Source organism: Maniola jurtina, chromosome 25, assembly GCF_905333055.1.
Source record: "Maniola jurtina chromosome 25, ilManJurt1.1, whole genome shotgun sequence".
Lineage (NCBI taxonomy): Eukaryota > Metazoa > Arthropoda > Insecta > Lepidoptera > Nymphalidae > Maniola > Maniola jurtina.
In genome coordinates this window covers 843862-1997294 of record NC_060053.1, presented here as the reverse complement: position 1 = coordinate 1997294, position 1153433 = coordinate 843862, and the positions used below count along the sequence as shown (strand labels likewise).

The 1153433-nt window shown below is 36.9% G+C and overlaps 29 protein-coding genes, 12 long non-coding RNA genes and 4 other non-coding genes across 99 annotated transcripts in view; 26 read left to right on the top strand and 19 right to left on the bottom strand.

The window, feature by feature from the left end:
* Nucleotides 1-29138, top strand: part of LOC123877973 — an 87989-nt gene extending 58851 nt beyond the window's left edge. Inside the window, exons 2-15 of the mRNA XM_045924922.1 lie at nt 10813-11678; nt 12078-12284; nt 15518-15622; nt 16912-17080; nt 17320-17430; nt 19203-19304; nt 20007-20168; nt 20937-21078; nt 24798-24961; nt 25678-25791; nt 26233-26322; nt 26710-26820; nt 27686-27873; nt 28836-29138. Of these exons, the coding sequence (XP_045780878.1) occupies nt 10813-11678; nt 12078-12284; nt 15518-15622; nt 16912-17080; nt 17320-17430; nt 19203-19304; nt 20007-20168; nt 20937-21078; nt 24798-24961; nt 25678-25791; nt 26233-26322; nt 26710-26820; nt 27686-27873; nt 28836-29018 (2714 nt within the window). The 3' untranslated portion in view covers nt 29019-29138. The remainder of the gene's footprint in view (nt 1-10812; nt 11679-12077; nt 12285-15517; nt 15623-16911; nt 17081-17319; nt 17431-19202; nt 19305-20006; nt 20169-20936; nt 21079-24797; nt 24962-25677; nt 25792-26232; nt 26323-26709; nt 26821-27685; nt 27874-28835) is intronic.
* Nucleotides 29139-109727: 80589 nt separating this feature from the next.
* LOC123877964 lies at nt 109728-120496 on the top strand. Its single transcript, XR_006798711.1, has 3 exons — nt 109728-109891; nt 118370-118376; nt 120481-120496. It is a non-coding gene; the product is annotated as an uncharacterized LOC123877964 (long non-coding RNA).
* A 52725-nt stretch (nt 120497-173221) lies between these two features.
* On the bottom strand, nt 173222-175598 carry LOC123878212 (23 kDa integral membrane protein-like). Its single transcript, XM_045925335.1, has one exon. It carries the CDS (start codon nt 175134-175136, stop codon nt 174372-174374), a length of 765 nt encoding a protein of 254 aa, XP_045781291.1. The 5' UTR covers nt 175137-175598; the 3' UTR covers nt 173222-174371.
* A 35-nt stretch (nt 175599-175633) lies between these two features.
* LOC123878214 lies at nt 175634-178533 on the top strand. Its single transcript, XR_006798795.1, has 2 exons — nt 175634-178162; nt 178213-178533. It is a non-coding gene; the product is annotated as an uncharacterized LOC123878214 (long non-coding RNA).
* Nucleotides 178534-178890: 357 nt separating this feature from the next.
* Nucleotides 178891-183847, bottom strand: LOC123878211 (23 kDa integral membrane protein-like). Its single transcript, XM_045925334.1, has 2 exons — nt 181585-183847; nt 178891-179209 (listed from the first exon to the last, which is right to left on the bottom strand). Exon 1 carries the CDS (start codon nt 183597-183599, stop codon nt 182811-182813), a length of 789 nt encoding a protein of 262 aa, XP_045781290.1. The 5' UTR covers nt 183600-183847; the 3' UTR covers nt 178891-179209; nt 181585-182810.
* Nucleotides 183848-205908: 22061 nt separating this feature from the next.
* LOC123878208 (putative serine protease K12H4.7) lies at nt 205909-225083 on the top strand. The gene is made up of 11 exons (XM_045925333.1): nt 205909-205929; nt 206858-207009; nt 209566-209744; nt 218963-219073; nt 219914-220047; nt 220763-220901; nt 221135-221283; nt 221762-221893; nt 222980-223112; nt 224108-224305; nt 224919-225083. The coding sequence occupies exons 1-11, from the start codon at nt 205926-205928 to the stop codon at nt 225076-225078; spliced, it is 1491 nt and encodes a 496-aa protein (XP_045781289.1). The 5' UTR covers nt 205909-205925; the 3' UTR covers nt 225079-225083.
* An 828-nt stretch (nt 225084-225911) lies between these two features.
* Nucleotides 225912-433330, bottom strand: LOC123878207 (rho guanine nucleotide exchange factor 11). 4 transcript variants are annotated; one of them, XM_045925328.1, is made up of 40 exons: nt 433050-433330; nt 396163-396265; nt 395559-395702; nt 394885-394964; nt 394178-394268; nt 392941-393047; nt 388652-389200; nt 387217-387298; nt 386388-386518; nt 385269-385328; nt 384652-384752; nt 383565-383688; nt 382826-382889; nt 382117-382289; nt 381309-381457; nt 378840-378948; nt 377653-377764; nt 377091-377216; nt 374377-374436; nt 373797-373868; nt 259624-259723; nt 258631-258759; nt 239111-239214; nt 238400-238528; nt 237483-237724; nt 236679-236863; nt 235948-236127; nt 235284-235446; nt 234499-234611; nt 233798-233911; nt 233483-233583; nt 232813-233041; nt 232248-232384; nt 231758-231898; nt 231260-231340; nt 230834-230947; nt 230134-230289; nt 229528-229713; nt 229068-229120; nt 225912-228650 (listed from the first exon to the last, which is right to left on the bottom strand). In XM_045925328.1, exons 2-40 carry the CDS (start codon nt 396260-396262, stop codon nt 228627-228629), a joined length of 5115 nt encoding a protein of 1704 aa, XP_045781284.1. In that variant the 5' UTR covers nt 396263-396265; nt 433050-433330; the 3' UTR covers nt 225912-228626. The 4 variants fall into 4 exon arrangements, with proteins under 4 accessions (XP_045781284.1, XP_045781286.1, XP_045781287.1 ...); XM_045925330.1 differs by having other exon boundaries at nt 386388-386503; XM_045925331.1 differs by lacking the exon at nt 388652-389200.
* On the bottom strand, nt 300242-334396 carry LOC123878209. Its single transcript, XR_006798793.1, has 2 exons — nt 333674-334396; nt 300242-300384 (listed from the first exon to the last, which is right to left on the bottom strand). It is a non-coding gene; the product is annotated as an uncharacterized LOC123878209 (long non-coding RNA).
* On the bottom strand, nt 301906-307218 carry LOC123878210. Its single transcript, XR_006798794.1, has 3 exons — nt 307207-307218; nt 304973-304974; nt 301906-301979 (listed from the first exon to the last, which is right to left on the bottom strand). It is a non-coding gene; the product is annotated as an uncharacterized LOC123878210 (long non-coding RNA).
* Nucleotides 433331-433541: 211 nt separating the features above from the next.
* Nucleotides 433542-434525, top strand: LOC123878063. Its single transcript, XR_006798739.1, has 2 exons — nt 433542-433783; nt 434242-434525. It is a non-coding gene; the product is annotated as an uncharacterized LOC123878063 (long non-coding RNA).
* LOC123878062 (zinc finger protein 845-like) lies at nt 434505-437159 on the bottom strand. Of its 6 annotated transcripts, XM_045925087.1 has the most exons (4): nt 436893-437159; nt 435770-436124; nt 435683-435727; nt 434505-435622 (listed from the first exon to the last, which is right to left on the bottom strand). In XM_045925087.1, the coding sequence occupies exons 1-4, from the start codon at nt 437073-437075 to the stop codon at nt 434517-434519; spliced, it is 1689 nt and encodes a 562-aa protein (XP_045781043.1). In that variant the 5' UTR covers nt 437076-437159; the 3' UTR covers nt 434505-434516. The 6 variants fall into 6 exon arrangements, with proteins under 6 accessions (XP_045781043.1, XP_045781042.1, XP_045781041.1 ...); XM_045925086.1 differs by having other exon boundaries at nt 435683-436124; XM_045925085.1 differs by having other exon boundaries at nt 434505-435697; nt 435740-436124.
* Nucleotides 437160-437757: 598 nt separating this feature from the next.
* On the top strand, nt 437758-440457 carry LOC123878118 (zinc finger protein 664-like). The gene is made up of 2 exons (XM_045925196.1): nt 437758-438243; nt 438812-440457. Exons 1-2 carry the CDS (start codon nt 438052-438054, stop codon nt 440015-440017), a joined length of 1398 nt encoding a protein of 465 aa, XP_045781152.1. The 5' UTR covers nt 437758-438051; the 3' UTR covers nt 440018-440457.
* A 969-nt stretch (nt 440458-441426) lies between these two features.
* On the top strand, nt 441427-446228 carry LOC123878113. The gene is made up of 3 exons (XM_045925185.1): nt 441427-441439; nt 441470-441500; nt 441848-446228. The coding sequence occupies exon 3, from the start codon at nt 441848-441850 to the stop codon at nt 445370-445372; it is 3525 nt and encodes a 1174-aa protein (XP_045781141.1). The 5' UTR covers nt 441427-441439; nt 441470-441500; the 3' UTR covers nt 445373-446228.
* A 4091-nt stretch (nt 446229-450319) lies between these two features.
* LOC123877932 lies at nt 450320-454378 on the top strand. The gene is made up of 2 exons (XM_045924866.1): nt 450320-450542; nt 451202-454378. Exon 2 carries the CDS (start codon nt 451202-451204, stop codon nt 454376-454378), a length of 3177 nt encoding a protein of 1058 aa, XP_045780822.1. The 5' UTR covers nt 450320-450542.
* A 6114-nt stretch (nt 454379-460492) lies between these two features.
* On the bottom strand, nt 460493-484807 carry LOC123878116 (dynamin-like 120 kDa protein, mitochondrial). Of its 2 annotated transcripts, none has more exons than XM_045925192.1 (22): nt 484489-484807; nt 484047-484263; nt 483335-483470; nt 482499-482645; nt 481122-481214; nt 480486-480637; nt 479291-479472; nt 478444-478554; nt 477418-477547; nt 476579-476677; nt 475441-475572; nt 474410-474555; nt 473494-473655; nt 467755-467948; nt 466482-466696; nt 465717-465858; nt 464852-464976; nt 464009-464097; nt 463289-463370; nt 462738-462872; nt 461383-461452; nt 460493-460607 (listed from the first exon to the last, which is right to left on the bottom strand). In XM_045925192.1, the coding sequence occupies exons 1-22, from the start codon at nt 484515-484517 to the stop codon at nt 460543-460545; spliced, it is 2853 nt and encodes a 950-aa protein (XP_045781148.1). In that variant the 5' UTR covers nt 484518-484807; the 3' UTR covers nt 460493-460542. The 2 variants fall into 2 exon arrangements, with proteins under 2 accessions (XP_045781148.1, XP_045781149.1); XM_045925193.1 differs by having other exon boundaries at nt 482499-482615.
* A 235-nt stretch (nt 484808-485042) lies between these two features.
* Nucleotides 485043-514225, top strand: LOC123878115 (EH domain-binding protein 1). Of its 5 annotated transcripts, XM_045925186.1 has the most exons (24): nt 485043-485255; nt 491528-491642; nt 493581-493676; nt 494236-494347; nt 494921-495102; nt 496001-496118; nt 496552-497127; nt 497723-497856; nt 498544-498679; nt 499908-499974; nt 500774-500903; nt 501872-502058; nt 502793-502925; nt 503599-503735; nt 505172-505345; nt 506272-506354; nt 507395-507480; nt 508519-508617; nt 509417-509526; nt 510544-510675; nt 511974-512059; nt 512185-512308; nt 512832-512896; nt 513887-514224. In XM_045925186.1, the coding sequence occupies exons 2-24, from the start codon at nt 491539-491541 to the stop codon at nt 513963-513965; spliced, it is 3150 nt and encodes a 1049-aa protein (XP_045781142.1). In that variant the 5' UTR covers nt 485043-485255; nt 491528-491538; the 3' UTR covers nt 513966-514224. The 5 variants fall into 5 exon arrangements, with proteins under 5 accessions (XP_045781142.1, XP_045781143.1, XP_045781144.1 ...); XM_045925187.1 differs by lacking the exon at nt 505172-505345 and having other exon boundaries at nt 513887-514225; XM_045925188.1 differs by lacking the exons at nt 485043-485255; nt 491528-491642; nt 493581-493676; nt 494236-494347; nt 494921-495102 and adding an exon at nt 495153-495304.
* Nucleotides 514226-515993: 1768 nt separating this feature from the next.
* On the top strand, nt 515994-518443 carry LOC123878121. Its single transcript, XR_006798754.1, has 2 exons — nt 515994-516783; nt 516953-518443. It is a non-coding gene; the product is annotated as an uncharacterized LOC123878121 (long non-coding RNA).
* A 6806-nt stretch (nt 518444-525249) lies between these two features.
* Nucleotides 525250-595480, bottom strand: LOC123878112 (protein stum). The gene is made up of 11 exons (XM_045925184.1): nt 594907-595480; nt 573315-573969; nt 551386-551516; nt 548648-550883; nt 537629-537947; nt 536254-536483; nt 535453-535585; nt 528288-528414; nt 527275-527355; nt 526142-526255; nt 525250-525474 (listed from the first exon to the last, which is right to left on the bottom strand). The coding sequence occupies exons 2-11, from the start codon at nt 573941-573943 to the stop codon at nt 525389-525391; spliced, it is 4086 nt and encodes a 1361-aa protein (XP_045781140.1). The 5' UTR covers nt 573944-573969; nt 594907-595480; the 3' UTR covers nt 525250-525388.
* A 4132-nt stretch (nt 595481-599612) lies between these two features.
* LOC123878111 (thyroid receptor-interacting protein 11-like) lies at nt 599613-679371 on the bottom strand. 4 transcript variants are annotated; one of them, XR_006798752.1, is made up of 10 exons: nt 679059-679371; nt 672011-672064; nt 612382-615615; nt 611349-611533; nt 610666-610829; nt 610078-610281; nt 603477-603621; nt 602155-602375; nt 600929-601257; nt 599613-600743 (listed from the first exon to the last, which is right to left on the bottom strand). XR_006798752.1 is itself a non-coding variant. In XM_045925180.1 (9 exons), exons 1-9 carry the CDS (start codon nt 679227-679229, stop codon nt 601043-601045), a joined length of 4593 nt encoding a protein of 1530 aa, XP_045781136.1. In that variant the 5' UTR covers nt 679230-679371; the 3' UTR covers nt 599613-601042. The 4 variants fall into 4 exon arrangements, 3 of the variants coding, with proteins under 3 accessions (XP_045781136.1, XP_045781139.1, XP_045781138.1); XM_045925180.1 differs by having other exon boundaries at nt 599613-601257; XM_045925182.1 differs by lacking the exon at nt 599613-600743 and having other exon boundaries at nt 601126-601257; nt 602063-602375.
* A 5067-nt stretch (nt 679372-684438) lies between these two features.
* On the bottom strand, nt 684439-686451 carry LOC123877930 (E3 SUMO-protein ligase ZBED1-like). The gene has a single exon (XM_045924865.1). It carries the CDS (start codon nt 686449-686451, stop codon nt 684439-684441), a length of 2013 nt encoding a protein of 670 aa, XP_045780821.1.
* A 7447-nt stretch (nt 686452-693898) lies between these two features.
* LOC123878117 (zinc finger protein 26-like) lies at nt 693899-700019 on the top strand. Of its 2 annotated transcripts, XM_045925194.1 has the most exons (4): nt 693899-694318; nt 695361-696125; nt 696524-698010; nt 698482-698621. In XM_045925194.1, exons 1-3 carry the CDS (start codon nt 694022-694024, stop codon nt 697994-697996), a joined length of 2535 nt encoding a protein of 844 aa, XP_045781150.1. In that variant the 5' UTR covers nt 693899-694021; the 3' UTR covers nt 697997-698010; nt 698482-698621. The 2 variants fall into 2 exon arrangements, with proteins under 2 accessions (XP_045781150.1, XP_045781151.1); XM_045925195.1 differs by lacking the exon at nt 696524-698010 and having other exon boundaries at nt 698482-700019.
* A 2427-nt stretch (nt 700020-702446) lies between these two features.
* Nucleotides 702447-705290, top strand: LOC123878119 (telomere zinc finger-associated protein-like). The gene is made up of 2 exons (XM_045925197.1): nt 702447-702704; nt 703558-705290. Exons 1-2 carry the CDS (start codon nt 702534-702536, stop codon nt 704374-704376), a joined length of 990 nt encoding a protein of 329 aa, XP_045781153.1. The 5' UTR covers nt 702447-702533; the 3' UTR covers nt 704377-705290.
* A 1218-nt stretch (nt 705291-706508) lies between these two features.
* On the bottom strand, nt 706509-752323 carry LOC123878120. The gene is made up of 6 exons (XM_045925199.1): nt 752243-752323; nt 744257-744292; nt 718350-718469; nt 716288-716371; nt 708065-708283; nt 706509-707559 (listed from the first exon to the last, which is right to left on the bottom strand). Exons 2-6 carry the CDS (start codon nt 744275-744277, stop codon nt 707440-707442), a joined length of 564 nt encoding a protein of 187 aa, XP_045781155.1. The 5' UTR covers nt 744278-744292; nt 752243-752323; the 3' UTR covers nt 706509-707439.
* A 33334-nt stretch (nt 752324-785657) lies between these two features.
* Nucleotides 785658-809870, bottom strand: LOC123878077 (neural/ectodermal development factor IMP-L2-like). 3 transcript variants are annotated; one of them, XM_045925138.1, is made up of 7 exons: nt 809702-809870; nt 791461-791623; nt 788805-788986; nt 788157-788319; nt 787453-787643; nt 786871-787008; nt 785658-786039 (listed from the first exon to the last, which is right to left on the bottom strand). In XM_045925138.1, exons 2-6 carry the CDS (start codon nt 791576-791578, stop codon nt 786877-786879), a joined length of 786 nt encoding a protein of 261 aa, XP_045781094.1. In that variant the 5' UTR covers nt 791579-791623; nt 809702-809870; the 3' UTR covers nt 785658-786039; nt 786871-786876. The 3 variants fall into 3 exon arrangements, with proteins under 3 accessions (XP_045781094.1, XP_045781095.1, XP_045781096.1); XM_045925139.1 differs by lacking the exon at nt 809702-809870 and adding an exon at nt 794901-795050; XM_045925140.1 differs by lacking the exon at nt 809702-809870 and adding an exon at nt 794902-795050 and having other exon boundaries at nt 791461-791628.
* A 63-nt stretch (nt 809871-809933) lies between these two features.
* On the top strand, nt 809934-892896 carry LOC123878078 (neural/ectodermal development factor IMP-L2-like). 4 transcript variants are annotated; one of them, XM_045925142.1, is made up of 7 exons: nt 809934-810312; nt 885719-885865; nt 887204-887368; nt 887826-887988; nt 889914-890107; nt 891731-891853; nt 892562-892896. In XM_045925142.1, the coding sequence occupies exons 2-7, from the start codon at nt 885749-885751 to the stop codon at nt 892580-892582; spliced, it is 783 nt and encodes a 260-aa protein (XP_045781098.1). In that variant the 5' UTR covers nt 809934-810312; nt 885719-885748; the 3' UTR covers nt 892583-892896. The 4 variants fall into 4 exon arrangements, with proteins under 4 accessions (XP_045781098.1, XP_045781100.1, XP_045781097.1 ...); XM_045925144.1 differs by lacking the exon at nt 809934-810312 and adding an exon at nt 883362-883640 and having other exon boundaries at nt 885719-885857; nt 887211-887368; XM_045925141.1 differs by lacking the exon at nt 809934-810312 and adding an exon at nt 883362-883640.
* Nucleotides 815780-835907, bottom strand: LOC123878089. Its single transcript, XR_006798745.1, has 4 exons — nt 835813-835907; nt 835705-835736; nt 829672-829678; nt 815780-815790 (listed from the first exon to the last, which is right to left on the bottom strand). It is a non-coding gene; the product is annotated as an uncharacterized LOC123878089 (long non-coding RNA).
* A 7677-nt stretch (nt 892897-900573) lies between the features above and the next one.
* Nucleotides 900574-908911, top strand: LOC123878074 (pro-resilin-like). The gene is made up of 7 exons (XM_045925134.1): nt 900574-900690; nt 901692-901753; nt 903182-903274; nt 904132-904466; nt 905308-905405; nt 906031-906165; nt 908227-908911. Exons 1-7 carry the CDS (start codon nt 900685-900687, stop codon nt 908362-908364), a joined length of 867 nt encoding a protein of 288 aa, XP_045781090.1. The 5' UTR covers nt 900574-900684; the 3' UTR covers nt 908365-908911.
* Nucleotides 908912-911638: 2727 nt separating this feature from the next.
* Nucleotides 911639-930660, bottom strand: LOC123878068. Of its 7 annotated transcripts, none has more exons than XM_045925099.1 (16): nt 930403-930660; nt 926162-926301; nt 923335-923424; nt 921966-921980; nt 920213-920366; nt 919471-919664; nt 918739-918933; nt 918055-918207; nt 917274-917481; nt 916145-916320; nt 915415-915667; nt 914786-914937; nt 913957-914116; nt 913420-913523; nt 912450-912560; nt 911639-912315 (listed from the first exon to the last, which is right to left on the bottom strand). In XM_045925099.1, the coding sequence occupies exons 1-15, from the start codon at nt 930406-930408 to the stop codon at nt 912488-912490; spliced, it is 2073 nt and encodes a 690-aa protein (XP_045781055.1). In that variant the 5' UTR covers nt 930409-930660; the 3' UTR covers nt 911639-912315; nt 912450-912487. The 7 variants fall into 7 exon arrangements, with proteins under 7 accessions (XP_045781055.1, XP_045781054.1, XP_045781053.1 ...); XM_045925098.1 differs by having other exon boundaries at nt 911639-912329; nt 912464-912560; XM_045925097.1 differs by having other exon boundaries at nt 911639-912560.
* A 2872-nt stretch (nt 930661-933532) lies between these two features.
* On the top strand, nt 933533-935823 carry LOC123878076. The gene is made up of 3 exons (XM_045925137.1): nt 933533-933645; nt 934545-934739; nt 934962-935823. The coding sequence occupies exons 2-3, from the start codon at nt 934551-934553 to the stop codon at nt 935589-935591; spliced, it is 819 nt and encodes a 272-aa protein (XP_045781093.1). The 5' UTR covers nt 933533-933645; nt 934545-934550; the 3' UTR covers nt 935592-935823.
* Nucleotides 935824-935945: 122 nt separating this feature from the next.
* LOC123878070 lies at nt 935946-961690 on the top strand. 2 transcript variants are annotated; one of them, XM_045925104.1, is made up of 14 exons: nt 935946-936114; nt 936926-937074; nt 937989-938136; nt 939752-939945; nt 941539-941742; nt 942443-942598; nt 943815-943910; nt 944840-944954; nt 945377-945552; nt 946209-946461; nt 957760-957917; nt 959115-959235; nt 960026-960129; nt 961526-961690. In XM_045925104.1, exons 1-14 carry the CDS (start codon nt 936067-936069, stop codon nt 961629-961631), a joined length of 2028 nt encoding a protein of 675 aa, XP_045781060.1. In that variant the 5' UTR covers nt 935946-936066; the 3' UTR covers nt 961632-961690. The 2 variants fall into 2 exon arrangements, with proteins under 2 accessions (XP_045781060.1, XP_045781062.1); XM_045925106.1 differs by lacking the exons at nt 959115-959235; nt 961526-961690 and having other exon boundaries at nt 960026-960086.
* On the bottom strand, nt 960777-960849 carry Trnak-uuu. Its single transcript has one exon. It is a non-coding gene; the product is annotated as a tRNA-Lys (tRNA).
* Trnak-uuu lies at nt 960977-961049 on the top strand. Its single transcript has one exon. It is a non-coding gene; the product is annotated as a tRNA-Lys (tRNA).
* A 3886-nt stretch (nt 961691-965576) lies between the features above and the next one.
* On the bottom strand, nt 965577-976814 carry LOC123878080 (pro-resilin-like). The gene is made up of 7 exons (XM_045925145.1): nt 976677-976814; nt 975005-975050; nt 971207-971348; nt 970575-970693; nt 967368-967503; nt 966221-966307; nt 965577-965793 (listed from the first exon to the last, which is right to left on the bottom strand). The coding sequence occupies exons 2-7, from the start codon at nt 975017-975019 to the stop codon at nt 965687-965689; spliced, it is 606 nt and encodes a 201-aa protein (XP_045781101.1). The 5' UTR covers nt 975020-975050; nt 976677-976814; the 3' UTR covers nt 965577-965686.
* Nucleotides 968779-969790, top strand: LOC123878075 (ommochrome-binding protein-like). Its single transcript, XM_045925136.1, has one exon. The coding sequence runs from the start codon at nt 968837-968839 to the stop codon at nt 969698-969700; it is 864 nt and encodes a 287-aa protein (XP_045781092.1). The 5' UTR covers nt 968779-968836; the 3' UTR covers nt 969701-969790.
* A 10142-nt stretch (nt 976815-986956) lies between the features above and the next one.
* On the top strand, nt 986957-992014 carry LOC123877929. Its single transcript, XM_045924864.1, has 4 exons — nt 986957-987016; nt 988382-988454; nt 989603-990761; nt 991710-992014. Exons 1-4 carry the CDS (start codon nt 986981-986983, stop codon nt 991816-991818), a joined length of 1377 nt encoding a protein of 458 aa, XP_045780820.1. The 5' UTR covers nt 986957-986980; the 3' UTR covers nt 991819-992014.
* Nucleotides 992015-995979: 3965 nt separating this feature from the next.
* LOC123878071 (damage-control phosphatase ARMT1-like) lies at nt 995980-1015176 on the top strand. Of its 6 annotated transcripts, none has more exons than XM_045925109.1 (16): nt 997366-997725; nt 1000349-1000454; nt 1001175-1001392; nt 1002299-1002455; nt 1004753-1004854; nt 1005193-1005270; nt 1005779-1005853; nt 1006996-1007098; nt 1007616-1007701; nt 1007892-1007953; nt 1008050-1008114; nt 1009216-1009334; nt 1009690-1009867; nt 1011492-1011618; nt 1012191-1012278; nt 1013485-1013645. In XM_045925109.1, exons 1-15 carry the CDS (start codon nt 997541-997543, stop codon nt 1012270-1012272), a joined length of 1743 nt encoding a protein of 580 aa, XP_045781065.1. In that variant the 5' UTR covers nt 997366-997540; the 3' UTR covers nt 1012273-1012278; nt 1013485-1013645. The 6 variants fall into 6 exon arrangements, with proteins under 6 accessions (XP_045781067.1, XP_045781065.1, XP_045781064.1 ...); XM_045925108.1 differs by having other exon boundaries at nt 1012191-1012292; nt 1013492-1013645; XM_045925111.1 differs by lacking the exons at nt 997366-997725; nt 1011492-1011618; nt 1012191-1012278; nt 1013485-1013645 and adding exons at nt 995980-996211; nt 1014158-1014284; nt 1014977-1015176.
* Nucleotides 998261-1016236, bottom strand: LOC123878084. Its single transcript, XR_006798740.1, has 3 exons — nt 1016224-1016236; nt 1011773-1011778; nt 998261-998414 (listed from the first exon to the last, which is right to left on the bottom strand). It is a non-coding gene; the product is annotated as an uncharacterized LOC123878084 (long non-coding RNA).
* Nucleotides 999733-999805, top strand: Trnak-uuu. The gene has a single exon. It is a non-coding gene; the product is annotated as a tRNA-Lys (tRNA).
* Trnak-uuu lies at nt 1010392-1010464 on the top strand. Its single transcript has one exon. It is a non-coding gene; the product is annotated as a tRNA-Lys (tRNA).
* On the top strand, nt 1012809-1013261 carry LOC123878092. The gene is made up of 2 exons (XR_006798748.1): nt 1012809-1012890; nt 1013134-1013261. It is a non-coding gene; the product is annotated as an uncharacterized LOC123878092 (long non-coding RNA).
* On the top strand, nt 1015472-1043944 carry LOC123878067 (zinc finger protein 26-like). Of its 4 annotated transcripts, XM_045925094.1 has the most exons (26): nt 1015476-1015630; nt 1016168-1016331; nt 1020037-1020100; nt 1020174-1020316; nt 1020674-1020974; nt 1021089-1021440; nt 1021533-1021603; nt 1021852-1021984; nt 1022861-1022983; nt 1023292-1023378; nt 1024138-1024241; nt 1032346-1032409; nt 1032753-1032884; nt 1033762-1033849; nt 1034483-1034606; nt 1035200-1035317; nt 1035807-1035944; nt 1036639-1036777; nt 1037315-1037456; nt 1038226-1038366; nt 1039516-1039575; nt 1040286-1040321; nt 1040801-1040852; nt 1042352-1042408; nt 1043160-1043215; nt 1043620-1043944. In XM_045925094.1, the coding sequence occupies exons 3-26, from the start codon at nt 1020038-1020040 to the stop codon at nt 1043692-1043694; spliced, it is 2799 nt and encodes a 932-aa protein (XP_045781050.1). In that variant the 5' UTR covers nt 1015476-1015630; nt 1016168-1016331; nt 1020037; the 3' UTR covers nt 1043695-1043944. The 4 variants fall into 4 exon arrangements, with proteins under 4 accessions (XP_045781048.1, XP_045781050.1, XP_045781051.1 ...); XM_045925092.1 differs by lacking the exon at nt 1016168-1016331 and having other exon boundaries at nt 1015472-1015630; XM_045925095.1 differs by lacking the exons at nt 1015476-1015630; nt 1016168-1016331 and adding an exon at nt 1015669-1015831.
* Nucleotides 1027805-1034921, bottom strand: LOC123878093. The gene is made up of 3 exons (XR_006798749.1): nt 1034794-1034921; nt 1029549-1029550; nt 1027805-1027815 (listed from the first exon to the last, which is right to left on the bottom strand). It is a non-coding gene; the product is annotated as an uncharacterized LOC123878093 (long non-coding RNA).
* Nucleotides 1043945-1046686: 2742 nt separating the features above from the next.
* Nucleotides 1046687-1050683, top strand: LOC123878085. Its single transcript, XR_006798741.1, has 2 exons — nt 1046687-1048797; nt 1048885-1050683. It is a non-coding gene; the product is annotated as an uncharacterized LOC123878085 (long non-coding RNA).
* Nucleotides 1050684-1051610: 927 nt separating this feature from the next.
* Nucleotides 1051611-1153433, bottom strand: part of LOC123878072 (heterogeneous nuclear ribonucleoprotein L) — a 366077-nt gene continuing 264254 nt past the window's right edge. The window contains exons 3-17 of one of the 18 annotated variants that reach the window (XM_045925113.1): nt 1124106-1124191; nt 1113401-1113497; nt 1105592-1105643; nt 1080229-1080312; nt 1068896-1068910; nt 1065536-1065628; nt 1061433-1061512; nt 1060326-1060460; nt 1059508-1059618; nt 1058621-1058742; nt 1058232-1058382; nt 1057312-1057430; nt 1056812-1056900; nt 1056354-1056507; nt 1051611-1051734 (exon numbers count right to left, since the gene is read on the bottom strand). In XM_045925113.1, coding sequence (XP_045781069.1) covers nt 1051731-1051734; nt 1056354-1056507; nt 1056812-1056900; nt 1057312-1057430; nt 1058232-1058382; nt 1058621-1058742; nt 1059508-1059618; nt 1060326-1060460; nt 1061433-1061512; nt 1065536-1065628; nt 1068896-1068910; nt 1080229-1080312; nt 1105592-1105643; nt 1113401-1113497; nt 1124106-1124191 — 1392 coding nt within the window. In that variant the 3' untranslated portion in view covers nt 1051611-1051730. Of the gene's footprint in view, nt 1051735-1056353; nt 1056508-1056811; nt 1056901-1057311; nt 1057431-1058231; nt 1058383-1058620; nt 1058743-1059507; nt 1059619-1060325; nt 1060461-1061432; nt 1061530-1065535; nt 1065629-1068895; nt 1068911-1080228; nt 1080313-1105591; nt 1105644-1113400; nt 1113498-1124105; nt 1124192-1153433 lie in introns of all 18 variants that reach the window. The other 17 variants (XM_045925116.1, XM_045925118.1, XM_045925119.1 and 14 more) reach the window with 17 other exon arrangements.
* On the top strand, nt 1062353-1077874 carry LOC123878090. Its single transcript, XR_006798746.1, has 3 exons — nt 1062353-1062363; nt 1069391-1069394; nt 1077657-1077874. It is a non-coding gene; the product is annotated as an uncharacterized LOC123878090 (long non-coding RNA).

The following is a 1153433-nucleotide window of genomic DNA, read 5'->3' as shown; positions in this document are numbered from 1 at the left end:
GAAGGAGTAACAAACATACACACACGCACACACACACACATACAAACTTTCACCTTTATAATATTAGTGTGATAGTTTTTTTATCTATCGTGAAAAATGTCGGAGAAAATACACTCTGACTTACACTTGGCCGGTTTTTGAAACTATCTACGTTTTGCATGCAAAAACGGTAGGCAAGGAACCAAAAGCTTAATTTGCTAAAATCCGCCAACCAACGAAATCTGTATGGTGCAACATGCAGCATGCGACATGCACCGCCCGCCCTCCCACTGATAAACATGCAGGAAAAGCCAGCCACCAAGCAAGCCACACGTACCACCACCACGCAGCACCACACAAATCCCAACACCACTCGACGCGCGTTTCGCCCCGACACCGGAGCATCCTCAGGAGATGTAGACCTTACAATTGTAAGGTCAACATCTCCTGAGTCGTGTATATCATGGACTTCCGTAAAATAACGCCTGCTTCTATAATACATTTAACAAGTGTAAATTAACAACACATTTTCAACACCCCCGACAAGTGAAGGTTAGTAACTAGAAAAGAGCTGATAACTTTCAAACGGCTGAACCGATTTTCTTGGATTATTCCCCGCCTACGATCCAAAGTATCTTTTCCAAAACATCATTTTCAAATAAATAATTATGTATCTAGGCAACGTCCATCTTGACAGCTTGACATTTGTCAATTGACACTTGAATATTATGAACCTAAGGGTTATCTAACCTTCTTTTCTACAAGAAAACTAGAAAAGAGCTGATAACTCTTAAACGGCTGAACCAATTTTTTTGGATTATAGCTAAGAACACTCTCGATCAAGCCACCTTTCAAACAAAAAAAAAGTAAATTAAAATCGGTTCATTCGTTTAGGCGCTACGATGCCACAGACAGATACACAGATACACAGACACACAGATACACACGTCAAACTTATAACACCCCTCTTTTTGGGTCGGGGGTTAAAAACGGTAGGTATTGATTCTAGAACAATACGCTCTTGATAAGAGCTCTTGACGGGATCTCTCGTGAAATCCTGAATGCAAACTTAAACAATGTCCTAAGCATTGAATAACCTTTTAAAAGTATCCAAGGTACCATCAACTTTATCCTATCATCAAACAAAAAGCAAGCAATAATGATCTCTATTACTAACATAATAAAAGTCGTTAGCGACATAAGCGAATGTAGACTAAAATGAGCTCTATCACGAAGGCAATAAAGGAGCTGTAATGATCAGGTTGGACCGCAAATTGTTGGAACGTGGCACGCTGATACTAATGTCCGGCGATTATCGAAGTCCATGGAATTCCCAGTGCAAGTTACTGGGGCGGACATTTGACTTTCAAAAGCTATGGAGCGGATGGAAACAGATTCTTTGTACAAAATCCTCCAAGAATAGGTAGCTCTTAAGATTAAATGATTTTTTAATGACATCGTGGTTGTGCACTAATGCACACGTTTTTAGGGTTCCGTTCCTTAAAAGAAAAAAAGGAACCCTTATAGAATTACTTTGTTGTCTGTCTGTCTGTCCGTCTGATGTGTCTTTTAAGAAAACCTATACGGTACTTCCCGTTGACCTAGAATCATGTTTAGCAGGTAGGTAGGTCTTATAGCACAAGTAAAGGAAAAATCCGAAAACCGTGAATTTGTGGTTACATCAATTTCTAAAGTTAGGTCATGTCTGTGTACGTATGTGTGTGTGCTCGCGTGCGTATTTGTGTGTGTGTGTGTGTGTTTATGTGTGTGTACATGTGTGTGTATAAGAAGAAGAAATTAGAATACAAAAGGCAGCATTATCGCTTAGTAGAGGTAGTACAATAAATTCTACAGTGATCAAAACCTCAGCAATAAATCCTAACGAATACCAAACAAGAAGGAAGCAATAACTACCCCAATTAGAAGCAATAATAAAGACCGTTAGCTGAATAATTCAAGCTAAAATGAACTCTATCACAAAGGCAATAAAGGCGCTCGAAATGATTAGGTCGTACCGCAAATCGACGCGGGGTGAACGAGATGCTAATACGAGGTGGTTAGTTGAAGTGGGGTTGTACTTTAATGCAACTTATTGAAGCAGTTTGGTTTAATTTTACTTCAAACTAGCTGGTGCCCGCAGCTTCGCCCGCGTGGATTGGTCAGATCCCCTGCAGCATCAGGATTGAGGAGTTGGAATCCAAATTTTTTATGAAACAATGTATCGCAAAGTTCCTCTATCGATTAAAAAAGAAATGACGCAAATCGGTTCAGAAATCTCGGAGATTTCGGTGTACATAGGTAGAAAAACACAACTCCCTTCTTGAAAGTCGGTTAAAAAAGTAGCCTATGTTACACCCTGGTCAATCCTCTACTTGTATGTGAAAATCCCGTTAAAATCGGTTCAGCCGTTCCGAAGATTAGCCTTTTCAAACAGACAGACAGACAGACAAAAATTTTAAAAACGTGTGATTCAGTCATGGTATCGTTCAAATAACCATATGACCTTAATATGTGGTAGTTATTTCGAAATTACAGACAGACACTCCAATTTTATTTATTAGTATATAGATAGCCTCGATAGCTCAACTTAACTGGAGGGGAAAGGGGAGTATTAGTCATGATTAATGGCTAATATTCTGTAAAAAAAATTGATTATTGATTAATTTTAATTAAACAACAAAACCATACTAATATTCTAAATTTGAAAGTGTGTCTGCCTGTCTGTCTTTCTGTTTGTCTGCTAGCTGCTAGCTTTTCACGGCTCAGCAGTTGAACCGATTTTGATGAAATTTGGTACACACTTAACAGCAGGAAATTGGAACTACGTTTGTATGGAGCGAGTGACGGAGAGACCCCTCTTCCCGGGGACGGACATAGGCTACTTTTTATCCCGTAAAGTTCCAGAGTTCCCACGGGATTCTCAAAGACCCATCCGTTTAACCGATTTATATGCACAGAGGTAGCTGGCGTCCCAGAAATTGATGTATGCAACTTTTTATTCCGGAAAAGCAAAGACTTCTCACAGATATTTAAAAAAACCTAAATCCACGCGGCATGATCTAGTTTTAATAATAAATGCGAAAGATTCAGATTAAGAAACGATGTTCTTGTACTAGTAGTGTTTGATCTGTAGGTATGTTATTTCTGTAACAACAGAAGATAAGAAATAAAACGCAAAACTAGTTCACAAATAAAAAAACCACAAAAGCGAAAATGTCGACATTAAATTCAGTTTCCCACCGACGGAGATCTTTCCGAGGAAAAATATAAGTTCCAAAGTTGTATTCCGAGACATTTTAAAGCCAAAACCGCAAAGTTTCGCGAAAACTACTTGATTTGCACTTCTCTTTCACACTACAAACTAACAGCAACTTTGTAGTTTGAGCGAAGTTTTCTTACTTTGCAAGAAACGTGATATATTTTTATTGAGTTAAGCTATTTTTTTAATCAGATACATTTTAAAGTTTATACTTTTTTAACATTCATTTTGTTTTCTTTGTTTGCCGCCCATCTTCTAAATCTACAGAAGTTTGCTCTTGCATCAATTAACTCTTTTTTTTTTAATATAAAGTTGATTGAACGTAAAGCAATTCCAATTTCGGATAAAGGTCGCCATCTGATGCCCTCGACTTCGTTCGCGTGGATATAGATTTTCCAAAAAATCCCGTAAGAACTCTTTAATTTTACGGGCCAAAAAGTAGCCTATGTGCTAATCCATGGTATCCATCCTAAATTTTAATCTCCATTCTAAATTTCAGTCAAATCCGTCGTTTCTTTACGTGAAGGTGTAACAAACATACAGACACACACATATACATGATTATCATATTATTTACTCCTTATCTTAAAGTACAATAGGCTTTTTAACAACTTTCTAGCTATTTATTCTACAATCCTTACCTTTACTTTACGTTAGTTTTGTTAGTAGGTAAGTATAATTGTGGTTCTTACTTAGGTACATACATACATACATACACACAAACTTTACTTTAGCCTTCATAATAATATTAATGAGATAGTATCGATTTATTTTATTGTAATTTTTATTTGGTCAGCAACTTACACTTAATTAAAATTGTAAATGCTGCATCAAAAAAGTCATCATATTTAAAGAGAGCCCTTATTTACTGAGAGTCGCTCAAGACGTAACGAGGGTCCTTTGAGTCCTCCACTTAAATATTAATGATCGTCTAGTTGGCTGGAGTTTGTACTGGATGACCTTTTTTTGAAATGGTTTTTTGTTTCTATTTGAGTTAAGAACTCATTTAGGTATACCTTGTAAACACATACACCACAAATTTTTAGAGTTCCGTACCCGATGGGTGTAAACGGAACCATATTACTAAGCATCCACTGTCCGTCCGTCCGTTCGTGGCAGAAAAGGCCGAAAAGTCGTTACAGTGGGATGATAGTAAGATAGCAATTCGCAGTCAAGGCTGAACTTGGAATAGAATAGAAATTACTAAATTGACCAATCAGTTACTTTAAAGAACCAAAACTAACTATAGGCCGACTAAAAAAGCCAAAAAGTTGTTACAGTCGGATGATTATAAGATCGCAATTCGTAGTCAAGGCTGAACTTGGAATAGAATAGAAATAACTAAATTGACCGATCAGTTACTTTAAAGAACCAAAACTAACTATAGGCCGACAAAAAAGCCAAAAAGTTGTCACAGTCGGATGATTATAAGATAGCAATTCGCAGTCAAGTCTGAACTTGAAATAGAATAGAAAATAACTAAATTGACCAATCAGTTACTATAAAAAACCAAAACTAACTATAGGCCGACAAAAAAAGCCAAAAAGTTGTCACAGTCGGATGATTATAAGATAGTAATTCGCAGTCAAGGCTGAACTTAGATTAGAACAGAAATAACTAAATTGACCGATCAATTACTTTAAAGAACCAAAACTAACTATAGGCCGACAAAAAAAGCCAAAAAGTTGTTACAGTCGGATTATAAGATCGCAATTCACAGTCAAGGCTAAACTTGTAAGGAATAGAAATAACTAAATTGACCAACCAGTTACTATAAAAAACCAAAACTAACTATAGGCCGACAAAAAAAGCCAAAAAGTTGTTACAGTCGGATTATAAGATCGCAATTCACAGTCAAGGCTAAACTTGTAAGGAATAGAAATAACTAAATTGACCAATCAGTTACTATAAAAAACCAAAACTAACTATAGGCCGACAAAAAAGCCAAAAGGTTGTCATAGTCGGATGATTATAATTATATAATATACTAATTATTATTATTATATATATAATAAATAATTTATCGCTATCTTTTTAATTTTTCGCTATCTTAATAATAAATAATTATATATATATTATTAAGATAGCGATTCACAGTCAAGGCTGAACTTGTAAGGAATAGAAATAACTAAATTGACCGATCAGTTACTTTAAAGAACCAAAATTGTATAGGCCGACAGAAAAGGCCGAAAAGTCGATACTACGGACGTTGGAGGAATTTTAAGAGAGCAAACATACCCGGATAATCCTCTGCATTTCTCCAAAACGGATACGTAGAACTTTCTGGAAATACGCTAAGAATGTTGGAAAATCTTGGCACGATTCTTGTAAATGTCGTCTTCTCTTGTTGAGAAAGTGGACTTTTGCTGCCAGTTCGTCTTTGTTGTGTACTATACTAGTGTTCCTCTATATTCTACATATACAGGTAATTCAGACAGAAGAGTTGGCTCATTTTTTGCGCAACGGATCAGCCGGGCTGTCCAACGCGGAAATGCAGCCAGTATTCTTGGCACCATTCCACGCGGGCATGATTTGTATAGTAATTAGATAAGGCTAGCTTTAAGTTTTTTGGTAATCTAATTAGGCACTATTTTTATTTTTAGGATTCCGTACCTCAAAAGGAAAAAAAAAGAACCCTTATAGGATCACTTCGTTGTCTATTTGTCTGTCGTGTATTTTCCCGTACTTCCCGTTGACCTAGAATCATGAAAATTGGCAGGTAGCTAGGTCACGCTAGGTCTTATAGCACATGTAAAGATAAAGCCGGAAACCGTGAATTTGTCGTTACATCACAAAAAAAGTTAAAATGTGTTAATGAACAAATCCTAACGACTATTATAAATGCGAAAGTAGTATAGGCTAATTTATCCCGGAAAATCAAAGACTTCCTATGGGATTTTAAAAAACCGAAATCCACGCGGGCGAAGCCGCGGGCATCCTCTAGTAATTAATAAATTAATATTAATATTTTCAAAATAAGATAACTATACCAAGTGGGGTAGGTAACCTAGGAAAGGGCTTTACCGGTGCATTCTAAAAAAGATTTTTATTTATTTTTACGCAGAATAGTTTTTGATTTATCATGCAAAATGTCGGAAAAAATACCCGAGTACGGAACCCTCGGTGCGCGAGCCTGACTCGCACGTGGCTCGTTTTCTGAATCCCGTGGGAACTCTGATTTTCCGGGATAAACCCAGGATACAAACTATCTTTGTACTAAATAGATAAAGCCCGCGACTTTATCAGATCAAAAAGAGGATCCTATTTTCAAGCAGTGTGATGTAATTCTACAAAGTGTAACAAGAATCAAGGGATTTGTAAGGAAATAGTGTCATTTCAAAAAGCAGGTTAATACCTTAAGCCTGTTAAGCCAAAGCGTCACGTCGACGCCTCATAGCTGGTACACCTTAGATCCTTTAACATTATCACACGAACGTGCCGAACTTTTTAAAATTTTTGTATTTGGGATACTTTTATCTTCCCGAATATTTCTAAAGTTTTTGCTTAATTTATTTTTAACCCCCACACCAAAAAGTGGGTGTTATAAGTGTGACGTGTGTATCTGTGTATGTCTGTAGCATCGTAGCTCCTAAACTAATTAACCGATTTTAATTTAGTTTTTTTTTGTTTAAAAGGTGGCTTAATCGAGATTGTTCTTAGCTATAATCCAAGGAAATCGGTTCAGCCGTTTGAAAGTTATCAGCTCTTTTCTAGTTACTGTAACCTTTACTTGTCGGGGGTGTTATAAATTTTTAATTTACACTTGTATTATTTCTGTGGTCGTAAGGAAAAGGGGCATAAGTCAGATACGCGGCTACAGCTCGTTTCGCCAGTACGGACCAAAGAAAGAAATTAATATCCAATGAATTTTGTCGAAGAAGCTTCAAAATCGAACAACTCGACTCAAACTCTAAAAGGTCGATTAAAAATGCATCACGTATTTGCCCGAAGAACAACATTGCATCAAACTGGCTGTTAGTTGTTAGTTATACGTCTTCGCTTGCCAACTTGCGGTTTAGTTTCAAAAGCTCTTGCATTGGTGCAACTCGAGAACGAACTAAATCCAAGGTTTTCTCTGTAAACATTTTAGTTTGCGGGTATTTGACCCTATTGGTATAATATTAGTCTGTCTGGTGAAAGCTGAGAATGAGAGAAGTGTATCTGTGTATCTGTCTGTGGCATCGTAGCTCCTAAACTAATGAACCGATTTTAATTTAGTTTTTTTTTGTTTGAAAGGTGGCTTGATCGAGAGTGTTCTTAGCTATTATCCAAGAAAATTGGTTCAGCCGTTTGAAAGTTATCAGCTCTTTTCTAGTACTGTAACCTTCGCTTGTCGGGGGTGTTGTAAATTTTTAATTTACACTTGTGCCATTTGAATTGGGTACACATTCTTAGATCAGAATTTCGGGGCCAACATTTTGTCCATTTTAGCTCTTTGAGACAGGAAGTCAGCATAAGGAGCTTCCATGGAATTTTGGCGGCAATTCGACGAAGAAACTGAATTCCAATTTTCAATTTAACACTTTGAACTTTCAAAGGACGGGGTTGGGAATTGAATTTGATACACAACAAGCGAATCCTGAATAGCGTGGTAATTACTGATGAGAGTTATCTAGGAAATGCTTCAGGGTACACATCAGAAACGGGGTTGCTGATTCGTTTTTAGGGTTCCGTACCTCAAAAGGAAAAACGGAACCATTATAGGATCACTTTGTTGTCTGTCCGTCCGTCTGTCCGTCGTGTCTGTCAAGAAAACCTATAGGGTACTTCCCGTTGACCTAGAATCATGAAATTTTGCAGGTAGGTAGGTCTTATAGCACAAGTAAACGAATAAATCCGAAAACCGTGAATTTATGGTTACATCATTAAAAAAAATTCAAAGTAAGATAACTATACTAAGTGAGGTATCATAATATGAAAGGGCTTTATCTGTTTATTCTAAAACAGATTTTTATTTATTTTTATGCATAGTAGTTTTTGATTTATCGTGCAAAATGTCGGAAAAAAACCCCTAGTACGGAACCCTCGGTGCGCGAGTCTGACTCGCACTTGGTCGGTTTTTCAGGGTTCCGTACCTCAAAAGAAAACCTTTCGTATTTTGACCTTTAAGTGCAAAAAAATATCTCACGAGTTATCGCCAAAAAATGTACGAATTTTGAAAAACTAATGATTCTAAAACATATGTTACATGCTATATAGGGTTTTTGTTACTTTTCAGTTTGATCCAACGTAACATTTCTTTTCAGAAACATTAATTTTTGTTCACGATTTTCGGCGATAACTCTAATTTTTTTTTGCTCTTAACAGCTTTTTAGTTAACAGCTTTTTAGTTATGTACTTTTGAATTTGAAGGTTCATAAATTTCTGGTAAGTAACCCTAGTAAGGGGTCACAATGTAAGCGTTAATTTCGCGCAGGATTTCACAAATTAGTTTAAGTCATCAAACAAGGGGTCGCTATAAAGAGGCCTCGCTCAGTCGAGTCTATGGTTGAAGACGGCCATAAAATAGAACCATGATTTTATGTTTAAAGCTATAACAAAAGAGTCCCTTGTCTTAATTAATGAGTTTCGGCTTAATCCCCTTCCCTTCATCGTTCCATCTCTGCCTCCTTGGTCTAGGAGATAGCATACCAGTATCTTTTGTATTAGGTACATACTAGCTGATGCCCGCGACTTCGTCCGCGTGGATTTAAGTTTTTTAAAATCCCGTGGGAACTCTTTGATTTTCCGGAATAAAAAGTAGTCTGTGTGCTAATCCAGAATATTATCTATCTCCATTCCAAATTTTAGCCAAATCCGTTCAGTAGTTTCTGCGTGAAAGAGTAACAAACATACACACACACACATATAAACTTTCTCCTTTATAATATTAGTGTGAAGTGTGATACTACTTTTTAGGGTTCCGTACCTCTGAAGGAAAAACGGAACCCTTAAAGGATCACTTTGTTGTCTGTCTGTCTGTCGGTCGTGTCTGTCAAGAAACCTAAAGGGTATTTTTTTTTGATTTTTGGCTCTGTCATAAGTAAGGGGATTACGTAATAGATAGAGCACTATTCTAACTTCTTTCCGTGGATAGAGTATTTACAGGTTCTAGAACACGATTTTTGCTTGAAACTAAGATTTGAAATAGCTCTTCCATAGGTGTTGATTCCGATCAATATTAGCATGTAAGAGACGAGGGCTTTAAAAATTCAAAATGTTTTTATTCAATTAAACTTTTACAAGTACTTTTGAATCGTCAAAAACATCTACCACTGCTTCGGAATGCCTTTCCTACCGAGAAGAACCAGCAAGAAACTCGGCGGTTGCTCTTTTCAAAGATTTGATATGTAATGCCATGTATACAAGTAATTGAAGTCCCGCGCATTGCTGGAGCGAGCTGCAGGTCAAATCCACGCTCTTTCATCATTTACATAATCTTCGATTATATGCTTTATTAGACGGAACAATCGGTTAATTAAAATTAAAAACAATCGCATGCAAAGGCGGCCTGCTGTTGCATATACAATTGTTTTTAGTTTTTTTTCTGTTTTTTCCTTTTGTGCTGATTTTTTCATGTTTTGTGTGCAGTAAAGTTTTTATCTATCTATCTATTTATCTGTCTATCTAAAACTCTGAGGCTTATGGCAGCCTGCAGCCCTAAAGCTACGGCAAATGAGGTCCCGGTGATCGCTTTTAAACCCCCGGTCCCTTGCCCCGCAGCGCTGTAACTTATAAAAGTCTCTTTGAGACCTCTTAATCTTGAGGACGTGGAATTATTTATAAGAGGGATTTACCCTCTTTGTGCGAAACAGACCGGGTTAAGGCTTTGGCGTACTGATGACAAATTTCTTTATTTATTAAAGTTACTCACCATACATGCATCTCAATACAAAATTATTACTATTTTTTATTATTCTATATCTTAAACTAAGTCAAATCTCTTCATTATTAGTGCGATAGCAAACATCGCAAAAATTTTGTATCATTGACCTACAAAATCTCTAAATATGTAGAAAAAATATATACTTATTCTAAACTAGCTGTGCCCGCGACTTCGTTCGCGTGGAATAGTGACTTTTCGGGCAACATATTTTGAATTACATATACCGTCGCTTGGGTAGTACGTTAAAAATGTGACATATGACTAACATAACTTTTTTATTTATGAACCGATTGACATGAAATAAACACTAAATGTTAAGTGAAGCTTATTACAATATATTAGTGAAAACCGTATCTAAATCGAATAAGCCGTTTCTGATATTAGCGTGCACAAACCCACAGACAAACAGACAAAAAAAAATTAATTACAATTTCGGGTTCGGCATCGATATAATAACAACCCCTGCTACTTTTTTTTATATATTTCCATTGTACAGACACCACTTTTCTACAATTTTATTATATGTATAGATCTATCGAATATGAAGCCTACACACCTACTACTGAGCTTCTTTTCAACTGATGTTTGATGCTTATACATTTTACAATTCCGCCCAATCACAGAAACTATTTCCCCGTTTTCGATTAATTATTCCACTCAGCAATAAAACTTAATAAAACTAAAAAGTAATTAACTTGTTTGTCGCCAGGCTTCCTCCCTGTTCGCTCCGAGAGAAGTAGCTCTGAACGCACCCCCCTCGACGCGGCAGAGCTCCTCAGAGACGCACCCCTCTACCCTCCTCTACGTGACACCCCTGGAACTCTTGTTGACAACCCTGAAACTTTCAACGAAGGAAACAACGACAAAACAAGCAATTTAAGCCCTCCAAACCCTAATTCCAAAGACTTCCAGCCATTCTTCGATACGAACGATTTCGATGAAGATTCAATTGATAATACAGATGTAAACGAAGTCACTGGTGTCAATTATGATGAAACTGAAACCAGTATTGAAGATAGTAGTATACTAGTTACTCCAGATGAAACTGTTCTTGAAAACCTAAACGATTCCAAAGATAAAACCCTAGAATCTGACCCTAGTTTGAGTAAAAATAAACTCCCTGGAGCAGAAACATTAGACGACGCTAGTATCAAAATAATAGATTTTAATAAAGACAATATATTTGAAACGGATGTAATAAGTAAAAGCAATATCACCCCAGATGATTACAACGATTTACAAAATGTTCCTCAAGTTTTAGAATCTAGTCAAACGGAACAAAATGAAGAATCTGTAGGCAGTGAAACTACTAATGGAATATTGGAAAATGAAGATTTTAATTCAGAAAGTGCTTTTATAGTCGCTCCAGGGTCGAATGTGGATGAATTGAACAGAATTTTGATGGCTGAAGAAGCAAGAGTGGAATTCGAGAATAATAAGTTTTCTGATAAATCTAATAAAGATAAGCTAGCTAAATCATCTGTGAATGAAGATTATTCAAGCGAGGCACATGTTACTGAAGATAGTTTTGATCGAAAGAAAAGGAGCAGTACGGATTGGGAGAAATCTTCGAAGGTAAGATTTAAGATTTATTACTTCAATCAACTTAATAGAATGTTTATAAAACATAACATTAGTTATAGTAAGTTTTATGACATCGCCTATACGACAGGCATGGCTTGCCCATTGCCACTTCAGCTTGCTTGTTAATAAATGTATCGATGACTAGCTGATGCCCGCGACTTCGTTCGCGTGGATGTAGGTTTTTTAAAATTCCCGTGGGAACTCTTTGATATTCCGGGATAAAAAGTAGCCTATGTGCTAATCCAGGGTATAATCTATCTCCATTTTAAATTTCAGCCCAATCCGTCCAGTAGTTTTTGCGTGAAGGAGTAACAAACATACACACACACACACATACAAACTTTCTCCATTATAATATTAGTGTGATAGTGTGATGATGATTATTTGCAGTCACGTCGAGTCAAAACCGGCGATACAATCCTGAACATCCGTGGAGCGGTGCGTGATGCCATCGGCGATGCTGGGGCAGCCCCTGGCATGAGGGCATCGTCCAGGGTCGACGCTTTCGTCATCAGACCAGCTCCTGTCATGAGGGACGAGCCTAGAGAGCAGATGAGGGAATCTCGGAGGGACAGAGTGCCTGCTCCACCCCCTCAGGTAAATATGGGTTACTCAGCACTGTTTGGGTCAAATATCCTACAAAGTTTCTTCTCATATACCGAAGTATCCTATTTCAATTTTACTGACTTCAAAAAAGGAGGTTCTCTATTCGAGTGTGTTTTTAACCTCCGCCCCAAAAAGAGGGGTGTTATAAGTTTGACGTGTGTATCTGTGTATCTCTCTGTGGCATCGTTGCTCCTAAACTAATGAACCGATTTTAATTAAGTTTTTTTTTTGTAGGAAAGGAATCCAAGAAAATCGGTTCAACGTTTGAAAGTTATCAGCTCTTTTCTAGTTACTGTAACCTTCACTTGTCGGGGGTGTTATAAATTTTTAATATAATTTTTTTGTATAATATGTTTGTTACGCTCCGCCAAATATGAGCCGATTTTGATAATTTTTTTTATTTATGAACAAAAAATGGATGAACATACATATCTTCAATTTTGCCATTGGCAGCAAGGCAAACTGTGGCCTAATTCCGCAACTTTTGATAAGTATTTATAAATTAAAACTAAATACATTTAGAAACCTTGTAAAAAGCTACAGGATGTATCTAAAGTAGAAATGCTCAAAATCTGTACATTTGAACAACAAAACAATTTGTTTCGCCAAACAATCAAACGTCTCTGATCCGCGTAGACCGCAGAAGCGACAAGACGAGGCATAATTAAATCCGCCGTGTCTATACATTTGTAGACCACGAGAATATTATATTGCAGTTTAGCAAATATTCAGTTAGTTATAAGCGGTAATAGCCTAGTCACTAAGCTTCGCCGTAATTACTAGGCTCAGATTGAAATCTATAGAGTGCACTTTGACTTTGCTTAGATGTTTCAGTTAAAACGAGACAGATTTATGCCAGCGATATAACGCTGTCTCGTTTTAACAATGTCTGCACTGCATGATTTTATACCTTGAATTAACACATAGGCTTTTATCCATTAAAAATCCATAGTTCCCGCAGGATTTTTTAAACACAAATTCAAATTCAAATTCAAATTATTTCAATTAAACTTTTACAAGTGCTTTTGAATCGTCAAAATAATCTACCACTGGTTCGGAATGCTGTTCCTACCGAGAAGAACCAGCAAGAAACTCGGCGGTTGCTCTTTTCAAATCCGCTCCAACTTCGGACCCGGTTTTAGCCTGCCGGTTGGACCTCGGAAAAGACTGTAGAAGAGGCTCCGGCTCGATAAACCCTTCACTAGGGTTCCGCGCTCGGTATAATCCAAGTATCAAAATCGACTGTGTAACAAGACGATAAATAAACAGGGTGTTCATCAGACTTCGTGTTTGTTTCTCTGCCGCCGAGACACCCCGTCATAACACATATCCATGCGAACGAAGTCGCAGGCATCATCTAGTTAATATTATAAATGCAAAAATGTGTCTGTATCCATCTATCCTCTCCATCCATCCATCCATCTATCCATCCCTTACCTTCCATCTCTTACCTTTTCATGGTCCATCGTTTAACCGATTTTAATGCAGTGCTGTGAAAAAGTACCTATGGAAATGGCCTATTATGGGATGTCCGGGATACTCGGCGTCGTCGTACCAAAATAAGTTGATATAATGATTTTGCTTGGTCTAACTGTATGATTACTAAACAGTGTAAAGTATTTACCAACGAGAATACGATATAATTTCGCCGCGTAAGAAAAAGAGGCCCTGAATTAAAATATTACAACGTTCCGTAACAGGCCTTCGTTTGAAGCGCTCTTTTAGGTGGTTGGCCAGGGTTGTCACTTCGTTACATGAGTTGATTTTTAACCCCCGACCCAAAAAGAGGGGCGTTATAAGTTTGACGTGTGTATCTGTGTATCTGTCTGTGGCATCGTAGCTCCTAAACTAGTGAACCGATTTTAATTTAGTTTTTTTTTTGTTTGAAATGTGGCTTGATCGAGAGTGTTCTTAGCTATAATCCAAGAAAATCGGTCCAGCCGTTTGAAAGTTATCAGCTCTTTTCTAGTTACTCTAACCTTCACTTGTCGGGAGTGTTATTTTTTAAGTCAAATCAGTTTTCTTCTCATACTTATTATTATGTAGGTATACTTTCTAAGAGCCGTATTGAATCCGTAGGTATTATTATAGCTAGTCTTTGCGCGACTTATCGCCGCATAGTTTCATGCTTTTTAACCGACTTTAAAAAGGGAGGAGGTTCACAATTCGATGGAATATTTTTAATTTTTATGTATGTTCCCCGAATACTCGAAGACGCATGAACCGATTTGGATTTTTTTTATTTGAAAGATATACTTTCCAGATGACCCCATATAAAGTTGGTGAAGATCTGATGAATATCTGCGGAGATGGAGAACAGAACTCCTCCATGGATAAAAGTAAATTACTCGCGATCAGTGTAATAGCTTAGTAAATAGTAGGGTTTTAACTAGACATAGCATATTTTAATACAGTGGGGCCACTAAAAATTGTGAAATAAAAGAAAATCAAAAATAATAAAACCGACTCCAATAACCACAAACACGAAAAAGTACATCTTATAGGATAATAAAATCAATCTGTTTCCCTGTCAGTTTTTTGGTTACTTATATCCATTCGTATGAATATACGTGAATATACTTCTTCTTTAGTTAGGCAAGTAACTTATTTGGAAGTTGGCAACCCTACCAGAAGAGCAGAGGAGCTCATAATGTAATTAATTGTGTTTGTTATAAAATGTTGACATCGCGACTGAGGCGAGGGCTGCCACAAGGGAGATGTTTAATTTGATTTGCTAATGTTTGATGGTCACGAATAATTAGATTCTAAGCAACACGAAACGATATTTTATAATCGAACTAGCTGACAGCCCTGGCTACGCTCTAGCTGTGATTTTGAAAATTATTATTACTTAACATGGTCTGTCTGCTTCAAAAATTCAAAATTCAAAATATTTTTATTCAATTAGACTTTTACAAGTTCTTTTGAATCGTCAAAAGCATCTACCACTGGTTCGGAATGCCTTTCCTACCGAGAAGAACCAGCAAGAAATTCGGCGGTTGCTCTTTTAAAAGATTTGATATACAATTTTATGCCATGTATAAAAGCAATTGAGGCCCCGCGCATTCCTGGAGCGAGCTGCATGTCAAATCCACGCTCTTTTATCATTTGCATAACCTTCGATTGTATATGCTTTTCTCAGGAGCATAGTTTTAATAGATTTTTTGAACCTGTGTAAAGGCAAGTCCAAAATTGATTTCCATTGATTGGTGGTTTCCATGCAGCCTCAGAAACTGGAGAAGGAGCTGCTGGTTGAGCCGCATGCGCGTGCGCGCATCGTGTGCGACCTGCTCAATGTCACCAACCTGCGCTGGTACAAGGACAGTGAGGTGAGGACCTTAGTAACAAAACTGGCCAAGTGCGAGTCAGATTCGGGCACTGAGGGTTCCGTACTCGGGTATTTTTCCAACATTTTGCACGATAAATCAAACTGTCAAATTTCATGATTCTCGGTCAACGGGAAGTACCCTATAGGTTTCTTGACAGACACGACGGACAGACAGACAGACAACGAAGTGATCCTATAAGGGTTCCGTTTTTCCTTTTGTCGTACAGAACCCTAACAAGCGGGGTCAATTTTTTTACATTTTTGAGTTGTGAATTTCTTTATCCCACATAGGTACATTATCAAATCTAACTTATACTCAGAGATAGAACAATCTGTTAGCATAGTAATAATAATATAGCTTTATTTAATTCCATACAAAAAATTGACATACACGATAAACGGACGGACAGACAGTCTGTCTGTTCTTTTTGTAGTATGTCTGTCTGAGACAGACATACAACAAAAAGATCCTATAAGGCTTTTGAGGTACGCAATTCTAATAAAAAAAACTTATTGTTAAGTTATTTATAGAATAACGCTGTACAAAATAATTAGCATTCCACCGGAGTAGTGTACACCGGTAAGAGGTAATTAATATGTAAAGCAAACCCTAGAGACGTAGCCACTTTCAATACATTTCGTGCGAACCTTGAGGCGGGTTGCCACGTTTCCTGCTTACGATATTGGAAACTTTTAAGGGATATTCAAAACTCCTTATTTTACTCATAATAAATGAATATTTAAAAAAAAGAATATTAGCCATTTTAATCATGACTAACATTCCCCCTTTCCCCTCCAACTAAGCGTAAAGCTTGTGCCAGGAGTGGGTACGACAATAGTGCAACGGCTGGGGTTTGAACCGCCGACCTTTCGGAATTCAGTCCACTACTATAAACCTACTACCTCTGAGCTATTGAGGCTTAATAAATGAATATTATAAGCGTGAAAGTGTTATTTATTTGTTAGTTTGTCCTTCAATCATGCCGGAGTATGACGTGATTTTAGGGTTCCATACCTCAAAAGGAAAACGGAACCCTTATAGGATGCTAAATTTCATGATTCTAGGTCAACGGCAAGTACCTTATAGGTTTTCTTGACAGACACGACAGACGGACATACGGCCAGACAGGTAGACAGACAGATAACAAAGTGATCCTATAAGGGTTCCGTTTTTCCTTTGAGATACAGAACCCTAAAAAGGTTCCAGCTAAACATATAGCTAATAATTAATCTTGTTGTTCCTTGTGTATCTTGGACTTCCGCATCTGTTTCTATCCAACATTCATCTAGCAAGTCAACCTCCCCTCGTCTCCGGGTGGAGGGGAGTCAGCCTGGCGGGAGGGGGATGCGGTGGAGATACCCCGAGCGTCACGTGGGCACGCCGCGAGGTGGCGCTGCGCCGGCCGCGACCGCTCTGGCCGCACTGTCACCGGTGAACCCACGCGCCTGCTTATATACGGTAAGTGTACCAAGTTTAGGATCCCAAGGATATACAGGGTGTAACCTCAGGGTGTAAGGTTGCCTCCTCGTTTTCGTGACTAAAAATGGTTTACGCCCACTGAGGTTTTTGTCTCTGTCATTTGTATGAGGTTACGTAACAGAGAGAGCGCTGAGCGCTGTATTAACTTCTCTCCGTGGATAGAGTATAGTCTCCTATAAATCCTATCGGGAGGAATATAATGAATATTTTGTCAACAGAACCGGTGCGTTCGGTGTATTTGGCGGTGGATGGAAGACGCCTCGATGCCGGTAACACGTGGGTTCCAGTCAGAGACAAGACCGTCCTTGAAGTGCGATGCGTTGCAGAGGGTAAGTATACGATGAATAGCCTGAAATAGTTCATATAAACCATGAATAGATTGAAGATACAACATGGCATAAGAGTCTAAGAGACAAATAAATAACAGTAAGTATTTTTGAATATTGTATTTTCTTCAATAAGCATAGTAAATCCTAGATTTTTTTATATATTTGCTGGTTAATATATTATGTGAAAAGCTTTGGTTAAGGCAATTTTTATAATCTTAAAAATTCATTGTTATCAACTGATAGTGCCGAGTTTCTTGCTGGTCCTTCTCGATAGGAACGCCATTCCGAACCAGTAGTAAATTATTTTGACGACTCAAAAGCACTTGTAAAAGTCTACTTGAATAAATATTCTATTCTATTCTATAGACGTCCACAGCTACTAACTACTAACAATAATAATAAATAATTAGGGATGATACATGCCGAAAAAAATCTTTTTGAGTGGAACTTTTCTTGCTTGAGTATCGTTTCTCCAAAAGATTTAGTTTGTTTGTCATACGTCTCAGACCTTGTTCGGGACTCTCGTAGTAATTAATTATCACCACTATATCATCTTACAAATCTAACAATTGGGACCATCAAATAGTGTACTTTGTATGAATGATTTTGAGTTTGAGTTTTTGAAAACGATTGGTAACCCCATTTTTAGCTTGAAAACGTTGCAATCTAGGTTGCATTTCCGAAAGCCAAAAGCTCTCGAACTTTCAAAAACCTTAATGGCTCGTAATGGTATGTTCTGAAAGCCCTTTAACGGAGGACTGTGGACTCTTTAGCTAGTATTCAGCTCAATCCAAGCTATTCAGCCACTGCATGATCGAAAAGAAATTAAGCGAAATATCGGTCAAACTGGGCCACGAAATTCAAAGCGGTTGAATGAGGTAAAGAATTTTGAGTTAGCACTTCTGCTTGCAATTCGGATTTCAGTATTGAATTTCGTAGACGATTTACGTTCAATAAACAAGTTCTAATAAGTATGTCAAAAACATTTTAAGGTTTATGTTTTTCATTGAAGAAATTAGTATCCATAGAAGAGCTATTTCAAACAAAAATCTTGTACTTTCGAGCTGTTAACAGGGCTCTCTCCGTCATTCGTTTCATACAATCGTAGTTCCAATTTCATTTGAATACTAAGCAACCAAAGTCCATGAAATTTTGCAGACATATTCTAGAAACTAATATCTGTGTCTGTGGTTTTCCAGATTTCTGTTAAAATATTCGATTTCAAAGTTACGCGGTCTTAAAAATTTTCATACAAATCTTTGAGCCCCTGTAATTTTAAAACTACATATTTTTAGAAAAATCTAAAACACCACAGACACAGATATTAGTTTCTAGAATATGTCTGCAAAATTTCATGGACTTTGGTTGTTTAATATTCAAATGAAATTGGAACTACGATTGAATGAAACGAGTGACGGAGAGAGCCCTGTTAAGGCTAACAGGATTTTGTTTACCGCTGCCCTAAATAGTGACCTTCTACTCATGTTGAACCACTGGCGAAGGTTCTGCCAGGTCTACGTTTGCCTTTTATCTTGCCCTGTATAAACCAAATTGAAGAACAGTAATTCGGTTTCGTTTACGATTTGGAAGCGTTTTTCCAATCAATATAAACAGCTGGCCAAATAACATTGAAATTATGTGATTGTGACTCTACATTATTAAACTAACAGGTGTGAAAATGTATTGCTATCCCTTTCACAATGCTTCTTATGGAAAAGGATAGCACTGTATTTAGTTTGAGACTTTAATTGACAGTTCCTGTTTTTACCCAGGTGGTGTACCACCCCCGGAACTGTCATGGCAGCTGCTGGCTTTGGAGCCTGCGCTGGACCACAGACCGTATCTGCGTATTCATCACACGAATTATTCTATTGGTAACAAAATTCAAGACATATTTATATAATATTTTAACTTTTTAGTAGGCATTCTGATTTCACTAGTTTTACGAAGTTTTCCCACTTACTTTTAAGAGGGATTACAAAAGAATTCTGTGCACATTTTTTCGGATATTACTATAGGTTAAAATAAAATAAATAAAATAGGGTGTAACCCGAACGCTAGCAAAAACTTAGCATAGGTTACTATTCTACAACGTTCGTTGACCTCTCGCGTCAGTGAGATGTTTCATTTGCAATATATGCTGAACTTTCAGGATATCAGAAAAAAAACAGGATTATTCACTTAATTTTTCGCGTTTTCTGTAACATTTATTTTATCTTATCAGTAATCATCCGTACTGTCGCCTGTCTTTGTTTTTGCTAGCGTTCTGGTACCCTCTATTCAGTGTTTAATAATTAATTTTTGCCTTAAAAAAAAACTAAACAAGCACTTTTGCCTGCCTTTTGGTTTTGGATTTTGGTTGCCTGCAAGAGACACCTAGGTAGCGATAAGGCCGCCTTTTACCTGCCTATATGTATTTTTCTTTTGCTTTGTCATTCATTCATTCATTTACTATCAACTGACTCTTTTTTTTTTTTAATCTTGATTTTTGGGAGTTTTTTCCATTTGGAAAATGCCACTCCGTAAGGCCACATTATATACCTAACCACTTATTAACTTTTTCTTTCTCTACGTAGAGGGAATGTGGTGGTCGCGAGTGGTGGTGACGGCGGCGCGCGAGCTGCACAACGCAACGCTACAGTGCGCGGCGCGACAGAGGAGGCCCGACGCACCCCCCGCGCCGCACCCCGCACCCCCGCCCGACGCGCTCACTGCCAAACTAGAGATACACGTCACTTGTGAGTAAACCTACACCTAGTAGTGTTAGAGCCTCGATAGCTCAACGGTTGAGGTGCGGGCTGAATTCCGAAAGGTCGGCGGTTCAAACTCCACCCGTTGCACTATTGTCGTACCCACTCCTGGCACAAGCTTACGCTCAATTGGAGGGGAAAGGGGAGTATTACTCATGATACTCTTTGTAAAAAAAAACAAATGAACAAAAAAAAACATCCCTGTTCTGTTGATGTCGTGCTATTAGTTCATCAGTCACCGTTCGCTTCGCTCGCTTTAGGAAAGTATACTCACTATTAGTACAGAATCGTAACTATTACCAGAGTGGGCTATGGGGAGGAAACGCTCGGTTTGATCCTGCAGCTCAATTGCGGTAAAGTGACAGCTACAATGTCACGATCGCAATCACCTCTGATTGGTTGACGCTCGCTCACTATTGGCTACAATGCATTGTCGCAATAAGAATATCATAAATTCAGCCAATCACAACAATTGCGATTGTAATAATGGTTGACGCAGGTTTTCGGGAATCGACGATCTGTCAATATTAAGTTATGGGTGACGTGAAATCAAAGAAATCTAGTCATTTCATAGGTTACCTAGCGTCAAATGTAGTTAACGTTTGACGCCTGTCAGTGACGTCGAAGCGTCGACGTTTTGTTAGAAGTTCCCTCTATTCTCACTTGAGTGAGTGATTCCCCTCCAGTAATTACGATCCGTACACGATAAATCGTTTGTTTATACTCTGTGGTTTATACTAATCCTTGTTTTGCTAGATCCGCCATCTTTCGTGATCTCCCGCTGGCCAGGGTTCGGAGTGTCTCTGTCGGCGGGAGGGGCGGCCGCGTTGCGCTGCGACGTGGACGCCAACCCGCCTGCACGCGCTACCTGGATGCGCGACACTGACCGACCTTCCAGGTGAGTCATCATCATCCACCCATCGCCGGCTCTGTACTGAGCACGAGTCACTCTTGTTTAACAGGGCTCTCTCCGTCACTTACTCCATACAATCGTAGTTCCAATTTCATTTGAATATTAAGCAACCAAAGTCCATGTGCAGACATATTCTAGAAACTAATATCTGTGCCTGTCGTGTTTTAGATTTTTCTAAAAATATGTAGTTTTAAAATTACAGGAGCTCAAAGATTTGTATGTGAATTTTTAAGACCGCGTAACTTTGAAACCGAATATTTTAACAGAAATCTGGAAAACCGCAGGCCTAGATATTAGTTCGCGGAACGTTTCTACAAAATTCCATTGAGTATGATTGGTTAGTATTCCAATGAGAGACGAACTACGTTTGTATGGAGCGAGTGACGGAGAGAACCCTCTTAAAAATGACAAGGATGTGGCCAAGGATGCAAAAATTTTGACGTCCGCGGATGCGGGTGCGGATTGCAGGATTTTTAAAGACATTTCAATTTTAAGTACATAAATAAATGAAAATTCATTTAATTCTAATATATTTTATTTAATCAAATATTGAGAACGAAACTAAAACAATTTTTAGTCGTACTATATACCTATAGTACGACTAAAAATTGTTTTAGTTTTTAAAACAATTTTTAGTCGTACTATTGGAGCAGAAACGTGGACACTGACAGTTGGCCTCGTCCACAAACTAAAGGTCGCTCAGCGCGCTATGGAGCGAGCTATGTTGGGTATTACTCTCAGGGATAAAATCCGGAACGAGGAAATTCGCAGAAGAACAAAAGCGACCGACATAGCTCAAAGGATTAGCAAGCTCAAGTGGCAATGGGCAGGTCATGTCTGTCGCAGAACTGACGGCTGATGGGGCAGACGTGTTCTGGAGTGGAGACCGCGTACCGGTAAGCGCAGTGTGGGACGACCTCCTGCCCGCTGGACCGATGACCTGAAGAAGGTGGCGGGGAGCGGGTGGATGAGGAAGGCGGAGGACCGTGTTTGGTGGCGCGCTCTTGGAAAGGCCTATGTCCAGCAGTGGACGCATACAGGCTGATGGAATGGAATGGAATTTTTATCTACTGCCCATATGCTAGCCGGGCAGGTCTAGATTTAAACACAACAGACTTTAAACAATATAGAAAACTCTCCGGCATGTAAGTTTCCTTACGATGATTTTCTTCATTCATTATCATCATCATCGGAGCGTGTCTAGTATTTTTTAACCCCCGACCCAAAAAGAGGGGTGTTATAAGTTTGACGTGTGTATCTGTGTATCTGTCTGTGGCATTGTAGCTCCTAAACTAATGAACTCATTTTAATTTAGTTTTTTTTGTTTGAAAGGTAGCTTGATCGAGAGTGTTCTTAGCTATAATCCAAGAAAATCGGTTCAACCGTTTGAAAGTTATCAGCTCTTTTCTAGTTACTGTAACTTTCACTTGTCCGGGGTGTTATAAATTTTTAATTTACACTTGTTATTAAATTAAAACAAATTTTAGAAGTTTAATAAAATATTAAACAAAATTACTTGACAAATAAAAAAAATCTTCTATAAGTAATGAATTATTTAGCAACAAATTTATTCCTCAAACAAAATTATTAATGCTAGTAAAAGTTGAATCTCAGAATTATCACAATCTACCTCGGACGGAGTCTCAACTTAAAGTTACAACTTTTGCTATGTTTCATTTTATTTCTTGTGAAAATTCGTGATTAAGGAATTAAGTTTAATTAGCTGGGAAGATGTAGACGAGCCGAAATTGCGGCGAAAATTGCAACTTTGGGAATAATAACTTGAATACTTAGGAGCTTGAGGTAAATATAGTTCTACCAGGAAATCTTGAGGCTTCATTGTGATTAGTACTAGTATTTTTTAACTTTTTTGACCTCGAGATAAATATAGTTCTGCCAGGAAATTTCGATACTTCGCACTGTATCTTACTAATACTATAAACGCGAAATTTTGTATGTATGTATGTAAAACTACTGAACGAATTTGGCTGAAATTTGGAATGAAGATAGATTATAGCCTGGATTAACACAAAGGGTACTTTTTATCCAGGAAAATTATTGGGTTCCCACGGGATTTTTGAAAATCTGTATCATGGAAACGAAGTCGCGGGCATCAGCTAGTATTTGATATTTGTTTGACAACTATTTTTGATAAGTTAGCCCTAAATGCGATGTCACTTGATAGTAAGTGATGATAAAGTGGACGCGAACTAACTTAGAAGGCCATCATTATCGTCATCTCAACCCATTACCGGCCCACTACTGAACACAAGCATAAAGTGGCATGGGTCTTCTCTTAGAATGAGATTTAGGGCCATAATCGCTGGCTAAGTGTGGATTAGCAAACTTCACACAACTTTGAGAATATTATGGAGAACTCTTTGACATGCTGGTTTTCTCAAGATGTCTACCTATTACTGTTAAAATAAAAGATAATTACATTAATTATACACTAAATCCCTTTTAGTAATTAAGTACTAACATAGTTTTTAAGTTTTTTATTGTACTAACTACTTAGTGTTTAAGTACTAACATAGTTTTTAAGTTTGTATTGTTACTAACTACTTAGTGTTTAAGTACTAACATAATTTTTAAGTTTTTTGTTACTAACACTAAATGGATTTTTGTTGTCCGATTAATAAATAAATTATTATTATTAAAGAAATTTATATTTCATCCCATGAAATCCAATCCTATGCTTAATAAATAAGGTTGAAGGGAAGTCCTCCTAAAATCGGATCATCGATAATTCCATTTAGGATTTTCGGTTTATCGGATATAATCGGTAGGCGCAGAATTTATTTAAAGAATTAAATTACAGGAAGGGATAAAGATTTTATTTTGAACCTTTGTATTTTATACCTTGGATGAACACATAAAGGTGCGAACGCTCACAGATTCTCGCTATTCTTTGTTAGAACGGTGAAAAAACTAGGTGGTGAAGTTATTTTTATTTTCTTTACTAGCTCACGCCCGCAACTTCGTCCGCGTGGATTTAGGTTTTTCGAAATCCCGTGGGAACTCTTTGATTTCCCGGGGATAAAAAGCAGCCTTTGTGCTAATCCAGGATATTATCTATCTCTATTCTGAATTTCAGCCAAATCCGTTCAGTGGTTTTTGCGTGAAGGAGTAACAAACAAACATACACACACACACACACATACACACACACTTTCGCCTTTATAATATTAGTGTGATGAAGTGTGATAAGGTTTACTGCTTAGAATATTTACATCAATCACAATAATAACGAAATAATGAACTAATTATGGGGAGACACTCAAGAGGGGTCCCTCCGTCACTCGCTCCATACAAACGTAGTTCGTCTCTCATTGAAATACTGACCAATCATACTCAATGGAATGTTGTAGAAACGTTCCGGGAACTAATATCTATGCCTGTGGTTTTCCAGATTTCTGTTAAAATATTCGGTTTCAAAATTACGCGGTCTTAAAAATTCGCATACAAATCTTTGAGTCCCTGTAATTTTAAAACTACATATTTTTCGAAAAGTCTAAAACACCACAGGCACAGATATTAGTTTCTAGAATATGTCTGCAAAATTTCATGGACTTTGGTTGCTTAATATTCAAATGAAATTGGGACTACAATTGTATGGAGTAAGTGACGGAGAGAGCCCTGTTAAGCACACTCTCTGAAGAATTCGTCTATGAAGAAGATACTGACTGTAACCCTTTTTCCAGTTCCCCAACCCCTCTAGAGGCGGGTGCAGAAGACGGGGCAACCCTGGGCTCAGCCACTCTGCGCTGGGCGCGGCTGAGGGAGTCGCACGGTGGCTGGTACAGATGCAGAGCGCGCTGGATGGACATCGAGTACTCTTCCATTGGATACTACCTCAATGTGCTGTGTACGTACTTGTACCTCTTACCTCCCACTCCTCCCCCCCCACCCCCCCCCCCACTTACCCCCTCCCACTTGCTTCTCTCCTCCTTGCCATCTTCCGCCTTCCTTCACTTCCTTGTCCTGTCAGGAGAAGTAATCCTCACGGATATCAGAATGGAATAATGCTGGACTCTTACCATACCAGGTAAAGCCCCTTCTTTCTCCAAGCGATAATGTTCTCGCCTTTTTGCCTACTACTACTGATGCAGTCTTGGCTCATTTTCTTCTCTTTCATTCTTTTCTTTTTTTTGATTCATTTTATTTATTTTATTTTGATTTATTTGATCTGTAGGTTACTTTGGTACCGCAGCGTTTCTTGCTGGTTCTTCTCGGTAGGAACGGCATTCCGAACCAGTGGTAGATTTTTTTGACGATTCAAAAGCACTTGTAAAAGTTTAATTGAATAAAAACATTTTGAATTTGAATTTGAATTTCTCCTACAGATTTCCTCATTTATAATTCATCCTTTTCCTTTCTTTCATTGGAAGTCTATGGGTTACTTTGGTTCTCCTATAGATCACCTCATTTCTAATTTATCCTTTTCCTTTCTTTCATTAGAGGTATGTTGAGGTATGAGGGGTTACTTTAGTTCTCCTCATTTCGGACATGTCTCCATCACCCGCTGACTCTGACTCTGAGCCTGAGTCATTGTTATGTTTGATTTTTATATTTTATCAACAGCATCCGATGAAAATCCACAAACGGCAACGGAACCTGATGGAAAAGAGGAAGAGCCTGATCATCAGAAAGTAGAAGTGCCACTCGGGGGAAATGTGCAGCTTCACTGCCCTAAAGGTAGGTCAAAGTGATAGCTTCAAGGCTTAAATAGCTTATAGGGTTACTCTGGTTCTACGGATTTCCTTGTTTAAAATTAAATAAATAAAAGTTTATTCAGCTCAACAAAATCACAAAAAAAAAGAATAAAAATGAAAATACAATTCATAAAAATTATCAACTAAACTTTAAACTAGAAAATAATAAAACTAATATTGTGTCTGTGAGCTAAAAGCATTTCTGATTTGATCACATAGAGAAACTTGTAGAGAATTCTGACCTCTTATGACGCTCAAATCTGGAAGGGTTAAAGTATTTTGTGTTAATGCCTTGTTTGTGTTGATGGCTTGGAATCCTATACACACCACTTCCCATACACACACTTTCTATACACACTCCTATACAAACCATGGCGTTTATCGGGAGTTTGTGGTGGTTTTAACCATTGTGAGTGGTGTGCAGGTAGCGTGGGGTGCTGGTGGCGTCGCGTGGTGGGCAACGCCACGGACGCGTGGGCACCCGCTGGCTCGCACCACGCGCACGGCGTGCTTGGTAAGTGTTGTCTTTACCTAAATATATAAAAGGAAACGCTGACTGACTGACTGATTTACTAACGCACAGCTCAAACCACAAGTGTAAATTAAAAATTTATAACACCCCCGACAAGCGAAGGTTACAGTAACTAGAAAAGAGCCGATAACTTTCAAACGGCTGAACCGATTTTCTTGGATTATTGCTAAGAATACTCTTGATCAAGCCACCTTTCAAACAAATAAAACTAAATTAAAATCGGTTCATTCTTTTAAAAGCTACGATGCCACAGATAGATACACAGATATACACGTCAAACTTATAACACCCCTCTTTTTGGGTCGGGGGCTAAAAACCTAAATCCACGCGAATGAAGTCGCAGGCATCATCTAGTAATTTATAAAACAGGTATAAAAGAAGCCTTGTACGAGGAAGGGGGCGAGTATCGCTGCGTGGGCGCTCGAGCGCCTGACCTCAAGCGACTACGGGAGCTCAAACGAGTCACTCTGAGGGTCACAGGTAACACTTACTCTCCTTTTACCCGACTGCGGCAAAGCCAAAAGGAAGGGTTATGATTTTAGCAGTCTATGTATGTATGTGTGTGTGTGCGTATGTTCGTATCCAGATCCTGTGTGTGCCACCGTAGCGCCTAAACTACTGGGCCGATTTTGATGAATGAGGTGTCAATCGATTCGTCGTAGAGGTCCGGGTGACATAGGCTATATTTTATTCCAAAAAATTAACCTAACGGATGTTACATGAAAAAAGTGGAGGTCTTCAAATTTTTTTTTTGCTATTGTATCGAGTGGGGTGTCAAATGAGAGAGAAAAAGAGTTCTTAAATATAAATGTCCTACAACATTAAAATATACCAACCGACAGAAAATCAATTTTACTATAACATTTCAGCGTTTATTAAGACGATCGCAGTCGGGTTTTAGTTTTCAACTTTATCTTGTTCTTTCTTCCTTAATGAACTCTTGATTATTTTAGGGCAAAATTTTAATAAGATTGGGAACAGCTTAGGGGTAATATCAAATTTCAGATGAAAATTCACTCTGAGGCTCACAGGATGTACATTTTGTTGGTAGTGCGACCTAGTTGTGCTACCATTGGTATCTTAATGAGATACTGCCTTAAATGCCAGTATGCTATCAGTATGACGGAATCACGGAAAGTCCTTGAGTGGAGACCGCGTTTAAGCAAGCGTAGTGTGGGACGCCCTCCAGCACGATGGACCGACGATATAAAGCAGCTGGCGGGAAGTGGCTGGATGAGAAAGGCTGAGGACCGGGTGTGATGGCGCTCTTTAGGGAAGGCCTATGTCCAACAGTGGATGTCCACAGGCTGGTGATGATGATGATGAATGACGATTAACCTCCTAGGTGGTGCAACAGCAACGGCCGTAAGTGCAGATCCCACGCCCAATGGCTGGCGGCTCGAATGCGGCGCATGCGGCCGAAACCTGCGTGTTCTCTGGCTGCGCGGGGGACGCTCTACCCCCGCCATATTAACGCCAGACCTGGCACAACATTGCTGGAAGGCGATACTGCTGGTGCCAGAACCTGATGAGGTAAGTAGAACAATTTTTAGGGTTCCGTACTTCAAAAATAGAAACGGAACCCTTATAGGATCGATACTTATGTTTCTTCTTATTATATATTTAATGTACAGAAATTGTCCAGTTAAAGTCCAATTTATGTCACCCATCCAATCACTGGCTGCCTCACTGGTTTCTCTCCTGTCCAGTTTGGTGACGGGGGAGGGAGATGTTGAGGATGGGGAACGAGGAAAGAGAATTGCCCTCCCCATGAACCTTAGCCCTCAAGAGGACCTGTGGATGATGATCCTCGGGTTGGTTAGCGTGCTGTAGTTCCGACATGCCTCTTAGTATTTGGGGGTACGTAGTGTCCCAGTGGTGAGTCTATGCGGCCGACATTCGCTGACGGAGTAACGAGGCGTTGTCGGTCCCTTGTGCTCCGTCGTCAGCGGTGGGATGGAACTTCGTGAGGTTTTTAGTCGGTAGGAGTCCGACATAACCACTGTTCTCCCCCGTGGCCGGTGGTATCCATGACGGATTAAAAAAAATGGTTCTACGAGAGTTCCAAACGTGCCCAGACCTGAAAAGATCCCACAACTAACTCAGCTTACAGTTTTATGATCATACTAGAGGATGCCTGCGACTTCGTCCGCGTGGATTTAGGTTTTTAAAGATCCCGTGGGAACTGTTTGATTTTCCGGGCTAAAATGCCTACGTCAATTACAGGGACGCAACCTACCTCGGTACCAAACATACAAATCGGTTAAGCGGATGGGTTTTTAGGAATCCCGTGGGAACTCTTTGATTTTCCGGGATAAAAAGTAGCCTATGTCCGTCCCCGGGATATAAGCTACCCTGTACCAAATTTCGTCAAAATCGGTAAAACTGTTGGGTCATGAAAATGTAGCAGACAGACAGACACAATTTCGCATTAATTATGATATCAGTATGGATGTTATTTGCATTATAATAATGTTTCAAATTGTTATACATAGGTTTGGTGTGTAGCCGTATCCTCAAACGGAGGTGCTGTGGCGGTTTTTCCGCGTCGCAACGTACAAGCCTCTCCCTCACCCGCGAGGCACGCAGTACGAGCTCTACAGGCCGGTACGAACAAGCCACGCGTTGCACATGTGACGGTATTTATTGCTGTTGCAACATTATTGACTTTGGTTTAAAATTTAAATGTTTTCATACAATTTTGAACCTTGTTCATATTGGGGTAAGGTTGGTTTTCTGCTGCGAGTGGTTGTCCAAAATTTGATGGAGTTGAGTCGTTATTGGCTTTGGTTTAAATGTTTTTAAATTATTTCTAATCTTGTTTATATTATGTCGTTAACAGGGCTCTCTCCGTCACTCGTTTCATACAATCGTAGTTCCAATTTCATTTGAATATTAAGCAACCAAAGTCCATGAAATTTTGCAGACATATTCTAGAAACTAATATCTGTGTCTGTGGTGTTTTAGATTTTTCTAAAAATATGTAGTTTTAAAATTACAGGGGCTCAAAGATTTATATGAAAATTTTTAAGACCGCGTAACTTTGAAACCGAATATTTTAACAGAAATCTGGAAAACCACAGACATAGATATTCGTTTCTAGAATATGTCTGCAAAATTTCATGGACTTTGGTTGCTTAATATTCAAATGAAATTGGAACTACGATTGTATGAAACGAGTGGCAGAGAGAGCCCTCTTAAGGTTGGTTTCCACTGCGAGAGGTTGTTTATTTGATTTAAATTAAGTATTTACACTTTACCTCGTCTCAACAATAAAAGTATGGTCAAAAAATCTCCATTAAATATTGATTTTGAAATTGATTTTACTAATTTTTATTGGGTGAGGTTAGTCAGTATTTTTATTCGAATCTTTTACGTTTTGCTCAACTTGTGTAAAACTAGTTAACTAGCAATAAATACTATATTTTTTGTATGGAAAGGAAATTTTAACTCGCAGGGGATTTTTTATAGACGCTCAAATATCAACCTCTCCTAATACAAGCCCAGCAATCGACTCCTCTTGTAGAAAAATTGACATAAAAATGACTGAACAAAACATAACATTAAGGGCAGTGTTATGTTTTTATTTATTTTTGTAATTTACTAAAAATGATATGAAACTAATTATAAGTTATCTTTATATGTTTAGACTACACTTCAAAGTATTATACGAAAGTGTGTGTATATTTGTTAGATTATTAAATTGATTTTAAGATCGGTTCCTTTGATTACATATGAAGAGAAACCCTTTTTGAGTATTCATTGCTACATATAAAAAAATCACAAAATTTGATGAAATTAATGTGCAATATAACTCAAAACGACATAACACCAAATCGCATAACTCAAAATAACTGTGTAATCAGAAGAAATCGGTCATAAAACAGTTGTATTTCTATTAAACATACCAAAGATTTATTTTAAGCCTATTCTAACTATACTAAGTTAAGGCCCTTATGCTCTTAGTGAAACACCATGATATTATGATATTTACTAAGCTATTCGTCCTGTATAGAATTGTAATAGTAGTTCCGTACTATAATAATAGCCTTTTGTGTGGTTAAGTCCTCGAAGATACAATAAACAGTACCTGCTTCGTTGAATCCATTTATTATCATATACTTTGTTTAATAAAACATATTTATGAAGTTGCTCTGATATTTTGGACTTAATTATTGTATGGTTGTAATAGCCGATTCACACCAATTGCGTATACAGCACGTACACGTGACACGTGCGTAGTGACGCGCGTAAACCCCTATAACACCAGGTTACGCATACGTCCACGCTTTACGCAAGCGGTGTGCCATGTTTCATACAGTTCCATAAATTACAACGCAATGGTACGCGCTACGTCTACGCTTACGCAGCCTATGTGAACGAGCTATAAATACGGTTAAGACGATAAAAATAAAGTAGGTACTGTTTCGAGAACAAAACCTGCATGCACTATCTCTAGTAGATGAAATGTACGTGTTGTATTCAGTGACGGATTAAGACTACTTGATGCCCTAAGCAATACATGCCTGTGGGCCCCCCTAGAATCGGTCTTTAAACCTTTACCACCTAAAAACATTAGGTTTTTGTAAAATAAGATGATGAGATGTAACGTGCTTTAGAAGTGGAGTATAGGTGCAACAACAATAAAAACCAAAGCATAATTTATTTATTTATTAAAATGCGCCTGGCGGCTTTTCCGAGCATTGTATTCATGCAACACGCGTGAATTTTCAAATTAGTCCAAGAAACTTTTTTTGGTGTGGTTTTTGGTGAGAGTGAGACGTGATGCCCTAAGGACGGATTTTTTTTTGTGCTTCTTCTGGTGCCCCCTCAGACGTGATGCCCTAGGCAATTGCTTAATTTGATTAAGGGTTAATCCGTCACTGGTTGTATTCTAGTATTTCTAGGTACTGTAGCGATCCTATGAATATAATTTGTTACGTATTAGCGTCCTAACTCTGAACTCTCGCCATCTTGGATTCTTGGCACGTTCGTTGCAATGACATTCAGTTGGCGCTGCGTTTCGGGAAAATTAAATAAAGCTTCGGGCGTTATCCGTTTGTCAAAACAATTTTGAGTTTTAAATCTAAAGAGACACATTGCTTTTGTGCCATTATAATTCTAAGGTATTATCTGTTCATTTTATGTTGAGAAGCTGACGAACAAAACGGTAGACGAAAAAATGAAGTAAAATTTTACACGAGGAGCAAAAAACTGAGTGAAATTTGTTGAAACTTCTATCGTTTTGGTCGAAATAACGAATTTTAGAATCAGTTTTACTTTTAACACAGTTTTATGCCGATTTGCATGGAAATGAGTTCAAATTTCGAAAATAAGTAAATAAAGTTTCGAGATAAATTTCGAATGTTTTTTGAAAACTTGTTTGCGATTGGTTGGTAGCTCAAAATGGTTAACGCCCACTGAGATTTTTGTCTCTATCTAATGTATGGGATTACGTAACAGAGAGAGCGCTATACTAACTTCTTTCCGCGAATAGAGTCCTAAGTAATATATTTTTCCTCGGTGTTCGGGTAAATTCAAAGAAATCTTTAATCTGTTGAAAACATCTGTGAAATTAATGAAAAAGTTTTGATTTCAATGCGCTCGACTTAGTTTTTTAAGTAGGTTCTTTATTTGACTAGAATTTAGCATATTATAACAATGTAAGTTCATTTGTTTTTAATTTTTATTAAATCGGATTCTTAAGAGGGCTCTCTCCGTCACTCGTTTCATACAATCGTAGTTCCAATTTCAGTTGAATATTAAGCAACCAAAGTCCATGAAATTTTGCAGACATATTCTAGAAACGAATATCTATGTCTGTGGTTTTCCAGATTTCTGTTAAAATATTCGGTTTCAAAGTTACGCGGTCTTAAAAATTATCATACAAATCTTTGAGCCCCTGTAATTTTAAAACTACATATTTTTAGAAAAATCTAAAACACCACAGACACAGACATTAGTTTCTAGAATATGTCTGCAAAATTTCATGGACTTTGGTTGCTTAATAGTCAAATGAAATTGGAACTACGATTGTATGAAACGAGTGACGGAGAGAGCCCTGTTAATATAGATTCTTGGTATCGTTGATGTTACGTAGGGTTTTTTTAAATACAAAATATGCATTGCAACGTACGTCCTATCTATTCTAATACTATCTACCCTATGAATAGTTTTCCTTTTCATATTAGTTTCTCTTGCATTGTTACTTTAGTTTTAGTGACTGTTCGAAACAGGAAAGTAATGTGCCAAATTGTTGATATTTGTAATAAATAAATAGATTTTTCTTATATTGATGACGGGCTAAATTGTGAATTTAATATATTTTTTCGTGTCTTTTATTTAAATAAAGTGAGTCGACACAGTATGAAATAATTATGCTTATATTATTAGTTATCTTCAAAAATGGGTTAATATTGCATCAGATGATTAGACGATAATTCTTTCATTCCTTCGCTAGGAGTTAAAATTACTGACTTCTAGTTGACAGTTTTTGTAAAAAAGTGTTAAATTTGACAGTTTCTGTATAGAGAGATATCAAACTTGACAGTTACTGTATATAGAAGTGTCAAATCTGACAATTTTGTTATATAAAAGGTGTCAAATTTGACGTCATAAATGCATGTCGCGTATCATCATTAATGTCATAGAATATCAGGATTTTGTATGGAAATTGTAAATTGAGTTTGAATTTTGTCATACTGTGTCAATTTACTTTGTAAATGTTTGGATTAACTAAATATCTGAATGTTTAGAGAAAATGTGAACACCAATACAAATTGAAATTAGAATTTATAAGTGTAATATGTATTTATATGTATTTCGTAGGACTTAAGGTATAATCTCTAGAAATTTCCAGTTAAATTGAGGTTAAAGTGAGAAATTTCTAGAAGCATTGACGCCGTACCGGCATATATCTACATTATATTTTATATAGATGTCAAATTCATAATTATAACTAAACGTATACACATTGCAGTATAAATGTACTAATCTATTAGAATAGTCATGAAAAAAAAAATTCTATTTATCTACTAATAACCATGTAAAATATTGTTCATTGTTCTGCCGAAATAAATATTTTTGAATTATTTTAAATTTTTTTTTTTAAAGAAGAAACGTTTTAATATTCAAAGAATGATTAAAGGCTATGTCGCTAAAATTATATGATTTCATTATAAGTTGAACAAAAGTTGAAATCTGTACATTTTATTTTTATCAATGTGTACAAAGATATGTAGTATGAGCGATTTAAATATTTAAGGCCTTTCAAAAAAAAAAACTATTAAAAAAAACGTGTTCATTTTAAATCTGACAGATTTTCCTAAAAAAACTGTCAAAACATCAATTTAAGCATCAGTATCATATTACACTGATTTTACTTTTTTTATGGGAAGATGGATTACTTTTATCAAATCCTACACTATTTTCTACGGATTTTACACTATCATTTTGAATGCCGCCTTTAGTAGATTAGTACATCGTGCTCAATGCTTAATAAATTGTGTATCATAGCTTAAAAATGAAAATCATGTAAATTTCGATGTCAATTTTAGATGCCCGCATAGAACGGGCGCGTTTTGTATGGAGTAACATTTGCTACCACAATTTTTGCAACAATCTTAATATAGCGTAAAGCTTTCGTCCTGTGAAAGCGATTTGAAGCGATCAGATGTGAAGCGATGCGAATTGTTATGAAAATACTAAGAAAAAGCTACCATTAGGTAAAGATAAGCATTACCTTAATAAAAAAAAACTAGTAGTTAAAAAAAAGTAGTCGTATTTGAAACTTTCTTGTATGTCAACAAAATTAATATCAAAATTTCGTAGCTCGTAGTCTAAATTCTGAAAACGATTTTTATTTAACAAATCAATTTAAAGTTTTGCCAACAAAAATCGTAGCGTTTCGCACCTTATCGAAACAAATCGCTCGCACAAAACGTAAATATAAGTGTAAGAAAGAAAAAAAAAACGTTTTTATCAGATGTTCGATGTTGAATTGTTGTTCGATGGTTAGTTTGATTAGATTGTGTTCTGTCTCTCTCTGTATCTGTCTGTCTCTCTTCAACACTTCTTAGCTCAACTGTGCCGCTCGGTAGAGGGCGTTTTGTCTTTTCTTTCTGATACGGTTTTGCGGCTACTGGGGCATAGTATGGATGAAAAAAAAAAGATTCCGACCAATTGAGAATCTCTCCCTTTTTTTGAAGTCGGTTAATGAAAGGGTCGGTTACCTTTTTAAAAGTTGTAACTTTCGTAATTGGTTATTAACCTTTCTTCTATCTTTTATCTTCTTGTATCTACCTTCTCATTCTGAGAGGAGGTCTGTGCTCCGTAGTGGGCCGACGATGGGTTGATTATAACGATGAATATTAATATGCTTAGTCGGGTTTCTTCAAAATTATTTGTATTTGAGTTAATTACATAGAATTACTTCAAAACTACCTACAATGAGTATAACAGTACAGTAAAAAATAAAATCAAACGTTCAAGTTTTTAAGATTTTGAGCGAATTTCCATTATTTCTGCGGATTTCTCAACCACGATCAAGGTTTTTAGTTTATTAGCCAATTTATTAAACAATTTTTTTAAATATTTTCGGCGATAACTCAAAAACTACTTTTTCTCTTCTAAAAAAAAATGAATTTTACTACTACTTGATTTTTTAAGCGCAGCCTAGTCATTCTCCAGTAGTCGCTTGATCTCAAGAGTATAATCATCGTTAATGTTGTAAAGAATTGTGATATTTCCGAGAGGCGCGGGCGCAGCGCGGGCTCACAGTACAGTGTACGATGTTATCAAAAAGAGATATTTAACTAATCTGGTTAGTTTAGTTAAGTTAGATTGTAGTGAGATGTATTTTTGTACCGTCTCGATGATGTTGGGGTCAATTGACGTTGATTTAAAAATCACGGTTATTAAGAAATACGGACATGTTTCTGTGTCAAGTTTCAAGTTTCATCTTTTTGTTTTACATCTTTTGATATTTTTTCTCTAAATATTTTCTGGCATGTCTAAATATTTATTAGGTTTATAACCTGATATTGTTTTTCTTATAGTCCAGGCCATCGATATCTATGTAGTACGACACACTAGACGTGTCATTCCGACTATTATTTTTTTGCGGAATGCAACTCGCTTTTGTTTAAATAAATTGATAGGTCACTGTCATATAATTTAGACAACTTCATAGAAGTATCATAGACTGATCTAGTGCGTTTGACATGGAGATCATTAAATCTGTGCTTTTATTGTTTTTTTTTTTCAAACCAGCTGTTTGGTATCTTCAAAAATCTTGGTTTGGGACTTATTCAAAAATAAAAGCTTGAGAAAAATTATCATTGATATTTAGTACCTTCCTTCTGTATTAAAAGACAAAAAAAATATGAAAACTTAATGGTGTTTTTTGAAAAGTTGTAGCACAATTTTTTTCGCTTGTCCGTATTTTTCAAATAACTCTTGTATGATGGGAGAAACAAACATACAAATTTGTTTTATCAAAGTACCTGGATATGGATTATCCGTCCATTGCGAAGTTGGAAGTTAATAGTTAGGTAGTAAGGAGCTACGTAGGTCCCTTCCTGTTCACTTAAACTTGTCTATACTGTGATGCCTTTATTTAATGGCCGATTCACACCAATTGCGTATGCAGCACGTACACGTGACATTACGTCTACGCGAACGTTCACGCCACGCCAGCGGTATGCCATGTTTCATACAGTTCCATACATTACAACGCAATAGTACGCGCTACGTCTACGCTTACGCAGCCCGTGTGAACGAGCCTTAACGTTCATCATCATCATCGCGTGCCTTCTACGAAACGAAGTTTGGCGGTCATCATACGACAAACTTCTATATTTAAAGCCGCCTCTTTTAACTTTGGTTTTATATCGTCGAATCATTTGCGTCTTTGGCGACCTGTACAATTTTGCCATCAATTCTTCCTTCCAGAGTTTTATAGGGAATAGCCTATCCTACATCCCGGGCACGCACCTCTAACTTTTTCGGAGTCTTGTGCGTTTTAAGCAATAAAATATCATTTTAAATATCAAATATCGTGAGGAAACTTGCATGCCTGAGAGTTCTCCATAATGTTCTCAAAGGTGTGTGAAGTCTGCCAAACTGCACTGGGCTAGTCGCAGACTATGGCCTAAACCCTCATTCTGGGAGGAGTCGTTCAGTAGTGGGCCGGCGCGGCGATGGATTTATGATGATGATTATGATGACGTCACAGTTTTTCAGCGCTCAAATACAGGTTATTACAGTAATACACAAATACTTCTAATAGACCGAGATAGATAGATGAAATCTATAGATAGATTTTGAAATTGGCTTAAAATTGTGAACTTTTCGGCACCTGGGAAATAGAACCGTATACAGGCGCATACGCCGATCGCAACGCGTTTTTCAGTTAAAACATTACCACCCTCTCTATCGCACAATAGGGAGAAGAGAGCAAAGCCGCGTGAAACTGATGGCGTCCCGTTAGGTAAGGCGCTAACGCGCCGGGCGAATCGCGTAGCTTACGCGTTTCTCCGAGAAAGTTTATGCGATTTTTAGGCAAACTGAGAAAACTGAAGTATAGAACAGCCAGTACCACCGTTAATTTTAACTGGGTTGCGTTCGAGGTCTGCTCCTTTTTCGGCTCTTGCTGCAATCAGCTTAAGGTCCCAGACCCTGTTAGAATCTTCCCCTTCCCACACTTAGTCGCTACGCCTCGCCCCCCGCGCCTCTATAAAAATTGTGTATACTTATAAACATATAGACGGTATTTGTATCAATTACTCTCGGCCAATGTAGTGCAAAAGACGGCCGTTGGATTACCTTTGTGACAAATACATAGAACAAAATACTTATGTCACTTTTCGCTTGCATTTTTACTGGCCTAAAATATACCTAATTCTGCATTTTATTCATTCGTACGGCGATATTATATTGAATTAAAATCAGATTATAAATGAAATTGTTTTTCAGTGTAAGCATTCAAACTCTACGAAACTTTGACGATGAAGATCAAAATATAACAGAATATATATTATGATCGGTTTGAAATGGAACTAATTTTATGCAATTACTAGATAGATACTTAACGCTAATATAGTATAACACGTCTTTTTTTGCAGTTGGTTAATTGATGATGACATTGACCGTAATGTAAAACAGTAAAACGTTCTTAATTACGTGAAACATTCTTAAATTTTTCATCTCTATCAATATTTGTAAATGAAAATTTAAGAATCGGGCCATGCAATTTTAATTTCGTATATCTGCTCGTGACATGTATGTATCATAAAGGAAATCTCAGGGTGATCTCTTGGATTATAAAGATAATATTGTTTTGTTGGTAGCTAAGTTAGGGATCGAATAGCCTCAGGCAGTTCTTTAACTAGGTCAGGAGCTATTGGTCGGTCCATGATTAAATCACGAGGCAAAGTTACGGATGATTCACCTTTCTCAAACACGTGCGAATATCCAATAGGAATTTTCACAATGCGTTATTTCTATCATCTGTTTAAGACAGCTACAACTACATATTTTTAGAAAAATCTAAAACACCACAGGCACAGATATTAGTTTCTAGAATATGTCTGCAAAATTTAACGGACTTTGGTTGCTTAATATTCAAATGAAATTGGAACTACGTTTTAATGGAGTGAGTGACGGAGAGACCCCTCTTAAGTAGTTACTAAAAGTTGCACCTTTCTGAAATGTTGCCAGTAAATATAACCTAGAACAAATAAAAACATTGATCTCTGAATAACGCAATACAGATTGCCGGCAATTGCGCGATCGGAATATTCGCACTGGATTGAGCCAGGTGTTATTGTAAATCGTGCCGTGTGCGAACCATGGCTACGTTCGAAGGGCAATATTTTTCTCGTCTTTTCTCTCTCATATTATCTCGTACACGATATTTTATCGGATAGAGCAATGGCAGCGGAAAAAATATTTTAATCGCTCACACGGAGTCTTTGCGGGAAAATGCCGTATTCGAAAAATATTTTTTCCCGTATACCGTCCGAAGGAGGCCGCGGCTTAAAACGATTTTATCGAATACGACACGCAGTTATATTAATTTTGTATCGTTCACTCACACTAAACAACTGGCGGCTTTTTAACGTAGTTACCTACCTTAAAATCGAAACGTCGTCGTGTGAACGAGTTTCGTATTCGGTAAAACCTTATACGTGAAAAAATCGAATCGAATGATCGAATCGAATCGTATATGTGAGCACACGGCACGGTTAAGCACGAATCATCCCTTATCGTACTAGCGTCCATTATTCGATACATACAAGTGTCGTTTCGGTGCCAATACATTATAGATCATAATTAATATTAATCATAATGATATATATTTACATTTTATTATTAATTATATACATTTTATCGTTTACTTTGTATATCCATGTATTCATTGCAACGTGTTTACGGAGGACTCCTATACCAGATAAAATAAATGATACAAGAATATTATGTCTTTTAATTTTTTTACTACCTATATCCCTGCCTAATCTATACTAAATAATGAATGCGAAAGTGTGTCTGTCTGTCTGTATGTCTGTCTGTCTGCTAGCTTTTCACGGCTCAACAGTTTATCCGATTTTGAGCCACAGAGTTAGCATTCATTTTCTCTTTTAATCCCGGAAAATTAAAGAGTTCCCATGGGATTCTTAAAGGTGCATCCGTTTAACCGATTTATATGAAAAGTTCTGAGGTAACTTGTACCCCGAAAATTGACATAGGCAGTTTTTCTCCGGAAAATCAAAGAGTTTCCACAGGATTTTTGAAAAACCTAAATTCACGAGGACGAGGTCGCGGGCATCATCTGCTATTACATATTTTATTTAATAATACCACCAAAAAAGGCATTTTGCGTTGCACAAGTTAGAATTATTTAACTTTTACCAAAATATAACGTGTAACCTTAATAAATAAATATCGAGGTAAAAATGCTGACTTTTACAACCCACTTTGTTTATTTTTGGTTGGTTGGTTTTACTTTAAGGCCGATTCACAATTGCGTACACGTGACACGTGCGTAGTGACGCGCGTAAACTCCTAACACACCGGGTTACGCATACGTCCAAGCTTTACGCAAACGGTGTGCCATGTTTCATACAGTTCCATACATCACAACGCAATGGTACGCGCTACGTTTATGCTTGCGCAACGCTCACGCAGCCTGTGTGAACGATCTATTAAAGGGAAATTTAACAACCTGTGGTGTAACTGACCAATAAGTTAGCTTTCTACGGCGCATAGAACCGCGGACCAACACTAAACCGTCATATAAGTGAAAAACCAAACTTTATCCATATATTTCCATACTTCCATACTATAAATTCGAAAGTATGTCTGTCTGTCTGATAGCTTTGATACGTTAAAGAAGCTTAGAGAAAATGCATACTATTTTTGTCTAACAAAAATAGAACCCTAGAGAGCGAGTGATAATATTCTGAGTTATGGCGCCACAGCAATCGGTTAGCAATTTGATTACAGTTCAATTTAGCAAGTCACTCTAAAGTTAGCTAACTTATGATAAGTTGATAACGTACAATATTCCCATGCTATGATCAATATTGACTGAATAACTTAGTTTCGGGGCTTTGGCTTAGACATCAAATAACTTTGTAATCACCTTCTGCTTTGCAATTTGTGATGTCAATGTTGAAAGTATGGAGGGGTCTTTTGCTTAAAAGCCAATCATTACTTAAAGCAAAACTAATATTAGCCATGCTAATCATGACTAATACTCCCCTTTCCCCTCCAATTAAGCGTAAAGCTTGTACCAGGAGTGGGTACAACAATAAGTACGACAATAAATAGTGCAACGGGTGGGGTTTGAACCGCCGACCTTTCGGAATTCAGTCCGCTCTTCAACCGTTAAGCTATCGAGGCTCTATTTTGACGTCACGAAATGCATTTCACGCGTAGAATGTAGATATCCAGTTTAAAAGGGAAAGCGCCAATTAACATCGCTGGATAGCGAGCTTCCCTGCGCTTTCCATACAAACGTAGTTTCGTTTTCAATTTTTATAATGAAGAAATCTAGACTCGATCTAGAAACATATTATATGTGTCTGTAAGTCAGATTTACGTACAAATGTGAAGCTTGAAAGTTACGCCGGCTCAAAGATTTGTATGTACCCAAATTTTTGAGTCCATCTCAAAATAATCCGCCCTATCATTGACCAAGGTATAGATGGAATGGTCATTGAACTCTACGCAGACGAAGCCCCAGACAAAAGCTAGCATATTTCATCATCATCATCATCATCATCAGCCTGTGGATGTCCACTGTTGGACATGGGCCTTCCCTATAGAGCGCCACCACACCCTTAGCCTTCCTCATCCAGCCACTTCCCGCCAGCCGTTTTATATCGTCGGTCCATCGTGCTGGAGGGCGTCCCACACTACGCTTGCTTAAACGCGGTCTCCACTCGAGGACTTTCCGGCTCCAACGGCCATTGCTTCTACGACAGGCATGGCCTACTGCCACTCCTGCGGATCTCCTCATTTCGGATCTTATCCTTATCACACTAATATTATAAAGGTGAAAGTTTGTATGTGTGTGTGTATGTTTGTTACTCCTTCACCCAAAAACTACTGGACGGATTGGGCTGAAATTTAGAACGGAGATAGCTTATACCCTGGATTAGCACATAGGCTACTTTTTATCCCGGAAAATCAAAGAGTTCCCACGGGAATTTAAAAAAAAACCTAAATCCACGCGAACGAAGTCGCGGGTATCAGCTAGTTTTATATAATTGTCAATTATTAATAGATAGTTATAGTAAACTAATAGTTAATGATGATGAACACATAGACGAAATCCCAGACAAAAGCTAGTGTATTTACTCCCAGCTAATATAACAAAAGCTTTGGACAGTGGAAATTAAACAAAAGTTAAATAGATTGTGACTCTTTCTGGATCGCAGCCAGATCGTATGTTTCCGTGTTCCTACCTAGGGGGGTGATACAGGGTGATAGGGGGGGTGATATGGTGTGATAGGGGGTGATACAGGGGGGTCACAAAACAAAGTTATAAATTGCGGAAAGCGAAATTAAAGACCATGCCAAAATAGTTGAGTCACAAAATACGAGTGTGTCCATTGTCCACTATGTAAGTGTATTTTGTTAAAGTTTAATTTCATTGATATAATAGTTGGTACATAGTCAACAGGGTAATCTAATTTATTTTTTACTAGAGGATGCCCGCGACTTCGTCCGCGTGGGTTTAGATTTTTAAAGATCCTGTGGGAACTATTTGATTTTCCAGGATAAAAAGTCTATGTCAATTACAGGGACGCAAGCTACCTCGGTACCCATACAAATCGGTTAAGCGGATGGGTCTTTGGGAATCTCCTGGGAACTCTTTGATTTTCCGGGATAAAAAGTAGCCTATGTCCATCACCGGGATATAAGCTAACCCTGTACCTTTCGTCAAAATCGGTTAAACTGTTGGACCGTGAAAAGGTAGCAGACAGACAGACAGATAGACAGACAGGCAGACAGACACACTTTCATATTTATAATATTAATAAAATAGTATGGATTTAATTCAGATACAAGTTAGCCCTTGATTGCAATCTCACCTGGTGGTTAGTGATGATACAGTCTGATGGAAGCGGGCTGGCATACCCCTTCCAGGTATGGCAGTATTTTTAGGGTTCCGTACCTCAAAAGGAGAAACGGAACCCTTTTAGGATCACTTTGTTTGTTGTCGGTCTGTCTGTTTGTCTGTCTGTCGTGTCTGTCAAGAAACCTATGGGGTACTTCCCGTTGACCTAGAATCATGAAAGGCAGGTAGGTAGCACAAGTACAGGAATAAATCTGAAAACCCCCAATTTTTAGTTACATCATTTAAAAAAAAAATTGTATTTTAATCTTCAAAGTAAGATAACTATACCAAGTGGCGTCTCATATGAAAGGGCTTTATCTGTACATTCTAAAACAGATTTTTATTTATCTTTATGCATAATAGTTCTTGATTTATCGTGCAAAATGACGAAAAAAATACCCGAGTACGGAACTCTCGGTGCGCGAGTCTGACTCGCACTTGGCCGGTTTATTTATTAAACTCATACCCCTTTGGTTTCTACACGTCATCGTATCGGAACGCAAAATCGCTTGGCGGCACGGCTTTGCCGGTAGTGTGGTAACTAGCCTCGGTTAAAGCCTCCCACCAGACCAGATCAGAAACAATTTAGAAATTATAAATTCCCAAGTTGGGAATCGAACCCGGGACTTCCCACTAACCACAGCGCTCACCACTGCACATTGGTGGTTTTCAAACGTCAGGCGTTATATAAACAGTGTAATCTAATTTCGCGGCCCAGTGGGAAAGAAAGTCCTTTTGATGAACGGTGGTCCACAATCTCTCCGGTACATTAATTTTCACAACCATTATCGTCGGCTTCGGTCGTCGCTAATTGTGGTTCTTTATGCTAATTTGATTGGCTCCCACTGCTTTGGATTTATGAGCTTTATTTTTTCATTAGTTTTTTTAGGGTTCCGTACCTCAAAAGGAAAAACGGAACCCTTATAGGATCACTTTGTTGTCTGTCTGTCTGTCTGTCAAGAAACCTATAGGGTACTTCCCGTTGACCTAGAATCGTGAAATTGGACAGGTAGGTAGGTTTTATAGCACAAGTACAGGAATAAATCTGAAAACCGCGAATTTGTGGTTTCATCATTTAAAAAATAATAATATGTATATCTTATACCAAGTGGGGTATCATATGAAAGGGCTTTCTTTACCTGTACGTACAGTGTACATTCTAAAACAGATTTTTATTTATTTTTATGCATAATAGTTTTTGATTTATCGTGCAAAATGTTGGAAAAAATACCCGAGTACGGAACCCTCAGTGCGCGAGTCTGACTCGCACCTGGCCGGTTTTTTAGGGTTCCGTACCTCAAAAGGAAAAATGGCCCGTGCGTCCGTCCGCCTGTCCGCCCGATGCGTAGTGGTTTATCGAGAGATAATTTAATTAAATAAAACTTATGAGAAAATAAATTTACTTTTCCTGCATGTTTAGCATTGGGGGGCATATCACGTGATGTACGTTGCACCATACAGGTTTGCTTGTTTTAGCGGATTATAGCAAACTAGCGGATACCTGGCGTGAGCTAAAACATCTTCGCATTATTGCCTTTCTAATGAAACTGGTTTGGGACACATCGGTTACATGGTTTCAAAGTCTATAATGGACATGGACATACTCGTAGGAATAAGCAATTAAGTATTAATTAAAAAAAAAATAGTTTGGCCATCCAAAGGGGTAATGCTGCCAGTATCTTGGGTACAACGCCTCGCTGCGGTGGTCTCGATGAGGTTTTAGATTTGATTTAGTTCATTTTAGTTTTTAATTTAATTTAATTATTTTTATTTGTTTTTAGTTTTAATTTAGATGTAAGTTTATTTTATAAAAAAAAACTGATATATGTTGATGTCAATTTCAAATAAATATCTACCATGGTAGAAGCATATTTTGTGTTTTATTTACTACTAGGGGATGCCCGCGGCTTCGCCCACGTGGATTTAGATTTTTTTCGATCCCATGGGAACTCTTTGATTTTCCGGGATAAAAAGTAGCCTATGTCCTTCCCCGGAATGTATTCCAAGTCTGTACCAAACATTAAAATCGGTTCAGCGGTTGGGCCGTGAAAACGTAGCAGACAGACAGACAGACAGACAGACAGACAGACAGACAGACAGACACACTTTCGCATTTATAATATTAGTATGGATCAAGAGTAAGTTCCTTGTAAACCATGCCATTTTCATAATTTCCAGCCCACTTTTTCTCGTGAAAAGCTTGAAATTGAGGGAACAGTAACTCAAATTAATCTGTGTGTTCATCTCCTTATCACTAAAGCGTGATATATTGCACGCAACGCTTTACACCTATCACTATCACGAAAAACAACCTTATTTCTAAAACTTTAAAGTTCAATTTTCTATAACAATAATTTACTAAATCGATACATATCCTAGAAATATGGCAATGGAAATTAAACTTTATGAGCTAGAAAACAAAGTTAAAAATACAATGTGTTGAAATTAAACTAATAAGTGCTTAGACAGCAGTGTCCTTCTGGTACAAAACTCATTTTTCTAGAACTATTTGTGGTAATGAAAAGATTATCTTTTATTAACCGACTTTGGAAGGTTTCATATTAAGTAATTATGACTTTAGAAGTCCATTTTTGTCTGTTCGTTTGTTACAAGCCGAATCTTTCATTACAAAGTGCGTTTAATAGCCTCATGGGGTGACGGAAGGGCTGGCTCATTTTTGCGCAACGGATCAGCCTGGCTGTCCAGCGCGGAAATGCAGCCGGTATTCTTGGCACCATTCCACGCGGGCATGATTTGTATAAAAATTAGATAAGGCTAGCTTTAAGGTTTTTTGTAATATTTTCTATGTACAAAGTACCTAGGTACTCTGTGATCTTTCACCCTCGATCATTGAGAGCCACCCCTAGAGTTTTCGAATTATTTGAATTTCGAAGTCTGGTAAATTAGTTCTAGATTATCATGCATACATACAGGTTTCAAGAAAAATATGCTATCCCTAATATTTTCCGATATGAAAGATAAAAAACAGCCAAGTGCGAGTCGGACTCGCGCATCGAGGGTTCCGTACTTTGAAAGGATAGTGTAATTATTATTTTGTGACTGAAACTATCAAATGTAAGTTTTTAAAATATTTTTGTAACATTTAGTAGGTACGACATATTAAAGATTTTTAGATTTTTCGCTTATTCGTGTTTTTGTTTTTCATGATTCTAGGTCAACGGCAAACTTATCCTATAGATTTTGATTTATTTGCGAGTATACGCGACATAAATGACCGTATGTTTTGAGTGGGTTTGTATCGAGTCAATAATGAAAAAAATCAATCTTCAGAAGTACTCCTTCAACAACAACCGACAAACCAATAGTTTGTCGGTTTGTTTGTTTATTTTATTGGTTTGTTGGTTTGTCCTTTAATTACAACACAGCGAAGCAACGAATTGACATGATGTTTTGCATGGATATACTGTGGATATAGTTAACAGGGCTCTCTCCGTCACTCGTTTCCACTCGTTTCATACAATCGTAGTTCCATTTTCATTTGAATACTAAGCAACCAAAGTCCATGAAATTTTGCAGACATATTCTAGAAACTAATATCTGTGTCTGTGGTGTTTTAGATTTTTCTAAAAATATGTAGTTTTAAAATTACAGGGGCTCAAAGATTTGTATGAAAATTACTATGACCGCGTAACTATGAAACCGAATATTTTAACAGAAATCTGGAAAACCACAGACATAGATATTAGTTTCTAGAATATGTCTGCAAAATTTCATGGACTTTGGTTGCTTAATATTCAAATGAAATTGGAACTACGATTGTATGAAACGAGTGGAAACGTGTGACGGAGAGAGCCCTCTTAAAGACGTAGCATAGCCTACTTTCATCCCAGAAAAAAAGCTCCCACGGGATTTTCAAAGATCGAAATCCACGCGGATGAAGCCGCGGGCGTCATATACTACTAAATAAATTGATATTTGTGACCAAATACAGGTCCCACCCAGCATCATGAGCTGCAGCCCTGGTTTTCAGTGGAAGCCTTAAATGGGTGGGATGGGTTTTTGCTTTTGGAATACGGGACCCTAAAAACCCGTTCTGATAAGCGTATGAAAATGATATTCGCTCCCTTTTCCCGAGCGGGCAAATTTGTAACTTCGTTCCGTGTAAAAATGTGCTCATATCAAACGATATAGAGCTACTTGTTAATATTTTTTATCTTTGACAAGTTTGGAATTGAATAAGATTTTTTTATGGGTCCTGTCCCCCTGGAATCCAGAAACAAGATTGTGATATAAGCCTCAATAATAGCTCAACGGTTATAGGAGCGAACTGAAATCTGAAAGGTCGGCGGTTCAAACCCCACCCGTTGCACTATTGTCGTACCCACTCCTGGCACAAGCTTTACGCTTAGTTGGAGGGGAAAGGGCAACATTAGTTATCATTAAAATGGCTCATATTCTTTAAAAAAATACGTATTCCTACTTTATTACGTAGATAGATATATCTCAGTGGGCGTGAAGCCGCCATTTTGAGCCACCAATCAATCTATCTATGCTTTTATTAGCGACTAGCTGATGCCCGCAGCTTCGCCCGCGTGGATTGGTCAAATCCCCTGCAGCATCAGGATTGAGGAGTTGGAATCCAAATTTTTTATAAAACAATGTTGCAAAGTTCCTCTATCGATTAAAAAAGAAACGACGCAAATCGGTTCAGAAATCTTGGAGATTTCGGTGTACATAGGTAGAAAAACACAACTCCCTTTTTGAAAGTCGGTTAAAAAAGTAGCCTATGTTACACCCTGGTCAATCCTCTACTTGTCTGTAAAAATCCCGTCAAAATCGGTTCAGCCGTTCCAAAGATTAGCCTTTTCAAACAGACAGACAGACAGACAGACAGACAAAAATTTTAAAAACGTGTGATTCAGTGTTGGTATCGTTCAAATAATCATATGAGCTTAATATGAGGTAGTTATTTCGAAATTACAGACAGACACTCCAATTTTATTTATTAGTAATATAGATCAGTGGTTAAGCGATGTTGATTTAAGTCAGTAACTGGATGGGTGACCGATTTTTTGCATTTGCTAGCCGTACGTGCCTTCGAGAGTACGAGAATTCTATTGTATACAATAGCGACAGGAATATTTAGTGCTCTCCTTTTCCGCAGGGAGCATCGCGAAAGAGATAGTAATGTACTTAGGTATTATTTTAGGTTAAAGATTGTGTATAAAACAGAATTAGCGCCATTTGTCGCTAATAAATCGTTCAAATGACAAGTGTAAATTAAAAATTTATAACACCCCCGACGATCCAAAGTATTTGAGTTTTCCAAAACATCATTTTCAAATAAATAATGATGTATGTAGGCAACGTCCATCTCGACAGCTTGACATTTGTCAATTGACATAATATTATGAACCTAACGGGTATCTAACCTTCTTTTATACAAGAAAACTAGAAAAGAGCTGATAACTCTTAAACGGCTGAACCAATTTTTTTAGATTATAGCTAAGAACACTCTCGATCAAGCCACCTTTCAAACAAAAAAAACTAAATTAAAATCGGTTCATTCGTTTAGGCGCTACGATGCCACAGACAGATACACAGATACACAGACACACAGATACACAGATACACACGTTAAACTTATAACACCCCTCTTTTTGGGTCGGGGGTTAAAAAAGATGCGTATTCCAAATTTAGATTAGAGAAAAACGTTAGAATTTTCGCTATTGGATTTCGAAAACATGCGAAAAATACAGAAAAATACGAGTAAAAGTGAAATGATAAGAAACGTAAGAGGCTTCTACGTAAAATATGACGTAAATAACGACCCGCGTTACTGAACGTACGTAATCCTATAAGTTATTTCCGGAAAAATTTATCCCGAAATTTTCTTTTCCGATATCTCCGTATTTCTTTTAGGAGTTCGAGTGAAATAAGTTTTGACGTCTCTAACTTTAGGTAGTAGCCTTGGCTTCGTTTGGAATCTCAAAAAACCATTTTTTGTCGGGTCTACACTTTCCTACTGTTTTTTAGGGTTTCGTACCTCAAAAGGGAAATCGGAACCCTTATAGCACAAGTCCAAAAAGTAAGAAGTAAGGAAAAATCCAAAAACCGCGAATTTGTGGTAACATCACAAAAAAAAAGTATTTTCAATTATCAAAGTAAGATAACTATTATACCAAGTGGGGTATCATATGAAAAGACTTTACCATGACTTTACCTGTACATTATAAAACAGATTTCTATTTATTTTTATGCATAATAGTTTTTGATTTATCGTGCAAAATGTTGGAAAAAATACCCGAGTACGGAACCCTCAGTGCGCGAGTCTGACTCGCACTTGGCCGGTTGTCTTGGCACTTATTTAAATGATGTGACCACAAATTCACGGTTTTCAGATTTATTCCTGTACTAGTGCTATAAGACCTACCTACCTGCCAAACATGATTCTAGGTCAACGGGAAGTACCCTATAGGTTTCTTGATAGACAGACAGACAACAAAGTGATCCTATAAGGGTTCTGTTTTTCCTTTTGAGGTACGGAACCCTAAAAACGTCAGGAACTTGAATAAAACTGTACTTAATTGCATCAAGTCTTATTTTAATAAAGTATTGATAATATTTTTTTCCTTAAATAAGGCAACATTGTATTCTTAACTGGTTAAATATAATATAACGTAACTCAATCCTGAACATATATTTTCTTCGAAGATAGATAAAAAATTGCTCTACAAAATTGCTTGTCTTACAATAACCGTCATAAAACTGTAAAAACGCCGTGGAACCGATAAATGCCTCGTAAAATATCACATAAAATAATAACTTTACGGTCTCATATCATAAAAAAGATGACAAAGTAATTTATGGAATTAATTTTCCCTTTTTTGCTCGAATTTTTCTAGAAATATTATTGTGTTGCCTTAGGAAAAACACAAATCTACAAGTCTGATAATAATTTACGAGTGTAAATTAAAAATTTATAACACCCCCGCCAAGTGAAGGTTACAGTAACAAGAAAAGAGCTGATAACTTTCAAACGGCTGAACCGATTTTTTTGGATTATAGCTAAGAACACTCTCGATCAAGCCACTTTTCAAACAAAAACACTAAATTAAAATCGGTTCATCAGTTTAGGAGCTACGATGACACAGACAGATACATAGACACACAGGTACACACGTCAAACTTATAACACCCCTCTTTTTGGGTCGGGTGTTAAAAAAAATTAAAAACACTACTTACTAATCTGTAACATTGAATTTTTTCGAAAAAAATATAGCCAGTGTAACTCGGGATGGTCCTACGGATTCAAACGGTATCCCATGCCATCCAAATTTGTCCAGGCATTTAGAATGGTGGAATAAAGAAACACATACATACATACATACATACATACATATCTCTACATGAACCCTGAACATTACACATAATATTTTTGAGTAGTCGAGTACTCTATTATTAAAATCTTTATATTTATTATAGTTATGTTAAAATCCGATCATTTAGTTTACGAGCTAAAGACCTGTGACACGTGGACAGACAGACAGACGGAAAGACAGACAGAAGAGTGATAGGGCTCCGTTTTTATCCTTTGGGTCAACCCTAAAACCATCAGACTTTGGAGTCCCAAGGCGCTAGAAAAGAAAAAAAATAGATGTAATTAAAAAACTACCGGCCACTTCGTCAAAATCACTTAGAAATAAATTAGCATAAAGAACAAAAGTTAGCCAAACTTTTATTATAGCTAATGATAATGGCCGGAAATTAATGTACCGAAGAGATTGCTGAGAGGGAGGGCTTTATTATCACACGACAGAGGGAAAAGAGGGTATATGGTTAAAACAGCTAAGAATATGTAAGTGTAATAATGTGGCTAATTTTTAACCCCCGACCCAAAAAGAGGGGTGTTATAAGTTTGACGTGTGTATCTGTGTATCTGTCTGTGGCATCGTAGCTCCCAAACCAATAAACTGATTTTAATTTAGTTTTGTTTGAAAGGTGGCTTGATCGAGAGTGTTTTTAGCTATAATGCAAGAAAATCGGTTCAGCCGTTTGAAATTTATCAGCTCTTTTCTAGTTACTGTAACTTTCACTTGTCGGGGGTGTTATAAATTTTTAATTTACACTTGTTAAAAATATAAGTAGCGAGTAAATAGCAGGATTACCGCTGCCAGTACACTCTTTTTATCTTATACTTTGACTTTGACAATTGATAATGACTCTACTTTTTTGGGGCAAAAAAAAATCAGTTTTTGGTAACCGCTGTGGTCTCATTAGTGGGAGCTCCTGGCAGGAGTTTGGAGTTTTATAATATCTTTTCTGGTCTGGTCTAGTAGGAGGCTCCGGCCGTGGCTAGCTACCACCCTACCGACAAAGCCGTGCCGCCAAGCGATTTAGCGTTCCGGTACAATGCCGTGTAGAAACCAAAGGAAAGGGTTTAATGAAAATTGGAATACCCCTTCCAGGTTAGCCCGCTTCCATCTTAGACTGTATCGTCACTTACCACCAGGTGAGATTTCGGTCAAGGACTAATTTGTATCTGAATTTGAAAAAAACCGCTGTGTGTCGGGTCAAAAGTTTTCAGGCTTAACTTAATAGCACGCAGCACGTACTTATGTAGTACTAGCTGATGCCCACGACTTCGTCCGCGTGGATTTAGGTTTTTTGAAATCCCGTGGGAACTCTTTGATTTTCCAGGATAAAAGTAGCCTATGTGCTAATCCAGGATATTATCTATCTCCATTCCAAATTTTAGCCAAATTCACAATATACACACACACAAACTTTCTCCTTTATAATATTAGTGTGATGTACTATGCTATGTCACATGGAAACAAGAGAAACGGCAAGCAAGATGAATTGTTGCAGCTTACAAAGTGCTTCAGACTTGTGACTCGAGACGGTATACATTTTTCATGAGCCAAATTCGGGAACTTTTGGAAAATATACATATAAATATAAACGTTAACAAATTATTGATGTACATAACAAAGATATACACAGTACACACACATAATGTAAGATTAATTGAATAAGTGCGTGCGTGCGTGCTTGCGAGCGTGCGTGCGTGTATGCGTGCGCGTGAGTGTGTATTAAACTGTTTTTCTGTTGCTCCGTATATTTTAACATTGTATTATATTTATATATATGAACTCAGAATTTTTTCCTCTTCCATTTGATATCCCACTCAATACAATAGTAAAAAGAATATTTGGAGATCCCCACTTTTATTTGGATGTTACATCCATCAGGTCGATTTTTTTCGTATAAAATTTAGCCTATGGCACCCGGACCATAAACCAATCGATTGACACCTCAATTAAAATCTGCTCAGTAGTTTAGACGCTACGGAGGAACACATATAAATACAAACCTACATACATACATTCGCACATACATACATAGATACATATCTACATACATACATACATAGACTGGCAAAATCATAACCCTTCCTTTTGGCTTTGACGTAGTCGGATAAAAAAAGCTTATCGTCAAAGTGCAGATATTTCTCAAATAATAAGTTGTAACAGGAAAATTCTACGGAATGTTTTTCAGTACGGTGTAGTGTAGTTTCAGGTTTTTCTTATATCAACGAGAAATAAAAGTAAAATTCATCAACAAAGTTTCAGCACGAGGGACGCTGTAACTTCTCCTGTACTCTTGTAAATCATATCACAGATCATATTGGGGAGAAAATCGAAGGGGAATAAAGGAGAAAGGGGAAAGACACTGAAATTGATTTTCATGAACCAGAAAGGAAAGGCGTTACGTTTATATGACGTACTAGCCGATGCCCGCGACTTCGCCCGCGTGGATTTAGGTTTTTCGAAATCCCGTGGGAACTTTTTGATTTTCCGGGATAAAAAGTAGCCTATGTGCTAATCCAGAATATTATCTATGTCCATTCCAAATTTCAGCCAAATCCGTGTAGTAGTTTTTGCGCGAAGGAGTTACAAACATACACACACACACACACACACACACACTCACACACACACGCAAACTTTCGCCTTTATAATATTAGTGTGATAGTCGAAGAGATAGCGCAGTTGGTTAGGTCAAAGTCTACATTTATTCTATTTTTTATAAAGAAAAACTAGCAAGCAAACGGACAGACAGAACGCATTTAATAATAATAGTATGGATAATTAGGTATGTATGAAAAATTAAACATAATCGGTGCTGAGACTAAACGAATAATTTTAGTTTTAAACAAAAAGTTTACCTAGGTTGTATCAAGAAAAAGCGGGCTATACTTCAGTTTTTATTAGTTCATTTTAAAGATAAATAAATCGCACAAACGCGTAAGCGACGTGGTTTGCCCGGCGCTTTAGACCTTCTGGAGTTAGGTTTTTTCACTTTTATCATTGAATTGTACTTCCCGGTAACCAGGTTTCAAGGCCGCGTACAGTTACGCATTTAAGTGAGAAGCTACTTGTTACCTTTTTCTTTAAAACAAGTGTAAATTAAAAATTTATAACACCCCCGACAAGTGAAGGTTACAGTAACTAGAAAAGAGCTGATAACTTTTAAACGGCTGAACCAATTTTTTTGGATTATAGCTAAGAACACTCTCGATCAAGCCATCTTTCAAACAAAAAAAAGTAAATTAAAATCGGTACATTCGTTTAGGCGCTACGATGCCACAGACAGATACACAGATACACAGATACACAGATACACAGATACACAGACACACAGATACACAGATACACACGTCAAACTTATAACACCCCTCTTTTTGGGTCGGGGGTTAAAAAGGAAAAACGGTCTTCGATCGATCGTTGGGTACGACACGGCGCGACGACATGCTAACGACATTTCAACAGCCCGCTCTGAAACTTGTACCGACATTGGGCTCATGAAAAATGGATTATGTCGGGACGCACTTTGTAAGTTTTCGTGGTAATCTATCTCGCGCTTGACATTCGCCTGTATTTATTAGAATCACACTAATATTATAAAGGCGAAAGTTTGTATGTGTGTGTGTGTGTATGTTTGTTACTCCTTCACGCAAAAACTACTAGACGGATTTGGCTGAAATTTGGAATGAAGATAGATAATATCCTGGATTAGCACATAGGCTACTTTTTATCCCGGAAAATCAAAGAGTTCCCACGGGATTTCTAAAAACCTAAATCCACGCGGGCGAAGCTGCGGGCATCAGCTAGTTCCGTAATATGAAAGAGAAATCTCTGCTGTTTCGCCACTTGTCACTTGTTGTATTTTGATTTTGGTGCTGTAAAATTGAATAAAACATTTAAAGAACTACCACTTACAAATCACGAAGACTTATAGATGTGACTCGAACTTGACTAGTTATTTTTTTTCTCGATAATGTGTCACTAATTTTCTATTCTAAGATGTCAAAATGGCCTAGTAGCATGCCGCAGGTTTATAAAGTCGAATCACAGTCGAGTCCTTATCGTTAGACACGGCGCGACGACATGCTAACGACATTTCAACAGCCCGCTCTGAAACTTGTACCGACATTGGGCTCATGAAAAATGGATTATGTCGGGACGCACTTTGTAAGTTTTCGTGGTAATCTATCTCGCGCTTGACATTCGCCTGTATTTATTGGGGTTCCGTATACGGTATAAGGGGGAAGAGGTTTGTGGTTCATTTTCGGAGTTATAGCTAAGCAATTAAATATCACTTTGCTTCAAGTACAACAATACTTCAAGTATACTTCTTCACTTGCTTCAAGTATATCGCACAAGTATAACAATTCCGACCATCAAAAGGTGTACAATAGTACCTACTTTGAATAAATGATTTTGACTTTGACTTCAACAGTGCACGAAAAGTGTAAGCATCCTGAGGAAACTTGCATCCCTGAGAGTTCTGTATAATGTTCTCAAAGGTGTCTGAAGTTTGCCAATCTGCACTTGGCCAGCGTTGCAGAATCCCAACCCTTCTCATTTTGATAGGACAGCCGTGCTCAGTAGTGAATCGCCTATAAGTTGATTACAACCTATCAGACAGATAAAAAATTCAAAAAAATTTTTTTGGGGTTTATCATCGATACTTATGTTTCCTCCGATTAAAATTATCAAAATATATTTAACTAGAGGATGCCCACGACTTCGCTTGTGTGGATTTCGGGTTTTCAAATCCCATAGGAACTCTTTGATTTTCCGAGATAAAAAGTAGCTATTAATGTCCTTCCCCGGGATGTATCCCAAGTCTGTAACAAACATTTAAATCGGTTCAGTGGTTGGGCCGTAAAAACGTAGCAGACAGACAAACAGATAGACAGACATACAGACAAACTTTCGCATTTATAGTATGGATGTACAGAAATTGTCTAGTTACAGTTTTATTTTAAGTATCGATATGTGTCTATAACATAGACCTCTGATATTATTTCCAGAAATTCCACCTGAGTGAAGCCGGGGCGGGTCAGCTAGTTTAAAAATAAGCTACGAATTTAGACGGAACCCTTGGGTTTGGACGAAACTCGCACTTGACCGGATTTGATGACAAATGTTCTATATGACAAGGAACTATTTGCAGACCGTTTCAAACATAAATATGAGCACTGTAGTTTTTCTCTAGATCATTAGTTTTTAACCCCCGACCCAAAAAGAGGGGTGTTATAAGTTTGACGTGTGTATCTGTGTGTCTGTGTATCTGTGTATCTGTCTGTGGCATCGTAGCGCCTAAACGAATGAACCGATTTTAATTTACTTTTTTTTGTTTGAAAGGTGGCTTAATCGAGAGTGTTCTTAGCTATAATCCAAAAAAATTGGTTCAGCCGTTTAAGAGTTATCAGCTCTTTTCTAGTTTTCTTGTAGAAAAGAAGGTTAGATAACCGTTAGGTTCATAATATTATGTCAATTGGCAAATGTCAAGCTGTCGAGATGGACGTTGCCTAAATACATAATTATTTATTTGAAAATGATGTTTTGAAAACTCAGATACTTTGGATCGTCGGGGGTGTTATAAATTTTTAATTTACACTTGTTCTCTAGATCATTAGTTTTAGTAAACTTTGATTCAGAAAACCGGCCAAGTACGAGTCGGACTCGCAGACGAAGGATTCCGTACCGTCGTATAAGAAAAAACAGTTTATTTTATTTTATTTGCATGGCGGCCATTATGATTTTTTTTATTATTTATTGTAATAGCGACAATGGAAATACACATTCTGTAAAAATTTACTTTAAAAGTTACTTTTATTAAAGGTATTTTTAACCCCCGACCCGAAAAGAGGGGTGTTATAAGTTTGACGTGTGTATCTGTGTATCTGTCTGTGGCATCGTAGCTCCTTAACTAATAAACCTATTTTAATTATTATTTTTTTTGTTTAAAAGGTAGCTTGATCGAGAGTGATCTTAGCTATAATCCAAGAAAATCGGTTCAGCCGTTTGAAAGTTATCAGCTCTTTTCTAGTTACTGTAATCTTCATTCGTCGGGGGTGTTATAAATTTTTAATTTACACTTGTTACACAATTTAATTTTAATAGTACAAACGGTATCGGATTGGTGTCTATGTAATGTGCGAAGACCATAATTTAATCTAAAAAAATTCAAAGAAAGACTGCACTGCATCTGTGGTTCGGACCGCAAAAACGCATCTTTCTCTGTAATTTGTAACAGACTTCCAATTCGCTCAATATGTAGGTACGATTTCCCGCCAGATCGATACCGGATAAAAGATATAGGATAAAAGATAAAAGTAATAAAGCGACCCGTTGTCAGCAAGTACCGACGGACAACTTTGACCACTACATGTCTGTGGTACAAGTTATAAGCGGAGCGTTAAGCGTTTTTCCCAGGCGATAACAAAGTGCGACCCTTTGTCAGTGCCGGTTAGGGAACTTTTAACAAAACTACATGTTACGTACATTATTTTGACGCTAGGTAGCCTATTAAACGACTATTTTTCTTTGAATTCACATCACCCATAGCCAATCCCATAGCCTAATATTTGACATATTGTTGATTCAGGGTCAAACCGGGAGTTCCCTCACTCTAGTTTATACTATGGCAGTGCTGGGTAACGACGTATATTTTTAAATTTTAATCAAAATGTGTTGCAATGGATTGACGTGATTTTTTGCATATTGTAGGTACAGGTATAATAAAAAACGACATAGATCACTTTTTATCCCTGAAAATCTAATAGTTTGAGGTGATTTTTAAAAAAAATCTAAATCTACGAGGACGAAGTCATGAATATCATCTAAGTGATCTTCTTTTTTTCTTTTTATATACTAGTATAAAAATAAAATCATGTATAAAAATAGCGTATAATTGAAATGTGCGTTTATATGAATGTGAAATGGAAATCTCTGAAGGGAAACAAAACAAAATGTACCACAGAATTGTTCTGAAACTGGTAAAGACGTATCAAAGAGGGACACATCCTCAGTTCCCACATTATTGTGTTGCATACGGGAACTGGGAGGCAGGTAGCTTGTCAGCGCGCTCTTATGAACGGCTAAGTTTAACAATAGTTTGTCGATGGTGCAAAACATAAGCGGAGCGATTTTGGTAAAGACGTATTACAGAGGGAAACATCCTCAGTTCCCACATTATTGTGTTGCATACGGGAAGTAGGAGGCAGGTAGCTTGTCAGCGCGCTCTTATGAACGGCTAACTTTAACAATAGTTTGTCGATGGTGCAAAACATAAGCGGAGCGATTTTGGTAAAGACGTATTACAGAGGGAAACATCCTCAGTTCCCACATTATTGTGTTGCATACGGGAAGTAGGAGGCAGGTAGCTTGTCAGCGCGCTCTTATGAACGGCTAACTTTAACAATAGTTTGTCGATGGTGCAAAACATAAGCGGAGCGATTTTGGTAAAGACGTATTACAGAGGGAAACATCCTCAGTTCCCACATTATTGTGTTGCATACGGGAACTGGGAGGCAGGTAGCTTGTCAGCGCGCTCTTATGAACGGCTAACTTTAGCAATAGTTTGTCGATGGTGCAAAACATAAGCGGAGCGGTTTTGGTAAAAACGTTTATAAACACGTTTGGTAAACAAGTTTATAATTATTATTTATGATTATGAAAAGGGAAACATCACCAGATCCCACATTATTGTGTTGCATACGGGAACTGGCAAGCAGATTGTCAGCATGGTCTTATGAACGGCTAACTTTAACAATAGTTTGCCGATGATTCAAAACATATGCGGGGTGATTTTCTTAAAGTAGGTTCGAATTTTGGTAAGGATGTATCAAAGAGGGAAACATCCTCAGTTCCCACATTGCCACCCTGTGTGTAAGTCCTTACAAGATACTTATATCCAACATACGATCGGCCTCAGAATTCGAGTAGCAATTCCGCGAAACTATTAAAACGCAATAAAAACCTGCCGCACTCACCTTTTTCTATAAACAACGCCACACACACCTAACGCATGTGCATATTGTGCCACGCGAATATGATCATTAAGGTGCTAAACGACTTACGGCCTTTGACTGTACCTTTTTGCGTGTGTAAGTTAGTGGCTTGCACCACACTGTCCGTATAAGTTCCGTACAACAAAAGAAGTCGGTTTATTTCATTCGGACATTCGCAATGCTGCTTAGCGGGCTCTAGCGTTCAGCGCCACCTAATGCTGTTAGCAGTATTAAAGCCAATAACACTTCTAAACTCAAACAGAAGTGGTAAAGGGCAGAACACATAGTTTGAAAAACCGGTACACTTTGGGGTCCCAAGGTGCTAGAAGACCTTAAACCGAAAAGCGCTGCGTTGGACAGACGACATCAAACGAGGCGTAGGGAGCCGCTGGATTCAGGCGGCGCAAGATCATGGCGTGCAGAAGTCCATACAAGATACTTATGTCCCACGTACGATCGGCCTCAGAATTCGAGTAGCAATTCCGCCAAACTATTGCATCAAAAACCTGCCGCACTCACCTTTTTCTATAAACACGCCACCACACGGCTAACACATGTGCATAATTGTGCCACGCAAATATGATCATTAACGTGCTAAACGATTTACGGCCTTTGACTGTACTTTTTTGCGTGTGTAAGTTAGTGGCTTGCACCACACTGTCCGTATAAGTTCCGTACAACAAAAGAAGTTGGTTTATTTCATTCGGACAGTCGCAATGCTGCTTAGCGGGCTCTAGCGTTCAGCGCAACCTAATGCTGTTAGCAGTATCTCAAGCCAATACACCTACTAAACTCAAACAGAAGTGGTAAAGGGCAGAACACATAGTTTGAAAAACCGGTATACTTGGGGGGCCCAAGGTGCTAGAAGACCTTAAACAGAAAAGCGCTGCGTTGGACAGACGACATCAAACGAGGCGTAGGGAGCCGCTGGATTCAGGCGGCGCAAGATCATGGCGTGCAGAAGTCCCTACAAGATACTTATGTCCCATGTACGATCGGCCTCAGAATTCGAGTAGCAATTCCGCCAAACTATTGTACTAAAAACCTACCGCACTCACCTTTTTCTATAAACACGCCACACACAGCTCACACATGTGCATAATTGTGCCACGCGAATATGATCACTAAAGTGCTAAACGACTTACGGCTTTTGACTGTATTTTTTCTGCGTGTGTAAGTTTATGACTTGCACTGTTCGTATAAGTTCCGTACAACAAAAGAAGTCGGTTTATTTCATTCGGACATTCGCAATGCTGCTTAGCGGGCTCTAGCGTTCAGCGCCACCTAATGCTGTTAGCAGTTTCTCAATCCAATACTACTACTACTACTACAGAAGTATAGTGAAGTACGTTGTCTTGTTAAAAACTTTAACTTGGGCCATTTAAACTTTGGAAGTTACATCTTCTAGTAGTTTTAATACAAACAGGACACGGGATTATGTGGCGATGGTTTAGGAACGATACGAATCGGTAGCTTTTGCGTCAGATGGTTAACTAGTAAATTAACATAAGTCTTTTTTGAGTTACCAGTCGGTTTAATTTAAACTACAAGCTTTTTGATTCAAAGCTTTTTCATTTTTTTTATAAGTTTCGATACCTCAATGGTTGAGGTGCGGACTGAATTCCGAAAGGTCGGCGGTTCAAACCCCACCCGTTGCACTATTGTCGTACCCACTCCTGGCACAAGCTTTACGCTTAATTGGAGGGGAAAGTCATGATTAGCATGGCTAATACGAAATACACGGCAAAAAAAAACTGTTGAACACTGCAAATCATGATTTGACTAATTACCTACCAATTCTGAACAATTTTTTCTATTTTGACAAGGATGAGGTATGTTCACGGCTCTGTATGAGGTTTGGAAATATATTTTTTTATTCAGATACAAGTTAGCCCTTGACTGCAAGCTCACTTGGTGATAAGTGATAATGCAGTCTTAGACGGAAGCCGGCTAACCTGGAAGAGGTATGACAGTTTTCATTAAACCTATACTCCTTTTGGTTTCTACACGGCACCGTACCAACGCTAAATCGCTTGACGGCACGGCTTTGCCGGTAGAGAGGTAGCTAGCCACGGCCGAAGCCTCCCACAGGACCAGACTAGAGAATTTAATGCTGCTGGGTTTTTTGCTGCTATCCAGTCCGTAATAACTCGGAAATGTTTAATTTTAATGAGAAAAGTTTATCATCTGCTCTTGAATGTTCACATTCAGTGTTCTAGTCGCGCTTTAGTCTTTGTTGTTAATGTTTGTCAGTTTAAAATTAAATACAGTTAGTTATACGAAGAAGCCATTGTGAAAAACTCCTTTAATTTATAACTCCCTGTTACTTATTCTATAGATATACAATTGTTATCCCCTTTGTCTTAACTACTATCCCGGTTGAAAAGGAGATTGGCGAATTCAGTTTCAGACCCAAACTAACAGAACCGTGAGCCTCAAGCCCACGTTCACGAATCAAACTTCTCATACTTGTTCTAGTATAGGTAGGTAAACCAGTCTAACAAAAAACTTCATCAAAGTCTATCAAATAAAGTTGGGAGAAAAAAGATATTCACTTGTATTGCCATGTAACGGTTATTTATAATGTGTGCTTGTGAATAATTACATTTTGGATCCCCATCTTCTAAAAGTATCAGGCTGACATAGAAAAATACTCTGAAAAATATTATTAAAATTAAATGATTTCTCAATCTGAACGGTTTTTAAAAATACTGGGTCCAAACTTGCCAACCTCCTTTGAAGATACTTATTTCAATCGTCAGATAACTTTTATCTGAGGAATTATTGCTCAGATAAAAGTTATTTGAAGATTGAAAAACTGGCCCTAAGAAGAGAAGTTTTTAATCTGAACTGCTAGGATATAGAACACCCTTCCAGCATCAGTTTTCCCCTCAGTTTTAACCCCCGACCCAAAAGAGGGGTGTTATGAGTATGACGTGTGAATCTGTCTGTGGCTTCGTAGCTCCTAAACGAATGAACCGATTTTAATTAAGTTTTTTTTTTGTTTGAATGGTGGCTTGATCGAGAGTGTTCTTAGCTATAATCGAAGAAAATTGGTCCAGCCGTTTGAAAGTTATCAGCTCTTTTCTAGTTACTTGTAACCTTCACTTGTCGGGGTGTTATAAATTTTTAATATACACTTGTTCTACTTATATGAAAGTTGTGACAAATTAAGATAAGCTGCTTACAAGAGTGTTTAAACTAGTAATTTATACTTGTCTTACAGGTGTAATTGCGGCCTTTTATAAAACTACCTATTTCGACATGAAAATCACTAACGTCTTTGCTCTATATGAAATGCTTGTCGAGCATGTTGGGAACTCAGCTGCAGTAGAATTGATCGCTTTATAACAAAGTTACACAAGAATAAACTTTTTCCGATAGTATAATGAATCCAATTCGGAAACTCCTTTATAAGCGCACAAAAGTTACTAAAAATACATTTATGGAAAATTCTCTCTCTATAAAACGAATAATTTATAAAATACAGAGACAGTCGGTTAAAATTTTCAGTTAGCACATTTGCGACATTTCTGTCGACAAAAAGTCGCAGCATGGAACAAGATAAAGTTAAAATCTAACATATTTTGATCGTACTATTGTTATGTTAAAGGGTATTTTCTCTTTATAGAGTTAAGGGGCACAAATTTATTTGGCTTGAAAATATGTTTACACAAACTTAACAATCTATGGACAGAAAAAAAAATTCTATTACATTTCAATAAAATATAATACAGAACTTAGTCAATGACGCCTTTCAATTTTGATTAATTATGACTTGTTTTATGATTTTCATACATTTATTGTTTGTTTCCAATGTCTACCTATGAATCCTACCTAATCTATGAATTTGTCATAACGTCATATATAGCCATGACAAGGAGAAGGCTACGAGTCTCTATCTGCATCGTATTTGTCATTACCGAGGGTTAACCTCTGACCTCTTTCTAATATTAATGAAGGAGTTTTTTCGAGATAGTAATGCATTTAGTGGGCAACGGAACGCAACCGTCAAGCTGACATGTCGCAAAATCAGCTGTTCCTTATATTTAATTAAATTTTAAGTAAATTTATATAGAAACATGTGAAAAACTAGTGTGAAACTGTTATTAATAATTAAATATTGTAATAAATCGTGACATGTCACTGTAAATAAGCGATACAACCAGAACAAGGACTCGAGAACGGAGGGCGGCTGCGGAGTGTTTGAAAACTAACTTCTTTAACCCGGGGAGTATTGCTTTTAGTGCCTAATTTATTCTATGTTTTATGTATTTGAATGTTGTTTTACATAATTAGGTTAGGTACTACACTCACAACTCTCTCATTTACTCGACAACATCGAGCTACGCCCCTTCTCACATTAGGCAAAACCTTCTCCACTTACTTGACAAATAGTGGAAGTATAGTGAGAGAATAACGAATACTGCCTCAGACAACACTAACATTACACAATACTTACACGCAACTCTTCATTTTCTCGATAATATCGAGTCTCGTCCCTCCTCACACTAGGCAACAACCTTTCTCCACTTACTTGACAAACAGTGGAAGTATAGTTGGAGAATAACGAATACTGCCTCAGACAATACTAACATTACACAACACATAATAAATACTAAGTCCATAGCTAAATAATAACCTTTAAAAATAAATAGGTACAAAGTGCACACCTTATTATGGTATAATCTTTTGGTGCAGCTAGTGTTGGTATAGACACACCAAATTATTCATATAATGTTATCTCTCTAAGTCTGTGAATCTTTGTCCTTTTTTCTCTGTTTTCTAAGACCTTTTTGTCTCATATCTGTAAACTTTTATTTCTGTTTTCCTTCACTCACACATATTATTTGGTGTGTTTCAGGAATTTACATACACAATGGCACCCACAACCAGGAGAGCCGCAGTAATAGAGGAGCAAGAGAAACTAAGAAATGCCCTCCGGGAACTAAAGTCACTCAAACAGCTAAATGAACAGTTGTTGAAGGAACAAGAGGACAGTGAAGTTGAGTTAAGAGCCATTATTGCCAAGAACACTCAATTAAAGGCTGAACTAGCTGACTTGAACAAAGTTCATACTCTAGTACTCGACGAACGGGACCAACTTCAGAATGCTGTTGGCTCTTTCAATGAGTGCATTCAAACATATGAGGACGCTCTTAAAAAGATTTCTACATTGGAGGATGAATTGAGCAGAGCTCAAATAACAATTGAGGACCTTCAGTCTCAAATACAAACTTATGAAACTCGAGCTACCTACAGTTTGTATGATGAACTGCTTGCTTCATCCTCTACACCACCGGTGTTGACTATTGATTTGACTTGTGACAGCCCTTCCCCAAGCAGTAATAAGCCACTTAAAAATTCTAATTTAGATCTATATAGCCATAAAAAATTGAAAAAATATATTAAAATTAGCAGAATAATTAAAAAAACCAAAAATTTGATAAAATTGCAAAACGCCCATACTAAAAACATAGCATTGCGTAAGGAACGTTCACATCTGTTAAACAAACTTAAATCTTATTGTTCAACTATAAGAGACATTCAAGAAACATATGACTTGAATGTTCAATGCCTAAATGAGAAAATTTCAAATTTGAATGATTCTTTAAAATATATTTCTGATAAGTATGAGCAGTCACAAAAACAGATCCATGATCAAATACTGGTGGCTGACGAGTTGTTGGCCCTAGGTGCACACAACATGGCTCGTTTTGAGTCATTAACAAGTAAATGTCAATGTACTCAAGGTGTGGCTATGGTTGACAATCATAGTAATAGTATATTGCTTACGGAAAATTTGGATACTAGTCCGGGGCAATGTACACCAAGTAATGTAGAAATGCCTTCATCTTTGGATGCAAATCTTTCTTTGAAACCTAAGAGACAAACTATAATCATATCGGATAAGTTAGGTAGTGAGTTTGGATCCCTTTTGAGCTACCATGTTCAACACTCAGTGATTAATAGATGTTCACCGGGGGCTAGTTTGGACTACTTAATTGATAGTTTAAAGGAAGAAAATTTGGACAGCAACACAAACATTATTATATTGTTTGGGGACGGTTTAAGGGTCAAAAATTATGACATATCAAAATGTTTTGGAAAATTACTGGAATTACATTCCAAGACGAACTGTAAATTTATTATGTGTGCTTTTCCTTACTCTAGCACACTAAGTAAAAAACAAAACAATTATATATACAGATTGAACTTAAAACTGTATAACTTGACAAACTGTCATAGTGACACTTTATTTTACTTTGATACAAATAAGTTTACTTCTAAGTTTCAATTGATCGGTGATAGTATGTATCTTCCGAGAAAATGTAAGACAAGGATAGCGTCACTATTAGCATATAATTTAAAGGAGCCAGTTACAAGTGTTGTAACTAAGTCTTTTGACACTTTTACAAACTGTACTTCTAGTACTAATATTCTTTGTATTGACTCGAGTACTTCTAGTACTAATATTTCTATTATTGACTCAAGCAATAGTTTATGTACTATTAGGGACCCTATTGCTTGTTTAAACTAGATAGTAAGACAACGGAGGAGCTCTGTAAAATGAATACTGTGCATCAAAACATACAGAGCCTCACCGGCAAAGATAGCCAAAATTTAAAACTAAGTAGTGATACAACAGACAAGCACTGTATTATTAATCTTGTACACCAAAATATACAGGGCTTGTCTGGAAAAGAATATGAAATTGAACTTTTTATAAAAAAATTAGATATTGATATTCTATGCCTTACTGAGCATTGGCTCAATAGTTATCAATTAATTGTCAATCTTGGAAATTATTCATTGTCAAGTGCGTTCACAAGAAAGAAGGCTATTCGCGGAGGATCTATGATAATAACCCGCAACAACATTAATTACAAGGAACGAAAAGACATTCTTAATCTTTCGGTCGAACGCACTATTGAGCTGTCCTGTGTTGAGCTGGAGCGATATATTATAGTTTGCGCATACCGACCTCCTTCAGGTGACTTTTCTCTGTTTGAGGACGTCATGGAGGAGGCACTGAGGCGGATATGTAGGTCATCAAAAAAATTATTGATTTGTGGAGACTTTAATATTGATATTTTACTTCACACCTCCTTTACAGATAGATTACTTAACTTATTTAAAAGTTTTAATTTAGAAAACATTTTTGTTGAGCCCACACGTGTAACTGCAACTTCAGCTACTTGTATTGATAACATTTTTGGTGATTGTAAAATTATTAAAAAATCCATTATCACCAATCTTAGATCCGACCACTGTGGACAAATGATATCTGTTCCCAGCTGTCAACTAAATACAATAAAAGTAGTAAAGTATAGGCCAGTCACTACTAAAAAAGTAAAGCAATTCAAACATAATATTTTATTCACCTTACCTTCACTTGACCTTACACAGGGTGGTCCGGATGAACTGTATAATGCTTTTTTTAACTTAATAAATTCCCAATTTAATTCTATTTTTAAAATCATAGAAAAAAGATTGTTTAAAAATCTTAAATTTAGTCTGTGGGCTACTGTTGGCATTTATAAAAGTAGGAATAAGCTGTTTGACTTGTATGCAGAAAAGCAATATAATTTTACTCCAGCCTTTGTTCAATATGTAAGAAATTATTCAAAATTATTTAGAAATGTTTGCATACAAGCTAAGTCAATTCACATAAAACGAAAAATTATTAATTCAGATAATAAAATAAAAGCAGCTTGGGAAATCATCACAGATGAAACTGGGAAACATAAAATGGAAAATAATAATAAATTGGAACTTAAAATTAACAATCACATTACTGACTCTGACATAGAAATTGCAAAGACATTTGAGGACTTTTTCCGAAACATCCCAGTTACCACTACTAGTTCCCTTAACTCGTCGCCAACAGAAGCCTATAATCTTCTTAGGGGCAATGTTTCTGAGTGCAGTGTACTATTTAAGTTTGAACAAATTACCCCACATGATATTATTAAGGTATTCAAATCTTTACAGTACAAAAAAACAGGAGACTTATGGGGGATATCAGTAAAAGTAATCAGCAATATTATTGATATTGTTGCTCCATATCTTGCTCTAATTTTTAATAAGTCCGTAGAGTCAGGATCCTTTCCAGATCTTATGAAATACAGTAAATTGATTCCTCTTTTCAAATCGGGCAGTAAAAGTGACCCAAATAATTACAGGCCAATTTCGATTTTGCCGACTTTTAGCAAGATATTTGAAAAAATTATGCTCAACCAACTGCTCTTGCACTTTAACTTGAATAAATTACTTCACTCGGAGCAGTATGGTTTTACTAAAGGACGATCAACAATCGATGCGGGCGCAATGCTTTTAAAGCATATATTCGATGCGTGGGAGAACTCACAGAATGCCGTTGGAATTTTCTGTGATTTGTCTAAAGCATTCGACTGCGTTGAGCACGAGACTCTCTTAGCTAAATTGAGCTATTATGGAGTCAAAGACACTGCGCTTAGTCTTATTGCGTCTTATCTCAGTGATCGTATACAAACAGTATGTGTAAATGATGTGAAGTCATCCGGATCAGCCTCATTAATGGGTGTTCCTCAAGGCTCTATCCTAGGTCCCTTCATGTTCTTGGTATATATAAACGATCTACCATATTTTGTCCAAAATACTTGCGATATTGTACTATTTGCTGATGATACGTCTTTGATTTTTAAATTAGATAGAAATGAGAATAATTATGACGATGTAAATAGAGCCATATCGCAGGTCACTCACTGGTTTACTGTTAACAATTTGCTTTTAAATGCAAAGAAAACCAAGTGTGTCGAATTCGCACTGCCCAATACCAAGATGACAAATAACATAAAATTAATGATAAATAATGATATGTTGAAAGTAGAGGAGACCACCGTGTTCCTGGGGATAACTTTAGATGCAAAGCTTCAATGGAACGCCCATATATCAACACTTGCTGGCAAACTCAGCTCTGCTGCTTACGCTGTTAGAAAGATTCGACAGATAACTGACGTGGAAACTGCAAAAATTGTATATTTTGCCTATTTTCACAGTATTATGTCTTACGGAATCTTGCTATGGGGTAAAGCGGCAGATATTGGAAAAATTTTCGTTTTACAAAAAAGGGCAATACGCGCAATTTATAATTTAAAACCGCGCGATTCCCTACGAGAGAAATTTAAGGAAATAGGTATTCTTACAGTAGCTTCTCAATACATTTACAATAATATAATTTTTGTACGACAAAACATCCTCAGCTACAAAAAAATCGGTGATTTCCATGACAGGCCAACTAGAAATCGTAATAAGCTCGCAACTCCTACGCTCCGCCTCAGAAAAGTGGGAAAGTCATTTGTGGGAATGAGTGTAATATTTTATAATAAAATTCCACAGTCAATATTAGACTTGCCTTTACCAAAGTTTAAAAAATCCATTAAAAGTATGCTCCTGGCAAAAGCATATTACACAATCGAAGATTATGTAAATGATAAAAAAGCATGGATTTGACTCGCTCCAGCAATGCGCGGGTCTGCAATTGCTTGTATAGTATAGAATATTATTGTAAATTGCACAATTGAAAAGAGCAACCGCCGAGTTTCTTGCTGGTTCTTCTCGGTAGGAACGGCATTCCGAACCAGTGGTAAATTATTTGACGATTCAAAAGCACTTGTAAAAGTTTATTTGAATAAAAATCTATTCTATTCTATTCTATTCTATTCATTGGATTTCGATTTCAGAACGAGATTTCAGCTCTTAGATGGCATGGATACATTTTATTCTATTATATTCTATTGAAATCTAAATAATTTGGGAGATACGAGGTAATAAACTAATGAAATATTTAGGAAATAGAAGAGAATAAGCACACAATATATAGATTGCCACGAAATCCTATCCCGTAGGTAGTCACAATCATAATTATCACAATCGTTTACGTTGTTTCAGAAATCACAGCTGGCACATAGTGACAAATGCGTAGAGACTTATAATATGACAAAAAGTTTCGAAACAAAAGATCGCTAGTGTGTTCAATACCTATGCTTGTACTGAATGCAAAAAATACTGAATAGCATTGCAATGCAATCAAATTTTATCCCTTTCACAGCTCTGTTCTGACCCAAAATAGCTTGAAACTATTATAATATACGTACGGGAATGTTAAAAGAGGTTTATAGCTCGTTCACACAGGCTGCGTAAGCGTTGCGTAAGCGTCTAGACGTAGCGCGTACCATTGCGTTGTAACTTGTAATGTATGGAACTGTATGAAACATGGTACGCCGCTTGCGTAAAGCGTGGACGTATGCGTAACCGTATATTCATACCAAAAGCAAAACTCATCATCATTCAAGGTCTCATTTTTAAAATTGTGGAACAGCTATTGGAAGGCTTTTTTTGAAAACTATAAATAAAAAAACTTTAATATTTCAATAGGTGTGCTTTTGGGGTCTATAATCTAAATTCGTCCTGAAATACACGATTGGATACAATTTCTTCGAAAAAAACATTTTGCAAGCTGCCCTGGACGGTGGTAAGTTATATGGAAGCGGGCTAACTTGGAAGGGGTATACTCCATACATGCAGTTTTCATTAAACCCATACTCCTTTGGTTTCTACACGGCATCGTTCTGGAACACTAAATCGCTTGGCGGCACAGCTTTGCGGTAGGGTTGTCTAACTAGCCACGGGTAACGCCTCCCACTAGACCCAGACCAGAGAAAATTTAGAAATTCTAAAGTCCAAATTTCCCCTGTTGGGAACTAAACTCGGGACCTCAAAGTAATAACACCACAGCGCATCATCACTGCGCCACGGAGGTCGATGCGGCTGCGGTTGATTGCGTGGACATAACAAAGGCTGATTGCACAAAGAGCTGAATATACACAAAAACATAATGTCGGACAAATCAGACATTTAGCGGAAGTCAATGATACAACAAGATAAAGTTGAAAACTAAAACCCGACTGTGATCGTCTTAAGAGGGCTCTCTCCGTCACTCGTTTCATACAATCGTAGTTCTAATTTCATTTGAATATTAAGCAACCAAAGTCCATGAAATTTTGCAGACATATTCTAGAAACTAATATCTATGTCTGTGGATTTCCAGATTTCTGTTAAAATATTCGGTTTCAAAGTTACGCGGTCTTAAAAATTTTCATACAAATCTTTGAGCCCCTGTAATTTTAAACACCACAGACACAGATATTAGTTTCTAGAATATGTCTGCATTTCAAGGACTTTGGTTGCTTAATATTCAAAAAGAAATTGGAACTACGATTGTATGAAACGAGTGACGGAGAGAGCCCTGTTAATAAACGCTGAAATATTAGAGTGAAATTGTTTTTCTGTCGCTTGGTATATTGTGTACATTCATATACATGAGCTCAAAATTTTCTCCTCTTTCATTTGACATCCCACTCGATACAATAGCAAAAAAATTTACCCCACTTGGTATACTTTTTTTTGAAATTACTTAATTTACTTTGAAAATTGAAAAACATTTTAATTTTTTTAAATGAACTAACCACAAATTCAAGGTTTTCGGATTTATTCCTGTACTTGTGCTATGAGACCTACCTAGCTGCCTGATTCTAGGTCAACGGGAAGTATCCTATACATGACGGACGCGACGGACGGAGATAGACAGACAGACAGACATACAGACAGGCAGACAGACAACAAACTATAATAAGGGTTCCGTTTTTCCTTTTGAGGTACGGAATCCTAAAAAAGAATAAGTATCTACCTACTCAATATCTCGAGCCTTCTCTACCTAGTTCTTTTTCTTAGCTGTCACAGAAACTATGAAATAGACAAGTTGAAATTAACTTCCAGTCCAATAAATTTTTTTTTTTTTTTTTTCTTTATTTATTTAAGGGCTTTGATACATTTAAAAGTACATGTCAGCCCTATTATAATCTAATTAAATACAACAATATAAAATAAAGAAGTAATTCATTCATTTCATTCAAATTGCAGCGTCGTTACATAATTCGTTCGTTCGCAATTCGTTCCGTCCCCGTTCCAGCAGTTCCAGCACACAGGATTTGCATTTCGTTACTATAATAAATTGCATAATTTCTGTAGGAAACTGTCACTTTAATTCCTTAAATCTTTTTTTTTTCTCTTTCTCTTCTGGCTTTACAAAGATTAGCCAATGTCAAGTTTGTAGTTATTTGTAACAAGTTAGTTAAAATATACAAGTATGGACCCCGTCTGTGCCGGCGCTCGCCGACATACGCACGGCACCCCTTTAGAGCGCTTTCCAGTCAGTTTTAACAAAAAAAAAAAACACTCCAAAAAGACAGAGCACGCCCGCCAGCTAACACCAACACAGACGAAGTCCTCCTTAAATCTTATACTAATAGCAATAATTAAACTATTACATACAGTTTAATTATCAATATTAATAATAACTCAAAATTTAAAAACCCCCGACACAAAAACCTCTATAAGAAAAGTAGAAAAGAGCTGATAACTTCCAAACGGCTGAACCGATTTTTTTCGTTTCAAACAAAAAAAACTAAATCAAAATTGGTTCATTCGTTTAGGAACTCCGATGGCACAGACAGATACAAAGAGACACAGATACACACGTCAAACTTATAACACCCCTCGTTTTGGGTCGGGGGTTAGTAATAAATAAAATTGAAGTGTCTGTCTCTAATTTCGAAATAACTACCACAAATTAAGCTCATAAATGAATTACATGTTTTTAAAATTTTTGTCTCTCTGTCTGTCTGTTTCACAGACAAATATGGAATTAGTCAAGGAGTAACATAGGCCACTTTTTTAACCGACTTTCAAAAATGGAGGAGTTGTGTTTTTTACCTATGTACACCGATATCTCCGAGATTTCTGAACTGATTTTGTGTAATTTTTTTTTAATCGATAGAGGAACTTTGCGACATTTTTCCATAAAAAATTTGGATTCCAACACCTCAACCCTTATGCTGCAGGGGACCTGACCACCAAAGCTGATGGGATTTTGAAACTGTTGGTTATACCTCGAGGACCCAACTCTTTAACCCCGAATAAGGAATTGCATTCCGAAATCCTGGTGATCAAAATCAAAGGTTCCCACGAGATCTTTATAAACCTAAATCCACGCGGGCGAAGCTGCGGGCATAAGATAAAAACTACCCTAACCCTGAGTACCAGCTACAACTGTACCAAATTTAATTTAAATCCGTTGCGTAGTTTTCGCATAATGCGCGCACATAAAGACAGACAGACAGACAAAAATTCCAAAAATATATTGTTTTAGTGTCTACATCGATAATAATATTTTCTCCCACTAAAATTTTCAAATGAGACGTACAGAAATCGTCCAGTTATAGTTTTATTATAAGTATAGATATGGAAAAGAAAAAAAAAACAACCGCTTTGGCTGTAAAACAAGAGTAACTTATTACATAAACTTACTTTATTTTTCAAACTATGCTCAACTCATAAACACTTTTCCAAATCAGTAGAACTTTTTAAGCTTCAAATTGTACGCAACAAAGGAAAATCTCAAAAAACACCACGCATAAGCTATAGCCCTTAATACCTATAAAATAGAGCCTATAATAAAGTAGCTTGATCTAAACAATTGATCAAAATTTTCAAGCTAAATTAAACTTTATGCTTTTGAAGTTTTGATGCAAATTCGAATGGACTCACACTATGTTGTTTATGTAAGTTGTTATTTAAATATAAGCTTTAATCCATGAGTTATAAGGTGTAAATTCCAATGAATAATAGGTTGTATAAGCCAGGGTTGGCGATAAAGCTAGGGATACTGTGGTCGGACGAACAATAGTGTATTGTTCGAGAATAGGGTTCCCACTAAACGGGTTTTTATGAAAATGCGTAAAATGAACTTGGTGGTATTAAATTGGATTTTCTTCAGGACTTTAGGGCTTCAGCAATGTATGAATACATTCATGAATTCTTGGATGCTATTAACTAGGCAACCCCAGTTCGTAGTTTTATTATTAAAAAATTCTCTACAAAAGATAGCCGAATTTGAATCATACTGTAAATCCTTACTTTAATTAATTAAATTATAATATACTGAGTACTGAACATTAGTTGGTACACAGGCAAGCGGTTACATTATATTAATGTAAACTAACAATAATTTTACAGGCTTTTTCTGTGGCAGTCGTTAGTTAACTAATAAAATAATTGTATTACAATATACAGCGTGTTTGATAAATCATAATAACATGACAAATTAATAATACCTACCAAATAAGTAGTTAGTGGCATAGATTCTTTCGATGTCAACGGTCCTCCGAATTCACAGAAGTTTTTTATTGTTCATTCCCGCGATCAGCTGTTTGCATGGTTATCACATTGGAGTTTTAAACAATTTCTTTGTCGCCAAGTGATTTAAGGCCGATTCACACCAAGCACGTACACGTGACACGTGCGTAGTGACGCGCGTAAACCCCTAACACACCGGGTTACGCATACGTCCACGCTTTACGCAAGCGGTGTGCCATGTTTAGTACAGTTCCATACATTACAACGCAATGGTACGCGCTACGTCTATGCTTACGCAGCCTGTGTGAACGAACTATTAGCGTTCCGATACAATATTTTGTAGAAACCAAATATGGGTATGAGTATATTGTTAAACTAACTAAAACTTCCAGGTTAGTACGCTTCCATCTTAGACTGCATCGACACTTACCACTAGGTGAGTTCAGTCAAGCTTGTCAAATATATAAAAAACCTAAAAATATGAAATGTTCTTTAATTGTCAGGGGTATCCGTTAAAGGATAATCCAGTTTTTCCTGTTTTTTTATAAGGGACAATTTTTTTTGTCATAGTATTGTCAACCCTAACAACCCCGAATGAACGGACTCACTTATTCGCGATACTTTTGTTGCTGTTTTTGTATCTACCGTTAATCGCTTGACGTCTTTATATCCCCTTCTCTCCAACAGACAATTATCACTTTTATTTCTAACAGCAATAAGTCTTAAATTCCTTTGAAAAAATGACACCTGAAGGCTTTATGTTGTTAAGTCTCCTTCAAGGAATTATACACTTTATTACATTCCTAAAATAAGGTTTAAAATTGTATGTAGAAATGTCAAGGGTTGAAAATTTTGATTAAGTGAAAACTGGAGTGGTGCGTAACAATGTTTTTTTGTGAATTAAGCGACGAATAATTTTTGTTTGGAATTTTTGTGAAAGTTAACGAGGGTATAGTCCGTCCTTTTGGAAAATTTGAACTATGAACAATAATACACATTTTTGTGAAAAAATTGAGTTAGTACAGAAGGGTTAAGAGAGGTCTCTCCGTCACTCGCTCCATACAAACGTAGTTCGTCTCTTATTGGAATACTAACCAATCATACTCAATGGAATTTTGTAGAAACGTTCCGGGAACCAATATCTATGTCTGTGGTTTTCCAGATTTCTGTTAAAATATTCGGTTTCAAAGATACGCGGTCTTAAAAATTCACATACAAATCTTTGAGCCCCTGTAATTTTAAAACTACATATTATTAGAAAAATCAAAAACAACACAGGCACAGATATTAGTTTCTAGAATATGTTTGCAAAATTTCAAGGACTTTGGTTGCTTAATATTCAAATGAAATTGGGTCTACGATTGTATGGAGTAAGTGACGGAGAGAGCCCTGTTAAAATACGGAAAACGGGATTAACTGTAATAATTTTCAAACTTTGTGAGATTTTGCTTCGGGATTTTTTCACAGGCTACTTTAAGTAAGATAGCAAGTGTTATATTTAAAAGGATTTTCACGTGATTTTTCACATGCTATCTGTGAAATGGTCCATCTCTACTGCTCTGTGTGCGCTGAGCCTAATACGTGACGTATTCTATTCTATACAGTGGGCATGTCACGTAAGCAATATTGTCGCGTAAATCACGCTGTCACGCGCGGCTGTAGGCTTAGGGTCGATGCCTACCCACAGAGTGGAGTGGAGACGAGTCTTTTTTCATTCAACTTTAAGTCAGCTTTATGTGTGTTGACAACGGTTACAGCAATGTCGCGTAAATGACGCTGTCACGGATGGTACATGGTTAAGGTCAACGTCTACCCACGGAGTGGAGTGGAGACGTGTAGTTTTTGAAACAAATTTAAGTCATCTTTAAGTTTGTTGGCATACGGTTACAATAATGTCGCGTAAATCACGCTGTCACGGACAGTATATGGTTAAGGTCAACGCCTACCCACGGAACGGAGTGGAGTAGTCTTTTTTGATAACAACTTAATCTCATTTGGCATACGGTTACAATAATGTTGGGTAAATCATGCTGCCAGTTGCCACACACGGTATATGGTTAAGGTCAACGCCTACCCACTGAATGAGTTGGAGTAGAGTACCTATTTCTTGATAACAACTTACACTCAGCATTAAGTGATTTGACATAGGGTTTAAAATTGGTATAATCAAAACACAGAGGAAACATAAAATTGTTTTTATTTATTTTATTTTTTACAAATTACTTAGTCAACTCGCTTTAAATAGAAGCTATCATGATTCATCATGATCAACCCATTTCCGCCCCACTACTGAGTACGGGTCTCCTCTCAGAATGAGAAGGGTTTAGGCCATAGTCTGCCACGCTGGCCCAATGCGGATTGGCAGACTTCATACACCTTTGATAACATGGAGAACTCTCAGGCATTCAGATTTCCTCACGATGTTTTCCTTCACCGTTAAAGCAAGTGATATTTAATTGCTTAAAACGCACATAACTGAAAAGTTAGTGGTGCGTGCCCGGGATCGAACCCCCGACCTCCGATTAGGAGACGGACGTTCTAACCACTAGGCTATCACAGCTTCTATAGAAAACATAGAAGCGAGCGATAACCCAATGTGTCCGGGATTGAACCTCGACCCTCCTATAAAAAAACTCTAAATACTACGGTAGTTTTTGAAGTTAATGAAAAAGTTAATCCAAAATAGAAAGTTCAACATTTATCTAACCTTTAACAGCATTTCAGAGAAAATCCTTTTCAAAAATAATTTCCAAATAAACTTTAGCGAGCGTAATTTTAGTCAAATTTACTTTAGGTTTGGTTCGAATTGAAAAGGCTGCTTTTTAGTTACTAGGTAGGTATTATGTAATTTGCTTTGCTCATTTTTCAGACTAGATTTGGCATTTCTGTTTTCTAACAGAATATCATAAGGTCTTCTAAAGTTTAGTCTTTTTCCTTGTTTGGTTTACATGTTACTTTTACTACACAATACAATAACTATAATATTCAATTTTTTTTCTCTCTCGTCTGGCTTTGCAAAGATTAGCCAATGTCAAGTTTGTAGTTGTTTGTAACAAGTTAGTTAAACTATACAAGTATGGACCCCGTCTGTGCCGGCGCTCGCCGACACACGCACGGCACCCCCTTAGAGCGCTTGCCAGTCAGTTTTAACAAAAAAAACACTCCAAAGCGGCAGAGCACGCCCGCCAGGTAACACCAACACAGACGAAATCTCTATTCAATTTTACTACATTAATAGTTTCAAATCATAGAAAATGGAGAGATAAATCGATATGCGGCTTAGTTATAGATCTAGATTCTAGATCAACAAAGAATAGAATAATAGGCATAATACATTTATACAGGGTGTTTGGTAATAATCTATACTAATAAATAAAATTGGAGTGTCTGTCTGTAATTTCGAAATAACTACCGCATATTAAGGTCATATGGTTATTTGAACGATACTATAACTGAATCACACGTTTTTAAAATTTTTGTCTGTCTGTCTGTCTGTCTGTCTGTCTGTCTGTCTGTCTGTCTGTCTGTTTGAAAAGGCTAATCTTGGGAACGGCTGAACCGATTTTGACGGGATTTTCACAGACAAGTAGAGAATTGACCAGGGAGTAACATAGGCTACTTTTTTAACCGACTTTCAAAAAGGGAGTTGTGTTTTTCTACCTATGTACACCGAAATCTCCGAGATTTCTGAACCGATTTGGGTCATTTCTTTTTTAATCGATAGAGGAACTTTGCGACATTGTTTCATAAAAAATTTGGAGTCCAACTCCTCAATCCTGATGCTGCAGGGGATCTGACCAATCCACGCGGGCGAAGCTGCGGGCATCAGCTAGTTAGTATATAAAGACGACACGTACCCATGCTACTTTGATCTGATAAATTCAATGCTGAAGTTATGTAGGTAGGAACATACATAGAAGTTTAAAATTCTCATTATTCCATTTCGTGAAAACCTTACGCAAACGGAGTACCTATTACGGCAAAATCTAGTGTAAAATAAGGTTGAAGTCCCGTAGTTTATTTAGTTATTCATAAAAATGTGTCATGAAGAGCGCTATACACAGCTTGGCAGGTGAGAGGCACGTTTTAGATTAAGCCACGCGCGCACTCTGACACCATGAAGTTTTAATATCGTGGACTAATGTAAGGAAATATAATACACTAGCTGTGCCCGCGACTTCGTTCGCGTGGAATAGTGACTTTTCGGGCAGCATGTACGTTAAAAATGTTCGCCGTGATTCTTTAGACATAACTTTTTTATTTATGAACCGATTGACATGAAATAAACACTAAATGTTAAGTGAAGCTTACTACAATATATTAGTGAAAACCGTATCTAAATCGAATGAGCCGTTTCTGATATTAGCGTGCACAAACACACAGACAAACAGACAAAAAAAAATTAATTACAATTTCGGGTTCGGCATCGATATGTTATTGTATCGATGCCGATATCGATTATGAAAAAAATAGCAGGGGTTGTTATTAACCCCTGCTATTTTTTTTTTATATATTTCCATTGTACAGACACCACTTTTCTACAATTTTATTATATGTAATAGATAAAGAGAAAGGATGCCATACATACACTTATATACTACTCGATTGACGCTATATTTCGTTGTATTATAGAAGCAGGCGTTATTTTGCGGAAGTCCATGATATACAAGGAACCAATAAGCTTAATTTGCCTTGCAATACCAATTGCTTTGCAATTAAGCATTGTAAGGTCTACATCTCCTGAGGATGCTCCGGTGTCGGGGTGAAACGCGCGTCGAGTGGTGTTGGGATTTGTGTGGTGCTGCGTGGTGGTGGTACGTGTGGCTTGCTTGGTGGCTGGCTTTTCCTGCATGTTTATCAGTGGGAGGGCGGGCGGTGCATATCGCATGTTGCATGTTGCACCATACAGATTTCGTTGGTTGGCGGATTATAGCAAATTAAGCTTTTGGTTCCTTATATTTAACGATAACTATATGTGACGACATTGTTACAAAAGGCTCAATTTTCAAGAGGAGCATTTTTGTATTTTATTTTAATATACCAATGAATATGTATGCAATCTTATTGTTCACAATGATGGTAGATGGTAGGGTTATTATAAAGGGGTTTCTTGGGCTTTCCTTCAATTGCATTAAAATTGTCCCATAGTACTTTATATGAACCGAATCGTTTCTATTGAGTCATAAATGCGGTTGTGTCCCTTTTTGTTCGGATAATGCGATCGTAAAAGTATTAAAGCTTTTATGAAAACAGCCACAAATATCATAGTGGGTGTATTTTACAGAGTTCTGTAAACCTATAATTCCTAGATTAATTACAACTGAATTAAATACCTAAATATTAACCTACTTAGTTATAATGAGTATTTCAAGCGTTTTATATGACTCCCACGCTAATCTGACGATAAGTGACAGAGCGGCGCTTGTGACATGACTATTTATTGTACTATTTGTACGTTTTATTGTAGCATTTAAAAAAAATAGTTTTTCGCGTTTTCTCTCTGGATATCGCGGAAAAGCGGTCACGGGTTCTGTATACAAGCCAGGAAGAACCGGGTTTCGTACATCAAAAGGAAAAACGGAACCCTTACAGGATCACTTTGTTGTCTGTTTGTCTGTCTGTCTGTCCGTCTGTCCGTCGTGTCTGTCAAGAAAACGTATAGGGTACTTCCCGATGATCTAGAATCATAAAATTATGGTATGGTATGTATGGTATGGCAGGTATGTAAGTTTTATAGTACAAGTAAAGGAATACATCCGGAAACCGTGAATTTGTGGTTAGATCATTTAAAAAAATTAAAATGTGTTTCAATTTTCAATGTAAGATAATTTAACCAAGTAGAAGTTCATATGAAAAGGTTTTACCGAAAATAGATTTTTATTTATTTTTATGTAGGTTTTTGATTTATCGTGCAAAATGTTGGAAAAAATACCCGAATACGGAACCCTCAGTGAGCGAGTCTGATTGCACTTGGCCGGTTTTTTCTATAATATTATGTATCGGTAACATGGACCCCCTACTGGCCGGTAGGCGGTAGGTAAACAGTAATCTATAATGTGACGAGACGCGCAGTACGTGTCCCATACAGAGCGCACGATGTTGCCAACAACGGAGACCGGAGATCCTGTAATACCTGCTTATTTACTACTCTTACTCTGAGAACTTTTATTCTGAGTAGGTGTTTGTTATTTTTTTCTCTCTCGTATGGCTCTACAAAGATTAGCCAATGTCAAGTTTGTAGTTATTTACAAGTTAGGGAAACTATATAAGTATGGACTTCGTCTGTGCCGGCGCTCGCCGACACACGCACGGCACCCCCTTAGAGCGCTTCCCAGTCAGTTCCACCACCAAAAATACCAGTAAAACACAAATCCCGGCCACTTTTGACAAAAAAAAAACACTCCTAAAAGGCAGAGCACGCGCGCCAGCAAACGCCAATACAGACGAAGTCCAGGTGTTTGTTTATTTTGAAAGTTCAAAAAATCGGCCAAGCGCGAGTCGGACTCGCGCACCGAGGGTTCTGTACTTGGGTATTTTTTTTTGCACGATAAATCAAAAATTATTATGCATAGAAATAAATGAAAATCTGTTTTAGAATGTACAGGTAAAGCCCATTCATATGACACCCCACTTGGTATACTTAGTTATCTTCTTTGAAATTTTAAACACATTTTTTTTAAATGATCCACAAATCCATGGTTTTCAGATTTATTTCTTTACTTGTGCTATAAGACCTACCTACCTTCCAAATTTCATGATTCTAGGTCAACGGGAAGTACCCTATAGGTTTTCTTGACAGACCCGACGGACTGACGGACGGACGGACAGACAGACAGACAGACAACAAAATGAGTCCTATAAGGGTTTCGTTTTTCCTTTTGAGGTACGGACCCCTAAAAAGTAGTCTATGTGACTTAGGGGGGTTTAGAAGAACCTAAATCCACGCGGACGAAGTCGCGGGCATCACCTAGTACGTACATAATAGGGAAATAATCCATATTGTGCATACAGATGATTAAATCCGGATTACCGTCCGTACGTCACGGATATTTGTTCGCTTATTAAAATCTGTGTGTGTCGAAAATTGGACGGATTCATTGTGAATTGATTGCAATAACCGGTAATGTTCGATAATTCTGTTACGGAATCAGTCGTTTCTTTGAAAAGTGTGACGTTATGTATGATCCTATTCACTTTTTAGGGATCCGTAATCAAAGGATACCAAAAGGACAATATTACCACAGTTTTAAAAACTGTGCTATTACTAAACCCCGCTATTCGTCCGTCAGAGGGTTGGGTGTATCTCGTGAACCACAAAGGTGCCCACGCACTTGAACTACACTGCAGCGGAACTGCGCGTCGCGTCAGCGCCCCGCACGATATTCTCTCCAGCCGCGACGCGCGGCAGTGACGTACGCGCGTCGCGGCTGGAGAGAATATCGTGCGGGGCACCTTTATAGGTAGAGACCTGAAATTTTCACAGAATGTTTATTTCTATTGCCGTATTAGATGCTCTTATACCTACTCGAACGATGGCTTTAAATACATGGCTGGATGAGGAAGGCTGAGAACCAGGTGTGGTGGCACTCTTTAGAAAAGGCCTATGTCCAACAGTGGACGTCCACAGGCTGATGATGATACTCGAACGAAGCTGGGGCGGGTGTACCTAATGTATACAAAGGCGGCTTTATAATATATCCAAGGCGCTTAAAAAAGCAGGGTAAGCAGTGTCCGTGCGCCACTATGGAGTGCTATAATCAGAATCAATACAGAAAGCCTGTATAATGTTAGTTATTCGCGTCACATTATCAAAGCAGAATTTACAGTCGCCCGGGGAGCCAATGGCAAATTATATTTTACAATGAAAGCTAAATTTACTGCTGATTGCAATCCCGATTAGATAACTCTGCATTTGTATTTACTTGATTACGAAAGGGTTATCAATTTTAGCAGCTTATTATGTAGTATACCTATTACCTAATCACACTAATATTATAAAGGAGAAAGTTTGTATGTGTGTGTGTGTGTGTGTGTGTGTGTATGTTTGTTACTCCTTCACGCAAAAACAACTGGACGGATTGGGCTGAAATTTAGAATGGAGATAGATTATACCCTGGATTAGCACATAGGCTACTTTTTATCCCGGAAAATTAAAGAGTTCCCACGGGAATTTTAAAAAACCTACATCCACGCGAACGAAGTCGCGGGTATCAGCTAGTACGCAATATTTTTATTCAATTAAACTTTAACAAGTACTTTTGCATCGTCAAAAGCGTCTACCTACCACTGGTTCGGAATGCCTTTCCTACCGAGAAGAACCAGCAAGACACTCAGTGCTTGCTCTTTTTAACCCCCGACCCAAAAAAAGGGGTGTTATAAGTTTGACGTGTGTATCTGTGTGTCTGTGTATCTCTGTATCTGTGTGTGGCACCGTAGCGCCTAAACTAATGAACCGATTTTAATTTAGTTTTTTTTGTTTGAAAGGTGGCTTGATCGAGAGTGATCTCAGCTATAATCCAAGAAAATCGGTTCAGCCGTTTGAAAGTTATCAGCTCTTTTCTAGTTACTGTAACCTTCACTTGTCGGGGGTGTTATAAATTTTTAATTTACACTTTTCAAAGATTTGATACACAATAATATTATGCCATGTATTAAAGTAATTGAAGTCCCGCGCATTGCTGGAGCGAGCTGCAGGTCAAATCCACGCCCTCTTATCATTTTATACAATAACTAGCTGTGCCCGCGACTTCGTTCGCGTGGAATCAGCGCGCTTCATATAGCCACGGACGCTCAGGCGCGAGGCGTGTAGTACGTACACTGTACGTTAAAAATGTTCGCCGTGATTCTTTAAATTGACATAACTTTTTTATTTATGAACCGATTGACATGAAATAAACACTAAATGTTAAGCGAAGCTTACTACAATATATTAATGAAAACCGTATCTAAATCGAATAAGCCGTTTCTGATATTAGCGTGCACAAACACACAGACAAACAGACAAACAGACAAAAAAAATTAATTACAATTTCGGGTTTGGCATCGATATAATAACAACCCCTGCTACTTTTTTTTATATATTTCCATTGTACAGACACCACTTTTCTACAATTTTATTATATGTATAGATAATAATCTTCGATTGTACGAGTATAATATGCTTTTTTGAGGAGCATAATTTTAATTTTTTAAGCTTGTGCAAAGGCATGTCCAAAATTGATTGCGGAATTTTGTTATAAAAGATTATAGGTACGCATTCTCACAAATGACTTTTGGACCTTCTTGAGGCGGAGCGTAGGAGTCGCAAGCCTGCTACGGTATCCAGTTAGCCTATTATGTAGATCGCCAATGTTCTTGAAACTAAGAAAGAATATTTTATCTTAACGAAATCAAAGTTTCTCTTCCCAAACAATCCAAACATCGAGCTGTTTACTTTTTAAAAGATAGAACACGCTTTATTTTACTTTCTAATCATGGAAGTGGGGGTTGTAGGTACCTACTTTAACTATGTAGTTAACGTCCGAAATAGCCAGAACTAAGCTAGCGTGTGAAATTAGTTTATTAGAATCACCATGATTAGTGTAAGTTATAGGACATTTTGAGATAGATAAAAGTATAACTTTATTTATTTACTAGCCGATGCCCGCGACTTCGCCCGCGTGGATTTAGGTTATTCGAAATCCCGTGGGAACTCTTTGATTTTTCGGTATAAAAAGTAGCCTATGTGCTAATCCAGGATATTATTTATCTCCATTCCAAATTTCAGCCAAATCCGTCAAGTAGTTTTAGCGTGAAGGAGTAACAAACACACACACACACACACACATACACACTTTCGCCTTTATAATATTAGTGTGATTTTATTTTATTTGTTACGGAACCTTTACTTACATTATTAACATAACATTACATTATTAACAGAACATTAGGCTTATTCTGAGAAGAGACCCGTGTTCAGTAGTGAGCCGTTGATGATGATGATGATGGTTGGTGATGATTTTGAGATGTCTTGACAGGATCTTAGATCTAAGGTAAGGTAGTAGTAATTTTACTTACTTTATACTTCTGTACAGTTGTTGTTGACACTTGCGGGAAACCTTGCATGCCGAGCATCAGCTAGTTTAATGAAAATGTCTGGCCATCCTACAGAGGGTCAGCGAAATCAGGAAAATTAGCATAGGCCCAGAGTTCGGGAATTTTCCCAAATCCAATACACGCGTGAATAAATAAAAACTCCGCGCAACTTTTCACCCTTTGTTATGCTAGGCCATGAGTTGTCGCTTACGCGGAATGTATCTGAAAGTGCAAAGCGTTGATTAGTCTTTCTAGCCCGATCCACGCGACGCACCTCTAAATGGCCTTAGGTGCGTTTTACTTCCATACCGCAAAAGGAAAAACGGAACCCTTATAGGGTCACTATGTTGTCTGTCTGTCTGTATGTCCGTCTGTCCGTCTGTTTGTCTGTACGTCTGTCGTGTGAGAAAACCTATAGGGTAGGTACTTCCCGTTGATCGAGAATCATGGGCAGGTAGGTAGGTCTTAAAGCACAAGTAAAGGAAAAAATCCAAAAACCGTGAATTTGCGGTTACATCGCAAAAATTTAAAAGGAAAACATCGGGAGGAAACCTGTATGTCTGAGAGTTCGCCATAATGTTCTATAAAGGGTGTGATGTCTACCAATCCGCACTTGACCAGCGTGGTGGACTACAAACCCTTTTCATTCTGCGAGGAGACAAGTGTTCAGCTGTAGGGAGCCGGTGATGTGTTGATAAAAACAAGATTATTTATTTATTTATTTATTTAAACATCTTTATTGCACAAAATTACAAAGAAAATAATAAATGATACAGATAAAAATACAAAGGGCGACCTTATCACTAAAGTGATCTCTCCCAGGTAACCCGTATGTTCGAACCTAAAGGATAAGACGAGGAGTCATCATGTATATATACAATTACGTATACATAGACATACACTCTAATAGGTACATACTATACAATAAATATATAAATAAATAAATAAATATATATATATATAATTAAATAAATAATACATAGTAGCACAAAAAAAAACAAGTAGATTAGGACAAAAGCTAACAAGTCCGTTTATCTTTTTTGTCGCTTTTAGCGATTTACCAGTCGCTTATGAAACAACGTAGTGGCCCTCTGCTTATGCCTAGGTATTTCTATAGAACGACTGTGAAAGGTATTCTAATCAGATTTCTCCTGGTTCACAGAATTTTCGTATACGACTTTTTGTTTGATTGATTTCTCGGAAGTTCAATTTTCGTATGTAGTATGAAAAGAACCGTGTTTGTGCTTCAGCATAAGACTAACTTTTCGGAGTGAAGTGCTTTTTAAGCAATTAAAAATTACTTGTTTTTAACCCCCGACCCAAAAAGAGGGGTGTTATAAGTTTGACGTGTGTATCTGTGTATCTGTCTGTGGCATCGTAGCTCCTAAACTAATGAACCGATTTTAACTAATTTTTTTTGCATGAAAGGTGGCTTGATCGAGAGTGTTCTTAGCTATAATCGAAGAAGGTTCAGCCGTTTAAAAGTTATCAGCTCTTTTCTAGTTTTCTTATAGAGGTCTTTGTGTCGGGGTTTTTTTAATTTTAAGTTATACACCTTGGGACCTCAACGTTTATCGGTTTTTCGGACTATGTGCCTTGCCTATTGCCACTTCAGTTTCGCAACCCGTTGAGCTGTGTCGGTTACTCCAGATCTCTTCTTTTGGTAACTAAAAAGTATGAGACTTTTTTAATTGTTTTTTTATTAAAGAATATTAGCCATGCTAATCACACTAATATTATAAAGGCGAAAGTTTGTATGTGTGTGTGTGTGTGTGTGTGTGTGTGTGTGTGTGTGTGTGTGTGTGTGTGTGTGTGTGTGTGTGTGTGTGTGTGTGTGTGTGTGTGTGTGTGTGTGTGTATGTGTGTATGTTTGTTACTCCTTCACGCAAAAACCACTGGACGGATTTTGCTGAAATTCGGAATGGAGATAGATATTATCCTGGATTAGCACATAGGCTACTTTTTATCCCGGAAAATCAAAGAGTTCCCACGGGATTTCGAGAAACCTAAATCCAGGCGGACCAAGTCGCGGGCGTCAGCTAGTCATGACTAATACTCCCCTTTCTCCTCCAATTAAGCGCAAAGCTTGTGCCAGGAGTGGATACAACAACAGTGCAACGGGTGGGGTTTGAACCGCCGACCTTTCGGAGTTCAGTCCGCTCCTCAACCGTTGAGCTATCGAGGCAAGAGATGGAAGCAGGCATCCTAGAATCTAGATACTAAACAATAAAATACCTATCTACCTATGAATAGTGACATGAAATAATGAATAGCATGTGATTTGTCTCATCAAAATCTAATTCATCTTACGAAGGGACGTCGGTTTTGGGCACGTAGATCGATGAATCTTCGTGACCTAGATCCATTCAGAAACACGCCTAAGCGAAGACTTGTGCCTATCGCAGACCACGAACACAAGTCAAGACATACCAATTCTACTTTAACGAAGACATATTGTAAATTATATAAATATTATAAAGAAGAAAGTTTTGCTTGTATGTAATCGATAAACTCTGAAATTACTGAACCGATTTTAATAATTCTTCTTATAAAATTATATGTAGGTATTTAAATTTAATGTAAATTGTAGCCTATAAATGCTTTCTAATGGTGACAGCATTAGAAAGCATTTATTCACTATAAATTACATATTATGTATTGAGGGTTTGTAGTAAAATTTAATACAAGTTGATTTTGTAACTACTGTGACTTGATTTTTTTTAATTTACAGACTAGCGCTTGACTGCAATCAGACCTGCTAGCATGTGATGATGCAGCTTAAGATGGAGCGCGCTGGCTTAGAACTTGCCTATTTACTCTTGAATTGAAGGTACCCATATTAAAAGAAACTGATGCTGGAAGGGATGCTATATCCTAGCGGTTCGAATTAGAAACGAGGAAGCGAATCGCTTCGTACGTGTCCGAGAAATTTCAGCTACGCCACCTTTAGTGACAATAAAATATTTAGCTGTAATATTTAATTTGTGTATGCCTATTCCGTGTTGAAATTTCTTGCCTATAGTGAGAGGTGTCAGCCAAGTCTTGAGCTCGATTTAATGTAATTGTACCTATTTGTCACATCGTAGCTCTATTACGCTTTGGTTGTTCAAACTTTAGGCCTCCTGGTCTGGTAGATGCAAAAGAGAAAAGACTATACCTTCTCCTTATAGCAAGATATCGTAGTTCTCTAAGGATAGATCCTCCATCAGACCGGCCGGCTGCTTAGAACAGGTTGCCTAGGCTTAGATTGATAGAAAAGCCCGTGTGATTGATTAAATGGATGTAGATTTGTTGATCCTTGTAAAGTGCTTGCCGTGCCTTGGAGAGCACGTTAATATACGATAGAGCACGCTTCTATCCTGAATTATAGTTGTCCGTGATCACCAACTACCGAAATTAACTATCAATGTATCTAGCTGATATACCTGTAAGTTTTACTCACGTAAGTAACTTACATGATTACCTTTTTTTATTCAGATACAAGTTAGTCCTTGACTGCAATCTCATCCAGTGGTAAGTGATGTATAGGATAATCCTAATAAATGAAGAGAAATTAACTTAACAAAAATTGATGATATCCCATCAAAAACATATATGTGAAAAAAGTGCCAAGTTCGATAGAGGAAATGAGAGATTGTAAGTGCCTCAGTTTTATTGAGCACTAGCTTATTCTCGCGACTTCGTCCGCGTGGTCTAAATAACCCCCTTAGGACTTGAATTTTCGAAAATTCTTTCTTAGCGGATGTCTACGTCATAATAGCTATCTGCATGCCCGATCCGTCCAGTAGTTTGAGCTGTGCGTTGATAGATCAGTCAGTCAGTCAGTCGGCTTTTCAAGTCAGTCTAAGATGGAAGCGGGCTGGAAAGGATATGGAAGTTTTGGAACCACTTCGCACTTGACCGATTTTTATTATTTAAGTATATTAAACTCCTTGTAATACTAGATGCCTGAACACACAGAACGTTGGAGTTGCGAACTCAGAAAATGCAATTACACTGATAAGTAAAAATACCTACTGTCAACATCACTCGCGACGGCGAACGTGTTCAGGGGCTGACAGTTTTATTTTTAACCGACTTCAAAAAAAATCGACTTCGACTGTATCTTTTGTTGATTTTTCGATGGGAAGCTATTTGTAGCTTCGATGGACATGTGACATGATTGTTAAGCAACTTGGATTCAAGTCAGTAACTGGATGGGAGACCGACTTTGGATGTCCGAATTTGTCCTTTTCGTATCCTCCAGTTTCGTGCCTCGGAGAGTAGGTACGTGATCCCACTTATTATCACTAACATAAAAATATCTTTCGAGTCTAAATAGCGTTCTCTTTAGATGAGTTTTTTTTTTTCTTTACATGTCAGCCCTATTATAATCTAATTAGATGAGTTGTATGCAGAAGGATCTGGGAGCCCACCGCATAGTGACTCCAAGAGAATTCTTACCATTAGATATGTTAATGCAAGAGTGCCGATTTTGATGAATGAGGTGTCAATCGATTCGTCCTAAAGGTTCGGGTGACATAGGCTACACTTTATAAGAAAAAAATTGATCTAACGCATGTTACATGAAAAAAAGTGGGGACTCCAATTTTTTTTTGCTATTGTATCGATTGGGGTGTCAAATGAAAGAGGTGAAAATTCTGAGTTCATAAATATAAATGTACTACAACATTAAAATATACCAAGCGATAGAAAAACAATCACACTAATATTATAAAGGCGAAAGTTTGTATGTGCGTGTGTGTGTGTGTGTGTGTGTGTGTGTGTGTGTGTGTGTGTGTGTGTGTGTGTGTGTGTGTGTGTGTGTGTGTGTTACTCCTTCACGCAAAAAACACTGGACAGATTTGGCTGAAATTTGGAATGGAGATAGATAATATCCTGGATTAGCACATAGGCTACTTTTTATCCCGGAAAATTAAAGAGTTCCCACGGGATTTCGAAAAACCTAAATCCACGCGGGCGAATTCGCGGGTCTCGGCTAGTTTTAATATTATATTTCAGCGTTTATTAAGACGATCGCAGATGGATTTTAGTTTTCAACTTTTTGATATTTTGTTTTGATTGTGACAGCCCTGTGACAGGTCCGCGAAGTGCGTACTAAGTATAAACGTACTTGTGTGTGACAGGCTGGAAGTTTGGTAATTGCTGAGCAGTAAATAGGGGTAAAGCTGTGATAGCCTAGTGGTTAGAACGTCCGCCTCCTAATCGGAGGTCGGGGGTTCGATCCCGAGCACGTACCACTAACTTTTCAGTTATGTGCGTTTTACGCAAATAAATATCACTTGCTTTAACGGTGAAGGAAAACATCGTGAGGAAACCTGCATGCCTGAGAGTTCTCCATGTCCTCAAAGGTGTGTGAAGTCTGCCAATCCGCATTGGGCCAGCGTGGCAGACTATGGCCTAAACCTTTCTCATTCTGAGAGGAGACCCGTACTCAGTAGTGGGGCGGAAATGGGCTGATCAGGTAAATAGGGGTACCTCTATTTCTACATAATATATACAAGGTATAACCAGAACGCTAGAAACCAATGTATAGCGTACAAAACTCGGGTCAATGCCCCATCCACGACGCGGCATTGACCCTGAGTGGTCCATTTACGTAACGTTTGTTGACCCTTAACGTCAGTCAGATGTTTTTTGTGCAATATATTGTGAACTTTTAAAAATACAGGATTTTTAATTTTTTTAATAAGAAAAAATAATACAAAACGACAATCTTATACGTACAGTATAGTGAGTTCCCCGTTAGACTTGGCCTCTTTTTAGCCAAATATATTTATTTAATTAGTAGATACAAATTAAATTAAATGTAACTTTTCAAGCCTATTAAAACCTGGCCTATTTTTATTTAAAATGTAATTTGAATTGAATTTAAACATCATGTTTAATTTCACAGACGTAAAAAAGTGTAGGAAAGAAATGGTGTCAGGCGAGTGGAATATTTTTTCAATAAGGCTCTAATTACATGCGGGTGTGTTTAATGCTTTGAAAAAATATATTACGAATTATATGATATTTTTCTGCTACATCAAATAATAATATTTTTTTCGAGTACCTTACTTAAGGTGGATGCGACGGGTCTGTCCGCGAAATACAAACATTTGGTTTTTCGCAATTTGTAAACTAATACGACAAAATAAACTTATGGCACTTTAATTGCGCCAATGGTAGTATTATCTCCACAAGTTTATATAAAAATCTTTAGGTACTTGAAAGGATCCAGGTAAAGAAATTAGCTCTAATATCGACTATAATTACTCACAAATTAGTTTTAAACCAAATTAAATTTGAATTTCGCGAGCAGACCTGTCTCATGCCCCTTATTTATATATATCTTTACTTTACTGAGCGATTGATCAACGCACAGCTCTAATAGGCTGGGCATGCAGATAGCTATTATGACGTAGACATCCGCTAAGAAAGGATTTTTGAAAATTCAACCCCTAGGGGATAAAACAGGGGTTTGAAATTTGTGTAGTCCTCAGCCTAGCCTAGTGGTTAAGAAGTCCGCCTCATATTCGAGAGGTTGGGAGTTCGATTCCGGGCACGCACCTCAAACTTTTCGGTGTTAGGTATGTTGCGTTTGGAAACCTGAGTTCATAATGTTCTCAAAGGTGCGTGAAGTCTGCCAATCCGCACTGGCCAAGCGTGACGGACTATAGCCTAAACAATGGCTACGGAACCCTATCTTACACGTGTTTTGATACGCACTTGAACAGATTTTAACGACTTTTCTGTGACAGTGGTAAGCTGTGTGGTCTTGTGTATGTGAAGTTCCAGATTCGATGCGTGGCAGGGGCAATTTCGAAATTTTAGTGAATTTACAGTCAAAGGCCGTAAGTCGTTTAGCACCTTAATGATCATATTCGCGTGGCACGGTTCTGCACATGCATTAGGTGGGTACTATGTGGCGTGTTTATAGAAAAAGGTCATAAGTACGACAGGTTTTTGATTTTTTTAATTATCATTTGACTCGATAATACCGACGACATTCGGAATTACTAAAGAAACCTGAAATAAAGAAATATTCTGCTGAAAACCTCTTTGGCACAGCTGTGGAAAAAAACCAGTTTTTTTATCGATACAAATTAGCTCTTGACTTCAATCTCACCTGGTGGTAAGTGATGATGCAGTCTAAGATGGAAGCGGGCTAACCAGGAAGGGGTATGACAGTTTTCATGAAACCCATACTCCTTTCGCATCTACACGGCATCGTACCGGAACACTGAATCGCTTGGCGGCAGGGCTTTGCCAGTAGGGTGGTAACTAGCCAAGCCTCCCACCAGACCAGATAAGTTATAAAATTCCAAACCCCTGCCGGGAATCGAACCCGGGCCCTCCCACTAATAAGACCACAGCACTTACACGCGCCAGGGAGGCCATCAATTAGTTTCGCGGAATTGCTACTCGAATTCTGAAGCCGACCGTACATAAAGCAAGCCAATATAATGTGTTTAACAAGCATGAATGTTATCAAATCAGATTAGTCAAAACAGAGAGAGGCGGGCTAGTGTTTACTCTACAGATCTAGGTCATGTAGACGCATTGATCTGTTGAAATGGGCACTGGATTTGCTGAATTTCATTACACTAGCATGATTGCCTGAATTATCTAGTATTAGATGATACCCGTAATAAAATTCGTCTGGATTTAGGTTTGTGGAAAATCCCATGGGAATTTTTAGGGTTCCGTACCTCAAAAGGAAAAACGGAACCCTTGGATAGGATCACTTTGTTGTCTGTCTGTCTGTCTGTCTGTCCACGACGGACAGACAGACAGACAAACAGACAGACAGTCTGTCAAGAAACCATGATATGATTAGAATCATGAAATTTGGCAGGTAGGTAGGTCTTATAGTACAAATACAGGAATAAATCTGAAAAGCGCAATTTGTGGTTATATCATTTAAAAAAATAATTAAAATATGTTTCAATTTTCAAAGTAAGATAACTACACCAAGTGGGGTATCATATGAAAGGGCTTTACCTGTACATTCTAAAACAGATTTTTATTTATTTTTATGTATAATAGTTTTTGATTTAACGTGCAAAATGTTGGAAAAAATACCCGAGTACGGAACCCTCAGTGCGCGAGTCTGACTCGTACTTGGCCGGATTTTGTTGGTTTGTCCTTCAATCACGTCGCAAGGGGGCAACGGATCGACGTGGTTTTTTTTGCATAAGTATAGTTAAAGACCTAGGGAGTGTCAAAGGCTACTTTTTTCCGGAAAATCAAAGAGTTTCCACGGAATTTTGAAAAAATCTAAATCCAAGCGGAGTCGCGGATATTAGCTAGTAATTTGTATTCACATCTAGGTAGTTATCCTCCCATAATACCCCACTGCCCCTCCCCTTATTCCCCCTCTTATATTCGGCTGTAATCAAATCATTCGTTCGACTTAATCATTGGGATTAGATTTCATTCCATTAGCCAGTGTAGAGTTGCGAAATTACGAGCAATTATTTTAAATTACGCATATTGGAATATGACTTGCTTTTAATCCAATAGTTCTTTGAGCACGTTTTATCATATTAAGTAATTTTATGAATGTAAATACATATATGTATATAATTTAAAATTTAAAAAAACCCTGACACAAAAACCTCTAAGTATAAGAAAACTAGAAAAGAGCTGATAACTTTCAAACGGCTGAACCGATTTTCTTGGATTATAGCTAAGAACACTCTCGATCAAGCCACCTTTCAAACAAAAAAAAAACTAAATTAAAATCGGTCCATTCGTTTAGGAGCTACGATGCCAGAAACAGATACACAGATACACACGTCAAACTTATAACACCCCTCTTTTTGGGTCGGGGGTTAAAAAAAGAAAAACTGACTGATCTATCAACGCACAGCTCAAAGCCTCGATAGCTCAACGGTTGAGGAGCGGCTTGAATTTCGAAAGGTCGGCGGTTCAAACCCCACCCGTTGCATTATTGTCGTACCCACTCCTGGCACAAGCTTTACGCTTAATTGGAGGGGAAAGGGGAGTATTAGTCATGATTATAGCATGGCTAATATTATATATATTTAAAATAATAAAATAAAAAGTACTGGACGGATCAGGCTTAAAAGGTATAAAGATAAGTAGCTATCACATAGGCAACCGCTAAGAAAGTATTTTTGAAAATTCAACCCCCATGAGGGTAAAATAGGGGGTCAAAGTGTAGTCTACGCGGAACACGAATAGGCTTTGGAAGTATATTTATAAAATATATGTTTTAATTAGCCATAGTTATAATAAAACCGTTAATTAAACATTGTTAAGTATACGAAGTTATATAGTAAAGAATAAAGTAATAAGAGCCAGCAGTTTATATTATTTATCTCAGCCTTCATCAGTATTAATTTCAGCTCTCTCCGTCACTCGTTTCATACAAACGTAGTTCTTTGAGCCCCTGTAATTTTAAAACTAAATATTTTTAGAAAAATCTAAAACACCACAGACACAGATATTAGTTTCTAGAATATGTCTGCAAAATTTCATGGACTTTGGTTGCTTAATATTCAAATGAAATTGGAACTACGATTGTATGAAACGAGTGACGGAGAGAGCCCTGTTAAGTCCGACAAACAGCATCCGATTTTCTAGATCAGTATTCTCAGGATTGGATCATATGCAGTGCGTAAAGAACCGGGTACCTGAGATTCTGAACTAGGCCGTCCTATCATAGATAAATCACCAGTATATCATAGCTAGTATGTCAACATAAAACCAATCACTGCGTTCGGTCGGTAGAGACAAAAGCCTCGTATAAATTGTCAAATGACGTCGACAAGAGATTTTTTATCTGCGAATTTCGGACGGGTAATTTGTTTTCCATTCCAATGAATGAATGAGTGGAAACCAATTCACTATAACAATCAATTGGATTGATACTTATGTAACAAATAAATTATTTCTTAGGCATTATTAAATAGAGGAAATCCGTAGGAGAACCAGAGTGACCGACATAGCTCAACGAATTAGTCAGCTGAAGTGGCACTGGGTAGGCCACGTCTGCCGCAGAACTGATGGCCGCTGGGGCAGATGTGTTCTGGAAAGTGCAGAATGCTCATACGAGTAAGTGCTGCTGCTCATGCAGTTCCATATAAATTTGGTGAAGATGACAGAGTGAAAAGAACAGAACTCCTCAATGGATAAGAGTAAATTGCTCGCGATTAGTGTAATTGCTTAATAAATAGTAGGTTTTCAACTAGGCATCACACTAATATTATAAAGGAGAAAGTTTGTATGTGTGTGTGTGTGTGTGTGTGTGTGTGTGTATATGTTTGTTACTCCTTCACGCAAAAACTACTGGACGGATTGGGCTGAAATTTAGAATAGAGGTAGATTATACAATGGATTAGCACATAGGCTACTTCTTATTCCGGAAAATCAAAGAGTTCCCACGGGAATTTTAAAAAACCTACATCCACGTGAACGAAGTCGCGGGTATCAGCTAGTAACATATAACAGTATACTCTAGTGTGTAGTATAGTGGGGACACTAAAAATTGTGAAATTAAAAAAAAAAAAACAAAAAAAAACCTAAACACTAAAAAGTAAGAAATATTTTTTGTTTCTCTACGTGTAATGTACCTAGGCATAAAGTCGGGCGAGCTTCAATATGATCGCTCGACTTTATACCTAGGTACATTACACGTGTAGCTAAACAAAAATTATTTATTACTTTTTAGTGTTTGTGGTTTTTGAAGTCCGTTTTATTTTCTTTTGATTTTTTTTTATTACTTTCACCACTTCATAATATCACTTAACTTATCAGAACTATCAAAGCTGTTAAGCAACTCATTCCCAAGCTTTCTTAATATTTAAATAATCCTTTTTTATCATAGTACTATGATTTTCCAATAAGTTTACTAATAATAACCTTGAACTTGTTGGAAGAGAGAAAATCCGTACCATTCTTAGTAGGGGTCTCGACTTGCAGCAATGATGCACAGAAAGTGTGATCTTTCCATTGACTTTGTCACATAACTAAAATCAAATTGCAGTAGGTTATAATTAAACCAGAATAGTCCGAAATCAGAGGGTACAAGAACGGAGGGTGTGAGGTGGGTGCGAAGGGTGTAACTGTAAAGGGTGGAAAGGGTGCACGAGATACGAATGCGAATGACGTTTATTGGACGACTACGGGTTTGGTATAACAATTAGGGCTTACACTTGCACCCTTTCTTTAGCTTGGTCGATGGAAATAACAAGGTACTGATGAAGTTCCAGAGTCCAGACCTATAATCTGACTAGTCTTTTTTTTATCTCGTCTGGCTTTACAAAGATTAGCCAATGATAAATTTGTAGTTATATTTGTAACAAGTTAGAGAAACTATACAAGTATGGACCCCGTCTGTGCCGGCGCTCGCCGATACACGCGCGGCACCCCCTTAGAGCGCTTTCTAGTCAGTTTTAACAAAAACAAAAAAAAACACTCCAAAAAGGCAGAGCACGCCCGCCAGCTAACACCAACACAGACGAAGTCCTGACTAGTCTTTCTTCTCTAATAAAATCAGTCAAGTGCCAGTCGGACTCGCACATGAAAGGTTCCGTACTATCTTACAAGAAATAACACTTTCATTTTTTTTTTTAATTTTCATGCCGAACATTTTTTAATTTTTAGCTATTAAGTATTTAAATCGGTTCATTCGTTTAGGAGCTACGATGCCACAGACAGATATAGATACACACGTCAAACTTATACTTAGGGGTACCTATATATAATCTGACAAGTCATTCTTATCTAATAAAATCAGCCAAGTGCGAGTCGGACTCGCACATGAAAGGTTCCGTACTACAACTTTCTACTTATTAATAACTACTTACAAGAAATAACACTTTCATTTTTTTTTTTAATTTTTATGCCGGCCATTTTTTAATATTTACTTACTTATTAAAGGGCGTGAGACGAGATGATCTTATTATGGAACTAGCTGATGCCCGCAGCTTCGCCCGCGTGGATTGGTCAGATCCCCTGCAGCATCAGGATTGAGGAGTTGGACTCCAAATTTTTTATGAAACAATGTCGCAAAGTTCCTCTATCGATTAAAAAAGAAATGACGCAAATCGGTTCAGAAATCTCGGAGATTTCGGTGTACATAGGTAGAAAACACAACTTCCTTTTTGAAAGTCGGTTAAAAAAGTAGCCTATGTTACTCCCTGGTCAATTCTCTACTTGTCTGTGAAAATCCCGTCAAAATCGGTTCAGCCGTTCCGAAGATTAGCCTTTTCAAACAGACAGACAGACAGACAGAAAAAAAATTTTAAAAACGTGTGATTCAGTGTTGGTATCGTTCAAATAACCATATGAGCTTAATATGAGGTAGTTATTTCGAAATTACAGACAGACACTCCAATTTTATTTATTAGTATAGATTATGGATATTATGGCTGATGATGATTGACTAGATTAAAAAAATCTCTTCAATTTAGTCAGTTAGCATGTCGCAGCGATGGTCCGGCCACAATCCGTCAGTCAGTCAACTTAATTGATGTTAATCGCTTTAGGAGCCGGCGCCATTTGCATTTAGCATGATGGCGACTCGCTCCCGTAATCGCATTACAAGCGCGCTTACTGAATTCGCTTATTACGCTTATTATATTATTTAACTACGTGATCAAATCAGCTAAACAAGGAGATTATTTATTTATTTATTCTACTAGCTGACGCCCGCGACTTCGGTCGCGTGGATTTAGGGCTTTCGAAATCCCGTGGGAACTGTTTGATTTTCCAGGGTAAAAAGTAGCCTATGTGCTAATCCAGGATATTATCTATGTCTTTCCGAATTTCAGCCAAATCTGTCCAGTGGTTTTTGCGTGAAGGAGTAAAAAACATACACACACACACACGCGCGCATACACACAAACTTTCGCCTTTATAATATTAGTGTGATTTCGGTACACCAATAGCAGCGCACAAAGCGCTTAAATTGCTTAAAAAAAACTACTTCAATAAACACAAACGCTGAAAAGTAAAAAATTATTTAATTTATCACTGAATATAATATTATGTAAACAAGAGTTAATGTAGTTTTATAATAATATATTTTGGAGCCGGTGCCAGTTAGCCGCACGAACCATTGTTTGTGACTCTACATTGGCACCTCATTGGCACCGACTCCGAAAAATGTTACAGAAAGCACCGAGCTGTGAGGTTGTGGTTAAAATATTATGCTGGTACAAAAAAGAATTTTTATACGAAAAAAACCGGCCAAGTGCGAGTCAGACTCGCGCACTGAGGGTTCCGTACTCGGGTATTTTTTCCAACATTTTGCACGATAAATCAAAAACTATTATACACTAGCTGATGCCCGCGACTTCGTTCGCGTGGATGTAGGTTTTTTAAAAATCCCGTGGGAACTCTTTGATTTTCCGGGATAAAAAGTAGCCTATGTGCTAATCCAGGGTATAATCTATCTCCATTATAAATTTCAGCCCAATCCCTCCAGTAGTTTTTGCGTGAAGGAGTAACAAACATACATACACACACACACACACACACACACACACACACACACACACATACACACATACAAACTTTCGCCTTTATAATATTAGTGTGATAAAAATAAATAAAAATCTGTTTTAGAATGTACAAGTAAAGCCGTTTCATATGATACCCCACTTGGTATAGTTATCTTACTTTGAAAATTGAAACATACTTTAATTTTTTTTAAATGATGATGTGACCACAAATTCGCAATTTTCAGATTTATTCCTGTACTTATGCTAAAAGACCTATATACCCGCCTTTATTTAATTAAGTACTCTATAGGTTTTCTTGACAGACACGACGGACGGACGGACGGACAGACAGACAGAAAGACAGACAGACAAACAGACAGCAAAGTGATCCTATAAGGGTTCCGTTTTTCCTTTTGAGGTACAGAGCCCTAAAAATAAAAAGTTCCACACAAAACACATCGTTACAGTGTCAAGTGACTCTCACTAGGTCAAGTTACTCGCGCGAGTTTTAGGGTGGGTGAGTACGAGTGATTTTGAGTGCTTTTATGCTGAAGCCATGTTTATAGGCGTAGTTTTTTTTCAAGATTCATATAGCATAGCAATTTCAACGCATTTTTTTATGGATCGTTCGTTGGTTCGATTTTATGGTTATGCATGTTTTAGGACTGATTCAAATGGGCATTGGTACACTGGTTATTGTATGCTAACAAAAAGACAAAGTATTTCAAATCCATACTTCCATTCTGTAATATTATATGTATATGCGAAAGTCTGTCTGTCTGTCTGTCTGTCTGCTAGCTTTTCACGGCCCAACAGATTAACCGGTTTTGATAAAATTTGGTAGAGAGTTAGTTTACATCCCTGGGAAGTTTATATCCCGGAAAATCAAAGAGTTACCACGGGATTCTTCAAGGCCCATCCGTTTAACCGATTTACTTATTATAATATGTTTGGTAGAGAGGTGGCTTGCATCCCGCGAACTGACATAGGCAACTTTTTCCCGGAAAATCTAAGAGTTCCCTTAGGATTTTTAAAAAACCGTAAACCACCCAGATGAAGTCGCGGGATCATCTAGTTTTTAGTTATTAGCACAGATCAATATTTCTGATAGATAACATGACTAGAGTCTATCAGAATAAAAAAAAACATGTTTGAATTTCTTGCCTGTGTTCGACACTGACTTAAAATATGATGGAAACCACGAATTCAGTGTCATACCAAATACGACCCCAGGCCATTTCACCCAAAAAACATCAGCAGTGTTTGGTATTCAACCATCAAAACACACATTTAAGGGTGCCCTTCAAAATAAACCATCTACCCCCATCGCAATAAAAGTAAAAAATAACGAACGCCGCGTCCAAAACGAAAGATACAGCTTACTCTCAAAAATACCATATTTGACAAATTATCCACAGGTAAAAATGAATCTTATCTTTTAAATTTCAAAGTTGATATTTGTTTGAAGTGAAAATATGATATGTAACATTTCGTTTTGCAAAATTTTGTATCTCCTTAAATCCGATATACGAAGCTTTTGATACCCGAAGGCGTCTATTGCCTTTCGAGCGATTAACACCTAACTTGAATCAAATACAATCAAACTTCCGCCTTAACACAATTATCATAGAGTTCAATTTTAAAGTGCTATAAGTTATGAGTTATGGTTTTCTGGGTTTAAAAACGCCTATATGAAATCCTTCGTGTAACAATGTGAGATGAGGATATTCGAAATTGGACTTTAGTGGTTTGTGTTAGGGTTGCTTTTAGTGTGTTTTAGTGCATTTTAGTTTTTAGTTTCATCGTAAAAGTGGGATAAATCAATGATAGTTATTGCAATTGGAAATTGCTCGCCGGTATCGATGATAATCGACGGAAAAGTTTAGTTAAGTTGAAACATTGTTATCATCTCGTTTTATGAGAAAAGTCGGTCAATTAAGAGGGGTCTCTCCGTCACTCGCTCCATACAATCGTAGTTCCAATTTCATTTGAATATTAAGCAACCAAAGTCCATGAAATTTTGCAGACATATTCTAGAAACTAATATCTATGCCTGTGGTTTTTCAGATTTCCGGTGTGAGTCGGACGAATTCTAAATTAGTAACTAGCAATTCATTTATTAGCAGATGTGTATGTGTGTTCTAGTATGTTTTATTGTGATATCGTTCGTAATTTCGTAGTACATCGTAGCATATGCGTAGCGCTACGTATGTGTAGCGAAAATTGTAGCCGACTGCTACGGACTACATTTTTTTTTTTACAAGTTAGCCCTTGACTGTATTTCATCTGGTGGTAAGTGATGACGCGGTCTAAGATGGAAGTGGGCTAACCTGGACGGGGTATGGCAGTTTTTATTAAACCCATACCTACCCATTTGGTTTCTACATAGCATCGTACCGGAACGCTAACACACTTGGCGGCACGGCTTTATCGGTAGGGTGGTAACTAGCCACGCCCGAAGCTTCCCACCAGACCAGACCAGTGATATAGAAATTATAAAATTCCCTGCCGGGAATCGAACCCGGGACCTCCCACTCATTAGGTACTAATAAGACCACAGCACTTACCACTGCGCCAAAGGGAGTAATAATATTGAAAAAAATTGGTTGTCTGTAAAGTCGGTTTACTGACGATAGTTGAACGTGACAACAAAGGCCGATTGTGCTTCTTTGTCGCTCGTTCCGCGCTCTCGCTTGCACTTCAAGCCTTACATGGAACGCCTCAGAGCGAGGTAACGCCGCATGAGTCATGTTTTTCGTTCGTGCAGCCGGCTCTATCGAATTATAAGACGTTGTCACGTCAAAATCTAAATTCATATTGTGATGAAATTCCAGCATCTGGTATTGTCCCCTCGCGACAACATTCCAATAAAAGTCACTTGGAAATTCATTAAAAATCTCACCCAAATCTGAATTTCATTAACATTATTACTTAAATATTAACTTATGCGTAACATCTGTTGCCGCGGGGCCACGACTTACTCTCAGAAGCGGTAGCGAGAAGCAATCCGGAGCGACAAAAATGTTGACGGCCTCCCTAGCGCAGTGAAGTTGTCTTATAAGGTTCCGGAATGTCTCGGGTTCGATTCCCGGCAGGGGCAATTTGGATTTTTCTTGTTTGATATGTTGAGAGGCTTCGGGCGTGGCTAGTTACCGCCCTACCGGCAAAGCCGTGCCACCAAGCTATTTTGCGTATCTAAACTGAATGATAACCACCGAAATCATTTGACATTGGTTGCTTCTACATTACTGTTTCACTGAGTGATTATCAAAATAATATTTCGTAGAAAACCTTCAATGGATTATAAATGAATGTCAAGAGAGCTCGGTGGCTATCATTCAGCGACACTAAGGGTGAGATCTATAAACCGCACTCAGACTTTGCTTAGACTTAAGCCAGAGTTAAAACGAGACAGATGTATATCTCTCACATAAATCTGTCTCGTTTTAACTCAATCTTAAGTCTGAGCAAAGTCAAAGTGCGCTTTATAAATCTCACCCTAAGTTAGCGAATCACTAGGCAAGTGGTAAGGCGTTCTAAAGGTTTACTGGCACAGTGGTTAAGTACTGTGGTCTTATTAGTGGGAGGACCCGGGTTCGATTCCCGGCAGGGGTTTGGAATTTCACCATTTCTAAATTTCTGATCTGGTCTGGTGGGGGGCTTCAGCCGTGGCTAGTTACCGCCCTAACGGCAAAGGCGTGCCGCCAAGCGATTTAGCGTTCCGGTACGATGCCGTGTAGAAACCAAAGGAGTAAGGGTTTCACAAAAACTGCCATATCCTGTTCAGATTACCCCGCTTCCATCTTAGACTACACCATCACTTATCACCAGGTGAGATTGTAGTCAAGGGGTAAATTTTATCTGAAAAAAAAAAATTGATTGAGCTACCGTTAGCGGTAGCTCAATCAATTTTTTACGCGACGAATATTTTTTTTTTGGGTATGGCTAGTAGTTTCATTAAACGCATACCCCTGATCGGTTTCTACGTGGCGCTAAACCTTAAATCGCTTGGCGGCTTAAAGCCATGGCCCCGTCGCAACATCTGTTATACAGAAAAAGATGTCAGAGGCGAGCCCGCCCGGGATCGAACCCGCGACCAGAGCGGAATAATAACGACCAACTATCTGAAATTCTGATTTGCATTCACTAAGCTGGGCTGAGTTTAGGTTGCTGTTTGAGTATTTTAGTTGTGTTTTATGTACATTGCTGTTTTATTTAACCTACTTTTTAGAGTTTCGTACCTCAAAAGGAAAAAAGAACCCTTATAGGATTAATGTACATTTTAGTATCAACTGTAAGGTAAAGTATAAACTGAGTCAGACGAAGAAAAAAAAAAAAAACTAAGTGAGAGATGTGGAGAGGGGCATTCTGTCGTTACGTCACACCTCGACGCAGTTTCTTAGGCTGAAATCTATAAAGCGCACTTTGACTTTGCTCAGACTTAAGACACTGTTAAAACGAGACAGCGTTATACTGCTCGCATAAATCCGTCTCGTTTTAACTGAAACTGAAATCTAAGCAAAGTCAAAGTGCACTCTATAAATTTCAACCTTAGTTAGGTTAGATTAGATTAGCTTTAGGTCATCATAATAGAAATGTTTGCATATAATATTAATACAGACGTTAGGTTAGGTTAAAATGTAACTTTTGAATTTTAGTAAAAATCCATTTTCGTTTCCTACAAAAATCCTTCTGGACAAAAATCCGCTTACGTAACTAGTACGTAAACTTAAGTAAATGTTTTTTCCATACATTTTGTAGGTAAGTAGCCGTGGTAGGCACTAACACTAATGTTTCTATAAATATTCAACCAATATTCAATATGCAACAAGCTGGTACCTGCGTAATATAGCAAGGTGAGATCCATATTGTTATACAATAATATTGTACTTATATAAAATCTTTGAAAAGAGCAACCGCCGAGTTTCTTGCTGGTTCTTCTCGGTAGGAACGGCATTCCGAACCAGTACTTTTGGCGATTCAAAAGAATTTGTAAAAGTCTAATAGAATAAAATTATTGCGAATTTGAATATAACACACAGTTATCAGTACGTTTCAGAACAAATTCATTGGCTTAAAAAAATATTATGTGGTGTTGTTTGAATTATTTTGTTTTTGTTTTAACTTTGGAGTGCCACATAAATGTATTTCATTTCATAGAACAAGCAATGTACTAGTAGCTAAATGTTTTGAACACTATTTGTCAACAGTTTCAGTTGCGGGCGCTAGTTTTGGATTCAGTGGCAACAGGAGTTTGGAATTTGTGTAAAGTTTTTCAGAATATCACTAGTTTCGGAATTAGCTTGGGTCTGCACTGGCATTGGTGACAAGTTTGGACGTTGTTACGTTTGTTTGTTCAAATGTTTGTGACAAGTTAATTGGAAGCTAGGATTTCCTAGTAAAGCAGTGCCGTAATGTGGCGCCATTATAAGCTTAGTAGTCAAGTGGTTAAGACTACCTATTCTGGAGGTCAGGGGAGTTCGATTCCGGGCACGCACTTTTAAATTTTCATAGCTAAGGGGCATGAGACGGGTTTGCCCGCGATGTCCAGTTTAAGATATGAGCTCTAGTATCGACTGATTTGTGAGACTTAGTCGATACTTTAATTAATTTCTTAAACTGGACCCTTTCAAGTAAAGATTTTTATATAAACCTGCGAGGATGATACTGCCATTGGCGCAATTAAAATGCCATAAGCCTACTTTGTCCTATTAGTTTACAAATTGCGAAAAACCAAATGAAATTTGAATTTCGCGGGTCGACCGCGTTTAAGCAAGCGTAGTGTGGGACGCCCTCCAGCACGATGGACCGACGATATAAAGCGGCTGGCGGGAAGTGGCTGGATGAGGAAGGCTGAGGACCGGGTGTGGTGGCGCTCTATAGGGAAGGCCTATGTCCAACAGTGGACGTCCACAGGCTGATGATGATGATGATGATCTCCACATTGAAACCCCACAAAAATTGGTAGAGAAAAGAAGATTCGTCCGTAGTTAGAATCAATCCGGGCACACTATCGCGTCAAATGAACATAATTTATGTGAATCCCTCAAATAAATCACAAGCAACTACCATTCGTTCACGCATTCGCTACCAACGTCTTACTGTACTTATTCTGATTAACCGCCGACCCAAAAATAGGGGTGTTACAAGTTTGACGTGTGTATCTGTATATCTGTCTGTGGCATCGTAGCTCCTAAACTAATGAACCGATTTTATTAGTTTTTTTTTTGTTTGAAAGGTGGCTTGATCGAGAGTGTTCTTAGCTATAATCCAAGAAAATTAGTTCAGCTGTTTGAAAGTTATCAGCGCTTTTCTAGTTACTGTATGTAACCTTCACTGTCGGGGGTGTTATAAATTTTTAATTTACACTTGTTAACAGTATGATACCACAAAAACATAGCGTCTGTGAAGTTCTAACAGTGCGTAAATCAAAAAAGAATACTTTACTGGAAAGTAATAAAACATTAGTCTATGAATAAAACTGTATAAAATATTCGTTGGCAACTCTTGGTGTATAATGTTTTTTTGTATTTGATGTACCTATAAAACGAAATAAAAGCCGAATGAGTCTGATTGGCCAAATGAAAGCAGGTGAAATATCTTCGTCAAATGATAAGAATGTTGTAATGCACTTTTAGAACTCCACTGACGATAGCTCATTACAGTATGATATACCTATGTACAAACACTAGCTCAACAAGTTGCGATACTGAAGTACCAATGGGCAGGGCACATATTCAAAAACAATGCCAAGTGCGAGTCGGATTCGTACACGTAGGGTTACGTACATACATTACGTATCGTACAAGAGATAACATTTTTTATTTATTTTTGTGATTTAACCACAAATTCATTGTTTCAGATTTTTACCTTGACCTACTTGTGCTATACCTGTCTACCTGTCATTTTTTATATTTATGATTCCAGGTCAACGAGAACCTTACAGGTTTTGATTTCTTTGACAGGACAGATACGACAGACAGACTGTAAGGGTTCCTTTTTTTCTCTGGAGATGCTGCAGCCTAAAAGCCGACAGACGTCGGGGTCCTGAGATGCTATAATTAGCGACCTCGCACTGAAAAGTGCAGCGTTAGAATAGACGACATCAGACGAGTCAGAGTCGTGTGGAAGTCCGTACCAGAGACCTACTCGTATAACAATATAATAATAATAGTTTATTTTCAGGCAATTTTTTTTTTTACACCCATTTCTTAAATATAAAATAAAATAAAATAAAATAGAATACAAGAGTAAAATAAAAATTATTTACGGTTGTTGCCACGATGTACGGCAAGCCAGTACTTCGGTATGCGATTTTCAGGACACTCAGAGCATACCCTGAGGATCTCGATCTGAGAATAATAGTATAGTCCAGTTTATCGCAATGATCTCGATACGATATCGTTATTCGTGTCCAGATGTATCCAGAGTAGCCCCTCGCGTTATAACAAAGGGGCGCAAGACACGGGTCGGTCAGATAAACGAGATTTACGCACACAAGTTTTTCCGCCAAACTTTGCAAATTTCAAGTTTCTGCCTTATCCTTAGGGGATCTTCGCTAGAGGCGGCTTTGCTGTGGTCAACTTACGAGTTTCTATAACAAAGCCCTTTTCTACAAAAATCACAAGAAATAACACACTCGTAATATGCAAACTACAGTGGACCCCCGGTAATCCGGCCCCTGTCTAGGCCGGCACCCCCTGTAATCCGACATGTCTAATTATTGAATTTACTAAATTTGACATACATAGTGAAGTATAATTTGTACTTCAGAGTATGCATAACATATAGAATCTTATCATTGGATCTGTAATTTGTCGGATTACAAGGTACTCTCTTGTAAAAAATTCCGGACTATAGGGGGTCTTAGGCAGTACTCTATAATCCGACAAATTCGATAGTTCGACAATGCCCTGCAAAACGTTTGTCGGATTTCCGGGGGTCCAGTGTATTGGGTAAAGCCGACATAGCTCAACGAATAAGCCAGCTGAAGTGACAGTGGGCAGGCCACGTCTGCCGCAGAACTGATGGCCGCTGGGCCAGATGTGTTCTGGAGTGGAGACCGCGTATCAGCAAGCGCAGTGTGGGACGACCTCCAACCCGCTGGACTGACGACCTTAAGAAGATAGCGGGAAGTGGGTGAATGAGGAAGGCGGAGGATCGTGTGTGGTAGCGCATTCTTGGGAAGGCCTATATCCAGCATTGGACGCAAACAGCCTGATTGATTGAATAGTTAAAGAGCCGTGATGACCTAGTGGTTAAGACGCCCACCTATTCAATAAGTTGGTGGTTCGGAGTTATGTGCGTGTTTAAGCAATTAAAATAAATATCACTTGCTTTAGTGAAGGAAAACACCATGAGGAAACCTGCAGACTGGATATTCTTCATAATGTCTTCAAAGGTGTGTGAAGTCTGCCAATCCGTATTTGGCTGGTGGACTATGACTTTTATATAAATTCTCACATGAACTGCTTGGACTCGGATTTCCAAGATAAAACGTAGTCTATGCCACTAACTAGGTCTTTAACTATATCCATGTTAAAAATCACCCTTGCAACGTGATTGAAGGACAAATCAATAGACGAAACTTCGCATTTATACCTAATATTAACAGGGCTCTCTCCGTCACTTACTCCATACAATCGTAATTCGTAGTTTCAATTTTATTTGAATATTAAGCAACCAAAGTCCATGAAATTTTGCAGACATATTCTAGAAACTAATATCTGTGCCTGTGGTGTTTTAGATTTTTCTAAAAATATCTAGTTTTAAAATTACAGGGGCTCAAAGATTTGTATGTAAATTTTTAAGACCGAGTAACTTTGAACCCCAATATTTTAACAGAAATCTGGAAAACCACAGGCATAGATATTAGTTTCTAGAATATGTCTGCAAAATTTCATGGACTTTGGTTGCTTCATATTAAAACGAAATTGGAACTACTTTTGTATGGAGCGAGTGACGGAGAGATCCCTCTTAATAGGGATCGTGCAAGTATGGATATAGTTGTTACACTAATTATATTTACTTTCATAAATAATTAACTGGGTTCTTACAAGTGAATCTTCCCTATTACTTAGGTGATCAATGGAAAAGGTGTCGACCCTCAGCAATGGGGATAACGACGCAGAAAGAGAGAAAATAAATCAGGTATCGGTATAAGAATGGGACAGGGTTCGGGTATTTGGCAGCGAGTGTAACCGATAGCAGTGATTTAACACCTAGTTTTAGGGCACCTAGCCGGCTGTGGTGACATACGGGCAAATATTATGTCTCTACTACATTTTTAACCCCCGACCCAAAAAGAGAGGTGTTATAAGTTTGACGTGTGTATTGTGTATCTGTCTGTGGCATCGTAGCTCCTAAACTAATGAACCGATTTTAATTTAGTTTTTTTTATTTATTTGAAAGGTGGCTTGGCTTGATCGAGACTGTTCTTAGCTATAATCCAAGAAAATTGGTTCAGCCGTTTGAAAGTTATCAGCTCTTTTCTAGTTACTGTAACCTTCACTTGTCGGGGGTTTTATAAATTTTTAACTTAACTTGTATTCGAGTGGAAAAAGCCGAGAAGTCCGTGTGTCCCGACCCAAGCCAACCCGGGTTAGTCACGTATTCCTGTTTGATAAGGCAACTTTATTAGGAAGCTAGTTTATACGTTCTCCGTGCTCCGTGTTTACGCGCCCACAGCGCCCATGACGCCCACGGCGCCCGTGACTCCAAGCTGACTGGTTGCCTGATGGAGTTTACCTTTTCTATTTATGCTACTGACATGTTTGATAGATTAGATTATTATGAAAACTCTAAGCTTGCTGCTTCATCTATCACACTAATATTATAAAGGCGAAAGTTTGTATGTGTGTGTGTGTATGTTTGTTACTCCTTCACGCAAAAACTACTGGACGGATTTGGCGGAAAGGAATGAAGAAATTTGGAATAATATCCTGGATTAGCACATAGGCTACTTTTTATCCCGGAAAATCAAAGAGTTCCCACGGGATTTCGAAAAACCTAAATCCATGCGGGCGAAGTCGCGGGCATCGGCTAGTATGAAAATAAAAATCTTTTATAGTTATCTTCACATGACAAGATTTTCCTATAGAGACCCGAGCCATGATCACTTACCACTATTAAAGCTAGTAAGTAACAATATTTTTAATTACTTAAAATGCACATAACTCCGAAAAGTTAGAGGTGCCTGCCAGGGATCGAACCCTCTGAAAGACCAATTTCTCAATCACTAGTCCCGTGTATTAGCTGTGGCGGTCGTCACATTCTCAAGCAGATGGCGCTTCTCACTCATACGAAGAAACCAATCAACAATCACTGGATACTCGTAACCCAGGCCTGACTACTTACGACGCTCTCACTAGATGGCAGCACGAGTACCTTAAAGCTGAAGTAAAGGAAGAACACCCAAATCTAAATCACACTAACAGAGTTTTCGGAAATCTACACTATACATGGTTATTGCTTAACCGCTCGGTGGGAGATCTCCCTTTGGTAAGGTCAAGTCTGCACACCGCTCAAGGCAAGGCAAGCAAAGCTTTCTAATATAGGTACTATTGATAAAAATATTTGAAAATTCCAGCTTCGCTAACACAAAAAGTCTTTTTAAACTCAAAAAATCTCTACCAGAAAATCTGGCACCGCTTTAACAGAAAACAATACACGACCGATGCCAAGTTTTTCTCCAACCTTATGTTTTGCGAGAGCAAAAACTTGAATCGCTGCTTTTGTGATACTCATTCACAGATCGCGTGCCAAATGCTACGAATACGGTGCTTAGGCTACTTAGCGAAGCCTAAAGGAGATCATTATTTTTGGGCCTTTTCTGAAAGTGCCGGCCAACGAAAAAAAATGGTACGGATCGTTAGAACTAGCCATTTGGAGTAATAGTTATTATGGCAGAAAAGTTGTAGGATTGTTCTGAACCAAGTTATACAAGGTCGAAGATTCGTCATTTTCATACATTTTATTGATTTCTAAAAGTACTGGGAAACATAAAATAATGTTAGATATTGCTAGAACTAATGATTTGAAGCAATTATCATTATGACCCAAAGGCTGTGGGGCCATTATATGTCGTGTTATACAAGTTATACAAAAAATTAATATACTTTGTATAATTAATTGCAACCGATTTTATGATTTTGTTACTGTTCTGATTGTTTTATACGAATTTGAATACACGTACAATTATTTTGACCCCCACGAAGTGCTGGATCAGCTGCAATGTGGACAAAATTCATTTATACATACCTGGATTGTATGCGGCCTTGTAATACTAGGTGATCTCATTCAGCCATCTTCCAAACTTCTGCCACTGGGAATTGGGATATCTCCAGCGAGCTCTGTGATGAATGCACCATTTGGTTATAAGTACTGTTCACTATAGTAACTTTGGGCTTGCTTCAGTCGATAGCTGCCCAAATCAACCTGCGTCAATTCTTCTGTGAATCTAGGAAAGTTATTGAACGGAGGATGTCGGCTTCCATAGCCTGGAAATGAGCTCTTCTTCTATTATAATTACATATTGTTTGTGATAACAAGTTCTGCTGAACTGTTTTACTCATTGACCAGTTCATGGATTTTGTCAAGGAAATCACGTCTGTAGTACACGTTATTGTCTATCAGAACATGATAGCTGTTTAGCGATGTTACCGCGATCCTGAAATAATCGATCACGTTACTTAATGCCCGGTCACTCTGATCAATCCTGAGCAAACGAAAATCTCTTTTAAAGCAATTGTTCATCACTTCCACCATCCAGCGGCAAATGGTAACAAGCTTAGATTTATTGGTTTGGTCAGTAATTAGCTGGGTTTCATTTAAATGTTTTGTTTCTAGCATTTATGTCACATAACCGCATGCCTCAAGAAAAAAAGGCTATCTATAAAGGGCATGTACAGATAGATACAGGCATGTACATATATCTTCAGAAAAGCACTATTTACTTTTTTCAGTGAAAATCATACCCTAACCACAAGTTCCGAAACCACTAAAAGCCTTTATATTTGTTGCGATGGAACAATAATCTACACGCTGCAGCAACTTCCAATGCCCAGATTTTAAACGATACCTTAAATGATATAGAAGATTTTTACTGGATTTTTATCTTAGTCCATGGTTTTAGAGATACCATAAACAATCTTGAGGTAATCTTTCTTTTTTGAGGTGTGCGGTTATATGGCACAAATGCCAGTAACAAAACATCAGTATAAAACCCAGCTAACTACTGACCAAGCCAATAAATCTAGACTTTTTACCATTTGCTGCTGGATAATGTAAATGATTAACGACCGCTTTGGAAGAGATTTTTGTTTACTCAGGGTTATTCAGGATTTGTAACCGGACATTAAGTAATATCTCCGATTATTTCAGGATTTTGTCAGCATTGCTGAAAGGCTATCATGTTCTGATAGACAATAACATGCATGCACGTGATTTTCTTGACGTAATCCATGAACGGTCAATGAGCAAAACAGTTCAACAGAACTTGTTATCACAAACAATATGTAATTATAATAGAAGAATAGCTCATTTCCAGGCTATGGAAGCCAACATCCTCCGTTCAATGACTTTCCTAGATTCACAAAAGAATTGACGCAGGTTGCTTTGGGCAGCTATCGACTGAAGCAAGCCCGTAGTTACTATGGTGAACAGTACGTATAACCAAATGATGCATTCATCACAATTCCCAGTGGCAGAAGTTTGGGAGATGGCTGGATGAGATCACCTAGTATTAACAAGGCCGCATACAATCCAGGTATGTATAAACGAATTTTGTCCACATTGCGGCTGATCCAGCACTTCGTGGGAGTCAAAATATTTGTACGTATATTCAAATTCATATAAAACAATCAGAACAGTAACAAAATCATAAAATCGGTTGCAGTTAATTATACCAAGTATATTAATTTTTTGTATAACTTGTATAGCACGACATATAATGGCCCCACAGCCTTTGGGTCATAATGATAATTGCTTCAAATCATTAGTTCTAGCAATATCTAACTTTATTTTATGTTTCCCAGTACTTTTAGAAATCAATAAAATGTATGAAAATGACGAATCTTCGACCTTGTATAACTTGGTTCAGAACAATCCTACAACTTTTCTGCCATAATAACTATTACTCCAAATGGCTAGTTCTAACGATCCGTACCATTTTTTTTCGTTGGCCGGCACTTTCAGAAAAGGCCCAAAAATGTATGGAGGTAGAATGATCTCCTAATTTAAACCTAAATCGCTTAAACCTAGCATATATTGTGACCTAAGTACTTTATTTTTTAACCCCCGACCCAAAAAGAGGGGTGTTATAAGTTTGACGTGTGTATCTGTCTGTGGCACCGTAGCGCCTAAATTAATGAACCGATTTTAACTTAGTTTTTTTTGTTTGAAAGGTGGCTTGATCGAGAGTGTTCTTAGCTATAATCCAAGAAAATCGGTTCAGCCGTTTGAAAGTTATCAGCTCTTTTCTAGTGACTGTAACCTTCACTTGTCGGGGGTGTTATAAATTTTTAATTTACACTTGTTACTAGATGATGCCCGCTTCGTTCGCTTGAAAATCCCGTGGAAACTGATTTTTCGGGATAAAAAGTTTGATTTATCGTGCAAAATAACGGAAAAAAAACCCAAGTAGGTACGGATCCTTGGTGCGCGAGTCTGAATCGTACTTGGCCGGTTTTTTAACATACAATATGGGTAACAGCAAAACAATCGCGATCAGTGTAATAAAATAACCAAGTAAAAAGTAGACTTACCAGTTACCCTTATAATCCCGCTTACTTCCGCTACTTTGTTCGCGTTGTTGTTGTACGTTGTTCGCGTGGACTACACAATTTTAACCCACTATTTTATCCTCTTAGGAGATAAATTTTCAAAAATCCTTTCTTAGCGGATGTCTACGTCATAATAAATAGTTATCTGCCGAACATCCAGATCCATCCAGTAGTTTAAGCTGTGCGTTGATAGACCAGTCAGTCATCTTTCCCTCTTATAATATACTAGCTGACTCCCGCGACTTCGTCCGCGTGGATTTAGGTTTTTCAAAATTCCATGGGAACTCTTTAATTTTCCGGGATAAAAAGTAGGCTATGTGCTAATCCAGGATATTATCTATCTCCATTCTGAATTTCAGCTAAATCCGTCCAGTGGTTTTTGCGTGAAGGAACATTTTTGCGTGTAACAAACATACACACACACACACATACAAACTTTCGCCTTTATAATATTAGTGGGATATGTATATAGAATATAGATTCATTTTCATTTCAAGTCTGTGGCTGGAATCAAAACCCCAGATCCTCCGAATAGGCCGACGTCTGAACCATTAGGACCTTGGTCATCAACGTTTTTCAGCTAAAGTTGGACCTTAAAATGTTTTCAAAGGCATTTTTGCGCTTTAATTTCACCCAACGCAAACAACTAATTGCTAATTACTTGGCCCCGGAAATTTCGCTAATTATGAGAAAAAAAATATCCTCACTTAAGTGGCCCTGAGCCTGACTCATGAATCATGAAATTATTATGGCCCTTAATTGTGATAAAAACGATCTCCCTTTTATTGAGACTGATAGCTTTACTAAAATATGTTTTCAGATTATTACTTTTTGATGACTTAAGATAAGAACAAAATTTAATTAGCTTTTTTTTTAATTACGCAAATCGGTTCAGAAATCTCGGAGATATCAGTGCATAGATAGAAAAACACAACTCCATTTTTAAAGTCGGTTAAAAAAGTAGCCTATGTTACTCCTTGGTTAATACTCTAGGTACTTGTCTATGAAAGTCCCATCAAAATAGGTTTAGTCATTCCGAAGATTAGCCGTTCAAACAGACAGTCACTTTAATTTTATTTATTAGTTCAGATACAAGTTAGCCCTCCACTGCAATCTCACCTGGTGGTAAGTGATGATTCAGTCTAATATGCGGGCTAAACTGGAAGGGGTATGGCAGTTTTCATTAAACTCATACTCCTTTGGTTTCTACACGCCATCGTACCGGTACGCTAAATCGCTTTGTGGCACGACTTTGCCGGTAGGGTGGTAACTAGCCACGTATATATTTAATCCATTGTCCTGTACATCGTGTTACTTACTTAGAATTGAGTGACTTGCGACGCACACTATATCAAATAAAAATCGGTCAAGTGCGAGTCTCATTCGCACACGAAGGGTTCTGTACGAGAAATTGAATTTTCAATTTTTTTTTAATTTCCATGGCGGTTATTTTGAAATTTTTATTACCTATTTGTTGTTATAGTGGCAATAGCGATACACATTCTGTGACAAGTCTCTACCTTTTACGGTTCATGAGATAAAACCTTCTGACTGACAGATGGACAGACAGCGGAGTTAGTAATAGAGTCACATTGGCACCTTTCAGGTACGGAACATTAAAAAACACGTTGCTCTATAGGTACTAATAGGTAGAGTCAAGCCATCTAGCTTTGAAAGATAAATTATCTCTGACACTCTCGCCCCACCCTCACCTGTCTATAAACTTTTACAAGTGCTGCTTGAATCATCAAGTGAAGCGACCACTGGTTCGGAATGAAAAAATGAAAAATGAAAAATCTTTATTTAGAACTACTTTGGAATGACCTACTTAATGGAATCGGTAAGAAACTCGGCGGTTGCTCTCTTTTAAAATTCGAAGTATTATGTCATGTATAAAAGTGATTGCAGTTCCGCGTATTGCTGGAGCGAAGAACGGGTCAAATCCAACCTTGTACCTTCACTTGTCGAGGGGTGTTATAAATTTTTGATTTACACTTGTGTCGTTTAAAATAATCTTCGACTGTGTAATACGCTAAAAACACCGTAGGTAGGTAGGTACTCTACATCTTTGATAGATAATAAGTTATCGCTGACACCCCCACCCCACCCTCACCTGTCACCAGCAGTCAGGGTCCTCGTGAAATATCGAGCGCGATGACAGGACGGGATGACAGCCGCGAAGAAATCTGCGTTTGATGACTCTATTGGACCCCGAAATTAATTTCCAATTTATTATTCTCAAATCTGGATTGTCGATTTAGCTTTGTAAGAAATTCAAGCCTTCAAGAGTTTGAATTTCGATTAGAGAAGTTATATCATTATTTTTTTTCTATTCAGATACAAGTTAGACCTTGACTGCAATCTCACCTGGTGGTAAGTGATGATGCAGAATAAGATGGAAGCGGGCTAACGTGGAAGGGCTATGGCAGTTTTCATTAAACCCATAAGTTCTGGTTTCTAACGGTATCGTACCGAAATGTTAAACCGTTTGGCGACACGGCTTCGCCGGGTGGATGGTAACTAGCCACGGCCGAAGCCTTCCACCAGACCAGACCACAAATTTGGAAATTATGAAATTTTAAACCCCTGGCGGGAATCGAACCCGGGACCTCCCACTAATAAGACCCGCTAACCACAGCGCCAGGGAGTCCGTTAAAATAATATAAGTATACGTAAATTCGTATAGATTTCATCATCATCGTCATCCTCATAATCAACCGGCCCACTACTGAGAACACAGGTCTCTTCTCAGAGTGAGAAGGGCTTAAAAGCCATAGGTTTCACTTCTCATAATAAGTATTAGATAGGTACAGAAATAAATGCGAAAGTGAGTTTGTTTGTTGATTTGATGGTCACTCCACAACGGAGCAAAGGATCGACATGATTTTATGCACGGGTATAGTTAAAGACCTGGATAGTGACATAGACTACATTTTGTCCCGGAAAATCAAAGAGTTCCCACGTGATTCTTAAAAACCTAAATCCACGTGAACGAAGTCGCGGGCATCAGCTAGTAAATAATTATATTATTATCCCCGTAACTTAACTAAGTTAACATTAAAATAGCTCTGCTAATATTTAATTTGAACACGTACGTAACTTAATTTGATATCTCACGTCGGGCATGTCTCGGCTTAAAACTTAAACATTTGAAACTGAATTGTTTCACAAGTTTCGCCAGGTTTCTGTGTGCTTTGTACTTGCCTTTGACAGCTTAATAACTAAGTAGAGCCGTGATAGCCCAGTGGTTAAGAGGTCCACCTTCCATTCAAGAGGTCGGGGGTTCGATTCCGGAAACGCATCTCAAACTTTTGAGTGAGTGCGTTTTAATCAATTAAATAATGAAACGAAATGAAGCGAAACGTGAGTGGTTTTGCGATTTGTGTGGTGGTGCGTATGGCTTGCTTGGTGGCTGTCTTTTTCTGCATGTTTATCAGTGGGAGGGCGGGCGGTGCATGTCGCATGCTGCATGTTGCACCATACAGATTTGTTTGGTTTAGCGGATTATAGCAAATTAAGCTTTTGGTCCCTTGAATATCATGGACTTCCGCAAAATAACGCCAACTTCTATACTACATATTAAGAAATATTAAACTTAATGCTATCTGCTTTGTAAAATGAACTAAGTAGGTAGGTACTACGTACAATAAACTAAAAATCAATGGAGAGGAGACCCTGGGCCCATGGAGTCATAGTGCTAAATAAAAATTACGAGACATTTCACCTCGTTTAATAGCCTCATCGGGTGACAGAAGGGCTGGCTCATTTTTTGCGCAACGGATCAGCCTAGCTGTCCAGCGTGGAAATGCAGCCAGTATTCTTGGCACCATTCCACGCGGGCATGATTTGTATAGTAAGTAATTAGATTTAAGTTTTCTTGTAATATTTTCATTAACAAGTATTAACTAGTGTAAACTAAAAATAACACCCCCGACAAACGAAGGTTACAGAAATAATTAGAAAAAGCTGATAATTTTCAAACGGCTGAACCGATTTTGATAGCTAAGAACACTCTCGATCAAGCCACTTTTCAAACAAAAAAAACTAAATTAAAATCGGTTCAATAGTTTAGGAGCTACGAGGCCACAGACAGATACACAGGCACACAGATACACACGTCAAACTTATAACACCCCTCTTTTTTGGTCGGGGGTTAAAAAAACATCAATTAGGTATGATTATAATCTAATACTTTATATCGTATCAGGGATGCTTGCGCTCGCAATTAAAGTAAAGACTGGCAGCTTGCCGCAGCATCTCGACGATAAGAAGAGTAAATTCGAGTTTTATAGCTCACCGCCGCGCCACGCTAATGAATTCAGTGAAAATCCCTAATTATATCTACTTGCTATGGTATTACTACTACAGTATACTATACCTGCCTACTGATGTGTAGAATTCCTAGGAAATGTGTTTAGTACAAGTGTAAGTTAAAAATTTATAACACCCCCGACAAGTGAAGGTTACAGTAACTAGAAAAGAGCTGATAACATTCAAACGGCTGAGCCGATTTTCTTGGATTATAGCTAAGAACACTCTCGATCAAGCCACCTTTCAAACAAAAGAAACTAAATTAAAATCGGTTCATTAGTTTAGGAGCTACGATGCCACAGACAGATACACAGATACATAGATACACACGTCAAACTTATAACACCCCTCTTTTTGGGTCGGGGGTTTAAAAATGATCGAAATCACGAACTTTGGACTCAATTTTTGGTAAATTCCAAAGGAATCTTTAAAAAATCTAAATCCATGCAGATCGTAGTCGCGGTAAAAAGGTAGTCGTGTAAAAAATAACTAAATTTTTAGGGTTCCGTACCTCAAAAGGAAAAACGGAACCCTTGTAGGATCAATTTGTTGTCTGTTTGTCTGTCCATCTGTCCGTCTATCCGTCTATCCGTCTGTCCGTCTGTCCGTCTGCCCCTGGCGGTAATCGATTCTATGACCTCTCATACATAAGACCATAATACCCACCACTGTGCCGGGTAGGTTATCAGATGTATTTTACAGAAGATGTAGGCATTTCTAAACAAGAAATCTCAGAAGCACAGAAGTATCCACACTATTCGCGTGGATATATACTTCCATGTCAAATATCCACTTATCTGTACAAATACTACAAGTGACAGAAATGCTAACTTGAGAACTATTTTCCTTTTCCTCGCTAGTCCCAGCCGGAGCATATACCTACTGGTAAGCCGACGGATTTATACCCAACGATAAATAATTGTATCTCGCTTGTCGATTTCATTTTACGAATACCCTTTGTACTTACTGTAACCCTTTAGTATTTATTGTACCTCGTCGAGCATTCTTGCGAACATACTGCGAAAATAGTAAATAAATTAGTAAATAAATAAATAAATTTTATTATTATACGTTAGTTTTTACTCGATTACGGCGAAGCCAAAAGGAAGGGTTATCTATGTATGTATGTTTGTATTTGTGTGTTCCAACGTAGCGCGTACATTACTGAGCCGATTTTGATGAATGAGGTGTCAATCGATTCGTCGTAAGGGTCCAGGTGACATAATCTACATTTTATACGAAAAAAAAAACCACCTGACGGATGTTATGTCCAAAAAGTGGGGGTCTCCAAAAATATTTTTTTGCAATTGTATTGAGTAAGTATGTACCTATCCCACTCGACTATCAAATGAAAGAGGAAAAACTTCTGAGTTCATAAATATAAAATTGGTACAATGTTAAAATATACCAAGCGACAGAAAAACAATTTTACTATAATATTTCAGCGTTTATTAAGACGATCGCAGTCGGGTTTTAGTTTTCAACCATAACTCCGAAAAGAAAGAGGTGCGTGCATGGGATGGAACTCCATAGAGTAAACATTCTTGAGTTATCTAGATGGTGATCAACCCATTTCCGCCCCACTACTGAGTACGGGTCTCCTCTCAGAAAGAGAAGGCTTTAGGCCATAGTCTGCCACGCTGGCCCAATGCGGATTGGCAGACTTCACACACCTTTGAGTACATGAAGAACTCTCAGGCATGCAGGTTTCCTTCACCGTTGAAGCAAGTGATATTTATTTGCGTAAAACGCACATAACTGAAAAGTTAGTGGTGCGTGCCCGGGATCGAACCCCCGAACTCCGATTAGGAGGCGGACGTTCTAACCACTAGACTATCACAGCTAGCCATACATTCCATGGGATCAAGAAATTATAATATACATTCCATAGGATAATCCACATTAGCATATTATTGACCGGTGGGGAATCAGCTTTATAACCATCAATATGCTATGACATGGGTCTTTTTGGGGAATTTAGGGTGATGCCCAAGGAAAGGGACGCGCATAAAAGATCTTGAGGGGAAGAAATATACCTATTTCAAAATAGCCTGTCCTTTGGTGATTGGACTTGGTAAGAAATGATAAGAAAGTTTGAGAATGACTTGCTTTAACACTTTTAATAGTTTTAATAAGTATTAACAGGGCTCTCTCCGTCACTTACTCCAAACAATCGTAGTCCCAATTTCATTTGAATATTAAGCAACCAAAGTCCATGAAGTTTTGCAGACATATTCTAGAAACTAATTCTATGCCTGTGGTGTTTTAGATTTTCTAAAAATATGTAGTTTCAAAATTACAGGGGCTCAAAGATTTGTACGTGAATTTTTAAGACCGCGTAACTTTCAAACCAAATATTTTAACGGAAATCTGGAAAACCACAGACATAGATATTAGTTCCCGGAACGTTTCTACAAAATTCCATTGAGTATGATTGGTTAGTATTCCAATGAGAGACGAACTACGTTTGTATGGAGCGAGTGACGGAGAGACCCCTCAGGGAACATCATAATATACATATGTAGATATAGAGCTTGTCACAATAGAACTTCACGATGACCAGCACCTTCATTCATTGATTAATTTAATTTCACTTGTATGCTTCTAGTTTTCATACAGTTAACATAATTGTTACCTGTATCATATTCCAGAATTATTAAATTGAAACAAATTACTTTTAAATAGAATAATTAGTGTGCATTATGTACGGATTTAATTTAATTTTGTTGGACATTGTAGGGCTGTTCATCACTCAGTTTGAGAAAGGTAGTTTTCTTTGTTATTTCAGTATGAAGTTCAAGGTAGCTTCATTTATAACATCGGTCAAGTGCAACTCATACTCACACACGATTGGTTCCGTACCACGGTACAAGAAAAAGCAATTTTTAATTTTTATAAATCATCATGATTTTCATGGATCACCTACCTCTAATATCTATTGCTATGTCCTTTGCACCATTTTGGTTGTTTGAAAGAGATCGCTAGGTAGCGATAAGGCCGCCAAATTGTACCTGCCTATAAAAACTCATACAAAGCACAACAAAATATAGGCAGGTAGGTACAATTTGGCGGCCTTATCGCTAGCGATCTCTTCCAGGTAACCAAAATGGTGCACGTCCATAGCTATAGATATACCTACATTTATGTATAATATTAGAATACATAAATATATAATTATATTTAAATATTTAAATAATGTAATACTATAAATAATAAAATAATAATGTTTAAAAAAATAAAATACAGTGGACCCCCGGTAATCCGGCCCCTGTCTAATCCGGCACCCCCTGTAAACCGATATGACTATTTTTATTGAATTTACGAAATTTGACATACATAGTGAAGTATATGATTTTGTTTCTCAGAGTTGTGAATAACATAGAATCTTATCATTGGATCTGTAATTTGTCGGATTACAAGGTACCCTTTTGTAAAAAAATCCGGACTATAGGGGGTCTTAGGCAGTACTCTATAATCCGACAAATTCGATAGTTCGACAAGGTCCTGCAAAACGTTTGTCGGATTACCAGAGGTCCACTTTATTTAATATATTTTTGTTTTGTTTTACGTGTTTTTTCAGTATTAATTTTGTGGTGTACAGTAAAAGTATATTCTATTGGCGTCACTCAGAAAAGCAGGTATTATTTAAATATTTTTATCGAATTATTGGAATGTCCTCTCCAAAACCAACACAAAAAAAACACAAGTTTAATGTGTAAGGTTATCCGAGAGTTTTAATCTAAACAAACTAATGCCAAAATAAATAATTTAATTAGAGCGTGATTGCTATCACAACATCTAATTATTCAGTTCACAATCCAAATACCGAAAATATGCGATATCGCTCCGAATCTCAGAAGGAGACTAAACTAAAACCTTCGAAACACCCGTATTTATGCAAGTTCAAACTTGTTGGCCTCCTAGCAACAGATTGTATGACATCGAATGAGCGAAATATCGATTTTATCAAACTACCTGCATTAGATAAATTAATAATTTTATATTATTTTTGACAACTCAAATCAATTTTTAAAAATAACCTTACAGTTCGGCCGTCCTGAATGTAACACGTCCTCGTGTTTCTAATCAATCTTGTCATGTCAGTCGCGGGCTTCCTTGCCCTACGTCAAATCCAAATTATGGGCTATCCTGCCCTCCGTCAAATCGTTAAAACCTATCCTTGAACTGCCGAACTCTCAGTTTTAATATCCAGTCAACAATAAATCCAAACGACTAACTTCTCATTCGATGTAAGTATACAAAATCTGAACCACTTATTGCAAATTACTTTCCACTACACAAAAGACTAAATTCTTTAAAAAAACTAAAAATTTTAATCACCAAATCAAACTCAATAAAAAAATTTAATCAAATGTGGGTTGTTTACAAAAAGATACCAAAGCGAAATTAAGGCAACGTGAGACACGTCCCGCTTCTGAATTATTGGCGTCACTCAGAAAAGCAGGTATTATTTAAATATTTTTATCGAATTATTGGAATGTCCTCTCCAAAACCAACACAAAAAAAACACAAGTTTAATGTGTAAGGTTATCCGAGAGTTTTAATCTAAACAAACTAATGCCAAAATAAATAATTTAATTAGAGCGTGATTGCTATCACAACATCTAATTATTCAGTTCACAATCCAAATACCGAAAATATGCGATATCGCTCCGAATCTCAGAAGGAGACTAAACTAAAACCTTCGAAACACCCGTATTTATGCAAGTTCAAACTTGTTGGCCTCCTAGCAACAGATTGTATGACATCGAATGAGCGAAATATCGATTTTATCAAACTACCTGCATTAGATAAATTAATAATTTTATATTATTTTTGACAACTCAAATCAATTTTTAAAAATAACCTTACAATTCATTCATTAATTCATTCATAGTGCCTGTAAAACTATGCGATCGTCAACCCTAGCTACATGAATTCATACAATTGCACGTCATTTAATTTTTAATGTACGCAACCAGCGTGTAATTAGTCCGACGCTTTTCGCGAATATTTCATGACAATTAATCATTTTGTTCCATTGTAATTGTGCGCGGCGATTCTGTACAATCTCGCCTGTATACAGCATCCAAGGGAGGCAGGTTCGATTTCTCACTATATCAAATCAATTATCATTATCATGATCATTGCTGGTACACGGATTTCCTCTCAGCCTACCACCCTACCGGCAAAGCCGTACCGCTAAGCGATTAAGCGTTCCAGTACGATGCCGTGCAGAAACCAAAGCGGTATGGGCTAGTAAAACCTGCCAGGTTAACCCGCTTCCATTTTAGACTGCATCATCACTTACCACCAGGTGAGATTGCAGTCAAGGGCTAATTTGTATCTGAAGAAAAAAATTGATAGGCGTTAGGATCCCAACTCCTAAGGTATTGGAATGATATTATAGCTGACTAGAGGATGCCCGTGACTTCGTCCGCGTGGATTTAGGTTTTTGAAGATCCCGTGGGAACTGTTCGGTTTTCCGGGATAAAAAATTGTCTATGTCAATAACATGGACGCAAGCTACCTTGGTACCCATATAAATCGGTTGACCGGATAGGTCTTTAGGAATCCCGTGGGAACTCTTCGATTTTCCGGGATAAAAAGTAGCCTATGTCCGTCCCCGGGAAATAAGCTTACTCTGTACCAAAGTTAGTATCAGAATCGGTTAAACTGTTATCGGACCGTGAAAAGGTAGCAGACAGATAGACAGGCAGACAGACACATTTTCGCATTTATAATTAGTATGGATTTTTCACCCTGAATTATTTTAATTCATTACTAGTTTTTACATATAAAATGGAGTTTTTTTGGTCCTATCTTGGAATGAACGCTTTCGCCCCCACAGTTAAGGGGAAATGGAGTAATGTCAATACCAGGTCCCTTCCGCTCCTGTTGGTATTTCATTTTAAACCGATTTGAACATCAAAAAGAGGGTCCCTTTGCGATCGAATTTGATTATTTTCCTGTTTTTTTTTTCCACATTTCAAGTATCTTTGTAAAACCATAAAGGAAATGGTTCCATCGCTTTTTAAGGTTCCGTACCTCAAAAGGAAAAACGGAACCCTTATAGGGTCACGTTGTTGTCTGTTTGTCTGTTTGTCTAGAAACCTAAAGGGCACTTCCCGTTGACTTAGAATCATGAAATTTGGTAGGTAGGTTAGTCTTATAGCACAAGTACAGGAATAAATTTGAAAACCGCGAATTTGTTGTTACATCATTTAAAAAAAAAATTAAATGTGTTTCAATTTTCAAAGTAAGATAACTATACGGCTGAACCGATTTTCTTGAATTATAGCTAAGAACACTCTCGATCAAGCCACCTTTCAAACAAAAAAACTAAATTGAAATCGCTTCATTAGTTTAAGAGCTACGATGCCACAGACAGATACACAGATACACACGTCAAACTTATAACACCCCTCTTTTTGGGTCGGGGGTTAAAAATAAGACAGATAGGCAGATCGTCAGTTTTTCATTTGTAGGTATGTACCTAGTATATAGGTACCTACTCGTCGACAGTGTAACGCCCTAGGGACCCTTCGTCGCGCACCATCTGCGCCTAACGTCCTGTTTACGACGACTTGATAATACCGACGACATTCCAAATCGGTTTTTTATTGCGCCCAAACATAATACAAGCGTCGGAATTACTGAACAAACCTGAAATAAAGAAATATAAAGAAAACATCGTTGGCACAGCTGTGGAAAAAATCCAGATTCGATTTTTACTGATTCAAATAAAGATATTATAAAACCCCAGAAAAGAAAAGCTCATTGCCTATGTAAAAGTGAAGACAAATTCTCGGTTATCATAAACTCAAGTGCCGACACTAATTTACTAAAATTCTTTTGTACTTAGGCACAATTCTCACTTTCACATCTAATTTACTCGAATCACTCATGATTCCGTTGAACTTAACGAACTACGTATAGAATATTATCGTTGGATCTTTATTTTGTCGGATTACAAGGTACTCTTTAATAAAAAACGCCGGACTATAGGGGGCAGTACTCTATAATCCGACAAATTCGATAGTCCGACACTGCCCAACAAAACGTTTGTCGGATTACCGGGGGTCCACTGTATTCCGTTATTCATTATTCCGTTTATTATTCCGTTGAACTTGGTCTTTTGGCGGATTCGATTTTTTGCTAGCCATACCGTATAGCCTGCATACAGCTATGGATACCAACTAAATTAATTACTAGACTGATTACCTAACTTGATCTAGAAAATGAGCTGATTTTATAGGAATCGATTGCTGATCAACGCATTTTCTATTTCTTTAGATCAATTGAAAAAAACAGACAGACAGATAGACAGATAGACAGACAACAAAGTGATCCTATAATTCCGTTTTTCCTTTTGAAGTACGGAACCCTAGAAAGGGAATTTAATCTAGAACTTTGAAATCTGTTAGAGCCGTTGAAATACTCGAGAGTGTCAACAACACAAAAGCTATCATCAAAAGTCAGAGTAAGCAGAAAACGTCATAATAAGGAAAATATACGGAAACTCCTCTTCCCGGTGCTAACTTGACGGAGCCATAAAAACTCGCATGTCCACTCATATGGGGTGATAAACGACACGTCAGGAACACGCGGCGAGTAGAATATGTAAGGTAGATGCGAAAAAGTTGTAAACTTAATGCCTACATCTTTAATGCCTCTCCAAGTCATAACAACTGTGGAATCAATTTCCATCGGCGGTGTTCCCACTAGATTACAACATGGGGTTATTCAAGAGGCGGACCAACATATTATTCCTGAAAGCCCGCAACGCATCAATGGTTCCTCTGGTGCTGCAAGTGTTCATGGGCGCTGGTAATCACTTAATATCAGGTGACCCGTTTGTTAGTTTGCTCGCTATTTTTGTAAAAAAATAATAATAATTAACTGTGAAAAGGGCAAGGCTACCTATTTGAATAAAATGGCTTTGACTTTGAATTTGTCCTGGGCAAGATTTTTTAGACAGTTCCGCCAATTACTGACGTTGCTTACGCAGAGCGTTGTCCTTGTCCCGCTCCATTGGCTTCCCAGACCTCACAGCCCTAATCTTTATCATCATGATCAACCTATCACCAGCCCACTACTGAAAAGAGGTCTCCTCTCAGAATTAGAAAGGTTTATTGTTTAAGTGCGGATTGACAGACATCACACACATTTGAGAACATTAAAGAGAACTTTCAGTCATGCAGGTTTCCTCACAATGTTTTCCTTCACAGTTAAAGCAAGTGATATTTAATTGCTTAAAACGCACATAACTGAAAAGTTAGAGGTGCGTGCCCGGGATTGAACCCCCGACCACCGATTAGGAGGCGGACGTCCTAATCTTGTCAAAATTGTCAAAGTTATCAAAATATATACTGTTAGTTAAATAAATAAAAGGACTTCGTTTGTGTTGGCGTTTGCTGGCGCGCGTGCTGTGCTTTTTTGAAGTGTTTTTTTTTTTTTTGTTAAAAGTGGCCAATTTTTGTGTTTTTTGGGGGTGGCCGCCGGGGGCGCCGCGCGTGTGTCGGCGAGCGCCGGCACAGACGAAGTCCATACTTATATAGTTTCCCTAACTTGAAAATAACTACTAACTTGACATTGGCTAATCTGTGTAAAGCCAGACGAGAGAGAAAAAAAAACTGGAGTCAAAGTTTTGAGCAAGAGAGAATACCTCAGTAGGTACGCTCTACTGCTCAAAACTTGGACCTCTGCTACGCCTGATTATTCTGTGGCGATAGGTCATGTTATGCGCCTCATAAATCTATAAATATAATAAAGCACGTCCCTCGTCCGCGCTTCATAAAACTATATCGTCGCATATATTCCCATTTTCAAATAATATCCTTTGCCTGAACCTTTATTTTGTCAAGGGTCCGGGTAAACAATTTTGAGTTTTACTAAACTCGATATTGAGTCAAAAGTTAAAGAAGAAGCAAAAGAATTTTAGTATTTGACGCCCGCGACAGCGCCCTTTTTACCCGACTGCGGCAAAGCCAAAAGGAAGGGTTATGATTTTAGCAGTCTATGTATGTAATGTATGTGTGTACCTATTTGTATCCAGATTCTATGTGTTCCACCGTAGCGCCTAAACTACTGGGCCGATTTTGATGGATGAGGTGTCAATCGATTCGTCGTAAAGGTCCGGGTGATGACCTATAACGGATGTTACATCAAAAAAAGGGCGGGGTCTCCAAATTTTTTTTTCTATTGTATTGAGTGGGATGTAAAATGAAAGAGGAAAAAATTTTGAGTTCATAAACATAAATATACTACAACATTAAAATATACCAAGCTTTTAGTTTTCAACTTTATCTTGTTACAGTGGAAAAATTAAAAAGTTCTCACGAGATTTTGAAAAACCTAAATCCATGCAGACGAAGTCGCGGGCATCATTCTGTATTTTTCTATTGCTGATTTAATTTAATTTTCCGCTCTATTGGGAGGCTAGGAAGAGATTTCTTACAGCAATAAGGCCGCCTTTCCATGACACCTGTTTTATGCGTATAAGTGCGTTTGCGGGTGTAGCGACACTATGTTAGCGAACAGACTTTACTTCAAGTTTTCCATAGTACCTACAAAGTTAAAAGGAAATACGTATTGTAAGTAATTTCACGTTTTTCTTTTGCCCCCGCACAGAGGCCAAATCAACCCTCGTGTTCCTCCCTTTCTTTTCAAATCGTTTAGCATTTTCAACAACTTTCCTGGCTCAGTGGAAAGCGCTGTGACCTTATAAGTAGGAGGTCACTGGTTCGATTCTTGACAGAGGCAATTTAGGAATTTATATTTTCTAAATTGTCACTGGGCTGATCTGGTGGAAACTTTGGTCGTGGCTAGTTACCACTCTACCGGCAAAACCGTGCCGCCAAGTGATTTAGCGTTCAGGTACGATGCCGTGTAGAAACCAAAGAGGTACGGGTTTAATAAAACCTTCCATACCCCTTCTAGGTTAGCCCGTTTCCATCTACTGCATCATCACTTACCACCAGGTGAGATTGCAGTCAAGGGCTAACTTGTATCTGAATTTTTAAAAACAGGAACAGGAAATAAGTAAGTACTTAAGTAATATTATCACGTTTTTCTTTTGCTCCGCACAGAGGGTAATCAACCCTCCGCGTTCCTCCCTTTCTTTCCGATCGTTTAGCATTTTTAAAACGATTCAAACTATTAGTTCACCAAATAAGATAAAAAATACTTTTGTCTGTGTGTACCTACTCGTACATACTGGGTACTCAATAGTCTGAAAATATTTTTTATTCGCAATTTCCTTCAAGTGTAGATAAAATTATAAAATACTAGGGGATGCCCGCGGCTTCGCCCGCGTGGATTTCGATTTTTTTAGATCCCATGGGAACTCTTTGATTTTCCGGGATAAAAAGTAGCCTATGTCCTTCCCCGGAATGTATTCCAAGTCTGTACCAAATTTCATTAAAATCGGTTCAGCGGTTGGGCCGTGAAAACGTAGCAGACAGACAGACAGACAGACAGACAGACACACTTTCGCATTTATAATATTAGTATGGATGGATTAATACTTAGTCATTTTCCCATACATACTTAGTATGTATAACCTACTAACAAATTGCATTTCTAGGCCGAGGTGGTATCTTAATTATTCGAAATCCGGTCCTGAATACGATTAGCTTGATCAACTTGAATGGTTACTTAAAGTGAATAAATCCTTCATCCTATCATCTATAGAAGAAGTAGGGATACCTCAATGAAGTCCAGGGAAAAAGCTAGTATAAAATGTATACTTATAAAAGGAAAAGACTGACTGATCTATCAACGTAAAATTAAACTACTGGACGAATCGGGCAGAAATAAAATTACGTACCTATATAGCTATTATGAGTTATGACGTAGACATCCTCTAAGAAAGAATTTTTGAAAATTCAACCCCAAAGAGCAAATTAGAGGTTTGAAGTTGTCGACGAATTCGCGGGCATAAGCTAGTGGTAATATAAGCAAACCCATAAATACAAACTAGTCTAAAACTCAAAGCCCAACAATTGATGACGCGTGAAATGAGGCAAATCACCCCCCACCCTTAACACAAGGGCGTAGAGTCGTTAATCGCTTGCCAATCGCTCCCCAAGGTAGAGGGATCTATAATTCAATCCCCATGAGTGAATGGAATTACCTACAGCAGATTCGGTGGATTCAGCGGAACCCTGTCTGCACTGATCACTGAGGATAATTGACTTGAGATACGCCCTTACTTTAACTGTTTTAAGAGGGGTCTCTCCATCACTCGCTCCATACAAACGTAGTTCGTCTCTCATTGGAATACTAACCAATCATACTCAATGGAATTTTGTAGAAACGTTCCGGGAACTAATATCTATGCTTGTAGTTTTCCAGATTTCCGTTAAAATATTCGGTTTCAAAGTTACGCGGTCTTAAAAATCACATACAAATCTTTCAGCCCCTGTAATTTTAAAACTACATATTTTAAGAAAAATCTAAAACACCACAGGCACAGATATTAGTTTCTGGAATATGTCTGCAAAATTTCATGGACTTTGGTTGCTTCATATTCAAATGAAATTGGAACTACGATTGTATGGAGTTAGTGACAGAGAGAGCCCTGTTATCTGCTTTAACGACAAATCTATATCTACATATTATACTCATCTATCACAGTGCGAGTCAGACTCGCGCACCGAGGGTTCCGTACTCGAGTAATTTTTCCGACATTTTTCACGATAAATCAAAAACTGTTAAGCATAAAAATAAATAGACATCTTTTTTAGAATGTGCAGTTAAAGCCCTTTCATATGATACCCCACTTGGTATAGTTATCTTTGAAAATTGTAACACATTTTAAGTTTTTTTTTTTTAATGATGTAACCACAAATTCAAGATTTTCAGATTTATTCCTGTATTTGTACTATAAGACCTACCTATCTGCCAAATTTCATGATTCTAGGTCAACGGGAAGTGCCCTATAGGTTTCTTGACAGACACGACGGACTGACGGACGGACGGACGGACAGACAGACAACAAAGTGATCCTATAAGGGTTCTGTTTTTCCTTTTGAGGTTCGGAACCCTACGGCGACTGGCTATATCATCTCCGTGCAGATCCCATATTCTAGAAGACTCCACGGGGACGCGACCTGCAAATGCAAATAAACATTTTCCCATGCGTACTGTTCTACATGGTTCTCATAAGCAGTAAAGCGTTTATGTAAATCGCTTTATGGTGAAAACGCTTATTTCTATGGGAATACTTGGAACTGTTCATTTTAAAAAGGTTTATATATTTTACAAGTCAACCTTGACTGCGGTCTCACCTGCCGATGCAGGAGCACAGTCAAAATGCGCTCAAAGTGATTTCAGAATATGGAAGTTGGCTAACGTTAACAGTGAAACCCATTTTTAGGGTTCCGTGTAATCAACCCATTGCTGATCCACTACTGAGTACAGTACAGTACTGAGTACATTACAGTACTGAGTACAGGTCTCCTCGAATGAGAAGGATTTAGTTAAACCATAGTCTACCACGCTGGTCCAGTGCGGATCGACAAACCTCACACACCTTTGAGAACATTATGGAGAACTCTCAGGCATGCAGATTTCCTCACTTATAATCCTTCATCGTTAAAGCAAGTGATATTTATAAGTCTAGAAAGTTACTGCGTACCCGGAATCGAATCCCTGGCCTCGCAATTAGAAGGTCGACGTCTTAAACATCATTTCTAGGGTTCCGCACTCCAAGGTAAGGTTTTTAGGGTTCCGTACCTCAAAAAGAAAAACGGAACCCTTATAGGATCACTTTGTTGTCTGTTTGTCCGTCCTGTCTGTCAAGAAATCTATAGGGTACTTCCCGTTGACCTAGAATCATGAAATTTGGCAGATAGGTAGGTCTTATAGTACAAATACAGGAATAAATCTGAAAAGCGTGAATTTGTGGTTGTATCATGTAAAAAAATTAAAATGTGTTTCAATTTTCAAAGTAAGATACCAAGTGGAGTATCATTAAGAAAGGGCTTTACCTGTACATTCTAAAACGGATTTCCATCTATTTTTATGCATAATAGTTTTTGATTTATCGTGCAAAATGTTAGAAAAAATGCCCGAGTACGGAACTCTCAGTGTGCGAGTCTGACTCGCACTTGGCCGGTTTTTTAAAATGCTTAAAATACCATAAAACGACGTGTTTCACAAAATGCAAAATAATTAAACTGAAATAAAGTCTAACTTAAACCGCCCCTCTTTATGAGGCCGAGATCAATTAAACAAAACCTTTGATGCTCAGAACATAATAAAAACATCTCTGCTCATAATTTGAGTGGGACTTACTTTTAAACTCTCTGCTCTTGACTTTGATGGCGTTAGGAAAGCGAGGGTAGGCGAATAAAATGAGAAATTAATAAATCCTCTTTTTCCTTTCATTGTAACTGCCTTACTTATCTTATTTTGGAATCATTTTAACCGACTTCAAGAAAGAAGGAGGTTCTCAATTCGTCGGATTTTTTTAAATTATGATAACCAGCTTTTTAGGGTTTCATACCCAAAAGGTACCAAGGGACCCTATTCCTAGGCCTCCACTCTCCATCCGTCCGTCTGTCTGTCAGCGGACTGTATCTCGTGAACCATAAGAGTTGAAATCACAGAATGTGTATCTCAGTTGCAGCTATAACAAAAAATAATATTTTAAAACTTCGGATACGGGAACCATATATATTTTAAGTGCGGAAACCAGCCCAGAGAGAAGAAGAAGAAGAAGAAGACGGGAACCATAAAAAGAAAAATATTATAGATATGATCTACGTGCAACTCCAGTTTCTAGACAAATAAATAGATACAATACAATGTATAATTTAATAATAATATGAAATAGGCAAGTACCTAAGTCATTTAATATTTTGGCAGCACAGCAAATCGTTATTATAAATTATTTTCACTTCGTACATAAAGATAACGATTATAGTTATGCTCACATTAAAATTAACGAACGTTTAACTAAATACAACTATAACTTTGTTTACTTAAACAATTTATCACGTTGTGTTTAACCAGCCGTTTAATAAATTGAACCAAAAATAACATTAAATAACGCCTGCTGTTTTATTCAGAGCAAATATTTAAAACTGCAAAATTGATTTCAAATAAATTCAGGATTCACGCGGTGGATGACCGTGGTGCATGGAACTAATGGCAAAAGAAATTAAAAAGGCGAAAGTTTGTGTGTATGTGTGTATGTATGTTTGTTACTCTTTCACGCAAAAACTACTAGACAGATTTGGCTGAAATTTGGAATGGAGATAGATAATATCCTGGATTAGCATATTGGCTACTTTTATCCCGGAAAATCAAAGAGTTCCCTCGGGATTTGGAAGAACCTAAATCCACGCGGGCGAAGTCGCGGGCATCGGCTAGTAAGTACTACGTACAACTAGTACTTATTAGTTCCATGCCGTGGTGTATGGAAGACTCTACTAAAGACCATTATAATTTTTTAATTGTCTTTGGTCTGGGCTAGTTAGTGGCTTCGGCTATGGCTAGTTACCACCCTACCAAGAAAGCCGTGCCGCGTAGAAACCGATCAGGGGTTTGGATTTAATGAAACTACCTTACTAGAATGGAAAGGTTTGGCCATAGTCTGCCACGCTATCCAAGTAGAAATAAGCAGACTTTCTAGTTCGTACCTTTATAGCGTGAAAACATTATGAAGAACTCTCAGACATGCAGGTTTCTTTACGAGGTTTTCCTGTACCGTTAAAGCAAGTTATATTTAATTATAATTACCTAAAACGCACTATGACTCTGAAAAGTTAGAGATGTGTACCCAGGATTAAATCTCGGACCCCGAAGAGTAGCTTTTTATAGGCTAATTAACAAGTACCAAACTAGTGAATAATGTGAAAATTCCCATTTATGGTAAAGTGTGGCAAAATAATGTAGATTACTTTAATCTATATGCATAAACTAACACAAATTGTAGCAAATATTCAAACAACTCCGTAGCAACATTAATATAGACAAACTTTTAGGCAAAAGCAATTATGAATTCCCACGAACATAACCAAATCCAAATTAACAACGTAATAATAGAACCCAACTGAAAATAACATTAAATAACGCCTGGCATTTGTACAGAGCAATAATTTGTAACCGCAAAATTTAACTCGAATTAAAGGACAGGCGCAGTGATTCGTCCCTGTTTTTAGGGTTCCGTAGTCAACAAAGTACTCTTAGAGTTCCACCATATTCGTCTGTCTGTCCGTCCTTCCGCGGTTTAGCTTAGATACTTTTAGTACTAGAAAGCTGTAATTTGGTATGGGTACGTACATATTAATCACGTTGAAAAAGTGGTAAAATAAAAACTTAAAAAAAATAGGGTTAAATCTCTTACACGTTAAGTAGATAGTGAGTAATTTTATATTTTCTCGTCTATCTCATGGTGTGTGGTGTCGTTGGATAGATCTTTCAAAAGTATTGGGTCTGTGTGAAACCTATTTTTCGATTTACAGATCCGTTTGCAAAATACTACCTAAAGTTTTTTCAGAGAGTAGAGTGGAGTCAAGTGTGAGCTACACTTGACAAGCTATCAAGTGTAGCTCACACTTGACTCCACTCCAGGCCAGCCAAATGATTATTTTTGGATATAGGTACTTAATATTATAACGAAATTAATAGGAATACTATCTATCAAAGCCCATCACCAAGTAGGTAGGATTTACAAGTTAACGAGTATAATATCTACTAATAGTCGACCAACTTATAAATTGTACTTAGAGTCGTATAAAATTTCATTGAAATTCACTTAGATGAAGTTGTTAGTTGTGTAAAACAGCTATCTATATAGCAGTCTGCATATTGTAATAGGTAACTACGGAACCCTACATTGCGCGTGGCCCAACGCGCACTTGGCCAGTTTTTTTATGTCCTACGTCCCAACCTATTATTAGGCTTTAGGGAGCAGAGATGGATTTTATTGCTACTTTTAAATCATTTTTATTGAGTGAAATTATTTTTATTCACAGTGATTTCACTGATGATATTAATTTTTCGCGGAAAGTACTTTATCAATTTTCGCAGTTACAATGTTTAGTTACTACACTAATTGGTCAGGAAATAAGTATGATCAAAATCAATATTTTCATAGGTGGTTTTTCACAGAAAGTGAATTTTTGCAATTTGCGAAGCGATTTGAGCGAAAATTCATGAAAATTAATGAACTTAAATAAATTCTTTGTATTTTTATCATGCACAAAGTAATGCGAATGTACTTGCACGTACAATCTTTAGCATATGTTTGGGCGAAATTCAAAAATAAAGCGGGATTGATGAATGAAATGAAATGAAAACTGATCCTTTAAAAAAAATTTAAAATGTTTCAATTTTCAAAGTAAGGTTACTATACTAAGTGTGGTATCATATGAAAGGGCTTTAGTACATTTTAAAACAGATTTTTATTTATTTTTATGCATGATAGTTTTTGATTTATCGTGCAAAATGTTGGAAAAAATGCCCGAGTACGGAACCCTCAGTGCGCGAGTCTGACTCGCACTTGACCGGTTTTTTTTAATTAGAGATCCCTACAAAAATTGTAAAAAGCCGGGACGAGGAGGCCGTACGAGGCCGGGACGGATCGCTAGTGTTATATTTTATGGAAAAGCTTTTGACGTGATATTTGACATGCTACCTGTGAAATGGTCCATCTCTATTAGGGAGACCATAATGGTAATCAATAACGTTTTATATGTGACCTTTTGTATTTATTAGACCTTTACTTTCCCTTTTAATTATGTAGAATGACTTTTTATGTTTCTAATCAGATAATTCCCGGGATTTCGTCCGCGTGGATACGAAAAACGTACGAAACGATTTGCTTCCTCTTTCCTAATTCGAACCGCTAGGATATATGGAACACCCTTCCGGCATCAGTTTTCCCTCCCACCTATAATAAGGGTACCTTCAAGTCAAGAGTGAATAGGCAACTTTAGGCAAGCGCGCTCTATCTTAGGCTGCATCACTAGCAGGTCTGATTGTAGCCAAACGCTAGTCTATACATATAATTTAAAAAAAAAATTAGATTTTTGAAAATCCTATTGGAACTCTTTGACTTTCCGGGATAAAAAGTTGCTGTATTACTAGTAGCAGACTATAAATTACCCCTATTTCCAGCCAAATCAGAATTTTCTTTATTAAGGCAATAGGAACCCATAATTTTTCGCAGGCAGAATACAAAACTTATGGAACTTGGTATGTTAGTTAGTACGTACTACGTAGGTATATTATTCTAGTTCGTTGATGTTCTAATATTAAACTTCGGTCTACTTAACACGTTATTAATCTAATAGATCACAGAATAAATTACAGATTGACGCATTAATTAATGAAATGCTGCAGATTCGCGATACCAACTTGCCCGCTATTATATTCAGGATACTGTTGGGGCTTGAAAGCAGCCTTGCCAGGATGAAGAAGAAGAAGAAAAACCGGCCAAGTGCGAGTCAGACTCGCGTACTGAGGGTTCCGTACTCGGGTATTTTTTCCAACAATTTGCACAATAAATCAAAAACTCTTATGCATAAAAATAAATAAAAATTTATTTTAGAATGTACTAGTAAAACCCTTTCATATGATACCCCACTTGGTATAGTTATCTTACTTTGAAAATTGAAACACATTTTAATTTTGTTTTAAATGATGTAACCACAAATTCGCAGTTTTCAGATTTATTCCTGTATTTGTGCTATAAGACCTTCCTATCTGCCCAATTTCATGATTCTAAGACAACGGGAAGTACCCTATAGGTTTCTTGACAGACAGACAGATAGGCAACAAAGTGATCCTATAAGGGTTCCATTTTTCCTTTTGAGGTACGGAACCCTAAAAAAGAAGAAATCTTTTTTATCTGATCACTGGATGGACCACATCTTTTTCCTTATATAAACTTACATTGTCACAATCGGGCACCAACACAAAATCCACAATCGTAATAACAGATCTGGGAAAGAGAAATAAAGTTTAATAAACGCCTGGCATTTTGTTCAGAGCAATATTTTGTTACCACAGAATTGTGCTCTAATTAAAGCCCAGGCGTTTCACTGATTAAACACCGGTTTTTATGTTGCCCCACTAAATTAAGGCACGTCGGGAGGTTTTTTTTATGTGCAATTTGTAGAATTACAAGCTTTTATTTTTATATTTATTTATACTAACTTACTCTTTGTTTACAATGGACCGGAACGGTTTTGTCAGCGAAATCCGAGCGATCGAGTTGGTAGATAAGTAAAGAACGACGTAGCTTGGTAGTCTATAACTGATGTAGCCTTTTTAAGTGCGAGTTAGACTCGAACAGTGTGAGTGAATAAAAAAAAAAAAGAACACGAAGGGTTCCGTAGCATCACACAAGGACAAACTTTTTACTTACTTAATTATTTTTAATTTTGTACAAATCTCTGTAATCGGTGCAAATAATTACTTCAACTCTTTAACCAACTATGGTTCATGAGATACAGCCCGCTGACAGACAGACAGACAGATAGATGGGCGGATAGAGGATGGACAGCGGAGGCTTAGTAACAGGGCTCCGTTGGCACCCTACTGCACTACACCCACCTTACGGAACTCTAAAAACGCAGGAAACCACTGGACTCAAGCGGCCAAGACCGTGCCGTTTAGAAGTCCCTAGTATGGCACGTCTATCAGTTGATAATGCTGATGATACTGATTAACAGGGCTCTCTCCGTCACTCGTTTCATACAATCGTAGTTCCAATTTCATTTGAATATTAAGCAACCAAAGTCCATGAAATTTTGCAGACATATTCTAGAAACTAATATCTGTGTCTGTGGTGTTTTACAATTTTCTAAAAATATGTAGTTTTAAAATTACAGGGGCTCTAAAGATTTGTATAAAGAATTTTAAGACCGCGTAACTTTAAAACCGAATATTTTAACAGGAATCTGGAAAACCACAGACATAGATATTAGTTTCTAGAATATGTCTGCAAAATTTCATGGACTTTGGTGAAATTGGAACTACGATTGTATGAAACGAGTGACGGAGAGAGCCCTCTAAAAGCTGTGCAAATAAATATACCGAGATACCTATACCAGCAAAAAGCTCGGCAGTTTTTCTTTAGAAAAATTCTGTTCGAAAAAAAAAACTTTTTGTTTGAAATGGCCTCATATAGGTAGGTACATCGATTTGAGATCGATCGAGCATTATGGTTTTTAGGGTTCCGTACCTCAAAAGGAAAAAGGAACCCTTATTGGTATGTCTGTCTGACCGTCTGTCCGTCTGTCGTGTCTGTCAAGAAAACCTAAAGGATACTTCCCGTTGACCTAGAATCATGTTTGGTAGACAGATAGGTATTATAGCACAACTAAAGGGAAAAATCCGAAAACCGGTGATTTTGTGCTTACATGATAAAAAATTAAATACAATATTCATGAACAAATAATTCGTATTTTCAATTTCCAAAGTAAGATAACTGTACCAAGTGTGGTATATGAAAGGGCTTTACCTGTACATTCTAAAACAAATTATTTATTTTTATGCCTAACTAGCTGTGCCCGCGACTTCGTTCACGTGGAATAGTGACTTTTCGCGCTTTATATAGCCACGGACGCTCAGGCGCGAGGCGCCGTGATTCTTTAAATTGACATAACTTTTATATTTATGAACCGAGTGACATGAAATAAACACTAAATGCTAAGTAAAGCTTACTACAATATATTAGTGAAAACCGTATCTAAATCGAATAAGCCGTTTCTGATATTAGCGTGCACAAACACACAGACAAACAGACAAACAGACAAAAAAAAATTAATTACAATTTCGGGTTCGGCATCGATATAATAACAACCCCTGCTACTTTTTTTATATATATTTCCATTGTACAGACACCACTTTTCTACAATTTTATTATATGTATATATAGATAGTTTAACGTGCAAAATGTCGGAAAGATGAAACCTCGGTGCGCCAGTCTAATCGCACTTGGCCGATTTTTTAAAATGGCCTCATAGGTACATCGATTTGAGATCGATCGAACACTATGGTGATGGTTTTTATAGATCTCTGACCTTTTGATGGCGTAATGTAGGTAAACACATCACGTCATAGCCAAATATAAAAAAAAACCAAGAATGTGAACAAACTACGATGATATTGATGTTGGTTTAATGTTTGAAGATATGTTGATTATTCATTAAAATTCAACATAGCTGCTAGGTACCTAATCTACCTTGATCATCGACTGACATTATTAAAATTGTTTCCTCTCAGAATGAAGAGTTTAGGCCACAATTCGCCACACTGGCCAAACTCTCAACTGGTTTTTTTTTTTAAATAAAAATAGAGAGCAAACGACCATGCGGATCACCTGATGTTAAATGATTACCGCCGCCCAGAACATTTGCAGTGTACCAAAGGAACCGCCGATGCGTTGCCGGCCTTTCATTATAATCTAATGGAAACATCGCAGAAGGGAGTTTATTCCACAGTTTGCATGTGCGTGGAAAAAATTGCTTGCGGTGGCGTGCGGTGCGGTTGTAGAAAAAGGAGGGTGGAATGAGGTCAAACAACTCTTCAGAGCACTCCCCATTATAATGGGTTGATCATGATGAATGCCTACCTTGGCTTCAAACTCTGTGCTCGCCACTGCCGGTGTGCTCTGACCCTAAGTCTCCAGTGTGGCCTCTGCCTACGTCACAGTTCGCACATACCTCCCTCTTTAATTGCATTCCATCCCCCTTCCCCCCACGTCACTCCAATCGGACGGGACACTCAAAAACACTCGAATTAAACGCTATGTGTCTCCACTGTCTTTTTGGAATGTATTGGTTTGGATTATCGTGTGACTAGTTGATGCCCGCGACCTCGTCCGCGTGGATGTAGGTTTTTTAAATGTCCTGTGTGAACTCTTTGCTTTACCAGGATAAAAAGTAGCCAATCCCTCCCCAATAAAGCCTTCCCCGGGATGTAAGCTAACTCTGTACCGAATTTCATCAAAATCGGTTAAACTGCAGTTGGGCCGTGAAAAGCTAGCAGACAGGCAGACACACTTTCGCATTTATAATATTAAGTATGGATATACTATATCTATGTTGCCATGGTGTACTCTAGCTTAAAATGAGAGGTTCTAGGTTCGATTCCCGATTTAAGAATTAAGTCACACGAAAAAATCAGAAAAATATCTCTACTCTCATTATAATACCGCTTACTTTGTCCTGATAAATTGGAAAGTTTGATTAAAAGAATTTCACGTTAGCAGAACCATATGCAAAGTAACCTACTTTACCTAACTGAAACTTAAGAAAATAATTACTTTTCACCCTATACTATGGCAATTATTGTGGGGCCACCTACTTCGACCACCCGTTGGGCCAGATCTTTTTTGCACTCACATGTAAATTGTAGAACCCATTCTTGGGCGATGTTCCCACTAGATATCAACATGGGGTATCAAGGGGTGGATCAACAAATTCCTTAATATATATTGGCTCTAGAATGTACAATTGGGAAATCTAGTGCAAATTGCAATCTCTGTTTGCTTGCTTTTCCTGCATGTGTAGTAGCGGAAGGGCGGGCGGGGAAAATCGCATGTTGTGCGTTCTAGAAAAGAGCTTTAGAACTGTGCACTGAGTCATAATAGTTGCAACACGCCAAATGTAAAGTCAAAAACTATAACCCGACTACGGAAAAATGAAACAACTTGAACCCAATTTGGTACAAGTAAAATAAACTAACAAGTGTAAATTAAAAATTTATAACACCCCCGACAAGTGAAGGTTACAGTAACTAGAAAATAGCTGATAACTTTCAAACGGCTGAACCGATTTTCTTGGATTATAGCTAAAAACACTCTCGATCAAGCCGCCTTTCAAACAAAAAAAACTAAATTGGTTTATTAGTTTAGGCGCTACGGTGCCACAGACAGATACACAGATACACACGTCAAACTTATAACACCCCTCTTTTTGGGTCGGGGGTTAAAAACAGTAAAAATCGCCTATTTCAACCACAAAGCTACAAAGCAAAAATTTCTGTGAAAAACAAAAATACCTACATCAAACGCTGGATCCCGATCACTACGGGGTGAAAAACAGAAAAACAAAAAAAAAATGCGAAAACGAAACTTAGAAACAAAGCGGTCGTTTTGTCAAAACTAACCCAAAAATGTAATCCGCTGTGAAACTGGGAAAGGTTTTTGTAACATACTGAGATGTTTATACGCGAAGACAAGACTCCGATACGATATCCATACTAATTTATAAAATGCGAAAGTGTGTCTGTCTGTCTGTCTGCTACGTTTTCAATGCCCAACCACTGGACCGATTGTGATATTTGGTACGGACTTGGGATACATCCCGGGAAAGGACATAGGCTACTTTTTATCCCGGATAATTGAAGAGTTCCTACGGGATTTAAAAAAACCGAAATCCACGGGGGTGAAGACGCGGGCATCCTCTAGTGAGACATAAGTATGCTTGTAAAACTCAACTCAAAATCATTTCAAAGTAGATACTTATTGTACCACACCTTTTGATGGTCAGAATTGTTAGATTTGGAATGATATAGTTGTGATAAATTAATTACGTAAACTTAAAACTAAAGCTACGAGGGTTCCAAACGCACCCTGGTCTGAGAGGTAGAGGCGGTAGGTATTATATCATCCGGCTAGCAGTGATAATCAATGGTTTGGCCTTTGCCTCTTATTAATTGTCTTGGTTGTTAGGTTTCTCTCTTGAAAATGAAATCCAGAATGATGAAAGAAGCAGTGGGCGGATCATGTCTGTCGCAGAATCAACGGCGCATAGAACAGACGTAATCTATAGTCGAGATCGCGTCCTACCCAACTGCAGAGTAGGATGACGTCCAGTCAGTTGATGAATTCCATTAGATTGCAATATGCTTACGCATCGAATTAGAGAAAAGGTGATGCATAATTATGTAGGTCAGATTAAGATCATTTTAACAATAGCATGTAAGATTTCATTGTAATTACTGGTAGCCTAAAAGAAGTCGATCATAAACCTTCGACTGATAATAAAATAACAGATCAGGCTTCTGTAACTCGTAGCTGTAGAATGTCAAAGGCTTCCAGCATCTTCCATTTACCCATCAGTCTCCATTTTAGCGAATTTCACTGAACTGAACTTTTTTTTGTCACTGGTTGTGAAGATGAAGTGGTAATATGCGGGGTACATGGTTCGAACTTCAAACATAGACATTGGGGTCCCGAGTTGACCTCTGACCTCACACCGGTGGCGTTGGCAAACCCCCCACTAGTGGACAAATGATACCAAACGAGTCTCAGGGAGTCGCTGAATCCAGGTGGAAGTCCCTATAAGAGATCTTTGCCCAGCAGTGAACTTCTAACAGTAGTCAAAAAAGAGTTTTGTCTTGAAAGAGCATAGCCCTCAAAACTTCAATTATTATTTGAATTCTATACCTAACTTGACCGTCCATGTTTAGATGAGATCACATTCAAACAATTACTTGCTCTAGATACAAAAAATATACTTAGGTACATAAGATATCAAAATCGTATCGTACAGTGAAAAAGTCTCTTATAGTTCAAAGAGACAATTTATGGCACAATAGCCTTTATTGCCTGCGGGGTAAGAGTCAAAAACGCATAAATCTGTGAGCGACTAGCCACTGCATGTGACAAACGTGTCCGGATGAAGTAACTTCCAACGGAACATAAGGGTAACGACACATATTACTGGAAAAAAAACAGGTGTAAATTAAAAATTTATAACCCCGACAAGTGAAGGTTACAGTAACTAGAAAAGAGGTGATAACTTTCAAACGGCTGAGCCGATTTTCATGGATTATAGCTAAGAACACTCTCGATCAAACCACCTTTTAAACAAAAAAAAAACTAAATTAAAATCTGTTCATTAGTTTAGAAGCTACGATGCCACAGACAGATTAACAGATACACACGTCAAACTTATACCACCCCTCTTTTTGGGTCGGGGGTTAATAAATAACTAGCTGATGCCCGCGACTTCGTTCCCATGGATATAGGTTTTTAAAAATCCCGTGGGAACTCATTGATTTTTCGGGATAAAAAGCTGGAGCCTATGGTCCAATTATGCCTATGGTATACATATATTCAGAGTGCAATCTTTTTTGGCGTGAAAGAGTAACAAACATACATACATACAAACTTTCCCGTTTGTAATATTAGTAGGATAAATTAACAGGACTATATAACAGAATCATATTATATTATAGTAAAAAATCTGGCCCATTTGTTAAGCCGATTCTGATGAAATTTTGTACAGAGAGAACGGACGTAGATTACCTACTTTTATGGCGGAAAATACCTTCAAGAGTTTCCAAAGGATTTTAAAACGTATAGGTACGATACGTTACGATACGATAAGTTGCGGGAATCTAATAGTACTTAAATAATATTTAAATGCGAAAGTTGAATAGGATAGAATATATTTTTATTCAAATAAACTTTTACAAGTGCTTTTGAATCGTCAAAATAATTTACCACTGGTCGCTCTATTTGTCTCTTTGTTATTTTTTTCGGCTTAGCTGCTAAACCGATTTAGACATTTGGCATTGGCACAGAGATAGTTTGCATCCTTAGCACTGACTGACTGATTGATTGAGCATCAACGCACAGCTCAAACTACTGGACAGAGCGGGCTGAAATTTGGCATGCAGATAGCTATTATGACGTAAATATCCGCTAAGAAAGGAAATTTGGAAATTCAACCCCTAAGGGGGTAAAATAGGGGTTTTAAAATTTGTATAGTCCCCGAGGACAACAGCGGGTACAAGATAGTTCGAATATAAAATTGTAAACGCTTAATCTAGTTTTCAAGACTTTTCATTACGCATTCACACTCAAAGCACTAAATGTACTCTCAAATCCATTACTAAGAAACTTTGATGCTTAAATTTTGTAATATACAATTTACGTCAATGAATCAAAGTAGGTTGATATTGACCACAAGTTTATGCATTGAACGATAGAGCTCGTTAAATAAAAGATTATTCATAATATTAGTAAATTATATCGGGTAAAATTCTCTTAAGTAATCGGTTTACATTAGTTACCTACGTATAATACTCAATAGAATTAGATACATAAAAAAATTACATTACTTAGTTAATTTGTACTTAGGTACTTAGTTAAATTACAAATCTATATTTTTTGTTCAAATAAACTTTTACAAATACTAACTTACTTATGAACTGTCAAAAGTATTCTACCATTGGTTTGGAAAGCCTTTCCTACCGAGAGAAACCAGCAAGAAACTCGGCGATTGAGTAGTTCTTTCATTTTTTTCTTTCTATCTCTCAAGGTACGGTACCAAATACAATAGATATAATACTGCATAGTATAACCAGAACGCTAGCAAAAACGAAGACAGGTGATAGTGCTAATGATTAGTGATTATTGATAAGATACCACAAAAAAACTACGAACAAAAAATTAGAAAAAATCCTGTAATTTTCAAAAATTCAAAATATATTGCAAATAAAACATTTGACTGACGCTAGAGGTCAACGAACGTTCCGTAAACAGGTTACTCGAAGCCAATGCCGCGTCGTAGGTGGAGTATTGACCCGAATTATGCACGCTATACAATGCGGGTTTGAAGAATACTAAATCACTAAAACTACAAGATAAGCAAATGGTTTTGGCATTGGATTGTGAAGTTTTAGCTAGCGTTCTGATTGCATCCTGTATACAGTCTCATAATTATATGTATTATTTACTAGCTGATGCCCGCGACTTCGTTCGCGTGGATGTAGTTTTTGACGTGACAAAGTCTTATAATTCGATAGAGCCGGCTGCGCGCACGAAAAAACATGACTCATGCGGCGTTGCCTCGCACTGAGGCGTTCCATGTAAGGCTTGAAGTGCAAGCGAGAGCGTGGAACGAGCGACAAAGAAGTACAATCGGCTTTTGTTGTCACGTTCAACTATCGTCAGTAAACCGACTTTACAGACAACCAATTTTTCCTTTTTAAAAATCCCGTGGGAACTCTTTGATTTTCCGAGATAAAAAGTAGCCTATGTGCTAATCCAGAATATAATCTATCTCCATTCTAAATTTCAACTCAATCCGTCCAGTAGTTTTTGCGTGAAGGAGTAACAAACATACACACACACACACACACATACAAACTTTCGCCTTTATAATATTAGTGTGATAGTGTGATTGACTAATTGTTTAGTAATAGTACCTAGCTATGTGGTTCATTAATATTTAGTTAGGTAGCTACCTAACTTGCGGTTTCAAATTACGTCCGTAGTGGCATTGCGGTGTCATTTTCTGGGAAACCGATATTTCCTTAGGTGCTTGGCTGTAATTAAACTTATTATTGACTAGATTTGAGTCATGCTTACAGCTTAGCGCATAATATTAGTAATATTAGGACATTTTTAGTGAAATTCAAGGGAATTTTCATTCACAAATAGACGATTTAGTAAGCAGGTAAGTTACGTAGGTATATTAAAGCATATAATATTAGTAAGTGTATTAATTATATTGTGTTCTGACTTGGTGTTTTTGTTTTGCAATATCAATATGTTTATCATGTCTTTGTTGCTTTTATTTTCTTTTCTTATTTTAATATACCTATTTACAGTTTTATTTTTACTATCTTGTACAACTTAAACATAAGTTATGCCTATTTATAATCCAACATCTTATATATATAGATAGATAAATTAGATAGGTCAAAACATGTAAACGAACAACACAGAAGGAAGAAAACAGTAAAAACAATTGTGTGGAAAGGCGGCCTTATTGCTTAGAGCAAGCTCTACCAGGCAACCTTTGCCGAAAGGAGAAGCTAGTGTTGGATAGTACCAAGTCGCAAAGAATTATTCGAAATTACTTATATATACATATATTAATTATTATATTAATAAACTTAATAATACATCTTGTTACTTATGTTGTTTACTTTGAACCTTTGAAATTAAAAATTTCACCGTTATCATCATCGCAACTTATGTTGCCACTGGCCAAGTGAGGATTGGCAGACTTCACACACCTTTGAGAAAACCTTTGATAAAGAACTCTCAAGCATTAGGTTTCCTTACAATATTTCCCTTCACCATCTAAGCAGTTTTTTTTTAAAAGTTAATGCCGACACTAGGCTATCACCGCTTCAAAAAATCAGTTTATGAATCATTTTGATTTTATTTTACTTTAACTTTAACTTGGATGAACTTTAATGACATAAATCGTAAGTGATTCACTCAAGCTAGCCTAGACACGTAGGTTTGGCTTTTGTGTAGTAATGTATACTCATTAAAGTAACCGTTAATGCTTGATTGTTAAAAATTAGATATTATGGGAACTTTTCCGTAATGGATTATTTTAATTTCAGAGAACTGTAGTCGAAAGTTGAATTTAACTTTTGTCAATGTAAAAAAATCGAAAAGACTATTAGGCTGATATTAAATGAAGTTGTGCGTCTCTAAATTAAACGAAACTAAATAATTGTTTACCACTAAAAGACCTCACAATTATTTAGCACTAAAAGACTTTTAGTGCTGTCCTTTTGCGTAGAAATAATTATAAAAGTGATGAATATCACATTTACAGACCTTTCGTTATTATTTTCTAGTTTATTTTTAAATTGGTGCTTGAACAAGCACCAAAAAACGCGGAAAAGTATAAAAACAGATGTTTCCTAAAAACTAACTAAAGACTTAAGTAGTCATAGTACGTAGCATTTTTCTTAAAACATCAGGTAAGTATTTGAAAAATCTCACATTTTTGACGATAACTCAAAAATTGTTTTTTGCAGTTACCCGCTTTTTGGAAAATAATATGGCGAATTAGTAGGATTGCCCCATAATGTGGTGTATCTGAGAAGTGTGAAGAGCCAAACCGCACTTGTCCAGTGTGGTGAATTATGGCTTTTTCAGTATTGGGGGTCATTTTTAACCTACTTCAAAAAAAAAAGGCCATGTGCGAGTTTGACTCGGGCCCTGGGGGTTCCGTACTCGGGTATTTTTTCCAACATTTTGCTCGATAAATTAAAAACTATTATGCACAAAAATAAATAAAAATCTGTTTTAGAATGTACAGGTAAAGCCCTTTCATATGATACCCCACTTGGTATAGTTATCTTACTTTGAAAATTAAAACACGTTTTGATTTGTTTTTAATTATGTAACCACAAATTCGCGGTTTTCAGATTTATTCCTGTATTTGTGCTATAAGACCTACCTTCCTGCTAAATTTCATGATTCTAGGTCAACGGGAAGTACCCTATAGGTTTCTTGACAGACAGACAGACAGATAGACAACGAAGTGATCCTATAAGGGTTCCGTTTTTTCTTTTGAGGTACGGAACCCTAAAAAGGATTGTGGTTATTGAAGTCGTTTTTTTTTTTTTGTTTTTTTTTTAGATAGAAGCCTCATAATGTGGAGTCGCCTCAACAGCGACTGCATGGCGACTCGGATGCGACGCGCGACGGCGCGTGCACGGAACGGACGCGGGCGACTAAAACCACGCTCCAACACATTCTCGCCTTACCCTAAACTGCTATACCCATAGCTATACCTAACTGTCATATTCCTCTTGCATTTGCATGAAAAGCTGTACTAAAGTTACAGTTAAGAGGGGTCTCTCCGTCACTCGCTCCATACAAACGTAGTTCGTCTCTCATCATTGGAATACTAACCAATCATACTCAATGGAATTTTGTAGAAACGTTCCGGGAACTAATATCTATGCCTGTGGTTTTCCAGATTTCCGTTAAAATATTCGGTTTCAAAGTTACGCGGTCTTAAAAATTCACATACAAAATTTTGAGCCCCTCTAATTTTAAAACTACATATTTTTAGAAAAATCTAAAACACCACAGGCACAGATATTAGTTTCTAGAATATGTTTGCAAAATTTCATGGACTTTGGTTGCTTAATATTCAAATGAAATTGGGACTACGATTGTATGGAGCAAGTGACGGAGAGAGCCCTGTTAAATGACTGTAACTATCACACTAATATTATAAAGGCGAAAGTTTGTGTGTATGTATGTGTGTATGTTTGTTCATCCTTAACAGAAAAACTACTGGATGGATTTGGCTGAAATTTAGAATGGAGATAGATTATACGAAGTCGCGGGCATCAGCTAGTATACTATGATACACAAACATTCGCCTTTATAATATTAGTGTGGTGTGATATCATTTTCATTCATTTATATTTTTAAGTAAGCCTTCAAAACTGTCTTCTAAAGGTGCCCACGCACTTGAACTGAACTGCAGCTGAACTGCGCGTCGCGTCAGCGCCCCGCATGATATTCTCTCCAGCCGCGACGCGCGTACGTCACTGCCGCGCGGCGTTCAGCTGCAGTTCAGTTCGAGTGTATGGGCACCTTTAGAAGGAGCAGAGAACTTCTACTCGTGGAAGGTACTTCTAGAACCTTCTAGAGACATTACGAACCGTTGGAAAAAAAATGTTTTTACCACTCAAAAAAGCTTGTGTTTTATTTGAATAAAATTTTTGTGTGTATTTATATTTGTGAAAACTGTCTTTCAGACAAAAAGTTATTCAAAAAGCGCAATTTTACAACCCCATTCATACACGACTATTCGAAAAATTGGTAAAAACTTCGCCGAATTTATGCTTTTAATACTCTTTTGCACAATCCGGATGAAGCAGGGCCAATTATACGAGTTACATTTATGCATATGCATGCAGAACCCTGCTATTGGACTTTGAGCTTTAAAATTGTACACTAAGGGTGGTTTTTGAATGTAAAACGCGGTTAAAGTTTTCAGACATTTTCCTATCTATTCTTGTTTCTTTCACCGAAAATCATGGGTATAAAAATACAAAGATAAACACATCAGATAAATGTTGTCTTCTAGTGAAAAATTACTCTGTTGTCTGTCTGTCTGTACGTCTGTCTATCGTGTCTGCCACGAAAACTTATAGGGTGCTTTCCGTTTAGCTAGAATCATGAAATTTGGTAGGCAGGTAGGTCTTATAGCACAAGTAAAATAAAAAATCAGAAAAGCGTGAATTTGTAGTTACATTACAAAAACAAAATTTAAAGATGTTCACGAAAAAAAATCATAAAAGTGCCAGATATATATTGTACGATGGTACGGAACCCTTCGTGTGTCTTCGAGTCTGACTCGCACTTGACCGGTTTTTCATTTCAGTGAGGAAATGATGATAGGTGTTATCACATCACACTAATATTATAAAGATGAAAGTTTGTATGTGTGTGTGTGTCAGTGTGTGTGTGTGTGTGTGTGTGTGTGTGTGTATGTTTGTTACTTCTTCACGCAAAATTACTGGACGGATTTGGCTGAAATTTAGAATGGAGATAGATAATATCCAGGATTAGCACATAGGCTACTTTTTATCCCGGAAAATCAAAGAGTTCCCACGGGATTTCAAAAAACTTAAATCCACGTGGACGAAGTCGCGGGCATCATCTAGTAAGTTATAACTATTTTAGTTAATTAAAATTCAACTGATGTGTTATTGGTATTTTTATTTCAGCCCGTTCAGCGTCCTCTGGAGAGGAATTACTTTATCTTCTTTCAACCTACCTACTCATAGTTATAACAGCTTCTGTTCAGACTTCAGACCCCCTTTTTGCGCACTGTATCTTGGGTGCTGTGATCAATGGTGCAAACTTTAGTGGAATTCTTTTAATGTTTTCATTGGAACAAATTGTTCTATCTTCGAGTTAGGGTGCATGTGCTATGCTGTCGGCTTTATTTCCAAAAATTGAGCCTTATTTTTATTAAAGAGAAAGAGAAACGGGTAAAATATGAGCTTTTTGAAAATTGGTTTGAAAATTAAGTACCTACCTAGTTAGAACATTATGGAGAACTTAGCGGTGTAGTTGATTACATATTTACTAATATTTTACGATAGATTTAAGTTATGGTTTTAGTATATAATATTATGTAATTGTTTATTGTCCCAAATAAATAAAATAAAATAAAAATAAAGATTTCCTTACTATGTTTTCCTTCACTTAGATTATTCCCTTCATCCGCGTAGATATAGACTTTTTATGTACCATAATATTGTCAACGAATATCAAATATTGTGTAACTGCGATTGATAATATTGAAAATTAAATATTTGAAGAGCAACCGCCTTGTTTCTTTGTGCTTCATCTCTGTAGGGAATGGCATTCCGATAGCCAAAGGACTTTTTTTTTTTTTGACGCTGGGGAATGCGTTTACGCATTCCCCCGGAAGCTAGCCAGCCAGCCGTGAGGCAGCCAGCCAGCTGAGGGAGGTTATGTGGGACTCGCCGGCCGAGAGGCGACCGGAATACCCACTAAACTCCAGCGGCGCTACTGCGCGTCGCCTGGCGACTGGGTCACGGGAACGGCCGAAGCAAACAACCGCGACCCAGCCAGCGACGTCTGCCGAGGCAGACCCTCCACCGGGGACCTGCTCGGTCCCCACAGCCAAAGGACTTATAAAAGTTAGCGTTTGACTGCATTCTCACCTGCCCGGCTCTAGCATGGGCAGTAGATAAAAATTATATCCCCCGATTATATCCACTGATGTCATAGAAATCAATTATAATATAATCGGGGGATATAATTTTTATCTACTGCCCGGGCTGGTGGTAAATGATGATACAATCTAAGGTGGAAGAGGGCTAACCTGGAAGGGGTGTGGCAGTTTTCATTAAGCCCATACTCCTTTGCTTTCTACACGGCATCGTACCGGAGCGCTAAATCGCTTAGCGACTCGGCTTTGACAGTAGGGTGGTAACTAGCCACGGCCGAAGCTTCCCACCAGACCCGACCAGAAATTTAGAAACTATAAAATTCTAAACATCTTCCGGGAATTGAATCCGTGACCTCCCACTAATAAGACCAAGCGCTTACCAATGCGCCAGAGGGGCCGTCGTTTATTTAAATAAAATATAATTATAAGTAGGTACCTAGTTCTATTCTCGAAGAACCTAATTTATCGTCCAGCCTAGCAAGTTAGAACGAAGTAGCTACCCCAAAAAGGATTCACAAGACATTTTCAGATAAATTCCTCCCAAAAGAGGGTATAATAAAATAAATCAGGTAACTCGATAGGGGCAGGCCCCGCCCCTTTGCCCTCAGGTCGTTAGGACTGCTAAATTAGGAACAGTAAGTTATCCCTTCGGAACAAGCCAGAAAAGTGTTAGGAAAAATGGAAAAATCGTGGTAGAAAAGGTTTTGCTGGGTAAGCAACTTCTACTTGAGTATGTATCTGGATTAGTTTTGGTTTCATCGTAGACTGGCAACCGCCGAAAATATCATCATCATCGGCCTCAACCCATCGCCGGCCCACTACTGAGCACCAGTCTCTTTTCGGAATGCGGAGGATTTTGGCCATAACCCACCACGCTATCCAACTGCGGATTGGCAGACTTCACACCTTTCAGAACATTACTATGATAGGATGTGTGCTCAAAGTGGCCACCAAAAAAACCTCAAACTATTGATTTTCCAAAAAAAAATAGTATTGCTGGAAAAGGACATTATTGAATTTATGATACTTACATTTAAATTCATTTATATTCTTGCAAATGGAAATATAAGCATAAAATATCTAAATTACGACTCAATTAAAGGGCTCAGATTAAAGGGCTCAGAATACATATGCCATGGGATAAAATAATTAATATGGGATGAAAATTTGTATGAAAGTCCATCATTTCTCAAGCTAAGTCTAGCGATAAAAATTTGTACTTATTTTGGGTTTTGGTATTTCAGGATTCTTAAGAACCTAACTCCACGCGGACGAAGTCGCGAACAAAAGCTAGTCGATACTTGATAAGTAGGTATAGGTAGTAAACTTTGACGCGCTTTTCGTATAAAGAAAAATATCTAAGAAAACTTTATTGCTTCCCACTGAATTACAACTATAAAATATCTATAAAATCGGATTCAAAGTCACCTATTCGGTGAAAAAACGATACTCCTCGTTCGCACCAAATTCTCGCCTTACGAAATGGCCGACAGTAAAAAGCAAATGGCGGATGACGAAGAGGCGCCATTTTATCTAACAAGGTTGAGAGATGGAGCTTGGAATCTTTAGACTAACAGAAAAAATAGAAAAGAAATTGCTTGGGTGATAGGTACCTTCTAGGCTTATTATTTGACCTACAATTCGCTCCAGCAATGCGCAGGACTTCAATTGCTTTTATACATCGCATAATATTGTATATCAAATCTTTGAAAAAAGCAACCGCCGAGTTTCTTGCTGGTTCTTCTCGGTAGGAAAGGCATTCCGAACCAGTGGTAGATGCTTTTGACGATTCAAAAGAACTTGTAAAAGTCTAATTGAATAAAAATATTTTGAATTTGAATTTATTTCGTGGTTTAACGACATATTACAGGTATTAGGTACAATCACCTACGGGGTATGTACCTAGGTACCACAATTCATACGATGGTTTAGATACTTATATTGATATTTCGACCCAGGTATATAGGCAGGCCATACCTGTCGTAGAGGTGATGGCCATTGCAGCCGGAAAGTCCTTGAGTGGAGACCGCGTTTAAGCAAGAGTTGTGTGTCCGCCCTCCAGCACGATGGACTGACGATAAAAAGCTGGTGGGAAGTGGCTGGATGAGGAAGGCTGAGGACCGGGTGTGGTGGCGCTCTATATGGAAGGCCTATGTCCACAGTGGACATCCACATGCTGATGATGATGATGACGACGGGACTGTAGTACTGCGAGAGGTGATTTGAGCTGTGAACATTGGATTGAACTCCACAAGGCCCGAGTTAACTCCACAGACCGCCAAGATACAGTGTGTTTTATTTATTTGCATTATAATAGCCCTAAGTGATACTTTGTTGCTAATTTCCATACGCCATACTTAGGGTTGTTAGTGAAAAACCTGACTGTCCCGTGGTAAGGCACTGGATAGGTACATGGTGGTATGTACGTAGTGCCTCAGTGCGTCCAGGCAAATATTTAAATTAGGGGTTTCTTTTATTTTAATTATATCTTTAATTTCAGTTACACTAACATAGTCTTTAAGTAAATTTAGTACTAACACCGTATGGACCAAGGTCTGAATTAAAGGAATTTCATTTCATTTTATTTTATTTTAATTTCGAAAACATAATAACATATACAGCAATACGAATTAATAAAACAACCCAAGTAAGTATATTACCCTCAAGACGAATAAAAAAATTACGGGCATACAACTTGATGGTCAGTGGCAAACTAATTTTAACAGCTTCGCAATTTCTGTTGGGAATAATCCATCTAGTCCATTAACACTGAGGTCGTTATTATCACAACTCAGGATGAGCGACACCCTAAAACAGGCTTCACTTCACGTTGCTTCATCACGAGAATAATTCCGTCCGGCTATTGCCTCTAGTCTGTGTAGGAATCATGAACTACCTTGTCAGCGTTACGAAGTTATTTATTTTCCTTCCCTGAAATTGGAAACAGATATCGGAAGTTGAACACTTTCAAAGTTACTCTAGTGAAGTTCCTTCGAAGCTTTATAAGAGATATTATACCGGTTGTATCTAACAACAGCAAATTGTTACGTATTATGAACTAGCTGATGCCCGCGATTTCGTTCGCGTGGATTTACGTTTCTCAAAATCCTGCGAGAACTCTTTGATATTCCGGGATAACAAGTAGCCTATGCGTTAATCTAGGGTAAAATGAATGAATGAATGAATGAATGAATGAATGAATGAATATACTTTTATTGTACACCACAAAATTAGTACAGAAAAACACATACAAAGCTCAACAAAATATAGGTACAATTTGGCGGCCTTATCGCTACCTAGCGATCTCTTCCAGGCAACCAAAATGGTCCAAAGGATATAGCTATAGATATTAGAGGTAGGTGGTGTAAGTATACATTTATATATAATATTAGAATAAATAAATATATAAATAAATAAAATCTATCTCCATTCCAAATTTCAGCCAAATCCGTCCAGTAGTTTTTGCGTGATTGAGTAACAAACATCCACACTTTTACATTTATAATAGGTTTAATAGGACTAGTTAACTCGCCCCGGCTTCGCACATTGAGTAATCTATACTTCCATACAAATCCATACTAATATTATAAATGCAAATGTGTCTGTATGTTTACCCGATTTTGGTGTTTGAAGAATTTACAGAGTTAGCTTACATCCCGGAGACGGACATAGGCTACTTTTTATCGCGGAAAATCGAAGAGTTCCCACGGGATTATCAAAGACCCATCCGTTTAACCGATTTATATGAATTTTGGTACAGAGGAGCTTACATCCCGAAAATTGCCATAGGCAACTTTCGGGATGAAAGGACTTTTATCTGGAAAACCAAAGAGTTCCCATGGGATTTTTAAACAACTAGATCCTTCTAATTGGCCATATTTTGACAAATATCAGTCAAAGTCTTAGAGACTTGCGGGAGAGCAAGAGAGAGAGAGAGAGAGATTAAAAATGCCTTAGAGAAATCCAGGGGGTTTTTAATGCTTACAGGTAGCTATGTCCTTGTAGGTAGGTACTTACCTATCTAGTTATTGAAAACGTGTTGAGGAAAATTAAAATGCCTGCAGCCTGAGTGGCGAGTGTCATGTATACGTGCTTAGGTAAATATCTAGGTATACCTATATACCTGGGGTAATACCCCAGTAGGTAAAAAAGCCTCCAAGTTCAGTCCTCCAGTAATTTTTTTTTTAGTCAGGTACAAGTTAGCTCTTGACTACAATCTCACCTGGTGGTAAGTGATGGTGCAGTCTTAGACAGCGGGCTAACCTGGAGGGAATATGGCAGTTTTTATAAATTAAACACATAGATACCCCTTTGGGTTCTAGTTTCTACACGGGATTGTAACGGAACCCTAAATCGTTTCGCGGCACGGCTTTGCCGGTAAGGTGGTAACTAGCGACGGCCGAAGCCTCCCACCAGACCAAACCAAAAGAAATTCTTTAAAATATCCCCTATTGGGAATGGAACCTGGGTTCTTCCACTGATAAGACCACAGTGCTCACCACTACGCCAGGGAGGTCATCAAACCGGAAGTAACGTGAAGTGAAAACCTGAGGTATTGGAACTTCATTACCACCCTATAGCATCGCCGGCTCACTACAGAGTACGGATCTGCTCTCAGAATGAGATGGGTTAGGCCATATTCCACCATGCTGGCCAAGTGCGGATTCGCAGACTTCACACACCTTTGAGAACAATATAGAAAACTCTCAGGCATGCAGGATTCCTCACGATATTTCCTTCACGGTTAAAGCAGTGATAGGTAGGTACTTAATTTCTAAAAATGCCGAAAAGTTCGAGGTGCGTGCCCGGGATCGAACCCCCGACTCCCGAATAGGAGGCCAACGACGATGCGACGTTCTAACTACTAGGCTATCGCCGCTTATTGAAACTTCAAGTTATTAATATCACCTTGAAATAATATAGTAGGTATTATTCTCAGGCAGTCACATAGATTCTAAGTTATTAAGTAAACTGAGTATAACTTAGAAAAACAATTATTTCTCACCGGCTAGCTATGAGTCACGGAGTAACTAACTTATTGGTGACTAAACTATAAACTAAATAGCTGCATATATTCGCGTACAACCTTTATTTATCATCGATGTAGGATGAATCATTATTACATACTTATATTGTTTTAGCATCTAACACTACCTATACCATGCCTAGTAGAAAAGCCATGACATTATATTTTGGCTATTATAACGTCTCTCTCTATAGTCTTATTCCTCATTACTGAGGGTCGTGACGCCTACATTAATCCTATAATGGTAGGAGTTCTCTTGGGATAATAATGCAGTGGGTTCCCAGATCCTTCCGCATACAACCCGACTAAGAGAACGAAATTTCGACTTTTAGGTGAATCTACAATACAGATGTTAGTGTCAATAATCGACGACGGCTTAACGTGCTCTCCGAGGCACGGACCTCTGAAGTCGGTCATCCATCCAGTTACCGACTTGGGTCAACGTTGCTTAACAATCACAATTGTTTGATGAGCATTGTCATAACTAGGCCACACGCCCATTAGTACGTAGACTAAAAATGTTTTTTTTAAAATCCAACCCCTAAGGGGGTAATACCCCCCTTAGAACATAACACCCCACCCTTAGAGGGGGGGGGGGTATTAATTGTCTAGTTCACGCGAACGAAGTCGGGGCATAGGCTAGTTAAAAATAAAACCCAGAAATATGTTCTCACGTTTAATTTCAGCAATTTCAACTCCTTAAGTACCTACCTACTTACTTTAAGTTTTAACAGGGCTCGCTCCGTCACTCGCTTCATGCAAACGTAGTTCCAATTTCATTTGAATATTAAGCAACCAAAGTCCATGAAATTTTGCAGACATATTCTAGAAACTTATATCCATGCTTGTGGTTTTCCAGATTTCTGTTAAAATATTCGGTTTCAAAGTTACGCGGTCATAAAAATTCACATACAAATTTTTGAGCCCCTATAATTTTAAAACTACATATTTTTAGAAAAATCTATAACACCACAGGCACAGATATTAGTTTCAAGAATATGTCTGCAAAATTTCATGGACTTTGGTTGCTTAATATTCAAATGAAATTGGAACTACGATTGTATGGAGTAAGTGACGGAGAGAGCCCAACCCGTAGCCACGTGCCGACATGGCGCGGCAGTTTTTTCAAAAAGAGTCCAGCTCCACATGTTAACAAGACAATTACAGTGGAGAGGACGTCGCAATTACTTGATTGCATTACACTCTCTTACTGATAATTGAATCTTCTCACTAACATACAGGGTGCGGGCATGTTCATGAGCAGAGCGGGTAGCGACTCTATGCCTTTTAACGTGACAACGTCTTATAATTCGATAGAGCCGGCTGCACGCACGAAAAAACATGACTCATGCGGCGTTACCTCGCTCTGAGGCGTTCCATGTAAGGCTTGAAGTGCAAGCGAGAGCGCGGAACGAGCGACAAAGAAGCACAATCGGCCTTTGTTGTCACGTTCAACTATCGTCAGTAAACCGACTTTTTTTACCCGACTGCGGCAAAAGGAAGGGTTATGATTTTAGCAGTCTATGTAACTTTTATCTGAATAAAAAAATGCGTCGTAGGTATTCCGCATTGCTGAAATAGAAAAAGAACCTCTTTCTTTTATTATGTAATCGATTGAAATGAATAGAAAGTTGTATTTTAAGTAAGTATCGATTTAAGTTTATTTGTAAGTATGTATTCGTGTAATTTTGTGGTGTGATTTCTGTGTTTTATTATGTGTTTCTGTGTTTGCGCTATGGTCCCAAATTAAAGAATTATATTAACAGGGCTCTCTCCGTCACTCGTTTCATACAATCGTAGTTCCAATTTCATTTGAATATTAAGCAACCAAAGTCCATGAAATGTTGCAGACATATTCTAGAAACTAATATCTGTGTCTGTGGTGTTTTAGATTTTTCTAAAAATATGTAGTTTTAAAATTACAGGTGCTCAAAGATTTGTATGAAAATTTCTAAGACCGCGTAACTTTGAAACCGAATATTTTAACAGAAATCTGGAAAACCACAGACATAGATATTAGTTTCTAGAATATGTCTGCATAATTTCATGGACTTTGGTTGCTTAATATTCAAATGAAATTGGAACTACGATTGTATGAAACGAGTGACGGAGAGAGCCCTCTTAATTATTTATTAATTAAAAACGGACTGCGACTCGTTTGAATTCGTCTGTCCACCTTATCAGGGGGTCTAAAAATCCAGAGCGGAATGGCCATCCAATACTTGAAATCACAATGTCCGCTGCCGCTTGTGTAATGTAGCCAACCCCAATAATTAAAACTTGCCAATTAAAATTGAATCCTATCATGAACAGAATAAGGACTTTTCATTGTCACCACCTGCCAGGCCAAGGTTCAATACCCGGTTCAAAATGAAGCTTGATTAGAGGTTTACAAGGGTCAAGTTATTTTAAAACAATTTTAGTTCATAATGCTAATGTAATAAGAGTTACAGTTGATTGAATTTGCAATTGTGTTGAATTTATGAGGCCCTAAATTAATGATATTAATCGCAGTTTAGCAATTATTCTAATAACTAGCTTCTGTCGTTGGGTTTTCTTGCGAGTAATTTGGGCCGAAAGCCGTGATAGCCTACTGGTTAAAACGCCAGTCTCCTAGTCGAGGTTCAGTCCCAGGGACACACTTCTAACTTCCAGAGTTAACAGGGCTCTCTCCGTCACTTACTCCATACAATCGTAGTTCAAATTTCATTTGAATACTAAGCAATTAAAGTCCGTGAAATTTTGCAGATATATTCTAGAAACTAATATCTGTGCCTGTGGTGTTTTAAATTTTTCTAAAAATATGTAGTTTTAAAATTACAGGGGCTCAAAGATTTGTATGTGTATTTTTAAGACCGCGTAACTTTGAAACCGAATATTTTAACAGAAATGTGGAAAACCACCGGCATAGATATTAGTTTCTAGAATATGTCTGCAAAATTTCATGGACTTTGGTTGCTTAATATTCAAATGAAATTGGAACTACGTTTGTATGGAGAGAGTGACGGAGAGACCCCTTTTAAGTGAAATTGAATATCACTTGCTTTATCAGTAAAAGAAAACATCGTGAGGAAAACCAGCCTGCAGAGTTCTCCATAATGTTCTCAAAGGTAAAAGTCTGCCAATCCGCACTTAGCCAGTGTAGTAGGCTATATATAGCCTAAACTCTTTTCATTTTGAGAGGAGACCCGTGCTGAGTATGATGGGCTTATAATGCATATATCAATTAGTATCAACGTACTTAACACTAAGAGTTAATTAAGTACTATTAAATATGACTTGGTCAGATTTAAATTTTTTAATTTTATTTTATTCCCACAGAATTTAAATGCAATTCAAATTACGGTGGTGTGGTCTCTCCGTCACCCGCTCCATACAAACGTAAACGTACATGTTTAGAGATTGGATACAATTATCTTAATATTATCAGGAGTTTCACTAGTCACTAATCTATGCTCAGAGTTCTTTGATATCACTAGATTTGTTTAGTGAAATGGTCTAATTGAGTGGTCGTTTAACATCTCCCGGCTTATGGCATTTCGCTGGAACATAATAGATCTCATATTGGAGAGAATCACAATCTTTCGACAGTTTACAATCTCACGAAATTGATTCTGTTAGATTATAATCTAAACACGGTATAATCTCTAAACGGTATAACTATAATCTAACAGTTACAATTTCACGGTGGCATATATATAAATTCTTGAGACCGCGTAACTTTAACTGCTCAGGTAGTAGTTTAATATTTTAAAGGAAATCTGGAAGAATCAAAATCAAGATCATTTATTCAAAATATAGACCGTGCTATTGTACCTACACCTTTTGTTTCTCCGATTTGTTACATTTGAAAGATGATACAGTGGTGATAATTAATTAAGTAAACTTGAAACTAAAGCTACGAGCGTTCCAAATGCGCCCAAGTCTGAGAAGAGCCCACAAACTCAGCCGGGTAAACCACTGCAGACATCTCTCTCTATTAATCCCTTCAGTTCTGAAAATCGTGGTCCTGGTGTTCTTGCAATGCCGTGCGGATAATTGCTTCCATTCCTCCTTGCCAATTCCTCCTCCTTTCTTTACATGAGTTACCAGTGACTATGGTGGACCAAATAAAAGAATGTAACAGAAAAAAGCAAAAAAAGTCTGATGGAGTTTCTGTTGAATGGTGGGTTGCGTCGGTGGTTTTATAAGTTGCCTCAAAATTTGCCCTAAAAAAGAGATTTTTCAAGAGCTATAACTTTAAAATGAATACAATTTTACTGCAAATTATTTAAGGTATAGACAATGCAGAGATAAATCAATAGGTATATGGCTTAGGTATAGATCTAGAACAATAGAGAACAGAATAATAGCCGTAATACGTTTGTATGGAGAGGCGCGTAAGAAGATCAAAAGCATTTCGCTATTGTAGCAAAATATCCGTATTATGAGTCATACATAATTTAAAATTAATAAAAATGCTTGGCAAAGTACCGGATTTTTTCAATAATTTAACGTTTTAACATACAATAATCGTTCGTCATGGCATACTTGGTTGCGTATGAACAATCATTCCCACAGTCATATCTTGTATCGTATGTTGCAGAGATTTTTGCATTATTACAGGTTATTTGTCTGTAAGTGTAGGTATACTGAGCGATGTATCAATCTCAAAAAGGCAGAGGTTTTAAAATTATTTTACTAGTTTCACCTACAGACCTTACCTTAGGTACCAAAATAAATGATCTGTACTAAATGCCTTATTAATCACTTTAGAATAATATCTTCTACACCTTTACCATAGTAAACTATTACCTAAACTTTTCATGTGCCCATAATGACGAATCGATTGACAACCTCTCATTCATCAAAATCGGCTCAGTAGTTCAGGCGCTACGGTGGAACACGTATACCACAAACCTATATACATACCTACATACATAAACTGCTAAAATCATTACCCTTCCTTTTGGTTTTGCCGTAGTCGGATAAAAAGCTCTTATCTTGATGTTATCCAGTGTTGTGTTCCATCTTATGTCCTGCCCGGCTAGCATGGGCAACCCGCCAACCACCCATGGCCCCACCAACCTCGCGGTTATATGGGCTGAAACGCGGGAGGGCGCCCGTTCGGTACTTGTCTTCTTCTCTGCCGTCCTAACAAAGAGTGCAATAAGTCGAGTTTTTGGGCAAATTGACTTAAGACCATATCCGTAATCAGGAAAATGAGCTCTATATTTTCGCCTTATACGTCTTTTTTGTATCTTCAGTAGTTTCGGTTCTGTTGGTTATCAAAACTGCAATTTGTAATATTACGATTTGTAAGTAGCTAATCATAACCGCGAATATCTCGAAAGTAGTCGAAACCTAGTTATTGCTCTCTTCGTTAGGGTAATCAGGAAAGTGAGCTCTATATTTTCGCCTTAGACGTCTTTTTGTATCTTCAGTAGTTTCGGTTCTGTTGGTTATCAAAACTGCAATTTGTAATATTACGATTTGTAAGTAGCTAATCATAACCGCGAATATCTCGAAAGTAGTCGAAACCTAGTTATTGCTCTCTTCGTTAGGACGGCAGTTCTTGACTCCCTGCAAAGTATTTTCTCTTTTACCTCCTTGTCCCTATCGGTCACTCTCTCCTTTCTGGGGCAGACGGCACAAACACAGCGGATTCCCGTCGCCGATCGTGGTGTCTCCTGTTTTCCACTTCCTCTCTAGTATACGCGAGTCCTCGATGCTGGTAGAGTCCTCCTCGTAGGCACGCTCCCCCTGGATTTCCTCCCCTCCGCGTCTCCCTCTCTGACCTTCCGCTGCACTTCCGAGCCGCTCCTTCGCTTGTGCCACGCGTGCGCGAACTCCCGCAGTCCTCGAAAGTTCACCTCCGAAATTCTGTCCACCACTGATTTGTATGACATCAGTGGATATAATCGGGGGATATAATTTTTATCTACTGCCCATGCTAGTCGCGCTGAGGTATATATAAATTCCACGCGGGTGGAGTAACGGTAACAGCTAGTAAACCGTAATTTGAATTTAAATATGTAGCCCATTGTACATTAATGTCAAGGCGCAATGACACATAGTACCTAGCACAATAACAAGACGAGTTGCTGTCATTATGTTTGATTGTTGACCGACTTCCAAATATGTGAGTTCTTTTGTTTGCCATCATCAAATATTGCGCTCAGGATAATCTGTGGTTGCATATAAGGATACAAGCAATTTTACAAACGATTTTTAAGTAGCCTGTATAAAAGTTTTAAAATTAGCAAGTTTATTCTGTCATAATTTATGTTTGTAACTATTTCGTAAATTCTATAAGTTCCCTACCACTTGGTATAGTTATCTTACTTTGAAAATTGAAACACATTTTTTTTTTCTTTATTGTGATGTAACCATAAATTCGCGGTTTTCGAATTTTTTCCTTTACTTGTGCTATAAGACCTACCTACCTGCCAAATTTCATGATTCTAGGTCAACGGGAAGTAAGTACCCTATAGGTTTCTTGACAGACAGACAGACAGACAACAAAGTGATCCAATAAGGGTTCCGTTTTTCCTTTTGAGGTACGGAACCCTAAAAAACCGGTCAAGTGCGAGTCGGTCTCACATACGAAGGTTATGTACCTAATATTGCAACCTCATAAATTGCTAATCATAATCATAATTTGCTATTGCTGCAAACGAGATAAAACTTAATTAGATAATTAATTATAATTATGAAATAGACTAGATACGGCTAAAAGTTTAAAACTGAAAACAACACTTAAACTGACGACCAAACTTGTCTCAGTTAAATTACGACTATGAGAACTGTAATTAAAATAATAACTAACTAACTAACTTTAATCACAGCACTCTAAAGTTGTATTATTAAAATATTTCACTCTAGTTTTAAAGCACCAAACAATAAGCTTTTTAATAAACTTATTTGTATTCAAAATTCTAAAGCAATCCGCATACCTATGCTTATAAATTTTTAATCTTATGAATGAGTAGGTAAGTATGGCATAGTTTAACGATCTATATTTCTAAGGATATGGTAAAGCAGAACAAATAGCTACAGTGAAATATTAAATTCTTCAAGTCAGTTCCCCGTTTTATAGATTAGTAATTAGATCCCGGAAAATCAAACAGTTCCCACGGGATCTTTAAAGCCTAAATCCACGCGGACGAAGTCGCGGGCATCCTCTAGTTAAGAATATTTTAAAAAGATTCATCAAGGTCTAGTTCAAACCGTTGCTCCTAGAAAGCTGAAAATACGTCTTTACCTAGGCTAACAGCATACATTAGTATATGTATGCTATTATAGTATATTTGCTAGTATATTCAGTAGTCATAATAACCGTAATATTAGTATCACACTAATATTATAAAGGCGAAAGCTTGTATGTGTGTGTGTGTGTGTATGTTTGTCACTCCTTCACGCAAAAACTACTGGACGGATTTGGCTGAAATTTGGAATGGAGATAGATAATATCTTGGATTAGCACATAGGCTACTTTTTATCCCGGAAAATCAAAGAGTTCCCGCGGGATTTCAAAAACCTAAATCCTCGCGGGAGAAGGTTCGGGCATCAGCTAGTCACACTAATATTATAAAGGCGAAAGTTTGTATGTATGTGTGTGTGTGTGTGTGTATGTATGTTTGTTACTCCTTCACGCAAAAACTACTGGACGGATTTGGCTGAAATTTGGAAAGGAGATAGATAATATCCTGGATTAGCACATAGGCTACTTTTTATCCCGGAAAATCAAAGAGTTCCCGCGGGATTTCAAAAAACCCAAATCCTCGCGGGCGAAGTCGCGGGCATCATCTAGTAATATTATAAAGGCGAAAGCTTGTGTGTGTGTGTGTATGTTTGTTACTCCTTCACGCAAAAACTACTAGACGGATTTGGTTGAAATTGAGAATGAAGATAGATAATATCCTGGATTAGCACATAGACTACTTTTTATCCCGGAAAATCACAGAGTTCCCGCGGGATTTTAAAAAACCTAAATCCTCGCGGGCGAAGTCGCGGGCATCCTATAGTTAAGAATATTTTAAACTAGCCGAATAGCCGTGAAGGAGTAACAAACATACACACACACACACACACACACACACACACACACACACACACACACACACACACACACACACACACACACACACATACAAACTTTCGCCTTTCTAATATTAGTGTGAAAACCCAGACTTAGTGATTATTTCATCAAGGTCTAGTTCAAACCGTTGCTCCTAGAAAGCTGAAAATTTTACGTCTTTACCTAGGATCTAGCATAAATTAGTATATGTATGCTATATTCAGTAGTCAATAACCGTAATATTAGTATTGACATGCATTATGCATTCTACGCACTCTGTTTGACTAATCCTTTACTCTGCATAGTACAAAATTGATGTGTGCAATCAACAGTGGACCTCCTTGACCGAGCGAGATCTGTGGTACTATGGCATTAGCGGTTTGAAGGTCCCTTCATACCTGTTGGTACCCTTCCAAATGTTTAGCGTACCAAACTTTTTCATTGGTCTCTTTCTGTTCCGTAATCCTCATTGCTGAGAGTTTTGACCCCTTTTCATTATTCAGATAATGTTAGGCGTGTTTCTTGGGATCACACTAATATTATAAAGGTGAAAGTTTGTATGTGTGTGTGTGTATGTTTTTTACTCTTTCAAAAACTACTAGCCGGATATGACTGAAACTTAGAATGGGGATAGATTATACCCTGGATTAGTACAGAGGCTGCTTTTTATACCGGAAAATCAAAGGGTTCCCACGGGATTTTATAAACCTATATCCACGCGAACGAAGTCGAGGGCATCAGCTAGTAATAGATAATTCGATATGTCGTCAGATCCACGTACAACTCGAAAAAAAAAACCGGTCAAGTCAAGGGTTCCGTAGAATCGTACAAGAAATAACAGTTTTTTAGGGTTCCATATTTCCGTAGTATAGTTTTTGATTTATCGTGCAAAATGTCGGAAAAAAAATCCCAGAACGGAACCCTCGGTGCACGAATCTGACTCGCACATGGCCGGTATTTTTCACCCACATGCAAACTGGCGGTGTTCCCACTAGATTACAATAACTTGCATCATGGGGTTACTCCAGGGGCGGTTCCTCTGGTGCTGCAAATGTTCGTGGGCGCAGTAATCACTTAACATTAGGTGACCCGCTTGCTCGTTTGCTCGCTATTTTTATTAAAAAAAAAAAGTTCGTGGATAACCTAATAAATGTCAAATGAGCTGGGTGGCTATCATTCGGTGTTAGACACTGAGTTAGCGAATCTAGGCTGGTCCTATAAGCATTAGCGGTTTGAAGGTTGCCTCATACTTGCTATTTGGTACAGCTCCTAATAGAGTATCGGAATGTTGTATGTGTTTCCTACATTTCGCAAAGTGATTTTGCTTAGCCCTACATTTCTATAACTAAATTGAATAAGTTGTACTGAAGTCACACTATCACACTAATCACACTATCACACTATTAATATTATAAAGGAGAAAGTTTGTATGTGTGTGTGTGTGTGTGTGTGTGTGTGTGTATGTTTGTTACTCCTTCACGCAAAAACTACTGGACGGATTGGGCTGAAATTTAGAATGGAGATAGATTATACCCTGGATTAGCACATAGGCTACTTTTTATCCCGGAAAATCAAAGAGTTCCCACGGGAATTTTAAAAAACCCACATCCACGCGAACGAAGTCGCGGGCATCAGCTAGTAGGTAATATAATGTACATACTTGCGTGCTATATCTTGTACGGAACCCTTGTTAGACGACTCTGACTCACATTTGACCGGTTTTTTTTAATACCTCGACTATGTAAATGACGAGACAGGCCCCGTAGGCCGACATTCGGCCAAGAGGACTATTATATTATTGAAATTTTGTATGTGTCCATATATAACTAATTAATATGTTGCTAAACTGTACATATAAGTACATACTTACTATAAATCTAAGCCGGAACTACTAATTAATATTATCTTTAACATAATAAACACATAGTACCTATTATAATGTTTATTTTCCTATTTGTTGTAATACATAAAAATTACGTATAAATTTTAATATTAAATCTATATTAATAAATAAAATTGAAGTGTCTGTCTGTATTTCGAAATAACTACCTCATAATATTAAGTTCATTATGGTTATGTGAATGGTACCATAACTGTATCACAGGCTATTAAAATTTTTGTCTGTCTGTCTGTTCGGAACGGCTGAACAGATTTTGACGGGATTTTCACAGTCAAGTAGAGGATTGACCAGGGAGTTACATAGGCTACTTTTTTAACCGACTTTCAAAAAAGGAGTTGTGTTTTTCTGCCTATGTACACCGATATCTCTGAGATTTGAGAACCGATTAGCATATTTTTTTTAATCGATAATCATAAAAAAATCTGGATTCCAACTCCTCAATCCTGATGCTGCAGGGGACCTGACCAGCAAAACTGATGGGATTTAGAAACTGTCTGATAGGCTACTTTTGTCCTGAGTTATCAAAAGTTCCCACGGGATTCTTAAAAACCTAAATCCACGCGGGCGAAACTGCGGGCATCAACTAGTTTACAATATACAGTAGACCCCCGGTAATCCGACATGTCTAATTATATATTGAATTTACTAAAGACCTACATAGTGAAGTATGATTTGTACTTCAGAGTATGTATAACATATAGAATCTTATCATTGGATCTATAATTTGTCGGATTACAAGGTACTCTTTTGAAAAACATTCCGGACTATAGGGGGTCTTAGGCAGTACTCTATAATCCGACAAATTCGATAGTTCGACAATGTCTTGCAAAACGTTTGTCGGATTACCGGGGGTCCACTGTATTATGACTTATAACCCACACAATGTGCCTATACTTTGTTATATAACGACATTTTACATAATATATGTCTTGCATCTAACTGTATGTACCTATAATAATGACTCGACTGCTAGATTTCAGGGTCACTGCATTATCTCAATGCTTAATGCACGATCGGCAAATACCTACTGTACGTAGGTAGGTATATTACTTACTAGCTGATGCCCGCAGCTTCGCCCGTGTGGATTGGCCAGATCCCCTGCAGCATCAGGATTGAGGAGTTGGAATCCAATTTTTTTATGAAACAATGTCACAAAGTTCCTCTATCGATTAAAAAAAAAAATTACGCAAATCGGTTCAGAAATCTCGGAGATTTCGGTGTACATATGTAGAAAAACACAACTCCCTTTTCGAAAGTCGGTTAAAAAAGTAGCCTATTTTACGCCCTGGTCAATCCTCTACTTGTCTGTGAAAATCCCGTCAAAATCGGTTCAGCCGTTCCAAAGATTAGCCTTTTCAAACAGACAGACAGACAGACAGACAGACAGACAGACAGACAGACAGACAGACAGACAGACAGACAAAAATTTTAAAAACGTGTGATTCAGTGTTGGTATCGTTCAAATAACCATATGAGCTTAATATGAGGTAGTTATTTCGAAATTACAGACAGACACTCCAATTTTATTTATTAGTATAGATTATAATCTTCTCAACAAAACATAAAATCAATGTAGGATTTAATCCATACTTAATATTATAAATGCGGAAGTGTGTCTGTCTGTCTGTCTGCCTGTCTGCTACGTTTTTACGACTCAACCGCTCAACCGATTTGTATGAAATTTGGTACCGAGGTAGCTTGCGTCCATGTTATTGATATAGACAACTTTTTATCCCGGAAAACCAAACAGTTCCCACGGGATCTTCAAAAACCTAAATCCACGCGGACGAAGTCGCGGGCATAAGTTTAGTAGTAAGTACTAGTAGAAATTGTTATATTAGATTAAATTATTGTTACGTGCACTACACATTGTCGACGACACCTAGGTGTGCGGAAAAACTGATTAAGTTTATGAATACACCTGTTTTGTAAAATTTGTAAAAATTTGTTCCTAAATAAATAAATATTATTATTATTATTATTATTATCCTCTCGTTTAATTTATTTTAGTTTTGCTTAAGTTAAGTTAGTATAAGTATTTAGTTTTTTTTTTATAATTTTCAGTTTATAATATAAGAGTAAAGTCTTCTATGTTTATTTATATTTTATATTAAATTCATGTAGAAATTTTCACGTTATTTTTAAAAATACAGTTTTTAGAACGTAATTTGTATAAAACTAGCAGACTTGGCTTCGCTCTAGTGAAATTTTTGGAAATCGGTGAGGGAGTGAAACCAGAAATCCTGAAACACGTACCTATTTCTTCATTTTTAACCGAAGCGCAATTAAAACCAATTTTCATGGATATACCTAACTTGAAAAATGACGAAATTTCGTTCAAACTTTCATTCCCTATTTAAGTACCTACCTTTCTCTTTGGGGGTGGAATTTCCAAAAATCTTGAAACACTTAGGTACCTATCAAGGACCTAAGAATCTACTGTCATATATATAGGCTGTGCGTTGATAGTCAGGAAATCTTTTTATAGTATAATCCAAGAAAATCGGTTCAGCCGTTTGAAAGTTATCATTTCTTTTCTAGTTACTGTAACCTTCACTTGTCGGGGGTGTTATAAATTTTTAATTTACACTTTATCTAAATTATTATTGGAATTTTGAGCCAGTTACATAACTAAGATGTTATTTTTCTAGACTAATAGGTATAAACAAGTATCCGGATGTAAGGTAAGAAAATAATCAGGTTTATGTTTCAACATAACTTTCTTTACCGTTTCTTACATGTTTAGAATGAATCATCGATTCATAGTTACCTACCTACTTTTTCAAATTGCAACTCGATGATTCATACTAGGCTAAAACTATACATCGATGGCTAAAACATACGGCTAGCGTTATTTTTAACCCCCGACCCAAAAAGAGGGGTGTTATAAGTTTGACGTGTGTATCTGTGTATGTGTGTATCTGTGTATCTGTCTGTGGCATCGTAGTTCCTGAACTAATGAACCGATTTTAATTAAGTTTTTTGTTTGAAAGGTGACTTGATCGAGAGTGTTCTTAGCTATAATCCAAGAAAATCGGTTCAGCCGTTTGAAAGTTATCAGCTCTTTTCTAGTTACTGTAACCTTCACTTGTCGGGGGTGTTATAAATTTTTAATTTACACTTGCTTGATAAATTGGATGTCTTACCCTATTTCATATGTACAATTTATATATGTCAAGCTGTTACAAGTATGTAACAGCTTTTTGAGAAACATTGACTTTCCTCCGGAACTAAGTGCATGTTGTGACGATATATGTACGGATGGAAGTCATAGGCTTGTGATTGATGAGTTGTACCGAAAAGTTGTCCGCGCACTGCAGGAGGCAGCGATCGCGAGCAACCAGCCGGGACGAGTTGGGAGGCGTAGACGTGTGGTTGGATGGAATAAGTACGTCAAGGACGCACACAGGGAGGCTCGTGAAAAATTTGAGACGTGGAAAATACATGGCATGCTCTTGTATGGTAAAGAATTTCAAGACATGAAATCTAGCAAGAAGAATTTTAAAAATAAACTTAAATTTTGTCAGAGAAATAAAGAGCAATTGCAGATGGATGTATTAGCAGAGCAGCATAGACAGAAAAAATTCCATAAATTTTGGAAGGAAACAAACAAATTAAACCCTAGAGCGAGCCTCCCTGTTAGCGTCGATGGGGAAACGGATGCAAAACGTGTAGCTAACATATTTAAGGAGCATTTTAGAGTCCAATCACCATTAACTCGGAATCAGTATGCGCAGAGAGTTGATTTGCCTGCGTCGGGCTCTTCTCTATCATTTAGCGCTAAAGAGGTAGAGAGTATTATAAAGAGCTTGGCGAGGGGAAAGGCTCCGGGACATGATGAACTGAGTGTAGAGCACCTGTTGAATGCGGGTTCTCATGTTTACCGGATCCTTGCTATGTTTTATACGTTTTGCATCCGACACTCATACCTTCCTGCAGACCTAATGGAGAGTGTAGTTGTGCCTGTAGTTAAAAATAAAACGGGTGATATTGCCGACAAATGTAACTACAGGCCAATTACATTAGCTACAATATTGGGAAAGGTGTTTGATGGTCTGCTTGACCGCCAGCTCAGTGGATATATAAAATTAAATGATGCACAGTTCGGCTTTAGAAGCAACGTATCCACGGAAAGTGCTATACTGGCGCTCAAGCAGACTGTTAAATACTATACTGACAGGAAGACACCTGTCTATGCCGCTTTTCTCGATCTTTCTAAGGCATTTGACCTTGTTTGTTACGAACAGCTGTGGACAAAGCTGAGGGACCTTAAAGTGCCACCAGAATTGGTTAATATATTAAGGTTTTGGTATAGCTCACAAACGAACAGGGTCAAATGGGCTGGTGCTTTTTCGGATCCATATCACCTTGAATGCGGAGTTCGACAGGGTGGATTAACATCTCCCTCCCTGTTTAACGTCTACATTGATCAGCTGATTGATGGACTCCGCCGAACCGGGATCGGCTGCTCTATTGATGGCACTATGGTGAATAACTTGAGTTATGCAGACGATATGGTTCTGCTGAGTCCATCAATTAGCGCACTGAGAAAGTTACTCAAGATGTGCGAGTCGTATGCTGAGTCACATGGACTCATGTATAATGTAAAAAAGAGTGAGCTATTAGTTTTTAAGAGCAAAGGTAACTCGCCGGATGATATCCCTCCTGTGACTCTTAACGGAGTTCCTCTTAAAAGAGTCGCAGAGTTTAAATATCTAGGGCATATTGTTACGGAAGACATGTCTGATATAAAAGATATAGAAAGGGAGCGCAGGGCATTGGCAGTCCGATGCAATATGGTAGCTCGCAGGTTTGCACGTTGCGACAAACAAGTAAAAATAACTCTCTTTAAGGCATATTGCCAAACTTTCTACACGTGCAGCCTGTGGGTGTCATATACGCAGAGGACCTACAATGACCTGCGCGTCCAATATAATAATGGATTCAGGGTGCTGATGGGGCTGCCGAGATTCTGCAGTGCGTCACTGATGTTTGCTGAGGCTCGTACCGATGATTTTTATGCAATTATGAGAAAAAGAGCAGCATCGGTGATGAGCAGAATCCGCGGTAGTTCCAACGACATTCTGAAGACATTGTCTGAAAAACTAGATAATCCATTTATGAGACACTGGATTGGTTTGCACATGCACTCTTAGTGTCTCATGGGTGGATATCTAGTCAAATAAAATTATATTATAATAAATAAACAAACTTACTTACTAACATAGGCATAAGCAGTTATTTGTATTACTAACAAAATGGATGTAATATCTGGAATAAAGATGATTATTATTATTATTATTATATATATATATATATATAAATCACACCAATCTAGGCTACATTTTCAAATTGCAACTCGATGAGTCATAGGATTCTAGGCTAAATCATACGGTAGCGCTCTTTTCCTATACACTGCATACATAATGCCTCTTTAATAGATTACAGGTAGTTATAAGTGTAGTTTATTTATGTCTTTTATTTGCCATAAACAATATATAAAGCGGAATTCACATTACGAAATTAGTGGGACATTAATTTTATTATCAGTTGCATGTGCAAACGTGTAATTTCGTAATGTATGCACTATGCATTGCGAAATTAAACGTTTAAGAGGGGCCTCTCCGTCACTCGCTCCATACAAACGTAGTTCCAATTTCATTTGAATATTAAGCAACCAAAGTTCATAAAATTTTGCAGACATATTCTAGAAACTAATATCTATGCCTGTGGTTTTCCAGGTTTCTGTTAAAATATTCCATTTCAAAGTTACGCGGTCTTAAAAATTCACATACAAATCTTGGAGCTCTTGTAATTTTAAAACTACATATTTTTAGAAAAATCTAAAACACCACAGGCACACATTAGTTTCTAGAATATGTCTGCGAAATTTCATGGACTATAGTTGCTTAATATTCAAATGAAATTGGAACTACGATTGTCTGGAGTAAGTGACGGAGAGAGCCCTGTTAATTTAATTAGCAATTGCATGCAATTGATACTGAAATTAATGTCGTGAAACTAATTTCGTGCCACTAATTTCTTATGTAAATTCCGCTTAAAACGCATTTTGCCACTTATTCCTTTTATCCACTCTAAAACATCCAACCTATAGTGACCCCTGGTGATGTATCTCTCGGAAACTTGGGTGGCATTTTGCGTTTTGTTAAGAATAACTGCAGTTTCTTGCTGACTCTTCTCAGTATAATTTTCTTTCCAAACTGTTACTAGAGTCTTTAGTTCTAGTCACTTGCCATAGTGCCGTTGGTTAATATGACATAAATATTTTTTATTGACATTTTCATTCAATTCAAGATAATTCATTCTAACCAAAGCCTTTGATTACATCCCAAGTCCCAGGTTCGACATATAGAATGATCGCAAGCAATTATAGTTCTAATTGCTTTCGATTAGAGACGTTAGTCGTGTGCGTGGTTCACCCCGAAGTCATCAACTAAATCGTTCAGTAAATTAATGTGGTTCGTATTGATTGTCGTTGTTCAAACTACGTAGCTATATTTAAAACAGTGTTATCACTGACTGACTGACAGATAACGCACAGCCTAAACCGTTGAGTACCCTAGAGGTGCATTGAGCAATTTCTAATGAGATTTTCAACAAGTGTAAATTAAAAATTTATAACACCCCCGACAAGTAAAGGTTACAGTAACTAGAAAAGAGCTGATAACTTTCAAACGGCTGAACCGATTTTCTTGGATTATATAGCTAAGAACACTCGATCAACAAGCCACCGTTCAAACAAAGAAAAACTAAATTAAAATCGGTTCATTAGTTCAGGAACTACGATGCCACAGACAGATACACAGATACACACGTCAAACTTATAACACCCCTCTTTTTGGGTCGGGGGTTAAAAAACACTGGAATATGCCTACGACTTAGTGGACTTCACGCGATCGCGTGGACTACACAAATTTCAAACCCTTATTTTACCCCCTTAGGGGCTGAATTTCCAAAAATTCTTTCTCAGCGGATGTCTACGTATTACATAGCTGTCTGCATGCCAAACGTCCAGTAGATTGAGTTGTGCGTTTATAGATCAGTCAGTCAGTCACCTTTTCCTTTTGTATCACACTAATATTATAAAGGCGAAAGTTTTTATGTGTGTGTGTTTGTTACTCCTTCACGCAAAAACTACAAGACGGATTTGGCTGAAATTTGGAATGGAGATAGATTATACCTTGGATTAACATATAGGCTAATTTTTATTCCGGAAAAACAATGAGTTTCCACGGGATTTCAATAAACCTGTAGCGGTTGCCACATTCGCAAGAAGATGTCGCTTCTAAAACTCAATGAATCAACAACGCTCGAAACACTAGATGGCAGCACGGGTAGCCTAATTGAAAAAACTCAAAATAGAACACGCAACTTTCAATCGCAATGACAGAGCGTTTACCAGATTGCACTATATATAGAAGTTTCAACGCATAACCGTCGGCCCAGCTGGCGCTACCGAGCACAACACCGCTCGGTTGGGAAATTTCCCTATTGCTACGGTCGAGCACAGCACAGCTCCCGTACAAACCTCAATCCACGCGGACGAAGTAGCGGGCTTCAACTAGTATTGCGATAAATTAACGCGGACGAAGTCTTAGGTATAAGATAGTCAAAAGATAAAAGGCTGACTAAAGAAAAGAAATCGTGTTTTGAATTTCCTTTTTCGTCGAGTTTTTCATAGTTATGTAAAGATAAATGCCAGGAGTACTTACAACCGTGTCATATATGTTAAGAGGGGTCTCTCCGTCACTCGCTCCATACAAACGTAGTTCGTCTCTCATTGGAATACTAACCAATCATACTCAATGCAATTTTGTAGAAAAGATCCGGGAACTAATATCTATATGCCTGTGGTTTTCCAGATTTCCGTTAAAATATTCGGTTTCAAAGTTACGCGGTCTTAAAAATTCACATAAAAATTGAGCCCCTGTTATTTTAAAACTACATATTTTTAGAAAAAAATCTAAAACACCACAGGCACAGATATTAGTTTCTAGAATATGTCTGCAAAATTTCATGGACTTTGGTTGCTTAATATTCAAATGAAATCGGGACTACGATTGTATGGAGTAAGTGACGGAGAGAGCCCTGTTAGAGGTACTCCCTTTGTGAGGCAACGCACGCAGAATGTGTGAAACACAATACACACTTACTTTGTTTATCTTTATTTACCCGCCTTTGGCTAAACGACATAACTCTATGGATGTGGGTCAACTCTCGGAATAAGAACTTTGCTGGATGTGACGTTTGACACCTCCCTGGCGCAGTGGTCTTATTTGGAATTTTATAATTTCTAAATCTCTGGTCTGGTCTGGTGGGAGGCTTCGGCCGTGGCTAGTTACCACCCTACCGGCAAAGCCGTGCCGCCAAGCGATTTAGCGTTTCCTGTGCGATGCCGTGTAGAAACCAGAGGAGTGTGCATCATCATTTACCATCAGGTGAGATTGTCATCAAGGGCTAACTTGCATATGGAAAAAAACTACCGATATGCCACACACAGTTGTGTAGAAAATAGAAATTAAGTTTTCCTGCCACTTCCAGTAACTATAAATCAACGTTATATCCATTTAAGATTCCGTAGTGACCCGCACAGTAAACCTCTCGGTTTTTACTCTTTTTACTAGTTTTTATGTGTTTATTTAGTCCTCCCTCTTGTGCACTAAACTAGTTGTACCCGCTTCTCTTTTTATATACCTACCCTCTTGCTCTTTGGCCGGGAAATTGGGTTTTCTTGCGGCGAAACGTTGTAGTTTTAATAAAATCTCGTTAGAGGATTACGTAACTTCTTATTTAAACAAGATTTTCTCTAGTGGGAGGCTTTCGCAACTTCAATGGGGCACCCATAATATCCACTCTTGCTGGCAAACTGAACTCTACCGCTTACACAGTTAGAAAGGTTCAACAGTTAATTACTTATAGTACAAAAAGACTAATAGCCTTATCGAGTGAGAGAAGGGCTGGCTCATTTTTTGCGCAACGGATCAGCCTGGCTGTCCAGTGCGGAAATGCAGGCAGTATTCTTGGCACCATTTCACGCGGGCATGATTTGTATATTAATTACTAATTAGATAAGGCTATAGTTTTAAGTTATATTAAATGACTTCTCACGCGCCATTTTTAACCCCTGGCCCAAAAAGGGGTGTTATAAGTTTGACGTGTGTATCTGTGTATCTGTGTGTCTGTGTATCTGTGTATCTGTCTGTGGCACCGTAGCGCCTAAACTAATGAACCAATTTGAATTTAGTTTTTTTTGTTTGAAAGGTGGTTTGATCGAGAGTGTTCTTAGCTATAATCCAAGAAAATCGGTTCAGCCGTTTGAAAGTTATCAGCTCTTTTCTAGTTACTGTAACCTTTACTTGTCGGGGGTGTTATAAATTTTTAATTTACACTTGTAATTCTATGGGTTAACTGTCAAATGTCAAAAGTACGGTTAACCTTTTTTTTTCTCGTCTGGCTTTACATACATTAATTAGCCTATGTCAGGTTTGTAGTTATTTACAAGTTACGGAAAGTCCGATATGTACGCAGTTTCCCCGGTCAACATTTAAAATGAGGACTAAAAGTACGTTTGACACGATATTTGACAAATAAGTTTAAAATGGCGCGTAAGAAGTCATTTTTTTTTACGCATTTGTCTGGCTTGGAAACTGCATAGTTAGTTTATTTTGTCGATATTCATAGTATTGTTATATCGCTTATGGAATCTTGGTAAAGCGCCTTTGTTGTTGTCATGTTTTCAATGAAAAATGCATTGTTTTTAACTGTTTTTTTCGAACTCTCCTTGAAAATAGCTCATATCTTTTAACGGATGGAAGTGACGCGAAGTGCGAATGTTACTTCTATCCGTATTTAAAATGACGGTCAAACAGAACATCTATTTTTAGGTGGTGTTTAAAGTAGGAAATATACATATCTATGGAAATAGCCCCTTGGGTACTTAGAGTCATAGGTTACAAGTGTAAATTAAAAATTTATAACACCCCCGACAAGTGAAGGGTTGATTTTCTTGGATTATAGCTAAGAACACTCTCGATCAAGCCACCTTTCAAACAAAAAAACTAAATTTAAATCGGTTCATTAGTTTAGGAGCTACGATGCCACAGACAGATACACAGATACACACGTCAAACTTATAACGCCCCTCTTTTTGGGTCGGGGGTTAAAAATATGCTCTATGTTTTTTTTACTACTTACTATTCAAAATCACTAAATCTTACATATTTATTTATTTGATCCTAATATTATTATCTACCACAACGTCAAAGAAGTTCTTCAACCGTGCGTGAAGGTTGCACGAACTACTGTTTTTTGCACCAAAAGGTCAGGAGTAGCCATAGGAGGTACCTACCTACTCCAAAAACAGCTCGGTAACTTACACAAACGGGAATCGAACCCAAGACCGAGTAACACTGGCTATAATTTTTTTGAAAAAAAAAAATCAGTAGGTAGGTATGGCAGGGCGATAAGTACTCTTTTGAACCCCCGACCCAAAAAGAGGGGTGTTACAAGTTTGACGTGTGTATCTGTGTATCTGTGTGTCTGTGTATCTGTGTATCTGTGTATCTGTCTGTGGCATCGTAGCGCCTAAACGAATGAAATTAAAATCGGTATTTTAATTTACTTTTTTTTGTTTGAAAGGTGGCTTGATCGAGAGTGTTCTTAGCTATAATCCAAAAAAATTGGTTCAGCCGTTTAAAAGTTATCAGCTATTTTCTAGTTTTCTTGTAGAAAAGAAGGTTAGATAACCCTTAGGTTCAAGTGTCAATTGACAAATGTCAAGCTGTCAAGATGGACGTTGCCTAGATATACATAATTATTTATTTGAAAATGATTTGTCGGGGGTGTTGAAAATTTTTAATTTACACTTGTTAATTTTTTGTTCATTATAGAACGTTTAGAAAGGACAATGACCTCTTGTATTTTGAACTAAAGGAAATACACATTTTTAAGGTTCTGTACCTCATAAGGAAAAACGGAACCCTTATAGGATCACTTTGTTGTCTGTCTGTCTGTCCGTCCGTCGTGTCTGTCAAGAAACCTATAGGGTATTCCCCGATGACCTAGAATCATGAAATTTGGCTGGTAAGTAGGTCTTATAGCACAAGTACAGGAATAAATCCGAAAACCGTGAATTTGTGGTTACATTATTTAAAAGTAAGATAACTATACCAAGTGGAGTCTCATATGAAAGGGTTTTATAGTGTATATTCTGAAACAGATTTTTATTTATTTTTATGCATGATAGTTTTTGATTTATCGTGCAAAATGTCGGAAAATCACCCGACTACGGAACCCTCAGTGCGCGAGTCTGACTCGCACTTGGCCGGCTTTTTTTATTTGACATAATTTAACTAAAAATATAGTGCAATAATTATAATTCAGCTTACTTATTCGAATTTAAATGCAATTAAAATTCTTTAATTAAGATTTCTGCCTAAATAATAAATCCTTGAATAAATAATAAGTGGATGGGTAAATAAATAAAAGAATTAATGAGATTCAATAAAATTTATTATTCTCTTACTAATAATAATAATAGTAATATGAACGACTTAAGACTAGTTCCGACTTACTATTTTATTTTTCATAATTAATATAAAATTATTATTATCGTATAAAAATAACTTATGAATATAATCTAAATCAGTGGTGTGATATAATATCCTAATCTATTCTATGGATAGATGATAATATTTTTTGCATGCAAAAAAAAGGTTTCATTTATTTTCATAATATATTTTTATTTAATTATTCAGGTAAATGAATGCGTTACATTTGTACACATTTCTTTGGCATGTGAATAACAGTAACATATACAGAATTCTATTTTTTAAATGTAAACAATATGGCGTAACAAAAAAGGACGGAAATCATTCTTCATTCATTCACTTATATAATACATTCAAATTATATAATAGACGGAGATATTGGGAATATAATATTGTACTTCTAATTTAATATGTATAATTAAAATACATAGTTTTATACTCTAAAATATTGTTTATAATATAATGTACCTAATACGTAAGGCAGTTTCGCTTATTTTATAAAAATGATTATAAACTCTTTCAATTATATATTATATGATCACTACACAGCTTTATTTTTATGTTTTTTAATTTTTTTTGCAATAAATTACTTACACGCAACATTTAATAGGCAATATTATTCGAAAGGCACCCAAAATACAACCTAATAAATTACATTGACATACAAAAACATATTAAACAGATGGCACGGTACACATTTTGTATAGTATTTCGCAAATCTATTAAAATTTTAAAACACCTGGCTGGCCTACATTTTTTAAAAATGTCGAAACGGTATGTCGTAAGCACCACCTATGCCATCGATAGTCCTCTTAGAAGGCTTTACGCAAACTATTGCGACACAAGATATAGTAAACAAACATGTCTCTACATTTTAAGTAAGCTACTACGTCTGTCCGTTCATTTTTGTGCCACTTAAGAGAAATCTAAAGTTTCATTTAGTTGTATAATAGTTACATAAAATAAATTTCATTTATATTATACTACATATTAGATTACAATAGGTTTATGAATAAATGTACTTATTTTTGATATTAGTACGTAGTGTAAAATAATAGAAAAAATAATATGAAAATACAAAATGTCATTAAAAAGGAGTATTATAAATATACTTATTGTTGATAAATAAAGTAACTAAAATTATAAACAATATAGTGTAAAATAATAGAAAAAAAATATGTAAATACAAAATGTTATTAAAAAAAGAGTATTAAAAATTGTTTACATAGCGAGATTAAAAGTGTACATGAACGAATGAGCGTATCTTTTTTAGGTAAAACAATGATATTACTATACTACAGATATGTTACGTTCATATTACATGGCGCTCAAAATACGTTCTCGTTTGTGAGTAAGACAGAAAATACAAAGCACACGAGATAAGGAGAGATAGCGCTCTACAAATGTGAACCAAATGCGGTAGTTCTAATTTGTAAGTCTTTTCTAACGTGTCTACTTCTTTTTTACATTGTTTGATAAAAATGTAAATAAAATATGACACACAAAAGCAAAAATTGAAGCTACCAATCTCAGACAAAGCCACGGTTCACGCATAGGTCAAATCTGTGAAGTGAAATCGAATTAGGGGCCTATATCTAATAGTGCCGAGGTCAAATTTTTCTCATAGTATTCAAGTACCTACTACAACCTTAAGGTTGTAAGTTGTAACCATTCAAAGTTACGCAATGATCCTCAACGAAACAACAAAACATGTGGTAGGGGAGGGGGGATCATTCGAGGTCATGAGACATTCTACAATTGAGTTACAAATGAGTCAGTCAGTTCAGGTAATGATTCACGGACAAAGGAGGAAATTAATGATTAAGACGATGCCTAGGCGTTAAATGATTAGATCTTTGACCCGGGTGTGGCGAATACTGTAGCTGCCAAAATTACATCGAAATCTGTCAAGTCAATATTATTGAGCTGTCATAACTCAGTCAGAATTTTTAGTCTGTGTTAAAAAATTTGTTAAATTGTTTACAATTTATATACTTAAATTAATATAAACTATATAAATACTGAATTCCGATCGTTATCCAACACTTATTATTAATAGCTAAAACATGAAAAATAAGATTCATCAAAACTTAAATGTAAATTGTAAATAAAGTATTTGAGATAATATACCACTTAATTAAAATATAATTATTATTAAAACAGCAAAATATACACGCATAAAATAAAATAATAATAAAATGACACGAATGGTAACGCGTTAATTAGTTTTATAGAAAAATGGAATATTTTGGAATGTTCTGAAACTAAACTTAATTATAAAAGAGAATAAAATTTTCCAAACTTCCTTCTTAAAAGGAAACGAATTTTATTCTCGAAATACAAAATGCTATGCCATGATAAAGTAAAAAACTTTCTAAGGACTATGAAAATTGTTCAGGCTTCGACTTCGTGTCGTGGCGGGAAAATCGGTATAACCTACTCATTAAGGCAATATAACTCTTATTGCTTTAAACTTAAAATCGATTCTTTAATGCTCACGTGTAGGCGTTTTAACGTACGAAAATCGGTGGTAAAATTTGGCTAAAGGTAACGAAAATAAAGCACCAAATTAATTGTAAGCTGACTCAAAATTAATCAAAAAGAACCTCTCCCCAGAAAAAAATAAAAGATGGAGAATTTAACTATTATTAATATTATTGTTGTTTAGCAATTATTATCTATTAATAATTGCGTGTGCAATTACGCAATGCTATGTTAAACGGCGCTTGTTGTCGGCCATATTGAATCGATAATGACGTCATTTAATAACAAGTATTATAATTGGAATTCCTTACTTAATGGAAAACAATTTTATAATGAACTTTAGACTTGACTTATGGTATGAAATAACCACAGAGTAGTTCCAAAAAAATATTAGGAAATGGGAGAGTTCGCACGCTAGGCAATTCAACTTACAATAGATTCAATGAGTCGAATATAAACCGTTCAACCGTTGAGTCGAGCATACAATCGATTGTTCAATAGTACTATACTAAACTATTGCAAAACACCACACATACGAGTATGCATCCAACATGATTTAAACAACCAAATTTTTTTATTCAACGACAATTTCGACTGCAACCTCGCCGATAACGAGGCAATCTAAGATGGGAACGCGCTAAATACGAAAACTATGGCAGTTTATGTTAAACCCATCAAATAAAATCTGTTTATCTTTTACCTTTATCGTCACCTTTATTTAACACTCAGTTTCACCCTCTTTTCTCTCCGTTATATAATGTTCCACTTCTCTCAAAGAATTGAAGAGTTTCCAAGCTATAATAACACCAGTTATCTCAACTAGAGATATAAGTAACGAAGCACCAGCAACAGAAGAACTGATAATCTTGGTGTAAACTGCTGCCACTTTAGCACATCCTAATCTTTCATTGGCTTCCTTGTCAGTAAAGTCACAGGTTGCTCTGTAATAACTATCCAAACAACAGGTCAAGGGAAGATCATTTCTCCAGCTTCTGTAATCTCGAGCGTCATTAGCACCACAGCATCTTAGTTTCCTTTCAATTTTCCCAAAAGCTTTGAAGACATCCGGGTTGGATTGAGAATTGTAGTATCCATCATAAACTGTGTCCTTTATGAATTTATCAGTGTCTTCTCCATCGACGAAAACGAAGATCAAAGTTGCCGCAAGCAGTTGTCCAATGACAATTAGAATCATGAAAAGTCCGTACATCCCCAAGAGTCCTCTGCTTTCTTTGTTAGCACCGCACCATCCACAGAAAGATACCATGATCACAAATAATCCGAGAAGGATAAACAGCCATGGTGCAACTTGAGGCCAGTAAACCCTATAATCCAGTAAATAGTGGTTACTGTTTCTCAATGCAACGAATTCGGAAAGTTGCACGAAAAACCAGATTCCTGTAGCCGCTGTCACTAATCCGAACACCGCGTATATTATGTTCATAACATACAGAACACCTTTTAGAAGGTCTTCTTTCGCCATTTTTATTTTTCGCGTTTCAAATTATCGACCGGCGTGAATGATCGTTAACGATAGAGTGAGAAACGTTGCATGTGCGCGAGTAGTTTTATAAACTCGCGAACGGACCTCAAGATCGAGTGGTTTTACACCTTACGACACGATAACACTTCACGATATATTTGCATAGAGAGTGGTGACTCAGATTTCTTGATTACAGTCAATTATTTATTCTGGGTTACAGTTATGACTTCCTGTCGTTTGATACACAGATATGACACATATTTTTGGTGCACAACGGAAATTCTTTATAGATTTTTCTTAGTAATAAATATTACTACAGATTTCTCATGTTTCATACAGTTCACGAGAAAGCAATGCATTTACTACACTCATAAAAGTGATTCAAAACGATTTGTGAACGGAATTTTATACTAACTTAAAACGCAAAAAAGCTGATAAAACAACACTTATCATTTAAAAAGTCTAATGAATGAAACCATCGTTATTTATACCATACGTAATTGGCAAAATTTTGGTAAATATCTCTAGCAGACTTTTAGACAATTTGTGGACGTAATTTTTATTTTTTGATCATGCTTATCATTTAGGAAGTCTTGTAAGTTAAAATAAAGGTCATAATAATGCACAATCTGGCTGAAACCTATAACAATATCTGTATATGTATGTCTCTACCAAACTGTCAACTAGACTAATTTTACAGTTTATATATTTCTTTATTCATTGACAGTCATAGCAACATAATTAACAAGCAGAAAGATAATAACATTACGCTTTAAAACCAAACTACTTGACAATTACGTTTTTACCATAATTATATTATCTTTGTGTGTATCTAAAATCAGTTCAGAGATTGATAGTAATACGTAATAATTGTCATATCGTCGCAGTCGAATTCAAGTCACGTCGTGTCGCATCCGTCACACAGAGTCCCAAAATCTCGCCTACGTGATTTAACTAACATAGTACAACCAAGCCAGTTTATATGACATACTTCGTCTACTGATGCCATCGCTGCGAAGGTAATATTACGTAAAAACACCAAACATTCTTGGAGGCACCTACCAACTTTTGCTTTCGGAGGCCTTGAAGACCAATCACTTTCCTCGATGCTCCATTGGCAGTATCAAAATGCGTAGCTTTACTACGCATAAAAGCTAGTTGTCGTTAAAGACAGGTTTTGGCCGCTATAATGGCACCTGATAGTAGGTAATCTGACATGGAATGCCCTAACCTAGATCAAAATATTGCGCGAATAGTACCATTTAGTTTCTAAACTAAAGAAAATATTTAGGTTTTCTTAACTTTAGAACTTACAAGCCTTATCTATTTTTGTTGGTAGATGGTTGTATATAAAAAGAAATTTATGTCTGATTTGGAAAAGAAATCCTAATTCAAAATCGATTTGAAACTAAAGAATTTAAAATTAGTTATTCTTATCAAAAATCAGAAAGCAAAAACCACTATTCAAAAACAATTAATCATCCAACAACAGTTAATTGATAGAGAGCGGTAATAGGAAATGTAATTATAACTCAATTAGAAACGTACGACATTGACAAGTAAAAGATGTTTGATAGATTTGTAAATTATAATTATTTTGAACTCAAAATGCATCATCAACAGAAAAATATAAATATACATATTTCTTACACAGATATAAAATTAAATTATCAGCAAACTATATAAAATAAAATTACTTAGGTACTTATATTCCTATTTTATCTTAAAGCTGATACCGTTTCGGCATTATTTGGTTTGAAATGGTAAAAAAAATAGTAAATATTCTAACTTGGATACAACATTAATTGAATTCTTAATAATGAAGATTGAAAAAATACTTAAGACATGCATACTATGCAAATTCCGTCCATTCAATTACTAAAACCCAGAACACCAAAGAATTCAAATAACAAAAACAGAATATGAAAAGTTAAAACAAACTAAGAATTTCTAACACGTTTTCAACATGTGGCACGTATTGCCAATATTATGTATCTACCGCTACTATTATGCAGTAAAAAGAAAATATAAATTCATATAGGTACCTTTTTATAAGTCTTATAGCGACATCTACTGATATTCATGACAATATAAATATATTATTATACAAAAATAATCTTAGAAGTACAGAAAAATATTCCCAATTTTCAACTCACAAACAGACACACAACAAAATACTAAAATTAATTAATTATATACAGTCTATACAAGTAACTTACAAACTAACTTAATCTAATTTTAGACTCCTAAAATAATTTAATTTTTTATAAAAATATTTCAATTGATTTTCAATAAAAAGTATTCTGAACTTATAAGTCCAGTTTCATTTGAAATGTAATTTCAAATTGAATTAGGTACAATTTCCACAGAATTTCTAATTTCAATTTCAAATACATTTAGAATTGAAAACCATTTTAATATTAGGAAGATAGCAACGAATATCTAGTATCTTTCTAATATTAAAGCTCAAATATTGGAAATTAATAAAGTCTTATCGACACAATACGGTGACAATAACTTTTTATTGTGCCTGGATATACGTATTAACTTTTCCGAAATAGAGGCTAAGAAAATACAAATTTAGACTCTTAAAAGTTATTTCTAAGAGCATAGAATATAAATGATACATGTTTATGTAAAAAAATTGTGACTTGAGTTGTGTAAAAACCTGATTTTGACGAAGTGCATTCTGCTTGCAAAGGCTCTATTAAATAAATATTTGGATATAAACATTTCACAAGGACGGATACTCTCAAACTCAAATGAGTTTATTTAGTTCAAACTTTGAACTAACTGAAGGCTTAGCTATTAATTTTATCACCTAACATTAAAAATTAACATAAAGTTAAAACGGCTGTACGCTTAAACCGCATGCCCTAGTTTTGATAATTCTTTACTTAGTCACAGACCACTGTGTTTCACGGTGGTTAACGATTACTTATCGAATAATATTGAGAACAGTTATTTATCCTTTCTGTAAATAGGTGTAAATCTCACAGCCAACACTCTAAAATATCGAGTTCAGAGTTCTGCGTTCCGCTTTCATTGTAATAAATGCGATGGTTTTGATCTAAAGGCACACAAAAGTAGTTGACGGTGTAATAAGCAACTAATAAGCACTTTTGATCAAATAAGAAGTAAAATTAAATTTGGAACGGCAGAACTCTTGAATTTAGATCGTTGGCGGTAATTTGAATGCCTAAATCTTACAAACAAAATACTACTTAGGTAGTCTATGTATACTAATTTACATTTAAATTATAGTAATGAATTATTTTATATTCAAGGTTCGGCATCATTATAAATGTTAAAAGTTGCTACAATTATGTACATTTATAATATTACTTTTTTATTATTTTATGTACCTAAGTGTAAACACACATTATTAAAATGCGACGCCACGTGTAAAAAAATCTCAATTGAAATGGCTATTGTCATGTTCTTGTAACTAAGAAAAAAACTGAGACAATCATATTATTATTAACGTCATGAAAAGTTATAACTTTTATCCTTAGCAATGTATTAGAGAATACCTACTTAAATATAAAATACTGATACCTACTTCAAACGACTAGAGTCATAAAAATTCCATTAATTGCTAAAACGTGATTCTTTGTTGATGTTTCTGATTCAGAAAACTCAATTTACTTATGTAACTCGATAAAATTTAATTGCTTTATCTTTCTCAGTAATATATCAACTTTCCAAACGTATGGTATTATCCACATTTTACCATCTTAATCGAATTAATTTCTCAAAAACTTATATGCAACCGGATTCTGAATTACATCGCAAATAATACAACTTATCAAAAAGAATACTAGTGCCTAGGTCTCCATAAAAAGCAAATAATCTTCAGTATAAAATTTGACATAAGTATTTTTTTATGTAACGTGGCAATAAAATAATGTGTATCCACACTTAACATTTCGCGTCATGTTAGCGACATGTAAGGTTTACTAAAAGCATTTTCTCGACGTATTTGCTTTGAAATATTGCGCAGTTACTCGTTTTCTTTGAACAAGAAAGGTAGAGAACTTCGCGCGTTCATATCATATCTCAAAAGTTGACCTCTAGTCAGAGGCGGTCTTAGCCATTGCGAGGCTCCGGGCGGCAGGTCTTGCGAGGCCCTAGTTTGTTCTTCGTGAAAAGTATGTGATGCGAAAGTAGGTCTGTTTGTTTGTTTAGGTATTTTTCATGTTTGAGGAGAAATGCTAAAGTTATACAAATAAATAGAGTTTTAAAATATTTTACATTAAAAGATTTACAAAATTAACAAATACAGAGATGATAAATTTTAAAATTGATATAAGTGGCTTTTCCTAAGACTAAAATCTTTAATTAAAGCGCAATAATCTAACGAATGATAAGACGAAAGATCCACGTAGATTTATCTGCTTTCTTTTGATACCTCGTTTCCTTTTTGAACTACCTGACTCAATTTTTCTGCCGGCATCACGATCACGCGAACTCATTTCGTGAATCTTGTTTTGTTTCGCACAAACAGTCAGAAATAATTTTTAAGTTTCACACAGTTTTTTTTACTTTTACCTTACTCAATACTTCAAATACTTTAATTTACACATTTCCAGCTCACTCAATACTAGAACGTAATCTTGAATACTTAGAATAAAACTGTAACTGGACGATTTCTGTACATTTCATATATTTTGAAAATTTTAATCGCAGAAAGTATTATTATCGATATAGATCCCAAAACAATTTTTTTTAGAATTTTTGTCTGTCTGTCTATCTGTCAGTCTGTCTGTACGCGCATCATGCGAAAACTACTGAACGGATTTAAATGAAAGGTGCACTGAAAGTGCTCCGAGTTAATATATAGGGTAGTTTTCATTCCAAAAAAATTAAGGATTCTTCGAGATACAGGATCAAACTTTTTATCGATTTTACTCAATAACTCCGTCAAATTTAAACCGATCTTCACAGTTCTTTTTTTTACAAAGGTATAGTACTGTCAGGTTGGTACCATGTAAGGTTGGTGAAGATCTGATGAACAGTTTCGGAAATAGAGGCTGGAACTCCTCAACGGGTAACAGCATAACGATCGCGATCAGTATAATAGCTTAGTAGAAAGTAGACTCTTAGTCATAACTAGTTGACCCGCCCCGGCTTCGCACGGGGAGTCTACCTGTTCCATAATACCACCCATATTTTGTCTATGGAATAGATAGGCTCCCTGTGCGAAGCTGGGGCCGGTCAACTAGTATTCAATAAAATTGAAAGATATGTAGCGAGCGCAACTTTTTTGTTTAATACAGATAAAAAAGAGAAATATAAACGAGCTCAGCCATAACAAAATTTTATGTTTCAAGGCACTTCACTCTACTTTTCTCATGTTTTTTTCCCGGAAAGACAAAGAGTTCCTAGGGGGATTTTCAAAAACTTACCATGTGGATTAATTTCCGGGTATCAAATAATATACAATAAAAGCGCGAGCGAAGCGAGCGCGAAATTTTTGATATATTATTTACAAAAAAAACCATATTAATATTAGCCAAAGTCCTTTTCAGGGCCCATCTTCTTAGCTAAAATTTGGTATAATTCAGAGATAGCTTGCGCACAGATACTTTATCCCGAGTTTCCACAACGTTTTTTAAAACCCGAATCGATGGGAACGAAGTTTCTGGCATCAACTAATACAATATAAAAGCGCGAGCGAAGCGAGCGCAAAATTTTCGATATATTTAAATAAGAGAATGGTAAATTCGAGCCTTCAGGTCCAAAATGTTGAATTCCTAAAATGTTGAATTCTTATAATGTTGAATTTGTTGTGTGAATGTTGAAATATTTGATTTATCGTGCAAAATGTCAGAAAAAAATACCCGAGTATGGAACCCTCGCCTCGGTGCGCGAGTCCGACTCACAATTGGCCGGTTTTTTTTTGTGAATGAATTACATATAAGCATATGCGAATTAAAAGCTTACTTTTAAGATTCAACATTTAATTTTGGGAATTCAAATTCAACATTTTGCGAATCCAACATTTTGGGATTTAACATTTAGCAACTCCGAAATTCAACATTTTGCAAATTCAACATTTTACGAATTCAACATTTTAAGCCTGAAGGAATTCGAGAATTAGTCTATTTTAAGCTTTCTTTGTCTGGGAGTTTGAACCCCCAAAACCTTACCAGTAACAATTTTGTAACTCATACTACAAGCAAAATAATTCTAAGGTGACAAGAACTGACGAACGAAATAAAATACGGGGATTGCCCGAGCGATGAATTAGTTAACTAACTTTATTTTAATTTACCGTTATTTAATAACCTTAATAAGTAATTAAAGATCAGAATCAAAAGTTTTAATTAAAAAATATGTTTAAAAAATGTATATTTTTTATAATTTGCTTGGGTTGTTGCGCGAGGCCCCTGCAAGAGCGAGGCCCCGGGCGATTGCCCCGTTCGCCACCCCCTAAGACCGCCACTGCCTCTAGTGTAGATTTCAGATGAGTTGTTGTCTATTTCAATTGTAGAACAAAGACAATTTATCATTCACGAAATCGAAAAGAAAATTAGGGAACTTAACAAAGTTTAATTTCCAGTCAAACTTGTTCCAAATGAGACTCATAAACTCTGACATGTAGAATTGTCGAATGACTGAATTTCATTCATAAAATAATATGATCTGTGATCTATATCTATTTCAATAATCTTAATACCGTTTAAAGTTACAACTTATAAATTAATCTTAAAACACTAACGTAAAAACAAAGTTTTACTCAAAGATTTGTTATGTTTAGTCAAACTTTTTGGTACTCATAAAAGTTGTTAACCTTTTCTAAGTAGGCCGTGACAGCCATAGCCTTAACTTATATAATCACAAAAGTTTCAACACATACGAGTGCGTTACTCAACTCAAGCTAAGCTATTAATAAATAAGTAGCACAAAGGAATACTAGTATTTAGCGAGTACGAAGTTTTCCTTACAATTTTCTTGTTAACCTAATTGATAAGGTTAATTCTTAGCATTGTGTCAAAAAGTAAAATAGCTAAATACTGATATTAATCAAATAATTGAATTAAGCAATATTAGAAAAATGTTAAATGTTTACTGTTGGATTAAAATAATGCGTTAGCTTGTATTTTGAAATAGGTGATAAGGATAACCTCTTTAATTGAAGTCGAGTCAAAAATCAACAGCTAATCTCTAAATATGGATTGATGCTAAGAACTGAACCTAAAGAAAACTATGACGTAATAACTAGGTATATACCTGCATGACGAATCACGTAGCAAATTAACTATATTCCGTCTCAGTCGTCAGAACAGGACAGAGCTATGTACGCTATTGCTCTGTCTCTTTTCCTCTACATAAATTAATAGCTTCCCCTCGGGTAGCTAATATGACAAAAGATATCATAAGTGAGTGCATTTTCAATCATAATAAATGATTTTATTATTGAAATTGAAATTACATTTCGAAATACAAAAAACTGAATTGAAATTATCAATTTTTAAATTTAATTTAAAAATTTAATTTCTTTATTATTTCAATGAATATATGAATGAAATTATTATTTAATTCAAATTCGAAATGAATTTCGAAATATAAAGCAAATTCGAAACAAAATGCAATCTCACCTCAAATCAATCTTGTTCTACGACCACAAAGTTAAAAAAATCACTTACAGAGAAAAAATGTCCTCAAAATTTACAACAGAACTTTTTTGCTTTCCGATTCGTGCGTGGGCGGTGGTCGATTCCTGATCTTCAGACTTTTATACATAGCTACGGCGAACACAACAGCTATTATACCAATCATAGCTGTAAAAATGGCGGCCCCAGACAAGACCTTGATGGCAATTCTCGCGTATTGAGCTGCTACTGTTGAACATCCATGTCTTTCATTCGCCAATTTATTTGTGAACGCGCAATCAATGGCATACGGGTCCAACCAGCCACGGTAAAAAACATCACAGCACGACATTGGGAATTCAGCTTTCCAATTTTTGTAGTCCCTAGGACTGTCAGCTCCACAGCAATGTAGTTTCCTCTCAATAACTCCAAAAGCGGTCGCGACTTCATTATCATTCTTCGCTTGGAAGTAAACATCCCAAACTGTGTCTTTAACGAAGTCATCCGTGGACTTGTTGTCGGCGAATACCAAAGCAATCACTGCAGCGGCGATAAGTAAAACAATTACTATAGACATCGCTGTTACATACATGGTCAGTAATCCTTTGCTCTTCTTTCTTGCACTGGTAAATCCGCATACAGACACTCCAATGATGAGAAGTGCCACTATGAAGAAGACCCATGGTATCGCTTGAGGCCAATACACGGTGTAATCCAGCAAGTAATGGTTGCTATTCCTTAATTTAGTGAAGTCGTGAACTTCACAGAAGAACCAGATGGACGCCGAAGCAATGGCAAGTCCGAGTATCAAGAAAACTGTGTTCAATACGTAGAGAACAGCTTTGGAAACACTGAGTGACGACATTTTGAATTGTTTGAAGGTTACAATCAATTTTACAACCACGCGCGCGTTTCGTTCAGCGGTATCCAATTGAATGGCGTTGAGGCGATGTGTTGTATTTATAAAACCTTACTAGCTTCCTAGGCTGATGATGAGTCATAAGGATCAATGGAATAGTTAAGATGACGTCTGGATCATGTACTTGTTTACGTTTGTGGTCATTTTTGATAATTTCAGATGGGATGCGTCGTTCCGGTAATATTTTCCGTTCAGAATCCATACTCTGTTTGATAAAATAAAGTAAACTCAACAAGATAGGTTAGCTTTAGTAATTCTGATTTTAAAAAGATAACCCATGCTCAAAAAAGTACTTAACTAATTAAAATTAAAAAATAACTTTTTCATTCATTGATTTAGTTAAAAAAATATTAGTTGTAGTAGGTATGGCTTGAAAATGACATTAATTCTGAGATTAAATGAAAAATAAATGTTTGATTTAATATCAGAATTCATTGATTTTATTTTTAAATCATTTAATTACGAAATAATAAAATTTTTACGTATTTAAATTGATTTAAGTACATGGAAACAAAATAAAATTATCAGTTCAAGATCTTTTCATTTTTACGTACTTTTCACACATCAGATGTCTTTGGAAAAGTTTTCAACATGACTGTAATTAAATAAAAATTAGTTAATTATAAGTTGTAATTAACTATTTTTTATTTAATTATTAATATACTTATATAAATATAATTAATTACTTAACTATAATTTGTAACTAACTTAAGGGACCAGGAAGGACTATGTATGTATGTATCTATTCTACTTAATTGCATCCAGTCCACTGCACTTATTAGGAACAAGACTTTATATAGCAATCGAGGTCGCAAGCAGTCTGCCTTTCAAGTGACTAACTTAGGCAAGTATCTAGCTAACTTATAGGTTTAACAGAAATGAGTCTTTGGTTTAACTATAGCTATAGGTAGGTTATCACTTTCCCCTTCTCTTACAACTCTTTGAGAGATAAATGCTTGCAAGCCTTGTTTTGTCACTTTATATTAAAAGAAAATCGGTCAAGTGCGTGTAGGAATCGTACAGGAAGAATTCCGTACCATACAAGAAGTAAGCACTTTTTAGTTTTTTTTTTAATTTTCATGGCAGCAATTTTGAATTTTTTTGTATTTTTTGTAATTGTGGCAATAGAAATACACATTCTGTCAAAATTTCAGGCCTCTACCTATTATGGTTCGCGAGATACAGTCCGCTGACAGACAGACGGACGGACGGACAGCGGAGTCTTAGTAAGTGGGCTTCTGTTGGTAACCTTCGGGTTTTGAATCCTAGAAAATATGCGAAGCGATGATAGTCTGCTGATCAATGCCGCGTCGTGGATGGGGCATTGACCCGAGTTTTGTACGCTATACATTGGTTTCTAGCGTTCTGGTTATACCTTGTACATAATATGTAGAAATAGAGGTACCCCTATTTACCTGATCAGCCCATTTCCGCCCCACTACTGAGTACGGGTCTCCTCTCAGAATGGGAAGGGTTTAAGGCCATAGTCCGCCACGCTGGCCCAATGCGGATTGGCAGACTTCACACACCTTTGAGAACATGGAGAACTCTCAGGCATGCATGATGATTGTCTAGTGGTCAAGAAGTCAGCCTCTTATTCGGAGGGTCTGGGATTCGATCCCGGGAACGCACCTCTAACTTTTCGGAGCTTTGTGCGTTTTAATCAATTAAATATCAGTTATAACGGCGAAAGAAAACACAGTGAGGAAACTTGTATATCTGAGATTTCTCCATAATGTTCTTAGAGGAGTATGAAGTCTGCCAATCCGCACTTGATAAACGTGGTGGACTAATCTGAAAAACACCGGCCAAGTGAGAGGGTTCCGTATTTTTCTCGACATTTTGCACGACAAATCAAAAGCTATTATGCATAAAAATAAATATTATGAATCTGTTTTAGAATGTACAGGTAAAGCCCTTTCATATGATACCCGCCACTTGGTAAAGTTATCTTACTTTGAAAATTGAAAATACTACCTAAATCATGAACACATTTTTTTGTGATATAACAAAATGGTTTTGGCTATTTTTCTTTACTTGTGCTACGAGTATAAGACCTACCTACCTGCCTTTCATGATTCCAGTTCAACGGGAAGTTCCCTATAGGTTTTCTTGGCAGACACGAAAGACAGACAACAAAGTGACCCTATAAGGGTTCCATTTTCCTTTTGGGTTACGGAACCCTAAAAATCTAACATATCATTCATGGAAAGGGGTCAATATCCTCAGCAATGAGGACTACTACACTAACAGGAGAAGGATACTGCGGAAGCTTCGGCCAAACTTTCGCACCTGCGCAGGCGCCGGTATTCTAGTAAACAATGGGACGCTGAACGATGACGTCATAATATGTTACTGCGAAGGATTACCAAAGTCAAGGACATAGTATGATTCGCAGTCTTCTTACAGCGTCAGATGTCTCACGTGTCAAATGATAAAAGGCATTAGTTGTCCTTAATTGAGTGTGACTCACCGAAACGGGTACCTCTATTTGATACCACAACGGAATATTCAAATTAGTATGTCTCAGAAGTACCTAATGGCCATGTTTAGTGTAGAATTTCTGGGTTTCTTGCCGGCTCCTCTCAGTGGAATCTTCTTTCTGAAACGTGGTAGAGTCCTAGATAAAGCATAAGTTTTACGTACTCTTATACTATTTAAAAACTATGCAACTACTACTATTTAAAATTCTATTAAAAAAAGCCCTTTCCAAGTTATCCCGCTTATCTCTTAGACTGCCACTTACCACCAGGTGAGATCCTTGTGATGGAATTTAGAAAAGACCGGCATAGATACATGAAATAAATAAATTTTGAGTTATAATTTTTGAAGCATTGATTAATTTAGGGGAATTAAGCCTTTTTTAATCGATCCTTTTTCTAATCAAAGAATTAGGGAGGATTGAAATACTTATTTAATTTTCAAAATCAAAATGTAATAATATATGTTAAGTATATGCAAAATATATTCAATGTACAAAATATTTTTTTCCTTGTTTTCCGAATTTATTTTACCCAAGAAGGTAGCTAGGCTACCTTCAAGATCAAGAATCACGTGCCATAAAACCACTAGGGTTCTAGATTTTGACCGCATTTTATATTACTAATAGTAATTTTACAAAGGCTTACTTTAAAAAACAATTTTTCCTTCCTGTTACACCTAACCTGGTGAAAATCCAAGAAAAACAAGTGTATGATGAAACTTTTAGATGATTTTTCAAAATTGTATGCTTCATATCACGTAAGTACTTATATCAACTTTAAATTCAAGAGTAAATTAAAAATTTATAACACCCCCGACAAGTGCAGGTTACAGTAACTAGAAAAGAGCTGATAACTTTCAAACGGCTGAACCGATTTGCTTGGATTATAGCTAAGAACACTCTCGATCAAGCCACCTTTCAAACAAAAAAACTAAATTAAAATCGGTTCATTCGTTTAGGCGCTACGATGCCACAGACAGATACACAGATACACACGTCAAACTTATAACACCCCTCTTTTTGGGTCGGGGGTTAAAAATAGGTACGCACTATGTAGTAGGTAGGTACCTACTAGGTATAAATAGGTATAGGTATTAGGTATCTTGATAAGTCCTGGCTAAAATCAGCGCTGTATGCTCTTGTGTATCAAGACATACAGCATTGCGGGTGTGCGGGCCGTCCCCACCCCGATCGCCATCTCGACCTGTCGCTACCAAGTTCATCTGCCAAACAGTATCACTAGGTGTCATTGAATAAAAATATCTATTAAAAATTGAAACCTAAAAGTGATCCAATTTTCCGTCTCGTTTCTTCGTAACACAAGATAAAGTTGAAAACTAAAACCCGACTGCGATCGTCTTAATAAACGCTGAAATATTATAGTAAAATAGTTTTTTGTCGCTTGGTATATTTTAATTAATTCAATTGTTATTTTATTTAAATTAATTCAATTCCTCAATGCCTGAAAACAAAAGTCTTCAACCAGTGTGTCCTTCCCGTCCTCACTTATGGTGCTGAAACGTGGACACTGACAAATGGCCTTGTTCACAAATTCAAAGTTGCTCAGCGAGCTATGGAGAGGGCTATGTTAGGAGTTTCCCTGAGGGATAAGATCCGAAATGAGGAGATCCGCAGGAGAACCAAGGTCACTGACATAGCCCAAACTATTAGCAAGCTGAAGTGGCAGTGGGCAGGCCATGCCTGTCGTAGAGGCGATGGCCGTTGGAGCCGGAAAGTCCTTGAGTGGAGACCGCGTTTGAGCAAACGTAGTGTGGGACGCCCTCCAGCACGATGGACCGACGATATAAAGCGGCTGGCGGGAAGTGGCTGGATGAGGAAGGCTGAGGACCGGGTGTGGTGGCGCTCTATAGGGAAGGCCTATGTCCAGCAGTGGACGTCCACAGGCTGATGATGATGATGATGATGATATTTTAATGTTGTAGTACATTTATATTTATGAACTCAGAATTTTCTCTTCTTTCTTTTGACACCCCACTCGATACAATAGCAAAAAAAAAACATTTTGGAGACCCCCACTTTTTTTGATGTAACATCCGTTAGGTCAATTTTTCGTATAAAATGTAGCCTATGTCACCCGGACCTTTACGACGAATCGATTGATACCTCATTCATCAAAATCGGCCCAGTAGTTTAGGCGCTACAGTGGAACACACAGAATCTGGATACAAACATACACACACACACACATACCTGCTTAAATCATAACACTTCCTTTTGGCTTTGCCGCAGTCGGGTAAAAAAGGAAGATAAAATCTCAACACGCCCGCTTCCTGCTTGTATGCATCATACCTACTTTATACCGACTACTACTTTGTTTACTATAAAAGCAAAAGTTGCAGTACTATAAAATAATTCCTAGTTCCTACATTCATTCAAAGAATTCGACTTTAATTATAACTCACGAAAATAAACTCTATAATTGAAGCAAAGAGTCTAATTTACCAAAAACGTTGTTTACAAATCTAGCCCATTCCTATAAATTCCAAACTAAACTCTAAATTGCATATTAACAAAGTCGAAATTACAATGCTTTACTTTTCAAAAGTAGTATAATAAAATTAAAATGTTTCATTTTTATAAGAACTTGAAGATACAAATTAATATGAGTCTTAACTAATTAACCAATTAAGTCTTAATTACCATAAGCAACCCAACTGTACACATTAAAAGAAAACAAGTTAAAATAGAATCTAAAGTAAGCGATATAAAGTCGAAATTTGATTACCACAGAACTGTACTATATAAAATGACGCATGTATGTTATTTTGTATGATAGTATGAGTCATGGCATTTCATGGTAAAGGATCAATTCTACGGGGAACGGGCTCGTAAGGTCGTTTAATTAATTAAATGTACCTAGTTACGTCATCGGATCACGCACCATGAGGTCCCTAGTTCGGTTTCCGGTACATTTCCGGTCTGATCTGGACCGGACAAGTTTTATAATACCTTGTAATACGCCAAGAAATGGTAAAATCACAATATTATGATATTTTTGGGGTTCCGCATATCCAGAGAAAAGTGTTTAAAGCTCATTGAGTAGAGTACGAATATATTTTTATTTTTTTAATCTAAAAAAACCGGCTAAGTGCGAGTCAGTTTCGCGTACCGAGGGTTCCGTACTCGGGTATTTTTGTCGACATTTTGCACGATAAATCAAAAACTATTATACATAAAAATAAATAAAAATCTGTTTTAGAATGTACAGGTAAAGCCTTTTCATATGATACCCCACTTGGTATCGTTATCTTACTTTAAAAATTGAAACACATTTTAATTGTTTTTAGTGATGTTACCACTTTCCTTTTTTTTTGCTATAAGATCTACCTACCTGCCAAATTTCATGATTCTAGGTCCACGGAAAGTACCTTATAGAATTTCTTGACAGACACGACACACGGACAGACAGACAAAAAATTATGAGGAAATGGAAGGGAGGCCATCAAAGTTGCCAGTTTTAAACTATTTTAGTGACGGGAGCTATCTCTAGCACTAAATTAGTTAGGAATATGAAATTTCGGTACAATAAGGACCATAATATAGTGTATTTAAACAACAAATTAATTTTAAAAATTAATTTGTTAATTAATTTTAAAAATGGTTTGTAAGCAAAACAAACGAACATTTTTTGGGTTTTTCTTTCACGGTTCGGAAAAGAAATATTTCATGATTTTCCTAATTATGTACGGAACCCTAAAACAGCGAAGCCCGACTCGCACTTGGCCAGTTTTTAAAGGTGACAAAATAACTGACAAAAGTATAAAACACTATACAACGTGTGGTAGTCTTTATTTAAACTTTAAACTAGGTATGTAGAGTACTATCTAGCTCGAATGCCTTCTACGAAAAGTCGTGAATTTCTTATCACGTCCACCATATTATTTTATGAATAATTTTAACCAAATAGGTACGTATATCTACATTCTACAAGTATTTTACCTGCCTACAATTAACAAGTTTTTGAGTTATTCGTCATCGATGATATCATTAGGTAATAATATTACATGACAATTCAAATTAGCATTTCGCGATGTTATGGGACTTATGGGACAAACAGGTTATTGCTGTACCTACTTCGCAAATCATCGTAAGATCGTAGAATCATTGTACTTATCGTATTCATTGGCTTCCTTCAACGCGCTCTCGGATGACAATGATCGATGGGATCCACTCAATGACCGGTGGGCATCGTTGGTTCAGGAGTTACTGAGGTACGCGGAGAGCATTGAATGAACAGCATCATTCAGTAGATACATTCAAAATTTAAAATCTTTTATCGTGTCATTTGTTCTGTCTTTACGTATTTTGTCTCTTTTGTGTTTGTATAATAATTCATCTACTTAGTTAGTGTAAGTGGCACTGCCGTTCAAATTAGATGTAAAAAAAAATATGTGCTACTTTGTGCTTGTGCACTTATGTATTTATTTTTTAGATAACAGAAGCACACCGAGGGAGGGGGCCGGTTATCCTTAACACAGATCTAAAAATCTAGCTAGGATAGCCAGTTCTTGATCTTGCAACATTTTTCAAATTGTATATAGTTATACATATACTTACGCCAATAAACGTGCAAATTGTTCGAGATCAAATACTATGTATGTATGTAACAAGATTATTGAAAATAAGCGAACTACTATCTACTGAACTAGAAATAGAACCGGCTATCCTAGCTAGATTTTTAGATCTGTGTTAAGAATAACCAGCCCTCTCCCTCGGTTATCTAAAAAATAAAGACATAAGTGCACAAGCACGAATGCTTAAAACGCATATAAAGGTGCGTGTCCAGGATCGAACCCCTGACCCCACGAGTAGGAGTCTCTCCGTCACTCGCTCCATACAAACGTAGTTCGTCTCTCATTCGAATACTAACCAATCATACTCAATGGAATTTTGTAGAAACGTTCCGCGAACTAATATGTATGCCTGTGGTTTTCCAGATTTCCGTTAAAATATTCGGTTTCAAAGTCACGCGGTCTTAAAAATTCACATAAAAATCTTTGAGGCCCTGTAATTTTCAAACTACTTATTTAAAAAAAATCTAAAACACCACAGGCACAGATATTAGTTTGTAGAATATGTCTGCAAAATTTCATAGACTTTGGTTGCTTAATATTCAAATGAAATTGGGACTACGATTGTATGGAGTAAGTGACGGAGAGAGCCCTGTTAACTACTAGGCTATCAGCTCTTGTCCATTCTCGGCCAAGTACCGTAATTACAAGCTAGGATGCGGAACCAATAAAACATTGGCGATTTAGTCGTTGTTTGTGGTTGTAGGTAGTAATTGCAAATTGGCGTAACAACTAGGCACAACCACCAACTGAGCAGTAATCAAGTCGGCCTTGAGAAGAATTGGAAGATGATCCGATTGCCTATTCTGCGACTCGTGCGCCTCCTACCTAAACGATCGCGAAACTAATCTATCCATACTAATATTACAAATGCGAAAGTGTGTCTGTCTGTCTGATAGCTTTTTACGGCACAACAGTTTAACCAATTTGATGAAATGTACAATATTAGCTTATATCCCGGGAAAGAGATTCAAAGATTATCATTTACATAATCTGTGATTGTATAATATGCTTTTTTTAGGAGCATACTTTTAATAGATTTTTCAAACTTGTGTAATGTACTCAGTACATTAAATCACATCACACTATCACACTAATATTATAAAGGCGAAAGTTTGTATGTGTGTGTGTGTATGTAGGTATGTGTGTATGTTTGTTACTCTTTCACGCAATAACTACTGAACGGATTTGGCTGAAATTTGGAAAGGTAATATCCTGGATTAGCACATAGGCTACTTTTTATCCCGGAAAATCAAAGAGTTCCTACGGGATTTTGAAAAACCTAAATCCACGCGGACCGGACGTAGTCGCGGGTGTCAGCTAGTCATCAATATACTCAGATGACAGGCAATTCTTTTTTATACAAAAAATAGCAGATACCTACTTCATTGAACGACATAAAATTAAAATCACTTGGGAGCATTAAGTATATTGATTAACAAAAAATTTTGCCAAAACATTTTTCGGTTTTCCCCTCGTGGGGTTTCCATTACCGTAATTGCGATTAAAAAGATACGAAACAAGGGGGTGGGGGGTAATAATAATAATATGAAGGGGTTGTTCTCATGGGGGTATGAGCACGCAAGCCTTAATATAACTAGGGTACGGTAATCGAACCATCAACTATGTCTAAGTAGTACTTATAGATAGATAGATAGAAAACATTATTGCACACTAAACATGAAATAACCAAGACAGAACAAAGAAACCAAAAACAATTGTATGCAAAGGCGGCCTTATTGCTCAGAGCAATCTCCGCCAGGTAGGTATATAGGACTGACATAGACATCTGCTTAGAAAAGATTTTTGAAAATTCAACCCCTAATTGGGTAAAATAGAGGTTGAATTTGGGTAGTCCACGATGACGAAGTCCGAAGACAGACAGACAGAGAAGACGAAGACGCGGGCACAAGCTAGTATATTATAATTAACTTAAAATATATACAGTGATATATTCAAATGGCATTCAATTCAATTTCATTGTTTACCCTGAGTAATCCACTTCCATAAGTGGAACAATTATGTGTCGCACGCGGCAGGAATTCAATCGTTTGTCTGTTACGGCATAGCTCCTCAACTCATGCACAGCAATGGCGGCGCAATGTGAATCGACGGTGTTCCTTATTCCCAAGGTGTCATATACCCATGTTTATAATTGCTATTATAATGTTATTTAACAGGGCTCTCTCCGTCATTCGTTTCATACAATCGTAGTTCCAATTTCATTTGATTATTAAGCAACCAAAGTCCATGAAATTTTGCAGGCATATTCTAGAAACTAATATCTGTGTCTGTGGTGTTTTAAATTTTTCTAAATATGTAGTTTTAAAATTACAGGGGCTCAAAGATTTGTATGAAAATTTTTAAGACCGCGTAACTTTGATACCGAATATTTTAACAGAAATCTGGAAAACCACAGACACAGATATTAGCTTCTAGAATATGTCTGTAAAATTTCATGGACTATTCAAATGAAATTGGAACTACGATTGTATGAAACGAGTAACGGAGAGAGCCCTCCTCCTAGCCTGTCGAGACTACAATACCTATCATCATCATCATTCAACTATCAACCCATAGTCTGCCTACTCCTGAATAAGAAAGGTTTAATATTATCCACCACGCTGACCAAGTGCGGATTGGCAGACTTCACACACCGGGAGCGGTGTTTCCAAAAATCCTGAGGTTCACCGAAAGTCCAAATACTAATTTGCATGGAGATAACTTGAAAAAAAAACCTGCCAAGTGCGAGTCGGACTCGCGCACCGATGGTTCCGTACTACATTCCGTATAGTACGGTATTTTTCGACATTTTTCACGATAAATCAAAAACTATTATGCATAAGTAAATAAAACTTTGTTTTAGAATGTACAGGTAAAGCCCTTTCATATGATACTCCACTTGCGATAGATATCCTTCATTGAAAATTGGAAATACTAATTATATTTTGTTCATGAACACATTTTATTTCATTAGGTTTTCTTCACAGATACGACAGACGAACAGACGGATAGACGGACAGACAGACAGTAAAGTGATCCTATATGGGTTCCGTTTTTCCTTTTGAGGTACGAAACCCTTAAAACGGCCTTTCATACATTTCATCTTCTATCCATTTCCAAAAATTCTCTTTTAGTGCTTACGTCATAAAAGGAACTTAGTGTCAAAATTTTAAGTTTCTAACCTATGAACAACGATAATATAATACTTATTCATAGTTTCTAACCTAGCTCCTAGCCCTAGGGGTTTAAGGCGGTGCGTTGTTTAGATCAGTCAGTCAGTCAGGAGTCAGGAAAAGTCTATTATGTATAGATAGATAGATATATCTAGATAGAAAATGTAGGTAGATGTCATATAGTATCACGGTTCAGTTTATGACCTAATCTTCGTCAGGGTCATATCACAAAGAGATCTCACACAATCAACCCAGCGAGGGTACCCATATAAATCATCATAAATCCTCGAGATTAACACTCCCCAGCCAGAGTGCTGCGACCCTCCAGTAGATTACACTGAGCCCCTGCTTTAATTGAGTTAAGTGCGGCCCTTAGGGTCTAAAAACTGTATGGCCCAAATTAAGCCAGAATTTACAATAGTACACTTCACTTTAACAATCCAATTATCCCTTCTTAGATTGAAACGGAGCTTGAATTTGTTTTGGAAATTAAGTATCCTTCTTGTTCTTAGGAAATACTTGGAATTTTATTTTAATTCAAATTCAAATTCAAAATATTTTTATTGAATGAGACTTTTACAAGTACTTTTGAATCTTCAAAGTATCTACCACTGGTTCGGAATGCCTTTTCTACCGAGAAGAACCAGCAAGAAACTCGGCGGCTGCTCTTTTCAAAGATTTAATATTATGTACACTATTATGGCATGTATAAATTGAACAGGATTAGATAAATAAACGAGGAAACTCTTCTTTTGGTGGTTTGGTGGCTCTTTGTAGTGCCAGATCAGCACAATGCACTTCGCCTGAGGAAACTCTTTGATTTTCCGGGACCAAACGTAATCTTTGTCCGTCTTGTCCGTCTTCAGTGCGCAAGATTTTTCAAGGGTAAGGGTTATTCAAGGGGCGCGCCAACAAATTCCTGAAAGGCCAGCAACGCATCGGCGGTACCTCTGGTGCTGCAAATGTTCATGGGCGGTGAGTAGTAAGGGATTCGCCGGTTCTGCCCCAGGCCCTGGTCCCCTCCCATGCCTTGCTGCCTCAGCCCCCTCCGTGCCTCGGTCAAAACCTAAAAAAAAAAAAAAAAAAAAAAAAAAAGGTTTTGGGGTACGCTGAATCGATTGCGCTCACTCCCAACCTCGTATCTCTCACGGTTGCAAAGTTAGCTTTTCGAAAAACTAATCCCTAGTTCGTTATCTAATTGCTTAATCACCTACTAATTACGCTCTATTGTTCGCTGGCTCGATGCTTTATTGTATGGGTTTTTAAGGTTTTAAAATGGGTTTTATTTGCCTTCGAATATTGATATACATAACTCACAAAAATATATTTTTTTCTACTGTATTTATATTGAATAAATCTACAAAATCTGAACTTGTATAGTAACCCGTAAACATGAAATACAAATACATTATACAATATTCTCCATAAAGAAAAGAAAAATCATAGTATTGTAGGTCCCCTCTATTTTACAAAATCTCGAAATAGTACTCATGTTAATTTATTATTAATCTCAAATAAAACAAACACGCACTATTGCTATATTAAAAATATGTCATGACTAGTTAGCAAGCAAATTTCAAACCAAGAACATGCCATTTATTTATGTGATGGGTGTCTTTTACATTTTCCTACACAGGAGAGATTAGAAACCCACCAACAAAATGTGTTCATATCATTACAGAATTACCAAATAGTGAACTATCTAAAAAAAAAAAATTGGTTTGGACAACCATCATCAAACAATAAAATAAAGTTTGATAAGCGTTTTTAAAACCAATAAATTCATGCTCAAACGATCCCTCTAAACCTTTTACTGAGAATATTCAGAAATACGAAGTGTATAGTTTCGGATATTATATTAAATGTTCATACGATGATAGCCTTTCAAAATATGAAACATACAGCGGTCCAGATTGCACTAAAGTATTAGAGGACATAAAACTAATATGTAGAAAAAATACTTTTCAAAAACGTCCAAAACCACTAACAAAAGATGATGAAATAACTATTGCAAATTCTTATAACTGTCACATATGCGAATCAAGACTGATTGTCATATTCCTGTAATTTTACATAATCTTAGTTATTATGATGCACATTTCATTGTTCATTCATTAAATTTTACGGAAGGTGAAATCGAAGTAATACCTCAAAATAAAGAAAGATATATTTCATTTTCAAAAATATTAAATGTTAATAACCAACAGATAAGTTTGAGATTCATAGATTCTTTCAAATTTTTGCCGTGCAGTCTTGATATATTAGCAAAAAATCTCAATGACGATCAATTTAGATCGTTAAAAAGAAACTTTCTTAACTTTTTTAAAAGGTATTTATCCTTATAAATACATGACTTCCATTGAATGCTTAAAATCATCATCACTCCCATCTCAACCTCAATTTTACAATTTGCTGTCTAATTCCCGTTTCCAAAGATAATCATGCAAAAGATATTTGGAATCATTTTTCTTGTCAAAACATGTTGGATTATTCGAATCTGTATTTGCAAACGGATGTTTTGTTATTAACGGATATATATGAAAATTTTCGTGATATTTGCATCAAAACATATGGATTAGATCCAACTCATTATTACACAGCTCCTGGTTTAAGTTGGGATGCCATGCTTAAATATACTCAAATTGAGCTAGAGTTATTGACCGACTATGATAAAATAGCTTTTATTAAAACTGGAATCAGAGGAGGCATATCTCAATGTAGCAATCGTTATGCAAAAGCAAAAAATCAGTTTATGGAAGGTTATGATAAGGAAAAACCCAAATCGTACCTAACATATTTAGATTTACCATGTCCCAGTATCTTCCAACAGGTGGGTTTGAATGGATAAACACTGAAACAAACTTTAAAGTATCAGACACATCGGATATTGGCTTTATTCTTGAAGTCGATTTGGAGTATCCTAATGAACTTCATGATTTGCATTCCGACTTACCTTTATGCCCTGAAAATCTTCGTATCGAGAATTCTAAAGATATCAAGTTAGTACCCAATCTTAATAATAAAACGAAATATAAAATTCATTATAGAAATCTAAAACAATGTCTTAGTATGGGTATAAAGTTAACTAAAATTCATAGAATATTATGATTTAACCAAAGTCCTTGGTTACAAAGATATATAGATTTAATAACGAATATGCGAACTTTGGCTACCTCAGATTTTGAGAAAGATTTTTATAAATTAATGAACAATTCCGTTTTCGGCAAGACTAGGGAAAATATTGAAAAAATAGTCAATGTTAAAATGTTAACACATTGGGAAAATCATGGTAAAGTCTTAGGGGCACAAGACTTTTAATTGCTAAACCTGAATTCCATAGCTTAGCCGTTTTCAACGATAACTTGGTAGCAATACAGTTGCGCAGAACCAAATTAACTTATAACAAACCAATTTATTTGGGTTTTTGTATTTTAGACATTTCTAAAACTTTAATGTATGAATTCCATTATAATTATATGACAAAAAAAATAACAAGAATATTAAGTTATTGTATACAGATACAGATAGTTTAATTTATCAAATTTATACAGACAATTTTTATGAAGATATAAAATGTGATCAAATTAATTATTTCGATACATCCGATTATAAACAAGTTAATATTTACGGCTATCCAAAAATAAATAAATAAAAGTTGGGGTTCTTTAAAGATGAAAATAATGGGAAAATTTTAAGAGAATTCATAGGATTAAGATCAAATTGTATGCACTAGATGTGGACCATAAAACTTTTGCAAAAGCAAAAGGAGTTAATAAAAGTGTCACAAAAAATATGACCATGGAAAATTACAGATCGTGTCTACTTGACAAAAAAAAAATTCAGTATTGTAATATGCTAAGATTTCGATCCATCAAACATGCGATTTTCACACAAAACATTAATAAAACTTGTCTGTCGTATAATGACACCAAGCGGTATATTTTACAAAATGATATTGATACATTCGTCTTACGAAAGTTAAAATCAATTTCTTAAAACTATATAATATTTACAAGTAAAAAAATGAATAAAAGTCACATCAAATTACAATAAAATTTCCTTAAACTACATTTCTTAAAATTGATGGATCGAAATCTTAGCATATTACAATACTGAATTTTTTTTTTGTCAAGTAGACACGATCTGTAATTTTCCATGGTCATATTTTTTGTGACACTTTTATTAACTCCTTTTGCTTTTGCAAAAGTTTTATGGTCCACATCTAGTGCATACAATTTGATCTTAATCCTATGAATTCTCTTAAAATTTTCCCATTATTTTCATCTTTAAAGAACCCCAACTTTTATTTATTTATTTTTGGATAGCCGTAAATATTAACTTGTTTATAATCGGATGTATCGAAATAATTAATTTGATCACATTTTATATCTTCATAAAAATTGTCTGTATAAATTTGATAAATTAAACTATCTGTATCTGTATACAATAACTTAATATTCTTGTTATTTTTTTTGTCATATAATTATAATGGAATTCATACATTAAAGTTTTAGAAATGTCTAAAATACAAAAACCCAAATAAATTGGTTTGTTATAAGTTAATTTGGTTCTGCGCAACTGTATTGCTACCAAGTTATCGTTGAAAACGGCTAAGCTATGGAATTCAGGTTTAGCAATTAAAAGTCTTGTGCCCCTAAGACTTTACCATGATTTTCCCAATGTGTTAACATTTTAACATTGACTATTTTTTCAATATTTTCCCTAGTCTTGCCGAAAACGGAATTGTTCATTAATTTATAAAAATCTTTCTCAAAATCTGAGGTAGCCAAAGTTCGCATATTCGTTATTAAATCTATATATCTTTGTAACCAAGGACTTTGGTTAAATCATAATATTCTATGAATTTTAGTTAACTTTATACCCATACTAAGACATTGTTTTAGATTTCTATAATGAATTTTATATTTCGTTTTATTATTAAGATTGGGTACTAACTTGATATCTTTAGAATTCTCGATACGAAGATTTTCAGGGCATAAAGGTAAGTCGGAATGCAAATCATGAAGTTCATTAGGATACTCCAAATCGACTTCAAGAATAAAGCCAATATCCGATGTGTCTGATACTTTAAAGTTTGTTTCAGTGTTTATCCATTCAAACCCACCTGTTGGAAGATACTGGGACATGGTAAATCTAAATATGTTAGGTACGATTTGGGTTTTTCCTTATCATAACCTTCCATAAACTGATTTTTTGCTTTTGCATAACGATTGCTACATTGAGATATGCCTCCTCTGATTCCAGTTTTAATAAAAGCTATTTTATCATAGTCGGTCAATAACTCTAGCTCAATTTGAGTATATTTAAGCATGGCATCCCAACTTAAACCAGGAGCTGTGTAATAATGAGTTGGATCTAATCCATATGTTTTGATGCAAATATCACGAAAATTTTCATATATATCCGTTAATAACAAAACATCCGTTTGCAAATACAGATTCGAATAATCCAACATGTTTTGACAAGAAAAATGATTCCAAATATCTTTTGCATGATTATCTTTGGAAACGGGAATTAGACAGCAAATTGTAAAATTGAGGTTGAGATGGGAGTGATGATGATTTTAAGCATTCAATGGAAGTCATGTATTTATAAGGATAAATACCTTTTAAAAAAGTTAAGAAAGTTTCTTTTTAACGATCTAAATTGATCGTCATTGAGATTTTTTGCTAATATATCAAGACTGCACGGCAAAAATTTGAAAGAATCTATGAATCTCAAACTTATCTGTTGGTTATTAACATTTAATATTTTTGAAAATGAAATATATCTTTCTTTATTTTGAGGTATTACTTCGATTTCACCTTCCGTAAAATTTAATGAATGAACAATGAAATGTGCATCATAATAACTAAGATTATGTAAAATTACAGGAATATGACAATCAGTCTTGATTCGCATATGTGACAGTTATAAGAATTTGCAATAGTTATTTCATCATCTTTTGTTAGTGGTTTTGGACGTTTTTGAAAAGTATTTTTTCTACATATTAGTTTTATGTCCTCTAATACTTTAGTGCAATCTGGACCGCTGTATGTTTCATATTTTGAAAGGCTATCATCGTATGAACATTTAATATAATATCCGAAACTATACACTTCGTATTTCTGAATATTCTCAGTAAAAGGTTTAGAGGGATCGTTTGAGCATGAATTTATTGGTTTTAAAAACGCTTATCAAACTTTATTTTATTGTTTGATGATGGTTGTCCAAACCAATTTTTTTTTTTTAGATAGTTCACTATTTGGTAATTCTGTAATGATATGAACACATTTTGTTGGTGGGTTTCTAATCTCTCCTGTGTAGGAAAATGTAAAAGACACCCATCACATAAATAAATGGCATGTTCTTGGTTTGAAATTTGCTTGCTAACTAGTCATGACATATTTTTAATATAGCAATAGTGCGTGTTTGTTTTATTTGAGATTAATAATAAATTAACATGAGTACTATTTCGAGATTTTGTAAAATAGAGGGGACCTACAATACTATGATTTTTCTTTTCTTTATGGAGAATATTGTATAATGTATTTGTATTTCATGTTTACGGGTTACTATACAAGTTCAGATTTTGTAGATTTATTCAATATAAATACAGTAGAAAAAAATATATTTTTGTGAGTTATGTATATCAATATTCGAAGGCAAATAAAACCCATTTTAAAACCTTAAAAACCCATACAATAAAGCATCGAGCCAGCGAACAATAGAGCGTAATTAGTAGGTGATTAAGCAATTAGATAACGAACTAGGGATTAGTTTTTCGAAAAGCTAACTTTGCAACCGTGAGAGATACGAGGTTGGGAGTGAGCGCAATCGATTCAGCGTACCCCAAAACCTTTTTTTTTTTTTTTTTTTTTTTTTTTTGGTTTTGACCGAGGCACGGAGGGGGCTGAGGCAGCAAGGCATGGGAGGGGACCAGGGCCTGGGGCAGAACCGGCGAATCCCTTACTACTGCGGTGGTAATCACTTAACATCAGGTGACCCGCCTGCTCGTTTGCTCGCTATTTTTTTAAAGCTATCCAAGTAAGATTTAGGTTTTTCCCAAGTAAGATTTAGGTTCTTTAAAAATCCCGTGGGAACTTTGATTTTCCGGGATAAAAATTGGCTCATGTCTTTTCCCTGGATATAAGCTATATCTGTACCAAACTTTGTCAATATAGGTTAAATGAATGGATCGTGGAATGGTAGCAGGCAGACTGACACAATTTCGCATATTAATTAGGCACCTACCTCAAAATACACATTACTGCGCATGCAAAATCCGCTATGTACCTATTTTTTAGAATTTTCGTTCATGATGTTTATGATATTATTCGTTTTTACACAATGTTCTCAAAGGTGTGTGAAGTCTACCCATCCCCACTTGACCTTGGTAGATTATGGTCAAACCTTTCTTATTCCGAGGGACTAGTTCTCAGTAGTAAGCCGGCAACGGGTTGATCATAATGATGTATTAGTATGTAATTACACATCACACTTCACACTATATCACACTAATATTATAAAGGCGAAAGTTTGTATGTGTGTGTGTGTGTGTGTGTGTATGTTTGTTAGTCCTTCACGCAAAAACTACTGGACGGATTGGGCTGAAATTTAGAATGGAGATAGATTATACCCTGGATTAGCACATAGGCTACTTTTTATCCCGGAAAATCAAAGAATTCCCACGGGAATTTTAAAAAACCTACATCCACGTGAACGAAGTCGCGGGTATCAGCTAGTATTATATGAATTCAAGTCGCCCAAATCAGGAAGCACAAATCTGAGTCAAGCAGGTGTCAATGTAGTACCTACTGCTGGTAGTAGTTTCCCTTTATGCTGGCTGATTCATTGTTAATCATCGACTTGATATTTCGACCACGCAACTGGAGACTTTAACCGCTAGAACGTGGATATTGATTCGCTTACTAGATGAGGCACTTTATTGAAAGCTTCCTTTGGCAAACAAGGTATTGAAGAGATGGTGAACAAAATGATAAAATTGCATGAAATACTCGTAAATCTTTTACAGGAGGAGAACAAATTCAAATACACGCTGTTGAAATTTTTGTACCTACTTGGACTCTATTTTAGTACTAGCACTGACACTAGGCAATTTTGCTTGGAAATGGCTTAAGATTTGTATTCAGAGAACCAAATAGGTCCAGATTAATGAAAAAAAAAAGGATTTGATTAGAGTGTAATCACACCGTTTTGTTCGTTAGCTTACCTTTATTGGTTTGTCTGGTGGGAAGCTACGGCCGTGTCTAGTCACCACCCTACTGGCAAAGCCGTACCTGCCAAGTGATTTAGCGTTCCGGTACGATGCCGTGTAGAAACCAAAGGCATAATTAATAAAAACTGCCATACCCTTCCAGGTTAGCCCGCTTCCATCTTAGACTGCATCGTCTCTTACTATCAGGTGAGATTGAAGTTAAACTTGTATCTGAATATTTTACAAGTGTAAATTAAAAATTTATAACACCCCCGACAAGTGAAGGTTACAGTAACTAGAAAAGAGCTGATAACTTTCAAACGGCTCAACCGATTTTCTTGGATTAAATCTAAGAACACTCTCGATCAAGCCACCTTTCAAACAAAAAAAATTGAATTAAAATCGGTTCAGTATGTTAGGAGCTACGATGCCACAGACAGATACACAGATACACACGTCAAACTTATAACACCCCTCTTTTTGGGCCGGGGGTTAAAAATAAAATCTATGAAAGTACGCTCATGTCCTTTCCAGTGTCTCTACTTCGCGTTGACTTTGACACGTGCGCTGGCTGAGTCACAGACACACATGCCTTCCATACATAAAAACTATTCGCGTGAAATTATAAACATTATGCACTGCTGTTTATTTTTGTTAAGCTTACGCTTGCCCACAATCTCACTGAGGCTGAGTGAACTACCCGAAGGGCATGTTGCTTACAACGCGATCAAAGTAGGTACACATATCTATAGATCAAAGTAATAAGAATGGTCTCTCCGTCACTCGCTCCATACAAACGTAGTTCGCCCAACGCGATCAAAGTAGGTACATATCTATGGATCAAAGTAATAAGAGGGGTCTCTCCGTCACTCGCTCCATACAAGCGTAGTTCGTCCAAGTAAGTAAATATCCATAGAGTACATATCTATGGATCAAAGTTATAAAGTTGAAAACTAAAACCGGACTACGATCGAATATGATAGTAAAATGAGTTTTCTGTCGCTTGGTATATTTTAATGTTGTAGTACATTTATACTCATGGACTCAGAATTTTCTCCTCTTTCTTTTGACTCCAACTCGATACAATAGCAAAAAAGTTTTGGAGCCCCCCACTTTTTAAATTAACATCCGTTCCGTTTTTTCATATAAAATAATAGCCTATGTCACCCGAATCTTTACAACGAATCAAGATAAGTACCTCATTCATCTAAATCGGCCCAGTAATTTAGGCGTTACGGTGGAACACACAGAATCTGGATACAAACATACATACATAGACTGCTAAAATCATAACCCTTCCTTTTGGCTTTGCCGTAGTCGGGTATAAATGCACAGTACGCATATTATAGTATAGTTTGCGCACATATTTGCGCACCATCTCTTACGTATAAAATTATAGCCTCCGTTGGGTTGGCTTCCGTAACCGAGAGGTCAGGAAGATTGTATTATTTTGTCTATTTACCTGTTATTGTATTACGGGCTAGAGTAGTAGGCGTAATAGCTCTATGATAAAGAACCATGGTGTCGTCTCATAGAGGACATGAGTCAAAATTCTTATTAACATTGTATCAATAAAATGAGTCACCGTTCATAGAAATTAATGATTTTTTTCTACCGAGAGAAATCTGGTTTTTCTTAATACAGTTGATATATAAACGTAACATTTCTAAGGCTGCGATTTCGCGAGGCGATTCTAAAAAAAAGGAAAACTTTATAGCTCGTTCACACAGGCTGCGTAAGCGTAGACGTAGCGCGTACCATGTATGGAATGCGGGGTCGCCCGCCACAAGTACTAGTATAATATTAGTCACTTACTTGGGACGGTCCCAGTTTCTATGTTATATGTAAACTTGTTTTTTACCGAAATAAATATTTTTGTATTTGTATGGAACTGTATGAAACATGGCACACCGCTTGCGTAAAGCGTGGACGTATGCGTAACCCGGTGTGTTAGAGGTTTACGCGCGTCACTACGCACGTGTCACGTGTACGTGCTGCATACGCAATCGGTGTGAATCGGCCTTAAACATGCAGTCAGTCCTACTCTGTGGTACGGTTCTACACACGTACACTTACATACTGGTTATTCAGGAGGCGTGCTACTGTGTGCTACTGACTCTGTAACAATAGGGATTCACAAAATAGCGTTTCGAAAAATACAAACGCCAAACAATCGACGGAAATTGGCTTTCGACCACAAGAATCACAGATTTATTTATACGTGTATAATTTACCTACCTATTTATTGAATGATTTTAGGGTTCCGTCCAATCCTAACGGCACTAACGGGACCATATTACATACTAAGACTCCGCTGTCCGTCTGTTCGTCTGTCAGCGGGCTGTATCCCGTAAACCGTAAATACCGTTTTCGTTGGCACAACATATAGTATATTTTATATTTTAAGTTTTATTTATTTTTTAAGTTTTATATTTTAAGCGTAAGTGTTTTGTATTACCTGTATGTTGATTCAATGAATAAATTTAATTCTATTCTATTCTATTCTAAATATATAGAGAGTGGAAATTTTCACAGAATTTGTATTTGTATTGCCGCTATAACAACATATAATAGATATTTTAAAATGGTCGCCATGAAAATTAAAAAAAAACTCTTTTACGGAACCCTTCATGCGTGAGTCCAATTCAGACACCGTTTTTTTGTGAAATGTCATTAACATTAAAACAAAAGATAATGTAATTATGTTTTTAAATTGAAAATCTTACTTAAATGTACTTATCTTTATATTAAAACAAAGGTAGACCTTATTTAATTACCAACTTGCTGTACAAATCATGCCCGCGTGGAATGGTGCCAAGTAGTGGCTGCATTTTCACGCTCAACAGCCAGGCTGATCCTTTCCACAAAAATCCCGTTGGCACCCTTCGGGCACGGATCCCTAATAACCCACTAGGCTATCCCGTGTTATCTTCAAATGCATGCCAAACTCTGTTATCACAAAATATTTTCTAAGCTAGATAAGATTATTCAAATTATAAATCCCTTATCAGTATAATAGTTTTTAGTAATGTTTAGCCTAAATAACTTGAGCAAACTCGTCTTGGCCTCGCTCAGATAGAATCTTTTAACAAAATTCCGCAATCAATTTTGGACTTGCCTTTACACTTTAAAAAAATCTATTAAAATTATGCTCCTGAAAAAAACATAGGTAATATTTGATGTAACATCCATTAGGTCATATTTTTTTTTGTATTAAATATGCCACCCGGATCGAATCAATTGACACCTCATTCATCAACATCGGCCCAGTAGTTTAGGCGCTACGGTGGAACAGACAGAATTTGGATACAAACATACATAGACTGCTAAAATCATAACCCTTCCTTTTGGCTTTGTCGTAGTCGGGTAAAAAATCAAAATGTTGAACGTGATAACCTATCTAGTGGTAAAGACGTCCACATCCTATTCGGAGAGCGGGGGTTCGATTCTAGGCATGCGCCTCTAAAGGTGCCCACGCACTCGAACTGCACTGCAGCGGAACTGTAGTTCAGTTCAAGTGCGTGGGCACCTTCACCCTTCCTTTTGGCTTTGGCGTAGTCGGCTCCACATTTTTGTTTTCTGTTCACATAGGGAAACTCGAAGCATAGCTCTCTCCATCGTCCGCTAAGTGAAAGGTCATAAATTCGCTTAATTTGGAACAATATGTAGGTACCCAATTAGTTGTAGGTTGATATGATAACCCATATCAAATACTGATAATGATTTTCGTAATCGAATTATCATAATTATGTATTGATTGTAAATTCAGTTCATTTATTGTTGTGTTTTTGATTGGTGTAAAATATGTGTCAGTGAATATTTTAATAAACTTTTTAATCCCCGACCCAAAAAGAGGGGTGTTATAAGTTTGACGTGTGTATCTGTCTGTGGCATCGTAACTCCTAAACTAATGAACCGATTTTAATGTAGTTTTTTGTTTGAAAGGTGGCTTGATCGAGAGTGTTCTTAGCTATAATCCAAGAAAATCGGTTCAGCCGTTTGAAAGTTATCAGCTCTTTTCTAGTCACCGTAACCTTCACTTGTAGGGGGTGTTATAAATTTTGAATGTATACTGAAAATTTTCTGTGATTTTCCGGGATAAAACTAGCATATTTAATTCCCTAGATCGTCGACGTCGTAGCGTTGCTCTGTTGCAGCGTGATTGAAGGACAAACTAATAAAAAAACTAATAAAATAGAATAGAATTTGTTTTTTTACTTGATCCAGTCCATATTACCAGAAATTACTCAATATATTTTTTTATAGTTTTTTTAATTGAAAATCTATACTTTATATTAGAAATGCGAAAGTGTGTCTGTTTGTCTGTCTGTCTGCTACCTTTTCACGGCAATTTTGACACAATTTGGTACAGGGTTAGCTTATATACCGGAGGCGGACCTACGCTACTTTTTATTCCTAATAATCAAAGAGTTCCCACGTGAAATTTTGTAGCGATGTAGGTAGCTTACGTCCCTGTTGTTGACATAGGCAACTTTTATACCGGAATATCAAACAGTCCCCACGGGATTTTTGTAAACCTAAATCCACGCGGACGAAGTCGCGGGCATCCTCTAGTATTACAATAAAACTTAAAGCTAGCCGTATTTAATTACTATACAAATCAATATTTACTTAATCAGCGCCTACAATGTGTAAAATTTAACATGTCTAGAATAAGTATGGATGAAAATTCGTATTTCGGTCTTGTGCAAAAATCCGTTTGTTTTACTTTTCAGGGTGGTGTTTCTTCATTTTTCCAACAGTGTTGGCTCTCCGGGACATCGAACCTCCACCACCTACCCCCGTAACACGAAACACCCCTATTGAAAGTTGGTTAACAGTCAGACTAAACCACTTCGATGCCTCGAACACAGAGACTTTTCAGATGGTAAGTTATAGTAATAGTTATTTGTTATGCAAGGCTGCAAACTTGTTATTTTTAACCCCCGACCCAAAAAGAGGGGTGTAATAAGTTTGATGTGTATCTGTGTATCTGTCTGTGGCATCCTAGCTTCTAAACCAATGAACCGATTTTGATTTAGTTTTTTTTGTTTGAAAGGTGGCTTGATCGAAAGTGTTCTTAGCTATAATCCAAGAAAATTCGGTTCAGCCGATTGAAAGTTATCAGCTCTTTTCTAGTTACTGTAACCTTCACTTGTCGGGGGTGTTACAAATTTTAAATTTACACTTGTGTCGCGAGAGTATGCATTGAATTCCGAGTTAGCGAAGGATTCTAAGGTTGCCAGAAAATGTGTCGTGGCTACCCCCTGCCAGATGTCCTCAAAGTTTAAAAGTTTAAGGGTGTCTGGCAAGGAGTTGCCACGATATTAAGTGTCTGGCAATGCATGAAGTATAATAATTAAATGAATTAAATATTAAAAAAAATTAGACGTCATACTTTGAGGTAAGGCTTTTTTACACCTTTATTACCTTTTATCTCCCAACTAGTTGACGCCCGCGACTTCATCCGCGTGGATTTAGGTTTTTTGAAATCCCGTGGGAACTCTTTGATTTTCCGGGATAAAAAGTAGCCTATGTGCTAATCTATCTCCATTCCGAATTTTAGCCAAATCCGTCCAGTGGTTTTTGCGTGAAGAAGTAACAAACATACACACACACATACAAACTTTCGCTTTTATAATATTAGTGTGATGCCACCATGATCCAAACTTCATAGTCGCTGATCGTTCCTCCCTGTGTTGGGGACAATACGCAAAGAAAAGAAAATCATTTTTATTCTGCAAGCTAGGTGTTTCTTTGTAATATCAAGTTTTTATTCAATTACTCGCAGACCTTAGGTATTATAATGAGTCAATAATTATAAATAGTCTTAATTATACAATTAAACCCACATAATGGTGGCGTCTCAGCAGTAATTATTCTTAGTAATAATTATACACGCTATATCATTGTTATATCAAGCAAGTCATTCAGGTATCCTATTCTAAGTAAGTAGAGTTGGTGAGAAATAAGGAGGTAGGTGATATAACTTTATTAACCTTATCTTTTTTTAATTGAAAATATTACAATAAAACTTAAAGCTTGCCTTATGTAATTACTAGCCGATGCCTGCGGCTTCGCCCGCGTGGATTTAGGTTTTTCGAAATCCCGTGGAAACTCTTTGATTTTCCGGGATAAAAAGTAGCCTATGTGCTAATCCAGGATATTATCTATCTCCATTCCAAATTTCAGCTAAATCCGTGTGGTAGTTTTAGCGTGAAGGAGTAACAAACATACACACACACACACACACATACAAACTTTCGGCTTTATAATATTAGTGTGACTATACAAATCATGCCCGCGTGGAATGGTGCCAAGAATACTGACTGCATTTCCACGCTGGACAGCCAAGCTGATCCGTTGCGCAAAAAATGAGTCAGCCTTTTACAAATTGAAATGGAAATAGGTATTGTGCCTCGATAGGTAGGTAATAGGTATCTATATGAGATATTTCAATATTTTTATCTAGTTTCATTTTTAGGGTTCCATACCACAAAAGGAAAAACGGAACCCTTATAGGATCACTTTGTTGTCTGTCTGTCTGTCCGTCTGGCCGTCTGGCCGTCTGTCGTGTCTGTCAAGAAAACCTATAACTAGGATACTTCCCGTTGACCTAGAATCATGAAATTTGGTAGTTAAGGTTTAATAGCACATTTAATCACACTTAATATTATAAAGGCGAAAGTTTGTATGTGTGTGTGTGTGTGTAATGTTTGTTACTCCACGCAAAAACTACTGGACGGATTTGGCTGAAATTCGGAATGGAGATAGATAATATCCTGGATTAGCACATAGGCTACTTTTAATCCCGGAAAATCAAAGAGTTCCCACGGGATTTCTAAAAACCTAAATCCACGCGGGCGAAGCTGCGGGGATCAGCTAGTTTGCTATATTCCGCTAAACCAGACCGATAGAAACCGAGAGATGCGATATGCATCGCTCACTCTCCCACTGTTAAACATGCAGGATGCTAAAGTCTACATCTCCTGAAGATGTCGAAGTCGGGGCGAAACGTGCGTTAGTGGTTTTGGGATCTGTGTGGTGCTGGTGATGGTGCGTATTGCTTGGCTTGGTGGCTGGCTTTTCCTGCATGTTTACCAGTGGGCGGGTGGCGCATATCGTATGCTGCATGTTGCATACAGATTTGTCGGGTTTAGAAGATTATAGCTAACTAGCTGATACCCGTGACTTCGTCCGCCGAACTCTTTGATTTTCCGGGATAAAAAGTAGCCTATGTGTTAATCCAGGGTATAATCTATCTCCATTCCAAACTTCGTAGTTTTTTTGAGTAACAAGCATCCAAACATCCACACTTTTACATTTATAAAATTAGTAGGATTAGGATTAGGATCAAGCTTTTGGTTCCTTGTAGACTTCAACCTGTTGAGACACTACAAAAATTATTTTGTGTGCTTTGTTACACTTCAATATTTGTTCTTAGAGATACCTCTACAATGATGAGCTCGCGAATTCCACTAACATCGTGATATTCGTGGGGGGAGAGTGGGCCATCTCCCCTGGCTGGCTCACTGGCGGACTGGCGTTTGAACTGGCGGAGAGCGCTCAAGCTGCATTATTCTACACCGAGCACAGATACTACGGACTCACTAGGCCTACCAGGTAAGCCTTCTTAAAGCACTTCTATTTCCAATAAAAAAATCTATTAAAAGAATGCTCCTGGAAAAAGCATCGATCATTTTCATGATTTTCACAATTGAAGATTATGTAAATGGTAAAAAACAGGCCAAGTGCGAGTCAGACTCGCGCACTGAGGTTTCCGTACTCGGGTATTTTTTCCGACATTTTGCTCGATAAATCAAAAACTATTGTGCATAAAAATAAATAAAAATCTGTTTTAGAATGTACAGGTAAAGCCCTTTCATACGATACTCCACTTCTTACGTGTCGACAAGTGTAAATTAAAAATTTATAACACCCCCGACAAGTGAAGGTTACAGTAACTAGAAAAGAGCTGATAACTTTCAAACGGCTGAAGCGATTTTCTTGGATTATAGCTAAGAACACTCTCGATCAAGCCACCTTTCAAATAAAATAAAAAAACTAAATTAAAATCGGTTCATTAGTTTAGGCGCTACGGTGCCACAGACAGATACACAGATACACACGTCAAACTTATAACACCTTTCTTTTTGGGTTGGGGGTTAAAAATAGATAGCTGTTATGACGTACTCGTAGATATGAGTCTGACTAATCAACGCACAGCTCAAACTACTGAACGGGTCAAACTGAATATAGCAATGTATTACGACGTAGACATCCGCTAAGAAAGGATTTTTGAAAATTCAACCCCTAACGTGGTAAAATAGGGGGTAGAAATTTGAATAGTCTACGCGAATTCGCGGGCATAAGCTAGTAATGCTAGTATTTATTTATTTATTGAAAAGGTACACAAAACAGGTTGTTACTAAAAATGGTCCAAACATAAAAAAAAAAGATCCTTATCTAAGTGACAACCCCTAATAGGTGTACACAGCAATACTATACCTAAATAAAATATACATTACACAAGATATACACAGAATTTTTAAAATGAAGGCTTAATAGAAATTTACAATAATATTAGTAGGATGAAAACTTCATATCGCGTTCAAAACAAACCTATTTATTCCCACTGTGTGTAAAATTAAACACGAGTAGCAATACCATTAGATGGAGACTGTCGATAGCAATTCCCAACGCGTCGATATCGGTGCACGAGCAAAGTCGCGCGCATTACATAGCTGTATGTGTGTATTGGTTTGGATTCGATTGTTCTGCAAACTAAGTCCTGACCACCTATTACACCGAATGGAACCCATACACACGAGTACGATATTTAATATACTCGCATATATACGATATATACGATATATATTATACTAGCCGACGCCCGCGACTTCGTCCGCGTGGATTTAGGTTTTTCAAAATCCCGTGGGAACTCTTTAATTTTCCGGGATGAAAAGTAGCCTATGTGCTAATCCAGGATAATTTCTATCTCCATTCTGAATTTCAGCCAAATCCGTGCAGTGGTTTTTGCGTGAAGGAGTAACAAACATACACACACACACACACACACACACACATACAAACTTTCGCCTTTATAATATTAGTGTGATCGTAGGTTTTTGACAGCCTGGACGCATTGGTAAGCGTTGTGATCTTATTAGTTCTTATTAGTGAGAGGTCCCGGGTTCGACTCCCGGCATTTTATAATTTCTAAATTTCGAGTCTGGTCTGGTGGGAGGCTTCGGCCGTGGCTAGTTACCAACCTACCGGCAAAACCGTGCCGCCAAGCGAATTAGGGTTCGGGCACGATGCCGTGTAAAAACCAAAGAAGAAGGGGTTTAGTGAAAATTGCCATACTCCTTCCAGGTTAGTCCGCTTCCATCTTAGACTGCGTCATCACTTACCACCAGGTGAGGCAAATTTTAACCACCGCCAGTCTCTTCGGAGGCGTGGGTTCGGATCCTACCGCTACCACCATATTGTCTCAATGAAAGGCATGTAGGATGACAACTAACTTTTATTGCTAAATACCAACAACACCCCCTATTTGACCCCCGGTTGTTGAATTTAAAAAATTCAACCCCGGGATGAGAAATGGATGTCTACGTCATAATAGTTATCTGCATACCAAATATCAGCCCGATTAATCCAGAAATTTGAGCTGTGCGTTGATATATCAGTCAGTCAGACAGTAAGCTTTTCCTTTTATATTATTTTGATGTTTAGTACAAACCTCCCAAAGAATTACGCGAAAATAAGATCTAAAAAAGACAGGAAATAATAAATATCAAAAAGACATGACGGTGTCTTGTTTAAGTTGAAATTTATTGCGACCAAGCCTCGAGACAAGGAAGCGCTAATTCCCGGGAGGCACAGATTAAACAATGGTTGGGTTTCATCCCGCGAGAAATGTAACAAACGCTCTGACATATCCCAGAGGAGAGTAATCAGGAAGTATGAAGTAAGACGTTTATTTTTAGAGACCGCAATTTCTATGTTATGTGGGTTCCATACCTCAAAAGGAAAAACGGAACCCTTATAATTTATTTTATTTATTTATTTATAGGACCACTTCGTTGTCTGTCTGTCTGTCAGTCTGTCTGTCAGTCTGTCTGTCTGTCTGTCTGTCCAAACCCTATAGGGTACTTCCCGTTGACCTAGAATCATGAAATTTGGCAGGTAGGTAGATCTTATAGAACAAGTAAAGAAATAATCCGAACATCATGATTTTTCATTTGCATCACAAAAAAAAATTAAAATGTGCTCATGAACAAATAATTTTAGTATTTTCAATTTTCAAAGTAAGATAACTTTACCAAGTGGGATATCATATACAAGGGATTTACCTGTAAATTCTAAAACAGAGTTTTATTTATTTTTATGTATAATGATTTTGAGTTTATCGTGCAAAATGTCGGAAAAATTACCCGAGTGCGGAACTCTCGGTGCGTGAGTCTGACTCGCACTTGGCCGGGTTTTTTCCTACTTAATTCTCAATTTATCAACATAAAATCCCAAAATTTTCATAAATCGTAATGCGGTGGATTTCCTGATCCTTATGTAGATATTATATATCCCCTATGACTATTATTTCAACTCAATTTCCACAAGGTTTTCGATGATAATTCAGATAATTTCTTTGCAGGAATAAAAATATAGATTAAGTACTCCTAGTGCTACCTTGTTTAAAACATAATTAAATGTAGCGTGGGAATTTTGAATTACAACTTATCAAGACTGTTGAAATATTAACAAATTTTTTAACATTAAGTACATTAGTATTCATAACGATTCATACGATTCATTGTAGTAGGTACTTGCGTGTGAACTTGTATATTTCGGAGAAAATAGCAATTATGTGAAGAAATTATAGTGGCCCGAGATTTTTGTGAGATTAAGTATTGTTTCTTTTCACTATTTAGTAACAATGGGATGTACGATATGTATGTGAAGGTAGTGAATTACGAGAAATAGAATTTCATTTACCGTGGTGAAAGAGTCTCCGAATTAGGTCGTTCATTTCTTTACTTGTAGTTTCTAGCCGCAACGATTTGAGTGGTAAGTTGATTATGTTAGTTAGTAAGTTACTCGTACGAGTGTATAATATATTGAAGATAGGTACGCTTCGGTGTAACATATGGCCACATTTGTAATAGTCCCAAATAGTTAGTATCTAATACTTTATATAGAATCGACAGAAAGTATAGAATCTATACAAGGTATTAGATAATGTACATTGTCCGTAAAATCCCGGCAAGCTGAGGTTAGGATCGATGTACCAAAAAAATAATGCACCTCGTAGTGCGATACTCGTGGCAGATAGATAGATAGAACACTTTAGTGCACACAAAAACACATGTCTTTTACATGTGTTTTTGCACATGTAAAAGACATGTGTGTACAACACTGCACAGAAAAAACAATTGTGTGCAAAGGCGGCCTTATTGCTTGGAGCAATCTCTACCAGGCAACCTTTGCTGAAAGGATAAGCTAGTGTTGGATAGTACCAAGTCGCAAGGAATTTTTAAAGAATAGAATAGAATATAGAATAGAATTATTTATTTGCATAATGTGTGTATAAAAGATGAGTATATATGATTACAAGGTTCAACACATTAGCCATAGTGGCGTACAAATATTGTGTTAGTTATATCTACAGACTAAAAGACAGAAATCTACAGACTATACTTATATTAATAAACATACATACATACATAACTATTCTAAGTAATAGCACCTAGATTAGTGACCTAAAGAATTTGTCTTGAATTTTAATTTCTATCTGATAGAGATACGTTTCGGTGTAACAGGCAGCCACTCCTCTAGAGTATAGAGCGTTAAATACTCGGTTTTGATTCCGCGCCGCGCAATGTCATTTGATACGGAACCCACGAGCGCTGCAGAGCAAACGATCGTTGTATGCTAAATATAATATAGTAAATAATTTTTGTACAGCGTATTTTATAAATCATATTATTATAACATGACAAATGCGGTAGTATCAAATAACTAGTGCCATAGATTCTTTCGTTATCTTTGCTACTTGACAAACGTTCAAACAATCCTTGGAATTCACAGAAGTTTTTACGAATTCATTTCCCCAATCAGCTGTTTGCACGGTCGTCACATTGGAGTTTTGCACAAATTCTTCAAATCCTCATATCTCCCACGGGTATGACGCTATGAGGCTTATTATTTTTTTGGTACGTCTACACATCGGTCCTAACCTCAACTTACCGGGATGTTACGCACCTTGTATAGACAGAGATACGCTCCGGTGTAACAGACAGTCGCACCCCTAGAGTATAGAGCGTTAATTAGTCGGTTTTGATTCCGCGCCGCGCAATGTGATTTGATACGGAACCCACGAGCGCTGCAGAGCAAACGATCGTTTTATGCTAAACAACTTTTCATGCTAGTCTGATAGTAGTTACTGTAAATTAGAATTAGGGAAGGCGCTTATCTATATTACACACGAGCGAAGCTGGGGCGGGTCGGCTAGTCTATATTCTATCGATCTATCATCATTATCATCATCATCATCATCAAGCCATCAATACTGAGCTCACTGTCTCCCCTTAGAATAAAACGTTTTTTTTTCAACATCGATGATGCCCGCAGCTTCGCCCGCGTGGATTGGTCAGATGCCCTGCAGCGGAGTTATAATCCAATTTTTTTATGGAACAATGTCGCAAAGTTCCTCTATCGAATAAAAAAATATTTATGCAAATCAGTTCAAAAATCTCGGAGATAGGAGGTAGAAAATCACAACTCCTCTATTTTTTAAAGTAGGTTAAAAATTAGCCTATGTTACTCCTTGGTTAATTCTCTGCTTGTCTGTGAAAGTCCCGTCAAAATAGGTTCAGCCATTCCGAAGATTAGCCCGTTCAAACAGACAGACACTTCAATTTTATTTATTCCACATATATAACCATATAATCATCTTGTTACAAACATACATAGGTAATATTTGATTTCGAACAATTTGCGTGCTTATTGGCGTAAGTATACAACTACAATTTAAAGAAAAAATGTCGCAAGATCGAATGAGAAGGGTTTGGCCAAGTGCGGGTTGGCAAGCTTGACACACCTTTGAGAAATTTATGGAGAACTCTCACGCATGCAGGTTTCCTCACGATGTTTTCCTTCGCCATTGAAGCAAGTGATGTTTAATCGTTTAAAATGCACATAACTTCGAAAAATTAGAGATGCGTACCTGGGATCGAATTTGAATCCTCCGATAGAGGTCGACTTTTTAACTAGGCTTACCTAGTAATTTAAAAGATATACTTACCTAAGTATATACAGTAAAAATAAAGCTGAAAACTAAAACCCAACTGCGATCATCTTCATGAACGCTGAAATATTATAGTAAAATTGTTTTTCTGTCGCTTGGTATATTTTAATGTTCTAGTACACATATATTCATGAACTCAGAATTTTCTCCTCTTTCATTTGACATCCCACTCGATACAATAGCAAAAAAAAAATTTTTGGAGACCACCGCTTTTTTTCATGTTTCCCTTAGGCTAATTTTTTCGTACTTATAAAATGTAGCCTATATCACATGGACAATTGACAACTCATTCATCAAAATCAGCCCAGTATAGTTTAGGCGCTACGGTGGAACACACAGAATCTGGATACAAACTTACATACATAGACTGCTAAAAGCATAACCCTTCCTTATGGCTTTGTCGCAGTCGGGTAAAAAGTAATATAATTTTATTAATTATGTAAATTAACATACATTTTCGCGACCCCATGGAACGTTTCCAACACTGTGAAGGTGCCAATAACTTCCCATTACTGCCCCCTACATCATTACGGGTAATGGTCACCATAAACTATAAAGCTGTTTATACACGGACCACATTATTTAATTATATGAACAAAATTGCGTGGAAGTAACCGGTGGATATTTCAGTTGCCCTCAAGATGGTGAAGTGAATTTTTACAGCGATAATCTTGTAACATATACCTATAATTTGAAAAGAGCAACCGTTGAGTTTCTTGCTGACTCTTATCAGTACAATCTGTTTTCTGAACCAGGTGATAGAGTAACAATACAACAAGTAAATCAAAGAGTTCCCACGGGATTTTTAAAAAACTACATCCACGCGAACGAAGTCGCGGTCATCAGCTAGTAACTGAATAAGGAGAAGACTGCGTTGTAGCAATTCACTTCCAAGCGAATTTTCGTTCGAGGTTCTAAGCGATATTTAATGTGGCTCGTGTTAAAGGCACTTAACCTGGCGGCGCGCCAGCTATTTGACGTCATAAATCATAACCACTTTGCAGCCACTGATGTATGGTATGCCAATGCTCTGCCAGGCGTGGCATTCGTTTTCAGATATTATGGAGATAGGGAAATGCATGGAACCTATCTAAAACTTCATACTTAGAATTTAGACTTTTAAGAGCCGATTTTTCAATCGTCAAATAACTTTTATCTGAGGAGTTTTGACGTATTGACAGATTTCTTTTACAAAAATCGGCCAAGTGCGAGTCAGACTCGCGCACTGAGGGTTCCGTACTCGGGTATTTTTTCAAACATTTTCCACGATAAATCAAAAACTATTACGCATAAAAATAAATAAAAATCTGTTTTAGAATTTACAGGTAAAGCCCTTTCATATGATACCCCACTTGGTATAGTTATCTCACATTGAAAATTGAAACATATTTTAATTTTTTTTTAATGATGTAACCACAAATTCGTAGTTTTCAGATTTATTCCTGTAGGTACTTGTGCTATAAGATCTACCTACCTGCCAAATTTTATGATTCTAGGTCAACGGCAAGTACCCTATAGGTTTCTTGACAGGCACGACGGACAGACAGGCAACAAAGTGATCCTATACGGGTTCCGTTTTTCCTTTTGGGGTACGGAAACCTAAAAATGTTATTTCTTGTAGGATGGTACGGAACCCTTTGTGTTCAAGTCTGACTTGCACTTGACCAATTTTTTTTTAAATCTGCTTTTCAAATCTAAACCCCCGGTGAGGTCAGAGTGGACATTCCGCTAATATTGGACTTCCTAATCCGAGTGTCAGCGTCATTTCATCTCATCATCTCAATGACGCTTAACTAGATGTGATCTGCCCATTCGCGAGGCTGGGCATCCACACAATTGATACTAGGGTTGCACCACAAGAAATTACCACTTTCTAGATCCAAACATTGGTCAACATTATCGTTATTATCAACTTATAGACGCCCACTGCTTTTGTTTGCTGTCCAACAACTTTTTCGGGGCTCGTGTGTCGTCCATGCGCTGCATATGTCCTGCCCTTTGCATTCTTGACAGTAATGGTTTACACAATATCTGTCCGTCTGTCCATCGTGTCTGTCAAGAAAACCTATGGGGTACTTCCCGTTGACCTAGAATCATGAAATTTGGCAAGTAGGTCTTATAGCACAGGTAAAGGAATAAATCCGGAAACCGTGAATTCGTGTTTACATCATTAAAAAAAAATTAAAATGTGTTTCAATTTTCAACGTAAAATGTGACAAGTGGGGTATATGAAAGGGCTTTACTTGTATATTCTAAAACAGATTTTCATTCATTTTTATGCATAATAGTTTTCGATTTATCGCCAAAATGACGGAAAAATTATCCGTGTACGGAACCATCGGTGCAAGATTCTGACTCGCACTTGGCCAGTTACCTAGTTAGGATTGGCCAAGTTGGGTTTTATAGAGGAGTATTTTAAGATATCTTTGACAGGATATCGAAGGTAGCGTAGCAGACCAAAATGACATTTGTTTGCATAATATAACGGCTCTTACTAACACATTTTTTTCTGGTTTCCTGGAAGAAATCGCTAGGTAGCGATAAGGCCGCCAAATTGTACCTACCTGCCTATATTTTGTTGTGCTTTGTATGTGTTTTTAACCCCCGACCCAAAAAGAGGGGTGTTATAAGTTTGACGTGTGTATCTGTGTATCTGTGTATCTGTCTGTGGCATCGTAGCGCCTAAACGAACGAACCGATTTTAATTTAGTTTTTTTTGTTTGAAAGGTGACTTGATCGAAAGTGTTCTTAGCTATCATCCAAAAAAATCGGTTCAGCCGTTTAAAAGTTATCATCTCTTTTCTAGTTACAGTAACCTTCACTTATCGGGGGCGTTATAAATTTTTAATTTACACTTGTTCTGTACTAATTTTGTGCTGTACAATAAAAGTATATTCATCCATTCATTCATTATATATCTACTCTGTATTATTGAAGTAGCAGCTGCCAGCCCTGCTATGGTGCAGGTTAATTGACGATTGTCCGAATGACCTACACGGTCAAAGGATGATGACTGGACGTGGTGTTGTCATGGAAAACCCAAAACTGCTCCAATTCATATTTAATACCGGGGATGAGTCCTTTTTTAAGTAACCTGATCAACCCATTTCCGCCCCACTACTGAGTACGGGTCTCCTCTCCGAATGAGAAGGGTTTAGGCCACAGTCTGCCACGCTGGCTTATGCGGATTGGCACACCTTTGAAAACATGGAGAACTCCCAGGCATGCAGGTTTCCTCACGATGTTTTCCTTCACCGTTAAAGCAAGTGATATTTAATTGCTTAAGACGCACATAACTGAAAAGTTAGTGGTGCGTGCCCGGGATCGAACCCCCGACCTCAGATTAGGAGGCGGACGTTCTAACCACTAGGCTATTCACGAGCACCTTTTTTAAGTGAACACTCCAAACGTTCTTGAACCTTAGATATTTAAGGTAAAGAAAATACCTATAGGTATACTTTCTTTATATTTTTACTACTACTTATACATTAAATGCTAATAATTCATGGTAAAGCCTAGATTTTTCTGATTCCAGTGAGACCAGTGTACATGATCTTCGCTATTTGAACGTGGACCAGGCGCTTGGGGACCTGGCGCAGTTCATCCAACATGTCAGGAGTGACAGCTTCGAGAATGGGAGATACAGGTAATAGTTACTGACATAAACAGTTGTGATGGACGGACAGACGGACTGTCACACCATAAGAGTACATTTTTGGTGGATACAGATTAACCTAAAAACAGTCAGTTAAATCATTTGCCTATCTGAGGTAAAACCTCCCTCTTGACTGAGTTAATGGTAGAGGTAATTCGAAATTATAATGATCATCAGAACAGTTCAAACTTTTACCATAAACGATATCTTTTTTTCACTCTCTCAAGTTTATAGCTAGCTGGTAAACCGGAAGCCGGCAGGGCATTCTATAGTCTAGGAGTCATTAGAAACGAGGAAAAGAATCGCTTCGTAGGAGTCCGTGGAATTTTTATCATGTAGAGGTGCAGACTACAGCCATTTATGATGCCTCGCAGTTTGATAGTAAAATGGTGAGCGGGAAACTAGGGTTCCTTAGCATATACTCTCCAAAATAATAATTAAAGTATTACAGACAGATAGACAAGCTTGCGCTGGCGTTCTAAATCGTAGCTCCTAAACTAATGAACCGATTTTAGTTTAATTCTTTCTGTTTGAAAGGTGGCTTGATCGAGAGTATTCTTAGCTATAATCCAAGAAAATCGGTTCAGCCGTTTGAAAGTTATCAGCTCTTTTCTAGTTACTGTAACCTTCACTTTTCGGGAGTGTTATAAATTTTTAATTTACACTTGTTTTCCAAATTAATTTGTCGTAAATCGGATCCGTGTCTTATAAGACCACAGTCCACTGAAATCATCATTACCAACACCAGGGAGGTCTTAAAAGACTTAAAAGTCTGCCCAGTGGGTATTAGAACTCGTTACCATGAATAACATCAATTTATTTGGTTCCCAGGAACGGTAGCGTGGCTTTGGTGGGGTGCTCCTACGCAGGCAGCATGGCGACTTGGATGAGACTTGCGTACCCTCATCTCGTCACCGTGGCACTCTCTGACAGCGGGCCTTTGCATGCTCAGGAGAACTTCCCAGGTTATCTGATGTTAAAATACCCCTTTTGTCCTTTATTTACTTGACTAAGGAAAAAAAAAATTATATTTTAGGGTCAATTAATAAAGAACTGAATTAATTGTCGTTCGACTTCCAAAGAGAGGAGCCAATTCAGGCCATTTTTAACCCCCGACCCAAAAAGAGCGATGTTATAAGTTTGACGTGTGTATCTGTGTATCTGTCTGTGACATCGTAGCGCCTAAACGAATGAACCGATTTTAATTTAGTTTTTTTTGTTTGAAAGGCGGCTTGATGGAAAGTGTTCTTAGCTATAATCCAAGAAAATCGGTTCAACCGTTTGAAAGTTATCAGCTCTTTTCTAGTTACTGTTACCTTCACTTGTCGGGGGTGTTATAAATTTTTAATTTACACTTGTTTTTACGTATGTGCACCGATTTCCCTGAGTATTCTGGGCTGATTTACAATTTCTTTTAATCAATTGTTTGCGAGATGGTCCCATAAAACTCTTTGGATCCAATTCCTTAATCCCAACGCTACACGGTCACTGCTGGCCTAATAAGTTATGGATATTCAGGAACTGTTCATGGTGGATTAATATTGTAAGGTCCAAGTAACGACTTCATGATTGAATTCCAAGTCTCAACTCCTGAACCATGATGACGCATGATGACAGCAACAGTGGACATCCGCAGGCTGATATTTTAACGTTTATGAAAGTAATTGTTGTATTTTCCAGAATATCTAGAAGTGATAACAGAAGCACTTCGCTCGCAAGGCAGCGAAGCGTGCGTGACTAGTATTGAGGACGCTATGAGGAATATAACCGCCTTGCTGGCTACTCCTGCCGGGGTGCAGAGGGTTTCACAACTATTCAAGTAAGGATTTACTTCACAGATTTGTGAAACATCACACAAAAAAATAGTGTCCACGACCAAATCATTAGATTACTAAATTACATCAAGATGGCGCTGTCCGTTATTAACTTGCAGTGTTGTTAATTTAGCGCAGTAAATTTTTATTATACTGTTTTGAGATTTCTTATACCATGGCGCGGCACCCTTTCTGTGTGAATCCAACTCGCACTTGACCGGCTTTTTACCTCTTTCAGCACCTGTGGCCCTTTGGAAGCCTCCTCGCCCTTGGACCTGGCAACGTTCTACTGGTTCGGAATCACAGAAACGTTTGCCTACTTAGTTCAATACGCAACGCCGGGTGACATACCTAGTGCTTGTAACCGAATCACTAACAGCACTATAAGTAAGTTCTAAAATGTTTTTGACTTTTTACCATGATGAACTTTGATAGCTAGGCTTTGACGTAGACGGAACCCACTTATCTTTACTTATCTTACCGCCATATAGGTATTTTCACTCTGCTGAACATATTATTTTTTAGGGTTCCGTAACTAAAGGGTGCCCAACGGGACCCTATTACCACAGTTTTACGATCTATCACTAATCATCCGCGATCCGTCCGTCCGTTCGTCTGTCTGTCAGCGGGCTGTATATCGTGGACTATAATTATAGCTAAACAGTTAAAGTTTTCACAGGATGCGTATTTCTATTGCCGCTATAATAACAATACCTAATAAAAATTTCAAAATGACCGCCGTGAAAATTAAAAAATTAAAAAGTGTAATTTCTTGTACCTACGATGGTACGGAACCCTTCGTGCGCAAATCCAACTCAAACTTGACCGATTTTTTAATTCTCAGTCTTTTATGTACAACTTTCAGGCTCTGATCCAGTGGAGCGTTTGGCCTCCTGGATAACTTCGCAATCCACGACTCAACCGTGCATCGAATCTCGGTACTCCGTGCAAGTTGCCGCCCACACCAACACCAGCTATGATTCACCACAGGCTACCAGTAAGTTGCGATGTTTAGGGTTTCGTAAAACAAAAATCTTTAGTTTCGTCTGTTTATATGTCACAGCTATCTTAAAAATAACGTAATATCACTCAAGTAGGTACAGTTATGTATAAAAGCCTTAGCGGAATTTGCATTACGAAATTTGTGGCACGAAATTAGTTTCACGACATTAATTTCGCTAATATTTTTTTAAAGAATATTAGCCATGCCAATCATGACTAATCCTCCCCTTTCCCCTCCAATTAAGCGTAAAGCTTGTGCCAAGAGTGGGTACGACAATAATGCAACGGGTGGGGTTTGAACCACCGACCGTTTGGAATTCAGTCCGCTCCTCAATCGTTGAGCTATCGAAGCTCTATATTACGTAATGCAGCATTACAAAACTAAACGTTTACACGTGCAATCGATAATGAAATTAATGTTGTGAAACTAATTTCGTGCCACTAATTTCGTAATGTAAGTTCCGCTTTAAGGTTACTGCAAAATCCTTCTCATGAGGTTAAGGTTATCTCCTGAACATGAAAAGCGAGAGCCGAAAAAACATCGAAAGGAAAACATCGTTGGGAAACAAACCTGTATAACATAGAGTTCTCCTTAGTGTTCTCAAGGCTGTGTGAAGTCTACCAATCCGCACTTGGCCAGCGTGCTGGAGTTCGGCCAAAACCCTTCTAATTCTGAGGAAACCCATGTTCAGTAGTAGTAGTGGGCCAGTGATGACTGGCCCACTACCACGGTCGGACGTCATCATCACCACGGCTGGTGATGATGACGTCCTAACCTTGTATAGAAGCGTTACTTTTCAGAATTCCATGAAATACAAGGAACCAAAAGTTTAATTTGTTATAATCCGCTAAACCTCCTGAGGATGCTCCGGTGTCGGGGCGAAACGTGCGTCGAGTGATTTTGGGATTTGTGTGGTGGTTGTGCGTATTGTTTGCTTGATGGCTGGCTTTTCCTGCATGTTTAGCTGTGGGAGGGCGGGCGGCGCATATCGCATATTGCACCATACAGATTTGTCTAGTTTAGCGGATTATAGCAAATTAAGCTTTTGGTTCCTTAGACGTCTAACTCGTTGTGTTCCAGTGCGCCTGTGGACGTATCAGACGTGTGTGGAGTATGGCTGGTATCAAACCACCACCAGCTCGCGACAGCCATTCCTCTCCACTGTACCATTGGAGTACTTCCACCAGATGTGCACGGATTTCTTCCCTAATCTGTAAGTCTGTAGGTATTTTATTATAACAAAATTTATCAGTTACAGAAAGTTAGTTACCTGCCTAAGATTTTGACTTTCAATCCAAGTGAGCTTACTTATTAGATAGACATACCCAAAGTTACTGGTACTGGTAAGTGGTATAACTCTCAGGCAAAAATATTATAAAACTTCAGATAGGGAAAGCACATAAAGTGAAGACATATTCGTAGGCTTGTGTATATGATACGCACACGTCGCACGGGCCTGCATGGAGGTCGATGAAACACCGACGCACGTGCTCCAGCATTGCACGGGTGTGGCAGAACAACGAGAACACCATTTGGGATCCCCAACCTCACTTCATGAAGCCCCTCGGCAACCTGGGCGGTCTACTTGGCTTCTGGAGCGAGCTTGGATGACTGGAGTGAAGCCTTCGGCGGAGAGGGGCAACGCACACACAACAGACGGAAACGTTTAAGTGCGGAAACCAGCCCAGAGAGAAGAAAGAAAGAAGATGACACGCACACGTACACGTACCGACACAGACTGCATAGAACACAGATACTGGCGCAGGGTTTACCCACCTTTTGACACTATTTACAAAAATGGTGGCCCGAGCAAACATTGCATGCTTGGTACTCTTTAACAATCCATACTTCCATACTTTAATATTATAAATGCGAAAGTGTGTCTGTCTGTCAGCTACCTTTTCACGGCCAACAGTTTAACCGATTCTGACGAAATTTGGTACAGAGTTAGCTTATATCCCAGGGACGGACATAGGCTACTTTTTATCCCGGAATATCAAAGACTAAAGAGTTCCCACGGGATTCTTAAAGACCCATCCGCTCAACCGATTTGTATGAAATTTGGTACCGAGGTTGCGTCCATGTTATTGGTATAGACAATTTTTTATCCCGGAAAACCAAACAGTTCCCACGGGATCTTCTAAAACCTAAATCCACGCGGACGAAATCGCGGGCATCTTCTAGTAAATAATAATATTTATCTTTCAGTTTCGACACAGCGCTACTCCGCTCAGGCATAGCTCGCACCAACAAGCTGTTTGCGGGGTTGACCCACCTGCCCGACCACGTGATCTCAGTATCAGGGGGCCACGACCCTTGGGCCCCCATGGCGCCCAATACGACACACGCGACACACTTGGCCCCCGTGTTTGTGGTGCCTGATGTGTCACATTGTAGAGCTATCAGGTGAGGTTTTTTGAGAAAAAAAGGGTGAGGTTGGGTTACTTACGGTACGTTAGTTAGATTACTTTAGAGTAAGTTAGGTTACCTAAATCTGGTCTGTAAGTCGATTCCGAAAACCTACATCAATCATCAAAAGCCTCGATAACTCAACGGTTGAGAAGCGGACTGAATTCCGAAAGGTCGGCGGTTCAAACCCCAGTCGTTGCACTATTGTCGTACCCACTCCTGGCACAAACTTTACGCTTAAATGGATAGGAAAGGGGAGTATTAGTCATGATTAGCATGGCTAATATTCTTATTATCTAAAAAAAAAACATTATTACAATCGCAATCCCAATTTTTGTAATTGGCTGAATTTATGGTACTCTTGTTGCAACAATGCATTGTAGCCAATAGGCAGCGAGTGTCAACCAATCAGAGGTGATTGCGATCGTGACATTGTAGCTGTCATTGTATTGTAAGTGTAGGTGACAGGTCTAAATGCATAATATTGCTATCCCTTTCATAAAACTCCCTGTGGAGAAGGATAGCACTAGATTTAGACCCGTTAATTTAGTTTAGAGATTGTGTAGGTACAACAGAATTGTTATAGTTATCAAATTCTTTTTCTTCTCAGGGCGACAAATAACAGCGAAACAGAAGAACTGGAGAATACAAAACGGAGAATCCTGCAGCACATGGATCGCCTGATGACGGGCCGCACTGAGTCCGGCGCTAGCAATATAATATTGTCACCCATTTTACTTGTCTTTGGGATCCTTTATTTAGTACTGTGATAGATTTATGAAAACATGTTTGTTCTAGCTAACTTTGTAAATAAATGCCAGGCGGCAATACAAAATTGTTTTTTATTTCTAAGGCTGCGTGTCCACTAAAATGGACAGGAGCGCAGCGAAAGCGTGTGATTTGACCTTTAGGTCTTATTATACTTACCAATTCCGCTCAGTGCTAGCGAAAAGGATAGCATTATATTTATAGACTTTTTTTAGCTTAGATATTGCCCCTGAACTCGCATTAATTTGCTATTAAACACTTTTCTAGCGCGCTCTTCATAAATATTTGACCCCGTATAACTTAGTCCTGGGAAACCTTTTTTTTTTAATCTTTTAATTACAGGTTTCTACAATTGGAAACATGCTTCTATATTATAAGAAAAACGAATTCGTCGCAACTGGTAGCAAATTCTACTCCCTTGATTGGCTGTGAAAAAATTGAGCAGCGAACTTAACCAATCAAGAGGCAGAATTTGCTGTTGATTACTTTTTCCTACACAATTTGGGGGGCTGGTTTCAATATGGAAGCACCCTAATCTCGGGCCACATTACAGTTAACGTCACTGCCAAAAACGCCATAATTATCGTGATAATCAACGCGTTAAACTGAGTGGCCACACTGGAACAGTTAACGTCTAATGCAAATTGAATTGGGCTTTAAATCGTCTAACGCCAAACGGCTCTGTGAATGCCGTTGTACGTTAATCGTGGCTACATCTACGTTTAACGAGAAACGCCGTTGAACATCGCGGCGATGGTCGTTAGTATGGCCGGGATATAAGACATGTTATTTTTAGGTAAATAAAAGGTATATTCAAATAAAACAGTGAAAGATATCTTTGTAACGGTTTTTATTGATACAACTATCTATTTGTTACAGTAATCCTGTCGTACGGAAGCTAGGAAGCGACGGAGTAGGTATATCCAATACTTTATATAATAATTTTATAAAAAGTTTGGGGCATATGAAGATATAAGTATATAGAAAAAAACTACTTACATGAATTTAATAAAGTGTTTAAAAAATATAGGTGAATAGCTACTCAGTAACAAAAATAGTAATCCAGTTTTAATTTATTAATCGACCACATAAGGATTCTCCTAAGAATTAAAATCCAGATCAAATAAATATGTCAAACAAATATCTTCTAATGTAATTACTTCACCCACATACTGACATTCAAATTGGCCGTTTGATTTTTAGGGTTCAAAAGGAAAAAAGGAACCCTTATAGGATCACTTTGTTGTCAGTATGTCTGTCAAGAAATCCTATAGGGTACTTCCGGTTGACCGAGAATCATTTTTGGAAGGTAGTAGCCTATTGGCCTTGGTTCAAATGGTCTTCCCAGTTTTTGATTCCCATCATTTGTCTACGTCATCTGAGAGTTGTTGTGGGGTATAATTATCTTGTTGTAATTACAGTTAACCAATTAATTGAATAATTTATTAAACGCTTCATACACCCCGTTAAATACATACACGTACCATTATTAAATAACCGATTATACATATATAGCAATAATAATTTAAGGTTTCTGTTCTACATTCGAGCCGATAGGAGCTCCATCAAATCCTGTAAATACGTTTATTTACAATAAATCGCATCGCAAAAGTTCGTGCTATAACATCACATATTATATGTATACTTGGATGGGTTCTTTTGGTCTAAATTCTAGCCTACGATACAAAATATATAGACTACGTATTCTTTACGTTAAATGACATTCATTAGAGGTCCTCATGATATTTAACGGAAGTTAACCAATTAATGGGTTCACCAAATAAATCATGTTTATTAAAAATAGTTTCGAACGTCTATTTTTCAATTTAACGTGCAAAAATAAACTTAATTTCCTTATAACATCTCTTTTCAAATATTTCAAATTTGAATTTTATTAATAATCGCTTATTGTCCAATACGGAGTAATGTAACAGAGTTTATCTATATAATAATTTAACCAATTAATTGGTTTTAAATTGTATCTTGAAGTTTAATTAATAAGTTATGAAAAACAAAATATAATGATTCAAATAATGTAACCAATTAGTTGGTTAATTGTAAAATGTAATTGAAAGTAATTCAATTAGTAAATCAAAATTATTTTTTTTATGATGTTGTTTTTTGATAGCAAAAAGACCCCTATGGAAAGGTGGTTACAGTATATTTTTCAAAAACACAGTTACAATGGCAATGTTTATTAGTCTATATAATATAATGCTTAGGTATAATCATTTCTAATGTATACATTTTATATATACAAAGCTTTATAATATATTTATATAAATACAATAATATAAATGAACGTATTTTCAATACGTATCTACGGGGAATAATTCAATTCCTATTATAATTAAATATCACTACCCATATTTTAAATGCGAAAGTGTGTTTGATTGTTAGTTTGAGTTCCCACTGGATTTAACTTAAATCCACGCGGACAAAGTCGCGAGCATTACCTAGTTATATATAAAATGGTATACATTGGAAAAAGTGAGTTAAAAAATCGATCACCCATCCATTTCGTAGCAACAATCAATGTCGCTGGACCTGTCAAAACGTATATAAATTAAACAGCTTATGCAACTTACACACGTCAAATAATATGGCATTTGCAAGGTACTAGTTCTCTGGGCACTTGGTGTGGGGTGGTGATCTATTATACATCTCTAAATCTTAACTATAATAAACATATCGACATTTGTCTGTGTTTGTACAACGCGCGCGGAATTAAAGTAAGCCCATACATTAGTTTTGTTTTATCTTAGTAAAAGAAAAAAGTTAAATCAAAATAAATAAAATACCGATTCGAGGGAGAAAAATATGAAAATATATTCAGACTTAAAATAAAAATTCTGATTTTTGTAAGAAAAAAATACAAATTTTTATTATTATAAAAAAATATTTTTTTGACAAGAACTAATTTGTGTATTTTTTTTTGTAATATATGGGCCACTTGTTACAATGTAATTGATAGATACTTTAATATAACAATTTCAAGCAAACTTTTTGTGTATAAATATTGTCAAAATAATACTTTTTATTCCAAAAACCGATGCCACTATACCGACATAATATAATATAACGTACAATTATTTACAATTAAATTATGTAATATATATTTGTTATATAAACTGTTACGCAAAAAAAAAATATTTTATACACAAGCAATCACATGAAGTTTAATCTTATACATGGAATATTAAAATTAAAGAAGAAAAACTATTACTTTATTAATATTACTAACAATTGATTTTTACTTACAAACATAATGACAAGGTAACAGATAATGATTACAAATTACAAAATATACACAGCATTATATTAGTACGGTATCTTTACTCGATTGATTTTATGAAAACAAAAAAAAAATGCTAAATCGATTTTGATAAAACTTTCTACGAAAATATAGGTCGATTTTTTGGAAAAAAATGCGCGTTTTCGTCAAGTTTGATTAGTTGAGTGACGTCATATAGGTCGCGATGTCTCAGTGGTGGCGCGGCTCAGGCCCGGTGTCCTCAGTTCGATTTAAGACTAACGGCATGAAGTCACATCAACCCCCGTTACTTGGTTGGTCCTGTTGATGAAAAAAATTGTTTAATCAACTTAATACTAATAGGTTAATTCATATTATTAATATTATAAATGCGAAGGTATGTCCGTTGTTGTATGTTTAACCGATTTTGACGAAATTAGGGTCAGAGATAGCATGGATCCCAGGAAAGAGCATAGGCTACTCTTCGTCCCAAAAAATTAAGGAGTTCCCACGGGATATTTAAAAAACCTAACCAAAGGGGGTCATCTAGTAAGAAAGCCATGGTCTCGTCTCAGAACAAGCAGGGTTTAGGCCTTTGTCCTCCATTCTGGCCAATTGGGTGTTGGCAGATTTCACACATCTTTGAGAATAATATGGAGAAGGGTTCCTCACGATGCTTTCCTTCACCGATGTACCCAACAGTGGGGGCATCAATCAATGCTCCTAAATATAACGTACCTGTATCGACGGGTCCACGCCTTTGGGGAAAATCTCCTCCGTCATTTGGTAATCTGTAAGAATAATTGAATTCAGTTTTAGGATTCGGTACCTCAAAAGAAAAAATGAATCCTTGTTGTGTGTCTGTCGTGTTCGTCAATGCAGGGGAATCCAAACCTATAGGGTACTTCCCGTGGACCTAGAATCATGAAATTTGGCAAGTAGCAATGTCTTATAGCACAAGAAAAGAAAACATCCGAAAACTGTGATATGAATTTACATCACAAAAAAAAATTAATACGACTAAATAAGTTTACTAAATTACATCATAGATAGCGATGTCCGTTATTAACGTGCAGTGTTGCACGTTGCCCCTTCTAGGTTAGCCCGCTTCCATCTGAGACTGCATCCTCACTTACCACCAGGTGAGATTGCAGTCAAGGGCTAACCTGTATCTGAATTTAAAAAAAATATATCTCACCGTGCCGATGCCTTAACGCGTCGACTCGCTCCCTCAAAGCAGCGACTTCGGCTCGCAAGCCGCGCCTCTCCGTCTCCAGAGCAGGTAGGGCCGCGAGCATGGACGCGAGGGCCGCCTGAATGCCGCAAACGCCGCCCACTAGGCGACTCGCGAGCCGCGCGGCTCTAGCCTCGCCCGCCTCACCGTCTGAAAATAGACAATGGTACTGATTCTGAGCGCTACTAAGAGTATTCGCATCTTATTCTTACCAATGTAATAAGAAAAGGACGGACAAACCTAATGTTATTTAGAACTGTCAACCAGAGAGACTTTGGGTGTCAGTCTTGAGCCTATAGTTTAAATGTGTAGAGTGACCTAGAATCATGAAATTTGGCAGGTAGGTAGGTCTTACAGCACAAGTAAAAGGAAAAATCCGAAAACCGTGAATTTGTGGTTACATCACCAAAAAAAAATATTTAAACGTGTTCACGAACAAAATATAATAATTAGTATTTTCAATTTTCAAACTAAGGTAACTATACCAAGTGGGGTATCATATGAAAGGGCTTTACTTGATGAGCGAGTCTGACTCGCACTTGGCCGGTTTTTTTCTCAAGTCTGACTTACCTAACCCAGAGTCTATGTGTGGTTCGTTGGCCGACAGATCCGCCAACAAGTCGTAGGACGCGTCGGCCTCCGCGCCCTCCAGTTTATCTCTGACTCTTTCTTGTCTGTCTGTCTCTTCTATGGATTTGTTAACTTCGGTCGGTTGCTCGTTTGATTCTGTAAGAAAACATCCATAATATAATATAAATAACTATCTGATGCCCGCGTTTTCATTTGCGTGGACTGAGGTTCTTTAAAAATCCTGTAGGAACTCTTTGATTTTCCAGAATAAAAAGTAGTCTCCAGGATGCGAGCTATCTCTGTCAAGAAGATGAGGCCCATGAATTCACCCAAAGGGGAATTTTTTGAATCCCGTGGGAACTCTTTGATTTTTCGGGTCTAGAGAGAGAGTTAGCCTATGTCCGTCCCCGGGTAAGCTAACTCTATACCAAATTTCATCAAAATCGGTTAAGCTGTTAGGCCGTGAAAAGCTAGCAGACAGATAGATAGATACACACACTTTCGCATTATAATTTTAGTATGGTTTAGTATGGATTACGGAAGACATAAACTTGTGTATGTCTAGTATAAGACATAAAAATAGTGACACTTTTTAATAAGTTATATGTCAAATTAATGTGTGTGTGTATAATAATTTTTGTGTCTCCTAATAAATATAAATATAAAAGCAAAGTTAAAGTATAAGTATTAAGTGGAGTACCCTCAATCGTGTGTCGGGGCCTGCGGCAGGAGTCGCAGCGGCCGCTCCGCGCCGCCACCGCGCTCGCTTCGCTCAGCGCTAGGGCTCCGCTCAGGCTCTCCGTCAGCTGATTAGCTGGAAACACATCATATTATATATTTTTAATAAGGCTATAATACCACGTTTAGTCTATATTAAGGACTAAAAAGAACATATTTATGAAAATATTTTATTAAATTATTAGAATTTGGCTTTTTAAAAATCTATTAGGAACTCTTCGGTTTTTAAGGACAAAAGTAGTCTATGACTCTATAGGTTTTTAAACTTTTTAACTATAACTATGCATAAAATCACGTCGATCCGTTGCTCCGTTGCGACATTATTGTAGGACAAACCAACCAACAAACTTTCGCATTTATCCACTATAAATGAGCAGTAAGTACTCACCCTGCGCCTGCGCAGCTAACAGCAGTTGATGCAGGTCCGGCGCGCTCTCGGTCTCGCTCGGTAGTAGACCACCGCAAATGTCTGACGGAACAAGTAAACGATTTTTTTTGTTCTACCATAAAGCACCATTATACGAATGAAATTTTAATTATTATAGTGCATGAAGTGTTAATAAACCGTTAGTTCAAACTTCTACTACTTATGAATCAAGACCGTAGCCAGGTATTGGTTTCGGGGTTTGGGTTTAATCCGGGTCTTAACCGAATCCTTTCATGAGAAAAAAAACTTTTACTCAACTTGATGGGATGAATACCTGGTTGGTTAAATTCAATATCACAAGTTTATTATGCTTTTTAAAAACTTTTTTCTTGGTCTGGGAGCTCGAGGGGGTTTGAACCCCCGCTACGGCCATGTTATGAATTATTTGTAAATCTAAAACTATCCTTGGTTTATTCTAATAGTAACATACTTCAAGTACAATACTTTGGTGTTACTTACCGACTTGTCCCATAGTGTCGGCGATGGCCAACTCCGCAAGGTGAGTGAAGCTATTGGGAGGCACGCCCAACAGTTCCGCCACGACCGCGCTCTTCGCGCGCAATGCACGACTTATGGCCTCGTCCAAGCGGCGCAACCGTTCTGTCAAACAATAGTTATGTCACTTATATGTTATGCAAGGCTGGAAAGTTGTTATTTGACGCGAGTGTCAACCAATGAGCACCGAGCAAGAAAAGGTTTCTAAGGTTGAACTCGCTTCGTTCGTGATTCAGAAATAAATTCCTGAGCGTAGCGAGGAATTCAAAGGCACAACATGCAAGATGCGTAAATTCCCTAGCGATAAAAAAAAGATTTAAAAAAAGGGAGTAGGTACGACAATAGTGCAACGGGCGGGGTTTGAACCAGCGACCTTTCGCATTTCAGTCGGCTCTTTAACCTTTGAGCTATTGAGACTGAATATATGTTCCGTTTGAGAAGTCAGATACACTACCTTGGTGCGAAAACACTCGTTGCGCGGTGTGCACGGCACCGGTCGGGGGTGACACCACCACGGCTGCACTCGTCTCCAAAGCCGGCAAGGCGTCGCCGCCATGCGTTGAGATTCGCCCCACTGTCGCGCGGGATTGCCTGAAAACATACAAATTATTGTATTGTTGCCAGAGATGGTTACCATTGCGAACCATACTTCCATACTAACATAATAATTGCGAAAGTGTGTCTGTCTGTACGTTTGCCTGTCTGCTAGCTTTTCACGGCCTAACAGTTTAACTGATGAAATTTGGCACTGTATTAGCTTACATCCCAGAAAAGGACATAGGCTACTTTTTATCCCGACAAATCGAGTTCCTACGGGATTCTTAAAGGTCCATCCGTTTAATCGATTTATATGAAATTTGGTACAGAGGTAGCTTGCGTCCCGGAAATTGACATAGGCAACTTTTCATCCTGAAAAATCAAAGAGTTCCCACGGGATTAAAAAAAAACCTAAATCCACGCAGACGAAGGCACGGGCGTTATTTAGTATATTTCATGTAAAAAAAACTATTTAAACTCACTTGATCCTATCGTCGCCATTTTCCTCTTTATCGACAGACGCGGATCTTGCGTCCCTATCGTTCTCCTCCTCTCTTTCCAACGACTGCTTGTCGCGTTCACTGATGTTACTAGCGTCGTCTCGCTCTAGCGATGCTCTGTCCCGTTCACTCTCGCACGGTTCTTCGGGCGGAACACTCGAGGTGGTCGACTTTTCAGACGCGTCCGATGGATTTCGAGATACGTTAATACCTGGAATAAAATTGAATTAACACTTTGAATCGCATTATAAAAGCTGGCGGCCTCAAAACAGGTGTTCTGTTTGGCGACCATTTCACCAATGTGCTGGCGATGACGATGATGATGCAGTCTAAAATGTGCTAACCTATTAGAGGAAACAAGTTAGTATAGCGGAAAGCAGAAATACTTGTTTTGTACAAACAAAGTCATTTTATAGAAAATATAAATAGTTAAAACTGTTCAATGTTTTCTGGACTATATCCAAGTACACCGTACAAAGTCATAGCCCAGGCTTCATACAGTCTTGAAACATCTCCTTGCTTGCTCATACAGTCTTGAAACAATAAGCTAATAGCTTATTGTCTCTATCATTTGTATGGGATTACGTAACAGAGAGAGCGCTATGCTAACTTCTTTCCGCGGATAGAGTATAGAAAGGGTATTTGTACTCACCTGAATCATCAGTAGATCTTGTATGTTGGTGCGAGGGCGTGAGACTGGGCTTGGTTTCCGCGAGGCGCGCCAGTGGCGACTCTTGTATGTGCTTTACCCATCTGTTCGCAATATTAACAATAGTCAACATTTTCATAATTTCTATGATAGTGTTTTTACCTATACTTGAAGGAAATTTCTTAGTAATCATAATAATCATGGGCGGCGGTAATCACTTAACATCAGGTTTAACCGCTTGTTTAACCGCTATAATTATTTAAAAAAAATATTATATTTTAATTATATTATATTTATATTAAAAAAGATTATACTTACGTGAGGTATTCATTAGTGGTGTTAGCAGAGAGTTCATGCATCTGAATACCGTTGATGTTCATCAGGAAAAACGTGTTGCGTACCGCCGCGTTAGGCCGGAATAGAACCTTGTCCCTAAACAAAAAAATACGTTTCAAACCAAAAAAAACGAATGTATACTTGATTACATATGCTTCGCTCTGACCTCAACCCTGCTCAGCCCTAGTGGCTCTATAATAATTATTCATTAACACACACAAATCATGTGCGGACAGACCGGTGTTCCGATAATAGTAATAGGTGGTAATAGTAATCCGGCAACGCATCGACGACACCTTTGGTGCTGCAAATGTTCATGGGCGGCGGTAATCACTTCACACCAGGTCGTCTGATCGTTTGCTCGCTATTTTTTATGAAAAAAAAAAAACCAAAAAAAGGGTAATTAAATCATTTCGCTTGTATGGAGTATCGAGGGTGTGGTATTACTAGTGTCCAAGCAAACAACTATTTCTGGTCAATCCAATCACAAACGAATATTTTCGAATTGAATTTCGAATGTTTTTTGAAAACATGTTTGTGATTGGTTGGCCACTCAAAATGATTGTCGCCCACTGAATTTTTGTCTTTGTCATTTATATGGGATAACGTAACAAAGAGAGCTCTAAACTAACTTGTCTCCGTGGATAGACTCCGTGGACTGATGATCTGTAGTGTATGCTTACCACTTGATGAGCGGTGACAGCAGCGCCGCGTGCGAAGGTTGCGCGAGCGGTCGCAGCACGAACTTGTCCCCCTCCCGTTGTAACAGCACCAGGCTGTCTTCCAGCATCAGGGCCTGAGAAACATAGAATAGAACTTACTAGAATAGAAGAAACATAGAATAGAACTTACTAGAATAGAAGAAACATAGAATAGAACTTACTAGAAAACTAGAACTAAATATTTAAAAATCCGCTAGCTACAGTATTGGAACTTTCAAAAGAACAATCGATAGGCATCTTCTAGGTAGGTTTGCTCCACCCGTATGTCTCTTTATATTACCAAAACTTTTAAATGTCTGAACCGATTTTGATGTGTGGGGTAGGTATCATTAGAATACTTATTTGTTCTTCTGCTTGAGGTCTTTCAACTTTAATGTATTAGAGGCGCCTGTACTTCCCGTTGACCTAGAATCATGAAATTTGGCAGGTAGCTGGTCTTATAGCACAAGTAAAGGAATAAATCTGAAAACCGTGAATTTGTGGTTACATCACAGAAAAAATAATCAAAACATGTTTTAATTTTCAAAGTAAGATAACTATGCCAAGTGGGGTACCATATAAAAGGGCTTCACTTGTATATTTTAAAACTGATTTTTATTTATTTTTAAGCATAATAGTTTTTGATTTATCGTGCAAAATGACGGAAAAAAATATCCGAGTACGGAACCCTCGGTGCGCGAGTCTGACTCGCACTTGGCCGGTTTTTCTTTCTTTATAAAATAAGTATAGATAGTATCAATACTCACCAGCACGCTTATCTTCTTAGTATCAGTCCTCAGGGACAGTTCACCCTCGTGCCGCAGCGAATGCGACGTCAGATCCAGCCTCCGTAACTCGTCGAACTCCCCTCCACTCCCCCCTACTCCGCCTGGGATGCGGACTTCCAGCTTGTTCTGGATTGAGCGCAACCTGGAACAATAGTGATGACATCTTAATTGGGCATTCAAATCCTTATTCAGGTGAGTGACGTAGTCCACACAATAAAAATCTTTGAAAAGAGCAACCGCCGAGTTTCTTGCTGGTTCTTCTCGGTAGGAAAGGCATTCCGAACCAGTGGTAGATGCTTTTGAAGATTCAAAAGTACTTGTTAAAGTTTAATTGAATAAAAATATGTATTTTGAATAATGAATTTTATCGATTTTTCATTCTCACACAATATGTTCCCTGCGATCGTTTAGGGGTATTCTCTTCAATAAGTGCTAAATAAAAATGAAAAAGTCGTCTCCCAACCCAACGCAGTCAGTATGGCCGTGTCAACACTATGCAGCACATCCTTAGCTACATTCAAATCCTTTTTCAGCTGAGCGATGTCATCCACACTATCGATTTCTTCGTTGTCACACACGTCCTCTGCGAAGTCTTAAGTATACTCTCTAATAAAACTAGTATTAAAATGAAAAGGTCTCTTACCGATGCTCATTTTCTGCAGTCCGTATGGCCGTGTCAACACTATGCAGCACATCCTTAGCCACATTCAAAGCCTTTTTCAGCTGAGCGATGTCGTCTACACTGTCGACTTCTTCATTCTCACACACGTCTTCTGCGACTGTCTTGAGTATACTCTCTAATAAGAGCTGGTACTTTGTTAGCCTGGACAAAACATTCAAAATGATGTGAAGTGATGGAAGTTAATGTGGAAATTTCAAACACGCAATCAGTTTAATAATATGTTTCCATTTTCCACGTTTAGAACGAAGCTAAGAGGTCCTTGAGTAGAGACTGCGTACCGGTACGCTTAGCATAGAAACCTCCAGCTTACTAAAGAAGTAGCCTGAGGATTCTATGGTGAATCATTGCTACTAAAAAACTACGTATTAATTACTATACTCTATCCACAGAAAGAAGTTAGTATAACGCTCTCTCTGTTACATAATCCCATAAAAATGATAGAGACAGAGCCAAAAATCTCAGTAGGTGTTAACAATTTTGAGTCACCAACCAATCACAAATATATTTTCAAAAACATTCGAAATTCAATTCGAAAATATTTTCAAAAAACATTTGAAAACGTGAGTTTCGTTTGTGATTGTTTGAACGCCCACTAAGATTGTTGTCTCTGTCATTTGTATGGGATTACGCAACAGAGAAAGCGCTATACTAAGTTCTTCCCGAGTATAGAACGCATTAGTAAGTTCACGTACCTTTGCCACACGCAAGCGAGTAAATCTCGTAACTGCAATCGCCCACATCTGGGCAATTGTTCCCTTCCCGCTAGGAACTGGTGTAGTTCCTTGTTCTTCCTTCTTCTCTCTCGGAGGGAGTCCAATGCCATGCGCTGTCCTCGACAGAACTTGGATAGGCAAGTAGCGTAACCGGAGTCGCCGAGCTAAGAGTGCGAGTTTTTTGATTAAAGGCCGATTCACACCAAGCACGTCACGTGATACGTGCGTAGTGACGCGCGTAAACCCCTAACACACAGGGGTTACGCATACGTCCACGCGTCACGCAAGCGATGTGCCATGTTTCATACAGTTCCATACATTACAACGCAAATATACATATAATTCTAAATAATCTCTCTCTCTAATTTTAAAATAGTTTTCTATAAAAATTTTAGATACTCGTAGCTTTGGACATTTTAACATTGCACTAGAAATTCTGATAAGTGTTAAAACTAATTTGGTTACAAAATCTATAAGATACTTTTGATTTTCGTGGTGGCAATTTTTTTGGAATACTTTATAGCCACACACAAACATATATACAGAAAACATTAGAAGAAACTATACTAGATGGTGCAAAGGCGGCCTTATTGCTATAGCAATCTCTTACAAATCAGCGGCCACTTTGAAATTTTTACTATAGCTACAATAGAAATACACACTCTGAAAATTTCAAATACCACCTATTACGGTTCATGAGATACAGCCCGCTGACAGGCAGATATAAATGGGTCCCGTTGATATCCTTCGAGTACCTAACCCTAAAAAGATTTTCAAACTCACGGTATTCAACATGGCGTCAGCAACTGGTCGTATTTGCACCACGTGGTTGGGTGCTTCACTCCTCACACTCCTCAACTCCGCGTATAGCCTCGCGTGCCTCTCCCTCACTCCTGGGAGGTTAGGGAAGAGGGCGCGAAGCTCTTCAGCCGGCAAGAGGGAGGGCTGCCTCTCCAGAGGCTTGAGGAAGTCCACTCCGAGAACCTTGAGCCAACGGACGTGGGAGCCTTCGGAGACGATTAGCTCTGTAATAATAAATTAAAAGGTTTAAGGAAACAAATCTTGAATGAGATACGTGTGGCTTTGTTTTAACAACGCATATCAATCGATTGCGATTGTTAAGCGACGTTAATCCAAGTCGGTAACTGAATGGCTGGCCAAGTTTGGAGGTCCGAATTTGGCCTTTTGGTATTTGGCCTCCATGCATCGGAGAGCACTTTAAGCTGTCGGTCCTGGTATTATATTACTAACATCTGATAGTAACTTTAAATTAACCTAAGAGTTCTTTTAGTCAAATTGTATGCGAAAAGATCTGGGAACCCACCGCATTATTATCCCGGGAGAGCTCTTACCATTATTTAATGGAAAGGGGTCACGACCCTTAACAATGAGGATCATGTATTAAAGGATAATAAACAGCCTCAATAGCTCAATGGTCAAATGAGCGGATTGGACGGACAATATTTTAAAAAATGTTTCTGCAAATAAAGAATCTTGAAAATCTTGAATTCCAAAAGGTCGGCGTTTGAAACCCCATCTGTTGCACTATTCTCGTATCTACTCCTAGTACAAGCTTTACGCTTAGTTGGAGGGGAAGGATTAGTCATGATAAACATGGCTAATATTCTTTTTTAAAGCAAATCCTGAATAAATTTTACAGGCCACCTTATTTTTGGTTGTATTCTGGTATGTTATCTCACCGTGTATGACTTCTTGTCGTTTCCGGATCCTAGCCGATAGGACGATGGACTCGCGCACAAGCGTCGGCAAGCTGTCCGACCACTGCGCGGCCAGAGGTTCCTCCTCTTCCGACCAGTCGGACTGCGAGGCTGTAAACAAATACATATTAAGAGGACTAAATCGACCGGCAAAAAACATACAGACCTCATAAAGACTTTCCAAACCTCATACATAGATATAAGGTTCATGTCTCATCAGTAGACCGTGTCATATTGGCATTTTGTGACAAAAAGTAGGGTATAAGATGGCTAACCCTAGAATTTATGGTGTTTTTGAATAACGCAAAACTATTCTAGATTAACTGACTGATCTATAAACGCACAGCCTAAACCACTGGAGTTAGGAACTTGAAATATTGACAGCAGGTTCCTTTAAAACGTAGGCACTCGCTAAAAAAGGACTTTAGGAAATTTCAACCCTAAGAGAGTTAATTAAGGGATGAAACTTGGATACAGCTCCCACATTTTTTGTGTAATATCCATGAATATTGGGGCTTTCGGTGTAAAATGGTACGTGTTTCAGGATTTTTGGAAATTCCACCTCCATGCCGATTTTTTTTAAACTCAAGCGTAGTCGGGTAAGCTAGTAAATTGATATTCGACGTAGAACTTAGAACTAACATTTAAGCTAGAAAAAGAAGAGAAAAAGAAGGAACAATCTTCTCCGCTCACCTTGCTGGTCCGCGGCGACGGTGTTGCTCTCGTTACTTCTAGAAGACAAGCTCGAACTGCTCGAGCTGCCCGACGGGGCAGTCACCGCGCCCGGCTCCAGGTCACTGCAAACAACAAACAAGGCAACGGTCAACACATGGGTTTAAAATCCTCAACCGATAGATGCCCACCGCTGGACATTTTTTTTCATTATACACTAGAAGATGCCCGCGGCTTCGCCCGCGTGGATTTCGGTTTTTTAAAATCCCGTAGGAACTCTTTGATTTTCCGGGATATAAAGTAGCCTATGTGCTAATCCAGGATATTAACTATCTCCATTGCAAATTTCAGCCAAATCCATTCAGTAGTTATTGCGTAAAAGAGTAACAAACATACACACACACACACACACATACACATGCAAACTTTCGCCTTTATAATATTAATGTGATAGTGTGAAGTGTGATCTAAACTAGGGCTTGGCTGCAATCAGAGCTGCTAGCAAGTGATGATGCAGCCTAAGATGGAGCGCGCTTGCCTAGAAGATACCTATTCACTCTTGAATTGAAGGTACTTATATTATAGGTGGAAGGGAAAACTGGCATAGGTCTCTTATAGGGACTTCCTCATATCACGGTCTTACGTCACAACCATCTAGCGGCTCTTGCAATGGACTATTTGATGGTGTCTATACACCTAGAAGGATGTCCGCCAAAGCTTTGAGGTCGGTACCTATTCTAGCACCTTGGACCCCAACATGTATTGTTATTAGGAGATACTGTTCTTAATCCTTTCTTGAAGACCAAGGACTTCCAACAGTGCGATACTTGAAGACCAAAGAGTTGAAATAGTGCGTGTTGCCAGTGAAAACATAATAATAGACCGCTGTTATGGGCCCTATAAGAAAGCTCGGAGTCTCTCAGCGCGCGATGGAGAGAGCTATGCTTTGAGTTTACCTACGTGATCAAATCAGAAGTGTGGAGATCCGTTGGAGAACCAGAATTAGTCATAAGCCACATAGCTCAACGGGTTGCGAAGCTGAAGTGGCAATGGCTGGGCACATAATTCGAAAACACTATAGACATTGGGGTCCCAAGGGACTTTTCTATGTACGCCTGTAGGTTGACGGTGATGATGATGATGAATATCCAGAAGCGTTACTTCACAGGGCTCTCTCCGTCACTCGCTTCATACAATCGTAGTTCCAATTTCATTTGAATATTAAGCAACCAAAGACCATGAAATTTTGCAGACATATTCTAGAAACTAATACCTGTGTCTGTGGTGTTTTAGATTTTTCTAAAAATATGTAGTTTTAAAATTACAGGGACTCAAAGAATTGTATGTAAATTTTTAAGACCGCGTAACTTTGAAACCGAATATTTTAACAGAAATCTGGAAAACCACAGACAGACATAGATATTAGTTTTTAGAATATGTCTGTTAAATTTCATGGACTTTGGTTGCTTGATATTCAAATAAAATTGGAACTACGTTTGTATGAAGCGAGTGACGGAAAGACCCCTCTTAATGAAAACAGCTCGCTCAATGTTGCCAATAAAACAATAATAATGCGGATTGTTCAAAGGTCGGAGGAAACGCGATCCATAACATCTGAAGGAAGTTGTAAAAGTCTAAAACGGGACGCGGTGCACTATGGCATATGAAATTATATCAAAGTTCAGACTACGAGTACATAGCCTCATGTTCTTATGACAAATCCCATCAAAATTAAGCAGTAAGCTCTGCTCATTGAAATTATCGTACAGTATCAACAGGTACTCTACTATTTTTACAGTCTAGCCTATGATTGAATAGCTAATAAGAAAATATTAATATTAAACAAGTTGAAAACTAAAACCCGACTGCGATCGTCTTAACGCTGAAATATTAAAGTAAAATTGTTTTTCTGTCGCTTGGTATATTTTAATGTTGTTGTACATTTATATTCATGAGCTCAGAATTTTCTCCTCTTTCATATGTAATCCTACTCGATACAATCGCAAAAAAAAAATTTTGGAGACCTCCACTTTTTTTGATGTAACATCCGTTAGGTCAATTTTTTGACCTATGTCACCCGGACCTTTAAAACGAATCAATTGACACCTCAATCATCAAAATCAGCCCAGTAGTTTAGGCGCTACGGTGGAACCCACAGAATCTGTATACAAACATACATACATAGATTTCTAAAATCATAACCCTCCCTTTAGGCTTTGCCGCAGTCGGGTAAAAAAACCATTAGGATCGACTCTCCGACCTCCTGTATAGAAACCCTACTACTTATCCACTAGATTTTTAGTTTTACTAGGTACTAGGTATGCTATAGGTGGGTACTTTTATGGCCGCACTTGTCGTAGAAGCTCGGTTAAACAATTTGATAGGTATTTGGGTATAGAACTTGTTATGACATACTTCCATTTTCATTAGCCCATAAAGCTTTCCACGGAAAACTCTCCATTAGATTCGCGTGATTAGTAAACTGAACTAGTATTTACGTTTTCCGTCACTCGCTTCATACAATCGTAGTTCCAATTTCATTTGAATATTAAGCAACCAAAGTCCATGAAATTTTGCAGACATATTCTAGAAACTAATATCTATGTCTGTGGTTTTCCAGATTTCTGTTAAAATATTCGGTTTCAAAGTTACGCGGTCTTAAAAATTTTCATACAAATCTTTGAGCCGCTGTCATTGTAAAACTACATATTTTTAGAAAAATCTAAAACACCACAGACACAGATATTAGTTTCTAGAATATGTCTGCAAAATTTCATGGACTTTGGTTGCTTAATATTCAAATGAAATTGGAACTACGTTTGTATGAAGCAAGTGACGGAGAGAGCCCTCTTAATACCATGTTGTACGTGACACTTGAACTAATGGATTTCTGGGAAACTTCATAAATGTTACAATTAGATGGAAAGTGATGCTATTTCTGTTGTAAGTACTTGTACATCCTTATAGTCATTGTTGTAAGTACTTTTTAACCCTCGACTCAAAAAGAGGGGTGTTATAAGTTTGACGTGTGTATCTGTGTATCTGTCTGTGGCATCGTAGCTCCTAAACTAATGAACCGATTTTAATTTAGTTTTGCTTGTTTGAAAGGTGGCTTGATCGAGAGTGTCGGTTCAGCCGTTTGAAAGCTATCAACTCTTTTCGAGTCTCCCGTTGGCACCATTCGGGTACCTACCCTAAAAAGTTGACAAATCACGAGTGTTTCCCAAAAGCTAAAAGTGTGAACGTTTTATTGTAATTGTACTGTTATCACCCAAACATAACTGAGCAGGCAATTAGTTATGATAAGTAAATATTATCTTCTTCACAAATATTTCTACAATTGAGAGAAAATATGCTCTAACATGAATTCTATTACATAACCTGTGTTTGTTGTGGGCGCTTCTCAGACCTAGGTGCGTTTGCGGACCCACGTAGCTTTATTTTATCATAGCTATATATTATTATCACATCAGATCATGGGAATCAGAACATTCCACATATGAAAAATAAAACCTTTATGTAAATGATAACATTATATTCCGCAAAGTAGATACCTTTCCGACAAAGTCCGTCGCGCCAGAACGCCAACGGTCGGCGGCTGGCTGCCCGCCGGGAGCGACACATTCCTGGACACGCGGGGCGGCGCTTGCGCAGCCATTCTCACTTTTATCACTTCTGTTCACTTTACAAATTACATTCTTCGCACTTGTCACTTATGTGTTTATAATTTATTTCACTTCACTTTCATAGTCAATTTATTAGGTGAGTATAAGTTTTTTATTCAAAAAGTCTAGCATAAGAGTGTTTTTCAATCAAGGAAGTGGAAGCTAAGCGGATACCTACTACGAAAGATTTATACAAAACTAGAGGATGCCCGCGACTTCGTCCGCGTGGATTTAGGTTTTTAAAGATCCCGTGGGAACTGTTTGATTTTCCGGGATAAAAAGTTGCCTATGTCAATAACAGGGATGCAAGCTACCTCGGTACCAAATTTCATACAAATCGGTTAAGCGGATGGGTTTTTGGGAATCCCGTGGGAACTCTTTGATTTTCCGGGATAAAAAATAGCCTATGTCCGTCTCCGGGATATAAGCTAACCCTGTTCCATATTTCGTGAGAATCGGTTACACTGTTGGGCCGTGAAAAGGTAGCAGACAGACAGACACACTTTCGCATTTATAATATTAATAATAGTATGGAAGTGTAGATTGAGCTTAGCAAACTAGATCAAAAAAATCCGTGGATCGTTATTTAATCCTGGTTAAATAGAAAGAGGACGCAAAGATTTTATCAAAAATGGGGGTAAAGATAATGTGTTTGTCAGATTTTGATTTTATGAAGATGTTATGTTCATAAGTTGTAAGAGTATTTAGGTTATGTAGTATCCGTACGCAATAAGTACGTACTCTACGTAGGTACATACTCGTACATAATCCCGTGCAACGCGATTGGTACTAAAATACTTTTAATGACAGCAATAAATCGCGAATTAAATCTCCCGACCCGTGTTCCCGATTGTAAATTTCCCGTGTGTTTACTGAAAAATGCTAAAATTTTGCATCTGCATGAATCAAAATGGTCATAACTCAGTTGCAAAGCAGTGGGAATGGGCAGGGCAGTAAGTGAGGCAGTGGCAGAGCAGAGGGGTGTGGTGGCGCTCACTAGGGAAGGTCTTTGTTCTACACTAGCTGATGCCCGCGACTTCGTTCGCGTGGATGAAGGTTTTTTAAAAATCCCGTGGGAACTCTTTGATTTTCCGGGATAAAAAATAGCCTATACGGATTCGGAAGAATCCCTCTAAGTAATGGTAAAAGAAATTTTGAAATCGGTCCAGTAGTTTTTGAGCCTATTCAATACAAACATACAAAAATACAAAAATACAAAGGTTTCCTCTTTATATATTAGTATAGTATATATTGGTAGATGCTTTTGACGATTCGAAAGAACTTGTAAAGTCTAATTGAATAAAACATTTTGAACGTTGAACGTTTTGAACGTTGAACGCCTAAGGCCGCACACGACACGAGAGTTTTTTTTACGTCCGTTAAAAAAGCGCCCAAATGTAACAAACGTATTCCCAAGTATCTGTTCACACGTAAAAAAGGCGTTGACGTGTGAACATATACTTCGGAATACATTTGTTCCATTTGGACGCTTTTTTAACGGACGTTAAAAAGCTCTCGTTTAAATGAGGCCTTAAAGTGGGCATACACTATCCATCCTAATAGCAGGGATAACACAAAAAATACCTTTCACAATATGTCACTTCCACGCAATACAATACACATATAATTATAGTTAACAAATATAAATTAAAAATTTACAACACCCCCGACAAGTGAAATTTACAGTAATAACTAGAAAAGAGCTGATAACTTTCAAACTGCTGAACCGATTTTCTTGGATTATGGCTAAGAACACTCTCGATCAAGCCACCTTTCAAACAAAAAAAAAAAACTAAATTTAAATCGGTTCATTAGTTTAGAAGCTACGATGCCACAGACAGATACACAGATACACACGTCAAACTTATAACACCCCTCTTTTTGGGTCGGGGGTTAAAAATAGGATGCTCTCTTGGTAGAGCAAGTAATCACCAAGATCTCTAAAGTCTAATTATTATTTGACGAACCTAACAGTATATTATCAGATAGGTATAATTAGTAAGGTAATTATTTTTGTAATAATAACTGTTATAACAAGTAAATGCACGAAGAAAAATAATCGCTAATTATCTAATTAAAAGATGCTAGAAGAAATAATCCCGTAACAAGAAAAAAAAGTCTAAAACAGAGATAATAATTCACTACTATTTAGTAAATCACCATACATATAGTATAGCAAAAACTAACTGCATGTGCACAAAACTCATCACATTTTCAATTCGTTTGAACGCTATCATGCCACAGACACACAAACAAGCAGACAAAAGGGTCAAAAATATTATAACACAACTCTTTATGACTTATGGATTGAAATACCTACCAGTATTCCACAAAAGATACAGGAATCTATCAAAAATTATTCAATATAAACTATTCAAATAAAATTAGCCAAAATCAGACTAATATTATATAGGTGAAAGTATGTGTGTATGTATGTTACTTCTTCATGCGTATTATATCCTACTAGACGGATTTGGGGAAAATCAAAGAGGATAATCAATCAGGATTTCAAAAACCTAAATCTACGCGATCATAGGGCATCGGCTAGTTAATAATGAAATCAATCTGTTATCTGTCGATAAGTAATTTAGCAACGCGGTTATTTGTCAAAAGTTGAACGATTTTTTTGACAAATACCAACGTTGCTAACTAACTTATCGACAGATTACAGATAGATTGATTAATTATTATTATTAGATTAGATGTAATAATACTAAATATCGGCCGTATGTCAAAGACACTTTCACTCTATCACTTTAAACCTAATTATCTTATAAACAAACTCAAGAGTCAACACACGTCTACACTTCACGATATTTTCATGGCAACTGAGGGGGTAAGTGGTATGATGGTAAAACACAGTTTTGACGACCTCCCTGGCGGAGTGGTGAATGGGGTCTTACTAGAGGTCGCGGGTTCGATTCCTAGCAGGGGCAGTTTGGAAATTTATATTTTCTAAATGGTCTCTAGTCTGCTCTGGTCGGAAGCTATGGCCGAGACTAGTTACCACCCTACCGACAAAGCCGTGACGCCAAGCGATTTAGCGTTTCGGTACGATGCCGTGTAGAAACCAAAGGGGTATGGATTTACTGAAAACTCCCATACACCTTCCAGGTTAGCCCGCTGCCATCTAAGACTGCATCATCACTTACCACCAGGTGAGATTACAGTCAAGGGCTAACTTGTATCTGAATAAAAAACCGGTATGGGGTGTGGGTTTGATAAAATTGCCATACCCCTTCCAAGTTGCATCATCACTTACCACCAGGTGAGATTGCAGTTAAAGGCTAACTTGTAATCAAATTTTAAAAAAAATGGTAAGACGCAGTAAGTAAATACAAACAAACATACATTTCACAGGCTACGCTGTACAGTATACTGACACACCTAACTTGAAGTCCAACCCTCAATGGCTTATTAGGGTTATATGGGTGTCATTTCGGTCGTACCTACATTCCCATTGCACAGTTTTACGATTTGTTTGATATCTACGTGACTACTTCGAACTGGGTCGGTCGAAATGACCTTTACGATCAGCGGTACAAAGTGCCTTGCAAGCAAGAGATATAGGGTTCGATTTAAGATGATTTAGGAAAGAGACTTTTAGATAACTCAGATCTATACATTGTTTAAGAATTAGTACATATTTTAAAACATCAATTCTATGTGTTTTTAATACCTCGATAGCTCAACGGTTGAGGAGCGGACCGAATTCCGAACGGCGGTTCAAACCCCACTCGTTGCACTATTGTCTTGTCGCACCCACTCCTGCCACAAGCTTTACGCTTAATTGGAGGGGAATGGGGTGTATTAGTCATGATTAGCATGGCTAGTATTGTTTTTAAAAAAAATAACAACTATCCAACTCTTTCAAAAAGAAACCCGAAACTGATCAAGAAGCTCAAAATTCAAACTACTCAAAACTCTGCATCAACCACTGGTTCGGATGCCTCTCCTACCGAAAAGAACAAGCAAGAAACTCGGCGATTGCTCTTGATTGGTTGGTTAAAGGACGTCATATGCAACTCTTGAGTTTTGTGCTGGTTTCGAAAGTCTTTAGTAAAACCTTACGTAAATAGAAACAAGTGTAAATTAAAAATTTATAACACCTCCGACAAGTGAAGGTTACAGTAACTAGAAAAGAGCTGATAACTTTCAAACGGCTGAACCGATTTTCTTGGATTATAGCTAAGAACACTCTCGATTAAGCCACCTTTCAAACAAAAACAAAACTAAATTAAAATCGGTTCATTAGTTTAGGCGCTACGGTGCCACAGACAGATACACACGTCAAACTTATAACACCCCTCTTTTTAGGTCGGGGGTTAAAAATAGATTCAAGTCTATGGGTGTATGCCTGCACGCCACTCCCTGGAAGACATACATCATGCCATACCTACGTCTTGGTCACCGTTTCATATGTTTGCCGCAAACACATCAAACCGCACCGCACCTTGCAGTCGTAGCTCGTGGATATGACGTCAATGTCGGTCATACCAAAGATAAAGCATAGGTGATATTGCTCGCAACATTGCCCTGACCCGGCCCGGCTCCGTTTGGATAGAGTGAACTAGAGTGAGGTCTCGGTTTTGATGCTGAATAGACATCTGTCAAATATTAGGCTAGGGGTGACGTGAAATCAAAGAGATTCAGTCGTTTCGTCACCTACCCCTACCATCAAATGTAGGTAATATTCGAAGCCTAGAAGTTTTGTTGCAAGTTTCCAAACTATCGTGAAAGGAGGTTTGGACGTTTCTAACAATCATTTCTTAGTGGGAGTCTACATTATCAAGTTACTAAATTTTATAGCTTCGTCCGGGTGTGTTTAGATTTCGCAAAACTTCCGTGGAAATTTCCGTGGAGTTTTCTTTGATTTTTCGGGATAAAAAGTAGCCTACATTTATTTCTGGGATGCAAGCTGTCCCTATGCCACAAAAAAATGTGGCCATAACAAATATAATTAGTATTTTCAACTTTCCAAATAACATATAAGTATCTACTATACCAAATGGGGTATCATAATATGAAAGGGCTTTACTTGTACATTCTAAAACAGATTTACAGTTAGTTTTATCCACAATAGTTTTTGATTATCGTTCAATATGTCGAAAAAATACGACTGTAATGCGGAACCCTCGGTGCGCGACTCCGCTGACTCGCACTTCGGAGGATTTTTGAAAATATTTAAGTCGGCATAGGAATTAAAACTGTACGTAAATAGAATATTATGCACTTAAAAACAGTTTCAAAAGGATACCTTATAAAATATACGATGGGGTGTCTTATTCAGATACAGCCTTAATCTTCTACTTAGCGAATAAAAGGGTTAAAGAGCTTATTTATATAAATTACTGACCATGCAAGTTGAGTATTAAAAATATAATTGACTTATCTGCAGTGAGGAAATGCTATATAAGGATACTGACTGATCAATCAACGCACAGCTCAAACTATTGAACGGATCGGGCTGAAATTTGGCATACAAATAGCTATTAAGACCTATAGACATCCGCTATGAAAGGATTTTTCAAAATTCAACCCTAAAGGGGTAAAATTGAAATTTGAAATTTTAAATGAGGGGTTTGAAATTTGTTTCATCTAACATCACCACTAAGAAAGAATTTTTAGAAATCCCAATATACCTAGGTTTGACTGAACAGATTTTATCCCAGCTGTGGGACTTAAATAGCTTATTACTTTTTGTTTAGACATTTATTGAAAGCTATAGCAATGTCACGTCATTGGCAAGAAAAGTAATTTTAAATTATCCGATGACAGATCTTGCTAACGCGCGTAGTACTTCCGGTGAAGATGTTTGCGTAGACTGTAGAGGTGAAAAAATATCATATGAATGAATTATTTTTCTTTTTTTTCATTCAATGACAAATTACCCTTGACTGCGATCTAACCTATTAGTTAATGACGATCGGGAAATTAGGTTTTTCCGAATTTAATTCAGATATCCTTAATTTAGATAACAAACTTTGTGTTTTTTTTAAATATTCCTGTATTGCAATCCATCATACAGAAAAAAGAGTATTGGGATATTAAATATATAAATGAAAAAACTGACTGACTGAGATATACAAATTCAGAACAAAGCAGGGTCAGAACAATCAGGCGAAGGTTGTAAATTGTAGTTTAAACAACGGAACGTCCCACTAAGAAAGCTTTAAGAATTCCACTCAAGCAAAGCCGGGGCGGATCAGTTAGTGTAGTGATACACAAGGTAAGACCACACGAAATTTCGCTCATCATCGTCATCATCATCAGCCTGTGGGCGTCCACTGTTATATATAGGCCTTCCCCAAAGAGGGCCATCACACCCGGTCCTCAGCCTTCCCCATTTAGCCACTTCCCGCCAGCCGCTTTATATCGTCGGTATATCGTGCTGAAGGGCGTCCCACACTACGCTTGCTTATACACGGTCTCCACTCAAGGACTTTCCGGCTCCAACGACCATCGCCTCTACGACAGACATGGCCTGCACTGTCACTTCAGCTTGCTAATAGTTTTGGCTATGTCAGTGACCTTAATTCTCATTTCGCATTTTATCCCTCAGGAAAACTCCTAACATAGCTCTCTCCATAGCTCGCTGAGCAACATTGAATTTGTGGACAAGGCTGTTTGTTTCGCCCATGCATACAAATAAACCCAAGGAACTGTTGTCTGTATGAAAGCGGGCCTGTTTCGACACAGGGTCAGAAATAGGCCACCAGTCGGTCAAGGGCAACACGGAACACCGGCCACAATGAATCACGATGCTACAGACCAGCTGACTGTGGTTTACAGGCCGAAACGTATAAGAAAAACAGTAAAAAAATATATATAATTTAATGCCAAATGATTATATTTATAACTAGCGGTTGCTCGTGAGTCCCGAATGGATGGATGGATGCATGGATTTAGATATTTTTTTTAAACCCAGTGGGAACTGTTTGTTTTTTATGTCCATCCTCGGGATACAAGCTGTACTTTTCGTCAGAATCGGTTAAGTGCAGTAGGGCCCATTGCGTGCTAGACCTTCGTTATTTTATTAAAAAAAATTACACCTATATTACCTGTTTTCTCGCAAAGCTACTTTGATCTAAACTTCATAGTCACGTCATCGTTCCTCCATGTGTTGAGGACAATACGCAGATAAACTTTCAGCTTTTATAATATAACGAAGCTCTGGCAAGCGCTGGCTCTCCCTCTAAAACGGATGGGCCGTGAAAAGCTAGCAAATAGACAGACAGACACGCTTTCGCATTTATGATATTAGTTTGGATATATGTATTCACAAAATATGTGATTTATGTCTGTACTTACCTGTGTAACAGGTAGAACCTAGCAAGTAGCAACAATATTGGCTAATGGTCAGTACTCGAACCGGCAACACATCCAGAGATAAGGCCTATCATTGATTGAGTGAGCAGTGATGAAAACCAGCCCGAAATACTGTTCGGGAAATTCACGCGTAACCCTGACAAAATCTCCGTAAATCATACTTTTCATGTTCCCGACTCATGGTTAAAATGTTTTGATGCTACGTAGTTTCGGTTCTTGGTATGATAAAATGAAGACTCAGAATGAAATCAGAAATTGGAAACCAAAATCAGGAAGATTACTAAAATTATACCGAAATCATATTTTCTTTCAATCAAATAAGTTCCTAAATCATTACCAAATTCAACCAAAGGCTTTTGGGCTATCAGTTTGCTTTTGATATACTAATAGATTTATTAAAGCTACTTTAGTTTTTACTAGTGAAGAAAGAAAAGTGGACATTTAAAATAGAACTTTATTTAAGTTAGTCGATTTGAATAGAGTTTGATCGACACGCCTTATTAAATCTTTCAAAGCCGCTTGATCATGAATTTATTTATTTTTTTGCATCAAAGTCAAAAGCTTTTTTCACGAACTCTTGGTTAATGTAAACTCAAAAAAAAATTCCAGCAATATTTGCCATCTTACACAATCTATACTAATAAATAAAATTGGAGTGTCTGTCTGTAATTTCGAAATAACTACCTCATATTAAGCTCATATGGTTATTTGAACGATACCAACACTGAATCACACGTTTTTAAAATTTTTGTCTGTCTGTCTGTCTGTCTGTCTGTCTGTTTGAAAAGGCTAATCTCCGGAACGGCTGAACCGATTTTGACGGGATTTTTACAGACAAGTTGAGGATTGACCAGGGCGTAAAATAGGCTACTTTTTTAACCGACTTTCAAAAAGGGAGTTGTGTTTTTCTACCTATGTACACCGAAATCTCAGAGATTTCTGAACCGATTTGCGTAATTTTTTTTTTAATCGATAGAGGAACTATGTGACATTGTTTCATAAAAAAATTGGATTCCAACTCCTCAATCCTGATGCTGTAGGGGACCTCACCATCAATACTGATGGGATTTAGAAACTGTCGGTTATAAATTGATTGATATTGAAGGTATCTGTAATATGTAAAGACTTTGTCGTTGACCTCGAGGACCCAACTCCTCAACCCTGATGCTGTAAGGAATTGCATTCCTAAATCCTGGTGATCCCTCGGGATTTTTTAAGGATCATCCGTTTAAATGTTTTTACGTGATACAGAAACACGTTGCATCCCGGGGACAGGCTATTACGGATAGGCTACTTATGTCCTGGGAAATCAAAAGTTCCCACGGGATTTCAGACCCTAAATCCACGCGGGCGAAGCTGCGGGCATCAGCTAGTCGTACATAAATTCTCACAACTTACATAACTTCAGCGAATTCTAAAAATTTTCCGATCGCCCGGATATTTGCGAAATAACCTCCAAGCATAAATCCGCCATCAATAAAAAACCCCCGAAGCAGACCGAAATAAAAAGCAATACAAACAGGAATACATCGTTTAGATAAACGCGCGTACTGTGGAAAACATGATATTCACACATCGCCAAATAGTTTGCCGCCATGTAAAAATGAGTGATTCGCTAACTCAGTGATCTAAATTAAATCTCGTACCTAACTAATAGCTCGTTCACACAGGCCGCGTAAGCGTAGAAGTAGCGCGTACCATTGGGTTGTAAGATATGGAACTGTATAAAACATGGCACACCGCTTGCGTAACGCGTGGACGTATGCGTAACCCGGTGTGTTAGGAGTTTACGCGCGTCACTACGCACGTGTCACGTGTACGCAATTGGTGTGTTTGTTTCTACATTACTTCACTGAGTCATAATTAAATTAATTTTTGTTTGAAAACCTTCAATGGATTAAAAATGAATGTCAAACGAGCAGGCGGATCACCTGATATTAAGTGATTACCGCCGCCCATGAACATTTGCAGCACCAGAGGAACCGGTGATGCGTTCCTGTGCCGCCAAATTCATGAAATTACCAAGTGTGAATTAAAAATTTATAACACCTCCGACAAGTGAAGGTTACAGTAACTAGAAAAGAGCTGATAACTTTCAAACGGCTGAACCGATTTTCTTGGATTATAGCAAAGAACACTCTCGATCGAGCCACCTTTCAAACAAAAAAACTAAAATTAAAATCGGTTCATTGGTTTAGGAGCTACGATGCCACAGACAGATACACACGTCAAACTTATAACACCCCTCTTTTTGGCTCGGAGGTTAAAAATGAATCGGCAAAACCACATCCAACGTACGGCGGTGCTGAGAAGTCATCAGCACAATTTTCGGAATTCCGATCCGGGAGATCTATACTTGTATTTATTTTACAAGAAGACTTACGGCAAGTGGCGTTAATTCTGTAATAAATATAATTTTCTCGCGGCCCAAATCAAAGGAGTAAGAGGAGATAAGACCTAATAGGGCCCCATTTACACGAGAACTTCTTTTACAGTACGACCAAATTAATAATGCGCATAGAAATCTTCGTCACTGTTCGGCAACGGTCGTATGATACACATGATATTGACTCCTATTGGTTTATAACAAGGTGCAAAATGCAAGTGCATTGTTTAGGGCTCTTACGATTCAATGATTCGGAATACGACAATTAGCGAAGATTTGCATGCGCATTATTAATTTGGTTGTACTGTACGTCCGTTAAAAAAGCGCCCAAATAGAACAAATGTATTCCCAAGTATCTGTTCACATGTAAAAAAGCGTTGACCTGTGAACATATTATACTTCGGAATGCGTTTGGGTTATTTGGACGCTTTTTGAACGGACGTTAAAACAGCTCTCGTGTGAATGAGGCCTAAGGCTGCAGAGTAAGCCGAGGTGCAGTGCTTTATCACAGGACTGTCCAAAAAATGGAGTATAATAAGTACAGGGTTCGTGTGTGGTTGTATGTGCCTCTCTTATTCCACCATAACTTAAAAATAAATGTACCTATTTGATATAATATACATATCTGCGTAAAAGAGTTTTGTGAGCAAAGTTATTAAATGAATGCTATATCGACAAAATAACGTTTATCAAGATTATTTGAAAAAAAAAATACTACAACTACCGTGAATATTTCCTTCCTTGTAAATAAATAATTAAAAAATGATCAAAATAATATAAAACGCTACCTCTTATGACCTGTTCTATAACTAAAAACCCGAATGGCAGGCGTTTAGCCAGACATTTACGAGAATCACGGCAAAATGCAGTTAGATGAATAATAAGAAATGCAATTCAATCTCGTAATAATTTAGAAAATAATTGTCACCATCTTACGCTTATTCAGCTTTGAATAAGTGCAATAAAAAAATCTTCAAGATTGTTTTACAAATTCTTTGGTCCACGATTAAAAAGGCTATAAGTAATTCCAGTAATGCGCGTGCGCAAGTGTGTCTGCCTGTCTGCTGTCTGTTATCTTTTCACAGTCCAAACGTCCAAACGCTGAATCGATCTTTCTTGATAAAATTTGGAACAGATACAACTTACATTTTTGGATTCTTGTACTTTTTGTTTTAATCAAGAAAACTAAGAGTTCCTACTGGTATTTAAAAACTATTTCATTATTATCAACCAATAGATTCCCATGTAGACCCCCCAATGAGAAAGTATTATTAGAAACTAGAGGAAAGACGCGGGCAGTGTGGTTTTCCGGGATAAAAAGTAGCCTATGTCCTTCCCCGGGATGTATCCCAAGTCATCAAGTCCCAAGTCTCATTAAAATCAGTTCAGCGGTTGGGCCGTGCAAACGTAGCAGACAGACAGACAGAGACACTTTCGCATTTATCATATTAAAGTATGGAAGTATGGATTCGAGCCGAATGAAGTTGGGACGGGTTAGCTAAAAATGATCTATAAAGAGTCGCTCTATGATAGTCCATATATATCACTATTATTTTAACAACAAAACCCCCATTGTTCCCCCGTTTACTGCAACTATACAGATATACCATAACACACCATGGCGCATAATTCGCGCTGCAAACTGCAGTATCAGCACCCTTCCCCCACCTGTCTCCCCGGAAATCGGTAGTCTGGGGTGTTGGCGGAACAAACCGTTTTGTGTTTGTGGCCACATTGTGATATTGTTGCCTGTATACCAAGTTTCTAGACACGCATTGTTTGAGTATTGCATTTTGTACACAAGTCTATACCTACTAATATTATAATTTTACAAGTTTGTAAGTTTGGATATAGGAGGTAATCTCTGAAACTTCCAAAATTTATTTTATCATTTCAAAGTTACATCGAGGATCAGCAAATCTATACTAATATTATAAAGAGGAAACCTTTTTTATTTTTGTATGTTTGTATTGAATAGGCTCAAAAACTACTGGACCGATTTCAAAATTTCTTTTACCATTACTTAGAGGGATTCTTCCGAATCCGTATAGGCTATATTTTATCCCGGAACACCCGTGCGAAGCCGGGGCGGGTCGCTAGTTGTAAATAAAGCCGTTGATCTTTGTGGTTAGTTAGTAAGTATGGATCTACGATATTTACTTTGTAACGGATATTTATTTATCAAAAGTTCTATAAGCTCGGAGTTCATTCACTATACCTATGCGATCACGCAATTTCGCTTTTCATATTATGTAGAAAAGTATCACTAGTTTAGCACGAAATTAGTAATAATAACCTATCTAAAAATATGCGAAAGTGTGTCTGTTACCTTTTCACGGCTCTTATTTAGCTAATTTTGACAAAATTGGGTACAAAGGCGGCTTGCATCCCGAAGTCGGATATAAGCTACTTTAATCCTGGTGAATCAATGAGATCCCCGGGATTTTTAAAGGCCCATACGTTTCACCAAACTTTTAACGGGTACAGATATAGGTTGCATCCCGTAGACGGACATAGGCTACTTTCGATCCCTGAAAATCAAAGAATTCCCACGGGATTTAAAAAAAAGACTAGCAAGAACACTAGATTCATAGAATAACTATTATTTTACAATAGTTGTAGAATAATAAAGTTTTACACTACCTAGTATGTATCGACTTCTCGCCTTGTCTTGTACTAGTGCGCGGTTTTGTTTTGACGCGATGTCACGATCACCTATTGTGAAGCACTCATGAAGCACGCTCTTTGCAATACTATAGTGTGAGGGCAAGCGCACACAACGGACTATTCGCTAAATAAATAAATAAATAAGATTTTATTTCAGACCATGTTTGTATGTTATACAGATAAGTCCATATACAAAGAAGAATAGAAGAATTAGCTAGGAAGTATAGAAGTTATATGTACATACACGAATTCACAGACAGCGGAATGCTCTTAGTCTTAGGATAGTTCTTATTCATAACTAGCTGACGCCCGCGACTTCGTCCGCGTGGATTTAGGTTTTCCGAAATCCTGTGGGAATTCTTTGGTTTTCCGGAATAAAAAGTAGCCCATGTGCTAATCCAGGATATTACCTATCTACATTCCGAATTTCAGCCTAATCCGTCCAGTGGTTTTTGCGTGAAGGAGTAACAAACATACACACATACACATACACACAAACTTTCGCCTTTATAATATTAGTGTGATAGTGTGATATCGTTTTCAAAATTAACCCAATCGAGCACTGAACCCTCGACTCTTAGGTCCGCGACTTTTACATTCGAACCACTAAGCGAGCTAGCGACAACATCTAGGTATATACTATATAGGTATAGTTAGGAGAGAATCTAGGTATAGATATTGATTGATTGTTTGAGGTATAGGACCTGAGGTGAAGTATCATACCAAATCTCTGGATTAATCAACCACTTACTGCCATTTACCGGGATGGCTTTGACTTGGACATATAAATTATAATATCCAAAAAAAAATATAAGTAATACCAAAATAACTATTCAAAAACACTGCAACAACAATACTCAATATTATAAAAACACTGTTAAAGCGATAAACAAGTTATAATTTCTAGTCAAAAAGACGTTCGTAGGTACGTCCGTACGCGATCGCGTCTGAATCGAGACTGAAGTGAATTCTGAAACTAAATTACTGAAAACCGATGCCTGAAACTCGTTTCATATCCTGTGCGGCACTGAAACCCATTGAGGTAACCAAATACTAGAACGACTATTTATATTTTAAATCCATACTTCCATACTAATATTACAAATGCGAAAATGTGTTTGTCTGTCTGTTTGCTTTTCAGGCCCATCCACTGAAAAGAATTCGACGAAATCATAGAGATAACTTGGAAGGCCACAGGCTAATTTTTATCACGGAAATTCAAAGAATTTCAACTAGTCTCATATTATAATTTGAAATGTGATGCCTGAAACTCGCATTATATCCTGTGCCTAACTGAAAACCATTGAGATGCCTAAATTCTAGATCATTTAAGAATAAACATAAATAAAAATAAAGATAATTATTATGAGGTACCTATACGTATTTCGTACATTTAATTCTTACAACTATGTGGAATAATAAGTATTTCAAACATTTTATTACATAAGCAATATCTCATATCTCATGTAACTTCAAATTAAATTAGTTATTCACATCCAATGCCTGACATTAATAAATCCTGTACAATTACTGAAAACCAAAGACATTTGAATATTAGATTTTAGCATATTTTGTTAAAGATTTTGATTTCATGTTCCATTGTAACTTATAATTAATGAACTACTGAAAACCGTTGCCTGAAACTCGTACATAGTACTTTTGCTGAAAACCATTGAGATACCTTACTCCTAGAGCTGCTATTAAAACCTTTTCGTAGGACAATCTTGATCTCATGTTCATGTACCTAACTTCTAGGTAAACGCGTCCCATCTTAGACCACATCATCACTTTCCATCAGGTGTGATTGTGGTCAAGCGCTTACCTATAGTGAAAAAAAATATATATAGAATTTCAAAAAATCCGATTCTTAAATTTTTTAATCTGTAAACTGTAAGTCTTTTGTTGAAAACCATTGAGTTTAGTTAAATATAGAGACAAATCCTAGATATTTTCTAAGGGTTTAACTAAATAAGTTACATTATAGTCAACTTCGAACAAATCCCACAGGAATGCAAAGTGTATTCAAGAGAAGTTCGTTCAAGTTATCAACTTTATTCCTCTTCCAATGATATATAATTTCGGTTGTCATAAGAACGAACTAATTAACTTTAATGCACATAAAAATGGACTTTATTACAATAAATTTAGACTTAAATTTCAACGCTTTGTAAACAATAATTAGCTAAGATACCGCTATGAAACGATTTTGTAACGTATGACCTAGGCAATTCAGTTGAAATTAGGTTGTTTTATTAGTTTCAGTTAAGACGTTCAAATGTCTAGCTCAGTTAAGGTGGAAAATATCTAAGTCCCTGCCATACTCAGTGTGTCTATTTCTGTTGAAGGAATCTAAGGAATCCTACGGTTTATTTTGAAGCTAAACGTCAGTAGTTAGGTACCTACTTACCTACAATTTGAAAGTTGGTATTATAGTCGATTTATGAAAGCAGTTCCATTCAGGATTATTATACGGTTCCATACCTCAAAAGGAAAAAGGAATCCTTTTAGGATCACTTCGTTGTTGGTCTGTCTGTCAATTCGGAAGAATCAGAACCTTAAAAGTACTTCTCAAGTACTTCAAAGTGCTTCTATACAGCACAAGTAAAGGGGAAATCAGAAATCTGTGGATTTGTGACTATATATCACAAAAAAATTAGTGATTTGTGTTCCCGACCAGATAATATAATTAGTTATCACATCAAGATGGTGTCTGTCATTAACTTGCAAGTTTTTATTATACCGAATAGAGGTCATATACGGTCGGCCTCAGGAGTAGAGTAGCAAATCCGCGAAATGATCATTAAGGTGCTATACGACTTATGGCCTTTACTGTGCCTACGATGCTGCAAAACCATCAAGAGAACTAACTATACAAGTACAACTGTACCTTTCGTAAAAATGGGTTAACAGATGGGGAATATAATGGACAGACATTCGCTTCTATAATATTAGTATGGTTTTCTTTTGATATTACGAAAAATAAATTGTAGAATCTAATTTTTAAACAACAATCTATTAAGTCACTGGGCCATGCGATAAGATTGAAAAAGTAGGTAATTTGTAACTAGTACCTAAATGTGTTTCGGAAATGACGATAATAAATATGTAAATAGATTAACTAAACTAATATTAGGCGTAAAGTGTGGCGCATGAAGCGATGTTTATGCTGTGGACAGACTGGTTTAAAATGTGCGAGCAATAATGTTCAGATTTAAACCATAAAATGTACTTTATAACAGAAAGTATGTATGGAACGTTAGGAAAGAGATCATAAGGAAGCCTTTTCTGAGGATTGGGACGGATGTTATTCAATCATTCAATAGTATAAAATTCGAGTAGGTACATTTAACATTGATAAAAATTAGAGATGGGCCAATTAGTCCCCGACTAGTCGGGAAAACCGACTATTCGGCATCTTTTATAGTCGGCAACTAGTCGACGATAGACAGACACACTTTCGCATTTATGATATTATATTAATATGGATAACTTACTGGTTGTGGTGCGCGGTGAGGCGGTTGGGGTCGGAAGCGTTGCGGTGCTTGCCGCGGCGAGGCGCGTCGCGCTCGCGGCAGCTCTCGGCGCGGTTCACGCCGCGCGCGCCCGCGCTCGCGCCCTTCCAGCTGGTGGGGAAGCGGCATTATGTTATTTATGCTAATATAAATTATGTTAAAAATATAATATAAATACGAACTTCTCAAGTTTGAATTACATTTTGATAAATCGAATAACATTCAATGTATGTTGCCCGGTGGGAGGCTTCGGCCGTGGCAAGTTACCACCCTGTCGGCGAAGCCGTGCCGCCAAGCAAAGTACCATTTCGGTACTATGCCCCATAGAAACCAAAGGGGTGTGGGTGTTATCAAAATTGCCCTAGCCCTTTCAATCTGTCAAATCAATCCTGGTCAAGGACTAACTTGTGTCTAAATTTAATTCGATTGTGTTTGTTCCGTAGTGTTGAAAGACCCCCCGCGACACCAATTGAGTCCCAGGGAGCCGCTGGATTCAGGCGGCGCGGCCCAAGAGACCTATGTCCAGCAGTGGACGTCTATCGATTGATGATAATCCAATCACAATTGCACTCACGCACTTAGCAATGAAATAATCATTCGTTTAGAATGAGTTTGAATCTAGTATCTTCAGGATTTGATAGCCTCAAAAAAAAAAGGATTTATCACTAGAGGATGCCCGCGACTTCGTCCGCGTGGATTTAGGTTTTTGGAGATTCCGTGGAAACAGTTTGATTTTCCGGGATAAAAAGTAGCCTATGTCAATTACATGGACGCAATTTTTTTTATTTTTTTTATTTAAGTATTGAAAAGGTCACAGACAGACAGACAAACAGACAAGGGAAAAGTCCTTATTTTATTTAATATTATATGGATGGATAACGCCACCTAGCGTACGGTAGCATTATTAATTCGTGTTTCAGAAACACACCTTTTACATTCAACTAGCACCATCTATCGCAAACCTGGGGAACTTACTTAGTTTCCTTCTCTGGCTCCTTGGCGGTGGCGTCGCTAGTGTCGACGTCCACGTCCGGGGCAGAGGGCTCGTCGGTAGACCCTTCTCTCCTTGAATCTCCTGTGGAAAGGACAGAAACATTTTTATTATAACACTGTACTCAAAATCAAAAGCTCCATAATTCTTAAAATCAAATAAAAAAACATTTGTTTTTAATAAGGATAACATTACATATTAGGGCACTTAGCTAATGCTAATGTAGGTACGTAATGTACATAATTATCTGTTGTAGGTATACCATTCTTTAACCAAACTGATCCAAATCTAATGGTCTCCATCATCAGTGCTATATAGCATTTTGCATAGAAGCGCAAAAGAAATGTCTAAGGGCAATATTTAGATTAAAAATGACGGACAGTTGTGTACCCTATTTTAAGAAGTATAATATTTTGACTATGCCATGTATGTATATCTATGAGACTATCATTTTTATTAAACAAAACTTGGACTTGTATAAAAATCTCAAAAGTAAAAGACATGCGTATAAACTACAGCACCCCTCTTGTAGAACTGCTCATTTTTCTAAAAGTTTTTTCTCCACTGGGCCACTTTTGTATAATCACTTGCCCAGCTATATAATTGAGACCCGTGAACTTCCTTTATTTAAGAGAAAATTGAAAAAACTATTATTAGAAAAGACATATTACTCAATTAATGATTACCTCTCAGAAAAGTTATAACTGTATTTTAATTTTGGACATTTTGCTATTCTTATTTAATTATTATTTTTATTTATTTATTTTTTGTGTGACAAAAATGTATCTTAATTTAATGTAACATATTGCATGCTTATAAGCAGAATTTGGCTGTACTTTTTTATCTTTGTAACATCTCCACTGTTTACCCAAATTCGCAATAAAGAAATTTGATTTGATTTGATTATGAAAGCAATACATTTAGAGTTTAGACTTATCATTTTAGTTTAGTTAAGATATTGTGTACAACAGAATAAGCCACATTGGTTTACTAGGCTTTTTAATGAAACTAACTCTTCGGAGTTATGTGCGTTTGAAACAATTAAATATCACTTGCTTTATCGGTGGAGGAAAACATCGTGAGGAAACCTGCGTGCCTGAGTTTTCCATAATGAAAAACGATGTGTGAAGTCTGCCTATCCGCATTTGGCCAGTAGTCTATGGTCATAACCTTTTCGTTTTAAGAGGAGACACGAGACTGTGAGGAGTGGATGATTCATATTAGAAACTTAGCCAAACTGTCATATATCAGTCAGCTGTATAAATTGCAACAGCTAAAGGTATGCGCAGGTTTCAACACTTCAATTAAGTGTTCGCGTTTTGCATCATAATTTATTTTCTGCTAAACTATTACTGAATGAACTTTGAATTTGTTATGAGCTTCACGAGCAGACTTGGCGGTACATATTACCCATTGATGTAGGATAATTGGTATAGATGGTAGCTCACGAACATAATGTCATCACTCAAGTGGTCAGTGGTGGTGGTTATTACGAAATGCAGAAAAAAATCTTTTTAACCCTCGACCCAAAAAAAGGGGTGTTATAAATTTGACTTGTGTATCTGTTTGTGGCATCGTAGCTCCTAAACTAATGAACCGATTTTAATTTAGTTTGTTTTTGTTTGAAAGGTGGCTTGATCGAGTGTTCTTAGGTATAATCCAAGAAAATCGGTTCAGCGGTTTGAAAGTTATCAGCTCTTTTCTAGTTACTGTAACCTTCACTTGTCGGGGGTGTTATAAATTTTTAATTTACACTTGTATAATATATACAACTCCAGTTTCTAACTGCAGGTCGGGTGTCTGGTGGCTCTAATGAGCTATACCTATCTATAACCTTTAGAATGCATTGTGATTGTGTCAACTATACTATTCTATACAGCAGCCCGATGACTTAAGAGGGGTCTCTCCGTCACTCGCTTCATACAAACGTAGTTCCAATTTGATTTGAATATTAACAGAGCTCTCTCCGTCACTTACTCCATACAATCGTAGTTCCCATTTCATTTGAATATTAAGCAACCAAAGTCCATGAAATTTTGCAGACATAGTCTAGAAACTAATATCTGTGTCTGTGGTGTTTTAGATTTTTCTAAAAATATGTAGTTTTAAAATTACAGGGGCTCAAAGATTTGTATTTTTCTTTAAAAAAAGGCCCAACTTTGTGCTCGTTTTTCTAGACAACAAAGCAATTTAATGAAATTTGGAAAAACCACAGACCTAGAAAATTTAATGAATATTATGTAGTAAAAAAATTATCGTTATATATTTAATATTGTTATAATTATGTGGGAACTACGAAAACCAGAAATTACACCCAGAAATCTTGAAAATTTCGTGCTGTCTCGATTTGTGCAAGCGGGGTGGTGAAGTGCGGGGGACGACACGTGAAACTGACAGAAACTGACAGTCTAAACACACGGGCCACATTTAGACTGCACCCAACTCCAAACTTGTCGATAGGTCTAACTAAATACACTGGTACATTTCAACTTGCGTTAGACGTATGCGTTACCTACCGTTATGCGTAGACGTTGCCTGTAGATAAAAATATGTCTCATGTTTGCTGGCAATAGCGCATGCATCAAACCCTGCAAGTTGCAACTCTCTTGCAACCTATTCCTCACGCAATACGCACAGCTTTAATATTATAATTTTTGACAATGCCATAATATATGTAATGCCATATCACAGGTCACTCTCTGATTTATTGCTAACAATTTACTTCCAAATGCAAAGAAATCTAAGTGTGTTGAATTCACACTGCCCAATACCAGGACCTTAAATGACATAAATTCATTGATAAATCTATGATATGTTGAAAATAAAGGAGAACCCCGTGTTTCTCGGTATAATGTTAGATGCAAAGCTTCTATGGAACACCCACATATCAACACTTGATGGTAAACTCAGCTCTGCTGCTTACACTGTTAGAAAAATTCGACAGGTACTGACGTGGAAACTGCAAAAATTGTATATTTTGCTTATTTTCACTGTATTATGTCTTACGGACTTTTGCTATGAGATAAAGCGGTAGATATTGAGAAAAAAATGTATTACAGAAAAGGACAGGACGTGCATTTTATAATTTAAAACCGCGCGCTGCCATACAATAAAAATATAAGGAAATAAGTACCTTATCTATTATCTTATAGTAGCTTCTAAATATATTTACAACTAGCTAATGCCCGCAGCTTCGCTCGCGTGGATTTAGGTTTTTAAAAATCCCGATCCTTTCATTTCCCAGAACAAAAGTTGCCTCTCCGTAATAGCCCGTCCCCGGGATGCAACTTGTTTCTGTATCACGTAAGAATATTTAAACGGATGATCCTTTTCAAATCCCGAGGGATCACCAGGATTTAGGAATGCAATTTCTTAGAGCATCAGGGTTGAGGTCAACGACAAAGTGTTTACTTGGTATAGATACCTTCAATATCAATTAATAATCGACACTTTTTAAATCCCATTAGCTTTAGTAGTCAGGTCCCCTGCAACATCAGGGTTGAGGAGTTGGAATCCAAATTTTTTATTGAACAATGTCGCAAACTTTCTTTATCGATTAAAAAAACTACCCAAAATTACGCAGTTAGGTTACCTGCCAAATTTCATGGTTTTGAGTCAACGGGAAGTACCCTAGAGGTTTTCTTGACACACACGACAGACAGAGAGATAGACAACAAAGTGATCCTATAAGAGTTCCGTTTTTCATTTTGAGGTACGAAACCCTAGAAAACGTAGGATCGGCATTCCGAACCAGTGGTAAATTTTTCTGACCATCCAAAAACACTTTGAAGTTTACCTAAAAGTTTACAGGAATAAAAATTTATCATTGTATTCCATTCCATTTCATTCTATTCCATTCTGTTCAAAGATAAATAGATAATAAAAATATTTGTCACCGAAACAATAATTTACGATACATCGACCAATATCAATTTTACTGATGACAATCTGACTATTACCAAAGTGAACGACTACTATAATATCTATTATATACGACTAACATAATATGTATTATAAATTGTGTGCCGTTTGCATTCTCACTAGGTTCTCATTAAGTTTGTTTTATTTGGTTAAACTTTCTGGCATTTATATTGTTATGACGTTTAATTGGCAAACAGTCTGTTCATTGGCTGAAACTCAAAAATTCAGCCAATCACAACAAAGAAAATATTGTAATAATGATTGATGCAGCTTTCTGTAATTGAAAACAAAATATTTGACATTAACTTGAATGTGACAGTGTTTTCCGCATAGGGTTGCCAGAGGCCCCGTATTTTACTGGTTACCCCGTATTTCAGGATACAGAAACCTGTAATTATGAAAATAAAATACGGGGCAAATAAAACTAAATATTTTTAGGGTTCCGTAACTCAAAAGCAAAAAAGAACTCTTATAGGATCACTTCGTTGTCTGTCAGTCTATCAGTCTTTCCGTCTGTCCGTCTGTCCATCTGTCCTTCTATCCGTCTGTCATGTGTTCATGAACAAATATTAGTATTTTCAATTTTCAAAGTAAGATAACTACATATATCAAGTGGGTTATCATATGAAAGGGCTTTACCTGTTCATTCTAAAACAGATTTTTATTTATTTTTATGCATATTTTTTTAATGCATAACAGTTTTTGATGTCTCGAGTCGATGTCGGAAAAAATACCCGAATACGGAACCCTCGGTGCGTGGGTCTGACTCGCACTTGGCCGGTTTTTTACAAATTCAGCAGGAGCTGGCTGGCGAAATCAAACACTGACGTTATGTCCAGTAGAAAGAATATTTTCCTTTTGCGGCAATGCGTAGCCGAAACCCACTCGATATTGATCATGGTCGTAGCCAAGGCGGTGGGGCTTGGTTTGAGGATGTAAGCCTTTTTTTATACAAGTTAGCCCGTGACTTTAATCTTTTCTAGTGGTAAGTGTTGATGCAGTCTAATTTCTTGGCCGTTAGGGCCATACTAACCATATAACTAGCCATGACCGAAGCCTCCCACCAGACCAGAAATTTCGAAATGGCGACTGCGCCTGGGAAGCCGTCAAAAACCTAAGCCTAAAATAATACTTACACTATTTCTTGCATTTGCTTACCAATTTTTTTTTGGAAATATATCAAACATTTCGCGCTCACTTCACTCGCGCTTTGAATTTCTATTACTTGGTGTAAACCCCGCAATTTCGTTTGCATGAATTTAGATTTTTAAAAATTCCGTGGGGGATTTTCCGGGCTAAAAAGCCGCCTAAAAAAAATGTCTGGGATGCAAGTTACCTCTGAATAGTAAGTACCAAAATTTTGGTAAAGAAGATGGGCCGTGAAAGGGTAACAAATAGATAGGCAAATAGATATACTGTCGTATTCGTAATATTAGTATGGATAGGAAGCTTTAAAAATAAAATCTTGCTATGGCTACACTCGTTTCCCTTTCATTTTAATTTTTTCTGTATTGAACCAAAAACACTTACGCTCACTGCGCTCGCGCTTTTTTATTGTTGTATTTTATCTCACTGTCAAATTGAAAGGCGAAATTCCACTAACCAGGTAATTAGCCCATAAAGTTGAGCGAATGTTTTTTTCCTCATGACAGGATTCAGTTCCGGCCCTAATAAAACCTCTCCCGCAATCGATTCCTGGCTACGGCCATAGTATTGATACTGTGAAGGTGGAATTACAAATTAAATGTAATTTTAAGTTGAAATGAGAAGATTGTATGCATGAAATGTATAACATTTTGCTTTACAACACTAAGAGTTTTTAAAAGCTATTTAAATAAATAAATCTTTTATTTAAAACCACATTGCAAACACAGTTCACCAATCAAGATACGGCAACATACAGAGAAAAAATACAAAACTTATAAATAAACTGAAATATCTAAATAGGCTTTCCATGCATTTCAGAGAGAAACACCGCCTATATATATATTCTTCAAATACTTCAAAATTTCAAATTTCTTCAAATCTAAACCCCGTATTTTTGATGGTGGTAGCCTGTAAATCAAAAAGAGCCAGGTGGCAACCCTACTTCGACCTAGACAGAATGAAAAATTGTTTTCATTACTCGGTATGCCTACTGCCATAGTGTGACAGAAAGTGTGACGGTAGTTGTGACCTCTGATTGGCCGACTCTCTTTCACTATTTGCTAAAATTGATGATTGCAACAACAATTTTTTCTTTTTTGTAATCGAAATCAGAACACGGACGTCAAACAGGTTGACTAATTGCAATCATTTCTGACCGGCTAACATTGTTCCGCTAGTGGCTCAAACTCACTGTCGCAGCAAGAACATAGTAAATTCAGCCAATCACAGCAATTTGAAATTTGGTTATCACAAATGTACCGATCTAGGAACCGAGAATGCACGAACCAGGGCAGATAGAGATAAGAACAATAATATCATACGTAGGAAATCGACGGGGGATCGTTGGCAAGGATAGCCCCTAATTTTATTATTATTAATACCCGCACAGGATAATAGGATTAGGATTAGGTAGGATGCCAACAACCGTTGCTGTGAGCTGTGAACCTATAATAAAAATATAAGAGGTAAGTACATATTTATTAAGCGTTATTCAACGTTAAATAGGATGTTCAGTCCCAAAGCATAGGTAGAGACTAGAAACGAACTGCACAGTATCTATATAGAGGCAGAACAGCAAACATTACTAATAAATCCATAATCGTATGCAAACAGCATCGATGTGCAAACAGATACGCTTTCAAAGGAAACAATTAGTTTAGATTAATCCTTTTTAATAACGTGTTCCTGCGTTGTACAAACAATATTATTTATTATAGTATACCAGCTACCCAGTGAATTCCTTACTAATCGTTTCTTCTCGATCTCCCTACACTACTTTGAAACACTACCTATATAGCTTCAAGCTCTGACTCGTCAGCTTTTTACCCGATCCAATAGGAATGTGTTCGACTTATTTGTATGTATGTCCGCTCGTAGCTACTTAACAGCTAAACCGATTTTGATAAATGATACGTCTGTAGATTCGTCGATCAAAATGTCGGATTTTATTCGGTTTGATGTGGCTTAACAGAGCTCTCTCCGTCACTTACTCCATACAATCGTAGTTCCCATTTCATTTGAATATTAAGCAACCAAAGTCCATGAAATTTTGCAGACATAGTCTAGAAACTAATATCTGTGTCTGTGGTGTTTTAGATTTTTCTAAAAATATGTAGTTTTAAAATTACAGGGGCTCAAAGATTTGTATTTTTCTTTAAAAAAAGACCCAACTTTGTGCTCGTTTTTCTAGACAACGAAGCAATTTAATGAAATTTGGAAAAACCACAGACCTAGAAAATTTAATGAATATTATGTAGTAAAAAAATTATCGTTATATATTTTATATTGTTATAATTATGTGGGAACTACGAAAACCAGAAATTACACCCAGAAATCTTGAAAATTTCGTGCTGTCTCGATTTGTGCAAGCGGGGTGGTGAAGTGCGGGGGACGACACGTGAAACTGACAGAAACTAACAGTCTAAACACACGGGCCACATTTAGACCTGCACCCGACTCCAAACTTGTCGATAGGTCTAACTAAATACACTGGTACATTTCAACTTGCGTTAGACGTATGCCTGTAGGCAATAATATGTCTCATGTTCGCTGGCAATAGCGCATGCATAAAACCCTACAACTCTTTTGCATCCTCTTCCACGCTCGTCACGCACACACAACACGCATAACTTTAATATAATAATAACAACAAATAAGTGAAAATAGTATTATTATATGTCTGTTTTATTTTCATTTGAACATCAAGCAATCAAAAACAAAGAAATTTTGTAGGCATATTCGAGAAACTATCTAGATATCTGTAGTCATGATTTCCAGATTTCTCTAAAAATATACTTATATAATATACTGATATACTTATATAATATAAATATACTGATATAATACTTAGTTCGAAAGTCATATGGGCTCAAATATTTGTATTTTTCAATCCAAAAAGGTCAAACTTTGTGCTCATTTTCCGAGACAGTAAATTCATTAAAACCGTTACGGAAAAACCACAGACAGAAAATATAATGGATATCCTAGATATGTTAAAAAGTTTATTGACATAATGTTTAGACATTATGTCAATATATATAATCCTATCTCACTCTTTTTTCTCTTAGTTTTCGGAAATTGATGTAAAACCATTAAAACAGTAATATTGTGTTAGCACAATATTACTGTTTTAATTCCAATCAATTTCCGAAAACTAAGAGAAAAAAGAGTGAGATAGGATCAATTGTGTAAATTGACTCCAAAATTGTAGTTGGTAAACCGTTTTCTACTTGAACGTTTCCTATTAGCAGTGGTTTGTTGGTGTGGCTTGCATGCGCGTTTATAGAACACTTCAATTTGTGCTTTTACAAGCAAAATCTTACTAGTTATCAGCTAGTGCTACTTTTATTTACTTGACTCCATTGGATTAAAATATGAGTAAGTGTACAATACATAACAATTGTTTTGCTATGGTAACAATAGTAAGATATTTTATATACTTAGTATTTTATTAGATTCTTCCTCCATGATTCATTTTGTAATACATTTTCAGAAGTGAGGAAAGGTACAAAAAAGAGGTTGTGGTTGACTTCAAAAAGACATAAAACCGGTTTTAAAAAAAAAAACTTTCCGAAAACTGACCAGAAATCAAAGCAAGTACCTATATTTTATTTATTTAATCAAAAACTTAATGAAAAGTGAACATTTTACACCAAACTTTGTAGACCAAAACTAGATAAAAACTGAGACTGGTGTTTGCAATTTGCAGCCCAAATAGACTGTACTCTGTGCTAGGGCTGACAAAAATCATCGGCTTTAAAAGACTTATTTATTTTAAGACTTAAAAAATCAAAGGTTTATATAAAGGTTACTTTTCATACAAATCTATAGTTACATTTTTCTTTTTTCTTTTATTTAACGTACTTTTTAGGGTTCCGTACCTCAAAAGGAAAAACTGAACCCTTATAACATCACTTTGTTGTCTGTCTGTCTGTCTGTCTGTCTGTCCGTCCGTCCGTCGTGTCTGTCAAGAAAACCTATAGAGTACTTCCCGTTGACCTAGAATCATAAAACTTGGCAGATAGGTAGGTCTTATAGCACAAGTAAAGGAATAAATCCGAAAACTTTCTGGTCACATCTTAAAAAAAATTAAAATGTGTTTAAATTTTCAAAGTAAGATACCATCACCATCTTTGTTAATAAAATGAATATTATTAATTCGTGGTTGTATTTAAGATGTTCTGCGGTTCACCCAAGGGAAAAAGAAAATATGGAAAAAAGAAGTTGTGAGCCAAATTATGAGGATAATATAAGCGTTGATGCAATAAGTGTAGATACATCAGATTGTGAGCTTAGTGTTAAAATAGACAGCCCTGAAGAAGGTGCAAAGCAGTTAGAAGTAATTGAGATAGTCATACCTATTCATCATAGATTTTTTTATGGCCGTTACTTTAAGTTTTGCTTTTAGAAAGCAAACGGCTTGAGAGATAAATCACTCTAAATGTTAAAAGAATGGTAGAACAAAAAAATAAAGAAATGAAATAAATTAAATACTGAGAAATACGTCTTAAAACAAAATTTCTTTGAGCCTATCCATAAACAAACAATAAATTAGCTTAAGTTTTTAAAATTGCGTTAGGGTCGGTCATAAATTTGATAAAGTCGTCAATTTTAACTTAGAAATCTTTGTAAGTGTAATAAACAATGCCATATATTGCAACCAGATTGCGCGAAAGTAAAAAAACACCATGGGAACATGAGAAATAATTGTGAAGCCAAAATCGGACCATTCAGGAACACCGAGGTGTGTCAAAAGGCGGAACTTTGAAACACCATTTCTTCTGTCCACCAATAAAAATTCAGGGGTGCGCAGGAGACAATCAAAAGACGAATCAGATGCTCTCGTGTGTTTTTCTGTTACAGGAAGAGGGAGAAAGTCGAAAGGTAGAGAAGGGAGACGATATTAGCAAAAGGACAGTCGTCGAGAAGGATTCATTCGGGCCCTCAGCCTTCGAGACTCATCACTCTATTCGAGATTATTTCGACATTAATTTCGATATTTCAAAATTAAAGTTTTGAGAAAAGAAAAATTGTAAAATTGAAACAATAATTTTAGTATTGTTAAAATTAGTAACTAGTAAAATTTGATAGTGTAAAATCTTAATTAATCAGTGTGTGTTTTGAGCCGACAGAAGCTGATATTGGGTGACGTATTATATTTTGTATTATTTTGACTAGATTATTTTGAAATCAGCTCCACAACCCTAGTTAATTAAATTAATTGATTGATTTAATTAGAAATGAATCCAGATAATGTATTACACACTTTGTATTTTATATGACGTAAATCGGGGATCCACAACTTGGTTTTAGCAGAGGTGGGTTCTAGAAATTTTGTTTGTAATGATTTACATAATCCTTAAATTATGAATACGAGGCTATAAAAATCGTATCTATACTCTAGACCGCACAATGAGTTAACTCCACGTTTGAACATAAAATTAAACTTCTTAAACCAAAGTGGTTAAATGAGACGAAATAACTAACTGCGGAGCTGGGATCTGAATATATCTAGATTGATTGTATAAAACTGTGTATAATGTGTGTCCTTAAAATTTACTTTATTATAGAAATAAGAATTGTAGATAATATCTCTATTAAATATGTGGGCATGTGTGTATTTTTAGATAAAAATGATAATATCTAGAGCCGAAAGGGTTTTTTGTTCTGAATATTTGCTTTTCCCTTTCAATAATTAGTATGGCTTAGGAAGCAAGTATTCGGCCGGGAATTGATTAATGTAATAAAGTTACTTAATTCCCAGTCTAAATAATAAATTCAGTTTCTCTTCTTTTTTTCTAAATACTCAACTGTATGAGTAAATAAACAATTATTTACCAGAAATAAATGCACTTGGGTACAACTATCATCTTTTATTTGCTATATTTAGATACATTTTCCTAGACATTTAATAATGGAGATTCAATTTGTTTGGAGGCTAGACTATCGTATTGTAATATTAACAAAGCCAAAGATACAAAGAAACCATGTATCGAACTAACTTGAGCTCCAATATTAAGATTTTCTCATATGACCTATTTACCAATCACAATTTCCTATTATTAAGTAAAAATTAGGTTAGGTTTTTTTTCAGCAGTGCACCTATTTATAATACTAGCTCTTATTCAGCATTAAATAGGGATTAGAATTGAATTAGCAGTCTAATGCAGTCTGATGGAATGACTCTTGTCGTTACAATTATTGATTTGGTAGAAAAAATCACTCAATAGCTAAAATAAGGTGGTGTACTAATAAACTACTAGCTACCGCGGTATCAACATAGTCTTCATCAACATGGACAGCTTTCACCGGCTCACTACTGAGCGCGGACTTCATAGAGAACTCTCAGACCTGTAGTTTTCCTCACGATGTTATTCTCTGCACTAAACAAGTGATGTTTTAAATTAATTGTAATGTATACAACTACGAAAGATTTAGGAATAGTTGCCAAAGTTTCGAACCCTGACCTTCTAGTAGATAGAGAAATGACTTAACCACGGTGCCATCGCGGTTAATAATCATTTCAAGAAATGTACGAGAGGCAGCGAGCATCGATGGCTGCGAGCGGACAAAAAAAAAGGGCAGGTATAAACCTTTTTTTTTGTGTGTCATTGTTACGCCGAGGTTTTGGGAGATCGAGCGACGACACTGTATTCTGGTAAAACCTAGGGACATTCGAAAGCATAATTCGGGAGAATTATTAATTTGATATCCATGACTTATAAAGTCGGATTTAATTAAAAAAAAGGCACACGGTCGATTAGGTGGCTCCTGGCGGCAGAGTTCCGGCACACCAATACACGCCATGTCTTATAAGCAGCGACTTCCCGACCTCTAAATTGGCCAATTTAGACATAATATAACAAATGAATATATATACCAAAATATACCATGGTAAGGGGCGAGCCCAGAGCTCATTGAAAAGAACCTAGGTTTCCGTACCTAGGCAATTGAAAACGCTTCGCAGCGAAACAAGGGAAGTTGACTGCAGCCCCAATAAAAATGTTTAAATGCCGAATACCGGCGCAGGGATCCCCCCGTGCTAGAAGGAGCTCTGGTCAGTAGAAGATGGCCGAATCGGCATATACATGTATCAACCGACCTTTCATTCAAGCCAGAACGTATAAATTAAACTGTTTTTTTTTCCCTCCTCAGGTTTTTCTCTTGAGAGAGTAGAATGAGTCAAAATAATAATTCTATAAGATAAAGTTCTTCTTTTAAACCGCGAAAGTCTGGTAGTTTGATTGGGGACGTCTACATTGTCCACCCGACGTATTGTGCCTGCCATATACTTGGCATTACGTGTATTAACATATAACTCCAAATGCTAAAGGTGTCCCTGAGTTTAGCCGTTTTATTTATAATAATTTCCTCATTATAGCCAATCACCAAATATTAAACAGAGACGATTCACGTACCATCACAGAAATATGATGCCGAGTGACCAGGGATCTATGTACGTATTCGAAATAACGATATGACTAGATTTACATTAACATAAAAATAACACAACGTAGAAATTGTGATTGGGTATTTGAGGGAGAAAAATTTATAAACTTACATTACTATTTATAAATTATAAGTTTTAAGGACACACTGCATGTTGTTTTATATATATATGTTGTACATTTACATTTATTTATGTATAGGGGGAGCAGGAGCAGAAATAAGCTATGTGTCTTATAAATGTACAATTTACAGGTTTTCAGAGAGGATATTACAAAGACCGAGTTATTTATCCCGTGCTTATTTCTTAGACTTAACAAATTTTGCTTAAAGTCTGGGAATTCATATAATCAAAGCACTTCGCGCATGTGGTTGCAAATTATAGCAGTATTGCACTATTATTCTAATTACAACTTTGCATATTACTAAATTTTACACGGAAAGTAAAAAATTAAAAATATTTAAGATAGTACCAAAGTTGGTAAAAGAAATAGGGTCAAATTGAAAAAAAAAAAAGATGTCTTCAGGTAGGAAGGGACGTAGAGCAAAGCAAGTAGGTGCGGGGCAAAGCGATGTTAGTACCGTAGAATCGAGCGAGCAAACAACGACCTTAGGGAATGCTACATTAGAGTTGATTTTGAAAAAAATCACCGAGTTCGAAGCAAAATTACAACAGTTAAATTCAAATACCGGTTCAAATGAAATCGCGAGCGTTTCTTCACACGAGTCGAACGGGATTAATGAAAATGAAAAATCTGATAGGCAGGGGTCAAATCTTGAAACCGCGAGCACAAGTACATTATCTGAGACCCGGAATTTATATGTTGTACAGCCGTCAGTAACTAAACCAAATTTCGACGGAAAACCATTCACTAACCCCATCGTTTTTCTAAAACGATTAAAGAAATATATAAGGGCGGTAAATGGATTAGATCGCGAAATAGATATAGCGTTAGGTTGCATCTCGGGGCATGCTCGGAAGGTTATGGACTTGTATTCGAAGGGCTGGACTACGTTCGCTGACTTCGAGATTGATTTTAGACGAAATTATTGGACCGAACAAATTCAGGAATCTATAAGATATAAATTGATTAATGCGGTATATTCAAGCGATTCGGGAATGTCGATGTCCGAACATTTTGCTGAGCAAGCAGAATCAATGCAGTCATTAACTATTGCGTTTAGTGAGAGAGATTTGGTCAATTCTATTATGCGACATTATGCTATAGATATACAACGATTATGGTTTACTAGAACAGAGGAAGTTAACATCATGAACGGAGCGAAATTTCTTCGAAACATAGAGCAAAATATTGTTGAAAAACCCAGGCAATTTACGAGAGGTACTGTTAGTAATAATTACAGAGGTAGACGATACAATGAGTCACCATCGAGACGACCTATTGTAGCAACAATGTCAACAAGAAGTTGGAGAGCTAGGGGAAATTCGACGAGGGGACGCGGCTATCGTGGTCGATTAGGTTCTAGGGTTAACTTTAACAGGCCTACGGTATCCGAATCTAAACAAATTAGGCCGGCTATCACGTTCGTGAAAGAGGGCGAGAATCTTACTGTGTCTAAGAATGTGGGGGAGGGTTCATCAAAAAACTAGAATGCCCAACACAAACGAGGTCAAGTCAGTTAGTCTTGTGTGGCACGGGCGTCAGAAAGACCTCAGATCACGAAGGGACAGGTGTAGTCTATAGAATCTTAATTAATAGTGGATGGAAGCCAGGACAGAGTTTGGGGACCGGAGATAAGGGACTTAAACGGTTGTTAAGAGGCGGCGTTGATTATAACGAGTATAGTAGTCAATTTGAAATTAGGAGTATAGGAATCTTATTGGAAAACCAGTTTGAAAATGTAACAGAGTGTAATGAGTTAGGCGTGACTTGTGAAACTTGTATGAGGAGAGGTTTGAATGTGTACACAATGTATCATGAATTAGATGAACAAACCGATGTGAGTGTTGATTATTCTTTACCTAGGTTACCTGAAGTATGTGTTAGATTGTATGGAAGAAGTATGAGTGCACTCATAGATACGGGAAGTCAGATTAGTGGAATAACTAGGGAATTGTACGACTCTATTCTAAGAGAACATGGGACATTGCCAGAGATCGCTATTCCAGCAATTCAAATACAAGGCGCGTTTGGATCGCGAAGTGAAAGCACAAATCGGTTAGTGCTAATAGAGTTTCAGTTAGGTAGTACTTTAGTTGAAGCACCTGTACTAGTTATGCGACGTCTTCCTAGGTCATTGATACTAGGATACGATTGGTTAGAGCGGGTAAAAGGAATAGTGAACTGTAATGGTGAACACACTTTGACTATTGAACATATGGGCGTTAGGTCTTGTGTTAGGCTGAATTCGGACTGCAAAATCGAAAGGTTAGGGGGAGAGACAAACGCAGCCACGATTAATTTAATATTAAATCAAAACTCTAGGCCAGTGGAACAAAGTGTATTAGACATGAATTTAGATAATGAGAAATTTAAGGGATTTAAATTAGATGACGCGAACTTAAGTAATGAACAAAAGGAATTATTACTACCTGTGTTAAACAAACACTGTAAGGTATTTACGGAAGGTTTAGGTTTGACAAACAAGTACGTACACGTTATTGAGCTGTTAGACGAAACACCTTTTGTAAAACACAGTTATCCGGTACCTTTGGCATATAGAGAACAGGTAAAAACCGAATTAGAAGAGTTAGAAAAACTAGGCGTGATCAGACAGGAAGCGACTCCTTACTGTAGTCCTCTCACTTTCACTAAGAAGCGAGATGGGTCAATAAGACTCTTATTGGACGCACGAGAGTTGAATAAGAAAATGGTAGGTGACGCGGGCGCGCCTCCACTCACATCTGAGATTTTACAATCCTTTCATGGAGTAAATTATATCAGTTTAATTGATTTGAATAATGCCTATTTTCAAATACCTTTGCATAAAGATTCTAGGAAGTATACTGGGTTCTCGTTCATGGGGAAGACGTATACTTATAATGTTTTACCTCAAGGTTTAAAGACTTCTGTAGCAGGGTTCTCGAGAGCAATGGATTATATCCTAGTAGGAGTACGAGAGTTTTGCGTAAACTATTTAGACGACATAGTCATATTCACTACCGGGGACATAAGGTTACACTTAGAACATTTAGATCGAGTGTTAGATAAATTAGAAACCGCAGGTTTAACTGGAAGGTTAGAGAAGTGTCGGTTCTTATGTGTAGAGGTAAAGTTGTTAGGACACATAGTAAATACTAACGGGGTACGTATGGATCCTGAACGGGTTAAAGCCATATTAGACTTCCCTATACCTCGGACTATAAAACAATTACGAGGATTTCTGGGATTAATAAATTATTTCAGAAGATTTATTTCAAAATATAGCGAAGAGGTTAAACCACTGTGTGACCTATTAAAACAAAATACGAAATGGTCATGGACAGAGGAAATTAACGATTGTTTTGAAAGGGTCAAGAAATTGTTTATAGACACGATACTTCTTGTACACCCAGATCCTAAGGGAACTTATTATTTACAAACCGATAGCAGTAATTTGGGGGTTTCGGGTTATGTCTATCAATTGAATGAAGCTGGTGAAGAACAAATATTAGGGTTCTGTAGTAAAGCATTGACAGAGACAGAACGCAAATGGACAGTTACTGAACAAGAACTATGGGCCATCATTTTCAGTTTGTCAAAGTTTGAAACATATTTGAGAGGAGCGAATTTAGTCATTAGGACTGATCATAAAAGTCTGATTTTCTTGCAGACGTGCAAACTATTGAGTGCTAGGATGATACGTTGGGTACATTATATAGGGCGATTTAATTACACAGTCGAACATGTGAAAGGTAAACTAAACATTGTAGCAGACGTATTGTCTCGACACTTAAAGGGGACCACTGATGTATTAACTAACAAGGCCACGGGGCCTGAAATGAACCTATTTAAAACATCATTAGGACGATTAGTGCGGGAGCGATGGAGAGAGATAGGTAGTTATCAAAGTCGCGACAAGACTGTTAGTGAGATAATTAGACGCGTGCAAACAGCAGACACTTCTGAATCAAAGTACTACGTGCTTAAAGAAGGGATTCTTTATAGAAGAGACATAAAAGGGGATATCTTAAGGTTATATGTTCCCGAGAACATACTAAGGGATTTGATAGTTAGCATACATGAAGAAGTAGGTCATTTCGGGCGATACAAGGTTTATGCTCTGATGAAACGTCAATATTATTTCCCAAATATGTCTCGTATAATAGGTCGTGTTGTAAGAGCTTGCGAGGCATGTCAGAAGTCAAAACATGCTTTGGAAACGCACACGGGGCCGATAAAAACTGTAATAGCGAAGGAAATAGGAGAGAGAGTTTTTTGCGATATTTTTGGACCTTTACCGGCAGGACGATTTGGTTTTAAATACATATTCGTAATGCAAGATGCTTATAGTAAGTTAATCAGACTATACCCACTACGCCAGGCTAGTGGGAAGGCTACTTTAACTTGTGTAAAAAAGTTTCATAAGCAGGTCACAATTAAGACATTATGTTCAGACAGAGGCGCGAACTTTACTTCAAAAGTTTTCGAGTTAGGTATTCGCCAACTAGGTATCGAATTAACGCACACATCTGTTAGAAATCCGCGGCCAAATTCGACAGAGAGGGTTAATAAAGAGTTAGGTAGATTATTCAGGACGTATTGCGACAAATCACATCGATCATGGGTAGATCTATTATCGGATATAGAAGATTGTTACAATCAGGTAATACATACTACAACTGGATATTCGCCAAACGAGATTATATATGGAAAACGTACTCTGCTATCGACTGATTTCAACACTGACTCATCGGTGAGGGCAGACTTACAAGGTGAACCGTTAGAACAGATTCGACAACAGGCACGACAAAACATAGATAAGGCGGCCGAAAGTAGGCAATTACATTATAACAAAAATCATAAGTTAATACAATTCGAAATTGGAGATTTAGTGAAACTTAAGACTTTTACGAAGTCAGATGCGGATAAAAAGTTGACAAAAAAATTCATGCGCTTATATGAAGGACCGTACATAATAGGGGCAGTTCCATATAATAATGTATATACATTAATAGACGTTCATACTGATAAAGTTAAGGGTAACTACAATGCCATTCATTTGTTTAGGTACTATGTAGATAACTAGAAAGATAGGTAAAACCAGAGTATTGAAAGGAACAGAAAACAGGTAGTTTGGGGTACACTAAACAAAGAGATACCTGAGTTAAGTAGTTATGGTCATGCCCGAGGGGATAATAGATAGGCGTGGGAGGTTTAATACTAACGTTCTAATACAGATAAGGAGAAAAATAGATTTTGAAACAACTAGCACAGCTGCAGGGACAAAAGGGGGATTACTACGTGTATTAAAAATCTATTTTGGGGGAGTGTGAGATAGTCATACCTATTCATCATAGATTTTTTTATGGCCGTTACTTTAAGTTTTGCTTTTAGAAAGCAAACGGCTTGAGAGATAAATCACTCTAAATGTTAAAAGAATGGTAGAACAAAAAAATAAAGAAATGAAATAAATTAAATACTGAGAAATACGTCTTAAAACAAAATTTCTTTGAGCCTATCCATAAACAAACAATAAATTAGCTTAAGTTTTTAAAATTGCGTTAGGGTCGGTCATAAATTTGATAAAGTCGTCAATTTTAACTTAGAAATCTTTGTAAGTGTAATAAACAATGCCATATATTGCAACCAGATTGCGCGAAAGTAAAAAAACACCATGGGAACATGAGAAATAATTGTGAAGCCAAAATCGGACCATTCAGGAACACCGAGGTGTGTCAAAAGGCGGAACTTTGAAACACCATTTCTTCTGTCCACCAATAAAAATTCAGGGGTGCGCAGGAGACAATCAAAAGACGAATCAGATGCTCTCGTGTGTTTTTCTGTTACAGGAAGAGGGAGAAAGTCGAAAGGTAGAGAAGGGAGACGATATTAGCAAAAGGACAGTCGTCGAGAAGGATTCATTCGGGCCCTCAGCCTTCGAGACTCATCACTCTATTCGAGATTATTTCGACATTAATTTCGATATTTCAAAATTAAAGTTTTGAGAAAAGAAAAATTGTAAAATTGAAACAATAATTTTAGTATTGTTAAAATTAGTAACTAGTAAAATTTGATAGTGTAAAATCTTAATTAATCAGTGTGTGTTTTGAGCCGACAGAAGCTGATATTGGGTGACGTATTATATTTTGTATTATTTTGACTAGATTATTTTGAAATCAGCTCCACAACCCTAGTTAATTAAATTAATTGATTGATTTAATTAGAAATGAATCCAGATAATGTATTACACACTTTGTATTTTATATGACGTAAATCGGGGATCCACAACTTGGTTTTAGCAGAGGTGGGTTCTAGAAATTTTGTTTGTAATGATTTACATAATCCTTAAATTATGAATACGAGGCTATAAAAATCGTATCTATACTCTAGACCGCACAATGAGTTAACTCCACGTTTGAACATAAAATTAAACTTCTTAAACCAAAGTGGTTAAATGAGACGAAATAACTAACTGCGGAGCTGGGATCTGAATATATCTAGATTGATTGTATAAAACTGTGTATAATGTGTGTCCTTAAAATTTACTTTATTATAGAAATAAGAATTGTAGATAATATCTCTATTAAATATGTGGGCATGTGTGTATTTTTAGATAAAAATGATAATATCTAGAGCCGAAAGGGTTTTTTGTTCTGAATATTTGCTTTTCCCTTTCAATAATTAGTATGGCTTAGGAAGCAAGTATTCGGCCGGGAATTGATTAATGTAATAAAGTTACTTAATTCCCAGTCTAAATAATAAATTCAGTTTCTCTTCTTTTTTTCTAAATACTCAACTGTATGAGTAAATAAACAATTATTTACCAGAAATAAATGCACTTGGGTATAACTATCATCTTTTATTTGCTATATTTAGATACATTTTCCTAGACATTTAATAATGGAGATTCAATTTGTTTGGAGGCTAGACTATCGTATTGTAATATTAACAAAGCCAAAGATACAAAGAAACCATGTATCGAACTAACTTGAGCTCCAATATTAAGATTTTCTCATATGACCTATTTACCAATCACAATTTCCTATTATTAAGTAAAAATTAGGTTAGGTTTTTTTTCAGCAGTGCACCTATTTATAATACTAGCTCTTATTCAGCATTAAATAGGGATTAGAATTGAATTAGCAGTCTAATGCAGTCTGATGGAATGACTCTTGTCGTTACAATTATTGATTTGGTAGAAAAAATCACTCAATAGCTAAAATAAGGTGGTGTACTAATAAACTACTAGCTACCGCGGTATCAACATAGTCTTCATCAACATGGACAGCTTTCACCGGCTCACTACTGAGCGCGGACTTCATAGAGAACTCTCAGACCTGTAGTTTTCCTCACGATGTTATTCTCTGCACTAAACAAGTGATGTTTTAAATTAATTGTAATGTATACAACTACGAAAGATTTAGGAATAGTTGCCAAAGTTTCGAACCCTGACCTTCTAGTAGATAGAGAAATGACTTAACCACGGTGCCATCGCGGTTAATAATCATTTCAAGAAATGTACGAGAGGCAGCGAGCATCGATGGCTGCGAGCGGACAAAAAAAAAGGGCAGGTATAAACCTTTTTTTTTGTGTGTCATTGTTACGCCGAGGTTTTGGGAGATCGAGCGACGACACTGTATTCTGGTAAAACCTAGGGACATTCGAAAGCATAATTCGGGAGAATTATTAATTTGATATCCATGACTTATAAAGTCGGATTTAATTAAAAAAAAGGCACACGGTCGATTAGGTGGCTCCTGGCGGCAGAGTTCCGGCACACCAATACACGCCATGTCTTATAAGCAGCGACTTCCCGACCTCTAAATTGGCCAATTTAGACATAATATAACAAATGAATATATATACCAAAATATACCATGGTAAGGGGCGAGCCCAGAGCTCATTGAAAAGAACCTAGGTTTCCGTACCTAGGCAATTGAAAACGCTTCGCAGCGAAACAAGGGAAGTTGACTGCAGCCCCAATAAAAATGTTTAAATGCCGAATACCGGCGCAGGGATCCCCCCGTGCTAGAAGGAGCTCTGGTCAGTAGAAGATGGCCGAATCGGCATATACATGTATCAACCGACCTTTCATTCAAGCCAGAACGTATAAATTAAACTGTTTTTTTTTCCCTCCTCAGGTTTTTCTCTTGAGAGAGTAGAATGAGTCAAAATAATAATTCTATAAGATAAAGTTCTTCTTTTAAACCGCGAAAGTCTGGTAGTTTGATTGGGGACGTCTACATTGTCCACCCGACGTATTGTGCCTGCCATATACTTGGCATTACGTGTATTAACATATAACTCCAAATGCTAAAGGTGTCCCTGAGTTTAGCCGTTTTATTTATAATAATTTCCTCATTATAGCCAATCACCAAATATTAAACAGAGACGATTCACGTACCATCACATAATTGCGCAAACATATGCACCACGACCGACAGATTACAAGAACGATAATTATATGAGTCCGGTATCCTCGAGGTACATGAATTCAAACCAAACTTTCAGAAAACTATTTTATTATAATATTAACGTATTTTATTATACTATTAATTTATTTTTTATAAAATACGTTTATAAATAATACGTTAATAAAATTAAAATTATTAATTATTAGTTGTATTTCAGATATTCTGTGGTTCACTCAAAAGAAAAAGAAAATATGGATAGACGAAAGTGTGATCCTTACTATGAGGACAACATAAGTGTTGATGAATCGGTTTATGAACTTAATATTGAGAAAGACAATCCCCAAGAAAACGTTTTGGAATTAGGAGGAAGACGAATAATAGATATCCATTATTACACTCAAAGCCTACAAAATTTTCCACATGATTATGACTCATGCACTTCAAAATATTTAGTTTTTGTGAAAGAAAAGCGAAATGGTTTTAAAAGTAAATTTCTTTACAAATGCCAAGTTTGTTGTAAAGAAGAGTTTATACATTCAGAAGATCCAGATGTGACAATAGACGTAAACACAGCATTTGTGGAAGGTATTATTTGTACTGGTAATGGAAATAGTCAATTAGAAGAAATTTGTGCCTGCTTGAATATGCCTTGCGTAAGTTCCAATAAATTTCAAAAACTGCAGAATCATTTGTTCAGCAATATGGAAGAATTGGCTTATGAACAAATGATTGAGGCTGGAAAAGAAGAAAGGCGTCTGGCAATACAAGAGAATGATGTTGACGACGATGGAATTCCTCGTATTACAGTTGTGGCTGACGGAGCATGGGCCAAGAGGTCGTACAAAGGAAATCACTCATCTCTCTCAGGTGCAGCGGTTATAATAGGCTTCAGGACCAGAAAAGTTTTATTTCTTGGCGTGAGAAATAGCTACTGCTGTTTATGTCATCGAGCTTCAAAACAAGCTGAGGTGACCAAAACAGCAGATAGCAATTTTCCAGAGCATAAATGTTTCAAAAATTGGTTTGGCAATGCAACTGGCATGGAAACTGACATAATAGCTGAAGGCTTCAAAAATAGTGTCGCAATGCACGGGTTACGCTTCAAGACACTGATTGGTGACGGTGACAGTAGTGTCACCAAAAAACTAGCAACAACTCGACCGTACGGCAATGATCACCACATAAGAAAAATTGAATGTAAGAACCACCTCCTGCGAAATTTTTCGAATAAACTGCGCAGCTTGGGGAAAAAAATACACAACAAGAAAGGTTCTGTTCCTGTAAATATACGCAAACAAGTCGAAAGTAGTGAACCTCGCTTTAGGACGGCCATTAAAGGTGCAACAGAATTTAGAAAGAATCAAAACGACAGATCTTTCTCTGATAAGCTGAACTTGCTGCGTATTGATCTAAACAATATTTCGAATCATGTTTTCGGTAACCACAACAGCTGTGCGACTTATTTTTGTAAAAGAAAGTACCTACGGGAACAAAATTTTATCCCAGACTTACAAGCCTGTGGCATCTGGGATGACATACAATCGTTCATAAAAAATTTAATTGAAAACGCAGATAGTTTGCTGATGGATGTAACCAATAACAGCGCTGAACAGTTTAATGCTATAATTGCAAAATTCGTAGGTGGTAAACGAGTAAGTTTCGTAGCTAGAGGATCCTATCAAGCGAGATGTTTTGGAGCTGTTACCTCTTACAACACAAATAAAATTCACAGCAAACTGCAAAAAAAAATGTCGGGTCAAGATGCTGGCCAATACACAATCAAATTTGAAGAAAAAATATTAAAAAATAAAAATAGAAGAAGACAATTAGAAGTAAACAAACAGACCAGTAAACGATGTAAAACTACAAAAAGTTCAAGGCCAGACCAGGATTACGGATTGCAAGAGTTGGAAGAAGATATGGAGGACCATATTTTGAAGCAAAAATGTGATGAATTTATGAAGTCCTTATGGAAGAGCGCTACTGAAATTGATACTCTACAAAAATTAACTAAGGACCAAGGTGACTGCGACCTATGGGTTACTGAGAGGCGTAAACGAGTGACCGCTTCTGTATTTGGAAAAATCTGTAAAATGAGACGCTCTACATCGGCAACTGGAACCATTAAATATTTATTGTATAAGACGTTCAAAGGTAACGAAGCTACAAAGTACGGAAAAGAAAACGAAAAACGAGCCATTTTTGAATTTGAAAAGCTAAAAGGTATTAATGTCGATCAGTGTGGTTTATTTGTTGACCCTGTAGATGCATACCTAGCAGCTAGCCCTGATGGGCTTATCGGATCGGACGGCCTCGTTGAGGTCAAGTGTCCTTATTCGGCATCTCATTTAACACCCCAAGCTGCGGTGAAATTAGGACTCATTACTTATTGTAAATGTTCTGAAAGCGATGAAATATCTCTAAAAAGGGATCACAACTATTTTTTTCAAGTTCAGGGTCAACTTCACGTCACCCAAAGAGAATATTGCTATTTTATTTTGTGGACGCCTCACGGTCTAATATATGAAAAAATCGTGAGATGTGATACTTTTTGGGCAGAAAAAATGCAAAACCAGCTTAAAGATTTTTACGTCCAATGCATCTTACCCGAACTAATAGACCCACGAATTCCAAGAAATATGTCTGTAAGGGAACGACATATCATATCCTAAGGACGGAACGAATCTGTGGTACCAGCGCCGTTCGAGCAAGAAGAGCGGTAATATTCTTTGAACCAAACTGATTTTATCTCATACGTCATAGTTTTGAGTCAACGGGAAGTACCCTAGAGATTTTCTTGACACACACGACAGACAGAGAGATAGACAACAAAGTGATCCTATAAGAGTTCCGTTTTTCGTTTTGAGGTACGAAACCCTAGAAAACGTAGGAACGGCATTCCGAACCAGTGGTAAATTTTTCTGACCATTCAAAAACACTTTGAAGTTTACCTAAAAGTTTACAGGAATAAAAATTTGTCAATGTATTCCATTCCATTTCATTCTATTCCATTCTGTTCAAAGATAAATAGATTATAAAAATATTTGTCACCGAAACAATAATTTACGATACATCAACCAATATCAATTTTACTGATGACAATCTGACTATTACCAAAGTGAACGACTACTATAATATCTATTATATACGACTAACATAATTTGTATTATAAATTGTGTGCCGTTTGCATTCTCACTAAGTTCTCATTAAGTTTGTTTTATTTGGTTAAACTTTCTGGCATTTATATTGTTATGACGTTTAATTGGCAAACAGTCTGTTTATTGGCTGAAACTCAAAAATTCAGCCAATCACAACAAAGAAAATATTGTAATAATGATTGATGCAGCTTTCTGTAATTGAAAACAAAATATTTGACATTAACTTGAATGTGACAGTGTTTTCCGAATAGGGTTGCCAGAGGCCCCGTATTTTACTGGTTACCCCGTATTTCAGGATACAAAAACCTGTAATTATGAAAATAAAATACGGGGCAAATAAAACTAAATATTTTTAGGGTTCCGTAACTCAAAAGCAAAAAAGAACTCTCTTATAGGATCACTTCGTTGTCTGTCAGTCTGTCAGTCTTTCCGTCTGTCCGTCTGTCCATCTGTCCTTCTATCCGTCTGTCATGTGTTCATGAACAAATATTAGTATTTTCAATTTTCAAAGTAAGATAACTACATATATCAAGTGGGTTATCATATGAAAGCGCTTTACCTGTTCATTCTAAAACAGATTTTTATTTATTTTTATGCATATTTTTTTAATGCATAAGAGTTTTTGATTTCTCGAGTAAAATGTCGGAAAAAATACCCGAATACGGAACCCTCGGTGCGTGGGTCTGACTCGCACTTGGCCGGTAAATGATGATGCAGTCTAATTTATTGGCCGTTAGGGCCATACTAACCATATAACTAGCCATGACCGAAGCCTTCCACCAGACCAGAAATTTAGAAATGGGGACTGCGCCTGGGAAGCCATCAAAAACCTAAGCCTAAAATAATACTTACACTATTTCTTGCATTTGCTTACCAATTTTTTTTTTGGAAATATATCAAACATTTCGCGCTCACTTCACTCGCGCTTTGAATTTGTATTACTTGGTGTAAACCCCGCAATTTCGTTTGCATGAACTTAGATTTTTAAAAATTCCGTGGGGGATTTTTCGGGCTAAAAAGCCGCCTAAAAAAAAAATGTCTGGAATGCAAGTTACCTCTGAATAGTAAGTACCAAAATTTTGGTAAAGAAGATGGGCGGTGAAAGGGTAACAAATAGATAGGCAAATAGATATACTGTCGTATTCGTAATATAAGTATGGATAGGAAGCTTTAAAAATAAAATCTTGCTATGGCTAAACTCGTTTCCCTTTCACTTTGTTTTTTTCTGTATTGAACCAAAAACACTTACGCTCACTGCGCTCGCGCTTTTTTATTGTTGTATTTTATCTCACTGTCAAATTGAAAGGCGATATTCCACTAACCAGGTAATTAGCCCATAAAGTTGAACGAATGTTTTTTTCCTCATGACAGGATTCAGTTCCGGCCCTGATAAAACCTCTCCCGCAATCGATTCCTGGCTACGGCCATAGTATTGATACTGCTAAGGTGGAATTACAAATTAAATGTAATTTTAAGTTAAAATGAAAAGATTGTATGCATGAAATGTATAACATTTTGCTTTACAAAACTAAGAGTTTTTAAAAGCTATTTAAATAAATAAATCTTTTATTTAAAACCACATTACAAACACAGTTCACCACTCAAGACACGGCATCATACAGAGAAAAAATACAAAACATACAAATAAACTGAAATATCTAAATAGGCTTTCAGAGAGAACCACCGCCTATTTCTTCAAATACAATAATAAACAATACAATAATACAACAATAAATAAGAAACAATGTCTCCCGTAAACAAATCTAAACCCCGTATTTTTGATGGTGGTAGCCTGTAAATCAAAAAGAGCCAGGTGGCAACCCTACTTCGACCTAGACAGAATGAAAAATTGTTTTCATTACTCGGTATGCCTACTGCCATAGTGTGACAGAAAGTGTGACGGTAGTTGTGACCTCTGATTGGCCGACTCTCTTTCACTATTTGCTAAAATTGATGATTGCAACAACAATTTTTCTTTTTTGTAATCGAAAACAGAACACGGACGTCAAACAGGTTGACTAATTGCAATCATTTCTGACCGGCTAACATTGTTCCGCTAGTGGCTCAAACTCACTGTCGCAGCAAGAACATGGTAAATTCAGCCAATCACAGCAATTTGAAATTTGGTTATCACAAATGTACCGATCTAGGAACCGAGAATGCACGAACCAGGGCAGATAGAGATAAGAACAATAATATCATACGTAGGAAATCGACGGGGGATCGTTGACAACGATAGCCTTAAGCAACCAAAGTCCATGAAATTTTGCAGACATATTCTAGAAACTAATATCTATGTTTTTGGTTTTCAAGATTTCTTTTAGAATATTCAATCTTAAAAATTTACATACAAATCTTTGAGCGCCTGTAATTTTAAAACTACATATTTTTAGAAAAATCTAAAACACCACAGGCACAGATATTAGTTTCTAGAATATGTCTGCAAAATTTCATGGACTTTGGTTGCTTAATATTCAAATGAAATTGGAACTACGATTGTATGAAGCGAGTGACGGAGAGAGCCCTGTTAAGCGAGCTGCGCAGGAGTGAGATCATCAACGAATCCGCTACATTATACTATTTAAGTATGTATTATATGCGCCATCATAGCGCATTAGCGACACGATACACATGGTCAATGGACATTTCGCAAATGTTTGTTTTTGTGTTATCAGTTTAAGATTTGATGGTGCAGCAGGGTGATTAGATAAACAGTGAATGATAGCCAGAGCTATTTTGAGATTGGTTGGTTCTACATTGCTGCTTTACCGAGTGATTTTAAAGTAATTTTTCGTACAAGACGTTCAATGAATTAAAAATAAATGACAAATGAGATCGGTGGTTATCATTGAGTAAGCTGGAAAGTACCGGAATCTTAGGGGTTGAGTAGGTATATACTTTTACGTGTCGAGGGAAGGTATACAGTATTGTCCTGAATTTGAGGCGGATGTCATGTGATTACTATTATTATTAGTTAGTGATGTTGGTTTACGCTATATAAAATTTGTAATTATCTTAAGTCGTTGTATAACATGATTCAGAGTTCAAAGAGAATTCTCAGACTTGCCATTGCATTTTAAACTCTGTGTAAAACAACTTTAATTAAATCGAGGCTATTATACAATTATCGATGAATTTCTTAATGACAAATTGCACGGAAGCTATAGACTTAGCAATCAGCAAGCCACAAGATAAATGCAACAATTTGTAACATAGGTAGCTAAATACATAATATGTTACAAGTGTAAATCAAAATTTTATAACACCCCCGACAAGTGAAGGTTACAGTAACTAGAAAAGAGCTGATAACTGTCAAACGGCTGAACCGATTTTCTTGGATTACAGCTAAGAACAATCTCGATCAAGCCACCTTTCAAACAAAAAAAAACTAAATTAAAACCGGTTCATTAGTTTAGGAGCTACGATGCCACAGATAGATACACAGATACACACGTCAAACTTATAACACTCCTCTTTTTGGGTCGGGTGTTAATAACAACAAATTTTTGGAAAATCCAGGGGAAAAGACAGTTCCCACGGCACGCGGACGAAGTCACGGGCAACAGCTAGTATTTATCTAGATAACGAGCAAACGAACAAGCGAATTTGTGCATACAAAATTTACTTCGTTTTATGTGTTTATTTTGATTTTTCATTATAAGTGATAATAAAAAACCTAAAAATACAAGAAGATTCATCAGTTGTTTTCGGATTATTTCTAATGATTCTATTCATAGAAGATCTCAACGTATTTTAATGGTTCTCTAGTAAAATATATTTTAGGCAGAGCGTCGTATTCTAAAGAATCTGCTACAGAAAGCGTTTCTGCTAATCATCTCGCGTTCGACGTAAACAGCTATTAAATCGAGCTAATACCACAGCTAATACTAACCCATTGATCTTGTAGTGTAAATACACTATTAGTTCTATTCTAAAGTGTTTAGGTCGATTAATTCAGGTCACGTATGCCCTTATTTTTTTTTAGCAATCTATATAAATAAACACAGGGATGAAAGTCATTTGAAACTATGATAAAAACGTCCAAGTGTAAGTCAATATCACACACTGAAGATTCCTTATTAAGTACTAAGGTTCACTATCTTGAGCAATGAGGAATAACTACAACACAGAAACACTCATACGAGCATAAATAACTAGTTGATGCCCGCAACTTAGTTTGCGTAAGCTTTGGTTTTCTAAAAAATCCCGTGGGAAAGCTTTGATTTTACGGGATAAATAGTTTATTTAATTTTATTTTTTATTCTTATACAAGTTAGCCTACTGCAATCTCATTTGGTAAGTGATGATGCAGTCTAAGATCGAAGCGGGCTAATCTGGAACCTAGGTACCCCACCTATGGCACTATTCTACATGGATTTTAGTTTGTCAAAAATCCCATGGGACCTCTGTGATTTTCCGGGACCTAAAGTAGCAAAGTTCTTCCCGGGAATGCAGGCTATCTTTGTAACAAATTGGTTAAACGAAAAGAGCCATGAAAAACCAGCAGACACCCACTTTCGCATTTATATTATTAGTATGAAGTTATAGATGATTAGTTGCTGAATGATGGATGCCTACCTTATTATTCTTCCGAGAAACCCTCTACAATTATCGGGAGGGGTCACTATCCTCAGCAATGAGAATCACGAAGCAGAGAGGCTAATAAGTAAGGAATTCGTGTCACCAGAGCCTATTAAGGTCAAGTTAGCGTCAATCATATCGAAGCGGGCTTCTTCAAAAGTGTATTGAAGAGAGCGCTTGTCATGTTGTCAGTCTGTCAGTCTGTATATGAAGTATGAACCGGTTGCGGCCAGTTTTCCTTCTCAGAAGCGCTAAGTAATTAATACTTAAGCTGAGTATCCACTTTGTGTAAATATCACTTGCTTTAACGGTGAAGGAAAACATCGTGATGAGAGTTCTCCTTAATTTTCTCCAAAGATGTCTGTTGTGTTAAGTAAGTAAATCCGCACTTAGCTAGCGTGGTAGACTATGGTTAAATCCTTCAAATTTTGAGAGGGAACGATAGGTCAACGATAGGTTGATGACGACGGTGGTCTTTTCACGTAGTCCCCACTGACTGCAATTTTTTCCGATTATAGCAATGTGACAGTGTCAGTTCGCTATAATGGTGGATATTCATAATAGCAAACAGTATATCTGGCTTTCTCTCACTGTACTGGAAAAATTTACTGTTGCAGCAAGAATACCATCAATTCAGCCAATCACATCAATTGCGATTTTAGCAAAGACCAACCAACCAAAACCAGCATTGTATGTTTTTTGTAGTATGTGCAAGGCATACAGCATTTATGCTGGGTTGGGACCTTTTCGGGTTGTGCCACACGAGACACAGTTTATTCCGGTGCTTTTTCTGCTTGGGGTGTTTTGACTTTAATGCTTCAGTATTAGAGGCGCCAGGATAACCCATAGGGATAACTGGTAAATGTGTGGCATAGCTTTCAAAAGTTTTTTTCTTTTTTCAAATGATAGAGGTCAGTTCGATATCCCAGTGGATACCCAGCTTTACGGTCACATCACACTAGCGAACACCATATTGGTGTCTTATCAGTCATATATGGAATCAGACGGGACTGCTTTCTTTGATGGAAAGTGTGCAATGTGCGTACCGACGCCATGCTATTTTTAGACTTACCTTTAAAATGTCTGCTTTAACAGTTCAGTAGTATCAAGGCGGAATAAATGCTGAAGGTAGTATGATAGGAACTGAAGGTTCTTTGTTTTTCAACATGGGGTTATTCAAGGGGCTGATCAACCGAAAGGCCGGCAACGCATTAGCGCGGACGGTTTACTTTGGGACTTTATACCAGACCGCGTGGATCGATCTCGTTTTTTGCCAACAATGTCAAGTCTCGAGGTGAATCATGCGCCGGTGGGCTGTGACGTCATCCCCCAGCGGTCACTCAACCCGACCCCGACTTGTAGCCCGGGGCTTTGGGAATCCACCGATACCGAACATTTTTGCAGTGATGGCCTTGTGGTTAAGAGAATTTAAATGCAATTATCATCATCATGTTCAACTCATCACCTCCTCCTCTAGATCTCCTTTAGAATAAGAAGGGTTGTATCCATAGTCTGCCACGCTGGCCATGTGAGGATTTGCAGACTTCAGACACTTTTAAGAACATTATGGAGAACTCTTCAGGCATGCAGGTTTCCTCGCGTTGTTTTCCATCACCGTTAAATAAAGTGATATTTTATTACTTAAAACGCACACAACTTCGATAAGTTAGAAGTGCGTGCCCCGACCTCCGATAATGAGGCGGATGTCTTAACCACTAAGCTATCACAGCTTACGGAACCCTAAACCTGTGCATTTCCGGCAAGCGGGGTTTGTAAGTCGTAGTGTGGGACGCCCTCCAGCACGATGGACCGACGATATAAAGCAGCTGACGGAAAGTGGCTGGATGAGGAAGGCTGAGGACCGGGTGTGGTGGCGATCTATAGGGAAGGCCTATGTCCAGCAGTGGACGTCCACAGGCTGATGATGATGATGATGATGATGATGGGGTTTGTGAGAGTGGGAACATATGTGGAACGTATACACACACCCTTTTACTCATACATACCTCGGTACATACCTCTTTCAACCTTCGGTACGACTCAAGAGTTTTACCTACGTACCTAGTACTGCGGTAATGGCCTAGTGGTTAGTTTAGATATCGGCCTCCCATTCGGGGGTCCAAGGTTTAATCCCAGACCTGGTACCGTTAAAAATATAGCGCGTCAAAAGCACCCCAATCAGGCCATATCAGCAATAAATCCGCAAGCATATTGCGCGTTCCCATTGAACCGCCACCCGTTACCTTAAACGGCCGATTTATTATCACTTAATATGTACAAACAAACATCTTTACGAGTTGACTGGGTTCAGTGAACTTGCATTGTCGTGATTATATTGTGAGTTTTCTTAATGCAATTGACTTGAATACCTACTGGCTGTTGTCAGAGAGCTATGCCTAACAAGATAAATTTGAAAACTAAAACCCGACTGCGATCGTCTTAATAAACGCTCAAATATTATAGTAAAATAGTTTTTCTGTCTCTTGGTTTAATTTTATGTTGTAGTACATTTATACTTTATTTATACTCTTTCATTTGACACCCCACTCGATACAATAGAAAAAAAAAAAATTTGGAGACCCCACTTTTTTTCATGTAACATCCGTTAGGTTATTTTTTTTCGTATAAAATATAGCCTATGTCATCCGGATCTTTACGACGAATCGATTGAGATCTCATTCATCAAAATCGGCCCAGTAGTTTAGGCGCAACGATGGAACACACATAATCTGGCTACAAACATACTCACATACATACATACATAGACTGCTAAAATCATAACCCTTCCTTTTGGCTCTGCCGCAGTCGGGTAAAAGGAGGAGTTTTCTCAATCTAGTTCACAATGTATACCCTGTTCATCGAAACGAGCTAATAGCCAACCAAATTCAGCGAGCGGGAATCGAATGGAAACAATAGCGCACGGCTGGGTTGAGTCAACGCGCAAGGATACGGCTATTAATACGCGCTTCCCGTCGAGGTGCGCGCGCGCATACCAATGTGACCGGTAAGCCGGTGACCGAGTCAAGCGTTTACACCTTCCCTTCCGGCTTAGGTAAATGGATCACTTCTTTTATGGGATGGCTCTGCCAAGTACCAGCTTAAAGCATTAGATTCGGTGGTTCGCACGGCTAACACTCATTGGTGACGAACCACTGGTGAATTCTTAATTTCAAAGTTTGGAATATCTGCCAGTCTATCGGTATTAGAATATATTTCGGAGATTGTGCACAAGAGCTCTTTGAGCTGGTTCCTCCTTCACCTTTCTACCATCGTACTGCAAGGCATATAGGTCTGTATCTGTACGTGTCGTTGAAATTCCCCAGATAGGTACGAAGCGATTTGCTTCCGCGTTTCTAATCCGAACCGCTAGGATATGGAACGCCCTTCCGGCATCATTTTTCCCCTCCACTTTAAATATGGGTACCTTCAAGTCAAGAGTGAATAGGCAACTTCTAGGCAAGCGCGCTCCATCTTAGGCTGCATCATCACTTGCTAGCAGGTCTGATTGCAGCCAAACGCTATTAAAAAAAAAACTTCTATTTCTTGGACTTTGAAGGGGCTTGTGGTCTAGTTATTCATTGAACTTCAGACAAAATGTCAGAAACCACTCAATAAATATTTAGGTAGGTATAACTCGACCAGAACAACGGTGTCCGACTGTAAGTCAGCTAATATCATTTGCTATTCATATCCAGGGAACTGAGTAAGTGACCTAATAATGCTGGCCAATGTCCAGTTATCAAGCGTTCCTACATACACACTGATAAGGAATGAATGAACTTCACAATAATAACATTATGAAGAAGAGATACTGCTCATTCACATAACAAAACAAAACAAGATCATTTAGAATATTAATTATGTTTTTTTTTTAATTTTGAAGCGACTTCGTGCGAAAATAAAGTCATAAATTCATTGCAAAACTAAAAGAAAAGTTAATTATGTTGTCTATGATACTAATGCGATACGATATTTTAATGAATATTCAAATAGAGAATTAAGTATAATTATTCTGATTTTCTTAGTACAAAAACTAGAAATACTTATTGATCGTTTTAGTAGGAGTTACGATGAATGGATTATAAACTAGCTGATGCCCGCGATTTCGTTCCGGTGGATATAGGTTTCTAATAATCCCGTGGAAGTTCATTGATTTTCTGCGATAAAAGTAGCCTATGTGTCAATCCAGGGTATAATCTATCTCCTTTCCAAATTTCAGCCAAATCCGTACAGTAATTTCTGCGTGAAGGAGTAACAAACATCCATACATACAAACTTTCGCGTTAATAATATTAGTAACCTTTATTGAGGTCTGGATCCGCGCCTCCACAGAACAAGAAAAGAAGTAATAAAAACATAATTTCGTGCATTTATCGTCATTTTATCGATGTCTAGAGACGGCTCTTATTTATTGTCCGTAGCCCATGTGGTTTTCACGGCCGAAGAATTCAGAACGTTTAATTGCTGTATCGTTTTAAACATCGGTGCGGCTTTGCAGTACCAGGGTCGTGTGTGACGAACGACGACGGACAGATTATTATGTTATAGTTATGCCTAGGGCTGCCAGCTCTGTCTTCAAACATACTTATGTTTTTTTTTTTTTAATTTACAGACTAGCGCTTGGCTGCAATCAGACCTGCTTAGCAAGTGATGATGCAGCCTAAGATGGAGCGCGCTTGCCTAGAAGTTGCCGATTAACTCTTGACTTGAAGGTACCTTGAAGGTAAGGCAATGTTAAGTGTAAATAAAGGTACTTTTCATTTTCATTTTCATTTTCACCTACCCATATTAAAAGTACAAGGGAAAACAGATGCCGGAAGGGCAAGAGTGATTGATGATCTAGGATATCTTTCAAAATATTTTGAAATTCTGATACGTGATTAGGTACGTTGATTAGGTACGGTGATTCTTAACATTCGCTAGATCTTAAGAATCAACGTACCTAATCTTCAAACACAGTTGAAAACTATTTGAATAATATATTAAAAATTGGCAAGTGACAACCCTGGAGAAATCAATAAAATGCAAACGTTGCACGCTTGTACTTTTAGCATTAAATCGTAAACGTTATCTTTTAAACACTGTTATTTTTACGAGTTCGTAACATTTCCGTAATTTTTCACGCAAATCATGATATTTCCTCACTCAAAATTATTATTCATTTACAACTTATATGGATAAATAAGTGATCTACATAGGAATTTATTAACAGTAAATTAACAAGTAATTTTTTTTATCTGCATACTTGAGAGTTCTCCATAATGTTCTCGGCGATGTAATTACTAGCTGATACCCGCGACTTCGTTCGCGTGGATGTAGGTTTTTTAAAATTCCCGTGGGAACTCTTTGATTTTCCGGGATAAAAAGTAGCCTATGTGCTAATCCAGGGTATAATCTATCTACATTCTAAATTTCAGCCCAATCCGTCCAGTAGTTTTTGCGTGAAGGAGTAACAAACATACACACACACACACACATACAAACTTTCTCCTTTATAATATTAAGCGTGATGAGGTCTGCAAATCTGCACTTGGTCTATGTCTATAACTGACCTATCTATGGCCTAAAAAACCCGTGTCATTCTGAGAGGAGACATGTCGCAGAGTTGTAGTTCAGTGGTGAGTTGAGATGAATATGATGAGGTTTGTTAGCAAAGGAAATAACAAACTTTTATTTCGCAAATTTTTGAAACTACATATAAAAATCCGTGCCTATATTATATTACGACGCGGCATTGACTTCGAGTGACCTATTTACGGATCGTTCGTTGACCTGTAGTGTCAGTCAGATGTTTTATTTGCAATATATTGTGAACTTTTAAGAACACAGGATATTTTAATTATTTTTCGTAGTTTTTTTTATGGTATCTTATCAGCAATCATCAGTACTATCACCTGTCTTCGTGTTTGCTAGCGTTCTGGTTACACCCTGTAACGTGCTGGTAATTCCAGTAACTTGGGTTCATTGCTTCGTGACCACGTTCATAATGGATAGCTTGCCAAATATCAATAACGAAATAATTAATATACGCCCAGTGACGCGTATGTGACAGGCAACGGTATTTGATCGAGTTTTTGCTACTGATATGATCTTAACACCTATTTAGATTGTAGATATTGGGTTACCGATTGTATAGGAGAAAGTATTCACACACGATATTCTTATTTAACATTACCTTGGCTATATCTTTGACATCGTTTAACTACTACTTGAAAATCCAACGCAGAAGGAACTTCCTTCTGCGTTGAATTTCTCATTGCTGAAGGGCGTGACACCTTTTCAATAACCAAATAATGCCTTTTTGTACCTACAATTTTAAGTTGTCTCTTTTTGTATTTTATCGAAATGTGAATATAAATAACTGTCTACCAATAGCATACTGATCAGTATTTACTAAACCAAAGACAATTACTAAGATGTCAGGAGTCAGATATAGAAAACAGTTGAATATAACTATATAGAGAACTATCATAAAATAGTCATCTTTAACATGCTTCCAATAAATACCTGTAAAAAAACATACAATAAAGAATTGAACAAGAAACTTACCTCTGGATCCACTAAACAGCCAGGAATTCTGCTTGAAGGCATCTGAATGTTTCTTCTTAACTAACGGACTTGGTTCCGCTATGCTTGCTTGTCTACTCCTACTAACTAAAGGAGTTTTGACACTCTTCTTTTTCCCCTTCTTTAGCGTCCCACTATGTGATTTCCGTAATGTATTGACTTTTAAACTCTGACTCTTTCCTCTAACTTTACTCTTACTTCTAGAAGTCTGTCTGCTTAATCTTCTTCTATGCTCTCCTATAACTTTGGGAGCAGGCATGTCTTCATCCGAATCAGTTTCGACCGGAGGTTTAGGGAAGGTCGCAGACGCAAATCTCTTTTCCTCTTCCAAGAAGAATTTCGTATGGTTTAATATTTCACTGGTGTTTATTAATCCATCTACTACTTCGACCACCGCTTCAACGGCTTTCATTGAAGTTGGAGTTTTCTTCCTTCTCAAAAAATTTAAAGCACTAACTGAGGAACCTTTGCTACTTTTCCGTTTTGGATTATCAGTTGAACTGTTTTTTCTACTTCCACTAACTTTATCGTCCTTTTTACTATTCTTTCTCAACTGATCTAGTTTCATAGTTGAACCGTGAATAGAATCTCTATCTTCTTCACTCCATAGGCTTTCTCTTGACTTTTTCTTTTCACAGTTCTTTTCTTTGTGATCAAATAGTTCGTCGCCTAAACATTTCACTATTTCTAGTGGATAGGATAATGACATAGTCTTTCTATGACCTTTCTTTGCTCTCGTTAGGTCTCCTTCTTCGTCAGTGATAGCGAGTTTAAGAGATTCCTTGCTCATGGTGGGTGTTTTGATGAGTCTTGGTAGCGCGTCATCGCTAGCAGAAATGGCGTCGCTTTGACAGTCAGCCGATTCGTAGAGTGATTCGTCGCTTTCATCTCGCCGCTCTAGAGGATTATTTTACATTATAATAGCGTATCAAATGTTAAGGTTTTGTTGCGATATAATTTTGTATTGCAAAATATAAAGTATGATATAAGCACATATCGTTGGCAATTTTTAGAAAGTTTTATTGAGTATATAAACTATTCAATGGAGTTGTGTCAATTTGTTGATATTTATAGATCCTAGTTGATCAGCTCGTACAAAAAAACAGCCCATGTTCAAATAATCTAGCATATAAAGAATTTTAACAGTAACAATTTACTGTAACTACATAATCTGTAGAACAGATGATTAAAGAGAAGCCTTGTAGATAAGTGTGGCATTTAACAGCATGTAACAAGAAGTGGTACAATGGACGCCCGGATAATAACGATCTGAATGATTAATCGACATTCACAGGTTGTTATTGATGACGAATGTGCGAAGACAAGAAGCAAGAATTTAACAATGTACTTAATAGTTTCATATGTCTCAAGTGTAATTAATAAAATATTTGAGCGAGTGCGAAGAATAATAAGCAAATAGTTGTCAATTAAGTAATTCCTAATCATAGGAATCCAATGCCATTAGTAAAACTGAAACATAAGTGTGAATTATCACGATGATTTGACAAAGAGGTCAGGGAGTGGGCGGTAATGTAAGAAATAGCAAAAGCAGTTGTTTGAACTAAGACTCAAGTTATACCTTAGAATACATTGTATAGGTATACCTAACTTAGAACAGAACTATTTTATTATTCTCAGCCCTGCCAATATCGATTAAGAATTTCCTGATCGATAATTAATTGTTTATCTAACGCATACATATTGATCGGCTTTATTATCATTAATGAGTACTTATTCTAAGTACTAAAATATTTTCAACAATCAAGGTGAAAAGAAACTAAATTCTGGCACATCACAGAGAGTGATGTTAGAATCAGTATAATTTCCATACAATAAAGATTAACTGTAAAATGTAAGACAGATGTGAAAAATAGTTAAGAGGAACTTTTTAGATTTAACAATAGTAAACGGATTGGTAATGGGAAAATTCATGTGCTGTTTATGTAAATAACGTTCGTCATCAAAAAATACATTTAATAAATCGTTTTAACAATGACTCTATTTTTTTTATTTTTATGTTGTTAATTTATAAAAAAAGAAATTTAGCCTTTTCTGTAATAAGGTGACCTAATTTTACATAAAATCTGTCTTTCCAAAATTTAAAAATATTAAGTTTCAACTACCATTATCCCTATTATTTTCTTAATCAGTAAGAATAACAATAAGATAAAGTTGAAAACTAAAACCCGACTGCGATCTTCTTAATAAACGCTGTTACTCAGAATTTTCTCCTCTTTCATTTGACATCCCACTCAATACAATAGCAAAAAAAAATTTGGAGACCTCTACTTTTTTTTGATGTAACATCCCTAAGGTCAATTTTTTCCGTATAAAATGTGACCTTTAGGTACATCGAATCAATTGATATCCCATTCATCAAAATCGGCCCAGTAGTTTAGGCGCTATGATGGAACACACAGAATCTGGATAGATACATACATAGACTGCTAAAATCATAACCCTTCCTTTTGGCTTTGCCGCAGTCGGGTAAAAATAGATCTTACATTTTTGCCTTACTATAAATTAATCTTATACCTTTCATATAAAATCATTTTCTAGATTTCGTACATTCTAAGATAAACTCAATATAATAGCAAAAACATTGTATCAATGTCCTTATTATAAGAAAGGAATAACTATTTTATGACACAAAAAACAAGGAACCTCAATTTCAAGACAGCGGCATCCATTAATCTAATGAAACAGTCGTAAAAATGTTCCTTACAACACGTAAATAACATTTTATATCGGCTCTGGTTTTCAGGACACCGGCCACTAAGGACCTCACCCTAAGGGATGGTCAACAAAATTGGGTTAATGTCCTCTTTTTGCATTATTATTAGAACACGCGATATTAATATCACAAATGTTTCTCTTGAAACTTGCTTCTATTAATTTACTGTAATTCTTTAACTTGGTTTTCATTGATTGATTTGATCTCTAATTTAATTTAGTTAATAAAAAGATGTCAGAATTTTGTTTCTTCTATGTACCTACTTTATATATCTTTACTATTTAAAAGCGGAATACCACTCAACTGTATAATCACGAAATCTAAGACAATGACCTAAAACAACACGACACACGAAACACGAAGCTTAAAAACTTGGAATTTGACCGGTAGATTCCTTATCGAATGATTAGGATAGGATCTAAATAGACAGAATTCTACGATTTATCCTAGTAAGAAAGAATTTGACGAAAGATTACCCCTACTATTGGGTGAAAAATATTTGAGCTAAAGTTACGGGAATCTATAGAAGATTACAAAACTTTTATAACGTCGGATTAGTATAAGTAGGATTATTAGACTGCCGTAATACTCCTATGCAAACAATATACTGATAACACAATTTCTCAACCATTTTAATGCGTAATCTTATCGGTTATATCGGGATTACGTTTAACATAAACACTTGATAAGAGATAAAAATATATTTGAATGACAAGCGTCCAAATATAGACCAAAGCTAAAACAAAGGCTAACCAGTTGGGAGAAATTTTGATGAAGACTGTCTTTGTTAGTAGATAATGATGTTTATTATATTGTTATCAATAACTCTCTAAACTTAACTAGATTGATAGCTTTAAAAGTATTGGTATCCTTATTCGCATGGAACATTGTGAAAAGATTAACATAACATTTAAAGTTTAGACCGTCAACGTATAGCCAAATTACTTTACAATGTTGATGAGTAGTACAAAACCAGAAGGTATAAAATAATATTTACTAGGTAAGGAGTTGTTGCTCTTCTAATAAATAATAATTAAGTATGGGTATAGTATCAAAACGAAAATGATTCCTAAGGATAAAATGATAAAAGAAAAAAAACAGTGAAACAAAGTTTCATTTATAATAAAGTATCAAAATTATATTATATAAAAGTAAAAATGAACTATGCATTACAATTAGGAATTTTTGGTCCTTGAAAAATGTACAAAACAACCAAACTCGCATCCCCAAATACAAGGAAATAAAGTAGAGGAAAATAAATTATCAACACAAGACGGCAATGCTAAAAATAGTAGCTATCTGGACACGGCCTCTCGTGGCCACATTGACCTGTTGACATTCGCGGAGATTCGCAATACCTATACAATAACTATCATGAACAATACTTCAGAGGAAATGTTTATTTTTATTGTTTCCATGTGATCCAAAGGTAGAAGATTTAAATTGACTTGAAAGGTCTCAGACTTCAAGTCAGGGACCAAAAAGGCAATGACTTTGTAAGTCACTTTGGAAAAAATAGTAGATTAGAAAAAAAAACAGAAATATGATCGGATTACTTAAGTAGCTATGGCCATAAAATGGAAACCTTTAAATTTCAATCCCATAATATTGAATTAATTTTTGGGACAGTTAACAATAATAACACGATGCTTACGGGAAATTAAAATTAATACCTATCCAATTGAAGGTTAAAATCGTTTTGCTGGTATCACTCATTTATGTTTTAGAAATACCAACGATATGTGCTTTTCATTAATTTTATCAACAAATTAAAATACAGATAAAATTAAATTAAAATAAACTGCAACTTTGAGAATTGACCGTTTTCTCAACGTAAATGAATACAACATACAACGCAGACCTCCAAAATAGAGTGGAGCCGAGGATAGGTGCAACATATTTTATGACTTCACAAACTAACCTTTATTTACTTTAGCACAGCATTACGTATTTATATATTCTGTGGTTGTGCATAATGAAAACAAAACAACTCCGTGGTTTGTTTTCATTATACCGATTTCAAAAATATGTCACAGTGAAATAAAGCTGAGTTTATGTTGTTATCAAAAAGATGCTGCTCCTCGGCTCCACTCGACTCTGCAGATATGCGTCAAACCTTAGCATTAATATTTTCGTACATACCAAGCGACACTTTCATATCAAGTATATCGGAATATCTCCGTTTCTCCTTATCGCTATCAGCCGATGTTTCTCTCTCGCTCGACTCTCGCGTCGGTTTGAGAATGACCGGCTTTTTTCTTCTCAACTTGTTGACCACTCCGTCAACTTTGTCAACCTTTTCTGGGACCTTTGGGTCCCGTTTGAACCACATCATGCCTACCATAGACACCTTTGTCTCGTTAACTCAACAGTTGAGTTGAGTTGCCAACTCGAACGTCACAACACTTTTCATCGACCATCAATTGATCAACGGTTTAGCACTTTTTTGCAGTTTTTTCAACGATTTGGTTTCACAAATGTTTTTATTTTGAAAATCCGCATCACAATACACTTACGTCACTATTTTTTTAAATATTGCGTCACTTTTACACTAGTGCGCTGCATTTATAACAGATTTGTTTTTTGGCATCCAAACACAGTTTTTCGAGCTCTAAATTGATATTTTTACAATGACACTCTTGGCAGATACGTTATTTGACGGTATTAATAATGTCTGTAGAACAAAAGTTACGTATGTATTCTACGAGGATAAGCGTAAACATAACTTCACCACAAAATTGGACTGACAAAGAACCGCGGCGTGTGGAAGTTGTTACAAGGAACCTATGTCCAACAGTGAATCTCTATCAATTGACAACGACGACGATGATACGAATATGGGTTACCCAAGTGCTCCCACATTTATGCATAATACACAATATGAACATCTATTTCGATGTTGCCCGAGACTTCATCCGCGTAGATGTAGGTTTTTTTAAAAAAAAACCCATGGGAACTCTTTGCTTTTTCCGAGATAAAAAGTTGCCATGCCAATTTTGGGAGGCAACTTGCAAGCTACCACTGTACCAAATTTTATATAAACGGATGGGCCTTTGAAGGATGTAAGCTAACTCTGTACCAAAATTCATCATAATCGTTAAAACTGTTAAATTCAAATTTAAAATATTTTTATTCAATTAGGCTTTTACAAGTACTTTTGAATCGTCAAAAGCATCTACCACTGGTTCGGAATGCCTTTCCTATTGAGAAGAACCAGCAAGAAACTCGGCGGTTGCACTCTTCAAAGATTTGGTATACAATATTATTGTAGCTAGTTAAAAACCTAGCAGACAGACAGACAGACACACAGACTCACTTTTGCATTTATAATATTAGTATGGATGGATATAACAGAATTGCCAGGATAAAGGTGGGACACCCTGAAGGTCCCAGGCTCCAGCTCAGTATTACTCAGTATATCTCCAATAAATACAAGGAGAATCTAAGGCTGAGATTTATAGAGCGCACTTTGACTTAGCTTAGACTTAAGACACTGTTAAAACGAGACAGCGTTATATCAGTGGCATTCACTCTCGTTTTAACTGAAACTTAAGTCTGAGCAAAGTCAAAGCAGCTCTATAGATTTCAGCATAAGAGAACAACGCTGATTAAAGATAGACAATGTATGCATGTGAGGACGCATAAAGACAAACAATCTATTTATAACCTCGATTTGTCGCTCTATGAGTACTCGATCTAAATATAGGTTTCAGTTTATATTTATATGAAGACTTATCTCATTCAACGTGTGTCATTGCCAGCTACATTGTGATTACTACTGGTTCGGCTGCAGATAATGTTACTTCGAGTCCCGGATTGGACCAAAAAGTTATTAGGTTTTCCATTTAGTTTATGTAAATGAAAAAGAAAATCGGTCTACTGTGAGTCAGACTTGCACACAAAGGTACCATTGTACAAAAAAACCAGACTTTAATAATTTTTTTATTTTTCATGGTGGCCATTCTGAAATTTTTATTATTTATGGTTATGGTTATAGCGGTTATAGAAATACACATTCTGTGAAATTTTTGTATCTATTACGATTCACGAGTGCGCGTGTTTTTGTCCAAAAAAAAACATCATTTCAAATTGCAATAAGTAGCCACGCAATGCACAAAATAGTTTTTTTCAATTTGATACATTAAATGACAATACGAAAGATTGATTTATTTTAAACAGGTGTTCAATTATGTGGAAGTCTTTCCTATGATGGTTAATTTGGAGCTTGAAATCTTACATTTTTTGGTTTTAGTGTAAGCGGGCCCTTAACTAGAATCTGTTGAGATTGGACGCCGTGGCTAAAATTCGGTCAGGAGGGTATTAAGTGTAAAACCTGCATCGATATATGATCATTTGGAGTTCCGTTAACAACACGAAAGTTTAATTTTTCGGAAATGTTCAAATTATACGAAGCTTCTAGCTGGTTATAAATTCGTATTAACCTCATTTCGTTCAGTGTTATTTTATAAAAATTTATGACGGTTAAATGAGATTTTATGGTAGTTCAATAAAACCAATATTAGAAAGATAAAAAAAAAATAGGTAATTAGGTACCAACTAATATCGTTGTAAATTAATGGTAATAAGCTAACAAAACAAGCCCAACTGTTTTGAAGAGTTCAGAAGATTCTGGGAGTCCACTTAATGCCAAGAAAACACTTCCGATTACGTAAAGGGGACTATGACCCTCAACAATCACACCTAATGGTAAGTGAAGATGCGGTCTAATGTGTGTGCGCCTGCTTGATGATGCCTTTTCCTTCTTGTTTTAAAATTATCAATATTTTAAGATTGCGGATAAAACGGAAGCCGGAAGGGCATTCCATATTCTAGCAGTGCGTATTTATAACGAGTAAGCGAATTGCTTGGTGCATTCTAATTCTACTGAACTACAAGTGTAAATTAAAAATTTATAACACCCCCGACAAGTGAAGGTTACAGTAATAACTAGAAAAGAGCTAATAACTTCCAAACGGCTGAACCGATTTTCTTGGATTATAGCTAAGAACACTCTCGATCAAGCCACCTTTCAAACAAAAAGAAACTCAATTAAAATCGGTTCATTAGTTTAGGAGCTACGATGCCACAGACCGATACACAGATACACACGTCATACTTATAACACCCCTCTTTTTGGGTCGGGGGTTAAACATTGTTCTAATTCGTCAATCTTCTAAAAAAAAAAAAAACGATTCTACTAATTGGTTGACACTACAAGATTTATCTAAAGTTTCGCTGTACAGGGTCGGGGTCAAGTTCAAAATAATGAAATCACAATCATTATATGCCAAGGTGAAGACAGTAGTTAGGTAGACAAATGAACGGGCACAGACTAATATTAAGACGGTGACATAGATGTGCGTAAAGATAATTTTAAATAATTTGATTTAAGCTCGCTCTTGACGTTAATCATCACTATCCACCATATTATAAATGCGAAAAGGTTTTGTTTGTTGGTTTGTCCTCCAATCACGCCGCAATGGGACGAGTGACGACGTGATTTTTGGCAAGGATATCATTAAAAGACCTGGAGAGTGACATCGGCATTTTTACCTCGGGAAATCAAAGAGTTTAATCAAAATAATCTTTATTGAAGCAAAGATATCCGCATTGATCGATTCATTCTTAAATAGGTCAGTGGCTCCAATTCTCTTTTTTGGAATTGGTTAAGTGCTGATTTTTCAAATACCAAATAACTTCTAACTGAACAACAAGTTTCGTCCGTTTTTGTATAAGAAATCTGTAAATACATCAAAATTATATTCCTTAGTTATATATTATTTGGAGGTACGAAAATTTGTCCTAAATATAATAAGCCGGGAACTATTGGTCAAGTAGGTATAGATAGAGTCTAAAGAATAATCAGAACATGCGCGGGCGCACGCGGAAATATGGCGAGGATGCGGCCTCCGCACTTCCGTCCAACGCAACGCGGTATGGGGAAAAATGATAGGTATCATTTTATAATGTTATGATAACTAGCTACCCGACCCGGCTTCGCATGTTTACAATGTAGATACTAATGTAAGGCAGCATTTTCGATGAAAGCTCTCAACAACACAATATTAAATTATACGTATAAACTATAAACCTTCCTCTTGAATCATTATATCTATCTACAGGGGGATGTTGTTTAGTTCCTGTCAGCAGAAGTCCAGAAAGATTGGGAAGTATAAATTACGACCAAAAATATAGTGACCGAAATAATCAATACATTCAAAGAGAATTTAAATTCATTTGAGTGCAGAGTGTTTTAAGACACGCGCTAGTATGCGCAGCCAAGTTCTGATAAGACAAATTCAAATATGAACAGCGGTTCGCAGAACTATTTCAATCTGTTTTCGGTCCACCATAACTCAGAAACGAGTAGACCTACATACACACTTACAATTTTGAATATCTATTGAGACCCCTTTGAACACATGGAATCGTAAATTTCAGGATTAAAAGCTTTTATAATTCTTGAGTTATTAAGGTCTAAAAAGTGCCATTTTTATCAATCACTCACTCGTCTCATGGGTCATCCAATAGGATTTAAAATCTACTCGTTTGAAAACTTAACTAAATAAAAGAGAACGAAAAACAACATTCACAAACGCTGTAAAATTCAAAAGAATTTAAACCGAGACTGAAGAGTGAAGAGGTACTCTTCGCAAGGGGGTAGACTTTATGAAAAGGGAAATTATAATCAAGTTTACCAGACTGCGAGGGGGTGAAAACTAGGGGGTAGATAAGGTGAAAAGGGGTGGATATAGCTGTGTCATTGTACGGGTAGTGCGGAAAGCTTTTATGAGAAATTGTATAAGTATAAACTAGATTTATGGTGATGACAAAAACATTTCATTTTACCATATCCACTACAAAGTAATGATTTTATTTATTGCTACTTATGAATTGTTTATCACACTAATATTATAAAGGCGAAAGTTTGTGTGTATGTGTGTGTGTTCGTTACTCTTTCACGCAAACACTACAGAACGGATTTGGCTTAAATTTGAAACGGAAATAGATTATACCCCCGTATTAACACATATGCTACTTTTTATCCTGGAAAAACAAAGAGTGTCCACGGGATTTTAAAAAAACCTTCGGCCACAACGGTCAACAGAGAACAGTTAGCTAGAATTAACACATAGGCTACTTTTTGTACCGGAAAATCAAAGAGTTCCCACGGGATTATCAAAAAACCTCCGGCCAAAAGAGAATAGTTACGAGTAGCTACGAGTAGATCGGAGTCCGGAGAGATCAGGCGCAGGACGGACGGCTTTGCGTGCTCGTACGTCATTATATCGACCTATTATTATAGATCAATGGTGATTATAGAATAATGACGACTAATCAACCGCGTGTACAGTGCAGTGGTAGAATCATAACCACCAGACAGGCAGTACGATAGAGTTTATTTTATAAACTGTTCAAACGTTTGGATAGTGTGACGTGTCTGTCATAGAATAGAGCAATGAACTTTTGACGAGTTGATAGATTCGAGAAATTCTAAAAATCTCCGATAGTGCTTGTTTTTTAACCCCCGACCCAAAAAGAGGGGTGTTATAAGTTTGACGTGTGTATCTGTGTATCTGTGTATCTGTCTGTGGCATCGTAGCGCCTAAACGAATGAACCGATTTTAATTAACTTTTTTTTGTTTGAAAGGTGGCTTGATCGAGAGTGTTCTTAGCTATAATCCAAAAAAATTGGTTCAGCCATTTAAGAGTTATCAGCTCTTTTCTAGTTTTCTTGTAGAAAAGAAGGTTAGAAAAGATAACCGTTAGGTTCATAATATTATGTCAATTGACAAATGTCAAGCTGTCAAGATGGACGTTGCCTTGATACATAATTATTTATTTAAGAATGATGTTTTGGAAAACTCAGATACTTTGTCGGGGGTGTTATAAATTTTTAATCTACACTTGTGTAATAATTGGATTTTGTTTTCAATAATTGGATTTGGTTTCTACCTTCGTCAGGACCGATGACCTGAAGAAGGTAGCGGGGAGCGGTTGGATGAGGAAGGCGGAGGACCATGTTTGATGGCGTGCTCTTGGAAAGGCCTATGTCCAGCAGTGGACGCGTACAGGCTAATGGAATAGAATGGAATGGATGTGGTTTTCGATAACACAAAAAATATGTCCAATCGACCTTCAAGTAACCGAACATTGTACATTATCAAAAACAGCAACATAGAAACATAATTATGACAGGAATATCACACTAATATTATAAAGGCGATAGTATGTGTGTGTGTATGTTTGTTACTCCTTCACGCAAAAACTACTAGGTGGATTTGGCTGAAATTTAGTATGGGGATAGATAATATTCTTGATTAGCGCATAGGCTACTTTTTATCCAGGAAAATCAAAGAAATCCCATGGGATTTCAACAAACCTAAATTCACGCGCACGAAGTCGCAGACATCAGATAGTAAAGAATAAAATTCAGTAAACAAATTAAAAGAGATTTCGCCACACTTCACATTTTACACTTGAGAATGTACTTATACTATAAAAGTCCCCACTTAGTGTAAATTATGAATAATAACGATTTTAATTAACTTTAAGTGCACTAAAGTAACACTTATATGGTGAGAAGACCCTTAAGCCGAGCGTGACAATTAAAGAAATCATTTTTTTCAGCATCATTTCATACCATTTACAGTACAATAGGAAATTTTATCGTTTTAAGTAATTCTTTGTTGTTTTTCTTTAATGAAGGCGGCAACTCGATACTTGATGATAACCATCGCAACCTTTTGACTTGACTCATTAATTTTGTTGAGTTTAATTAATGAATCCTTTGAAGATCAGTTTTCCTAGGGATTATCCATTCCATTAAAGGTATTTCTAGATTTAAATGAAAATACAAACAAAGTGGTTTATAATTATTATTACTGTGCCTACATTTCAATAAAATCATCATTAGTTAATTCATTCTCCAGAAACTCATTAGGTATTTCATTATTGACTTCATGTCTATAATCTCTGTTTATGTTACAAAAATGTCCAACCAACCAATGTACTTAAAAAAAATCTTTATCTTTCTGATTTTTTTTTTTTTTTTTTGGTTTTTTTTTGCATTATAATAATTTCAATTTCATTTGTGTTTGATATAGCCCTCTATTTATTGATAACTTTTATTTTCATAGCTGGAAAACGATATCAAGCGAGTCGCCGAAAACTACTGGCCACAAGATATAAGACCGTTTGTGAGAATGCCTAGCTAGAGGATCTAAGCCCAGTAGTGGATATCCATCACTGAGACGACGAATAAGCATCCTTAGAACGTAAGCCACTTAACAACAACTTTTTGTCCCAATCATAAGCTAAGTGTGAGAAAACATGAAGTCATAATTTCGAAATCACCAACATGACATCACTTGTATATGCCCGTGTTTACATTAATACGGTAATTTATGTTACAATGGCGACGGTGGCAGGTACTGAGAAATCGCACTTGCGCGCTTAAAGGAAAATCAAAAACCTCATAAAAAGTCATAAAGACTCGTAAAAAGCATCCTCGAACGATCGAGTATGATGAGCAGGCTTATTAAACAGCATTTGTTGTTGTTTTTAACCCCCGACCCAAAAAGAGGGGTGTTATAAGTTTGACGTGTGTATCTGTGTATCTGTGTATCTGTGTATCTGTCTGTGGCCTCGTAGCGCCTAAACGAATGGACCGATTTTAATTTAGTTTTTTTTGTTTGAAAGGTGGCTTGATCGAGAGTGTTCTTAGCTATAATCCAAAAAAATTGGTTCAGCCGTTTGGAAGTTATTATAACCAACCTTATCTAATTTAATTCTTGTCTGAACCCTACCCATTGCCAGCCCACTACTGAGCACGGGACTCTTCTCAGAGTGAAAAAGAAGGGTTTAAGCCATAGTCTGCCACACTGGCCCCACGCGGACTGGCAGACTTCACACACCTTTGAGTACATGGAGAACTCTCAGGCATGCAAGATTCCTCACAATAATTTCCTTCACCGTTAAAGTAAGTGACATTTAACATTTAATTGCTTAAAACACACAACTCCGAAAAGATAGAGATGTGTTCCCGGGATTGAACCCCCGACCTCACGGAATACTAGGCCGGCCGACCTCTTAACCTCTATCTATCATCACTATTATCTGAGTACCTCCCTAAAATAATCAAAACTGACTGACTACCTACGGAAACACATCCTGCGTGGATCACCCCGCGGAAGCCGCAGATGACGTTGTTTTAATTTAGCCCAACTTTTGTCGTTGTTCGTGGACCAAAATAGGATTGAACGAAGGGTGAAACTTTGGTGCTGTTTTCAATTTTTAACCCCCGACCCAAAAAGAGGGGTGTTATAAGTTTGACGTGTGTATCTGTGTATCTGTGTATCTGTGTATCTGTGTATCTGTCTGTGGCCTCGTAGCGCCTAAACGAATGAACCGATTTTAATTTAGTTTTTTTTGTTTGAAAGGTGGCTTGATCGAGAGTGTTCTTAGCTATAATCCAAGAAAATCGGTTCAGCCGTTTGGAAGTTATCAGCTCATTTCTGGTTTTCTTATTACTTTTATCCCAGGACCACCAGAGGTTACGTATTTTCTGACACAGGAAATATGTACGATTGAGTAGTGTTAGTAAGTACTAAGAAAGCATGCCTAGCCTACGTGCTAGCTTGCTTAGACGGCCAATTTTCAGGTATCTGATAATCAAGGTACATAAAACCATTACTTACCTCACGTAAATTCTCCAAACTGATTTTTACGTATATTTTAGGCAATATCCTTAAAAATATGTCGCCAATACTCCCAGACACTTCCCGCGTCGGCCGTATTGCTTTGCAGACGCTTTAAAGCTCCCAAAATAAGTAATTACTTAACTGCACGTAAATTCTGATGCTCCATTTTTATATACATATGTCCACCAGACAACTATTTTAAAACCTTTTACAAGAAGACAGACCGATCCAGAGGGCCAATCATCCCCTAAATTCAATTTTAATGCCTCTGTGGGTTTGAGCGCGAGGGCATCATTATCTACGCGCATGAGACTGAGTAAGACATGTATTAGGATATATTGACTTCTCTCTCACTCTCTTATTGTTTACTTATGTGAATTAATTATTAATATTTTAAAAAAAAACAGCTAAAAATTAAAAAAATTGGAGAATTTACGTGAGGTAAGTAATGTATTTATGTACCTTGATTACCTGATACCTGAAAATTGGCCGTCTAAGCAAGCTAGCAGGTCTGTAGGCATGCGTTCTTAGTACATACTAACACTACTCAATCGTCCAAATTTCGTTCGTCAGAAAATACGTGACGGCTGGTGGCCCTGGGATCTTTCACTATTGTAACCATAGACATACAATTTTCGCTTTGTCAATTGGCAAATGTCAAGCTGTCAAGATGGACGTTGCTTAGATACATAATTATTTATTTGAAAATAAGATAATGTTTTGGAAAACTCCGATTCTTTGGATCGTAGGCGCGGAGTTTCTAATTTATAAAATATTATAATCACAGTTAAACGAGAAAACATCAATTCTATTATAATATCCAACAGTCAACCAAAGGCCACGAACAATCAACCCAAACCCAAACCATAGTCAAACTATTTTTAGGGTTCAGTAGGTATCTGTAGAAAAAAAAAAATGTTGTAGCCTCGACTGTTGTAGTCGCGTAGGTGTGCATGGCACCATTATATATCGTAAATATAGGCGATGACCCTCCGCGCGGCTGAGGTTCCCGCATCGTAGTCGCTTTGTCGCGCAGGTTTGGATGATGCATTAGGCGCACCTTCTTTATATTTTATCTGCTTGAACTCAGCTTATTTACTTTGACAAAATACGTTTAAAATTCATCATTATCAGGATCAACCCATCGCCGGCTCACTACTGAGCACAAGTCTCCTCTCAGAATGAGAAGCTACCACACTGGCCAAGCCCGTATTGGCACACCTCACGCACCTTTGAGGGAGCATTATGGCCAACTCTTAAGCATGCAGGTTTCCTGACGGTGTTTTCCTTCACCACTTCGTTGTCTGTCTGTGTGTCATCTTTCAAGAGAATCAAAACTTATAAATTGGGTACTTCCCGTTTACGTAGAATCATGAAAGGCAGGTAGCAATATCTTATAGCCCAAGTACTCTACTCCTGTGGCCCAAGTAAACAGAAAAATCCGACAACTGAATTGTCATTACATAAAAAAAAACTTGTACGGAACTCTTCATGTGTGAGGCAGACTCGCACTTGACCGGTTTTTGAAAGTTATGTCAAATAAAAATTTTACATGCAATAACAAACAAAATGAAATACAAGCCAATTTATTCCTTCTTTCATCGGGTGAAAGTCGATTTCAATTTAATCGTAGGTATATCTTGAAAAGCGAACTATTATACGACTACGTAAAATGGGTACATTTTTAAAGCAACGACATGTTAGAAACAGATATTTCGTTTTGGTCATGTTAAACTATGTGAGTCATTCAGATAATTCTTGATTTAGTGATGTTCGGTTAAAAATATTTCATGGAACGTATAATTAACATAACATTGATGTTACCTTTGAAGAGATATTAGCTGCCTTATTGGATTTATATTATTATAGAAATTGGGTTTTAGAATGGCACAAATAAACGGTAATTTATGAATAAAAGTTTAAAAAGCGTGAAATAAAAATTAAATTAAAAATTTAAAAAACCCCCGACACATAAACCTCTAAAAAGTAAAAAAATAATAGGTAAGTATGTATGGGCCCTTTAAGAATAGTATAAATAGTAAAGTTTTTATCCAAGCGTTCGTTGCGTCGGGGGACCGCTAAAGACTATTCTTTCTACAACAGATGACTTTCATAGTTTATGATAGGTAGCGGTCCCCTGGCGCAACGAGCGCTTGGATAAAAACTTTACTATTTATACTATTCTTAAAGGGCCCATACATACTTACCTATTATTTTTTTACTTTTTAGAGGTTTATGTGTCGGGGGTTTTTTAAATTTTTAATTTAATTTTTATTTTAAGTGTGTTGATTTAAACTTTCAACTTAATGATTTTCAGCTGGCAGAACCAGAACATGTCAAAAATATATTACAAAGAAAGCCTCTCAAGTTTTAAAGGACTACTTTAAAGGAAACATGGACAAGGACATAGAGAACAAAGTGTGCAACATTGTTGCTCTTTTTAACCCCCGACCCAAAAAGAGGGGTGTTATAAGTTTGACGTGTGTATCTGTGTATCTGTCTGTGGCATCGTAACTCCTAAACTAATGAACCGATTTTAATTTAGTTTTTTTTGTTTGAAAGGTGGCTTGATCGAGAGTGTTCTTAGCTATAATCCAAGAAAATCGGTTCAGCCGTTTGAAAGTTACCAGCTCTTTTCTAGTTACTGTAACCTTTACTTGTCGGGGGTGTTAAATTTTTAATTTACACATGTAAGTTTATGCAATGATTTATCATTCCAAATTATTGATTTACAGCTGACAGAACTAAAATGTATTTACTTCCTCAGGATGTTAGCTAACTCTGTACCAAATTTCATCAAAATCAGTTCAACTATTGGGCCGTGAAAAGCCAGACAAACGACAGACAGAAAAACAGACAGACACACTTTTGCATTTATTATATTAGTATGGACGATGATCATGGTGATGGTATCAAATCAAACGTGAATAAAGTCGCACCGAAGTTTTATTAAGCTGTGATAGCCTAGTGGTTAGAACATCCGCCTCCTAATCGGTCGGGGGTTCGATCCCGGGCACGCACCACTAACTTTTCAGTTATGTGCGTTTTAAGCAATTAAATTATCACTCGCTTTAACGGTGAAGGAAAACATCGTGAGGAAACCTGCACGCCTGAGAGTTCTCCATGTTCTCAAAGGTGTGTGAAGTCTGTCAATCCGCATTGGGCCAGTGTGGCAGACTAATGCCTAAACCCTTCTCATGAAGGAGACCCGTACTCAGTAGTGGGGCGGAAATGGGTTGATCACGATGATGATGAAGTTTTATTAATAAAATCGTCGTTTAATAACCGTCGAAACTTATATGGTTAGTAACACGTCGACAGGCATTACGTTTCGAGTACGTGACAATATGCGGGTTCACGAGCTATTTCTGTGAAACTGAGGACTGGGTGTCGATACGTTTGGTGATCGAATAGAACGGCCACCCAAAATACGAGATCTGTCATCTGAAAATATATGACAGAAATATACGAGTAGCCTTTAGTAGGCTTTAGTTTATTGACCCCCGACCCAAAAAGAGGGGTGTTATAAGTTTGACGTGTGTATCTGTGTGTCTGTGTGTCTGTGTATCTGTGTATCTGTGTATCTGTCTGTGGCATCGTAGCGCCTAAACGAATGAACCGATTTTAATTTACTTTTTTTTGTTTGAAAGGTGGCTTGATCGAGAGTGTTCTTAGCTATAATCCAAAAAAATTGGTTCAGCCGTTTAAGAGTTATCAGCTCTTTTCTAGTTTTCTTGTAGAAAAGAAGGTTAGATAACCGTTAGGTTCATAATATTATGTCAATTGACAAATGTCAAGCTATCAAGATGGACGTTGCCTAAATACATAATTATTTATTTGAAAATGATGTTTTGGAAAACTCAGATACTTTAGATCGTAGGCGCGGAATTTAGCCCAAGAAAATCAGTTCAGCCATTTGAAAGTTATCAGGTATTTTCGGTCTTTTCTAGTTACTGTAACCTTCACTTGTTGGGGGTGTTATAAATTTTTAATTTACACTTGTTGTATTCAAATCAAAATCATTTCAAAAACTTCACTTTCGCAACCTATTGAGCTACCTACGAGTATGTCGGTTACTCTGGTTCTTTTAGGATCATTTTTGATTTAATCACGTAGAGACTCCAAGCATAGCTCTCTCCATCGCCCGCTGACTCGGATCCTTAGGTATTAAGGTCATCAACTTTGGGGTTAATTTTCCACTAAAGAAAATTTACTTCTTGATTTCTAGCAATAATAATGATAATTTTATGGTTCTGCATATTGAACGGAGCTAGACACGCCTGCAACTAAGGAAAAACCTTGCATTACTCTTAAATTATGATGTCATCTCAAATGTTCGTAACAATTTATCATGGTTCGGCCCAGACCACCGCGAGGCCACCGCTTGTTTTGAATGATTTATACGATGTTATTGTTGAAAATATCAAGTCAGTAACGAAACATTAACAATATTGAAGTCGGCTTCAGGTCGGGATTTAAAAAGGCTTGAAAACCTTTAAACTAAAAACGAAAATCAATGATTATACCTAAAATACAAAAATCTAAATTAAATATATTCCGTGTTGACTTTCTTAATAAATGATACCTACTCGTTTTTAAGAACTTGACAAAGATTTCTTTAAAGAGTTTTCCTTTCCAACTAAGGTTGAAATCTTTAGAGCGCACTTTGACTTTGCTTAGACTTAAGAGGGGTCTCTCTGTCATTCGCTCCATACAAACGTAGTTCCAATTTCAATTGAATATTAAGCAAACCAAAGTCCATGAAATTTTACAGACATATTCTAGAAATTAATATCTTTGCCTGTGGTTTTCCAGATTTCTGTTAAGTTTCAGATAAAACGAGACAGATTTATTCCAGCGGTACGACGCTGTCTCGTTTTAACAGCAAAGTCAGAGTGCGTTCTATAGATCTCAGCCTACGAGTCGGTTCGACTATAGTCCAACGGACAGGACTATAAACGAAACAGTACAACGGATGGGATTATAAAATACGAAACACACTACTACCGGTGAATCAAACCCAAAACTGCAAATTCAATTTCATTCGATTGACCATACCCAAATAGTGGCAAACGAATTGGCATCAAACCAAAATCATGTCCATCAAAACAAAAAAAAGAGAAGTGTGCCAAATCCTAGCCATGATTTATTTTTTAACCCCCGACCCAAAAAGAGGGGTGTTATAAGTTTGACGTGTGTATCTGTGTATCTGTGTGTCTGTGTATCTGTGTATCTGTCTGTGGCATCGTAGCGCCTAAACGAATGAACCGATTTTAATTTAGTTTTTTTTGTTTGAAAGGTGGCTTGATCGAGAGTGTTCTTAGCTATAATCTAAAAAAATTGGTTCAGCCGTTTAAGAGTTATCAGCTCTTTTCTAGTTTTCTTGTAGAAAAGAAGGTTAGATAACCGTTAGGGTTCATAATATTATGTCAATAGACAAATGTCAAGCTGTCAAGATGGACGTTGCCTAAATACATAATTATTTATTTGAATTGAAAATGATGTTTTGGAAAACTCAAATACTTTGGATCGTCGGGGGTGTTATAAATTTTTAATTTACACTTGTTCATTACATTATTTATTGTTTGCTTAGAGCGCTAAAATTTTGTGATTTTTTGAGACGGACGGACAGACAAACAATAGTGATCCTATAAGGGTTCCATTTTTCCTTTTGATAAATGGGAATAAATATTCTGAGTCTGATTCTTTTGGAATAGCAGTACCTACCAAGAATTGCCATCGCCGATCCACGGCATGATACAAAGTAACAAACGGTATTTTACTATCAACACTAATAGCCAACACAGACCACATGGCTCACCCGTATACGTACGACCTTGCACGCACTCGAAATAATTGTAACTGCTGCGTACAGTGCACACCAGATACACCACCAAAGGAAAATTAATTGTATGCCTACAAAAATAAAGTCTAGAATCAAGTGACAGTTGCAGTCTTCCGTAATACACCATAACATACAAACTGAACAAAGAAATCAAAATCTTAAATACAACGCTGTAAAGAATATATTGGAATAAGATAATATTCACATTGTCGATAAGAATTCTGAAATAGAAACACTAGACTAATGTAATAGATATTGATTGTGTATTTACTTAAAATATTTTTTAATAATAATATTTGTATCATTATGAGGCGGATTATAAAATTGAACGGTCAAAATATTTCATCTCATAATCGTATACAAGTTGGAGAATGCGAAACTGCGCTATAAAATTTTATAAATTGGACGTTAATGTAGAAAAATAAAGCACCGATTCGTTTCTGAATACAACTGAAGCGTTCAGTAACGCGAAAGAATAAAAGGTACAAGGTATTTTAGGCAAAATATTGCAATATGATAATGGCGGAATTTATTGGCAGGAAAAGAAACCAAGAAAATTCATAGAGGAAACCTTTTTTAAGAACTAAGAAGGAATTTCAAATTATTGTTGACAACACTGTCTAGTGTCTACATAACTCAAAATTTAAAATCCCCCGACACAAAAACCTCTATAAGAAAAACTAGAAAAGAGCTGATAACTTTCAGACGGCTGAACCGATTTTCTTCGATTATTTATTAGCCAAGAACACTCTCGATCAAGCCACCTTTAAAACAAAAAAAAAAACTAAATTAAAATCGGTTCATTCGTTTAGGAGCTACGATGCCACAGACAGATACACACGTCAAACTTATAACACCCCTCTTTTTGGGTCGGGGGTTAAAAATAATGAAAACAACAACCTAACCACGTTTAATTTGACAAGTAACCTGTCAAATTAAAGTTAAATAATCTGGCCCTTATTAAATCGAGAATTTGTTAGAACAAACAAGATGAATTAGATTCAAATGATTGTATTGCCAAGGTTACGACATAAAACATAGACATCAAACATTCTGAACTCATAAAAACTGTATAATTATACAAAACCGGAAGCATTTTTAACAACCTGGTTGGGAACAAACAGGTGGGGAAGGGACCGCGACAGGTGATCGGTTTCATGATCATATGGCAATATAAATTGTTGTACGAAGGGCATTTTAAACCGTTTTAAGTAGGTTTCAATACCAAAGTTTATTCATTTGGAAAAATTTATTGCACACACAAACATATATCTCAGAAAACAAGAGAAGAAACTATACTAGATGGTGAAAAGACGGCCTTATTGCTATAGAAATCTCTTACAGGCAACCTTTGTATTTTCATCTTGATCATTGTAAACCATGCATCTCTACTGTTGAACATACCAACTCTTTTCGTAATGAGCGTCACCACTCAGCCTGTCTAATCCAGTTAATTTTCTAGCTACCCTCTTTATTGCTTCAGTTCATTAGCGTACCAAATTCTGCTTACTTTTATACGCGGTCTGTAGGACTATTATTTGATCACATCATTATCTTCTAAATTCTACAATTGACAACTAAAAAGTGTAAAATGCCAAAACCTACATATTTTCATATTTTTTACATAAATGCTTTGAATTTCGACTTAGAATCTTCACATTAAATACCTTTCTGATGGAAATAACATTATTTTTAACCCCCGACCCAAAAAGAGGGGTTATAAGTTTGACATGTGTATCTGTGTATCTGTCTGTGTCCGATTTTAATTTAATTTTTTTTTTTGAAAGGTGGCTTGATCGAGAGTGTTCTTAGCTATAATCCAAGAAAATCGGTTCAGCCGTTTGAAAGTTATCAGCTCTTTTCTAGTTACTGTAACCTTCACTTGGTGTTTAAAATTTTTAATTTACACTTGTTTTTATACAAAGATTAAAAAATAAAACCTGAAATCTAAACGCCCATCAAAACATAATAAAGTAGAGTTCATTCATTATTTATTTACAATATCAGATTTCATACACTATAGTTATAAGAGTGTAAACAATGATGAAAAAAACTGCAGTTTTAGATGGGAAGTACAAAACATTGTGGAGGATACGACAAATTAATGAGGTCAACCATTGTGGAGGGATTGCGAAACACGTGCACGAAGCGACATACGAGTACGAACATGGTAGGGAATTATTATTCATTAATAAGTTTGGTGGCAAAGGGTAGGCCATGTCTGTCGCAGAACCGACGACCGTTGGGGCAAACGTGTTCTGGAGTGGAGACCGCGTACCGGTACGCGCAGTGTGGGACGACCTCCAGCCCGCTGGACCGATGGCCTGAAGAAGGTGGCGGGGAGCGGGTGGATGAGGAAGGTGGAGGATCGTGTTTGGTGGCGCGCTCTTGGAAAGGCCTATGACGCGTACAGGCTGATGGAATGGAGTGGAAAATAAGTTTTGTTGATCAAAGATACAATAGTGAAGCCTATCTTTTTACTTCATATCGGTTTCACCACTTTGCTACATCTAAAACTAGAAAATAGTGCAAAGAATACAATCCGTTATCACAAGTGTATGGAGGAGGCAAGAGCGGTGCAATTTATCTCCAACAAGGAAGCTAGACATAAAACACACCGCGTGCAAGACATAGCGTCTAGACGGTGAATTAGTTAGGTACATCGTTTTACGGCAGAGCCCCTAGCTACCTCACTTTGTCTAATTGTTTTTAGAGAAAAGAGCAACAAGCGAGATGCTTGATGAAATAAAATCCTAAAACAAATAGCTTAAAGCGACGGGTGACCGGAGGTCTGGCAGTTACCTTGGTCAGCATATTAGTCTGGCCATTCAACGTGGTAACGCAGCCAGCGTCCTGGGCACACTGCCTCGTTATAGTGATTTGGATGACATTTTCGTTTTTTAAGTTTTATATTTAAGTATTTGTGAATATTGTTTTTTTTAATTATTATTTCATCAATAAATGTGCTTACAGCGACCAAGACAGACATTGACTTCTATGCCCTTTTTCCAATTATGATTTAGTTTCAGTCTTACGGCCAAAATCAATGTTGGATCTATCTGCAATCTGTGGATAATTTACTTAGCAACGTTGTTATTTGTCAAAGAAGACAATACAATTTTTGGAAAATAACACCGTTGCTAAAGTAACATATCGACAGATTACGGATAGGTTGATTTTATTCCGATTTCCGGCCTTAAGTGAACTACTTCAACTACTTTTACATAGGTTCTAATAAATAGGCTTGTCAGAATTACAATGGGAAGCCTATACTTAGCACTGACAGCCATTAATTAGGTATACCAATTCATACATTCCTGCAAATCATTAGCCACAGACAATCCCTATGACTCACTTAGCGCTGAGCGGAACTGTTATATCAAAATTACCTAAACTATTATAATTATTTACGAGTCGATACTTAAATGTAAAAATTGTTCTGCTCACTCGAGTTAGCATTCTTATTAGGTACATTTTATAGGTTCAAAGTTTTATTTTTACCCGACTGCGGCAAAGCCAAAAGGAAGGGTTATGATTTTAGCAGTCTATGCACGTTTGTATGTATATTTTTTATCCAATTAAACTTTTACAGGTAGAATATAAAAGGTTATACCCATTCCTACAAATGAATTCAGTAAGCGCCACCTCACCCGGTCCTCAGCCTTCATCTCCCAAATAATAATTAGCGGCAACGCACAATTTTATTTTATCCCACACCAAAGCGTAGTTATTTATAAGTCCGCCTGTTCATCGTGGTTTCGCATAAAATCTGCCTCCCATAGCGGCTGACTACATACTCGTATAGCCCGTAATTATAAAATTAGCACATTCGATGGCATGTGCTGCGTCGGCCGCGCACTGTGGGGTGACCTCATCTCAAAAGGAGCCTGTGACACATCAGGCTGAATTAGAATCTCGTCTTTAGAACATACTGGCGATGTTATTGGTCTAGACCCAGATTTAGACATATTTTTTTTTAATTACTAGCTCATATACATATCGGTATATGAGTTATAAGATTCACGACTTTTGGTGAAGCTTCAGTCTTGATCACCGCCGCGCCGCAAGGTAGCCGGCTTATCGGTGTTTTATCACAGGATATAGTATAATTATAAGCTATTTGATCTTGCCCCCCCCCCCCCCCTCTTCACCTTCGACGCGACTAGGGTTTGGATTTTGGAATACTCTTCCGAGATCAGTGTTTCCTACTAATTATAATCCGGGTATCTCTAAAAAAAGAGTGAATGCACCTTCTAGTCAAACGCGTCCATCTTAGGCCACATCATCACTTCCTATCCGGTCATCGTGGTCAAGCGTGCGCCACTTCCGATTTAGTGTGATCCTGGTCAAGCATACGCCTATGAAGGGAATAAAACATTTTCTTAAGTCAATCTTAGTTCTCTGCTAATGTCGCGATTGCACTCACACTTACGATTTAATGAAAATAAGAGCCATAATAAATCTCACAAAACATCTCATTTATTCCTGTGTTCGGTAATCAAAGAATTAATTAACATTTTAAGTATTTCCGCGTACGTCGTTTTACAAGTTAGTTACTTCGTTCAGAGACATTTTGTAAAGGATATGACTCAGTATCTGCTCTAACGGTTTTGTGGTTTAGGTCATATTTTGGATACGTCTCATTAATTTTACAAATATTTTGAGGTGATTTCTTAAGAGGGGTCTCTCCGTCACTCGTTTCTTACAAACGTAGTTCCAATTTCATTTGAATATTAAGCAACCAAAGTCCATGAAATTTTGCAGACATATTCTAGAAACTAATATCTGTGTCAGTGGTGTTTTAGATTTTTCTAGAAATATGTAGTTTTAAAATTACAGGGGCTCAAAGATTTGTATGTAAATTTTTAAGACCGCGTAACTTTGAAACCGAATATTTTAACAGAAATCTGGAAAAGTTTGTTGTTTAAAAGAAAAATCTGGAAGATTTCCAGCTTGGACATTTCAGCAGGAATTCAAATGTTATTTCTCTTCTTTTCTCAACTTTACAGACGCATGCTACTGAAAGAAGTATACTAATTTAGCGAAGAAGACAGAAGATCCTCTAAATCTTAAAGACAATGCAAATAGGGAACACAACTAACAATAAAGTAATTAAAAATTTAGCAATAAGCAAAGAAAACTATACTACCGAAGCAACCAACGTAAAACGATAGTCTAAAAACAAACAATAGCAACAGTTCAAACTACAAAGAACCAGGAGCAAAGAATCCCGTGGGAGTTAACGATGGCTCAATTCTATGAAACTGTTACTATTAGTAGGTGGGATAGTAATTCGTAATGCGCACCCAAAGGACAAACAGCCCAGCTGACAAAAACCAGCAACTGATTGTAGTTAGACTATAAAACAGTCTAATCATAAACTATTTAACAGCGTTAAAGAAAACAGTTTCCCAATCATCATCATCATCACGATCAACCCATTTCCGCCCCACTACTGAGTACGGGTCTCCTCTCAGAATGAGAAGGGTTTAGGCCATAGTCTGCCACGCTGGCCCAATGCGGATTGGCAGACTTCACACACCTTTGAGAATATGGACAACTCTCAGGCATGCAGGTTTCCTCACGATGTTTTCCTTCACCGTTAAAGCGAGTGATATTTAATTGCTTAAAACGCACATAACTGAAAAGTTAGTGGTGCGTGCCCGGGATCGAACTCCCAACTTCCGATTAAGAGGCAGATATTCTAACCACTAGGCTATCACAGCAGTTTCCCGATATAATATGGTTATTTTTATGACGATGTTACTGTATAGTCTACCATGATCGCAAAATAAAACTAGTTTCGATTATAAGTATTTAAACATGTAAGGATCAGCATACATGACAATATACCAATTTTAAATCGTTAGTTTTTTTTTTTTTTTAATTATATAGACTAGCGCTTGGCTGCAATCAGATCTGCTAGCAAGTGATAATGCAGGCTAAGATGGAGCGCGCTTGCCTAGAAGTTGCCTATTCACTCCTGACTTGAAGGTACCCATATTATAGGTGGAAGGGAAAACTGACGCCGTAGTCTTATAAATGGTGAAATCCAGATGAAGATTTTTGATTCAGCAAGACTCTTCACAGACAGAACTAAACAGTACATTTGCAAGTATTCAAACAAAAGCTCAAAGCAAAATTTAAAATAGTTACCATTAGGTATGCACTTTTTGATTGTCAATTGTTGAATTTATAAATAACCGACATACATAATTGTAAATGAAACCATGTCTGAATAAGGGCTTTATAATTTCATTACTTAGATTAGTACATCACACTAATATTACACTTTACACTATAATTATAGAGGAGAAAGTTTGTATGTATGTGTGTATGTTTGTTACTCCTTCACGCAAAAACTACTGGACGGATTGGGCTGAAATTTAGAATGGAGATAGATTATACCCTGGATTAGCACATAGGCTACTTTTTATACCGGAAAATCAAAGAGTTCCCACGGGGATTTTAAAAAACCTACATCCACGCGAACGCAGTCGCGGGCATCAGCTAGTAAAAATATATATATGGGTCAAGAAAAAAAATCCTGAAGTATGACAATACAGTACATCAATAATTTCTGATAAATAATAAACAATGCATCATCGCACCAAATGGAAAATCCTTTTGTTATTGTCTGAGGACTTAGTGATTTCTCTTTACTTATTGAAGGTAACGGGATTTTATCAGGGTGAGGGAACCCTGCTTAATGGAATACCCTCATTATCCTGACAGACTAATCTATCACTTACCATTGTTCATTGGATTCTTTCTATTGAACAATATCGTTTTAACGCGTCCAAAACACACTAACCAGAATAAGAAGTACGTTCACATTTTACATAAATAACGATACTATCAAACGACTTGTCCTGTGTTTTAACTTTTAACACAGTAAAGGTTAAAATGAAATAAACGTTTGAGATCCCACTAAAAACATTTCACGTAAAAAAGGTTGCCAAGACTCACAAGTTCATAATGTTAAAAAGTTATGAGATCTCTAGTAGAGCCAAGCCCCTAGCTGAGCTTAGATTTTTGCTGCCCATGGGACCTATCCGTTCACATTTTATATAAATAACGATACTATCAAACGACTTGTCCTGTGTTTTAACTTTTAACACAATAAAGGTTAAAATGAAATAAACGGATGAGATACCTTATTTTTATATTTTGATCGTAATTAGTAATTAAATTTGCTATGGAGGTTTATATAACAGAAAAAATAAGATTTTAAACTGGACTATAATAATAGTAGGTTCCTAATATAGATTTTTTTACAAAAATATGTAAACAGAATAATTTTAATCAATAAAAAATTTAATATTTGTATTACAATAAGATAATCTGATGTCTTATTTAATTTATACGTCCTTCAAAATTCTACTGAATAAATTTTTTTTAAAAACAAATCTTGCATCAAACCCAAGTAACACAAAACTGCATTAAAAGATGTCACATGAGGTCCACATCGGAACTTTAAGGCTATCGTTGTCAACGATCCCCCGTCGATTTCCTACGTATGATATTATTGTTCTTATCTCTATCTGCCCTGGTTCGTGCATTCTCGGTTCCTAGATCGGTACATTTGTGCTAACCAAATTTCAAATTGCTGTGATTGGCTGAATTTACCATGTTCTTGCTGCGACAGTGAGTTTGAGCCACTAGCGGAACAATGTTAGCCGGTCAGAAATGATTGCAATTAGTCAATCTGTTTGACGTCCGTGTTCTGTTTTCGATTACAAAAAAGAAAAAATTGCTGTTGCAATCATCAATTTTAGCAAATAGTGAAAGAGAGTCGGCCAATCAGAGGTCACAACTACCGTCACACTTTCTGTCACACTATGGCAGTAGGCATACCGAGTAATGAAAACAATTTTTCATTCTGTCTAGGTCGAAGTAGGGTTGCCACCTGGCTCTTTTTGATTTACAGGCTACCACCATCAAAAATACGGGGTTTAGATTTGAAGAAATTTGAAAATTTGAAGTATTTGAAGAAATAGGTGGTGGTTCTCTCTGAAATGCATGGAAAGCCTATTTAGATATTTCAGTTTATTTGTAAGTTTTGTATTTTTTCTCTGTATGTTGCCGTGTCTTGATTGGTGAACTGTGTTTGCAATGTGGTTTTAAATAAAAGATTTATTTATTTAAATAGCTTTTAAAAACTCTTAGTGTTGTAAAGCAAAATGTTATACATTTCATGCATACAATCTTTTCATTTCAACTTAAAATTACATTTAATTTGTAATTCCACCTTCACAGTATCAATACTATGGCCGTAGCCAGGAATTGATTGCGGGAGAGGTTTTATTAGGGCCGGAACTGAATCCTGTCATGAGGAAAAAAACATTCGCTCAACTTTATGGGCTAATTACCTGGTTAGTGGAATTTCGCCTTTCAATTTGACAGTGAGATAAAATACAACAATAAAAAAGCGCGAGCGCAGTGAGCGTAAGTGTTTTTGGTTCAATACAGAAAAAATTAAAGTGAAAGGGAAACGAGTGTAGCCATAGCAAGATTTTATTTTTAAAGCTTCCTATCCATACTAATATTACGAATACGACAGTATATCTATTTGCCTATCTATTTGTTACCCTTTCACGGCCCATCTTCTTTACCAAAATTTTGGTACTTACTATTCAGAGGTAACTTGCATCCCAGACATTTTTTTTTAGGCGGCTTTTTAGCCCGGAAAATCCTCCACGGAATTTTTAAAAATCTAAATTCATGCAAACGAAATTGCGGGGTTTACACCAAGTAATAGAAATTCAAAGCGCGAGTGAAGTGAGCGCGAAATGTTTGATATATTTTCAAAAAAAAATTGGTAAGCAAATGCAAGAAATAGTGTAAGTATTATTTTAGGCTTAGGTTTTTGACGGCTTCCCAGGCGCAGTCGCCATTTCAAAATTTCTGGTCTGGTGGGAGGCTTCGGTCATGGCTAGTTATATGGTTAGTATGGCCCTAACGGCCAAGAAATTAGACTGCATAATCACTTACCACTAGAAAAGATTAAAGTCACAGGCTAACTTGTATAAAAAAAGGCTTACATCCTCAAACCAAGCCCCGCCGCCTTGGCTACGACCATGATCAATATCGAGTGGGTTTCGGCTACGCATTGCCGCAAAAGGAAAATATTCTTTCTACTGGACATAACGTCAGTGTTTGATTTCGCCAGCCAGCTTCTGCTGAATTTGTAAAAAACCGGCCAAGTGCGAGTCAGACCCACGCACCGAGGGTTCCGTATTCGGGTATTTTTTCCGACATTTTACTCGAGAAATCAAAAACTGTTATGCATTAAAAAAATATGCATAAAAATAAAAAAAAATCTGTTTTAGAATGAACAGGTAAAGCCCTTTCATATGATAACCCACTTGATATATGTAGTTATCTTACTTTGAAAATTGAAAATACTAATATTTGTTCATGAACACATGACAGACGGATAGAAGGACAGATGGACAGACGGACAGACGGAAAGACTGACAGACTGACAGACAACGAAGTGATCCTATAAGAGTTCTTTTTTACTTTTGAGTTACGGAACCCTAAAAATATTTAGTTTTATTTGCCCCGTATTTTATTTTCACAATTACAGGTTTCTGTATCCTGAAATACGGGGTAACCAGTAAAATACGGGGCCTCTGGCAACCCTATTCGGAAAACACTGTCACATTCAAGTTAATGTCAAATATTTTGTTTTCAATTACAGAAAGCTGCATGAATCATTATTACAATATTTTCTTTGTTGTGATTGGCTGAATTTTTGAGTTTCAGCCAATAAACAGACTGTTTGCCAATTAAACGTCATAACAATATAAATGCCAGAAAGTTTAACCAAATAAAACAAACTTAATGAGAACCTAGTGAGAATGCAAACGGCACACAATTTATAATACATATTATGTTAGTCGTTTATAATAGATATTATAGTAGTCGTTCACTTTGGTAATAGTCAGATTGTCATCAGTAAAATTGATATTGGTTGATGTATCGTAAATTATTGTTTCGGTGACAAATATTTTTATTATCTATTTATCTTTGAACAGAATGGAATAGAATGAAATGGAATGGAATACAATAATAAATTTTTATTCCTGTAAACTTTTGGGTAAACTTCAAAGTGTTTTTGAATGGTCAGAAAAATTTACCACTGGTTCGGAATGCCGTTCCTACGTTTTCTAGGGTTTCGTACATCAAAATGAAAAAACGGAACTATTATAGGATCACTTTGTTGTCTATCTCTCTGTCTGTCGTGTGTGTCAAGAAAACCTCTAGGGTACTTCCCGTTGACTCAAAACCATGAAATTTGGCAGGTAACCTAATAGCGTAATTTTGGGTAGTTTTTTTAATCGATAAAGAAAGTTTGCGACATTGTTCAATAAAAAATTTGGATTCCAACTCCTCAATCCTGATGTTGCAGGGGACCTGACTACTAAAGCTAATGGGATTTAAAAAGTGTCGATTATTAATTGATATTGAAGGTATCTATACCAAGTAAACACTTTGTCGTTGACCTCAACCCTGATGCTGTAAGAAATTGCATTCCTAAATCCTGGTGATCCCTCGGGATTTGAAAAGGATCATCCGTTTAAATATTCTTACGTGATACAGAAACAAGTAGCATCCCGGGGACGGGCTATTACGGAGAGGCAACTTTTGTTCTGGGAAATGAAAGGATCGGGATTTTTAAAAACCTAAATCCACGCGAGTGAAGCTGCGGGCATTAGCTAGTTGTAAATATATTTAGAAGCTACTATAAGATAATAGATAAGGTACTTATTTCCTTATATTTTTATTGTATGGCAGCGCGCGGTTTTAAATTATAAATTGCACGTCCTGTCCTTTTCTGTAATACATTTTTTTCTCAATATCTACCGCTTTATCTCATAGCAAGAGTCCGTAAGACATAATACAGTGAAAATAGGCAAAATATACAATTTTTGCAGTTTCCACGTCAGTACCTGTTGAATTTTTCTAACAGTGTAAGCAGCAGAGCTGAGTTTACCATGAAGTGTTGATATGTGGGTGTTCCATAGAAGCTTTGCATCTAACATTATACCACGGGGAGAAACACGGGGTTCTCCTTTATTTTCAACATATGATTATTTATCAATGAATTTATGTCATTTAAGGTCCTGGTATTGGGCAGTGTGAATTCAACACACTTAGATTTCTTTGCATTTGGAAGTAAATTGTTAGCAATAAATCAGAGAGTGACCTGTGATATGGCATTACATATAGTATACATTGTCAAAAATTATAATATTAAAGCTGTGCGTATTGCGTGAGGAATAGGTTGCAAGAGAGTTGCAACTTGCAGGGTTTGATGCATGCGCTATTGCCAGCAAACATGAGACATATTTTTATCTACAGGCATCGTCTGAGTAGGTAACGCATACGTCTAACGCAAGTTGAAATGTACCAGTGTATTTAGTTAGACCTATAGACAAGTTTGGAGTTGGGTGCAGTCTAAATGTGGCCCGTGTGTTTAGACTGTCAGTTTCTGTCAGTTTCACGTGTCGTCCCCCGCACTTCACCACCCCGCTTGCACAAATCGAGACAGCACGAAATTTTCAAGATTTCTGGGTGTAATTTCTGGTTTTCGTAGTTCCCACATAATTATAACAATATAAAATATATAACGATAATTTTTTTACTACATAATATTCATTAAATTTTCTAGGTCTGTGGTTTTTCCAAATTTCATTAAATTGCTTCGTTGTCTAGAAAAACGAGCACAAAGTTGGGCCTTTTTTTAAAGAAAAATACAAATCTTTGAGCCCCTGTAATTTTAAAACTACATATTTTTAGAAAAATCTAAAACACCACAGACACAGATATTAGTTTCTAGACTATGTCTGCAAAATTTCATGGACTTTGGTTGCTTAATATTCAAATGAAATGGGAACTACGATTGTATGGAGTAAGTGACGGAGAGAGCTCTGTTAAGCATTTATGAAGACTTATTAGAGTCCACCGTTACTGTAAAAGCCTACTGTTACGCTTTCTCCTGTACATTGACTTTACTAAGTACCACGAAGACACCGCTGTAATGTTGCGAGCGTTACTATCAGGTGCGCAGGTCATGTTATTCAGCTTTTAGCAAGTTTCAGTACTTTCAGCTACAATAAAGTATTTTTATGGACTCAAACTAAGCTATTTTCTGAATAAAAGGTCACAAGTGTTTCTTTCAAATGTTTGCATTTTAACTGAGCATATGTGAATTATTATAAAGCTATCAGTTACTCTGTGAATTCTATTAACGCTTCATGCTGCATATAGTTGAACTTTCACAGTTTTAATCAGCTGTTATACGCACTCTTATATCTGCACTTATCTAGCCCACATGATCCCTTTGGGTGGACGTATATGGTGTTAAATTACAGCAAACAGGTATAAAGCTATTCACTTGTAACCCTTTGTCCTACTTGGGCTGAATAATTGTACTCCCGTAGTCATTTAATCTGCTAATGGAGTTATTTAAGATCCTGAAAAGTTCTTTTTCAGCGCCTCGCCGTACTTGTACCTATATCATTTATATTGTCAGCGTTATAAAAACCGGACAAGTGCGAGTCAGACTCGCGCTGAGGGTTCCGTACTCGGGTATATTTTCCTACATTTTGCACGGTAAATCAAAAACTATTATGCATAAAAATGAATATTAATCTGTTTCAGAATGTACAGGTAAACTCCTTTTATATGATACTCCATTTGGTAAAGTTATCTTACTTTGAAAATTTAAAATACCTACTAGGTAAGTAATTATTTGTTTTGAACACATTTTAATTTTTTTATGATGTAACCAAAAATTCAGTTTTCGGATTAATTCCTTTACTTGTGCTATAAGACCTTCCTACCTGCCAAACATGATTCTAGGTCAACGGAAAGTATCCTATAGGGTTTCTTGACAGGCACGACAGACAGACAGACAGACAGATGGACAAAGAGACAGACAACAAAGTGATCCTATAAGGGTTCCGTTTTTCCTTTTGAGGTACGGAACCCTAGTAAATTATAGGGTTGTTGTAGAAAATGTGGAAAAAAGAATAAGAACTAGTGAAATACGGTTTATCTTCTTCTTTAAGAGTTAAGAGTTCTTTTCTTTAAGAGTTCTAAAAACGAGTTTTGGCCTATACTTTTCAACGTTTTTAAGAATCCTTTTTTCAGACCTTTTGTCATTGGCATTTATTTCGAAATAGGCAAAATGAAAAGATTAGACGCTTATTTGGAAAATTTTATTATTGAAATGGAAAAATTGCTTAAAGATGGCATTTATTTAAAATTAAAGCTTGATTAGCCATCAGAGTCTTCATGGTTTTCGAGCTGATCACTTGTGCCAGGTGCTCTGTTGCTTGTTGCTCTTGCTGAGAGCAGAATACATTTGCACTTAAAGTGCAAATGTCTGTGAATGTGCAAGTGAACTTATTCGACATTTCCACTTAAAGTGCAAATGTCGAATAAGTTCACTTGTGAATTACCCTGAGAAATAAAGTTATAATAAGTATTATAAACTAAAGATAAAAGAACGAAAGAAAGAAAGAAATAAAATAAGTACTGACTTATTTACTCATGTAAAAACGTTCACCACGGACCCCTAAAAGCTAACCGTAATGCTAATAGCTTTGCGTAATGTTACCAACTATTCAGCTGTACATCAATCTATGGCTGACTTATTAGACACAAGAACTACTCGTATCAGCTTTTTGCTGATTAATATACCCCTAGCACCTCATTATAGCCCTTAAAGCATTTATTTGGCATTATTACGGATCACATTGCTTGCCCACCATTTTCTATGTTCTAAATTACAATATTTATTATTTATTTACTATTTATTTTTATTTTGTCTATCTATTGGACTTGAAAAAGATTTTTAGTTATTTATACGTAAAAGCTTATTAGCATAAGCGTAAAAATTCAAAGAAATTGCTGGCATTTTTGTAATATTACTATCCATTTTATAATAGGTTTTCCAAGTAAACAGTTATATTTCGAGGGCGCGTGAAAATTTTGGTCTAAAAGTATATGATATTTGACAATAAACTTGCTTTCCCCATCAAACAGGCACTAATAACAAATACAAGTTCTACTTACCAAAAATGAATTAACTTTTTACTTCCATTATAGAAATGTCACATTGTGATTATATGATGGTTTGCGCACAAGCAGAATATCAAGATAGTGTGATGTTAAGGAATATATGGAGTAATATTTATTCACAATTTCGCCGCTCGTGCTCTTTTACCTGCATAAAAGCGTAAAAAGGGTGCTTATTTATTGTTTGAGCTGCATAATAGGTAGCACACACTCTCTTTATCAGCCAATGTTCAGCTCTTGGGACGAATGTTACCTTTGTTAATGCTTATTAAATGCTTATATAATGCAGTTAATCAGCTAGTTGCTGCATAATTTGTGCCCAAATCAGAGTTATATCTTCTGAGGATGCTATTATTCAGATATTATTCAGCTCGTATATAGCATGTTTTGGAGCTAAAGTTTCCAACGTGGACAGTGATTCAGTTGATATGCAGCACTTTTGTGTTACTTGGGAAACCAGGAGAGGTGAGTTACTATGGGATTTTTAAAAAACCTAGATCCACGCGGACGAAGTCGCGGGCATAATTTAGTACTTAATAATTTTATGATTCAAAACACCTATTGACTAAGTAAAATGACGACTATGCTAAACTTAAGCTCCCGTAACCGCAAACGCACAAAAAAACAAATTCGCGTCACGCGGTGTTCAGTATAATCGGAAAGTTTAAACAAAGTATGAGATCATGCCAAGGCGACGTCATAACGTCATATTGTCCAATAAGCTGGCACATCTTCACTTGAGCCATTGTTATTACACCAGGCACATAATTAGATGGAAATGAGCGCCAAACTTCACAACAATATTTAATTTTATAGGACATTCCATTCCAATATGGCCTGAATTCAGAGCCAGTGGAAGATTTACTTGACGATTCGGAAGCACTTTGAAGTTTATTTGAATATAAAGAAATTTTCTGTTTCAATTTCAAGAATAGGTAATTTTATTATATGATAGTAAAATTTTAATCGGGTGCAAATCGGACCTGACAAACAAACATCTTCCAAACTAAACCCAGAGATAGGAATCGGTAGGTCTGTAATTACTTAATCTATTTACACACGTGCCAACTTCTCAGTAGACTCGTACTGTTATTGAATGGCTTCCTTTACCAATCGAAAAAATAATACATTTCAAAGTCACAGGTAGATATAGCCATCAATACCACTGCCAAACTCAAGGATTTCGAGTTAAAAGATGAAAATGACGATATGTTTATGATAGTTATGATAGTTTTGTATGTCATGGAATGATAAGGTCAGGTATTACAGAAACTACAAAGTAACTTCAGTAACAGATATCTCAACATCGCCGACCCTGGAGTTACATCAAGCTCATGTAAGAGTTGAGATGAACGCAGAGAGTAGAGCCAATAGACATAAAAAATAGGTTACTCAAAACTAAAGGAGGGAAAAGTGAGCAGGAGAGAAAACGCATGAAAGCGACCCCCAGATAAGACAATGTATGAAAAGTTGGACAGCGCTCACAAAGTTGCCACTACTTTTAGACCTCTTCATTTACTTTAAAATATGGAACCACTGAATAGTTAGAAACAATACTTAAAGGCTTCACTCTACTAACGAGTGGGAAATGATGAAAGACAAACACACAATAATTAAAGTTGCAACGAGATCTATCAATCTCAAATCGAGATCAAAATATAGGTATTTTTGCTGATACGATATTAAATATCCTGCACTTTCCTATTTTTTCATTTGAAACAGTAATATGTATGCCAGAGTTATAAGCTAACTGCTGTTTTAGTATTAATTATTATTGATTGATGGAGCGAGCTGGATACAAGCAGCACAATGCGGTGGCATTCGGAAGTTCCTACAAGAGAATTAAATCCATCAGTAGATGTCTATCGATTGATAACGTCGATTGGAAACTTTCTGTACATATTACCTAAACAACTTCGAAGCTATCATTTATTTGAATTCTTGTTACTTTCCCATTTTTAAATAAGTTACCAAAATATTGATATATATCGCTAAAAATATTCGATATTATCGATTATCAATAAATGTCAAAACATAATACTCATAGCATCAATGATCAAAGCGATCGCTATGAAAACATTGTGCTAGGTCCATAATCTACGCTTTGCAAAGGAGAATGACGCACTAGGTATGGGGGATATACCTATAGTGAGTTTGCACAACAATGCCTTTGATATTGTTAAACGTAAATACCAGCATAAGCAAGTAAATTTAATTTTTGTACTAAACACAATCAGGGACAAGACAGGGACTCACCAAATCACAAATCATTTGGGAACTGTAAAATATATAAGACTAGAAACCCCTTATTTAACCCCCTTAGGGTTGAATTTTCATAAATCTTTTCTTAGCGGATATCTACGTCATAATAACTGTCTGCCTTTCAGTCTCATGGAGGCACTAATTTTGAGCTTGCGTTAATACATCAGTCAATCAGTCGGTCATCTTTTCCTTGTATATCTTTAGATTTCAGGAATCCAGGCTTTACAGGATGTGCCTGTAAAGCCTGTATTCTGTGATTCTATACAATTCACCGATTTACAAATCCGAGAACCGTATACCTAATTCAGTTATTAGACTGGCAAAAGTACAAGATCCTAAAAACCAATTATAAGTATGCACCTACTTCTGAATCGTTCTACCTCTGGTTCGGAAATCAGGAATGCCTTTCCTAACGAGGAGAACCAGCAATAAACTCGGTGGTTGCTCTTTTCAAAGACTCAATTTCCAATATTATTATGTGTCATGTACAAAAGTAATTGCAGTCCCGCGCATTGCTGGAGCAAACGATTTACAAATACCTCTATTCTCAAATGACATTATCACAGAAGAGGTGAAACGCTTTTAAGTATCGTTAAATGATCACTATTCATGATCCGTTATCGAACAAAAGGTATTTACAACTGCACTCAGAACTACTTTGTATGCAATTCTCGTGATAATGGAGAAATACTGCATCTGCAATTTTAATGCAATCCTTTCAAAGCACCAAAGATATCGTAGTTTTTACTGTATATCCCCCTCATATTATTTTTTCTTTTGAATCTTTACTAAAATTGGATTATTATTTAATTTTTTCAAGTCTCGTTATTTTCGGAGGATAAAACTCAATGGGTGGGTTTTCGGACATGTTGAACTTTTACTTTTCCTTACTAGGACTACCTTGTACATTTTATTTTTTTACTTATTTTATTAATATTTCCTTCTTTACCTCCTGAAAGGAGAACAGAACTACGTAATGGATAACAGTAAATCACTCGTAACTTAGTTACGAGTTATTGCTCTTAGTAAACAGTATACTTTGTCTTTAACCAATTTTCAAAATCGATAGAAGATCTAATGCTTGGAGGTGGTCTACTTGATCTAATCAGAAATGAATCGCTAATAGAAGAATCAGAACTGACATAGAACAATGAATTGCGAAGCTACAGTGATAATAGGCGGGCACGTTAGAAGAACCATAGTGTATTATAGTGCTGGAATAGCAAATGTCATTGGGAGGCAGTGTTGGAAGATCCCCCACAACATCAAACTACAACAGAAAACATCAACGAGTCTCAGGGAGCCGCTAGACAGAAAACCATATTGTTATGTCTTGCCTAGGTCAAGACATACTGAGATGCTACTAGCTCATATCAATATTGTGGAAATCCAGACAAGAGACCTATGCCCAGCCATGGACAATGGACATCCATTAGTTCAAACGACGCCAATCTTTTGCGATTGCATTGTAAAGTCTATATCTCCTGAGGATGCTGTGGTGTCGGATTTAACTGTAAGTTGAATGTGTTTCAGAAGATTTTTGTGGTGTGTGGTGTTGCGTATTTCATGCTTGGCTGCTTGCTTTTCTTACAAGTTAAGTTTTAAGAAGACGGGCGGTGCATCGTATGCAGCATTTTGTCGTACAGTTTTTTTTTGTTTTAGCGGATTATAGCGATTTAAATTTGCAGTCCCATTTACGAGTGTTGCCTGCTTCTGTGTCCAGAGCGTGAAGCGTTGTTTTACATTGATGTAATTAGTTACTAATTACAATATGTAAATATTGCAACTCTGTTGAACATTTCACGTCATATTTTACATAACACTGGTCTAGTTTTACCAGAAAGGGTTACTAATGTCTTACTAGGTTGGAACACATAATTATGCAAATATGGGAGAAACAATGCAAGAATCGTATTTCTTTTATCGTATTGCAGTTTTATAATACCTTTAGCGCGTCAGGTAGACGGGCTAAGTTGTTAGACGAGAATTCCACGAGATTTTTTGCAGAGTTTTAAGAATTAAGGCCTGGACAGATAAAGCACTATCATAGTAGCTGTACGTCACATTGAAAGCAGTAGAATAAGGAAACTTTCGGTTTTGATCTTGAATCGACATCTGTCAGATATTAGGCAAGAGGTGACGTGAAATCAGAGAAACCTAGCCGTTTCAAAGCGTACCTAGCGTCAAATGTACGTAACATTTGACGCCTCGTATAGGTGAAGCCTCAACATTTTGTTACAAGTTTCCTAACTGTCGTGCACTGTGTTGAAATCATGTGCGATTTGTAAGTACAGAAATGTAAAAGCTTTCATACAGTTTCTTGTGTTTCTATTTAAAAGATTCGCTGCACTTTTTGTTTACCCAAGCCTTTAGAGCAAAACATGAGTCGTAAGTAGAGTATTGTTGATAGTAGTAAAACTAAGACAAAGAATTTTGAACATATTGAGATCTATTCTTTGATTTATGATATTTTGTTCAGCTGTAACAGAATTACAAAAGGTTTAATAACGTGGTTTTAAAACTATAGCACCTAATAGGTACAGTGAACAGTTGTAACCGGTCCTTAGTTTATAAATCTCCTTTGTAACTTTAGAAAAAAATAAAGACTTTAGCATAGAAGTTTTGTTAACAATGGAATTGACAAAACAGCTTAGGGTTCTGGAAACTTTCTTTTTCCTACATTTCTGGAAACGCAGAGAACGTCACGTGCATCTGTTCCTAAACATTTAAACATCGATTACACGAAAAAAAAAATCACATCCTCCAGAAAGGGACAGCAATACTTTCAGTCATGTCAACTTTAGTATACTTGTGTAAAACAAACTTTGAACTTTGAAGGTTTATAATGCGATAAACTTAATACTTAATTGTTTCCGTTAAAGATACGATAAGATAAGATTTATATAAAGAATATAATATTCATAAAATTGCAGTATTATAAGGCTATGACGAAATCGCGTCAAGAAACCTTTCCTATTGTATAAATAATAATAAAATCGAGTAAAACAGAGCGACAATATGAAGTTAATGCACTCGAAGCGAGCCTTTGACGTACGAACCGTACTGAATTCCGTGAACGAACCGTTTCCAAGGAACAAAAGGAGTAAAGGACATCCGATATCGTATCTGCCAAGTGTATCACTCAAAACACACTCACTTACACTTCACTTGACCACACAAACAACAAAAGAATCCAGGAAAACGATAAAAACAAAACTTTTATTTAAAAAACATGAAATTTTTCAACGCATTAAAAACACGTCCGTCATGCGCAAAGCTTAAAGCGGGACTGACCCAAAAGTGTCGGATATAAACAAGTGGGAAAGAGAAGGCGATTACGTGCACCTGTGCACTTAAAATTGAATGATGTGCTAGAACGGGAGGGCAATAAAACATAACAAACAATAGAGCGGGAGATGAATATTGAGGATACTAGCTGAAGTAAAATGACCGTATGATTGTATAAATGCTTCACGCTTATGTGAATTTCAACTATAATTGGATTGCCATAGAGTTGCTTTTTAATTGGTAAGTAAATAGTTCTACGTAAGCTTCACGGTTAAATGATTTTCAACTGTATTTTGTTGGAAATAAAGTTGGGTTTTAATTGGCGTGGGATCTGTTTTAAGCTTTTAAGGTTTTACGTGGTAAAGTTTATTGTCAGGGTCAACATATGGCGAAAAAGCACGTCTGTTGGCCAAATTCCATGCCGGTTAAACAATATGGCGGCTTCATTTTATTTCAATTCAACGGGAATGAAAATTCAAGTCAAGCGGCTTGACTGCAGTCACACTCATCACAGCTCGAGATCGAAGTTAGGAATTCTCTGAGCTAAAATGTAAACGTGGATTCCATACAGCCAGGTCACTAGTTGAACCAAACGAGTTTGTTTACTTAGGTCAAATGATAATTTTGTCTGTGAAATCTGGGTCTAGGAATTATAAATACTAATCAATTCAGACCTAGATTTTTGTATTTTCCTCAATTCATGGTAGATATTCTTAATACAAGCTAATATGCACTTACTAAGCTTGAGCTTGAAGGATTTTTCAATAAATAAAGTTAGAACAAATAGCGACAATGAAGTAGCAAAGGTCAGCCCCCCCCCCCCCCCCCCCCTTCCATATAACGTCCGTTAGGTAAATCTTCAAATCTGGATACAGACATACTTACATACATAGACTGCTATAATCATAACCCTTCCTTAGACTTTGCCGTAGTCGGGTAAAAAGAGAGGTGTACAGATTTCAAATAATCGCACGGTTTCAAAGAATCAAGCGCGTCGTGAACTTGTGAAGATCTCATCTCACTGCCGGCATTCTTTCCCAGCTTCTCAGTTTCGTTATTGTTTTGTAAACATTCAATTAAAACCATGAGAGCGGAATTTTCACTTGAACATACATGTTAGGCTGCCTGTCCACTTCCATCCTATATCCAAAAAAGCTGTAAACTGCAAAAAATGGTTTGAGAGTTATCGCCAAAATATGGGATTAGGTACCTACAAATAAATTTGCTACGTAGCACCAAACTAAAAACCTAGCATATAAAAAAATATGCTTCGTCATCACGATCAACCCATCACCGGCCCACTACTGAGTACGGGTCAACTAGAACATATAATAAAAAACCAAGATTGGGAATTTGAAAGTGAAAGAAATCACCATGCAAAAAAAATTACAAAGTGTCCTGTTCCTAATCCTGTGGATAATCCTGTGTTCGAGCCCGATTCACACTTGACCGGTTTTTCTCCGGCAGCAGAGTCCAAAAACGTCATAAAAAGCTAAAAATGCGGCTATGTCTAGAAATGAAAAAATTCTTCTCGGTAGGAACAGCATTCCGAACCAGTGGTAGATTATTTTGACGATTCAAAAGCACTTGTAAAAGTTTAATTGAATAAAAATAATTTGAATTTGAATTTGAATTTGAATGTCATCATTTTTAGAAGCGAAGCGATCACTGGGAAACAAAAAGATAACAGCAACTGCGAACTATGAAAACTTGTTCTCATTCATGACAAGTAGATTTTCGCGGGAACCCGTCACACGCGCTGAAAGGCGACGATACTTAAACATCTAGTTAGCATAGTTCAAGAGCTTAGACTATTTTGCAAGTTTTGCCTGCTGGATTAGTATATAGGCGGTACAAAGAGCATTATAGGAATACCGCCACCAAATACGACTCCTTGGCGACGGAGCCCAAACGTCCATGAATAAAAGAGCTAAAAATGTCGCTTGCTCCAAAAACGTCATCATTTTTAGAAGCGAAGCGATCACTGGGAAACAAAAAGATAACACGCCTTTGAAGTATTTGGCACTGAAACAAAACAAGCAACTCCAAACTATGAAAACTTGTTCTCATTCATGAGAAGTAGGTAAGGTTTGTTTGTCTGCTCGTCTATTCCCGTTACCCGTGGATTTTCACGGGAACCCGTCATACGCGCTGAGAGGCGACGACGCGTAAACATCGAGTTAGCAAGTTCAAGAGCTTTGGCTATTTGTAGATGGCACTGACGCCATGCCGACGTTTGTTCAATATACGTACTAGATGATGCCAGCGACTTCGTCCGCGTGGACTTAGGTCCTTAAAATATCCCGGAATACTTTGATTTATCGGGATAAAAAGTTGTCTATGTAAGTTTCCGGGATAGAAGCTACCTCTATACCAAATTTCATCAAAAGCGGTTGAACTGTTGGGCCGTAAAACGCTAGCAGACAGACAGACTGACAGACAGGCACACTTTCACATCTATACTCTACTAGCCGATGCCCGCGACTTCGCCCGCGTGGATTTAGGTTTTTCGAAATGCCGTGGGAACTCTTTAATTTTCCGGGATAAAAAGTAGCCTATGTGCCAATCCAGGATATTATCTATCTCCATTCCAAATTTCAGCCAAATCCGTTCAGTAGTTTTTGCGTGAAGGAGTAATAAACATACACACACACACACTACTTTTTAACCGCGACTTAAAAAAATGGAGGAGTTGTGTTTTTCTACCTGTGTAGATATCTCCGAGATTTCTGAACCGATTTGCGTATTTTTTTTAATCTTTGCGACATTGTTCCATAAAAAAAATTTGAATTCCAACTCCTCAATCCTGATGCTGCAGGAGATCTGACTAATCCACGCGGGCGAAGCTGCGGGCATCATCTGGATTCTAGTTCATAGTATTAAGTATGGATGTCAATAATAAACATACGTCACTTTGTCATTTAATTATTCATAATTAATTATTATGGGTAGTGATTTATATTTTGTTTCTCTTGATTTTCTTAAATAATATTCCCTATTTAGTTTAAAATCGGTTAAAAGCACACTGAAGGTATTTATTTATTCTGTTTCATAGCCAATAAGTCACAAGAGCATGATTTCTCAAAGCGAAGTCAATTCCCCGTACAAGTGATGACGTAAATCGATCTCAAAGTTAATTTCCCAATACCTAAATAAAGTGGCTATTGACTAAGCTAAAATTGAATTTAAACACCTTTTTCCTCTAACCTCATAATTTTTATATACCTAGGTACCTTTTTTTCCTAAATTCAGCTCATTTTTTACTTTCTATCCGGACAGTCAAAGTCTCCATAGGATTTCTGAAAAAAAAAAAACGGTCAAGTCTGAGATGGACTCACACCCGAAGTGTTAGTAAGACCTACCTACCTACCTTTCATGATTCTAGGTCAACGGGAAGTACCCTATAGGTTTCTTGACAGACACGACGGACGGACGGACGGACGGACAGACAGACAGACAACAAAGTGATCCTATAAGGGTTCCGTTTTTCCTTTTGAGGTACGGAACCCTAAAAATCAATGTTTCTCTCAACAAAGAAAATCCATGCCTATAGTCTATCACGCGTAGACCACGTGCCGACCTAGGTTTCCTAGTCTAAGCCTATTACAAGTAAGTATACTACATACATCATACCATATGTGAACATAATCGCATTTACGTAGAATCGCACGCAATTCTAGACGTTATGTGAAAAATGTCGCCTTCTTGCGTTGCTTCTTGTTGTATTTATCGTGTGATGCGATGAGATAATGTCTGTGTACCTATAGTTCGCGACAGGTCGAGATGGCAATCGGGGTGGGACGCCCCGCACTCCCGCACAGCTCCCGCGCTAACACGATGCGGGCGAGCGCGGAAGACGTGCGGGTGTGCGGGTCGTCCCATCGCCTCATATCCATCCCCGATCGCCGATTGCCATCTCAACCTGTCGCGGACTATGAATCACGTCAGAAAAACATCCTAGTTTCAATAGTAATCCAATGTAGTAAAATGCGAAAACATGAAGTCTTTTTCAAAAACCTATTTATGAGTACCTATCCATACTAATCCATATCAATACTTCAATACTAATATTAATAAATGCGAAAGTGTGTCTGTCTGTCTGCTACCTTCTCATGGCCCAACAGTTTAACCGATTCTGACGTTTATATCCCGGGGATGGACATAGGCTACTTTTTATCCCGGAAAATCAAACAGCTCCTACGGGATCTTTAAAATCTTAAATCCACGCGGACGTAGTCGCGAGCATCCTCTAGTAATAAATAATATTATTATATCCCTCGGAGCTGACATAATTCAAATGCAGAATTTATTTCATGTATAGGATGCGTCTTCTTGATATGATTAAGGTAACTAATTAATTATTATTTGATAAGGAACACAAATCATTAACATTTTATGAAGTTGTTTAGTTTCGGGGGCATCAGCAAGTCATTCTATTTACTTAAACAATACCAGTTTGCGTTAAATACTAAGTTCCTGTTGATATTCTATAATAAATAATCAACGGACTTCATATGCGATAAAAAAAATTAAATTCTAATGTCTGCCAAGTAGGGCCTCACCTTAGGTGCCTTAGGGCCGTATCAAAGCAATGCGCCTACAAAATGACATGACATCATCATTCAAAGCTGTTTTCCTGCCGTCATCCTTGCAAATGTATGACAGAGACACATTGTCCAATCAATTGTTGGTATTGTTGCTTGTTGTTTGTTTTAACACAATACATTCTAGATTCATCTGCACTCCATACATGGTTTAAAGCATACATACATGCAGCATACTAGGTACTTACGTGAAAAGCGTTTTTAGAGTTCCTTACGGAAAGTTAAGGGAGTTAAGGAAAAACGGAACCCTTATAGAATTACTTTGTTGTCCGTCTGTCGTGCGTGTCAAGAAAACTTATAGGGTACCTCCCGTTGACCTAGAATTATGAAATTTGGCAGGTAGGTAGCTCCTTTAGGACAAGTAGAGTAATAACTCTGAAAACCGCGAATTTATGGTTACATCAATTAAAAAAAATTAAAATGTGTTTCAATTTTCAAAGTAAGATAACTATGCCAAATGGGATATCATACGAAAGAGCTTTAGTTGTACATTCTATTGGCGTCACTCAGAAAAGCAGGTATTATTTAAATATTTTTATCGAATTATTGGAATGTCCTCTCAAACCAACACAAAAAACATCAGGTTCAATGTGTAGAGGTTATCCGAGAGTTTTAATCTAAAAAAAAACTAATGCCAAAATAAATAATTTAATTAGAGCGTGATTGCTATCACAACATCTAATTATCCAGTTCACAATACAAAAACCGAAAATATGCGATATCGCCCCGAATCTCGGAAGGAGACTAAACTAAAACCTTCGAAACACCCGTATTTATGCAAGTTCAATCTTGTTGACCTCCTAGCAACAGATTGTATGACATCGAATGAGCCAAATATCGATTTTATCAAACTACCTGCATTAGGTAAATTAATAATTTTTATATTATTTTTGACAACTCAAATCAATATTTTAAAAATAACCTTACAGTTCGGCCGTCCTGAATTTAACACGTCCTCGTGTTTCTAATCAATCTTGTCATGTCAGTCGCGGGCTTCCCTGCCCTAAGTCAAATCCAAATCATGGGCTATCCTGCCCTCCGTCAAATCATTAAAACCTATCCATGAACTGCCGAACTATCAGTTTTAATATCAAATCAATAATAAATCCAAACGACTAACCTCTCATTCGATGTACACGAAATCTGAATTACTTACTGCAAGTTACTTTCCACTTCACAAAAGACTAAATTCTTTAAAAAAAAAAACTAAAAATTTTAATCACCAAATCAAACTCAATAAAAATTTTAATCAAATGTGGGTTGTTTACAAAAAGATACCAAAGCGAAATTAAGACAACGTGAGACACATCCCACTTCTGAATTATTGGCGTCACTCAGAAAAGCAGGTATTATTTAAATATTTTTATCGAATTATTGGAATGTCCTCTCAAACCAACACAAAAAACATCAGGTTCAATGTGTAGAGGTTATCCGAGAGTTTTAATCTAAAAAAAAACTAATGCCAAAATAAATAATTTAATTAGAGCGTGATTGCTATCACAACATCTAATTATCCAGTTCACAATACAAAAACCGAAAATATGCGATATCGCCCCGAATCTCGGAAGGAGACTAAACTAAAACCTTCGAAACACCCGTATTTATGCAAGTTCAATCTTGTTGACCTCCTAGCAACAGATTGTATGACATCGAATGAGCCAAATATCGATTTTATCAAACTACCTGCATTAGGTAAATTAATAATTTTTATATTATTTTTGACAACTCAAATCAATATTTTAAAAATAACCTTACAATTCTAAAACAGATTTTTATTTATTTTTATGTACAATAGTTTTTGATTTATCGTTCAAAATGAAGAATACCCGAGTACGGAACACTCGGTGCGCGAGTCTGACTCTCACTTGGCCGGTTTTCTCCTATCCTCACATCCTTACACATTGGGCTCGATCAAATCAGTTTGTTTTAACTAGTTTTTTTTAAATTGGATTACAACCTGGCAAGTCCCAACTTCCTTAAAAGTAAAAAGTATACCTCTGTCTGTAAAGTAGGATATAAATCAGCTGTACCCACGTGACCCGGTTATCGGGCGAGTCCCGCCGAGTCGCCGGTTCGCATCCCGGTTAGATCATGATTTATTTATCGCGCGCATTCAATTTATTTACAGAATCTGGGACATGGGAAAAGATGGGTTTTTTCTCGTAAAGAAAGATGGCACCGTCTAGCCGGATGAGACGGTCTACCTACATTTTAGTTATAGTTTTACGATTACGGGCTTAGTGTTAGGGATAAAGCAAAATATTGGAGAAAAATTACGAATACATCTTATACAAGATGCATAATAATTGTTAAAAGTGCATTATAATATTAGTCATTTCAACATTATATAGACCGTATATATTCGTTGTACAATATTAATAATATTAAATTTATCAAAAACAATTCATTCAAAACAATTATACCTATTCTATGATAATAATTAATTCTAAGAAACAAATAATAATTGCATTATATGACTGTATCCGTCTTAATTTAACCTGTGTTAGTCATTTTCAATCCTATGGACTAGCAAGTAGCAAGTTTGTACAAAGAACCAATACAACAAGGAGTTCCTAGAGAAGCTCCTCGAGAGTCTCTGAGAATCTAAGCGTAGGTACAGAGGGAGAGGAATTAAGCGTAAAGCTTGTGCCAGGAGTGGGTACGACAATAGTGCAACGGGTGGGGTTTGAACCGCCGACCTTTCGGAATTCAGTCCGCTTCTCAACCGTTGAGCTATCGAGGCTAAAGATTTAAAACCCGAACAGCTGAAACACTTATCACAAATGTATCGCCGTTCTCATGACCACAACAGGTGGAAAACTTGTACCGAAATAAGTCCATACTAATGAGTATGAGTGCGTTGATGGCCTAGTGGTTATGACGTCGGCGAGAGGGCAGGGGTTCGATCCCGGGCACGCACCTCTAGCTTTTCGGAGTTATGTAAGTACTAAGCAATTAAGTAAGTAATTATCACTTGCTTTAAAGGTGAAGGAAAACATCGTGAGGAAACCTGCGTGCCTGAGAGTTCTCCATGTACTCAAAGGTGTGTGAAGTCTGCCAATCCGCATTGGACCAGAGCGTGGCGGACTATGACTAAACCCTTCTCAGAGAGGAGACCCGTACTCAGTAGTGGGGCGGAAATGGGTTGATCAGGTAAGTATCACACTAATATTATAAAGGCGAAAGTTTGTGTATATTATGTGTATGTGTTTATTACTCCTTCACGCAAAAACTACTACACGGATTTCGCTGTGGATTGAAAATAATTATTATCCTGGATTAGCACATATTCTACTTTTTATCCCTTTAAATCAATGAGTTCCCACGGGATTTAAAAAAGCTTATATCCACGGGAACGAAGTCGCGGGCATCAGCTAGTTAGTAATAAAGGTGATTCGAGTAAGAAAGGTTGTGTTTGTATTCTACCCCAAACCCCAGATGGCGACCCTGGAATTCGAACCTGGAATCTTCTGATCCATGAAACTGCCTCCCGCACGTGTCTCGCGTCGTGCGGAGTGTGCGGGGGGCGCGGAAACAGGTGCGATGGGATATCAAGCGGCAGATGTTGCACGGATTGTCAGCTGCACAGATAGCATACGCCCGAATGTTGAGTGCTTTTGGTTTAGCTTCTTTTACTTTTGTTTGTTTTTAAATTCATTACAATGTTGCCTTCGAAAAAGTTTTATTGAAAGTATTGGTAAAACGTATCTATCACAACAATTATCGCAACTTGGGTTCATATATTCGTATACTAGCTGATACCCGCGACTTCGTTCGCGTGGATATTCGTTTATAAAGTTCCGTGGGAACTCTTTGATTTTCCAAGATAATAAGTAGCTTATGTGTTAATTTAAGGTATATTCTATCTCTATTCCGAAATTCAGTCAAATCCGTCCAGTAGTTTTTGCGTGAAAGAGCAACAAACATACACCAAACATACACACATACACACAAACTTTCACCTTTGTAATATAAGTGTGATTCAAAAGCAAGCCAACTAAAAATTGATTCACCAACTCAAAATACACAACAGGTTCAACTCAAAATATTAAAAATACATTGTTATGCAATAGGGCAATAACTACGAAAATCCAATTTTCAGCCCCAAAACATGATTAAAAGTATTAAAACCCAAGATTCCTATATTATCTTTCATCTAGCTGCATATAAAAACCATAAATCAAACCATAGGGACACAGTAATCAGCTTTTCCATTTTCTGTAGATTTAGGTATGCGATATGTCAAAAGATGTCCAATGAATAGCGAGGATTGGATCCGAGATCGGATTAATGCTATTAATGCGTAAGCAATAATATATCCGAATTCAGTTCGAGTTTTTTATATCCGTATTTTTACGGACTCCGATCGGATGAGTCTGTAACCGCAAAGTAACCCTTCATTAGATTATGAGTTACTAGCTGATGCCCGCGACTTCGTCCGCGTGGATTTAGATGTTTTAAAATCCCGTGGGAACACTCTGATTTTTCGGGATAAATTGTAGTCTATGTGCTAATCCAGAATATTATCTATCTCCATTCCAAATTTCAGCCAAATCCGTCTAGTAGTTTTTGCGTGAAGGAGTAACAAACATACACACGCACATACACACATACACACAAAAGAAGGACACAGTTTTATTCCAATATAGGTTTTTTCCGTCACCATAATATAAGGACAAGACTTTAAAGGTCGAACAGTAGGTAATCTATAATATCTATAGAAACCATAACATAGATAAGTGCAGCGACCTCATAGCGTGCTAGACGAGGGGTTAATAGTGCTAACAAAGGTCGATACTTTCCCAAGCCAGTGACGTCAGGCCGCACAGGTGGCTACCATAACTATTGATTTACAAGTCTAATTGTGATATGTCCCATAAATACTAAATGGTAGTTGTAGCCTTGCCTAACTTACGATATCAATTTGATATCGTAAGTTAGGCAAGATCAATAGAATTGAGTACCTACTTACCTTCCCAGTTTTTAATTAAACAACACGTTTTGACATTAGCTAATGTCAAATCGTAAAATAATGATACCATATCCATACTAATATTATAAATGCGAAAGTGTGTCTGTCTGTCTCTCTGCTACCTTTTAACGGCCCAACAGTTTAACCGATTCTGACAAAATTCGGTATATAAAGTAAGCTTATATCCCGGGGATGGACATAGGGTACTTTTTATCCCGGAAAATCAAAGAATTCCCACGGGATTCCTAAAGACCCATCCGTTCAACCGATTTGTATGAAATTTGGTACCGAGGTAGCTTGCGTCCCTGTTATTGACATAGAAAACTTTTTATCCCAGAAAATCAAACAGTTCCCACGGGATCTATAAAAAACTAAATCCAGGCGGACGAAGTCGCGGGCATTATAATAGTGATGTTTGGTCATATGAATGAGTCAATTTTCTATTTTAGATTGAGCTCACACAGGCAAAGTAAAAAAGAAGCATTATAAAACTAGAAAATAATTACTAAAATAAAATAAGTAGGTACTTAGAGGTGCGTAAGATTGGTACAGTAGTGATTTGAAAAAGGATTCATTTATTCTGGAGTTATATAAATCAAATCCTGATTTATACATATATGTAACTCCAGAATTCTGGACTTGGAACGCTGAGCATCAAAACCCGACCCCGGAGCTGAAAAATAGTCCAATTTTCAAGCCATATTACCTAAATTATTTTATTTATTCAAAATAATAAAAATGCTTAAATACGAATAATGCTTTTTCCGAGCCTGTGATAATGACTATTACCTACCGTAATTTTTTGGTATAATTAATATCTATTATGAACTTGGCAAACACACGAATTGCGTAAAAATAAAGCTTTCTCCTAAGTGTAAAAAACTTTATGTAACGCCATCTATTGACGAGTAGCTGTACAACGTCCGCAAAAGCTCACAACACGTAACCTTCCAAAACGCGCACAGACGTCGCTGATCCAAAACATGCGATTTAATTTTGAGTCCTTTAGTTTCCATAGAGATCTGTTTTCGAAAGCCACCCATAATTATGTTTATATCTTACTTACCTTTTAACTTCCTTGTACGAGTGAGGAATCAGAATGCAAAAATGCTTACCTGAAACAAAACAAAATATTTCACTGACTGTTCTAAGGGTTTTAAAAATTTACGTGAGAACTCTGATTTTTCCGAGCTAAAAAGTGGCCTATCTATTTACATCTAATTGAAACGGCAGTGCCACTTACATTAACTAGATTATGAATAATAACTGATTATGATGAAACACAAAAGAGATAACAACAAATAAATACATTTTCTTTCTTTCTTTCTTTCTATATTATGATGCCATTTTCCAGTTGGCCTAACATTTAACGAGAAAATTTTGTCTACACATTTTCCCGTGTCATACAGATACCCGAGTAAATAAGTAAACAAACTTTTCTCGTGGGGCGCAAGTTAGGCATGCAAGGTGCAAGTCTTTAAAGTTATGTCCATGCAAAAATCACGTTGAGTTGAATTAGTCGAATTGTTCTGTTGCGGTGTGATTGAAGAACAAACCTACAAACACGGAACTTTCGGAATAATCACACTAATATTATATGGGCGAAATTTTGTGTGTATGTATGTGTGAATGTCTGTTACTCTTTCACGTAAAAAATACTGGACGGATTTGGCTGAAATTTCGAATGGAGATAGATTATACCCTGGATTAGCACATAGGCTATTTATTATCCCGAAAACTCCGAGGTCCTACGGGATTTTGAAAAACCTAAATTCAGCGAACGAAGTTGCGGGCGTCAGCTAGTTTTTTTTAAATTCTTTATTTTAGGAGTTTTTTCCTTGAGGAATATGACACTCCGTAAGACATCTGAATTTATGAGAACATCTATTTACGTAAGGCCTTTTTGGATAACTGTAACAGAGCCCTAGCCTCATCCGACAGAGGTTGGGATAGGGCACTGTTACAGCTGCCGACCTGGCGAAGAATGGGAAATTGAAAATGGAGAATATCTCCCATCTCTCCGCCTCGTTCTGAACACATTCCACCAATAAATGGTGTACGTCTTCAGCTAGTTAATAATAATAATATCGTCGTCTTAGAGTGAAAACCTCGGGAATGCATTTTTGCTCGAATTTATTTTATTGCGTTTCTAGGAAGAAAACCTCGCAACGCACATCCTGATCTGACTAATTTCTTCATTCGATACTCGTAACGCCATCTATGACATTAAATGAGAAACTCGTAAATACTCGCTTCTGTTAGTTACAGTTAGTGCCGCTGCTGTGTTAGTTACAGCACGCAGTTTTTCTTTCTCCTGAAAAGTTACTTCTTTTAACACTTACGAGGTTTTCACTCTAAGCCGTCGATATGGCTAAGCATGGCTAGTGAATAGTGATTGATACAATTTGTCAACGTACCTAAATTGACTGTACGTCGGAAACGGTTGCGAGCTCGCATACTCGCGGTCTTCGCTAGAAAAAATACCATCACTAACTCAGCAGCAACTCATCTTAAATACGTTTTTTTTTTGCTCTATCAAGTATCATATCAGAGTATCAGTAAGTATCTATACTAATAAATAAAATTGGAGTGTCTGTCTGTAATTTTGAAATAACTACCACATATTAAGGTCATATGGTTATTTGAACGATACCATAACTGAATCACACGTTTTTAAAATTTTTGTCTGTCTATCTGTCTGTCTGTCTGTCTGTTTGAAAAGGCTAATCTTTGGAACGGCTGAACCGATTTTAACGGGATTTTCACATACAAGTAGAGGATTGACCAGGGTGTAAAATAGGCTACTTTTTTAACCGACTTTCAAAAAGGGAGTTGTGTTTTTCTACCTATGTACACCAAAATCTCCGAGATTTCTGAACCGATTTGCGTCATTTCTTTTTTAATCGATAGAGGAACTTTGCGACATTGTTTCATAAAAAATTTGGATTCCAACTCCTCAATCCTGATGCTGCAGGGGATCTGACCAATCCACGCGGGCGAAGCTGCGGGCATCAGATATAAAAATATCAACACATTATATTATATGTACTTCTATTTTCATCACATTAATACTACACAATTAATATTTTTTGAGTTCCATGCCTCAAAAGGAAAAACGGAACCCTTATAGAATCACTTTGTTGTCTATCTGTCTGTCTGTCTGTCTGTCCGCCCGTCGTGTCTGTCAAGAAAACCTATAGGGCACTTCCCGTTGACCTAGAATCACGATTTGGTAGATAAAAACATAAGATGAATACATGCCAGCACTGGTCAAGTTACAGCCCATGTACGTCCAACTTCTGGGCAAAGGCTTCCCTCTCATTGGTCAGAGGGATACCGGAGCTCAAACCACCACTCTGCTTTAAGTATTACAATGTAAGCCCTATCATACACATTTACAGGTTAAAGTAACAGCATTACTGTCAGTTTAACTGCCCTTGTGCAAGTGTGCCTAAATTATTCCAATTAAAAATCACAGGTTTAAAAAACTAAGGTCGCAGATTAAAAATTTAGTTAAGAATTAAATAAATAAAAATAGTTCTTCTGGGTGAATGGATAATCTGAACCAGGATAGATTTACAATGAAAGCACTTTGTAAAGGTTTATTTGAGTTGACGCTTTTTAACCCCCGACCCAAAAAAGGGGTGTTATAAGTTTGACGTGTGTATCTGTCTGTGGCATCGTAGCTCCTAAACTAATGAACCGATTTTAATTTAGTTTTTTTTTTTGATCGAAAGGTGGCTTAATCGAGAGTGTTCTTAGCTATCATCCAAGAAAATCGGTTCAGCCGTTTGAAAGTTATCAGCTCTTTTCTAGTTGCTGTAACCTTCACTTGTCGGGGGTGTTAGGTATATTTTTTTTTTATTTACACTTGTCTTTTTCTTTAATAACTTTAGCACGTCATTAACAACGAGGCACAAGCAGAACACAATTCAGTCGAACCAAATGAGAAACGAAACTCAACTGTTGAGTTAAAAGTTCAGTAGCTTCCATCAGGTCAACTCAGTTGGCCATTGTTCCATCAACTGCTGGAGAAACAAAGGGCTTATAGAAAAACCTATCTCTATTCCCTTTGAATAGATACTTCAATAGTCCCTACAACCTTTTGTATCAGTTTAATTAACATGTATTTCAAAGAGATGCAAGAAGATAACAATAGAACAAAATCCAATATAACTTTTACGCGCTTGCCGACCCGAGAACCTTAAAACCCCTCAACGGTTAAGGGTTACTAAAATCCGAGATGTAAGTAGGTTTACAATTTAGATTAATAGGCGATCCTATATGTGATTTGTCGATAAGCTACTCAGCAACGTTGTTATTTGTCAAAAACTGTATGGTCTTTTTAACCCCCGCCCCAAAAAGAGGGGTGTTATAAGTTTGACGTGTGTATCTGTGTATCTGTCTGTGGCATCGTAGCTCCTAAATTAATGAATCGATTTTAATATATTTTTTTTTTGTTTGAAAGGTTGCTTGATCGAGAGTGTTCTTAGCTATAATTCAAGAAAATCGGTTCAGATGTTTGAAAGTTATAAGCTCTTTTCTAGTTTTCTCATTAGACCGGTTATTACTATCCGACCAATACAAATTAGTGTCCAGTCAAATTCTAATAAAAATGTGTCGGGCTTTTTTAAATTTTACTTGTTCTAACATAAAATCTATTTCATATACCTACTAGAATGGTACATATTAGAAGAGCCATTCGCTCGCCACTCGCCACAACAAAAGCTTTTAATTAAAGCGTCGGGCGTGAGCAGACATTCAGGCTACGCTCGACCGCCCCTAGTGCTTTGATTTCATATTGAATACACTAACAACCTACTGACCGGACACCACATACTAACTACCTTGTATGAACCTATCCTATACTGTATTGTATGTACTAACTTAGTACATACAATATAGTATAGGATAGGTTTAGTACTACTAAGCATATATGAACCTACTAGAAGATGCCCGCGACTTCGTCCGCGTGGAGTTAGATTTTTAAAGATCCCGTGGGAACTGTTTGATTTTCCGGGACAAAAAGTAGCCTATGTCAGGGACGCAAGCTACCTCGGTACCAAACATACAAATCGGTTAAGCGGATGGGTTTTTGGGAATCCCGTGGGAACTCTTTGATTTTCCAGGATAAAAAGTAGATTATGTTCGTCCCCGGGATATAAGCTAACCCTGTGCCTTTCGTCAGAATCGGTTAAACTGTTGGGCCGTGAAAAAGTAGCAGACAGACAGACACACTTTCGGTTTTATAATATTAGTATGGATATCCTTAGCACACTCTCCGGAATATATCCTGTAGAATACAGATTGAAAAGCAACCCTGCACCGATGATCTCTCTCTATCTCTTCTTTTCCGCATCACACTAATATTATAAAGGCGAAAGTTTGTATGTATGTGTGTGTGTGTGTGTGTGTGTGTGTGTGTGTGTGTGTGTGTGTGTGTGTGTGTGTGTGTGTGTGTGTGTGTGTGTGTGTGTGTGTGTGTGTGTGTGTGTGTGTGTGTGTGTGTGTGTGTGTGTGTGTGTGTGTGTGTGTGTGTGTGTGTATGTTTGTTACTCCTTCACGCAAAAACCACTGGACGGATTTGGCTGAAATTCAGAATGTAGATAGATAATATCCTGGATTAGCACATAGGCTACTTTTTATCCCGAAAAATCAAAGAGTTCCCACGGGATTTCGAAAAACCTAAATCCACGCGGACGAAGTCGCGGGCGTCAGCTAGTCAAAAATAAGTCTGTTTTTCTAATAGATGGAAATAACAAACAAACAAGATAATTAATTGCAAGAATGCGGAAAATATTACATTTTCTCTGTCTAAAACATCGTTGAGATCTGAGAGATTGAATTTTTTTGGCAAACGTAGTTTAAAAGCGACAGCTGTTGGTAGTTCGTAATTTATATTAGTAACTTTAAATACTAAATAACTAAAATAGTCGCAGTAAGTAGATAATTACTAGAAGGGATTTTAAAAACTCAGATGTTTCTTTTACGATTAATTTAGGATTATCCTGATCCATACTAATATTATAAATGCGAAAGTGTGTCTGTCTGTCCGTCTGTCTGCTACCTTTTCACGGCCCAACAATTTAACCGATTCTAACGAAAGGTACAGGGTTACCTTATATCCCGGGGACGGACATAAGCTACTTTTTATCCCGGAAAATCAAAGAGTTCCCACGGGATTCCCAAACACCCATCCGCTTAATTGATTTGTATGAAATTTGGTACCGAGGAAGCTTGCGTCCCTGTTATTGACATAAGCAACTTTTTATCCCGGAAAATCAAACAGTTCCCACGGGATCTTAAAAAACCTAAATCCACGCGGACGAAGTCGCGGACATCCTCTAGTTCAAGATAAAGAGAACGCATTAAATTACATGCGTAGAGCTTTTTTTTATCAAACTTAAAGCATTTATTCAAAACTAGGGGATGCCCGCAGCTTCGCCCGCGTGGATTTCGATTTTTTTAAATCCCGTGGGAACTCTATGATTTTCCGGGATAAAAAGTATCCTATGTCCTTCCCCGGGATGTATCCCAAGTCTGTACCAAATTTCATTAAAATCGGTTCAGCGGTTGGGCCGTGAAAACGTAGCAGACAGACAGACAGACACACTTTCGCATTTATAATATTAGTATAGATTTTGATCGTCACTAAAAATAAATTGTAGAATACGTAACAGAATGATGAATATATAATGGTAATACTGATTTATTTTATTTATTTTTATTTTATTTATAGAAGGAAAATCTACAGCGAAGTAATACTAATAAGAGTCTTAATACTAATTACATCGATAAATATGGCTAATTACAGATTTTCTCGAAAATAATAATTATAATAATTTGTCTGAGTGAGTGATACATAGTTAGATACTAAAAAAAAAACCAGAATTAATTAAGTAAATATATCAAAAGTGGGTTAAGAAAATAAATAAATAATTTTATACGTATAAAAAAAACAGTATCTCAGGTAGCCTAAATAAAAAATAACATAACATAATAATAATATTGAATATAATTATGAAGCATTTGATGCAGCATGATTGATGAAGCACTGATGATGAACTTAAAACTAAAGCTACGAGAATACCAAACGCGCCAAATTATTTGAATACCTGTCTGAAGTTTATCAGATGTGAGGCTGCGCAGAAGCCTTTTGATGCTCCGGCGCCGGCGCACGCCGCAGCCATCGTCCGGGGAACTCATACCACCATCATTACATACCACTACTTGTGATGCACTTCACTTACACTTTGTTCACGAGGTTTTTAATTCTTACACACTTTTTGGTGACACCGTCCTGTTCTTCATACTAAGTCCTATTCATATTTTCAATATTTATACTTAACTGAAAACGGGCATTCAATTTTTAATTTTTAACCCCCGACCCAAAAAGAGGGGTGTTATAAGTTTGGCGTGTGTATCTGTGTATCCGTCTATGACATCGTAGCTCCTAAGCTAATGAACCGATTATAATTTAGTTTTTTTGTTTTTGTTTGAAAGGTGGCTTGGCTTGATCGAGAGTTTTATTAGTTTTATAATCCAAGAAAATCGGTTGAGCCGTTTGAAAATCAGCTCTTTTCTAGTTAATGTAAACTTCACTTGTCGGGGGTGTTATAAATTTTTAATTCACACTTGTGTTATCTAAAATTAGAAACTATAAAATCTTTTTATAGCTCAGAAATTAGTAATGAATCTATTACTGATTTGGCTAAGGTTAACAGTTGATTCCCCATTCTCATGGCAGTTTAAGCAAATTACGCTGGTTTATGGGATTCGATAGATCAACGGTGTTTTGGAGAGATACCAAGCTTTTAGCGTTAAACAGCATTCAATTCCAGCTAACTGCACTATCGGGAGTTGGAGTGTTTATTGCAATATGTTTGCGTAAAGCTTACACGTTTTGGCGTGTAATGTGCATTATTTTGGTTATTCGCGGCAAACTACCTTTAAGAGCCCGCTTCATGGAAGCGAGAACTCGTTGCTTCCCGACACAGGCGCAGAAAAAACCGAGTGGAGTCCTTTTTCATACCACACACCACGCATCTCATCTTATTTCGAGCTTATTAACCCCCGACCCAAAAAGAGAGGTTATAAGTTTGACGTATCTGTGTATCTGTCTGTGGCATCGTAGCTCCTAAAATAATGAACCGATTTTAATTTAGTTTTTTTTTTGTTTGAAAGGTGGCTTGGTCGAGAGTGTTCTTAGCTATAATCAAAGAAAATCGGTTCAGCCGTTTGAAAGTTATCAGCTCTGTTCTAGTTACTGTAACCTTCACTTGTCGGGAGTGTAATAAATTTTTAATTTACACTTGTATATATTATGTTATTTCTGTGGCACCAAATAAACACTTTCTTTCTTTTTGCTGTGCTGTTTCCACAGAAGACGGAACCAACGGTATTTGTGCGTGTCATTATTTCCCTCTAACCGCACCTCACCCCGAGAGAGGCCGGGTGAATGAATTTTGCATGAGATTCAAGATTTTTTAGTCGAAAATGGTAAAGTGAAAATTGAAAAGTTTTGAATTACGTCTATTTTTGGCCAAAAAGAAACATTTTTTTACACAAACTAAAGACGTCTGAAATTATTATGAAGTAAAGCGTGACATGAAGTTGTTAATTTTTCAATTTTCTAGTTTTTTTGAAAATTTGTACTAAAAAAGAAATTTTTCTGACGCCATAACATTTAAAATTAATACAATTTTGTCTATATTAATTGTTTTAGGGCATAGATAATGGAGAGATAAATCGATATATGGCTTAGTTATAGATCTAGAACAACATATAATAGAATAATAGGCGTAATACGCGTGTATAGAGAAGCACGTAAGAAGTGTACCCTTAATAAGAGAGACGTTCGGACATATCCATTAGTCTATCGGTATTTATTAACTGACATCATGGTCAGAGATTTGGTGGAAAGTTTTGAAGAAGCATCTACATGGCAATAAGCGGGGTGGTTCTCTAACTCAGTGTCTAACACTGAATGTTTTTTTTCTCTCTCGTCTGTCTTTACAAAGATTAGCCAATGTCAAGTTTGTAGTTATTTGTAACAAGTTAGTTAAACTATACAAGTATGGACCTCGTCTGTACCGGCGCTCGCCGACACACGCACGGCACCCCCTTAGAGCGCTTTCCAGTCAGTTTTAACAAAAAAAAAAAAAAAACACTCCAAAAAAGATAGAGCACACCCGCCAGCTAACACCAACACAGACGAAGTCACACTGAATGATAGACATCGAGCTCATATGACATTGATTGGTTCTACATTGCTGCTTTATTGAGTGTATTAAAATATTATTTGTAGAAAACCTTCAATGGATTAAAAATAATAATGCTTGCTTGGTGGCTAGCTTTTCCTAAATGTAAAAGAAGTGGCAGGGCAGGCGGTGCATATCCCATGCTGCATGTTGCACCATACAGATTTATCTGTTTCAGCGATTTTTTTTTTATTCAGATACAAGTTAGCCCTTGACTGCAATCTCACCTGGTGGTAAGTGATAATGCAGTATAAGATGGAAGCGGGCTAATCTGGAAGGGGTATGGCAGTTTTTATTAAACCCATAGCTTAGATATTTCTTTGGTTTCTACACGGCATCGTACCGGAACGCTAAATTGCTTGGCGGCACGGCTTTGCCGGTAGGGGTGGTAAACAAATTAAGCAAAGCAAAATTATAGCAAATTAAGCTTCTGGTTTCCAGTATATCATGGACTTACGTAAAGTAACGCCAACTTCTATACCTACAACATTTTGGAACTGATGAAGTTATAACCAGAATACCAGATTAAAAGATGTAACATAAAAGATTACGGCCCGCGAATCGTTAATAAATCTTTTTTACTATCGCTATTCTCTCGTCATTAAGTCGGTATGTTTTCATATCGTAAAATTTGCTATTAATTTTACAGCTATTTAATGATTCCCTAGTCATTACATTCCAAGCAATCTCCAAAATATACCCTACTTCAAATAGATCGTTACAAGCTTTATTGAATCGTCTAATAAATCAATCCTATCTGAAATCTGTCGATAGGTTACTTAGCAACGTTGTCATTTGTCCGAAATTGTAGAATGCATAAAAAATGAGTTCTCACGTGCCATTTTAACTTTATTTGTCAAATGTCATGTCAAAAATATGATTTTAATCCTTATTTTAAAAGTGAACCATACTTTGACATGACAGTTGATCTTTAGAGTTAAAATGGCGCATGGGAAGTCATTTTGCACGGAATATATGGTATTTTTGAAAACTAACAACGTCGCGTCGCACGGATCTAGACTGATTTTATCAATTTCGGCCGAAAGGTAATGCCTTTGGTAATGGAATCAACATATATTACATCTTGGATTAACACATAAGTTTCTTTGTATCCCGTAAAAATCCATGGTTGGATTTCTTATACAGAGGGGGATTACGTGGGATTTCTTAAACAGATATCCACGTGGACGAAGTCGCGGGCATCGTATAGTACCTACCTAATAATTAACCCCCGACCCAAAAAGAGGGGTGTTATAAGTTTGACGTGTGTATCTGTGTATCTGTCTGTGGCATCGTAGCTCCTAAACTAATGAATCGATTTTAATTTAGTTTTTGTTTTGTTTGAAAGGTGGCTTGATCGAGAGTGTTCTTAGCTATGATGCATGAAAATCGGTTCAGCCGTTTGAAAGTTATCAGCTCTTTTCTAGTTACTGTAACCTTCACTTGTCGGGGGTGTTATAAATTTTTAATTTACACTTGTTCTATGCAATTTTAGAATTCTAAACTACCTGTGGAGGCCTTCAGCATTACCATCCGTGTCGCTGAATGTCAGGCGCATGTCAGGGCAATGACACGCAATGTCAAAGTCAAAGATACGGCAGATGTGAATATGCACGAAACACATAATATTATGTACGAGTACAAATATTTACGCCATGTTATAACGGGGACGCGATTATGAAATCCAGTCGTAAAGTAACCGAGTACTGTCGATGACGCATTTGTTTGATTTTTTCTAAAATACTTGACTTTTCATCCAAAAATCATGTCAATCCGTTGCTCTGCTGTGACGTGATTGAAGGACAAACCAACGAACAAATAAACCAGCAAACAAACATACCTCACCACGGGTAACGAAAGTGAAGTCTTTGATTTTGTAATCTAACGATTTCAATGAATTAACAAATAAATGTACCTTAAGAAACATACAAGGTGTATCCAGAACGCTAGCAAAAACTTAGGTTTAAGTACCTAAAAACACAATCCAATGCCAGTAACTATTTGCCTTATTTTGTAGTTCTAGTGATTTAGTTTTTTTAAACCTGCAATAGGTTTATAGCGTGAAAAACTCGGATCAATGCCCGGCCTACGACGCAGCATTGACCCCGAGTGGCCTATTTGCGTAACGTTAGTTTACCTCTAGCGCCAGTCAGATGTTTTATTTGTAATATATTATGAACTTTTAAACAATACAGTATTAAAAAAACGCGTTTTTTTGGTACCTTATCAGTACTATCACCTGTTTTCGTTTTTGGTAGCGTTCTGTTTACACCTTGTTTATGCAAAGCTTATTTCAAGGTACAACATTGAACTTTTCAGCGCGATCGAACGATCTCATTATTTATAGTGGAAAAGTCAGTAACGACGTGTAGGTAACGCATCAAACAGACGCTTGTAAACACGTGTAAGGAAAAGGCGTGTAAAGTTTACAAACGCTACGGGATATAGCATCGATCGGGAGTGATGTAACGCAAGCACAAAACACTCTACGACTAAATAAAATTATTCAAATTCGCTAACAGTTTGCTCCTCGACTGTACTCAGTAGGGTTGCCAGTTGCCATCTACTCTTCGCTTTAACTCTTTTTACGGTTCCGTACCCGAAGGGTGCCAAAACGGGGCCCTATTACTAAGTCTCCGCTGTCCATCCGTCTATCTATCTGTCAGCGGACTGTATCTCGTGAACCGTAAAAGGTAGAGTTTTTCTATTGCCGCTATAACAACAAATCATAAAAATTTCAAAATGGCCGTTATGAAAATTAAAAAAAATTAAACGTTCCAGTACTAATCGGCCCTAAATTACATAGCACATAAGGAGTTCGGACATTAGCACTTAGACCCTAAATTACATTTTTGGCAAATGTTTAGTTCTGTTTTCAAAAATTTTGGTTTTTGGTGTATAATTCGTTCTAAGACGACACGTCCATTATATTATTACTGTATCTGTAATCTGTACATACTTTTTTTGGCTTGCATTACTTGGTTATTATTGTCATAATCTGTAATGTGTATCTAATAAAAAAATTATAAAAAACATAGCCATTGAGGTACGGAGTAGGCATGCAGGCGACAACCCTAGCATACGCTAGCATATCGCCAGATGTCTGGCTGCGCGCCAAGCAATCAGAATGTTTTCTTCGCGATATTTTATTGTTGTGCTTCTATCAACAGCGACGCGACCAGCGCGCGAAAAGGCACACAAAGCTCGTAAAAGCTGGACTTCATACCGGTATGAACATAAAAATATAAAATATAGGTACCCCATGCCAAATATACTGTTGCTATCAAATAGATTGTAGGCCACGGGTTAACGATAATGGAGATCTGTTTAAACGTATTTTATAGTCAAAAATATTCAAATAAGAAAAAATTTAGCTTCAGTTCTGCTTCTTTAGCTTAGGTACCTACTTTTTCCAACATCCTACTTAATATTATAAATGCAAACGTGTTTATTTTGTTGGTTTTCCTTCAGCCACACCTCAACTGCAGAGCACAGGGTTGGACGTGATTTTTAACCCCCGACCCAAAAAGAGGGCTGTTATAAGTTTGACGTGTGTATCTGTGTATCTGCCTGTGGCATCGTAGCTCCAAATCTAATGAACCGATTTTAGCTACTGTAGTCATAGTGAAAGTATGATACTAGTGCAATTCAAAGAACACACGTTATACGTATAAGTAAAAGTATAGTGCTAGTGTAGTTTAAAGAACACACAAAAGTGTATTCCAATAAAAACTATAAACTAATATAAGTCAATGGACCGATTCTTAGGCATACGAAAGTTTATAAGTTTAGGTTAATATAAAATTGCTTATGAGCTTCACTCATACATAGGCTAGATTACAATGTTAGTAAATTAATGCTATCAGCCTTTGCGATAAAAAATAAATGAACAAGTGTAAAGAACAAGAATCGCTATTTAAGAGGGGTCTCTCCGTCACTCGCTCCATACAAACGTAGTTCGTCTCTCATTGGAATACTAACCAATCATACTCATTGGAATTTTGTAGAAACGTTTCGGGAACTAATATCTATGCCTCTGGTTTTTCAGATTTCCGTTAAAATATGCGGTTTCAAAGTTACGCGGTCTTAAAAATTCACGTACGAATCTTTGAGCCCCTGTAATTTTAAAACTACATATTTTTAGAAAAATCTAAAACACCACAGGCACAGATATTAGTTTCTAGAATATGTCTGCAAAATTTCATTAACTTTGGTTGGTTAATTTTCAAATGAAATTGGGACTACGATTGTATGGAGTAAGTGACGGAGAGAGCCCTGTTAATTAAACATCTTTTCGTAGTGAGCCTTCTGTACCTGTAAGGTTTTAGTAACTTTTCTGAGCTAGACAAGTGTAAATTAAAAATTTATAACACCCCCGACAAGTGAAGGTTACAGTAATAACTAGAAAAGAGCTGATAACTTTCAAACGGCTGAACCGATTTTCTTGGATTATAGCTACGAACACTCTCGATTAAGCCACCTTTCAAACAAAAAAAACTAAATTAAAATCGGTTCATTAGTTTAGGAGCTACGATGCCACAGACAGATACACAGATACACCGATACACAGATACACACGTCAAACTTATAACACCCCTCTTTTTGGGTCGGGGGTTAAAAACTCAATTTGAATACATTGCTCTCGAATACATCATACAGGAACATAAGAGTCGTAGTTGCATCATGAACAACCGGAGAACAGTAAGGCTGTGCCCGAAATAGTACTGTTTGTGGATCGATGTCCAACCGGAACCGCCTTCTATTACCGGCGCGGACGATTAGCCCTTTTAAGTAACGACACCAAAAAAGCAGCAGTTTTGCACAATTTTAGATCATTTTAGATAGATAGATAGAACTCTTTATTGCACACAAAAACACATGCAAAGGAACACAACACAGAAAGAAGAAAACAGAAAAAACAGTTGTGTGCAAAGGCGGCCTTATTGCTTAGAGCAATCTCTACCAGACAACCGTTTTACTTGGAAATGAGCTCAAATTTGTGTGCAGTGAGCGAAAACAGAAGTGTAATTGGTAATTACAACGTTTTATTCATCTTCAATGAACAAACTATAGGCAAACAACCGCTGAGTTTCTTGCTGGGTTTTCTTGGTATGCAGCAGTAGAATTCCGAAACAATTGTCGATTCAAAAGTACTTGTAAAAATTATTTGAATAAAAAATCTTTCCATTTCTATTTGCAATACAGAACCGAATTTAAAAGAGCGGCGTAAATCATATATCACCTTGATCAAATATAGGTAACATGTTGCACTATTTGTCTCACCTTGATCAAATATAGGAAACATTGCCGCACTATTTGTCTCACGTTGATCAAATATAGGAAACATTGTTACACTATTTGTCTCACCTTGATCAAATAAAGGAAACATTGTTGCACGATTTGTCTAACCTTGATCAAATATAGGAAACATTGCCTTTTACCTTAATTGGGAGGGGAAAGGGGAATAACAGTCATGTTTACAGATTAATATGGCTAATATTCTTCTTTTTTAACCCCCGACCCAAAAAGAGGGGTGTTATAAGTTTGACGTGTGTATCTGTGTATCTGTGTGTCTGTGTATCTGTGTATCTGTGTATCTGTCTGTGGCATCGTAGCGCCTAAACGAATGAACCGATTTTAATTTAGTTTTTTTTGTTTGAAAGGTGGCTTGATTGAGAGTGTTCTTAGCTATAATCCAAAAAAATTGGTTCAGCCGTTTAAGAGTTATCAGCTCTTTTCTAGTTTTCTTGTAGAAAAGAAGGTTAGATAACCGTTAGGTTCTTAATATTAAGTCAATAGACAAATGTCAAGCTGTCAAGATGGACGTTGCCTAGATATACATTATTATTTATTTGAAAATGATGTTTTGGAAAACTCCAAGTTTTTGAAAGTTATCAGCTCTTTTCTAGTTACTGTAACCTTCACTGGTCGGGGGTGTTGAAAATTTTTAATTTACACTTGTTTTATAAAAAAGAATGTCCAGCGGTATTTGCTGACGGTACTGTCTTAGCAGAGACACACGTGGGCATATTTATTTCCACTGCATCGCTTTGAGCGCTGTATCGGTCATCGACTAGCCATTTGTACACATACAGACATACATTTCGCCTATTACTGTACACATTATTGTATGAACTCAGTTATTTACTACCCCAAATGGGAGATTTAATGGTATTAAATTAAAACTGAATGGACGATCACCTATGAAGTAGTTTTATTAAAAACAACAAAAACTACCCTTTATTTAATTACAAGTGTAAATTAAAAATTTATAACACCCCCGACCAAGTGAAGGCATCTTGACAGCTTGACATAAATTTGTCAATTGACATAATATTAAGAACCTAACGGTTATCTAACCTTCTTTTCTACAAGAAAACTAGAAAAGAGCTGATAACTCTTAAACGGCTGAACCAATTTTTTTGGATTATAGCTAAGAACACTCTCGATCGAGCCACCTTTCAAACAAAAAAAAAGTAAATTAAAATCGGTTCATTCGTTTAGGCGCTACGATGCCACAGACAGATACACACGTCAAACTTATAACACCCCTCTTTTTGGGTCGGGGGTTAAAAAATATTGTTGAAATTGGTATAAAAAATAAAACACGAAGAGTAGTTCTATCAAAAATACGGTCAAGTGCGAATCGGACTCACATACGAAGGATTCCGTACCGTCGAACAAGAAATAACACTAACTTTTTAAATTTTCATAGCGGCCATTTTGTTTTTTTTTTATTATTTATTGTTATAGCAGCAATAGAAATACACATTCTGTAACAAGATAAAGTTGAAAACTAAAGCCCGACTGCGATCGTCTTAATAAACGACGAAATATTATAGTAAAATAGTTTTTCTGTCGCTTGGTATATTTTAATGTTGTAGTACATTTACATTTATGAACTCAGAATTTTTTCCTCTTTCATTTGACATCCCACTCAATACAATAGCAAAAAAAAAAATTTGGAGACCCCCACATTTTTTCATGTAACATCCGCTAGGACAATTTTCATCAAAATCGGCCCAGTAGTTTAGGCGGTACCGTGGAAAACACCGAATCTGGATACAAACATATACTCACATACATATAAACATACATACATACATACATAGACTGCTAAAATCATAACCCTTCCTTTTGGATTTGCCGCAGTCGGGTAAAAATTTCAACTCTCTGGCTATTACGGTTCGGACGGAAAGCGAAGGTAATAGGATCACGTTGGCATCCTTCGGGTACGGAGGAGGATGTAAAATCGAATTACATACTAACAACATTGTCTGTCCGCTTGTATTGAATCTGTCACTGGTTGTTAATTTTTAACCCCCGACCCAAAAAGAGGGGTGTTATAAGTTTGACGTGTGTATCTGTGTATCTGTGTGTCTGTGTATTTGTCTGTGGCATCGTAGCTCCTAAACTAATGACCCGATTTTCATTTAGTTTTTTTTTGTTTGAAAAGTGGCTTGATCAAGGGTGTTCTTAGCTACAATAAAATCGGTGCAGCCGTTTGAAAGTTATCAGCTCTTTTCTAGTTTAACTAGTTCTCGTTTAACTAGTTACTGTTACCTTCACTTGTCGCGGGGGTGTAATAAATTTTTAATTTACACTTTTAATTTGGAGCATCTCTACTTTTACTGGTGCTTGTATTGTGATCGCTTGACCAAATCTAATTCTCAATTCTTTGTTGGTCACAGTTAATTATTACATCATTGCTAAAGGAAATGCGTAGCTATTGTATTTCCATAAGGAACGGAAGATATACCTACTTTCGTTTAACTTTCGCAATGTTTGTGTTGTTTTAAATTAACATTGAAAAAAATGAAATGGGTTTAGTGGAAGTTCACAATATTGTATAGGTAACCAGGCAGTACAGTAAGTATCATAAGTATCATCGAAATATAAATAAGTATAATATTTCCTCGCCTCGGGAAGTCGAAGGTTCAATCCTAGATACGCATCTCAAACTTTCAGAGGTATGTTCTTTTGAAGCATCATTTACTTAGGTATATATCGTGAAGAAAACATCGTGAAGAAACCAGTATGTCTGAGTGTTCTTTACCATGTTGTAAAGAACTCTCAGACCATGTTATGAAGTAGAATATGAAGGTCGCTACTTAGTTATATTTTTGAACTCAACAACTGATATTCAGCAAATAAATAAATTTCATTTCATTTCATTAAAGGAATGTAAAGTCTGCTAATACGCACTTAGTCGGCATGGTGGACTATGAGCTAAATCCTTCCTATTCTGAGAGGAGACCAGTGCTCAGTAGTGGGCCATCAATGAGATCGGTTGAGATGATGATGAGTAGGTTCACCACTCGCATCGGAATTCGCAATTAATCAATGTATTTTTCAGCACTGAAAATGCGAAAGTGTATGACAGTCAATCTGTTCGTAACCTCAAAGGCCAAGGCTAACGCTAAAGCGATTGATTTTTGGCAGGGTTATGCATTCTGAAGAGACGGAAATAGGCTACTTTTTTTCTAGGGAAAAATGATGGGAATAAAGATAAAACAGGCCAAGTGCGAGTCAGACTTGCGCGCCGAAAGTTCCGTACCACAGAAGTAAAACGGTAACAATCACTATAGCTTCACCGCAAAACTAACTGTTTCTAGAGGATTGGTTTTGTTAATATAAAAAAAAACTAAGATAGTTAGAGCGTTAGTTTTATTTTTTAACCCCCGACCCAAAAAGAGGGGTGTTATAAGTTTGACGTGTGTATCTGTGTAACTGTCTGTGGCATCGTAGCTGCGAAACTAATGAACCGATTTTAATTTAGTTTTTTTTTTTTTGTTTGAAAGGGTGGCTTGATCGAGAGTGTTCCAACCAACCAAGGAAATCGGTTCTGCCGTTTGAAAGTTATCAGCTTTTTTCTAGTTATTGTAATCTTCACTTGTCGGTGGTGTTATAAATTTTTAATTTACACTTGTTCTGTAAAATATACATAAACTTCTATTGACCGCCACTGGTCGTCTTTGTCGGCATAACAACGTAATTCCAAAAATGTCAGGGGATATATTCTCAACTGACGCCTGACGCCAGTCCCCTGTCCCCCACAACCAATATTTATGGCTCCCACACCCAGGGGACTGTTTGCAAATAACATTTTGTGGGCAGCAATCACTGAAATACAAATACCTGCAAAAGTGCTAAGGCAAACAAAACCAATGCAGTACAAGTTCGAATCTAGCTATCAATTAGTCTAGTTATAATTGTCTAGTCTGCCACGCTGGCCCAATGCGGATTGGCAGACTTCACACACCTTTGAGTACATAGAGAACTCTCAGGCATGCAGGTTTCCTCACGATGTTTTCCTTCACCGTTAAAGCAAGTGATATTTAATTGCTTAAAACGCACATAACTGAAAAGTTAGAGGTGCGTGCCCGGGATCGAACCCCCGACTTTCGATTAGGAGCCGAAGGTTCTAACAACGAGGCTATCACAGCTGTAAAATTGAATAAAAAAATTTTGAATTAGAATTAATTCTTTAATCAAGTGAAACGCAAAACTGTGCCGATATCTTGATACTCGTAATAATAATAGTCTACGCGTATAGTCCAGTAACCCACTATCGCTGGGATGTGGCTATCGCATCCTGTCGATATGTCTGCGCGCTGACATTTCTCCTAAATGCCGCGCGAATGAGGGTGCAAGGACGCTCAAAGAGATGGATAAATATATCAGTTACTAGATGACACCCGCGACTTTGTTCGCGTGGATTTAGATTTTTTTTTTTAAATCCCGTGGGAACTCATTGATTTTCCGGGATAAAAAGTAGCCTATGTGTACTAACACACGGCGTATAAGCTATCTTCATTCCAAATAGCCAAATTCGTCCAATAGTCTGCGTGAAAGAGTAACAAACACACATATACACACAAACTTTCACCTTTATAATATTATACTAGTTGACTAGCTGATTCCCGCGACTTCGTTCGGACAGCCACCCTTAAACTTCAACAATTTATAGACAAGCGCTTGGCTGCAATCAGATCTTTTAGCAACTGATGAAGCAGCCTAAGATGGAGCGCGCTTGCCTAGACGGCACAGTGGTATGCAAACCGCGTTCCTGTGTCGTCTCGTTATGACGCAGACGGCCCCGCTGGGTTTTAGTGGGTATTCTGGTTGCCAGCGAGTCCCACATACCCCCCCGGAAGCAGCATGATCAGCTCTGCTTCCGGGAGGGATGCGTTAAAGCATTTCCCAGCGATAAAAAAAAAAGGGGTTTGCCACAAGTAACACAAAAAATACGGCCAAGACTTGCGCACTGAGGGTTCCGTACTCGGGTATTTTTTCCAACATTGTGCACGATAAATACATAAAAATAAATAAAAATCTGATTTAGGATGTACAGGTAAAGCCCTTTCATATGATACCCCACGTGATATAGTTATTTTATTTTCACGATCACGATTCTAGGTCAACGGGAAGTACCCTATAGGTTTCTTGACAGACACGACGGACAGACAGACGACAAAGTGATCCTATAAGGGCTCCGTTTTTCCTTTTGAGGTACGGAACCCGAAAAACAATATATGGTAGAATAACTTCTCTCAAACTATCCGTGTGAAGACGGAGTGGGTCTCTAGTACAAGATAAAAAGCTGTCAGGAAAGTTTTCAAGGCACTCTGTAAACTTGCAAGTCGGTTCAGTTTGTAATCCCCTAACACCTTGACGTATCTTGTCTGACGTAATGTGTACGGGGCAAACATCGCAATATAAGGAAAAACGTTCAGGTAAAAGTGCCTAGTGGGGTTAGGAAAGTAGCGGATTATTTAAAGGGCGATTTGCGGCCGAAATTAATAATAATCAATCTACCCGTAAATGAACTCGAGTCATCCAGCCCCAGATTGACTTGAATTTCTTGTAACTACACAAGTGTAAATTAAAAATTTATAACACCCCCGACAAGTGAAGGTTACAGTAACTAGAAAAGAGCTGATAACTTTCAAACGGCAGAACCGATTTTCTTGGATTATAGCTAAGAACACTGTCGATCAAGCCACCTTTCCAAACAAAAAAAAAACTAAATTAAAATCGGTTCATTAGTTTAGGAGCTACGATGCCACAGACAGATACACAGATACACACGTCAAACTTATAACACCCCTCTTTTTGGGTTGGGGGTTTAAAACCAAGCTTGCACTCTACTACTCGGTCAAGCTAAGTTTGCACCTCGCGTCGATTACGTCACACTGACGTTTTGGTACGGTATGCGAACCGTACTGGCGCGACAAGACGACCGCGGGGAGGTGAGCGGGGAAGTGGGAGACGCGCCGCATTCCAGCGAGGTGCAAACTTAGCTTGACCGAGTTATACCTATATCTCATTGAGGACGTTTAACATGTGCTGATTGAGTATGAGCGGAACGCGACTCAGCGTCGACGTCATCTTCCTCAAGCCTTGGATGTAGGGATGAGTAACAGCGTCCTAGCTTGCCATTTATCGGAGCAGGCGAGGAAGCTCTGCACATTACTTTAGATAGTGCCCCGGCCAAAAAAATTTTTTTTTCCAGATTTATCTGATGTATTTTGTTATTACGATACATACATAAAACAAAAATATAAACTTCTTTAAGCACTAAAAAATTATTAAAAGCGTTCTATACTATCTTACGAGAAATAGAGAATCGTACCTAGATTCTCCCACTTATACCTAAGAGCACAGCTCTCACCACTGCGGTAAGTGATTACCAGGTTAGCCCGCTTTCATCTTAAGACTGCATCATCACTTACCACCAGGTGAGATTGCCGTCAAGCGCTAACTTGTATATAGTAAAAAAGTCACGAGTCAGCAAGTTACATGGTAGTTTGTCCGATATGGATTAACTCGCATGTCTTCTAGCCCTAACCTCCGAAGGGTACGTCCTTGGGCGCTCCCAAACTGAAATCTCCCTTCACTCCCACGCGAACACGGACACCTCGCACGAGGGAGTTTAGACAACACTTCACTATACTAAATAGTGAAGACATGAAAAATTGTTCTGCAGTGACGTTGCAAAATTTCCTTCAGGTGAAAATCACTACGCATAATATAAATGGGAAAGTGTGTCTGTCCCATATTATCGTAGGAGAAATAGCACTTTATCATTTTTTTCACATAACATTCCGTACCTCAAAAGGAATCTCCACTTCTCATTTTATTGGATACAAAAAAAAAAATATCTTTTTGAATACTAAGCGTACTTGTAAGCGTATAGAATATTTCGATAGGCATTTCTGAACCATCTATTTCAAAAGAAATTAATATTCTTCGGCTCAATTCCTAAACTGCCATGTAAAGGTCGAGCCCTAATATTAGAATATGAAAGGCGACCTTCATTATACCTTTGCGATGTATTTCGGAAAATAGCTAGGTCCCAGGTGGATCAAAAAGATATTAAAATCTAAATTAGAGCATGGCCCTCTGATCCGTGTTACTAAGGTCCAATTTCATCAACATGAAATAAATAACTAAGCGTGCTTTAAACCCTGGTCATGTTGTGCGATCTAGGGTTACAATAAGATCAAAATGTGGTTAAATTATTTAAAAACAGGTTAGAATTATAAAATATTGTAATCTGTTTTGATTGCCTTATAAAATAAATAAAAATTATATACCCAGATAAAGTCGTAAGTTACTCTCAGATAACCAAATTTTCATTTCACCAAAAATTTAATCTATACTAATAAATAAAATTGGAGTGTCTGTCTGTAATTTCGAAATAACTACCTCATATTAAGCTCATAGGGTTATTTGAACGATATACCTTAACTGAATCACACGTTTTTAAAATTTTTGTCTGTCTGTCTGTCTGTTTGAAAAGGCTAATCTTTGGAACGGCTGAACCGATTTTGACGGGATTTTCACAGACAAGTAGAGGATTGACCAGGGTGTAACATAGGCTACTTTTTTAACCGACTTTCAAAAAGGAAGTTGTGTTTTTCTACCTATGTACACCGAAATCTCTGAGATTTCTGAACCGATTTGCGTAATTTTTTTTTTAATCGATAGAGGAACTTTGCGACATTGTTTCATAAAAAATTTGGAGTCCAACTCCTCAATCCTGATGCTGCAGGGGATCTGACCAATCCACGCGGGCGAAGCTGCGGGCATCAGCTAGTCTAAGAATAAGATATACGAGAGTAGTCCTATACCGCCGATTTGAAAGGGATAGCGAGATTATTCTTTGAATAAAATCAAAATAAAATCAAACACGTAACCATAGTAACGGTGGACAAGTAACATTACAATCAATGTCAGTTGACATTGACAGATAGGTACCTATTGAAACTTCAAACTGTCGTATAATCTCATTTGACCTAAGGGTTTAATGAAAACTGCCATACTTCTTCCAGGTCAGCCCACTTCCATCTTAGACTGCATCATCATTTACCACCAGGTGAGATAGCAGTCAGGGGCTAGCTTGTATTTGAATTAAAAAAAAACATTAATACCTGCCATATACAACTAAAAACACTATTTCGAAGAATATTATAGCTAATCTAAGGTATGAATAAACTGGTGAAACTTATTATTGTCCACGAGCAACTGTGGCGATTAATTTTATTCTTGGCATAGTTATTCTCCGGTAGCACCCTTGGTGAAATTGGGCCTAAATCGTTTAGCGTGGGACTAGAGCGAATTTAATACGTGACCCTATCAGTTCACATCTTGTACTTTGAATAATTCAACATGCAAGCGTCCTACCTCAATGTCCAAGGATGGACAATAGGCACATTTTTAACACAACTTGCTTATATTGTGTTTAAAATGAGTTTTAACGTTAACTTTATTGTTTTTTTTTTTTGCAAAAGTCAGATCCATGGGGACTTTTCACATTTCATTTATAATGGTGTTCCGAACAATTTTCAGATGCGAATTATTGCAACCTTACCCCTAATTTTTTTTAAGTACATAATTTGACCGAGCTTTGTTCCGTAGCGATGTAATTGAAGGACAAACTAACAAACGCTTTAACAATTATTGTAATACTAGAGGATGCCCGCGACTTCGTCCGCGTCGATTTAGGTTTTTAAAGATCCCATGGGAACTGTTTGATTTTCCGGGATAAAAACTTGCCTATGTCAATTAAAGGGACGCAAGCTACCTCGGTACCAAATTTTATACAAATCGGTTAAGCGGATGGGTTTTTAGGAATCCCGTGGGAACTCTTTGATTTTCCGGGATAAAAAGCCTATGTCCGTCCCCGGGATATAAGCTAACCCTGTACCAAATTTCGTCAGAATCGGTTAAACTGTTGGGCTGTGAAAAGGTAGCAGACAGACAGAGAGACAGACAGATAGACAGACAGACAGACAGACAGACACACTTGCTTTTATAATATTAGTAACGAAGTATGGATGGGTAGTGGTGGGTAGTGATAACCGTGCAACTATGACTGAGCTTAGCTTATTGCTATGATGATAGGTGATGAGATGATGACACAAAGCTCATAATTTCCATGCAAAAAGTCACGTCGATCAGGTGATTGAAGGACAAACCAACAAATATTTCCAAAATTATATTGGTAGTGGTTGGTATACTGATGGCCATGCAACATTGAATCAGCTTAGCCTATTATTATGGTGATAGGTGATGTAGTGATGACGCAAAGTTCATAATTCCCATATCGATAGCTAATATGATGACAGTGCGAGTTAAGACGGCAATTCAACTGGTATAAAAGCGACTGACTATTTGAGGCAATTGTGATGCAAATTCTGTTGTTACATAGCAATAGACGCCACAGAATATGAAAACAACTGCATGAATAAACTGACCTAAACTTTAAACCAAAGTTATTTGTATACCTACTAGATGAGGCCCACGACTTCATCCACGCCGATTTAGGTTTTTGGTATATTATTGTAAATTGAATATGTACTTGATAAGAGCAACCGCCGAGTTTCTTGCTGGTTCTTCTCGGTAGGAACGGCATTCCGAACCAGTGGTAGATTATTTTGACGATTCAAAAGCACTTGTAAAAGTTTAATTGAATAAAATCATTTTGAAGTTTGATTTTTTTTTTAATTATTTTCGAACTTTTCAATTTTCCGGGATATAAAGTAGCATGTATCTTACTTCTCTGAGATACAACCTATATCTGTACCAATTTCGTCAAAATCGGTTCAATGGTTGGGCCGTGAAAAGTTAGCAAACAGCAGATCGATGCACTAGCAGGAACTAGTGGATCGATTTATGATCAAAAATAGCAGCAAATATTCTGCCATCCATACTAATATTATAAATGCGAAAGTGTGTCTGTCTGTCTGCTACCTCCCAACAGTTTAACCGATTCTGACGAAATTTGGTACAGGGTTAGCTTATATCCCGGGGACGGACATATGCTATTTTTTTATCCCGGAAAATCAAAAAGTTCCCACGGGATTCCCAAAAACCCCTCTGCTTAACCGATTTGTATGAAAGGTGCTGAGGTGGCTTGCGACTCTGTAATCAGTTATAAACAGTTCCCACGGGATCTTTAAAAACTAAATCCACGCGGACGAAGTCGCGGGCATCCTCTAGTAATATGTAATAGAGAATTTGACCTGTGACCTACGATTGTTTGGTTTTATTTTTGGTATTCACTTCAAAAGAAAAGCGAGGAACCGAATGTCAACTCATATAAGAAATCTAAATAACCACATATCTTGTAAACGCTACTCGAAAGCACCCATTAGAGACTTCAATGTCACTGGCGAGTCAATAACGACACATCTAAAAACAGCGCTCCTTTCTTTACTAACAACCACCCACACGACTTCGGCTGAAATACTGACATATCTACAACTATCTAACTAGAAAGCTTTCTTTTTCCAATAAATAATGTGTTTTCGTACAAAAGTTTAGTAAGTCTCATTAGCGACTTCAATGTCACTAGCGGGTAAATATAACGACATATCTACAAACAGCGCTCCTTTCTTTACTAACAACCACCCACGCGACATAACAGTCTCCGGCTGAAATACTAACATATCTATAACTAGAAATCTTTCTTTTCTCAGTAAATAGTGTATTTTCGTACAAACGTTTAGTTGTGTCATTAGCGACTTCAACGTCACTGGCGAGTAAATATAATGACATATCTAAAACAACGCTCCTTTCTGTACTAACTACCGACGACGCGACATTTTTGTCTGCGGCTGAAACACTAACATATCTACAACCATATAACTAGAAAGCTTTCTTTTTTCAGTAAATAGTGTGTTTTCGTACAAACGTTTAGTTGTGTCATTAGCGACTTCAATGTCACTGGCAAGTAAATATAATGACGTATCTAAAAACAACGCTCTTTTCTTTACTAACAACCGCGTGTCAATTTTATCTATGGCTAAAATATCTACACTTCGCGACAGGTCGAGATGGCAATACATATTTAGATCATCTAACTAAAAAGCTTTTATAACCTTAGATTCGACCTTCAAAGTCGAGCACCTATCCTGTTACTAACTTCGATCAAGGTTTCTTACCCAGCGCTATTGACGGATATGCGCTTTTATAACTATTTACATATCTCCATGTAGGTCACACCATCTTACATTTTTTTTAAATATTAAAGTAATTTTTAAAGAAATACTGTTCAACCTCCTTATTAACTCAAGTCGGTTATAACACTCGGAATCCCTTAATCTTGTTTGCACTAACGTCATATTTTCTTTAGCATGCACCGTATACCTACTTGCCGTGTATTTAAAATCATATTTTCCCAAGTTAGATTACCTAGTTTGGGTACCATTGGACAAGGTAACAAGTGTAAATTAAAAATTTATAACACCCCCGACAAGTGAAGGTTACAGTAACTAGAAAAAAGCTGATAACTTTCAAACGGCTGAACCGATTTTCTTGGATTATAGCTAAGAACAATCTCGATCAAGCCACCTTTTAAACAAAAAAAAAAAAAACTAAATTAAAATCGGTTCATTAGTTTAGGAGCTACGATGCCACAGACAGATACACAGATACACACGTCAACCTTATAACACCCCTCTTTTTGGGTCGGGGGTTACAAAGAGACATTTCACCGCGACTAATAGACTCATCGGGTGGCAGACAGCTGGCTCAAATTTTGCGCAACGGATCAGCCTGGCTGTTCAGCACTATTCTCGGCACAATTCCACGTAGGCATGATTTGTATAGTACTTACCTAATTAGATAAAGCTAGCTTTAAGTTTCATTGTAATATTTTCAATTAAAAAAAATCCATATTTTGATTTTCATTCATATTACCAAAACTATGAAGAAAAACTTGTCAACAATAAAAAGCTCATTTTTTTAAACGTCACCTTTTATCCATTTCAAAGTTTTCCAAAGGACATTACTCTTTCATGATCTGTTTTAAACAAAATTCCTTTCATAGAAGTAAATTAATTGATACCGGCTATCTATCGTTATTTCCTTTAATGAAAAGGAAAGGTCCTCAATTAGTTTATCAGGAACTAATATCCTCATATCCTAACATGTGCTAATATTCCAAGCAACACACATTTTCAGGCTATACTGCAAACTTAAACTTATTTCACACGCAAAAAAGCTCATTTTCGGAAGAAACCATTTTTCGAGTTCGCGTCGAAGAGTTTAAAGTAATTAGACATCACTTTTTTCAGGAACTAATATCCTAATATCCACTAACATGTACTAATATTCCAAGCAACACACATTTTCAGGCTACACTGCAAACTTAAACTTATTTCACACGCAAAAAAGTTCATTTTCGGAAGAAAACATTTTCCGAGTTCGCGTAAAACGGTTCTTTCACCGCCCGCTATCGGTTATCCATCGTTATTTACAAACACGTCCGAGCGGCGAGGAACGCGGGAAGCAACTCTATGAGTTTCAGTAAACGCTGAAACTTTGCCGTCCTACGCGCCCCCTCTGTAAGGGAGGATTTGTTTATCGTTGCATCGTGATTTATTAATTCGTTTAGTTACGTAAATGTATGATTCTACATTAAATAAAGAGTTCTTTTTAACCCCGGACCCAAAAAAACGGGTGTTATAAGTTTGACGTGTGTATCTATGTATCTGTTTGTAGCTTCGTAGCTCCTAAACTAATGAAACGATTGTAATTTAGTTTTTTTTGTTTGAAAGGTGGTTTGATTGAGAGTGTTCTTAGCTATAGTCCAAGAAAATCGGTGCAGCCGCTTGAAAGTTATCAGCTCTTTTCTAGTTACTGTAACCTTCACTTGTCGGGGGTGTTATAAATTTTTAATTTACACGTGTTCAGGAAATTTTGATAACGGGAAAACTGGATTCGCCGATTCTGCATCATTTCATTCAAGTTCTTGTCTGGTGAACATGCCCACACAGGTGAGATTTACCCAAAAGTTGGTCAATTTTTACTTTACTTGTTCTATAAGGCCTACCTACCTGCCAAATTTCATGATCCTAGGTCAACGGGAAGTATCCTATAGGTTTTCTTGACATACACGAAACGATAGATAGACGGACAGACAGACAACAAAGTGATCCTAGGTTCCTTTTTTCCTTTTGAGGTACGGAACGATTAATGAACGAATGATTTTGATTTGATGTTCTACACTATAAGCTTAAGGCTCTAATATTTACTTTTCGGAATAGACAGTAAACTAAAACAAGTGTAAATTAAAAATTTATAACACCCCCGACGATCCAAAGTATCTGAGTTTTCCAAAACATCATTTTCAAATAAATAATTATGTATTTAGGCAACGTCCATCTTGACAGCTTGACATTTGTCTATTGACATAATATTATGAACCTAACGGTTATTTAACCTTCTTTTCTACAAGAAAACTAGAAAAGAGCTGATAACTCTTAAACGGCTGAACCAATTTTTTTAGATTATAGCTAAGAACACTCTCGATCAAGCCACCTTTCAAACAAAAAAAACTAAATTAAAATCGGTTCATTCGTTTAGGCGCTACGATGCCATAGACAGATACACAGATACACAGACACACAGATACACAGATACACACGTCAAACTTATAACACCCCTCTTTTTGGGTCGGGGGTTAATAAAACGGAATAATCACTCAACTGTAACTAACTAACTAACTATAAAACAAAGCAATGAGTGGACCGACATTCCTACTCTCAACTATTAAACGAACGCAAAATAACTTGCGAGGGCGCGTCATTCCCGCTTACAGAGCCAAATGTAGGGTTGACACCTCTCAAATGTTAACTCTATACAAGGAACCAAAATCTTAATTTGCTTATAATCCGCTCACTTGGCACTCGAGTGGTTTTGTGTGGTGCTTCGTGGTGGTGGTGCGTATTGCTTGCTTGGTGGCTGGCTTTTCCTGCATGTTTAGCAGTGGGGGTGGGCGGTGCATATCGCATGCTGTATGTTGCGCCATACAGATTTGTCTGGTATAGCGGATTATAGCAAATCAAGTAACGTCTGCTTCTATACAACATGTCATCTTAATCTATACTAATATTATAAAGAGGAAACCTTTGTATTTTTGTATTTTTGTATGTTTGTATTGAATAGGCTCAAAAACTACTGGACCGATTTCAAAATTTCTTTTACCATTACTTAGAGGGATTCTTCCGAATCCGTATAGGCTATATTTTATCCCGGAAAATAGAAAAAATAAATGTCCACCCCACCCGTGCGAAGCCGGGGCGGGTCGCTAGTGTTATTATAAATGCGAAAGTGTCTGTCTGTTAGCTATCAGCCACACAGCACAGCCCATCCGTTAAATCGATTTTGACGAAAGGTAGGCGCAAAGATAGCTTAACATCCCGGAGACAGACATTGCTTTTTTTTTAATTTACAGACTAGCGCTTGGCTGCAGTCAGACCAATAGACATAGGCTATTTTTATCCCGGAAAAATCAAAGATTTCCTACCGAATTTTTAAAAACCTAGGATTTGACCTGCAGCTCGTTCCAGCCTGCAGACTGCAATTACTTTTACATACGACATAAAATTGTATATCAAATCTTTGAAAAGAGCAACCAGAGAGTTTCAGTGGCAGATGCATTTGATGCTCCAAAAGTAGGTACTTGTAAAAGTTTAATATAATTCTCTTCTACTCTATTGTGAAAGAAGTTGACAACCCTAACGAACAATTAAAAACCTATTTATAAGCTTCGTATCGTAGTAATGAGAAAGCATTGGAAAATAAATCTCACAACGTAAACAATAAGGCTGATAATTCTGTAAGGAGAACTCAATTTAGATGTATTATGTAAGGAAAGCTGAATAGAGAGCAAAATATTGTACACTAGACGATGCCCGCGACTTCGTTTGCGTGGATCTGTGTTTGAAAAATCCCGCGGGAACTATATATTTTTACGGGACAAAAAGTAGCCTGTGTGTGAAATGGAAATCCAAAGTATAATTTAACTCTATTCCAAATTTCAGCCAAATCCGTCCAATAGTTTTGCGTGAAAGAGTAACAAACAAACAAACATGCATACACAATGCACACACATACATACACACAAACACAAATACACACACATACAAACTTTCGCCTTTATAATATTAGTTCGATAATGAGATCTTAGCAGGTGTCAAATAAGGTGCATTTCAAATTGGACCGAATTCGGGTCAAACAGGGTTTAGCGGGCATGTCAGCCAGTGTAAAGAATCTTTCGGGTTCCAAAAGTCAGGTAGTCTTTTTGGGTGCCCGAACATTAATGTATGGTGCGTTTAATGGGCGCCATTTTTTCAAAATTCGTTTTTATTACAATTCATCGCAGATATCACATCATTCCTACCTATAATGCAATGAAATGAAATGAATATTTACTAATCGAAACATGTAGATTATCAAATAAACATGTAGACTGATAAACACCCTCTGCGTTGCGCAATCGTTTTAAAAGTCATAAAACTCATAATATTTTTTTTAATACTATTAGCTGTGCATGCTTTCTGAAATGTATTTAAAAATTTGATGTTTTTTACAAAAAATTGCGTGCGAATAAGCAGGCGGGTCACCTGATGTTAAGTGATTACCGCCACCAAAGAACATTTGCAGTACCAGAGGAACCTTTCAGGAATTTCATTGGTCCGCCCCTTAAATAACACCATGTTGTAACTTTTCACCATCAATGTCTTTGTGAAATGTGATAACTTACCTTGGAATGCGGCAGGCGTCAACGTATGGTCCCACGGCGATTCATCTTCCATTTTACGAAAACTCCGTTCCACTGAAACAACGTTCATGGTTTAGGTCATAGTCCACCACGCTGTCTATGTCCGGACTACACATACCACTGACAGCATCATGGAGATCATCATTATGATATTTTTTACCCGACTGCGGCAAAGCCAAAAGGAAGGGTTATAATTTTAGCAGTCCATGTGTGTATGTATGTATGTCTATATGTATGTATATATGTATGTTCGTATCCAGATTCTGTGTGTTCCACCGTAGCGCCTAAAATACTGGGCCGATTTTGATGAATGATGTGTCAATCTATTCGTCATAAAGGCCCGGGTCACTCAGTCAGGGAACTTATAACCAAACGTAACACTTTCGACGTCACTGGCAGGCGTCAAATGTTCCAGCATTTGACGCTAGGTAGCCTATGAATCGCCTATTTTTTCTTGATTTCACGTCAACAATAGCCTAATATTTGATATATCGTCGATTCAGGATCAAACCGAGAGTTCCCCCACTCTAGTTCACTCTGTCATTGAGTAAAAAAAACTTACTGTTTAGAAAATTTGCGGTGCCCGATGACTTCCTCGATTTCTTGTCACTTGAGTCCAATCCTGCCAACAAAGAATCAATGCGATGAAGTAATTTACAACGAAACAACTAGCTGTCGCCACAGCCTTCTATTTCTCGACGCACATTCTCAATCGCGCTAGCATAGTTTTTTCTATAAAGCATTTTACATATTATACAAGTTACAATCATTAAATAACATGCTGTTAAGCAAGCTAAAATATTTTTCATTTCATTAGCTCGGAAAGGCTTTCTTTGCCCGTCGAAGTCTGCGTGAAAAAGTCCATATTAAGAAGCATGAGACGGGCCTGCCCGTGAAATTCAAATTTAATTTGGGTTTTCGCAATTTGTAAACTAATACGACAACGTAGGCTAATGGTATTTTAATTGCGACAATGCCAGTATCATACACACAGGTTTATATATAAATCTTTACTTGAAAAGGTCTATTTTAAGACATTAGCTCTAGTATCAACTAATTTGTGAGAATAGTCGACACTAGAGCAAATTTCTTAAACTGGACCCTTTCAAGTGAAGATTTTTATATAAACTTGTGAGAATGATACTGCCATTGTCGCAATTAAAATACCATAAGCCTACGTTGTCGTATTAGTTTACAAATTGCGAAAAACATTAAATTTGAATTTCGCGGGCAGACCCGTCGCTTCCACCTTAACCGCTAGCATAGAAGAGTCACTTAAAATTCGAACGTCATACACTGTCTAATTTTGTCTAGCAAAGGAGATCATTCTAGCTCCATACATTTTTGGGCCTTTTCTGAAAGTGCCGGCCAACGAAAAAAAATGGTACGGATCGTTAGAACTAGCCATTTGGAGTAATAGTTAATATGGCAGAAAAGTTGTAGGATTGCTCTGAACCAAGTTATACAAGGTCAAAGATTCGTCATTTTCATACATTTTATTGATTTCTAGAAGTGCTGGGAAACATAAAATAATGTTAGATATTGCTAGAACTACTGATTTGAAGCAATCGTCATTACGACCCGAAGGCTGTGGAGCCATTATATGTCGTGTTATACAAGTTATACAAAAAATGAATATACGTTGTATAATTAATTGCAACCGATTTTATGATTTTGTTACTGTTCTGATTGTTTTATTTGAATTTGAATACACGTACAATTATTTTGACTCCCACAAAGTGCTGGATCAGCTGCAATGTGGACAAGATTCGTTTATACATACCTGGATTGTATGCGGCCTTGTAATACTAGGTGATCTCATCCAGCCATCTCCCAAACTTCTACCACTGGGATATCTCCGGCGAGCTCTGTGATGATTGCACCATTTGGTTATAAGTACTGTTCACCATAGTAACTACGGGCTTGCTTCAGTCGATAGCTGCCCAAAGCAACCTGCGTCGATTCTTCTGTGAATCTAGGAAAGTCATTGAACGGAGGATGTTAGCTTCCATAGCCTGGAAATGAGCTCTCCTTCTATTATGATTACATATTGTTTGTGATAACAAGTTCTGCTGAACTGTTTTGCTCATTGACCGTTCATGGATTACGTCAAGAAAATCACGTGCATGCACGTTGTTGTCTATCAAAACATGATAGCCGTTCAGCAATGCTGACAAAATCCTGAAATAATCGATCATGTTACTTAATGTCCGGTTACAAATCTTCAATAACCCTGAGTAAACAAAAATCTCTTCCAAAGCGAATGGTAATACCAATAAATCTAAGCTTGTTACCATTTGCCGCTGGATGGTGGAAGTGATAAACAATTGCTTTAAAAGAGATTTTCGTTTGCTCTAGATTGATCAGAGTGACCGGGCATTAAGTAATGTGATCGATTATTTCAGGATCGCAGTAACATCGCTAAACAGCTATCATGTTCTGATAGACAATAACGTGTACTACAGAAGTGATTTCCTTGACAAAATCCATGAACTGGTCAATGCACAAAACAGTTTAGCAGAACTTGTTATCACACACAATAATTATAATAGAAGAAGAGCTCATTTCCAGGCTATGGAAGTCGACATCCTCCGTTCAATGACTTTCCTAGATTCACAGAAGAGTCGACGCAGGTTGCGTTGGGCAGCTATCGACTGAAGCAAGCCCGTAGTTACTATGGTGAACAGTACTTATAACCAAATGGTGCATTTATCACAGAGCTCGCCGGAGATATCCCAGTGGTAGAAGTTTGGGAGATGGCTGGATGAGATCACCTAGTATTACAAGGTCGCATACAATCCAGGTATGTATAAACGAATTTTGTCCACATTGCAGCTGATCCAGCACTTCGTGGGAGTCAAAATAATTGTACGTGTATTCAAATTCAAATAAAACAATCAGAACAGTAACAAAATCATAAAATCGGTTACAATTAATTATACAAAGTATATTCATTTTTTGTATAACTTGTATAACACGACATATAATGGTCCCACAGCCTTCGGGTCGTAATGACAATTGCTTCAAATCATTAGTTCTAGCAAATCTAACATTATTTTATGTTTCCCAGCACTTTTAGAAATCAATAAAATGTATGAAAATGACGAATCTTCGACCTTGTATAACTTGGTTCAGAGCAATCCTACAACTTTTCTGCCATATTAACTATTACTCCAAATGGCTAGTTCTAACGATCCGTACCATTTTTTTTCGTTGGCCGGCACTTTCAGAAAAGGCCCAAAAATAATGATCTCCTTTATCTAGATATGGACTCACCGATGGGCTGGTTAGGGTGTATCCTCTCCATGAACCTGGATATCCTGTTGTTGTGGTGCTCACCGTCCAAGCAGCAGCCCTCGTCCACTGCGCGGGCGCAGTGCCGGTGGACCCGTAGTTTACAGTCTGGCGAATAAAAAACCAATTAAGTTCGATCGTAGTATCGGACACGAAGGGTTCCGTACCATTTTGAAGACCTCCATGAGCAGTCACTACTTCGCTATGGTCTTATTAGTGGGAGGTCCCGGGTTCGATTCCCGGCAGGGGTTTGGAAATTTATAATTTCTAGTTACTACCCTACCAGCAAAGCCATGTCGCTGAGGGATGTAGAGAACCAAAAGGGTATGGGTTTAATAAAACCGGCCACACCCCTTCCAGGTTAGCCCGCTTCCATCTTAGACTGCATCATCACTTACCACCGGGTGAGATTGCAGTCAAGGGCTAACTTTTATCTGAATAAACAAAAACAATGTACAAGAAATAACACTTTTTAATTTTTTATCGCACGAAACAGATAGCATGTTTGTCACTAGACAATTAGTCTTAATGACGTGATAAATACCTGCGCAAACATATGCCTGCGGCGCTAAGCCTTCTATAACGAGGTCGCAGTGGTGGCAGTGGTTCACTGACGTCAGCGCTTGCAGCTGCAGGTGGTGGCCGCGAACCACGAACTGAAACAACAGACAAAATTATACCTTTTACCAACTGTTTTCTTACATCCACCGCCCACATCAAACTACGATCCATGCTAATCCATACTAAAATTATAATAATAGCTTCATTGTTTCATCATTAAAAATCCTTTTGGAATTTGCTTTTCCGAGATAAAAAGTTGCATATGTCAATTGTCGGGACGCAAGCCAGCTCTGTACCAAATCTATACTAATATTATAAAGAGGAAACCTTTGTATTTTTGTATGTTTGTAATGAATAGGTTCAAAAACTACTGGACCGATTTCAAAATTTCTTTTACCATTACTTAGAGGGATTCTTCCGAATCCGTATAGGCTATATTTTATCCCGGAAAATAGATAGGATTTTTCGTGGTAGTGAAAATTGTAGAGTAAGGCGTCGAAAAAACTGCCGTACGTTAACGATTCTCGCGAACGCTGCCTAAATGGTTAGAGATGTATGGTTGACTTCTATAGAAAAGTTTAGAACTCAATAATGCCTACAAAAAAGTCCGCGATAGTATAAACCAAACTTTTATATTTTAGCCATTATAACCACTTTTCCATAGAATAAAAGTAATTAAAATTATTAGCCTATGTTTATTGATCATATTATCGTCAAATACTAATCCTTATCCAAATAAACTATTTATTGAGCAAGATTGTTTCAATAGCTATAAATTACTTTTTATTTTATTCCAATCGGACAATCCATTCAAAAGATATTACGAATTTAAAATTGTAATTGGTATTAAAATGAATGATGGTGTCGCACGACTGCACGGGGAAACCGCAGGGGTTCAGAGAGCTTAAAAAATAAATGTCCATCCGTGCGAAGCCGGGGCGGGTCGCTAGTTTAATATAAATCGGTTTAACGGATGGGTCTTTGAGAATCCCATCTCAACTCTTCGATTTTCTGGGATAAAAAGTAGCCTATGTCCCCGGGATCTAAACTAACTCTGTAACCAACAAAGTCGGTTAAACGGTTGGGCCGTGAAAAGCTAGCAGACAGACAGACAGACACACTTTCGCATTTATAATACTAAGTATGGAAGTATGGATGCATGCTACTTACGGGTTGGGGGTTTTGCTTGGCGATCTGCTTGAGGCGTTGCTTGTACGGCTTGTCGCGTTGTAAAAAGGACGCGCGGGCGCCCCCCGCCGCCGCCGCTACCGAAGACGGTCTGGGAACAACATAATATAACTGTATTTTACATAATCTAAATATGTACAAGTGTAAATTAAAAATTTATAACACCCCCCGACAAGTGAAGGTTACAGTAACTAGAAAAGAGCTGATAACTTTCAAACGGCTGAACCGATTTTCTTGGATTATAGCTAAGAACACTCTCGATCAAGCCACCTTTCAAAGAAAAAACCGACATAGCTCAACGGGTTGCTAAGCTGAAGTGGCAATGGGCAAGGTCTACATAGATCAAAAAACCGATAAATGTTGGAGTCCCAACGTGCTAGACGTCGCACCAGACTTCTCAGAAACAGATTAATTGTTTGAAATGTTCTTACTTCTTTTTCTTCTTAGTACTGGGCGACTGCCACCATTTTTTTCTGATTTCCTTCGCGTCCAGTTCACTTATTTCATATAAATTAACGTTTACCATATTCATAGTGCGTCAATACACTACACTTTAAAAGTTTAATCCAAATGTATTCAATAGTTCAGAACATACGCGATACATGTATATATGATGTATGTTATTTCCTTAATTTTAGAAACTATATTAATAAATGACTCAATAGGAAAATCACTAACTTTAATAACCGAGATGAGTTATGAATAAAGTTTACTTAAACTGAAGTTTATTTAAATTTCTATAATAACAAAACAATGCCTAGACCAATTTAAAAAAAAAATACTTTGGACCACAGATATATTCTCTTTGGACTAAGAATTTAGCACCTTCGCGGATGGATTTTGTACAACTCGCTAGGCAGATGACGAAGTTTTGGATTTGGACTAAGTGCTGTCAACAGTCCTGAGGGTTGGTTATGCCAATCGCAATTTGCCAGCGTTTTGGTTTTGGACTCCATGCCATTTATTTATCCATATTATTATTATGAATGCGAACGTGCGTCTGTCTATCTGTTACTTTACGGCCTATGTGCTTAACCAATTTTGACGGATGGATATGGGACAAAGAGTTCCCACAGCCTTTTTAGAAATTTAAATCCACGCGGACGAAATCAAGGGCATTATATTATATTTTATATGAAATTTTGATAAGTAAGTGTAAAATAATCTCTTAACACAGAATTCTAAATCAAAATAAATTTTCTTAATAGGAATCACTGAACTTTGAAACACGTTCAATAAAACACTTATCAGGGTTACTTAAGTACACTAAAAGATCAGTCCAATACCGGTTGCTTTTAAGTTTAACACGACACGACAAAATCAAACGATCGATTGCTTTCGCCTAAAATCTACACTTTCGAACACTAAAAACGCGAAAAAAGAACACGATTCCTTATTTTTTGTCCTAAATAAGTATAGGTCTTTTGGTTTTTCAACCACCATCCACCAAACTGTCACACAATCGTCAACCGTTTTAACAAACTAACAAACAACGTTCAAGTTCTAACACGGTAAGCGTAATTTTATTTTTACCCACATTTACATTTTATATCAACTGTAACCAACTAACGCTTGTTAGTTATGATTCACGGAGAACTATTCGAGATAATGCAAACAATTATTGCATTGTATTATTAATTTATTATTAGTTTAACTGTTTCAAACTTCCGTACAAGTAAAGACTATATTATTGTTCTAATCTATGCAAATAATGTAATACTGAAGTGTAATATGTTTGTGATTTCGAAAAACTGCATTTTAACAGGGATCTCTCCGTCACTCGCTTCATACAATCGTAGTTCCAATTTCATTTGAATATTAAGCAACCAAAGTCCATGAAATGCAGACATATTCTAGAAACTAATATCTGTGTCTGTGGTGTTTTAGATTTTTCTAAAAATATGTAGTTTTAAAATTACAGGGGCTCAAAGATTTGTATGTAAATTTTTAAGACCGCGTAACTTTGAAACCGAATATTTTAACAGAAATCTGGAACCCACTTCATGAAGCCCTCGGCAACCTGGGTTCTGGGTAACTCGGCGTCTGGAGCGAGCATGGATGGCTGGAGTGAAGACTTCGGTGGGGAGGGACAACGCGCGCACAATAGATAAAAATGTTTATGTGCGGAAACCAGACCAGAGAGAAACAAGTGTAAATTAATAAAAATTTATAACACCCCCGACAAGTGAAGGTTACAGTAACTAGAAAAGAGCTGATAACTTTCAAACAGCTGAACCGATTTTCTTGGATTATAGCTAAGAACACTCTCGATCATGCCACCTTTCCAACAAAAAAAAACTAGCTACGATTCCACAGTCAGATACACACGTCAAACTTATAACACCCCTCTTTTTGGGTCGGGGGTTTAAAAAGAAAAAGAGTTATCGCTTTGATGAAGCGGGCTCTTAGATGGAAAACCTAACCTGGAAGGAGTTCGGTAGTTTCACTCACCGGCAATGCAAGCACAGCGCGGCGGCAACCAACGCAGCAACCAAAGCATTATGAGCCTCAGGCGACGAGGCGCCTCCGCATCCCCCGCATCCCGAGCTGGCCACGGCGCTGAGGCGCTGGCACATCAGACGCTCCACCACCACCAGTTCCTGAGGGAGAATAAGTTGCATGAGCTGTGAAGTCAATACAACATTTTAGGCAAGCGCGCTCCATATTAGGCTGCATCATCACTTATCAGCAGGTGTAATTGCAGCCAAGCGTTAGTCTATAATTTAAAAAAAGTTGATGTTAGGGAAAATGCCGATAGAAATGCGTGTACATTTACTTACTTATACACAAGATCATCACCCATAATACAAAAATGTGTTTGTTCAGTATGTCCTTCAATCACACCTTCAATGGCGCAACGCGCGGGTCGACGCTTTTTTTTTTGAATGAATATAGTTAAAAAATCGTGGATTGACATAAGCTTTTTTTTATCCCACAAAATGAAGAATTCCTACAGATTTTTAAAGAACTAAATCCATACGAAAGAAGTGGTCCGTAAAATCGTACAAGAAATAACGATTTTTAATTTTTTTTTAATTTTCATTGCAGCCATTTTGAATTTTCTATTATTTGTTGTTATAGCGATAATAGATTCTTTGAAAATCTCAACTCTTTACCAATTACGGTTCACAAGATACAGCCCGCTGACAGACAAACAGACGGACGGACGGCTTAGGGACCCTATTGGTCCCTATGGCACCGTTGGGTATGGTGCCCTAAAAAGGTGCAAGTGGGTGCAAAATTGAAAAAGATTATTTACCTGTGCTTTGTCCACATCGCATCTCTCCAGCACAGCATCCTCGGGTCCATATAACGTGCCAAGTCCCACTTGTCTCTTAACCTGGAACTCACTGAGTTGCCTCGCCAGCTCGTCTTTGGCCTGCCGTCGAGCTTTCCGAAACACGTTCCGTAATAGTTCTTCTTTATCGTATTCTGTGACAGACAAACAATATGACCAACTTTTAAGAGGGGTCTCTCCGTCACTCGCTTCATACAAACGTAGTTCCAATTTCATTTGAATATTAAGCAACCAAAGTCCATGAAATTTTGCAGACATATTCTAGAAACTAGTATCTATGCCTGTGGTTTTCCAGATTTCTGTGAAAATATTCGGTTTCAAAGTTACGCGGTCTTAAAAATTTACATACAAATCTTTGAGCCCCTGTAATTTTAAAACTACATATTTTTAGAAAAATCTAAAACACCCCAGATATGGATATTAGTTTCTAGAATATGTCTCGGAGAGCCCTGTTAAGGTGGATGCGACGAGTCTGCCCGCGAAATTCAAATTTAATTTGGTTTTTCGCTGTAAACTAATACGACAACGTAGGCTTATGGCATTTTAATTGCGCCTATGGCAGTATCATCCTCACAGGTTTATATAAAAAGGTCCAGTTTAAGAAATTAGCTATCATCATCATCATCAGCCTGTGGACATCTTATTTTTATGAATAAAATAATAGACTCACCATTAACTAAAACATGCTCGATTTCATTCGCCATGTTTTCATCCACGCCATTCAATTGTAATACCTAAAACAAAAGTACTTCCCATCACAAATTATAAATCAGCAATAAACAGTAGTGTTTCATAAATTAACTAAGGTAAATTCCTTTTAAAGAATATAATAAATATGTTAAAAATAACAAAATATTAAATTAACATCAAACAAGGCATCATGTCCATATGACTAAGCGAGACAAAGTAAAATAATGGACAGAAAATGCAATATACATTTTGAGCCCTTTCAAAACCACATAAAATTTCGTCAAAAAAGATGGTTAACCAACACAAAACACGAAATTCGTGACGTTTTACCTCGACTCACACTCATTCGAGGAACCTCATTATTTCCTTGCTAGCTCACGCCCGCGTCGTCGTCCGCCTGGATTTAGATTTTTCAAAATCCCGTAGGAACTCTAGGATTTTCCGGGATAAAAAGTATCTTATGTGTTAATCCAGTGTATAATAATCTATCTCCATTCCGGATTTCCGCTAAATCCGTTCAGTAGTTTTTGCGTGAAAACGTAACAAACATACATACATAAACATACATACAAACTTTCGCCTTCATAATATTAGTGTGATACAACTTCGAGGTTCATTTGAATCATTCCTTGAGGCTCCCTCGAGGAGCTATCGAAGTCCCTCAAATCAAGTTCTGGTCTTATGACGCAGTTAGACCCTGATCAGAGGAAGTAACTTACCGCATTGGGCATAAGGAAGGTGGATTGTATCTCGTATGCCCAGCGCCTTAGAGTGTGTGTGGTGACGCCCGCGGCGGACCGATACGAATCCGTTAGTACTAGCAGCAGACTTGCGCACGCGCATCTGTAAACAGGCAAACATGTAAACAAACATAGATATGTCATACAACATGACAAAAATGAGGTATGTAAGTATGAAGTACCAGAGTTAGTGCCATTTTTTTATTATTGTCATTTCAAATAGGTTTCAATCCCATATATTATATACTAGCGACCCGCGCTGGCTTCGCACGGGTGGACATTTATTTTTTCTATTTTCCGGGATAAAATATAGCCTATACGGATTCGGAAGAATCCCTCTAAGTAATGGTAAAAGAAATTTTGAAATTGGTCCAGTAGTTTTTGAGCCTATTCAAAAATACAAAGGTTTCCTCTTTATAATATTAGTATAGATGTAATCCTTACTTAATATTATAAATGCAAAAGTAATGCTGTCTGTCTGTGTGTTACGCAATCACGCCTAAACTACTAAACCGTTTAAATGAAATTTGGTACAGAGATAGTCTAACTGTAGAGCCTGAGAAAGGACAAGGTCTGTAAGGGATTCAAATAGGGGATGAAAGTTTGTATGGAAATTACGTCACTTTTAAAGCTAGAAGCTTGAAACTTATTTTTTAAGCTTTCTATTAGATATAAATAAATACAAAACTCAGTTTGTAAAAAATTTACCCTATAGGGCGTAAAAATACGGATGAAAGAGTGTGATGACGTCGGCAAAAAAGCTTACGACTAAATAAAAACATAGAAGAAATAAGCTATTTGCAGTGAAATACTGTAAAATAGCTTATTTTAATGTACGTAAGTGTTTTATTTTCAAAATAATTAGCCTAAAAATTAAAAATGCTGCCGCAAAAACTATTCTACGCGGACGAAGTCGCGGGCACCTCATTCATCAAAATCGGCCCAGTAGTTAAGGCGCTACGGTGGAACACACAGAATCTAGATACAAACATACATACATAAACTGCTAAAATCATAACCCTTCCTTTTGGCTTTGCCGCAGTCGGGTAAAAAAAAAACAAATTACCTTCGTTCTCCCAACAACCAGTTGATGAGCACAGCCGTTCTCGCTTTAGACTCTCGAACTGAACGAAGATTCGAGAATAAACCCGAGTATGTGGAGTTGTCCTGCAAACAATAACAATACATTATCATTTCAACCAATCACCGGCCCACTACTGAGCACATGTCTCCTTTCAGAATTAGAAGAGCTTTTATCAACTTGAGAATTTTGAATTTCACACTGGAATTCATAGTCAATATAGGAGCTTCTTTAGGGGGCCATTCAGAGGACGACGTGTCATATTCAACCTTTATGAAATGCATTAAGGTTGAATATATTAGTTAGAAATATCAAAGAGACCCCTACAGGATTCTTAAAGGCCCATCCGTTTAACTGATTTATATGAAATTTGGGTCAGTTCTAGGTCAAGTCTGGCATAGGCAACTTTTTCCCCAGCAAAATGTAAGAGTTCCCAACAGATGTTTAAAAACTTAAACCCACGCGGACGAAGTCGTGGGCATCATCTAGTTTTAAATACATATTAAAAACTGAATTGTAAGTTGATATGCCAGTCAGTCTATCGTTCAAACTAACTAACTAATTACGTACTAAATATTACTCATATTTTAAAACGTGCTTACCGACGCGGGCGAGTCATCTTCTTCCATTGATATTATGGCTCTCTGAGGGTCCGCGCACGGCTGAAAAAAATAAAAGCCGACTGCGGTTAACACGTATGATATTTAGCGACATTTGCAAATCATGAAAAGTGGTAGATTATTTTGACAAATTCAACGGCACTTGTAAAAAGTTTATTTGAATAAAAATCTATTCTATTCTATTCAAAAAAACCGGGCAAGCGTGAGTCAGACTCACACTAAAAGGGTTCTGTATTATCATACAAGATAATACAATGCACTTTTTAATTTTTTGGCATGCCAGCTATTTTGAAATTTTCATTTGTTGTTATTCGTGTTTCACACTTTGTAAAGATTTAAAAAGCTATTACATAGGTATACAAGGAGCAGAATTTGATGTCGATTACGAGATGATATGAGACGAGTTTTTCTTACACAATCAAGGGGCTCGCAGGAAATCGTCACGTACGTCTGTATGAATTCACCTAGTTTATTACCTATTTTTAAAACCCCCGACCCAAAAAGAGGGGTGTTATAAGTTTGACGTGTGTATCTGTGTATCTGTGTATCTGTGTATCTGTCTGTGGCATCGTAGCGCCTAAACGAATGAACCGATTTTAATTTAGTTTTTTTGTTTGAAAGGTGGCTTGATCGAGAGTGTTCTTAGCTATAATCTAAAAAAATTGGTTCAGCCGTTTAAGAGTTATCAGCTCTTTTCTAGTTTTCTTGTAGAAAAGAAGGTTAGATAAACGTTAGGTTCTTAATATTATGTCAATAGACAAATGTCAAGCTGTCAAGATGGACGTTGCCTAAATACATAATTATTTATTTGAAAATGATGTTTTGGTAAACTCAAATACTTTGGATCGTCGGGGGTGTTATAAATTTTTAATTTACACTTGTTCAAAGTAAGATTACCTACTATACAAAGTGGGGTATCAACTATTATATGAAAGGTATGTACCAACTTGTGCTTCTAAAACAGATTTTTATAGTTATTATATTATATTTTATAAAGTTTTTAGTTTTAGGTTCATTGGTCTAGTATTAATATTTTTGTTAATAAATATATACCTACTTTCGAGCTTAAAAAAAATACCTATACATGTGAATGTTACGTACCTGTGCCCTCATGGCGGGATGTGCGGGGTGCGGGTAGGGCGGCGGGGGCGTGCCGGGGGGCGGGGTTCCGCGGGACCACGCCTCCTTCTCTCCCGCGTGCGTCAAACAACTCTGATCTGCAAACACAAGCCCTATATTGTATAGAAGCAGGCGTCACTTTGCGGAATTCCATGATATACAAGGAACCAAAAGCTTTTTCCATAATGATATTATAAATGCGAAAGTGTTTCTATCTGTCTGTCTATCTTTCTGTCTGATAGCTTTTCACAGCCCAGCAATTTAACCGATTTCGATGAAAATGTTACTAATTTCCGATTAATAATACCGATTTCGATGTAAATGATGAAAACAGAGTTAGCTTGCATCCGGGGGACGGACATAGGCTACTTTTAATCCCGGAAAGTAGAGTTCCCACGGGATTTTTAAAAACCTAAATCCACGCGGACGAAGTCGCGTGTATCATCTAGTTTGCTATAATCCGCTAAACCAGACAAATCTGTATGGTGCAACATGCGGCATGGGAATGCACCGCCCTCCCACTGCTAAACATGCAGGAAAAGCCAGCCACCAAGCAAGCAATACGCACCACCACCACGCAGCACCACACAAATCCCAAAACGTACCGCGGATTATAGCAATTTAAACCTTTGACTCCTTATACAAGCCCTATACTTGAATGGAACGGAAAAGAAAACACAATCTGGGAAAAAACATATTCCATAAAAAATTAATGTTTTATAGTCAAAAATATACTTCATCATCATCAGCTTGTGGACGTCCACTGTTGGACATAGGCCTTCCCTACTATACACTAGTAAAATATTCTTACTCCTTGGTAACTCATGGTCCAAATGTTCAGGGGATGACTGACTCCGGACATGAAGCACTGGTACTCCGCTTCGATTGTCTGTCTGTACAAGAACAATATAACATAACATTAATTATTTTCTTTAATTTCACGTTACTCCACGTTTTTTTATCTATTTAAAAGAAAAATGTTGATGAGCTAATTTTATATTTTATTCACTATAGGCTCACACTTGACCACAATCACACCTGATGAGAAGTGATGATGTGGCCTACGCGCGTTTGCCTAGGTGCCTATTCATTCTTGTTCTAAAGATATCCATATTATAATTGGTAGGAAACACTGCAAAGTACACTGCAGTACATTTTTGCAAATTATCTTTCTTTATTTTCACTCTTTGCGTCGTAAAAGCGGTCAAACATATTTCTATAATGTTAAAGATTAGGTTGCGTAAAATGGGACAAAACAAACAAATTCGTACTTATAGTACGCGACAGGTCAAGATGGCAACCGGGGTGGGGACGCCCCGCACACCCCCCCGCATTAACCCGCTGTGGGTGAGCGCGGGTGAGCAGGGCGCCTCCCCCCGCCTCGTATCTCGATTGCCATCTAAATCTGTCCCGTACTAGTTATAGTTAGTTACTAACAAGGTCAGGATTATTTTTAGAAAAATTAAATCACATAGGCAGTCGAGACAAACAGAAATATGTTATACACACATTTTATTATTATATTATAAGATTTAAAAAAAAATATAGTACTTAAATAGTCAGGATAGTATTTTGGGATTTAAAATTACTTCTATTCTATGTTAGCAAATGGTGTAACTACTATCAATTCTAGTAAAGTTTTAGCTAAATTAAAATCAAGAAAAGCTGTAGCGGCGAAAAATTTAATGAAAAGTGATTCTAATGGCAGTGATTAGAAAAAAAATCTTTAAAAAAAATTATTTAAATAAAAATTTCTAGAAATATACAGGAAGATATTTCTAGAAACTTTTAATAACCAAACAAGTTTACTGATTGAGCCCAGAAGTAAGTTTTTACTGGTAGTAGTTTTATATTTCAAAAATATCCTCAAAGTGTCAAGCGTTTTTTCAACCCTATGTCAATGCACATAAAGCTGAATTTAAGTTGTGACCAAAAAGACTTAGCTGAAAAAAAATTTTACTCTTTTTGTATTTGGTGGCCCTAATAACGCTTTAAAATAAGATACTTCCAATGTTTTCTAATTTTATCAAGGCTCAATCATCAAACTTAAAGTCAGAGCATACGTAACGTACTTTCCTCGTGCCTGACGCAACAAGACGATTTCTTAAACTACTGGATAGCTAGAAAGCAGACGGGACGGGACATATCGTTCCGTACATTTTTATATGCAACTATGTCAAGCAATTGTCCCATTCCGTCCGGCACGAGAAATAACACGTTACGTATCCTATGACCTTTAAACTAACCTGCAATGGAGGCGGAGGTACGTTAACCAAGGGATAGTTCATTTGCAATGCGATTGAATTCGGTTGAGGCCCTTCCAACTCTCCATCCAAGGAATGTGATGACCTCCTGAATTTCTCCTCTCTATATGGTGGCATTGATTGGTGCATTGGGTATGGCTTCTTGTAGTATTGCTTATGTGGTGATGATGTACAAGGTTTCTGGATAGCTAGTGGGTTTATTGGTGGACTGTTCGGACTCAGAGGTATTCTCTTCGGTGGTCGTTCTATCGATCTCGGTGGTAATGGAGGTGGGCTGTTATCCAGACAAGTTGTGGGGACCATTGGCACTGTATTGTTGTGTACGTGGCGTCGTTTGTTATTGGTTTCGTCTGAATTCTGTCGGACTAATGGGGTGGTTTCTTGCTTCTGTCTCGCTTGACGGAGGTTTCTTAGGCTCTGTCCGGTTAGGTTGCTAAGGGAGCGTGGTAAACCGCTTAGGAACCCCGTGTTTTGAAGGCCGTCCTTTGCTCGCGCGAGTTTTGGCGTTGAAGGTGGTTGCACTGCTTCCGGCTAGAATGGGTGGGTTACTTTTTTGAACACATACTAAAGGTATGTTATTTAATGGGTTACCAATAAATTCAGAAGTTAGGTTGATTTCCTTTAGCATGTGTTTTCATATGAATGGAGATTTAATTCAAATCTTTTATGTATTTTTCAAGTAAAACAGATATTTTTCTATTAAAATGGACGCCAAACAGAACAGCAGTTTTGAAATTATCATCTTTTATCAAGGTGTTTTAGTTTCAAATATTTCGGTTAGTGTCATAGATTAACAGCTCAAATAAATTAATATTTTAGACAGCTTTTCTTGTTAAATCTCCATCCAAATAACATATAAAAAATTTAAACAAATCACTGTAAAATACCAATACCATATACAGCTAGGCGAAAATGAATTACCAAAAGCTAATATAAAACCATTACAATATATTGGTTTTTATCTGTTTCTATGCATTTTAAGGGTAATTTATGAAAAATTTTGAAATTTCTTCTTTTAGGAGAAATTGCTTTCAACAAAATCGCTATAAGTGTTTGTCTGTCTATCGACCTATTCATCTGTCTACCTGCACCTTTGCACGGCCTATCTGTTTAACCGACATCGACGCCACATTCGTATTAATAAACGCGAAAGTTTATCTGTCTGTCTGTTCCCCACAAATCACAACCAGATTTTGAAGTTCGGAATAGACATAATTTGCTTCCTGAAGGCTACTTTTTATCCAAACGAAGTCGCAGTTATACATCTAGTTCAATGATTTACATTTAAATAAGATTTAGAACCCTTTACATCTATGGCTTCATATCTTTTTATGAACTTTTTTAGTCATTTAAATCATGACTAACATTCCCCTTTCCCCTCCAACTAAGCGTAAAGCTTGTGCTAGGAGTGGGTACGACAATAGTGCAACGGGTGGGGTTTGAACCACCGAACTTTCGGATTTCAGTCCGCTCCTATAACCGTTGAGCTATTGAGGCTTTAACTGTACTAAACACAATAATGTTATAATAAGAAGTAGTGTAAATATTTATACAATTAACAATAAACGCGCAATTACCTCAAAATAACAAAACAACGCCACAATATATAGAAAACACGAAAATAGTAACAAATACAAACATGCATAGAAGCAGACAAAACGGAAACGCAAAGATATTATACCCAGTTATAGTCCCCAGCAATAGTTAGTGATAATTATTATTATTTAAGTCGTATTAATCATTTGCACTTTATTATAATTGGCACTGGTATGTAATATACGAATTTATTTTCGCCTTTGTTAGTGTCCGGCAAACAACTTGAACACTAAGGGTGAAGTCTATAGGGCGCACTTTAACATTGCTTAGACTTAAGAGGGGTCTCTCCGTCACTCGCTCCATACAAACCTAGTTCCAATTTCATTTGAATATTAAGCAACCAAAGTCCATGAAATTTTGCAGACATATTCTAGAAACTAATATCTATGCCTGTGGTTTTACAGATTTCTGTTAAAATATTCGGTTTCAAAGTTACGCGGTCTTAAAAATTCACATACAAATCTTTGAGCCCCTGTAATTTTAAAACTACATATTTTTAGAAAAATCTAAATCACCACAGGCACAGATATTAGTTTCTAGAATATGTCTACAAAATTTCATGGACTTTGGTTGCTTAATATTCAAGTGAAATTGGAACTAAGACTGTATGGAGTAAGTGGTGTAAGTGGAGAGTCCTGTCAAGTTTCAGTTAAAACGAGACAGATTTATGCCAGCCATATAACGCTGTCTCGTTTTAATAGTGTCTTAAGTCTGAGTAAAATCTTTGATGAACCAATCGCGTGCACGTTTTAATATTCAAGTTGTTTGCCGGGCATACATGTGTGGCTTAGAGGAACATATTATGAAACTGTTTTAGTTGTATGCAGTTAGTCAACAAGTGTAAATTAAAAATTTATAACACCCCCGACAAGTGAAGGTTACAGTAATAACTAGAAAAGAGCTGATAACTTTCAAACGGCTGGACCGATTTTCTTGGATTATAGCTAAGAACACTCTCGATCAAGCCACATTTCAAACAAAAAAAACTAAATTAAAATCGGTTCATTACTTTAGGAGCTACGGTGCCACAGACAGATACACAGATACACACGTCAAACTCATAACACCCCTCTTTTTGGGTCGGGGGTTAAAAAACATTCTATATCCCAAAACGGAGTTATTCAGCAGGTCATAAACTAATTTGACCAATACTCAAGAGTTTATTCGTAACACGTAGCGCAAACAATCTTTTTTTAATTTAAGAGCTGGACCCATATTAAAGCTTTGTATTACTATGTTTCTTGCTGATTTTCTTGCTGGTTCTTCTCGGTAGGAACGGCACTCCGAACCAGTGGTAAATTATTTAGAAAATTCAAAACTATTCTATTCTATGAGCGGACCGCCCCCCCTGACCCTGATTAGGACTACCTTTTCGAATGAACCTATATTACCTAAGTATTTTACTGTACTTACGTAATGAAGTGATCCAAGAACAATAAAGTTTCAAAATAAAAACGATCCACCAGTAATTTTTAATTGGTCCCAACTAAGGATCTTAATTACCATTTATATAAAACTACATAATATAGATATCTAAGCCACAGGCCACACTGACGCAATAAAAAACAATCAAATCACAAAATGATGAAAATATGAAGAAAAAAAAACTAAACAATTGCTGCAACACATTGACAACTGCGCTTTGCGAAAGTGACGAACTTAAAAGTGAGCAATTATATACTTGATTGATATAATATGATGATTTTATTTGAGCTAGTGAATATAACATGAACTATTTGAAGTGTGTCTACATTTTGAGATTGTATGTTGGTGGATTGATAACATGTATGTATTTTTTTTGTTGAGTTTAAAGGGTAACAGCAACAAGGGAAAATAAAAATTTATAACACCCCCGACAAGTGAAGGTTACAGTAACTAGAAAAGAGCTGATAACTTTCAAACGGCTGAACCGATTTTCTTGGATTATAGCTAAGAACACTCTCTATCAAGCCACCTCTCAAACAAAAAAAAACTAAATTAAAATCGGTTCATTCGTTTAGGCGCTACGATGCCACAGACAGATACACAGATACACGCGTCAAACTTATAAGATCCCTCTTTTTGGGTCGGGGGTTAAAAATGAATAATCAATCTATCCGTAATCTGTCGATGAAATAGGTAGCAAAGGTGTTATTTATCATAAATTGTATGGTACGAGTATTTTTTGACAAATAATAACGTTGCTAAGTAACTTATCGACACTTTACAGATAGATTGATATTAATATCGGCCGTTAAACAATAGCATATAAGAGACAAGAGTGAATAGGCAACTTCTAGGCAAGCGCGCTCCATCTTAGGCTGCATCATCACTTGCCAGCAGGTCTGATTGCAGCCAAGCGCTAGTCTATAAATTAAAAAAAAAGACATGCGTAAGTGACACGTATGGTGCACTGTTAAAGCAAGTGATATTTAATTGCTTAAAACGCACATTAGCTCCGAAAGTTAGAAGTGCATGCCTGGGTTCGAACCCCAGACCGCCTAACTGAAAGGCCGACGTTTTAACCACTAGGCTATCACCGTTTGGAGGTTCTTAGATTTAGAAAAATGAAAATTACTAGTTTATTATCAATCCGAACCAACATTACCAATCAATGTAAACTAAATGTAACAAGTAACAACAACTAGTCGAGTAAAACTAGTGCTTATATCATTCTAATTAAGGTACATATTCACCTGTGAAGCGATGATGGTGTCAATCTCATGTTGTAGGGTGGAACACCGTTGCTCTGCTGATTCTAGCTGCGCTTGCTTCCTGACATCTGGTACTTTTAGTAGTTCATCTGGAAAAGAAATGCGATTTTCTTAGTAATCGTTTTTACCACCACCCCGGTGCAATGGTGAGCTAGTCTGGTGGCTTTGGCCTTGGCTAGTTACCAGCCTACTGGCAAAGATTGGCCATCAAGAAATTTAGCGTTCCAATTCTGTACAATGCCATGTAGAAACGACAAGACACTAATCTATACTAATAAATAAAATTGGAGTGTCTGTCTGTAATTTCGAAATAACTACCGCATATTAAGGTCATATGGTTATTTGAACGATACTATAACTGAATCACACGTTTTTAAAATTTTTGTCTGTCTGTCTGTCTGTCTGTTTGAAAAGGCTAATCTTGGGAACGGCTGAACCGATTTTGACGGGATTTTCACAGACAAGTAGAGAATTGACCAGGGCAGACCAGGCAGTAACATAGGCTACTTTTTTAACCGACTTTCAAAAAGGAAGTTGTGTTTTTCTACCTATGTACACCGAAATCTCCGAGATTTCTGAACCGATTTGCGTCATTTCTTTTTTAATCGATAGAGGAACTTTGCGACATTGTTTCATAAAAAATTTGGAGTCCAACTCCTCAATCCTGATGCTGCAGGGGATCTGACCAGTCCACGCGGGCGAAGCTGCGGGCATCAGCTAGTATGAATGATAAAATCAGAAGATGAATTGCAAAGTGGCACATGTTTCAAAAAACCGATAGACGATTTGTTTTGTTTCCTTGATGGGTCTTGACTTATGACATAATGTCATTGATGACAGACAGAAAGGCAGACAGACAGACAAGGAAGTGATCCTATAAGGGTTCCTTTAAAAAAATGTATGTGCGACTAAAAAGGCATTCATGTAAAAACAGAATACAAAATCGTTCCATTACCATGATCAAAATCCATACTAATATTATAAATGCGAAAGTGTGTCTGTCTGTCTGTCTGTCTGCTACACTTTCACGGCCCAACCGCTGAACCGATTTTAATGAAATTTGGATGATTTGAATGGATTTGGACTTGGGATACATCCCGGGGAAGGACATAGGCTTCTTTTTATTACGGAAAATCAAAAAGTCCCTATGGGATTGAAAAAATTGAAATCCACGCGGGCGAAGCCGCGGGCATCCTCTAGTATAATATATTTAACTCACTTCTAAGATCCCTGATGTACTTCTGTTCCTGTTCCAGCATCAATCGGACAGTGTGCGCCTTTGAAACCTCCAATTGACGCTGCTTCTCTGACTGAAATGTAAAAATTGGTGGCGATCAGAATGGTTCAGAATGGAAGTGATACAGGGAATTCAAGGACATGCACAGCCCCAAAGAAGAAAACAAGTGTAAATTAAAAATTTATAACACCCCCGACGATCCAAAGTATTTGAGTTTTCCAAAACATCATTTTCAAATAAATAATTATGTATTTAGGCAACGTCCATCTTGACAGCTTGACATTTGTCTATTGACATAATATTATGAACCTAACGGTTATCTAACCTTCTTTCCTACAAGAAAACTAGAAAAGAGCTGATAACTCTTAAACGGCTGAACCAATTTTTTTAGATTATAGCTAAGAACACTCTCGATCAAGCCACCTTTCAAACAAAAAAAACTAAATTAAAATCGGTTCATTCGTTTAGGCGCTACGATGCCACAGACAGATACACAGATACACAGACACACAGATACACAGATACACACGTCAAACTTATAACACCCCTCTTTTTGGGTCGGGGGTTAATAACAAAAATAGCACCAATTTCATATATTAAATACAAATAATACGTAAATACATGTATTGAGCCGACGCCCTTCATGTTTGTGGCCGAGCCAACTTTACGGATATTCGGTTGATACTTACATTTACTGGGACAGGTCCTGTGATGGGCGTTTTGTGTCGCGAACTGTTCTGTTGTACTGTTAGCACGGTGCTGGGGTTGGCTGGAGAATGAAGAAATAAAACTTTCAGGCTGAGATCTATAAAGCGCACTTTGACTTTGCTCAGACTTAAGACACTGTTAAAACGAGACAGCGTTATACTGCTCGCATAAATCTGTCTCCTTTTAACTGAAACTTAAGTCTAAGAAAAATCAAAGTGCGTACTATAGATTTCAAGCTCAGTTATTATGTAGGATAGAAGCAGGTGATACTTTGAGAAAGTCAATAATTTACAAGAAACCTAAAGCTTAATCCATACGTATATAAGCGAAAGTCATCTGTCTGTCCTGTCTGTCTGCTAGCTTTTCACAGCCCAACACTTTAACATTTAAAGATACAGAGTTAACTTACATCCTAGGGACAGACATAGGCTACTTTTTTCCCGGAAAAGTAAAGAGTTCTCACGGGATTCTCAAAGAATCATCCGTTAAACCGAGTTATATGAAAGGTGCAGAGTTAGATCACATCCCGAGGATGGACATAGGCTACTTTTTATGCCGGAAACACAAAGAGTTCCAACAGGATTTAAAAAAAACCGAAATCCACGCGGGCGAAGCCGCGGGCATCCTCTAGTAAAGAATATTTAACTTTGCTCACCTCGTATCATATGCACGACTTGCTGATGCGTGTGTTGGTGCACTGGTATGGAATCCACCCTCAGGATCCTGTCACCGGATCGCAGGCCGGCGCGCCACGCGGCGCCATGCTCTTTTACCGATTGGACATACACCGGGTTGTCACCTGTAACGTTTTATTGTTATTATTTAATAAGGAACACTTACAAACTACAATCTACATATTCTACATTCACTACATACTTATGCACCACAACTGATGTATTTCTGTATGTGTTTTAGAACGCCCGGCTTCTTATTGGTAGTCGGGGGTTCGATCCCGGGCATGCACCTCTAACTTTTCAGTTATGTGCGATTCAAGCAATTAAATATCACTTGCTTTAACGGTGAAGGAAAACATCGTGAGGAAACCTGCATACCTGAGAGTTCTCCATGTACTCAAAGGTCTGTGAAGTCTGCCAATTTGCATTAGGCCAGCGTGGCAGACTATGGCCTAAACCCTTCTGACTTTGAGAAGAGACCCGTGTTCAGTAGTGGGCCGGCAATGGGTTGATCATGCAAGTCTAAGCGAAGTCAAAGTGCACTCTATAGAGATCAGCCTTAGGGTATCTTTGAATGAGCCTTACCTGAAACCTTCATCCCATATCCGTGTTCGTCCCTGACGACGGTGACGGTGAGCAGGTCCTCGCCCGCAGGCGACACCGCCCCGCCCGCCCCGCCCAGCATCACCTGTAAAATAGAACCATTCGTCAACTTTTTGTAAGCTTCTTTCTTTTAAGAACATGATGAATGACTTTTTTAAGATTCTGTACTCGAAGGGTGCCAACATAGAGAAAGGCATCACACTAATATTATAAAGGTGAACGATTGACATGCATGTGTGTGTGTATGTTTGTTCCCCTTTACGCAAAAACTACTGGAGGCGTTTGGCTATTTGAAATGGAGATTGGTTATGCCCTGCATTAACACATAGACTACTTTTTATCCCTGAAAAGGGATTTTTAAAAATCTAACTCCGCGCGAGCGAAGTCGCGGGCATCGTCTAGTTTATAATATGGAAGGTTACAAGTTAGCCCTTGTAATAGGGTCTTGGATTGTAGTAATAAAATGGTGTGATGTTTTGTATAGCGGTGGTTTATGGGACCAGAAAATTATATAAAAATCATAATTTTCTTTATTTTTAACCCCCGACCCAAAAAGAGGGATATTATAAGTTTGACGTATGTATCTGTGTATCTGTCTGTGGCATCGTAGCGCCTAAACGAATGAACCGATTTTAATTTAGTTTTTTTGTTTGAAAGGTGGCTTGATCGAGAGTGTTCTCATCTATAATCCAAGAAAATCGGTTCAGCCGTTTGAAAGATAACCAGCTATTTTCTAGTTACTGTAACCTTCACTTGTCGGGGGTGTTATAAATTTTTAATTTACACTTGTTAACGTAAGTAATTATTAACGTCAAGCTGTACGAAAGGCGATCAATGACGTCACAAAGCGAAAAATGACAAATATTTTTTTCAATTTTTAAAAGAATAGAGTAATTTCTAGAATGAAATATTTTTAGCAGCATTTTGGTTATGTAAACAATAGGCTAAGATACTTTTTATAAAACAGTCCAAGACCCTATTGGACCGTTTTTAACCCCCGACCCAAAAAGAGGGGTGTTATAAGTTTGACGTGTGTATCTGTGTATTTGTCTGTGGCATCGTAGCGCCTAAACGAATGAACCGATTTTAATTTACTTTTTTTTTGTTTGAAAGGTGGCTTGATCGAGAGTGTTCTTAGCTATAATCCAAAAATATTGGTTCAGCCGTTTAAGTGTTATCAGCTCTTTTCTAGTTTTCTTGTAGAAAAGAAGGTTAGATAACCGTTAGGTTCATAATATTATGTCAATTGACAAATGTCAAGCTGTCAAGATGGACGTTGCCTAAATACATAATTATTTATTTGAAAATGATGTTTTGGAAAACTCAGATACTAAAGATCGTAAGCGCGGAATAGTCCAAGAAAATCAGTTCAGCCGTTTGAAAGTTATCAGGTATTTTCGGTCTTTTCTAGTTACTGTAACCTTCACTTGTCGGGGGTGTTATAAATTTTTAATTTACACTTGTATGCTATGTTATCAACGTCAAACGAATTGCAGGGAGCCGCTGGATACCGGCGGCGCAAGACCGTGGCGTGTGGAAGTCCCTACAAGAGACCTCCAGTCCAGCTGTGGACGAGTATTTATTCGTCCAAGCTGTGGACGTATATCGGTTGATAACGATGATAAAGTTATTAGGCATTTATTGGGAAACAAAACGCACGTGATAAATTGTATTCAGTGAGTGCTTAATTGTTCCACAAATGCAGAAAATACTGCGAGTCACTCCACTGTACGTGACAATTTCCAAATTACGAAACATTTTTTATTGATACACATATTTAACCATTCATTAATTCATACTTAATCACTACCCATCCTTAATACCTATGCGATGCTTAAAATGCGAATGTGTTCAAAATTCAAAATATTTTTATTCAATTAGACTTTTAAAAGTACTTTTGAATCGTCAAAAGCATCTACCACTGGTTCGGAATGCCTTTCCTACCGAGAAGAACCAGCAAGAAACTCGGCGGTTGCTCTTTTCAAAGATTTGATATACAATATTATGCCATGTGTTTATAGGTTTTTTGGTTTGTTTTTCAATCACGCCGCAATGGAGCAAATAATATTATCCGTGCGTGTCACCCTTTCCCTCAAAAGTCTAAGCGCACCTTACACCCGGAGAGGCCGAGTGAATGAATTTTGCTTTAGATACAAGATTTTTTAGTCAAAAAAGGCAAAGGGAAAATTCAAATCAACGTTTGCAATTACGTCTATTTTTCCCAAAACATTTTATAATACAAACTAAAGACATTTGATATAATTATAAGCTAAAGTGAGACAAGGCATAGATAATGGACAGATAAATGGATATCTGGCTTAATTTTAAGTCTATTACAACAAATAATAGAGTAATAATAATAGTTTGTATGGAGGAGCGCGTAAGAAGCCGCCTAAAAAAGCAGTGATGAGGCCTAGGTTGAAAACGCCTATTCACTCCTGCTTTGAAGAACAGGAATAAACGGAAAAACGTAATAAACTTTTATAGCATAGGATGTCGCATACAACACATGTGTAAATTAAAAATTTATAACAACCCCGACAAGTGAAGGTTACAGTAACTAGAAAAGAGCTGATAACTTTTAAACGGTTGAACCGATTTTCTTGAATTATAGCTAAGAACACTCTCGATCAAGCCACCTTTCAAACAAAAAAAAACTAAATTAAAATCGGTTCATTTGTTTAGGAGCTACGATGCCACAGACAGATACGCAGATACACACGTCAAACTTACAACGCCCCTCTTTTTGGGTCGGGGGTTAAAAACATACAGTGCTTAGTGGCCGCAAGGCTCACACTCTCAAAGCTATTGTATATTTTTCTCACTCTGTCTAGACAGGAGCTGCGTCGTAATATCCGGGATAGGAAAACCGCAATGCGGACCTATTGTGCGACCACCTAAATAAAGCACATCGTCACTTATGCAATTGCAATTATATTTATTCTGTGACAAAAGTTCCATTATGTACAAGGAACTTAGGATTACCAGAAACCCCGTTTAAAAAAAAATAGCGAGCAAACGAGCAGACGGGTCACCTGATGTTTAGTGATAACCGCCGCTCATGAACATTTGCAGCACCAGAGGTACCGCCGGCCTTTCAGAAATTTGTTGGTCCGCCCCTTGAATAACCCCATGTTGTAATCTAGTGGGAACACCGCCGATGGGAGTTGATTCCACAGTTTACATGTGCGTGGAAAAAAGGATCTGGCACAACGGGTGGTTTTTTACGGGTTACCCCGTATTTCAAGGTATGATAATACAAATGTATGTAACCCGTAACTTCGAAAAAAAATAAGGGGTAAATAAAGCTCCCGTATTTTTTTTACAATTTCAGTCGGCGCTGGCTGGCTAAACCAAAACCTGAAGTTTTGTCCACGAATATTTTCCTTGTGCGGCCAATGCCCGGGTAGCCAAAATCGACTTAATAATAATACTGTGTATATTAATAATAAAATTGAAGGCGGAATTATAAGTTAAATGTTGTGTGTTAAGTCAACATGCGATGATTTCCATACAATGTTAAATGACGAAACGAAAACAAAATGAAGCTGAAAGATTGATTTGTAGATACGAAACCTACTAAAAACGTCCCAAATAAAATATTTTCGGAACTCTTTTGAAGTGCCGACAGGACAGTTCGACAGTTGAAATAGATGGAATTCTCCAAATTCCTCGTGCGAGTGTGCCAAAAGCGCCTTATTATCTCAGAATCTCGTGCGTCGTCGAATCAGTCGCCAAAATAGATCGCACCATAACTCACGCTGGAGGTGGACAGGGAAACGATGACAGCCGCTAGACTAAAGCGATATCCACACACACGTGCTAGCGCCACGTTTAGTTTTTAACCGACTTCGAAAAAAGGAGGAGGTTCTCAATTCGTCGGAATCTTTTTTTGAAGCGAAATTTCCTTACGAACGTTTGGAAAAGGGAACTAAACGAAAAAAACCGGTCAAATTCGAGTCGGATACGCAAACGTAGAGCTCCATAGCATCGTTACTTACAAGAAATACGAGTTTTTTTTTTTTCATTTTCATAGTGACCGTAAAATTAAAAAAATTATCATATGTTGTTGTAGCGGCAATAGAAATATTTATTCTGTAAAAATATCAACTCTCTACCTGTTAAGGTTCACGAGATACAGCCCGCTGACAGACGGACGGACAGCTAAAAAGAAATATTTCATGCACCTAAAAATATAATGTTCATAATAATTATGAACGGAACCCTCAAACGGTTTTTTGAATTTCCTTCTGAACCAAGCCGGGCGGATTAACTAGTCTATTATATTGCAGTAAAACGTTGTTTACTTGTCCTTCTAATAATTTATACCTATAGAAATAGTATTACGTGCAAGCAATCCATTATTATAACGATCTAAATCCGAAACGTCTAATCAGCTTAACGTCAATTAATTTGCCTTTGCTCCCGGAGCGAGGAATGCACTTTGAAATTTATACCTATCAATATCAATGGCTTCAATATCATATAAATTAACTATTCTAATAGTTATCGACAGTGGATGCCCACTTAAGATGAGATTGCTTAGAAGTTAATTACTGGAGTCTCTCCAGGCCCAAAGCACAAGCTACGAGTATCTAAAAGATCTTTAAAACAAGAGTGAATAGTCACCTTCTAGGTAAACGCGTCCCATCTTAGACTACTTCACCACTTTCCATCAGGTGTGATTGTGGTCAAGCGCTTGCCTATAGAGAATTTAAAAAAAAAGATATGCGTACGCTAATACTACACACTGACACTACTCTATCCCACACATTTTGTTTCTCGGAAAATAAGGAAGGTCAGACGGCAGTGGGATCTTGCTCTATTAGAATAAAAGTTGTGATTAGCAACAATAGCAATTATTTTGTTCTGACTTCAGTGCGACTTCGTCAACACAAATTTGGAACCCCTATTCTACCTCCTAAGCCTTAGGAGTTAAAGTGTGGAGGAAATGGATCCCTTAGGAACTAAGGAAGCCAATTTTCAAATATCATAATAGCTATCTGCATGGCTTTCAGATCAATCTGTCCAGTAGTTTGAGTTGTGCGTTGATAGACCAGTGTGCCTAGTGGGAGATTTTTAACCTATTCGATCGCGTAAAAGTTAACTGCGTTTTGTATGGAATTGAAACAGCGCCATCTAGTGACAAGAAGATGGCGCTGTTTCAATTCCATACAAAACGCAGTTAACTTTTACGCGATCGAATAGGTTAAAAATCTCCCACTAGGCACCCAGGCATACAATCAGTCGCCTTTACCTTTTATTACTTAGATACTTATTATAATCCATTTATTATTTTAAATTTTCGTGCCTTGGTGATAAAGATTTAGCACCGAATATACTCTATTGTTACTTCCGTAGCCCGAGACATTGGTCAGACCTGATAAATGAAGCGGTCGATACACCTATCTGCGATGCTGCAATAGAGAGCAATGGAGGAACATGGTAGCAAAGATTGTATCTAAGGGGAGCCACGATCCTCAAAATTGAGGGAACGACGCAGGAAGTGTGTATATGTTTGTTACTCGTTCACGCAAAAACTACTGGACGGATTTGGCTGAAATTCGGAATATAGATAGATAATATCCTGGATTAGCACATAGGCTACTTTTTATCCCGGAAAACCAAAGAGTTCCCACGGGATTTCGAAAAACCTAAATCCACGCGGACGAAGTCGCGGGCGTCAGCTAGTACTAGATGTATAAGACCAGCTCTACTTGATGTAATTTAGGTACAGAGCGAAGGAAGTTGCGCCAATAAAACACGTACCAAAGAGAATATTTATATTCATGTGTTTTTACTCTGCGATACTATTCGACGAGTATAAATAACCAGGTCGACGCCTGTAAAGGTCGAGACACATTAAACGTACCGAGTATAATAATTTTTATCGTTTTATTAATGGAATTGCTCTAGAAAGCATCTTCAATATCGCACCGAAAACTTTTAATAAAAAATTTCAAAAGAAAAATAAAACCGACTTCAAAAACCACAAACACTAAAAAGTAAAAAAATCTTTTGATTTTTTTTTATTTCACAATTTTTAATGGCCCCACTGTACTATAATATGCTATGCCCAGTTAAAACCCTACTGTTTACTAAGCTATTACACTGATCGCGAGCAATTTGCTCTTATCCATTGAGGAGTTCTGTTCTCCATCTCCGAAGATATTCATCAGATCTTCACCAAATTTATATGGGACCACATGCAAAGTATACCCTTTCAAACAAAAAAAAATTCAAATCGGCCTAGGCGTTTTAGAGAAATCAGGTAACATACATATAAAAAAAAAAACCGACGAATTGAGAACCTCCTCCTTTTTTCGAAGTCGGTTAAAAATATCGGAGTCATTAGCCGATAGGAACTTAAATATCAATTCATCTTTTTTAAATACTACAATACAAATTCTTTGTCGTGTCTGTCAAGACAGACAGACAGACATGCAAACAGACAGACATTTTACCTTTTGAGGTAAGGGACCCTAGAAATTAGAAATAGAATTTACAAAACACCCCTACTTCAATATTTCTTCTGTAAGCTACCGACTAATAATAAACTGGCATTTACGAAAGTAGTGGAGCAAAATAGGTTTTCCTTTACAAAGGGTGGAAGCTAAGTGTGTTATCTAGGCTGGGCTAAACTTAGCCACCCCTAGTTGCTGCTTTAATATCACGCAATATTACTTTGACCTGTCAAGATCGAATATTCACTTGCTTTGCTCTAACTTCTAAAATAGCTTTACCTATTTAAGATACTTGCATATAACATACACACACACACATGCACATATACCACACATACATCTATTGACAGCCAACTTAATATTAAGTAAATAAGTAGGTAAATATATTTTTTACTAGACTTCGTCCGCGTGGATATAGGTTTTTTAAAAATCTCATAGGAACTCTTTAAATTCCCAGGATAAAAAGTAGCCTATGTGAGTTAATCCATGGTATAATCTATATCTATTCTAGCCAAATCCATCCAGTAGTTTTCGCATGAAAGAGTAACAAACATACACACATACATAAACACAAACTTTCGCCTTTATAATATTAGTTTGACTTAGTTTACTTTTAAGTTATAAGTAACCCATAATATTTTTGAACGAATAAAATTTTTCTGTCTAAAGCCAATGCTGTCTTTTTCTGTAGGGAGCATTATGAAAGAGAAAACTTGTCAGTTTAGTTTAGAGATTGAGTGCAACATAATTAGTCACATTAACTGCGCTGTGTAAAGTCTAAATATACAAGAATTACAAAATCTTCCCTAACATTTTACGGCCGTCCCGGTAAAATAGTATCAAAAATAGAATTCACGTGCATTTAACATTACTCGTAGTTACGCGTTAACTTTTATACTAAGTATATTTTTTTTTCTCTCGTCTGGCTTTACACTGATTAGCCAATGTCAAGTTTGTAGATATTTACAAGTTAGGGAAACTATATGTATAAGTATGGACTTCGTCCGTTCCGGCGCCGGCCGACATAAACGCGGCGCCCCTTTAGAGCGCTTCCCAGTCAGTTCCACCACCAATAAACACCAGCAGAACACAAAAACCGGCCACTTCTAACATAAAAAAAAAAAACACTCCAAAAAGTCACAACACGCGCGCCAGCAAACGCCACCACAGACGAAGTCCAATGATACTTTATAATAATACTAGATTCACATGGGGTTATTCAACAAATTCCTGAAAGGCTACGTATCGGGCGGTACCTCTGGTTCCGCTGCAAATGTTTATAGGCGGCGGTAATCACTTAACATCAGGTGACCCGCCTGCTCGTTTGCTTGCTATTTTTTTTAGATATTAAAAAAACAGACTAGAAGGCTGATACACAGAGTTTCTCTTTATACTGAAGACAAGGATAGGACTGGATTTTTCAAAATTCTCCCGAAAGTGAAGCCGTGGGTGGCCACAAATATAAGTAAAATAATGACTAATAATATGGTCTACAATGATATTTGGATCCAATTTGCAGAGCATTATCTCTTGGACATTTGTGTTTTGTTTTTAACCCCGACCCAAAAAGAGGGGTGTTGTAAGTTTGACGTGTGTATCTGTGTGTCTGTGTATCTGTGTATATGTCTGTGGCATCGTAGCTCCTAAACTAATAAACCGATTTCAGTTTAGTTTTTTTTTTGTTTGAAAGGTGGCTTGATCGAGAGTGTTCTTAGCTATAATCCAAGAAAATCGGTTCAGCCATTTGAAAGTTATCAGCTCTTTTCTAGTTACTGTAACCTTCACTGGTCGGGGGTGTTGAAAGTTTTTAATTTACACTTGTGTTTTCATACGATTAAGTATAGGTATGTCATGGAATATGAACGTAACATGTCTATGGTCTAATATTGCGCTGGCCCAATGAGACTAGTGCAGGTCCCAGTTGCAACATTCTACAGCATGCCACAGATCAAGTATAGGCAATAGGCATCCGTTCAGAGCTGGAAGCTAACTACGTAATGTCTTGCGATAGGGTCACCATGTGTAAAATTCGAGAAACGGGACGTTGAATTCTTCGCAGACCCGGGCGCGTTTGGAACCCTCGTAGCTTTAAGTTTACGTAATTAATCATCACCATTATATCCACCATCATTATCTTGATAATAATGGATAACGAGATGACCCTAACAACCAGGACATGTCTAAAGAAAACCATAAAATTGGCAACCCTACCAAACGACCCTGTGAACAATCATTAAATCAATTATCCAACCAACTAGAAACGCAGTAACATTGGCAGTATCGGTAATAACTAATAAGTAAACAAACAAAATGTTTTCATAACCCGTAAGGTTACTACGATTGCATTGCCCAGTTTACATTAATATTATTTACACGTTGCGTCAAAAAATGAGTTGGCATAACGGCCTTGCGGCTGCGGTGGTATTAAAAAAAACCCAGTCAAGTGTGAGTCGGAATTCACATACGAAGGGTTCCGCACCACCGTACAAGAAATCTCAAACCAGTATACAAAAATTGCAAGTTAATGGCGAACAACGTCATCTTGGTGTGATTTAGTAAATTATTCAGGAATAAAAATCTCAGGCAGACGAAGTAGGGGGGAAAAGCTTGTAAGTGGCCATATTATAAATGTGAAACTGTGTTTGGTTATTGGTTTGTCCTTCAATCACGCCACAACGGACGGACCAATCGATTGATCTGATTTTTTAACCCCCGACCCAAAAAGAGGGGTGTTATAAGTTTGACGTGTGTATCTGTGTATCTGTGTATCTGTCTGTGGCATCGTAGCGCCTAAACGAATGAACCGATTTTAATTTAGTTTTTTTTTGTTTGAAAGGGGGCTTGATCGAGAGTGTTCTTAGCTATAATCTAAAAAAATTGGTTCAGCCGTTTAAGAGTTATCAGCTCTTTTCTAGTTTTCTTGTAGAAAAGAAGGTTGGATAATCGTTAGGTTCATAATATTATGTCAATAGACAAATGTCAAGCTGTCAAGATGGACGTTGCCTAAATACATAATTATTTAATGATGTTTTGGAAAGCTCAAATACTTTGGATCGTCGGGGGTGTTATAAATTTTTAATTTACACTTGTTACATGGATATATTTAAAGATCCGGATAGTGACATAGGCTACTTCTTATCTCGAAAAAGTAAGGGTTCCCTCAGGATTTTTGGAAATCTAAATACACGCGGACGAATTCGCGGTTTAAGCTAGTTGTCGCTAAAATGGCATACAGACGGACACCAACATAATTATTAGTTGAACCAATCAAAGGTGCTTTGATGACAGATTTGTCGCTTTTGCCTACGGGACCCTAAAAAAGGTAAAAAACCCTGTCAATCGCTCAACCCGTCGTCATTCCCATGCGGTGAGTCACGGCGGGCGGACGTCTCTGTTGTTACAGGTTTATCGGGTTATCGCGATGATAGCGTGCTATTATTTCCGTTTCTTTTGTGATCATTGTTTTTTTTTATTGTATTCAGAGCAAAATGGGTTGAGTACGATAACGTTGTCGCTTGTTAGTATATTTAGACATTCAAGTACTTAATTAACAAGTGTAAATTAAAAATTTATAACACCCCCGACAAGTGAAGGTTACAGTAACTAAAAAAGAACTGATAACTTTCAAACGGCTGAACCGATTTTCTTGGATTATAGCTAAAAACACTCTCGATCAAGCCACCTTTCAAACAAAAAAAACTAAATTAAAATCGGTTCATTAGTTTAGGCGCTACAGTGCCACAGACAGATACACAGATACACAGATACACACGTCAAACTTATAAAACCCCTCTTTTCGGGTCGGGGGTTAATTAGGCAAGTAATTATTTAAGGCCTTAAGTATTTCCAAACAACTCAAAAATCATCTCAACCCTCCGCCAGACCACCACGGCAGCTCGTTTGCGGTAGTATGATGAGACCTCATAGTTTGTGAATACGGGCGATAAACTAATGAGTATGACTATGAACTCTTGGCAAGCGTCAGCGAACTCTCCACTGGTAATGCATCTACCACACTCTATAATCATTTGACTGAATAAAGCACCAGTTTCATGTACTCGGGCTGATGTCATCGAAATCAACGTGTCTAGTTATAATACACAAGTGTAAATTAAAAAATTTCAACACCCCCGACAAATCATTTTCAAATAAATAATTATGTAGGTATATCTAGGCAACGTCCATCTTGACAGCTTGACATTTGTTAATTGATACTTGAATATTACGAACCTAAGGGTTATCTAACCTTCTTTTCTACAAGAAAACTAGAAAATAGCTGATAACTTTTAAACGGCTGAACCAATTTTTTTGGATTATTGCTAAGAACACTCTCGATCAAGCCACCTTTCAAACAAAAAAAGTAAATTAAAATCGGTTCATTCGTTTAGGCGCTACGATGCCACAGACAGATACACAGATACACACGTCAAACTTATAACACCCCTCTTTTTGGGTCGGGGGTTAAAAATATTCTAAGTACATGGCAGCGTAAATATATTTGCCAGCACGGTTGCGCCCTAATCTATTGACATAAAGAGCAAAATACAGCTCTTTTGATATATAATATAGTTACGTTGTAAATCATTTTAATGGGTGCTGTGGTAATATTTCAACAGTTTTAGTTTAGCCTTTAAACGTGCAGTTAATGCAAATTGAAATTCACTTGAGTGATTTACCTACGTGAACATAACTTTGCAAATTGCAAGCAATTCCTTGAGAGTAACGACAGAAATCAAAATATTATTTAGTACATAATATTAAGTACTTAATTTAAATAAGTGAAAGTTTATGTGTATGTTACTCTTGTTGTATGTTTGTTACTCTTTCACTGGTTTTAAAAAACCTATATCCATGCGAACGAAGTCGCGGGCATTAGCTGATTTTAAATATTAATATCACATAGGTAGGTATAATGCTGAAGGAATACTATGAGGAAACCTGCATGCCTGAGAGTTCTCCTTAGGTTCGCGAAGTCTGCCAATTCGCATTTAGCCAGCGTAGTGGACTATGGTCTTAAACTTTCTCATTCTGAGAGGTTTCAAATCGAGTTTCTTGCTGTTTCTTCTCAGTAGGAACGGCATTCTGAACCAGTGGTAGAAATAAATTGTAAAAATAAAAGTTTAATTGAATAAAAATATTTTGAATTGAAGAGGAGACCCATTGACTATCTCTTTCTCTAAACTTTGCTTTTAAAATCCTAATATAGGATCAGAGTACATCACAGTCCAGACCCAGGTCGAAATGGCAATCGAGGAGGGAACGCCCGCACACCTGCACAGCCCCCGTGCTAACCCGTTGCCGGCGAGCGCGGGTGTGCGGGGCGTCCCCCCGCCTCATATCCCGATGGCCATCTCAATCTGTCGTTTACGAATAAAAAATTTAAATTTAAAAATTTCGGTGCTCTACTAAAAAAAAGTAGAGCATCAAAAGCGAAACAACACTTCAAAATGAATGTTGATTTTTTAACCCCCGACCCGAAAGAGGGATGTTATAAGTTTGACGTGTGTATCTGTATGTGGCATCGTAGCTCCTAAACGAATGAACCGATTTTAATTTAGTCTCTTTTGTTGGCTTGATCGAGAGTCTTCTTAGGTACTCGTATAATCCAAGAAAATCGGTTCCGCCGTTTGAAAGTTATCAGCTCTTTTCTAGTTACTGTAACCTTCACTTGTCGGGGGTGTTATAAATTTTTAATTTACACTTGTTAGCCTCCAGAATTTACTTCGACGCCTATGAAAAACTTTACCAATTTACCAAAAAAGCACAAAGACATTCTCAAAACAGAATGGACACCTTTTTCCTCTTAAGCTCTTAAAAGAATTGGCTCAATCCTTAAACCAATTACCGTTTAACACAAATCAGATTCATTAATATCATGCATATAAGGCTACAATTAAATTTTAAACATGGGTAAGGCACGCGAAGTATCTCGCGCGTCCAGTTTTTTTGCAATGACCAAACCACCGTAGCCTCCACATTCCGTGATGATCAACGTTAAAGGAATCTCATGTAACCAGAATCCCGCGGGATGATGTATGACGTAAGGCATTTTATAATACCACCAGGTTCGTGTATTGATTCTTGATAGTTTCAGTTCATAAACGAGTTAGACGAGATTTTTAGGGTTCCGTACCTCAAAAGGAAAAACGGAACCCTTATAGGATCACTTTGTTGTCTGTCTGTCTATCAAGAAACCTATAGGGTACTTCCCGTTGACCTAGAATCATGAAATTTGGTAGGTAGGTAGGTGTTATAGCACAAGTACAGGAATAAATCTGAAATCCGCGAATTTGTGGTTACATCATTTAAAAAAAAATTAAAATGTGTTTTAATTTCCAAAATAAGATAACTATACCAAGTGGGGTATCACATGAAAGGGCTTTGTGTTCTTAGCTATAATCCAAGAAAATCAGTTCAGCCGTTTGAAAGTTATCAGCTCTTTTCTAGTTACTGTAATCTTCACTTTTCGGGGGTGTTATAAATTTTTAATTTACACTTGTAAGCAATAAATAAAACTATTTTATCTGTACTATCTGTGGCACCAAATAAACACTTTTCCTCTCTTTTCTTCAAATTCACACTACCCCTTTCTTATGATTAGTACCTAGTTGGTGTTTCTCATAATATTATGTCAAGCAGCTACCTACTTACCTATTACAACATAGTTGCAAAAGCCATAACCTTTATTAACATACGACCACGATAAACCTTTCAAACAGTTCTTCGAATTGTTTTCTATAAATATGTATAGGTACCTAGTCTACTCATAAAAAGTAACACGTAGACAAAACTATAACATTGATCCATAACTACCAACTGCTTATCGTACCAAGTAGTATTAAGTCCAAAAGTGTGTCTGGCATGTCTGTCTGTCAGCTTTTCACGGCCCATCCATTTAACCGATTTTGACGAAAGGTATAGAGATAGCTTGAATCCCGTAGAAGAACATAGGCTACTTTTGAACCCCCCACCCAAAAAGAGGGGTGTTATAAGTTTGACGTGTGTATCTGTGTGTGTCTATGGCATCGTAGCTCCTAAACGAATGAACCGATTTTAATTTAGTTTTTTTTTGTTTGAAAGGTGCCTTGATCGAGAGTGTTCTTAGCTATAATCTAAGAAAATCGATTCAGCCGTTTAATAGTTATCAGCTCTTTTCTAGTTACTGTAACCTTCACTTTTCGGGGATGTTATAAATTTTTTATTTACACTTGTAACCAGTTCCCACAATTTATATGCCAATGCGTTTTTAAAACGATTCTGACGTACAGCGATGGTTGTATGTAGGCCTAATATAGGCTACGTTTTATCAAGGAAAATCAGAGTTATCTACTACGGGATTTTTAAAAAGCCGAAAACTAAACAGACGAAGTCGCGGGAAACGTTCTGCGTCATCATTCCTCTACGCATGGCTAAGGTTTGGAATACTCCTTCGCGATCTGTGTTACCTACCAATTACAATCCAGGTATCTTAAAAACAAGAGTGATTAGGCATCGTCCCATCTTAGGCCACATCGTCACTTTCCATCAGGTGTGATTGTTGTCAAGCGCCTTGCCTGTATTGAATAAATAAATAAAAAAAATTATAAAAGTTAGCACTTACTTATTCATGACTTCCAAATATGTCGACAGTATATTAAGTGGGCTGGTGAGAAAGTACGTGAAAGGGAGCAATAAATCGATGCCCTACAAATTGTTCATATTGGTCAGTGGTACGTATTGGGGACGAAGGAAATATGTACGGCTTGCATACCCATTATGTTCGTTTATACATATTGCTGTTGCCATGTGCATTATCTAATATGCACGTAGATTAGAATTTCTTAATTACCAGCCGATGCACGCGACTTCGCCCGCGTGGATTTAGGTTTTTCGAAATCCCGTGGGAACTCTTTCATTTTCCGGGATAAAAATAAGCCTATGTGTTAATCCAGGATATTATCTATCTCCATTCCAAATTTCAGCCAAATCCGTCTAGGAGTCTCTGCGTGAAGGAGTAACAAACATACACACACACACACACAATCACATACACACAAACTTTCGCCTTTATAATATTAGTGTGAAGAAATCGCGCAGTGCGGTGCGTTTTAAAATCCGTAAATTTAAATCAATCAAAATTATTATGAAGAAAAGAGTTGCATTAAGTTGTTAATTTTTTGGTTTTTTATAGTTTATTTACATACGAAGTTGCCCCAAATTTTACAGTAAAATAGAGATTTTTCAAGGGCCATAACTTTTAAAATGAATGCAGCTTTACTATATTAATTGCTTCATGGCATAGATAATGGAGAGACAGATCGGTACATGGCTTAGTTATAGAGCTAGAACAACAAAGCATAGAATAATAGGTAAGCGCCTGACCACAATCACACCTGATGGAAAGTGATGATGTGGTCTAAGATGGGACGCGTTTACCTAGAAGGTACGTTTGTATGCAAGCACGTAAGAAATGAACACTGAAGTGGTCAAATCGTCGATCATCGATGTTTAAAGTATTGTGTGTGCTGACCCTTAGAAATGGCCTAATCTTTGCCGTGACGTGATGTAACTGCAAATATGGCACTAGATTCAGAAATGCATGTCGTATGAGTCATATGAGGAGTGTAGTGTCGTAGTGTGGATAGACATGACTTCCAAGCCAGTGATGACTGCATTGCTTTAATTATAATCACGATCTTCATTACGTTTGTTGAAGATAGTAAACTGTAGAAGAACTTCTCGGTTAAAGTAAACTAGCTGATACCCGCGACTTCGTTCGCGTGGATGTAGGTTTTTTAAAATTCCCGTGGGAACTCTTTGATTTTCCGGGATAAAAAGTAGCCTATGTGCTAATCCAGGGTATAATCTATGTCCATTCTAAATTTCAGCCTAATCCGTCCAGTAGTTTTTGCGTGAACGAGTATCAAACATACACACACACACACACACACACACACACACATACAAACTTTCTCCTTTATAATATTAGTGTGATGTGATTACATTTACGACTAGTAGCTAGGTAAACTGTTAGTACTTTAGACAGGCCGTCTACTTGCTACTTGTGCTACCGTAAATATGTCGCAGGTATATTGTAAAGGCCGTGATATTACAATCTTACTACACTAGTGATATTATAATTAAACGGTAGATTGTCAATCGACTTGATTTCTTTACAATTTAACGGTCCGGTTTTATTGACATTGTAATGTCACGGGGACACTACAGTGATATTGTAAGGCAATGATATTTTGACAATTTCACTGGTTGTTATATTATGAGGCCGCCTCTGATTGGTCTATTTCCGATGTTGAAAACGATGGTTGAAAAAGAATTGACCAATCAAAACGTTTGACGTCTCCCACTGCCAACTGCACTCATAATATACTCGTACCTAGATTTTTTATAATGTCAAGTGATGATGCAGCCTAAGGCTGAAATCTTATAGAGCGTACTTTGACTTTGCTCAAACTTAAGGTACTGTTAAAACGAGATAGTGTTATATCGCTGGCATAAATCTGTCTCGTTTTTAACCGAAACTTAAGTCTGAGAAAAGGTAAAGCATGCTCTATAGATCTCAGCCTTAGTTTGTTACGTTTTTAAATCAGGAAACTTTTCTGTGACAGATATATTGCATACTAAATACTAAATAGTCTTGCGCAACTCAAAATTATATTTAAATTACGTAAATTGTAGACTCGTTTCATAACTAATGTTATTATATTATGTGAATCATAATGTCTCATCATAAAGTAAATAGGTATCTTTAGTTGTGAAGATTTAAGCAGTTTCGCCGGAAGCGCTCGATTACTGGAGTAAAGAGTAAAGACCTGAATTAATAACTGCATGAATCCACGGACAATGTAAGGGTGCTTGTCCATTTAAATGAGAGGAGCAAGAAGATTTATAAACTACACAAAAGCAGATTATTGAGAGATAGTACTCTTAATTAGTCTGCTGAACACGTTTGCGCTTCGATCTACTTCAGTGGAGAGGCACCCTAAGGCCCGATCACCACCAGAGCGGAGATGGGTGGAGATGTGTTTATTCCAACCTGGGAACTATTTTGCACTATTTTTGTATCCACTCCTAGCCAGCTTTACGCTTAGTTGGAGGGGAAAGGGGAATGAATATTAATCATGACAAACATGGCTTACGAGTACATTCTTTTTTTTTAAAGGTAGCCGACTTAACATCTACGCTCTGATGGATACAGGGCCCTTAGTCTGGGGCCTTTTCAGGAGATCAAAGGCGTCGGTTACTGTGTCTCTTTTCACACTGTGGTAGAAGAGAGAGAAAGAGAGAGAGTATATTTATTACACGAATCGGATATAAAGAGGCGTCATGCCGTCTGCGACAATGGTAGCCAGTTTTTAATTACAGCCATTAAAGACCAGCCAAGTGCGAGTCAGGCCCGCGCTCCGAGGATTCCGTACTCGGGTGTTTTTGTCGGCATTTTGCACGATAAATCAAAAACTATCATGCGTAAAAATAAATAAAGATCTGTTTTAGAAAACAGATAAAGCCCTTCCATAATATCATACCCCACTTGGCATAGTTATCTTAGTTTGAAAATTGAAAATACTAATTATGTAATTATGTGTTAATGAACACATTTTAATTAAGTATTTTTTGTGATGTAACCACAAAAATTCACGGTTTTCAGATTTTTTCCTTTACTTGTACTATAAGACAATTCATGATGCTAGGTCAACGGAAAGTACCCTATAGGTTTTCTTGACATACACGACATACGAACAGACGGTCAGACAGACGGACGGATAGACAGACAGACAGAAAACGAAGTGATCCTATAAGGGTTCCTTTTTTCCTTTCGAGGTACGGAACCCTAATAACCTTCTAACGGCCTACCACTGGTTCCACTTCCAGCTGGTTACAAATTACAACAAACAGGTGTTACTCTTTATTTGGACAGATGCTTGACCGAAATTTGTACAGCGGAAGATGTTCATTAATTTGTTCAATTGGTTGTTTTGTTTCATTGTAGAACATTTTTTGGTAACTACACGTCCCTCCTCCTCCTCAGTCCTCCCTGCCGCAGTGGTGAGCGCTCTTTTTAACCCCCGACCAAAAAAGGGGGGGTGTTTTAAGTTTGACGTGTGTATCTGTGTATCTGTCTGTGGCATTGTAGCTCCTAAACTAATGAACTGATTTTAATTTAGTTTTTTTTGTTTGAAAGGTGGCTTGATCGAGAGTGTTCTTAGCTATAATTCAAGAAAATCGGTTCAGCCGTTTGAAAGTTAACAGCTCTTTTCTAGTTATTACTGTAACCTTCACTTGTCAGGGGTGTTATAAATTTTTAATTTACACTTGTTTATCTTTTCTTATAAATGGCCTCCCAGGTTCGATTCCCAGCAATGGCAATTTGGGAGTTTATAATTTAATAAAATAAAAATAAATAATAAATAAAAGTTTATTTAGCACAACAAAATCACAATAAAGTATAGAAAACTAAAAAAAAATACAATTGATGATTATATTACGAAATAACAACTAAACTTAAAACTAGAAAATACAAAGAACAATATTTTGTGTGAGAGCTAAAAGGGCTCAGCATAATGCTGCAGTATTTTTAGGCAGAGCCCTGATGTCTGACTACGAAACAGTGTACATCTATATAAAATAACTAAAATGATTTCTAAATTGTCTCTGGTCTGGTCTGATGGAAGGCTTCGACCGTGGCTAGTTACGTGCCAATTTAGCGTGCCGTTGAGCGTCCCGGTAGTAGGTAGTTCCTTGTAATTTCGACGCTGCGGTGTAACACACAGAATCTGGATACAAACATACCAGGACTGCTAAACTCATAACCCTTCCTTTTGGCTTTGCCGTAGTCGGGTAAAAAAACTGCTACACCCTCTCTAAGTTAACCCGCTACCATCTTAGACTCCATCATCTGGTACGGTCCTGATCTCGATATGTTTCAATGAAGCGCAAAGAACTGTTATTAATGAAACAAATAATAACACTACCAGTACAGTTATGACCTCGCGCGTCACACTGCGCCAGTAATAGGCATAAGACATATCCAGTATGAAATGAAACGTCGTGACCTGTTTGTCACGGCTCACTTGTTGTTACACGTTGTATAATGTGTTTGCGACGGTGTTACGTTCGAACACGTAAATTGAGTTAAGGTTTGTAACCTATATATCATCGTTATATGATATGTGCCGACATTACGTAGAGAAATGTGGAAAGATAGATAGATCAATTTTTTTTTTTTAAGAATATTAGCCATGTTAAATGACTAAAATTCCCCTTTCCTCTCCAACTAAGCGTCAGGCTTGTGCTAGGAGTAGGTACGACAACAGTGCAATGGGCGGGGTTTGAACCGTCGACTTTCGGTTTTCAGTCCACTCCTTTTACCGGTTGAGCTATTGAGGCTCAATTATTAATTATTGCACACAAAACATGAAAATAAACACAACACAAAAGGAAGAAACAGAAAAAACAATTGTATGCAAAGGCGGCCTTATTGCTTAGAGCAATGTGGACAATGTGGACATTGTGGTGGTGGAAAAGGCTCATGATAACCTGGGACAGCTTTACACCGATCACCAAGGTACTGGAACTAGTCTACAAAGAGAGAGAACATATGTCCACCATCATGCGAAGGAAGCTCTTTCTTTGGACATTTACAGCGAGGAGGACGATTCTCATTCCCAAGATTAGTGTTGGAAGGGAGAATGCTAGAATAAGAAAGGCAGGTAGGTAGGTCTAGCACAAGTAAAGGAAAAAATCCGAAAACCGTGAATTTGTGGTTGCATAATTTAAAAAAATTAAATATGTTTTAATATTCAAAGTAAGATTTGCATACCAAGTGGGTTACCATAATATGAAAGGGTACATTGGTACCTGTACATTCTAAAACAGATTTATTTTTATGCATAATAGTTTTTGATCATCGTGCAAAATGTCGGAAAAATTACCCGAGTATGGAATGCTCGGTGCGCGAGTCTGACTCGCACTTAATTGCTATCACACCAACGTAGATGGTAGGACCTTTGGTAGCCTCAGAGGCTAAGGTGGACCGTGCTTGTCTAGAAGGTGCCTATTCACTCTTCAAACTCAAATTCAAAAACTTAAATTCGGATAACAAATGTACGTTATACGATGCATTTCTTTATGACCCATTTTTGTCCTCCGCGGATAATAGTCCTTTATCCTTTTTTTTACCCACAGAAAAATCAGAAAGTCAATCTAGCAGAATTAATTATACAGGTTGGTTACTAGGGTCCAGTTGTATCACAAGCACTTAAACTTACGTCACGGTTACCGTTAAGCTTTGAAAATAAAAGCGAAATGGGTTCTCAAGGCACAAGTTGAGATACCCTGACAGGGTCAACTTTCCAACCAACAACCACGAAGATATGTACCTTCTTTCTTTCCGTGGAAAATGCTTTACGCAACCCTCCACCCCCAAAGTGGTAACAAAAGACTCAACACGTTGCTCCCGGGGATATTCCCTGGAACTCACTGTCAGACCAAAATAACCATTACAACCCAGCGGAGCCGTCTACATCATGATGCGGCACAGGAAATCTGTGTTTCCTACCAATCCAAACCGGGTATCATTAAAACAAGAGTAAATAGGCATTTTCTAGGTAAACGCGTCCCATCTTAGGCCACATCATCACTTTCCATCAGGTGTGATTGTGGTCAAGCGCTTGCCTATACTGAATAAAATAAAAATAAAAAAACTTGCATACGACTATGCCATCTCAACGGTACAGCAATCCTAACTTGACTTGTGTAACCCACTTTGATGTTTATTGACGATTAAAAGTTAACCGTAACACACTGAATCGTCTGTCATGCAACTAGACCTAAGTGGTAAATAGAAACACGTCGCAACAACCAGTCGGATTATGGACCTTCAAACGCACCCGCCGTCCTTGACTCAATAACTGAAATGTTGAAACTATGTTTTCCAACTAACTAACGATTATAATTCTTTATACCTACTTAACCGACAGACTGTAAGCCTTGTTAGGGCCATTATTATTAATAATAATTATTAAGTTTTTTGCCTTCATACTTAGGTTACCAGATGTTTAATTTCTTGTGATTGTGAAATCGTTTTAGCCTTGAGTGTTTCTTTTTAGTTGACATCACCAGGACTGGAGGGGAATGAAGCTATTTTCTAGGCAATGCCGTGCACTGGATTTTCAAAAACGCGAAAAAAATCACGGACATCAGCTAGTCCATACTAAGTAATATTAAAATTAAAATGCGAAAATGTATATTTATTTGTCTGTCTGACCCTAATCTTTTCATGATTTTGACGCCAGGCACAACTTGCGTCCTGAAGTCGAACATAACTCACTTTAATCCCGGAAAATGTTAAGTTCCCACAGGATTTTAAGAAACCTAAATCCACGCGAACAAAGTCACAGGCATAAACTATGTAGTATATTATAAATGCACACGGTATTTGCTTCGCACCTGGTAGGTACGTCATCAGTGAAACCTTATGAAGCATGCACTTCCATATATCTTACGGAAAGTCGCAAGGGTTTCGAAGAAGAATGTCAAGTTTCGATTACATTGGCGCTAATTAAATACACCTTCCAAGTTCCAACACTTACTCAATTAATAAAAACTGTAAAACGATGCATCATGCAATTAAACACATATCTACGTACTTACTCAATTTAATTAATTTAATTATGCGCAGTGTGCCTAGTGCCCGACCGAAGGTCGATTTCTGGCGAAGCCAAAGCCGATTCTCTCTCCAAAACCTTCGGCCAAAGCCAAACGTTTAATGACCCTAAGAAATTCAGATCAAGATCTATGTTGACTGTTGTCTATCTAATGACTTGTTGAACTTGTCATAAATAATAACACTTGGAAATTATGTCCTCTTCATTGTCCATTGCACTCTCGCGCATTCGTAACATTTGGTTCAATTTAAGCGCTTGCTTTGGCTTCAGTCAAAACTTCAGCCCATTTTAGCCGAAGTCAAAGCCGAAAGTTCAAAACAGAAACTGTTTCAACTCAATAACCTTGGTTTTTGATATAAAAACCTTATAGTTTCTGATTATATCTGTACGGGAGCTTTGTAGTTATTATTATTATGCTTTATATGATACTACTTACTAGCTGAGCCACCCAACTTCGCTTGGGTGTTTGATAACATAACTATCTATAGACTATGTTACTTCTGGATAAAGTAGCTTTCCAACACTAGCTTCTCTTTTCACCAAAGGTTGCCTAGTGGAGATTGATCTAAGCATTAAGGCCGCCTTTGCACACAATTGTTTTTTCTGTTTCTTCCTTTTGGGTTGTGTTCCTTTTTCATGTTTTGTGTGCAATAAAGATTTCATCTATGTATCTATCTTTTCAACAGCGAAAGAATGATTAAAATCAGTTCAGCCTTTTCAGAGTTTATAGATTACAAATAAACAAACAAAAATATTTCTCCTATAAGATTCGGAAAGGCGAAGAAGTAGCAGCTGCAATTACCACACGTCATTAAACACATTTCACGCGGCATTGTGTAAAAGAAACATCGAATTCGTGTCGCATATCAATGCGCCTGCGATTTGGCAAGAGGCGGAAACAAGGCCGCGCGGATATCTAACAGATACCTACTAGCGGATCCGTCACGATTCGTCTTAAAAGGTAGTATCGATAAAATCTTTAAGAGGAGTCTCTCCCTCACTCGCTCCATACAAACGTAGTTCGTCTCTCATTGGAATACTAAGTACTCTCATTGGAAGATGCTTTTGACGATTCAAAAGAACTTGTAAAAGTCTAATTGAATAAGAATATTTTGAATTTTGAATTAACCAATCATACTCAATGGAATTTTGTAGAAACGTTTCAGGGAACTAATATCTATGCCTGTGGTTTTCCAGATTTCCGTTAAAATATCCGGTTTCAAAGTTACGCGGTCTTAAAAATTCACATACAAATCTTTGAGCCCCTGTAACTTTAAAACTACATATTTTTAGAAAAATCTAAAATACCACAGGCACAGATATTAGTTTCTGGAATATGTCTGCAAAATTTCATGGACTTTGGTTGCTTAATCACACTAATATTATAAAGGAGAAAGTTTGTATGTGTGTGTGTGTGTGTGTGTGTGTGTGTGTGTGTATGTTTGTTACTTCTTCACGCAAAAACTACTGGACGGATTGGGCTGAAATTTAGAATGGAGATAGATTATACCCTGGATTAGCACATAGGCTACTTTTTATCCCGGAAAATCAAAGAGTTCCCACGGGAATTTTAAAAAACCTACATCCACGCGAACAAAGTCGCGGGTATCAGCTAGTATTCAAATAAAATTGGGACTACGTTTGTATGGAGTAAGTGACGGAGAGAGCCCTGTTAAAAGGTAGTATCGATAAAATCTTTAAGGCAATATACCTAGTTTTATCGATGGTCGGATTTGCATGAAAAACTTGAGAAATCAAGTTTTGAAATCTAGTTGAGGATAGTTTATTAGGGTTCCGTACCTGAAAAGGAAAAACGGAACCCTTATAGGATCACTTTGTTGTCTGTCTGTCTGTCAAGAAACCTATAGGGTACTTCCCGTTGACCTAGAATCATGAAATTTGGTGGGTAGGTAGGTCTTATAGCACAAGTACAGGAATAAATCTGAAAACTGCGAATTTGTGACTAGAAAAGAACTGATAACTTTCAAACGGGTGAACCGATCTTCTTGGATTATAGCTAAGAACACTCTCGATCAAGCCACCTTTCAAACAAAAAAAAACTAAATTTAAATCGGTTCATTAGTTTAGGAGCTTCGATGCCACAGACAGATAAATACACACGTCAAACTTATAACACCCCTCTTTTTGGGTCGGGGGTTAAAAACAAACTATTGTAGCATCCACTTTATCCACGCTTTTGTACCTAATGATGCTAATAGAATTGTCAATTATTCTGACCTTACGAACCGTTAAATACCTGTAATAGGTAACCCGTCGTAAAATTCACCATAATAGGGAAGCCGACACAGAAATTACGTAAATGGATGACCTAGGATTGTCAATTGAAGTAAATATTCTTTGGGCCCTTTTTTTTTTTTCAGATACAAGTTAGGCCTTGACTGCAATCTCACCTGGTGGTGAGTGACGATGCAGTCTAAAATGAAAGCGGGCTAACCTGGAAGGGCAGTTTTCAATAAACCTGTACTCCTTTAGTTTATACACGGCACCTTTCATGGCCATTCGTACTTTTGTTTTGTCCCGAATTACTTAGCACCAGCTTCTGATATACTTAAAAACCGGCCAAGTGCGAGTCGGACTCGCGTATCGAGGGTTCCGTACTCGGGTATTTTTTCGACATTTTGCACGATAAATCAAACACTATTATTCATAATAAAAATCTGTTCTAGAATGTACAGGTAAAGCCCTTTTATATGATACCTTACTTGATATAGTTATCTTACTTTGAATTAATTTAATTTTAACACATTTAAATATATTTTTTAATAATGTAACCTCAAATTCACGGTGCCAGGAGTGGGTACGACAATTATAGTGCAACGGGTGGGGTTTGAACCGCCGCCGACCTTTCGGAATTCAGTCCACTCTTCAACCGTTGAGCTATCGAGGCTCTAAATGGGTGTGAAATCTGCCAATCCGCATATAGCCAGCGTGGACTATGGAGTATGGACCTAAACCCTTCTCATTCTGTTGAGATCCCTGCTCAAAATAGCTTTTTTAATTTAGTTTCAGGGTTCTACAGTTAACTTATGAAACTGAAACTGAATCCATTCCCATTCGGGACACAAGAATTAATTTCCAAAGTCCTTACAGGACTGATATAATGTGAAATGGGTGTATTACCGAAGAGCACTAAAATTGTAGACACACCCAAATATAAACCAAAGAAGTAATATTACCTATTACTTCTTTGGTTCTCTAAATAATAACTAGGAATGTGACAGTATAAAAATCTAGTTCCACATAATATTATCACCCAGGGTCCACCAATAAATCGATCGTATGATAAAATGCGACTTGCGTAAGATCAGTGAGCTCGAGACCGGTTTGGCACGAGGGTAACAAAATATTCCATTGGATTGTAGCTCTTACGATTAAGGTGATAAGGGTCAAGGATTCTACTGATATGCGGTGTTATGTACCGTTTGGTGATATGAGATATTTATTTGCTGGAGATAAGTACCTACTTAATGCAGTTAATGTGAACAACGTAATATCGAGACCCGATACAGTACTGTTTCATTTAACCGAAGTCTCGGAATGAATTATAGGCATTGCACATAATTGAGAAGGCTCCTGCTTTGGTCTGGTGGGAGGCTTCGGCCGTGGCTAGTTACCACTCTACCGGCAAAGCCGTGCCGTCAAGCGATTTAGCGTTCCGGTACGATGCCGTGTAGAAACCAATGGGTTTAAAACTGCCATACCTCTTCCAGGTCAGCCCGCTTCTAAGACAGCATCATCACTTACCACCAGGGGAGATTGCAGTCAAGGACTTACTTGTATCTGAATAAAAAGCCGCTCTACTACCACAGGAAACTTCTCAGTTAAATGCGTTATGCCTGTAATTAATGGTTTTGCAAAATCTCTAGAGGGGCTTCGCTGGAAGTTGTGATCATCCGCTCCGCCTCAGGAAGGTTCAAAAGTCATTTGTGGGAATGAGTATAATCTTTTATAACAAAATGCCACAGTCAATTATTATGGACTTGCCTTTACACAAGTTTAACTGGCACTTCACATACCTTTGAGAACATGGAGAACTCTCAGGCATGCAGGTTTCCTCACGATGTTTTCCTTCACCGTTGAAGCAAGTACTAACGTCTGATTCTATACAATAGTTTAAGAGATTTAAAATATTTTTTATCACTATCTCGCTCGTATACTTTAACAGACGCGCAACAGGACGGACGTAGCGTTAACTCTTTACGACCTAACTATAGCTTGCTGCCTGCCAATATGATTTGTAAAGCTTTATTGTTCTAAAAACATAGCTTCGTTAATACCGAACCGCTAGGATATGGAACGCCCTTCCTTTTAATATGCGTACCTTCAAGTCAATAGTGAATAGGCAATTTCTGGATAAGCGGGCTCCATTTTAGCCTGCATCATCACTTGCTAGCAAGTATGATTGCAGCTAAGCGCTAGTCTGCAAATTAAAAAAAAAGTAAAGTATGTACACATCACACTAATATTATAAAGGTGAAAGTTTGTATGTGCGTGTGTGTGTATGTTTGTTACTCCTTCACGCAAAAACTACTGGACGGATTTGGCTGAAATTTAGAATTGAGATAGATAATATCCTGGATTAGCACATAGGCTACTTTTAATCCCGGAAAATCAAAGAGTTCCCACGGGATTTCAAAAACCTAAATCCACGCGGGCGAAGTCGCGGGCATCGGCTAGTATTTTATATTATAATATTATGTAATATGACATGCATAGTGCATGAGGCCAGGGGAGTGCATCCTTTAGGATAAGCCCTCTGGGCGACGTGCAAGAGAGGTACCGGCGCACGTTCGTAAGAGTTCCCGGAGACTTTTTATGTGAAAGTGAAAAATTTTCAGAACCTCATCATTACTTCCGGAGATTACTGCTTATTTTCAAGAAATCGTATTAGAAACTACGCCGCAAAGCGTGATCTTGCATATTTGCTCGAGTTCCGCATTATTTTAACACTTACTCCACACAGTTTACTCCGAGTCTGCAATTAGTTGCAGTTGATTCATTGCGAACGTGTTCATACTTGGTACATAATATTATAAATGCGAACGTTTGTCCGTCTGTATGTCTGCTAGCGTTTCTCGACCCATCTGTTTAACCGATTCTGATGAAAGGCAGAGTTAGCTTGTATTCCGGAGAAGTATAGGCTACTTTTTATCCCGGGAAATCAATGGGTTCAGGATTTTAAACAACCTATATCCACGCGAACGAAATCGCGGGCATCAGCTAGTATATAATACAATATAAATAATGCTCACCACATAGTTGCGGCCCGACCTGTCTCTAGTGGATGGCTATTTTTAATGTAAGCATAATGCACACTTGGGTGACTTTACTTTTCTTAGCTCTACTCGTAATAATAGTTAAGTTTTACGATCATCACGAACCGGAAAACTTGTAAATCAAACCGCGAATGAAGATAACAAAAGTAAAAATAAACACGCAACATGTCGTGATGAAACGGTTTGGTAAACTTGAAGTTACGACTTACGAAAGAGATGTATTAATTTTTTTTAGATACGCCTGACCAAAACTATCGTACCTATACGATTAGTTATAGATTACTTTTCTTTAAATTCAGATACAAGTTAGCCCTTGACTGCAATCTCACCCGGTGGTAAGTGATGATGCAGTCTAAGATGGAAGCGGGCTAACCTGGAAGGGGTATGGCAGTTTACATTAAACCCATACTCCTTTGGTTTCTACACGGCATGGTACCGGAACGCTAAACTACCACAGACAGGCAAACAGACGCTTTAGGCGAAGCCCTTATTAAATCTTTTTGCCATTTCACATTTCCTTGCAAAAAATCGGTTTCAGCAAAGCACCAAATGTTACATTTTGCATTTACTTCTTAAGTAATTTAGATAATCTCGATATAAAAATGCAAATTGTAATGCCTAAAACGTTTAGCACAGTTAATAAATCTAAATAATATACCTAGGTATTTATTATCTAAAAACCGGTTAAGTGCGAGTCGGACTCGCGCACTGAGGGTTCCGTACTCGGGTATTTTTTCCAACATTTTGCACAATAACTCAAAAACTATCTATACTCTATACTTACTAATAAATAAAATTGGAGTGTCTGTCTGTAATTTCGAAATAACTACCTCATATTAAGCTCATATGGTTATTTAAACGATACCATAACTGAATCACACGTTTTTAAAATTTTTGTCTGTCTGTCTGTTTGAAAAGGCTAATTAATCTTCGGAACGGCTAAACCGATTTTGACGGGATTTTCACAGACAAGTAGACGACTGGCCAGGGAGTAACATAGGCTACTTTTTAACCGACTTTCAAATAGGGAGTTGTGTTTTTCTACTTATGTACACCGAAATCTCCGAAATTTTTGAACCGATTTGCCTATTTTTTTTTTAATCGATAGAGGAACTTTGTGACATTGTTTCTTAAAAAAATTGGATTCCAACTCCTCAATCCTGATGCTGCAGGGGATCTCACCATCAATACTGATGAGATTTCGAAACTATCGGTTATAAATTGATTGATATTGAAGGTATCTGTACCAAGTAAATACTTTGTGGACCCAACTCCTCAATTCTGATGCTGTAAGGAATTGCATTCCTAAATCCTGGTGATCCCTCGGGATTTTTAAAGGATTATCCGTTTAAATGTTTTTACGTGGTACAGACACACGTTGCATCCCGGGGATGGGTTATTACGGATAGGCCACTTTTGTCCTGGGAAATGGCTTCCGTTTTTCTTTTTGAGGTACGGAACCCTAAAAATTAAGAGTACTAAATGCGTAGCGCTTCAAACAAGCGTAGTTTTGTTCTCATATGAATAATCACACTAATCACACTAATGTATTATAAATGCGAATGTTTGTGTGTATGTATACATGTGTATATGTGTATGTTTGTTACTCTTTCACGCTAAAACTACTGGACCGATTTGGCTGAAATTCAGAATGTTGGTATATTATACCATGGATTAACACATAGGCTACTTTTTATCCCGTAAAATGAAAGAGTTCCTACAGAAAACATAAATCCACGCGGACGAAGTCGCGGGCGTCAGCTAGTAAATAATAATTTGATGTCACAAAAGTTGACCCTGACTTCGCCAGGCACTGTCATGAGCCATGACAATAATATATTGGGAGCGATAGTTACATTTAATAATAATTTTCATATATACATTGGATTCTAGCCAAGGACATCCATATTAACGTTTTTCAACATACCGTCACCGCTATATCAAGTACGTAAAATAGTGAACGCATTGGCCACTTACAATTTTTAGGCTTCAAAAGAAAAAAAGGAACCCTTATAGCATCACTTTGTTGTCTGTCTGTCTGACCCTCCGTCTGTCAAAGAAAACCTATAGGGTACGTACTTCCCGTTGATCTAGAATCATGAAAATCAGGTGGGTAGGTCTAAATAGCACTAGTAAAGGAAAAAATCCGAAAACCGTGAATTTGTGGTTACATCACAGAAAAAAAAAAAATGCGGAAAACCAAATTTTTGAATTTCACGGGCAGACCCGTCTCTGCATATCTCAAACAAAATAAGATAATCAAACTACGTTTGTATGGAGCAGATGGCGAAGAGTCCCCTGTTAACCAATGCCATTCAAACATTTATGATTAGGTAGTAAAGTCAAATAGTGATTTATCTTGGTAGGCCAGAGAAAACAAGCATCTTTTGATCGCATCGCCAAAGCGCAGAAGTCAGAACGCAAATCGAATTGGAAAGCAATCCTGATGGCTGCAGTTAAATTTAATGCACTGGCCATCGTTTGTAGTTTGCGTCGTTAAACGTTTAAACACGTTTACAAACTCCAACCCATTCACGTTTACTATGACGCCAAAACAATGTTTTTGGATTATCGCCACAGTTTATGACAGCTAAGCGGAATTCACATTACGACGTTAAGTGGCACGACATTAATTTCACTATCAATTGCATGTGTAAACGTGTAATTTCGCAAATTGATAGTCAAATTAATATCGTGACATTATTTTCGTGCCACTAACGTCGTAATGTAAATTCCGCTTTAGGGAACTTGGGACAAAACGTCGAGGCTCCAACGTGACTACCCGGCGTCAAATGTTACCTACATGTAACGCTAGGTAGGCTATGAAACAACTATTTTTCTTTGGTTTCCCCGCCCATAGCCTAATATCATTATTATCGTTGATTCAGGATTAAACCGAGTTTCCTCACTCTAGTTCACTCTGGAATCGCATTCAACTCCGTGATTTCAGTAATTAGGTGACATAGTTAACACATGGGTCCATATCTCGGACCCATGTGTTAATTACTGAAATAGTATCAGCTCTTTTCTAGTCACCTACTGTGTGTAACCTTCACTTGTCGGGGGTGTTATTTTTTAAATTACGCTTGTTCATAATAATTTCCTTCAGCGACAAGCGTAGTCCACCACACTTGCCAAGTGCGGATTGCGGACTTTTCACACCTGTGAGTACATTATGGATAACTCTCTGGCATGCAGGTTTTCTCGAATTATTTCCTTCACCGATAAGCTTACTTAGTTAGCCATAACTATACCATGGTATCTCGGTGTGAACTCGGTAAAACCTATATAGGTACACAAAATGGCGGGCAAGTATTAGCACTAAAGCGCCCTACGCCATTGAACGGGTGTCAGATTTCATACATCGCGGCAACGCATTCATGAAACGAGACTGCGCGAATTACGGACCTGAGATTAGTTAATAACTACATCAGATATTTATTCTAAAAGGGTGAGGACCTAGTTCCAAAGCAGTGACAGCCTAATTGCAAAGGTAACAACAGTTAGAAAACTTTGACTTTGCTTAGATTTTTTTTTTTAAAGAATATTAGCCATGTTAAATGACTAATATTCCCCTTTCCTCTCCAACTAAGCGTCAGGCTTGTGCTAGGAGTAGGTACGAGAATAGTGCAACGGGCGGGGTTTGAACCGTCGACCTTTCGGTTTTCAGTCCACTCCTTTACACAACAGTTAAAGATCACAACCAATCATCCAAAATCGAACATCCGACCTCCCGAATAGGAGACACGTCTCACTAGGCTGTCATTGCTTTCACACAGGTGTACTAGCATCGATGCATATTGCCTAGCGAAGAAAGGGGAAAATTCAAGTTTGCTAAGTCCAAACTTTGTATAGTCCGCGCACGCGCATACATAATAATAGTAGTACATAGTGTGAACAAGGCGTGAAGGGCATTCGTACGGAAGCGCTGGTTTCTCTTAGGATAGAGACACACTACGCCCTAACACAATTAGTATATAGTTAGATAACACAGTAATAATAATTACTTTAACAGGGCTCTCTCCGTCACTCGTTTCATACAATCGTAGTTCCAATTTCATTTGAATATTAAGCAACCAAAGTCCATGAAATTTTGCAGACATATTCTAGAAACTAATATCTGTCTGTGGTGTTTTAGATTTTTTTCTAAAAATATGTAGTTTTAAAATAACAGGGGCTCAATTTTTATGTGAATTTTTAAGACCGCGTAAATATTTTAACGGAAATCTGGAAAACCACAGGCATAGATATTAGTTTCTAGAATATGTCTGCAAAATTTCATGTACTTTGGTTGCTTAATATTCAAATGAAATTGGAACTACGTTTGTATGAAGTGACTGACGGAGAGACCCCTCTTAATATGATATGGACCTACCTAAAACTATCCACTCTATCTATGTCCACATAGATTTAGGTATCACATAAAGAGGCTTTACTTGTACATTCTAAAACCGATTTCTATTTATTTTTATGCTTAACTAGATGATGCTCGCGACTACGTCCGCGTGGATTTAGGTTTTCGAAATCCCGTAGGAACTCTTTGATTTTCCGGGATAAAAAGTAGCCTATGTGCTAATCCAGGGTATTATCTATCTTCACTCCTTTCAGTCAAATCTGTCGTGTAGTTTTTGCGTGAAGGAGTAACAAACATACACACACACACACATACACACAAACTTTCGCCTTTATAATATTAGTGAGAAGTGTGATAGTTTTTGATTTATCTTGTAATATATCAGAAAAATACCCGAGTACCGGTGCGCGAGTCTGAATCGCACTTGGCCGGTTTTTCTCTTTATTTGTGCTTTAGGACATTGCTAGCCTGCCTTTCATGATAATAAGTCAATGGGCAGTATTCTATAGGTTTTGATTCCCTTGACCGAACTTGGCAGACAGCAAAGTGACTTTATAATAAGTTCTTTTTTTACCCGACTGCGGCAAAGCCAAAAGGAAGGCTTATGATTTTAGCAGTCTATTATGTATGTATGTGTGTATGTTTGTATCCAGATTCTGCGTGTTTCACCATAGCACCTAAACTACTGGGCGGATTTTGATGAATGAGGTGTCAACCGATTCGTCGTAAAGGTCCGGGTGACATATTACATGGATATTACATGAAACAAAGTGGGGGATCTCCAAAATTTTGTATAGAGTGGGGTGACAAATGAAAGAGAAGAAAATTCAGAGTTCATAAATATAAATGTACTACAACATTAAAATATACCAAGCGGCAGAAAAACAATTTTAGTATAGTACTAGCTGATGCCCGCAGCTTCGCCCGCGTGAATTTAGGTTTTTAGAAGTCCCGTGGGAACTCTTTGATTTTTCGGGATAAAAAGTAGCCTATGTGCTAATCCAGGATATTATCTATCTCCATTCCAAATTTCAGCCAAATCCGTCCAGTAGTTTTTGCGTGAAGGAGTAACAAACATACACACACACACACACACACACACACACACACACACACACACATACAAACTTTCGCCTTTATTATATTAGTGTGATTTCAGCGTTTATTAAGACAAGCACAGTCGGGTTTTAGTTTTCAACTTTATCTTGTTCTCTGGAGATATGGAACCCTTAAACTACAACATAGTATATTATTTAACTCAAAACATAATAGCAACATATTATAACTAGTTTTTGCTCGGTGCGCGAGCTGCTAAAGCAGCTCACGTGACGTGGTAAGGTTAACTTTATTATATAAAACCAAATTGATTTATTAAGATAATTCACCCCGAAAAACCCCATAAAATGACAGGCATTTCTATTTTTTGTAGAAAATGTAAGTCCGCCATCTTGGATTTGAAAATAAATGTCATTATCAAAATCAGCACCCTGGAAACCCTGAAAACGATATCCATATTATTTTTTGTAAATTAGGATAATAAGTTAGTAGGGTGCGTGGGTGCGCGGACCACTAAAGTGGTCCGCGAGCATGCAGCGTTTGTTCCACCGAGTAGACCTTCGGACTCTGATCATCTTTTGCCAAGAAACCACTCTTCCATCTTTTATAGCCTCCGAGATAGACACCGACGAAATTTGTACGGCGGCCATTTTGTTTTTCCAAAATTTTCCACTTTTTCTATTAATCGTTTAGTACATTCTTCAAAGATTGCGAGTTTCAACGAAATCGGTTGGAAAACAAAAGAGTTGCAAAAATCACGTCGGTCGCCATCTTGTTTTTCTGAAATGTCATAATTTTTCCCTACTCGCCTCCCCCACCCGAACACATCTCCCCTACATTATTGTATCGTTTTCCGTCTCTTTCTAGGAGAATGAGACATTCAATATTCGCCATACAAAATGTATGGGAAAATAAATTCCGCCATTTTGAATTTTTTTTCTATTCATCGAGTAGACCATTGGATCCTGATCCTCTTTTGCCAAGAAACCGCACCTCCATCTTTTATACCCTCCGAGCTGGACACCGGCGAAATTTGTATGGCGGCCATCTTTTCTTCGCCATTTTGAATTTTTTTTCAGCTTTTTGGCAATTGGATGATGTCATGAATGACATTTGGTCGAGCACCCCCCACCTATCTTCAATACCTTGAGCGGACCCTTCACCCGTCTCCGAAACCCTCAATCATCAGCTCTCTCCATAATTTTGGCTTACTAAGTTTTTGTTTTCTATACGACACCATCAGTGAAAAAAAAAATTTTCATACAAAATTTTACAGGAGTTTCTTAGTTGAAAATCTCGAAAATCTCCCCAAAAGTGGCAACACCGGTTGCATATCTCCATACTGCCAGCCTAGATACACAATCGATTCATACATACTGACTTTCCAAAATGTTGCCAACTGCCTCAAAAACGTGATCAAAATTTCGAAAAGTTAAAAAAAATACAAAATGGCCGCCAACTTGTTTCACAGAAAGATTTTACACGGTTTCATATTTTTCCCATTAACTACAGGATATACCGCTCCCGATGACGTTTCAATCTTTCCTCTCGCTCGCACCCACGCGAAAGGGGATACCGTGAAAAAGACCGTGTCGAAAATCACTTTTACTTTGATAAATTCCAGTGTTGCCAGTCTCCGGTGACAAAAATACCCAAATGTCATTTGTACGAGCAAAACACGTAATCACTCATACTCGGATTTTGCTAAAAGTGCGTATTTCGATTTTTTACAATTTCCCGAAAATCTTGAAATTTCCCTAAAAATGTGGTAATTTTTTCCCACCGATCTATACCTCGAGTCTATACGTACAACCGCTTCATAGAAGCCGAATCGCTCCGATGTTGCCAACTTTGAGATATTTAACTTTTAAAATTGCGTTTTTTTGTACCTCTAACAAAACGGCCGCCATGACAGCCGCCATCTTGAATTTTTAAAAGCCACTCCCGTTCTGTCAAAATACAGGATAATCGTGGGCGAAACCAGAAAAAATAATTATCCTCGATTACCCCGTTTCGGATCTGTGACGCCGCGGTTCGGGGTCGAAAAATTAAAAATTTTGAAACGCTACGGCTCGGCCGCCATCTTGTTTTTCCAATTTTTTCCACATTTTCTGGTAACCGTTTACTACATTCTTTAATAGTTGCGAGTTTGAACGGAGTCCCTTAAAAAACAAAGGAGCTGCAAAAATGACGACGGCCGCCATCTTGTTTTTCCGAAATGTCATAATTTTTCCCCAGTTGACTCCCCCACCTGAACACATCTCCCCTACATCATTATATCATTTTCCTTCTCTTTCTAGGAGAACAATTATGTCAATGAGTGAGTGAGTGGTAATCGAGCTATATATAGTATAATGTTAAACAAATCCTTACTGTATTATGAAAAACATAAGGTTTATAATCATACAATCGAAAGAAGGTAGTTTATAGTCATTATAAATTTTTCATATCATAACCAGCATCTTATTTAAGAAACACGATTTCACTAAAAGATTTGTATGTGATAGGGTTACGAAAATGTTCAATTATTTACATATAGGTACTGAATTAAGAGTTCAGCAAATCGGATTTAGAGTATGTAAAATAATTAAGTAGTTACATGGAGATGTGTACGTAAAAATAATTTGCTTGATCACAATAGTAAAGTAAAATAAAATTAATCAAAATAGATTTTTGTATTATTTAAGGATAATTTAGGCCTCATTCACAGGAGAGCTTTTTTAACGTCCATTAAAAAAGCGTTCAAAATAGAACAAATGCATTCCCAAGTATCAGTAGTGCACACTTCAATGCTTTTTTAACGCGCTTTGTATGCATGGATTTGACTAGCTCCAGCAATGCGCGGGGCTGCAATTGCTTGTATAGTATGGAATATTATTGTAAATTGAAGAATTGAAAAGAGCAACCGGCGAGTTTCTTGGTGGTTCTTCTCGGTAGGAACGGAATTCTGAAGCAGTGGTAAATTATTTGACGATTCAAAAGCACTTGTAAAAGTCTATTTGAATACAAATCTATTCTATTCTATTCAGCGCAACGCTTTTTTAACGCTCGTGCAAATTAGGGCTTATATATAATTCCTTTCTATTTCCTTTCTATTTTTTTTAGGTTTCCATAGTTAATAAAAAAAAACCTTATCTCTTCATCCCGTCCCTCTGGTCGGTTGTCACAGCTATATTATAAAAACTAAACCTAAAGATTGAGATTTTTCACGGCAGTCAGTTATAAAATTTAATAATTTGATATATCAGTGCAGGCTTCCTTCAGGTGGAATATGATACATAACTATAATAAGTATATACCCTATGTGATTTCTAGATAAAGTAGCTCTCTAATGGTGAAAGAATTATTAAAATTGGATCGGTAGTTTCAGTTTGATGATTGCAAACAAACAAATCTTTCCTCTTTATATTACTTAGAACCTACTCATACAGACTTAGTAGTAATCTAGATTTGCATGCATTTATTTTAAAAAAAAAAAAAACATTTTCTGCTACCAAACTCTGTAACAACACCTTTTTGGACTTTGTCTGTGGTGGCGTTTGTTGGCGCGCGTGTTGTGACTTTTTGGAGTGTTTTTTTGTTAGAAGTGGCCGGTTTTTGTGTCCCGCTGGTGTTTATTGGTGGTGGAACTGACCGAGGAATTGACTGAGAAGCGCTCTTAAGGGGCGCCGCGTGTATGTCGGCGGGCGCCAGCACAGACGAAGTCCATACTTATACATATAGTTTTCCTAACTTGTAAATAACTACACACTTGACATTGGCTAATCAGCGTAAAAAGTCAGACGAGAGAAAAAAAAAAAAAAAACACCTTATATGTTTCTGCAAAATAAGTGATATGATTTGATAATAATTTACGGCTTGTACAAGTGACTAGTCACATCTTTTATGACACACACTGACCTAATCTACTTCCTTTGATAAAACCAACAATAAATTACAATATTTGGTTGTCAGCCTTTACATTTACAGACCGAACGTCGCCTGTGGAAGTTTAGATTAGTCTATAAAAGTTGATAGCGGTGCTGATTCAGTTGTCTTTTTCTTTTTCATATTGCTAAAAAAGGATGGAACATGTATTTTACATTTAAAGACTAAATTTTTGTGCACTGGCAGCTAAAGTCACAAGGTTTAACAACTCTAGATTAAATTAGGTTTATCTGTCCTTTTCTTATAACATTGCTTAGAAAAGGATGCAAGTACTTACTCTAAATTTTAGTTGCACTCAGAATCAGTAATAATAGTAGATGATTCAGTATGGGGTCTTACGTTACGGGCTCAGGGATAAATCCCAAGCGTGATGGGGGATTTTAGAGTATCTAATTCCTAAGCATAGTGAGTGTGTTGCCACTAGTATTCTGAGTGAAACGCGGAATATAGGGGCGCCCAAGACGAAGACAGAATTACCTCCGCGTTCAATACACTACCTTTCACACCTCGCGAGACAGTAAAATCAAAATCTTCAGAATCAAAAATCAAAAAGTGATTTCAGTACTACAGTCAACATTTCAACCCAGCTAAGTTATAGGAATGTTATGACATACTTTACCTTTAGATAACAGTTCTGTAATAAGCAATTGCTGGACAATTGCTTATTACAGAACTGTGGAGTGGTGTGAATATAAAGTGTAAATATTCCTAAAATACACTAATGTGATGTCACTATTGTGATGCTGCGACGTCCTACGCGTCGTGTCATGCTTAATCTTAGAGGGGCGGTCTTTACTTAATTGCCTTCGGACTGACCCTCGACCTCCCAACCGCTCTATGATTCTAATATTTCGTAATAGGTCACCAGTCGCCACCAAAACAATAATACTCGACACACTTTCCATACCAAGGGAGTGACACAACTTCACGGACTAGCTAAAGTTATCTCCCTCGCACTTGAACAAAAACACAAAAACTTACGAGACAAAAACTATTGTCAAAACTTTTGAAAATTATTTACACGCATCACGACAACAAGTAGTAATTACTTAATTACTTTGAAACTTATCGTAACTTAATAATTGTAACTGATTATAGTCGTACTAACCGTGGCCAAGCAAACATAAATCCAAAACAGACGGCAAAGTGATGATCTCCGTGAAAACAAGACACAAAACACTGCACAAAAACTTCTCTATTTTTACCTTATCACAATGTTAACACATAGGTACACACGACATGCACAAGCCCGGGACACTGAGGGAAACACAACACTTGCACTTTAATGTTTATTTACAGTTATTACCGTACCACAAAAGGCATATTTCACGGGACGTCTGTCGCAGTCCAACGAGTTTCGGCCATTTTGTATTTTTGTAAGGTTGACATTTCAGGTTTTTTTTATGGCTTCAAGTCTTTGGATTCTAGGGCCAGTGCTTGTTGTTTATCGCAAGCATGTGGCACCGCCATAAATTTATACCACAGAGTTCTTATAGGCGAAACTTGAATGAATAGGGGAAACCATGGTCTGAGTTTTATTACTAGTAGGGTAGGGCCGTAAAATAAATTTAAATTTTTTTTTTATAATTAAATCAAAAATTGCGCGGTAACTTTAAATTTTAAAAGGTGATAATTCAGATGTTTTGGATATTCCCGGCAAAAATTTTTCCAACAAAATATTTTTTATATTTCTGCAGCTCCTAAATAAAGTATGACAAAGATTATTTACAAAGTAGTGGCCGCCACCTGCGGTTTCCCTTCCATGAGACCTGGTGGATCTGCCAACGCTATGAGGTTTGAGGTTGCCATTCAAGCACCTTGGACCCCAATTAAATATAAGAGGTACCTACCACAGTAATAATGAAATTGACTTATGGGAATGCTTAGTTTGTAAGCTGCGATTACACCTGTAAGTTTACTCATGTAAGTAGCTACGTAATTACAACTTTCTTTATGTTTATGACATTTATAAGATTTTAAGAGTGCTTACAATACTTTTGTCGTAAATTAACCATGTAAGCTTACATGAGTTAAACTTACAGGTGTAATTGCGGCCTTACATCATCTGAAATCCTGCAGTATTGGTTCACAGACCAATAGACTGACTTCATGTCTTTTGTGCTGGTATAGACCAGGCGCATTAATACAATAGTTGAATCTGGTTTTTAATAAGAGAAACAAAATATTATATTCTGTAGTAGTATTACTTTATTCTAGATAACTCAGACAAAATTTAATTAATATTAGTCATACAATCTTGAGTATTAGGAATTGTTTATTTAGATTGGATCTATTTACAGAAGACCCTTGGGTTCTTTGATCACATCACAAGAATGCCAGCAATATGGAAAAACTCATGGAAAGGTCGGAGGAAAGAGACACTGCGGACGTAGCTCAGGCCAAATAACAGAAGTGGTTGAGACACATCTACAAAGCAACCCACACAACAAAAAGTAAAAAAAGGACAAACAGTATAAAAGAGTTGTATCAAAATGGAGGAGTTGTATCAAATACCATGCTGTTTAGAATGGGATGTTGGTTTTCTAATAACATTGATATGTTTGCTTGAAACTTCCTAGCTACACTTCACAGTTTTTTTATGCTTCACCAAGCCCCTTTTATATTTAAATTTACCAAAACATAAATCACATTCAAACTGCAAATTTTGCTGCAATTGTCTGTGGTAATGCTGAACATGCATAGATCTCTGTGTTGAACAAAAAAAGCTAGCATCACAATCAGCACATTTATAAGGGTTAGTGTGGACAGTAAGACTCCTTTTTGTACTGAATTTACTATTACATGTTGTGCAAGAGAATTTTTTGTGTTCTGTGTGTATTACTGTGTGTGCATTCAAGTGACTTTGAGTACTATATTTTTTGTCACACCACCCACACACATAGGCCTTGCCATCTCCATGCATCAGCCCTATATGTCTTTTTAGGGAATTCTTATGACAATAGTTTTTATTACAAATATCACAAGTGAATATGGTATCTGCGAAAGTGAATAAGGCTTGAGTCTTTTTCTGTTTTTGGCCACATATTTGAAACTTTAGGTGTCGGTCATACGTTTCTTTGCTTTTATACACATACTTGCATTTCTCACAAGGGAAACTAATTTGGTGACTTTGTTTATGCTTTCTTAGATAACGATAGTTGTTAAACGCTTTACCACATTCAGTGCATATTGCTTCAGTGTGGTTTTCATATCTATGTTTATTTAGTATACTTGTTGATCCAAACAGTTTAGGACACTTTGGACATTTAATAGTTTTTGGAGCATGCTGTCTGTAATAATGACTTCTGAAATAATTTATGCTAGTGAAAACCTTACAAAGTTTACACTGTACCCTTTTCCCACCTCTTTCAAACATATTTTCTAAATCACTATGTTTAGTATTTGCCTTTCTATGTTGTAGCTGTTTTTTTTCTGCTCTACATTGTAGCTGTTCATTTTGTCCATCTCTATATTGTAGCTGTTCATTTTGTTCATTTCTACATTGTGGCTGTTCATTTTCTTTTTCTCTGTATTGTAGCTGTTCATTTTCTTTTTCTCTGTATTGTAGCTGTTCATTATCTTTTTCTCTATGTTGTAGCAATTCATCTTCCTCTTTTATGTGTTGTAGCTGTTCATTTTCTTCTTCTCTGTATTGTAGCTGTTCATTTTCTTCTTCTCTATGTTGTAGCTGTTCATCTTTGTCTTTTATGTGTTGTAGCTGTTCATTTTCTTCTTCTCTATGTTGTAGGAGTTCATCTTTGTCTTGTTCATTTACTTCTTCTCTATGTCGTAGTTCATCTTTGTCTTGTTCATTTTCTTCTTCTCTATATTGTAGCTGTTCATTTTCTTGTTGTTCAAACTCTATATCAATAGAAATTACATTTTCTTCATTATTTTCCTCCAATAAGATAGTGTCTAACCTCAGCTTTGCAGTTTCAATAGAATCAATTTCACATTGAGTATCATAACAACTTGAAAACTTGGAGTCTTCACTTAACAAATATACTGTCTTACAAAATTCTAAATTCTCCTCTAAATTGCTTTTCAGGATATTTGTTACATTTTTTATGGTTTTACTGAGGTATTCACTATTTTCTTTGGCCGTTTTTATGAATAAATAGCTTGATAATGCTGATTTAAAACATGGCATGCATATGTAGCTAGTTAGGAAATCTGTAGCAATCTGAAAAGTAAGCAAATTGGTTATTATACTTAGTAAATAATATATTCAAGTTAATGTGAAGGCCAGAGTGGTGATACCCCTGTGATTAATATGTCGATCCCCTGACCAGGGGTCCCATCCAGGGCATGCACCTCTAATTTTGTTATGTTATGTGCATTTTAAGCAATTAAAATGCTTTAACAGTGAAGTAAAACATTGTGAGGACCCCTGCATGCCTAAGAGTTCTCCATAATGTTCTCAATGTGCGTGAAGTCAGCTAACCCACACTTGACCAGCGTGGTGAACTATAGCCAACCCTTACTCTTTTCATTCTGAGAAAAGACCTGTGCTCAATAGTGAGCCGGCAAAGGGTTGATGATGATGAATGTGGTGGCTAATGGCAAGTGATTTGCGTTAAAGGAGAATATCTATCTTAATTCTATTTTTATTATATCCTCTACCCTAAGGTTGCCTGGAAGAGATCGCTATTTTAGCGATAAGGTTGCCTTATAGTACAATTTTTTTTTAAAGAATATTAGCCATGCTAATCATATCTAATACTACACCCCTTTCCCCTCTAATTAAGCGTAAAGCTTGTGAAAGGAATGGGTACGACAATAATGCAACGGGTGGGGTTTGAACCACCGACTTTTCGGAATTCAGTCCGCTCTTCAACCGTTGAGCTATCGAGGCTCTTACTTTACTCTTTCTTTGATGAGATGAGAGAGGACATCGCCTAGAAGTGGGACAGCAATGGGCTTAAAATGCTAAAAAGATTATTATACTTACGCCTGGAGCAAGTACAAAGTTTAAAATATCCACAATACTTTTCTCATATTCACTTTTTAGAATAACTATGTCGGTAACAATCAAATAACTTTCCAAGTCCTCAATGCTAGAAAAGCACAAAGTACAAAAACTCTTTTCCCCATTTATAAGACTTTGTAATATGTTTTTTCGTTTAAACTTCATTTACATTAATTTTGCAAACATGAAACAAAAAAAAATTGCAATAAAGCAATATTGTAGTTGTACAGTTGTAGAAGACTAGCTAGGCTAAAGGCTTTTCGAAAAATATCGATAATCAATATTATTTGTTTAGTACATCGATATTTTTAGCGGTACCTAAATAAAATTTTTCGGTGCGGTGTATAAAAATCGATTTTTTTCAGACATGTTTCAGACCGACAAACAAATTATTTAGGTAGACTTACGTTTTTACTTTTATTTTTATCATATTTTTTCTTACCTTAATTATGTATTTTAATTACTTACCTCGTAACGTAAGATGATAATGATAAGTAAGGTTGAAAATACCAATTTTTAGAGCGTGAACATTCTGTTAGAAATTGTACTGATAATTATCAATATTTTTAATATCCATATCGATTTTTATCGATATATATCGATATTTTGGCATGCCTAGTACACAGTTGGCTTTTTTTTTAAATTAATTTACAGCCCTGGATACCAGTCCCAGAAGGCTCCGCAGTTGGCAAAAATTATAGTAATTCGGAGAAACATATGCACTGGATATAGTTTTTTCCTTTTTTACGTTTTTTATAATATCTTTTTATCCTGAAAAAAAACAACGGACAAGAAGGAATGGAAGGAACAAGAAAATCTTGAAAATAAAGTTGTCTATGGTAACCAATAAAATCAGAAATCTTTCTTTAATAGGACAAATAATATGAATATACCTGATAAGATTAGGCTGAAGATTTTGCTAATGTGGTAAAATCATCGGTAAAATTGTAAAATTGGATTATGGAATCTGCCTCTATGGTTATCATTTTAAAATTCCGAATTTGTTACAAAATGGCGTCATTCTGAGCAAAAGATTTCATTGAAATTCTTGAACGAAAAGTTGTGAAAGCGCGCGTATTATTTGATTGAACGTCGGTGATAAAAGTTCGCGATATTAATTTACTATTATCGTTAACTTGAAATGTTGGACGAGCCTAATTTGAGTGTTATTGTTTCTAATATTATCAGTGAAAATAGCTACAGCCATTGCAGGTTATGTCTCAAAGTTATTCAAGACCATTACGTCCGTTTTGACGATGCGGTCTCCGTATATCCCGAAGAGGCCACTTCTCAATCTTTAGCGGAAGTTCTAACTAAACTTCTGGGTGAAAATGTAAGTACCAATTAATATTACACCGATAATATTATGGGCCAAGTCCCATGGCTTGATGGTAAAAGTGTTTTTTGCATTTCAATTACCTGTGTACTTTAATAAGTTACCAGCTGATCTTGTATCAGACTTGCACCATACTGATTTAGGATTTAGGATCCTGTTGGAATAAACCAAAATCCTCTCTTAGTGTGAAATGTGGATCTATGTTAAAGAGAGAATCTATGTTCAAAAGATCCACCAGTTTAGGTTGTCTGATGTTTCAGATTGTCAGTCAGTCACTACTGTTTAGTAAATTTAAAATAGATTAAACAACAATAACATAAAGAATTCGAAGCACAAATGCTATAGGTGAATCAACAAAATCTGATTATTCTATTAAATTAACATCATCAACCCATCACCGGCTCACTACTGAGCACAAGTCTCCTCTCAGAATGAAAAGGGTTTGGTTGTTGTTCACCATGCTGCTCAAGTGTGAATTATCTACTAATTAGCAAAAATAATAATAATAGATAACCCTTATAGACATGTGTGTTATCTGAGACTGCAAAAGTTCTTCTTTTTACAGATCTGTGATGAAATCACTGGAATTGAAGCTGTATGTCCTGACTGTGTCGACCATGCACTGTCTTCAGCACGTTTCATGGACAAATGTCAACAATCCCTATATCTCCTAAACCAAGTGTTTGAAAATCTAACAGAAACTCTCAATACTGATATTGATACAAGAGATAAAAACAAGACTTTATATTTATTAATTGAGAATGTAGAATCTAAAGCTCTTGTTGTAAAAAAGAAAAGAGGAAAACAAAATTTGAGTACCATAAAACATCCCTATGATTGCCATGCATGTGTGGAGTATTTTGATACTGTATCTGACCTCAAAGCTCATAATTTAACTAAACACGATATTTTTACTTGTACAATATGCTTGGAAAGGTTTGATAACGATTCTGACTTAATTAATCACGGTAGTCATAACCACAAATACAAATGTCCCGATTGCCCGCAGTACAGAAGCACGGAGGAAGAGCTGCGGGACCATCAGAAAATGATGCATTGTTTCTATGTATGCAAGGAATGTGGCAAATCCTGTCGAGGTTTAGACAAACTACAAGTACACGAAGAAAAACATAGAGTTAAAAATATTTGTCCAAAATGTGGAAAATTATATACAACCAGGGAATTTTATGAAAGACATGTTAAGCTATGTTTAGAAGATTTAATAGATCCTCACCCAATTAGGAGTTCTATGGAAAAGTCGTTTACGTGTGAAAAGTGTGATAAGGCCTACAGCACACCGGGTGGTTTAAGAGTTCATGAAAGATTTGCTCATGGCAATGCCAAGCCACATGTATGTAAAGTATGCGGTAAACAATTTACTGCACCGAGTTATTTGAAGGTCCATATGGTTAAACATACGGGGGAAAAGAATTTTAAATGTGACATTTGTGGTGGTAGGTTTGTTTCTAAAGAGGCATTGTTATACCATACAAGACGTCACACTGGCGAAAAACCCTACCATTGCAGAATATGCAATGAACGATTCGTGAACGCCTCCGCAAGAGCTGAGCATATAAAGTTCAAGCATGTGGGCCCTACATTAATGTGCGAGATTTGTTCACGGAAATTTGTAACGACACATTTCTTGAAGCAACATATAAGTAGGCATCACGACCCGACCAGCAAGCTGTACTATGGGAGGAATATGATACCCCCAAACTTGCCTGTAGAGCAAAACATGAGAAGATTTATTATTTCTACTGAGAACTAAGTTGAAGTAATTGAATTATGATTAACTTAAAAAGCCTTTGGATGGTGCTTTTCTGCAAGCTAAATTAACAAAAGCATATGTACAATGCTATCCTGCTAATATTATTAACGCGAAAATTTGTATGTAATATGTATGGATGTCTGTTGTTCTTTCACACAAAAACTACTAGAGGGATTTGGCTGTTTAGAATGGAGATAGATTATACCTTGGATTAATACATAGGTTATTTTTTATCCGGGGAATCAATGAGTTCCCATGGGATTTTTAAAAACCTGTATCGAAGTTATGGGCATTGGCGAGATGCAAAGGCTCTAGTTTTGCTTAAACTTGTATTTAACTATTAATATGAAGTTAAATGGAGGTTAAGTGATATATGTATTATATAACATAGTATTTAATAATTTGGTTTGTATTAATGAATTAAAAATGGTTGAAAATAATATTATTTTTGATATTTCTGGAGTCTAGTTTTACCTAGACCCTTAGACTTCCTTTAGCTTAAAGTGCACTCAACAGGTCTAACCATTGATTTTGAAAGAGCCACCCTTATATTCTGGAGGGTCTAGTTGCGGAATTTGCGCTATTAGAACATAGGTTTATATAAAAACCTTTACTTGAAAGGGTTAAGAAATTAGTTATATAGTATCGACTAATTTGTGTGTAACTAATTTACACTGAACACTTTCAAGTAAAGATTTTTATGTAATCCTGTGAAAATGATACTGCCATTGGCGGAATTAGAATGCCATAAGCTAAGTTTGTCGTATTAGTTTACAGATTGCGAAAAACCAAATTAAATTTGAATTTCGCGGTTAGACCCGCTAAGTGCATCGGACTATTATAAACTGTGTACCACAGATTAGGTACTACTACGTAAACGTTACGCTGTGTACTGCGGGCAGTACCGAAACGTTATAGGAGTCATATCCAGGGCCGTAAAATAAATTATAAAAAACTACGTCCATGTATCTCTTCTTCTTATTTTGTAATGGTCAATGCACTTCGCCAATGTCGCGTAGAATGGAAGAGCCACAAAGGGGATAGTTTAAAAATTGGCGAAACAAGATTCAAAATTACATTTTGCAATAAAAGGAATTGTAATATCTCTTGATCTCTAGAGAATAGAGATGGACCAAATCCCAGCCCAGCCCAGAGATTTGCTCCACAGACCATGATTTGCCCTGTCAAAGTCAGAATGACATGACTGTGATAATTGACCATAGACAATTACCTTGCCTGACGAGTGACGCCTGGTGACGCCTGTGTCAAAAACGTAACGTGTGACGTAAGATCCAAAAATAAATAAAAGTTCTCGCCGCACAAATTAGAAAACAAACAGTTCAATCAAGATTTATTAATACACATAATTAGTATAGAACAAGAATTTATCCTTTTAGCCACATAGAATTTTATACCAATTTCAGTCACAGAGAGTAGGTAGTATGCTCCTTGAGTGACCGTGTACTCCGTAATAAGTGGAAAGGTGAGTTAAGTATTTTTTTCTCTAAACTACCTTTAATTTTAAATATAAACTCCACGCAATTAAAAAAAACATGAAGTGCAGACGTCCGTTAATCGATTTAATCGTATTAATTAATTGGTCCCACAATTAAACCACCTAGAAGTCCTTATGTAGATTAGGTTACATGTTAAATGGCAACCAGGTAGCTGGTTTATTAACCATTAACCAGCCTTATCACAACCTAAGCACTAACCGCACTAACATAAGTAATGATATTACAAGGTATGTAGGAAATCTCTTTGGTTTAAATATTTGTATATTATATTACTTATATTATTAGTAAGTTGATAAACTACTTTTATTTTCAGATGGAAGTGCAATTGCCTATTTCGCTACCAGGATCAAACTTGAAAGAGAAACATCATCATTTGAACTCCTTGGTCAATGAGGCATATAAGAAAAATATCTCATTCCAGGACATATGTCTCCAACAAGAATCTTCACCTATCGATAGAATTTTTAAAATAGATCTCGCTTCCAAGTATAGAAATGTTGAATACATAATAGACAATCTCAAAAATGATGACATGTTGTATGTAAGCAGGGCACTAAAATGCCACTGGATATTAGAATCTCAATATGGTGACATAATAAACCCAGTACATCTAGAAAACACTTTATATCCAGCAATGATCCAACCAGCTGTAAATAAAATGAAGCATGCTATACAGCTACATCTTAAAGATAAAAAAAGATGTGAAGACTTCTACAATTACTACAAAGCTAACTGGGATGAGGCATTCAATTTTTTCTGGCACTGCTCCAATGAATTTATTACTAGTGAATTTCCCAATATAATTGATAAATTCTCTCACAAACAGTTAAAAATAGTTTTCGAAGTCTATCCTGCGATATGCAAACTATATTTTGAAATTTTACCAAACAACAAAACAGCACTCGAAAAATATGTAAACAATGCACAAAAATACTTCAATTGTATTAAAAGTGTATTAAAATACGATGGCAATCTGTTTTTGGACATCGTTGAAAAATATTATGATACAAGCTCATTTATAGCTTTCGGTCCATCTATAACTGAGTATATAATGAAAAATTATAGAAATAGATTTGAAGCTAAGAGTGAATTATATGCAAATTCTATTCTTCACATGAAAACTCTGGCAGCTAACATGACGAGTGACCAAGCTAAAGAATTTATACTGAAACTTGCAAGAGCAGAATATTTGAACTACTGGTTTACGTACAAAACAGTTGAACCGTTAATAAAGCGATTAAAAATAGAAGAAAGATCAGCTTTTAAAAAGAAAATCTTTGTTGATAAAACAATCGATTGTAAAGTCAAAGACTGGCCTTATCCAACACCTAAAGCTTTAGTACTAGAAGCTGAGGAGGTGGCATATGCCAATGCATTTACAGACATACAACATGAGCCATACGAATATGAGTATCACCCATATCAAGCCTGTGGGATGCGTAGTAGGATGAAGTGTGCTAGGTATCAAAGTTGCTATGCAGATGATTGTTGTGAAGTTTTACCTGGGGGAAAATCTCCTCTGGATCAGTTGTTCAACCGATATCGTTTCATAGGTTTTGAGCAAACTTTTTATGAGCTAAGCAAAAACTTGCTAGCAGAAAGTACAATCCAAGGTCGTCTCAATATGATGCTAGTCCTTATCAGCAAAAGTGGGGGTGTTCCAAGCCAAGTAGAAAAATTTATGAAGCTCATGGTGGAAAGACATAGAAATGAACCGACAACTCTTCGAGCGGCTGTTGTTAGGTCTCTTGTAAAACGCGGGTCTGCTTGGCGATTGCCTGAAAATGTCTGGTCATTAATACTACAATTTGGGGTAGACGTAGGTTTGGATGGAGCTGACACCGATCCAGTTTGCCGTGAAGGTCTTCACACAGTGATCTTACGCCACATTTTGGCTGATACGCCAGTATCACCTACTTTACTGTCAGGCTTTCTTCGCCAATTTTCAACATTGTCTGAATACAAACTTAATATTGAAGAGAAAAAACTAGTAGCCAAACGTCTACCCCAGCTTATATTATCTTCAGATGCAAATGCATTCTTGGACACGCTTGTCGAGTATAAGGTCAATATAAAAGATGTACCAAATGCTGAAGATGCTCTTCTTAAAGCAGCAAAAACAAATCCAGGATTAGTAGCTAGGCTATACGGAGCTAAAATATTACGTCGTGAACTCTTCCACAAAACTTTTGCTCTGAAACAGAATAATGCTGCGTATATTAACGCATTGCGACACGATTTAACTCCATTGCAAAATGGGAAGAGTTTTGCTGAATTGCTCAAAAAAGAATGTCCAAATCACGACCGATTTCTCAAAACTCTCCATATATATTTTGGTGAACCAGATGGTTTAGCAGAGAAACACAGGATTGCTTTAGAAGATGCATTTTTGTCAACCCCAAAACATGGGTTTGCGCGTTCTTTATCCACTCTTTTAACTAATAAAGAATTGTTACAACGTATTTTCGAATTCGAAGCAGAAAGACCTCAATCAAAGTCGCAACTTCTGATGTCTACAGGACTTAGAGCTAATGCTCATATGAGCAAACCAGCAGTAGATGTTGATGCCTTAGACTGGAAGTGGATTGGAGCAAAGCCGGTTGCCAATAAAACTTTGACTTGCAGAAAAAATGATCGGGAACGATATATAAGGAAGCTTTTAGAATGGCGTCGCACGGCAAGAATAGCAGTCCGTCTTTCTGATAAAACTCCTTCGTCTGTTGACACTTTTATTGCTTTCTGTACATTGCGACCTTTAGCAGCTGCAAAAGTAGGCTTCTCATTATATTTAGCAAAAGACAACATCGAACCTCGTATTTGGGATGCTATGAAATCTATAATTCTAAACAAAGACATATCTCAAAAGAAGAGATTTTTGAAGAAATTATCTGATCCCAATTCGATTTCCAAAAATGTTGAAGCCGATTACTGGGTACAAGTTTTTAACATATTCGCCAAAATCGATTATAAACAAGCTATGCCTATGCTTTGTCGATTGGAAAACCTTATGTACAATGTAGATCAAAATTTCGTTAGAGCTGTGGTCATAAAATTCATTGAAGCCGGCGAATTTGATTCAACCAATACAAAATGTTTGTATGTTAGAGTCATCGCCAAACACCTCCTTTTGTGTAAAACTGAAGACGAACAAAAAGAAGCAATCGAAAAAGTTTGCGAACCCTTTTTCGATGCCATAGAAGTTTTATTAAAAACTCCTGAAACGAAAAAACATTTGATCAAACTGCTACAGGATCTCGTATTCGCTTTGAAATACAGCAAAGTGTTTCTTTCTGATCAATACGTGAATTGTATGCCAGTGTTTGAAGTAATACTCAAAAGGATGCACAAACTTTTACCTATAGAAGAGTATTTTGCTAAATACGTAGAGATACATCTAACTATGCTCTATTATAAGACAATTAATCAAGCTAAGAAACACAAACCTGGTATTTTCGATGATGTCAAAAAACGAAAGGAAGCTATAGAGATAGTTGGTAGAATTTTCGGAAATTACATAGGTCACGAAATTAAGGAACTTGTTAACAAATACTTCAAGTCTGTGGTGGACTTGTATAAAGTTCCGTTAAAGGAATATCTGCGTGAATATTTCCATTTCGATGAAAGCAGGAATGTTTTAGTTACCTTTGTGGTGAAAGGCCTTCTGGAAGTTGGTACGACGGAAGCGTTTATTTTGGCGGAATATGTTTTCGAAAAGGAACAAGAATACAACATTTCTGAACCACATTGTGAAGAGATTTTGAAAATTTTGAAGGATTGCAAAGATGAGGAAGTTAAAGTATTTCTATATGCTGATGTTATTGCAGTGCCTTGCAATTAATATTAATGCAACCTTGCCTTAATGACTAGAAATATTATTTTAAAGTCGCATTTAACTGCATTTTAAGCTGGGTCTCCATGTGCTCCACATTTTTAATTAAGCTTATTCAAGTTAATTCATAGTGTAAACGTCAGCGATGCTGTAGGTGTTATACCTATTATCTATATATCTCTATATTATCTATATTATGATTTCACTTCTAGTGCCTATTTGGCATTCATAAAACAATTATTTTATTTTTATATTCGGCAATCGGAACATGTTCGTTTACGTGGAAACAGCTTTACAGTTATACCCGGCAGGAAATATTGCACATCAAACTTTAGAAAGAGATAGTGGTTTCGTAGAGCATTGTCTCTGTCGTAGATACCGACAAAACGTCACATATGCATAGACATAACTGACAGAGACGATGTTCCGCGATGCCGAAATCTCTTTCTAAGTTCAATATGCGTAATTTCCTGCCGGTTACTGTAGCCTGAGATGGTTTCCATTGAAGCGGTACAGTGCAAAAACATTTTTAATTGGCCCATATGATTCTGATTGGTCGAATAAACTCAGCTCAGTGGAAACGCACCTTAAAACAGTCTAGTTTTTTGAGTATTATTTTATTTTGTAATGATGTATTTTTATAAGGTTTTTTTTTAACGAAATAACTACCTATGAATATTTTTTTTATATTGTTATATCTAGTATTATAGCTTTATAACTAACTTATATAAATTACTTACTGAAGTCATTGTTATATGTATATCTACAAAGTGAACTAGAGTGAGGGAACTTCGGTTTGATCCTGATTCGACGGCTATTAGGCTATAGGTGAAATAGAAGAAAAGTAGGCTACCTAGCGTCAAAATATATATGTGATGTGAAATAAAAGAAAAAATGGCTACCTAGCGTCAAACTATGTAGGAACATTTGACGCCTGCCAATGTCGTCGAAGCCTTAAAGTTGCCTAACGGTCGTGAACTGTGCTATTAGACTACAGGCCCATGTTTAAAAATGGGTGGGTCATATGAACCACCAGGTGACGTATACAGGACGATATAAGAGCATAAAATAATAAGTTTCAGCACTATGCCGTCACTTGTAAGCTGTCCAACAGAGTGCTGGTGAGAATTGAAAAGTGCAGGCAGAGTGAGTACATTTTGGTCATATATTTTTGTACGGCATTTTTACCATCGATAGATCCATGAAAAATAATAAGAAAGCGCGCAGTGCCGTAAAAAAATGGTGCGCCACAAAGTCAGCAAATGTTTTGATTTTCTGACAATTTCCGGGGTAAATTTGGTCATTTAATTCTGTACGGCACTAGTTTCATACTGTTTCAATACAGCCTCTAATCCATTATTCCGCAACGCCGTACAAAAATCATGCGACAAGGGGAAAAAATTGAGGGTAGCAACCCCCTCTCTTTCCGTGGTCCGGGGGGTGATTTGAAACAACATAAAATTAATTTATTTTGAAAGTGTTTTATGCATAGATAATATTTTTTTACATGCCGTACATTTTCGTTGGTCCAAAGGTTTGTAGGGGATGTGGATATTATATACACACCCGTTCACTTCAGTTAGACGGCATAGTGATTTTATCATATTATCAATTGTTCTCTTCAAAAATATGTTAATGCCGTACAGTATCAGATGGCCATAAAGTACTACCCTTAAAATGGTAGCGTCATTTTCATCAGCCTAAAAGATATGGTCTGCATTAAAATGTACGGCATAATTTTTTCCTAATTTATTTATCTTAATACTATTTAAAACAAGGGAAAAGCGTAGAAAATTGCTATATTTTATTAATCTATGAATATTTAAACTTTTGCAATAATTTGAAAAATTTCAGTTTTTGTATTTATCTATAATTTTTTTTAGAACAGTTTCTTTTGAACGGCAATACTATATAACAATAGTATTTTACACTATCATGTTAAAAAAAAAGTTGCCGTACAGAGTCAAATGATTTTACAGCTTTAAAAATTAAGTATACCATGAAATTAAGATAATTATTGATACACATTCAAATGAACACTAATTTTTTTACGGCATTATTTTTAATAGTACTTTTGAGTGCTAGATAATGTTTTGGAACCAAAGCCGTACTTTCTCAAATCACCCCCCGGACCACGGAAAGAGAGGGGGTTGTTACCCTCAATTTTTTCCCCTTGTCGCATGATTTTTGTACGGCGTTGCGGAATAATGGATTAGAGGCTGTATTGAAACAGTATGAAACTAGTGCCGTACAGAATTAAATGACCAAATTTACCCCGGAAATTGTCAGAAAATCAAAACATTTGCTGACTTTGTGGCGCACCATTTTTTTACGGCACTGCGCGCTTTCTTATTATTTTTCATGGATCTATCGATGGTAAAAATGCCGTACAAAAATATATGACCAAAATGTACTCACTCTACCTGCACTTTTCAATTCTCACCAGCACTCTGTTGGACAGCTTACAAGTGACGGCATAGTGCTGAAACTTATTATTTTATGCTCTTATATCGTCCTGTATACGTCACCTGGTGGTTCATATGACCCATCCATTTTTAAACATGGGCCTGTAGTCTATATCTATCTCAGGGGCTAACCATTCTGTGGTGTACCTATCGAGCCTATTTATATGCTTTGTGATGTATGTAACTCGTTATAAGATAAAAAAAAATTAAGTTTTAAAATCTGATATTTTATAGAAATAATAAAAATATATTCTTACTAAACTAAAATCTTTGTTTTTCAACCTTTTTAGTTATTAGTTAATGTTAGTTCATATCCGGCTTGAAGAACTAAAAACTTGATTGTTTGTTCTGACTTCTGAATTTATTTTTGTGCCAGATCCTTTTTTCCACGTGCAAACTGGGGAATCAATTCCCATCGGCAGTGTTCCCACTAGATTACAACATGGGGTTATTCGAGGAGCGGACCAAAAAATTCCTGTAAAGCTGGCAACGCATCGGTGGTTCCTCTGGTGCTGCAAATGTTTATGGGCGACGGTAATCACTTAACATCAGGTGATCTGTTCGCTCGCTACTTTTTATTAAAAATTAACTACAATCCGGCACCGTATTGGGATTTTAGTCCTAAATGGTTCCTAGGTACCTAAATTGTTATTCCCTAGGGTGCAGTGTAGGTAGATACTCGGAAACGTGTATCCATCTATCCACTCCAAACGGCGATTATATATTTCATTTCAGGGTTTTATACCCGAAGGGTGCCAACGGGATCTTACTACCTAAGCCTCCGGCTGTGGGTCCGTCTGTCTGTCAGCGGGCTTGTATCTCATGAACCGTTATAGGTAGAGAGTTGTTTTCAAGTGCGGGTCCAACTCGCGCTTAACCGATTTTTTGTCCGAGATGGATAGACGGACATGTTTAAACACACCCTAAGATTGATGTTTTAGGGTAGATAAACGGAATAATCCGTTATATGGGCGGCGGTAATCAATTTATTTACAGTGACTTGGACAGGTTCCCGAGGTTTGATTTTATTCAGGGTCTACTGTAGGTACCTACCTATTCTGCGGGACGTGATACATAGCAAACGCCCCGGACGAACAAACGGGACTGAAGTAAAGACCATGAGAAGACGAAATACCTACGCTCTTGAAACTAGGACATACCTAGGAGTAGGTACAGCTCCAGAGCTTCGATCATATATTTATAGTACTTATATATACTTAAGACCTTTGGCTGTAATGTTGGTAAAACTGAATAATATGTTGCCATAAATTGGTATGGTTAGGAGTCTTTTTTTTCTTTTTAGGGTTCCGTACCTCAAAAGGAAAAACGGAACCCTTATAGGATCACTTTGTGATCTGTCAGTCCGTCTGTCGTGTCTGTCAAGAAATCCTATAGGCTACTTCCCCTTGACCTAGAATCATGAAATTTGGCAGGTAGGTAGGCTTATAACACAAGTATACAAGAATAAATCTGTAAATCGCGAATTTGTCGTAACATCATTTAAAAAAAATTGAAATGTGTCTCAATTTTCAAAGTAAGATAACTATACCAAGTGAGGTATCTGAAAGGGCTTTACCTTTACATTCTAAAACAGATTTCTATTTATTTTTATGTGACTAACTAGTTATAATACTTTTTGATTTATTGTGCAAAATGTTGTAAAAAACACCCGAGTACGGAACCCTCAGTGCGCGAGTCTGACTCGCACTTGGCCGCTTTTATTTTATTAATGTAGGAGTAAAATCCTCATGGACACCATCTGCATGCCCGACTTTATTGCAGGTAAGTACTGTGCAGTGACCTACGGACTAAACCCTCCACTCTACGATGTCTATGCTCACGGCTTCCCGGTACTGCACGACGCATTGCGTCAAGAAGGCAGCTGTTTTGTAAGGCGGCCTCCAAGTTGGAGACTCCGGGGTTCAAACTCGGGACATGCTCGGGACTCCTCAGAATGATAAGGGTTCGGGCCATAGTCTACCACGCTGGTCAACTGCGTATTCACAAACCTATGATAACATTATGGACAACTCTCAGGCAGGTTTCCTCACGATGTTTTCCTTCACCGTTAAAGCAAGTAGGTAATATTTGATTTCTATGCACATTACTCCGAAAAGTTAGAGGCACGTGCCATGGGAACGACCTGCCAACCTCCAGAATAAGTTAGTTCTTGATGTTCTCACTATTGCTTGTAAAACTTTTTTTTTTGTTTCCAATATATCTATCTGCCATCGGGTTTCTAGCCATAATAAGATTTAGGCTAAGTGTGAGTTTAAAATTAAATAGTTAATAGTTTAGAGGGCATTCCAGTAATAATTATCCTCCTCTTTCGTGTAGTAGATTATGGAGTATGTCCATCTCTCGTCGTAAAATGACATAAAATGCATTTACGTGTGGAAAACTTACATTATACGTATGGCAGCACAATTTTGGTGCCAACGTTAAAATAACAGTCTCTGAATTCGAACGGACGGTTTTAGATCTCAGTGTTTATAGAAGATGTCTCATCTAGATCTTAGAATTACTAACATGAGTAAGATCTAAAAATAAAAAAAATCGCAAAGATAAAATCAAACAAAAGTCGTAAAGCAAGTACCTACATAACGAGTACCTATATAGTTAAGTATAGTTATTATAGGTAGATTCCTAGAATATTATACTAATTTCAGTGAGCGTGCTGCGTATATCTACTCTTAAAATTAATAAGTGAAAAGGTGAGTTTGAAATAATTATTTATCTCATAGACATAATACACGACAGGTTGAGATGGCAATCCGGGTATGAAGAGGGGGACACCCCGCACAGCCGTACATCGCCCGCGTTATCTCACACCGGGTTAGCAAAGAGGCTGTGTACTCTGTAGGTATACAGGCGTCAACACCCCGATTGCCGTCTCGATCTGTCGCGTACTATAGGTAGGTAGTTACCTACTTTTTTAACTAACGACTTTTTCAATTTTTATAGGTTCCGTACCTCAAAAGGAAAAACGGAACCCTTATAGAATGACTTTGTTGTCTTTCTGTCTGTCCGTCCGCCCGTCCGTCCGTCCATCCGTCCGCCCGTCCGTCCGTCTATCTATCTGTATTCTGTGGCACACTTTCGTATTATTATAATGTAACTGTGCCCTCTGCTAGTCAGAGGGTTACGCGGGGAAACCTTACCCTCTGCCAGGTCAGGTCATTAGCCATGACCAACAATATCCACGAAGAGAAATTGTTAGCCGTGTTACCTGGGCGCACCGGCTCGAATACTGCTCTTCCTCTCGGATGACTCCAAAAGGACAGGCACAGTTGGGGTTACCTGCCTGGCACCCCAATGTAACCATACCTAGATTAAACTATTTACCTAAGCTACTACTTTTATTTTCAGACAGATGGAAGTGCACTTGCCTATTTCGCTACCAGGATCAAACTTGAAAGAGAAACATCATCATTTGAACTCCTTGGTCAATGAGGCATATAAGAAAAATATCTCATTCCAGGACATATGTCTCCAACAAGAATCTTCACCTATCGATAGAATTTTTAAAATAGATCTCGCTTCCAAGTATAGAAATGTTGAATACATAATAGACAATCTCAAAAATGATGACATGTTGTATGTAAGCAGGGCACTAAAATGCCACTGGATATTAGAATCTCAATATGGTGACATAATAAACCCCGTACATCTAGAAAACACTTTATATCCAGCAATGATCCAACCAGCTGTAAATAAAATGAAGCATGCTATACAGCTACATCTTAAAGATAAAAAAAGATGTGAAGACTTCTACAATTACTACAAAGCTAACTGGGATGAGGCATTCAATTTTTTCTGGCACTGCTCCAATGAATTTATTACTAGCGAATTTCCCAATATAATTGAAAAATTCTCTCACAAACAGTTAAAAATAGTTTTCGAAGTCTATCCTGCGATATGCAAACTATATTTTGAAATTTTACCAAACAACAAAACAGCACTCGAAAAATATGTAAACAATGCACAAAAATACTTCAATTGTATTAAAAGTGTATTAAAATATGATGGCAATGTATTTTTGGACATCGTTGAAAAATATTATGATACAAGATCATTTGTAGCTTTCGGTCCATCTATAACTGAGTATATAATGAAAAATTTTAGAAATAGATTTGAGACTAAGAGTGAATTATATGCAAATTCTATTCTTCACATGAAAACTTTGGCAGCTAACATGACGAGTGACCAAGCTAAAGAATTTATACTGAAACTTGCAAGAGCAGAATATTTGAACTACTGGTTTACGTACAAAACAGTTGAACCGTTAATAAAGCGGTTAAAAATAGAAGAACGATCAGCTTTTAAAAAGAAAGTCTTTGTTGATAAAACAATCGATTGTAAAGTCAAAGACTGGCCTTATCCAACACCTAAAGCTTTAGTACTACAAGACGATGAGGTGGAGCACGCGCATGTATTTACAGACATAGAACATGATTCATATGAATATGGGTATCGGCCGTATCACATTGACAAGCAAATGTTAAAAAAGCGCGCGTATCGTCATTATGCAAAAGATTGTTATGAAAATTCTCCTCTGGATCAGTTGTTCAACCGATATCGTTTCATCGGTTTTGAGCAAACTTTTTATGAGCTAAGCAAAAACTTGCTAGCAGAAAGTACAATCCAAGGTCGTCTCAATATGATGCTAGTCCTTATTAGCAAAAGTGGGGGTGTTCCAAGCCAAGTAGAAAAATTTATGAAGCTCATGGTGGAAAGACATAGAAATGAACCGACAACTCTTCGAGCGGCTGTTGTTAGGTCTCTTGTAAAACGCGGGTCTGCTTGGCGATTGCCTGAAAACGTCTGGTCATTAATACTACAATTTGGGGTAGACGTAGGTTTGGATGGAGCTGACACCGATCCAGTTTGCCGTGAAGGTCTTCACACAGTCATCTTACGCCACATTTTAGCTGATACGCCAGTATCACCTACTTTACTTTCAGGCTTTCTTCGCCAATTTTCAACATTGTCTGAATACAAACTTAATAACGAAGAGAGAAAACTAGTAGCCAAACGTCTGCCCCAGCTTATATTATCTTCAGATGCAAATGCATTTTTGGACACGCTTGTCGAGTATAAGGTCAATATAAAAGATGTACCAAATGCTGAAGATTCTCTTCTTAAAGCAGCAAAAACAAATCCAGGATTAGTAGCTAGGCTATACGGAGCTAAAATATTACGTCGTGAACTCTTCCATGAAACTTTTGCTCTGAAACAGAATAATGCTGCGTATATTAATGCATTGCGACACGATTTAACTCCATTGGAAAATGGGAAGAGTTTTGCTGAATTGCTCAAAAAAGATCGTCCAAATCACGACCGATTTCTCAAAACTCTCTATATATATTTCGGTGAACCAGATGGTTTAGTAGAGAAACATAGGATTGCTTTAAAAGATGCATTTTTGTCAACCCCAAAACATTGGTTTGCGCGTTCTTTATCCACTCTTTTAACTAATGAAGAGTTGTTACAACGTATTTTCGAATTTGAAGCGGAAAGACCTCAATCAAAGTCGCAACTTCTGATGTCTACAGGACTTAGAGGTAATGCTCATATGAGCAAACCAGCAGTAGATATTGATGCTTTAGATTGGAAGTGGATTGGAGCAAAGGCGGTTGCCAATAAAACTTTAACTTGTAGGAAAAATGATCGCGAACGATATATAAGGAAGCTTTTAGAATGGCGTCGCACGGCAAGAATGGCAGTCCGTCTTTCTGATAAGACACCTTTGTCTATTGACACTTTTATTGCTTTCTGTACATTGCGACCTTTAGCAGCTGCAAAAGTAGGCTTTACATTATATTTAGCAAAAAACTACATTGAACCTCGTATTTGGGATGCTATAAAATCTATAATTCAAAACAAAGACATATCTCAAAAGAAGAGGTTGTTGGATGAATTTTCTTACCCTAAATCGATTTCGAAAAACGTCAAAGCTGATTACTGGGTTCAAATTTTTAATATTATCTCAAAAATCGATGATAAGCAAGCTATGCCTATGCTTTGTCGTTTGGAAAACATTCTATCTGATGTAGATAAAAATTTCGTTAGAGCTGTGGCCGAAAAATTCATTAAAACCATTGTATTTGAATTTCCATCATCTATTGAATGTGAATTTAATTCATCTCATTGCATAGATGAAAAATGTTTGTATGTTAGAGTCATCGCCAAACATCTGCTTTTGTGTAAAACTGAAGACGAACAGAAAGAGGTAATCGAAAAAGTTTGCGAGCCCTTTTTTGATGCCCTAGAAGTTTTATCAAAAACACCGGACACAAAAAAACATTTGATCACACTGCTAGATGATCTCATGTTTTCTTTGAAATATAGTAAAGTGTTTCTTTCTGATCAGTACGTGAATTGTATACCAGTGTTTGAAGTTATACTCAAACGAATGCACAATCTTTTACCCATAGAAGAGTATTTTGCTAAATACGTAGAGATACATCTAACTATGCTCTTTTATAAGTCAATCAGTCAAGCTAAGAAACACAAACCTGGTATTTTTGATGATGTCAAAAAAAATTAAATTAAAAATTTAAAAAACCCCCGACACATAAACCTCTAAAAAGTAAAAAAATAATAGGTAAGTATGTATGGGCCCTTTAAGAATAGTATAAATAGTAAAGTTTTTATCCAAGCGCTCGTTGCGCCAGGGGACCGCTACCTATCATAAACTATGAAAGTCATCTGTTGTAGGCAGAATAGTTTTTGTTAACTTTAGCGGTCCCCCGACGCAACGAACGCTTGGATAAAAACTTTACTATTTATACTATTCTTAAAGGGCCCATACATACTTACCTATTATTTTTTTACTTTTTAGAGGTTTATGTGTCGGGGGTTTTTTAAATTTTTAATTTAATTTTTATTTCACGCTTTTTAAACTTTTATTCATAAATTACCGTTTATTTGTGCCATTCTAAAACCCAATTTCTATAATAATATAAATCCAATAAGGCAGCTAATATCTCTTCAAAAGTAACATCAATGTTATCTTAATTATACGTTCCATGAAATATTTTTGACCGAACATCACTAAATCAAGAATTATCTGAATGACTCACATAGTTTAACACGACCAAAACGAAATATCTGTTTCTAACATGTCGTTGCTTTAAAAATGTACCCATTTTACGTAGTCGTATAATAGTTCGCTTTTCAAGATATACCTACGATTAAATTGAAATCAACTTTCACCCGATGAAATAAGGAATAAAGTGGCTTGTATTTCATTTTGTTTGTTACTGCATGTCAAATTTTTATTTGACATAACTTTCAAAAACCAGTCAAGTGCGAGTCTGCCTCACACATGAAGAGTTCCGTACAAGTTTTTTTTTATGTAATGACAATTCAGTTGTCGGATTTTTCTGTTTACTTGGGCCACAGGAGCCTATAAGATATTGCTACCTGCTTTTCATGATTCTACGTAAACGGGAAGTACCCAATTTATAAGTTTTGATTCTCTTGAAAGATGACACACAGACAGACAACGAAGTGGTGAAGGAAAACACCGTCAGGAAACCTGCATGCTTAAGAGTTGTCCATAATGCTCCCTCAAAGGTGCGTGAGGTGTGCCAATACGTGCTTGGCCAGTGTGGTTGCTTCTCATTCTGAGAGGAGACTTGTGCTCAGTAGTAAGCCGGCGATGGGTTGATCCTGATGATGATGAATTTTTAACGTATTTTGTCAAAATAAATAAGCTGAGTTCAAGCAGATAAAATATAAAGAAGGTGTGCCTAATGCATCATCCAAACCTGCGCGACAAAGCGACTACGATGCGGGAACCTCAGCCGCGCGGAGGGTCATCGCCTCCTACGATATTTAATGGTGCCATGCACACCTACGCGACTAAAACAGTCGAGGCTACAACATCCTTTTTTTTTTCTATAGATACCTACTGAACCCTAAAAATACAAACTATGGTTTGGGTTTGGGTTGATTGTTCGTGGCCTTTGGTTGACTGTTGGATATTATAATTGAATTGATGATTTCTCGTTTAACTGTGATTATAATATTTTATAAATTAGAAACTCCGCGCCTACGATCCAAAGTATCGGAGTTTTCCAAAACATTATTTTCAAATAAATAATTAGTATCTAAGCAACGTCCATCTTGACAGCTTGACATTTGCCAATTGACATAATATTATGAACCTCCGTTACAATAGTGAAAGATCCCAGGGCCACCAGCCGTCACGTATTTTCTGACGAACGAAATGTGGACGATTGAGTAGTGTTAGTATGTACTAAGAACGCATGCCTACAGACCTGCTAGCTTGCTTAGACGGCCAATTTTCAGGTATCAGGTAATCAAGGTACATAAAAACATTACTTACCTCACGTGAATTCTCCAATTTTTTAAATTTTTAGCTGTTTTTTTTTTAATATTAATAATTAATTGACATAAGTAAACTATAAGAGAGTGAGAGAGAAGTCAATATATCCTAATACATGTCTTACTCAGTCTCATGCGCGTAGATTAATGATGCCCTCGCGCTCAAACCCACAGAGGCATTAAAATTGAATTTAGGGGATGATTGGCCCTCTGGATCGGTCTGTCTTCTTGTAAAAGGTTTTAAAATAGTTGTCTGGTGGACATATATAAAAATGGAGCATCAGAATTTACGTGCAGTTAAGTAATTACTTATTTTGGGAGCTTTAAAGCGTCTGCAAAGCAATACGGCCGACGCGGGAAGTGTCTGGGAGTATTGGCGACATATTTTTAAGGATATTGCCTAAAATATACGTAAAAATCAGTTTGGAGAATTTACGTGAGGTAAGTAATGGTTTTATGTACCTTGATTATCAGATACCTGAAAATTGGCCGTCTAAGCAAGCTAGCACGTAGGCTAGGCATGCTTTCTTAGTACTTACTAACACTACTCAATCGTAAAAATTCCTGTGTCAGAAAATACGTAACTTCTGGTGGTCCTGGGATAAAAGTAATAAGAAAACCAGAAAAGAGCTGATAACTTCCAAACGGCTGAACCAATTTTTTTGGATTATAGCTAAGAACACTCTCGATCAAGCCACCTTTCAAACAAAAAAAACTAAATTAAAATCGGTCCATTCGTTTAGGCGCTACGAGGCCACAGACAGATACACAGATACACAGATACACAGATACACAGATACACAGATACACACGTCAAACTTATAACACCCCTCTTTTTGGGTCGGGGGTTAAAAACTAAAAGAAGCTATAGAAATAGTTGGTAGAATTTTCGGAAATTACATAGGGCACGAAATGAAGGAACTTGTAAACAAATACTTCAAGTCTGTGGTGGACTTGTATAAAGTTCCTTTGAATGAATATTTTTGCCAATATTTCTATGGTAATCGAAGCCAAAATGTTTTAGTTACCTTTGTAGTCAAAGGTCTTCTAGAAGTCGGTACTACAGAAGCGTATATTTTGGCGGAATATGTCTTCCAGAAAAAACAAAGAAATCTTTCTGAACCTCATCTTAAAGAAATTGTGAACGTTTTGAAGGAATGTAAAAACAAAGAAGTGAAAGTATTTTTATATGCTGATATTATTGCAGACCCTTAAACTTAACTGATGCGTAGTAGGTAAGCAGTAAAATGCGACTAGGTACAAGCTAGGGTTTCACTTGTGCATAGGTAGGTATTGCTTGCAGCTCGATGTATTTAAATTTATTCAATTACTGATTGTATTTTATCTCTTATATATTTTAGATTGATTGAGCGTTCATACAAGGCATACTGTAGTTAGTAGGTACACCGTACATGAATTCCGTCGTTTCGCTTGCCGTCTCATGAGACAGGGTCTATAATTATAATTATTGTAGGTACCTAGTCTAATAAAACAACATTCGATAGGACAACTCAAGGTTTTTTGGATCTATCCAAAGCATTTGACTTAGTAGCTTACGATGTCTTGTAGGATAAACTCGAAAAGGAATCAACTTTGAGACTTGAACTGATTTCATTGTTTAAATACTGGTATGGTAACCAATCTAATGTGGTTAGGTGGGGAAATGAACTCAGTGACCCATATAAAATGGAATATGGAGTGAGACAGGGAGGGCTGTCGTCCCCTAGGATGTTTAATCTATATGTGAACCAGCTGATTGAGGCTCAGTGGAGCTGGTGTCGGGTGTTCAATGGACGGCGTACGCATGAATAATCTTAGCTACGCCGACGACATGGTTCTACTGAGCCCCTTAGGCCTCAGTTGGGGGTCTTAGAAGCCTGCTGCAACTCTGTGAGGAGTATGCCGAGATGAATGGACTCAGTTACAACTTACAACGCCAAAAAAAAGCGAGTTCCTTGTTTTCAGGGGAAAGAACAAACTATCCAGTTTTAAACCAAAGATACAACTATGTGGTAATCCCCTGAAGCAAGTAACTGAGTTCAAGTATCTCAGACATGTAGAAACGGACAGCCTGAGGGATGATAGTGACATGGAACGAGAGCGCCGGGCTCTGTCGGTCCGAGGCAATATGAACGCCCGCAGATTTGCGCGCTGTACTGGGCAAGTAAAGCTGACCTTATTCAGGGCTTACTGCCAGTCATTCTACACGTGCAGTATGTGGACGGACTACAGGCAGCGGACCTACAGTGCCTTGCGTGTTCAGTATAACAATGTGCTGAGGGCGGTGTTGAGGAAGCCTCGACACTGTCGGCAATGTTTGCGGATGCTCGCATGGATGATTTCTACCGCGTCCATGATGCGCAGGCTAATGAGTAGTACCAACACTCTTCTCAGCGCATTGGCCAGGAAACTGGATAGTCCTCTCTGCAGGTACTGGGAGGGTGCGCACATAGGCGCCAAGAGGCTCCCTCGGGCTTTCTAGTCATAGAATTAGTTGTTAAATAAGTATCTACTAAAATAGGTTAAGTAATGTTTGTCATACTAACACGATTATGGGTTTAAGACCTGAAATAAAAGTTTATTTATTTATTTATTTTATTTATTATTTAACAGTGTCAAAGTCAAAGTGCGCTCTTAGATTTCACCCTCTTGCTTGTAGGTTGGCAAAATAAAAGAAAGGATAGTTTTTGTGCAACATTTTATTATAAATATAACTTAACCGAGATTAATTTATTAAATACATCGAGCGAGTAAAAGTAAAGATTTTTACCTACAATAAAATGTACAAAACAGCACGCGTCACGAAAGTTGGAAAATCGTCAGGAAAATTAAGTTCATTGATTTACAGCCTATTAATAATAGATTTCTGATCTAACTTTTACAATATTCACATCTTTTTCTTCCTAATGTAGTAAGAAAAGGACAGATTTAATTTAGAACTGTCAAATCTCGTGACTTTAGGTGCCAGTCGTGGTTTAATTTGTTCAGTGCACTAAAAAGACTTCACATTTAATAATTCATTTTCCATACTTTTTTAGGATTTTAAAAAGAAAAAATTGCTGAATGAAAAGACCCTTATTAGTCTACGCTTAAAACTAAGGCTCACTACTGGCACTTAAAACTCAGTAGGTTTGACAGATTGTTTGCCTGTCCTTTTCTTATTACATAAGTAAGAAAAAGATGCAAGTATCTACTCTAAAATTTAGTTGCGCTCAGAATCAGCTTTTATTTATTTTTTGCTCTCTCGTCTGGCTTTACAAAGATTAGCCAATGTCAAGTTTGTAGTTATTTGTAACAAGTTAGGGAAACTATACAAGTATGGACTGTCTGTGCCGGCGCTCGCTGACACACGCACGGTACCCCCCCTTAGAGCGCTTTCCAGTCAGTTTTAACAAAAAAAAAAAACACTCCAAAAAGGCAGAGCACGCCCGCCAGCCAACACCAATACAGACGAAGTCCCTCAGAATCAGTACCAATATATAATCTGTAATCCTCATTTCTACGGGGTGATTCGTAACTCAGTGTTTAACACTGAATGATAGCCTAATATGGTGTATAATAAAGCAAATTTCATTCATTCATTCATAGCCACCGAGCTCACTTGAGACTCCATGGTTCTACATTGCTACTTCATTGAGTGATATTAAAATAATTTTTCGTGGAAAACCTTCAATGGATTAAAAATAAATGTCAAACGAGCTCGGTGGCTATTATTCATTATTAGACACTGAGTTACAGAATCAGTAGGCTGATTTGATAACGTAGAGGCTACTCTACTAGCCACCATGCCATAATCTTTACTAATGTTAAAAACAAGTAAGTTTGTTTGAACGAAGTAATCTCTGGAACTACAGAACCGATTTTGAAAATTCTTTCAACAGTAGAACGCTATATTATTTCTGAGTGACACAGGTTATGTTTTATTTTCAAAAAAACCTAATTTTATTGAAAATAAAAATTTATAACACCCCCGACAAGTGAAGGTTACAGTAACTAGAAAAGAGCTGATAACTTTCAAACGACTGAACCGATTTTCTTGGATTATAGCTAAGAACACTCTCGATCAAGCCACCTTTCAAACAAAAAAAACTACATTAAATTCGGTTCATTAGTTTAGGCGCTACGGTGCCACAGACAGATACACAGATACACGGACACACAGATACACGGATACACACGTCAAACTTATAACACCCCTCTTTTTGGGGTCGGGGGTTAAAAATAGTACCGCAAGTACTTTCTTATGGCATAAGTTTTAACACTGTAGGTGTATTGAACCAGGGTCCATACATTTTGCTCAAGGTCCTTAACAGAAGAGTTTCAAGTTTCGTGACGCGAGCTGCTGGTAACAATATTTGACTACTTCTCCTTGTTCAACGCTTCTATGAATTCTTCTAACTTCTCTTGCACTTGTCTTACGCGCTCTGAAAAGAAAGAAAAAATTATGTTTTTTAGGGCTCTGTACCTCAAAAGGAAAAAATGAAGAAAGGAATCCTTATAGGGTCACTTTGTTGTCTGTCTGTCCGTCGTGTCTGTCAAAAAACCTATAGGGTACTTTCCGTTGACCTAGAATCATGAGATTTGGCAGGTAGGTGGGTCTTATAGCACAAGAAATGTATGTGCGCTACCCATTACTACTTAAGCTTCGCAACCCGTTGAGCTGTCGGTTACTCTGGTTCTATTATGTACCTACTGGTTACATATAATTTTTAAATCAAAGCGGTCGTTTGCGGCTTTCTAAACACTGCCATATTGGATTTGTCAACATGTCATGATGTCATATCAATCTCCCAAATAGTTGAGTAGTTTGGAATTTATGATGGAATCAGAGGATGCCCGCGACTTCATCCGCGTGGATATAGGTTTTTAAAGATCCCGTGGGAACTCTTTGATTTTCCGGGATAAATAGTTGTCTATGTCAATTACAGGGACGCAAGCTACCTCAGTACCAAATTTCATACAAATCGGTCAAGCGGATGAGTATTTAGGAATCCCGCGGGAACTGTTTGTTTTTCCGGGATAAAAAGTAGCCTATGTCCTTCCCCGGAATGTATCCTAAGTCTGCACAAAATTTCATTAAAATCGGTTGAGTGGTTGAGCCGTGAAAGCGTAGCAGACAGACAGACAGACACACTTTCGCATTAATAACATTATATAGTATGGATATGGATGGATTAAAGTGGGTAGTTTATAACTTACTAAGTTCTTCAGCGAGTTCTACTCTTCTACCGGAAAGAAGTTTCTTCTTTAGTTCTGGATCGGCTGACATCTGTAACGACAGAAGAAATCATACACATCTATGTAGACAAGGATATTTGGTACTTCAATGACATAGACAGATGGGCGTAGTTGTAGAACAAAGGCTGTCAGTTATATACTAAATCTCTTCAATTTTAGAGAATACTAGCTGTTGCCCGCTACTTCGTTCGCGTGGATGTAGGTTTTTTAAAATTCCCGTGGGAACTCTTTGATTTTCCGGGATAAAAAGTAGCCTATGTGCTAATCCAGGGTATAATCTATCTCCATTCTAAATTTTAGCCCAATCCGTCCAGTAGTTTTTGCGTGAAGGTGTAACAACACACACACGCACGCACGCACGCACGCACGCACACACTTTCTCCTTTATAATATTAGTGTGATGTTGAGATTGCAATGTTGAAAACTGAGTTAGTTTTATCTAATTTTAAAAATAGCAAAGCCGTGCCACAACGACAAAGGCCTCATTCGGACGAGAGCTTTTTTAACGTCCGTTAAAAACGCGTTCAAATAGAACAAATGCATTCCCAAGTATCTGTTCACACGTCAACGCTTTTATAACGCGCACTTTGTATTTTCAGCGCAACACCGAGTTTTAACGCTCGTGCGAAGTAGGGCTTAGCGTTCCGTTACGATGCCGTGTAGAAACCAAAGAGGTTTAATAAAAACTGCCATACTTCATTCCAGGTTAGCCCGCTTCCATCTCATCACACATCTTCATTTTTATCTTTATTTCTGTAATCTTAGAATAGCTGTTATACTTAATACTTAATGTTATCACACTAATATTATAAAGGCGAAAGTTTGTGTGTGTGTGTGTGTGTGTGTGTGTGTGTGTGTGTGTGTGTGTGTGTGTGTGTATGTTTGTTACTCCTTCACGCAAAAACTACTGGACGGATTGGGGTGAAATTTAGAATGGAGATATATTATACCCTGGATTAGCACATAGGCTACTTTTTATCCCGGAAAATCAAAGAGTTCCCACGGGATTTCGAAAAACCTAAAACCACGCGGGCGAAGTCGCGGGCATCGGCTAGTACTTAATAATTGTTATACTGTTAGCTTTAATTTAACCGAGTGTCAAATAAAATTGTAAACAGGATATTGTCAACGCAAACTAGGTACCCACGACACAGGATTACCTAGTGTGGGTACCACCAGACACAGGGAAATTATTGTATAAGACTATATTTTGTTAATAAAACATTTTTCATTTTCATTTTCATCGTAAACTGCAGATTCCAGTCAATGGTTAACTTGTATCTGAATAAAAAAAAACAATGTTCAATAGATGTTACCTCATCGAGGACCTCTCGCAGGTCCCTGTCCAGCCTCGCAGCCTCCCTGTTAGCGATCTGTTGCCTGAGCGCGTTAGCGGTTGTACGGAGAGCTGCTTGCACTCGCCAGAACATAACTACCTCGCAGCACTCTTTCTGCAAAGTGGTCACAGCTAATTTGAGGTTATACTAAACATCAGGATATAGACAATGGTTACACGTCATTATGCATGTATGTATATACTTTATTGTACCACGAAACACAAATGACAGGTTACAAAAAAGATTCCAACGAATTGAGAACCTTTTCGTTTTTTGTAGTAGTCAGCTTATAGTAATATATAGGGCAGTTTTACCGGGTACTTAGTTAACATATTATAGGTAAAAAAAAGAAAAAAAAAATTACATTACTGCCCAGGCCAGAAATAAAGCAATTTACAGCCAAAGTATTGGAAACTGGTGGTGAAAATGAGGGCTTCAGAAGAGATTTTAAAAGAATGAGTTAGAGAGAGAGAGAGAGAAAGAGAATAAAGTAGCAAGTTCCGAACAAGTCAGAGAATAAACTATTATACCTCTTGTCCATTCTGTTGGCTGTACAAGTAGTAACTTTTCTTACAATCTCTAGCGCGCGCCTGCGCACGTTGTAAGAAGTTTCTGGAAACAACATTTATAAATATCTATTAATTTAAGTCAATAAGGCGATTTTGAAGTCTGAATAAGAGAAAAAGTTTTTCTCTAAAATTCGGAAAAAACTGGTCAAGTGCGAGTCGGTCACGCATACGAAGGGTTCCGTACAAGATCTTTTAATATTTTTATGTGCAACACAGCAAGTTAATGACAACAGAGCCATCTAGACATGTGATTTAGTAAATTAATTTTTTCGTGAACACATTTTTTTTTGACAAATCCGAAAAATCCGAAAACTGACAATTTGTGATGTTACCACAAATTCTCAGTTTTCGGATTTATACCTTTACTTGTGCTATAAGACCGACCTACCTACCAAATTTTGTGATTCAAGGTCAACGGGAAGTACCCAATAGGTTTTCTTGACAGACATGACGGACGGACGGACAGACAGACAGACAGACAGACAGACAACAAAGTGATCCTATGAGGTATCTGTTTTTCCTTTTGAGGTACGGAATTTTAGGGTTCCGTACCTCAAAAGGAAAAACGCATACCTTATAGGACCACTTTGTTGTCCGTCTGTCCGTCGGTCCGTCGTGTCTGTCAAATACGCCTCGTGTTCAGTTCGGACTGGTTGTTTAGCGCAGTTTAACACCCCTCACCTAAGGTAGACGGGTCTCCACGTCTCACGAATGTATTCATTGTCCACCTCCACTCCGCGGCGACGTAAGTTGTCTCTCACTGCTACTATCTAAAAAACAATGTTATACTTTTTATATTTTTTATGATAGTGTTTTTATCTAGACTACTAGATACTAGAAAAGCTTTAATTAAGAAACTAGTGCGAGGAAACCCCTATTTTACCCTCTTGAGGCTTGAATTTTCAAAAATTCTTTCATAGTGGATGTCTACGGCATAATAGCTATCCGTCAAGTCGTTTGGGGCTGTTCGTTGATAGATCAGTCAGTCAGTTTTTCCTTTTATATACAGGGTGTATCCAGAACGCTAGCAAAAACTTAGCGTTATTATTATACTACCTTAACACAATCCAGTGCCAATAACCCTTTGCATTATCTTGTAGTTTTAGTATCTTTCAAACCCGCATTGTATAGCGTGCAAAACTTGGGTCAATGCCCCACCTACGATACCGGATACGGCATTGTCTTCGAGTAGACTAGAATAGATTTTTATTCAAATAAACTTTTACAAGTGGTTTTGAGTCGCCAAATAATTTACAACCTGTGAGTGACCTATTTACGGAACGTCAGTAACCTTTAGCGTCAGTTAAGTTGTTTTATTTGCAATATATTGTAAACTTTAAAAAATATAGGATGTTTTAAGAACCATTTTCGTAGTTTTTTATGGTATCTTATCAGTAATCATCAGTACTATCACCTGTCTTCGTTTTGGCTAGCGTTTTGGTTACACCTGTATTTAGATTTCAAGTCAATTCAGGATCAAACCGAGAGCTTCTTCACTCTAGTTCACTCTGGTTTAGAGGTTACCTCGTCGTACGAGAGCGCAGGTCTGTTGGTGCCAAGCTTCTCCAGCTCCGCACGAACTTCGGCGCGCCTGCTCTGCTCCTCGCTGGTGTACTGCCAACGTAACCAACGATCTCGGAAGCTGGGACCTGACACAGAAAAACCGGTCAAATGCGGGTCGGACCTCGCTTTTTTACCTGACTGCGGCAAAGCCAAAGAAAGGGTTATGATTTTAGCAGTCTATGTATGTATGTAAGTATGTATGTATGTTTGTATCCAGATTCTGTGTGTTCCACCGAAATGCCTAAACCATTGGACCAATTTTGATGCATGAGGTGTCAATAGATCCGTTGTAAAGGTCCGGATGATATATTTATACGAAAAAATTGCCCTAACGGATGTTACATCAAAAGAGGTCTCCAAAAATTTTTTGCTATTGTATTGAGTGGGATGTCAAATGAAAGGGGAGAAAATTCTGGGCTCATGTATGTAAGTGTACAATAAAATTAAAATATACCAAGTGACAGAAAAACGATTTTATTCTAATATTTTCAGCGTTTATTAAGACGATCGCAATCAGGTTTTAGTTTTCAATTTTATCTTGTTAGGGTTCCGTAGATAATAATGAACATCATATTTTGGGTGTATGAAATATTTCTTTTCCGAGATAGATAGATAGATAGAACAAATTATTGCACACAAAAACACATGTAAAGGATCACAACACAGAAAGAAGAAAACAGAAAAAACTATTGTGTGCAAAGGCGGCCTTATTGCTTGGAGCAATCTCTACCAGGCAACCTTTAACCGAGCTAGAGTCCCAATAAACCGTGAAAGAAACCCCCAAAAATTGTTTGTTTTATCAGTGTACTTAAAATATGGATGTCACCTGTAAGCGTCTTCAGGTCATTCTCCACTGCCTGCAACCGCTCTCGGAGCGCCGTGTCCATCAGCGCGACCGCCGCGTCCCATTCAGCACGCGAGCGAACGCAACGGTCTTGTAACGCGTTCACTTGCAACACGCGTAGGACCTGTGAAGGACGAAATAGGCAGATTTTACTGAACCTGAGCACCATAGAGATGTACATTTGCGTGTTTTATCGCCTTTATAATGGGGAGTGCTCTGTAGAGCTGTTTGATCTCATTCCACCCTCCTTTTTCTACAACCGCACCGCACGCCACCGCAAGCAATTTCACTCTCACAAGCGTGGTGCCTGGTGCACTTGTAGCAGCCATGCAGCGTATGATAGATAACTGATAAATAAAAATACCACTACATATTATCCTTGTATTACTTGGGCTGTATTTACAATATGTGCCTCGGTTACAATTAAAACTGTGGTAGAAAAACGAGGTCCGGAGCTTGACGCTAGACCGAGGTGTTTCGGTCTTGATAATCTGAAGTGAATTGGTTGAATGCGCTGCCCGGGGTTCGTCCAGGCCAGCAAGATATTTTGAATCGCTCCGAATTCAAATTGTGTTCTCTAAGTGACAGCTGCAAAGTGTGTTGCTTTCTTCGCAGCTGCCGGTCTTAAAAGAGGCTGCATGCCTCTACACACTTACAATTATTGATATAAAGTATAAAGAGTGTGAGACCTCAAGGGCAGCCTTGTGGGACTCCAGAGATAAACTGGAGAAATTCTTATATACTCACATCCTGTGCCCTCTCCTCCCACTGGTGTCGAGACAAGGCCTCCTCAACAGCGGCTTTCTTCACCGGCTCATAAACTGGGTCGGTTTCCGTAGACCTTGCCAGTAGTTCAGCAAATTCTTCCCTCAAAGCCTCCCGCCCCGCTTCAATAGATTGACGAGCTAGCTCACTCTCCGCCCATTCGCGCAGTTTGATGTCCACTGCTGTGTTGAATTTATCTGTTTGGGAATATCGAAATTAACTGTTTTATTAGGGTTCTGTACCTCAAAAGGAAAAAAGGATCCCTTACCTATAAGATCACTTCGTTGTCTGTCTGTCTGTCAAGAAACCTAAAGTGTACTTGTCCTTTTATAGTTATAGAACATGAAAACTAATTAATGAGTGATTATAATTAAATCTTACAATATCCTTTCTTAGTAATTAATCCTTTGTTAGTTTTAAGCATAATAACCAATTTAAACTATCGATTAAACAAAAAAAATCAAATCATTGTGACGTCACACGCCAGTATTTCATAGAAGCTCGCATACTACGCGCAAGTTTTGACGTTTGACAAAACGATACTGATTTGAATAGTTGTCGAACAACGGATTAAACTAATGTTATCTAAAATTTCCATTTCTTCAATTTCTAAAAACGACGAACCTAGATTCGTTAAATCTGACGATTTGCTCATACTTAAGGCACTGTTAAAACGAGACAGCGTTATACCAATGGCATCAGCTTGTCTCATTTTAACTGAAACTTAAGTCTAAGCAAAGTCAAAGTATGTTCTATAGATTTAACCTAAAATGACATAACTACTGGTATAGTGCGCGCATAACCAGTAGTCCAATTAGAAATTGCAATGTGGCGGTTTGCACAGGTCCTCAACTTTTTTTTTATCCATTATAGGCAAGCGCTTGACCTCAATCACACCTGATGGAAAGTGATGATGTGGTCTAAGATGGGACGCGTTTACCTAGAAGGTGCCTATTCACTCCTGATTGCCTAAAAATGTTTTTGAACAATGCGCAGGTTCATATTGGACTACTTATTTTACACGTACAGTAGGAAATGTAAGAAATTCTTACTGAAATCAAAATCGTAAGGGTCAAGCCATATCGTCGTGGTGTGACCATCCCCTTGTTTGTATCTTACTTGCTGGAGAGGATACGCTGGAGAGGAAAAGGATAGAAAAGGATACGTTACTTAATAAAAGAAGTAAGAAAATAAGGAATAAAAATCTATGGAAGGTGTAACATTGGTCTGCTACGGTCTACTGTGGTCTACTCACCGACGTCATCATGCGCCTGCGCAGCTGAAGGGAGGTAAATTCCACTGAAGATCCTTTCGGCAGTGGACGCCCATAAAGCGTTATGTAGCCTCTGCTCCCACGCCGCGGCCGGTACGGCGGACAGCTCGGCCGACTGGTCGAGCAACTCTGCCCGAGCGCGCTCAAATAGCTCGTCGCGATCTAGCTCGCGTTGTCTGGAATACGGGAGAAACAATTTTTTAAAACGGGATATTGACTACAAGTCAAATCACAGGGTCCAGTTTAAGAAATTAGCTCTAGTACCGAATATAAATCACAAATTAGTCGACACTAGAGCTAATTTCTTAAACTGGACCCTTTCAAGTAAAGATTTTTGTATAAACCTTTGAGGATGATACTGCCATTGTCGCAATTAAAATGCCATAAGCCTACGTTGTCGTATTAGTATACAAATAGCGAAAAACCAAATTAAATTTGAATTTCGCGGGCAGACCCGTCGCATGCCCCTTAGTAAGCCACCCTGTATGAAATTCAAGTCACGTCATAGATATTTGACATAATTTGACGTACTTCTTGTAACAAAGTAAATTTTTCACCACCCAATAGGTGAAAAATTTAAAATAAAATTTATTTAAAATAAAAATAAACAATAGAATTAATTCCTTACTTTTACTTCCAGCTGACAAAATATATATATATAAAATGGATATAGGGAAAACCTTCGGGCGCCAGCCAGCTGGATAGAAATCTCCACAGATAGACTTGCCGAGGCCTGGACTTTTAATCGCAAGTCAGAGATTCGGTCCACCTAGCCGTGCTCTCTATTCCGGGACGCCAAATGTCCTCAAGAAATAAATATTGGTGAATAAAAATCAAAGAATTTAAAATTTATTATTAAAAATTAATTTATTAAATTTCTAAAGTTTTATACAAATTTTATTTATTAAAGAGGAAAAAAAAATATGACAATTTATAATAGGTATCGCCCCTTTGTTCTTGTCTTAATTTTATATGTCATATATATAGTTATCAAAAATAAACAAACTTATAGTACCTGGGCCACATGGCCACACACTAGGTTATAAAAAAATAAAGTCCAAATTATCACAAAATTTGTTAAAATAGAGAATAAGCTAGGCACATGTCGAATATCTAACTAATTCCACAGGCCGAAAACTGCATTCCATCACACCAATTCCGGGATGGAATCCGATATAAAACGTAACATGTACGATCCAAAATGAAATTTACGGGAAAATCCTCATGATAAATGCTCAAATGAGGCGTTAAATGATAACAATCTAGGATCAACGATCTAGAGACGAAAATCTAGGATCAACGATCTAGGATCAACGATCTAGGATCAACGGCGCTAAAAGCGCCGTGTCCTACCACTCTATAGCCCTCTGGCCCATAAATATGTATTATACTTATTTAGTTTAACTTTCACATTTTTAAAATTAATAATTGACGAGCAAATGTTTGCGTGTCTATGTAGGAAGAAAAGTGAAGCTTCAAAATGGCCACCGAAAGATGCCAACTTCATTCGGTAAACGAGCTGTCAAAAATGTTACTAGTTTTTTTCCAATATGAAAGAAGGTTTGACAGATCGTTGAATTACATTCCCAAACGTCACGCCTTAGAAACGTCATGGTGAAGTTTGGGACACTGACATATGACATATAAAAAGGTCTACAAACAGATTTCAGGTTATGTTAATAAAAATATGCGATCTAAATAAAGGATGTAACGGGACCGCTAAGGTACACGTTACAATTTCCCCTTTCTAGAGAAAAGAAAAAAAAACCTTTTTTTTTTCTTTACCCTAAACAATTCTATAAGACAAAACAAAGGGAACTACCAAACAAAAGGAAAGTTAAATATCTAAATTTATGTAAGCCAAAACAACCAAATAATCATTAATAAATACAGATTGAGAAGCAATCCATCAAAACAAAATTCCTAAACTAGATTTGCATAGTAGGTATTGGTATACTACTGTCCAAGACACTAGCATCAACGCTGTGAAATGGCAAACCAAACTAGCGAAGAAGGGAAGAAAACTTTCTAAAGAGTGTGTGATTAGGATTGGTATACTACTGACCAAGACACTAAGCATCAACGCCGTGAAATGGCAAACCAACCTAACACAACATAAGCCAAAATAAAAAGAGTCTAGAGTTAGTATGCAACTGATCAATCCACTGAGGCACCCTCGCCGCGTATTGACGAACTAACCTAGCTAAGGGGTTTTCGGAATGGTATGCAACCGAACAAAGCACTCAGGCACCCTCGCCGCGCATTGTCGAACCATCCAAAATAAAGATGCGCTACAAAAGAGCAACACCTAAAACATCGTCCTGCCTAAAGCAAGGACCTAGCGAACATGTCCACATGTGTGAGACAAGGCCAAGGATGAGTACTAAAGACCCACATAGAAAAAAATATATACATCTACTTGCCGATAAAACAGACACAAGCAGGAGGATAACATGGAGCATGTGCCAACCATGATCCCACAAAAGATCTGTACATATTTACAAAACTACCTGACTGACTATAGCAGAACAAGCAGGAGGATAATACGGGGCATGTGCTAAACCGTAATCCCATAAAAGAAAACTATACATATTTACAACAAAATTAGGTAATACGGTGCAAACAAAGGCAAAACCGCAACCAAAAATGAGTTCTTCAAGAGCCTGGTAAAACGAAGCAACTGCATAACCGCTACCAAAAGATCTCTTATAAACAGAACTATAAAATCAAAAATATACAATATATACAAAAAGGAGAGGTAATGCGGAGCAACTGCATAGCCGCAACCTATAAATCGGTAGGACTGACAAAGGAGCCAAAAAAATCCTACACAAAATAATAATGAGTCCTTATTGTGTTAGCTTCTGCTAGATTCTTTTCCTGTTAAAATTAATTTTAAGTTTTAATTTTGTCAAATTTTAAGAATATCTTTTATATGGTATCTACCTGTACTATTTTTTTCCAAATCTTTTAATAAATATACATTATCTGAAATTTTCTTTATTATTTTACATTTAACAAATTTAGGGGCTAATTTTGCGGAAAAGAAAGAAGCAGCATTGGATTGCACAAAGTTGCGCCTCCAAACTGTGTCTCCAACACAATAAGAAATGCTTTTTCTTCCTTCATTGTAGTATTTGGCATTTCGTCTATATGACTTGGCCAGATTACTAACAGTTTTATCAAAAATATTACTCAAAGTAAGAAGTGCGTCCGAATAATCTGAACGACTACCAATAGTTAACTCTGAAGGGTCAGAGATAGAATAAAATTTATGTAAGGATCCATCAAGGAAAACTTCCCTACCAAACATAAGAAAATTAGGTGTGTATCCTGTAACTAAATTAATAGTGCCATTAATAGCTGCCTGAACATGGGGTAAATATTTAGACCACGTTCTATGGTCACTTTCAACATAGCATGCTAAGCAAGTCTCAATAGTTTTGTTAAAGCGTTCTACTGGATTATTCTGAGGAGTATGTTATGAAATATTTTTGGAATATTATATTCTTTAGCAAAATTCAAATTTATTTAAGTTATTTGCAAGTCTAGAATCTTTTAATCTTTGATATTTATTTATCTAAAATGCTGAATGAATTTAAAATCTTTTGAAAGTAAAATAATAATATCATCTAGGTAACAGGACTTCGTTATCAAAATCTGGTCCAAACAAACGATCAGAAAGTCTGTGTAATTCGACGGTGCATTTGTCATACCAAATAACATCCTAACGAATACAAATAGACCACGACCTGGGACTACAAACGCTGTCTATTCTCTAGAAGATTCTTTTAACAAAATTTGGAAAAAGCCTAAAAAAAATAGATAAAATTAAATAAAATAGATTTTCCATCGTCGTGCACCTATCATTTTCAAGAGAAAACTGGCCACAGCGACACCTATCAAGTTTTTGGCTCCGTTTCTTACAAAGAAATGGCCTTTTTAGGTAAGTAGCATTTTCACTAGTAACACATAAATAATAGTAGTATAAAAAACCTCAAAATAAACTACGCTTATTAACTAGGCGAGCACACTTAAATTGCTATGCTAAGACAAACATCTTAGTATCTAGGCATACAATAAAAAAAATAAGTTACAAGAATACAATACACCTTAAAATATTACAAAAATACAAATTAAGACAAGAACGAGAACAATTAAAATATTTATTCACTAATACTATGAGAATCAACACAACTAGGTTCCCAAATAAAAATCAGTCCCTGTTCGGGCGCCAATTGTAACAAAGTAAATTTTTCACCACCCAATAGGTGAAAAATTTAAAATAAAATTTATTTAAAATAAAAATAAACAATAGAATTAATTCCTTACTTTTACTTCCAGCTGACAAAATATATATATATAAAATGGATATAGGGAAAACCTTCGGGCGCCAGCCAGCTGGATAGAAATCTCCACAGATAGACTTGCCGAGGCCTGGACTTTTAATCGCAAGTCAGAGATTCGGTCCACCTAGCCGTGCTCTCTATTCCGGGACGCCAAATGTCCTCAAGAAATAAATATTGGTGAATAAAAATCAAAGAATTTAAAATTTATTATTAAAAATTAATTTATTAAATTTCTAAAGTTTTATACAAATTTTATTTATTAAAGAGGAAAAAAAAATATGACAATTTATAATAGGTATCGCCCCTTTGTTCTTGTCTTAATTTTATATGTCATATATATAGTTATCAAAAATAAACAAACTTATAGTACCTGGGCCACATGGCCACACACTAGGTTATAAAAAAATAAAGTCCAAATTATCACAAAATTTGTTAAAATAGAGAATAAGCTAGGCACATGTCGAATATCTAACTAATTCCACAGGCCGAAAACTGCATTCCATCACACCAATTCCGGGATGGAATCCGATATAAAACGTAACATGTACGATCCAAAATGAAATTTACGGGAAAATCCTCATGATAAATGCTCAAATGAGGCGTTAAATGATAACAATCTAGGATCAACGATCTAGAGACGAAAATCTAGGATCAACGATCTAGGATCAACGATCTAGGATCAACGGCGCTAAAAGCGCCGTGTCCTACCACTCTATAGCCCTCTGGCCCATAAATATGTATTATACTTATTTAGTTTAACTTTCACATTTTTAAAATTAATAATTGACGAGCAAATGTTTGCGTGTCTATGTAGGAAGAAAAGTGAAGCTTCAAAATGGCCACCGAAAGATGCCAACTTCATTCGGTAAACGAGCTGTCAAAAATGTTACTAGTTTTTTTCCAATATGAAAGAAGGTTTGACAGATCGTTGAATTACATTCCCAAACGTCACGCCTTAGAAACGTCATGGTGAAGTTTGGGACACTGACATATGACATATAAAAAGGTCTACAAACAGATTTCAGGTTATGTTAATAAAAATATGCGATCTAAATAAAGGATGTAACGGGACCGCTAAGGTACACGTTACATTCTTTAGTTAAATCGATAATATAATTTATTATAGGCTTGCGCTTCATGACAATCAACTGTGTTTATGTAAATTCACTCAAGGTAACACCCTAGCAACAGATTGTATGACATTGAATGAGTGAAATATCGATTTTAATAAACTACCTTCAAAAGATAAATTAATAATTTTATATTATTTTTGACAATTCCAATCATTTTTTTAAAAATAACTTAACAGTTTTTTCAAGGATCAGATGAATGCGTAACCGCTCTTAAGGATAAGGTTTAAAAAAGGGCTTACCTCGGAAACGTATTCTTCCATTCGGTCTCAAGGTTGAATCTCATAGCTTTGAAAGCGTCGGCTTGTTGTTCCACGGAGTCCCGTACCATTCGCCAGAAGCAGTCCGCCACGCCCATAGCCAGGTTGCGGGTTGTCACCTGCGCCGCCGAAACCAGACCTTCCCTGAAACAGTACATTACTGCATAAGACCGGGAAGTAAGCGTTTTCTGGTCGAGTGTAAGTCTATAAACCTTACAACAAATAAATGCATTTTCTTTCTTTCTTTCTTTCTTTCTATAAAACGAGGCCAGAAAGGCACTCCCGGTCGAGGCATGCATAGTGCTTGTTTCAGGATATTCCATACAAATTCCATGGATAGACTGATTACTATTAACTAGATGATGCCCGCGACTTCGTCCGCGTGGTCTTTGTGGTTTTAAAAATCCCGTGGGAACTCTGCTATTGCGGCATAAAAGTTCCCTACATCAATTTCTGGGAAGCAATCTACCTTTGCACCAATTTTCATATAAATCAGTTAATCGGATGGGCCATTATGATTCCCGTGGGAACTCTTTGCTTTTCTGGGATAAAAGTAGCCTATGTCCTTCCCCAGGATGTAAGCTAACTCTGGACCTTTCATCAAAATCGGTCAAAAACAAGCAAAGAGACAGAGAGACAGAGAGATAGATAAATAGAGCGACACACTTTCGCATTTATTTTATACAAATATTAGTATGGATTTTGGCCCTATGTCTTTTGCTAGCTTGCATTTTCTAACTTCGAATAAGTTAGAAAACGCAAGCTTAAGAATCCAAATTAAATTCAAATTCATATTATTTTTATTCAATTAGACTTTTACAAGTACTTTTGAATCGTCAAGAGCATCTACCACTGGTTCGTCCACATCCACATCAAAGTACTTGTTTCTAGAACTTACTTGAACAGTTTAGAAGATCGGAAGAATCTCTCTTCATACTCCCGTATGCTCTGAATGGAGTCATCTTTCCTGCTTCGACCGGTTACCACGGCGTAGTAACCTAACGCTTTCATTGGGAACAGTTTTCCCTCTAAGATACGACGGATCTGAAATAGTTAAAATATAAGGTGTATTATGAACTTATTTGTAACAATATGGTCTGAAATAAAAAAAATTTTATTTATTCAGCTTGTTTTAAAGGATTTATTTGAATTTAAAGAAATGATCAAAATAATTAATTTATTGATGGTAGTTTATTAGGAGGGACGTTTAGCCTAGTAGTAACAACGCATTGTAATATGTAGGTTACTTAGTTGAATTTGAACAAAAGGTGATACAAAATTATTTTGGTTAGATTAAGAAATATCTTTAAGACAATAGCTTATAAGATTACTGCTGCTATAATTACTGTTAGTTCGTAAGAGGAGTCGATCATAAGCCTGCGCAGAATAAAGACGTCTACCACAACGCCGTCGTACAATCATTTAATACCAACCAACAAGTTTTAATATTTCAGCATATCAATCGACTGTGATTGTTAAGCAACATTGACCCAAGTCGGTAACTGGATGGATGACCGACTTCAGAGGTCCGAATTTATCCGGTTATTATCACTAACATCTGATAATAACTGTAAATTAACCTGAGTCGAAATCTCGTTATCTTAGTGAGTTGTACGCGGACGAATCTGGGAACCCACCACATTACTATCCCAAGAGAATTCCTACCATTATAGTATTAATGGGAAGGAGTCACGACCCTCAGTTATGGGGACTAAGACTATAAAGAGAGAGAGAGAGAGAGTTTAATGAATTTGACAATATTTGACTCATTCAAATATCCACACGATCTGTTGCAGGCAGCCATCTTGATTTGTACAAATACAAGTGCTTCAAAGCTTTTAAGCAACTCATCATATTTTAGAAAACCCCTAACATTATGTGAAAGGGTTAGAAATTAATATGATGTAGAAAAAGAGAAATGACACTTACTCGATTCGGATTAGCGAGGTTCTCTTCAGCGAGGTCAACTTTGGTGAGCACGAAGATGGTTCTTTTGCCTTGAGGGTCACATGATGCCACCAAATCTGTCACATTGCTTCGTTCTGCGTCCACCGAACCGTCCTAGAATATTATAATATATGACAAGTGTAAATTAAAAATTAATAACACCCCCGTCAAGTGAAGGTTGCAGTAACTAGAAAAGAGCTGATAACTTTCAAACGGCTGAATCGATTTTCTTGGATAATAGCTAAGAACACTCTCGATCAAGCCACTTCAAAACTAAATTAAACTCGGTTCATTAGTTTAGGAGCCACGATGCCATAGACAGATACACAGATACACACGTCAAACTTATAACACCCCTCTTTTTGGGTCGGGGGTTAAAAATATTACGTATAATTATATTCATCAAACTATTTCATTATAATATGATGTGTGTGATGCCTGCCAATCCGCGCTTGACCAGCGTAGGGGACTATGGCTTAACCCTTTCTCATTCTGAAAGGAAACCTGTGTTCAGTAGTGGGCCGGCGATGGATTGATCATGATGATGATTTTCACCACTTCGGTGCCTGTGTACTTTGCGCCAGATCCTTTTTCAATCATCAACTCCCATCGGCGGTGTTCCCACTAGATTACAACATGGGGTTATTCAAGGGGCGGACCAACGAATTCCTGAAAGGCCGGCAACTCATCGGCGGTTCCTCTGGTGCTGCAAATGTTTATGGGCGGCGATAATCACTTAGCATCAGGTGACCCACCTGTTCGTTTGCTCGCTTGTTTTTAAAAAACAATCCATTGTAACTAATAGTGAGCGAGCGTCAACCAATCAGAGGTGATTGCGATCGTGACATTATAGCCATCATTCTATCGCAATCGAGCCGCTGGCTCTTTATGCTAGCACCCTAAAGGCTGAAACTGTTTTTTTTTTTTAAATTATATAGACTAGCGCTTGGCTGCAATCAGACCTGCTAGCAAGTGATAATGCAGGCTAAGATGGAGCGCGCTTGTCTAGAAGTTGCCTATTCACTCTTGACTTAAAGGTACCTATATTATAGGTGGAAGGGAAAACTGATGTCGAAAGGGTGTTCCATATCCTAGCGGTTCGGATTAGAAATGAACTAACCTGAATACACAATATGATCGCGTTAGGGTTATCCATGTACTGTTTAGTCATCTGTTTGATCGCTTCCCTGGTGTCTGCGGCCATGTCCACGGTCTGGGTCTGTTGGACGATAATAATAACTATACAAAATATTTAAACTTTATTCTTATTATATTAATTTGTTAACGCAGTGTCTAGAAAACCACAAACGGCCATTTAATTTAAAAATATATAAGGTTATCACTTAATAGAAATTAAAAATAAATAAATACACACTTAGAATTTTATATCCCGGAAAATCAAAGAGTTCCCGCGGGATTCTCAAAGCCCCATCCGTTAAACCGATTTATATGAAATTTGGTACAGAGGTAGCTTGCATCCCGGTTTTTTTTTTTTATTCACTATAGGCAAGCGCTTGACCACAATCACACCTGATGGAAAGTGATGATGTGGTCTAAGATGGGACGCGCTTACCTAGAAGGTGCCTATTCACTCTTGTTTTAAAGATACCGGAAAATCAAAGAGTTCCTACGGGATTTTTAGAAAACCTAAATCCACGCGGACGAAGTCGCGAGCATCGTCTATAGTCACACTATCACAATAATCACACTAATATTATAAAGGCGAAAGTTTGTATGTGTATGTGTGTGTGTGTGTGTATGTTTGTTACTCCTTCACGCAAAAACTACTGGACGGATTTCGCTGAAATTTGGAGTGGAGATAGATAATACCCTGGATTAGCACATAGGCTACTTTTTATCCCGGAAAATCAAAGAGTTCCCACGGGAATTTTATATATTTTTTCTAGTAGATTATAATTTGACTAGTTGGCACCATCCCTATTGTAAAAGTAAACTCACCGATATAACTCCCGGCAAATCCACAAGGACCATCCTCGGCAAACCCGGCCCACGGACGGACATCGCTATCACTTCGGTGGACACGGTGCGCCCGCCGCGCACACTGTTGCGCATGCGCATCTCCACTTCCCTGTACACAGAATAGTTAAAGAATAGAGTACAAAACATTTTTATTCAAATAAACTTTTACAAGTGCTTTTGAATGGTCAAATTAATTTACCACTGGTTCGGAATGCCGTTTCTACCGAGAAGAACCAGCAAGAAGCTCGGCGGTTGCTCTTTTCAACTGTTTAATCACACTAATATTATAAAGGCGAAAGTTTGTATGTGTGTGTGTGTGTGTATGTGTGCGTGTGTGTGTGTATGTTTGTTACTCCTTCACGCAAAAACTACTTGACGGATTTGGCTGAAATTTGGAATGGAGATAGATAATATCCTGGATTAGCACATAGGCTACTTTTTATCCCGGAAAATCAAAGAGTTCCCACGGGATTTCAAAAAAACTAAATCCACGCGGGCGAAGTCGCGGGCATCGGCTAGTTTACAATAAGCCATACTATACAAGCTGGAGCGAGTCAAATGTATGCTTTTTTATTATTTACATAATCTTCGATAATATAATATGCTTTTTCCAGGAGCATACTTTTAATAGATTTTTTAAAGTTGTGTAAAGGCAAGTTCAAAATTGATTGCGGAATTTTGTTACACAAGATTACACTCATTCCCACAAATGACTTTTGGACCTTCCTGAGGCGGAGCGTAGGAGTTGCGAGCTTATTACGCTTTCTGATTTGCATTTTTTTTAATTTATAGACCAGCCAGCGCTTGTATACTTTGCTTTTATCTGTGACACTGACTACAAATAAATACATTTTCTTTCTTTCTTTCTTTCTTTCTTGAATGCAATCAGACCTGCTGGCAAAAGATGATGCAGCCTAAGATGGAACGCCTTTACCTAGATTGATGCCTATTCACTCTTGACTTACCCACTTCAAAATTGAAGGGAATAAACAAAATTCAACTTACTTTCTCAAATCTGCGAGGTCAGATTCCTTGTTAAGGTCAAACTCTCGTGAGGAATCCCTGAACTGAGCCACGTGGTATGGTCCTTCTGATAGTGTCACTTTTACTGGCGCTCTGAAAATAAATTTATACAAAATTTTTATGAATTATATTTATTTTTTACGGTCACTATTTCGTAAAAAAAACCGGCAAAGTGCGAGTCAGACTCGCGCACCAAGGGTTCTGTACTCGGGTATTTTTTCCGACATTTTGCACGATAAATCAAAAACTATTATGCATAAAAATAAATTAGAATCTGTTATAGAATATACAGGTAAAGCCCTTTCATATGATACCCCGCTTGGTATAATCTTACTTTGAAAATTGAAACACATTTTAATTTATTTTCTGTGATGTAACCATAAATTTACCGTTTTATGGTTATTGGAATAAAATAGCTAGGTATATTTTATCTTAAAAAAATTAGAGATCCGTATGAAAACGGATTTTAATTTATTTTTATGCATTATAGTTTTTGGTTCATCGTGCAAAATGTTGGAAAAAGTACCCGAGTACGGAACCCTCGGTGCGTCTGACTCGCACATGGCCGTATTTTTTATACAACACTAGCTGATGCCTTTGTTCTTTGTTCGCGTGGATGTAGGTTTTTAAAAATCCCGTGGGAACTCTTTGATTTTCCGGGATAAAAAGTAGCCTATGTGCTAATCCAGGGTATAATCTATCTCCATTCTATCAGCCCAATCCGTCCAGTAGTTTTTGCGTGAAGGAGTAGCAAACATACACACACACATACATACAAACTTTCGCCTTTATAATAGTAGTGTGAAGTGTGATTAAAAGTTTCAAATACCGTGTGCACATTTCCCCAGCACCTCGTGGGAAGATCCTGGCCTGTGCTATCATCTCCAACACAGATGTCTTTCCAGCTGATTGGTCCCCCACCACCACCACTCGTGGCAGCCTCCCGGCTTCGCCCGCCTCCCAGCCCGCTAACTCGTCGAGTACTGCTGAGTACATGTCGATTAAGGAGCGCTGGAAACCACCAAAACAAAATTTAGAGCATGTTATACACCAGAAACTGAAGAAATGGGAATTGGTATCGAAGTAGGCGTTATTTTGCGGAAGTCCATGACATACAAGGAACCAGAAGCTTAATTTGCTATAATCCGCCAAACCAAAGAAATCTGTATGATGCGAAATGCACCACCCGCCCTCCCACTGATAAACATGCAGGAAAAGCCAGCCACCAAGCAAGCCACACGCTCCACCACCACGCAGCACCACACAAATCCCAACACCATTCGACGCACGCTTCGCCCCGACACTGGAGCATCCTCAGGAGATGTAGACCTTACAATGCCTAATTGCAAAGCACTGCATGTTTATCAGTGGGAGGGCGGGCGCTGCATGTCGCATGCTGCATGTTGCATCATACAGATTTCTTTGGTTTGGCGGATTATAGCAAATTAAGCTTTTGGTTCCTTGCATGAAATGGGAATTTTTATGCTTTTGAACTGAATCTACCACTACTGGTTTGGGACTACTAACAGGAATTTTCATTTATTCAAATAATATTTTACCAGGGCTTTTGAATCGTCAACTGAATGTAGACTGGTTCGGAACGGAATATTTGCACTACCGAGAACGTAAATAAGTAATACCCGGCTAAGGTTGTTGTTCTTAGACTTGGGCGCGTTTGGAACCCTCGCAGCTTTTCTATTAAGCTAACGTAATTATTTATCACCACTAATATTATCATCTTTTAAATCTAACAAATCTGACAAAGAAAAGGTGTTAATAGTACCTACTTTGAATAAATGATTTTGACTTTGACTAAGTTTGGACGACCTCCTTGGCGCTGTGGTCTTATAAGTGGAAGGTCCCGGGTTCGATTCCCGGCCGAGATATAGAATTTTATAATTTCTAAGTTTCTGGTCTGGTCTGGCCCTATCGGCAAAGCCATGCCGCCAAGCGATTTAGCGTTCCTGTACGATGCTGTGCTACCACTGCGCCAGGGACGTCGTCAAAGGCATATATATACTAACCTTCATCTTCTTAGTGGGTGGTTGCCTACCCTGCCTGAGTAGCATGTTCTGTTGTCGCAACTCCCTGTTCTCTTGCTCAAGTCTCTGCAGCTCCCTTTGATATCTCGCTTGGAGAGATAACACTTCCTCTTGCAGGCTGTGGATTCTTTTCTCTATAAAATTGAATTAAAAACCAGTCAAGTGCGAGTCAGACTCGCGCACGACGGTTCCGTACTACATAAAAGAAATAAAACGGTTAGAATTTTTTTTGAGAAACCGCAAGAACAAAGAAGATGATGAAGAATACATAAAACAAGATGATGCCCGCGACTCCGTCGGCGTGGATTTAGGTTTTTTACAAATCCCGTGGGAACTCTTTGCTTTTCTGGGATAAAAAGTTGCCGAAGCCCATTTCCGAGGCGTAAGCTACCTCTGTACCAAATTTGATATAAATCGGTTAAACGGATAGACCCTTGAAAATCCCATTGGAACTCTTTGATTTTCCGGGATAAAAACCGTCCCCGGGACGTAAGCTAACTCTGTACCAAATTTTGGTAAAATCGGTTCAGCGGTTGAGCTGTGAAAACGTAGCAGAACGCCAGACAGACAGACAAACTTTCGCATTTATAATATTAGTATGGATGATGTACTTGTTACCGTATGCTGCAGCTTCTTCCCCGGGCGAGCGACTTGAAGCCGTGGCCGGCGCCGGCTTACTCTGCAGGTTATTGACGATCTTTGGCGCTGGCTCTGTGAGTGCAACCAAATGGCTTAACCAACTTGATCCCAAGTATTTTAACTTTTTTTTTAAAGAATTGTTAAAGTTGTGGTTTTTTTAAAGAGTTGTTGTTGTTGTAAATTTTCCCCTCCAATTAAGCGTAAAGTTTGTGCCAGGAGTGGGTACGACAATAGTGCAACGGGTGGGGTTTGAAGTTTGAACCGCCGGCCTTTCGGAAGTCAGTCCGCTCCTCAACCGATGCACCTATCGAGGCTCTAAAGTAAAACGTATAGACTTTTACGGCTATAGTCACGTATTTAGTTGTAGTTCTTTTTAAGTTTTAAAATGATTTTCAATAAGTACTTAGGATTATAAGTATAGATTTTTACGGCTATACTCAAGTATTTAGTCGATGTAAGCCCGACTAGTTTCGAACCCATCCCGGGTCCTTTTTCATAGGGACTCGGCTCGCTGCGCGTCGCGGTTTAGAAGTTCAGTCTCAACCGTCAACTAGTCGGGCTTACATCGACTAAATACGTGAATATAGCCGTAAAAATCTATACTTATAATCTTAAGTACTTACTGAAAATCATTTTAATACTTGAACTGGAACAGAAGAAATTGTGGGCAATATTTCAAAAAAATTATGCTAAATTAAGCATAATTAAAATATTATTTTGATGACAGACTAACAAAATAAATTGTGTAACAATATTTAACTTAATAAAACCATTTAAATAATATTAATAAACAAAGTACAGGTAAATAAAAACAACTATCAACTACAGAATTATCCTACTCGACTCCCTAAACTACAGAATCTTTAATGTTAGTAGCACCATGAAATGTTCAATGTTCAAATTGTTATAAATAAGCACACTAGTGTGTCGAGTGTCATGTATCGACTATCGATGTTGTCAGTGTCACTCACCCACATGTTGTCAACTATATCTTGAGAAGAATGTTGAAACTGTTGTAAATAAGGACACTAGCATGTAGAGTGTAATGTATCGATTGTATTATCAACTAGCTGATACCCGCGACTTCGTTCGCGTGGATGTAGGTTTTTTAAAATTCCCGTGGGAACTCTTTGATTTTCCGGGATAAAAAGTAGCCTATGTGCTAATCCAGGGTATAATCTATCTCCATTCTAAATTTCAGCCCAATCCGTCCAGTAGTTTTTACGTGAAGGAGTAACAAACATACACACACACACACACACAATCACACACACACACACACACACACACACACACACACACATACAAACTTTCTCCTTTATAATATTATAGTGTGATGTTGTCAGTACTACTCACCCATTTCATTGGTAGTGTTATTGACTGCGGCAGCCGCGACGGCATCCTCATATCGCTGCGCCAGCCATTCCCGCAACTCGGCAGCCCTCGCAAGCCCCGCGTCCCGGAGCCGAGGATCTGAGGTCACCGACAGCGTCAGTGGGACCCCTAGCGGTACACATTTGCTAGTACACTAGTCTTTGGTCCAACAAAGTCCACCAATTGGAAAGGGCTTTTCTTATGGAATTAGGTAGGCGCCTCAGACCATCAAATACGAGAAAGCTTGAACGAGCCAAGTAGAAAAGAGTTGAAACATTTAAAGGGCCCTCAGTTCATAAACGTTTAATGACCAGCTGGTCAAATAACTTACCTTGATTTATCATACAAATACACATATTATAATATTATGTTATGTGTGTAAACAAATTGGATGGCTATTATACCACTGGACATTTAACTGTCCGCGGGCATGCTGGCTAAGGCTAGATATGAACTGGCAAATTTAAAATTGCCAAGTGTCCAATGAAAAATAATAAACCTTAGCAACTTTGGGAGCAATGGAGGTCTTAAGGTGGTAAAAGTGTTTAATATATACAATTTTGGGCCATATTTTATGTATCTAGCAACTTTTGTTAGTATCACATAAATATGTGGCTAAGGCTTAGTTAAAATGAATTATTACTCTAACAATAATTTATTAAATGTAGTATAACATTAAAGAATACTCATAGTCTTTCAAACTACATTTATTATTAAACTACAAACATAATATGCACAATAAATAGAGACTACACAAATACACACAAACTATTAAACAATGCTTTGTAAAAGTTAAACTAACTTTCAAGCAAACTCACCAATTTGCAGCTGATCACCAATTTTATCCTTAGCAGAAATGAGGGTAGTTGTGAATTTGTCCCACTGATCGTTATCTGGCAACAGTTCGTTGAGCCAGCCCATGTCTGGCAAACCATCTTTCCATTCTGCATATTTCTGAAAAGATTAATTTAAATAAAAAAAAAATCAATGGTCTCTGTATAATAAGGAACCAGAGTGTTACATTATGAAAACATATAAAAAGGGAAGTCCTGGGTCAATTCACAGAATGTCAAGCCTAAACACTTAGATATTTGAAAAAATGAAATTTTGCCCTTATTTAACTCATAATGTAGAGAAGAAAATATAAGGCAGGATTCTTTGGAATTCCCACTGACTAAGGAGTAATCTCGCTGAGCGAAGCTGCAGGATATTGCTAGTATTTAGGATTGAAATTGAACCCAGGCAAAGCTGGTGTGGGCGAGTGAGTTAGCTATTCAAATATAATCATTGCTAATCTCTGCAATAATATTTATTTAACATCTTTATTGCCAACTAGCCAATGCCCGCGGCTTCACCCGCGTGGTTTTAGGTTTATCGAAATCCCGTGGGAACTCTTTGATTTTCTATCGTGTATTGTGTAGCCCCTGAAACTTAACTGTAGTGTGTTGGACTTCAAATCCCTCTTTTCTACAAGAAAGGTTTCTTTGCCTAGCACTGGTACATCAATAGATTGATTTTGCTGAAACATACCTTATTCAAAGTCATGCCCCCACCAACAGCACCACCCAGTATCAAGTAGCGTATCTTCAGCATCCCCCTCACAGCCCTTGCTACTAGCATGCCATATTTTCTTCTCGGGATATGATTGGGTGCAGGCTTGTGGAGTAGCAAGCTTCGACCAGTGTATATTGAGAATGCTACTGCTCTCTTGTCTATGGGTGACCATGATGGTTTCTTCAATGATGCTCTGAAAAATTTGATTTTATATGGGTTTAACTTTTTATATAAGTAGCTAAGTATGACCTGCCTTTATTAATTTGAACTAAGTAAATATTCATGAAATTTTAAAATATTCATGGTAAGTACTAAGCTAGAATCTATACAAATTGGATAAGGATTTTTGAACAATTTTGTTAAGCTAGTTTCAACTTTTGGAACTATTTTTGCATCATATCATTCATGGTCTGATTACCTCACACGGTGATTCAATATCCTTGACATTGTGCTCTCTCTTCCCTTCTTTACAAACTAGGGTTAAGGTTAAACAAGAAGTTTTTCTTAAAACATATTAGTTAACCAATAAAATATCTTGCTATTTGCGTTCATAACCTATACCGGTCACTTTTGTTGAATCAACATGTATAATCAATTCATTGCAGTTTAAGAAATAAAATAATTCATGTAGATATATTACACAATCAATATAAATTAAAAATCATTAGAGATCACTTCATAGATATTTAGAAAATTTGACAAATTAATGACTGATTGCAATTCCAAGGGCAGTTTTCATTTTCTTTTGCGTTCCGTTTCGCCGTTTGCGGTGCAAGATTTAAACCTCTTTGGTTTTACTTTTTATTTTCATACCAAGATTTTCATGGAAAGCCAATATATGGAATATTTGAATTTTTATTTATTATTAAACTTTATTTTTAATAAGATCTTAAATAATAAAAATAATATTTTCATTTTTTTCCATATTCCACACCAAAAAACTTGTACGACATGTGGCAACACCATATTAGGTAAAACGTCAAAAATGGTCTGAGAATTGCTTTTCGCTGCAGCATTTTGTAAAAATTTACGTAAAAATAAATCGTTTGAACAGTGACCTCGCTTCTAATGTGACACGAGAAATATAGATATTGTAATACTTTCGTGTTTTGTGCGAATAATACCAGTGAATTGTGACAAAATGACCTTTGCAGTTCAGTGATATCCCTTGGAAGAGCTTATTTTGTGAGTAAAAATTGTGCTAGCATAAACCAAGGTTGGGCGGTATTTTATCCATCATTAATTAATAGTGCGCTCGTATATCCGACAAGGAACCGATGATATCACGGTCGGTTCTTTGAACTTTTACCTAAATCGACGTATTGTATCATTTACTCCGCGTAGGGCTTCTTATGGTTTATTTTTAGCTCGTAAACTACGTAAATCTTGCACTGAGTGTGTTTGCTTGCTCACGCTTGTTTACAAAGATCCCTTTATACATAATGTTGTTTCAGTTTGTTAGCAAAGCCAACATTTGATGGGTAATTTAGGCCTGTATTGATTGATGTCCAGGGGGTTCTTACTTACTTATCTTTTTGGGACCACTAGTTAGAATGTTGTAATTTAAGTTTTAAGCTTCATGTTGGCATAGAAGAGGCTTTCAGTTAATTCCTGAAATACCTCTTAATAAGTACTTAAGTAAGAACTTCTTAAAGATTATATGATTGATTTTTAAATATACTGTTTGAGCAACATTTTTTACTAGTTACTAGGGTATACAAGTTAGGAATCAGATTCAGCTATAAAAATCCCTTTTTGAATCCTAGGCTGAGATCTATAGAGCAAACTTTGTCTTTGCTCAGACTTAACTAATAGACTAAAACAAGGCAATGTTATAATACTGACATAAATCTGTCTCATTTTAACTGTAACTTAAGTCTCAAAGTCAAAGCACCCTTTATACATCTCAGCCTTTGTCCTAATTTATGTCAGAACAAAAATTTAGGAGCCCTATATGTGAAAGTTCTATCCAAATTGTTCCACTAATTCTAAGATTATCCCAGACAAGTGGGTGTCTTAAGAAGTGGTTCTTAGGTGTTTGTGTAATAACATGCAAATAAACATTTGAGTTTTAGTTTAGAAAAGGCAGTTACTATTTCGAAATCACAGAAAAACACTTGATTTTGTATATTTGTATCTAGAAGGTATGTTTCATAATATAAGAAATATCCATACTTTGATTGTACTTAATATGCAAAAGTGTGACTGTCTGCCTGTTAGCTTTTCACAGCCTTTTTTTTTGATGAAATTTACACTTACAGAGATAGCTTACATCCCAGGGATAGGCATATGCTACTTTTTGTTCCAAAAAATCAAAAGAGTTCCCATAGGATTTTTAAAAACCTAAAACTTATGCAGACAAGGTTGAGGTCATCATCTAGTATGTAATAGGTGATTTGTGTAAAACAATGTTTATCTGAAACAGGAAACCACACTTGGTATAAGGTCAATTTACTTCAGAGGTCAAAACACTTATATATACAAGTGATTTAAGTGGTACAAAATTGACCATGTGTTATAAAAAAGTATCACAAAAATATTAAGTGCCTTATGCACATAGTTATACATATAAACAAGCGTTTTTTGTACATATTAAGTATAGCTTAGCTATATATTTTTTTAATGTTGAAACTAAACATAACTACTTTATACTATATTTTTAATTTATCTATGAATATTTATCCTTTGTGTGTTGTAGATGTCAAAGGGCAGGGTATTCCTACAATCGTTATAAGTACTTACATATTATCAAAGGCTGATGTCATGAAGTTATTTGCATACTTACAAGTATATTGGGTACATAATCACACTAATATTATAAAGGCCAAAGTTTGTATGTGTGTGTGTGTGTGTGTGTGTGTGTATGTTTGTTACTCCTTCACGCAAAAACTACTGGACGGATTTGGCTGAAATTCGGAATGGAGATAGATAATATCCTGGATTAGCACATAGGCTACTTTTTATCCCGGAAAACCAAAGAGTTCCCACGGGATTTTGAAAAACCTAAATCCACGCGGACGAAGTCGTGGGCGTCAGCTAGTCTATATATGTAATGTAAAGGACATTTTTTTAAATTCCATAAAAAGTTGATCTTTGATTGCAATTGATTGGTAGTAAGTGATAATGCAGTCTAAGATGGAAGTGGGCTAACTTGGAAGGGGTATGACATTTTAAACATTCATACCCCTTTTTTTCAGTTGCTTGTATGACTTAGATTTTATCCCTTTTGTGCCTATAGTCCCATACCTCAGTTTTTAAACAGCATTGTAGCTGTAAGCTAAATTGCTGGGTGGTACAGCTTTAGTGTTAAAGTGATAACTAGCTATGATTGTAGCCTCTGGTCAGACCAGCCCAAAGACTTATTTAGAAACTAGCTGTGCTCGCGACTTCGTTCGCGTGGAATAGTAACTTTTCGGGCAGCATGAACGTTAAAAATGTTCGCCGTGATTCTTTAAATTGACATAGTTTTTTTTATTTATGAACCATTGACATGAAATAAACACTAAATGTTAAGTGAAGCTTACTACAATATATTAGTGAAAACCGTATCTAAATCGAATAAGCCGTTTCTGATATTAGCGTGCACAGACAAACAGACAAAAAAAAATTAATTACAATTTCGGGTTCGGCATCGATATAATAACAACCCCTGCTACTTTTTTTTATATATTTCCATTGTACAGACACCACTTTTCTACAATTTTATTATATGTATAGATTATAATTTCCAAACTTCCCCTGCTGGTAATCAAATATGATACTTTTCACTCATAAGACCACAGAGCTTATACCACTGCTAATAACTGACTAACTGACATGTTGTTTTTTCAACATATAGCTCAAACAGCTAGGTCTAGAAACTAAAGATTGGACTGGATAAAAATCACAACCCTCTAAATTATCTATGTTGCATAGAGAGAGGTTTTTTATTTGACACACTCTGGCTAATTCTGTTGTATGCAATCTCTAAAGTAAAAATTGGCAGGTCTATGTGTAAATCTAGTGCTATCCTTTTCCACAGGGAGCATTACAATTATAAAAGGGATAGCAAATTCATGCAACAGAATTAGACACAATGTCAGTCTTTGTAAGGGTTAAGGTAACTTAAGTACATCATATACATATGTATATGTATAGTATGTAAATTCTATAAGTACCTAATATATTCAGACTTCTTTTTGTTATACAAAATAACAAAAACATTTTAAATTAAGGATTCCATGTGTAAAATTATAACAATAAACAAACTATCAAATATATATATAGTTATATACTATATATAAACTGTGTGCTTAAAAATAGACTCTTGATATGCATTGGTTCAAATTAGCAGATTCATAAAATATACCTTATGTCTCATATAAATAGCTTATAGATTTGATTGTAATAACTTGAGATGAGGTCATAAAGATGATAATGATATTAAAGTAGTGTTAGGTATTTCAAGTAGGTGTAAGAATGTTAAGGAACTGTTTTGATTTCTTGGTTGTTTTGTTTGTTGCATTTGTCGGGCCAGTGCAGTGGTAGATTTTTTTGATTCAAAAGCACTTGTAAAAGTTTAATTGAATAAAAACATTTTGAATTTGAATTTGATGATCACACTAATATTATAAAGGAGAAAGTTTGTATGTGTGTGTGTGTGTGTGTGTGTGTGTGTGTGTATGTTTGTTACTCCTTCGCGCAAAAACTACTGGACGGATTGGGCTGAAATTTAGAATGGAGATAGATTATACCCTGGATTAGCACATAGGCTACTTTTTATCCCGGAAAATCAAAGAGTTCCCGCGGGAATTTTAAAAAACCTACATCCACGCGAACGAAGTCGCGGGTATCAGCTAGTGATAAATATTTTCTTTTTTTCTGCAAAGCGTTAAGGAAAATCACTAAGTGTGTTATTTTGATATTGTTTATTAATAATAGTGTACTATTATTAGTTGTGTTATGTTATCTGTTCGCTTCCGTTTACAGGAGCTGGAGCGATAATGCGCCGGCGCAGATAATCGCGAACGAATAATTATGTATACATATTACATACCTAAATATACCTAGATATAGATGATGCCCGCTACTTCGTCCGCTTGGATTTAGGTTTTTTTTAATTGAATAGAATAGAATAAATTTTGCTGACTGTAGCTTCCTTTAATAAGAAATAGTATAAGTAAAAGTAATAGTAAAAGTAATAGTAAAAGTATTAATGCACTTACTTACAAGTGTAAATTAAAAATTTATAACACCCCCGACAAGTAAAGGTTACAGCACAGAATAATATAATAGTACTATGTTACAGTAACTAGAAAAGAGCTGATAACTTTCAAACGGCTGAACCGATGTTCTTGGATTATAGCTAAGAACACTCTCGATCAAGCCACCTTTCAAACAAAAAAAACTAAATTAGAATCGGTTCATTAGTTTAGGAGCTACGATGCACCAGACAGATACACACGTCAAACTTATAACACCCCTCATTTTGGGTCGGGGGTTAAAAAGTAGCAAAAATTGAAACAAAAAAATCCTATTTGACAATCTTTACTAGAGTTTTGAGTTACTCAGTGTGTTCCAGGTGTTACACTTTCTACTTTTCTATTTTCGTCTGAACCACTTCAGTCACTAGTATGCTTCCACCCCTTTGACTGTGGAAGCTTTAAACTCAAAGTTTAGTGTAGTTTATTGAAGCACCCTTTATATAACTCCAGGTTACAAAGCGCGTCCCTATCACGAAGGGGAGGCGCTATTCGTAACGTCTGTCGTTATACATGACTACTGGGTCTAAATCATAAATGTAGTTGTTTCCTAATGCCAAAATTTTTGAATCTTGGGGCCTACCGCCGTAGAATAACAGCTGTAGTGTGATAATCGCATTCACCTTTGATTGTCAATTGACTGACAATTCATTGTCGCAACAATAATACTATAAATTCAGCCAACTACAACAATTGAGATTGTAATAATGATTGATGAAGCTTTACATAATCGACATCTTGCCGTCTTTGCGACGAAATAATGACTGATTTAAGGGGAAATAACCTGCCCAGGATCCTTGTGGCGTTATAGCGTTTTGTATCTCTTGCGCATGATAAAATAAACACCTATTCTGGCATCAGCAAACATCCCTGATACAGAAACGAGGCAGCCCTATTAGAGTCCTATCATACTGTACGTGTAGGGCGCTCTATGTTTTTGCTTGAAACCTGCATGCCTGAGTGTTCTTCATAATTCTGCCAAAAAGTCTGCCAAACCGCACTCAGCCAGCATTGGGGCTATGACTTATACCACTCTCATTCTGAGAGGGAGACTCGTTCTCAGCAGTGGTAGAGTGAGGGAACTTTCGGATTGATGCTAAATCTACGAATTAAGTCCAATATTAGGCCATAGGTAACGTGAAATCATAGAAAAATAGGAAGACAAGGAGCGTCAAGCGTTTGTGAAATAGAGGAACATTTGACGTCTGCCGGTGACGTCAAAACCTCGACGTTTCCAAACTCCCAAATCAAGTTCCCAGACTGTCATGAACTGGCAATGGGTTGCGATGATGTCCTCTCCTAGGCGTGTTGCTCAATGCTAGAGGGTTATCGACCTACATCCAAGATATGTAAAGTTTACTAGATCTAGACGCTAGTGTAAATTAATTGAAGATAATTGAGTTTTTCGGTTAGAAGCGTGGTTATTTGCGTAATTTGAACCGATATAAAACTCTGTTTTATATCGGTTCAGCATCGCGTTCAAAGTTCTGTATTCTTGTACAGTTACGGCCGAAATTAAATCAATATATCTGTACAACAAGTATAAGTACTGTGTCTAACAAGTAGGTACCTTTTTTTTTTTTTTTTTTTTTTTTTCTTTAAATCTGGCTTTACTCTGATAAGCCAATGTCAAGTTTGTGATATTTTCAAGTTTTTGAATTTATACAAGTATGGACTCCGTCTGCGCCGGCGCCCGCTGACATACGCGCGGCGCCCCTTTAGAGCGCTTCCCAGTCAGTTCCACCACCAAAAACACCAACTAACACAAAAACCAGCCACTCTTAACAAAAAAAAACACTCCAAACAAGCACAGCACGCGCGCCAGCAAACGCCATCGCAGACGAAGTCCAAGTAGGTACCTATTGGTGTACTTTATAAAAAAAAAAAAAAAAAAAAAACCGACCAAGTGCGAATCAGACTCGCGCACCGAGTGTTCCGTACTCGGGTATTTTTTCCGACATTTTGCACGATAAATCAAAAACTATAATGCTTAAAAAAATGTAAAACAAATTCACGGTTTTCGGATTTATTCCTTCACTTGTGCTATAAGACCTACCTATCTGCCTTTCATGATTCTAGGTGAACGGGAAGTACCCTATAGGTTTTCTTGACAGACACGACGGACGGACGGACGGACATACAGACAGACAACAAAGTGATCCTATAAGGTTTTTCCTTCTGAGGTACGGAACCCTAAAAAATGCATTATTATTTCAGAGCTTGTAAAAATGGCGTCGGTCTGGAAGCGGCTGCAGCGCGTGAACAAGCGCGCCGCGAAGTTCCAGTACACGGCCTCCTACCACCGCATTGACGTCGAATTGACGCCCAAATGGTAAGGAGCTATTTTTTCGACGTTATACTACAGTATATCAAACTAATATTATAAAGGCGAAAGTTTGTGTGTATGTGTGTGTGTATGTTTGTTACTCCTTCACGCAAAACTACTGGTCGGATTTGGCTGCAAGAATCATGAGAATGGAGATAGATAATATCCTGGATTAGCACATAGGTTACTTTTTATTCCGTAAAATCAAAGAGTTCCCACGGGATTTCGTAAAACCTAAATCCACGCGGGCGAAGTCGCAGGCATCGGCTAGTTCAATAATACATTCCAGGTATAGAAGGACTCCCCAAAGATGTTAAAATAAATAGCGACTCTTATCTCTCCCTCTGACCCATACTATAATTAATCTATACTATGTATGTATGTGTGTATGTTTGTATCCAGATTCTGTGTGTTCCACCGTAGCGCCTAAACTACTGGACCAATTTTGATGAATGAGGTGTTAATCGATTCGTCGTAAAGGTCCGGGTGACATAGGCTACATTTTATACGAAAAAATTGACCTAACGGATATTACATGAAAATAGTGGGAGTCTCCAAATTTTTTTTTTGCTATTGTATCGAGTGGGGTGTCAAATGAATGAGAAAAAAAATTCCGAGTTCATAAATATAAATGTACTACAACATTAAAATATACCAAGCGACTGAAAAACAATTTTACTATAATATTTCGGCGACTATATAATATATAGGACAATTGCAGTCGGGTTTTAGTTTTCAACTTTATCTTGTTTCCATAAAACTTCTGATATCCACTAACAGGGCTCTCTCCGTCACTTACTCCATACAATCGTAGTTCCAATTTCATTTGAATATTAAGCAACCAAAGTCAATGAAATTTCGCAGTCATATTCTGGAAACTAATATCTGTGCCTGTGGTGTTTTAGATATTTCTAAAAATATGTAGTTTGAAAATTACAGGAGCTCAAAGATTTGTATGTGAATTTTTAAGACCGCATTACTTTGAAACCGAATATTTTAACAGACATCTGGAAAACCACAGGCATAGATATTAGTTTCTAGAATATGTCTGCAAAATTTCATGGACTTTGGTTGCTTAATATTCAAATGAAATTGGAACTACGTTTGTATGGAGCGAGTGACGAAGAGACCCCTCTTAAAAGCTATTTTACCGCAGCGCGACCGTATCATCAATATCAGTAGCTAGTTATCGAGGCAGACACGCCTCAGTCGATTCACTGGCGAATTAGATCACATATTGGTATTGGAAGCGACTATATCGCTATAATGTGCCTACTGCTCGTATGTACCTTGACTTTTATCGCACGCCGCGTTTCAGAAGGTTTTTAAATCTTATTACCAAGAGGTCTTTATTTACTTTAGTCTTTACAAGATTTACAACTTGGTAACATATTTTACCAGGTTGTAAATCTTGTTCAACTACCTACAAAATGATGCTTGCGCCTTCTTTCGCGTAGATGTAGGGTCTCGGAAATCCCGTGGGAACTCTTTAAGTTTTTGATGTTAAAAAGGCCTATCCTGTCATTGTCCGCTTCGAGGTTTTTAACTACTTACAGTGTAAAATCCATATAACGTCACTCGATTTAACGCCTTACTCTCTAATGCGTCGAAATCACACGGCTTTGGTTGGTTTAACTTGTCCTTCATACAATGAAACACTATACATATAAAGCATTACACCCACTCTCAATACTTATTACATTTTATAATAGCGAAAGTGTTTGTTGGTTTATTCATCAATCACGTCGCAACGGAGCATCGGATTGACGTGATCATTTGTAAGGGTATAGTTAAAGACCTGGAGAGTGACACAGGCTACTTTTACTTCTGGAAAACTGAAAAATTCCCTCGGGATTTAAAAAAATCTAAATCCACGCAAATGAAGTCGCGGCATCATCTAGTTCTGTGTATTGGATTTCATATGGTCTTATGTACTTGTTGCAGGAAACCCAATAAACTAAGCATTGTATGGACACGTCGGTCGCGGCGCGTCTTGACTGAGCCGTTAGAATGGGAACCCTCCCTCAAAGACCCATTGAAGTAAGTGTTGAAAATTACCCAGCATGAGTTGTGGGCTTCTTCGTCAAATCGTGCAAATTCCATGATTCTATATCTTGACAGACACGACGGACGAACGGGCAGGCAGACAGACAACAAAGTGATCCTATAAGGGTTCCGTTTTTCCTTTTGAGGTACGGATCCTTAATAAAAGGCTTTGGGTTTGAGTTTCGACTATGTAGGGGTGCAGACCTTTACGATACCTCGCTGTACCTCGCCTCCTTACTCATCTCCTCAACTCTAATTACGTCTTCTTTCAAGATTCAGGATTCTAGATTTTTTATTTGCAGAAACATTTTTTACAATGAGTTGTTATTAAGTACATATTATATTGTCCAGTAGAATGTTTCACCTTACATAATCAGGCATGCAAAATTTGTACAAACTATAAAGAATAGTTTAAACATGAATCATAGTCTATAATTCATGTTTAAACTATTCTTTGAATTTCAAAAATTCATCTATTGTGTAGAAGCACCTTTCTACTAGCCACCTTTTAAGCTTTAATTGAAATAAGTTTAATGTAAGTTCTCTTTGGCAGAGGGTCAGTAATATTCGCGGTGCCAGAGAACCAGACGGTGGCGGTGACGCTGTTTCGGGACTCCAGGACCAATGAACTTGAGGATAAAGACTGGACTTTTGTTTTAGAAGATGTAATTTTTTTTTAAATACCTAAAAAATCCCTAAAGTTACAGAAAAGTATGTGGCGTTATGTGCTCTCACTTGTATTTGATTCGCTTTTAATTCATATTCGTGTTGCGAATAGTCTACTCATTCGTATTAAATTCATATTCGTGTTTTTAAAACCAATTTCCCAAATGAAATAACACACCGAATTCAGAACCACTTTTTTGGAAGTCGGTTAAAAATGAAGCAGTGCACATACAACCATACTATTATGAAAGCTATTTTGAATCACTAAAACGAATCGAATACGAGTGCACAAACACCCTAAGTTGGATCTTTTTACAGGTGCTTAACATTTTCTTTGATATTATGTAATACAACTAGTATTTTTTGAGTGGTTGTTTAGTAAAATTTTTCGTTGTTATAACTTTTGGCAAACAAAGTGTTTAAGAATATGTCACCATCTCGGATTGGCTGAAAATCAGAATTGGGGACATAATATTTTGAGGCTAATTTAATCACTGAAAACATCTGTATAGTAAAAATCTATATAAAATTACTGGGGTAAACGTCGTGAGTTTTTATTTACTATCCAACAGGTGTCACAAACAGGTAAACGGCGTCGGTTAGCGGCGTGCGCAGTCAACTTGCGACGTCACGCGTCACTCACGCCGGCGCAGCGCACGTTACGACTCACGCTGGAGCCTGTGTCGCGCAAACTGAAGGCGGCGAGACTACATCTCACGCTGCACTGTGTGTTACTGCGAGAGGGGCAGGCGACGTGAGTTGGTTCTTACTTTCCCACAGCTGACAGGCAAACGGCGTCGGTTAATGGCGTGCGCAGTCAACTTGCGGCGTCACGCGTCACTCACGCCGGCGCAGCGCGCGTTACGACTCACGCTAGAGCCTGTGTCGCGCAAGCTGAAGGCGGCGAGACTACATCTCACGCTGCACTGTGTGTTACTGCGAGAGGGGCAAGCGACGTGAGTTGGTTATCACTATCCCACCGTTGACAGGCAAACGGCGTCGGTTAGCGGCGTGCGCAGTCAACTTACGTCGTCACGCGTCACTCACGCCGGCGCAGCGCGCGTTACGACTCACGCTGGAACCTGTGTCGCGCAAGCTGACGGCGGCGAGACTACATCTCACGCTGCACTGTGTGTTACTGCGAGAGGGGCAGGCGACGTGAGTTGGTTATTACCATTAACTATTCAACAGGTATCACAAACATGTAATGACATCAGTTAGCCTCACGCTTGCTAGAGCTCGTCTTGCTCAAACTGAAGGTGATAAAGCTACATCTCACGCTGCACTGTGAGCTATTGCGAGAGGGGCAGGCGACGTGAGTTGCTTATTACCAGTAACTATTCAATAGGTGTCACAAACAGGCAAACGATATCGGTTAGTCTCAAGCTCACTAGAGCCCGTGTCAGTCAAACCGACAAGACTATAACCCACACTACACACTACACAGTGTGTTGCGAGAAGGGCAGGTGACGTGAGTTGGTTCCTGAACGGCTTCAAAACTAGTCGGGCATACTCCGGTCTCGGGCTAATTACGTGAGTCAGTCATAAGAGCTTTATATTTATAAAAATTAAAAAAATTAAGCGCTAAAACAAAGCATCATCTTCTAGTTAATATAAGATAGACTTTACATTATTATTGCTTTGTATTTCAGAGATGAAGATATGCAGTCGCTTGCCTCGTTATTGTCAGTGAATAACAATTCAGATATCGCTGTGCTGGAAGATTTGGACGAAGACGACTATACTTTATCAGATAATTCCACAAGACAGGTATTTACACAGCAAACTTCACACCAAATAGTTTATTTAATAGCTTGCCTGAGAAATGCCTGTTCAAATACTACGGTTCATATACGGTTCTGCAAATGCAAAAAATCTTCCAAGTGATCATGATCATCAACTGTTTAAGCACCGGTCTCCTCTCAAAATGAGAAGGGTTCAGCCACATAGCCTACCACACTGGCCAAGCGTGGACTTCACACACCTTTGAAAATCCATAATTAGGCATGCAGGTTTTCATCACGATGTTTTCCTTCACTGTTAAAGCAAGTGATATGTGATGTGTGTGCTTAAAATTCACGAACGACGAAAAGTTTCTGAAAAGTTACAAGGTGCCCGGGATCGAACCCCTGGAATAGAAGGCCGATATTAATCACTAAGCTATCTCCGCTTTTGAAATAAAGAAATGGATGTTTCCTTTCAGATGTTCGATCTCCGTCAACAAATGGAAGAGATGACGCAAAGTTTAACCAATAGCGACATCGCAGCCACCCCTAACAGCGTTCAAAGCCTTAACTTCGACAATTCCCGAACCCCTACCGCCCCCATAACCCCTGAATCCACCACCCCTACTACCCCAACACCCAAAAAAGAACCCCAAACCGCCCAAAACGACTTAAACGACACAAAAGACTTAAACGACTTTAAGGACTTAAAAATTCATGAGACGTCCATAACACCAAAATCTAGACCTGAATATTTAAGCAACCTAACCAAACTAGCAATGAAAAGCGAACCAAATAATACCCCCAAATACACTTCAACCCCGAAAATAATCCCAACTACGGAAGAAAGTAAGGTAGATAACCTAAAATGGGGGGTGTTGAAGCCTAAAACGATAGCCAAAAGGAACCTTAAGCCATTGGAATTGAAGTCAAATTTGAATAACATCAGTTTGGACACGAATGATAATGAGAAGGGGGTTGATAATGATAAGACACCGGTTGCCGATGTGGAGAAGTTTCTGTCTGTTAAGGGATTGGATAAGGATAAAACTCCTGTAAGTAGTTTTGAATAATTATGCTTTTTTACCTACCTTCTAGCTTAAGTTTATTATGCACCTACTTATTTATCACTATACTAATTTTATCGTTTTATGATAATACATATTATTATAGCTTTTAATAGTAGTTTCAGTTTGTGGGACTGAATGTAACTAAAATAATCAACACTCTATAAGATTAAAACAATACAAATTATATTCAAATTAGCCAGGGTTCCATATTTAAATTATTCTTTATTCAAATAATTTTTTTAGGGTTCTGTTCCAAATCCTGATCCGAATCACAGAACTCTCAATCTAAAGTAGCCGTCGTAGGACAGTGAAAAGAAATGACTGAAAGTGAGAAGTCCTGATGGCTTTACGACTCTGAGTTCTAGCCCTTTTCAGCCGTACTACTATCCGATACGATGTTGACACAGACAACTCACTCTAGATTTACACCACAGACTCTTTACAAGTCTCGATTGAACCATAAATCTACCTACCTACCAAAAAAATACCTACTTAAGCAGATACCTACTTATCGTTATCCCACTTAGTGGTCCGACCTCTGGGTCGAGGTTTTTTTGAGAATTTCTGTTGCTTATTTTAGGTCCAAGATTTGCTAGAGTGGTGTAGCAGCGTGACGCGCGAGTACAGCTATTGTCGCGTCACCAACTTGACTACTAGTTTTAGAAACGGACTTGCCTTTTGTGCCATCATTCACCATTATCGTCCGGATCTCATGTAAGTTTGTGATTTTTAGGGTTCCGTACCAGAAAAGGAAAAAAGGAACCCTTATAGGGTCACTTCGTTGTCTGTCTATCTGTCCGTCCGTTTGACGTGTCTGTCAAGAAAACTCATAGGGTACTTCCCGTTGACCTAGAATCCTGAAATTATAGCACAAGTAAAGGAATAAATCCGAAATTTTTTCTAAATCACATAGATGACGCTGTTCTCAAAACTGCACATAAAAATGTTAAAATATCCTGTACGATGGTAAAGAACCCTTCATATGCGAGTCCAACTCGCACTTGACCGGTTTTTTACAGTATTATTCAGTAAACAAGTAGTCCAATCTGAACTTGCAGCAAGGCGGTTTGTGCAGGTCATAGACTCACCTTTTGGTTTTGGAACCTTTTTAGGGTTCCGTATCTCAAAAGTCTACGGACAAATAAAAAGTAGCCTATGTCCTTCCCCAGGATGGAAGCTAACTCTGTAGAGCTTGTCTATTTTGAAATGACGCATCCCATTACATAATTTTGTTTACTGATGTGTAAATTGCGGTGGTGGGCCGCGTAGTTTCAAAATAGACAAGGTCTACTAAATTTCATCAAAATCGGTTTAATTGTTAGGCCGTGAACAGCTAGCAGCCAGAAAGACACTTCTGCATTTATAATATTAGTATGGATAGTTAATTGGTGTTTGTTTCAGAGATTTTTCTGGTTTGCAAGCGGATGAAGCTGAAATAAATGTCCGAACTGCATTAGAAGCGAGTGCAAGATTAGGTATAGCCCAAGTGCTCACAGCCGCCGATGTTTGCAAACCACCCGTGCCGGACAAACTCGCGGTAAGGCTGGTTTTACAGTGACGCTTACCGTCCGCGCGGGTGGTAAGCGCGGTGGCCGAATAGGCGTCAGCGCGGGCCATCCGCGCGACTATGTAACGACCCAAGAGACGCAAAGCTCGTGGCCCGCGACGCTTACCAACCGCGCTGGCGAAAGCGTCACTGTAAAACCACACTAAGCAGTTAAAGCTTCGAAAATATAAAAAAAAACCCTGCTTACGATTCGTATAATGCCTCATAAGCTGTGTAAGCGCTCTGCTATAGATCGTTTCAAAGTATAGTTCCTATGGCGTTATGTTGGCTCCCCTGTCTGTCTAAGTCATTGGCACCATATTTGCTTAAGAAGACGCAGATTTTGTTTATTTTCATTTGATTTTCCTGAATAAATGAAATGAAAATAAACAAAATCTGCGTTGTCTCATGCCAATATGGTGCCAATGACCACCCAATTACTTAGTCAGACAGGGGAGCCAACATAACGCCATAGAAACTACTCGTTGAAACGATCTATAACAGAGTGCTTACACGGTTTATAAGGCATCGTTCGAATCGTAAGCAGGGTTTTTTTTTAATTCACATACAATTTAGCCCTGACTGCAATCTCACTTAGTGGTAAGTGATGCTGCAGTCTAAGATGGAAGCGGGCTAACCTGCAAGGGATATTGCAGTTTTCATTAAACCCACATTCCTTTGGTTTCGACAAGACATCATACGGGAACGATAAATCGCTTGGCGGCACGGCTTTAACGGCCCTAACTACATGGGTCAGTTCGGGTTGCTGTCAAGCTTTAAATAACTTCATCAAACCTCTGTAACTAATATTATAATCCTTACTCTGTGATATTATTAGAAATGATTTTTAACCCCCGACCCAAAAAGAGGGGTGTTATAAGTTTGACGTGTGTATCTGTGTGTCTGTGTGTCTGTGTATCTGTCTGCGGCATCGTAGCTCCTAAACTAATGAACCGATTTTAATTTAGTTTTTTTTGTTTGAAAGGTGGCTTGATCGAGAGTGTTTTTAGCTATAATTCAAGAAAATCGGTTCAGCCGTTTGAAAGTTATCAGTTCTTTTCTAGTTACTGTAACCTTCACTTCTCGGGGGTGTTATAAATTTTTAATTTACACTTGTAGATAATTTTCTTGTTTCATAAGCAATGGATTTATTTATTTTATTTGAAAAGCTTGTTTTATTAGTTTGCCCATTAATAACTGCTTGCCTGTTTGGTTTCAGATAATGACATATCTGTTCCAATTGCGAGCCTACTTCACGGGCAATGAACTTCAAGTGGAACAATTAGGTAAATTATACATTTTTAGGGGTCCGTACCTCAAAAGGAATAACGGAACCCTTATAGGATTACTTTGTTGTCGGTCTGTCTGTCCGTCGTATCTGTCAAGAAACCTATAGGGTACTTCCCATTGACCTAGAATCATGAAATTTGGCAGGTAGGTAGGTCTTATAGCACAAGTATAGGAATAAATCTGAAAACCCCGAATTTGTGGTTACATCATTTAAATAAAAAATTCAATGTGTTTTAATTTCCAAAGTAAGATAACTATACCAAGTGGGGTATCATATAAAAGGGCTTTAAATGTAAATTCTAAAACAGATTTTGATTTATTTTATCTATACTAATATTATAAAGAGGAAACCTTTGTATTTTTGTTTGTTTGTATTGAATATGCTCAAAAACTACTGGACCGATTTCAAAATTTCTTTTACCATTACTTAGAGGGATTCTTCCGAATCCGTATAGGCTATATTTTATCCCGGAAAATAGAAAAAATAAATGTCCACCCGTGCGAAGCCGGGGCGGGTCGCTAGTGTATAATAGTTTTGATTTATCGTGCAAAATGTTGGAAAAAATACCCAAGTACGGAACCCTCAGTGCGCGAGTCTGACTCGCACTTGACCGGTTTTTCAATGAAACTTTAACAAGTTTATCCTTCCGTGGCCCGTATCATCCATTTTCAAATCCAGACATTGCTAAGTATATTTACCCAAATTGAATTTTATTTTTTACCCAAAATGAAGGTATTTATCAAGTTCTCTTTCCACAAAACATGTCATAGGAATCCAGATTTTTTGTTTCTCAGGTAATGATGAAACGGAGTCGTCTTATATGGTGGGTCGTCACGACACGGACGCTTCAATGCCCGCCGAGTTGTTCAGTCGCGAAGTGAGCACCAGGCGATCCAGGAACATGGTCGATAGGCCGAGACCTGTGTGAGTTTGTATTTTTAACCCCCGACCCAAAAAGAGGGGTGCTATAAGTTTGACGTGTGTATCTGTGTATCTGTCTGTGGCATCGTAGCTCCTAAACTAATGAACCGATTTTAATTTTGTTTTTTTTTTTTGTTTGAAAGGTGGCTTGATCGAGAGTGTTCTTAGCTATAATCCAAGAAAATCGGTTCGGCCGTTTGAAAGTTATCAGCTCTTTTCTAGTTACTGTAACCTTCACTAGTCGGGGGTGTTATAAATTTTTAATTTACACTTGTGTCACTTTTAAACTGTCTTGCTGGTCTAACCCTAGTGCATTCGACTATACTATACTATAGTTCGACTGCGGATGGCGAGGGGCGATATGGGAATTTATAATTTTCAAATTGTCTCTGGTCAAAGTAAAAGTCAAAGTCATTTATTCAAAGTAGGTAGAGCTATTTCTATTTAGAAATGACGCGCCCCACTACATAATTTTGTGTAGTAGTGATGTGTAAATTGTGGTGGTGGGGCGCGTCTTTTCAAAATAGACAAGCTCTATTATTGTACTCCTTTTGACGGAATTGTTATATTTGTACGATATACTGGTGATAATTAATTGCGAACTTAAAACTATAGCTACGAGGGTTCCAAACGCGCCCAAGTCTGAGAAGAGCCCGCAACAAACTCAGCCGGGTATTCTTTACTGTTTATTGGGTGGTCTGTCTAGTCTGGTGGAAGGCTATGGCCGTCGCTATTTACCAGTCTGCCGTGCCGTCAACCAATTTATGCTTCCGGTATGATGCTGTGTAGAAACCGATAAGGGGTATAGATTTAATTTTTAGACTGCATTATCACTTACCACCAGGTGAGATCGCAATCTAGGGCTAACTTGTAATGGTATAAAAAAACGTAGTTTATAATCTTAACCCTTAACTTCATATTATAACTCTGTGTTCTAGTGATGTTTACTCAGTTTATCACTAATTTACTAGGTCTCAAGGATCCCAGGATTCCCGCCAGTCACAAGAGCGTTCCCCGGACAAATCCCCCACGGCTATCAAAGACGTCCGGGACATGTTGCTGCAGTCCAAAAGCATCCTGGGCAAAATGCTATCCCCGGCCAAGGAGAGGGACAAACCCTCCGCCAAGTGGTTCACTGACCCGGGCAAAGTTAGCGAGGTAACTGATATTATGGTTGAGATCTTGTAGTAAAACGACCAGCTGCTCGATAGTGACTGCTTTATTCAGAGAGTTTTCTAACTACTTACCTTGGATACAATATTTTAAGTAGTTACTTTCATACATATACAACAGATCTATAGAGCGTACGTTGACTTTCATCATCATCATCATCATCATCATCGCCAACCGATAGACGTCAAAAATTTTTTTTTTCGGTTATTGTCCATTTGAAGATGGACTTCATTTTTAAAAATGTCAGTCACATTTAATTTTGAGATCATTTTCGTAATCATAACCCCTCTCAAGAAACTTAAAAATACTACTTATATCATTTTTACCCGACTACGGCAAAGCCGAAAGGAAGGGTTATGATTTTAGCAGTCTATGTATGTATGTATGAATATATGAATATATGTATATATGTAAATATGTATGTGTGTTTGTATCCAGATTCTGTGTGTTCTACCGTAGCGCCTAAACTACTGGGCCGATTTTGATGAATGAGGTGTCAATCGATTCTTTGTAATGGCCCGGGTGACATAGGCTATACTTTATACGAAAACAAAAGGCCTGACGGAAGTAACATCAAAAAAAGTGAGGGTCTCAATACTACTTATATCATTTTCTTGTATGGTTTTGTTGACAAATAACATCGACGCTATTAATTTATCGACCGATTACACATAAAGTATTAATATCGATCGTAAAAGAGGGTTGTTTGTATTTTGCAGCCGATACCCGCTCGGCCGGAAAAGCTGATGACCCGAAAAGAATTCACGGATCCCTTCGCGTCTGATGATGAGGAGGAACCGCCTCCCCCACCCTCCAATACAAATACCAGTGCCAACGAAGTTTCGAATGGTGGTAAGTGGTTTTCACCGTCCTCTTTGATTTTCCGGAATAAAAAGATGCATATGTCAAGCAAGCCACCTGTGTACCTTTCATATAAATCGGTTAAACGGATGGGCTTTTAAGCATCCTGTGGGAACTCTTTGATTTTTCGGGACAAAAAGTAGCCGGACAAAAATCGGTTAAACTGTTAGGCCGTGAAAAGTTAGCAGACAAACAGACAGACACACTTTCGCATTTATAATATTAGTATGGATGCGAAAGTGTCTCACTGTCTGCTAGTTTTTCATGACTGATTCGTTATCCCGGAAAATCAAAGAGTGCCCACGGGATTTCAAAAAACCTAAATCCACGCGGACGAAGTCGTGGGCATCGGCTAGTTTTTGTATAAAAAAGTTTTTCTTTGAGGTAATCAACCTAAAAATATGTATAAATAGGTATATTTTAAGATAATATCTACTAAGCTTTTTTCATAATTACTGTCTATCTTTGCTGTACCTATTCTACTCCCTTTACAACCTCTCGCACTGCCAAGGGTCACTGGTAGAGATCTCTTATAGAGATAAGTGTTTCCCTGTTCATTTTTTCTTTCAATTTTCTGCTACAAATAAAAAAAAGAAAAAGTATAAACAATAAAACAATATAAATGTACATTGTATTTAAATGTGCCAAATTATACATTTCACAGTGAAACCAGACCACAAACCAACAATAGAACCAGCAACCACAGACCCGTTAAGTGTCCAGCAACCAGAAACCGTAATCAATGGACAGATACCTGAAAAACCAAAACCAACCACACCAGAACTACCGAAACCAACACCGGTAAGCTGGTTACTTTACTTTAGAGGGTGGCTTTTGTGATGTTATTTTAGTTTTTAGTTATATTTTAGTTGTTTAAAAGTTGATTTAGTTTTAAAAGTACTTGTAGAGTCTGACTAGTGAACGCTGATATCGATTTTTAGGGTTCCGTACCTCAAAAGGAAAAACGGAACCCTTATAGGATCACTTTGTTGTCTGTCTGTCTGTCTGTCGTGTCTATCAAGAAACCTATAGGGTACTTCCCGTTGACCTAGAATTATGAAATTTGGCAGGTAGGTAGGTCTTATAGTACAAAAACAGGAATAAATCTTAAAAGCGCGAATTTGTGGTTATGTCATGTAAAAATGTTGGAAAAAATACCCGAGTACGGAACCCTAAGTGCGCGAGTCTCACTCGCACTTGGTCGGTTTTTAACGTTTTTAGGGTTCCGTACCGGCAAAGGTAATAAGGAAGCCTTATAGGGTCACTTTGTTGTCAGTCTGTATCTCAAGACCTGGCAAGGGACGCAAAACCTATATGGTACTTTTCGTTGATCATGAAATATGGCAGATAAGTAGGTCTTATAGCACAAGTAAAGGGCAAAATCAGGAAACCGTGAATTTTTTACATCCCAAAAAAAAGTTAAAAAATGTTATTTCTTGTCCAATGGTACGGAATCCTTCGTGTACGAGTCTGACTCGCACTTGACCTTAAAATTGGCAAAACTACAACTGTTGGTTTTATAACTTCACCTGTTTTTGATACTAGATTTATTTCTGTCGAATACAGACGAATCTTTAACATTAGACAAATCCATACTAATATTGTAAAGAAAAAGATTTATTGGTTTGTAATTGATAAACTCGGTAACTACTGAAACGATTTTAATAATTCTCAATTTATCCAGAAGTATATCAAATTTCATCAGGCCGAAACTGATTAAATAGGCCTTTAAAATGCATGGATTTTATCTGAAGCCATTCATATTTTGCCATAGATAGCGCAATATAGATAAGTTGTCTTAGTAAATAAAAAAAATGATAAATTTTACATCTATTGAAGTGAAAACTTCTTTAGGCATGTTGTACGATTTTGGGATGGGTGCAAACTTGTTAATTTTATCAGCTTTTAAAATTTGTTCCTTAACTCAAAGAAATAAGGGTCAATTTTTAATGAAAGCGTCAAGTTTGTTTAAGTTTTCACTTTGTCGGCAGACCCGTCCCTGTCAATTTTTTCTGACGTTTGAATTTTTTAGAATTTCCGCAATAAACATATTTCATGTAACATTTTCATGAATTTTGAATAGAATCTCATAAACACTTCATTTCTTTCCATTCCCGATACGAATCATCGCTTTGAACGGTTTGTGTGTGCGCTTGATTGGTCGACGCGTAACGCTTGCTTCGATGTGATTGGTCGAATATCGCGCGCTTGCTGTGTGCTCGCCCCTGATTGGACAGCAATTGCTCTCGCGTCACGACGAACTCAAAGAGAGAGCGAGACAGCTGTTAGAGGCTACGAAACGCGAGGCGAGAGAAAAGGACAAAAGTAAAAGGCAGAGTAGTAAAGAGAGTGATGAGAAGAGTGAAATTTGTAATGGACTCAAAAATGGAGATATAGGAAGTCCTAAAAAGGTAATTCGTGAGTAATTTTTTTTCAGTAGAAATAAATATTATAGTTGACTATTATTTCTAGTTATTTAGAGACTGGGTTTGATGGTAGAAATCGTAGATTGAAGTTTTGTTTGTTGGATGTAGATTTGTGACATGTACCTATTGATTTTTATTTGTTCTATTAATATCTTCTTATTAGTCATTTTAATGTAATAATAATTTTAATGTCTATTTTATTAACATTTTAATTTTATCTATATTCATGATTTTTAAATCTATTGAAATGCAATTTGAAATCAAACATAATTCTTAACAAATAACGACACATATATGTATTTCTTCAATTGTCTAATAGGTTACATAATAGAATAGCATTTTTAAAAAAATCCTTAATTTCATACTTATTGATAAAAAAATAGCTATAAAAATAGCATTTATACATAGATGAAGCGATATGAGCATCTTCCATTTGTCTAATCGATTCGAAATTAAGGCTGAGATCTATAGATCGCACTTTGACTTTGCTCAGACTTAAAACGAGACAGCGCTATACAGCTGGCATAAATCTGTCTTGTTTTAACTGAAATTTAAGTCTAAGCAAATTGATTGATGAAAAAAGATTTGAACCTGTTTGCTGCTATTTCAATAATATCGCAAGTTTGAATTGTAACATGTATTTTTGTTTTATTAACCCCCAACCCAAGAGGGGTGTTATAAGTTTGACGTGTGTATCTGTGTATCTGTCTGTGGCATCGTAGCTCCTAAACTAATGAACCGATTTTAATTCAGTTTTTTTTGTTTGAAAGGTGGCTTAATCGAGAGTGTTCTTAGCTATAATCCAAGAAAATCGGTTCAGCCGTTTGAAAATGATCAGCTCTTTTCTAGTTACTGTAACCTTCACTTGTCGGGGGTGTTATAAATTTTTAATTTACACTTGTTTTGTAAAGCAAATGACAGAAGAGGAGAGGCAAACGATGCTTCGAGAGAGAGCGAGAAAACTGATAGCTGACGCAAGAGCAGGCATCGTCAGGTAAAGAACGACATATTTTTAGGCTTCCATATCTGCGACGACCTCCCTGACCCAGTGGTATGCGCTGTGGTCTTGGGTTGGATTCCTGGCAGGGGTTTGGAAATTTGTAATTTCTAAATTTCTGGTCTGGTCTGGTAGGTGGCTTCGGCCGTGGCTAGTTACCACCCTACCGGCAAAGCCGTGCCGCCAAGCGATTTAGCGTTCCGGTACGATGCCATTGAGAAACCAAAACGGTATGGGTTTAATAAAAACTGCCACACTCCTTCCAGGTTAACCCGCTTCCATCTTAGATTGTATCATCACTTACCACCAGGTGAAATTGCAGTCAAGGGCTAACTTGTAACTGAATAAAAAAAAAACAGAAAAAGGAACCCTTTAGGATAGGGTGACTTTGTTGTTTGTCTGTCTATCTGTCAATCGTATCTGTCAATGGAATCAAAACCTATAGGGTACATCCCGTTGATCTAGAATCATGAAATTTGTCAGATAGCAATGTCTTATAGCCCAAGTAAAGGGAGAAATCCAAAAACCGTGAACCTGTGGTTATATCACGAAATAAAATAAACAGTGTTCTTTCTGAAACGTGGCTTTTTTACGAGATAAAAAGTAGCCTATGTGTGAGAATCCAAGGTATAATCTACCTCTAACCAAGGCAATTCCGCGTCGTAGGTGGGGCAGTGATCATAGTTTTGCACGCTATACATTGCGGGTTTGAAAAATACTAAATCACTAAAACTATAAGGCTTATTGGCCTTGGATTGTATGTAAGGCTAAGTTTTTGCTAGCGTTCGGATTACACCCTGTATAATAAACCTAAAGACTAATAGCTAATAGAGTGATAATAATTAAGCCTCAATAGCTCAACGGTTATAGGAGCGGACTGAAATCCGAAAGGTCGCCGGTTCAAACCCCACCCGTTGCACTATTGTCGTACCCACTCCTAGCACAAGCTTTACGCTTAGTTGGAAGGGAAAGGGGAATGTTAGTCATGATTAAAATTGCTAATATTCTTTTAAAAAAATATATATTATTTTATTCAGTCCAACATCACCCTTATCGCCGTCGCGGGCGCGAGGCACCGTGGAAATCATCACAAAGCAATCCGTTATGGAGGAACTGGCCGCAGGTACATGCTTATATTTGTCATCGTAAAAGTTTTAACCTTAAGGGGCATGAGCCGGGCCTGCCCGCGAAATTAAAATTTAATTTGGTTTTTTTGCATTTTTTAAACTAACACGACAACGTAGGCTTATGGCATTTTCAATGACGACAATGGCAGCATCATCCTCACAGGTTTATATAAAAATCTTTACTTGAAAGGGTCCAGGTTAAGAAATTAGCTATAGTATCGACTAATTCTGACACATTAGTCGATTTCGCGGGCAGGCCTGTCGCTCCCACTTTAAGAGGACCGTCTCGTTGTAAATTTTCATACAAAAATCGATAACGAGCAAGCCCCAAATACCGCCACGCATCACCACACAAAACTTTACAAAACATACTTAAAAAAAAATTGTATTACTTTAAGTTAGTGCATAATAAATTATTTTCTTTCATAAGTGCACCTGTGATGGACAACCATTCTGCAGTGAATTTGTATATTCTATACTCATAATTGTATGGAAGTAGTTGACGTAATAATTAAAAAAAAAAACTTTACAATTCTGCATTGTAAGGCCTACATCTCCTGAGAATGCTCCGATGTTGGGGCGAAACGTGTCGAGTGTGTTTTGGTAGATTTGTGTGGTGTACAAAATTTCATCGAAATTGGTTAAATGGATGGCTCATGAAAAGCTCGTGAAAACAGACGGACACACTGCATTAATAATATTAGTAAGTAATAATTATGGATATGACCAATCATTGTTAATATTTGCAAATATGAATTATATAAAAAGAATTATAAGAAAAAAAGAATTATATAAAAATGATATTTTATGTACTTATTGAAAATGTATATTATAAGATAGTAAATTTTGCACGCCATGTCATGGCAGATTGTGATATGTACCTACTTAAAATTTATGTAACATCTTTTTTACTTACAATCTTGCAATAAATGAAAATGAAAATAGGTGACAGTGAAAGCTCTAAAAGTTAAATCCTTCACGTGTAATTTTACAGCAACTGTCAAATTTAGTGTCAAAATTGTTTTGTCTGTTAGCTGGCGGTATGGAGAGTTTGGAGGGCCTGGTGTCAAGGCCAGAGTCCGTTCCTTCCAGCCCTGGCTCCAGGAAGAGTGCAGCTAGTCCAGACAGATCTGGTAAGTGTGTTTACCAGAGTGAACTAGAGTGAGGTAGGACTCGGGCTGAGATCTGTAGAGCGCACTTTGACTTTGCTCAGACTTAAGACGCTGTTAAAACGAGACAGCGTTATACCGCTGGCATAAACCTGTCTCTGTCTATTGTTACTAACACTTTATGGATGAAAAATCTGAAAATAAATGTTTTATTATTATTAAGGTTGTACATGTACATGTGTCTGTTTAGTCGCATCATCACTCACCACCAGATGAGATTGCAGTCAAGGGCTAACTTGTATCTGAATAAAAATTACAATATTAGCTGATTGCCTATAAAACTGCCTATCTAAATATAATTACGAGGTAACAGAATAACTACTAAATACATACATTGCGCAAAATAAAATCTGATCTTAAAATATAGACATATACGCACACAAGCACACACACAACACAAACACTCACACACACCTACACACACACACCCACACACACACGCACACATCAACCTTTACATAACAATTTATGTATATTTGTATTTTTAATTTAGTATTAGTTTTTAATCAATTAATTATAAAAAATTGTATGGGAAAGCACTGGTCCCTATAATACGGGCTGTCCTTGTTTAGGGGCCAGGACTCCACGAAACCCGTGTACTTAAATTTGATAAATTTTTCATTTAATTTCATTTCACAGACAATATGAAATATTGAAATGTGACAGATGGACAAAGAGACAGACAACAAAGTGATCCTATAAGGGTTCCGTTTTTCCTTTTGAGGTACGGAACCCTAATTATAATCTTATTCTGATTTGTCAGAGCACGCGAGTGAAGACAGCCGCAGCGTGCGCAGCAACACGCCCCCCTCGCCGCAGCGTCTCGCCGCGCTCTCGGAGAGGCTGTCCCCCGAACACTTCAATATGGAACACGTGAGTACTTTTTTTTTTTTAAAGAATATTAGCCATGTTAAATGACTAATATTCCCCTTTCCTCTCCAACTAAGTGTCAGGCTTGTGCTAGGAGTAGGTACGACAATAGTGCAATGGGCGGGGTTTGAACCGTCGACCTTTCGGTTTTCAGTCCACTCCTTTACCGGTTGAGCTATTGAGGCTTCATTTATTTCACATTCATTTATTTGGAAGTACATTCCAAACCTCGTATTGCTCAACATCCATACTTTCAATCCATAACCATACTTCCATACTAATATTATAAATGCGAAAGTGTGTCTGTCTGTCTACTACCTTTTCACGGCCCAACAGTTTAACCGATTCTCACGAAATTTGGTACAGGGTTAGCTTATATCCCGGGGATGGACAACGACAAATCAAAGAGTTCCCACGGGATTTTAAAAGAAACCTGAATCCACGCGGACGAAGGCGCGGGCATCATCTAAATTCCATACAAAACGCTTTATTTCAGCTTCGCTTTCTGCGAATGAATCGTACATTGAAAGAACCGGCCAAGTGCGAGTCAGACTCGCGCACCGAGGGTCCCGTACTCGGGTAATTTTTCGACATTTTGTGCATTAAAATAAATAAAAATCTGTTTTATAATGTACAGATAAATCCCTTTCATATGATACCACACTTGGTATAGTTATCTTACTTTGAAAATTGAAAATACTAGTTATTTGTTCGTGAACACATTTTTTTTTGTGATGTAACCACAGATTAGCGGTTTTCCAATTTTTCCTTGTGCTATAAGACCTACCTACCTGCCAAATTTCATTATTCTAGGTCAACGGAAGTACTCTACAGGTTTTCTTGACAGACACGACAGACAGACAGACAACAAAGTAATTTTATAAGGGTTCCGTTTTTCCTTTTGAGGTACAGAACCCTAAAAAGATGACAAGATGTAAATCCTCTGTTGTGATCTAACATAGAGTTCTATCTGTTAAATCTTTGCAAAATCCGATCACTTATTCAATTACACTAATGCAGGGTCGTGAGACGGGGTCGTACATAGCGAGTGAATTGGAGGCGTTAGAGAAGGAACAGAGTGCAATAGACGAGAAAGCGGCTGCGTTAGAGAAACAGCTGCGAAGGGTGATGGACGCTGCCGACAATACTGAGGTACGTTGTTATTGATGATCAACCCATTGTCGGCCTACTACTGAGAACGGGTCTCTTCTCAGAGTGAGAGGGGTTTAACCCATAGTCTGCCACGCTGGCCCAATGCGGATAGCCAGACTACATACACCTTTGAGTACATGGAGAACTCTAAGGCATGCAGGTTTCCTCACGATGTTTTCCTTAACCGTTAAAGCAAGTGATATTTAATTGTTTAAAACGCACATAACTGAAGAGTTAGAGGTGAGTGCCCGGGATCGACCCCACGACTTCCGATTAGGAGCCGGACGTTCTAACCACTAGGCTATCACAGCTACGATATTATTTTTCATAGCTATTACTATATCTTAATAGGTTGGGGGTGTTATACTATGATATTACATAGGTAACATAGTGAATAATAAAATTATTTACTTATATTTTTAACCCTCGACCCAAAAAGAGGGGTGTTATAAGTTTGACACCAACAAGTAGCGCCTAAACTAATGAATCGATTTTAATTTAGTTTTTTTGTTTGAAAGGTGGCTTGATCGAGAGTGTTCTTAACTAGGTATAATCGAAGAAAATCGGTTCAGCCTTTTGAAAGTTATCAGCTCTTTTCTAGGTTTCTTATAGAGGATTTTGTGTCGGGGGTTTTTTAAATTTTGAGTTATCAATATCTTTATTCTTTCCCTTCTAATCTTTAGCGAATTTTGAACTTAAAATATGTTTTCAGATAAAATGGCGTAACATATTCCTTGCGTGTGTCTATATCCCTCACAATCCGGTACCAATCCTTGATTTTCCTTTTTTCCATCTTATATCTATTTCTATACTAATATTACAAGTTTGTTGGAGTGAAGTAATCTCTTAAACTACTGAGCCGATTTTGAAATTATTTCACCACCGACAAAGTGATCCTGTAAGGGTTCCGTTTTTCGTTATGAGGTACGGAAAAAAAATTAAAAACTGTTACGTTTTGTACGATTGCACGGAACCCTTCGCGTCCGAGTCCGACTCGCCATTGCCTATTTTTATTTGATTGTTGAAGTTATAACAATTGAAGTTTGGACTTCGTCTGTATTGGTGTTAGCTGGCGGGCGTGCTCTACCTTTTTGGAGTGTTTTTTTTTTTGTTAAAACTGACTGGAAAGCGCTCTAAGGTTGTGCCGTGCGTGTGTCGGCGAGCGCCGGCACAGATGGGGTCCATACTTGTATAGTTTAACTAACTTGTTACAAATAACTACAAACTTGACATTGGCTAATCTTTGTAAAGCCAGACGAGAAAGAGAAAAAAAAAACAATTGAAGTTTCTGTTCGCAGGAGGAAGATCGACTCATGTCGCAGTGGTTCAACCTCGTCAATAAGAAAAACGCGCTATTAAGGAGGCAGATGCAGCTTAATATTCTGTAAGTTTTATTGTTTTATTACCCGACTGCGGCAAAAAGAAAGGGTTATGATTTTAGCAGTCTATGTATCAATCAATCAGCCTGTCAATATCAATCAATCACTTCATTAAAATTAATGTTTCTAGGGAACAAGAAGAAGATCTCAGTAGAAGGTGTGAACTCTTGGATAGAGAGTTACGACTCTCTCTTGGAGTGGAAGAGTGGAGAAAGACTCCCGGGCAGAAGAGAAGAGAAAGACTGTTATTACAGGTGATCTATTGAAATAAAACTTCTTCAGGCGCGATTTGAGAATAACTCTAATTTTATTTCGGACGGAAGTGATGAAAATGGTCGCCAAACAGAATAGCCGCCATATTTTACCGTGTTTAAAGTATAATACGTTAGATAGTGGTATAGATTAAAAGTTTTCTTTTTCTTACTACGACTCATTTTCTAAAATTACTAAATTCGTTTACGACTTATTTATATTTAACTAAATGATGTCTGCGGTTTCGTCCGTGTTTATATCCATCCATATTTCACTTTTCAAATTGGTAAGAAAAAGATGCATTCAGATGGCAACTAAAAAGTTGCCATCGGAATGCATCTTTTTCTTACCAATTTGAATTTCTGATGGTAACTAAAAAGTTGCCATCAGAATCAGTACCGTGCTTAGTATCAGAATCAGTATCAGTACCTACATTTTAAATTTTCTTTTTTGTAACCTGTCAGTTATTTTGTGGTGCAATACATACCCACATACATACATACATACATACCATGATGTGTTTAGGAGTTGCTGGCCGCGGTGAATGAGAGAGATCGGCTGGTGCAAGAAATGGACGAGCAGGAGCGAGCGTACGTACCATTATATGCTCTAGTAGCGACCCGCCCGGCTCCGCACGGTTGCCATGTAGATACCAATATGGCGTCAGCGTGATTATTTTGTTATATTTCAAAACTCCTAATCACTAGGCTGACACCGCGTTTATTTATTTTATACTAGAGGATGCCCGCGACTTCGTCCGTGTGGATTTAGGTTTTTAAAGATCCCGTGGGAACTGTTTGATTTTCCGGGATAATAAGTTGCCTATGTCAATTACAGGGACGAAAGCTACCTCGGTACCAAATTTCATACAAATCGGTTAAGCGGATGGGTTTTTGGGAATCCCGTGGGAACTCTTTGATTTTTCGGGATAAAAAGTAGCCTATGTCCGTCCCCGGGATATAAGCTAACCCTATACCAAATTTCGTCAAAATCGGTTAAACTGTTGGGCCGTGAAAAGGTAGCAGACAGACAGACAGACACACTTTCGCATTTATAATATTAGTATGGATCTGTGCAAACTGTGGAATCAACTCCCATCGACAGTGTTCCCACTGGATTATAACATGGGGTTATTCAAGGGGCGGACCAACAAATTCCTGAAAGGCCGGCAACGCAACGGCGGTACCTCTGGTGCTGCAAATGTTCGTGGGCGGTGGTAATCACTTAACATCAGGCGAACCGCCTGCTCGTTTGCTCTCTATTTTGTATATAAAAAAAATTATTAAAACTTTTTATGGTTGAAATGTCTGAAATAGAAGTTTATTTAACTGTGTGATAAGTTAACATTCCCAAGTTTATGGAGTTTCTCTGAGTTCATGGGCGGTGGTAATCACTTAACATCAGGTGAACCGGCTGCTCGTTTGCTCTCTATTTTGTATATAAACAAATTTATTAACACTTTTTATGGGTGAAATGTCTGAAATAGAAGTTTATTTAACTGTCTGATAAGTTAACATTCCCAAGTTTATGGAGTTTCTCTGAGTTTTTATATAAATGTTAATTTTAACTTTTTCCCACAGGATAGCAGAAGACGATGAAATCCAACGTAACCTATCAAACGTTGAAATCCAAAGGAAAAACAACTGTATTTTACAGTAGATAAGGATTACAATCCCTCATCAACGCTTACTTAATAGCTTAAATATCTATAGGAACTAAACAAAGCATCGATTTTACATAACTCGCGATTCGATTATAATTACGATATGTATAATGTAATTTTTAGCGATGTAAAGAGGCATATTTTGAGATGGGACAGTATGAGAGTTAATTATTAAAAGAGAAAATTAATTTAAAAGAACTTTTTGATCTGGTTCCTCCTTCACTTTTCGACTATATTATACTATACAAGAGTGAATAGGCGTTCCATCTTAAGGTGATATTTATAGAGCGCACTTTGACTTTGCTCAGACTTGAGATTGAGTCAAAACGAGACAGATTTATGTGAGAGATATACCTCTGTCTCGTTTTTACTCTGTCTTAAGTCTAAGCAAAGTCAGAGTGCGCTCTATGGATCTCACCCTTAAGCTGCATCATCACTTGCCAGTAGGTCTCATTGCAGTTAAGCGCTAGTCTGTAAAAAAATTACGATAGGTACAGGAAGCAACCCATACGATAGGAACAGGAAGGAAGGAAGGAAGATGTTTTGAAATGGGTGAATACTGACCCATCTCAAAATAAGGCCCTATATTAGCGCTGCTATGGTCCATTAGGCATTAAAATGTGTAGGTATTTATTTAAATCTCGCCCATTTTTAAATTCATGATATAAAACCGAAATTAAATTCAAAACATGCTATGTATTTTGAAAAAAATCCTAAATTTTCGATAAACTGGTTTTGAATTTATTAGATTTACTAGCTGACGCCCGCGACTTCGTCCGCGTGGATATAGATTTTTCGAAATCCCGTGGGAACTCTTTAGTTTTCCGGGATAAAAAGTAGCCTATGTGCTAATCCAGGATATTACCTATCTCCATTCCGAATTTCAGCCAAATCCGTTCAGTAGTTTTTGCGTGAAGGAGTAACAAACATACACACGCACACACACACACACACACACACACACACACACACACACACACACACACACATACAAACTTTCGCCTTTATAATATTAGTGTGATTCATCAAAAATGCAGTACCAGATTATATTATATGTAGAGCTGCAATGTATATATTTCAATGATTTTGAAAAAACTAGGGTTTTGCATGAAAACGCAAACGATATTGTGTTTTTTTTTTTTTCAAAATTTCCTATAACTTATTTTATCATAAATTCACATTGCTAAATTTATTCATTAGTTTAATTTTTATTAGTTCCAATAAAATTATTTTTAACTTTTATTTTAACATTTAAATACAAACGTCGACATTGCTGTTGTAAGGCGAATGAAATACTCATAATATTTGTTTCCTATAAATAATAATATATAAATTAATAAAATAAAATAAGTATTTAAGAATAATTTAGGCCCTTGCAATTGCAAGTATATCACGAAATAAATTAACAAATATACTTAGTTTTTTTTTAATAAAAAGTGTAATTTTTTAAAAGCATACATATTGATTTAATGTCATTAGCGAAATTACAACTTAAATACTTAAATAATAAGCACGCCTTAAATATTATGTAATGATTTGGACAAAATTCCAAACATGCAATATTTTACTTAAAGTTTCGGTATCATATAAGTTATCGTTTTTATGAAAATTGACAGTAATTATAACTACACTTACTTATAAAAAACTTTTAAATTATTTGCCTATCAATAAAGTTAATATATTTTGCGATATTTTATAATTTACAACAAAAATGTTGTAGTACTTTTTTGTACCTGTGTTTAATACGTAATATTATATACTTCCGTCGCGTAGATTTAGGTTTTTAAAAATCCCCTGGGAGCTCTTTTTTTTTAATAAGAATATTAGCCAAGTTTATTGTACTGACTAGTATTCCCCTTTCCCCTCCAATCAAGCGTAAAGCTTGTGCTAGGAGTGGGTACGACAATAGTGCAACGGGTGGGGTTTGAACCGGTGACCTTTCGGTTTTCAGGCTCCTTTAACCGTTGAGCTATCGAGGCTATATTTTCCGGAATAAAAAGTAGCCTTTGGCCATCCCTGGGATGCAAGCTAAACCTCGTCAAAATCAGTTAAACTGTCGGGCTGTCAAAAGCTAGCAGAAAGACAGACAGACAGACACACTTTCGCATTTATAATATTCGTATGGATTTTGGAACGCGACGCGAATTTATTTTGTTGGAATTTTTCAATGTAATGAACGCAGGTATAAAGCTTGGCTTTATTTATAACTTGTATATTTCACCAAAGAAACTTTTCCTAAACATTTCATCCCTATGAAAACAGACGTATACTTTCTTTTATCGGATCCGATTGTTTCATGGTTACTTAAAACCTTACGGAATGATTATATAATAAAAACTATTTGCTGGGTCCGTCTTCGCAAAGAACATAATATATAAAAACTATCATTGTTACAAACTCAATTGTTCTGATTGGCTGGATTTATGGTATTTTTGCTACAACAGTGCGTTTCAGCCAATAGTGAAAGTGTCGGCCAATCAGAGATAATTGCGATGTCACCATGTTGACAAAAGATCGGATCCGATAATAAATATGTGCGGCTGCCTTTTTCCAATAACAATTTTAATATGAGTACAATGCCATAGATAATTTAATTTTTTTAATGTACAAATTAGTGACTGACTAAAGGTACGAACACATTACTGTGTTGTAACGTGTGGTAACGTTATATGGGTTCACGAACGGCCAATGAGGATCGACCACAAAATAAAAGGGGTATGCGGTATTTTGTGGGAATTTAACTTTTAAATGATTCAAATCCATGAAGACATTACCATTTTGGGCTTCATTAATATGTATGACTCCAATCACCTTGTAAAGTAAAAAGTAAAATATTCTTTATAGTACACCAAGATAAAATTATAAACATATGAAATTATAACAAAATGGATTCCTGTACAAAAGGCGGCCTTATCGCTAAAATAGCGATCTCTTCCAGACATCCTTAGGGTGAGGAGATAATAAAAATTAAAGAAGATGGAAGGGGTTGCGTTACAACACAACACACCACATCACAGTTATGTGTTTGCGCCATTATTTTTTTACGTTGACGCGCGGACTAAAAATAAAATGAATGAAATGTAAATATTAGTCATTTTTTTATTAGTTTTTAACTGAGTTTATATTTATTAATGGCTATGTTAGATTAATATTCTTGCCTTGAATGGCGGGCGTAAGTGAGCGCCGACGTATACCGACGGAGTGGAGTGGAGCCGAGCTTTCTTGATCTTAAACTCAGCTTCACGCACTTCAGCATACAGTAAAAATTGGTATAACAACAACAAAATACAAGAAATTCAAATGACTTCGTTATGTCTAAGTAAATAAGGTTTAGTTTGGGTTGTTTTCAAGAATGATGCAGCAAGCCTGCTCACTTGGTCACTTGACCTGAGATACATACCTACGAGTATGACTGCCGCGCTTTGACAGCTCTCTAACTCATCTCTTCTGAGAGAGATAAAAGATAAAAATAACGCGATAGAAAGAGAAGCGTTGATTAAATAGGTCACATAGCTGTGCGAGCTGCATTGTATTTTATTGTTATTTATTTAAACGTATTTACGCGTAGTTACCGTTCTTTACCTGGAAGGTACTGCTAACTATTCTATATCGTCTCGGCTCCACTCCACTCTGCGTGCGTGCGTTGCACCTAATGGTGTCAAGTTCACATCATTAAAACTAAACTAATCTTCGGTTTACTTGATTTTTTTATACATAACCTGAAGTAGAAATTGAACAGATTTTATTTTTAGTTTAATTTTAGACAGAATAGACACCAATATTTTTTTATTTAGTCAAAGTAATATTTTTTGTGAAATTATTTAAATTAATTAGGGCCTGTTTCATAACAGACGAATAAATAATCTTTATCTGCCAAAAAAAAAATAGTTTTGGCGGTTTTTTGTATCGATATGTAAAAATATTATCTCAGATAAAGTTGATTTGGCGGTTGTGAAAAAGGCCCTCAGTTACTAATACTTTTATTATTTTATTGCTTATAAAATGAAATTGAAATAATAAACTTTTTTAAAGTACTAAGCATGTAACTTATTCCAAATAAAAAACCGATCATGCATGAAATGTTTAAAAAAATATAATAATTTATTTTTAGCAAATTGTACTGTAAAATAATTAATTTATTTTTATCTGTGAATCTATACCTATTTTTTTTTATATTCTAAACTCTAAGCTATCTGATCGTAATAGTTTTACTACATTCTGTTCAATTGATTTTTATTTATGAAAGAAATAATTTGTAAAAGTGTCATTAAAATCGTTTTAGGAATTTGTGTATGAAATGTTGTCTAAAAGAATAAAAAGTGGGAGGTGCTAAGAGACGTAACCCTGTGTGTACGTATTTATTGTGCAATCTTTTTTTTTTAGTTTTTTTAATATATGAAATTAGTTTTTAGTTTTTTTATATATGTAAAATAGGTTGTCGGTGCAATGTCGTATACAAATATTCCTTTTTTTTTTTTTTTAAAAGAGAGAGACCAAACGGCCGTCAGGGCGACAGGTTGAGGTATACTATCTATCCTAGCCTATCCGAGTAGCCTATCCTAGACTATCCTAGCCGAGACTCGGTTAGGATAGTCTAGACATGGAAGCGATGTTTCTAGACTCGGCTAGGATAGTCGACTCGGAACCCGAGTTATTGTTACAATGTCGCTAAGTCATTTATCGACAAATTACGGATAGATTGATTTTATTAATTTCTGCTGTACGTATATTGTATTTCTATTATCATCGACAATCCATTTTCAACTGCATACTTGAGTACATACTTGTAAATAGTTTATTAGTTTAGTTACTAACTTTATATATATTGGTACCGATTCGTTTGTTCATAAAACTTAACTACCCTGCCGTCGAAGTCGTACCGCCTAGCGATTTGGCGTTCCGGTACGATGCCGTGTAGAAACCCGATTAGGGGTATGAAGTGTTTAATGAAACTGCCATACCCCTTCCAAAATAGCCCGCTTCCATCTTAGATTGAATCATTACTAACCAGCCCGGCTAGCATGGGCAGTAGATAAAAATTATATCCCCGAATATATCCACTGATGTCATACAAATCAGTGGATTTAATCGGGGGATATAATTTTTATCTACTGCCCATGCTAGCCGGGCAGTAACTTGTATCAGTTTTCTGTTCAATCGAATTGGTACTAAATATATTATAATTTTATCGTATCTCTGCCTAGATGCTAACAATATATAAAGAGCAAATCAGCTTAATAGTTTTTTTGGTACAAATCTACCCCCTTATTTATAAAACCCCAAAAACTTTATTTAAATAAACTTCTTGTACCTAGACAAGTGTTTTGTCTATTTTTGACTTCACATTTTTTAAGAGTATGAGTATGATAAAACACTAATATACTTAAATTATTTAATTTTGTATTTATTAAAATAAAATTGCACCACAAAATGCTTAGGCGCAACGCATATCTACGGAGCAGAGTGAAATTAAAATGGTAGGTATAATGAAAACAAAACGAGGAGACCTAAAGGACTTGCGCCGCTTTAGTCGCGACTCCAAAGCTGACTACTTAAACTAAGCTTTATTGGGTTTCCGTACCCTGAGGGTGCCTATTACTAGGACTCCTCTGTCAGTCCGTCTGTCAGCGGGCTGTATCTCATAAACCATAATAGGCAGACACCTGAAATTTTCAAAGAATGTGTATATTTTATATTGCCGTTACAACAACAAATACTAAAGATTTCAAAATTGCTGCCATGAAAATAATAAAAAGTGTTATTTCTTGTACGATGGTACGGAACCCTTCCCGTGTGAGTTTTCAAGTGCCACTTTTGAGTCTCCGCCATGTTTTGTTTTCATACCAATTTCAACTGTATGTAAAGTCAATAAAGTTGAGTTTCTTCTTCCTTTACTTAAATGAGTTTGAATTACTATCAAAAAAGCCGGAGCGCTTTTTCTGCACTCTACTCTGCAAGTGTGTGTTGCGCCTTACACATCCTTTTAGGTAAGAGTCGGGATCTCAGTTTATTTTAGAATATCACTATAACGAAATTGGCAGGTATAAAAGTGATGGTATTCAACAGAAAATTAAGGAAAGAATAACACTATTTTTAGCCTTGCTTAATCTTTGAAGTCGACTTATTTAGATATTTGTGTACAACCAAATAACTAATTTGTACTAACTATATCTTAAAGAAAGTTAAAGTTAGGTCCAGTGCGCGCAAAATGAGTATGCCAATCTGAAGTTGCAACATGGTCGTTTGCGCAGGCCATAGATTAAGCCTAATATCTATAAAGAGCGCTTTGACTTTGCTTAGACTTAAGCTTCAGTTAAAACGAGACAGATTTATGCCAGCGGTATAACGCTGTCTCGTTTTAACAGTGTCTTAAGTCTGAGCTAAGTCAAAGTGGGCTCTATAGATCGCAGCCATAGTTAAATACACAAATAAAGCTGCTGAGATCTGTTTGTGTTCAATGTGCACTCATATGCCTTTTTTTTCTTTATTGTTCACAACTAATTACTTACATTAATTATATACACAGATATGCCTTGTTTTCATATTGGACTACTGTTTTGCGCAAACTATAAAACTGTAGGTTGCAATGATTTGTTTGCATTTTATTTTGTAGGTAGGTAGATGATATAAACTGATATCATTCGAAAATAGTATAGCAAGTTTAATACTCTGGCAATTTTATGGTTATTTTGGTGAGATAAAACCGTAATTTTCTTGAACAAACTGTAACCTATACAAGATTTTTGGCCTATCTTTATTTTTTTTTTCAAACTTTTTTAAATTATCCACTACATTGCCAGATTGTTCGACTTTGTTACTAGCTTTTTTTGTATATAGCAAGCTCAATACTCTGGCAATTTTATGGTTATTTTGGTCTAAATCTTATGATATCCTTTTACGCAGAGAGAATTGTGAAAGGTTGTACAACAGAATTTTTGGCCTATTTATAATCTTTATTTGTTTCAAAGTCGATGGCTCAACGGTTGAGGAGCGGACTGAATTCCGAAAGGTCGGCGGTTCAAACCCCACCCGTTGCACTATTGTCGTACCCATTCCTGGCACAAGCTTTACGTTTAATTGGAGGGAAAAAGGGAGTATTACTCATGATTAGCATGGTTTCTTTCTTTAAAAAAAGTTTTTTTTTTTTTTAATATCCACTACATTGCCAGATTGTTTGACTTTGTTGCCAGCTTTTTTGGTAGTTGTATTCCTCACCGTAGACGTCAGTACTCAGTAAGTCGCAATGATTGTACAATTAATGGTCTATTTCACGAAGACCATTTGTCTGTTTGTGTGAGTGCACACGTACACATTGTTATACTGTGCGTGGCGCTCAGTTTTGAATGCGACGCGGTTTACGTTACGCACACAAATGCGAAACGCACTAAACGGGTCTAACCGCGAAACTCAAATTTAACTTGGTTTTTCGCAATTTGTAAATTAATACGACAAAGTAGGCTTTTGGCATTTTAATAGCACCAATGGCAGTATCCTCCTCACAGGTTTATATAAAAATCTTCACTTTCGAAATTAGTCAAAATAATGAGTTTGACATGAGTTACTCACAAATTAGTCGATGCTATAGCTAATTTCTTAAACTGGACCCTTTCAAGTAAAAATTTTTATATAAACCTGTGACAATTAAAATGCCATAAGCCTACGTAGTCGTATTAGTTTACAAATTGCGAAAAACCAAATTAAATTTGAATTTCGCGGGCAGACCCGTGTCATGCACCTTAACGCTTATTGGTACACTCACTACTATAACCAAAGCTCGGTCATCGTGAAATAGAACATAATTTGTTTGTATACACTGTGTATCCTATGATGATAACTATTGTAACTCCAATCATCGATAATGAATAAAATAAAGTGACATTTGGGAAACTGGTTTATTTTTATTTTCCACCTACGTTTTTACCCGACTGCGGCAAAGCCAAAAGGAAGGGGTTTTAGTCTATGTATGTATGTTACGTACATACATACATAGACTGCTGTGTGTATGTTTGTATCCAGATTCTGTGTGTTCCACCGTAGCGCCTAAACTACTAGGCCGATTTTGACGAATGAGGTGTCAATCGATTCGTCGTAAAGGTCCGGGTGACATAGGCTACATTTTATACGAAAAAATTGACCTAACGGATGTTACATGAAAAAAAAGTGGGGGTCTCCAAAATTTTTTTTGCTATTGTATCGAGTGGGGTGTCAAATGAAAGAGGAGAAAATTCTGAGTTCATAAATATAAATGTACCTAGGTACTACAACATTAAAATATACCAAGCGACAGAAAAACAATTTTAATATAATATTTCGAGTAAGAGAGACTCTGGTTTTACCCAACGATCGATGTATTTGTATGTTAATTACTTTCAGTATTGCCATTATAGGATTTTTTGGTCAAATAAAATTCAATTTTAAATGTAAATTTTTTATTGATTAGGTCGTTGTTATAAGCAACTGTTAAGTAGGTATCGAGTATACTTTTAACTTAAAAAATAATATACAATAAAATATAAGTTAAATAGTTAAAAACTAACAAATTGTACTGGAAGAATCCGGTTTTAGTTTTTTATCAATAAAATATTGCTTTTTAAAATACCAAAATTACACGTAGGTATATACCTACCTACTTTAAAGTTAACAAGTTCAGATAACTAAAATTGTTAAATAAATAAATATTTAATGAAGTTTATGATAATCACAGACTAAAGGAAACAAATAGACGAAAAACAAACTGTAAAAAAAATTACCATTCGGAAAATTTGATAGACATAATTCCGTTGGTTGTTCTAAATTCAAATTTCTGATCCATTTCTTTCCTTTACTTTCTCTTTTTTTTGTTTTAAATAGAATGTGAATCGAGGGAGCAATCAATGAATGTTTTTTTTATTTATTTCAGACGTAACTAACATCTGGCAAATAAATCTATTTATTATTTTGGTCATATATAAAATTGTTAAAATTATTAAATACTTATTAGTAAAATCTTAACAAAGAGTTGTGTCATATTGTGGCGATTCATTTTTTTTATCGTGGCCAGTAAGTGACCAAAAAAAGACAAAATATACATCTACAATATTTTTAAAATATACTTAAATACATTAAACTGCTAAATTATTACCTAATTTAGCAATAGAAAATAGGAAGCTATTTTTGTGCTTTTTTATGTATTTTATTTTGTAGATGTACATTTTATTGGATACTAATAATTTAATGTTATTCTTAATACCTATTTAATAATAGAAGAAGCACTTGGGGCTTAATTTTCACTGTGGCAACACTGTATATCTTCTTCGCTAATCGATTTTTATTATAGTTTTAGTAGAGGAATAGGTTCTTTCATGAAAATTTTATTTAATAGTTTAAAAAACTTGAGTCTTACAGATGATGACTGAAAAATAATAACGGTTGCGAATTGTTCTCTTTTATTGAATTTTTAATGATACTTACCTAATTATTTTTCTCAAATAAGTTTAAATTAACATTAATAATAATAAATTAAAATAACTTCCCCAAATCGATTTACCTAGATATTAGATAAATTTTAAATTGTAACCGTCATCGTCAATTTAAATTTAAATTTTATTAAACTAATTTGCATGTCAGTGTTGCCACTACTATACAAAAACTACAGATTAAAAAAGACCTTTAAATAGGTCGGAAAACTTCATATGGAAGTAAAAAAACCATGATTGGTCATGGCTGAAAATCTTCTGACCAGCAGAAATATATTACAGCTTTTTTTCATTTAGTAACTTCATGCAAATATTAATAGAATTTGCAAATTCTAGTAGTTAGGTAATTTTATTTAATACTTGAAAAATACTGTACAATAACAAGAATAAATTGTTCGTTCATTTATTTTAATGTAAAAAATCGTTACGTGTTAGGTAGGTATTTTTTAAATACTTAATGATTTACATATAATTTTATAATTTACGTAGTTACATCGTTAAATTGCTTTTTTTGAATTTACCAATTCTAAGATTACCTAATTATATAAATGTGTTTGTCCTCGTTTTCGATTTGGAGTATTCTGAGGTACATTTTATAAGAAAAAATCCATTACTCAAATTGAAATAGGAAAACTGAGTTTTTCAAGCGTTTAGTCGGTAGCGTTTGCGTTAAATATTACCTACCTACTTAAATTATTTGATACAGGGTTCAAACTTCAAACTAATTTATGGCTGAATGGCTACCACCTGGTTTATATAACTGCACAAAACTTTTCGCTTCTCTTCTCAGTGATCAAAAACATTGAATTTATTAACTTAGCATACAATAATTATACATATTGACGCAGACGCTAACGTCTAAACTTTTATCAGAAAATGTATATCAGAAAACTTTCTGGCGCACGCCGAAAGGTATTACACAAGGCTGTACATTTTGTACTAAGCTCATAATTGCCGGATCTTTTGTCTCCATCTGATTTTTTAGATTGAAAAATCGGTCGTTAATTACTAAGCATTGCATTTGCAATGTTAGGTTGAGATGGCAAACCCGCACAGCCCCTGGTGAGCGCGGTTGACGTGCGGTTGTGTGGGGAGTCCCCCATCTCATACCCCAATTGCCATCAGCATCCTGCATTTAATGCATATGATGCAGGACATAATGCTAGCTGTACACCCATTTGGGGTGGTGTCACAGATGAAAATGTATATATATATATATATTTTTTTTTTCCTGTTATTATCTGCAATTAGTCGGGGGACTATAAGCAGATTATTTGGGCTAAATTTGAGATTTAAAACGGAAGGGCCATTGCTCCATCGTCCATCAGATATCGAGCACGTCAGCTCGTTTTAATCTTTTAACTCTGGGGGCGGCTAGAAGTGAGTTGGCAAGTGGGATTGTCCTTAGTATATTGTTTTGAACCCTTTGAATCCGCATGATATTTGTCCTACAGCTTGTGCCCCACAATTGTATGCCATGAAAAAAAAAATGTATATTTGTATACTTTGTTTTTATCTGTGACACCAACAACAAATAAATGCATTTTCTTTCTTTGTTTCTTTCCATTTCAACCTGTCGCGCATTATACATATGTGTTATTCTTAGGTAATTAGATAGTTATTTACTCAGATATATTATACAAGGTGTAACCAAAACCCTACCAAATACTTAGGGTTATTAATAAAGACTAACTCAAATGCCAATAACTATTTGCCTTATCTTGCAGTTTTAGTGATTGCCCCATCTACGACGCGGCATTGACTCCGAGTGACCTATTTACGTAACGTTCGTTGACCTCTAGCGTCAGTCAGATGTTTTATTTGCAAAATATTGTGTACTTTTAAAAAATACAGGATTTTTTTATTTTTGCTCGTAGTTTTTCATGGTATCATGGTATTATCACCTGTGTTCGTTTTTGCGAGCGTTGTGGTTACACCGTGTATATTACGGCTTAGGTCCTCTGCTACGCGCGCGTGTGGTTGTTGTTCGTCACGGGAGGCGCTTCGGCCTCCTCCGCGGCCGCATCTGCTTTCAGTTTCTTGTATTTACCTAAAAGTTTAAAAATATTTAAAATACTGGTGATTTTAAGCTTATTTCGTGGTTTAACGACATTTTATATCGTAAATGACGATTACATACCAGGTTTAATTTGGTGTTTTTAATTGCCATTTCGACATCCTGGTATGGTACCTACTATGTACCCCGTTATTTACAATATAAAATATTAAAAATATTTGATTGACTTTTTCATAAGGCATTATCATCATCAATCGATCGCCGGCTGTGCTGTGCTCAGTAATGAGCACTGGTCTCCTCTCAAAATGAGAAAGGTTTAGTTATCATGCTGGCCAAGTGCGGATTGGCAGACTACCCACTGCCACCACCAGGTTGATGATGAAGGAACCTGGACAAGGAAGCCTATAGGTACTCACGGGAAGTGTTGACCATGATGTAGCCCCACCAGATGCTCCAGCCCCAGCCCACGAGGCAGAACAGCACCGTGAACAGCTGTCCCACTCCCACCACCAGGTTGATGATGAAGGAACCTGGACGAGGAAGCCCATAGGTACTCACGGGAAGTGTTGACCATGATGTAGCCCCACCAGATGCTCCAGCCCCAGCCCACGAGGCAGAACAGCACCGTGAACAGCTGTCCCACTCCCACCACCAGGTTGATGATGAAGGAACCTGGACGAGGAAGCCCATAGGTACTCACGGGAAGTGTTGACCATGATGTAGCCCCACCAGATGCTCCAGCCCCAGCCCACGAGGCAGAACAGCACCGTGAACAGCTGTCCCACTCCCACCACCAGGTTGATGATGAAGGAACCTGGAGGAGAAGCAATTTTTACCTAAAAATTTATCTCTTTACTTTTCCAATTTAGTACCTACATAATGAAGATAAATGAAATGGTGCTATTGTAAGAGCAGGGGCACACGATGATTTCATAAAAGAAATTTTTTAAGAGATTCAAACGAACTTTGTAAGAGATTCAGTTAAGATGACCTAAATACTTAGGACAAAGTTCATGTGCATATTAATTAGATTTACGCTGATCTTGAATAAATTACACATTTCATACTTACTTTATCTGATAAATAATTGAGTTTATTTCTGAGAAAAAGTAAGAATAAAGCTGGTTTGAAACAAGCCCTTAAAATTATGTACTAAAGAGATGCTGTCAAGATACAAGTGTAAATTAAAAATTTATAAAACCCCCGACAAGTGAAGGTTACAGTAACTAGAAAAGAGCTGATAACTTTCAAACGGCTGAACCGATTTTCTTGGATTATAGCTAAGAACACTCTCGATCAAGCCACCTTTCAAACAAAAAAAACTAAATCGGTTCATTAGTTTAGGAGCTACGATGCCACAGACAGATACACAGATACACACGTCAAACTTATAACACCCCTCTTTTTGTATCGGGGGTTAAAAAGCAACCTCCACATCTCCACGCACATGCAAACTGTGGAATCAACTCCCTTTTGCGGTGTTTCTATTAAATTACAACATGGGGTTATTCAAGGGGCGGACCAACAAATTCCTGAAAAGCCTGCAACCATCGATGTATATGGATGGGCCCTTCGAAAATAAAAAACGCGCTCAAAAAGTCAATAGAATTTGCAAAAGTCTCTTGACTTTGTCAATGACGATGACGTAAGATTCGCGTATTTTTGCGGACGGAATCGTATGGGAAAGGCTAATCCATATACGTCGATGCCTGCAACACATTGGTGGTTCCTCTAGTACTGCAAATGTTCATGGGTAATCACTTAACATCAGGTGACCCGCCTGCTCGTTTGCTCGCTATTTATTAAAAACCTAAATAATATAAATCCGCTTACCTATCCTGTGTTTGGCTCCGTCGTGCACACCGAATCGGGGAATCCCAAAACAGAGGCAAAACATACCGCTGAAGATTGTGCCTAAAAGTAATGAAGATTTTTATTGAAATAACAATTAAAGGTAAAGGTGTTTGGCATCAAGGATATCTTTTTCTCTCTTCGGGATGGTACAATCGCTGACTCGGCCATCTTTCCTCCCTGTGTTGGGGACAATGCGCAGAGAAATTTTCAGCTTTTATAAAAATGTAACGAAAGTTTGGACCTCACAGACTCTTTCTCTAATCCATACTAATTATAAATGCGAAAGTGTGTCTGTCTGTTTGTCTGCTAGCTTTTCACGGTCCCACAGTTTAACCGATTTTGTTGGGTACCAGAGTTAGCTTACTTCCCGGGATGGACATAGGCTACTTTTTATCCCGGAAATCAAAGGCCCATGCGTTTAAGCGATTTATATGGAGGTATCTTGCATTCCGGAAATTTACATAGCCAGCTTTTTGTCCCGGAAAATTAAAGAGTTCCCATGGGACTTTTTAAAGAACCGTAATATACGCGGACGAAGTCGCGGGCATCATCTAGTAATAAGTAATTTACTTCTATGTCTTTAGGTAAATATTTATCGAGAAAAAGGAACGTAGCGCCCCGGCCGCCGTTTGGCTCGTCTTGGCGGGGACACTGCCGTGCCTCCTGATCTACTTAAAACAGTAGGTAATTTTTTTTTTAAAAGAATTTTAGTCATGCTAATACTGACTAATACTCCCCTTTTCCCTCCAATTAAGCGTAAAGCTTGTGCCAGGAGTGGGTACGACAATTATAGTGCAACGGGTGGGGTTTGAAAAGCCGACCTTTCGGAGTTCAGTCCCCTCCTCAACCGTTGAGCTATTGAGGCTTAGTTTAGAGCTGGTGATAGCGGGGTGGATTAAAGACATGTAAATCTCATGCAGTTCCTTCCAGTTTCCATATAGCCTCGATAGCTTAACCGTTGAGCTATCGAGGCTATATGGAAGACTACTTACCCAAGCCAGGAACGACAATGTTGCAGAACAAACAGAAGTAGGCTAGCACGGTCGGTAGGACAGGGATAGCACCGCGCATCACGCTCGTGTGCTCGATGAGAGATGGATCTAACTTCTTGCGGGTATCCTGAAAAATATAATAAGAACTTAGATGATGGTTTTTTTTAAAAGAATATTAGCCATGCTAATCATGACTAATACTCCCCTTTCCCCTCCAATTAAGCGTAAAGCTTGTGCCAGGAGTGGGTACGACAATAGTGCTACGGGTGGGGTTTGAACCGCCGGCCTTTCGGAATTCAGTCCGCTCTTCAACCGTTGAGCTATCGAGGTCTAATTCAGATACAAGTTAGCCCTTGACTGCTATCTCACCTGGTGGTAAGTGATGATGCAGTCTAAGATGGAAGCGGCTAACCTGGAAGGGGTATGGCACTTGGCAGTTTTTATTAAACTTTACTAAGCAGTTGGCGGGCGGGCGGTTATTCGCATGCTGCATGTTACACCATACAGATTTGATTGGTTTAGCGGGTTATCTTAAACTAGAGGATGCCCGCGACTTCGTCCGCGTGGATTTCAGTTTAAAGATCCCATGGGAACTATTTGATTTTCCGGGATAAGAAGTTTCCCATGTCAATTGCTACCTCGGTTCCAAATTTCATGCAAATCGGTTAAGCGGACGGGTATCTAGAAATCCCGTGGGAACTCTTTGATTTTCCATCCCCGGGATATAAGCTAAGTCTGTACCAAATTTCGCCAAAATCGGTTAAACTATTTGGCCGTGAAAAGGTACCAGACAGACAGACAGACAGACAGATGGACAGACAGACAGACAGACATACCATCGCAGTTATAATAATAAAGTATGGATTAAAGTTTGGATCCTTGTATATCATGGACTTCCGCAAAGTAAAGCCTGCTTCTATACAACACTCAATTAGATATTAAGTAGGTATATTAGGTACCGCGTCATCATCGTCATCAAACAGTACGGTGGACCGTTTCCGGCCATTAGATACAATTATTTTGGGTTTCTTCATTGATGACGGGGCGTCGTCGTCCAAACTTGCGGAAATCGACATTATTTACGGCTTAAGTTTTCTGCTTTTGCTGTGTTATTTAATTTAAGATCATAGTTACGTCATGCATGCATATGCATGTGGAAAGAAAAAAGAGTGGACGAAGTACGTCTTTCTTTTTCTTTTTTTTAAAGAATATTAGCAAAGTTTATTACGCTGACTAATATTCCCCTTTCCCCTCCAACTAAGCGTAAAGCTTATACTAGGAGTGGGTACGACAATAGACAACGGGTGGGTGGTGACCTTTCGGTTTTCAGACCGCTACTAAAGCATTGAGCTATCGAGGCTATAACGACGTCGACGCTAAAGAGATTAACTGTCCATAATCGACACAGTTTCTTCAAATCGTTTAACCACTCTTCAAATTGTTGACACATTAGGTTGGTGCCTACATTTTCGCAATTTGAAAGTTTGCTAGCGGTCCCAACTCTCAGCGTATAAGTTTCCCAATTTTCGTAATGGGTTTTCATAATGATAACGCATACTTCTTTCGATTAGCGCTCCATTTTCATTAATCGGAACAATCATAGTTTCAGTTACAGCTGAAAATATTCAGAGTTGCCATTTGCACGGAAAAAAATTGACACAAAATTTAAATAATGCACTCTTATTGAGATACACTTTAACTCATAGGATGTACGAATACACATTCTGAATTAGCTGATCTTTTCGTTAAACATGAAATTAAAACTAAAAAAAAAATGCTTTTCTTCAACTTAAATTAACTTAATTTAAAAATTAACCTTAGTTAATTTCTAGTTCTTAGTTAGTTTCTTAAAACATTTTCGACGGGCTAGTGCCTATAACGCGAAACCCATACTGGGGAACTGTAAGGTCAAAGTAAAACTGCTTATCATTCCTGTATCGATTTTGATGAGGTTTAACCTACCTATTGTTAAAGTACAAAAGGTGTTATGACGTTCTATGACTCAGCTCCGACTAAATTTTAATGAATCTTTAAATAACAAAATAAATAGCACGGTCGGCTTCAGAATTCGAGTAGCAATTACGCGAAACTAATGCATCAAAAACCTGTCGCACTTGTGACCTTTTTCTATAAACACGCCACGCACACCTAACGCATATGCATAACCGTTCCACGCGAATATGATCATCAAAGCACACGACTTACGGCCTTTGACTATACCTACCTGCCTACTGTGTTTTTTTAACCCCCGACCCAAAAAGAGGGGTGTTATAAGTTTGACGTGTGTATCTGTGTATCTATCTGTGGCATCGTAGCTCCTAAACTAATGAACCGATTTTAATTTAGTTTTTTTTGTTTGAAAGGTGGCTTGATCGAGAGTGTTCTTAGCTATAATCCAAGAAAATCGGTTCAGCCGTTTGAAAGTTATAAGCTCTTTTCTAGTTACTGTAACCTTCACTTGTCGGGGGTGTTATAAATTTTTAATTTACACTTGTGTTTTGAAGCAGTTTGGAGTAGGTACCTAATACCTACGTCAAACTCAAAGTTACCTAACATTCCAAAATGGTTACTTTCGATAACTTGTTGATATTTTGCAGCCTATGTAAAACTCAAATTAAAAATCAGTAAGTCTCTGAACTTGACCTAAAACTTTCGGGGGTTCAAAGTTCAAAGGAAAGTTATGTAGGTAGCAATTTTGGGACCAAATTGTTATAAGTGATTAGTTCTCTGACCACGACGTATGAAAATGACGAATCTACGAACTGGTATAACTTGGCTCTAACTAAGTTTTTCCAAATCAAGTGTGCCTAGTGGGAGATTTTTAACCTATTCGATCGCGTAAAAGTTAACTGCGTTTTGTATGGAATTGAAACAGTGCCATCTAGTGACAAGAAGATGGCGCTGTTTCAATTCCATACAAAACGCAGTTAACTTTTACGCGATCGAATAGGTTAAAAATCTCCCGTTAGGCACATAGTTCTAACAAATCCATACCACTTATTTTTGTTGGCCGACACTTTCAAAAAAGGTTATATTATTTGTGTGACTAAAGATAGGAAAATCTGGTCCAGGGTTTGTAGGTAGGTAGTAAATGGGTACCTACCCGATGTATATTTTCATATCAAATTCAAAATATGATATTAACTTATAAAGGTCACTAACTTAAGATTTTATCACAAAACAAAGTAACGTTAACAGTTCACGCACGGCGGTATCACGAAGTCGTTCTATTTTTAATAACGTTACACTTTAGAATAAATCATTTACTACCCTTATACAGGGTGTAATCACAACGCTAGTAAAAACGAAGACAGGTGATAGTACTGATGATTACTGATAAGATACATACCACAGACTACGAAAAAAATTTAAAATATCCTGTATTTTTTTAAAGTTCACGATATATTGCAAATAAAACATCTGACTGACGCTAGAAGTCGGCGAACGTTCCGTAAATACGTCACTCGAAGTCAATGCCGCGTCATACGTGGGGCATTGACCCGAGTTTGGCACGATATACCACGCTATACAATTATACGGGTCTGAAAAATACTAAATCACTAAAACTACAAGGTAAGGCAAATGGTTATTGGCATTTGATTGTGTTAAGGTAGTATAATAATAATGGTATATTTTTGCTGACGTTCTGGTTACTCCTTAAGGGTGAGGCCAAACGAGCGTAATTTTGTGAGTTGTCAGTCGCGTAATTTCGGTCGCGTAATTTCTGCTGCATTCGGTTTCATACAAAAGTCCAGTTCGTGCCACACGGCGACGCAAAATGAGTTGAACTTTTGTATGAAACTGAATGCAGCAGAAATTACGCAACCGAAATTACGCGACTTACAACTCAAAAAATTACGTCCGTTTGGCCTCACCCTTAGTATACATAAAGTAACAAAGCCCCAGTGTACTCCGGCCCTGATTGAAAAAATCAAGAAAAAAATCACATTTCCTTTGAAAACTCACAAAATCGACGCAAGCGTGCCATCCTCCTGTCCTGAACATTATGCCATCGCCTAAACAAAACTATTTCTTGTTTTGTTAATTTTTTTTTGAATGGTCAATTATAAAACAAATTGGGTCGGGGGTTTTATTAACCCCCGACCCAAACAGAGTGGTGAATATAAGTTTGACGTGTGTATCTGTGTATCTGTCTGTGGCATCGTAGCTCCTAAACTAATTAACCGATTTTAATCTAGTTTTTTTGTTTGAAAGGTGGATTGATCGAGAGTGTTCTTAGCTATAATCCAAGAAAATCGGTTCAGCCGATTGAAAGCTAACAGCTCTTTTCTAGTTACTATAACCTTCATTTGTCGGGGGTGTTATAAATTTTTAATTTACACTTGTTTTGTGTTTGCGATTCGTCTTAGGGGGAGTGACATTAGTATCTCATTTACCTAGGGTGCTGAGTTTGCTTAGGCCTGCACTGCATTTGATTTTTCGGTATCAAAAACAGCGGTAGGTATGTCCTTCTGCGGGAATTTTATAGTTTCTAAATCTCTGAACTGTCTGGTGGGAGGCTTCGGCCGTGGCTACTTACCGCCCTACTGGCAAAGCTGTGCCCCCAAGCGATTCCGGTATGATGCCGTGTAGAAACCAAAGGGGTATGGGTTTAATAAAAACTACCATACCCCTTCTAGGTTAGCCCGCTTCCATCTTACACTGCATCATCACTTACCACCAGGTGAGATTGCAGTCAAGGGCTAGCTTATATCTGAGTTAAAAAAAAAATATCGCTGTACTTTTTGGCACTTTCGTATTTATCATACCTTCTAGTATGGCTAACAGTGGCCAGTATCCGCAATGACTTTCCTTGGTTAGTCATTGGGTTGGGTCACGCGAAACGTTCGTGTACAAAAACTACAAAAAGTATGATTCGACCAGTGATTACGGGTGTTGATGTTTAATGACTATGTCGCAATTTTGTTTGTCCTCTTGCTAAAGTAATTCTATTGTAGTATAGAAGCAGGCGTTATTTTGCGGAAGTCCATGATATACAAGGAACCAAAAGCTTAATTTGCTATAAACCGCCAAACCAACGAAATCGGTGCAATTAGTAATGACTTTACAATTAGATGTTGTAAGGTCTACATCTCCTGAGGATGCTCCGTTGTCGGGGCGAAACGCGCGTCGAGTGGTTTTGGAATTTGTGTGGTGCTGCGTACCATACAGATTTCGTTGGTTTGGCGGATTATAGCAAATTAAGCTTTTGGTTCCTTGTAATTCTATTGTTTCGTGAGGTTTAAATGAAGTATACATTTTTAGGTTTCCGTACCTGAAACGGAAAAACGGGACCCTCATAGGATCACTTTGTTATCAGTCCGTCCGTGGTGTCTGTCAAGAAAACCTACAGGGTACTTCCCGTTGACCTAGAATCATGAAATTTGGCAGGTAGGTAGGTCTTATAGCACAAGAAAAGAAATAAATCCAAAAACCACGAAGGTTACATCATTTAAAAAACATGTGTTTCAATTTTCTAAGTAAGATAATATTATACTAAGTGGCGTATCATATGAAAGGGCTTTAAAAAAATACCCAAGTACGGAACCCTCGGTGCGTGAGTCTGACTCGGACTTGGCCGGTTTTTTGAATGACGTATTTGCAATTGAGGTATATATGAATCCCATTTTGGGCGCCACTGGTTTTTTGAATATCTAAGTACTCGTAAATTCTATTTTGGTAAAATTATGTAATTATAAAAAAATGTCTTAGGTACTAAAATAAGCGAGAATAGTAATATATTGTGAAGTAAGTAAATATTTCTTATTTATTCTCTATTAATATGCCACCAGTACCTTTGACACGCAATAAGCTGTCGGTCACTTCAAGGTAACATTCTTCCGTGATACTTTTCTCCAACGATACAATGTTTTTTAAAGGGCAAAATAGTATATTGTATTTTTTCTACTTTTTGTTTGAAAAGGGACAGTTTAAAGTGCTTTAAGTAGTAAAAAAATCTTTCACTACTGCTTCTAAAACTTGTGAAACAACTGTATTAAAACACACAATACATCTATAATCAGAAAACATACAATCACTTAATTTATATATATGCTGAGTTGCGGGAATGGCTGGCGCAGCGATATGAGGATGCCGTCGCGGCCGCCGCGGTCAATAACACTACCAATGAAATGGGTGAGTAGTACTGACAACATCACACTAATATTATAAAGGAGAAAGTTTGTGTGTGTGTGTGTGTGTGTGTGTGTGTGTGTGTGTGTGTGTGTGTGTGTGTGTGTGTGTGTGTGTGTGTGTGTGTGTGTGTGTGTGTATGTTTGTTACTCCTTCACGCAAAAACTACTGGACGGATTTGGCTGAAATTCGGAATGGAGATAGATAATATCCTAGATTAGCACATAGGCTACTTTTTATCCCGGAAAACCAAAGAGTTCCCACGGGAATTTTAAAAAATCTACATCCACGCGAACGAAGTCGCGGGTATCAGCTAGTCACATATATAATAGATAAACATAGTTAATCGATATGAAAAGTCAAAAAAAAAAACCACAATCACTTATGGTTTTTTAAATTCAATATAGGCACAAACTTGGCCATAATCACACCTAATAGATAGGATAGATAAGGTGTGGCCTAAGATGGAACGCGCTTGCCTAGATCTGCCGACCTATTCATAGTTTTAAAGCTACCGGGTTGAAATTCGTAGGTACGAATACAGTGTGCCTAGTGGGAGATTTTTAACCTATTCGATCGCGTAAAAGTTAACTGCGTTTTGTATGGAATTGAAACAGCGCCATCTAGTGACAAGAAGATGGCGCTGTTTCAATTCCATACAAAACGCAGTTAACTTTTACGCGATCGAATAGGTTAAAAATCTCCCACTAGGCACACAGATCGCGGAATAGTATTCCAAAACTTAGCCAGGTTTTTTTTTAATTTTCAGACTAGCGCTTGGCTGCAATCAGACCTGCTAGCAAGTGATAATGCAGCCTAAGATGGAGCGCGCTTGCCTAGAAGTTGCCTATTCACTCTTGACTTGAAAATAGCCATATTAAAAGAGGAAGAGAAGGAATGAGTATGACGCAAAATATGCAGATGAAATGTTTTCGACATAAGGATGGAAACTCGCCCGACGCGCGACGATAGTAAAAAGGTGTAGAGGTTATTAAAGATTTTGGTTCTGTTTTGAAAAGTATTAATATCTGACCTCAGGAGGTAGAGTGGGAGAGAGACTCTTGTTCTTGGAGAAGAGACTGGTTCGTCTGCTGTCAGACTCCGCCACTGTGGACTGTCTTCTGCATGCGCCCATGATCCATCGACAAAGACGGTTGTTGCAGCATCTGAACATAAATTAATCCATATTAATATTATAAATGCGAAAGTGTGCCTGTCTGTCCGTCTATTTGTCTGTGTGTCTGTCTGCTACCTCTTCACGGCCCAACAGTTTAACCGATTCTGACGAAATTTGGTTTAGAGTATCTTATATCCCGGAGATAGACATAGGCTGCTTTTTATACCGGAAAATCAAAGAGTTCCCACGGGATTCCTAAAGACCCATCCGCTTAACCGATTTGTATGAAATTTGGTACCGAGGTAGCTTACGTCCCTATTATTAACATAGGCAACTTTTTATTCCAGAAAATCAAACAGTTCCCACAGGATCTTTGAAAACCTAAATCCACGCGGACGAACTCGCGGCATCCTATAGTTTATAGAGTGTATATAATTTATTATAACTTTATTATTCCTGATCGCTTCTCTTTTCTTCCTTCTTCATTCCACAGCAGCCCATCTCTTTCACACATATGACATAAATACTTACGGGGAGGGTGGCTGGTCGCTCAGTATGCTGTCCCGCCTCTGCGCCTCCTTCTTCCCACAGCAGCCCGTCTCTTTCATCACATCTGATGACATACACTTATGGAGAGGATACCTAATTGCTTCTCTTTTCTTCCTTCTTCTTTCCAAAGCAGCCCATCTCTTTCACACATGTAACATAAATACTTACGGGGAGGGTGGCTGGTCGCTCAGTATGCTGTCCCGCCTTTGCGCTTCCCTCTTCTTCCCACAGCAGCCCGTCTCTTGTACCACGTCTGATGACGTCACAGGTGGGGTTATTTCAGCATGCAGTGGCGGCTCCGACACGTCGGCGACGCGTTGGCGACGACAACACGCGCAGAAGACATCGCGTAGTTTACGTTTTCGTTTCGTTTCCGTTTCGAATTCTATTGTCGTGCCCTGCGGAGAATCTAATGAAAGTGAAGGGTCCCATTGGCTATACATAGGTATGTCCCACTGTTGGGAAAACACCAATCTGTCAACTGTCATAAATTAAGAGGGGTCTCTCCGTCACTCGCTCCATACAAACGTAGTTCCAATTTCATTTGAATATTACGCAACCAAAGTACATGAAATTTTGCAGACATATTCTAGAAACTAATATCTATGCCTGTGGTTTTCCAGATTTCTGTTAAAATATTCGGTTTCAAAGTTACGAAATTCACATACAAATCTTTGAGCTTCTGTAATTTTGAAACTTCATATTTTTAGAAAAATCTAAAACACCACAGGCACAGATATTAGTTTTTAGAATATGTCTGCAAAATTTCATGAACTTGGTTGCTTGATATTCAAATGAAATTGGAACTACGATTGTATGGAGTAAGTGACGGATAGAGCCCTGTTAAGTGCGAGTCGCACTCGCACACTAAGGGTTCCATACCAGCGTACAATAAGTAACACTTTTTAATTTTTTTAATTTTCATGGCGGCCATTTTCAAATCGTAATTTTTTGTTGTGTGAAAATTTCAACTCTCTACCTATTACGGTTCACGAGATACAGCCCGTTGATAGACAGACGGACAGATGGACAGCAATGGCTTAGTAATAGGGTCACGTTCTGGCACCCTTTGGGTACAGAAACCTAAAAATGGAATCTGATGGAATACACACTTTCGCATATTACCTACGATATTATTAACCCCCAACCCAAAAAGAGGGATGTTGTAAGTTTGACGTGTGTATCTGTCTGTGGCATCGTAGCTCCTAAACTAACGAATCGATTTTAATTTAGTTTTTTTGTTTGAAAGGTGAGATCGAGAGTGTTCTTAGCTATCCAAGAAAATCGGTTCAGCCGTTGAAAGTTATCAGCTCTTTTCTAGTTACTGTAACCTTCACTTGTCGGGGGTGTTATAAATTTTTAATTTACCTACACTTGTTATAATATGAATATTACCTAGTATGAATGGACTGGTATGGACTAAATTCAGTAGATATATCTACACAGCGATGGAATAATAGCAAAAAGCAATGGCTCTTCCTAGATTTTTTTTATTTTTTTGGTTCCACCAAATCTGTTAATGAAGTACCTAGATAAAACTTACTTTTCCCGCGGCAATTTCAACCTCCTCTTCTGGAACTTTCTTCTTAAAGCAATTCATTTTCTTCCAGAACTTTTTCTTCTCCCCATTTTCTCCCACCCCCTCTTCTCTTTCCGTATCTTCCCTTTCTTCTTCTAAATGTTGAGCCTGTTTCATGCAGCATGGACAACATTTAGCCTTGCATTTACCCATGAGCCGGACACAGATGTTGGGTTTGGGTTGGGTCTGGGTTGGGTCTTGGTCTGACCCTGTTGGGGGGGATTTGCTTGCTCTATGCGCACGCGGCGGCGGCTTCGGTGTATTCCCTGTGCTTTGAGGGAATCTAGAATAAAATAAGTACGTAATTAAAATACAGTAAAAACACCATGTTGAAAAATAAAAAGGTACTTAGATACCTATTCAATATTATGTGACAGTAAATAAATACTATTTCCATGAGAGTACGATCGAGTAGAAATAAAATACTAAGTTACAAATTATAATGAGACAAATAATATAAAAAGAAATATAAGATAAATTGATTATTATCATTAATTTTTATAATAGGTATTCAAAATCTAAAATTCAAAAAATTCAAACCTTAAAATAATAAGGGGTTGTACTGGGTTAATATAACTGCATGCGTAAAGTTAGTTAGTATATAAGTGAATGTTTGTCCCATTGTACAATTTGTCCCAACGAAAGTTAGTTCAGTTGTTGTTAGCACTTACGGGAAGGTTTCTGACACACCTAGTTCAATGTAGGTACAAAGTGGTACACTAATTTATAACGCATGTCGGACATTTGTGAATAATGAGTGTAACTATGTATGACGCTAGGAGAAACGAAGACAGGCAACAGAACTGAAGAAAAAATAAACGCGAAAAAATTATTTTAATAAAAACCCTGTACTTTAGAAAAGTTCGCAATGTATTGCAAATAAAACATCTGACTGACGCTAGAGTTCAACGAACGTTGTCTAGGTGCCGCGTACCAAGGGTCAATGCCGCGTCGTAGGCGGGGCATTGACCCCGATTTTAGCACGCTATACATTGCGGGTTTGAAAAATACAAAGTCACTAAAACTACAACTACATACTTGCCTTAGCAAATGGTTATTGGCATTGGATTGTGTTTAGGTAGTATTATAATAGACCTAAGTTTTTACTAGCTTTTTTTTTTAATTACACCCTGTAGGTATAAAAAAGCAGTGTAAGATTAAAAATGAAGTGTATAATGTGCGCGTAATGTGTTAACTGTTAAAGTAAAGGTAATTTAATTACTATTATTAAAATAATTTCAGTTAGCTAAATCATTTTTAAAAATCAGTTTTATTTATTTATTTAAATAAATTATATTTAAAAGTGTTAGTAATAAACTTTTTTGAAACAAACATGCGGTTTGGTTAACAATAATACATATTTATATAGTACGCGACAGGTTGAAATAGCAAACGGGGAGGCGATGCAATAAACCGACATGGGCGATCGCGGATGTCTTGCGGGTGTACGGGGCGTCCCCTGCCTCATATCCCGATTGCCATCTCAGTATGTCGCGGACTATAGATACACACACACAACGTAATAAACATTTTTGTAAAACCTTTCTTTTACCTTAACAATTTAGATGGAGCCTCGAATCTATAATAAATAATGAAAAATGGCTTTTTAATATCTGTGGAAATACGAAGCTTAATATAAATACCTAATGATGCGCTATTTATAAGTACAAAAATATATGAATTCGAAAATTCAGTTCTTTCCAAAGTTTTTGTTCTTCAGTTCGACTTATATTATGGTGTAGTGTAATTTTTTTTAAATCAATCTGTTAGTAGTGTCTATAGTCTCTATCACCGGTTTAAAATTACCTACCTTATTTTCATCTAAAAGAACTATAAAATAATTAAAAATTATGTTAATTCAATAATTCAGTGGTTCCCAAAGTTTTTGTCCCTCGGCTTGACTTATATTATGGTGTAAAGTTTAATTTTTTTTAAATCAATCTGTTAGTAGTGTCTATAGTCTCTATCACCGATTTAAAATTACCTACCTTATTTTCATCTAAAAGAACTATAAAATACGTTACTTTATTTTTTATTGGTAAAAAATTCGTAACCAAGTATAAAGTAAGTAAGTACCTATAGATGTATTAAGAAAGTATGGTAGTAAAAATACTATTCATAATTACGAGTTATCTTTTTTTTTTATTAAAGAAAATTCATAATCATACTAATCATATTTTATTGACACACTTTGTTAATTAACTATTCTCTTGTTTAACCTCCTTACAAAATCGTAACTTAAGAGGGCTCTCTCCGTCACTCGTTTCATACAATCGTAGTTCCAATTTCATTTGAATATTAAGCAACCAAAGTCCATGAAATTTTGCAGACATATTCTAGAAACTAATATCTATGTCTGTGGTGTTTTAGATTTTTCTAAAAATATGTAGTTTTAAAATCACAGGGGCTCAAAGATTTGTATGAAAATTTTTAAGACTGCGTAACTTTGAAACCGAATATTTTAACAGAAATCTGGAAAACTACAGACATAGATATTAGTTTCTAGAATATGTCTGCAAAAGTTCATGGACTTTGGTTGCTTGATATTCAAATGAAATTGGAACTACGATTGTATGAAACGAGTGACGGAGAGAGCCCTGTTAATACATACAACAAAAAAATGTGTTCTTTAAATTTCGCCTACTTACCTTGAATAGCAAACACCCTATAACACGCTATTGGTGAAAAGTAGGTAGACCTACCTACCACGGATTAAGAGTATCTAGACACCGCACCCGTCCGTCCAGGCGTGCCCGAAATTTGAGCCAAATGTGAACCAGGCATCCATTTTATTTTCATTCCGAATTTTCATAATCATAATAATTATAATTTATTTATTGCAAATACACGTTTTACAATAGGTGGTACAAAAGTTTCCAGGTATACAGTGTATTTACTTATTAATTATGTATATTGATTACATGAATGACAATAAACGGAAATTGGAAATTATTATTATAGCAAAGGAACTACATTTTTAGGGATAAATCTAAACTCAGCAAAAATATAATTATAAATTAATTCAGTAAAATTGCTTAAAATGAATTATGAAGAAAATAGAATGTCAATAGTTAATAGAAGTGTCAATATTGCAACAATTACTATAAATTAATCCATTAAATACGAAAAATCGATCGAACTCCTGGCGAACTATGTTGGCTTTTTGGCTCTGATGCGTGGCGATTGAAACTTGTAACTAACCATTGTGATCATCATTAAAGACTCGCGTGACGTCATCGTACGTAGAAAAAAATATGTCAGTACGGTTGGTTTTCATACTATACTCTAATCGCGGAATAAAGTTAATATAGCGCTCTCTTAGTTTGGCTGAAGGAGGTTTTTAGCCCGTTGGTCACTGCAAAACACCTGCAGTGGAGTCGGGCATGCCAGACGGTATCCATGAGGATTTTCCTCCTCCACACAAAAAAAAGTTTGACTCTATCATTTTTCATACCCAATGTAACAGAGAGAGCACTATATTAATTTCATTCCGTAGATATGGTACAGTTAATATACATGCGACATCTAGCTACTGCAAATCCGTGGTGCCTACCCACTCAAGTGGGTAAAACATTAGTAAACGGAACTTATGATTAAATCAGGGTCAAATATAATATGTAGGTTAAAACAATTAGTTCAAATGTTCGTTATTTTTTAAATTATTGATGGTTGGCCCTATTTTTTTGGAGACAACAAAGCTTACAAGCTAAAATAATGTTATTTTATATATTAGTAGAATACGAAAATGTGTCTTGAGACTCTAGAGTCTAGACAAACCCATTCGTTTAAACAGATGGGCCGTGAAGCGCTAGCACAACAATAAAATTAGACCTGTTAGTTTTTCAGTTTGACCAAATTTGGTATAGCGATAGTTAGCATACCGGGGAAGCACAAAGGTACTATTTGTTCCAAAAAATAAAAGAGTTCTCACGGGATGATTCACAATATGAAATCATCAAACATCTATTTGGCACATAGAGATAGCTTGCATCTCGAAGACAGATAAAGGCTTCTTTTTAACCCAGAAAATCAAAGAGTTCTCGTGTGATTTTCAAATACCTAAATCCATGCGGATGCGGGCATCATTTTAAATGAAATAATGCTTTCATTGTCCTGTGTACCAAATGTGGGTCACAAAATATGATCCATGTGGTCTATTTACATTAAATTGTGTGCCTCATGTGGTACACACAGGTGACACAGATGGCATACTAGTTACAACTTTTACTTATAACGAATATGATTACAGTAAATATTTACCCTTCATCCATGTATCGTTTTGGTAAAAGTTCATTTGGTAAAATATAAACTGTCCTATTTTGATTCATATTTTTATTTACACTATTACGTATAAGTATATAAGTATTTTGTTAGGCTGTATCTTTTTGGATCTTTGCCTAATTTATTAAGAATGATTAATTCAAAATAAAATATATATCTAAGCGATTTATTCATTAATTTCTTGATCGAATTTTAAGTTTTATTTTATACTATACTTAATATCACAGTTTTATTTATATTTTTGCAGAATCTTTCTTTAATCTGCAATTTGAATCACAGATAACGAATTCTTTTAAATGTCACTGTCAAAACAATATTTTGGCGCCATTTTCCAAGTGATTTGAATTTAAGTTCAGAACGACGCGCGCCGTCGGCGACCGAGGTCGAACTAGCTTGAACTAATTCTTCAAGGGTCGTTAGTACAGGGGTTGGAATCGAGTGCTATGCGATCTGTTAACGCGAAGAAATTGTTGGAAACGCGAGCGTTTCTTGAAAAGCCGTTTTAGGGTTCCGTTGTTCAATAGGTACCTAGGTACTTAAATAAACATAATTTTTAGATATTTCTTTTATTTAATTTTTATTCAGATACAAGTTAGCCCTTGACTGCAATCTCGCCTGGTGGTAAGTGAGACTGATGATGCAGTCCAAGATCAAAGCGGGCTAATTTGGAAGGGCTATGGCCGTTTTTTTTTAACCCACACCTCTTTGGTTTCTACACGGCATCGTACCGGAACGCTAAATCGTTTGGCGGCACGGCTTTGCCGGTAGGGTGGTAACTAGCCACGGCCGACGCTTCCCTCCAGACCTCCAGACCCGACCAGATTCTTTTTTTTCTTTCTGTGTACCCCTGATTGTGCATGCAATTTAACATTGTTTTTTACAACTAGCTAATTCCCGCGACTTCTTTCGCGTGGATTTGGATTTTTAAAATCCCGTGGAAGTTCTTTGATTTTCCGTGATTTTATGTAGCAAGTCACTATCCAGGTCTTCAATTATATCCATGTAAAAAACAGGTCAATCCTTTTCTCCACTGTGGCGTGATTGGAGGACAAACCAACAAACAAACAGACTTTCGTATATTTATAATATGGGTAGTTGGGTACTTAGTGATTTTTGAACTTTATTCTTCAAGAGAGAGCGAAAAGCCTGAGGAGCATAAAAACATTAAAAATAGATGACTTGTCAGCCTGAGTTCAGGTTTTTAATAATCTAATAAGATCACTTGAATTTTCCGGAATAAGAAGTTAAAATCGGTGCAACGGTGACAGACAGACACACTTCACATTTATAATGTTAGCATGGAGTATGGATATTAATATGGATATGGATAGAATAGAATAGATTTTTATTCAAATAAACTTTTACAAGTGTTTTTGAATCGTCAAATAATTTACCACTGCTTCGGAATGCCGTTCCTCCCGTGAAAACTGTTTGATTTTCCGGGATAAAAAAATTGCGTCAATTATAGGGACGTAAGCTACCTCGGTACCTTTCATACAAATCGGTTAAGCGGATAGGTCTTTAGGAATCCCGTGCGAACTTTTTGATTTTCCGGGATAAAAAGTCCTATGTCCGTTCTCGGGATATAAGCTGACCCTGTACCAAATTTCGTCTTAATCGGGTTAAATTGTTGGACCGTGAAAAGGTAGCAGACAGACAGACAGACACACTTACACATTTATAATGTTAGTATGGAAGTATGGATATGGATGGATATGGATTAGGATTCAACCCCTAAAAGGGTAAAATAGGGGTTTCTTTGTGTAGTCCACGCGGACGAAGTTGCGGGCACAAGCTAGTGATCGATATAGTATAAGTTGCCTAACAAGCTTTATAATTATTTAATTAAGCAAAGCTATTTTTCAGAAGCTGTATTAAACGCAACCACATAATATACTAGGGCTGTCCAACTAATCGCTTGAGTAAAATACGCAACGGAAATTAAAAGTAATTGGGGCCAAGTTATGCTAAAATGCCTTATCTTACTTATCGATAGTCGATAGAATGTTCCTGCGAAAATTCTATGTAAGTAAGTTGTCGATACAAAATAGTTGGGCAGATCCTTTGAAAGTATGTATAGTAGGCTAGAGAGTTGCAATTATTAAGAGCAGCAATGTATTGCAAAACGGTCTCAACTTTAAAGGTGTCGTACGCATTTTTTGTTTGTGAATTGGGGCTGGATCTGCATTTAATCATGTCAACAATTATTTAACCAAGCAAACCTATTTTTCAGAAACTGTGTTAAACTTGCTTAACTTGAATTGCTTGAGTAAAATACGCAACGGAAATTAAAAGTAATTGGGGCCAAGTTATGCTAAAATGCCTTATCTTACTTATTGATAGTCGATAGAATGTTGCTGCGAAAATTCTGTCTATGTATAGTGTATACATACATGTATGTTCTATATATTATGTAAGTTGTCGATACAACGTTGGGCAGATCCTTTGAAACAGGAACGTTACGGAAGTGGTTATATAGGAACCGAAGTTTTTTGGTTATATTGGAACCGAAACCGGAATCGGAGGTGGAGGCAGAAGAGAGCCCAGGCTTGCCCATTAACAGATGTTAATGGGCAAGCGACGGTTCTGCCCGCGAAATTCAAATTTTACTTGGTTTTTCGCAATTAGTCAACTAATAGGACAAAGTAGGCTTATGACACTTTAATTGCGGCAATGGCAGTATCATCCTCATAGGTTTATACAAAAATCTTTACTTGAAAGGGTCCAGTTTAAGAAATTAGCTCTAGTATCGACTATAACTCACAAATTAGTCGATACTAGAGCTAATTTCTAAAACTGGACCCCTTCAAGTAAAGATTTTTACACACATTAATTCATCAGCTATACCTATACTTATTATCAGTTCAAAAATAATATAGGTAGAGGTCTATACCTGGGTGTTGAAAATTAAAACAATCGATTCTAAAATCTTCAACAGTACCTACCTACTTTAGTGAAGTTAAGTAGCATCAGCATATTTGACCTCCGATATAACTTCCGATTAAAAATCGGAACCGAAGGTGCAAAATCAATCGGAAGTTTCGACCTTTGGGAATCGTATTCGAACCTCCGTACATCTCTACTTTGAAAGCATAATAATATAAGGCTAGAGAGTTGCAATTATTTAGAGCAGCCTTGTATCGCAAAATGGGCTTCACTTGAAAGGTATACAGTACGTTCGTATTTTTGTTATTTCGTTGATTGACGCTGGATCCGCATTAAATGCATGCAATTTCCGCAAGTTTCTAGAATATGTCGGCAAAATTTCATGAACTTTGGTTGCTTAATATTCAAATGAAATTGGTACTACGATTGTATGGAGTAAGTGACGGAGAGAGCCCCGTTAAGCATAATAAACGTGTGAGTGCATTTTTGATCCGAACTAAACCGAGGTTTGCTGCTCTATGATCTGAACTCAGTCAACGGCGTAGGTGAATGTTTTGTATAGAAATAATAGCGGTGTTTTTCTTTATTAGGTAATTTGATTAAAAACGAAGGATGTTCAACTTAAGTATATAAACATGCTTAAAAGGCATTGAGTCATGTTAGTAAACTATTGGACAGATCAGGCTGAAATTTTGCACGCAGACAGTTTAATATGACGTACACATCCGCTAAGAAAGGATTTTTGAATATTCAATCCCTAAGGGGGTAAAATAGAGGTTTGTAATTTGTGTAGTATTTTTATTTATTTTATTCAGATACAAGTGACTGCAATCTCACCTGGTGGTAAGTGATGATACATCTAAGATAGGAGTGGGCTAACCTGGAAGGGCTATGTTAGTATTTATTAAACCTACCCTTTTGGTTTCTACACGATATACATCGTACCGGAACGCTGAATCGCTTGGTGGCACAGCTTTGCCGGTAGGGTGGTAACTAGCCACGGCCGAAGCCTCCCACCAGACCAGACCAGTAGGAATTATAAAATTCCAAACCCCTGCCGGGAATCGAACCCGGGACCTCCCACTAATAAGACCACAGCGCTTACCACTGCGCTAGGGAGATCGTCCAGGCGGACGAATTCGCGTGCATAAGCTAGTATGTATATGTATAAAGTGACAACCCTGTTGGTATAGTATGGTAATAGGGAAGGTGGTCACGCCATTCTTCGCTCGATACGATGACCGGAGTCCAAAACCACGAGCTCGTTAGTTCTTATTGCTATTGATATAAGGACTATAATGCAATAGTACTATAACAATGGGCTAGACTTGCTAGAGTTCAATTCATAGATTCCCAAAGTTGTAAGCCCACAGCACACTCCAAAGCTCAAATTAAAAAATAAGTAACTTGTAAGTAAGAACAAATTTATTAACTGTCCTGTACTCATCTAAAGCCTGCTCATCATTTTTATTTGAAGATTTAAAATAGATGAAACCCCCATCTAGTTAAACAACATATTATCATATTGGTAAATGGTTTTAAAAATCATCGTAGGCTAGCATCTACAAAACGTAACATTGCTAAGACAAGATAATTTTTAAATAATAATTATACTAAATTGAATAGTTACTACTCTTATATATATGTATAGTTTTAACTCAAAAAAAAAAAGTAAAATCTGGAGAAAGTCAAAGTGTGCTTCTATTGATCTCAGCCTTAGACAGATCGCTGAGAAAGTTATCATTATACGTGAAACAGAACCCAGGACGTTGTAACACTTTGTAGGTGGGGATATACGAGTATTTTACAGTTTTTTGTACTTTTCTATAACTTTATTATTGAAGTTTATTAAATTTCGTTAAAATGTTATTGAAGTGATGTAATTTTTTACTATTACAATTAATATTCTATTCAATTTCCACGCGTGGAAAGTATGACACTTTGAGAACCTCTGTTTCAGACGTTAACGAAACAAGCAACATAGTAATTAAAACAAAAGAATAATTCCAAAAGCACGATGTCTCATTATTATACTGATACGGGTCACTGTACTTAGGAAGATTTAGATGGTTCTTGACCCCAGCAAGAGATTTAATTTTAGCTGGTTTTAACTTTAAAAAAATCCGGCCAAATGCGAGTCGGTCCTCGCTCTTTTAAAGTTCCGTACATAATAATAATTATGAACATCATATTTTGGGTTACTAGAGGATGCCCGCGACTTCGTCCGCGTGGATTTCGGTTTTTAAAGATCCCATGGGAACTTTTTGATTTTCCGGATCAAAAATTATCTATGTCAATTGCAGGGCCGCAAGGTACCTCGGTTCCAAATTTCACGCAAATCGGTTAAGCGGATGGGTATTTAGGAATCCCGTGGGAACTCAAGTAAAGATTTTTATGTAAACCTGTGAAGATGATACTGCCATTTGCGGAATTAGAATACCATAAGCCTACTCTTTGTCGTATTAGTTTACGAATTGCGAAAAACCAAATTAAATTTGAATTTCGCGGGCAGACCCGTGTCATGCCCCTTAACTAAACTTAGTTTAGAGATAGTGTATATCAGAATTAGTCACAATAAAATTATCATACTCGCACCTACATCAGTTAAGACTAGAGAGTTATAAAAACGCACTTTTACCAACACTTTCCCAGTTTAAAACGCATAGTTAATAGCAACGTTTATGCAAACCACAGCCCGACGCTATCAGAGAGTGAAAACCGATGGAAATCTACAGGGAAAACTTTCTTACACTTATTATAATGACCTGGGGGAATATATGCGTATTGTTTGTATGAAAGGAAAAATAAAATCTCATTCATTTAAATCTATATTTCATCTAAATACTATTTGTTATTAGATGATGCCCGCGACTTCATCCACATGGATTAAACAGGGCTCTCTCCGTCACAGTTTACTCCATACAATCGTAGTTCCAATTTAATTTGAAAGTCCATGAAATTTTGCAGACATATTCTAGAAACTAATATCTGTGTCTGTGGTGCTTTAGAGTTTTCTAAAAATATGTAGTTTTAAAATTACAGGAGCTGTGTATGTGAATTTTTAAGACCGCGTACCTTTGTAACCGAATATTTTAACGGAAATCTGAAACACCACAGGCATAGATATTATAGTTCCCGGAACGTTTCTACAAAATTCCATTGGGTATGATTGGTTAGTATTCCAATGAGAGACGAACTACGTTTGTATGGAGCAAGTGACGGAGAGACCCCTCTACTTTTTACATTTCTAGGATAAAAAGATCCAGGACGCAAGATAACTTTGTAACATCGATTTCGTAAAACCTATAATATCAATCATTATTACAATATCGCAATAGTTATTATTGGCTATGCTATTCTTCTTGTCTCTTCATATAACAATACATTGTAATGATCTCATATTCGCCAAAATAATTAGCCTAACCTGACTTATGCAAATCAATTTTCTTTATTTGGCATCAAAGTTTTTCACGATGGAAACTGCCTGAAAATACAGCATTGGAACTAGTACTGATTGCAGATGGTATTTTTTTTCTATTTTTAACCCCCGATCCAAAAAGAGGGGTGTTATAAGTTTGACGTGTGTATCTGTGTATCTTTCTGTGGCACCGTAGCTCCTAAACTAATGAACCGATTTTAATTTAGTTTTTTGTTTGAAAGGTGGCTTGATCGAGTGTTCTTAGCTATAATCCAAGAAGATCGGTTCAGCCGTTTGAAAGTTATCAGCTCTTTTCTAGTTACTGTAACCTTCACTAACTTGTCGGGGGCGTTATAAATTTTTAATTTACACTTGTTAAAAACAAATAAAAGACTTACCCGCCATTGCTGTGAGATTTTTCCGAAGCACTTCCGGTAGGCTTGAGCGCCATCTTCTCGCCGGGCGTTGACAGATGAAAACTCTGCACGTCTACTTCCGGTCCACCCTGCACCAAGGTCTCAGTCATTTTCTCAACTTCTGATTTTATTTCCTTCCTCTTTTCACTTACAACCTTTACTACTGGCTCTATAGCTTTTTTAGCCTCGTCTTTCGCTTTTTCGAGAACCTTTTCAGGTTCTTCGACAGGTGTTATGATGCTGTCGACAATTTTAGTCGCTTCAGAACGTATTTCGGATGTCATTTCTTCCCCTTGCTTGGTAATTTCATCTTTTTTTTCTGTTACTATTTTTTCAACATCTTGTTTAGCTTCTTTTATAGAAGATTTAGCTTTTTCAGCTATACTTCTAGCAGCGGTTTCTTTCGCTTCGGCAGCAACTAAAATATTTTCGGTAGAAATTTCAGGCTCCTTAAGTAAAGTATCTATTTTTTGCTTTACTCTCTCTACCTGAGGATTGTTGTAAGGAGGTTGTAGAGGTCTAAGTTTTAAGTTATCTTCAGCGAATATAGTCCTTTCTGTTTTTGGTTTAGGTTTTTTTTCTTCTTTTTCTTTCTCTTCTGCTGCTTCTTTATTAACCTTATCCTCTTCTTTTCCTACCAATGACTCTTTGGAGCTTAACCTCTCAAGCATATTTTTTTCTCTAGCTTTTTCTAGAACACTCGGTAGCTGATTGGTAACTGTAGCTACCACTTCCAATGGTTGTGAAGTAATGGCAGCAGTAGTCATAGACATGATATTTTTCTTTGTAAGTATCACCATATCATCGTTTTTAGTTTTATCATATTGAGTTCCGTTATCTTGAGTTGACAATTCGTCACCAAAGTTTGCGTCTGCTGTAGTGACTTCTTCTTTTCCTTTAACTTGAACTTCAGCATTTTTCTTAGTTTCACCAGTTTTAGTCCCAGTTTTAGCAGCTTTATCAGTTTTAGATACAATTTCGTTTAATTTAGTCGTAGATTTCGATTTGGCTGATAATTCTTTCTTACTAACTTGTCTGCTTAATGGAGGTTTATCATTTAAATTCTTTGTACTCGGGACTCTAGTTAAGTTTTTGACACTATTTGTTCGGCTTACTGGTTTTTTGGATTCTGTTTTGCTTGAAATAGGAGGTTTTTGTGCTGCCTTAGTAACTGGAGGTTTAGTAACACCTACAGCAGGCTTAGCTGTTTTAGTTGGAGGGTTACGTTTGTCAGGACTGGCTTCCCTACTGGTAGTTCTGCTAATCTGTCTAGAATTTAATCTAGACGCAGCAGGAGTACTGCCAGCTGTTTTTAATGACTTTCTCGCTGTTGTAGTAGGTTTTGAATTAGTTTTCGCAGAACCTGGTTTCAAATCATCGACTGGACTTTTGTTTGGCGTACCAACTATTGGTGACAGTCTTTTTGCATTTATCGACTTGTTAGAAGGAGGAGGTCCACTTCTGCCAGGTGAAATTGGAGGTTTACCTTTCACATTAGGTTGAGAAACGTTTAACTGTTGACTACTTTGAGTAGTTCTTTTATCGTGCATTTGACTACCTATTCTTATAGTTTCATTTATACTGCTTGTACTATTTGACATGTATTTTTGACTGCCATTTAAAGTTTTATTATCAGGTTGTTTAGAACTTCTCGTGGGAGAGACAGAATTTTGGCGTTTCGGTATTTTGGAATTTATGGGAGAACCGTTACTTGATTGCGGTTGGGATTTCGATAGCGATCGTACTCTTGATCGATGAATCACAGGTCTTGGTCCTGCTTCTTCTTTATTAAGAAATTCAGTGCTATTTCGTGAAATGTTCTCGAAGTGTAATATCGCTGATGGGGAATTAGATCGAGATCTTAAATTTAGTCTACCTGGGGAGTTACTCCGCGAGTTTGTCCTAGAATTAGTGACACTTTTCAACACACCCATTTCTTTTAATAACGCTATCTCTTCTTCTCTTCTTTGTTTCTCCGCTTCTGCTTCGTTCTTTTCTCTATTTAGTTCGCTTAGTTCTCGTATCTCTTCCATGTTCTCTTTCAGGAAGTCTCTGGGAGGCCTGTGGACCGGTCCGGGGGGAGGTAGTGTGGCGATCGGCGCCATGTTGTCAAGCCTTGTCAAAGAGTTGGTTCTTCTTGGAGGTGAGTTTGATCTGGAGTTGGCAGCTGAGGTTTTTGGTGTGTTGTGACGCGAGGTTTCTTCTCTGAAGCCTCGACCTAAAATCAAAAGAATTGCTGTTAGGAAGCTGTTTAGCACTACAAATTAAAACATGATATATTATGTTTTTTAAATAGCATAATATCACACATGATTACTGAAGAGGCATTGATTGGTATAGTCGTGATTTACGAAAGTAAGGAATCTTGTCTTTAGGAAAAGAAGAATCAAGCTTAAAAAACCTTTTAAGACTAGTAAATAGTCAATTTTATTTTTAAGGGTCGTAACTCATACCTGAATGGTGCTAACAAGAACGGGAACTTATTATTAAGTCTCCGGTGTTCGCCCGTCTGTCCGTCCGTCTGTCTGCGGGCTGCATCTCATGAACCGTAATAGGTGGAGCTTTGAAATTTTCGCCTGTGTATATTTCATTTCCATTGCTGCTATATCAAGAAATTATAAAAAACCAAGATGGCGATTTCAAAATGACCGCCATGCAAATTATATATTTATAAGTACTTAGTATCGACACCGCACTGCAAAGTATTTGAAAAGATTTACCTTTAAAGGGTGAAACTCTCCCGGGTCTTATCTCCACTGGCAGCGAGTGCGGGCTGGTGGGGCGGGAGGGGGAAGGCTCCGCGATGATCGCGAACGACGTCTCACGTTTCCGCTTCGACGTCGACACCGCACTGGAAAGACGACACATACACGTGTTTATTTCATTTTATCTGACAACTAGATGGCGTTAGTAGAAACTTGAATGGGGCTTATCGTTTGAAAGTATAAATATAAAAAGTTTTCATACATTTCAGCAATTTGTAGAAGCATTTCACGTCCTTATTATTGACTAACTGATGCCCGCGACTTCGTTTGCGTGAAAATAGGTTCTTAAAACTCATTATTTTCCAGAACGGATGGACGGACGGACAGACAGACAGACAGACAGATAACGAAGTGATCCTGTACGGGTTCCATTTTTCCTTTTGAGGTACGGAACCCTAAAAACCGCAGTGTTGGAAGACTTCCCACTAAGTGGACTGACGACATCAAACGAGACGAAGGTAGCCGCTGGATTCTAGCGATGCAGGACCCTGGCGTACGGACGTCCCAACAAGAGTCCTAGTCCAGCTATGGACGTCTATCGGATGACTCTTCACAGACTCGGGCACGTTTGGAACCTTTAAAGCTTTAGTTTTAAGTTCACGTAATTAATTATTATCTTACAAATTTAACAATTCTGACTATCAAAAGGTGTACAATAGCACCTATTTTGAATAAATGATTTTGAGTTTGAGTTTGATGATGATGATTGTGATTGCAATTCCGTAGCGTAACAATCCCCTGGTATGGGATGTGTTTTAGCTTGACGTCATAATTAACGCAATCGAAATATTCCCCCGTCTCCGTAACCTCATTTTTACGCCATGAAGTGCGTAAAACTACTGATGACCTTCATTAGCGAGGGGTTAGCCAAGAGGGTTCCAAAAAAGCTTTCGCTTTATTCGATAACCTGGCTACGACGTCCGGATGGATTTAGGTTTTTTAAAATCCCTTGAGAACCCTTTGATTTTTGGCGATAAAAAGTAGCATGCAACATGCCAAAAATCACTTCGATTTCTTGCTCTGTTGCGGCGCGATTGAAGGATAAACCAACAAAGAAATACACTGTCACGTTTTAATATGGGAAGTGTTGTTAAAAAAGTAGTATTTAGCTTTGTTGCAAGTAAACGTATATATCTAAACAAGAAGAAAAAAATTGCTTGGGTGCAAATGCGGCATTATCACCATTCACCACAGTGATTTTTAAAAACAATCCGAGTGTATTAAGCTATTATCTAATTATAAAATTCAAGATGTTGATGCACAAAAATAACTAGCTGACTTCCCCGACTTCGCTCGCGTAAAAATTCCAAAAACCTTCCTACGTTATAAAGAAAACCTTTAAATGAAAATGTTGAAGTTTTAAGACCCAGTGCAGTGGTTTGAGCTGCAGCCTGCAGGTTGATAATTATGTCAGTCAGTCCGTCTCTCTTTTTATCATAAAGAAAAGGTGATATTAAGTACGTAGAGTAATCTTTTGCAAACCAGTATTAAAGAATATTTTACGAGTTGCAAACTAAATATTAATATTTATTTCATTATTGCCAAAACATGTTAATTTTAGCGTTTAATAACGCTACAACAGTTTTATTTTTCGCAACGACAGAGTACACCGTCGCACCTGGGTGCGCAAACAGTGGCCACTATTCCCATAATTATATTATAATTAAAAATTATAGGTATTTGTTTCATATCATCTACTAAGTCATACGGGTTTCAGAGGAGACTAAGATAAATAAAATACAAGGAAATGACGGAAAGGAAATACTTAAGAAAGACATATCAACACTACCTCCGGGTCGGAGAGTCAACGTCAACAGAAAATATCTGCCTTTGGTGATTCTATCACTGTTCTCCATTTTTCGAATACTTCAAATTTTCGTTAGGTGCTACACGCATCGGCATTGGCTAAGCCTACTTTTTATAAAACACCCTAGAAATTAGAGCAGGCCGTTACAGCAAGGGCCGATTTTAGCCTTGAATGGCCAGAGCTAGTGTGCATAATGCTACAGCCACACTGTCGGGATTCGGCAAATGATTCGTGATATCGAGAATTGTGTGGCTGGAGGCCATAGTATCGCTCCGCACGTTCGCGCTAATCCGAATGATTGGCGGGAATATAGGTTTAAAAAAACCGGCCACGTTCGAGCCAGACTCGTTCCCTACTCGGGTATTTTTTCCGACATTATGCACGATAAATCAAAAACTAATAAGTATATAAATAAATAAAAATCTGTTTTAGAATGTACAGGTAAAGCCCTTTAATATGATACCCCATTTAATATAGTTATCTTACTTTGAAAATTGAAATATATTTTAATTTTTTTTTTTAAATGATGTAACCACAAATTCACGGTTTTCAGATTTGTTCCTTTACTTGTGCTATAAGACCTACCTACCTGCGTTTCATGATTTCAGGCCAACGGGAATTAACGGGTTTTCTTGACAGACACGATAGACGGACAGACAGACAGACAACAAAGTGATCCTATAAGGGTTCCGTTTTTCCTTTTGAGGTATGGAACCCTAAAAAGGGAGGTCGTCAAACCGTACTATCGTAAACTATCTACGTATTTATTAGCGTTAACTAACGGAACTATTTAGATAAGGGAAAACTTGGAGAAGGCTCGCCCAACACCGAGAAGAATGCCATGCACGTGAGGAGGCGATGTCCAACAATGGATTAATAAGGGCTAATCGCACTAGTATTATAAAGGCGAAAGTTTGTGTGTATGTGTGTGTGTATGTTTGTTACTTCTTCACGCAAAAACTGACGGACGGATTTTTCTTCACGGAAAAACGGACGGACGGATTTGGCTGGGAATGGAGATAGATAATATTTTGGACTAGATGATGCCCGCGACTTCATCAGCGTGGATTTAACCTTTTTGAAATCCCGTGGGAACTCTTTGATTTTCCGGGATAAAAAGTAGCCTATGTGCTAATCCTGGATATTATCTATCTCCATTCCAAATTTCAGCCAAATCCATCCAGTAGTTTTTGCGTGAAGGAGTAACAAACATACACACACACACACATACAAATTTTCACCTTTATAATATTAGTGTGATTAGCACATAGGCTACTTCTTTTCCCGGAAAATCAAAGAGTTCCCACGGGATATCGAAAACCCTAAATCCACGCGGGCGAGGCCGCGGGCATCCTCTAGTACAAAATAAGAAGAAGGACTATTTGCCGAATGCCGATAGTGTAGCCGTAGCACAAGAGCTGAAATAGGTTAATTTTCTATATGAATAATACGGCAGCGTCGCCTCGCAGCGATTTTTCACGTGGCCTCAATTTAAGTCAAGAACAGCGACCTTGCTGTTTGAATTGTAATTTGTTGTTGAAAAATTGAACCTCCGTTAAGTAATGTTTTGCATGAAAAACTACGGTAGGTTTTTTGTACTGATGCCAGAGTCATTACCAACCATCTGATCTGTGAAAAGAGCAACCGCCGAGTTTCTTGCTGGTTCATCTCGGTAGGAAAGGCATTCCGAACCGGTGGTAGATGCTTTTGAAGATTGTTAAATACTTGTAAAAGTTTAATTGAAATTAAAAAGAAAAATACAAAAGTAAAAGTTGGCCTGAAATCGAACTCCGGACCCCCTGACTAAGGCAATCACTGCACTATTGTTTACTTGAAGTTAAAATATTCCGGCCATCCATCTATTTCATAACAATTTTTTTTTCTTTTCATTTTTGTACCTACGCGCATTTTTATACCCGATTATTTGGTTTTGTACATGAATTGTTTAATGGGTGTGGACGTTTCTGTGGAGACAGTTGTGGTTTGTGTGTTTTGTGTGTGTGTATTATCTGTTATTTTACTTTAGTACTGCGTGTCTCCAAAAAAAAAAAAACAAAAAAAAAAACAATTCAACGTTACTTAACCAATCTAATTGGTTACATATTATTCACAGTATCAGTTTGAGGAACGGGTTACTGCCATATGGTACAATTTGTAGTTAGAAACCATAATAGTACGGTAATTATTGTACGCAGCTTTCGCCTTCTACGCACTGCTGCTTAAGCGTCAAGTCATAAGCGGTAGCGGAATCTAGTATTAACCAAAAAACTCTGATTTAACTTTCGATTCAAGATAAATATCATTAACTAGATGATATGCATGACTTCGTCCGCGTGGTTTTTTAAAAACCCCGTGGGAAGTCTGCTTTCCGGGATAAAACGTCGCCTATGTCAATTTCCGGGACGCAAGCTACCTCTGTACTCACATAAATCGGTTGAACGGATAGGTCTTTGAGAATCCCGAGGGAACTCTTCGATTTTCCGGGACAAAAGTACCTAGCCTATGTCCGTTCCCGGGACATAAGCTAACTCTGTACCTCATCAAAATCGGTTAAACTGTTGAACCGTGAAAAGGTAGCAGACAGACAGATAGACAGATAGACAGACAGTAGATAGATAGAATATTTTAAAGGAGAAAGTTTGTATGTGTGTGTGTGTATGTTTGTTACTCCTTCACGCAAAAACTACTGGACGGATTGGGCTGAAATTTAGAATGGAGATAGATTATACCCTGGATTAGCACATAGGCTATTTTTTATCCCGGAAAATCAAAGAGTTCCCACGGGAATTTTAAAAACCTACATCCACGCGAACGAAGTCGCGGGCATCAGCTAGTATTAGTATGGATTTGAATTTGAACAGTCTTTCACACGCTTCTTCTTGTATGTTAGATGTAATAGATTGCGTCCAAAACATGTACCTACCTAATTATTGTCCGTGGCCCTTAATTACTGGAACCTACCAGCGTGTAAACTGTAATGAGATATCTTCGCCATATCCAGCATATTACATTAGAGTACATGTCACATGACCACTCTTGTATGGTAAATAGGTGCAAACTTTACGTTCATTCATACATTGCTTGTATGGGGTTGTAAGAACCAGTTTTATGGGAAATTGCTTTTATGGGCTTTATCTCAGATGGAACAGATTGAAGGTTTTATGGATTCGAGTACCTACGTACCTATGTTTAATTTTTTTCCACAATCCGTTAAACCGATTTAAACATTTGAATCTGCTTTCTGAACCGCTGTGGTACTAAACAAGCTACCCTACATAAAACACCCAAAAAAATTATACTTACTAATTTAAGTTCAGAGGCTCTATCTCTGCTCTAGGTATAATTATGGTCTACTAGCTGATGCCCGCGACTTCGTCCGCGTGGATTTAGGTTTTTCGAAATCCCGTGGGAACTCTTTGATTTTCCGGGATAAAAAGTAGCCTATGTGTTAATCCAGGATATTATCTATCTCCATTCTGAATTTCAGCCGAATCCGTCCAGTGGTTTTCGCGTGAAGGAGTAACAAACATACATACACACACACACACACACACACATACAAACTTTCGCCTTTATAATATTAGTGTGATGTGCACCAGTAAGTAATTTATGATAAGTAGTACCTACCTATCGTTCGGTTGAAAGTTGAAACTAAAGAACAAATTCAACCACAACGACTTCATTTATTAAAAAGCCGGCCAAGTGCGAGTCAGACTCGCTCACCGAGTGTTCCGTACACGGGTATTTTTTCCGACAGTTTGCACGATAAATCAAAAACCATTATGCATAAAAATAAATAAAAATCTGTTTTAGAATGTACAGGTAAAGCCCCTTCATAATATGATACCCCACTTGGTATATACCTGCTTATCTTAATTTGAAAATTGAAAATACTTATAATAATTATTATTTCTTCATAAACACATTTAATTTTTTTTTTGTGATGACCATTGATTCACGGTTTTCGGATTTTTCCCTTTTTGTTCTATAAAACCTACCTATCTGCCTTTCATGATTCTAGGTCAACGAGAAGTACCCTTAGGTTTTCTTGACAGATACGACAGATGGACAGACAACAGACTGACAGTCAGATAGACAACAAAGTGATCCTAAAAGAGTTCCATTTTTCCATTCGAGGTACGGAACCCAAAAAAAAAATAAAGAATTTAATGCACTCACCAAAATTTAAGCATCATGAAGTAGACTAATTTTGTGCAAATCTTTTTAATTAAATTTTTAGCTAGAGTTAACAACCTCCGAAGACTTACTGGTAACTATTAACCGTGGGCTTAGGTAACTGAACGGGTACAAGGCGAAAAGATAATGCATGCCCGCCCATCTGCCCATCTCTCATCTTATCTACCTTCATCTTCGGAACCTGTGAGTAATTATTGCATCCCACACCAATCTATTGTTTACCAGTTGCATAACGAAGGCTTAATATGCATGCCATGGGTTTCTAACACCATTAACTACTTACGTCGCTGCAATCCCAATCCTAATCACTACCCATGATGATTAAATGCAAAAGTGTGTTGGTTTATTGATTTGTTGGTTTGTCCTTCCATCACGCCGCAACGGACTAACGGATCGGCGTGATTTTTTGAACGGATACAAAGATAAAAGATAAATTATTAGAAAAGTATGTATTTCCGCCGTGCTTGTCTGTCTGTAGAATATGAGTATTGAGTATAGATCAGAAACCATCTTAGGACTAACGGATCGGTGTGATTTTTTTGCATGTATAAAGATAAAAGATAAAGATAAAGTTATTAGAAAAGCGCATTTCCGCTGAGTTTGTCTGTTTGTAGAGTATGAGGATCCATCTTAGGGATTTTCATTCGGTTTTCATCACCAATGTATTCTAGTTATATTGGGTGTCTAGTGTCTATATCATAATAGCTCTATCTACATACCAAATTTCAGCCCGTGGGCGTTGATAGTCATCAGTCAGTCAGTCAGTCAATCAGTCAGTCAATCAGTCAGTCAGTCAGTCAATCAGTCAGTCAGTCAGTCAATCAGTCAGTCAGTCAATCAGGCAGTCAGTCAATCAGGCAGTCGCCTTTTCCTTTTATATATTTAGAAGTGTGGATGACCTGCACGTCACTACAAGTCATCTACGTTCACGTACGGCACCCCTGACTAATTGAGGTTCATCCCACACTTTCCCACACCTGCGCTCCATTGTTCTGCAGTTGCATAATCATGGCATAATGTGCATGACAATAATAGGCACGTGTTTTCGACACCATTATACTAAGGCTCAGCAGACATAGGTTGTAAAGCTGAAGTGATAATGGGAATAATTCGAATAAAAATCGGCCAAGTGCGAGTCAGACTCGCGCACCGAGGATTCCGTACCTACTCGAGTATTTTTCCGACATTTTGCAGGATAAACCAAAAACTATTATGCATAAAAGTAAATAAAAATCTGTTTTAGAATGTACATGTAAAGCCCTTTCATATGTTACCCCACTTGGTACAGTAATCCAGTTGGATGGCCAAACTAATTCGTTGTCCAAGGTAGCTGCCAGCTAAATAATAATAAATTCAGCATACCTACATACCGTAGGCAATAATCTCGTAGCGAGTATGTCTGTCTGTGCATTACAATTTAATAAAGCTGCATTCACAATAAAGTGTAGGCGTCAATCATAGTTGAAGGCCTTTAAATACCAATTACTTACTAACGGCATACTAGACATAAGAAACGGCGATAGCCTAGTGATTAGGACGTCGGCTTCGATAATAGTTTTTGATTTATCGTGAAAAATGTCGGAAAAATACCCGAGTACGGAACCCTCGGTGCGCGAGTCTAGCTCGCACCTGGCCGGTTTTTCCCTGTTTTGTGTGCTGAATAAAGTATTAAACTTATTGAACTAAATAGTTTCTATTAAATATCTAGGTGCTTAAAAACATCTATTCTTTTAAAGAAATCGTTCAAACACCATCTCACGGTTGGTGAACTCACAATACCTAAATATCACGGTCGCGCGCCTGTTCTTATTATTAGTATGACAATTAAAATGATATATACGCGGAGTTATAGTGATTTATGTCAGTCTGTTGATGAGATATAGATAGTAAAGTAAGGTACGAAGATTTGATTTTTATCTTCATGTAATACTACATTTGGATTTAGGTTTTTAGGACCTCAAAAGGAACTTTGTTGTCTGTCAGTCTGTCTGTAAAGAAAACCTATAGGGTACTTCCCGTTGACCTTGAATCATGAAATTTGGCAGGTAGGTAGGTCGTGTAGCACAAGTAAAGAAAAAATCCGAAAAAATTAATTTGTGAGTATTTTCAATTTTCAACCCAGTGGAGCATCATATGAAAGGGGTTTACCTGTGCATTCTAAAACAGATTTTCATGCATAATAGTTTTTGATTTATCGTGCAAAATATCGAAAAAAATACCCGAGTACGGAACCCTCAGTGCACAAGGCTGACTCGTACTTGGCCGGTTTTTTAGAATCCCCCTCTTTGATTTTTGGGTAAGCAAAAAGTAGTTATGTCCTTTCCTGGGGTGCAAGCTCTTTCTGTACCTTTCCTCAAAAATGGAGAGGTGCGCAATGCGTAGGTAACCGGAATCGAACCCCGAATAGGAAACCGACGTTTTAACCACTAGGCTATCGCCGAAGCCTGTCTAAATCCTGACATAATAATTGCACAACACAATGATGTAAAGTTTTGTAAAACAAAAATGCGATTAGCGAGCCTCAGTCATGTTATGTCTGAATTTCAACAGTTATTTTATGTTTAGAAAGCGTACAAGCTATATTGTGCGAGTTAAGTATGTAACGAATTCGGAAGAATTTTACTGATTTACAAAATTCTAGTTAATAATTAGAAATGACTTGTAGTTATGTTTGGATATTTTGCGTAACTAAGTAACGATTAACTTATGAGCACTTAAAAGACTCTTTAGTTCAATATTTTTTTAATTAGGTACTTAAATAGGTACCTTACCATTATTAATTATTTGTGCATAGGTACCGTTTACTTAGATAGTTAGTAGATAATTTAACAACATATTTTATTGCTAAGTGATTTATATCAGCACGGCTCGATTTCGGTAGAATGACAGCTATAATATCACACTCGCAATCACCTCTGATAGGTTGATGCTCGCTCACTATTGGCTAAAATATATTGTTGCAACAAGAATACCATAAATTCAGCCAATCACAACGATTGCGATTGTAATAATAATTGATGTAGTTCTCCCGCAATCTAGTAGTTAATTTGATTGCAACCAAGCGTAAGCCTATATATATATTATTACTAGTTCACTAGACCCGGCTTCGCGCGATGTGCCTAGGATACCTATACCACTGACAATAATATGTGGTATATACTTATCGCTTTTTAGTGTCGCTTATCGTTTCGTTCAAATCACAAAGGGACTAATAGAGCAAGATCCCCGTAGAGCCAGACGTGTCTTATTTTCAGAGGAACAAAATGTGTGGGATAGAGTAGTATTTGTATGTACCTTTAACGCATATTTGATAGCTTAGGCCAAGGGATAATTTAAAGATATCAGCTGCTAAAGGTACCTACGTAGAAACATTAATCACTTTTCTTAAATTCTGAGTGCTGAATGTATGTTTTACAGAATATTTTTAAAGAAAGAAGTTACTCACTTCGATTAAATAGGTATTGTCACTCGATAAAAACATTGAACCTTCGCCAGTGATTCAACATGAGTAGCTACTTATAGGTCTCTGTTTAAAAGGGGTCTCTCTGTCACTCGCTTCATACAAACGTAGTTCGTCTCTCATTGGAGCCTACTAACCAATCATACTAAATGAAATTTTGTAGAAACGTTCCGGGAACTAATATCTATGCCTGTGGCTTTCCAGATTTTCGTTCAAATATTCGGTTTCAAAGTTAAGCGGTCTTAAAAATTCACATACAAATCTTTGAGCCCCAGTAATTTTAAAACTACATATTTTTAGAAAAATCTAAAACACCACAGGCACAGATATTAGTGTCTAGGATAATGTCTGCAAAATTTCATGGACTTTGGTTGCTTAATATTCAAATGAAAACAGGCTACGAGTGTATGGAGTAAGTGACGGAGAGAGCCCTGTTAAGACAGCGGCGAACTTAATCCAGTTAGCCTTAATGATTGCCAACCTCCGATAGGAGATGGCACTAGAAGAAGAAGAAAAAAAAATTGTCAAAATCTTACCCCTTGAAAAGCTCCCACTTCAATGATTCGCAGATCAGCACGTGAACGCAAGAACATCCTCGGGTTAAGCACAACACACTGACCTTATTGACAAACATAGAATAACGCAACTATTGTTGTCTTAATCATTAACAGCTAACATCATAGTTTCTCCAAATATTCAGTGTCAGGACTCCTGACACACTCAGGACCCCTAATATAATTTGAAAAAAGATTTTTTTCTATAATTAAAACTATTCACGGTTTTAGATTTAATTTAATTCATTTCAGTTTTTAATTTTAATGGTTATTATTTTAAGTTTTAATTTAGATTTAAGTTTATTTTACAAATTGCCAATTTATTATTGCATTATTGAACATAATATTATGTATAATTTACCTGCGTAAACTTACATACAACTAAAATATTTGAAAAAAAAAAAGATTCCGACGAATTGAGAACCTCCTCCTTTTTTGGAAGTCGGTTAAAAATTACCTACCTAAACTAAAAGTCAAAGTAAATTGAACATAGGTACTTAATTATACTATAAAAAAAAAATTTGACAGATTTCCACTCCACAAACCCTTGCAAAAATTATAACCGTAGCTGGTTGAATTTACTACATCATTATTTATTTATTTTTACCTGTCCTATAATATAGGAAATATTAGTATATCCCAATAATTTCATACAAAACTCGATATATTTTTTGTTATACTTACTATTTTGATTTTAGGTATATATAAAAAGATTTAAAAAAAAAACTTGAGAGATCTTGTAAAAGTTGAAACTCGTGGAGGTTTGAAAAACGGACTATTAAATTATTAACGGAATTCCATATTATTGCAAATTATCACATTTTATTTCCCAAATTAGAATACAGCACGCCTATGTAGCGGTAATTCAATTTTCTAAATTATAATTTATTTATATTATTATCACTTTGTCCTATATTTCACACTTCTCAACTTGTAAGCACCTTTAATATTTTTGTTTATATGAACCACTGCACTTAGTGAAAGGTTAAGATGTAATGAATAACAATGAATACTTCATTGACGCTTATTACAAGTATGTACTACCATACCACCTACGACTACAATCAACATGCCTGAACAATTAGTTATTACATTTAAACCTTCATGTAATTTTATACCCTTGTGGTTTTTCGCTTTGCTACAAAGCAAAACTGTTTCCATTCCTATATAGATAATTAAAAACTATGTAAATAAATATTATCGATCTATGTACTAGATGTACCTACGGCTAACTCAAATTCAAAGTATTTTTATTCAATTAGACTTTTACAAGCGCTTTTGAATCGTCAAGAGCATTTTTCCGAGTAAAGTCGGGATGGAGCAGCTAGTCTCTGATAGGTTCAGTTTTCGCCTCTGTAACCGCTCCTTTTATATCTGTTATCAATGACTTTCTGTTATGCTAAAGGGGCGATAGCCTAGTGGTTAACCCGTCGGCTTCCTTTTCGAAGGGCTCGGGGTTCAATTTCGGGTACGCATCTCTAAATTTTCGAAGTTATATACGTTTTCAGCAATTAAATATCACTTGTTCTACCTAGTGGTGAAATGAAACATCGATCGTGAAGAAACCTGTATAACTAACAGTTCTCCAATTTTATTTGGTGTTCTCAAAGGTTTATGAAGTCTACCAATCCGTACTTAGCCAGCAAGGTGTTCTCACTCTAAGAGGAGACTCGTTCTCAGTAGTGGACCAGCGAGCGGTCAAATGATGAACTGGCTATAATCTGGTAAACCAGATAAATCTGTATGTAGGTAGTAGATATAGGATTAAATGCCGTATGCGTTATGTTATGGGAGGTGAAAGGTTTTCCGTGTAATAAAAAAACTCCAGGAAAATTTGGAGCAGTTTTCGGATTATTTTTCTATTTAAGAAATTGTGGGTTATAAATTATAATCGTGTTTTTATGTTATGAAGAATTTAGATTAAACCCCCAAAAAGTACCTACTTATCTATGTATTGACAATCGAGCTTTTTATCTACAGTTCAAATAAAAAGCTTCCAGAAGTCGGAAAATTTTCATATGGGCACCTTGAGTGGAGAGTTACGAGGGAATTAATGAAAATAGGAATAAAACAATTATATGTTTCAGTCGTACAGTAATTGCACATTTGGCGAGCGTCGATGTTTCCGTTGATTGGTATTGTCGAGTGAGACTTGCATTCAGTCTTGTACCGCAGGAATCGTTTAACTGCATGCGAATTCATAGTAAACTCCGTTTAACTGGAATTCATAGTAAAGACATAGGCTTTTTTAGGGAACTATTCTTCCTCCACCTTTCTACCATCGTACTACCAAGCATCGTCAAGGTCTGCATCCGTACGTAGTCGAAATTCCTCGAACACGTACGAAACGATTTGCTTCCTCTATCCTAATTCGAACCGCTAGGATATGGAACGCCCTTCAGGCGTCAGTTTTCCCTTCCACCTTAATATGGGTACCTTCAAGTCAAGAGTGAATAGGCAAACTTCTAGGTAAGCGCACTCCATCTTAGGCTGCATCATCACTTGCTAGCAGGTCTGATTGCAGCCAAGCGCTAGTCTATATAATTAAAAAAAAAAAAAAAACAGTTGACATGTGTCATCAACCTTTATTCAATGAAGAAGAAGCCCCTATCTTGACTATGAGTTCCAGTGTTACGAAGTGTTAGTAGTGGTCGATTACGAAAAACCTGCATCAATCATTATTACAATCGCAATGGTTGTGATTGGCTGAATTTATGGTATTCTTGTTGCAACAATGCATTGTAGGCAATAGTGGGCGAGCGTCAACCAATCAGAGGTGATTGCGATTGTGACATTGTAGCTGTCATTCTACCGCAATCGAACCACAGTTTTGAATTAAGTCACACTACTTTAACTTTGACTTTTTATTGTAATTAAAAATGTGGTGTTTCCGTTGATTGATATTGTCGAGTGAGACTCGCATTCAGTCTTGTACCGCAGGAATCGTTTAACTGCATGCGATTTACACGTCTTCCTTCTATCCACCCCGCTATCACCAGCTATAAACTAAGCCTAATAGCTCAACGGTTGAGGAGGGGACTGAATTCCGAAAGGTCGGCGGTTCAAACCCCACCCGTTGCACTATTGTCGTACCCATTGGCACAAGCTTTACGCTTAATTGGAGGGGAATGGGGGGTTATTAGTCATGATTAGCATGGCTAATATTCTTTATAAAAAAATTAAGTCACACTCTTTTATTGTAATTAAATTAAATGCTATTTTTCATATTCATAAGAACCCTAAGGTGTGAGTCAGTCATGTAACCTTTTAAAGTTAGGTAGTGGGCAGATGTGGGCAGTGATAGAAGATTTAACACGGTGCATCTCTGTATTATGGCCTTAACCTGTGATTAATTAACACAATTAATATGTTTTGTTAATTTGAGTAGGTACAATCAGCAACAATGTACAATCAGGCACAATAGAATAGAATGGAATATATTGTTATTCAAATAAACTTTTACAAGTGCTTTTGAATAGTCAAAATAGTCAACAAAAAATAATTACCCTAATGTGTACCCTATTTTAAGAAGTATAATATTTTGACTATGCCATGTATGTATATCTATGAGACTATCATTTTTATTAAACAAAACTTGGACTTGTATAAAAATCTCAAAAGTAAAAGACATGCGTATAAACTACAGCACCCCTCTTGTAGAACTGCTCATTTTTCTAAAAGTTTTTTCTCCACTGGGCCACTTTTGTATAATCACTTGCCCAGCTATATAATTGAGACCCGTGAACTTCCTTTATTTAAGAGAAAATTGAAAAAACTATTATTAGAAAAGACGTATTACTCAATTAATGATTACCTCTCAGAAAAGTTATAACTGTATTTTAGTTTTGGACATTTTGCTATTATTATTTAATTATTATTTTTATTTATTTATTTTTTGTGTGACAAAAATGTATCTTAATTTAATGTAACATATTGCATGCTTATAAGCAGAATTTGGCTGTACTTTTTTATCTTTGTAACATCTCCACTGTTTACCCAAATTCGCAATAAAGAAATTTGATTTGATTTGAATTGACCCACCCCATCATCAGATCTTCAAAAATTGTCTAAATCAATTACCACGTCTAAATAAATAAACCACGTAGAGAAACTCCGAACTCTATCGCTCGCTGAGAACTTTGAACTTTTTTCTGAGGCCTATAGTTAGCAATTAACAGTTAAAGGTTAAATACCTAGTGCTTGGGTGTTTGTACAGATTTAATAACTTTCAATTAATATTAAAGAGTTGTTAAACCCAATTAGAATCGATATAAGGCATACCTTGTAAGGCTGTGAAAAGGAGGTCGTTGACCTTGTGCCCACGCGTTGTAAGAACTTTTACATAAAAGGGCAAAGAATTATGTCTAGAATTTAGATTTTAAAACCTACGTTGGTTCGCTCAATGAATGGCAAGAGACGTTTTGGGTGCCTACATAAAGGGTGCCAACAGACATGTACAGACGGGTGACAGGGAATGTACAGGTAAGGCCCTTCCACATGATACCCCACTTGATATAGTTATCTTACTTTGAAAATTTAATCACATTTAACTATTTTTTTCATGATGTAACCACAAATTCACAGTTTTCGGATTTATTCCTTTACTTGTGCTATAAGACCTACCTACCTGCCTTTCATGATTCTAGGTCAACGGGACCTTGAAAGGTTTTCTTGATAGACACGACGGACGGAGGGACGGACGGACGGACAGACGAACGGACAGACAGACAGACAGTAAAGTGATCCTATAAGGGTTCTCTAAAACACACACACACTGTATACTTACCTAGAGTTAAAACAAATATAACACTGACATTGAAATTTGATACATAAGTATCAATTTAAAATATACGGTAACGTTATAACAATATTCTATCAGATCTCTTAAGCTAGGGAGCAAGTTTGATTCTGGGTTAATTTATTAAATACTAGAGGATGCCCGCGACTTCGTCCGCGTGGATTTAGATTTTTATAGATCCCGTGGGAACTGTTTGATTTTCCGGGATAAAAAGATGCCTATTTCAGTTACAGGGACGCAAGATATTTCGGTACCAAATTTCATACAAATCTGTTAAGTGGATGAGTCTTTAGGAATCCCGCGGGAACTCTTTGATTTTCCGGGATAAAAAGTAGCCTATGTCCGTCCCCGGGATGTAAGCTAACTGTGTACCAAATTTCATTAAAATCGGTTCAGCGGTTGAGCCGTGAAAACGTAGCAGACAGACAGTCAGACAGACAGACAGACACACTTTCGCATTTAAAATATTAGTATATGGATTTCTACATAATATTAGCTCCTGGGTAACTTTTAGCTGTGGCTAGGCATCGCCCTGCCTGTCACCACCTGCTGTCATAGCGGCAATGCTGGAGGACAGTGAAGCATGGAGGGCAGTGGTCTCCTTCTGTGAAGTAGTAATGTGTAAGAAGGAGGCCGCAGAGCGGGACCGCGAGCGAGCCGATCCTTCTCGGAGGCGGAGACATCAGGGCGGCGCTGATCAACGCCCTGATCGTCCCATTCAGTAGTCCCAGGCGCTGGGACCGGGCCGCTAGTGGCTGGAGCGGAGCTCTGGCTGGCGACCCTGGAAGGACGACCGCTTGCTATGGCGCAAGCTGTCGTGGCTACATGCAAAGTGCACAAGGCCAGGGGAGTGCATCTTTCAGGATGAGCCCACTGGGCGTCGCGCAGGGGAGGCACCGGCGCACGTTCGTAAGAGTTCCCGGAGCCTCTTAATATGCGCTGAGGATGGCCATCGAGGGGGTTTTAGTGGGTACAAATCCCACATAACCCGATCTCTCCTCAAAGAGGTCGGGTATCTTGTGAAGATTTCCCCCCCGTCAACAAAAAAAAAAAAAAGGCATCGCCCTGCCAGCAGTCTTTATAAAACTACTTTATTCAGATTCCAGAAGTAGGTATCTAACATAGACTGTATATGTAATTATAATATAGTTAAGTAAGTATATCAAATTTCACTCGAGTGAAGCCGGGTGGCTAAACTGGTTTACAATTTTATCAGTCCAAATAAAACACCTCTAAGAAACCTTGCAAAGGTCAAAACTTAACGACATTGATTTTTTTAAAGAATAAGAGGTTTTTTTGCGTGATGTTGTTTTCTGGTTTGTTAAACTGCGCTTATTGTTTGGTGTTTCCGATTTTTTTACTGTAGTCTCATGGGAAAACCGAAAAATGCTGCCTCCTTAATAATACGATAGAAGAGGCACCTTTCAGGCCGCGCGTTTCATCTTAGGCTGCATCATCACCTACTATACCTATTTGGTGCGATTACAGGCAAGCGCATGCCTATTTATTTAGTAAAAAAAAAACTAAGAAACTTCTTGAGGGGTCCGGGCTTCGATTCTGGGTACGCACCTCTGACTTTTATGTTATACTAGAATTTGCCCACGACTTCGTCCGCGTGGATTTAGGTTTTTAAAGATCCCGTGGGAACAGTTTGATTTTCCGGGATAAAAAATAGCCTATGTCCGTCCCCGGGATATAAGCTAACCGTGTACCAAATTTCGTCAGAATCGGTTAAACTGTTGAGCCGTGAAAAGGTAGCAGACAGACAGACAGACAGACACTTTCGTATTTATGTATAAATAAAATAATATATTAAGTATGGATCAGTTGCTTTATTATTGAAGGAACAACATCATGAGGAAACCTGTATGTCCATTATATTCTTAAAGGTGTGTAGTCTGGCAATCCGTACTTGGCCAGCCTTCTCCCTTGGCAAACCCTTCTCAATCGATCAATCAATCAATTTGAAAAGGAACCCCATCGTCAGTAGTGGTAAGAAGTAGGGTTGATGATGTTGATAAGATTACGTCATTCATGGTTTTTATGGTAATGTCTATGGTTTCTATGATTGAGTAATGCAGGACGTTACTCGAACTAAACAATGGTTCGGTATTCCAGCTTATTGTGTTATAATTTACTTTTCGCTACATTTTCACGCTCTGATAGTAAGACGTGGTGTAATGATGTTTCTTACTTCACTGCGTTAACAGATTAGTTTTTAGAGTTCCGTAGTCGAAGGATGCTAACGGGACCCACTGTCCGTCTTCCTGTCTGTCTGTTTGTTAGCAAGGTGTATCTCATGAAACAGGGACAACTCTCCACCTCCCACCAACCTCTCAGTTATATGGGCCAAATTGCAGGAGGGTGTCATTTCGGTAGGTAAGTAGGTACTTGGTAGGTACTTGGCGTTATGCCAGATGAACTCGCGGGCATCGTAGGTATTTTTTACCCGACTACGGCAAAGCCAAAAGGAAGGGTTATGATTTTAGCAGTCTATGTATGTACGGAGGTTTGTATTTATGTGTGTTCCACCGTAGCGCCTAAACTACTGAGCCGATTTTGATGAATGAGGTATCAATCGATTCGTTACTATAGTCCGGGTGACACAGGCTACATTTTATACGAAAAAAAAAATCGACCTTAAAAAGTTATATCCTAAAAAGTGGGGGTCCGAACCAGTGGTAGATGCTTTTGACGATTCAAAAGAACTTGTAAAAGTGTAATTGAATAAAAATATTTTGAATGTTGAATTTATTTTTTTTGAATTTTAGTGGAATATCAAATGAAAGAGGAAAAATTCTGAGTTACCGAAATATAAATATACAACGCTACAAGATAAAGTTGAAAACTAAAATCCGACTGCGATCGTCTTAATAAACACTAAAATATTATAGTAAAATTGTTTTTCTGTGCTTTTTAACTTTACCTTGTCTAGTTTAATAATAATTTATCATTTACATACTTATTTGAAACACGGTGTTATATTATTTAACTGAAGCGCGAAATACAAAAAACGTCCTTAAAGAAGATCATTTCCGACCGTTTTTATTATGTTTTATCTTTTTATTATAAATTATAATACTTATTATAACTTACGTTGATACCTACCTGTACACTTCCTTAGACTTATTACCTTGAAATTTGAGACTAGATCTTGTGCGGTCGAGTTATTTTAAGTTTTATGTTATCCATACTAATCACTACCTTTAAATACTTTTTTTTTTTACTCAGATATAAGTTAGCCCTGGACTGCAATCTCACCTGGTGGTAAGTGATGATGAAGTCTAAGATGGAATCGGGCTAACCTGGAAAGGGTATGGCAGTTTTTATTAAACCCATACCCCTTTGGGTTTGCTTTGCCGGTAGGGTGGTAACTAGCGACGACCGAAGCCTCCCACCAAACAAAATACGAAAGTGTCTACAAAATACGGTCTCTTTGTCTTTTTGCTATTCAGGGATCTTCCTTTTCATCGGTTCCAGGTTTCAGAGAATCCCTTTAATCGATTTTGATGAAATTTGATACTTACAGAAAATCTACCTGGAAGAAAAAGACCATAACTTGTTTAACATGGAATAATAATTATATAGATAATTATACCAAGTGGGGTATCATATTATGAAAGGGCTTTCTTTACCTGTACATTCTAAAAAAGTTTTTTTCACATATTAATAGTGTTTGATTTATTCTGCAAAATGTAGAAATAAATACCGGAGTACGGAACCCTCGGTGCGCGAGCCTGACTCGCACTTGGCAGGTTTTTAAATACCTAAATCCACGCGAGCGAAATCGCGGACATCAGCTAACTTATAATATAAGTAAGAATGACGTAATATTTTAAAAGTAAAATAACGTAAATAGGTATTGTTACTCTTTAAACAGCAAAAGGTGAGTGGTGACTGGTCTTAGTGGGCGTGGGACCTTATTTAGGTGGTGTGGTGCGCAACCTTTACAGTTTTATTATTATCATAATAATAATATAAGTTTTCATATTTACGATAGCGCGATTAGTTTTTTACCCGACTGCGGCAAAGCCAAAAGGAAGGGTTATGATTTATGCAGTCTATGCATGTATGTACTATGTATCCAAATTGTGTATGTTCCACCGTAGTGCCTCAACTACTGAGCTGATTTTGATGAATGAGGTGTTAATTGATTCCTTGTAAAGGCCCAGGTGACATTAGCTATATTTTATACGAAAAAATTTACCTAACGGATGTTACATCAAAAAAAGTGGAGGTCTCCAAAATTTTATTTTTACTATTGTATCGAGTGGGATGTCAAATGAAAGAGGAGAAAATTCTGAGCTCAATTTTTTTCGTATTAAATATAGCCTATGTCACCTGAACCTTTAGAAGGAATCAATTGACACCTCGCACACCTCATTCATCAAAATCGGCCCACTAGTTTAGGCGCTACGATGGAACACGCAGAATCTGGATACAAACATAATCTGGATAGAAACATACTTACATACATAGACTGCTGAAATCATAACCCTTCCTTTTGGCTTTGCCGCAGTCGGGTAAAAATTTGAAAAATAAGAGTACTCTGCCAAATAACGAACTAAAGAGAAAAAAACGATGTTGTCCCTCACCGTTAAAGCAAGTGATGTTTAATTGCTGAAAACGCACATAACTCCTAAAAGTTAGAGGTGCGTGCCCGGGATCGAACCCCCGACCTCCAGAATAGGGCGGTGAAGCGGACGTCTTAACCACTTATCTTATCACGGCTCTAAGAGGTCATTGCATTACAAAAAATTACAAAACTACGTGGTAAGTACTTACCTAATTATTTCAGATTTTAATCTTTATATCCGAACTTATAGTCATTAATTACAAAAAAAAAATGCAATTTGTAACACACACGAACCCAGTTTATTTGTAAATAATATTAGAATTTACATAAAACCTTGCGATTTGTGTAAAAATTGTGTAAATTAACGTGAGTTTGGCAAGAGTCATTGTAACTATTACTCGTAGCGCTTTAGTGGTTTTTATCAATTGTACTTTATTTAGTTACTTATTCAAAACTTTGGTAATTTGGTTTACTTATGAGGGGTCTCTCCGTCACTCGCTCCATACAAACGTAGTTCCAATTTCATTTGAATATTAAGCAACCAAAGTCCATGAAATTTTGCAGACATATTCTAGAAACTAATATCTATGTCTGTGGTTTTCCAGATTTCTGTTAAAATATTCGGTTTCAAAGTTACGCGGTCTTAAAAATTCACATACAAATCTTTGAGCCCCTGTAATTTTAAAACTACATATTTTTAGAAAAATCTTAAACACCACAGACACAGATATTAGTTTCTAGAATATGTCTGCAAAATTTCATGGACTTTGGTTGTTTAATATTCAAATGAAATTGGAACTACGATTGTATGGAGTAAGTGACGGAGAGAGCCCTGTTATGCTTTACTTATATTAAGTTAAATTAGAACTGCTGTTTTGAATAAGATTACAAAATTACGTACCTACTTTGCTTACCGTAAACCGTTTCACTTTCATTCGACAAAAGAAATCTAAACTAGATGATTCCTGCGACTTCGTCCCCGTGGATTTTGGTTTTTAAAATTGTCGTAAAAACTTTTTATTTCCGAGATAAAAAAACCGGTCAAGAGCGAGTCGGACTCATACACGAAGGGTTCCGTACCATAGTACAAAAAAAAATTTTTTTTAGGGTTCCGTACCTCAAAAGGAAAAACGAAACTCTTATAACTCCGTCCGTCCGTCCGTCTGTCGTGTCTGTCAAGAAACCTATAGGGTACTTCCCGTTGACCTACAGACAGACAGAAAACAAAGTGATCCTATAAAGGTTCCCTTTTTAACCCTAAAATTAATAAACAAGTCCGTCTTCACAATGAGAACTATCTCAGTGCCAAATTTCGTTGAAAGTGTTCGAACTTTTTAGTGGTTGAGCTGTGAAAAGGTTACAAACAGACAGACACACTTTCGCATTTATAATATCAATATATAAGTATGTAATCTGTCTTCATCCGGATATGGATTATTTACAAACTTTACACCGCGTATTTTATTTCAATAAACTTTTGAATTTACAAAAGCCGTAATGGTGTTGTGATGACAATTACGTAGATCCATACCAAAGGCCGCAAGTTCGAATCCTGGGTTATCACATAGTACCTACCAATGAAAATTCGAAAGTGTGTGTCCGTCTGTTACCTTTTCAATGCTTGGTACACTAAAGTCAAAGTCAAAATCATTTATTCAAAGTAGGTACAATTGTACTCCTTTTGATGGTCGAAATTGTTTTTGTACGATATAGTGGTGATAATTAATTACGTAACCTAAAACTAAAGCTACGAGGGTTCCAAACGCGCCCAAGTCTGAGACTAAGCTTGGATCCCGGAGATGGACCTACACTGGGTACTTTTTGCCGCGGAAAATCAAACTTGAGAACTATTCCAAGGAATTTTTAAAAAACCGGATGAATGGCCTTCCAGCATCAGTTTTCCTCTCCACTGTTATATGTAGAGGTCAAGTCAATGTGAATAGGCATCTTCTAAATGGAGGCTCTATTTAAGGCTGCATCATCACTGCTTGATTGCAGACAAGCCCACATCTAAGAATTTAAAGAACCAACAAGGGATGAATCCACAAATTCCTGACAGGCCGACAACGCACTGGCGGTTCCTCTGGTGCTGCAAATGTTCATTGGCAGCGGTAATCACTTAACATCAGGTGGTGCCTGCTCGTTTGCTCGCTATTTATAAAAAACTGGAGGATGCTCGGTTTAGGTTTTTAAAGATCCCGTGGGAACTGTTTGATTTTCCGGGATAAAAAGTTGCCTATGTCAATTACAGGGACGCGAACTACCTTGGTACCAAATTTCATACAAATGGGTCTTTAGGAATCCCGTGGGAACTGTTTGGTTTTCCGGGATAAAAACTAGCCTATGTCCGTCCCCGGGATATAAGCTAAGCCTGTACCAAATTTCGTCACAATCGGTTAAACTGTTGAGCCGTGAAAAGGCAGCAGACAGACAGACAGACACACTTTCGCATTTATAATAGAATATTAGTATGGATAAGTATTGATACTTACGGCACTTTGGCTTCAGTCCCTCGGAATCCCTTCACACTGTCCGCCGACAACACTTTGAAGGCTTCCCCATCACTAGTCTTAACACTTTTGATCCGTCTCGCGGAACTCGGCGCACTTTTCACTTCAAAACTATCCGCTATAGTCCTAACAACACCCTTTTCCCCAACCCTAGTCGAAAGATCGAAATATCGATCCTGCGCGTGAATCAAATGGGTCACAGTGAACGCATCACTAGTTTTCAAATCGATTTTCGGTCCGAATAAATCGGATCGGTCGAAGAATCGGTTGTTTTCAATGTCTTTGGAAGGAGACACGTCTGCGCGCGAGTCGATTGTGATATCTAATAGCGGTTTGTGAGTACGGTCTGTCGCGAACGCGTATGGCGTATTCGCGAACTCCGCTTCGAAGCTGTTGTATCTACTTCGGAATAAGGACTGTGTTTCTTCAGTATCGTCGTATTGTTCTTTGTCGTCATATTTCCCGCCAAAAAGGTCGTAGCTTCCGAACCGATTGTTGATAGTGTCGAACTTCGGGTCGGTCGGTTGGTCGGAGCCGACCGGGCTGCTGGAAGGACTCATATCGATGTGTAGTATTCCGTGTTCGTCTGTATATTTCAGTTTCAGCGCCATTTTTCACATTTTTTCTGGTTTTGTACCTGTAACGAGAAATTATGCGGTCAGATTGATTTTAATATAGTAAACATTTCCATAAAACTTAAAGCTAGCCTTATCTAATTGTACAAATAATGCCCGCTTGGTATGGTGCTAAGAATACTGGCTGCATTCCCACGTTGGACAGCCACGCTGATCCTTTGCGCAAAAATGAGTCTATCACCAGATAAAGCTATTTACTGTGGTGAAATGTCTCGTAATATTTTTTTAAATGAAATTAAATGAAAAAAATTAAATTATAAACTAACACAAATTAAATTAAATCTAAAACCTCATCGAGACCCCCGCAGCGAGGCATTGTACCCACGATGAGAGCAGCATTACCCCTTTGGATGGCCAAACTAATTCTTTGCCCAAGGTAGCCGCCAGCTCTCGGGTCCCCGGTTGACTCGATAACCTTTTTCGAATTTTCCTCAAAAAGAGCTCGAGCCCCCGGGCCCCACGGCCCCAAGGTCTCCACGCCAAAAGGCACAAATATGAAGTTCCCATCGAGGTTTTAACATTAGCTGCACCCGCCACAGAGGAGGTCGCCTGAATGTGGGATGCAGCTAAAGTAGCATCCCAAACAAGCGACCTGCCCGTTCATTAACCCTCGACCCAAAAAGAGGGGTGTTATAAATTTGACGTGTGTATCTGTGTATTTGTGTGGCATCGTAGCTCCTAAACGAATGAACCGATTTTAATTTAGTTTTTTTTGTTTTAAAGGTGGCTTGATCGAGAGTGTTCTTAGCTATACCTACTTAATCAAAGAAAATCGGTTCAGCCGTTTGAAAGTTATCAGCTCTTTTCTAGTTTTCTTATAGAGGTTTTTGTGTCGGGGGTTTTTTAAATTTTGAGTTATTTTAATTTATTATTTATTATTAATATTAAAATATCGCTCCACTGGTAGTCGTCACCTTGACGGTCACGCGTTTGATTCCCTCGCACGCACCATTGGTTTTGGAGTAAAAAAAGTTAAGGACAATGTTATTGTAGAAATCTTACTTTGTAGTTTTATTATTCTTAAGGATAAGATTTTTTTTTATCTTTCTAGTGCGCTACCTATTTCTAGTTTTGTCTAACATAGTCATGAAAACACCCTTATATGAGTAAAAACGTTTTTAGAGTTCCGTACCTCAAACGGAACCCTTATAAGATCACTTTGTTGTCTGTCTATCCGTCCGTCTGTGTGTCTGTCCGTCTGTCGTGTCTGTCGTTACGTATGGTACGGAACCCTTCATGTGCGTCTCCGATTCGCACTTGGCTGGTTTTTAGGCTTCCGAATTAAAACGTGAGGAATGCTAGTTTCGTGTGATCACATTATCGTACTAAAGGGGCTGGTGCCGTATTAGTTTGTTTGTCTAAATAGGCCGTATGCAAAACCGTCGCGTTACGAATATAATTTATTCTATTAGAAGCAGAAAAAATTCCCGCATTTTGTACTACGTAGGAATACTCAAGCAGCCTCGTAATAATTTGTGTACGAATTCCTATATTATTGTTGTGGATTCTTGGCGCCACAGTTTAAGCGGCATATCATATTAAAAAGAAAAACTGGCCAAGTGCGAGTCAGACTCGCCCACCGCCCTCGGTGGGCGAGTATTTTTTGTGCTATAAGAGCTCCCTACCTGCCAAATTTCATAATTCTAGGTCAACGGGAAGCACCCTATAGGTTTTCTGGACAGACACGACAGACGGACAGATGGACGGACGGACAGACAACAAAGTGATCCTATAAGGGTTCCGTTTTTCCTTTTGAGGCACGGAAGCCTAAAAATCGGTCAAAAGCGAGTCAGTCTCGAACTCGAAGGGTTCCGTGCCATCGTACAAGAAATAGATAACACTTTTATTTTATTTTTAGGTTTTATGGTAGCTATTTTGAATTTTTTATTATTTTTTGTTATAACGGCAATAGAAATACACATACTGTGAAAATTTCAACTCTCTACCTGTTACGGTTCAAGAGATACAGTCTGCTGACAGTCAGACAGACGGACGGGCGAATGATGGACGAATGGACAGAGGAGGCTTAGTAATAGGGTCCGGAAGGGTACTGTCCCTAAAAATTGGTTACTCCACCACATTATTACCTATATTGATTTTCTAGTTGTTAAATCTCAGTATTTTCAACTTTCTGACTTAAAGTATCATGCATATTTGTTTATTTAGTTTAATTTCACTCGCCCGTAATAGCACCCCACCTCAACCCCTGGGTTCCTTGTCCTACAAACTCTTGCCATTTGTGTCGCAGGTAATTAGCGGCCTTATTACAAAATATAGAACATGCTCGCAAAACCTTACCTGTCAACTACACTCACATTCGCCATAGTTTTAGGTTAAAAATTTGAAAATAGAAATTTAAGTAACTTGGTTTGAATATTTTAGTATGGACTACTAGGTAAGCCAGGCTTACTTAGTAGTCCGCCATTTTTCTTTTTTCCCATAAAAGCAGCTCCTGTAGAACCTGTAATACGTATTAATCAACAAGCAGAAGGCCGCGATTTCGTTCGCGTGGATATAGGTTTATAAAATCCCGTGGGAACGCTTTGATTTTTTATATAAAAATAGCCCATGCGTTAATCCAGGGTATAATCTATTTCCTTTCCAAATTTCAGCCAACAAAGATTAAGAAACATACACACAAACTTTCACCTTTACAATTATATTATGAGTGTGATAGTTGGCATCAATACAAAAAAATATTGTTTATGACAAAATCTTCCAAAGCGTCCGTTTGCGAGATTAAGCTATCAAAGTACTGGTGGAGTCATCAGTGCAACAGTCTAACCACCAGTACAACTTTGATAGCTCATAGCAAGGTTTAATAGCTTGAAAGTTATAAAAAAAAAATCCATTAAACTGCTACAGATCTGTTTTCATTATAGGCTAGAAAACTAACTTTAGTTAGGTACCTAGATACTTAACACAAATAAAGTATTAAAAAATAATAGTACTTATATTTAAGTATAATATGTATGTTTGCTTGAGATATACCTAGTGGCTGAAAAGAATGTGTGTATGAATAATGACCTGTCGAGTGCTGCTTTAGCAGCGCTGATTAAAGCAAACTATAAATTATTCCACCATTTACTGAAAGCCAAGGTCGAGAAGACTATAACCTAATATCAAAATCTTATTATGTATGTCATACTAGACATTGTAATTACAATAGGGACTAGATCCATACTTTCATACTTAATATTATAAATGCGAAAGTGTGCCTGTCTGTGGCATCGTACCGGAACGCTAAATCACTTGGCTTGGTCTACAGACGTACGGAACCCTAGAAACACTGCTGTAGACTAATTTGTATACAAAACAGACATAATAATGGAGTTTTGGCTAAAGACTCGTGTAAAAGCTAGCCGCGCAGTACAAGGTCGCCTGGCGTCCTTGCGGCGTATCGCAGGTTCGATCCCTGGCCTGGCCCAAGGCTGGCTATTGGTCAGTGCTACTGCAAAATACTTGACTGCTTATAATCAAAGAAAACAGGTTATTGTGGAAATACTTTAAAAATACCGGCCAAGTGCGAATCAATACAACTTCTTCTATTATTTTAATATTAACCCTTTAATACAAATTATTTCAGATTCACACTTTCCAGACTTATTTTTCACTAGGATGCCCGCGACTTCGTCCACACCCCCGACAAGTGAAGGCTAAAGTAATTAGAAAAGAGCTGATAACTTTCAAACGGCTGAATCGATTTTCTTGGATTAGGTATAGCTTTTTTTTAGCTAAGAACACTCTCGATCAAGCCACCTTTCAAACAAAAAACTAAATTAAAATTGGTTCATTAGTTTAGGAGCTACGATGCCACAGACAGATACACAGATACACACGTCAAACTTATAACACCCCTTTTTGGGTCGGGGGTTAAAAATAAACACCCTGGTATGATTCCCCTACCAAGTACCTTGACCCCTTCTTGATCTATAGTAACCCATTGTTAAAAAATTTCAGGAAACCTTATAAGATGTTGTAAATAAGTGGCGGAAACTCTTTGATTTTCCGGGACCAAAAGTAATGCCCTTCCCCGGGATGAAAGCTATCTCTGTACTAAACGTCAATTTGAATGATTTAAACAGAGGGCTGTGAAAACCCTTCAGACAGACATACTTTGAACTTTCGCATTAATATTAGTATGGATTGTATAGATTAGATGGCATATTTGGTCTCGTGTGGGCAGTGACGGATTAAGACTACTTGGTGCCCTAAGCAATCCATGCCTATGGGCCCCATATCCGTATGTCAACTAGAATCGGTCTTTAAACCTTTACCGCCTAAAAACATTCGTTTTTTGTAAAATAAGATGATGAGATGTAACATACTTTAGAAGTGGAGTAGTTAGGTGCGACAACAATAAAAACCAAAGCATAATTTATTTATTTATTGAAATGCGCCTTGCGGCTTTCGGGGGCATTCGAATTGTCGAATGCACAAGCGGGCAGCGAGTGGGCAAGCGGGAGTGGGGTTATGACTCTAGATCGGACTCTATGTCAACTTAAAACGCGCGAATTTTCAAATTAGTCCTAGAAACTCTTTTTGGTGTGGTTTTTGGTGACGTGAGTGAGACGTGATGCCCTAAAGGCGGATTTTTTTTGTGCTTCTTCTGGTGCCCCCTCAGACGTGATGCCCTAGGCAATTGCTTAATTTGATTAAGGGTTAATCCGTCACTGCGTGTGGGTAAAAAGCTCAGTTAAAGCTTAATGTTTGGAACAGTGAAGAGCACTCCAATCAATGGAATAATGGCAGTGATTATCCCATTGTCTGAATTACTCCGCCATTGCGCCTTCAATGCCAATTGACAAAAGATACGATTGAGTTAACCTCCAAATGTTCTTTTTATGGTATGACCAGCAAAGTACCAGTATAATGTTTCAGTGTTTCTTCATCTCAACCCATTGCGGGCCCACTAATAAGGCGCCTTTTTAGGGGTCCGTACCTTAAAAGGAAAAACGGAACCCTGATAGGATCACTTTGTTGTCTGTCTGTCTGTCTGTCTGTCCGTATGTCCGTCTGTCCGTCTGTCGTGTCTGTCAAAAAACCTATACTTAGGTTACTTCCCGCTGACCTGGAATCATGAAAGGTAGGTCTTATAACACAAATAAAGAAAAAAAATCCGAGAACCGTGAATTTGTGCATCACAAAAAAAAATTAAATGTGTTTCAATTTGCAAATTAAGATAACTATACCAAGTGGGGTATCATATGAAAGGGCTTATGCGTGTACATTCTAAAACAGATTTTGTTTATTTTTATGCATAATAGTTTTTGATTTATTGTGCAAAATGTTGAAAAAATACCCGAGTACAGAATACTCGTTGCGTGAGTCTGACTCGCATTTGGTCAGTTTTTTATTTATACGGATTTACAAAGCAGCGTAGGAGGACTTAGTCTGTGTTGGTGTTAGCTGGCGGGCGTGCTCTGCCTTTTTGGAGTGTTTTTTTTTTGTTAAAACTGACTGGAAAGCGCTCTAAGGGGGTGCCGTGTGTGTGTCGGCGAGCGCCGGCACAGACGGGGTCCATACTTGTAATAGTTTCCCTAACTTGTTACAAATGACTACAAACTTGACATTGGCTAATCTTTGTAAAGCCAGACGAAAGAGAAAAAAAAAGTAGCGCAGCCGCGCTGTCTCCGCGCGGCGCTTATTGCCAAAGAAGGCGCCCTTTAAAGAAGTAAAGCCCTTTACCTTAGAAGAAGAAAAGATTAAAGCATTTATTGGTTTTATTATTGAGGAGATTATGAAGTACTAGCCGATGCCCGCGACTTCGCCCGCGTGGATTTAGATTTTTTGAAATCCCGTGGGAACTCTTTGATTTTGATGTGCTAATCCAGGATATTATCTATCTCCATTCCAAATTTCAACCAAATCCGTCCAGTAGTTTTTGCGTGAAGGAGTAACAAACATACACACACACACACACACACACACACACACATACAAACTTTCGCCTTTATAATATTAGTGTGATATTTCGGTTTGGTTTCGGGATAATGACGTCTATGGCTGCTTTCTAAATCAAATTATGGATAGTGAGAAAGACTTATTTTGTTAGGTTAAGAATTTTGTTGTATTGTTGTATTTAATTAGATTATAATAGGGCTGACATGTACTTTTAAATGTATCAAAGCCCTTAAATAAATAAAGAAAAAAAAAAGGCGCCCTAAAGCCTACGCGTGGCCTGGAGCGGATTGGCAGACTTCACATACCTTTGAGAGCTTTATGGGGACCACTCAGGCATGCAGGTTTCCTCAGGATGTTTGTTTCATTGATTAAAAAATTACTAAAAGTATTTTAGTTGACTCGCAACTGACCGTAGAAGTTACCAAAATATGAGTTTATCATTGAAATTGATCAAACAGTAGGTAATTAGTTTTCGCAACTCTTATGACATTTAGTAAGTAGAGCGTTACAAAGAAACAAACAAAATTATTCTTACAATGTTCATCACACACGTAATTTTGAAAACCAACCTGTTACAATCATCATCATATAGAACCTCGATAGCTCAACGCTTGAGGAGCGGACTGAATTCCGAAAGGTCGGCGGTTCAAATCCCACCCGTTGCACTATTGTCGTACCCACTCCTGGCACAAGCTTTACGCTTAATTGGAGGGGAAAGGGGAGTATTAGTCATAATTAGCATGACTAATATTCTTAAGCAAGTGTAAATTAAAAATTTATAACACCCCCGACAAGTGAAGGTCACAGTAATTACAAAAGAGCTAATAACTTTCAAACGGCTGAACCGATTTTCTTCGATTATAGCTAAGAACACTCTTGATCAAGCCACCTTTCAAACAAAAAAAAACTAAATTAAAATCGGTCCATTCGTTTAGGAGCTACGAGGCCACAGACAGATACACAGATACACACGTCAAACTTATAACACCCCTCTTTTTGGGTCGGGGGCTTAAAACGGTATACCGGAAGAGCATTCCATATACTAGCAGTGTGTATTAGAAAGAGGAAGCAAATCGCTTTGTACGAGTCCGTGGGATTTCGACTATATAGGGCTGCAGATCTTGGCGATGCCTAGAGTTGAGAAACTCCGAAAAGTTCGGGATGCGTACTTAGGATTGAACCCTGGAACCCCGGAATAGAAGACCGAAGTTACCACTAAGCTGTCATGTCACCAACGTCATTGTCCACTCACTGAAATATTTTCCCACCCTTTTTCATTTCGGTTACAAGTGTAAATTAAAAATTTATAACACCCTCGACAAGTGAAGGTTACAGTAACTAGAAAAGAGCTGATAACTTTCAAACAGCTGAACCGATTTTCCTGGATTATAGCTAAGAACACTCTCGATCAAGCCACTTTTCAAACAAAAAAAAACTAAATTAAAATCGGTTCATTAGTTTAGCAGCTACGATACTACAGACAGATACACAGATACACACGTCAAACTTATAACACCCCTCTTTTTGGGTCGGGGGTTAAAAAGTGCAAAAGGCTAGACTTTCCCGGTTTCATGCCCCGACGCCATTACCACTTTTTCATTGAAAGTAAAACACAACTTTATGTTGGTACCTGTATTTTATAGGTATTAATATATTTCTAATTTCCCCATAATATTAACCAAGGCTAGACCACGGCCGTTGGTTCTTATATTAAGTTGTAGACAAGTTGGAATTTGTTATAAATAGTTGGAGCCACCATTTGGGAGTATAATTAGTTCGAATTCCGTTTTGACTATGGAATTCAGAGTAGGTATGGTTAATGCCCACAAAAACGGTGATATCCCAGTGGTTAAGGCGTCGGTCTCATATTCCGGAGGTCCAGGGTTCGATTTCACGCACGCACATCTAACTTTTCGGAGTTATGTATAGTCAGATCTCGGTTCCTCCAACTATGGCCGATACAAAAATAGAATTAAGAACGGAAACTGAGCATTTGCTTTTTAAAGCATTTTCAGAAAAAAAAGCCGAAAATGAGAAACTTCAAGTTATAATTAAAAAAATGGAGCAGCAAATTTTGGAGCTTCAGAAACAAATAAAGCTCTTATCTAATAAGAATAACGACACGATGGATACTACCGAAAATAAGGAAAGTTCTGATCCATCCGTTCAATATCATACGGACGAAGAAGAACTTGCGCAAGAAACAGAATGGATAAGAGTAAAGAGTAGGAAAAAGAGGAAACTAAGCACGTCACCCATTCTGTCGCAGAGTAGAGAATTCGAAACATCAAATACAGAAACGCGTAAAAATGAAAAGAAGAAAACTAAGAAAGTACCACTACCCCCACCTATAATGGTGTCCGGCGTGGAAAACTATCAAACCTTTTTTGACTTACTCTCTGGAAATCTTCCCGAAGCCTCATCAGATTTTACATTAAAAATGATGAACGCAAAGAATGTCAAAATAAACGCTAAAAATGAGGATGCCTACCGAAACTTGACAAAAGTTTTATCCCAAAATCAGTTTTTGTGGCATTCCTATGAGAATAAACAAGAAAGACCTATTCGTGTCATGGCTAAAAAATTGCCTGCCTCATGCCAGCCTAAAAGAATAATTGAAGACCTCCAAAGCAAAGGGTACAAAATAGAAAATGCAGTTAACAAACTAAGATGGCAGAATAAAGAGCCGCTTAATATGTTTACTCTAACATTTAATAATGTAGAAGATATAAATAAAATTTACGACATCAAATACATCCTAGGGTGTAAAGTTGAAATTCATCCTATAAAAACATCAAAACTGGTACCACAGTGCAAAAAATGTCAAGCCTATGGCCACACGCAGAAATACTGCGCCAGGGAGGCTAGGTGTGTAAAATGTACAGGAAAACATCTGACACGAGACTGCTCCAAGCCAGCAGAAGAAAAACCAAAATGCTTACACTGCGGTGAAGCGCACCCCGCTAACTATCGAGGTTGTATGGTTGCCAAAGAAATGCAGATTCTAAAAAATAAGAATCTTAAAAAATCATCTACATCTTATCCTCAGCGTTCATCGAAACCTGAGAAATCTACTGATCCTCATGTAAATAAGACTAAGGAAGACACGAACAAAAGTGAACACCAAACTTATGCCCAAAAAGTTTCTAAAAATTTGCCAAGCACTCAACTGCCCCAAATAAAAGTGGAAAGCAAACTGGATGAAATCCTTAAATACATGTCCTCGTTCGACGAGCGATTGAAAAAACTTGAAGGTGGTGCTAATAAGGCTACCAATAAGCTGAAAAAATGAATAATATGCTTAAAATATTTGCATGGAACTCAAACGGACTACTACAACATCAACAAGAGCTACAAGTAGTCCTAGATACACAAAAGATTGATATTTGTCTAATATCTGAGACACATTTTACCAAGCAATCATTTATTAAATTTAACGGTTATAAAGTGTACCATGCCATACACCCAAATAACACAGCAAGAGGCGGCAGTGCCGTCATAATTAAAGAAAATTTGTTTCATTATCAAGAATACAAATTTGAGGAACAAGAAATTCAGGCAGTAACTGTAAAGGTCAAAACTACAAGATACGAATTTTCCGTAGTAGCCATATATAGCCCTCCAAGGCATTCAATATCAAAAGAATATTATGTCAACTTCCTCGAGAAAATTGGAAATAGATTTATTATTGGAGGCGACTTTAATGCGAAAAATACTTATTGGGGTTCTAGATTGACTACTACAAAAGGTAGAGAACTCTTAAGTGCTATTAAAGATCAAAAATGCGATGTAATAAGTACAGGTAAGCCTACCTACTGGCCAACAGATGCGGTGAAAATTCCAGACCTAATTGATTTCTTTATTTATAAAAACATATCATCAAAATACCTAGACATTGATGAAATGTTCGACATGAATTCAGACCATTCTCCTATCCTCTTAACGCTAAGTGATATAATCATATATAAAGAACCTTATCCTGTACTTGTAAACAAAAATACAGACTGGGACAGCTTCAAAATGGATCTGACTAATAATATTAACTTAAATGTGCCGCTTAAAAGCTCGGAACAACTAAACGAAGAAGTAAGAAAGTTTGTGTTAGATATTCAGCTGGCTGCTTGGAATAATACACCAAAGCTTAGAAAAAAGCCCCAAGGACTGGTTGCTTATCCTAAAAATATCCTTGAACTCATCATTGAAAAGAGAAAACAGAGAAAAAAGTGGCATCATTCGAGATCTCCCCTTGATAAAAGGGTGTTGAATAATTTGACTAAGGCTCTAAAGAAACAAATAAAAAACTTTAACAATTCGTCAACCTACAGTTATCTTCAAAGCCTTACAAGCGAACGGAGCACCGACTATTCACTTTGGAAAGCCACTAGGAATTTAAAAAGACCATGTTTGCATATTCCTCCAATCAAGGAAGAAAATGGAATGTGGGCAAGAAATAGTGAGCAAAAAGCTAAAAGATTTGCAGAATATCTAGAAAAAATATTTCAACCAAACGAAGGAGAACACACTGACTTTACTACAATCGAAACAAGTCAAGAAAACACTCCCATTAAACTAGTCACACCTATAGAAATACTTAATATAATTAATAAATTGAACCTGAAAAAAGCTCCAGGATATGATCTAATTACTACAGAAATCTTGCGAAACCTTCCAAAAAAAGGAATCGTTAAATTAACGACGCTGATTAATGCAGCATTTAGAATGAAGCACGTCCCTGACTTGTGGAAAGTTGCAGAAGTAATAATGATCGCCAAACCAGGAAAACCACCAAATGAGGTTACATCATACAGACCAATTTCTCTGCTACCAATTATCTCAAAACTTTTTGAAAAGCTACTACTCAGCAGATTAAAACCTATATTGGATGAAAAAAATCTGATTCCCGACCATCAGTTCGGATTCAGGGAAAAGCACTCGACAATCGATCAAGTTCACAGAATAACGAATATAATTGAAAGAACACTAGAAGAAAAGAAAGTTTGTTCATCCGTATTTCTCGATGTAGCACAAGCCTTTGATAAAGTCTGGCATGAAGGTCTTGTTCATAAACTTAAAGTATTACTCCCTCAACCATTCGCAAACATACTTGAATCTTATATATCCGATAGAGTATTTAGAGTGAGGCAAGAGGAAGCCTACTCCAAACTCAAGGAGATCAAAGCTGGAGTACCTCAAGGAAGCGTTCTAGGACCTGTCCTGTATCTCCTGTATACCTGTGATCTTCCACAACCTGATCATAATACCATCGCTACTTTTGCCGATGACACTGCCATCATAGCTGTGGGTAATACTCACCAGGAGGCGGCGGGAAAAGTACAATCAGCATTAAATGAACTCCACAAATGGACGAAAAAATGGCGAATAAAATTGAACGATTCCAAGTCTACCCATATTGATTTTACAAATAAAAAACCGAACTATCACCCTATCTATATTGACCAACAAAAGATACCTTATGCTAATACGGCAAAATATCTTGGATTGACTCTTGACAGCAAGCTACGCTGGAAAGCTCATGTCAAGAAGAAAAAAGAAGACCTAGAGATAAGGTACAAAAAATTGTACTGGCTCATAGGTAGAAACTCTTCACTATCAACACAAAATAAGAAACTCTTGTATAAACAGGTCCTAATGCCAGTGTGGACTTACGGTATCCAGTTGTGGGGTTGTACCAGAAAAAGCAACATTCAAATAATACAGCGATTCCAAAATAAAGTACTCAGGGGTATCATCAATGCACCCTGGTACGTCAGAAATGAAGACATTCATCGCGATCTTCAAATGGACTTCGTGGACTCGGTTATTAGCAAACATGCTAAATCCCACGAACGCAGGCTCCATCAACATGTGAACGTCGAGGCTATCCAGCTCCTCGACAACACAGACCTAAAACGTAGACTTAAAAGGACTAAGCCTTTTGAGCTAGTGTAGTTATAGTGTTAGTGCAGTGTAAAGAACACAAGAAAGAACAAAGTGAAAATTTAGTGCTAGTGCAATATAATGAACACAAGAACAAAGTGTCATAAAATAATAACTAACGATAAACTAAGAAATATGTCAATGGACGGACTCTTAGATATAAGTACTTTTATAAGTTTAGGTTAACATAATATTACTTATTAGCTTTACTCGTAGGCTAGATTGTAATTCTAATAAAGTACTGCTGTCAGTACTTTATGGTTATTAAAAAAAAAAAAAAAAAAATGTATAGTCAGAGTTACGTATACGGAGTTATTTATAGTTAGTTTCAATATCACTTGCTTTAACGGTGAAGGAAAACTTGAAGTCGGAGAGTTCTTCATAATCTGCTCAAAGGTGAATGAAGTCTGCCAACGCGCACTTAGTAGCGTGATGTTGATATAGATACTTTTTATAGTTGATAGAAGAGTTTTTAAGAGTAGTGACTTTTGTATTACTTTGACGTTTTTAATTTTATTGTTGTCGTAAAAAATGGAATAAATAAAAATTCGTAATCCACTGCACTCTATTCTGCTCAGTATTATACTAGAGGTTATTGGCCCGAACGTAAGAAAAGCGAAAATATGAGTCATCACGTGCACATTGAGCCATTGAAACGAGAAAATTATGATACATGGAGAATCCATGCAAAAGCTCTGTTGATGAAACTTGGCCTTTGGAGCTATGTTTCAAATATAATTACGAAGCCAACAAAAGAAGGTGATGAGCTGAATAAATACATAGAAAAAGATGGGTTAGCATTAGCTGAATTATTACTTATTATATCGCCAGGGGAGTTAAAACAAGTTAAAAACTGTACAACAAGCAAAGATGTCTGGGATACGCTGGAAAGCATATATTACAGTAAAGGTCCCGCAAAAAAGGCTAGTCTATTGAAAGATTTAATATTACGGAAGATGAAAAATGATGAAAACATTGTCGATCACTTAAATAAGTTCATGGACATTGTTGACAAGCTCGCAGACATGGATATACTAATTAACAAAGAATTACTTAGTATAATGATGTTATATAGTTTACCTCAATCTTTCGAAAATTTTAGAATTGCAATAGAATCTAGAGATGACCTACCAGATCCAGACAACTTAAAAATAAAAATTATTGAAGAAGCTGAAGCTAGAAAAAATATAGCTAGTACAAGTGAACAGAACTCTGACCAAGAGGCGTTATATAGTAGACAACGTGGAAAAAATAAGAAATACATTGTTAAATGTCTTAAATGTAAGAAAAAAGGACATAAAGCTAATGAGTGCTGGTCAAAAGTGGACCAAGGTAATAAAAATAATGCGAATCTATGTTACTCAGGAGATACATGTCTAAATACGAATGACAGTAAAGAAAAAATGAAGAAGTGGTGTCTTGACAGCGGCTGCACTTCACATATGACACATGAATTGGAAAGATTCGTTAATGTAGAAAAACATGACAATAAAACTTTAAGGTTAGCTTCAGAGAACTGTTCAGCACAAATTGAAGGACGTGGTCTGGCTAAACTTTACATAAAGAAAAGACCAGATCTGAAACTGACTGAAGCCTTGTATGTACCGTCACTGACTACGAACCTAATGTCAGTAGGAAAAATGACAGACAAAGGTGCAACAGTTTTATTTAAACAGAAAAATGCAACCGTGATGCGAAATGGTGAAATACTGTTAAGAGCTGAAAGAAATGAAGACGGTTTATACTATGTTAGAGAAAATTTAGCAGAAAAAGCTAATCATTGCGAAGCAAGCAAGATGCAGCAATGGCATAGAAAGTTAGCACATCTTAATGAAGGGCAAATGAGAATAGCACTTAATAAGAAAATTATGGAAGGTTTAGATTTTAATAAAAATGACACAGTTAAAGACTGTGAAGTCTGTGCTAAAGGCAAAGCAACAAAACTGCCGTTTAATGTCGTTAAAGATGAGCAAAGAACAAATGAAAGATTGCAAATTGTGCATACTGATGTATGTGGTCCCATGAGACAGCTATCAAAAGGGGGTTCCAAATACTTCATCACATTTATAGATGATTATTCAAGATATACAAGAGTATATACAATGAAAACTAAGGATGAAGCCCTATCAAAATTTAAGGAATTCAAAAACGAAGCTGAAAGATTTACTAAACAGAAGATAGTATGTTTACAAAGCGACAATGGGACGGAATATATAAATAATCAGTTTGATAAATATTTAAAAGATAATGGCATCAAAAGGAGACTTTCCGCACCATATACGCCAGAGCAGAATGGCTTAGCAGAAAGAAAAAATAGAACATTGCTTGATAAAGCTAGATGTATGCTGATAGACGCTAATATGAAAGAAGTTTTTTGGGCTGAAGCTATTAATACAGCTAACTACTTGGCAAACCGTAGTCCTTGCACAAGTATTGATAATGCGACTCCATTTGAAAAGTGGGTAAAGAAAATCCCGTCTGTAAGACATTTTCACATATTTGGAAGTAAGGCATTTGTACTTAAGAAAGGAAGGAAAAATGGAAAATTTGAAGCCAGAGCGACAGCTGGAATTTTTGTAGGATATTCGGAAAACCACAAGGCGTACCGGATTTTCAACCCAAAAACAGACAATGTGATGATCAGCAGAGATGTCAAAGTACTGGACAAAATGTTTTATGAAAACGAGATCAAAGAAGAACAAAAACAAGATGTAGTTGATAAAAATGAAATAGAAATTATACTTTTTCCTGAAAAAGAAAATGAAGAAAATAATGAAGGTTTGAATGAACATGAAACTGATGAATCAGAACAGGAATTGAATGATGAAATATTCGTAGATGCAACTACAGAAAATGATGAAATAAATAATGAAATGTGTACAGATAATGAAGTCGAAGCGACTAGTTCTTTTGACAAAAGACAGAGAAAACCACCAGCATGGCATCAAGATTATGAAATGGATGCTGAACAATCATTCCTCTGTGAAATAGACGAGAACAGTGATGAATGGGAAGATGCGATAATAAGCGAGATTGAATCTCATCTTAAAAACAATACTTGGAAAGTTGTACACAGGAATGAAAGCAAAAATTTGATAGATAGCAAAATGATTTTAAAATATAAATACAATGCAACGGGAGAAATAGATAGACGAAAAGCACGACTTGTAGCTCGTGGGTTTAATCAGAAAGAAGGTATTGATTATACAGAAACATTTGCACCTGTTGCGAAAATGAGTACGATTAGATTACTCATTGCACATGCGATTGAAAATAAAATGAAGTTATCCCAACTAGATGTGTGTACTGCATTTTTAAACGGCGATATAGATGAACAAATTTACATGAAAAAGCCGAAAAATCTAGACAAATATTTGAAAATTATAATTACACACGGAAAAGAAAAAGAGTTGATTAGGAAAGCAAAAGAAATGCTATTAGATATAAATAAATATAAAAATAATGGAATATGTCAATTGAATAAAGCCATATACGGTTTGAAACAAGCAGGAAGACAATGGTTCTTGAAGTTACATAAAAATTGTTGGAAATTGGATTTAGGAACTCGTCAGCGGATCCTTGCTTGTATATATTAGACAAAGGAGGAGAAAAGCTATTTGCGAACATTTATGTAGATGATTTAATACTGGCATATAAATCAGAAAACTTATTGAAAGAAGTTAAAACAAAATTGCAAAAAGCTTTTGAACTAAGAGATATGGGTTCACTACATCATTGCCTGGGCATACAATTCACCCATGTAGGGGGAGAAATGATGTTGTCACAGGAGAATTATATTGATAATTTGATTAAAAAGTTTAACATGGCTGATTGTAAGCCAGTGTCAACGCCAATGGAGACTGGTCTGAAATTGGAGAAAGGAACAGGAGAAAAAGAAATGGAGAATATACCATACCAAATGTTAATTGGATCTCTAATGTACCTAGCTGTAGCCACAAGACCAGATATAATGTTTGCAGTAAGTTATTTGAGCCAATACAATACATGTTTTGATAGTACACATTGGCAAGCTGCGAAAAGGGTGCTTCGTTATTTAAAAGGAACGAAGAGTGCAAGCATCAAATATAAAAAGACAGGAATGGCATTAACAGGCATGGCTGACGCGGACTGGGCGGCATGTACCCTTGACCGTCGTTCTTATACGGGTTATGTTTTTAAATATGGCGGTGGCCTAATCAGCTATGCGACAAAGAAGCAAAGAGTGGTGGCTTTGTCGACAGCAGAAGCCGAATATATGGCGATGACAGAAGCCACGAAGGAAGCTCTACACTTAAAGTATTTGTTGGAAGATCTTGGAGTATGTCAACAAATCGTTCCAATATATAATGATAATTTGGCTGCACAGATGTTAGCCAACAATTTGATGACTGGCAAAAGGTCAAAACACATAAGCATTAAGGAACATTTTATAAGAGACTGTGTTCAGAAGAAATTGATTACCTTACGCTACAAGGACACTGAAAATATGGAGGCAGACCTTTTTACAAAAGCGTTACCGCAGCCAAGGTTGACGAAACTCTTAAAAATGATTGGAGTCACTCAGACCCCAAAGTCATCGTGAGGGGGAGTGATATAGATACTTTTTATAGTTGATAGAAGAGTTTTTAAGAGTAGTGACTTTTGTATTACTTTGACGTTTTTAATTTTATTGTTGTCGTAAAAAATGGAATAAATAAAAATTCGTAATCCACTGCACTCTATTCTGCTCAGTATTATACTAGAGATGTACTATGGCCCAAACCTTTTTCATTCTGAGATCCGTACTCTGTAGTGAGCCGGCGAAGGGTTGATCACGATGATGATGATACTTTATCCACGGAGAGAAGTTAGTATTCCCATACAAATGATAAAGACAAAAACTCAGTGGGCGTTAAACATTTTGAGGCATTAACCAATCACAAACAAAATTATGTTTTCTATACTACTTTATCAGAGAAATTATGCCATCAAAAACATTCGTAATTCAATTCGAAAACATAATGGCTTAAAACCTTCTGATTATATTTTTAACTCTAAACTAACTAAAGATAGAGGTGCGTACCTGGGATCGAATCTCGGACCCTCGTATTAATCAATATCTCGATTACTATTTCTCATAGTTAATTTTTCTCATAGTTTAATAAATTTCATTTGAATATTAAGCAACCAAAGTCCATGAAAGTTTTCGGGCATATTCTAGAAACTAATATCTGTGTCTGTGGGTGTGGTCGTAAAAAAATGTATAGTTGCATTCATGACATCGTAACAAACGTTACATACCTGACTCAATGATACATTCATGATCAACATAAAGCTTAGTTCAGAATCATGCAATATTATGATTAGAATATTATATTATTTTTACAATATTATATTATTATTGAGACCGCATAACGATTTCGCGACCCTGGGGTCCCGGTCCTTTAGTAGGCGTACGAGGGGCCAAAGCCAACTCGCAGAGACCCCATCAGACATTATATACACTAGTTTTTTTTTTACATTAGGTGATACCGCTAAGAATGGTGACACTTATTTTTTTGATTTTGATTTTGAGTTCGCAACTTTTCCCGATATTTCTTTTGCCTTTCGGCATTGGTCATTGGTGCCATCTGAAATATAAATTGCACTCTTCGCACTTTTGTGGTCAAAACGACGATAAAAGTTGGAGGAACTGAATTAATACAAGAGCTATTCTATATAATTAATAATTCAAAAATTATTTTTTTAAAGGAAAATTTTAATTTAATATTTTTTAACTTTCCCAGCCAATCACAGACCAGCAAACCAGAAACTTTTGATGGACACCAAACACGATAAATATAAATAACTGTATGTACTAAGTAGTTCAGGCATAAGGAATCTTACGGTTATCATTAACAGGGCTCACTCCGTCACTTGCTCCATACAATCGTAGTTCAAATTTCATTTGAATATTAAGCAACCAAAGTCCATGAAATTTTGCAGGCATATTCTAGAAACTAATATCTGTGTCTGTGGTGTTTTAGATTTTTCTAAAAATATGTAGTTTTAAAATTACAGGGGCTCAAAGATTTGTATGTGAATTTTTAAGACCGTGTAACTTTGAAACCGAATACATTAACAGAAATCTGGAAAACCACAGACGTTACATTAGTTTCTAGAATATGTCTGTATGTCATGGACTTTGGTTGCTTAATATTTTCAAATGAAATTGGAACTACATTTGTGTGAAGTGAGTGACGGAGAGACCCTTCTTAAGAAATTAAATTAAGTCAAAATCGAATTTCTAAAAAAGTGTACTCTCCGCCTTACAATCGGTCATGACCGTAACGTTACACATTTCGTTACATATGTTACAATCATGACAGAAAAAAGCGAACGACATAAGCTCAAATCAAAATATCACTGTACAGCGAATAATTACGGACAGAGAAGTAGTTTCATTGTTTTACGCGATAACAAAGCTTTATTAACCTTTATTTATGAGTTCGAAAGAATGTCCAATACTCATCCTGCAATTCAGCACAAGAAAGACAATTTTTGGCGACAATTCTCGCGTCAACACACACTTACAATTTTCCTCCTAACAAACATGGCCGTTTTTATTTTCTGAATGTTGGCGCCTTGTTCAATAGTGTTGCCAATAAATGAAATGCAAAAGCAACCAAATTATTTATATAGTATGGCAAAAATAGGCGTTCTAATGTCGTTACATTCAGGACGTTACACACGCACAAAAAATTGGACACATTTTAGAAGTTGAAGAAAATTATGGTTATTGATAAAAGAATGGTAACCTTTTGTAAATACGTTGAAAAAGTAATCAGAACTCGAACCCAACTTACAAACGCAATATTAGGACAAAAGTTTTGTTAAAATGACATGTTTTCGATAATAGTGTAGTAGTTGGACAAACTGTTTTTGTATGGAGCAAAAATTTTGCCAATCGGAAAAAAACTAAAATAAATTCAAATTTGTAAGGATAGCTGAGATTTCATGGTATTATCTAAACTACAGAGAGGTTATATTTAGATCAATATGGAACATATATTCGTAACTAAAACAGCACTGATTCTATGACAAAAATAAGACCAGGAAAACAAAAAAAAAACTAATGTACATTTTTTTGCGACCGAACCCCTGTGGTGTTTTAGATTTTTCTAAAAATATGTAGTTTTAAAATTACAGGGGCTCAAATATTTGGATGTGAATTTTTAAGACCGTGTAACTTTGAAACCGAATATTTTAACAGAAATCTGGAAAACTACAGACATAGATATTTGTATATAGCCCTCTTAAGAGGGCTCTCTCCGTCACTCGTTTCATACCATTTCATACAATCGTAGTTCCAATTTCATTTCAATATTAAGCAACCAAAGTCCATGAAATTTAGCAGACATATTCTAGAAACTAATATCTATTCTATGTCTGTGGTTTTCCAGATTTCTGTTAAAATATTCGGTTTCAAAGTTACGCGGTCTTAAAATTTTCATACAAATCTTTGAGCCCCTGTAATTTTAAAACTACATATTTTTAGAAAAATCTAAAACACCACAGACACAGTTATTAGTTTCTAGAATATGTCTGCAAAATTTCATGGACTTTAGTTGCTTAATATTCAAATGAAATTGGAACTACGATTGTATGAAATGGTATGAAACGAGTGACGGAGAGACCCCTTTTAAAGAGCATAGTATATAGTAGGTAAATTCTATCAGGCGTTTCGACCTGTCAGTAGATACGAGTACAAGTAGACAGACAAATGAATTGCACTCTACAGTATTACACGGACACCATTAATCATGGTACATGATACCATAAGCGGTTTTCAGCATATCATGGTAGATACGTTCAATATGGGACACGAAAATTAATAGCAATTTGATGGGGTATGGCAGTTTTCATTTATATTTATTTTTTATTTTTAAAAAAGAATATTAGCCATGTTAAATGACAAATATTCCCCTTTCCTCTCCAACTAAGCGTCTGGCTTGGGCTAGGGGTAGGTACGACAATAGTGCAACGGGCGGGGTTTGAACCGTCGACCTTTCGGTTTTCAGTCCACTCCTTTACCGGTTGAGCTATTGAGGCTATAAAACCAATACCACGGTTTTGGTTTCTATACTACATCGTACCGAAACGCTAAATCGCTTGGCGGCACGGCTTTGCCGGTAGGGTAACTAGCCACGGCCGAAGCCTCCCACCAGGTCAGACCAGATATTATAAAATTCCAAACCCTGCTGGGAATTGAACCCGGGACCTCCCACTAATAAGATCACAGCACTTTCCACTGCGCCAGAGGCCATCAATACCTACCTACTAAGTTATGCGTTGTGCCTGTAGTACGATTATAAAGAAATAGAGAAAGAAGGTCATATTAGCGGAAACTAGTACATATTGCCTGTATTATGTCCTATAGGTCATTAGTTCATTGGACCTCCTTACAACAGTAGTACCGACTACTCATCATGATTCATAGGTCATGAATGAATCAAACTTATCATCATGACAACAATTGACATGAATATTTGACCTTGACTAGAATCTTTTGGCGTTACAGAAAATATTCTGTTTAGGGTTACTTACCCGAAGAGTGTCAACGGGACCCTTTCGCGGTCCGTCCGTCTGTTTGTCTGTCTGTTAGCGGGCTGTGTCTCATGAACCGTATTAAAGGTAGAGTTCCGTATTCGTACAAGATATTATAATAGTTTGTACTTATTAACTTATTTTAATTTGCATGACGCCATTATGAATTTTTTATTAAATAGAAATACAATAGAAAACGCCAATAGAAAAACAAACTGTGAACAACTAACTCTCTACCTTTACGGTTATTGAGATACAGTCCTCTGACACAGACAGACAGACGGACAGTGGAGGCTTAGTAATAGGTTCCTGTTCCCTTCGGGCACGGAACCCTAAAAAGGCTAAGCCAATTTTGATGAAATTGAATTCTAACCATTTAGTGATCTTTAAACAGTCTGATCAATGACTGTTCAGCTGATCTAAGCACCATGTACGAATTCTAGAAGGGCTATATAGATTTGGTCAAGATCTCTGAAAATAACAAATCTAATACGCACAAGTACTTAGTTTAAAAAAATATCAGTGGTACCAACCTTCAAGGACAGAATACACCGCGATTTTATAAAAAACACACAAACACACAGTTTTGTTCAGAAACACAGTACAGAAACACTATTCAGTTTACATTTTCGCTAACTCCAAGATACCTTTTCCTCCGACGTCATTTCAATTTGATTTTGAAAATGTAGAAGACCACCGGCAAATTCGCGACCATGATTGATTTTTTGGCGCGAAAACAAATAACGGAAGCCATTTTTAATTGAAAACGTCAATCGAGGCAACGTAACAACTTATTTTCATGAAAAAACGGACCACATTTTCCGACACGGAAAATTTTTCAGCGGGCATTTTCGACACTTTGATTAACACTACACAATTTAATTTAATTGTTATTAAAAATCGTCATTTTTAAACACAAAAATGTTAATTTTCTTTAAAATGAGTAGCTTTTTTTACGTTTCTGCCATAGTCAAAACTTTTTAGAACTTTGCACACGCTTTATAAGGTCTCAGTAATCGCCATTATTTACACGAATTTTTTGGGGTTATTTTTCGAAATGGGTTGGCAATTTGTTTATTTTTGTTTTGCACTTAGTTACTAAGGCGACACGGTTAGCAAGACAGCCTGTACTCTACTGACCGTTATACGAAGAAAGGGGGTGGTAATGGGTGGTAACAGGGTGTAAGTTAATGAAGGTGGTGGAATAAATTTGCCCCTTTTTTAATTATGGCGAAGTGCGTTCGATTTTTGCGCCGAATTGGCGATTATGGGTGTTATCTAGTTTTTTTGGGATTACCTTTTAGGGAAATTGTTAGGCGTGGTTTATACAGAAAAGTGTGATAGCCTAGTGGTTAGAACGTTCGGCTAACAATCGGAAGTCGGGGGTTCGATCCTGGGCAACCTCTAACTTTTCAGTTGCGTACGTTTGTAGCACAAATTAATAAATTAGCAAAATTGTACAATTAAATATCACTTGCTTTAACGGTGAAGGAAAACATGTTGAGGAAGCATGCCTGAAAGTTCTCCATGTTCTCAAATGTGTGTGAAGTCGCCAATCCGCATTGGGCCAGCGTGACAGACTATAGCCTAAGCCCTTCTCACTCTGAGAAGAGACCCGTTCTCAGTAGTGGGCCGGCAATGGGTTGATCATATACAGAAGTGGAGACTGGTAGAGACGAAGCCCGGACTCTTACTACACATTCTCTCATATAGCTATCTCAGCACATTTTCCTTCTCTCTTACTACTGATATTCTCATAGCTATCTCATTGGTGTCATGGTTAGCATGTTCGATTGCGGATGACGAGGTCCTGGGTTGATTGCCGGTCTAGACAATAAAATAGTTATGTATTGGGGGTTTCTGTTAAGATATTCCTCAGTACTAGCCCGGAGTCAGAAATCGCGGTGTATCATCGTCATGCCTCGGACAGCACGTAAAAGAAAGAAAAAAAAAAGAAAAAAACTATATTAGAGTGAGGGAATAGAGAGTGCCTGTGTTTGCGCGCACACTTGTGCGCTATAATATCTACTAATTGGCTAATCTCAATCGAGACAGACAGACAGACAGACAGACGGACAGACGGACGGACGGACGGACAGACGGACAACAAAGTGATCCTATAAGAGTTCCGTTTTTCCTTTTGAGGTACGGAACCCTAAAAGGGATACCCGGCTGAGTTTGTTGTGGGCTCTTCTTAGACTTGGGCGCGTTGGGAACCCTCGTAGCTTTAGTTTTTAGTTTACCACTACATTATCATCTTTCAAATCACAAATCGGACAAACAAAAGGTGTACAATAGGAACTTCTTAGAATAAATGATTTTGAATTTGATTTAATTTAGGAAGGTTCGGTAGTTTAATGTATGACGTCAAATAATTATGCCTATATCTGGGTCATAGTTATAAAAGAAGTGATTTATTCGTCGAAGGTTATTTACCTGTACTTTTACCCAAAAAGCGTGAGCTTTACCAAGGTTCAAGACTTTAATCCAGCAGGAAGCTGGTTTCAGTAATTAAGTAACTTACATGTGTACTACCAAGGGCTTCTATATACAGGGTGAGACCAGAGCGCTAGTGAAATCTTAGCGTTGTTATTTTACTACCTAAACACAGTCCAATGCTAATAACCCCAATAAATAAATTGCCTTATTTTGTAGTTTTAGTGATTTAGTATTTTTCAAACCCGCAATGTATAGCCTGCAAAATTCGAGTCAATGCTCCACCTACGATGCGACATTTACTCCGAGTGGCCTATTTACGGAAGTTCGTTGACCTTAGCGTCAGTCAAATGTTGTATTTGCAATATAGTGTGAACTTTTAAAAAAAAACAGGATTTTTGAATTTATTCGTAGTTTTTTATGATATCTTATCAGTAACCATCAGTATTATCACCTTTGTTAGTTTTTGCTAGTGTTCTGCCGGGCGATTCAGAACACTCGATTCGGTAAGTTACCGTTCGATAAGACGTACTCTTCATTGAAAAATACGTCTTATCGAACGATAACTTACCGAATCGAGTGTTCTGAATCGCCCGGCTGGTTACACTCTGTATAACTAGTACTTACCTACTATGCACTAGACGTCGATCAGAATAAAGAATTCGTGACGAAACCTATAGGTATTCCTGAAAGAAAAGCCTCAATAGCTCAACGGTTGAGGAGCGGACTGAATTCCAAAAGGTCGGCGGTTCAAACCACACCCGTTGCACTATTGTCGTACCCACTCCTGGCACAAGCTTTACGCTTAATTGGAGAGGAAAGGGGAGTATTAGTCATGATTAGCATGGCTAATATTCTTTTTAAAAAAAATAGTTCTCCATAAAGTTTTCAAAGATGTAAGAAGTCTTCCAATCCGAACTTGGGCAGTGTTGGATTAAATGGCCTCAATCCTTCTCATTCTAAGTGGACACCCCTGCTCAGTTGTGGCGATAGGTTGATGAAGTCTTCTCATCGTGAATTCCTCTATGCCTGAAGATGAAAGTCTTTAACCAGTGTGTCCTTCCCGTCCTCACGTATGGTGCTGAAACGTGGACGCTAACAAACGGCCTATTCCACAAATTCAAAGTCACTCAGCGAGCTATGAAGAGGGCTATGTTAGGAGTTTCTCTGAGGGATAAGATCAGAAATGGGAAAAAACCAAGGTCACTGAGATAGCCCAAACTATTAGCAAGCTGCAAAGTGGCAGTGGGCAGGCCAAGCCTGTCGTAGCTAGGCGAGCCGGAAAGTCCTTGAGTGGAGACCGCGTATAAGCAAGCGTAGTGTGGGACGCCCTCCAGCACGATAGACAGACGATATATAATCCGGTTGGCGGGAAGTGGCTGGATGAGGAAGGCTGAGGACCGGGTGTGGTGGCGCTCTATAGGGAAGGCCTATGTCCAACAGTGAACGTCCACATGCTGATGATGATGACATGTCCAGGGCATGAATTTTCTCGACTAGTCGCAAGGTCTCTATAGTGTATAAAATATGGGGAAAAAAGTGTTTGAATGTTTGAGGTAGATATGTTTGATTTAATATTCGTACTGCCCCAAATTAATATCACCCGTATTGTGTAGGGCACTGACCTCTACTAATACAAGTAGGTACACTGGACTTGCGATTGTCAACCTGTTTATTAAATAACTTGATTTTCACCAATTGGGTGCTAAAAGCAGCAGTGTCATGTGAGCGTACTCTCAGAAGAGAAAGAAGAGAGAGAAGTTCTAACAGTGCGTGAGTCATTTTATAACATTTTAATGCTATTCGATGAAGATAGTTCAAAAACTCTATTATTGTCTAAGATATTTTGATAAAACGTCTTTTACTTCGTCAATAACTCCATTTTAAACCTTTTTTCAAAATATTCTACTTACATTAAGGGTTGCTAACGGGTTGCTCCTGTAAATTAGGTAGAGTTTTTTGACTTACGCACTGTTAGAACTTCAATGACGAAATTTTAGTAATAATGAGACATCCTGTCAACGTAGTGTCAACTGGTGTCAACACCAAGACCATATTTTGCCATTACCGGTTCGCTCGGTGATTAAAAATTCTGGTTTGCACCTCTTCTAGCGTACCTATTTGTATTATTTCCATTTCAGTGGTAGAGGGGGATATTATTCAAGTGACATCAAAACCTTTATAGATAAGAAATCTCTGTAACCGAATACCTACCTTTGATGGAATGGAACAACGTATATAGGTAGACATATTATGTAAGGTACCTATGGTCTGATAATTTAGGAATCTATTCATTTCGAAAACATTATTGCACACACAAACAATGCACAGAAAACATTAGAAGAAACTATACTATATGGTGCAAAGGCGGCCTTATTGGTATAGCAATCTCTTACAGGCAATGTGTAAAGTGTACACATTTAAGGTGCCCACGCACTCGAACTGAACTGCAGCTGAACTGCGCGTCGCGGCAGCGCCCGGCACGATATTCTCTCCAGCCGCGACGCGCGTACGTGCGTACGCGCGGCAGTGACGTAACACTCTACCAAATTTTGTCAGAATCGGTTAAACTGTTGGACCGTGAAAAGGTAGCAGACAGACAGACAGACACACTTTCGCATTTATAATATAAATTTAGATTACGTAATAGGGTATAGTGATTGTCTAATTTTATTAGTCACTTCATTCATTTTGAGTTCAGATGTTTCATTTCGAGTGAAAGATGCCGAATGAAAAACAGCACAAAACAAAAAATGAACCATCTGATATTAAACATTGTGATTATTATTAAATAAAAACGAAATTTACTTTTCTAAATAAAAACTTTATTTTAAAGCAAGTACTTATTACATTCTTAGTTAGTAATAATTATACAATACTAATAATAACAATTATTTATTTCATTATTAATATAATTAATCACAATAAATTTGAACATGTTACATTGATAATATGATACAATAAGCGGACGAGATAAGTCAGTAATTTACAAATTTACAAAGAAAATATTTTTATTTAATAAAAGCTGCAGAAGTCAAACAAAAATAACATTAAAACGTAATAATTAAGTCTAAAATATCGACTTTGATTTATGGGGTGGGGGTATGGATTTGATTGATGGGGGTAGAACAATTTTTTTTTAAATAATTACATGCATTATTTCATAAAATTGTCTCTAGTGAATGGTAGAGCTTTGAATGGTAATTCTCTGTTAATTTTTCTTCCGAAGATGTATGGATATAATATTATATTACAATAATCGTCAACTACTTTCGTTTTAGAAAACTTTAATGACTTGTGCTAGGGGTATAAGAAAGGAAAAAATCTCAAAAAATCCTTAAAAATTAATTTTCATTATATTTCATTAAAAATCACACATAACATCAAAATTATTCTCTAGTGAAAATAAATTTAAAATAATATCTAGAAATGCAATAAAAATTATTTATCTAAATAATTGTAATATTATTGTAAAGATTAGGTATATTATTTTATTTGCAATACATTATACACTTGGATTATTATCAAGAAAAATATATACAGCATTTTTTTTTTTTGGTGAATACCTAGCGCTTTGCGCATTATGGCTCATTTACCATATAATCATTTGGCTTTGATTGATTCGGTTGTAGCCAGTATTGTATATCAAATCTTTGAAAAGAGCAACCGCCGAGTTTCTTGCTGGCTCTTCTCGGTAGGAAAGGCACTCCGAACCAGTAGTAGATGCTCGATGCTCTTGGCGACTCAAAAGTGCTTGTAAAAGTCTAATTGAATATTTTGAATTCGAATTTATTCCGTCACCGGTATTCGGCTGGCCATCCCGTATTCGGTCATCGACTAATGTAACCAGGTTTTCAAATTTCAAGTCATTCGTTCATATGTGTAATAAATAAATAAAAAGTTTCAAAATGGCGCCCTCATTATTCCTGATCTGGCGCTCGATTGCGGTAGAATGACAGCTACAATATCACGATCGCAATCACCTCTGATTGGTTGACGCTCGCTCACTATTGGCTACAATGCATTGTCGCAACAAGAATAGCATAAATTCAGCCAATTACAGCAATTGCGATTGTAATAATGATTGATGCAGGTTTTTAGGAATCGACTCGCTGGTTTATTCCAGTGGTTAGTCTTTAAATCGGAATTCATTTCCAGAAACTAAATTCTATGAAAACGTTACGTTATAAGGTTTTCATGGAAGTCAGTTTCTGGAATATGATACTAATAATATCACATATCCTTCAAAACATGTTTCAAAATGGCCCCCTCATTATTTCTGGTCTGGTTTATTCCAGTGTCTAAAGTGTTTAATGGAATTACTCTGGATTCGGACTCTATGGAAACTTGGGATGAGGTTTCCATGGAATCCAGATTCTGGAATAATAGATTACTTGAACTTGTTGAGGGATTTCTTTTGTGGCTGACTTCGAAGACTGGGTTTGGACCTGTAACAACGAAAAATACATAATATTATATCTCGACTTTTTAATGTTTCATATCTGAAGGGTACCAACGGTACTTTATTTTTGGACCCGGTGGTATCCATGACGGATTTTCCTCACAAAAAAAAGGAGTTAAGTACGACAATAGTGCAACGCGTTTGGGTTTGAACCGCCAACTTTTTGGAATTCAGTCCACTTTTTAACCATTGAGCTATTAATTGAAGATGAAAAATTTGGTACAGGGATAGCCTACATACATCCCGGAGATGCCGCTGCAACAAATCGACGCATTTTTTTGCAGATATACAGGGTGTACCAGAACGCTAGCAAAACCTCAGCGTTACCATCCTTATTCTGTTTTTTTAGTATTTTTCAAACCAGCATTGTATAGCATGCAAAACTCGGATCAATGCCCCACCTACGACTCGGCATTGATTTCGAGTGGCCTATTTACGGAACGTTCGTTGATTTCTAGCGTCAGTCAGGTGTTTCATTTACAATATATTGTGAACTTAAAAAATACAGGATATATGTTTAATTCTTTTTCGTAGTTATTTTATGGTATCTTATCAGAAATCATCAGTACTATCACCTGTCTTCGTTTTTGGTAGCGTTCGCGTTACCCCTGTATAGTTAAAGACCTGGACATAGACTATTTTTTTATCCCGTAAAATCTGAATCTACGCGAACGAAGTCGCGCGTATCATCTAGCAAACTCTAATTTGCACACAAATTCATTTGTTATCACATTTGTCAGGAAAAATTAGGCACAAGACCAAATATTTGCAACTCATTTTTAATCGCTTACCAATTGCTATAATTCTTGCGCCAGATCAAATACCATCTTGCATTTGATAATGGAACCCCATGCGAGGGAGCAAATAACGATCTTTCTCTTACCAATGGTGGAACTTTTTCTTGAGCTAGCAGGGGTTGACCTCCCACCTTGCAGCCCCATCATGTCGGGTAAAGCGGCTCGGGGTCTGGATTCGTTTTGGAGGAATTTCACGAACTCTGCAGCTAGACTGTCCCCTGAATTGGCAGATCTGACTAGACCTAGCTTTTCACATTCTGTCTGGTTAAAGTCTAGGACGGTTGAGAGGATGCGTAGGATTTGTGTCCTGTAAATAGAAATAGATTTTTTTTTAATTTAAATAAACTTTCATGTGGAAAACAATAGGAATAGTAGAAAGTTCGGGCGGCTAATTGGCACCGGCTCCAAAAAATGTTAGTATTCAACTATATAAACTGCAGCACCGCCCCTTGTAGAACCGCTCATTTTTCCAAGAGTTTTTTCTCCACTTTTGTGTAATCACTTGCCAAGCTATAATAATTGAGACGCGAGAACTTCTTTTATTTAAGGGAAAATTGAAAAACTATTGCTAGAAAAGACATATTACTCAATTAATGATTACCTCTCAGAAATATTATAGTATTATAGTATTTTAATTTTGGACATTTTGCTAGTAGTAGTTTTTTGTGACAAAAATGTATTGTCATTTAATGTAACGTATTGCATGCTTATAGGCAGAATTTGGCTGTACCCTTTTTGTCTTTGTAACATCTCCACCGTTTTACCCATATTCGCAATAAAGAAATTTGATTTGATATGATTTAACTCTGTTATACCTTATTTATATTCGGTAATAAATTAAATTATTATTTACTTTTTAGTGTTTATGTTTATTGAAGTCGGTTTTTATTTTTTTATAGCTGTGTCCGCGACTTCGTTCGCGTGGAATAGTGACTTTGAATCCTTATGGCAGCGGCGCGGCTCTCCGCGCGCTTTATCTAGCCACGGACGCTCAGTCGCGAGGCGTGTAGTACGTACTCTGTACGTGAAAAATGTTCGCCGTGATTCTTTAAATTGACATAACTTTTTTATTTATGAACCGATTGACATGAAATAAACACTAAATGTTAAGTGAAGCTTACTACAATATATTAGTGAAAACCGTATCTAAATCGAATAAGCCGTTTCTGATATTAGCGTGCACAAACACACAGACAAACAGACAAACAGACAAAAAAAAATTAATTACAATTTCGGGTTCGGCATCGATATAATAACAACCCCTGCTACTTTTTTTTATATATTTCCATTGTACAGACACCACTTTTCTACAATTTTATTATATGTATAGATTTTTCATTTGGTCACCTCTTTCTTCAACGTCTTAAAACTAAAGATACATGTGGAAATATGAATATTTTCACCATACCTGTTAAGATCACTCCGGTTAGCGGTCAGAACGTAGTTGACGACAAGGTTCTTGACTAGATTCTTGTCGACTTTGTCTTGCTGGTTGGATATCGCGTTGTAGTACCTCTCTTCCGCCGCGGTTATGGTTGCTTGGAGAGCTCGCACTGATTTGGTAGGAAAAAAGCAAGTTGGTATATATTACACTAATATTATAAAGACGGCAGTTTGTGTGTGTGTGTTTGTGTGAAAAAATGCGATAGTTAGAAACTGTGTTACAGTTGTTAAAGTACACCTCCAGATTGAGAAGTTATGTACGAGTACAAATAGAAAAAAAAAGATCAATTTAAAAAATCAATGAATGTGTTAAGGCGTGTGTTTGTGTGTGTGTGTGTGTGTGTGTGCGTGTGTGTGTGTGTGTGTGTGTGTGTGTGTGTGTGTGTGTGTGTGTGTGTGTGTGAGTGTGTGTGTGTGTGTTTGTGACTGAATTATTTCAAAGTTACGATATCTTCCGTGTCACTATAAGAAAGTGTCTTAAGTATGGCATGTGTTTTGTGTATGTGTCCTGTACATGAATTACATCATAATTTTTTTCAAGAAAAATATCATTGAACGAAACTTAAAAATATACCTATAAGTATTTTTAATGAAAAAATCTTTATTTTACTTCCTACAAATAAAAATGTTTACAAACTACAAAAATACAGTACAATCATACAGGATACATTAAATAAAAAAATCATATCCAAAGATCTATAACTACTCTCACCATGCAGCCGACGGATGACGTAAAATCTCGATGGCATTGCGCACACGATCTCAAAGTATTATTCAGCCACTGGGCAGGGAACCAACGACACTGACACTCGTAACGGTAAGTGACAATCGCCACTGTCAAACATTACCCAAAACACCACAAGGAAAAACTTATTCGGTTCGACATATTGGTCAAGATTAATACTGGAATTCGGTTGAAATCTATAGAGCTCACTTTGACTTTGCTTAGACTTAAGTTTCAGTTAGAACGAGACAGATTTATGCCAGCGGTATAACGCTGTCTCGTTTTAACAGTGTCTTAAGTCTGAGCAAAGTCAAAGTGCGTTCTGTAGATCTCAGCCATAGTCATAATAGGGGATTTTTAGATGCCAAGTCAAGTTAGCCAAGTTTTAATACATGGCCAAGTCAATCAAGTCTGATCAATGGAAACCAAGGTGTAAGCATGGGTAAGTCGATATATGGCCAAAACCTTGGCCAAGCCAAGTTGGTATAAACAAGCGAAAGTGCAATCAGTTCCCATTTCTATATCATTCCACCAGTACCTGAAGTAATACTCAGAAACAATGCGGCTTTCGTTTCTTCTGTCTACTTCTTCTACTGGATGGGGGAAAAAGGGTAAAATGCTGCTTCAAAAACATGCCGATTTTCTCAAATAGATTAATTATTATTAGACCCATATCTATACCATCAAACTAATAATAATCTCATCTCATAGATAATACTATGATTATATAGGAATAGTATATATAATCTCATAGGTAATCTAATAATAGGTAATGCTAATAATACTAATATTTTTCTACAAAGGAATAAACTGACTGACTAACATATCAAAGTACAGCTTAAATCGTGGGGTTTTGAAATATATGATTTTGCGGTATAAACTAGACCCACCACTAAGAGATACTTTACTGAGGGGAGGGAGGGGTTTTACGAGATAAGTTCGGGAAAGAAACTTGGACCTCACAGTTTTTTGACATGTTTTTGAAGCAGAAAACATAAACAACAAAACATTTAAAACCACATCGGTGCTACGAATCTTGCATGTGCAAATGATAACTCGTAATTACAACAGATAAAGACAACGTACGACATAAAAAACAAAATCAAAAGCCGAGTCCTCGCGCACATACATGCTCGACGAGCAAGCTCGAGCATGGCAGTATTTGTCCAGGTTTCATACTTGCCTCATCCTTTGTTTGAAAGTATTTTTTAAAACGTCTAACATGTATGCACGCTAAGATTCAGCTATAAGCTAAAAATCTGGTTTTTTTAGAAACTGCCAATATGACTAATTCTCTTGTACGCAATTTCTAAACCAAATTGACAGGTTTCGTCAAAAAACATGGAAATTTAGTTTAGAGAAAAACTGAAGTTTCTAAAAATTTTCCTGCGTAGGACCAAATAAAAACCTTGGTACTACGAACCATCCCCTTCTAGTAACATCGGTTTTCGAAAAATCCCACGAGTTTTAGCGATAACTCAAAATTATTTTTTTACAGTTGGCGGCTTTTTAGTGCTATCCTTTTCGGCAGGGAGCATTATGAAAGGATTAGCAAAATATTGAACTGTCATTTTAATTTAGTTAAGAAATTGTCTACAACTTAGACACAGTTAACGCTACAATAATAAACAAAACTAATTGGTAAAATCTGGCCAGTTAATAAAAAAATATCTAGGAGTCGCCATATTTGTTCACATAGGCAATTTCTAAAAAAAAAAACAGATCTTAATGCCCCTTGTACACATTACCCTAAAATTCGGCAAATGAACTTGGCGACATGTACCACTCGATGTATTAGTTTTTATGCATTCATGCATCTCAAGATTTTAGTGTAATTAGCAAGCCTTTCCTTTACACTCTTAGGCCGACATTCGCTGAGTGCTTTGGGTCAATGTGTACTAGAGGTTTAAGATTGTGAAAAACAAAAAAAAACAACAAAACAGACGTCACGATGGTGATACCAGATTCTTCGATCAAACCCCACAAGGTAATCTGAGTTGAGCGCGACGACAGCTGTCATGACAGGTCATGCCAGTGACAGCGACAGGTCACGCCAGTGCCGGTGACAGGCCATGTCAGTGACTGTGACATGTCATGCCAGTGACAATGACGGGTCTTGTTTGTGACAGTGCATGCCAGTGACGGTGACAGGCCAAGTCAGGTCGTAACAGTGACAGAGCGTGACAGTGACAGTTCAGGCTGTCAGTGACAGCTGCGCCGCGACGTCACAAAGCCTCACAGTTACCAAATGAGATTAGACCGAAGTAGGTTTGAAGCTTGCTTCTTGAATGCTGCTTAAGCTTAATAAAACAATTATGTAAATACTGTCATAGTTTAGCTATCATACAGTCAATACAGTAATTCGAGGATATCCGTGATAAAACCACCTTATTACGAAATATCTATATTGGTTTTACGTGTTTTCAGATTTCCTATGCTGTCGTTGTTACTAGGACCAAGTAGTTATTGCCAAGTATAGTACGCGACAGGTTGAAATGGCAATCGGGGAGGGAACGCCCCACACACCCGCACATCCCCCGCGCTACCCGATGCGGGCAAGCGAGGTTGACGTACGGGTGTGTGGGGCATCCCCCCGCCTCATACCCTGCTTGACATCTGAACCTGTCAGGGACCATAGTATGATTTCTTGACTTTGATTATAAACCATAGTAAGTTAAAGTAAGGTATAAAAAAAATGTTCTCAAAAAGTTAAAATAGCAGTTAGCTCATCACTCTGGACATATAATTTTTACAACAACAAAAAACAACGAAATTGTTGCAAGCAACACTAAGGCCTCATACGCACGAGAGCTTTTTTAACGTCCGTTAAAAAAGCGTTCAAATAGAACAAATGCATTCCCAAGTATCTGTCAACGCTTTTTTTTAACGCGCACTTTGTATTTTCAGCGCAACGCCTGGTTTTAACGCAACGCTTTTTCAACGCTCGTGCGAATGAGGGCTAACGGCCGAGTACTGAAACGTCACGAACGGGTATTTTAAGAAACGTTTCAATAATCAGGACAAGACATAGGTAGAGATTTATAGAGAGTACTTTGACTCTGCTCAGACTTAAGGCATTGTTAAACGAGACAGCGTTATAGTCCAGGCACAAATCTGTCTCATTTTAACTGGAACTTAAGCCTGAGCAAAGTCAGCTCTATAGATCTCAGCCAAGGTGATGTTACGTTGAGTTTTGAGGCCGTACTTTGACTTTGCTCAGTTAAAGCGAGACAAATGCACAGACATAAGAGGAACTTATTCGTGGAGTGCTTCAATAAACGTAGTTTGGTAAACTAATCAAACTCAATCAAATGTAGAAATGTTCTAGAAATTGTGACCGCCCGTGTCACTCAAAACTACTCATTTTACGGAAATCTAGCACACCACAGACAAAGATAATTAGTTCCTAGAACATATTCACAAAATTTAATTGAGTTCGCACACTTGCTTCTCGTTGCTCGCCAACTCGTTTACTAGTTCGCTAACTCTAGTTTCCAGCTCTCGCTAATCGTCGGCGATCGGACAAGTGCCCAAGTCTGAGCAAAGTTAAAATATACCTCAACCTAAGACACACGTACAAAGCAAGACTACACAACGTCAAAAACTACATGACATACAAAACTTACTCGTTTGAGCACGTGTGTCTGCTAACTCTACGGAGCAGTGCCGAGCCAGGCTTGATACCAACTGATAGCCTGGGGGCCACTTATCCCAGAATTACCAGCTGATATTTAGCCAGATTTCGTACATTACGCTACTTTGTAGAAACATCGCACTTGGAACTACTATACTACCTACAATCTACATAATAACAAAAAGGCGAACCTAACCTTGGTCAAATATACATTATAACTTACATAATATAGGTAAAAATTCACATAGCTAGCTAACGAAACACGAAAACAATGTTAGTAAACTGATTCCTCTCCCTACCGGGGCGCGTTACTGGTACAATCCATACTTAATATTATAAGTGCGAAAGTGGGTCTGGCTGGCTGTCTGTCTGTCTGTCTGTCTGCTATTTTTTCACGGCCCAACGGTTTACAGGTTTAGCTTATATCCCGGGGTAGAACATAGGCTACTTTTTATCCCGGAAAATCAAACAGTTCCCACGGGATCTTTAAAAACCTAAATCCACGCGGACGAAGTCGCGAGCATCCTCTAGAGTCTAGTACAATAATAATAATTTTATTATTATGAAGACCGGCTTCTATCAAGTTATCTCAAGATTAACATTTCTGAACGTTCTATGGTCCAATTTTTTTCACTCCATCACAAAATCCTTTGAGCTACAAGCGACAAAAAAGACATTGGGTGCCGTTAGCGGTTAGTTATATTTGACCAAGGTTTTAAATACATTGTGATAGTGCATTAAAATATAAGGAGAAAACAAAAACATTCCCTCAAAAATGCGTTTAGACCAATTTGATCGTGCTCAATCTCAAAACTAAATTGATAAAGGCAGGAGTGAATACTATATGGGTCTTGCAATCAAGCGTGCTCCAACCTAGACCTTTTTATTAGGGTTCCGTACCTCAAAAGGAAAAACGGAACCCTTATAGGATCACTTCGTTGTCTGTCTGTCCGTCCGTCCGTCGTGTCTGTCAAGAAACCTATAGGGTACTTCCCGTTGACCTAGAATAATGAAAGGCAGGTAGGTAGGTCTTATAGCACAAGTACAGGAATAAATCTGAAAACTGCGAATTTGTGGTTTCATCAATTAAAAAAATAATTAAAACGTGTTTCAATTTTCAAAGTAACATAACTATCCCAAGTGGGGTATCATATGAAAGGGCTTTACCTGTACATTCTAAAACAGATTTTTATTTATTTTTACGTATAATAGTTTTTGATTTATCGTGCAAAATGTTGGAAAAATACCCGAGTACGGAACCCTCAGTGCGCGAGTCTGACTTGCACTTGGCCGGTATTTAAGCATCATTATTGTCGTTAAGCACAAGCCTATCTTGTACATTACAATAAAAAATAGTTTAGTTTAGAGATTGAGTTCAACCGATTGGGGACCAATAAGTATGTACAGTACCCGGCAGTAAATATCGACCTTAAGAAAGATTTCGGATTCGTAGAGCGAAGTCTCTGACACTCATATACCTCATATACTGACCTATATTGTGACGTTTTGTCTGTCTCAACGACAGAGACAGCGCTATACGGAACCGCTATCTCTTTCATTGGTTGATGTACAATATTTCCTGACGGGTACTGTACTTCTGCGTATTAAAATTATTATTTTATTTATATTTTTGTCTCAAATGGTACAGTGTTACCACTCTTGTAAGTTACACCGATATACCTGCGCAGAAATCTTATTTTTGAATGGCGTAAAAATATCTAAGCCAATCATAGCGCGCGACCGTCGCGCAAATTATGAGCGAGACAGCAAGAGACTCTGTTGTTCTTGTGTTTCTTTGGTATAAATTCGGTTTTAGTCAGTGTGAAGTTGGAAAGGTATTCTGAACCAGTGGCAGATGCTTTTGTAAAAGTTTAATTGAGCAAAAATATTTTGATTTTGAGTTCTATTTTGTTGCAATTTTCTGCGCAAAGGAATTTTGCCGATGCAACTTATCAAAGTGGTAGTATTGTACAGTGGTTGAGATTTATAACTACATACTTTGAAACACAAAAATATAAGTCGGATTGAATTTTAATAATTAAAAAAAAAAGATTCCGACGAATTGAGAACCTCCTCCATTTTTGGAAGTCGGTTAAAAATGACTCAATTAAATTTTGATATCCGATTTGTTTCCGGCTTAAGAAAAATGAAGTCCAGAAGGCCAGTTTTACTTGATTTTGGCGGCTCTAAAGCCAGGTTCACACCTACCTTGTTCCTTCAAATCGTTGATTTGCGCAGTCTTAGTCTCAACCTGGTCGCCTAGTCTGGTGGCAGCTTGCAGCCCGGCTATTGACTCTTCCAACTTGCCGTTCAGTCGGGCTATTTCATGCTGTAACATCTCGTTTTGACGTTTGACGTCCTCCATTTTGTTTCTTATTTTCTCCGTTGCATTGTGGATGTCCCTTTCTTTGTCTGTAATGCGTGAAAACACATTGTTATTGTTACAGCATCATTCCGTGGAAATTTCGATTCTCTTCCTATTGCGGTTCACGAGATACAGCCCACTCACAGACAGACGGACGGACGGACGGACAGCGGAGGCTTAGTAATAGGGTCCAGTTGGCATCCTTCGAGTATGGAACCCTAAAATGCTCGTCATTATCGTAATATTATTGTAAATTGAAGAAATGAAAAGAGCAACCGCCGAGTTTCTTGCTGGTTCTTCTCGGTAGGAACGGCATTCCGAACCAGTGGTAAATTATTTGACGATTCAAAAGCAGTTGTAAAAGTTTGAATAAAAATGTATTCTATTCTATTCTAATAAGAATCTCTTTAAAATCTCAAAGGGAAACTTACCTAACTGGAATTGCTCCAATACAACTTGTAAGTTGGTAAGGGCAGCTTCGCTTCTGCTTCTGGCATCGTCCGCTTCACTCAGCTTCGCTTGCACTTCTTCGCGTTGCTTCTCCAGTAGCTTGATTTGGTTCCGCAGCGTTTCCACTTCTTGGTTGGCTCGGATGCTGTTGAATTATAAAGAATCGGTCAAGTGCTAGTTGGACTCACGAAGGATTCCTTACATTAATATTTTTTTACGACAGCCATTTTGATTTTTTATCATATGTTGTTAAAAATAAAAACCAGTCAAGTGCGAGTCGGATTCGCACATGCACCATACGAGATCTTTATTGAATTTTTTATGGAATAATCGTGGTATGTACCCGATATCTCCAATATTATTAGTACCTATTGCTGGTATACACAGTGCTGGTTTGTTCGGACCAGATGCTGATACTCGGTCAGCATCTGTTCCGAAAACATCAGCTCCTATGTGTAGTTTTTCTCCCATTTGTAGGGAGTCAAGAAGGCGCCCCGGGAACACGCCAAAGAGCAAATACCGAACCTCCCGCATTTCGGCCCACATGACCGCGAGGTTGGTAGGGCATGGGAGGTGGTGGGTTGCTCCATGAGATGTTGACACAGTCGTCCTAACTCCCATGATGTTCCTGTTCTGACAACTGGAATCCATAAAGATAACATACCTATTGCTGGTATACACAGTGCTGGTCTGCTTGGCGCGTTCCTCAACCTGGTGCAACCTAGCCTGACACTCGGTCAGCTTCTGTTCCGAAGACATCAGCTCCTGTGTGAAGTTCTCCTCCAACTCCACGAGATGGTGACGCAGTCGTTCTAGCTCCCGTGTCGAGTTTTGTTCTTGTTCTGACAACTGGAAATCAAAGGGCCAGTTTCTCAATGGCATCCCATTTAGTTAAAACTGCTTACCAAAACATTAATTTGAAGAAATTAAGATTTTTCTGACAAAAATCAATTAACTTCAAGCGAAAAAGTTTCTATATCTCAGAATGAATCATCACCACTAACCCATCGCCAGCTTACTACTGAGCACGGGTCACCTCTTATAATAAGAAGAGTTGAGCTAATAGTCCACCACGCTGGCCAAGCGCTGATTGGAGACTTCCATAGATAACAGAAACAGTAGACTTCACCACACCTTTAAGAACATTATGGAGAACTCCTAAGTATGCATGTTTCCTCATTTACTCCTTCTATTATTTTCTCATTCCTATACTCTCATTTATTATAATTACTAGAGGATGCCCGCGACTTCGTCCGCGTGGATTTAGATTTTTATATTGTATAGCTTCCTGTGGGAACTGTTTGTTTTTCCGGGATAAAACGTTGCCTATTTCGATAACAGGGACGCCAGCTACTTCAGCACCAAATCTTATACAAATCGGTTAAGAGGATGGGTCTTTAGGAATCCCGTGGGAACTCTTTAATTTTCCGGGATAAAAAGTAGCCTATGACCGTCCCCGGGATATAAGCTAACCCTGTACCAAATTTCGTCAGAATCGGTTACACTGTCTGTCTGTCTGCTACCTTGAAAAGGTAGCAGACAGACAGACAGACACACTTTCGCATTTATAATATTAGTATGGATTTATTTATCATTATTATTTAATTAGAACGGAGATCGTTCAATTACACTAGTAAAATTAATTGGCTAAACAAAACCACGCCTACGACAAATAAAAAAAAAGGTTGAATACATACCTGTGCATTTTCCGCTGTCAATTTCTTCACAGTTTCCAACTGTATCGTTAAACTCTTGTCTAGATCTTCACATCTCTTCGTTAGATTTTTTACTGATTCACTTGCATTACCTAATTCCGATTTTAACCTTTCATGTTCACTAACATTTTGATTTAAAGCCATAATCATTTCATCTTTTTCTTTAAGACTCAAACGTATAGTTTCACAGTTGGCACAACTTTCAGAATTATTCTTGATTAATAGATCTTTTTCTTCAATAATCCTCTTAAATTCATTATTTTGTTCAATCATCACTTGATTTAATCTCTGTATTTCATTGTGGTATTGAATACTTTCATTATGTTTTAAATTCACCAAATTAATTAATTCATTTTTTTCTAAAGTAGCATTGTCTATCACAGTTTTGAATTCTTTGCATGTATTCTCTAATAACACTACTCTATTTTGAGTTTCTAATAATTCTTTATCTTTTGTATTTAAGACGTTCTGTAGTTCTGTCGTTATCTTTTCTATGGCTTGTTTCTCTTCTAACAATTTCGCGTACTCATCGTTTGGTTGTGTTGTGTTCTCTGACGCCTTAATTTTATCTCTCAGTTCCACTATTGATTGATTTAATTCTTTTATTTCTTTATCTTTATTATCTATTAGTGATTTACTTTCTTCATAAGATTTTTCTAATTCCTGCAAAAGACACGTCATTTTCGATATCTCTGTGTTTTTGATATTAATTTCGTCATTAAGGCCATATATTTGTTTGTTAATTTCTTCCTTTTCTGTGAGTAATTTTCTTAATTCTTCGTGACTTTGGTTGGAACTAAGACTAGTATTGTTAAGTTTTTGTGTCAATTCGTCAACCGTTTTAACCAACCTTTCAATTTCTTGACTTTTTATTTGGACACTATTTTCAAGATCAGTTACATTTTGATGCAGGTTCTCCAGTTCGATATTATTTTTAGTTACTGTAACGTTCAGATTATCGATAATTGAATCTTTTTCATTGAGTTCAGTGAGTAGTTTCTCAAATTCTTCTTCTAACTGTATAATTTTATTATCTGTGGAAGATAGTTCAACTTCTAGTTGTAATTTTTTTTCTACAAGTTTTTTGTTTTCTTCTTTAAGGGCTAAGAGTTCGTTAATAATGGCATCGTATTGATCAGCTTTTAGTTTTAATTTATTAATGGTTTCATGAAGTTCATGGGTATTATGAGCGTCAGTCAGATTTTTTTGCCTCAGCAAATTCGTTTCGATAGTTAACTCTTGTTGTTGGTGCTGAAGGCTTAAAATGTCATTTGTTAATGATGCAATTTTTTCTTTAAGCGTTGAATTTTCCTGCAGGACTTTATCGAGTTCATTAGCTATTTGCATTTTTTCATTCGAAATTTTGTCGATGTCAGTCACAGACGAAATAACTGATTCTTTCATTTCTTTCAATGAGTTGTTTTCAAATTCAATTTCACGACTTCTGTTAGTGACTTGATCTAGTTTATTCTCAAGATCTTTTAATTTGACATCTAAATCTTGTTTATTTTTAATAGAATCATCTAATTTGTTTTCAAGATCATGTATCTTGCTGTCTAAAGTTTTGTTTGTTGATTCTAATTCTTTATACTCACCACAAATTGTTTGCTTTTCCTGTTTTAAGTCTTCTATTTGTTTAGTAAGTAATACTTTATCGTTTTCTATGATATGTATATCTATTAAAAGTTGCTCATTTTTGGAGTTAGCGGAATGTAGGCGTTTTTGTAAATTGTCTATTTTATCTACTGCTTCCTGCAATTTAGCGTTATGTGTAACACTCGAATTGCTTTCCAGCTCATGCACTGCTTGTGTCTGAACTTTACACATCTTTAACTCACTAAGCATTGTAGTATATTTATTTTTCATATCATTAAGGCTATCTTGCAATATTTTTTTCTCGTTTTGAACGTCTTTCAGTTCGTTTTCTATCCTTTTAATTTCTGATTCAAACGTTTTATTCATTCTATTGGAGTCAGCTAGTTCCGTTTCTAATTTTGCAAGATTATCTTCATGAGTTTCTATTATTGGCTCCAATTTTGACAAATTTTTAAGAACGGCGATTTCAGAAATAAGGAAGTCGTTGTTTTTCTTCATTTCTTCTAACTCTCTTTCAAGGTGTTGTATATCAGATGTTAAATATTCATTTTCTGTAGTTACATCGTCAACTTGTGCTTGTAAATTATTTACGGTTTGCTTTTTTTCTGAAAGTTTGTGTTCGAGAGCATCAACATCTTTTTTAAATGAGTTCAAAGTTTTAAATACACCTTCTAGTTTTTGCATAATAACATTTTCCGTTCCCGTTGGTATTTCGCCAACGTAATCTACAGGTAATTCAAAGTTTACGTATCTGTTGTATAACTGCATTATTTTATCTGGTTTTATTAATTTATTTTCAGTAGTTTCTTGATGTTCGCTATCACGTTGAGCTAATTTTCGTTTTAGATCATTGATATCTCTTTTTAGAGTTTCTATTACACTTTTAGCATTATCATCTATATTGATTTCATCTAAATGTACTTGACTGGAGTTACGTCTGTGTTTTAAATCATTTAATTCTTTTAACAACCGCTCATATTTGTCTACTGGGACCATGTGTGTCACTTCGTTGTGTTTATTAGCAACTTCTATATCGTGTTCTAATTTAGTAACTTGTTCTTGGAGTTTGAATACCTCTTCGTGCAATTCCTGGTTTTCTTCCTGGAATTTTTCAGCATTTTCTCTTAACAGACTATGTATCCTTTCTAAATTTTGGTACTTATGTAGTAAAGTATCATAATCAGGGTGGGCTACCTTGAGACTCTCTATTTCTTGATCTCTTTCACTCATCTTTTGTAGTAATGCTTTTATTTGTCCCGCGTATTCGTCATTATTACTTTTTAAATCTTGGTGTTCTTGTTTGAGGACTTCGAAGTTTTTTTGTAGTTCTTTCTTTAGTGCTAGTAGTCTTTCCATGGCTACTTGATGTTGGTTGTCCAGGTCTTCTAAGCTGCATGTTAGGTTTTTGTTTTCTTGTCTTAGCCTGTTTATTTCTTCTTCGTTGTCAACTGCATGATCTGTAATATCCCTATCTTTTAAGGCGGATAGTTCGCTTTGTAAAGCTTGTATTTGTAACTTGTATTGCTGTTCGATTTCGTGATCACTTCTAGAGGGTTGTGAAGGCGGGTCCCAGTACCAGCTTGACTCTTCTTCTTTGAGGCCATTTTTTCGTGAGACTCTCTGTAAAGAAGAAAATGGTAAATTAATTCACAGGCAAACATTACAATTGGGATAACCTAAGGTTTAAATCTATAGAACTCACTTTGACATGACTTAGGCTTAAGACACTGTTACAGCGAGACAGCGCTATATCGTTAACATAAATCTGTCTCGTTTTTACTGAAACTTAAGTCGAGCAAAGTAAAAGTACGCTCTATACATCTTAGTCTAAAGAGTTAGTTTGACATGAATCTTTGACGATTCAATATACACGCACGTGAAGTCGCGGAAAATAGCTATATACAATCATAAATGTAAAGAGCACATATTGTCTTTGTAGATAGTAAGTACTTAGTACTTACCTGTTTTTAAAGTAACGTGAAATAATTGGTGTTAAAACCACTGATAATATTTAAATAACTGATAAGAAGGGTCGGTGTGAAAAAAACCGGCCAAGTGTGAGTCAGTCTCGCGCACCGAGGGTTTTGTACTCGGGTATTTTTCCTACACAATAAATGAAAAACTTATTATACATAAAAATAAATACAAAACTGTTTTAGAATGTAATGGTAAAGTTCTTTCATATAATACCCCAATTGGTATAGTTATCTTACTTTGAAAATTGAAAATAATAATTATTTATTCATAAAACATTTTTTTTTGTGATGTAACCACAAATTCACGGTTTTCCGATTTTTTTCTTTACTTGTGCTATAAGAGCTACCTACCCGTAAAATTTCATGATTCTAGGTCAACCGGAAGTACCCTATAAGTTTTCTTGACAGACAAGAACGACGGACAGATGGATAGACGGACAGACAGACAACAAAGTGATCCTATAAGGGTTCCTTTTCTCCTTTTGAGATACGAAACCTTAAAAAGCCAATACCTAACAATTTTTTGGCCTGACTCGGAAAACAAACTGGGGACCTCGCCAATGCCAGTGTTACATTCTAACCACTAGACCAATGAGGCGTATCCATAATAATCACATGCTGTCTGTACTTAGAACAAAACCTACACATATCACCCGATATAACTAGCTAGTACTTATTTCATGAATTAATTCACTTTCAATGGAAAACAGCTTCTATTTTTTGTATCTTATGGTTGTAAATAGTATGAATGGCTGCAAAATGTCCGTCTGTTTGTACGCGATACGTTATCTACGTTTTATAGCCTGACTCACGTTTGTAGCACATTGTTGAAGCGTTAGAGGCGAACATAGATACATACATATCATACAGGTTTTCCCCTGCCAACTGATCGATTAGGAATCGTACTGAAACATATCTATACTAATAAATAAAATTGGAGTGTCTGTCTGTAATTTCGAAATAACTACCTCATATTAAGCTCATATGGTTATTTGAACGATACCAACACTGAATCACACGTTTTTAAAATTTTTGTCTGTCTGTCTGTTTGAAAAGGCTAATCTTTGGAACGGCTGAACCGATTTTGACGAGATTTTCACAGACAAGTAGAGGATTGACCAGGGTGTAACATAGGCTACTTTTTTAACCGACTTTCAAAAAGGGAGTTGTGTTTTTCTACATATGTACACCGAAATCTCCGAGATTTCTGAACCGATTTGCGTCATTTCTTTTTTAATCGATAGAGGAACTTTGCGACATTGTTTCATAAAAAATTTGGAGTCCAACTCTTCAATCCTGATGCTGCAGGGGATCTGACCAATCCACGCGGGCGAAGCTGCGGGCATCAGCTAGTATATTGCAATAAAATAGAAATGTCTGTATCATGTATTGAATAACCAGGATTAGGTTTGCCAGCCGTGTTTAAAGCTATGGCGGGCAGCGATGGGTCTTGGAAAGCGACAGAGCTCTTCTGCGAAGAGGTAATTTCGCTGGAGTCGGCGGAGCGCATGAGAGAAGAGGATTTGAGTTCTCATGCCATTCGTCGAAGGAGGGCTACCCCCTTCAGAAGGGCTCTCGGGCAATAGACACGGGGAGTCTATCGTCCAAAAAGAAACCAGTCTTGAGGACTGGTCGGGAGGCGCACTTTTGGGTTCGTGGCCCGGATCTATACATATAAGGGCTTTTTGAGTTACAGCCCAGGGTCCCGTGGGTATAAAGCTCCCTCGGCCCCCATTGAAGACAAAATGGACTCTATTGTAAATTGTAAATTTAAACAAAATTCTATTATAAGGTTGGACAACAATGTCAAACTATATCGACTCAATCATTTATCAGTTCTTTCCATAAATTGTGATTTAAGAGGATCATTGTCAACGATCCCCCGTCGATTTCCTACGTATGATATTATTGTTCTCATCTCTATCTGCCCTGGTTCGTGTATTCTCGGTTCCTAGATCGGTGCATTTGTGATAACCAATTCTAATTGCTGTGATTGGCTGAATTTACCATGTTCTTGCTGCGACAGTGAGTTTGAGCCACTAGCGGAACAATGTTAGCCGGTCAGAAATGATTGCAATTAGTCAACCTGTATGACGTCCGTGTTCTGTTTTTGATTACAAAAAAGAAAAAATTGTTGTTGCAATCATCAATTTTAGCAAATAGTGAAAGAGAGTCGACCAATCAGAGGTCACAACTACCGTCACACTTTCTGTGAAACTATGGCAGTAGGCTTACCGAGTAATGAAAACAATTTTTCATTCTGTAATGTCATGTGGCAAGTAGGGTTGCCACCTGCCTCTTTTTGATTTACAGGCTACCACCATCAAAAATACGGGGTTTAGATTTGAAGAAATTTAAAAATTTGAAGTATTTGAAGAAATAGGCGGTGGTTCTCTCTGAAATGCATGGAAAACCTATTTAGATATTTCAGTTTATTTGTAAGTTTTGTATTTTTTCTCTGTATGTTGCCGTGTCTTGATTGGTGAACTGTGTTTGCAATGTGATTTTAAATAAAAGATTTATTTATTTAAATAGCTTTTAAAAACTCTAGTTTTGTAAAGCAAAATGTTATACATTTCATGCATACAATCTTTGCATTTTAACTTAAATTTACATTTAACTTGTAATTCCACCTTCACAGTATCAATACTATGGCCGTAGCCAGGAATCGATTTCGGGAGAGGTTTTATCAGGGCCGGAACTGAATCCTGTCATGAGGAAAATAACATTCGCTCAACTTTATGGGCTAATTACCTGGTTAGTGGAATTTCGCCTTTCAATTTGACAGTGAGATAAAATACAACAATAAAAAAGCGCGAGTGCAGTGAGCGTAAGTGTTTTTGGTTCAATTACAGAAAGAATTAAAGTGAAAGGGAAACGAGTTTAGCCATAGCAAGATTTTATTTTTAAAGCTAACTATCCATACTAATATTACAAATACGACAGTATATCTATTTGCCTATCTATTTGTTACCCTTTCACGGCCCATCTTCTTTACCAAAATTTTGGTACTTACTATTCAGAGGTAACTTGCATCCCAGACATAAACTTTTTAGCCCGGAAAATCCCCCACGGAATTTTTAAAACTCTAAATTCATGCAAACGAAATTGCGGGGCTTACACCAAGTAATACAAATTCAAAGCGCGAGTGAAGTGAGCGCGAAATGTTTGATATATTTCCAAAAAAAAATTGGTAAGCAAATGCAAGAAATAGTGTAAGTATTATTTACGGCTTATGTTTTTGACGGCTTCCCAGGCGCAGTCGCCATTTCTAAATTTCTGGTCTGGTGGGAGGCTTCGGTCATGGCTAGTTATATGGTTAGTATGGCCCTAACGGCCAAGAAATTAGACTGCATCATCACTTACCACTAGAAAAGATTAAAGTCACGGGCTAACTTGTATAAAAAAAGGCTAACATCCTCAAACCAAGCCCCGCCGCCTTGGCTACGACCATGATCAATATCGAGTGGGTTTCGGCTACGCATTGCCGCAAAAGGAAAATATTCTTTCTACTGGACATAACGTCAGTGTTCGGTTTCGCCAGCCAAGTGCGAGTCAGACTCACGCACCGAGGGTTCCGATTCGGGTATTTTTTTCGACATTTTACACGAGAAATCAAAAACTGTTATGCATTAAAAAAAATATGCATAAAAATAAATAAAAATCTGTTTTAGAATGAACAGGTAAAGCCCTTTCATATGATAACCCACTTGATATATGTAGTTATCTTACTTTGAAAATTGAAAATACTAATATTTGTTCATGAACACATGACAGACGGATAGAAGGACAGATGGACAGACGGACAGACGGAAAGACAGACAGACTGATAGACAACGAAGTGATCCTATAAGAGTTCTTTTTGCTTTTGAGTTACGGAACCCTAAAAATATTTAGTTTTATTTGCCCCGTATTTTATTTTCATAATTACCGGTTTCTCTATCCTGACATACGGGGTAACCAGTAAAATACGGGGCCTCTGGCAACCCTATTCGGAAAACACTGTCACATTCAAGTTAATGTCAAATATTTTGTTTTCAATTACAGAAAGCTGCATCAATCATTATTACAATATTTTCTTTGTTGTGATTGGCTGAATTTTTGAGTTTCAGCCAATAAACAGACTGTTTGCCAATTAAACGTCATAACAATATAAATGCCAGAAAGTTTAACCAAATAAAACAAACTTAATGAGAACCTAGTGAGAATGCAAACGGCACACAATTTATAATACATATTATGTTAGTCGTATATAATAGATATTATAGTAGTCGTTCACTTTGGTAATAGTCAGATTGTCATCAGTAAAATTGATATTGGTCGATGTATCGTAAATTATTGTTTCGGTGACAAATATTTTTATTATCTATTTATCTTTGAACAGAATGGAATAGAATGAAATGGAATGGAATACAATGATAAATTTTTATTCCTGTAAACTTTTAGGTAAACTTCAAAGTGTTTTTGGATGGTCAGAAAAATTTACCACTGGTTCGGAATGCCGTTCCTACGTTTTCTAGGGTTTCGTACCACCGTTTGTCGTCGTCGTTTGTCGTACACTTTGTTGTCTATCTCTCTGTCTGTCGTGTGTGTCAAGAAAACCTCTAGGGTACTTCCCGTTGACTCAAAACCATGAAATTTGGCAGGTAACCTAACTGCGTAATTTTGGGTAGTTTTTTTAATCGATAAAGAAAGTTTGCGACATTGTTCAATAAAAAATTTGGATTCCAACTCCTCAATCCTGATGTTGCAGGGGACCTGACTACTAAAGCTAATGGGATTTAAAAAGTGTCGATTATTAATTGATATTGAAGGTATCTATACCAAGTAAACACTTTGTCGTTGACCTCAACCCTGATGCTGTAAGAAATTGCATTCCTAAATCCTGGTGATCCCTCGGGATTTGAAAAGGATAATCCGTTTAAATATTCTTACGTGATACAGAAACAAGTTGCATCCCGGGGACGGGCTATTACGGAGAGGCAACTTTTGTTCTGGGAAATGAAAGGATCGGGATTTTTAAAAACCTAAATCCACGCGAGCGAAGCTGCGGGCATTAGCTAGTTGTAAATATATTTAGAAGCTACTATAAGATAATAGATAAGGTACTTATTTCCTTATATTTTTATTGTATGGCAGCGCGCGGTTTTAAATTATAAATTGCACGTCCTGTCCTTTTCTGTAATACATTTTTTTCTCAATATCTACCGCTTTATCTCATAGAAAGAGTCCGTAAGACATAATACAGTGAAAATAGGCAAAATATACAATTTTTGCAGTTTCCACGTCAGTACCTGTCGAATTTTTCTAACAGTGTAAGCAGCAGAGCTGAGTTTACCATCAAGTGTTGATATGTGGGTGTTCCATAGAAGCTTTGCATCTAACATTATACCGAGAAACACGGGGTTCTCCTTTATTTTCAACATATGATTATTTATCAATGAATTTATGTCATTTAAGGTCCTGGTATTGGGCAGTGTGAATTCAACACACTTAGATTTCTTTGCATTTGGAAGTAAATTGTTAGCAATAAATCAGAGAGTGACCTGTGATATGGCATTACATATAGTATACATTGTCAAAAATTATAATATTAAAGCTGTGCGTATTGCGTGAGGAATAGGTTGCAAGAGAGTTGCAACTTGCAGGGTTTGATGCATACGCTATTGCCAGCAAACATGAGACATATTTTTATCTACAGGCAACGTCTGAGTAGGTAACGCATACGTCTAACGCAAGTTGAAATGTATTTAGTTAGACCTATCGACAAGTTTGGAGTCGGGTGCAGTCTAAATGTGGCCCGTGTGTTTAGACTGTCCGTTTCTGTCAGTTTCACGTGTCGTCCCCCGCACTTCACCACCCCGCTTGCACAAATCGAGACAGCACGAAATTTTCAAGATTTCTGGGTGTAATTTCTGGTTTTCGTAGTTCCCACATAATTATAACAATATAAAATATATAACGATAATTTTTTTACTACATAATATTCATTAAATTTTCTAGGTCTGTGGTTTTTCCAAATTTCATTAAATTGCTTCGTTGTCTAGAAAAACGAGCACAAAGTTGGGCCTTTTTTTAAAGAAAAATACAAATCTTTGAGCCCCTGTAATTTTAAAACTACATATTTTTAGAAAAATCTAAAACACCACAGACACAGATATTAGTTTCTAGACTATGTCTGCAAAATTTCATGGACTTTGGTTGCTTAATATTCAAATGAAATGGGAACTACGATTGTATGGAGTAAGTGACGGAGAGAGCTCTGTTAAGTTTTAATAAAGAATTAGCAAATAAAGGAATTTGCATAACAAAAATTAAGTATGTACTTTATAATTTCTTTCCTATAACGTGTAGTACCGTGTACCTCCTAGTACATACAAGTGTAAATTAAAAACTTATAACACCCCCAACAAGTGAAGGTTACAGTAACTACAAGTGTAAATTAAAAATTTATAACACCCCCGACAATTGAAGGTTACCGTAACTAGAAAAGAGCTGCTAACTTTCAAACGGCTGAACCGATTTTCTAGGATTATAGCTATCCAAAGTATCTGAGTTTTCCAAAACATCATTTTCAAATAAATAATTATGTATCCAGGCAACGTCCATCTCGACAGCTTGACATTTGTCAATTGACATAATATTATGAACCTAACGGTTAGTTAACCTTCTTTTTTACAAGAAAACTAGAAAAGAGCTGATAACTTTTAAATGGCTGAACCAATTTTTTTGGATTATAGCTAAGAACACTCTCGATCAAGCCACCTTTCAAACAAAAAAAACTAAATTAAAATCGGTTCATTCGTTTAGGCGCTACGATGCCACAGACAGATACACAGATACACAGATACACAGATACACAGATACACAGACACACAGATACACAGATACACACGTCAAACTTATAACACCCCTCTTTTTGGGTCGGGGGTTAAAAAAGCTGATAACTTTCAAACGGCTGAACCGATTTTCTTGGATGATAGCTAAGAACACTCTCGATCAAGCCACCTTTCAAACAAAAAAACACCCCTCTTTTTGGGTCGGGGGTTAAAAATGGCAATTAGTTGATTATCTAACTAGGCAGGGTCCAACAAACCCACCTCCTCAGCCTCGAGGAATACGACGCGATAACTGATACATCTACCTACTCTGAAATTGGATGCCAAAAAATTAACAAATAGAGAATGCCAGAAAGCGGAACCTTTATCGTATCTTACCCAACCCGGAATCCAACCCAGGACCCAGAACGTTGTTTTTGAGGCAAGCAATAGGTACCGTTGTGAATGTTCAAGAACGTAGTATAGGAAGTCACGTTAATATTAAAACTTTAACCATCTTTTATTTATGAAGTCGGTTAAACAATAAAATGCCAGTATTAAAAGTCTTGGCATTGATTACAATAATGTTAATATTTGCTAATTACTTGCTGATGCAAATTATACGCGTACAGTCGGCGATAATAATATAAATAACTTTGCATAATGTCTGGGAAAACATGTGAAAAGTCAAAAAATAGTCATATTGCATACGAGATATAAAATGTATGCGGCCATATTGCAGGACCAGCTGATGCCCGCTACTACAGGTATGGGTCTTAAAAAGACTCATGGGCACTCATTGATTTTTCGGGATAAAAAGTAGCCTGTGTTGATAGATTAGAACCCTGGATTAACACATAGATCTCCCACAAGATAAATCTTCATTCCAAATTCGTTTTGCTTGAAAGAGTAATAAACATGCAAACACACATACAAACTTTCGCTTATATAATATAGTCTACAGGAACAGTTCACGACAGTTAGGCAACTTCTAAGAAAACGTCGAGGCTTTGACGTCACTGGCAAGCGTCAAATGTACTAACATTTGACGCTATTTTTTCTGTAATTTTACGTCACCATATTTGAAATATCTTCGATTCAGAATCAAACCGAAAGTTCCCTTACTCTAGTTCACTCTGATATTAGTGTGATAGTGTGATATTTGGTCCGTCCGTCTGTTAGCGGGCTGTATCTCGCGAACTGTAATAGGTAGAGTTGAAATTTTCACAGTAGGTTAAAAAACAAAATGGCGTCATAAAAAAATTAACACAAAGAGTGTTTTTTCTTTTACGATGGTAGGTAATCTTTTTTTCTTTTTAAATGTTAACTGAAAAAAGTAAAAATTAAGACTAATACGTGGCCGAGTGTACACCGTAGTACAAATTACATTTGTCCTTGCCGATAGTCGTTCACTCTTTGGAACCGATGTTACCTGTTACCTTCGTACTTCGCTATGTTGCTAAGCTAAGCTTAATGCTAACATACTAGCATATTATTTCTTTTAATATGTTAGAAGTATAGATTGTTACCGCTACACTCACGTATTTACCCGGCTGAGTTTGTTGTGGGCTCTTCTCAGACTTGGACGCTTTTGGAACCCTAGCAGCTTTAGTTTTAAGTTGACGAAATTAACAAGTGTAAATTAAAAAATTATAACACCTCCGACAAGTAAAGGTTACAGTATCTAGAAAAGAGCTGATAACTTTCAAATGGCTGAACCGATTTTCTTGGATTATAGCTAAGAACACTCTCGATCAAGCCACCTTTTAAATAAAAAAGACTAAATTAAAATCGGTTCATTAGTTTAGGAGCTACGATGCCACAGACAGATACACAATACACATGTCAAACTTATAACACCCCTCTTTTTGGGTCGGGGGTTAATTATCACTATTTTATCATCTTTCAAATCTAACAAATCGGACAAACAAAAAGTGTACAATAGTACCTATTTTGAATAAATGATTTTGACTTTGATTTTGATTTCGATTTTAGTCGACGTAAGCCCGACTATAGTTTTAAGAGCCCGCTTCATCGAAGCGAGAACTCGTTGACGAATGGAACCTAAAATAGTGCTATTTGCACAGATTAGGAAACTTCACTCTTGATTTGAAGATACCTATAATGAGTGGAGGAGAAAATTGATGGTGGAAAGGCGTTCCATATTGTAAGTATACAAGGCGATTTTTATAAAGATAAAATTGATACAACTTGGACCAATAATTAGACCTTGGACTTGGCTAACTGCGTGGCCTGCCAACACATTGGTTCAAACATTAGTAACATTATTTTATGGAGATTTTCTTTTAATTGAAAATGGCTGCAATGTGCGCACGACAACAAAGTTAAAACTTTCCAAAAATAAACTAATAAAGTTAAATTAATTAGTAATGATAAATAAATTACAAACGTAATGACATACCTAATATAAAACAATTTGGTGAAATTTTTGTTAAGGCGAATGACATCATTTCAACCCACTACTAAGTACAGGTCTTGGACTGCGGGTGTCAAATGATGATGAAGTCTACGATAGAAACGGGCTAACTTGGAAGAGACATGGCAGTTTTAAGGGTTACGTACCTGATCATATAACGGAACCCTAATATGATCACTTTGTTGTCCGTCTGTCAATCTGTCTGTCCGTCTGTCGTGTCTGTCAAGAAAACCTTTAGGGTACGTTCCGATGACCTAGAATCATGAAACTTGACAGGTAAAGGTCTTATAGCACTAGTAAAGGAAAAAAATTCGAAAACCGTGAATTTGTGGTTACATCACAAAAAAAATGTGATCATGAACAAATAATAAAATTAGTACTTTCAACTTTCAAAGTAAGATTACTATATCAAGGGGGTATCATATGAAAGGGCTTTACTTGTACATTCTAAGACATATTCTAATTTATTTTATGCATAAGTTTTGATTTGACCGAGTACGGAACCCTCGGTGCGTGAGTCTGACTCGCACTTGGCCGGTTTTTATTAAACCCACACCCTTCTTTCCCAACTCCCATCCCATAATTCTGAAAGGAGATCCGCTGTCAGTAGTGGGTTTTGATGATGAAAGTATTGGGACATTCGCCTTAAATGATAATGTGTTAGGTATAGTTAGTTTTTTTTTTGGTTACTAATTAGACGAGGTGACACTTTTTTTATGGAAACGAGTTTTTTTAATTCTTACTTAAGCTACCGATGCGTGAAACGGTGATAAACCCGTTGGCAACGACTTGCTTAGAGGTTAAATTTAACTCGAGTTTTTTAGACTTAATTGAAAATAATGCTTTGGCATAATTAATCGAGCATGTGTTTTTAAAACAAGTGCGACTCAGACTCGCGCACTGAGGGTTCCGTACTCGGGTAATTTTTCCGACATTTTGTACGATAAACTAAAAACGATCATGCATAAAAATAAATAAAAATCTGTTTTAGAATGTACAGGTAAACCCTTTCATATGATAGCTCACTTGGTATAGTTATTAGGTACTTACTTTGAAAATTGAAACATATTTTAATTTTTTTTTAATGATGTAACTACAAATTCGCGGTTTTCGGATTTATTCCTTTACTTGTGCTATAAGACCTACCTACCTGTCGAATTTCAGATTCTAGGTCACCGGGAAGTACCCAATAGGTTTTCTTGACAGACACGACGGACGGACGGACGGACAGACACGACGGACGGACGGACAGACAGACAGACAACAAAGTGATCCTATAAGGGTTCCGTTTTTCCTTTTGAGGTACGGAACCCTAAAACCGGCCAAGTGCAAGTGAGACTCGCGCACCGAGGGTTCCGTACTCGGGTACCATTTGTCGAACCCACCATGAACCAAACATAGGACGCCGATCGTTCCTCCCTGTGTTGGGGACAATACGCAGACGAACTTTCAGCTTTTATAAAATAACGAAGGCCAGGCACTCGCTGGCTCTCTAGGAAGTAGGTATTTGTTTAGTTCGAACAATAACTTGAACTAAATGTGTGGATTAGTTTTCATCTAGTTGGTATGTACTAGAAGTGCAATAAAGCAGTTCGTGCGTCAACAATGGCCTATAAAACGGTCTATAGCGACTACGGATCAGGGTTCACTTCCTGGTTTAGGCATTTACGTGGAAGCTGACCTCTAGGTCATAAAGGGTTATTTTCATTAAAAACTTCATTTACGAAGACCTTCCGGGTGCAGGAGTCTTCTGAGCGGAAGGTCTAGGCTTTGACTTTTGGCAGGGGTAATTTAGGAATTTGTTATTTCTATGAATTCTAAAATAATGTGTTCTAATGTAAACATTATCCTTTGACTGCAATCTCCCCTGGTGGTAAGTGATGATGCAGTCTAAGATGGAAGCGGGCTAACCTGGAAGGGGTATGGCAGTTTTTTATCTAAAGTGATGATGAGATAACTCTAAGATGGAAGCGGGTTAACCTGGAAGGGTATGGCAGTTTTTTATCTAGCCCATACCCCTTTGGTTTCTACACGGCATCGAACCGGAACGCTAAATCGCTTGGCGGCACGGCTTTGCCAGTAGGGTGCCACGGCCGAAGCCTCCCACCAGACCAGACCAGACATTGTAAAATTCCAAACCCCTGCCGGGGATCGAATCCAGGACTCCCAATAGAGACCACAGCGCTTACCACTGCGCCAGGAGCTTTTAAAAAAAAAAAACAAAAAAAAAAAACAAGGGAGGTCGCTGAAACGGCTCAAGTCGGCTTAAACGGTGAAGGAAAACATTGTGAGAAAACCTGAAAGAATGTGTGAATTCAACTAATCCGCACTTGGCCAGCGTGATAAACTAAGGCCAAACCTTTCTCACTCCGAGATTAAACCCGTGCTCAGTAGTGAGTCGGCGATGGGTTGATGATAAGTGATGACAATGATGAACTGACATGACAGAAACTTGCTTGCGTCAGAGAGGTCGTTAAAACTAAACTAAAAGCATACAAGCTGTGTTTACGGGTATTGCTTCACCCAGGCCTGAGCTAAGCCAGTTAAGCCGTTTGCCAGCGGTCACCGATAACAGATAAGATAACCTCAGTTCAAATAATAGGTACTTCTTACTTACGAGCGTTATGAATACGCTATGTCGAATTAAAAAACCGGTGAAATGCGAATCGAACTCGTACACGGAGGGTTCCGTACCTTCATACAAGATTATGAACTTTTTTTCAGATACAAGTTAGCCCTAGACTACAATCTCACCTGGTGGTAAATGATGATGCAGTCTAAAATAGAAGCGGGCTAACCTTGAAGGGGTATGGCAGTTTTTTATTAAACCCATACGCCTTTGGTTTCTACATGGCATCATACCGTAACGATAAATCGATTGGCGGCACAGCTTTGCCGGTGGTAACTAGCCTCGGCCGAACCCTCCCACCAGACCAATATCATCATGAGGTATGAGGTATACTTGCAATTTTGTTGTTATCTCTTGAAATATTAGTGAAAGTATTTAACTGTCGTAAAACTTAAAGACGCATTTGTACAACCGTTTTGAACAGTAACAATTTGACACACGGTCGCGTCGCGGACAATGCGCTTGCGCAACGCAAAACGGTGGCTGTCAATTATGGAGATCTGAAGAAACGACGGGAACCCGGTCAAGGTACTACAGATCAACCTGAACTGAAGTTAGGTTGGGTCGACATTTGTATCACGACATCACTACCTAATCCATACTAATATTATGCGAAAGTGCGTTATCTGTCCGTCTGTTAGCTTTTCACGGCCCAACAGTTTAAGCGATTTTGATGTTTGGTACAGAGTTAGCTTACATCCCGGGGAAGGACATAGGCTATCTTTTATCCCGGAAAATCAAACAGTTCCCACGGGACTCTTAAACGCCCATCCGTTTAACCCATTTATATGAAAGGTACAGAGGTAGCTTGCATCCCGGAAACTGACATGGACAGCTCTTTATCCCGGAAAATCAAAGAGTTCTTATGGGATTTTAGGAAAAAAACCTATATCTACGCGGACGAAGTCACGGGCAGTAGTTAATTGAATAAAAATATTTTGAATGTATTGTCCTTTTATTGTATAACATCATTTATTTCAAACAAACGAAAATTTTACTTTTAATTTAATTTGTTTATTCACTATTTTGAATTAATGTATTTGCATGCCAGCTTGGCGTGATACAGCTGGACTATTTTTATAATTACACCTGTAATACCTGTATCAGCAAATAAATAAATTGATTGATTGATTGATTGATTGAATTTTTTTTTAATTATAAATAGGTAGATATACTCAATGCGAAAAAATTAGTTCTCATGCGCCATTTTAACTTTACATGTCAAATATCATGTCAAAAGTACGATTTTAGTCCTTATTTCTAAGGTGAACTGACAGTTGACCCATAGAGTTACAAAAGTAATTATACAGTAACTAGAGCCTCAATAGCTCAACCGGTAAAGGAGTGGACTGAAAACCGAAAGGTCGACGGTTCGAACCCCACCCGTTGCACTATTGTCGTACCTACTTCTAGCACAAGCCTGACGTTTAGTTGGAGAGGAAATGGGAATATTAGTCATTTAACATGGCTAATATTCTTTAAAAAAAAAAAAAAACTAGAAAAGAGTTCACAACTCTCAAACGGCTGAACCGATTTTCTTGGATTATAGCTAAGAACACTCTCGATCAAGCCACCTTTCAAACCTATAACACCCCTCTTTTTGGGTCGGGGGTTAAAAATAGCTCGGGAGAAGTCATTTTCTACGCACTATAAGTACCTCAAGATCTACGTAGTGCCAAGCCGTGACAGCTGATATCTGCAGCATCTGGTACAGTCCAAGAATCACTTGTACTTCACAAGACTTCATCTTGAGATAATTTTCAGTCCAAACAATTCATCTTCGTCTCATTTTCAACATTACTTTTCACAACTTGTTGTTAATATTTTTGTTCACAAAATATCTATACTAATAAATAAAATTGGAGTGTCTGTCTGTAATTTCGAAATAACTACCTCATATTAAGCTCACATGGTTATTTAAACGATACCATAACTGAATCACACGTTTTTAAAATTTTTGTCTGTCTGTCTGTCTGTCTGTCTGTCTGTCTGTCTGTCTGTCTGTCTGTTTGAAAAGGCTAATCTTTGGAACGGCTGAACCGATTTTGACGGGACTTTCACAGGCAAGTAGAGGATTGACCAGGGCGTAAAATAGGCTACTTTTTTAACCGACTTTCAAAAAGGGAGTTGTGTTTTTCTACCTATGTACACCGAAATCTCCGAGATTTCTGAACCGATTTGCGTCATTTCTTTTTTAATCGATAGAGGAACTTTGCGACATTGTTTCATAAAAAATTTGGAGTCCAACTCCTCAATCCTGATGCTGCAGGGGATCTGACCAATCCACGCGGGCGAAGCTGCGGGCATCAGCTAGTTATTACATATATTATGAGTAAATATATATTTTTAAACCGTTTAAAACTATGCGAAATTTTATTTACATAGATTTCAAACGTTTTATTTTATATCAAATACCAACTAAGTACATTTTTAACCGACTTCCAAAAAAGGAGGAGGTTCTCAATTCGTCGGGATCTTTTTTTTTTTTTTTTTTTTTTTTTATTATATTTTTTATGTATGTTCCCCGATTACTCAAAGACCCCTGGACCGATTTGGAAATTTTTTTTTTGTTTGAAAGGGTATACTGTGCAGGTGGTCCCATATAAATTTGGTGAAGATCTGATGAATATCTTTGGAGATGGAGAACAGAACTCCTCAATGGATAAGAGCAAATTGCTCGCGATCAGTGTAATAGCTTAGTAAACAGTAGGGTTTTAACTGGGCATAGCATATTATAGTACAGTGGGGCCACTAAAAATTGTGAAATAAAAAATTTTCAAAAGAAAAATAAAACCGACTTCAAAAACCAAAAACACTAAAAAGTAGAAAATAATTTTTGTTTAGCTACACATGTAATGTACCTAGGTATGAAGTCGGGCGAGCTTCACTCTTGGATTTCTAATTTTGTTTTAATATGCTCGCTCGACTTCATACCTAGGTACATTACATGTGTAGCTAAACAAAAATTATTTTCTACTTTTTAGTGTTTTTGGTTTTTGAAGTCGGTTTTATTTTTCTTTTGAAAATTTTTTATATATCAGTTTTCTATTATATCCATTATCACGCTCTATAAACTATAGGTACCTACTTTATTTTTATGTAACGTACGGTCATTGCACGGGTTTCGATTTCAAATGGCACATTTTATCTGGACGATATCGATTGATTCCAAAACATCATTAAACAAGTGTAAATTAAAAATTTATAACACCCCCGACAAGTGAAGGTTACAGTAACTAGAAAAGACCGAAAAGACCTGATAACTTTCAAACAGCTGAACCGATTTTCTGGGACTATTCCGCGCCTACGATCCAAAGTATCTGAGTTTTCCAAAACATCATTTTCAAATAAATAATTATGTATCTAGGCAACGTCCATCTTGACCTTTAAACTATCTCTATGATCTTTACAGCTTGAAATTTGTCAATTGACATAATATTATGAACCTAACGGTTATGTAACCTTCTTTTCTACAAGAAAACTAGAAAAGAGCTGATAACTCTTAAACGGCTGCACCAATTTTTTTGGATTATAGCTAAGAACACTCTCGATCAAGCCACCTTTCAAACAAAAAAAAGTAAATTAAAATCGGTTCATTCGTTTAGGCGCTACGATGCCACAGACAGATACACAGATACACAGACACACAGATACACAGATACACACGTCAAACTTATAACACCCCTCTTTTTGGGTCGGGGGTTAAAAAATATTATGCGATAGTTTCATTGGCCAGTCTTTCATCATTCCCTCATCATGGTTCCCTCCCTCGTCATTCGTTTTAAAAATTTATAATATACTTTTGTTAAAAAATTTAATGACATATTTTACAAGGCATCGCCTGATACCAAAAAAAAAAAACATTAAAATTATCATTCGATTGTCTGATCATTCGTTTTAACTAAGTTTTAACCTAAATTATAATTAATTGTATTCAATGCTGTAACAAATTCTTCAATCACACGATTATTTAGTAAATCTTAATTAATTATTGTAATTATAATCACAGTTTCTTGTACAATTGTAGTTATAATTATTATTCAATTTGTTAGGTAGGTATTTCATTTATCTTTTTGTGAGGAGTACAATGAATGATAAAGAGTTAATTTATAGTAGATTCTTTATAATTGCAAGTTCTCATTATTTATGAGGTGCTGCTGATTTCATTCTAACACATATTAATTGACAGACCATTGAACTTAGAAAATTCTATGAAAGTGACGTTTTCACTGAATGAAACTTATAATTTTTGATACTTTCATATTTTATTCAGTTCTTTAACCCTCAGTTATTTAACAATTTGTAGGCAACCAATTACAAGGAATTTTGATCAAATGGACATACTGATACTGTAATAATATTTTTACTTCTTTTTAACCGACTTCAAAAAAAGGAGGAATTTCTGAATTCGTCGGAATCTTTTTTTTTTGGGTTTTAGTTTCAACACTTGCACTTCACTTTTTGAAACATCAAACACTGAACAATAACACAGTCTTTCGACGCACACACCGCAGCTGTTCCCTTAGTACAAGTTTTCACATTGCAACAACGTTAATAGATTTCGAGTACCGAAACATAACGTCAGAGTACTGCACTATGTAGATTTACATTTAACCCCCGTTCTTAGATTCCGAGTATCGAAACATTATAATAATAATGCCTGGCTTTTCCTGCATGCTTAGCAGTGGGAGGGCGGGTGATGCACATCGTATCCGCATGCTGCATGTTGTACCATACAGATTTGCCTTTTTTAGCGGATTATAGCAAAATAGCTGACGCCCGCGACTTCATCCGCGTGGATTTAGGTTTTTGAAATCCCGTGGGAACTCTTTGATTTTCCGGGATAAAAAGTAGCGTATGTGCTAATCCAGGATATTATCTATCTCCATTCCGAATTTAAGCTAAATCCACACACACACATAGACACAAACTTTCGCCTTTATAATATTAGTGTACTTTGTATTTCGAAATCTATCAACGTCATCGAGTCGTTTCAACTCGTATTAATACTACTGGTAGCAGCGGGTTTAGTTTTCATAACACTAGCCTTTGTAAACCCGATCGTATGTTGTGACTGGACTAAGATGGAACTATTTAATGCACGAATAATAACTATTGTCTTAGCGATGTCGTTATTGATATGCCATAATAATATATTACACTAGCTGAGGTCTGCGATTTCGTCTGCGTGGATTTAGGTTTTTCAAAATCCCGTGGGAACTCTTTGATTTTCCGGGATATAAAGTAGCCTATGTGCTAATCCAGGGTATAATCTATCTCCATTCCGAATTTCAGCCAAATCCGTTCAGTAGTTTCTGCGTGGCAGAGTAACAAACATCCATACATAACTACATACAAACTTTCGCGTTTATAATATCAAAAGGTTTTTTAACCCCCGACCCAAAAAGAGGGGTGTTATAAGTTTGACGTGTGTATCTGTGCATCTGTGTATCTGTCCGTGGCATCGTAGCTCCTAAACTAATGAACCGATTTTAATTTAGGTTTTTTTTGTATGAAAGGTGAAAGCTTGATCGAGAGTGTTCTTAGCTATAATTCAAGAAAATCGGTTCAGCCGTTTGAAAGTTATCTGCTCTTTTCTAGTTACTGTAACCTTCACTTGTCGGGGGTGTTTTTTAATTTACACCTGTGAATGTTAATAATTGACAAAACATATTGGATATTTGACAATATTATAATAACAGCGTATAACACCTATTAATTTGTACAATGTTTCTTGCAAATAAATAATTTCTAATTCTAATTCCTAAATCCTTTTTAAAAATTCAAACGATATTTCTAAGACCTTGTAAACCTTGAGGAATTCCACAGGGAGGTATCTTTGCACCCGGAATATTAATATAACTACAACTATACACACAATTATTATACAAGTAGATAATCAAATAGATTCAATTTCACATGACTTCGCGTCCTTCGCGACTGCAAAAGCGTAACGAGTCGCGTGCTAAGTAACCAACAATCTAAATACGACCTTAACATCAGATATGTAAAGTTTAAATTCCAATAATGAAAAGGTGATGATGAATCTAATTGTCAATCGCATTTAAGCTCAATCACTTTAAACATAGAGTGCAATTTTGATTATCAATAACCATAAGCAGATTGGTGTAAAATTAGATAACAAAGATTGTATGAATGCAGTTGTAATAAAGGTTATTCTTATACGAGGTGTTCGCTCAATGTACATTGAAGAAACAGTAAAAACCTCTAATGACACGTTTGAAGGATTTGTCGACGCGAAACGTCTGAAGTCCATTACAGGTGTTAATGATTCTAAATCTTAAAGAGATGAAGATAAAGTTGATAATGAAAATCTTTGGTTTAACGATATGACGTATGCAGATGATTTAAAGCCCGGTCCATTCACAGTGCATGGGCCAATGTCACTTTGTCGGTGGATGATTGACGCGCCGTTGTTTGAAGGAGGAATGTATGAAACTTAGGCAATTTTTAGAAGATATTTTAACTAACTTCAAAAAAAGAGGAGGTTCTCAATTCGTTGAAATCTTTTTATTATTATTTTTAAGGTTCCGTACCTCAAAAGGAAAAACGGAACCCTTATAGGATCACTTTGTTGTCTGTCTGTCTGTCCGTCGTGTCTGTCAAGAAACCTATAGGGTAGGTACTTCCCGTTGACCTACAATCATGAAATTTGGCAGGTAGGTAGGTCTTATAGTACAAGTACAGGAATAAATCTAAAAACCGCGAATTTTCGGTTACATCATTTAAAAAAAAATTAAAATGTATTTCAATTTTCACAATACGATAACTATACCAAGTGGTATGGTACCAATATGAAAGGGTTTTACCTGTACATTCTAAAACACATTTTTATTTATTTTTGTGCGTGATAGTTAATTTATCGTGCAAAATGTTGGAAAAAATACCCGAGTTCGGAACCCTCAGTGCGCAACTCTGACTCGCACTTGGCCGGTTTTTTATGTATGTTCCCCGATTACTCGAAGTTGCCTGGACCGATTGGTAAACTATATTTTGGTGAAGATCTGATAAATATCTTTAAAGATAGATAATGGAACTCTTCAACGGATAAGAGTAAATTGCTCGCCGACCCCATGCAGTCTTATCTATCCTACCCTTAGAGTATTTTCGTGAAGAAGATAGTCAGTTAGTTCGCTCCGTCGCGTTCATACACTATACTCAGTGTGCCTAGTGGGAGATTTTTAACCTATTCGATCGCGTAAAAGTTAACTGCGTTTTGTATGGAATTGAAACAGCGCCATCTAGTGACAAGAAGATGGCGCTGTTTCAATTCCATACAAAATGCAGTTAACTTTTACGCGATCGAATAGGTTAAAAATCTCCCACTAGGCACACAGTATTCTATGATATCACTAGATTTGTTTAATGAAATGGTCAGATTGAGTTGTCGTTTTAACATCTCCCGGAAGTTAGCAATATCCCTAAGGGATATTGCCATTTGCCAACTCCTCTGTGCCTTTTCGTTGCGACAGATACACCTGGCTAAAATACCTACCACCTAAAGTTTTTTTTCTTTGCCGTTTGTCTTCTCAACTGAAACGTATCACACTATCACACTTCACACTAGGCGAAAGTTTGTGTGTATGTGTGTGTGTGTGTATGTTTCAGAAAATCAAAGAGTTCCCATGGGACTAAAATCCACCCAGACGAAGTCGCGGGCGTCAGCTAGTCACACTAATATTATAAAGGCGAAAGTTTGTATGTGTGTGTGTGTGTGTGTGTGTGTGTGTGTGTATGTTTGTTACTCCTTCACGCAAAAACTACTGAACGGATTTGGCTGAAATTTAGAATGGAGATAGATAATATCCTGAATTAGCACGTAGGCTACTTTTTATCCCGGAAAATCAAAGAGTTCCCACGGGATTTCGAGAAACCTAAATCCACGCGGGCGAAGTCGCGGGCATCGGCTAGTAGTAGATAATTCACAGCCCTACACCCATAGCGTGCGTAGCGGAAAATTGACAAGTCGGTCATGGCAACGTGTTTTATGTTCACCACGAATTATCATCGACAACCTTGGCGCTCGCCATCGAAACCCATGGATGCATAATGCACGCCTGCAATTTGCGAATGCACGATAGATAGTTTTTATGGCTTTTATGCCACATGAAAATTGTAATGCGTTGTTCGTGTATTGGCTGATGGTAATAATTTTTTTTTCAAGTATAAATAAAACACTTAAACTGAACGATAATATTTACATAGTAGGTACTAGCGGTAGCTAGTAGTTCGTCTGCGGATTTAGGTTTTTAAAAATCCCGTGGGAACTCTTTGATTTTCCAGGATGAAAAGTAGCCTATGTCCGGCCCCGGGAAGTAAACTAAATCTGTACCAAACATCAAAATTGGTTAAAATGTTGGGCCGTGAAAAGCTAGCAGACAGACTATTTGAACCTGTGTCCTTCGGGTATGTTTATTGAAGACATTCCGATATTTCGTTCAAATTATTAAATAATACCTGTGTTTACTCACTTAAAATTGTGTTTTTCACTAGGTTTGGATTATATATACATATAATCCAAGAAAATCGGTTCAGCCGTTTGAAAGTTATTGTCTATTTAGAATTTTGTGTCAGGGGTTTTTAAATTTTGACTTTATTTATAGTTGTGTCAACAACCTGCTTTCGTGAGTGAAGCTTATAATAGGTAGTGATATGGTGTACCGAAGGGACGTCAATTCAACTGTATCAAGTCATCACCAACATGTGGTCACACTGTCCCTATCTGGTATCTAACTAAAGGGACAGTTCAGACCTCAAACGCTAATGTTACAGACCAACTGACCTGATCACTAACCGCATGCTTAAAAATGCAGGGGCGAATGGTTTTTTAGGGTTCCCTACTGATTACTGACTCGATAAAAACCACAATCTGCATACCTGAAAATGTGAGCAGTGAGCCTATATATCCCCGTGATGCAAGCTATTTCTATATCAAAATCAGTTCAACGGATAGCAGTGAAAAGCTAGCAGATGGACAGACACACATTTGCATTTATATTATTAGTCATGGATTAATGGGAGGCTTCCGCCGTGGCTAGTTACCTCCCTACGGGCAAAGCCGTGCCGCCAAGCGATTTAGCATTCCGATACAATGCCGTGTAGAAACCAAAGGAGTATGGGTTTAATGAAAACTGCCATACCCCTTCCAGGTTAGCCCGCTTCCATCTTAGACTGCATCATCACTTACCACCAGGTGAGATTACAGTCAAGGGCTAACTTGTATCTGAATTTTAAAATAGTAGGGATTTACTGTTTGGAACGCGTCGGTAGTCGATTTGCTATAAGTGCTCGTAAGATGCTGTTATGTAAGGTCTTCATAACTTTGAAGGTGAAACATAACTATGCCACGTAACTATAATTTATATTATGATGTCCTACCTACCTGTTTGCGGTACTGACAATGTACCTAATATTGTAAGATTGTGGTATTGAACAATGTCCCTTTTAACCAGACTAAAACACCAGTTAAGTGCGAGTCTGACTCGCACACAAAGAGTTCCGTAGCATTGTACAATATAATATTATAACATTATGTACTTTTGAAATTTGCATTTGTATAAATGAGCCAGCTCGATTTTTTCATTATTTGTACTTATAGCGGCAATAGAAAAACACCAGCTCTCTAGCTATTACGGTTCATGAGATGGTTTCAGCCCGCTGACAGACAGACGGATGGATGGATAGACGAACGGACAGTGGACGTTTAGTAATAATGCACCGTTGGCACTAGGGTTTGTTCCCGGGAATTCTCGTCCCGGGAATTCCCGGGAAATCGGTCGGTCTCGTACCCGGGAAATTCAGCTCGAGAAAAGTCGAGACATCGAGAAGTTTAAATAAACATTTTTACGCTTAGCTTTCTTTGTAAATGCGAGGCGGCAGCGGCATCCTTTGACAGCACGGCTCGTGTCTGTCGGTATCCTTTGTTTTTGCCTTAATCTCTTATTTAATTACATTAAAACTGCCAAAAATTGTGATACCATACCACACACATAGTGAGATTAGTGAGTGATCTTTAGTTATGATGAGAAAAATTATGATTGTTTTTAGTTAAGATGTTTGTTTTAAGCTGATTGTTAACAGAGATTTTGTTTTTTATTAAAGATTAGTGAGATTAGTTATAATGAGAAGAAGTATGATTGTTTTTAGTTAAGATGTTTGTTTTAAGCTGATTGTTAACAGAGATTTTGTTTTTTATTAAAGATTAGTGAGATTAGTTATAATAAGAAGAAGTATGATTGTTTTTAGTTAAGATGTTTGTTTTAAGCTGATTGTTAACAGAGATTTTGTTTTTTATTAAAGATTAGTGAGATTAGTTATAATAAGAAGAAGTATGATTGTTTTTAGTTAAGATGTTTGTTTTAAGCTGATTGTTAACAGAGATTTTGTTTTTTATTACAGATTAGTGAGATGAGATTAGTTATGATAAGGAGAAGAAGTATGATTGTTTTTAGTTAGCAATTTTGTTTTGAGCTGATTTTTTATTGAGAACTTGTTTTTTCTGTTAAAAATTATGTTGATTTTTTTCATGTAAAATAAACACAGTTAAATTAAAGACTCTTTTTATTAATTAAACAAAAATTTAGACGTATTTTATTTTTTCTCGACAACCCGAGAAGACCCGAGAAATCAGGCTCGAGAAGTCTCGACACCCGAGAACTAAAAAACCTCGAGAAATCGGAAACCCTAGTTGGCACCCTTCGGGTACGGAATCCTAAATTAACAATTGCTGAGTTTCATGCCGGCTCTTCTTGGTAAAACATCATTTCATGATTCTGGGTAAACGGGAAGTAGCCTATAGGTTTTCTTGACAACACGAGACACAGACAGACAGACAAAGAGCCGTGAGTGGCATATCATGAGTGGCTAGCTGTCCTACATGGGACATATAAATTCATTTCATTACATAAGCTTTCACAATTCCATTGAAAACCTTCATATTAATTTCCCATACAAGCAAGTACCTACCTATGCCTATCGTAATGGCAAATGGGTTAAGGAAGTAATAATTCCCTCCAATAAAAACCTAACACCAAATAAACCGTGAACTATGCGCCCGCGCAGCCTTTATCGTTCAATAAACTCTACCCTCTCTCTCACTCACGCTCAAGCTATACAGGCTGTTTCTTAAACCAACTTCTAAGTTTTTAATTGTATTTTTTTAGGGTTCGAACCCGAAGTGTGCCAATGGGACCCTATTATTAAGCCGATGTTGTCCGTTCACCTGTCTGTTTGTCAGCGGGCTATATCTCATGAACCGTAATAGGTAGAGAGTTGAAATTTTCACAGAACGTATAACAGCAAATAATAAAAATTTCAACTATCCGACTCGCATTGACCGGTATTTTTGAGAGTTCCACAGAATTGAACTTCCAAACATGTTAAACAATATAATGTTACATTTCTACCATCCATATTTGTTTTATTGTTCATACGATCTTCTTTTTAATTTTACCGGAAAATCTCGAGAGGCGTTAAGGCCTTCAACATCTCGTCAATGACAACTCAGGACAGCGACTCTCTTTCTCTTGCCCTTGCTCCAAATGAAATGGGACAAAGGTAAGAGAAAGAAAGAAGAGCAGAGACCGAAAAGAGCTCCCATGGGATTTCTAAAAAAATTAAACCCACGCGAAGGTAACGAGGGTATCAGCAATTTCGAACTATAAAAACTAAGGATAAAAACGGCTTTTCGGTTTTATACCTGAAAACCGTTTTTTATCCTTTATTGTTGAATTGAAGTTTTAAGAATTCGCCATAGTATCCTACGCACCCTGTATAACATCGAGCTCTTTCGCAGCGGCCATGTTGGGTCGGTTGCCAGGCAACGCGTTTGTTTACACGGTGCGCCGGAGTTGAATGATCGATGGTGTATGCAAAAGTGGAGTATAAAATATTGTTATTGTTTTCGCTTTAAGGATTATTTAAAAAAATCTTTAATAGCAAGCTAACTGACTGACATTCCTATCAACATAAAGTCCAAAGTACCTACTAATTAGATCAAAAAATTTTTACATACAATTTTTCTCCCAGAAGCATGCGAGAAAAACTGCGCGGTGAAATTTTGTAGTGCGGACTTACCCTTAAAACGTATTAATTCTATGAACTTTAACACTAAAACGTAGAATTTGTATGGACCAAGTATGGAGTTATGGACAAATCACTTGACAAATTGCCGTCAACAAATGTCAAATCAACATTTATATGTCCAATTTTCTAGTCAATTGAATTAATCATTGTCTTGTCAGTTCCATACAAATGCATGTAATTCTACTGGTGTTAACTTTAATCGAAAGTTATTTTATACTATCCCAGTATAAAATAACTTATCTAATAACTCGGGATATATATTTTCCAGGATGAAAAGTAGCCTATCCGTAATAGCCCGTCCCCAGGACACAAAGTATCCTTGGATCACACATCAGGCTTGAGGAGTTGGGTCCTCGAGTTCAACGATAAAGACTTTACTAGGTAGGTACTTCCAATATTTTATAACCGAAAGTTTCCAAGTCCCATCAGGGGTTGGAAGGAGGAGGAGGAGTTTGAGTCCAAAGGAGGAGTTGGAATCCAAATTTTTTATGGGATAGAGTCGCGAAGTCTCTATCGATTAAAAAATCTACACAAATCGGTTCAGAAATAACAGTAATGACAGTAAAGCGGTAGATAACCTGCCATCGAAAAAAAAAATTGGCATGCGTTTGTTTAACACAACGTCGCGTCGTGAGATGAGTTCGGAAGTGCGAACCATGCGGGTGGGTGGGCCTGTACCTCTTTTTGCTTTTATACCTTTTTGACTGGCCGTGTTTACTCTTCGAACGTGTTTGCGAATGATAAGCCTTTGTCGGTGCTCGGATATTTCGATATTGGTCTTATTTTTGAAGTCCAATTCAAAATGGCTATTTTTAGGGTTCCGGACTCGGTTTAGGGTTCCGTACCCGAAGGGTGCCAACGGGACCCTATTACTTCTAAGTCTTCGCTGTCTGTCCGTCTGTCCGTCCATAACACAAACCCATATGGGTTTCTACAACGCATTGTACCGGAATGCTAAATCGCTGGGCGGCACGGCTTTGCTTGTAGGGTGGTAAGTGGTAACTAGCCATAGCCAAAACCAGACCAGACCAGAGCAGGATTTAGACATTATAAAATTTCAAATTTACCCCGCCGGGAATTGAACCCGGGACCTCCCACTAATAAGACCACAACACTTACCACTATACGACAGGGAGTTACGCGATACGTTGTTGGATGGCGATCAACTTATCAACAGAAAGTACGTTAAAACCTTGGACATAGTAAAGGAGTAGGTGGACTTCGTCTGTGTTGGCGTTTGCTGGCGCGCGTGCGGTGCCTTTTTGGAGTGTTTTTTTTTTTTTTGTTAAAAGTGGCTGGTTTTTGTATTTCACTGGTGTTTTTTGGTGGTGGAACTGACTGGGAGGCGGTTGAAAGGGGCGGAGGTACGGAAACCCAAAAAAAATAAGCTTTTACCAGTACTTTTGAATCGTCAAATGCATCTACCACTAGTTCGGAATGCCTTTCCTACCGAGAAGACCTTTCAGAAACCTATTCCATTCTAAACCAAAGTGCCATATGTCTTAACCCTACGTAACCCGAAGCATATTACCAAGTTAATACCGTGTTATTGTAATTTAAATGAATTCAAATCGCCCGTAACTGTCGCAAGTAACACGCTCTAGAATATTCTGTACAATGTGATGTAATCTTTCACTTTTGTTGTTTATCTCTCCGTCATCGGTTTCTCATCTTTTGAGACAGTTACATAATTGCGGTAGGTCCGTATTTATTGAGGACTAGCTGATGCCCGCAGCTTCGCCCGCGTGGATTGGATCCCCTGCAGCATCAGGATTGAGGAGTTGGACTCCAAATTTTTTATGAAATAATGTCGCAAAGTTCCTCTATCGATTAAAAAAGAAATGACGCAAATCGGTTCAGAAATCTCGGAGATTTCGGTGTACATAGGTAGAAAAACACAACTCCCTTTTTGAAAGTCGGTTAAAAAAGTAGCCTATTATACGCCCTGGTCAATCCTCTACTTGCCTGTGAAAGTCCCGTCAAAATCGGTTCAGCCGTTCCAAAGATTAGCCTTTTCAAACAGACAGACAGACAGACAGACAGACAGACAGACAGACAGACAGACAGACAGACAAAAATTTTAAAAACGTGTGATTCAGTTATGGTATCGTTCAAATAACCATATGAGCTTAATATGAGGTAGTTATTTCGAAATTACAGACAGACACTCCAATTTTATTTATTAGTATAGATGTGAACAGATGCAAGGACCATGGGCATTTTCTTAAGAACTCTGGCCTGATAACCAATAGAGTCGTACGTTTGTTTATTGCTTGCCAGCTGATGCCCGCGACTTAATTCCCATGGATATAGGTTTTTAAACATCCCGTGGGAACTCATAGATTTTCCGGGATAAAAAATAGCCTATGTGTTAATCCAGGGTATAATCTATCTCAATTCCAAATTTAAGCAAAATCCGTCCAGTAGTTTTTGCGTGAAAGGGTGACAAACATACATCCATCCATACATACAAACGTTTAGGATAACCAAAGTTACTGTATGTAACTACTGTTTGTAGTGTAATAGTTTATCTCATGAAACCACCGGGTATGTACAGTCGAAGACACAAAAAGTTATATTTTTTTTGTGATGATTTTCTTGTGAAAATTCAATCAACAATCGTTCGACTAATGGGACACCTATTTATATAAAAATATTTACTTGAAAATGTCCAGTTTAAGAAATTAGCTCTAGTATAGGCCTGCCATAAATGCTGAAAGGACGACCGGGACATCCATCCATACGCACCCGTAGCCAGGAATTGGTAGTAAGGTACAACAGGAAATAGGAAACTAGCTCAGCCATAACACAATTTTATATTTTAAAACACCTCACTCTACTTTTTTCATGTTTTTCATCTTGGAAAATCATCATCTCGTTGATCGTGGCGGTAGACAAACGCCTTTACACCAAACCGGGACAACTAACTTACTGACCAAGGACACCGGGACACAACGCTTCAGACCGGGACACAATGCTTCAGACCGGGACACAATGCTTCCGACCGGGACATGTCCCGGTGTACCGGGACGTATGGCAGCCCTACTCTAGTATCGGCTGTTACTCACAAATTAGTCGATACTAGAGCTAATTTCTTAAACTGGACCTCATCAAGTAAAGATTTTTATAACACGTGGAAATGATACTGCCATTGTCGCAACTAGAATACCATAAGCCTACGTTGTCGTATTAGTTTACAAATTGCGAAAAACCAAATAAAATTTGAATTTCGCGGGCAGACCCGTCGCTTGCCCCTTAACTATCCAATTTCCAGTTAGTAAATCTATCAAATGGCAGCATTGAGTCACGTACATACATTCGTTGTCCTATTTCACTTCCTCCACATTCCTAAGTAGTTCGTTCTACGCTTTCCGTATTTTGTTTGTGTCATCTTGTCTATTGTACTTTTTCGGTGGCTTTTTGTTCTGTCTCTTGGTTATGATAATTTCATGTACCATACGCTCATAACCTGTACATCTATTCTAAAGTTTCTTCGGATATATTTGTCTTCTTAACACTATTTCATCGTGATTTGTACCCGAAGGCAAAGTCTAATTAATAAATTGTCTGTATTTTTATTTAATGTTTAGGACCAAATTATAGGACATTTTTCAGTTTTTAACCTCCGACCCAAAAAGAGGGGTGTTATAAGTTTGACGAGTGTATCTGTCTGTGGAATCGTAGCGCCTAAACGAATGAACCGATTTTAATTTAGTTTTTTTTTTTGTTTGAAAGGTGGCTTGATCGAAAGCGTTCTTACGCGACGCAGCATCGAATGTGGATTTTAGGAATTTCGGAAGACACTTTTTAATAATTAATAATCCCCATCCCCATTTTTGTAAAGAAATAGGAATGGTCAAAATTGATTCTTTAAGAGATTTTACGAATTTTGGAAGACCCTCTAATACAAAGAAATAATTTTTTGACATACTAGGTAGTAGGTACCATCCAAATTCTTTACCTCCGTCTTTCCGGACCACAGCTTCTGTTTTTTAGGCACTGTCTAATACTTGCTAGTTTTATCAGTGGAAAAGAAGTCTATTTGCTTTGAAATGCTCCTATTTTTTGTTTCACTTTTAATGGATGTTTCTCGCTTTACGTGATCTGCATACAACGCCATTGATGGTTTGAGATGCGGGCTGTTCTAACCTGTCAAGTGTGAAGCGGTGGCTGTTTTTTTACACGACCAAAAAAATCGGTCAAGAGCGATTCGAATTCCCACACGAAAGGTTCCGTCGTACAAGAAAAAACACTTTTTTTTTTTTAAATTTAATGGCAGCCATTTTGTAATTTTTATTATTTGCTGCCAAAGCGGCAATAGAAATACAGTCTGTGGAAATTTCCTACTTATTACGGGTTCACGAGATACAGCCCGCTGACGGACAGACGGACGGACGGACAGAGAGCGGAGGCGGCCTTCGGGTGTGGAAACCTGAAGAATATAATATAATAGTAATGTTTTCAAGGCTCATGTATGCATGAATACGAGTTTTTTATTGAACCATGACTTCAAATGCCTGAAAAGATTTGGATATATGGGATAACATTATAATATACTCCTAAGTGATACAGGCTATAAATTATATGAAAAAATTCAATATGGCGGGTATGTGACGCCATTTTCAAATGTTTTTTTTTTCACTTTTTAATTAATTTTTAAATTACGACTTGTTATATGAAAAAAAAAGAAATTGCTGATCATTTGAAACTGGTTCGTACAAGTGAAACCGTGTGGTTTACTTCAACAACAAATTAACCATATGCGGGCGAACTAGCAGCCTTAACAATGGCTTCTAGTATATTTAGAGGAAAAATTGTAAATCTTTACATACGAGAATTGAATTTTAACGAGTGTTTTTTTTTTAAATAACTCGTTCGATCTTTATCGTTGACGAGGAATGAAAAGGTGAAATTATGTTAGTTTGTTATGTTCATGTTTGACATGTTAAACTAGCGGCACGCTATGATGGCCGGTTTGACGTTTGTCCGCTCATGAAGTTCCGTATTAATTGATAACGACTTTGAAGGAAATAATTGTATTACTTTATTGACGATAGTGATGTGCAGAGATTCATAAATTTTATCGAATGTAGTTTTAGGTTTAGGACTCAAAATTTATTTATTAAATTGATTTCTTAAATGTATACAAGTGTAGAAAAATCAGTTTGCACCATTTAAGGGGTGAATGTACTTGTGAATATGAACAATTTTCACTATGTGGACAAACCTCTGAAATCGCAAAAAAATATCAATAAATTTTTAAAAATGGAATCTAATACGATCGTCACATAGGATCGCTGGCTAGCACAACTACTACCTCCGGCAAACTCGCGTCAATGCTCAATGCAAAACAAAGCAGTTTCGAATTGACGTTGCTTCGAAAAGTATAAACTGTCAGTGCAATGCGATTGTGATATAGTTTTGGCCTGGCTTTGGATTTCAAATATTGATACTGCATTACTGTTGACCCTTGCTCGTTAATTTGGACTCTGTTCAAGCCCTTTGTTGTGGATTTCGTCGATATGACCGAACGTACGCAGAGAACTGTTCTAAATAGTCAGACACGTGAGTTCGTAATACGCCTTCGTAACTATTTCGATCGTGAAGCTCAAAATGGAGGGCCAATTTTACCTATAACGTCAGTGGTTGAACGCGTAGCTGATGCGCTTAATATTGGACAACGAACTGTTAGACGGATAACTAAAAAAAAATATGGCGAGACTGGCACAGAAGAAAATAAACTTCACACACCAAAAAAGAGAAAACGAGCAAAACCAGTCGTAGGCATCGATAGCTTTGATGCCGATGCTATCCGAAGACATGTTTACGGCTACTATTTACAGAAGGAGTATCCAACAAGAAAAAAGTTGGTGCATTCACTGAAGGAAGCTGGATTATTCTTCGGTGGGGAAAGTTCTTTAACGAAGATTTTGAAGACCATTGGATTTCGATACAAAAAATGTAACAAACGCAAAATATTGATGGAAAGATTTGATATAGCGATGGCAAGGTATACTTTTTTACGGCAAGTGAAAGAAATCAAAAATTGGCAAAATGTTGTGTTCTTGGATGAAACATGGCTTAATGCTAACCATACTGTAGGCCGTTCTTGGAACGATGACACAGCAGCATCTACTTCCAAAGTTCCTGTAGGAAAAAGATCGCGACTTATAATTTGTCACGCCGGAACCATCAACGGGTTTGTCGAAGGTTCTCTCATGGCTTTTGCGTCAAAAACCACTGGAGACTATCATGAAGACATGAATGGAGAAAAGTTTACTGAATGGTTTACCTCAATGTTGTGTAGCCTCCCTGAACCATCTATTATAATTATGGACAACGCCCCATACCACTCGATGCAAATTGACAAGCCACCTGCCCAATCCCAAAAGAAAGCTGATATCGTCGCATGGCTTCGTAAAAATGGCGTAGATGCAAACATGAATATGTTAAAAGCGGAATTAGTACGTCTTTTAAAAGAAAACAAACCAACCAAGATCCGATACGTCATTGACGAAATAGCATTAGAACATGGGCACAGAGTTATACGGTTACCGCCTTACCATTGTGAGTATAATGCGATTGAGTTGGTGTGGGCTCAAATTAAGGGATATGCTGCAAGACACAATACAGAACCCCCATTTACCACAAAAAAAATGCTAAAATTATTAGAAGAAGCTTGTGAACATGTGACTAAAGGAGACTGGGAAAAGGTTGTGAATAGAACTGTTAAATTAATAAGGGAAGATTATGAAAGAGATGTGAAAATAGATAATATTATAGAAAACGAACATATAATTATTAATGTATGTGATGATAGCAGTGACGACAGTGAAAATAGTAGTATGGACGAATCTGATTAATTATGGCCTTTTGTGGCACCTTTTTTGGTATCTTTTGTATTCATATGTTTCTTGTGTGCATATAAAGTATGTATATTCATTTTCGTTCAAATATTCAGTTCGTTCAAATAAATTAAATAAACATATACATTTTTGTTTTATTAAACCTATTTAATCAGGTACAAAAACAAAACTTAATTGTTTTTTGTTCGAGAATAAATTGACATTCCACATCACTATTGTAATGTGTCAAACCGGCCATCATAGCGTGCCGCTAGTGTAGTATGAGGTAAGAATAATAAGTGGATCTTCGGTAGGGTAACAAAAAAAAAACCGGCCAAGTGCGAGTCAGACTCGCGCACTGAGGGTTCATTACTCGGGTATTTTTTCCAAAATTTTGCACGATAAATCAAAAACTATCATATATAAAAATAAATAAAAATCTGTTTTAGAATGTACCTATAGGTATCTACGTAAAGCCCATTCATATGATAGCCCACTCGGTAGTCATCTTACTTTGAAAATTGAAACACATTTTTTTTTAATGATGTAACCCCATATTCGCGGTTTTCAGATTTATTCCTGTACTTGTGGTATAAAACCTACCAATCTGTCAAGTTTCATGATTCTAGGTCAACGGGAAGTACCCTATAGGTTTCTTGGCAGACATGACGGACGGACGGACAGACAGACAGACAGACAACAAAGTGATCCTATAAGGGTTCCGTTTTTCCTTTTGAGGTACGGAACCCTAAAAATCTTGAATCTGAAGCAAAATTCATTTACCTGACCTCTCTCGTGTTGAGATGCAGTTAGAGGGAAAGGGTGACACGCACAAATAACGTTGTTTCCGTCATCTGTGGAAACAGCACTATTTTAGGTTCCACCCGCCAACGAGTTCTCGCTTCGATGGAACGGGCTCTTCTAAAGGGATCTTTAAAAACTTAAATCCACGCGGAGGCCGTATTCACAATCATTACTATGAGGTCTCATAGTGCGCTCGAACGCATAGTGTAGGTTCCACCAATCAGATCATTGTAAATTGACGTGATACAGTATTCTGATTGGTGGAACCTACACTGTGCGTTCGAGCGCACTATGAGACCTCATAGTAACGTTTGTGAATGCGGGTATATAAATCCACGCGGAAGCCGTGGGATAAAATTATAAGCCACTGCATAAATAGCTAAACAAACATTTCACGAGATTTCGCAAACCCAACACAGAAGCAGTTCAAAAAATCATAATAACAAATCGGGATGATTTGCAAATAGCAATTTATCAACAAAGATTTCGTAACAATGAAAATGCAAAGAAAAAAAATGGTCAGAAAGATCTTGGTCAATGTATCTGTAAACAGTTTTGTATTTGAATTTGGTGATACCATTTTTTAACACAATGATATATCAAGTTAATGCTAGAAGCTTTGTCTAGATTCTCTTCAGGGTTTATTTACATTTTTTGAAGATGGTGTTCCGAATCCTAACTTTCTTAGTTTTTCCTTTATAACCTTCAGAATTTTTTTTTCGTAAAAACGTTGACTCTTTTAATAGGCCAGGTATAAATTAAATGTAAAAATTATTTCTTAAAGTCAAAACTTTTTAATTTACCAATCATCAAGTGAGACTAAGGTATGAGACCTTATGTCTCACTATGTATAATGCCTCATATCATCACTAGGTGGGCAGAGGACATCAAACGAGTCGAAGGAAACTGCTGAATTCAGGCGGCGCAAGAAGTATGGAAGTCCCTATACCAAGTGGTTACCAACCTTTTGTTTCTACACGGCATCGTACCGGAACGCTTAATCGCTTGGCGGCACGGCTTTGCTAATAGGGTGGTAACTAGCCGCGGCCGAAGCTTTCCACCAGACCAGACCAGAAATTTAGAAATTATAAAATTCCAAACACCGGCCGGGAATTGAACCTGGCGCCAGGCAGGCCGTCTCTAATAATATACAACTTATCATTTATCTGCTACAATTGCCATGATGGCAATATAAACACAGGTTTTTCTTTCCTAGATGATAAATCGTGGTTAACAGAAACTGTAGAAAAAATGGTCTGAAAAAATCTTGGTCAACGTATCGTAAAACTGTTCTGAGTTTTGAATATAAAATGGACACTTTGAAATTGTAATCGCATTTTCAAAGTGGATGCATTAGCATATAATACGGGTCAGACCGATGTTTTTTGACCCCTGTATTTGCGTCTGTGGTTATATTAAACTTTTAGGTATAGGTATGCTTAAGGTGTTATTACAGTCGTCGTCTATAGTCTCGTCGTCAATCAAAATTTAAAAAAAAAAACAGACTTCAATAACCACAAACACTAATAAGTAAAAAATATTTTTTTTTTCTACACGAGTGAGTGGTTATTGAAGTCGGTTTTTTTTTTAATTTTTTTTATTTCACAATTTTTAGTAGCCCCACTGTATATGCCTTGTTAATTAAAAACCTACTTTTTAATAAGCTATTACGCTCATCACGAACAATAATTTACTCTTATTTATTGAGGAGTTCTGTTCTCCATCTGTTCATCATCAGAGATAACCATCTCTGAAGATATTCATCAGATCTTCACGAAATTTATAAAAAATCCAAATCGGCTCAGGCGTCTTCGAATAATCGAGGAACATACCTACATAAAAAAAAATCCGACGAATTGAGAACCTCCTCCTTTTTGAAGTCGGTTAAAAATCATTTATGCAAAGAAGGTACTATTCTAAACCTTTTAAGGGTCAAAATTGTTAGATTTGTAAGATGATATTATAGTTACAGAAATTGACAGACGTCCACCGCTTGCTCAGTGTGGAGTCCAGTAGATTTTAAGCAAACCAGAACAGCATCGTACGACATCCATAATTAATAGTGAATGACGTTGTAAGTGTATTTTGCCAGACAGTTCCTGAAGTTACAGCGATTAGAACAAGAAAGCGGGTAGATCGATACTGCCTATGACTATTGGGCAGCATCTACTCGGTTATAACGCACTTGGAATTCTAGGAACTTCATGAAATGATTGAAGTTCACACTTCAAATGCTAATGCATTTCAACTTTCACACTTATCTACTACTACACTTGAACTTTGATTTCAATGAAACAAAACAGCGTCATAAACAGAAAAGCGGTTATATCACTTCTAACTATTCAGAGTTATGTTTTTTTAAATAGCGAGCAAATAAGCAGGCATGGGCAAATCTGTTGTTAAGAGGGCTCTCTCCGTCACTCATTTCATACAAACGTAGTTCCAATTTCATTTGAATATTAAGCAACCAAAGTCCATGAAATTTTGCAGACATATTCTAGAAACTAATATCTATGTCTGTGGTTTTCCAGATTTCTGTTAAAATATTCGGTTTCAAAGTTACGCGGTCTTAAAAATTTACATACAAATCTTTGAGCCCCTGTAGTTTTAAAACTACATATTTTTAGAAAAATCTAAAACACCACAGACACAGATATTAGTTTCTAGAATATGTCTGCAAAATTTCATGGACTTAGGTTGCTTAATATTCAAATGAAATTGGAACTACGATTGTATGAAACGAGTGACGGAGAGAGCCCTGTTAAGTGATTAGTGATTACTAATCGGTGAAGACGGCATAGTAGCCTATGGTCAAGGCGAAGTACTCCTGTATGGACGTACAGATTTTGAGCACCCTAAGGAAGTATTTGAGAAATTCTATAAACAAGTGTAAATTCAAAATTTATTACACCCCCGACAAGTGAAGGTTACAGTAACTAGAAAAGAGCTGATAACTTTCAAACGACTGTACCGATTTTTATGGATTAAGTAGGTATAGCTAAGAACACTCTCGGTCAAGCCACCTTTCAAACTAAAAAAACTAAATTAAAATCGGTTCATTAGTTTAGGAGCTACGAAGCCACAGACAGATACACAGATACACACGTCAAACTTATAACACCCCTCTTTTTGGGTCGGGGGAATGAGCTAGTAGTGGATAAGCTCTGTTGCGGTAAAAGGCCCTAATATAAAAATTACTCAGCAGTTTGGTAAGTATAATCTATCACTAAGCTCGAATAAGGGATCAACAAACAAACATTCTCGGAAACCCGCGGTATCTTTGTACTTGACAAACATATACTAAAATATTCCTTATCACCTTCACTTAAGATCCTAAATTAAATGCAGACTATTTCACATGTGTATAAAATTGTAGTATTGGAAAATGATCCTTAAATAATGTAGCAATAGAGTCGTAAGTTTAATGCTGACTGTTAATATATCGGATAGTTGAGTAAGCGGTGTTGTATGTCGGTATGATTCTCACACCTCAGGTTTTCGCTGTTTATGGGATTTCGTAAATTCCTTATTTTCTGCTTTACCTAAAATGCCTCATAAGGTCAGAGACAAATCTAGTGGAATTCTGCGGAAATTCGCGGAAACAAATCAAGCGGAAAACGCGCGCGGAAACTTTCTTCGGTGTTTTACACTGCTATAACCCTACCAAATCAATCCGTTTCCATCTTAAACTACACCATCACTTACCACCGGGTGAGATCGCAGTCAAGGGCTAACTAGTAATAGAATTATAAAAAACATTGGTTAGTCGCCGTTGAAATTGACTGACTGTATGAAAGGTAACAATTAGCTACTTTTTAATCTAAAAAAACCGGCCAAGTGCGAGTCAGACTCGCGCACCAAGGGTTCCGTATTCGGGTATTTTTTCGACATTTTGCACGATAAATACGACTGACAGACGGACGAATAGACGGACGGACAAGACAACAAAGTGATCCTCTATAAGGGTTCCGTTTTAACTTTTGAGGTACGGACCCTAAGAAACCGGTTGGGTAAAAAAATTCCGCAGTAAAAATTTAATTAGGCATGTATTTATACCTATGGTAGATATTTACACCTGAATACATTTAATTGCAGTCACGATATTTTTCATGAATACATAAAAGCAGACACTTAACATTATCTACCCTTCCTTCTGTTCAAACGTGACGCACTGATAAAATGGCGGTATCGCTGTAAAAAAAAAAAACAAAATGGCGAATGCAAATGGCGGAACATTTGGCGGGAAATGAAATTGATAGTGACGCTTTATTGAGTAGGTCTGTACCTAATGTGAACTATGTTATTGATTAAACGTTTATTTAATGTTATTTATAACTGGATGATGACCGCGACTTCGTCCGCGTGGATTTGGTTCTTTAAAAATCCCGTGGAAACTCTTTCATTTTCCGGGATAAAAAGTTGTCTATGTCCTTTCCCGGGATGTAAGCTAACTCTGTACCAAACATCAAAATCGGTTAAACTGTTGGGCCGTGAAAAGCTAGCATACAGACAGACAGACAGACTTTCGCATTTATAACAATAAGTATGGATAATTGGTTTGCTTAGTTTGCTTAGCTCAAATAAAGACTCGTAATTTTGGAAAAGTTCTTTGATGAATGCATAGACCTATAATGATGAATTATGAATTTATTATTATTATGAATTTATTATTATTTCATAGAGGACTCTACCATCGCGATTCGGAAAGCAGATTCTACTGTGAAGAAGCTATGCAACCACGCCCTAGCGTTTGTGCACTCCATTTTGCATTTTGACGGATTCGTAATAAACACGAATCAAAATAAGTGCATGTAAATTTTGTATGACGGCCACTTCGAATCGTATTTTTGAAAAACCGGCCAAGTGCGCGTTGGCCTCGCATATGAAGGGTTCCGTACTATTGTACGAGGTGTTTTAACACTTTTATGTGCAGAACTACATGCTAATGACAACAGCGCCATCTATGTGTTTTAGTAAATTATTTTTTTCGTGAACGTATTTTTTGTGTGATGTAACCACAAATTCACTGTTTTCGGGTTTAATCCTTTACTCGTACTATAAGATCTAACTACCTACCAAGTTTCATGCTTCTAGGTCAACGGGAAGTACCCTATAGGTTTTCTTGACAGACACGACGGACGGACGGACAGACAGACAGACAAGGAAGTGACCCCCTATAAGGGTCCCTTTTTGCCTTTTGAGGTAAGGAACCCTAAAAACGAATCGTATAAGAATGCATGCACAAACAATAACAACCATAGTCCCGAGTGCTTACGTGCCCTCATAGATAACAGATAAAATATAACGGGTCGCAGCACATTAGTTTCCCGCCTTTTTTACCGTCACCTGTTATCAGTATTATCTGTGGGACGTGTAAACTCTATGCTCTATTTGTTCTTTCTAATTGCACTCGGAATTCGTGAAGCGTGAGCCGGCAAGTGATAATAGTTTGAAGTACTTTTTAAATGGCGCCGAAGTCGTAGTGATGGGACGTGTTAGAATATCGAAAAAATAAATCGAATATATAGAAATAATAGGAAATGACCTCGACTATTTACTTAATATTTTCTTGAGAGAGCTGTCCTTTTTCTAAAAAGCGGCTAACTCCAAAAAGTAGTCAACAAGTGTAAATTAAAAGTTATAACACCCCCGACTAGTGAAGGTTACAGTAACTACAAAAAAGCTGATAACTTTCAAACGGCTGAACCGATTTTCTTGGATGATAGCTAAGAACACTCTCGATCAAGCCACCTTTCAAACAAAAAAAAAACTAAATTAAAATCGGTTCATTCGTTTAGGCGCTACGATGCCACAGACAGATACACAGATACACACATCAAACTTATAACACCCCTCTTTTTGGGTCGGGGGTTAAAAACTGATGTTTCTGAAGAATGCTACGTAAGACCAAGATACCAACTCCTCAATCCTGATGCTGCAGGGGCCCTGACTACCAAAGCTGATGGGATATAGAAACTGTCGGTTATAAATTATTGATATTAGAGATACATATACCGAATAAAGACTTTGTCGTTGACCTCGAGGATCCAACTCCTCAACTCTGATGCTGTAAGGAAAGCATTAAAGGATCATCCGTCAAGATGTTTTTACGAAATTCGGTACAGAGATACCTTGTATCCCGGAGACGGACTATTAGGGATAGGCTACTTTTGTTCTGGAAAATCAAAAGTTCCCACGGGATTTTAAAAACCTGAATCCACGCGGGCGAAGCTACAGACATCATCTAGTCGAAAATAAATATAAATATAGCTAGCCTATGTTACTCAGGAATAATTTAGCTTTCTGCTACTGGTGAAAGAATTTTCAAAATCGGTTCTGTAGTTCCAGAGATCATATTTGACTATATAGTACCTACTGAGTGAGTTCGATATCTACTATCGATGTTCACAATATCGAGCGTGTGGTACAACACTAGCGGCACTCTTGCGATAAATAGGTTCGAATCGTTAATTACTCGCTGAATATGCATGAAGGTTTCACTTACGATTGTTTAGTTTGACAAAGTTATACTTTAAAATATTGCAGCCGTGTTACACGGACGGAATGGTAATACATGTTTAACAGAATACCTACTTATATCAGAGTGAACTAGAGTGAGGGAACTCTCGGTTTAATCCTGAATGGAGGATATGTCAAAGGTGACGTAAAATCAAAGAAAAGTATGGCTACTTTACGGCTACCTGCGTCAAATGTGCTAAACATTTGACGCCTGATTTGATTTGTCTTTTCGTGGTGGACTTTACTTATAGATAGAATAAGTTAAAATTTAAAAAACCCCCGACACAAAAACCTCTATAACTAGAAAAGAGCTGATAACTTTCAAACGGCTGAACCGATTTTCTTCGATAATTATAGCTAAGAACACTCTCGATTCTTTAGGAGTTAGTGATTTCAAACAAAAAAAAACCAAATTAAAATCGGTTCATTCGTTTAGGAGCTACGATGCCACAGACAGATACACACGTCAAACTTATAACACCAATATTTTTGGGTCGGGGGTTAAAAACCGGTCAACGTTAAATCGCTTGACGGCACGGTTCTGCCCAACCCAAGCCTTTTTTATTTTTTTTATCCAGATATAAGTAAGCCCTTAACAGCAATCTCACCTGGTGGTAAGTGACGATGCAGTCTAAGATGGAAGTGGGCTAACTTAGAAGGCGTAGGGTAAGTTTTACTAAACCAATACCTCTTTGGTTTCTACACGGCATCGTACCAGAACGCTAAATCACTTGGCGGCACGGCTTTGCCGGTAGAGTGATAATTAGCCACGGCCGAAGCCTCCCCCCAGACCAGAACAGAGATTTCACTACCTACTGGGAATCGAACCCGGGACCTCCCTCTAATAAAACCAGGCGCTTAGCACTGAGTAGCCTTCCACCAGACCAGACCACCATCGCTATGTTCTTCCACGCCATCGAAGCCATTATCTCGTTTATAATAAAGTCCGCTAAAGATGATCAGATTGACATTGAACGAGGTAAAACCAGGTAAAACAATTCAATTACAGACCTCGCGAGCGGTTACCACTTACCATTGAATTATAAATTATACTCAACTGTCTGTAGACACGCAATACCATTGTCTAGATGCGATTTGTGAAAAAAGAGGGACTTTAATTGTCTACGCCGCCCATTAGACGATAGGTTCTTCATCAATCAATTCAATCAATCGTGAGTGATTGAATTGATTAATGTAACTCTGGAATTCATATTTAAGACAGGGGATTCTTTAGGGGACCATTCAGACGGCAAGTGTCATATTCAACATTTCGTAGGCCTACGAATAACGACAGTGTTAACAAAGGTTTATTTTTCACGAGGAGCATTTTTGTTTTATTTTAATACTAATGAACATGTATGCAATTTTCGCTAGTACAATTGTGATTTATTTTCAAACCCAATCTATTTATTTTCTAGGCAGTAAAATCAGATTTTTCAAACTTTTATGAGTTTGAAAGATGTGTAATTGATAGTAGTTTCAAATAAGCAAAAAAGTAAAACGCCACTCCAACCGTTTTGGCGTTATTCGTAGGATACGACGGTTGCATAAAAGTTGAATTGTCGATGTCGTGTGAATAGTCCCCTAAAGAAGCCCCTACCTTGACTGTGAAATTCAGGGTGAGATCTATAAACCGCACTCAGACTTTGCTTAGACTTAAGCCAGAGTTAAAACGAGACAGATGTATATCTCTCACATAAATCTGTCTCGTTTTAACTCAATCTTAAGTCTGAGCAAAGTCAAAGTGCGCGTTATAAATCTCACCCTCAGTGTTAGAGGTCCATTAATATAGGTTTTAATTTTATCAATCATGACTTCAGAGTGATGAACGATTGATGGAGCAGAGAGCTATCGAGTATACAGATATTCGTCATTCTAATCTAACATGACATGAGGTTATCCGTCAATCACAGCAGCGACTGACAAAACAGCAAAACCTATCGTCTAAAGGACGCCTAATAAAAAGATGGCGGGGCTGAGAGAATCATATTTTCACATTTATTTTTATTTTATAAAATTATTGCGTAATTTTTTATCGCTGATGTTTTTTAGGGTTCCGTACCTTTTAAAAGGAAAAACGAAACCCTTATAGGATCACTTTGTTGTCTGCCTGTCTGTCTATCTGTGTCTGTCTGTCCGTCCGTCCGTCCGTCCGTCCGTCGTGTCTGTCAAGAAAAACTATAGGGTACTTCTCGTTGACCTAGAATTATGAAATTTGGCAGGTAGATAGGTCTTATAGCACAAGTAAAGGAATAAATCCGAAAACCGTGAATTTGTGGTTACATAATTTAAAAAAAAATGTGTTTAAATTTTCAAAGTAAGATAACTATACAAAGTGGGGTATCATATAAAAGGGTTTTACTTGTACATTCTAAAACAGATTTTTATTTATTTTTATGGATAGTGGTTTTTGATTTATCGTGCAAAATGTCGATAAAATTTGAAATCCCGTGGGAACTCTTTGATTTTCCGGGATAAAAAGTAGCCTATGTGCTAATCCTGGATATTATCTATCTCCACTCCAAATTTCAGCCAAATCCGTCCAGTAGTTTTTGCGTGAAGGAGTAACAAACATACACACACACACACACACATACAAACTTTCTCCTTTATGACTTCACTAGCTGATACCCGCGACTTCGTACGCGTGGATGTAGGTTTTTAAAATTCCCGTGGGAACTCTTTGATTTTCCGGGATAAAAAGTAGCCTATGTGCTAATCCAGGGTATAATCTATCTCCATTCTAAATTTCAGCCCAATCCGTCCAGTAGTTTTTGCGTGAAGGAGTAACAAACATACACACACACACACACACACATACCTACAAACTTTCTCCTTTATAATATTAGTGTGACTATTAGTGTGATAGTGTGATAGGTATCAAGACAAATGCAATATGGTGGATATGACGTGGATATGTGAAGATAATGTGAAGATATGACAAAGAAATATTCATAGGTCAGAAAAAAAACTCGAAATCTTTGATCGATTTATAGACTGAGAGTGGTTACGCACTCATCCGATCCGAGTCCGTACAGATATAAAAACTCAGACCGTCCGAGTCCGTGACAAGTGTAAATTTTAAAATTTATAGCACCCCCGACAAGTGAAGGTTACAGTAACTAGAAAAGAGCTGATAACTTTCAAACGGCTGAACCGATTTTCTTGGATTATAGCTAAGAACACTCTTGACCAAGCCACCTTTCAAACAAAAAAACTGAATTAAAATCAGTCCATTAGTTTAGGAGCTACGATGCCACAGACAGATACGCAGATACACACGTCGAACTTATAACACCCGTCTTTTTGGGTCGGGGGTTAAAAATTGTAGGTCCTGTATTAAAAGTGTAGGAAAAAACTGCTAGACTTTTATTTCGATATTCTCATTACACAATCACTAAAACTATGTACTGTTTGTATTTCTCGGAGAATTATTAACAAGCTATACCTGCAATGTTGGATCAGTTGGTAGATACCTCAGACCTCTGACCAGCTGATCAAACTGTGGGCAGCTTTCAAATATAAACCTTATGTAAATCTACTGAGGGTGGGAAATAGTTTGATTTCTAAATGTGAGCCGTTGCTATGGTTTGTACAAATAAAATTTTCATATTCTTTGGATGGGTCATAATAATATGTTTGGACTTCGGAGTCCAAATATGGAGGCTCAACCACCTGCTTGTTACAGTACCTATATAACAAGTACCTTTAAAAAGTTTAAAAAAAAACCTCGAATGCGGTTCGTGCATGCACTGCATCTTTTTCAGCCTGCCCATTAAAGCACATAATCATTTTTTAAGAATTTTATGTAGAAGATACTCAGTGACAATTGCACCATCAAGAGTCAAGACCAATCTATGACGTATTATTTATTTTGTCAAAATCGGTTGGGCCCTTGAATAGTTATCTAAATTCCAAATTCGATGAAATTTTGTAGACTCGTTCTAGAAACTAATAAAATGTATCTGTGGTTGTGGTGTGTGTGGTGTGTGGCTGGATATTGGTTTCTAGAATATGTCTGCAAAATTTCATGGACTTTGGTTGCTTAATATTCAAATGAAATTGGAACTACGATTGTATGAAACGAGTGACGGAGAGAGCCCTGTTAAGGTTAGGTATGTTAACCTTACTAGGTTAACATAGACTTAACTGATACCTAACCAAGGTTTACCTACACGTAAAACTTAAATGTCAATAAAGAATTTTATTAAGCATTAAATATTAATATAGTATCGTGATTCTCGTAAAATGAAGGTTAATATTGTATTAGCTAAAGTCGCGAAAACATTAAAATTTGAATACTTCAAGTACAAACAACTGATAATAATCACTATTAAGAGGAAAGATAATGCGAATGACATAGACGATTTCACCTTCAAACTAGCAATTTTGACATGTCATGACCCTCTATTGACAATTAATCAAGCAGACATTTCAATCTGCGAAATTTACGCGGACTTTTAGTATTTTGACGTAGGAGGGTAAAAGATCCAGTACATGAACGAATAAGGACTACCCTGACATTGACCTAAAATTAAGGTATATGAGAATCGTTCTATATATAATTTTTATATTTTGTGTGTCTGTACACAGTAGGTATACACTCTTAAATTATTTAAATATCAAAAAATCAAATAAAATGCGTGGTATTAATTATTATAACTTATTTTATTTAACAAAAGGATAAATTGCCAGTAAATGAACTGGGAATTTCAGTGAATGAACGAACTCTATCTAGTGCATAAACTCTCGATTCCTATTAATAAATAAATTCTTAAATATATTTTCGGCTTGGAATTCAAAAAAAATTGTCAGATTTTCACAGTTTTTGACTTATTGTATATTTTTTTCTACATTTTGCGCGATAAATCAAAAACTATTTTACATAATAATAATAAATAAAACCTGTTTCAGAATGTATAATAGAGCCCTTTCTGTATAATAGAGAAAAACTTAATGCCCATGTTGCACCCAAGTCGCTGGAAGTGCAACATCAGCTGCTGAATGTTTTGAGAGTAGTGAGAACAATATACCGTAACACATGTTATCAGATTTGTTCCTTTGAGCCGAGAAGCCACATGTTCTGATGCTTTTTAGACAATCTAAGATCTCTCATCTCAAATCATTCTGATTGAATATTGGTCCAAATCATTTTGATTGAATAGTCTAAGTTGAGATGTAAAAGTCACTACATCGTCACTACCTTCTGAAAGTTCTTGAAGTAGATTGGAGGTACTGGGTTGGGGCTGAGGTACAGATTTATCACCAGAAGTCAGAATCGTTCTAATTGTAGACTGCAAGTTACAATAGAGTCGCTTGGAACAATTTTTTTGCTGTTTCTTCTGGTTATATTCACAATGCAGAAATAATAATCATCATGGTGTTTAGATGGTTCGCGCCAAATTATAATACTTTTTTTAGTAAAAGTAGGGTCTATTCTTATTTGCTCATAAACGCAATGAGGAAATACAGCTTCCACATATAAAAATTTGGAGTCCAGGCCTTGCTGTTAGCTGCTAATGGGTTCTCAAAGTAGCCCGAGTATGCTTGTTTTACAAAGTTAGACACACTTGCGCGACATTCTTTAATACGTACTCGCCACCAAATGGTACAAAAATGATTGGAATAACTTGCAGATGTTCTTCTTGATGTTAACACCTCGATAAATTTTGGAAATTACTTGTGTGATCTTAATAAAGTGTGAACATACAAAGTGTGAGTATAGTGCAAAATATGGGGGTACCTGTATCTCAAAAACTAGAGCTGCTGTGTAAAAAATTAAAGTAGATCTGAAATCAGCGACGTCAAATTAGTAAGAAACAGTTTCAAAACCTAATAAAACAAAAAAGTTGAATTTTGTATGCCAGTGAAATGATTTGGAATCGGAAGCCACTTTATATATCGCGAAATTTGGAAATGTGGTCAAATTTTCGAAATCCATATTTATCAATGAAAAGCGACATAATTTTGTAAGTAGTACTTACTTACTTCAGTTTACTATTTTTGAACAGTTTCGCAGAGGTACCTACAACAATCGGCCTCATTCAATCAGCCGCCATATTTATAGTTACAGGCAAATAAATACAATTAAGTATTGGAACTACAATACCTATGCTCCTAAATGTATCTTAAAAAACAAGTCTCATTCAGCGTTACAAGTGCAGAAGAGGAAGTAGACAGACGGATTAACATCAGTTCGAACAAGTACTGGGCACAAAAGGAAAGAATGAAAGGAGCTTACCCAGTACATCTTAAAAGATCCGTTACAGATACATGCATCCTGCCATGCCTCACCTATGCCAGCCAAACATGGGTCCAGACAAAGAATATAAAAAGAATAATAGTGACTTGCTAAAGGGCGATGGCAAGGAGCATAACTTAAGGAAAAAATATTCAAAGTGAGAATTGAAGACATAAGAAAAAAGACAAAGCCTACAGACACCTTGAGACATGCCCTAAAACTGAAATGCAAATGGTCATATTGTATCGATTTTTACAGATGAAAGAAGGACAGGAAAAATCTCCCCTTGGCCAGGTCCAGCAGGCAAAAGAAAAATAGGTAGACCGAAGACGCGTTGGTCTAATGCTATTGTGCAAATCGCGAGAGAAAATTAGCTTGATAGTACCAAAGACAGAGAGAAATGGGGATACCCAAGAGGGATCCTTATCCAAGAAAGAAGAATACCAGAATAAATATTTTAAAAAAAATCTAAAGAAAAATTAAACCGACTTCAAAAACCACAAACACTAAAAAGTAAAAATAATTTTAGTGATTGTGGTTTTTGAAGTCGGTTTTATTTTTCTTTTGAAATTTTTTTATTTCACAATTTTTAGTGGCCCCACTGTACATGCCATACCCAGTTAAAACCCTACTGTTTACTAAGATATTATCGAGCATCGATATTAAGATCGCGAGCAATTTGCTCTTATCCATTGAGGAGTTCCGTTCTCCATCTCGGAAGATATTCATCAGATCTTCATCAAATTTATATGGGACCACCTGCGAAGTATACCCTATCAAACAAAAAAAAATCCAAATTGGTCCAGGCGTCTTTGAGTAATCGGGGAACATACGTTAAAAAAAAAAGATACCGAGGAATTCAGAACCTCTTCCTTTTTTTGAAGTCGGTTAAAAATATTTTTTAAATTTTGGTAACAGTTTCCTTTTTGTGATCCCAGGGAGCTTTAAATATCGATTTTGAACCAAATCGGTCAATCAACAAAGAATTTCAAAATGGCGTCGACTTTTTTAAATTTTGGTAACAGTTTCTTATTTTGTGATGCCAGGGAGCTCTAAATATCGATTTTGAACGAAATCGGTCAATTAACAAAGAATTTCAAAATGGCGTCGACTTTTTTAAATTTTGGTAACAGTTTCCTTTTTTGTGATCCCAGGGAGCTCTAAATATCGATTTTGAACGAAATCGGTCAATTAACAAAGAATTTCAAAATGGCGTCGACTTTTTTAAATTTTGGTAACAGTTTCCTTTTTTGTGATGCCAGGGAGCTCTAAATATCGATTTTGAACGAAATCGGTCAATTAACAAAGAATTTCAAAATGGCGTCGACTTTTTTAAATTTTGGTAACAGTTTCCTTTTTTGTGATGCCAGGGAGCTCTAAATATCGATTTTGAACGAAATCGGTCAATTAACAAAGAATTTCAAAATGGCGTCGACTTTTTTAAATTTTGGTAACAGTTTCTTATTTTGTGATCCCAGGGAGCTCTAAATATCGATTTTGAACGAAATCGGTCAATTAACAAAGAATTTCAAAATGTCGTCGACTTTTTTAAATTTTGGTAACAGTTTCTTATTTTGTGATCCCAGGGAGCTCTAAATATCGATTTTCAACGAAATCGGTCAATTAACAAAGAATTACAAAATGGCGTCGACTTTTTTAAATTTTGGTAACAGTTTCTTATTTTGTGATCCCAGGGAGCTCTAAATATCGATTTTGAACGAAATCGGTCAATTAACAAAGAATTACAAAATGGTGCCAACTGTTTTAAGTTTTGGTAACAATTTCCTGTTTTGTGATCCTAGGGATCCTCAGATATTGATTTTGAACAAAATCTATGACAGTTCAAGAAAATAGATTGTAAACACTATTTAAATTATTATCATTAACATTAAATTAAATGAAAACACGACGCGCGACGTGTACTGCAGCCCCTGAGCTTGAGCACAGGCCGAACCGGTATAAACCGATTTCTCTCCGTACGCGACGTAGCGCCTGTGCTCACGCACACACGCGCCTCAAGCTTGTAGTAGTGTAGTACCTATCGTAGCGCGCTTATATGAAGCTTTGACTCTGTTCGCTACTCATGTGGTTATACAACGCAATACCAAACTCACAAACACTCGTACAAACATACAGACAAGTATATACTCACACACACTCACACACACACACACATGGACGCACGCACACGCACTTTTGAACGGTTTGAACGGAACACGGTTTTGAAATTGAAATTGAAAAAAGTGTAAGAATTTGTAAGAAAATATTTAAAAAAGGTATATCAGCCGGTTTTTTATTCCAGCTCTTAATACATGTAAAAACGTCCAATCTGTTCATTTACTTGAGCCTTTACCCTAGTACCTAATTATATCGACCGCCCCATATCAAAACAAAGTAAATGTCATTTTTCCGAAAATCGTTTTATGTCATAAGCCTAACTTTCATAGTATGTCCCGTTGTATTGTAAGGACACCCACATTAAAGTAAAATTAAAAGCTAGTAAGTCGCTTTGACCATTTTAAAACATAGTAAGTCTATGAACTCGCTAGGTTTTTTATAGATTAATGCGCCTTACTAAGTTTTTCAAAGGAATTAGATTAAATAAAATAAATATCACCCATTATCTAAATACCATGTCAAAACAGTAAATACTTAATAATGCATTAAAACTTAAAAGTAAGATAGGAAAAGTCAAAAGGAGTTCTGACCTCTACATGTCAACTGTTAAATATGGTTTGCAAGGGAAATACTTTGCATACTTACATAATGTTTTTAGGGTTCCATATCTCAAAAGGAAACACGGGACCCTTATAGGATCACTTTGTTGTCTGTCTTTCTGTCCGTCTGTCGTGTCTGTCAAGGAAACCGATAGGGTATTTCCCGTTAACCTAGAATTATGGGCAGGTAGAGAGGTCTCAACTCTCATAGCCCAAGTAAAGGAATAAATCCGAGAACAAATTTCGTGATTCTAGATCAACGGGAAGTACTGTATAGGTTTTCTTGACGGACGGACGGACAAATGGACAGACAACAAAGTGATCCTTTAAGAGCTCCGTTTTTCATTTTGAGGTACAGAACCCTAAAAAAGAAAATGATGCACATGTAATGAATAAATGTGTAGGCCAGTCTTCACACTAAAATATTTAAACCCCTTTAATTTAAAAACTGTCATAGCCTAGTGGTTAGAACGTCCGCCTCCTAATCGAAGGTCGGGGGTTCGATCCTGGAATCACGTTCTACTAACTTTTCAGTTATGTGCGTTTTAAGCAATTTAATATCACTTGCTTTAACGGCGAAGGAAAACATCGTGAGGAAACCTGCATACCTGCAAGTTTTCCGTGTTCTCAAAGGTGTGTTCCTAAACTTCTCTTGAATTTAAACCACTTACTAGGTTTTGATCTGAGAAAGAAATTTGACATTAATTGACAAAATTGAGAGACCTAAGCTTGTATAAGAACACAGAAGTATCATAATTCGTGTTCACTTTGCCTAACGTCTCTCGGAGAGCAGAGAGAGATTTAAACTGTTTCTTATAATCATTGGCCATATTTCAAATGCGAAAGTGTGTTTGTTGGTTTAATATTCAATCACGCTACAACGGAGCAACCAGTCGACGTGGTTTTTTGCATGGATACATTTAAAGACCTTGAGAGTGACATCTCTCTCCGCATCGTATTCTTTATTGCTGAGGGTTGTGACCTCTTTCCATTATTCCTACATCTAATGGTAGGTTTTCTTGGGATGCGGTGAGTTCAAAGAGCCTACGGAACTCGACTAGAAAAACGAGATTTTGACTCTTAGGTTTAACGGTTATGAATTAGTTATTATTATCAGTGATAAAATTGATTAGGGCTGCCAGGTAAAATGACATTTATCTCGGAAAATCAAAGAGTTTCCACGAGATTTTTTCCAAGTTTGCGCTACTAAGTACATATATTATGAAGAGGAAAGGTTTGTTTGTTATCGATAAACTCTGAAACTACTGAACTACTTGCACTAAAGACATAATCATCAACATCAACCGACAGACGTCCACAGTGAACATAGGTCTTTAATAGGGTCTTCCACATGCTACGGGTTTGCGCCGCCTGAATCTTTGCGCTTGCGCTTGACGACAATCATGCTTTAAAAAAAGCAATGATGAGGTCCAAGTTGGAGCACGCTTACCTAGAAGATGCCTATTCACTCTTGGCTTGCAGGTATCTAAGGTATATATGGCAGGAAACACGGCCGCCGAAATGGCGTTCCAACCTTTAGGCTCTCCCCATTGCCCGCAGCATGAATCTGAGCTTTCTTATGATGGTTATATTATTATGTACATATAATATCTCATAAGAAATCTCTAACACATAATCCAGCTAAGTAGGTCCAATTTCAAAAAAAGCTAGCTAGCCGACAAATCTAACTCAGTTAGGCAGCCTTCGGGAACCTTCGAGATGTCTCTCGTCCAAAATTCCTCAATGCTTGAAGACCAGTCTTTGAATAGTGCATGATGTCAGTGATGAAAAATGGATCCGAAATATAGGTCTTTTTTGTACACAGGAAATGCCTGACGCATACCCCTCCGTCATGTGGGGCTTGCACCAAACTTGCACTACTACGAAATCCATTTCGGAACACGGCACCCGGAACGAGGCGCGCTATCTCCTAAAAAACATAGGTATAATACCTATTTAGAACACTTACTATCTGTCATCATAATCTATGACAACCTCCGAGTATTTACCTGGTAAAACCGTGACTTTAGAATAAATTTTAGTATATAAGCAGGCTTCATTTAGAAATGAAAAAATCCCTATTTTATTTTTCAACGATTATAAACACAACTTTCATTCAAAAATAATAAGCTTAAATTCATTTTAAATAATATTTTGCGACGAAATGACGCGCACAGTCCTTCCGCCATGACAGTCCAGTGGACACTGAGTTCCATAGAGCGCCTGCAAGAAAATAAATAGCACAGGAAGTTTTTTGGTTAGTTTTAGATTATTTAAGAAATGAAAAACATTTAGTATAAAACTAACAGTTCGAATTGATTGTTAAACCTAAACATATCATTTTCTGGAGGTTGGCTTCAAAGCATCAAGATGTTAAAGTAAATTTTTACAGAACAAGTTGCGAACAGCAATGTTTTCAACTTGTTTTTTTTATTTATTGGGATAATGTATACTAAATTAAAAGAGGCCCTTATAATCTTCACAAACTGAAGTTTTTAATTGCATGTATTTAATAGCTGTTAATGCTTTAGAAAAATAAACAATTTACTTCAAAGTACAGCATTTTTGCGATTTGTCAAATAGCAATTACCTTAAGTTGCAATTGCGGAGGTCAAATTGCCTACGCTTCGTTCAAATTTTGACAAAGTTAAAAAAACCGGGTTGGGTTCCGTACGATGAATATGTAACCTTGTGCGCCCAATATTGAGAGATTTATCATATTATTTTAAGGTAATAAACTTCTTATATAGGTTTTCCTGAAATCTGTACTAGAGTTTTCGAATAGGCTCTGTTTTTTTGAGGTAAGGGGAGGCAGCATTCCTAATTAATTTCAAAAAAATATTTTAAAATTATTACGCCACTAGGTAATGCAAGCGATTTTATCCCCAAGTTTCACTTTTCTAAAAATCCCGTGGGTTCCCTTTGATTTTTCGGGACAAAAGTAAGTTATATCCTTCCCTGGGATGCAAGTTACCTCTGTAGCAGTGAAAAGCCAGCAGATAGACGGACAGACACATTCGCATTAGTACTATTAGTGTGGAAGTATGGATATGGATAGGGTTGTCTGGAGGAGATCACTTTTGATGATAAAGATCGTCTTTGAACACTTAATTTTTAGGGTTCCGTACCTCAAAAGGAAAAACAGAACCCTTATAGGATCACTTTGTTGTCTGTCTGTCTGTCTGTCTGTCTGTCTGTCTGTCTGTCTGTCTGTCTGTCTATCAGTCTGTCTGTCTGTCCCTCCGTCCGTCGTGTCTGTCAAGAAACCGATAGGGTACTTCCCATTGAGAGTAGAATCATGTTTGGCAGGGAGGTAGGTCTTATAGCACAAGTACAGGAATAAATCTGTAACCCCCGAATTTGTGGTTACATCATTTGAAAGAAATTAAAATATGTTTCAATTTTCATAGTAAGATAACTATACCAAGTGGGGTATGATATGAAAGGGCTTTACCTGCACATTCTAAAGCAAATATTATTTATTTATTTTTATGTAATTTAGTTTTTGATTTATTGTACAAAATGTTGGAAAAAATACCCGAGTACGGAACCCTCAGTGCGCGAGTCTGACTCGCACTTGGCTGGTTTTTTTATATGGGCACAAATTTGAAACCTCTATTTTATTTTAGGGGCTGAATTTTCACAAATCTTTTCTTAGCGGATGTCTACGTCATAATAGCTATCTGCATGCCAAATCTCAGCCCGATCCGTCCAGTAGTTTGATCTGAGCGTTGATAGATCAGTCAGTAAATCACCTTTTTTTTTAAAATGTTTAGCTAGATTTAGATGTTTTGGGTAGCAATAAAGAATATCTATCTAAGTATAGATATATTTTTAGTTCTGTGGTTATACCTGAGTACTGGGCCGTACAATGGTGTCAAGGCGCGATAGCTCTGTGTAAATAAGCATTGTTATTTTAACTACACCTCATATTTACAGTGCAACATGTCGTCGCTTTAGTTCCAGACGTGGTGTTCCACAAGGAAGGGTATTGGGGCCGGACTATTATTTCTTATCTTTCTTATTACTAGAATAGTGACTAACTATAATACGCGACAGGTTAAGATGGCAATCGGGGTGTGGACGCCGGCACAGCCGCAGAGCCCCGTGCTAACCCGGTGCGGGATAGCGCGGGTGTGCGGGGCGTCCCCCCGCCTCATACCCCGATGGCCATCTCGACCTGTCGGCTGTCGCCTACTATAGATGATCCGCCTCAGCTTCGCCCGAATGTAGGCTATGAATATCGGTGACAAGTGGAATTTCTAAAAATCCTGAAACACGTAGGTATTTCTTCATTTTTAACCGAAAGTCAAAAAACTGATTTTCATGGATACAACTTGAAAACTGACGAATTTTCATATTTTTCAATAACCCCTTTGCTTAAATGCTTGCATGACAAATACCTGGATAATACTCTGCTCCATCAATCATTCATCACTCATGATTGATGGTATTGATTGATTTAGAACCTATCATAATGATGGAATTATTTAGTAAGGGAACCTACTAATCGTTTGGATTTCTCTGAATTCCTAGAAGTACTAATAAGTAAGTACTAATAAAAGTATATTTTTTAATTAGCATTAAGCAGTAAAACCCTTGGACTTTTAAGCCACAAATTAAAATTTAAGATCATCAAGACCTAGCTGGCACCGTAAATATAAAAAAAAATGAGAACACTAACTTTAACTTTTTTTTGTTAAAATATCACGTATTTCAAGAGTTAAGACACGAAGAAAGACGTAATGTACCGTAAAAATGATGTCACGACAAACTTACTAAACTCCGTGACGTTGAGTCACGGAGTTTAGTAAGTTTGTGTAAAGAAGAATAAGTGAAAAATAAACAGCGAAAGAAAAAAAAAGAGTATCCCTAACTTAACCTGCGCAACCTCACACCGTTGCTAATCAAAAACAAACACGCGCTAAAGAAGTACAAAAATGGCGTACGCAAACAAAAATTGAAGAAGACTCACCAAAAAATTCTTGCGGATATCCTACACAAGAAACGCGGTAATCTTATTTGAACTAACACAAAAAGTTTATAATTATGGTGTGTGTAGAAGGCACGTCCGCACTCGGTGACGTCTACGGGTTAACTGAGCGTTAAGGCGGCGCCTGCGCGCGTGGATTTACACGCCTCCACGTACACATGGACGTTTTCAGCATGTGTGCGTGGAGTTGAAAAGGCTTCATGAAAATGCAATGCGGCGGACGGAGGTGCAACGCGAGTCGCGAGGTATCGGCAGTCAAACTTCAGCGGTATCATGAAACTTTTGGCTATTGCATTGCCATCATTTTTAGGGTTCCGTATCCAAAAGGTAAAAATTAAAAACGGAGCCCGATTAATGTCACTCTGCTGTCTGTCTGTCCGCGTGTCACAGTTCTCTAGCTCGTAAACTAAACTAGTTAGGCATAATATGATATTTTAGTATATTATGTACCATATACCTACTTACTGTATTTAAAAAACAAATACTGAAAACAACGACTTAAAATAGTTTGTAAGCTGTGACCAAAACATTTTTTGGGGTTTTCTTTCACGGTTTACTGCGATGTTCTAATTCGGAAAAGAAATATTTCATATACCTACCTAGTACCTACCTACCCAAAATATAATGTTCATAATTATTATGAACGGAACCCTATAGCGAGGTCCGACTCGCACTTGACCGGTTTTTTAAATGTTAAGCCATGGTTAAGCCGTAAATATTTCAATAAGTACATATTATATCTACCTCTTGGTTACTCAACCTTAAAAACGCAAACAAACCCCAGAGTCCTATAACTAGTCCATTTTAAAAATTTACACCGAAACGCATTCAATGCATACGATTTGCATACAAAAATGTTAACATACATACAAGTTACAACTCGTCCTGACCTTTGTCCTCCCGTATAAATTAATAGGATTTTTATGGAGGAAACCCGATAATTTTATACAATACAAATGGTAATTGGTGACTGGTTACTACCCTGAAAATAGGGGCAGGGTCATGCAGGAAGTACCCTATAGGTTTTCTTGACAGACACGACGGACGGACGGACGGACGGACAGACAGACAACAAAGTGATCCTATAAGGGTTCCGTTTTTCCTTTTGAGGTACGGAACCCTATAAAGGATCTACTGAGTTTCTTTCCGGCTCTTTTCATTTATGAAAAGAACAACTACAGAGACTAGAGTTCAGATTCTAATTCTTATTAGAATCTGAACAAACCTGAAAACCTGGTGCTCAATTGCGGTTGAATGTCAGCTACAATGTCACGATCGCAATCACCTCTGATTGGTTGATGCTCGCTCACTATTGGCTACAATTCATTGTTGAAATTCAAATTCAAATTCAAATTCAAATTATTTTTATTCAATTAAACTTTTACAAGTGCTTTTGAATCGTCAAAATAATCTACCACTGGTTCGGAATGCTGTTCCTACCGAGAAGAACCAGCAAGAAACTCGGCGGTTGCTCTTTTCAAATGTACAATTTACAATAATATGCCATACTGTATACAAGCAATTGCAGCGCCGTATACCGGCGTTGCAACAAGAATGCCATAAATTCAGCCAATGACAACAATTGCGGTTGTTATAATGATTGATGCATTGATGTACGAACCTAGATGAGACTGAAATTTATCTTATTTTGTAAACGTTTGGGGGAAAACTTTATACCACCACAATATTTCAAGAATACAATTATTGTAAATTAAAAATTTATAACACCCCCGAAAAGTGAAGGTTACAGTAACTGGAAAAGAGCTGATAACTTTCAAACGGCTGAACGGATTTTCTTGGATTATAGCTAAGAACACTCTCGATCAAGCCACCTTTCAAACAAAAAGAAACTAAATCAAAATCGGTTCATTCGTTTAGGAGCTACGATACCGCCGACAGATACACAGATACACACGTCAAACTTATAACACCCCTCTTTTTGGGTCGGGGGTTAAAAATACCTACTCGCGTCGTGTTTTTTCACTATACGATAGTCTTAACAACATTATTCTGAACTTAGTCTAATGCTTAAAGCTATTACTTACCTCCACCGCCCAGGCTCGGCGTCCACTAAACAAAGCCGTAAGTCTGTTATCTATTGCTTTTATATCCCCTTATCAACCCCGTTTGAGATCGATCAATACATTTATCTCCCCGTACCTAGCACGTTAACGCTTTGTTCAGACCGGCTACAGTTCAAAACCATATAGTCCTACTAATATAAATCGACGTTTAACAGCTCGTTCACACAGGCTGCGTAAGCGTAGACGTAGCGCGTACCATTGCGTTGTAATGTATGGAGCTGTATGAAACATGGCACACCGCTTGCGTAAAGCGTAGACGTTTGCGTAACCCGGTGTGTTAGGGGTTTACGCGCGTGTCACTACGCACGTGTCACGTGTGTGTTGGTGTGAATCGGCCTTAAATTCTAACTCCACGTAAGCCAAAATTGGCAACTTTACAAGAGTGGAAAAACTTTTTCAGATTGTTTTCAGAGGTTTGGGTTGTTATGGATGCCGTGCAGTTGTTTTTAGGGTTTCCTACCTCAAAAGGAAAAAAGGAACCCTTATGGGATCATTTCGTTGTCTGTCTGTCTGCCTGTCTGTCTGTCTGTCTGTCTGTGTCAAGAAAACCTATAGGCTACTACCCGTAGACCTAGAATCTTGAAAGGTAGGTAGAATTCGCAACGGAGCAACGGATCGACGTGATATTTTTTTGTATGTGACAGTGAAAGACCTGGAGAGTGACATAAGCTTTTTATCCCGTAAAATCAAAAAGTTCCTGGATTTTGAAAAACGTAAATCCACGCGGACGAAGTCGCGGGTCATCAGTTAGTAATAAATAAATTAGAGACCATATTTTAAAGTGGAACACGGGTGGCCCTAAAAAATTCAAAATAACTAATTTTGATCGTAAAAAAGGGACTCGGGAAGTAGTAAATATTAATGTCTTTTAAAAACGTTATGTAAATGAAATGTTGTCAAATAGACTGCACTGATTAATATCGATACTTTTAGAATATTTACAAAAGGCTCTGATTTTGTATAATTTGTTTAATTTTTTTTTGGTGATAAAATCAGTAGTTTTGTAAGGATGGTCTAACGGCAAAGGTCGTACCTACTTAAAATTTTAAAGTGGCTGAGCTTTTTAACCTAGTTTGAAAAAGAAAGTTCTGTATAATATAAACCGTATGTATAATATACAGTGCATTATACACACATACGGTTTGCTCGCGATTATCTCTTACATCAATAATATTAATTACATTTTTATGAAATAAGTGATTTATACTACGCGTACCTACCTAGGTACATAAGGTTTTTACTTATTCGGCGCTTGCTATAGAAACCTTTGACTTTGGCCAACACTTCGGCCCGTTTCGACCGAAGCCGAAAGTGGTTTTTCTGGCTGAAAGTGACTGTAGTCACAGAAAACTATTGAAACTATAACAAGTAAAGGAAAAACTAAAACCCGACTGCGATCGTCTTAATAAACGCTGAAATGTTAGAGTAAAATTGTTTTTCTGTCGCTTGGTATATTTTAATGTTATTGTATATTATGAACTCAGAATTTTTCCTCTTTCATTTGACATCACTCGATACAATAGCAAAAAAAAAAAAAAAATTTGGAGACACCCCCTTTTTTGTAGTAACATCCGTTAGGGCAATTTTTTTTCGAATAAAATAGAGCCTATGTCACCCGGATCTTTACAACGAATCAATTGACGCCTCATTCATCAAAATCGGTCCAGTAGTTTAGGCGCTACGGTTGAACACACAGAATTTGGATACAAAGTTTGATACAAAGATACATACAAACATTCATAGATACATAGACTGCTAAAGTCATAACCCTTCGTTTTGGCTTTGCCGCAGTCGGTTAAAAACATTGGTTGGTTGGTACTTTTGGATAAGAAATTAATTAAACTTACCTCAGATTGCAATGTCGTTTGCAATTCATCATTCAGTTTTTTCAATGCTGCAATCTGAAAAGAAAAATATTATATTAAAAAAAAAAAAAACAATGCAAGGCATCGCCAATGTCTCCATCCATACGTAGTCGAAATTCCACGGAAATGTATACAAAGCGATTTGCCTCCTCGTTTCTATTTCGAACTGCTAGATGGAACGCCCTTCCGGCATCAGTTTTCCCCTCCAATTTTAATATGGGTACCTTCAAGTCAAGAGTGAATAGGCAACTTCTAGGCAAACGCGCTCCATCGACTGCATCATCACTTGCCAGCAGGTGTAATTGAAGCCAAGCGCTAGTCTATAAATTAAAAATCTCTCCAGCCCTCGGTGCGCCACTCCGGCTTGCACTTAGCCAATTTTTTGGGTTCCGTACCTCAAAAGAAAATGGCACCGTAATAGGTCTTCGTTGTCACGCACAACAGACGGAAACGTTTAAGTGCGGAAACCAGCCCAGAGAGAAGAAGAAGAGGTCTTCGTTGTCTGTCTGTCTGCCCGTCTGTCGTGTCTGTCAAGAAAACCTATAGGGTACTTCCCGTTGACCTATAATCATGGGCAGGTAGGTAGGTCTTATAGCACAAGTAAAGGAAAAAATTCAAAACCCGTGAATTTGGGTTTACATCACAACAAAATAATTAAAATGTGTTCATGAACAAACATTACATTAGTATTTTCAATTTTCAAAGTAAGATAACTAAACCAAGTGGGATATCATATAAAAGGGCTTTACTTGTACATTCTAAAATAGATTTTTATTTATTTATATGCATAATAGTTTTTGATTTATCGTGCATCTTGCACGGAAAAATATCGGATTACGGAACCCTCGGTGCGCGAATCTGACTCGCACTTGGCAGTTTTTATTAAATGGCTATCCATTTTTTAATACGGCGAATCCTACAATGTGACGCGTATTTTATTTGCAATAATTACATTATACCAAATAGCGATTACTTGACAAGCCACCTACCTAGCCTACTTCGCTTATCAGTTTAGGAGAATTAGTGCTATTTTAGGAACTAGGCACGTCACCTTTTTACCATTTACGGACTACGTCAGGTTTAGAGCATACAGGAAGATCGTTTGATAGTAATAGGTCTTGAATAAGCTATGGAGTAGGAAACGCGTCATCAAACTATGCACATAAATTGGGGGTTGTCGAGAAAAAAAGGGTTTTTAAAAACAACGGCAGTGAGGAAACCTGCATGCTTGACTTCTCCATAATGTGCGTCTCTTAGGGTGAGATCTATAGAGCGCGCTCTGCTTTTGCTTAGACTTAAGACAGAGTTAAAACGAGACAGAGCTATATCTATCACATAAATCTGTCTCGTTTTAACTCAATCTTAAGTCAGAGCAAAATCAATGTGCGCTTTATAGATTTCAGCCTAAGTAATCTCAAGTGTGTGAAGTCTAAAGATCCGCACTTGGCCAGCGTGGTAGAAATTAACCAAACCCTTCTCATTTTGAGAGGAGACCCGTAGTGTAGTACCCCTTAGTAGTGAGCCGGTGAAGGGTTGATCATGATGAATTTAGTTCAATAATTTTACAGTTTACAGGATTTACAGGCTTATACATAAAAGTTTAAGTACAACTCTATGTTTTTAGTGAGCGGCCTCTTCCTTTTCTGCCCTCAGTGTTGCCTGTAACAATCAGCTGCATCATCACTTACCATCAGATGAGATAGTAGTCAACGGCTAATTTGTATCGGAATCCAAACTAATAGGTATTATAAAAGCGAAAGTGTGTCTGTCTACTAGTTAGTTAGTTAGTTGTGTGTGTCTGCTAGTTTTTCACGCGGCCCAACACATTAACGATTTTAATGTTTGGTACAGAGTTAGCTTACATCCCGGGGAAGGACTTAGGCTACTTTTTATCCCGGAAAATTGAAGAGTTCCCATGGCATACTTAAAAGCCGATACGTTTTTGACGATTCAAAAGTACTTGTAAAAGTTTAATTGAATAAAAATATTCTTAATTCTAAGACCACAGCCAAAATCTTCAATCATGAAGGAAAGAACGTAGAGGGAGACAGCCCTATCAATCACTGAATAGCAATATCAAGAAGTAAACAAAGTATAGAGGCAGAATTATGCGAATACATTCCACTTTGACCTATTGGCGGTTCGCATAAGCAATTCCAAATTTAAATCCATTCCAGATTTAAAATTCAAAATAACTGCGTCCACGTTTCCTTCGATTTTTATGAAATCGTTTTTTTTTTTTATTTTAAGTAATTTTTACAAACATTACTAATCCCAAAACCACTCAAAATTTTTTGGTTCCTTATACAATCGTGGACTTTCGCAAAAAAATCGCCTGCTTCTATACAACATTTCCAATATTTCCCTTTACTTCTGCTAGAAGCTTCTGTATCGCTACCTGCCAAATCATGATTCTAGGTCACAAGAAGTAGGTACCTACCCTATAGGGTAGGTATATACCTTGATGACAAGACAGACAGACAGACAATAACAAGGTAATCCTGTAAGGGTTCCTTTTTTCTCTGGAAATACGGAGCCCTAAAAACATCAATCGTAGAACTTTTTACTAATAGACAATAATCGATGAGCCAAATGACCAGGTAGCTAGAAATTGGCGCCAAAATGATTTAGAATAAATAATCGATTTACATTGAATGAAGGCGATATGGATCGGAATCACAGATTATATCCTGAACGATGTTGACATATTGTATAGACAAGGGAAGAGGCCATTGTCCTAAATATAAATAAATAGCAAAAAAATCGGCCAAATGCGAATCGGACTCGCACTCGAAGGGTTCCGTACCATAGTACTTCTTACGACTTACTTCGTAAGAAATAACACTTTTAGTTTTTTTTTCTATTTTCATGGCGGCCATTTTGAAATCTTTATCAATTGCTGTTATAGATAGCGCCACTAGAAATACACATTCTGTGAAAATTTCAACTTTCTACCTATTACGGTTCACGAGATACAGCCAGCTGACAGACAGACGGCGTGCGTCTCAGAATAAGAAATGTATGGCCATAGCCTACCACGCCACGCTGGCCAAGTGCCGATTGGCAGACTTCGCACACCTTTGAGAAAATTTTTGAGAACTAGCGGATGCCCGCGACTCCCTTCGTGTGGATATAGATTTTTAAAAATCCCGTTTTCCTTGATAAAAAGTAGTTAATGTGTTAATCCAGGGTATAATCTATCTCCATTCTTTTCAGCCAAATCCGTCCAGTAGTTTTTGCGTGAAAGAGTAACAAACATACACATACACACAAACTTTCGCCTTCATAACATTAGTGTGATTCTCAGGCATGCCAAGTTTTTCTGATTCTCTTGACGGATCTTGACAGACACGACAGATAGACATACAGACAAGGAAGTGTTCCTATAAGGGTTTCCTTTTTAGGATTCCGTACCTCAAAAGGCAAAAAGGGACCCTTATAGGGTCACTTCGTTGTCTGTCTGTCTGTCTGTCCGTCCGTCGTGTCGGTCGAGAAAACCTATAGGGTACTTCCCGTTTACCTAGAATCATGGAATTTGGCAGGTAGGTAGGTCTTAAAGCACAAGTACAGGAATAAATCTGAAAACCGCGAATTTGTGGTTACATGATTTAAAAAAAAATTAAAATGTGTTTCAATATTCAAAGTATAAGATAACTATAGCAAGTGGAGTATCATATGAAAGGGCTTTACTTATGCATTCTAAAACAGACTTTTATTTATTTTTATGCATAATAGTTTTTGATTTATCGTGCTAAATGCCGGAAAAAATACCCGTGTACAGAACCACCAGTGCGCGAGTCAGACTCGCACTTGGCCGGTTTTTTCCCTAGCGATACGTAACCGTAAATGAAACCAAGCATTTTATAGCGCCACTAACGACTCGCTGCAGGTTTTCAATCCCAAAGCTAATTCTCTTATCTGGCGGGCTATCAGTGCAAACAGAGATACCCTATCTACCCTATGTACCAACGGCTATTCCGGACCAAAGGTGGTTCACTGGTAACTACATACTTACATCTATTCTAGGGATATTACCTTTGCCTTATAAATAACTAGCTGATGCCCGCGACTTCGTCCGCGTGGATTTAGGTTTTTCGAAATTCCGTGGGAACTCTTTGATTTTCCGGGATAAAAAGTAGCCTATGTGCTAATTCAGGATATTATCTATCTCCATTCTAAATTTCAGCCAAATCCGTTCAGTAGTTTTTGCGTGAAGGAGTAACAAACATACACACACACACACACACACACACACACATACAAACTTTCGCCTTTATAATATTAGTGTGACTAGCTGACGCCCGCGACTTCGTCTGGGTGGATTTTAGTCCCATGGGAACTCTTTGATTTTCTGGCACAAAAGTAGATATCACATTCCAGATAACCTATACAGATGCAAAAAATCACATCGATCCGTAGCTCTGTTGCGACGTGATTGAAGGACAAAGCAACAAACCAGAAACCGACAGACACTTTTAATATAGGTAGTGATAAACTAGAGGATTCCCACAACTTCATCCATGTGGGTTTAGGTTTTAAAAATCCCATGGGAACTCTTTGATTTTCCGGGACAAAAAGTAGATATCACATTCCAGATAACCTATACAGATGCAAAAAATCACATCGATCCGTAGCTCTGTTGCGACGTGATTGAAGGACAAAGCAACAAACCAGAAACCGACAGACACTTTTAATATAGGTAGTGATAAACTAGAGGATTCCCACAACTTCATCCATGTGGGTTTAGGTTTTAAAAATCCCATGGGAACTCTTTGATTTTCCGGGACAAAAAGTAGATATCACATTCCAGATAACCTATACAGATGCAAAAAATCACATCGATCCGTAGCTCTGTTGCGACGTGATTGAAGGACAAAGCAACAAACCAGAAACCGACAGACACTTTTAATATAGGTAGTGATAAACTAGAGGATTCCCACAACTTCATCCATGTGGGTTTAGGTTTTAAAAATCCCATGGGAACTCTTTGATTTTCCGGGACAAAAAGTAGATATCACATTCCAGATAACCTATACAGATGCAAAAAATCACATCGATCCGTAGCTCTGTTGCGACGTGATTGAAGGACAAAGCAACAAACCAGAAACCGACAGACACTTTTAATATAGGTAGTGATAAACTAGAGGATTCCCACAACTTCATCCATGTGGGTTTAGGTTTTAAAAATCCCATGGGAACTCTTTGATTTTCCGGGACAAAAAGTAGATATCACATTCCAGATAACCTATACAGATGCAAAAAATCACATCGATCCGTAGCTCTGTTGCGACGTGATTGAAGGACAAAGCAACAAACCAGAAACCGACAGACACTTTTAATATAGGTAGTGATAAACTAGAGGATTCCCACAACTTCATCCATGTGGGTTTAGGTTTTAAAAATCCCATGGGAACTCTTTGATTTTCCGGGACAAAAAGTAGATATCACATTCCAGATAACCTATACTGATGCAAAAAACCCCATCGATCCGTAGCTCTGTTGCGACGTGATTGAAGGACAAAGCAACAGACCAGAAACCGACAGACACTTTTAATAGGGTAGTGATAAACTAGAGAATGCCCAGGACTTCATCCGTGTTGGTTAAGGTTTTAAAAATCCTGTGGGAAGTCTTTGATTTCCGGGACAAAAAGTAGATGTCACTTTCCATGTTTTAAACTATAGCTATGCAAAAAAATTATGTTGATCCATTAACAGTAAGTATTCGCTGATGCCAGTGACTTTGTTTGCGTAGATTTAGGTTTTTAAACATACTGTGGGAATTCTTTACTTTGTAAGATAAAAACTATGTCACTCTCTAGTTCTTTAACTACATCCATTCAAAAAATCACTTTGATCTGTTGCTCCATGATTAAAAATAAACCAGCAAATAAATGCACTTTCAAAATATTTAATTAGCTTATGCCTGTGATTTCAGACACATGTACTACCCTAATTTTAGACCTCTGTTAGACCCTTAGGGTTTGAATTTTAGACCCTTAGGGTTTGAATTTTCAAAAATCCTTAGAGGATGTCTATGTCGTAATAGCTATCTGCATGTCAAATTTCAGCCAGATCCGTCCAGTAGTTTGAGCTGTGCGTTGATAGATCAGCCATTCAGCTTTTTCTTTTATATATTTAGATATGGATAGTGATTCTGAGCAATATTGAAGTGTGAATTGTAAAAGTTTCATCACAGTATATTCAGTAGTTACTGTATGATGCATCACACACAAACAAGTGTAAATTAAAAATTTATATCACCCCCAACAAGTGAAGATTACAGTAACTAGAATAGAGCTGATAACTTTCAGACTGAACTGATTTTCTTGGATTGTAGCTAAGAACACTCTCGATCAAGCTACGTTTCAAACAAAAAAAACTAAATTAAAATCGGTTCATTAGTTAGGAGCTACGATGCCACAGACAGATACACACATCAAACTTATAACACCCCTCTTTTTGGGTCAGGGTTAATGAACAACTAACTATAAGAATAACCACCTTATAATTATAGTAGAGATGAATTTATAGCAGAGGTAGCAGAGATTTTTTGAAAAGTAATTTACTGAACTGAATTGAAGTACTAATTAATATATTGTTTTTCTTAGATTCAGTATTTATCTTATCACAAGTATTTCTGCATTAAAAAATATAACTAATCTAGAGTATCAACTCTAATCTAATACTGAATCTGTTGGAACCCATACCCATACCTTAGAATATTTTAAATTGAATTGAATTATCTACCTGTTTACATTAGAAAATTGAGAAATAAATATGATGATTTTGATGAGTATCAAAACATATGTATATTGAGTAGGTATGAACTCATAAATCAGAATGGACAGTATTGAAGACTTCTAGCCACAATAAAATAGCTATTACGGTATACTGAAGTGGCAATTGGTAGTTATAGAATCAGCCGATGTTATAAAATTGATTGAATAATGAGAAAAACATAACCTTCAAGTCAGCTGTCAAACCCAAATACATGTTTACTTTACAGCAAGATTTTACATAGAAAACTCACCTCAAGTTCTTGGTTTCTGCATTTTTCTTCAAGTTCCTTAACTGAAGATTCAGTTCTAGAAGATTCTGCTTCGGTATCCTGCGCAGATCCTTCAGATAACACTTCCGTAGCAAAATTCGTAATCTGCCCTTTCAGGCTGCTTAAACTCTGGTTCAGATTAAGCCACGACATTTTTAACACACGAAATTAAGTCCACATATCAAAGGCAAACGTTTATCATCAAAATATTATGGAAATACCGATGTAAACAGTAAATAAATAGCATTATTTTGCCATTGACAGTACTTTGTCTAGTTGGCAAAAGTCAAAACAAATCGCAAATGTCAAACAATAATGTCAAATCGCACCTTTTGACATTTTGATTTTTGACAAAACGAAACCGAGCAACCTCTTTCGTGTTTTCTTCTTCATTACGTATAATGCCGGCACCAGACGCTTGTGACAAACAGCAAACAACAAGCATGTGGATGGCTATTTGTGTATGGTTGTCAACGCCTTCGAGTCTTCGAGGGTTCCGATTGGCAGGCAAGCCATCCGCTGTGGTGTAAAGTTGCCTAACGATAGTCCAATATCGATAGACTATCGATAGTATCGATTGTTTTTTATAATAGGAACTTGTGTGGTCCTTGTACCAAAAAATAATCGATGGATATTGGACTATCGCTAGGCAACTTACTTTGGTGTTAGGGATGCAACATCGCTCTTAAAAACATCGATGTCGGGAAACTTCGATGCTCCCACGACAAACATCGATGTTAAAAAAACATCGTTGATAACAACGATACATCGATGTTTTTCCAATTTTTAGTTTTTTTTTTTTTAATAAAGAATATTAGCCATGTTAATTGACTAATATTCCCTTTTCCCCTCCAACCAAGGGAAAAGGTTGTGCTAGGAGTGGGTACACAGTAGTGCAACGGATATACCCGGCGACCATTCGGTTTGCAGTCCACTCCTTTACCGTTGAGCTTTTAAGACTGTTGAACCGGTATGAGCTATTTTTAAGCTATTTTGCCCCCCTATATTTTATTAAACACTGCATTTATGTAAAACATTTATATACTACTTTGTAGAATATTTCCTGTTTTATTAAATTGACAGACAACATTTTGCAATTTATTCATAGTTTATCTTTTATTGCCTAAAATACCAAAAGACTATTACTGAATTTTGGATTTCGTGTCATCTTTGACGTTCACTACATCAAAAGTTACTTGGTCGATTCTCACAAAGAAATATATTTACCAAAGAAAAGGTCCTGAACTAATAAGATGACAGAACCAAATCTTTCGTTTGGCATTTTTTACATTATAAAAGTTCAAACAAAAAAGTCATAATTTCATAAAACTACAGACACATAAAACTGTCATTTAGGTGGGTTATTTATCTTCATTTATAAATAAAACTAAGTACTCATTAAAGAAGAACATATTGGCAATATATACAGAAAAAAAAATCTAAATTTAATTAATATTTTTTTCCAAAAAATAATCTTGAAACACACTACAAAACCGTGCAACGAGCAATAGTAAATTGAACTAGGAAATTAGTACCGGCCGAGGCCTCTCCGAGAACGGACGTAACGCTTGTTTGCTTAGCAATTGTTATCGGATTATTTACGATTTACCTGAAATTGTAGTGCGACTATCACTTCTCAATACTAGATATTTTTAATACTCGCTATTTTTTCTTAAAGATAGATAAAAACTTTTTGTATGTTTTTAAATTGTGTTTATATGATCCTGTAAGGAATTGCATTCCTAAATCCTGGTGATCCCTCGGGATTGTTAAAGGATCATCCGTTTAGATGTTTTTACGTGGTACAGAAATGCGTTGCATCCCGGGGACGTGCTATTACGGATAGGCTACTTTTGTCCTGGAAAATCAAAAGTTCCCACGGGATTTTTAGAAACCTAAATCCACGCGGGCGAAGCTGCGGGCATCAGCTAGTTAATAAATAAGTATTGCTTCGAGCAAATAGCTGCATTGGTATCTATTGTTCCCTTTCATTGAAAGGGAACAATTTAATTTTCAAAATTTGAAAAGATTGTAAAACGCGATTTCGGTATAGAATAGATTAATGCCTACCAGAGCAGTGGCTTTGATCTATATTTTTAATAATTTCTAAAAATTAAATTTTTAACTGTTTTAATTTTACATGGGTTTCACATTTATTTCAAAAGCTTTTATAAATTTGTAAAACTCAATTATCAAGGTTTCATTATACTGTTTGCGATAAGGAAAACCATGTTTTTTAAATAAACAGAAAGTTGAATTTTGTATAATTAGTTATTGACTAGAATTATAACTTTTCAGAATTAAATATTCTTAAAGGCTTATAGTTTTACAGTTATTACCGGCTGACAATGCTATATGCCAATAAATACCCTTGCTATTTGTCCTAGCCGCTAAATAAAATTTTGATGATTCATCGTACTTTTATGGCATTAGCTCGGTTTCTTGTATTCCATTATGATTTCTTTTTTTGTATTTGCATAATAGCATTAGTTTATTGTCTTTTACAGCATTAGTACGGTATTTTGTATTTAGATTTTGGTTGTATACATTGTACACTCTAGCATAATACCTGAAACAATAGGATAATTACTATCATTTGCACGTGGTCATCCCTCGTGGATCTTTATGATGGTTTTATTTTTGAATAAAACAATTCTTTATCCAACTAAGGGAGGACTGAGTTTTCGGCAGCTATGTATAGTACGTGACAGGTCGAGATGGCAATCGAGGTATGAGGCGGGGGACGTTCTGCACACCCGCACGTCACCCGCGCTATCCCGCACCGGATTAGCCCAGGGATTGTGTGGGTGTACGGGGCGTCCCCACCTTGATTGCCATCACAACCTGTCACGTGTTGTGTTGCGTGTTTGTTTGTTTATCGACTCATCAATTCACTTATTACTGCCAAACTGCACATTAAATTTTGATAAATGAGATCTCTCTTTGGCTTAGCTTTACCATTCCGTATGTTAGAGGCTATATTGTCATATGTCATAAAATTTTCCGATATGTCATAAAAGAACTTATCATAATCAAAACGAATGTAAGAGATATAACCTACAAAACCCAAAAAGTATATCGAAATTGGTATTACCTACACATGACATGAAAAAGAAATGTATATCAAGAAAAAATAAACTTGAAATAGATGGATCGAGTTCGATATCAAATCATAGCAGTTACTATGAAAATTTCGAATACATGTATATAATGATTTATACATATTCAAATATAAATCAATCATCTGCGGTGAAGTCTTTAAAAGTAGTTGGTGGGTTTTTGTACTTTCAGTTTTGAACTTTATCTTATTTTGTTTTTGTATCCCTAGCTGACTCGCGTAGCAGTGCACTTATTTTTGACTAGCTGATGCCCGCAGCTTCGCCCGCGTGGATTGGTCAGATCCCCTGCAGCGTCAGAATTGAGGAGTTGGACTCCAAATTTTTTATGAAACAATGTCGCAAAGTTCTTCTATCGATTAAAAAAGAAATGACGCAAATCGGTTCAGAAATCTCGGAGATATCGGTGTACATAGGTAAAAAAACACAACTCCCTTTTTGAAAGTCGGTTAAAAAGTAGCCTATGTTACTCCCTGGTCAATTCTCTACTTGTCTGTGAAAATCCCGTCAAAATCGGTTCAGCCGTTCCCACGATTAGCCTTTTCAAACAGACAGCCAGACAGACAGACAGACAAAATTTTTAAAAACGTGTGATTCAGTTATAGTATCGTTCAAATAACCATATGACCATAATATGCTTTAGTTATTTTGAAATTACAGACAGACACTCCAATTTTATTTATTAGTATAGATATATACCTACTCAAGTGTAACATCTGCATTTTTGTACCTGTTAATCCCTTTCATTGTACTGTCCATTGTTTTGCGCTTACGGTAAGTACGATTTAGTACTAACAATAAAATTTGAAAAGATTGTAAAGGACCATAAATAAGAAAAATTGCTCAATGTCTTTATGAGTATTAGTAGCATTGCATTATATTTTTGATAATATTGCAAATTAAATATTTAAGACTGTTTAAATTTTCGACGGATTTCACATTTATTTTACCAGCCTTTATAAATATATATGTGAAAATTAATATAGTAGGTGTAATTATTTATACTGTGCATGATAAGGGAACCATATTTTCGTAAATATGAATAAGGAAAGTTGAATTTTGTATAATTTCTTGACTCTAGTAAGATTAGTATTAAGTACTGACTACAATTATAAGTTTTATTCACTCGTACTTAATCTATAAAGACAATACACTGTTTTAAAAAACATCACTGTTTTAAAAAAAAACGACAAACTAATACCACATACTTAAAAATATTGAAAAAATAATCCGTTTGAAAATCGTCTAGGATCAAAACGGTTTGTTATAAACTAAACTGAACTCGGTACGTCCGTTCACGGAAACAAACAAAGAACCTCGGGTAAATACCTAAACTTGCCAATCAGGCTCATGCGTTAACGCTCTTAAGGCTCTGAGATTTATCTTATGCCTTAGCATTACACGACTTAAAACGTGGTTAGAGACATTTAAATAAACACAAAGAAAAGAGATAAGTTAATACCAATTTTTAATTCAATGCCTTAGTTAACTTCCAATATTAACCAGACCACAAAACAACAAAATTTATCTTAAAAATAAAACACATTTTAGCAATTAGGTATAAAATTTATTTGGATGTAAAAATGAAATGGAAGTTGGAACTATCATAATAATCATAATATTAAAGTCATCATATTATTTCTTAAGAGTACTCATTACGCCTATATTATATTTTTTGTTTCTTGTAGTAGGTAAGATGTACATAGATTATCCAAACTTCTTTTTTTGCACTAAGTTGTTCAAATAAAATTCAATTAAGTGAAGATTGAACTAATTAACCCCCGACCCAAAAAGAGGGGTGTTATAAGTTTGACGTGTGTATCTGTGTATCTGTCTGTGGCATCGTAGCTCCTAAACTAATGAACCGATTTTAATTTAGTTTTTTTTGTTTGAAAGGTGGCTTAATTGGGAGTGTTCTTAGCTATACTCCAAGAAAATTGGTTCAGCCGTTTGAAAGTTATCAGCACTTTTCTTGTTACTATAACCTTCACTTGTCGGGGGTGTTATAAATTATTAATTTACACTTGTTTAATCATGATTGACGGAGCTCTATAGAATTCATGTGATTAAATTAGTTCAATCTCCACTTTAATTTTTTATCTGTTTGGAAATCTGTTTCAAACAACTCCACGTTAAACTCTTAAATACATTCAAACAAATAAATCTTATTTGTTTGAAAGTATTAATAAATCTTATATAGTAATAAAGTAAAGTAAAGTATAGCATAAAGTAATAACAAATAAATCTTATTTGATTGAATGTAATAATTTCGAAATTGAGTTTAGAAAGAGAAGCTTGGATAATCTAGACCCCAGAAGCCTATTTCTGTCCTGTGTAATCGTTGCCCCAGCCTCTGAAAACAAACGCTCACTGGGCACAGACGTGGCAACGATGGGGAGATAAATCATAGCTATTTTCCCAAGCTTGGGAAATAGAGATTTCATGTCATCCCAAATCTCAATAGCGTCTCGTTTGATAGGCGTGACAGGGGATGAGAGGTACATCTGTACTTCTGTTTCACTGATGGTTTCTGTAGTTGTAGCAGATTTGTTTTTCATATTTTTATGGGTCAATTGCTTATGATATTTCCAAATATCGAATTCTGCATCATCTTTATCGGACTCATCAGATGCGTCATTGCTAGCTGTAGGTGAGCTGTTATATTCCCGCACATATTTATTTAAGTAACTAATAACTTTTCCTTTAGCTACAGCGTTTTTAAAATGCATTAATTTAAATCGGGGGTCGAGAGCAGTTGAGATGGCAAGAATTGCGGAATGTTCTATAGTATCAAACCTTCTTACTAGTTGTTTTTTTATTTCTTCTTTAAATTCTAGAATCATTTCATTTTTTGGTGTTATATTTTCTACTACTTCCCGAATGCAACTAACTAGTGGAATAACTTTGCTCACCGTTACGTAACTGTCTCCAGAAATTTCTCTTGTTAATTTTTCAAATGGGCATAGTAATTCTATCATTTCTTTTACGCAATCTATTTCAGTACCTGAGATCATTGCGGGTGCTTCCGGTCGAGTCAAAAGTATTGCTCCTACAATAGACACTAATTCCATGAAGCGTTGTACCATGTAAAAGCACGAATTCCATCTCGTGCGTACATCAAGAACCATTTTTTTAATTTGGCCTTCTTTCAATCCCATCTCTATTTGCCTTTTCCTTAACTCATCACTTGCATTCACGCTCCTTTTAATAAATTTTACTATGTCTCGAACCTTACTTATTAATATATTACAATTTTTAGCATCTTCTATGGACTTAGTTACTACTAAGTTGATCTTATGCGCGAAGCAAGGAATAATCTTTTTTTCTCCAAACATGTCACGATTGACTTTCATCAAAGTACTATCACTATCCGTTATAATTGCCGAAACCTTCTCAATAGAAATATTCCACTCGGCGAAAATTTCTTTAAGTTTTTCGGTTATATACAACGATGTGTGGCTTTCTGTCAATTCAAAAACACCCAAGGTTCCGCTGAGGAGTTTAGATTTGTCCAAAAAATGTATTGTAAGACCTACAAATGATTTGTTTTGCATGGTTTCGGTCCAAATATCATAGGTGATACAATAATTTTCAGCATTCTTTATGTATGTTTTAAAAAGATTACTCATAGCGTCATATTTATCATCAATTCTAGATTTGATTGTTTCTCGACTTGGTACCTTGTATAATGGGCAAACTTCTTTCATTAGCTGTAAAAAGCCTTTGCCTTCTACAGCGGAAAATGGTCTATTATCCATGATTATAAAATTCGTTATAGCTTCAGTTATCTTTTTAGATTTTGTTCCATCCTGTGAAGTTATGCTTTTTATGTTGTTTATGAAGTCATCCACATTTGGCTGTGAAACTGCCTTGGAAACACGAACATCTATGCTTGATGGTGTACTAGCAACTAAATTTTGTGATGAATTTATTTCTTTAATGCTGCCCAAACTGGTCGAAGGATTAGTGTTCACGTAGTTGTGTGATGCTGAAGAAAGTTCGACAATATTGGAATCACTAGTTCCAGGCGTCGCGGCATTTACTTCTATATAATCAGTAATGTTAACTCTTCTTGCCTTTTTGTTTGGTATTTCAGAATCTTCCCATTGCTGTGAATGTACATTCTCTAAATGACCACGAAGGTTGGTCGTATTGCCTGAAGTTTTTAGCTTCTTGTTACATAACTTGCACATAGCTTCTTTTTCACCAATTTTCTTAAAAAAATTCCAAATTTTACTCTTGAATTTATTGGGTGGCATTGTATTCTGTAAATAAGCAAAAATAAATTTTAAACATTAATTTTAGAAAAGGTAATTTATGTGAATAAGAAAAGTATTTATCTGTGTGTTTTTATATTACGTATGTATTTATGTACCTATCTGTTAAATGTTTATGTAAAATTAATTAATTTTAAATGCCACCTCTACCTTTATTAAAAAAAGTTTGTAAGCAATATTTTTTGTATTGTTATGTCTGTCACTTTTACTGCAAGATTGCCCCTCATGTGTGCACACGTGTGAGACGCATGCAAGTGCAACTTTGCAGCATTAAAAATAAGAATTAAAAAAATCTCCAATTGCTATCTTATTATTGAGAGCACAGGCACATCAAACAAAATTTGATTAGAATTTGAAACTTTACTACTAATTTTATAAATGCGAAAGTGTATATTATGTATATGTCTGCCTATCTGTGTCTGTCTGTCTGTCTTCTAGTTTTTCACGGCCTGTCAACCAATTTTTATGAAAAGGGGTTGAACATTTTCTAATATTCTTTTCTAAAAAAAAAATTTTTTTTTGGCGATTTTGAAAAAACTTGTTTTGGCGACCAGTGATAAAACATGTGTCGACCGCCGGAGTAAGTGATTACAATCAAAAAGCATTCAGTGAAGAAATATCGTACGTGATATAACTACTTACTTGCTAATAGAAAAAAAAGAATTCATAATTTTGAACTCAAATATCCCAGAAAGTAGATCACTTACAACATTTTATCACTGAACATTTTTGGATTGTAATCATCTATCGATTGACATATGTTTTATCATTGGCCTCCAAAACGAGGTTTTTTTTTTTTCAAAATGGCGAACTTGTGGGTATGCCTACTACGTACAATGCCCTTTGGTATAAAGATAGGTTTAATTTGGAAGGCTGACATAAGCTAAGTGGGTACTTCTTATCCTGAAAAATGAAGAGATTCCACGGGAATTTTAAAAAATCTTAATTCACGCGGATGAAGTCACAGGCATGATCTTGTTTTTAATAATACAAATATTACTAAATAACATTATTTTTAAATAACATAAAATGTTTCTTATACCTGTGTCTGTTATAGACTTTGAAACCATCCAACTGATGTACCCCAAACCGGTTCCATTAGAAAGGCGAATATCACACTTCATCACACTAATATTATAAAGGCGAAAGTTTGTATGTGTGTGTGTGTGTGTGTGTGTGTGTGTGTGTGTGTGTGTGTGTGTGTGTGTGTGTGTTTGTGTGTGTGTGTGTGTTTGTGTGTGTGTATGTTTGTTACTCTTTCTTGCAATAACTACTGAATGGATTTGGCTGAAATTTGGAATGGAGATAGATAATATCCTGGATTAGCACATAGGCTACTTTTTATCCCGGAAAATCAAAGAGTTCCCACGGGATTTCAAAAAACATAAATCCACGCGGGCGAAGCCGCGGGCATTTTCTAGTGGTTTTTAAAATACTAGCTGATGCCCGCGACTCATAAATGAGTCAATTGTTATAAGAAATCGAATCGGAAACGCATGAGGACATTACTAACTCGAGCTGCCAAAAGTAAAATAGTTGGTTGGAAGGAATGTAGGTACCTAGCAAGCAATCGTTCGAATCAAATCGCAGTAATTCTAACTTATTTGTGACAAATACAATAATTATCTTTATACTTACAAAAAAAATATGAAAGTAGTTTACTTACCTACCAGCTGTTGTACACTTAAGGTTAAAACACACCGCAAAGCAACGAGAGCACATGCACACGTGTCGTTAGTCGGCAGAGGCACGGACGGAATGAATTGAATGAACCTCAGTCCTCATGAACGATGTCGATGTTTATCACTTTTATGGTCGATATATCGGCGATGTATCGTTTAACAAAACATCGATGTTAACTTCGATGTTTATGAACGATACATCGAGGTTTATTAGAGTCCGTTTTAGGATCGATAAAAATTCAATTAAATAAATATTATACTTTGAGAAAAACATATTTTTATTAGAAGACATGTTAGAGTAACATTCCAAATTTAAATAAAATTAGAACAAAATAGACGGCCAGTGTGAGACATAAATTAATATAAAAACCTTCTTTAACATCCTCCCTTTTTGAGAAATTTATGTCACCAAGCCGATCAATTTACAAATAAACATAAGTCTAGGCTTATGGATAGGCTTAGTTAGAATATCTGCACATTGATATTCTGTAGGAACATATTTGACTTCAAGATCATTTTCTGAAACTAATTCTCTGACATAAAAATGTCTTAAAGCAATATGTTTCGTACGTCGATGAAGCTCTGGATTTTGAGAAATTTTTATAGCTGCATCATTATCAATTTGCAGCTTGGGAATTTCTTTTAATTTGGTAACTTCATTAAATAGTCTCTTAAGCCATACGATTTCACGAGCTGCTTCACTAGCTGCTACGAGCTCCGCTTCAGTACTCGAAATTGCTACTGATGTTTGCTTCCGACTTGCCCAAGCAATTACTCCTCCAGCATACATACACAGAATTCCAGATGTAGAGCGTCCTGTGCTTGGATCTCCACCGTGATCTGCGTCACTATAACATTCTAAGATTCCAGACTTGTAGTCTTTCTTATAAACTATTCCAGAATCTATAGTTCCTTTGATGTAACGAAAAATGCGCTTGACCTTTTGTACATCTTCTGTAGTGGGATTAGCAAGTGATCTGGATACAAAACTTACAGCGTACGATATATCTGGTCTGCTTGCTGTCATCAAGTATGCTAATGCACCAACAGCTTCTCTATAAGGAAACTTAACATCATTCTCCTTTTCAGAATCTGTCTGAGCTTCTTTAATAATTGGAGTATTGACTGCTTTACAGTCACTCATCCCAAAGCGTTCTAGTAGCTTTTGAGCATAATGCTTTTGTGAAACTACAATTCCACCATTTTTATCACTAGAAAGTTCTAAACCAAGAAAGTAATTAGCTGGTTTAGTGGTTATCTTGAACCTACTTCTCAATTCAGCTATAAACTTCTCAGAATCTTTCTGTTTTGTTGATGCAACAAGTCCATCATCAACATAGAGCGCTAGAATAATTTTATTGCCTCGTCGATTTCTTATAAACAAACATGGATCTGTGTCACATTGTTTAAAGCCAATATTTTTCAGATAGTCGACAATACATTTGTTCCAACATCTGGGAGCCTGTTTAAGTCCATATAGACTTCTCTTCAATTTACAGACTTTATTTGTGCCATCACTATAGCCTTCTGGTTGTTTCATATAGATATCTTCTTCTAATGAACCATTCAAAAAGGCAGTTGTTACATCAAACTGTAAGAGAGATAGTCCTTCGTTTGCAGCGATGCTTAAAATTGACCTAATAGTTGACATTCTAGCAACAGGGCTAAATGTTTCATCATAATCAATTCCCTTCTCCTGAGTATAACCTCTTGCTACAAGTCTAGCTTTATACTTGTCGAGGCTTCCATCAGCATTGGTCTTCTTTTTATAGATCCATTTACAAGAAATAAGCTTTCTGTCTTTTGGTTTATCTACAAGTACCCAAGTTTTATTCTCTTTCAGAGAGTTTAGCTCACTTTCCATAGCTTTCAACCATTCAGCTTTTTCAGAACTATTTATAGCTTGTTTATATGTTTTAGGTTCGCCTAAATCATTTACAACAGTAGATATATAATAGTCATCGAATCGCACTGGTGGTCTTAGTGTAGATCTATCTCGAAGAGTTCTTGTTTCAGGAATTTCTTCATCATCAGAATCAGAGGAATCAGGAGTAACATATGATTCATTAGACTCGTCTTCATTTTGACTTATGTTTTCATTTCCATTAGTCGACGAAGTGGGAATTACTTCATGTGAGCTTGAATCTGGAGCATTCAATGTATGAGGCATACTAGAAACAGCATCACCTTGTAATACATCCTCCCTTGCATCGAACATTGGATGATTTTCATTAGTCTTAGGGAAGTGAATTTCAATCTCAGTTGATTTACTTTGTTCATCTGCTTCAGTTGCATCTGAATCTAATCCAATTGATCTAATAATCGACTCATTAAATGTTACATCCCTTGATCTGATTAATTTAACATTGCCGTTATTATCACAGCCCAGTAATCTGTAACCATCATTACCATCATAACCAATGAGAATACATTTATCGGCTTTCTTGGAGAGTTTTGTTCGCTTTTGTTTTGGAACGTGAGCGTAACATTCACTACCAATTATCCTTAAATGTTTAATGGATGGTTTTTGTCCAAACCATAACTCAAATGGCGATTTACCTTCTATAGAAGTCGGTCCAGTTCTGTTCAAAACATTAGCAGCAGTGTTGACAAGCTCTGACCAACAAGCAAGTGGAAGTTCTTCATGAGCATGCATCATAGTGCGAGCAGCCTCAACTAAAGTTCTGTTGTCTCTTTCACAACACCCATTTTGCTCTGGTGTATATGGCATTATCAATCTTTGCTGAATACCATGAGACTTTAAAATATTTTCTACAGCCTCGTTATGAAATTCTCCACCATTATCGCTGAGAATTGTTTTTATTACATGACCAGCAGTCTTTGTTTCATTAATCATCTGTACAAGCTTATCTTTAACTTCAAACTTGTTTTTGATAAAATAAATTTGACGATACTTGCTGTAATCATCTTTAAAAAGTACAAAATAGCGAAATTTACTGAAAGAATTTGGGAACGGACCACACAAATCAGTATGTATAATCTCTCCTGGTACTTTAGCTCTTTCTCTTGTTCCAAATTTACATCTGTGTGTTTTGCCATAGACACATCCTGTGCATAATTCAGAATCGAGTTTTACTTTGATACCAAGTTCCTTTTCTAACAAAAGTTTAACATGTCTTTTATTCTGGTGACAAAATCGTTCGTGATACAGTTGTAGGATATTATCATTAGATACAGTGTTAAATTCAGGAGTTTGTCTTTTAATTGCTTGTATATTTAACTTATACAGACCTCCATTTTTAACACGTTTTCCAATTAAATTAATTTTTCCTTTAACTTTCAAAACACATGATTCTCTTTCAGATATAAAGACACTGTCCTCTAGTTTGTCTTGTGCGGCAAGAACAGAAAATAAATTTCTTTTTATTTCAGGTACATACCATACGTCACAAAGCCTTATATGTTCTTGCTGTTCATGAACGTCTGCTATTAGATCAACTGTACCTTTACCGATAGCTTGTATTTTAGCGCCATTTGCAGTTGTAACCGATTGGTTATCAGTAAAATATTGAAATGTAGAAAATATGTCGTTGCAACAAGACACATGGCTAGTTGCACCATTGTCAACATACCAATTCTCATGATCTTTTTCAATTACATTAACTGTTTCATTAGTTTCAATCTGCATTAGTGAAAGTGTAAAGTTGGCATCTTTAGCTTTACTTGTTGATGGATTTTGTGGCTTAGGAGGTTTACCATCCGATATCCACTTATAACAACTTTTGACTTTATGTCCAGTAAGGCCGCAATAACCGCATTTCTTCTTTTTATTCATTTTACTATGTACAACTAGTGCTTCAGTATTTTCTTCTTTACTTGTAAGCGATCGTTCATAAGCGCAAATTTGAGCTGTCAAATTATCAATATTACGATCCTTTTTAGACATAAGCATCCAACTAGACTTAAATGGAAAATAGCTGTCATCAGGTAAAGTTTCTAAGATCTTGCAGATGAGTAAAATCTCTGGAAGGCCATATTTTCCTTTATCTCGAAGAACATCTTTTTCAGATTTTTGTAGTTCTGCTTTCAATTCATGCCATATATTTTTCAATTTAGATATATGCATTGACATGTCATGAGAAGGATCTATACGATAGCCGAAGAAACTGTAACATAGTGTATAGCTTTTATCTTCAGATGTGCCATCAAACAGAGTGTGTAATTCATCCCAAACCTGTTTAGCATTTGTGAATCTCATCACTTTTTGTAGAGTAGCATCTGACATATTAGCCATTAAAATGAACATTGCAGTATTGTTTATCTCATTGTATGTTCTCAGAGCTTTTTGATAAGAATCAAAGTCTTCTGCTGATGCTGTGCTATCTGGTTCCTTTGGTTTGTTTAGATTGCCATTTATCGCATCTAAGCATCCAGCAGTACCTCTTAGCATTAACAGTACCTTGCAGCGCCATGTTGTCCAATTTTCCTTTCCTTCTAAACGACCAATATCAATTTTGAAGCTCGTGGAAGAATTCCATGAAGACGACATTTTGATAAATCTTGTTAGAATTTTTAAAGAAAATAGAAATTATAGCTTATCTCTGCTCTAAAATAATTCTTGAATTTATTTTCGATCTGCTACCATATTACGCTCTGCTACCATATTAGAGTCCGTTTTAGGATCGATAAAAATTCAATTAAATAAATATTATACTTTGAGAAAAACATATTTTTATTAGAAGACATGTTAGAGTAACATTCCAAATTTAAATAAAATTAGAACAAAATAGACGGCCAGTGTGAGACATAAATTAATATAAAAACCTTCTTTAACAAGGTTTTGGGAACATCGATGTATCGTTTGCATCCCTATTTGGTGTTTGCCGATACTTGCTCTATGTAGGTATGTTCTTTACGAGCATCTGGCGCCAGCATTAATTATATTTCTTTATTTTTTACTATTTTTTTAACATGGCCGCCTGTTTAGTTCTGCCAACTTAGCGCCTTTGACTTTTCGTCACTTTTAGCGATAAAAACCATTTAGCGACTTTTAAAAACTTTGCTAGTTTTTTGTACCCATAAAATAAAAATAAACCCCACAATAACTTGTACCTCCCAGAATGAGACTGACTTTCTTCTAAAAATCAGTTCCATCACTAATAAAATGAAATAAAGTTTGGTTTTATAATTTTATTCCATCAGATATAAGTTTGTACTTTTGCTGTTAATAGTATACTCGTACGTACATAGAAGAAGAAAAGTTTAATATGTAGATTAATATATAAATTAACGTGAGATCTCACAAAGCTTAATCAAACTCGCTAATATCAAACAGCCACAATAAATACGAACAACTTTTCGTTCGTCTCGTTTCCTCATCATTTATTTTGTCTTGGTTTTTTACTTTTAACTTTTTCTAAGTTTTTCGAAGGCGTCATAGTAAAAAACGGTTTTTAATTAGCAACACTGCGACTGCTTGCTATTGTGACGGTGACATCTCAAATCTCAACAAAATTCTCATTTCTCAGGGAATTCGTCTGTGTTGGTGTTAGCTGGCGTGCGTGCTCTGCCTTTTTGGAGTGTTTTTTTGTTAAAACTGACTGGAAAGCGCTCTAAGGGGGTGCCGTGGGTATGTCAGCGAGCGTCGGTACAGACGGGGTCCATACTTGTATACCTAGTTTAACTAACTTGTTACAAATAACTACAAACTTGACATTGGCTAATCTTTGTCAAAGCCAGACGAGAGAGAAAAAAAAAAATTATCAAAGCCTTTGAAGTTGAAGACTTTGAAGTTGTCACTAAAGTTTAGAATTCCGCTATTTTTAATAATCAAATGTAAGATTTATTAATAAATTTTATTCAAAATAACTTGTATCCGAGTTCCCATATCGTTAATTGTGACCGAGAAGATGAACCATAAATCCGCTAAGAGTAGTAAAGAGTTAAAAACTTACAGTAGACTAGCGAAAAATACCCATCCAGTTGGCGGCCAAGAAACTAAGCAAGACGATTTAGAAGTGCCTCTAACCACTCTAAATGCTGTGAAGTATCTTCTGCAAGGGACTCTGAGGTTAAGAGTTTGTAGATACTGCTTGAACGTCACAAATAAATTGTCTGAGTTCGATGAGGTGCTAACGTTGGCGGTAAGCGGCGGCCTACATGAGGTTACTATACGGGATATAGTTGCAAGCTTTCATCCTTATAAGGTAATTTTTAATTCTCAGTCATTTTACATTGGGTAGGTTTATTTAATTCATTCCCTTAAAATTTAACCTTTGATTGCAATCTCACCTGGTGGTGAGCAATGATGCAGCCTAATAAGGAAGTGGGCTAACTCGGGTTATGGTTTCAATTCAGTAGTAACAAGCCATGGCAGAAGTTTCCCACCAGACCAGAGACAATTTAGAAATTATGAAATATCTCCAATTGTCTGTGCCGAAAATAGAAGCCGGGCTTCTCATTTAAAAAACCACTTGGTACACCGTGGCTGTAGTGAAGTATAACCATTAAAGAGGTGTTTGCTACGAAATCACAAGTAGAACTTGTTAGTATTCCCAGTTTTAGTGCAATTATCAATTGCACATGTAAACGATTAATTTTGTAATGCATGATTAATTACAATTTAATAAATTAGACGTTTACATGTGCAATTGATATTGAAACTAATTTCATAATGTAAATTCTGCTTTACAGGAATGTAGTTTTTTGTGCAGTCTTGAAAAATTTAACTTTATCATTGATTTTTATTCTTAATACAGTAGATCTTCTGAAAAAGATCAATGTAGTGTGCTTATTTTGTAATAAAGAATAATTCAAAACAATTTCCAACAATTTACAAAAATTAGTCAAATAACCTTTTGCTTTAATAAGATTGTAAAATAGGTAATCAGTCAGTTACTAAAGAAAACTACTCAGCTCACTTGAAAACTATGAAAAACTAGTATATTTAAAAAAAAATTGACTAATGTTTGCAATGCAGATATGTAAGCCACATATTGTGTGGTTGGCACTTGCATGAATGTTGCTATGCCAGTAATATTCACGCAAGTTCCAACAATAACTTTACAAAGTTACAAGTCACTACCCAATTGTATAAATAATGTTACAAATACATTGATTTTTACATAATGCTCGCAGGATTACATAAAGGATAGCACTAGATTAAGATCTGCCAATTTACTAAAGTTTAGAGATTATATACATAATGGATTTAGCTACTTCAGTTTACTTATGTTCAACTTATTCCAGGTAACGGAAGATCCAAACTTTCCAAATAAAATATGCAATGAATGTGTGAACCGAGCAATCAGCTGCTATTTATTCACTCAGCAATGTGAAAGGGCCGAGAGAGCTCTACGTAACTGTCTTGATGATGTATATGAAAAGTTCGAAAAGCTAGATCCTATAGAACCAGTCAAAAGGAGAGGCAAACGGAAACTACATCCAAATCATAATGTTATCCATGCAGAGCATGAAGACGTTATGGGTTATGCTGAACCCGTTATCAATATTGTTAATGTAACGAATCATTTTACCACTGAGCAAAGTAACAACAAAATAAGTGAACTCGAATGCAAAAAGTGTTGGCAAGTCCTACCCAACGTAGAGTCATTGGTGAATCACGAGACATCCCATCCAAAAAGCATGTGGTTTAATTGCAGATTGTGTGGCAAATCATTTGTCAAATGTTCCCACTTACGGAGACACATTAAAGAAACTCACCAGTACATTGAAGAAAATTCTGCAGAGATAAAAATTGATGATTTCAAATGCAACGAATGTGGCTCTACTAATAAAACGCTTGCAGAACATTTGCAGCATAACGAGAAGCATAAATTCAAATCGTTGTTCAAATGTTTGGTTGAACGGAAGGTTGATTCGTTGTGTACTGTTTGCTTTGATAAGAGTTCTCGTTTAACGAGTTTGAATGATGTTGTTCATCTTCACGGAGGATATACTGGATTAACTGGCGATAAAAGCATTGAGAATATTTTGACTGCTGCGATTCCGGGAGTGAGTATATTTTTGTTATTATTAACTGAACTGCGCCAGATTTGCTCATATGAAATTTCTGGAACCCCTTTCTTAGTGTGAGTCTACATTATAGAAAGAAATTTATAAATATGCAAAATTTTAAGTTTCTACACAGCAGTTTGACCTATAAGTTGATATGTTAGCTCTGATCGTTCTTTTACATAGATATACTAACTTTAATAGCAGGAGAGAAAGCTAAAGGTGGCCTATATCCATTATTTATTAGGCTGAAATTGTTTTTATTGTTTGCTGTATCATCAACTCATTGTAAATTGTACATGTTCTCATTTTTAAGTCTGCAGTAAGTAATACATAAATGCTTACAATAGTTTTTGTATCTTATTGGTGTTAAAGACTGAATATGTTGGGTGTTCTAGCCGAACCAACACAAGTATGATGAACTGCTGGTCCCACACCAGGCTAAAACTTTACAACTGAAAAAGAGAAAGTTGAATCATGAAGAAAAGGATTTAGTTTCTCAAGAAATTAACAAAAAATTTGTCTATGCTGCTCCTGTTTTGGTACAGAAAACTAACTTTGAATTCACAAGTTCCATAACATTCACTTTCCCGAAACCTTTCTTATTTTTTTCTGTTAAAGATTCAAACAATCTAAAAGTTCTAGAGTGTTCTTTTGCTGAAAATGTATTTGATGATTTTAATAATGGCAATCCATCAAAAAAAATGTGTGTAGAAGAGAAACAGAGTATAGTTAATCCTGGATCAAAAGAAGAAATACCTTGTAAAACATGTTGGATGTTTAAAACTCCAAATTGTGAGAATTGCCTTAAAAATAAATCAGCAATTTCAACTGTTGAAAAATCTATTGAAGCTATAAAAGATGTCTGTAAATTTTGTTGGATATTTGAAAAAACAGGTAAGTGTGATTATTGCAACAAATATGTCGGTTGTAAGGACAAAATATGTACTGATGATACTACGGATTTTATAGTTCAAAATGTACATGAAACTGTAAATGAAAAAGAAATCAAAAAGGTTTCTATAAATGTTAAAGAAAAAAATATATGGCAATGTAGTATTTGCTTAAGTACTAATTCTAAAAATAGATTTAGATGCATTTGTTGTGATAAAGAAAATACTTCAGAAAATGAAAAATCTAATTTTGTTTATTGGAATTCTTTCAATACTGATTCAAGAAATCTTATAATTTCCAAAAATAATGACATTGTTCATCCTGAAACAAAGATCACAAATGAAACTACTGATCAAGTGGATAGGAAAACTGCCAATGAAAAGTTGGAATTGCTTGAGAATAATACAGAAAAAGACATAACTACGCAAAAAGATGAAAAAGATTTAAATAATAATTCACCAAAAGCTAATACCAAAGACGGAAAAGAAATCCTTTCTTACAGTAAAGAAAACGATATTTTTCCACTCAATGCAAAAGATACTATAAATGTCAATCCACAAGTTATTATGAAAGAAAAGGTAGAAATAAAGTTTATTAATAAAGAAAATAGAATGTGTTTACCAGATATTAAAGAAGTAAGCGAGGATTCAAAAATGGATTTTGAAACAATACATTTTGAAGAAAAGGACTTAAAGCATTCCATAGACAATAATAACAGCATAGATATTACAGAACAACACGCTATGGACTCAAATATTGAAGATATGGATGTAGTTTGTGATAATATTCTACCAGCGAATTCCACCACAGTTTTTTCAAGCACACGAAAACCAGTTAACGAAAATACTTCCAAGGAAACCAATCTATCTATTTTCCCATCCTTTACATTTAATTTAGGAGCGAGTGGTTCTAAAGATTGTACGAATAGGCGCACCAGAAAAGCTTTTAAACGGAACGCTACTAAATCTTATCAATAAGATTGTTTCATAATGTAAGCTTATATTTTTGCAATAAAAGATGTGACTAGGGATTTGCTAAGAATTTATTTGAAAGTGACTAGTAAAATAAACCTATAATAGATTCACAGCTTATTGATAAGTATAACAGTATTGAAAGAGATTTGGAAAAGTTTCAAAAGTATCAAATAGTTATAACAAAACTGATTTTAAAGCAGTTATCGAAACATTTTGCGAATCCCTAGTGCATATGGATTTGAATTTACTGTTGTAAATCATACTTATTTGTTTAATATATCATGTACGAAAACTTTTATAGTAATTATGTAGATTAGACGGTTTTTTACATATTGATGTTAAAAATAATATTATAATCAAATGTGCATATCTCATCCAAAATATACTTAACATTGATATATATGTATGTAATTTTATATTCTATATACCAACAATTTGCCGCTTTTTTCAATATTTATTTTTTTGACCGCCATTTTGTTTTGTTGCAGATCAACTTTGACACGTACACAGGAACAAAAATATGCGATAAATGTTATAACCACGCTATATCTTGCTATATTTTCATTGTGAAAATACACTATGTTCATAGTCGGTTACACTCTTGTGTTAGCAGCATGCTAGACAGACTTGTTAGTATAGGTACTACTGATGAGAATCTTATGGTAGAAATATCAAAGGATACTATTCTACCAATGTTTGAATTAGAAGAAATTAATGAATCATCACCAAAAGATGACGATGATGAATTAAAAGTTGAAATATTAGAAGACGAATTTAGAATATCTGAATCTGAAAGTTCTGAAAGTGAGTCTATCGAATATGATGATTTGCCTTTACACAACCCAGCTAAAAATATAACGAAGACATATGCTAAAAAGAAGTTATTCAATGGCTATCAAGACGATTGTGAAGACACCATATTTAGAGATGTCTGCAGCGAATTCTTAACGTTTAGAAAGAAATTTGAAAGACCAAAGCATACGCCCAAATATAGATATACATGTCCGTTTTGCAATAAACATTTCATTTCAGACTATTTCCTTAAAAAACACATTTTGAAACACGTCCAAAGAAAAGTCCAATGCAATATTTGCCTGAATTACTTTAAATCGAAATTCTATCTATTTGAACATAAAAAAACGAGTCATGCACTGAAATCGAAAGATTTCATCACTTGCAAGATTTGCGGTAGGACTTTTATCAGTGTGAAGAAAATGAAATCGCACCACAACAGTCACAGAATAAAAGAGTGTCAACTCTGCGAAAAATTATTCATTTCCCAAAAACATTACGACGTTCACATGCAAAAACATGCTGTGAAATTCAAGGCGTACAAGAATAGTCATGTTCAAACATGTAGTTTCTGTGAAAAGGCGTGCTCGAACGAAAATGAGCTTTCCCTTCATGTGAATAAGATGCATCTTCAAATAAAACCGTACAGTTGTGATATGTGTGATAAACAGTTTTACACCGAAACCAATCTGTTAAGTCATAAAAAGCTTCACAGTTTGTTTTCTAAAGAAACCTGTGCTTTTTGTGGTCAAAATTTCAAATGCCGTAAAAGTTTAGTCATCCATGTCAGAAAGCATATAGGTATGAAACCACATGTTTGTCCTGTATGCAAACAATCATTCTATTCAGACTTAAGGTTGAAAAAACATATGAAAACTTTCCATGGTGGTATATATTCTTGTAGGTTATGTAAAACGGTGCTGTCTAGTCAACTAGACTTAAAATCACATATAAATCTTATGCACAGTTCCATGTAGCATTAACTAGTTATTTAAGTGATGGGCCTTAATAATATTTAGGTTAAAGTTAATTAGATAAGAATTTGATTTAAGAAAATAGTGTCTCATCCTTTTCATAGCTGCTCATTGCTCAGTGGCTATAAGAAGGCCAATAAGCTGACAGTAAATTAAAAAGTGACTAAAAAATGTGCTGACTGTTACCGTTGAAACCTGACCAATTTGTTGAGCAACTTGAGAAACTGACCAATGAACTGACTTCAATTCATGAAACTGACCAATAAATAGTCTTTATTAAAAAGAAAACCGGCGGAAATTGCTCTTTCTAGCGTAATCTCCTAAAAAACCGGTCAAGTGCGAGTCAGACTCACGCACTGAGGGTTCCGTACTTGGGTATTTTTTCCAACATTTTGCACGATAAATTAAAAACTATTTTGCATAAAAATAAAGAAAAATCTGTTTTAGAATGTACAGGTAAAGCTCTTTCATGTGATACCCCACTTGGTATAGTTATCTTACTTTGAAAATTGAAACACATTTTAATTTTTTTTTTAATGATGTAACTACAAATTCGTGGTTTTCAGATTTATTCCTTACTTACGTACTTGTGCTATAAAACTTTAAAAAGGTTTCTTGACAGACACGACGGACGGACAGATAGACTGACAACAAAGTGATCCTATAAGGGTTCCGTTTTTCCCTTTAGGGTACGGATCCCTAAAAATTAATATTGGCTATCCTAAGGATGTTACAAAAGTGAGTCACTATTTTCATGGATTTATAGATACATATTTTATTTTATTGTAAAATAATACATTGGTAAAACATAAGTTAGTATTGTAATAAGTCACTATTTTCACAAAATAAGAGTTTATTCTGATTTTCTAGATATTTAATTTTACTGTAAAATACATGGTAAAATATGTCTCTTTTCGCAATGAGTTGCTATTTTCACAAGACAAGAGTTTATTTTGATTAGGTATACTAGATATATTTTTTTCGTAAATCATAAGTTTTTTCGTATTCGTATTTTTTATTTACTTCTGAAAATAAGTAAGGTGTATTTAAGTTACTGTGTTAAGTAGAAATATTGTTATTAAGTTTAGTTAATATATTTTGTATTTAATTATAAGTAGATACTTAGGTACACGAAATAGATGGTAAAATGCGTCCAAGCTAAGAATAGCTTATTTGACAGCATATAAAATTTAGGATCTATTGATGGCATCCGTGTTGAATATGAATTTTGGAAACCAACTATTTAGTCGCAGACAATTCCTCTCCTCTGTCGTTCAGGCTCGATTGCGGAAAAATGCATCAATCATTATTACAATCGCAATCGTGATTGGCTGAATTTACGGTATTTTTGTTGCAACAACACATTGCAGCCAATTGTAAGCGAGCATCAACCAATCAGAGGTGATTGCGATCGTGACATTGTATAGTGCGTTTCATCGAATAGTACCTATGGCGTTATGTTGGCTCCCCTGTCTGTTGGGTGGTCATTGGCACCATATTGGCATGAGAAGACGCAGATTCTGTTTATTTTCATTTCATTCATTCAGGAAAATCAAATGAAAATAAACAAAACTTCTTCTTATGCAAATATGGTGCCAATGACTTGGACAGACAGGGGAGCCAACATAACGCCATAGGTACTATTACCGTAATCTAGCAGTGTGCTTTTTACCTGATGCCAATTACTGTATCGTTCATAACATTTAAAGCACAATTTATCATTGATATTACTAAAGTGTAGGTAATAATAAACGCTATCTATAATCTCATTGTTTTATTATTATTTTATAAGGTACCAAAAAAAATTAGGTAGGTAAGTAAGTAGGTTGCTATAAAGATTTTCTTAGTAAATTCTATTTGGAAAAGGACTTCATTAGCAATGGACGCGATTTTTAACCCCCGACCCAAAAAGAGGGGTGTTATAAGTTTGACGTCTGTATCTGTGTATCTGTCTGTGGCATCGTAACTCCTAAACTAATGAAGCGATTTTAATTTAGGTTTTTTTTGTTTGAAAGTTCGCTTGATCGAGTGTTCTTAGCTATAATCCAAGAAAATCAGTTCAGCCGTTTATAAAGTTATCAGTTCGTTTCTAGTTACTGTAACTTTCACTTGTCGGGGGTGTTACTTTTTAATTTACCTACACTTGTGTTGTAAGTATTACACAAAGCGATGATAGACTATTTGGGAGGTTGGGGGTTCGATTTCGGGCACGTACCTTTTGACTTTTCGGAGTAATGTGCCGTTTAAGTTCAGCAATATCGCTTGCGAAAGAAAATATCGTGAGGAAACCTGCATGCCTGAGAGTTCTCCATAATGTTCTCCTAGGTGTGAGAAGTCTGCCAATCCAAACTAAAGTCTCAAAAGAGCGTGTTCTGTAAAGGTTCTGTAATAAAAAAAAAATCACATGTTTTCACAACAGCCTGCTCTTACAACTTTCTCATTATTCTTAGTAGAGCGTGGAGTGAATAGACATAGGTAAACAGTAGAATAAGTCTTTAGTGCCTTGCCTGCATTATTTATTACTAAAAAACCAAACTAGGTATTTCATCACTTGAGAAATAATCGAAAAGGCCCTCGATATTTTGAATTTCAATATCCGAAATATTTAGTGGTTAATCTGTGGTTAACTGTCATGTGACCATGACATTTCATCCCTTTTTAGTCTGTGGTAAAATAAATGTCAAAAGTTTGTCTGTAAACAAAAACTAAATGCTTTGTGGAAAAATTTAATTTTTCGCCCTTCTGTAACCAGATCGTGTCTTAATTTTTACAGAATGGAATTTATACATCTTTTACTAAACTCAGAGAAAGGCGATACGTGCTTTTTATGTTACAGGAAAAGTTTAAATACTCAAAATATTAGTTCTAACCTAGAAGTAAAGAGCCAACTCTTTGACGATACTTTAAGCTTAGCTAATATGATTATATCTTTATTTCCTTCATTCGTAAGTATACTTACTATTTTAAACCATTCATACTGTTTATCATCATCATAAACGTCGACTTCTGCACAGGTTTATTCTAGGAACTTTCACACCGGTTTTGGGTGGTTGGTTGATTTCCAGTGCTAGGCTGCCATTCTAGTAGCTTTAAATTTGTGTAATAGCTAATAGAAAATTATTTCAAAAGTATAGTAGGTGGGTGTAATCAGTAATGGCGATATACTTACTTTTTATTTAAATTACAATCATTTTCACTATCTAAGCAACATATCTACTATTCTACTGTATACATATAATTTAGACTTCCGAGCCGAGCCGAGTTTCTTGCTGGTTCTTCTCGGTAGGAACGGCATTCCGAAATTATTTTGACGATTCAACAGCACTTGCAAAAGTTTATTTGGATTAAAATCTATTCTATTCCATTCTAGGCTGTATGTGACTGTATGTACTGTAATGTAGAGTGTGTGCGAGGAAGGGGGCTGGTATTTAAAAAAAACAAAATATATTCTGACACTAAGCACTACCTAACAGACAAGCATATTTTGAGTTGTTAATAATAATTGATATGTTTTTTATGGTTTTTATAATGTTGACATTTTTTGATCTTTATTTAACTATTATTTTATACTTTGCTTGTGTAAAGTCTATGTATGTCTTTCTTTACTTAATATTTTAGTCTTGACTTTATTTGTATTTAATTTAATTGAATTTAAGATAATATTCAAACACCAGTTATAGTGGTAAAATGTATAAGGCTCATCAGACATTATTCCAACATATTGTACCTACATTTTATTGAATAAATCATTGAATTTGAATTTGAGAATTTGAAAATAAAACCTTTTACCTTTTTCAGGAGCTGACTTTGACCAAATCATGTGACAACTGTGCAGACCTGATCATTAGGATGTACATTACAATGCGCAGAAATAATGTCCAGAAAACAATTTTTAATAATATTATTGACTCTATTAATAAAGAAATCAACTACAATAATATTTCAAGCTTTGGAAAATTAGACATTAACATTAATTTATCAAAAGTTATGGATGTTAGAAAGCAGCCATTAAAAGCCTCCGATAAATATGATTGTTCTAATACAACAGATGAAAATTATGATGAACTTATGACAAACAAATTCGAAGAACAAAGTTCCACCCAAGAAAATCAATGTCCAAACTGCTATAAAGTGTTTGACAGTATTAAAAAGTTTAAAACACATATGAAAAGTCATAAACGAAGTCGAAAAAAAGTTTATTACACTTGTAATAATTGCAATTATAAAAGTCTATGCAAAGAATCGTTGCAAGGACATATACATAAGAAACATTTGAAAATAAGACCTCATGTTTGTGATATATGCTTCAAAGACTTTTACCATAGAAAAAATTTGGTCGAGCATAGTAAAAGGCATTTGGAAGTTAGGAATGAAATTTGCGAGGTATGCGGCGATAGGTTTATCCATAAAAAGAATTTGCTGGAACATTTGAAGCTACATTCAGGAGAAAGGCCGTACCTTTGTGAAGTTTGCGACAGAAGGTTTATAACATCTGGACGTAGATTGGAACACATAAAGAGATGTCATAGTGAAAAGAACGAGTGTTGTCTACTTTGTAACAAAAAGTTTGGTTTGATTAAGGAATTGACTAGGCATATTAAGGCTGTTCATTCATAGAAAGGTCTATTTTGTAAAGATCTAATAACATTAAATAATATTATTAAGTAAATCTAAGTTCATAAGACTGGAACTGAAATAATATAAGAATCTTATCCATATAGGTGTGCCTTCAAATTAGAAACAAGCCTAAAGTCCAATGCATACCTACTGAGGAGTGGAGCTGAGGTCCAGAGCAGCATAATTTTTGAAAACAAATTAAACTTAGCTTTATTTATTTTTAGTAGATGAAAGGGAAATGCCCAGTCGACAAATTCGTCGAGTTCTATGTACAGTATAGTGCTTTGTTAGTTTTATTTATTTTGAAATTACGTAATTGAAAGGAAAATGCCCAGTTGACAAATTCGTCAGAGTTCTATGTACAGTATAGTGCTTTGTTAGTTTTATTTATTTTTAAATTACGTAATTGAAAGGGAAATGCCCAGTTGACAAGTTCGTCATAGTTCTATGTACAAACTAGTGCTGTGTTGTGTTGTCAAAGTGAACTCGAGGGAGGGAACTCTTGGTTTCTTGAATCGTCGATTCACGATTTGTCAAATATTAGGTTACTGCATGGCTACAATGACATGAAATCATAGAAAAATAGGCCTACCATGTCAAATGTACTAACATTTGAAGCGTGCCAGTAAAGTCTCGACGTTTTATTAGAAGTTCCCTTGGCCACAGAAATGGCCATTTGCCCATAAAATTAAAAGAAAATACAGGATTGATTTTGTATAAAAAGTTTTATTTATTGAAAAAAAGTTAAGGTTCAAAGGGAAAATGATTTTCCATTCCAATAAATATTCCATAGGTACATTATAATATCAAATAAGTATAACTATACTTACAATAAATACACTTATAGGCAGTGAAAAATGAGTATTTTACAATAACTTAACATAACTTTAATATTATAGAATCTTAGAAATTAAGTGGCAGTTTGAGTTAACATTTTTTTTTTAGAAATTCGAATTGGTGCCTAGGTACAAATTATTACCTAAGTAGTAATTACATAATTTATTTAACTTATTTATGTCACTACAGGTAAACTACACTACAGGTAAATGGTGTACAGTCCGACAAGGCTCTTTTGGCATTTGAGTGAGGGCGCAGTTGTCGCTTAATGTCGACACAGCAAACCAGGGTTGCCAACCAAAAAAAAAGATTCCTCGTACATGTGTAGCTGAAAATCTCGTATATTGACTTTCAAACCTCGTACATTAAAATTTATTAAGGGCCAATATACTCCTGAGAATTACCGATAATTTTGTTTGACGGGTTTTCAGCCATAATATGAAAATAATCGTTCGAAACTTTACAGATAGATTATTTAATTTATAATTTAGTGTATTCTCGTAAATTAAAAATATATGGAAACAAATAAAATTACAGTTTTATTATCATCGAGAAATCTGCAACATATGAAATTAATAATATCAATAATGAGTTGTTAAAAATAATTCAGGAAGGAGATTTCACAGCTTTTGACTAAAACCATTCATATGATGCGGATTAAATATTCTTTGGTAGTGAATCAAATTAATTATCTTGATTCTTGTCACAGCATAAATAATGATAAATTTATCATTTGCATGACTCTGTAAGATGAAGTAACTATACTATTGAAATTAACTTGCAAACATAACTACAGATGGTGATATAACAGTATTCAATACTGATGTTAAAGAAGGATGCTCCTTATGAAATAATAATAAATCAATAGATGTCAGGCTAATATCGCTGAAACAAAAATATCTTTTTTGGTTGGATCGGAGCTTCCCAATATCGTGTTATTTTTTTTACTCTACTCACTACTACATAATCCATTTAAAAAAAATCGCATGGCCATAATGTTATCAAAATCTCGTACATAATTGTACGAGGTTGATAGCGTCCTCGTACCTCGTACGGAAGACCACAAATCTCGTATTTGTACGAGGAACCTCGTACGGTTGGCAACCCTGCAGCAAACTATGCCACGGTAATGGTATAGATAATATTACCGTGACTATGCTTTAGCTAGCGGCCATAGTTCCGATTTTGGCCACGCGCCAAAAGAGCCTTGTCGGACTGAACCACTTGACTGAGACGGTTCGTAAGGTAGGGTGCGAGTTGCGTGGGTGTGCCATTGACATAGGCATTTTTTTTTAATATTTGATATTATATCATGATATTTTTTTTTAATTTACCACAGTGCACAAAAATTCGTTAAAAACTATATCTCGCCAAACTGCACAGCAGATATTTTAGCCACTGTGTGATATAAGATTTCCTTGATTTTACGCCTAGGTACACCCTATCCCGCGCCATACAAGGTGTCTCAGTGAAACCGTATAAGATATTAAGATAGATTGGTTTTGAATTTGGAATAGCAATATTTTTTTTAAATAAGTACTATCGTTTATTTTAAGCTGAAGTGAGATATTTACGCACAATAAAGACATTAATGAAAACATTTTGTTTTTTATTTGATTAAATCCTTACTATTTTATGATAAACGTATAGTACCTAACCTGCCGCGGTTGAGATGGCAATCGGGGTATGAGGCAGGGGTACGCCCCGCACACCCGCAGGGGTTTAGCACGGGGGATGTGCATGGCGTCCCCACCTCGATGGCCATCTCAACCTGTCGCGCACTATACCTACCCAGAAGGTATAACTAAAACTGAGTGGGGAAATGTTTAGTATTTAGCCGTTAAATTAAAATTAAATAATACTCTTATTTTACTAACCAATAGAACAACTTAAAAATAGGTTTGATGTTTACATGGAATCAGATTTTTACACAATTTATGAAGCATAATAGAATTAAAATAAATTCTAGCGCCAATCTAGCAATGCTAGCAAATCAAAATAATAAAACAAACAAACATTTTAAACTTTTACCGCCATCTATCGGTGAGAGGAAAAATATTACATTGCTAGCGCCATCTATTGTCGAGTAGCTTTAACATTTTGGCATTCAGCGCTGTCTGTTGGTGAAAGTTTTACAATATTTTAAATATAGTATCAACGCATTTTTGAACAAAAAAGTCGTGATAAATTATTCTAAGTCGCGTTTCTTGGTCATATTTTTGGATTCTAATAGTGATAGCCTTCGCCCTGGTTTGGTGGAATGTAGGACTGCCCGGGTCCTGAAGGATAACCACCTCCCTGCTGACTAGGCTGGTCGGGGTATCGCGCTTCGCCTTCGTAGATCACCTGAAAATAAAGATAAATATTTATTATTGAGAATCACCTATATTATTTTAGGTGTGAATGGCCAGCAGATTTTTTCTTAAATACGGATTTCGCGTTGTGTGAGTGGTTTCCGTTTTCACTGCCTTTAGTGTCTCTACCCACTACCAGATAGCATTAATTGTAACAATTCGTAATTTTCGAATAGCTGAATTCAATCTATATACTACCTCAGCATTGAAGTATATCTGACGACAGGAGTGCGTCCGTCAGAAGAGGGATGCTGTACTCTCATCACTTATATCACCGTGAGATTTGGCGTTGTGGGCTTTGTGATCACTTATTTTACTATGAAGATTCGTTCTTCACTGATAGCTCAGTAGCTTGGGTCTTTTTCTATTTGGTCGGAGCGGCCAAGCGGCGGTGGCCTCGAATAAAATATAGTGCTTCTACTCACCACTAGATGGCGCTATAAGTATCAACTTGTAATTAAAAAGCTCACAGGTTTTAGAATTAATATTTTCCATACCTCAGCATTGAATCCGTTCTTCCAATCAGCTGTATATCTAACAATTTGAGTGCGTCCGTCAGGCAGAGCGATCCTGTACTCTCCCCTGGTCACATCACCATCAGATTTGGCGTTGTGACTGAAATCGTTGCCATCTTCATTGACAGCATAGGAAAAGTCGAAGGGCATGCCGGGCTCGTGGTGATGGTGGTGGTCGTGTTCTTCGTGGTGGTGATCATGCTGGAATGAGAGGGAGAAAATTATAACCACGCCAAGTGACATTCGAATCCTCAAAACTAAGACCAAAGCCTTTGAAAGAGCGTGTTGCCAGTAAGGATATAGATATACGGAACCAAAACAGTACGGTCGCTAACTGAATCCCCATCAACACATCGCCAGCACACTACTGAGTACGGGTCTGCTTTCAGAATGAAAAAGGTTTAGGCCTTAGTCCACCAAGTGCGGTTTGGTGACTGCACACACCTTTTTTATTTATTTTTTAGCCATGCTAATCATGACGAATACTTCCCTTTCCTCTCCAACTAAGCGTGAAGCTTCTACCAGGAGTGGGTACGACAATAGTGCAACGGGTGGGGTTCGAACCGCCGACCTTTCGGAATTCATTCCTCTCAACCGGCTCCTCAACCATTGAGCTATCCGAGGCTCAAATATTGAGAACATTATGGAGAACTCTCAGGCATGTAGATTTTTCTCACGATGATTTTTTAACCGTTTAAGCACGTGATATTTAATAGTTTAAAAGAAAAGAAAAAATCGTTTAAAAACGCACATAGCTCCGAAGAGTGCGTGCGCGAAATCGAACTCCCGGCAACCTACCGAATAGAAGGCGGATGTTTTAACCACTACGCTACCACGGCTTGTAAGACAGACCGTACGCCCATAGATTCATGGATACGCCACATGTATTCATAGGGTGCAAATTCTTTTAGGTGAGGGCTACGCAGCACAGTAAATACCCAAATTATTACCTTCAAAGTTAAATGTAAAGGCAAACCTTCTCAAAAAAAATGTAATCAAACATTCCAAAAAATATTGTAGCACAAGTAAAATACATCGTAAACTTGAATTCAATTCGCAAATATAATATTTTATGCGCGTTAAGCTTAGGCAATTTTATCGTAGCATAAAATTTGATGCTCGGTATGGCCTTGTTCTCTAGTTACACAACACAATAGCGTGTGTTTTACGTAGTAAGGGAATGAGAACCATGCCGGACAATTGTATCGTTAAAAATGGATTTGAAACGCGGATGAAGGTTTTGCTTTATGTTTTGGTAACATTTTTATTTTAAATGCAATCTGGTACAAGTTTTAACGACATTCTTTGTCAACATTAAAAATATAACGTAGATATTACGTATTTGTTAACTCTTTGGATTTTCACAAATGCTTTGAGTAAAGCCTTAAAATAGATACTAACTACTAGCATCCGAGGCTCTTTTTTTTCTCTCTCGTCTGGTTTTACAAAGATTAGCCAATGTCAAGTTTGTAGTTATTTGTAACAAGTTAGTTAAACTATACAAGTATGGACCCCGTCTGTGCCGGCGCTCGCCGACACACGCACGGCACCCCCTTAGAGCGCTTTCCAGTCAGTTTTAATAAAAAAAACACTCCAAAAAGGCAGAGCACAGCTAACACCAACACAGACGAAGTCAACATCCGAGGCTGTAAATTAATTTTTAGAAAATGTGCAAGTTTAAAAAAAATATGATGAACTGGTGAACAGTGGTGGCCAATCGAAATTCGAAACTAAAAGATTTTTCGAAAATTATTATCTCATACAATTTTTAACAAGATGTATCTATTTTCCAGCTACACATTTCAAATTTAGCTATTTACAAATGTATGAATATAACATTTAAAGGTTAGTTTTTTAACAACTAAACTGTGGTTGTTAGTTATTTATTAGTATTTTAAATTACATCTAATTTGGTATAGTAATAATATTTTTATACCTAATTAGGTACGGAGAGTCAGCGCAGAATTTGTAAGTATTTAAGTATTAAAAAAACGTTATGCCTTATTATGATTATGTTATGTACAGCTACATTAAAAGTTTATTTATTTTATTTCTTAAAACTATGACAAAGAATAAAATACAGGAAAGATTTAATATATGCAATGCAGTAGGATGCACTGCAAAGTTTTTAGAATCCAAAGCTGTGAAACTAACCATTACCTATATTATTTAAAAAAAGAAAATTTAAAATTTCTGCTATTCGATACTAGATGGCAGTAAATGCATTTCACTTATTTTTAGGAAGATCAAATTAATTAGGTATTAATGTATTTATATAATAAAATTAATAAATTATTAATTATTCCTTTTTTTAGACCCTAGTGAGTATTTTTTAGCTTTTACTTACCTTGTGTCTTACAAACTTGTAACTATTTCCACATGAGTAGATACAACCTTTTTGTTTTTTTTTTTTAAGTAAGTAAGTATAAATACCGGGGCAATTTTACTCATTAATTATTAATTTTTCAGTGTATGGAGAAAGACTATCAAGTATGTAAAAATATTATTAATTTAATCTCGTGTACCTAACAACTTTTACTATACACAATAATATTTTATGTATATTATTATATTGAAAATCCTTTTAGGTATTGAAGCTACCGGTAAGTATACCTAACTATTTTGATAGTTTAGCTTTTAACTGTGATCTCACCTGCTAAGCGATTCGCTAACTCAATGTCTAAAGGTTCAGTTCAGCTGCAGTTCAGTTGCAGTTCAGTTCAAGTGCGTGGGCATCTTTATACTGAATGATAGCCACCGAGGTTAGTTCGTTCTACATTGCTGCTTCACTGGGTGATATTAAAATATTGTTTCGTAGTAAACCTTCAATGAATAAAAATGAGCTCAGAATTTATTATGATTTACAGAGTTGCATGGTGCTTTAAAAATGAGTAAGTATTATTGACTTAGTGTATCTTAAAACTTAAGTCCCCGCTTCATCGAAGCGATAACTCGTTGGCGGGTTGAACCTAAAATGGCGCGTGAGAACTAAATTTTTTACGCATTATACATTTTTATCCTTTATGTATCCCTAGATATTTAGAAATTATTTATATATTTTAGTTGTAATATTATACTTAACTATCAATATGTAGTTTTAAAGTCATCACACTAATATTATAAAGGCGAAAGTTTGTATGTGTGTGTGTGTGTTCGTGTGTGTGTGTGTGTATGTTTGTTACTCCTTCACGCAAAAACCACTGGACGGATTTGGCTGAAATTCAGAATGTAGATAGATAATATCCTGGATTAGCACATAGGCTACTTTTTATCCCGGAAAATCAAAGAGTTCCCACGGGATTTCCAAAAACCTAAATCCACGCGGACGAAGTCGCGGGCGTCAGCTAGTTTAGTATAGTTACTAGTAAACCCTTTTCATTCTGAGAAAAGACCCGCGCTCAGTCGAGCCGGCGATGGGTTGAAGACTAGGTATGTAGTAATGTTTTTATGGTGAACAGGTAATGACTCAGAGAACAATGATGGCAGCAATGATAACACCATCAAGTCTACTAGATGTACCACGGATGGACCTATCAAAAGTGAGTTTTATCTTTTAAAACACTAGGATTTTATTCACAAGGTCCTTATTCTAGTTTTTATTACATGTTTAATTTTAATTCAGATTTAAGTTTATTTAACAGGGCTCTCTCCGTCACTCATTTCCACTCGTTTCATACAATCGCAGTTCCAATTTCATTTGAATATTAAGCAAGAAAAGTCCATGAAATTTTGCAGTCATATTCTAGAAACTAATATCTGTGTCTGTGGTGTTTTAGATTTTTCTAAAAATATGTAGTTTTAAAATTACAGGGGCTCCAAGATTTGTATGAAAATTTTAAGACCGTGTAACTTTGAAACCGAATATTTTAACAAAAATCTGGAAAACCACAGACATAAATATTAGTTTCTAGAATATGTCTGCAAAATTTCATGGACTTAGGTTGCTTAATATTCAAATGAAATTGGAACTACGATTGAATGAAACGAGTGGAAACGAGTGACGGAGAGAGCCCTCTTGGCCGGGACATTACGAAGAATAAATTTAAAATTTCAGTTGGCGATTATGTTCCTACTAGCGGTAAGCGAATGTTTTTTAAAATACAAATATGTATGTAAACTTAATATTCTTTGAAAATGAAGAAGCAAAATTGCTAAACATAGGTGCTAATTTGTTAAACTCCCTGGCACAGCGCTGAGCGCTCGGGTCTTATAAGTGGGAGATGCCGAGTTCGATTCCTGGCAGGGGGAATATGGGAATTTATAATTTCTAAATTGTCTCTAGTCTGGTCTGGTGGGAGACTTCGGCCGTGGCTAGTTACCACCCTACCGGCAAAGCCGTGCCGCCAAGCGATTTAGCGTTCTGGTGCGATCGCAGAAACCGATCCGGAGTATGGGTTTAATGAAACTGCCATACCCCTTCCAAGCTCGCTTCCATCTTAGATTGCATCATCACTTACAAGTGTGATCGCAGTCAAACGCTAACTTTATAGGAATAAAAAAAAAGTAGATATAACTTTTTAAATAGAATTAACATTACGAAATTAGTGGCACGAAATTAGTTTCACAACATTAATCTCATTATCAATTGCACGTGTAAACGTCTAATTTCGTAATGCATGCGTAATGTAAAACAGAATTTTCCCGCTTTAAACAGATTCAGGAGAAAGTAAAGAGAAAAATAATAAAGAAAATGATATAACTCTAGATAGTAATGAAGAAGATCTAGAGCAGGAAAATGAGGAAGAACCAGAACAACAATATGAGGAATATCCACAGCAAGTAAATGAGGAAGGTCCAGAACAGGAAAATGCGGAAGATCCAGAACAAGAATATGAGGAATATCCAGAGCAAGAAAATGAGAAAGGTCCAGAACACGAATATGAGGAAGGTCCAGAACAGGAATATGAGGTAGATCCAGAGCAAGAAAATGGAGAAGATTCAAAACAAGAAAAAGGTCCAGATATAGCAAATGTGGAAAACCGGGGTAAGGACAATGAAGGAAGCATAGATCAGGGAAATGAGGAAAATCAAGACACTGAAGAAAGCGCAGGCCAGGAAGAGAATGAAATAGGCCAGGAAAATGAAGAAGGTTCAGATCAAGGGGACGAAGGGACTCGTGAAAAAGAGGAAAACCAAGAAGGGGAGGCTAGTGAAGAAAACGGTGATCTTCTTTATTTGAAGTTAATTTAGCGATAAGTTTCGAAGGCAGATTGAAATCTAAGAGGTTGTACTATTGTTCTACCTACTTTTGTCTTAGAAATACCTGCCTTCCTAGACCTATAGAACTTTAAGAATAATATTTATTTAAGTGTGTAATTCTGTGAACGGTTTTGTCACACTAATATTATAAAGGAGAAAGTTTGATGTTTGTCACTCCTTCACGCAAAAACTAATTGACGGATTGGGCTGAAATTTAGAATGGAGATAGATTATACCCTGGATTAGCACATAGGCTACTTTTTATCCCGGAAAATCAAAGAGTTCCCACGGGAATTTTAAAAAACCCACATCCACGCGAACGAAGTCCCGGGCATCAGCTAGTACCAAATAAAATAAAATCCAATAAAAGTTAAGGGAATGGGCTGTGAAAAAGTAACAGACGGACAGACACACCTTTGCATTTATAATAATACTAGATGATGCCTGCGACTTCGTCCGCATGGATTTTGACAACAAATCGTGGGAACTTTTGATTTTCCGGGATAAAAGTTACCTATGTTCGTTCCTGGAACGCAGGCTATCTCTGTAACTCTCGTCACAATCGGTTAAATGGGTTGGTTCTAAAAAACTAGCAGACATACAGACACACTTTCGCATTTATAATATTAATAATAATTAGATTAGTATTAAGTAGTATGGATGTATTTATGAGGCACCTATATATTTTTTTAATTTTCAGAAGAACGATTGCCATTAGGTAAAGGTAAGTAATAAACCAGTTCTATGGTTTTTTTTAATAAAGTAAAGTGATTAGATAGGTAACTTATACGTAGTCTATTATCTTATTTATACTTTTTAGCGTTTGTGGTTAAAATTAAAATGTGGTCTCATATGAAAAAATAATTTAATTAATATTTTCAACTGTTCTTCGATTAGAACAGTGCGTAGATACTTTTTAAAGGGATATTTTTTTTATTTTGTGGTCTACGTTTCAAACAAATGTGATAACTGACATTATTATTTTCAATCATCGTCATCACAACCCATCGCCGGCCAACTACCGAGCATAATAACATTTTTAGGGTTCCGTACCTCAAAAGGAAAAACGGAAACCTTATAGAATCACTTTGTTGTCTGTCTGTCTGCCTGCAAGTAATAAATCCGAAAACCGTGAATTTGTGGTTACATCATTAAAAAAAATTAAAATGTGTTTAATTTTCAAAGTAAGATAACTATATCAAGTGGGGTATCATATGAAAGGGCTTTCTTTACCTATACATTCTAAAACAGATTTTTTATGTATTTTTACTAGACTTGCAACGAATATTCGGTTACTATTCGGTATTCGGCCTATTCGGCTGCTTTTATTATATTCGGCCGAATACCGAATATCTACATATTATTCGGCCGAATACCGAATACTTAAATAATATATTTTGTCGTAGAGAAATAATTGGTAAAATTAAAAATTAAAATCGATTGATTACGTTATATTCATATTTTCATTTCTGTTATATTCATTTAAGTAGTCATTGGTGCATAACACAGGTACATAATCATCTTCTGAATTGGAAAAATGGAGAATTCTATGTATTTGAATTATTGTGGTAATCAAAATTTAGAATGGTAAGGTTCTCATTTCTTTTATAATCATTTATTAAGTAGTCATTGGTACATAAAACAGGTACATAACTTAATCATTTTCTGTATTAAACAAGTTAAGAATTTTTCTATGCATTTGAATTATTTTCATAATCAAAATTTAGAAGGGAAGGTTATGGTTCAGAAAGACTAACTTTTCTGCATTTTTAGGAAGTAGTTTACTTCTTTTTTTCTCGTAGACCATCCCAACTTCAGAGCGATGAGTACATTAGAACAAAACAAAGGAGCGCGAAACAATCACGTCTGTACAAGTTTTTGGCGCTAAAATCCGGCCGAATACTTTTGCCGAATATTCGGCTATTCGGTCAGGGGCCTCGCCGAATATTCGGTATTCGGTATACTGCCGAATATACTATTCGTTGCAAGTCTAATTTTTACACATAATGGTTTTTGATTTATCGTGCAAAATGTCGAAAAAAATACCCGAATTCGAAACCCTCGGTGGGCAAGTTCGACTCGCACTTGGTCGGTTTTTTGGAGTCGGTGCCAATGAGGTGCCAATTGGGCACATTGGTAAATAGGCTAATTGGCACCGGATCCAAAATATGTTATTATAGAACTACATTAACTTATGTATACATAATGTATTCAGTAATAAATTAAGTTATTTATTTTACTTTTTAGTGTTTGTGGCTATTGAAGTTGGTTTTTTTAAATTTTTTTTTGTTCACAGAAACAACGCCAGTAACAAAAGTATATATCCCGCCGAAACCACGAAAAATGCCCGATCATTATATAGATGACATTTGATTATATTGTAATAAATTAAGTTATAAATTATTATTATTTAGATAATGCATTTTATTTTTTCAAAGAATTTTATAGCTGACAAAATAAAGTTTTAGCCGACTGCGATCTTCTTCTTAATAAACGCTGAAATAGTAAAATTGTTCTTCTGTCGCTTGGTATAGTGCATTTATATTCATGAACTCAGAATTTTCTCCTCTTTCATTTGACACCCCACTCGATAGTACAAAGGAAAAAAATTAATTTGCAGACCTCTACTTTTTTTGATTTAACAACCGTTAGGTCAACTTTTTTCGTATAAAATATAGCCTACTCGTATGTCACCTGGACCTTTGCAATGAATCAATTGACACCTCATTCATCAAAATCGGCCCAGTAGTTTAGGCACTACGGTGGAACACATACAATCTGGATACAAATATACAAACATACTGCTAAAATCATAACCCTTTCTTTTGGCTTTGCCGCAGTTGGGTAAAAACTAAAACCTGACCACTTCTCTTAACCTGGTTTCCCACGGTGCGTGATCACGCACGTGTGTGCGCTACCACGGATGATACTCCTTCCTTCCTCAGTGCGCGAGTATGACCCGCTCTTGTCTGGTTTTTTTGAGTAGGTTGGTAGCTTGATACTTACATCAGTCGGTGTTGGAGGTGGTGGTACATAAGTGTTAGGCCGCGTCGGCTGCGGTGTCGTCCTTATAGGCGGGGGTGGAGGGGTCTGTAATATACAAAATCATCCCATTAGATTATTGTTTGTGAAACTCCTTTACTGGGGTTAAGAGTATACTGACAGACTGTATAAAGCTGTGGTAGCCTAGTGGTTAGAACGTCCGCCTCCTAATCGGAGATCGAGGGTTCGATCCCGGGCACGCGCCACTAACTTTTCAGTTATGTGCGTTTTAAGCAATTAAATATCACTTGTTTTAACGGTGAAGGAAAACATCGTGAGGAAACCTGCATGCCTGAGAGTTCTCCATGTTCTCAAAGGTGTGTGAAGTCTGCCAATCCGCATTGGGCCAGCGTGGCAGACTATGGCATAAACCCTTTTCATTCTGAGACGAGACCCGTACTCAGTAGTGGGGTGGAAATGGGTTTGATCATCATCATACTGACAGAGCCTAGGCGCAGTGTATACCTTGATAACAAATCAATCTATAAAATACATGCAATTATACATAGATTTTTGTTTGTGCTTTACCTACTGGTACTGGGGTTAGGCGTATAGCACACTGCCGGAACCTAGGCGCTGTGTATACCTTGATAACCATTCAATTTATGAAATACTAGCTGATACCCGCGACTTCGTTCGCGTGGATGTAGGTTTTTTAAAATTCCCGTGGGAACTCTTTGATTTACCAGGATAAAAAGTAGCTTATGTGCTAATCCAGGGTATAATCTATCTCCATTCTAAATTTCAGCCCAATCCGTCCTGTAGTTTTTGCGTGAAGGAGTAACAAACATACACACACTCACTCACACACACACACACACACACATACAAACTTTCTCCTTTATAATATTAGTGTGACATCCATACATAATAAGATTTTTGTTCGGCACGGCTTTGCCGGTAGAGTGGTAGGTAACTAGCCACGCTTCCCACCAGACAAATCTCCCTACTGAATTTTCGACTATTTTGAAGTTAAAACCACTGCACCAGGAGGTCGTCAAACCTGTCAACAAAGACCCTACAAATTCTACATCCTATAATCACCAATAATGATTAGCAATACAATCGATTGTTAGCAAAAATACCTATAAAGGTAAAAACGGGCCGATTGTCTTATAGGACCATTATAAAACAATGTGTGCGAACAATAGCTACCACAGCCTTGGGCAGACACCCATTCATACGTCGAAATTGTTCCAAAAGACTCGCGATTTATTGACCGTGAATTGGATTCGGTGTCTTATGTGAACTCAATATTACTCATCCATATTTTAATTATTACAAATGCGAAAGTGTGTCTGTCTGTCTGTCTGTCTATCTATCTGTCTCTCTGTCTGCCTGTCTTTCTGTCTGTCTGTCTGCTATGTTTTCACGGCCCAACCACTGAACCGATTTTAATGAAATTTGGACATAGGCTACTTCCAGGAAAATTGAAGAGTTCCTACGGAATTAAAAAAAAACTGAAATCCACGCGGGCGAAGCCGCGGGCATCCTCTAGTACTTAATATAATAAATGCGAAAATGTGTCTGTCAGTCTGCTAACTTTTCACGGCCCAACAGTTTAACCGATTCTGACGTTTGGTATAGAGTTAGCTTATATCCCGGGGACGGACATAGGCTACTTTTTATCCCGAAAAATCAAAGAGTTCCCACGGGATTTCTAAAGACCCATCTGTTTAACCGATTTGTATGAAAGGCACCGAGGTAGCTTGCGTCCCTGTTATTGACATAGGCATTTTATCCCGAAAAATCAAACAGTTCCCACGGGATCTTTAAAAACATAAATCCAAGCGGACGAAGTCGCGGGCATCCTCTAGTATTACATAAGTGCGAAAGTGTGTCTGTCTGTCTGTCTACTAGCTTTACACGACCCAACAGTTTAACCTATTTTGATAAAAGGTACAAAGTTAGCTTACATCCCGGGAAAGGACATAGGTTACTTTTTATCCCGGTAATTGTCTCCTTGTATATGCCCATATCTGTGGGTTATCTAGTTAAGAAAAAGAAATATATAGGTAAAACTTACTCTGGAAGGAAAAGGTATTTTCGGTACATCGTAGTTGTAACCTTTGCTAGGTGGTAGGTACTCATTTGCGGCTAGAGCTATGCTTAACAGACAGCTGGCGACTAAGCAGGACAGCCACATCTGGAAATAGAGAAAAAATCATTAAAATCATTAGGCTTGACTTAGGCCCGTGTGATAGGCCTCTAATGGTGTTAGGGGGTATATGTATGTCGCCAGAGTGGGACATCAGCTGGCGGAGTAACGAGGCGTTGCCGGTCCCTTGTGCTCCGTATTTAAGAGGGGTCTATCCGTCACTCGCTCAATACAAACGTAGTTCGTCTCTCATTTGAATACTAACCAATCATATTCAATAGAATTTTATAGAAACGTTCCGGGAACTAATATCTATGCCTGTGGTTTTCCAGATTTCCGTTAAAATATTCGGTTTCAAAGTTACGCGGTCTTAAAAATTCACATACAAATCTTTGATAAATATGTAATTTTAGAAAAACATATTTTTAGAAAAATCTAAAACACCACAGGCACAGGTATTAGTTTCTAGAATATGTCTGCAAAATTTCATGGACTTTGGTTGCTTAGTATTCAAATGAAATTGGGACTACGATTGTATGGAGTAAGTGACGGAGAGAGCCCTGTTAAAAAGCAAAGATTCAAAAATCGTAAGTCAAAAATGTACAGCTACATATAGGTATACAAAAAATAGGCGTCTTTCTTAATCATTTTTGAAAAGTAATCAACAATTTAGATATTATAATAGCTACATAAACAAAATATGTATATTATGTCTGGAGGAACGTACGACCTTGCACTATCGATCGTGCATTGTTCAAACTATAATGCATTCCATGTAGCGATAGCAAATAAAACGAACTGTTACTTTTATTATAAAGATTATTAAAATTGATATTTTAAGAAGTTCAAGGGTTTTAGGCGTGGTACTTTTTGATTTATGTTGCTAAAAAATTAAGATAAGTGGCCGCTCATTCATACTAAAATGTACAATTTTCATTTTTACCCGACTACGGCAAAGCCATGAGGATTTTGGGTTATGATTTTAGCAGTCTGTGTACGAGTATGTATGTAGGTTTGTATTTATGTGTGTTCCACCGTAGCGCCTAAACTACTGAGCCGATTTTGATGAATTTTTCTATCGAGTGGGATATAAAATGAAAGAGTCTGAGTCTTTTGCGTTCATAAATATTAATATAGTACAGTGTCAAAATACACCGAGCGACAGAAAAACAATTTTAATATACTATTTATCGCTATCTATCGGCACTTCGCGGGTAAAGCCTCAATAGCTCAACGTTTATAAGAGAGGACTGAATTCCGAAAGGTCGGCGGTTCAAACCCCACCCGTTGCACTATAAATAATTGTCGTACCTACTCCTAGCACAAGCTTAACGCTTAGTTGAAGGGGAAAGGGCGATGTTAGTTATGAATAATATATATATATATTTATATTTTAATCTATCGACAGTTCGCGGGTAGTAGTCGGATTTTAGTGCTGTTGTGTCTCTCTGTGCAATTTCTAAATTCGTGAAGATGATTTAATTTTAAAACAATGTCATCTGCTGTCGCTACATTTCCCAAGTATTGTATTCTGAGATTGTCCGGCATTCTGTGTCGCGCCTCCTTACCTACTGAATGGGAAAACGTAAACAAAAGAATTGTTTAAATACCTGCACAGCTATATACAAGATACGCGATTTAACGTTTCGGCTGTTTCAAATACTCCACGCTTATAATAATACCACAGATTGAGTATTTAAACTGAGATGTCATGGTGGAGCATTGAGTAAGGCCATGGAGCAGCAAACGTCATAGGCTAGGCGTTTAAAAAGCGCGCCAAACATAGAATCACTACCATCACATTCAAAATTCAATTCAAAATGTTTTCATTCAATTAAACTTTTACAAGTGCTTTTGAATCGTCAAAAAAATCTACCACTGGTTCGGAATACCGTTCCTACCGAGAAGAACCTTAATCACATATCACACTTATTGTATTGTAAAGGCGAATGTCTGTATGTGTGTGTGAGTGTGTGTATGTTTGTTACTCCGGCACACAAAAACCACTGGATAGATTTGGCTGAAATTCGGAATGGAGATAGATAATATCCTGGATTAGCACACAGACTACTTTTTATCCCGGAAAATCAAAGAGTTCCCACGGGATTTCGAAAAACCTAAATACACGCGGACGAAGCCGCGGGCGTCTGCTAGAATGTAATACAGTTTTACACTAATGCAGTTCTGTCGTTTATTATTTCGTTTTTGCTTACACGTAGTTCACTGTTATTCAGTTATTAATAATTTTTGTATACAAGTGTAAATTAAAAATTTATAACACCCCCGACGATCCAAAGTATCTGAGTTTTCTAAAACATCATTTTCAAATAAATAATTATGTATTTAGGCAACGTCCATCTTGACAGCTTGACATTTGTCTATTGACATAATATTATGAACCTAACGGTTATCTAACCTTCTTTTCTACAAGAAAACTAGAAAAGAGCTGATAACTCTTAAACGGCTGAACCAATTTTTTTAGATTATAGCTAAGAACACTCTCGATCAAGCCACCTTTCAAACAAAAAAAACTAAATTAAAATCGGTTCATTCGTTTAGGCGCTACGATGCCACAGACAGATACGCAGATACACAGACACACAGATACACACGTCAAACTTATAACACCCCTCTTTTTGGGTCGGGGGTTAAAAAATAAATTTCTATTTCAATATTCAAAGTCTAAGGAATGATTCTATTTTGCAGGATGTTACCACCTCTAGTGGGTATAATATGGCATCTCTCCTTGCTTCAGCTATTTCAAATATTTATCGCAGATTAAAATGTTTAATTGAGATGTCATGGTGGAGTGATTATGGGATATAATTTTTATGACCCATTAAATGCTGATTAAATATTTACAAACCAGTTTGAGTTCGAAGTATTATTTGTTATAATATTAGTTTGACTTGATTTATGATGAAACCGCATGAATCGCAATAAAATGTAGATACTTATTCATAGACACCTAATTATCTATATCTTTTTTTTTCTCTTTCGTCTGGCTTTACAAAGATTAGCCAATGTCAAGTTTGTAGTTATTTGTAACAAGTTAGATAAACTATACAAGTATGGACCCCGTCTGTGCCGGCGCTCGCCGACACACGCACGGCACCCCCTTAGAGCGCTTTCCAGTCAGTTTAAAAAAAAAAAAACACTCCAAAAAGGCAGAGCACGCCCGCCAGCTAACACCAACACAGACGAAGTCCCTTATCTATATCACATATTGTAAATGAAATTGTCATCTAGATTATCGCAATCTATCGAAAGAAAACTAGAAATAAGTAGCAAAGGTTTGGTTCGCTTTGAATTGTATGATAGGTACTTTCATTAGATTACAATTATCACACTAACTATCTATAAAGGTGAAAGTTTGTATGTGTGCGTGTGTGTGTGTGTGTATGTTTTTTACTCTTTCACGCAAAAACTACTGGACGGATTTGGCTGAAATTTTGAATGGAGATAGATTATACCCTGGATTAACACATCAACCGCCAGTCCGTTGAGGAACAAACACAGGTTCTAGTGGGTGCAAGCCCCACATAACCCTTCCGTTTCCCCTGACGGAAGGGTATGCGTTAGGCATTTCCTGTGTATAAAAAAAAGGCTACTTTTTATGCAAAAAAATGAAAGAGCTCCCACGGGATTTTGAAAAACCTAAAATCAAACTACGCAATTAGCTACTTTTTATCATCAACGTAACTCTTCGTTTAATTTAAATTAATCAAATTATATAAATAATTACTTTTTGTCATCAACCTAACCCATCGCTGGCCTACTACCGAGCACAAAGTGTCCTCCCAGAATAAGAAGGCCATAGTTCACCTGTTGGCCAAGTGCACGGATTGGCATATCTCGCAAACCTTTGAGAATATTATGAAGGACTGTCGAACATGCCAAGGATGGAGCGTGGTGGTGGTGCGTGTGGCTTGCTTGGTGACTGGCTTTTCCTGCATGTTTATCAGTGGGAGGGCGGGCGGTGCATGTCGCATGCTGCATGTTGCACCATACAGATTTCGTTTGTTGGCGGATTATAGCAAATTAAGCTTTTGGTTCCGTGTTAACATGCAGGTTTCCTCACGATGTTTTCCTTCACCGTTAACAGGACTCTCTCCGTCACTTACTCCATACAGTCGTAGTTCCAATTTCATTTGAATATTAAGCAACCAAACTCCATGAAATTTTGCAGACATATTCTAGAAACTAATATCTGTGCCTGTGGTGTTTTAGATTTTTCTAAAAATATGTAATTTTAAAATTACAGGGGCTCAAAGATTTGTATGTGAATTTTTAAGACCGCGTAACTTTGAAACCGAATATTTTAACAGAAATCTGGAAAACCACAGGCATATAATATATTAGTTTCTAGAATATGTCTGCAAAATTTCATGGACTTTGGTTGCTTAATATACAAATGAAATCGGAACTACGTTTGTATGGAGCGAGTGACGTAGAGACCCCTCTTAAAGCAAGTCATATACTTAATCGCTTAATGATTCTATTATACCGACTGAACTATGTATCTATACTAATAAATAAAATTGGAGTGTCTGTCTGTAATTTCGAAATAACTACCTCATATTAAGCTCATAGGGTTATTTGAACGATACCTTAACCGAATCACACGTTTTTAACATTTTTGTCTGTCTGTTTGTCTGTCTGTCTGTCTGTCTGTCTGTCTGTTTGAAAAGGCTAATCTTTGGAACGGCTGAACCGATTTTGACGGGATTTTCACAGACAAGTAAGAAAGAAAGAAAGAAAGAAAATGTATTTATTTGTTGTTGGTGTCACAGATAAAAACAAAGTATACAAATATACATTTTCATCTGTGACACCACCCCAAATGGGTGTACAGCTCAGCATTATGTCCTGCATCATATGCAGGACGCTGATTTTCAGCTGTGACCCGGGTGACGCCACAGTCACAACAGTGAGTAAATTAAAAAATAATTTAATTTAAAATAACTTTAACCACAATATGTGTAGTATGCGTGTATACACATAAATATATATATATATATATATATATTATATATATATATATATAATATATATAAATAATAATAATTAATAATATAAGTATATATATATATACATATATATAAATAAACAGTTATAATCTTATACATTATATAATAGAAATATAATATATGTAATATACATGAATAAATAAGTATGCAGAAAATTATAATCTAGATAATGGATGTTTCAGCCGCAATATTTTCGAACTCAATTTGCTTGAATAATATAAACTTTTTCAATTTGTACACAAAATTAGCTTTGCTACGAGAATTCCGGATTGGTGGAGGAATATTATTCCAGCAACGGGTTGCGGCGTACTTGAAGCTACCCCTAAAAGCAGCAGTGCAATGGCGGGGGACACTGAGGATTTCGCGTGTGCTTCTAAAATTATCCCTATCTTCATGTGCTCTTACTAATTTCTCAAAAATGTATAGTGGCTTACCATTTTTGAATACATCAAAGAGTAAGGTTGCGAGATGCACCTTCCTCCTCGATTTCATCTTTAGTAATGCGTGCTTATTCAAAAATGGTGTCACATGAGTTCTAGGGGGGATACTAAAACAAAAACGGGCACACGCATTCTGGACCCTTTGGATGAGTTTGCTTGTCCTGGCTAATAGTCGAGGCCCGTAGACTGCATCAGCATAGTTCAGTTTCGATAGAACTAGACTTTCAACTAGGCGAGTACGAACCTCTTGACTGATGTACTTACGAATCTTATATAGAATTTTTAACCGATAAAAACAGTTGCGTACCACCATAGCTACGTGTTTCTCAAACCTTAAATCTGAGTCCATAGTTAAACCCAGGTTTCGGGCTTCAAATACACGCTCTAAACTATTACCCTTCAAACATACGCTAGCTGATTCAAATTTAATCTTATTTAATTGCGCCCTAGATCCAAAAAATAAAAGTTTCGATTTGCTAGGATTAAGAACCAGTGAGTTTTTATCTGACCAATCTGCTATTCGTTGAAGGTCTTCATTGACCCTCTGAACTGCCATTTGGTACTCACTCGGTTCGAACGAGATATACACCTGCAGATCATCCGCATATGTATGAAACTTACAATTCTTTATATTTTTAACAATATCGGCACTATACAGAATAAATAAAAGTGGGCCTAAGATCGATCCTTGAGGGACACCTCTGTTTACATTTGCAACAGAGGAACTCTGTTTCTTCCCATCACCCTGTGTAACTTCTACATATTGCGTTCTATTGCTCAAATAACTATTGAACCATTTAACTGTGTTAATGTCGAAGCCATAAAACGATAACTTGGATAATAGCAGTGTTGTGTTAATAGTATCAAACGCACGCGAGAAATCTAATAAAACTAATATGGTACACATTTTTCTATCTAGAGCCGTCAGTATATTGTCTGTTACATCCAAAAGCGCGGTAACCGTTCCCCTTCCAGCCCTAAATCCTGATTGCATTTCTGGTAATAAATTATTGCGCTCAAGATATTTAGAAACCTGTAAGTAAACCACCTTTTCTAGTATTTTCGATGCACAAGGCAATATACTGATTGGGCGTAGGTCTTTTAGACTAACTGGACTTTCCACTTTAGGGATAGGACGAATAACTGCTATTTTCCATGCATCAGGAAAAGTCGACGTTTCTATTGATGTATTGACGATAGAGGTGATGACACCAAGACTTTGTGGAAGGGTCATTAACAACATGTCAAGTGTTATCTCATCAGTCCCCTCGGCATTAGAATGCAGATTCTTAATAATTTCAAAAATCTCCGCTTGACTAGATGCGCAAAGTGTGAATGTAGTAGGTGTTAGCCTGTCAAATTCGTATAGAGTAAGCTGAGATATAGTCATTTCATTTCTGCCTGGTATATCTAAGAAGTGTTTATTAATCTCATTAGGATGACAAAGGTGAGCAGGCAGATTTCTACCTTTTTTAGGCAGTACAGAGCTTTTAAGATTACTCCATAAGACCTTAGGATATTTAATTTTATTATTTATGTCATATGTAAAGTATGCGCTCTTTTCACTATCTAATGCCTCAACAACTAATTTTTTATACTGTAAATAATTCTCTTTATTCCCGACCGTTTTCATGGCACGCCACTTCAGATGCGCTTCATCCCTCAGTTTCATCATATGCTTTACAGTATACGTGATCCATGGCTCATTGCGATCCTTTGCCAATCTAGTTCGCTTGGGAGCATGAACGTCGAAAAGAACTTTAAGAGAACTATTAAGAGACGATACCATTAAATTGACGTCATCCATAGATGTTAGTAACGCCCAAGGGATCATACCTAGATTCGTTTTAAATGCCTCGGGAAGTATATTCTGTAGTGACCTGTGAGTTACTAACTTCGGTGGAATTTTCTTTTTCTTGAGATTTAGTGTACACTCAAGAAAGGCATGACTGCTTAATGTGGGTATAGGCCAAACGCTAACATTAACTACAGGAATATCGGTACAAATAATGTCAATTAATGTTTCACTATTTTCTGTAAAATGGGTTGAAGTGTTAACTACTTGCGTTAATTGAACTGTATCCAAAAATGAGATAAGTTTTTTAGTCTTAGCATCGCCTTTCCTTATGAAATTTATGTTAAAATCCCCCAAGACACAAATTTTATCATAACTCGACAAAGACTGAATACTCTCGGCCATTACATCAAGAAAGACGTCTGTGTCGAACCATGGCGGTCTGTACGCCGTGCCAATTGCTATTCTAAATGCATTGATTTTTATACTAATCCACATTTGCTCAACAGAGTCATGTCGTGGCACCTTACAAGTGCGTACATTTAAACCTCGCTTGATGTAGAACCCGACCCCTCCCCCGCGGCCCCCGCGCACCGTGTCCGGACGTGGTACGTGTTGCAGACGATATCCTGGTACAGAAGGCGCGCGCCCATCCTCGTCCGCCCGCAGCCATGTCTCATTAATCGCCATTATATCTACGTTAAACCGATCCATAGCCACTACAAATTCCTCATGCCGAGTTCCTAAGGAACCAGCATTAAGGAAACCAACTTTTAATAATTTATGCACTGCGAATTCTATTTATATATTTTAAGTCAAAAATTAAAAAAATACAAAATATCAAAACTTTAATTCTAATCATAATAAATCGGTTTATCCATGTAAAAGTTTTCAAATTAAAATCGTGAAACATTATTATAATAATATAGTATATATATAATAATATATATAATAATATATTAAAGAGTAGTATATTATAATATGTATAATGTAGGCAACACGTAGTAGCTTTATGTTTTGTAAGATAATATATTACTGATTTATGCTTATGTGTATAGATGCGTATATATGTAAAGTATACTCGTAAAACAATAAGAAAATTATAGCTACACAATATATCTATCATATCTATATAACTTAATCTACTATCGGCTTTTTTAAATTGTAACAAAACTAAAAAGATATAAATAACATAAAAATCATTGCTTCTTACAAAAAACCAGTCGTTTCTCAGAAATCCTATGATAAAACATAACGAAATTAAAAGTAAACACATTAAACTGTTCCGTTTCCAAAAAACTTGGTAATGTCATTTGGAGTGCGTATACGGCACACTTCACTTCCATCTTTGCGTCGTGCGTAAATGCGACCATCCTTCGTCCAGACATATCGCCAACCATCACGACGGCCCAGTTCGCGCGTCTTATAGAATAGGTGTTTGTTGGCTGCTGTAAGACGTTCATTTACATAAAAACGCTTAGATTGCACTGCCTCGATAATCCCTGAAGTGTCAGCGCCACGGCGCACCCGCGCGGCGCGGAGCAGGTCGTCGCGCACCGAGCGCCGCGCCAGGCGCACGACGATAGCGCGCGGCGGCCGCCGCTGCCCCGCCGCGTCGTCAGCGATGATTCGGCGAGGACCCAAACGCTCTGCACTAACGATATCACGCTCCTCCAAACTCAGCCCTATTTTTTTTGCAACTAGTAGGGCAATGTTAATGGTACTCTCTCCGCTTTTCTCGTCCAACCCTGCGATTTCAACATCGTTTAACATGTTGTCTTGTTCACGTTCGTTAAGCTCTAGTCGCAGTTGCGAGATAATTACCGATTCAGCTACACTGTTATCCTCCGCAGGGGATCTCTTTTCTAATTTCTCCAGTCTTTCCTGTAATTCCATTCTATTGTCTGGTAGAATCTTCTGCTCTAAAATGTCCAGCCTCTCCTCAATACTAGACACTCTCTTATCAAAACCGGAGATGGTCAAATTCAGCCGCGAGAGCTCTTGGCGCATTGTGCTCATTTCGCGTGTAACCAGCTCTCCCAGTAATTTGACTTGACGTGCGAGAGATTTAGGCGAGCTGTCATCGTCTGCATCTTCGAAGGATTTATGCTCCTTTTTACTTGAAGGACGGACAGTCACATTCATAAATTCATCCTCCTCAGATGTTTCATAATTTTGAGACATCATGAACTTCTTTATACAAAATATTTACGTAAAAAAATAAAATAAAATCACCAGTAAAAATAATAGGCAAAGGCAAAAGGTGAATGACCTCGACGCGGTTGCGAACTTCACGGGGAACAGTCTATGTGTGCGTAGAGAGCCCTGCCACGGATTTGGATTTGTCAGGAATGCAGTAACTAGGTAATAATAATAAGTTCGTTATAAACACATTTTTGTTGAATTTAGTAGTAAATCTAATAAAAACTGTACCTTCACTGTATCACCCACTTTTATCCAGTATTGTAGTTCATAGTTATTTCGAGTCCGCACTGATTTGAACACATAAAACATTAAAACATAATTATTTTCGACGGAGCAAACTTTTTGTTTTGTTTACGCGATCTCTGAGATTTCTGAACCGATTTGCGTAATTTTTTTTTTTAATCGATAGAGGAACTTTGCGACATTGTTTCATAAAAAATTTGGATTCCAACTCCTCAATCCTGATGCTGCAGGGGATCTGACCAATCCACGCGGGCGAAGCTGCGGGCATCAGCTAGTTCTCAATATGTCTTCCGCAGTCATGTAAAAAAGTGCTAAATTGCCTCAATTATGTCCCACTATTCAAATACCACACAGATAAATTAGTCCTGATGCAAGTTGAGACAGCGTTTACCTACTTTCATACAGACAGTGGGAATTTACATTATTATGGACTGTTTCACGCCATTTTGTTTGTCGGACGGTATTACCTAATGTTAACCTAAGAGATCATTCAGATCGGAAAACGTGTTACAAATATGTTTCACAGACTAGAACAATGGGTTTGGAAACGAAATATTCTCTACATTGTAGATATTTTTGATTAACAGGGCTCTCTCCGTCACTTACTCCATACAATCGTAGTCCCGATTTCATTTGAATATTAAGCAACCAAAGTCCATGAAATTTTGCAGACGTATTCTAGAAATTAATATCTGTACCTGTGGTGTTTTAGATTTTTCTAAAAATATGTAATTTTAAAATTACAGGGGCTCAAAGATTTGTATGTGAATTTTTAAGACCGCGTAACTTTGAAAACGAATATTTTAACGGGCATCTGGAAAACCACAGGCACAGATATTAATTCCCGGAACGTTTCTACAAAATTCCATTGAGTATAATTGGTTAGTATTCCAATGAGAGACGAACTACGTTTGTATGGATCGAGTGACGGAGAGACCCCTCTTAACTTGGTACTTATCAATATAGACGTGGAATTTGTGAGAGCCAGAACGTTATTTTATAGAAGCTGAAAGTTTCTCTGCACATTGTCCCCAATACAGGAAGGAACGATAAGCGACTATGAAGTTTGGATCATGGTGGCTTTGGCAGATTGGAGACAAGACAAGGAATAAGGCCGGATTTTTCGAAATTGCCATGTAATAGGGAATACATAGGTTTTACATTATTAAGTATAATTCTCTATCTGGAGATTTATACTGCCTTTATATTTTTACTAGCTTACACCCGCGACTTCATTCCCCCTCCGTTTTAAAGTATTTTTAAGAATTCAACCACTCAGGGGTGCAATTTTTTAAAAATCTTTTCTTAGCGGCTGTCTACGTCATAATAGCTATTTGCATGCCTAGGTCGATCCAACCAGTAGTTTAAGCTTTGAGAGATTGATAGATTAGTCAGTTAGTATTTCTTTTACATACTTACTTACATATTTGGATTTACAGTAGGTACCTATGTGTACTGTGGGATGGCACCATTGTGCGTATTCAATCACATTTATTTCAGTGATTATTATCTGTGTAAATGTTGCAGTGTGATTCAAATTCAATGATGTACGAATTTGCGTGAGAAATCAAGATGGCAGACCCAAGATACTAAATTAGCGAAAAAAAAACGAGTTTTTTCGCCATTTTTTCGCACCTAATCCAAGCGATGGCGTACAAGTCATAGAGTCATAAAAGTACTGCTTACCATCAATGTTTTTGTATTCATTGACCTACGAGACCTTATCTAACAAATGCCTATAGGTATCTGTCTGTGGCATCGTAGCTCCTAAACTGACGAACCGATTTTAATTTAGTTTTTTTTTTGTTTGAAAGGTGGCTTGATCGAGAGTGTTCTTAGCTATAATCCAAGAAAATCGGTTCTCTTCTATCAGCTCTTTTCTAGTTACTGTAACCTTCACTTGTCGGGGGTGTTATAAATTAATTTACACTTGTTACCTTTTGAGGTACGGGATGAACGGGTGTTGCAAACTACCCTCTCCTATTCATCTATACTAATAAATAAAATTGGAGTGTCTGTCTGTAATTTCGAAATAACTACCACATATTAAGGTCATATGGTTATTTGAACGATACCATGACTGAATCACACGTTTTTAAAATTTTTGTCTGTCTGTCTGTCTGTCTGTCTGTCTGTCTGTCTGTCTGTTTGAAAAGGCTAATCTTCGGAACGGCTGAACCGATTTTGACGGGATTTTCACTGACAAGTAGAGGATTGACCAGGGTGTAACATAGGCTACTTTTTTAACCGACTTTCAAGAAGGGAGTTGTGTTTTTCTACCTATGTACACCGAAATCTCCGAGATTTCTGAACCGATTTGCGTCATTTCTTTTTTAATCGATAGAGGAACTTTGTGACATTGTTTCATAAAAAATTTGGATTCCAACTCCTCAATCCTGATGCTGCAGGGGATCTGACCAATCCACGCGGGCGAAGCTGCGGGCATCAGCTAGTCAATGAATAAAAGCAATTATCATGGCTCAAGTAACATTTGGCGTCTCCACTCTCCATCGTGAGGGACCACGCCTGCCGGAATGCGATTGCGACAATCGTGATTCGCATTCCGCGGTTAGCGACGCCAAATGTCAAAATGTCCGCTAAATATGAGATATCTAGATTGGTATTTAACAGGGCTCTCTCCGTCACTCGTTTCATACAATCGTAGTTCCAATTTTATTTGAATATTAAGCAACCAAAGGCCATGAAATTTTGCAGACATATTCTAGAAACTAATATCTGTGTTTGTGGTGTTTTAGATTTTTCTAAAAATATGTAGTTTTAAAATTACAGGAGCTCAAAGATTTGTATGAAAATTTTTAAGACCGCGTAACTTTGAAACCGAATATTTTAACAGAAATCTGGAAAACCACAGACATAGATATTAGTTTCTAGAATATGTCTACAAAATTTCATGGACTTTGGTTGCTTAGTATTCAAATGAAATTGGAACTACGATTGTATGAAACGAGTGACGGAGAGAGCCCTCTTAATTATGAACTCTTCCAACCGATTACTGGGAAGGTAGAAGGTATTAGATTGAATATTATTATTATGTTATTTTTTATTTAGGCTACCTGAGATACTGTTTTTTATACGTACACAATTAATTATTTATTTTCTTAACCCACTTTTGATATATTTACTTAATTAATTCTTGTTTTTTTTCTTTAGTATCTAACTATGTATCACTCACTCAGACAAATTATTACTGTTATTATTTTCGAGAAAATCTGTAATTAGCCATATTTATCTATGTAATTAGCATTTAAGACTCTTATTATTATTATTTCGCTGTACATTTTCCTTCTATAAATAAAATAAGTAAGGTATTTTAATATTTTAATACTGGTGCGATAACAATCTAGTGAATTTTAGGGTTCCGTAAATCAAAAGGAAAAACGGAACGCTAATAGGATCACTTTAATGTCTACCTGTCCGTCTGTCGTGTCTGCCAAGAAAACCTATAGGGTACTTCCCGTCTAGAATCACGTTTGTCAGGTAGGTAGGTCGTATAACACAAGTAAAGGAATAAATCTGAAACCCGTGAATTTGTGCTTACGTCACACGAAAAAATTAAAATGTGTTTTAATTTTCAAAGTAAGATAACTATACCAAGTGGGGTATCATATGAAAGGGCTTTATCTGTGCATTCTAAAACAGATTTTTATTTATTTTTATGCATAATAGTTTTTTTGCTATTTTTGAGCAAAATAGGGATAAACTTTGAGGGTTTTCCATTATGTTCTCGGTGGTGCGGTGGTGTGAGGTCCGCCTAATCATGATAGACCATCTTGCGGAAACAACAGGATACTTAGCTTGGGATTTTTTAAAAGCCGGTTATATAAGCTGCGTGCGATTGTTAGTGTTTAGTTATGTAAGCAGGTAATGTAAACAAATCAACTAATGTCAGTCAGTCAGGGCGTAATGATCGGTCATTGTGATGGAATAGCCCCGGAATAGTAGATGGAATAAAAGACGCCCTAAGCACGACAATGCATCTTGATAGTTCTAAGCAATAAGGCCGCCTTTGCACACAATTGCTTTTCTGTTTTTCTTCTTTCTGTGTTGTGTTCCTTTACATGTGTTTTTGTGTGCAATAAAGACTTTCTATCTATCTATCTTGTAGGGCAATTATATAACATCCTTACAGGCGTCTTCGCCGGCCGGCAAGACGCGGTTCCCCACTCTGTTTAGTACTCTTGCCCCCAGTTCTAACGTTATCTGGACCTGGACTCATGCCACGGTCGTGGGGACTCATGGAGTTATGGACTAACCAAGTCCAACCAATCCATCTGTTCCAAAGTCATCCTAAGCCTGGTCCGAGCCTCGCAGGAGTCGCCTGCTCTCCGATCTCTTCAATTATTTCTTCAATCAGGAAGTAGGTATATGCGATTGTTAGTATTCAAGTTTAGGATATACCAGCTATACTCATGTATTTAGTCGATTAGTGTTTAGTTATGTAAGCAGGTAATGTAAACAAATCAGCTAATGTCGGTCAGTCAGGGCGTAATTACGGTAATGATCGGTCATTGTGACGGAATCGCCGGGGGTCGTGATGTACATACAGTCAGCATGGAAAGACGAAACAGAGAGATTAAAAAAAACGTGTGCAATTCACACGTGGTAGAAGCGAAACCTTCAGAAAGCTAAAATCCGTGAGAATGAGATGAATGCAGAGTACCATAGTCAAAGTCAAATTCAAAGTCAAAATCATTTATTCAAAGTAGATACCAGGAGAAGGATAATCGCAGGGGTTTTAAAAAAAAAAGATTATTAGCCATGCTAATCATGACTAATATTCCCCTATACCCTCCAACTAAGCACAAAGCTGTGTTAGGAGTAGGTACGACAATAGTGCAACGGGTGGGGTTTGAACCGCCGACCTTTCGGAATTCAGTCCGCTCCTCAACCGTTGAACTATTGAGGCTATATTATTATTATTTATTACTAGTTGACCCGCCTCGGCTTCACACGGGGCGGGTACCTAGCCTACATGCAAAATTTCAAACTAGACCCAGCGGTTATAGATTTTAAAAGTCAGTTGAAATTAAGTCAGTTAGTCAGTTTCTCCTTGCATATATTATTGACTGAGTGATTGGCCATTATAATTTGTCTGTCAAACTTTTTCTAGTCACTAGTGCCTAAATACTGTACAAATTATATTTTCTGTCTTTATGTAATAATTATATATTTTACGGGCAATCATGATTATACCTAAAACTAAATTTTAAAAACATCCAGATATGGTTTCTGCAATTATCTACCTACAGATAGGCAAAAAATATTAAAATCTAAATATGGTTTTACTATAACCATGACCTAAAATAAGTTTCAATGAAATAATTGTTTTTTGTGAATGAGACATTTTGGTAATCTTTTGATCACAGATCAGAATATTACTATATTTTTTATTTTAAGGTAAGTATTAAACTTTTATCAAATGGTAAAGTATTTTTTGAGACTTCGTCTGTGTTGGTGTTAGCTGGCGGGCGTGCTCTGCCTTTTTGAAGTGTTTTTTTTTTTGTTAAAACTGACTGGAAAGCGCTCTAAGGGGGTGCCGTGCGTATGTCTGCGAGCGCCGGCACAGACGGGGTCCATACTTGTATAGTTTAACTAACTTGTTACAAATAACTACAAACTTGACACTGGCTAATCTTTGTAAAGCCAGACGAGAGAGAGAAAAAAAGTATTTTTTTTTGTTGATTGTACAAGTCATCATTTATAGAGTTAAATAGCTTTACTTAATAGTCATTTTACTTCTAACCTTACATTTTCTAAAAACCTTTTTTACAAGATTTTCTTATAGAAGTGACCTCATAAGGAATCCATTTAGATAAACAACTTTGTTTTAGTATCATTTTCAATTAAAAGTTTACATTGTAACTTAATCAAGACATTTTCGTTGATGATGTATATTTAAATACCGAGTGAAATCAGGACAAGGGAGCTATTAATTAATATTACAATAATAGGTACATTATATTATATAATTCTCAGACTTGGGCGCGTTTGGAACCCTCGTAGCTTTAGTTTTAAGTTAACTTAAATCACCACTACTATATGCCACTACTATACATAATTGTTTGACAATCAGAAAGTGAACAGTAGTACCTAATTTGAATAAACGACTTTGACTTTGATATTATCGACTAAATTTAAATACATACAAGTGTAAATTAAAAAAATTTATCACCCCCGACAAGTGAAAGTAACTAGAAAAGAGCTGATAACTTTCAAACGGCTGACCCGATTTTCTTGGATTATAGCTAAGAACACTCTCGATTAAGCTACCTTTCAAACAAAAACAAAACAAAATTAAAATCGGTTTATTAGTTTAGGAGCTACGATGCCACAGGCAGATACACAGATATACAGATACACAGATACACACGTCATATTACTTATCACACCCCTCTTTTTGGGTCGGGGGTTAGAAAACAAATGCTGACTGACTAATCTGTTAACGAACATCTCAAACTACTGGACGGATTGGACTGATTTGGCATGCAGACCTAGTAGAAAAGATTTTTGAAAATTTACCCCTACAGGGGGTAAAACAGAAGCTTGATATTTGTGTAGACGAAGTCGCGGGCCTAAGCTAATCCATACTTTAATATTATAAATGCGAAAGTGTGTCTGTCTGTCTGTCTACTAGCTTTTCACGGTCCAACAGTTTAACCGATTTTGATAGAATTTGGTACTGAGTTAGCTTAACATGCCGGGCACGGACACAGGCTACTTTTTTATCACAGAAAATCAAAGAGTTCAGTTCCCACCTGATTCTTAAAGGTCCATCCGTTTAATCGATTTATATTTTTGGTTCAGGGGTAGCTGGCGTCCCCAAAATTGACATAGGCAACTTTTATCCCGGAAAATGAAAGAGCTCCCACGGGATTTTTATAAAACCTAAATCCTGGGCTAAGTCGCGGGCATCAACTAGTCTTGCATAATCTGGCAGTTAGTACAATTCACGGCTTCTATACAATGTTAGACACCATGCTGCCTTGACCTGTGTTTTTGTTCTAGACATTATAATTGGTATTTAGGTTATGATAATGTTATATAATCAATTTTAACTTACAGTTCATATTGTAAATGCATTAAGGTCTTACGGATTTGGCATTGATAAAGTGACCTAGTTTAACAAAAAGTCCTACAGACTATGGATATCTTCTTATTAGTCAGAACTCATTTAAAAATCGTCCAAGTAAGAGTCAGACTCGCGCACCGAGGGTTCCGTACTCGGGTATTTTTTCCGACATTTTGCAGGTTAAATCAAAAACTATTATTCATAAAAGTAAAAAAAAAAATTTTTAGAATGTACAGGTAAAGCCCTTTCATAATATAATACCCCACTTGGTATAGTTATCTTACTTTGAAAATTGAAAATACCTACTAATTCTTTGTTAATGAACATATTTTAATTTTTTTGTGATGTGACCACACATTCACGTTTACGGATTTTTCCTTTACTTGTGCTATAAGACCTTACCTACCTGCCAAATTTCATGATTCTAGGTCAACGGGAAGTACCCTATAGGTTTTCTTGACAGACACGACAGACGAACAGACATAGTACAGGCAGCCAGACAACAAAGTGATCCTTTATGGGTCCCGTTTTTCCTTTTGAGATAGGGAACCCCAAAAATCGAATAGATCTTTCGGATGATTTGAAAAGGATTGGTTTTAAGGCGCAGGCCGTTAGGACTACATTTGCGTAAAGTCATAAAGATAAAAATTCATTAGTAACAAAGTACATATGCAAACCATTATTCAAATATTACTAATTAAAATTATATAATTATGTCACATACCTAATAGGCACAGTAAAAAAAAAAACAAAGCACAGATTATAATCATTTCAAAGCCCAAAGGTCAATTATTCTACTAAATAAACTGTTTTGAAAATGGTAGGTAATTCACCGTGAGAGTTTCGTTGCGTTAGTATTATAAAAAGTAATGATTATTTAATTATAGGTTGTAGGCTGAATGGCTGCATGCGTTTGCCTATGAGCCACTGACCTCTGCTTATACAAAAACGCTGGACTTTCAATTGCTGACCCGTTTTTAAACCAACTTGATTTTCGCTATTTTTTTTGCTCTTTATATTTCTTTCGTAAATTCACGGTTTTCGGATTTTTTCCTTTATTTGTGTTATAAGACCTACCTACCTGCCAAATTTTAAGATTATAGGTCAACGGGAAGTATCCTATAGATTTTATTGACAGAGACGACAGACAGAAGGACAGACTAGACGGACAGGCAACAAAGTGTTCCTATAAGGGTTCCTTTTCCCTTCTTCCTTTTTTTTGCAAACCTTTAATTGCTTTTTTTGAAAAATGATTTTTAAACACTTTAACCTAAAGACCTACTTAGCTATTCTCGGATATCTAATGACTAGGAAAAGTATAATCATAATATTATGAGACTACATACATCATGAAGATATGATTACTATGAACGGGTTTCATTATTTATAGATTAAGTAAGATAGGTAAGACATTAATGCCTAAGTAAAAATTGCTCTTTCTAGCGTAATCTCCTAAAAAATCGGCCAAGTGCGAGTCCGGCTCCCTCACGAAGGGTTCCGTACCACCGTCACTACCAAACAACACTTTTTTCATGTTATTTGTTGTTATAGCGGCAATAGAAATACCTATATTTTGTGTGAAGATTTCAACTCTTTACCTATAGCATTATTCATAAAATCAGTGTAAAACTTCTTACTCTCTTTTCTATATTGTGTAGTAAAAGTACTTTCTTGATTTTAATAACCAAATATGACGCTCTCATTCACCAACTTAATATTTTATGACCAACATTAAAAACATGAAAATAATATATTTTTATTCGCGTAAGTCGGAACTTTGCGCTCGTTAATTGTCACCATTTCTCGTTTTTTAGGGTTCCGTACCTCAAAAGGAAAAACGGAACCCTTTTAGGAACACTTTGTTGTCTCTGTGTCTGTCTGTCTTTCTGTCCGTCTGTCGTGTCTGTCTTTAAAGTAACTTATAGGGTACTTCCCGTTGACTTAGAATCATGAAATTTGGCCGGTAGGTAGATCTTATAGCAAAAGCAAAGGTAAAAATCAGAAAACCGTGAATTTGTGGTTTCATCGCACCAAAAACAATTTAACTATGTTTCAATTTTCAAAGTTAGACAACTATACCAAGTGGGATATTATATGAAAGAGCACCTGTACATCTTAAAACAGATTTTTATTTATATTTATGCATAATAGTTTTTGAATGGTCGTGCTAAATGTCGGAAAAATACCCGAGTACGGAACCCTCGGTGCGCGAGTCCGACTCGCACTTGGCCGGTTTTTTAAAATAAAACCTTTATTTCACAACTTTCCTCGGATACCATATAAAGTTTAATCAACACTCTGAGATAACATTTAGACGTTTAGTACATTTGAATCCGGTTTATTTTGTATTAACAGGGCTCTCTCCGTCACTTACTCCATACAATCGTAGCCCCAATTTCATTTGAATATTATGCAACCAAAGTCCATGAAATTTTGCAGACATATTCTAGAAACTAATATCTGTGCCTGTGGTGTTTTAGATTTTTCTAAAATATGTAGTTTTAAAATTACAGGGGCTCAAAGATTTGTATGTGAATTTTTAAGACCGCGTAACTTTGAAACCGAATATTTTAACGGAAATCTGGAAAACCACAGGCATAGATATTAGTTCCCGGAACGTTTCTACAAAATTCCATTGAGTAGGATTGGTTAGCATTCTAATGAGAGACGAACTACGTTTGTATGGAGTGAGTGACAGAGAGACCCCTCTTATCCTTCCGACTTGTTTGAGTGCTTGCCGGACTTTCGTAAGCACGTGTCTACATACGAATAATCTACAAATTAGTAATATTATTATTGGAAAAGATTACAATCCGGGTATATAAACGGGTAATAAAACAAGAGTTAATAAGCGTCTTCTAGGTATACGCGTCCCATCTTAGGCCATATCATCACTTTCCATCAGGTGTGATTATGGTCAAGCGTGTGCCTCTAATGTAAAAAAGATTTGTCTAAGTTTGTCTAAATAGAATCTGTTTAAGCTCTCTTTGAGGAATCTTGTCGAGCTTTTTTGAAGGGGGGGTTATGTGGATGATTTAATTTGTTTTAGTTTTTAATTTAGTATTGTTGAATCCACGCCATATTTCTTTTAAAGCATTTAATCGACGATACAGCTTGGCTGGCTTCCCATCCAGCCATAAAAAAGAATATAAAATCAGTAATGTGTAATCATAATTCCCATGTAACGAAATCTGTAATAATTAACTTGTCATAACGAACGCGTAGTCAATCGCTTGGAGATGATTTGTGCGCTGTTGTTTATTAAAGCGTTTTTTATTTATATTGCGAAAAAGAAGAATGGCGAAATATCTAAACTGAACTGCGATTAGATCTCTTTGGAGTTTTGAAAAAAAAACTGTGCTTGTCAGAATGAATGAATGAAAATGAATTATCTATACATATAATAAAATTGTAGAAAAGTGGTGTCTATACAATGGAAATATATAAAAAAAAAGTAGCAGGGGTTGTTATTATATCGATGCCGAACCCGAAATTGTAATTAATTTTTTTTTGTCTGTTCGTCTGTGTGTTTGTGCACGCTAATATCAGAAACGGCTTATTCGATTTAGATACGGTTTTTAACCCCCGACCCAAAAAGAGGGGTGTTATAAGTTTGACGTGTGTATCTGTGTATCTGTGTGTCTGTGTATGTGTGTATCTGTGTATCTGTGTATCTGTCTGTGGCATCGTAGCGCCTAAACGAATGAACCGATTTTAATTTAGTTTTTTTGTTTGAAAGATGGCTTGATCGAGAGTGTTCTTAGCTATAATCTAAAAAAATTGGTTCAGCCGTTTAAGAGTTATCAGCTCTTTTCTAGTTTTCTTGTAGAAAAGAAGGTTAGATAACCGTTAGGTTCATAATATTATGTCAATAGACAAATGTCAAGCTGTCAAGATGGACGTTGCCTAAATACATAATTATTTATTTGAAAATTATGTTTTGGAAAACTCAGATACTTTGGATCGTCGGGGGTGTTATAAATTTTTAATTTACACTTGTTACTAATATATTGTAGTAAGCTTCACTTAACATTTAGTGTTTATTTCATGTCAATCGCTTCATAAATAAACAAGTGTAAATTAAAAATTTATAACACCCCCGACAAGTGAAGGTTACAGTAACAAGAAAAGAGCTGATAACTTTCAAACAGCTGAACCGATTTTCTTGGATTATAGCTAAGAACACTCTCGATCAAGCCACCTTTCATACAAAAAAAACTAAATTAAAATCGGTTCATTAGTTTAGGCGCTACGGTGCCACAGACAGATACACAGATACACAGACACACAGATACACACGTCAAACTTATAACACCCCTCTTTTTGGTTTGGGGGTTAAAAAGTTATGCTGCCCGAAAAGTCACTATTCCATGCGAACGAAGTCGCTGGCACAGCTAGTTATTTAATAATTATATTGTACTAGAGGATGCCCGCGACTTCGTCTGCGTGGATTTAGGTACTTAAAGATCCCGTGGGAACTGTTTGATTCTCCGGGATAAAATGCCTATGTCAATTACAGGGACGCAAGCTAGCTCGGTAAGTACCAAATTTCATACAAATCGGTTAAGCGAATGGGTTATTAGGAATCCCATGGGAACAGTGGCAAAGTGATCTATGTGCATCCCTGGGGTGCAAAATATCCCTGCACCATTTTGTCCACAACGTTTAATTGATATTCTGTGAAAAGCTACCAGACAGACAGATAATATGTAATAATATGGACAAGAATATGTCGTAAGAGTAAAGCAATAACATAGACCTTAAAAATAAGTGGCCCGTACCCAAAATTATCTCAAAATCTGCTCAATTATATACTAAAAGAGATGTATCTTAATAGAGGCGTATGTTTCAAATATGGTATACATTATGTTATGTAATGTCTACAGGTCAAGTACATTAGATTACCTACTTTTTAAAATAAAAGTAGTGAGCAAACGGGCAGGCGGGTCACCTGATGTTAAGTGGTTGCCACCGCCCATGAACATTTGCAGTACCAGAGGAAACGCACGTTGGGCGGTCGAATTGCACCAGGCACCCAGGTGTCGAGGATATATTAAAGTACTTACTCGATACAGTATTCTTTTAAACATTTTAAAAATTCTTTTAAGAAGACAAACAAAAATTAAAAAAAAAAAATGTTTTGGGGTCTTTATTGATAATAATACTTCCTTCGATTAAAATTTTCAAAATGTATTATATGTATACAGAAATGGTTCTGGTATAGATAAAAATTAAATTAAAAATTTAAAAAACCCCCGACACATAAACCTCTAAAAAGTAAAAAAATAATAGGTAAATATGTATGGGCCCTTTAAGAATAGTATAAATAGTAAAGTTTTATCCAAGCGCTCGTTGCGCCAGGGGACCGCTACCTATGATAAACTATGAAAGTCATCTGTTGTAGAAAGAATAGTCTTTAGCGGTCCCCCGACGCAACGAGCGCTTGGATAAAACTTTACTATTTATACTATTCTTAAAGGGCCCATACATATTTACCTATTATTTTTTTACTTTTTAGAGGTTTATGTGTCGGGGGTTTTTTAAATTTTTAATTTAATTTTTATTTCACGCTTTTTAAACTTTATTCATAAATTACCGTTTATTTGTGCCATTCTAAAACCCAATTTCTATAATAATATAAATCCAATAAGGCAGCTAATATCTCTTCAAAAGTAACATCAATGTTATGTTAATTATACGTTCCATGAAATATTTTTGACCGAACATCACTAAATCAAGAATTATCTGAATGACTCACATAGTTTAACATGACCAAAACGAAATATCTGTTTCTAACATGTCGTTGCTTTAAAAATGTACCCATTTTACGTAGTCGTATAATAGTTCGCTTTTCAAGATATACCTACGATTAAATTGAAATCGACTTTCACCCGATGAAATAAGGAAAAAAGTGGCTTGTATTTCATTTTGTTTGTTATTGCATGTCAAATTTTTATTTGACATAACTTTCAAAAACCGGTCAAGTGCGAGTCTGCCTCACACATGAAGAGTTCCGTACAAGTTTTTTTTTATGTAATGACAATTCAGTTGTCGGATTTTTCTCTTTACTTGGGCCACAGGAGTAGAGTGCTTGGGCTATAAGATATTGCTACCTGCCTTTCATGATTCTACGTAAACGGGAAGTACCCAATTTATAAGTTTTGATTCTCTTGAAAGATGACACACAGACAGACAACGAAGTGGTGAAGGAAAACACCGTCAGGAAACCTGCATGCTTGAGAGTTGACCATAATGCTCCCTCAAAGGTGCGTGAGGTGTGCCAATACTTGGTACTTGGCCAGTGTGGTAGCTTCTCATTCTGAGAGGAGACTTGTGCTCAGTAGTGAGCCGGCGATGGGTTGATCCTGATGATGATGAATTTTAAACGTATTTTGTCAAAGTAAATAAGCTGAGTTCAAGCAGATAAAATAAAAAGAAGGTGCGCCTAATGCATCATCCAAACCTGCGCGACAAAGCGACTACGATGCGGGAACCTCAGCCGCGCGGAGGGTCATCGCCTCCTACGATATTTAATGGTGCCATGCACACCTACGCGACTACAACAGTCGAGGCTACCTACAACATCTTTTTTTTTCTACAGATACCTACTGAACCCTAAAAATAGTTTGACTATGGTTTGGGTTTGGGTTGATTGTTCGTGGCCTTTGGTTGACTGTTGGATATTATAATTGAATTGATGTTTTCTCGTTTAACTGTGATTATAATATTTTATAAATTAGAAACTCCGCGCCTACGATCCAAAATATCGGAGTTTTCCAAAACATTATTTTCAAATAAATAATTATGTATCTAGGCAACGTCCATCTTGACAACTTGACATTTGCCAATTGACATAATATTATGAACCTCTGTTACAATAGTGAAAGATCCCAGGGCCACCAGCCGTCACGTATTTTCTGACGAACGAAATGTGGACGATTGAGTAGTGTTACTATGTACTAAGAACGCATGCCTACAGACCTGCTAGCTTGCTTAGACGGCCAATTTTCAGGTATCAGGTAATCAAGTTACATAAAAGCATTACTTACCTCACGTAAATTCCCCAATTTTTTTAATTTTTAGCAGTTTTTTTTAAATATTAATAATTAATTGACATAAGTAAACTATAAGAGAGTGAGAGAGAAGTCAATATATCCTAATACATGTCTTACTCATTCTCATGCGCGTAGATAATGATGCCCTCGCGCTCAAACCCACAGAGGCATTAAAATTGAATTTAGGGGATGATTGGCCCTCTGGATCGGTCTGTCTTCTTGTAAAAGGTTTTAAAATAGTTGTCTGGTGGACATATATAAAAATGGAGCATCAGAATTTACGTGCAGTTAAGTAATTACTTATTTTGGGAGCTTTAAAGCGTCTGCAAAGCAATACGGCCGACGCGGGAAGTGTCTGGGAGTATTGGCGACATATTTTTAAGGATATTGCCTAAAATATACGTAAAAATCAGTTTGGCGAATTTACGTGAGGTAAGTAATGTTTTTATGTACCTTGATTATCAGATACCTGAAAATTGGCCGTCTAAGCAAGCTAGCACGTAGGCTAGGCATGCTTTCTTAGTACTTACTAACACTACTCAATCGTATATATTTCCTGTGTCAGAAAATACGTAACCTCTGGTGGTCCTGGGATAAAAGTAATAAGAAAACCAGAAAAGAGCTGATAACTTCCAAACGGCTGAACCAATTTTTTTGGATTATAGCTAAGAACACTCTCGATCAAGCCACCTTTCAAACAAAAAAAACTAAATTAAAATCGGTCCATTCGTTTAGGCGCTACGAGGCCACAGACAGATACACAGATACACAGATACACAGATACACAGATACACAGATACACACGTCAAACTTATAACACCCCTCTTTTTGGGTCGGGGGTTAAAAAGATAAAGTAGTATAAGATCAAGCCTCAAATTGATTTAGCTTGAAATAGAACCCGGGACTTTAAATCGCACACCACTGCACCAGAGAAGCCCTAATAGGTCAAATAATTTTCATAAATTTTAAAAATTACTTTCGCTCCACAAATCCGCAAAAGTTAATCCACCATAATTCAGGCTTACTTCAACAATAACGCTTAAAAAATCACATAAAAATCACAATACTTTTAAATGACAAAGGTGCAAGATATCGTAAAAATATATTAAAAGGTGAAATGGATTTTTTGATAGCCTCAGGTTTTTCGGAAATTATGCAGTAAAATAATATATTATATTGTTAAGTGAAAAGTAAATAAGTAAGATCTGCATCTTTGCGATTAAAAGTTGAGTAGCCCAAAATCTATACTTATAATAAAACTGTAACTCAACGATTTCTGTACATTAAGTTATGGTTAAGTTATGGTTTTGAAAACTTTAATCGCAGGACGCATTATTATCGATATAGACCTAAGCACACGTTTATTTGAATTTTTGTCTGTCTGTGTGTTTCGGATTGTTGTTACGGATTCGAACGATTCCCGAAAAAAGATAGGGTCCGTTGAGGCTAGAGAATAGAAGTTTTTGTTGATATTACTGTCTACTCCATTAACTCTGTCTAATTTTTACAGATTCTGTCAATTTTTTTTTCAAAATGGAATACCTACTATCATATAAGTTAAGCCGTTATAGCCTAGTGTTAAGGACACCCGCCTTCTATTAGAGAAGTCGGGGGTCACCGGAGCTTTTCGAAGTTATAATATTATGCGTTTTAAGAAATTAAATATCACTCGCTTAAACGGTGAATGAGTAAAGTAACATCGTGAGTAAACCTGCATGCCTGAGAGTTCTACATAAGGTTCCCAAAGGTATGTGAAATCTGGCCAGGATGGCAAACTATGAACTAAGCCCTTCTTGATTGACTTTGACTTTGATAGGATCATGATCAGATAAGTTTCATGTAAAAGTGAAGATTTGCTTTGGAGATGGAGGGCAGAACTCTTCAAAACAGTTAGCAGGCCGCGGTTCCGGTAGTAGTATGATACAATATCACAATATTGGTCTGACAGTCTTGTAAAATAAAAATAGAGTTTCTTACCTTTCTTGATGAGTAGTTCATTTTTCTATGCTAAACCTGGAAAAGACGAAATTCAATTTAAATTAATGAAACAAATATTAATTAAATATTTAATTATAAAACTTACTTGGTTTTATAATTAAATATTTATCTAAGTCCGAGCTGATGCCCGCAACTTCGTTCCCGTGGGATTAGATTTGTAAAAATCCCGTAGCAACTCATTGATTTTCCGGGATGAAAAGTAGCCTATGTGTTAATCCAGGGTATAATCTGTCTCCATTCCAAATTTCAGTCAAATTCGTCCAGTTTTTGCATGAAAGAGTAACAAACATCCATACAAACATACAAACTTTCGCGTTTATAATATTAGTAGGATAATGGCTGCAGCTTAAAAGGAGAAAAATATCCAAATCTGCGTTTTTGAGGGCAATAATATAATTAATATTACACATTGTCTAACATTCTGTTAATGATTCACATTCTAAAAGCTTTTGCCACACCTAATAAATCATTTAATTACTAAAGACTATAAAACTATAACCATTTAACAGGGCTCTCTCCGTCACTTACTCCATACAATCGTAGCCCCAATTTCTTTTGAATATTAAGCATCCAAAGTCCATGAAATTTTGCAGTCATATTCTAGAAACTAATGTCTGTGAATGTGGCGTTTAAGATTTTTCTAAAAATATGTAGTTTTAAAATTACACGGTGCTCAAAGATTTGTATGTGAATTTTTATAACCGCGTAACTTTGAAACCGAATAGTTTAACGGAAATCTGGAAAACCACAGGCATAGATATTAGTTCCTGGAACGTTTCTACAAAATCCCATTTAGTATGATTGGTTAGTATTCCAATGAGAGACGAACTACGTTTGTATGGACCGAGTGACGGAGAGACACCTCTAAAACTGATCTATTGATATTCTTTATGTCTATACAACTATGTATTTGTAATTTTTGAAACCTAAAACTTAGAATTTGTACATATAATTTTATAACACAATGGCAACAGATATTTTTGAGTAACTTTTAGCGTATTGACTAGATTTTTGACCCAATATCGATCATGTCTCTCTCATCGTAAGTCAAAAAGATAAAGGACTAGAAATAAAAATCTATTTTAAACGACTCCAAAAGTTACCAGCAGCACCCAAGCACACTGAGAGGTTACCTACTTGGCTTGCACCGCCTGGTTATAAGTAACTTAGCTCAACGTTGTTAGTTGTTAAAAAATAAGTACACAATTTTCAACAAATAACAACGTTGCTAAGTATCTTATCGACAAAATTCCAGACAGTCTGATTATTCATTATTAATTAACCCCAGACCCAAAAAGAGGGGGGTTATAAGTTTGACGTGTATCTGTCTGTGGCATCATAGCTCGTAAACTAATGAACCGATTTTAATTAAATTTATTTTTGTTTGAAAGGTGGCTTGATCGAGAGTGTTCTTAGCTAGAATCCAAGACAATCGGTTCAACCGTTTGAAAGTTATCAGCTCTTTTCTAGTTACTGTAACCTTCACTTGTCGGGGGTGTTATAAATTTTTAATTTACACTTGTTTTGGTTGTAAAACTATTCCAAACAAATCGATTGACAGATGAACGGCTAGTCCCACCATAGGGGGAGCTTGTTAACATTTTCGTACGCCATCTTTGTCGGGTAAGATGAAAAGAACCTTTTTACGAATCCCATACCATTTATTTATAATTTTGTACTAAAATAAAGGGCAAAGTGCACCTAATTCAATTTAAACCACTTTGACTTTACGATAATTCGCTCGTAAAGTTAATGCTCTTACGAAAATCACCGTTTTTGGATTTACATTCCTTTAGGGTTCGGTTTTTCCTTTTGAGGTACGTATTTTTGTTTTACTTTATACCTACTTAGTCTTAAATCTTAATACATAGTAGTAAATTAAAAATTTTCAACACCCCCGACAAGTGATGGTTACAGTAACTAAAAAAGACCGAAAAGACCTGATAACTTTCAAACGGCTGAACTGATTTTCTTGGACTATTCCGCGCCTACGATCTAAAGTATCTGAGTTTTCCAAAACATCATTTTCAAATAAATAATTATGTACATATTTAGGCAACGTCCATCTTGACAGCTTGACATTTGTCAATTGACATAATATTATGAACCTAAGGGTTATCTAACCTTCTTTTCTACAAGAAAACTAGAAAAGAGCTGATAACTCTTAAACGGCTGAACCAATTTTTTTGGATTATAGCTAAGAACACTCTCGATCAAGCCACCTTTCAAACAAAAAAAAGTAAATTAAAATCGGTTCATTCGTTTAGGCGCTACGATGCCACAGACAGATACACAGATACACAGATACACAGATACACAGACACACAGATACACAGATACACACGTCAAACTTATAACACCCCTCTTTTTGGGTCGGGGGTTAAAAATACATTACAGCTTGTTCGAACCAGCTGTTAGTGAAGTTAACTGCATTAGTTAAATACAGTTGATATGCCAAACTCGTGATGCGCTGGTAGAGGAAGGTCGTATGCAGGCATGCGGCATGTAATTGCTCTAGGCTAGTCTGGGATTTAGACCTTACCTAGGTTTCAAATCAGAACTGTTTACAATTAACTATAGTTTCTCACATAAAATTATCTCTAAAAGGACGTGTGGCTTAGTAGTGATAGCTAATACCAGTTGATTGTGATTGTGATTGTTAGGCAACGTTGACCCAAGTCGGTAACTGGATGGGTGACCGACTTTGGATGTTTGAATTTTGCCCTATAAAGTAGGTACCTACTTTGACTTTGCTTTGAGTTAAAATGAGACAAATCGATGTGATGTTAAAAATTTATAACACCCCCGGCAAGTGAAGGTTACAGTAACTAGAAAAAAGCTGATAACTTTCAGACGGATGAACCGATTTTACGAGTAGCTAAGAACACTCTCGATCAAGCCACCTTTCAAACAAAAAAAACTTAATCAAAGTCGATTCATTAGTTTAGGAGCAACGATGCCACAGACAGATACACAGATACACACGTCAAACTTATAACACCCCTCTTTTTGGGTCGGGGGTCGGTGAGCTATCATCGCTTTAATTCAATGCAAAAAAATTGAATGACTTGTTTCGATGCATCGTGAGTGGCCTTGAACTTAAATGTCAAAGACCTTGCGATAACAGTATCGTAGAAAATTTACTTGTTAACGCTATTTTATACAGTTTTATTAGCTTCACAGTTTAATAGACTTCAAAAAACCGGTCAAGTGCGCATTCGACTCGGACGGGAAGGGTTCCGTATGATCTTAAAAGAAATAACACTTTTAAATTTTTTAAATTTTCATGGCAACCATTTTGTTTGTTGTTACAGAGGCAATGGAAATACAAATTTTGTGAAAATTTCAACTCTCTATACTCATATTACGGTTCATAAGTATCGTACGGTACGGACAGCCCGCTGACGACAAATAGACGAACGGACAGCAGAGGCTTTTTCTTTTTAAAAAAAAGAATATTAGCTATGCTAATCATGACTAATACTCCCCTTTCCCCTCCAATTAATCTTAAAGCTTGTGCCAGGAGTGGGTACGACAATAGTGCAACGGGTGGGGTTTGAACCGCCGAACTTTCGGAATTCAGTCCGCTCCTCAACCGTTGAGCTATTGAGGCTTTTGTTATAAAGGCAAATACAAATTTTATGAAAATTTCAACTCTCTACCTACACATATGGTTCATACGTATCGTACGGTAACAGCCCGCTGACGACAAATAGACGGACGGACAGCAGAGGCTTAGTAATAAAAGGTCTCATTGGCACCCTTCGTTGGTACAGAACCCTAAAAATATCGTTTGTCTATCTCAGTTCAATTCAATTTAAAATATTTTATTCAATTAGACTTTTACAAGTACTTTTGAATCGTCAAGAGCATCTACCACTGGTTCGGAATGCCTTTCCTACCGAGAAGAACCAGCAAGAAACTCGGCGGTTGCTCTTTTCAAAGATTTGATATACGATATTATGCCATGTATACAAGTAATTAAAGTCCCGCGCATTGCTGGAGCGAGCTGCAGATCAAATCAGTCAGTAGAGTCAATGAGCAGCATCTAATACCAGAAAGTAAAGCTTTCTTGCCCAAATATGTATAACAACAAGTGTAAATTAAAAATTTATAACACCCCCGACGATCCAAAGTATCTGAGTTTTCCAAAACATCATTTTCAAATACATAATTATGTATTTAGGCAACGTTCATCTTGACAGCTTGACATTTGTCAATTGACATAATATTATGAACCTAACGGTTATCTAACCTTCTTTTCTACAAGAAAACTAGAAAAGAGCTGATAACTCTTAAACGCCTGAACCAATTTTTTTAGATTATAGCTAAGAACACTCTCGATCAAGCCACCTTTCAAACAAAAAAACTAAATTAAAATCGGTTCATTCGTTTAGGCGCTACGATGCCACAGACAGATACACAGACACACAGATACACACGTCAAACTTATAACACCCCTCTTTTTGGGTCGGGGGTTAAAAAGATACTTTTGACAACAATAAACCAATTATTTACTTTGATATTATGGATCGTGAGTCGTGACTATATGAATTAAGCATTAAATTGATTTAATTATTATTATAAAATTAGGTAGGTATGTTAATTGCTGAATTCTTTGTTTTTTATTATTACAGATTTCCGTTTGAATCTATATTTTTGAGTAAACAAAGTCACACATGTTACCATTAATTTGTCAGAACATTTTTTTTCCAAAAAAAACATTTTTTTTTGTTCAAACAAAACAAATATTTTCTGTAAAAAGGGTTAAAACAAATACATAGTACCAGTACCGGTAAATACTATGTTACTAGTATTTACTGGTTAGTAAATATTAGCTATATTATAAACGCGAAAGTTTGTATGTATGTATGGATGTTTGTTACTCTTTCACGCAAAAACTACTGGACGGATTTGGCTGAAATTTGGAATGGAGATAGGTTGGATTAACACATATATTTTATCCCGGAAAATCAATGAGTTCCCACGGATTTTTAAAACCTACATCCACAGAAACAAAGTCGCGGGCATCAGCCAGCATTAGCTATAATCTAGAGCCAATACATTCAAATTTTTTTAAATTTCCCATATTAAAAGTATTCAATCAAAGTATTCCATAAGTTCGTTCAAAGTTTATGAATAGAACAAGAATTCTAAGCACGTGGGAAAACGCATGCGAATTTTAATATTTTGCATAATATAATTTATGCACAACGCCCTATCTTTAACGTCGGGTAAACAAAGCATAATTTGCGAACCATCTCGTTTTGAAACAGTCCCACGCTGTTAGGTGTAGATAGGTACTTATGTGATACTAGAGGATGCCCGCGACTTCGTCCGCGTGAATTTAGGTTAATAAAGATCCCGTGGGAACTGTTCCGGGATAAAAAGTTGCCTATGTCAATTACAGGGACGTAAGCTACCCAGGTACCAAATTTCATACAAATCGGTTAAGCGGATGGGTTTTTAGGAAGCCCGTGGGAACTCTTTGATTTTCCGGGATAAAAAGTAGCTTATGTCCGTCCCCGGGATATAACCTGGCCCTGTATCAAATTTCGTCAGAATCGGTTAAACTGTTGGGCCGTGAAAAGGTAGCAGACAGACAGACAGACACACTTTCGCATTTATAATTATTAGTATGGATTTGTTGTAATTTAAATCTAAGCGGACTCCCTCAAATAAGAGGCATTTTGGCCTCGACTTTGGAAGGTTTGGGAGAAAAGAAACTTTTTGGAAGAAAATTTGGACCCTATAAATCAGTCACCAATCCAGTAATCGAGTTAGGTGCAGTCAACTGATGCTGAACTAAAATCAAATCACACTTCACAATACAGTAAATATTAGCTATAATTATAAAAGCGAAAGTTTGTGTGTACGTGTGTATGTTTTTTACTCTACACACAAAAACTACTAGACGGATTTGGCTGAAGTTTAGAAAGCAGATAGATTATACCCTGGATTAACACATAGGTTACTTTTTGTCCCGGAAAATTAAAGTGTTCCTACAGGATTTTTAAAGAACCTATATCCACGCGAACGAAGTCGCGGGCATCACCTAGTATTTTACATTAGACTAGAACCCGCTACCCTTGACTTCGTCCACGTGAACTACACACATTTCAAACCCCTGTTTTATCCCCTTAAGAGTTGAATTTAAAAAAAATCCTGTTTTAACGGGTGTCTACATCATAATAATAGAGCTATCTGCATGCCAAAGCCGAATACGTCCAGTAGTTTAAGCTGTACGTTGATAAATGTGTCAGTCAGTCAGTCAGCTTTTTTATAAAGATGGCTCTCTCCGTCACTCGTTTCATACAATCGTAGCTCCAATTTCATTTGAATATTAAGCAACCAAAGTCCATGAAATTTTGCAGACACATTCTAGAAACTAATATCTATGTCTGTGGTTTTCCAGATTTCTGTTAAAATATTCGGTTTGAAAGTTACGCGGTCTTAAAATTTTTCATACAAAGCTTTGAGCCCCTGTAATTTTAAAACTACATATTTTTAGAAAAATCTAAAACACCACAGATATTAGTTTCTAGAATATGTCTGCAAAATTTCATGGACTTTGGTTGCTTGGTATTCAAATGAAATTGGAACTACGATTGTATGAAACGAGTGACGGAGAGAGCACTGTTAATACATAATATATTGGTACAGAAGATAAATTGGGATTTTTTGATAGATAAAAATTTTCTTTCTTCAAAAGATCGGACATTATAAAATGCCCTTCCTACTAATTATAGCCATTTGAACGTTCATAAAAATACTTTACAATAGTTTTGAAATCATAATGGTTATGTTTAACCACAATTAGAGTTGCTTAACTGTGTTCAAACTTTAAATTAAACTGTGGTTTTAATGAATACACGAGCCGCACGCGCGTTGAACTCTAATTTTGGCAAACGGGGCAGATTTGGGTGAACACTTTTTTTTTTGAACATTTTCAAAACTTAAATAGCATTAATTAATGAAAAAATGTTATTAGATTAGATTAAAACAGTGGGTTCGAACTAGGTTTAAGACATGACCGCTGTACTGTTGAAGGTTGCATGATTTTGAACACTGTTGAAGGATTTTGAGAAGTTTGAGGGTCCATAGATTTTTGCTCATGGTACCTATTTTGAGGTTTTAGCGTCACCTTCTTACTATACGTTGATGGTACTGTGTCAGAAATATTCGTGCAAATGCCAACAACAAATGCATAAAGTTTTTACTCAATTGGATGATAAACACGCGAACGCGTACCTAGGTAACGAAAAGAAACAGACAAACAAAATAAATTAGGTAGTTTTTTTGTAGTTTTGCATACAGTAAAAAGGATTGAATTACAAAAAACATGAACCAGCAATTAATAAATAACTACTAAGGGCTGACTTTTTAGACGTTAGATAACCTAATTCAGATTTTTATACTAAAATCGTAGTAATGGTCAGTATTTTGTACAAAAACTGTCAAAAGTCACATTATACTCAGTTAAAGATTTATTTAACAATTTAGTAATTGCCGCTAAATTAGTAAATGTTAATGAATGTGTCCAATTTCAGTCTGGTAGAGATGAAATTTTAGGGCTTTATGGGTTTGAACAGATTTGATACGGGCATGTTTATAATTATATTCTCGTACCTACTCGCCCGTCTGGCATCTAAGGATGCCAAATCTGTTCGAACCCATAAGTCTTATTTCTTGAGAAATATAATATATTCACTTGCTTTTCCTTTTATTATTTTTATTTTTTCTGTTCTTTTCGTTAGGTTAAGAATTTTGTGTTTCTTTTATTTAATTAGATTATAATAGGGCTGACATAGCCGTTAAATAAATAAAGGAGGATAAAAAAGTACACTTTTCTATCTGACGAAGTTGCTCTCTTTCATTCAATTTGGCACCACATTTTTACATCTCACGCACAAATCCTTTCTTCCACGAGACACTCTAAAGAAAATTAAAAAAAAATGCAATCACCTCTACACTTTAAGAGTTCGTCACTAACAACTAAACACACGCACTATACTGTACGGTATACTACGACGGTATATTCGCGCGACTGGTGGTGTGAAAGGCAGGCAGATCTTTTATACTATAGTCCTGTGCCTACAAGGATGTTCAGAGGGGCCGCTTCCGGGGTTTTTTGATCGCGTTTCTTAATAAAGAGGATCACGAAAATAGGTTTTCATCATCATCATGACTAGCCGCCGGCCCACTACTGAGTATGGGTCTCCTCTCAGAACGACAAGGGATTGTAGGAATTGGTAAACTTCACACACTTTTGGGGCTTCCTCTCTTCTTTGAGATCTTTTATAATATAGTCCTGTGCCTGCAAGGATGCCCAGAGGGGCCGTTTCCTGGGATTATTGATTGCGTTTCTTACTAAAGAGTATCACGAAAATAGGTTTTACCTACTAAGATTAAAAAAAAAAAATTGCTGTACTTATTTTTTTTTAGAAATTGTAATTGAATCCTAGAAGCTAGAGTGAATATTCAGTTATGAATATCTTAGTAAAATATGTGCAGTACTGTGCACCATCGTAATCAACAACCCAGAACGGCCCACTACTGAGTATGGGTCTCCTCTCAGAATGACAAGGGTTTATAGGAATTGGTAGACTTCACAAACCTTTGAGGCTTCCTCTCTTCTTTGAGATCTTTTATAGTATAGTAGTCCTGTGCCTACAAAGATGTTTAGAGGGGCCGCTTCCGGGGTTTTTTGATCGCGTTTTTTATTAAGAGGATCACGAAAATAGGTTTTACCTACTAACATTAGTTTTTTTTTTAATTGTAGGTACTTATTTGTAACCCCAATACCAAAGAGCGGGATGTTAAAGTTTGACGTGTGTATCTGTGTATCTGCGTATATCTGTGTATCTGTCTGCGGCATAGTAGCTCCTAAACTAATGAACCGATTTTAATTTAGTTTTTTTTTTTGTTTGAAAGGTAGCTTGATCGATAGTGTTCTTAGCTATAATCCAAGAAAATCGGTTCAGCCGTTTGAAAGTTATCAGCTCTTTTCTTGTTACTGTAACCTTCACTTGAAGGGGGTGTAATAAATTGTTAATTTACACTTGTTTCTTTTAGAAAATGTATTGGATCCTAGGTGCTAGAGCAAATATTCAGTTATGAATTTCTTAGTATAATATTATGTTCACTATCGTTATCAATAACCCAGCACCGACCCACTACTGAGCACTAACCTCCTCTCAGAATGAGATTTAGGTTTAGACCATAGTCTACCACTCTGGTCTAATGTGAGTTGGCAAACTTCACACACCTTTGAGAACATTATGGAGAATACTCAGGCATGCAGGTTTCCTCACGATGTTTTCTCTAAAAGTAGCCTATGTTCGTCCACGCGATATAAGCTAACTTTGTACCTACATTAATATCTAGCTAACTCTGTAAACATTAAAATTGGTTAAACTGTTGGGCCGTGAAAAGCTAGTAAACAGACAGGCACACACACTTTCGCATTTATAATATTAGTATGGATTTTAATTTTTCGGGATTAAAAGTAACATATGTCCATTCTCTAAGGTCTTTCAATACAAATACATATATTAATGCACAATATTGCATCGATCCGTTGCTCCATTGCGGCGTGATTAAAGAACAAACCAATAAACAAACATGCTTACGTTTATAATATTAGTAGGATGATTAAATTAAATGCAAGCTTAAACGCATATCGCAATAAATATAATCTAGTAATAATTAAACGTAATTATTTATGCAGATAATTGTACGCATCCGACGGTAAATGTTAATATAATTATTAATTATATCATCTATTATTATAACTTTATATTATATTAATTATAAATAATTTATTAGGTATTTATCTTATCTTATCTTAAATAGATAATTATAAGGTAGGGTGCACAAATGTGAGTTAAAAATTAAATTACCATGTTTCATAATATAATCAATTTATTCTTGAAATAATAATTAATAACAGTATTCACAAATATTACTAACTACTAATACTTAAATATAAAAATTACTAGAGGCTGCCCGCGGCTTCGCCCGCTTGGATTACGGGGTTTCTAAATCCCATAGGAACTCTTCGATTTTCCGGGATAAAAGTAGCCTATATCCTTCCCCGGGATGTATCCCAAGTCTGTACCCATTAAATTCGGCTCAGCGGTTGGGCCGTGAAAACGTAGCAGATAGACAGACAAACGGACAGACAGACAGACATACTTTCGCATTTATTTTATTAAGTATGGATAAAGCGAAAATATCATCCAAATCACTGTAACGAAGGGTGCCCAGAACGCTGGCTGCGTTACCTCGCTGAATGGCCAGACTAATATGCTGACCGAGGTAACTGCCAGACCTCCGGTCACCCGTGGACTCCACAAGACAGGTCCTTAAAAAAGGATCTGGCATAGGATCTGTATTGATGATGATAATTATTATCACTGTCTCACTACGGAGCACGAATGTCCTCTTAGAATGACAACCTCGGCCAAGTGTGAATTGGCACTATTGGCATACTTCAGAACATTATGAAGAACTAGAGGCTGCCCGCGACTTCGTCCGCGTGAATTTAGATTTTTGTACATCCCGTGGGAACTGTTTGATTTTCCGGGATAAAAAGTTGCCTATTTCGATGACAGGGATATAAGCTAACTAACTAAATTTCGTCAGCATCGGTTACACTGTTGGGCCGTGAAAAGGTAGCAGACAGATAGACAGATAGATTGACAGACAGACACACTTTCGCATTTATAATATTAGTATGGATTCACAAGCATGCCCACTTTGTTCACGATATTTTCCTTCACCAAGTGATACTTATCTATTGAGTTTCTTAAAACGCACATATCTATTGTAATTCCAAAAATTTAGAGGTCCGTACCCAGAATCGAACCCCAGACCCCCGAATATGAGCCTAAGGTCTTAAGCACTATGCTATCACTACTTAACTATGCTTAACAGGGCTCTCTCCGTCACTCGTTTCATACAATCGTAGTTCCAATTTCATTTGAATATTGAATATTTGAATATTGAATATTAAGCAACCAAAGTCCATTAAATTTTGCAGACAAATTCTAGAAACTAATATCTGTGTCTGTGGTTTTCCAGATTTCTGTTAAAATATTCGGTTTCAAAGTTACGCGGTCTTAAAAAATTTCATACAAATCTTTGAGCCCCTGTAATTTTAAAACTACATATTTTTTAGAAAAATCTAAAATACCACAGACACAGATATTAGTTTCTAGAATATATCTGCAAAATTTCATGGTTTTTGGTTGCTTAATATTCAAATGAAATTGGAACTACGATTGTATGAAACGAGTGACGAAGAGAGCCCTCTTAAACCAATAATTTGTACTTACTAATACGCATAAAACTAGGTTAACTGTTCTCAAATTCTTATTCAAAATGTAGCAAGTGTTTTCTGAATTATAATTTCTAATGGGCTCACACTGTCATAACTACATAACCATCTCAACAACTATAATTATAAAACAGCTGTAAACAATTCAACATCTATTAATGGACTAAGAGTCGGTGAGTGCCAGACCTTCGTTATTTTATAAAAGCTGAAATTTTCTCTGAGTATTGTCCCCAACATAGGGAGGAACAATCAGCGATTATAAAGTTTGGATTGTGGTGGCTTTGGGAGATATGGGCGTAAGTATCAGGTTAGAATTTTTTTATCCAAATCTACCCCGAAGGAGGTAAAATAGGGGTTTGAAGTTTGTATGAAAGGCCTATGTTTTTTAATTTAGAGACACAAAAATCAGCAATTAGGTTGTTAACTACTGAAGAAGGGCATTGGTCGCACGGGAAACCTGAATCTCAAGGAAAATCGGCAATTCTACGCAGGCGAAGTCGCGGGCAACAGCTAGTAATGATGATAAATGAAGTGTTTTGCTTGGGATTATATCATAAATATTGAAATTATATAATGATAATAATTGTATGGGTAACCTCCTTAAATAAGACCTTGGTGATTCAGACAGATTTTCTGATACCTAGGACGCCTATGATGTAAACTGCGAAATACGTGTTTTTGTTCTAACTAGAGGTCTAGGACAAAATCATTTGTAGAACGGTGTTATGCAAAACAGTAACTTCAAGCTAATCCTATTAATATTATAAACGTGTTTAAAAGCTTGTATGTATAAATGTATGTAGGTTCGTTACTCTTTCACGCTAAAGCTACTGGGCAGATTTGGTTGAAATTTGAAATGGAAACAGATTATAACCTGGATTAACACATAAGTTACTTTTTATCTCGGAAAATCAATGAGTTCCCACGGAATTTTTAAAAACCTATATGCACGGGAACGAAGTTGCGGGCGTCAGCTAGTTTTATTATATCGCAGAATAAATGGATAAGGATAATAAATACAAGACAGGTATAAATCAAAGTCATATAAAAGAATAAAGTCGTCATTAGATACAGGCTGGTAGAGCCAAAAATCTCATTGGTTTGATAAAAACTGCCCCTTCCAGGCTAGCCTACTTCCATATTAGTTTGCATCATAATTTACCACCAGGTGAAACTGCAGTCAAGGACCTAACTTGTGTATGAATATATAAAAAAAGGCTATTTTAAATTTTAGTTGTCTCTTGCATAACACCGGCCTAATCGTTGACCGATAATAATGATAAATGATAATAAGTAATATTAAATTAATATCACTAGCCATTTGCCATCCATCACCATTGCATATTTTGTGTCACAATGGAACCAATACAGAGTACAATCACACTAATATTATAAAGGCGAAAGTTTGTATGTGTGTGTGTGTATGTTTGTTACTCCTTCACGCAAAAACTACTAGACGGATTTGGCTGAAATTTGCAATGGAAATAGATAATATCCAGGATTAGCACATAGGCTACTTTTTATCCCGGAAAATCAAAGAGTTCCCACGGGAATTTTAAAAACCTACATCCACGCGGACGAAGTCGCGGGCATCAGCTAGTGAATGATAGCCACCGACCTCATTTTCTAATCCATTGAAGGTTTTCTATGAAACAATATTTTAATGTGAACAGTGAAGCAGCAATGTAGAAACAACCAACCTCGGTTGCTATCATTCAGTGATATTAACTGAGTTTAAGCAAATAACCACGCTGGAGCGGATTGAACATGGAAAGGTTCCTTCATTTATAGGAACCATGCCCAGGAACCGTGTTCTCGGAATGATAGTTCTTTTAGATCAGAGGTTCCCAGACTATTTTTCTTATAGACCACTTTCAAAATTTAGCTGGTTCCGGTGGACTCCTGCAGCCAAATTTCTACCATGTAGAAATGGGAATATAGATCTAACTATGTAATATTTTATAATAAAATTCCACAATCAATTTTAGACTTGCCTTTACACAAGTTTAAAAAATCTATTAAAAGTATGCTCCTGAAAAAAGCTTATTATACAATCGAAGATTATGTAAATGACAAAAAAGCTTGGATTTGACTCGCTCCAGCAATACACGGCGCTGCAATTGCTTGTATACAGTATGGCATATTATTGTAAATTGTACATTTGAAAAGAGCAACCGCCGAGTTTCTTGCTGGTTCTTCTCGGTAGGAACAGCATTCCGAACCAGTGGTAGATTATTTTGACGATTCAAAAGCACTTGTAAAAGTTTAATTGAATAAAAAAAAATTGAATTTTGAATTTTGAATTTTGAATGCGTTGCGGCTGAGGCTAACGAATTAATACTTGGTTTTCGATGGTAAAAAGGAGAATTGATTGGTAAATAATAATTGATTTACTGAGCTGTGTACTGAACAAAGAATATGCTAGTTTTTACAAGTAACATCTGCGTAGAATAGAATAGAATAGATTTTTATTCACGTAAACTTTTTACAAGTGCTTTTGAATCGTTAAAATAATACACGTGTCACTACGTATTACCCGTGCGCATTAACATGGCACCTGGCTCGAACATAATCCCTCCTCCCACTTCCCCGCGCGATGCCCCGCTCTCGCCATGCCGCTACTGGTCTCGCACGGCGCGGCGGCACGGCGAGAGCGGGACATCGCGCTTGGAAGTGGGAGGAGGGTTGTTTTCGAGCCAGGTGCCATGTTAATGCGCACGAGTTATACAATCGGTAAGTCAAGCCAATATTTTAGTTCTTCACTATCGAAAGGAGATACATTTTCGTGGACCCCGATTACGAATTCTGAACCCCCACTCTTTTGTCACGAAATGTTGACCCCCGTCGAGTTTCCCCTAGGGGTCTATCTAGACCACTTTGGGAACTAATGGCCTAGATTTTAGTAGATTATACTAATATGTAAATCTCATCAAATACCTACGTATTGGTAGCTTCTATATTTGATGTATAACTTCAACAATAGTTTAATTCATCAAACGTATGATTGACAGGCAAAGGTCGTGGATTCGTTCCCAGGCGAGCTACTTTGGTAGAAGGACGTGGCGTTTAGAGCGTAGGAATGTCATATTGATTGTTCCATTATGATAGCACCTTCTACCTATGAGAATAAAAAGTCTAAGTATAATAGATATAAACTAATGCAGATGAAGTAGCTTCGCTTGGGTCGATTTATGCTTATTTTTTACCCGACTGCGGCAAAACCAAAAGGAAGGGTTATGATTTTAGCAGTCTATGTATGTATTTATGTATGTGGGTATGTACGAGTATGTATGTGGGTTTGTATGTTTGTATCCAGATTCTGTGTGTTCCACGGTAGCGCCTAAACTACTGGGCCGATTTTGATGAATGAGGTGTCAATCGATTCGTCGTAAAGGTCCGGGTGACATAGGCTACACTTTATACGAAAAAATTCACCTAACGGATGTTACATGAAAAAAGTGGGGGTCTCCAAAATTTTTTTTTTTGCTATTGTATCGAGTGGGGTGTCAAATGAAAGAAGAAAAAATTATACTACATACAACATCATAATATACCAAGCGACAGAAAAACAATTTTACTATAATATTTCAGCGTTTATTAAGACGATCGCAGTCGGGTTTTAGTTTTCAACTTTATCTTATCACTAGCTGAGGCCCGCGACTTCGTCCGCGTGGATTTAGGTTTTTCAATATCCCATAGGAACTCTAATTTTCCGGGATAAAGTAGCCTTTGTGTTAATCCAGGGTATAATCTATCTCTATGCCAAATTTTAGCCATATAGGGTTCCCGGTGACCTATAAGCATGCAATTTGGCAGGTAGGTAGGTCTCATAGCACACGTAAAGGGAAAAATCTGAAAACAGCGAATTTGTCGTCACATCACACAAAAAAAATAATTAATTGATTAATTTAAAATGCTTTCTTGAAGTAATAATTAGTATTTTGAACTTTCAAAGTAAAATTACTATAACAAATTAGGTATCATATGAAAGGACTAAAAATACTTCTACATTCTAAAACAGATTTGTATTTATTTTTATGCATAACAGTTCTGAAATGTCAAAAAAATACGACTATAGTTCGGAACCCTCGGTGCGCGAGTCTGACTCGCACTTGGCCGGTTTTTCCCCTTACATTCTTACGTATGCAATGTAGGTATCTAGCGTGCGTAATATATCTATACTAATAAATAAAATTGGAGTGTCTGTCTGTAATTTCGAAATAACAACCGCATATTAAGGTCATATGGTTATTTGAACGATACCATAACTGAATCACACGTTTTTAAAATTTTTGTCTGTCTGTCTGTCTGTCTGTCTGTCTGTCTGTTTGAAAAGGCTAATCTTGGATTTTGACGGGATTTTCACAAACAAGTAGAGAATTGACCAGGGAGTAACATAGGCTACTTTTTTAACCGACTTTCAAAAAGGGAGTTGTGTTTTTCTACCTATGTACACCGAAATCTCCGAGATTTCTGAACCGATTTGCGTCATTTCTTTTTTAATCGATAGAGGAACTGTGCGACATTGTTTCATAAAAAATTTGGAGTCCAACTCCTCAATCCTGATGCTGCAGGGGATCTGACCAATCCACGCGGGCGAAGCTGCGGGCATCAGCTAGTCTAATTATAAGAATAAATAATTTGCATATTTATGCTAAGTCAGTGCGTATGTGAGTTATTGCGGTGTTACAGATGCTGTGCTTGTAATCACAAAGGTTATGTTACAGAGAAACAGTGCATTCCAATGAGAGTAAATTGCGTAAAGGTTGTTGTGGGTGCATTGTGTTGAGAATATAATGAATTGATATTTGTATATTATAAACTATATAATTCCCGCAACTTCGTCCGATCATTCGTGGATTAATGTATTCAGAAATCCCGTGGGAACTCTTTGTTTTTCCGGGGTAAAAAGCTGACTATGTCAATTTCTGGGGCGCAAGCTACCTGAACCAAATTACATAATCGGTTGAATTGTTGGGTCGTGAAAAGCTAGCAGACAGACAGACACACTTTCGCATTTATAATATTAAGAGACCGTCATCATAGAAGTATAGATAAGAGCCTCCCTGGCGCAGTGATACGCGCATTAGTCTTATTAGACTTAGAGAGGTCCCGGGTTCGATTCCCGGCAGGGTTCGGAATTTTATAAATTCTACTGGTCTGGTCCAGTGAGAGGCTTCGGCCGTGGCTAGTTACCACCTTATCGGCAAAGTCGTGCCGCCAAGCGATTTATCGTTCCGGTATGATGCCGTGTAGAAACCAAAGGGGCATGGGTTTAATTAAAACTGCCATACCAGTTCCAGGTTAGCCTGCTTCTATCTTAGACTGCATCATCACTTACCACCAGGTGAAAATGCAGGTGAGACTTACCTACTTGTATCTAAATAAAAAAAATACATACTCGTCTACAGTTTCGAGGGCAGAGCCCCATTTTACACTAAAATGCGTCTAAATCTATAATTTTATTAATCAACAGTCAAGAGTGAATAGGCAACTTCTGGGCAAGCGCGTTCCATTCTAGGCTGCATCATCACTTGCTAGCAGGTGTGATTGCAGCCTAGTCTGTAAATTAAAAAAAAGTTAAGGCTTCATTCAGCCTTCAAGATAAACTACCCACAAGTATACTATGTGAGTAATGCACGTAATTTTTCTATTCATCGTCTAATGATCTATCAGCGATCATAGTAATGATCGTCAGTGATCATAATTGAATGATTAACTCGATAAATTACATCAATTCACATCGTGAGAATTTTTGTAAATGATTTATTGCATTCTTAGTGTTATTCCTACGAATTATTTTTATACAAAATTTTTCATTTCATTAGTTAGTTTTTCGGATGCAACGATTTCTGCTAATTTAATCAATTAATTTTGCGACTCACCTGTCTGCGATGTTATCGTGGGAATTAAAGAAAACATCGTAGCAAAAATCGTATCAAAGGGAAGCTACGATCCTTAAACATTTTTAGGGTACCGTACCCTGAGGATTGGGAACGTGGAGAGGGAATTGCCCTCCCCACGAACCTTACCCCTCGGGAGGACCTGTGGACACGGGGCGGCCCGTCGTTCACAGTGTGGTCCTCGGGTTGGTTGGCGTGCTGTGGTTCCGGCATGCCTCTAACGGTGTTTGGAGGCACGTAGTGTCTGCTGCGGCGGACATCCGCTGGCGGAGTAACGAGGTGTTGCAGTCCCTTGTGCTCCGTCGTCAGCAGTGGGATGGAACTTCGTAAGGGTTTTTAGTCAGTAGAAGTCCGACATAAGTGTGCTCCCCCGTGGCCGGTGGTATCCATGACAGATTTTCCCCACGAAAAAAAGGTCTTCAAAATCCATATCGGTAACTTTGGTTCATCTATGGGTTTATGAGTCATAAACTTCCAAAGTCTTCTATGTCAGACGTCATCATACAGTATAATGTTCGCATGTTTGTACAAATGCCATTAATCTTGATACTTGAATGCAATTATGACAAATGCAGTGGGTAGAGATTGTTTTGACTCCTATTGTAACTATACGACCACAGAATAATAAACTCACAGAAGTAGTCTCTGTTATCATATTATCATCATCATCATCATCATTATCAACCGATAGAGGTTCAGTGCTGGATGTAGGTCTCTTGTAGAGACTTCCACATGTCAATACGTCTCGAATGCGCTGCTTGAATCCTGCGGCTCCCTTTGACTCATTTTCCTTCACCATTAAAGCAAGCCTCGATAGCTCAACGGTTAAGGAACGGACTGAATTCCGAAAGGTCGGCGGTTCAAACCCCACCTGTTGCACTATTGTCGTACACACTCCTGGCACAAGCTTTACGCTTAATTGGTGGGAAAAGGGGAGTATTAGTCATAATTAGCATGGCTAATATTCTTTATGAAAAAAAAGTGTCACTACCAGATGGCATTAACAGTCGCTTCAAGAGTGGATGAACATGATATCTCAAACTAGATGATGCCCGCAGCTTCGCCCGCGTGGATTGGTCAAATCCCCTGCAGCATCAGGATTGAGGAGTTGGAATCCAAATTTTTTATGAAACAATGTCGCAAAGTTCCCTTAACGATAAAAAAAACTATGCAAATCGGTTCAGAAATCTCGGAGACATCAGTGTACATAAGTAGAAAAAAACAACTCCATTTTTCAAAGTCGGTTAAAAGAGTAGCCTATGTATACTCCTTGGTTAATAAACTTCCGTTAAATTTCTTCAAATCTATTAATCGTTAATCCAGTATGGCCGTATCTAAACCTATTCTGAGTTCTATGTACACGCTTTAATCTTAATAGCACTTTACTGCCCACACGGTGTAAGAATTTAAGTTAACAATTACGTCTGCCCTTGACTTCAAGAAAATCATTTCGAAATCAAAAAGAATAAAGGAATCCGAAGTTTTACATGGGTTCTATTCAAATGACTCATTTGGCTTACCATAAAGAGAGAATCTTTATCTTTATCTATACTAATATTATAAAGAGGAAACCTTTGTATTTTTGTATGTTTGTATTGAATAGGCTCAAAAACTACTGGACCGATTTCAAAATTTCTTTTACCATTACTTAGAGGGATTCTTCCGAATCCGTATAAGCTATATTTTATCCCGGAAAATAGATAGGATTTTTCGTGGTAGTCTCCACCCGTGCGAAGCCGGGGCGGGTCGCTAGTAATATATAAAAGGAAAAGCTGACTGACTGACTAACTGACTGATCTGTCAAAGCACAGCTAAAACTACTGGACGGATCGAGGCGGACATGCAGCTATTATGACGTAGACATCCACTAAGAAAGGATTTTTGAAAATTCAACCCCTAAGGGGTAAAATAGGGACTTTAAAGTATCTTCTACGCGGACAAAATTGCGAACATAAGCTCGTTAGAATATATTTTCCAAACAAATATACGCAACTTAGTAGTAGAAGCATAGTACGGGTTTATGCCCCCCCCCCCCCCTTCATTTTTCTATGTGGTTCTATGTGGTTTTTCAGATTTCCATTAAAATATTTAGTTTCACACGGTCTCAAGAATCTACGTCTAATGCCAATCGAATTGGGGTTTCAATCGTTTAACGCCAAACGGCAATGTGAACGCCGTTGTAAAATTAATGCGTTAGATTAGTACCTACGGTTAACGCCATTGACACGTTTTTCAACGGCGTTTCCCGTTAATGTACCGTTAACCATTAAGTAGGTAAAGTACAATAATTTTGCAGACTCCGTCGAATGTCGATGGAATATGAGAGTTGCGTGTGGTTGCAACGCACTTTACCTATCACACTATTATTAGACCATAGTTTAATAAGCGTACAGTTAGGGCTTTTATGGTCTACTCTAGCTGTCACTCCGATTGATAAACAATTGATGCCAAGCGAGATTGTGGGACGTAAAGGTGCATGCAAATTTTTGCGCGTTTCTCTACGCACGTTCCTAGGCAGGTAGGTATATATTGTCTCTTACTGTATGTATGTATGTATATTGTATATATGTACTTTATTGCACCACAAAACACAAATAACAGTTTACAAAAACAAAGAAAACTTAAAATTTAGGTACAAAAAGGTGGTCTTATCGCATAATAGCATTTCTTCCAGACAACCTTAACGCTAGGGAGAAAACAAATAAATATATAATGGGAGGTCGTGTATATAATAAACCTAAATACTTATAGCTAAATAAACTAAACCATTTAATATAATAATAATATATTATTTAATATAACAATAATATACAGAAAATAAATATAATAGATATATATAAGACTACACAGGTATACATATACATTAGACCGTCTTTTTGTATCTACATTTTAAGTTTTCCATTTCCTGTCATTTGTATTTTGTGGTGCGATGAAGTATATACATACATATAAACACATATAGATTTATATAATATGTGTTACTGATGATAACAAAGAAACAGGTCCTTTGACTAGGATCTTTGATGTCAATTTTAAATTGGGATTTAGCATGATGAATCCCAATGATGATTTATTATCTAACTAGCCGATGCCCGCAACTTCGCCCGCGTGGAATCAGGTTTTTTGAAATCCCGTGGGAACTCTTTAATTTTCCGGGATAAAAAGTAGCCTATGTGCTAATCCAGGATATTATGTATCTCCATTCTAAATTTCAGCCAAATCCGTCCAGTAGTTTTTGCGTGAAGGAGTAACAAACATACACACACACACACACACATATACAAACTTTCGCCTTTATAATATTAGTGTGATATTAGTGTGATGAGTAAACCGTACTGTACGGTTGCTACACTATGGTAGCTAAGTAAGCAGTCAGCTATAATTCAGCATAACGCGTCGATGTACTAGGAATGTGAGACCTACTGTATCAAAGTACTAGATATTTACTAGATTTATCTACGATTTATCGTCTTCCTTTACAAGTCAATTTGACCTTTGCGTATAATGCCGCTACGAAATGCTGGAACAACTTGCCTCCTCCCCTGCGCGATGTAAACAAATCAAAAACATGGTTCAAATCAAATTTAAGAATTTTGTTATTGCGTCAGCAAAAGGGTGAGGAAGGCGCTTAGTTCAGGTCCTCCCACATCTTTATAATTCTACTTTATTTTATTATATACCTACTTTATCATTAAATTATTGTACTAACCCTATATCTACTAACCACATTATTTATTTTGTATTGTATTTGTATTTTGTATATTGCATTCTATAGGTAGTTACCGTCCGAAACTTCTGGCTTCACGGAAGACCAGCGCTGTGCCTGCGTTCCCGACACAGGCGCAGCAAATGCTGAGTGGAGTCCATTTTGGCACCACACACCACGCGTCCCATTTTATATTTTATTTATTTTAAGTTATTGTTGGTACCAAATAAACAGTTTTTCTTTCTTTCTTTTTCTATAATATGTGTGTGTTACAATGTAATATGTACTGCTCAGAAATGATTTCTAAGCCGTTAGGTATGCCCTAGGCAGTGGTCGTACAGTGTGGATCCTTGCTAAAGGCTTATTCTGTTTCACCATCATCTTCATGATCAACATACTAACCTTTTATCCAACAGTTAATACTCAGCTTTAAGAGAGGTCTCTCCGTCACTCGCTCCATCTTCTTCTTCTTCTCTCTGGGCTGGTTTCCGCACTTAAACGTTTCCGTCTGTTGTGCGTGCGTTGCCCCTCCCCGCCGAAGTTGACATCAAAGGTCGCGATGCATCATTCGCGGGCGACATATTTATGTTTGTTTTGAAAGCTTACAAAGTAAATAATTATGTTATTATTAAATCAATATGAAAATCTTTTAATAGTTAGGTATAGGCATAGGTAAGGTAGTCACTACTTATACTACGTTATGAGGGGTCTCTCCGTCACTCGCTCCATATAAACGTAGTTCCAATTTCATTTGAATATTAAGCAACAAAAGTCCATGAAATTTTGCACACATATTCTAGAAACTAATATCTATGCCTGTGGTTTTCCAGATTTCTGTTAAAATATTCGGTTTCAAAGTTACGCGGTCTTAAAAATTCATATACAAATCTTTGAGCCCCTGTTATTTTAAAACTATATATTTTTAGAAAAATCTAAAACACCACAGGCACAGATTATAGTATATGTCTGCAAAATTTCATGGACTTTGGTTGCTTGATATTCAAATTAAATTGGAACTACGATTGTATGGAGTAAGTGACGGAGAGAGCCCTGTTAATGTATGATTATACGCAATTATACGTAACTATACGAATTTGAATTATACGCAATTATACGTAATTATACGAATCATCTGAATTTTGAAAAAATCTCTACGATTACTAATTGCCACTATGGCTTTGATATCATTTTTATATAAATCAACGACGTAGAATTAATTTCTAGTATCAACTTTTATTATTTTCAAAGTTTCCTGAGAAAATCGTGAAAAAGTGAAAATTTCGATTGAAGTGTACGGAACCCTAAAAATACCCCGCGCCTCGGCTCTGCCGGTGTGCTTTCCACCTAACTTTTAATCCAGCATCCAATACTCAGCCATAGGTATGATTATACGCAATTATACGTAATTATACGGATATACATCGCATTGTGTTTGAATAACTAACAGTTATCAGTCATTTTTATTGACCTTTGGTGAACTTCCGATTATTATCCATACTTACTAGTTAATAATGAAATTAAAATAATAGGTGCATTATTACAAATACTTCGCATCCATATTGCATCTCTTTATTTGCTTATTGTGATAATGAAACTAAAAAAATGGGCAAGTGCGAGTTGAACTCGCAAACAAGGTTTCCGCACCATCACACAAGAAACAACACTTTATTTATTTTTTAATTTTCATGGCGGCCATTTTGGAATTTTCATTATTTGTTGTTATAGCGGCAATGATGAATGAATGAGATACACATTATGTGAAAATTTCATTTCTCTACCTATTATGGTTTACGTGATACAACCCACTGACAGACAGACTGGTGGACGGAAGGACAGCGGAGGTTTCCATTGAGTAGTTCTGTCCTCTATCTCCGAAAATGTTCATCAGATCTTCACCACCCTAAAATGGGACCACTTCGAAAGTATGACGTACCAAACAAAGAAACCGGCCAAGTGCGAGTCAGACTCGCGCACTAAGGGTTCCGTACTCGAGTATTTTTTTGAGACTTTAGAATGTACAGGTAAAGCCCTTTCATACGATACCCCACTTGGTACAGCTATCTTACTTTGAAAATTGAAACACATTTTAATTATTTTTTTCTGTGATGTAACCACAAATTCACGGTTTTCGGATATATATACCTTTACTTGTGCTATAAGACCTACCAGCCGCCAAATTTCATGATTCTAGGTCAATGGGAAGTACCCTAATAGGTTTTCTTGACAGACACGACGGACGGACGCGGACGGACAGACAGACAGACAACAAAGTGATCCTATAAGAGTTTCGTTTTTCCTTTTGAGGTAAACCCTAAAAACATACAATCGAATAGAGAACCTCCACCATTTTTTAAGTCAGTTAAAAATATATTTGAATTGATTTGATGGTAAGTAATTTGATTTAAATTACAAACCAATTTGCTTCTTAACTTGTAACTAAGATATAAAGTGACGTAGGTACAAAGTTCAAACAGTTGTAAGCCCATGTTATTATTTGCTACTTATGAACAATTTTTGCCGTTTTACGATTTCACACGAATATCATTCATTCGTTTGAGTATCATACATCAATTTGAAATAAATAGCAAGTATAACTTATAACTACACCGACCTCCCTTATACTAAATGCGAAAGTGTTTGTTTGTAAGTTTGTTCTTCAATCACTTGGAGAGCGATATACTTAGGCCAATTTTTATTCTAGAAAATCAAAGAGTTCTCACGGCATTTGTAAAAAAACCGGCCAAGTACGAGTCAGACTCGCGCACCGAGGGTTCCGTACTACAGTCGTATTTTTTCGATATTTTGCACGATAAATTAAAATCTATTATGCATAAAAATTAATAAAAATCTGTTTTAAAATGTATAAGTAAAGCCCTTTCGTATGATACCTCACTTTGTATATTAATCTTACTTTGAAAGTTGAAAATACTAATTATATTTTGTTCATGCACACATTTTAATTTATTTTTTGTGATGTAACGAGGAATTCACGATTTTCGGATTTTCCCCTTACGTGGGCTATAAGACTAGCTACCTCCCAAATTTCATGATTCTAGAAATACCTTATAGGTTTCTGGATAAACACGACAGACAGACAACGAAGTGATCCTATAAGGATTCCTTTTTTCTTTTGCGGTACGGAACCCTAAAAATTTAAATCCACGTGGAAGAAGTCGCGGGCAATCACTTCACACTAATATTATACAGGTGAAAGTTTATGTGTGTGTGTGTGTGTGTGTGTGTGTGTGTGTGTGTGTGTGTGTGTGTATGTTTGTTACTCCTTCACGCAAAAACTACTGGACGGATTTGGCTGAAATTTAGAATTGAGATAGATAATGTCCTGGATTAGCTTATAGGCTAATTTTTATCCCGGAAAATCCGAGAGTTCCCACGGGATTTCGAATAACCTAAATCCACGCGGGCGAAGTCGCGGGCATCGGCTAGTTTATAATACTAGTTGGATCCCTTTGGAAGAAGTTAATACCTACGTAATATTACAATTAATTAATTATCATCCAGCCACGTTTCTGAATCAACATATTCTAGCGCTTGACATCAAAGGTCGCGATGCATCATTCGCGGGCGACATATTTATGTTTGTTTTGAAAGCTTACAAAGTAAATAATTATGTTATTATTAAATCAATATGAAAATCTTTTAATAGTTAGGTATAGGCATAGGTAAGGTAGTCACTACTTATACTACGTTATGAGGGGTCTCTCCGTCACTCGCTCCATACAAACGTAGTTCCAATTTCATTTGAATATTAAGCAACCAAAGTCCATGAAATTTTGCAGACATTTTCTAGAAACTAATATATCTATGCCTGTGGTTTTCCAGATTTCTGTAAAAATATTCGGTTTCAAAGTTACGCGGTCTTAAAAATTCACATACAAATCTTTGAGCCCCTGTAATTTAAAAACTACTTTTTTTTTAGAAAAATCTAAAACACCACAGGCACAGATATTAGTTTCTAGAATATGTCTGCAAAATTTCATGGACTTTGGTTGCTTAATATTGAAATGAAATTGGAACTACGATTGTATGGAGTAAGTGACGGAGAGAGCCCTGTTAAGTAAAATCCCAGTCAAATCTAGTAATGACTTAAAGTAGAAAAACTTCTACGGAATTCTTCAAATACTTTTTTACGCATATAAATAAAACATTTTATGAGTAGAGTGTAACCCAGTTGCACTGATCTCGAGGTCGCGAGGTAATGATGATGTACAGACTGACAAAAAACACTTAAAAAATCTTCTGATGTTGATAATTATCTCATCTAATGCAAGGTCGACGTTGCCACTATGAAGATTGTTATAGAAATTAGAAAAAATAAAATAGTTATTTATTTTATAGGCCTGTAATGATGCATTAACTTCTGAAAAGTTGTCTGTCTATTCTTAGTAAATTTTACCAATTGTGATGCAGAAAAAAAGTCCAAAATGAGTATAAAATATATATAAATCATAAGTATAATGTGTGTATGTTCATAATAAAATTTTGAATTAATTAATTATTATTTATTATTTATCAAAGCGATGTTTTAATACAGTAATTATGTTGTAAAAACACAGTTTAATCGAAGTTTCTTCGAAATTTTTTCAGTTTTTATTTTCATAATATACTCAAAGAAATATTTAAAAAAATCATAGATTTACTAGAGTACATAAATTGGCAAAAATAAACTTTAACTTTTTTGTACACAATTTTTTTCATTTAATATTATGTCTCATTGAAAAAAAAACTATCATTACCAATTTTCCTTTCGTTACGCAATTGGAATTTTTTTCTGTCAACCATACATAGGATTGACAACTCATTAGTTCATCCTGAACTTTGGGTGCAATATAAATCATGTTCTTCATTAATATACTATGAACAGAACCAAACAAATTACCTTTAACGGACGTCAAATTACTACCTAATTCTGTACCTTTTATTAGGACAATGATTTATTATTAGTCGATAACACACACATAAACAAATAAATATATGAGTCGTTCAAGTGCGAGTTGGACTCACACATAAAGGAACTCTTTGATTTTCCGAGACAAGATAAAGTTGAAAACTAAAACCCGACTGCGATCGTCATAATAAACGCTGAAATATTGTAGTAAAATTATTTTTCTGTCGCTTGGTATATTTTAATGTTGTAGTACATTTATTTATGAACTCAGAATTTACTCTTCTTTCATTTGACACCCCACTCGATACAATAGCAAAAAAAAAAATTTGGAGACCCTCACTTTTTTTCATGTAACATCCGTTAGGTCAATTTTTTTCGTATAAAATGTAGCCTATGTCACCCGGAACTTTACGACGAATCGATTGACACCTCATTCATCAAAATCGGCCCACTAGTTTAGGCGCTACGACGGTGGAACACACAGAATCTGGATACAAACATACACACACTCACACATACATACATAGACTGCTAAAATCATAACCCTTCCCTTTGGCTTTACCGCAGTCGGGTAATAAAAGTAGCATGTATTGTCTAAGTAGCCTGGGATGCAAGCTAACTCTCTACCTCATCAAAATCAATTAAACTGTTGTTGAAAAGTTAGCAGACAGGCAGACACACTTTCGCATTAAAATATTAGTATGAACACGTATTATGTATAGGTATGGATGGATAACTACAATGGCGAAACCTCTCAGCAAATCTGACCAGGGTTTAATAAAAACTACCATACCCCTTCCAGGTTAGCCCGCTTCCACCTTAGACAGCACCATTTACCACCAGGTGAGATTGCAGTCAAGGGCTAACTTGAATCTGAATAAAAAAAAAGATAACTTACAATCAGTCGGCAATAACTTTTAATTGGTCTATTTACATTTAAAAAAAACGGATAAATAAAGTTCCGGGTTCAAATCCGGACATTATCGTCCCAACTAAGGTAAAAAAGTACATCCTAGGTATGTGTAGGTCGCCCACCACGCCTCAATCATTTCCTGTAGAGCAAAAACTGCACATTAACATGCAGGAAAGATGACAAGGTGATGATCGTATAAATATTTTATAGGTTAACGCCATTTTGAAATGACCTGTCCGTGGATTTTATTTCCATTTTAGGTTATTATGGAAGACAGGTGCGTTGTAGATATGACGTACTTTTAATATCAACTAAGTAGGTTTATAGTTTCGTACCTTAAAAGGAAAATCGGAACCCTTATAGGATCACTTTTTTTGTCTGTCTGTCTGTCCGTCTGTCGTGTCTGTCAAGAAAACCTATAGGGTAACCGTCGACGTAGAATCATGGGCAGGTAGGTAGGTCTTATATCACAAGTAAAGGAAAAATCGGAAAATCGTGAATTTGTGGTTACATCACAAAAAAAATTAAAATGTGTTTCAATTTTCAAAGAAAGATAACTAATACATATATATGAAAGGGCTTTACCAGTACATTCTAAGACAGATCTTTATTTGTTTTTATGCATAATAGTTTTTGATTTATCGTGCAAAATGTGGGAAAAAATACCCGAGTACGGCTCTGCACGCACCTTTGAGAACATTTCAGAGAACTTTGAATAATGCAGGTTTCCTCACGGTGTTTTCGTTCACGCACGCACAAACGCACATGACTATATCGTGATAAGGTCGGCCTTTGCTTGAAATCTTTCCTGTACTTTATTATTTGTCATAGTTTTAAGCAATAAAGTGTTTAAATTACTCTGAAAAGTTTTTTTTAAAGAATACTAGCCATGCTAATCATGACTAATGCTCCCCTTTCCCCTCCAATTAAGCGTAAAGCTTGTGCCAGGACCAGGAGTGGGTACGACAATGGTGAAACCGGTAACGGGTGGGGTTTGAACCGCCGACCTTTCGGAATTCAGTCCGCTCCTCAACCGTTGAGCTATCGAAGCTTAATTTGTTAGAGTTAGAGGTGCGTGCCCAGGGTAGAACCCACGACTTCACGAGACCGACGTCCGACGTCTTAACCACTAAGTTATCACCGATATTTACGCATATTTATTTTCGATCAGTTTTAAGTACTGAACAAATCGTCCATTCCTTGACCATTACATTATGTAACTTTAATCGTCTATTCCGATACGATACTGGACTTTCTCACGCACTCTTTTAAAACCAAATTGAACTATATCCTTTACGAAATAAGAGCTAGATTTGCATAAAATGAATTAGATTGGCAGGTCAATTGATGGTGGTTAGTAGGTAATGGATTGGTACCGATGTACATAAGATAAGTTGCCTTAAAGACATCTTGAGATTACACTTGCGACTTGTCGCACGGCTAAAAGTTGTAGGAATTTAGCGATCAATGTAAGACAAAATATAATGGTGTCAATCCATTATTATTATAAATGCGAAAGTGTGTCTGTCTGTCTGTCTGTCTGCTACCTTTTGACGCCCAACAGCTTAATCGATTCTAACGTTTGGTACAGGGTTAGCGTAAGGTAACCGTCGATGTAGAATCATGGGCAGGTAGGTAGGTCTTATAGCACAAGTAAAGGAAAAATCGGAAAATCGTGAATTTGTTGTTACATCACAAAAAAAAAATTAAAATGTGTTCCAATTTTCAAAGAAAGATAACTATACCAAGTGGGGTATCATATGAACGGGGTATCATAACATAATTATACCTGTACATTCTAAAACAGATTTTTATTTATTCTTCTTTATTTATTCATAACAGTTTTTGATTTATCGTGCAAAAAATACCCGAGTACGGAACCCTCGGTGTGCGAGTCTGATTCGCACTTGGCCAATTTTTTTCCTTTGGAGGAACGGAACACTAAAAAAATAAGATAGTAAGATCTATGCAGCTAGGCGACAAGACAAAAAGTGTCCAGTGTGCTTATATTCTTATTTGAGAATGGATGGGTAATGGATGGGATTTGTTCCAATAGGTGGCATTAAAATTGCGACCCTCGGGCACTTGTTATACCTACGGTGTTATTTTTATTATGTACCATTAGATTCCCTTATATAACCTTTACAAGACTACTTATTGCATGATTTATCCTCTCTAGTTCGTTTTTAACCGACCTCCAAAAAAGGAGGAGTTTTTCGATTCGACTGTGTGTTTTTATTTGTATTTTTTTTTGTTTTTTTTTTGTATGTTTGTTACGCGATTATTCAAAATTAGAAAAAAACAAAATTCAAAATTTCACCAAATATGAACCGATTTTGATACATTTTTAGGGTTCCGTACCTCAAAAGGAAAAGCGGTACCCTTCTAGGATCATTTTGTTGTCTGTATGTCTGTCTGTCAAGAAACCTATAGAGTACTTTCCGTTGACCTAGAATCATGAAATTTGGTAGGTAGGTAGGTCTTATAGCACAAGTACAGGAATAAATCTGAAAACCGCGAATTTGTGGTTACATCATTAAAAAAAATTTAAATGTGTTTCAATTTTCAAAGTAAGGTGACTATACCAAGTGGGGTATCATATGAAAGGGCTTTACCTATTCATTCTAAAACAGATTTTTTTTATGTATAATATTTTTTGATTTATCGTGCAAAATGTTGGAAAAAATACCCGAGTACGGCACCCTCAGTGCGCGAATCTGACTCGCACTTGGCTGGTTTTTTTTTTATTTGGTAGGTCGTACTTCCGAGGTGGTCTCATTTTAGTTTGGTGGAGATCTGGTGAATATCTTCCGAGATAGAGAACAGAACTCCTCAATGGATAAGAGTAAATTGATCGCGATCGGTATAATAGCCAATGAGAAGCTTTCGTTTGTTCGTCCATTTTTTACCGTCTGTCTGTCACCAGGCTTTATCTCAAGAACCGTAATATGTAAAAAGTCGAAATTTTCACAGTTTTCTATTGCCGCTATAAACAAATAATAAAAATTTGCAGAATGACCGCCCCATGCTAATTAAAATAAAATAAAAACTACATAGTGCTACGTATATCTTTATTTATTAAGGAACACTTACAATATACATATTTTACATTATACTATATACTTACAAACTATTAAATAAATAAATAATAAATAAATAAAGGTTTATTTAGCTCAATTACAGAATCACACACAATAAAAAGAAAAAAACAAGAATAAAAATAAAGATACAATTAAACTTAAATATTAATTAAACTTAAAACTAGAAAATACTATTATACTATTGTTGTGTCTGTGAGCTAAAAGGGCTCTGCCTCAGCAAGATGCTGCAGTATTACATACACTGATATGTATATCAATGACAAATGTCCACAAAGTTTGTAGTGCGCCAAGTAAACATTATATTATAACAGATAAAATTGACAAAAAGCGATAAACATAATCGTAATATCTTGCACGATGGTATGGAACCCTCCGTGTACGAGTCAGACTCGCACTTGACCGCCAGTTTATTTATTTATACTTATTTAAATACCATACGTCAACATATAGGTTAAGACAGAGTGAACTAGTTAAAAGCATCACTTAAAAATAACGTAACAATAATATTAAATACCACAGACCTCTAACCTCCCTAATCATTTGTATGTATCGCTCTATAAATCACAAAATAATAATAGTCAAAGAGCTGGCAGTTGATAGTACAATACCGCGTAACTGATTAAACTGGTACCTGACCACCATATCATGACTATGACTGACTGGTACTGGTACCTGGTGGTGGTGGTGACTGGTAACGCGTACTGATTAAGTAGTCATCATGATCAATTCGTCGCCGGCTCACTACTGAGCACGGGTCTCTTCTCAGAACGATAAGGGTTTGACCATAGCCTACCATGCTGGCCAAGTTCAAATTGGCAGACTTCACATACCTTTGAGAACATTATGGAGAACTCTCAAGCATGTGGACTAAATTATCTCCCGCCCAAATGGCTCATCGAAATGAAATGAATTTTTTATTATTTAATGTAGGACAGCGCGTGCCACTCATGTATGTGAAGACTACGTTAGGAAAGCAGCTTCTACTGAGAAGAGCCGACCCCACAAAGGATTTCTGCACTGTGTAGACGATATGACTCTATAACTAGCTTCTTACGATTTTTGGTATGTAGACTGTGTGTAGTGTAGGTATCACTTATCCTGCCTAAAAAAGATTATGTTAGGTACTGTAAATGTATTGAGAAGGTAATGTGATTATACTAATCTCTTTAAACTTTTCAATCCTGTAAATTCAAAACAATTATAAAAACTGTATAAAAAAGGAATCTATTATCAACTGATACTATATTTTGCATGTCAATTGACGAAACATATTGGATATACATATTTTAATAATAACTTATGTGAACCTATTTTGGACAGAGAAAAATTGTATAAGTTGTATTTGGTTAATAAATATTTTTTCATTTTTAATTTTTTCATTTATGTACACTGTTTCTTGCAAATAAATAAATTCTAATTCTAATATCTGTGGAGATTATCAGCTGTGGCCGAAATTCGGATGGAAAGACATAAGGTATTATTGTATACACCGAACAAATCGTCCACCGTCTCTGAGCCTATAATCCGATTTGCCCCAAATTGAACAATGCATTCATTTCTTTCAGCGCATCCCGATACAGTTCTTGACCCGTCGGTTGCGACACTACAATGGCACAGACAAACATACATATCGGACCATTGTCTCGAAAAACAATACCTCCTTTCTACGCCCTTGAATTGTCGTTCAAGATATTTAATGGCGCATCCATACAAACGGTTGTATTACGTTTGATTGTAATTCCATTGTTTTTTTTTTATTAATTTTTTATTTTACAAGTTAGCCCTTGACTGCAATCTCACCTGGTGGTAAGTGATGATGCAGTCTAAGATGGAAACGGGCTGACTTGGAGGGCATGGTAGTTTTTATTAAACCCATATAATATACCCCTTTAGTTTCTACATGGCATCGTACTTCGAACTCTAAATAAGTCACTCGAAGTCAATGCCGCGTCGTAGGTGGGGTATTTTGGGGACCCGAGTTTTGCACGTTATACAATGCGGGGGTTTCCCCTCTTTATTTGGAAAAAATCACTAAAACTACAAAATAAGGCAAATGGTTATCGACATAATATGATTGTGTTAAGGTAGTACATATAACAATAATGCTAAGTTTTCGCTAGCGTTCTGGTCACACCATGTATAAGACCTGGGCATAGACTACTATTTAGGGTTCCGTACCTCAAAAGGAAAAACTGAACCCTTATAGGACCACGTCGTTATCTGTCTGTCTGTCCGTCGTATCTGTCAAGTAAACCTATAGGGTACTTCCCGTTGACCTAGAATCATGAAAGGCAGGTAGGTAGGCCTTATACCACAAGTACAGGAATATAAATCTGAATACCGCGAATTTGTGGTTACATCATTTAAAAAAAAACGTGTTTCAATTTTCAAAGTAAGATTACTATACCAAGTGGGGCTATATGAAAGGGCTTTCTTTACCTGTACATTCTAAAACAGATTTTTATTTATTTTTATTTATAATAGTTTTTGATTTATCGTGCAAAATGTTGGAATGTTGGAAAAATACCCGAGTACGGAACCCTCAGTGCGCGAGTCAGACTCGCGCACTGAGGGTTCTGTATGAAGTCTTGGGCATCATTTCTATCTATCTTAGTAAAACTATTGTGCAATGTTGGCCTCTCATATTTTTGATTCGTAAAATCCGATGGATATGAACCTTGGACTGTCTTATTAGGCTGTGTAATCACCAGGTTAACGCGTAATTTACTTTCTGAGTTATTAGGTCTCTGATGTACCTACAGGTCAATGTCAAATTACTATGTTGTTTTTTATAGTTAGTAATGTGTAATTATTATTTCTAATAGCTTTGAATGGAATTATCACACTAATATTATAAAGGCGAAAGTTTGTATGTGTGTGTGTGTGTGTACGTTTGTTACTCCTTCACGCAAAAACTACTGGACGGATTTGGCTGAAATTCGGAATGGAGATAGATAATATCCTGGATTAGCATATTTTATCCCGGAAAACCAAAGAGTTCCCACGGGATTTCGAAAAACCTAAATCCACGCGGACGAAGTCGCGGGCGTCAGCTAGTCTACTATAAACCTTTAGGTAACTATAGCACAGAGACTATACGCGACAGGTCGAGATGGCAATTGGGGTGGGGGATATAAGCCGGTGCGGGATAGCGCGGGTGACGTGCAGCCCGGCTAGCATGGGCAGTAGATAAAAGTTATATCCCCCGATTATATCCACTGATGTCATACAAATCAGTGGATATAATCGGGGATATAATTTTTATCTACTGCCCATGCTAGCCGGGCAGGTGTGCAACCCGATTGCCATCTTGACCTGCCACGTACTAATGACGATGCCTGAGTTGCGACTTCATGAAATCTAGATTTTTTTAAAATTAATGAAGGAATATACTTTTAGCGCACCACAAAATTAATACTGAAACAAGTGTAAATTAAAAATTTATAACACCCCCGACAAGTGAAGGTTACAGTAACTATAAAAAAGCTGATAACTTTCAAACGGCTGAACCGATTTTCTTGGATGATAGCTAAGAACACTCTCGATCAAGGCACCTTTCAAACAAAAAAAACTAAATTAAAATCGGTTCATTCGTTTAGGCGCTACGAAGCCACAGACAGATACACAGATACACACGTCAAACTTATAACACCCCTCTTTTTGGGTCGGGGGTTAAAAACACATATATGTATGTAAAGCAATTAGAGAGCCTCGATAGCTCAACGGTTGAGGAGCGGACTGAATTCCGAAAGGTCGGCGGTTCAAAGCCCACCCGTTGCACTATTGTCGTACACACTCCTGGCACAAGCTTTACGCTTAATTGGAGGGGAAAGGGGAGTATCAGTCATGATTAGCATGGCTAATATTAAAAAATATAGGCAGATACAATTTGGCGGCCTTATCGCTACCTAGCGATCTCTTCTAGGCGACCAAAATGGTGCAAAGGACATATATAAATATATAGAGGTAGGCGGAAAAATCTCTTGTAAAATTTTAATTTTCCGGGATATAAAGAAGCCTATGTCCGTTTCCGGGATGCAAGATTATTCGAACTTTATTTTCAGCTTTAAATATCTATCATTTTATTTGTAAAAGATTATTTGTATAAGAATTTTATCTTTACTCATCTTAGGAGAACCTAGGGTTCTATAAATTATTATGTTTTCTTGACCTCTTGCTCTTGTGTCCATATATTATTATTAGTTAATAGTAATTAGAAAGACGTCATGTATCTATTACATGAAAGATGGTGTTACTGTACCATGCAATTGGCCACCTGTTCCGAAAGACATTAGAGAAATCAATCATTATATACCTATAGAAAATGTAGTAGGTAAGTAAAGTAAACATTTTTGTGGTGACAGATTGGCCAAATCGATAATAGCGAACAAAAAGTCAAGTGCGAGTCAGACTCGCGCACCGAGGGTTCCGTACTCGGTTATTTTTCCGACGTCTCGCACGATAAATCAAAAACTATTAAGTATGCATAAAATAAATAAAAAATCTTTTTTTAAATGTACAGGTAAAGCCCTTTCATATGATACTCCACTTAGTATAGTTATCTTATTTTGAGAATTGAAAATACTAATTATTTTTTCATGAACACATTTTAATGTTGTGATGTATTTCTCCGTTTTCTTGTGCTATAATATTTACCTAACTGCTAAATTTCATGATTCTAGGTCAACGAGAAATAACCTATAGGTTTTCGTGACAGGCACGACAGACGGACAGGCAGACAGGCAGAAAGACAACAAAGTTTTCCTACAAGGGTCCCTATTTTGAGTAAAGTTTGTTTAGGGTTCCGTACCTTTTGAGGTACGGAATCTAAAAATTAGGCCCAAAATTAGGCATGGTCCTTTTCTTATGAAAATCCTTACTCTATGCTTTGGCTGAATCTCTATGTATTTGATTACCCATCTTTGTAGGTGGAAAATTAATTGAAGAGAAATATTAAGAAATAAGATTGTAATATAAACATTATAGCTATTACAACGGCCTTTACGTTTGGTGCAGAGATAGTTTGCATCCTAAAGCGGATGTAAGATGCTTTTATCGCGAAAAATCAAACAGTTTCAACGGGATACAACGGGAACTAGTAAAATATATTTCATATTAATATTTCATATAATCCGTATTTCATATCATACTAATATTATAAAGGCGAAAGTTTGTATGTGTGTGTGTGTGTGTGTGTGTATGTTTGTAACTCCTTCACGCAAAAACTGCTGGACGGATTGGGCTGAAATTTAGAATGGAGATAGATTATACCCTGGATTAGCACATAGGCTACTTTTTATCCCGGAAAATCAAAGAGTTCCCACGGGATTTTTAAAAAACTACATCCACACGAACGAAGTCGCGGGCATCAGCTAGTAATTAATATTTAGAGGAATGTGCAGCGCCCAGACAAGTCGCTAAGAATATAATGTAACTAGTTGTAAGAATTATGTTAATACAATAAATAAATAAAATAAATAATAAATAAAAAACTAGTTTTATTTCGTTTGCCCACCTAGAGTCTAACGTTGCAATTTTCGATGCGAGATCACTATTTAAGTACCTTTGAGCAAAGGGCAGGGCTCGTAGTTCAAAAATAATAATAATAAAAAGATTCGATTAATAAGATACAATAGTTACATCCTTTTCGGTTATTAAAATTCGTGAAATAATGTACTCTACTACCTACGGAATGCGAACCGAATGATACAGGGTGTATCCAGAACGCTAGCAAAAACTTAGCGTTATTATTTATTACTAGTTGATGCCCGCGACTTCGTTCGCGTGGATGTAGGTTTTTAAATTCCCCTCTTTGATTTTCCGGGATAAAAAGTAGCCTATGTGCTAATCCAGGGTATAATCTATCTCCATTCTTTTCAGCCCAATCCGTCCAGTAGTTTTTGCGTGAAGGAGTAACAAACATACACACACACACATACACATACAAACTTTCTCCTTTATAATATTAGTGTGATACTACTTTAACACAATTCAATGCCAATAACTATTTGCCTTATCTTGTAGTTTTAGTGATTTAGTATTTTTCAAACCCGCATTGTATAGTGTGCAAAACTCGGGTCAATGCCCCACGTACGACGCGGCATTGACTTCGGGTGGCCTATTTACGTAACGTTCGTTGACTTCTAGCGTCAGTCAGATGTTTTATTTGCAATATATTGTGAACTTTTAAAAATATGTTTTTTCGTAGTTTTTTATGGTTCCGTACCTCAAAAGGAAAAACGGAACCCTTATAGGATCACTTTGTAGTCTGTCTGTCTGTCTGTCTGTCAAGAAACCTATAGGGTACTTCCCGTTGACCTAGAATCATGAAATTTGGTAGGTAGGTAGGTCTTAGAGCACAAGTACAGGAATAAATCTGAAAACCGCGAATTTGTGGTTAAATCATTTAAAAAAAATATGTGTTTCAATTTTCAAAGTAAGATAACTAAGTATACCAAGTGGGGTATCATATTATGAAAGGGCTTTACCGGTACATCCTAAAACAGATTTGTATTTATTTTTATGTATAATAGTTTTTGATTTATCGTGCAAAATGTTGGTAAGAATACCCGAGTACGGAACCCTCGGTGCGCGAGTCTGACTCGCACTTGGCCGGTTTTTATGGTATCTTATCAGTTATCATCAGTGCTATCACCTGTCTTCGTTTTTGCTAGCGTTCTGGTCACACCCTGTATGAATGAGATGTTATTTGATATTTCACACCAAGGCTCGACATATCACGGTGTGCGTAGGCGCAGACATTTTTAGATCATGCACATTCTATGGTGTTTTTGTTCCGAAATACAAGGTCATTTTATTGTTGTAAATAATTTTGTGTTATTTTGCTGAATCATTTACAAGTATTACAATCCAGATCCTGAAACTTGACTAACTTTTAAATCATTTGCATTTAGTGAAATCATTATTAGGGTTCCGTACCTCAAAAAGAAAAACGGAACCCTTATAGGACCACTTTGTTGTTTGTCTATCTGTCCGTCCGTCGTGTCTGTCAAGAAACCTATAGGGTACTTCTCGTTGACCTAAAATCATGTAATTTGGTAGGTAGGTAGGTCTTATAGCACAAGTACAGGAATAAATCTGAAAACCGCGAATTTGTGAATTTTCAAAGTAAGATAACTATACCAAGTGGGGTATCATAATATGAAAGGGCTTTACCTTTACATTCTTAAACAGATATTTATTTATTTTTATGTAAAATAGTTTTGGATTTATCGTGCAAAATGTTGGAAAAAATACCCGAGTACGGAACCCTCAGTGCGCGAGCCTGACTGCGAGTCTTGGCCGGCTTTTTTTATTTTTATTAGCCCGGGGGCTCGAGCTTTTTTTGGGGAAATTTCGAAAAGGGTTATCTAGTCAACCGGGGACCCGAGAGCTGGCAGCTTGGACAAAGAATTAGTTTGGCCATCCAAAGGGGTAATGCTGCCAGCATCTTAGGTACAATGCCTCGCTGCGGTGGTCTCGCTGAGGGGTTAGATTTCATTTTATTTAATTCATTTTTAACCCCCGACCCAAAAAGAGGGATGTTTTAAGTTTGACGTGTGTATCTGTGTCTGTGGCATCATAGCCTCTAAACTAATGAACCGATTTTAATTTAGTTTTTTTTTTTTTTATTTGAAAGGTGGCTGGCTTGATCGAGTGTTCTTAGATATAATCCAAGAAAATCTGTTCAGCCGTTTGAAATTTATCAGCTCTTTTCTAGTTACTGTAACCTTCACTTGTCGGGGGTGTTATAAATTTTTAATTTACACTTGTAGTTTTTAATTTAATTATTTTTATTTGTTTTTAGTTTTAGTTTAGGTGGAAAAACGCTAAATCGAAGAAGATGAATCGTTCATTAATTTAACTAGGAATTATGATTAAAATCAAAAACTTAGTTCTGCCTTCCTCACAGCATAGCTATTAACATATTACTGGTAGGAAAGGAGTCTGTCTATCATTCAAAGAAGCCTGGTTTGATATATTTTAGTCTCGGATTCGCCACAGTTAGGTAAATAGGCCTAAATGAGGAACACAGGTGAAAAGGCACCGCGATACATCAACTCAAGGTGACGCTCACTATCTGTACTATGTTACTAGAACAACAGATCCCAGGAGTCGATACTCGACATTTACTTATCTCTTACTAAAGGATGCGCGCGACTTCGTAAGCGTGGATGTAGGTTTTAAAGATCCCGTGGGAACTGTTTGAATTTCCGGGATAAAAAGTAGCCCATATCGGTTTCCGGGATATATAAGCTACCCTGTACCAAATTTCGTCAGAATCGGTTAAACTGTTGGGCTGTGAAAAGGTAGCAGATAGACAGACAGACACACTGTCGCATTTATAATATTAGTATGGATCTATATCCATTCATTCCATTCCATCTGCCTGTGCGCGTCCAATGCTGGATATAGGCCTTTCGAAGAACGCGCCGCCAAACACGGTCCTCCGCCTTCTTCAGGTTATCGGTCCAGGGGGCTGGAGGTCGTCCCACACTGCGCTTACGGGCTCGCGGTCTCTACTCCAGCACGGCTGCCCCATCGACCGTCAGTTCTGCGACAGACATGCCCTCCCCATTGGCACTCCAGCCTGCTAATCCCTTGAGCTGTCGGTCGCTTTTGTTTTACTTAAGTACTTAATACTAATACCTAGTAAAGTTTGTAAGTTTGTAAGAGGTCTCTCTATCTCTTGAACCGATTTTGAAATTTAGGTTTTAAAAAATCACACGGGGACGTTGATTTTTGAAAAATCGAGTCAATCCGGGGTAACCCTAGTATTGAAAGTAACTAGAAATCTTTTTTTATATAACTAGGTAGGTATATAGGCTTGCGCTTGACTGATTTAGATTCTTAATAATATTATTGTAACTTATATTAATTAATTAAATAAATAAAATAAAAAAGCCTTTTATTTCTTGCTTTTTATTAATTAATTAACTAAGAGAAAAGATGAACTTATCGACTCCACTCAATTCCTATTCCTAAAGCATGCGCTTCCATGCGACCGGTTAACATTTGACAAAGGTTAAGTTTATCGCGTACTAACCATATTCAAACTTATGACTCTTATTGTTTTAGGCAGAAAGTTCAAAATCCAATATCAAGTTAACTCAAGTATGCTCTACTATTAAATCCTATCGAATATGTAACTATGCTCTGTTCCTAACAAAATAAGGTTCAAATTTGTAAAAAAAATTGTTTAGTAGTAATTCACACGTCTATATTTTAAGCTCGTGTTCCTATTATTGGTTATTACAGTCATATTTAAGGATAATAATTCCAAAATTTGCAGAATTCACCATAATTTCAATGCAATTTTGAGTGGTGTCAATTCTAGGACTATTCTATGAGAACGAGGTGTAATGTATGGAAATAATTTATGCTGTATCTAATAGACCTATTATATTATTATTCCAAATCGTGATGGCATGTGGATCCTTTTAAATAGGTCACAGGTTCGAAACCGAGGGTTTTTATGATGATAAAAGTTGGTAGATATTATTACCTAAGTAATGCCTATTTCTTAGTGAAATTTAAATAGATAGACCTCTTCCAAAATACGTAAATAAACATCCACTGTTAGTTTAAATTAAATAACCATGTTTTAAGTTACTTTAACGATTAAAAAAACTGACCAAGTGCGAGTAGGACTTGCACACGAAGAGTTCCGTACCTTTTTAAATCTCTATTAGTTGTTATAGCGGCAATAAAAACACATAATCTGTGAAAAGTTCAACTGTCTACCTATTTACGGTTCATGAGATACAGCCCGCTGACAGACAGACGGACGGACAGCGGACCTATAGTAATAGGGTCCCGTTGGCATCCTTTTAGTACGGAATCCTAAAAAGCTCGCCAAATGTTAATAATGTCAAATTTCACTATTTCATCCAAGCTCCAGCCCGGCTAGCATGGGCAGTAGATATAAATTATATCCCCGATTATATCCACTGATTTCTATGACATCAGTGGATATAATCGGGGGATATAATTTATATCTACTGCCCATGCTAGCCGGGCAGGGGGTGTAATTTACCCTAGGGGCAATAGGGGCTATAGGATAATTTAAATGATAAGAAAGCTTGGGAATGAGGTGTCTAATAGGTTTGATAACTTTCTAATAAGTTTAAGTGATTTTGTGTACTAATAACTCAAAATTTAAAAAACTCCCGACATAAAAACCTCTATAAGAAAACTAGAAAAGAGCTGATAACTTTCAAACGGCTGAACCGATTTTCTTCGATTATAGCTAAGAACACTCTCGATCAACCTTTCAAACAAAAAAAAAAAACTAAACTATTGCCCCTAGGGTAAATTACACCCCCTGCCCATGCTAGCCGGGCAGGGGGTGTAATTTACCCTAGGGGCAATAGGGGCTATAGGATAATTTAAATGATAAGAAAGCTTGGGAATGAGGTGTCTAATAGGTTTGATAACTTTCTAATAAGTTTAAGTGATTTTGTGTACTAATAACTCAAAATTTAAAAAACTCCCGACATAAAAACCTCTATAAGAAAACTAGAAAAGAGCTGATAACTTTCAAACGGCTGAACCGATTTTCTTCGATTATAGCTAAGAACACTCTCGATCAACCTTTCAAACAAAAAAAAAAAAACTAAACTAATTGTGGTGTTCTTTCGTTTAGGAGCTACGATGTCACAGACAGATACACACGTCAAACTTTTACATCATTATCTTACAAATTCAATATTGACAATCAAAAAGTGTACAATGGCACCTATACCTAGTTTCAATAAATGGTTTGACTTTTTGACTTATAAAGCCCATAGTTAGCGACCATGTCTCGGATCCATGTTATTACTGGCAACACTGTTTGAAGACTATTACGATAAAATAACTTAGCTGGTAACTATTCAACTAGCCACGACCGAAGCCATCTAGACTAGATTTGGAAACCACTTTGTGAATTTAGAAGTTATATTTCAGCAATCCTACCCAGACGAACATATTATTATATATACAGGCAGGTAAGTTTTTTTTTTAAATAAAACGCCAGAAAGTATGTTTGTATATCAAAACATTTTATTTACGCTGATTTATAATTTATATTTTATTTTATAATAAACAAGTAATAATTGGCCTTCATTGACGACTCACGAACTTTGTGCAAAAAAGTAGCTTTTTATGTAAAATACAAATATTTTTCAGTCAAATTGGAAAAATCAATTGAGTAGTTAAAATTATCTTTAAAAAATACTTATATTAAATATCTAAGTCAACAGCAACTTAATTTATAAAAAAAATTATTCCATATTTTTTTTACGGTTATAATATGTAAGCACCAAAATAATGTTTTTTTTTTTTTTATTTAAAATCTGTCCAGATTTTTTATTTAAAGAAAAAAGAAATAGTTTTGAAAAAAAAAGTAAAATTATTTACATGCTTAAAAAATATAATAACGAATTAAATTTAATTACACCTTATTAAAATAAACAAAATCTCTTAAAAATAATAAATACAAAACTTCAACAAAACACTTTGTGTACTTCTAGCGCCATCTATCGACGAGTAGGTGGATTACTTTTCGCCAACAGATGGCGCTAGCACACACTTTAATACTAAAAATATTTACATTTTTAATTATGCGATGCGTAGAAAAATAAACACAAAATCTATTGCCATAAAATTATTAATAAAAATGTCACAAATCAAACCTAAAACGAAATAATAAATAAATTAAGTACATATTTTTCCCTTAAAAATACCTTTCGTGAGCACAGCTTAATACAGATCAATCTTAAATCTAATAATAACAATCATTTATTTTTATATTATATTTTTATCCTTTACTTATAAGTAAAAAGTAGGAACATCAAAATATCGTCGGCGGGTAACTCAGCTGCGTGGTTGGTTGCAAGTTTCATTTTTATTCTGAAACCAAAGCAAAATGATATTTTTATTTAAGACAACCACGATTCAGAACCATAAATAAGTCATTTTTAATCATTTAATATTTTATTTCAGTGCTTTCAAGGCAAGATTAGGCATCTTCAATGCATATTGCTTTCTATATAAAGCATATATTTTTGTCATGAAGATTTTTAGACCCTTGTAACAGAAAGATATACGGACAGACACTCAGCGGAGGCCCAGTATGGAAAATCCTGTGTTGAAGCCCTAAGAAAGACTTTTATAAGGTACTTGATCTACGCGGGCAAAGTTGCGGGCATCATCTAGTAACTAGACGATGCTCGAGTGGATTTAGGTTTTTAAAAATGTAGGGACTCTTTAATTTATGTAACGTTTTTCTTTTTTCCATAAACGCTTTTTTCACAGGTAAGGACCTCAAATTATAACTACAAACAAATAAATGTAGTTAGTTATTAAAGTTTCTACAGTTATAACGTACTAGCCGATGCCCGCGACTTCGCCCGCGTGGATTTAGGTTTTTCGAAATCCCGCGGGAACTCTTTGATTTTCCGGGATAAAAAGTAGCCTATTTTTTAATCCAGGATATTATCTATCTCCATTCCAAATTTCAGCCAAATCCGTCTAGTAGTTTTTGCGTGAAGGAGTAACAAATATACACACAAACTTTCACCTTTATAATATTATTTGTGATAAAGCATTTGGAAATTTGATAGATTCTGGATCCAACTGGATTTGCTTCGATCCAGCAAAAATCCAGCTGGATTGAAAATGCCACTGGATTGCAATCCCTAGACGCATACAGGTTCATGGAATGGAATGTAATAAGCTTACCCGTGTTCAACGCGCCACGAGTGGATAGAGGAATGTTTCCATTACATCTCTACCGTACGCGTTCTTGACGGAACACGTCCAGCTGCCCATGTCGTCCCAACTGATGCCCGAGATGTGCAGGTCTCCAGATGGTAACACCTGCATAGATATAAAATAAAGGCGTTATTAAACATAGCAAAAAAAGAAAGTTTTTTTTTTTTTTAATTTTCATTACGGCCATTTTGAAATTTTTAGGTATAATTTTTTTTCTCGAAGTTTTCTGTGACCTTAAAATAAACCTATTTATTTAATCACTTCTTTTAATGAAAAATAGTGAGCAAACGAGTAGGCGGGTCACCTGGTGTTAAGTGATTACCGCTGCCCATAAACATTTGCAGCACCAGAGGTACCGCCGCACAGTGGTTAGACTTTTTTGTTATTTGAAATAAACCAATGATTTTTTTTAATATCTTTGATACCTATAAAGCATTATATTGACATTTGTACGATGTACATCTTTCAGGAATTCGTTGGTCCGCCCCTTGAATAACCCCATGTTGTAACCTAGTGGGAACACCGCCGATTTCAACATAAAATCCTCACCCTCAATCGATTGCTTCCGTAGACAACATTCTCATTATTGTCCATCCACAGAACCTGGGTCTTGGTAGGGCTGAACGCCCTGCAGGGCAGCGTGGCGCTGGTGCCCACCAGCTGGAACAGGTCGTTGTAGAACGCAGTGATGATCGGCTTCGACGGCATTATCTCGTTGAGGATGGAGTCTGATCCGGAGCCTAGAATAATTTAAACAATATATAAGTTGAAAACCAAAACCCGACTGCAATAGTTTTTATAAAAGCTGAAATACTATAGTAAAATTGTTATTCTGTCGCTTGGTATATTTTAATGTTGTTGTACATTTATTAACCCCCAACCCAAAAAGAGGGGTGTTATAAGTTTGACGTGTGTATCTGTGTATCGGTGTATCTGTGTATCTGTCTGTGGCATCGTAGCTCCTAAACTAATGAACCGATTTTAATTTAGTTTTTTTTGTTTGAAAGGTGGCTTGATCGCTTCTTAGCTATAATTCAAGAAAATCGGTTCAGCCATTTGAAAGTTATCAGCTCATTTCTAGTCTCAGTTCTAGTCACTTGTCGGGGTTGTTATAAAATTTTAATTTACACTTGTATTTATGAACTTAGAATTCTTCTCTTACATTTGACATCTATAAATACTATAAATGCGAAAGTGTGTCTGTCTGTCTGTCTGCTACGTTTTGCCGGTTCAACCGCGGAACCGATACATACCTTCAACATAAACCGTGGTGGAGGCGCTATTCTCCCTAAGTCCGGAGCTGGCGACGCAAGTAAAGACATCACCATTGGAAGCTGTTCGGATCACGAACTTGCTGGTCAGCCGCGCGGGGCTGAGTGGGTTGATGGAGAAGATCTCGTTGGTGTCTTCTTCAAACTGGAAGAGAATGAGGAGTTCGTTAAGCATTTTAACCCTGAATCAAAGGCTTACTTTGCGGTTTAAAACCATAATAATGTACCTATGACCTTGTACGTACATGACGATAAAATGTACGATGCAATATACGAAATGCTAGGCGATTGTAAAATTATAAGCCTTAAAATTCTCTCTCAATGGGTAGATTTACAAGAATCTGGATACTTAATCAATAAATTATCGAAGGAATCAAAAGATCCGCTGAATCTGTATGGTGAAACATGCGTCGAATGTGTTTTGAGGATTTGTGTGGTGGTCCGCTATCGCTTGCTTAGTGGCTGACTTTTCCTGCATGTTTAGCAGTGGGAGGGTGGGTGGTGCAGGTTGCATCATACAGATTTGTCTGTTTCAGCAAATTAAGCTTTTGGTTCCTTGTATATCATGGACTTCCCCAAAGTAATGCCTGCTTCTATACAACGATAAATTATCATTTTTTTTCTACTTACATCAGAAACCGGTACTCCATTCTTTAACCATCCGGCAAACGGCGCCGGGTTGCCCATAATCTCACACTCCAGTACGAGAGTCGTGCCGGGCACGAACCGGGCCGTTTCCGGCGGAGGGCCGGAAATCTTCACGTATTTCCCCACTGTACGGCGTTTGGGACTCGGAATGGCGGCTGGTATTTCTGGAATAAAGAGAAAATATTGATAAATCTTCCTGGAATTTTATTTCTTCCCGAAACAAATTCGTATTAGATACAATAGATTCTTGGACTGTAGTAATGATATACAAGGAACCAAAAGCTTAATTTGATATAATCCGCTAAACCAGACAGACCTCAGGAGATGTAGACCTTACCATGCCTAATTGCAATTAGGCATTGGGCGAAACGTACGTCGAGTGGTTTTGGGATCTGTGTGGTGCTGCATGGTACCATAGGTATACTTATACCTGTCTGGTTTAACGGATTATAGCAAAGTAGAGGATGCCCGCGACTTTGTCCATGTGGATTTAGGTTTTTAAAAATCCCGTGGGAACTGTTCGATTTTCCGGGATAAAAAGTAGCCTATGTCCGTCCCCAGGATATAAGCTAACCCTGTACCTTTCGTCAGAATCGGTTAAACTGTTGAGCCGTGAAAAGATAGCAGACAGACAGACACACTTTCACGTATGGATTAAGCTTTTGGTTCCTTGTATATCATGGTCTTCCGCAAAATAACGCCTACTTCTATACAACATGTAGTAATGATGTCACCTTTAATATTATTGCTAAATAAATAAAATGAATAAACTAACTACGCGATAGGTTATTCAGAATAAATTGGACATCTGGTGTACCGCTATTGAATTTCAAACATCCAGACTTGGCTGAAAAGACAATCATAAAGTATAATTCAGGTTTTCGCGGAGAAAAAATCGAATTTATGTTAGAATATTGACTAGAAATCTATTCAAATGAAAGAGCCAGCGCGTGCCAGACCTTTGTAAAACTTCAGCTTCTACAAAATAACGAACTTTCTCTACGTAGGTACATAATATTGTTCCCAACACAGGGAGGAACGATCAGCGACTTCGAAGGTTGGATCATGGTTGCTTTGGGATATAGCAGTAATGTAAAAAATCTTAAGTCAAAGTACCTACATATCTACTTATAAGTAGGTATAGTCATTTTTTTTATATTTTCTAATAAAAATTTACGCGCGTACCAATTGTTTTACTGGAATCAAACCTGTTACTAATAAGGAAGAAACAAAAATGTATTGTATGCTACATGCTATGTATTATGCCTAAGAGGCTACGTTCTACTAAGCTATTATACTGATCGCGATCGATTTGCTGTTACCCGTTGAGGAGTTCCTCTATTTCGGAATCTGTTCATCAAATCTTCACCAAACCTACATAGCATGTACCAACCTGATAGTACAACCTTTGTACAAAGAAAAATAAATTGTGAAAATCGGTTCAAATTTGACGGAGTTATGGAGTAAAATCGATAAAAAGCTCCAAAAAATTCCAAAGAATCCCTCATTTTTTTCGGGATAGAAACTACATTTTAAGTTAACCCGGAGTATCAGATACCACTACTGTACCAAATTTCATTTAAATTCGTTCAGTAGTTTTTGCGTGATGCGTGTACAGACAGACAGACAGACGAAAATTCAAAAAAAAAATTGTTTTGGGGTCTATATAGATAATTATGTTTTTTCCGATTAAAATTTTCAAAATATATTAAATGTACAGAATCCATCCAGTTACAGTTTTATTATAAGTATACCTATAGATTATAATACAAAGTAGATAATAAGTAATAAATTTTAATAATTTCCGATTCATACCTACAAGGAAGTCATGAAATTCAATGGCGGTGTTTCAGCTGATAGAAATAAATCTCAGTCTGAAAAGCCGATTACTGACCAAATAAGCAAATAAGCTAAGCAAGTAAACTAAAATGGTACCTAGGACTATAAATAAATTGCTATTTCCATAAAACTTCCTGAAAAAAAGATAGTAGGTACTTACTAGATTAAGACCTATCAATTTAGGTTAGCCATAGTGTACAATAGAATTAGCTACCCGGCTGAGTTTGTTGCGGGCTCTTCTCAGACTTGGGTGCGTTTGGAACCCTCGTAACTTTAGTTTTAAGTTACGTAATTAATTATTATCACCACTATATCGTACAAATATAACAATTCGATTATCAAAATGAGTACAATAATTACCTACTTTGAATAAATGATTTTGGCTTTGACTTTGACTTTACAAATATCTCTCTTATCTTATATTAAAGACTAGATGATGTCCGCAGCTTCGCCCGCGTGGATTGGTCATATCCACTGCAGCATCAGAATTGAGGATTTGGAATCCAATTTTTTTATGAAACGATGATGAAAGTTCAAGTATCGATTAAAAAAAATTATGCAAATCGGTTCCGAAATCTCGGAGATATCAGTGCATACGTAGAAAAACACAACTCCTCCATTTTTAAAGTCGGTTAAAAAAGTGGCCTATGTTACTCCTTGGTTAATCCTCTACTTGTCTGTGAAAGTCCCGTCAAAATAGGTTCAGCTATTCCGAAGATTAGCCCGTTCAAACAGACAGTCACTTCAAGTTTATTTATTAGTATTAGTATAGATGATAGATATAAGAAAAATTATTTACCATTTGGTAATAGTCTGTTATCTAGTTCGAGCTTTGCGTCGTCGATCCGTGCGTAGGCCGACAAGCATTGCAGCGACACTAGCGCCGCGGCGGCGAGTAGCGGTATTAAGTTGATCATCTCTACTTTCGATAGATGGCGTTAGTGTGCGGACCAAATGTGAACCTGAAACAAAATAATTTATGGTGAAATTCAGAGACAAGGAAATTTTCATAACACAAAATTTAAAAATGCCGGTCTTAAGTGATTATAGAGCCTGATAGTTAAAATGTCGCCCTATTATTCTGTTCACAAGGTAACCCAAAATTTAAAAAATATATCGGTCTTATCGATGATAGAGTCTAGTAAGTGGTTAAAATGTGGTTCTCTTATTCGGAGTATAAGGGATTCGATCTAGGACACACATCTCTATCTTTTCTGAATTAGGTACAAGGTAGAGTTCCCCGTAATGGTCTCAAAGGTTTTTTTAAAAAGCATATTAGTCATGCTATTCATGATTACCCTTTCCCCTCCAACTAAGCGTAAAGCTTGTGCTAGGAGTAGGTACCGCAATAGTGCGACAGATGGGGATTGAACCTCAGACCTTTCGGAATTCAGTGAAATTATACAAATTCAAAATATTTTTATTCAATTAGACTTTAACAAGTAATTTTGAATCGTCAAAAGCATCCACCACTTATTGCGAATGCCTTCCCTACCGAGAAGAACCAGCAAGAAACTCGGCGGTTGCTCTTATCAAAGATTTGATATACAATAATATTATACCATGTATAAAAGTAATTGAAGTCCCGCGCATTGCTGCAGCTAGTTGCAGGACAAATCCACGCTCTTTTATCACTTACATAATCTTCGATTGTATAATATGCTTTTCTCAGGAGCATAGTTTAACAGGGCTCTCGCCGTCACTTACTCCATACAATCGTAGCCTCAATTTCATTTGAATATTAAGCAATCAAAGTCTATGGAATTTTGCAGACATATTCTAGAAACACCACAGGCACAGATATTAATCTGTGCCTGTGGTGTTTTAGATTTTTCTAAAAATATGTAGTTTTAAAATTACAGGGGCTCAACGATTTGTATGTGAATTTTTAAGACCGCGTAACTTTGAAACCGAATATTTTAACGGAAATCTAGAAAATCACAGGCAAAGATATTAGTTCCCGAATCGTTTCTACAAAATTCCATTGAACATGATTGTTTAGTATTCCAATGAGAGACGAACTACGTTTGTATGGAGCAAGTGACCGAGAGATCCCTCTTAAGGTATGTGAAGTTTGCCAATCCGCATTTGGCAAGTGTGATGAATTTTCTTTCTCTTTCCGTCTCAGTAGTGGGCCGGCAATGGGATGATCATAATGATGATAATCAAGTCCTAGCCATGAAAAATGGTATTCAAGCTTTCGGTTAAAAAAACGGGCCGAGAATACCCAAGGTCGCATCAGCAACATGCTAATGTTAATGAATGAATTGAAGAAACAGCACATACCAACAAAGCAAGACAAAAATATAGGCAGGTATTTCGCGGCCTTATTGCTACCTAGCGATCTCATCCAGCAACCGAAATGGTGCAAAGGACATACTTAGCCATAGATATTAGAGGTAGGCGGTGCAAGAATAAATCAAATTAAGATACATAATTGAATATATAAATATATATAAAAAAATAAATAACGTAATTCTAACAAAAAGTATATCAGTAGCTTTAAGTATAATTTTTGACACTACAAATTAATTTGAAAATCCAAAAAAAAACCACTGTTATTTCATAAATTTTCACTTCTAGTCAGCAGTCCTCTGATTACATTTTTTAAAAAGGCATCTTAAAATGCTTTTTAATCGTCAAGATAACCACTGGTCTCAAATGCCGGCACTACCGTGACGAATGGAAAAGGTTATGACCCTCAGAAATTACGAATACGATAGAGACTAAAAGGGTTAATTCACGCAAACTATGTTATAAGCAAGTGGCCTGGTTGTGAAAACGCATAGCAATCGATTGCGACTGTTAAGCAACGTTGACCCAAGTCGGTAACTGGATGGGTGACCGACTTTGGAGGTCCGTAATTAGCCTTTTCGTTTCCTTCATGCCTCGGAGAGCACGTTAAGCCATCGGTTATTATCACCTATTATCATATCTGAACTTTAACTAACTAAACCTAAGAATCGAAGTCTCGTTCTCTTAGTGAGTTGTATGCGGAAGGATCTGGGAACCCACCGCATTATTATCCCAAGAGGACTCCTGCCATTATATGATTAATGGAAAGGAGTTATGACCCTCAGCAATGAAGGAATACGACTATAAAGAAGAACTACGTCATACCAGGCCGAAGGTTAGTCAGTTAGAGAGGTCTCTCCGTCACTCGCTCGATACAAACGTAGTTCGTCTCTCATTGGAAAAGTAACCAATCATACTCAATGGAATTTTGTATAAACGTTCCGGGAACTAATATCTATGCCTGTGGTTTTCCAGATTTCCGTTAAAATATTCGGTTTCAAAGTTACTCGGTCTTAAAAATTCACATTCAAATCTTTGAGTCCCTGTAATTTTAAAACTACATATTTTTAGAAAAATTTAAAACACCACAGGCACAGATATTAGTTTCTAGAATATGTCTGCAAAATTTCATGGACTTTATTTGCTTAATATTCAAATGAAATTGGAGCTCCGATTGTATGGAGTAAGTGACGGAGAGAGCCCTGTTAAGTCGACAGGTAGGTTTTGAAGATTTCATTTTTAGTGAATTAAATTATTTATACCTACTTCTCTACCAATATTATAAAGAGGAAAGACTTATTTGTTTGTTTGCAATCGATTAACTCTGAAACTAATGAACCGATTTAAAATAATTCAATATTAGAAGGCTACTTTATTCAAAAGTAATATAGACTCTAAATTACGCACGTACCACGGACAAAGTCGCGGGTAAAAGTTATCAATAAAAGCACAGGTTATGGCTGAACTCAACGAAAATTTAAAAAAATGCATTGAAAAAACACAAGAAAATAAAATAGTACAAGAATTTTCTAGAAAGAAAAGCTTTTTCTTTTGCGACTTCTAGGTATATCTAGATTAAAAGTTACAGGTAATTAGATATAACTAGCCGATGCCCGCGACTTCGCCCGCGTGGTTTAGGTTTTTCGGAATCCCGTGGGAACTCTTTGATTTTCCGGGATAAAAAGTAGCCTATGTGCCAATCCAGGATATTATCTATCTCCATTCCAAATTTCAGCCAAATCCGTCCAGTAGTTTTTGCGTGAAGGAGTAACAAACATACACACACACACACACATACAAACTTTCGCCTTTAAAATATTAAGTGTGATATTCTTCCGTACTTATTTATCTTCTTTCTGTAACTAGCTGTCAAATGAACTAAGTAAAGTTAAATTATAAAGAAAGTTTTCGTCACTGAAAAAAAAATGAAAGACTTTTACATACCTTACTATAAATCACTTATAATAACTTATATCAAGCACTTAATCACTTATAGAACTTTAAACACGTATTTTATTGAATACTTTGCTCTATTATTTAACTAGTGCGATAATAAATCTATCCTAGATGTGTTCAGGGATAAAGTTATCATTAGAATACGTTGGTTCGATGAATTTCATCCCTTTTATACTCAGAGGCGGTCGGTTCACACGGATTGGTTTTTCATCATTACTATTTTATCAGATAAAAGATCTCTGAGCAATTATTTATTTATTAGCTAAGACGTTGGCCGCGACTTCGTGTGCATAGATTTTCCAAAGGTAAAAGTAGCCTATAATATGGCTCGTCTCAGGATGCAAGCTATTTCGGTATTTCCTGAAAATCGGTTAAGCGTTGACATACAGACAGACACATTTTCGTATTTATAATAGAAGTAAGATATCTTATTAACTAGCTAATCCATCCTGGCTTCGTAAGGCATTTCTGAACATATTAGTGATAATAAATATCTGTTTTTTTTTTTGTTATTTCTTTTGTAATTTTTTTTTTTAAATGAGGTGAGGTACTATATGAGAAAATGAAATAAATGAGATTGAATGAATATCCTTTATTCAACCAAAAAAAAAAAACTGCAAAATAATATTAAAAATTCTTTCTTTTCAACGTTTTACAGAAAACCTACGACACCTACGTAAGAAATCTTAGGTTTTCACACCAAGTATTATGTACGATCAGTAAAATTCCCCTTCTATACATATATACAATAGATAACTAGCTTATGCCCGCGAATTCATCTACGTAGACCACACAAATTTCAACCCCCTATTTTACCCATTTAGGGGTTGAATTTTCAAAAACGCTTTCGTAGCGGATGTCTACGTTATAATAGCTATCTACATGTCAAATTTCAGCCCAATCCATCCAGTAGTTGATATATAAGTCAGTCACTCATTCGCCTTTCCTTTTACATTTACTTCGATTAATTAAGTTTGTAGGTATTAATTTCATTCTAGTGAAATGAAATTCCGAATCGTTTTTTTATCTGATATAGAATTTTTTCCTCGTAATGAAAAAATCGATATTTGAAAAATTTCATAACATTTAATTTTGTTTCGCAATGATATTATATTTGGCTAGATAATATTTATGATAAATATTATAATATTCGAATTTATGAATGTTATTTTAATATATAATTTTATAAAACCAATTTTAATTAATAAAATTGTAATTCATTGATGTCTATCATTTTGAGAACAACATTTCCTGAAATTGCCTTAACGATTATTGTCAGTTGTTAGTGATAATAATCGGAACCGACAGCATAAGATGCTTCAGAAGCACTGAGAAAACACAAGGGCCAAAAAAGAACCTCCAAAATCGGGCACCCATCCATTTACTGACTTGGGTCAACGTTGCTTACCTTGGCCATACCTACGTCACGTAATCAGCGTCAAATACCTTAACCATTTACAAGGTAACGTTTCGTCTGCCAATGATTTAAAAACCATTCACTTTAAATCATACGAGTTTTAAAAACTCATATGAATCACTGAATGGAATTCGTCCAACAGTTCTATGAATGAATGATGTAATAGTTTGAAGACACCCGTAATCTATAGTAGACGAGAGGGAAAACACGTTTCATTAAAATCCATACTAATGTCCATGCTATCCTGGATACTAATTTAATATAATATTACTAATATTCATTAATATTAGAAATGTGTGTCTGTCTGTCTGTCAGCTAGCTTTTCACGGCCCAACAGTTCAATTGATTTTGATGTTTGTCACAGAGTTAGCCTACATCCCGGGGACGGACATACGCTACTTTTTATCCCGGAAAATCAAAGAGTTCCCACGGGATTTTTTAAAACCTAATACCACGCGGACGCAGTCGCGGGCATCAAATAGTATTATTATAAATGTGACAGTGTGTCTGTCTGCCTGTCCTTTTCACTCACGGGTTTTTCAAGACCCAAATCCTCATCATCTAGTCCCATAATGTAAATGTGAATTATGTTTTTTTGTTGGTTTTTCCTTCAATCACGCCGCAACGGAGCAAATGGATGAACGTCATTTTTTACCCGACTACGGCAAAGCCGAAAAGAAGGGTTATGATTTTATCTTATAGGTATAGTTGGAGACCTGGAGAGTGACATAGGCTTCTTTTTATCCCGGAAAATCAAGGATTTTAAAAATCTAAATGGCAACAGACGAGAATGTTTAAGTGTGGAAACCAGCCGGAGAGAAGAAGAAAAAATCTACGCGGATGAAGTCGCGGGCAGTTATACATATAAGTATTTTTTTCTGTAATCGTAATAAGTACGTGCTTAATTATATTTTTAACAACTTTTATGACATCATGTCTGTAAAATCAGTTTAAATAATTTATTCCTTTTTTTATTATTAAAAATGCAAATCGAGGTGGGTGTGTTTTATTGGAACATCACTTGAATTACAGCAATTCAATGCCAAAAAAATATCCTTCGTCATATAAGTTAATATAAAAAAAAATTGGACCCTTATTTTTTCATACTAATTTTTCACCAAAATTTCCAGTTGAGAAAACTTTTTAACTTAAAAACTATATTATAAAATTAAATTCAGTTTGTTTTCATTCTTTATAACTATACTGGGTGATATATTTAAACAGATATAATATTGAAGAGTAAAATCCATGGAATTAATAAATATTAGTACCTAGAAGTAGAACGATACATTAGTATACTTAGAACAATGTCTTATGCCAATTATTACTTGCTAAATGCATGGTTAAACCCATAGAATTAATAAATATTTTTTATAGGTCAATAAAAATTATTACTTACTAAATCCATGGTAACCCCCATATAAATTATATATATTATTAAACTATAAAAATTATTACTTGCTAAATCCGTGATAAAACCAGAGTGAATTAGTAAAACTGACATAATATCGAGGAGTAAGCCATGAATTTGTGGTTACATCACAAAAAAATGTGTTCATGAACAAATAATAATTTAGTATTTTCAATTTTCAAAGTGAAATATCTATACCAATATATACCTATATCATATGAAAGGACTTGTACATTCTAAAACATATTTTTATTAATTTTTATGCATAATAGTTTTTGATTTATCATGAAAAATGTCGAAAAAAATATCCGAGTACGGAACCCTCGGTGCGCGAGTCTGACTCGCACTTGACCGTTTTTTTCTGACACTACCTTGAACTCAATGATGCTCAATTCGTCATTTAACGAAAAAGTGACATGTCTTAATTTATTCGTAACTACGTCCTAACTCAGGCACGTGCGTTGACGCAGATTTCCGAGAACGTTTTTGTCAACTGTCATCAAAAAAAAAATTGGAAGCATTCTAAAATTTCAACCGACTTAAATCTCTATTTTCTAATGAATACAGTCACAAATGACTTGATGGGAATACAAAATGTGATTATTATATTAATTTAGAACCCATGAAACGCTGTTTGGACTTTTTCGTTAGGAATTTTGCAAGCCAAAATCGTCCGGAAGTTGCCATTTCGTTTAATTTCTTCTGAGAAGTGATTTGCGAGAAATCTATATAACTGCTCATATGTGAAAGTGTTCGTTTATTGATTTTTGGTTTGTTGGTTTGTCCGTCAATCACGCTGCAACGGAGCAACGGATAAGCATGACGTTTTGCATGAATACCTAATACCTATAGTTAAAAACCTGGAGAGTGACACAGGCAAATTTTTAGAAACTTCTGATTTCGTATAGGTGCGAATTCTTACAAAAGCATTATTTGCTTTAACGTAGGGGAAATAATTTTGAAAAATTACATAGGGCATGGAAATCTAAATCCATGTAGACAATGTCGCGGGAAAATGCTAGTCATGCTTATATAAATATGATAGTCTTTACAGTTTTCAAAGTCAATATATTCCAAACGGATAGTAGACGTTTAATTAAAAGAATGTTAATAACATGTTATTATTTTGTCTGGAAGATATCCTACCAGATGTCATTAGGTTTACTTCTGAAAACTGAGACTTGCTCGGGTTTTACCAGAGTGTAGATTTTGTAGTTGTGGCATTATTGCTGACTGGCAAATGCCCACGACACTTAGTTTGCGGAGCTTACGTAATATATTTTTTATAAATTTTGGTATTTTACATATTTCCCTACCACCTACCACGGCCCACCATTGAACTTATTCCTCTAGCGTGTTTTTTTTTACTATCTACATATTTGTAAAAAAATTGTAATAAGTATTTTAAAAAAGAGATATGAAGTGAACAGACAAACATTTTAAGTTATTCAAGGCGAATGTTTTAGACTGTGAAAATTATACTCAAAGCATTTATCAAAGTACATAGGTCCCATTGTACACATTGTGATTATCAGTTGTTGAATTTGTAAAAATTATAATGTGATAGAAATTAGAATACAGATCTAGTTTATAAAATATGATTGAAATTATTACTAGTTGATAAAATAAAGAGATAAATACCAAAAATTCCGTTTAAAAAAAAAAAGTAACGCAAAATCACCTAGTGTGGTCCGACAGCGATCTTTAATGTTAAACAAAACTGGGTGATAATCTGATCCAGATAACAAAACTCGAATGTCAAGGACACTTTGAAAAAAACTTAAAATACCTATTTGTTTACTTTGACGTTTTGACGTCCCGGGTTCCCGGCAGGCATCAATTTCTTTGACTATTATCTCACCTGGTGGTAAGTGACGATGCAGTCCGTGTATAATATAACCGGGCTAACTTTTTGAAATTGGAATTTATACTTTTTAAATTTGGAGTGGTTGATAACGATGATGGTGATGAACTGTAATCGGTTAAGAATTCAGAAAATGAATTCCTTTTTAACCCCCGACCCAAAAAGAGGGGTGTTATAAGTTTGGCGTGTGTATCTGTGTATCTGTCTGTGGCATCGTAGCTCCTAAACTAATGAACCGATTTTAATTTAGTTTTTTTTTTTTGTTTGAAAGGTGGCTTGATCGAGAGTGTTCTTAGCTATAATTCAAGAAAATCGGATCAACCGTTTGAAAGTTATCAGCTCTTTTTAGTTACTGTAACCTTCACTTGTCGGGGGTGTTATAAATTTTTAATTTACACTTGTTAATAATCTTTCTTAACTTTCTTAAAACTTAACAATTTAAGAAGCTAAACTTTGAAAGCTTTCATAGAAAATTAGTCGTGACTTTGAAACTTTTTAGAACAATAGGTTTCCTTTTGTGGTCTCTTGCATGCAATGCATCTAATTTACGTATTTTTTTATAAAATTTTCCTGTTTTCTCGTAGGGCTAAAATATTTTTTTAACCGACTTCAAAAAAGGCGGAGATTCTCAATCCGACTGCATGATATTTAAATACATGATCACTAAAAATTAAAAAAAAAAAACTTCAGTAACCATAAACACTAAAAATTAAAAAATAATTAATTTATACCCAATATAAATTATGTATTACTTAATATTTTTGGAGTCTGTGCCAATGAGGTGTTAAAATGTGGAGGTCCAAAACAATATGAAGAATGAACGGTTCGTGTGGCTTAAATTATTTGCCAAGTCAAATCCGACTCGCATTCCGTCGAGGGGTGTTATAAGTTTGACGTGTGTATCTGTCTGTGGCATCGTAGCTCCTAAACTAATAAACCGATTTTAATTTAGTTTTTTTTTTGTTTGAAAAGTGGCTTGCTCGAGAGTGTTTTTACCAATCCAAGAAAATCGGTTCAGCCGTTTGAAAGTTATTAGCTCTTTTCTAGTTACTGTAACCTTCACTTGGGGGTGTTATAAATTTTTAATTTACAGTTGTTAGTATATTATCATAAATGGAAGGGGTCTTTCTGCAACGTAGTGGTAGAGTTGGTATATCAGAGATGAGAAATGACACTTTAATCTGATACCAAATAACCGATATTACCCCCCATAGTGGTGTCATTGGCTAAACAGCCTTTAATGAAGCAACTCAAATTTATTTACCCTATTACCCCCCATGGCGTCACTAGCAGTAAGCAATTATTGACAATTTTCGTGATAAAATTAATAGAATAGAATCACTATCGTCATCACCCTTATCACCATAAATATGTCTTATCACCCATTGCCAGGTCACTACTGAGTTTTTACCCGACTGCGGCAAAGCCAAAAGGAAGGGTTAGGATTTTAGCATTCTATGTATGTATGTATGTTTGTATCCAGATTCTGTGTGTTTCACCGTAGCGCCTAAACTATTGGGCTGATTTTGATGAATGAGTCAATTGATTCGTTGTAAGAGTCCGGTTGACATAGGCTATATTTTATACGAAAAATAATTGACCTAACGGATATTACATGAAAAAAGTATTGACTACTTAGTGAATTTTTAGTGGTTCAGCAGAATTCAGTTTCAATTACTGAAAAATTACATTCAACCACTGAAACACATTTTGGTATAACGGGCGGTTACTTAACGAGGCAGATAGGTAGGTCTTATAGCACAAGTAAAGAAAAAAATCCGGAAACCGTGAATTTGTGGTGACATAACAAAAAAAAATTAAAAATATGTTCATGAACAAATACTTTTCGATTTTCAATGTAAAATAATTATACTGGTGGGGTATCATATTATGAAAGGGCTTTCTTTACCTGCACATTCTAAAACAAATTTTTATCTTGTTTATTTGATTTATCGTGCAAAATGACGGAAAAAATACCCGAGTATGGAACCGTCGGTGCGCGTGTCTGACACGCACTTAGCCGGATTTTCTTTAAAGAGACGAAGCCACGGGTGTAAACATGTATCACATAATTAATTTGCCCTTTCATTTTTACATAATTAGAGGAAAAGATAAGCCCTTTCCCTTTACTCTTACTACAGACTTTCGATTTTAATCTTCAGACATTTTTGTCTAGCAGACATTTGCAGCTGAATACGGCATTTGCACGCAATTTTCCCAAAGAATTAAACAATGGGTTTGGGTTTAATGAAACTGTCATACCCTTTCCAAGTTAGCCCGCTTTCATCTTAAACTTCATGATCACTTACCAGCAGGTGAAATTGCAGCTAAGGGCTTACTAGCAATCGAATAAAAAAACTGGTCACGTGCGAGTCGGACTCACACACGAAGGGTTCCGCATTATCGTACAAGAAATAACACTTTTTGCTTTTCTTGTGATGGTACCGCCAGGTGAAATTGCAGTTACTTAAGGGCTTACTAGTAATCGAACTAAACAACAAAGTGATCCTATAAGGGTTCCGTTTTTCCGTTTGAGGTACGGAACCCTAAAAAAGGTCACGTGCGAGTCAGACTCACACACGAAAGGTTCCGTACTATTGAACAAAAAAAAACTTTTTAATTTTTTGTAATGTAGCCACAACTTCACACACACGTTTTAGATTTTTCCTTTTACTTATAAGACATTGGTATCTGCCAAATAAAATGATTATAGGTCAATGGGAAGTACCCTAAAGGTTTTGTTTCCCATGACGGTTCACAACAGACACGACAGACAGACAACGAAGTCGTGGTCGCGTGGTCGCCCAAAGTCTTGCGTCCTCGATCAGCCTTATTACAGTCTTTCCACGCTTACGTAGGCCGAAGATTAATGTAATAATTATAGCTTGAATAGACTAATAAGTGGCGGGGGCTATGTTTAGCCAATTAATGTGCCGATATTATCTCCCTGATTGGGTAAAGATTATCCCTTGGATAAGTATATAGGATTCGAGATGAAACGTTGCTAAGTAGGCTACTGAGGTTTTGGGAAATTTTATCACAAAATATATGTAGCCTCGATAGCTCAACGGTTGAGGAGCGGACTGAATTCCGAAAGGTCGGCGGCGGTTCAAACCCCACCCATTGCACTATAAAATTGTCGCACCCACTCCTGGCACAAGCTTTACGCTTAATTGGAGGGGAAAGGGATTTTATTAGTCATGATTAGCATGGCTAATATTTTTAAAAAAAAATGTAAACTTCTGGCGTAGTGGTAAGCGCTATGGTCTAATAAGTGGGAGAGAGGCAATAAGGGTATTTATATGTTCTAATTTGTCTCTGGTATGGTCTGGTGGAAGGCCACTTCGGCTATGGCTACTTACCAACCCACTGGCAAAGCCGTGCCACTAAGCGAAATCGCTTGGTGGACACGTAGGCTTGGTTTGTAGGTATGTAGTTTAAGTAGGTTTGTATTTGCGTGCGTTCCACCGTAGCGCCTAAACTACAGAGCCGATTTTAAGAAAATTACAGAAATTAGGTATATGTTCCGTCTTCCTTTTCTTATTTTCTTTTTACTGTAAGTGTAAAAATAAAAATATTACCTAGTAAAAAATAGACGATACTCTTCCATGAAGATTCAGATTGATATTCTAGTCAATAACAACATTACAATAAACTGATTTTTATCGTGTCCCACGCACTTCTAGAAAATATTTTCCAGCTATTTTCGTACTAATAAGATGTAAATTTAATTGTACTTAAATAAATAAATAAATAAATATACCTACTTTTATTCGGGACTATAAGCTAGGCGCAGACACAGTACATAGAATGAAAATAGATAAAACATAAATACTAATAAATTAAACTTAAAAACCTAAATATTTATCTAAAACATAACTTACTGAGCTTTCCATGCATTTCGGCCGAGACGACCACCGCTATTTCGTAGTTCTAATAAATAATAGACTTGTACTGCAAAGGCACGGTGATCCTCTGAGCCGAATTGCATGGAATTTCAATGAATCTTATATATATACTTATATTAAATCTAAAAATAAACAATTATAAAATCTAAATAATAGTAAAAAAAAACTTAGTTATTAATCTTTTGTGGAAATAAATTATTTGTATTTGTAAGTTGCTACTTACCAACACAAAGTCAAAGTCAAAGTCATTTATTCAAATTGGGTACTATTGTACACTTTCTGACCGTCAAACAATGATGTTGGTATTTAGTGGTGATAAATTAATTACGTTAACTTAAAACTAAAGCTATGAGGGTTCCAAACGCGCCCAAGTCTGAGAAGAACCCACAACAAACTCAACACTTTTATCCAATCTTCTATTAAAGCTCCTAGTCCTCCAGACCTACGGATTTATGTATTAAACTTTTAAATTACTTACTTATACGGACTTAAGTATTTAACTTTTCGGAGTTATGTGCATTTTAAGCACTTGCTTAGCGGCGCGGCGAAGGAAAACATTAAAAGTCACCACCCTCCTTTTTCTACAACCGCACCGCACGCCACCGCAAGCATTTTCACCCTCACCACCTGGATGCCTGGTGCACTTCGACCACCCGTTGTGCCAGATCCTTTTACTACGCACATGCGAACTATGGAATCGACTCCCATTGGCGGTGTTCCCACTAGATTACAACATGGGGTTATTCAAGGGGCGGACCAAAAGATTCCTGAAAGGCCGGCAACGCATCGGCGGTACCTCTGGTGTTGCAAATGTTCATGGGCGGCGGTAATCACTTAACATCAGGTGACTCCCCTGCTCGTTAGCTAGCTATTTTATTATTTAAAAAAAAGTTAAGTATAGCTAAGTATACTGAGAATGTCTTCTACGTATTTTGGGCCTTAACCGAGAATTGAATCCAGGACCTCATGATCCTCAGCCGATAATTTTAACCACTAGACCAACAAGCCACCTTTCAAGATTGATACGTTAGGTCCCGCCCACACTATTAGGAGCTATTAGGTATCATTTCGCTATCAATAAACGTCACTATATCGATGTTTAAGTATCGATACACATCTATCGACCACGCCCCTAAATATACAGCCCTATCGATATTATTTACTTGGGTATATTATTAAATATAATATTTCAATACATGATATAAGGTCTACATCTAAAGATACGCAGTTTCTTTATAAAAAAGTGAAATTATTTTTTGTTCATAAATGACACTTCACACTAATATTATAAAGGCGAAAGTTTGTATGTGTTGTGTGTGTGTGTGTGTGAGTGAGTGTGTGTGTGTGTGTGTGTGTTTGTTACTCCTTCACGCAAAAACTACTGGACAGATTGGACTGAAATTTAGAATGGAGATAGATTATACCCTGGATTAGCACATAGGCTTCTTTTTATCCCGGAAAATCAAAGAGTTCCCACGGAAATTTTATAAAACCTACATCCACGCAGGCGAAGTCGCGAGCATCGGCTAGTTTGCTATAATCCGCTGCATGTTGTACCATACAGATTTGCCGTTATAGCAAATTATGTAATGAGCATGTAATGTAACTTCAAATTTCAATTTGAAATGTTTTATCTTTAGCCTGTCATAACTCATAATATATTATTGTATTAAAAATGTAGCTAATCCTTTTGTATAGAATCGCATTGACAAATCTAAATCTAATGCTTTCCTATTCCACGGGAAGCATTATGAAATGAATTATGAAATGAAATCAGACTTATTTGCATCACCTTACAGTTTAATTTACACTGAGTTGCTTACTAGAGATTGTGCTTTCAAATAGGGATGTTGCCTATGACAAAAATAATAATTAATTCTTAGTGATTATTTTGCTAAATAAAGGATCTTTCAAAATATTCAAATCCAAGTCCTCTGTTAGTTTTACATAGTTATTAGTTACCACCACCTTAGTAAACATTGTAAATTATTGATTAAACTAAACAAGCAAGCAAACAAGCACGTCTAATGATAATGACGTCACACTTCACCATTTCATAGAAGCTTTCATACTAAGCGCGCGTTTTGAAGTTTGATAAAAGGTCTCTTATTTGATTAATTGGGAACATCCATATTATTCCCTTAAGATGGTAAATAGATGATCCTATCAAGACGGCATCAGTTTTCCCTTCCACCTATGATATGGGTACCTTCAAGTCAAGAGTGAATAGGCAACTTCTAGACAAGCGCGCTCCATCTTAGGCTGCATCGTCACTTGCTAGCAGGTCTGATTGCAGCCAAGCGATAATCTATACAATTAAAAAAAAAAAAGACGGCAAGCTAGTAAATTCGTACTGAATCGAGATCTTTGGTTTTACATATCAATGGCAGTGTATATAATTAAATATAATATTTCAGTATTAAATATTGCTTAATTTAAATACTAGATGAGGCCAGCTGCTTCGGTATATTTTAATGGATACCATTTATTTGTGAAATAACTTAGTTTATAAAGTTAACTAGTTTTCGTACAAGGGGATTATTTTGAAAGCCTCAGTATAAGGACAGCGCATACTTAGGGTACATATCAATCGATTGTGCTGGTTAAGCAACAGTTGATAAGTCAGTAAGTGGCTTTGCATTGGAGATTGATTAGAGTTTATCTACGTAGTCAAATCAGAAATTAGGAGATCCATAGGAGAACCAGAGTAACCGACATAGCTTAACAGGTTGTAAAAATCCTCCGTACTAATATTATAAATGCGAAAGTGTGCCTGTCTGTCTGTCTGTCTCTCTGTCTATCTGTCTGCTACCGGCCCAACAGTTAAACCGATTCAGAGGTTTGGTGCAGGGTTAGCTTATATCACGGGGACGGACATAGGCTACTTTTTATCCCGGAAAATCAAAGAGACCATCCGCTTGACCGATTTGTATGAAATTTGATACCGAGGTAGCTTGCGTTCCTGTAATTGACATAGGCATTTTATCCCGGATCATCAAACAGTTCCCACGGGATATTTAAAAACCTAAATCCACGCGGACGAAGTCGCGGGCGTCCTCTAGTACTTAATAACTACCGGAAATACGTTTACTAAATAAAATATACAGCTACCATTCACATTTTGCTTGGTAAAAAGCTGAGAAAAAATATATATTTGATATCTAAGCAGATCTATACGTTATAATGAAGAACAATGAGACATCGACATGCATGCTTAGGTATTTCTTTAGATATACTTAGATATAAGTACTGGGTGTTAAAGCTTAGCGCGCATTATTTTTTTCTTAAAATGTATATTTAATAACATACTAGATAATACCCGCGACTATGTCCGCGATATGTTCAAATAAACATACACACACACACACACACGGACTATAATATTAGCACGGCTGTTTTAATAGATCGTAAAACTGTAATATTCAAATATATAAAGTATGCTCCTGGCAAAAGCATATTATACAATCGAAGATTATGTAAATGGTAAAAAAGCATGGATTTGACTCGCTCGATGTGTGGGTGGGGCTGCAATTGCTTGTATAATAGAGAATATTATTGTAAACTGAACAATTGAAATGAGCAGCCGCCGAGTTTCTTGCTGGTTCGTCTCGGTAGGAACGGCATTCCGAACCAGTGGTAAATTAGTATTTTGACGATTCAAAAGTACTTGTAAAAGTTTATTTGAATAAAAATCTATTCTATTCCCATCCGATACTAATGCGGTGTATGTGTGTATGGATGGATGTTTGTAACTCTTTCACGCAAAAACTACTGGACAGATTTGGCTGAAAGGAATGGAGATAGATTATACCCAGGATTAATAACGGCTACTTTTTATCCCGGAAAATGAATGAGTTCCTACGGGATTTTTAAAAACCTGTCTACTCTCACGGGAACGAGGTCGCGGGCGTCAGCTAGTTACAGATAAATCCATACTTAATATTATAAATGCGAAAGTGTGTCTGTCTGTCTGCTACCTTTTCGCAGCCCAACAGTTTAACCGATTCGGACGAAATTTGGTACAGGGTTAGCTTATATCCCGGAGACGGGCATAGGCTATTTTTTATTCCGGAATATCTAAGAGTTCCTACGGGATTCCTAAAACCCCATCCGCTTAACCAATTTGTATGAAATTTGGTACCGAGGTAGCTTGCGTCCCTGTAATTGACATCTAGGTAACATTTTATCCCGGAAAATCAAACAGTTCCCACGGGATCTTTAAAAACCTAAATCCATGCGGACGAAGTCGCAGGCATCCTCTAGTTAATTAATAATTTCAGGAGTTATTAAATGCGCGCTAGGCCTAACAGTTGCTACTGGCTATCTGTGGAGATAAATAATTTCAAGTACACTGTGACGTCATGACACACCCACGGCGCGGCGAGCCCGCTCTAGTGCGGGGCGCTCTACTGGCTATATGGCAAAAGTCATTCCTATTGTTAGTTTATACTATTATATATAGACTAACTAGCTGATGTCCGCGACTTCGTTCGCGTGGATATAGGTTTTTTAAAATTCCCGTGGGAACTCTTTGATTTTCCGGGATAAAAAGTAGCCTATGTGCTAATCCAGGGTATAATTTGTCTCGGCCCAATCCGTCCAGTAGTTTTTGCATGAAGGAGTAACAAACATACACACACACACACACACACACACACACACACACATACACACAAACTTTCGGCTATATAATATTAGTGTGAAGTGTGATAAATAAAATGGAAGTGTCGTGTCTGTTTGAACGGGCTAATCTACGTAATGGCTAAACTTATTTTGACGGGACTTTCACAGACAAGTAGAGTAATATACTCATTATGGTTAAGAGGGCTCTCTCCGTCACTCGTTTCCACTCGTTTCATTCAATCGTAGTTCCAATTTCATTTCAATATTAAGCAACCAAAGTCCATGAAATTTTGCAGACATATTCTAGAAACTAATATCTATGTCTGTGGTTTTCCAGATTTCTGTTAAAATATTCGGTTTCAAAGTTACGCGGTCTTAAAAATTTCATACAAATCTTTGAGCCCCTGTAATTTTAAAACTACATATTTTTAGAAAAATCTAAAACACCACAGACACAGATATTAGTTTCTAAAATATGTCTGCAAAATTTCATGGACTTTGGTTGCTTAATATTCAAATGAAATTGGAACTACGATTGTATGAAACGAGTGGAAACGAGTGACGGAGAGAGCCCTGTTAAAAGGCTACTTTTTTAACCGATTTGAAAAATGGAGTTGTGTTTTTCTACCTATGTACACTGATATCTCTGAGATTTCTCTTTTTTTAATCCTGTATTTTTAAAAGTTCACAATATGTTGAACAAATAAAACATCTGCCTGACGCTAGAGGTCAACGAACGTTCCGTAAATAGGTCACTCAAAGTCAATGCCGCATCGTAAGTGGGGCATTGACTCAAGTTTTGTACGATATACAATGTACAAAAATAATGAATCACTAAAACTAGAAGATAAGCCAAATGGTTATTGGCATAACCACGATAAGTGTTTGCTATTGTTCTGGTTACACTGACACGCTGTATAAAGTAGAAGTATTACACAATTATGTTATAATAATTAGAAATCAAGGACATAAGTATTATGAAAACTAAGTATTTTTTATTTATACTTTAACGTATTTACTAATATGAAGTTTAGATGTTTGTTACTCTATCACGCCACAGTGACGGAATTGATTTGGCTGCAATTTGGAATGGATGTAGCTTATTATACCCTGAATTAACACATAGGCTACTTTTGATACCGGAATAAAAAAATCCCAAGTTTGTTTAATTTGAAATTAGTCCTTAATTTAAGAGTGAACCAACCGTACATTTTATATGACAGTTGACACATAGAGCAAAATATATGGCGACTGGGTTCCGTACCACAAAACGAACTATTTCTTAGTACTTAAGTAACTTAAGTTTGAAAAGAGTTGAGGAAATCAAAAAATCAAGTACGTAGGTATTTTATTTTAAAGACCGCTTCAAATAATTCCAAAACCAAAAGCTTAAATATCGTAATAAAATTTTAACTATACATAAACGGAACAGAAAGCGTTCGAAACGAATAAAATCCCAAAATTATGGTCATAAAAAGAATATGAAATCTCCCGCAAGTCGCAATTTATACTTTTGTAATACATTAACAGTGACCTTAAAAAATAAAAATATATTAGCTTGCTCACCGAAACAAGTTTGCTTGAAGCTCGATCACTCTTTATCGGCAATTACAAACGATTATGTTAAATATTCAAATGGATCTATATTTAATATATCAATTACTAACTCGCAATCGAATTCCAATAATGCTGAATAATCGAAAATCGATAAGGCATGAACCGTGCTACACTACTGTCAATAATGTTGATATTACATTCTTTATAAAGCTATTTAAACCACTGATAAAGTACCTTCCCGGTCAGGCCATGACGACGCATTCGTTTTTGCGCGCCCGCGAATTATAGACGTCTATTTTTTATTCATCGAAATTTAAATAAATAATTTTATCGATATCCTTAGTTTTTGGAGTGTACGCGTCACTATTTTCTTTACCGGCACACCCCGCGTTCGATTTTCAAACTTACCGCCATCTTGTTTTTTTTTTTTTTAAGTAACTTTCGCGCGTTCTGTGTTGATATACTCTGTGACCACGTGGTGCGTTTTAGGACAAACTTCTCTCTAAAAGAAAAATATGTTAAATGTGTCCAAAATAGAATATTATTTGTTTTTTGCTATAAAGTAAACTTTGTAAAGAACCTAACTGGGTGCATCGAGTTTGAAGGAGTTTTATTAATAGGTAAGTCGATGGTAATGCTAATTTCGGATTTATTGTATTGTAATAAGATCCGTTTTTGTGTGTTTTGTTTTCTACTAAAAGTGAAAATTTTACTATTGGTTCATTTGTTCACTAAATAATGTAAAATAAACCTGTCTATATTTATTTATACAAAACGTTTAAATAGTGTTTAAATAAGCTTTAACCTTCTAAGTATTGTAAATTGTAAAGGTACATTGTTATAGTTTAATGAAATCAGATGGTAGAGTACCTAGGTACATCCACGTGAATCATTTTTTAATCTTCTATCGGTTTGATTTCATAATGGGTGTAATACCTATCTAATAGGTATCTGCAATGTAAGTAACTGTACAAAATATTAGATATACTTACCTAGATAAGGTTGGCGCCTCTTTTTTTACCCGACTACCACGGCCAAGGTAAAAGGAAGGGTTATTATTTTAGCAGTCTGTCTATGTATGTATGTATGTGCCTATGTAGGTTTGTATTTATGTGTTTTCCACCGTAGCGCCTAAACTGCTGAGCCGATTTTGATGATTTGAGGTGTTATTGTTATTATTCAGTAACTGCTACCTTATGTACTTAACTATTACATAATATGTACAGATATCCTTTCTAGAATTATAATTATGCGAAAGTCTATGTGTGTGTATTGTCTCTGCCCACGTGGGGATTTAGATAAAAATACCGTTGGAACTCTTTGATTTGAAAATAACCTACCTACTTACGTAGGTACCTACATTACTACTTACATATAATAGGTACCTACCTATACCTACCTTCAAGAAAAATATACAAACATATTATTATAAACCTACCTACTTATATTAAAGTACATTGTATAATTTATAAGAGTCAAATTGGACACGTCTCCGTCACGCGTTTTGTTTGTCCAAATCTTGAAGAGGAGTCCCTTTAGCGCGGCCCATACAAACGAAAATTTTCATGAAAGCTTTGAAGTCCTGTAAAAAAACTCTACATCATCCCATGTTGTATGGTGGTGGTATGTGTAGTGTATGGTATTGCCGACTCACTACTGAGCACGGGTGTCCTCTCAGACAGAGAAGGGTAGGTCTTCTTTCTTTCTTCTCTCTGGGTTGGTTTCTGCAGTTAAACGTTTCTGTCTGTTGTGCATGCGTTGCTCCTCCCGCCGAAGTCTTCACTCCAGCCATCCAAGCTCGCTCCAGAAGCCAAGTAGACCGCCCAGGTTGCCGAGGGCTTCATGAAGTGGGGTTGAGGATCCCAAATGGCGTTCTCGTTCGAGAAGGGTAGGTATTTAGGCAGTAGTCTACCACGCTTAAGTAAACCAGCAAGTGATACCTAGGTATTTAATTGCTTTAAACTCACATAGCTCCGAAAAGTTCAAAATGCGTGCCTGGGATAGAACCTCCGACCTTTCTTATTTGACGCGGACATCTTAACCACTAGGCTATCAGCGTTTGGAACGAAGTAACGAATTGTAGCAATACCTAAGGTCACTGAATTCTTTACTCAAGGCGTGTCTCAGAATACGAAGGATGTAGGCCATATTCCACCACGCTGGCCAAGTATGGATCGGCAGACTTAATATGTCGCCGAGAGCTTTATGAAGATTTCCTCACCATATTTCCATCAACGTTAAAGCTAGTGATATTTGACGGCCTCCCTGACGCCGCGCTCCCTCAAACGCTGTGGTCTTATTAGTGGGAGGTCCCGGGTTCGATTCCCGGCAGGGTTGGAATTTTATATTTTCTAAGTCACTGGTCGGGTCTGGTGGGAGGCTTTGGCCGTGGCTAGTTACCATCGCTTGGCGGCACGACAAAGCCGTGCCGCCAAGCGATTTAGCGTTCCAGTACGATGCCGTGTAGAAACCAAAAGGGTATGAGTTTAATGAAACTGCCATTCCCCTTCCAGGCCCGCTTCCATGTTAGACTACATCATCACTTACCACCAGGTGAGATTATAGTCAGGAGCTAATTTGTATCTGAATTAAAAACAAAGTAAGAGGTACGAGGTCAAACACCCGACCTGCCGAATAGAAGGTCGACCTCTTAACCACTAGGCTATCAGCGCTTGGAACGAAGTAACGAATTGTAGCAACACCTAAGGTCACTCAATTCTTTCCTCAATTAACGGCTCGTTAAAGGCGTGGCAGTCAAGCGCGGCCTTGAACTCATTCCTACAGTCAAACGGGCAACGACCTTTATAGTTTTAGGCTAGGGTTGTCACACAGTAGTTCCAACCGATTTTTTATTTGATGTTTCACTGACCGATTTTCATAGATAGACAGATAGATAGACACAATTTCGCATTTATAATATTAAGCCATCCATACTAATATTATAAATGCGAAAGTCTCTCTATCTGTCTGTCTGTCAGTCTGTCCGTCCGTCCGTCCGTCCGTCCGTCCGTCAGTCTGTCTGCTACTTTTTCACGGCCCAACCGCTGAACCGATTTTAATGAAAGGTATAGACTTGGGATTCATCCCGAGGAAGGACATGGGCTATGTTTTATCCCGGAAAATCAAAAGTTCCTACGGGTATTAAAAAAACCGAATTCCACGCGTAGCCGCGGGCATCCTCTAGTAAAGTTAATAAAGTATATAAAGTAGTAAAGGAAATAAAGTGAAAAAACTAAATCTATACATACTTAATATTATAAATGCGATAGTGTGTCTGTCTGTCTGCTACCTTTTCACGGCCCAACTGATTAACGGATTCTGATGATATTCGGTACAGAGTTAGCTTATATCCCGGGGACGGACATAGGCTACTTTTTATCCCGGAAAATCAAAAAGTTCCCACGGGATTCCTAAAGACCCATCCGCTCAACAGATTTGTATGAATTTTGGTACCGAGGTAGCTTGCGTCCATGTTTTGACATAGACAACTTCTTATCCCGGAAAACCAAACAGATCCCACGGGATTTCCAAAACCTTAATCCACACGGACAAAGTCGCGGGCAACCTCTAGTAAATAATAAAGTATGGATATCTAGTAATAATAATATAACTGTCATACACAAATACAGTGTGAGTAGTTGGTGTCAACCCTGAGTGCAGTCATGGCCTTGCATAGAATCTATTTAGTAAAGCCAGAGTGAACTAGTAAAGCTGTAGACCCGACATGGGCCTTATCATTCACGTAGGATATAATATATAGAGCCGGTCAAGTGCGAGTCGGACTAGCACACGAAGGGTTCCGTACCATCGTACAAGGTATCACGTTTATGTAGAACACTGCAAGTTAACGATGGACTGTGCCATCTATATGTGATTTAGTAAATCGTTTTTTAGGGTTCCGTACCTCAAAAGGAAAAACGGAACCCTTATAGGATCACTTTGTTGTCTGTCTGTCTGTCTGTCCATCCATCCGTCCGTCCGTCCGTCCGTCGTGTCTGTCAAAAAAATCTATAGGGTAACCTAGGGAAGGTTACCCTATAGATTTTTTTTGGTTCCTTCCTAACCTTCCCGTTGACATAGAATCATGAAATTTGGTAGGTAGGTAGGTCTTATAGCACAATAAATCTGAAAACCGCGAATTTGTGGTTATATCATTAAAAAAATAATTAAAAGTGTTTTAATTTTCAAAGTAAGATAACTATACCAAGTGGGGTATCATATGAAAGGGCTCTAAAACAAATTTTTATTTGCTTAAAAATAAATAAAAATCTGTTTTAATTGGAAATGTCGGAAAAATACCCGAGTACGGAACCCTCAGTGCGCGAGTCTGACTCGCACTTGGCCGGTTTTTTTTTTTTATTCGGATGTAGGGCGTAACCGCTCAGAGAGCGTTGATAGCCTAGTGGAAGTCGTTGGCCTTCTATTTGGGATGTTCGGGGTTCGATCCTAGACACGCACCTCTAACTTTTCAAGCAAGAAACATCGTGAGAAAACTTGGCATGCCTGAGAGTTCTCCATTTTTAGAATGGAATAGAAATATTTTATTCAAGTAAACTTTTACAAATTAATATATAGTCATATAAGATTATTTAAATGATACGTAAGCTTGGGAATGAGTTGCTAAACAGCTTTGATAGTCGTGATAAGTATAAGTGATTTTGTAAAGTGGTGATAATAAAAAAATGAATACCCGGCTGAGTTTGTTGTGGGCTCTTCTCAGACTTGGGCGCGTTTGGAGCCTTCGTAGCTTTAGTTTTAAGTACGTAATAATTTTATCATACAAATATAACAATTCTGACCATCAAAAGGAGTACAAAAGTAATTTGGTAAATGATTTTGACTTTGACTTTGACTTGGCCAAGTACCTACTTTTGAAATGTAATAAATAAGTTAGCCTTTTCGTTATTTTCGAAAAGTACCTTTTTATCGGTGCTTTTTTATTCCGCTGGGTTTCAAGTACATGTATATATTTTTTATCATCTTTGATATCTTTGCTTATCTACTAATGTGTATCAATGGTTACAAATTAAAATCAGTGATTTGCAAAATATAAACATCTCTTCGAGCACGTGATCTGAATTTTAATTCGTAATTTACAGAATAACCAACGATTTCTATTTAAGAATAACAGTATTTTATTTATTAATAAACCACTCTCCCAGATTTCTAATACAAATAATATAAAAGAGGTTATCATATTTTTTATAGTATTCATAAAATCTAAATTCAGTTGTTTAAATATTTGTGTACTTTGTAGTACCTAAAAGAAAAGGTAGAGTATTTTTAGTAACCCCCGGCCCAAAAAGAGGGGTGTTATAAGTTTAACATGTGTATCTGTGTATCTGTCTGTGGCATCGTAGCTCCTAAACTACCGATTTTAATTTAGTTTTTTTTTGTGTCAAAGGTGGCTTAATCGAGAGTGTTCTTAGCTATAATCCAAGAAAATCGGTTCAGCCATTTGAAAGTTATCAGCTCTTTTCTAGTTACTATAACCTTCAAATTTTTAATTTACACTTGTAATTTATAATTATGCGTTGTGAAATATTGTCCTCTAAGCAATTGCTTATACGTAGTATTGGTAAATTAGAGCCATAGTAAATAGTAATGCATGTAATGCAAAATAGGCATAAATAAATATCGTGGCTATTTTTTTTCTTGATATGAATGAATGCAACGCGTGCCAAATCGGCGATAATACCTATTTCTTACCCGACTACGGCAAGTCAAACGGGAGGGTTATGATTTTAGCAGTCTATGTATGTATTGTATGTATATAATGTATGTATGTTTGTATCCAGATTTTGTGTGTTCCACCATAGCGCCTAAACTACTGGGCCGATATTGATGAATGAGGTGTCAATTGCTTAATTGGAAAGGTCCGGGTGACAAAGACTATATTTTGTACGCAAAAAAATTGACTAAAACAAAAATTGACGAAAAGGACTATTAAGCTTAAAAATAAATAAAAATCTGTTTTAGAATGTACAGATAAAGCCCTTTCAGATGATACCCCACTTGGTATAGTTATTTACTTTGAATTTTCGGACACATTTTAATTTTTTGACCGTTTTCGGATTTTTCCTTTACTTATTATGCTACTAGTACAAGACTTACCTACCTGCCAAATCACATGATTCTAGGTCAACGGGAAGTACCCTATAGGTTTTCTTGACAGACACGGACAGACGGTCACACGGACAGGCAGACAGACAGATAGACAGACAGACAACAAAGTGTAATATAAGAGTTCCGTTTTTCCTTTTGAGGTACGAATGAGGCACGCGGACGAAGTCGCGGGCATCATCTAGTATTACTTAAGTAAGTATAAATGTAGGTAGAGACCTGTACGTAAGTGACAACTGACAAAGTAGGCCACAGTTAATATGTGTTAGGTTCTTGGAACCACATACCTAACTGGAATTCAGCGACTAAGCGAAAAGATCATGTGATTTTCGAACGTGCTGTGACCTGCAGAATTACTTGCGTTACGTTATTAGACACCTACCTACCTAGATTAGATATCAGTTATAAGTACCTACTATGCACCTACCTCAAGCCTCTCCCTCTGCCATGGGTCATTGTAAAATTCCCTACATATAAGTGCTTCCCTGTTCACTTTTGGGGTATTCTCTTTTCCGTAAAAGGAAAAACGGACCCTTAGGATCACTTTGTTGTCTGTCTGTCGATCCGTCTGTCGTGTCTGGCAAGAAAACCTATATGGTACTTCCCGTTGACCAGAATCATGAAAGGCAGGTCTTATATCACAAGTAAAGGAAAAAATCCGAAATCCATGAATTTGTGGTTACATCACAAAAAAAAATTAAAACGTTATGTATTTTCAATTTTCAAAGAAAGATAACTATACCAAATGGGGTATTATATGAAAGGGCTTTACCTGTAAGTACATTATTTTTATTTATTTTAATGCATAATAGTTTTTGAGATAAAGTGCACAAAATGTCGGAAAGAATCGTGACTTGTACTTGGCCGGTTTGTGTTCTTTTTAGGGTTCCGTACCCGAATAGTACCAACTAAGCCTTAGCTGTCCGTCCGTTCGTCCATCTGCCTGTCAGCGGGCTGCATCTCGTAAACCGTAATAGGTAGAGAGTTGAAATTTTGATCAAAAATCTTCATGGCAGCCGTTTTGATCAATGAAAAATCAAAATTGCCCCCATGAAAATTTAAAGGAAAACAAAGTGTTATTTCTTGTATACGTTGGTAAGGAACCCTTTGTGTGCGAGTCCGACTCGTTCGTGACCGATTTTTACTAAATGTATACTGTATAGGTATGTCGCGAAATGGCATAAATGCATGGCAGCGAGTTGACCATATCCCTCAGGGATATGACTAACTCCCGGCAGATGTTAAAACGACATTTCAATGAGATCATTTCACTGAACTGGATTGACTAATTGGGATATTAAGTACAAACAGACATTCAATTTTATTTTTATTTATTTGTATAAATGTATGGATAACGATTCTATGGTGTATACTATATAGGTACCTATACCTATTTTTAGGGTTCCGTACCTCAAAAGGAAAAACGGAACCCTTATAGGATCACTTTGTTGTCTGTCTGTCTGTCCGTCGTGTCTGTCAAGAAACCTATAGGGTACTTCCAGTTGACCTAGAATCATGAAATTTTTAAGCATAATAATTTTTAATTTATCGTGCAAAATGTTGGAAAAAATACCCGAGTATGGAACCCTCAGTGCGCGAGTCTGACTCGCACTTGGCCGGTTTTTTATGACATTATAGGTTAGTAGTTGTTAGTTGCTATGTACCTCCTTGTTATGCGCAAGGCCACGATGCCGGATGGGGAAGCAGCTGTTATAATAAATCTTGTTCACTATCACACTTCTACAATACTGATACTGACTTCTAGATACCTAGATGTCTAGATTTTTTTTATTCAGATACAAGTTAGCCCTTGACTGCAACCTGGTGGTAAGTGATGATGCAGTCTAAGATGGAAACGGGCTAACCTGAAAGGGGTATGGCAGTGTTTAATAAACTCATACTCCTTTGGTTTCTATACGGCATTTCTTGTCGGCACGGGTTTGCTGGTAGGGTGGTAACTAGCCACGGCCGAAGCCTCCCACTAGACCAAGAAACTTACAATAATCTCTGTCATTATACTGTTTATTTGTCTGCAGTCTTATCTATCCTACCCGTAGAGTATTTTCGTGAAGAAAAAAGTCGATCAGTTCGGTCTGTCGTTACATTTCATAAACTATGCTCAGTATTTAGTAGCTAGATTTTTTTTGTGAAATGCAGTAGTTGATTGTCGTTTTAACTGAGGTCTCTCCGTCACTTACTCCATACAATCGTAGTTCAAATTTCATTTGAATATTAAGCAACCAAAGTCCATGAAACTTTGCAGACATATTCTAGAAACTAATATCTATGCCTGTAGTTTTCCAGATTTGTATTAAAATATTCGGTTTCAAAGTTACGCGGTCTTAAAAATTCACATACAAATCTTTGAGCCCCTGTAATTTTAAAACTACATATTTTTAGAAAAATCTAAAACACCATAGGCACAGATATTAGTTTCTAGAATATGTCTGCAAAATTTCATGGACTTTGGTTGCTTAATATTCAAATGAAGTTGGAACTACAATTGTATGAAGCGAGTGACGGAGAGAACCCTGTTAAAAGATTTCACTCGGATTTCAAGTTGACCGTCCATTGAATGTTTTTATTACCGAATTACCAACTAAGAATTGAAATTCTGGTCCTATAATGTTTTTGATATTTTAACCAAGAATTTTATGGTTCCGTTAGCAAAATAAAGCTGCTATCGTACCCCAACATGGCATCGTCAAGCTCTGCACACGTACAAAATTCCACGGATATGTACAGCTACTTACTACGAAGCGATTTGCTTCCTCGTTTCTAATTCGAATCGCTAGGATATGAAACGCTCTTCCGGCTTCAGATTTTACCTCCAGTTTTAATTTTTTAGGTATAGGTAGGTACTAGGTAAGTATCTTCTGGGCAAGCGGGCTCCATTCCAGGCTGCCTCATCACTTGCCAGCAGATGTGCTGCAGCCAAGGGCTACTCTATAAATTACAAAATTAAAAACCAGTCAAGTGCGAATCGGGCTTCGCTCTTTGAAATTGGAACTACGTTTGTATGGAGTGACGGAGAGAGCCCTGTCATCTCCCGGGAGTTAGTCATATCCCTAAGGGATAAGATATTATGTATTATGAAGTAGAGGATGCCCGCGACTTCATTGGCGTGGATTTAGGTTTTGAAGATCCCGTGGGAACAGTTTTATTTTCCGGGATAAAAAGTTGCCTATGTCAAGTTCCGGGATGCAAGCTACGAATACCTTTGTACCATACATACAAATCGGTTAAACGGATAGGCCTTTAAGAATCCCGTGGGAACTCTTTGATTTTCCGAGATAAAAGTAGCCCATGTGATAATCCAGGGTATGATCTATTTCTATTCCGAATTTCAGCCAAATCTGTTCAATATTTATTATAATATGATTATTTTGACGATTCAAAAGCATTTGTAAAAGTTTAATTGAATAAAAATAATTTGAATTTGAATTTGAATAGTTTTTAGCGTTTCATCAAAATTGGCGTGAAAAGCTAGCAGACAGACAGACAGACACATTTTCGCATTTATAATATTAGTAGGTATGGATTATTAATTGAAAATATAAAAAAACTATAGATACCTACTTAATATATACATACCATATACCTACTTTAGTAAAATATATACATGCCAACTTCTGGTTTGATCACTGAATAGATAAGGTTTGATTGATTGATAAGGCCACCCGATCGAAGTAGGGGCGTATCATCCGTCTCAGTATGGATTACAGAGATGATACGTCAATATGTTATCAATTGATTCAGCGTTGCGTCACTGTGACGCAGTATATGTCCCCGACATATATAATATGTTACATACGCATTAGATGACGAATTTCTTTTATTAGGGTCCCGTTATGAAACAAGAAACACTTAAAATTCAAATTCAAATTATTTTATTCAATTAAACTTTTACAAGTGCTTTTGAATCGTCAAAATAATCTACCACTGGTTCGGAATGCTGTTCCTACCGAGAAGAACCAGCAAGAAACTCGGCGGTTGCTCTTTTCAAATGTACAATTTACAATAATATGCCATACTGTATACAAGCAATTGCAGCGCCGTGTATTGCTGGAGCGCATCAAATCCAAGCTTTTTTGTCATTTACATAATCTTCGATTGTATAATAAGCTTTTTTCAGGAGCATACTTTTAATAGATTTTTTAAACTTCCTTTAACCCAGTCCTTTGATCGTCTGTCTGTCTGTGTGATACAGCTTTTAGCAATATGCCAATGTTACAGCTATGGCACATTTAAATTATGAAAAAATACAGAATAAAGAATCAAAATTGGTTGACCGTCTTGAGTTACCCCGTTAAATATATTTTAAAATCATTAAAATAAGGTTTTTAGCCATTTTTTAGAACAATAAAAACCTTTAACGAAATAAGGAACACTAAAGATTTTAGCAACTAGCGTGACTACGGAACCCTACTTTATTCGTGCTCTGACACGCACTTGATCACTTATCTTCGTTGCTATGGTTACCATTTTTAGGGTTCCGTACCCAAAGAGTGTCAACGAGACCCTATTACTATAAGCTCTATGTCCATTCATTCGTCCGTCTGTCTGTCAGCGGGCTATATCTCGTGAACTGTACCTAATGGATAGACAGTTGAAATCACAGAATGCGTAGGTAGATATTTCTATTGCCACAACAATAAGTAATCGAAATTTGAAATGGCCGGCATGAAAATAAGATAGCATCATTTCTTGTACTATGGTGTGGACTGCGGAACCCTTCATGTGCTAGTTTGACTCGTGTTTAACCGATGACCGATTACGAATGACCTCTTGAAATCTTATTCTAACTGGATTTTGCCAGAATTTTAGCAGATTCATTGTTGGTTAGTGCTTATAATATAGCTCTCTGCGTTAGGTAATTGCTGAGGGTCCTACTCTTATCCTTGCTTGATTTAGACCAAACTAGCTAATGATGCCCGCGACTTCATCCACGTGGATTTAGGTTTTTAAAAAAAATCTCATTGATTTTCTGTGATAAAAAGTATCCCAAGTCTTTTCCAGGATGCGACTTATCTCTATACTTTTAACAAACTTCATCAAAATGGTTTAAACGTGTGAGTTTTTAAAAATCGCGTGGGAATTCTTTATTGGGCAGAAATTGATATATTTGGGATGTCGGACAAAAAATGAAAAATGACGTATTTCAGAATTTTTGGAAATTGGCTTGTTGGCTTTAATGCTCATGGTTCTTCCGAGAAAACCAACTCTTAGCAATTTTTTTTGTGAAAATATTAGCCATGCTTATCATGACTAATATTCCCCTTTCCCCTCCAATTAAGCGTAAAGCTTGTGCCAGGAGTGGGTACGACAATAGTGCAACGGGTGGGGTTTGAACCGCCGACATTTCGTAATTCAGTCCGCTCCTCAACCGTTGAGCTATCGAGGCTAGTTGATTATAAGATGTGAAGTTAGGCACAATTTAAGAAATAAACGCTTTTCTTTCTTTCTCAACTTAACAGTTTCGGAATCAGCAGCTCTGCGAGCTAACTCGCTCCGTCGCTCCTTCATTCAGCTTAACAGTAGCGGGATCAGCAGCCCTGCGCCCTTAGCCAATGTCAGTGGCCAGTTGCCGCGCAATGAGCAACCAATAAAAGCAATTTGCGCTAATCAATAGGACCACCGAGCGGCGTGTAGTTGCCAATCACGCACATAGAGCAATGTGCCCCAGAGACGGCAGTTCTGCGAGCTAACTCGCTCCGTCACCCCTTCATTCAGCTTAATCTACTCGACTTATGACCTACTAGCTGATGCCCGCGACTTCGTTCGCGTGGAGGTTTTTTAAAAATCCCGTGGGAACTCTTTGATTTTCCGGGATAAAAAGTACCCTATGTGCTAATCCAGGGTATAATCTATCTCCATTCTAAATTTCAACCCAATCTGTCCAGTACTTTTAGCGTGAAGGAGTAACAATCATACACACACACACACACACACACACATACACACAAACTTTCACCTTATTAGTGTGATAGTCTGATGACCAAGCAACCCTGAATAAAGCGAAGTTAAGTTGAATAAAGGGGCGACGAGTAGCACCGGACTGAGTTTGTTGTAGGCTCTTCTCAGACCTGGGCGCATTTGGAACCCTCGTAGCTTGCTTTAAGTTTACGTAATTAATTATCACCACTAATACTATCATCTTACAAATCTAACAATACTGACCATCAATAGGTGTACAATAGTATTTACTTTGAATAACAAGTGTTAACCGTGTACTAAGGTTTGCATATTTAGTTTTTTAACCTATTGTGATGTATTTATGATGTGAATGGAGTGTTACTATGATATTGGTAAGTTTGAAAGGGGCGTGTATAGCCTGCAAAACTGTGTTTGATTTATTATTTTGTGTTTATCCTGTGTGTGTTACCGGGACATAAACTGTGTATATATTTAATATTTGATAATAAAGACATTTTTCAAACAAAAACAAACAAACTTTGAATAAGTGAGTTTTGAGTTTTTTTTTTTTGAAATATGACTTTTCCTAGTCCTAGGATTACACAATTGACAGAAGCGAAGCTCTATTCTGTCTCACTCACTCCTATGGACAACAATACCCCACCAATTATTCGATTAAAATATGGCAGTCATTCATAATCCCCACGACATACCCACGATTATGAATTATTCTTTTATCATTTACGATATCATTCGAAAAATGATAGTGATTTTTTTCTTTTTTTTTTACTTTTAATATTTACCTAAATATTAATATTCGTTGTATTCACGTTTACATCGTTGATATTATATAATGAGTACCAACCACAGACCAGACCGTATCAAATATGGCGTTGCGAATTTCATTAAAATTCTTTGACATTGAATCATTCATTGAATGGACCGAATTGATTTCAAGGATTAAATTATTTCATCTATAATGTAATGTTGTATTTTATATTTACTATAATTTAATCACTTACAATTTAGATGAGGTTCGCGTTTAGGTTTTTAAATATCCCGTGGGAACTCTGCAATTTTCCGTTATAAAAAGTAGCCTATGTGAACATAGGCCACTTTGTACGCTGTTTTTAGGGTTCCGTACCTCAAAAGGAAAAACGGAACTTTATAGGATCACTTTGTTGTCTACCTGTCTGTCTGTCTGTCTGTACGTCTGTCCGTCTGTCATGTCTGTCAAGAAAACCTATAGGGTACTTCCCGTTGACCTAGAATCATGAAATTTGGCAGATAGGTAGGTCTTATAGCACAAGTAAAGGAATAAATCCGAAAACCGTGAATTTGTGGTTATGTTACAAAAGAAATGTGTTCACGAAAAATTTAATTCACTAAATCACATATACATGGCGCAGACCATTAGTAACTTGCAGAGTTTTAGATAAAGCCGTTTGTTATCTCTTGTACGATGGTACGGAATCATTCGTGTGCGAATCTGACTCGCACTTGACCGGTTTTTAACTTTTGTAAATTGAAGAATTGGAAAGAGCAACCGCCGAGTGTCTTGCTGGTTCTTCTCGGTAGGAACGGCATTCCGAACCAGTGGTAAATTATTTGACGACTCAAAAGCACTTGTAAAAGTCTATTTGAATAAAAATCTATTCTATTTGGGTCTGACTCGCACTTGGCCGGTTTTGAACGACTTTAATCGATGTCTCTGTGGTGGGTGCACTCTGTGCAATGCAAGTGCAATAAATGCTCTCCAAGAGACTGCATGGCGACACTAGATTGGAGTGCCTGCGATCATTCGATGGACTTTGAAGCGTTGCATCACAGCGCATGCGTTAAGGAACATTGCAACTTTGTAAAAAGGACATTTATATGCACTCATTCGTATTCGTTTTCGTATAAATACTATTTGAAGCTACTTACCCATGCAAAGCCGGGCGGGTTGCTAATCTTTCTCTTTATAGTTGTATTCCTCATTACTGAGGGTTTTGTCATTTTTTTAAGGAATATTAGCCACTAGCTGATACCCGCGACTTCGTTCGCGTGGATGTAGGTTTTTAAAATTCCCGTGGGAACTCTTTGATTTTCCGGGATAAAAAGTAGTCTATGTACTAATCCAGGGTATAATCTATCTCCATTCTAAATTTCAGCCCAATCTGTCCAGTAGATTTTGCGTGAAGAAGTAACAAACATACACACACACACACACACACACACATACAAACTTTCTCCTTTATAATATTAGTGTGATGCTAATCATGACTAATACTCCCCTTTACCCTCCAATTAAGCGTGAAGCTTTTGCCAGGAGTGGGTACGACAGTAGTGCAACGGGTGGGGTTTGAACCGCCGTCCTTTCGGAATTCAGTCCACTCCTCAACCGTTGAGCTATCCAGGCTCTGAAATTAACATTAATTATATATTTATTAATTATTATTAATCCTATAATGGTAGGAGTTCTCTTGGGATAATAATGCGGTGGGTTCCTAGATCCTTTCGCATACAACCCATCTAAGAGAACGAAATTTTGACTCTAAGGTTAATTTACAGTTCTTATCAGATGTTAGTGATAATAACCGGGACCGACGGTATCGACACTAATCACACTAATATTATAAAGGCGAAAGTTTGTATGTGTGTGTGTGTGTGTGTGTGTGTGTGTGTGTGTGTGTGTGTGTGTGTGTATGTTTGTTACTCCTTCACGCAAAAACCACTGGACGGATTTGGCTGAAATTCAGAATGGAGATAGATAATATCCTGGATTAGCACATAGGCTACTTTTTATCCCGGAAAATCAAAGAGTTCCTACGGGATTTCAAAAAACTTAAATTCACGCGGGCGAAGTCGCGGGCATCGGCTAGTCTTTAGTAAAGGTAAAAATTTTCCTTGTAGCTACCGGCTGAGTAATCCTATCTTATGGGAAACACTGTATTCTCGCTAACTAATGCTTTAATGGGAGGCACATACCATTAATTAGGTCTTCATTGACTGCAACGTCAGTGGCGGAGGTTGCATCATGCAACATCCATGTAACAAGCCGTGACAGACTAGTGGTTATGGCGTCCGCCTTCTATATTCGGCAGGTTGGGGCTGGGGGTTCGATCCCGGCACGCACCCCTAACTTACTCTAAGGCTGAAACTTATAGGCACTGTTAAAACGAGACGGCGTAATGCCGCTGGTATAAATCTGTCTCGTTTTAACTGACACTTAAGTCTAAGCAAAGTCAAAGTGCGCTCTATAGATCAACCTTAGTAGGCACTCTAACTTGGGAGTTATGTGAAAACATCGTGAGGAAACCTGCATCCTTGAAAGTTTTCCATGATGATCTCAAAGATGTTAGGTCTGCCAATCCGCATTTGGCCATCGTGGCTGACTATGGCCAAACCCTTCTCATTCTGAGAGGAGACCTGTTCTCAGTAGTGGGGCAGCGATGGGTTGATCAAGATGATGATTATATTGAATGCTTTAGTGGCGGCCCATTTCATTCCATCAGCCCGTATGCGTCCACAGCTGTAAAGGCCTTTCCATCTATCGGATGATGAAATCCACGCGAACGATGTAGCAGGCATCACCTAATAAGGAATTTGATGCAGAGAGCGATGATAGAGTGAACTCTGGGCTTTGATCCTGAATCGACGTCAATTTCCTAGCGTCAAATGTTGGTAAAATTTGACGCCTGCCCGTGTAGGTGATGCCGTTTTATTACAAGTTTCATAATGGTCTTGAACTGTTGCGATGACTAGTTACTTTGTTACAAATGGCTGGATACTACATGTTGCATGATGCTCGACACGTACGCCACTGACGTTGCTGTCTGCTCTCAATGAATAGCCTAATTAATGGCATGTGCCCCGCCATTAAGACTAAGGTCTTCAATGAGTGTGTCCTACCTGTGATGACGTATGACGCTGAAACGTGGACACTGATAGTTGGCCTTGTCCATTTAAAGTCGCTCAGCGTTCTATTGAGCGGGCTATGTTGGGGATCTCTCTGAGGGACAAAATACGTAACGAGGAAATCCGTAGGAGAACCAGATTGACCGACATAGCTCCACAAATTAGTCAGCTGAAGTGGCGGTGGGCAGGCCACGTCTGCCGCAGAACTGATAGCCGCTGGGGCAGACGTGTTCTGGAGTAGAGACCGCGTATCAGCAAGCGCAGTGTAGGACGACCTCCAACCCGCTGGACTGACGACCTTAAGAAGATAGTGAAAAGTGACTGGATGAAGAAGGCGGAGGATCGTGTGTGGTGGCGCGCTCTTGGGAAGGCCTATGTCCAGCAGTGGACGCAAATAGGCTGATCGATTGATACCCCTTTGGTTTCTACACCAACCGGAGCGCTAAATCACCTGGTGGCACGGCTTTGCCGGTAGAGTGGTAACTAGCCACGGCCGAAGCCTTCCACCAGACCAGACCAGAGATTTAGAAATTATATAATTCCAAACCTCCAAATATAATATTCCAAGAACCTCGATAGCTCAACAGTTGAGGAGCGCACTGAATTCCGAAAGGTCGGCGGTTCAAACCCTACTCGTTGCACTATTGCCGTACCCACTTCTGGCACAAGCTTTACGCTTAATTGGAGGGGGAAGGGTAGAACTAGTCATGATTAGCATGACTAATAGTCTTTTAAAAAAACCCCTGCCGGAAATCGAACCCTAGACCTCCAACTAATAAGACCAAAGCGCTTACCACTTTGCCAGGAAGGTCGTCATTAGATATTCCAAGTCTGTGTACACACTGTACAGTTTCACCTGCTTAAACAATCCTTATCACTCAGTGATAACGGAGCCTCATGTGTGTTAATTGTATTCTATGATAAACTGATAACACGCTGAGTTTGGACTTAGGACTACTAGAAAAAAATCGAAATTCAAATACACATTTTATTTCTATTTTTTAACCCCCGACCCAAAAAGAGGGGTGTTATAAGTTTGACGTGTGAATCTGTGTGTCTGTGTATCTGTGTATCTGTGTATCTGTGTATCTGTGTATCTGTGTATCTGTGTATCTGTGTATCTGTCTGTGGCATCGTAGCGCCTAAACGAATGAACCGATTTTAATTTAGTTTTTTTTGTTTGAAAGGTGGCTTGATCGAGAGTGTTCTTAGCTATGATCTAAAAAAATTGGTTCAGCCGTTTAAGAGTTATCAGCTCTTTTCTAGTTTTCTTGTAGAAAAGAAGGTTAGATAACCGTTAGGTTCATAATATTATGTCAATTGACAAATGTTAAGCTGTCAAGATGGACGTTGCCTAAATACATAATTATTTATTTGAAAATGATGTTTTGCAAAACTCAAATACGTCGGGGGTGTTATAAATTTTTAATTTACACTTGTATTTAACGATATTTTAGCAAGGGATACTCTAATTTTTTCAAACGTACATCAATTCGGATTATGAACTTCGAAAAGTTAATAATCCGAAATTGTGAAAGTATAAGAAGTGAATAGGCAACTTCTAGGTAAACGCGTACCATCTTAGGCCACATCATCACTTCCCATCAGGTGTGATCGCGGTCAAGCGTTCGCCTATCTATACATGCTTAATATTATAAATGCGAAAGTGTGTCTGTCTGTCTGCTACCTTTTCACGGTCCAACAGTTTAACCGATTCTTACGAAATTTGGTACAGGGTTAGCTTATATCCCGGGGACGGACATAAGTTACTTTTTATCCCAGATAATCGAGGAGTTCCCACGGGATTCCCAAAAACTCATCCGCTTAACCGATTTATATGAAAGGTACCGCGGTAGCTTGCGTCTCTGTAATTGACATAGGCAACTTTTTATCCCGGAAAATCAAACAGTTTCCGCGGGATCTTTAAAAACCTAAATCCACGCGGACGAAGTCGCTGGCATCCTCTAGTAGTAAATAAAGAAAAGTCCCTCCTAAACCCCCAGTTTGTTAAGTGACTGTATAAGAAGCCTCCTCTGACGCAAATGCAAAGCGCCGCCACGAATGCACAAGTGACCCAGTTCGCCGCGTTGCCATGCTGGGTGCATTTACGTCATTGGATTAATAAATAAGCCTTTTGCACTTTCTATTGCATGTATTGCCTTTTATGGAATCCTATTTGATTTACAAAACCTTACATTTATATCGCTGCAAAATCTACATAAGCAAGTGTAAATTAAAAATTTATAACACCCCCGACAAGTGAAGGTTACAGTAACTAGAAAAGAGCTGATAACTTTCAAACGGCTGAGCCGATTTTGATGGTCCGAATTGTTTGATTTGGAAGAAGATTATAATAGTGGTGGTAATCAATTACTTACGTAAACTTAAAACTAAAGCTACGAGGGTTCCAAACGCGCCCAAGGCTGAGAAGAGCGCACAACAAACGCAGCCGGCAGCAAACATACACACATGCAAAGCTGATTTTACCATATCCAATACCACTTCCCTTCACTAAGTAAAAGATGACTCACCTAAAAAGGCAAAAAGTTTTTTTTCGTAAAAAATTACACTCATTACTTATTTCGTAAGTAAAAAATGACACAAAAAACGTTCACGGTAAAAAGGATTATCGCTTAGCAAAAATGTCGGAAATGACGTCATATTTCGTTACATCATCGAAGCTTTTTTTCTCGTTGCGATGCTCCATAAAGCAATGCAAAGCTTCTGTGAGAGGCGACATTGGGACCTTAATTTTTGCCAAATTACCTACTGGATCACTGGGTTAAAAAAAAGATTGAAGTTTGCATAAGTTATTTACTGAATTGCTGTTTTTCTCACTTTTGCTATATTGTAGTGCTTATTTCCCCCTTGTTTCTTTGTTATTTTTAGAGTTCCGTGCCCGAAGGATGCCAATGCAATCCTATTACTAAGAGTCCGTCTATCCGTCTGACTGTCAGTGGGCTATATCTTGTGAACTGTAAAAGGTACAGAATAGAAATTTTCACAGAATGTGTTGCCGCTATAACAACAAATAATAAAAAGTGTGATTATTATAAATCACCACTGATTGACCGACTCTTTCTCTCTCTCACTATTGGCTGTAATGAATTAAAGAAGTAGGAATGCCATAAATTCAGCCAACCGCGATAATTGAGATAAAGTTGACCAGCAGCTCAATTGCGGTAAAATGACAGCTACAGTGTGACGATCGCAATCACCTCTGATTGGCCGACACTCGCTTACTATTGGATACAATGGATTGTTGCAAAAATCGGTAAATTCAGCTAATCATAACGATTGCGATTGTAATAATGATTGATGCAGTTTTTTCGACACGCTGGTCTTCTCTCATGCGTGTTGCTCATAGTGTCTGAAGCGGTTTTTGAGTCGGCCGGTGTCGGGTTACCGCAAAAAAAGTAAAAAGAGGGTCAATATCAAGGTAATGGAGTTATATTCGAATCCTGGAACTTCGGTCGAACATTTTCCATCCATACAAAACATCACGAACATCCATACACTAACTATACTACAATGCGGAAAGCTCGAATGATTAAAAAAGTTTTAAAAACATTACAACATCGATATCGATCGATTAATCGATCGGGGACGTTTCAATCACCTGATTGGATAGGTAGACGAAGAAATTATAACCACATATGGTACTTCATTGAAAAAATCCGGAAATATACTCTTACTTATGAAAAATACTTTTACCCATAGACCATAGTAGGTATAAGCCTTGCCATAGCTTACAATCAAAATTGAAAAAAAAAAAAAGATTTAGGTTTTTAAAGATCCCGTGAGAACTGTTTGATTGACCGGGATAAAAAGTTGCCTATGTCAATTACAGGGACGCAAGCTACCTCGGTACCAAATTTCATACAAATCGGTTAAGCGGATGGGTTTTTAGGAATCCCGTGGGAACTCTTTGATTTTCTGGGATAAAAAGTAGCCTATGTCCGAGATATAAGCTAACTCTGTACCAGTCAGCATCGGTTCAACTGTTGGGCCGTGAAAAGGTAGCAGACAGACAGACAGACAGACACACTTTCGCATTTATAATATTAGTATGGATTTTGATACAAGGTGGATAGAAGATAGAAGGTGCCTTGCCTTGGGATAAATTTGATAGGAATTTCTATGAGATGATCTAACGTCTTTATTTCGGTATTTTTAACCCCCGACCCAAAAAGAGGGGTGTTATAAGTTTGACGTGTGTATCTGTGTGTCTGTGTATCTGTGTATCTGTCTGTGGCATCGTAGCGCCTAAACGAATGAACCGATTTTAATTTACTTTTTTTTGTTTGAAAGGTAGCTTGATCGAGAGTGTTCTTAGCTATAATCCAAGAAAATTGGTTCAGCCGTTTAAAAGTTATCAGCTATTTTCTAGTTTTCTTGTAGAAAAGAAGGTTAGATAACCCTTAGGTTCATAATATTCAAGTGTCAATTGACAAATGTCAAGCTGTCAAGATGGACGTTGCCTAGATATACATAATTATTTATTTGAAAATGATTTGTCGGGGGTGTTGAAAATTTTTAATTTACACTTGTTATTATTCTAATTAGGTCTATTTATGATTTATTTCTCTTTACATATTGAAAGATATTTTGTTTAGGGTCCCGTTGGCACTCTCCGGGTACGCAACCCTAAACAATGTTTTAAGGTATCTTTACAAATTCTTTGTTGCAAACAGACATACTTTTAACTCTGTATGTAAATACCAAAATATTCGAAAAGAGAAGGTCAAATCGAAACCAGTTTAAAAGGCTTACGTCATATTACACCACAGAACTTTTTGTAGTTCTTTTTGGTAGTTTTTTTGCAAGAAATGAATTAACGCTCGAAAGAAATGCTTTTCAACTTTTTTTTTTGAACAGTCCAATGGTTAATACTATTTGTTAAATGAAAACCACCTTTAAGACTTCCACCATTAAGGATTAAAGTTGTTCAATAACATATGCAAAAAAATCGCGCTGGACCACTGTCATAAAAGTTTAAATGTAATAAGTTTTATGTGAATATGGGTTCCGTGAATTGAGTACTAAAAAATTTGTCAAACAAAAACAAGCTTAACATAAAACAGTAACTCTAAGTAAGTACCTACCTACTTGTAGAAAGTGCAGGGAATGAATGTAAAATTTAACTGGAATTTTGTTTAAAATTAAATTCTAGAGTCAATTTAAGACTTGCTTTACACAAAGCAAATGGTCTATACTCTATACTAATCCAAACTTAATAGGAGATATCCTACCATAACTTCAGATTTGGATGTATGGGCCCGTTAGAATCCTCACAATTTATCATCCCAAATGAAACTGCCTAAAAATCAATAAGGTGACTCTATGGTGTCATTTTCAAAAAAAAAATTATTCAGATACAAGTTAGCCCTTGACTGCAATCTCACCTGGTGGTAAGTGATGATGCAGTCTAAGATGGAAGTGGGTTAACCTAGAAGGGGTATGGTTTCATTAAACCTATAGGTATTCCTTTGGTTTCTACACGGCATCGTACCGGAACGCTAAATCGCTTGGCGGCAGGCTTATGCGGTAGGTTGGTAACTGGTCACGGCCGAAACCTCCCGCCAGAAAATATGTAAGAAAAGTATTTTTAATACGTCTCTTGGTAGGGCAGTCGTGTTTTTTTAATTTTCTAACTAAGTAGGTACGAGTTGTAGAAATAGGATAGCAGAAAGGTTTCTATATCACGTTTGGGTATCTCTAACTTTTTAATATCGCCAAAACGACTTTCATCGACACTCGTCCTTCGGGACACACCTGCTGTCTCGTTTTTGCCGCCTTTTTTGTTATTCGCAATGTTTTAAGAGTTCCGTACCTCAAAAGGAAAAACGGATCCCTTATAGGATCACTTTGTAGTCTGTCTGTCTGTCTGCCTGCCTGTCTGTCTGTCTGTCAGTTTATTTGTCTGTACGCCTGTCCTTGCGTCTGTCCGTCTGTCGTGTCTGCCAAGAAAACCTGTAGAGTACTTGCCGATGACCTAGAATCATGTTTTATAGCAGGTCTTATAGCACAAGTAAAGGAAAAAAATCTTAAAACTATGATTTTGTGGTTACATCACAAAAAAAAGTGTTAAGGAGGCAGTTCCTGTACATAAACGACGGTATACGGAACCCTTCGTGAGCGAGTCCGACTCGCACTTGGCCGTTTTTTTATTTAGAATTGACTCATTCGCTAACTCTTTCTTGTAATACATGTAAAAAAGTTGACAAGTGTCATAATCAATTCAAGTCAGCGATACATTTTTTTTAACAAGATACCTATCATCTAAAAAAATATTAAAGGCGTATTTCGATTATCTATACTAATCTATACTAATAAATAAAATTGGAGTGTCTGTCTGTAATATCGAAATAGCTACCGCATATTAAGGTCATATGGTTATTTGAACGATACTATAACTGAATCACACGTTTTTAAAATTTTTGTCTGTCTGTCTGTCTGTCTGTTTGAAAAGGCTAATCTTGGGAACGGCTGAACCGATTTTGACGGGATTTTCAAAGACAAGTAGAGAATTGACCAGGGTGTAACATAGGCTACTTTTTTAACCGACTTTCAAAAAGGGAGTTGTGTTTTTCTACCTATGTACACCGAAATCTCCGAGATTACTGAACCGATTTGCGTCATTTCTTTTTTAATCGATAGAGGAACCTTGCGATATTGTTTCCTAAAAAATTTGGAGTCCAACTCCTCAATCCTGATGCTGCAGGGGATCTGACCAATCCACGCGGGCGAAGCTGCGGGCATCAGCTAGTCATTTATATGTGTGAACCTGTGTGAACTTTAAAACGTCGTATTTTCTGCTAAGTAATTATAAACTTGAATACCTCCAAAGCAAGAGTGAATAAGCACCTATTCTAGCAAGCGACATTCAATCTAGACCAAGGTAACAATACTGACTAACTGACTGATATATCGACGAACAGCTCAATTTTTTTGATAGCTATTAACTATGACAAGATATGGTAGAGTTAGACTGGCTTCAGCTAATTCTTTACAATTTTTTTTAAATTTAATACATACATATAACTTACTTAATAAAATTATAAGGGTTTAAATTTTCAATCGCGAAGTAAACCCATGATATTAAAACTCAAGAATAAGTCAAGAGATTTTTCAATATAGAATTGTAAATTAAAAATTTATAACACCCCTGACAAGTGAAGGTTACAGTAACTAGAAAACTTTCAAATGGCTGGAATGATTTTCTTAGATTATAGCTAAGAACACTCTCGATCAAGCCACCTTTCAAATAAAAAAAACTAAATTAAAATCGGCTTATTAGTTTAGGAGCTACGATGCCACATACAGATACATAGATATACACGTCAGACTTATAATACCCCTCTTTTTGGGTCGGGCGTTAAAAAACAAAAACAAAGAAATAAAATGACTGTCGAAATATCAAATATTCCTTATTTAACTCTTGTTGCTTTAGTTTTAACTTTACACAATTAATTATTATCACAATTATATCATTATCTTTATTTATTCCATAATTATTATTGACAGTCAAAAAGTATACAATGGTACCCACCCAATTTGAATAAATGATTTGAGTTTGAATATCTGGTAAGCTGATTTCCTAGTTCCTTGGTTAATTAATAATATTAACCATTTGAAAATTAAGACTTAATTAAATTATAATACTCAATTAATATCGTTATTTTAAGCATTATAAGGTTGCGAGAATCTTTTTATATAACTTTGATAAATTTAGAAACGTAATTAAGGCATGCCTATTATTTCTTGTGTGGGCTCTTTTACTCCAAAGAAATTAGAATTTCCAATAAAATGACGACGGAACAAAGATATTTTCTTTGTTTTAGGAAAATAACTATTGGAATAATTACTATTTAATTTAATCGATACACAGAAACTGTAGAGAATTGTTTGAAGAGAAGATTTATCTATAATTGCTTAGGAACGTGGAGAGAAGTGATGTTCGGTATTGTACTGATTTTTTGTCGATACTTTACTTATGCTGTTTTTATTTTATTTTATTTATATTTATTTATTAGGTTCCCTTACGCTTATACATTAAAAATAGTACTTATTCTAAACATATGTTTAGAATAAGTACGATTTATTTGTAATTAATATTAATTACAAAGTATAGAGGCCATTTATAAGTAAACACAATTTTTACAAAGATAAGTTACTTACAAAAAAATTATTACAACACTAAAAAAAGTAAACTATAGTGCTATAATAGAATGCTACCTGAATTTCATGATTCTCAACAATCAAGTCAACGGGAAGTAGCCTATAAGTTTTGATTTCCTTGACGGACCTTGACAGACAGACAGACAACAAAGTGATACTATAAGGGTTCCTTGTTTTTCTCAGGAGCTACGGAACCCTATAAAACAATCCACCCAGTCGCTGACCAATGTTAGCGGCATCATTATCGGAGCTTGAGTTTCAAGTTTACGTGTAATTAATTATCACCACTACATCATTGTATTGCAAATTCAGCAATTGACAATCCTATTCTACCAATTTGTTTATCCTATTTGTCTGTCTATCCTACCTTTTTGTTTCAACTTTCAACTGTTACTAATTTTAATTATTTTTTATCGATAACTTGTAATGTAGCACATCACCAGAGATAATTTCGAAGCCCTCTATATAATCACTAGGTTTATTTCGTTAAGTTCTTACTAGGACCATTAAGCTAACAATGTAACAACTTTAAACTGAAACTTAAAATATACTTTATTTACATAACAATAGAGTTTGAATTTGATATGCAAGGAAAACACATAAATTTCTTAGTCGATGATTAGAAGCATTTTTAATTTAATGACTGACCCTAAGGATTTTTTTTCTGTTTAAGAGAGCATAAAAAATTTTGATGGTATAATTATTTGGCAGGCGCACACCTGGTTAGACTTTTATTTAATACTAGCAGACGCCCGTGACTTCGTCCACGTGGATTTAGGTTTTTCGAAATCCCGTGGGAACTCTTTGGTTTTCCGGGATAAAAAGTAGCCTATGTGCTAATCCAGGATATTATCTATCTCCATTCCGAATTTCAGCCAAATCCGTCCAGTAGTTTTTGCGTGAAGGAGTAACAAACATACACACACATACACACACACACACACACATACAAACTTTCGCCTTTATAATATTAGTGTGACATATGCTTAATTTATGGTGTTGACTGATGTTCCTCAAAGTTTAAACCTATAGAAATATTAAAACCTAAGAGCAAAATATAATACATAAGTAGGTAAGTATATAAAAGGAAGAGGTTATTTACTGACTGATCTATCAACGCACATCTCAAACTACGACGAATCGGGCTGAAAGACGTCATGCAGACATCCGCTAAGAAAGGATTTAAATTAAAAATTTTCAACACCCCCGACAAATCATTTTCAAATAAATAATTATGTATATCTAGGCAACGTCCATCTTGACAGCTTGACATTTGTCAATTGACACTTGAATATTATGAACCTAAGGGTTATCTAACCTTCTTTTCTACAAGAAAACTAGAAAATAGCTGATAACTTTTAAACGGCTGAACCAATTTTTTTGGATTATAGCTAAGAACACCCTCGATCAAGCCATCTTTCAAAAAAAAAAGTAAATTAAAATCGGTTCATTCGTTTAGGCACTACGATGCCACAGACAGATACACAGATACACAGATACACACGTCAAACTTATAACACCCCTCTTTTTGGGTCGGGGGTTAAAAAACGTAGGTAAAATATGAGTTCGAAATTTGTGTAGTCCACACGGATGAAGTCGTGGGCTAGTCTTGAGTATAAAAAGACTTGCCCTGACTGACTGACTGTCTAATCGATCAACGCACAGCCTAAACTACAAGTCTTCCAACGCTGCTCTTTCCAGTGCGAGGTCGCCAGCCCATCGCCACCTCCAGCTTCGCAACCCGTTGAGCTATGTCGGTTACTCTAGTTCTCCTACGGATCTTATCCAATATTATAAAACCGGCCAAGTGCGAGTCAGACTCGCGCACCGAGGGTTCCGTACTCGGGGTATTTTTCCCGACATTTTGCACGATAACCTAACCTAACAAAAACCTAACCTAACACAAACCTGACCAAAACCTAACCTAACACAAACCCAAACCTAACCTCACACAAACCTGACCAGAACTTAACCTAAAACAAACCTAACACAAACCTGACCAAAGCCTAACCTTTTTGTTTTTATCGCTGGGAAATGCTTTTACGCTTCCCTCCCGGAAGCAGAGCAGATACCACGCTGCTTCCGGGATGTGGGACTCGCTAGCAGACCAAAACCTAACCTAACACAAACCCAAACCTAACCTAATCCAAACCTGACCAAAACCTAACCTAACCCAAACCAAAACCTAACCTATTGTTCGAAGACCTAACCTCGTCGGGAGGTTAGGTCTTCGTACCTACGAATCCCGATAGGTACGAACCTATATGGATCGTGCGAAGTCGCGGGCATCCTCTAGCTAGAGTCTAGTTAACCTATAAAAGAAAACCACCTAATCTGCATCGCGTGTAACATCGTCCGATCATCATACGATGTCGCAATACATGATGCAATCTGATTTAGCACACCTCAGCATTCTTGTATGCACGTACATGTACGGTGTAGGTTCATACCTACTGCAATTAAACACTCACGGAAATCTATATGACATACGTAGATTTTACTGAAACAGAAGTTTTTAACCCCCGACCCAAAAAGAGTGGTGTTATAAGTTTGACGTGTGTATCTGTGTATCTGTATATCTGTGTATCTGTGTATCTGTCTGTGGCATCATAGCTCCTAAACTAATGAACCGATTTTAATTTAGTTTTTCTTGTTTGAAAGGTGGCTTGATCGAGAGTGTTTTAGCTATAATCCAAGAAAATCGGTTCAGCCGCTTGAAAGTTATCAGCTCTTTTCTAGTTACTGTAACCTTCACTTGTCGGGGGTGTTATAAATTTATTTACACTTGTACAATTAGTACATCAACACTTCGGTAATTAAAAACAAAACTGACTCTATCCAAAAATATCAATTTTTCAGTGCAAACAAAAAGTTTTGCGTTTAGGTGTACTGAGGAATTTTCAATTTTGGGCGAGAAGACATCTCGAAGCCTTCTGAACGTTGCCCAGCCGAGTTGGTTCGGCGGCTAACCTCTTTCTCGAATTGGACCTACCTAGCTGGATTGACGAACCACTGATGTATCCGGTCTTCGATTCTTTCCGAGTATTAATTACACATAATGAAATGTCCAGACGATGATAATTAAAATCAAAACGTTAGACAAATTGCCGTTTTCCGTTATAGTGAGTTAGTCACTAAGATCTTCGGCTTCTTATTCGGTGGGTCCGGTGTTTGACCCCAGGTACCTATTCCAAGTGCCGCCAAGCGATTTAGCGTTCCTGTACGCTGTATAAACCAAATTTGCCATACCCCTTCCAAGTTAGCCTGCTACCATCTTAGACTGCATCATCACTTACCACCACAGTCAATGGCTAACTTGTATCGATTTAACGTTCCGGTACAATGCCGTGCATATGGTTGGTTGTATATGATATGGTAATGGTTTGATAAAAACTGCCATACCCCTTCCAGGTTAGCCCGCTTCCAGCCTGCATCATCACTTACCACCAGGTGAGACTACAGTCAATGGCTAACTTGTATCGATTTAGCGTTCCGGTACAATGCCGTGTATATGGTTTGGTAATGGTTTGATTAAAACTGCCATACCCCTTCCAGGTTATCCCGCTTCCAGCCTGCATCATCACTTACCATCAGGTGAGACTACAACCAAGGGCTAACTTGTATCGATTTAGCGTTCCGGTACAATGCCGTGTATATGGTATGGTAATGGTTTGATTAAAACTGCCATACCCCTTCCAGGTTAGCCCGCTTCCAGCCTGCATCATCACTTACCATCAGGTGAGACTGCAATCAAGGGCTAACTTGTATCTGAATAAAAAACAAGCATACCCATAGGTATTGTCTAGCAATTTTAATGTCTAGACACGGTGTGACAAAAAACTCTAGGACCCTTTTCGACGGCAGGAAGGACGCTATCGTCATTGTGACGTATGTAGGAAGCGGCCACATTCCGTCGGGCGCTCTATGAATGACCAGCGGCGACCATGGGTTTTACTGAGTTAGGATAAGCTAATATTATGATAGCAATTGATATAAGCAAGCCACAAGTCCACCACGCAACACCACAATTTATTAACAAATAAATAACAAGTGTAAATTAAAAATTTATAACACCCCCGACAAGTGAAGGTTACAGTAACTAGAAAAGAGCTGATAACTTTCGAACGGCTGAACCGATTTTCTTGGATTATAGCTAAGAACACTCTCGATCAAGCAACCTTTCAAACAAAAAAAAACTAAATTAAAATCGGTTCATTAGTTCAGGAGCTACGATGCCACAGACAGATACACAGATACACACGTCAAACTTATAACACCCCTCTCTTTGGGTCGGGGGTTAAAAATAAAAAATAATTGCATTGTAAGGTACATCTCCTAAAGATGTTCCGGTGTCGGAGCGAAACGTGCATTGAATGTGTTCTGGTGGATTAGTGTGGTGTTGCGTGGTGATACTTGGGACTTGCTTGGTAGCTGGCTTTTCCTGCATGTTTAGCAGTGGGAGGGCGAGTGGCGCATGTCGCATGCTGCATGTTGTACCATACAGATTTCCCTTTTCTAATGGATTAGACAATTAAGTTTTTGATTCTTTGTAACTTATCATTCATCCATGTGTTCGATGCATGCATTAGCATTTATTTAAACTTAAAATATCTACGAACGCTCGCTGAAAACTGAAAAGTAGACAAGCGTTAGACAAAATAACAAACACCACTCAAGTACGTCATAATCTTATTATCTAAAACATAATATTTTTGTTTGTTCATAACAGAAATATAACTTTTTTAGCATTTTAATTTATCAAATTTATCTTAGGTAAGTAGTTGCCTTCATGCTAATTATCTAAAACATTTTGTTTGTTGAAATAAAACTTTGTTTCTATTATTTTCAATTTAATCAATTTATCTTACGTAGGTATTATGCCTATTTTATTATCTTAAACGTTTTGTTTATTCAAATTAGACTAGCTGATGCCCCTTGCTTCGTTCGAGTGCAATTTCTGAAAGTCCTTCTTATTGTTAGTCTAGGTCCTATTCTATAGGACTTAGGTTATAAAGAGAACCTACGTTCTAGCACTTCTAGCTCGTTTCTAGACCCAGCGCGAGCTGTACATGTACAAAGAACCACAAGCATAATTCGCTAGAATCCGTGTATATAGTGGACTTCCACAAAGCAACTCTCGTTTCTATCCAACATTTTTTGATTTTTGAGCTGTACGTTGATAATATTATGTTAGTCCATTAGTTTTTCCTCCGCACCTCAGAAGGAAAAACGGAACCCTTATAGGATCACTTTGTTGTCTACCTGTCTGTATGGCTGTTGATCTGTCTGTCTGTCTGTCGATCTGTCTGTCTGTCTGTCCGCCTGTCCGTCTGTCGTGTCTGTTAAGAAAACCTATAGGGTACTGCCCGTTGACCTAGAATCATGAAAGGCAGGTAAGTAGATCTTATAGCATAAGTAGAGGAAAAATCCGAAAACCGTGAATTTGTGGTTATATCACAAAAAATGTAATTAATTCATGAACAAATATAATTAGTATTCTCAATTTTCAAAGTAAGATAACTATACCAAGTGGGGTATCATATGAAAGGGCTTTACCTGTACTTTCTTAACAGATTTTTATTTATTTTTATGCATAATAAGTAGTTTTTGATTTATCGCGCAAAACGTCGGGAAAATATCCGAGTACGGAACCCTCGGTTCGCGAGTCTAACTCGCACATGGCCGTTTTTTTTTATTTATAAAGATATTGTAGTGGCGATAATTTTTTAGACTAAAATAGAATATACCTACCCAAGGTCAAGTAAATAACATAATCAAAATTAATTATCTCTGGCAGATAAATGCGATATGTATTTAATGTTTCTTTAATAAAATCTAATTATAACTTTTAACAAAAATTGAACGCAGTTTGTTGAGTTACCTATACCATTATTCTTAGAGAACTAGCAACACGCCACGGCTTCGCACGGGTAGTTTATTTCAATGTTCGCATGGATGTTTAACTTTTTTTAAATATAGCTTGTGTCACTCAGGAATAATGAACCTTTCTACTGTTGAAAGAATTTTCAAAATCGGTTTAGCCGTTTCCAAGATTACGTACTTCCTACGAACAAACTTACAAGACCTTTTAGAAATCGCGTCATGTATTGCCAGACACTTAACCCTTTCCCAGACACCCTTAAACTTTTGGAGCGTCTGGCAGGGGGTTGTTTTTATGAAACAACGAAATAAAACTGCCATACCCCTTCCAGGTTATCCCGTTCCCATCTCAGACTGCATAATAACTTACCACCAAGGGAGATTGTAGTCAAAGGTTAACTTGTATCTGAATTTAAAAAAACACGTAATTTATTCTCTCTGTATGTAGTCAAAATGAATTCTCGGGACTGTCCCGCATCCAGCAAGGATGATGGTCACCCTACGTACAGGAAACACGTGGCAACATCGTACGATCGTCCGACGTAGTAAAGTCCTCTCCCGCGCGAGGCTCGCTCTAAAGGCATATATACTTGACACTGATAACTGATAATGATTAGGGGCGCGGTCGCTTATCAATCACTATAATAATATGTATAGTACAGGTAACAACTAGAATGTTTCTCTAGGAACAAATCGAGTTTCACAAAATCAGTCTTGGGTATTTTGGAAATATTACACAACCAGGACAAAGGATTAGCAAGCTGAAGTGGCAATGAGCTGGTTATGTCTGTCGCAGAACTGACGGCTGATGGGGCAGACGTGTTCTGGAGTGGAGACCGCGTACCGGTAAGCGCAGTGTGGGACGAGATCCAGCCCACTGGACTTATGACCTGATGGTGGCGGGGAGCGGGTGGATGAGGAAGGTGGAGGACCGTGTTTAGTGGCACGCTCTTGGAAAGGCCTATGCCCAGCAGTGGACGCATACAGGCTGATGGAATGGAAAAAACTCACCAAACAGATCATCATCATTACCAGCCGATAGATGGATGTCCCGCTTCCAACAAGGATGATGGTCACCCTACATACAGGAAACACGTGGCAACATCGTACGATCGTCCGACGTAGTAGAGTCCTCTCCCGCGCGAGGCTCGCTCCTCAGGCATATACTTGACACTGATTACTGATAAGGATTAGGGGCGCGGTCGCTTATCACTATGCATGTTACAACTCGTATGTTTCTATAGGTATGATTTCTATGCATGCAAGCTATTACTGTACCAAAAAATTGCCTGTTTCCTTCCTCGAAAGCAAACTATTTCTGTACTTACCGGTGAAAATCGGTTAAACGGATAAGTCGGAAAAGCTAACAGACAGACATACATTCATATTTATACTAATGGATTTATACTCTCGGATACTAGAATTACATTTATACGCGGATATTAGGATCCTAATCCTAATATCCGAATCCATACCTACTGTCCTACTCAGGTATGGATTCGGATTTAAGTATTAGGATTAGGATAATACATACAATCATACCTACTTATCATAGGTTGTCAGGATAAAAAACCGATCAAGTGCGAGTCAGACTCGCGCACCGAGGGTTCCGTACTCGGGTATTTTTTCGACATTTTGCACGATAAATCAAAAACTTTTATGCTTAAAAATCAACAAAAATCTGTTTTAGAATGTACAAGTAAAGCCCTTTCATATGATATCCCACTTGGTTTAGTTATCTTACTTTGAATTTTTTTTTCTGTGATGTAACAAAAAATTCACTTGTGCTAGAAGACCTACGTACCTGTCTTTCATAATTCTAGGTCAATGGGAAGTACCCTATAGGTTTTCTTGACAGACACGACAGACGGACAGACGGACAGACAGACAGACAGATAACAAAGTGATCCCTTTGAGGTACGGAACCCTAAGACTGAAAGGCATAGATACCTACTACGGGTACGTCGTGATTCTTGAAATTCCACGTGGACGAATATTATACCTACCTTGTATATCATAGTAGGTAGGTACCTACATACTATGATATAACGTAGCATGCAGCATACTACACGTGTTCGTGAAAGGATATACGTTCACCGCGATATGACTGTGATAATCACGCGTAATGGCCAGGGCTGCCAATGTTCACTGGAAACATGAGAGGCTAATAAAATAAAATAATAGTACCTGTGATAAGATAAGTAAGTATAGCCTCGATAGCTCAACGGTTGAAGGAGCGGATCAGAGTCTATTTTCAATTCAATTCAATTCAATTTTATTTATTTGGTTTTTGCAATACTATTTTGGTTTCTGTTGGACTGAAATGCAAACGGTTGGCCGCCGGTTCAAACTCCACCAGTTACACTTGTCGTAACTCCTAGCACAAGCTGTAAGCTTAGTTGGAGGGAAAAGGGGAATATTAGTCATATAACTAATACTTGGCTAATATATTTTTAAAGTTGGTATACAACGTATTTTAGTGTTTTTAAACTATCATGAGAGATTTACATTATAAAACTTCGCATTATAAATATATAAGTAACTGTGACGCGCTTGCGAGCTGAGGCCCTATGAAAAAATACCCTAGTTGGGGTCGAAACTAATCTGGCTTACGTCAAGTAAACACGTGAATAATGCCGGATCAGTTGTAACTCATGGATTGTATAAAATTGAGATTTTTCATACAGGTTTCTCTATAACGTGAAGATTCAATTAGCATTTTCAGAATTCAGTTACTAGAAACAAGGGAAGCCAGCTAACTAAAAATAAAATAACAATAATTAAAAACGTTAACTATCAAGCTTGCGCCAACCCTATATTCACAACAATGTCACTAATCTAACGGTTACTTAGTCCATGATCAAAAAGTGGTACTCATTGAGGATATCTGTAATTTTATCTTTACCTACTAGGTACCTACTTGATTAAAGATAATTCCACGGGGCAATCACCTGACAAACCAAATACTTATCCAACCTACGTCCGTTCCTATGTCCGTTCGTAACTACTCAACGGGTAAACCGATTTTGATAAACGATACGTCATTTGATTCGTCTTGATAGCGCGAATGTCACTGGGTACATGAAATTCTTAATTCGTCTAGTTGTAAGTTTTTATACAAAAAGCGATAATGTTTTTCTCCCCGTAAATGTAGAGCAATTTTCATAATTTTTAACCCCCGACCCAAAAAGAGGGGTGTTATAAGTTTGACGTGTGTATCTGTGTATCTGTCTGTGGCATCGTAGCTCCTAAACTAATGAACCGATTTTAATTTAGTTTTTTTTTTGTTTGAAAGGTGGCTTGATCAAGAGTGTTCTTAGCTATAATCGAAGAAAATCGGTTCAGCCGTTTGAAAGTTATCTGCTCCCTTCTAGTTTTCATATAGAGGTTTTTGTGTCGGGGGTTTTTTCAATTTTGAGTTATAAAGAAATATTGCTTATGTCAAAAGTTACTAGCGTCTTTATATATTCATATTTTTGAGCTAAAAACTTTCTTGAGTATTTTTATGTTCTTAAATTTAAATAAACTAAGAAAATAAAACGTACGAGCCTAGATTAAGGTGTACTGAATGTATTGAATTATGATACCAAAATTGTCTAATTTTGTAAACGTTTGGGAGGAAAATGTTATCCCACCTGGTGGTAAGTGATGATGCAGTCTAAGGTAGAAGGGAGCTAACTTGGAAGGTATATATGGCAGTTTTTACGACTGACCGCTGACCAATGTATCTAAATTACTTCGCAAAATCTTCCATGAACATCCCATCATCAAGTCAGTCATCTTTAAGAGGGCTCTCTCCGTCACTCGTTTCCACTCGTTTCATACAATCGTAGTTCCAATTTCATTTGAATATTAAGCAACCAAAGTCCATGAAATTTTGCACATAATATATTCTAGAAACTAATATCTATGTGTTAGCTTTTCAAAAAAAAACTATTTAAAATTTAAAATAATAAAACAGATATTTGACTCATTCGACGTCACACGATCGCTTCCGAGCAGCCATCTTGAATCGATTTGTATAAATACGGCTGCTTGACGGTTTTTAAGCGTTCGGAGCCCGTTATTCACAGTTCGGTCTTTAATCGCGCGACTTGCCTGACCGAACCACTTGCGTCCAGCAGGAGGCGTTTCGGAACCACACGATCGTGCTTCCCGGTCTGGTTTCCCGGTCTGCCACAAGCGGCAAGCCCCGGGAGCCGGGCCGGCGGGGTCGACGTGCCGACGCCTTCAGCTCGGGCCACGCCAGGCAAGACCGCTGCCGTACTTTTTCGCCGTCCCCAGCGCTCGACAGCGCTCCGCGCCCGCGACTCGCGCAGTGCGCATGCGTTCAGAAGCCGGTGGTAACGCGCGGTAAGTGCATTATGCCGCCACCGCCGCTTCCGCAGCGCCGCGCGACGCGCCCGCGCCCCATCCGCCGCAGGGTGTTCGTCCGATCGACGGACACCCTTGAGGCTATCATCGCGTCGGGCCAGGCAACTCTCGCCGCCCGCGCTGCAGCAGCCCTGCACAGCCCGGCAGTGGGCGCCGGCGAAGAATCTTTCGCCGCGAGCCCACTCGCACTTTCGCCGGCTCCTTCCTCCCCGGCCTCATCGCTGCCGGCCATCGCCTGGCCGGCTAGCTCAGCCGACCCGCGCGCCGCCGATCCGCGCGCCGCCGACACGCGCGCTCCCGCGCCCCGCGCCGTGTCGCCTCGCCACGACCCGCGCGCGGCCGCGCCGCCTGTCGCCGCGCCGTCCCGCGCCGACCCGAGAGCGGCCGCGTCTCGCGCTGACGTGAGCGCCGCCCCGCGCGCCGTACCCGCGCCCGCGTCCGCGGCCACACCGACCGCCGCGCCGCGCGCATCTCTCCAACCCGCCGCGCCGGCGACTCTCTCTCCGTCGCCGCACGCGCCGCGCTTTCCGGCCCCACAGGACAACATTGCTGTGGGCCGTTTTCCCTCTCCGCCGCAAAGGAGAGGAGAGAAAACACCGGCCTTCACTCCACCAAATATGCCGGCCCTGTCTCCGGAACCCATGGAGACCGCGCCGGCGAGTGAGCCCGGCCCCTCCTACGCAGCTGCTGCGGCCGCTGCAAAGAGGCCCAAGACGACCCCATCGCGCTCCACGCTCCAGTGCGCGCTCCTGCGCCCGCGCCCGCCGCCGCCGCCACCGTCGACCCCAGCAAGACGCCGAAGCCGAAGGCCGCCCGCTACCCTCCGCTGATCGTGGAGGTGCTGCCGGACTGGCCCACCCACTTCAGGGAGCTGAAGAAGCTCCTCGGCCACGCTCCCAACGGACGCCCATTTGGCAAGGGCGTCCGCTTCATACCTAAGTCGGACCAGGAGTTCCGCGCCATCCAGCGCTACCTTACGCAGCTGGAGAGCGCCAGCGGAATCTCCTGGTTCTGCTACTCGCTGTCGGCTGAAAGGAGCCTCAAAGTCGCGATCCGCGGTCTGCCGGCGAACACAGAGCCGGAGCTCGTCGAGGCAGAGCTGCGCGAACTTGGATACGTCCCCGAGCACGTGAGGACGATCCCCGCGCGTCCAGGCAGGCCTGGATGCCTCATGTTCGCGCAGCTGCAGCGAACTCCAGACATCACACCGGGCATATACGAGGTGCATGAGCTCCTCTGTATGCCCGGCATCACCATTGAGGCCTGGCGTGGCAGGAAGGGGCCCGCCCAATGCCACAGGTGCCAGCAGTGGCGGCACAGTTCGGTGAACTGTCACCGACCCCTAGTCTGCGTGGCCTGTGCGGGAAACCACGCAGCCAGGGACTGTCCGCGCCCCAAAGAGGAGCTGCCGACGTGCGCCAACTGTGGCGACGCGCACACGGCGAACAACGCCAACTGCCCCGTGTTCCGCAAGGAGCTGCGGAACCGTAGGGCGGGCACTGTCGCGCGCACCGCACCGGCGCGCGCCGCCGCCGCCGCCTCGACAACCGAGGCCGACGCACCCGGCTCGCTCATGGCTGCCGCCAACCAGCCACAGCAGCAACCGGGCCGCAAGCGCCGCCGCAGACGTGGCAAGCGCGCGCAGCCGCGCCAAGACACGGCGCCGGCCGCACCACAGCCCTCTGCCAAGCGCTCGACGGCGGCCGCATCCGCGGCTCCCGCCGCGCCACAGCCTCCCACCAAGCGCCCGACGGCGGCTGCACCCGCGCCGCCCGCCGCCCAGTCCAAGCCCACCGTGGTCGCCGCTCCCGCGAGGGAGACGAAGGCGAAGCGGAAGGGCGCGCCGCGCCCGGCACCTCAGCCGGCCCCCGGCCACTTGGACTCCAGACTTACCAAAGTCATCGGCACCCTACACCAGGTTCTGTTGGCAATCCAGGAGCAGCGGGATCCAGCCCCGCTGATCCTCGCCTGCATCATGGAGCTCTGCAGCTCTGAGTGAGCTCCGTGTGGCATTCTGGAATGCCGACGGGCTTTCGTCACAAAAAGCCCGTCTGTTCAAGAACCTGATGTCTCAGCGTCGAGTGGACATCGGCCTGATCAACAAGACTCACCTCAGACCAGTAGACCGGTTGAACTTTTCGGGATACCACGTCTACCGGGAGGACCACGCCTCGCCGATCGGGACTGCTTACCGGGGATTAGCAGTTTTGGTCCGTCGGAATGTCATCCACCAAGTGCTGCCAGTACCTCAGCTGCAGACGACCTACGCACTGGGCGTGGAGGTCTGCATTGACCGCCAACCCACCCGTGTGTTCGCCTTCTACAAGCCGCCGACGAATCGCCTCGCAGTGACTGATGTCCACACCTTGCTGGACTCGCCACTGCCCACGATTATCGCCGGGGACTTCAACGCGAAACACACGGCGTGGAATTCCAACCACGTGTGTCCGGACGGCAGACGCCTCCTGGACGATGCAGACCGCCACGGGTACGTGGTGCTGGGGCCAGAGGTCCCGACGCACTACCCGTACGCCGCAGCATATACGCCTGACGTCATCGACATAGCCGTCACCTGTGGCTTGTCCGCCACGCCGACGTTAGACGTACTGGATGACCACCTCATCTCCGACCATCAACCAGTCCTCTTGACGCTGAAGACAACGCCGATGACTTCTCTTCTCCCTCCGCCAAAGCATCGCCAGGACTGGCGAATCTTCGCCGAACACATGGCCAAGCATTCGCCGTCCTTCAGAGTGGAGAGCCCTGCAGACGTCGACCGACTCGCCGAGGACCTCAGCGCGACTATGTCCACCGCGCTTCGAGAGTCCAGACTCGACGCTGCAGCCATGCGAAAACCACGCCAGCTCCCATCCTACATCCAAGCGATGCTGGAGGAGAAGAGGAAACTGCGCCGGACATGGCAAAACCAGCGGTGCCCGACCATGAAGACGCGGCTCAACGCTCTGGCCGCCAAGATCTCGGAAGCGTTACAAACTATCGCTGACGAGTCTTGGCATATGACCATCGAGCGAGCCGGCGATGACTGGTCCGGCATCCACCGCCTTTGCCGCCGACTCTCCGGGAAACCGCCTCCGATTAGGCCCCTCCTGGCCGGTGACGGAACCCCACGTTACCGTGCCGAGGACCGAGCGGAGATCTTTGCGGACCACCTGGAGACGCAGTTCACACCGAACCCGACCACAGATGTGCAGCACGAAGAAGCCATCGAGCGACACTTGGAGGCATACTTCGAGTCGCCGATAGCGCCGACGGAAGACCCCGTCGTATTTTCCCCTGGACAAGTCCTTCGGATGATTCGACGAACTAAACTGCGCAAAGCGCCCGGCCCCGATCGAGTCACCAACGAAGCCCTGCGTCACCTACCCCCGCGAGCAATCGCGACGTTGACGCGGCTATTCAACGGGATACTCCGCACCGGGCACTTCCCATCGTCGTGGAAGCTCGGCCGAGTCATCATGATTCCGAAGCAGGGGAAAAACATCATGCAGCCTGGGAGCTACCGTCCCATCACGCTGCTGTCGACGATCTCGAAAGTCTTCGAGAAGTTGCTGTTGCTGCACATCACGCCTCACATTCAGCCACGCGACGAACAGTTCGGTTTCCGTGCCGAACACTCCACCACGCTCCAAGTCTCGAGGGTACTGCACCATCTCGCTGCCGCCATGAACAAGCGAGAGCGGTGCATTGCAGTATTCCTCGACATGGAGAAGGCGTTCGATCGCGTCTGGCACACCGGGCTCATCTACAAGCTGTCCACGTCTACTATTCCTCGTCGAGTAGTCAAGACTGTGGCCACCTTTTTGCAAGACAGGCGATTTCAAGTGGCGGTTGAAGACGCCCTGTCCACGGAGCGCCCCATCCGAGCCGTTGTGCCTCAGGGAAGCTGCCTGTCGCCCGTCTGCTATGGCAGATACACGGACGACATCCCAGTGGTCGGCGACGCCATGCTGGCGTTGTACGCCGACGACGCTGCATTCATAACAAAGTCGATCAAAGGACCGCACGCGGCGATCAAAATGCAGCGTGCACTGGATGCACTTCCCGCTTGGCTGAATGACTGGAGGCTGAAGGTCAACGTGGCGAAGACTCAGGCGGTATCCTTCGGGCGGACTGCCCCGCCGCCACGGGTATCGCTCTTAGGAGAGACCATCGAGTGGACGCCCTCGGCTAAATACCTGGGGGTGACCATCGATAGGGGACTCAAGATGCGATCCCACGTGAAGAACGTGGTCGCGCAGACGCGCGCCGCACGGGCTCTCTTGCGCCCAGTGCTGGCGTCCCACCTGCATCTCCGTACGAGGCTGTGCGTCTACAAGACGTACGTCCGCACGCGACTCACTTACGCGGCCCCAGCTTGGTACGCGTTACTAAGCGAAACGGACCGCAAGTCGCTGCGGGCGCAGCAGTCGCTAGCGCTCCGCACCATCGCCGGAGCTCCACGCTTCGTACGGAACGCGGTCATCTCCAGGGACCTGCGCATGGAGAGCCTCGACGACCACGTTCGCCGCCTGAGCACCTCGATGTTCGCGCGCGCCGATGGAGCGCAAGCCCAGCACCTGCGGGGCATCGCGCCATACCATCGGCGTCCGCCGGACAAGTTAGGTCTGCCACGTGACCTGACTACCTGAAATGACACCACTGCTTCCCCGCCGCTGGCTGACGGACGCTCGCCGGAACATCGCCGGCGGGCTCGACCTCGCCGAGCCGCGGGCGTTAGCCTCACGGACATCCCACGCCGCCGCAGTAGCCGATCGCTCGCGAACATCCGCGGGCTCGATCGCACTGCCGTGCGGCCACTACCGGACATGACAATCCGGAATTGACACCCAGACCAGTGGTCCAACCCCGTGCCCCGCCCGCAGTCGCAGGCGGCGTAGCCACCACTGAAGAGGGCCATCGCCCTGACCAGTCACCCCGGGACCCGAAAGGGTCCGCGTGGACGACCTCGAGTGTTTAAGCCAGTCTCGCTCCGACTCGAGACTCAACGACTATTAAATACTTTTGTGTGTAGGTCGCCATTTTGATTGAGTGGTTGCAATAGCAATTGCGCCCCGATCAAATTAATATTGCAGTTAGGTTATTTAAAGATTAAAACTCTTGATAAGCCTCTACGCGTTGTGACTTATGTCTTCGCGCAAGCTTAATATGAAAGAACATTTAAAAATAGTTAAATTATAACGCCCATTTTGGTCTAAGCTTACAGTTCAGAAGTGGGATAGAATTAACGCAAAAATCCACTTAAGCATACAAAATATAGTTCACAAATGAATATAGTTCGAAGTTAAGGAACAACCCTGGTCCTAGAATAAAATGTGTTGGGACAACCCTGGTCCACTCATCCCTTTAAGGGACAACCCTGGTCCTAGAATAAAATGTGTTGGGACAACCCTGGTCCACTCATTCAACACCCTTTAAGGGACAACCCTGGTCCTAGAATAAAATGTGTCAGGACAACCCTGGTCCCGTAGTATTACGAACAACCGTGCCCCTATTAGTATTCTGGACAACCTGGCCTAATATTTATTTTCGTCGCTCGAGGTCGAACGACCCAATTTGGATGGCCGACTGTTAGCTTTTCAAAAAAAAAACTATTTAAAATTTAAAATAATAAAACAGATATTTGACTCATTCGACGTCACACGATCGCTTCCGAGCAGCCATCTTGAATCGATTTGTATAAATACGGCTGCTTGACGGTTTTTAAGCCAGTCTCGCTCCGACTCGAGACTCAACGACTATTAAATACTTTTGTGTGTAGGTCGCCATTTTGATTGAGTGTTTGCAATAGCAATTGCGCCCCGATCAAATTAATATTGCAGTTAGGTTATTTAAAGATTAAAACTCTTGATAAGCCTCTACGCGTTGTGACTTATGTCTTCGCGCAAGCTTAATATGAAAGAACATTTAAAAATAGTTAAATTATAACGCCCATTTTGGTCTAAGCTTACATATGTCTGTGGTTTTCCAGATTTCTGTTAAAATATTCGGTTTCAAAGTTACGCGGTCTTAAAATTTTCATACAAATCTTTGAGCCCCTGTAATTTTAAAACTACATATTTTTAGAAAAATCTAAAACACCACAGACACAGATATTAGTTTCTAGAATATGTCTGCAAAATTTCATGGACTTTGGTTGCTTAGCATTCAAATGAAATTGGAACTACGATTGTATGAAACGAGTGGAAACGAGTGACGGAGAGAGCCCTGTTAAAGACTCTGACTCATTTAACACATACAATGCACTTAAAAGTCATCGCTTCATCAAAATTAGACGCAGGAAAAAACCTATGCAAGTGCTCACAAAACTAGCTTAACCGATTTTCAACTTTAATTCCAAAGGAATAGAGTCTGGATTTATTAGTGAGTGTTACACGTTAATTGACTTGTCGTCCGATCGTCTGTCCGTGCAGTGTGTCACGTAAACCGAAAAAATAAAGCGTTTCCATTGTTGTATACGGCACGATATTCCGGCTTTAACGGTTTTTATCACGGAAGATAATTTTGGATAAAATATGTCAACGGGCAAGGAGTGGACTGAAATCCAAATGATCTCTTTAAATGCAACATCAAATTCTACATAGGTACTAACAAATTGTACAAACCACAAATTCTTAGTTTTTCCGATTTTTGCCTTAACTTGTGCTATAAGACCTGCCAAATACGACAAACGGACAGACAGACAGACAACAAAGTGATCCTATAGGGGTTCAGATTTTTCCTTTTGAGGTATCATTAAAAATTGATTTTTTTACAAGAAAATTCCTGCTTCTAAAACGTCCAGACTACAGACATGTGGAGATAACTAAATAATAATAATCGTTTACTTTATAATAAGCTTTGCTTGTGAAAACACTTTTCAGTGAGTATACCTAGTGCCTACGCCCTACACTACTTATACCCTCCCGTGGTCGGGTGAAAAGTGAAAGTCTGTTGCCATGCGACAATGGAAACGCGCGTAACTACTGGATCTAGGCCGCCAGTTTTTTCCTCCAATGTCGTTACCCATCCCCGTTTCTTTCGTCCAAACAGGTAAAAAAAACTAATTCTTATCAGTTGCTAGGCGCGGCCTTTTTCTATTTCCGAGATTTTTGGAAAGATTTTTGATTTTTGGGGCATTTTGGGGTACAACTTTTTTTAGGTTAATGGGTTGATGAAGAGATAGGCATTTGTTAAAGTGTTTTTGGGGAATTCTTCTTAAAATAATTGCCATACCACATATTATTAATAGTTCAAAGTTTCGAAGAGTTTAGAAAAAAATTCTATGACTACGTACCTAATAACGAATGTGTAGATTGAGACTCATTCATCAAAATCGGCTCAGTAGTTCAGACGCTTCAGTGGATCATACATAAATACATGTTTATGACTGCTAAAATCACAACCTTTTGGCCATTATTATAGTCAGATAAAAAATTAAAGTTTGATGTTAATTCTTTGAATTTTATTTTATTTTTATTATTTATGTAATTACACTATCACACTAATATTATAAAGGCGAAAGTTTGTATGTGTGTGTGTGTGTATGTTTGTTACTCCTTCACGCAAAAACCACTGGCCGGATTTGGCTGAAATTCAGAATGGAGATAGATAATATCAGATTAGCACATAGGCTACGTTTTATCTCGGAAAATCAAAGAGTTCCCACGGGATTTCGAAAAACCTTAATCCACGCGGACGAAGTCGCGGGCGTCAGCTAGTATAAATATAAAACACAGTAGTTACATAATAATAATAGATCAGTAACAATTTTAAGAAAAAAAACATAACACAAGGACATCGAAAAAATTCGTTTGTGAACCATTTTGTCAAAATTTACAATGTATTTTTTCAGTGTTATTGTCTGTAGACTGGGACCCATAGCTTAGTCAAAACAGACATTTTTTCATAATGTTTTGATCGAATGTTATGGAATGCTAATAATAATCATATACATTTTTAGGGAGCCTTACGATACACCTCAAAAGGAAAGAAATACAAAAAAATACAAATCGGTTCAGAAATTTCGGAGAAATTGGTGTACATATCAGAAATATTGATGTACATTTATGTGTGTTACTTCATTCATTAGAATGATACCTACCTACCTACTAAAAAGTAAGTATTTACGATAGTGAAATCATTGTCATCGATCAACCCATTTCCGCCCCACTAGTGAGTACGGGTCTCCTTTCAAAATGAGAAGGGTTTAGGCCATAGTCTGCCACGCTGACCCAATGCGGATTGGCAGACTTCCACACCTTTGAGAACATGGAAAACTCTCAGGCATGCAGGTTTCCTAACGTTGTTTTCCTTCACCGTTAAAGCAAGTGATATTAATTGCCTAAAACGCACATAACTGAAAAGTTAGTGGTGCGTGCCCGGGATCGAACCCCCGACTACCGATTAGGAGGCGGATATTCTAACCACTAGGCTATCACAGCTTACATTATAAATCAGAAAACATTATCAATTTAATCAAATAAAAAATATGTTTTTGGGATAATTTATTTATTTAAGTTTTTGCGATTACTTCAAACTTTTTAACTAAAGTTGAGGATAACTTAAGCAACAAAATAATTACACATATATGTATCATCCTTCCAGGTTACGGAACCCTCAGTGCGCTCGCCTCACACTTGGCCGGTTTTTTACAATGTTTTGTCTCTCGTACACGATCTCGTAGTATTCCATAATCCATAATTATGTAAACTAGATACCTACCTACGAAACATCATTCTATACAAGGTGTAACTAGAACGCTGGCAAAAATGAACAAAAGTGATGATTACTGATGATACCATAAAAAAAACGCGAAAAAAGAAATAAAAATCCTGTATTTTTAAAAAATTAATTTTTCAAAGTTCAATATAGCAAATAAAACATCTGACTGACGCTAGAGGTCGCCGAACGTTACGTAAATAGGCCACTCGGAGTCAATGCTGCGCCTTGTTTATTGATACTAAAAATCCTGTATTTTTTAAAAGTTCAATAAATATAGCAAATAAAACATCTGGCTGACGCTAGAAGTCGACGAAAATTGCGTAAACAGGTCACACAGAGTCAATGCCACGTCGTCGTCGTACGTATTTCGTAAAAATACAAAATCAGAAAAATTACGGGATAAGGCAAATGTTTATTGGCATTGGATTGTGTTGTGTTTAGAAAACATAATAATACTTAACCCTAAGTTTTTCCTAGCGTTCTCATTACACCTTGTATGAAAAAAATTTGAGGGTAATAATATGATGAGCTCAAGATAAGATCAATTTTTCTAAACTCTTTGAGAATGGTTTTGTTTAACAAATCAAGGTTAAGCAAGTGTAAATTGAAAATTTATAACACCCCCGACAAGTGAAGGTTACAGCAACTAGAAAAGAGCTGATAACTTTCAAACGGCTGAACCGATTTTTTTGGATTATAGCTAAGAACACTCTCAAGCGACCTGTGACACAAAACAAACTAAATTAAAATCGGTTCATTAGTTTAGGAGCTACGATGCCACAGACACACACGTCAAACTTATAACACCCCTCTTTTTGGGTCGGGGGTTAAAAAACCATTGCATAAGGCATAAGCAAATGTTTCGACTGGCCTTCATCCTGACTAAGATATTATGTAAAACAACTTTGTATTATGCTTAGTTCTTAAATATTTATTGTGGAGGATTTTTGGGATTCCATCTAGGTCACTTCAAGCTACGCAGCAAATCACACTTCACATCACACTATATCACACTTCACACTAATATTATAAAGGCGAAAGTTTGTATGTGTGTGTGTGTGTGTGTGTGTGTGTGTGTGTGTGTATGTTTGTTACTCCTTCACGCAAAAACTACTGGACGGATTGGGCTGAAATTTAGAATGGAGATAGATTATACTCTGGATTAGCACATAGGCTACTTTTCATCCCGGAAAATCAAAGAGTTCCCACGGGATTTTTAAAAAACTACATCCACGCGAACGAAGTCGCGGGCATCAGCTAGTCACACTAATATTATAAAGGCGAAAGTTTGTATGTGTGTGTATGTTTGTTACTCCTTCACGCAAAAACTACTGGACGGATTGGGCTGAAATTTAGAATGGCAATAGATTAAACCCTGGATTAGCACATAGGCTACTTTTTATCCCGGAAAATCAAAGAGTTCCCACGGGAATTTTAAAAAACCTACATTCACGCGAACGAAGTCGTGGGTATCAGCTAGTTATTTGAAAACTAGCGTATGCCCGCGACTTCGTCCGCGTGGGATACACAAATTCAAACCGCTACTTTACCCCCTTAGGGGTTTAATTTTCAAAAATCCTTTCTTGGCGAATGTCTGCGTCATAATAGCTATCTGTATGCCAATTTTCAGCCCTATCCGTCCAGTTGTTGACCTGTGCGTTGATAGATCCTTTTTGACTGCCTCCCTGGCACAGTGGTAAGCGCTGTGATCTTCTTAGTGGGAGGTCCCGCGTTCGATTCCCGGCAGGGATTTGGAATTTTATAATTTCTCTGGTCTGGTCTAACGGGAGGCTTCGGCCGTGGCTAGTTACCACCCTACCGGCAAAGCCGTGCCGCCAAGCGATTTAGCGTTCCAGTACGATGCCGTGTAGAAACCAAAGGAGTATGGGTTTAATGAAAACTGCCATACCCCTTCCAGGTTAGCCCGCTTCCATCTTAGACTGCATGATCGCTTACCACCAGGTGAGATTGCAGTCAAGGGCTAACTTGTAATACCGCTATGTCTTCGAAAAAATCCGAGCATGGCCTTCTCCATCGCCCGCTGAGTGAAGATCCATAGAATATACTTAACAGGGCTCTCTCCGTCACTCGTTTCATACCATTTCATACAATCGTAGTTCCAATTTCATTTGAATATTAAGCAACTAAAGTCCATGAAATTTTGCAGACATATTCTAGAAACTAATATCTGTGTCTGTGGTGTTTTAGATTTTTCTAAAAATATGTAGTTTTAAAATTACAGGGACTCAAATATTTGTATGTAAATTTTTAAGACCGCGTAACTTTGAAACCGAATATTTGAACAGAAATCTGGAAAACCACAGACATAGATATTAGTTTATAGAATATTTCTGCAAAATTTCATGGACTTTGGTTGCTTAATATTCAAATGAAATTGGAACTACGATTGTATGAAATGGTATGAAACGAGTGACGGAGAGAGCCCTCTTAATGAGTAGCCTCTGAAGTGCTCTGAAAACTGTATTCGAATTGGAAATCTCATGACCCGAAAACTAGTAAACAATCAAATTCCCTATTGAATCGTAACGTTTCAATTTGCGGATTTTGTTTTCAAAATACCGCATAGCTTTCTATTTTAGTGCGGAATTACTCGTACCTGGCGCCAAGAATAGGTGGTTAGGAAGGTGTCGAGTGACTTAACAACATTCCTTCTTAACCAACTGTGCTGGAAATAAAGAAGGGTTTTATTTCTGTAACTGTCTCTCCTCCAAAATTCCTCAGTGCTTAAAAACGGAAGTCAAACGCAAACTCAATATCATTTATTCAAAGTAGGTACTATTGTACACCTTTTGATGATAAGCATTGTTAGATTTGTAAGATGATGATGGTGATAATTAATTACTTAAACTTAATCTAAAGCTACGAGGGTTCCAAACGCGCCCAGGTTTGAGAAGTGCCTACAGCAAACTCAGTCTTCGAACAGTGCGTGTTTTGAGTGATGAGTGATGACATAATAATATGGTACCAGTGGTAAAACCATTTGACGATTCAAAAGTAAGTAGGTACTTGTTTATTGATCAAAGTATTATTAACCTCCGACCCAAAAAGAGGGGTGTTATAAGTTTGACGTGTGTACCTGTGTATCTGTCTGTGGCATCGTAACTCCTAAACGAATGAACCAATTTTAATTTAGGTTTTTTGTTTGAAAGGTGGCTTGATCGAGAGTGTTCTTAGCTATAATCCAAGAAAATCGGTTCAGCCGTTTGAAAGTTATCAGCTCTTTTCTAGTTTTTTTTATAGAGGTTTTCGTGTCGGGGGATTTTTTTAAATTTTGAGTTATTTACATACAGTTTTCGTATACATATTCACAAATACTATGTATAAAAATTTAACAGGGCTCTCTCCGTCACTTACTCCATACAATCGTAGTTCCAATTTCATTTGAATATTAAGCAACCAAAGTCCATGAAATTTTGCAGACATATTCTAGAAACTAATATCTGTGCCTGTGGTGTTTTAGATTTTTCTAAAAATATGTAGTTTTAAAATTACAGGGGCTCAAAGATTTGTATGTGATTTTTTAAGACCGCGTAACTTTGAAACCGAATATTTTAACAGAAATCTGGAAAACCACAGTCTTTTGCAGTGTCTGCAAAATTTCATGGACTTTGGTTGCTTAATATTCAAATGAAATTGGAACTATGTTTGTATGGAGCGAGTGACGGAGAGACCCCTGTTAAATATCTAACTTGTTTAAGTTTGAATGAATAAACTACTTCTATATTTAGGGATCCGAGACATGCCATGATATTTTTTGCATATTACAATTCCCGAATCGTACCTATTTAAAACAGTAAAATTTCTCCAGCACCTTTCGACGAAGCGTAAATCTTACACTAAGCGGTGCTTTCCATAATCTAAACAGCGTGACCGCAAAACTCTTGATTTAGAATTACAAACTCAATGGAAACTTTAACTTTCCTCGGCTTGCATAGGGCTATTAAATTAGCGGGTTACTACAAAATGTTTTTTAATCTATGAATTATTACGCCTATGCCGTTTTAGGATTACATAAATAGTTTTAAGATTACTAACATTAGTTTTAAGGTGTGTGTCATTACTTATTTCTAATAAAAAAATCATTGAAAGAAAAGGTCAAAATAAATTATTTTTAATTTTTAATTATTACTATACTTTAGTTTTCCTTAGCTGACTTAAAAGATAAACAAATCGCAGTTCTTCGAAGATTCAGAAATCGAAGAGAAATTGCATTTGCCTGGCGCTTTAGGCCTTCTTTTATTTATTTATTTGAATAAGTTGAAGTTTATTTGAATAAAAATCTATTCTATTCTATTCTGGAGCTATAGAGGCAGAGCCTGTTAGGGGCATACCTTCGTTATTTTATAAAAGCTGAAAATTTATCTGTATGTTGCTCTCAACACCGGGACAAACGATCAGAGATGAAGACGTTTGGATCATGGTAGCTTTGGCAGATAACAGGTAGCAAAGATGTGAACAATTTTACGTCAAAGTATAAAATATTTTATTTTTATACTTTCTTCAGAATAGTATTAGAAATCGTGTCATGCATTGCCAGTCACTTAGTATCGTGGCCACTGGCCAGCCCCTGACAGACACCCTTAAAAACTTTAACAGTTTATTAAAGTTTAAGAGTGTCTGGCAAAGCGTTGCTACGATGAAGATGAAGAATGATGAAGACAGAAAGAGAAGATGAAGGAATAGGTTTATTATCTAGTTACTCTATTCTGTTGGTAATAATATGGTGACTATGGGAAAAAAAACATTTTACAGGACTGCCCTTAAAAGGAGTGCAACATTTTCATAATTTCTAAACGCCTGAACAGATTTGGATGTATGGGGTATCGTTAGAATCACATCATCCTGAGTGACATTAGCTATAATTTTTTTGAAAAATTCTACACATTATCCAAAATTTATATTTAGTGCGTGTTTTGGAAAAGCAATTGTGTTTTTAATTATTTTTTATTACGACTTGTTTGATATGATGAGTATGCTACATTCAACTCTACATGTCCACAGGCCAATGATAATGACTATGCTTTTTTATTCAGATACAAGATAGCAATCTCACCCGGTGATAAGTGATGATGCAGTCTAAGATGGAAGCGGGCTAACCTGCATGGCAAGGGGTATGGCAGTTTCTATTAAACCCATACCCCTTTGGTTTCTACACGGCATCGTACCGAAACGCTAAATCATTTGGCGGCACGGCTTTACCGGTAGCCACGGCCGAAGTCTCCCATCAGAGCAGATCAGAGAAAATTTAGAAATTATAAAATTCCAAACTTTTTGATCCCGGGACCTCCCCCTGATAATAACACAGCACTCATCACTCGCGAGGTCGTCAAAAAATCGCTATTCACACTCGCCAATTTCGTGGCCCCAATCCCAATCAATTACCAAATCAATGTTGTTTAACATGGCCCCCGCAGACATATCGCAGATCTTTCAACGCGCTAAGTCTATTTTTCCCAAAAACTAAAATATTTACAACAATTGTATACATTTTGTTTACATTAACCCGGAAAATACGCATGCACCGTTGAAAGATATTGTAAACGAAACTAACTACTTGATTTAGTGATTAGATTAATTCTTGACTCAGATTTTAGGTTAAATTTTACTATAATCTACCTACAGGTCTTACCCTCGTGGCTTTAGTTTTAACAGGGCTCTCTCCGTCACTCGTTTCATACAATCGTAGTTCCAATTTCATTTGAATATTAAGCAACCAAAGTCCATGAAATTTTGCAGACATATTCTAGAAACTAATCTGTGTCTGCGGTGTTTTAGATTTTTCTAAAAATATGTAGTTTTAAAATTACAGGGGCTCAAAGATTTGTATGAAATTTTTTAAGACCGCGTAACTTTGAAACCGAATATTTTAACAGAAATCTGGAAAACCACAGACAGATAATAGTTTCTAGAATATGTCTGCAAAATTTCATGGACTTTGGTTGCTTAATATTCAAATGAAATTGGAACTACGATTGTATGAAACGAGTGACGGAGAGAGCCCTCTTAAGTTTACGTAATTATTAATTATGTAACACCATTACAGTTTACAAATGCAACAATTGACAGCCAAAAAGTGTACAATTTTAGGCTATTTTGAATAAATCAATGGCTTTATATTATGATTTTAAATGAATTTTCTTTACTTGAAGTTTAGTTTTTTTATTAGCGAATTCTGAAATAATTTCTTTTATCATTATCTTCAGCAATTTAAATAACACTAGAAAATTTAAATAACAAAGTGAAAAATTTAGTGCTAGTGCATTTTAAAGAACGCAAGAACAAAGTGTCTCCGATTCTTAGATATAAGTACTTTTATAAGTTTAAGTTAATATAAAATTGCTTATTAGCTGTACTCGTAGGCTAGATTGCAATGTTAGTAAAGTACTGTCAGCACTTTATGATTAAAAAAATATATATCTTCATCATCATCAACACATGGTCGGTCTACTACTGAGCACGGATCTCCTCATACAATGAGAAGGATTTATGCCATAGTCCACCACGCTGACCAAGTGCGGATTGGCAGACTACACACCTTTTTTTTTTAAAGAATATTAGCCATGAGTAGGGTAAAATTGGGAGTTGTAGCTCACGTCTCTAGATAAAGCGCGGCGCGTCTAGCGGTGTAGCTGCACCGCGCCGCGCATCGTATAGACGTGAGCTACAACTTCCAATTTCACGATCGATGTTAAATATAATCAGTAACAAGAGAATGATCAGGTTGTCACAAACTCCTCGAAGATGATTCAATGGTGATATTATTCTTGGATAGCCTACATCGCTATTGACATCTCATTTTAGAATTATTTGGATTTATATAAGTAATCGTTTATTTTAAATCGTTCAACAAATTACTTTTAATGTGTCAATTTCAGATAAATCCTAATGACTCAGCTTTATAAGGTTATTTATGAAAATCAGACGGTTTTAGTTACACATTAATCAGCTGATGGTATCAAGTCAACATACTTATTATTTATTCTTAATACGCGTGCGGAAACTTTAAGACCTTTATAATAAATGTTGGATTTCTTTGAGATCGTTGATATCAGAATACCATCGTATTCCTTATAGTGTAATATATGTACATGATGCAGCCCACACAAATTCCATTTTACAATAACAACGTCAACTAAATCATTAACTTTTAATATCATTTTTATTTGTTTATAATTATGATGATTACTTTGAGTTTTTAAAAAGGAATGACTTTCTTAGACCATGTACATGAATAAACTAAAGTCGTATTAATCAACAACTAATAAAAATATTGACTATACTTTGCTAGTCATACTTATATTACTAATCAACCCTTAACAAAAGGAAAGTAAATAAAAACTACTAGATATATATTTTTTTAGAAAATTTTATTATCGAGACACCATTTTCTTAAAACAAGCACGTTTTTTAATGCACATATTGAAGGATGGTATAAACAACTAAACACATCACTATTCGTTTCGTATTGTTCATACAAACTTAATAAGCTAGGGCAAGATTTATCTTCCAAATTATAAACACTATCGCAACCAAACATTTTCGATATCCACTGCACTTTTTCTACACCTTTAGCATAAACACGTTTATTATTTAAATAATTATTCATGTTTACATAATCTTTGTAGTTTAAGTATGAAATAAAACCTTCTTTCCAATGTATTCCTCTGTTTTTTTCTATCCAACAAACTTGTTTTCTTTCCGTTTTCGTTAAATTATAAAATGGGTATGGTGGCCTGATTAAATAAGTCTGGATATGGTTATTACACAATATAGCTATTTCTTTTACTATAAACTCATTGGAATCCGTCTTGAATCCTTGTACATCAATGATGACACTCATGACAACTTGCGAACAATATTACTTAAGGGTTTATATTCAAAGAGGCGATCGTTTATTATAAGACAATATGCTGATGTTTTATCCGGGATATCTTGCGAACTTTCAATTTCCAAACGTACGTCTACAGGTCCTGTCTTTAAATTCTCGTTTTGTCTTGAACAGTCAATTACAAACAGTGGTGCCTTTTCTTTAAATGTGATCAGATCAAACAACGGGTCAACAGGAAGATTATAATAAGACTGACGAAATTGAGTGTACATTTCGTATAATATACTGTATTTATTTTCATCAAATTTCAAATTAAGTGAATCGTATGGGTAATACTGTGAATTTAAAAACAGTGTTACATTCGTTAATTTGCAATGATCAAATATAGAACTATCATTAGTCTTACTGTTTTTCCTATTAGTTTGTAGACCAAAAATAACATATCGAGGCTTTTCAAGTTGAGAAGTAGTTTTAATTGACCACGAATGTTTTGTAGTTTTAGGAAGTAAAGGATATTCATATAAATCCCAATTTCTGAATGCTATTTGAATAGGTTTGTCTTTTTCTAAATACTTAAGTAGTGAGAGTCTTTCACGATCCGAAACTTTTATATGCGGCACACGCCACTGAATTGTTCGTACTTCTATATCTATATTATCATCCTTGTGAATTGTTACACTATTTAAATTACTATTACTTCTATTCAGAATAAGTTCATGTTTACAGTTTATAATAATTTTATTATAATCCTCGGCAAATCCCATTATTTTATTCAATGGTATAACAGCATTAAAATATCCCTCTGTCATTTTAAAACCATCCATTTGCCAACCCCACAATGCTGCGACTTTGCTATCCCCCTCATTCATCGATATGTATGATTTTAATGTTGTGGTTATTCCAGGGTTTCTTACGCGATCTATTTCAATACCGTTCATTTCATACCTTATGTCTTGAAATAGAAACATAACAGGGTTATTAGTAAAATTTACAGGTTTCTTTATTTCTTTCCCCGATTGATCTTTTCCAGTCACTGTGGCAAAGCCTTCAACATAAATTGAACTATTACATGGTAATATGTATATGTCTTGCTGATGTATTGGAATGCGAATTTCATCATTTTCTTTAAAGCTGTTATTGTATGGATTGTACGTGTGGATCTCATAACTTTCGATAGAATTATCGAATACTGGGGTGTTATTAATATTTAGAATATTCATACTTTGAATCCGAGTGATCGGAGAAAATCTTTGTTTCTTTTTGTTACAATATTACGATTTGCTTTAATACGTGTACGCGCTCTAGTAGCAGGCAAATGATTGATTCTTTTCACCTCATATCCAAGTGTTTTATTAAACACTATCATTTTGCTCTACGTAAATGAAGTCTCAGTTGGATATTTTCTTCTCTAAAATCAATATTGTTACCGTTTTCGTCAATGATTTTAACAGTTACGGATGATATATTACTCTTATTAACAGGAAGATAAATAATATTTTTTGGAATTTCTATATATCGATATCCTGGAGGAACGTTAGGAATAAATTCATGAATAATATGTGATGCAAACCCATTATTAAATGATCCGAATATAAGATCACATTCGATCCTGATGACAGACAAGGGAAGAATGTTAACTGGATTAACAGACTCATGCCATTTATTTGCTTCAAGTTTTACATTTGGGAAACCAAGTAAGCGTCCTAAACTGTTTTCTACGTCAAAATGTACAGTTTTGGAACAAAAAAGCGAGCATGTTAAAGTATTATTATTTGGTTTTATTTCAATTTCACAGTTGTCTAACTTACTCGCAAGATATTCTCTTATGTCATATAAATCATAAGTACCATATGGAATTTTTAAATATTTACATTCATCACCATATGCAAATATGTTATTGCTATGATTTATGTTTGGTATTGAGTTCAGAGCAGAAAAATATAATAAACCGCATTCATATTCACCATCGAGAATAAGAGGAGGTTGAAAAAATGATTCCAACACAGATTTGTGCCCGGTAATAGTGATTGTTACAGACATGATCGTAAACTAAATATTTACTGATTTTACTGAACTATTTATACATTTTATTTTGTGTATTCCAAAAACTTCTTAAAAACTTTATACATAGATGACCGCAGTTATAAGGATGACTACCTTGAAAATTTTTGTAATTATAACTCATACCAGTTCCTAAATATTGAATTAACTCTTTAGGTGGTTTTAAATTTCCATAGCTGTCAAAGTATTGAATTTCATTATTTACTTTTGCATAGGCTACCCAATGAGAGCCAGGATTATTGGAGCTATCCAAATTAACTATACCACATTCTTTTCGAAAAGGATGTTTTGGCATCTCATCTCTCATAAACACCCCTCGAAAGTAAGGAATGTCTTGCGAATGGTTGATGATGTCGATATTGGTGAGCGCTCGTTTGGGTAGCCTTTCTCTTAGTTTTTTTCATTTGAAATGTAAATTCCTAAACTACCTCTATGCGGTTTGATATGTAAACCTTTGCCTATATGGAGGGTTTCCATTTTTTCATGATGCCTCTTTAATTCTGTAAAACGTTTTTTAGCGTCTTTCAAATCATTTATAACTTTAGCGATTCCTGCAGCACCACCAGCTAAGCTACCCGCAGCAGATAATCCGGCAAAAATAGGTATCAAAGGAAGTACTCCACCAGTTTTTGGAATTGGTATAATTCGAGGAAGTTTTATTGACGAGTCTTTAGTCAATTCTTTAGCCGCTGCTATGGCTAATTCTATAGCCATTTTCTTACATTTGGGTTTCATTTTTTGCACATGCTTTTTTGCATGAGCAACAACATGTTTAAAGTGTTTTTTCAAACCAGTGCCTGAAGCGGATTTTTTTGGCGACACTGTTTTAGAATTGTTGGCTTTACTAGTCAGTCCCGACCCGGTATACAATTTAGCTATCATAGCTTTATTAACTAAATTTGCTGCTATCTTTTCTCCCAAAGTTGCATCAGATGCTAAAGCACGTTGCTTAGCCCTTTTCATCAATATTTTATCAGCCTTATGACGATCACTTAATGAAGTTGACAAGTCGTATGCAATATCGTGTTGTTTACAATATTCATCCAATTTATTTACACCTTGATCTCCCCGTGCAAGCCTTTTATACAATTTTGTACCAGCACCACAGTAATTATATCCAGGTAGATGAAGTTCAAATGGTAAATGATTTATAAACCAATTGAGAATACTGCTCTCTTTCATTACTTTTATTACAATGAATGTAAAATAACTATACTATCACTTAAATAACAATAAATAAATTGGGAACTAGTTAGTTATAAAATATTCGTTCTATCTATCCAACTATTTTCACTCGATGGAAATCCTAACCACTTTACAAATATCTTGTTTCCTTTTCTTTTTAAAACTTTTTCAATAAGATAGACATTAGGATTTTCTGTTTTTTGAAGTTCTTCTGCATAAAATGAGCCCAAAATTGGCTGATGTTTAGCATCTTCTATAAGGTAAGTAACAGGATTCGTTTTCTGTACTTTTATAATATGGAATATTTCGGTGGACCAATTAGGAGTGTAACCTTTTTCAAAAACACCTTTATACTTACTAATCCGCACAAAATCTCCAACTTTTAAATTTCTCTTCTTAAGGATTTTTAACTGTTTTCCTACATTAAATCTTTGAAGTATAAGTTTCTTATTATTTTCATTAACTGCGTTAGGAGATAAACCGATCGTTCTATGTTTAGAGGTGTTATAATTTTCAACTATTTCTTCTAGCACACCTTTAGTCCAAGTGTAGTTTCCTTGGAAACTGAATTGTTTATACATTTTATTTTTTAAAGTTCTTATAAGTCTTTCAACTATAGAAGCTTTTTTAGTGGAATATGTAGAATAATGATTGATGTTAAACTTTTTGACTATCTTTTTAAAATTTTCGTTGTAAAACTCAGTTCCAAAATCTGTTTGAAGGTTTTTTGGAATACGTCCTTTCTTTAATATAGATTCAAACGCTTTAGAGACCTGATCTTTATTTTTAAACTTTAGTGGAAATGCCCAAGCATATTTTGAGAATGTATCAATTACAACTAAAATATATTTATAACCTGAATTTTGTTTCGAAAGAGATTTCATATCAATCAAGTCAGCTTGCCATAAATCGTCTATATCTCTCATGACAACATGTCGACGAGGAAAGTTTACTCTTGCATTTTTATGTATTTCATTTACGACGCTGTTTTTGCTCATGTTTTACTTTACTAGCCTCGGTGATTTCGATCAAATTACTTACTTTAATATTTATTTCTGTAATAAACTGATTAATTGATGATATTTTTTTTGAAAGATTCTCTGCCAAAACATCAACGTATTCTTTTGTAACACAATCGTTAGAATCTACCGGCTGCGCAAGATTTTTTACTCTTTTATGCTGAGCATCCAAATTATTGTTTGTACACTTCAAAGCGCATTCTAATAACACTCCTTTCATTCTTCGCATCTTATTAACATGATGTCCAAACTTATCAACTTTCATGTTCAACCTGCTTATCAATACTGAACACGCTCCATAAATGTGCTTTCTTTTATTCTTTTATTATACCCGCTTCTTTTAACTCTTCAATAATCGAAAGAATTTCATTATCATGATTAGTGTTGCCAGCGTCTCTGGACGCAATAATCAATCTTAATCTTTCAATTAACTCATTTGGATCATCCCAATAGATGAGATCAGTATCAGTTTTGTATTTCTTTAAAACTGGTAGCCTACCACCGTACTTTAATTTGTTTGTTTCACACATATCCTTTTCATAAAATAATGGTTTGATGATTTGAGAATATTTTTTTCCTTTGTCACCTTTAATTTGATTAGCAGGATTGTAATCCCTTTTATGAGCACTAGTACTAATTAAGATATCTTTATATGTGATTTTATCACTTTCAGTTACTTTATTCAAGTTTGGTTTATTTCTTAATAAAAGTTCTATTAAACCAGCAGTTAGTTCATAACTTTTATCATCAATAGTAATAAAAGTTAATTTGTTTGAAGACATATCATCTACAGTTGAAAATTTGACGGGGGTATTTCCTATCATCAATTCTTTGCTAATGCGACGTATACCAAATGGTATAGATACATTGCTTTGCTCGCCAAACAGATCATTGTCTGCCAGTGTTTCGGAAATGTTGACTTCATCATTTAGAAATTCCAAAGGTTCAGACATTTCCTCTTGTTTTTTCGGATTTTCTTCAAAGTTATTATCGTTGTGAGTAATTTCAATATCACCATCTTGTTTTGAGTTTATATTTGGAACTTCAGGCGATTGATTATTTTCAACACTTGCGTTGTTACAATTAGTTTCATGATAAGATTTGTTTGTAGCATATTTACTTAGTGTAACAATTGCTTTCAAAGGATCAGACAGTGGTTTAAATATTTTTTTCCGCCTCAGTTCTAACTCTTCATCTTCATCACGTAATCTTTTTACTTTACTTTTAATAGCCTTTACTGATTTAATTAACTCTTTTTTCAAACTTGTTTCCATTTCTTTTTTTAATTATTTTACACAACCATTGAACTATGTAGTAAAAATTAAAATGAAACTAATTTTAAATTACAATCTGTTTAAATAATTTCATTCAAAATTTTACAAAAACGTCGAAAGATTTTCTATATCTACCGTTATTTATTTCACAATCTTTGTTAATTATTAAACATGTGTATGGATCTTTCCATATATCTGAACATAATTTTTTGAAGTCTGACCAAGTCATGTCAGAATTGACATGTTCGTTATAGATGTGTTTCAAATTTATATCATCTTGTTTAAAAATTATTAAAAAATTTACGTTATCTCGAATTAATTGTTTTGGTATCTTAGAATATGTTTGAGTCAAATAAAAACAGTCGATGTTCTTATGTCTACCCATTGAAAAATAATCTCGGATATTTACTTGGTTCTCGCAAGTAACATCATCAAAAATAAATACAGAATTTTTCAAGGCTTCAGTAGGAGGAATAACCTCTTTATCATCTTTGAAGGTAAAGAGCTTAACAGCTGGAACCATGCTTAAAACTTTATTCAAAAAACAATATTTTGGTTGAAATGTTGTTTTAGAATATAGGTAAACATTTTGAAACTTGAGACCATTTTGATGTAGTAATAAGCTTAACATTGTGTTTGTTTTGCCACAATTTGACGGTCCACATATTATACAGCGAATCGTATCGGGCAATAGCAAACTATGCCTTTTTTGGATTGATGACGCTTCTATATTTAAATTGTTAATTTCCAATGTTACTGGTTGTTTGATCAACTTCATTGTGTTTTCTGTTAAAAAAGATAAAATCCTGTTATAAAGTCTTCACATTATATTCTATATAATTTTATAACTAAAATGTAACATAATGTTAATAACCAATTTAAAGAAATGACACCATACACGTGTAAACTCGGAATGCGTTGCTGTGTCACTAAAGATTTGTTTTCACTTTGCTCAAATTACCCATTTGAGAATACAAGATTATATAAGATTTTACTATCGATGCATGTTCATTCCTGTTACAGCTCTCGGGAAAAACTTGGAATGTGATGCTGTGTCACTAAAGCATTATGTTTTCGTTTTGCTCAAATTACATCGTTTTAGATCGCAAGACAGTATTAGATTAATTATTATTTATTAAAGCTTCATTCCTGCTACAGCTCCCGAAGAAAACAGTAGCCGCGCTCATAATTTTATCATAATAAATATCGAGTATTTTACTTGGTAAGTTATTATAATTATTTTATAACAATGTGCTGACTTTTAATAAAGCATGTATTTTTTTACCGTTATTTATTAATTATTTTTCTTTTTGTTTCAGAATTATGTCGACTCCTATCTTACCCAACGAAAATCTAACAAATCCTTTTTACTACGCACAAGATGTAAACGGGTTCGCGGAAACTGAATTTCAGAGACTTTGCGAGGATTTAGCTCAAAAACAAGCAGCAGAACCAGTTCAAGCATCTAGTAAGGAGATGAAAAAAAAGAAAAAATGCAGTTTATCACTATTGAAGCCTGTTTCACCCCCGACTTCTACATCAACATCCTATGTTATTCGCAAAGCAACTGGAAGACGGCTTCATTTAATAAAAATAAATATTTATGGACTAAATGGAGGAGAACAAGATGAAAATATAAATGGTGATACTCCTAGTGTTAGTGCACAGTATGTAGTCAAGGATAATTACGATGAAGTTATGGATGCTACAGAAAATTTGATAGGTAAAATAATGTCAAAAATTACTCACTCCATATAAATGTGAACTATTGTTGAAATGTAATTTGCTTATTTTTAAATATCATCATATTTTTTGTTTATAAAAATAGTGTTTTTTAGAGTAAGGAGCTGTAGCATGAATTCATTATTTATGAAATAAACGTGGTTAAAAGAATAAAATTGTTTTTTTAAATTTTAAACTATTAATTGAAAACATTATGATTGTACTAAGTACCTAATAATATTAACGTATTCCATGTAAATATTAGGTAGTACAATCAAGTTTTTTCAAATATTTCAAGGGTTCGATTCCCTTCAATGTAAAGGTTTTTTTAATTTTGCTTAATGTTTGCTTACTGCATTTTCATTTCTTGACCAAGGTGATAAGAATATAATGTTGAAATTGAAGGTCTATATAAACAAACGTAAAGGTCAGTAAGCAAACATTATCACCTGCTATGATATCACTATAACTCAAGTTATTGATCTCGATAAATATAAAAATAAAAAACTAAAAGATAAAATAATAAAATGACAGTGATGATGAGTAGTAAATATTTATTTCAATATTTGCATGCATACATGAACAATCAAAATTGCACAGTAATGAATAACATAAAATCTTGTACAAATTAACAACTAAAAAATTGTACTGTAGTGCCCCCACGGCAACGTTTTAAATTGCTTCTTTAAAATTTGTCTTTTATCATCTTCACTATTTAAAACTAACTTATTAATTTTTTGGGTATATACATTATGATTTTTAGATCTAATAACACACATATTCTTTCTGACTGATTGATTGTAGTATAACACATTTTTGTATTTATCTATATCCAACCTTTTGGTAACAGATGTTGTCACTCCTTTTGCCTTTTTAATAGACATTTTTTGTGATTCAATACAATACAATTTTGCTCGTAAGCCAACAAATTCAACAATAACATCTCCACCCATCTCATCTTTAAAAAACCCCGGAATTTTCATATTTGCTTGAGGGATATTGTAAACATTTTTATTGCTAAAATTGCTGGTATCGAAAAACTTAATATTCTTTTTCATGTCTGAATAAAAATCATCAGTATATATGCGATATAGTAAGCTATCAGTATCAGTATAACAAAGTTCAATATTTTCTTTATATAATGGTTTCATTATAGAATAGTGAAAGTTATATAAATGTGTTTTAGCTAACTCTAAAACAGTAAACCCCACATAAATTGGTCTATCCAAAATTAATTTCGTTTGTTCTAATTGGATTGCAACCAAATTATCTGTAAATATCGACAAACATTTAAAGTTAGGCGCACTTACATACTTTTCTGCTCCAATAATCCTGTTTGTCTTATTATTCTTATCTGTCCATGTATTAACAAGTTTTACATTTACTTGTTTTCTTTTATTTTCTATGGTTTTACCAAAAATAGCATTATTTTGTTTTTTGAAAAAGTCTTTTTCAAATTCAGACTCTGCTTTTTGCCTCAAAGAGGTATTCAATTCAATATATGGTTTCAAAAATTCTTTTTGTTCAAATGATAGAATTCTATGAATTTTTAACAATTTTAGACCGTTTTTAAGACATTCTTTTAAATGGATGTAGTGAATAACATAGGAACATTTGTCGTATAAATTTGCAATAAGCTTGGCATTTCTATGACCAAAAGGTGTAAATTTTTCAGCAGCAAATGGTAAATCTGAGTGAGCGTCATGTATTTCAGATGGATAACTAAGATCTACTTCAAGTATATAACCAATGTTACTATCAACAGTAATAGAATCAATTTCAAAAGTCTCAATTTGGTCTTTGTTCAAAAATTTAAAATTACTTGTAGGAAGTTTCATCATCATTGCATAACCATACAGGTTCACACAGTCTAAATATACCAAAAAGCTACTTGATTTGTTGATATCATAGTCAGACATATATTTATTGTTAGCTTTAGCATACCTTAAAGAACACTGAGCTAGACCACCTCGTATACCTTTTTCAATCATTTGATACATCTCCACATCAGTTATAAGGTCTAATTTTACATTGGTATGCAAAAGCATTGCATCCCAACTTAAAGAAGGTGAAGAAACATAATAGCACGGATCTAAGCAATAGGTTGCTAAGCTAATTTTTCTGAATTTTTCAAAACTATCTGCTAGTAATAGTACATCACATTTTAAATATAAATCTGTATATTCGCCTAAATTTTTTATTTTAAAAGTTTTCCAAACTTTCAATGCATGTTTATAATCTTCTTCCGAAATAAGTTCTGAAGTAAGTTTATTAAAAAAATGTTTTCGTTTTGGTAACTCAGTTTCATCGTAACGTTTTAAAGAGTCTATATAATCATAGCAGTACACACCCTTTCTGCAAATCAAATCAAATAAATACTGATCACTGTAATACCTACGCAAGTTTACGAAGTCGTCTTGATGTAAAGATCTAGCTAATTTATCTAAGCTACAACTGAGAAAATTAAAAGAATCGATGAATTTCAGCTGAGCAGCAGTTTTTGAATCAATTGATATAAATTTTGTGAAAGATATGTATTTTTCTTTATTTTTTGGAATAATATTTATACGACCATTAATACTCGCTAACTCTTTAATAAAAAGATGGCAATCGTAATTACTTAAATTATGAAATATAATAGGTATAAAAGGACATTTCTTTGCACTCAAGTTGCAAATGTTGTGAGCCGCGCCTCTATATTCCCCTGTAAAATGATCGTGATCTGCTACAATTTTATCTGTGGATGTAAATTTTTGTTTACATATACAGCAAACTTTTGCATTATGAAAACATTTCTTTTCAGTTTCAGTAAGTAGTTTCATGGGATTATTTTCTAACAAAATTGCATGTAATCGTTTGACATCATTTGAAATTGTTTCTACAAATTTTTGAGCACAGTTAGCTCCTATGTATGAAACCAGTTCATTAAGTTCAGGTTTAGATTCACAACAAATATAGTACGCGAAAGATGTGGCTTCATGAACCTGTATGGTTTCAGTATGCCCAGATTTACTTTTATCAGAATATTCTCTTAATAAACTTTCAAAATCACCATAAATCACAATTGGTATTCTTTGAGTTCTTTCATAATTATCAAAATATAATTTACTATTTTTCTCTGGAAGAACAGTTTTAATTCTAGCACAATTATGTTTGCATAATTTTTCTTCTGAATTGAAATAAATGAAGCACTCCTCACATAAAAAAATTTTAGACTTATTTTTAGTAAGTTGACTATGAACCAACCGTTCAAAGTTTCTTATCAAACAAAAATGTCTTTTATTGTTTTTAGTAATGTAAAGCAAATTAACATGAACAAGTTTACGCTTGCTGGTTTTGTACAGAGGTCCGTTAATATCACCATTTTTTTCTAAACTGTATATATTAACACTTATGTCAGAATTATTTTTTTCAAATAATGTGATATCCTCAAAAGATGGTGGAAACGACATACCATCTGTTTTTAAAACTTTTGAATAATGAGGATATGAAGATACTCTATTACAGTTTTTATCGGTGGGATACATATGTGCTAATATACTCCACAGAAAACACTTATCATCACTATTTTTAATATTTACACAAGATCTAGTTTTCAGAATTTTTATTGGTAGTGGAATATAGGAGCCTGTCCTTAAAGGATTATATTTATTAATGTTTACTTCTAAATTATTCAAAGAGTCAAAAGACCAGCCTGATTCTGAATGTTCAAACTCTGATAATTTGTTAAGCAGGCTTTTTACACACTCTAAATATATATTTTTTATGTTTGTGGATTGAAAAATTTGTACATATTTAGTATTAAACGACTTCAAAGATTTTTCATTATTTTTTGGCAAAGTAAAAGTCGCAAATAGTTCAAAATTTATTTTAAGAGCATTATGTTTCTCAAGACTTCTTTTTACTAAATTACATATCGTATTTACAACTTCAGATAAAAATTGCTCAGGTAACAAAATTTTTTTTGATGGACATACACGATAGCTTAGTATTCTGTTCTTAAAAGCAGTTCCAATTATTTGAACATTATCGAATTCTGTGCGAAGTAAACAATTAGACTTATGTATATAACTTTTCTTATGTGAAAAGTATTTTGGCACTGTTATATTACAAATATCACAAAAAGTCATTATGAGATTATACTAAGTAAGAGTACTTATTATTTGAAGTTAGTAAAATGCAGTTAAAATTTTCATGCTGGGTATAGTGTAGGTTTAACCCCTTTAAAATCTTCCTTAGCAGCAGCGACCAAGCGATTCGTTGCCTGCCAAATTTCTGAGTTGGTATCCATACATGACTTATAAGTAAAAAGGGCGTGACGCCATCGATTACCCGGGCTTATCTTTGATGCTTCAGCAGCGTTATAGATGCGGAGTTCTAAGTAATAATCGCCTTCCGTTATTAATTTCTCTGGTTTTCGCTGGGTAGAATATCCAGATGCTATTTTTTTGGTGATAAAATTTTTAAGTGGTTCAAGCTTTTGCACCACTTCTTCTTCGTACTGAAAAGACAAAAATAATATTTTTAGTTATTAAAAAATATTAACTCAGTTAATAAAATGTTTATTAATAAATAGGTTTCCATCAATAAATTCAACAACCCAGAGTTGAGTTGCGAAACCTCCCCTAAAGCTAACAATTTATTTGATCCAGCTCAAGAATCGAACTTGAGACCTTAGGCTCCATATTCAAACGTGCTAAGCTAATATTAACTAATAATTAAATAATTAAATATAATGATGTAAAAAAAAACCATTAATATCTTCTTAAAGGGTTTAGTTGATGCTTATATTCAGTCAGAATTCTAATATTTCTTGAAAACAATTGTAATAATATTATATTTACAGTAAAAATAAAGTGTAATAACTCACCTCAGACTCCCATGAAGGACGTGCAGCCTTGACAGGCTTTTTTTGAAGCGCTTTCTTACGCTTTACAGGTGGTTCCGGTTCAGATTCTGAATCTGACTGCCGCTTTTTTGATTTCTTCAATTTATTGAGTGATTTACTCTTTGAAGTTGAATTTGAAGTTATAGGTAATTCGTCATCCGAATTAAAAGGATTATTACTAAAGTTCGAAGCCCTGTTATAGAAAAAACATTTTTTTAATGTTGTTACATCATACTATTAACTAGTTCTGAAACAATTAAAGATTTTTTGGTGAAATGAAATTTAAACATGTATGTACTTAATGTAACTTTTTAAAATACTATTAGGTAAGAAGTTAATATTAAAAAAAATATTATTTATCTGTAGATGCAACAACTCTTTCATTAAAATATGTAAAAAATAAAAAAAATAAAAAAATACATACATACTGAAGCTAAACAACTGCTTTTTGAAATTTAAAAAATGATTTTTTAAGTGAATTAAGTAAACGTTTGCTCGTTGAAGTGCTCACAAAAGAAATGCGTAGTGAAAACAGTGCTTACAGAATTTAGGTTCTTCTAATAGTCAATCAATAAAGTCAAAAGTTCATAGTATTTGCATAGAATAATGACTCTTAAACATAAAAGTAATTAGAATGACATTCAAAGATCTCATTATTACACACATACATAAGATGCCGCATGCATGTTTAGGATTCCCTATTAGGAAGCAAACTGCAAATATGCAATCCTGCAATACGAGTCATTAGACACCGAAAAAGAATCACTTTTAGTTAACACATGATGTATCCCGACTATACCTACTTTGATATTATTTTTTAACACTCATGGCGTCTGTTCTGTATTTCTACATTAGATAAGTATGCATATTATGCACTATGTAGGTAATGTTTACAGCAATTGAAATAGTGTAATGCCAAAATACAATATAATATTTCATTAGTTACTTACCAAAAGCGGATCGATTAATAATAATTTTATAAAAATTATCGCCCATTTAGAGAATAAAAAGTACTTATACTTACTTATATGAAATATGATTTTATCGGCAAAAATAGTTAGGTAGAAAAGTGTTAATGTAAGTATTTTATGGAATAGTAGGTCTATCAACCGAACTCGATCTACTCTATGAGTCATGATAGCATAGTGATTAAGACGTCCGCTGCCTCCGGTTATAAGTCGGGCAGGGGTTCGATCCCAGGCATGCACCTCTGACTCGGACACTTGCTTTAGTGGGATACCATAACACTAGAATGAATGAATGAATTGGATGAACCTTAATACTACAACACTTGAATTTTAACCTTCTATTATAAGAGTGTGGTTAGTAATTATTATTGATACTTATATACCGACATACTTACCTGTTCCGGCATAGCATGCTTTCCATCCTAAACTGACACACCACTTACCATGTTTTGAATACTTGAATAAATGAATGAATGAATGATTGAACGATCGTCTTTGAACCTTTATACCGCAACACTTGAATTTTCGATAAGGGAGTGTGGTTACTAATTATACTTATATTAATAAACTGACAAACGTACCTGTTCCGGTTTAGTATGCTTCCATCTTAAACTGACCCACCACTTACCATGAGTTGAATACTTGAATAAATGAATGAATGAATGATTGAATGATTGATCGATTGTCTTTGAACCTTTATACCGCAACACTTGAATGTTCGGTAAGGGAGTGTGGTCACTAATTATACTTATATTAATAAACTGACAAACGTACCTGTTCTGGTTTAGTATGCTTCCATCTTAAACTGACACACCACTTACCATGAGTTGAATACTTGAATAAATGAATAAATGAATGATTGAATAATTGAACGATCGTGTTTGAACCTTTATACCGCAACACTTGAATTTTTACTTTACGATAAAGGAGTGTGGTTACTAATTACTTATATTAATAAACTGACATACCTGTTCCGCTTTAACTTGCTCCCATCATAAACTGAACCTCCGCTTAACATAAATTTGAGATGAGTGCTACATTAATTGCATTAGGTAGGTTCTTGAGGGTTCCAGTACAAAATATAAATTATTCTAAATCTAAATAATCTAATCGATGCTTAAGAATAGAATTTGTATAAAATATTCCAACTCAGTATCGTAAGTAGTTGCATCAGTTGAAAATGTGCTAAATCAACCATTGAATCATCTTTCTACATGAGTTAGTAACAATAACCTGATCATTCTCTTGTAACTGATATCTATTGTGAAAATATTGTGTGTTCTAGCTTAAGTCTTATAGATCCGGCGCGCGCTGGCGCGCCGCGTCATCTAGAGACTTGAGCTAGAACACACAATATTACCCTACTGCCATGTTAACTATACATATAATAAAATTGTAGAAAAGTGGTGTCTGTACAATGGAAATATATAAAAAAAGTAGCAGGGGTTGTTATTATATCGATGCCGAACCCGAAATTGTAATTAATTTTTTTTTGTCTGTTTGTCTGTTTGTCTGTGTGTTTGTGCACGCTTATATCAGAAACGGCTCATTCGATTTAGATACGGTTTTCACTAATATATTGTAGTAAGCTTCACTTAACATTTAGTGTTTATTTCATGTCAATCAGTTCATAAATAAAAAAGTTATGTCAATTTAAAGGATCACGGCGAACATTTTTAACGTACAGAGTACGTACTACACGTCTCGCGCCTGAGCGTCCGTGGCTATATAAAGCGCTTCCACGCGAACGAAGTCGCGGGCACAGCTAGTGTATTCCCCTTTCCCCTCCAATTAAACGTCAGGCTTGTGCTAGGAGTAGGTACGACAATAGTGCAACGGGCGGGGTTTGAACCGTCGACCTTTCGGTTTCCAGTCCACTCCTTCACCGGTTGAGCTATTGAGGCTCTACCTACCTTTGAAGAGAACTCTCAGGCATGCAGGTTTCCTCACGATACTTTCCTTCACCGAAAGCAACTGATATTTACATAACTCCGAAAAGTTAGAGGTGCGTGTCCGGGATCGAACCCCCGACCTCGCGAATAGGAGGCGGACCGGACGTCTAACCACTAGGCTATCACGACTCGCGCCTCATGGCTTCTCTTATATTTTAAAAGCAGTTTAATAAATAGCTTTTTTCTCTCTCTTTCGTCTAGCTTTACACTGATTAGCCAATGTCAAGTTTATAGTTAAATATAAATTAGTGAAACTATGTGTATAAGTATGGACTTCGTCTGTGCCGGCGCCCGCCGACATACACGCGGCGCCCCTCTAGAGCGTTTCCCAGTCAGTTCCACCACCAACAAACACCAGCAGAACACAAAAACCGGCCACTTCTAACAAAAAAACACTCCAAAAAGGCACAATACGCGCGCCAGCAAACGCCACCACAGACGAAGTCCATATTAAATAGCTTTAATATAAGAGAAGTTTTGACGCAGTAGAGAAGGTAAATATTCAAAATAAATTTTGAGTTCAAAACAAGTGCTAAAAACCCACACTTTATCGTCCATATATTTTAGTCTAAACCTAAAAATCTAGACTACCTGCATCCGTTAATCTAGATTTTTACTTTCTTTATAAACAAGTTGAACACTACGGAAAGGGCAAGCGCGCACTGCAAAATTTTCCCGCGCGATTTTTCTCGCAAAATTCTGTGACATACCACGCCTAGCCTCCTTACTCTTTATTACCCGACTGCGGCAAATTAAAAGGAAGAGTTATGATTTTAGCAGTCTATGTATGTATGATTGTATCCAGATTATGTGTGTTCCTAGGTAGCGCTTAAACTGCTGGGCCGATTTTGATGAATGATGTGTCAATTTATTCGTTGTAAAGGTCCGGGTGACATAGGCTATATTTTATACGAAAAAAGTTGCATCAAAAAAAGTGAGGGTGTCCAAAAAAATTTTTTTTTTAAATATGTATCGAGTGGGATGTCAAATGAAAGAAAAGAAAATTCTGAGTTCATATAACTTTACTACAACATTAAAATATACCTTCCAAGCGACGGAAATAAATTTTTAACCCCCAACCCAAAAACTTATAACAAGTTTGACGTGTGTATCTGTGTATCTGTCTGTGGCATCGTAGCTCCTAAACCAATGAACCGATTTTAATTTAGTTTTTTTTCTTTGAAAGGTGGCTTGATCGAGAGCTAGCTATAATCCAAGAAAATCGATTTAGCCGTTTGAAAATTATCAGCTCTTTTCTAGTTACTGGAACCTTCACTTGTCGGGGGTGTTATAAATTTTGAATTTATAATTGTACTATAATATTTCAGCGTATAAGACGATCGCAGTCGGGTTTTAGTTTTCAACTTTATCTTGTTATATTTAGATTATAGAAGTATTGACCGATTTCTAAATTTCAATAGTAGCAGGCATTTCGCAAGGAAGATAGTATTGTAATTTCATATCAGATTGCGGCGTAACCGGATATCAGAATGAATCGATTTGAATTGATTTTATCTTCTTTAATCCTACTTCGACGTAGGTAAGTGGTATGTTCACGATATTATATCATCCTAGTTATTATATCATCATCCAACTTCCTACTAATATTTTAATAGGACCTTGGGATCACAGCTTGTTATCAGATCGATTTCAATTTTTTATCAGATTATTAGTCTCATCGGGTAACAGAAGGGCTGGCTCATTTCTTGAGCAACGAATCAGCTTGGCTGTCCAACGCGGAAATGCAGCCAGTATTCTTGGCACCATTCCACGCGGCCATGATTTGTACAGTAATTAGATAAGGCTAGTTTTAAGTTTTATTGTAATATTTTCACTTGTTATAATGTACCTAGTTCGAGAATTCTAATTACTAGGTAGTATGTAAAAATGTGTGCCTATTACCATCGTACAAGACAATAATACAGACCCAACAACTTTATGTAGAACTCTGCAAGTTAATAACGGTCTGCACCATCTATATGTGATTTAGTGAATCAAAATTTTTGTGAACACACTTTTTTTTCACAAATTCACGGTTTTCGGATTTTTTCCTTTACTTGTGCTATAAGACCTACCTACCTGCCAAATTTCATGATTCTAGGTCAACGGGCAGTACCCTATAGCCATAGGTTTTACGGACAGACAGACAGACAACAAAGTGATCCAATAAGGGTTTCGTTTTTCCTTTTGAGGTACAGAACCCGAAAAGTATTGTAGGTACGGTCATTTCCAGTGTGTAAACTATCTTTGTACAAAGTAGAAAACGCCCGCTACATTGGCGAAGTGGATATACTTAGTTTTTTTTTTTTGAAAACCCCAAGAGAATTTACCGGGACCAAAAGTGACCATAGTCCTTCTCCAAAATGCAAGCTCGGTGCTAAATATCATCAAAATCCTAACGATATTTTCTATTACCGGATAAGTAAGTAAGCAGCTCATAATGCAAGGGAAAATAAAGGGCAGGCGTAGACCTGGCCGTAGACGAACATCCTGGCTCAAAAACCTTCGCCAGTGGTTTAACATGAGTACGAGGTCACTGTTTAGAGCAGCGGTGAACAAGATCCAGTTAGCCTTAATGATTGCCAACCTCCGATAGGAGACGGCACTAGAAGAAGAAGAAGAAGGATAAGTAAGTGATATCTAATTGCTAAAACGCGCAAGCTGAGTTTTCCTTCTATTAATCGTCTCTTTAATATGTAAACGAAAAAATCTCAATTAATAAAAGGGTCACCCCACCCAATTCCAAATCATTTTATTCAAAAAAGAAACCCGATTTCCAAGAAATCGATTTTCACAGTGAAATTCTGAATGACTGAATCGATTAATTCTCATTGATCTGAAATTCAATGACATTTTGAAATCGATTCAGGCCACATTTTGCATTTTTTTTTCTTATCCTCGTGTATGTAGACTTCGCATCCTTGAAGAATTCTTGGAACTGTTTTGAATATAGAGAAAATCTGTCTGCGTTCTTAAGGAAAATGAATTACCTCTCCCTGAGGAAACGGATTATTTTCAATGTTCAATTTTTTCTGCTAAGTATGGGCTCAGGGCTTCATAGGAATTAATAAAAAGCTTAATTTGCTATAATCCGCTAAAAAACGGCAAATCTGTATTGTACAACATGCAGCATGCGACATGCAGCGCCCGCCCTCCCACTGCTAAACATGCAGGAAATGTCCCACTCGGTATAGTTATCTTACTTTGAAAATCTATACTATATATTATAATATATACTATACTATCCATACTAATATTATAAATGCGAAAGTGTGTCTGTCTGTCTGTCGGTCGATTTTAATGAAATTTGGTACAGACTCGGGATACATCCCGAGGAAGGACTTTTTATCCCGGAAAATCAAAGAGTTCCTACGGGATTTAAAAAATCGAAATCCACGCGGGCGAAGCCGCGGGCATCCCCTAGTTGAAAATAATAATTTGTACTATTATTTGTTCATGAACACATTTAATTATTTTTTTATGTAACCACATATTCACGGTTTTCGGCTTTTTTCCTTTACTTGTGCTGTAAGACCTATCCACCTGCCAAACATGATTCTAGGTCAACGGGAAGTACCCTATAGGTTTTCTTGATAGACATGACAGATGGACAAATGGACAGGTTCCGTTTTTCCTTACCTACCTAATTAATCTTTGTTTTTATAGATGAGTTACATAATTGATGGATTATACCGAAATTCGCATGATATTTCAATTCGGCCCAATGTCATTGATTCGGCCCCGATTTCCGAAATTCAGGAATTAAAACTCCTTTGTCTCAGCTCTTGGGAGGCCTTCCAAATACTCATAGGTGAGTAAATTGTGGAGTTTATTTACCTCTGCAAATATTCGCCATTCGGCTTTTCAGCTGCGCATCTTCGGTGGGTTTAACCCGAATTTATTACAATTTGTTTATGATAATTCTTCGCCTGGGACGTATCTACCTATTGTATTAATTTTTAACCCCCGACCCAAAAAGAGGGGTGTTATAAGTTCGACGTGTGTATCTGTGTATCTGTCTGTGGCATCGTAGCTCCTAAACTAATGAACCGATTTTAATTTAGTTTTTTTTTGTTTGAAAGGTGGCTTGATCGAGAGTGTTCTTAGCTAGAATCCAAGAAAATCGGTTCAGCCGTTTGAAAGTTCTCAGCTCTTTTCTAGTTACTGTAACCTTCACTTGTCGGGGGTGTTATACATTTTTAATTTACACTTGTCCTACTAATATTATAAACGCGAAAGTTTGTGTGTATGGATGTTTGTTATACTTCCACGCCAAAACCACTCGACGCATTTGGTTGTTTGGAATGGAGATAGAGTATACCCTGGATTAACACATAGGCTATATTTTCATCCCGGAAAATCAATGAGTTCCCACGGGATTTTTAAAAACCTATATCCACAGGAACGATGTCACGGACATCAGCAAGTATTGCAATAATATGGTCGGTCTGAAATAAAATATTATTGACTGATTAATGCCCGCGACTTCGTCCGTGTGGACTACACAAATTTTAAACCTCTATTTTACCCCTCTTTGGGATTTAATTAAAAAACCTTTCTTAGTAGATGTCTACGTCATAATAGCTATATACATGTAAAATTTCAGACCAGTAGTTTGAGATGTGCGTTTATAGATCAATCAGTCAGTCAGTTTTAATTCCTTTTAAGTAGGTATACCTATATATTTAGAGAAGATATTGATTCAAGATAGCCCACTTCAATCTTAAACGGCATCATCACTTACCACCAGGTAAGATCGCAGTCAAGGGCTAACTTGTACCTGAATTAAAAAAAAAAAAAACAAAAAAAGAGTATGGATGTAGATGCTCCTTAACAATATTCTCAGTTAGCAACCGCACTCGGAAGTGCAAAAGGATAAAAGCGTTGCAACGTTGATAAACGATTGATAAATGATCAATTGATCAACTGTGCGCGCGCGCAATCAATCGCGCATCGTTAGCACGTGAACGAACTTTCTGTTACTAAGCTCGCCTGTGGTCTGGTGGCCACGGAAACAGCGATTTTATTATACGCCTGATATATAGATTAGCCTGACTGACTGACTGATCTATGAACGCACATCCTAAACCGCTGGGGTTAGAAACTTGAAATTCATAATTTAGGTTTCTGTCATGACGTAGACGTTCATTAAGAAAGGATTTTTAGGAAATTTCCTCTTTTATGGGGTCAAAAAGTGGACGAAAGTTTGTATGAAGTCCGTCATTTCTTAAGTTATAAAGACTCTCGGTTACAAGTGTAAATTAAAAATTCATAACACCCCTGACACGTGAAGGTTACAGTAACTAGAAAAGAGCTGATAACTTTCAAACGGCTGAACCGATTTTCTTGGATCATAGCTAAGAACACTCTCGATCAAGCCAACTTTTAAACAAAAAAAACTAAATTAAAATCGGTTCATTAGTTTAGGAGCTACGATGCCACAGACAGTTACACAGATACACGTCAAACTTATAACACCCCTCTTTTTGGGTCGGTGGTTAAAAATGAAGAAGTAGGTACATGTTTCAGAATTTTCGGAAATTCCCTCGCTATTATTCAAAATTCCACTCGAGCGAAGGTGGGGCGCGTCAGCTATACTCTATCCACGGAAAGAAGTTAGTATATAAGGCTCTCTCTGTAACGTAATCCCATACAAATGACAGACAGTCCCATACAGATGACGAAAATTTCAGTGGGGGTTAACCATTTTGAGTCACCAACTCATCACACGTACAACGTAATCACGTTATGCAACAAGTGTAAATTAAAAATTTATAACACCCCCGACAAGTGAAGGTTACAGTAACTAGAAAAGAGCTGATAACTTTCAAACGGCTGAACCGATTTTCTTGGATCATAGCTAAGAACATTCTCGATCAAGCCACCTTTCAAACAAAAAAAAAACAAAATTAAAATCGGTTCATTATTTTAGGAGCTACGATGCCACAGACACACAGATACACACGTCAAACATATAACACCCCTCTTTTTGGGTCGGGGGTAAAAAGGACCTACTGTTCATAGTTTATCTAGGTTTCTATAATATTATCTAGTGAATAATTAGGTACAGTCTATTCTTAATATATGGGTCTATTCAATAAACCATCCATCACGAAATGCAGTTTTTATAATAAAAGACCATGGAACGGTAACGATACGATTTGGTCCGAGCAATAAAATAATGAATAATAATAAAATCTGATTTTATAACATTAATGTTTGCGTGGTCGCTCACCGCATCGTTCATCCGATTCAGCTGAAATTTTATAGTTTATACAGTTGTTATTGACACTTGCGTAAAAATTTCTGACATATTAGCTACCAGCAACGTACAATAGAGAGGCATTGCAAAACAATGGCATTTTAGCTAGAAGTCATAATCATCATGACCAACACATCGCCGACCCACTACTGAGCACGGGTTTCTTCTCAGAATAATTTGGTAGGCATCCAACTCGACTAAGAGAACAAGATTTATACTCAACTCTCATTTACACTTATTATTGGACTTCACTTGCTCTCTAAGGGACGGAGAAAACGAAAAGGCCAAATTAAGACCTCCAAGTCGGTCACCAATCCAGTTACCGACTTGTATCGAAGTTGCTTCAATCGATTGATATACCTACCTACGTCGTCACAACTAGGCCACACGCCCCTCGAAGACTAAAATATTCACGCAAAAGCTTACGCCGGAAGCTATGGCGAATAAAATGATAAGATTAGATTACCGCTTCAGAAAGATAAAACTGATTGGCCCAATATTCGCACACGTGGACTTTAAAGGCGCCTTTGCACTGCCGGTTCGTTTTAATCCATTGGTTAAAGTGATAGCCTACGGGCCCTTTCCTAATACTTGCGGTGCGACGTCGTATCGTAAAAGTCTACGACAACGTACAACGCATCGTAGGAATCGACATGGGAACCATACTGAGGTGCGACCAGGGACGGACCGTGTGGTTATGGGGCCATGGACTAAAACTACTTCCACTGGACGGATTTGGCTGAAATTCAGAATGAAGATAGATAATATCCTGGATTAGCACATAGGCTACTTTTTATCCCCGAAAATCAAAGAGTTCCCACGGGATTTCGAAAAACCTAAATCCACGCGAACGAAGTCGCGGGCGTCAGCTAGTTACTAATAAAAACATACTCAGACTCTAAAATTCAGTTTCTATAAAAATCTGCGTATTTTCATTTTCCACTAAAGCACGTCATTTTTAACGACTGAAAGCGCTACTAATAACTAAAGCCATCTATTGAAAGTGTAATACAACTTCTAAAAAAACCTTGAGTTAGGTACATTTACAATTTTTGTATTTTACCACGTATACCTACCAACCTAGCTAAGTATTTCGTAAAAATTAAAATAATACCTATAATATTTTATGCTGTGAAGTTAGGGGTTAGTTTTGCTAAAACACCCTCTAACTAATAATGTTGGCAATATATCAATATGGTGGTAGGTGCAAAACCGCCCCTTTTAGCATTTGAATACAATAAAAATTAAAAAGTAATAAGGTGTCGTTACGATACGACACCATGACATGTCTTATCGCCCTTGTGTCGCAACTTCCCAGTGAAATGGCGTCCTATGCGTGCATTTTTCAATTTGGAATTCAAGAACTTCGACGCCTATATATATGCGGCAATACTTAGCAGCACATTTAGTCCCGTCCAATGCTCCTGTATGTGCGCGCTTAAATTAAAAAAGTGCGTCCGATTTTAGAACGAATTTATATTTTTTTTTTACGTTTAGAAATTTAGAATCTGTGATTTGAAATCTCTTTTTTTTTTTTTTGCTAAAGTGCGTGTTCCGTTACACATAAGTACAGTGATTTTTGTTATACATTTGATATTATTGTATACCTGTAGTGTAGATTTGTAAAGGAGGTTTTCGCGCGTAAAATAAAACCTTCGTGGTTAATTTAAAAGGTATTTATTTTTTTATTTTTTATCTTAACATGTAATTTTTATTTCTTTATTGTAATAGAAGATATGTGAGCTAATTGTATTATTATTAATACAATATTAATATTTAGGCCAATATGTTACTAAATAATATTAATTTCCTTAAATTGAATATTTTTTTCTATACGACATAAAATGTAGTTTCTAGAACGTTTACTTATGCGTTAAAAAAAAGATGATGCAATCCAAAGTTACTGTTACCTAGGCCCTTCTATCTCTATGGCTTAGACAAAAAGTTCCCACGTGTTTTTTTGTATGAATTCTTTTAATTCAATTTTTTGTAAGTACCTATTTCAATCTTAATATATTTAAGTATTATTTTAATACTTAAGTATATTATGTGTAGATAGAACAGTTTCATTAAAAAAAAATGAAATTTTAACCTCTTTAACTGAGTGCAAAATGTAGAGCCGAAAGTAGAGTGCAAGTGAATTTTTTTAATTTGCTTTGATTCTTTATTAAAGTAAGAAATAGTACATTCAAAATAATATGCTGATATAATATGATTAAGCTTACTATACCTATCTACCTATATATGTATTTTTATTTTAATAATTATAAGAAAAATTATACTTCTAATTCAAGAATTTGAATCTCTTGCTAGGTAATAAGTTTATTTTGCAAAAATCCACACTTAGTTGTAAAATTTCTAAGCTTGCTTACAACTTTTTGAATAATTTGTAATTATTATTTAGAACTAATGTACATATAAGGTCTTTCACTGATAAAATCGACCACGTTTTCACAATGAAAGCTTCCTTCAACCGTTTCAATCGATCTCTATTTACAAAGACCACGTTATAATAAAATAATAACGCTTTATTTCAAGCAAGTTATGATAAAAACTCATTACTTATTAACATTTAACAATCAATGGGGAACTTTCCAGGGCATTTTATCCCACTAATATTATAAACACGAAAGTTTAAAGTATCTACCGTACCTATGGATGTTTGTTACTCTTTCACGCAAAAATTACTAGGCAGTTTTTGCTGAAAGGATAAGAAATAGATTAACACATAGGCTACTTTTATCCCGAAAAATCAATGAGTTCCCACGGGATTTTTTTTTAACCTATATCCACGGGAACGAAGTCGCGGGCATCAGCTCGTGTTCCATAAAAGTCTCATAGTAGGCACTGTTTCTCTTTTAAATAGGAAAAGGATGATAACTTTTATCCCGAAAAATTAAAAAGTTCCCAAGGGATTTTTGATACCTAAAGCCAAACGAGCAAAGTTGCCGGCCCAGTGCAAATTGGTGGACTTCACACGTACCTTTAAGAATATTATGGAGAACTCTTATGCCTCATTCATACGAGAGCTTTTTTAACGTCCGTTAAAAAAGCGTTCAAATAGAACAAATGCATTCCCAAGTATCTGTTCACACGACAACGCTTTTTTAACGCGTACAACGTTAATACCCGCCAACGCCTGGTTTTAACGCAACGTTTTATAACGTTCGTGTGAATTAGGGCTTAGGCCTCATTCATACGAGAGCTTTTTTAACGTCCGTTGAAAAAGCGTTCAAATTGAACAAATGCGTTCCCAAGTATCTTTTCGCTTTTTTATCGCGCACTGTTGTATTTCCAGCGGGTATTAACGTTGTATACGCGTTAAAAAAGCGTTGTCGTGTGAACAGATACTTGGGAATGCATTTGTTCTATTTGAACGCTTTTTTAATTAATGGACGTTATAAAAGCTCTCGTATGAATGAGGCCTTCTGTAAGTTTCACGGTGTTTTCCTTCGCCGTTAAAGCAAGTGTTGAGTCTAGTATTACTGTTTCTCATCATATTTCTTTATTATTTATTCATTGCAAAAAATACACTTGAAATGGTGTTACAAATCGTTCGAGTTGATGATAATTTTTTTTAATTATTAAAAAAAAATCTTTTTAAGTTTAACTCTATGATTCGATAGTAGGTATAGATAATACTACCGCGGCAAATCGTTCTGCCACGGGAAGACAATCATTTTAAAATTTCAGCCCGTATACGCGGATTTGAAAGTCTAGAAGTATAACAGTATTTTTGTCATTGTTTCAGGATAACCAAGAATCTCATCACGTACAAAGCATGTATTATTTAGTTCTCATCCTCGCCACGGCGGCGCTGGCGGGCGGCGCCAACGTCAACAGACATCTGAAGCTTCTCGCAGAAATTGACAACCACATAGAATCTAATGGTGAGATAATTAACAGGGCTCTCTCCGTCACTTACTCCATACAATCGTAGTTCCAATTTCGTTTGAATATTAAGCAACCAAAGTCCATGAAATTTTGCAGACATATTCTAGAAACTAATATCTGTGTCTGTGGTGTTTTAGATTTTTCGAAAAATATGCAGTTTTAAAATTACAGGGGCTCAAAGATTTGTATGTAAATTTTTAAGACCGTGTAACTTTGAAACCGAATATTTTAACAGAAATCTGGAAAACCACAGACATAGATATTAGTTTCTAGAATATGTCTGCAAAATTTCATGGACTTTAGTTGCTTAATATTCAAATGAAATTGGAACTACGATTGTATGGAGTAAGTGACGGAGAGAGCCCTGTTAATGAATTTTAATTTTTATAGCTTTCGCATACTTAGGTGCTGTAATCAGGATTAACCATCAAACAGAGGTCAGACCGGAAACTTGCCGGAAATTTAAAAGTTACTGCAATTTTCCGTTACTGATTCCTATGCTTTTACATCAAAAAGTTTCTAAAAGCTGCGAAACGGAAGTGGTAGGTTTGTAGGTTTGATTGTCAAGACATTCTTGGTTGTGAAAGAAACGAATTCTTTTCGCACGTGCACGCTTTATGTGACTTGGAAGGCTACGGCCATGGTTAGTTACTACCCTACCGGCAAAGACGTGCCGCCAAGCGATTTGGCGTTCCAGTACGATGACATGTAGAAACTGATATGGGGTATGGGTGTAATAAAAAAAATCCACACCCCTTCCAAGTTTTCCCGCTACCATCCTAGCATCATCACTGACCACTAGGTGAGATCGCAGTCAAGGGCTCATCCATACTAATCCATAGTTAATATCCATACTTACTTAATATTATAAATGCGAAAGTGTATCTGTCTGTCTGTCTGCTAACTTTTCACGGCCCAACAGTTTAACCGATTTTGATGAAATTCGGTACTGAGTTAGCTTTTTTTTTATTCACTATAGGTAAGCGCTTGACCACAATCACACCTGATGGAAAGTGATGATGTGGTCTAAGATGGGACGCGTTTACCTAGAAGGTGCCTATTCACTCTTGTTTTAAAGATACCCGGATTGTAATTGGTAGGAAACACTGTTCGCTTACGTCCCGGGGAAGGGCATAGGCTACTTTTTTTACCGAATTCTAGAAGGCCTATCCGTTTAACCGATTTATATGGGTACAGAGGTAGCTTGCGTCTCGGAAATTGACATAGGCAACTTTTTGTCCCGGAAAGCAAATAGTTCCCACGGGATTAAAAAACTTAAATCCACGCGGACGAAATTACGGGCATAATCTACTATGTAATAGAATTAAAAATAAAATTCTTTCAAGCAGTGCCAGCCCCATCATCAAAGCGGTTCATAACGCTAACACGGCGGCCCGCAGCGCGCAACGCACACCGACCTGGCACGACGCTGGAGCTGACTTGCGAAGCGATAGCAGCACCCGCGCCCTCCGTGCATTGGTTCAAGAACGACGCGCCTGTGTATGAGGTAGGAGCAGCAAAGCGGTTCATAACACTGATTATAAAGTGGTTCATATCACTGGCATCAATGCGGTTCATGTACAGACATCAAAGCGGTTCATATCACTGACATCAAAACAGTTCATGATATAGACATCAAAGCGGTTCATATCACTGACATCAAAACAGTTCATGATATAGACATCAAAGCGGTTCATATCACTGACATCAAAACAATTCATGATACAGACATCAAAGCGGTTCATATCACTGACATGAAAACAGTTCATGATACAGACATCAAAACGGTTCATACCGCTATCTTGATGACCGCTATCATAACACTGATAATATCGAAGCGGTTCATAAAAATGGATAAACAGTTTTGAGTTTATACGAATAGCTTTTACTTTTTTTTTTGAGTCTCTCACTGTCAAGCAGACAAACAAATACCTAAAATTAAGCTATTTCATTCTTCGTTCCAGTACGACAAAGACTCGAATGAGATCATAGACTCTAATCCATCCTCCCTGGCGCGAGTGTCATCGACTCTACTTATATCGAGAACAGATGGGCCCGCGCAGTATACGTGCCTAGTGGTGGCCGGTCAGGGCACGGTCAGGGCTAACACCATCGTCTACAGCACGGGTAAGAGAAATTTTCTTTACCGTTGTCTTCTCTCTCTATATTCGTATTCCTCATTACTGAGGGTCGGGACCTCTTTCCGCTTCTTCGAAGCAGGACTTCTTTTGGGATAATATAGTTTCATCGCGGTTTTAATAGCCTCACGTGTCAGAAGGGCTGGCTTATTATTTGCGCAAAGGATCAGCCTGGCTGACCAGCGTGGAAATGCAGCCAGTATTCTTGGCACCATTCCAAGCTGCCATGGTGTGTACTTACAATATAGGATTTCATTAAGGGTCTTTAAGTTTTATTGTAAAAATATTTTCAATGTAAAAAAGTCATATCTGGTGGAAATGTAACGCCTACAAACATCCTGATAGCAAATACGCATATAAGGAAGTAAACAAGTTTTTATCATAAAGGCGCATAATAAAACATTATTACAAAGAAGGGTTATTATTCTAAGGTCTCATAACAAAGGACTTTTATAGTATGACATATAACCTTGCTTATTGGACCTACTCCTGAAATTTACTTAGTCTTTTTCCTGGGAATATTGAGGAGTAAATCGTAATTCTTTACTACCTGAAAGCATAGCGGATTTTTTACTACTTTTTTATTTTATACCTGAAAGTATGTCGAATTTTCACTTCATATAACACAGTTCGTACAAAATAATAATTTTTTCTTCCTTTCCCTACAAATTTCCTTGGATTATGTACGTATTTACTTATAAAATACGCAAAAAACAAATACGCGCTTAGCTTATTATTTAAATCAAGAAAAAGGTTTATGTACAGAACGGTGCTTTTATTATTAAATTAAAATTTAATGGTGCAATTATTTAAACAATAGACGAATTTTCAAATTTTAAACTATAAGTAGATTATGTAATTTTGCATGCTTGAATGGGAAAATGTTATAGAGGTAGCTAAGTAAATAACAAAAACCTAGAAAACAGATATTAGATCTCGTAAAATGTAAGAAATAAAAGGCTTTTTTATTTATTACTTTATTTAATACTCTTGTAATTACAACAAATTGTATTTGCAATGCCCTGACAAGATCTCGTGTATAAGCACCCACCAAAAATGTACATGAAAGCAAAAATAAATGAAATGAAATGAAGCCGGCTGAGAGCTTTCATCGAACCTGGCGCGTTTGGCTAGTGGATAATAAATAAAAATACTCAAAAACTAGAGGATGCCCGCGACTTTGTCCACGTGGATTTAGGTTGTGAAAGATCCCGTGGGAAGTGTTTGATTTTCCGGGATAAAAGTTGCCTATGTCAATGACATGAACGCAAGCTACCTCGGTACCATACAAATCGGTTACGCGGATGGGTTTGAGGAATCCCGTGGGAACTCTTTGATTTTCCGGGATAAAAAGTGGCCTATGTCCGTCCCCGGGATATAAGGTAACTCTGTACCTTCTGTTGGAATCGGTAAAACTATTGGGCCGTGAAAAGGTAGCAGACAGACAGACAGACACACTTTCTCATTTATAATCTATCTATACATATAATAAAATTGTAGAAAAGTGGTGTCTGTACAATGGAAATATATAAAAAAAAAGTAGCAGGGGTTGTTATTATATCGATGCCGAACCCGAAATTGTAATTAATTTTTTTTTGTCTGTTTGTCTGTTTGTCTGTTTGTCTGTTTGTCTGTGTGTTTGTGCACGCTAATCTCAGAAACGGCTTATTCGATTTAGATACGGTTTTCACTAATATATTGTAGTAAGCTTCACTTAGGATTTAGTGTTTATTTCATGTCAATCGGTTCATAAATAAAAAAGTTGTGTCAATTTAAAGAATCACGGCGCCTCGCGCCTGAGCGTCCGTGGCTATATAAAGCGCGAAAAGTCACTATTCCACGCGAACGAAGTCGCGGGCACAGCTAGTACTCTAATAAGTATGGATAATACATTTTCCTTGCTCTCGTCACCAGATAGCAGCACGGACACCTCAGAGCGCTCCAAGCTGGTCCCCCTCTCGCCTCGCATCCTGGTCTCCTATAAGGTGTTCGTGGACACCATCGGCAACAACGTGGTGTTGCCCTGCCGCGTCCGTGGACACCCGCGACCCAACGTCACGTGGCGGACCAACGATGGCCTGGACGTGACCAACGAACCCAGGATGAAGGTGAGTAAATATTGTGTGTAAAAACTCCTGCGGGACCCAAAGATTTTTATGGCATCAATATGCCTATGAGCCTCGATAGCTCAACGGTTGAGGAGCGGACTGAATTCCGAAAGGTCGGTGGTTCAAACCCCACTCGTTGCACTATTGTCGTACCCACTCATGGCACAAGCTATACGCTTAATTGGAGGGGAAAGGGGAGCATTAGTCATGATTAGCATGGTTTAAAAAAAAACAGCCAAATCGCTGCAGTAGTTTTTGCTGAAAGAGTAACAAACTTACGCACACACACACACGCACATACACAAACTTTTGCCTTCATCATATTTGTGTGACTAGCTGATGCCCGCGACTTTGTGCGCGTGGATATAGGTTTTTTGAAAATCCCGTGGGAACTCTTTAATTTTCCGGGATTTAATCCAGGGCATAATCTGTCTCCATTCTAAATTTCAACCAAATCCGTCTGGTAGTTTTTGCGTGAAAGAGTAACAACTTACACACATACACAATCTTTTGCCTTTATAATTTGTGTGACAAGCTAATGCCCGCGACTTCTTTCGCGTGGCTTTAGGTTTCTTAAAAATCCCGTGGGAACTCTTTAATTTTCCGGGATTTAATCCAGGGCATAATCTGTCTTCATCCTAAATTTCAGTCAAATCGCTCCTGTAGTTTTTGCTGGAAGAGTAACAAACATCTCTCTCTTCCTGCGTCGTTTCCTCAATTTAGAGGATGGTGACTCCCTTTAGATGCAATTTTCGCTACGATGTTCCTCCATTGCTCTCTGTTTCTTGCCAGTTGGATTGCATCCCAGATTGGTGTGTCGACCGCTTCTTTTTAACCCCCGACCAAAAAAGAGGGGTGTTATAAGTTTAACGTGTGTAACTGTGTATCTGTCTGTGGCATCGTAGCTCCTAAACTAATGAACCGATTTTAATTTAGTTTTTTTTGTTTGAAAGGTGGCTTGATCGAGAGTGTTCTTAGCTATAATCCAAGAAAATCGGTTCAGCCGTTTGAAAATAATCAGCTCTTTTCTAGTCATTACTGTAACCTTCACTTGTCGGGGGTGTTATAAATTTTTAATTTACACTTGTATTTGGTCTGACCAACGTCTCGGGCTACGTCCGCGGGGTCTCTTTCCTTCGATCTTACCAGTGACCATGAGTTTTTCGATATTGCTGGCGTTCTTCCTTGCGATGTGACCGATGTACTCGAGGGCCCTCCGCAGGTAGTTAATAGATAGCATCATCTTTATTTTAAGTAACAAACATACACACACATATACAAACTTTTGCCTTTTTTTTTCCTTTAAATCTGGCTTTACTCTGATTAGCCAATGTCAAGTTTGTGATATTTTCAAGTTATTGAATTTATACAAGTATGGACTCCGTCTGCACCGGCGCCCGCCGGCATACGCGCGGCGCCCCTTTAGAGCGCTTCCCAGTCAGTTCCACCACCAAAAAACACCAACTATAACAGAAAAACCAGCCACTCTTAACAAAAAAAACACTCCAAACACACTCCAAACACTCCAAGCACAGCACGCGCGCCAGCAAACGCCATCACAGACGAAGTCCATATAAACTTTTGCCTTTATATAATATTAGTGTGATTGTTCTTCTTATCCAGGTGCTTCGTTCAGGCGAGCTAGTGATCTCGCCGCTGCTGTGGAGCGACATGGGCGAGTTCACTTGCCGCGCCACCAACTTGTTCGGCAGCACGGAGGTCAAAACCTTCGTCTATCCGGCTCGAGTGAGTGACACACTTTTTCTTAGAATCAAAGCTACGCGCCAGGTCGAGATGGCAATCGGGTTATAAGGCGGGGAACGCCCCGATCACCCGCACCTTAGCGTGGGGCATGTGCGAGTGTGGATCATCTCAACCGCGGTTACCATCTCGAGCTGTCGCGTGTGTCGGTTTCGAACACGTTCAAGTAAAAGTGCTTACTTTTAGAGTTCCGTACCTCAAAAGGAAAAAGGAACCCTTATAGGATCACTTGATTGTCTGTCTGTCAATTCGGGAGAATTAAACCCTTAGGGTAAGTATTTCCCGTTGATCTAGAATCATATAATGATGGCAGGTAGCAATGTCTTATAGCACAAGTAAAAGGAAAATCCGGAAAACGTGAATTTGTGGTTCCGCCAAAAAATATTTGTGTGTTATTATTTGTGTTCCCGAAATAGTTTACTAAATCACATCAAGATGGCGCTGTCCGTCATTAACTTGCAAATTTTTACTACGCTGTTTTTTAATTTTTTGTACGATCGTACGGAACTCGCTTGCGAGGTATCAATTGAAAGGTCTCAATATGTAAAATCCGAAAAACAAACATTTGTACATATATCTAAATAAGCACCGTTCATTTTTGTTATAAAAAAAATTTAAACCCACCCAGATAAACGGTTCGGCATTTTTGATTTTTGTCTAGTTCTTTAAAAATAAGTCTTTTTTTCTTTTCAGCAGAGCGATACAGACGGATAGACAAGTAAAAAGCATCGAGTAAACCAAGTTCCTGTTGCTAGTTTAACTAAGTTTGTAAGAGCACTTCACACGCGACAAGAAACGCCGCGGTTAAAAGTTAACTACATAAAATTTTACTACTTAATATAATATGTATTTTCAAACATCGGCTGGTCCGAATAAAATGTATCAAATGTATGTATAACTTTTTTAGTAATATTACTTTGTATTATATTGTTATTAACAATAAGTATTATTGTTTTGAAAAGTGACAACTACTTATTTAAGTGATTTTTAAAATCTTAAACAATAGAAAATAAAAATGTCTACTACAGCGGTCATATAGAAAATATGATTTTATTTATAGAAAACATGATATAGTATATAACTAATTTGACTAAACTATCTATTGCTTAACTCAAGTGATTTCATATTTTTCCATTGAATCGTTAAACTTCGGCCCACTTGCACAAGGATACTAAAACTGATTTATATAATTATAGTGAATACATTTTGAAATCTCACTCGCCATTTTGGCTTTATATGTCAACTGTCATATGAAAAGTACCATTTTAATCCTTATTTAAAAGTGAAGTTGAAAGAAGTTCTTGCCAAAAAGTGACAGAATTACAAAATTTAACTAAATCAGTTTAACGGGTTTTGTGCAAGTAAGCCTTATTATTGTATATTTATATTTTTTTATTCAGAATGTTTAGGTTACCAGTAAATGCATTCAATGAAACATTTAATATTGAATAATAATAAATGATTTTTATATGCAAAAAAAATAAAGCTGACATGAATTTTTGACCACTAACTTCCAAAGAAGTAAGAACTGGAATGGGAGTTAATGTCTTCCCTGTTACATTTGTTCTAAATTTGCCTCGTTAGAATATAGTATATTTTTTGTTGTTTTTTGTAGTCTTGTTTTATAATCGACACCATTTTATATATAAAGTCTTTTATCTTTTCGACTTGGGCGCATTTGGAAGCCTCATAGCTTTAGTTTTAAGTGTACGTAATTAATTATCACCACTATATCGTACAATTAAAACAATTCTGACCATCAAAAGGAGTACAATAGTACGTACTTTGAATAAATCATTTTGACTTTGATTTTGACTTTATCAAACGAAAAACGCCGCGGTTACACCGCACGTGTGAAGACACTCTAACTGAACCGAGTCTGCCTATTTTTTATACCATTTTGTTGTATTTTGTATTAAATAAATAATTAAATTATAATAGAGACGTCTATAAACTGCGGTATTATTTAAATAAATGAATGAAATATTAATAATAAATATATTGTGATCTAATAAAATACTTACTGTAGACTGTGATTCAAATAGATATCGAAATAAAGAACTATGAAAACCAATGGCTTTTTATTTTAGTACTAGAATGATGCCCGCAGTTTCGCCAAGGAACGCTAAATCCCTTGGCGGCACTTTGCCGGTAAGGTAGTAACTAGCCACGGCCGAAGCCTTCCACCAGACTAGAGCAGAGAAATTATGAGATTCTAAACTCCTGCCGGGAATCGAAGCCGGGACCTCCCACTAATAGCCATTTTAATCATTTTTAATCATGAATAACATTCCCCTTTCCCCTCCAACTAAGCGTAAAGCTTGTGCTAGGAGTGGGTACGACAATAGTGCAACGGGTGGGGTTTGAACCGGCGACCTTTCGGATTTCAGTTCGCTCCTCAACCGTTGAGCTATTGAGGCTTATAATAGGAACACAGCGCTTACTACTGCGACAGGGAGGCCTTCAAAGCAAGCTATCTCTGTACCAAATATATGATGTCACAACTTCATCTACCTAGATTTTTTTAATCCTATCTAGAACTCTTCAATTATCTATACTAATATTATAAAGAGGAAACCTTTGTATTTTTGTATTTTTGTATGTTTGTATTGAATAGGCTCAAAAACTACTGGACCGATTTCAAAATTTCTTTTACCATTACTTAGAGGGATTCTTCCGAATCCGTATAGGCTATATTTTATCCCGGAAAATAGATAGGATTTTTCGTGGTAGTGTCCACCCGTGCGAAGCCGGGGCGGGTCGCTAGTCTGGAATAAAGTACTTAGCCATCCATTCATCTATCCATGTCCGGGATACTATTTGGCATGCAGATAAAAATTATGACATAGACATCCGCTAAGAAAGGGGTTTTTTGAAAATTCAACCCCTATGATGATAAAATAGGGGGGTTGATATATGCGTAGTCCACGCGGACGAAGTCACGGACATTTGCTAGTTTTTAGTAGGCTTTGAATCCGAAACCTACCATTTATAAACCCACCACCACCCACTTCACCAGAGATTAAAATAGGTAGGTAAATAGGTACTAGTATATTATTGGGAATGCAAATGTGCGCACGCTTCGATGCCGCTATCATTAGATATGAATTTGGAGCGTTGAGCCGATAGCTAATTCGTGCATTGGGAAAATTGCGTTGTGTAGGTGTTTCGGGTGTGGTACAAGGCATAAGTGGTTTTCACTTTACACGACGAAACGCCGGTGCAAGCGCGGTAGCGGGCACGACCAATCGCCTTAAAGGTTTCAATGCACTTTTTTTTATTCACTATGGCAAACGCTTGACCACAATCACACGTGATGGAAAGTGATGATGTGGTCTAAGATGGGACGCGTTTATCTAGAAGATGCCTATTCACTCTTGTTTTAAAGATACCCGGATTGTAATTGGTAGGAAACACAGATCATGGATGTATGTATTCCAAACCTTAGCCATGCGTATCAGGAATGATGACGCAAAACGTTTCGTGCGTGTAGATGGGATGTCGACGACATAAGGATGGAAACCCGCCCGACTAACACTTGAGCTAAGCTGCGCAACGCGGCGCGGCAAATATAATTTATATGATTTGTGTGGAGCAAAGCACTGCTGCGTCGCCTCTTGAAAAACACTGAAACTGAATTAAACCGATTTTAATAATTCTTACACTATTAAAAAGATACTTTATCCAGAAGTAAGATTTTTCTTACTTCTAAGCGAACGAAGCCAGACGGATCACGCTGGCCATACACGCTCAAGTTTACCGATCAAGTTTGCAGCGGAATTGAAGCGGTCCATTGATTGACGGTCTATGGCTATCAGTTGACTGGACGCCGCCCGCTTTGAGTGCGCTGCAATGCAAACTTGCTTGGTCGTATATGGACAGCGTCTGCTAGTTTTTAACCCCCGACCCAAAAAGAGGGATGTTATAAGTTGGACGTGTGTATCTGTGTATCTGTCTGTGGGATCGTAGCTCCTAAATTAATGAACCAATTTTAATTTTGTTTTTTTTTTTTGTTTGAAAGGTGGCTTGATCGAGAGTGTTCTTAGTTATAATCCAAGAAAATCGGTTCAGCCGTTTGAAAATTATTAAATATAATAATTACCTTCAATTGTCGGGGGTGTTATAAATTTTTAATTTACACTTGTTAACAAAATCGCTGTACACTTATGCCTTGTGGCGTATATAAAATAATTAATCGCTATTTGCAGCGCACCTAGACACATCACGACTCAAGATTGAGCAACCGACAACCGGCCGACAGCAGTGTTATATGTATATTATGATATCTCATATCATCATGATCAACCCAACGCCGGCCCACTACTGAGAACGGCTCTCCTTTCAGAATGGCAATCCCCATCAATGGGTGCTAGGCTATTTCGATGTAAACATCCTCTAAACGAGGATTTATACTAATTTAACCCCTAAGGAGGTAAAATAGGGGTTTGAAATTTCGTCATTGCGCACGCAAAATCCGCCATGTAAGTAGTTTTTTACAATTTTCATGCAATACCAAGGCAAAACCCTATTCTTTAGCGATTGTGGTAGTCCCAGAGATAACCTTTTTAGCTATATTATGATTTTGATCTAAACGTAAAGCTATTTTTTTTTTTTCAAAAAATTTAATTTTAATAGTCTTCTGAAAATTTGTGATTTTCCACATAACGGAACCTTCATGCGCATGCGTCTAGGACGAAGTCGCAGGCATATGCTAGTTAATTATATAAACTAACATAATTATAATTATTGATTAGGTACCTAAATTAAAAAGCTCTCATCCATCCGATGGCTATCGCAGTCGACCTTGCTCCGAATCGATCTCATCGATAAATCGGGCAGTCGTTACCTTGCTGATTGTCATAACATGCGCGTGCGGTTACAACATCATAGTGATGTTCTGCAATTATCGATTATTTCATTACTTATTTACTAACTAAACAATTTAAAAATAAAAATATATAAGTGTGATTGAAATGAATGAATGTGAAGTGGAATTTCCAAAAACCCTGTCTTAGTAGGTGCCTGCTTCAGTCCTTGAAAAGAAAATCACAGTTTTTCAAGTTCCTAACCATTTAATGGTGCGTTGAAAAATGAGTCACTCATAACAAGTCATTTATTTGTAGTTTAACAAGGCACAGCTTGTTTTCTAACAAGCGATAGTAAAAACTAAAAAGCCTCAATGGTGGTGGACTCAAATCCGATACAGTTAGCTACGGTAGCTGGAGGGAAAAGGATAGATAGCTACTATCCATAGATTAATTAATTAATTAATTTAAAAAATGAATTATTTAATTCAGAAAGTAATAATACGGATTTTCACAAATATTAAAAACTAGCTGATGCCCGCGACTTCGTTCGCGTGGATGTAGGTTTTTTAAAATTCCCGTGAGAACTCTTTGATTTTCCGGAATAAAAAGTAGCCTATGTGCTAATCCAGGTATAATCTATCTCCATTCCAAATTTCAGCCCAATCCGTCCAGTAGTTTTTGCGTGAAGGAGTAACAAACATAGACACACACACACACACATACAAACTTTCTCCTTTATAATATTAGTGTGATACTTAAATTTTAAAAAATATTTTTTATTCAATTAATCTTTTACAAGCACTTGTGAATCGTCAAAATACATGAAGCACTAGTTCGGAATGCCGGATAGAAATTGTCTAATCCTTATCGATAAATTGTAATTATTAAATTCGCACATCCCTATATCGATTTATTCTTCAATAATTTACAAGTTTATTGTTTGGGAAGACTTAATAACACCTCTTCAAAATATTTCTATACCCACTTGATTAGGTTACTAGATTATGATCTACATTAGTCTTTAATTCATCCAAGATTGTTGATTAGAAAGAATAATTATTATAATTTTAAAATTATTTGTAAGTATAAGTATTTGTAATCAAGCAGTAATAGCCTAATGGTTACAAGACGTCAGCCTCCTATACGGAAGGTCGGGGGTTCGATCCCGGGCACGCGCCTGTATCTTTCTCTCTCTCTCTCTGCGCTTCTCTTTCTCTCTCCCTCTATCTCTATCTTCGCTTCTCTCTCTCTCTCTGAGAAGGTCTCTGCGCTTTAAAAAATTCGCTAGGTTTTACGGTGAACGGAGGTTAACGATGAAGGAAAACATCGTGAAGAAGCCAGAATGCCTGAGAATTCTCCATAATATTTTCAAATACATATAGGTGTGAAGTCTGCCAATTCTCACTTAGCCAGCGTGGCCGACTATGGCCTATTAAACCCTTCTCAATCTAAGGTTGAAATCTATAGACCGCACTTTGACTTTGCAAGGTCTGTAACATTGTATTGTAAAAACAAACTAACACTTTTTGTGATATACAACAAAGATAGGGTTTTCGGATTTTCCCCTTTATTTGTGACATTGCTGCCTGCCAAACATGATTCTTGGGTAATAGAACGTACCCAACGGTAAAACGGTTTTGATTCTCATGACGGGTCTTGACATTACAGACAGACAAATACTAAGCGATCCTAGGATTCCTTTTTTTCTCTGGAGACACGGAAATATCTACCTTTGAGTATGATCTAGTGGTTAGCATGTTCAACTGCAGCTAACGAGGTCGTGGGTTCGATTCCCGAGTCGGGCGAAAAAATAGTTAGGCATTGAATTCTTCAAGAAATCCTCTGCACCTACTAGCTCGCAGTTACCTAGGAAGCTGGCGGTCTGGCACCTCCGTACCTCCGAGAGCACGTAAAGCTGTCGGTCTTGTGCCTAATCTCTCTCCGGTCGTGTCGGATTTCCGTCCCATCGGGCTATGAGAGTGAGGGAATAGAGAGTTTACCTGTGTTCACGCACACATTAATTATTATGCACTATAATAATATCTCCCGCACAGTTGGCTAATCTCTATGGAGATTGGCCACCGTAGCCGAAATTCGGTCGGGAGGAGATAATAATTAGGTTATAGATTTTTGACGGTCTCCCTGGCGTAGTGGTAACCTCTGTGGTCTTATTAGTGGGAGGTGCTGAGTTCGATTCCTGGCAGGGGTTTGGAATTTTTTAATTTCTGAATTTCTTATCTGGTCTGGTGAGAAGCTTCGGCCGTGGCTAATTACCACCCTACCAGTAAAGCCGTGCCGCCAAGCAATTTAGCGTTCCGGTACGATGCCGTGTAAAAACCAAAGGGGTATGAGTTTAATAAAAACTGCCATACCCCTCCCAGGTTAGCCCGCTTCCATCTTAGACTGCATCATCACTTACCACCAAATGAGATTACAGTCAAGGGCTAACTTGAATCTGAATAAAAAATATAAATAAATCTCTATGGAGATTGGTCGCCTTGGCCGAAATTCGGTCGGGAGGACATTATAATTAGGTAGGTACAAATTGATAGGTACATAGCTAAGTGATAAAGCTCGCCTGTAATATCAATCGAAGGCTTTAACTGGAGCACGCCTCGCTCACCGCCTTAGGTGATTACGCTGCCATCGCAAGCTAGTATGCTCTACTGTTTAGATATTTCAACACTTGTAAATCCAGCATGAATAATTTCCCGCCTAAATGAAATCACATCACACTAATATTATAAAGGCGTAAGTTTGTATGTGTGTGTGTGTGTGTGTATGTTTGTTACTCCTTCACGCAAAAACTACTGAACGGATTTGGCTGAAATTTAGAATGGAGATAGATAATATCCTGGATTAGCACATAGGCTACTTTTTATCCCGGAAAATTAAAGAGTTCCCACGGGATTTCAGAAAACCTAAATCCACGCGGGCGAACTCGCGGGCATTGGCTAGTGATTAATAAAAAGACGGCGACATTACTGTTGCATGTTCTGCACTCTCTATGGTTCTGTGTTTACTCCAGCGCTTCTTCTGCTTGAGGCCTTTGGGCTTTCATGCTCAAGTGTTAGAGACGCCGGGATAAACCCAAACCCGGTATAACTAACCGGTGATGTGTCACACAACTTTAAAATAAAACGTTTTTTCTTTCTTTTTATGACAACGCGTGGGAATTGGTATTCCTGAAGGACTTGTAGCAGAGCTAGCATGAAAAATTTTCATACATATTTTTCCTGTAGATAATCAGGCATTATTTCGTTTTTTGTCTAGATTTTATGTTGGATATAGGTACTATCGCCGCTAACGCCATACTATTGCAGTTTAATTATATTATTATTAAAATAAACTACCGCATAAGCCTCCATATCCTTGGCTATTTACGCGTTGAAAATCCAGATGGTAACTAGCCGCGGCCGAAGCCTCGCACCAAACCAGAGATTTACAAATTATAAAATTCCAAATCCCTACCGGGAATCGAATCCGGGCCTCCCTCCACTAATATGTAAGACCACAGTGCTAACCACTGCGCCAGGGAGATCGTTGAAAGAAAGAAAGAAAGAAAGAAAGAAAGAAAGAAAGAAAATTCATTTATTCATCTTGTTAGTAGGTTAGTAGTTTTTAATAATTACTTAATAATAATCGAAAAAACTTCCTGCACCCACATGGCACAAGATGGCATCGTTGAACTACTCGCTTAAGGTATTAAGCTTAAGTAATAATAATTTAAATAAAAAAAAGTAAACTGTGTAATTTAATTGTAAGTAGAGCATATTGGCGGTCGCCTCACAGGTCGCAAGGCCCATCTCTCGCAAAATCATCTCACGTGCGTTCAGGATGCTGTAGCCTATGTCTCTATATATAGCCTTGTTTGGAGATTCACCATCACTCGAATACCATCCTCCAAATTGACACCACCGTCTTCTTATAGCTTGTATGTCAATACTTAGATAAACAGTGCATTTCTGAAGATACAAGGGAACAGAAGATAAGAAGAAATAGGACAAAATGAAGGTAATTTTTTTTTTATTAAAAAGAATATTAGCCATGCTAATCATGACTAATACTCCCCTTTCCCCTCCAATTAAACGTAAAGCTTGTACCAGGAGTGGGTACGACAATAGTGCAACGGGTGGGGTTTGAACCGCCGAACTTTCGGGTCCGCTCCTCAACCGTTGAGCTCTCCTCAACCGTTGAGCTATCGAGGCTCTAATATATTTATTTACTAAGGTTAAGTGACTTATGTACAGGTATTAGATGATGCCTGCGGCTTCGTGCACATGGATTTAGGTTTTCAAATAATCCCGTGGGAACTCTTTCATCTCCCGGGATAAAATTACTCTCCAGGTTTTTGACTAGACATGCAAAAAATCACGTTGATGCATTGCTCCGTTGCGACGTGATTGAAGGACAAACCAACAAATCAATAAACAGACTAGTTTCGTCTCCGGAATGCAAATGGTCGTTTTTAACCCCCGACCCAAAAAAAGGAGTGTTATAAGTTTGACGTGTGTATCTGTGTATCTGTGTGTCTGTGTATCTGTGTATCTGTCTGTGGCATCGTAGCTCCTATACGAATGAACCGATTTTAATTTAGTTTTTTTTTTTGTTTGAAAGGTGGCTTGATCGAGAGTGTTAGCTATAAGTCTATAACTGAAGAAAATCGGTTCAGAGGTTTGAAAGTTATCAGCTCTTTTCTAGTTTTCTTATAGAGGTTTTTGTGTCGGGGGTTTTTAAATTTTTAATTTACTTACACTTGTACTATTTAATTTTCCCGTTTCCGAGGTAAGAGGTTGCACCGTGCAAGTTAACTCTGTGATAAAATTATTGTTTTGTCAAAATCGGTTACACGTATGAGCCGTGAGAAAAAACAGACAGACACACTTGGCATTATTTATATTAGTAAGGATAAAGGAGGATTAACGCTCTTTATACACGGGTATATTATGTACCTAGATATATATTTAAACAAGTAAACCTTCTCTGATCGTTTCTAATTTTATTACTTTTTTCAGGGTCTTTTGGTGTTCCTCTTGCTTGTGGTTTCGACGTTAGCAGAACCTCCTATTGATAACAGGTTATTATTTTTAATTTGTATCAATTTATTTAGTTAATTATTTTTGACAATACCTTTCTCACTAGTCATTGAATCTTCCTCAACCTAGTTGCCTGGCAGAGATCGCTTCAAAGATTCGCTTTTAAACAAAAAGTAAATATTTCTATTAATCTATACTATTGGCGTCACTCAGAAAAGCAGGTATTATTTAAATATTTTTATCGAATTATTGGAATGTCCTCTCAAACCAACACAAAAAACATCAGGTTCAATGTGTAGAGGTTATCCGAGAGTTTTAATCTAAAAAAAACTAATGCCGAAATAAATAATTTAATTAGAGCGTGATTGCTATCACAACATCTAATTATCCAGTTCACAATACAAAAACCGAAAATATGCGATATCGCCCCGAATCTCGGAAGGAGACTAAACTAAAACCTTCGAAACACCCGTATTTATGCAAGTTCAATCTTGTTGACCTCCTAGCAACAGATTGTATGACATCGAATGAGCCAAATATCGATTTTATCAAACTACCTGCATTAGGTAAATTAATAATTTTATATTATTTTTGACAACTCAAATCAATATTTTAAAAATAACCTTACAGTTCGGCCGTCCTGAATTTAACACGTCCTCGTGTTTCTAATCAATCTTGTCATGTCAGTCGCGGGCTTCCCTGCCCTAAGTCAAATCCAAATCATGGGCTATCCTGCCCTCCGTCAAATCATTAAAACCTATCCATGAACTGCCGAACTATCAGTTTTAATATCAAATCAATAATAAATCCAAACGACTAACTTCTCATTCGATGTACACGAAATCTGAATTACTTACTGCAAGTTACTTTCCACTTCACAAAAGACTAAATTCTTTTAAAAAAAAACTAAAAATTTTAATCACCAAATCAAACTCAATAAAAATTTTAATCAAATGTGGGTTGTTTACAAAAAGATACCAAAGCGAAATTAAGACAACGTGAGACACGTCCCACTTCTGAATTATTGGCGTCACTCAGAAAAGCAGGTATTATTTAAATATTTTTATCGAATTATTGGAATGTCCTCTCAAACCAACACAAAAAACATCAGGTTCAATGTGTAGAGGTTATCCGAGAGTTTTAATCTAAAAAAAACTAATGCCGAAATAAATAATTTAATTAGAGCGTGATTGCTATCACAACATCTAATTATCCAGTTCACAATACAAAAACCGAAAATATGCGATATCGCCCCGAATCTCGGAAGGAGACTAAACTAAAACCTTCGAAACACCCGTATTTATGCAAGTTCAATCTTGTTGACCTCCTAGCAACAGATTGTATGACATCGAATGAGCCAAATATCGATTTTATCAAACTACCTGCATTAGGTAAATTAATAATTTTATATTATTTTTGACAACTCAAATCAATATTTTAAAAATAACCTTACAGTTCATTATTTCCAGATATCTTCCGCCACAAAGTTTCAGTTCTTCCCCTTCGCAAGCATACGGCTTGCCAGGATTTGGTGGTCAAAGGCAGAGCGGTGCTGGGTTCAGGTAAGAAATTATTGTTTTATTTATTTATTCAGATATAAGTTAGCACTTGACTGCAATCTCACCTAGTGGTAAGTGATGATGCAGTCTAAGATGGATGCGGGCTAACCTGGCAGAGGTTTGGCAGTTTTTCACTACGCCCATATCTACCCCTTTACCATCTTACCTTTACCCGGTACCATCGTACCGGAACGCTAAGTCACTTGGCGATACGGCTTTGACGGTAGAGTGGTAACTAGCCATGACTAAAGCCTCCCACGAGACGTCAAAACCTCCCACTAGACAAAAGTTCTACATAAAATAATAGTATACCAGTATATTTTTTAAAAAGTTCTACATAAAATAATAGTATATATAATATATAATAATAGTAGTATATTTTTAAAAACTATACCATTTTTAGGGTTCCGTACCTCAAAAGGAAAAACAGAACCCTTATCTAGGATCACTTTGTTGTCTGTCTGTCTGTCTGTCAAGAAACCTATAGGGTCCCGTAGACCCAGAATCATGAAAGGCAGGTAGATAGGTCTTATAGCACAATTCAATTACAGGAATAAATCTGAAAACCCCGAATTTGTGGTTACATAATTAAAAAAATAAATTAAAATGTGTTTAAATTTTCAAAGTAAGATTACTATACCAAGTGGGAAATCATATGAAAGGGCTTTACCTGTATATTCTAAAACAGATTTTTATTTATTTTTATGCATAATAGTTTTTGATTTTTCGTGCAAAATGTTGAAAAAATACCCGAGTACGGAACCCTCAGTGCCCGAATCTGACTCGCACTGGACCGGTTTTTTTATATATTTTTACATACACCTCTTATTATTTTTAATGGTAATCATATTTATTTTTAGAGGACGTCTTTCTGCAACCTACGGCGCTCCATCCAGATCTCAATCTCTCTCCAACCAATACATACCTCCCCGATCATCAAATCAGTACCAAGCAGCCTCTTCCTCGTACCAAGCGCCAACCTCCCAGTACCAAGCTCCCACCTCCCAGTTCCAAGCACGCTCCTCCCAGTATCAGGCCCCCTCCTCCCAGTATCAAGCACGCTCTTCCCTGAACCAAGCATCTTCCTCGTACCAAGCACCGTCATCTCAGTATGGATTGCCGAACCAAGCTTTAGGATCAGCTGGTTCTTATGCTGCACCTTCTCAAGAATATGGATTACCTGGACTAGGAAGAGGTATTTTCGTATATTTTATTTGCTGTCGCTGTCAATAGGTGCTACAGCTGGTATACATATAGGTAACTGACTCCAGTACTAATTGGACAGACAGCATCAAACGAGTCGGAGGAATGCAGAGGCAGTTGATGACGACGAGTCTTGTCGGCTCTTCTCAGTATAATACACTTTCCGAACCGTTGCATAGTCTTCTTAACCTGTCATAAAATATAAAAACTTACTCTACATATAAAGTTTGCCTAAGTAGGTGCATAAAATCCATACTAACATTATAAATGCAAAAGTGTGTCTGTCTGTCTGTCTGCTAGCTTTTCACGGTCCAACAGCTTAACCGATTTTGATGAAATTTGGTACTGCTTAGATCCCGGGGAAGGATATAAGGATATATGTACACTACTTTTTAACCCGGAAAATCAAATAGTTCCTACGGGATTTCCAAAGGCCCATCCGTATAACCGATTTGGGTACAGAGGTAGCTTGCATCCCTGAAATTGATATAGGCAACTTTTATCCCGGAAAATCAAAGAGTTCCCACGGGATTTTTCATAAACCTAGATCCACGCGGACGAAGTCGCAGGCATCGTCTAGTAAAAAAAAATTGGTTGTCTGTAAAGTCGGTTTACTGACGATAGTTGAACGTGACAACAAAGGCCGATTGTGCTTCTTTGTCGCTCGTTCCGCGCTCTCGCTTGCACTTCAAGCCTTACATGGAACGCCTCAGAGCGAGGTAACGCCGCATGAGTCATGTTTTTCGTGCGTGCAGCCAAAAATATTATAATTATAGTTTTATGTAGTATTATGGTTTTTATAATTAACCTACCTACCATTGTAATGTTTGCAGGAGGCAGCCAAGGCTTGCTTGGGGGGAATGAATTCAGCCAAAGTAGGCAATACCTACCACCAGGTGGCAGGAGTGGCTATGATGATGGTAGTAACGGAGTAAGTTCTTATAATGTATCTGTAATAAATAGTTCCTGACCTGTATATGTATGTTGCCTAATGAATTAATGACCCAAAACCATGACCAATTACGAGTCAGACTCGCGCACTCAGGGTTCCGTACTCGGGTATTTTTTCCGACATTTTGCACGATAGATCAAAAACTAAAATGCATAAAAATTTATAAAAATATCCTTTTCTTTAGACTTTAATGTACAGGTAAAGCCCATTCATATGATACCCCACTTGGTACAGTAATCTTTGAAAATTGGAAATACTAATTTTATTTATTTGTTGAATTTTTTTGTGATTTGACCATAAATTCAAGGTTTTCAGATTTTTTTCTTTACTTGTACTATGAGACTACCTACCTGCCTTTCATGATTCTAGTTCAACGGGAAGTACCCTATAGGTTTTCTTGACAGACACGACAGGCGGACCAGACAGACAGAAAACAAAGTGACCTTATAGGGGTTCCGTTTATCGTTTTGAGGTACGGAACCCTAAAAATGTAAATACAAGAAGTCTGACTGCTGATATAGGTAACCTACATTTTTGATCTGGATCATCATTGATCCAGGCGGTCAACTGAACAAAATTAATCTCTGAATAATTTATTTTTCAGGCACCCGCAAACTACAACTTTGAATACATGGTCCTAGATCAGTATTCGGGCAACGATTTCGGTCATCGGGAGTCCAGACAGGGAGACCGCGCTGAGGGAGTTTACTATGTGCTGTTACCAGATGGAAGGAAACAGGTATTAAAGTTTTTTTTTTAATTCTTTATAGGCAAGCGCTTGACCACAATCACACCTGATGCAAAGTGATGATGTGCCCTAAGATGGGACGCGTTTACCTATATAGAAGATGCCTATTCACTCTTGTTTTAAAGATACCCGGATTGTAATTGATAGGAAACACAGATCGCGGAAAAGTATTCCAAACCTTAGCCATGCGTATGAGGAATGATGACGCAAAACATTTCGTGCGTGGAGATGGAATGTCGACGACATAAGGATGGAAACTCGCCCGACGTCTTGCGGTTCCGTGGTAAAATGGCGAAGGGGGGACAAGATCGAGAAGTTCCTGTCAAAAGGAACCATTGCACACTTTTTGATTGTCAATTATTGGGATTTGTTAGATAATGATGAGTGGTGATAATTCTCGTAAACTTAAAACTAAAGCTACGAGTGTTCTAAATACGCCCGGACTGAGAAGAGCTCACAACGAACTCAGCCGGCTATTCTTTTTACTATCACCACCTTCACCAAATCAGTCCCAACTTATAAGAACTATCAAAGCTGTTAAACAACTCGTGACCAAGCTATCTTATCATGTATGATTTCAAAAGCTTCAAAATAGTCGATCCTTACCCGTCGCCGGCCCACTACGAAGCACGAGTCTCTTCTCAAAATAAGAAGGGCATGGGATGGGCCTACTGCAACATTGTCGGCCATTGGCGAAACGTCATATTCAGCTATTGAAGGGCATTCGTGAACAGTCGTGGCACGCATATTATAATATCCTTAATATGGAATATCACAATTTAAAATATCTACCCAGATTTGGACACCATTCAAAATGGTATAGGTACCATATTTGGTTATTCACTTGCTAGCTTATGTGTACAGTAGATTTCCAAAAATGTTCGAAGTCCTAAATAGTTTGCTTGGCTTCTTAGTACCTAGGTAGTTAAGTGAGTTCTTGATAATATGAAATTGTTTGGTCATTTGATTTCAAAAAATCTGTCAAGTGCAAGTCAGATTCGCACATGAAGGGTTCTGTACCTTCGCACACGAATTAATAACACTAATTTTTTTGATTTTCATGGCGGCCATTTTGAAATTTTTATTATTTGTTTCTCTCTCTCTCGTTTGGCTTTACAAAGATTAGCCAATGTCAAGTTTGTAGTTATTTGTAAACTATACAAGTGTGGACCCCGTCTGTGCCGGCGCTCGCCGACATACACACGGCACCCCCTTAGAGCGCTTTCTAGTCAGTTTTAACAAAAAAAAAAACACTCCAAAGAGGCAGAGCACGCCCGCCAGCTAACACCAACACAGACGAAGTCCTTATTATTTGTTGCTATATAGTGTAAGGTTATTTTTAAAAATTGATTTGAGTTGTCAAAAATAATATAAAATTATTAATTTATCTAATGCAGGTAGTTTGATAAAATCGATATTTCGCTCATTCGATGTCATACAATCTGTTGCTAGGAGGCCAACAAGATTGAACTTGCATAAATACGGGTGTTTCGAAGGTTTTAGTTTAGTCTCCTTCTGAGATTCGGAGCGATATCGCATATTTTCGGTATTTGGATTGTGAACTGAATAATTAGATGTTGTGATAGCAATCACGCTCCAATTAAATTATTTATTTTGGCATTAGTTTGTTTAGATTAAAACTCTCGGATAACCTTACACATTAAACTTGTGTTTTTTTGTGTTGGTTTTGGAGAGGACATTCCAATAATTCGATAAAAATATTTAAATAATACCTGCTTTTCTGAGTGACGCCAATAATAGCGGCAATAGAAAGTATAATGTATTCTGTGAAAATTTCAACTCTGATATTAATTTGACGTAGGTACCTACCTACATAGCTCTAAAAAGTTAGTCTTCATCATCATGAGCAACCCACCGCCGGCCCACTACTGAGAACAGGTCTCCTCTCAGTATGAGAAGGACTTAGGCCATAGTCCACTACGCTGGCCAAGTATGGATTGGCAGACTTATTGGATTTTTAGTCTAATTACCTGCCTACCAAGTGAGTAACTCCTTAAAAATATTTTTTACCCAAGTATCAATTTTTTGCAGACGGTACAATACGAGGCTGACCAAGATGGATACAAACCACGAATCTCGTACGAAGACACAGGGCGCCGCGCAAGCGTAGGCTACGACAGAAACAGCCAGGCTTACAGCAGTAACCAGTACGAAAATGGACCCTATTAAGTAGTACATAAAACTTAAAATTGATTGTCATGACTCTTGTAGACTTCTTAGGCTGAGATTCAGACACTGTTAAAACGAGACAGTGTTATAGAACTGGCATAAATCTGTCTCGTTTTAACTGAAACTTAACTCTATAGGTCTCAGTTTTAGACCCCAAGGTTTGCGCCGTCCCTTTTTGCCTATGGTCTTCTCAAATTGAAAAATATTTATACTTGCCATTTTTTTTATTTCGAAATTTTCACTTTTACCTACTTACTTAGGCAATTTTCTATTTTTAAAGTAAATTATTTGTACCAACGACTTAGCAATGATAATGGACTTGGAATAGTATTTATTTTGAGTAAGTAAATAAGAAAAAAAAACTTTCTAAGTTTTTATTAGGTAAATACTTCTGTACAACTTTGCGAGGAAATAATATAATCATACATTTAATTAGATTCCCCATATTTTCTAAAAATGTTATTTGTTAAGAAATGAGGCCAGTGATACCAAATTCTTTTCCATATTTTTGTATATTTTGTCTCTTATTATGTGTTATCTATGCAATGTAGTAATATTATTGTAAATATCGACTTTTTGATAAATAAAACTAAAACAAATGAATGTACTTTTTTTTATTGTCTACTTTTACAATTACAATCTAGAACAAAATTAACAACAATTCTTTTATACTATTGACAGGAGTTATATATTACATATTTACATTTGACTAGATTTCTTGTTTCTTTGGAGAAACGGAACCCTAAAAACGAATTGTGGCTCGGGATATTGCCTCATGGCGAGGCGTGCCTCAAGCAGAAGCACGCCTCGCCATGAGGCAATTACTGGTCTACCAAACCAAGCGATTTAACGTTCCGGTACGATGCCGTATAGAAACCAAAGGAGTATGAGTTTGGCGCACTAAACGGGTCTAACCACGAAATTCAAATTTAATTTGGTTTTTCGCAATTTGTAAACTAATACGACAAAGTAGGCTTATGGCATTCTAATTGCGCCGATGGCAGTATCATCTCCACAGGTTTATATGAAAATCTTTACTTGAAAGTGTCTAGTTTAAGAAATTAGTCAGAATATCGACTAATTTGTGAGTAACTCACATCAAACTCATTATTTTGTTTAATTTCTTAAACTGAACACTTTCAAGTAAGATTTTTATATAAACCTGTGAGGATGATACTGCCATTGGCGCTATTAGAATGCTATAAGCCTACTTTGTCGTATTAGTTTTCAAATTGCGAAAAACCAAATTAAATTTAAATTTCGTTGGCAGACCCATGTAGTTAGCATTAATGAAAACTGCCATACCCCTTCCAGGTTAGCCAGCTTCCATCTTAGATTGCGTCATCACTTACCACCAGGTGAGATTACAGTCAAGGCCTAACCTGTATCTAAATAAAAACAAAACCTGAGCTGATTCTGCATTCAGAAACTTTTTAAGTAAGTATATTAATTTCAATATCACAAAATTTACTCCCGAGAGAATTCCTAAGATAATTATTACACTATTATTTATAAAAAAGTTAATTTCAACAAAAAACTTCAACAAGATAAAGACAAAGTTAACAGATCGATTAATTTGAATATGAAATAAATAAATAATACATTCAATTACTTACACTTACATTACATCATAAAAACTGAGTAACTTCAATTTCGAATTCTTATTTTTCTTACAGGATGGGAGTTAACGCTTTTCGAGTCTCTACTTTCATTTGCCATACTTTACTTTATCCACGGAGAGAAGTACTCATGGGGCTTTCTTTGTTACGTAATTCCATACAAAGACAAAAAACTCAGTGGACGTTAACCATTTGAGTTACCAACGATTCACATTCACAAAAAAAAACTATGTATTCGAATTGAATTTCAAATGTTTTTAAGGTTCCATACCTCAAAAGGAAAAACGGAACCCTTAAAGGACCACTTTGTTGTCTGTCCGTCAGTCGTGTCTGTCAAGAAAACCTATAGGGTACTTCCCGTTGACCTAGAATCATGTGGTAGGTAGGTCTTATAGCTTAAGTAAAGGAATACATCCGAAGACAGAGTATTTGTGGTTACATCACAAAAAAAATTCAAATGTGTTAAAAAAAATTACTAAATCACATATAGATGGCGCTGATGTCATTAACTTGCTTGTGTTGCACATAAAAATATTCAAAATATCTTGTACGATGGTACGGAACCCTTCGTATGCGAGTCCGACTCGCACTTGGCCAGTTTTTTGACAGAGAGTTTTCTAATAGAGTATAGTAGGGAAAACATAGACGTTCGTTTGTGATTGGTTGGTTACTCAAAATGGTTAACGTCCAGTGTGTTTTTTACCCGCGACCCAAAAAGAGGGCTGTTATAAGTTTGACGTGTTTATCGGTGTATCTGTGTATCTGTCTGTGGCATCGTAGCTTCTAAACTAATGAACCGATTTTAATTTAGTTTTTTTTTTGTTTGAAAGGTGTGACCGAGTGTTATCTAAGTCCAAGAAAATCGGTTCAGCCGTTTGAAAGTTATCAGCTCTTTTCTAGTTACTTCACTTGTCGGGGGTGTTATAAATTTTTAATTTACACTTGTGTCCTTGTCATTTGTATGGGATTGCTTGACAGAGAGAGCTCTATACTAACTTGTCTCCGTAGACTATAGAAGTTTCATTTATAAAAAGTTTTGTTTTACATTTGAAATGCTACTCAATTGCTACTTAATGCTATATTTGTGCATATAAAGTTAATTTTCCTCCTAAATAGTATGCAAACCATGTATCATTTATTAAATACCTACTAAATTATTTACATAGACAAAAATAAAATTTCTAAAGTACCTATAGGAACAGATTGGACTTCGTCTGTGATGGCGTTTGCTGGCGCGCGTGCTGTGGCTTGTTTGGAGTGTTTTTTTTGTTAAGAGTGGCTGGTTTTTGTGTTAGTTGGTGTTTTTTTGGTGGTGGAACTGACTGGGAAGCGCTCTAAAGGGGTGCCGCGCGAATGCCGGCGGGCGCCGGCGCAGACGGAGTCCATACTTGTATAGATTCAATAACTTGAAAATAACTACAAACTTGACATTGGCTAATCAGAGTAAAGCCAGATAAAAAAAAAAGGAACAGATTTCAGATTCTGTTAAGAGGATCGTCTAGTTCTAAATTTTCATACAAAAAGTTGTCGCTTTTTGTATGAAAATTTAGACCTAGACGTGTTTTTCTCCAATTTTCATATTTTTTTTAGAAATTTTGTAGATTTAATGAAGAACTATGCTCGTACGTTTTAATTTTAAAGAAATGTTGCCTATGTTAAAATTCACTACTCACTAGCGTCTATATCCTAATTTTTGGCCTAAAAACTTTCTTGAGTATTTTTTTTTAAATTTTACTCAACTAAAATACTAAAAAAATAAAACGTACGAACCTAGATTAAGATGTACTGAATCTAATATGACCAAAATTGTCTGATTTTTGAAAACGTTTTGGGGGGGAGGGGGGACGTTATCACCCAAACCAAGATTAGTAGGAGAATTACTTCTAGGGGCATGATTTGTGTAGTAATTAGATAAGCCTAGCTTTAAGTTTTATAGTAATATTTTCAATTAAAAAAAAGAGTTAGAAAAAAAAACTTGTAATGATGACGGTAATATTACATTCATGCTGGTAATACTTAGCACGGATGATGTAAGATAGCTTAAAAGCAAGTTATCTACGTGATTTTTACTAAGTAAGTAAATACTTGTAATGGTGATGGTAATGTTACATTTACGCTGGTAATATTACATTCACACTGGTAATATTTAGCACGGATAATGTTTATAAGATAGCTTAAAAGCAAGCTATCTGTGTGATTTTTTCTTTGTAAGTAAATACTTGTAATGGTGATGGTAATACTACATTTACGCTGGTAATATTACATTCACACTGGTAATATTTAGCACGGATAGTGTTAAAAAGATAGCTTAAAAGCAAGTTATCTACGTGATTTTTACTTTGTAAGTAAATACTTGTAATGGTGATGGTAATGTTACATTTACGCTGGTAATATTACATTCACACTGGTAATATTTAGCACGGATAGTGTTTATAAGATAGCTTAAAAGCAAGTTATCTAAAAGATTTTTACTCTGTACAATACTTTTCCAGAGTACCGTACGCTCAGTCGTTGCAATAGCAATACATGTTGAGGGAAGGTAGCGACGCGCTGATGCAGTGAGGCTCGTTGTTGTAACTGAAAATATTAAGAATTGTAACTAAAAAGATTGATAAACTAATCCATACTAATATTATAAATACGAAAGGTAGCAGACAGACGACAGATAGACATCTGTCTGTCTGTCTGTCTGCTACCTTTTCACGGCCCAACAGTATAACCGATTCTGACGAAATTTGGTTCAGGGTTAGCTTATATCCCGGGGACGGACCTAGGCTACTTTTTATCCCGGAAAATCAAAGAGTTCCCGCGGGATTCCTAAAGACCCATCCACTTAACCGATTTGTATGGTTGGTACCGAAGTAACTTGCGTCCCTGTAATCGAAATAGGCAACTTTTTATCCCGGAAAATCAAAGAGTTCCCACGAGATTTCAAAAACCTAAATCCACGCGGACCAAGTCGCGGGCATCCTCTAGTATAATATAAATAACTGGAGTCTTGGGTCCAACCCACCCCGCTGCTAGTGGGACCCATCCATACTTCCATACCAATATTATAAATGCGAAAGGTTTTTTTAGCCATGCTAATAATGACTAACATCCAAGTCCCCTCTAATTAAGTATAAAGCTTGTGCCAGGAGTGGATACCACAATAGTGCAACGGGTGGGGTTTGAACCGCCGACCTTCCAGTATTCAGTCCGCTCCTGAACCGTTGAGCTATCGAGGCTCGGTTTGTTTGTTTGTCTTTCCTTTGCGCAACTGACTGACTAAGCAACCAATCGAAATGATTTTTTATCATAGAGACAGTTGAAAGGACAGAAAGTAAGTTAGGATACTTTTTATCCCGGAAAATCAAAGAGTTCCTACGGGATTTCTAAAAAACCTAAATCCACGCGGACAAAGTGGCGGGCATCAGCTAGTAAATAAATAACTCACGCGTTAGTTCGGGATATGTCCCTCGTATCAATAAGAAACTTGTCTTCTTTCAGTATGTACGTCATCGATGCTTCATAAACTCCATTTCCGGGGCCCACCGATAACTGAAACCAATGTTAACTTTTAGGAGGCTGAATTTGTTTTGGACTCTTCTCAGACCTGGACGCGTTTGGAACCCTCGTAGCTTTAGTTTCAAGTTGCATGACACGGGTCTGCCCGCGAAATTCAAATTTGATCTGGTTTTTCACAATTTTTAAACTAGTACGACAAAGTAGGCTTATGGCATTTTAATAGCGCCAATGGCAGTATCATCCTCACAGGTTTATATAAAAATCTTTACTTGAAAGGGTCCAGTTTAAGAAATTTTTGTGTCGGGGTTTTTTTAATTTTGAGTTATACTATTTATTATTGTTTTAAGGCATAGATTATGGAGAGATAAATCGATATATGGCTTAGTTATAGATCTAACTTTTGGAAAATTCTCCCCACCCACTTCCCCATTCCTAGTTAAAAAAAAAACACTCAATTGTCACTTACCTTGACCTGATAGTTCTCGGTGAGGGGTTGCACTTTCCGGCCAAACTTCCCCACATACCCGTCCGCGTCCTTCGCCCCTACAAAGGTTAATACTCCACTGTTCGCCTTTTGGCGCATCACCCAAGCTATCGATGTTAGCGTACGGGGCACGCATTTTGACCTGCAAATCAAAGTAAAAAAATATTCAAAAACTATGATGATGATGATGCCCGCGACTTCGTTTGCATGGATTTAGGTTTTTTAAAAACCCCGTGGGAACTCTTTAATTTTCCGGGAGAAAAGGTATCCTATGTCACTCCCAGGTCTTTAACTATAACCATGCACAAAATCATGCTGACCGGTTGCTCCGTTGCGGCGTGATTGAAGAACTATCCAACAAAGAAACACGCTTTTGCATTTATTGCAAGGTAAAGAGTTAGCTTACATAACGGAAACGGACATAGGCTACATTTTATTTCGTAAAATCGAAGAGTTCCCACGGGATTCTGAAAGACCCATCCGTTTAACCAATTTATATGAATTTTGATACAGAGGTAACTTGCGCCCCGGAAATTGACATATGCAACTTTTTATTTTTCAATATTTTTTTTTTAACGGGATTTTTAAAAAACCTAAATCCACGCGGACGAAGTCCCGGGTATCATCCAGGAGTTAATATTCCGTTCCGTGTAGAAACCAAAGGGGTATGGGTTTAATAAAAAATGCCATATCCCCTCCAAGTTAGCCCGCTTCCATCTTAGACTGCATCACCACTTACCACCAGGTGAGATTGCTGTCAAGGGCTAACTTGTATCTGAATTGAAAAAAAACTGTGGTTCAAAAGACTAACCTGACAACTTCTGTGAGCGAGTTGATAAACTCGACCAACGCGTTTGCAGTTTTCTTGTACAGCGGCTCTGTTTCGGACACACTTTCCCACGATAAGCACGAACACCAGTGGGGTTCGATTCCCGCCTCGCTACATGATCTGTTCTTTGGTATCTGAAAAAAAAAAACTTCCGGCTATATCCAGTCCTGTTTGTCTGTTAGTAGGCTATATCTCGTAAACTGTAATATTAGAGTCGAAATTTTCACAGAGAGTGGTATTTCTAATGCCGCTATAACAAAATGGCCGCCATGTATGTTTAAAAAAGTAAAATATCTTGTTAATACGGAATCTTATACGTATGCGAGTCCGACTCGCACTTGACCGGGGTTTTTTTTTAATAAACTAGTTCGTGCGGCCAATCCTGGATTTCAACATATTCCTGAAAAGTCGGCAACGCATTGGAGGTTCCTCTGGTGCTGCGAATGTTCATGGGCGGTAGTAATCACTTAACATCAGGTAACCCGCCTGCTCATTTAGCTGCTAGCTAAACCAAACTAGTCGTTGTACTCCATAATGGTGGGGGTTTTAATCATGCGTGGTCTCCAAAATCCTTCTGCAAGTTTTTCGAAAAAAAAAAATTTGATACTTACTGGTTCCAGCAAAGACAGTCCCCTGGTCAAATCGGCGCCACTAACTTTGTACTTGTTCCAGAACATTCTCAGGTTTAACACATCCAGCACAGTGGCGTATATGTCGTGCGGAGTAGTCAACACTTCGGCGTTTCTCTGCAGGTGGTGTAGTGTTTCTGGGCTGGTTTTGACTATACTGTTGGGAAGACGGACAGCCATAAGAGGCAGGCGTTCTTCTAATTTGCCTTGGAAAGTGTCCCGTACATTGGCATATCTGAGAACAAAATTTAAAGGTCAGAAATGGATATTTTTAACCCCCGATCCAAAAAGAGGGGTGTTATAAGTTTGACGTGTGTATCTGTCTGTGGCATCGTAGCTCCTAAACTAATGACCCGATTTTAATTTAGTTTTTTTTTTTGTTCAAAAGGTGGCTTGATCGAGAGTGTTCTTAGCTATAATCCAAAAAAATCGGTACAGACATTTTAAAGTTATCAGCTCTTTTCTAGTTACTGTAACCTTCAATTGTCGGGGTGTTATAAATTTTTAATTTACACTTGTTATTATTTCTTGTTGTGTGAAAATTTCAACTTTCTATGTATGACGGTGCACGAGATAGTCTGCTGACAGACGGACGGACAGACGGACAGCGGAGGTTTAGTAATAGGGTTCCGTTGGCACCCTTCGGGCAAAGAAAGCCACAGGTACGGAACCATAAAAAGTGTTTTGTATAGAAAAAAAAAAACCAATTTACCTTGGCCCATGGTCTCCCATAACAAACAGTAGAGTGTCCTCCTCTCTGTTCTGCGTCTGGAAGTCCAGCAGGAACTGGGCGAAGTCGTCATCGGCCGTTGAGATCATGTTGAAGTCATCATGAGTTATGTCTGCTATGAAGGTGAAGCAGAATCTGTTGCCGTCGAGGTTTAGGAACTGAAATAATAAAAAGTTTACAATATCAAGATATTCTTCTCATTCTGAGAGACCCGCACTCAGTAGTGAGCCGGCACGGGAGATGAGTCATGTCCCGATCACATTAACGGCCAACGCGATGCTAAACGGCGTTTCTCGTTAAACGTACATGTAGCCACGATCAACGTACAACGGCATTTACAATGCCGTTTGGCGTTAGACGGTTTTAACCCCAATTCAATTGGCATTAGACGTTAACCGTTCAAGTGTGGCCACTCAGTTTAACGCGTTGATTAGCGCGATAATTACAACGATGTTGGGCATTGGTAAATTTTGACGATTCGAAAGCACTTGTAAAAGTTTACTTGAATAAAAAAAAAATCTATTCTATTTACATTAACCTTACGGCTTACGGCCGCAATGTTAGTGATGGTAATGATGATGATCATGAATATAAAGAATAACTAAGTCTGATCAATTATGACGGATTAAATACAGACTGATCCATACTAATAATAAAAATGCGAAAGTGAATCTACTAGCTTTTCATGACCTTTTTTTTCTTTAAATCTGGCTTTACTCTGTTTAGCCAATGTCAAGTTTGTAGTTATTTTCAAGTTATTGAATCTATACAAGTATATACAACATACGCGCGGAGCCCCTTTAGAGCGCTTCCCAATCAGTTCCACCACCAAAAAACACAAACTAACACAAAAACCACCCACTCTTAACAAAAAAAACACTCCAAACAAGCACAGCACGCGCGCCAGCAAACGCCATCACAGACGAAGTCCTTTTATGACCTGTTTAACAGATTTTGACGAAATTCGGCACAGAGGTAGCTTGTACCCCGGGGATGGACATATAGCGAACGGACGCGCGCTGTGATAGGCCAAGATATGTTCACGCCAGACTTCTGCGCAGGTACATCGGCGTAACTTATAAAAGTCGTGGGGGTCTGTAGTGATTCTCACCTGGTCAGTAATGTTGAGCATGAGTAGATACTGGGGTCGGTCGCCAACGCAGTACCTCGTGTTCTTGTTGGACCACTTCTTCCCGTTGTTGGACTCCTCGAGGTAGAAGGCTCGCAGGTAGTGGTCGGCCGGCTGGCGGTTGAAACCGTTGAAACGGTACTGGAAAGTGCCTATCCAGGGCATGTCTTCGAAATATGCCGTACGGTATCTAAAACCAATAATAGTTATTTGTTCAACAAGAAAGCAAAGTTAATTTTTGTTGCGAGTATCTAGTTCGAACCCGAGCGAAGAATTCGGCTCGTGATTCTATTCATTATAGAATCCTGAGTGTTGTGAGGGATTCAAAGGCACAAGAAACAGAAACTTTGCTATCGTGTGATACATACAACTTTTCACCTCACTAGTTCAAAAAGAGCGCCTTTGATGTCTAAAACCAGTGAGCGAAACTTTTCTTGAGACAACACTTTTTCTCACTGAGTAAGGTGAAAAAAAAAAACTGTTTCATTCTGTTCTTCAGAAATCTTGTATACCAAATTGTATAACTGAATTGGCTTTTAGACTGTGCTAGTACAATGCGAAACATAGAAATTCTCTATACTTACGATAGCTGACATTTTGTTGATAGAATATTATTTTTATATGCCTAGAGATGTTTGTATTTTATCACAGTAAAAGTATGATACATTACATGTTTTCTTATTTTTCTATGGTCAAAAAACTGAACAAGTTAAAAACTTATACTACGAATGAATAAAATTAGGACATTTTCGTCAATGCTCACCCATATTCTTTCAGCTTGTCAAATATAAACACCGAAGCATCCAAAGTTCCTTTGTTTTTCATCCGTTTCCTAACATCTGGCAACTCCAATTCCGTCTGTCCAGTCAAGATTGGGAAAAGGGCAGCCGGAGTGCCATCGCCTACTATATTATAGCTGAAAAACGGCACTATTGTCAACAATATAGATATCAAAAAGTATTGGTCTTAATAAATCACCTTGGGTTACGCCAAATAAACTATTGTCATCATTAAAAAATATTACTCCCAAATTCAGTCTTTTTCCGCAGGGAGCGTTATGAAAGGGATAGCAATAAAATTAAGGATGTTTTAGATTAGAAATTGTGTAGAATTTACTTCCTATTTTACCCTATTAAGGGTTGAATTTTCAAAAATTCTTGGTGGATGTATACGTCATAACAGCTATCTGCATGCCAAATTTTTGCATGATCCGTCCGTTTTAGCTGTGCGTTGATAGACCATTTAGTCAGTCACCTTTTCCTTTACATTGTATATTAGATTTAGTGTTCATAATGATAAGAATGATAAGCAGTTATTTCGAAATCACTGATAGGCACTTCAGTTTTATATTTGCACAGATATTTTATTATCAGTTTATATTTTATCAAAAATCAATATACAGATAACCCGGAGGACTCGGATCGGATGAGTGTGTAATCGCTCTTACCCGTTCAAAACGGTAGCACCCAATACTTCAGTCAGTATCTTATAGCTCTTCGGCATTCGTCGTATAAATCCGTTCTTGGCAGTTGAATCGAATCCTATGATGAGTACATTTATTGGTTCCGCAGGTTTGGTAGCCTTCGGATGGACTGACGAACGGAACCCTAACGTGTGACCGATCCATTTTGATGGGAGAATGCTGGAAAATAAGTTTTCATAAAACGTAAACGTAAAAAAATCCTATTAGTGTATTACAGCTCTTTAATCATTATTTAAATGATTAAAAAGCTTGGGAATGCGTTGCTTAACAGATTTGATAATAAGAGATGAACCAACCAACCAATAAACCAACAAACAAACAGTATTTATAATATGGGTATTGATGACTTTGAGTTATAACGTGCAAAAACCTGACGAGGGGCGTGTGGCCTAGTTGTAACGATGCATATCAATCAATTGCGATGTTAAGCAACGTTGAGCCAAGTCCGTAACTGGATGGGTGACCGACTTTGGAGGTCCTTTCCTCCGTGCCTCAGTGAGCACGTTAAGCCAATCACTAATATCTGATAAACTTCAGAATCGAAATCTCGTTCTCCTAGTGAATTGTATGCTAAAGGATCTGGGAACCCACCGCATTATTATCCCAAGAGAACTCCTGCCATTATGTGATTAATGGAACGGAGTCACAACCCTTAGCAATGAATACGACTATAAAGAAAGAAGAAGAAAACCTTACCTGTCTATATGTTTTCCCGTACATCTAACTTTGACGTGGTCACTTCTATTCAATTCGTAGGTATCTGACCCAGTTATATCGATAGGTGGTCCTATAGTATATTTCGAGTCGTTCTCATATAATATATCACTGTATGTACATACTATGTCTTTTGTATTGTTCAATATTTCTGGTACCACTCTGCAATGTGAATGCTGAAAATATATTAAATAGAAACAGTTTTTTTTTAATTAAAAATAGCGAGAAATCGAGCAGCCGGGTCACCTGATGTTAAGTGATTACCGCTGCCCATGAACATTTGCAGCACAGAGGAACCGCCAATGCGTTACCATCCTTTCAGGAATGTGTTGATCAGAACCTTGAATTACCCCATGTTCTAAAGTTTTTATTCAAATAAACTTGTACAAGTACTTTTGAATCGTCAAATGCAACTGACACTGGTTCGGAATGCTTTTCCCTTCCGAAAATAACCAGCAAGAAACTCGACGGTTGCTCTTTTCTAATGTATTATATTATTGGGGTTCCGCTAAGCGACTTTAACGGGGTATTGGTTTAGTAAAAATAACCAATACGTCTTCCAAGTTAGTCCGATTGCAGTCAAGAGCTATCTTGTATCTGAATAAAAAAAAGATAAGCACATCACTTGAGAACGGACGGATCTGGCTACCTCATAGTGCGATGGGCGGCTATCCGATACGACAGGAGAGTGATCAGTAAAGCATTATAATTTTTTTTTACTTACATAGCACCTAACCCAATCCTTTCCTTGGCACACAACTTTAGGCATTTCTTTGTCGAATTGCGCCACCTCTCTCGAGAAGGGGTCCAACTTCGGTATCTCACATCCCGACCCCTTGTCCTGTTTCAACGCCTGCTCTAATCGCTTTTCTATATATCTGAAGTAAAATAATTAGTATTTTGTATGTTTGTATGTAAAGTAAAAGTAAAAGATAATGCCCGCGACTTTGACCGCGTGGATTTAGTTTTTTTAAATCCCGTAGGAACTCTTTGATTTTCCGGGATGAAAGTTGCCTATATCACTCTCCAGGTCTTTAACTATCATTTTACCTTTCAGCTTTTAAATATCCCGTAGGAAATCTTTGATTTTCCGGGATAAATAGAAGCCTATGCCCTTTCCCGGGATGTAATCTACCTCTGTATCAAACATCAAAATCGGGTCCTGAAAAGCTAGCAGACAAGACAGATGGACAGACAGATAGACACACTTTCGCATTTATAATATTAGTAAGTAAGTATGGATAGTACACCATGGAGACACACGATAATGAGTAGTCATATGTTTTTATACAAGGGACCATAAGCTATATTTGCTATAATCCACCAAAACAAATCTGTATTGGTACTACATGCAGCATGCGATGTGCACCGCCCGCCCTCCCACTCCTAAACATGCAGGAAAACACAAAAAAGGAAAGTGTATTACAGAAAATTAAGCTTTTGGTTCCTTGTATATCATGGACTTCCGCAAAGTAACGCCTGATTCTATACAATACTAGAATATACAAGGTTTAACCAGAACACTAGCAAAAACTTAGGGTATTAATATTACCTTAACACAATGCACTGCCAATAACCATTTGCCTTATTTCATAGTTTTAGTGATTCAGTTTTTTCAAACCCGCAATGTATAGCGTGCAAAACTCGGGTCAATGCCCCGCCTACGACGCGGCATTGACGCCGAGTGGCCTATTTACGTAACGTTCGTTGACCTCTAGCGTCAGTCAGATGTTTTATTTGCAATATATTGTAAACTTTTAAAAATACAGGATTTTTTGTGGTACCTTATTAGTAGTCATCAATACTATCGCCTGTCTTCGTTTTTGCTAGCGTTTGGGTTACACCTTTTTTTATTTTAATTGCAGAAAATACTTATTTAGATCTAGGATAACATTATAGTGTGGCTACTGATATACAAAATCTCTAAACTTAAATAAATCTAGTGGTGTCCTTCTCCGCGAGAAACATTTAAAAGAGGATAGCAATACATTTAGAACTGTCGTTTTAGTTTACGTGGCGCCGATTTTGTTGTCTTTCTACAAACTTTTAGAGTATCTGCATCTTTTTCTTTTTTATATTGCTAAAAAAGGACGGAACATGAATTTCACATATTTTAATTTTAGTGCACGCTACACTATAGGCTCGCGATTGGCAGCTAAAGTCACAAGGTTTGACAGCGCTTAATTAAATTTAAAACTTTCAAACTGTGCCTGTTCTTTTCATATTACATAAGTAAGAAGAGGATGCGAATACTCTAAAATTTAGTTGTGCTCAGAATCTGTACCATTGTGTGCAACAGAATTAACTACATTAACTATATTAACTTAAATAAATGGTAGAGCATTTATTTAAGTCTGCAAACACTAGATAAATAACAAAATGCGACTCCATTCAGAAGAAAATTTTAGAAAAAATGATTTAACATTCGAACATTCTCTAAAAATTAAAAAAAGAAATAGAAAAAAATGTATACTTACTCAATCACAGAATTTCTGAAATAAAAGAAAAACACGCATTAATCACTCGTTCATGCCAATTTCGAAAACAATCCAAAAAAACGGTAACAAAAATATGAATATTTTTTTAAGTAAGTATTAAGGATGAGATTACATTCCAAAAGAAGACTATAAAAAGGATTTAACGTAAAATTATAATATTTCGAATACCCGAGGGATAGCTGATAAGTGATAACAGAAACATTAAAATATAAGCGATTATGAAAAAAAACATGCATAATGTGTGGAATGCAATAATAAAGCAAAGAAATACTACAAATATTTTTACTAGTTGCGTAAAAAACCGGCCAAGTGCGAGTCGGACTCGCGCACCGAGGGTTCCATACTCGGGTATTTTTTTTCACATTTGCACGATAAATCAAAAACTATTATGCATAAAAATAAATAAAAATCTGTTTTAGAATGTACAGGTAGATGATTATATATGATATCCCACTTGGTATAGTTTTATTAGGTACTTTGTAAATCTAAACACATTTTTTTTATTAAGTAACCACAAATTCAGGTTCACCCAGACGGACAGACAAGAAAGTGATCCTATAAGGGTTCCGTTTTTCCTTTTGAGGTACGGAACCCTAAAAAGAAACAAAATAGTGCAATCATTTTTTAAAAAACTAGTAAAAAAAATCTAATACAGAAAGGTTCAATCCTTTCTATATGTATAAAATACTTGTGCAATCTTTTTTACTATTTTTTACAAACTTCTTCCGTGGACCAAGTTGCGCGCAAAATTATCAGGACCGGTTTAGCGGATGGGTCGTGAAAAGACAGACAGACAAACACATTTTCACATTTATAATATTAGAGATGGATAGTACCAATTATATACAGCAATCCCAAATGACATACCAAAGTTCCTTAGGTATTAAGGGTGACCAGTCAACACTGAGCTATGCTACGCTGTGCCATGCTATGACTCTATCGCTCCTCTTAGGTTGAAATCTATAGAGTGCACTTTAACTTTGCTTAGATTTAAGTTTCAGTTAAAACAAAATGTAGCCTATGACACCCAGACCATAACTTGACCATAATAACAAATCGATTGACACCTCATTCATCAAAATCGGCCAAGTAGTTTAGGCGCTACAGTTGAACACATAAATACAAACCTATACACATACACAGACATAGGTAAATATAAACCTACATACATAGGTACATTATGCATAGACTGCTAAAATTATAACCCTTCCTTTTGGCTTTGCCATAGTCGGGTAAAAAAACATAGCATCAAAAAGTTAGCTTAGCTGAGCACAATGCAGCATAGCTCAATATTGATTGGTCACCCTAATCCATGAAATAAAGCATGCACCAAAACGTCCCAAATTACCTTTCGTTAATATTAGTAGGTTGTGAAATTTCCATCACCTTAGTTCTGTTTGCGTATGCAGTGCCAGCCCTAGGGTTAAGTGAGACTATTCTAAAAGTAAAAAAAACAAGCAAAACTAGCAGTTAATTTAAAACTATTAAAAAAACTACTCTAAAAGTGCATAAAAAACTTCAAAAAACTAAGGCATGCTTTTATATTAAAGTGGTGTATTAGACATAGTATAATTAGAATTACTAATTAGGCACTACAGTGCACTATCTACCCTGCTTGAAGACTACAATAGAATAGGTACAATGGAATAGATTTTATTAAATAGACTTTTACAAGTGCTTTTGAATTGTCAAATAATTTACCACTGGTTCGGAATGGCGTTCCTACCGAGAAGAACCAGCAAGAAACTCGGCGGTTGCTCTTTTTACTATCGTCTATTGACAAAACGCGACGCGAGTAGGGTTTTTCTGTTTCACGCCGCTTCCCCAACGTTTAAAATATTAGTATGGATCTGTACTCCCCAGATAAAAGTTATTTGACGATAGACAAATTAGCCCTAAATGTATATAATCTTGTATGATATTTAAGCATATTATCAGCATTAAATCAAACTATCATTTTATCATTACAGTGATATAATTTTATCGCATAATATTGTGGGTTAGGATGACAACACTATAGATAACACGAAATTATACTTATTGGCACGCGTTTATCTTGAAAAAGGGACTTTTAGATTTATGAACGCCAATGACATAGCGATTTGCTTCCTCTTTTCTAATCCGAACCGCTAGGATATGGAACGCCCTACCGGCATCAGTTTTCCCTTCCACCTATAATATTATGAGTACCTTTAAGTCAAGAGTGAATATGTATCTTCTAGGCGAGCGCGCTACATCTTAGACTGCATCATCACTTGCTAGCAGGTCTGATTGCAGCCAAGCGCTAGTCTATATAATTTAAAAAAAAAGACTACGCGAATAGTTCGCAACAGGTCGAGATGGCAGTCGGGGTGGTGATGCCCTGCACACCCGCACAGCCCCCGCGCTAACTCGGTGCGGGATAGCACAGGTGACGTGCGGATGTGCGGGACGTCCCCTGCCTCATACCCCTAGAATGCCTTGTGAAGAAGAAAATCAGTCAGTTCGGTCTGTATGTCGTTACATTTCATAAACTATGCTCATTGCTCAGTATTTTATCATATTACTAGATTTCAAATTCAAAATATTTTTATTCAATTAGACTTTTACAAGTTCTTTTGAATCGTCAAAAGCATCTACCACTGGTTCGGAATGCCTTTCCTACCGAGAAGAACCAGCAAGAAACTCGGCGGCTGCTCTTTTCAAAGATTTGATATACAATAATTTATGCCATGTATAAAAGCAATTGAAGTCCTGCTCATTGCTGGAGCGAATTGCAGGTCAAATCCACGCTTTTTTATCATTTACATAATCTTCGATAGTATAATATGCTTTTCTCAGGAGCATATTTTTAATAGATTTTTTGAACGTGTGTAAAGGCAAGTCCAAAATTGGCTGAGGAATTTTGTTATAACGGATTTTACCCATTCCCATTTGATTAGTGAAACGATCAAAATTAGTTATTTTAACATCTGGCGGGATTGGGTCAAATCCCTAATACTTTATGGGATTGGATAGCACTTAGTAGGTACACGTTATTAAAATATTATTACAAAAATGGTCAACTCTGTTATCTACGATAGCACAAAGTATAATATATAAACAGTGTAATTAAAAACCCTGATAACTTGATAACGTATTATGGATACAGTGTTCCACGTATTGGAACTGTACCTATCTGATAAATATACAGTAGAGCCTCGATAATCCGAACTACCAAAAAATAACCCCTGTTCGGACTCACGGAGCTTTCGGATTACAGTATGTTAAAAAAAATGCAAATATATTTTGACAAAAAATATTTATTCAGGTACTATAAAACACATATTTAAACCACAAAATACGTTACTTATTCATAAAGTCATCAATTTTAGTTTGGCGGGTTCTATTTATTGACCAAAAAAAGGCTTTGTCCCTCAAATTACGCAGCATCATCTTTTCGGATAAAGACAAGTCATTTTCATCAGCCCAATCTAAACAAGTGTTCAGTGCTGATATAGCTTGTGAATGAGGAATTTTCTTGACGTTTAAAGCTGAAGTATTGTCAACAAAAGACTCGTCATTCCCAGACTCGTCAGTCTCTTGCGTAACAAAATATAAGATCAGCGGTCACGGTAAGGGAGAGAGAGGGGCAGTCGGCAGTTCGGATTACAGCGGCGTTTGGATTATTCAGAGTACGGATTATCGAGGCTCTACTGTAATGGCTAAAGGAGTGGAATGAAATCCGAAAGGTCGGCGGTTTAAATCCCACCCATTGCACTATTGTCATATCTACTCCTAGCACAAGCCTTACGCTTTGTTGAAGGAGAAAGGCTTTACATATATAAGAAAGAGAAGTGGCCCTAGCATATTTCCTTGAGGCACTCCGTAAATAACCATTTGAGCTTTTAAAAAGAATTTTGTTTCTTTTGTAATTTTTTTATCAATCCTATCCATTTGTGTTATTTGATTCCGATTTCAAGGTACATATTTTCAAAGGTGAGTATTAGTCGTGATTATAGCATGGCTAGTATCCTTTAAAAAATCTATTTCCAAGGAATGAGAACTACGTTGCAGTGATGCAAATTAGGTTGAAACCCCAAATCTATGCACAAAAATGTAAATCTAACTGTGAATTAACATTTTTGTGCATATTTTCTTTAGTAAATTCTAAACTATGACATGCAATGCATGCAAAAATTAAGTAAAAACAATACCTTCTTGTAACATCCAGGTCGGGTTCCCTGTATGTGGTATTCAAGGTTATGTAATAGAGTATGGTGAATATCACAACAATGATGACAATCATCTGATTCCTCCGCGAACGGTACCACCGTTTTGTCATGCCGAGAGACATCTGTAACATGAAAACATTACGGTTATTGCATAGTACGCGACAGATCAAAATTCAAAATATTTTTATTCAATTTTTAAAACTCACACTAATATTATAAAGCCGAAAGTTTGTATGTGTGTGTGTGTGTGTGTATGTTTGTTACTCCTTCACGCAAAAACCACTGGATGGATTTGGCTGAAATTCGGAATGAAGATAGATAATATCCTGGATTAGCACATAGGGTACTTTTTATCCCGGAAAATCAAAGAGTTCCCACGGGATTTCGAAAAACCTAAATCCACGCGGACGAAGTCGCGGGCATCAGCTAGTGGAAAATACTTTTCAATTTTCAAAGTAAGATAACTATACCAAGTGGAATATCATATGAAAGAACTTATAGGTACAGATTTTTATTAACTTTTATGCCTAATAGTTTTTGAATTATTGTGCAAAATGTCGGAAAAACCCCGAGTACGGAACCTTAAGGTGCGCGTGTTTGGACTCGCACTTGGCCGATTTTTGGTTTATTCACTTAATAGTCCTCGACTTCGCGTGGAATTAGGTTTTTAAAAATCCTCTTCATAATCAGTATCGACCTCGAGTATCGATCTATACGGCTCACTAATGAATGAGGATTTAGCAATACCACTGGCCAAGTGTGGATTAGACGACTTCACATATCTAAGAATCACAATCATTTAAGAACATTATGGAGAACTGTTGAACATTCAAGGGCCAACGATGAAGGCAAACCTCGTGAGGTATTAGAATAACAATGAACAATATTCTCTTGTAATTTGAATTGTTCCTTGTCATGAAAATAAGTGTCATGGCTTTTCATTATGTATACAACTTCAAGTACTTAATTATGTAGTAAGAAGTACTTTACATTACTATAGCATATTAACAGGGCTCTCTCCATCACTTACTACATACAATCGTAGTCCCAATTTCATTTGAATATTAAGCAACCAAAGTCCATTTTTGCAGACATATTCTAGGAACTAATATCTGTGCCTGTGGTGTTTTAGATTTTTCTAAAAATATGTAGTTTTGAAATTACAGGGGCTCAAAGATTTGTATGTGAATTTTCAAGACCGCGTAACTTTGAAACCGAATATTTTAACGGAAATCTGGAAAACCACAGGCATAGATATTAGTTCCCGGAACGTTTCTACAAAATTTCATTGAATATGATTGGTTACTATTCCAATGAGAGACGAACTACGTTTGTATAGAGCGAGTGACGGAGAGACCCCTCTTAAGAGCCTGCTTCATCAAAGCGATAACTTGTTGCCGGGTGGAAATAGTGCTGTTTCCACAGATGATGGATACAACGTTATTTGTGTGTGCCACCCTTTTTCCTTTAACTGCATCTCATCATGAGAGAGGCCAGGTGAATGACTTTGCTTGAGATTCAAGACTTATTAGTCAAAAACGGTAAAGTGCTAGTTGCTAATCAACATTTAGAAAGGCAAAAGAAAACATTTTTTACACAAACTAAAGACATTTGAAATTATTATGAAGTAGGTAAAACGTAACATGAATTTTCTAGTTTTTTATAGTTTATTTACGCACCAAGTTACCTCAAAATTAGCACTAAAATAGAGATTTTTCATGGGCCATAACTTTGAAAATAAATACAAGTGTTTTAAGGCATAGATAATGTAGAGATAAATCGATATATAGGTTAGTTATAGATCTAGAATAGTTGTGTAATGTTTGTATGAAGACCTCAATTGTGTTTTATAGAAGGTGGTCTACGATTACATTGAATTTTTTTACTGAAGATTTTAGTTGAATAAAAAATTTCAATGTTTTAATTCTCATCATAGAATGAATCCAACCTATGTTCACAAAGCTCCCTCTACAAAGAAGAACCAGCAAGAAACTCGGTAGACGAGACTTAGGTTGAGATCTACAGAGCGCACTCTGACTTTGCTTAGGCTTAAGACTAGAGTCAAACAGAGACAGATGTATGTGTCTTACATAAATCTGTCTCATTTTGACTCAATCTTAAGTCTGAGCAAAGTCAAACTGCACTCTATAAATCTCACCCTTAAGAGTCATCATCACACACTGGACCAACATCTTAAGATACTCTGCAATGCACTGTGGTGGAGACCTGAATATAATCTTTGCTTAATATAGTCTTATTCTTTATGAGTTGTTTTTCTGCAATTAAATATAGTCATTGTTGTATATCAATTTTGACCATCAAAAGGAGTACAATTGTACCTACTTTGAATAAATGATTTTGACTTTGACTTTGACTTTGGTGCAGCTCTCCACCAGACCACTCCAGCCAGCCGAGGTCACTTCAGAATCTAAGCAGGCCACAAGGTCAATGAAGAGAGGACTTCAGAAAGTTTTATTAGGGAGTTAATGTAGGCTTCTCGTTGGGCAGATATACTGTTACATTTGTTAGTTTATGTCAGGTATGTTTGCAGATGAGCGGGCTGATGACTCCTTTACAATCATGCGGAAGAAGTCATCAGCACTGCTGACAAGACTGCACTCTAGTACCAACCGCATCCTGAACATGTTTGCGAGCAAGATGGACTCCCCAATGCTTGAACACATTGTTCAAGTGTTGGTGAGGCCACCTTTGTAAATGTTCTATCTTTTTGCCACAAATATAATAGTTACTAATTTTTTTTTTTTATTAAAGAATATTAGCCATGTTAAATGACTAATATTCCCTTTTTCCTCTCCAACTAAGCGTCAGGCTTGTGCTAGGAGTAGGTATGACAATAGTGCAATGAGCGGGGTTTGAACCATCGACCTTTTGGTTTTCATGTGTCTGTGTACTTACAAATTGAGCCCTAGTTGCTTCAAACAAAAAGATTTTATTTAAGTTTATTTATTTGTTTGAATAGTACCTACCTACCTAGTAGTACCTAGTAGTTCTAGTGTCTGGCCACTCTCCATGCATGCTCTACATAAATTTTTCATAGAAGAACTCTTACATATTATATTAAACTTCACACATATTGGAGAACATTATGAAAAGAGAGAAAATAAGAAAGAAAATCGTTTATTTCCTAAACCCTGCCACACATCACTTCTCTCTCGATGCCAATCCTATTCCTTCTTTCATATGTAAGTATATAAGATGGATACTGATTTAGAATGCACTATATTGCAGCTATATAGAGAGGCATATTCGCCCAGCGAATAATCTCTTAAAATAAAGATTTAAAAAAACACATCACTTCTAATTAACTAAAAGTTGGTTATTCCGGCAACTCCTCAAGCCAACATACCTCAAGCAGAAGAAGCACCAGAATAAACTGTACCATGTGTGGCACTGCCCGAAAAAAGGTTCCATCTCAGCATTATGCTGTATGCCTTAATACACTAGAGCATACAGCGCTGATTTTCAGCCACATCAATCACTCACAGGCAGACTTTGGTGAACAGATTTAAAGACTAGAGCATGGATGGTGTACAAATAAAATTAATAAGCATATAGGTAAGTAATCCATACTAATATTATAAATGTGAAAGTGTGTCTTTCTGTCTGTCTGCTACGTTTTCACGGCCCAACCACTGAACCGATTTTAATGAAATTTGGTACAGACTTGGGATACATTGGGGGAAGGACATAGGCTACTTTTTATCCTGGAAAATCAAAGAGTTCCTACGGTATTTAAAAAATTGAAGTCCACACGGGCAAAGCCACGGGCATCCCCAGTAATACATACTACAAAGATAATAAAATACACTAATTAAGTATAGATACTGTATAAAATAAATACATGTATAAATCATATTAAAATGTATAAGGAAAGTGCTTAGGAACATTAAGATGGTGCCTACAGTACATGTATTTTACAGGAAAAAATAAGGAAAATAACTACCTACCTTCTAAGAAAATATGAATAATTGTATAAGGAATGATAATAATAATAATTGGCTCTACTTTAAGCACAGAAACTTTAACAAGAAAACACTCTATGGAAAACTGGCAACTATCCATAATAATAATTAAGATGATATTTCCACCTCCAATCACAAGGTATGGAAAAATATGATGCACAACTAAAATGCCAAATCTAAACATATATTTTATGTCATCAATCGATCTTGATAATAAATCTTATTTAATTACCTACTTACCTTCATTTACTTAATAATTTTATGATATCGCTTGTTTGAATAAACTGCAATAAACACCACTGAATGGAATAAACCAACACTTACTTTGAACAGACGAGGTATTAATTAAAAATTAAATACGAATTATGAATTCATAAATTCCACAAAAAAATTACACTAAAAATACTGTGGCTTAATTTAAAGTAGAAAAAAATTATAATTCATTATTTTTAACGAGTTTATTTTTTTCACCCTTCTCAAAAAACAAGTAGTTGCTTGTCAAGTTGACAGTTGACTAAAATTACTTGGTGCAGTTTAGTGCAGTGCACTCTTACTCGATCTGGATTAATCGATTGGGAATTACAGTCTGAAAACATCGATCTAGTTTTATTATTATTTTTTAAATTCATTTTCCGTAAAATCTTAATAATTACCTAACTAGGTATTTTCCCGGTGCGATGATTTGTTTATAAAACTTAATTTCTTAATATCTGCTTCAAATTAAATTAAAAACCGTAACTAGGTACGTTATCATTATTACTTCACTGACCTCAGACGAGTTCGACTCGTTGCTGACAAAGAGAAGCCTAAGCTTGAATCCACGGTTTTTTACTTTTATCACAGCTTCTGTAAACACGGTAAATATTTAGTAGACCGTACTTAACTATGTGGTAACAGGCTGATTAAGTTTTTTAGTGGCTAATATTATTTATTACACTAGCGGCACGCTATGATGGCCGGTTTGACACATTACAATAGTGATGTGGAATGTCAATTTATTCTCGAACAAAAAACAATTAAGTTTTGTTTTTGTACCTGATTAAATAGGTTTAATAAAACAAAAATGTATATGTTTATTTAATTTATTTGAACGAACTGAATATTTGAACGAAAATGAATATACATACTGCACTGACAGTTTATACTTTTCGAAGCAACGTCAATTCGAAACTGCTTTGTTTTGCATTGAGCATTGACGCGAGTTTGCCGGAGGTAGTAGTTGTGCTAGCCAGCGATCCTATGTGACGATCGTATTAGATTCCATTTTTAAAAATTTATTGATATTTTTTTGCGATTTCAGAGGTTTGTCCACATAGTGAAAATTGTTCATATTCACAAGTACATTCACCCCTTAAATGGTGCAAACTGATTTTTCTACACTTGTATACATTTAAGAAATCAATTTAATAAATAAATTTTGAGTCCTAAACCTAAAACTACATTCGATAAAATTTATGAATCTCTGCACATCACTATCGTCAATAAAGTAAAACAATTATTTCCTTCAAAGTCGTTATCAATTAATACGGAACTTCATGAGCGGACAAACGTCAAACCGGCCATCATAGCGTGCCGCTATAATAAGTACCTATTATAGCTGTTTTTTTTTAACCAATAACTAGTTACCTAGGTACCTAACTAAGTTGCAAATTATTCCACTCTTTGATTCGATTTCCATCTGTGTTGGCAGCTATTCGATTACCTAAATAGATCTGCTTTCGATTAAAATACTATGCGAGTAATATTACTCGATTGATATGACCTAGCCTAGTGATGACCTGAATAATTGAATTGAATAATATAGTAGTACACCTGCCAGGCGATTCAGAACACCACTCGTTTCGGTATATTATCGTACGATAACTTACCGAATCGAGTATTCTGAATCGCCCGCACAGAGTACATCGCCCGGCTGGCGGCTGCTTTATATGAAACTAGAAAGACCTTTTTAGGGTTCTGTCCGTATCTCAAAAGGAAAAACGGAACCCTTATAGGATCACTTTGTTGTCTGTCTGTCTGTCTATCTGTCTGTCTGTCTATCTGTCTGTCTGTCAAAAACCTATAGGGTACTACCCGTTGACCTAAAATCACGAAATTTGGTAGGTAAGTCTTATAGCACAAGTACAGGAATAAATGTGAAAACCGCGAAAAAAAAAATCAAATGTGTTTCAATTTTCAAAGTAAGATAACTATACCAAGTGAGATAACTATACCAAGTGGGGTATCATAATATGAAAGGGCTTTACGTATACATTCTAAAACAGATTTTTTTTATTTTTATGTATAATAGTTTTTGATTTATCGTGCAAAATGTTTGGAAAAATAACCGAGTACGGAACCCTCGGTGCGCGAGTCTGGCCGAAATTTTTATATGGGACTCGGCAGCCAAGAGGCGACCAGTGTACCCACTAAATCCCAGCGGGATCTTTGCCCTGCTGGTCCCTTATGAAGGCGAAGAGTAGAGTTCGGGCCGGTGTGCTCCGAAACATGGCTAATCTTCGGGGATATTGTTAGCTAGGTATGGCCACAGATTTATGATCTAACTGTGATAAAACTGTGGTACACGAGTATATATAGATAACTAGCTGATACCCGCGACTACGTTCGCGTGGATGTAGGTTTTTTAAAATTCCCGTGGGAACTCTTTGATTTTTTCGGGATAAAAATTTGCCTATGTGCTAATCCAGGGTATAATCTATCTCCATTCTAAATTTCAGCCCAATCCGTTCAGTAGTTTTTGCGTGAAGGAGTAACAAACATACACACACACACACACATACAAACTTTCTCCTTTATAATATTAGTGTGATTACCTATACTTAACTACGCTCCCACTATTACGACACTACCGAATCATTAGATCTAGGTCTTATTTAGGTAGATTTAATATAACAAGCCTAGGTACTTAGATATGAGGATGGCCATAAAAAATAGATAAGACCTTGGTAGGTAGGTACCTATTTTTCTAGGTAGAAATTATTAAATAGGTTCTGCTGTCACGACTAGCTAGATCTTAGCTTATTGATCAAGTTATAAGGGTGTCTAACTATAACTACCTACCTAGATTCCTATGTAGACAGGTAGTAATATAAAGGCAAGTTTTATCAATAATCTTAAAGCTTGTTATACACCCGCGGATATACAGCAACGCAAAAGATTCAAGAGATTTGATTACCTACCGCTGGCATAAATCTGTCTCGTTTTAACTGAAACTTAAGTCTAAGCAAAGTCAAAGTGCCCTCTATAGATTTCAACCTAACTTCTTTCCACGGATAGAGCACAGCTGGGTCATTCTATCATCAAAAACGTTACAATTTCACATAGCTGAGTTAGTGTGTACCCTAACCTCAATGAAGTCATTGTATGTGATTGTAGTCAATTCGATCCGCGTCCCGGTTAAGTAATAACTTAGTAGTCGGTAGTTGTGTACCAAGTGCTCTATACTCATGACGTGTGTTACGTAAACCCACAGTTAAGCAAGCGGTAAGTTACTTAAAGTTACTGGTGCTTAGATTTGAGTACTTGTAATTATGTATATACTACAGTAGGGGTTAAGGACCTCTTAAACCTGTAGGATTTAGGACTTGAGAGATACTACCTACCTACAGGAAAATGTTTTGTTGACCTGTACTCGTTTTATGAGAAAAATATTTACTAGTTACATGCTACTTACCTACTGATTACTTATTTATCATTATATTATCCCAGATAAATAAAAAATACTAAGTCTATGTACCTACCTACCTACTACATAGGTACCAACACTAAGTATAGGTACGCACCTATACCTATAGTAGGTATAGGTATACTTAGGTGTGTAAAATAATTTACCGTACTTATTCTCAGGTATATTTAGTAGGTATGTAGTTAGGTACCTACCAAGTCTATTCCCTATATTTGCCTATCAAGTTTAATATAAATAAAAAACTTTCTGTTCTATTCTTAAATTCTCTGTGATTCTATTAAAAAAAAATAGGTAGACCTCTATGAGACCTCTACCTATACACATTGAGCCAATGCGCTCGGCGAATGTACCTACCTACTTTACGAACGTAGACAGCGCCGCGCTGCCGGCTGGCTAACATAGTGGCACGTACACCGAATTTGATAATAGAGTCATACATAATATATTGACCGGCATTTAGCCAAATACATTGGGCCAACGTGTGCTGGAGTCTGAAAACGTCGTCGTCAACCAATTTAGAAGGGTAAAATAGAGGGTTCCAAACGGACGAATTCGCGGGCATAAGCTAGAACCCTACATTTTGCTAATAATAACTGATTTAATTACTGTTTACCAAAGAGTTTAATTATTAAAATGAACTAAGTATTACATACCTAACAGATTACCTAATTAATATGAAAACAAACTTTATTTCTAGATAAAAATGGAGCTTCTAATCATTTTAACGGCGCTGCTAACCTTGACTTCGGCAGATAAACACTGTCGGGGTGTAAACATTGATGACAAGTACTACAATCTCAATATTATCAAAGAGGGAATCAGCCATATACATGATTTAGTTGTGAATAGGAACGATAATTCTATATACTTCACTTTCGAGGATGTTACAGAGGTAGGTAGGTTTCTTTAATTCCATTGCAAGTGAATCCTTGACTGTTCTCACCTTTGTAAGTGCTAACTGATGATGCAGTACTTACTAGTGACTAGCATTGAGGTCTTATTAGTTGGAGGTCCCGGGTTCGATTCCCGGCAGGGGTTGGGAATTTAATCATTACTAAATTTAGTCAGTACATAGATGAGAAACGATAAAATAATAACAATTTTTTTCTTTCAGCAAAAATTTCCGCAAAATCGTTTAGGTCACATAGACATTGAGACAAAAGTGGCAAAGATCATTGATGGTATAATAAACGCTACAGCCATTGCGATCGACAATTTCAACAACAAAGTCTACATCGGAGGATCCAATGGCATATACAGATTCAACGAACAGAAACTTCCAGATAGACTACCGATACAAGACGACGTGATATCTATGCATTATAAAAACGGTTTATACTTTGTCAATAGACGAAATGAAGCATACAAGTTTGAAGATGGATTTGCTACTCCAGTACCAGAGTTGCAAGGAGTTAAGGTTGACAGATTAATAATAGACGATGATAATAACATATTCTTTACTCGAGAGAAAAAATTGTTCAGAGTAAAATTAGGCACAAGAGCTATTAACACACACGAAAGTCATGTTGCTAATTTCATAGCCACAGATAATTATGCTAGAACCTATTTGTGCACGGACAAAGGTCTATATGTTTATAATAAATACAAATTTGTGTTTGATAGGAAAGGCGATTTACGTAATTTGAAGGCTTTGTCGTTTGGTAAAATGAACGAGCTCGTTTATGCTGTGGCTGATTATATTGTTAAGCTTAGTTTAAGTTCACTTGGTTGTTTTGAAGATTGAATATTGGAAGTTAGAAGTCCGTATATAGTTATGTATGTAGGTAATTCCACAGAGTAGGTATATTGTTTATACCTATATGGAGAATTCATAACCGCGTAGCCATGAATATATGGTTTGCTTTAATTACTAAACAGTACGTATAAATAATATAATAGATGGATGGATATATGTTTAATTCAAAAATACAGAATAAGAACGTTTGATGCATTAAAAAATGCCTATAAACCTTGTACCTTATATCCTTTTTATTTGCTTTTTGTGCCTATGTGTTTTCTACTTTTTTTTTTGTACCATTACCTTATAAAACCTTTTTAGAAATATACAAACTTTTCAATTTTCATGATAAAGTTTTTATATTTTTACGTTACGAAAAAAAGTATTTTTATACAAGTTGTCAGTGATAAATCTTTTAGCTTACTGAACGTTTCAATTTATAAGTAAATTTTGTGGTTAGGTATAATATTGCTTAAATACAATGAAGATACAAAAGAAAATAATATCCATACTTATCTCTTTGCGAAAGGTAAGCGTCGTTAATATTTTAAACTAAGTAATTTTGATTTTTGAATAGTTAGAGGTACATACCCTACTAATTCTGCAATCCTGAATTCCTACAAAAAATAGAAAATTAAGTGTTTTACATGTAGGTACTGGTTTTTTATTCTTCACTAATTTCATAGTAAAGAATATTGTTATTTGTATACAATTGCAATTTTTGCAATTTATGTAGTCGGTTTGAGTGCACTGCACACGTTTACACGTATCAAAATGGCAAAGCACTCGCCGAACTCGTTGGGTTATTGTGAACTGGAGGCTTAACATGTGGTGTAACTTGCGAATTATTTATTGTAGTTCTTCATGGCGTGCAGTATTTTAGTTTATTTTTTAATTATATGAGACTGCACACCTGGTGGTAAGTGATCATGCAATCTCAGATGGAAGTGGGCTAATTTGAAAGGGGTAATGGCAGTTTTAATAAACTCATATATAAGTGATGATGAAATAATCATAGATGGAAGCGGGCTAACTTGGAAAGGGTACCTATGGCAGTTTTTTAACAATCCCGTATCAATACCACGGTTTCAACACGGCATGGTACCGGAACGTAGCATATTATTGTAAATTGAATACTTAAAAAGAGCAACCGCCGAGTTTCTTGCTGGTTCTTCTCGGTAGGCACGGCATTCTGAACCAGTGGTAGATTATTTTCACGATTCAAAAGCACTTGCAAAAGTTTAACTGAATAAAAATATTTTGAATTTGAACGCTTAAATCACTTGGCGACGGCTATGCGTTTTCAAATATGCAATTTGAAACGTTCCGATTATTTTTAGAGCGCATCCAAAATTAGAGGATTCCTCAACTGTACAAAAATAAATGTAAAGTACGTCGGTTTTTTTGTTGTTGTGGTAGTCCTGGGTGCAGTATATTTTTGGAGTTGGTACCGCTTGAATCAAATACTCAGGGAAGAGTCTACTGTCCCGTAAGTTTTGAATAAATAAATAAAACGGCTCACTACTGAGGATGGATATCCTCTCAGAGTAGGGCTTGGTCATAGTCTACAACGCTGGCCAAGTGCGAATTGGCAGACTTCACACACCTTTGAGAACATTATGGAGGACTCATTTGCATGCAGTTTTCCACATGATGTATTTCTTCACCGTTAAAGCAAGTCATCCATACTAATATTATAATTAATGCGAAATGGTGTCTGACTCTCTGTCTGTCTGTCTGCTAGCTTTTCACTGCCCAACAGATCAATTGAATTTAATGAGGACAGAGTTAACTTACATCCCGGGGAAGGACTGGCTACTTTTAATCCCGGAAAATCAAAGAGTTCCCGCGGAATTTAAAAAAAACCTAAACCCACGCCAACAAAGTCGCGGACATCATCTAGGATTCAAATAATTAAAACGCACGATAACGGGTTAATAAGTTAGTGGTGCGTGTCTAGGATTGAACGCCCGATCTCACGAATAGGAGGCGGAGGCGTCAGTCCTGAAATAGAACCTTTTGCCGGTCAGTATATAATCCCTTCTCTTCCAATCTCTGCGATTTCACCTGATGGTAAGTGATGATCCAGTGTACGACAAAAGGGGGCTAATTTGGAAGGGGTATGACAGTTTCATTAAACCTATAGGTGCCTACCCCTGATCGATTTCTAGTTTCTACTTTCTACACAGCATCGTACCGGAACGCTAAATCGCCTGGCGGCAAAGCCTAGCCTCTCCCAGATCAGACCTGTTAGGCCTCATTTACACGGGAGCTTTTTAACGTCCGTTGAAAAAGCGTCCAAATGGGACAAATGTATTCCCATATAATATCTGTTCACACGTCAACGCTTTTTTACGTGTAAATGAGGCCTTAGGCTGTGCTAATAATTTGGTTTTGCATCAGAATAAAAATAAATACTCGGCAATATTCAAACGGATCAAACGTAGGATGCGTTTTTCCTGAAGTCAACCCATACTCGAAGGTAGCACTGAAGTTCAACGTGGAATGGCCGAAAGTCGTCTGCGAAGGATACGACTGGGTTGACTGTAACGTAAGTACATACATTTGTTTTATTCAGATACATTAGCTCTTGACTGCAATCTCACCTGGTGGTAAGTGATGACGCAGTCTAAGATGGAAGCGGGCTAACCTGGAAGGAGTATGGCAGTTTTTATTAAACCCATACTCCTTTGGTTTCTACTCGGCATCATACCGGAACGCTTAATCGCTTGGCGGCACGGCTTTGCCAGTAGGGTGGTAACTAGCCACGGCCGAACCCTCCCACCAGACGAATCATCGTCATCAACTCATCGCTGGCTCACTAGTAAGCACGGGTCTCCTCTCAGAATGAGAACACGCTCTGCTTTACCTGAGAGCATGGGCGGATCTTTATAAGGGCTTTCTGGGGCTGCAGACCAGAGCCCCGTGGCTATACAGGGCCCAGTATATAAATCGGTTAAACGGATGGACCTTTAAGAATCCCGTGGGATCTCTGATTTTCCGGGATAAAAAGTAGCCTATGTCCTTCCCTGGGATGTACCTAAACTAACTCTGTACGAAACTTCATCAAAATCGGTTAAACTGTTGGGCCATAGAAAACTAGCACACAGACAGACAGATTCTTTATTCTTTACTAGCTGATGCCCGCAGCTTCGCCCGCGTGGATTGGTCAGATCCCCTGCAGCATCAGGATTGAGGAGTTGGACTCCAAATTTTTTATGAAACAATGTCGTTCCTCTCCTCCTCTTCCTCTATCGATTAAAAAAGAAATAACGCAAATCGGTTCAGAAATCTCGGAGATTTCGGTGTACATAGGTAGAAAAACACAACTCCCTTTTTGAAAGTCGGTTATAAAAGTAGCCTATGTTACTCCCTGGTCAATTCTCTACTTGTCTGTGAAAATCCCGTCAAAATCGGTTCAGCCGTTCCCAAGATTAGCCTTTTCAAACAGACAGACAGACAGACAGATAGACAGACAGACAGACAGACAAAATTTTTAAAAACGTGTGATTCAGTTATAATATCGTTCAAATAACCATATGACCCTAATATGCGGTAGTTATTTCGAAATTACAGACAGACACTCCAATTTTATTTATTAGTATAGATTTATTTATTTGCATTCATGTTTTACATCATAATAGAAAAAATAATTATAATATTACAACATGAAGCCCCGTCAGGGCGCTGCAAAGTAATTACATATAAGATACAGATAGACAGACACCTTTTCGTATATTTATAATATTAGTATGGATTTGGTACAATGGTCGCTTACGTCATGGGAATTGATATAGGTAACTTTTTATCCCGGAAAAATAGAGTTCCCACAGGATTTTTGAAAAACCTAAGTCTAGTAAAAAATAAGAGTAAAATTAAAAAAAAAGAAATAGAGTAATTTGGCCTTTTTTTCTCTCTCGTCTGCCTTTACAAAGATTAGCCAATGTCAAGTTTGTAGTTATTTGTAACAAGTTAGTTAAACTATACAAGTATGGACCCCGTCTGTGCCGGCGCTCGCCGACATACGCACGGCACCCCAGACCCCTTTAGAGCGCTTTCCAGTCAGTTTTAACAAAAAAAAGGCAGAGCACGCCCGCCAGCTAACACCAACACAGACGAAGTCCGGCCTTTATACATTGAAGATGAAAAATTTTCAAAATTTTCAGATGTCAGAATGTAGAGTAAGACAACATATACTAGATACGATGAAAAACATAGTATGTTACTATAGGGACATCATACATGTGCACGATCACAAGTACATAATAGCTGAACCGGTCAAACTAGTCAATGATGAGATTTACGTGTTGAATAGAAGCGATGGCTTCAAGGTTTCCTGTATGGGATATGAGAAAAATGGGTAGGTACTTAGTTAAAATTTCCGTAGAACCAGGGCACAGACCTTAACTTGACCTTAGAGTTGTTGAAACAATGTTCTGTTTAAGAAATTAGTCAAAAGTAGCTGTGCCCGCGACTTCGTTCGCGTGGAATAGTGAATGTTCGCCGTGATTCTTTAAATTGACATAACTTTTTTACTTATGAACCGATTGACATGAAATAAACACTACACGTTAAGTGAAGCTTATTACAATATATTAGTGAAAACCGTATCTAAATCGAATAAACCGTTTCTGATATTAGCGTGCACAAACACACAGACAAACAGACAAAAAAAAATTAATTACAATTTCGGGTTTGGCATCGATATAATAACAACCCCTGCTACTTTTTTTTATATATTTCCACTGTACAGACACCACTTTTCTACAATTTTATTATATGTATATAGATAATGAGTTTGACATGAGTTACAAATTACTCAATACTATAACTAATTTCTTAAACTGGACCCTTTCAAGTAAAGATTTTATATAAACCTGTGAGCATGATACCTACTGTCATTGGCGCAATTAAAATGCCATAAGCTCACTTTGTCGTATTAGTTTATAAATTGCGAAAAACCAAATTAAATTTGAATTTTGCGGGCAGACCCGTGTCATCCACCTTAAAGGTAAGTCTTAACCAAAGACTTTGGTCTGTGAACCAAAGTAACCGACATACATAGCTCAACGGGTTACGAAGCTGAAGTGGCGATGGGCAGGGCGTATACCTAGTTCGAAATTCCGATAGACGTTGGGCTGTGGGCAGGGTCCCAAGATGCTAGAATCCCCACTAAGTCGACAGACGACGTCAAATATTAAGTCTTGTCGTTGTCTTGCCGTAGTCTTATCCTACTCTTATCGTAGTTTTGTCGTCGCCTTGTCGTAGTCTTGCCGTACTGTTGTCGTAGACTTGTCATACTCCAGAGTCTAGTCGTTGTCGTAGTCTTACCGTACTCATGTCGTAATCTTGTCGTGCTCTTGACGTACTCTTGCTGTAGTCTTGTCGTAGTCTTATCGTACTATTGTCGTACTCATATAGTAGTCTTTTCGTACTATTGACGTACTCTAGCCGTATAGTCTTGTCACAGTCTTGCCGTATTCTTGTCGTAGTTAAGACTACGATAAGATTACCACAAGACTACGATAAGTTGGAGGCTTCTTGTAGTTTTATTAAACCCCGACCCAAAAAGAGGGGTGTTATAAGTTTGACGTGAGTATCTGTGTATCTGTCTGTGGCATCGTAGCTCCTAAAATAAAGAACCGATTTAAATTGAGTTTTTTTTGTTTGAAAGGTGGCTTGATCGAGAGTTTTCTTAGCTATAATCCAAGAAAATCGGTTCAGCCGTTTGAAGGTTATCAGCTTTTTTCTAGTTACTGTAACCTTCACTTTTTGGGGGTGTTATAAATTTTTAATTTACACTTGGCGTAGGTAGTCTTATCGTACTGTTATGGTACCCCCGTCGCGTCGTAGACTTGTCGTTGCCTTTTTGTATTTTTGTCGGATATGACATTTTCCAAACCAAAATCGTAGACATGAATGTTATTTTTAGCCTCTTTAAATTTTTCCCCAGCTTTGGTCTCATAGCATCAAGATGGCACGGCTATAAAGTCAGTGTTCGTCCAGTAACACCACCACCTTCCCCTCCAAAGAGGAATGATAGCCTGAACATTTTGATAGTGGCTTTCGACTCCGCACCCCGAAGTGGATTCATACTCAAACTACCCAAGAGTTATAAGGTGTTGACTAAGGAGTTGGATGCTGTGGTTTTAGAAGGGTAAGAAATACCAGGGTTGGATAGGGGGTGGTTTTAAGACTGTTTTAGGGTTACGTACCCGGAGGGTGCCAACGGGATCCTAATACTATGACTTTGGTGTCCGTCCGTGAGACCGTGCGTCTGTCTGTCAGCGGACCGTATCTCATGAACCGTAATAGGTGGTAATATAGGTAGAGAGTTGAAACTTTCATAGCATGTATTTCTATTGTTGTTATGACAACCAATAGGATCACTTCATTTTTAGGGTTCCGTACCTCAAAAGGAAAAACCCTCATCACTTTGTTGTCTGTCTGTCTGTCTGTCTATCTGTCTGTCCGTCCATCCGTCCGTCCGTCGTGTCTGTCAAGAAAACCTATAGGGTACTTTCCATTGACCCAGAGTAACGAAATATGGCAGGTAGATAGGTATTATAGCACAATTGAAGAAAAATATCCAAAAACCGTGTATTTGTGGTAACATCACAAAAAAATAATTAAAATGTGTTCATGAACAAATAATTATTGTTTTCAGTTTTCAAAGTAAGATACCAAGTGGGGTGTCATATGGAAGGACTTTACTTGTACATTCTAAAACAATTCATTTATTTTTATTCGTAATACTTAGTTTTTGATTAATCGTGCAAAATGTCAGAAAAAATACCCGAGTACGGAACCCTCGGTGCGCGAGTCTGACTCGCACTTGGCCGGTTTATTATTTCCAGTTACAACATAGTGGGTGACGGTACGCCAGACGCGTTATTCCCTATCCTCTCCGGGAAAACTGTCCTGCAGCATCACACCTACGCCAGCCAGAGAGTATCCAAGAACACCTACCTTGACCCTAAGCTGTTCATCTTTCACACCGCGAAGGAAGATGGGTGATTACTGAGTAGATCACACTAATATTATAAAGCCGAAAGTTTGTAAGTGTGTGTGTGTGTGTGTGTGTGTGTGTGTGTGTGTATATGTTTGTTACTCCTTCACGCAAAAACTACCAGACGGATTTGGCTGAAATTCGGAATGGAGATAGATAATATCCTGGATTAGCACATAGGCTACTTTTTATCCCGGAAAATCAAAGCGTTTCCACGGAATTCCGAAAAACCTAAATCCACGCGAGCGAAGCCGCGGGCATTGGCTAGTACTAGATATAACCTTCTATTTTATTATCCTGGGTTTCTTTTTAGCTCTTAGCGTAGCCATTGGCTGTACATACATGAGACAGCTGATGCAGCTCCTCGCCAATTCACTCCAGCCAGCTAAATTTACTCCAGAATCCAAGCAGGAAGCAGGCCACCCAGGTCGGGTTCAGGAAGTTTTTTTGGGGAGCCAATGTAGGCTTCGATTTTATTTATTCTAATTCAGGTTAGCCCATAACTGCGTTCTCAGCTGGTGGTAAGTGATGATGCAGTCTAAGATGGAAGCGGGCTAACCCGGAAGAGGTATGGCAGTTTAAATCAAACCCTTTGGTTTCTACACGGCATCGTACCGGAAGGTTAAATCGCTTGGCGGCACGGCTTTGCTAGAAGGGTGGTAATTAGCCACGGCCGAAGCCTCCCACCGGATTTCTACATTATCGACCCGCCCCGGCTCTACACGGAACGGTTGCAATGTAGGTATATGTATACTAGACTAGATAGCTGTCAGTGTGGTTATAGTTCGGATCCCTCGTCGCCATTGTTACATATCTTTATTTCGAAGACCATTTTAAGACTTACACAGAGTACAGATACATAGTTAGAGACATTAACTACAGATACCTAACTACAGAGTAATGAAGCCGTCAGACATTACATTGTTAATATATGTATATACCTACCTATTAATACACAATTTCAAGAGAATAAAGACAGCATTTTCGATGAAAGCTCTTGATTTCTTTCGATATCTTGAACAATTATTATTTCAACAAACTAACACAAAATATTGATATTGACTATACAACCTCCCTCTTGAATCATTCTATCTATTGATGACAACCGCATCCGTTGCTTAGTTTAAAAATCTTTAGCGTAAGCACATTGGGGCAAAAACAGTTTATTTTAACTTATAGCAGACCCATAATAATTTATATACATGTATAATCTTCTATAGGTATCATACAGCTTACTACGAAGATATGGCTTGGATTGGCTCCTTCCAGTATCGTTACAATGGGTTCAGCGAGCGACCAGCAGACCACTACATCAGGTCAGCTTACCTTACCCCCTTACCTTGCTTCCTTACCTTACCTCCTTACCTTACCTCCTTACCTTATCTCCTTACCTTACCTCCATAGTCCTTAACTTACATTCTTGTGTAGAAAGGAAAATGATAGGTAAATAGATTCTGACGAGTGCTTTTGTATTGTCAAGTGAATCTACATTCTACCACTGAATTGGATTAATCCATACTAATATCAGAGTTTTACGATATACCTATTATAAGTACATGCAAAAGTGTGTCTGTCTGTCTGCACGCTTTTCGCAGCCCAATAGTTTGACCGATTTTGATAAAATTTGGTATAGAATCAGCTTACATCCCAGGGACATGGGCTACTTTTTATCCCGGAAAATCAAAGAGTTTGCACGGGGTTCTTAAAGGTCCATTCCGTTTAACCGATTTATATACCGGGTCCTGTATAGCCACGGGGCCCTGGGCTGCAACCCAAAAAGCCCTTATAAAGATCCTGAAGAATTGAAACAATCAAAATTCACAATTAACTTAGTAATAATTAATTAATAATATTAATTAATAAGCATTAATATTAATATATTAATATTAATTAGTTAATAAGCAATTAACTTAGTGAAAGTATAAACTTTAATGTCATTTCTCTTAATTCAGAGCAACACATGATTGTTTTAACTGGCTGATCCTTAAAATTACCTTATAGGTATTATGAATATCAATAAAATCCACATCTTTTATCTGTAGTAACATTTGGATATAAACTAAGTTTACAAGTAGGTTAGTAAGTTTACAAGACTGGCATAATAAATGAATGCATAACTAAAACCGCTGGCTCTAAAAACTTGAAATTTTGAATGTAGGTAGCTTTCTCTACAATAACGTAAACTCCCACTTAGAAATGAAACTGGTTAGAAAAGATTAGACTAACTGATTTACAAAAACTCCAGGTCGTTCTTCATGGAGGAGTCAAATAATGGTGCAAAATGGAATCAGGGCGTAAAAAGAAGATACTGCATTGGGGACAAACCCTCTTTTTTGGTTCTTCTGGATTTGACCAGACAGGTATGTAAGTGGGGTAAGCTTTACCTGTACTTTTTTAAACAGTTTTTGACTTATCGTACCAAATGTTGAAAAAAATAGCCGAGTACGGAACCCTCGGTGCGCGAGTCTGACTCGCACTTGGCCGGTTTTTAGAGTTCCGTACCTCAAAAGAAAAAATGGAACCCTTATAGGATCACTTTGTTGTCTGTCCGTCCGACCGTCCGTCCGTCCGACCGTCCGTCCGTCCGTCCGTCCGTCTGTCTGTTATAGCACGTACAGGAATAAATCTGAAAACCGTCAAATTGTGGTTATATCATTTTAAAAAAATTAAAACGTTAAATGTTGTTAAGTAAAATGTTAAAAAATACCCGAGTACGGAACCCTCAGTGCGTGACTCTGACTCGCAATTGGCCGGTTTTTCAATATTACCGAACTATTTTCAGTTTATGAATGTCAAAGGCAAGCGATTCTGTTTCACCTTCATAGCAGACATCTCGCATGATGAGTTCTACAGGATATCCACTGCTGATGATGACTTGGTTGACTTCCTGCGTCATGTCAAGGATTCGGGGTATTTGGAGGACACCATGCTCATTGTTATGGGGGACCATGGGCCCAGGTATCTACCTATCTAATATTTTTCATCTTTCTTATCTAAATTATTAATCATATAGCTGAAGGTACTTTTGATTTTCGGGAGCTTTTCCAAGTTTTCCTGAGATTTTCATCAGGAAAAAAGGTTAAAATAAAAGACGAGTAGCCGATATTGAGGCGTTTTTAATACTAATCATATAATCATGCGACACACTGTCGCCACTTGTTCGGGGCACAAAATGCTGACATGCAATTCATACATAACATAACTAGGTAGGTAGATAAGGGGTGCCATATTCATACTAATATTATAAATGCAAAAGTGTGTCTGCCTGTCTGTCTGTCTGCTAGCTATTCATGGCCCAACAATTGAACTGATTTTGATGTTTCGTACCTACAGTGTTAGCTTAGATCTTGGGGTAGGACATAAGCTACTTTTTATCCCTGAAAATCAAAGAGTTTCCACGGGATTCTTAAAGGCCCATTCGTTTAACCGATATATATGAAATTTGGTACAGAGGTAGCTTGCATCCAGGAAATTGACATAGGCAACTTTTTATCCCGGAAAGTCAAAGAGTTCCCACGTGATTTTTGAAAACCTAAATCCATGCGGACGAAGTCGCGGGCATCATCAAATCTAGTAATAAGAAATTCATATTTTATGGTCTCTATTTCTTATAGATTCGGCCCCATACGTGCAACCCGTCAGGGCAAACTAGACGAACGGTTACCCTTCATGTCCATAGTACTACCAGAGAGGCTGAAAAGGGAGCGACCCAACGCGTTGCACAACCTCAAAGGCAACGCTCAAGTGTTGACTACGCCGTTCGATATCCACACGACCGTGTTGGACGCGATGGCATTGGGCCAACATGCCAGCGATTTCGTAGTGCCCAACGCTGGGCTGAAAAGAGGACTGAGCCTTTTGAAACCGGTAAAAAGAAGCTTCAACTTTTATTTATTACTAGCCCGCGACTTCGTCCGCGTGGATTTAGTCTTTAAAAACCCCGTGGGAACTCACAAGACAAGGAAGGAAGGACAAACCAACAAACCAGGTTGCAGGTGAATAGGTCCTGCCTGCCATTAATATGTTTCAAACCCGTATTGTATAGCGTGCAAATCTCGGGTCAATGCCCCACCTACGACGCGGCATTGACTTGTAGTAAGTACATATCTATGGTAGTAAGTATTTGTAGATACAACTTTTATAATATGATTTGTTTTTAAACCCCGATGCAAACAGAGATGTTATAAGAGGTCTGAGTCTATCTGTGTGTCTGTGTGCTCTCCCGTAGCAGCTTTTCCAATGGACCGATTTTGATGCGGATTTTTCTGCTTGAAATCAAAATCGAGGCGGATCTTATTTTAATTTATGAAAATCAATTTAAGCTTTTGAAGATCATCAGCTCATTTCCTACTTCCTACTTTAGGAAAAAGGTCGGAATTTGGTACAAGAGAATTTCGAAAAAAAAGTGCAGTTTAGTTTTTCGCTAGGACAGCCGAACATCCCAAAATTTCATTAATTTCCGACCTTTTTCTGTCTAAAACTATTTTTCAACTGGACTATAATCATCAAACTATCACACTTATTTATAGGCGGAATTTCGTGTGTGTGAAATCCCACCAAAAACATTTTCATGTAAAATGTTGCCAAGACGAGACCATATGGCTTACACTGTCAAAAAGTTATCAGATATCATGTGGTAGAGCAAATCTTCTAACTCAACACGCCCTAAATCTACAAGTCCTAACTTCACCGACTCTACACGTTAGTTGTAGATTTAGGGCGTGTTGAGTTAGAAGATTTGCTCTACTACATGATATCTGATAACTTTTTGACAGTGTAAGCCAAATGGTCTCGTCTTGGCAATATTTTACATGAAAATGTTTTTGGTTGGATTATTATATGTGTAGGTACTTATTGTGATTTAGTAAAAATTTCAAATTTTACGTTTAATTCAGGCAAGAAGATGGCATATTTTTGTGTCTCAGAATCAGAATCTGACGAAAACGAAGATAAAGAAAACTATCAAACTTATGGTGGAATACATAATGTAAAAAAACATTCAGAAAACTTATTCACAGACACAGAGCTATTGAATATGACACATTCTAAAAAGCTGAAACGATGTGAGAGTGAAAATTTAACACACTGCATTTCTTTACCAAGCCCCGAAAAGGCCGATTGTGAAGAATTCAGGCAATACGCTCAAAAGTTGTCAGACTCGGAAGAATTAGGTAATGAGCCCAGGAAGGTTACAGGCTCTACCGTTAAATCAGATTTGCAGAAAACATCCAATGACGTCGGTACAATGGTATCTTTCAGCAATGAAAACTTCGAAAACATAAAGATTGGTAACGCGATAATTGGTCAATTTGTTGCAAAAGAGCTTGAAAAATATGAAGGCAATATGCGCTATGATAAAATAAAAGATATAATTGAAGTATTTCAGAAATAAAACAATACATAAAGCTATAACTGCAAAAGTTTAATTAACAAAAAAATTAACAAATGATTTCTTTGGCTGTGTTGATTAGAGATTATTTTAAGTAGAAATGGCATTAATCATATCAATGCTTGATGTTATTTAGCTTAACATTTAATAATAATTACTTAAGTATAATATTTTCAGGACAGTTTATTCGTCCAATGTGCTCCAAGATCTGCACATTGACAGCCCTCAAGGCAAGGCCAATGCCGTTGAAGTAGCTGTAGCATTCTACTGGTTGGGACACAATGGGCAATTAAACTGTCCTGAAAATATTAGATATATACCAGGAGCCGCTAACACTGAAAGTTCTGTCATGTGGATTCGAAAATTTTGTATTCGTAATGATAGTTTAACATCATATATTTATAATAAGCACGATATGCATTAATTTGAAAAGCTGAAACAATGTAAAAAAAAAAATTGTGTTCAAAATTCAAAAATGTTTTACCGTCATCGCTGATGTTGATTTTTTGCAATGCATTCGATAGAACATTTCTTGCTCTTTACTCCCTGAAAGAGTAAGAAATTTTCTATTTTCTATTATAAATTTACTGCAAAAAAAAAACATCTGTGATGACGGTAAAACATTTTTCAATTATTGAATTTTTTTTTAAACTTGTTTATAAACGTATAATATTTAACCATCAATTCGAATATAAAATTTTCGAATCCATGACAGGACTTTCAATGTTACCGGCTCCCGGACAACTAGTATGTTTTAATATACCAATGAAGATTGTTCTTATATAATCAAAATAAATATTATTTAATAATAATAGTAGTTTTCTTATTAGTGCATGTAATTTTGAACTTTTATTCCTAGACGTAACGCCAGTGAAAACAGAAGGTATTTATTTGTTATTTCTTATTACTAAAATATCATCTACTATATTTTCTTTCAAGTTGTAACGCAAATTATTCATTACATATTTTAAGGAAGAAAATAGGCGCTCAACGCTAACTTGCGTAGCAGGCACTGCAAGCACCACTTTTGCCAGGCGATATATTTGAGGTTCGGATAGCGCCTTCTTTTCCCAAAATGATAATATATCCTCTTTTGGCGTAAGACGAGGATGGTTGGAAAAGTTTTGTAAAACAGTCAAAATATCAGCCCGTGTTTGAATGTATCGAATGCGTTGTTCAGATCTTCTCACTTGTTCTGTTTGAGACAAAATCATTTCAATTTCATCTTCTATTTCCGATACACGCGAAGAAGTAGTTGGACGGTCTGTATCATCTTCCTGTATTAAAAAATCTTTCACTGCTCCTAGTTTTAACATTTTCATCCAAGTAGTATTTAAATGTTGAACGGCTATAGTTTCTTCTGTAATCGATAAAACCACTTGAAATCGTGGATCCAAATACAATGCACTAACAAAAGTAGCATTGGTCATCAGAAGGTTTTGTCTGTTTTTCATAAATACGCAAATCTGTTGTCCAAGAGGTGTTGACACGTGTGATGTTTCTATGAAACATTTTGTCCAGTGGTAAAAGAAGTCGCCCAGAGTTAATTGTACTTCTTGTAAAATTTTCGTGCATATTTTGGCAGGTTTCAATGCATTTATCAAATCATCAATTGCGTCCCATGTTGTGTTTGACAAATACAAAGGTTCTCCGGGTGTTTCAGAACAGCAGTCTCTTAAACTTTTCAACCGCTCAAGCATATCAAATGTTGAATGCCAGCGAGTGCTATTGTCCAAAATGGCTTTATTTTTGTGTGCTGATTTTATCAAGTTTCTCATTGTAGGCGTTCGGAGTTTCCTGACGACATTGCGCGCTTGTTCTATTAAGGGTTGATATTCATCTTCTTTTAACGCATCTTGTACAGCGAGCTGCAGTGAGTGAGCAGCGCAGCGCACGGAATTGATAGAATATGGTTCTGAATCTTCAGACTGAAAAGTGACCTCCAGTATTCTATCCTCGTATTCTTCTAAATCTAAATCCGAGTCTTCGTCACTTATCTCGTCTTCTCTATCTTCTATTAATGTTTCATTTATCAAACGGGTCAATTTCAACATATTTGCACCATTATCCGATGTGATCGAATAAATTTGATCAACGCTCATTTTGAATTTTCTTATTATGTATAATAATTTTTCTCGTAAGTACTCTGAAGTGTTTTTACCCCACATTTCTGCTATACCCAAAGTTTTAACAACCACTGACCCGTTTTCGATGTATTGAACGTTGACGGCGAAAAATGTTCGATCCAGGCGGGTAGCACTGTCGATTTTTAATGAAATAAGTCTGCCTTTAATATCTTTAGCGATATCTTGTCGTATTTGTTCAGCTGTTGCTGTAATTGATGCTCTTATTGACCGCGAGTTTAAAGTTTGAGCTTCTTTTGGGCCGATGGAAGTCATAGCTATAATATTTCTAAATGCCATATCATCTATTAGTGAAAAGGGCCTTCCGTGCACAGTCACCAAGTCCACACACTGTGTACGCAAATAATTAAGTTTTTGAGTATTTTTTTTAGTAGGAGTTTGGTTATTATTATCAGGAATGTTTGAAATATTGAAATCATTTTCATTATTTGATTGATTTAATTTGTTGCGATCATTTACAATTTTGTACTGATCCGGATGATGGGACGATAAGTGATAGAGAAGGTTAGTTCCGTGTTCACCCTGAAAGGATAATATAACTATATTATAATAGTCAGATATATCAGATATTCTATTCTATTATCTATTCTAATATATATATTCTATTATCTATTCTAATATAATAATATCTATTCTATTCTATTCTAGATATACCGGGAGCCGGTAACACTAAAAATCCCGCCATTCAGAATCGTAAACTCTTTATGGGAGTTAGTAGGTAACAATAATACGATTAAATGAAGCTTGGTATGCGTTAATGTAAATAGTCAAAAAATGTTTAAAAAAAAAAAACATTTTTTTAAAACATTTTTTGACTATTTGTATTTAATATTTATAACCGTCATAATGGATATTAATTGTTTGCATTGTAAACTGTAAGGTTACTTTTAAAAATTGATTTGAATTGACAACAATAATATAAAATTATTAATTTATCTAATGCAGGTAGTTTGATAAAATCGATATTTGGCTCATTCGATGTCATACAATCTGTTACTAGGAGGCCGACAAGATTGAACTTGCATAAATACGGGTGTTTCGAAGGTTTTAGTTGAGTCTCCTTCCGAGATTCGGGGCGATATCGCATATTTTCGGTATTTGGATTGTGAACTGAATAATTAGATGTTGTGATAGCAATCACGCTCTAATTAAATTATTTATTTTGGCATTAGTTTGTTTAGATTAAAACTCTCGGATAACCTTACACATTAAACTTGTGTTTTTTGTGTTGGTTTTGGAGAGGATATTCCAATAATTTGATAAAAATATTTAAATAATACCTGCTTTTCTGAGTGACGCCAATAATACTATAAACAATTTTGTACTCTTTCAGAACATTGCGTTAACAACAATTTTTGGCCGGACCGATCTCGCATACCTACTCAAAGTGTACAATCCTTACTATCCTTACTAATATTATAAATGCGAAAGTGTGTTTGTTGGTTTGTCTTTCAATCACGCCGCAACGGAGCAACGGATCGAGGTGATTTTTTGCATGGGTATAGTCGAAGACCTGGTAAGTAACATAGGCTACTTTTTATCCCGGAAAATCTATGAGTTCCCGAGGGATTTTAAAAACTAAATCCACGCGGACGAAGTCGCGGGCATTAGCTAGTATGGAATAAAGTTTCTCCGTCATCTTATGCATTTCCATAACTTTTTCTGTAAAAGTACGAATATTTCCATCGAGTACAATGCAAACAATCAATATCTGCGATGACGGTAATTTAAACGAGTATTTGCATTAAATAAAATATTTTTTGACGTGACAACGTCTTATAATTCGATAGAGGTCTACCAATTCGCATTGGGCCAGCGTGATGGACTATGGCCTATATGCCTTCTCTGAGAGGAGACCTGTGCTCAACAGTTAGTTGTAACTTCATGAATAGTACCCAAAACACAAAATGGAACAAGTATGTACGTGGGTGTAGGTACCTAAGATAAAATGAACAGTTTCCTCACCTTTATAATTGATGTACAGCCATGTATTAAGCACGTCGAAATTTTTGTCTCTTTATCAAAAGCAAAAAAAGCGTATACAGCGTTTTTTCGTTTTCTTCCCATTTTATTTTAATTATCTACTATCACCGATATAAATGTACTTCTAATAAACAAACAAGCGAATAAAATTAGTCTGGCGACGAGGCGACGGCAAATGTTAGCAATCCACGTGTATTTGCTGCGATAAACCTAGGATGGAATGAAATATCCAGATAGAGTCGTAGAGCTGCGTGTGTTGGAGGAAACCGTAGCTCTGCTGCAGGAAGAGCTCAACGAACGAGACCAGGAGCTTTTGCAAGCAGATATAGAGTTCACTAATTTGCCAGAAGTGAAAGGAGAAAATCCTATCCACATTGTCACGACTCTAGCTGCAAAACTCGGTGTAGACCTGGACAGTAAGGATGTCATCTTTGCAGAGAGAGTTGGTAAATCCAATGATAGCGCAGCTCAGTCGAGTAGCGGGGGTAGAGGTAGGCGTCTGGTGGCGAGACTGGCGCGGCGCAGCCTTAGGGACGAGCTGCTCCAAAACGCGCGGGTTAGGCGCGGGGCCACAACGGAGGATATGGGCTTCGACGCACCGGCCAGGCGCTTTTATGTCAATGAGAGGCTGACGAAGAAAAACCGGCATCTTTTCTATCTTGCGCGGGAAGCGGCGCGAAAGATGCAGTGGAAGTATACGTGGACCAAGCGTGGGCGCATCTACGCGCGAAAAGGTGAAGGCCAGCCGGCTCACAGCATTAAGGTAGAGACAGATATCGCTCGTGTTTTTGGTGCCATTCAGGTTGGTAGAGTTTAAGAAATCGGGCACTGTTGCAAATAACTTTAAGCATATATTGTACTGTTCTGCTGCTCAAGTGTATGTATTTCTCGTTATGTTTGTATGTTTATTTTTGTGCATTAAATTTTCTTGGGACGGATGCGTGTTTGTGGCGGGCAGGACAACTGTGGATACTTGGGGCTGGAAACTAAGAAAAAAAGACCTGGTTAAAGTAAAAGAAGAAGACTTAGATCGAAACATTATTTTTAGCACTACTATATATTATTCTAGACATAAAATCTTACTTCAAACTAACACATTAAAAAACGGCTTTTCAAATATTAAACTAGTCAACGGTCTAATGGGCCAGTATAAATTTATGTTTTCAAGAAAAATAGAGGTCCGTTTATTGCGACAAATATGTCTTAAACTCATTACACAAAGGGTATGCCACATTATAACTAAGAGCCACATCAATTTCGCAAATCAAATTATACTTTTTATCTCAGTTCACAATCAGGTGATAGAGCCTAAATATGAAGGTTAAGTCGAAGTACATGAAGGTTGGACTGTTTAATGCAGGCTCACTCGGAACCCGGCACGATGAATTCCTAGTGGCAATGAGTGACATCAAAGTAGATCTAATAGCTATTAATGAAACCTGGCTGAGGGAGGGGGAGGAAGGGCTTGCTCCGCAAGTACCGGGCTACCGCCTTCTTCACACACCGCGGCCGCCACATATAAAAGGAGGACGAGGAGGTGGAGTAGGATTCTATATAAAGAAGGGCTTAAGGGTCACTATTTGCGAACATCCAAATCCTCATTCAGTTGAACAGATGTGGTTAAGTTTAAAAGCCGGTAGTAAAAAGATCATGGTAGGGACAGCGTATCGTCCACCGTGGCAGGATGTTGAGATATTTATTGACTCTATCACCCAATCACTGACTCTATTCTCAAGCTATGAAAATATAATACTCTTGGGAGATTTTAACATCAATCTACTAAACCCGTTAGATAGCAAAACTAAACTTTTTAATGATTTCTTAAATTACATAAACCTTAACCAAGTTGTCACAGAGCCAACTCATTTTACCGACCACAGTGAGACCTTGATAGATTTAGTCTGCACAGATGCCTCAACCCGGGATGTAGAGGTGAGTCATGTAAAAGAATTAGGTAACCATGCCATTATAACACTCTTATTAAACCTAAAGAAGGCTAAAATAGCTCCTCGATGGATCTCCATTAGACCACTAAAGGATATTATTGCCGAAGACTTTAGTGAAGATTTAAATAGAGTTCCATGGAAAACTATTAACCGGTTGGATAATATTGAAGATATGGTGTCAGTATTTCACAATTATATTTTAACTTTATTTGACATGCATGCTCCCACAAAAAAGATACAGTTAAAGGAACAATCATGCCCCTGGATAACTCACACTATTAAGAAAATGATTATGTTGCGCAATCAAAGTCATTCTCGTTATAAAGCATCAAAAAAGGAGACACATAAAGAGTACTATAAGAATTTTAAAAAGATTGTTTGGGAAGCAATAGAAGCTGAAAAAAGTGCTTATTTTAAATTCTATATAAATCAATGTATTAATAAACCTATGTTGTTATGGAAGAACCTAAAAAAAAATGTAGGGATAAATAAAAAACAGGAGTATGAAATACCAACGAACTTATGTGACCCGGAGAAAGTAAATAATCATTTTTTGAACATACCATATAGTGAGAGACCCACACTGTCTAACCTTACATACTATGAATTCAACAGGTTTGGGCCGAATACTTTTAACCTAAAAACGGTAACTGAAGCAGAAGTTATAAAAACCATAAAAGGATTAAAATCGAACGCACAAGGCATTGATGAAATCTCGTTACAAATGTTGCATTGGACACTTCCACAGAGTTTAAGTACTTTAACAGCTATTATAAATAAATCCATCACAAGCAGCACATTCCCAAATGCATGGAAAACTGCAATAGTTAAACCTCTTCCAAAAGTAAATATTCCAACCAGTATGAGAGATCTTAGGCCTATCAGTATTTTGCCATGCATATCTAAGATCTTAGAAAAACTTGTATGTGCCCAAATGACATCTTTTGTAGAGGAAAACAACATTTTACCAGCTCACCAATCAGGATTTCGGAAATGCCACAGTACAGCGACCGCAATGATGGATGTAATTGATAACATCCTGACAGCGCAAGATCAGGGCATGGGAACTATGCTGGTGCTGCTTGATTTCTCTCGTGCATTTGATTCGCTCGATACCACTCTATTATTGTCAAAGCTGTCTTATTATGGATTTGGAACGTCAACCTTAAAGTGGTTAAATAGCTTCCTCAGTGATCGGGCCCAATCGGTGCATATAGACCAAAGTGATGGTAGTCAATTGATTTCATCAACGACCCCAGTTCTACGAGGAGTGCCTCAAGGATCTGCACTCAGTCCGTTGCTTTTTGCTGTATATACAGCAGACATAGTTAACTGTTTCTCCAACTGCAAATACCATCTCTATGCTGACGACGTACAGCTATATTTCTCATTCAAACCACAAGACGCAGCAGACGCAGAAATCAAAATTAATGAAGATTTAAAAAGAGTATCCATCTGGTCAGATAAAAATTCTTTATTATTGAACCCTCTAAAGTCTAAGTGCATGATACTAGGAACTAATAAGATGACGAAAACGATCGAATCTCTCAATCTACAAGTTAAAATAGGAAATATTAGTGTAGAAAGAGTAACTGAGGCAAGAAACTTGGGAGTAATCTTTGACTCAAACCTACACTTTGAATCACATATCTTGAATATAGTCAAAAATTGCTTCTACAGATTAAAAGTACTTTATAAGATAAGACCTTACTTAAGTGTAGAAGTTAGAATTCGGATATGTGATTCACTAATCTTGTCCAAGTTAAACTACGCAGACACAGCATACGGGCCTTGTCTGCTTGGAAGAACCAAGAAGTTAGTACAGAGAGTCCAAAATGCATGCGCTCGATTCTGCTTTTCCATTGCTCCTCGTTCTCATATCAGTCCCTATCTCAACAAAGCAAACCTATTAAATATGTCAGCTAGAAGAAATCTGCACTTGGCTACTTTGTTGTTTGGGGTTATTTCCACTGGTAAACCAGAATATCTTTTCACGAAGATTAAGTGGGCAAGGCAGCACAGTAGGTATGCGCCAAGAAATTCGGCGTGTCAAATAGCCGTGCCAAGGCACAGGACCGCCGCATTTCGAGGGAGTTTCAGGCTTGCTTTCTCCAGGATCTGGAACATTATCCCACCGCCAGTGCAGAACCTCAAGTCAGTATTTGCTTTCAAGTCTAAGCTTAAAAAGATACTATTAGAAAAGCAAAAGAGCTTGGAAGCACTTACTTGAGTTTACCTTTTTATCATCAATCCGGTATTCTGGAAAGTAGCCTGAAAAATAGCGCAGGGAGTTTCTTAGACTTTGGATCTACAAATTAGTTGGAGATAGAGATTATAAAGAAGTAAATTTTACGGCTATCTGCGGACTTAGTCAATTTTGCATAGGGAGGTCAATCGCACAGGTCAAACAGAATAATATCTAGACTGATCCGGGACGTCGAGCTGATTTTTTTCAGGGGTTGCCTGAAAAACAGCGCTGAGGTAGTGTATCCACGTACACTACTACAGCATTATGCTGAGGCGATTCCCTTTTTGGGACAGTTTGGCGCCACAGACACGCATTCTGTTTTTTACTATTATTTAGATTTTATAATTGTTTATTTTTAGATTTAATATAAGTAGATATAAGATTCAATGAAATTCCATGCAATTCGGCTCAGAGGATCACCGTGCGTTTGCAGTACAAGTTTATTATTTATTAGAACTACGAAATAGCGGTGGTCGTCTCGGCCGAAATGCATGGAAAGCTCAGTAAGTTATGTTTTAGATAAATATTTAGGTTTTTAAGTTTAATTTATTAGTTTTTATGTTTTATCTGTTTTCATTCTATTTACTGTGTTTGCGCCTAACTTTATAGTCCCGAATAAAAGTATATTTATTTATTTATTTATTTAAATATCAAACATGAATAGGTGCCTACTTGCCGAGCGTTACGCTCCGTACCACGGAGTGCGACGTTGCCACGCGATTTGGCAACGTCGCACTCGCGAGCATAGGATCTTGGTAAATATGGGATAGGTTAGGTTAGGCAAAATATTTTTCGGTATCGAAATAATTTCGATTAAGCTATTTATTTATACCGGTATGAATCGGTAGCGTAACCGTAAATCTTAACCGGTTTCGCTCTACCTTTAAAAGAAAGCGCTACCATTATTTTATACCGGTAGCGTACCCTTATACCTTAACCGCAATCAGTCCCTGTTTTATTTGCAATATAATATTGTGAACTTTAAAAAAATACAGGAATTTATTCAAATTTTTTTCGTTGTTTTGTTTTTGGTATACTAGAGGATGCCCGCGACTTCGTCCGCGTGGATTTAGATTTTTATAGATCCCGTGGGAACTGTTTGATTTTCCGGAATAAAAAGTTGCCTATGTCAATTACAAGGACGCAAGCTACCTCGGTACCAAATTTCATACAAATCGGTTAAGCGGATGGGTCTTTAGGAATTCCGTGGGGACACTTTGATTTTCCGGGATAAAAAGTAGCCGTGACGGACACGGCTACTTTTATATAGTAGGGATATAAGCTGACCCTGTAGTAAATTTCGTCAGAATCGGTTAAACTGTTGGGCCGTGAAAAGGTAGCAGACAGACAGACACACTTTTGCATTTATAATATTAGTATGGATTATCAGTGATCATCAGTATTATCACCTCTTTCGTTTTTGCTAGCGTTCTGGTTATAAGTACCTATTTTCAGATCCCCAAAACCCGCACATGCGAAGAAGCCGAAGTAACACCACACTGGTGCGTGTGTCTGAACACAGAGTCGTACGCCATAGCCCCCCATGAGCCCATGTTCCGCCGCTCCGTCGACGCTCTGGTGCAGTTCATCAACAACATTACTGAAGAGAAGAGGTAGGTCCACCATGCGCCTTGGGTGTAAGGGAGGGGTCCAAACCTTGCGAGGTCCTATTAATCACACTTATATTATAAAGGCGTAAGTTTATATAAGCTCGCGTATTTGTGTCTGGTTGGGAGTGTGTGTGTGTGTGTGTGTGTGTGTTTGAACACAGAGTCATACGCCATAGCCCCCCATGATGCCATGTTCCGCCACTCCGTCGACGATTTGGTGCAGTTCATCAACAGCATTACTGAAGAGGTAGGTCCACCATGGGCCGTGGGTCTAAGGGAGCGCCCATTATTTTTCATATACCATTTTGTAAATCCCCGAAACCCCTAAATGCGATACAGCAGAAGTAGCACGCAGTTTAATCTGGTGGGATGTTTCGGCCGTGGCTGGATTACCAGCAAAGCCATTACGCAAAGCAATTTAGTGTTCCGGTACGATGCCTCGTAGAAACCAAAGGGGTATGGGTTTAATGAAAACTGCCATACCCCTTCCAGGTTAGCCCGCTTCCATCTTAGACTGCATCATCACTTACCACCAGGTGAGATTGCAGTCAAGGGCTAACTTGTATTGTGTGTGTGTGTGTGTGTGTGTGTATGTTTGTAACTCTTTCACGCAAAAACTACTGGACAGATTTTCCTGTTTGGAATGGAGATAGCTTACAACATTAAGCAACTATAAATACTCATACAAACACATTACATACAAACTTGCCTGTATAATATACATATAAGTGTGACTACTTAGATTACCCGCAATTTCATTCGCTTTCATTAATTCATTATTTTAGCATCGTGTCGTGTTGCTCTCATTAAATAAATTGTTATCTTTAATTTTAAAGATGACTCTCAAAGATAAATTTCAAGGGCGAACTAGTTGTTCGTTTGAGAAGACTATTAAAATTAATTAACTGATGAACAAAGGAGCAAACTGCGTTCTTATAATATAAGAACAGCATCTTAGATGGTATCGTTTTTGAACCCATTCACCCGATACTAAGACCGGATATTTCAAAAAATTAAAATTAAAAATTTAAAAACCTCCGACACAAAACCATTTAAACATTTAATTCTGTCTGTCTGTCTGTCTGTCTGTCTGTCTGTCTGTCCGTCCGTCCGTCCGTCCGTCCGTCCCGAAAGGGTTCCGTATTTCCTTTTGAGGTACGCAACCCTAAAAAAACTATTTATATATTGGTATCTTTGCAGATCACTATGCGCCGTTAGAGACCTGACTAGCACAATGTGGGTGACTCGGCAAGGCCCAAAATATAATGAGATCAAGTCCACAGCTGCCAATACTTCACACGTCACTTACTATCAGGCCTTGGTATTACTACTTCTATCCTTATCCTTATTCATAATCATTTCATTTCATTTCTTCATCATTTATTTATATATACCATCAATTCAACAGGAAGTACCCTATAGGTTTTCTTGATAGACACGACGGACGGACGGACAGAGACAACAAAATGATCCTATAAGGGTTCCGTTTTTCCTTTTGAGGTACGGAACTCTAAAATAACAGGAATAAATAAATAGGTATGTACTACTTATTTATTCTATCGTTTCCTTTTTTTTTTCTCTTTCGTCTGGCTTTACAAAGATTAGCCGATGACAAGTTTGTAGTTATTTGTATACAAGTATGGACCCCGTCTGTGCCGGCACTCGCCGACATACGCACGGCACCCCTTTAGAGCGCTTTCCAGTCAGTTTTAACAAATAACTTAAAATTTAAAAAACCCCCGACACAAAAACCTCTATAAGAAAACTAGAAAAGAGCTAATAACTTTCAATCGGCTGAACCGATTTTATTCGATTATAGCTAAGAACACTCTCGATCAAGCCACCTTTCAAACAAAAAAAACTAAATTAAAATCGGTCCATTCGTTAGGAGCTACGATGCCACAGACAGATACACAGATACATAGATACACTGATACACGCGTCAAATTTATAACACCCCTCTTTTTGGGTCGGGGGTTAAAAAAACACTGCAAAAAGGCAGAGCACGCCCGCCAGCTAACACCAACACAGACGAAGTCTATCGTTTCCTTATTAACTGACTTTCGTTGATCTCTCACCAAAGCACAAACATAATTATATTTTTTTTTCAGGTCATATTGAGTCCAGGGCGGGCGGCGTTCGAAGCTTCCTTACGATACGACCAAGAGAAAGATCGCTTTAATATATCAGAGAAGGATATCTCTAGAATTTCTGCGTAAGTATTTTTGATATTTTTTAGATAAAAATAATGAGTAAACGAACAGGCGGGTCACTCGATGTTAAGTGATTACCGCCGCCCATGAACATTTGCAGCACTGCAGGAACCGCCAATGCGTTGCCTTTCAGGAATTTGTTGGTCCGCCCCTTGAATAACCCCATGTTGTAATCTCATTGGAACACCGCAGAAGGGAGTTGATTCCAAAATTTGCATGTTTAACATTTAGTGAAATCTATACATTTGTTCAGGTTTTCCCACCTGTTCGTTTGCTCGCAATTTTTATTTAAAAAAATACGGTCAAACAAATTTAGCATTAATGTCAGCCAATCCTATATTTTAAACATACTGTCAAATACCCTATTTTGATGAGAACGGAGTTAGCTTACATCCAAGGCTCATCCAACCTAAGAGTCCCACGGGATTCTTAAAGGTTCATCCGTTTAACCGATTTTAGTTCAGAGGTAGAGAGGTAGAGGTAGAGGCAGCGGTAGAGGTAGCGGTAAATCTAAGAGTTCCCACTTGATTTTAAATTATTTTGATTTATCGTGCAAAATGTCGGAAAAATTAGACGAGTACGGAACCCTCGGTGCGCGAGTCTGACTCGCATTTGGCCGGTTTTTATAAAGAAATAGTTAAAAAGTTGCCGCCCGAACAGGGACTTGAACCCTGGACCCTTGGATTAAAAGTCCAATGCTCTACCGACTGAGCTATCCGGGCTATATATTGAATTACCAAAATTGCATAACAATTTCTGGTCTATTACCAATTTTCATCTGTGTACACAAAAAATCTTATTTTCTGAAAATGCCATATTTGCTAATTAATATTTGGCAATGTTAATATAGCCCGGATAGCTCAGTCGGTAGAGCATTGGACTTTTAATCCAAGGGTCCAGGGTTCAAGTCCCTGTTCGGGCGGGCACGCTTTTTGATTAAATTATTAAAGTTTTATACATACTACATTATTTGTACTTACTTATATTCTACCTTATCTTTCATACTGTTCCAAACTTTTGGCTCCACGGAAGACCAGCGCTGTGCCTGCATTCCCAACACAGACGCAGCAAATGCTGAGTGGAGTCCATTTTGGTACCACCACGCATCTTATTAGGAGAAGGTGTGACAATAGTGCAACGATTGGGGTTTGAACCGCCAACTTTTCGGATTTCAGTCCGCTCCTATAACCGTTGAACTATTGAGGATGGAGAACCACGCATGCAGGTTTTTTCACGATGTTTTCCTTCACCGATAAAGCAAGTGATCGGTATATATAACTCCGAAAAGTTAGAGATGCGTGCCCGAAATCGAACCCCCGACCTCCGGATAAAGTATACAGAAATAATGATATACTTATGTAAAAGTGAAGTACTAATTTTTTTTTATTTGCTTTGCAGGTACGGCACTGAGCCTGCGTGTGTGAGTGCGACTCACCCACACTTGAACAAATACTGCTATTGTTTGAGGCAATACAGTGCTGCCAATTTGTTTAGTATTAATTAGTTAATATTTTAATTTGTATACATAACTGAAGAATAAATATTTTCGTTACAACAATGTTACATTGGTTGTTTTATTTTAAGCTAGGATAAAAAAAAGGATATGGGACGCCTTAGCATCAGCCCCCCGATTGTTTAAGAAAAACATATTCATCGCTATCGTATCGTATTCGTCGATAGCCACAGTTATCGAACGGCGAATTCAGCCCTTTAATTGATTGAGTCGCTGTTTACCTTTTTCACAGTCAATCCAGGGGCAGAAATTGTAAGCGATTACGACAACCGTGAAATACATTTTTCTTAGACAATTGGGCGGGGGGCAGTTTTCCCCTCGAATTTTAATATGGATACCTACCTCCAAGTCAAGAGTGAATAGGCATTTTTGTAGGCAAGCGCGCTCAACCTTAGGCTGCATCATCACTTGCCTACCGCGGGGTGATTCGCTAACTCAGTGTCTAACTCTGAATGATAGCCGCCGAGCTCATTTTTTAATCCATTGAAGGTTTTGTACGTAAAATATTTTAATATCACCCAGTGAAGCAGCAATGTAGAACCAACCTCGGCGGCCATCATTCAGTGTTAGACACTGAGTTACCTAATCACCTAGTAGGTCTGTTTGCAGCCAAACGCTAGTCTACAAATTAAAAAAAAATTAGAGCCTTTAATAATAATCAGTTCGCGACAGGTGGACATGGCAATCGGGGTAGGGAATAGGGATGCACCTAGCAGTCACGCGCTAATCCGGTTACGTGCGAGTGTGCGGGGCGTCCCCCTGCCTCATACCCCTATTGCCATGTCGACCTGTCGCGAACTATAGATCTGAATCTATATATTATTATTAGGTATGGGTTCGGTCGTAAAAAAATGTACATTAGTTTTTTTTTTGTTGTCCTGGTTTTATTTTTGTCATAGAATCAGTGCTGTTTTAGTTACGAATATATGTTCCATATTGATCTAAATATAACCTCTCTGTAGTTTAGATAAAACCATGAAATCTCAGCTATCCTTACAAATTTGTATTTATTTTAGTTTTTTTCCGATTGGCAAAATTTTTGCTCCATACAAAAACAGTTTGTCCAACTACTACACTATTATCGAAAACATGTCATTTTAACAAAACTTTTATCCTAATATTGCGTTTGTAAGTTAGGTTCGAGTTCTGATTACTTTTCCAACGTATTTACAAAAGGTTACCATTCTTTTGTCAATAACCATAATTTTCTTCAACTTCTAAAATGTGTCCAATTTTTTGTGCGTGTGTAACGTCCTGAATGTAACGACATTAGAACGCCTATTTTTGCCATACTACATAAATAATTTGGTTTCTTTTGCCTTTCATTTATTGGCAACACTATTGAACAAGGCGCCAACATTCAGAAAATAAAAACGGCCATGTTTGTTAGGAGGAAAATTGTTAGTGTGTGTTGAAGCGAGAATTGTCGCCAAAAATTGTTTTTCTTATGTTGAATTGTAGGGTGAGCATTGGACATTCTTTCGAACTCATAAATAAAGGTTAATAAAGCTTTGTTATCGCGTAAAACAATGAAACTACTTCTCTGTCCGTAATTATTCGCTGTACAGTGATATTTTTATTTGAGCTTATGTCGTTCGCTTTTTTCTGTCATGATTGTAACATCGTTACGGTCATGACCGATTGTAAGGCGGAGAGTACACTTCTTTAGAAATTCAATTTTGACTTAATTTAATTTCTTAAGAAGGGTCTCTCCGTCACTCGCTTCATACAAACGTAGTTCCAATTTCATTTGAAAATATTAAGCAACCAAAGTCCATGACATACAGACATATTCTAGAAACTATCTATGTCTGTGGTTTTCCAGATTTCTGTTAATATATTCGGTTTCAAAGTTACGCGGTCTTAAAAATTCCCATACAAATCTTTGAGCCCCTGTAATTTTAAAACTACATATTTTTAGAAAAATCTAAAACACCACAGACACAGATACATATTAGTTTCTAAAATATGTCTGCAAAATTTCATGGACTTTGGTTGCTTAATATTCAAATGAAATTGGAACTACGATTGTATGGAGCAAGTGTCGGAGAGAGCCCCGTTAATGATAACCGTAGGATTCTTTATGCCTGAACTACTTAGTACATATTACAGTTATTTATATTTATCGTGTTTGGTGTCCATCAAAAGTTTCTGGTTTGCTTGTCTGTGATTGGCTGGGAAAGTTAAAAAATATTAAATTAAAATTTTGCTTTAAAAAAATAATTTTTAAATTATTAATTATATAGAATAGCTCTTGTATTAATTCAGTTCCTCCAACTTTTATCGTCGTTTTGACCACAAAAGTGCGAAGAGTGCAATTTATATTTCAGATGGCACCAATAACCAACACCGAAAGGCAAAAGAAATATCGGGAAAAGTTGCGAACTCAAAATCAAAAAAATAAGTGTCACCATTCTTAGCGGTATCACCTGATGTGAAAAAAACTAGTGTATATAATGTCTAATGGGGTCTCTGCGAGTTGGCTTTGGCCCCTCGTATGCCTACTAAAGGACCGGGACCCCAGGGTCGCGAAGTCGTTATGCGATCTCAATAATAATATAATATTGTAAAAATAATATAATATTCTAATCATAATATTGTATGATTCTGAACTAAGCTTTATGTTGATCATGAATGTATCATTGAGTCAGGTATGTAACGTTTGTTACGATGTCATGAATGCAACTATACATTTTTTTACGACCACACCCGTATATCAAACCGAGAGTGCTATTTGCTTACAAACTAAACTATAAAAAATTCTTAAAACTGGTTTAGAATCCTTACGTTAGGTATCCCTTTAGGGTTAGTTAAATAATGAAAGAATGTATAAAATTAAATCATTTATTTCATACCTTTAATTAACATACTTACATTTATTTATACGTACTAGACACTAGTAATACTAAATTAAAATACATCATCAAATACAATGCGGAAATATTAAGTGTGCGCAATATTATAAACGTGAATTACTATTAGATACATTTTAGAGTTCAGTACCCAGAGAGTAAAAACGGAGCCCAGCTATTAATGTCACTCTACTGTGTGTCTGTCTGTCTGTCTGTCTGGCTGTCTGTTATCAGCGTAAAATGGAAGGAATAGGAGAGGAAATATGTGAGATAAAATTAATAAAAATAGTAACTTCTGTTCGTCTGTCTGTCTGTCATCAGCGTAAATATGGAAGGAATAGGAGAGGGTATGTGCGAGCTAAAATTATTAGAAATAGTAACCTTCACGGTTCAACCTCGCGCAAGCGCATCGCGCACTTCAAAAAAGACGAAGACATGGCGTTGGACCGTAAGATACTTTTTGTCCCAGAAAATATTTAAAGAGATGGGTTTTAAAACTTATATATTATAGTATCCAATTTGAATAAATGACTTTTTCCAATTCGAATCAAGGCGGATGAAGACACAGGCTGCAGCTAGTAGGTAATTAATATTGTAATTTAATTAGTAGCCACTGTCAATCTTCGTGATTTTAGATGCCAGTCAAGAGCCTATTGTTTTTGTAGAGCACACTAAAATTTATACATTTTCCGTCCCACTTTAGCAATATTAAAAAAAAGAGGATGCAGATAATCTAAATTTCGAAAATCTAAAAAATCATCAGAATCGACGCCATATTATTCGCACACATAACAAATCCATTCTGTATATTATTTCAATTATTTCAATGGTAACAGAATTTTGTTTTGATTTCGAAAAAACATTTAATATTTGTGTTTTAATACTGATTAGTTTAAATTATTTTGTCTTTTATTAATTATTAAGTAACACCTTTAGCATACTGACGCACTTACACCGCGTGGAACGTATTTATGGTGCAGGGCACGGGTCTGCCCGCGAAATTCAAATTTAATTTGGTTTTTCGCAATTTGTAAACTAATACGGCAAAGTAGGATTATAGCATTCTAATAGCGCCAATGGCAGTATCATCTCCACAGGTTTATATACAAATCTTTACTTGAAGGTGTTCAGTTTAAGAAATTTAAATACAGCTTGCGAATGCATCAGTGTGCTAAGGCGCAATTATTATTATTGCTATTGATATCCAGGTGGTCCGTACGCTGTGGAAGGTTTGTAACTGCTTCCTGGGTTGTTAAAACCGTTGAGGGACCCAGTAAACTGTGGTGCGTTGTAACTGTAACCTGTAACGAGAAGTATTAGATTACTTAATTAAAGTCCAAAATTCATTCCAAAAAGCTAATGTGGTTGCATTAGACTGCAAGAAACATAATAATAAATATTAAACTGTTAGTATTAACTAGGTAAACGCGTCCCATCTTAGGCGCCAACATCATCACTTTCCATCAGGTGTGATTGTGACCAAGCGCTTGTTTATAATTCACGACATAAACACTATCAATTGCACGTGTAAACGTTACACGTTACACGTTAATTACGTATACAATTGATAATGAAAGTAATGTCGTGCAACTTATTTCGTGATGTAAATTCCGCTTAACTACCAAATATTTGTATTGAGAGAATACTAGTATAGGCAATAGGCATCCAGGCAAATTAAAATTGGATGGGAGCTACTATTTCAAAATATTTTTTGAGACCTCCACTTACCCTGGTTATTGTTTTCGGGATACCTCGCTTCTCCTTCATACCTCACGTTCGCGTGGTAACCAGTCCGCCAGTCCGCATGATAGGTTACTGCAAAAGAAAATTATTGAGCGTTTACTACCTCAAAAGGAAAAACGGAACCCTTATAGGATCACTTTGTTGTTTGTCTGTCTGTCCGTCCGTCCGTCGTGTCTATCAAGAAAACCTATACGGTACTTCCCGTTGACCTATAAAATCATGAAATTTGGCCGGTAGGTAGGTCTTATAGCACAAGTAAAGGAATAAATCCGAAAACCGTGAATTTGTGGTTACATCACAAAAAAAATGTGTTTCAATTTTCAAAGTAAGATAGCTATACTTATACCAAGTGGGGTATCATATGAAAGGGTTTTACCTGTACATTCTAAAACAGATTTTTCTTTATTTTTATGCATAATAGTTTTTGATTTATCGTGCAAAATGTCGGAAAAATTACCCGAGAACGGAACCCTCGGTGCGCGAGTCTGACTCGCCGTTGGCCGGTTTTTTTGTACTGGGTTGGAATCTACAATGAACTAAGACAGAAACAGAAAAATGTTCTTAACAAGTGTAAATTAAAAAATTTCTACACCCCCGACAAGTGAAGGTTACAGTAACTAGAAAAGACCTGATAACTTTCAAACGGCTGAACCGATTTTCTTGGACTATTCCGCGCCTACGATCCAAAGTATCTGAGTTTTCCAAAACATCATTTTCAAATAAATAATTATGTATCCAGGCAACGTCCATCTTGAGAGCTTGACATTTGTCAATTGACACTTGAATATTATGAACCGAAGGGTTATCTAACCTTCTTTTCTACAAGAAAACTAGAAAAGAGCTGATAACTTTTAAACGGCTGAACCAATTTTTTTGGATTATAGCTAAGAACACTCTCGATCAAGCCACCTTTCAAACAAAAAAAAGTAAATTAAAATCGGTTCATTCGTTTAGGCGCTACGATGCCACAGACAGATACACAGACACACAGATACACAGATACACACGTCAAACTTATAACACCCCTCTTTTTGGGTCGGGGGTTAAAAATACTTCTGACGCGACAGGTTGGCCCCCTACTACTAGAAAAGAAAGTGAAGAAAGGAATGGATAGGAAATAAGGTAAACATACCTATTTGCAACCTCCCATCGGGCAACTGCACTCTGTATTCGCCGCGGACTACGTTCCCATCTGACATCTCTCGCCTGTCGTAGTCATTCCCAGATTGTGCGTCCTTCACTGAATACCCGAATTCGTAGGATTTTGGCTGAGAACAAAAACAAATGTATAGGTTCTGTACTCTATCTTATTTTGAAAATTGAAACACATTTTAAATGATGTAACCACAAATTCGCGGTTTTCAGATTTTTTCCTGTACTTGTGCTATAAGACCTACCTACCTACCAAATTTCATGATTCTAGGTCAACGGGAAGTACCCTATAGGTTTCTTGATAGACACGACGGACGGACGGACGGACAGACAGACAGACAGACAACAAAGTGATCCTATAAGGGTTCCGTTTTTCCTGTTGAGGAATGAAACCCTAAAAATCCTGCATATTTAGGAATTGCAGGATATAAAATAAGGACAATTGTCTACACTGTAGACTCTACAGTATAGTTAGTACGGGCTGGTAACAATTTCTGCCAAGAATTGGAAATTCCAATGCCAATTGTTAATAGTGAGAAGTGTTCGCGAGCCAAGTATAACGAGTCTTATCCTTATTACCAACTAATTTGTGGCATCCGAGTAAACTATACATATTAAGGTCATTAACGGACACTAACCTATTTAAGAAGCTGTGATAGTGTAGTGGTTAATGTGCACTAGACGGATCTGCCCGCGTTTTTAGGGTTCCGTACCTCAAAAGGAAAAACGGAACCCTTATAGGATCACTTTGTTGTCTGTCTGTCTGTCCATCCGTCTGTCAAGAAAACCTATAGGGTACTTCCAGTAGACCTAGGATCATGAAATTTAGCAGGTAGATAGGTCTTATAGCACAAGTAAAGGAATAAATCCGAAAACCGTGAATATGTGGTTACATCATTTTAAACTAATACGACAAAGTAAGCTTATGACATTCTAATAGCGCCACTGGCAGTATCATCTTCACAGGTTTATATGAAAATCTTTTCTTGAAAGTGTTCCGTTTAAGAAATTGGTCAAAATAATGAGTTTGACGAAATTAGTCGATACTCTGACTAATTATCTGAATAGTGTAGTAGGAGATATTTTATTTAACCTTATTTTTTCCAGTCGACCTAAGTATCAAAGGAAAAATTGACGACTATGTAATATGAGCAAAATTACGATGAGTTATTCAGAACGACCTCTACGCTTGTTTATACCAATTTTCTCAACACACATCCGCGATGACAAATCACAAATGAGTAACAAACTGAAAAATCCACTATTCACCAAACCAACCTTATTTTTACTGCACATAGAGATCAAATTGGAATGATCAAACAATTGTATCAGCTGCAGTAGTTAATTGGTTTTAACTTCAATGAGATATAAGATCAAAACATTTTACGCATTGTGGCCAGTTTCATACTAAAAATTCATAATCGAGCACGTTTCTTTTATGTTTAAAAAATGTTATCCCAAATTAATCTTGCAGTATCACTCGTACTGTTAGTTTGCGTGGAAGCTAGAATACGTGTTTATGTTACTGATACGCCGATAGAAAAAATTGGCAGTAGATTATATAAAAAGGAATTATTGACGGATAAATTTAACGACCCGAAAGAACTGGCATACGATTCAGCGACCAGAAATCTATTTTTCATGCACATGGACGATTTAATACAGAATTCCGGAAGAGCATACGTCAATATCATAACGAAAGATACTATGAAAATTAATGGTATAGCAAGAAATAAAGCTACAGCTGTGGATGCCGAAAATGGTGAAGTTTATTTTGGATCGGATAACGGACTGTACAAATACGATCCGTTATTGGGAGATGCTGTTAACATAGGACTTTACAATATGAACATATTAAAAATAGTGATCAGGAATAATGAAATGTACGTTATAGATGCTAACAATCATAAGATATACAAGATATTCGATCAAGGCTCCAAAGCAATTCTAGTTGGCAATATGAAATCTGTATTAGAATTCGACGTAGATTATTATAAAAATATACATTATGTGTCTATGTGTGGTGTTTATTGTGCTTTGAATGGTGACGAAATAGTGAAAAACAAGGATTTGACTGTTGTATATCATTTTATAAGTGATGAATATACTACTTTTGGTGTTACGGAGAACGGGTTGTATGAAATCGACTGTTTTAACGGTACTGCCAAGCATGTGGCTAATTTGAGTTTCTTTCCTAGAAGCATAATCTTTGGTGATTATGGCGATATATTCTACTCAGTTGATAACAGTATCTTTAGATTGAAACCTATTAGTTCGTATACGGTTTATAACGTAAGGAGGAAAGAGACGTGATTTTTGTGTAGGTAATTTTTGTGTTACTGTTGTTTCTGGTACTTCATTAAACTTATCATAATTAAGTGATTAAATTATTAAGCTTCGTTTGCTTATTGTTTTTATATTTCTAACTTTCAGACATTTTGTTTTCCTGAAACAACGGGAATTTAAAAGCTACTGATCCTAATATCCTAATCCTGCTTAATATTATAAATGTGAAAGTGTGGATGTTTGTTAATCAATCACGCAAAAACTACTGGACGGACTTGGCTGAAAATCCCGTAGTTACTCAATCACGCAAAAACTTCTGGACGGACTTGGCTGAAAATCCCGTAGTTACTCAATCACGCAAAAACTTCTGGACGGACTTGGCTGAAAATCCCGTAGTTACTCAATCACGCAAAAACTTCTGGACGGACTTGGCTGAAAATCCCGTAGTTACTCAATCACGCAAAAACTTCTGGACGGACTTGGCTGAAAATCCCGTAGTTACTCAATCACGCAAAAACTTCTGGACGGACTTGGCTGAAAATCCCGTAGTTACTCAATCACGCAAAAACTTCTGGACGGACTTGGCTGAAAATCCCGTAGTTACTCAATCACGCAAAAACTATTGGACGGACTTGGCTGAAAATCCCGTAGGAACTCTTTGATTTTCCGGAATAAAAAGTAGGTAGCCTATGTTATGTATTTCCTTCCCCGGGATGTAAGCTAACTCTGTACCTTCTCAAAATCGGTTAAACTGTTGAGCCGTGAAAAGCTAGCAGACAGACAGACACACTTTCACACTTGTAATATTAGTATGGATTATTGTCTGCTCACACTTACCATGTTAAGAGTGGAATGGTAAGTGTGCGCAAAATATTTTGTTTTAAATGTGTGTGGTTCTTACCACTTCATTCTCATTCCCATGGTGGTGATTATGACTGTGGTGGTGGCTGTTACCGTTGTCATACTGTCCCGGGCCAGTGAAGGAGTTTGGTGGTAAGTAGCTGCTGGGTAGGGCTATACCTGGAAAGGGTGAAAAAAATTTTTTTTTAAGTATGTACTTAGTAGGTACTAGTACGCAGTAGTTTTCATATGCGTTCGTTTGTTTTATTTATAAAGAATACTAGAGGATGCCCGCGACTTCGTCCGCGTGGATTTAGGTCCTTTAAAATCCCGTGGGAACTGTTTGATTTTCGGGGATAAAAGTTGCTTATGTCCGTCCACAGGATATAAGCTAACCCCTGTACCAAATTTCGTCGGAATCAGTTAAACTGTTGGGCCGTGAAAAGGTAGCAGACAGACAGACTCACTTTCGCATTTATAATATTAGTATGGATTAGCCATGTTAATCATAACTAATACTCCCCTTTCCCCTCCAATTAAGCGTAAAACCTGTGCCAGGAGTGGATACGACAGTAGTGCAACGGGTGGGGTTTGAACCGCCGACCTCTCGGGATTCAGTCCGCTCCTAAACCGTTGAGCTATCGAGGGTCTCAGGCTTGTGATTGGTTGGTGACTCAAAATGGTTTTACTCACCGGTTTTAGGAGGTAGATAAGTTGTACTGGGCCTGTTGAAACCGTTGGATTGGTGACCGTTTGGCCTGTAGTGGTAACCTTGCACTGGTGGTTCCCCGCACACCAGCGATGCAAGACTTAGGCATAAAGATGCGCTGAATATCTAAAATGAAAACATAAGTATCTAAGTATTACTTATTTTAAAACTCGTAAAATTTGTAAAATAAAAATACAAATCAGTTGTTACTTGACTATGGCAAAGCCAAACGGATGGGTTATTGATTTTAGCAGTCTATGTAAATGTATGCACGTATATTTGTATCCAGATTCTGTGTGTTCCACCGTAGCGCCTAAACTACTAACCGATTTTGATGTATTCATCAAAATCGGCTCCATCAAAGGTGTCAATGAATTCGTTATTACGGTCTGGGTGATATAGGCTATATTATACACATTGACTTATATTACTTATACGAAAAAATTGACCTAACGGATGTTACATCTAACAAAGTGGGGGTCTCTACAATTTCTTTAGCTATTGTATCGAGTGGGATGTCAAATGAAAGAGTACAAAAAAGTTTCAAAAATATAAATATAGAACAATATACACCGAGTGACAGATAAACAATTTTGCTACTTATATCTATCGCTATCCGTCGGTTCGCGGGTAGTAGTCGGGTATTAGTGCTGTTTAACTTTTTCCGTGTTAAGACACCTGGACCGATTTGGAATTATTTTTTTGTATGAAAGGGTACCTATACCTACTTCGCAGGTGGTCCCATATTTTGGTGAAGACCTGATGAATATCTTCGGAGATGAAGAACAGAACTCCACAATGGATAAGAGTAAATTGCTCGCGATCAGTGTAATAGCTTAGTAAACAGTAGGGTTTTAACTAGGCATAGCATATTTTAGTACAGTGGGCATTTTTTTTCGCAAATTGGGAAAATATGATAAGGCATACCTACTAAAACAACAGTTCAAGACTGGTAACACGTTATTGCATAGGTTTATATAGACATTATAACACTAGGAAAGGAAACAATGGCTTCGATGGACGATAGCAGTTCCCTGGCCGTTGGAAATTAGCATTATATGCAAAACTACAGTCTCACGGGTGTCGAAGAAAGAAACTATACATTATATTTATGCTTACTATAGTTACGTGTGTACGAACTACGAACACGTTGCAAACCAATGCAAATATAGTGGACCCCCGGTAATCCTGTCCCTGTCTAATCCGGCACCCCCTGTAATCCGACATGTCTATTATTATTGAATTTACTAAAGTCATACGTAGTGAAGTATGATTTGTACTTCAGAGTAGGTATGTATGACACCTACTCTGAAGTACAAATCATATAGAATCTTATCATTGGATTCGTAATTTGTAAATTACAAGGTACTCTTTTGTAAAAAATCCGGACTATAGGGGTCTTAGGCAGTACTCTATAATCCGACAAACTCGATAGTCCGACAATGTCCTGCAAAACGTTTGTCGGATTACCGGGGGTCCACTGTATAAGTACCTAAGTATAAGACTAGTCCAGCAGTAGGTATCCAATCATCCATCGGCAATGGTGTCCTTCTATGAGGAAGTGATCGCACTGAAGGAGGCGGCTGAAAGGGAAAGAGAGCTGGATCCCAACGCTCATCCCATACGCCCTAAACGCCAGGGGCTAAGGAGGCGCCGGTATGCGCGTTACCTCGTGCCCTAAATGGGGACATAACCACACACAAGGCGTCCCATAGGCCATAGGGAATAGGGATGTCCAATAATGTGGTGGTATCATTGAGACGGCACAGTAGTACGCAAACTGCGTTCCTGTGTCGTCTCGTCATGACGCAGACGGCTCCGGTGGGTTTTAGTGGGTATTCTGGTTGCCAGCGAGTCCCACATACCCCCCCCTCCCCCCCGGAAGCAGCGTGGTACCTGCTCTACTTCCGGGAAGGATTCGTAAGAGCATTTCCCAGCGTTAAAAAAAGGTATCATCCATCCATACTAATATATAAATGCGAAAGTGTGTCTGTCTGTCTGTCTGTCTGCTAGATTTTCACGGCTCAGCAGTTTAACTAATTTTGATGAGATACAGAGTTAGCTTACACCTTACACCCCAGCCCGGCTAGCATGGGCAGTAGATAAAAATTATATCACCCGATTATATCCACTGATGTCATACAAATCATGTCGGGGATATAATTTTTATCTACTGCCCATGCTAGCCGGGCAGGGAAGGCAACTTTTATCCCGAAAAAGCATAGAGTTCCCACGGGATTTTTAAAAAGTCGCGGGCATTAGCTAGTAAATCAATAAATCAATATAGCTCAGCAATACAACCTGGCACATACCGATATTATAAATGCGAAAGTGTGTCTGTCTGTCTGTCTGTCTGCTAGCTTTTCACGGCTCAATAGTTTAACCAATTTTGATGATATTTGCTACAGAGTTAGCTTATACCCTAGGGAAGGACATAGGCAACTTTTATCCCGAAAAAGCAGAGTTCCCACGGCTGAACCGATTTTCTTAGATTAAGTATACCTAAGAACACTCTCGAATCTCGATCAAGCCACCTTTCAAACAAAAAAAACTAAATTAAAATCAGTTCATTAGTTTAGGAGCTACCATGACACAGATACACACGTAAAACTTATAACACCCCTCTTTTTGCGTCGGGGGTTAAAAATAAGTAGGTTGAGTAATCTAAAATTGTTAAAAACCACAACATTTTATATATATCTGTACTATGTTACATACATAGTCTTGAACCTTATGACTTATGAGTTATGACTTATGAGATATTGCAATCAACAAATGACAATATAATTTTTTGTTTTTGTTATACATTTAATATGCGTAACAAATTACTATTACACTGTAATATAGGTAATGGTATAGGTACCATGATATATGTACGTAATGTATGTTATACATGGTAATCAAGTAATCAAAGCAGTAATCATAGATTAACCGTTACAATAGGTATGGATTATGTTAATCATCACTGATTGCAGTACGAATGATCCTTAGATTTAATAACCTTTCAAAATGTAGAGCATTATGCACAGCGACACTGCTATTATAATTACTTGATATTTAAACATAAATAAATACCTAATATTATATAACAAGACTAGCCGATGCCCGCGACTTCACCCGCGTGGATTTAGGTTTGAAATCCCGTGGGAACTCTTTGATTTTCCGGGATAAAAAGTAGCCTATGTGCTAATCCAGGGTATTATCTATTTCCATTCCAAACAGCCAAATCCGTCAAGTAGTTTTTGCGTGAAGGAGTAACAAACATACACACACACACACACACATACAAACTTTCGCCTTTATATATAATATTAAGTATAGTGTGATGAAGTTAAACAGAACCCGACTACTACCCGGTACCTACCCGCTAACTTTCGATGGATAGCAATAGATATAGTATTTTTTTTTCTGTCGCTCGGTAAGTACTTTAACATTACTATAAGTATAGGTACCTACTTATATTTATGAACTCAGAATTTTTTCCTCTTTCATTTGATATCCCACGCGATACAATAGCAAAAAAAATTTTTGGAGACCCTATTTTTTGGATGTAATATCCTTCAAAGTCGATTTTTTTCATACAAAATATAGTCTATGTCAAAGACTACAATATTACACTGGCCTTATGTCACCCGGACCATAATAACGAATCCGCTCAGTAGTTTACACGCTACGGTGGAACACACATAAAAATATAAACATACATACATAGACTGCTAAAATCATAACCCTTCCTTTCGGATTTGCCGGAGTCGGTTGATGGTGATGATATAGGTACTTACCCTAAAATATGCCATTGATGAGGTAGTTCAGTTACGATTAACAAATCTGAAACAAAAAGTAAGAATATCGTTGATTCAAGAACAAACCGAGAGTTACCGCACTCTAGTTCACTTTAGTTACAGTGACAAGTGCAGTGAGAATTGTCTAACTCAACTAATTCCCTTACGAAATGATAACGTAACAAACATTACAAGAGCCAAATACATAATAGGAGAAAGTTATCGATACTAAATAGGACAATCGATATGACTGAAAAATGAAATGCGAATCACACTTGTCCACGATTCATAGCTTCGAAAGAAATAATCAAAGTCAATACAAAATACCTAGGTAGTAGGTACCTGTAAACTGGTCAAGTTCGAGTATGAATCACACATAAAGGGTTCCGTACCAGCGTAGAAGATTATGTACTTTTTTAGGGTTCCTCAAACGGAAAAAAGGAACCCTTATCGGATCACTTCGTTGTCTATGTGTCGTGTCTGTCAAGAAACCTATAGGGTAGTTCCCGTTGACCTAGAATCATGAAACTTGGCAGGTAGGTAGGTTTTATTAGCACACATAAGGGGAAATAATCCGAAAACCGTGAATTTGTGGTTACATCACACAAAAAAATTAAAACGTGTGCATGAACAAATAACTAGTATTTTCAACTTTCAAAAAGTACCAAGTAGGGTATCATAATATGAAAGGGCTTTATCTATATACTCTAAAACAGATTTTTATTTATTTTTATGCATAATAATTTGATTTATCGTGCAAAATATCGAAAAAATACGACTATAATACGGATCCCTTTGTGCGCAAGTCTGACTCGCACTTGGCCGGCTATTTTATAATTATTATTTGTTGTTTATAGTGGCAAAATACACACTATGTTCACGATCTAGCTCTACCTATTACGGTTCATGAGATGCAGCCCGCTGACAGATAGACAGACAGACGGACGGACAGCGGAGGCTTATTAATATAGGGTCCCGTTGGAACCTTTCGGGTACGGAACCCTAATAAAGAACGTAAGTATAGTCAAGTTCATAAGTGGCCATGATGCAATAGAAATAAAAAGCGTAACATTTTCCCACGGGGAAAGTGAGATATAAATCTGACATAGTCTTTATATTTCTTTTCGTTTTCTATATTATATTAACACAAAAACACGAACAATATTATATTACTAGCTGATGCCCGCGACTTCGTTCCCGTGGATATAGTTTGTTAAAAATCCCGTGGGCACTCATTGATTTTCCGGGATAAAAGTAGCATGTGTAGCCAGGGTATCTATCTCCATTCCAAATTTCAGCCAAATCCGTCCAGTAGTTTTTGCGTGAATGAGTAATAAACATCCACCCATACATACTTTCGCGTTTATCATAATATTAGTATGATTTAGGTATGTACACAAATAACAATTGTAATTTAAAAATTTATAAGACCCCCGACAAGTGAAGGTAACAGTAACTAGAAAAGAGCCGATAACTTTCAAACGGCTGAACCGATTTCTTGGATTATAGCTAAGAACACTCTCGATTAAGCCACCTTTCAAACAAAAAAAAAACTAAATTAAAATCGGTTCATTAGTTTAGGAGCTACGATGCCACAGACAGATACACACGTCAAACTTATAACACCCCTCTTTTTGGGGTCGGGAAAATAAAGGAGAAGAAAAAAGTTTACCTGCTCACATTAAAGTACTCGTAAAAGTATACGCGTTCTGCTTTCTAGAAGCTAGAAGTTCGTTGAAGTTCTTGAAGTTAACAAGTTTAAAGCCACAGCACCAAATCCGCAAGCACCACTGTTCAAACGAATGCCGCAGGTCTCACTGGCGAACTGTGATACAGTTTTGCGAAATTATGTTTTTATAGAGCGGAACATGGGGGCATCTGCCTATTGTCTTTTGGAACATCTTGGTTACCTCCTAGTGGCCCCAAAACAGGGCCCTACGCATACATAGATACCCAGGGAAATGCAGGTTCTAATCCAGCCTGTTCTCTCCTGGCTATATATCTATAGGTAAATAAGTATACATAGATACCCAGGGAGACGTAGGTTTTAAATCCAGTCTGTTCCGCAATTTTCAATATGTATTACTAATTGATGCCCGCGACTTCGTTTGCGTGGATAAATAAAATAAATAAATAAATATCCGTTTATTTGGGACTACATAGCGCAAACACAGAACACAGGATGAAACACAGCAACGTACAGAGAAAAAAAAACAGATATAGGTTTTTTAAAAATCCCGCGGGAACTCTAATTTTCCGAGAAAAAAGTAGCCTTTGTGTTAATCCAGGGTATAACTCCATTCTTTTCAGCTAAATCCGTCCGGTAGTTTTTGCGTGAATGCGTAACAAACATACACACAAACTTCCGCTTTTATAATACAGTACCTAATGCCCGCGACTTCAGCTAGCTATTATAAGTCATGCTATAAGTCATGGGAAAACCTACTACACTTTATAAGTCAAATAATTCAAAATTTCCAGCAAAACGAGCTTTTGGAATAGATCTAGCAACACATAAAGTAGGTACTCACTACCCATATCCCGATCCATATTATAAAGCCGAAAGTGTGTTTGTTTGTTTGTTCATTGGTTTGTCCTTCAATCACGCCGCAATAGAGCAACGGATCGGCGTAATTTTTTGCTGGAGAATGAAATAGGTTACTTTTTATCCCGAAAAATCAAAGAATTCCAACGGGATTGTATTCTAATTAAACCTTTATATAGAGTGTTAGTAATAAATTAGGTAGTGTATATAAAATAATATTATTAAAGTTACAGTTAGATAGAATATTTTAGTAGTAGGTAGGAATATAAAATTTGTTTAAATTAATTTCCTTAATTTAATTCAATAAAAAATTCTATGTATAGGTTACGATAGGAGTGGAGTGTCCATAATTACTTACACATTTTATAAAAGCCTTTTATAAAATGTATAAGTATTTTGTATAGTAATTAGATAAGGCTAGCTTTAAGTTTTATTGTAATATTTTCATTAAAAAAAAAAGCCTTTAAAAATAAATAAAGATATTTAAAAAAGTCTAAGTATATCCATGCGGAGAAGTCACGGGCATCAGCTAGGTAGAATTTTAGTTCATTAAACCTAAGCTTTTATAGCTTCTGTTTACGTGATTTGCCGTTTTTTCCTTGAAATACCAAAAAAGTGTCGTTGTGGAGGACAATGCCTCAATAATTGCTGATGTTATCGTAGTTCTTACTTTGTAGTTGAGCCGCTGTACTACGAATAAGCCTTTTTCTGGGTTCCGTACCTACTCGAAGGGTGCCAACGGACTCTATTGCTAAGCCTCCACTGTCCGTCCGTCCGTCCGCGTCTGTATATCAGCAGATTGTATCTCGTGAACCGTAATAGGTCGTTAGTTGAAATTTTCACAGAATGTGGTACTATTTATTGCTACTATAAGGACAAGGATATAAATAACCGCCATAAAAAAAAATATAAAGCGTTTTTAATGTACGATGGTACGGAACCCCTCGTGTGCAATCCCGACTCGCACCTGACCGATTATACCTAAAAAAAGCTAAACTCTCTCTGTCTAGCTAGACGTTATAGCTTGCCTAATTTCAGCCAGATCGAGATATGTCCAGTAGTTTGAGCTGTGCGTTGATAGGTCAGTCAGTCAGTGAATCGGTCAGTCAGTTTTTCCTTTTGTAGGTATATTTAGATATGGCTGTGACATACAGATGAACAGACGAACTGGGTGAAATTATAAGGATTCCTTAACTTACAGTAATTTAGTTTTAAAACAAAATCAGGTTCTCCCATACAAAAGACTTCAACGCATTCCAGTAAATAAAAATTTAAATAATTATAATGACTATGATAACTATACTATTTCTTATTAACTCTAACTGTTCTATACTATGCTTTCGTCTGGTGGGAGACTTCGGCCGTGGCTAGTTACCACCCTGCCGGCAAAGCCGTGCCGCCAAGCGATTTACCGTTCCGGTACGATGCCTGTAGAAACTAAAGGGGTATTGGGTTTAATAATAACTGCCATAACCCTTCCAGGTTAGCCCGACTGCATCATCACTTACCACCAAGTGAAATTGCAGTCAAGGGCTAACTTGTATCTGGATAAATAAATAAAAAATCTATTATTATTAAGCGGTGGTAGCTTAGTGGTTAAGAAGTCTATTCCGGGGGTTGGGGGTTCGATCTCTAACTTTTCGGAGTTATAAATTATTTCATTTCATTTCATTTTTCTTTCACCAAGCAGGTGAAGGAAAGGATCGTAAGGAAACCTGTATGCCTGCAAGTATCGCCATAATGTGCTCAAAGGTGTGTGAAATCTGCCAATCTGCACTGAGCCATGCGTGGTGGACGATGACCAAAACCATTTCCACCCGTACTCAGTAGTGGGCTGCTCGGCCTATCTTAAGATGGCCAACGATCTCAGTGAGTTAGGGTCATAAAACACTCTGTATATGTATTTTGAATAGGCAGACTTCACTAGTCCATATTTAGCGACCATGTCTGTATGTATGATATGCTAACTCTGTGACTATATAGCAAGGATTTTGAGATATTTTTTTTAAATTATTTATTCAGACAAGTTGGCAATTGACTGCAATCTCACCTGGTGGTAAGTGATAATGCCTTCTAAGATGGAAGTGGGCTATCCTAGAAGGGGTATGGCATTTTATTAAACCCATACACCTTTGGGTTCTACGCGGCATCGTACCGGAACGCTAAATCGCTTGTCGGCTCGGCTTTGCCGGTAGGGTGGTAACTAGCCATGACCGAAGCCTCCCACCTGACTAAACCAGATATAAGTATAGAAATGAAAAAATTCCAAACCCATGCCGGGAATCGAACCCGGGATCTTCCACTAATAAGACAATAGCGCTTACCACTTGGCCAGGAGATCCTCAAAAATTTGATAAAAGATTATAATAATTTATCAAAGTCGTGAGAAACCCACGCAATTTCTACAATAAAGCACCTAATCAGAGCTGCAGTAAAAAGTAATATGGCGAACCCATTACTCAAATTTCGACATATTTCGAGTATATTTGTACCGTATTGTTCAATTTCGTGCTTAATTTGACCTTCAATGAACTTATTAAGATTTGCTGATGATACCAAGTTAACCACGTAAAAGTAATTGATAATAATCACTTAATAATTTTAGGTAGAATCTCTATCTCTCTCATTTATATCATTGCCCGCGACTTCGTCCGTGTAACTTTCGGGTTTTTCTTTTAATATCCGTGGGGATTCTTTGGTTTTCCGAGAAAGATTAATATAGAAGTAAATTAATTAAATTAATATCTAATTATATATTATTATTGTTTATTAGTATATATATAAATCTTTGTAAAAAATCCTTGCGACTTGGTACTATCCAACCTCCTTCCTAGAACTTCTCCTTTTAGCAAAGGTTGCCTGGTAGAGATTGCTCCAAGCAATAAGGCCGCCTTTGCACACAATTGTTTTTTTTTTCTGTTTTCTTCTTACTGTGTTGTTATCCTTATAAGTGTTTTTGTGTGCAATAAAGAGTTTCTATCTATCTATCTATCTATCTAATATAAAATAAAAAAAATGTAAATAATTAAGATTTACATAAGATAAGGAGTATATAAAGGCTTTGAAATAGAAATTGAAAATCTAGGTCAAAGAGCTTAAATACAAAGTAACAGTTTAATATCTTTGATCTAGGTACACACTGTTCATTCAACAATCTCCCCATGGGGTTCACACGAAGTTACGCGAATTTTACAAAACGCATGCAAATGATATGGGCATAATGGTTGAACTGTAGAAAGGAAGGTTGCTTTGATACAATTAAAACTGCCTAACTATGGATTGTACTTATATACTTACTGTAGATATTGGTTACAATTTACAGTTAGCTACACGCTTTTCATATTATTAAGTACCTATATACTTAGTACTTACTTGTTTAGTTCTGAAATGAATAAACGATTCTAAGACGTACCTAAATCCCAAAATCGCACTGAACGGGACATGTAAGAAGGAACATAATAACATAAATCATCAAGCAAACAGACAGACACACTTTCGCATTTATAATATTAGTATGGATATGGATGACAGATTATAAGCAGCATTTCATTTTGACTGTAACCTCTTTAAGAGGTGGCCAATATCAAGTACATAATCATAGTAAAGCATCTCAATGAATGGTTGGCTTGTTATTGAACTCAGGTTTCCTCTCAGAATGAGTTGCAGGAAGGTACCTAGTGTTTTTAGGGTTTTATAGCCCAAGGGTACCAACGAGACCCTATTACTAAGTCCTCGCGCTTCGTCCATCCATCCGTCCAACCGTCCGTCTGTCCGTCAGCGGGCTGTATCTTGTGAACCGTAATAAGTGCCGCTATAGCAACAAATATTAGACTTCAAATTGGATACCATGAAAATTTAAAAAAAAACCAGCCAAGTGCGAGTCAGACTCGCGCACTGAGGGTTCCGTACTCGGGTATTTTTTCCAACATTTTGCACGATAAATCAAAAACTATTATGCATAAAAATAAATGAAAATCTGTTTTAGAATATACAGGTAAAGCGATACCCCACTTGGTATAGTTACCTTACTTTGAAAATTGAAACATATTTTAATTTTTTTTTACATGATATAACTACAAATTCGTGCTTTTCAGGTTTATTCCTGTATTTGTACTATAAGACCTTCCTACCTGCCAAATTTCATGATTCTAGGTCAATGGGAAGTACCCTATAGGTTTCTTGACAGACACGACGAACAGACAGACGGACAGACATACAACAAAGTGATCCTATAAGGGTTCCGTTTTTCCTTTTGAGGTACGGAACCCTAATAATTAAAAGTGCTATTTCTTGTACGATGGTACGGAACCCTACGTGTGCTAGTCCGACTCACACTTCACCGATTTTTTAATTAGATATGTACCTATGTAGTTTATAGATAGATAGACAAATGAACAAACAAATATTTACATATCCATTGTGTCTAAACGATCTGATGCATAGTAAAGCAGGATGTTTAAACTTTACACACATAGACGTGACCTTGCTTTCCTCAAAAAGTATCAAGGGTCCGATCCGTCAAAGATGGCCAAAAAACAATCAACAAAACACATTGCATAAAATACGCTAGTACTTGTATGGTACAAGTTATAAGCGAATAGATGGAAGCTACATTAAAATCGCCACAAACTGATAACGCCGCTATGTCGAACTACATAAGGTACAAAAATCCTTTAAAGGCCGAGTATTTTACTTCACTACCCATATTATCATTAACCATATTACTTTACTATCTCTATATCATAAATGAGAAAGTATGTTTGTTTGTTGGTTTATTGGTTTGTCCTTCAATCACATCACGACGGAGCAATAAATCGACGTAATTTTTTGCATGGGTATAAAGCCTGGAGAGTGACAGCTACTTTTTATCAAGGAAGATCAAACAGTTCCCACGGGATTTTCTTAAACATAAATCTACGCGGAAGTCGCAGGCAAGTAGTAGCAGACAGTTAAGTTTGTTTGTTGGTTTATTGGTTTGTCCTTCAATCACGTCGCAACGGAGCAATGAATCGACGTGATTTATTGCTTGGGTAACTTAAAACTTGGAGATTTACATAGACTACTTTTTATCCCGAAAAATCAAAGAGGGACCCTAAAAATTAAAATGAATTTATTTATTTCAAGTAACATGTGCCACTTATGATATTATGTCAAGACACTATCATCGGTTCGGAAAGCAGATTCTACTGAAAAGTGCCGGCATGAAACTCAAAAGTAGCTTTTTTTAAATATTTGTATTAGAATTCATTTCAAGTAAGCATAGAATGTACGGGCTATACTCACGTATTTAGTCGATGTAAGCCCGACTAGTTCGAACACCATCCGGGGTCCTTTTTCATAGGGACTCGGCTCGCTGAGATGGGTTCGAATTTTGAACCTATCTCAGGCACCCTCACAGCGGGTCCGTAAGGGCCGCGGCTCGTGCGGCTCGAAGTCTCAGCGAGTAGAGTCCCTATGAAAATGGACCTCGGATGGGTTCGAAAACTAGTCGGGCTTACATCGACTAAACACGTGAGTATAGCCGGTACATTCTGTACTTAAAATGAAAATCACTCACGATAGTTTGAACACTAAAATTCATTTCATTTCTTATCACTTACGGCACACATGAACCCGGTCGAAAAGAAAACAATCGACTAGTGATTGCGACCTTGCTCTACTTGAGCCAATACTAGAGCACTGTCTTATGGGGAGATGAATCTTTGGATGCGATTAATGGTTTGTTGATAACTTTGACGGTTGAAGTAATTATCTTGATCATCGAGCCGTGATGGCCTAGTGGTAAGACGTCCGCATTCTATTCAGCAGGTCGGAGATACACCTATTTTAATAGGGTTGCGTACCTCAAAAGTAAAAATGGAGCCCTTATAGGATCACTTTGATGTCTGGCTGTCTGTCTGTCTGTCGTGTCTGTCATGAAAACCTACTGTACAGTGTGTGACAATACTATTTTAAAGTAAACCGCTTTTTAGGCTTCCGTACATGAAAAGGAGAAAAGGAAACCTTATAGGATCACTTTCTTTTGTCTGTTTGTCAAGAAAACCTATGGTACTACTACTTTCCCGTTGACCTAGAATCATGAAAGGCAGGTAGGTAGGTCTTATAGCATAAGCACACACACTAATAGATATCAACAGACGGACGGACGGACGGGCGGACAGAGAAATTAAAATGTGTTCATGAACTAATTTAGTATTTTCATTTTCATAATAAGATAACTATACAGAGTATAATCATATGAAAGGGCTTTACCTGTACGTTCTAAAACTATATTTCACAGACATTATCTTACCTCCCTAGTGAAGTAGTTAGATCGGTTAGATTAAAGGATTACCCAATTTGAACGGCTCACAGTAAGAGATGGAGAAACCTATAATCTCTTAGTATAAATCAGAGTGATTTCCATCGGTATGCATAATATGGGAACTTACTTAAGGAGTAGGACGACCATCATTTCATAAACACTGCTGATTTTCACAACTACATATACACAGGAAACTTTTTAGGGTCCCATTCCTCAAAAGGAAAAACGGAACCCTTTTAGGATTCCTTTGTTGTCTGTCTGTTTGTCAAGAAAACCTATAGGGTACTTTCCGTTGACCCAGAATCATGAACTTTGGCAGGTAGGTAGGTCTTATAACACAAGTACAGGCAAAAATCCGAAAACCGTGAATTTGGTTGCATCACTAGAAAAAAAATGTGTTCATTCGTGAACAAATCATGGGTATTTTCAATTTTCAAAGTAAGATTTTAACTAATACCAAGTGGGTAATCATATGAAGGGGCTTTACCTGTACATTCTAAAACAGATTTTAATTTATTTTCTTGCATAATAGTTTTTGATTTATCGTGCAAAATGTCGGAAAAAATATTCGAAAAAAAACAGTAATCAAACCAGTAGGCGGTTCACCTGTTGTTAAGTGATTACCACCACCCATGAATATTTGGAGCATCAGAGGAACGGCCAATATCTAGTAATATTAGGACATTCTCTAACGCCACCTAACGCTATGGTCACCCTACAGTCAGAACAGAAGAAGCGTTAATAATGGCTGTGTCCTAACTCCTAATGAAACAGTATGCCCAGCTGCTGTCTTCCGCGAAATGTTTAAGTAATTACATGCAATGTGTGAAAATACTTTGTGTCTCACACTAGCCACGAGCACCGGGTTTTGTCTGAAGGCTTTGGCCGCGGCTAGTTAAGTACCTAGGAATTAGGATTGGCAGTTGCCCCGTATTTTACGGGTTACCCCGTATTTCAGAGTATGATAAGATAATACAGAAACCCGTTATTGACACTGTAAAGTGTGAAGGCGGAATCACTTGACACATTTGTGTCAAAAAATTCATCTTCATCAAACTTTTAAAATCTGTTTCGTCAAACAATAAGTAAAAATATCTATGATAGAGATAGAGCCTCGATAGCTCAACGGTTGAGGAGCGGACTGAATTCCGAAAGGTTGGAGGTTCAAGCCCCACCCGTTGCACTATTGTACCCATACCTGCCACAAGCTATCATAAGCATATCGTACCCATTCCTGGCACAAGCTTTACGCTCCTCCCGTAAAAAAAAATTAAAACCCGTATTTTTGATGCTGGCAGCCCGTAAATTAAGAAATGGCAGGTGGCATGGCAACCCTAGTCTAAAGGTTTCGGCCACGGCTAGTTGAGTACCTTATGTTACCGGCAAATACGCCTTGGCCTATTCTTGATAATATACTAAAATGGTCACTAGATGGCGCTAGATTAAAAGATTATTCTGGATTTCTGGGTAATTTAACAAAAAAGTCTTTTTTAATTAATATCTAAATCGATTTATATAAAAAAAAATATTTTCAATCACGCTAGACCTACTTCATATTATAAAAGAATATATTTTCGAAGAATATTTGTAGTAGTTATCGCCATCTAGTATCGAATAGTAAAACGAATCTTACAATTGGCTCATTCCTAGTTCCTTGGTTAATCATTCACCGTCTAGCATTGATTTTAGAAGTTTTGTTTATTCTGAGCCGTCTAGTGACTATCATAGAACTATTACGATGACGGAAGTTCTGTTTTACTTATTTTCTATCCGACATAAGATGGCAACATAAGTCTGTACTGTCTGTACTACAGCGACCGGCCGCGGCACATGAGATAATTATTATTCTGAATTTCTGCATAATTTAAAGAAAAAAACTTATTAAAACAAAAGCAAATAATATAATAAAAAACATATTTCAATCATACAGACTAAAGTTACTTTATACTTTATTTATATCGCGGATTATAAATCAAAGAGAAAATTATTTACAGTAATTTAACGCCATCTAGTATCGAATAGCAAAACGAATCGCACACGTGCCGGTCGGTGTTTGTAAACAAAGCGGCATTTCTTTGTACAAAAAGTAGCTTCATCATCTTTATCACTACCTAAAAAATGCTAGTGTTTGTTTGTTTATTGGTTTGTTGGTTTGTCCTTTAATCACATCGGGGAACGGATCGTCGTGATTTTTTGCATGGAAATAGTAAAAGACCTGGAAAGTTAATTAAGCTACTTTTAATCCCGATTCCCGGAAAATTAAAGACTTCCCACGGGATTTTAAAAATCTAGATAAATACGAAGTCTTCGGCATCAGTTAGTCGTCTATATCAAAAGAAGAAACTAAGATTAACTGACTGACATTAGACATAATTAACGTAAATCTAAGTAACTAGGTACCTACAGCAAACCTCTGGTTTTAGAAACCTGGCATGTAGGTTTCCTCTATAACATATCTAGATTCTTACTAAAAAAAGATTTGTAGAACTTCTCTCAAGCAAAGCTAGTGTGGGTTGGTAAGATATAAAATAAAAGTAATCATTATAAACTTGTATGTAATTTCTGCCAATCCGTACTCGGCCAGCGTGGTGAATAATTTCATTGCCAAACCATTATCTTCTGAGAGGAGATGGGTTTATAATGGCGAATGGCGAAAGTGTGTCTGTCTGTCTGTCTGTCTGTCTGCTTGCTTTTCACGGCTCAACAGTTTAACCAATTTTGGTACAGAGTTGGCTTACATCCCAGGGATGGACATAGGCTTTTTCGTCCCGGAAAATCAAAAAGTTCCCACGGGACTCAAGGCTCATCCATTTAGCTGATTTATATGGGTACAGAGATAGCGTTTGTCCTAGAAATTAACATAGGCATTTTTTATCCCGGAAAATCAACCTACCTAGCGTACTCATTTTAACATGACAAATTTTGTTAGTACATGTTAGTTAGTACATATATGTTAATTATTTAGGTACATTTTGACTAGAATCGAACTCCATACAACCAGCTTTCTTTTTACTAGACCTGTAGAGACATCGGCATCCTTTGATATTGCCGACAGAGGAGCGAAAAATATCGAAATAAAATTCAGTCCCGCAGAAAAGTTTGAAGTGAAAGGTTGAAGGTTCTCTCAATGGTTCAATTTCGGGATCACAAATTATTTGAAAATGTAAGTAAATGAAGTTTTTATTAAATACTAGACTAGTCCCTAGATGATGTCCGCGGAAATTCCTTTTTAATTTTACTATTAAAGCTAACTCCAGGACTCCAGGATATCAATTATATAAAGATTATGCCATCAAATTCGTCCTAGGCAGCAATATAAACTTAAATCTCATGTTTGATCCTAGGTAGGATTTAGGTTTTTGAAAATCCTGCCGGAATTTTACGGATGGGCCGTGAAAAGCTAGCCGACAAACAAATTCTTTCGCATTTACTTTTAATTTAAAATATGGTAAAATGGGTCCCACTAGTGACTAGCAGCGGGGTAGGTTGGTTCCACGTTGGGCAAAAGTCGTGGTCAGGAATCCAGAGCGAGGAACCTCTTCAAAATGAGAGCCATCTCATAACCACTGCCTTTATCTTCCCTTAATCCAACAGTTAAGCGACAGTTTCTTAATATGTTGGTCGAAACTATTCGTAATTAAGACCATGGACTATCGGTGGGTACAATAATCGCTGAGTCAACATTCCACATGGTGATAATCTCGCGAGCGTCCGAGATCCAACGATTTCGATACCTTTTCCCTACGATATCATCATGTGTTGGAATAGTAACATTTACTTTGTTTGTATAGATTACTAGCTGATGCCCGCGACTTCATTCGCGTGGATGTAGGTTTTTAAAATCCCGTGGGAACTCTTTGATTTTCCGGGATAAAAATTAGCTTATGTGCTAATCCAGGGTATAATCTATCTCCATTCTAAATTTCAGCCCAAGCCGTCCAGTTGTTTTTGCGTGAAGGAGTAACAAACATACACACAAACTTTCGCCTTTATAATATTAGTGTGATAGTAATGATTTCGGAACAAGAATTTTATAGGAATACTTACTATAGTTTAGATGTATTTAACGAATTTTTGAATAGTACCGTTATGTATTTACTACTTAAATTATTTCTTCAACAATTTTACAAAGTTTAAATGTTTTCATTGAATTTTTTACATCTTTTTACGTACTCATGTATTTTAAAATGACCGCGTGAATGGGCGATCGGAAGAAATTCACTTGTTTTGCGTCCATTTTTTTTTTAATCAAAATATTCTTCAATCTTTATTACGATTTTGTTTCTTAAATTATTCTTTATTACTATGAACTATTGTTCTAATTAATCGAGTTTCAATATTAACTTTCTATAAAAAAAGATACTGATTTTAAATTATCGAGTTTCCGGTAAAGATCTCGATCCAATCGGAGCTTTTAGATTGAGCTTTTTTATATCCGGAGGCCCGAAAAAAAAAACATTGCAACTTTTTACTATGAAAACAAACTTGTAAATAAAAAATTATAAATGAAAATGTTGTGATATTTCAGAACAGAATGTTTCCAACGAAAAGCATGGATTTTGTTGGTGAAGCGAACTGGTTCTTTCATACAACTAGGATGGGTATGTTTACTAGTTTGTTTACATTCTTAATTTTGATACAACTATATATAAGTAACTATATTAACTAGGTACATAAACAGCAGTAATGTTCTGATTTTAAATAGGTAGGTAGTACATAAGGTAGTCATCATGTAATATCTATGCTAGTACTAATTATGATTGATTTAAAAAAAAACAAATAGGTATATTTCTTGTATAAAACATTTAATTATTATTTACTTAAGTAACTATTTATTAAGTTTATTTACGGACCTATACCTATGTAGTTTCGTTTCACTTGAAATAAAAAAATCGTTCTGTTCCATCAAACAATAAATACCTAGGTAATGCCTATTAATTTTTTTTTCTTTTCATGGCGGAGAGTTTGATATTTTTATTATCTGTTGTTATAGCGGCAATAGAAATACGGCATTCTGTGAAAATTTCGGCTCTCTACCGATTATGGTTCACGAGATACAGCTAGCTTACGGATAGACAACGGAGGCTTAGTACCTAGTAGGGTCCCGTTGGGTACGGAACCCTAAAAATACTTAAATATAACAATAAAAAAATTAAAAATAATAGGTCCATCTAAGTTTCAGTGATTTTTCAGAATTTTATTTCTTCATCCTTTTCTAGGTACTTACCTAAGTAGGTACCCAACAGAAACCATGGTTTTTTCCCAATAGGATTTTCTTACCAGATTTCTTCTAGGTTTTCTCAGGTGAAAAATTCAACCAATAGGTAGATCCATTCATCGTGATCAACCCATGCCGGCTAACTACAGAGCACCGGTCTCCTCTCAGATTGAGAAGGCCATAGTCAACCACGCTGGTCAAGTGGGGATTGGCAGACTTCACACACCTTTGAGAACATTATGGAGAACTCTCACCATATTTTTCTTCACCTATAAAGCACATGACATTTTTACTTTTAAGAATTTACTTAAAACGCACATAACTCCGAAAAGTATGTGGGGCGTGCCTGGGATCGAACCCCCGACCTCCGATTAGGATGCGGACGACTAGGCTATGACAGCTTTTTCAGTAGATCCATTACCAACACATAATGTTTCAACAGAGCTATAATAATGGTAGATGATGAAGCTACTTCAATATGGAAGGACAGATTAATATACAATTATTAATATCCCATAAAATATGTTTCAGATGGTGATACCTCTCCATTCCAGATCCCATTAGCCAATAGATATTCCAGTTCCACGGATTCCACATCTCCGGAATCCTACTTAAATACACCAATCCAAATAACTCAACCCCCAGAACATAATAGACCAAGATTTGACACCCCAAGGCCAAGATTTGAGACCCCAAAACCTTGTGAACGTAAACTATATGACACCCAACCTATATTCCATGATTGCCCTATGGATAGATTCGAAACTCTAAACAGTAGTTTGAGTTACAGTACATTTGACAGAGAAGTGTCTGATTTCAAACAAAATTGTGACACAAGTACAACATTTGACAGGAGTTTGTCCCTTTTTGAATCCCAAAGTTACAGTACATTTGACAGAGATGTGTCTGGTTTCAAACAGAATTGTGACACAAGTACATTATTTGACAGGAGTTTGTCCCTTTTTGAATCCCAAAGTTCTAATCAAAGTCAAATCTCTGAAACTCCATTACAATTCAGACAAAAAAGGGCAATACTCGGTCGGAAAATCTTCAATTGTCAATCAATGTCCATTAATGAAACTGACACCGATTCAGATCTCAACATCTGGCAACCTACATCTTCAGTGTTGTCCGAAACGGCTGAATCACTGTACGAATTATTTCCATCAAATGAAAACAGTTTTGAATGGCATAGTCCCACAAAATTTGATCATAAGTCAAATCTTTCGAGCACATTATCACAGACTTCTGTATTGTCACCGTCTCCAAATAAAGTCCACTACGAAGACTGGTCACCGACTTGGAATAACGGCCAAACTCTATCACAGACTCCAAAGAGACTCCAAAATCTGTCACCGACTGCAAATAAGATCCAAATTCTGTCACCAGACACTTTTAATACCATCAAAAATCTGAATGAGAGTCTGAAACCTGAATTCAAACCTCCTCCATATCCTGAATTCAAGTCTCCTTTTAACCCGATCTTGTATGCAGGAGCATCTACAAGCCAGGACAAGAGTGGTCGGTCCAAAATGTGCACGTTTTGTCGGAAGAATGGAGAAACTTCCTATGTCTATATGAACCACCGTGTGAAGGAGAAGGTTGGCAACAAATACGTAGTTTCTTGTCCCATCCTGCGGGCTCTTGTGTGCAGTGCTTGTGGGGCTTCCGGAGATGAAGCTCATACTATGTAAGTCTATATTTTTAAGGTTCTGTACCTTAAAAGCAAAAATGGAACCTGTATAGGACCACTTTGTTGTATGTATGTCTGTCTGTCTGTCTGTGTGTTGTGTGTATCATGAAAACCTATAAGGTAAACCCGTCGACCTGGCAGGCAGGTAGGGAGGTCTTATAGCACAAGTAAAGGAAAGCATCACAAAAAAATATTAAAATATGTTTCAATTTTCAAAGTAAGATAACTAAGGTATATCAAGTGGGGTATCATATGAAAGGGTTTTACTTGTACATTCTAAAACAGATTTTTATTTAATAATGCATTAAAATAAAAATCTGTTTTAAAATGCATTTTTTTATTATAATCACACTAATATTATAAAGGAGAAAGTTTGTATGTGTGTGTGTGTGTGTTTGTGTGTGTGTGTGTATGTTTGTTACTCCTTCACGCAATTGGGATTGGGCTGAAATTTAGAATGGAGATAGATTATACCCTGGATTAGCACATAGGCTACTTTTTATCCCGGAAAATCAAAGATTTCCCACGGGAATTTTAAAAAACCTACATCCACGCGAACGAAGTCGCGGGTATCAGCTAGTGCAATATAAATGTGCATTAAAATTAAAAACTAGGTATTCCTAGTTTTTTATTTATCGTGTAAAATGTCTGATAAATATCGAGTACGGAACCCTCGGTGCGCGAATCTGACTGGGTTTTTTTATATCTTTTTGTGGCACAGTCCATCATTAACTTGCAAGTTGCAGTGCTCACAAGTGTTATTTCTTATTCTGATACATGTTAGTCCTTGAATGCAATCTCATCTGATGGAAAGTGTTGATGCAGTGTTATGTGTGTGTGTGAGAGAGAGAAAGTGAGTGTGTATGCGAGTGAGTGTGATTGTGGGAGGGTATGTATGTACTGTGTTACATAGGAAAGTACTTGAGTATGTGTTTTTCCTTTCAGTACCTATTGCCCAGTGCTAAGGAGCGGTAACAACGGCAAGCCACTGCAGTCTACCACCATCACACTGAAGAACACCCGTCTCAAGAGTAATGGCAGGAAACGCCACTAGTTTGTAGGTACCTTTAATTTTTTTTTTTAATAAGAACGGAGACGCACTGAAAATAATTTTTTCGCAAACCAAAATATTAAACCAAAGTGCCTTTTACTCGAAACTGCGTTTTCTGGCTTACAGTCCTTTTACCACGGCAGATTTGGCGTCACGAAAAAACTTGCTTATAAACAGAGGTTTACACACAAAACGGTAAAAGAAGAATGAACCTAAACTCAATTTTTTTAAGGTTCAAATTAGAAGTAGATCTATCGGCAGCATCCCGTGGTTGGGATGCATTGGAATAATTAACTTTACAACAATAACTTTTAGGTTCATTTTACGTTTTGTTTCGATGTTCTATCAACAATTCGAGATGTGTAAAGTTGTACTAACCCTTTTGAACAGTGGCTGTTTCGTCCATTGTTGAACTCATGGAGAATGGCGTAAGCGACGAAGCATTTACCACGTCGCACGTCGCTTATGTCGTGTTAGATGTTATGGTTTTATGGTTAATTTTACTTATAACAAAATTTCAATTTTATTTCGGGGTAAGAAAGTCTTAAGCGCCGTGCAGACCGCGTCGCTTACACTATTCTTTATTAGAAAAGATTATAATTGTTATTTTTAACACTTACAAATTACCAAAATTGGTCATTGAATGCAAAAAATACTAGGTATCATATAAATATGTATAATATTATATTAAATATACAAAAGTAAAATGTTTTCGAATACAGAAACAATTAGCCAATATAATTGACTAAAATAATTTACATATATTAATGCATATATTATATACCTAACTTTTTACATCTTTACAATTTGTATTTGAATCATTACTGTAAATAAATAATTTGTGATTGTTACATTGACAATAATGGATCATGAGAAGTTTAAACTTTTTTTTATTAATTATTTTACCCAATCATGACTAAAACTAGTGACAAAATATTTGAAATAGTATATATTTTGTAGCAACAATTTTCTTACCAACTTAATCATGACCATTTTAACATTTTTATACTTACACATAAGTAAATTAGTATTTGAAAAAATTTACTTACATTAATTTTTACAGTAAATCAAAAATAATGTTAAATGATTAAACATTATGACAAATAAAAAATATAACTTATTAATTTTGACTAAAATTGATCTCATTGATATAATTAATTAATTTAAATTACTAGATAGTATGACAAAATATTACTTTTACTTTATTTTCATATGAAACCAGATGTGGTTTCATGTGAAAATAAAGTATCTCCTCACCAAAAAAAAAAAAAAATTAAAAACCTGCTTAGTTAAAAAAAAACATGATCTCCATAATTTAAGTTTTATCAATAAGTTAAACTTTTAAACACTGACTAGGCATTACAATTACAAGATGTGTCAAACATAATTGTATAGGTTTAACTTTTAGATTTATTTATAGTTTTATTTAACTTTTCTGGAAAAATAGCTGTTTTTCCTAAACTTTGACTATTTTCAGAATAATATTGAAATCGATAATGACTAGTGACCAAAAATATTTTTAATTTTAATGAACATATTGCATGCTCATCCAAATAATAATATATTGATTGTATTTATAATATTACTATTTTAAGTCAAGACTGATTACTTGGGAGTTGGGAACAAACTTAAAAAACTAAATAAATCTAACTGTAATAAGTATTTCACATTTTTTAAATATGTGACTATAAAATACTGATCTCTGAGCTATAATATAATTTCTTAGTTATAGTTAGAAATAAGTTTAAAATTTTGACTAAATAACAAATATTTTATAATATTGTTAGAAGTGACTTTTTGTTTTTAATAGGTTTAATTTGTTTTCTATTGTTCCATATCTGATTAAAGAAAAACAAATCGCAGTTTTTTTTTCGGAGCAACGCGTAAGCGACATACTTTGCTGGCCTGGTGCTTAGAGCTTGGACTTTGGATTGGCTTCTTACGTATTCACTGTTAGTTGGCCGAAGAACGAAGCATACAAAGTGTGTCGCTTACGCCTTTCTTTGAGAAGCTATTTGTTTACCTTTTAAATCGGATAAGGAATGGATTATAGTTTTAGATTTTTATGCTAAATAGACTGAACCAATTAATGTTATGATAGAAAGTGCTTTCGTGTCATTCAAAAATAAGATTTCTGCGCAAGTACATTGGCGTAACTTATAAAAGTGTTAGTAGGTACTGTAGAAGACAAAATTACATGAAAACTAATAAATCGTTTGCATGTTAGATGAACTATTTTAAACTGTATTATAGTAGCCATTCCTTTATAAACAAACACAGTGTTGCCATATAAAAATTTAATTTTTATGACTATTATAATGTTGATGTGATTTTGAGTAGGTAATTAATATAATTATATGAATTAAGTACCTATTGACCAATTACTGTAAAAAGACTATGCTATGTTATGTTATGAATGATATTATGTTAATTATGCTAAAGCTCATTATGTTTTGATTTTTTTTAATGAAAGTTTTGCCTCAAAGGTTTTTGAGTTACTATGTTTTAATTTTTTAAGCCTTCAATGGTTTAATCCTCGACTGATTTAAAAAAAAAGAGGAATAATTTGTTTTTAATTCTTAAATATGCAGTACATTTTATGTATGTACCTACTCTAATGTATTAGATATTTTATAAGGAACAATTTTGAATTGTGCTATTTTTTTTTTGATTAGTGTACATCTTCATTAAAAGAGATACAAATGATTACCTCTAAGGTACACAATGTTTTCGATTGTTATTTAAGTACGCTATGTACTCGAGTGTACCTATTTTATAAGAAACAATTTTGAATTGCGTGTGTTTTCTATAATAAATTTTATTAAAATTTACATTATTTTTTTATTTCACTGCAGACCTTTGTTTGTATTTTCACACCCGCGTAAGTAAAGGTCACTGCATACGTGACGTGTTTTTGACATGCAAATTGTCGGAAAAAGTTCCAGAGTACGGAACCCTCTGTGACCGAATCTCACTCGCACTTGGCCGGTTTCTCACGTTCAATCACACTTGTTACACACGAAATATGCGAGTGTAACTCATCGGGAAAATTCCTCTTGTGTCACACACTGGGACCAGGGAGGAATTTTTTCGGGACGAGAAAAAACACGTTCCGTATGCAGTGACCTTTACACTGACTCAATGGGGAAAAAATTCCTCTCTGGTCCCAGTGTGACACAAGAGGAATTTTACTATCCCGATGAGTTGCACTCGCATATTTCGTGTAACAAGTGTGACTGAACGTGAGAAACCGGCCAAGTGCGAGTCAGATTCGATCACAGAGGGTTCCGTACTCGGGAACTTTTTCCGACAATTTGCATGAAGAATATAAAACTATTTTGCATAAAAATAACTAAAAATCGGTTTCAGAATTTACCCTTTCATATGATACTCCACGTGGTATAGTTATCTTACTTTGAAAATTGAAACATTTTTTTGTGATCTATTTAACCACAAATTCACTGTTTTCGGATTTTTCCTCTACTTGTGCTATAAGACCTACGTAACTGCCAAACATAATTCTAGGTCAACGGGAAGTACCCTATAGGTTTTCTTGACAGACGAAGTGATTCTATAAGGGTTCCGTACCTCAAAAGGAAAAACGGAACCATTATAGGATCACTTTGTTGTCTGTCTGTCTGTCCGTCGTGTCTGTCAAGAAACCTATAGGATACCTACTTCCTGTTGACCTAGAATCATGAAAGGCAGGTAGGTAGTTCTTATAACACAAGTACAGGAATAAATCTGAAAACCGCGAATTTGTAGTCACATTATTTTATTTAAAATTAAATAAAAATTAATTAAAAATTAAAATATGTTTCAATTTTCAAAGTAAGATAACTATACCAAGTGGGGTATCATATGAAAGGGCTTCACCTGTACATTCTAAAACAGATTTTTATTTATTTTTATGCATAATAGCTTTTAATTTATCGTGCAAAATGTTGGAAAAATACCCGAGTACGGAACCCTCAGTGCGCGGAGTCGGACTCGCACTTGGCCAGTTTTTTCCTTTTGAGGCACGGACCTCTAAAAAGTAAAAACTAGATGCGCAATCAATACTGTAGGTATCATTAATTATTTTCAGTTAAAACTAGAAGAGTCAAAATAATATTGTGCATCGCCAGTTTATTTTTAGTTCCTATCCACGGTCAAAACTCGTGTCAGTTATAATTTGTGTCCACGAAAAACGCACGTCTGTTCGTCTATTTCTGGATTACACCTCACGTACCAACATACACGTGTATACTACTTTGTACTTAGGTACTTACTCTTGTTAAAATTTGCTTAAAAAGTTCGCAATGAAGGCCTACGATTGGCCTATAGACACCGAAAGTTTACCCGTTATGCGTGTAGTTACGCCGAGGAATGTGGAAATGTGTGGAATTTTTGGAATGTAAGTATTTTTTTGAAATGTTCTGCTTAGCTCTAGAAATTGTGAGATAAACTAGCAACAAGCATGATTTAAATAAATAAAAACTGGCTAAGTGCGAGTCAGACTCGCGCACCGAGGGTTCTGTACTACCTACAGAGCCGACCGTACTGCAACCGAACCGCAAAAGCAACGCAAACTTGGTAGAGGTTGTTAATATAAAAAAAAACAATGATAGAGCATTGGTTTTAATTTACCTGTAAAATATACATAAACTTTTATCGACCATAGTTAATTATTTCAGATGTTTGATTGATAAACTAGAAATAAGGGGGGAAAGACATTTTGCACAATAAATTAAAAAGTATTATAGTTTACATAAAATTAAATAAAAAACTGTTTTAGAACATACAGGTAAAACCCTTTTATATGATATATCTACTTACGCCACTTGGTATAATTATCTTAGTTTGAAAATTAAAAATAGGTACTAGTAATTATTTATTTGTTCAAGAACACATTAATTTTATTTTGTGTAGATAACAATTCGCTGTTTTCAGATTTTCCCCTTACCTGTGCTATAAGACCTACCTACCTGGCTGGTTTTCAGGGTTTCATACCTCAAAAGAAAAAAAGGAACCCTTATAGGATCACTTTGTTGTCTGTCTATCTGTCTGTCCGTCCGTCCGTCCGTCGTGTCTGTCAAGAAACCTATAGGGTACTTCCTATAGGGTCTTATAGCACAAGTACAGGAATAAATCTGAAAACGGCGAATATGTGGTTACATCAGTTAAAATAAATTAAAATGTGTTTCAATTTTCAAAGTTACTAAGATAACTATACCAAGTGGGGTATCATATGAAAGGGTTAGAGTTATGCATACATTCTAAAACAGATCTTTATTTATTTTTATGTACCTATAATAGTTTTTAATTTATCGTGCAAAATGCCGGAAAAAATACCCGAGTACAGAACCCTCAGTGCGCGAGTCTGACTCGCACTTGGCCTGTTTTTTTTTTAATAATTTTCATGACATTATTTTATTATAATATTATTCGGTTCGAGTCGACTCTGTGCTACAATGTTACCCGTGACGACTAGGCTAGACATATTGAACTGTTGTATTATCTGTATAATATGCCATACGTATATTTTCAAATTCAAATCAATCTGTCAAAACAAAAAAGGAAATTGAAAGGAAACTTGAAAAATGAAAAATAAAATGTGATTGTGATAAAATCTCCGTTGCTCAGTCGCGTTTTTCCACCAAATTACACAAAACATCGATCCGGTTTAGGAAAATTCCTCATAATTATTGATTAACGATATAAAATCAATATAAACATTATCAAAATGCAAATATCATCAGGAAGCTCGCAAAGTCCCTCTGTGCAGGAACAGACCAGCCATCAGGATGAAAATGACTCTACAACGCCAGAGTTTATTTATGGTGGACCTTTTATACAGGTGGAAAAAGATGCAAAGTTTTTAAATACAGTGACACCTTTTAATATGCAACTTCAGGGCACTTTTAAAAAGTAAGTCGTCATATTTCATTCAAAATAATTAGGTACTTACCTATTTTTCAAAATGAAATCATCATCAACTGATCACTGGCCCACTACTGAGTCTCTCAGAATGAGAATGGTCAAGGTCAAGGAATGAATCGGGTTTCCTCACGATGTTCTTCGCCATTAAACTAACCACTGGGCTATCATTGAAGTATGGTAATAAATGTTCATTTGAATGTCAAATAGGTGACTTAAGTAACATAGCTGAGGAAGTTACTAAATGATGATAGTATCAACTTAAAACTAAAGCTATGAGGGTTCCAAGCATGCCCTAGGTCTGAAGAGAGATATTCATAATCATCATGTCGGCCTACTTTGCCCATTGTCAGCTCACTACAGAGCACTCCTCTCAGAATGAGAGAGGTTTTGGACATAATCTACCACACTGGCTAAGTGCGGATTGGCAGACTTCACACACCTATGAGAACTTTATGGAGAACTCTCAGGCATACATGTTTAAATGGGAAATCAAGGATTGAAAAAAACTACTAAATTTATGTCACAATGTAAAGTTATTTTAACTAATGAATAAATGAACTGTGTCTAAAGTTAAATTATTTAGAATTTTCATACTCCTAATCTTATCTATTTATGCACAAAGTTGTCATAAATTTAGTGTTAAAATAGGAATCTTTCAAGGCTCGTAACTTTAAAGACTTAAATAAACCTAGATAATGAGAAGACAAATCGATACAATGCTTAGTTTTGATCGTACAATATCAAATAATGTCATAATCACCTTCCTACGTTTGTGTAAAGAAAGCAATGGCTAGTGTCACCTTAATTCTAAAGAAAAGAAAGTAATCTTACAAATTACAATCAAAAGAAGTAACCAAAACAAAATACAAATCTTCAAAATAAAAGCTTGTATTGTTCATTTTCTGGTATTTTGTAAAATTACATTAAATATCAAACTGTGTAAATAATAATTTAATAACAAATGCTAAGCATTTGTATTACAATTTATTTACATGATTATACTTTTATTGTAATCAGTAATTGCGTACATATTTACATAATTTTGTATGTACAAGTTATGAATTAAAATGATTGAAAGTATTATTATCTCAGAACTTGGCATGAAAACATTATATTAATCCACAGTAATCATTCTTGATTGCTTTAGTATTTCTAGCAAAATTAATATCAGGTACCTACCTGTTTGCTTTTATAAATTTCTTAGAAATTGCTGAATCAATTTTGATATAATTTAAGTACTTAATTGAAATTCAAGAGTTCTGCAAATAGATAGTGACATTTAGGAGTACAGTGATTTTACATTTTAAATACATAACTACTAACATTTGTATATGCGAAAATGTGCTTGTTAATTGGTTTGTCCTCCAATTATGCCACAATGGAGCAACAGAAAGGTGTGATTTTTGGCATCAATATAGTTAAAGACCTGGAGAGTGACATATGCTACTTATTATCCTAGAAAATCAAAGAGTTTCACAATATTAAAAACCTAAATCCACAGGAATGAAGTCTCAGGCATCGCTAGTCACACTAATATTATAAAGGAGAAAGTTTGTATGTGTGTGTGTGCGTGTGTGTGTGTGTATGTTTGTTACTCCTTCACGCAAAAACTACTGGACGGATTGGGCTGAAATTTAGAGTGAAGATAGATTATACCCTGGATTAGCACATAGGCTACTTTTTATCCCGGAAAATCAAAGAGTTCCCACGGGAATTTTAAAAACCTACATCCACCCGAACGAAGTCGCGGGCATCAGCTAGTAAAAATATAAGCATCAAATTGGGCACAACATTTTCTTTAAATAAATGAAATTAAAAAAATTACATCATTAGGAAAACATCGAGCTCAAATATAATAAGATGAAGTTCAAAATTGTTTATAAATTCAAATAGGCTAATAAACCCAGCTGTGCCAAAACAACTAATTTTGTTCAAATAGTATGTTGTATGACATCATTTTATGGTGTCATTGACTTTTTCGACCCATCTCTCATAGCCCGGATAGCTCAGTCGGTAGAGCATTGGACTTTTAATCCAAGGGTCCAGGGTTCAAGTCCCTGTTCGGGCGGCAACTTTTTATAATTTTATGTTTTTTTAAATATTTTTAGCTATATTATTTTCGAGGTTTTTCTGGCAGTAATTTTTTATGACAAGTTACTATATAAGTACGCGACAGGTCGAGATGGCAATCTGTGTGGGGACGTCCCGCACAAATCCCGCACCGGATTAGCGCGGGTAACGTGCGGGGCGTCCCCGGCCTCATTCCCCGATTGCCATGTCGACCTGTCGCGTACTATACAAGCACGCTATAAAAACAGAGACAGTAGTCCTACGCCTTTAATCTTGTGGTATGAAAACCACGACGACTCTTCAACATGGGCCTTAACTGTCTTGTTTTAATGCTCAAGTTTGTGAATATTTTCCGCTCCAAGCAGCAACGTTGCGAAATTAAAACCAATGGTACTGAATTTTTGACTTTAAGTCAAGGATATATAGGTCAATTTTACTTTGAATGTATTTTGTTACGACTTTCGAATACTATCAGTGAGAAGTAAAAACTTATACTAAGCGTTCAGGTAAGTTTGTTTAACTAAATTCTTTTTTTTTTCAGGAGCTTCGCATACTATTCGTTAAAAGAACGGCTACCGATCATCCTGACTAAAGTCATTGATTACTTATCGCGGGAGAGCTCAAAGATCAAGTCATCGCATAACGCGGTGAGTCTATAGTAGATAATATTATAGGTTTAGTAGTTAACTAGCTGATGCCGCGACTTCGTTCGCGTGGATATACATTTTTTTTAATCCCGTGGGAACTCTTTGGAAAAAGTAGCCTACTATGTCTTAATCCATGGTATAATCTACCTCCATTGGCAATTTCAGCCAAATCCGTCTAGTAGTTTTTGCGTGAAAGAGTAACAAACATACACACAAACTTACTAAACTTTATAATATTTGTGTGAAGTGTGATATTATAGGTATTTGACGACCTGCTGGCGCAGAGGTGAGCGCTGTAGACGTATTAGTGGGAGGTATAAGGATTGCTTCTCGGCAGGGGTGGAATCTCATCACACTTCACACTATCACACTTATTATAAAGGCGAAAGTTTGTGTGTGTGTGTGTGTATGTTTGTTACTCCTTTATGCAAAAACTACTGAACGGATTGGACTGAAGTTTCGAATGGTGATAGATTATACCCTGGATTAGCATATAGGCTACTTTTTATCCCGGAAAGTCTAAGAGTTCCCACGGGATTTTTAAAAACCTACATCCGCGCGAACAAAGTCGCGGGCATCAGCTAGTAATTTCTAAATTATCTCTGGTCTGCTCTGGTGGAGGGCTTCAGCCGTGGCAAGTTACAATTCAAGTTCAAGTCAATTGATTCGTTGTAGACCATAGTAGTTCTTTTCAATTTTCAACTTTATCTTGTTTTGTAGTCGGACGAAGACATCCGCGGCTTGATCCAGTACATAACGAAGCTAAAAAACGATTTAGTCACAAACAAAAAGTACGATCTACTCACAGTTGACACCCCTGAAGCCAAAAAATGGAACCAATGGATCTTTAATGCTGAAAGTCCGTATTACTTTACGAATATCTGGGTGTTTTCCGAGTGTTACGTGTACAGGCGGCTCAGGGAAGGATGCGAGTTGAGGTAAGTTACCTGGTAGTTAAATTAACTCACAGTTGACACCCTTGAAGCCAGAAAATGGAACCAACAATGCTGAAAGTCGAATATCTGGGTCTTTTTCGATTGTTGCGTATACAGATGGCTTAGGGAAGGGTGCGAGTTGAGGTAAGTTACCTGATAGTTAAGTTAAATTACCTCACAGTTGATACCCCTGAAGCCTGGAAATGGAACCAATGGATCTTTAATGCTGAAAGTTCGTATTACTTTACGAACATCTAGTTGTTTTCCGAGTGTTACGTGTACAGATGGCTTAGGGAAGGGTGCGAGTTGAGGTAAGGTACCTGACAGTTAAGTTAAATTACCTCACAGTTGACACCCCTGAAGCCTGGAAATGGAACTAATGGATCTTTAATGCTGAAAGCCCGTATTACTTTACGAATATCTGGGTGTTTTCCGAGTGTTACGTATACAGATGGCTTAGGGAAGGGTGCGAGTTGAGGTAAGTTACCTGACAGTTAAGTTAAATTACCTCACAGTTGACACCTCTGAAGCCAGAAAATGGTACCAATGGATCTTTAGTGTTGAAAGTCGATTAGATTTCATGTATCTGTTCGGCGGGGCGTGTACTGTCATCATTATTGAAAAGTTTTTTGACAAAATAGCAATTAGTTGTTTGATAAGGCAGGCCCCCAAATAGTATTAGCCCAGGGCCTCAAAAACTTACGGTCCGTCCCTGGATATGGCATATTATTGTATATCAAATCTTTGAAAAGAGCAACCGCCGAGTTTCTTGCTGGTTATTCTCGGTAGGAAAGGCATTCCGAACCAGTGTTAGATGCTCTTGACGATTCAAAAGTACTTGTAAAAGTCTAATTGAATAAAAATATTTTGAATTTTGAATTATGAATAAACATTCCTTAATTATTTCAGCAAGGGACTCCGTTTCTTCGATCCGTTCGACGAACAGAAAGACAATTCGTTCAAGAACAGCTTAGAGCCGATGTGCTTAGTTGCCGACAAACTAGTCACCATGTTACCAGCTAGCGATAAGGACAAGCGAAAACAGGACTTCATAACCTTGCTCAAGGTAAGTTTAGACAAGATTTTTGAACGAATAGACCTCAATAACACGATATAGTTATAAAAAAAAAAATATTGATACTTTTTTAAAGATTGACTAATAATATAATTAATAGGACATAAATTAGTTAGGAATTGCCATAACATTTTTTAATTTTTAATTTTTATTTTTATTTTTTAATTTTTATATACGTGATATTTTATTTATATGTAATCACTTTGCAGCACCCTGACGGGGCTTCATGTTGTAAATGTGTTGTTGTTCATGTAAAACATGAATGCAAATAAATAAAAGAATAAAGAATAAAGATTACTTTTTCACCCGACTACGGCAAAGCCCTAAGACAGGGTTATGATTTTAGCAGTCTATGTACCTGGACAGCAAATAAACCGGGCCACCCGCTACCTTGAAAGTCTGAGTCGATTTTCTCAAAAAGTATAAAACTTACAACCATCAAAATTATACATGCAGAAAGTGCATTTCATGATGATTAAAATGAACGGAAATTCATTGCGATTAATCAATCAATTAAGTGTTTATTAAGGATTTTACAAGGAAGAGCCGTTTTCCAGCCATGTTAATCGTAAGTAATCATGAAATGAAAACAAAAATTAAAGCCAGAAACAAAGATAAAAATAAAAAAAAGTTTTTGATCAGTATTCAGTATTCCCTCCCCTTGCTCGGATAACTGCCAGCATCCTCGTATTCATCCACCTCACGAGCCTGACGATGAAATCTCGAGGAATTGCCTTCCAATACTCTTCAATTGCAATTCCCAGCTATGGAAGCCTTGTTGGAGCAGGTATCAGGGCTCGAACCCGACGTTTCAGCTCATCCCATAAGTGTTCTATCGGATTCAAGTCCGAGCTTCGAGCTGACCAGTCCATTGTACGAATGCCGACGTCCGATATCCAACTTCTGTTCTGCGAAATCGCCGCCTCAACCCAGTTCAAGTCCAATAAAGTCTGCGTGACGAACGCCAAGTGGTCATAAGCCCAGACGCCATCAGAAGGATACTTGTTGAATGGAACCTGACTCCAAAGAGAGCTGTAACAGGCCCAGCATTGACGGTAGCCCACCATGAAGCACGACTTGAATTTACTCGAGAGCATAGGGACTGGACGTTAGGACAGTGGGGTAAAGTACTCTTCACTGATGAGACCAGGGTGAGTCTACATTGAAATGATCGACGTCTGAGACAATATCGTTGCCCTGGAGAACGTTATTCTCAGTGTTGCATCGAGGAAACTGTTGCTAATGGAGAAGGATCTGTAATTATCTGGGGCGGCATCTCGTTAACCGCATGTACAGCGTTAGTTTTCATCGAACCAGGGGGCCGTACACGTGGATTGATCTCATTGCTACATTACTGAAATCCTCGCAGACCATGTGGTACCTTACGTAGGATATATCGCGCAGAATATGCCAGTTTATGCATCATAATGCACGACGTCACGTTATTCATGTGGTGACCCAGTATGTATGCGACGTGGGCATTAGTACAATGGACTGGCCAGCTCGAAGCTCGGACTTGAATTCGATAGAACCCTTATGGGACGAGCTGAAACGTCGGGTTCGAGCCCGAATATCGGCTCCAACAAGGCTTCCAGAGCTGCGAATTGCAAATGAAGAGGAGCGGAATGCAATTCCTTGAGATTTCATCGTCAGGCTCGTGAGGTGGATGAATACGAGGATGCTGGCAATTGTCCAAGCAAGGGGAGGGAATACTGAATACTGACCAAAAACTTTTTTTTTAATTTTATCTTTGTTTCTGGCTTTAATTTTTGTTTTCATTTCATGATTACTTACGATTAACATGGCTGGAAAACGACTCTTCCTTGTAAAATCCTTAATAAACACTTAAATAATTGATTAATCGCATTGAATATCCATTCATTTTAATCATTATGAAATGCACTTTCAGCAGGTATAATTTTGATAGTTGTAAGTTTTATACTTTTTGAGAAAATCGAATCAGACTTCCAAGGTAGCGGGTGGCCCGGTTTATTTGCTGTCCAGTGTATGTATGTTTGTATTTATGTGTGTTCCACCGTAGCGTCTAAACTACTGAGCCGATTTTGATGAATCAGGTGTCAATCGATTCTTTATTATAGCCCGAGTGACATAGGCTACATTTCATACGAAAAAAAATCTACCTGACGGATGTTACATCCAAAAAAGTGGGGTCTCCAAAAATTTTTGTTAGTTGCCCTGTTGCGGATTGATTGAAGGACAAATTATTTCGCATTAATATCATTCAAGTATACAGGAATACAGGAATTAAGGAATACTTGAATTTTCAGCTATGTCTATGGTCGAACAAATGCGACCTGTCGCTGTCTAATGGCGAAGAAACCCGCGCCATTATGGACCCGCTACAAATGATTGTGGATCTTAAGGATAAGGTAATACGACTTCAAATTGTATGCATGTGTATGTGTTGTATTTGAAACTTACCTGTATTGAACTTACCTTCATTAGGTAGGTACTAGACTTCGTGACTTCGTGGCCCGTGACTTCGTCCGCGTGGATTTAGGTTTTTCAAAAACTCTGTGGGTACTCTTTGATTTTTGATTTAAGTTAAATTGCCTATATCAATTTCCGAGATTCAAGCTATCACTGTATCACATTTCATATAAATCGGTTAAATGGAGGACAGGAAGTATGACCCGTGGAAGTTTGGATTACAAAGTTGTGTGTTTGTGTGTTTGTTAGTATATTATGACATCTATTATTTTTTCAGGTACTCGTGGATGACTCGGCAAAAATCTGTGATACAGTTTGTACCAAAGCGGAGAGTATGAGCAAAGCTATTGAAGGGGTAAGTGTTTTTAATAAAATAATGTAAATAAAATTAAATGAACTAAACGGGTAGCTCAAGTAAAGGGAAAAATCTGAAATTACCGTGAATTTGTGGTTACATCACAAAAAAAAATGTGTTCTTGAACTATTCAATTTTCAAGGTAAGATAACTATACCAAGTGGGATCATGAATGGCCTTTACCTGTACATTGTAAAACAGATTTTTTTTTATAAAAGAATATTAGCCATGTTAAATGACTAATATTCCCTTTTCCTCTCCAACTAAGCGTCAGGCTTGTGCTAGGAGTAGGTACGACAATAGTGCAACAGGCGGGGTTTGAACCATCAACCTTTCGGTTTTTAGTCCACTCCTTTACCGGTTGAGCTATTGAGACTATTTTTATGCATAATAGGTTTTGATTTGTCGTACAAAATATCAGAACCCGAGTACGGAATCCTCGGTGCACGAGTTCGACTCGCACCTGGCCAGTTTCTTTAAAATTACAATAGATAAATGAATATTTCAGAATACGGTTTTCAAAGCGAAATGCAGTTGCCACAGACTCGCGACTTTAGCCGGAATGCCGATTTGTAAAAACGAGGTTTTAACTTTTAACTATAAAATTATTTACTGTAGCTTGTAACTTTTGTTTAATGTTTGTAGTCGAAAGTTAGTTTCAAATAAATAAAGTAAATTAGATATTGTAGTACGTAATAGTAAAAAGCCATGTCATTTCTCGTTCAAAGAGCTGCCTTGTAATATGGGCCTTTAGAAGTAGTTTCGATACCTTTAAAGTGTCGCTACTAGATGGCATTAACAGTCGCTTTAGTATTGAGTGAACATACATATCACAAATTTCGTTAGTGGTTAGAGCGTCGTCGGCGCGAACCCTAAAGACGCAGGTTCGATTCCTGCCGGTTTTGCAAGTTTTGATATAAGTATGTATTTAAAAATTAGCTGAAGTGGCAGTGGGCAGGCCATGCCTGTCGTAGAGGCGGTGGCTGTTGGGGCCGGAAAGTCCTTGAGTGGAGACCGCGGGAAGAGGCTGGATGAGGAAAGCTGAGGACCAGGTGTTGTGGCGCTCATTGTCCTATGTCCAACAGTGGAGGTCCACAGGCTGATGATGATGATGATTTAAAAATTATTTAGATATTGCAGGTTGTGTTCGGGTCTAACTATTGTACTAAATAAAATAAAATAAGTAAAATAGCCATTTATTCTACTACCATTCAATTCATTACACTTTTTTTAAATTAATTACATGCAACATACATTCTTATTAGTTTTTGTAACATAATATTTTAGTCATAATCATTATTAAAAGAAAAATCCAACAATATCATAACTCTTACTATATATTATATTACAATATTATCTAATGTCATTATTACAATATATATTTATTTATGATTGTTTGTCAGTGTATTTATAAAATTGGTATAACAAATATTGTAGTGTACGTAGGTAAGATTTGTTTTTGTTTTGATTTGTATTTGGTTTTTTACGGTAGAAGTCGCCCTAGGGGGTAGGCCTCCCACAGTTCTCTCCAAGTCCGTCTCTCTCGTTCCGCATCCATAGCGGTCCCATGACCTGTGCAAACAAATCTCCCCAGCGTCTTCTGGTTCTTCCCCTTTTTCTTTTTCCTTTCCGTGGTAGCCATTCTGTAAGTATTTTTGTCCATTTGTTATTGCTCGCTCGGCTACCCACAAAAAATATAAATATGATTATGATTATGTGTTTCAGTCCCCGGAAGCGCCGGAAGCGAAGCAGGAAGGTGAGACATCGGAAGCGCCCCCTCAGATACCTTGTCCAGCTAAAATGATACTGCCTCAGGCCGTCACTTTTGGTATGTGTAGAAATAGAGGGATTTTCAAAAAAAGTCAAAACTCAAAATCATTTATTCAAAATAGGTACCTTTTGATGGTCAGAATTGTTATCTTTATACGAAATAGTGGTGATAAATAATTAATTACGTAAACTTAAAACTAAAGCTACGGGGGTTCCAAACGCGCCCAAGTCTAAGTTTTTTACTAGCTTATGGCCGCGGCTTCGTCCGCGTGGATTTCACAAATTTCAAACCCCAGTTTTACCCCTTCAGGGATTGAATTTTCAAAAATCCTTAGCGGATGTCTACGTCATATTAGCTATCTTGCTTTCAGCCCGATCCGTTCAGTAGCTTGAGCTGTGCGTTGATAGATCAGTCAGTCAGTCAGTCAGTCAGCTCCAAAAAGTTAGAGGTGCGTGCCCGGGATCGAACCCCCGATCTCCCGAATGGGAGGCGGACATCTTAACCACTAGGCTATCACGGATTAGTATTTTATTGTACTAGTTTTAATTTTATACCTATCATTATTCCTTTTCAGATATAATCTGTGACAATGCAGGATACGAACTATTCACGGACTTGTGTCTAGCTCACTTTCTTATATCGCAGAACATTGTTAAAAAGGTAATTATGTGTGACTAGCTGATACCCGCGACTTCGTCGGATTTAGTTTTTTAAAGATCCCGTGGAAACTCTTAGATTTTTAGACTTTTTTTTAGTTTTTAGATTTTTTCTCGCTTGATGTAAAATAACCTATTATAACGGTAAATCGCCAATAACAGAATTGTAACGGTAAATAACGTAATTTTTTCAGGTTAGATTTCACGTGAAAAAGATACCGTGGTTCGTATCGGATGTCACTCCAAGGGATTTCAGGTAAAATAAACTGAAGTACTATACATATTTCTACCACAAATAAAAATACTTTTTCTTTAATAAAATATTAATATTTGGATTTTGATACCATTTCAGATATGTGATAAACTCGTGCGCAGCCGCCAGCTTCAGTAGAGAAATACCCCCCGAGCCCAAACCAGGTATGCCAATATAAGCCACATGAGCCGTTTATTCTTAACTAGCTGATGCCCGCAGCTTCGCCCGCGTGGATTGGTCAGATCCCTGCAGCATCAGGATTGAGGAGTTGGAATCCAATTTTTTTATGAAACAATGTCGCAAAGTTCCTCTATCGATTAAAAAAGAAATGACGCAAATCGGTTCAGAAATCTCGGAAATTTCGATGTACATAGGTAGAAAAACACAACTCCCTTTTTAAAAGTCGGTTAAAAAAGTAGCCTATGTTACGCCCTGGTGAATCCTCTATTTGTCTGTGAAAATCCCGTCAAAATCGGTTCAGCCGTTCCAAAGATTAGCCTTTTCAAACAGACAGACAGACAAAAATTTTAAAACCGGGTGATTCAGTTATGGTATCGTTCAAATAACCCTATGAGCTTAATATGAGGTAGTTATTTCGAAATTACAGACAGACACTTCAATTTTATTTATTAGTATAGATATTGTTTTGGGCCTCCACATTGGCATCTCATTGGCACCGACTCCAAAAAAATATTATTATAAAACTACATTAACTCTTTTTCTAATATATTCGGTAATTTCGGTATAGTCTGTTCTAGTATATTCGGTATTAAATTATTTTTTAATTTTTAGTGTTTGTGGTTATTGAAGTCGGTTTTTATATTTGTATTAAAAAAAAATTACAATGTTTTGTGATCGTGTATTCAAATATGGTATGCCTGGTAAAAACCTACTGTTCACTAAGATACTACATTGATCGGGTGCAATGTACTCTTATCCATTGAGGAGTTCCGTTCTCCATCGCCGAAGATGTTCATCAGATCTTCACCAAATTAAAATGGGACCACCTCTGAAGTATGACCTACCACACAAACCAACCAAAACCAAACAAAAACCTTTAGTACCAAACAAAGAATCATCAAAATCGGTTCATAAATGGCGGAGTAATCATATAACAAACATACAAAAAAAAACATCAGTCGAATTGGGAACCTCCTCCTTTTTGAAGTTGATTAAAAATTAGAGATCCTTACGAAAATTTTAACAAGCTACCCGTGCAAAGCAGGGGCAGGTCGCTAGTATAGTATATTTGGTCGTAATTTCAGTTGCCGAGGGCGAAGCGCCATCAGAACCGGAGCCCCCTATAGTAATAAGGTCGGACAATTTGAGGCAACTGGGTGAGACTTGGGAGAAATATATTGATGACGGCTCCTTTGTTGTCATGGTAACGCCAGTTTCATTTGCTTTTCTTTGAAGTCAAATTAATTGTAATGAATCTATTTATTTCATACTAGCGGATATGATACTACGTAAAAAAACTAAAACCATCCGCATTATTGCCTTTCTAATTAAATTGGCTTAGGGGTTGATCTAGAATCATGAAAGGTAACAATGTCTTATAGCACAAGTCAAGGAAATAATCTGAAGACCGTGAATTTGTTAGTTTACTAAATCATATCAATATGGCGCTGTCCGCCATTAACTTGTTAAATTTCATTTTATTGTCTTGGATTTCTTGTAGAATGGCGCGGAACCCTTCGTATGCGAGTCCCACTCTCACTTGGCCGGTTTTTTTTCAGAGTGACGATTTTTGGACGTCCCCCCACGTATATAGAGACATGAAAAAATACGAACCGAACTTGTATAGAAAACTACAATTTGCCGTGGCATTACTATTCAAGGGGGATCTCAATTATAGGAAACTGTTGTGCGAAAAGAATTGCATTCCCACTGTAGGGTTTGAGCCTTCTTTGCAAGGTATGTATTCAATCACACTAATATTATAAAGGCGAAAATTTGTGTGTATGTTTGTTAATCTTTCGTTAAACTGCAGGACGGATTTAGCTGAAATTTAGAATGGAGATAGATTATATCCTGGATGAACACAGGCTACTTTTATCCCTGAGAATCGAATGTTTCCCACGGGATTTTTAAAAACCTAGATCCAAGCGGACAAAGTTGCGGGCATCAACTAATTTGTTATAAATAAGCCACAATAACTCATTTTATATCGCTAACCATTTTAAAATCGTGATTTTCAAATGATCAGTGGTACATTTTGGCCTATCTCTTCGGATAAAAAGTGGACACAGCTAGTCATAAAACAGACGCAATAGATTCAACCCCATGTGCTCGACAATACCATAAGATAAAGTTCAAAATTATTTATAAATTCAAATAGGCTATTATACCCAGCTGTGCTAAAACAACTATTTTTGTTCAAATAAAATGTTGTGACATCATGTTATGGTGTCATTGACTATTTCGACCCATCTCTCGTAGCCCGGATAGCTCAGTCGGTAGAGCATTGGACTTTTAATCCAAGGGTCCAGGGTTCAAGTCCCTGTTCGGGCGGCTAAACTTTTTTAATATTTTATTCTTATACTTAATATTTTTTTTAATGTTCTTTATTTTTAAAAATAATAATAAATATTTCAAAGTAAAATTACAATAATTGAATTCGATTTTTTAATTAAATAACATTATTTGCGAATACTATTTTGTTTATTTACTTACTTCACTTGTTTGAAGTTTACTTTACTATTTTTCATTATTTATTTAATTTTTGCACGTGGCAACCCCTTTAAAAAAAATAAAAATATACAAAAAACAGTACAAGAAAAATAAAAATAAAACGTGATTATTAATTGTAAGTTTCTCTTAAAATTCAATATTATTGATTATTGTATTATTCATTTTGTAGTTTATGTAAAGAAATTTTGAGTAATCAGCCGTTATTCAATTCGAAAACATAGATTCATTTGTTTGGTTAGTCTTTTTGTCTCTGTCATTTGTATGGGATTACGTAACAGAGAGAGCCCTATACAAACTTCTTTCTGTGGATAGATTAGAACTGTTTACATAATTTACACTCATAATATTATATGTAAAGCGTGTAATTTGTATGTAAAAATAGTCTTGTGTTTTATTGTAGATACTGGCAGTCTGTTGTTTTTCTCTAAATTAAAAGTATCTGCATCTTTTTCTTTTTAATATTGCTAAACAAGGATAGAAAATGAATTTTATACACAGTGTAACCAGAACGCTAGCAAAAAATTAGCGTTATTATTATACTACTCTTAACACAATCCAATGCTAGTATAGCATGCAAAATTCAAGTCAGATTCGAGCCGTGTCGTAGGTGGTGGTGGTCGAGTGACCTATTTACGGAATGATCGTTGATCTCTAGCGTCAGTCAGATGTTTTGTTTGCAATATATTGTGATCTTTTAAAAAATACAGGATTAAATAAATATATCATAGTTTTTTGAATGGTATCTTATCAGTAATCATCATTAATTGTGTTCATTTTTGCTAGCGTTCTGGTTACACTCTGTATATAGTAAGAAACCCCTGAACCGATAGTAATGATTCTCTTGCAGGTTTCACTCCGGCGCCGGTTATAGCTCTGCGAACCGTCAAAGCGGACCTCATATGCGGTTTGCCTGAAGGGAAGTGGGAGGAGCTTAACCAGATCGATGAGAAATGGATGGAGAAAGGAGATTATGGGTAACTTATTCTTTTTAAACCCCTACCCAAAAAGAGGGGTGTTATAAGTTTGACGTGTGTATCTGTGTATCTGTCTGTGGTATCGTAGCTCCTAAACTAATAAACCAATTTTAATTTAGTTTTTTTTTTTTGTTTGAAAGGTGGCTTGATCGACAGTGTTCTTAGCTATAATCCAATAAAATCGGTTCAGCCGTTCGAAAGTTATCAGCTCTTTTCTAGTTAATGTAACCTTAACTTGTCGGGGCTGTTATAAATTTTTAATTTTATAAACTAGCGCCTGGCTTTTTTTTTATTCAGATACAAGTTAGTCCTTGATTGCGATACAAGTTAGCCCTTGACTGATATCTCACCTGGTGGTAAGTGATGATGCAGTCTAAGATGGATGCGGGCTAACCTGGAAGGGGTATGGCAGTTTTCATTAAACCCATACTCATTTGGTTTCTACACCGCATTGTACAAACCGCTTGGCGGTACGTCTTTGCCAGTAAGGTAGTAACTAGCCACGGCCGAAGCCTCCCACCTGACCAGACCAGAATTTAGAAATTATAAAATTCCAAACCTCTTTTTTTCAGAGTAATCCAGTTTTGCGAAAAATCTGAACCTTTGATTGAAACGGACAGTCCTTGCGGCGACTATGAAGATACCTGCTTATAATGAACATTTACAGCCTACAGGTACTTTTTTAGGGTACCGTATTAAAATACCCTTGTAATTTCATCAAGTTAGTCTATCTGTCTGTGTGTCACAGCCATTATAAAAATAAATAAACTATATGAAAGTTGAACTTTAGGACTTGTATAAAAACTGTTATCACTAAACAGAAGTATATTTAGAGAGAACTCGTTATTTTTCCAGGATAAAAAAGCCTATGTCCGTCTCCGGAATGTAAGCTAACTCTGTACCAAATTGAATCAAAATCGGATAAACCATTGGGCCTTGAAAAGCTAACAGACAGACATTCATAATATTAAGTACTAGATCATGCCCGCGACTCCGTCCGCTTGGATTTAGGTTTTTTAAAATCCCGTAGGAACTCTGCTATTCCGGGATAAAAAGTTGCCCAAGTCAATTTCCGATCTGTAAGCTACCTCTGTACCAAATTTCGTATAAGTCGGTTAAACGGATAGACCCTTAAGAATCCCGTAGGAACTCTGATTTTCCGGGATAAAATGTAGCCTAAGTAGGGAAAAAGGAATTTGGTATAAAACTATCCAATGTCAGCCTCCTCGTTTCCCTTGGTTTGGTAATACTTGTTTAAGTAGAAAATATATAGTCGTAGCTCATAGGTTGCGTTCTGGACACTATCCTTCTAAGAAATTCGCATTTTTAATGAAAAAAGCTGATTCTGACAAGTGCGAAGTATGTGGTACGACAGATGATGTCCAGCACGTACTAGTGGAATGTAGCAGATACAGCGCGCAGAGAGAGAGTCTTGTGCAGAGATATAGCATTAATAGATTTGACATGGGTAGTTTTACGAGTATGTTAACTACACCGACAGCAGAGAGATTCAAGTCTATTATTGATGTATTTCTGCATAGGCAGTAATATCTCTCCACTTGTATCTGTTGCATTCCACGATGTTATTTAGAATGTAATTTAGGTTACGATGGGGCTGGCGTGTCCGTGTCGGACAAAAGTCCCAGAAAATTAAAGATTAAAAAAAAAAAAAAAAAAAATGTAGCCTATGTCCGCCCTCGGGATGTAAACTAACTCTGTACTTTTCGTTAAAATCGGTTCAACGGTTGAGCCGTGAAAACGTAGCAGACAGACAGACAGACACTTTCGCGTTTATAATATTGAGGTATGGATGGATTAAGATTAGGAATTGAAAGTAAGAATTTAAGGGATTGTAATTTTTCTGTCCTTTCAGGTTTGGTGTGGACACAGAGTGATCAATTAATACAATCAATTAAATAGTACATATAATAATTCCAAGAATTATGTATACCATCATAAGTAATAATTACTATGTATATCATAAGGTGGCTTATGTAGCACAATTTAAATAAATTATTTATTAACTACCATTCTAGATTATTTAATATTTATACTTTGTTGAAATAAAAATGTTTTGTTAAAAAAAATGTGTTTTATTTTACCCAAATTTTACACCAACAAACAAACACTTTCGTAATCTTATCTTATAGTAAAAACCGGCCTTTGCGACTTGCGAGTCCACGTCGAGGGTTGATAAATCAAAAACTTTGTTTTGGAATTACAGGCCTTGCATATTATGATACCCCACTTGGTACAGTTATCTTATTTTGAAAATAATAATTGAAAATAAATAGGTACCAATTATATTGGTTCATGAACACATTTTTTTTGTGATGTAACCACAATTTCGGATTTTTTCCTTTACTTGTGCTATAAGACCTTCCTATTGCCAAATTTCATGATTCTAGGTCAACGGGAAGTATCCTATAGGTTTTCTTGACAGAGACAACAGACAGACAGACAACAAAGTGATCCTAGAAGGGTTCCGTTTTTCCTTTTGAGGTACGGATCCCTAAATAAGTGATGGTGATTCCCGTAGGTTTCATCCCGGCGCCGATTGTAGCGATAAGGACAATAAAGACACAGCTGGTCTGCGGTCTGCCTAAAGGCAAGTGGGAGCAACTGAACAAGATCGACGAGAAATGGATGGTGAATGCCGAATATGGGTATATGAAAGGAAATATACGCTTTAGTAGTCCAATTTGAACAAGAAGCGTGTGACTGCGCATTGTACAATAAACAGCACTAAAACCCGACTACTACCCGCGAACTGCCGATAGATGACTAGATGACTAATATTCCCCTTTCCCCTCCAACTAAGCGTAAAGCTTGTGCTAGGAGTGGGTACGACAATAGTGCAACAGGTGGGGTTTGAACCGCTGACCTTTCGGAAATTAGTCCGCTCCTCGACCGTTGAGCTATTGAGGCTCTATGAGATATCAGATGTAGCCAAATTGTTTTTCTATCACTCTGTATATTTTAACACTAGTATATTTACTTTTATGAACTCAGATTTTTTCCTCTTTCATTTGATATCCCACTCGATACAATAGCAAAAATATTTTCGGACACCCCCACTTTTTTGAATGTAAGATCCGTCAGGACGATTTTTTCGTACAAAATATAGCGTATGTTACCCGGACCATAATAATTATAATTAATAACGAACCGATTGACACCTTATCCATCAAAATAAGCTCAGTAGTTTAGGCGCTACGGTGAAACATACATAAATACAAACCTACATACATACATAGACTTCTAAAATCGTAACCCTTTTGTGGTTTTCCATTACAGGTGTACTTATGAAACAAAATAATCTATCATGCACTAACACAACTAACTTTGCACTTTCCAGTACGATCCAGTTCTGCCCGAAAGCTGAACCATTAAAGGTGTCCGATAGACCGTGTGCTGACTACGGTGATACTTGCTTCGGAGAAGTTTGTCCTACACACGCCGTCCCGAAGTAATTTTATGATCAATAAACAAAATTATTATATAACTTTATCTTGAGATCAATGTATTATTTGCAATAAAAATGAGTTTATGACTGTTTTTACATTTTATACATAGCGAACAAGATTTTCACTATTTAAGGTTATAAAATCGAAAAAATCGAATTTGCCGCTATATGCCCGAGGAGCAAATTTTTTTTATTGTTAGTTTCCTGGCTCTAGATTCTAGCTTTTTAGGACTTTTTTATAATGCTGCTATGCTGCTACATCACATGGGCATTGAGACACGACCCATTGACGTTTACTAGATATTGTGTAAATCGTTCATAACACCATAGACAAAACTCAAAAGTGACAGCTCAGACCGGAAGTAGCAAACACCTCTAGCGGTGACGCACAGGCCACAGGAACTGATTAAAAAACGTAATGGTGGTCATGGTGGCTGCTTGTGATAATGTGAAGAAAATCATTGCTGACAACTTATGTGTTTTGTAAAATTTCTGAAAACCTTCAAAAAATAATAGAATTCATTGAAAACTTGAAACTTCTATCAGGTACAGAACTAAAATTGCTTTGTTTATACCATATTTTTTTCTAAAATTTCGATTTATTTTAATGATATGTTGGCAAAATGGCTGACATTTAGAAAGCTTCGGAATTTTTCTTCGATATTATTTCGTAATGGTGGCAATAGATTTAAAATTAGAGGCAACGACGGAGGCAAAATGATAAGAATGTCAACAAGTGTTAAGATGGTAACAACAATAATTCTTTGATTTTATTATTTTATGCGAAACTTGGTTTTTGTTACATAATTTTCAACAGAGAATTGGATTGATGGGATTCTTGTTGAAGTGTCTGAAACCTACAATCATAAAAATAATAATTTACGAATCAATTTATTGTGAAAAATTAATAACATAATTCAATTATTAATTTAGTTATATGTACTTACCCACATAAAATTATATTGTAATTAAAAAGTATCTTAAGTCCATCTTCAGGATGCAAGCTATCTCTTTTCCAAACTTAAATCAAGATAATTTTAGTAGTTTAGCTATAAAGTAAAGACAGAACTGATGTTTATTTAGAACACCTTTCACACAAGTGGCTCTATCTATTAGAATATGTAAAGGAACTGAGAGACTTTTTCAATAAAGATGGAAATGGGCTAACCTGGAATGGGCTATGAAAGATTTTATTAAACCAAACTTACCTATTAACTAAATGGTCCCAACATTTTGGTGCAATTAAGGTAATAATGGGCTTCTTGTTCTGTCTACCTTGGGGCCTGTACAGGTCCTTGAGTTCCTTATATCACTTTGGCCGTCTCAGATCCATTGCGATCACCAATTTTAGACTTCTATACCAATACTTGTGGCCACTAGTTCACTTTGACTTGGCTCAGGCTTAAGACAGTGTTAAACCTCTAGTATAAATCTGTCTCGTTTTAACTGAAATTTAAGTCTAAGCAAAGTCAAAGTGCACTCCATAGATTTGAACCTTAGAGTAAGTCGACACCTCCCACGTAAGTTGTTGTAAGCCACAAAATTGCCATTTTGCGTTTTTTACATAACAATGTCTATTTTTATCTATTTTATATGTTCAATTAAAAAAAAACCTAAAAATGTTGTTTTTTAAAGTACTTATGAGGCGTATAATGTTGTATTTTTCAAACGAGAACGACGTAAAATATCATATCGACCTTTACAACGTTTTATGTGGGGTGAAGTCGCACGTTTGCGCCTCGTATGTAACAGATACAACAGATCACGCCGGACTTCAAATGAAATGTTTGTAACTCAAGATACTGATATGTCACGGTTGTGTTTGCATTTTTTTATTTCATTATCGTATTTTAGTAATTTAATAGTGATGCCAAGCTAAACTATTGTATAGATTACATACAACAATTTACGTCGTTGAGGACACCCAAAAACAGTATTGTATGATGACATACAACCGTTTACGTTGCAGAATTATAATAAATTTTGTGTTAAGTGATACATACAACATTTTACTTCGGCATTTATTTCTCAAAATTTTGTTGTATGATTACATGCTATATTTTACGTTGATATGACATTGTTTTTTTTCTTACATACGACATTGTATACAATAAAACTATGTTAAAATTTAGTTTGATGGCGACGTAAACCTATGATAGTGAATAAAATAACTAATCGGCTCATTATACCACTAGGTTATCATATAATTAACAAAAAAATCACTACTACAATATATTATTTCAGAGCCTACCTTTCCAATAAATAGGTTGGTAGAACCTGCCAGGTGGTGGAGTCCAATTTCTTTACGGCCTATCGTCCAAAAATAACAAATATTTTTTTATGATTTTAAAGCTCATGGCCAGAAAAAGGTCAGAAATGATACTGTAGTCTTCAGCAGATGCACCTACCTACTGGCAGATCTCTATTGTACAAACACGTGACTTATGGATCTTTAATTTCGTTTTAAAGATACTATAGAGCGGAACAGGAACTCAAAAGTATTCACGAAAAATCTGTCTACTAAACAGGGCCTGCTGATACGACAAAAAACTTACAACACCTCATTTCAGCTAAACTTGAGCTCTTGAAATAAGTGGGGAAGTTCTATGGACAGTTTTATACACCACAATACAAAGACTTGTTGTAGATTTGACTAAAGATCCCAGAGCTAAATTGACGGGACACTATACCCAAGATATCCCAGATGCCAGTTTATACGAGATAATTATGGCTCTCAAACAACTCAAGGATAAAAATTCGCTCGGTGATATCAGAATCACAGTAGAATTCCTGAAAGCGGGTGGCAAACCAGTATTTAAGGTCTTTCAGCGATTTTCCAATCGCCATGACGGCATTATCGCCATGACGGGATTTTCAATCCCGTCATGGCGATAATGCCGTAATAAATAATAAGTAATGGTTTATTTGTTGCAATGTAGGCACAAAAGGTTAGTGAATCTTATATTCAAATTAATCTAGTTCATTGCATAACGAAATTACAAAGTTACAAACATTACTCAAGAAGAGTCATAAACTCATCTCGCTGCTAAGCCATGTCTATAAGCTGTTGTTATCGTAAGTCATTATGAATCGTCACAATAATAAGTTCGATGACTTTCAGCATCCCTAACAAGCTTGATTCTGAAAAAGCTTAAGCACTATAGGTCACATTCATAAGCTGCGACATGTTATGCATAATATAACTGAAGGCTATTATAATAATCTGCCTCTTTGCTAAGCGTTTGTAAACTATGAGAAAGTTTTTGATTTGGTGGAAACTGGGGCTGTATTAAGGTCGCTATTGAGATGCTGAAACAACTGCCTGTTCATACAAATGCTGAAATAGAATCCTGTACGAAAACACCATGACAGTCGACATATAGGACCAGACTAGGCCAGTCCAATTGCAGTGACAGAGTGCACATTGACACGTAATTCTCTGAAACTCTTTACCACTGCTTTGGAAGACGTCTTTATCTTTAAGCTTAGATTGGAATGAACTTGACATTAACATCAAAAGAAATTCACCTTCGATTTGTCGATGACATAGTCACTATCGCAGAAACTCTGGGAAACCTCATTAGGTTTCCCAGAGTTTCTACATTTACAGCTCAATGACCTTTGCAAAGTTTCACAACAGATGAGCCTGAAAATGAACATGAGTAAGACGAAAATTATGTCTAATTCTTATGTCTCGGACCACCCAGTAATCGTTGAGGGCTCTGCACTCGAAATTATAGAAAAGTTTGTAAGCCTGGAACAGGTACCTGGACAAGGTAGGTAAGTGCAATTTCAAGAAACAGGTCAGCCAACGAATCCGACTCGGCGGCAGCGTACGGAAACTAAATTAGTCTTCGTACAGTGCGTGTTACCAGTAATGACATATTATGGATCCGAGATAATATGGTCACATATTATAATGGAATCCATAAGAAAGTTCAGAGTCACTAAGCGGGCAATTAGAAAGCTATATTTGAAGTGTCTCTACGTGATCGAATCTGGAATGTGGATATCGGCAGGAAAATCAGAGTAACCGGCATAAATGGGTTGCGAAGCTGAAGTGTAAATGGCCGGGGCACATAATTCGAAGGACCCATAGACGTTGAGGTCCCAAGGTGCTGGAACCTCGCACTGTAAGGCGCAGCGTTGACAGACTCCCACTAGGTGCACAGACGACATCAAACGAGTCACAAGGAGCCACTGGATTCAGATGGTGCAAGACCGTGGCATATAGAAGTCCCTACAAGAGACCTATGTCCAGTAGTGGACATCCATTGGTTGGAAATCATGAATCGGACTACACATACTACATTTTTTTTAAATTTTAAACGACGTACACTGTTGTATTTAACACATACGATGACACTCAACCCATTTTTTCCAGCGTAATTTGTTGTAAGTATCTTATACAACATTTTACAAAGATGAAACACGCCGTAAAATGTTGTATGAACAAAATCTCAGAAATGTGAAGTATTTCTATAAATTATCTTTCAAAATATGTGAAAGTACTATAAACTATAACTTAATACCGAATTTCACAAAAATATATTGAAAAATGGAGCTTTAATTTCAATTTATATATTTAAAACGCTCTACTGAAAAGTTGTAGTTTTGGGGATACAACAACTTACGTGGGAGGTGTCGAAGTATATCATTGATATTAAAGATGAAACAGCATAACTGTTTGGCCGGATATCAGACATTCAGTCAGTCTTATAACCGGATAGCTGGATATCTGGCCACTGGATACTCTGCCGCCCAAGGCAGCTAATGCTACACCCATATTATACAGAAATTTTGCCTAAATCTATCTTTTAGCACCCTGCAGCAGTGTGTAGGTACAGTGTATGACTTTTTTGGCCTTGTTTATGAAGACAAGTGAAACCACATGTTGTTACCTCTAAATGCAGAGAAATTATTGATTTTGCTAAGTATTTTGTATTTTTTAGGATGATCTGTTTTATCTGCAACAAAATTACTGTAAGAAATGCTGTGAGCTTATTTGCTTCGGATGTAAGTAAACAAAGTATTCTTATAACTTCTTGATTCCAGGATTCTTAACCAGGGTATAATTTTTTTTCCTCAGCTATCTCTTAAATGTGATAAGAGCTTAATCACAACCGTTAGTGAGATAATTGAGAAAAAAATTAACAAGGATTCCGTTCACTCTGAGATACTGTGCAAAAAATGTCAAAAAAATGTATTGGAGTATGATTCACTGCAATATAGGTGAGTTGAACAAATAGACCTTTTATACCCAGACCTCTTATTATAATAATGACCTCTTCTCATTCTAACCTCATTCTGTGTGTCTGTCTGTCTGTTAGCTTTTCACGGCCCAACAGTTTAACCGATGTATATGAAATTTGGTATAGATTTAGCTTACTTCCCAGGGACGGATATGGGCTCCTTTTTATGCTGGTAAATCAGAGAGTTCCTATGGCATTTTTGAAAACCTAAATCGACGCGGACGAAGTCGCGGGCATCACTTAGTTAATATAAAATAATAAGGACATAGTGTTATATCGTGTACCCAGTATGGTACCCTTTGTGTAGAGTCTGACTCATTATTATTTTATTTTTCAGATTAAAAGTAGTTAAGACTGAAATTTTGGACAGTTTCAAAAGTTCATTACCCGCACACAATTTAAACTATGAAACATACAATGAAGATAATTCAAATAGTAACGTTTTGCCCAAAAATAATGTGGCAAAGAAGCTGGTGTTGCCAGCTTCGAAATTACAGCCTTTGCCACCTGGCTTTGTATTGACAGTCGGAAATTCTTCTATGCCTAAACCTGTCAAGATTCTGCCCAAACCAGCTACGGTTATGCCCAACTCGGCCACGGCCATGGCTAAACCTGTCACGATTATGCCTAAAATACAGGTGAGTCAATATTAGAAATAGAAATAAATATTTCAAAGTAAAAGGCTCTGGCACGATGCCATGTAGAATCAAAATTAAAACTGAGTACATTGTAATGAACTAATTTTCTTCCAGAATGTAATGACTTTACCATCATCATCAACCCTGAATCTAAAAGTGACAGTTGGTACCTCAGTTTTGACCCAAAGCATCAACACTGTAACAAGCAAAACCAAATTGACACCTTTGACTATGGATCCAAAATTAATCACGACGTCAAAAGAAAACTCAAAAAACGACCATAACTCGACAAAATCAGTCAATTCAAGTAAAACTAGTTCAATATTAAGTTTCAATGTAAATTCGCTGCCAAAAGATTTTCTTTCATCTGCCATTTTGAAAGTTGATGCAGATTTTGATAAAACTACAACTGAGAAAGAGAATGATGAATTGGAAAACCATGAAGATTCGATGGAAATTGATGAAGGTAATTTTCTAATTGTACTATAATATTTTTGGGTTCCATACCGCGAAAGAAAAAAAATCCTTATAGCTTCAGTTGGTTTTGAATGTTTCTAGATTGTTCGATGACGGGATTAACGAAAAGTTCACGGCACAAACTACAATTTGAAGGAGATAATGTGATAACGGTAAGAAATAATCTGATCTTTTCTGATACAATCTGATATAGCCTGATACTTTCATGAAATACCTAGTCTGTAGTCTGATATTTTACATGACCTATTTGGATATACATAATCTGATATTTTATATGACGCATTCTGATTTAGTCTGATACTTTACATGACACATCCTGATAGTCTGATACTTTACATGACACATCCTGATAGTCTGATACTTTACATGACAGATTCTAATAAAGTATGATACTTTTTAGGTGGATGATGAAGAAAATAAGTCTGAAACAGAATACCTAGACATGAAACTGTTGGAAGGTACAGACAGACAATATGTGTTGGGGAAAATAATATTAGAAGACGACGGAGACAACGACGGCGATTTAGAGGAACGTGAGTAATAATTATCACACTAATATTATAAAGGCGAAAGTTTGTATGTGTATGTGTGTGTGTGTGTGTGTGTGTGTGTGTGTGTGTGTATGTTTGTTACTCTTTCACGCAATAACTACTGAATGGATTTGGCTGAAATTTGGAATGGAAATAGATATTATTCTGGATTAGCACATAGGCTACTTTTTATCCCAGAAAACCAAAGAGTTCCTACGGGATTTTAAAAACCGATATCCACGCGGGCGAAGCCGCGGGCATCTTCTAGTTATCTATATGTCTTTTCCTATAAAAAGAAAGCTGACTGACTGACTGACTGATCTATCAACGCACAGCTCTATTTACTGGATCGAGCTAAAAGACATGAAGATAGCTACTCATATTATCATGACGTAAAAAATCTGCTAAGAAAGGATTTTTGAAAAATCAAATCCGACCAAAATTTAGAAATTGTAAAATTCCGAAAAGCCTCCCGCTAATAAGACCACAACGCTCACCATTTCGGCAGGTTGGTCGTCAAGTCACACTAATATTATAAAGGCGAAAGTTTGTATGTGTGTGTGTGTGTGTATGTTTGTTACTCCTTCACGCAAAAACTACTGGACGGATTTGGCTGTGGAATGGAGATAGATAATATCCTGGATTAGCACATAGGCTACTTTTTATCCCGGAAAATTATAGAGTTCCCACGGGATTTCAAAAAACCTAAATCTACGCGGGCAAAGTCGCGGGCATCGGCTAGTAGGTATAATATTTTATATGAAATGCTAGATGATGCCCGGGACTTCGTCTGCGTGGACGCTAAATGGTTTTATAAAAATAAATTAAAAATACCGTGGGCATATATTAGTATAGATAAGTATGTATGTTTATTCACAGACACAATACTAATGGACAGTGAGAGCGGGTCAATAATCCGGGTGATGTCGGGGCAAAAGATACTGTGCAGTGAAGACGGACAAATCTCGTTCGTGGATGAAAACGACGCCGACGCGAGCCAAGGTGAATATCACTCGCCATCATTGTATATTTGCCATTTTACCCGACTACGACAAAGCCAAAAGGAAGGGTTATGATTTTAGCAGTCTATGTATGTATGTTTGTTTGTAGCCAGATTTTGTGTGTTTCACCGTAGCGCCTAAACTACTGGGCCGATTTTGATGAATGAGGTGTTAATAATTGATTCGTTGTTAAGGTCCGGATGACATACCTAAGCTATATTTTATACGAAAAAATTGACCTAATGAATGTTACATTAAAAAAATGGAGGTCGCCAAGAACTAAGTAGTAAATTATTAAATTATTTACAGATTCAAATGACGAGTCCCAAATAGAGTTACAAGTATCGGGAGATGAAGAAACCGCCAACGCTATCATCGCGGCGGCGCAAGAACAGGGTACGTACAGCGTGGTGGACTCTGGCCTAAACCCTTCTCATTCTTAGAGGAGATCCGTGATTCATTCAATTACAAGTTAGCCCTTGACTGCAATCTCACCTAGTGGTAAGTGATGATGCAGTCTAAGATGGAAGCGGGCTAACCTGGAAGGGGTATGTCAGGTTTTATTAAACCCATACCCCTTGGTTTCTACACGGCATCGTACCGGAACGCTAAATCGCTTGGCGGCACGGCTTTACCGGTTGGATGGTAACTAGCTACGGCTGAGGCCTCCCACCAGACCAGAGATATAGAAATTATAAAATTCATAAAATTCCAAACCCCTGAATTGTAAATTTTTGAACCCGGGACCTCCCCATTAAAAAGCTTACAGTTTACCACTGCGCTTGGTAGGTCGTCGTAAGTCGATGATGGATTGATGATAGAATAGAATATATTTATAGAATCCATACTAATATTATAAATGTGAAAATGTGTCTGTCTGTCTGTCTGCTACGATTCACGGCCCGACCACTGAACCGATTTAAATTATATTTGGTATATACTTGGGATACATCCCGGGGAAGGACATAGGCTACTTTTTATCCCGGAAAATTGAAGAGTTCCTACGGGATTTAAAAAACCGAAATCCAAGCGGGCGAAGCCGCGGGCATTCTCTAGTAGAATATATTTATAGAATAGAATATATTTTTATTCAGGTAAACTTTTACAAGTGATACAAGTGAGATGATGATAGTGATCATATTTTTTGTTATAAAGGTGGTGCATTCATAAAAGTGGAATCAGGCGAGATGTACAGAGTGCAGTCAGTGGAAAGCAAAACCGAAGAAGACGACAGTCTAAAACTGGAGACACAGTCGGCGGTAAGTGATCACGTTCAACATCACTACTCAATATTATAAATACGAAAGTGTCTCTATCTGCTAGCTTTAATAGCTTAACCGATTTTGATGAAATTTGGTTCAGATTTACAGTACAGTTTATTGAATTATGTTTATTTATTGAAATATACAGGGTGGTCAAAAAGTCGTGGATCAAACGAAATAGGGAGATAGAGGAGGTCATTTCCAGCAAAAAATATTTCTACAGCATGGTCTTATTTAAATTGCCCTAAGAGTTATGAATATTTTTGAGATTTTTAACAAAATACCAGATTCTCTTACAATTAGACTAATTTAAAAAAAATGAGATAAAAAATAATAAAACAAACGATGCTGTGTCATTACTAGATAATGTATCAGCACTACAAACCTTCTATGGAGGCTCTGGGTGCCAAATTACAAGAGCAATTAATTTTTTTCCAAAACTTTTAAAGCGTTACCAAAAATTTAATGTCACTTTAAAAGCGCACTGTGAAAAAAAAATGTACTACGGAAAAGTGACCCTGTATCAGAAAAACTTGCTGATTTAATGCCAATTTAAATGAGGTATAACACATTACTCTTTGTTTCGTAATTCTGGTATTATAATTGTTTTTTCATATCAAGGTGCAAATTTCAGTAGATTAGTTTAATTCAAAATAATTTTGAAGATTATCATGCTGCTAGTTAAACTGCTAGTTTTTTGTACGTTGGTATGCTAGAAACATCACTGTGCTTGTCACACTTAAAATTTGTGAAAAGAATAGAAACTCTTCACTACCACCTCGTGCCAGAACCACCCAGAACTACCCAGAACGCCCGTCTTGCAAGTAGTTCATCTTTTCTAGGAAACAAAAGGATAAAGAAACTATGCCTCTCGTTCACACTAATCATCATTTCTATTTGCATTGTTGGAATAAGGAAGGATGTGAAAGAGAGGTGTTGGCGCGCGGACCAACGAAGAAATACGACAGCGCCCGAACGTACACGAAGGGAGCAGCCATATTGAACTGAACACTAGATCAAACAGAGCGATACGTCGCGTCATCATTTTTATTATTTTCTTATAAAATTAATCCTTGGATCATTAAACTAATATTGTTATCTACCTCAGTGTTTTAAATACAAAACCCAAAGTAGTGAAGAAATTCAAGTTTGTTGTGAACCGTCAATCTACATCAAAAATCAAGACAATCAAGGGAAGACAAAGAAACGTCCATTACCAAACAAGTTTATGGTGACCTCCACGACGTGATCCGAGGGAAGTAATGCTCATTCCTATAATATACATCTTTTTTCCTATACATCTTTAATCCTATACATCGTTAATCCTTCTTTATCAATTTTCGAATTTTGAATTATCAAAAAGGTCGACATTTTCATCGTTTCAAACGAGTTACAAACATTCATTCCATCAGTTTAATTTCAAAGATTTCTTTAATACAAAGTACAAACAGCATCTAATTAAAACTGTACCATCTTAATTACAGTGCATTAAGTAATATTTCAATAGTAAAACATAGATTCGCCGACTATTTTCAGAGTCGAGCGGTAAGAAATAATTCACCAAGTGGCGGTCGGTCGCATCATATTTTCATACCTACTTCCCAAACGCCGGCCGAGTCGCCGCGCTGACTGCGGGTGCCTGCATCGAGTAAGCCGTGCCGCACAGGTGGATTACTTAATACGCCCGGTTTGTACGGGGCTTCGAGGTTGGTTGATGCATTGTTTTTAATATTTTAATTTTTTCTTCATATCGTATATTGTTGTTTGCGCTTACAAAATGACCGAATTAAAAGATCTTATTGCGCAAAGAAGACGCGTAAAAACACGCATTACTCTTTTTGAAAAATACTTAACGCCTCTTTTAGAAACTAAATTAAATAAAAGTCAATCTAATGAATTAAGTTTAAGGTTGAGCAAGTTTCAAGATCTGTCATATAATTTCGATGAATTGCAGTCAAAAATCGAATCTTTAGATATTGAGGACGAAGGCCTACAGATGAAAGAAAGAGAAGAGATTGAAAATAGATTTTTTAAATTAATAGCGCAAGCACAAGAAATGTTACAAATTTTTGAAAACGCATTAAAAAACGAATCCGGATCGGTGTCTGTCAGCGGATCCGACCGGTCAAAGCATCGTGGGGTAAAGTTGCCACCGCTTAAAATTCCTCCATTTAACGGGGACCAAAGTAAATGGATAGAATTTAGAGACATGTATTTATCGTTAATACACAATAATGATACCATCGAGGACATAAATAAATTTCATTATCTCAAGTCGTACCTAGAAGATTCAGCAAGCGCAGTCATAAATTCTGTCACAGTATCATCTATCAACTACTCAACAGCTTGGTCACTTCTTTGTGACAGATACAATAATAAGCGACTTCTGATTAATGAACATATAAAAGGTTTATTTTCTATAGAACCTATCAGTAGGGAATCCGAACAATGTTTACGTAATTTAATTGATAACATAACCAAAAATTTAAATGCCCTAAATTCACTAGGAGAACCAACAGAGCATTGGGATTCTCTGATCATTTACCTGGCTTCTTCAAAACTGGACTCATCTACAGCCAGAAAATGGGAGGAGTTTAGGAGCACCCACGACAACGTGAAGCTTAGTAATTTTTTTGAATTTCTGCGTCAGCGAGCAACAGTGTTGGAGACTGTTCATGCTAACAAACCCGTTAAGTCAGATAAACGCAATCAATTTGTTAAATCAAAGTCATTTATTGCAGCGTCACCTTCTTCACCTTCATCATCATCATCATCTTCGTATACCAACAAAGCATGTTTAGCTTGTAAGCTAGACCATAAATTATATAATTGCCCAAAATTTAAATCGATGTCAGTAGATGACAGAATTGCGAAAGTTCACGAATGGCAAATTTGCACAAACTGCCTCCGTGAAGGGCACAGTCATTTCAACTGTAGACTGGGTGGTTGCCGCTTCTGTAAACGAAAACATAATTCAATTTTACATAGACAGTCTTCTCTTCACTATATTCAACCACCGACACAAACATCTACATCGACATCATCATCACAAAGTCGCGAAGGAACTACTGCATCACTTCCAACATCTAATATTAAAGTTCCTAGACATAACAGCTTACCTTCTTCCTCTTCTGGTCCTACCGATATGAAGGATCCTTCTTGCGTTGTTAGTATGTCTTCTGTGTCCTCAAACCAAGCTCTTCTATCTACGGCTTTGGTGAAGGTAACAACTAACGGCAAATCATTTACATTGAAAGCTTTATTGGATAGTGGAAGTCAATCTTCCTTTATAACCGAAGCTGCACGAACGAAGATTGGTCTACCAACAGTGAAAAACTATCTTCGTTCGGTATGCGGTCTCAACAATTCTGTAATTAAGATTACCGAACATTGCAATATTGTCATCCACTCTACATACAACACATTTAGCATGCCTGTCAGATGCTACATCATTCCTCTTATTACTGACAAGCTGCCTCAAGTCAACATCAATATCGAAAGTCTACAAATACCTAACCACATCCACTTAGCGGATCCCAACTTCTTTGTTTCTTCAGAAGTTGACATGCTTCTCGGAGCTGACGTCTTCTGGGATCTACTTTGTTCTTCTAGATTTAAATTGGGTCTTCATATGCCCACACTACAAGAAACTCAACTAGGTTGGATAGTTGCTGGCCCCATGGGGGGGAAACGTAGCAACACTTCGGATAAAATTTATTGCAACTTCAGCAAGGAAATACAACAGCAACTTTCTAAGTTTTGGGAGCTTGAAGAATTACCTGCAGAAACGTCTTCTTTCAATGAACACTTTTGTGAAAAACTATTTAATGAAACTACTTACCGAGATAAAGATGGGAGATTTTGTGTACAAATTCCTTTCCGCGATTCAGCTGATACTCTAGGTGATTCCTATAATATTGCAAAAAGAAGATTAATTCAAGTAGAGAAAAAATTAAGTAAAAATCCAAATTTACGTTCAGAATACAATAAATTCATGAAAGAATATGAAGATTTAGGCCATATGTCGGAAGTTACTGATTATGATGATCATGGCTGTTTCTTGCCGCATCATGCAGTAATTCGAGAAAGCAGTGAAACTACGAAGACTCGAGTTGTATTTGACGCGTCTTCAAAAACCTCGAATAATATTGCACTTAATGACATACAGTACGTAGGGCCGGTAGTCCAAGATGACTTGTTTTCCATTTTACTTAGATTTAGACAACACAAATTTGTAGTGTCAGCTGATGTCGAAAAAATGTATAGACAAATTTTGATACATCCAGAGCAACGTCATCTTCAAATGGTTTTGTGGCGTGAGAGTGAAAATCTTCCTATCAAAATATTTAAACTCAACACTGTTACTTACGGTACTGCGTCTGCTCCCTTTCTCGCAACTCGATGTCTTCTAGAATTATCTAAAACATGCAAAGATGAAACAATATCAAATTTAATAAAACATGATTTTTACGTTGATGATTTTCTATCAGGCTGCAACTCAGAACAAGAACTTCTACATATTATAAACAAAACATCAGAAATCCTTAGTTCTGCATGTCTTCCCTTGCGTAAATTTCGTACTAACATACCTTCTATATTTGAAAATAATTCAAATGTTCATGTAGCTACGGACTTAAATTTAAGTTCGCAATCCAGTGCACTAGGCCTTAAATGGGATCCAGTCGCTGACGTCTTGAAATTTCCTACGAAAATTGAATCTAATTTTGTAGTAACCAAACGATCGATCTTATCAAATTCTGCAAAGTTATTTGATCCTCTCGGGCTCTTGAGTGCGTGCACAATAATCCCAAAAATAATTCTTCAAAAATTGTGGCTATTAAAACTTGATTGGGATGACCCTATTCCTTCTGACATTGCCAATTTATGGTCTACCTTTGTGTCTAACTTAGACAATTTATCTAATATTCAAATTCCCAGATACGCACTCAATGACGAACCAAAAACCATCGAACTTCACGCATTTTGTGACGCTTCTCTTGAGGCCTACGCGGCATGCATATATCTGAAATCAACTAATAAATCAGGACAGATAAGTGTCAATCTTCTGTGTGCAAAAACTAAAGTATCTCCTATAAAGTTGCAAACCATACCCAGATTGGAGCTTTGTGGAGCCTTACTCGCATCTCGTCTAGCTTCAGCTGTTTTAAAGGCTTTACGACTTCCAGTGCCTCCAAAGACTTATTTCTGGACAGACTCTTCAGTGGTCCTTGGGTGGTTATCATCCCAATCTCGTGATCTAAAGACTTTTGTTTCGAATCGAGTTGCAAAGATTCAAGAGATGACTTCTTCTGGCATCTGGAGACATGTACCAGGCACACATAATCCAGCGGATCTAGCCTCTCGGGGTTTAGACCCTAAAAATCTTCAAAATGCTGCCTTATGGTGGCAAGGTCCTCAGTTTTTGTCAAATGATGAAAGTGAGTGGCCAAGTAATATAAAATTCATTAGTGAACTTCCTGAAAAGAAAGCGTGTATTAATAAAACTAAGCAAATTTCTACACTTACAACTACATCTACATTTACAGCAACTCCAAAAGCTGCCGCTACACATACAATAATAAATTTCGACAGATTTTCAAACTTTGCAAGACTACAAAGAAGCTTAGCTTACGTACTAAGATTTATTCATAATTCTAAATACCCGAGCGCTAAAAATACAGGCCATCTCAAAATTGATGAACTTAAAAATTCTATCATCTATTTAATAAAGCAACATCAATTAGAAAATTTTGAAGTCGAACTTAAACTACTAAATGATAAAAAATGCTTACCTTCTCGATCACGCCTGCTCTCACTGCGACCTTTCGTAGACGATAATGGCATCTTGCGCGTAGGTGGGCGTATCCAAAATTCACCTGAAAATTATAATCAAATACATCCAGTTTTATTAGATTCAAACCATCAATTTACAAAATTATTATTTGCTTATGAGCACATAAAACTAATGCATGGCGGTCCACAATTATTGCTAAATAATTTACGACTAAACTATTGGCCCATTTCAGGCAGACGCCTAGCTAGAAGCACAGTAAACAACTGCAAACTATGTAGAATTATGAAAGCTAATACACTAAATCCTATAATGGGTAACTTACCTGCGTCGAGGGTGACTCCTAACCTACCGTTCCAGATTTCTGGCGTAGATTTTGCAGGACCTTTTCCAATACAAGATCGCCGTGGACGTGGCTGTAAATTAACCAAGGGCTATTTATGCCTCTTCATCTGCTTCTCAACTAAGGCTGTACATCTTGAGCTTGCGTCTGACCTTAGCACTGATAACTTTTTTCTTTGCCTAAAGAGATTCATTTCACGCAAAGGAAAACCTAGCGAAATTTACTGCGATAATGGCCGGAATTTTGTTGGCGCAAACAATGATCTTCGCCAATTTTTAGAATCCGTAGAAAACAATGAATCAATCACCTCGTTTGCCGCCGATGAGGGCATAAAATTCAATTTTTCGCCAGCTTATTGTGCAAATTTTGGCGGGCTTTGGGAAGCGGGTGTGAAATCTGCAAAATATCATATCAGTCGCATGTTAGGAACCAATCATTTCACGTACGAGGAATTATCGACTTTATTCGTACAAGTCGAAGCAATCTTGAATTCTCGACCCCTTACTCCACTTTCGTCTGATCCAACCGATTTACTTCCTTTGACTCCTGGGCACTTCCTCATCGGTAGACCGTTCACCTCATTGCCATCACCAGCCTTGTTAGACGCCAGAATAAGTCGTCTAAATCGATACCAGCAACTTGAGCAGTTCAAACAACAATTTTGGGAAAGATGGCGCAAGGAATTCCTGTGTGAGCTTCAACAAAGAGCAAAATGGCGAATAAACAAAGGAAACTTACTTCAAGGAGATATGGTCATCATTAAACAAGCAAACCTTCCTCCACTAAAATGGCGCATGGGGCGCATATCAAAACTTTATCCTGGAGCAGACGGAGTCGCACGTGTAGCAGACATTTTAACCACAAGTGGCATCATCAGACGTGCCATCAATAGCCTGTGCCCCTTGCCATCAGCATCGGACAAGTAACCTCAACATCCCAAGGTCGTTGAGAGGGGGGAAGATGTTGGCGCGCGGACCAACGAAGAAATACGACAGCGCCCGAACGTACACGAAGGGAGCAGCCATATTGAACTGAACACTAGATCAAACAGAGCGATACGTCGCGTCATCATTTTTATTATTTTCTTATAAAATTAATCCTTGGATCATTAAACTAATATTGTTATCTACCTCAGTGTTTTAAATACAAAACCCAAAGTAGTGAAGAAATTCAAGTTTGTTGTGAACCGTCAATCTACATCAAAAATCAAGACAATCAAGGGAAGACAAAGAAACGTCCATTACCAAACAAGAGGCATACTTTTTTATCCTTTTGTTTCCTAGAAAAGAGGGCGTTCTGGGTAGTTCTGGCACGTGGTGGTGAACAGTTTCTGTTCTTTTCACAAATTTTAAGTGTGACAAGCACAGTGATGTTTCTAGCATTCCAACGTACAAAAAACTAGCAGTTTAACTAGCAGCATGATAATCTTCAAAATTATTTTGAATTAAACTAATCTACTGAAATTTGCACCTTGATATGAAAAAACAATTATAATACCAGAATTACGAAACAAAGAGTAATGTGTTATACCTCATTTAAATTGGCATTAAATCAGCAAGTTTTTCTGATACAGGGTCACTTTTCCGTAGTACATTTTTTTTTCACAGTGCGCTTTTAAAGTGACATTAAATTTTTGGTAACGCTTTAAAAGTTTTGGAAAAAATTTAATTGCTCTTGTAATTTGGCACCCAGAGCCTCCATAGAAGGTTTGTAGTGCTGATACATTATCTAGTAATGACACAGCATCGTTTGTTTTATTATTTTTTATCTCATTTTTTTTAAATTAGTCTAATTGTAAGAGAATCTGGTATTTTGTTAAAAATCTCAAAAATATTCATAACTCTTAGGGCAATTTAAATAAGACCATGCTGTAGAAATATTTTTTGCTGGAAATGTCCTCCTCTATCTCCCTATTGCGTTTGATCCACGACTTTTTGACCACCCTGTATATTTTTTTCCATTTACAGATGATAAGTAATGAAGATGGTCAGTTTCGATGCCTTATGTGCGAGAGAAATAATGAGAATACAGGCAAGTTATAAATACAGTAGATAGTTAGTAGTATAAACCAATACCTTCTTGAAATAAAACTTTCTTCGCGGCCTGACTTGCGCCTTATTAATATAGAAACGTCTTCGTCGCTGTAGTGAGATTAAAAGTTTTGTGTTTCGCACGGCTGCAAATTTATTTGCGCCCAAGCTTTTGAATTCCTCGCTACGCTCAGGGTTCTATTATTGAATTGAAACCTTAGTATCCTTCGCTGGCTCGGAATTAAATACAAACTCTCGCGACAAAGTGACAACTTTACAATCTTGCATAATAAATAACTATTTACAAGCATCCGTTAGTAATAGATCTACCATCACATTTCCAGAAGAGGCGATATTCGTGGGTGACTCGGAAGCCACTATGGAGCACTTGAAAACCTTCCATTCAGCGAGGCTATACATCTGCCGAATTTGTGGACACGTGGAGAGAAAGAAAAGCGACTATGCTGTACATTTGGGTGAGTTGTTGTGTCATTTATAGGGGTCCGTATCTCCGGAGAAAAAAGGGACCCTTATTTCCCTAAGAACCACGATTTCTGAGATATCGCGATTCTAAGATTTGAAGAAAAACTTTTAGAATATAACGATATTTCAGGAATGATGATTCTTAGGAAAAAAGTATAAGACAATTTTTCTGGATAATTTTATGATCTCCAAATTTTGTCTTACCTATTTTATGATAAAACTTACCGTTAAGCTGGAAAATGCAAAACACCCTATTTTGTATTTTTTTTTAACAAAGAAAATATAACAATATAACTATTCTCACAAATTAGTCGATACTAGAATTAATTTCTTAAACTGGAAATCTTTACTTGAAAGGGTCAAGTAAAGATTTTTATATAAACCTGTGAGGATGATACTGCCATTGTCGCAATTAAAATACCATAAGCCTACGTTGTTGTATTAGTTTACAAATTACGAAAAACCAAATTAAATTTGAATTTCGCGGGCAGGCCCGTCGCTTCCACCTTAAACGATCCTCGGCTCGATCCGAGATATATCCCCTAGTGAAAAATGAGTTTTAAGCTTCTCATTTGAAACGCATAGTAAAAACTAGCTGATACCCGCGACTTCGTTCGCGTGGATGTAGGTTTTTAAAATTCCCGTGGGAAATCTTTTATTTTCCGAGATAAAAAGTAGCCTACTATGTGCTAATCCAGGGTATAATCTATCTCCATTCTAAATTTCAGCCCAATCCGTCCAGTAGTTTTTGCGTGAAGGAGTAACAAACATAGACACATACACACACACACATACACACACACACATACACACACACACACACATACAAACTTTCTCCTTTATAATATTAGTGTGATATTTGTGTTTCAGAGAGCCACAATGGTAAGATCAGCAAACCCGTGCAGACTGCGCTGAAGCCGAGAATACACGAATGCAATATTTGCGACAAGAAATACCAGTAAGTATTCTCGCATTTATTTACAAATCTCATCCTTATTATATTTTTAAACAATGTTTACAAAAATAACAGGAACAACAAAAGAATAAAATAACTGTGCATAAAAATAAATAAAAATCTGTGTTTTAAATGTACAGACAGTTATCTTACTTTGAAAATTGAAAATACTAATTATTATTATTTGTCCATGAGTACATTTTAATTTTTTTTTTGTGATGTTGCCACAATTTCACGGCTTTCCGATTGTGTCCTTTACTTGTGGTGTAAGACCTACCTACTACCTTACTACCTACCAAATTTCATAATTCAACAGTCAATGCGACATATCCTATAGGTGTTCTTGACAGACACGACAGACGGACAGACAGACAACATCCTATAAGAGTTCCATTTTCCTTTAGAGGTACGGAACCCTAAAAAATAATACCCGGCTGTTGTTAGACTTGGGCGCGTTTGGAACCCTCGTAGCTTTAGTTTTAAGTTTAATTATCACCACCACATCATTGTTTGACAATCAAAAAGTGTACAATAGTGCCCAATTTGAATAAATGACTTTGACTGAGGGTTCCAAACGCGCCCAGGTCTGAGAAGAGCCCACAACAAACTCAAACTAATTCTGTCCTCATATTCCAGTTCCCGCGCCTTATTGACGGCTCACATGAACATGCACAGCGGGTCCCGCCCGTACACCTGCAATGTATGCAAGAAAACCTTCGCCTCCAAGTACACCCACCAGTCTCATCTCAAAACACATCTTGTAAGTATCGCTTTAGGATTTTTAAAATCCCGTGGGAACTCTTTAATTTTCGGGGATAAAAAGTAGCCTATGTCGGTCCCCAGGATGCAAGCTATCTCTGTACCAAATTTCGTCAAAATCGGTTGAACATATGGGCCGTGAAAAGCTAGCAGACGGACAGACACACAGAAACACATTAGAGAGAGACATTAGTTTAATCGATATTTTTAAATGGTTATTACTCTGAAAACTAACGAACGACGTGGATTTTACGTATTTTGGAAGACTTTCTATATAATAAATCCTAAGAAAGAATTTATTTTTGAAATAGGCAAAGTATTGCAGTTTCGCGCATTGCCAGAGCAATGAAGAATATAGTGCAGAGAGAAGTCTAAGTCATTTATTCAAATTGGTATTTTACACTTTCTGATTGTCAAACAATGATGTAGTTGTGATAATTAGTAACTACGTTAACTTAAAACTAAAGCTACGAGGGTTCCAAACGCGCCCAAATCTGAGAAGAGCACACAACAAACTCAGCCGGGTATTCTTTTAGCAAAGTCAAAGTACGTTCTATAGATCTCGGTGTTGTATGTATATCTGTGTGTTCCCAGGACCGCCCCAGGCCGTACAAGTGTCGGCAGTGCGACAAGTCTTTTTTCACCGTACAAAACTTGAGTCAACACGAGAAAACCCACTCCAATGTCAAGGACTTTGTTTGTAATATTTGTGGTACGTACTTTTTCGTTATTTCTGTTATCGCCGGCTCACGACAACGAGAAGGGTTTAGCAATAAAGACACCACGCTGGATAAGTGCGGATTGGCAGACTTTTTTGGGGTTCCGTACCCTCAAAAGGAAAAACGGAACCCTTATAGGATCACTTTGTTGTCTTTCTGTCTGTCTGTCTGTCTGTCTGTCTGTCTAAAGAAAAACTATAGGGTACTTCCCGTTGACTTAGAATCATAGGCAGGTAGGTAGGTCTTACAGCACAAGTAAAGGAAAAATCCGAAAACCGTGAATTTGTGGTCACAAAAAAAACTTTTTTATGCACAATAGTTTTTGATTTATCGTGCAAAAATACCCGAGTACCCGGAACCTTCGGTGCGCGAGTCTGACTCGCACTTGGCCGGTTTTTTATTTATTCAGCTACAAGTTAATCCTTAACTGCAATTTCACCTGGTTGTGGGTAGTGAAGTATGGATTATTTGTTGTTTTCCAGGTAAAGCGTTCGGAACCCAGCATAATTTAGAAGTGCATGGCGTAGTACATTCGGGGAGCAAACCCTTCGTGTGCGGAATTTGCGGAAAAGGGTTCGCAAGGCGTGCGGAAGTGCGGGACCATATGCGGATACACACAGGTACAGTGGCTACTACCACTTTTATAAGTAACGCCCATGAATGTTTGCGGAATTTGCGGAAAAGGGTTCGCGAGGCGTGCGGGACCATATGCGGATACACAGTACAGTGCCTACTACCACTTTCACATTTGATCAGATACCACAAAAAAACGCGAAAGAAATTCCTGTATTTTTAAAAGTTCACAATATATTGCAAATAAAACCGCTGGGTGACCGTAGGTGGGGTATTGACTCGAATTTTGCACGCTATAATTGCACCCGCATTGCGGGTTTGAAAAATAAAAACACTAAAACTACAAAATTAGGCAATTTATTTATCAAAGTTGTTAGCATTTGATTGTGTTTAGGTAGTCAAATAATAACGCAAAATTTTTACTACCGTTCTGGTTACAACTTGTGTGATAGAATCATATCCATACTAATATTATAAATGCGAAAGTGTGTCTGTCTGTCTGCTACGTTTTCACGGCCCAACCGCTGAACCAATTTGAATGAAATTTGGTACAGACATGGGATACATCCCGGGGAAGGACATAGGCTACTTTTATCCCGGAAAATCAAAGAGTTCCCACGGGATTTTAAAAAACTGAAATCCACGCAGGCGAAGCCGCGGGCATCCTCTAGTTCCCAATAAAGACACGTCGCTCTTCTACGTGAAATAAACTATACATGTATGTTAAAACTTTTTTTTTAGGTGAACGCCCATTTGTATGTGATATCTGTGGAGCGAGCTTCACGCAGAGATCGAACCTACACTCCCACAAACGAGCAACACATCTGGACGACAAGCGGTACCACTGCACCGAGTGCCCCAAGAAATTCAAAAGGAGACGGTGAGTATACAGGGTTCAATAATAAATTATATCAAAAAGCTCTCGGCACCTAATTGTTATCATTTAAACCAACAATTTTACTGCTGCTGAATAGATGCTAAATTAGATCCAGTAAGCTGAGACAGTCAACTAACTGGATCCATTGCTACGAACTGAAAACATACAATTTATAGAAAAATCCATACTAATATTATAAATGTGAAAGTGTGTCTGTCTGTCTGTATGTTACCTTTTTACGGCCCAACAGTTTAACCGATTCTGACGAAATTTGGTACAGGGTTAGCTTATATCCCGAGACGGACTTAGGCTACTTTTTATCCCGGAAAATTAAAGAGTTCCCACGGGATTCCTAAAAACCCATCCGCTTAACCGATTTATGAAATTTGGTACCGACGTAGATTGCGTCCCTGTAACTTTTTATCACGGAATCTTAAAAAACCTAAATCCACGCGGACGAAGTCGCGGGCAACCTCTAGTAAATAATAAAGTATGAAATTATCGCTATAAATAATCACACATTGTCCGTCCGTCTGTCAGGTTGCTGGACTACCACATAAAGGCGTCGCACACAGGCGAGCGCCCGCTGTCGTGCGAGGTCTGCCACGCCACGTTCGTGTACCCCGAGCATTATAAGAAGCACGCTCGAATACACAGCGGGGAGAAACCCTACAAGTGTGAGGTAAATATGGCCGGGCTATGTTGATTCAGATTCAGATTCAGATTCAGATTTATTTATTTGCTTTCATGTACATTTACATTAATTGATGGTGGGTGCTTAAAGCTAAAAGCTAAATACATGAGACCCTGTCAGGGTATTGCAAATACAATTTTAGGTACAATAAAATGGTTAATATTAAAAATACAATAAGAATAGAATTAAAATTATTAAAATTATCATTACCAGATATTAAATATTATTCATTGCTAAATGTTATTCGTTGCTCGGCTAGATGCAATTTTTTAAAATTATTTTTTACTAAGCCGCACTTGAAAGTCACTCTCAAGGATACTCTCAACGAGGAAATTCGCAGACGAACAAAAGCGACCGACATAGCTCAAAGGATTAGCAATCTGAAGTGGTAATGGGCAGGTCATCTCTGTCGTGGAACCGACGGCCGATGGGGGAGTAAGCGCAGTGTGGGACGACCTCCATCCCACTGGACCGAGGACCTGAAGGAGGTGGCAGGGAGCGGGTGGATGAGGAAGGCGGAGCACCATGTTTGGTGGCGCGCTCTTGAAAAGGTCTATGGCCTAGACGCAAACTGGCTTATTTCATTGATTGATTGATTGTGTATTTCTACTGCCGCTACAACAACTAATAGAAACATCAAAATAGCCGCCATGAAAATTAAAAAAAAAATAGTGTTATTTTTTGTACGATGGTACGGAATCCATCGTGGCGAGTCTTGGCCGGTTTTTAAAAATTCGGTTTGTGCGGAATTTTGCAGGTGTGCGGAAAGTCGTTCAACTCTCGCGACAACCGCAACACGCATCGCTTCGTCCACAGCGACCGGAAGCCGTACGAGTGCGTCGTTTGCGGAACCGGATATATGCGGAAACAGCTGCTCTACCATCACATGAACACTAGCGTAAGTTGCTAATGATACCCGGCTGAGTTTGTTGTGGGCTCTTCTCAGACTTGGGCGCGTTTGGAACCCTCGTAGCTTTAGTTTTATGTTTACGTAATAAATTATCACCAGTAAATCATCTTACAAATCTTACAATTCTGACCTTCAAAAGGTGTACAGCAGTGTACCCCACCTACTTTGATTAAATGATTTTGAGTTTTATCACTTTGCAAAATTGTTTAAGTAAATCGCGACTCATGTTACGACGCAATTCAGCTCGCACAGCGTTGCAGCCTAAAATTTAATAAACGTCTCTCTCTCTCTCTGCCCCCCCCCCCTCTGCCCCCCCCCTATCTCTGCCCCCCCCCTCTCTGCCCTTTCTCCCCGTCTGTTTCTCTCTGCCTGTGTATCCCTATTGCACAAACGATGCGCGAACGCATAGGTAACTAACAGACTAACATTAATTTTTATGTAAAAGAATTCGGTGTAGTCTTAAAATTACATAGAAACTGTGATAGAACGACGTCCGGCTCCCAGGGAAGTCGCGGGTTCGATCCCGGGCACGCACCTATAACTTTTCAGATATGTGCGTTTGTAGCACTTAAATATCACTCGCTTTAACTGTGAAGGAAAACATCGTGAGGAAACCTGCATGCCTGAGAGTTCTCCATGTTCTCAAAGGTGTGTGAAGTCTGCCAATCCGCATTGAGCCAGCGTGGCAGACTATGGCCTAAACCTTTCTGACTCTGAGAAGAAATCTTTGCTCAGCACTGGGCCTGCAATCTTGATAAAATTTACAAGATTCTAAGATCGGTATTTATCTGTCTAATCTAATTTAGTATACTTACTGAATAAAATGTATTTAAATTAATAATTATAAATTAAAATTACTATTAGCTATCGTCATCACTCGTCAAAAAGACCACCCCTGGTTGCCCCTGGAACAAAAGTGCCCATCAAGCTGGCAGCATTGCCCCGCTGAATGGCGATGGACAACCTTTGGACCAGGTAGGCTCCAGAGCGTGGATCGCAGCCTCTTTCTCTTAGACGACGGCCAATGTCGCGCACAAAGCCCCGCGCCTCCTCACCCCAGCAGCCCATCGTCTCCACCGCCAAAGGGACGAAGTAGTATTTGGCCATATTTAGTATACAATTTATTATTGTTTCCAGGGCCATCTAGCGGAGTCAATAGTAGTTAATCATCCAAGGGTCACTAAACAGGGTGAAAATGTAAGTTTTATGTATTCTGCTCATTCTTTTTTAGTTAAATAATGTTAATATACTGTTGCAATTTCTAAAGCCGAATGCATTGTAGACCCAACTAATCCAATCTTTAATACCGGAGGAACATAATCTTTTAAACCAGAAGTACCCAATGTTTTACACAATAATTACACACAGAAGTTCCCAATCTTTTAGACTATTTGTATTTTCTACCCAATACTTTAGACTAGATCCATCAACTTTTTAGACCAGAAGTTTTAAGCAAATTCTCCTCGCCTAAGATCAAACTTAAGGGGCAAGCGACGGGTCTGACCGCGAAATTCAAATTTAATTTGGTTTCTCGCAATTTGTAAGCTAATACGACAACGTATGGCATTATGTTATGGCATTTTAATTGCGCCAATGGCATTATCATCCTCACAGGTTTATATAAAAATCTTTACTAGAAAGGGTCCAGTTTAAGAAATTAGTTTAAGAAAGAGCTAGTTTCTTAAACTGGACCAAAATTAAAATACCATAAGCCTACAAAGTAGGTATTAGTTTAAAAATTGAATTATAAATTTGAATTTCGCGGGCAGGCCCGTTGATTCCACCTTAACGGTTATTCTGGGATCTCTTTGAAATTTGAATAGGTAGAATCAAAAATGTTGTCTTATATTCAACGCTCCAAATTATTATGTTATTTTGAACTAAAAATGTATTTTATATTTTTCCAGGTGGTGGTCGTCGAGAGTAAGACGAACAAATTACCTGTAAGTACTTTTAGATACTAGCTGACGCCCGCGACTTTGTCCGCGTGGATTTAGGTTTTTCGAAATGGGAACTCTTTGATTTTCCGGAATAAAAAGTAGCCTATGTGCTAATCCAGGATACTATCTCCATTCCGGATTCCGGCGAAATCCGTCCAGTGGTTTTTGCGTGAAGGAGTAACAAACATAAACATACACACACACACACACATACACATACAAACTTTCTCCTTTATAATATTAGTGTGATAATCAACCCATTAATCCATCAAATACAAACAGACATACCTACCTACATAGACTGCTGAAACCATAACCCTTTTGGATTTGCCGTAGAACGAGTGTAGAGCAATTTAATAAAGCAAAAGAAAAAGATTCCGACGAATTGAGAACCTTTTGAAGTCGGTTAATGAATGAAGTCACCAAGTTAAGAACCTCCTTTTGTATGAAATCTGTTAATACATGATTTTATTTTTGTACAGATATTCGCGGCTTCCGAAGAGTCTGAAGCGTTAGGATCAGATGACAAAAACGGTATGTATTTTGTAGTTGTAGGTACATGTCGCAGGCATATTATGAAAGCCGGGATATTACAATATCACTAGTGATATTATCATTGAACGGTAGATTGTCAATTGACTTAATTTCTTACAATTTATCCGCCTGGTTTTAGTGACATTGTAATATCATGGGGTCATTATAGTGAAATTATAAAAAATCTAGGTAGATTATATTATATAGATAGAGTAAATAGCGTAGGTGAGGTGGTCCGAAAATATATATAATTTACCACGGTTCGGAATACCGTTCCTACCGAGAAGAACCAGCAAGAAACTCGGCGGTTGCTTTTTTCAAGTGTTCAATTTACAATGATATTCCATACTATACAAGCAATTGCAGCCCCGCGCATTGCTGGAGCGAGCCAAATCCATGATTTTTGTCATTTACATAATCTTCAATTGTATAATATGCTTTTTCCAGGAGCATACTTTTTAACCCCCGACCCAAAAAGAGGGGTGTTATGAGTTTGACGTGTGTATCTGTGTATCTGTGTATCTGTCTGTGGCATCGTAGCTCCTAAACTATTGAACCGATTTTAATTTGGTTTTTTTGTTTGAATGGTGGCTTGATCGGGAGTGTTCTTAGCTATAATCCAAGAAAATCGGTTCAGCCGTTTGAAAGTTATCAGCTCTTTTCTAGTTACTGTAACCTTCGCTTGTCGGGCGTGTTATAAATTTTTAATTTACACTTGTAATAGATTTTTTAAATGGCATGCCTCTAACAGTGTTTGGTGTGTCTGCTTTGGCATTGTGCTCCGTCGTCAGGTCGGATGGGCTTTCGTGAGGTTTTTAGTCGGTAGGAGACCGACATAACCACTGTGCTCCCCCGTTGTCGGTGGTATCTATGATCGATTTTCCTAACGATAAAAAAGATCCAACTAGTTAAAATTCCGTGGCGCCATCCGAATCGGGGTTCCGGCTAAAATCAGCGCTGTACGCTTTTATACTGAGTTGGGACCTAAGGTGCATGACACGGGTCTGACCGCGAAATTCAAATTTAATTTGGTTTTTCGCAATTTGTAAACTAAATACGACAAAGTAGGCTTATGGCAATTTTAATTGCCCCAATGGTAGTATCATCCTCCCAGTTTTATATAAAAATCTTTACTTGAAAGGGACCAGTTTAAGAAATTTGTTATAGTATCGACTAATTTGTGAGTAACTCATGTCAAACTCATTATTTTGACTAATTTCTTAAACTGAACACTTTCAAGTGAAGATTTTTATGTAATCCTGTGAAGATGATACTGCCATTAGCGGAATTAGAATGCTGTAAGCCTACTTTGTCGCATTAATTTACAAATTGAGAAAAACCAAATTAAATTTGAATTTCGCGGGCAGACTCGTGTCATGGACCTTAACTCCAGGTCTTTAACTATATCCAATGCGACAGTGCGTTGCTCCGTTGCGGCGTGGTTGAAGGACAAGCCAACAAACAACATATGGGTAATGAGATTTATTTGTTAATTTCAGGCAAAACAACTATAAGTTTAGTGCAAGCGAGTGAAGATTCTACCTTATTGACATTACGTGAGTATATTAATCACACTTCACACTAATATTATAAAGGCGAAAGTTTGTATGTGTGTGTGTGTGTGTGTGTGTGTGTGTGTGTGTGTGTGTGTGTGTGTGTGTGTGTGTATGTTTGTTACTCCTTCACGCAAAAACTACTGGACGGATTTGGCTGAAATTCGGAATGGAGATAGATAATATCCTGGAGTAGCACATAGGCTACTTTTTATCCCGGAAAACCAACGAGTTCCCACGGGATTTCGAAAAACCTAAATCTACGCGGACGAAGTCGCGGGCGTCAGCTAGTTATTTAATAAGGAAACACTGACTGACTGACTGATCTATCAATGTACAGCTCAAATTATTATTGGACGGATCGGGTTGAAATTTGGCGTGCAACTTAGCTATCCGCTCAGAAAGGATTACATAGACGTCCGCTTAGGATTTTTGGAAATTCAACCCCTAAGGGGGTAAAATAGAGGCATAGGGGGTTCCACCTCTAACTTTGCATGCGTTTTAAGCAATTTAATATCACTTGCTGTAAGGAAAACTGTATACCTGACAGTTATCCATAATATTCTCAAAGGTGTGTGAAGTCTGCCAAACCGCACTGGGCCAGCTTTGAAACACTTGCTAAAAAAATGAGGCTTCTATAATTATTAGATTTCGTTAGTCAACCTTTGCTTAACAAGAGAGCACAACTAATCGTTTCAAAATCAATATATTTCTATATATTTTCCATTAACTTTTCCCATGTATTTGTCGACAGATAACGTGGAGGGTGAGATGGATCCCCTGGCCGAAAACACCCTCGAGGACCAACAGGTGAGAAATCAATATAAATCGGTTTAACGGATCGGTCTTTGAGATTCCCGTGGGAACTGATTTTCCGGGATAAAATGTAGCCTATATCCTTAAGGCACCGGGATGTAAGCTAACTCTGTACCAAATATCAAAATCAGTTAAACTGATTAGGCCGTGAAAAAATAGCAGGCAGGCAGGCAGCCAAGCAGACAGACAGACAGTCAGACACACTTTTGCATTTATAATATTAGTAGGAGTTCGAATGTTTGGGACTTAAAATGGTTAACGCCCTCTGAGATTTTCGTCTCTGTCATTTGTACGGGATTACGTAACAGAGAGAGTCCTATACTAACTTCTTTCCGTGGATAAGTTTGGCTACTGAAGCCTACCTTGTATATTCTGACATGTAATTTTTTTATTTACAGTCAAGCCCCCAGTTCCGGTTAGTGCCAATCAACCTTCCTGATGGCAGCAGCGGATGGGTGGCCATCAACACTTAGTGGACTGAACCATACACTATGCCCAATGCTGGGCTAAATCGTGGGACATTAATTAAGTTGAATACAAACGCAGTTTATCGTCGATGTCATATCCTTGATGGAGTGCTAAGCGCAATAAATTGATTGATTGATTGATTGATTGTATCTTGCCCACTGCTGGGCACAATCGTGGAAAACTCAAAAGCAATTTTATTATGTAAACCAAATGTGTGAAATGTATTAATTACATTTATGTAAATAATAATTTATAATAATAGTTTTACAATAAAATAATTTGATGTATTTAAATGTTGGTTTTTATTCTGAGCGCACCTAAATTTTAGAGTGTTTGCATCGTTTTCTTACCAATGTAATAAGAAAAGGACAGACAAACCTAATTTGATTTAGAACTGTCAAACCTCATGACTTTAGCTGCTAGTAGCAAGCCTATTGTTTTCTGTAGCGTGCACTTAAATTTAAAATTCATGTTACGTCCTTTTTTAGCAATACAAAAAAGAAAAAGATGCAGATACTTTAAGAGTCATTATGCAAAGCACGGTTGATTAGTCGACCGGAAACTCAGTCGATGGCGATCGTGAGAATCTAAAATTATATGGAAGTCTTCATCAGGTTTCGAACCGTGTATTTCTAAACAATGAAATATGTATATTTACGGTTATCCAAAGCGTAAAAACGGAGTCAATGTCACTCTGGTGTCTGATTGTCTGTCCGCGTGTCAGGTCTCGCTCGTAGACGAAATGGGTTATCGGAGGTTCGACCCCAAGTACGCAGCTCGGAGTTTGGTATACATCGATGGAGTTTGTTTCGAGCAATTAATCTTTACTTTAAAAAAATATTGTTTCGAGCAATTAATCTTTACTTTAAAAAAAATAACTTCATCGTTAAAGCAAGTAATATTTAATTGCAATGATTGGAAAACATCGTGAGGAAACCTGCATTCCTGAGAATTTTCCATAATAGAATAGATTTTTATTCAAATAAACTTGAATTAATGTCCTCAAAGGTGTGTGAAGTCCGTCAAGGGCCAGCATGGCAGGCTATTGCGTTAACCGTACTCATTATGAGCGACGATCCGTGCTCAGTAATGGGCCGGCAATGGGTAGAACATGATGATGAATGCTCCCTGGCCCCTGCGGAAAAAGATTCCATTCCTTTCCATCAGTCTGGACGCGTACTGCTGGACATAGGCCTTTCCAAGAGCGCGCCACCAAACAAGGTCCTCCGCCTTCCTCGCTACCTTCTTCAGGTCATCGGTCGGCGGAAAAGGATAGAGTTATTCAATTCACCTCCCTCAGGAAAGGCAAAGGTCGTAGACCATACAGCCTGAAAAGTCGTAGGTGATTTTTCTTGTTTTGTGGGAAAGAATAGAAGTAGAACCTGTCATTTTAGTTTAGAGATTGTGTACAACGAAATTAGCCACATTCCCTGCCACATATAGACCGTTCACTCTAACTTGTCCCTTGCAATCATGTTGGTACTATTGCAGTTCACACAATAATAAACCCTAAGGCCAAAGGAATAAAGCAAATAAGCAATGGTGCCAACATAACTGCAAGGGAAAAGTTACAGTGAACGGTCTGTAGTTTAGAAACCAATTTTACTACTCAACAAAATTAACAAGGGATTCTGTGACTTTACACTTGGCAGAGTGTATGTATATCAGCCTTAACACTTGGCAGAATGTACACCGGCCTTTTGTGAGCTGTCAAACGAATATCGTGACCACACAGCTTTGTATTGTCTACGACTATAAAAGACGCGGGAAGCGGGAATCGATTTCATATGGCGGGAAAAGTTCACACTAACTTATTTTGATTTGGTTTCAATTTTATTTGATTAATGTGAAAAAAAACTACAACTCAATCAAAAACATTGTTTATTTCTATACAATTTACATTTGTTTTCGCGACCTTAAGTGCTTCCTCCTAACATTAAAATACGCATTAATTACATAGACTTTACAATAAAATAAAACAAAATCATTTCTTCATCAACGTAAATAAACTATTTACATTTTCTAACATAATATATATGAAATGTACTTCTTTTCCAACGTTAACTTTTTCTATACATTAATTTATGAACTCTTTGGTGCGAAAAATTTGCCTCTTTGTAAAATACAATCATTACATAATAACTAAGAAGTTATGAGATTACTTTTAATAATTTGTAAATATAATAAATATATATTTGAGCAATTATATTAATAATGGCACATCGTAGCAATGATGCAAATAATTTTTTGTGAATGAATAATATATTAAGATACCATACTCTAGTTGCATTTGGCGATGAGTTGGAATTGAATATATGTGTAATTTTTTATATGAAACGCATGATACTGCTGTACATACGAGTAAAATGTAGATAATAATAACTATGTTGGTATAGTATATGTACTTGATGAGTAATAATTGGAATTATGTACTTACCGAAGTTTCAGTGCCTTTTTTGTCATAAGTTTATTATGTCATAAAAACTAGTCATAGTTGGCTTATGACATAGTCATAGCTTCATGTCATAGTCATAAAAACTAAATTGTGGCTGTTCAGGATTTTCAACGGATAGCACTGTTTTGTTTTATATACTATCTGTTAGTATTCAAGCAGAAAATATGTCGTACAGTAAAATAACTTTGAATTATAACTGGAATAAAAATTGTGATTTTTTAATGTATTTTATGTAAAAAGTGTATAATGTCACTTCACTTCTTATACAAATCAAATTCAAAGTTATTTTTTTTAATTGTAAAGGTTTTGGGTAAAGACAGTTTCGTCTTACATGTGTTGAATATTGAATTCGGTAGGTTTTTTCAGAACATTGCTAGTACACCAATTTCATTCGATTGAACTTTAAACTTAATTAATTTTAACTGAAATTAATTCAAGATTAATTGAATTGAATTCAAGATTGATTGAATTGAATTCAAGATTAATTGAATTCAATTCAAGATCGATTGAATTCAATTCAAGATATATAAGAATAAAATTGAATTTAATTCACCAGTAATTGAAAAAAAATTAAGATTAATTGAATTGAATTCAAGATTGATTGAATTCAAGATTAATTGAATTTGATTCACCAGTAATTGAATTACTTTTGAATAATTTACCCAAACTACCGAATTCAAGTATGTACTAAAAATGGTAGTGTTAAATGAAAGAAGTTTTGTTTGTGTTGACATGTATTTAATGTTTATACCATGTAACTACAAGTACCTACTACCAATGCAATGTCTAGAAATAAAAGACAAACTAAAAATAGAAAATAATTGTTACATTATTCTTAATAAAACATTATGTAAAATGCTAGAGTGCCTTTTGTAATGTTTCGCCGAGTATCTTAGGCATGGTTTCGTGCTATGTATGTGTAACTTTATAGATATGTACTGTGAGTTTTGTAAAAGTTCAATCGTTAGCAGCTGCGTAATCTATACATATAAAAAGACTTGTCCCAAGTGACTAACTGACCTAACCTTAAAGTTTGAAATTTTGAAAGAAAGTTCCTTTTATGGCATGCCTAGGTCCAGGCACTCTCACTAAGAAAGGATTTTTGAAATTTCCAGCCCTAAAGGCGTTAACAAGGTTCGAACCTTAGATAGGGGATGAAAGTTTGTATGATTAGTCACTTTTCAAGTTATATCCATGAAAATTGGTATTTGGGCTTTCGGTAAAAAATGAAGAAATACATTTCAGGATTTTTTCTTGGAAATTCCGCCCCATCGCCGATTTACAAAAATTGCACTTGAACGAAGCCTGTATGATAAAAATATAGCACTCTCTAACGGTTTGGAACTCCAATTTGACATACAAATAATGATTTGCGCAGCTGCTAAGCGTAAAACTTGGCAAAACTTACAGTAGCCCTACCATACATGTTATGTTGTGAATATCATATTACAAGTATATTTGAGCGTGATTTCGGTCATTTGTATATATGTAATATGTTGGGCATAGACAGTTTAGTAGTAAATGTTGTAAAATCACTGGACCATCCTTTACAAGTACCAACTCTAATTGAATACATAATTTTCAGAAGAATTTAATTACTTCTTCAAAATTAATGGAATGCATTAAATCGTCTGAGAAGTTGTATTCAATTAATTTTGCCAACGTTGATTTCGTGTCCTCTATGGTAATTATAAGGCGTTAATACCATTATTAATTTAATTTTACAATAATTACTGCTAAAAAGGGATATAGGAATTTGACAGTACCGTGTCATTTTTGGTTAAATTTTTCACAATAGTCTCATAAAACATTTTTGTATCATTCTAATTACAAAAATAAACACATACTACTGAAAACAAAATAAAACATATCAATTTCTCGTTCCATATATACATCGAACATAAAGACATAGTTAAGCTATCACGACATCCAAGTCCTAATGCTAAAACATTTATTTTTTTCATTAATTTGAAAATATTTCCTAGAGAAAAAGATATGCATCTATTATTCTGATAACAATGGGTTCTTTAATCAGCTATTTTTAGGACTATTACTGTTTTTTTATTTAATTAATTTTGTGCCGACTATATCACTGTTTACGATATGGAAACAATTGACATATCATTCAAATATTGCATATTTCTAATCAAAGGAGTAATTGGGAATTTGAAATTGCTGACAATATAAAAATATCCCTTTGAACTTTTCAAGTCTCATTTTATTATGGTATACTTATTTGCCTTAGGGATGATTTTTCAACTGCCAAATAAATTTTAACTGACAAATTTGTCTTAAGTTTGTCTATAAGTAAATAAATATGTATTTTTAAAATACTTTCAATGCAAAAACAATAAAAATATCTTTTGAATGCGTCAGCTGAGTTTGACGAGTGAAAAAGCTTATTTTGATTCCATTGTTAGCAACTTCTTTAAATTAAGAGTGTGAATTTTCACTGTTTGGTAGAATTGAGTGCCATATCATAAACAGTTATATAGACATGCTACCACAAAGTTTACACCACACATCTATTCTATAGTATAATAATAACGAAAAATACAGCAGTATTCATTATGTCCGTGTATCCACCTAAATCTATAAAACCAGTAAGTAACGGCTCAAAATTTTGCAGGTTAACTATAGTTATATTGTTTTGGTAAGTATAGATTTTTGTATACTGAGAAGTTCGGAAAAAAATCTAAAATTAAAAAAAAAAGTTTAAAGGTAGGCTTATAATAATAAGGTATAGAATTTTAATAAAAAAAGTAAATGGTCAAATGTATGGAATATGACTCGTGGAAAAGTGATATGAAAACTTTGACTGATGGAAAATATTAAATTAGTTGGTGAATTTTGTGTGGCATTAAATTTTTTTTTCTAATAAAGCCCCCACCATTTTAACCGGATCTCAGCAATAAAATTTAATATGTTTGTACAATGAGTTCGTATTTTTCCAAAAAAAAAAAATACCTGCAAAATCTGAACGTACTCAATGAAATATTGTGCAGCCAGGCGATATTCAAAACTTACATTTAAATCCAATCGTCACGTTTTACTTTTACTATCATTTTTAAGAAAAATTTATAGAAAATCTGTTTACTGTCATATTTTTTCCACTAGTCGAATATAATTGACATCGCAATGACACTTACTACTAGCCTAAAGAAGACGCTAAACTCTATTTTTCTTATAATTACATATTTTGGTTCTTAAAATGGATAAAGGTATACTTTTACTACACACAAAACTTAACCCACAGAACCTATGCTAGGCATTGCTGTCAAGTGCAGGAACAAAAAATGAGAGGATGAATTTAACATATTTACTGTAAATTTAGAACTGATTTTACACACGCTAAATAAATTTTAACTGACGATTAAATATGCCGTTATAATAAAAAAAATTGTTTAAACGTTAAATTTTATCGCCAGTTAAACATTATTTCAAGGGTGAAAATCGGATCTTGTTTTAATGTATTTTCCATAAAACTTGTCAAGACATACTCAAAATTGCTTTATTCATAACATATTTTTATTTGAAGTCCTCAGTAATTAAAGTTTTGTGTATAATAGAACTTATACCAATAGATATTAAAATGATCGTATGATGGTATGTATTTAGAAACGACTTGCTCCACTATTGTTAAGCTGAATTATTACATTCGGTAAAGAAAATGACGATTATTATTTATTGAAACCAGAATTTCCTTATGCTTAACTTTTAGCGGCCATATTTTAGTATTAAAAAAGGTGTATTTTAATACATGAAATAAATAAAATTCCAAATAAAAATTACTGAATATTTTGAATTCAATTAACTAAAATTACAATTTCAATTCAATTACAATTTCAAGTTTGCAATTATATAACTTTATACTTCAAGTAAATACTTCAATTCAATAAATTAATTAATTAAAAATCCTTATTGTTATGGCTGCTAAAAAATAAGCAAATAATCCATAATTCGGAAAAGAAAATATTACGTATATGTCTATAGGGACTAATATAACGGAATGCCGCAAGCGGAAAAACGCACGCGCAGTTTTTCTCCGGCACTCTTTCCACTCATGGCACATTGCATTGTAGCGAATACATTGCGCGTTTTTGCTCGCATAATTCCGTTGGATTTTTCCCAATCAGACGTCTCCAACAGTTCATTTCAATGCCACGAAACACATGCAGATGCGGAAAACATGCACACTCGAAAGCATGGGACCTATCATAAAAAAGTCCAAACGAAAGAATAAAACACAAAATCATCTACCTCCATAAACCGTTGTTGCTTTATTCTCTTGTACAAATTCACAACTGCCAAGGTTTTGTAACCGTACAACCAAATTAGGCACGCAAAGAATCATAATTATTTAAAAAAAATTAAGATAAAAAAATCAACACCTATTTTGCGTCCTTGCGTACACACACACGTATTCACGAAACTAATTTTATTTAATTAATTAATTAAAACTATCAATTAATTTTATCCATCACTAAAAATGGGATAAAGATAATTTTTTTTAATATACCGCTTTCTAAACTCGAATTTGATAAAAAGATCCATTTTTCAATCGACAAAATATAATATTTAATGGGTTTTGACGATAAAAAGTCTAATTTATTGGCCATCTAAGTAAAGTTTACTTGCCGATTGAAAAATCAGACATAAAATATTAAAAGACATTAAAACATCCGAAAAAATATAGATTAGATAACGAGTTTGAAAACGGCACCGAAATAGAATGATAAGAAACTAATAACTAAATATTACCTAAATTAATTATTTGAAAATGGGAATAATGCTTATAAATTCTAAGCCGCCCGCAAAATAAACAGAAATCAAAAATGCTCTCCGCACTTACTGGAAGTACATCCAAAAGAAAAAAAAAACTAAAAAGAAAATTAAAAAAGTGAAAAAGAAAAAATATGGAAATGTAATCGTGTTATACTTGAGAATTGTTATTGTGTCTAATATTATATTAAATCAAAAAATCTACCTGATAATGTCTTTATATGAGTGAAAAAGATCACAAATTATAAAAGTATCTTTTATGTCAAACTTTTCTTGAGAATTCACAAATCGGTAGGTAGCTACATTTAGGTACTAACATTAAAAAAACTAATGCTTTCTAAAAAAATATAATTTATAATTTTTTGTTATTATTAAAAGAATAGAAAATAATATTTGCTGAACATTTTGTTACTCAAAAACCTCAAAAATTCATACCGTGTTCAGTAAAAATGTAATTTAAAAAAAGATGCAGCCAATTATTACTGTAAATTTCAACAAAGACAATATTAAAAGATTTTTCAATTTTTTTTTCTCAAGAAAAGTTTGCATGTACTCAAGGAATTATAGAAATATTGCCATTGCGGGGAAAAATTACCGTACATTCAGGGGTGTTACTGTAATTGTGGTGCCAGAGAAAATTATTGTATATTATATTATTTTGTAATTATTTTTTTTGGGCTTTTGTTTTAGCAATGGCAATGCCGTCTCCCCCCATCCCCGCACTCGTAGTGGTGTGCCTGTGTGTGTCTATGTGTTGCCGTCCGTCTTGATATGTGTGTTTGTGTGTGCCCCGCCAGATCGCCGTTAGCTAGAAAGCAAATACGTTCATGTAAGTTTGCATGTATTGACACAGCGCGATCGCAGCCGAAAAACGTGTTTGAGGTACTGTCAGTGTCATTTTGACAAGTTGCAAGTGTTGCCATATCAAAGAACAGCACTTTCCATGTCAAATCCATGTGTAATCGAAAAAAACACGCATTTAAGAATTGAATGAATTTTAGTCCCAGATAATATATATATTTTTTCAGTTTGAACCTCAATATTTTTTCGTCCAGTATCGCATATAAATGTTAAGTATAAAGTTAATGTTTGTAATAAAATCTCACAAGTGGGGGCAGAAATAGAAAATTATTGAAAGTGAAACGAAAAAGAAAACAACAGAGAAACGACAAAAGAATTAAAAAAATAACAAAAACTAGACATAAAAGACGTTTATTAATACTCGTAGCTCACTAACTCTTTATTTGTCTTTTTGATATGTAGGTAACTGACTAATTTTTACCACAGTACACGCAGAAAGAGTAAAATACTGGCGGTAGATAACAAAAAATATCGTTCGAAATACAAACAAAAAATTATACAACTTTACACAACTACCCTCAAAACTTACATCTATTTTTAAAAATACTTTTTGTAAAGATTTATTAAAATGTCTAAATGTTTAGCAAAAAAATGACGGTTATAATTCAGATACTACATATTTTTTAATTGTATTTCGAACGATTTATATAATTTTCTAATATACCTACGCCAACATAAAATAAAAATACAATTGACATTTTTCACAAACAGGTCAAGCGAATACAGAATGTGCAGTCGAGCTCAAAATGTCTATTTCTATTTTTAATATAATAATTTACTCTACAAAATATTCAGCATTTTAAATACAAATCTAAAATTCGTTAAGCCTATTTTAAAAGCAATTAAACACATTGCCTCTCGTTAAAAATATACGACATTTGTGCCCGACTGTACATGATTATTTTAAAATACATCTTATTAATTAACTATTTAGATTTAGAATAGAAAATTGACGTTGCAGTCAACAATAAGTGTTATGGTTTCTTTTAAATTAGATATGTCATTCAAATTTACATTTATTTTTAAAAGCACTGGATTTATTTCTTTGAGAGAAAAAATAACCATCCATCCATCAAGTAATAACAGGAAACAAAAAGCTGCTATTCGTTTTTTTGTCGGTTTATTGTTAAATTTATTCATTATTAAAAAAAAACTAAATATTTTGTGAAAAATTTATATTATTTTAAAAATCTAAAGGCATTTTCTATTAAATAAATTTATATCAAAAGATTTTTAGATTCAAAACTTATCTATCTATTTATGTGTTGGTAACGATTAAAAAACTAACTAACTACTTATTTTGAGACCTCTGAACTAGTGCGCCAATTTAGTTTAACTCCTATACATAAATTAATAATATGCAAAAGTTTTTATTATGTTTTTTTGACTGACACTTTGAATGCAATTATTTATCAACTTAATCTATTGACGAAAAAAGAGTTCATTTTCATTCAAAAATTAATTCATTCTTCAAATACATATTTAAAACATTTCAATATGTTAATCTAACATTTTTAAAAACTTTGGCTAATGTTTTTGGCTTTGATTGTGTGTGAATAACACAAAATAAAATCAAGCTTAGTGAAAAAATAATTAAAATAAACATTAAAATGTAGGTAAGTATATTTTTCTAGCGTCATTTGGTATAATTTTTATTTTATATTATAAACAATATAATATTAAATTTCGGAAAGTGTACAGTTTATACAAGAATATATAATATGTTTAAAAGGAGAGGGTGATTCCTTTTTTAAAAAAAAAGGCGCCTTTTATGTTTGCCTGTAAAAAAAATCGCAAAAAAAGCATTTACAAAACAATTTTTTTAAACAGATAATTTTAAAATAAAAATTTCAAACTATAAATTTAATAAAAAATTTATAATGCAAAAGCATTTTTTAATTAATTAAAAATTAGCAAGTAATTTTTTTTAAAGAATAAACAAAAGACTTGTCTTTATTAGACATTGTAAACTCAGTTATGATTTTATTTAAAAAAAATAGGAATTTTCCAAGCAAACATAATAGTTCGATAGCCTCTTAATGGTCCCTACTATAAGGTTTTAAAATATATGGAATATATTTTTTTATTAAGTAAATTTTTTTCAAAAAAATCACATTCATAAAACACTGCAGTTCAAAGTTTGCCAAAAATATAACTAATTCTTTTCAAATTTTTAGAAGTGAATTTTAATGTGGACATTATTATGCCTTTAATTTAGGGGACTTGGGGAGTATTCAAGTATAATACAAACACATTTTTTCATTTTACGAGAAAAATAGTCATTTTAAACAGTATTAAATAAGCATGATATCTTTTTTTTTAATATTGAAAAAAAAACAGTTTCTTGCGACATACTTGAACTACTCATAGTACTATTATAACGGTATTCGTTACAGCCTTCGGTACCGCTAAAATGTTTCCCTTATAAATCAAAAACGGTTTTTGTGCTGTCTGTACAGTTAAAGTTTTGTCGAAAAATATTTCAGCGGTACAAAACTGTATCGCACGTATTGTATAGCTTTTAAAATTCTGAAATTTTATACTATTAATTTTTTATTAGGCCGGCAAACAGCTACTGTACATATTGTTATAAATATTGTTTTCATATGTATAGAATAAAACGGCAGAATATAACTTATACAATAATAATAATACCATATTTAGACATTCAAATAATTATAACATCAATAAAATCACTATACATACGTTTTAACTACATACAGTTTTGTGCAATATACTAAACCAGCAATTGACTACATTAAAAAAATATTGAATGTGTACCTTCGAACCACACTATATACTTATTTTGCGGTACGGTTCGGTATCGGTACAATACCGTTACAAATATAGCCTCGATAGCTCAACGGTTGAGGAGCGGACTGAATTCCGAAAGGTCGGCGGTTAAAACCCCACCCGCTGCACTATTGTCGTACCCACTCCTGGCACAAGCTTTACGCTTAATTGGAGGGGAAAGGGGAGTATTAGTCATGATTAGCATGGCTAATATTCTTTTCTTTTTTTTTAAATATTCTGAATTATCAGATTTACATTATTTAACGCGTTGTTTCTGGATTCTTTTTTAAATTGTGAGATAGATTGATGATAATCATGCTTAATAAAAAGTGATGATGAGGTCTAGGTTGGAGTGCGTTTGCCTAGAAGGTGCCTATTCACTGTTGCCTTGAAGATATTTAGGTTATATTAAAGGCAGCGAGCTATGTTGGGTATCACTCTCAGGGATAAAATCCGAAACGAGGAAATTCGCAGGACTTTTGTCTGACCGGCATAGCTCTAAGGATTCAAGCTGAAGTAGCAATGGGCAGGTCATGCCTGTCGTAGAGCCGACGGCTGATGGGGCAGACGTGTTCTGGAACGGAGACCGGCAAGCGCAGTGTGGGTCGAACTCCAGCCCGCTGGACCTATGATCTGAAAAAGGTGGATGAGGAAGGCGGAGGACCGTGTTTGGTGGCGTTCTCTTGGAAAGTCCTATGTCCAACAGTGGACACCTTGATAGAGTGTCTTTTCGCATTTATAGTATTAGTGTGGAGTACAATAACTTCTAGGAATAAATGGCTTATTTATTTATAAATTTTGGAAAACTGATGATAAATAATGTGGTTTATGTGGGTAATACCCACACTTTGTATCGATACCGAAATGTACCGATACCGAAATATACCGTACCGAAACCGGATAAACTGACTTCTTGCAGATCGAGTTTCAAAGCAAACTGGTAACTAAACACATCTCAGGCTTAAAATATTGCCAAATTCAAAAAAATATACCGAATCGACTTAACATTGGTCCGACAACGTCTCTACAATTTACAACGCACACATGTCTTTTTCAACACTTTGCATTTTGAAATATACATATAATATAATATGTACAACGACCTACTATGTACTATGCACTAGACGGGTCAATATGAACAAGTTTTTGTCCTTGTCACTCTTCAGAGCTCTTCCATACACTGAGCTTGCTCTAACAAGTATTCTTTGTACGAAGTGTCTGTCACATCAAAAGCACGGTTTACCTTTAAATTAATAACTAAAATCGTATTTTTAACATGGCAGTTGACACATAGGGCTAAAATGACGAGTGAGATCTCAAAATGTATGCATTCTACTAATTTAGACTTTCATTCAGAATGACCCATCTAGTGCGTAGTACGTCTAGGTCGTTGAATATGTATTTATATATTTTTTTACACAGTTAAAAACTAACATCTCTTACATTACAGCTATAGCCACGAAGGTTGAAATTGCGAGTAACTCATTTTAAGGTACATTTCGAACGAGACGTACTGCGCGCGATTTTTAAACTGGTTTTACGGCTTTTTGAGCCTCAAAAATGGCGAGTGAGTTCTCAAAATGCACTATAATATGTATTTGATTGGTTGGCCACTCAAAGTGGTTAACGCCCATTGAGATTTTTGTCTCTGTCATTTGTAAGGGACGTAACAGAGAGAGCGCTTCTTTCAGTATAAACAGTACCTCACATTCCCAACCTCCGTGGCTTGTAGTACACCGCAGTATCAGTAGCTAGCTTAAGGTGATCTCTTACTAGTAGTCGTGCTCGAGGCCGTTGTTCTGGCCGGGCCTCTGGTCGGGGGTCTGGTTGGACTGGTGGGGCGGCTTGGGCGTCGCGGGCCCCTTGCCCTGGCCGATCTGCCGCGACGATGAGAAGCACAGCTTCATTACGAACGGGAACTTCGCGCCTGGAAATATTACGCGAGACGTATTAATTTTGGTTTAAAAGCTGAAAAATATATCATCCAGTGATGGTGCGTAATGCTGGGTGGCTTTTCCTACAAGTTTGGCAGGAGGAGGGCGGACAGTGCATATCGCAAGAATCAGTGCCGTGTGGAATCGGTGGGCCGTGAAAAGGTAGCAGAAAGACAGACAGACAGACAGACACACTTTCACATTTATAATTATTTGTATGGATTAATGTTTTGGTTTCTTGTGTATCATAGACTTCCGCAAAGTAATGCGTGCTTCTATACAAGAGAGGGTAGATACCTGGGTGCTGTATGGTGGCGTGATTACACGCCATGATGGCCATCACGGACTGCGATATGTTCTGGAACTCCATCAGCCCCGACGACGACCTGCAAAGTATTTTCACCACAAATTATTTAAAGCAAATAAATAAAAATATTTTTTATTCAATTAAACTTTTACAAGTACTTTTGCATCGTCAAATGCATCTACCACTGGTTCGGAATGCCTTTCCTACCGAGAAGAAAAGGCGCGATGTTCCAAAATCCTCAGGTAAAATTCTAATAAGATATGAAACAATTTATCAAAACTAGTGAATTTTGAAGAAAAATTGGCAAATCCTGATGAAAAATTCAATCAAAACATCTCTGATTTATCTCACGATTCATCCGAATACACACAAACGTTTTGCGTCATCATTCCTCATACGCATGGCTAAAGTTTCTAATAATTCTGAAAATTCTGATGGAAGTTTCTGAAAATCCTGAGGGATGATTCTAGGAGTGTAGAGTACTGCTCACCTCTCACTCTTGAGCGGGAACTTGGAGATGGTGTGCGGCGGAGTGACGCCGTAGTCCTTGAACACCTGCAGCAGCTGCTCGTCTGATACATCTGGAGGGGTGTTGAAGAAGTGCAACACCTGGAACAAGTACACAATTGGCGAACATGGAAAAACTTTTATATAAGTAATAGCAAACCAACGGGATAAAAATTGGCCAAGTGCGAGTCAGACTCGCGCACCGAAGGTTCCGTACTTGGGTATTTTTTCCGACATTTTGCACGATAAAATAAAAATAAATAAAAATCTGTTTTAGAATGTACAGGTAAAGCCCTTTCATAATATACACTCCATTTGGTATACAAGTAGTTATCCTACTTTGAAAATTGAAACACATTTTAATTTTTTTTTAATGATGTAAACCACAAATTCACGGTTTTCAGATTTATTCCTTTATTGTGCTATAAGACTTACCTACCAACTTGCCAAATTTCATGGTTCTAGGTCAATGGGAGGTACCCTATAGGTTTTCTTGACAGACACGACAGACGGACAGACAACAAAGTGATCTTATAAGGGTTCCGTTTTTCCTTTTGAGGTACGGAACCCTAAAAACTACGTAGTACTTACGTGAGTGTGAGCGTGTAGTCTCCGACCGTAACATTGTTCAGGTTCTGTACTCATCGCTCCACCGACACCGCGTCCCCCATCTGTACCATGGCGGTGCCATCTTTAACGGACGGACAGACAGACAGACGGACAGATAGACAGACAAAAAAGTGATCCTATAAGCCGTATAAGGGTTCCGTTTTTCCTTTTGAACCCTAAAAAGCAGCGATAGCCTATTCGAGAGGTCGTGGGCCCGCTCCTTGGCCTTCGCCTACTGTAACTCTCGCTCAACATCTAACTTTTCGGAGTTCAGAGGGAAGAAACTGCTCGTACCTTTGAGGGAGGCTGTATCCGGTTCTTGTGTATGGAGGCGGGCGTGAGGAAGCGATTGTTCTTGTTGCCGACGTAGTCTTTGAACGAGGGACTCTTGTCTGGGAGAGGATATGGGTTCATCACCTCCGATAGGTACGCCTGTTTTGAGAATCTGAAAAACCAAAAAGTATAGTATAAGTAACCACAAATCCACGGTTTTCAGATTTATTCCTTTACTTGTACTATATAACCTACCTACCTGCCAAATTTTATGATTCTAGGTCAACGGGAAGCACCCTATAGGTTTTCTTGACAGAGACGACAGACGGTCAGACAGACACCAAAGTTATCCTATAAGAGTTCCGTTTTCCTTTTGAGGTACGGAACCCTAAAATCTACGTAGTACTTACGCGAGTGTGAGCGTGTAGTCTCCGACCGTGACATTGTTCAGGTTCTGTACGCATCGCTCCACCGACACCGCGTCCCCCATCTGTACCATGGCGGTGCCTTCTTTCGTTTTCAAGAACTTTATCTGCAACAGGGACAACGAATAATACAATTAATACAGGTTGAAATTAGAAAGCTTGCAAAAACTTAGGGCTATTATTATCATCCATCCATCCATTAGCCTGTATGCGTCCACTGCTGGACATAGGCCTTTTCAAGAACGCGCCACCAAACACGGTCCTCCGCCTTCCTCATCCACCCGCTCCCCGCCACCTCCTTCAGGCCATCGGTGCAGCGGGCTGGAAGTCGTCCCACACTGCGCTTACCCGTGTCCAGAACACGTCTGCCCCATCGCCGTCGGTTCTACGACATTATACTACTACCTATTATTATTATACTACTACTAATTACTATACTACCACAAGATAAAGTTGAAAACTAAAACCCGACTGCGATCGTCTTAATAAACACTGAAATATTTGAGTAAAATTGTTTTTCTATCACTTGGTATACTTTAATATGGTTCTACATTTATATTTATGAGCTCAGAATTATCTACTCTTTCATTTGACATCCCACTCGATACAATAGCAAAAAAAAATTTTGGAGACCTTCACTTTTTTTGATATTACATCCGTTAGGTCAATTGTTTTCGTATAAAATATAGCCTATGTCACCCCGGACCTTTACAACGAATCAATTGACATCCCATTCATCAAAATCGGCCCAGTAGTTTAGGCGCTACGGTGGAACACACAGAATCTGGATACATACATACATATAATTAGACTGCTAAAATCATAACCCTTCCTTTGCCGCAGTCGGGTAAAAAGAAGATAAAGCGACTCACTCTGACGACGTTCCCGTAGAGGCAGCAGAGGTTGAAGAGGCGGTCCGCGTTGACGGTGGCGGGGTCCAGCCCGTACACCATCATCACCGCGCCCTGCTGGGGAGGAGCGCCCTACGTACATATGCCCGCTCTCAGTACACGCCCGCTCAACAGTACACCCTATACACTATACCCTAAAGGTCGATTCACACCAATTGCGTATGCAGCACGTACACGTGACACGTGCGTAGTGACGCGCGTGAAACCATAGATGTAACTGCACGCATTACGTCTACGTGAACGTTCACGCCACGCAAGCAGGATGTCGTGTCTCATACAGTTCCATACATTACAAAGCAATGGTACACGCTACGTCTACGCTTACGCAGTTTGTGTGAACGAGCTCTAAATAATTTTTAAATACATATCAAAAATTGCGCAACCGGCAGGAATCGAACTTGCGCCCGACGCTTTGACCGCTAAGCCACGGTTTAGGTATATTGTCAAAGCCGTGATATTACAATCTCACTAGTGACACTATAATTAAACGGTAGATTGTCAATCGACTTCTGTTAGAATGTTAATTCTGTATATTAACAAAAATCCTGCGCTCGCATTTATTTCCATCACATTTTTTGAAAATGACAAGTTAGCTCTTTATTGCTATCTAACCTATCTATAACTGACGATGTATTTTAAAACGGAAGCGGGCCAACCTAGGACGGGTATGGGTTTTCATAACCATAGCCCTAAATGGTTTCAATGGCAAAAATGTGAGAAAACTTTTTTTTGCTTCAAATGTTATAAATAAGGTCATATTGTATAGGTATGTTACTCACTTGCGACTCTAGTCTAGAATCAAATACCTGATTCTGTGGCGGCATGGGGTGGTGCATGGGGGGTGGCGGGACGAACCCCTCCCCGCCGTACCCCTCCGGCCCGTACCCGCGACCGTCGCGCTGAAAAAGAGACATCTAAATATATATAAAAGGAAAAGCTGACCGACTGACTGAAGGATCTATCAACGTACAGCTCAAAATACTGGACGGATCGGGCTGATATTTGGCATGCAGATAGCTATTATGACCTAGAAAGGATTCTCGAAAATTCAACCCTTACGGGGATAAAATAGGGGTTTGAAAGTGTTAAATATACAAAAAGAGAACCCCCGATGCGTTGCCAGCCTTTCAGGAATTTGTTGGTCCGCCCCTTGAATAACCCCATGTTGTAATCTAGTAAGAACCGCCGATGGGAGTTGATTCCACAGTTTGCATGTGCGTGGAAAAAAGGATCTGGCACAACGGGCGGTCGAAACTAAACAAACACCTCTTCGTTATAGGTGTTACCGACAGTCCTCTGTGCAGGGCCTGCATGGAGGTCGATGAGACGCCGACACACGTGCTCCTGGAGTGCATGGTCGTGGCAGAACAACGAGAACGCCATTTGGGTTCCCCAACCTCACTCCAAGAAGTCCTCGGCAACCTGGGCGGTCTACTTGGCTTCTGGAGCGAGCTTGGATGGCTGGAGTGAAGACTTCGGCGGGGAGGGGCAACGCACGCACAACAGACGGAAACGTTTAAGTGCGGAAACCAGCCCAGAGAGAAGAAGAAGAAGAACGGGCGGTCGAAGTGCACTAGGCACCCAGGTGGTGAGGGTGAAATTGCTTGGGGTGGCGTGCGGTGCGGTTGTAGAAAAAGGAAGGTGGAATGAGGTCAAACAGCTCAGAGCACTCGCCATTATAAAGGCGATAGAACACGCAAAGAGAGCTTACATCTCTGCGGTGCTCCAGGCTTTCCAACTAGCCAGTTAGTGTGTGTGATTCTTGTATTGTCACTTGTGAATGGACTCTCACTTGGACTATGGCCTAAACCCTTCACTTCTGAGAGGAGACCAGTACTCAGTAGTGGGCCGGCGATGGGTAGATCATGATGATGATGATCACTTACCGGATGGTGTGGTGGGGGCGGCCCGTGTCTGTCTTTCATCATACCAGGAGGCGGTGGGCCGCCGCTGCCGAAGTCCATATCTGAAATATCAAAACCAATTGTCACGATCATTTTAATTGTAAGAGTAGGTAGGTACTGTATCCTACTGTGAGTCCTTTCTCATTAGACCATCCAAGATATTAATGACGGCTAAAACCCAGAGCCGTAAAAACAGTAAAAAAAATGTGTGTCCTTTAACGTAATATTTATTAATCACACTATCACACTAATATTATAAAGGCGAAAGTTTGTATGTGTGTGTGTGTGTGTGTGTGTGTGTGTGTGTGTGTGTGTGTATGTTTGTTACTCCTTCACGCAAAAACTACTGGACGGATTGGGCTGAAATTTAGAATGGAGATAGATTATACCCTGGATTAGCACATAGGCTACTTTTTATACCGGAAAATCAAAGAGTTCCCACGGGAATTTTAAAAAACCTACATCCACGCGAACGAAGTCGCGGGTATCAGCTAGTTTTATTTAATACTCATTGTATTTTGAAACTAGTAGCGCTTATGTTTTAATTTTGGTATTTCGTATTTTTTTTTCTATGTCGATGGTACATACCTGGTTGGTATCTTTCGTTCATTTACCACTAGATGATGCCCTCGACTTCGTCCGCGTGGATTTAGATTTTTTAAATCCCGTAGGAACTCTTTGGTTTTTCAGGATAAAAAGTTGTCTAAGTATGTCAGTTACCGAGATGCAAGCTACCTTTGCACCAAATTTCATATAAATCGGTTAAACGGTGGGAACTCTTTGATTTTCTGGGATAAAAGTAGCGTACGTCCTTCCCCGGGATGTATCTCGGATAGAGTTTAGTACAGAGTTGGCCTAGCTGTACTAAATTTCATCAAAATCGGTTAAACTGCTGGGCCGTGAAAAGCTAGCAGTCAGACAGACACACTTTCGCATTTAGAATATTAGTATGGAAGTATGGATTAATTAGATAAATATATATATATTCAATTCAATTCATTTATCATCTAATGCGCAGGTTTAAGATGTATAAATGAGATACGGCAATTTATTACAGCTTTTACAATATTACATCGTTATCCCTTACGATATTGATTCCCTTTAGGGGCTTTTATGTAAATGTAATAGGTCGATTTGCCCCATGTCGGTTTAATGGTATTTGAGGACATTTTGATTTGAATACGTTAATATTAATGGCTGGGCTATGAAGAGAGCCTGGTAAAAACCAACAGGTTGTTTTATTCATTCGGGAAATGTGACGTGGAATTAGGGTAACCAGACGATCGTAATTCGGACATGTCTTGTTTTTAGGCCATATTATGTCCGAAATCATGTCAGTTTGTTGGGAATTTTGAAAGATTTTTAATAAATAAAGATTTATAGGTAGGTAAACGTAAATTATAAACCGTAGTAATCTATTTTGTAAAAAAAACATTAAAAAAGGTTCATTGATTTTTAAGATAATCGCGATTATACGTTAAAAAAAAATTAAATTCCTTTACTCTATTTCATAAATTATGCACAATTTATGAAGACTATGTACTGTATATGTAAACGCTGAAAAAGATAGACTTTTTTAATATGAAAATCGAAACTCCGGTTATGTTCACGATAAATCTTCACAGCTCCGGAGTTACGCCAAAACCGGAATTCCGGAGTTCAAGCTCTAGACTGCGCACGTACCTATCTGCGTCATAAAGAAGACTTCGTTTGGAAGAGTTGCGGCACCGATCTTCGTTGGAACATAATCTATACTAATATTATAAAGAGGAAACCTTTGTATTTTTGTATGTTTGTATTGAATAGGCTCAAAAACTACTGGACCGATTTCAAAATTTCTTTTACCATTACTTAGAGGGATTCTTCCGAATCCGTATAGGCTATATTTTATCCCGTAAAATAGAAAAAATAAATGTCCACCCGTGCGAAGCCGGGGCGGGTCGCTAGTATTATCATATACATGTATGAAACACCATATCTAGTAGAACATTTATATCATTGGCCTGCTATAATAAAACGTCACACACATAAATAAAGTAGGCAGTAGCTGTAGTAGCCTACGCAAACATGCAGGGGATTTTTTGGATTTTGAAGATTTTTGAAATGAAAGTCTGTATTTGCTTAAAGGTTTATTGTGTCTTATGTTTACATATTATAATGTAGAAATACAATATGTTTACATACTATAATGTAGAAGGATACGTTTGCAAAGAAATGTTCAACTGTAAGCTTTTTTTCCGTAACTCTCGAAAGTAGAGCATAATTTGACGTTACGGCAGATTATTTATTAAGAGGGGTCTCGCCGTCACTCGCTCCGTACAAACGTAGTTCTCATTGGAATACTAACCAATCATACTCAATGGAATTTTGTAGAAACGTTCCGGGAACTAATATCTATGCCTGTGGTTTTTCAGATTTCCGTTAAAATTTTCGGTTTCAAAGTTACGCGGTCTTAAAAATTCACATATAAATTTTTGAGCCCTGCAATTTTAAAACTTCATATTTTTAGAAAAATCTAAAACACCACAGGCACAGATATTAGTTTCTAAAATATGTCTGCAAAATTTAATGGACTTTGGTTGCTTAATATTCAAATGAAATTAGGACTACGATTGTAAGTGACGGAGAGAGACCTGTTAATAAAGTAATTAATTTGAACATTTCTAAATGAACAGTGTATACAGGGTGTAAGTTTAATTCTAGCAAAAACGAAGGCAGGTGATAGTACTGATAATTACTGATAAGATACCATAAATGAAACTTGTATTTTTAAAAGTTCGCGAGTATTGCAAATAAAATATAGATATACAGATTACAGATAGGATTGATTTATCAACATCGGCCATTAGTGTAACGTTCATCGCCATCACGCGTAGCTGCCATCGGGTTTTGTTTGTCAAGACCCTTATTATGATAGTACAGTACACATCACGAAAGTTGAAAAGTACTTGAAGTCACACACTGCACTTTGATACAGTGTGACCTTGCTTACCACACGCATAGCAAATTGTACGTTGAAATCGAGAGTTATTGCAAACCCAACTTTCGTAGTGTGATCTATACAATAGTGTCGGTACAATGTATAAATCTTAGTGTACTAAATATTACATGTCTTGATTTGTATAGAATGTTTTAACATAATGTTCTACAATTGTATGTAATAGTAAAGTAGTTACATAGTATGTATAGATTTGATACAGATATAGTCTATAGCTACAGGGTTAGAACACAAATCGACATATAGCATTAAACTGAATATGTGCAGGATGTCCTGTAGTTGATATAACCTAAATTTTTAAAGAATTTACTCAGTCCAATGCTTTATATCGATCAACATAAACACAACACATACTTAAATCTAAAGTTATACAAGTAGTTACATCAATACACACTAGCGTTGCAACTATTTACCGGTTCCCATAATACTAATAACTAACAGTTGGTAGTATAGTAATTAGTAACCCTATATCGACAAGCGACAAGCCAGGCTAACTTATTCTCTATTTGGAAAATACTAGTAGATTTTATAATATTGGTAAATATGACAAACAAACAAAAGATAAAAATTAAAAGAAAAAATAGAATGTTGAAGAGCACGAAATAAAGATAACAGAATAGAACAGAAAAGAAGAACAAGTAGGTTAAGAATAAATTTTACTAATGATGAATCAAGAAGAGGATGGAAAACCAAAAAGGAAAGAAAAAATAAAGAGAGAAAATATGCAAAGAGGGTTAAGGTTAATAGAATAATAAAATAAGAACAAAACAAGAAGATTTCTAATTTATTACCACATGATAACCTACTTACATGACCAACAGAATAATTGAATTTTAATGACCGTGTCGTGTGGAAGTCCTTACAATAGGCCTATTATCCAGCAGTGGACGTCTTTTGGCTGATGATGATGATGAAAGAATAATACACTAACATACATTTTTTACTAATTGATTCGATTTTGAGAAAAACAACTTGAAATTACATAGGAACCGGTAAATTTTTATATATAATGGTAAACATTCAAATATACGAACGGTATAAGGTTTGGTAGCAATATCATTCAATACACAACGCCCATCGTACAAACCGTTAGCCGCGTGGTCGCAGGAGTGCTGGCTGTGCTGACTGCAGGAGTCTTCGCTGCAAGGTCTGGACTGTTGTGTGGTTGCTGTGGCAGGATCTGGTGATAGTCCATATAAATATAAATAAATAAATAAAAATTGAACTTTTACAAATACTTTTGAATCGTCAAAAGCATCTACCACTGGTTCGGAATGCCTTTCCGACCGAGAAGAACCAGCAAGATACTCGGTGGCTGCCCTTTCAAAGATTTGATATACAATTTTGTGCCACGAATAAAAGTAATTGTTGGAGTGAGCTGTAGGTCGAATCCACGCTTTTTCATCTTCGATGGTATAATACACTTTTTTCAGTAGCATAATTTTAATAGATTTCTTTAAACTTGTGTAAAGTCAAGTCCAAAATTGATTGAGGAATTTTGTTATAGAAGATTATACCCATTCCTACAAATGACTTTTGAACCATATTGTGATTAAGTCCAGAATTATCTTCACTTTGAATATTATTTTCCAAAATGATATGTTTCTTATGGTTTTTATTGCTTCTTAGTTATTAAAAACCTTTCCTAATGCTGAGGTTGGCCGTCAGAGATAGCTACTAAGCTACAAGGCCGTCGTTTGTATTCCAATTACTTCTTCTTGTTCTGTTTATCTGTCTGTTCTTTGGTTTGTGTTGTGGTGTACAGATAAAATGTGTCTTTTATATTTCATTTATTTATGTCTTTAGTAGATAAATAAGTCATTTTAGTGCATTACTCTATCTTGTATATTATTAAATCAATTGTGAGTTACCTTTTCCATGCTGTTTTTGACTTGTTCTTCCTGGGCTTTTTATTTGGCTGAGGAATAATGTATTTTACCAATAGCTGTACTTACTACGTTATTGTGCCTTTAGTGATAGATGTCTTGCAATTGTGTCCACATTAAATCTATATTAACATGTGTTTATGAGTTATCAGGCATGTGTTCGTCTCAAACTTATTCTCGTTAAGGTTGTGTCTTTAATTATTCGTTGATTAGGTAATTCCTAAATTTGTAAATCTTCACTATAATATTTTGCGCTTATGTGTATGCTCTTTTTACTCCCAATAATTCGTTTTTTTTTTGTTCAAGATGTTCAAGTTTAGTTTTCAAATTTTAACTATAAATTCATCACAATGTAGGTATTTTGGAGAGCAATTTTAATAGATATTTATAAATTACTTACAGTATTGAGAGAGCGTGTTATTTTTATAACAATATTAATATTAATAGTGGCATCCGGTGTAAATATTGAGAGAGCTTTCAAATAATTACACGGGTCAAAAGCGCATGCTTTTAAACAATTAACTGAGTTTATACATATTTGTGTAGGCAACCTAGATACGTGTTTAGGACAAACGTAGACGACAACAACCTTTTCATCGACAACGACCGTCTTTAGACGGTAAGAATTACTAGCTGATGCCCGCGACTTCGTTCGAGTGGATATAGGTTTTTTAAAATCCCTTGGGAACCTTTTGTTTTTCCGTGATAAAAGTAGCCTATGTGTTAATCCATGGTATAATCCACCTCCATTCTAAATTTCAGCCAAATCCGTCCAGAAGTTTTTGCGTGAAAGAGTAACAAACATACGCACATACACACAAATTTTCGCCTTTATAATATTTTACAAGCCGATGCCCGCGGCTTCGCCCGCGTGGATTTAGGTTTTTTAAAATCCCGTGAGAACCCTTTGGTTTTTCCGGGATAAAAGTAGCCTATGTGTTAATCCATCGTATAATCCACCTCCATTCTAAATTTCATCCAAATCCGTCCAGTAGTTTTTGCGTGAAAGAGTAACAAACATACACACATTGACACAAACTTTCGCTTTCATAATATCAGTGTGATATCTGCCGTCTGCGCTAAGCCTTACCGGGGCGACTAGAGTGGTCTGTATATTGAAATTTGCGGTCGATTGCATTAATGTAATGCTAAAATAGGCATACGTGGAGTCTATTAAAATTTTATCAAAACTGCGTCACAGGGAAATCAACTGGAAATCATTTTGTGGGAGACTAGGTTTTGCCCGTGACTTTGTCCGTGTGGATTTTCAAGACTTGCACAAACCGTAAAAAACCGGTCAAGTGCGATTCAGACTCGCGCACCGAGGATTCCGTACTCAGGTATTTTATCCGACATTTTGCACGATAAATCAAAAACTATTATACATAAAAATAAAACAGTTTTAGAATTTGAAGATAAAGCTCTTTCATATGATACCCCACTTGGTATAAGTAACCTTACTTTGAAAATTGAAAATACTAATTATTTGTTCATGAAGACATTTTAATTTTTTTTGTGATATAACCACAACCCTTACTTGTGCTATCAGACAAATTTCATGATTCTAGGTCTAACCTATAGGGAAGCACACTATAGGTTTTCTCGACAGACACGACAGACGGACAGACAGACAGACAACAAAGTGGTCCTATAAGGGTTCCTTTTTTTTCCTTTTCAAATACGGAACCCTAAAAATCAATTAATAGTTCAACAAAAAAGTTACCAAAACAAAGGGACAAAATAACTTTTAGATGAAAATGAAAAATACTATTCCATGTCGATACAGTACGGTGGAGTTTGCATACATTTCGGAAACAATACGATTCCATAGAATGGTTCGAACTTCGAACTATGGATAAATCGATGTTTTCATACTATAGCGAGTTTGATGGACAACCTACGTAATCGATTTGTTTTCCGTTGAGTTGCGACAAAGCCTATTGTTTTTTGAGGATTCGTTTTTATGATTTTAACCTGTATTCAAATATATTTCATTATTATTATGATTTAAAACAAATTCGTAAATTACGCCCTTTACCTAAATTAAATTTATATGTAAAGATTCTGAATATAGTTTTCACTATAATGTAGAACATTTCACAAGGAAAAGGAAAAAGTCGACTTTTTACTACAAATATTTTACAATACGATAAGTTCGATTTTACAAATGAATCTGTAATATTTCGAAGCTCCGGAGTTACGCCAAAACCGGAGTTCCGGAGTTCAAGCTATAGCCCAAACCCTTGGACCTAGAAATTTTACACAGATTACTTTATAATGTAGGCAAAGAATTAAGCCATATTTTTCAAAATTCCCAAGGGATAGAGAGGATAAAGAGGATTTGTATTTTCGGGCGGTTGCTATAGTCCATAATTAACACTTCTAGATTAATGTTTTGAGTCTAGATATATAGGTAAGCGGAAGCCTAACCATGCGAAGCAAGTAATGTTAAATATTAATATATTTACGTGCGAAACCGGGGCGAGTTTGTTAGTTTAAAAAACTGTCATACCAGCTTAGCGCGTTTCCATCTTATACCGCTTGATGCGAGTGTCACTTACCGTCAAATGTAGTACCTGAAATCAATTAATGGTTTATGTCGTTAAATCAGAAATGTACACGTTTAAAATATATTAAAATCAAAGATATATGATAAAATAGTGATAGAGAGGATGCAGCGACAAAAATCATGCGTCAAGGAAAAAATAGTCAATTGGCTAATTTACTCTAGTATCAATTGGTGTAGAAGTAATATCACGATTATTATCATCACTATATCCTTTTACATAAAAAAATAAAATCGACTGAGATAACACAAGTAATAAGTATAACTTCCTATTTTTTTGTCTGCGTGCATTAAGATTTTTTATAGATCCTGACAGAATTTCTCGAATATTTTTTTTTGTGTAGAGGATGGGGCTCTTCAGATGTTATAGAGAAAACCATTGTTATAGAGAGAATCTCAAGTATATTTGTGTTCCAGTTAAAACGAAACGGATATAATATGTGAGAGATATACTACATTTGTCTCGTTTTAACTCTGTCTTAAGTCTGAGAAAAGTCAAAGCGCGCTCTATAAATCTCACCCTAGCACCCAGCGGTTCAGTTCATCGGTATTATTCGGTTTCTTTTTTTTTATATACATAGTCTCTATCATCTCTATTCTCCTCTCTATTCTCCAAATTTTTAGTTTAAATCTCTACGACAGATATAAAACCGATCAAAACCAACTAGCACTTTTCGACTTAGGTATAAATCAAAACTGGCAATAAATTCGGATGCGATGTATCCAGTGCTGCCAGCGTTAAATAATTCATACAAGTGTAACAGCCTGTGTTGCCAGGACGCGAGCGGATTTGACAATTTATAGTCTGAGAGATGGCGGACGATTTTTTGAACTGATTTATATCGTAAGATCAGATATATTTTTACGAATGTATCGAATACTGAACAAAGACATAGTGAATATCTTATGTTCATAGGAAAATGTACATATTCATCACGAAGTTTTATCTTCACTAATAATGAACATACATCTATGCTTAATGCTAATCTTATAAGTGCGCATCTGTGGTTTACCTTTATCGGCCAACCCGTTTAAACCGACTTTGACTTAAAATTATTCGTATTTGACTAGTTGACATTTTATTCTGGGTTGACATATTTTATTGAACTTATTTTGACATACTAATTAATGATAATAATTACTGTGTGTGAATGTTCTTTTGTTATTCTATATTTATAAACTAGGTACTCTGTGGTTAATAATGATCCCATCAAAAACATTTCATGTCAAGATTGCTAAGACTCACAAGTTCATAATGTTTTCACTGTTAAAAAGTTATGAGATCTCTAGTAGAGCCAAGCCCCTCGCTGAGTTTAGATTTGTTCTGGCCATGGGAGCTATCCCAACTCCAAAGTATATAGCTTTTAAATGCTCTTGACTATGTCACATTTATAACAATAAATAACAAATAACTCTACTTACAAGCTCTGATTCTACAAACCCTACATCTTGGTTAAAAAAGTACGGCTTGGCCGTTTACAGTTCGTGGATTTTTTATCTGAAATGACATTTAAGCCCGGAATAGCTTCTGCGACCATCACAAAGTACAATACAAATTAGTAATTGTCGAACAAACTATTCCTTATGGCCTTAAAATATGTTATGTCATGTAATAGTTTTACGAACATTAAACGGCCAAGCCGTACTTTTTAAACCAAGATTTAGGATTTGTAGAATCAGAGCCTGTAAGTAGAGTTATATGTTATTTATTGTTAGCAACGTGAAGCTTATTTTTCATGAACAATTTGGATCTAAGAAAATACTACAAGCAAATCATTCACCCGCTCTCATACTAATAGTGGACTCGTGAACTCTAACGGAAATAGCGGAAATATGACGAAAATCCGTCTGCCCCGATATTTTTGTTTTTATTTTGCCGCTATTTTATTTAACGGTCAACTCGCCGTGCCGCGTGTAAGGCAATTGGATTGCTCGAGTGCTTTTGGAAAAACTACCCACATACAGATGAAAATGTATTTTATTCAGGATTTTTTTTACTACTAAAAATGCGACTAGTGAGAGCGGTGTTAGCCAAGTGGTTAATACTTCGGTTTCCTGTGGGGTGAACTCAGTGTTTAACACCGAATGTAAATGCCGTGATTCTTGCTGGTTCTTCTCGGTAGGAAAGGCTTTCCGAACCAGTGGTAGATGCTCTTGACGATTAAAAGTACTTGTAAAAGTCTAAGTGAATGAAATATTTTGAATTTGAATGATAGCCACCGAGCTCATTTGACATTAGTTGATGTTAGATTGTTGCTTCACTGAGTGATATTCAAATAGTTTCTCGTTGAAAACCTTCAATGGATTAAAAATAAATGTCAAATTAGCCCAGTGGCTATCATTCAGTGCGTAAATTCAGTCAGTAAATTCAAATTGGTAATCTTTACGCACTTTTGAGGATATTACGGAGAACTTTCAGGCGTGACCTTTCTCACGATGTTTTTGGAAAGTTAGAGGTGCGTGCCGGGGTTCAAACCCTGGAGCCCTGACCAGCAGGGTTATGCTGTATCTCAGTGGCACACTAATTTCGTGAAAATTTCTAATAATTAAATGTCAAACTCAAATTTTCTATTCGCTAACGTCAGTTTTTAACCAAGATGACGTCATAGACAATGACTCTCGATCATAGCCATTAATGGGATGGAATAGAAACCGGAAATGCTTTTTCACGTATGTTTTCGTATCGATAGTTTTTAAAACTCTATTCACTAAGCAAAAATGACAGTTTGTAGTTAGAAACTTTATTAGGTGGCTACGATCGTTTTAACAACTAGTCGGGACCAGTGTTTTGCGACTCGCCACTATAATCCGTCCGTTTTATAGAGGTAATAATTTTATAGCAATCTCAACGAATGTAGAGATGTTTTAATTTCGAAGGATTTTTTTTAATTACAAATCGGCTGAATTCCGCTCGGTTTTTCAGAAAAATATATTATAATAAAAAATTGATACCTAGTACCTAGGTACTTACCTATTAGTTGTAAAAAGGTAAGTAATATAAAGTAAGGTTGGTTCGTCGGAGTTATTTTGTAAGCAAGATAATAATTTAAAAAAAATATGGCTCGTGCCGTATTGATGGGGCATGCTGAAGAGCAGCGCCAACAAAAGGCGCTACGGGTCCACAGGCGCAGGCTGCGCGATATGTATAACCCAATGGAGCTGCCAGAAACAGAGTTCATTGCGAACTTTCGTTTGAGCAAGGCTGGCTACCAGCAGGTGTTAGAGGAACTCGGGCCTCACCTCCAAGCCGCTCGACGAAGGACAGCTGTTCGCATTGAACTTAATGTAAGTCTCATGTTACCTACATGAGACTTACCTTAAGTTCAATGCGAACTAAAGTACCTATTTCCTATCTTTGTACCTTTTCTACTCCCTTTACAACCTCTCGCACTGCCAAGGGTCACTGGTAGAGATCTCTTATAGAGAGATAAGTGCTTCCCTGTCCACTTTTACTTTCTTTGTCTCTTAATTGTTACAACTTTCTGGTACAAAATAAAATAACAAATAAAAATAAAATTCTGATATTTATATTGAGGAAGAAAATATTGAGATTAATTTAACACAAAAATTGGATTTTATATTTATTGCAGATCCTAGCAGCTCTGCATTTTTATGCCACGGGTACATATTAATATCAGCGCCCAATGGGGACATCACATCGTGCAGCCTGGTTTCCTAGAGGCCCTCCAGCGTATCGACCCATCGCAATATCGCGATGGGTCTCTGCAAACTCGACCAAGAGTTCGAATTGGCGCACAGAGACTTTTCTTCTTGGAGGCATCTAAATAGACAAAATATGCTTCATGATTTCGTTCAAATTGTGTGCTGAAGGAATAATTAGGTAGGTACACAATAAAAGCACTCAAGAATACTGTAATTCTATAGTCATTCTATAGTCATAATTCAAAGTTAGGTACTACAAAACACTAATTTATGCAAAACACAAAACCGTTTAAATTCAAGTCAAAGTTCAAACTGATGTAATGTCAATGTCAAATGTCCATAGATAATAATTAAAAACTAGTCGAAGTCGTACAATTTAAAAAGTCTTACATTTCTACTACGCTACCTGTCAGGCAGAGATATTTAATTTGGCCATATAAAGTCGATAAAATACGCTACTATGTTAATGTTGGCCAACTGCCAAGTGTTAGATACTCGTAATTAGTTAGCCACGCATTCGATACGGAATAGAAAAACACGTGACCTAAATTTCATGGATTTCTAACTGGACTCAGTGTCTAACGAAAACTTTCAAAGATACTGAATAGCCCTGCAGGAGGCCGACATCTTAACCGCTATCACCGCTTCTTCACAAGGTGCATACGCAAGTAAGGCGAATGTTTCGCATCATTGGTTCATTAATATAATAAAAACTCTGAAATTTTAATTAAGTAAAAAAAACCTCGTAAATATGTATGACCCTTAAAAGCATAATAAATATGACGGTGTTAATTATTATCAACTACGCGAAAAACGAAGACACCTAAAGTTTACGACAGATAGGACGATGTGAAAGAAAAAATAAGTACTTAATTTCACCATTTTTACCGCTACCAAGAACATTTAGTACTTTATAGGTATTGAAGGCTCAATTCGCAAAGATGTTTCAATACATAGCGACTCTTGTTACAACGCATTAAAGTGCTATTCAGGTTGAACAGCATTTGGGTCTATAGTTTAACAAGGTCTAGGTATAAAGAATCTTTCCACCACTATTTAGAAATTGAGATTTTGTTAGAACGTTGACGAAACGTAACGTATAAGAAAGAACTATCGGATACACCACGAGCTAATAAACGTCAGCTAATAAAATCTACACTAATACTTTAAATACAAAAGTGTCTGTCTGTCTGTCTGTTGCCTTTTCACAGCATATTAATTCTTAACCGATTTTAACGGATACAGATATAGCCATCTTTACAGATATAGGTTACTCTTTAGCTCGAAAAATCAAAGAGTTTCTATAATATCTTTAAAAACCTAAATATACGCGGACGAAGTCACCGGCCTCACTAAGTAAAAAACCTAAACCTACATAAAAGGTGCCTGACTGACTAACTGATTGATATATCAACGCACAGCTCAAACTACTATAACTAGACGAATCAGGTAAAAATTTGGCATGCAGATAGTTATTATGATGTAGACATCCGCTTGGAAAGGATTTTTGAAAATCCGACCCGTAAGGAAAAATAGGACTTTAAAATTTGTGTAGTCCACGCGCACGAACTCGCGGGCATAAGCTAGTGAACAAATAAATCAATAATGCCCAACAGCAGCTCGTAATAGCCGCTCTAACCTTTCAATAAATTTCTTTGACGTATAATGAATATTCATCAGCAGTCGGAAACGCTACAGTGTTTAATCCTGATTTATAACATCACGATAGTAATAATATTGTTGTACGGATATTTAAATAATATATCACTAGACGGTTATTAATATATATATTATATATATATGTTACCGTGAAATTGTAAATATCGTTATATTGTAATCTTACAGAATCAATCTCGTGAGATTGTAAACTGTCGAAAGATTGTAAACCTCTCTAGTGTGAGATCTACATATTATGTGCCATTTTGCTGCGAGATATAGTACTCACAATAGAAAAGTTCATAATCTTTCGACAGTTAACAATCTCACGAGATTGATTCTGTTAGATTACAATGTAATGGTATTTACAATTACACAGTGACATATACAGTACGAAAGTATGGAATTAAAGGGCTTTTTATTTATATTTATTATAGTAAGGTTTTTATTAAGGACTTCGTCTGTGTTGGTGTTAGCTGGCGGGCGTGCTCTGCCTTTTTAGAGTGTTTTTTTTTGTTAAACTGACTGGAAAGCACTCTAAGGGGGTGCCGTGCGTATGTCAGCGGGCGTCGGCACAGACGGGGTCCACACTTGTATAGTTTAACTAACTTGTTACAAATAACTACAAACTTGACATTGGCTAATCTTTGTAAAGCCAGACGAGAGAGAAAAAAAAAAAGGTTTATATTTATTGAAAAGATTTTAGAAACCATAAAGTAGTTAATACACGGTTAAAACGTCCGCGTCACCATAAACGCCCAGTGTTACGATATCCACACAAAAGCAGTCAACTTGTCAGATCTTTGTACGCCCGGGTGAACGTTATAGGCCAAGAGTCGGTGAACGAAATGCTCAAAGCGTTTATACCGACAAAAATGAAGAAATAATACACCGTAACTACAACAATGAAAACAAACTGTTACTATGTCATAGCATCGGGAGCAATTAATTAAACATTTTTTTGTACAGCCGAGCGAACATTATAGATGAAGAGCCAATGAACAAAATTCTCGTAGTGTTTATACCGACAAAAAAAAAGAAATAATACACGATTATTCGGTTATTACAAAAATGAAAACAAACCATGTCATAATATCGCGCGCAAAAAAACTTGAAAAAAAAAAAACTTTTACAGCCGAGCGAACATCATAGATGAACATCCAGTGTATAAAATCTTGAAGAGTTTATAACGAGAAATATAAAGATAGAATTATTTTCAGTAAACAACTCTATACAATAAATACAAAGTCACAAACGTTACAATATCAAAACAAAATGTGCAGTCAACTTTTGATTCTATTATACAGCCGAATGAAAGTTATAAGCAAAGAGCCAGTGTACTAAATACTCACAGCACTTATACACTCATAACAAGTGTAAATTAAAAATTTATAACACCCCCGACAAGTGAAGGTTACAGTAACTAGAAAAGAGCTGATAACTTTCAAACGGCTCAACCGATTTTCTTGGACTATAGCTAAGAACACTCTCGATCAAGCCACCTTTCAAACAAAAAAAAAACTAAATTAAAATCGGTTCATTAGTTTAGGGGCTACGATGCCACAGATAGATACACAGACACACACGTCAAACTTATAACACCTCTCTTTTTGGGTCGGGGGTTAAAAACAGAGTACAATGGAGTAGTCGAGTAGGTACAATAATACACGGTTAACGCGTCAGATATAAACACAAAGGGTATTCGATATCCAAAGCACAAACATCGCGCGCAGTCAACTTGTCAGTCTTTTGTACGATCGAGCGAACATTTTCCATGAAAACATTATAGGCTAAGAGCCGGTGGACGAACTGTTCCAAGCATTTATACAACAAATTTTTTGTTTTGTTGTAAATAGGCACTTTACTATTAATTTAATCCAGAATTTTAAACTACCAAAATATTTGAAGTAGCTGTATACGTCTTTTCTATACAAATTTTGTACTACATGCAGGTTTCATTATGCTAGAATTATATAGAAAGAAAAATAAAAAGAATTTTTTTTTTCACAAAATGATGGCCGCGACTTCACCCTCGTGGATTTATTTCTTTAAAAATCTTGCGAGAACTATTTGATTTTCTGGGATAAAAAGTTTCCTATGTCATTTTCCAGAAAGCAAACTATTTCTGGACTAAGTAAATGATGCCCACAGCTTCATTCCACGTGGATTTAGGTCTTAAAAACCCCCTGGGGAACTATTTGATTTTCTGGGATCAAAAGTAGCCTATGCCCTTTCCCGGCCTGCAAGCTATCTCTGCGCTAAACGTCAAAATCGATAAAATGGATGAACCATGATAAACTAACAGATAGACAGACAAACAGACACACTCGCATTAATTATATTTATTTATAGTATGGATTCTATATCGATCATAGAATGAAACTTTTTTTCATATACTTACACTAAGTCCTCAGTCTTCACATTGTAAAAAGATTATTGCGCCTGTATAAGCTCGTGTAAAAATGAATCCATTATCTCTTAAACTGCTTACATGAAAACATTCACGAAAAACATAAACGCTGCATTTCATCGTCGATGTTTCTATTACTTTTTTATTTTTTTTTCATTTCCACCCTCACTTGATAGCGAAACGTTTAAAACTTTGCGTCGTGTTTCTGAAATTATTTAACCGACCGAAAGAGCCCAGTTTTGTACCTGTTATAAAAGAAACCACATGAAAATTTTAGAGAACGCGAAATCAACTGTTTTTAATCATTTTAATTTTAGTTTTAATCATTATATGCTGATGGAAAGTACAGCTAAATGCTAATGATGTAGTTCCTGAGCAAACTCTCCGGACTATCGCTACCCGTATTATAAATGCGAAAGTGTGTTTGTTTGTTGGTTTGTTGCTTTGTCCTTCAATCACGCCGCAACGGAGAAACTGAGTTTCGCCAGTAAATAAGAGTCTTCGCCCATGAGATGCCTTGCATGTTATAAACATGTTTCCACCTTAAGAAATTTGTTAACCTATTTCCTGATACGAATAGATAAGATATAACAATTTACAAAGGAACATTAGTTAAATGTAATCCGATGAAAAGTACTTTATTGTAGCATTTACATAATTGGGACACATTTATTTACATAATTCGACTTGACAACAAAAGGAAACGGCGGGAAGGGGCGAGGGGAGGGTGAACCCTATGAATGAAGGTATAAGCGACATAGACCAAGGGACCCTAGGGGCCCTAGGGGAAGGGAATATGCCCTATATTTACAAAATTTACGTTTTTTTATTGAAAATTGAAGGATGGATAAACGATTAGTAGAGATATTTGTACCTATTGAGTTCGGTTGGAAAATCATTACTATGATTATACCGCGGTAAATAAAAAATAATTTGATTAAAATCTTATTCAGTTGAGAATTATGACCGAATAATTTTGTTTCTATGACATAGCCAAATAAAAAAGTGTAAGTATGTAGTGTTGCAGCTTAGGGTTATTATTAAAGTCCTTAAACACAATCCAATGCCAATAACCATTTGCCTTGTCTTGTAGTTTTAGTGATTTAGTATTTTCCAAGCCCGCAATGTATAGCGTGCAAAACTCAGGTCAATGCCCCACGTACTACGCGGCATTGACCCCGATTGGCCTATTTACGTAACGTTCGTTGACCTCTATCGTCACTAAGATGTTTCATTTGCAATATTGAACTTTAAAAAACTATATTTTTTAAAGTCAATAGCGTCAGCCAGGTGTTTTATTTGCAATATATTGCGAACTTTTTTATTTCATTTTTTTTTTTGGTTTTTTTTCGTGGCACCTTATCAGTATTATTTACCTATCTTCATTTTTGCTAGCTTTTTCTGGTTACAGCTTGTATTGGCGTTCCTTATTATAGGCAAAGGAAGTCATTCGCGGAAGCAAAAAAATAAATAAACTAAGTCTACATCTCTTCCTTCCATTAATTTCTCGCGCGAGCGCTCACTTCGGCAATACTCCTGTTATCGGGAAAGACCCTATTAATAGTATCAGCTTTATTACACACCTCACTTCCCACGTGGAGGAAGGGGTTGCTAGATTAAAATGCTGCGTACGGACTGATGCAAGGTAATCACATCACACTAATATTATAAAGGCGAAAGTTTATGTGTATGTGTGTGTGTGTGTATGTTTGTTACTCCTTCACGCAAAAACTACTAGACGAATTTGGCTGAAATTTGCAATGGAGAAAGATAATATCCTGGATTAGCACACAGGACTTTTTATCCCGGAAAATCAAAGAGTTCCCACAGGATTTCGAAAAATCTAAGTCCACGCGGATGAAGTCGCGGGCATCGGCTAGTATTAAATGAATTTGTCGTCCACATTAGTGCAATGCATCATGCAATGTAAACACATTTTGTAGTGTTCGGCTACATTAAAGTTAACGTCAATGCCCAACAACGCCATAATTATCGCGATAATCAACGTGTTAAACTGAGTGGCCACACTTGAACGGTTGACGTCTAAATTTAAATCGTTTAACATGGTCGAAATTGGGGTTAAAATCGTCTAACGCCAAACGGCATTGTGAATGCCGTTGTACGTCGCTACATCTACGTTTAACGGGAAACGCCGTTGAACATCGCGTTTTTAGCCGTTAATGTGGCCGCGACATCGTACATCGGAATATCGTGAGGGAACCTGTGAAACAAAGTACGTATGTGAAGCCTGCCAATCCGTACTATGGCCTAAACCCATCTAATTCGGAGAGAGACCCGTGCTCAGTAGTGGACCGGCAGTTGGTTGATCATGATGATGATGATGTTGATTTGTTATCAAGAAAGTCGTCGAGCCTTAGTTCTGCCGGTGTGCACCGCGCCTTAGACAATGGACTTCAAAAACCAATAAACGTATTTACTACACAAAAGGAACTTTTTTTAAAGTCACAAGACTTCTACTACACTTTAAACTTGCACCGATAGTGCCGACTACAAGTTCAGAAATCGGTCCAAGTCGCAACTCCTAACTACTTTGTCACCCTCGAACAAATGGAAGTATCTGGAAACTTTTGGAATCCAATCGGGAAGAATTGATTAGGTAATGGCCAGGTATCGTAGACGAAGTTCTAATGGCCTTGTGAAACTGCAAATATCTCCTTGTACAACAAAGAAGCTTTGTTAATTGTTATAATGTGTTGTTATATTATTTGCCAATTTTTTCTATGATTACTATACTACATGATGATGATTGATGATATTCTCTATACTATATGATTAGTCTATATCTATACTAATCTATACTAATATTATATTTGTATTTTTGTATGTTTGTATATAATACTCAAAAACTACTCGACCGATTTCAAAATTTTTTTTACCATTACTTAGAGGGATTCTTCCGAATCCGTATAGGCTATATTTTATCCCGGAAAATAGATAGGATTTTTCGTGGTAGTGTCCACCCGTGCGAAGCCGGGGCGGGTCGCTAGTATTATAATAAAGAGGTAAAGTTTGTGAGTTTGTTTGTAGGGGCCCTAGAATGGCTCAGGCCCTGAAAAACTGAATTGATTTTGAAAATTCTTTCACCAGTAGTAAGCTATAATCCCCTACGTTATACGTTACACGTAAACGTTAAACAGGAAACGCCGTTGAACATCGCATTGTTAGCCGTTAATGTGGCTGGGGCATTATAGACTAAAGCACTCACCACTGCACCAGTGAGCTTGCCGTAGGTTAGTTGTTAAGCTGTTGAGAAATATAACCAGAACGCTAGCAAAAAAACTAAGATAGGTGATAGTACTTACTGATGATTACAGATAAGGTACCTACAAAAAAAAAACGCGAAAAACATAAATAAATAAAAAAAGTTCCCAGTATATCGCAAATAAAACACCTGACTGACGCTAGAGGTCAACGAACGTTGCGTAAGTAAGCCACTCGGAGTCAATGCCGCGTTGTAGGTTGGGCATTGACTCGAATTTTGCACGCTATACATTGCGGGTTTAAAAAATACTTAAATGCAAAGTTTTTGCCAGGGTTCTGGTTAGACCGTGTATGTAACAGGCGGGAATCAAACTCACTGTATGGCTGCGGGCGTCCCCCTGTGTACTGAGGCGACTGCAGAAGCGGCGCGCTGCGCTGTGCTGGCTGCACCTCCTCCGACACTGGAAACAAACAAAATACTAAGAGACAGTCTTTTTACTTTTTTGGGGTTCCGTACCTCAAAAGGAAAAACGGAACCCTTATAGGATCACTTTTTTTGCTGTCCGTCTGTCTGTCTGTCTGTTTGTCTGTCCGTCCGTCCGTCCGTCCGTCCATCCGTCCGTCCGTCCGTCCGTCCATCCGCACTTGCATTTGGCCAATTTTTCATTTATTTACATAGTTTTTAAAAATTCAATTTTTGACAAATAACAACGTTAAAATTCAAAATTCAAAATATTTTTATCCAATTAAACTTTTACAAGTACTTTTGAATCGTCAAAAGCATCTACCACTGGTTCGGAATGCCTTTCCTACCGAGACCTTGCAGTAACCTATCGACAGATAACAGATAGGATAGACTATTAATTTAGGCATTTAGGTAGGTTTACACACAGGAAAAGTTTATGTAAATATTTTTTTCACCTCACTAGCTCAAAAAGGACGCCTTTGCTGTCTAAAACTAGTGAGCAAAAAACGTTTTTGCTCACTCAGTGAGAAAAAGTGTTGTCTCAAGAGAAGTTCGAAATCTTCTACGCCTATTTTCATACGCCAACATTATTAATAAATTCTCTATTTTATTATTAAAACTATTGACTTTCAATAATTAAAATCTATTTTTTACATCTTGTATTTTTTCGCTATTGAGGCGAAAAGTTGTATGTATCACACGATAGCAAAGTTTATGTTTCTTGTACCCTTGAATTCCTCGCTACACTCAGGATTCTAACTAAGAATCACTCGCAAAGTGAACTTTGCTATCACGTGGAACAAATAACTATTTCTATAATCTACGAATGTTTGTTCTCGCAGCGATCACGCTAGGATTGCATGTATTCTGACACACTTACCATATTTCTCTAATGTGTCAAGCGAATCTTCATGCCGACCCTCCCTTCTTCAGTTCACTTCCCTGCACATATAAAGACCACCACACTCTTTATCTTCCTTTTTAACTTTTTTTCAAAAAACTATATCGTTAAAATTTCCAAATAAAAAAAATTTAATCTTTCACCACGCATAGCGTTAACGGTGCATGCCAATTCCACGATAAGTTATAAAAGCTACAAAAAATATAAATGGACATACGATAATAAACAAAAATGTTCCATTCTGTCGTTTTTTTTGACATCTGTTCTGTGTTTTTTGGCTGAGACATTTCTAAACTGTGTTGTTCTTGTGTTTCTTTGTCTGCTCGTGTTGTTCATTGTTGTCAATTCTGCTTGTCAAGTCTTCATTTCAATGTTTTTTTTAATTGCTGTTTTGGTTTCTTCACGTTAAGCATTATTATGTCTCTCATACGAAAAGATTTCAAGAGTGTGTTTGTCTTTAGTTTTATATGTGCATGGAAGATTACTTATTAATAAAACAATATCAATGCTTATATTTTATTGTACATTGAAGACCAGAGAAGGTTCACCAATATGAATAAAATCCTATTAAAAAAAACTTTAATGATTAAAAAACTACAAAAAAATAACAAATTTAAAGAAGCATTCACTAGATTTTCGTTATTCAGGAGTTGAAAAAATATAGTCAAAATTTCTTTCTTTCGAAGAATTTCAGATAGGAAAAGATAAGATTAATCTTACAAGTATGAAACGTTATAAGACTTTCAAAATTATTGTCTTGTTTAGAACTATAGATTGTTCTAGATAGATTTAAGTTTGATTAAAATCATATACACGCAAGTGGTACTGTTGATCAAGCCTTAAGAAAAGAGTCCAAGTTTAAAAATTCTAATATATCAAAAAGTAATGGTAAACCTTATCTGACTTCTGGTGTAGGGTCAGCGATAAAGTTAGGTTTGCACTCATTCATATTCGCAATACACTGGCGGGTGTAAAACCTAACTTTGTCGTTTGTACATCTGTTATGTTATTATTACACTGTAATGGATGCAATAAATAGCTTTGTAGAAAAGCGAGATAGTAGGAGTGGAAAGCTGTTACAGAATAGAATAGAAAAGCGTTTAGTGTCAAAGCTTCAGTTTTATATATATAGTTAAATATAGTTAACGCAGTGCCTGATAAAACTGACTGTGGTTTTTGTGGCACTGAATGCCCTGTACATTCTATAAGTATAATAAATATAAATAAAATAAATGAATATCTTAACAAAGTATATCTTAGGTAATATTCTAAGTGAATTTGACAGATTTTAAGTTCGGATTGTCCTTGGATTGAAAATAAAGTGCTCATTAAATTAACTAAAGTTAAGTTCAATGTAACACCAATTTAAATAATTTTATGTATAGTTATATCTATTTAAACTTTCTTTTTACTTATTAAGTTCAAAGTATTGAGTAGGTTCTGCCTGATGTTTCAAACCGTTTTTATCACTGAAACTATATTTTTTAACAATTTCTTCAAATCATGTTTTAACTAACATAGATTATTTTCTTCATCTATATCATCAAATACTTTATTATTTTCGTAATTTTTCCAAAAAACTGAAACTTGGACACATACTTAATGTTAGAGTTGTAAGCAATACGTACCAGGTTTTGGGTGGAGTGCTGAGCTGAACCTAAATTGTTAAAACTTGTGTTCTGTCGATCGACAACATTTTTTTAAACTACCCACCCACATTACTTTTGTAAAAATAACTCCAGTTATTTTAAAGTGGAATTTACATTACGAAATCAGAGGCACAAAATTATTTTCACGATATTAATTTCACTATCAATTGCACGTGTAAACGTCTAATTTCATAATACATGCATCTGATTTCGTAATGCATGCCTTACGAAATTAGACGTTTACACGTGCAATTACTGTCGTGAAACTAATTTCGTGCCACTAATTTCGTAAAATCCGTTTAATGTTTTTAAGAAAGATAGGCTTGCGCCTGCGCAAATTCCAATATCACTTGATGGTTAAAGATGATCGAGATAAACTAGAAAGAGAGAGAGTTACTTTATAAACACCTGATCGATTAATTCTAAACTTATTCTAGACCATTTAAGTAGATAGTATTTAAAAATGTTGTCGATCGTTTCACCAAGTTTAAAGTGTCAAAGCTGAAAGTATCTATTACAAAAATGTTAATGACAGTTAATTCTGTAAAGTTGAAAGTGAATTATGATAAGTAGATATTGTGATGTGTTCGTTTACGAATTCTTCGACATCCCTATATTTTAGTTTTACTTAGTATGGCTAAGGTAAAAAAAAATCCAGCCAAGTGCAAGTAAGACTCGCGCACCGAGGGTTCCGTAGTCGGGTATTTTTTCCGATATTTTGCACAATAAATCAAAAACAAATGCATAAAAATAAATAAAAATCTGTTTTAGAATGTACAGTGTGAAATCCACTTATTTCTGAGGCCTTGGATTTAAAATAAAACTCATTAGTCAGTAAGTAGGCACACGAATGGGCGGTACGTCCGCTTGCCACCGGCGACAGCCTGAGAATGACACCGCCTATTCGTGCCTATATTTTATTGTACATCACATCTCTTCCTTTTTATAAATTGAATTATTTATTTTAATTACAATATTTAGCATTTAGAAATAAACAAACGATCTTTTATACATGAATCTATCAAACTAAACTAAACTTCTTTATTCTATAAAACTAAACTTCTTTATCAGATGTTTCTTCATGATTGACAATTTTCCATTGACCTTCTACTTTCTTTAGGTGTACAATATTTCTCCTGTACTCCTGACCAGTTTCATCATTCTTTACATTTATGTCGCTTCCTTCAGCACTTATAACTGTATGAGGTATTGGATTAAATTCAGACACTAATTTGTTTTCTTTAATCATATTCTTCACATACACTTTCTGTCCAATCTCCAATTCTCTATCTACAGCCTTCCTTTTCCTATCTTCTATTAATTTGTTCTTCTCTTTTTTCTCTTTGTCTCTATCTCTTACTTCCGAATCATTATAATTATTTTCAAGGTCCGTTAGAAAAGGTAATTTGTCTCTAAATTGTCTTCCATAGAACAACTCTGAGGGGGATTTTCCTGTGGAAGGATGAGGAGTACTGTTATACATCATTAAATATTTGAGCAAATCATCTTTCCAATCAGTTTTTTCACATTGACTTATCCTAAGTCGTTTAAGGATATCCCTATTTTGCCTCTCGACCTCGCCGTTCTGCTGAGGCCAATAAGGGATTGTATTAAAAAGTGTAATCCCTTGTTCGGCACAGAATGTTTTGAATTCCTGACTACAAAATTGTCTGCCATTGTCAGCTGTTATACTCGCAGGGTTTCCAGTTCGTGAAAAAATTTTCTTTAACACTTTAATTGTGTCTTGAGCCGAAATAGATTTCATGATTTCAATCTCTTTGTATCTACTGTAATAATCAATGATGACAAAAAGATAATGCCCACCCGGCAGTGGACCCAAAAAGTCAACAGCGGTGTCCACCCAGGCTTTTGAAGGCAGTTCACGTCTTTTCATGGGTACTGGTGGATTGGGTGCCGATACCAAAGTACACCCTCTGCAATTTTTTACAGTATTTTCGGCATCTTTGTCTATTTTAGGCCACCACACCTTTGTGCGTAACCTGGCTTTCATATTGACTATGCCTGGGTGGCCTTCATGGGCCGCTGCTAAAACTTGTTTCCTCAAACTAGTGGGAATTACCATTTTATTGCCCCTTAATAAAATGCCATCATGTAACCAGAGTTCATGTTGAAACAACTTGTAATTATTTACTGAAACATCCCACACGTTATTTATCAAAGCATTCTTGATTAATTTAAACTCATCATCATCATTAGATGCTTCAATAATAGATTGAAGGGATAACGCTACCGGACGTGCGTATTGGACAATCTGGTTAACATGATGTTCATTTTCAAAAGGACTATTTTGTGTACTAGTATTCGTACATAGACGGGATAGTGGATCAGCTATATTAGATTTTCCGGGTTTATATATGACTTTATAATCATATGATTGTAAACGGAGGACCCAGCGCTCGATTCTTGCGCAAGGCTTTGATTTCGTGCCAAATATGACTTCTAAAGGCTTATGGTCTGTGACCAGCTCAAATTTTTTCCCATATAAGTACATATGAAAATGTTCAATGGCCCACACTAAGGCTAAAGCCTCTTTTTCTGTTTGACAGTACCGTTTTTCCACATCTGTCAAACTTTTATTTCCAAAAGAAATGATGCGTGGTCCTCTGTCGTCGTACTGAATCAGTACTGCTCCTAAACCCACGGGACTCGCATCAGCAATTACTTGAGTACGATCTTTTGGGTCATAGTAGCCAAGCGTAGGAATCTTTGAGAGACAATTTTTTAATTCGTCAAAAGCTTTTGTTTGTTCTCTTTTCCAAAATTCTGTGATCTTGGTATTTTTGTGTACTTTTAGTCGAAGTAATTGCCGAATGGGTTCCGTTAAGGTTGACAAATTAGGAATCCATTTCCCAACAAAATTAACTAATCCTAGAAAACTTTGGATTTCCTCAATGGTTTCCGGTGATCTAAATGTTTCGATGGTTTTAATGTATTTATCAAGGGGCTTAATGCCTGATGATGAAAGTTCGTGACCCAGAAAATGAATTGTTTTTGCATTTAAAACACATTTATTATTATTTAATAAAACATTGTTGTCCTTGAGCACTTTTAATACGTGTTGAAGCCTAGCATCATGTTCTTTTTGATCACGTCCAAAGACAACAATGTCATCTATAAAGTTTACAACTCCTTCGCATGGCAATAGCATTCTCTCCATAATTTTTTGAAAATGTTCAGGTGCGCACGATATTCCAAACATTAACCTTTTGTATCGGTAAAGCCCTTTGCTCGTTATAAAAGTTGTAATTTCTCTACTATTTTCTTCGAGTTCAACCTGATGAAAAGCGTTCTTAATATCTAATTTTGAAAAAAATTTTGCTTTGCCAAATTTGGGAATGAGTTGCTCCATGGTGGGCAGTGGGTGGTTTTCTCTAATGATGGCTTTGTTAGCAGCACGCATATCCAAACAAATACGAATATCATCGTCAGGCTTTAGAACCGGTACCATTGGGGAAACCCAAGAAGATGGTTTATTTACAGTTTCAATGACGTCCATTTTTACCAGTTCGTCAATTTTTTTATTTATCTTTGATTCCAAAGGAATTGGGACTCGTCTATAAGGCTGACAAACTGGAGGAACTGTTTTGTCAATAGTAATTTCTAATTGGACATCTTTGAACTTGGGAAACTGTTTTTGTTCAATGGAATTTACATCAAAACCTAGTTAGTAAGGGCAATGGCAGTTTCCTTACCTAAAAGGTTTTTTGAACCATTTTCAATGACATAAAATTTTGTTGTTAATGATTTAGAACCTACTTTAATTTCTGCATCAAATGAACCTAATACTTTTAGTGGGTGTTTAGCACCGTATGCCATAAAAGTTTTATCTGAAGACTTTTGTTGATTGAACACTATAACTTCAGACCGCTTCATAAGTTGCCAAGTTTTGTCATTTATAATATTGGATTTACTACCGGAATCAATGAGCATTTTGATGTTAACCTCACCTACCTGACAATCTATTGTTGCATCGTCGTCGACGTGGAAAATGTAGTCTACAGATGTAGAAGACTCTTTATTTTTTTGGATCTCCTTATTCCTGGGGGTTTCCACTTTGGGCTTTTTAGCTTTGTTGTTGTCGTTTGCAAAGAGGTTAGAACTTTTTCTTTTATTCGCCCTAGTTTTACAGTGTTTCTGAAAATGGCCTTTGAAACCACATTTTACGCAATTTGCGTTTATTGCAGGGCAGGAACTGCTGTCACTTTTGTGATTTTTACTGCCACATCGGCAACAGATAGCAACCTCTGTTCTAGTATATCGTTTTGCTGTTTTGGTGTCAATTTTATTAAGGCTGGTAATTTTCGCATTTGTGCTCTGTCTATCGTTAAACTCGTTCAACTGCCGTTCGACAGTCTCGAGAGAGTTGGCTTCTGCTGCGATTTTTTCAATTGTTGCTGTATCGCCTAGTAATAAAATATTCTTCCTTAACTTAGTCGAACTGCACTTTTCTGTAATTTGGTCAATGAGACTTTCGTCTTCCTTAGCAAAATTACATTTTGAGCTTTGTCGCCTTAGACGAACCAAAAATTTGTCAAACTTTTCATCTGCTTCTTGTTTCATCAAACGAAAGATATGCCTTTCAAACAAATAGCTTTGTTTAGGGGAAAAGTATTCGTCTAACTTTTTAATAGCAACGTCATAAACGTCAGTCGTATCAAGGTCTGTCACATGAGCTCCGGGTATATTGAAATATATGTCTTGTAGTGACATGCCCCCGGAATGCAGTAACATTGCACGTTTTTTGTTTTGGTCATTGGTACTTGTTGCTACGAAATATATCTCTAAAGCTCGTTTCCATCTCTCCCAACGAGAGCTAATGGAAGTTGGATCACCTTCACAATCGAATGGTTCTAATGTCGGCACTTGTGATTGGGACATGTTGGACGATCTGTAAATAAGGGGGAGGAAACCTTGTTACTAATACGTACTAATTAAAATAGTTAGATACACCTACATAGTATTTTTTAATAATTATTATATAATATTTAAATATCAGAAACCATGGTGAATAGGTAATTGTTTAGTTTTACTAAAAGAATCAAACTTATTTGAATTGACAGTAACCAACTTTTCGTTTAATCATCTTGGCAAACGTTAATACAGAAAGTCACAAGAACTGCCTACGAGTGTGATTCTGTTATAAGATATAAGTACATCATATAAACTATAGCTATGCGAGGCATACGAAAAGTTTGTTGATGGTTGATGAATTATTTCGTTGATAACGATAGACAGTGCAAAATACATTGGATTCGACTTAAATTTCATTAAGTAGGTACTTGGCCTTAACAGGTTTTATTTTGGTTTTGTGACACTTCATTGTATATTTTAGTTTAACATAGTAATACATTTAGTTATCACTTCAAAGTTATTGAAGTGGTAAATCGATACTTAGTTAAACCAGGCAAATTAACGATAGATTATTACTATCGTTGGAACATTTGGCTAATTGATCGAATATTTCGATAGGCATTGTCGTATGTATGTAGTTTAACCATAGTACATTTAGTTATTACTCCAAATTTATTGAAGTGGTAATTAGGTACTTAGTTAAACCAGGTACATTAACGATAATAATATTATCGTTGGAACACTTGGCTAATTCATCGAATATTTCGATAGGTACAATGTAGGCATTAATTTACGAACAGATTTGGTCAACAATACTAAACTAAAATCTTAATTGAATACTTCCCAACACTGTTTGGAATATCCACCACATCGCAAAGGAATTATTAGCTTATTAGTTTATTATTATTGTCGAAATGTAAGTGGACATGAAATGAAATGCCGTAATATACCGACACGACCGAACATTGTTTACAATTTTATGTTGTATAAGATAAACAATTACTCAATTGTTGATCTATGCAGTAGGTACCTCTATCGCCCAACGCCGAGGCTGATCGCGTATAAATGTAGGTACTCGTACATGCATAGGAAGCCATGATTTCTAAATGTAATTTAGCCTAATTTCTAATGATTTTAAGCTTATTTCGTGGTTTACCGAAGTATTAAAGAGATAAAGAGAAATTTATTTGGCTCGGCAACAATTGTAACGTAACTGTTAAAATATAATAAAATATTATATTGTAGATACCATAATTTTACTTCGATTATGTCGTTTTAAAGCGTTAGCTACTTATCTAAGTATATCTTTTCTTTTTTTTTCAAAACAGTTTTTTAAATTCACATTTTATTGTTGACCAATTTCTGCAAGCAGGTACGTAATTTGAGCGATAAAATTTACTTACTGCGCTTTTACTCGTCGCCAATGTGAAATCCACTTATTTCTGAGGCCTTGGATTTAAAATAAAACTCATTAGTCAGTAAGTAGGCACACGAATGGGCGGTACGTCCGCTTGCCACCGGCGACAGCCTGAGAATGACACCGCCTATTCGTGCCTATATTTTATTGTACATCACATACAGGTAAAAAAAACTCTTGTATATGATAGCCCACTTGACATAGTTATCTTACTTTGAAAATTGAAAACACTAATATTATTATTATTTGTACATGAACACATTTTAATTTTTTTTGTGATGTAACCACAAATTCACGGTTTTCAGATTTTTTTCCTTTACCTGTGCTATAAGACCTACCTGCCAAATTTCATGATTCTAGGTCAACGGGACGTACCCTTAAGGGGTACGACCGTGCCCCATAGGATATTTTCTTGATAGACGTTAGACGGATAGACAGACGGACAATCAAGTGATCCTATCCGTTTTTCTTTTGAGGTACGGAACCCTAATAAAAATAGCAAAGCGTTAAATGAACTGGCATGTTTCGAAATGTAGATTGCAATTAGCTGTAACTACGAGTAGGTATCTATGGGATATAAAGCCTATACCCTACTTTGCATCTTGGAAATGCAGTGTACCACAGAATGCACCGAATGTATCTCAAAAGCTCGGCAAAGGACCCGGTAGCTATGCTCCGGGCTTTGAGCAAAAGAGAATGCATGATTAAATCCTTTGCGTCCATGTACTACTGGTTATTATTGAGAAGAGATACCTAGAGATGGATTCTACGCTGTCCGACCGCCAGTCTGTCAGCGGGTTGTATCTCATGAACTGTAATAGGTAGGCAGTTGAAATTTTCACAGAGTATGTATTTCTAGGTCAACGGGAAGTACCCTATAGGTTTCTTGACAGACGGACGGACGGACAGACAGACAACAAAGTGATCCTATAAGGGTTCCGATTTTCCTTTTGAGGTACGGAACCCTAAAAACCAAGATGACAAATTCGCTATTAAAATTAAAAAGTACATAGTAAATTTTTAGGTTTTTTTTACAGAATATTAGGTATGCTAATCATGACTAATACTCCCTTTCCCCTCCAATTAAACGTATAGCTTGTGCCAGGAGTGGGTACGACAATAGTGCAACGGGTGGGGTTTGAATCGCCGACCTTTCGGAATTCAGTCCGCTCCTCAACCGTTGAGCTATCGAGGCTTAAATAGTGTTTATATCTTGTACTATGTAACGGAACCCTTCGTATGCGAGTCCGGCTCGAACTTGACCGGCCGTTACCGGCTTTTAAGGAGTTTGTTTATCCGTCTCTTGAATAGAGACGATGTTTATCATATAATATTATGAATAACATAATATAAATATTTGGAATCCATTTTATTCCTTTAGCACCATTCGAATTACAAATAAATGTATTTTCCGTCAGTCAATATTGTCATCGCATTTCTAATATTCGCCCTAACACGATACCCCGCGGTATAGACAACATAGGTATGGGTATCGGGTACATCAAAGGTTATCTGACACCCACTTACCGTCGGATGTCGTCCGATATATTTGTCTCTGCAAATAACGTCAAATGCTGACATATGAGCTTCCTCCAGATATAAGATTTAAGGGTAGTTCAGACAACATTGTACTATCCGCGCGGTGCGCATGATGCTTATTTAATATGATTCAAATTCTTGAATTCTTACATCGCTACCCATATTGAAAATGCGAAAGTGTGCAAGGTTTGTCCTTCAATCATGTCGCAACGGAGCAACGGATCAGCGTGATTTTTTGCTTGGATATAGTTAAAGACCCGCAGAGTGACATAGGCTACTTTTTATCTAAGAAAATCAAAGAGTTACTTTTAGTTAGAGTCTCTATCATTAAGATATCTCATTAAGTCACTAACCATAATAAGCATTTTGCGTTGAAATTTTTACAGAGTGTGTTTTTCTGTCTCAGCTGTCACACTAATATTATAAAGGCGAAAGTTTGTATGTGTGTGTGTGTGTGTATGTTTGTTAATCCTTCACGCAAAAACTACTGGACGGATTTGGCTGAAATTTGGAATGGAGATAGATAATATCCTGGATTAGCACTTAGGCTACTTTTTATCCCGGAAAATCAAAGAGTTCCCACGGAATTTCAAAAAACCTAAATCCACGCGGCGAAGTCGCGGGCATCGGCTAGTAACAAATAATAATAATACAAGGGTAAATTAAAAATTTTCAACACCCCCGACAAATCATTTTCAAATAAATAATTATGTATATCTAGGCAACGTCCATCTTAACAGCTTAACATTTGTCAATTGACACTTGAATATTATGAACCTAAGGGTTATCTAACCTTCTTTTCTACAAGAAAACTAGAAAATAGCTGATAACTTTTAAACGGCTAAACCAATTTTTTTGGATTATAGCTAAGAACACTCTCGATCAAGCCACCTTTCAAACAAAAAAAAGTAAATTAAAATCGGTTCATTCGTTTAGGCGCTACGATGCCACAGACAGATACACAGATACACAGATACACAGATACACAGATCCACAGATACACAGATACACAGATACACAGACACACAGATACACAGATACACACGTCAAACTTATAACACCCCTCTTTTTGGGTCGGGGGTTAAAAAACCAAAATGACTAATATCAAAATCGCCATGACATAAAAAAAAATTACATAGTGTATTTGTACGACTCGCATTTGACCGCATATTTAAAATTTTGATATAACAGCTTTGTAATTCCGACTTTGCATGGCCTTAAATTGTATTGTTATGGAGGGAACGTTTTAATTTAACCGACTAGACAGTGACAAACACTGGTCGATTAATAAAAATGCGTAATTGTAACCGCGCGGTTTATTATCTCGTCTGAATCAGGCCTTACTAGTTCTCCACGACCTCTGATGTTCGCCTCCATCTCGCCATCCCACGCGTGAGGAGCTTCCTTATTTCATTAAAAGTTTTAATGAGCCGCCTTTGCTAAGTGACCTTAATAGCGCAGAGAGCCATTGTTTCTACTCCAAAGCTATTTTTCATATTTCCTTTCTTGTTAACAAGTTAATTATGTTGTAAGGAACTAAAAGAAAACTTTATTTTTCTAATTAATATTATTCAGAAAAGTAAGGGACGGCTCAGAGATTCTCCATAATATTCTCCAAAGGTACGCTAAAGTCCTCGTGAATCATCATCTCAACCCATGACCGGGAAACTACTGAGCACGGACGACTTGACGCTGGTCAAATGCTGATTGGCAGACTTCACACACCAGATTTAACTTTGGATGGTCCATCGCATAGGCGACCTTCCTCGTACTCTGGTGCCCTCCACCTTGCCCTAATAATTATACGAAGAAATAATTTCTTTTTAACATAGGCATTGCATCCCCATTTTCAAAGAATAAACGTTTATTTTTTCTATCTTTCTTTCAATAAAAACACTAGGGTAGCCCGTCTTGGTTCAAGATCAAGCCATTCTCCACTTGGGTAGGTACAAGCTACACAAAGGAAAAAAGAGGTTTTTACATGTAATTGAATAAAATATCGAGGCGGAGTCAATATCTACGGGGGCGGCTGTTGCTGAGAATACTAATAAATGGGACACACGAGCATTAAGAATGTTCAACTAAATCTCTACACATAGACGGTGAGGATCCCCAACAATTTTCTACATTTAGAACAACCTCTGTTGCACTGCAGTCTTTGACACGGACGAATATGATTTCTTAAAAACTCAAGATTCTAAAATAATTATATTCGAACACACAGACGCTAAGAATGACCAAAAACTTACTGCATTTCGACAAGCTATAGCTACACTATTATTATTTGTATGGAAAGATAAACACAATAAAGGAAAAAGAGGATGTTAGTGTCACACGGATGTTAAGAACGACTAATTTTACTTTCCAGTTAATACACATAGAGTACTGTGAAAATGAATATCAACAATTCTTACTGAATTGCGATAACCTATACTAATCCATACAAATACATATATGCATACTTAAAAATGTGCCTTTAATGTGTGTATATAAAAGTGTGCCTTTTTGTCCGTCTGCTATCTTTTCACGGCCTAACTGTTTAACTGAGTTTTAACCGGCTACTTTTCATCTCGGAAAACCAAAGAGTTCGCACGAGATTTGTAAAAAACATAAATCCACGCGGACGAAGTCGTCTAATTATTTATAAATAGACTATGAAAAGATAATAATATAAATAAAGGAAATAGAGGTCTCTACATGTAATTGAATAAAATATCGAAGCGGATTCAATATAAGTGGATGTTGCTGTGAATACTAATAATGCGACACACGAGCATTAAGGATGACATACCAAATCTATCAAACTTCATTGATGAATATTGCGATTCCTTATAAAACTTGATCTCAACGCTATACTTGTAATAGTCCCGGAAAGTAATAGGATAGATACCAGGGTTTTTACATAATAATAACTGAATTAAGAATATTTAATCTAAGTCAATATCAGCGAGTTTGGCCGTGATTTGTATCACTACGGTTTAAACAAAGTTCTTAACTGACGTTTGAGATAGGAACCTAATCACAAAAAGAAAAAAAGTGAACTCATGGGTTTTTATCGTAGAAGAATGGTGCACAATGGTTATTTTTTTATCGACTTCCTCAAAAAACACTTCTTGGCTTTCGGCTCTTCTAAAGAAACGTGAAGAGAATAGCTGTGTGTAGTTCAAAATTTGATAAGATCCGATCGATAGCTATTGTATTTGGAGCACCTATAGTCAATATATTTTCTTTCAAGGTTACAAAAATTAGACAAAGGCTCCTTTGTAATACTAATTTTTAATGTCTGTTACGACCTATGTTAGAAGTGGGATATCAAATGAAAGAGTACAACAATCTTAGTTTTTAACCCCCGACCCAAAAAGAGGGGTGTTATAAGTTTGACGTGTGTATCTGTGTATCTGTCTGTGGCATCGTAGCTCCTAAACTAATGAACCGATTTTAATTTAGTTTTTTTTTGTTTGAAAGGTGGCTTGATCGAGTGTTCTTAGCTATAATCCAAGATAATCGGTTTAGCCGTTTGAAAGTTGTCAGCCCTTTTCTAGTTGATGTACCTTCACTTGTCGGGGGTGTTATAAATTTTTAATTTACACTTGTATACTATATCTATCGCTATCTATCGGCAGTTCGCCGGTAGTAGTCGGGTTTTAGTGCTGTTCAACTTCATCTTGTTCAAGAGCATACTTTTAACAGATTTTTTACAACTCAAAATTTAAAAAAACCCCGACACAAAAACCTCTATAAGAAAGCTAGAAAAGAGCTGATAACTTTCAAACGGCAGAAACCGATTTTCTTCGATTATAGCTAAGAACACTCTCGATCAAACCACCTTTCAAACAAAAAAAACTAAATTAAAATCGGTTTATTCGTTTAGGAGCTACGATGCCACAGGCAGATACACAGATACACACGTCAAACTTATAACACCCCTGTTTTTGGGTCGGGGGTTAAAAATTGTGTTAAGGCAAGTCTAAAATTGGAAAACAAAATATGTACCTACTCTAGAAAACGCCAAGCTAGCATGTTCGTGTCATCACAAAATATCTGCTTTTAAAGTCAGTATTGACGATGGTTTCACCATAAATAATGCAGAGTATCGACGTAATGGTAACTTCGACCTTAGAAACTAGAAACGCTCTGACTTCTTGGATTACTTGTAGTTTCGTGAACCGACGACTTTAGTCACGATAGTTTAACAGAAACAGTATTAATGTTTTGCAATAATAGTGCTTTGCTTAGAATATTTTGTTGTGAGCACACTAACCTCTATGTTTTTAGCATTACAAAACAATTTTTTTCGTATAAAATATAGCCTATGTCACCCGGGCCTTTACGACGAATCAATTGACACCTCATTCATCAAAATCGGCCCAGTAGTTTAGGCGCTACGGTGGAACACACAGAATCTGGATACAAACATACATACATAGACTGCTAAAATCATTATTTTGCCGCAGTCGGGTAAAAAAAACCGGCAAATCGAAACTAAATTAACTCTTTCAAGCCGAAGAGACACTTTCGTACATATACAGTACTTCATTACAATTCATTCCAATTTGTGCCCTTCTGTGATGCGCCAACCCTATTCCCAAACCAAACCCAATCGACAATAAACCTTAATTCACACACTTTACGATTCAAATTCGTATACCGCAATCAGTTTTCTATTTCCAACCGCATTTTCAAAGAACTTTCGGCTCTATTTTTTGGTGCGCAAATTCAAAATTCGTGTGACAGAATTTTGTAGGGTAGTTGAATATTTTATGTCAAATCGCGTGATGGTACAGTATTCGACATTCGTACGGTCACGAAAGTTAACAAGGCAGAGGGAATTTACTCAAAGGTAAATACAGGATGTTTTGTTTATCTAGGACAGGCGAGAGAATTTTTTATGGGGAAAAAATTATGGTAAAGTTATCTTTGATGACTTTTATTCATTTTAATATTTCTTTAACGCAAACTTTTCATAAAATACTAGCTGACGCCCACGACTTCGTCCGCGTATACTTACTCGTAAGTTCTTAAAAATCCCGTGGGAACTCTATAATTTTCTAGGATAAAAAAGTAGCTTATGTCACTCTCCAGGTTTTAAACTATACGTATGCAGAAAATCACGTCGATCCATTGCTCCGTTGGGACGTGATTGAAGAACAAACTAACAAACTAAACTTTCGCATTTATAATATGGGTAGTGATTTTAGGAATTATTTAGGTTTAAAGATAAACACGCTGTATGTATAGTAGTAAATATATCGAAAAGTTTATTTTGAATACGCTTAGAATCTGTCGTGTGCATGCTAAAGGAAATCTATAGATCAAAATCTTTGGCGGAGTAGGTACTCGAGTTTGAGCTTTGAGGTTGAATTTTGCTACGTACTTTCCGTTTTGTTGAAGAAAATATTAAAATTTTACGTTCCGAAAGATTTTGTATGAATTTTCGCCGAAAACCATGAAAGAATAAAAATCAAAGCTAGAGCGCAGCCAACGAAAACTTTTTTTTTTGTATAAAATATTTTCTTAGAAAGTGTTATATTTTCGGCAAAGTTGAAATCAACAACGAATTTTAAGCAAGCGTACCGGTGCGGGCGTAGTGATCGCTACATATTTTGTAACGTTGCCTAAATAAATGTATGAGTATGTGTATAATCTGAAATTCTAAACATATAAGAGGAAAACTGACTGACTGACATAACGGACGGACGGAAGGACGGACGCACGGACAGCGAAGGCTAAGTAATAGGGTCCTGTTGTCAAGTTTGGGCGTGGAAGTTTAACACGTGTAAATTAAAAAAAACATGACATAATAATTATTATGCACCTAACGGTTAGTTAACCTTCTTTTCTACAAGAAAACTAGAAAAGAGCTGATAACTTTTAAACGGCTGAACCACATTTCTTGGATAATAGCTAAGAACACTCTCGATCGAGCCAGCTTTCAAACAAAAAAAAAAAACTAAATTAAAATCGGTTCATTCGTTTAGGCGCTACGATGCCACAGTCAGATAGATACACAGATACACGCAGTTAAAAACAAGTGCGTTGTCAAAGTAAAACTAACGAGAATACTCATTTTTTTTTAATCTACCATTACCATGGCATTAACCCTAGATCTAATGGACGGAAACGAAGAGGGGTTGCCGCAAGCTGTGCGCGGAAGGGGCGGGGGGGTAGGAAATTGCACTTCGCAGGTCTCCCCGGCACCTGGCCTCCTTATTGTATGGAAATAACGCTTTCACGCTGGATCGGTGACAGAATAGCAATTAGAGGTGTTATGGTTAGGGGCGGCTTTTTCATCCCCTGTGGAAATTTTGATTTTTCCACGATTTTAATAAAGGAACATCCTTTATCACACTATCACACTTCACACTCATATTATAAAGGCGAAAGTTTGTGTGTATGAGTGTGTGTATGTTTGTTACTCCTTCTATTACTTGACGGATTTGGCTGGAAATAGATAATATCCTGGCTTAGCACATAGGCTACTTTTTATCCCGGAAAATCCACGCGGACGAAGTCGCGGGCATCAGCTAGTAAATAATAACTAAGAGGGACTGATTTGGGTGTAGGAACAAACAATAATTAAGGTTTGTAAAGTTTGAAGCCATTTTTTCTACGCACATGATGATCAAGAGCTTAACAAATTCCTGAAAAGTCGGCAAAGCATTGGTTTCTTTGGTGGTGCAAATGGTCAACAGCGGCGGTAATCACTTAACATCAGGTAAACCGCCTACTCTTTCCTTTGTAGTACACAAAAAAGCTTTTTATAAATAACTTTTTATTTTACTTTGAATTTGTTTTTAACAAGTGTAAATTAAAAATTTATAACACCCCCGACAAGTGACGGTTACAGTAACTAGAAAAGAGCTGATAACTTTCAAACAGCTGAACCGATTTTTTTGGATTATAGCTAAGAACACTCACGATCAAGTCACCTTTCAAACAAAAAAAAACTAAATTAAAATCGGTTCATTACTTTAGGAGCTACGATGCCACAGACGATACACACATCAAACTTATAACACCCCTCTTTTAGGGTCAGAGGTTAACAAGTGTAAATTAAAAATTTTCAACACCCCCGACAAATCATTTTCAAATAAATAATTATGTATATCTAGGCAACGTCCATCTTGACAGCTTGACATTTGTCAATTGACACTTGAATATTATGAACCTAAGGGTTATCTAACCTTCTTTTCTACAAGAAAACTAGAAAATAGCTGATAACTTTTAAACGGCTGAACCAATTTTTTTGGATTATAGCTAAGAACACTCTCGATCAAGCCACCTTTCAAACAAAAAAAAGTAAATTAAAATCGGTTCATTCGTTTAGGCGCTACGATGCCACAGACAGATACACAGATACACAGATACACAGACACACAGATACACAGATACACACGTCAAACTTATAACACCCCTCTTTTTGGGTCGGGGGTTAAAAACAGATTCTTCATACTTTTCCATCCACACACGTCTGCGTCGTGTTTAGAAAAGTATGCAAATATACCCACTCGATATGTGCAGTGTAGTACCAACGCAGAACGGAAGCGCGTGGTTGAACGGTATATTTGATTTGCGCTCCAATGTTGCCACTCTATGACGGATTTTTCCCATTTCCTATTTCCACTCGATAGGATTTTATCGCTCCGTAGTGAGATTTTAACTTTTTTTTAAACGGCTTAAAAAAAGGCAGAGTTTTCTAAATTCGATTGGGCCTGCCTAGGAGGTGATATACAATCTTCTTTTGAAGGTACCAATATTATAAGCTACTGGGAAAAACGGAAGCTACAGTGTTACAACCATACTTCCATACTAATATCATAAATGCGAAAATGTGTCTGTCTGTCTGTCTGCTAGCTTTTCACGGCCCAACAGTTTGGTACAGAGTTAGCTTACATCCTAGGGCTGGACATAGGCTACTATTTATCCCGACAAATCGAAGAGTTCCCACGGGATTCTCAAAGACCCATCCGTTTTACCGATTTATATGAATTTTAGTACAGATATAGCTAGCGTCCCGAAAATTGACATAGGAATTTTTTTATCCCGGAAAGCCACTGCGAAAAGCAGTTCCCACGGGATTTTTAAAAAACCTAAATCCACGCATACGAAGTCGCGGGTATCATGGAGTTTTAAGCCTCGACCCAAAAAGAGGGGTGTTATAAGTTTGACGTGTGTATCTGTGTATCTGTCTGTGGCATCGTACCTCCTAAACTAATGAACCGTTTTTAATTTAGGTTTTTTTTTTGTTTGAAAGGTGGCTTGATCGAGAGTGTTCTTAGCTATAATCCAAGAAAATCGGTTCAGCCGTTTGAAATTTATCAGCTCTTTTCTAGTTACTGTAACCTTCACTTGTCGGGGGTGTTCTAAATTTTTAATTTACACTTGTATATTCAGATGGCTTTATCCGAGAGCGACAGCATATTGGTAGGTATCTGTGATTGGACATTTGCCAACGTGGTACGCCAACGGCTTTGTGTCGCGGGTTGTTGAAGATTTGTGACACTTGCCAAATATTACCCTATCGCCAATAGATCATACCTGGCTTACATTTTTGTTAACTTGTACAACTTTTAGATTGCCTGTAAGAGATCGCCAAATGATAAGGCCGCCTTTACATCCATCAGCCCACAAGATAGTTTAATAGATACAAGGCGTATGTATTGCATATTTGATTACATATTTCATTTAACAAGTGTAAATTAAAAATTATCAACACCCCCGACAAGTGAAGGTTACAGTAACTAGAAAAGAACTGATAACTTTCAAACGGCTGAACCGATTTTCTTGGACTATTTCGCGCCTACGATCCAAAGTATCTGAGTCATCTGAGTTTTCCAAAACATCATTTTCAAATAAATAATTATGTATCTAGGCAACGTCCATCTTGACAGCTTGACATTTGTCAATTGACACTTGAATATTATGAACCTAAGGGTTATCTAACCTTCTTTTCTACAAGAAAACTAGAAAAGAGCTGATAACTTTTAAACGGCTGAGCCAATTTTTTTGGATTATAGCTAAGAACACTCTCGATCAAGCCACCTTTGAAACAAAAAAAACTAAATTAAAATCGGTTCATTCGTTTAGGCGCTACGATGCCACAGACAGATACACAGATACACAGACACACAGATACACAGACACACAGATACACAGATACACACGTCAAACTTATAACACCCCTCTTTTTGGGTCGGGGGTTAAAAAAAAAGATCAACTACTGAGTTTCTTGCTAGCTCTTCTCAGTAACATTTGCATTCCGAACCGGTGGTAGAGTCTTAACTTATCATAAGTGGCACATGATGTACTATCTATACTAATATTATAGAGGTAAAGTTTGTAAGTTTGTTTGTAGGGGATAATCTCTGGAACTACCGAATCGATTTGAAAAATTCTTTCACCAGTAGAAAACTATATTATTCCTGAGTAACATAAGCTGTATTTTATTTTCAAACCAATGAGATCCCAACGAAAATTGTAATGAGCTACCCGTGCGAAGCTGGGGCGGGTCGCTAGTATGAAAAAAATTACTTTCATAATTTCATTACATCCTAATTTCAATTTTTTTTATTTTTTATCTATACTTTACTAATATTATAATAATATTATAAATGCGAAAGTTTGTCTGTCTGTCTGTCTGCTACCTTTTCACGGCCCAACAGTTTAACCGATTCTGACGAGTGCAGGGTTAGCTTATATCCCGGGGACGGACATAGGCTACTTTTTATCCCGGAAAATCAAACAGTTCCCACGGGATCTTTTTAAAAACCTAAATCCACGCGGTCGAAGTCGTGGGCATCTTCTAGTTGTAAATATTTTTAACGACTTTTATACATAGAACTAAGAACGTTTATCAAGTAGCAGACACAACGAAAGAATCTATTGCTCTAGCTATATATGATCTGATCAAACACGCTGTATATGTAATAATATGTAGGTAGTTCGATTTTCAAAATCGAAAATCTCGGTACCTCAATTTTGCAAGGCGAGTGTTCCCCCAAAATCTAAACCCCAGACGGATCATCAAGCTCATTACAGCGTTTCAAATTTGCATAAAAACAGCCCATAGAGAAAAAGGTCAATAACAAAAAAAAAATAAACAAAGGTCATTAAAAGTTCCGAAAGCCGGTCCGAGGCCCCACGGTGGGCGCCAAAATGGTGGGCAATAAAAATAAACGGAGCGGAAACGGAAACAAACTTGCTACATAAAAATATTTCATAGTTATGTGCTTTATAATGGGTTTAAAAGATACCCGGCCCAACCAAGTTGTATAAGGCCTCATTCACACAGGACCTGTCATTCACGGTTCGTCAGATTAGGACAGTTGAAGTCACTTTGACAGAACACTGTTCAAGAGAGTCACCGGAACATCCATACTAATATTATAAATGCGAAAGTGTGTCTGTCTGTCTGTCTGTCTGCTACCTTTTCACGGCCCAACAGTTTAACCGATTCTGCCGAAATATGGTATAGAGTTAGCTTATATCCCGGGGAAGGACATAGGCTACTTTTTATCCCGGAAAATCAAAGAGTTCCCACGGGATTCCTAAAGACACATCCGTTTAACCGATTTCAAGTATGAAATTTGGTACCGAGGTAGCTTGCGTCCCCGTAATTAACATAGGCAACTTTTTATCCCAGAAAATCAAACAGTTCCCACGGGATCTTTAAAAACCTAAATCCACGCGGACGAAGTCGCGTGCATCCTCTAGTGTAGAAATAAAAATAAACTAGTAATGCCCGCCTCTAGGCTAACTAAAGTTAGCAGTTTCATTTATTGGTACGAGTAACTGTGTAAGTTTTTATTTAATAAGCTTCCAGAAGACATATTAGAGATTTCTCTCAATAAGTTCAAAGTTTTCATAAAACGTAAACTGATTGAAAAATCCGATTACAATATAAGGGATTATTTAAAAGGATTTGATAATTCTAATAAGTATATGTGATTTTGTACAGTGGTGATAATAAAAAAAAAGAATAACCGGCTAAGGTGTGGGACGATACGCTAATTTAAGACGTCTCTGTAATTTTTTAAATTTAAAAACCATTGATGCCATTAAAAAAATACGAATCGTGAAAAATGACGATACGGAAAAAACACGAATCGTATTCTTGTGAAAGAGCCCTTAGGCTTTTTATTTATAAATGAGCGGGCAGGTAAGTCACGATATATGCTAGACAGTAGACATGTCGACGCCTTTGGCCTAAAATATTCAAACTTCAATGTCTACTATTTCATGTATTCTGTACGAGTTACTTTCAAACCTCTGGCATTTCAAAAGTAGCTTCACTCTTATGTATTTTCTAATATATAAAAACCAGTTAAGTGCGAGTCAGACTTACACACGAAGGGTTCCGTACCATCGTACAAGATATACCCAACTCTTTTCTGTAGATCACTGCAAGTTAATGACGGATTGCGCCATCTATATGTGATTCAGTAAATTAATATGTTCGTGAATATATATATTTTTGTGATGTAACCACAAATTCACGGCTTTCGGATTTTCCCCTTTACTTGTACTATAAGACCTACCTTCCTGCCTTTCATGATTCTAGGTCCACGGGAAGTACCCTTTGGGACATTATCTTGAGACGACGCACAGACGGATAGCGGGAAAGGTATTCTATTCTAGATAGGTATTTTAACGCAAAAGATAACTCTAAAGACACGTTGAAGTCTAAGCTAAATTAAAAAGAAATAGCAATAATGATGAAGGTCTAAAAGGAGGGTAGGTAATAGCTTTCGACTTGACATCCGCAATTTCCGGCTTCCCCCTTCCCCCCTCGCAATGCTAATCATCTATAGGAAATCTGTCGATTAGCCACCTTGATGGGTTAGGCTGAAGGGCTAAGAAAATACGCAGATAAATAAAACTTCACAAAAAATATATCATATTAACTTAATGGCACAACTTTGTCCGCGTGGATTTATCAAGACACGTAAAAAAAGAATTGTCTTGACTGAGTGACTGACTGACTGACCTATAATATAAACAACAGGTTAAACCACTAGGATCACGCTGCAACAGAGCAACAGATAAACGATATTTTTCGCATGGATAACGTTAAAAACCTGGAGAGTGACATGGGTTACTTACCCCAGGAAATCGAAGATCAGGAAATAATTTTTAAATACATATCAAAAATTGCGGAACCGGCTGGATTCGAACCTGCGTCTTCTGGATTCGCACCCGACGCTCTGACCGCTAAGCCACGGTTCGCTATTGGCTGATATGGTATGTTCAATCAAAGAAAAAAAAAATTGGTTGTCTGTAAAGTCGGTTTACTGACGATAGTTGAACGTGACAACAAAGGCCGATTGTGCTTCTTTGTCGCTCGTTCCGCGCTCTCGCTTGCACTTCAAGCCTTACATGGAACGCCTCGGAGCGAGGTAACGCCGCATGAGTCATGTTTTTTCGTGCGTGCAGCCGGCTCTATCGAATTATAAGACGTTGTCACGTCAAAAAAGAAAGACTTCCTGGTTCGGCGTGTGCCGGTAACAAGATGATGATGATGTTGGTTCAGAAGAATTCAGTCGCAGATTTTGCACCCCGATTCTCTGTATAACGTAGACAAAGAAAGGTTTTCGAAAACATAATCCAAGCGGACGAAATCGCGGAAAAAAGCTAACCTTTTAAGAGGGATCTCTCCGTCACTCGCTCCATACAAACGTAGTTCGTCTCTCATTGGAATACTAACCAATCATACTCAATGCAATTTTGTAGAAACGTTCCGGGAACTAATTTCTATGCCTGTGGTTTTCCAGATTTCCGTTAAAATATTCGGTTTCAAAGTTACGCGGTCTTAAAAATTCACATACAAATCTTGGAGCCCCTGTAATTTTAAAACTGCATATTTTTAGAAAAATCTAAAACACCACAGGCACAAATATTAGTTTCTAGAATATGTTTGCAAAATTTCATGGACTTTGGTTGCTTATTATTCAAATGAAATTGGGACTACGATTGTATGGAGTAAGTGACGGAGAGAGCCCTGTTAACGTAGTGATTTATGAAATGAATTAATTAAGAACTTCATAATTTAATGACTCCGTGTTATTAAAATTATGGACTTGAAGATAACTAACTATAAATTAAATTAAAACCACTGAAAGAAAGTCTTTTCATAATCCAAAAAACTCTCAAAAAAAAAAGAAAACGTCGGTCGTCCTTTGTTAAATAAAAGCAAACGACGCCTTTTCTTTTAAAAGAGGTTTCAATTCAAAAAGTGGATGGACCACTTTTGAAAGTTACGATTTCTTGCCGTCTCCCTCGTTAAGCGTCAGTTAACTTTTTGCCCATGCTCGGATAATTCTATAATAGTTACCGGACGGAATTAAGATCACATTAAAAAAAATACTGAATGGAATTACTTTATCTCTCTCTATTAAAGAATTTTACTTTTGGGATTTTTGCCTTATTCCTGTATCCTGTGTCACAAGCTCAATTTACATTGATATGAAATCGAAGCGAATTTATAAAATATTTATATGCTAGCTGATGCCCGCGACTTCGTCCTCGTGGATTTAGGTTTTCGAAATCCCGTAGGAACTCTTTGATTTTCCAGGATTAAAAGTAGCCTATGTGCTAATCCAGGATATTATCTATCTCCATTCCAAATTTCAGCCAAATCCGTTGAGTAGTTTTTGCGTGAAAGAGTAACAAACACACACACACACATACACACAAACTTTCGGCTTTATAATATTAGTGTGATGGATGAAATATAACATAGCATATTGACTTATATCTCCACCACGTAAAACAGAAATTTCTTACTCAAATGAAAAATTCGAGGTAATGCGCGTGAAATGCGAATTCACGCGAATTTCTTTCTCAGTAGAAATTGGTGCTTTACATTGTGAATTTAGAAGTCAATGATATATTTTAAAAATTCTCGATCAATGTAAATTGAACCTTAATCCATACTAATACAAACCATAGTAATTTATAACATTTTCACCCTGCGTCTGATCTCTCTCCGATCGTGTCGAATTACAGATCTATTGAACTCTATTAAAATCTAAGGTTCCCTTAATTTATAAGATGGTTTTTAGTACAGGGGATGACTGAACGTAAGACGTTTGAGTAAATAAATTGTCGTTTTGTTGTATGGATTGATTGTAGTTCTGTTGGAGTAAATATCATTGATTGAGTAAATAATGTAATTATTCGAACAAAAAGACAGCATGCATATTATGAATCATACTTACTTACATTTGACATGCGCAAATTTAAAACACATAATTAAATTATTTTTTGAAGATCTTCTATTAAAAGGAATTAATAATATTTAAATGAAAAGGTTTACTAATTAAATTCTTAAAAAGTAGTAAATATTTATTTTAAAATAATTTACCTAATAAACTTTCATCAATGTATGTAATAAATATAAAAAAAATTGTTTCAAGATTTTTTGTACCATGAAGTTCATGTACGTTTTAAGCTTTAAAGATACAAAAAAAACTTTGGCGAACTTCTGCAGGAATCGGGGAACTTATCGATTTAAATAGAAGATCTTCAAATAAGACATTTTTAAATTTACATAAATAGTATAAGATAATATTGATCAATCCTTATATGAAATCTTTCACACTAGAACAATAATAACTCTAGATTAAAATTTTATATCAACTTTACATTTTCTTATAAGAATTGATCTTAAAGATTTACTAGGCCAATTTGATAAAAAATAACACCCACTTTTCTGTTCATATTTCCTTAATTCTTTATTGTGTCATAAAAGTGTGTGCTTGATGCACCTGACGGTAAGTGACGATATAGAACTTCTATATCAATTTTGAAATACTTTTCAAAATGGCGTAATAATGCAAAATTTTAAAAAATGTTTTGCGGTAATTTTATAAAAATAATGTATTTCAAAAATACTTACATGTGTAGTCCCAACTGTCCTGGTCATTTTTGAATACATTCAGTCTTTCAGGCTGCAACAAAAGAAACAATGTTACTTATATGTAATGTATGTTTGGGTATTCAATGAAAATAGGACTATTTTTTTGTGATGTAACCATAAGTTTACGGTTTTCAGATTTTTCCTTTACTTGTGCTATAAGACCTACCTGCCAAATTTCATGATTCTAGGTCAACGGGAAGTACTCTATAGGTTTTCTTGACACAAACGACAGACGGACAGACAGACGTCCGTTTTTCTTTTTGAGGTACGAAAACATACATAAACTGTTAAGTTACTTTAATATTGATATGAAAGGGACAAAAGGTGGGTTGGTCACTTTCCTAGTAATCTCTTATTTTTAGTTTGTGGCTTAGCTCACTATTGCACTTGTACCCACAAGTTAAACACAAACAAATTACTGACAATAAACAACACCAAGGCCGGCGTCTATCCGTTGGTAACATTTGCCAAATCCCCGAAACCATCCGACGAACATCGTGTGTGCAGCCAAAATGCTGCAACGCGGGCTCAAGAATACTCAAGACGGACTTATCTGCTTTATGGATGGATGCTGATAAATATGCATGCTATTTGCCATGCAATAAAAACAAGGCGTACCGCACACTAGCAGAGTCGATGCGCTGCGTCTTATTAATCACTACCCATATTATAAATGCGAAAGTGTGTTTGTTTGTTGGTGTATTGGTTAGTCCTTCAATAACGTCACAACCGAGCAACAGATCGATGTGATTTTTGCATTGATGTATGTAGTTAAAGAACTGCATAGTGAGATAGGCTACTTATTATCGCAGAAAATCAAAGAGTTCACGAGATTTCAAAAGCCTAAGTCCACACGGATAAAGTCGCGGGCATCAGTTTCTATTATATAAACAGAAAACTCTGATTTCTTATCGATTTCCCAGCCGAAATCTATGTCACTCTCCAGTTATTCAACTATATCCAATATCCATGCATAAAATCACACCAATCCGTTGCTCAATTCCGGCGTGATTGAAGGACAAATTAACAAAGAAACACTTTCGCATTTGTAATATGGGTAGTGACTTGCTTAAACCCGCGACTCTTCCGCCTCCCCGTTAGAAAAGTTCAGGGGATTTAGAAAAATCCCCTGAAATTTTTCAAAATCCTTTCTTAGCGGATGTCTACGTCATAATAGCTATCCGCATGCATACAAACATATACCTAGGTATGGGGGTATGAGTAGTAATTTAGATTTCCAAATGCATCGCTCGGAATTAGAAAGTAAATGAGATTGTCTATTGGTTATGAATCTACCACTAGGTAATATATTAAGTTCGCAAGATGAACCGGGCTAACAACAATCTATCACCTAACTCAATTACGGGCGAAATTGAACTAGCCAGTTCAATCGCGCTAATGGAGGATCTAGGACATCATCACGTTATCTATATCTATAAGTATATCTGTCACAGCGAAATGGTATCATTTTTAGGGTTCCGTACCTCAAAAGGAAAAACGGAACCCTTATAGGAGCACTTTGTTGTCTGTCTGTCTGTCTGTGTGTCCGTCCGTCCATCCGTCGTGTCAAGAAACCTATAGGTTACTTCCCGTTGACCTAGAATCATAAAGTTTGGCAGGTAGGTAGCTCTTATAGCACAAGTACAGGAATAAATCTAAAAACCGCGAATTTGTGGTTACATCATTAAAAAAAAAAATTAAAATGTGTCTCAATTTTCAAAGTAAGATAACTATACCAAGTGGCGTATCATATGAAAGGGCTTCACCTGTACATTTTAAAACATATTTAAATTTATTTTTATGTATAATAGTTTTGATTTATCGTGCAAAATGTTGAAAAAAATACCCGAGCACGGAACCCTCAGTGCGCGGGTCTGACTCGCTCTTGGCCGGTTTTTTGGGAATTTGCCCCAGCTAATAAAGCGTTTGCATTTAACTGTCCGAAATTGAATCGCGCTAATGAAGGATCCAAATTCCAAAATCTAAATCTTTGTCATTACTAAATATACCCCCGACCGCGTGGGATGGACGAAATGCGAAAGCATTTATTAAATGCCTAAAATAGGTATTAATTTTCCCCTTGGTTGTTCCATTTCGTCTATTTATAAACACGAATTAAAATAATTAGCTAGTTGAAACGCCCGGCTTCGCTCGGGAAATTCTGGACATCCTTTTTAAGTGGAGTTGGACGATCACAAAAAGAGCTAACTAGTCACTACGCAGCGCGGATCTCCTCTCAGAATGAGAAATGTTTGGCCAGAGTCCACCACGCTGGCCAAGAGGGAATTGGCAGACTTCATACACCTTTAGGAACATTATACAGAACTCTCAGGCATGCAGGTTTCCTCACGATACTTTCTTTTATCGTTAAAGCAAGCAAGATACAAGTTAGGCCTTGACTGCAATCTCACCTGGTGGTAGGTGAAGATAGAACCGGGCTAACCTGGAAGGGGTATGGCAGTTTTAATTAAACCCATACTCCTTTGGTTTCTACACGGCATCGTACTGGAACGCTAAATCGCTTGGCGGCACGGCTTTGCCGATAGGTGGTAACTAGCCACGGCCGAAGCCTCCCACCAGACCAGACCGAAATTTAGAAATTCAAAACTCCAAACGCTGCTGGGGATCGAACCCGGGTTCTCCTACTAATAAGACCACTGCGCCAAAAAAGCCGTCGAATTTTTTTTAACGCACGCAGGTAACTCCAAAAATTTAAAGGTGCGGGATTGAACTACCGACCTCCCAAATAGGAGACCGACCTCTTAACCACTTGGCTATCACCGCCACTATTATAGTTTCAAAAATTACATAGTATTATGTAAAACGTATAGCAATTTCCATAGTCTTAAGCAGTTTGCATAATCGGCTTGGAAGCTCACTACATATTGAGGGAGGGAATTTTAAAAGCATAGAAGAAAGTAGATACGACGTAATTTGAAATTTAAATATTTAAACCGGGGAAGTAGCGAGTGAAACAAGTTAAGAGTTAAGACTCTTGGCGGCAAGCCCTTTGTCTTAAACCTTCAGGCTTTAATCTCACAGCCAAGCAGATTTTCACAATATGCTTTTCACAATATGAAATCCGCATAGATTTAGGTTTTTAAATTCCCGTGGTAACTCTTTAATTTAGAGGTTTAAATATATCGATACAAAAAATTAGGCGGATCCGTTATTCCGATTTATCAACCCACAGCTTAAACTACTGGACGTATCGGGTTGAAAGGCATGCAGATAGCTATTATGGCAGGCATCCGCGAGAAAGCATTTTTGAAAATTCAACCCCTAAGGGGGTGAAATACGGGGTTGATTTGTGCAGACCACGCGGACGAAGTCGCGAGCATAAGTTAGTTGTAGTGTAAACCAACGTCAGCGGTGGGATGAAACTTCGTGAGGTTTTTAGTCGGTAGGAGTCCGACATAATCACTGTGCTCCCCCGTGGCCGGTGGTATCCATGACGGATTTTCCTCACGATGAATAAAATTGTATGCCCATGAATTGGGGTGTCTTTGCAGTTGCTCTTGATGTTTGTTTTAAACCCCCGACTCAAAAAGAGGGGTGTTATAAATGTGTATCTGTGTATCTGTCTGTGGTATCGTAGCTCCTAAACTAATGAACCGATTTTAATTTAGTTTTTTTTTGTTTGAATGGTGGCTCGATCGAGAGTGTTCTTAGCTATAACCCAAGAAAACCGGTTCAGCCGCTTGAAAATTATCAGCTCTTTTCTAGTTACTGTAACCTTCACTTGTCGAGGGTGTTATAAATCTTTAATTTACACTTGTTATTATTATTGCCAACATAGAAATACTAGATGATGCCCGCGACTTCGTCCGCGTGGATTTAAGTTTTTTGAAATACCGTGGGAACTCTTTGATTTTCCGGGATAAAAAGTAGCCTATGTGCTAATCCTGGATATTATCTATCTCCATTCCAAATTTCAGCCAAATCCGTCCAGTAGTTTTTGCGTGAAGGAGTAACAAACATACACACACACACACACACACACACACACACACACACACACACACACACACACACACACACACACACACACACACACACACACACACACACACACACACACACACACACACACACACACACACACACACACACACACACACACACACACACACACACACACACACACACACACACACACACACACACACACACACACACACACACACACACACACACACACACACACACACACACACAAACTTTCACCTTTATAATATTAGTGTGATAATGGCACTAGGGGATGCCCGCGGCTTCGCCCGCGTGGATTTAGATTTTTTTAGATCCCATGGGAACTCTTTGATTTTCCGGGATAAAAAGTAGCCTATGTCCTTCCCCGGAATGTATTCCAAGTCTGTACCTTTCATTAAAATCGGTTCAGCGGTTGGGCCGTGAAAACGTAGCAGACAGACAGATAGACAGACAGACACACTTTCGCATTTATAATATTAGTATGGATTAATAGTTACACAATTTTATAAATGTTGAATCAGATAAGAAAACGGAGTTATCTGAATATAATTTATGTTGTAGCGCGGCAGAAAATGGCGTTAAACTCGGCGCTCCCACTGCCGCTTCCGATTAGCGGAAAATAAAATATACGACGGAAGGGACCTCCCGGAAACGGACCCTAGCTCCGGGTAATCTTGAACATAGGTACCTAATGGAAAATTTCAATTATTTCTTTTATACGTATTCGTGAATTATTTGTTCAACATTAATATCAATAGTTTTATGTTATGTATAGAATAGACGTATATGTAGTAATAGGAAATATTTGTTAATAATTAATTATAAGATAGTCATGACTTGCAATGCGGTTTGGCATTTGCTTGCTGTTAGTATTGTAAGAATCTGAAAATAAATAAATAAATAAATTAACTGATACCCGCACTTCATCCTCGTGGATTTCATCATGATCAACCCATTGCCGGCCCACTACGGAACACGGGTCTCTTCTCAGAGTGATAAGGGTTTAGGACATAGTCTGCCACGTTGGCCCAATGCGGATTGGTAGACACACACCTTTGAATACTTGGAGAACTCTCAGGCATACAGGTTCCCTCACGACGTATCCTTCACCGTTAAAACAAGCGATATATAATCGCTTAAAAACGCACATAACTGAAAAGTTAGAAGTGCGTGCCCGGGATCGAACCCCCGACTTACGTTTAGGAGCCGGACGTTCTAACCACTAGGCTATCACAGCTATATATCCCGCATTCAAAATCCCGTGGGAACTCTTTGATTTTCCGGACTTAAAAGTAGCTTATGTAACTCTCCAAGTCTTTAACAGGGCTCTCTCCGTCACTCGTTTCATACAAACGTAGTTCCAAATTCATTTGAATACTAAGCAACCAAAGTCCATGAAATTTTGCAGATATATTATAGAAACTAATATCTGTGTCTGTGGTGTTTTAGATTTTTCTAAAAATATGTAGTTTTAAAATTACAAGGGCTCAAAGATTTGTATGTGAATTTTTAAGACCGCGTAACTTTGAAAGCGAATATTTTAACAGAAATCTGGAAAACCACAGACATAGATATTAGTTTTTAGAATATGTCTGCAAAACATGGACTTTGGTTGCTTAGTATTCAAATGAATTTGGAACTACGTTTGTATGAAACGAGTGACGGAGAGAGCCCTCTTAAAAGCGAAATCCATAAAAATGTAAAACACTTTACATCAATGAAAAATAGTCCTACAAAAGGCACACTTTTTAATATTTTACAATAACAATGTATTTTTCATGTCGCGCCGCCATTAAATGTCCATTGTAGGGCACATTTAGGATTTGGGCGCGAGTTTTTCTCCGTCGGAAGTGGCGTTACGGCGCCTTTTGTATATTAAACGGTGTCAAAAGGGTCGTTCTGGACCCGACGCGATTTGTAGGAGACGTTTCGAGGACAATATTATAAATGAATATTTATTAGTGTACCGGACAAAGAACGTGTTTTTTGTTTTGCTTTTATGAACCAGCCTTTCGCTTGCTCAAAATATCGCTTTGAGATTTTTTAGGGTTCCGTACCTCAAAAAGAAAAACGGAACCCTTATAGGATCACTTTGTTGTCTGTCTGTCTGTGAAGAAACCTATAGGGTACTTCCCGTTGACCTAGAATTATGAAATTTGGTAGGTAGGTAGGTCTTATAGCACAAGTACAGGAATAAATCTGAAAACCGCGAATTTATGGTTACATCATTTAAAAAAAAAATTAAATGTGTTTCAATTTTCAAAATAAGATTACTTTATCAAGTGGAGTATCATATGAAAGGGTTTTACTTGTACATCCTAAAACAGATTTTTATTTATTTTTATGTATAACTGTTTTTGATTTATCGTGCAAAATGTCGCAAAAAATACCCGAGAACGGGACCCACAGTGCGCGAGTCTGACTCGCACTTGGCCGGTTTTTTCCCCTTTTCATTAAGTTTTCAATTTTTCCTTTACAAAAATTTACTATCAGGTAAGTTCCATATAAAGGTAAAAAGATATGATGAATTCGGTTTCGGAGATGGAGGACTCATAAACGAGTAACAGAAAATCAGTGACAATCAGTGTAAAATATGCACTCACCTAAAATAAAGTTTGACCCTCCCTGCGTATGCGCTGTGGTCTTATTAGTGGGAGGTCCCGGGTTCGATTCCCGGCAGGGGTTTGGAATTTTATAATTTGTTGATCTCTGGTCTGGTCCGGTGGGAGGCTTCGGCCGTGGCTAGTCACCACTCTACCAGCAAAGCCGTGCCGCCAAGCGATTTAGCGTTCCGGTACGATGCTGTGTAGAAACTAAAGAGGTATGGGGTTTAATAAAAACTGCCATACCCCTTCCAGGTTAGCCCGTTTCCATTTTATGCATCATAACTTACAACCAGGTAAGATTACAGTCAAGGGCTAACTTGTATCTGAATTTAAAAAAAAAGATTTTAAACTTTGAAGTAATTTTTGGCTTTAAGCCATTTATTTTCATGTTATTTGTGGTTTTGAAGTACTTATATTCATTAATTCAGAAGCTATAAGGCTCTGACAGACGGACAGACAGCTGGGCGGACAAGTACGAATTCCCTCAATGGACTTTGACTCGCTTTGCTCGATCAATTAACAACTTTCGTTTCCCTATTGGATAACTTACAAGTTTAAATCAATCACTTAACGGCTCGGGAGCCAGTGAAGTATAAACTTAACACGTATTGCACCAGTTTGCAGTTAGCGCCAAGTTAACGTTAACATCGATTATTAACTTTCAAAGTTATCCCCGCTTCAATTAAGGTGCAGTTTTGAAACTTTGAGAGCTTTGGCGTAGATTCCGAAGCGATATGAATGCTTGAATAAATGTTGGTAACTGGATGGGTGACCGACTTTGGTTTTTTCATACACACAAACTTTCGCCTTAATCATATTAGTGTGATATAAAGGAGAACTAGATGATGCCCGCGACTCCGTCCGCGTGGACTTAGGTTTATTTAAAATTCCCGTGGAAACTCTGCTTTTCCGGGATAAAAAGTTGCCAATTTCATTTCCGGACGTAAGCTACCTCTGTAACAAATTTCATATAAATCGGTTTAACGGATAGATTCTTTAGAGTCCCGTAGGAACTCTTTGATTTTCCGGGATAAAAAGTAGCTTATATCCGTCCCCGGGATGTAAGCTAACTCTGTACCAAATTTCATTAAAATCGGTTCAGCAATTGAGCCGTGAAAACGTAGCAGACAGACACACTTTCGCATTTATAATATTATATAAAATAATAGTATGGATAAGTAGTTGTACACACCTTAGCAAATTCAATCTTGAGTGTGCAGCATCCGGAGTATATGTCGCAGCCGTGTAGCGCCTCTTTCGCTCGCGTCGCTGACTCGATGCTCTCGAACTTGTGGCGATGGGTTAAGGTTCATATTGCTTTGGCAAGTTTGTACACAAAAATAACAATAAATTACATACACATACGTTACACACACAAAAGATAAATGAATCTCTCGGCGGTACAGAATCAGTACCACTGCTTGTAAAAGATTAATAACTGTGAAAGTGAAATCTTCAAACTGCATTCGCTAATCGGCCAGATGGCGACGGCGACGTAATATCAAACGGCGATTACCATCTAAGAGATTCCCGCATCACTCAAACGCTTCAGCCAATCCAGCGCGAGCGAAGGTTTTACATCTCATCATATCATTAAGGTTGCGACTCGAGTCTTAAGCGAGCGATTTTTCTTTTATAACACAACTGCCCCAAAAAAGGCATGCAATGTTTTCAGTATGTGAGTTTCTTTTATTAACCCCCGACCCAAAAAAGAGGGGTGTTATAAGTTTGACGCGTGTATCTGTCTGTGGCATCGTAGCTCCTAAACGAATGAACCGATTTTAATTTAGTTTTTTTTGTTTGAAAGGTGGCTTGATCGAGAGTGTTCTTAGCTATAATCGAAGAAAATCGGTTGAGCCATTTGAAAGTTATCAGCTATTTTTAGTTTTCTTATAGAGGTTTTTGTGTCGGAGGTTTTTTAAATATTTAAGTTATATGTTTAGATTTTAAGCAAACTAAGGAGAACTACTATATCATTATGTAATTGTTAACAAAATCGAACGCGTTTTCTGGCCTCCTTTCAATTTATGGTGATAGATGCTCAGTGGTAGATGCTCTCAACAGTTCAAAAGCCTACTTATAAAACTTTAAGTGAATAAAAATATTTTGAATTTTTTAATTTTATGAAAATGCAAGCATGAAATATTCCTCCCGCTACTCCTATCACAAACTTCTGCCCCCAACGTCAAAGTCTCCAGCCATAGCGAGTGTAATTTCGGTCGGAACTTCGGGCAAATTTGAATAAAACCGCCGTCCGTCGCCGAAAAGGGAAAAAAATAATTACGCCGTAAAAAGTTACATGAAAAGTTGCCACGCGAACTTTTCGAGCAAACAGTTGCCAGCTATGGATGCATAGTATTATAACATTCAGCTGGAGAACTTTATCATTTAATTTTTGATGGTGGTTAAGTTATGTATCACTGGATAATGTCCGCGACCATCCATGAAAAAACTGCCCAGTTCTAGGCTATATTTTTTTTTCCTTACCATAAAGCGCTATCGAAACTAAACGATCTAGCCTATGGGCTAATAAGTAATTTTATTCTAGCTTAAACTTCTACTTATGAATAATTTCTAAATCTAATTTCAGTCCAAATACTAAGTCTACTAAGTCCAAGGCTATAATTTGGAGAATCCGAGTTTGATTTCCGAGAGTGGCGATTGGAGAACTTATAGTTTGGCTCAGGTAGCGTTTGGAGGCGTCAGCCATAGCCTAGCTCCTACCCTTTTGTAATTCAAATATAAGTTAGCCCTTGACTGCAATCTCACCCGGTGGTAAGTGATGATGCAGTCTAAGATGGAAGCGGGCTAATCTGGAAGGGGTATGGCAGTTTTCATTAAACCGATGCCCCTTTGATATCTACACGGCGTCGTATCGGAACGCTAAATCACTTGGTGGCATATCTCTGCCGTTAGGGTGGTAACTAGCCACGGCCGAAGCCTCCCACCAGAACTACAGTACCAGCAAAGCTGTGTCGCTAAGCGATTTGACTTAGATTTTGTAGATTTTTGTAACTTACTGTCATATTTACTGTATGAAAAAGTAGAGCAGTTGGTTATGAATACGGGTCGAAAAAGACGACCTAAAATAAAACCTAAAAGTTTTCAATACACGTGAAAAATACTCGCTAGAATTAGTTTCATTGAAAACCTTAACAAATAGTGAAACATATGCAAGATTGCATATATTCTATTTTAAATATAAAAGGAGAAACTAACTGACAGATTATATTATTACTAGCTGACGCCCGCGACTTCGTCCGCGTGGATTTAGGTTTTTCGGAATCCCGTGGGAACTCTTTGATTTTCCGGGATAAAAAGTAGCCTATGTGCGAATTCAGGATATTATCTATCTCCATTCTGAATTTCAGCCAAATCCGTCCAGTGGTTTTTGCGTGAAGGAGTAACAAACATACACACACACATACACACAAACTTTTGCCTTTATAATATTAGTGTGAAGTGTGATGAGGCCTTAGTATCGTGGCAACCCCCTGCCATACACCTTTACACACAATATTATTTATTAAAGTACTAGTAGAGTACCTAGCTAGATTTTGCATATAAATTTTCTCGATAAGGTAGAGCTCCATTAAGAGAGAATTTTCAGAAATGCCCTTTGAGTGAAGTCGGAGCGAATCAACTAGTGAAATCTAAAAAAACCAGAAGGTACACATGAAAGATACTCGCTGAAATTAGATTCATTGAAAACGTGAACGAATAGCGAACATATGAAAGATAGCGTATTGGACGATAAATATTGGAATAATTTGTACTAGATATTCAGTTTTTTCACGTCTGCTTCGTGCGCGGGTCAGTGGACGACTGACCTTCATACAGATCATTGAGACAGGCTGCATCTTACACTGTGGTGTAATTCGGGGATTTAACTTCTATGCATATTTGTCATTTAAATACTTAAAATCATGTAGTAAACCATTTTATATTGTAAATATTTTTGTACATTTCTATTAAGCCTTCACTTTAAAAATTCTGTGTATATCTTGTGCAATGTATATTTTATTTAGGTATAGTATTGCTGTGTACACCTATTTGGGGTTGTCACTTAGATAAGGATCTTTTGTTTTTATGTTTGGACCATTTTTAGTAACAACCTGTTTTGTGTACCTTTCCAATAAATAAATAAATAAATAAACCAAAATACGTTCGCGGGTACTTACTTATACATAACTAAACATAGCCTCGAATGTGTCAATTTAAATTTTACTTGAAAACTACTAAAGCGTAGGCTCATGGATATGTGCATTCTCCACATCCTCACATATGGTTCTCAAACTTGGTCTTTGACGGATCATCAAAAGTCCGCACTGAGAGTTTGTCAGCGAGCAATGGAGCGCAGCATCCTTGGAGTAAAGCTGACAGACCATATTAAAAACAGCATACTGCGCTCCAAGATGAAATAACGGATGTGGGAGATAAAGCTGCCAAACTAAAATGGAACTGGGCCGGATATGTTATGCGCATGTCCGCCGAACTGTTGGAAAAGACCACTACACAATGGATGCCACAAATTACAAAAAGACGTCGAGGCAGGTCGAGGCGTTGCTGGCGAGACGAACTCGTTGCCTATATGTCAGCCTGGCCCCAAATATCCCTAGACAGAGACAGGTGGAAGGAAGAAAGGGAGGCCTTTGCCCAGCATTGGGACAGTTTGGGCTAGCAATAATAAGGAAATCTGAAGTATTCTAATAGGAAAGAAAAAAATCAGAAAGAACTTGAACGAATACCACACTGTAACACGTTACTCTACGGTGTAAGCGTCGGTCGGTATTTATAAACACGTGGTTTACAATATATCATCGCTATACATTTTTTCAAACGCTTCTAACGTAAATCAAGCGCTGAAATCGTTTTATTTGTTTTTGATTTAAGCTCGCACGGTTGCATGTGTTTTTTTTTTCATTATTCTCTAGATTCGCGTAATTTATTAAACAGCAATTTGTTTCAGACTTATTCGCGAGGTAATAGATCTTATTAGTTTAGGTAATCTGTTCAAATATAAGTTAAATATTTTATTTAAATCACAATGATTTGCGTAATTTGAATTTGTGAACGAGGCCGAATTTCAGTGTCCACATTTGAGCACCATACGTGAGCAAAGGAAGGACTTCCTATAATCCTGAAAGACTTAAGGAAATAGGAATAAGTATTTTAGGAAATTCTATAATTGTAGTCGAAAGCACAGATGCCTACCAATTTTCATAGTTATAAGTCATTGCTGAAAATTTTATATTATACTACATAGGCAACACACCTGGCTTACATGGAGTCGGCTTTATTGTAAAGAAATACCTTAAAAAGTATATCACAAGCTTCAATGGACTATCTGAAAGAGTGGCGATCTTGAACCTTTCCATTGACAAATTAAAACTTTCAATCATACAAGTATACGCCCCAACAGAGGCTGCTTGTGATGAAGACATCGTAGAGTTCTATGAAACTATAAATACAGCCCTCTCTATCTCGGAAAAAAATGTAATGGTCATAGGCGACTTTAACGCGAAAATAGGTAGAGCAAGGCCTGGCGAAAAACTAATTATGAATAAATATGGATACGGTACCAGAAACAATAGAGGAGAAATGTTAATAGATTTTGCCTACGAAAACAACCTCCCTATTCTGAACACATTTTTCAAGAAAAAAGACAAACAAAAATGGACTTGGAGATCGCCTGATGACTCTACGAAAAATGAAATAGATTTTATTTTATCAAATCTAAAGAATAGTATTAGCAACATTGAAATAATCAACCTGTTATTTTCTTCAGACCATAGACTAGTCAGAGCGACTCTAAGGTTCCAAATACCTAAGAAATCTAGAAGAAGTTTTAGTAATGTGCCAAAGAGCTTACTACTACGAGAAGAAGAAATATCTAGATATAAAGAACATCTTAATAACGACATTGACATGTTGATGGCCTGTCAGGAAGATTCGATTCAAGTATTTTACGAAAAAATAATCCATGCGATAACCTCAAGCCAGACATATGCACACATACCATCTAGCCAACTTAAAAATGAAATTATACAAGACCGCACCATAAATTTACTCAAAAGGAAATATGAGCTACAAAAGACAAAGCCAAAAACAAGAGCTATGAAAAACGAGTTAAGTGCTTTATACAAACTCTCCAGCAAATATTTAAAAATGGATTATGGAGAGCATAGACACAAGATAATAGAAAAACACTTATTACGGACTGGTAGCATGAAAAAAGCATATAAAGAACTTAAATCTCATAAAACTTGGATAACCAGCCTGAAAAACTCTACCAAGACAATTCAAAACCGCAAAGACATTCTCAAATTAGCGACAGCTTTTTACAAAGACCTATACAGCGAAAGGAACACAAACGACGCCAAGAGCATGATCAATGAAACCAACTATGTAGAGTCACAGAGCAAGGAACACATTCCTTTTGACGAAATTGAAGTTTTGAATGCAATTAAACGGTTAAAAAATGATAAGAGTCCAGGATCCGACAACATATCTAACGAGTCAATAAAGACGGCAAGCCTTTGCTTAGCAGGCCCTCTCACTAAATTGTTCAATCTAATACTACAGACAGGCACCACTCCTAGCCAATGGACAGAATCTACGATCATACTATTATATAAAAAAGGAAATCCTAACAACATAGCAAACTACCGTCCAATAAGCTTACTACCTTGCCTCTACAAACTTTTTGCATCTCTGATAGAGAAAAGAATTAAAGAACACATAGAGTCGAACCAGCCAATTGAACAAGCAGGCTTTAGATCAGGATTTTCAACAATTGATAATATACACACTGTCGAACTACTAATAGAAAAATTTTTAGAATATCGGAAACCTCTATATATAGCGTTTATTGATTATCAAAAAGCTTTCGATAGCCTGAAACATAAAGTCATATGGAAGTCACTACAAGCACTAAATATAGACCAAAAATATATTACAATAATAAAATACATATATGACAATAGTACCAGTAAGATCCGGCTTGAATCAACGGGCCCACCGATCCCCATCAACCGAGGAGTTAAACAGGGAGACCCGTTGTCTCCAAAAATCTTTATAGCCGTGCTAGAGACAGTCCTCAGTTCATTGAAGTGGGAAAAGCTAGGTATATATATTCAAGGAAAGTACCTCAACCACCTGAGATTCGCCGACGATATAGCCGTCTTTTCAGAAAGTAGCACTCAAATGAAATATATGTTGGACTCCTTGAGCAAGGCGAGCAAGGAGGCAGGACTGGAAATAAATTTCGACAAATCAAAACTAATGACAAATGGTACTCAAACTCCCATAACGATCGAAAACACACAAATAGAGTATGTCCAGCAATATATTTATTTGGGAAAACAAATCTCTTTCGGCAACACTAATAACGAAGAAGAATTAGAACGTAGAATTAAATTTGCTTGGAATAAATACTGGAGCCTTAAAGAAATATTAAAAAGTAAAATGCCAATGCATATAAAAAGTAAAATTATGAATACATGTGTACTACCCACGCTAACGTATGGCTGCCAAACTTGGAAGTTTACAGAGAAAGCAAAAAGAATGATAACAACTTGTCAAAGAGCAATGGAACGAAGCATACTGAAAATAAGAAGGATACATAAAATTCGCCATTCTGTCATCAGAAAACAGACCCAACTGATCGATGCACTTTCCTATACACTTAAATCGAAATGGAAATGGGCCGGCCATATTTGTAGACTCACGGACAACCGGTGGTCAAAGACAGTAACAAGCTGGCCAGGCCCCAAAGGCACACGTGGTAGAGGAAGGCCGCATTATCGTTGGGACGATGACATAAAAAAAGTGGCAGGACCAAACTGGATGCTCAAAGCCAAAGACAGAGCAAATTGGAGTTCTCTGGAGGAGGCCTTGACCTGAAAAGGGTTCTTCATAAAAATATTATTGTACCTACTAAAGTTAAGATATTTAAATTATTTACTTTAATTCATCTAGTTAGTACTCTAAGTTATATTTAATAATCTCTATTGTAAAAAATATTTGTGAAGAAATAAAAGGCTTTTTTATTTTTATTTTATTTATTTATTTAAGTCATTGCTACAGCTTGAAAAATGACAACTTTAATATGAACTTTCATCCCTTGAGGCTGTGATATCACCTGGTGTGATAATAAGTGATTATGTAACGGAAACGTTGAACTGCGGAAACCAGCCCAGAAGAAAGAAGTGATGATGTAGTCTAAGATGGAAGCGATCTAACTTGGAAGCGGTATAGACTTAGTTTCATTGAACTCATACCCCTGATCGGTTTTTACTTTTTACACGGCATCGTACTGGAACGTATCGCTTGGCGGCACAGTTTTACCGGTAATGTGGTAACTGGTAACTAGCCACGGCCGAAGCCTTCCAAGTCCCACCTGGCCAAAACAGAGACAATTTAGAAATTATAAATTCAGATACCATTCATTCATTCATTCATTCATACCTACTGCTCTGCCGGGTATCGAATTCGGGACGTCCCACAGCACATGACAACCTTCCTGGCGCATATGGTAACAAAAGCTGAGTTAAAGTTCATAAAAAAGAAATTATGCCAGTCCACTCTGTCTGTAGGCAGTGTGCCTAAGGGCAATTGTACCGACGCAACACAATATAGTGAATACATACCTACCCCCCATTGAAATAGGTTAAAATCTTCAAACACACTCGTACATAACTCATTCATTCAGAATTGTTAAACGATATTTGTTCAACAACACATCTTTAAATTTTACAGCCTGTTACCTATTGAGTATTTCACATGGTTAAATTAACGCTTATTTCTAATGCACTAAAGTTCAAAATAAGCTTTAAATATCAAAACCGATTTTATTATAGTAGTTAAAACGTCAATGCCAAAATCGTTTCAGAATAAACTAAAAAGGCCTGGTCAGAAACAATAAACAAGACAAATTCGAATACATAAATGACTGGAGTTTGACTTAGATTTCGATTTTTTTATAAATATTCATTGATTTTCCGGGATGAAAACTGGCATTTGTCCGTCCCCGGAATACAAGCTAACTCTGTACCTTTCATCAAAATCAGTGAAGAGTGTAGGCCGTGAAAAGTTACCGTATTGCCGGCCCACTACTAAGAACGGGCCTCCTCTCAGAATGAGAAGGGCTTGGCCATAGACAAGCTGGCTAAATGCGGATTAGCAGACTTAACAAACGTTTACGAATGTTATGGTTAACTCTCAGACATACAGGTTTCCCCACCATGTTTTCCTTCAGCGTGATATTTAATTTCTTAAAACGTTACAGGTGTGTGCCCGGGATCGAACCCCGCAACCGCCGGACGGCTTGCACCGCTTTTTAATTCATTTCAGCAACGTAAAAGATGTCGTTCCGCAATCGTATCGTAATCGCACAGTATAAGAAAGCCACATAACCCATTTCCCCATTATAATATTATCCACCTGTTGTCCTCCATTCGGATACAAAATACTACCCGTTTATTTAGCAAACTAATTTCAATCGTATTCCTTTCCCATAAGACTTACTTTTCAATTAAAAAAGATCATTAACCAATTTTACTCCACAGAGTAATTTCAATGATATGGTAATTATTTTAAGACTCAAATTCGAATGTCTGAATAGAACAGGTATGAATATGGCTGTGTATATTTTTTTATAAAAGAAAACTGCCCACTATCAAACATTAAGGCGTGTTTATTTATATCCCCTTTTTACTGTTAACGATATGGGCCATTGCGGTAGCTTGTTAGGGTGCGATCCCAATGACAGCGTTTTGCTATTAGGTATGCTGTGTAAATACAAAGACTAAACAGGTCGTACTTAAATTAAAAAATTAAAAAACACCTCTATCCTGCCAAAAACGAATTAAAAAGTAAAAATTCAGCCATCCTATTGATTTTTTATTTATTAATAGCCAGTTTCACTCGTGAGGATGTAAGGATTCTAACTTCTAACGATATACCTCATACATCCAAATCTGTTCAGACATTTAGATGTTATGGTGGAATAAAGAAACTCACATACATACTATTACATACATGAAACCTGAAAACATCACATTCTTTGGGCAGTCATGTTTAATAATAACAGTCTGCAAAAGATAATTGTGAATAACTTTTAAACCAGATAAATTATAATATATCGCCAATAGTGTTGTTATTTAATGCTAGGGAATAAAAATATGTCAACTAGTTTTATTCTATTCGTTAGCTTTTGTATGTTGTTTGAGCTATTATTAAGAAAGACTAACTGATACCCGCGACTTCATTCGCGTGGATTTAGGTTTTTGAACAACCCATAGAAACTCATTGATTTTCACTCTCCAGGTCTTTAACTATACCCATGCAAAAAAACATGTCAATCCGTAGCTCCGTTGCGTTGTGACTGAAGGACAAACCAGCAAACAAACCCATTTTCGCATTTATAATATTAGTATGATTTATATATATTTTTCTTTTTAACCCCCGACCCAAGAAGAGGGGTGTTATAAGTTTGACGTGTGTATCTGTGTATCTGTGTGTCTGTGTATCTGTGTATCTGTGTATCTGTGTATCTGTCTGTGGCATCGTAGCGCCTAAACGAATGAACCGACTTTAATTTAGTTTTTTTTGTTCGAAAGGTGGCTTGATCGAGAGTGTTCTTAGCTATAATCTAAAAAAATTGGTTCAGCCGTTTAAGAGTTATCAGCTCTTTTCTAGTTTTCTTGTAGAAAAGAAGGTTAGATAACCGTTAGGCTCATAATATTATGTCAATATAGACAAATGTCAAGCTGTCAAGATGGATGTTGCCTAAATACATAATTATTTATTTCAAAATGATGTTTTGGAAAACTCCATGAAAACTCAGATACTTTGGATCGTCGGGGGTGTTATAAATTTTTAATTTACACTTGTATATTAAAACTTTTATTAATCATTGATGGATTTAATCGCTTCGCTAATGCGCCCGCCTTGCTACCACTCGCGCCACCCCTAACCCAAGGCGATGAAAAATATACCACCTAGTTTTATGATTCACGCTATTCGCCTAAGAGGTTTAGGTATTTTTATGTTATTTGTAATGTTATTCGTTATTTTTAACCCCCGACCCAAAAAGAGGGGTGTTATAAGTTTGACGTGTGTATCTGTGTGTCTGTGTATCTGTGTATCTGTCTGTGGCATCGTAGCGCCTAAACGAATGAACCGATTTTAATTTACTTTTTTTGTTTGAAAGGTGGCTTGATAGAGAGTGTTCTTAGCTATAATCCAAAGAAATTCGTTCAGCCGTTTAAAAGTTATCAGCTCTTTTCTAGTTTTCTTGTAGAAAAGAAGGTTAGATAACCGTTAGGTTCATAATATTATGTCAATTGACAAATGTCAAGCTGTCAAGATGGAAGTTGCCTAGATACATAATAATTTATTTGAAAATTATGTTTTGGAAAACTCAGATACTTTGGATCGTAGGCGCGGAATAGTCCAAGAAAATCGGTTCAGCCGTTTGAAAGTTATCAGGTCTTTTCTAGTTACTGTAACCTTCACTTGTCGGGGGTGTTATAAATTTTTAATTTACACTTGTATTCTAATCTATTCTATTCTAAGACCACAGCACTTACCACTGCGCCATAGAAGTCGATAAGTAAAGGGAAGTCGATTATTTTGTACATCTGTAGATTCAATCTATCTATAGTAGGTAGGTACCCGGCAGAAAATATTGCACATCGAACTTTAGAAAGAGACAATGTTTTCGTAGAGCGTTGTCTTTGTCGTTGATACCGCCGAAACGTCACATAGGTATGAGTGAAAGAGACGACGCTCTTCGAAGCAGAAATCTCTTTCTAAAGGTACTACAACAGATTGATTGAGTATGGAAACGGTCGTAAATTGAGTAATTAGCAATTAGCTATAGTAAAGGATATTCAACCATCGCCTGCACACCGTTCTTCTTGAACACAACGATCCTCTGCACCTGCCCGTGCGGCGTGCTGATTGTGTGTACCACGTCCTGTAACAAGGGAAAAGATAATATTAATATTTCATATCACACTAATCACACTAATATTATAAAAGCGAAAGTTTGTATGTGTGTGTGTGTGTATGTTTGTTACTCATTGACGCAAAAACTACTGGACGGATTGGGCTGAAATTTAGAATGGATATAGATTATACCCTGGATTAGCACATAGGCTACTTTTTATCCCGGAAAATCAAAGAGTTCCCACGGGAATTTTAAAAAAACCTACATCCACGCGAACGAAGTCGCGGGCATCAGCTAGTTCAATAATAACTAGCCGATGCCCGCGACTTCGCTCGCGTGGATTTAGGTTTTTCGAAATCCCGTGGGAACTCTTTGATTTTCCGGGTTAAAAGTAGCCTATGTGCTAATCCAGGATATTATCTATCTCCATTCTAAATTTCAGCCAAATCTGTCCGGTAGTTTTTGCGTGAAGGAGTAACAAATATACACACGCACACACACACACACACATACAAACTTTCGCCTTTATAATATTAGTGTGATAGTGTGATGTGATTTACACTTACACATAATTTATAACTCAAAATTGTAAAAAAAACCCCCGACACGAAAACCTCTATATGAAAACAAGAAAAGAGCTTATAACTTTCAAACGGCTGAACCGATTTTCTTCGATTATAGCTAAGAACACTTTCGATCAAGCTACCTTTCAAACAAAAAAAAACTAAATAAAAATCGGTTCATTCGTTTAGGAGCTACGATGCCACAGACAAATACACAGATACACAGAAGAGACCCATGTTCTAGCGAGTCGGAGATGCGTTCATGATGATGACTGAATATGGAACTAGCCCCAGAGGACAAACATTCATAAAAAAATATTTCACAAAAGAGACGCTGGTAAAAGAAGAGCGTCCATTCTCATACAAATAAAATCTAATTTATACCACAATAAAGACCAAAGAGTCCTCAATTATAAACTGCATCGTGCGGAATCCAACAAGCCTCCGCTCTCCGCTGCAGGCAATTTAACGGAGAGAAAAGAAACGGAGAGAGAAAATAGGAAAATAATTTCTATCTCCTCATATTTCCTTTATAAATTCGAGTGCCGGTCGTAAACAGAGAATTAATTTTTAACTGCAGTCCGTTGAATACAAAGCTGTTTCACATTTGTCGCGAATTTTTCATTGCTGATGATAAAAATATCTAGAAAGTTATGAACCCGCTTTTACCCGAAACTTTGCGTAGTGTACAGCTAAGTGTAATACGCGACAAATTGAGATGACAATCGGGATATGAGGTACTAGATGCCCCGCACACGCCCCAGAAACCGCCACACTCCTTCCAGGTTAGCCCGCTTTCTATATTAGACTGCATCATCACTTACCACCAGGTGAGATTGTAGTCAAGGGCTAACCTGTAGAGTTAAAAGAAAAGGTACGCGTACAATACAGCGAATTTTTAAATTCTTTGACAAAACAATCGAGGTGCACAATTATATTGCACCGCAGTGTAGAGTACAGACTCGCGAGCAATACAACGCGACCACTTGTAGAAATTGAACCCAATAACATTTGCGTCGGACGAGCGACGTTTACTCGAGATTTTTATTAAAATTCCCCTTTCCAGAGTCGACGCGACGCGACGGCCCGGACACGTGTCGAAGACATTATTGCTTTTCCTTTTATTTTGCTACAAAATGAATCTAATATTAAATGGGTGCACAGTTTTTCTTGGTCTTCGGTGTACATTGTATAATAATAATAATTATTGATGTATTTTTAATCAATAATTGTCTCCGGCTGAGTCACTCTTTAGAAGGTCTCTTCTCTTTAAAAGATTTATAAATGATTTTAAAAGGGATCTCTCCGTCACTCGCTACATACAATCGTATTTCCGATTTCATTTGAATATTAAACAACCAAAGTCCATGAAATTTTGCAGACATATTCTAGAAACTAATATCTGTGTCTGTGGTGTTTTAAATTTTTCTAAAAATATGTAGTTTTAAAATTACAGGGGCTCAAAGATTTGTATGTAAATTTTTAAGACCGCGTAACTTTGAAAGCGAATATTTTAACAGAAATCTGGAAAACCACAGACATAGATATTAGTTTCTAGAATATGTCTGCAAAATTTCATGGACTTTGGTTGCTTAATATTCAAATGAAATTGGAACTATGTTTGTATGAAGCGAGTGACGGAGAGACCCCGCTTAAGACTTAAAATCAAATAGTATATAGTAAATCATAAAACTCATAAAACGAACTTACAGTTGAAATTTCAAGTTTGTAACCCCAGCGATTTAGGCTGTGCATTGATAGGTCAGTCAGTCAAAACAAATATTTTTAACCCCCGACCCAAAAAGAGGGGTGTTATAAGATTGACGTGTGTATCTGTGTGTCTGTCTGTGGCACCGTAGCGCCTAAACTAATGAACCGATTTTAATTTAGTTTTTTTTGTTTGAAAGGTGGCTTGCTTGAGATTGTTCTTAGCTATAATCCAAGAAAATGGGTTCAGCCGTTTGAAAGTGATCAGCTCTTTTCTAGTTACTGTAACCTTCACTTGTCGGGGGTGTTATAAATACTTAATTTACACTTGTTATTATAATGTACAGATAAATACGTAGATACTCTACTTTAGCCATATTACTCTATATCAAAACATTACCTAGTACATTCATGCCCATGATAAAACGTGGGTAATTTATTTGGCCGACGCTGCCTGCCTCAAGTAATAGATAGTGAACGCATACGATTTGAATGTCTGAATTCATCTCAAAGCGAATGTGCTCCGCTTCAAACATAAATAAACATGCGATGCGCCTATCTGTCATTGATATCAAACAGAAGGTAAACCCTGATCGCATGGAAACTTACATTTTTTTTTAAAATTTAGATACAAATTAGACCTTAACTGCAATCTCACCTCGTGGTAAGTGATGATGCAGTCTAAGATGGAAGCGGGCTAACCTGGAAGGGGTTAGGCAGTTTTCATTAAACCCGTACTCCTTTGGTTTCTACACGCATCGAACCGGAATGTTAAAGGCTTTGCCTGTAGGGTGGTAACTAGCCCAAATATTAGGGTAGGGTGGCAATAGACCAGACCAGAAATTTAGAAATTATAAAATTTCAGACCCCTGCCGGAAATCGACCCCGGGACCTCCCACTAATAAAACCAAACGTTTACCACTGCACCATTGAGCCCGTCAACCGCCGTCTGTCAAAGGCCGTCATTATACGTGGTTGCGTTGTTACATTGTGACATGATTAAAGGACAAACAAACAAACACACTTTCGCATTTTTAACCCTCGACCCAAAAAGAGGGGTGTTATAAGTTTGACGTGTGTATCCGTGTATCTGTTTGTGGCATCGCAGCTCCTAAACTAATGAACCGATTTTAATTTAGTTTTTTTTTTTGTTTGAAAGGTGGCTTGATCGAGAGTGTTCTTAGCTATAATCCAAGAAAATCGGTTCAGCCGTTTGAAAGTTATCAGCTCTTTTCTAGTTACTGTAACCTTCACTTGTCGGGGGTGTTATAAATTTTTAATTTACACTTGTTAATATGGGTAGTGATGATACAATTTAGCGAAACCGATACGGATATCGGATCGAACAAATGATAAATATCTGAACTCGGCTTAACATACTATGTAAAACCAGCCTTAAAACTATGGGATATTTCTAATCATCCGGAATATATTGGGTAATATATAACCGATATGCAAACACGTTTCACTCTGTGTACAAGAGTTAGGGAAATCCATTACCTCTAATGATATTTGGCATAATAATATTCAGATTACGTGTTTTTTGTTTATTTAAGAAAGTAGAGAACAAAACATGTTTTATCTGTACTAAGACATTCAAAATTCGGCTTTCGTAAGTTAGTATTCACATAATGTAGATACACGTACTGGTACGCTAAATCGGTTGGCGGCACGGCTTTGCCGGTAAGGTGGTAACTGGTAACTAGCCACGGTTAAAGTATTCCACCAGACCATACCAGAGACAATTTAGAAAATATAAATTCCTAAATTGCCCACTGCCGGGACTTCCAGCAATGCACAGGGTTGCAATTGCTTGTATAGTATGGAATAATATTGTAAATTGAACAATTGAAAAGAGCAACCGCCGAGTTTCTTGCTGGTTCTTCTCGGTATAGGAACGGCATTCCGAACTAGCGGTAAATTATTTGACGATTCAAAAGCACTTGTAAAAGATTATTTGAATAAAAATCTATTCTATTCTATTCTACTCACTCTACTCTACTCTACTCTACCCTACCCTACTCTACTCTATTCTATTCTATTCTAATCTATTCTATTCCTGCTTAGCACTGCGCTAGAAAAGTCGTCAAATTATATCATTCAATTAATCCTCGAATGGATTTAGTGTCAAACGTGAAGTTATCAAGTTATACCGTCATTGTGTTACCATGTTATCCAAGATGGCGGCAACTTGCTCCAAACTTTGCAGCTTAGAATGCACCGAGCATCGGTATAGTTGGAACATTTGCTGTACTCCATAAAGTTTGGGCACTCAGTTGAAACATTTGCACTGTTGTGAATACCTATAGCCAGTGTCGTGCACAGGGTTTGAAGCCAGGGTAGGCATTAGGTAGGTAGAAATCTGTTTACGGGCAGGTCATAATGAAAAATATGCATTGAGCTACTACAACTGAGGTAAGCAGTGCATGTATGCCTCTATGACCTGCACGCCACTGCCTATAGCAGAGTGAATTAGAGTGAGGGAACCCTCGGTGTGATCTTGAACCGACGATATGTGAAGTATGTATTAGGATTTTTAAAAAGACCACACGAAGTCGCGGGCATCGTCAGATTAGTAAAAGAAATAATTACAAGTGTAAATTAAAAATTTATAACACCCCCGGCAAGTGAAGGTTACAGTAACTAGAAAAGAGCTGATAACTTTCAAACGGCTGAACCGATTTTCTTGGATTATAGCTAAGAACATTCTCGATCAAGCCACCTTTCAAATTGAAAAGAACTAAATTAAAATCGGTTCATTCGTTTAGACGCTACGATGCCACAGACAGATACACAGATACACACGTCAAACTTTTAACACCCCTCTTTTTGGGTCGGGGTAAAAAAGACTTAAACCCACGCGAGCGAAGTCGCGGGCATCGTCTGGTTGATAAAAGAAATAATTTAAACATAATCATATTTAGTTACTAGCTGACGCCCGCGACTTCGTCCGCGTGGATTTAGGTTTTTCGAAATCCCGTGGGAACTCTTTGGTTTTCCGGGATAAAAAGTAGACTATGTGCTAATCCAGGATATTATCTATCTCCATTCCGAATTTCAGCCAAATCCGTCCAGTAGTTATTGCGTGAAGGAGTAACAAACATACACACACACACACATACAAACTTTCGCCTTTATAATATTAGTGTGATATTTAGCTATATTTTGCAAGAAATTTCCTTGAGACATTGGAAATAACAACACAAAACAAAAACCTAACTACATGAAGACTAACAACAAAAAATCCAAAAAAAAATTAAGGAAACATTCCTTCAGACAGACTGAGGGAGATCAAAGAAACTGCGTGGCGGAAAGCCACAATGTATGTAGCGTTAGCAATAAGAGAAATAATGAAATTATGCATTCATTAGTTTTTAACCTGTTTAGGGTTCCGTACCCCAGAAGGAAATACGGAACCCTTATAGGATCACTTTGTTGTCTGTCTGTCCGCCTGTCGTGTCTATCAAGAAAACACATACACATACAAACACACACACATACAAACATACACACACACACACACACACACAAGTAGACCCGGTAAATTTGGTAACCTACCTAGGTTAGACTCGCGCACCGAGGGTTCTGTACTCGGGTATTTTTTCCCACATTTTGCACGATAGATCAAAAACTATTATGCATAAAAATAAATAAAAATCTGTTTTAGAATGTTCAGGTAAAGAGCCCTTTGATATGATACCCCACTTGGTATAGTTATCTTATTTTGAAAATAGAAACACATTAAAAAAAAAATTGCGATGTACCCACAAATTCACGGTTCTCGGATTTTTTCCTTTACTTCTGCTATAAGACATACCAACCTGCCTTTTACGATTCAAGGTCAACGGGAAGTATCATATAGGTTTTCTTGAGATACACGACAGACGGACATAGTGACAGACAACAAGTGATCCTATAAGGATTCCTTTTTTCCTTTTGAGGTACGGAACCCTACAAAGAAACTATTTTTTTATTGATAAAAAAAAAATTGTCATTACTTTTTTTGCTGACGCTCCCGATATCCGACGAGAGAAGAACGCCGCAGGGCAAAACAGTGTCGGTGCCAAATTGATTCGTTTCCACAAATTATATTTATAACAAACCTTGTCATTATAATTTACTACGAATTCCGCAAATCTGCCAGAAAATATGTTTTATTAATAAACATTAATAATCCGTAACATTAGAATTAAGAGCTCGCCATGGCATTTTTGTGACTAATGACATAATCATAAAATGAATTAATTTTTCTTCCTTCGAAAAGATTTGCTAAGTTTTTCCAATTATTTCTGTCTAATGATTTCTTAATTTTCCTAAGCGAAGCTTCCCCACGGACCTTTTGACAAATGAGGACCAATTATAACAAAAAATAGGTCAAGTGCGAGTCGGACTCGCACACTAAGAGTTCCGTATCCTCGTACAAGAAATAACAATTTTTTTTTAAATTTTCACGGCGTTCATTTTTCACGGCGTTTGAAATTTTTATTATTTGTTGTTATAGCGGCAATAAAAATACACACTCTGTGAAAATTTTCAACTCTCTACCTATTACGGTTCACGAGATACAGCCCGGTGACACACAGACGGACGGACGGACAGACAGACAACCAAGTGATCCTATAAGGGATCCGTTTTTCCTTTTGAGGTACGGAACCCTAAAAACACATCCGAACGCAAGGCAAACATGATTACTTGAATATTTTATGTGATGAGGTACAGATCTCTAAATATGATTTAAGAAAGTCTAACAATCACCACCTCGCGCCCGTCTAATCAACATTCTAGTATCCCAGAACAGCAGTAGTATGTGATAACTCTTATCACTTAATTTCGTCCCGCCTTAAATTTTGCTAGCAAATTGAATCTACGCCATCTACCTACCTTCTACGACGGGAACGGAAATTACCTTGAATTATTGAGGACTGAAAAACGTAGGAAGGTGGAAATTCCTAAATTGAATACAAGACTTAAATTAGCCTACTCGTATGCTCTGGTATAACCTTTTATAACAAACTTCCTCAATCTATTTTGGATAGATAGATAGATAGAACACTTTATTGCACACAAAAAACACATGTAAAGGAACACAACAGAAAGAAGAAAACAGAAAAAACAATTGTGTGCAAAGGCGGGCTTTTTGCTTAGAGCAATCTCTACCAGGCAACCTTTGCTGAAAGGAGAGCTAGTGTTGGATAGTACCAAGTCGCAAAGAATTTCGAAATGACTTATATATACCTATATTTATTATTACATTAATAAACATAATAAATATACATACATACATAACTATTCTAAGTAATATGTGGACTTGCCTTTACACAAGTTTAAAAAACTATTAAAAGTATGCTCCTGAAAAAAGTGTATTACACAATCGAAGATTATGTAAATGATTCAAGAGCGTGGATTTGACCTGCAGCTCGCTTCAGCAATGTGCGGGACTGCAATTACTTTTATACATGGCATAATATTGTATATCAAAAGAGCAACCGCCGAGTTTCTTGCTGGTTTTTCTCGGTAGGAAATTCATTCCGAACTAGTGGTAGAGGCAATTGACGATGCAAAAGTACTTGTAAAAGTTTAATTGAATTTTTTGTTGGCTAATTGAAGTTCTTAAGAATCCCGTAGGAACTCTTTGATTTGGCGAGAGCAAAAGTATATAAGGAAGGACATAGGCTATATTATGTAAGGATATAGTTTATTTCCTTCCCCGGGATGCAAGGTATCTCTGTACCGAATTAAATTTACTTTATACAGAACTCTATACAAGTGTTAATTAAAAATTTATAACACCCCCGACAAGGAAGGTTACAGTAACTAGAAAAGAGCTGATAACTTTCAAACGGCTGAACCAATTTTCTTGGATTATAGCTAAGAACACTCTCGATCAAGCCACCTTTCAAACAAAAAAAACTAAAATCGGTTAATTAGTTTAAGCGCTACGGTGCCACAGACAGATACACGGATACACAAACACAGATACACAGATACAAAGATACACAGGTCAAACTTGTAACACCCCTCTTTTTGGGTCGGGGGTTAAAAAACATCCATGTAAATGAAATTTAGGAAAATGGACTTTGCTTTACCAAGTCCGTTCCGTTTGCATACAATATTCATTTAGACCTCCGCGCATTTAGGTACGCAGTAACCTTCCTTTTTGTAATCGTTGGCTCCCCTTAATAATTCAGAGTAATTTCACCTTACGTAGTACTTAGGTACCGTAGATTCAATTTGCATTTTAATATTTAAATACTGAACCGACAGAACAAAATTACTCGTAGGTTATTATCAGGTTATGGTATACTTTCATCCACCTCTAAAAGGGTGCCCTTAAGAGATGGAATTTTCAAAAATCCTTTCTTTATGAGCGCAGTACATCATAAAAAGAACCTATTGGCAAAATTTAAAGGTTTTCATCCCCAGCGGGTTTAGGCTGTGCGTTGATTGATCAGTCAGTCAGTCAGGACATGTCTTTTTATATACCTAATATTATGTATAGTTAGATAAGTTCGCCCAAAACAATTGGTACAATTTCTCTTTGTTTAGAACTAAAATATTACAACCATCGAGGGTCTACCAAGATAATCCAAAAACAGTTTAGTACAAACTCGACGAAGTTATTAACACCAAGAATAACATCTTAGTCAACATTATAAAGAGAATTTCTGTGCATTTCAGCTTTCAGGATAGTCAGGGCTTTATACCTATATGTACTGATATACCTAAGTAGAAAGAAATTTAAACATTTATTTCAGTACCAACGACTTAAATAATCCCTTCTCAGGAACGTAACTATGATTAAGTCACTCGTGGATCTTAATTAAGACGATACGTAAGCAAGCGAGCGTTGCTACAAGTGCAAGTCGCGTTATTTCAAGGAAATTCATGCTCAGCGATTCGGATGCAAGCACAGATGTTACTTGACGGCGAAGGGGTGGGGTACATACAGTTATTTAATTAACGACGCAAGGCGGATGCCACGTTTTGTATTTTATTTTGAGATGTGTAAAGTTAAGAGAAAAGTTCTACTCAGTAGAATTTGTTTTCTAAACCGATTATAAAGTCTAGACATATCATAAGTGGCACGAACTCTCCTATCCATACAAATATGAAGTAAATAAATTCATTTACTTATTAATCCTGACATCTTAACAGGGCTCTCTCCGTCACTTACTCCATACAATCGTAGTTCCGATTTCATTTGAATATTAAGCAACCAAAGTCCATGAAATTTTGCCGACATATTCTAGAAACTAATATATATGCCTGTGGTGTTTAAGATTTTTCTAAAAATGTGTAGTTTTAAAATTACAGGGGCTCAAAGATTTGTATGTGAATTTTTAAGACCGCGTAACTTCGAAACCGAATATTTTAACAGAAATCTGGAAAACCACAGGCATAGATATTAGTTTCTAGAATATGTCTGCAAAACATGGACTTTGGTTGCTTAATACTCAAATGAAATTGGAACTACGTTTGTATGGAGCGAGTGACGGAGAGACCCCTCTTAACCCCGTTTATATTATATTATATTATAAACCCCTAACGTACTTTGACATAGCTCAGATTTAAGACGGATTTAAAACGAGACTGGATTATGTAGAGATATAAGTCTGTTCCGTTTTAACTCTGTTTCAAGTCTGAGTGCACTCTATATAGATTTCTTAATTAATTAAGACGATACGTAAGCGAGCGAGCGTTGCTACAAGTGCAAGTCGCGTTATTTCAAGAAAATTCACGCTCAGCGAATCGGATGCAAGCACATATTATGTTACTTAACGGCGAAGGGGTGGGGTACATACAGTTAATTAATTAACGATCCAAGGTAGATGCAAATTTCACGTTTTCCATTTAATCTTGAGAGTAATGCTTGTGTATAAAAAGAGTTCAGAAAACCTAAATGGAAAACAAGTAAGAAATCACACTTCACACTAATATTATAAAGGCGAAAGTTTGTATGTGTGTGTGTGTGTGTGTGTGTGTGTGTATGTTTGTTACTCCTTCACGCAAAAACTACTGGACGGATTTGGCTGAAATTTGGAATGGAGATAGATAATATCCTGGATTAGCACATAGGCTACTTTTTATCCCGGAAAATCAAAGAGTTCCCACGGGATTTCAAAAAACCTAAATCCACGCGGGTGAAGTCGCGGGCATCGGCTAGTCCAATATAAATGTCTAGCTAGTCTGTGGCCAGACTAGCTAGATGTTTATCGTTGAACTTTTAGCTGTTAGCAAACAGTTCAACGATAGGACAACGACATCATCCTTGGGACAGGTTTTACACACCATTAGTTTCGCATGCCTGGACTATGGTGACGGCGACGAAGATCTGCAGACCCATCTGGAGATGATCTGAAGCCCTATCCCCCACCTCACAGCGGTCCGTGCGTTGAACCCGAGTATGTAAATTCAGTAAATCATGTAGGTATGGTTCAGGATAGGACTCCAGCATATAAGCCCACGTGGTTTAAGCTGGAGCCAACGATTGAAAGGTATAATTAGGGTTCCGTACCTCAAAAGGAAAAACTGAACCCTTATAGGATCACTTCGTTGACAGACTGTCCGTCGTGTCTGTCAAGAAACCTATAGGGTACTTCCCGTTGACCTAGAATCATGTTTGGCAGGTAGGTAGGTCTTATAGCATAAATACAGAAATAAATCTAAAAAACCGCGAATTTGTGGTTACAACATTTAAAAAAAATTTAAAGGTTTTTCAATTTTCAAAGAAAGATATACCAAGTGATGACCAAAACTGATTTTTATTTATTTTTATGTTTAATAGTTTTTGATTTATCGTGCAAAATGTTGGAAAAATACCCGAGTACGGAACCCTCAGTGCGCGAGTCTGACTCGCACTTGGCCGGGTTTTTTGTAACAGTAAAAAAAGTATATTTAAGTACATAATTCAGAAATTTTAAAACACATTATCTAAGTTCTAGCGAAGTCAAAACTAATTTAAGTAAAGTGACTCACATATTTAGATAGTTTGAAAAGCGCGAAACTGGCTGAATTTTTTTGATGTCGGAGTAAAACTATAATATAGCCGGGCAACAACTTGTACTGCTGTACGAGTATCTTCCAATGAGAAAATTCGTTTTAAAACTTATAAAACGAAATCGTCCGTACCGTACCCTGGGGACCATTCGGTACAACTCGACAGTATAGACGAATTGAATTTAATTTTAAATTGTACCTTCTACCTAACGCTTTTCTTCTATTATTTTTACATTATAAGGATGAACTGGCTGATTGATTTATAAATATAAAGTTTCAAACGCTGCATTGGGTCTAAAAACTTCAGATTTTGGTCAGTTATATTGAACCAATTTCCTAATTTAGAGCGTTTGACAAACGCAAAGATCAAAGAAAATAAATCAGAATAAGAAAAGTCGCCGTAAAATTCATACCAACACTATAAATGCGAAAATCTGTCTGTCTGTCTGCTAGTTTTTTATACGGCCCAACAGTATGACCGATTTTGATGTAATTTGGTACAGTGTTAGCTTACATCCCGGGGACGGACATAGGCTACTTTTTATCCCGGAAAATTAAAGAGTTCCCATTGGATACTTAAAAGTCGATACGTTTAACCGATTTATACGAGGTATAGAGGTAGTTTGCGTCTCGGAAATTGATACAGGCAACTTTTTATCCCGGAAAATTAAAAAGTTCCCACGGGATTTGAAAAAAAAACCTAATTCCAAATGAACAAAGTCGCGGGCATCATCTTGTCATAAATAATCCAGACAATACACTGCAGTACCGCTATCTGAAATTCATTTTGAAACTTATAAAATGATCCGCCCGTGCCTGTACCGTGGGGCGTGTTCCGTAGTCGGTACTATTGGACGGTTGTAGACGAAATTGGATCCAACGAAATTGGATCCAATCCGGTACGGATGGGAAAAAAAAGTCAGTAGATAGCTTACATACGTATCTAAAGTGAAGACTTATAACTACGACACTTGGGCTACATTTGGTCTTTTCTCAAAATGAGAAAGGTTTAGCCTACTATGTCTACTACTATCTCTCTCAATCTACTTTGATATATCTTAGTCTACTATGCTGGTCAAGTTCAATCCATGGACGATTTTACACACCTTTGAGAACATTATTCTCAGGCATGCAGGTTTCCTCACGATGTTTTCCTTAACCATTAAGGCAAGTGATATTTAATTGCCTAAAATGCACATATTCAAATTCAAATTAAAAATGTTTTTATTCAATTAGACTTTTACAAGTATCTACTTTTGAATCGTCAAAAGCATCTACCATCGGTTTAGAATGCCTGTCCTAAAGAGAACAACCAGCAAGAAACTCGGCGGTTGCTCTTACGAAACGCACATGACACAAATGTTAAATATGCATGTGGAAGGAAAAAAGAGGAGAGGACGACCAAAGATAAGGTGGATGGATTGCGTGCAAGAGGATATGTGTGTAAAAGGGGTAGATGATACGTTGATGAATGACAGAAGAGAGTAGAAGAAGAAGAGATGTTGTGCCAACTGCCAACCCCACGTAGCGTGGAATAAGGTCAAAAAGCAGAAGAAGAACTCCAAAAAGTTCAAGATGCGAGCCCGGGATAGAACCCCGGCCTCCCCGACTACAAGGCATACGATTTAACCACTAAGCTATCACCGCTTTGATAACAACAGCAATAGGTACATTACAATAACCAAAAGTTTCAATACAGTGTCTAGAAAATCACAGCTCTTATCACTTATCACGGAATCAAATAATTCAAACGAAAAAAAACATACAAAAAAAAACCTCTCGCATCATAAATCAATTCGCATTTGCAAAATATTCATTGAACTGAACTGTCGCTGTGTTTATTCGGCATGATATATGGACGGCATAAAAACTCTATTGGAATAGGCGTCTGTCACACCGAGCGCGGCTGATAATATTATTTATGTTTATTGAAGCGAAGTAATATAGTTATTTTCATACTGAACTCAAAAAAAAAACCTAGCGGATACCTGTGACTTCATCCGCGTGTATTGAGGTCAAAACGAGAAACAAACAAGAAACACGAGAACAAGAAAATCTCCCGTTGACTCCCGTACTTCCCATTGACCTAGAATCATGAAAGGCAGGTAGGTAGGTCTTGTAGTACAAGTAAAGGGATAAATCTTAAAACCATGAATTTGTGGGTACATCACAAAAGAATAATTAAAATGTGTTTCAATTTTTTAAGTAAGATCACTATACCAAGTTGGGGTATCATATGAAAGGGCTCTTTACCTGTAAATTCTAAAACAGATTTTTATTTATTTTTTGATTTATCGTGCAAAATATCGGAAAAAATACCCGAGTACGGAACCGTCCGCATTTTTCCGTCCGGCTGAAATTTAGAATGGAGATAGATTATACCCTGGATTAGCACATATGCTACTTTTTATCCCGGAAAATCAAAGAGTTCCCACGGGATTTTTGAAAAACCTACATCCACGGGAACGAAGTCGCGGGCATCAGCTAGTCTTACATATCTAACAATTCCGACCATCAAAAGGAGTACAATAGTGCCTACTTTGAATAAATGATTTTGACTTTGACTTTGAGCATTCAGAACAAATTCACTGTCACGCCTTTGAACTATTGGACCTATCCTGCCGAAAGATTTATAGTTATCGAATTAGCGTATCAACTTTGAAAATTACCGAACAAAAAATACAGATAAAACAAAAACAAACAGAAATGACGCAGTGTTTATTAAGAGAGTGATATATGAATGGCTATAAACTCTATCAGGAATGTTAGTCACCTGCTACACTTGGGGGAAAAAACTACATAATTGTTTTTTAACCCCCGACCCAAAAAGAGGAGTAGTGTGAGCGTGTGTATCTGTGTTCTGTGTATCTGTCTGACAGACAGACAGACAGACAGACAGACAGACAGACAACAAAATGATCCTATAAGGGTTCTGTAAAGTTAGGGAATTATAAAAAAGTCTATAAATTAAAAAAAAAGTTAGTGAACAGATTTTAGTAGACCTACTTTTACGGAAAAATCTTTCAAGTCATAGACGTAAGTAACACCCAGTGTGATCCTAACTTCTCGCACACCAAAAGTAAAACTTATTAATTGCTACACTATAAAAAAATTAATGACTCCTAAGCCGTGGCAATCAATCTAAGAAGCAAATTTTTTAAAGTGGCGTTTGTTATCGCGACAAGGTTGTAAAGAATAACAACATACAGTACAACACGTGTTAGTTGTAGGGTTGGCACCCAACCGAAAAAACCCCTTTTAACCCGACTACGGAAAGCCAAATTTTTATGGTCCGGGTGACATAGTCTACATTTTATACGAAAAAATTGACTTACTTACTTTTATTCTTACTTCCTTTACTGATTTGTTTGAACGATTATTTCTGTAAATAGTAAATATATAATAAATAAATCTTCATTGACAGAAGTTTAAGAGTCGTTTCGCCTTTGAGCTCCACAGCAGGGAAGCTGTAGATTCAGATTCAGATTCAGATTTATTTATTTGCTTTCATGTACATTTACATTAATTGATGGTGGGTGCTTAAAGCTAAAAGCTAAATACATGAGACCCTGTCAGGGTATTGCAAATACAATTTTAGGTACAATAAAATGGTTAATAATAAAAATACAATAAGAATAGGATTAAAATTATTAAAATTATCATTACCAGATATTAAATATTATTCATTTGTATTGCTGTATCTTTTTAATTGTTGAAAACAAATATATAATTTCTCTTTCAATAAAACGAACAACGAGAATCGAAAGAACCAAGAAGAAATACGCCAAACTGAATCATACTATTTCATTTTTGTATTGAAAAAAAAATACTATTAGAATATTGTAAGGTGCCAACCCTAGCTACGCCCGTGTCACAATATGTCACAAACATGCACTCTGCACTAAATCATTTGCTAGAAGAACAGATGTTTTGTGTCACGAGACTCAATTTACACTCGCACAACTGAAAACCACGCGAAATTGAACTCTAAATTAAAGCGAACAGAGCTCATGCTATTAAAAACGAGATGTCTTTTAAAATTGTTTCACATTCGCACAAAATAAAAATAATTCAAATTACTTATTCAGCATTCTGAAATACTTCTTAGTCATAGACATAAGATATTTAAAACTAAAAAAAAACGTAATGTCGGAAGTCTTTTAGTATAGGAAAGAGTGATGCAAAACGTTCCAACTAATTTCTTTATGAGAGTGTTTCATCAGAATATTGAATTAGATTAATTAGATTCGTTGAATAGCTAGCTCCTCCTTCTTCATCAATTGCTCCTAAATCCTCAAAATATACATAATACCTATTAGAGTAATTTTCTAGTAGAAGGAGAGGTTTATCTGAAGGATATATTCACAAGTGTCAATTAAAAATTTATAACACCCCCGACAAGTGTAGGTTACAGTAACTGAAAAGAGCTGATCACTTTCAAACGGCTGAACCAATTTTCTTGGATTATAGCTAAGAACACTCTCGATCAAGCCACCTTTCGAACAAAAAAAAACTTAATTAAAATAGATTCATTAGTTTAGGAGCTACGATGCCACAGACAGATACACAGATACACACGTGAAACTTATGACACCGCTCTTTTTGGGTCGGGGGTTAAAAATGGAGAGATTCGTTGAAGAGTGACATATGACAGTGAAGAGTTTTGAATATTTTCTAATTTGGGTTACCTACCTCAGAATAATTGACGTCGTCGTCGACATTCCATCAACGCACGAAACGTTTTGCGTCATCATTCCTCATACGCATGGCTAAGGTTTGGAATACTCTTCCGCGATCTGTGTTTCCTACCAATTACAATCCGGGTATCTTTAAAACAAGAGTGAATAGGCATCTTCTAGGTAAACGCGTTATCTTAGGCCACATCACCACTTTCCGTCGGTGTGATTGTGGTCAAGCGCTTGCCTATAATGAATATTGTAAGTTGATTTGCAAACTTATAAAGGACTAGGGTTCCAAATGCGCCTTTTTAAAGAGCGCACAGACACAGAGAGACCGAATACACAAAAATTAGAACACAATGTACGTTGCAAAGTTAATATCACTACGTTGGCACCTTGAGTGTTCTTCTTCTCTCTGGTCTGGTTTCCGCACTTAAAACCTTGAGTGTTAACTTAGCCATAGATAGTAGTTGACAGACATAGACCTGTCAGTGACGCGACGACGTTCCAGTTTACGTTACAATATTAAAAAAAAAAAAAAACAAATCTCAGTTGAGGTCTCTACCTAAACAGCTAACAGCGGAATCGACTCCTAAAAAGTCAAGGATAAAAGCAAATCCTTTAAAATATCACAGAGCACAGCTCCTCATAGATTAAGCAAATCTAGAACTCTCCTATGTAGGTGAGCATTTCCCCGCTTCGTGTTACATTTTACAGCGCGGCCTTTTCCGTGAGACCCTTGTTTTCTACGGAGCCGGGGATTACCCGTGGCCAGGGTCTCTATACTATCGTACAAATATGGATAATCCATACTTAATAATACTATAAATGCAAGTGTGAATGTCTGTCTGTCTGCTAACTTTTCACGGCCCAATAGTTTAACCAATTTTCTCAAGTTTAACCAACCAAGAAGCAGAATAAGCAAACAATTTCAATAAAACTGGTTTTTTTTTCCTCTAAAACTTGAACTAATTTTTGAAAAATACTATTATTTTCACATTTAGTGAGGCCCAATTAGTAAAAAAATTACTTTGAATGAAGAATACTTTTTCAAAGTCATAATTTGTAGACCAGTGTTATATTTTTGAAAATTACCCCAGTACATTCAAACTTACAAACTTTGTCTCTATATTGATAACTAGCTGTGCCCGCGACTTCGTTCGCGTGGAATAGTGACTTTTCGCGCTTTATATAGCCACGGACGCTCAGGCGTGAGGCGCGGTGATTCTTTAAATTGACATAACTTTTTTATTTATGAACCGATTGACATGAAATAAACACTAAATCCTAAGTGAAGCTTACTACAATATATTAGTGAAAACCGTATCTAAATCGAATAAGCCGTTTCTGAGATTAGCGTGCACAAACACACAGACAAACAGACAAACAGACAAACAGACAAAAATAAAATTAATTACAATTTCGGGTTCGGCATCGATATAATAACAACCCCTGCTACTTTTTTTTATATATTTCCATTGTACAGACACCACTTTTCTACAATTTTATTATATGTATAGATTTAAGTATAAATAAGGACACTTAATTAATATTCAGGACTTGTCCCAAAAAGATCAAACCCACGTGTCACCCTAGCAAACTTTATATTGCAGAGCCCGAGAAAAGTGGACTTAGTACAAACATAGAGTCTACTCTAAGGTATAAGACTCAATTTGAGATAGGTAGTTAGAATACTAGACTTAGTTGCTTCTCTGAGAGAATAAGTTCTTTAGTATTTTACTTATTGAGTTAGTAGGTAGTTCTGAAGTTGCCTAACCAGATCTTACTTGTTTATCTTCTAGTTTAACGGCTTGAACTACTAAAGCCTTGCCGCATTATATAGTTATTTATATATTTACATCCAAGTTAGTCCTTGACTGCAATCTAACCTAGTGGTAAGTGATGATGTAGTCTAAGATGGAAGCGGGCTAACCTGGAAGGGGTACGGCAGTTTTCATTGAACCCGTACTCCTTCGGTTTCTACACGGCATCGTACCGGAACGCTAAATCGCTTGGGGCACGGCTTTGCCGGTAGGGTGGTAACTAGCCACGGCCGAAGCCTCCCACCAGACCAGACCAGAAATTTAGGAATTATAAAATTCCTGCCGGGAATCGAACTCGGGGCCTCCCACTGATAAGCCAGCGCTTACCACTGCGCCTGGGAGGCTGTCAATCATAATGATGTATCACTGGTTCGAGGCAGGCTGCGATGAAAAGATTTTCAAGACTCATCCGCTAAACCGATTTTGACGATATTTGGTAACAAGTGTAAATTAAAAATTTTCAACACCCCCGACAAGTGAAGGTTACAGTAACTAGAAAAGAGCTGATAACTTTCAAACGGCTAAACCGATTTTCTTGGACTATTCCGTGCCTAAGGTCCAAAGTATCTGAGTTTTACAAAACATCATTTTCAAATAAATAATTATGTATGTAAGGCAACGTCCATCTTGACAGCTTGACATTTGTCAATTGACACTTGAATATTATGAACCTAAGGGTTATATAACCTTCTTTTCTACAAGAAAACTAGAAATGAGCTGATAACTTTTAAACGGCTGAACCATTTTTTTGGATTATAGCTAAGAACACTCTCGATCAAGCCACCTTTCAAACAAAAAAAGTAAATTAAAATCGGTTCATTCGTTTAGGCGCTACGATGCCACAGACAGATACACAGATACACACGTTAAACTTATAACACCCCTCTTTTTGGGTCGGGGGTTAAAAAGATAGATTGCATCCCGGAGATGGACATAAACTACGTTTAAGGCAAGAAATACATAGAGTTCCGTAGGGATTTAAAAGAAATCCTCGGGCTACCATCTTGTGTGACATAATATTGAAACGTAAGTTAGGGTAGGGTAAGTTTGAAGAAAAATTCTGCACGCGTTTTTCCGCCCACGGAATTCTGCTAGAATTGTCCTTATCCTCAATGATCAAAGTTACAAACTCAACCCAATAACCTAGTTAATACGAATGAAAGGCAAATAAATTGCCCTGAAATCGGAATTAAACCAATTTGCCATAATTGCGACTACCGCCAATTGCACAATTCATTAATGATGAGTTGATGACATTCACATGCGTCCGCTTGTTATAGGTACATTCTGTATTTGAATGATTTTACCATAAAGTATAAAGTATACCGAAACAAGTGTAAATTAAAAATTTATAACACCCCCGACAAGTGAAGTTACAGTAACTAGAAAAGACCGAAAAGACCTGATAACTTTCAAACGGCTGAACCGATTTTCTTGGACTATTCCGCGCCTACGATCCAAAGTATCTGAGTTTTCCAAAACATCATTTTCAAATAAATAATTATGTATCAAGGCAACGTCCATCTTGACAGCTTGACATTTGTCAATTGACATAATATTATGAACCTAATGGTTATGTAACCTTCTTTTCTACAAGAAAACTAGAAAAGAGCTGATAACTCTTAAACGGCTGCACCAACTTTTTTAGATTATAGCTAAGAACACTCTCGATCAAGCCACCTTTCAAACAAAAAAAACTAAATTAAAATCGGTTCATTCGTTTAGGCGCTACGATGCCACAGACAGATACACAGATACACAGACACACAGATACACAGATACACACGTCAAACTTATAACACCCCTCTTTTTGAGTCGGGGGTTAAAAAGGAGGTTTTCAGGGTTTCGTGCCTCAAACAGAAACCTTTAAGGATCACTTTCTTGTCTGTCTGTCTGTCTGTCGTATCTTTCAAAAAATCTATAGGGTACTTCCCGTTGACCTAGAATCATGAAATTTGGCAGGTAGGTAGGTCTTATAGCACGAGTAAAGAAAAAAATCTGATAACTGTGAATTTGTGGTTACATTATATCACAACAAAAATTAAAGAAATTATTATTTTCAATTTTCAAAGCAAGATAAGCTCTATGCCAAGCGCGATCATATGAAGGGTATTTTACCCATACATTCCAGAATCGATTTTTATTTATTTTTATTATGCATAATCATTTTTGATTTACCGTGCGAAATGTCGATAAAATACCTGAGTATGAAACCCTCAATGCGCGGGCCCACTACTGAGGACGGGTCTCCTTTCAGAATGAGAAAGGCTTTAGCTATAATCCAACATGCGTATTGGCAAACTTCAAACACCTCTGAGAAAATTATAACTCTCAGGCATGCAGGTTTCCTTACTATGTTTTCCTTCACCGTTAAAGCAAGTGATATATTTTATCAGGGTTATTAACTTCTTCTCGGTAGGAACGGCATTCCGAACCAGTGGTAAATTATTTGACGATTCAAAAGCACTTGTAAAAGTTTATTTGAATAAAAATCTATTCTATTCTATTCTATTCTATTCTATTCTATTCTATTCTAATAGTCCTTAACTAGAAGCCAAATCATTTATTCAAAATTTCCTCCATTCCATCAGCCTGTATGCGTCCACTGCTGGACATAGGCCTTTCCAAGAGCGCGCCGCCAAACACGGTCCTCCGCCTTCCTCATCCACCCGCTCCCCGCCACCTTCTTCAGGTCATCGGTCCAGCGGGCAGGAGCGGGCAAAATTTCCTCGACAAAATATAATTTTGGATTGTTAATTAAATACCCGCGCAATGGAATAATTAATTTTTATCAAACAAACCCCCGCCATTTAACTTCCAGGTCTGTCTCATTATGGTAATTCATTTCGAGCAAAACTCATCATTTTCCCCTCGTTTTATTTCGCCCTCCACTCGACAGAGCATTCTGAGTAATTTGAGCAATTAAAAATTTCATTATCTCTGACAAACATTCGTCATAGGGAATATCTAATCATCGCGTTCTAATTGTTAAACCGAATAAACGCCTGCTTTGTTTATGGTAGATCTTTAGGCGGCACGCACACCTACGGAGTGGAGCCGGATGGTGCAACTTTTTACCCGACTGCAGCAAAGCCAAAAGGAAGGGTTATGATTTTAACAGTCTATGTATATAATGTATGCCGCCACCCGTCCACCGCACTAGAGGGCTGCTAGCTGTAGAAGCAAACGTGTGGCCTAGTTGTGATAACGCATATGAATCGATTGCGATTGTTAAGCAACTTTGCCCAAGTCGGTAACTAGATGGGTGACCGAATTCGGAGGTCCGTATTTGGCCTTTTCTTTTCCTCCGTGCGCTCGGAGAGCATGTTAAGCCGTCGGTCCCGGTTATTATCACTAACATCTGATAATAACTGTACAAACCTAAGAATCGAAATTTCGTTCTCTTAGTGTTGTATGCGGAAGGATCTGGGAACCCACTGCATTATTATCCCAAGAGAACTCCTGCCATTATGTGATTAATGGAAAGGAGTCACGACCCTCAGCAATGAATACGACTATAAAGAAAGAAGCTGTGGTGTTGTGTAGGAGCTGTGTTGCAGCGGTGTCGTATAAGTGGGCTACGGCCTTAACTCCTAAAGTCAAAAACGTGTGCCCAGGATCGAATCATGGACTACGAATCACACTAATATTATAAAGGAGAAAGTTTGTATGTGTGTGTATGTGTGTATGTTTGTTACTCCTTCACGCAAAAACTACTGGACGGATTGGGCTGAAATTTAGAATGGATATAGATTATACCCTGGATTAGCACATAGACTACTTTTTATCCCGGAAAATCAAAGAGTTCCCACGGGAATTTTAAAAAACCTACATCCACGCGAACGAAGTCGCGGGCATCAGCTAGTATTAGGATAAAATCTTAACTAGGCTATAACAGGCTATTAACAATGTTGAATTTCCTTCCTTTAACTTGAAGGACTTCTTTCAATTTAAACAATAAAATCATCCGTTCGAGGGATGGAATAAAAATCACAACAGCACAAAAGTTAAGGCCGGGTATAATAAGCTTAACAAACTCCGCAAAAGTTTTCCCTTTTCCGCACTTTCCTTTGTGGAAGTTTGAATGCCGCGGGTGCGGAAAGCGGTGCTGTCGCCAGTTTCCGCACCGTGCGGAGAACTCGAAACCGACTGTTTATCCGCTAACCGGGACCGCTGCGAACTTGACCGCAAACAAGTAACAATAAAGTTACTAGCTACTCGTAGATCACTTTCACTTGTTTAAACAACTGTCAATATAGGCAATTTTTTTTTCTTTTTTTTTTTAAAGAATATTAGCCATGCTAATCATGACTAATACTCCCCTTTCCCCTCCAATTAAGCGTAAAGCTTGTGCCAAGAGTGGGTACGACAATAGTGCAACGGGTGGGGTTTGAACCGTCGACCTTTCGGAATTCAGTCCGCTCCTCAACCGTTGAGCTATCAAGGCTCTAAATTTTTTTTAAGTATTACTTACTTATTTTTAACATAAAAATAGCGTTCAAACGAGGAGGCGAATCACCTGATGTTAAGTGATTACCGCCAACCATGCATATTTGCAGCACCAGAGGAACCGCCGATGCGTTGCCAGCCTTTCAGGAATTTGTTGGTCCGCCAATTACATTCCCCCATGTTGTAATCTAGTGGTTAGAACGTCCGGCTCCTAACTTTTCAGTTATGTGCGTTTTAAGCGATTTAATTTCACTCGCTTTAACGGTGAAGGAAAACATCGTGAGGAAACCTGCATGCCTCAGAGTTCTCCATGTTCTCAAAGGTGCGACAAGTCCGCCAATCCGTATTGGGCCAGCGTGGCAGACTATGGCTTCACCCCGTCTCACTCTGAGAAGAGACCCGTACTCAGTAGTGGGCCGGCAATGGGTTGATCATGATGAGTCCAACCGGAGATCTATAAGACAGCAACGCTCATCACTGAGACAGGGCGGTCGTCACAACTTACTCAATATACTGTCTCAGGCTTATAAGTGAAGCCCTATCAATACTGCTACCTACCTCTTTACCTGAAGAACGTCCAGAACGATTAATGTTAAGCGCTAACCTCGTTACAATAACAAGATTAAACGTTAACAAGTTATAATGTTGATACTTATAACATTCATCATATTTTTTTTTATATTCAGATACAAGTTAGTCCTAGACCGCAATCTCACCTGGTGGTAAGTGATGACGCAGTCTAAGATGAAAGCGAGCTAACCTGGAAGGTGTATGGTAGTTTCTATTAATCTCATACCCCTTTGATTTATACACGGCGTCGTACCGGAACGCTAAATCGCTTAACGGCACGGCCTTGCCGATAAGGTGGTAACCAGCCACGGCCGAAGACTCCCACCAGACTAGACCAGATATTTAGAGGATTTTTTGTAATTCCACCCCTAAAGGGATTACTTAACTAGGGGATGAAAGTTTGTATGAAAGTCTATCATTTTTTTTTAGATGAAAATTATTTAGGCAATCCTTTCAGAATAAAGAAATAAGTATTTCATGATTTTTGGAAATTCCACTTCTTCAACATTTTGAAAAATTCGACTCGAGCAAACTTAGGGCGGGTCTGCTAGTATAGATACATATTTCAAGTGTAATAAACGAAAATATTACATTCTATTAAGAAATCAAAAGATAAAAATCTATAATCCGTATCTAGAGAGAGATTAAAGAAATCTGTCCTCCCAGAGGATCACTCTGGACAAATAAGGACGGCCATGCAATACGCGACAACCAATTGCGATCGTGACGCGAGAAACATTTTAACTGGAAGAGAATATGCTCAGTACGTATTATAAGTTCACCAGTATAATGTGCAACAAGATAAAGTTAAACAGTACTAAAATCCGACTACTACCAGCGAACTGCCGATAGTAGATTTATTGATTAATTAAATAATACCTCAGTAAGCTTACAGCAAAGCCAAATCGAATACTGAGTCAGAGGTTATAATACTCATATTAAGTACATAGTTTGCTGAATTCATAGATACTAATATTAAAACATCTAATTCTTGGTACGTACTGAAGAATCAGGTCGTTGAGCAAATTCAAATTCAAAATATTTTTATTCAATTAGACTTTTACAAGTTCTTTTGAATCGTCAAAAGCAAAGTAAGTGCTCGCAAGGTTGGCGCATTTTTGGCAAAAATTGTCCGTATTGTTGCCAGATGAAAAAAGGGCAGACGTCTGCACGAACCAGTAAAACGGATGCCAGGAGAGCGTAACATATCCTAGCGGTTCGGATTAGAAACGAGAAATTGATTTAAAATCACCTATCAAACAAACGCGTCGTGAACGCCGAGCCTTAATCCATAATCCGAATGAAAGTCCACGACACCGGACCGGAGGTCGTTTAGCGCCCTCCTGTTTTTCATTTTAAGCCACTCCAACTTCTTGTCTGATAGAAAAAGTTCTTTCAAAAACCAATTATGAAACTTTTTCTAATAGACATAAATCAAGCATACGAATATTTAAGAGGAAGGAAAACTTTTTTATTTAGGAAATATTATATAGCACATTTTAATAAAAATTATAATATACTAGTAACTAGACGATGCGCGCGACTTTAGGTTAGGTTAGGACGCCTCAAGTTTTTTTAAATCCCATAAGAACTCTATGATTGTCCGGGATAAAAAGTTGCCTATGTCAATTTCCGGGATGCAAGCTAAGTCTGTACCAAATTTCATACAAGTCGGTTTAACGGATGGGGTCTTTGCGAATACCGTGGGAAGTCTTCGATTTTCCGGGATAAAAAATGACCTATGTCCGTCCCCGGGATGTAAGTAACTCTGTACCCAACAAATTCGTTTAAACTGTAGAACCGTGAAAAGCTAGTAGGCAGACAGACAGACACACTTTCGCATTTATAATATTAGTACGGACAAGTATGGAAGTATGGATGAAAAAATCGAGTGACGTGAACGGACTGACATGTAGCTACGTACCTACAGCCTACAGCTCATACCACAGGTTCTAGGAAGTAGGAACTTGAAGGTTTTGCACATAGGTTCTCTCTATAATATAGACCCTAACTAAGAAATAATTTTTAGAAATCCCACCCCAAAGAACCGGGGCAGGTCCGCTAATACTGTAAATAAACTATCAGTTTTAAGCCAATCTAATCCGTATCCAGCGGTTATCCCGGTTATCCGCTACCCGCAAGTGGTGGGTATAAAATACCAGCGCACCCTTAATAATGGACAGGGTTGGGAAAAGGGTTCACAAACAGTTTGATATAATAAACAACCCTTGTGAATATTTGAAACAGTTATTGGTTAGGGGTTTAACTAGAATGTATGTATAGTACGCGACATGTCGAGATGGCAATCGAGGTATGGGGCGGGGGGACGCTCTGCACACCCGCACGTCACCCACGCTGTCCCACACCCCGATTGCCATGTCGAGCTGTCGCGAGCTATATATTATACTTCTTCCTACTGCCAGTATGCCACAAAAACATTAAACATGTTTCGTAACTTGTATGTAATAATTTTTTGTTGGGTAATTTAACTAGGTAAATTATTCTTTACCGATTTCCGATTACCGCAATCTGACGTTTTTTTTTTTAATTTAATAATCTTGGTGCCGCTTGGCATCAATCAGACTTGCTGGCAAGTGATGATGCAGCCTAAGATGGAGCGCGCTTGCCTAGAAGATGCCTATTCACTCTTGACTCTAAGGTACCAATATTAAAAGTGGAGGGGAAAACTGATGCCGAAAGAGCGTTTCATCCAAGAGGTTCGAAATAGAAACGAGGAGGCAAATCGCTTCGTTCTCTCGTTCGTTATAACAACTTTACCTCAGCGGGATGTAGGAAAAGCCAGCAAACCAAACATTCAAATATTCCTAAAATATTTATTCATCACAATTTAAAATTCACAACTCATAAGCCATACATTCAAATGCCGTCAAATATATTTTTATCGCGACAATTTATTTAAAGCCTTTCAGTTTTGATACAAAAGGTTTAAATATATTTTTATGGGATATAAAAAATAGAATAGATATTTGAAATAATATTCAAAGCTTCACACTATTTAAATTTCAAATTTTTACATCGCCTACTTTATTCAAATAAATATATAAAACTTATTTTATTATTCAGTCAATGCGACGCGAATATTTTAATAGTTAATATTGAAACTTTTGTGTAAAATATAAAACACGTAAAACTCCAATATAATATCTACGTGAAAATTGCTGCATAGCGAAAAACCATAAAATCGAAACGATTCAAAAGTACTTGTAAAAGTTAAATTGGATAAAATATTTTCAATTTTGAATTTAACAGGTGTCTCTCCGTCACTCGCTCTATACAAACGTAGTTTCGTCTCTCATTAGAATACTAACCAATCATACTCAATGGAATTTTGTAAAAACGCTCCGGGAACTAATATCTGTGGTTTTTCAGATTTCCGTTGAAATATTCGGTTTCAAAGTTACGCGGTCTTAAAAATTCACATACAAATCTTTGAGCCCCTGTAATTTTAAAACTACATATTTTTAGAAAAATTTAAAACACCACAGGCACAGATATTAGTTTCTAGAATATGTCTGCAAAATTTCATGGACTTTGGTTGCTTAATATTCAAATAAAATTGGGGCTACGATTGTATAGAGTAAGTGACGGAGAGAGCCCTGTTAATACAAGTGTAAATTAAAAATTTATAACACCCTCGACAAGTGAAGGTTACAGTAACTAGAAAAGAGCTGATAACTTTCAAACGGCTGAACCTATTTTCTTGAATTATAGCTAAGAACACTCTCGATCAAACAAAAAAAAACTAAATTAAAATCGGTTCATTAGTTTAGGAGCTACGATGCCACAGACAGATACACAGATACACACGTCAAACTTATAACACCCTTACTTAAATGTTTCTGCAAATAAAAATCTTGTATCTTGTATCTTGTACCCTCTTTTTGGGTAGGGGGTTAAAAACCCAGGAGGATTTGGACACGCCATATCTATCCTTGCAAGTATAATAATGCTTATAATGTGATAGTATGCGATACGTGATCCCCATTTAGCATCAGGTAATTCCCTCGCTCGTGCCCAACGCTACGTAATTTATTTATACTTTAAACTCGGTGCAACCGGCCCGAGATTAAGGCCGATTACACGAGAACGATTTTAGTTTTAAACAATTGCAATATGTTCAAAATTACGACTGCAATTATTGTTCAACCGCAGTACGATTTATTTGTGGTTTGGAATTGGAATTTGAATTCAAATTAAAGTTTGGAACACCAAATACTCTATCTACGGAGAGAAGTTAATATAGCGCTGTCTCTGTTATGTAATCCCCTACAAATGATAGAGACAGAAATCTCAGTGGGCGCTAACCATTTTGAGGCACCGACCATTCACAAACATGTTTTCAAAACACATTCAAATTTCGATTCGAAAATGTTTTTCAAGAACATTCAAAATTCAATTCAATTATGTTGTTTATAAAGAGGAACAGTTTGTAAGTTTGTCTATGACTATAGGAAGCAATATCTGGAACTACTGAACTGATTTTGAAAATTCTTTCACCAGTAGAAAGCTACATTATTCCTGAGTGACGTAGGCTTACATTTTATTTTCAAAAAACTAGAAATCCCTATGAAAACTTTAATAAGCTACCCGTGCGAAGCCGGGGCGAATCGTTAGTAATAAATAAGTGAATAACGAGATCATTCTCATGAAATTACTCCATAAGGAAGGAACCTAAAGTCAATTCCACGCGGATAAAGAAGATTCCCTTCAAAAATCGATAAACTTTAATCAGTAGTGCGCCTTACCGGTTCACTGCAATAGTAGGCTACCTACCGGTGGTAAATTTTTAATATCTACCCTCTGGCAAAACTTAACCACGGAATTCAGGATAGTTATAGAAGTGGCATAGGAGCGTCATTTTATCACCACGCAAATGTCTAGTGAAACATCAGTTCGCATTATTATTTATTAGTGTTTGCTTAGATTTACAAAGCTATTTCGAAATTTAAACATGCATCCAATAGTGAATTTGTTGTCGGCCAATCATATGTTATCGTCACATTGTTGATATCAAACTACGGCGGTAGGCCTCCGGAACAGTATGTAGCACATTTTTAGGGATCTTAGTAAAACGAGGAACCCTTTTAATTTCGTCAAGTCGGTCTGTCTGTGTCACAGCTACTTTAAAAACCGGCCAAGTGCGAGTCAGACTCGCGCACTGAGGGTTCCGTACTCGGACGGACGGACGGTGACACAGACAGATCGACTTGACGAAACTAAAAGGGTTCCTCGTTTTAATAAAAAAGTTTTAAAAACTTATTACAGCTGCACAGATGCACTAAGAGCACCATAAATTCAGTCAATCACAATAATTGAAATTGTAATAATAATAATTGATGCATTCCGGAATATACCAACCGGTATTGAAGACAGCGGATACCATTTCTATTACCGTATTAGAATTCCGTGAATATAACCCTTATGTAGGAAAGTAGGAGAGTTAAGGTCTTCGCACATTACACAGACTAGACCCGTTGACACCATTCCAACTCGACTAAATATATAACTATCAAAAAAGTATCAAAATATGAGCCTTATTTATAGTTTTCCTAAGGGCGCGTTCATATGAGACGAAACGGAAGGATGGATATAAACTCAAAGTTTTTTTTTTTTTCATTATTTTAATTGTTGTTTTTTGGCCTAATAAGGGCTATTTTTTAATTTATTTCTTTGCTTTATTGTGAGTCAAGTTGGAGTGGAGTCGACGTCAAGTCTGTGTAGTGTGCGAAGACCTTAAAAAGGTAGGAGGAGGGTACGATCATAAATAAAACATCGCGAGTGGAGATTTTAAAATTACTGCCCATTTGTAAGGTGCTTAAAATTTAAATATCAAAAGGAGTGAAATTTTAACAAGTTAACCGTTTCAATTTAAAAATGCGTTGCAAGGCTTTTGATAAATTCATTTTTGCGCCTCTTTTTTCTCACAAAGACGAAACGAGCTAATTTTGAAAAGATTTTTTTTAGTTTAGCTACAATCTCACCTGGTGGTAAGTGATAACGCAGTCTAAGTTATTGCAGTCTTATTAAACCTATACCTCATTGGTTTCTATATGGCCGGAATGCTAAATCTCTTGGCGGCACGGCTTTATGGGTAGGGTGGTAACTAGCCACGGCCGTAGCCTTCCACCAGACAAACCTCGTCCACTACCGCTTGAGCCTACTCAAGTATGCGCTGTACCTATTGTAAAGAATAAAATATGAAAATCTTGAAGAAATCATTTGCGCGGAGCTTAACAGGGCTCTCTCCGTCATTTACTCCATACAATCGTAGTTCCAATTTCATTTGAATATTAAGCAACCAAAGTCCATGAAAGGAGATCATTCTAGCTCCATACATTTTTGGGCCTTTTCTGAAAGTGCCGGCCAACAAAAAAAAATGGTACGGATCGTTAGAACTAGCCATTCGGAGTAATAGTTAATATGGCAGAAAAGTTGTAGGATTGCTCTGAACCAAGTTATA

Excerpts from the sequence above, each read along its gene's own strand:
- LOC123878212 (XM_045925335.1), bottom strand. The coding sequence starts at position 175,136 with ATGGCGAAAGAAGACCTTCTAAAAGGTGTTCTGTATGTTATGAACATA.
- LOC123878211 (XM_045925334.1), bottom strand. The coding sequence starts at position 183,599 with ATGTCGTCACTCAGTGTTTCCAAAGCTGTTCTCTACGTATTGAACACA.
- LOC123878208 (XM_045925333.1), top strand. Across the intron at positions 219,074-219,913 it reads TTCGAGAATGGGAGATACAG|GAACGGTAGCGTGGCTTTGG; the intron begins GTAATAGTTACT and ends TTTGGTTCCCAG. Across the intron at positions 224,306-224,918 it reads TCACATTGTAGAGCTATCAG|GGCGACAAATAACAGCGAAA; the intron begins GTGAGGTTTTTT and ends TTTTCTTCTCAG.
- LOC123878207 (XM_045925328.1), bottom strand. The coding sequence starts at position 396,262 with ATGCTGGGCGGGGCGGGCGGGGCGGTGTCGCCTGCGGGCGAGGACCTG. Across the intron at positions 233,912-234,498 it reads CTGTCACCGCTCATCAAGTG|GGACAAGGTTCTATTCCGGC; the intron begins GTAAGCATACAC and ends TTTTTTGTTTAG. Across the intron at positions 229,714-230,133 it reads ACACATAGACTCTGGGTTAG|ACGGTGAGGCGGGCGAGGCT; the intron begins GTAAGTCAGACT and ends GTCTATTTTCAG.
- LOC123878062 (XM_045925083.1), bottom strand. The coding sequence starts at position 437,075 with ATGAAGTTTAAACGAAAAAACATATTACAAAGTCTTATAAATGGGGAA. Across the intron at positions 436,125-436,892 it reads ACTTTGTACTTGCTCCAGGC|ATTGCTACAGATTTCCTAAC; the intron begins GTAAGTATAATA and ends CTTACTTTTCAG.
- LOC123878118 (XM_045925196.1), top strand. The coding sequence starts at position 438,052 with ATGTTGGACGAGCCTAATTTGAGTGTTATTGTTTCTAATATTATCAGT. Across the intron at positions 438,244-438,811 it reads CTAAACTTCTGGGTGAAAAT|ATCTGTGATGAAATCACTGG; the intron begins GTAAGTACCAAT and ends TTCTTTTTACAG.
- LOC123878113 (XM_045925185.1), top strand. The coding sequence starts at position 441,848 with ATGGAAGTGCAATTGCCTATTTCGCTACCAGGATCAAACTTGAAAGAG.
- LOC123877932 (XM_045924866.1), top strand. The coding sequence starts at position 451,202 with ATGGAAGTGCACTTGCCTATTTCGCTACCAGGATCAAACTTGAAAGAG.
- LOC123878116 (XM_045925192.1), bottom strand. The coding sequence starts at position 484,517 with ATGTCAAGGATATTGAATCACCGTGTGAG. Across the intron at positions 478,555-479,290 it reads GCTGGGGAAATGTGCACACG|AGCGCCAGTAAAAGTGACAC; the intron begins GTATTTGAAACT and ends ATTTATTTTCAG. Across the intron at positions 461,453-462,737 it reads TGCGAGAGGTCCTCGATGAG|ATGTCAGCCGATCCAGAACT; the intron begins GTAACATCTATT and ends CTGTCGTTACAG.
- LOC123878115 (XM_045925186.1), top strand. The coding sequence starts at position 491,539 with ATGGCGTCGGTCTGGAAGCGGCTGCAGCGCGTGAACAAGCGCGCCGCG. Across the intron at positions 499,975-500,773 it reads ACTTCAAGTGGAACAATTAG|GTAATGATGAAACGGAGTCG; the intron begins GTAAATTATACA and ends TTTGTTTCTCAG. Across the intron at positions 505,346-506,271 it reads ATATAGGAAGTCCTAAAAAG|CAAATGACAGAAGAGGAGAG; the intron begins GTAATTCGTGAG and ends TGTTTTGTAAAG.
- LOC123878112 (XM_045925184.1), bottom strand. The coding sequence starts at position 573,943 with ATGGCGCTGAAACTGAAATATACAGACGAACACGGAATACTACACATC. Across the intron at positions 551,517-573,314 it reads GGGACTGAAGCCAAAGTGCC|TGCGGTGTCGACGTCGAAGC; the intron begins GTAAGTATCAAT and ends TCGTCTTTCCAG. Across the intron at positions 527,356-528,287 it reads CATTGTCGTTCCTGGCTTGG|GCACAATCTTCAGCGGTATG; the intron begins GTAAGTAGTCTT and ends CATTACTTTTAG.
- LOC123878111 (XM_045925180.1), bottom strand. The coding sequence starts at position 679,229 with ATGTCGTGGCTTAATCTGAACCAGAGTTTAAGCAGCCTGAAAGGGCAG. Across the intron at positions 672,065-679,058 it reads GCAGAAACCAAGAACTTGAG|ATTGCAGCATTGAAAAAACT; the intron begins GTGAGTTTTCTA and ends TTTTCTTTTCAG. Across the intron at positions 603,622-610,077 it reads CAACGATTTGAAGGAACAAG|TGCGAGCTCTCCAAGCAACC; the intron begins GTAGGTGTGAAC and ends CTACCAAATCAG.
- LOC123877930 (XM_045924865.1), bottom strand. The coding sequence starts at position 686,451 with ATGCCACCCAATAAATTCAAGAGTAAAATTTGGAATTTTTTTAAGAAA.
- LOC123878117 (XM_045925194.1), top strand. The coding sequence starts at position 694,022 with ATGAACCATAAATCCGCTAAGAGTAGTAAAGAGTTAAAAACTTACAGT. Across the intron at positions 694,319-695,360 it reads CAAGCTTTCATCCTTATAAG|GTAACGGAAGATCCAAACTT; the intron begins GTAATTTTTAAT and ends AACTTATTCCAG. Across the intron at positions 696,126-696,523 it reads TGACTGCTGCGATTCCGGGA|CCGAACCAACACAAGTATGA; the intron begins GTGAGTATATTT and ends TGGGTGTTCTAG.
- LOC123878119 (XM_045925197.1), top strand. The coding sequence starts at position 702,534 with ATGGAATTTATACATCTTTTACTAAACTCAGAGAAAGGCGATACGTGC. Across the intron at positions 702,705-703,557 it reads TATCTTTATTTCCTTCATTC|GAGCTGACTTTGACCAAATC; the intron begins GTAAGTATACTT and ends TACCTTTTTCAG.
- LOC123878120 (XM_045925199.1), bottom strand. The coding sequence starts at position 744,277 with ATGAACTACTCATCAAGAAAG. Across the intron at positions 708,284-716,287 it reads CACCTCCAACACCGACTGAT|CATGATCACCACCACGAAGA; the intron begins GTAAGTATCAAG and ends CTCTCATTCCAG. Across the intron at positions 707,560-708,064 it reads AGAACGGATTCAATGCTGAG|GTGATCTACGAAGGCGAAGC; the intron begins GTATGGAAAATA and ends CTTTATTTTCAG.
- LOC123878077 (XM_045925138.1), bottom strand. The coding sequence starts at position 791,578 with ATGATCAACTTAATACCGCTACTCGCCGCCGCGGCGCTAGTGTCGCTG. Across the intron at positions 788,320-788,804 it reads ATGGAGTACCGGTTTCTGAT|TTTGAAGAAGACACCAACGA; the intron begins GTAAGTAGAAAA and ends ATTCTCTTCCAG. Across the intron at positions 787,009-787,452 it reads ACGGAAGCAATCGATTGAGG|GTGTTACCATCTGGAGACCT; the intron begins GTGAGGATTTTA and ends ATATCTATGCAG.
- LOC123878078 (XM_045925142.1), top strand. The coding sequence starts at position 885,749 with ATGTATTATTTAGTTCTCATCCTCGCCACGGCGGCGCTGGCGGGCGGC. Across the intron at positions 887,369-887,825 it reads ACGACGCGCCTGTGTATGAG|TACGACAAAGACTCGAATGA; the intron begins GTAGGAGCAGCA and ends TCTTCGTTCCAG. Across the intron at positions 890,108-891,730 it reads CCAACGAACCCAGGATGAAG|GTGCTTCGTTCAGGCGAGCT; the intron begins GTGAGTAAATAT and ends CTTCTTATCCAG.
- LOC123878074 (XM_045925134.1), top strand. Across the intron at positions 905,406-906,030 it reads ATGATGATGGTAGTAACGGA|GCACCCGCAAACTACAACTT; the intron begins GTAAGTTCTTAT and ends TTTATTTTTCAG. Across the intron at positions 906,166-908,226 it reads TACCAGATGGAAGGAAACAG|ACGGTACAATACGAGGCTGA; the intron begins GTATTAAAGTTT and ends AATTTTTTGCAG.
- LOC123878068 (XM_045925097.1), bottom strand. Across the intron at positions 916,321-917,273 it reads TGCTCAACATTACTGACCAG|TTCCTAAACCTCGACGGCAA; the intron begins GTGAGAATCACT and ends TTATTATTTCAG. Across the intron at positions 914,117-914,785 it reads TCGCTCACAGAAGTTGTCAG|GTCAAAATGCGTGCCCCGTA; the intron begins GTTAGTCTTTTG and ends TTTGATTTGCAG.
- LOC123878076 (XM_045925137.1), top strand. The coding sequence starts at position 934,551 with ATGGAGCTTCTAATCATTTTAACGGCGCTGCTAACCTTGACTTCGGCA. Across the intron at positions 934,740-934,961 it reads CTTTCGAGGATGTTACAGAG|CAAAAATTTCCGCAAAATCG; the intron begins GTAGGTAGGTTT and ends TTTTTCTTTCAG.
- LOC123878070 (XM_045925104.1), top strand. The coding sequence starts at position 936,067 with ATGAAGATACAAAAGAAAATAATATCCATACTTATCTCTTTGCGAAAG. Across the intron at positions 938,137-939,751 it reads ACGACTGGGTTGACTGTAAC|ATGTCAGAATGTAGAGTAAG; the intron begins GTAAGTACATAC and ends CAAAATTTTCAG. Across the intron at positions 944,955-945,376 it reads TTCTGGATTTGACCAGACAG|TTTATGAATGTCAAAGGCAA; the intron begins GTATGTAAGTGG and ends AACTATTTTCAG.
- LOC123878075 (XM_045925136.1), top strand. The coding sequence starts at position 968,837 with ATGTTATCCCAAATTAATCTTGCAGTATCACTCGTACTGTTAGTTTGC.
- LOC123878080 (XM_045925145.1), bottom strand. Across the intron at positions 966,308-967,367 it reads CGATGGGAGGTTGCAAATAG|TAACCTATCATGCGGACTGG; the intron begins GTATGTTTACCT and ends TTTCTTTTGCAG. Across the intron at positions 965,794-966,220 it reads TCCCGAAAACAATAACCAGG|GTTACAGTTACAACGCACCA; the intron begins GTAAGTGGAGGT and ends TTCTCGTTACAG.
- LOC123877929 (XM_045924864.1), top strand. The coding sequence starts at position 986,981 with ATGGTTCAATTTCGGGATCACAAATTATTTGAAAAT. Across the intron at positions 987,017-988,381 it reads ATCACAAATTATTTGAAAAT|AACAGAATGTTTCCAACGAA; the intron begins GTAAGTAAATGA and ends GTGATATTTCAG. Across the intron at positions 988,455-989,602 it reads CTTTCATACAACTAGGATGG|ATGGTGATACCTCTCCATTC; the intron begins GTATGTTTACTA and ends AATATGTTTCAG.
- LOC123878071 (XM_045925107.1), top strand. The coding sequence starts at position 997,541 with ATGCAAATATCATCAGGAAGCTCGCAAAGTCCCTCTGTGCAGGAACAG. Across the intron at positions 1,009,868-1,014,157 it reads GTTTGAGCCTTCTTTGCAAG|GTTTCATCCCGGCGCCGATT; the intron begins GTATGTATTCAA and ends TGATTCCCGTAG. Across the intron at positions 1,014,285-1,014,976 it reads ATGGTGAATGCCGAATATGG|TACGATCCAGTTCTGCCCGA; the intron begins GTATATGAAAGG and ends TGCACTTTCCAG.
- LOC123878067 (XM_045925092.1), top strand. The coding sequence starts at position 1,020,038 with ATGATCTGTTTTATCTGCAACAAAATTACTGTAAGAAATGCTGTGAGC. Across the intron at positions 1,024,242-1,032,345 it reads AACTGGAGACACAGTCGGCG|ATGATAAGTAATGAAGATGG; the intron begins GTAAGTGATCAC and ends TTCCATTTACAG. Across the intron at positions 1,043,216-1,043,619 it reads ACACCCTCGAGGACCAACAG|TCAAGCCCCCAGTTCCGGTT; the intron begins GTGAGAAATCAA and ends TTTTATTTACAG.